Source organism: Oryctolagus cuniculus, chromosome 3 (assembly GCF_964237555.1).
Source record: "Oryctolagus cuniculus chromosome 3, mOryCun1.1, whole genome shotgun sequence".
NCBI classification, from domain to species: Eukaryota; Metazoa; Chordata; class Mammalia; order Lagomorpha; family Leporidae; genus Oryctolagus; species Oryctolagus cuniculus.
Window position 1 is genome coordinate 156,124,554 of NC_091434.1, and position 903,088 is coordinate 157,027,641.

General features: G+C 38.7%; 5 protein-coding genes, 2 long non-coding RNA genes and 1 pseudogene across 17 annotated transcripts in view; 4 read left to right on the plus strand and 4 right to left on the minus strand.

The window, feature by feature from the left end:
• LOC100343047 (ubiquitin) overlaps nt 1–20,115 on the minus strand; it is a 22,232-nt gene extending 2,117 nt beyond the window's left edge. Inside the window, exon 1 of one of the 2 annotated variants that reach the window (XM_017342723.2) lies at nt 20,069–20,115. In XM_017342723.2, coding sequence (XP_017198212.2) covers nt 20,069–20,100 — 32 coding nt within the window. In that variant the 5' untranslated portion in view covers nt 20,101–20,115. Of the gene's footprint in view, nt 1–19,259; nt 19,301–20,068 lie in introns of those variants that run through there. The other variant, XM_051848902.1, reaches the window with a different exon arrangement.
• Nucleotides 20,116–20,229: 114 nt separating this feature from the next.
• On the plus strand, nt 20,230–40,932 carry LOC103348674 (uncharacterized). 2 transcript variants are annotated; one of them, XR_007920510.2, is made up of 5 exons: nt 20,230–20,461; nt 37,276–37,437; nt 38,925–38,987; nt 39,884–40,093; nt 40,282–40,932. It is a non-coding gene; the product is annotated as an uncharacterized lncRNA (long non-coding RNA). The 2 variants fall into 2 exon arrangements; XR_007920511.2 differs by lacking the exon at nt 38,925–38,987 and having other exon boundaries at nt 40,282–40,929.
• Nucleotides 40,933–66,510: 25,578 nt separating this feature from the next.
• KCND2 (potassium voltage-gated channel subfamily D member 2) lies at nt 66,511–591,687 on the plus strand. Its single transcript, NM_001082118.1, is given in 6 exon segments — nt 66,511–67,625; nt 575,567–575,729; nt 584,392–584,487; nt 585,369–585,461; nt 588,201–588,448; nt 591,496–591,687. Coding segments are annotated over 6 exon segments (1,893 nt in total). The 3' UTR covers nt 591,674–591,687.
• Nucleotides 591,688–633,312: 41,625 nt separating this feature from the next.
• On the minus strand, nt 633,313–723,753 carry TSPAN12 (tetraspanin 12). 4 transcript variants are annotated; one of them, XM_008258287.4, is made up of 9 exons: nt 723,609–723,752; nt 723,169–723,352; nt 722,158–722,293; nt 700,129–700,211; nt 697,524–697,659; nt 670,645–670,719; nt 666,145–666,252; nt 660,844–660,987; nt 633,313–634,882 (listed from the first exon to the last, which is right to left on the minus strand). In XM_008258287.4, the coding sequence occupies exons 3-9, from the start codon at nt 722,221–722,223 to the stop codon at nt 634,577–634,579; spliced, it is 918 nt and encodes a 305-aa protein (XP_008256509.1). In that variant the 5' UTR covers nt 722,224–722,293; nt 723,169–723,352; nt 723,609–723,752; the 3' UTR covers nt 633,313–634,576. The 4 variants fall into 4 exon arrangements, with proteins under 4 accessions (XP_008256509.1, XP_017198211.1, XP_017198210.1 ...); XM_017342722.3 differs by lacking the exon at nt 670,645–670,719 and having other exon boundaries at nt 723,609–723,753; XM_017342721.3 differs by lacking the exon at nt 723,609–723,752 and having other exon boundaries at nt 723,169–723,485.
• Nucleotides 723,754–802,730: 78,977 nt separating this feature from the next.
• On the minus strand, nt 802,731–813,105 carry LOC103348672 (uncharacterized). 2 transcript variants are annotated; one of them, XR_011387430.1, is made up of 4 exons: nt 813,003–813,105; nt 812,523–812,631; nt 804,606–804,719; nt 802,731–803,118 (listed from the first exon to the last, which is right to left on the minus strand). It is a non-coding gene; the product is annotated as an uncharacterized lncRNA (long non-coding RNA). The 2 variants fall into 2 exon arrangements; XR_011387429.1 differs by having other exon boundaries at nt 812,523–812,684; nt 813,003–813,103.
• LOC127491811 (heterogeneous nuclear ribonucleoprotein C pseudogene) lies at nt 807,282–809,603 on the minus strand (annotated as a pseudogene).
• Nucleotides 813,106–813,293: 188 nt separating the features above from the next.
• ING3 (inhibitor of growth family member 3) lies at nt 813,294–840,089 on the plus strand. 5 transcript variants are annotated; one of them, XR_011387426.1, is made up of 12 exons: nt 813,294–813,520; nt 813,770–813,841; nt 816,179–816,279; nt 817,834–817,899; nt 829,456–829,552; nt 831,331–831,402; nt 832,232–832,351; nt 832,638–832,795; nt 833,366–833,559; nt 834,432–835,128; nt 838,055–838,093; nt 839,638–839,827. XR_011387426.1 is itself a non-coding variant. In XM_002712106.5 (12 exons), the coding sequence occupies exons 1-12, from the start codon at nt 813,493–813,495 to the stop codon at nt 839,752–839,754; spliced, it is 1,257 nt and encodes a 418-aa protein (XP_002712152.1). In that variant the 5' UTR covers nt 813,294–813,492; the 3' UTR covers nt 839,755–840,089. The 5 variants fall into 5 exon arrangements, 2 of the variants coding, with proteins under 2 accessions (XP_002712152.1, XP_069927357.1); XM_002712106.5 differs by having other exon boundaries at nt 834,936–835,128; nt 839,638–840,089; XM_070071256.1 differs by having other exon boundaries at nt 813,412–813,520; nt 813,770–814,564; nt 834,936–835,128; nt 839,638–840,089.
• Nucleotides 840,090–851,281: 11,192 nt separating this feature from the next.
• CPED1 (cadherin like and PC-esterase domain containing 1) overlaps nt 851,282–903,088 on the plus strand; it is a 335,522-nt gene continuing 283,715 nt past the window's right edge. The window contains exons 1-2 of the mRNA XM_008258284.4: nt 851,282–852,404; nt 882,767–882,950. Of these exons, the coding sequence (XP_008256506.3) occupies nt 852,156–852,404; nt 882,767–882,950 (433 nt within the window). The 5' untranslated portion in view covers nt 851,282–852,155. The remainder of the gene's footprint in view (nt 852,405–882,766; nt 882,951–903,088) is intronic.

A 903,088-nucleotide genomic window follows, 5' to 3' on the forward strand; every position in this document is an offset into this window, starting at 1 on the left:
GGAGGTCGTGAGCATTTTAACTGTTAAAGTGATCATTGGAAAAAGATTAATCATAAAAGTGACCATATAGATAGGGTTAAGTGTTAAAGTGATCATAAAAATATGATTAAGTATTTGGTAATAATAATAGATAGAATTAAAAAGGCATTAACACTCCAACATGGGAAGCAGTCCACACAGCAGACTCATTGAAAAATAATCACTTAAAATAACACTCTGACCTCAGAATCAGACCTTAAGGCATTCTGCTCTGGCTGAAAAGGCCACAAGAGCATTCCAGGCAAGGAAAGCCAAGACATCATGGCAAACCATGTCCTACATGAAGGACCTCTGTGGGTGAGACCTCAGTGGAAAGAAGTGGTCATCAAAGAAGGAGTTACTCTTCTCTGAAGGGAGGAGAGAACTTCCACTTTGTTTATGGCCTTGTCTAAATACTGACGGAGTTTGTGGATTCAAAGGGCTTTCATAGCCTAGGAGCTCATGTCAAGAGCCTCTGGTGATCATTAACACCATACAAAAGAGTATTAATTGTTAAACTAACAATGGGATTCACTGTGCACTAACTTCCCATGCAAAACCTCTGTCTTCAAAGGGTTCTATTGTGAGAGTTAATAGTAAAACTTATTCCTAACTTTTTAAAAATTTATTTATTTACTTGAGAGGAAGAGAGAAAAAGAGAGATCTTTCATCCACTGGTTCAAACAACCTAAACAATGTAGGTGCAATATATTTTAAAAGCAATTCATGCAAAAAGAATTACAGTATTATATAACTTATATTTAAGATAATTTAAATATAACCAATATGAAATATGTCTTCCTTATGTCTAATGTTTTGTTCCTAGCTTTGCTTATAGTTTTCATTGTTTTGATATTCTTTATGGTTCCAGTAATATAAACTTGATACATTATAAGGAGTTTGCCAACTTCTTCCTAGAACTGAAACTCAAAGAATCAAACCAGCCAACATTACAGAGTCTGAGTTATACAGCATTGATTCCTGATCAAGATACAGGATAATGATTATTCTCATTTGGAGATTCAGACATGAGATACTCACCATCAGCTTGAGAGTCACTTTTTTTTTCCTTTTTATTAAGGCAGAGTTTCAGAGATAGAACAAAGGGAGACAGAGAAAGAGATCATTCCTACATTGGTTCACTCCCTGAATGGCCAGGAGAGTTGGGGTTTGGGTCACATTATCAGTGAGTTGGATGGGAAACAGAGCAGGTTAGACTCAAACTGGGACTCATATGGGAGGCCAGCATTGAAATCAACAGCTTAACCCACTGGACCACAATGCTGGGCCCTAAGATTTATTTTAATGGTTATGCTTGTTAAAATGCATATATGTGGCACCACTTTCACATCCTAAACAGGGTCTCATAGTTGTTCCTCAAAAACAAATACTTGCAGGCTGGCGCCGCAGCTCACTAGGCTAATCCTCTGCCTAGCGGCGCCGGCACACCGGGTTCTAGTCCCGGTTGGGGCACCGGATTCTGTCCCAGTTGCCCCTCTTCCAGGCCAGCCCTCTGCTGTGGCCAGGGAGTGCAGTGGAGGATGGCCCAGGTGCTTGGGCCCTGCACCCCATGGGAGACCAGGAAAAGCACCTGGCTCCTGGCTCCTGCCATCGGATCAGCGCGGTGCGCCGGCCGCAGCGCGCCGGCCGCGGCGGCCATTGGAGGGTGAACCAACGGCAAAAGGAAGACCTTTCTCTCTGTCTCTCTCTCTCACTGTCCACTCTGCCTGTCAAAAAAAAAACAAAAACAAAAACAAAAAAAAACAAAAAAAAACAAAAAAAAAACAAATACTTGCTAAATTAATTCCTTTTATTTATAAACAATTATTTTGATCATTAATATAAATTTTATTTATGAAGTCTAATTTGAATGCCAAAATAAATAAATACCATATGTTTTACTTCATTTTTTTTTTTTTTTTACAGGCAGAGTGGACAGTGAGAGAGAGAGACAGAGAGAAAGGTCTTCCTTTGCCGTTGGTTCACCCTCCAATGGCCGCCGCTGCAGCCGGCGCACCGCGCTGATCCGATGGCAGGAGCCAGGAGCCAGGTGCTTTTTCCTGGTCTCCCATGGGGTGCAGGGCCCAAGCACCTGGGCCATCCTCCACTGCACTCCCTGGCCATAGCAGAGAGCTGGCCTGGAAGAGGGGCAACTGGGACAGAATCCGGCGCCCCGACCGGGACTAGAACCCGGTGTGCCGGCGCCGCAAGGTGGAGGATTAGCCTATTGAGCCACGGCGCTGGCCCTACTTCATTTTTCATTATTATTATTATAAAGTGCTTGAAACAGACTATATTATATTTCAAGAGGTTTATTTAGATCAGTTTTGAAGGCTGAAAGTCCAAGAGCTGGTGGCCCTATTGGTTCTAACTCCAGTGGAGAGCCTAATAGCAGGTGACATGACAGTGTGATAGGGAGAGATCACATCACTGGACAGAAAGCCTAAAACAAATGAGGAAACAGCCTTGCTTCTTCTTTTAAAAGTATTATTAGCAAAAATTGTTCATATTAATGGGCTCCAGTACAACACTTCAACGCAGTTCTATAATATGCATGATTATACCAGGGTAGTCAGCATTCCCCCTTTTTTTGAAATTATAAGTGGAGCCTTGGAGATATATTCTATGTGCTTAGAAAATTTATAAAAGGTTATTGTGAGGGGCCTGTGCCGTAGCATAGCAGGTAAAGCTGCCACCTGAAGTGCTAGCATCCTATATGGGTGCCGGTTCGAGTCCCAGGGGCTTCACTTCCAATCTAGCTCTCTGCTATGGCCTGGGAAAGTAGTGGAAGATGGCCCAAGGCCTTGGGCCCCTGTACCCACATGGGAGAGTCAGAGGAATCTCCTCTTTAGATCAACACAGCTCCAGCCATTGTGGCCATCTGGGGAGTGAACCAGGGGATGGAAGACTTTCTTTCACTCTCTGCCTCTCTGTAACTGTGACTTTCAAATAAATAAATATTTTTTAAAAAGGTTATTGTAAACCACAGTACACCCAAATATGAAGCATAAAATTAGAGACTTATTGTTTTCATCTAACTCTGATTTTGTACCCCTTATCAAAACTCTTTTTATCCTTCATCAATTGAGTTTTTATTTTAGCTTTCATAAATGGAGAAAATGTGATATCAGTATTTCTGAATCTGACTTATTTCACTTAACATGATGTCCTTCATTTCCATCCATTTTGCTGCAAATGACACGATCATTCTCTTTTATGACTGAATAATATTACATTGTGTATATATGCCATCTTTTGTTTTTTCAATCATCGATTGATGATAGATACGTTGGTTATTGGGTGCAGTAGTGCAATAAACATGGTGGAGCAGATAGCTGTTTAATTCAATTATTTAATATCTTTGGGCATTTATGTAGTAGTTCATAGCTGGATTGTGTTGTAGTTCTATTTCTAGCATTTTAAGAAATTTCTGTATTTTTCCGCAATGGCTGCATTAATTAACTTTCTCACCAAAAGTATGTAAGAGTTCCCATTTTTCCACATCCTTGCAAGCATTTGTTACTTTCTTTTTTTTATAATAGCCATTCTAATAGGGCTAAAGTGATTCATCATGGTTCTGGTTTGCATTTTCTTGATAGCTAATTATATTGATCATATTTTCATATATTTGTTGACCATTTGTATTTATTCTTTGGAGAATTGTCTATTCAGATATTCTGCTAGCTTCTTAACTACTTGGTTGTTATGAGAGTTGAGTTTTTGAGTTCCTTATATATTTGGGATATTAATCCATTGCTAAGTAAGTAGCTTGCAAAAACACCCTCCCAGGGGAGAGGAGGCAAGATGGCGGAATAGGAAGGGAGCACACTGATAGTCCAGGGAGAGACAGTTTAATAAAAGTGGAGATACTGCAGGTTCAAGGAAGAGTAGGGGAGGAAACAGCAGAAGAAACTCTTCCGGAATGCGTGATTCACAGTGGACCTGCGTGGAGAGCATGGGAGCCCACAGTTCGGGACACCAGCGGCAGACTCAACACACCAGCACTAGAACCCGAGGGGAGCCGAACCTCAATAGCCCGAGACACCGGTAGGCAAGCGGAGAGAGGAGACTAGAGGGAACGACCCCAGTGGGGGGGGGGGGAAGTTCACCAGGCTAACTGGAAGAGAGAGAGAGAGGGAAAAAAAGGTGACTGGTACGGACACGGGTTTCTCTCTTTCTGCTCACCTCTCAAGGGTGAGCAAGACAAAGAGCAGGCGCCCTCTTGGACATACGTCATAAGCAGAGCGACCTCAGGTCTGCACCGGCCCTGAGCCTAGCAGAAAAACCTGACTCAGGGCGGGGCGAATTAACAGGAGATTAGGACCTAGTAAATTTGTGGTGCTACTGAACTGAGACTGTGAAAAAAGAGATGGTGGGGGAGAGAACTCACAGAATTCACGTGAGTACTCTCCAGAGACGCTACAATTCTGTAACTTTGAGAACCCAGTAGGAGACTGAAGGAGAATTTGAGCCCACTCTGAGGGCAGAACAGATTCCCTGTGTGGTCCTTGGGAAAGAGCTTCTGATCTCTGGCTCCTGTGGGTATATCATTTGCCTGCTAACTACCTCCAACTTCATTCAGCTGTGCGAAATTACTTCCCTTTTGAATCAAAAAAAGAAAGAAAGAAAGAGAGAGAGATCTACCACGCCTAATCTGGGAGTGTCACCTTTGGCACACCAAACAGAGCTCTCAGGCCACACCCATCTCAAGCCGCTAAGGCTCCAACCAAAACAGACAGTCCACTTAATTTAGAGTCATAGTATAACAAGAAAAAGCACCACAGTGAAGAAACCAAATATCTCCAATATGCCAAATAACAAACGCAAAAACCGAGGTAATAAAAACAAGGAAGTCACCATGATGCCCCCAAATGAAAAAGACACCCCAATTCAAGATTATGAAGATGATGACATAGAAGAAATGCAAGAAGCAGACTCAAAAAATTGATAAGAACATTCAGAAGTTCTCAAAAACAAATTCTTGAACTACAGAAATCCTTAATGGACAAGATAGAAAATCTCTCTCGTGAAAATGAAATATTAAGGAGGAATCAAAATGAAACGAAACAACTAGTACAACAGGAAACTGTGATAGTGACGAGAAATCATAATGAAGTGAAGAATTCAATAGATCAAATGAAAAACACAATACAGAGCCTTACAAACAGAATGGGTGAAGCAGAAGAGAGAATATCGGACTTAGAAGACAGAGAACAGGAAAGGATACAGTCAGACCAAAGAAAAGAAGAGGAAATTAGAAATCTAAAACATATTGTCGAGAATCTTCAGGATACTATTAAAAAACCCAACATTCGGGTTCTAGGAGTTCCTGAAGGCATGGAGAGGGAGAAAGGATTAGAAGGCCTTTTTAGTGAGATATTAGCAGAAAATTTACCAGGTTTGGAGGACAGAGAAATCCTAGTACAGGAAGCTCACAGAACCCCTAATAAACACGACCAAAAGAGATCCTCACCACGACACGTTGTAATTAAACTCTCCACAGTGAAACATAAAGAACAGATCCTAAAATGTGCAAGAGAGAAACGTCAGATTACTCTCAGAGGATCTCCAATCAGACTCACAGCTGACTTCTCATCAGAAACCCTACAAGCTAGGAGGGAATGGCGAGATATAGCCCAGGTACTAAGAGAGAAAAACTGCCAGCGCAGAATAGTATATCCTGCAAAGCTCTCATTTGTGAATGAAGGTGAAATAAAGACTTTTCATAGCAAACAGAAATTGAAAGAATTTGTTGCCACTCGTCCAGCCCTGCAAAAGATGCTTAAAGATGTGTTATACACAGAAACACAGAAACACGGTCATCAGTATGAAAGAAGGTAAAGGAAGGAAACCTCACAGCAAAAGATCACAGGGAATTCAAAGCATATATTAGAAATTATCTTTGGCAAATGGCAGGGCAAAGTTGCCACTTATCATTATTCACATTGAATGTTAATGGCCTGAACTGTCCAGTTAAAAGACACAGATTGGCTGATTGGGTTAAGGAACAAAACCCATCTATTTGCTGCTTACAAGAAACACATCTTACCAACAAAGATCCATACAGACTGAAAGTGAAAGGCTGGAAAAAGATATACCATGCCAACAGAAATGAAAAAAGAGCGGGCGTAGCCATCTTAATATCGGACAACATAAACTTTACCACAAAAACTGTTAAGAGAGACAAAGAGGGACACTATATCATGATTAAGGGATCAATTCAACAGGAAGATATAACAATTATCAATGTATATGCACCTAACTAAAGGGCACCGATTTATCTAAAAGATTTGTTAAGGGACTTAAAGGGAGACTTAGACCCCAATACAATAGTACTGGGGGACTTCAATACTCCACTCTCAGAAATAGACAGATCAACAGGACAGAAGATCAACAAGGATACAGTAGATTTAAACGACACTATAGCCCAAATGGATCTAACAGATATATACAGAACTTTCAATCCTACAGCTAAAGATTTTACATTCTTCTCAGCAGTACATGGAACATTCTCTAGGATTGACCACATACTAGGCCATAAAGCAAGTCTCAGCAAATTCAAAAGAATTAGAATCATACCATGCAGCTTCTCAGACCATAAAGGAATGAAGTTGGAAATTAGTAACTCAGGAATCCCTAGAGCATACACAAACACATGGAGATTGAACAACATGCTCCTGAATGAACAATGGGTCATAGAAGAAATTAAAAGAGAAATCAAAAACTTTCTGGAAGTAAATGAGGATAACAGCACAACATACCAAAACTTATGGGACGCAGCAAAAGCAGTGTTAAGAGGAAAGTTTATATCAATAGGTTTCTACATCAAGAAATTGGAAAGGCACCAAATAGATGAGCTTTCAATTCACCTCAAGGATCTAGAAAACCTACAGAAAACCAGACCCAAATCTAGTAGGAGAAGAGAAATAATTAAAATCGGAGAAGAAATTAACAGGATTGAATCGAAAAAAAACATTACAAAAAATCAGCCAAACGAGGAGCTGGTTTTTGAAAAAATAAACAAAATTGACACCCCATTGGCCCAACTAACTAAAAAAAAGAAGAGAAAAGACCCAAATCAATAAAATCAGAGATGAAAAAGGAAATGTAACAACAGACACCACAGAAATAAAAAGAATCATCAGAAATTACTACAAGGACTTGTATGCCAGCAAACAGGGAAACCTATCAGAAATGGATAGATTTCTGGACACACGCAACCTACCTAAATTGAACCAGGAAGACATTGAAAACCTAAACAGACCCATAACTGAAACAGAAATTGAAACAGTAATAAAGGCCCTCCCAACAAAGAAAAGCCCAGGATCAGATGGATTCACTGCTGAATTCTACCAGACATTTAAAGAAGAACTGACTCCAATTCTTCTCAAACTATTCAGAACAATCGAAAAAGAGGGAGTCCTCCCAAATTCTTTCTATGAAGCCAGCATCACCTTAATTCCTAAACTGGAAAAAGATGCAGCATTGAAAGAGAATTACAGACCAATATCCCTGATGAACATAGATGCAAAAATCCTCAATAAAATTCTCGCCAATAGAATGCAACAACACATCAGAAAGATCATCCACCCAGACCAAGTGGGATTTATCCCTGGTATGCAGGGATGGTTTAATGTGAGCAAAACAATGTGATACACCACATTAACAGACTGCAGAAGAAAAACCATATGATTATCTCAATAGACGCCGAGAAAGCATTTGATAAAATACAACACCCGTTCATGATGAAAACTCTAAGCAAACTGGGTTTGGAAGGAACATTCCTCAATAAAATCAAAGCAATCTATGAAAAACCCACAGCCAACATCCTATTGAATGGGGAAAAGTTGGAAGCATTTCCACTGAGATCTGGCACCAGACAGGGATGCCCACTCTCACCACTGCTATTCAATATAGTTCTGGAAGTTCTAGCCAGAGCTATTAGGCAAGAAAAAGAAATTAAAGGGATACAAATTGGGAAGGAAGAACTCAAACTATCCCTCTTTGCAGATGATATGATTCTTTATTTAGGGGACCCAAAGAACTCTACTAAGAGACTATTGGAACTCATAGAAGAGTTTGGCAAAGTAGCAGGGTATAAAATCAATGCACAAAAATCAACAGCCTTTGTATACACAGACAATGCCATGGCTGAGGAAGAACTTCTAAGATCAATCCCATTCACAATAGCTACAAAAACAATCAAATACCTTGGAATAAACTTAACCAAGGACGTTAAAGATCTCTATGATGAAAATTACAAAACCTTAAGGAAAGAAATAGAAAAGAATACCAAGAAATGGAAAAATCTTCCATGCTCATGGATTGGAAGAATCAATATCATCAAAATGTCCATTCTCCCAAAAGCAATATATAGATTCAATGCAATACCAATCAAGATAACGAAGACCTTCTTCTCAGATCTGGAAAAAATGGTGCTGAAATTTATATGGAGGCACAAGAGACCTCGAATAGCTAAAGCAATCTTGTACAACAAAAACAAAGCCGGAGGCATCACAATACCAGATTTCAGGACACACTACAGGGCAGTTGTAATCCAAACAGCATGGTACTGGTACAGAAACAGATGGATAGACCAATGGAACAGAATTGAAACACCAGAAATCAACCCAAACATCTACAGCCAACTTATATTTGATCAAGGATCTAAAACCAATTCCTGGAGCAAGGACAGTCTATTCAATAAACGGTGCTGGGAAAACTGGAGTTCCATGTGCAGAATCATGAAGCAAGACCCCTACCCTACACCTCACACAAAAATCCACTCAACATGGATTAAAGACCTAAATCTACGACCTGACACAATCAAGTTATTAGAGAACATTGGAGAAACCCTTCAAGATATTGGCACAGGCAAAGAGTTTCTGGAAAAGACCTGGTTAGGCACAGGCAGTCAAAGCCAAAATCAACTATTGGGATTGCATCAAATTGAGAAGTTTCTGTACTGCAAAAGAAACAGTCAGGAGAGTGAAGAGACAACCGACAGAATGGGAAAAAATATTTGCAAACTATGCAACAGACAAAGGGTTAATAACCAGAATCTACAAAGAGATCAAGAAACTCCACAAAAACAAAACCAACAACCCACTTAAGAGATGGGCCAAGGACCTCAATAGACATTTTTCAAAAGAGGAAATCCAAATGGCCAACAAGCACATGAAAAAATGTTCAAGGTCACTAGCCATCAGGGAAAAGCAAACCAAAACCACAATGAGGTTTCACCTCACCCCGGTTAGAATGGCTCACATTCAGAAATCTACCAACAACAGATGCTGGCGAGGATGTGGGGAAAAAGGGACACTAACCCACTGTTGGTGGGAATGCAAACTGGTCAAGCCACTGTGGAAGTCAGTCTGGAGATTCCTCAGAAACCTGAATATAACCCTACCATTTGACCCAGCCATCCCACTCCTTGGAATTTACCCAAAGGAATTTAAATTGGCAAACAAAAAAGCGGTCTGCACTCTAATGTTTATTGCAGCACAATTCACAATAGCCAAGACCTGGAACCAACCTAAATGCCCATCAACGGTAGACTGCATAAAGAAATTATGGGATATGTACTCTTTAGAATACTATACCACAGTAAGAAACAACGAAATCCAGTCATTTGCAACCAAATGGAGGAATCTGGAACACATCATGCTGAGTGAAGTAAGCCAGTCCCAAAGGGACAAATACCATATGTTCTCCCTGATCAGTGACAACTGACTGAACACCAAAAAGGAAACCTGTTGAAGTGAAATCGACACTATGAGAAACGGTGACTCGGTCAGCATAGCCCTGACTGTTAATGAACAACTTAATACATTATCCCTCTTAGTAGTTTTTTTTGTCTGTTCTACTTAATATGACTGGTTTAATTCTGTAATTAATACACAGTTATTCTTAAGTGTTGAAATTTAACTGAAATGTGATCCCTGTTAAACATAAGAGTGGGAATAAGAGAGGGAAGAGATATACAATTTGGGACATGCTCAAGCTGACTTGCCCCAAATGGTAGAGTTAGAAACATACCAGGGGACTCCAATTTAATCCCATCAAGGTGGCATGTACCAATGCCATCTCACTAGACCAAGTGATTAATTTCAGTTCACAATTGATCGTAATGAAAGGCCTAAGAGTCAAAGGGAGCACATAAACAAGTCTAGTACCTGCTAATACTAACCAATAGAATAAATAAAGGGGAGAGTGATCCAACATGGGAAGCGAGATACACAGCAGACTCATAGAATGGTGGATGTCCTAAACAGCACTCTGGCCTCAGAATCAGCCCTAAAGGCATTCCGATACGGCTGAAAAGCCCATGAGAGTATAGAAGGAGGTACCTTTCTCTGAAGGGAGGAGAGAACCTCCACTTTGACTATGACCTTGTCTAAACAAGATAAGAGTCGGAGAACTCAAGGGGCTTCCATAGCCTTGGAAACTCATGACCGGAGCATAGGGAGATTACTGATGCCATAAACGGGAGTGTCAATTGGTAAAGTCAACAACAGGAGTCACTGTGCACGTACTCCTCATGTAGGATCTCTCTCCTTAATGTGCTGTACATTGAGGCTTAATGCTATAACGAGTACTCAAACAGTATATTTCACTTTGTGTTTCTATGGGGGTGCAAGCTGTTGAAATCTTTACTTAATGTATACTAAACTGATCTTCTGTTAAAAAAAAAGAGAAGAAATTATCAATTCCCAACTTGACTCTCACTGGGATTAAACATGACAATAGGTCTGATCTGATTTCATCATCATTTAAAAAATCATCTATTATTTTTCACTTTATGTTTCTGTGTGGGAGCAAACTGTTGAAATCTTTACTTAATGTATGCTAAACTGATCTTCTGTATATAAAGAGAATCTAAAATGAATCCTCATGTGAATGGAAGGGGAGAGGGAGTGGGAAAGGGGAGGGTTGCGGGTGGGAGGGACGTTATGGGGGGGGGGGAAGCCATTGTAATCCATAAGCCGTACTTTGGAAATTTATATTCATTAAATAAAAGTTAAAAAAAAACACCCTCCCTTTTATTGGTTATGATTTCATTGATTGTCTCCTTTGCTGCACAGAAGCATCTGAGTTTGACATAGAGTTCCACAAAAACTATCTGAAGTTATTCTAAGTACAGTACCTGAATTACCTAAGGACTCCCCACTACCTCTCCTCTGAAAGGTCTACATCACTTTCCAACATCATGGCACTGCGGACAGCCTGATTTATCCCTAGGGGGACAAACCGCAGTATCATTCATTCAAAACCTAACTTTATTTTACTGGCATTAGAAATTCTATTGCCATAAAGTCATAATATGGTGACCTGCTCTGCCAGAATTATTAAAAATGCATACCTCTCTCATGAGTGTTATATAATAATCAGTGTTATCATTCAGACAAAGCATCTCCAAAAGATGAGAACTTATATCTTTTCCTTCAGTTCTCCATTTTAGACTTTTGGCTAAGGAAACACTTTGATTGTAATAAGTGATCATTAAAAAAAAAAAAACTAATAATTGTTGATAACAACCGATGCTGACTACTGTTGGATCCCAGGCAGGCCATTCCGTCCCATCTAGCTAATATTACCAGTACTCACGAGGAACTTCAATTCCCTAGTACAGTTGATTGTTTCCAATACAGCAATGTTATTGTCAGCTCCCCATGTTCACTAGTTCCTGTTTACATTTTTTATGCTCCTACTTTTATATTACGATTGTTTCTGACATTTTGTTTACAACTTAGTTTGGTTTTGTGCCAGTCAAAGTGAGTAATATGAGTTCTGTAGTGATTAACCCTCAAACCTCCTAGAAATAACAGGATAAGTGTTTATTGCTCATTCATGTCAAATAACATGCTCTCCAGAGGAGAGAAGAACAGATAAAGTCCATGAAGTCATTCAGAGATTGTGTATAACTGCAGCTTGGCCATGTGTGACACATGAGCTCAGATTCCGAACAATGACACCCGCAACACAGAAAACACTGAGCAGCATGTCTACACTGCCTCCCTCAGAGATGCCATGTCACTTGTGCTCACAATTCATGGGTGAGAATAAGCCCTAAGACCCTACCTACAATCAAAAAGCTAGAAAACGTAGTTTAATTGTGCTCAAGAGAAGAACAAACTTTAATGAGCATATGGTTGCTGTTCAACACAAAGTGTTTAGAGACTGAACCTGTTACAAAAAATTATTATCATTTTGATATAAAAATCACCATTGAATTTCCAGCATGAGCTTTCATATTGCTTCATGATTCGATGCTTACTCTGAAAGAATCTTTTTATTCTAGGCAATGAAAATATGTGAGACCTCACTGCTCTTTTCTTTATCCAAGGCAGGTATTCAATTAAGCTACTAATTCCCTTTAAATGGTGAATGGTAGTAAAATCCAACATAAAGGTACTCAGAATACACATGGGCCATGTTTTCTCCAAACACTGGGTCAATTTTAGCCATGACAAAAACCTTATATATACTTTATGAACTGAAAAATATTTTGCAATTTAATATATTATGTTACTACACTCTTTATTTAGTTCTCTTCTTTTGAACTGATGGGGTTCCATTAACAGCTAAGACTTTCTACAACATCGACAGCTGTTACTCTGAACATCAATTACATCCTTTCCAGGATCAGTTGAGTATTTCTAGGTGAATGATGCTTGGATCTAGGCATTTTTTGAAATATACCCTCTCTCTTACGACTGTAATCAGCAAGCCAGTCTGACTTCTGTAACTAATAGCTAAATTGTGTCAAAATTCTCCTTATAAGATAAATGGCAACTCATCCTAAAAGATAACTCTACTTGTCAAATAAATAAAATAAATAAATAAAGATATACTATATACTCTTATAGGGAAAATTTAGATTACCATTTGCTGTGACAAAATTTTATAAAACTAAAACTTGATGTAGCCATGCTTCAGGTTTCCTTTCCTACCTTCACACTTTGAATGGAAAAGCATCATCCTTATTTTTATTACTGAAGGTTGAAATTCTAAAGTATTTTATGTATTCACTCACTGGGCCTTGTCTGTTCCCAAATTTATTCATATTCAGAATTACCCATGATATTCTGGTGAAAACAGGATGTCATTCTCTAAATGAAATACTTGGAAGGAAGATTATTTCTATTTCAAGCCTCTAGTTTATTTTAATTTATTTGCTGATGGAGCCAAGATCTGCAAAGAACAGTCTCACATATTCATTGTAAGTGTAAAAATCTGCATTATGACCTTTGTATTAGAAGACACAATATATCTTTAAAAATAGAGTATTCTGCTTATGCACCAAAGCTCTACTGGTTTCATATTTGAGCAGACAACATTACTACAGAAAAGCTTCAGTCCCATGAAGGACAGGTTTACACAAGTGAATGGGAATTAAAGCAAACCCCCCCCCCCCAAAAAAAGTGAACACTGAGCTTAAAATACAGTGTCCGAGTACCAGCATCCAAAATAAAGTGAAAGTGTATGCCCCTACTTAGCAGGTTTGTCTGTCACCCATGTCGTGGTTTATAATCACACTCAAAGGACTATTTTCAAAGCATGCTTTTTGTCTGCTCAGAATGTATTCCCCCTGAGGGTCCTGCTGTATTTCTGTGAATAATACACAGACTAGCCTTGGAGGGAGATGCCATTTGCCACACATTTTGATTGCACAAGCACCTGGGATGAGGTCAAATCAGTGACTTAGCATTCTTCCCTCACGCTCATTCTTCCCATTCGTCTAAGGCCACAGAAGATAAATAACCACAAGAACATTTGGAGGAATCTGTGTGATGTCAAAGTAATGGAATAGCTGGTATTTTGTTACGATATAGGTTGTCACTAATACATCCTTGGAGGCTAACATGATTATTTAAAAGGAGAAGGGAATTATTGCGCATACAGTCTGTGGGGAATGCAAGGGAACTTAAAGGGACGGACAGCCTGGAAGTTTTCCTCAGAAAATAAAGGAACAGATTCCAATGAGAATATCAGTCAATGGAGCATAGCATTGTATAATTGGCTGTGGGTGACTTGTTTAATACATCAAACTTATGAGTTAGATGGCATCACTGTTATCTACAGTTTTCAGTGGAAGAAATGAAGACTTGGGGAATTTAAGGGATTCAACCTGTCTTAGAGTTAGTATGTGTCTGGAGTCAGCATTTTATAACTCTGATTCCTTGATTCAAAACCATCTGCTCTCTGTTTACTAAACTAGAGATTTTTCAGACTCTGCCCTGCTATGATATAGGTCTCCAGACAGAACTTCAGAGGCCAGTGTCCTGGGCAAGCGAAACATAAAAATAAACATGCATGTCAAAGGCTACATCTTCCACTTTAAGGTCACCCATTTCTATTGTTTAAATTGGGATTGTATTAAGATTATGCTGCAAATTAAAAACATATACATCTAGCAACAACACAAACAATACAATCTCGGTACTAAACATTGTACTACACCACTTTGCTTATCCAAATAGAGTGTGCTTCACACACTTGCTAGGTAAATAGTCTATCAAGTTTACATGTGAATTATATGGCAACAGTGACAGCCAGATTTTTTATTTTGAGATTTATTTATTTATTTGAAACTCGGAGAGAAAGAAAGGTCTTCCATCCACTGGTTCATTCCCTAGATGGCCACAACGTTTAGGCCTGGGCTGTGCTGAAGCCAGGTGCCAGGAACTTCTTCGAGGCCTTCCTCATGGGTGCAAGGGCCCAAGCACTTGTGCCATCCTCTCCTGCTTTCCCCGGTTATAAGCAGTAAGTGGAGGAGCCAGGAATCAAACTGATGCCCATATGGGATGCTGGCATTGCAGGCAGTGACTTTACCTGCTATATCACAATGCCAGTCCCCAGGTTTTTTTAAAGTAATAAATTCATGTGTATTTTTTCTCTGCTAACCTTGCTTAAAGACGAATTTGTAGCTGAATCAATGTATTGGACTTAGCAAACATCCTAATCACTGTTGGGAGTTCTGCCCAACACCAACAGACAGATGGATCTCTTCTGACAAGTCCTTGACTCTTGGCACAGATGATTGAATTAAAGTTGACACCAAACCCAATATGGGCTGATTTCACTACCTTCCACATATTAAAAAAACAAAAAACAAAAAGCAGGGACAGCATGTAAAGCTGGAAGTGGAGTCACCTTTACACACACAGTATAGTTGCACAAATTAAACTGACCGGGTTTCTGCACATACTAAAACCTTTAATTTTCATGTTTACTATATTTGATTTCATTTTATTGCTTAAATTAGTTCAAGCTTTTTGCCTCCCTCTTGGAATAGCAGTAGCATACATAAGAGAGTAAAGATTAAAATAAACCTTATTGTGGAAATAGTTTATTTCGTAATTTTGAGATTTTATTCCTTTTATCTTTTGTTATTAATGAAATAAGAAAATTACTTAATGCTTGTTACATTTTATGATATAAATCAATAAGTGGATTTTCATTTATTTCTATTTTATTTTTATAATGAATATAAATGATCTTTAAAAATTCCCTGGAAAATGCATATTATTGAAAACTATGGATAATTGTTTTTACACCAAAATAAACTTATCTTTTAATTCCATTTTCCATGAACTTTCTGAAGTACCCTTTTGCAAATGATCCAAATACAGGTCAATTCTTTCTCTATGAAGCCTATTAAATAAATCAAAGATAATGCTTTTCAGTTTTGAATGCAATTTGCTTTTTTCTTGATTTCCTCATCTCATCCTACAAATGCATTTTGTGTATGAGAGAGCCTCACTTTTTGTATGCTTATTACCCTACTAAATATTTGAGTGGTGACTTAGTAATATTGCAGTATTGCGTCAAGCGCAATTATTACCCCATATGACATTTTAGTAACATCCTTTGTACTAAAATAGGACTATTGTGAAGTGTTTGACACATGAATTTGAATCCCTATTTGCATCATTCTTTATACAGAAGTGTGGACTATACAAAATGAGCAATTATATATATAAAGGGAGAATTTACTGATGGTGATTAAGTTTATGAAATTTTATTGTATTTACAGTAAATTGCTTTATTTAGTTAGCATAATATCAGATATACTGCACAACTTTTAGCACCCTTTTAAATTAAATTAAATAGGCTATCTGAAGAATAATATGCTTATGGTAAACAACTGGATTAGGTTATTGTGAAAGTCTTCTAATCATTTTTATGTTTTCTTAAGTTAAAAATTATTGTGTTATGTAACCTTGGCTCAGGTACTCATCAGTTCACAATTTATTACAATAATCTCTCAATTGTCCTCTATATCTTTGGCTCCTTTTTTTCTCATCACCCCAATTCTAATCCAATGTATACTCAACCCATAAATTATTTATATCCACATTCATCTTTCATTACCTTATTTAAAAATAAAACAAAACTACAATAAAATCCCATTAACCTTTAATCCTATTTACAGGAAACAATTTAACACTTTGGAGAGGCATTCAAGGTTCTACAAACTGACACTGTTTGACCCAATACAAACTTTGTTCCAGCACCAGGAAATGTTAATATACTTTCTCTGACCCTCGTGATAATTTTGCTAAGAAGTTTTAGTTATTCCAGTTTTACAGCTGAAAAAACTGAGGCCCAGAGAACTTAACTAATTTTCTACATTTATACAGCTGATAAATAAAGGCATCTTACTTTGAAGCCATAACTGTCTGGATTCCACAAAATGCATCATGAAAAAATGGGTCATAAGGTTGTCTATGTTTGAGAAAATTATATGTAATATGCAGCTGGCCATTGAACAATGTGGGAGTTAGTTTTGCTCCCTTAAACTCGACTACTAATAGCCTGCTATTGACTAGAAGACTTATTGATAACATAGTCAATTTAAACATGTTTTGTAACTTATATGTATTATACATGGTGAAATATGCACAAAAACAAAGATATCACTTTTAACTACAATAAGAAATACACTTTTAGTAGCCAGCATTTTGACACAGTGGGTTAAGCAGCTGCCTGCAACACTGCCATCTCATATGAGCACCAATTCAAGTCCCAGGTTCACCATTTCCGATCCAGCCCCCTGCTAATGGGCTTGTAAAGCAGCAGAGGATGGCATGAGTACCTGTGCCCTGCCACTCACATGGAAGACCCAGATGGAGTTCAGGCTCCAGGTTTATCATTGTGGCCTCCTGCAGAGTGAACCAGTGAATAGAGAATCTCCCTGTTTCTCCCTCTCTCCCTGTCTCTGTAACTCTCCATTTCAAAGAAATAATTTTTTAAAAAAGAAAAAGTTGGGGACTCTGCGGGTTTGGAAGCTGGGAGCCAGGAACTTACTAAAGACACTGCTCATGCAATGATTATAACTTGTTTCAGACAGATATTCACAGGGCAGGATCATCAAAAAGTGTAGTAGGTGACCACACAATTAGTACTATAGTTAATTTTATGCAGTTATAGTTTAATGCTGCATCTTTAACATTTATTTTACATTTCTCTCAACTGGAATAGCACCATATATGGTCTGCAAATGTGTGAATAAGTTTTCATAAATTTTAACTTTTTAAATGGACTTATGTGTAAACTTGTTTACTTGTTAGTAAACAAGTAGGCTATTCACTACATATATTTCAAGTGTTCATGACATACCTTTTTGATATTTCTATGCTCTGCTTTTTTTTCAACAGTCTCAAACTCAAAATTTAATAAAGTCAGGTATAAGTGTTCTTGTGCTTCAAATCTACGTTGTTCAAAGGTCAACTGTATATCTATCTTAGAAATTCAAATTTTATATTAGCATTTTAAAGATTTGAAGAATGCTACAGTAACAAGTATATCCTATTTGGACTAATCAAGTACTTTCCAAGCATATTGAATCTCATTACGTTTTTCACATTCCAAGTATTGTAAAATTATTTGTTGTCTGCCTAAAATTTATTTATACATCACTTTTCAAGGCTGTGTTGGAAACTTAACACCTGTTTTGTACAGCCACAGTTATGCTACCAATGATATGTCTGCCTCTTCCTATCACAGTGGTAGACACATTACTCAGGTTGTTCAATCAAAGTATCACATACACTAGAAAAATTAAATATTTTGGCCGGTGCCGTGGCTCACAAGGCTAATCCTCCGCCTGTGGCGCCGGCACACCAGGTTCTAGTCTCGGTCGGGGCACTGGATTCTGTCCCAGTTGCCCCTCTTCCAGGCCAGCTCTCTGCTGTGGCCAGGGAATGCAGTGGAGGATGGCCCAAGTACTTGTGCCCTGCACCCCACGGGAGACCAGCATAAGTACCTGGCTCCTGCCATCGGATCAGCATGGTGCACTGGCTGCGGCAGCCATTGGAGGGTGAACCAACGGCAAAGGAAGACCTTTCTTTCTGTCTCTCTCTCTCACTGTCCACTCTGCCTGTCAAAAACAAACAAACAAAAAAAAAGAAACATTAAATATTTTAAAACTAACACATAACTTAGGGAAGACCAATTAGACTCTTTCCTGGACATTAGAAAAATTACCCTTTCTATCACATGAGTGTAAAGTAAACTCAAAGTCAAGGTATGAAGAGAGTAAGTAACTGAGATGCTCCTAGATAAAATTATATCTAAAGTAATATTTGCTTTATTTCATAGACATAACTGCCAGTGAATTCCCTTTTGGACCAAGTTAATTTGAATTGAGGTTCTATGTATTGCAACCAAAAACAGTCCTGGCACTAAAAAATGTATAAAAATGTGTGTACTATGCAATGTACTTTGTCAGAAACTGTCCAGATCTACACTAAAAAAGTGAATTTATTATCATAATATAGATTCCAATAAGCAATCCTTCAGATTATAACTTTCCAAGTATCATTTTATCATTTTTTTCTGATGCGATGGATTCTTGACTGCATATCAAAAGGCTGTATGGTTTCTTCTTTGTTCCACTACATATTTACTGATAATGAACTTGAAACATACTACATTTTATCTGATTACTACAAGTTAGTTTTTAGGCATAGTCCCTAGAATTTGCCCCTGTTTGGGGATGTTTGTGACAGTGAGTTTAATAAGGTACTGCTTCTGGTGAACCCTAGGAGGTAGTGAGAATAACACAGAGAGGAAGAAATGCAAGATGTACACGCAGATAAAATCCAGCCTCAGTTCCATCGCACCATAGGGAAGTTCTAACCCAGGAATGTACCTGAAGCAAAATCTCTCCAGTTCCTTTGGGGAACTGCAACCATAACAAAATAAGCCTGCAACCAATAGTAGCCAACACTCACAGCAACTGGGAGAAGAGGTGCTCCATCCATTAAAGGGATCTTGGCAAGGCAAAGACAGAAACAATGTCAACAATCAACTGATACCAAAACATCTTTGAAACAGCTTCGGGAAACTATGCAGCATCATCTAGAAAGAATTCATCATTCTGATCAGATAACTCAGGTTAATTTCCATCTCTTGAATTGAATTTGTGGATCACCTTGCATAAGTTACATCCTATCCATTGGCCTAGGAATAATAATAATAACAATAATAATAACAATAAAATATATTCCTGACCTTGTGATGACTACAGGTGATATGGTTGAAATTTGTGCAATATAATATGCAGTCAATGGCTAGTAAGTATTGATAACACATATAAAATTAAGCAGTTTGGCAGGTTTTCTAATCTCAGTACCAACGCGCATTTCTTTGATATATAAAAGTAATCTAACATTAAATTTTCACTAAAGACCCTCTCAAGGGGGCTGGCGCCATGACTCACTTGGTTAATCCTCCGCCTGCGGCGCCGGCATCCTATATGGGTGCTGGGTTCTAATCCAGCTCTCTGCTGTGGCCCTGGGAGGGCAGTGGAGGATGGCCCAAGTGCTTGGGCCCTGCACCCACATGGGAGACCAGGAGGAAGCACCTGGCTCCTGGCTTCAGATTGGCACAGCTCCGGCCATTGCGGCCACTTGAGGGGTGAACCAACAGAAAGAAGACCTTTCTCTCGGACTCTCTCTCTCTCAGTGTCTATAATTCTACCTGTCAAATAAATTAAAAAAAAAAAAAAAGAGACTCAAAAAAGTCCATAATGATAATATACCTCATACAGGCAAACTGCTTTCCTGTCTCCATTCTTCACCTTTGTCCTAAACTCCAAACCTCAAGGAAGCTGTCCCTAACATTCCAGTCCTTTGTCCTTCCAGGCTTCTCAAGTCCATTCTCCAGGATACAACCTTTATTATGTCATCTTGACGTTTTCCTTCTAAATCAGTATACCATCATAAGGTACCACAATTACGTGGCATAATTAACACTGGTTCATTCTTTCACAGCTCCGGAGGCTAGGACCCCGAAATCAAGGTGTCTGTGGGTTTGATTTCTCCTGAGACCACTCTCCTCTGCCTGTGACATGACTGTGTTCCCAAGCTCTTCCCTCTACGCTCCCCTGCGACTTTGTCTGCTCTTACAAGGATGCTGGCCATATAGGATTCAGGTCTGCCATAATATTCTCCCCTTAATTAAATTACCTTCTAAAGGCAGTATCTCTAAATATAGTCACTGAGGTCTTGGGGCTTAGGGGTTTGGTATATGAATTTTGAGGGGCCATAACTTGGCCCATAACATCTTTTATTTTCCTCTAGCTAATGTTTATCAAGCATTCTCTTTTTTTATGTTTAGTAATCTTATTGGCCTTTCTGGTTTCACAATGTTCTTTGTTACTGCTTATTATACTATGTATGAAAATGGTGCAGAAGTCAATCAAGTTCAAGAAAACTCTGTTGACCACTTATTGGGTAGATAAATAGGAGTTTCTCTGAGTTGCCACACACTAAACTTTCTCCTGTCAGATGCTGTCATAGCAATAGATCAGGAAACCATCTTAGTCTCAACTCTGATCACAGTGACATGTGTTAAAACAGGCAACAGTCATCTTACAGGGGAGGTGAGGCAGACCTAAAAGCACTTATTCAACAATTTTACCTCTTCCTTCCAGTATGATTTGTTTGACTTTAATTCTAAATCCAGTGTGGTAAATAGACTGAACTCTCAAAGAGATAGTATTTACTTTATGAAATGTAGGCCTCTAGCCAAAAGATGATAATCAGAAATTAAATTATTAGTTCAATATTATATTATTTATGTATATATAATGGTTTAGCTCTACAGAGCTGCTTGCTACGGTTGTTGATAACTGTTTTCTGGGGGCAGTATCAAGGCTGGGAGACACAGGCCATCGGAGAGGAGGGATCTCTGACATTTTTGTGGTAGGACAGTCAGAGAGAGGCTGACTACCAGAGAAAAGAAGCCATAATAGTGGTATCTTCCTCTGTTAAACAAAAACAAATACAGAAACACCTTAAGGTCAAAGTCAAGATCCAAAAAAATAAGAAATTAAAAAGCAGACAGTACCAATTTATAAATGATATAAAATTAAAATAGAGAAAAAGGAATCACCATGGCTTCTTTTCATTCTATAAGCAATTTTCCAAGATCTACATGATTATTACTAAATCGTCCAAAGCTTTTCATTCCTTCATTTCTTTCTAGTATGAATTTTTTAAAATGAACTCAATAGCTCAGACCCTTCAGAATCATCATTAGCTTACCAGTCTTTATTTATTAATGCTTCCTCCTTACATCTTGTGCTCCCTTTTCTCCAAAGTATTTGTAAAATTCTATTCTCTTCAAACCCTTTGGCTACCATAAATTATTTCTAATTTTCTTTCTTGTACAGAAAGCTCAAATAATGTAGCATGTGTTTGTGAAGTTTCTTCTTTGCCTATTTTCAATTTTTAATATCAGCTTTTTATAGCAATTAGAAACATAACCTGTTTAAATAAAATTACACTAGTAATTATATAATTTATCATAATTATGTATATAATACATGTGTGCATATGTATAATATGTATTTCTGTACTACTTGAAAAACAAATATATAAGGTTTATCTAAAATACAGTGGAGATTTATATATATAATTATATATAGTGATACTTCACATGTAGTTGATCACATTATATAGTAACACTAGAAATATCTGATTGAAATATTTGGCAATGTACCTAAAACACGTATTTTTGCTGTTACATTAATCGTACTTAAAATATCTGCATATTTCCTGGAGTAATGGAAGATGCTACTTAGATTTCACTTCTAGACTGAGGCACACCATTCCCCAGCTGCTAAGAGTACTGTCTTCTGATGACTTAGATAATTCTCTCTCAACAGATTGTCATCAATGGAAAAAACAAATGGTCCCAGGCATCATCTCCCTCCTGGAAATCAGCATGTATTTAGTGACTGGTTGATGTGGAAATATAAAAAGCTGATGCCCTTGTCTCAAATTGGAGCAATTGCGAATCACTGCCCTGAATCTAGAGCATCCCTGGGATAACCAGGCCCACTAGTGCAGTTATACCATGATCAGTTCTTACCTCTCTCCAGTTCTGCTTCCTTTTCTCTTAACATAGATGTTGACAATGAGGACAGTTCCCAACAAATTTTCAACATGTAAATCTGTAGTTTATAATTTGTACTGTTAGTATATGGAGTGATCCATAGAAGCAGACTCAAAAATGGGGTTTTGGAAGTGGACCACCTGATATTCAGGTGCAAAAGGAGACCCCATTGTTTGTAGGTTGCTACAACGCAACTGATAAATTTTACTAACAGTGAAATGAGAGAGATAGATACACAATGGCAGGTAAAATATTTGAAAGTTTTAAAAGGGTCTTTGGAAGTACAAATTATAAGAATAACAGTATCCTGATAACTCTTGCTTGGTGCCATTTATGTACTGGAGGAAGACAATAAAAAGTAGAAGGTGATTAATCACTGAAGGAAAGTAAGTGTGAAAGGCAGGCATCTTCCTTGGAAGCATAAAAAAGAGACTCTTATCTCCTAGAGCCAGAGGGCAGGAAAACATAAGGAAGAAGCTTGTGACTTAATTAAAAAGAAGAGCAGAGTTCCAGGGAGGAGAGGACAGAGAAAACTAATGAATAGGACTAGTGCCTAATTATACGAGTAGCAAAGTTTGGGAAAGGCTTGTTATTAACCCCCTCCACCTGCTGCAGATCACGACTTGGCACAGGGCTTCTATTTGCCATGCTTGAAAACCTTGAGACCCCAGAATACACTAGACTCTCTCAGAGCCTACAGAAATGGAACACCCCTTAACTGTCAGAAAATAGAGGGATTTTTCTTGCTATTAGATGTAGCAGAATCATCTGCTTTTCAAGGCAACATGTGCTCGTTAGTAACAATGCACATCTCCCCCATGGCCAATCACCCGTTACAAGTCATGCCATGTCCAGGGAAGTTTTAAGCATGCTAAGTTAAGGAGACAAGGACTGTACTTCAAGGAAGCTACAGGACTCCTACTTGTCATGTTCCAAGTAATCTAAGTGTACTGGACCAAGAGTGCTAAAACATGAAGTTTCACAACAGAGAGGGTATTGATCCACAAATATTCTCTGGTAGTAAAAGATTCAAAATTCAAGCAAGGATCTCAGGAAACAATACTAACAAGATGTCCTTGAAAGCATGGAGAAAGTAACGATTCACACCGAGTTAAATAGAAATGTCAATTGAAGACATTGAAAGGATCAAAAGTCTCATATTCAACCTAAGGTTGAAACAATCCTCTAGCTACCTGTGTTCTGCAGAGGGACTTGGAGAGCTTCCCATTAACAAAATGGTACAGAATTCTCTACCTAGAAGAATGCTAGCATCAACATAAACCTCAATTATTGCTATCTCCTGAGCAACTGAGTTGATAAATATATATTCTCTTAGACACTTGGTAGCAAGGGAGGTTACACACTCTCTTTCTTCCCCGATAAAAGAGGACAGGCAGATGCATTTAATTGTCAGAAACAAGTTGGGTTAGATCTCTTCTAATAAGTGACAAGGTTGCAATGGTAGGCAAGAAGGCCTGATTACAAGGAATTATGGATATGGTCAATAAAATGTAGTGTCTCTTGGATCAATAAATTTGGGTAGCCAATGAGGTTATTGTTCAAATTAGTCAATCAAAGTGATAGACATAGAAAAAGATAATCAGAAAACAAAAGTCCATCATCTCCAGGACAGTCAATATACTTTTCCATGTTTATGGTCCTTGAACCCACTTCCCTACCTGCAATTACTTAAGGAAACATACAGAGGGAAAGGGATAATACCCAAACATATGGAGAAATATTGGGTCTTTGTACTGCTACGAAGACAGTTGAAGGTGCCAGCACTGTGGCACAGCGGGTTAAAGCCACAGCCAGCAGTGCAGGCATCCCATATGGGCGCCAGTTTGAGTCCCACGTGCTCTCCTTCCCATCAGCTCCCGTCTAGTGGTCTGGGAAGGTCAGAGGATGGCCCAGGTCCTTGAGATCCTGCACCCATGTGGAAACCTGGAGGAATCTCTTGGCTTCTGGCTTTGTCCTGGCCTAGCCCTATTCACTGTGGCCATTTCAGGAATAAGCCAGCAGATGGAAGATCTCTGTCTCTCCTTTTCTCTGTAACTCTGCCTTTCAAATAAATAAATATTTTTTAAAAAAGACGTAGAATAAGACAGTTGAAGGTTTATCAGTGTTTTATTTGAAGCAGAGATTGTAATTATGACCTTCAGTTGGAGTAGGGGAAGTACAATATTGCATTTTTTGGAATAGACAAACTTTTCTTAGAAACTCTTTATTGGTTCCTTCTCTATGCCTTTAGATTCATTGTAGATAGGAAGGTCAAATGGAAACCTCTAAATTGTTCCTGGTTCTCCAATCCAAGAAATTTAATAAAAATTTTTATGTAATCTCAGGGGAATGGCGAAGAATAGAGCAACTTCTAAAGACTACAGGGATGTTGGAGCATAAGATACCCCATATAATTCACAAGACTTTCTCTGCAAAAAGCAAACTAATGCTGCAGATGTTGGTGAATTCTGATAGCATAGTGGTGTTGTGTTCATTGTTTCTGTCCTTCCAGTAAGTCCTTAACTCAAACAGCTTCAATTACATGGTGGTATATTTAATCTAAAAATTGTGATCCTCAAATGTGTTTTTTCATCCTAGTTAGGAAAGCTGGTCGGAAACAGCTGGGATTGATTTGTGTAAAACAATTATATGTTCTACAATCTTGTCTTTTTATTATAAATAGTCTGAAGGCAATTAGACTATGAGCATTCCATGCACCATCACATAGTATCAATATATCAATCATATAATTTTAATAAAGCTGTATGTTAAAGGACTTGTAAGTATATTGGAGACCTTGGAAAACAACCTGGATTCCACATTAAACAAAATTACTTTTTTAAAAAAGATTTATTTTATTTATTTGAAAGACAGAGTTACAGGGAGAGGTCTAGTCAGAGAGAGAGAGGTCTTCCATCTGTTGGTTCACTCCCAAGATGGCTGCCACGGCTGGAACTGCACAGATCCAAAGCCAGAAGTCAGGAGCTTCTTCCAGGTCTCCCATGTGGGTGCAGGGTCCCAAGGACCTGGGCCATCTCCCACTGCTTTCCCGGGTCATAGCAGAGAGCTGAATCAGAAGAGGAGTAGCCAGGACTAGAACTGATGCCCATATGGGATGCCGGCACTTCAGGCCAGGGCATCAACCCACTGCAACACAGTACAGGCCTCTACACAAAATTACTTTTGCAATCCCCATCACTACAAAGGAGACTTATTGATGGTATGTCTCTGAGGTTCTGGAGAAAATATCTTTGTGCTTATGGTTACTTCTGCTACTCATTCTCTAGTAGTCATGAAAGCTACCAGCTTTGTATATGTCCCTTTGAAGTACAGATCCTGACACAAGAGGTTCTCCATTTGTGCCATGTACCTCAGCTGATTCTAAGATGTTAGACAATAAATGATAGGAAAATACGCAGTTCTGACTTTATTTCACACCTCAGCAAGGAAAGTATAACATAGAGCTCTTTGTTCCTGAAGTAAGGAATGCCATCTTACACAGAGAATTAGAGACCACTCTAGAAACAGCGTTTAGCACTCCTCTGGAAATAGGCAGAGAAAAAGCTCTTAGCTATGAAACAGTACTTCATCATGCTTTCAGAATTACTCATCGTGAACTTGGTTTTTCAGATCTATCAACTCCTGGTATATTTGTAGGCTGAATGTGGTTCAACTGGGAAAGGGAAAAGGCAAGGAGAGTGACCCAGGAAGATGGCATTAGCATTTGGCTCAGATCCCCATGGCAAAGACCACTACTACATCAAGGTCTCTCCACTTCTTACCTATGACCACATGGAGTACAGTGACATCAGATGACAGGAGGAGAAAGAGCAAGCTTTGTTCATATGTAGGTTCCCTCCATGTTAGATGCAGGCTGAAAAGTTCTGCTGGTGCATCTTAGCTCTATTGAAAGACCGCAGGAAGGAGAATTCTCTCAACAGGCAAAACTTCAGGTGGGATGCTTTCGAAGAGGCCTACCTATGGTAGGAATATATGGAAATGCATGCAGTGACAAGCGGCTTGGATGATTGGTATGGAGGCCTAGAAAGGGAAAATTTTGAAGACCAGGAATAGGTCAAGGAAGGAGAAATGCCAAAGCCATTATTAAAGTGGGTGCAAAGGGTGAGTTTCTTTGTCTTGCTGATCAACTCCCACCAAAGAGTATATGCTACAGATTGGACACTATCAAAACAGAAAGGTAAAATTATTCAACTAGAAATTCTGCCTTGATCAGCTAGCTACTATTATTGTCCACTCCATAGAAGTCACAATAAACTCTCAAAGAACCCCTAATGGTAAGGATGAGAGATATGCATGGGACCAACTGCATGAGTTACTACTCAAAAAGCTGATTTAGTTACTTCTTTTGCTAAACATCCACCTGGCAAACCACAAAGTCTAGTGCTAAATCTGGATACAGTACACTACATTACCTAAAAGAAACAAATCAGCCACTTGGTGATATGTGGATTACATTATAAATTTTCACCCCTGGAAGGGACAAAAGTTAATTTTGATACATATCTCAGGTGTAGGTTTGTATATGATGCTTCATATCTTTTTTTAAAGATTCTTATTTATTTATTTGACAGGTAGAATTATAGACAGTGAGAGAGAGAGACAGAGAGAAAGGTGTTCCTTCCGTTGGTTCACCCCCAAAATGGCTGCTAAGACTGGCGCTGCACCGATCCGAATCCAGGAGCCAGGTGCTTCCTCCTGGTCTCCCATGCTGGTGCAGGGCCCAAACACTTGGGCCATCCTCCACAGCCTTCCTGGGCCACAGCAGAGAGCTGGACTGGAAGAGGATCAACCGGGACCAGAACCCAGCACCCATATGGGATGCCAGCGCCACAGGCGGAGGATTAACCTAGTGCACCACCGCGCCAGCCCCAATGCTTCATATCTTAAGAGCTTAAAAGACATTTGATCCACTAACATAGATTGAACATGACATCGCTTTGGACTAAGGAAGCACTTTGTAGGATAAAGAGTTCAATAGGAAGAATATGACCACTGAGTCCACTGATGTTATCAGATACCACAATTTCCAGAAGCTCATGAAGTGCTGTGTCCTCAAGAGGGAAGAATATATACCCTATTGTGGGAGGAAGGATGAAAAGACTATATAAATGAGCTCATCAAATGCTTACATCATTAAGATTATGTAAATTCTCCATGTTGAAGAAGAGTGAGAAATTCAACCTTGATCTCTTTGATTTACCATTTTCTTTTTACGATGAATCATGATCTTTCCACACTGGGACTTAAATCAAAGGACTGCTCAGACAAAAAGAACAGCAGAAATAAATAGCAATAGTAAGCAATGGATGACTAACATTGCAGTGTAGTGCCACACTTAAAAGCAATAATGTTCATGTTTTAGTACGGAAAAACTGTTAATCAATGTAAATATCCATCAACATGGAATTGGTCATATAAAATATTGCATATGTACCTGATAGACATGCAACCATTTGATTTTTTTTGTTAATTGATAGGCGACTTCCCAAGGTTAGTAGGTACATGGCAGAGAAGAGCCTTGGACACAAAGCATATTACTCACCCTTCACCAATCCATCTGATGCCCTTCTGAATTATGTATTTTATCATTTTTATGTATTTAGGTTGAAACATATAATCATGAACTGACTAGTAATCACTATATATGCACAAAATCCACAGTAAAAGATAACAAATTTTCCATGTTTTCTAAATAAATCATAACATTGGATACATCTCATTATAAGACATTATGTAAAAATTAGAATAAATATAAAATGTATAATGTGTTTATATTCATCAACATACAAACACTGGATATTAATCACAATATGTTAAAATTTGGTCTACATCATTTTTATAATTTAACATTTTTCAAATACTTGCACAACTTTTGAATATGAAAATAAAAACTATATTATGATAAAAATATGCCACAGAGAATGCAAATAATGTTAGATGATATAAAGCCCTATTCAACCCAAGTTCAAAAAATTTTAATGGTGTTTTTAGAAATGATGTTTCTTTCTTAGGCATGCATCCATAAGTGAACTGAAGTCAATAACTTTTCTTCAAAATGAATTCTAGGGAGGTTGTTCTCCAGGGAACAAAATTTTCTTGTGGAGAACAACAAGACCAATACAAGACACAAAGTAGAACATTAGGTCAAATGATAGTAACAATTACATATAAGTGGCCATATTGCCTACTTCAATGTCACTCCTGATTCTTCCACATTATTTTATCAATGGAATCTCTTAAATCCTACTATCCGTTTTGTGAATTAGAATCAAAGAACAAGTGAATGACTAAGTTCCACCCTCTTTTATTCTTTCATCATAAACACACTCCTATTGTCAAACACACCCTCTTTAATAAAAAAAAGATAGCTAAATAAAATATATAAAATATGTGCCCTTTTTCATAAAGAAGGAAATGAATGTTCAAGGAAGACAAATGAACATAAGGTATAATTATACATTTTTCCTGATTTTCTGTTTACAAAATGTTCATTTTCAAACAGAAAAGACAGAGTAAAACTGATAGAGACCATGCATGGGACCTTGTCTTGTTCTTGTCATGTCAGGTAATGTTTAAATACCTGGTGTCACGTAGATAAACATAAATCTCCCCAATCCTCCAAAGTAGACTTCTGGACTTTTTTTTAAATACTATCTTTCCAAAAAATTTTGATTAACTTGTAATGTCTGCACATTTTTATGGGGTGCAATGCAACATTTCAACCCATACACATTATCATTAACAAATCACACTAGGCAACTTATCTTTCAATTCTCTTATGTTTTCTTAGCATTTGGAGTCTACTAGCTCCTCTCTTCCAATTATTTTTATATAATATAATGCATTGCCATGAACTATTGTCACTGCACTGTGCTAGGTTACACTAGAATCTACTGCCTTCACCTGACTGCATTGTGGCAGACAACTTCTCCCCTTCCACCAATAACCAGCCTCTGGTAATCACTAATTTAAATTCAGATTGACTATTTTAAATTATCTTTCATTTATTTAACAGGCAGAGAAAAAGACAGTGACAGAGACATAGACAGAGAATGCCCATCTACAGTTCTTTTCCCCAGATTCTCATGACAGAGGTGCACCAAGCCAAAGCTGGGAGCAGGGAACTCAACTTTGGTCTCCCCCAAAGCTGGAACTTGGGGCATCATCACCTGCTGCCTTCCAGGATGCACGATAGCAGGAATCCAAAATCTGCACTGTAGCCCAAATCCAGTTTCGAGTGGTTTAATTTCTAGACCAAATGTTTGCCTCTTGACTATATATATTTACTCCCACATATGAGAGAATGCATGTAGTAGTTGTGTTTTTACATCTGGCCTATTTCACTTAACATTTGATGTCAGTTCTATCCATTTTGCTGCAGATTTCAGGATTTTGTTATTTTTAATGACAGAATATTACTCTATTGTTTATGTATATTTTCTATAAAATTTTCTATAAAAAGAGCATCCAAAGATAAACAATGTTATTAAGAAAAAGGATGTGAATAAACTCAAATGAAGAAACAGAAATGTCCCAAAAATACATGAAACTAATGCTTACTATCATTAGCCACCAGGAAAACTCAAATAAAAACCACAATTACATATCAGCTCATGCCAGTTAGGAGGGCTATTATCAAAAAGACAAATAAAAAAAAATATGCCAGTGAGGATGTGGAAAACAAGGGGACTCTGACATACTCTTGGTGAGAATGCAAATTAGAATAGACATCATGGAGGACACTACGGAATCCCTCAGAGAACTTAAAGTAAATCTACCATATGATGTAGTTATCCTACTCTGGCTATATATCCAAAAGAAAGGAAATTAGCTTGTCACAGATATATATATATATATATATATATATATATACACACACACACACACACACACATCCACATTTATTGCCTTTGTGGGATGCCAGTGTCACAGGCAGAGGCTTAGCCTACTATGCCACAGTGCCGGCCCCAGCATTTTTAAATTTTAGTTTTACTTCTCAAAATTACTTGTTGTCTATGTAATAAGTTAGTTATGTAAAGTTTATTGTAACAATTAATAGTTCCTGTCTCCACTTTCTTTTATTTATTTATTTATTATTTATTTTTTTGACAGGCAGAGTGGACAGTGAGAGAGACAGAGAGAAAGGTCTTCCTTTGCCATTGGTTCACCCTCCAATGGCCGCTGTGGCTGGCACGCTGCGGCCGGCGCACCACGCAGATCCGATGGCAGGAGCCAGGTGCTTCCTCCTGGTCTCCCATGGGGTGCAGGGCCCAAGTACTTGGGCCATCCTCCACTGCACTCCCTGGCCACAGCAGAGAGCTGGCCTGGAAGAGGGGCAACTGGGACAGAATCCGGCGCCCCGACCAGGACTAGAACCCGGTGTGCCGGCGCTGCAAGGCGGAGGATTAGCCCAGTGAGCCGTGGCGCCGGCTTTTTTTTTTTTTTCCTGTCTCCACTTTCCTCACAATTATCCCTCTCCAAATCAATCACCTTCAGCCCTTTAAGAATTTACATATTTATATTCATATCTCTACATAACATTCTTGTATTTTGAATTCTCAAGTGTTCAGTTCCAGGCACTATAGTATATGTCAGGGCCACCATAACAAGCTACACAGACTGAACAGATTAAATTATAGACATTTGTTTCCTCAGAGTTCTGAGTTTGGAAATCCAAAATGAAGGCAGCAGCAGGCATACTTTTCCTTTTTTTTTTTTTTTTTTTTTTTTTTACAGTGAGAGACAGAAAGGTCTTCCTTCTGTTGGTTCACCCCCCAAATGGCCGCTACGGCTGCCATGCTGCGCTGATCCGAAGCCAGGAGCCAGGTGCTTCCTCCTGGTCTCCCATGCAGGTATAGGGCCCAAGCACTTGGGCCATCCTCCACTGCGCTCCCAGGCCACAGCAGAGAGCTGGACTGGAAGAGGAGCAACCAGGACAAAACCGGCGCCCCAACCAGGACTAGAACCTTGAGTGCCGGCGCCTCAGGCGGAGGATTAGCCTAGTGAGCCGCGGCCCCAGCCAGATTTTCTTTTTTAAGATTTATTTATTTGAAAGTCAGAGTTATAGAGAGAGAGGGGCAAACACACACACACACACAGAGAAATCTTCGATCTGCTGGTCCACTCTCCAGTTATCCACAAAGGCCAGGGCAAGGTAAGGCTGAACCAGGAGCCAGGAGCTACATCCAGGTCTCCCACATGGGTGGAAGGGGCTCAGGCACTTGGGCCACCCTCTGCTGCTTTCCCCAGGTCATTATCAAGGAGCTGGATCAGAAGTAGAGCAGCCGGGATACAAACCAATACCCACAAGGGATGCTCATGTTACAGGTGGTAGATCTACTTGCCATGCCACAACACCAGCCCCTCATTGCTAGTTTAAATTTCAGTTTTAAGTGGAATGCTAAATAATTTACCAGTTTTCTTTCTGCATTTCAGACCTGGTAAATCTATATCTTGGTAAATATATACTTTAATATTTTAGTGTGTCTTCTGGTGAAAACAAAAACATATGTGCATAGGGCCAACACTGTGGCATAGTGGGTGAAGCCACTGCCTGCAGTGCAGAAATCCCATATGGGATTTGCTTTGAGGTCCGGCTGCTCCACTTCCAATCCAGATCTTTGCTATGGCCTGGGAAAATAGTAGAAGACAGCCCAATTGCTTGGGCCCCTGCACCCATGTGGGAGACCTGGAGGAAGCTCCTGGCTCCTGGCTTCGTATTGGCACAGTTCTGCCCGTTGAGGCCGCTTGGGGAGTGAACCAGTGGATAGAAGACCTCTCTCTCTCTCTGCCTCTGCCTCTCTGTAACTCTGCCTTTCAAATAAAATAAATAAATCTTAAAAAAAATGTGCACTAGTGGTAATCCATTACTTCAAAATACAAGGAATCCTCAAAAAGCTTGTGGAAAAATGAAATTGAAAGATGAGTTGAGAGGCAGACATTTGACGTGGTGATTGGGATGCCAGTTGAGATATCTGCAGTCCATGTCAGCAGTGCCTTGAGTTCAATGCACAGCTCTGACTCTGGACTCCAGTTTTTGGCTGGTGCAGACTTTGGAAGAAAGCAGGGATTGCTTAAGTTCATGCAACCCATATGGAAAACCTGGATTGATTCCGTGGCTCCCGGATTTGGAAGCAGCCCAACTCTTGCCATTGTGGGCATTTGAGGACTAAACTAGGAGGTGGGAGAGACCTCTCTCTCTCTCTCTCTCTTTCTCTCTCTCTCTTTCTTTCTGCCACTCACGTAAATAAATGAATAGGTTTTTAAAAAATTCCAGCCATTATTAAATATTTTTTAAAAAGATAGGTCAATTTTAGTGGAAGAAAATTTGAAATCCAGGCTTAGTTTTTCATAATATGCATTTTCCATGAACTTTAGAAGACCACTTAAAGCATGTCTGTCCTTAAACTAATCTCTCTGGATGTGTATACTGTCCATATTCTTTAGTTCTGTTTTAGGGAATCATCACTCTTTTATTGCTGAGAGTAGATAGTAGTCCTTTACTGCCTCTTTCCTTATTTTGCTCCATCTATTTTGTCGATCAATCTTCCATTTCTTCCTTTAAGTAATTTCTTTAGGTTTCCAATTTCACTGCTTTCTTGGCATCTCTATTCTGGTTGATCTCGATGTTATTTAAATTCCAGCTCAGTAAACATGAAGCAAATCCAATAGATTTGTGTTGTATTACCCAAATGTTTGATTTCACATACTCAATGAACCATTCAGAAACAAATGGTGAAAATGTTTCAGTCTAAAATTAAGTTAAAACCTGTATGTATTTATTTAATCTCCTTAAATATCACAATTTATTGACATCTTAAAGGAGAAAGGGGAGAAATAAAATCCAAGTAAATAAACAATGACTGTTTTATTATTGTATCATAAGTTCAATTCAAAAAGATTTGGAAAATAGTATTTTCTAATTATTAAGTTAATGTATCTACTAAGGCAAAGCATATTCATTTATTCAACTAATTAATGCATGAAATATTCAATAACTACTCTGGATCTATTATTTGCTTGCAATGAAGATATAAAACTTTTTATTTAAAAAAAATCTATTTATTTGAAAAAGTTACAGAAAGAGAGACATATCTTCTCATCTGCTGGCTCACTTCCCAGATGGCTGTAATAGCCAGGCCTTGGCCAGGCTGAAGCCAGGAATCAGGAGCTTCATCCTGGGCTCCCAAGTGCATGGCAGGAGGCCAGACATTGGGGCCTTCTTCCACTGCTTTTCCTTACCCATTAGCAGGGAGCTGCACCTTAAGTGGAGCAGCTGGAACATGAACCATTCAGGACCATATGGGATGCCAGTGTCACAGGTGGTGGCTTTACACACTTTGTCACAATGCTAACCCTTTAGATAAAAATTTTAAAGTGAAATATTGAAGGGGAGGTCCCAATGCTCTCAGTCTGATAGGAATTATAAAACAGGATTCAATATCATATGCTATATCAGAGATAGGGATAAGGCCAATAGAGGATAGAAAAAATGCAATGTAGAAAAAAATACTTTTTATTTCCTCTAAAATGAAGAGGAAAGGGAGGGAGGGATGAAAGGAGGGAGGAAGAGAGAGAAATTCAGTCTACTAGGTCGCTTCCCAAATGCCTGCAACAGCCAGGGCAGCACCAAGCTGAAGCCAGGAGCCTAAAACTCAATCTAGGTCTCCCACCAGGACACAAGTACTTGAGCCATCAACTGCTGCCTCCAAATATGTACATTATCAGCAAGCTGGATTGGAAGCAGAGTTAGCTGGGACTTAACCCAGGCATCCCAATATAGGATGTGGGCAACCCAAGTGACAGCTTAATCACTGTACCACAATGCCCACCCCAAAGGTGCAATTTTAAACTCAATCTAGCTAGCATCTCTAGGTAAGGAGGGCTTCTGAGAGAAAGAAGCACTTGAAATTCTTATTAGGAGGGAGACTGTTCTAAGAAGAGACATCAAGGAATGAGATAGGAAGATGCATTGAAGCAACTTTTCATGTTATCTTTTCACAATTCATTTTGTATTATTATCACCTAGAATAGATCACTGTTCATATTATATACTTAAAATATTATTATGAAATTAAAACATTATTATTGAATTTCATTAATATAAATGAATGCACCATAAATGTTTATTACTGAAACCAAACAAAAAAGAAAAGAAAACACACTACAAGGTAATATCCTTGGTCTTTTTATAGCTATCATTATCTTTGTTCTTGGAACTATATTTAACATGCTGTAGTCTCTGCCCTCAGAATGATGAATAGCCCTATTGGAAAAGACTGAGACTTGTGCAAATAGCACATAATAGAACAATCTGTCCGTGATGTACGCAAAGCAGGGGGTTTTATAGTAAGATTTCCCAAGTAAAAATCAAGAAACCTAGGTTCTATTCCCATACTTCTCACTAATTAGTTGTGTGACCTTTTTATAATCAATTATCATTTCTGTATTTCATGTTCTTCATTTAAAAGAGTGACTTGCATTAGGCAATGGCTAAGTTTCTTTTCAGCTTTTAAGTCATATATGTCAGTAAAATGACAAATGGACAATATTCACCTCCATTTATTCCTTTTTAATTTTTTATGGCAAGAGTTGACCTTTATTTCTAAGGTCATCACAGAAACAAACTTGTCTCTCTCCCTAACTCCTATGTAATTGTGTTTCTGGCTGTCTTATCACTTACTGTGGGATGAATTTTTTTTTTTTTAAGATTTATGTATGTATTGATTGATTTGAAAGGCAAAGTAACAGAGAAGGAGAGACAGAGACAGAGATCTTCCATCTACTGGTTCATTCCAAAAATCACTGCAACAGCCTGGGTTGGGCCTGGCCAAAGCCAGGAGCCAGGAGCTGGGACCTCCATCCTGGTTTCTCATATACAGATCTGAAGCAGGGTAACTGGGACACGAATGGGCACTCTGCTATGGGATGCCAGTATGGGCAAAAAGGCACGTTACCTACTGCCCTACAACACCATCCCCAGAATAAAGTTTAGAGTGTATGTTCTGGTGCTAGAAAGTCTCTTGTTAATTATATAATTTTGCTGTTTACTTACCAGCTGAATGATATTGCATACATCTCTTAATCTATCTGGATGTATATATGTATATATATATAGAGAGAGAGAGAGCGCGCTTCCATTAGCTGGTTCACTCCTCAAATGGCTGCAACAGCTGGGACTGTACCAGGCCAAAGCCAGGAGCCAGGAGATTCTTCCAAGGCTCCCCCGTGGGTAGCAGAGGCCGGAGGACTTAGGCCATCATACCCTGCTTTCCCAGGCTCATTAGCAGGGAGCCAGATTGGAAGTGGAGCAGCGGGGCCTTAAACTGCCTGAGTTGGTGTGCCAGTGTTGTAGGTGGAGGTTTAGCCCATTATGCCAAAATGTGAGCCCTTAATAGGGATTCTAATAATACTTCTTTATAAAATTATTGTGGTGATTGAATGAGTTAATGCTTCCAAAGTGTTTAGAAGAAGACTTGGCACAGGCTAAGTTTTCAATAGGCAATTTATCAAATTATTGTTTGTTAAGATGTTTACATACCCAGTTGTATCCTGTTCCACTGGGCCTTGTGAAAAGAATTGGTAGGACATAGCATGAGGAAAAAGCTGAACTCCTCTGCAGGTACAGGACCCCAGAGGCAGTCGTGCCTGTCTTGCTCTGTAGCACACACGTGTTTGTTCTACTTAGATATCCCGGTAAGGAGTGTTGAATCCTTCTCACACAAAGTCCTTGAATGGAGACCAACTCCTCTGAGTGCCCTGTAGCATCTAATAAAGTGTCATTATCTGATCCTTCACCCTTAAAGAGAAATAAGTTTAAATGAGCAGGACCAACCACAAAATTAGCAGACCATAGTCCAAATGAAAATATGAGTTTGCTATTCAGAAAGCAGAGAAAGAACCTAAAATATAAAATATGTTCCTTTCTTCTGCATGTCTTCTCTAGGGTATATAGTAGATTGGACATTACAAAAGAAATCTTTCAATTAATTAATAGAAACTAATAATAGACCCCATATATATGTGTGTATATAGATAGATAGATAGATAGATAGATAGATAGATATTCAACTCATTTTGAAAAGTTACCAAGTGCATCAATTGGGAAAAAAAATCTTTTCAATAAATGATCCCGGAATAGCTACATACCAATATAGGAAAAATCAATATAGGAAAAATGTATTTTGACCCTTAACTTATAAATACAAATTAACTCAAAAATAAAGTCATAGACATAAATATAAAAAGCTAAAACTAAAATTAAAATAAAACAAACATTTTGAAGAAAACGTAGGAGAAAAACTACAAGGGTCTTGGATAGGCCAAGATTGTTTTAGGACATGAAGCATGAATATGAAAAATAGCTGATGAATTGAGCTTCACTAAATGACAAACTTCTAGTCTTCAAAGGAGGCCATGAAGAAAATAAAAAGGCAAGTCACATACCAGAATAACATATTCACAATACTATCAAGCTTTTTTTAAAACTGTATAACTCAAAAATAAATGAGTAACTATCACTACAAAAGTAAAGGATTTAAGATGATACTGCATTGAAAAGGATAATAAATTGACAACGTATGCATATGTACTTACAACATTACTTGTTATTAGGGAAATTAAAGTTCACAATTTGATATAAATATGTATATTTATTGAAAGGGTTATAATTGAAAAATTACAGTGACAAGGATTAATGAGGTTTTAGAGCAACTAGAACTCCCATTCTTTGCTGGGGGATGTAAAATTCTACAACCACATTGTAAAATATTTTAGCAGCTTATTCAATAAACACATGTATAATAAACCTAGCAATTCCTGTTCCAGGTAATAACCAGGAGAAATGAAAACACAAGTTCCCTGAAGACTTTTTAAAAAATCTCGTAGGACCTTTGTTCAGATGTCAAGGACATGTCCTATGATTGCTTTCACATGAAATTCTAAAATGGACAAATCTAATTTAGACTGGAAACTTAAGAAGAAAAACAGGTAAGTGATTTCCTGAGGTTCAATGATTGATGTTGCATGTGCTTTTGTTTACTACAACAAAATAACTGAGACAGGCTACTTGTGAGGGGAAGGAAGACCTATTTAAGTCCTCAGTTTTGGAGGCTAAAACTCCAAATTGCCTGATGATACAGGCTCTCTGGAAGGACCCAGAAGAATGGTGGAACATTTGCAGAAAGATCACATAGTGAGTCAGGAAGCAGAAGAGATGAGTGACTCCAAACTCAGACTTTTGTACCAACCTTCTCAAAAGAAATCCAGAGGTTATACGAGTACTGCGTACTGGTGGCATGTCCTCAGTGACCTAAGGACCTCGCATTGGGCTCCACCTCCCAAGGTTCCACCAACCACCAAAAGTGCCACCCTGGGGACCAAGCCTCTACTACATGGACCCGTTGGGGACATTAAAACTAATTCTCAAACCACAGAAAGGGTTAAATTAATTGTGAAGGATACAGGGAATATTTTTGGGAGATGCAAGTATGCTATAGTTTGCTGGTGGTTACTCATCAAAATATAAACTCAAATGGAGACATTTTATATGTAAATCAAGCTGAATCAATTTTATTTCAAAAAGATTTGGGGATTTTTTTTTTTTGTATATGATCTTGATGAAGTCAATGTTAATCATCTCCAAAATTACCACATTCTTTCATACTCTGTGATGTGAACTCTACCTAAACCAACCCCAAAGCTGAGCTGTTCTTTCTAGCTCCATTTGCAAGCAACTGTTCTCTTTATCCAGATTCAAGTATGCCTTAAAGTAGAAACCTCAAAGTTATTGGAAGGAAACCCATATCCTCACATCATTCTTTTTGTTTTTTATCCTTTGGAAATATATTTACTGATATTAAACTTTATATTCAGAAGGGATTCTATTCAAGGTATTCATATGTTCTATTTTATTTCGAATGACAATTATCTGTTTGAATATTAGAAGACAGAAGTTTTTAGAATTTTATAGATGACATCTTATTATGTTTTATCCAACTTGAAATATAGTTTCATGGGTATTTATAGAGATTTACAAGGAAATTCTATAAAAAAAAGTGTTTCAATTTCTGTTACTGCCAAATATTTGCCCCTCCTTCCACTTCCCAGAAATTAGCTCCTTTGCTGGATCCACCGGCATTGAATCATTGAATTCATCATGAGGCTGTAACTATGGCAATATAGTCTAGACTAGAAAAGTCATTTAATTATTAACTTTTACTTTATTTCCATAAGTAAAAATTATCATAGAATTTTCAATGATCAAATTTGATCTTATGGGAAATGTTTGCACACTGGTTTTATTGATAATCCAACGAAACCTAACTGAGGTGCTACAGCAGAGTGTACCCAGTTCCCCTGCCCATAAAAGTGAAAAACATATGTTTTGAGGTGTTGGCAACTATCAAATTTTGTCATGTTATCTAAACTATGTATCTCTGATGCCCAGTTAAATGACAATGAAACTTATCTTATAGGACAGGATGGCTTACAAGCTGTGCCATTTGCTTATACATCTGGTGCAAAGACTTTGAACTCTGGTGAGCTGAGGATTTATCATGATTTTCTTATCAGAATTTAAAACATATGTATATGAATGACAGTATAGTATTCATTTGTTTAGTTTCTCAAGCTTAAGCATTGCAGTTTTGGGTATTGTATACTACAGATTTATTTTAGTCACATAAGCATAAAATTGTATGTAGCTAAACATATTCCTATTGAACACACATATGAACAGTTCAACAGCTTGATGTAATCCTTGTAAAAATGATAAGTATCTGCTAAGACATAAACATTCAACAATGAACATGTGTTACACACTGAATTGATGAGAGAATGGATCTATGTATAGTTTAGATGCTTTGCAGCTTGTGACTTGAAGTCAAATTATATTTTCCTGTCCTAAAACACATTTCTTTGATTATAAGTGGTAATCTACTAACAATATTTTATTTGTGGATAAGAATGATGCCACCAAAGTGTGGAAGAGTAGGAAGTTCTTTACAGTCTAGTGGAATTAAAAACTGTAGCATCACCATTCACCATCCTTAATTTCCACGTTAAGTAATTTTTCTAATTAGCAGAAATGTATGTATAAGCAATGCTCACTTTAAACTTATCCTAGTAAACTATTTTTGTCCTGCCATTTAGGTCCCTCAGTCACTTCTAAAATTTCAGTAATATCTAGGCCTATTAACAAATCTTCAAAATGATGGATAGAGTCAAATTTCTTTTAAGATGGTGTTTAACATGTTATTATGTTAGTTTTTTTACATTACATTTATTCACGTATAAGTGTCTCTTGTGTTTTTCTTTTCTCAAGATGTACTATGATATGAAGTGGAAAAAAAAAGTATATTTAGGGTCAGATGGCAAAAGTCACTCTGTCTGCAATGAGAAATGAGACTAATTGAAGATCATTCCATCTTTACAGAATTTAAAACATGATCAACATAACTATGCAGATATAAGGTTCTGGAGGAGAAATTACATACTCGGTGCTATGAAAAAAAAACATTAAAGAGTAGGGTGTGACTGAAGACATTTTGAAAGAGGAGAAAAATGACACTTAAATCAAAGGAAATAGCCACAACATGTGTAAAAACAACCCTGAAACTTGCAGTGTTCTGACATGGCTACCTTAGTAAGTGTGTGTTCATGGTAATTTGAGGGTTGTAATGGTGGAAGAGGGGCACAATTGTAGAAAAAGAAATGGAACCCTAGCAGCAAGTATTCAGCTTTATACTCCAGGTAATGGTGAGTTCTCCAAGAGAGAAGAGTGAAGTAAATCTCTTTATTTTTGTATTCCCAATATATCAATGTGCCTTGCAGATCTTACTTGGAGAACGGGGAGCTCTTGCAAGGAGGCCAGCTTTGGAAGCTCTGGCAACAGGCTACCTGGATGAAGAGGACTGACAGTAGGAACAGGAATGAAGCAGAATAGTAGACTTGAAAGTCTTTATATCTTGCTATGAACACTTTACTTTTAGTTCTAAAGCTAGATAGTAAACATTCATTGCCTCAACACAGAAGGTACTCCGATTCAAATTCTTATTTTACCCTATTCAGTGAAACCTTGCCAGCATCCAGTGGACATGCTGATACTTTGGGAAGAAATGGTACTTTTTTTTCTCATCCAAACCTCCCACTCCTAAAAATAGCTCCTGTTGTTAGGATCACACAAATATTTAGCTTTTCTACATCCTGCCACATTGGTTAGAATTTTTTTTCTCTTTCTTCTTTGCTCCCATGTTTCATTGCTTGAACCTTCCAATCTATTTTTTATTTTCTTTTTCATTTTTACTCCTTTTATTCTTTTTAACTTTTTATTCAAGGTGTACAGGCTTCAAACATTTCATAAATACAATATTTTTTTTGACAGGCAGAGTGGACAGTGAGAGAGAGAGAGAGAGAGAAAGGTCTTCCTTTTACTGTTGGTTCACCCTCCAATGGCCGCTGTGGCTGGCGCGCTGTGGCTGGCGCGCTGCGGCCAGTGCATCGCACTGATCCGAATCCAGGATCCAGGTGCTTCTCCTGGTCTCCCATGGGGTGCAGGGCCCAAGCACTTGGGCCATCCTCCACTGCACTCCCAGGCCACAGCAGAGAGCTGGACTGGAAGAGGGGCAACCAGGACAGAATCCAGTGCCCCGACCGGGACTAGAACCCGGGGTGCTGGCGCCGCAGGTGGAGGATTAGCCTATTGAGCCGTGGCACTGGCCCATAAATACAAATTTGGAACATAATGATTCTTCCCACCCTACCATTCCTTCTGCCTGAACTCCTAGCCAACTTCCTCCTCTCTCTCCTATTCCCACTCTTAATTTCTACAAAGATCTATTTTCAGTTTCCTTTATACTCATAAGATTAACCCTACAGTAAGTAGAGAGTTCACCAAACAATATGAGGACAAAAAAAAAAAAAAAAAAAAAAAAACCCACAATAAAAACACTGTCCCTCAACAGTAGAAAAAACTGTTATAAACAATCATCGAATTTCAAATGTTAATTTCAGTCAAATACATTACATTTTAGATACTCCCTTAGTTACAGATCAGGGAAAACATATTTGTATTTTTGTGATTGCCTTATTTCACTAAATATAATGGTTTCCAGTTGCATCCATTTTGTTGCAAATGACAGGATTTCATTTTTTTGTTGCCAAGTAGTATTCCATAGTGTATATATGCCATGATTTCTTTATCCAGTGATCAGTTGATGGACATCTGGGTTTAGTCCATATCTTAGCTATTGTGAATTGAGTTACAATGAACATGGAGGTGCCAATAACTCTTACATATGCTGATTTCATTTAGTTTCTGTAAATTCCCACCTGGGTCACATGGTAGATTTATTTTTAGTTTTCTGAGGTATGGTCATACTGTCTTCCACAATGGCTGAACCAGTTTATCTTCCCACCAACAGCAAATTAGGGTACCTTTTCCCTCACATCCTCACCATCATGTATTGGTTGGTTGATTTTTATAAGAGATCCATTCTACCTGGGGTGAGATAAACCCTTACTGTGGTTTTGATTTATATTTTCCTGATGGCTAGTGGTCCTGAACATTTTACTCATCTGTCTATTAGCCATTTGAATTTCCGCTTTGAAAAATGCCTCTTCAAGTCCTTTGCCACTTCTTATCTGGATTGTTTGATTTTTGTCATTGAGTATATTGAGCTTTTTATAAATTCTGAATGTTAATCCTTTATCAGTTTCATAGTTTGAAAATATTTTCTCCTATTCTGTTGGTTACCTCTTCACTCTTTGCAGTACAGAGGCATCCCAGCTTGATGTAATACCATTTGTCCATTTTAGCTTTGATTGCCTGAGCTTCTGAGGTCTTTTCCATGAAGTCATTGCCTATGCCAAGTTTTGCAGTGTTTCTCCAATTTTCTCTAGTAATTTGATGCTATCAAGTCATAGGTTTAGGTCTTTGATCTATTTTGAGTGGATTTTTGTGTAAGATGTAAGATAAGGGTCTTGTTTCCTTCTTCAGCATGTGGAGATTCAGTTTTCCAAGCACCATTTGTTGAAGAGACTGTCCTTGCCCCAGTGATTGATTTTGGCTCCTTTGTCAATGACTAGTTGTAGATGAATATATTCGTTTCTAGAGTTTCTATTCCATTCCATTGGTGTACACCTCTGGTTTTTTTTTCCAGTACTTGGCTGTTTTTATTAAATTGCTTTGTAGTATGTCTTGAAATCTGGTGTTGCAATGCCTCTGGCTTTGTTTTGGTTGTAGAAGATTCCTTTAGCTATTTGGGGACTCTTGTGCTTCCATAGGTATTTTAGCATAGCTTTTTCTAGATCTGAAAAGAATGTCATTGATATTTTGATTGGGTTCACATTGAATCTGCAAATTGCTTTTGGTAATGTGGACATTTTGATGATATTAATTCTTTCAATCTAGGAAAATGAAAGTTTTTTTATTTTTTTGTGTCTTCTTCTAATGTGTTCTTTTTTTAACTTTTATTTAGTAAATATAAATTTCCAAAGTATAGCTTATGGATTACAATGGATTCTCACCCCCCATAACTTCCCTCCCACTCGCACCCCTCCCATCTCCCACGCCCTCTCCCATTCCATTCACAAGATTTATTTCAATTATCTTTATATACAGAAGATCGATTTAGTATATATTAAGTAAAGATTTCTTCAGTTTGCACCCACACAGAAACACAAAGTGTAAAATAATGTTTCAGTACTAGTTATAGCATTGCTTCACATTGGACAACACATTAAGGACAGATCCCACAAGAGGAGTAAGTACCCAGTGACTCCTGTTGTTGACTTAACAAATTGACACTCTTGTTTATGGCGTCAGTAATCTCCCTAGGCTCTAGTCTTGAGTTGCCAAAGCTATGGAAGCCTTTTGAGTTTGCTGACTCTGATCATATTTAGACAAGGTCATAGTCAAAGCGGAAGTTCTCTCCTCCCTTCAGAGAAAGGTACCTCCTTCTTTGATGGCCCTGTTCTTTCCACTGAGATCTCACTCGCAGAGATCTTTCATTTAGGTTTTTTTTTTTTTCCAGAGTGTCTTGGCTTTCCATGCCTAAAATACTCTCATGAGCTCTTCAGCCAGATCCAACTGCCTTAAGGGCTGATTCTGAGGCCAGAGTGCTATTTAGGACATCTGCCATTCTATGAGTCTGCTGTGTATCCTGCTTCCCATGTTGGATCATTCTCTTCCATTCTATCAGTTAGTATTTGCAGACACTAGTCTTGTTTGTGTGATCCCATTGACTCTTAGACCTATCAATGTGATCAATTGTGAACTGAAATTGATCACTTGGACTAGTGAGATGGCATTGGTACAATCCTTGATGGGATTGTATTAGAATCCCCCTGGCACGTTTCTAACTCCACCATTTGGGGCAAGTCCGATTGAGCATGTCCCAAGTTGTACATCTCCTCCCTCTCTTATTCCCACTCTTATATTTAACAGGGTTCACTTTTCAGTTAAATTTAAACACCTAAGAATAATTGTGAATTAATTACTGAGTTCAACCAATAGTATTAAGTAGAACAAAAAAATACTAAAAGGGATAAAGTATTACATTGTACATCAACAGTCAGGACAAGGGCTGATCAAGTCACTGTTTCTCATAGTGTCCATTTCACTTCAACAGGTTCCCCCTTTGGTGCTCAGTTAGTTGTCGCCAATCAGGGAGAACATATGATATTTGTCCCTTTGGGACTGGCTTAATTCACTCAGCATAATGTTTTCCAGATTCCTGCATTTTGTTGCAAATGACCGGATTTCATTTTTTTTGACTGCTGTATAGTATTCTATAGAGTACATGTCCCATAATTTCTTTATCCAGTCTACTGTTGATGGGCATTTGGGTTGGTTCCAGGTCTTAGCTATTGTGAAATGAGCTGCAATAAACATTAATGTGCAGACAGCTTGTTTGTTTGCCAATTTCATTTCCTTTGGGTAAATTCCAAGGAGTGGTATGGCTGGGTTGTATGGTAGGGTTATATTCAGGTTTCTGAGGAATCTCCAGACTGACTTCCATGGTGGCTTAACCAGTTTGTATTCCCACCAACAGTGTTCTAATTTGTTCTTTTATATTTTGTAATTTTCATTGTAGACATCTTTGACTTCCTTGGTTATATTTATTCCAAGGTATTTAATTTTTGTAGTTATTGTGAATGAGAATGATATTAAAAGTTGTTTCTCAATCATGGCTATTGATTTTTATGTCTTCATTTCATATCCTGTCACTTTACCAAACTCTTTTATGAGTTCCAACAATCTCTTTTTGTTCCCCTATATACAGAATCATGTCATCTTCAAATAGGGATAGTTTGACTTCTTCCTTTCCAATTTATATCTGTTTAATTTTTTTTCCTACTGGCTCTGTATAAAACTTCCAGAACTGTTTTGAACAGCAATGGTGAGAATGTGCATTCTTGTCTGGTTCCAGATATTAGTGGGATTGTTTCCAACTTTTTCCCATTCAATAAGATGCTGGCTGTGGGTTTGTCATAGATTGCCTCAATTGTGTTAAGGAATCTTCCTTCTATACCCAATTTGCTTAAGGTTGTCATCATGAAAAGATGTTGTATTTTATCAAATGCATTCTCTTTATTTACTGAAATAATCTTATGGTCCTTTTCTTCAGTTTTTTAATGTGGTATATCACGCTCATTGATTTGTGAATGTTGAACCATCCATGCATATCAAGAATAAATCCCACTTTGCCCAAGTGATTGCTCTTATTTTCTTTCTTTCTTTCTTATGTTAGGATCCTTAAGGAAGAGGATCTTGCCATTTTGACATTTTGTGAAACTGGTTTCTTTTTCTCACAAAAACTCTAAGTGAATGGTGAAAAGAAAAATAATTGATTCAAAGTCAACTGGAAACTAGATAAGTTATCTGCTAGTGATAAGAAACTGCCAGATGATAAAGCTGTGATGCAATGTGGCACATGAATCCTAAGTATATTCCTCTTTGTTCATGTGTATGTATAAATGGGAAACATAACTTTAAATACAACCCATGAATGTGAGAGTTAACTCTTGCTCTTAAATGCACTGTTTATCCTTCATCTTTATTCTATTATTATTTTGATAGAAGAGATTATTTTTGAATTAGATTTTGCTTAATGATTTTCTCTTCTTACCATTTCTACTCTTAATAAACCATCTTGCTACAGTTACACAAAATTCTGTCAATGGCTAAAATAGAACACTGAGATGAAGTTTATACTTAACTATAGTATAGTTTATTAATAAGGATTTGAATAGTAATTATTCTTGACATGTTACTTTAACATCACCCTAATTATCAAGACTATTTTGTTACAACATCTTGCATTTTCTAGGAAATTGAAATATCTAGGATATGTTCATTCATTATTTTGTAAACCCTACAAAAATCTATAACTCAACAACAGTTATATTTTCCCAGTTGTGGTACATTGCACTTTGTAATGGTGTCAGAAAAAAGTTCTAATTCCACTTGATCTTCTAGAATCTTTTGTTACTCTGTCATCAGAGGGTAGACTCTAAGATCTCTGCCTTGACTTTGGATGTGCCTGTTGAGGCAATAATAAAGTGCAAGTGACACTATGTGATGACTGAGATCAGTAATCAAAGCAATGTGGCTTCTGTTTGGCTCTTTCTCAGGAAGCCTGTCCTGGGAATCCAGCCATAATCCTTTGAGGAAGCCCAGACACATGGAGAGATCTACACTGGACCACAGCCCAGTCCTTCTGCATGTCCCACATAACAACCACTAATAACTTCTAGCCACGGGTTTACACTATGTAACTTCCTTACCAAGTCTTAATCATAGTACTGTCAAAAACAAAATGATTTAACTATTGTTGAGACCACAAAGTTTTGAAGTGGTTTGTAAAGAGCAATAGTAACCTAAACAGAGGTAACTAACAGCATTCATATTTGGTATATCTAGAACTATACACAATTCCCTTACACTACAAATGTGACCTCCAAGAGTGGTTGGCTTCTCTACTTCTATTTCCAATACCCAGAATAGGGATTGGCCCAAGGTGTACACTCAGTAAATCAACTAATAACTTCATAATGATTGACAAATAAATCAAGACCAATAAAGGATTGTAAAGCCTATTGAAAAGCATATGCAACAATTTTTGCAACTGAAATTTGTCAGAATGTTATACAAAATTACAAAAAATCTTCATTATTCATAAGAATTAGCAAATTAGCAAATAACATTTCTGTTCATTTAAAACTATGAGAATAATAATATGTTTATTTCACATTCATTTTCATTTCAAATATACATTACCTATGTTAAGCCTCAATAGCATTGCTAAGTTCATATGCCAGGTTTTTATTTAGTTATCTATATTTGTTCATTTATTATTTTACTAGTATCTGAGATATAGAAATTGTTTTAAATATCTCAAAACGTATTTTTACCTATTTTTCAAATATATAATTCTGGTAATTTTGAATCAAAAAAGTTATTTTCCCCAAAACAAATGTTCATCTGATTTCTTCATCTGCAATATATGTTACAATGGAAATTGTATCTTTCTTAATGTTTTCTCCTAAATGAAATGGTCCCTGCAGGCACTGTCAGTCAAAAGATGCAGATTTAGCCATGGCTTTTTCCATTTTGTTGACATGAAGCAAAGTCTTTCTTTTCCAAAGAACAGATAAGGCTTTGGGAAAATGTCCATAATTACAAAACTGTTTATTATTTTCTCTGCATTGTGACACAGTTCATTCCAAGCATGACTGACACTGAATAGGCTTTATAAAAATCAGTGTAAGAAAAAATATTGAGTAAAATGATGCTGAGTATGATACTACTAGCTATTTTATCTTTCTTTTTTAATATAAAGAGAACAGATTTCATGCATTCCATAGGTGCAGTTCTAAGGAGACAACATCACTTCCCTTCTTCCTCTCTCTCCCTTTTCTCCCTCCCCTCTCTTCCTTTCATCAGTTTTTGCACAGACATAATTTCAATCTACTCTATATTCATAGGCTTAAGTCACCACTAACCATAATATTCAACAAGTAAAAATTGGAATAGCACAGTTCTACAGAAGTATAAATAAGGGCTAAAAATAACAATCAGATGACAAAATGTCTGTTTCATTCTTATACATTTTTGTATTCTGTATTAACTGCCACATGTCAGAGAAAAAATATAGTATTTGTCTTTTTGAGACTGGCTTGTTTCACTAAGCATTATGATTTCTACTTGCATCCATTTTGTTGCAAAAAAAACAGAATTTCATTCTTTTTATTGCTGAGTAGTATTCCATAGTGTATACATTTATACCACTTTACCCAGTCATCAGTTGATGGACATCTAGGTTGATTCCATATCTTAGCTATTGTGAATTAAGCTGCAATTAAAACTGGGGGTACAAATAACTCTTTCATATTCTGATTTCATTTAGATTGGGTAAATTCCCAGGAGTGGGAAGGCTGGGACATATGTTAGATTTTCTGAGGAACCTCCATACTATCTTCCATAATAGTTGTACTAGTTTACATTCCCACCAACAGTGAATTAGCGTATCTTTTTCCCCATACACTCACCAGAATTTATTGTTTTTTGAACTTTGGATGGCAGCCATTCTAACGGGTGAGGTGAAACCTTGCTGTGGTTTTTATCTGCATTTTCCTAATGGCTAGTGGTCTTCAGCATTTTTTCATGCGTCAGCTGGCCATTTGTATTTCATCCTTTTAAAAAATGCCTATTCAAGTCATTTGCCCTTTTCTTAACTGGATTACTTGTTCTGTTTTGTTGAGTTTCTTGAGATCTTTAAAGATCCTGGATATTAATCCTTTACATTTTATCTTTCTATAAAATAAATTTGTGATGTAGATGAAAACCTTTCAGAAAGATATGCATTTGTGTTGTAAAACATAGTAAAACTATTCATTTATTTGTTCATTTATATTCATTGGGCTCAATAAATTTGAATGGAATACTGTGATTTAAATAATTTTAAAAAAATGTCAGGGGCACTAGTTAAGACACTGCTTAGGACACATACATTCTACATCAGAGTGCCAAGGTTTGAAGCCCCATTCTGCTTCTGATCCAGGTTCCGGCTAATGCTTTGAGAGTCAACAGGTGATGGTTCAAGTGGTTGGGTCGCTGCCACACATGTGGGAAACCTGAATGGAGTTCCCACTTTGGCTTTGGCCTGGTCCAGTTCCAGTTGTTGTTTGAACCTGAGGAATGATCCAGTAGATGGAAGATCTTTCTATCTCTGTGTCTGTCTCACTCTATTGCTCAAATTTAAAAAAGCTTGTTAAGTTTAATAATTAATGTCTAGTGTAATGACAAATTGGACAAAATGTTTATGATACAAAATTTTATTATAATTTTTGTATTTAATTCAAATAATTAGATAATAAATATTTCAGTAAGATTTATACTTCAAAAATTCTAAATCTTCTATGGTTAATGTCAAATTGTAGTCCATTTTGAAATGATCTCCTGGGCAAGCACTTGGCACTGTGATTACACTGCCACTTGGGACATCCTCATCCCATATCAGAATGCCTGGTTTGAATTCTACTACACAAATTCCTCTAAACTAATTCCTCTTTAGCTTCCTGCTAATGTGCATGGTGGTAGTTGATAGATCATGCCTCAAATAGATGCATCCCTGACACCCATGAGGAAACCTGGAATGAACTCTGGGCTCCTGGCTTCAGTCTTGCTTAACCCTGGCCATTGCCAGCATCTGGAGCCTGAACCTGCGGGTGGTAGATCTCCTTCCACCAATCTTTATTTCTGCCTCCCTCTCTTTCAAATAAAATGAAAATAAATAAAAATTAAATAAAACATGAGTTTGATACTTTTACAAAAATATCTTCTTAGGGAAGTTCTTGTAAAACAACAAAATGAAATAACAACAAAACCCACCACATATGAATTTAGTTCTATCCTACAGCACTTGACATCATTTCCCCAGGTGATCTAAGTAGGAATGAAGATGAAAAGACTTGTTTTTAAAAGCAACTGTGTAACAGACTCATGCATTACCAACACTATATTTAAATTGTTGGCATGGTAGTTTATAGTGTATACAATACATAAGTGTTGAATTTTATCCTTTATTGTATTATATTTTGAAACGTAAAATGTTGTTCTTCAACACCTTAAAACATGTAAAAAATGTGAATATCACTGAGTAAAGAATGATATTTATCAAAACATATAAATAAGATAAAAATGCCCCATCATCTATTACAAGGCACAATTAGGCAGAGAAGAACTTTGGTAAAATTCTGCTTTTGAATATGTAGAATATTAGAGTTAACTGGCTAATGATTTTCCAGACTACTAATGCTTTATTAATAGCACAAATAATTTTGCTCAAAAATGTAAATATCTCTTATCCTTCTATTTTCTGTCCCAACTATCCACTGGCTGAATTTTACTTATTCCTCATCTTAAATACTTTATGGAATATTAACAAGTATGAATATAGGAACTCTGAGATCTGCCTTCTGCCTTTCATTTCTGACACTGCCTTCCTCAAACCTAATGCTTCAGAGACAAGGAATTTATTTCTGGATCTCTCCAGTATCCCAGCATCAAAGCCTGGATTCTTCATCCAGGCTTTTGCTTATGCCGTGCCTTCTGTCCATTTCTGGGCAGATTTGTGCCCTGAATGTCATCTTCAATTAACAAAACTTTACCAAGCTTTTGAAAATCAATTCAAGAGTGTGTTCAGTGTCCCCAAGACCAACCCAACATGGAGGGCTTCACTAGAAATACTCAGAGAATTCAGCATGAAGGTGTCTTCGCTACCAAAAATTATTGCAGCTATGTTATGAGGACACATGGCTGTTCTCAATGTAGAAAAAAAAAAAAAAAAAGAAAACAGAAAAATGTCTGAAGGAGTCCATGTGGATGTTTCTCCATGTCCTCTGCTAACCATGAGGAGTCACATGGAATGCACTCTCCCTCCAGGAATGAAATGCAAACTCATGTGCCACGTTTCTGCTCAGGTAAGCCCACAAGGCCTGGGTGAGGGCTTGTCATAAAATACTCCGTGCCAGGCAAAGCGGGTGCGCCTCAGAGACCTGCGGAAGAAGCTCTGCACTGTGTTAGCAGGAGTCCTGGCCACAGCGAGGAGGAAGAGCCCAGCTGGCCCACCGCTGCCACCCGCAGTGCAACCAAGAAGCCGCCTCTGCCTCAGAAGCCCAGTGTGGCCCCCACACTGGACCGACAGCTGGACAGAAAGGATGGTGTGTGTCTACGCAGCTCAGCTCATGAGTGGGGCCAGTGGGGTGGCTGCACGTCTCGGCCTCGTGCTGCTCTTCTGTTCTGGTTCCAGGCCCCACCTGGGGCGTCCTCCGGGTTGCGGGTGCTCACTGAGCCTGAGGGGCCGGGCTGTGTGGACAGCTCTTCTGGACAAGAATCTATCCGCAGTGGGTCCCGGCAGGTCTGAGTAGCAACTTGAGGAAATGCAGAGAGCATTTTTAATCTTCTGGCGGGACAAGGGCCAGGCTGGGCGCGACCTCCTCCAGTCTCTTAGCTGCTTGCCTACTACTGGCTGTTGGGCAAGGTGCCAGCTTCTTACTCTGCATCTCTCGCCTTGCGATGTCCCACTGACAATAAAGCACAATGTGACTGTTAAAAAAAAAATAAAGCTCCCTGCCTAGCCTGTACAGTAGTAGCATTCTAGGCTCCCACAAGAAAAGTCGATGCTTAGTATAAACTACGTTGCTTATACAAACTGTCCAGCCACACTGAATCACACTTAGCAGTTAGCTAGTATCTAGGAATCAGGCTTCTCAGTGCCAACCAAGGGCCAGCCTCTCAAGGAGCCTTCCCAAAGGTAGCAGTCCCAGGCTTGCTGTATTAACTCTTTTCAGCACAAGAAGTAATCCCCTAAAGATTCTCTGACTCCTGGAAAATTAGCTGCTACTGATCAGTGCTCCCATGCTAGCACTTATATATCTCACAGTATTTCCTACATTGAAGTGCCATTTCCAACACACTTAAACTTCCCTCTCAAATTGCCCCCTGAATACTCTTTTCTATGGAACTTGGAAAACTGAAAGCACTTCTGAGTTTGTTGAAAATAATGGATCATTAGGACTCTTTCCTACTTAGCTTAAGGTCTTTATAGCTCATCTTGCTTTCCATGATTTCTCTTCCTGAATAATTACCTGATTCAGTTCAAATACCCTGTTCTCTTCCTGAACAATTCAGGGCTAATATCATCAAGTAAGTAATTCATCATTCTTTTGCCAGGTTTAGTAGTGAGCCTGTGTGTCAGTGTGAGGTGCACAGGATCTTCCTTGGGAGCAGTTTCTGCCTTTCTATGTCACTTTATTCTCATTCGGATTTCTCTTGTATGAGGCTATAACGAAACAAAACACATTTTTTCATTTTCAGTTGTAGAAATTAAAGGAGGAGAAGGAAAGTCTTTTGTAACTCCTTTCTGGTTCTCTGACTTCACAATTTCTGTTTCCATGCAAGCAACAACTGATTCCCCTACAGTATCTTCACATCAACCATTATCCAAACTTCTCTTTTCATATTTTAGATGTTTTAAATATATGTATTTAAAGTATGTTTTATTTACATAATTCCTTCTGCCTCCCTTTTTCTGCAATTATTTGCTAAGATAAAGCTGCTGTTTCTAAAATCTGTTATTCAAAGAACAATTTATATTTCAAAACAAAGTAAATTTGGACACCCGATAGTGTATATATACCATAATGTCTTTATCCAGTTACTAGTTGATGGACATCTGGGTTGATTCCATTTCTAAGCTATTGTGAATTGTGCTGCAATGAATATGGAGGCACAGATATCTCTTTCATATATTGATCTCCTTTGCTTTGGGTAAATTCCCAGGAGTGGGATGGCTGGATCATATAGTAAGTCTAATAGAATACCTAAAATGTAATGATTCTGAGTGATATAGTCATTTACAGAATGGATGATTGTTTATAGCTCGTGTCTCTTCCATTGAAGAACAATCTTTTGTTTAGTTTTATTTTGTTTTCTTTCTCCTCATACTATTTGCTGAACTCCTCTACTTAGAGTAGGGCCAACTATAAGATCAGTAATTTAACTGATAAAAGATCATCATAAAAATTAAGAATGGGGGGAAGGGGCCGGTGCCGTGGCTCATTTGGTTAATCCTCTGCCTTGAGGCGATGGTATCCCATGTGGGTGCCAGTTCTAATCCCGGTTGCTCCCCTTCCAGTCCAGCTCTCTGCTGTGGCCCAGGAAGGCAGTGGAGGATGGCCCAAGTGCTTGGGCCCTGCACCCCATGGGAGACCAGGAAGAAGCACCTGGCTCCTGGATTCGGATCGGTGCAGCACCAGTCGTAGCAGCCATTTTGGGGGTGAACCAACGGAAGGAAGACCTTTCTCTCTGTCTTTCTCTCACTGTCTATAACTCTGTCAAATTAAAAAAAAATTAAAATGGGAATCCAAGAGGGAGAGGGGGCAAGGGTTGGAATGTGGGTGGGAGGGAGGTGAGGCACCACTTTGTTCCTAAATCTGTATATATGAAATACATGAGACTTGTATAACTTAAACAACAACAAAAAATTGGACTCCCATAGAAGAAGAGCCTCAGCAGCAGTAAGTTAATCAGCATCCCAAGGGTGTTGCTCTCCCCAGATCTCTAGTCACAGAACTCTTTAAAGTCAGTGGGAGTCCTGCCCCCAAGAAAGGTTTCACACAAGGGGGAAAGAATAAGTTTTGAAACATAAATAAGCAGAACAAACTCTAATAAGCTCTTTCAATGAGTATTTACCTGAGGGACTAGAACAGCTGCAAACTAAAAACCTGTTTTATAACCCTCTATTAAATAATTTTCTTTATTTAAATTAAAATCCAATGCAAACTAAGTCATCAACAAATAAGATTTACACAGTATCATTGTCTAAAAGTAGGATAATACAGGGATCTTCTATTAATCAAATATTTTTAAGCATTGTGTTTCATTTTAAAATCCATTTTGAGTGCTTTATTAAAGCCAACCACATAATTGTGTATAGAAATAATGAAGTAAATACACTTGGTGTTTCAAAGTGGCTTGTTAAAACATACCAAGTAGTTTGAAAGAAAGTAAACAAACAAATTAATTGCCAATTTTCTCACAGAATGTGGCTTCTTAAATGATGAAAACCTGGTAAGACTTCTTCAAGAATTTCAATGGCCATAAACTATCTGGAAGTAATTTATCTTCTTTGGGATTGTTAGGACCATAGGCAGGAACATGCTGCACTCCAGCTTTGGAAAAATAAGGCTGCTTCTCTCAGAACTCTTGCTGCTTCTTTCTCATTTGCAGTCACAATTCTCATTTATGGCACTAGAATTATTTCATAGCAATTAATCCCAAAGTGATAAATATGATAATGAGTCCAAGAGGCAAATTTATATGTTTCTTCCTGTCTTTCCTCTTTCCCTTTTCAGTTCCTCAGAGAATCAAACACTTAGGGGAAATGTTCTGATGGGGAACTCATAAGCAAGATTATTTTTGGATTAAAAGAGATCCCATACGCTCTCCATCTCCCACATATCCCTCAGGGTAGGACGATCTTGAATAACTTTGGTCATTGGAATATCCAACTTAGCACTTTGTCATTGTGACTGAACAATAACAATGTATTAAAGACTGATTTTTTGGAGCCAGTGCCATGGCTCACTTGGTTAATCCTCCTCCTTGAGGCAACGGTATCCCATATGGGTGCCAGGTTCTGGTCCCAGTTGTTCCTCTTCCAGTCCAGCTCTCTGCTGCGGCCCAGAAAGGCAGTGGAGGATGGCCCAAGTGCTTGGGCCCTGCACCTGCATGGGAGACCAGGAGGAAGCACCTGACTCCTGGCTTCGGATTGGTGCAGCACGTCAGCCGTGGTGGCCATTTGGAGGATGAACCAACAGAAGGAAGGCCTTTCTCTCTGTCTCTCTCACTATCTAACTCTATCTGTCAAAAAAAAAAAAAAAAAAAGACTGATTTTTCCTTTCCAATTTGCCTCTGCTTTCTTAGGGCATAGGGAGAACAAGTCCATCATAACTCACAAAACCAATAAGAGTAATATAATGATCTTTTAAACAGCTCTATTGAAGTATAATACATATATAAAGAATTGTACATGTTTCAAGTGTACAATCTGATAAGATTGGGTATATGCAAACACTTGTGAAATGCAACTGAACTCTTCCATAATGAAAGCCATCCCATAAGACAGAATGCAGGCTGGTTAGAAAGAATGCATGATGGTTAGATGTGGTACAGTATTTCCACAGTTTTAAGCCTTACAAAGTTCCAGTCACATAGAATGTGATGGATTATCAGAACAGAATTATAGGAATTTGGAAAGTTGAATCCATTTAATACTATAAAATATTTTTTATTTTATCTATATGAAGAATAAACTATCACAACACTGGTGAAGAATAAACTACCTCAACATTGTGTTTTTTGTTTGTTTGTTTGTTTTGTTTTGTTTTTTTTTTTTGACAGGTAGAGTTAGACAGTGAGAGAGACAGAGAGAGAAAGAGAAAGGTCTTCCTTTTCCGTTAGTTCCCCCCACAAATGGTTGCTATGGCCAGCTTGTTGCACCAATCTGAAGCCAGGAGCCAGGTGCTTCCTCCTGGTCTCCTATGCGGGAGCAGGGCCCAAAGACCTAGACCATCCTCCACTGCCCTCCCGGGCCACAGCAGAGAGCTGGACTGGAAGAAGAGCAACCGGGACAGAATCCGGTGCCCCGACCGGGACTAGAACCCGGGGTGCCAGCGCCGCAGGCGGAGGATTAGCCAGGTGAGCAGCAGCGCCGGCCAACATTGGTTATTTTTGAGAGGAACTATTTCAGGTCTAAAACCTGAAAATGTAAAGATTTTCTGAAGAGGACTTTTACAATTCTAATAAACAAAAAAAAAGTTTAATTCAGGTTACCAACTTATCATTTTAATGGTGGCCCAAAGAAAGATGCAGAATCATTGTCATTTCCCTGTTGAGAATATTTTAGGAGGGATACTGTGAGGATTTTGAAATCTCAAATGTGAGGACATACCAAAATGTTCATGATAAACGGAATTAAAAGATAAAAAGAGAGCTTATACATCTGGCAATGAGTAAAAAATACAAATAAAAATTTCCTTTGAATAAAAATAAACTATACATTATTTTATAGAATCATATATTTGTGGAATATTTGCAATTTGTGATAAATTATTTTAATGTTGACATTTGCTTCATATTTAGAAGTGTAAACAAATGTGGGGCTTTAAGAAAGCAATGTGTAAAATGTTGAACTGGCTAGATTTCAATCAAGATTTAATACACATTGCACAAGAAACGTACTTAGCAGCAGCATGCAAAGAAAACCTACATAAGGAATGCAAAAACACAGCAGCTTCAAAACACATAATGTAATTTAAAATGGGAAAATGACCTGAACAGATATTTAAAAAGCTACATAAATGGCCAAAAACATTTGAAAAAAATCAATATCACTAATCATCAGGGAAATGGAAAGAAAAATCACAATGAAATATCATCTTATCCCAGTTAGAATGATGATAATCAAAAAGAGGACAAGGAGAGTGGGAAACATTACAGTCATTAAGGAGAGCAGTATGAATGTCCCTGAAAACACTCGGTTGGCCATGTAATCCAGTGATCTCACTACTGTGTATATTTCCAAAGGAAGTGAACTCCATACTAAAGAAATCTCTGTATCCTTATTGTAACACTATTCAGGATAGCCAAGATATTAAATTAACTTTAGTGTGCATGCATTGATGTGTGATTAAAGAAAATGGCAGGGCCAGAATTGTGGTGCAGTGGGTTAAACCACTTCCTGCAATACTGGCATCTCATATGGGCACTGGTTCAATTCCTAGCTGCTCCACTTATGATCCAGCCCCCTGCTAATGTGCCTGAGAAAGCACCAGGGTATGGCCCAAGTGCTTCGGCCCTTGCGCCCATGTGGAAAATCTAGAAGAGGTTCCTGGCTTTGGCCTGGCCCAGTTCCAGCTATTACTGCCATCTGGGGAGTGAAGCAGCAGGTGGAAGATTCTCTCTCTCTCTCTCTCCCACACACACACACCTTTCAAATAAATAAGTCTTTAACAAAAACAATGGAATATTTTCAGCAATGTAAAAAACAGTAAAATTCTTCTGTTTCTAGCAACACTGGTAGAACTGAATGGCATTATGTGGAGTGAAACAAGTTAGATGAATACTATATATACTCACAAGTTTATCTTAGGTAAGTAGGGAGTAGAATACTGGATACAAAACCCTTGGAAGGGCTAGGGGGAAGACAATGGTTAACAGGTATGGGGTACAATTGGGTACAAGAAACAACTATTAATGTTCTATAGCAAAGCAGCAGAATGATAACAATAATTAATTGTACAAGGATATTTCAAAATAACTGACAGAAGATTTTGAATGTTCCCAGCACATATAACTGATAAACACCTGAGGTGAAGCACATACCAGTTACTCTGATCAAATTATTACAGATTATATGGATCCCACAAATATGTACTACATGACATTTAAAATTTTATTAAAATATTTTAAAGATCTTAATGCACATAATTTCAATGTCTAATGAAAAATTTTGCTCATTTTATATGTTAATTGAATTTCTCAATTCAGGATTAATTAAAAAAACTGAAGATGATACTATGTTTAATAACATAACAAAATATCTGAACATAAAAACCACTGCCCTATAGTCAGGGTGCAAAATTTTAAGGTTTTTTTGATGTGTCAGAGGAGAAAAGCCCAACAGAAACAAAAACGCACCCTCCTGCTCTATTAATGGATCAGGCAGAAATCTTAAGTTTTTGAGAAAATATACAGCCACAGTAACTAGTCATTGGTAACTTCCTTTACATGACATGGGGTGAAGTTCACCAGGATGGGTGCCATTGCCCCCTTCCAGTTCATTCCCTAACCTGTGTGCCCTTCTGACTCCCTAGGGAAGGCCCTGGTTTAAGAATCCCTTCTCCCTCACCTCAGACATGCACAGTTCACCACACCCAAGTGCCTTTGGTAGTCACAAGTAGTAAAAAGGAGACACTGTTCCATGGATGAGAACAGGGACGTACTTCCGGACACCTTCATTAATAAAAGGTCATATGTCACTAAGAAAAAAAGTTATGCATAAAGAGGTCCCAAGGATCAAGTCAGATATAAAAAATTTATCTTATTTGAAACATAGCACCTAGATACTTAATTAACTAATTAATTTAAAGGGAGGGAGAGGGAAGGAGGGAGACAAAAAGGAGCTCTCCTATCTCTTGGTTCATCCTCAAATGCCTGCAATGGCTGGGGATAGGCCAGAGGCCATCACAGGAATTCAATCCAGGCCTCTGACTTGGGTGGCAGGAACCCAACAACTTTAGCCATCATGTGCTGCCTCCCAATGTGCACACTAGCAGGAAGCCGGAATTCAGAGCTGCAGTTAAGACTTGAAGCTAGGCGCTTACATATGGACTGTGGGTGTCCCACCCAGTGTCTTAAACACTTAGCCAAATGCTTGTCCTATATATTTAAATTTCTGTCTCTGGGATGCTGGCATACCTGGCTCAGATATGGTATGGGCATATACAGTGCTCCCCTTCTGGCCAAAGCCCTCACAGAGCTGTGTTATAGGGGTCAGTGTGAGATTATGCAGGGCTCTGAACAAATTTATCACCAGTACTGAAAACAATAAATTGGCATCAACTACTATTGTATAAATTGGTGCGGTTATGGGGGAGGGAGGTAAAAGAATATCTGATTTGGGGTCAAAAGGCCTAGGAGTAAGTCAGAGTCTGCCACTTAAGTATGACATATAATGCTGGAAAATCATTTAAACTCCTCTAAAAGTTTTTATTAACTTATTTGAAAGGCAGAGAGAGAGAGAGAGAGAGAGAGAGAGAAAGAGATCTGATCTACTGGGCCTGGCAGCGTAGGACAGCTGGCTAAACTGCCACCTACAATGCCAGTATCCCATATGCGCACCAGTTCAAGTCCCTACTTCTGTTCCAGCTCCTTGCTAATGCTCCTAGGAAAGTAGTGGATGATGGCAGGAGTGACTGGGCCCCTACAGTTCACAAGGGAGGCCCAGATGGAGTTCCTGGCGCCTGGTTTTGGCCTGTCCCAGTATTAACTGTTGCAGCTATATAGGGAGTAAACCAGAAGATCTCAATTTCGATCTCAATCTAGATCTTGATCTCGATCTCTCTCTCTCTCTCTTTAAAAGGCAGATAGAGAAACACACACAAACATACACAGAGAGAGGCTGATCTGATGTGTTATAGCTAGGGCTAGGCCAGGCCAAAATCGGGAGGTCAGAACTCAATCTGGGTGACAGACACCCAACTATTTGAGCTGTCTCTTACTGCCTCCCAGAGTTCATATTATTAGGAAGCTGGAATTAGAAGCAGAGCCTGAACTGGAACCCAGGCACTGCAATATGGCATCTGAGCACTGCAAATGTCATCTTAACTAATATGTCAAATGCCCACCCCTAGTTTAACCTCCTTGAGTTATGTTTTTTTTGGGGAAAAATACATATAATAATAAACACCTTACCAAGCTGCTTTAGAATCAACTGTAGTAAGTGCATTGAGAATGCCCTTTTCATAGAGGGATATGAATGTGGATCACTTATTATTTTTCCCATTGTACAACTTGGTAGTAAATCAGCTGGATTCTCTGCAAATCTTTTGGAGAGTCACAATAATAATCTATTAACTGAAAAATTTGCATGTTAAGTACTTAGAGAATTCATTCACTCATTTAAAAATATTCACAGTATTTCTACTACCTGCAAACTATAATGACAGATATTCATAGTGCAGACATAAAAGATAAATGCCTTACTCCAAACAGGTTCTAGGGTATCGGCTAAGAAACTAGAAGCCAAACTCAAATCTCACGCAAGCATGTGGAGTCTCTGAATCGCGTGTCATTTTGAAGAGCACAGGCAATGGATTCTGGAGGATACAACTCCTGAGCTGAGTAGTGATGACTGTAGGAGCACAGTGCAACCCATTTCTGAAAAAGGTACAAAAGCAGTTCATTGTAGGAAGACTAGCCTTTCCAGACTGGATACACATCGGCAGAAAAAGGAAGAACCTTGACCTAAACCTCAAAATAGATCCCAGACTCAATTTTAAAATTGAAATCTATGAAACATTTAGAAAGAAAGAAAAATATTTGGGACTTAGAGCTAGGAATTTTTAGACTTGAAACCAAAATCATGATCCATAAAAAGAAAAATTTATCAATTAGACCTCAACAGAACTAAAATCATTCACTTCACAAAAGAGTCTGTAAACTGGATTAGAACATAATCTACAGACTAGGAGGACATACTTTCAAACAACATGACTGACATATGGCAATTATTTAAAAATATATGAAGAGCTGTGAAATGTCAACAGTAAAAAGACCAATCTAAGTAAAAATGTGAAAAGAAAAGGAACACACATTTTAAAAAGAGTCAGTATATATGTAGGGAAACAAGGGTATTTCAAGCAATTTGTGGAAAATCAAATTCAAATATACCTTTATTTTAATGCAAAAGTGAAATTCAGTTATTTCCATAATACGTACTTTCTATAAGCTTTATGAAGAACTCTACTACACAGTTAAAAATATGATCAGCAAAATTAGCAATTAGAGAAACGCAAGTTTAAAAAATGAGGTATCACCGCTGTCAAAGAGAAAACTGAACAGACATTAGTTACAGCAGTAAGGTCAGACTTTAACAAATCAGTGATAAACCACTGCAAAAGGGGAAAGAGTCTGACATGAACTGAACTCAAGTTCAATTTGTACAGAGGTGACTGGGCATTTTAAAGGGAGAACGAGGGACTAGAGAGGTGGGGTAGTGGAGGCACAGTAGTTAGGACAGTGGAAGATTACAGAAATTGAGAAGGCAGATTTGTCCATGTGGAACTCATCTGGATTTGTCCCTGGTGCTTATCAAAGTTAGGCCCCTGCATTCCCTCACAGGTTGGGAGATAGGGTCCCTATCTTCCCTTGTTGGCTCAAGCAAACATATTTTCTTTTGGTAGTCTTGAGTTTTCACAGGCAAGGCAATCTCCAAAGGTTATATACTGCATGACTCCTTTTAGATACCATTGTTGAATTGTTAAATTGTGGAGAAGGGGAACAGATTAGTGGTTCACACAAGTTACTAAAGGGGGAGGGAGAAAGGCTGTAAAAGGGGATCCTTGTGATGGAAACGCTCTGTGTGTTGTGATGGTGGTTACACAAATGTACATGTGCAACAGAATTGCACTGAACTAAATATGAATTTAAAAATCAGTGTCAAACTAGGACATATGAGTAAGTTTGGTGGATTGCATCTGTCATGGTCTGAAGGTCTGGGGTCCACCTCCTCAAAAAAAATCATGTTGAAACCTAAATACCAATGTGATGTTACTAGGCAGGTGGTTTGGGAAGTGATTAAGGTATGAGGGTCATGATGAGGCTTAGTGCCTGTATTGTGGTGCAGAGGGTTAAACCACCACCCACAACTCCGGCACCAGTACCAACACTTGTTTGCATCCCAGCACCTGGGAAGGCAGCTGAAGGTGGTCCGGATACTTGGGCCTCTGCCACCAAGTGAGCGACACAGGTGGCCTTCCAGGCTCCTTTGTTCTGGCTCAGCCCCAGCTGTTGTGGCTATTTGGCTGGGTGGGGGGAACCAGTAGATTGAGGATCAATTTCTGTCTCTCTCTTCTCTCTCTGTAACTCTGCCTTTCAAATAAAATACATTCTTTAAAAAAATAAAAGGCCAAGTAATCTGTCTTCTCTTTCCATCGTGTGAGACAAAGCAGGAAGGTGCCATCCATACACCAGAAAAACCAGGTTATCACCAAAGACTCAACCTGAAGCTCCTTAATCTTGGATTTCCCAGCGTTTGGAGCAATGAGAAATGCATTTCTGTTGTTTACAAGCTGCCGAGTATTATGGTATTTTGTTATAGCAGTTTGAAGGAACTAAGAGAGAGCATTCCCTGGTTGTGATTTTATATTTCAATATGCAAGCTATTATCTTTGGGGACAGTGAGGTAATAGGTATTAGGAATTGCTGTTATTTCTCATAATTGCATGAGAATCTATAATTATCTAAAATCATTGTTAGAAAATCACTCTAGGTACGATTTAAGGATAAATTGGGAATGACAGTGGAATGCACAGACTTACTGGGTCACTGTCCAGGTTGTGCATTTGCTGGGGAGAAATACTGAAGGTGGTATGACCACTAGGCTTCTCTCTTGAATTTCACTGATCAGAATAGGAGTAGATGATTAAGAACAGAGGTGAAGAGTTCAACTTTAATCTCGCTGAGTTTGTTTTCCCTGTAATCAATCAGGCAGACTACATAAAATTAGAAGAGGAAAGAACAGGAAATCTTGGGCAAGGGAGGCATTTATAGTGCCCTGCTTGATTTTGTATACCTATTCTTCATTGATTTCAACTTGTGAATAAATATCAAAATATCAGTGTCATGTGTGTAACAGGACAAGTTGACTTTTTTAATTCAGAGGAAGAGTAAACATACTAAAGTATGTGTGGGAATCCAAATACATAAAGGCTGGCTAACCTGAATCATGTTACCATTGAGTGCCAGTCATGTGCCAAGTACTATGTTGGTGTTCAGAGGTACTATTACTATGGGGTAGCCCTGTGGAGCCTTGGTCTAGTTTCTTATCTGCGCACAAGAAGGGATTCAAGAGCCATAGATAAAGGTGAGCTGGGGAGTAAGATTAGCAAAGCAAAAGTACTCAGGGAGGGGTGCTTACCAGATGGGGTGGGAGAGAGGAAGAGAGTTCAGGGTCATTCTTTCATATGACTTGGGGGCCTAGGGAGTGGTGTCTGAGGCAAGGCATAATTGTTCAAAGACAGTGGAGATTGGGGTGAGGCTTGGGTACCTACCACCTTATCCTTTTTTGTGTTAATCTTGGAAGTGTCGAGATATCAGGTGCATGATAGGAGTGGGAGTGTTGGCCATGATTACTGATGCTTTGTTATTATAATGAACTCAAGGTCATGGGGAGGGGGGCGGAGGGACACAGTAGGCAGCCTGATTGTATTGGGTATTTGCACTTGGAGCCAGGTCTTCAGCAGCTTCAGCTGGCGTGGGAGGAGGTGGAGTTTTGGGTGGTGCAGTCAGGGTTGTAACTCAGGTGAGGCCATTTCACAGGGGCTAGCTGCCTCCCTGCCTACATCACTGATACCCAGTTTAATCATCACAAGAAACCTAAACAATTGGTTTATCTATAATTTCTAATCCCTGGAATTTAGTAATTGGCTAGATTAAGCAATTATCAGTAAAAAAAATTTTCTTGGGTTGCAATTTGAACCTAGATGTGTTGAAGTTTCAAGCCTGTAGTTTTTTCCCTTAAACAAGATGGGATGTCAGAGAACAGATCACAATTTCATCTGGAAAATTGTAGATACTCTCTTCTTATTTGAGGCTTTTTGTGGAGTTAAACTCCAACTTTACATTTGTAACAGTTTAGTTTCCTAAAGGGAAGTTTTTTTTTTTTTTTTTTTTTTTTTTATTTTTTGACAGGCAGAGTGGACAGTGAGAGAGAGAGACAGAGAGAAAGGTCTTCCTTTGCCGTTGGTTCACCCTCCAATGGCCACCGCTGCAGCTGGCGCACCGCGCTGATCCGATGGCAGGAGCCAGGATCCAGGTGCTTTTCCTGGTCTCCCATGGGGTGCAGGGCCCAAGCACCTGGGCCATCCTCCACTGCACTCCCTGGCCATAGCAGAGAGCTGGCCTGGAAGAGGGGCAACCGGGACAGAATCCGGCGCCCCGACCGGGACTAGAACCCGGTGTGCCGGCGCCGCAAGGTGGAGGATTAGCCTATTGAGCCACGGCGCCGGCCGTAAAGGGAAGTTTTAAAAGCTCTCTTTAGGTTACTTGCTCCATCCTGACATTCAGTGAATATCCAGAGTTCTCCATTCTCTGGGTGCCATGCCCAGCCCTTGCCACCGTGTCATCGTTTTCTCTGGATGACGAAGGGGTTAACTTTAATGTTAACTGGCAAACAAGAAACATGTTTGTGTGTTTTCAGGTGTGCGTGCTATATAGTGTCATTAACAAGCATCTTTTACTTCACCTAATACAAGTAGATAAACAGCAGATGCTGTCAATTCCATGTCCTCAAAATCACACGGTGCAGTAGCTCCGACTTCATTAACAGGATTTCCTAAACCGTTACACCTGTAAACCAACACGCACCACTTTTTCACCACCACAGAACATCTGTGCATTATCAGGTTTATTTTTCCCCTTCTGTAGCAGTTTTCTATATTCTGCTTTTTAGTTCACATATTTCCTTTCGGCTATCCCATTTCAGATAGTACAGGCGCACACGTAATGCCTATAATCTGGAGGGCTGGGAAGTCGATTTCTGTTCAGCACATCTCAGTATTCTTACTTTGCAAACCAAGGGCAGTCAAACCCAAGCCATGCGAAGTCATTTTCAGGTAGGAATTAGGCTCCTCTTCTTAATCCATATAGATGAAGCCTCACTTCTCCCCAACGATCTTAATTGTGTGATAATGATGATTCAGTAACCTAGACTTAATTTTCAAAGGGATTTCAACGGGAAGCGCCACCTCTCCTACCACACTCATCTACCATGCAGACTCGAGTCTGGCTCGCATATCTCGCCTAAACACCACAAAGGTGTGTGTGTGGCGGCGGGGCATCTGAGGATGTTTATGGGATCCGATTCTCTTTTTGGATCAGTTAATTCTATTCCTTCACCTTCCCAAAGCATCTTAGATGTCGATTTAACTTCTCGCCGTTCACGCCATCTAGTGGTTATGCACGTTATGGGTTTGGTTTTAAGGAACATGCCTAATGGGGGGTGGGGGGTTCCTGGTAAAACAAAACGGTTGTCCGCGACAATTTTCCCGTCTCCCTGCACATCATGTACCCCTCACACGGACACCTGTCACTACCTTAGCCGTTTCAGATTTGCGCAGAGCTCCGCAGACAGGAAGCCGGGGGGTGCGGGGGTGGGGGCGCACAGCCCCGGAGACGCACTCCCCTGGGCGCTAACGTTCCGAAAAGGTCTCCAAAGCCTGCAGTCGTTCGCGAAGGAGGAGAATCGGAGTTGAGGCGAGACCCAGACCGAGGAGCCTGCCTGACTTTTCAGCAAGTTGGACAGATGACATTCTGAACCCCCGCAACGTTACCATCTGGTTTGAAAAAATATATATACATGTACAGAGCGAGAAAAAGAGGAAAAGGCACTTAAAAATTCCGCCGCGGGGCTCTGCAGGTCTCGCCACCCCGGCGTCCCCAGAAGACAACCAATTCGTGCGCGTTCCGCTCCACTCGCCCTCCTTGCCGGCGTCTTTGGCTCCCGTTTCCCCCCCGTTTCCCACGCTCGCCTGGAACCGGGACTCGGGAGGCAGCCGCGAGGCACTGGTCCCCTTCCTCCTCGGCTCCACCAAAGCGCCGCAGCCGAGCGCGTGGAGCTTCCCTTTGTTCGCCCGAGGCGCGCTCTCCTCCCCCGGCAGATCCACCTGGATGCTCTCCCTCGGTGACATTTTGCGCCGGGGCTGGTGGGTGGCTGGGGTGGAGCGAGAGGGAGCCCGAGGGGGCGGGGGCGGAGAAAGGTCAAGCCGAGGCAAAGGCAGGAGACGCCTCTCCTAACCTGCGTGGCGGGGCGCGCGCGCCGTTATTTATTTATTTCCCCCTCATTTATTGATCGCACGAGCAGAGCGGCGCGAGGAGCTCGGGGAGATGCAGGACCACCCACGGGCGGGGAAGCAGCGAGCAGCCCTCCCGCGCCCCCGCGCTGCCGAGCGCCTCCTGCCTCCGCGCTCGGACGAGAGCCCGCGCCGGCCCCGGCCCGGGCCCCGCCGCGCCGCCGCCGCCGCCCGCCCGGCAGCCCCGCAGCTCCGGCGCCCCGCAGCCCTGCACCGCGCCGGCTCGGCCCCGGCGACAGCGGCCGCGCAGTAAGTTGGCAGGAGCCAGTGCCCTGGGTTCTCGCCTCCTCCGCACCTTTTGAACTTGTTGCTGCTGCTCGGCTCGCCTGCGCCTGGCTTTTGGAAGGTGAAAAGGAGGAGGGAGGCGCGGAGGGATGGGGGAAGGGGGAGAAGAGCTCGCTTGAGCTTTACTGACGCTCCCTCGGCGCCTCGGATTCGGCTGCTCGCGAAGCTGCCTTCTGTCCCTTATTTTTTTCCCTTTCCGGGTGCACGGCGAGGAGAAAGTCTCTGTGCAACTCAGCCCCAGCGCGCACTTTGCCAGGTCGCTACCGCGGGCGAGGCGCGTGGGGCGCCCAGGCAGATGCTGCTGCCGCCAAGGCGGCGGCGGCTGCCTGCTCCTGGGCTCTGCGACTGCCGCCCTGCACCTGAGCTGAACTTGGAGCACGAGGGAGGAAGGGGCGATTGGGCGACGGCTTGTGGCAGACTCAAAGGGCGTTTGTAGACGTGAGGGGGTGGGGAGAGGAGGCGCTCCACTCACGTCCCGCACCGTGCCCGCGGCACGTCACCTCCATCTCTGCAAATACCGGCGGGAGTCGAGTCGGCGACCGGACTCCCCCAGAGAGAGGCGCGGGGCAGCGGCTGGCTGTGCGGGCATCTCGAAAGCCACAACAGGTCGCCTTTTGGAGAGTCCTTTGGCGGGAAGGGCTGCTTGGACAGGGAAGGTGTGAATAAGCTAAACGGAAAGGTGGAAGGGTTGTTCCCTGACTCCTCAGAAGAATAAAACTGGCTGACTTTGCCTTCTCTGCCCTACACCCCACCTGCTGGTCTCACATCGTGTCAGGGGGAGACATCAGAGACACCTGTTTGGAGAAGCGGCTGCATCTTAAATCACCTGTGCGGCGGGGCGGCCCGGCCCACCTGCTGGAAGAGGCGTGATCAGGTTCTGTCCGGGTGTGTGTTTCCTGGTTCTTATTCCAAGCACCTGTCTTCAAGAGGAACTTGGCCTCTGTGGACTGTGACTTCCCGCGGAGCCCCACCTTGGAGTAGGAGTGAGACAGACTTTGTTGGACTTGAGGAAGTTGGTTCCTTGTGGCTACTTGGACTCAGCCTCGCTAGGAATCCACCTGCCCCACTTCCGGCGCCATGGCAGCAGGCGTGGCGGCATGGCTGCCCTTTGCAAGGGCAGCGGCCATTGGGTGGATGCCTGTGGCCTCCGGGCCCATGCCCGCTCCCCCGAGGCAAGAGAGGAAAAGGACTCAAGATGCCCTCATCGTGTTGAACGTGAGTGGCACGCGTTTCCAGACGTGGCAGGACACCCTGGAGCGCTACCCAGACACCTTGCTGGGCAGCTCCGAGAGGGACTTCTTCTACCACCCAGAGACTCAGCAGTATTTCTTTGACCGTGACCCAGACATCTTCCGTCACATCCTGAATTTCTACCGCACGGGGAAGCTCCACTATCCCCGCCACGAGTGCATCTCTGCTTACGACGAAGAGCTGGCCTTCTTTGGCCTCATCCCAGAGATCATCGGCGACTGCTGTTACGAGGAGTACAAGGACCGCCGGCGGGAGAACGCCGAGCGCCTGCAGGATGACGCCGACACCGACAACACCTGCGAGAGCGCGCTGCCCACGATGACGGCGCGGCAGAGGGTCTGGCGCGCCTTCGAGAACCCGCACACCAGCACCATGGCCCTGGTGTTCTACTACGTGACGGGGTTCTTCATCGCCGTCTCGGTCATCGCCAACGTGGTAGAGACCGTGCCCTGTGGGTCCAGCCCAGGTCACATTAAGGAGCTGCCCTGTGGGGAGCGCTATGCGGTGGCCTTCTTCTGCCTGGACACGGCCTGCGTCATGATCTTCACCGTCGAGTACTTGCTGCGCCTGGCCGCGGCACCCAGTCGTTACCGCTTTGTGCGTAGCGTCATGAGCATCATCGACGTGGTGGCCATCCTGCCCTACTACATTGGGCTGGTGATGACGGACAATGAGGATGTCAGTGGAGCCTTCGTCACGCTCCGCGTCTTCCGCGTCTTCAGGATCTTTAAGTTTTCCCGCCACTCCCAGGGCCTGCGCATTCTAGGTTACACTCTGAAGAGCTGTGCCTCGGAGCTGGGCTTCTTGCTCTTCTCGCTCACCATGGCCATCATCATCTTTGCTACAGTGATGTTCTACGCAGAGAAGGGGTCTTCGGCCAGTAAGTTCACCAGCATCCCTGCAGCCTTCTGGTATACCATCGTCACCATGACGACACTGGGGTAGGTGCCATCAAGGGAAATGGGGTCGAGGTTGGCTGGGGATGAGTGAGTGTAGGCCCTAAGGTACCATGATAATTCAGATAATCGAGCAACTTTTTTTCCCCTCTAAATGCGTCTGGGAGAACATGATTTGGTTGGTTTGGGAAATCACCTTTGATATGTGAAATGGGTATGGTACCCAAATGGAAGTACCAGGGAGTGCTGGCAAGTGTAAAGTACTTATGCTGGAAGGTGATAAACAAAGCAATTTTAGATTTGCTCAATATAAGAAAATATTAACACATGTATGGATCAATAGATATAATTACAAACAAAACCCGTGCTGATGAAGATATGCATCTATACAGGTATGTTGACATGTCTACAAAGTGCTTCGTTGCTTCCAAATGAATCGTGTCCATGTATGTGTGAAGTATTATTTTCTTATGAATACATACTTACAACATTTTCCTTCTAAGACCCTTAGTTCTTATTTTACAGCATTATAAAGCATAGATTACAGCTGTTATTATCAAAAGATTCTTTTTTTATGGCTGGTAAGTTATGCAGTATTTTAGAGTGTCAAAAGTGATCAACTTTATAAACTGAAGTAGAATAATATTTGCAACGTAATAACACTAGGCTTATTGTTTCAAGAAGCAAATTACTGTCATCTACACAGTACTTTTTAGAACTTATAGATACCCTTCGACATTGAATTCATTAAATATACATAGAAAGTGTAACATCTAGTGAAATTGATGGTCTCCAACATCGAGTTGCATTGTTGAACGTTGGGTCCTCATTCCCTGCTAGAATTTTTTTCCCCATTACTTTATTAGGGGTAAATGGAGTTTTGCAATCAAAGAAACATTTTGAGTTCATTTTTTTTTAAATAGACTTTTAGGGCTAGCATTTTTCTAACGTGTTAGGAAAAAAAAATGGTGTCAAATGATTAATAATGGTAATCAAAGTACAGAAGATTAGCAGCATTTTACATATAAGATAATCTAATAAAGTAAAATGATTAGAGCCTTTTACTTTTATGAGTTTTTACATAAACCAGGAAGTGATGTTGGTGCCCTTTCTTCAGTTTTATGTTACTTTTCTTGCATGTGTAATCAGTCCAATAAGGATTTGGTAATGGCTATTAAAAAAGTTAGTCCCAAGGCTGCTTTTTAAGTTTTGTATTTCTAATTTAATTGGCTTCTTAAAATGACACTGTGGTTCAAATCAGTTTTATTAAAGGTATTATGTTGAGTAGAATTTCTCTTGTCCTATGACTGAGTAATGGAAATTTTTATGCGAAGGATATTTTGGCAAAGTTAAGAAATTGTGGTAAAGTAAATATAATGACTTACAGTCTTGATGCAGTGGTGTTTGTTTGTGAAGACCTGGCTCATTTTTTTAAAATGTGCAAATCTATATCCTGCTTGTGTTTCCCTTTGATCCTGCTGGTAATTTAGTGATATTATGAAGAGCATGCAAATACCTCAGAAGTGCAGAAGCACATTCCTTCTCAAAGAGGTTTTTCTGTTTGCTTTGTCTTTTATATGGAAAATCGTTAATGAAAGTTGGGTAATGAATATCACTGTAATGATTTGAAGTTAAAAGTACACTTGAATGAAAAAATGGATTCTATGTTAAGATTCAAAGGAGATTTCAGTATACTTTCAAGATTTTGGTTTATTCGGCAGCACTTTTCATGAAGTCTCAGTGGATCATTTTATTACTATATACTGTCTATAGACATTGTTATAATGAGTGTTAGTGAGATGCTAATTTCACTCACCTAAATGCTGTGTTCTAGATCTAAAATGGTAGTATTATTGAAAAATTCGTTTCCTGAAATTACTTTTCCATTTTGATATTATCTTGCCATTTATTTTTGTTTTCAGGAAAAAAAATGGGAAAATATTAAGCCATAATGACAAGTGTTTTTTATATAGCTAGAATGCTTATAGTCATCCACTTTTTGAAAGCTCTAAGAAACTGAATCACAATGCCTGAGTAAAACCTGTGCAGTAGATTTAGTTCACATGTTCCATAGGTAAATAGATTAGGAGGATTAAATACAGAAACTTTCTCAAGTGTGGAGCAAATGTGAGTTAGTTTAAGACATGTTTCATTGAAGTTGAACTTTTTAGTTTTCAGATAATTGAGCTAATTAATCCTGGTAGAATAGAGCGGTCATTCTTGTAGAAATGTCTGTGCAATCAAAATGAGAATGTACATGGATATTTATAAATGCATATGCTTTATAATATAACAAAGTTTCTTGGGAAAATATTTTTAGAGTCAGAATATATTTGATGTGTTTTGATTTCCTGCGAGATATTTAAAAACCTTTCCTTTTTGATGCTTTACCTTAGGCTGCACTGTGACTTCACAGCATTTAAGAACTGAAAATATTGAACAGAAGCTATGTTTGACTTTATATTTTACTATATAGTTTTATACTTAGAGGTTAAAGAAGAAGCTATAAACTTTCTCAGAAATATCTAATAGTTGGAGCTAATATCAAGCAGATAAATGTTCAAGAATTTTTCCATTATACTTTGAGCTCCTTTTATGTAGCTATTATTATTAACGGAGGTAGTGTCATCAATTAATGATAATAGAAAATGTGACTCTAAACAGTGGTTTTCAAAAGTTCTAGGTCATATAAACATTATCTACATGAGAAGAAATAACCAAGAGCTTTGTCACTCAGAATTGGCAGAGTCATTGAATACTTGTCATTTTGGACAACACTCAGTTCATTTTTTTGATCTGAAGAATTGAGTGGGCCCATGAGAACTATTGTGCCTTCATCTAATCATTTTGTTTGTGCTCCCTGAAATATCAAATACACCATTAGACTATTGCCTGACCACAGTTACTATATAAGTAGTTATTTAATCTGACAGAAAAATTAAGGATTTAAAATATGGTGTTGAGCATACCCCATTTCCTATTAATTAAAGTAGGAAACATCAAAAGGACAATTTTTAAAATAATCAATGAAGGAAACAATGTCAAAGATTTTTATCAACAGAATTTAAATTGAGTGGCCATGTGGAACCCTTTATTTCATTCCTTCTTTCTGACACATTTATTGACTTGTACAGGGCTCTGATTACCATTTTAACACCATCCTCATTGCCACCCCCTTCCATCATGTAAACTCTGATCACTGCCTTCAACTGCTTGGTAGGGAAAGAATTTAGACCTCTCCTTTTTTCCTAACAGCCTTTTGAAAGATATCACCTAGGGGCTTTTTTGGTTTGTGTTTTATGTTTGTTTTAAATTCAGATGGTGGTATTTACATGTTGCTAAATTTAGGAAACCTCAAGATATTCACCAATGGTTATCAAAAACTATTTCATAAAAAGTTAGTCAATAGTGTCAAACTTCATTTTTGCATTGTTCCCCAGGCTCATGCCTTTGAGTTAGAAGTGGTACCATGTAGGATGTTAAATAATTTGACGTTATTGTATTCTTGCATTTTTGGTCATAATTATTAACAACTGCAAGTTATTTAAAAGAAGAAAAGAAGAGATGTTGCTCATTGCTGTGGTCTATACCACTTCATTAATTTCAAAAGTTTTCGTTAATCATTTCAACATGTGGAAGAAAGCTACTATGTACCATTTCTGTGAAATTCATGTTTAAAATGGAACTTCGTGATTTTTTCCCCCTACACAAGAGATTACTGGACAAATTTAGGAAAACAAATTTGGCTTATATGAGAGGTCTTCAAAAATCTTATGGAGAATGCCTATTTTGAAAAATCATGTGGTTTTCATTTGAACATCAAAATAAGCTTGTTTTGAAATTCTATTTTCCACAAAGTTTTTGAAGTACCCTTATATATTCATCTAAAAAAATATAGTAAATCTGTGAGTTTGCTCCCTGAAAACTTACTGAAGTTGTCTACTTATAAGTAGACTGCATCATATTTCAGTTTTACTAGGTGTTGAGTCGCTATTTTAAGAGACCAAAAAGTGAAAAATATTTTCATGTATTTTTCCTGAAAATGAATCAGGGAAGTTCCTTTTTTTTCTAAGTGGCATAAAAAGAGATGACTATATTTTATACATAAGTGAGATCTATTAAATCACGTGACAGATATTTATTAAGAGGATAAACTTTTAAATAGCCTTCTCCAACCTATCACTATTCTGATTATGTTATTTGGGGAGTGTTGGGAGTATGTCTTTTAAAATCATGTACGTAAGAGTTTCAGTCTACCCAGCCATTACTGAAAATGGATGGGATATTTTCCCTTGTGCCAGCATCTATAAATAAATATTGCTTTGATCTGTAATGTGTAAAGGTGGGATGAACTAAAGTTTATCTTACTGGTGAATGACCTATAACATGGTTGTCATCCATGCTTATTTTGGCATGTTATAACATATTTTGTGTAAAATTATTTATAAAGAATTCTGATGGGTGTTAAAAATGAACTTTTAGAAAGTATAGAGAAATGTGATGTGTATTCTTCTTTTAGCATTACAGGTAGCCAAACCATAAATGTCTTTGTGTTTGCTTTGAACTGTCATTAATAATAGAGACAATAGAATTATTTGACATGAGATTTTAAATATGTGTATTTACATATAAAACTTCAGCATTTGCTTGGATGCAAGAAGTATGACAGTTTCCCGGAGAAGGGGCCATCTCTAAGTTTTAGTGGGTCTGTTACACCATTCTTTTTCTTATCAGAATTTTACTTTTAGACTACTGATTGGCTTTGTCTTTATTTCATTTCTACATTCATGTGCTTTAGTTCTGAACTTTCCTTTTAAGTTTACTCATCTTTGAAAATTAGTTACTGAAGTGAGAAATGAGTTCAATATGTTATTACCTGATCCCTGAGTTCATGGTGGAAGAAAACTCAGATGTTATTTAAAATGCATCATTTTGAATATGCAGCAATTTTGTGCCTTGTCCATAATTAAACAATTAGATAGTAGCAATATTTTTAGGCATTTCATTTTAATAATCACTTTTTCTGAAAACAAATGTTATCTAGAAATGTGCTACAGTAATTACTGGAGGTTTGCTGCTGATGCTACAGTGATGAGAGATGGAAGAAATTGGCTATTTATTCCATGAATAGAGTGCATTTCTCTCCTAGTTCTGTTCTTCGTGACTCAGACACTGCACATTCTTTAGTATCACTGCTGGCTGTACATTTATTCAAACAGCACTAGGCTTATCATGATGACACCCAGGCTGATAACACGACCTGATGTTCTCATTCAGTGAACTTGGAGGCCACTTGGGGAAAGTATTTTACCTGGCTTGATGGGAAAGAAAGTAAATCATTTATTTTGCTTAAATTGCCTAAAAATCAATTGGCTGGTAAATTGTTAAAAGTGTACAACTCAACTTTTCTCATGGAAATAACTAGAATGGCAAAAAGAACATTCACTGCAAAGGAAATATTATTTTTCTCTCAGAGCAGTAATAATGAATTTATTCTCCCCCGTCCCCCATGTGTCTTGAATTGTTTTTGGGCTCTCTATCTCTCTTTCGCTCTCTCTACCTCTCTCTATTGCCCCCCCCCCCCCAGCTCCCTCCACATACACACACACACACACACACAGTTCTTCACTAGTTTTCAGCAGCTAGATTTGGTGACATTGGATGTGCTCCGGTACTGAGAACAGGGGTGGAACAGGATCTTTACATTTTTGTGCACATTTGCTCTGCTCCCTGCTTGCTTTAGTAGATTCCGTTTGAATGTTTTGCCCTTTACTTTTTTCCTTTGAGAACCAGCCTTTACAATGCCCTTCTCTATGAAGCCTGCTCAACCTCCCAAGCCTCCATCATCTATAGTTGGAAATAGACTCGCTGTTAGTGCCATTTTATATATAACTTACGGTTTTACCTCTTGCTTTGCTAATATATTGGAAGGTTTTGGAGGTTTGAGTTACACCTTTTTGGGATTTATTGTCTAGTACAGTGCTCAAATGTTAAAAAATCCACATTTATATGTTGCTGATCAAAGTGTGGGATGATGCCTGCACAGTGTGCAGAACTCCTTATTTGTGGAGCAATGCCATTTTAATCTAAGCAATAATGCATTGATATAAGTCACACTTTGTAGTTTTGTTCATGGTTAAAAATATTTATATTTGCATTTGAACATTTTATTTTCTAATGTACTGTAATCTACAACTTTGTGTTTACCTCTCTTGACTGGGAAGGGTTCACTTTCTCATCTGTAACAAATTCTGCAAAGATTAGAATTAATGACTGTCAATGGCTCTTTCCTTAATCAGTTTGCTTTTGAAGGCTGGGCAAATTGCAGCTGCCTCTGAGAAGCATATGGAGGTACTTCACAATAGAAGTGAATCAGCACATAAATATACTGCCTTCCCTTTCAAACTCAGTTCTCTAACTATGAGCAGCTCAAGGAGCTCGTAGGCTAAAAAAAGATGTTTCGTTGACACTTCACTAAAAAGATGTTCTGTCTCCTACCCAGTAACACAAGCTAGTATATATTTTTTCTTTAACCAGGTCCACTCATTTATTCATAAAATTTATAACATAATTGTTGGAATAGTGAAATATCCACAGTGTCTTACAAGAGAGATGTGACTGCTGTCAGGAAGAAGCCCACATTCTAAGGGATTGAAAGAGGAATAAAATGTAAATAGAAATGTAGGCATGTGTCCTGGCATAGAGCAATCCATGTCTTCCTAGGGGTTTTGATAAGTTGGTTATGTAAAGAAAACCTAAAGCATAGAAAATGTAGGGGGAGTAGAGTATGAGCTATCAAAAGTTAGTAATGAGAGAATAACATTGAAATGTTGAAAAAGTTTTGTTGTCAAAGTAGAAGATCTTCTATTTTCTGCTGTCAGTTGGACCTATTCTTTCCATTGTCCTAATTTTCGGTACTTCTAGGAATTCCAGTAATAACAATTCTGGAAGCCCAAACTAATATCAGTAGCATATTCTCAGGGAATCAAAATGTGGCTCACAGAGTTTAATCCAATTTTATAGACTTTTGTTGATCGTAGCCATAAACTAATGACCAGTTTGCAGACCTCAAGAATTATGTAGAATTAGAAAAGTAGAGGCCGGCGCCGCGGCTCAATAGGCTAATCCTCCGCCTTGCGGCGCCGGCACACCAGGTTCTAGTCCCGGTCGGGGCGCCGGATTCTGTCCCGGTTGCCCCTCTTCCAGGCCAGCTCTCTGCTGTGGCCAGGGAATGCAGTGGAGGATGGCCCAAGTGCTTGGGCCCTGCACCCCATGGGAGACCAGGAGAAGCACCTGGCTCCTGCCTTCAGATCAGCACGGTGCGCCGGCCACAGAGCGCCGTTGGAGAGTGAACCAACGGCAAAAAGGAAGACCTTTCTCTCTGTCTCTCTCTCTCACTGTCCACTCTGCCTGTCAAAAAAAAAAAAAAAAAAAAAAAGTGGAAGAATCAGAAAAACACATAAACACATAATGCCAAGTACTGATGGGTAATATTGGTAAGGAGTATGCTGTTTTTGGTTGGGGATAGGCAAGGCCTTTGATTTGATTGTTAACTGAAGGCATAAAGTCAGCCCATGAATATCTGGATGAAGAGCTTTAGAGGAATAGAGAATAGTAGTACAAAGACCTCAGGGTAGAGGGAGTTTTGGTGTAATCTGCTTACTGCCACTTTAATTGAGGCAAAGGGGCTGAAGGCATTAGTAGCAAATGCAGTCTGAAAGGTGTTTGGGAAGAGATGTCAGAATATTGCAGACCATAATAAGAACTTCTGGAGTTGAAAAGTAGAAATGTTAGAGGAGCTTTGAGCATGGTGGGGCTAGGATATAATTTATTAAAATGAACAAAAATGGGCATTTGCCATTACTTCATCATATGTAAATTTTCATTATGCATTACATATGTTATATTCACCTCAGCATGTAATCTCTATCCAGTTACCTGAAAAAGCCCCCAAAATGCCCCACAGTGAAGTATTTTATAATATGATTAAATTATTCGTGACAGAAATAAAACTAGTTCCAATGAGAAGATGATTTCTGTGTTTGAGCTGGGAAGGCAAGGTAGTGTTCGCTTTATATTGAGGTATGTTACTTTGAATATAGATTTGCAGATTTGCATTTGTCAATTCTAATATTAGTGTTCAAGAATCTCACATACATTATGAATTCTATTTAAAGGATTTTTATTCCTCTGTTCTCACTTTGCAGTATATATTAGTGTATCTTCTCCAGGTGTTTTATTTTTGTGAGTTTGAAAGAAAAATGATTTGCGTGTCTTCAAATTTGTGAAAGTTTCCATAGATTATATATTTGTCAACAAGAATTTAAATTGTGATTATGCATCAGCAGATGCATAATGACAATTTAGTGTTCTGTTAAGAATCACTATGTTGGAGTATTAAATGTAATCATAAATAGGTACTTGGAGAGCCTTGGTTTCTTGGTAAGAATAGCAATTGGGTTAACATCATAAAATGCAAAAAATAAAAATAAAAAAGGTGTATGAATTCCAGATAGACACATGGTGAAAATAGTTCCTGAATCTGAGAATTTTATCTGCCATCTCACCTTGTCATGCTGTTTCCATTAAAATAATTTGCCCTCTAGATAATTCTGCATTCTGTCTAGAAGTTATGTCTAGATCCTTGGATCCTGATGAAGTCAAATAGGATTTATGAGGCCGTTATGAAAGAAAATGTCGTTGTATCTCCTGTCTTTTGTATATGATGAAGTTGGATAATGGCTACTACACTCATAGTTTCCCTTGTCTGTTTTGAATAAGAAACTGGTTTCATTGCATCATGCAACAGAAATTAAGGCTAGTAAATAATCTTGTCATTTTAACATTTTTAGATAACATTGAAATTTATAAAAATATTTCTAATTCATTGTAAGTATGCTGTTTGGAAATGAAAAATAAGCACATGTATTGTGTTCTTATTTTAAATCTACCCCATAATGCACCATGAACACTCTTTTGAAAAGAATACACCCCATGTATTTTGCCTAATATTTGATTTTCTGCTTTAAGCTAATGCTATTAAAATTACAGACATTTGATTTTCAGCCATCTTAAGAGATAATTTGGTAGAAACATCTCAGTTTATAATTGAAGTTAAGGTGGAATGTATTCATGAAACTTACAGAAAATTATAGTTTGTTAGTAGAAGGACCTAAAGTCATTTCTCGAAGTCGAATACTCCAGAGCACGCAGCACAGGAAGACTTTTATCTTCCTAGATTTTTTTCTCTATGCCTCTCCCCATCATTAAACTTGTTACTACAAACAACAAAGCAATAAAGCCAAGTAGTATAAATGCAGGTCTAAAAGTTTCATCATAATTAAAACTCTGAGAATGACTCCATATTTTAAATACAGCTTTTAATCTCATGGTGAACTCTGAGATAGTAACATAGATAAATTTATGTAATAAGTCTCATTTTATTCTTCTTTAGTTTTATAATTGCTAAAACTTACTGAAGCTGAAAAAAATTCCATATTGATTTGAAGATAATAACTCTGAATTTTAGTTAGTGATCTAAAGTTATGATTTTTATTGATTCTTTTATCAACAGTATTGAATGTGGGCTGTGAACTCAGTGTCAAATTCCTCTTTTAACTTATTTTAATAAGAACAGAAATCCAAGTTAGAATATAAGATATGTACATATTTTGCTCCAAATAGATTAGGCTTTCTTTATTACATAAACATGAATGTTAGTGTTCAAATGATATAAATTTAAGATACTCTAAAATTACACATCATAATATGAATATATTTTGAGGTGATATGCTCAATATTGTCTAAATACTATATTTCTACTTTGAAAAAAAATCATAAAATGCCATTATAGTCCCTGGAATTACAAAGGAGAAAACAACCCCATCTTTAATACCCTTGAGTTTTGTATGTTAATATTCTGGAAAATTAGGTAATATGTAGATACTTCAAGCACTTTAGGGGAGAATTTTATATGAAGCTAAATTAATAAAATTAATTATAAAAGCCCCTATGTTTCAAGAGTGCATTTTACATCCAGATGCAGGAACTTGAATTACTATCCTTTTTCAATACACACTTCAGTCGTTCAAATGTGGATGGTCTTCTTTACCATTTTGTTTATGTAGTTATTCTCAATGTGTACATTGAAACTCTCACCCAAAATAAAGCTCTATCATTGATATGCACAAACATCTCCCTGTATACATCTCTTCTTCCATGGTTCCCTTCCTTTGCTTCCAATCCTATCTCTCTCTCTTTCTCTGTTTCCCTAAAGATTATCACTTTACTGTATCCTGCATTTGTCACTCATGAAAATAAATTTTAATTGGAAGATTTTAAATTTATAAAACAATGTAATGTTACATGCTGTCTTTGGATTCTTCCACATTTTAGGTCAGCAAGATTTATCAGTATAGTTGTCTCTGCACTGTAATTCATATTTGGCTACTCTATAATACCTCATTCCATTATATGAATATATCGCAATATATTCCACTGTTTTCTTGATGATGACATTCAGGTTGGCTTTAGAATTTTCTGAAGACTTATGATATGCAAATTGTTGACATCTATAAGTACCTTTTTTTAGTGAGTTTAAATTAGTGAATTGTTGAGTCATAGATAGGAATGTTCAAATTTGGAGGGTAACATCAAGTTTTTGTAAGTTGGGGCATCAGTTGACATTCTCACTAGCCAAAACAAAACATAATAATGAAATCCACACACTTATAGAAGGGAAGTGCTTAGCATGAAGAAATTATCGATGTTTCCATTGGTGTGGCTCTTACTTTGATCTTTTTGATATGAGGAATAAATATGTTGAAATCATTACTTGCATTTTATTCAACTCTGATTTGTAGCTGCATCCTTTTTATTTTTTCAACTTGAAAATATATACCCATATGAGCACTCTGTCTTAATTATATGAGATTTTGTTAAGTACAACTATGTGTTTGAATTCAAAAAAATATATCCAAGCCCAGTAATTTGAAAAACATCAAATTAAAAAATATCTCCCAGGCTTTGGTTTATATATTATATATAACACATAACATTTATGACACTATAAAATGGGAACTGAATGTGATACTCAGTTGGTATTCTGATACCTTATACTATTTTTATAAAATATTATATGTAATACTTTGAAAAGTTATACAAAGTATTTACATTTTCTCCATATTGCCACTTCCTCAGAAAATTGCAGTAGTCAGAAAAATGTTCTGATTTCTAAACATCTCCTAGACATTCAGGAGGGGATACATCATTGTGAAATAGGATATAAGAATAAATGTCAAAGGGAAATTACTTCCATTTCAGGAAATTCTTAATTATGGAAATTAAAGTGAATATCATTTCAAATCCTTCAGATAGCTTTGTAATTTTTTCATGTTTGCAATAAAAGGCAGTTTTGAAAACCATAATTAACTTAGACTATGTACATGTGGATGAGTTTTTTTTATATTGTGCTTCTGCTTTTGACTTTAAAATGACATGAATCTGATGTAAACTTCCAGAAGATAACAAAATAGATATTCTAATAAAAATCTAATTTGGAAAATGGCTATAAACTCTTCCTTATGGAAATAAGGCACTTTATTCAGGTTTGGCATGGTCTTAGAGCAATGATAAGTGAACTGCCAATTGATTTTGTAAAGAACTTTATACTTTTTATGTAAAGAGTTCAAATATACTCATAAATATCTAAATGAAAGTTAAGATTATTTTACTTAAAGAAAAAAGGGAGGTTATTTTTTGTCATGTAGCAATATTGTATGTCTCAAAATACAATATTTTAAACCAAATTCTTCAAAAATTAAGAAATTAGTTTACTCATTCAGTGCCTAGTTTCTAGATTTATATATATTCTTTTAAATATTGCCAAAATACACATGAACATGTATACACATAGGAAACATAGACACATTTACATCAATACAATATGTATAGATATGTATGTAAATAAGTATTGTACACACAAGCATATCTCCTCTTATTTTCCTGTGAAGATATAAACTATTGAAGATAGTCCTTTTTAGAAGTTATTCATGTGTAAGAGATGGTAAAAGCCATTTCATATTCAAACTTATTGCTTCTAATGCTTCCAGTTTTGCTTTTCAATAGCTCATAGAACCATTTGGAGCTTTTTTAATTTATATTTTTTCTTTATAAAAGATTATCAGATTTATTTAAATGGTATCACTTCTTGTACAATAGCTCTTAGAGTATTCAATCAGAAATATTTTCGATAGACTGCATAGAATAATAGATAAGAAACTGCATGGCTTTGAATACAAACCCTCCAGTTTTACAGGCTCAAAAATGTTGGTAAAATTATTTACCTCTGTTTGTCTGAGATTGCCTATCCATAAAAATAGATTATAATTTGTATATAAATAGGTTCATGTGTGAATCATTAAGACATCATTTTGCACACAGAGGCTATGGGAAGTATTTACTCTTATTAAATATATATTATAAAAATAACATCAAACATAGTATTAAAGACAGTATATATTTCCATTGCAGAATAGATATCTGTGGTGGGTCATACCAGTAGATAATTAGACAGGAAATGATTGTTGAAGACTTGCAGTTTGATGTTATACTATACATCAAGAGGAATTTCATTTTTAGAAGTTGAAATGTTGAATCACAATACAAAATATTTTTCTTGGTTGCAAATTCAACATCTAATGAATTTGCATTACCAAATAATAAAAATCTTGGACAAAATTATTTTGAAATTATAGATTTAATAATTTTTTTTCATATTTTGCTGTCAAATTCCAAAGAGGATTTATAACAGTTTTTACTGTCATTTTTTGCATTTTAAAATTTTATTTAAAGTATACAAGTTTCATGCATTTCATATATACAGATTTAGGATACTTCCAACTCCACCCTACCCTCCCTCCTGCACACATTCCAGCCCTTCTTCCTCTCCCTCTCCTATTCCCACTCTTAATTTTTTCAAAGATTTATTTTTGGTTTACATTATACTCATAAGGGTAACACTACACTAAGTAGAGAGTTCAACAAATAGTATGAAGTAGTCAACACTGTTCCTCAACAGTAGAGAGGAGGGCTGTCAACAATCATTGAATCTCAAAATGTCCATTTCATTTCAATACATTACATTTTAGGTACTCTATTAATAATCACCTCAGATCAGAGGCTTATTTCACCAAGTATAATGGTTTCCAGATGCATCCATTTTGATGCAAAAGGCAGTTTTTTTTCCACAGCTGTGTAGTACCCATAGTGTATATATACCATAATTTCTTTATCCAATCTTCAGCTGATGCACATCTGGGTTGATTCCTTATCTTGAGCTGCTATAAACGTGGGAGTACAGATCACTCTTTTATATGCTACTGCCAAATAAACCAAAATTATCAATTGCCAAGTATTAAAGATCAAAGGAAAATAATGGAAAATTTGTTAAATATAACATTACTTGAATAAAACCAGATTTGAATTTCCTGATAGCCAGAGAAAAGAAGGAAAATGTAGTACTTTCAAGGTAAGTTTTTCCGAAAAAAGAAGTGGCTTACTTCATAAGCAGTTTTCTAGGAAAATAAGATATGAGGAGTTTTTTATGTAGAACTTTATAACAAAGTTGTTTACCAATATAATGAATTATGCTTGCATCAATAGTTTCATAAAGTACTTAGAACTACTTTGGATTAGACCTTGCCATATGTAACATTATATAAAGAAAAATAATAAAATTTCAAGAATATAAATATAAATACAAATTTGATCATAATACGAAACTTTCAGTTACTGGAAAGACGTGTGAGTTTAGCGATCTCAAATGATGTTTCTTAATGTAAACCAAGGACCACCAGAATTAGGGTCACCTGGAATACTTATTAAAACTAAAAATTCCTGGATTCTTCTAAAATAATTCAGATAGTATCTGGAGGTGGGAATGATGACACTGACCTTTTCAGTCCTCACAATGGATCTTGAGAACTGCTGATCTGGAAGACTGCAAGCTCAGTCTATCTCTGGTATTATCAATGTTCGATGTTACTGATAGACTTGAAAGTTTGACAGGAAGCTCAAATAATTTAGAGCTATGATCTAGGAATAGTAGTTGAAGCCTTCATTTTCAGTTGTATTTAATTATATTGATAGACATCTAGATGTCCTGAATATGGAAAACGTGCTGATTCTTGATTGCAAATCCATATCATATCATGTGGTAAGAAACAATATCTCAGGGAAAATAACCATTACTCTTAGAGAGCTACAGAGCATCTCGACCAAAGAAAATAAGGCTGTGTCCTTTTGGGAGTTTAGGATTGTGAGCTTTTAAAGTTGCTGATCTTCTAATACAGAGATAAGTGGACTGAATTTTCCCTAGGGAGGCACAAGATATTGGACTAATTGATAATAAAAAATATAGAGTTAAACCGGAGACTGTAATGAAAGGAGGAACATGAAGTCTGAAGTCTAAATCTTATAAAATCTGAATTTCCTTTTATTCCTTCTTCATTTTATATTTTTATTTAACATAAAGTTGATTTGAAAGGATTTATTTTCCAATGAGGATAACTTATTATATATAAAGGATTTCAACTATGCAAGACCTAATGACAGAAAAGAAATTACTGGTGGATCTCTAGATTATAATTGAGCATAAAGGAAGTAAATGACTAATTTGATATTGAGTTTTTAGTTGACTTTTGATGGCTGTTACCCAGTCCAAAATGACTTCGTGTTTTTCTTGGTAGACATGGGGAGGTATACAAGAAATCCTTTCCCTGAGCATGGACCTTTTAGAGTCTGATTGAAGATTAGTGTGGCCGGGAATTGAAATTCACTTCTTTTCTTGAAGAATGCTGTCATATTCACTGTGACCACAGCATTTTTGAACATCAGTGTGGGGGAAAAAGAGGAATCCTGTAGTCAAAAGTCATAATGAAATCTCTGAGGTTCTGACATGTAATCTCATGCAAACTTGAATGTTACTAAACGTAATCACCAGGAAGCGTGAGGTGATGTTTTGAAATAATGCCTTGAAGTGAGGTAGGTAGGAAAGTGCACGCTTATCCTGATTCAGGTTGTGAGGGAAGTCTTGTAACCCCTTTATGATGTCTCTCTTCTTGAATAGAATATATGAGGGAAAAGGGGTGTGTGTGTGTGTCTGTGTAGAAAGGCAGATGTGAGGACATAACCTGATTGTTAAAATGGGCAATGAAAAGAGTAGGCATTTACTGAGGCCTTATTTTGTGGCAGGCACTGCCCCAGGGACATAGTGATGTTACATTTTCATGCTTCCAAATTGACTGGACCCCTTCCTTTGCTGCATTTTTATTCCCATTGGCAAAAGAGAGAATAAAAATAAGCCATATAATTACTCAACAAAATGGGTAAGATGGAACTAAAATAACACCACTCCGGTAACATGTTTAAGTTTGAATAGGCAGAGCTAACAACAACAATAACAAAACCAAATGCAAACTGTTGAAATTTTTACTTAGTATATATTAAATTGATCTTCTGTATACAAAGATAATTGAAAATGAATCTTGATGAAGAATGGGATGGGAGAGGAAGTGGGAGATGGGATGGTTGCCGGTGGGAGGATGGTTGGGGGGAAAAAGCAGCTATAATCCAAAAGCTGTACTTTGGAAATTTATATTTATTAAAATAAAAGTTAAAAAAATATAAAGAACCTAGAACAAAGCTATAGTACATGTTCTGAGAAGCAAGTCTGAATTTTTATACATGAACTTTTCCTGGGAGAGTATCAGAGAAGGGTAGAAAAAAAAGTATGTACTCAGTGTCATGTCCCTAACTCACATCTCCCAGTAGAAGAACCTTATGCTTGAAACCAAAGGTTTGAACCTTGAGCCATAAAACAAACAAGTCCTCTTATCTTCCCACAGAACGGATCGGTGAGTTTGCCAAGAACAGCAGCTGTCCTTTCCCTGTACCTAAGGCAGACAAAACATCAGCCAAAAACCACACACACCATGCTTGGAAGGTCTGACCTCCTGTTTAAATCTGGAACATTAATCCCATCAAGGTGGCATGTACCAATGCCATCTCACCAGTCCAAGTGATCAATTTCAGTTCACAATTTATCATAATTAAAGTTCTAAGAGTCAAAGGGAGCACATAAACAAGTCTAGTACCTGCTAATACTAACCGATAGAATAAATAAAGGGGAGAGTGATCCAACATGGGAAGCAAGATACTCAGCAGACTCATAGAATGGCGGATGTCCCAAACAGCACTCTGGCCTCAGAATCAGCCCTAAAGGCATTCCAATCTGGCTGAAAAGCCCATGAGAGTATTTCAGGCATGGAAAGACAAGACACCCTGGTAAAAAAAAAAAAAAAAAAAAAAAAAAAAAAAACACCTAAATGAAAGATCTCTGTGAGTGAGATCCCAGTGGAAAGAACAGGTCTTCAAAGAAGGAGGTACCTTTCTCTGAAGGGAGGAGAGAACCTCCACATTGACTATGACCTTGTCTAAACAAGATAAGAGTTGGAGAACTCAAAAGGCTTCCATAGCCTTGGAAACTCATGACTGGTGCATAGGGAGATTACTGATGCCATAAACAGGAGTGTCAATTGGTAAAGTCAACAACAGGAGTCACTGTGCACTTACTCCTCATGTAGGATCTCTGTCCTTAATGTGCTGTACATTGAGACTTAATGCTATAATGAGTACTCAAACAGTATATTTCGCTTTGTGTTTCTATGGGGGTGCAAACTGTTGAAATCTTTACTTAATGTACACTAAACTGATCTTCTGTAAAAAAAAAAAAAAAAAGAAGAAGAAATTATTAATTCCCAACTTGACTCTCGCTGGGATTAAACATGACAATAGGTCTGATCTGATTTCATCATCATTTAAAAAATCATCTATTTTTCATTTTTTGTTTGGGAGCTAACTGTTGAAATCTTAATGTATGCTAAACTGATCTTCTGTATATAAAGAGAATCGAAAATGAATCCTCATGTGAATGGAAGGGGAGAGGGAGTGGGAAAGGGGAGGGATGCGGGTGGGAGAGATGTTATGGGGGGGAAGCCATTGTAATCCATAAGCCGTACTTTGGAAATTTATATTCATTAAATAAAAGTTAAAAAAATCTTGAACATTAAAAACAAAATGTTTTCCAACTTTTAATCCAAGATCTATTTCAATTGAATCTATTTTTCTTGTTCACCTCATATTCATTGATTTAGAGGAATATCAAGAACTATCACAATAACATTTATAGGAAGAGCTGCAATACAATTCATTTTTAATGAGTCACTTCTAAGCTTACATTGTGTTTCTATTGTTGGTAGTATCCCAAATTCAGTTTGTTTGTAGGAACCAAATTAAAAAACAAAACAACAACAAATCATTCTACAGTTCTCGAGCTGCAGTCTTGTTGTGCTTGTTGTGTTTAAAGTACTTCAATAGGCCTGCTGACGAAAGTTCTCTTCAAAGACTCGCAGACTGGCTTAATGATGGAAGATGATTGTTTTCATTTTACTATAGAGTTAAAGGCTGATTCCATTTTAGGAAATTTTATCACACAATACTTTCTATCTACGCCTTCATCCCACATCCTCTGATACACGAATATCCACATACAGAAATAAAATTTCCACGGATGCAAACATACATGTAAAACATTATACAAGAAATTAGCCCCTAGAATTTCAACACTTTTTGGTATGCTGATTGATTTCTCTGAGACATTGCCAAATCCCTGTTCATTTATTTTAAGCATCAAAAGAAACCACTATATTTCTGTGCTACTTCTCTCATCTTTAGGCTATTGGCTCATAGTTGTTCCTATATCTGTTCTGGACCATTCTCAGAGCAGCAGACAATAATCTCCAGATTTATGTCATCAGAAATACGAGGCCCTTGGCTAATACAGACAGTCAGTGTAAGAAATGGCCATATGGAGAATATTCCAATTCCCAATATACAACCATTAGACATGAATAATGTGCTAGCTCAACAATATCTGATACCCTGTATATTAAGAACACATATATGGAAATACATTTTCTTGTATGCCAACTCCATTAGAATTTGTATGCTTCCTGATGTGACTGATGAGAAGCAATTTAAGTGTATCCCAGGTCACAAGTAATGGGTACCATATCCAGATATTAATGTCAGACATAGGTGGAAGATAGAGAATTCTCTTACCTAGCACAACCAGAGTTTCAGAAACAGAAAAATTCAGAGCATATTCTGGATATAGTTGATTTATTTAGCATTCAAATATCAATTGATTTTTGTTCAGTGAATATTCAATAATCAATTCCAGATTTTTGAATCAATAAATTTGAATCAATAAATTCTGCTATGAATGGATTTGGAAATAATTTCTGTAGTACAAGTAATGTTCCCTTCATTTAGAAATTATATTCTCATATTTATATTTTTATTTTGTGTCTGCTCCCCATAATGATGGGTAAATATTCATGTGATAAATGAAATCATAAATGGAAAGTGCATAGAAATTTGATTTGGTTTGTTTATGAAGGTAAAGAAAAATAGTTCTAGGATGAGGATGGAACAGATTGTATTAATTAATATTTGAATCTTGTTTTATGGTCTTAACACTTGAGCCCACCTAATAGAATGGCATTTTTGATCTCTGTATACACTGTTCTATGCAATTCACCTGTTACTGTTGCCTTAATATTATTAATTAATAATTTGCATTAGGTGTTGCATGCGGTTGAATATATCTGAACTCCATTGTCTGGCAGAAACAGGTATGATGCCCAGAAACACTATAATAACAAGCATGCAGTCAAATGTAAAACTTGCTAAGTAAGCACAGATTCCAGATTTCAGGGAACTCAGTTTCTTGACTGTTCTATGGGCCAGACGATATAAATGGTACTGTAAAGGGAAGATCTGAGTGTGAGATTGTAAGTTATGTGCAGATCTGTAATTTTAAGCGCAAAAAGAAGGCGATGGTAAATCCTGACTCTCTTCAATGGCTGGTTATACAAAAGCTGGATGGAGTTTAAAAATATATTTATGGGTGTATGTTTGTTAGGAACTGTTCAGTGCTTTGAAATGACTGTTTGCTTGTGTTTAAAGGATGAAGTCAGCCATCAATGATTGTATTCAAGTTAATCTGTAGACTATAAGAAATTGTGAAGACATTTGAACATAATTGTGCTTCTACCAGCACCTCCTTTGCTTCCTCTAGGCCCCATCCTATCATTTGGGGAAAAATGGCTAGGATGTATGTAAAGTAACTTTTGAACTAATTTCTATCCCTATTTCCTCTTTTTGCAGAAATGTCAATCAGCATTTTTCCCAACTATTTTCTTTGTTTTAAGATTTATTTATTTGAAAAGCAGAGAGACAGAGACAGAAACAAAAAGAAAAAGTCTTCTGCTGATTCACTCCCCCAGATTGCCACAGTAGCAGAAGCTGAGCCAGTCCGAAGCTAGGAGCTTCTTCCAGGTCTCCCGTGCAGGTGCAGGGACCCAAGGACATGGGCCATCTTCTGCTTTACCAGCCCATAGCAGGGAGTGGATCGAAAGTGGAGCAGCCAGGACTCCAGCTGGCCCAATTGGGATGCCAGCACTGCAGGCTGCGGCTTTACCCACTATGCCATAGTGCTGGCCCCTAGTTTGATTCTTAATATCTGTTGTAGTTTTAGATGATGCAAAACAAATTGATAAGTACTGCAATATTATCATGCAGAATATTAGGCATTATTTGTTCTAATAAATAGCTGTCATTTAGATATAATTACATTGAAGTATATTAAATGAATATTTGGATACTCAATGTTCTACTTGCATTTTGATAAGAAAGCAATTGATTTAATTATTACTTCTCAGTTTTCTTAATGTTCTGTCACATTGTCCTAATTAATTTTCATTCATTTGCAATAGTATCAATCATTTTTTGATTTCATCTTGGTTGTAAGTCATTATATTCTATAATGTTCATATAAAACTTGTCAATGACAGATTTCATAGACAATGACAGTCAAGTGAGATTCTTCAAATGGTAATTTTCTTGTAAAATACAGGCCTTTTATTTGTACTTGAAATGCTTTAAAACACTTTATTTCTCCCTTTTCCTTATACTGTTGATTTAGCCTACTTGTAGATAAACTCTACCAGATTTTAAAACAGATCTTTTTAAATTTCATTCTATGAGTTAATAAAAATGCCCTGTTTGTGTTACCTAGCTACATTGCTCAAATGTCTCCATTCATCTGCTTAATTATATTATAGAAATGAAATGGAACACACAATAGGCAGTAGTCTTCTGGAAAAGCTATAAAGGAGCTTCCTCATCATTGGGAATGTTTATGCAGATCATTGTACCCAAAAGCAACTACCCAGTGTACTAGACGTTTACAATCAGAGAGGGAGAAGAGAGAGAAAAATAAGTTAAAATCCTAAGTAGATTGTTCCAACACCCATGGATTGTTCCAGCACCCTCCATTCAGAGGCAGAGGTTTCTTTTTCCAGATTTCTTAAGACATTTACCTTCACTTTCCAGGATGCTCATCAGTAATGAACCTATTAGAACAATTGGGCTGGATAGAGGAAAATGGTCAGACACATGCAGCCTTCCTATTTTTCTTAGTTAGATTAGATTCATTCACATGGATGTAATAGCGGTCATCATCATCATAGTCATTATCACAGGAGCCCTCATTTAATCAGTAATTACCCCAGGTCTACACCATACTCAGCTTTGCTCTACTTGCATTGTCTTTGATTGCATGTGAACCTACAATATAGGTATTACCTTATTTCATAGGTAAAAAGAAATCAGAAATTGATGTTCTTTATGTCTGTCTCCAAATCAAAAAGGCTGCATTATCCACTGAAACACAAAGGCTCAGGAAATGATTTTATTGGTCAAGTAGTTACTTTGTTAATGTAAACTGTAAGTGTGGAAATAGAATTGGTATAGATAAGATGTGGATAAAAGTGTGCCAAGTGCAGCAATGTTATGTCTAGCTTTGCTCCTCTTGAGGTGTATCTATAAAAACTATCATACGGGATTATATATATTGGGTCATTTTCTTAGGTGAAAAGTGAATTGATGTTGTTAATTTGATATGTACATATTCCTCTCATTGCATGTGTTAGCTTATGATTTGCAAAGTTTGAGTTTCCTAATAGAAGTCACTCAAGATGAAAAAAAAAAAAATCCTAAATACAGCTCATTGAAATTGGTTAGTGAAAAGATAGCTAGATTGTAGAGCCTTGTTTATTTAATCTTAATGCAGAAGGAAGAAATCCTCTAAGATGTTTTGTAACATCTGCTTGAAGTTATCATCCAGGCATCATTGAGATAGTACACGACCACATAAAATACAGTCATTGTAGCAGAGAGGATTGATTGTGCTACTAGTCTAGAAAAAGAGTCTGTAGTACATACATGGTAGTTGTAGATTTTATCTGGCTCTCCTATTAGTCCTGTCAGCAATAATGGACATATATGAAATCTAAAAATGATGTCAACTTATTCTTCATAATAAATGGATAGCTATTTTTGACTACACTAATCATTTTTTCTCCTGGAATTTATTGTACTTATTATATTAGCTCTCATTTGTAACATTGTTAGATCTGATTATAATCAGTGTCATATAAGATAAAAAGATAAAATTATAAAATCCGTATTTATAAAGACATTTTCATCTCACTTAAAATTTAGAGAAAACATACATAAAGGTTATAGAAAACATCTTAGAATGGCTTCAAAATTTGAGTATTAAGATGATTAAAAACATTTCTATAATGAAAAATCAATCATTAATGTGATGGAGATTTGCAAGGAAAATTTGTGTGTTAGGTAAACATTTTGGGCCGGCATTATGTGTTTCCCTTTTACACATTTATAACGCATGAATGTATGTACACACATGCACACAGACATGCATACATACATGTAAGTGTATATATACGTAATGGAAACATAAAATAATATATAACATGTCAAAAGTTATCTTTTACTCTCCCCTTATTATAAATTCTTGGAGGTCATGACCTGTAACTAACTCAATTTGGTCTAATATTGTTGGTACTGAATACATCCTTTTGCTGTTTTATGCTGATTTTGATGAGAATATGCTGTACTCTATTTATAAAACAGAATTATCTTGATTTGGAGACACTGATTTTCAATATGTAGTGCTAAGGATTCATATTGATGCCAAGGAATCAAACTCAATAAAACATCAGTTTAGTTCAGCTTTGGCTGCAAGAATGTTATAATGTTCTGTTTCAGTAGCTATTACAAAATATCAAGATTCTTTCATTTATTCAGCAAATATTTGAGTGCTTACTCTGGGTCACACTCTTGTTAAGTATTAATACAAAGATTAATGAGGCACATTGTTTGCCTTGAAGGAATACGTCTTGGCATAAACATGCGCACACACACACACACTCACTTTCTACATTACAATAAAAAGAGTACCATACTAAAGTTATGCCAGGGAATTATGAGAAACAGGAGGGACACAAAATCTGGCAAGGAATCACACAGAAGACTGGCTTATGGTGAATGCTGAATGAAATACTCAAGGATGAATGCAAGCTATGAAAGTGAATGAGAATGGAAAATAGGAAGAATATTCCAGATACAGGGACTGGAAAAAAGGATAAGAAAGATATTTTTAACAATAATGCAAATGTTAAGTATTATATGTCTAATATGTCCCATGTACTAGTCACCATGCTAAAGTTTTTACATAGATTCTCTAGTTTTTTTCTTAGAATATCTATAAACTGGTGAATTTTTAATTGATTTTTTAAGGAATACAAATTTCATAAGTACTACTTTAGGAATATAGTTATTCTTCCCACCATACCAGCCCTCCCACCTACACTCCCACCCCTCCTCCTCCCTCTCCCTTGCCAGTCCCATTCTCCATTAAGATTCATTTTAAATTAACTTTGTACACAGAAGACCAACTTCATACTAAGTAAAGATTTCAACATTTTGCATCTGCACACAGACACACACACACACAAACTGGTTGAGAACTAGTTTTACAGTTAACTCTCAATACATCTCTTCATTTTGCTGATCTTTTGTATTGTTTTTTGGAATCAGTTTTGTTGATTTCTTCTCTAATTTTAATTATTTCTTTTCTCCTACTAGTCTGGGGTTGGGTTTGCTGTTGTTTTTCTATATCCAGGAGATGCATTGATAGCTCATTTATTTGCTGATTTTCCAATTTCTTGATGTAGACACTAGATGCTATAAGCTTTACTCTTAACACTGCTTTTGCTGTATCCCATGCATTTTGAAATGTTGTACTGCCATCTTCATTTGTTTCCAGAAAGTTGTTGATTTAATTCCTGTATTGATTTTCTTCCTATCTCCCACTGTTCATTCAGGAGCATGTTGCTCAGTCTCCATGTGTTTGCATATGCTCTAGGGATTCCTGAGTTGCTAGTTTACAGCTTCATTCCATTATGGTCTGAGAAGATGCATGGTATGATTTCGATTCTTTTGAATTTGCTGAGACTTGCTTTATGGCCTAGTAAGTGGTCAATCCTAGAGAAAGTTCCATGCATTGCTGAGAAGAATGTGTATTGTGCAACTGTAGGATGGGGAGTTCTGTAGATATCTGTTAGGTCAATTTGGTCTATAGTGTCGATTAACTGCTATTTCCTTGCTGATTTTCTGACTGGTTGATCTGTCTATTGCTGAAAGTTGGGTATTAAAGTTCCCCATTACTATTGTATTAGAGTCTAAGTCTCCCTTTAAATCCCTTAACATTTCCTTTAAATAGCCAGGTGCCCTGTAATTTGGTGCATATATGTTCATAATAGTTACATCTTCCTGTTGAATTGATCCTTTAATCATTACATAGTGCCCTTCTTTGTCTCTTTTAACAGTTTTTGTGTTAAAGTCTATTTTGTTTGATATTAGGATGGCTACCAGCTCTTTCTTGGTTTCTGTTGGCATGGAATATCTTTCTCCTTCCTTTCACTTTCAATCTGTGTGCATCTTTGTTGGTGAGATGTGTTTCTTACGGACAGCAAATAGATGGGTTTTGTTTTTTAATCCATTCAGCCAGTATGTGTCTTTTTTTTTTACAGGCAGAATGGACAGAGAGAAGGAGACAGAAAAAGGTCTTCCTTTTCCATTGGTTCATCCCCCAATGGCCACTGCGGCTGGCGCGCTGTGGCTGGTGTACCACGCTGATCCGAAGCCAGGAGCCAGGTGCTTCTTCTGGTCTCTCATGCGGGTGCAGGGCCCAAGCACTTGGGCCATCCTCCACTGCACTCCTGGGCCACAGCAGAGAGCTGGACTGGAAGAGGGGCAATTGGGACAGGATCCGGCACCCCAACCAGGACTAGAACCCAGGGTGCTGGCGCCACAGGCAGAGGATTAGCCTATTGAGCTGTGGCACTGCCCAGTCTGTGTCATTTAACTGGTAGTTGAGGCCTTTTACATTAAGGTGACTATTGATAAGTAATGAGTTTGCCCTGCCATTTTTCCACAAATATTCCTGTTTTTTACTTTGAATCTCCTTTGAACTTTTACTAAGGGATTTTCTTCCTTTACCTTCTTTCATAGTGATGACCATGTTTCTGTGTTTCTGTGTGCAGCACATCCTTAAGCATCTTTTGTAGGACTGGACAGGTGGTGACAAATTTAGTTTGTTTGTCATGGAAGGTCTTTATTTCACCTTCATTCACAAATGAGAGCTTTGCAGGATATAATATTCTAGGTTGATAGTTTTTTTCTATTAACACTTGGACTGTATTGCACTATTATCTCCTAGCCTGTAGGGTTTCTGATGAGAAGTCTGCTGTGAGTCTAATTGGAGATCCTCTGAAAGTAATCTGGCATTTCTCTCATGCATATTTTAGAATCTTTTCTTTAAGCTTTACTGTGGTGAGTCTAATTACAATGTGTCATGGTGAAGATCCTTTCTAGTCATGTCTATTAGGAGTTCTATGTGCTTCCTGTACTTGGATATCCCTTTCTTTCTCCAAATTGGGGAAGTTTTCTGTTATTTCACTAAAAAAAAAAAAAAACCTTCTAATCCTTTCTCTCTTCCCACACCTTCAGGAACTCCTAGAACCCATATGTTGGGTCATTTGACAGTATCCTGTTGATTCCCAGCAGTGTTTTTTAGTTTTCTAATTTCCTCTTCTTGTTTTTGGTTACCTATATAATTCCCTGTGCTTTGTCTTAGTCTGATATTCTTCTGCCTCACTGATTCTGTTGTTAAGGCTTTCCAATGCGTTTTTTATTCTATTGAATTCTTCATTTCATTTTGATTTCTCTGTAAGATCTCAATTTCATGGGAGAAATTTTCTTTTATTTCCTGTATGGAATTCAGCAGTTCATGCATTTACATCTAATTACTTCTGTGTAATCTTATGATCAATTTTATGAATCCATTTCTCATATTTCTTCCATCTCATCATCTTCAAAGTCTAGTATTGAAGTTTTGTGTTCTTTTTGGGGGCGTCATGTTGTCTTCCTTATTCTTTTTTTTTTTTTTTTTTAATTAGTGTGTTTGCTGTTTGGCATTTGTGGAGATACTCATTTCTTTTTTTTTTTTTTTTTTTTTTTTTTTTTTTTTTTTTTTTGTGGGGGCAGCTTTTATCTTTGTATTATGACTCTCACTTTCCAATGCTGGTGCATAGCCTCTTGGCTGCTGGAGTCCTGAGTTGTGGGTGTCTATGCCCTCCATGTATATCCACTGTGTCGCTCTAATTTCTGTAGAATTTTCTCTGCCATTTTCTCCCTTACTCTTGCTTGAGACTGCACTCTCTCCACTTTTCTTAAACTATCTTCTCTTTGTATAGAGCAATAAGCTCCCTCCTTACTCCACCATCTTGGAACTCCAGCAAATTTTTAATCGCTGTTTTTCAGATGAGGTAATGCAAACTCACCATCCATATGTAGTAAAGCTGGAGTTCCAATGTGGGCCCTCTGACTCTGGAATACCTCCTGTTGAGCAACTTATACAGTCTTACCATTTTGGGTTTGGATATCCCAACAATTCAGAGAGGCTACAAACTATTCTCCAAGGAAAGATTCATAGATTATTAGGCTAGAGTACTTCAGCAAGGGATTTTGGAAATTTTTGAAATAAACACTGAACACACAAGCATAACCTACAGCAATTTGAACACTTTTCTAATGCATGGCATTAAAAATTTAATTCTGTTTTTCTCACATAGGATAGGTTGGCATATCTCTTTTGAGTGCTGCAAAAATTTATATATAGTCATTCAGTCTCCTTTTGGCAGGTTCAAGATTGCACTTATGTACTGAATATGAGATTAAAATGTTGCAATTGAGGTTGATATTTCTTCCAGCTTTTGAAAGCTGTGCTTTACACATCATGTTTTTCCAACTGAGGCACTTGAAGTCAAGCTTCTAATTGTGACTTTTATCCTACAAATTTTCACTGATACTGTAAGTGCTGGATCTCATTAATTCCTAGGGGCATGAAGAAAGGAAATCTCTTTCAATATAATCATTTAAAAATGAATTTTCTATTTCAAATAATTCTCCTGAGAATGACATAATGCTAATAATTAGGTTTACATTATCCTTCATTTTTTAAAATAGAAGTCAGTATGGACCTAAAATAAGAACAAATGAGGATATTGATTGTTTATTTTAAAAAAGCCTTCCTAGTCTATAGTAAAATGATCTAAGAAAGAATTATTTATAGCCATTCTAATTATCTTTGTGGCAATCATCACAAAACTTTGGAAGAACACCTTAAGTGCAATCCTGTACTATATGTAGTTGCTTAGAGAAGCGGGTTCCCAATACTTAAAGAAGTGAAGAATAAAACATTTGAAATAGTCTGAATCTATTGGCTGGGTTGGAAGAAACCAGAGCTAGACCTGGAATTGAGACATGAATTTAAAAAGCCAACATTGAAAAATTATAGTGCCCAAGTACTAATGTTTTCCACCGTCTTGCTATTATTTTCTAAGGTTTTTTTTAAAAAATGTTTGAAAGACATTGTCAGAATAAAGGGGAAAGATAGAGATCTTCCATCAACCGGTTCACTCTCCATATGGCTGCAATGACCAAGGCTGGACCAGGCCAAAGCCAGGTCCAGGAGCCTCTTCTAGGTCTTCCATGTAGGTAGCAGGGGCCCAAGCACTTGGGCCATTCTCTGTTGCTTTCCCCAGGTCATTAACAGAGAGCTGGATCAGAAGTGGAGCAGCTGGGACATGAACTGGTGCCCATATAGGGTACAGGTGTTACAAGCCATAGCTTTTACTCATTATCCCAAAATGCCAGCTTTTGTTATTCTTTTAAGAATTGCAATTTTGTTGCAAAAGAGGAGCATAATTTTTTCCTCTTTTTATTAGTCGCAAGCTCTAATTTGATAAATTTCCATGATAATGCTTTTAGATCAGAGAATTTTAAAGTAATCTCTGTGCATCATTACTATTTTATAGAAATGTTATTTAAAAGAACTTTTTTTACTTAAGGTTGTTTTGTAGATGGCTCTTATGGATTTCTAAGCCTCCTGAGTTGTAACTTAAATACTTGGGAAACTTAAAAAATTATGATCATTATGTTAGGTAAAAATTGTTGTATACCATACCAACTTTGGATTTTCAAATTAGTATTCTTTCAAAGTTTGGTGATACATGACATCTAGTTTGACCCTCTCTATTATAAATTTGTGTGATGATGGAGATGTTCCATTATGTGCTCTGTTTAGGACCGTAGTCACCAACTTCCAGTGGTTATTGAGCCCTTGGAATGTACCTAGAGTGAGAAATTGCAATTGTTGTTATTATTGCAATTAAATTATTACAATTATTATATAGTGTTTTTTTATTTAGGAGGATACATATAGCTGATGGTTTCTATATTAAATAGAACAGTTTTGGCTACTATATTTTAACAGTATGGTGAGTTCTATATTTCTAAAGATATATAATTGAAATATTAATGTACATAGGTGTGCATATCACATAAAAGGTTTCCACATGTTTGTCTCACAGATTTATCCATGGGATGTGCTTGCTCTCTCTAGGTAAGTTCATTCTAAAATTGGAGTAGTCATTAAAAAGGGAACTCACAAAAGTAAAACATTCCAATTCTGGCACAATGCTATGGTGGTGTTGAAAACCAAAATATATTTTCACAGTGAGAAAAATAAGTAATATGAAATATGCCAATCCACTGAACAAATTTGCTAGCCACTTATACTTCTCAGTGTAGCTGTTTCATGATTGATGAGTTCATGATCTTAAATTGAATATTCAGTGTGATTTCGATGATGGATGATTGGGATGACTTCCTTATGAAGCCATATGCTTCTGGTGTTCCTGCTAATAATTTCTAAAAATAAATACTGAGAACCAATCCCCAAACATTCTGTGTTATGTGGACATTCATGTAAGTATTTCTTCTAGTTTCTGTTTCAAAACAATATATTGTTACAGCAAGGTAAGAAATAGTCCTCATTAGGACTTTGGGAGAAATAAATCTCATTTCTAAATTTGTTCATGAAAGTTGATTATAATTGGTATTTGAAAGTCTCTGCTATGGCTATTGGCTCTTGCTGAACCACCAGTGCAAGTAAAATGATTGAGGGTGGATTTACCTGTTATTATTTAATTCAATTTTATCTTGTTAGTAATACTTTGTTCTATGTGTAAAAGAAACAGGCACATGCCATTTGCAATCATCAATAAATGAGTCAGTGCATTAAGAGCTCAATAAAGAGTGAGACTATATTATCACATTGTCACCATTCTCTGTGTATTTGTATGTGGTATAACTTTTATGGATAAATATTGTCCTGGATATCTGATATTTTTATTATATTTTTTCATTTCTTAATATTCACTCATTTTCGAGTACCACACCTATATAGTTTAGAGTTAGATTTCTTCAAAGACATTTCTTGTTAATTTCCAAACAGACTTTTCTAAGCCTGAATGTGGCTATGCTTACATTCATGGTAGCTGGACCAGGAGTTTTGGATATTAGAGTTCACATATTTAGGTCACAATAGTAAGATTTTTATTTTGTCAAGTAATAAAGAAATCAGGCTGACCTTATAGTATAAACACTGTTTCCAATATGGGTACCGGTTCTAGTCCTGGTGCTCCACTTCTGATCCAGCTCCCTGTGAATGCGCCTGGGAAAGCAGCAGAGGATGACCCAAGTGCCTGGACCCCTTCACCCATATGGGAGACTGGGAAGAAGCTCCTGCCTCCTTGCTTTAGATTGGCTCAGCTCTGGCCATTGGCGCCATTTGGGGAGTGAACCAGTGAATGAAAGATCTACCTCTGTCTCTACCTCTCTTGTAACTCTGTATTTCAAATAAATAAGTCTCTAAAAAACATAAAAAATGAACAGACTGTCATTTGGAAATATACTAGAAACATTTGTGATATATACAGATGAAGTTCTGCAAATAAAAATAATTTGGCAAAGTCATAAGGTATTTACAATTTTAAATTTCTGCTTTCTTATGTCCAGAAAATAAGGAGCAAATGATAAAATTTAAATGAACTCCACACAGCAAATAGATGGAAGAACTAAATGGTCATAAATTTGTGTGATATCCTTGAGAATCAGATTTATATTTTGGTTTCTGACTTAGCTGAAAAAGAATAAACTAACAGTATTTGGAGTATTTGGAGGAATATTTTCCTAATGTAATTTTTTTTATTTCATAGGGGTGAAGAGTGAAAGAGTTTGCCCTGAGTATCATAGCAAACTTTATACTTGGACTTTTGAGCAGTTCTAGAATGAATTAAGTCTGTGGAACTATTGGGGATGGGATTAATGCATTTTGCATTGTGATGGGCATACACCCTGCAGGCCAGGACTAGAATCCTGTGGTTTGAATATTGGTTGAGTGTGTTCCCCAAATACTCATGTATTGGAGGCTTAGTCTGGTCCTTACTGTGGTGGTGTTGAGAGGTTGTGAACCTTTAAGAATTGGGGCCTAATAAGAGTTTCTTGTGGTACTGAGAGCACTACCCTTGGAAGAGATTGAAGTAGTGCTCATGGGATCCTATATCAGTTCTCATGGGAATTAGTTGTTATAAGAACAAGGCTGACCCTTAAAGTTCTCTCTGATGTCCTGAGTTAAGACATGATCTGTTCCTCCCACTCATACTCTCAAACATGCTATCCACTACAAGGTCCTCTTCAGGGCTAGATGATTCCAGCACCATGCCCAGAGGCTAAATCATTGAGGCTGTCTGATCTTGAATTTGTAGCTAAACTGTGAACTAAATGTATCTTTTATTTATAAATTAGCCTGCTCAGGTATTTCATGATGGTAACAAAAATATTATAATAAAATTTATGCCAAGAAATTTCTCAAATGCAATTTTTAGTTGTTTAAGGAAAGGAGAGACCCACAAAGGCAAAAAGCCAGGGAAGTTATAATGCATCCCTGGACAGCCAAAAACATACATCTGAGGATGTATATCTATTTGGCATGATGAATTATATACAGTAACAAAAGTATAGCATAATAACTAAAGCTTCTAAAATAATTAAATTTTCTATAACTTTATGGACCAAAAATTTCAAATGTTTTATACCTTATCTAATTTAATGCTTAGAATAAGCTTCTGAGGCAGATATTATTATAATAGTTTACATTTCTGTAAAGGCAGACCAAAAGAAAAGGAGAGTAAGAATGAGAGAGAGAAGGCTTTCATCTGCTCATTCACTCTCCAAATGACCACAAAGGTCAGGGCTGGGCCAGCGCCGCAGCTCACTTGGCTAATCCTCCGCCTGCGGCGCCGGCACCCCAGGTTCTAGTCTCGGTCAGGTTGCTGGATTCTGTCCCGGTTGCCCCTCTTCCAGGCCAGCTCTCTGCTGTGGCCAGGGAGTGCAGTGGAGGATGGCCCAGGTGCTTGGGCCCTGCACCTGCATGGGAGACCAGGAGAAGCACCTGGCTCCTGCCTTCGGATCAGCGCCGGCCGCAGCACGCTGGCCGTGGCGGCCATTGGAGGGTGAACCAACAGCAAAAGGAAGACCTTTCTCTCTGTCTCTCTCTCTCTCACTGTCCACTCTGCCTGTCAAATAAATAAATAAATGAATGTATGTATGTATGTATGTATGTCAGGGCTGGTCCAGATTGAAGCCAAGAGCCTGTAACTCCATCCAGGTCTCCCATGTAGGATCCAGGGACCCAACTATTTGAGCTATCACATGCCACCTCTCAAGACTGATTAGTAAGAAGCTGGATCAGAAGCAGAAGAGCCTAGACTCGAGTTGTCCCTCTGATCCTAGATACAGGCATTCCACCTGGCTTTCTAACCCCCTGCACCACAATGCCTACCCCATAGCCATTCCTGTCTTAATTAATTTGTCTTTTCACTGCCAATCAAGATCATGGAAAATCTTCTTAAAGACATTAGCATTTCCCTCTGGGTTGTAAATGAAGCAATGCTGCCACTACTGGTATTATCCCTTCAGTAAGGAATGAAGCAGAATTAGTCATCAAATGAATTTTGAAATTCTCCTGTCACATTTACCAAAGTTAGACTCAAATATGGCATCAACACAAACTAAGATTCAAGTATAGAATGTATCTTTAATTAACTCCAAAAACTAAAGGATAAATGCCACCATCATGTGAGTACCATGCATAACCCCTCTTAATATCTACCTGAGTAACAGAATACAGGCAACTGAAATAGGTCATCTAATGACAGCTTTTCACCAAAAGTCATGTTTGTGGGACTCACATGTAATTTCAGTATCTGTTATGTATATACCTTTAGTTTATATATTACAAGATGGAACATCAAGTTACAGACAAATTAGTATTTTGATACACTGTACCAGATTCCATCTTCATTATAATCAACATCATTTATCTCATTTATGATATATATTTATATATATATGATGCAGAGAGCTTTTTACTTTATGTAGTCATTAATGTCATTAGTGAAGACTAAAAGTTCAAACCAGTTCTCTAATCACTTATCTAGCTGCATAATTACTTGAGTGAGTGAATTATTCATAAACTACACACTTCAAGTAATATTAAATGGCACACTAAGCATCATGTTTAAAGCGGTCCGACATGTATATATGACTATAATGTTTAAATTGAAAAGAGTGTTAGAAATACAGCTTACCGGAGTCAGTGTGTGATACAGTGTGTTAAGCCACCACTTGCAATGCTGATATCCCCTATGTGTGCCAGTTTTAAGTCCCAGCTCCTCTACTTCTGATCCTGTTTCCTGCTAATGCACCTGGCAAAGCAATAGAAGATGGCCAAAGTACTTGGGCCACTGCCACCCTTGTGGGAGCCTTGGATGGAATTCTTGGTTCCTGGCATGACCTTCTCTCAGCCCTGGCCATTGTGGCCCTTTGGGGAGTGAACCAGCAGACAGGAGATCTGCCTCCCTCTGTCTCTTCCTCTCTCCCTCTGTAATTATAGCTTTTTTAAAAATATTTATTTTATTTATTTGAAAGACAGAGTTAGAGACAGAAAAGAGAGCTTCCATCTGCTGGTTCATTCACCAAATGGCAGCAATAGCTGGGGCTGGGTCAGGCCGAGGCAAGGAGCCAGGAGTTTCTTCCAGGTCTCTCACATGGGTGCAGTGGTCCACGCACTTGGACTATCTGCTGCTTTCCCAGGCTCTGTAGCGGGGAGCTGGATCAAAAGTGGTTCAGTCCACTGGGACTTGAACTGGCATCCCACCCTTATGGGGTGCTCATGCCACAGGTGGTGACTTTATCTGCTATGCCACATTGCTGGCCTCAGTAAATAATTATTTAATCAGTTGAACTACAAATGGGTTTTCCAGTGATTCTAAAGCTTTATTGTGCATAAAAATTGTTTTAAAACTTGATTTTCAAATGCAGATTCCTGAACCCTACACACACAGATTTTAGTTCAGTAATGCAGACCACAAAGTGAATTAACAGGGACACTCAAGTTTCTGTAACTCTACCTTTCAAATAAATAAACAAATCTTTAAACAAAAAAAGAAAAATAGTTTACTGATTTCATTTCTATCAGACATTATATGGTTCTTAGAACTCATGCACAAACTGAATTTAAAAGGGCATTTCCGAACTAGGCCCTTTCTCAGCAACCTCATCTAGACTACCCAGGATCACAGGCAGTTTATCTGAATGAATCATGACTTGGGAGAGCTTGCAAACATTTTAGAGATCCTTAGTCTATACATGTGAGGAAAATGAGATATACAAGTTGCAAGTGATCTCTGCAAGGTCACACCGCTATTTATAGGCAGAGGTAGAACTAAAAAGAAGAGATTAGCACCTCAGCCTCATTCCCATCTTTTCCTCTGCACTCTGTTACCTATGCTACATGTTAGGCAATTCAGAGTTCTATTGCTAATAAATTTCATTTCCTGTGGCAGACAATTGTTACAAAGCAAAGATGGGAGATGGATATTACCAGTCAAAATGACTAGAAAAACTGTCTTTTGGCAATAACATTTCCATAGATTACAGCAAGGAGAGATGAGACAATTACTTTATGAAGGGTAATATTGTAGTCTTTGAGAAAGAGTGAATGATGAGATTTATTCCTGGAGCTATATGATCAAACTCACCTGTAATTGTGAAAACACAGTCTTACCTCTATCTATTTTAAAGCAACAAATCAATGATCTTTGGCCATAGAAGTACAGAATTGTATTTCCAAAAAGACCTATTGCTTTTCTTTCTTTTTTTTTTTTTAATAAGAGGTCTAGAAGTTTAAAGATAAGGTCATTAAATACCCATCCCTGTAAACTCTGAAAAGGAGGCATTATACCGCATATGTGCTTTCTACTGAATGCATCATCTTAAATCACTTTGAGTCTCCCAAGTAAAATTTAAAAAGTAATTTTGATTACTGACTCTCAGTGTTCTGCCAAGGACAAAGTTTTGATGCTGGCAGAGTTACGGGAAATTACTTTTACAGCTCCAACCTCTCTTTGGACATTTCAGGATTCAGATCTATTTCCAAGGATGTTGATCTGGAGTAGAAGAAGATAAGTTTCGTCCTTGCCCTCTTAACCATGCTCAGATGGGTGAACAGGAGACTGTCTCTCCTCTCACTCTGAATGTATATAAGTGTCTGACTTCTGTGTGGCAATGTCTCTTTTAAAATAATAACTGCAACAGTAAATAACAGTTAAAAATTGATCTGACCAATAAAAAGCACAGTGGGATCCTTTTCTTTTGCTTCAGGCTATTGGGAGGATTAAATATCCTAACATGTAAAGCACTTCGTCAAACCCTTGGCACAGAGTAAGTGCTCAATTACCGTTGCTATTAATTGCAGTTGCAATGGTACCTTAGCTATTCTATTAATTAGATTTTTGACACGTAATGCCAAAAGATATTCTGAAATAACTAAACCAAATTATATTTGCACCAGCAATGGACATGAATGACCATTTGCTATATGATCTGCTGGGCCAGTCTGTCACGATTCTGTCAGAATAAATGTAGAATAAATGTAGACTTTTCCCACAGGCTTTTTTTTTTTTTTTTTTTTTTGCCTGTCATGTGTGATGATCTGTAAAGCATACCTATTTAATCACAGCACAAATTTAGGTAGTAGTGTATAGGTATAGGAGCGTATAGGTAGGGGAAGTTCAGTTTTTTGAAACAGAAGAATACAGAAAAGGTAATGACCTTTAGGAAGATGGTTACTGAGAGTTTTCTTAATGTAAAGGACAAGCTGAATGACCTGTAGTTTTTCTTAGTAAGACTCCATATAGATAGTCCCATCTTAACAGCAGTCTGAAAGGTCCCCTCCTTCCATATCTTTCCTGTTCTCTCCCTTCCCTCTTTTTCTCCATCCCTTTCTTCTTCCCCTCCTCTTTCTCCATCTCCTCCCTGCCCTCCTGACTCCCCTGCCTCTCCCTCCATCCCTCCATTCCTCTGTTTTCTGACTCTGTCTTCCTCTCTTTCTTCCCTCCCATCCTGCCCCTTTTCATCCCTCTGCTGTGAACTGGTGACTGAAACAAGTCATTGAATTACTGTGAAATGCAGCAGTTGGCTACTTTGATGAAAGTACTCAGTGGATTTTGAAGCAAACCTGGTTAGGCAATAGGGATCCAAGTTATCTCCTCCTGCACCACAATCTGATAATAATTTGAAATGCTCTTGAAGAAACCTTCTTCTATTGTCAATATTACTGTCCTTGGAGACATTGTCTCTCTGAATATAATAGAATTTCAAAGCTTGCTGATTTAATCTTTCATGCTTCAAATCCAGACGCTGTTCTATTCTAGGTGAAAGATTGCTATTTCTTTATTATTAAAGGAGGAATTGTGTCTTCCTAGCTATAATTAGTTACATCAGCTTTTATATCAAAAGGGTAGTAATTTTCTGAACCAGAGCTTTGCAGAGTAGCAAGAAAATAATTTTACAAGTGTCTTTTTCAAGAGCATGAAAATCATAAGGCTAGAGGTTCAAACAATTCAGTTAAAAATGTGTCTAAATTAAGCCAGGGATAAATGCATACCCTTCATAATTTTTGTAGCCCCTACTATGTTGCTGTGATATATTTTGTCACCTGAAGGCTTCAGGAGGAGATGGCTATGTATGACATAAAATCAGAAGGCAGACCACCTGTGATAAAAGAGCTTACATGGCGACATATCTTCAAGCCAGAGCAGAGACAGTGAGAGATTTTCCTTACATCTCAGTGAAGCAGTGACAAAGCCTTCCCTCCTTCTCCCTCCCACTGCAGTCTCTCTATCCATGAGCTCACCTTTCTTAAAGTATGGTTCCACTTGCGTTTTCCTATTCAAAATCGTCTGTGTTTCTGAAGGGTTAACAGAGTGTTTACTTTGTCCCCAATGCTCAAAAAACATTTTCTCCCTAGATTCTTATCCTTAAATTCCATTAGTCTGTCAAGAAGAACCAAATTTGTCTGTCCGAAGCATAGCCCAAGTTTTCCTGATGATAGCTGGTTAGAATGACAGTATTTATAAACTCGTGGTAAGAAGTTCTGTTGTTGCTAACTATGATTTGGTGAGCAAAGTCTCAGCAGTCTTAATTTGAATGCTTTTTGAGGGTCTAGCCACTGGTAGCCATCTAATTTTGTGAGACTGTTGAAGTTTATCTAGCATATTGACTTTTGTTATAATAACAAACTACACAAAACTAGGTAAGTTGAAAAGAGGGTGATTTAGCTCACAGTTTTGAAAAGTCCAGTGTGCATAGGTTCTTACAACCTTCCGCCCTCCCCCCAGTCTACATCACTTCATGTCAAATGGCCTCATGGCAGGGACCTGTGTAAACGAAGAAATCTCATCACTGGACAGGAAAACAAAGAGGCTTAATGACCTAAGACTCTCCCACTAGCTTCCACTTTTCCTTTTTTTTTTTTTTTTTCAATAGATGTCACTTTTTCTTTTTTTTTTTTTTTTTTAAGATTTATGTATTTTAAAGTCAGAGTTACACAGAGAGAGGGGAGAGGCAGAGAGAGAGAAAGAGAGAGAAAGAGAGAGAAAGAGAAAGAGGCAGAGAGAGGTCTTTCAACCACTGGTTCACTACCCAGATAGCTGCAATGGCTGGAGCTATGTCCATGCAAAGTCAGGAGCCAAGAGCTTCCTCCAGGTCTCCCACATGGGTGCAGAGGCACAAACACTTGGGCCATCTTCTACTGTCCTCCCAGGCCATAGCAGAGAGCTGTGTTGGAAGTGGAGCAGCCAGGACTCGAACTGACAGCCATAGGGGATGCCAGCACTGTAGGCAGTAGCTTTACTTGCTACACCACAGTGTTGGCTCCAAGCTTCAACTTCTTCAAGGACCCACCACCTTTACATCACTCATGCTTGGGACCAAGCTTCTAACATATGAATACTTGGAGGACAAACCACAAGAAAACCATAGCTCTGGGTGTTCATCTTTGGCAAGGGACATACCATCTGTAATAATGGTACTAGTCATGGGGTGGGCATTTGGCTGATCAGTTAAGATGCCCGAATTTTATGCTACAGCTACAGTAACTGGGTTTGAGTCCCAGCCCCACTCCAAATTCCATCTTCTTGCTGATGCACACCCTGTAAGGCAGCAAGTGATGGGCCGAGTAGTTGGTTCCTTGACACCCATGTGGGAGACCTGAGTTAATTTCTTGGCTCCCAGATTTAGGCTGGCTCCAGCCTTTGCAAGCATTTACAGAGTGAATCAGTCAATACGAGCACACTCATTCTCTCTCAAATTAGAATGGTGCTAATCTTAAAATGAGAATAAAAATGGCTTAATGGCATTGTTGGAGGAATTGTTGAAGCTACTCAGATGAAATGATTGATTTGGTTGACTCACAGTAAACAGTAAAAGTTATTGTATCCTGCATTCATGGATTTTTTTTTTTTTTTTTTTTTGCTAGTTCCACCAACAAGAATTTTGTGTTCCTTCCTTTAGCAGAGAAAATTCTATGTTGCTTTAAGGTGTGTATCAGTGCACCCTTCTCCACAACATATCACTTAGACACTGTTGCAAAATGTACACAACCCTGTGGCTGTACGTTATTTATGGATACTCAAACCCAACCGTGATTTCTTCTCAAAGTTTAATTTTCTGAACAATGATTATGCTTTGTTTTGAACTTTTTGTGGTACCTAGTGAATAGACTCTATTTAATAATATTTGATTAATTGTTAAAAATACTAAAGATAAAGCAATAAACTTTAGAAGGCAGTGAAACAAAATTTGAAAAATTAAAATAATGTTATCACATAGTTGATATTAATAGATTGGTAGCTTCAAACATTACCTTCTAGAACATTTCATTATCAAAATAACTTTCAGATTGATAAAAGTGAATAAAAAGGGAAAAATATACAAAAAAATTGCAAGTCAGATGAGTAGCAACTCTTAAAAATCAAGATATATATGTATACATATATTTAAAAATTATATTTAATAAACTTTGTTTTTTCTATCAAATTGGTAATAATCCAGAAAATAGGAAGGACCAAATTCTCACAATAAAAAGCATTAATCTTCATGCTACATAAGAACCCAAAGACATAGTTCCAGGTGATTTCTTTGGCTTGGAATGTCCCTAAGCTAATCCATCTTGAGACTAAGTAACCTATGGCTTCTAATAGTTCTAGATGTATTAAGACAGAGGATAAAGCAATAGTTTCAGAACATTTTTAAAAGAGTTAAGAGAATTTGTCAATGATCTTGATTTAAATTGGAAATTGAAAAACAGCATAATGTGTTGATATATAAGCCAATCCACACAGAATTCTCAAGTGCATTAGTAGCTGAATTTCAAAATAATGTGTTGTTTCTATGAAAGAAAAAATAACCTAATTATCACTTTGAAAGTTTTAGTCAAAATAATCTTTATGTATTATATCCACTCATAAGAAATACTTATTTTCACAGTTGCCTAAACGTATGTTTACTACTATTAACATAACATGAGGGTGGTAATTACATTTCTTATGTAACTGAGAATTATTTTAGGGGCCTGAACAATAGTTACATGTTAATACAATTGAATACTTCTTTTAAAAAAATTCAAGGCAATAGTATGAGTTTATAAATAACAATATCAAAATTCAGGAAACACTTATGTACTGAACATCCCCAGAGTTTTGTACTGTAGTCTGTGGTATAAATTGTGAATCCAAGCAATTGCTGTACCCTGAAGCTGGCAGAGGAAAAGATATTCTTTAGAGAAATGAAATTACATTTCAAATAGTGAAAAAGAATAATCTGATCTAGGCAGCATTTAGTTATACTTAGGTGTTGATTAAAGTGAAAGTTTGTTCATAGATCTGCTTTTAAAAACAATGCCTTCTTTAATATTAGAAGTAAATTTCTGAATAATATGTTACAGGTTTCTTTTATCTAGAAATTTTCAAAATGTGATATCATTTTCTCTAACTGTAATAGGCATATTTCCCTTAGGATAACTTCATTGATTTTGTTTGTTTATTCATTTGAAAGGAAACATTACAAAGAGGGGAGGGAGGGAGGGTGGGGGAGAGAGAGAAAGAGAGAGAGAGAGATTGATTGATTGATTTGTTATCTGCTGGCTCACTTCCCAAATGGCTGCACCAGCCAGGGCTGGGCCAGGCAGAAACCAGGAGCCTGGAATTCCATCCAGGTCTCCCACCTGGGTCTTACAGTCCCAAGTACTGGGACAATCTCTGCTGCTTTCCCAGGCTCTTTAGCAGGAAGCTGGATCAGAAGTGCAGCTGCAGGACTCAAACATGTGCTGATGGGATACTGGCATTGCAAGCGACAGCTTAACATGTTGCACCCAAACACTGACCCCATCTGCATTATTTTTTAAATGTTTACTTATTTGTTATTTGTTTGAAAGGATGAGGAGAGGCTGGCGCTTTGGGATAATGGGTAAAGCTTCTGCCTGCAGTGCTGGTATTCCATATGGGTGCTGGTTTGAGTCCCAGCTGCCCCACTTCGGATCCAGCTCTCTGCTATGGCCTGGGAAAGCACTGGAAGATGGCCCAAGTCCTTGGGCCCCTGCACCTGTGTGGGAGACCTAGAAGAGGCTCCTGGCTCCTGGCTTCAGATCAGCACAGCTGCGACTGTTGCAGCCAATTGGGGAGTGAACCAGGGGATGAAAGACCTCTCTCTCTCTCTGCCTCTCTCTCTCTCTGCCTCTCTCTGTATAAGTGACTTTCAAATAAATCTTTAAAAAATAAAGGGTGATGAAAGAGTTCTTGTTGGAAATACTTCCAAGAATTGAGAGTTCTCTATCCATCTCATTTCTAAAGTGAGACAGAACTCCTGGTAGTAGAAAAATGTTGAACAAGTAAAGGAAAGCGTGTAGGCATGCCTTTGTGGCCAGATATATGTTGTTCCACAGCAGGAATTGCTCATGTTGCATAATCTACTTAGAAATCATGCTTCAACCATCTGAGCGGAACATATCAATATGTGGAAATTGGAGTTACTCTTCAGAACTCAAGCAAGTTTTTAATAGATGCTGCGCAAGCTTTTGAAACCAGATACCGTGAAGATTCTCTGGGCTATTTCATTAACAAATTGCATCTCTGAAGCTTGCATCCTCTATGTATTTATTGGACAGATAATAGGAAATAACTACTTTCTTTGTGAAGTCGTAAATAATGTGGCAGAAGGATATTAAACGCACTGGGATGTGACAGAAAAGCTAAAACTTGTGGGTTTTAGAATTTTATGATGCAAGCCTTTTTTCCCCCATGAGAATGTGTAAAGTAAACAGATATATTTGGATTGTTTATGTAGACAATTATGCATTTAACATTGCAGTTGCTGAAATGAGACCATCTCAAACCCAGAACTACTACTTGTACTTTTTCCTGCAATACCCCTTGCTAAAGGACTTTACTAAAGAGAAAAAAAAAATATCTTTTAGCCTTAACCATAGTCCATCTTCATATGATACAGAACCTTTTATGATGATAAAGATGGTTTTATGTCCATGCTTCTCTTAATCACCGTGTGGCTCTTATAAAGGTGATAGGAGGGCACTGGCTCTCCTAGTCTGACATAGCTTTATCCTGTTTACTGAAATAGTTCCAAGCAGTTCCATGCTGAGATGATACATTACCATTTCTACTGCTATCAGCACGGGAGCTCTTTCAGTTTGTCTTCTGAGGGCTTAGCAGATTTTTACAATTATTTTTTAACGGTAAGTGAAGAAAAACTCAAGTAGAGATAAAATTATAGAATTAGGGTTGCAAGGGAAAGAGGCATTGCATTTGCTTTTTACTATCACAAGCAATGACCTTGAATTACATTGGTCCATATAACTCATTGATTCAGTGTTGTTTTCAGTTGTTACTGATTAGAGATACATGTCCTAGGTGTGATCATTTCGGTTTTCGCACAGCCATGTTCTATTTGTATTGTTTAGGGAAGTGGGGGAGAGGAGAGAGTTGCTATGGAGGCAGGTATGTCTAGAATTAATTTTGCCCGTGAGCAATTAATTATTAACTATATAAATGAAAAGTTACTTAACTGCCGTGAAATTCAGTTTCTGTACCTGAAAACAGCAAATAGGGATGCTGGATTAACAAGTTAATTTAAAGACTTCTATCTCTACTGCTTTCTGAGATCTCATTAAATAAACTTCACGTGGATATTGAAGTGAATATGCCTATAAGGAAAAGGAGAACAGGATGAAAGGTGGAAGCAAATGAATGTTTATCTTGCAGTTTTAAGGGATTGGATGAGGCTATAAGGACATAGTAAATGACCCTGGTAGCTTAGAGAAGCTTGGAGTAAGTGCCTTTCACAGGGGACACTGGCACAAAACAAGCCACTGTGTGTTCTCAAAGCAAGAAAGGCTTAAGACAAGAGTAAGGGAATGGTTAAAAGTATTTAGAAAGAGCTGTGCCTAGCAATTCTAGGGTTGTACTCTGTGCATTTAAATCCACTCTTCTTGCCAGATCCTGGCAAAATGGATGTTTCTGCTGTGGGAAATTGAGCTGGAAAACATTTAGAGAAAGACTTCATACAACTGAGAACAGAGGTGAGACAGAGTAGTAAAAAAAAAAAAAAAAAAATCAGGGGCAATTTTACAGTACAGTGAGTCAGCTACCACTTGAGTACCCGCTACTCTGCCTCCTCTCCAGCTTCCCAGCTATGCACATCCTGGGAGGCAGAGACGATGGCTCAAGTGCATGTGTCCCTGTCATTCACACGGGAGACCCAGTGGAGTTCCAGGCTCCTGGCTTTCCTGGCTTTTGTCTGTCTCAGCTCTGGCTATTGTGGGCATTTGGGGTGTGTGAACCAACAAATGGGCTCAATCAATGTCCCCCCCTCCCAATAAATGAAAATTTTAAAAAATACAGTAAATCTATATTTTTAATTTTATTTTGTAAAAGATTTATTTTATTTGAAAGGCTGAGTTGGAGGGAAAGAGAGTTGAGATCTTACATTTGCTTGTTCAATTCCCAAATGGCTGTAATGGCTAGAGTTGGGCCAGGCCGAAGCCAGGAGACAGGATCTTCTTTCAGTCTCCCACTTGAGTGCAGGGGCCCAAGTATTTGGGCCACCTTCCACTGCTTTCAAAGGTGCATTAGCAGGAACTGGATGGGAAGTGGAGTAGCCAGGAATGGAACAGGTGCCATATGGGATGCCAGCCTTGTAGGCAGCAGCTTAACTCACCACACCGCAGCACCGTCCCCAGAAAATTTACATACTTTATATATAAATAGGTTGAGCTCTAAAAGAAAAAGAAAGCTACCTGCTTCAAAATAAGAGTTTTTCTAGTGAATAGTTTAAGTGTAATAGAAAATATTCATTTCTTTGACAGCTCAGTGTATCACATTCTAAGTATTTCACAAATATTCTTGTTACCCCCAACAAGGTGACAGGAAATTATATAATTGATTGTCACCAATCTTCAGATCCAATCTCTGATCTTCTCACTCTTTGGTTTAAAACTGTCCAGTAACAACTCTTTGTATATAATACAATGGGAACTTTCTATTTTGGCATGGAAGCCTGACACTTGATTGTCTACACACAAGTCATAGGGAATTCCTTCCCATGGACCAAATTCCAACAGCCTGATGCACCTTTACGCTTACTGTCCCTTTTGGATTTACCTTTTTTTTTTTTTAAACTTTATTTAGTAAATATGAATTTCCAAAGTACAGCTTATGGATTACAATGGCTTTGCCCCCCATAACTTCCCTCCCACCCGCACCCCTCCCTCCTCCCGCTCCCTCTCCCCTTCCATTCACATCAAGATTCATTTTCAATTATCTTTATATATAGAAGATCAATTTAGTATATATTAAGTAAAGATTTCAATCTTGCGTACTTGACAGATTTCTATAAGCTCTTCAAATTTCCATTTTTATGTCATCTGTGATTTTGTGTTCTTGATTCCACCAAGAAAAAGAATTGAGTACTTTACACTCATGTTTGCAGAATACCTGGAATATCTGCTTATTATCAATGATGTTCTTCATAGGATGGGGTGTTGGGGAGGTGTGGGGAGCAACTTGGACTAGACTGTTACTGGAATTAAGACTTATTCTATGCATCTGCTCTCCCACAACATGGCACTGGGAGAGGAGTAAACAGCTTCTACACAGCTGCCTCCAGTTCAACCAATAAACTGTAGGACCTGCTCCTGATTGGAGGAGAGCAGCATACTCGGCGTGTGGGTAGCAGAGTTGGGATTGGCGGAAGAGGACTATAAAGGAGGAGAGAGACAACATGCACCAGGAACATCTGAAGGAACACCTGAGGAACATCTGAGCAGCCCCCAAGAGAGCCGGCCGGCGGTGTGCCACTCCCCCGCGGAAGTGGGGAAAGTGGCAGGGGGAACCGCCCTTCCACGGAGGTGGAAGGGTCGGTAGCCAACCCGGGAAGAACCAGCAGCAAACCCGGGGAGGGCCGAGCAGACAAAAGAACAACGCAGGGTCTTGTGTCATTCCTCCACGAAGAGGGGGAGCGACAGGGAGGGAAAGGGAAAGATGGAGAAAGGGGGAGATAATGACTTTAAAACACATAATTTTAGGTTGCATAAATGCCTTTAAATATAAAAGAGTATATGATCTATTAGAAACTTGCATTAACCTAAGTTTTAAAAATTATAGGATAGGGACCAACACTGCAGTGTAGCTGGTAAAGCTGCTACCTGCAATGCCGGCTTCCTACATGGATGCTGGTTCATCCAAGTCAAGCCACTTCTGATCCAGATCCCTGCTAATGCACCTGGGAAAGCAACACAAGATAGCCCAGGTGCTGCGACTCTGCACCCACATGGGAGACCTGGAAGAATCTCCTGGCTTTGGATTGCCCCAGCTCTGGCCACTGCAGCCATTTGGAGCGAAAACCAACAGATGGAAGATACCCCCCCTCTTTTCCTTTCAAGTAAATAAACATTTTTAAAAAATAGGATAAATAAAAATTATTACAATTTACGATAAGATTTACCTAGCAGCATACCATATATTATTTCCAGTTTTTAAGGTTAATGAACAACAGTTTAATTTGATCATGCTCCATTTTTTAAAAGAATTGGTTTTATGTACTTGAAAGGCAGAATTGGGGGTGGGGGTAGCAGAGAGAGAGAGACCCACCATTCGTTGGTTCACACTCCACATGCACACAATGGCCAGTGCTGACTGAAGCCAGGATTCTGGAACTTCATCCAGTCTCCTATGTGGAAGACAGGGGCTCCAGTACTTGGACCATTTCCTGCTGCCTTCGCAGGCACATTACCAGGAAATCACATAGGAGTGAAGCAGCTGGAACTCAAACCAATGCTCAGATATGGTATGCCAGTATTGCAAGCAGTGGCTGAACCTGATGCATGATAATTGGATTGTCCTAGATCTGGCCATTGCAGCCATTAGGGGAGTGAACTCATTTTTTTTTCTTTAAAAGTAAAATCTTCCTTATCAAATTTAACTGATACCTGCCAACTGGTATTTGCAGGAAGCTCATGTAAATATATGATTTATAATTTGCAGAGTGATACAGTTAGAAGATTGTTTCTGTGCCTTTATTTCATAATATAGTGATTGGAAGCACAATGATATTAAAATAATGGGAATAAAGAAACACTATATATTATAGGATGTTATATTTTCTGTATATTATACATGTGTATATACATACATGTGTGTATATATGTTTCTGAGTGTATATATGAGGAGTTTCAAAAATTTCATGGAACCTTTAAAGCTTATATTTGACTATTTAAGAAAAATTAAGTTATTGTTTATTTGAGGTGCAGAGACAGAGTGCTCTGATCCATTCATTCATCTCCCAAATACCCTTAACTGGGCCAGAGAGGACAGAACTGTGGCATAGTAGGTTAAGCCTCCGCCTGGGGTGCCAGCATCCCATATGGAAACCCATTCAAATCCCACTTTCAATCCAGCTCCATACTAATGGCCTGGGAAGACAGTGGAAGATGGCCCAAGTCCTTGGGCACCTGTACCTACATGGGAGACCCAGAAGAAGTTCCTGGCTCCTGGCTCCTGGCTCCTTTCTTTGGATTGTTGTAGATCTGGCTATTGCAGCCATTTGGGGAGTGAACCAGCAGATGAAAGACCCTCTCCCTCCCTCCCTCTCTGACACTGACTCTCAAATTAATTAATTAATTAATTAATTAAAAAAAAGAGCCAGGAGCTGTGAACTTAATCCAGGTTTCCCATATGGATGGTAGGACCCAACTACCTGAATTATCGCTACTGCTTCCCGGGGTGCAGATTTGTAGTAAGTTTAAGTCAGGATGCAGAGCAGGAATCAAACACAGGCACTCTGATGTTGGATATGTATATCTGAACTACTATAGTAAATGCCTGCCCCCACATATTTTATTGCCATTTCTTATGAGTGTTTTGGATCCCCTTCTCATAATGCTAAACTGCATACTGTAATATAATTTACATTTTATTTATTTATTTTTTGGCCTGGGTACCTTGGGCTCATTGTGCTCTACTTTCATAGCATCCACAATTTATTTCTCTCCCATATTTAGATTGCTGGTAGAGCATAGACATATTCTGCAAAGCTGTGCCCTTTAGGATTTTTTGCTGGATATCCAGAATTCTTGATGGAAGTCTCAAAGTCAAATGGCATCTTGATAAGAACACATATTTTAAAGGAGATTGCTTGCCTGGTTTTATAGATAATTGCTCAATGTCCTTTGTTTTCCTATATCAGAGGAAAGAACACTACAAATATTTTAAGCATTTGCCAACATTTTCTATTACAGTGATAGTAAAGATTTTATTTATCCTAACTAAATAATGGGACTTTGAAAATAGCATTTATTGGGAGAAAATTTAAGAATTGTCAAAATGACTAATATTGAGAACCTACAATATTGATTGCAATAATGATTTGCAAGCAGATCATCTGCTTGTATTCTTTAAATACTGTAGAATAGGTAATATTTTTACCAACATTTTTCAGATGAAAAAAACCAACAAAATTTCGAAGTGCTTGCTAAGCTTGTATGATTATGTGGAAAATGTTTGGGTATATGTTTCAGATTTCTTATTTTAAAAATCGAAATTCATGGCTATTCCAACAGAAAAATCTGTGAATTGCAGAATTACTTAAATTCTTCACTAATTTTCCCAAGTTATATTCACATTCCTTCAATAATGGTTCTAATTCAGTCTTGAAAGTGAACCTGAAAAACCATTCTCACTGGTCTTAACAGGAAGTAAACTCACAAACTCATTGGCATTGACAGTATTAGGGATAATGACCAGAAAATAAAGTTGGACTCAGAAATAGGGATGGATAAATGGGTAAGTGCCCTTGTCTTTTAATAATTTGAGGATAATAAAGGAAATCTTTTGAGTTTTAAAAAAGAAATATTGCCAGCACCACGGCTCACTAGGCTAATCCTCCGCCTGTGGTGCCAGCACACTGGGTTCTAGTCCCGGTTGGGGCACCGGATTCTGTCCCGGTTGCCCCTCTTCCAGTCCAGCCCTCTGCTGTGGCCCGGGAGTGCAGTGGAGGATGGCCTAGGTCCTTGGGCCCTGCACCCCCATGGGAGACCAGGAGAAGCACCTGGCTCCTGGCTTCGGATCAGCGCAGTGCGCCGGCCGCAGTGGCCAATGGAAAAGGAGGACCTTTCTCTCTGTCTCTCTCTCTCTTTCTCACTGTCCACTCTGCCTGTCAAAAAAAAAAAAAAAAAAAAAAAAAAAAAAAAAAAGATAAAAAAGAAATATCAAATGACATCCTGCCCAACATTTTTCAGAAATCTTGACCTTTTAGCTAGGAACATTACATACCTAGAACCATCTCTAGAGTGATAAGCTGAAGACATTCTGAGAAGTTTTCCAATGCAGAAATATGAAAAAAAAAATGATTGTTATCGTACTGTTTTGATCCATTAGGAATTTTATTTGCAGAAAACCAGCATCTTTGGGGACAGAAACTATTTGTTTAATTATATACTTTCTTCCTTTTTATTTTTTTGATCCCATGAAAATTTCACTGCAGTTTTGTTTTTCATGTTTGGTACTAAAGTTAGATTGAAGTAAACACAGAGATGCCGGTGTAATGGAAATTTAGATTGTTTTGAGTTAATGAGGAAGCTATCCTAAACATATTAATTGATAAATATAGTTGTTCCTCCTATTAATATATTAAATATTTCTATTGTACAAACTTGCATGCACATATAAATGTACACATGACAATTAGATGATATTTAGCATGTTTCATTATTAACATAAAGATTTAGAGGAAGGAAAAGTACCTGATTTTAAATATTTTCATGTGGGCTGGTGCCATGGCTCACTTGGCTAATCCTCTGCCTGCGGCGCCAGCACTCCGGGTTTAGTCCCGGTTGGGGCGCCGGATTCTGTCCTGGTTGCTCCTCTTCCAGTCCAGCTCTCTGCTGTGGCCCGGGAGGGCAGTGGAGGATGGCCCAAGTGCTTGGGCCCTGCACCCCATGGGAGACCATGGGAAGCACCTGGCTCCTGGCTTCAGATCAGCGTGGTACGCCAGCCGCAGCGGCCATTTCGGGGGTGAACCAACGGAAAGGAGGACCTCTCTGTCTCTCTCTCTCACTGTCCACTCTGCCTGTCAAAAAAAAAATTTTCATGTGAAAACATATTACTAAAAATTGTGATCACATTAATTATAGAAAGCATAGTTATAGTGGATTTAAGTCAAACCACAATTTCTGTCTCCCTCTCTTCCTGTTCAGTAGGAGTTGTAGGACTTTGAGGGAAAGGACAAGAAGACATAAGCAGTAGCAGCTGAGTTTTGAATCTATAGCCTGTCTGGTGGCTTCCAAATTGCTTCTAGGCTTGGCACTTCTGACGGAACACTCAAAGTTCTATTTTGTTATACTTTAGAAAACTAAACTGGAATCAAGAGGTCTACAGGGGATTTTTTGTATAAATTTAAAGAGCAGTATCCTCCTATGGAAACATGGAATATTTTTAGAATTTTGTGATATTCTACTCTAAGATATAGGCCAACATTTTACACATCCATGCCCAGCAAGTTCAAGAATATGTAATCCTGGGAATTTGAACTTCTACTTTAAACCTTTGTTAAGAACACTTTCATTTTTATCTGTATAAATACAAAAAGCTTAGTCTGAGCTTCTACTCACTGTAATAAAAGTAAAGATAAATGCAGCAGCAAAGAGAGCTATTCGGATTCAGTGAACTTATTTCTTTTTTAAAATTTTGTGCCACAGAATATGGGTTATGTCAAACATTTTTTGAATGAATTTTCATTGTTATTTGATAAACAAGAAAAGACAGTATGTATCTTTTTCTGTAAGTCTTGGTTTAAAAGACTAATTAATAAAATGGGTGATTTATAGACAGAATGCAAGAATAAATGCATAATGAAATTTGTGCTCCGTAATTCTTTGGTATTTCACGTGTTTTATTGTGATTATCCTGCAATACAATAAATAAGGAATTATGAATCCAATTTATGCATAAAAACAGGCTTTGAGGTTTGGCTGGTCATTCATCCAGCTAATATATATCAGGGCTGGCATGAACAATGGATCTGTAAACAACATAAAAAATGCCCAAATAATTGCAACTGTGTTATCTATATAGTATAGCATCATAATGCAAAACAGTGCATGGTGTCTCCAATTGCCAAGATAGAGGTTATGTGCCTTGAAATTCATAATGGTCGCTACATAGAAGAAGAAAAACCCATACTACATATGCAAGGATAATAAAATGTTAAAGTTGAATATTGAAGCTGAATATGCTGAATAGCATCCCTTCATTTGCCACACTTGAAGTTTATATCTCAGAGCTCCTTCTTTGCTGAAATAATGCCTGTGTTATAACCCATGAGACTTTTTGAGGGAACACTGCCCCCCCATCCCCACCCCTGCCTTATGTACATGTATGCATGGCACACATGATCTGTAGAGGATGTAAAAGTACAATTATAGAAAGGCATATTGAAGTAAATTTTCAATTTACCAATTGATTAAAGCTTAGTCCAACTTAAATTGTTTTGGAAGGGAGAAAAAGTATCTATTAATATGATTTATTTCAGATTCAGGCAAGCCTGAAAGAACTGAACCTTACTCAGCATTTCACTGGCATTTCTGCTGCCTCCCATGCTTGTCATCACCACACACCATAAGCTGGACTCCCACCCGCAAATGGGGGATCACAGCACACCAGGAATTTTCTGTGGGAATTGGAGCATTTGTAGGGCAATAGTGTTAGACTCCGTATTTATCACACAGTAATCTGAAAAATCCTTGTTATACGTTTCATGAGATGCTCCTCGGGGTCCTAAGAGTTTAAATCTTAACAGGACATTTTTGCGGTGACACAGTGGAATCTAAGACAATGTAAACCTTATGTTTTCTACAGCAAAGTGGACAGCTTAGAAGCAGAATGATACCTAAAATTATCTACTCCAGTCAATCTTAGTGTTATTTTCCAGACATAGAAAACAGCACATTTATTGTCTGTGAAATATTTTATAAGTTGTGATACTATTCTTGGAAATAGTCCCCAAAGCACCAGGAATGCGCCCTCTATCCATATGTTATAAATTTCATGGTTAAACCACTGCTAAGAATGGAATGAAAGTCAAGAAATGAGAAATCAGTTGCCTTTTTTTTTTTATGAGCAGTGTATGTACATGTGTTTAATACTTGGTATTTTTAGGACATAATGACAAATTAGGATATGTATTTGATAATTGAAGACAAATAGAAGTAGCATGGCTCAAGCAGAAGTTGGTAGGGGTAACAAAATAACAGACAACTCTAAGAAGTCACTTCTTGAAACAAGGGAAGTTTACAAAAATAAATTTATAAACATATCAAAAATTGACATGCACTCCTCAAAGGGGTAAAGTTGGAAATATTATTTATTCCAAAAGTTTCACTACATTCATGATTCATAATAGATTATTAAAGAAAACTAAATGTTTGCACTTATCCCCACTTTTAAAGACTTAAAAGATAAAACCACACTTCTTTGCATCTGTCTTAATGTGTCTCATAAGAGAAGGAAATCCAAGTGCTGCTGGTTTCCACTCCACTTTTCTTATACCTATTAAAATTCCAATTTTGCTTTCAGAGAAAAATGATTCTACTTCTAGTTTATTTGGCTAGCTATGTGACGCCAAGGCAATTTTCAGATTTACATTCTTATCACTGCTTCTGTAAGCTCAATTATTTTAACAAGGTCTTTCCAATTTCCCCTAATGTTTTTCATAACTACCTTGAGCTTACATTTAAATCAAAACTCATTTTTGGAATAACTCATTTCTGCTACACTTTTGAAGTATACTTGTGTGAAGTTCCTGTTTCTATGTGTGAAGTTTGGTGTAAAGATTTTTTCCTTCCAATAGATTGTAAAGCTTCATCTAAAGTCATTAATGGGAATTTTAGGTTTTCATGTTAGCAGAATATTTTCAAACCATGTTGACATATTGGCCACTTTCCCTGGTTACTGTGAAAAAGGACTCACTATATCTTTAAATCGGGTGTTTTGGAAATGGCTTTGTATGAAGCTTTACGCTTGAAAAAAAATTGTATAGTTTTTCACTGTGCAAAGTATTGTGTTTGGTGTTCAGAAGAAATATTCATTATATATTTAATGCTTTGATGAACAGAAGTATATATCTCAAACTTCCATAGAAAATTGTTGGGAAAATACTTCACTTTAGTCTACTTTTACAGTGAATTGCTAATGTTCTGAGGAAAGCACCAAGACGTAAAATTTGAAATGCCAACCAATTCTCTCATGTTGTATTATTTGTAAATTAGGTAATTATTATCAAAATTTTAATAACCTCCACAATATTTCACGTGTGATGTATGCAAGCTATACATAGCACTTAGTAAGTTTGTGTCCTCAATTATAATTACATTATTTCACCTCCCCAAACAAATTCATGATACTTTCCTTCAAAAGTTAGCTGTGCATAGTGTGAATTATGTATCTTTTACCAAGAACATTCACTTCAATTAAAAATACTCATTTACAGTATTTAGTTCTAATATGACTTAAAAGTTACAAGCAAGTGAAGATTTCAAGATAAGTTCAGAGTACTGCAAAGTGAAACAAATTGATTTTGTCCTTAAATTTCATCCCCATTTGATTTTGTGAATATATGATTTGGCTGAGATTACAGTACATGGCTTCCAAAATTAAATTGTCTTTAGAGATTACTGCTACTGTGCATGTGTAATTAAGTGTACTCGTTATTGTCTATAAAGCTGTAAAAGCCCGCACTGTTATGGGATCAGTATAAAGCCAATGATTTCAAGCCAATCAGTTGAAGAGAGATCTGAGATGTTCCAACCATTAGTTTTGTGAAAAACTTTGATACACAACCTTCCTGCAGTCAACCTAGATGGAGAAAGTAGTAAAAGCTATGCCATTTTAATTAAACTGCATTTACTAAGCACCTGCTGTGTGTTTGCCACCGTGTTCTCCAGGGTGTGAAAGCTGTGATGAGAGATGTCTGAGGGTTATGGAATATTAAATATGGAAAGAGTTTCAGAGAAAATCTTGGTCCAGTCTTTCTACTTTATTGTCAAGGCCTAGAAAATGCAAGTGACTTAAATTCTCACATCTAAAATTAGTTTCAGTCCTAGAATTGGAACACACAAGAGAAAAACAAAATTAAAACAAGTGAACCTAAGAGCTCAGAGTAGGTGTTGAATTAACTAAAGATAGTAAAGTGTAAAGTGTAAAAATTATACAGTGATGACATAAGCAAAGCCAAGGAAGGATTAAACATAAAATTGGATTTTATGTTATATCTAGATCACAATTATTTTTTTTTTAAGATTTATTTATTGATTTATTTGAGAGGCAGAGTTAGAGAAGGGGAGACAGAGATCTTCTATCCGCTGGTTCACTCTCCAAATGGCCATAATGACTGGGGCAGGGTCAGGTGGAACCCAGGAGCCAGTAGATTTTTCTAGGTCTTCCATGAGGATGCAGGGGCTGAGGCACTTGGGCCATCCTCCGCTGCTCTCCCAGGTGCATTAGCAGGGAGCTGTATCAGAAGTAGAGCATCCAAGACTTGAACCAGCACTCATGTAGGATGCCAGTGCTGCAGGCCATGGCTTTAAACCACTGAGCCACAGCACCAGCCCCATAATCTTTATCTTTTTCAGAAGAAATTTCTCTTTCATTAATTCCATATGAAAGTGGAATGAAATTCTCTGTTGATTTCACTCAAAATGACTAATGTGCTGAAATAATCCATACTTCATAGTACTTTAATTATTCATGACATAATCAAAACTTTTATATGCAAATATAACAGTTATTTACACTAATGACAATACTTAACTACTCATTTGGCTGGGGAAATTACTTGAAAAAACTCTGTTGATCTCAATCCAGAGGTTGAGAAACAAATGAAAGCTGATGAGAAAGTTTTTCTTTTTTTTTTAAGATTTTTTTATCTACTTATTTGACAGAATTACAGACAGTGAGAGAGAAAGATAGAGAGAGAGAAAGAGAAAGGTCTCCCATCCGTTGGTTCACCCCCAAATGTTTGCAATGGCAAGAGCTACGCTGATCTGAAGCCAGGAGACAGGTGCCTCTTCCTGGTCTCCCACGCGGGTGCAGGGCCCAAGCACTTGGGCCATCCTCCACTGCACTCCCAGGCCACACAGAGAGCTGGACTGGCAGAGGAGCAACCAGGACTAGAACCCGGTGCTCATATGGGCTGCTGGCGCCGCAGGTGGAGGATTAACCTAGTGAGCCATGGCGCCGGCTCAAAAGTTTTTCTTTTGATATATATACAACAACTTAATGCTTTAAGACTCTCTTCCAGGTTTCATATTATGAAAAGCTAGGAAATATATTTTAGCAATCTAAAAAATAAAAATCACTGCTACCACTCCGGATTCCAATAGATGACTATCAATATGTTTGTACTGAGCTTTCAAATAATGCTGTAAACATTTATAAATAACAGAACATCATTAATACATCTCATAACAATCTCAAAAGTAAGACAAGCTTATGTTGGGATATGGTAGTCTTAAAAGTTTATAAAGATTATATTTTAATTCATTCCTCTATAATTTAGAGACAGTTTTGTGCTATTGTAATTAGCCAAGTCTCAACAAGTTAGCTCAGTTTTCCTTATACCTACTACTAATTTTCATTCTTCGTCCCAAAGTGTTACTACAGGAAAGCATTGGAGCATTTATTTTCATATCTTCTGAGCTATGGTTTTTTGCCATTAATCTAGTAAATAGGTAATAACTTTTTCCTGAGTGAACCCTCAGTTTTCTATTTCATCATTCTTGTATTTTCACAAAGGCTCTAAATATATAGTTATCCCTCCAAAATCACCATGGAGTAATAAGGGCTTAGCCATAGAGCTCTTTTTTTAAAGTATAAATTTATATAATACTACAACATTATACCAAATTAATATGATTTAAAACCAACTTTCAAGAAACAAATAGAGCCTGTACTTACTGTGCTATAATAAAACCCCTTATTAATGTTAGACACAGGTTCTGGGCATTTAAAGTTCTGTACTAGGTAGGTCATCTTTTCAAAATATCAGTGATGAGTTATAAGGAGAATGGAAAACAGTAATACAGAAGTGAATTCTTTTTCTGCTTCTAAAGTAGGTCAGAATAAATAATACTACAGTTAATTGTCTTCAAATGTGCCATATTTTTAAATCTTCTTGATGTAAGACATTAAAATATCCTAATCATTCAAAAAAAGTAAATATATAGGCAAGAAAGTATTTTAAGTGTGTCAATAAAATGAAGATATGATTTAAGGTAATGATTCTTTATTTCATTAAATCTTACTCTATAAACATTTCGCCCTCTATTTAACTGATGGAAATCATATAAACAATATTGAACTCCGTGTTTCTATCTGTGTATTGTTAGTTAACATAAACTACTTTTAAAGCCATGAAGTATTTTTTTAATGGAGATACTTTACTTGATCAAGGTTGAATGTTAATGCACTTACTGGTTTAGGCCTATGAAAATGCAAAATGATAAAACAATTGGTTTTAGCTACAAATATGCTGAAAATCAAATTCATTGAGTCAGCCAGTCAACATGAGTGATCCTATCCCATCTAGATTTCATTGGCCAGATGGTACCCTTGTAAGATAACATTGAGACAGTTTTAAGTTGTAAGTGTATGGCTGATGTTGTTTATATACAGAATTTGAGTTGCAAACATGTAACATAGTAAGATAAGTGTAGTAATACGGGGTTACAGGTGTATCATAAAGGCCGAAGTCTTCCTGTTTGCAGAGAGCAGTTAAAGATTCAGAGGAAATATCACATTAGTCTGGCCTGGTAGAACGAATATGACCCTGCTAGTGTTCAGGATCAGAAAGGGCACCATGGCACCAACAATCACAAAACCTGTGGGTGTAAAAACTTAGTCCATATAAGGAATGGCAAGTGGCTCAGTGTGTGTGAAGCTTACAGTGCAGCCAGACTGAAAAATGTAGCTGACCAAGCAGGGGAAGGTGTCTCCATTGCGTTTGCTCAGAGACAGGTGATCACAAAAGGGATTTCACATCCAGAAGTAATAATGTGACTGCACTTGAGAAAATTGAAGTGAGTTGATGTTGAGAGCAGAAAAGCCAATTAAAGTTTATTGTAATGGATCAAAAGGAAGACAGGGGGAAGATGCAGTAAAAGGGAGAGGAGCATTTAGAAAGTAAAAACAAAGGGCTAGAGTGACTAATTGAAAAGGAGGGAAGGAGGAAGGTGATTGCTCTTTTTCTAGCAATAGCTAGAAAGAGTCAGGGCTAGGAGCATTGATAAAGATACACAGTGAAAGAACAAAAGTCCTGTAGGAGAAAAGCTTGCTTTGTATTATATATATAATATTACATATACAGTTGTAGAGACTGAGCTGTGTAAATGTATTTCCTACAAGAAAATATTTTATGAATGAGTGAATTCTTCAGTGGATCCCTGTAGCCAAGCTTAGCCCAGGTTGGAAGTGAGAGTTTGAGAGCACCCAATCCATAAATCTGTCATAGCATTAAGTGCTCTTGTACTCATGTATGCATTTTCACATTCATACTTAACCCATTTAAGAGATGTTGTCTTCTACTATGGGGCCACACCTGTAGAGAATATAGTCTTAGCCTGTACTGTTTTCATTTAGCAAAGAATACCAAGAAGTAAACTTGAGTACTGTGTGACAAGTGCAGATTTGCTACATTCTCCAATGGTGGATTGTTTTTTAATTTGTACTTCTATGTTTCCTCTGTGTGTATGTTTAGACCATGTATTAGAATTTTTTTGTCCAATGAATTTTTATTTTTGATATGAATCAGCTTTGATTATTAAAAATTTTATTGTTCATTGATTTGGGAAGGCAGAGACAGAGACAAAGATCTGACATCTGCTGATTCATTTCCCAAAGGCCTACAACGTCTGGGGCTGAACTTGGGAGTAGGGGTACTCATTCCAGGTCTTTCACACAGATTACAGGGTTCCAACTATTCAAACCATCACCTGCATTAACCACTGTATCCAGTGCCGGTCCTTGCTGTCTGCTTCTTACATTTAAATATTTGTTGCTTTATTAGTAATACTGTAACAGCATTTACATTCTGAATTTTAAAGTATCTCACTTTAGAGATAGAGATTACATATATGGAAATACATTGTGCTGTGCTTAGCAAAGAATATACAATCAAAACTTTATTCTCTTTTTTTCTAGTCTTTTTCATTACATTTCATTACATGTGTAATACACTGGTTAATTCCAACATGCTTGTTCTACCATACTTCATGATTCAGCCTTTGAAGGAAGAAATCAAATTATGGATGTCTTTATGTTCTCACCAACCCTAGCCTCAGCTAATTATTCACATGATAAGAATTTACTGAATACTCAGTGTAACATTCATGAAGCACTAAGATATATAAAATATACCCCAGCACATTACAGAAGTTCAGGAGAGATGATCTTTATTATAATGAGAAAATATGAGTAGGCAGTTGTAACAAAAATACCCTCAAGAAGTGGTAAAGATATTGAAAGTTGAGAGAATAAGCTCACTGTTTCATATGCATTAAATGATAAGGATACTGGTGGCAAGACAGGAGTCTGTGTTGCTGGAGAATTGCACACAGTGAAGAAAATCATGTAGAGTAGGAAAGTTAGACTCTGTGAGATTGTGAAGGATTTGTTGGACCCTTAAATTAGCATTTTAGATTTTCATAGCCATTGGGAGATATCAATTATCTTATTCAGAAGAATGAAATGACGTACAATTTTAAATTTCAAAAGTTGCCTCTTTATTTTTTAATTTGTTTATATAAGGTGAAGAAATTCCATGTATTTCATGTACACAGGTTTAGTAGCATAGTGATACTTCCTACTCTACCCTCCCTCCCTCCCTCCCACACTCCCACCCTTCTTTCTCCTTCCTTTCTTATTCTTTTAATTTTGACAATCATATACATTCAGTTTATTTTAAAAACGTAAGCTTAAACCCCACTAAGTAAAGGATTCAATAAATAGAATGAAGAAAAAAAAAAACAGAATATATGGTCATTTTAATGCTAGATGGAAGGATTCTCTGTGTGTGTGTGTGTATACGAACCCATTCTGTGTAGCACAAGTGTGTTTGTGTGTGATACTGAAAAATGCATGTTGAATATGTGTGTTTTGCAGAGAGTCCTGAAGGGCGTCTGGAAAAGCTACAGAACTTTTATGGAAACCACATTAGGCAGTTTAGTGCCTACTCATGCTGATGAAAAATAGGTACTGAGTATTGAGATCATGGACATCTGCTAAAATGAAATGGGGAGATTATAGTTGTTTTTTTCTCAAATTAATTTCCAGTCTAACAACCGTGTTTCTGTTTTGTTATTACCAGTGCCATTAAAAGGGAATAGCTAGTAACATGAAAAAGATTGTACATGATGAGTATGTACAATGAGTATGTAGTTGCAGTCAGTGAAATGTATGTTTTTAAAAATTGAAAATAGGCTGGGATTAATAAAAATTATACTGACTATAGATCTAAAAATTAGCAACAACTAAAAGTAAAAGCAGAAAAGAAATGAGTACAGAAGCTGTGGAATTTTGTTTTCATTTTGGATATCTCAAAGGCCTGTATTTTCAAAACTACAATTGAGAAGAAGTTAAATATGAACAATTGAGGGACCGGCGCCATGGCTCACATGGGTAATCCTCCGCCTGCGGCGCCGGCATCCCACATAGGTACCGGGTTCTAGTCCCGGTTGCTCCTCTTCCAGTCCAGCTCTCTGCTGTGGCCTGGAGGGCAGTGGAGGATGGCCCAAATGCTTGGGCCCTGCACCCACATGGGAGACCAGGAGGAAGCACCTGGCTCCTGGCTTTGGATCGGCGCAGCACCAGCCATGGCGGCCATTTGGGGAGTGAACCAATGGAAGGAAGACCTGTCTGTCTGTCTCTCTCACTGTCTGTAACTCTACCTAAAATATATATATATATATATATGAACAATAGATTACAAAAAGCACTGTAAGAACAGTTTTTGAACTACAGGGAAATACAATTAAGTAATCAAGATTCAGAGTTGAAAAGGCAACTTGGATAATAGAACAGAAAACAATCAGGCTGCTGGAATGGTTTAAACCATATTAGAATTGTCTTGTGTTCTAATCCATTATATGAAATTTCTGTAGGATTCCAAAGAGAGGCTGTCATGAAAATTCTGGAATATTTGCAAATTAATGATTAATGGGAAAGGAATCTACAAATGGGAGGAGGAAGATGACGATGGCTCAGATTAATTATCTCTTTATTATTTATTAGGTCATTCATAAATTTCTCAACATAATAATGTGGCAAAAGTGAAAGAATCCTTAATCCTTTGGAGACCAACTTCAATTTTTATTATAAAACTGGAAGGGTTACTTCAAAAAGTTTGGGGAAGTGAAATTAAAAGATGTAAATTTTGGTCCAAAAATATTCTGAAATCATGTGTGATGCACAGTATTCATTTTCATGAACTTTTTGGAGAACCCTTATTTGCTAAAATTGCATAAACAATCTTTCACCTTCATTTGCTCTATTTTCTCCATTACAAATAGAATGAGTAGTTTTGATGCCATCATTTCTGGAGATAAAAGTGAAGTTATAGGACTTTAGGATACAAAGGGAGGTAATTTAGACCAGAAATCTGAAAATGAAGAATCAGTAGCAAAGTTTAAAGTTATGTCCAGAAAGTAAAGAAAGCTTAATTTCAGGTAAAATAAGTGTTAGTATTGCAGTGAAAGTCAATTAAAAACATATTTAGAATCAATCAGGTAACTAAGGTCATAAACACTTGTTAATGACAAATTTAAGCCATCTGTATTTAATTGGCTATAACTTTTACATGTGTAAGAAAATGGGCCATAGATGTATTAAATTTTTTGCAGGTGGGGAAACTGAGCTGAGGATTTTTTTAATAAGATTGTATTTATTTGAGAGGTAGAGTTAGAGACAGAGGAGAGGGAGAGACAGAGAAAGGTCTTCATCTGCTGGTTCACTCCTCAATTAGTCGTAAGCTGAGCAGGTCAGAAACCAGGAGCCAGGAGCTGCTTCTGGTTCCCTCAGGTGGGTGCAGGGGTCCAAGCACACGGGCCATCCTCTACTGCTTTCCCAGGCAGAGAGCTGGATAGGAAGTGGAGCAGCCAGGACTAGAACCGTTACCCATATGGGATGCTGGTGCTGCAGGTGGAGGGCTTAGCCCACTCTGCCACATACCATCCCGGAGAGCAGAGGATATTAAATGCTCCACATAAGGTTGTTACTCTAGTCAATGACAGGATTAGAACAAAATCTATATCTCTTCTCTGTCCACTGCTCTTTCTACCACACAGCAATGGCAGATATACCATGACTAAAATTTAGTGTACTTATGCTTAAAAATATTTTACTTATTTGAAAAATGGAGTGAACGAGAGAGGTATCCTCCATCTGCTGGTTCATTATCAAATGACTGCAATGACCAGGGCTGGGCCAAGCTGAAGCCAGGAGTTTGCAGCTTCACCCAGGTCTCCCAAGTAGGTGGAAGGAGCCAAGTATCTGGGCCATCTTCTGCCTGGATCAAAAATGGAGCAGCTGGGAGTCGAACCAGCACCCATTTGGGAGGCCAGCATCGCAGGTAACAGCTCAACTCACTGCGTCACATGCCAATCCCTATTAAAAATATTTTTAAAATGTATTTGAAGGATGCATGTATTCCACTTGCTGCTTCACTGAGATACCTCCAAATGCCTGCTGCAGCTGAGAAGGGCTGAAGTGAAGAGACAGAAACTTAGTCCAAATCCCTATATAGGGCGAAGAGCAGGAACCCAACTATTTGAGCCATCAACATTGCCTCCCAGGACCTGAAATGAGCAGAAAGCTGGAATTGGAAGCCAGAGCCAGAAACTAAACCGAAGCACTCTGATATAGGATGTTGGCATCCTAACCAGGGTCTTAATTGTTAAGACAAATTCCTGACTCAGTTTAAATGCATTTTTTAAAAAATGTTTATTTTAGGGAATTTTAAAACATATAAAACTACATATTTATAGGGTACTAGATGTTTCATCCATGTATACATTGTGTAATGTCTAATCAAGGAAAATATGTTTATCTCTTCAAATATCTAACATTTGGATGAAAGCATCCAAAATTCTATTTGTTTTCATAGAAAGATATACATTATCTGTATATAAATTAACATTATCTGTAGTCACTTGATTGTGCAATGGAACCCCAGAATTTCTTATTCCTGTTTAGTATCACTCTAGTGACCATTAGTCTTTCCCTGGTCTTCTCTCCCATCTTCCAAAGAAGAGTTTGTAAAAAAAAAAAAAATTATTTCTTGTTGTTTATAATGTGATTGTCTTGTCTTGGGTTTGTTATTCCATAGTGCTACCAAGTTTAGATGATATAGTGTGTATACTTCAGACAATTCAAAAACTTAAGAATTTACTTTGATTTTTACTGTTATATCATCAAATGTTTAAAAATTCTCCATATGTAGGTTTGTGGTAGCTTTTTTTTTTTTTTTTTTTTTTTTTTTTTTTTTTTTTTTTTTTTTTTTGGCAGAGTTAGAGAGACAGAGAGAAAGGTCTTCCTTCCATTGGTTCACCCCCCAAATGGCTGCTACGGCCGGCGTGCTCCGCCGATCTGAAGCCAGGAGCCAGATGTTTCCTCCTGGTCTCCTGTGCAGGTGCAAGACCCAAGCACTTGGACCATTCTCCACTGCTTTCCCGGGGCCACAGCAGAAAGCTGGACTGGAAGAGGATCAACTGGGACAGAATCCGACACCCTAACTGGGACTAGAACCCAGGGTGCCGGTGCCACAGGCAGAGGATTAGCCAAGTGAACCGCGGCACCGGCCCAATTACTTGCTTTTTATTTAGTGCCTTTAAACTGAAAACTTCCAACTAAATTCTAGGTATTATATTTTTTATGAAGTGGGTTCTACCTTTGTTTAAAAATTAGCGGGTGAAGAAAGTTGGAATCCAAGGGAAAACCACAGAATGGTGGTTCAGTTACCATCATTACCATAGGAGCTCTGATTTTCAACGTTCGTTCGTCCTTCCTTCCTACCTTCCTTTCTTCCTTTTTTTTTTTTTTTTTTTTTTTTTTTTTTAAGATTTCTTTCTTTCTTTCTTTGAAAGTCAGAGTTACAGAGAGACAGAGAAAGTCAAAAAGAGCACTTCCATTCTCTGGTTTACTCCCTAGATGGCCACAATGGTCATGATTGGGCCAGACTGAAGCCAGGAACCAAGAGCTTCTTCTTGGTCTCCCCCAGGGGTTGCAGGGGTCCCAAAATTTGGGCCATTCTCTGCTGCTTTCCCAGACCATTAGCAGGGAGCTGGATCTGAAGTAGAGCGGCTGGGACATGAACAGCTGCTTTATCTGCTATGCCACAATGCCTGTCCCTCAAATTTTTTCTTAATTGTACAAATTGATTTTTTAAAGACATGAATTTGATAAACAGCATGTGGTTGGGCTCACAAAAAAACTTAACACCTGGGAGCGTCTCTGAGAACATTGTCTTTAGTTAATACATTTTTAAAACATTATTTGTAAATAAGTTTAAAGTTTTATGTTGAGTAAATATATGAAACTTTTAAATATTAAATATGCACTTAACTTGATTGGGAAGGGCTAATACACAAGGTACCTGGGAACAGATGTTGCCACTGCATTCTTTGAGGCTTCCTGAAAAATGCAATGTGTATTGAATGTAGGCCTTTTTACAGTTCATTCATAAATGTTTCATTGCTTTATGACAGGAAGTAGAATGGAAAAATGACATTTGTTTTATGCTTTTTTCACTAGCAGCTGGTCAGAAAAAGAAGTGACTGAATTTCCAAAATACTCCAGGATAAAAGTGATTTACATGCAGTAATATTCACATTAATAACTTCCTTTGAGTTTTTCAAGTTCAACAGTATGCACAACTGTGCATAAGCATCTGTACATATTTGTGAGTATAGATGTAAAAGCAAGGACAATTGGTAGCTCGTTATTGAAGGGAAAATATATCTTGTCTTCAAAATATGGAATTAGGAAAAATCTTCAAGAAAGTTGTACAGATAATTACAATCAGTTTCAATCAGAATATGAAAGCATGAAAATAAGTATGTATTGAATTTTTCTCTCATATGTCTGCAAGTGCGTACTGAAAGCCCATTTATCTTTTGTCCACAAATATGTAAGCAGCAGGAGAGCACCGGCATGGTCTTCTCTGTTTACCACAGTATACCCTTCAGCAGGAACAATGTCTGGACAAGATAGGCAATTAGTACACACTGATGGGTGAGTGAATGCCAGATACTGAACCATGGGAAAGGTGGATGCTGGTGACCATCTGCTATCGTGTCTGGTGGGGTGGTGGTAGGGACCAGCTGGAATCAAAAAATCGAATACTCTCATCCACAAATCTTTAGTTATAGACAATAAGGGATAAGAAGAAAAGCATTCCATTTTCATTTGGAAATGTTACTGTTGATAATAAATCAATACTGCAATAAAATAGGCAATCTACAAAGCTCCATAAATTATTTAAATAGGATTAAAAGAAGAAAAGATCAAGAAAGAAGTCTATGACTTTTCTGGCAGTTTTCATTCTAGAAAGAAGAGGGCAAATTTGAACATGGTTATTTCAAGTGACTGCTAACATTGGGGGTTTTAGGATTGCAGATGGTACACTACCTTTCAGATGCAGATGTCCTAACAGGACATTCACCCATGGAGGAAGTCTTAATGATCACTAAGTTGAGAATGTGTTTGTAGATATTTTTGTCTGCACATTTATCTAAAATGTTTCTTATTCAGACTGATGAACAATTTGAAAGGTACTCCATTTCTATACATATCAAGGATTATTCTCAATAAAAGGACTCACTGCTTCAAGTTCATAGACAAAAGTTTCCTAGAATCAATTCTGAATTGCAGCAACTAAAGAAATTTATGAATTAATAAAATAATAGGAAATAATCGATTCTAATATGAGGCACATAATATGCTACTTGACACCTTTATATCCCTCCTTATATTTATTCAACTCTGCTTCATCGGGAAGGGGTGGGAAATCTGCAAACTCAGACTTTTTTGGGATGAAGCGTATGACAAAGACAATACTTTCATTGCAGAAAGTGCCTTCTCTTAGAAAGTTTTAAACACCTTTATAAAGCAAGTTGCGGTCACTTACATGCATTTGGGATTTTAAACATTGAGTTGTATATACAACTTTGTGAAAGTGCCTATTTTATAAGATGTCTCCTCTCCCACTGAGTCCTTTCTCTTTTAATGGAGTTTGAGACCATGTACTTGTAATTATGTGCCTACATCTACAGATTCAGTATTGTCCCTGATCTCACTCAGCACTGACCAAGATCTCACAAATCACCTACTGAGAACTTTATCTTAGTATATCCCTGTTTCTTCCTGTTTTTATTATGTCCACTACAGACCTGTATTTGTTTGCTATTTCTTGAAGTAATATGGCATTCTCAACTCTGCGTGGTGATAGCATCTTTGAATAGCTCAGCCTCATTGGGTTAAGTTGCCTGTGATGCCCACGTCCTGTATCTGAGCACTGATTCTTGTCCCAGCTATTGTATTTCCAGTCCAGCTCTGTGCCGATGTGCCTGGGAAAGCAGCTGAAAATGACTCAGTAGGTTGATCCCTACAATCCACTTGGGAGACCCAGGTGGATATCCTGGCTCCTGGCTTTGGCCTGTCCCACCCCTGGGCCTTAAGGCCCTCGGGGAGTGAACTTGTGGATGCAAGATCTCTTTCTGTTACTTGGCCTTTCAAATAAGTAAAATGGATATTAAAAAAAAAAGCTCAGTCTTTGTCGGAGCTTCTCGTGCTTAGTTCCAAAGACCACTAAACAGCTCTAATGGAGTATTACTAAAAATAGTTCTCAAATACTTAGTGAAATTCATTACTAACTTTTACTGAAAATCTAACAATATTTGCTGAACATTAATTTATAGTAAACTCTGCTTGTTATTTAATTTTAGAATAATCCTATTGGAGTAGATAATATAGTTCTTACTTTATAGTTGAGAGTCCTTATTGTTAGAGATAAATTGATTTGTAACTGCTCAGGTGGTAATGGGTAAGCTGGGAATCTCACCAATATAGTCTCTTTCCCGTGCACACATGCTTGAGGACTGTACTATGAATAGGTAGACATGTTCAATTGCAGTCTTCAGAGGAAATGCCTTATCTTAATGAGTGAGTGAATTAGTATATAAACAATTATCTCTACTTAACTAAAGAAGACAGGAAAAAAATTATCAAGAGGTGGTGGTAAATTTCTAATGCATACGTTGCTTACATTTCATTTTCACCATTTGTAGCTTCAAATTAGGGAAATATTTTTCTGAAGTTACAGGCATCCTGCAGTCTTTATTGTCCCTCCAGCAATAAGAGGCTTAATATACATTCACAATTATCTTTGTTCTGCATTCCTTATCATGTAAATTATGCAATTTAACAGGTGATTTCTTCAGTAAATCTGTATTTAATAATTGTGAAACTCAGCTTTCAGTACTGTTTAACACGTCATGTTTTTATTTCACTGAAGTCATCTGCAAAATGCCATGGAAGTATCTCACTATAAATTGTTCAATTGGTTACTTATTTGCCCCATGTTAATTCAGTTAAGAATCTCCTTAATCTAGCTAACAGGCAGCAACTGCAATCTACTGTCATGGAAATAAAATAATGTCATGTAGTAAGATGAAATTGCAAGATAATAAAACTGTAACTCGCTTAGTATGTATTTATACCCACACATGCTTTCTGAATCAGGACCTTAATATGAAGGTTCCTTGTCATTTGAACATTAAGTTCAATCTCTGAAGAGTTTGTTTTGATGCTGTTTTCATGAAAATGAGAAATTTAATGAATTTTAAAAGAAGTATTGGTTTTCTTAATAGAAAATATAGGAGTTTTGTCCAATAAAATGAGAGCTTAATATCTTTTTCTGGTCATTTTGTCTTTTATAAATGGACACTCCTGCTTTTTCAATTCTTTCTAACAATGAATGAACTATCCTGAGCATAAGAATTTGCAGCGAGTCAATGAGAATCTTCCAAATTCTCCTATAACTGGCCTTTTTAGGTGCCGAATAATTGATTCTGTTGAGGCAAGAAAGGAAATACTTCTGCTATCCATACAATGAAGGGCTTTAGGACAGTCCAGTGAATTTCTGAATTTAGGTAGGTGTGAAAAAGACTTGCTGATTGTGCTGCAATGTATCTGGGACCCATGTTGTGCTTTTCATTTCTTTAAAAAGTAGTGTGCTTTACAATTTATTTTGCTTCCTTCATATTATTCATAGAATGTCCCTTTAAGAGAATACTTACTACTGAGAAGTGTTTATCATTTGCTTGTTTTTCTGTGAGTAAAACAAGATTTCCAGAGAGAGTATAGTGCAACCAAGTCAACCTCTTGAGTGATACTACCCAGAATGAAACTCCAGCTCTCCGTTCACTAAATATGCAAACCTTGGGCAAGTGCCTTAAATTTTTTATGTCAGTTTCTTCCTCTGTAAAATGAGGGTCATAAAATACGCATCACAGATGGATGTTGTGAGGCAAAAATGAGTTCATCCATTTTAAATACTTTAGAAAGTGCCGGACAGCTGAAAAAAAATTTTTGAGAAGCATTAGGTAGCGTTATTATTTTCAGTACAGACTTTTTCATCAAGCTCAAACAAAAGCAGCTGAAATAAGAAAAAAACACCAGAAACCATGCTTGTGCATTCTTATATCAAAGGTGATGGATGAGTACCATTGTAGAGTATGAAAAGTCAGAATAGCACGCAGGTGCAGAGCAGCTAATATATGTAGATATTTGGTTATTTTTATGCTACTGTTCTAAATAAAGTAGGATGCTTTTAACATCTCAGAAAAGATTTTAGAAATAGATTACAAACATCAGTGAGGTTAACTATGTAAAATCCACATATACACCTAACTGAAATTGAAGTGAGGAATGGAGCAGGTTTCAAACTGATATGAAAATTAAAATATAAATAAAATCAAGTAATAACCTTTTAAAGAAAATTGTTTCCATGACTTTTTTCTTGATCTTTTGTGCAATTTTAATACTATAATTTTCATGTCTTTCAACTAATTAGAGCTTAACAGTCATTAAAACATGAATCATTTGAGAACATACTTTTTTCAGATTTATAGCTTATATCATATGGTTTTTATTAGAAATAATCATTTCATGCAGGTTAACACTTCTTAAAATTATTTTAATTTCTAATGTTTGTATACTTTTATGTAAAACTTGGTAGTTTTCAAAATTATTTTCTCTTTCTGATATCCCATGATGCTTTTTCATTGAGGGGTGGGGAGAGAAAGAAAGAGAATACTTGAGCATAGGTGAGAGAAGGATGAGAAAGATAGATTTGGTTAGTACATATCATATTAGCAAAAATAATAGATAAAATTTTTTGTTTTAGCGATTAATAGTTTTTGGAAAGTAGTAGCTATAATTAAGATCTATCTTCTGGAACAGCACATGAAAATTCCTGGGAAAGGCATTTAACCTAGTGGTTGGAACACCCACAGATAACCACTTGTGGAATCTTCAAATGCCTCAACTTTAAGCCATTTATCAATTCCTATTCCAGCATGTCAACTGTGGCTTCCTAGCATCTCCAAACGTGAGACAGAAGGCAAAACACCACATATATTTTATTCCTATTTTAAAAATCATTGATACATTTAGGAAACAGGTTTTAGAGGGCTAATTGTATCAAGTAAGAAAAAGTAGGTAGATGCGGCTGACATTTCTTGGAAGGTTCTTTATTAAATGAAAGAAACCCAAATGCAGTTAGCTTTTCATTTAATCGAGCAGTGTTTCCAGTAGAAATGAATGGCTATTGAAGTCTTTCTATCCCGCACTTTTTCTTAAATGCTTCACTGAATGTTTAATACCCTGGCATCCATGTCGGAGCTTCTTTTTAAAGGAGTCTTTCATAAAACTTTGGACAGAAACCTGCTCTAGATGACCACATGGAGAATTCTACAAAAGAGAAACGAATGATAAAAGCTCACTGTCACTTGGTTGCTTAAACATTCTCTCTATCCTCTCTCTCTCTCTCTCTCTCCCCAAAATAGATGGGATAAATTACTGACCTACATTTGCTTATAGATTTAAATAGTTAACACTTTTTCAGTAGGTTTGCTTAAAATCATTTTATGATAAGTGAAGAAAGACCTATACAAATCTTTTTAAATTAAGCGAACTATTAGCCAAGATTTTTTAACAAGTTCAAAATAGTGTCATTCCACACAATATTTAAAATTATTGAGATCAGTGTGCACCCTCTGCAGTCTTGAGAAACCTGGGTGTCTTCCAGACTTCTTTCTCAAGGAATTCCTTACAGCATTGTCTAATAAGTGGACAAATACAGTTCTGGAAAACCAAGACGTGGGTCTGATTCTGTTTCAGTCACTTACTTATTGTGTCTGGTATGTTAAGAAAATTGAGGCTTAAGAGAAATAAATTATTGGTCAAAGAAAGTGAATAATTCATTCCTTAAATATTCATAGGTTTATTGTAAGGATCAAATGAAATATTTGTTTGCAAATTGTAAAGGGCTTATAATTAGCAGAGGCTATTATAACTGTGGTTTAATTGGTATAATTATGCTCAAACAAGCTTTACTACTTAGATTTATCCTGTGACGTGTTAGTTTATCCTTATGCTCAGATTATTTTATAGATGGTTACTGTTAATCACCAGAATAAATAGCAGATATTACAAAGGTAGAGTCTTAGAAATATCAATCTCATTTTAGAAATTCAACCACATTATAAAAGCAGTATAAACCTTTTTCAAACCAGCAAATGTACTTTCTAATAAAGCATTTTAGGACCTTTGTCCTAATGGGTAACAAAAACAATAAAATTATTGGAGCGAATTTTAATGTAATTTTGCCAGAATCCTATCTAATGATTGCATAAATTTTGACATTCTAAAATTTAATTGATTTTATGACAATGATTCTTTTATGTTAATTCAGGAACAGATATTGTTGGGAGCCAATTCCATTCATAGAAACAGTTGGTCCTGGATTCAATAGGATTAGCTATTAGCATTATCGAAGTTAATTATTTTTGCCAAAATTCTACACCACTGCATGTATTTGCAGACAGTCTCTGAAGGCTATCTTCCATGACATTTTGCAAAACATCTCTTGGCACTTTAGATCTTAGCAACATGTTAGTAAGTTTTAAAAATGTATTTTAAAATGTCATGTAAATATATCATTTCAGTTTTGTATGAATGGATTTGCTACAGTATTTTGCTAAAAAGAAACTGATTTCTTGCAATAATATATGTGCTTAATATTTGTAAGTCAGTTGTATATGGGTTTTCCACTGCAATAGAGAGCTCTCTAACAGGAACATAAGGAATCCTAGGTGTGCCTAGTGAAATAACAGGCGGCCTAGAGTTCCATCTCAGATGAATATTAAAAAGAATATAAGATCTGTGGATGTTCAGCCTAAAGAACAAAATGTTCAGTCATCGCAGTAGAAATTTTGAAAAGTTTGAATGCATGCCTTTTAAGAGTAACTATAATTATCATTTGTATTAGAAAGTCTAAAACAACATGTGTTGGTGATTACAGGAACACTAATACCTCTTCAACAAAATGAAGTAGTGTCTAATAATTTCAGTCTAGCAATATAGAGTTAGTTGCTTTGTTCTTCTGTTGACTCTCATTTATTTGAAATAGATCCCTTGTGTTCTACAGTAATTTATGTGTCCTTATATGATAACTCTTTGATCATAACTGTTCCTGACTTGAAAGGCATTCATTTCAGTCAAGGTCAAGGGTAAAAATCACTGTCAGAGTAGGCTGCATACAAACCACTCAGTAACAGTAAAACTGTATTTCCAATATTAGAGCACTTCTCCTGACAGTGTGGGAACCATTGATTATATAAAAGTATCGCTCCATTTTGGTCATTTGCTGTTCTAACAAAATCAGAGTGTAACTCATCTTAAAATTCTAGCAGGGTGCAGGTGACAGCAGTAGAAACTTTATTTGCGTTATACTTAGGACCCACTATGGTAAAATGTCTTGGTTATTTCTAGTTATGTAAGCAATTTAGGCATCAGTTTTTTTTTTTTTTAAATTTTATTTATTTGAAAGGGGGAGAGAAGGGGAGCGAGAGAGAGAGAGAGATGGATACTCCATCTGCTGGTTCACTTCCTAAATGCCAGCAAGACCCAGAGATGGGCCAGGCCAAAGCCAGGAGCCTGGTAATCAGCTTGCTTCTCCTACATGAGTGATGAGGACCCAAGTACTTGAACCATTACTGGCTGCTTCCCAGGGTGCTTATTAGCAGGAAGCAATAATTGGGAGTGGAGATGGCACTCCTATATAGGATGTGGGTGTCCCAAGCAGTGTCATAACTGCCCTGCTTAATGCCCACCCTGGCCATAAGATTTTAAACTGTGGTATAATAAATGAAGAAAAAACTAGCTTTTCCCCTTTCTCGATGCTTTCCTCCAGTGTAGGGTAATGTCTTGGCTCAGGAATCTGTTCTGCAGGATGGATGCGACAAGCACCAGATGCAGGTCTGAGTCTTGAGGACCACAGCTTGGCTGTGCTAAGTGCTCCTCAAGTCACACTTCTGTCCCCACTGAGGAGACAAAGGCTAGAAGAGCAGCATGGGATTTTAGGAAGTAATCCATTAAGCCTGTGATTACAAAATAAATTGAACTTACGTTATTGCAAAAATTAAAGGGGAAAAAAGGAGGGGGCATTGAGAGAGGTATGTATGTTTACCTTAGAAATTTATCTATGAAGACCAGTGCCGTGGCTCACTAGGCTAATCTTCTGCCTGCGGCCCCAGCACCCCGGGTTCTAGTCCCGGTTGCTCCTCTTTCAGTCCAGCTCTCTGCTGTGGCCCGGGAAGACAGTGGAGGATGGCCCAAGTGCTTGGGTCCCTGCACTCGCATGGGAGACTAGGAGGAAGCACCCTGCTCCTGGCTTTGGATCAGCACAGCACCAGCCGTAGCGGCCATTAGGGGAGTGAACCAGTGGAAAAAGGAAGACCTTTTTCTCTGTCTCTTTCTCACTGTCTATAATGGCCGGTGCTGTACCAATCTGAAGCCAGGAGCTTCTTCCTGGTCTCCTATACAGGTGCAGGGCCCAAGCACTTGGGCCATTCTCCACTGCCTTCCTGGGCCACAGCAGAGAGCTGGACTGGAAGAGGAGCATCCAGGACTAAAACCTGGCGTCCATAAGGGATGCCGGCACCACAGGTGGAGGATTAACCTAGTGAGCCATGTCGCTGACCCCTCAATTTTTTTTTAATTTTTTATTTATTTGTGAGGTAGAGTCACAGACAGAGGGAGAGAGAAAAAGGTCCTCCATCTTCTGGTTCACTCTCCAAATATCAGCGATGGCCGGAGCTGAGCCAATCCGAAGCCAGGGAGCTTCTCCTGGGTCCCCCAGGTGGATGCAAGTGCCCAAACACTTGGGCCATCTTCCACTGCTTTCTCAGGCCAGAGCAGAGAGCTGGATCAGAACAGAAGCAGCGAGGACTCGAACTAACGCCCAAATGGGATTCCGGCACTGCAGGCTGTGGCTTTTCCTGCTACACCACAGTGCTGGCCCTCAATTACTTAGTTTTCAACACTAGCAGTAATATATTATTTTCCTCCATCTGGCAAACCAAATACAGTTTTTTTAATTTAACCTTTGTGAGTGTGTAGTATAAAATATGCAGGAAGTTGTGAAACAATTCTCATCCAGGTAGTCATTTTTGCAATTGAAGTAGCATTTTAAATCTCTTATGTAAGCAAAGGTTATCTAACCTAACATCCATATACAAACCACCAGGCCTCACAAAGACAGGTTAGTTAGACTGTATCAGCTCGGGGCAGATGGTGCAACAGTGTGTAGTAGAGAAAGAAAAATGCAGAGAGAATCAGGAGACCAGGCTTCTGTTGATGAGCTGTTTTTTAAAGGACTTTCCATTCTGACTCTCTTAAAACCATGAAGTTAATAGAGTACCAGTAAATTCCTTCCCCTTTTTAAATTATTTCAGTGAATTTAACCAAGTCATCTGTTAGTTATGTATGTATAAAAGCACATACCTGCACATACATATGTAAAGTGTGTAGATATTGACAAGAGAACAGATAATTCTGTGAAGGAAGAGCGGTCAATGATTCTCAGCTCACAAAAGATTCAGTGAGGTGAGTATATTGTTTTTTAAACAAACTTTTTCTATTTTCTGGCATAATATCAAGAACTTGCTCTTTCTGACAAATAACTCTAAGAAACTGCTCTTTTGAAGTTTTAAAAGTTTTTATTGAGCCACACAGAATAAAGTCTATTTGAACATGATATGCCGACATGGTGAATCAAAAGTGTCAAGCTGTTTTACGTTTCAGAGTTTCAGAGTAATAAAAATTGTCCTTTTATCTATTAAATATAACATCTTTACACAGGAGATCCCTGATAAGAAGATCTTTAGATATTTGAAGAGTTTAATGATATTGCAGAGTGCTTAGGATTGCTGTGCTCTTTTTCAGCATCTTAATTATGAGTGTTTCATTGCATCTTATAATTTTATTCATTTTTTTCCATTTGTGCTTTAGAGTGGGACATGAGTCACATGTCCCAGATGTAAAGTATCTGAAATGTTCACAATTCTGACATAGTGTTGGGTGTTGCTGCCTTTAGTTCTTTCTGCTCAGTAGGTATTAGACAGCATAGTGTCTTTTGCTATAATCAGTCTTTGCCTAGATTATTCTGAGAGGGAAACCTTTTATGGCTTTGTTTTATGTCATTTTTGTCTGCTTTTTCTTCTTTGTCTTCAAGTTTTTAATGGTAATGGGTATTTATTTAAGCAGAGTATATTGGTGTTTTCTTGTTATCTGTGGAATCTTCAAGCTCTCTTTTCATTAATTGTCTCTTTCTACAAGCCCAGGATGTTTTAGTGGTATGATTTTATCAACCTCATTGCTTTATTATCTTTCAGAGACTTACGTATTATCTATTTGAGAGCCAGATTGATAAAGAAGAGGCTGAGAAAGGAGAGATCTTCCAGCAGCTTGCTTACTCCCCAAATGTATGCAGCAGTCAGTGCGAGGGCAGGCTGAAGCAGGGAGTTAGGACCCCCATCCAGGTTTCCCACGTGGGTGTCAGGGGCCCAAGGACTTGGGCCATCATCCTCTGCCTTACCAAGCACATTAGCAGAGATCTGTATTAGAAGTAGAGGAGCCAGGATTCAAAACAGCACTCACATGATGGATTCTAGAGTGGCAAGTGGTGCCCCAGCCTGCTGTGCCACTATGCTGGCCCCAACCTCATTGCTTTATAAGGAGAAAACTTAAAACTTTTTCAATCAGAATTTATTTCTTCATGATTTTCAGGCTTGATAATATTTTAAACTATTTAACTCTTGATAATATTTTAAAATAGCCTTCAGTTATATTAATACTTTGAAATTATCAATAATAAAGTAGTCATTTGGTTTATTTGATAAACATGTATGTAAATTACCTATGGTTATCTGTAGAGTTTAGAGTGGCCAAGTGTGCTAGTCTAGTGGCAAAAGGTCTGGTTTCTAATTCCAACACTGCTAATTTTTCAATTCCAATCTTAGCAACATTAAAATTGACTTTCAGTGTTCTCATTGCAAACCATGTATAATCGCTCCCACCACCATGATTGCAGTATTTAAGCACAGCATAGAAAATGGATTTGGGAAAGCATGTAGAAGAAATATAAACATTACATGCATGGTTGGATTATGTTACCTTTAAGGCTCTTCATAATTTTGAGAGCTTATTATCCTATACACAGAATGATTAATTATCCTTTAGATGTAGACCATCATATTTCAATTATTGTGGACACATTTCCCTTTTTTAGTTAAAGGTGTGGTGTGTGGGCGTGTGTGTGCATGCACACAGGAAAGTAAGGTATACATTTGCTCAAGCTTACACTTCACTGCTTTAAAGCATTTATTGAGCACCTCCAATATGACTGCTCTAGGCACTTTGGTTATCTTAGAGAAATACATACAGGCACACCTTTAGATGCTAGAACGTGAGATGTTGTAGGCAGCCTTTGGACAGGTCAAGGCTAATCTAGCCCTGTGGAATTCCTGGGACAAGAAAGTCACATACTCCCATCCTGAAGGAGACTGTTACTCAAGAACACTCTGTTAAAATTATCTGTGCTACCGGAGGCCACGATAAGTTGCTTACATATGTTATCATTTGTGCTGCTTTGTGCTTTTTTGTTCTGCAGCTGGTTATGTATAAATACCACCGAGACATTAGAATAAATGAGCCTTGATCAGCCTTGTTGTTTTGGCACCATGCTCTGCGCCTTTGTCACTCTTTTCATTCCCACTCCCTCCTTCAGGTTCTGTTCGACTGGTGTGGCAGGCCCGCACAAGATGTGCTGTTGAAAACCTGGAGCATAGGAAGGGGAAGTGGATCAGTTTGCATTTTTAAACTAGGTGGTTAGAGTTGACCTCATTGAGAAGGTGGCACCTGGGCAAATCTTGAAGGAGTTACCAAGCTGATATCAGGCAGACAACATTCCAAGAAGTACTTAAAGCAGTGCCAGCCCTTAAAAATGAGCATACCTGTCATATTCACTGAATAGTGAAAGGTTAGATGGCTGAAGGTAAATGAATGAGGGGAACTTTAGGTCACAAAAAAGTACAGCATAACCCTGTATAGTGGAGGAAATAATCACAGAAGTGATGGTGTTTATGCACATCCTTGCACAGTATTGTGCATACTCTAGGGTCTTTAAAAAGTTCATGGAAGGGGCCATTGCTGTGGCCTAGTAGGCTAAAAATGCAGAAAAACATAGCCCTCTACTCACTGCAATGTCTAGTTAATGCTTGTAGTGACTTGAGTTTCTCAGTGAGATGAGAAATTTTTAAGAAGATTTAGAGCAGAGGGAAAACTTGACCTGACTTAGGTTTTCCAAGAATAATAGTTTTCACCTAGAAGAATAGAAACCAGAAATATTTGCAGTAATCTATGTCAGTGTTGATAATCATTTGATAACCGGGTCATAGCAAGGACATTTTTAACAAAGAGTTGGATTCTGCATACATGTTAAGGTATTCCAAAAATATTTAAACACATTGGACATGATATGAAAGAAAGAAAGAATTTGAAAGTAAGCCAAGATTTTTGCTTCAGCAACTGAAATGAAAGAGCTTTCAACCAATTAAAAGAGAAGTGAGAAGGAATCTGAGTGGAACACATTTGTAGTGGGTGAAGGGGAATGAGAAGTTCAGTTTGGGTCATGTTAATTTTAGAATATCTGTTTGACATTTCAAAGGACTTGTCAGGTAGGCAGTTGTATATATGAGTTTGAAGTTCTCAAGAAATGTCTGGGTAAGAAATATAAATTTGATTGACATCAGCATATTGCTATTATAAAAAAGTCATATACTGATTGAAGTCCTGCAGGTAGTGTATGTATACAGAGAAGAGAAGAGGATAAAAAATTGAGTTCTAGGGAATTCCAATATTAAGAGATATAGAAGAGGAGGAGAAACCAATGAATGAAGTTAGAAAAGAATCCCAGGGCTGTGGTGTCATAGAAACTAAGTGAAGTAAGTATATCTAGGACAGCACACAAAATCTTGGTAAACTAAGAATAAAAACAATTGAAAAGTGAACATTGAATCTAGAAATATGGAGGTCGTTAGTGATCTTCGCAAGAATGATTTTGTTAAAATGATCGGGGAGAAACCATACTGGAGAGAATTAAGGAAAGTAAGAGGAACTGAATTGGCGGTACTGAGTGTAGTCAAATCTCTCAAGATATTTTTCTGTGAAAGGGCAAAGATAATCAGATTTATAGTTGGTGAGTAACATGAAGTTTTAAAATGATTAATTGTAAAATGGGAGAAATAGCAACTTTTTGCTTGTAGTTGTCATTTTGACCACATTTGAGAAAAAAAAAAAGTAGTGCAGGAAAAGAATAATTCCAGTGTCGAGTTCTTGAATAAATAATAAAAAAATTGTTGGCTGGTGCCACGGCTCACTTGGCTACTCCTCCACCTGCAGCGCTGGAACCCCAGGTTCTGGTCCCGGTTGGGGCACCAGATTCTGTCCCTGTTGCTCCTCTTCCAGTCCAACTCTCTGCTGTGGCCCAGGAAGGCAGTGGAGGATGGCCCAAGTGCTTGGGCCCTGCACCTGAGTGGGAGACCAGGAGGAAGCACCTGGCTCCTGGCTTTGGATCAGCGCAGCGCACCGGCCGTAGCAGCCATTTAGGGGGGTGAACCAACGGAAAAGGGAGACCTTTCTCTCTCTCTCTCTCTCTTACTAACTCTGCCTGTCAAATTTATATATATATATATATATATATATATATATATATATATATAATTGTTTTAGTGCAGAGGGGAAGATTTTAGAATGGAGTGAATATTTATCTTCAGAAACTTGATAGAGAACAGAGAACATGCATTACGTTATGGATTGCTATGTATGGCTGTGAGTATTTCATGGGATCAGTAATGTTGATTTAGTTTTCTTAATGGAGATAGAAGCAAAATCTTTGGGAAAAAAGTATCAGGATACAGATTTTTTTTTTTTTTTGGACAAGTAGAGTTAGTGAGAGAGAGAGGGACAGACAGAAAGGTCTTCCCTCCATTGGTGCACCCCCTCAAATGGCCACTACGACTGGTGCTGCGCCGATCCAAAGCCAGGAGCCAGGTGCTTCCTCCTGGTCTCCCATGTGTGTGCAGGGCCCAAGCACTTGGGCCATCCTCCACTGCCTTCCCAGGCCACAGCAGAGAGCTGGACTGGAAGAGGAGCACCTGGGACTAGAACCTGGTACCCATATGGGATGCCGGCACCTCAGGCAGAGGATTAACCAAGTGAGCCACAGCACTGGCCCCAGGATACAGATTTTTTAAGAAAGGAAAAGGTATGAACTCATCCTGTAGGATAATGAAAAGTACATGGACTAGTGAAATATAGTATGCCCTGAGCAGCTTAGAAATCCTATAATCACTTATGAAATTGATTTTAAAGTGAAATAATCCAGAGCTCTGTTTTTCTGCATTTTTAGATATACAAGTACAGATTTTGAAGGAACAGAGCCTTTGTTTTAATTTTTCCTGGTAAAGGGGATGGAGATGGCATTGAGAAGTGTATAGGAAGAGTTGACAGTAGGTCCTGCTGGAATCAAATGGCAGTTAGAGTTGAAATACTGATCAAATGAACTGGAAAGAGAGGAAATACTGAACAGAGACCTAGCTATATGAAATAGGTTGTGGAAGTACAGGGCTTTCCTGGCAATGAATATGTCTAGAAATGACCTGGGTCTGATTGGCTGAGATAAAGGGAAGAACAAGATATTTAGGGGAAAGAAACTCAAGAAATTGAGATGCTAGATTTTATGAAGGATCATATATGTATAAATTGAAATTGTCAGTAATTATATTGAGAGTCATGTTGGAGAAACAGACAGATGGGAGCTGAAAATAGTTGAAAAATAAGGCACAATTAATTGTTAGGTCATTAAAAGACGGCAGCCATGAAGGTAATGAGCAATATAACCTAGTGACAGAAGATTGCAAGCTAGGATTTTCCGGGAGGAGAGAAGGAGAATGGTATAGAAACAATCACAACAGTGCAGGTGGCCCTCTGTCAATGCGACTTCCTTAATGACAACCTATATGATTTAAAAAAACTTGATTATATCTACCATAGAGCAGATACACTCATTAAATAATGACTATTTGACACAGGTATTGATAGTTAGAATAGAGAAGTAAAGTACTTCAAACACAGGTGCCATGAAAAAGCCCACGTACCAGAAGGTTTAGTGATCTGTGTCATAGGGAGAATTAATGTTAAAGGGTACGGCAGATCTGGCTCCCAATAATGGCTCTGCCATTTATGAATTGGATTCTTCCTTAAGGCACTTCATCTCTGAGAAGAGGCTAAAAATAGCTGCCTTACAGAGTTGTGCTGAGGGCTACAATCTAAAGCACTTGGCACAGAATCAGCATTCATTTAATGTTAGGTTGCTCCCTCAAAGTAGAAATTCAGGTATTGTAGCAGGGTGCTGTAACAAAGATAGACTTCTCAGCAAAATAATTTCTGTCTCTACCACCACTAATAAATGACTCCTGAACCCATTCATACATCAGTTACGTGTTATTTCTGTGACTCAACAATGACTTTGTGGACTCATACTTTTTTTTTTTTCAATTCTGGCATCTATTACTTATTATAACATCTGTAGTGAACAATGAAAATAAAATCTGGACCTTGTTTTTCTGATGTATAGGGAGTACTAAAGCAACTCTGAATTTCTGTTTTGCATTATAAAAACAATTGCATGTAGAAATACTTAGTATGATAATTTAGTGGCATATAGATATGTAACATAGTTAAATATTTAGAGGGGCCGGCACTGTGGCATAATAGGCTAAACCTTTGCCTGCGATACCAAAATCACATATAGGTGTCAGTTTGTGTCCTGGCTGCTCCTCTTCTGACACAGCTCTCTGCTTGTGGCCTGGGAAAGCGGTAGAAGATGGCACAAGTGCTTGGGCACCTGCACACATCTGGGAGACCCAAAAAAAAAAACTCCTGACTCCTGACTTCAGATCAGCCCAGCTTCCACCGTTGTGCCTGTTTGGAGAGTGAAGTAGCAGATGGAAGACTTTTCTATCTTTCCCTCCCTCTGTCTGTGACTCTACCTCTCAAATAAATAAAATCTTTAACAAATATTTAGAATATTTTATGAATAATAGAATGTATATAATTGATATTAATATGACAAGTTTTTCTACTAAAATATATTGTTTAAATGAATGTTATTAAGTAATTGTAGTTGCTTACAGAGAATCTGGGAAAGCATAAAGCAATATTCCTAATCTCTTTAGAATTTGAAGTTAGTTTCATTTTATATTAAAGACAAAGAGATATAAAAACAGAGAAAGGCATTCAGTCCACTGCTTCCCTCCCCAAATATCCATGATATCTGGGACTGGGCCAAGCCAAAGCAGGACACTGAAACTTAATCCAGGTCTCCCACATGGGTGGCAGGAATCTGATGACTTGAGCCATCACTGTTGCTTCCAAGAGACACATTAACTATAAGTTGGAATTGCAAATGGAACTAGAACTTAAACATAGGATGCATGCATCCCAAGCAGCAAGTTAACCACTGCACCAAACACATGCCACTATGCTTAATCTTCTAAGGAAGATTAAGAAGGAAGGAAGCAAAAATGAAGGAAGTAAAAATGATCCATGAAAAACAAGAGTTCCATATAAAATGGCAGAACTGGATGGATGAAGTAGCTTCATGGCATATAGGCATTGAGGCACATAGGATCTTTGCTATCCCTTATATTTTTTTAGTCATTCTTGGAATCCGCTGCATGTAGCCAATGTGAAATGCAAGAGATTGTATGAAAGATTTTTAAAAGTTTTTATAGTCTTGGGGCCAGCACTGTGGCATAGCAGGAAAAGCTGCCACCAGTAGTGCCAGAACCCCATATGGGTACCAGTTCAAGTCCCAGCTGCTCCACTTCTGATCCAGCTCTCTGCTATGGCCTGGAAAAACAGTAGAAGATGGCCCAAGTCTTTGGGTCCCTACACCCACATGAATGACTCAGAAGCAGCTCCTGGCTTTGGACGGGTGCAACTCTGGCCATTGTAGCTATCTGGGGAATGAACCAGTAGATGGAAGACACTCCCTTTCTCTCTCTCTCTCTTTCTCTCTCTCCCCCCCTCCCCCCTCCCTCCCCCCTCCCCCTGCCTCTACTTCTCTCTCTGTATAACTGACTTTCAAATAAATAAATCTTTACAAAAAGTTTTTCATGGTCAGGTCTCAAAAGCAGTGGACCCTGTGCTTGTCTACATGCCTTTGGCTAGAACTAATGATATGGCCCACCCAAATGGAGACTGAGAAATTCAGTCTAAATGTATGCCAAGGAGGAGAATGTATGCTTATGGATGGACAAGCCAGTCTGTTCCAGGGTGGATGTTTTATGGGATATTGAATTAGAAGTCAGATATGGATTTGGTGGTAATATAGAAAAGGAAGGAAATGGGTAGATCATTTTAAACAATTTGGCTACAAAATAGCCTAGCATTGCTACACATGTTGGACCATTAGCGTATGCCTTGAAAGACACATAAATTTTGTAGTTTGTCACAAAAGTGCTATGCATATTTTTCAGGGAGCAACTAACAGGGAGGTGAAGAAGCCCATTGTATCCCAACAGTGAAATTAGTCTGAAGGTGGAAATAGCTTTAATTATTGAGGTCTATGATATATTCATATTCTAGTACTAATAGCAGAGAGCTGGATCAGAAGTGGAGCAGCCAGGATTCGAACGGACACCCATATGGAATGCGTGCCAGCACTACAGGCGATGGCTATCTGCTACTCCACAGTGCTGGCCCCCTAATACTAACAGACAAGTTAAGTTGGACCAGACTAAGTGTAGTATTGGATACCAGAAAAAAATGTGTGATTATTTGAAAACTATACTTTGTTATGTTTATCTATGAGTAAAATAATGTGATAATACTGTAAATTAAGAGATTTATAGCCAACCTATGAATAATACCAAGTTCTATAGTTAGAATTTTATTTTCTGTTACTCTAAATGGAGTACTGTTGTTCCATGATGATCTGTTTCTCTTTATAGAAAGCAATGTATGTTTCTGCCATGCAAACATTTAGCACCTGAGCTATCTGCCTAGACATGACTCATAGATTCTTTTTTTTTTTTTAAAGATTTTATTTATTTATTTGAGAGGTAGAGTTACAGACAGAGAGAGAGAGACAGATAGAAAGGTCTTCCTTCCGTTGGTTCATTCCACAAATGGCCGGAGCTGCGCCGATCCGAAGCCAGGAACCAGGTGCTTCCACTTCTTCCTGGTCTCCCATGCACAGTGCAGGGGCCCAAGCACTTGGGTCATCTTCTACTGCTTTCCTAGGCCACAGCAGAGAGCTGGATTGGAAGAGAAGTGGCCGGGACTAGAACCAGTGCCCATATGGAATGCCAGTGCCGCAGGTGGAGGATTAACCTACTGCCTCATGGCACCAGCCTCTCTTAGATCTTTAAGATCTTTAGTATTGAAAATAATTTTTGAAGTAGTCTGGTTTTAAGTTCTCAAATGAATTTTCCAAGAAATCACATCTAATCATTTTTTGCTTATCATTATCATTTGGTTATGCTAATCATACATATGAAGGGCTATCATGTGATAATTCAATCCACGTGTACAATGTGTGATAATCAAATCAAGTTACTTGTATTTCCATATCCTTAAATGCTTAAATTACTTAAATACTTTGTAACTTACTCAATACTTAAATGCCTAATAATTCAAGTTTAAATATTTAATAATTATAGATTTTTATGGAATGTAGTGTGATTTCAGTAGATATATACAATGTACTGATTAAAGCATGGAAATTGGATAATTAATTTCACAGTTGAATTCTATTTACCTGTCTCTTAAATTCAGAATTTCAAAATTAAGGAAATCATAGTTTGTATCATCTTAATTACCCCCATGAAAATATTTAGATCTCACATAAAAAGGGTCTTAAATAGATCGCCTTATTATTTTGAAAAACAATGTATTTTAGCTACAGTTTAAGAAGAAGAAGAAAAAACAATGGAGAACAGACAGTTCTACCTACACAAACTAAACCAGACAAGGTGCAGCAGATATGATCACTTATTGCAGTGATGAGAACACACTTGGGATTCTACTGAAATGTAGGAAATATTATCCATGGAACAAAGAAAAGTAAAGGCAACAACTTTAAAGTAGCACCTTCATATTTAGCCTTGTATTGCATATTTTACATATTTTAGTCATATCCCACTTCCTTCCAAAATAGACTTGAGGCTGTTTATAACAAGATGATGTTACAATAGCACAGAAGCAAGGATAAAACAGGATAGAGTAGTGGTAGGAAAAAATGCCGGATCCTCATACTAGGTAGCTAACGTTGGGGTAAACTTTTATTTAGGACACACTTTTGGCTCCTTATTACTGGAGTCAAATGGGAAAACTAAAATTATTCCTCATATTATTTGGGAACAAGAGGGAATGCATGAATTTTTTCTTCAATATTTCTCATCTAAGAACTTACTTTGCAGTTCTTTAAAAGGCAGTTTGACAAAATTTGCTTTGGACATCATCCCATAAATAAACACTGAACTTGTATTTTTTGCCTGACTCTATTTTGAGTTCTTGGAGCATATAGATGAGTAAGGCATATCTTTACCTTTAAGGAGCTCATAGCTGCTAGGGGGGTCTTCACAGAAAATGTCTATTATGAAAACTATGCATGAATTCCAAACACTTTTACAACAAATAAGCATATTTTAATTCCATTTTTCATGAATTTTTGAGGTACCCTGATTGAACTATAAATACTAAATGGTGACTTGTGAGACTAAGTGGTATTCCAAAGGAAAGAATGATTGGCAATGTCAAAGACAGAATACTCCACAGGGAAGAAATGTCGAGTTGATCTGAAAGTGTGAGTGGATCCAGAGCATAGACAAATGAGCAGAAGTTACTCTTAAAACACAACAGAAACACAATGTACAATATAATACAAATATTTGTGAGAGAATTTTTTTGCAGAACCAGTAGAGTGTACTCCAGGTGTCTAACCTTTAGGTTAATTTAATTAAAACAGGACTGCAATTTGGGAAATGCGTGAATAATTTATTTCTTTGGCTCTATTTGAACATAATAGATCCTAGTATTCACCAGAAGGTAGGTTTGTCCCACACTTAAGTAGTAAAATTAAGATTCTATATGGAAAATTATTTTTAAAAATATTTACTTGGGAGGCAGAGTTACAGAGAGGAGGAGAGACAGAGAGATGTCTTCCATCTGCTGGTTGACTCCCGAAATAACCATAATAGCTGGCTGGAGCTGGGCTGATCTGAAACCAGGAGCTGGGAGCCTCTTCCAGGTCTCCCACATGGTTGCAGGGACCCAAGCACTTGTGCCATCTTCTGCTTTCCCAGGCCTTGAGCAGGGAGCTGGATGGTAAGAAGAGCAGCCAGGATACAAACTGGCACCCATATGGGATGCTGGCATGCTAGGCAGAGGCTTAGTCTATTACACCATGGCACAGGCCCCAGAAAATAAGTTTTTAACCAAAGACTAGGTTTAGGGAGGAGCAGGAGGAGTGGGAGTGTTGTGGGAGGGCGGGTGTGGTGGGAAGAATCACTATATTCCAATGTTGTACTTATGAAGTGCATGAAGTTTGTATTCCTTAAATAAAAGGTTTCTTTGGAGGGAAAAAAAAAGGCAACATAAAGTATTGTAATAATATATGTGTGTGTGTGCGTGAGTGTATAGCATAGAATTTAACAGCTTGTAAATGTGCTCATGCAGTTCACTGCCATTTAAATATCCCCACATTTTTCTGCAAATTGTCCCCAGGACTTTTTCATCTTGCAGAAGTGAAGCTCTAGATTTATCAGACAACCCCTGTTTCCACTTTCCCTGCCCTTGACCGCTGCCAGTTTACTTTCTGTTTCTGTGAATTTAACTTCTCTAGATGGCTTATATACACAACTGGCTTATTCCGGTTAGCATAATATCCTCAAGGACCATCGTGTTTTTAATATGTATCAGAAGTGCCTTCCTTTTTAAGGCTGTATAATACTGTGTGTATTACTTTTTATTTATCCACAAATGTACGCTAGAATGTTGTCGCTTTTGGCCATTCTAAATAATACTATGAACATGGGCGTACAGACTTCTCTGAGACTGTGTCTGGAATTATTTGGGATTTTTGTCCTGAAGTGTAGTTTCCATATCATATGCTAATTCTATTTTGAAATTTTTGAGTAAGCATCATACTATATTCCATAGTAACTGCTCCCTTAAATTCTGATTGCCCCCAGATTCTTGTTGAAATTATTATTTTATTGTAGCTTCCCTGTTGGGCTTATTGTGATATCTTATTGTGGTTTTGATTTGCATTTTCCTAATAATTATTGATATTGAGCACATTTTCATGATTGTTGACCATTTGTCTAACTTTTATGGAGGAAATACCTATTTAAACCCCTTTCCCATTTTTTAAAGAAGTCCATTTTGTTGTTGAGTTGTAGGAGTTCCTTATATATACTTGGTATTAAAACCTTATCTGGTGTATGATTTGTAGATATTTCTTCCATTCTGTGAGTTTCCATACATTCTGTTGAATGCCTCTCTCTCTCTCCTCTCTCTCTCGCTCCCCCCTCTCCCTCTCTCTGTTGTTTAAAATTTGTTCAAAGAAAATTCAGTAGATGAAATTCATGGAATAGGTAACAGCAGTATATGTCCTGGAATATGAAAGTGGTCATTACTAATTATTTAAAATATTTGCTTTTATTGTTCTTGAGAAGGATGGGATTTTGACCTTTAAATTTATGTCTATAACAGGTTATAGTGCCTCTGTGATATTTGATCAAAATTAAACCTTTTAGATAATCTATAAAGTTTAAATTTTCTATAAATGAGAAAGTATATCTTTATGCTGAAATTAAGTAGTCTTTTGTTTTTATCTGATTCTCTCCCCTTCTCTCCCTCTCTCCCCTCTTCTCTCTCTCTCTCCTTCTCCCTTCCTTCCCTTTCTTCCTCTCCCTCTCTCTTCTCTTGTCTCTTCTCTGTCTTCTCTCCTATTCTCTCTCCTCCTTACTTCTCTCTCCTCTACTCTCATCTTTTCAATTCCTTCCAATCCTGTTCTCTCTCACTCTCCCTCTTCCTCTCATCTCTCTCTCACTCTCCCTCTTCCTCTCTCCTCTCTCCTCCCCTCTTCTCTCTCTCTCCATCCTGTCATTCTGTCCCTGGTTTACTGGTGTCTCACTTGCCTATGAGGTAATATAGCGCATTGTCTCAATTTTAAAAAGAAAGGAAAAAAAAAAAGCTCTTTTGAGATGTTCCACTGACTGGTCTGAAAACAATTATTAATAGCATCTGTCATTTCTGTAGCATATACTAAGAGCTATTTTATTCTCTGCTTTGGAAGGAAGGAGGATACGAGGTGTTACTTCCCGTGTAGTTCTTCCCTCTGTGGGATTTACAGTCTAATAGAGGAATGTGAAGCAGCAAAATTCAGTAAAAGGTGCTTGCTGGCCTTTAGTGTCCTACAGCTCCTTTTGATTGAAGTCATGGTGTGAGCAGCATCGACTCTAATAGTTAAACCGAATCTTACTGTTTTGGGAAAGTTGCTTTTCAGAGGATTTAAATTAAAAAATGTTAACTTGCTTCCATGATCTATATGAGCTGTTGGTTTACTGTTACTTTATTTTTCTTTTCTGTCTTCCAGTAATAGTTGTCCCATCATACTTAGGAAGATATTGAGCCATTAAATACTTAGGTATTCAGTTTACAAGCTTGTATATGCAGTTATAATAAGCCCTTATTCTGACCACATTTTTTTTTTTTAAAAAGATCTATTTTTTATTTGAAAGTTACAGAGAGAAAGGAAGAGCCAGAGAGACAGAGACAGGTCTTCCACCTGCAGGTTCACTCAACAGACGGCATCAACGACCAGTGCTGGGCAAAGCCAGGACCAGGAGCTTCTTTCAGGTCTTGCATGTGGTTGGTTGGCTGCAGCCTCAGCACTTGCGCCTTCTGCTGCTGCTTTCCCATGCATTAGACGGGTACTGGGTCGAAATTGGAGCAGCTGGGACTTGATCTGGAGCCCACAAGGGATTCAGATCCAGTATACAACAATGCTGGCCTCCTGACCCAATTTTCCAACATCTGCATCTTGCAATGTGGCTGCTCTGTATATGCAGACTCAGTAGTGTCTACGTTAAGCAGCTAAGTAACCTCAAGAAATAACATGCATGGCACCCCAGGTTCTAGTCCCGGTTGGGGCACCGGTTTCTGTCCCTGTTGCTCCTCTTCCAGTCCAGCTCTCTGCTGTGGCCCGGGAGGGCAGTGGAGGATGGCCCAAGTGCTTGGGCCCTGCACCTGCATGGGAGACCAGGAGAAGCACCTGGCTCCTGGCTTCGGAACAGCGTGGTGCACCCGCCACAACATGCCGGCCACAGCAGCCATTGGGGGTGAACCAATGGAAAAAAGGAAGACCTTTCTCTCTCTCTCTCTCTCTCTCTCTCTCTGTCCACTCTGTCAAAAAAAAAGTGCATTTTTCTAAATGCAAATTGTGTTAGTTTATTGTGGCTGCTTTAACAAAGAATTAAATAGATTAATTAAAGAATTAATTAATTAAAGAATTAAATAGATTAATGACTAATAAGCAGCAGAAATTTTTTGCTCACTGTTCTGAAGTTGGGAGTACAAGTTCATGGTGCCAGCATAGTCAGGCTCCCATGATGGCCCCCTTCTGGATTGTGGACCACTGGTTTCTCCTTGTACCCTGACCTGATACCTTGTACCCAAGGAAGAGTGAGATCTCTCTGGGAATCCTTTTAGGAGGTCCACTTTTATGATTCACTCCCACCCCCACCACCAAAGGCCCCACCACAGAATACCATTGTATTGAGAGTTGGAATTTCAACAATGTGAGCTTTGTAGGTATACTAATATTCAGTTCATTCCAGATATGAACAGGGAATTATTAGATACACTGCACTGCTGTCACTTTGATTTCATATATGGTAAAAATGGCCTTTAGTTGCCCCCGAAACCACCATTGAACTGAATAAAGCTATTGTTATATGAGTAAATGATCCTGGTGTTGAGTTTTTCACCCTAAGCTAGCTGGCAGAGGCATACTTTTGAGGGCACTGACTTCCCTTTGGAGACCATATTTAAAGGTGGAACTTGGAGGAGTCATTCTTTATCATGTCATTAAAGGCTTTCATAATTATTTTGTTATTCAAATGATATGAAAAGATTGAAGGGCTATCCATTTGGAACCAACTGGTCATATATTCCTTGAGGTTTTTTTTTTTTTTTTAAGGTTTATTTATTTGAAAGTCAGAGCTACACAGAGAGAGAGAAGGAGAAAGAGAAAGAGAAAGAGAGAGAGAAAGAGAAAGAGAGAGAGAGAGAGAGAGAGAGAGAAAGAGAGAGAGAGAGAGAGAATATCTTCCATCTGCTGGCTCACTCCTCAACTGGCCTCAATGGCTGGAGCTGAGCGAATTCGAAGCCAGGAGCCTGGAGCCTCTTCTGGGTCTCCTGTTTGGGTGCAGGGGCCCAAGGACTTAGGCCATCTTCTACTGCTTTCCCAGGCCATACCAAAGAGCTGGATCAGAAGTGGAGCGGCTGGAACTCGATCCAGAACCCACGTGGGATGCTGGCACTGCAAGCAGTAGCTTTACCCGCTGTCCCACAGTGCCGGCCCCATATATTCCTTGAGAAAGATAATGCATTACTTTACAAAGATTGTCTAGTTAGTACCACTAACTACTTCTGTACATGCAAGGTAGCTACTAAATACTTCCTCTGATATGAACAGAGATTCGAGCAGCCAGCCTACTTTTTCCTCCATGAAACCTGGTCATAAAATGCCTTGTAACTTATTGTGTGCAAAAACATTCTCCTTAATCCATCATTCTCTCCAAATAATGATATCCATGACTAATAGTAAAGCTACCACCTCATTATGTTATCTTGGTGCTACTTAAGATTGGCTGTTTCAGGCATCACTGAAGTTATGTTTAGCAATTACTCATATCTTTGCTCATATAGAACCATAAGATTATGTACTTCTAAGTTTATGTGTATTGTTTTGTTATTATTATTTAATAACGATAGTTTATTTTGATGCCCTTAGTTAGTGGGTGTCATGCCATCCTCATCAGCACCTCATGAGCAGTAGAGCAGGATTTGATGCGTAAATGCCTAGAGAGCCCATATCAGTATGTCAAATAATGAATATTTACTAATTATGTGAAATAGCACATAATTACATGCTTACCCATGTATAATAAATACACACACATCTGTGGCATTTGTCCCCAAGAATACTTTCAATGGATCTACTGCAGCATAGGTACCATGATACTCTGTTAACATCTTTCCAAAACTCATATTTATGTGAGAAATATACTACTTGCTGTAGTCTTTTCTCAGTTCTCCAAAGAAACTAACTTTTGTTCTTCTGTATAATGCTAATGGAGGCTCCCCATTTGTTCCTGAAAATGCTTAGATGATTATTAAGAAGTAGTGAAAGTAACCAAAGACCACCACCATCACCATGACCACCATCGCCACCACATTTAAGCTCATAAACACATAGTGCTTTCCTAGGGAATGTGAGCGTGTTAACAGTATCTCTGGAATTATGCACCTGTCTTTTTTGGTTTATCCCAGTGAAGCGAATGTCATGGAAAATGTTCTGAAGACCCTAGCAGTGTGTCTGATGATCTCATCAACTGGATTTCATTACAGAATGCATTCGGTTTCTTGGAGCAAGTAGCCTTGATGGTAGTTGCTAAGAAATGCTCTGCTTCCAAACATTTCTCAGAAAACCTCAGTATCAGCAAAGGGCAGCTTGTGAATTTTTTTCTATTTTGATGAAATAATACAAGTTAATTCATTCCACATATGTTTAGTTGGCAAGTGTTCAAGTCCAGATAATGATCCAGATATTCTTTTGCACCATTGAACAAACATGGAAATCCTCTGGTCTCCCTGAATTTTAATTTTCTTATCATTTATGTTTTTCTTTTACTGTTTTTTTTTACTCCTTTTGCTCTGTAGTCCATTACAGATATCATCAGAACAATGAAATCTTAATATTTACTACTTTGTCTAATACCCTTTTAGCTCCTTTATCAATGCAATGAGCAGAAGTCCAATTAATTATATTTGGAATGTAAGTATACTACATAGTATAGTATGTATACTACATAGTAAATATTATTTAATGGATAAAAAAATTAAGAATTTTAACATAAATGGATTTTGCTGGCAAATATCCATTTTATGAGGTATTTTTTCATTATTTATAAAAATTACTAAATCATTAAGTTTGCATGTGCTGCCTTAAAATTCAGATACTGTAAGTGTTTCATGCAAGAAAACAGGCATCAGTTTTCTTGAGTATAGTTCATTTTCTCAACCAGTTTATTTTATTAAATTACAGTATCTTATGCTCATACAATGTTAAGATTTCAAAATTTGACCCTCATAATTCAAGAAATTAAAAATAAGGGTTTTCATAACAGTATTAATTTCCCTGCATTTCTTTTGCCTTATAATAAAGTATATACTAAGAACACTAACCAGTAATCCAGGAATTATATATAATCAGTGTTGGACAAGTTAATGTTACTAAGAAGATCTGAACTTTCATATTCTTTGATTTGTTTTTAAATTTACAGCTTTAACAGCACTAGTGGGAAGATTTTTGCATCTAATCTTCTGATTTTTATGAAGCAGACAAGCAGATATTAAAGCTGGAAAAGTTGATAATGATTATTTCAGCACAATGATTATTTCAGGAGCAAATTTAGAGGCAACCTTGTGAATATTTAATCAGTGTGGTGGATTATAGAATGTTTATGCTTATGACACATCCCTGTTATTTCCACTTCAGCTCCTTGGTCAATTTCAACCTAAGGGCAGTTCTCTAGTCCTATGATAGCCTGTGCCTGAACACCTGTTAATGTTCACTGCAAGTAAAATAAATTTCCCCAAGTCCTAAATTATGTTTCCAATGACAATGCTGTTTTGACAAATACTGTTTAAGTAATATGCACTAAGGTCCACTGGATATATTTAAGCATGAAATTACTTATTAACTGTAACAACACAAAAATGAACCTGTAGGAAACTACTGTACCCCTGTTGCATGTTTGCTTGTACAAAAATGAACGATTTAAATATAATAATTGAAATATATATGCCATTTTATTGACGGGGAAAACAACTTTAGACAAGTAGTTTTTCATGTAAAAGCTTATAGAATTATTATCTACATTAAATATACAAATTGTATCATTGTCTTAAATTTTTAAAAGGCATTGTTATGTGTTATACATAATACATTATATATTGTACTTTAACATATTATGAAGTAGTACATGGCATACTATATTATAAATTGTAGGTGATGTGTATCCTATTTTTAAATTTACTCATGAAATCAATCTCAAAAATCCAAGAGAATGCACACACATGCACAACAAAATCTAAGGTCATGATCATCATAGGCTCTCTGTAGGCCCCCAGCAGTGTTGGCAACAAATACTGTGGGGAAGCATGCAGGAAACTTGGCACTGTGATTTAATGACATTATTTATTGGCTCTTGTTCAGAGGTCAGGTGCTTGGGTTCAGAGTTGTAGACTTTATATAATTTATTTTCAAAGCTTAGATAAATGTAGACCCAGCAGGCAGTTGCCTTTATTGTGTGATTTGACATGTTCCAAAAATTTCCATGCTGAAAAATATATCTCTTACAGTCTGTCATGGACCCTGCCAACTCCTGGCACTATATTCTCTGCCATTTTCTATAACACTGGTTATTAACCTTGTCTGAATCACAGACCTCTTTTGAGTATTGGAAGACAGCAATAAACATTTTCCTCCCCCCACAAAATGTACACTAAAAATTGCATATAATTCCATGAATTTAATAGACTGTCTTTACCCTTTCTCAAGCCAACCAAAGTCAGGGAAAGATGCTTGTAATTATGGCTCTTTAGAAGAAAGTTTTAAAAATAGAACTAGTGTTTGCCAATATGTTAGTAGGTTAGCCCTATTAGTTTTATTTAATTTAGTTTTAATGAAATGTATTTTAGTCTGGTAGGGAGGATCTTAAAGAATTGAAATATATGACTGAAAACTACAAATTGTAATAAAACCAGACCTTCATTTTACATCATTTAGAGAAAATTTTGCATTCATTAACTGATGATTATTTACCATCAGCTGTATTTCAGATGCCATGTGTTTTTTTTCTCTAACCCACAAAAAAAAATATTGTTGCAGGCATGCACTATATAGTTAGACCTACAATGGCTGTGTCTGAACTGAACATGCACATCTGTTTTTCTTGTCAGTATTCCCTAAAATCAAATATATAATACCTATTGATACAGCATTTGCATTTACTAGATACTGTAAGTAAATCAGAGATGATTTAAAGTGTATGGGAGGATGTGAATGGCTTATATGTACATTCTGTTACATTTTCCATAACGAGCTTTGATTTCAGTATTTGCAGGGGTTCTATGTGACAAGTGCATAAATTGAAGTATCTTTACTGCAAAGATATCATGGTATAGCAGTAGGAAAGGCATTCCAGGTGATTTTTCTGATAAAATTGGGAAAATTTTAACAAGGGAACTGACAAAATAGTAATTGTTAGAATTTATTAATAACTTCTGAGAATTCATCTAGATAACCTGCTGTATGAATTATTCCCCTCTTTTATTTAAACGAGATTTATTTTTGTATTTCTAAAAGTGAGAGAAAGAATGAGTGATTAAGATTATCTTCCATCTACTAGTTCACTCCCTAAATTCCTGCAGTAGCTTAGATAGAGCCAGAAACTCCATCCAGGTGTCCCATGTGGATAGTAGGAACCCAAATACTTGGACTGTCATCTGCTACTTCCCAGGCACACTAGAAGGAAGATGGATCAGAAGCATGGAGTAGGTGAGACTCAATTCAGGCACTCAAGATGTGGGATGCAGGCATCCCAAGTGGCAGTTTAACTTGCTATATCACAACAGCCAGCTCAATTTTTATAGCTATTTATACAAACACTATTTTATTACAAAGTCAAGTAGAATAACACCAAACCTCGGAAGTTAGCTAATGTTAACCATCTTGGGAGTGACACAAGACGCAATTGAGACAGTGATGGTATGACACAGAGCCTCTGCCTCTCAACATTGCATTAATTACATCATCTAGGTTTGCTTTTTCCAGTGTTCCCACAGTAGGGAATGGAAAATGAATGGGAGTGGGAGGAGATTTGAGGGGAGGAGAAGGAGTTATAGGGTAGGTATTTTTCTTCATTGAAGGCTTATTTTATATTTTTTATATTTTCATTTATATAAAGTGAACAAATTTCATGTATTTAATATACACAGATGTATGAGCGTAGTGATACTTCCCACCCTACCCTTTCTCCTGCCCGTACTCCTACCCCCCCCTCCTTCCTTTCTTATCCTTTAATTTTCACAATGAAATACTTTATTTTATAATCATAAGCTTAACCCTTCACCAAGTAAAGAATTCAACAAATAGTAAGAGAAAAAAAAATGTTCCTCAACAATAGAGACAAGGGCTGTAAATAATCATCAGCTCTAAATTTTGCTCATATACATTATATTTTTTTGTTCTCTATTGGTTACCATGGACCATGGAAAATGATGGTATCTCTCCTTTTGGGATGGGCTTATTTCACCAAGTTTCCAGTTGCATCCATTTTATTGCAAAAGATATTATTTTATGGCTGAGTAGCATTCCTTCATATTTTCTTTGTCCAGTCATGGTTGATGGACACATCTGGGTTGATTCCACATCTTAACTATTGTAAATTGAGTTGCAATAAACATGGGGCACAGGTAACTCTTTCATGTACTGATTTCATTTTGTTTGGATAAATTCCCAGGAGTGAGATGGCTGGGTCATGTGGTAGCTCTATTTTTCTGTTTTCAAATTTCTAAGATATCTGCCTTCTGTCTTCCACAAAGGCTGTAGTAGTTCACCTTCCCACCAACCATGCATTAGGGTAACTTTTCCCCTACATACTTACCAGCACTTGTTTTTTGATTTCTGTCTGAGAGCCATTCTATCTGGGGCGAAGTGAAACCTCATTATGTTTTTGATTTATACTTCCCAGATGGCTAGTGATCCTGAGCATTTTTTCATGAGTCTATTGACCATTTGAATATCATCTTTTGAAAAATGCCTGTTGTTTTGCCGATTTCTTAACTGAGTTTTGTTGTTGAGTTTCTTGAGCTGTTTATATATTCTGTATATTAATCCTTTATCAATTGCATAGTTTGAAAATATTTTCTCCTATTATTTGATTGTTTAGTGCTTCCTTTGCAGTGCAGAAGCTTCTTAGCTTGATGTAATCCCATTTGTTTATTTTTGCTTTGATTGCCTGTGCTTCTGGGGTCTTTTCTAATAAGTCTTTGCTTATGCCAATGTCTTGCAGAGTTTACCCAATGTTCTCTTCTAGTAATTTGATGATATTAGATCATAGATTTAGATAATTGCAGAAGTGAACTTATATGAGTAACTGTACTTAGTGACTAGATATACTGGGTTATAAGGGAAGATCCAGAGTAACTTTGAAGTTTCTGATTTGAATAGCTTGGAAAATCATGATATCTGAGACAGAAAATGAAACAGGGACAGCTTAGGGAAAAGGAGGAAAAATAACCAATATTCACTTAAGATTGTTGAATGTGCCTATTGGACATCTAGTAGACCTTTGAACATAAGGGTCTAGAGCTTAAGAAGGGGTGTTTGAGCTGGTGTAGAGGTGCTCAAATTATGGTCCATCAAATCCTGAGGGCATGTGAGATCACATTATTGAAATTTAACTCACATTCTAAAACTTTATTTGCCTTTTCACTGAATTGGCATTTTCACTGATGCTGCAAAGCAGTGTTTGGTAAAGGTGCCTTAGACAAAGAAAGACACTGACACCAAAATGTCATACTTTTCATCCCCACATATTTGCTGTTTAAAAATAAGAAGTTAATTAAGAATGTGAAAGCAGCAAAAAATATTAGTTTTATTAAATGTTGACCTTTAGTCTGCTCTGATTTCATCATCATTTAAAAAAATCATCTATTATTTTTCACTTTATGTTTCTGTGTGGGAGCAAACTGTTGAAATCCATACTTAATGTATACTAAGCTGATCTTCTGTATATTAAGATAATCTAAAATGAATCTTGATGTGAATGGAAGGGGAGAGGGAGTGGGAAAGGGGAGGGTTGTGGGTGGGAGGGACGGTATGGGGGGAAGCCATTGTAATCCATAAGTCGTACTTTGGAAATTTATATGCATTAAATAAAAGTTAAAAAAAAAATGTTGACCTTTAGATTTTCAGTTTCTGTATTTGGTGTGAGGTAATGGGAAATATGCGTATAGAATTTCTACTTCAAATCAAAGTATTCTGGTTGTCTCAAGAATAAAACATGTGTGCTCTTGTTCAAGTAAGAAATGGAACTATCCGTTTTTTAATGCAATACTATTTTTTCTTGAAAGAACAATGAGTATGCCAACTCAAGATGTTTAGACATTTTCTCAAAAATGAATGAAATGAGCCTAACAGTGCTATGAGTTTTTCAGTTCCCAAGTACTTAAAAATTTTTGAGATAAGATTTGTTATGGTGTTGAAAGTATGTTTTTACTTATGTATTATATAGTGAAATGTACCAACTTTGAATAATGAATATTAACTCAGGGAACTAGTATTTCACATTTGTCCAAAATAGATTATACAAATGTGTACATGAGTCAAGAATCCTTCAAAGTACAAGATAGGATGATAGATTTTAATATGAGAGTCTGAAAAGCTCATTGATACAGATTCAGTTTCCACCTCACATTATTGATTCAAAACCTGCCACTTACTGAGATTTGTTGTACTGTCAAAGAAGGATATACACAGTTGTTTGAGAATTCTATAAAAATATACCACCCTTTCTCAACTTCGTCTAAGTGTGGCAGAATTTTCCTCATATATTTAAACCTAAACAACTTCAATAGAGTGAATTCAGGAGCATATATGAGAACCCAACTCTCCTCTTTTAAGCCAACCATTTAAAGACTTATAAAACCACAAGACAATGTCAAGCTTTCTTTTTTCAAAAATGCAGTTATATTAATGACAAAAATGTTATTTGTGTAACAGGTCTATTGTTCATTTTGTTATTAATCAAAAAATTATGATGTTGATTTGGAACTGGCTTTAGCTTCAATTCTAAAAGAGTTAAAACTCAGGTAGCTTAGTAGGTTAAAGCCCCAGCCTGTAGTGCCAGCATCCCATATGGGCACCAGTTCAAGTCCTGGCTGCCCCTTGTCTGATCCAGCTCCCTGCTATTGAGCCTGGGAAAGCAGTGGAGGATGGACCGAGTACTAGGGCCCCTGCACCTGCATGGGAGACTGGGAGGAAGCTCCTGGCTCTTGGCTTTGTATCAGCGCAGCTTCGGCCATTGCAGCTGTTTGGGAAGTGAACCAGTGGATGGAATACCTTTCTCTTTCTCTCTCTCTCTCTCTCTCTCTCTCTCTCTCTCTCTCTCGTCAAATAAAAAAAAAAGAAATGAAGAAGACATTAAGTCAGTGTCCTAAAATATTTAATTATTTTTGTTCAAGTTTATCTGTTCAAATAATGCAAAAGTTACTCCTTCTCCTTCTGGCTTGTATTTTAGTTGAAGTCTGCTAACATACATTACAAGAAAAATCCATAAAGTAAACTATGCCTTCACCATTTTTTATTATTTATGCCATTTTTAATATTAAATAATAAAATTCTGAGAAATTTTCACAAAACATAATTTCTGAATCTTCCAGGCAAGTTTCTTGTAACACCTCTAGAAGTTGACCAATTTACATAATTATTTTATGCTAATTATATAGAGAACATTGGATGGATATTTGTTTTCCCAAAATTCTTATGGAAAGGAGCCTTAGAAATGTTATATTTAAGACATCAGAACTTCTAGGAAATCAAACTCATTTAGATGAGAAAAAGTTATTACAAAGGACAAACCAGTCTCAATGGGAATATGAATTCTGTGATTTTTTATGTTGACCTTGGGCTGAGGGAGAGCACCTAATTCTTTATGCCAGCCCCATATGACAATTGCTCTAATGGAAAACTACTGAGATGTTATATGCTACCTGAGCAGAAGGAATGCCATCCCTGGTGATTATATAATTATAGCGTTTTTTACCAAGTCGTGAAAAAATGTGTACTCCCTTGGGTCTGCCTTTAACATCTTATAAACTATAATTACACTGCTGTGACTGCAGCTACTTTAAGAATAATGGCCTCTATCAGGCTCTTTCTTTATAAACATAACATGTAAAGACATTGTAAAAGGATCTCTAAATCATAGATCAATATTTTGAATGACCATAAGTCCTGCAGTAGTGTATGATGGTAATATTTGAGAAATAAGATGATCATAAATTTGAAATCCTGTTACCATGACTTAATTGAAAACACAGTTGATCTACGATTTGGCTGACTGTTGGAGTGTAATCAGATGTGGAATTTTGGGAAGCCCATTGTATTGGTTAAGTCAAGAAGGGACATAGTGAGATGGGAACGGGAAAATGATCACAATTTCCATTGCCTTGTTCTTTCTTGCCATCAGCTCTTTCTTGGCTTGGCTTCCTTTGTTATTCAGCAAAGAACCAAGAAGCCCATATGACACAGAAGTTCCCACTAGCACTCTCTTTCTTTGGGCCACACCCTAGTTCCTTGTGAATCCAGTTGTTCTCTTGCTATTTCCAGGCTACTTAGTATTGCTGGGGAAAAACTACGTGATCATATGGAATGATACCATTTGAAAGCTAGGGTTCTCCTCTGAACTGTGCTTCTCAGTACTGCTTTGCATGTCTTTTCGTTCCTGGTAGTAGTTTATTTTTCCATTGTGTGTATTTCAACAACTTCTTTCAGAACTCTCATAGTAAGTTTATCTTTTTCCAGGTTGGTTTTTTCCCTAATTTATTCTTTTTCTGAGTGAATTGCCTAAGATTACCACAGTAGCTAACATACATCAGAATTTAAAGTTGGTATTTAACATTTTCACTTACCAATAACAATACTGAAAGTTGTATGTAATTATTCAGTTTTTAAAATGATGAAAGTAAGTTTAAACATTCTCAATAACTGAAAGAAAGGGAATTCAAACTCAGGATTTTTGACTCCGAAGTCAAAATCTTTTCTGCTACAATGTGTTGGCCCCAATTTATACTAGCATTCTTAAGCAGTTTTCACTCTTCTATCCAAGAGGTAGTTTAAATATTCCTAAAGAACACTTGCCTATATAAGAACCTAAAACTAGGGGTCAGCGCTGTGGTATAGCCAGTAAAGCCGCTGCCTGCGGTGCCGTATCCCATATGGATACTAGTTAAAGACCCAGCTGCTCCGCTTCTACCCAGCTCTCTGTTATTGCCTGGGAAAGCAGTAGAAGATGGCCCAAGTTCTTGGGCCCCTACACCTGCATGGGAGACCTGGAAGAAGCTCTTGGCCCTTGGATTCAACTGGGCTCAGCTCTGGCCATTGCGACCGTTTGGGCAGTGAACCAGCAGATGAAAGAGCTCCCTCTCAGCCTCTGCTTCAGCCTCTACCTCTCTCTAATTCTGCTTTTCAAATACATAAATGCATCTCTTTTTTAAAGAAAGAACATGAATTAATTCATCCATTCACTCATTCATGGATACATACATGTCATGACCTAAAATTATTTCAACAATTTAAATATTCTGGCATTATGAAATTTTTTTAAAAAAATTAGATAATTTTGTTTCCTGCAATCCGAAGGATGAAATAAAGAAATGAGAAAACAGTAAATGCTGGCTGCATATCATTTTGCAAGGCCTGATATAACAAAATATCAGACTGAAGGGCTGTAATAGCAAAAATATATTCCTCACAATTCTGGAGATTAAAAGTATAAGATCAAGATATCCATAGATTCATTTTCTTCTTTGGCATCACACCAAGTGCATTCCTGGGATCTCTAGGCCTTCCCATAAGGATGCGAGTTCTACTGGAGTAGGGTTGCATCCTTATGATTTCACTTGACCCTAAATACCTTTGTCTAAATTCTGTCTCATTAGGGGTTAGATTCTCAAGAATTTCTAGGTGATATATTTCAATCCCTAACTGGCAGCAAGTGTGATCATTGTCTTTGGTGAGTTAAATTCCATGGATGTTGGCTGGCGCTGCGGCTCACTAGGCTAATCCTCTGCCTTGCAGCACCGGCACACCGGGTTCTAGTCCCGGTCGGGACGCCGGATTCTGTTCCGGTTGCCCCTCTTCCAGGCCAGCTCTCTGCTGTGGCCAGGGAGTGCAGTGGAGGACGGCCCAAGTACTTGGACCTTGTACCCCATGGGAGACCAGGATAAGTACCTGGCTCCTGCCATCAGATCAGCGCGGTGCACGGGCCGCGGCGGCCATTGGAGGGTGAACCAACGGCAAAAAGGAAGACCTTTCTCTCTGTCTCTCTCACTGTCCACTCTGCCTGTCAAACAAACAAACAAAAAATTTCCATGGATGTTGAAAAAATTTAAAATCAAATATAGTATAAGTAAAGAGGATTCTGATACGCTTGTTGGAAAAAAGGAGCTATAAATTGTAACTGGATGAATGGATGTTTATAATCTTGTACTTGGACACAGAGAACGGGATGTTGTGACAAAAATCTAATGTAAGAGCAAAAATGTATACATAAGGATTAGCAAGGTATATATGACATGCTGAGAAGATGTGTTAGTACAGGTGGGAATGGTCTTGAGAAAATTCTGTCAAAGTTGACATTAGAATATGCCCTGATGTTAGAAATATTTCTCTCCCTCTTCACCCTTGGCAAAATCTAAGAGACTTAGGGTTTTGTTTTGAATCTCAGTACATAAATCTGAATTGGATTTATTCAAAGCTAGAATGATCTGAATGATAGATGAGATAAACAGTTACTGTTCTCTGCTGTACTCAGTTCAAACTTTTCATTTTTATACTTTAATGGTTTCAGTTCAAGGTTTCATTTTCTTCTCTAACCTTTACTCATTCTTTCTCTCAGTATAAATCTTGTGGTTCTGCTAGCTCAATACCAACAGTGTTCCTAGTGTGTAGACACTGTGTCGAAGTCTGTCCTTACATTGACTCTTGAATTTATCTGGCCTGAAATGCTCTAATCAACTTTCTTAATTAATTCAAGTGTTTTGTACAGGCCACCTGCCAGTTCAGCTACTATAGATATCAGCCTTGCTTAAAGTCTGCAAGCAGTGAATTTCTAACTGTGTGCAGGCTTGTTTTTCTGCAAGATATTTGATAATAAGCTATCATGCATAGATCTCCAGATATTTCATGCAGGTAAATTTTGTCTTCACAACTAGCAGCAAAGATTCCATTTGCTACCTCTACATTGCTTGGCATTGTGTTGTGCATACAATAGACACATTTATTGATTAAGAACAGCAGCAGCTATTTTGTGGCATACATCAAACACCTGGAAAGAGAAAGATGCTCATGTGCCATAGATGACAGTCATTGATTTCGAGCTTAATCCTTTCCATTGTGCTTTCACAAGGGATTAGTGGTAGGCATATTTTACAAAGTGTAGTAAGTCAGGTTATGATGTTCAGTGTGCCTCATAATGGGAGCAGATTGAGCTCTATTAGAAGGCCACCTTATAAATGGAAACTTTGGTGAAGATTTTATACCATGTGCATAAATGTTTTCTTCAATTGCCTGCTAAAGAAGGTGCCCCTTCTCGCTCCCTGACAACATCCATTCTGTATGTTACAGGTAATTAGGATGGTATGTAGGAGGAAGGAAATTTCATGTTTCCCTCCCTGGTGGCCCTTGACCTGTTCCATCACTTAAACTACTAACAGAGACCACAAAATAGGCAAAGTCAGCACAAAATGCAGATATTAGAGGCCATAAGATTTTAAGATCTACGTCCAAACAATTTTAAAAATCCTAAGTGACATCTCATTTTCTGTAAATGTTAAGGCATATTGTATTCCTTATTTTCTTATCTTTTCCATAAAGAAAATTAATAACTATAAATGCAAGAGGCAAACTTTGAGCATCTACTTTGTTTTCCTTTTTTTTTTTTTTGAATGAAACAAGAAGTTTATTTTGGTGCAAAAAATGTTTGAAACTACAGACATCATTTTCATAATACATATTTTCCACAAATTTAGGAAGCCCCTTCCGTACACTGACATTTTGGAGAGTTACCAGACCCAGCCATGATTTAGAATCACTATGCCCTAAAAGCAATGAACTCTGTATCTTTATTTCAGTTCTCCAGTGCTCACCAGTTTTCATGGCAACCTGCACACACTCAAAGATGTTTACAATGCATTTGAGATACCAACATCTGAGATGCTTCCTAGAATGGGGGAATGGGGTCGGCGATCTCTGATCTCTGATCTCTGAGCCAAATCCAAGCTGCCACTTGGTTTTATAATTAAAGCTTTATGAAATGTATTCAGCCATTCTTTTACACACACATATTGCCCATGATTGCTTTAGTCATATAGTGACAGAGTTGAGTAGTTGCAACAGAAATCATAGGACCCACAAAACCTGAATAATTTACTATATGACTCTTTTTTTCTTTTTCTTTTTTTTTCTTTTTCTTTTTTTTTTTTTTTTTTTTGGACAGGCAGAGTGGACAGTGAGAGAGACAGACAGAGAAAGGTCTTCCTTTGCCATTGGTTCACCTTCCAATGGCCGCTGCGGCCGGCACACCGTGCTGATCCGATGGCAGGAGCCAGGTGCTTTTCCTGGTCTTCCATGGGGTGCAGGGCCCAAGTACTTGGGCCATTCTCCACTGCATTCCCTGGCCACAGCAGAGAGCTGGCCTGGAAGAGGGGTAACCGGGACAGAATCCAGCCCCCCGACCGAGACTAGAACCCGGTGTGCCGGCGCTGCAAGGTGGAGGATTAGCCTAGTGAGCTGCAGCGCTGGCCATACTATATGACTCTTAACACAAAAAGTTTGCTATTCTCTTTCCTAAGGATTTGTGATCTTTAGTTGTGTGCTCTGGGAGGTTTTTTTTTTTTTTTCAACTTTTATTTAATAAATAAAAATTTCAAAAGTACAACTTTGGGATTATAGTGGCTCTTCCCCCCATAACCTCCCTCCCACCCACAACCATCCCATCTCCCACTCCCTCTCCCATCCCATTCTTCATCAAGATTCATTTTTAATTATCTTTATATACAGAATATCAACTTAGCATAACTAAGTAAAATTTCAAACTCTGGCCTCATAATCAGTCCTTAAGGCATTCAGATCTGGCTAAAAAGCCCATGAGAGTTTCTCAGGCATGAAAAGCCAAGGCAAAAAAAAAAAAAAAAAAAAAAAATGACCTAAATGAAAGATCTCTGTGAGTGAGATCTCAGTGGAAAGAACAAGCCATCAAAGAAGGAGGTACTTTTCTCTGAAGGGAGGAGAGAACTTCCACTTTGACTATGGCCTTGTCTAAATAAGATCAGAGTTTGTGAACTCAAGAGGCTTCCATAGCCTTGGCAGCTCATGACAAGAGCCTCGGGTGATGACTGACGCCATAAACAAGAGTGTCAGTTGTTAAATCAACAGCAGGAGTCACTCTGCACTTACTCCCCGTGTGGAATCTGTCCTCAATGTGTTGTACTATGAGAATTAATGGTAAAATTACTACTCAAACAGTACTCTATACTTTGTGTATCTGTGTGGGTGTAAACTGTTGAGCATCTTCTTTGAAAATGAAAAATTATTACTGTGAGTGCAAGTCTCTGCATCCTAAATGCTTTGACCAGTGTGGAGATCTTTACTACAGGGTAGCCCTTTGTTTTGGAGGCAGTGTAACTCCCCATGCAAAATTCCGAAAGATGCTGATCATGAATACCACCAGTTCATTGTCACTCTGAATCAATCCAATGAAATGTGTATTTCTACTGGCCTTTCTTATGTACTAAGACTCTGATAGGTTTTATGGTTAAGGAGCAAAGAAGTCCATCTCTTTATGCCTAGGGGCTTCATGAGGTTATACTTTGGTTTTATATCTTCTCTGACCAAAAATTTCTAATGAGCACCTATTATTGATAGGGTTAACAAAGCCAGGTTTGATCTCTCACTGCCCTTACTTTTTTTGTGCTGCATGTACCATGCTCTTGTTAAAATGCATCATACTTCAATCTTTGATCCGAAAGCTTTGGAAATACTATTAGATTTGAAGGTTGCACCATTTAACAGATTACACCTAGCATCTGTTCAAAGATTGTATCTTTATGCCAGTACTATTTGGCTCTATTACATTCACTTTGAAAGTAGACTCAGTGTTCTAAATGAATTTTTAATTAAGCAACTGATTTTGATGATTTGGGACAGGGTAAAACTTTTTTTTTCCTGTTGTCATTGACCCTTTTAAAAAGAGACAGTGAGCTGTATTTATTTCTTTATTTGAGAGGCAGAGAGAGTGAAAAGGAGTGTGTGTGTGTGTGTGTGTGTGTGTGTGAGAGAGAGAGAGAGAGAGAGAATATGAGAATGAATGTTTCCATTCGCTGGGTCTCCCTGCAAATGGCCACAACATCTAGGGTTAGGCCAGGGCAAATCCAGGAGTCTGAAACTCCATCCAGGTCTCCTGTATGGGTGACAGGAACCCAAGTACTTAAGCCATCTTCTGCAGAGCAGTGGGGACTCATAATAGCACTCATATGACATGCTGGCAACACAGATAGTAGCTTAACATGTTCTTCTACAGTGTCGACCCTATTTATTCATGTGCATCCTCTCATCATTAAAAAATGTGATTTGGTCCTTATATATAAATGTTAATAATAGCATTAAATACTTTTCATTTTCAATGCACTAAAACTAACATTTTAGATATAAGAAACAAAAAATAGAGCACATAATCTCATAAATTTCAAGAAATGAAAATGGCTTTTTATTTACTTTCTCAAAGACTTAAAACTGATTTGTTTTCCTTTTCTACTGTTATTTATGAGCCTGTTATCTATAAGAAACAGGTAAAATTCTTATTAAACACTTATGCAGATATTAAGTACCTTTGTTTAATTCAGTTCAGCTCAAATATCCACCCACTCTGTGCACACACATATGTTAGGATTTTCGCCCTTGATTGTTCACTGCAAAAAGAGAACCCATGCTTGTCTCTGTGGCTCTTTCAAGGGTGGCGGTGCTTACCCATTCCTTAAAGGTTCCTTTGGACTTTCTTAGCAGCTTTTATCCCAATAGAATGTACATTATGAAATCCAAGTGAATGGTATCTAATGAAAGGCTTGAAATTTGAGTTGTCCTTGGTCCATTCTAGCTTAATAATTCTCCTTTCTAGTGCTAGAAAAAAAAATCCTTTTCAACTCCTTAGTATAGATAGAGTCCAGTTCCAAGGAAAAGTCTTATTGGATTCTTGGAAATGAAGCAATTTCCTTTCTTTTTGTTCATAATGAGATATAGCTTAGAAATAAAACACTAACTTGATTTTAGTATATTATCTACCTACATTAAAGTTCCAATAAATCACCTTCCTGTGCTTGGAAAGACAATTTGTAAAAGCCATTGATTCGAGGATGGAGAGAGGGATTTGAGGCATTCAGAGCCTGTGAGAAGAATGAGCAACAGCCCCACAGAGTGAGCTGCATGCTAAGCATGTGGCATGAAAAGGGAAGGCCATGAAGGAAGTTGGAAAGGCAAAGGCAGAAGTGCTTGAAAACTCAGCTCAACAATTTCACGTACTGATTTACTATAATCACCATTAATCCCTATTTGGCTCATTAATGTAATAAGAGAATCTGGTTGAAAGTAGGTTCCAAGGTAAGTTCTAATTCTATTTAAAGATTATTGTTCAGCAGACTATTTAATTACCTTAAAAGAGTCTAGGCTATTTCTGTGCTGTCAGAACTGAATAGAAGGATTTACAGCTCTCGATGAATCTGCTGCTGACTTTGTGGACCCAATAAACATCAGGGTCTTTTGAGGATTTCCTGAAGCAGATACAGAAAGTACAGGCTGAAAACTTTTTAAAAACAAAATCAATAATCCTCTATTTTACATAACTATAAGGTAAAAGTTACTATTACCTCCCTCAGTGGGATTGAATCTATCACTATTCTCATTTTAATGCAACCCTTTCAGTATGTACTTTCAACTAAACCTGTGGCTAAATTGTAGGATTTTCCCCAAATTAATGATAGTCTAGAACTTTTTCCATAAATAATTTTGTATAGTACCCTTGTTTGTTACATAGCCCAACCCTGCTCATTTAAATGTCTTTGAAAGTTATATTTTCTCTGGTTTAAATCCCAGACTATCTTATTGGTATAAGTCATTTATCTGCATGACATTTTACAATCCATGGTCCATTTATCTTGAGGTTAACTGAAAGTCTCAAAAGACATCTAATTATAAAAGGAAGGAAAAGACAAAGTTTTGTTTTCAAGGCCAAGGAAATGGTGACTCTATGCTAAAGGTCTGGCATTTAATTATATTTCCAAATAAATATATGTAAATAGAATGTGAATGCTGCAACATATGAGTTATAGCAGAAGCAGGAAATCAACTAAGAGGCATCATTCTCTAATAGCTTTCAGGAGCCCCGGGTTCTAGCTCTAGCTCCAGCCCCATAATAACCAAAGGACTGGCCTTTTGAAAGTCATTTATCTTTCCTGGGCGTCAGATTCCTCAAATATAAACTAAGAGATTTCTGTAGATGCTATCTAAGTTTCCTAAAAGTTTGTAAAGAATTCTATAACAAAGCTATACGCTATGGCTTCCTAACAGGATCCGTTCACTGATAAAGTATATTTCATCTTTGGAAATTACTCAGTGTGTTTTCTGTTTCTCTGTTGAGCAGTTCTGAATTCTGGACCAGGAGCAAAAAGAATCGCCAGGATCCAGGCAGTGCTTTCTCTAAGAAAGCAGGCAATAGGGAGACAAACCAATAGTGGGAGAAAGGAGAAACCAGAGAGAAATTTGTCTTTTAGAGTTACTCTGGTATAAATCCATAGATATCTGAGAAATCTCTCAAAGTTCATATACTCCAGATGAAAATTCCCCATAAAAATCTTTCCGAACCACATCTGGGCTCTCTCAGGTGATGGAAGCCTCATCCTTCTAATTCTGTGAGAAACATCCGGGAGTTTCCTGTAATACCAAGTACTTCCTCTCATACCACATATCCATGATTTTATGTTCAAAATATTTCCAGAAAGCAACCACTTCCCCTTGATACCACACTGGTCAAAGATACTGTCATCATCTCTCAATGGTGTCATTGCCCCAGCCACCTAACAAGAGTCACTGCTCAACTCATGCCCCACTTCAACGGTCCAATCCTGTTGTAATTGAAATCTGACCCTGTATGTTACTTTCCTATGCAAAGCCACACAATAATTTCCAGTCTCATGCAAAATGAAAGCCAGAGTATTTATAATAGTCTGTGTGGCCCTACCTGATCTCCCATACTGCGATTACATCTGACATCTGCTGGCCTTTCTGTCACGCTGATGTGTCTTCTCCCAGTGCTTCCTCTTGCCCCTCTGCTCAGCCTCCCTGGTCTTCTTTTCTTATTTCTGGAGCACAACAGGGGACTTTGCGCTCATGTGCCTGCGTTACTTTTCACAGATGTGCACTTGGTTCACTTTATCTCCCCCTTGAAGTGTGCTCATGACTATGCTGTTGAATCCTGGACCTGTACTTATTTTGTTCATTGATGCATTCCAAGCCTATAGCACAGTCACTGGCACATAATAGATACCCCATAAATACATTTTGACTACATCCATATTTATCTTAAATGCTATCGTTTTATCCCTGGGACTTGTCTTACACATTTCTAGTAACATCATTGAGGGTCAGGTTAATAAATTCAATCTTGATATCAACTTTGCACTTCATTTTTAAAACATTCTCTTTTGGCAAACCTCATACTTGTTCTGAGTGCCATAAACCACACTGTACTGTTACTCAGGATGAAAGCTGGTTTAGTAACTGAAGGCATTTTTAACACTGCTAACTCCAGAGAAAAGCACTGAGAAGGGGAGTTGGTCAAATACCCTGTGAAAGCAAAACATTCACAGAGTTGGAGGCACATCTAATGCATGGGATAAGCTGAGATGGGGGCAGGAGAACAAAGATTGCAAGAAGCAAAGTATGAAAGCACAAATGGCAGTGTTGTGGCACAGCAGGTAAAGATGCTGCCTGTGATGCTGGCATCTCGTGGGCACTGGTTTGTGTTCTGGCTGCTCCACCTCCAATGCATCTCCCTGCTAATGGCCTGGGAAAAACAGTGGAAGATGGCCCACGTGTTTGGGCCCCTGCCATCCATGTGGGAGACCTGGATGGAGTTCCTGGCTTCAGCCTGGCCCAGCACTAACGATCTGGGGAGTGAAGCAGCAGATGGAAGAGCTTGCCCTCTGTCTTTCACTCTTTCTCTGTAATTTCACATTCAAATAAACAAATATTTAAAATGTTACAAACTACACAAAGAAAATATTAGAATATAAAATTCAGGTTGTAGACAAAAACATAAAAAGAGGCATTTAAAGATGTAATGAGGGCCAGCGCCGTGGCTCATTTGGCTAATCCTCCACCTATGGCTCTGGCACCCCAAGTTCTAGTCCCGGTTGGGGTGCCGGGTACTAGTCCCTGTTGCTCCTTTTCCAGTCCAGCTCTCTGCTGTGGCCCTGGAGGGCAGCAGAGGATGGCCCAAGTGCTTGGGTCCCTGCACCCATGTGGGAGACCAGGAAGAAGTACCCAGCTTCTGGCTTTGGATCGGCACAGCACTGGTCACAGCGGCCATTTGGGGGGTGAACCAACAGCAAGAAGACCTTTCTCAATGTCTCTCTCTCACTGTCTAACTCTGCCTGGCCAAAAAAAAAAAAAAAAAAAAAAAAAAAGAGATAGTGATATAATGAGAAAGCCAAGGTAAAGTTCACAGCTCTTATTATCTCTTTATATTTTGTGGAGGGGAGGGGGGAAGTAAAGAAGGAAAAAGAAAGGAGCTAAATTCAGGGAACCAATTGACAAAGTCTGCTTTTGAGATGTGTCCTGAACCAAGAACTTTTAGGTGTGGGCAGCCAGAGCACAAGGGAAGGCTGAAGAGTAAAGACCAAGGATTGGGTCAGCCAGTAGCCATCTAGCAAACTGCGTGCTGGGTCGGGATACGGGGACTAAGGAGGTTGACAGGTTGCTCACGCACAGGCTGAAGACCAGCGTACCAGCCAGAACCGCCTGCCTCTTTCAGCTCCCACTCAGAGATGACACGGGAGGCAGATATGTGTGTCCGTTTCTAGTAACCCATGTTTTAGTCACTATTTTGAACAATCCTGCCTGGTCCTGATTAAAGCAAGGGCAGAACAGCTGGGCCTGTGGGGAATGAATGCAGAAATGAGAAAAATACTGCATGTCACTTGTGCAATCCTGTAATACTTTTTGACACACATGGTTAAGGCTATAGAAAAAAGGGAAATGGAAAATGCACCTACAGGAAAAGATAAATGAGTTTTTTTTTTTTTTCCAAACGGGATGCACATGTTCTAAATAGAAGCTCTATGGATAGTAGCAGTATTAATGTAAAATTTCTATAGATAGGAAAAATAGATAAAAGAATCTAACATAAAACAACTGAAAAATAAAGTATGAACATTGTACTAATTTAAATGGGGATAAAGAAAATATTTAATAGAAGCTTAAAATTATAACAATTTATTTAAAATATTCAAAATGAGAAAGAAAGGGATTGAGAACCTGTCTGTAAGTGGTTTTTGACAATTGTGAATTATAGTTGTGATAGTTCCACTTAGCAAACAGCATTCGGGTGAATCACATAAAAAAGACCTTTATAGATTAGAAATCTGAATTGTGGTGATTAAACGGAAGCAGACTTACATGAATAAGAAACATTCAGAGGTCAGCATTGTAGCAGAGCCAGTAATGCTACCCAGTGATGCTGGCATCCCATGTGGGCACAGGTTTCATTCCTGGTTGCTCCACTTTTGATACAGCTCCCAGCTAACGTGCATGGGAAAGCAGTGGAAGATGGCCCAGTGCTTAGGCCCCTGCACCCACCATAGGAGACCAAGACGAAGCTCCTTGCTTTGGTGTGGCCCAGCCCTGGCCATTGCTGTCATTTGGGAAGTGAACCAGTGGGTAAGAGCTCTCTCTCATCTCTCTCTGTGTCTCTCTGTAACTGTGCCTTTCAAATAAATAAAAATAAATCTTAAAAAAAATTTGGCTAAGAGTCAAGGACATTTTTATTGAGACTTACACATTTTGAGGGAGAGGCATAAGAGATGATGGGCCTGTTACATATATCTGCATCTAAGTAGCTTTTAAATTCGTTTTTGTTCATTTCATGTATTTTTTTTTCCTGTGCTGAATCCGAACTTCTGAAACTGTGGCTATTTGTTGCCCTTCAGTTACTAAAAATTTACAACATAATTACTAAAATAAGGCACAGTATTTCGGTGCACCACACATAACTTTATGCCTTTGAGATATTATCTTTAAAGTCCTCTTCCAATGAAGCAACAAGCTCATCGATATGGATATAGCCCTGGGACTGGAAAGATTGGAGTCTTTATGGCAACAAGTAGAGCATGCAGTTGGAAACAATGGTGGCAGTAGAGAAAGAGAAGGGATTAGGGAATTGGCCAAACCCAGTGTGTGCTTAGAGTATTCAGGAACTTGAGACAAATGTGTGGACAGTGCTGACTTATCCTGTTGGCTGATTGGTATGATCAAGACACCAACAAAACTTTTTAAAGCTTTTTAAGAACAATTCATTTTGTATTTAAAATTTCAAAATAGGGCTTTAAAAGATTATCGAGGTAAACATAGAATTGTCTGGTTCTTCCTAGCTTTGTTTTATAGTTTAGTGGTTTTTGTTTAATTTTATTTAAGATATGCAAATTTCATGTATACAGATTTAGGAACATAGAGATACTTAGAAGGCATCTGTGTTGCAGGTTTTGGTAGAATAATGTTTCCAGTGCTCAAGGCCGGTAGTATAACTGTGGATATGGATGTGGAAAGTAGGCAGGAAATGGGGTTTTGGGACAAGCTCGGATTCAAATGGCTTAAGTGCTTTGTCCTAAATTCTCCTAGGAATAGACTTGCTTCTGCTGCGGCTGCCTTGTTCCCAAATGGAACCCATTCTTTTTTTTTTTTTTTTTTTTTTTTTTTTTTTTTTTTTTTTTGACAGGCAGAGTTAGAGAGACAGAAAGGTCTTCCTTCCGTTGGTTCACCCCCCAGATGGCTGTTACAGCCGGTACACTGTGCTGTTCTGAAGCCAGGAGCCAGGCGCTTCCTCCTGGTCTCCCATGCAGGTGCAGGGCCCAAGCACTTGGGCCATTCTCCACAGCACTCCCGGGCCATAGCAGAGAGCTGGACTGGAAGAGGAGCAACCGGGACAGAGTCTAGCACCCCAACCAGTACTAGAACCTGAGGTACCTACCGGCACCACAGGATTAGCCAAGTGAGCCATGGCGCCGGCCAGATGGAACCCATTCTATGGGAAAACAGTAGGATGTGGTTAGACAGCATGAGCCCTGGATGATAGCACATCAGTTTGGTTCTGACGTGCTCACTCAAAGGCCTCCAAACCATCTTCTCTTCATTTGTTCGAAGAACAGTTGGGGCCAAATTATTTCCAAAAACCGAATCTCTCATGACTGCGTGACCTTAGACAGACTGCCAGATGACTCCTCATCTGTCAAAGTGTTCAATGAGATAAGTTAGCCTTCTCTCTCTTCCTCCCTTACTTCCTAGAATTGAATAAGACTATGCACATGACAACTTTAAATATTGAACATTTCATAAGTAACCACATTCATTTTAAGATATATAAGAGAATACAGATTTGCAGTTGTTTAGTGCCTGTTATGTGCTAAGCACAATATTATGTATTTATATACATTATTTATTTGAGAGGTAAAGTTACAGATGGAGGGAAGGAGAGAGAGGGGGAGAGAGGGAGAGAGGGATCTTCCATCTGCTGGTTCACTCCCCAAATGGCCACAACTGTTGGAGCTGAGCTGATCTGAAGCCATGAGCTGGGAGCTTCTTCGGGGTCTCCCACGCTGGTGTAGGGGTCCAAGCACTTGGGCCATATTCTGCTTTTCCAGGCCATAGTAGAGAGCTGGATTGGAAGAGGAACAGCCAGGACTGGGATTCCAGTGCCATCTATGGGATTCCAGTGCCACAGGTGTAGGCCAGCCCACTGTGCCACAGCACCGGCCCCAATGTACACATTATCTTTTACACATGAAAGGAATCTGCCACAAATGAGAATGTGGAATTCATGATGGGCAAAAGTGTTGTTATAGTCAAAATAGAGTAGGATTTAGGATTCAAAGCCAGAGCTGCCTAATAACTCCCTGTGACTTTAAGAGAAGTAGCCATGAGGTGACCTAAGATCAAAGCAGCTGGGGTTCCCTTTCTGTTCTGAGGGAATGTGACTGCTTTTCTATTTCTGTTGTAAAAGAGGTAACTTGGGTCTGAAGGCCTCTGTGGGAGATCATTTTGAAAATTGTGTTCATTTTCCCATTCGCATCATTTCAATATCTTATCAACACAATACGAAGTGCTAATGACGGCTATAAAGTAGTTGTTAAGGAAGCAGCGTCCATATGGGGGATTTCAGGAAATGCAGTTAAAAAAAAGGGAAATAACACAGATTTACACATATCCTTCTCCCAACAAGAACTTGTATTCCATGCATGAAAGAAAAAGATCAGGATGGGTGTTTCGTGCTGTGTTTTAGGTGCCCCTTGTGATGCCTGCATCCCACATCAGAGAGGCTGGGCTTGAATCCTGGCTGCGCTCCTGTTTCAAGCTTCTTGTAACACATACCCTGGAAGGGAGCAGCTGATGGTTCAGACAGTTGAGTCACTGCTACCAATGTAGGAGACCTGGATTGAGTTTTTGGCTCCCAAATTAGGCTTGAGCCAACCTTAGCTGCTGTAGCTATTGGAGGAGTGAACCAACAGATGGAAGACCTCTCTCCCTCCCCCTCTCCTTCTTCCTTTCTATGTTTTTTCTCTCTCTCTCTTCCTTTCAAATAGAATACAATAAATTTAAAATGGTACTTGTCTTTGTAAAATTATAGGAATATTCTAATTACTTAATAGCTATGTGTTTGCTTCTCAGAAAACTACGACAAGATTGTGCTCATAGTGTCCATTAGTTTCAGAACCTAGTGACCAAGTTCATTGCAAGATCATTTTCAAAAGGAGCATGTAACACCAAGGACACAGCTGCTAATAGCTGAATCTTTCTCTCTCATTTTCCTATCAAGATGGCTGGGAAAAGGGCTGCAGTCATCCTGAGAAGTGTTCGCCTTAAAGGTTTAGATTCCTTTGGGATCTTTGTTGCAAGAAGGTACAAAGCCCTGGGATAGTTTTATTTGATGCTAATTCAGCTGGGCAAGCCATAAACAGGAGTGTGTCATACTGTTGGAATCTTTGCAAGCCCTGAGCCTTGTTCCTCTGTGATTGGTCTCAGATTATAGTACTATGTCAAGGCTTATTCGATCAAGAGTATTTCAGCATTAGGCTTTACCTGTCACTGTTTTCGTTGAAAGAAACTTCCAGAATGTAAAGATGAAGCATTTCCTCATCTTTCATAATTTTATTATCTTACTCTTCAGATTCCTTTTGCAGATCTTGAGATGGTTTTTCCACTTAGTAGTGAAAACTGCTAGTTGGGAATAGAGTGCAGAATTTTATTGTTAATGTAAGTTTCTAGGTTTGCAAAGATTTTCATGACAATTTAAGTATTGTTGGTGTGAAAGGCAAACTATTCAATTGGTAGAAATGAATTACTGTACCCTTGGTGTACATTTTTAAAAAATCTATTGAAAGTGCTTCTTCGTAAATAGAGAAATGACGACTCACCTTTTCATTCTAAGAAACTTTTCTCTGCAATGAAAACCTGATTGCAAGGTAGAAAATAGGACACAGCATTTTCAATTCTAATAAAGTCTACAAAATCAGCCTATCCCTAGTGTATAAGTACTCTTATTTCATTTGATGTTCAAGAGGATTCATTTTTACTAATTCTCCTTTATCATTTTCACTTTGGTTAATGACATGACAATGTTTGTAGGAAATTTGACTGTGAGCCAAATGTCTTGGAAATAATTACTGGTATCCATCAAGAATTAAGAAGCTGAGAAGGAGAAGAAGCCTACAATACTGACACAGAGGGCTTTCATGGAGGAGAAAGTACAGAATTAAAGAAAGAAAGCATCAAGGGAAAAATTAAACCGCTTATGCCTCTCTTCATACATTTTCCTTCATGGAATTTCAATTACTTGTTGTGCTTAAGAGATCATAATTTCTGTGGATAACAGGCAGCTACTCCTTTCCTGGTTCAGCTGGAGCTGCAGAGTGGACCCCCTGAGCATGGTGACGAGTTGCTGCAATAGTGATGGTATTTGGTGTTGGTGTTTCTAATCTTTGATTCTTCTTTATTTCATTTATTTGAAAGGCAGAGAGACAAAGACAGATCTTCCTTCTTTTGGTTCACTCTCCAAATGCCCACAACAGCCATGGCTTGGCGCTGGAACTCAATCTGGGCCTCCCATATGGGTGACGGGGAATCAAGTAACTGAGCCATCACTGCTGTCTCCCAGTGTGTAAAATAGCAGGAAGCCGGCATCAGGGGCGGAGCTGGGACTTGAACCCAGGCACTCTCATAAGGGCTGCAGGCATTGCAGGTGGCAGCTTAACTGCTGTGCCAAATGCCTTCCGCAGTGGTTCTTCTTTGTTAAATGTAGACGAGCTAGGTTTGAGAGGTAACAATTTTGATTGGTTGTGATGAATTAATTAAAATAGAAAGGAGTTTTAACAGCATAGTAATTTCAGATTAATATTTCATTAAGATCAACTCAGAGTGTCAAGTATGCACCAATCAGCTTTGATTTCCTACACCCACCCACACACACATACACACACACCCACAAACCATGAGGCTAATTAGTTAGCGTTCATATTTTGCCTGAGTTTATTTTCAGCTCTGTGAACTTAAAAAGATGTCCAACCAGTGACTTCTTTTATAAGAAAAAAAGCTACTACTTTAATCTTCAAAAAACAACAGCATGAAGGGGTCAGTCTTCTAAAGTACATGCTTCACTGGTTGCAATTATTAATCAGTTTCCTTCAGGAAATATATGAAATTAAATATTAAAGAACAGATCTAAACAGACTACAGTGTCAGGGCTTCTGAGGGCATAATTTCCTTATTAGCCTGAAATAGCTGACCTTCCTAAATCCAAATGTAGAAGCTGCATGAATATGAAATCCTTCATTTTGTCCGTGTAGCTCATCATTTGGGCTTTATTTACCATTTAGCTCCTTATCTTTTTTAATAGGCACAGGTCCTTAGAAGTTAACTTCCCATGATGTTATAGCATTACTTATCACAAGAGAACGTTCACAGTATGCCCGGTTTATTCAGGCACCTAACAATATTTATTAATTATACATCAGGCACTGCTCTAGTTGCGTGGAATCAGTGAGCAAAACAAATAGGCCTCTTCTTATAAAGCTTTTATTTTGGAGGTAGATAAAAGATATGAATATCAAACGTATCATAAGCACATTGTATAGTGTGTTCAGAGGTAGTCAATGCTGTAGCAAAAATAAAAAAAGGAAATACAGTTGTAAGGAAGGGGTATCTTAACTATTAAGATAGAGGTGGTGGCAGGTGGGGCAGGGTAGCGATTTGGAAAGGAAGATCATCTCTATTTGCCTCTTGAGACAGTGGCATTCCGACAAAGAGGTGAGGAAGACAGAACTTTCCAGTGGAATAAATGGTGACGCTTGGCCAGGGGCCCCAGGATGTTTGGAGCATCAAGGGTAAAGCAGGAAGAGACATGCATAGCAGGAAGTGAGATTAGACAGGCACAGGCCATGAAGGTCAGGGAGGACACAGCTGTCTACTGCTTATTTTAAATTTCTTTGAAAGGCAGGGACAGAGAGAGACAGATGGACAGATACCGTCTCTAAGCCGGCTCACTCCCCAAATGCCTGCAACAGCCAACACTGGGCCAGGCCGAAGCCAAGAGCCTGGAAGTGCAAAACTCCCACGTGGGTGGCAGGGACCCAAGTACTAGAGCCGTTAAATACTACATCCCTGGATGCTCATTAGCAGAAAGCTGGATCAGAAGCAGTCTGCTATAGGATGCAGGAGTCCCTCCCTACACTACAATGCCTGCTTCCTGCTTATTTTTTGAAGTACTTGCTTTGTTAAAGCAAGCTCCACTGTCCAAGGTATTCACTCTAATTTCTCTTTAAGCCCCTTGCTCCCTACCTCCGATTTCTCTAATTGGCATACATCAGTTCTATCTGAAAAGGGAAAAATGTGAAATTCTGCGATGAGCCATTGCTTTTGATATTTAATATTACTGTTGTTATTCTACTGGAAAATGAGAACTTTAACATTATAAAAATTTTATTTTCTCTTTGTAAAAAAATTTATCTTAATACAGTTAGGAACTAACATTTTGAGTTTTATTTTTTAAAATCAGTCTTGTCAGTAGTAGATCTGGAAAAATCACAAAACTTTGCAATAATTTTCAAATTTTTACAAGGAAATGTATTACTAAATTGTAGATCCAATCTGTAGCAACTCCTGTTTTTATTTTTTAATTGTAATTTAGAGCTTTTGGGCAAATAATCAAAACTCTGGAGAGAAATGTGTGGGTTTTTTTGTTTTGTTTTGTTTTTTACTCTGAACCTCTTTCTTACCTGATAGGTTTCTTTTTCCATAGAGGAACAAGACTGCTAAATTTAGCACTGTCAAATACTCCGGGATCAAAGCTCCCTGCTAAGTCCCCAAAATGGAAAAGCTGCCACCAGCCTTTCAACCACAAGTCTTTATGAACCTGGACTTTTTGGACCCAAGTTAGAAGTCTGTGAATTGAATTCTCTTTATAAAGTTTTACTGTAGATTTGTGCCCTTAGCTTCCTTTCCCCTCAGGGATCCCTTAACTTCACTAGAATATCCTCTGGAAAATGACACCCCTCAGTGACTTGTGCCTGAATCTACTCAGAAATTTCTTATTAGTTGCCCATGCTCCAAGATTTTCTTCCGAGTCTCATTCATTATTAAATTCAGGATCTAGTATATTTGATTATTTTACAGGTTATTTCTCTTCTGACATTTTCTCATTTTTTTTTTCTTCCTTCTCATCTATGGCTAGGCTTTTGAATATGGCATTGATTTGCTTCCCTCTTCTTCTGTGAAGAAGGTTGAAAAATATAGCAACTCGCTCCTTTTGCTCCTTGGAGAATAGAATCCACAGTAGGCCCTGCTTAAATTTCTAACTGGCATTACCTGGCCTGCTTCAATCCAGAATAACCAGTGTGCGTTCATCACCTCATCTTGGAAAGCAGCAGAGTTTTATAAGAAGTGATTCATATGCAAATCTGAAAAATTCTTTACTTCCTCCTTAGAATTGCCATGGCTTTAAATTGCTGTTCACTTTTGAAAGTAATAATGAGCTTCATTTTTCTTTTAGAACACCTGTTGTAAGAAGAGATCATCCATGTACAAGAACTGTCTCCGCACAGGGAAAAAAGTGATCATGAATATAAATAAGTAAACTTTGAGTGCCTAATACCTTTAATAATATAGTAGACAAAGGTGAAATTGAAGTGGTTATGTTAACAAAGCTTGTTAGCTGACTTTTCTTTTATTTACTTGTTTACTTTTGGTATGGGTATCAGATTTGAGTGCAGAAAAAGGCCAGGTGAAACCTGTTGGCAAGGTTTCTTATCCATTAATGATAATATTAAAGCGGTGCCATTCCAATTAAACAACTTTGAAATGCTTTTCTTCAATTTTCACTCTGAATTTTACAAAGGATTTGAAGTCATATGAAAATTAAATATACTCAGTTATTACATATTCTATACATCTGATTTTCTGGTTATTTAAAATACTCATAAATATCAGTTGAAACAGTTGATCCTGTTGTTAGCTTACTTGTATTTTTAAAGTTCTGTTTTATAATTAGCATAATTTTAATGTGCAGATCAAAAGCAATACGAAAGTTTGCCAAAATTTTTTTTCAATAGGTTTTCTCTTATTTTATCTGTACTAAAGAGAGGCTTCTCTATTTTAATTGGAATTACATTATTTTGATTAAACATAGTTTTTGACACTTATATTTTGATTAAATATAATTTTGATTATATAGCCACATAATTATAAATTAATTGTATTCTTATGCTTGCTACAAAGGTTATCCCATAGTATACATCTAGGTAAAAATTTTTGAATCAAAATTTTATAAGAAAGATATATATTTGTAGCCAGTTAATCAAAATATTGTATTTCAAATGAGCATTTTACAATGCTGCTTTTTTTTAAAATGGTAGGCCAAGATTAGAGCAGTTCTTACCACTCTTTTTTTAAAAAAGATTTATTTATTTATTTAAAAGTCAGAGTTACACAAAGAGAGAAGGAAAGGCAGAGAGAGAGAGAGGTCTTCCACAGAGAGAGAGGTTCGCTCCACAGTTGACTGCGATGGCCAGAGCTGTGCTGATCCAAAGCCAGGAGCCTCTTCCAGGTCTCCCATGCAAGAGGCCCAAGGACTTGGGCCATCTTCTACTGCTTTCCCAGGGCACAGCAGAGAGCTGGATCAGAAGTGGAGCAGCCAGGACTTGAACCAGCATCCATATGGGATGCAGGCACCACAAGCAGAGGCTTTATCTGCTATGCTACAGTGCCAAACCCTTACAATGCTTCTTGATTGGCCAACTTCTTTCTGTAATTCAATTTGGTGCCAAAAATATAAAGTGATTTGAGCTATGGTTCGGTTAATTAATTATATTTTTATGATTTTTTTTTTTTTTAGTTTAATTATGGCAGTTCTTCCCTTTAGGTGTCTGTCTCTGCCTTGCCCTATATCAGCTTCATCTTCCAAACTGCCAACAAGTTAAGCTTCCTAATATATACTTTCATCTACAATAAGAGAGGCTTTCTTCAAGCATTTCCCATTGATTTCCAGATAAAAGTTAGCAACTTTAATGGGCAACTCAACCCCGGTCTTATGGGGCTTTGCCTTTTCTTTCAGCCTCATAGTTGTAGTGTGTGTCTAAATTGCTGCAGCTTTTTTCCCAATCACACTTTACACTTTGGGATTTGTATACCCTTACCTGTTATATTTCTTTCACCAAAGTGTACATTGGTCCCTGCACCTGTCCTGCTAGATTTTAATGATCTTTTTTAGGGGCATACCTATGTTATTCGGATGAATGTCACTGATACTCAAATATGCAGACTAAACCATGAACTCTTCTCTGTCATAACCCCTGGTCTCTTCCTGGAAAAGGAGCTTACCTTGTAATCATCTCTCACATGGAACCTGTTCAACTTCTTTAAGAAAATAGTCACTGGCCTCATGCCTAGCAGTTGGCAGTGCCCAAAACATATCAGGGCTGCAATGTATAGTTTTGTATTTCATTATTTATTTTGATGAATATTCTACAACTACTAAATTAAAATCCTTAAAGTCTCTGAGACTGTGAAACTTATGATTTGTGTAGATACTATTCCCAGTGGGACATATTTTTAAACATATAAGTAAAATATCTACCTTCCCCTAACAAACACTATGAAAATATGTTTATTAAGGATTTATTAACTGAGACCTTCTGTCCATAACCAGAATATACTTGGAAATGTGGATTCCTTTAAGTCCTCAAATGTAAATGCCAGGTGGAGCAATGCTTATTATAATCCATACAATGTCTTTTAGATCGAAGAATCATTGTTCAGACCTATTTCTTGTCAGTTTAAATGTACCATAACAGTGGAAAAAATGCCTTTTCAATATGCTGCATGAATCTATATCCAGGCTCAATAACTGAACTGTCAGAAATCCTAAATTCATCAGAGACTGCATTATTTTTATGTAGATAAAAAGATATGGTTCTCCATTTTATTACATGAATTGTCATTGTAATATTACAGTTAAAGCTAATGACCCGTTCTCTGGCATTTGAAAAGCCCGTTAACATAGTATTTTCCTGACAAAGCTCAAGTTTATAAATGAATTAAGTCTGTTTGTGTGGGTGTTGAAATGATCATGAAATTATTCTTCAGTGTTATAAAATAACCCCTTTCTGCCCCCAATTAAGACCAGCATGACCTAGAAAAAGAAACGAGTCATAATCATTTAATCAAAGTAAGATATGTAGGGCTTCGAGGGGAAAAATATCCTATAAGGAAAATTAGTTATCATAGCTAACATTTCTTTCTGAAATCAGAATTGTATATTGGGCTTGAAACAAGTTTTTTGCTTTTTGTCATTCCATGCCAATCAATCGCACATTACCACACCTTTGATAAATTCATACTGTAAGTATATTCATGGTCAATCTTTTTCTTGTCTTCCCATCAAGAAACTATCAAAGTATCAAAAACAATTCCTAGTGACATTTTTCTCTATATTCAGCTCTTTGTTTTGAAATTCCATTGAATTTGAGATGAATTCCAGTTACTGTGAAAGGGCTGTGTTGTGTGGGGAGCCTAGGACTCAATTTTAAATTGGCAATCTTTGCAAGAATCTCTTGGAATCAGTTTCAGTTAAAACAACTACTCCTTGGAATGCCAGCATTCCATGTCGGAGTGCCTGGTTCCGCTTTGGACTTCCTGCTAATGGACACCCTGGGAGGAAGCAGGTGATAACTCAAGTAGTTGGGTCCCTAAAACCCTCATGGGAAACCCGGATTGAGTTTGGGCTCTTGGCATTGGCCCAGCTCAGCCCCTGCTGTTGCAAGCATCTGAAGGGAGAACCAGTGAGTGGAAGATTTTTGCCCATTTATTTCTGTCTCTCTGCCATTAAAACCAAAATAAATGAGTAAAAAAAAAATTAGTGGAAAAAGTCAAATATCTTATTTAGTGGAATTTGATATCTACCTGCTGTTATTTTTTTCAAATAGTATCTAAAAAGCAGGACAGAGAGAGAAAGAGACCTTCCATCTGCTGGTTTACTTCCCAAATGCCCTGTAACAGCCAGGTCTGGGCCAAGACAAAGCCAGGAGCCAGGAACTCCACCCTTGGCTCCTACCTGTGTGGCAGGAACCCAGGTACTGGGACCATCATCTGGTGCCTCTTAGGAGCATTAGCAAGAGTCTGGGTGGGAAGCAGAGCTAGGAATAGATCCTAGGTACTCCCATCTGCCATGCAGGTGTTTCTAGAAGCATCTAGAAACACTTCTAACCCTCCATGTCACTATGCCTGCTCCTCTACTGTTAGATTTTTAAAAAGACTTTAACTCACTTGTATAACAATAAAATATAAATGTATATAAAATAATATACAGTGTGGATATATTATGCATTTACATATGAATATATACCATCTGAAATATTGAATAAAATGATGATACTTGGTTTCAGTAATTGCTCTTTGAGTTTCATTTCATTAGCTAATTCTACATTTCAAGATTCATGAAAAAGACCTTAGATAAAATGTTTTGTTCTTACAGAGTTTTCTAAATTTCTCCATGTTTAATGTCTCCTTGAAAGCATTCATATGACTCATTGAAATTTTATCATTGCTCAGCTGTTCCAGTATTGTACTTGGCAGAACCTATAGCTTAAAGATTTTCTCTAACGAAGAAGGGCTTTTTTATGCATGCCTTCTATTCACACAATGTCTCTTAATGTTTTTACACAAAATGAAGATAGGCTATATTCAGATTAGAATTTAATGGTATTTTTGTTAACGTTAGATGTTGTATTCAAGAAAGTGCTGAAACTGAACTCAGGACAATCAGGTTCAAATGCTGACTCACTATATATCAGCATTAGATGTTAGGTTATTTAATTTATGAAAAGTAATAATGCTGACATAATTCCAAGGACTTTTAGCAGGATCAGAGATATGTCAAATATAGATTTAGTTCTAAACACAAATGATCACAATAGGTAGCAGAAGCAATTATCTCAAAACAATATTGTTGATTCCTTCATTTGGTGTGTGAAAAATTACATAGAGGAAAGGCAACCAGAAGTGTGGTGGGCTCAAATATATCCTGCCAGGAAGAGTATGCAGTAAGTTTATTGTTTTTTTTAAAGATATTATTTATTTATTTGAGAGGTAGAGTTACAGACAGACAGAGGGAGAGACAGAGAGAGAGGCCTTCCATGCATTGGTTCACTCCCCAAATGGCTGCAGTGGCTGGAGCTGAGTGGATCCAATGCCAAGAGTCAGGAGCTTCTTCTGGGTCTCCCATGTGGGTACAGAGGCCAAAGCACTTGGACCATCCTCCATTGCTTTTCCAGGACATAGCAGAGAGCTGGATCTGAAGAGAAGCAGCTGGGACATGAACCAGTGCCCATATGGGATGCCAGCACCACAGGCAGAAGCTTAACCCGCTGTGCCACAGTGCCAGCCACTGGGGTGGAATTATTAAAATTTACTTTTTTCTGCCCTTGGCTACTTTTCTACATTATATTCTATTTGAACAGTGATCAGTGTGTTTTTAAAATTTTCCTTATCACGATGGAATTGTTCAGTGTCCCAGCATTATATACAAATGTCCTTTCTTACCTTGATCACTTCATAAAAACAAGAGTAGGCATCGTAAGGCAGCAGTATATGAAGTCAGAGAGACATTAGTATATATTTCAGGACTTGGGTTCCTGAACTCCCTAAGACTGTCTTCATTGATAAGAATGGGAGGCCAGTGTATTCATTTTGTAACTTTAATGGTCAATATTCTAGGAACATAACAGGTTCTGTCATTTTCATGGCTTTGTACATGCTGTCCCTGCTGTCTGGAATCATCTTGCCAAATCTGTCCACCTGGAAAATCTCTCTTCCTCCCTTAAATTTAATCTCAAAAGCTATGATGTCCTCAGCTATGCTTTCTGTGACACAGCAGCCTGCATATCCCTCTGCTTATTCTCACACTGCATATAGAATGTGAACTCCAGCAAGGCAATTAAGTCATTGGCTCATCACCTTTTGTTTGCTTGTTCTTGTCCCAGGTAGACTCTGTACTTTCAGGGTAAAAGAGAGTGTGGGTAGGGTATTCTGCAAAATACTAAGTGAATGAATGAACATAGACAATATGTAAGATTAATATTTAATGCAAACAAAAAGAATTAGTTTATTTTTCATCTGTATCTCTATCAATAAATATAATTTAAATTTACACATTTTTATAATTATAAATGTTATAGTTTATAATCTTAAGTATTCATATAAGCAATATTTTTAAATTTATCTTATATAACGTGATTAATATTTGGAAGAAGAAAAAGATGACATATTTAATCGGCAGAAATTATTTAAAAAGTATTATATGACTTTCTTTTCATATGTACAGATTTTAACAAAAATTTGAGACACAAACTGTAAATCAGGAATTGCAAAGTGTGCAGGTCAGACCAATTTAAATGGAAGGATTTTGCCATGGAAGATTCCTGAAAAATTGAAAGAAGCTATAGAATTTCAGTATTGGTCACTATTTCCCTCAGTGACAGTAATGTATAGAATTTTAAGTAAATTCTTAATTGAATAATTATAGTGCTGCATCCACTCATCAGCTAAAATAGAGTATTACAAAAACCAGTGACAGTCACACATGAATTTTATTGAAAATGAGAAGCAAGTGAGAGACAAATGCAAGGCAAGGTAAGCGATCAGGACCGGCCACCGATCGGACCAACACTCTTTTATTAGAGTGCGGCCCCCAACAGCGGGTTACAGAGCTTTTTATAGTATTCTGTCCACTAGGGCTCACAATTTTGAACCGGACCCCTGGTATGCAGTGAAAAATAAAGAGGAAAACCAGAACATGGTTGTAAGATAACAGTTAACAACAGCAAACCCAATAACAGATCCAAGATATGGCTGTAAGATAACTGTGAAGGACACATTTTGGTCAAACCAGTTCCTGGGAATTTGGGCCCACATAGTTTCAAAAAATACACCCTTAGCCATTAGCAAGCAAAGCTAATATGTACAGAAGCAAGAGATCTGTAATTAGCTTTTAGCCACACTCACTCCATTTCGATTCTGATTCTACAATAGAAACATACATCATTATCTCTGTAAGATACTGGAAATAATAGGTATTCTAACCAAACACAACATCATGCAAAGCGGCTTCAAATATGTAAAGTATTTATTTATTTGAAAAGCAGATGACAGAGTGAGAGAGAGAGAAAAAAAACGTTCCATCCATTGATTCACTCCTGAAATGGCTGCGGCAGCCGGGCCTGGGCCAGCCTGAAGTCAGGATCCTGGAGCCCCATTTCAGCGCCCCACGCGGGTGTCAGGGGCAGGTATTTGGGCTGTTTTCATGGGTGCGTTAGCAGGAACTGAATGAGAAGCAGAGCACCCAGGACTGGAACCAGCGCTCATATGGGATGGCAGCTTTGCAGGCAGCAGCTTAGCTTACTGTGCCACTATGCCAGTCCCCAGATGTAACTTTTTATTAGACAATCCAGCCATGTAAATCTTTAAAAATAATTTATTTCAAAATAATTTTAAAATTCATGGTTAAGCAACAGATCAAAACGCCGATATCTGAAAGATTTGGCAAAGAATCATACACTTTTTTGTTTAAGACTCTTTTTTTTTTTTTAAATCTAGTACCCCGTTTTATTCTATGGACTGAGAGGATGATAAAGTTTTTGATGTAATATTACTTTTCGCAGCAGCAAATGGCTCATGTCTTTTACTTTAATCTATGCTGGAAATTTATTTGCATGTTTAAGAGAAGAACTCATGTGTAACTGAAAATATAATAAAATTGAAATAAGCGGCCAGAAAATTTTAATAGTTATTTAAAGGCAGACACATTCCTACTTGTGCAAATTTTTTATATAATAAATATTGAATGTGATTTTTTTCTTCAGAATTAACTCTTTTTTAGGAATGGAATAAAATGATTCTGACACATGACATAGCTCAAGAGAGTAAGTGAGTGGATTTTCTATGTACCATGAAATTTCCAAACTTGATAATACATTTCACATGAGTTTGAAAATATCACTTGGCACACAGCCATAGAAGTTCATCATCTGTATTTAATAACATTTTCAGGAAAACTAATGAATACGGAATTATTATTATTGCTGTTACTTGGTAGATGGAATGTTGTCACAGAAAAATCTGATAATGCATCATGTTTAAGGTCAACCAATTTCAGTTTAAATTTAATGATCCTAGCTTCCTTGCCAGTTGATTCTACTGAAAAATAATATGTTGTTTATTTCAATAAAATAAAATATACATAAATGTGTTATATTGCTAGGGACAATTCACGTTTGCCTTTTTATATGTCATCCTTAAAATCATCCATTTACGACTCATTCATGTCTGTGACCTGGCAAACACACTAAGAGATTAGATTCCTATCTTTCTTTATTGAGTATAGTGAAACTAGACTTTACAATGATCTTGAGTTAGACCATGTGATGTTCTGAGTAAGGTGATTGGGGAAGATCTGTGTGGTGTCTGGACAGAGCAGGGACAGCTCTGAACAGTTATCCAGTCTCTTTCAGCCCCTAATGCTGCCAACAGAGACTGGTGTCCAGATGGTTGAATCAGAAATCAAGGCAGCTTGGAGCACTGACTCATCATATGAAGAACAGCTGCCCTGAAGTTTTGTGGACACAAAACATACTTTATGTCAACGCAATATATATTTCACGATGAAGGGAGTTTGGCCCGGAGTTAAGACACCCACAGCCCATACAGGACAATCTGAATTACTCCTGGGTTTGCTCCCAACTCCTGCTTCCTACTAATGCATACACTGGGAGACACCGGTGATAGCTCAAGTGGTTTGGTCCTGCTACCCACATAGGAAAACTGGATTGAGTTTCTGGCTCTTGGCTTCAGGTTGGCCAAGTCCCAGCTGTCCCAGGCATTTGGGGAGTGAACCAGCAGATGTGAGCTCAGTTTCTCTGTCTGCCTCACAAATAATTGTTTAAAAAGAGAAATATAAATTATGCATGGATATTAATTATTACATTTTAATAGTGTTATTCTGAACCTTGAGCTTTGTATCCTGACCTGCACATCTGTATTTTTTCCTTGAAGGAAATAAGACGTTTGCAATAGACTACAATGAAAATGTGATCATAGAAGAAAATGAGCTCATATCAAATGTTATAAAACCAGCTCACATTTTATCTAACTTCCAGAATTACTGCACAAATTAAAGGACACCAGTGATCATAAGTATTCACATGGGAATATTATGAAACGTTGCCAGAACTGCTTTACCAACATAATCATTAATAACATTAGAAATACCATCAATACCCGCAGTATTTCTATCACTGCCTGTGTGTTGTAGAATGTCATTGTTTTTGCCCATTCATCTGTACCTTTTCTTTTCCCGTTTATAATACACTGTGTTTGTTCTGAATCCAGTGGAGTCTAGGTCAGAGTGTGTGTGGGTGATGAATTGGAGCCTGACAACCCGGGACCTGCAGCAGCTTCTGATACAGCGTAAATTCCTAAGTAGCATGACTTTGGGAAATGACAAACAAAAAAGACAACACATAGCAATGAGAAAAGCAAGTAATAGCTTTTCAAGCCTAACTGATCATTAGGTGGGTAGTATTGTATGCAGTTTTGCCTTGTTTGTATGAGGTTTAGCGTTTGAGTGCTGCAAATTTACAGTTGTTATGTGAATGGGAGACCACCAGGAACAAGGCAGTGCCACAGTATACAGAAAATGCTGAGGAAAACATAAGTCCTCTCCCCAAACTCAAACAGAGATAGTGTTTTTCACTGTATACATAACCAGGGATATAGGACTGAAGTTTAAATGCTTAAAATATTATTTTAGCTTTATTTATTTCAAGACCATTTACAGCTTTCCAACAATAGTGAATTGGTTTCAAAATTTATTGTAAATTCGCAAAATGATATCTTAAGGAGTTAAAAACGTCTACACACAAGATATTTCATACAGAAGATTTAAAGGTATGGAAAATTCATAGAATATATTGCTAGACAAATAAGTAACAAAATACTATACATAATATAATTCTTATTTTGTGAAAGGTAATTATATATTGGGATTATTTTTGCTCAAAGGAAGTAACTTCAAGTTTTATTATAATATTATAGACAATAAAAATGAGACATGCCAAACTTCTTTGTGAACACATTCTGCCAAATCCTTTACTGTCTTTATAATTTCATCTGATGTGACAGATGCAAGAAACCACTATTGTTGCCACATGAAAAAATAAGAATAAGTTACTATGATACAGTAATGCATAGAAATGTTACTTATAATTTCAGGTATCCCTGGAGAAGATTACATTATCTTCAGAGAATACCTCCCAAATATTAGTCAAAATTAAAATACAATTTTTGAAAAAACAAAGTATGCCAAAATTATGAACAGATGGTTTCTTTGATTTATAATCAAGCTTGATTCGATTAAAATTTTACTTGTGGATGCATGTATTTTTAAGTAAATATGACATAGCCACTCTTAGGAAAAGGAAGAAACTAATATTTTCTCATTGAGTTCAACAGTAAACTATTCAGAAAATGGTCAAAAAAGGAAAAGTCATCATTTTTGTGTTTATAGAGATAAAAGTTAGCATAGTCAGTGGTTTTATATGAATTATTCACTGGACTTTATAGTTCTATCTAGAATGCAATCAAGTTTGTCATGGTGAACATATTTTTATTTTTCCTTGAGGAGTTCAAAAAAAATCTGTAGCTGATTTTGAAGCATATTTCAACCAGGAGAAAGCATTATTTTTTCCTTCTTTCTAATTCAAGAAAGTGAGGGAAAGTTTTTGGAATTTAAAAATACCCAATATTCAATTCTTCCCACAATCCTCTCATTGCGTAACGTTTGAATGGGAGACCAAGATCTTCACTAGTTAAATATGAATTGGGTTAAATAAGAACACAAAGTTGAAAGCTTTGTATAGTATATATTTTCATGTTCTAAACAAGAATATGATAAATCTTGTTAAGTCTCTGGAAAAACACAAGCACAGCACAACAAAGCATTCATTTTAGAATAAGTATAATACATTTCTGGGGCTCAAATGAGCTAATAATGTATCCCTTCATTATTTCCCATTATCTATTTCCTGTATACCATTCCTGAGTAAATATAAACAGGAAGAAAAACCTGTCAAAGAAGGTAGCATTTGAATGATGCTATGGAGTGGGTTATTCCTAGGCTATCTGCGCACACTACCTCTATCCTCCAACGGTGACGCATACTTTTAGCACACATTTTCAGCTCGTGGGCCTGAATAATACATTCTGTAGTTTTAAAACGAGTTTCTGTGGGACTGCTGTTATTTTAATATGGCATATTGAATACACAAGCAGCATCAAACCTTTGTAACTAAGCCTACTACATTACTCGATCTAAATATCTGTTACACAGAGCACTGTAATCTTTTTAGATTTTCCTGCCCAGAAAATATTAGATTAAATATAGGTAACAGACTAAAAGTATGTTACTATAAAAATTAAAATGGAAAAAATAAATGGAAATAACAACCTAGGCATTTTGAGGACGAAATCTAGAATTGGCTCGGGTAACTGCCACACACATTCAACTAGTCGGAGCTTACCTATAATGCCATACAACAAAGCTGGCAATGTTGTTTTAAGCAAGTAAACTTGCACCTAGCCACGTCTCTATAGAAAAAAGAATAACAATGAGTAGTCTTCCATATTGTTGTAGACTGTGTATTTCACTCATCCTTTTGTGTGAACAAAGCTATTTGTCCAAAACTTTTAAAGCATAGAGTCTGCCATGTTATAATGAGAATTTCTTGAGTGGTGGAATTCTGTGTGTCTGAATATTCTGCCCTACAACAGTGACTAGCGACATGAAAGTAAGTAAAGTAGTAAATGCTGGTTGAATCAATGGCTTTTCCAACTTTAGAACATTTAAGTGCTCAGCAGATGCATTTTCCTCCAACATAAGCAAGAATTAAGTAAATAGAGGCATGAATGTTAAAAGGGGGAAAATTTAACTTCCAATTTGGCATAGGAAAAATATCATCCAAATGCATAGCCAATAAGAGACAGCCATTAAATCTACTAAACAGAAAATAAAAAAAGAACCCCAGTAGAGTTCAAAAGCACGTGATATTTTCATTAGTAGATTCATTAATATTCTCAAAACAGCCAAATTATGAATCATGCCTAGTTGAAAGCATGAAAAGTTTTGAGGAAAGGAAAATGTTCTTCATGTATCTAGTTTTATCTGTCACATAGTATTTTCACACGATCATCTTTTGCTTTACGACTACAGTTCGGCTGGTTTCTGCATTGGTTTCCAGTCGTACTGCACTGAGCTATTTTCATTGCAGCATGCCGCTGTTCTCAGTCTGAACTGGAAATGATTTCAGGGCCCACCTGATGACACTGATTCCATCTAGTCTTTTTTATATTCTAAGATAAGCACACATTACTTTTGCTTGACACTCTTGTATTGATCCTAAGAATTCTGTGCAATGCTCACCTTTTCTGTCTAGCCTCAGGAGTCTGTCAGGATGACACAACCATTAAAATGTAGGTTTGATGGTAGGACAAAGAGGCATTTTTAAATTGTTTACTTCAGGAGTCATTGTACTCTGATTTCAACCAGAAACACTAGAATGTTTCAGGATATGGGAAGACAACACTAGAATATTTCAGGATATGGAAACATAGCTCAAGAATAAAATTCTTGGTTAGCTTTGTTTATTCCACACGATTTTTTGAGATTGACTTTAAGTGGTCTGTATTTTGTGATCACATGAGACTGATGTGGGAATAGGCTCATAGTTTTTCTTTACAATACATTCCTCCCCTGTGTGCCACCTTCTTGCCTTTCCTTGCCTCAGTGAGTCTTAGAAATCAGCACATGGGTTTTGACTGCCTGAAAAAATCAGAGGTATCCTGGAGCAGATCCATGTGAAGCACCCAACAGCCAAGAGAAAAAAACAAGTTCCAAATACTCTTTGGTAATCAATTAACAATGCTTCATAAAATGCCCAAAGAGTGAGAATTAGGCCATCCCTTTCTTATGTATTCAGGAGTTCAGAAATATTTGGGGGAACAAATATTGGCTTAGCTATTACACCTCTTGGGATGTCCACATCTCATGTTGCCATGCCTGAATTCAAGTCCCAACTCTGCTTCTGAGCCACTTCCTCCTAATTTAGACCCTGGGAGGCATCAGGTGATGTGTCAGGTGCTTGGTCCCCACCACCCATCCAGGAGATCTTGATTGAGTTCTGGGCTCTTGGCTTCGACCTGTCCCAACCCCAGATGTTGTGGGCATTTGCAGACTGAGCTGGTAGATGGAATATCTTTATCCGTTTCTGTCTGTGTTTTAAATGAAATGAAAATGAAAATATTTTAAAAATAAATATTTTGGGATTCTGGCTTCCTCTCACATGGTACATTTATAGATTACTGACAAATGCTATAGTTCTGTAACTTTCATGGGCACTGTATATAAAACATTGGATCATTCATCACCCCTTTTGTAGTTTTAATCTTCTTTATATTAATGGTACATTCCAGAAATTTTCTTGAAGCACATAGGGAAGAAACACTGAAAGATTATATTCTGCTAAACACTGTTTTAACAAGTATATGCTTTCAAAAAATGATGATCATTAAAGCATGGTTTTGTTCTCACCAGCTTCAGTTCTTTGTTTAGTGTAGTTACTTTAGTGAGGCCAGTCTGACTAATTTAACACATCACTGGGCCATCGTCACTTGCCTTTATTTAAAAAGATTTTTTTTTTTTATTTATTTGAAAGGTAGGGTGTTGGGATAGGGGTTTGGCATGGATTTTCCATCAACTTTAAATGGCCTCCATCTAGGTCTCCCACCTGAGCAGCAGGGACCCAAGTTCTTAAGCCATCCTCCGTTGCCTTCCCAGGTGCATTAGTGGGGCGCTGGATTCAAAGCCCAGCAGCTGGAACTAAACCAATGCTCTGATAAAGGATGCCATTATAGCTAGTGGCAGCTTAATGCACTGAACCACAATGCTAGACTGCATTACTTTCTTTAGTTTTCTTCAGGGCGCTTATGAGTGTCTAGCATACTATATATGAATACATTATTTGTTAGCGCTTTCATCATCTGTTTCACCCACTGAAACATTAGCTCCTTGAGGACAGGGACATTTGGGATGGACATTTGGCACAGTGTTTAAGATGCTGCTTGGGATGCCCACATTCCTTTTGGAGTAACTGTGTTCAAGATGAACTGAACTCACAGTAGCAGATTTCTGCTTTGTGCACCATGGGAGGCAGCAGGTGATTGGTGTATCAAGTCCTTGGGTCCCTGCTACCTATGTGGCAAACCCAGAGCGAGTGTCAAGATTCTGGCTTCAGCTTAGCCCAGCCCAAACTGCAGGCATTTGGTAGTGAACCATGAATGGAAGATCTTTCCCTGTCTCTTTGCCTTTCAAATCAATGCAAATAGACAAATATTTTTTAAGAAACTGCTACTTTAATCTTTTTAAATTACTAATGACTTTCCAATAGCTAAACAGTTGTCTGCCACAGAGTAGACTCTCAATGAGTATTTTTTATGAATCTTTGTTATGAGTGTTTGTCATGAATCAATATATATGTAGCATCTACTTAAAATGTCATGTTGTGAGATTTTTCAACTGTCAAAATATTTTGATATAAATGAAAGTTTAACTTTATTTTGCCTATTAAAGATGACTGCTTAGAAAAATAGCCCAAAATGGTGAATATTGAATTTTTTTTCCTAGACAATAACTTAATGAAGAGTATTTACATTTTTAATCAGTTTTGCATTTGAGTGACTATCTTTTTGATTATATGTCATCTCATAGACCAAATAGGGGATTTTACAGTCAATATCTGAGCACATGATGTTCCTTATAGCTACATCCCTGTGTCTTCTCATTATGTAAGCTATTAAGAAAACAGCATGAAATCCAAACTGTATATTATAAATTGATTAGAAAAATGATTTTCCAAAATGTCCTTTTGTGAATGAGAGAAGAAGGCTGGACTAAATGGTTGTCTCTTAACAATTGAGGATACACTTTTTAGGAAAGGAGTGAAACTCCTTTTGTTTGGGTCTTTAAATTATTTTTTAAAAAACTTGTTTGATAGAGAAACAAAAAGAGAGGAAGACACATAGGGAGGGAGGGAAGAAATGAGAGGAGACCCCTCACTTGCTCGTTCATTCTTCAAATGTCTGCAATGGCTGGGGCTAGGGCCAGATTTAGGAACTGGGAATTCACTCCAGATATTCCAGGTGTGTGGCAAGACCTAATTACTTGAGCCATCATTGCTGCCCCCTGGGGTCTGCATTCCCAGAAAGCCAGAGTCAGGAGCCAGAACTGGCTTTGGAACTCAGGAACTCTGGGTCACAAGAATTTCAACCTCCATCTTAACAATGTTAGATTCTTACTCTTGAAACTTTTTTGTTTCAATCTTATGATGGACAAATAAATTGGGACTTAATTAGTCCCCTATTGCTTCATGGTAGAAGACTTATGATAATAGATGAATATTTTTGAAAATATCACTATCAATGATAACGATTTAACTCTATCTCCAGGTCATTATTCTAAATATAAGTCATCCACATTTATATTATTAAAAATACATAAAGTTATCAGGCTAAAATTCTGATATACTTGTAACTGGCTCTTGCTCTGTTTAGTCATAGAAATAGATTGTCTTAAATATTCTATTGAATGTGTTCAGGTTTATGTATTTTTGTGAGAAAATGAGATTTTAAAGCATATTGTAACTATTTTAAATTATTGGTGATATGATAGAATTTATGATGATGTTATACCAGATTATATTATAGATACTAACTTCTCTTTCCAGGAAAATATTTTTAATATAAATCAAGAAAATCTAAGTTTTAAATTCAATTGTATAGACTCTTCTATAACCAGTGAAATCTAACTTTCCTTGCAACTGAGAGGTTAGTAAGAGACATTTTGGCCCAACAGTGTCTACCATAATCTATGGTGCTCTCCCCGGAGCAAGCACGGGATCTTGCACACAGCAGATCCCCAGTAATTATGTGCTGATCGAATGAATACGTTTCTTTTCAGGAACCCAGAGGCCTTATGCTTCTGACTTGGGCTGGGGTAGGAAAGAAGTATAGAGGGAACCTGATTGTGCTCTCAGGGTGGGAAAAGGAGAACCAGAGTCCCACATCAAAGAGCTTGGAAATAAAGACACTTGGAAAACCTTCAATCCGTGGGGACAGTCTAAGAGCTGTGAACGTTCAGCTACGGAGAGTGTCTACCTGAGCCAGGGTCAAGTATTCAAGCCACTCATGGGCTTCCAAGGGTATGTTTTCATGGATATTTGCATTCTCTACAACACTTATCTTTGGAATGAATGATATCTTTATTGATGATCTCAAAGAAATTAATATAGTTTTCTTGTGGTTTATTAAGATTATATAACATTTGTACTTTGTAATTTTGTGATATTTATGATAGTACAACATAATGTCATTCTCTCTCTATCTCCCACACACACACACATACACACAAACACACATACACACACACATATACCAGCTGCTAGATTTCATTTCTCCAATTTATCATTTGTAAGTATAAATGTCTTGGTGATGATGTTATACTTTAATTGTGTAGTATTATTAAGAAAAGAATACCAGATAATACATAAATAATGTACTTTCCTTAAAGAGAAGTCAAATAACTTTAATCCACAAACAAGATTTTATATTGTCCAGTAGCACAAAGTGATGAAAGAATGATCTTTATATAGTACCTGCTTGCTAAACTCAAAAGGCCCATCATTTAGCAATAATACATTTCAAGTTGATGAAAATTATATTCTATTCTGTATATTTAATTCTGTATATTTACACCATGATCTGTTGACATACATATACAAGAGTATTTCAAAAAGTGTGTGGAAAAATTGGATTTAAACGTAAGTTTATATTGGTGCCCCAAATTTTGAACTCCATGCAGTTTTTTCATAATAGGCATTTTCCATGTTCTTTTAAAAGTGTCCTCATATGCTATCTAATCCTCACAGTAGTACTATGAATGAGTGTGATTATTTTCCCACTTTGAGAAAAAATGAACTGGGCCCTGCAGAACACAGTCAATTGTGCCAAGACCATGAAGTTCTTGTAAGGTGAAACAAACTACATGCAATTTAATTTAATCTCAAAGCTATTTAGTTACCTTCAAAAGTTAGATTATTTTAATGTTTAGTTTTCCCAGGTAGACAAATACTAACACTGTTGTAAAGGAAATAATTGAAATGGTTAGATTTTTTTTAAATCATTTTGTTCATTAATAAATGCTTTTGTTCATGATGTCTTTATTTGTTCCATAGTTATGCACCCTATATATCACTTGTCATTCCTGGAAATTCATGTTTAGAATTGTGCAGGTTATAAGGGATAGATATTTATCCCTATGCATCCAAATGCCTGATGTCATATTCTATCAAAAACTCAATCATGACAGCAGAGATTGATAACAGAAAGGAAAATCTTTGAGAGCTTGCTCTCCTCAGAATAAAATCCTCAGTCTTCAAAGCCAGGTCTCCTGTAAGTTTCTAGATTCATTATTTGAATGTTCTGAGTAACTTTGGAATTAGGTTTACTATCTTGTCCTTGAGACCATTTTATGTGAAAAGGTACATATGACAGTAAATTCTGTTAATGATTTCAAACGTTTTTCCTTACTGAAGTGAGCCGTCTGCTTATTTTTGCCATTTTGCTAATAAGCAGTTAATTGCTAGGGACACAGCTGTTTTTTTTTTTTTAATATGAGTAGTGTATTTAGGATCCTGAATCTGCCAAATACCAATATCATAGAACATTTTATTAAAGTCTAAACTATTTTACGTGCCAGACTTCTCTGTGCAATATAGAGGTAGGATTATATAATTAAGACAAATACTATTTATCATATAAACTAATATGTATTTATTATCAAGGTATATTTTTCTATGAACATTGTAATGGAATACTTGATACAGTATGAAAAATGAAAGTATTAATAGAATTTGGGGGACTCAATTTCTGTTCTTTTGTTTTCTAAATAGTCTAAAGTATCCAGGTACTTTGAATTACTGAGTGACCTTGGAAAACTTAATAATTTCTGTGAATCTCTACATTTAAATGATTGGGAATAATTATATGTAACTTTCAGACTTGTTAGAACTTAATCAGGTACAGATTTGTATTACCTAGCACGTTACAAGCTCAGAGATCTCAATAAGTATTAGTTCCTTCTAAGTCTCACTGAAAAATATCCAAAAGCTAAATTATGTGTATCAGATGCCTTGAAAAGAGAATTTCTTAGCATTATCTTGAAATTAATTGACTTTTTTTTTAAAAGGTTTATTTATTTATTTGAAAGTCAGAGTTACACAGGGAGAGAAGGAGAGGCGGAAAGAGAGGTCTTCCATCTGCTGGTTCACTCTCCAATTGGCTCCAATGGCCGGAGCTGTGCCGATTTGAAGCCAGGAGCCAGGAGCTTCTTCTGGGTCTCCCACGTGGCTTTCCCGGGCCATAGCAGAGAGCTGGATTGGATTGGAAGTGGAACAGCCAGAACATGAACCGGCGCCCCTATGGGATGCTGGCACTGCAGGTGGCAGCTTCACCAGCTACGCCACAGCATCAGCCCCCAACTTTTTATTTACTTTGGAAAGGAAATACATATGAATTGTTAAAAGTTTTATGTGAGGTTCACAATATTGTGTATATTTCTTTACTATCACATACCAATATATCCTTGGTAAACTATGGTTTATTTAAGCACCATCCATCCTATGCTGCCTGATTTTGAAGATTTAAGAATTGAAATTCTAGGCTGATCACTTTATCTCGGTATTTAGGGTACTCACAAACTGTCGTGTAAGGATTTGCTCAGTTGCTCACTAAAACACCCCCAGATAATGCCATCAAGCAACATGGGAGAAAAGGCCTATTTCTAACATTTAAAAACTTACTCTGAGAAAATTGCTTGCGATTTTATTGTGCCTATCAATTCAGAGATAGGGCAAGCATTGTGACTTAGCCCATTAAACCCCTAGGTGGTATGTCCGGAACCCATATTGGAGAGTCAGCTCCAATCCCAACTTTTCCAATTCTGATTAAGCTTCCTGCTAAAGTACCTTCTGGGAGGCAGGAGAGGATGCCCCCCATGCTTGAATCCATGCCACGCAAGTTGAAGATCTGGATGGAATTCCAGGCTTCTGGCTTCAGCCTGGCCCAGCCCAGGCTGTTGCAGGCATTTGGGGAGTGAACCATCAGATAGAACCCCTCTCTCTGTGTCTCTCCCTCTCTGTCACTTTGCCTTTCAAATAAGTAAGTGCTTGAAAAAAATACAGACAAGATTCTTTATTCAACCTAGTCTTCAATATGGCACAATTTATGGAAGGAAAATAATTGTTTTTACACTTACTACCAAAAAATGTGTGGTTTTGTAAGAGAAAAAAGTATGATCAATTGCAATAGGTAGATAATTTATTGTCTTTTTCAGGATGTAATAGTTTTTAGTATATGCTGTATTGAATTTATGTAGGGAAAACTAATCAGAAGTGGAAGGGACTTATAATATAAAATTTCCACTGTCAACATCCAAATAACTTTTCATATGTTTTGAGATTACTAATATTAATTTTGATGTCTTTGACTTAGGAAAAATGGTCTTTTAAATTTTTCTGAAAGTGATGCATTCTTCTCTGGCTATTTGTCAGGAACTTGCTGCTCTGTGCCATTCAAATTAATGACATCAAAGTTAGATGTTCTGTCATTGAAATTCTCTTACTTATGATAACTCCTTAAGCCAGTAAATGCTGAGTATTTAGCAATGCAGAAATTTATTCTGGAAAATTTCTAGTTTTTACCTATCTGTGGAGGTAAGATTACTTCTGTAAAAATGTGACTTGGTTTTGTGTCTTTTAAAAGTCTTCAATATATGGTAAACTCTAAAAGAGTACCCTTTTTTAAGTTAGAATCATGCATAGTACACATTTGGAGCAGTTTTCAATAAGTATTGTAATATTTAATTTCATACTCAATATAACTCAATGTAAGTAAATGCTAACTATATAAGTGGTTCCAGTTCTTTGACTTTCTATTTCATTTTCAAGGTAGAAACATTAACATTGGCTTGGATATTGGAGTGATTTTTTCCAATGACATAGAAATTATAGTTTTTCTTCTTTACTACAGTCATGAAATTTTTGTACTGTATGTAAGTAAACTGCTTATTTTATGTGGGGCTACCTTTTATGTTTACTTAAAACTTCCAGCAGAGCTAATCCCAGGGGTTCAGCCTTATATTGGGGTAAATAGATTACATAAATTCAATAGCTGAACTTTCAAATAAAGTCAGATTAATAGAGAAGTCTAGGGTTTGATATGGCCACATGCTGGCAATTATTTGCTTAATTTGATCCATGCAGACAGCCAAGTTGGTCAATGTCAAACCTAATATTCACTCTTTGACCTAAATGTATGTCCTATATTGGCCAAATTAAACATAAGATCAAATGGTTTTCTTCCTAATCATTGAGGACGTTATATAGGACTGTAGAGCTTCACAGAATCAAAGGCTGTGTGTGCCTTAGCTAATAGTTCCAGATTTACATAGTCAGATCTGGGTAGCGTATTTTATGTTGAATCCTTGACACACTCTTGACTGATACTAGGGCAACACCAAATGATTTACTCTAATGGATTGAGTATAATATTGTTTTAACGTTACAAATAAAACTTTATTCTATGATTTCTTTTGCAGTAGAGAATTGAATTTGAATTTTTTATTGAGCTTGTATTTTTAACAGGATGATTATTTATGAATTCCTAATAATATCAGAAAACAGGGAGATTTACTACCAACTCGGTGAAAGTATAACTTTTCAGTATTCTTGAGATTGTTAACTTTAGTGTGTGTGATTGTACATGCACACACATGTATGTGAATAAGTGTATCCCAATATAGCAGAAATGATGTCTATATAAACCATTTTTTACAGGGAGACACTATGACAAAAAGCAACAATGCTTCAAGTTAATGACTTATGTGCCACAGAATCTCAGAACTGCATTATACAACAGACCAGACACCAGTGGGCTTTGTTGTTGTTGTTTTATTGAATGAGTTGAATCTTTTTTAACTTTTATTTAATAAATATAAATTTCCAAAGTACAGCTTTTGGATTACAGTGGCTTTTTCCTCCCCATAACTTCCCTCCCACCCACAACCCTCCCATCTCCCGCTCCCTCTCCAATTCCATTCACATCAAGATTCATTTTCATTTATCTTCATTATCTTTATATACAGAAGATCAATTTAGTATATATTAAGTAAAGATTTTAACAGTTTGCACCCACACAGAAATACAGAGTGTAAGTACTGTTTTAGTACTAGTACTGAGAACTAGCATTACTTCACATTGTACAACACATTAAGGACAGAGATCCTACATGGGGAGTAAGTGCACAGTGACTCCTGTTGTTGATTTAACAATTGACACTCTTGTTTATGGCGTCAGTAGTCACCCTAGGCTCTTGTCATGAGTTGCCAAGGCTGTGAGGCCTTTTGAGTTTGCCAACTCTTATCTTATTTAGACAAGGTCATAGTCAAAGTGGAAGCTCTCTCCTTCCTTCAGAGAAAGGTACCTCCTTATTTGAGTTGAATCTTGCCACATGACTTTACTGTGTATTTTATCAGTAGTTATCCTGTCCCTCTAGGCTTTGGAAATTCAGGCTATTCACATTTAATTATTTTCAATTTTCTTTAAATCAATCTTCCGAGTAGTTTCTGCTTTGATTATCTGATTTTCTTTCTTAATCTTCATTTTCCTAGGAATCAAGGTCCAGTAGCTATAAACAAATTGCATTCTTTGGAGAATAAATGATGGATTATATTATCCATGAACGAGGATGAAAAAAGCTGTATATTTAACAAAACGAGTGCCCATTTAAAAGCCAACATTAGCAAAATTAAAGTTCACCTTAAAGTCTTCCCATTGCACTCATTCATCAAAATGGAAAATGTCATTTCCATAAATGCCAAATATACCCAGGAATATTACTGTAATCCTTGATGACCACATATGACAGGTCTTCAAAAAGTTCATGGAAAATATATATTATGAAAAAAACTGAGAGATTTCAAAAAATTTTTGAACCAAATTGAATTTCTTTTTTTCCCATTTTTATGAGCATTTTTCCATACCCTCATATTTTCAACAAATTATCCACTTACCTGATATTTGCTGCTTGTTTTACTTATTCTAATTATATATTTTAGGTGTTCTAACTATAGCTATAGAATAAAGAATAAAAGTTAAAAATCCTAAATTTTCTCTTTTCCCTTCTTCCTCCATTAATTTCCATAATATTTTGGAAAAACATAGGGTTTTTTTCTTGGCACTAGTTGTCAGAATTCAAGTTCTATGAAGTCTTTAAAAGCATCTTGGTCACTAGTAATATTGACACATATTAGGTCCTTTTTTATTGTTTTATTTATTTTTTAAGGTGAACAAATTTCATGTATCTCATATATACAGATTTAGGAGCATAGTAATGTTTCCTACCATACCCTCCTTCCTGTCCATGCAGTAGATTATAGAATGATTAAAATTAAAGAAATAGTTAATATACTGGTATGATTGTATTTTTATCAATATAAATTAAGAGCCCCTTATCCAAAATGCTTAGGATGAGACATGTTTTCTGATTTTTCAATATTTGCAAATATTTTCTATTTCACTATCTTTTTTTTCAAGATCTATTTTATTTATTTGAAAGGTAGAGTTAGAGAGAAATAGAAAGATTGGTCTCCCATCCACTGGTTCACTCCCCAAATAACTGCAATGGCTGGGGCTTGGCTAGACCAAAGGCAGGAGCCAAGAGATTCTCCTGGATCTCCCATGTGGGCCCATGTACTTGAGCTTTCCTCTACTCCTTTTCTCAGACACATAAGCAGGGATCTGGAGAGGGAGTGGAGCAGCCAGGACTTGAACTTGCACCTCCACCTCCACCTCTACCTCCACCTCCACCTCTCTGTAACTCCACCTTTCAAATAAATAAGTAAATCTCAAAAAAAAGTGTTCTGCATATTTTGAACCAAACATAGGATTTATAGGGGAGAAAAAATGATTATTTTATCCTCCATTTTCTTCTCTTTTATTTAATTACCTGATATAGCTTAGGAAAAACATGTAATATCATGACCTGATTTCTCAGGACTTTTTATGTCATAGAAATCTTGATTTTAATACTTCTATAGATCCTTGCAATATAATGCCTACTTAAACTCACATTAAACTGATGTGAATTATATCGCACATTAATTTTTTTTTAAACTTTTATTTAATGCATATAAATTTCCAAAGTACGACTTATGGATTACAATGGCTTCCCCCCCATACCATCCCTCCCACCCACAACCCTCCCCTTTCCCACTCCCTCTCCCCTTCCATTCACATCAAGATTCATTTTCGATTATCTTAATATACAGAAGATCAGCTTAGTATACATCAAGTATGGATTTCAACAGTTTGCTCCCACACAGAAACATAAAGTGAAAAATAATAGATGATTTTTTTTAAATGATGATGAAATCAGAGCAGACCTATTGTCATGTTTAATCCCAGTGAGAGTCAAGTTGGGAATTGATAATTTCTTTCTTTTTTTTTTTTTTTTTTACAGAGGATCAGTTTAGTATGCATTAAGTAAGGATTTCAACAGTTTGCACCCCCATAGAAACACAAAGTGAAATATATTGTTTGAGTACTCGTTATAGCATTAAATCTCAATGTACAGCGCATTAAGGATAGAGATCCTACATGAGGAGTAAGTGCACAGTGACTCCTGTTGTTGACTTTACCAATTGACACTCCTGTCTATGGCATCAGTAATCTCCCTATGCTCCAGTCATGAGTTTCCAAGGCTATGGAAGCCCCTTGAGTTCTCCGACTCTTATCTTGTTTAGACAAGGTCATAGTCAAAGTGGAGGTTCTCTCCTCCCTTCAGAGAAAGGTACCTCCTTCTTTGATGACCTGTTCTTTCCACTGGGATCTCACTCGCAGAGATCTTTTGCCAGAGTGTCTTGGCTTTCCATGCCTGAAATACTCTCATGAGCTTTTCAGCCAGCTCCGAATGCCTTTAGGGCTGATTCTGAGGCCAGAGTGCTATTTAGGCCATCTGCCATTCTATGAGTCTGCTGAGTATCTCACTTCCCATGTTGGATCACTCTCCCCTTTATTTACTCCATCGGTTAGCGTTAGCAGGTACTAGACTTGTCTATGTGCTCCCTTTGACTCCCAGTCCCTCCACCATGACCAACTGTGAACTGAAATTGATCACCTGGAACAGTGAGATGGCATTGGTACATGCCACCTCGATGGGATTGAATTGGAATCCCCTGGTATGCTTCCAACTCCAGCACTTGGGGCAAGTCAGCCTGAGCATGTCCCAAATTATGCATCTCTTCCCTCTCCCATTCCCACCACCATGTTCAACAGGGATCACATTTCAGTTAATTTTCAACACTTAAGAATAACTGTGCATCAATTACAGATCTAAACCAGTCATATTAAGTAGAACAGATAAAAAAACTACTAAGAGGGATAATGTATTAAGTTGTTCATTAACAGTCAGGGCTAAAGTAGTATAATATTTTGTGAAGATTATGTTTTTAATTTTCTAACATTTTTGTTTACATTTTTTTCAAGGAGCATTAGAAGGGATAGACATGAACACTGTTTTTGGACATGGTATCTTAAGATCTGTTTATGCTTTTTTGCTTTGTGGCTACTGGCTAGTGTTGTTTTTATTGTTTTGGTTTTATTTAAGGTACATAAGTTTCATGTGTTTCATATATGATACTTTCCACCCTACCCGCCTGCCCTGCCCACACTCCCACCCTTACTCCTCTTCCTTCTTATATTCCCATTCTTAATTTTTACAAAGATCTATTTTTCACTTTACTTTACTTTATACTCATAAGATCACCCCTGCACAACAGATAGTATGAAGAAAAACAAAGCAAAACACTGTTCCTCAACAATAAAGACAAGGGCTGTAAGCAGTCATCAAATCTCAAAATGTGGAATTTTCTCCTATACATAGCATTGTCAATGATCTATTAGATATCACAGATCAGGGAAAATGTATAGTATCTGTTTTTTTGAAACTGGCTTGTTTCACTAAGTATTTTGGTTCCCAGTAGCAGCCATTTTGTTGCAAAAAACAAGATTTCACTTTTCTCTTTACTACTGAAGTATTCCATAGTATGTGTGTTTGTGTGCATATATATAATCATATATATATATGTGTATATATATTTATATATCATATCTATATATATCATAATTATGTATATATCATAATTTCTTTATCCAGTCATCTGTTGATGGACATCTGGGTTGATTCCTTATCTTAGCTAATGTGAATTGAGCTGCAGTGACCAAGGGGATACAGATAATATTTGCAAACTATGAAGCTGATGAAATATTAATATTCAGGATCTATAAAGAGTTCAAGAAACTCAACAACAATAAAATGAATAATCCATTTAAGAAATGGGCAAAGAACTTGAACAGGCATTTTTTCAAATAGCTGATACATGAAAAATGCTCACTATCCGTAGCCATCAGGGAAAACCAAATCAAAACTCAGTGAGGTTTCACCTCACCCCAGTTGAAATGGCTCTCATACAGAATCAACAAACAATAAGGATGGCAAGGATGTGGGGAAAAAATGTACCCTTATCCCCTATTGGTAGGAATGTAAACTACTACAGCCATTGTGGAAGACAGTATAGACATAACTTAGAAAGCTGAAAATAGATATACCATATGACCCAGCAATCCCAAACCTGGAAATTTCCCAAACAAAATGATGAAAGAGTCATATGTACCCCATGTTGTCTACTTTCAAATGTCTTTCACTATGCATGCATGTTAGTCACGTATTTGCCATTCCTTTTGTTTATGCTATTTTGTAACCAACTTTTCACTTTTACTAACATATAATTGACATTTTCTTCAGATGACTAAACATTCTTATTTATCATGGTGGCAGTATATTTCAAGTATCTTACTTTCCTATGTATTTCAAAATATTAGTGTTATAAGCTCAGAGCTAAGTAATTAAGTAAAATTTTTTATAGAAAAATTTCTAAAAATTGAATAGCTGCTTAAAAGTGCTTGCACAATCTTACAATATATGTAATGCTATTTTACTTTCCAAATATGTTTCAGATAATTATGTCTGAACCAGCTGGTTATAAAGTTGGGTATTTTCTGAGTACACTGCTGTACTTGGAGACTTCAATTCATAAATGCATATTAATACATAATGATATATACAGACATATAGTTTAGTATATATGTATATATAGTATATAGTATATATACATGAAGCATATATGCACATACTGTATATACATGTATCCCATATGGCCACATGTTCGTGTCCCAGCTTCTCCTCTTCTGATCCAGCTCTCTGTCTATGGCCTGATAAAGCAGTGGAAGGTGTCCCAAGTGCTTAGGTCCCTGCACCGGTGTGGGAGACCTAGAAGAAGCTCCTGGCTTCAGATCCATGCAGCTCTAGCCATTGTGGCCATTTGGGGAGTGAACCAGCAGACAGAAGACATTTCTCTCTGTCTCCCCCTCTCTCTATAGCTCTCTCTCTCTCAAAATAATTAATAAAATCTTAAAGTTTTTAAAAAATTGTACACTCTGTTATGGGCACTTAGCTCTTCCCTACTTTTCATCATCAGATCCTCTCAGTAGATTATAACACTCAATAGTTACAGGCCATTGATATGTCTGAAAGCCTTGTAGTTTTGCAGATTCTGTTTGTATTTATGTCAAGTCTTTAGGTAGAGGTGCAGGGTAGTATGGCAAATATTACAAGGTTTTGGGGCCAGTACTGTGACATAGTAGGTAAGTTCACCATCCATGACACGGGCATCCCATATGAACACTGGTTCCAGTCATGACTGCTCCATTTCTGATCCAGCTCCCTGCTAATGCACCTGGGAAAGCAGCAGAGGAAGGTCCAAATGCTGGCGATCCTGCACCCAAGTGGGAGACCTGGGATACCTGGGATAAGCTCCTGGCTCCTGGCTTCAGCCTGGTCTAGCCCTGGCTGTTGTAGCCATTTGGGGAATGAATCATGAATGGAAGAACTCTATGTCTCTATCTCTCTCTCTCCCTCTGTTTCTCTGCCTTTCAAATAACTAAAATAAATCTTAAACCCCTTGTAATATTTTTTTTTTAATGTCCAAGACTGGTAACTTGACGTCTTGGCTCTGCAGTGACAACTTGTGACTTGGGTGTAATCGTCTGACCTCTCTGAACTGCAGTTTCTCCACTGGTGAAAAGAAAGGGGGTAACAACATGTGCAACTCTTGAGGTGGTTTTTTTTTGTTTTTTGTTTTTTGTTTTTTGTTTTTTTTTTTTTTTTTTTTTTTTTACAGGCAGAGTGGACAGTGAGAGAAAGAGACAGAGAGAAAGGTCTTCCTTTGCCGTTGGTTCACCCTCCAATGGCCGTCGCGGCCTGCACGCTGCGGCCGGCGCACCGCGCTGATCTGATGGCAGGAGCCAGGTAGTTCTCCTGGTCTCCCATGGGGTGCAGGGCCCAAGCACTTGGGCCATCCTCCACTACACTCCCTGGCCACAGCAGAGAGCTGGCCTGGAAGAGGGGCAACTGGGACAGAATCCAGCGCCCCGACGGGGACTAGAACCCGGTGTGCCGGCGCCGCTAGGCGGAGGATTAGCCTAGTGAGCCGCGGCGCCGGCCCACTGTTGAGGTTTTAAGAAAGAACTTTTCAGATCACCCCTGGTAGTGTGGCTGGTCAACAGAAGGCACTCAGTAGGTGACGGAATTAATGACATCACTGTTATTGCCACTACAGTCAAGGAATGACAGACCTAAGTCCATCCCAGTTCTCTCCCCAGTATGAGGCCTTTACTCATCCCTCCCGTTCACCTTCTTCTGAGCGCTTTGCTTGTACTTTTTCTGACACTCATCTTACTTTAAGTTTAATCGTAATGTATATGACTTTGTCTCATGGGCTTACTGGATGTGAGTTTTATTTTTCTGATATTTTCTTTGATGTTTGCTGTTATCATACTACATAGAAGCATAATGTTTTAAAATATTTCTGTGCAATCTAATATTTAGGATTTTAATAGCATATTTGATTTAGTGATAACTATTGTAGCATTCATGATATCATTTGATATCCCTGACAGCATGGTGAACTTTGTGACAATCTATGGTGTATCCATGGTGCTTACACTGAATTACAGAAAAAACAAATGCTGTTTTTGAATAAATAATCCTGGGCTTCTTGCATTTGAGAAAACTTCGGTTTTACTTTTACTCTTTTAAAAATAAATATTAGATGTCTAGTCATGCAATTTGGTATAAAATCTTGAACCCTTTTATATATGTGTGTATATATATATTTATATCTATACATATAACTATATGTGTATATATATGTAGTTGTCATTACTATATTAAAGTATCCCTTATTTAGAAAACCTCATTCAAATATCTAGAAAACATTAAGAACAAATAATGTATAGATGACTCAAAGATTTGTTTTTATAATGTTATTAGTCACATAATACTTTCTATATATATTGTGCTAAAAGATAATTTTTACCTAGTTAATTTTATAAATTAAAATTTCAGTAAGGCTGTGTTTATGAAACACTAAGAGCTCAATTATGTTATTTCAGAACATTTCCTAGTCTTTCGGAGAGCAGCAGTAGAATTAGTCGTTGAAGCATTGGAGCTATTTTGATATACCTCTGTTTTCGGACCTTTTTGAGGTTACGACTGAACACAAAAATTTGTATATCAACTATTAGGCCATTTTAAAACATCTAAATGCAAATGAGTTGCATAACAAGAAAGAATACTTTGAGCTCCTTGGAAAAATTTTTAAAAATATTTTATTGAAATTTAAACATTCCAATGAAATATCGTATGCTACCATAGTGCACAGCTGTCACACAACTTCCCAGAACAGAGAGGAGCAGCACTTCCAGGTACTTAGAAGGACCCTTGGTAGATTACATCTGTCAGGGCCCCTGTCATACTCTAGTTCAGTCATCTATTGACTTGTCTGTCTTCCCCACTGGAGCATAATACTACACTCTTTTTTTTTTTTTTTTAAAGATTTGTTATTTATTTCAGAGTCAGAGTTAACACACACACACACACACACACACACACAGAGAGAGAAAGAGAGAGGTCTTCCATCTGCTGGTTCACTCCCCAATTGGCTGCAATGGCCAGAGCTGCACCGATCCGAAGCCAGGAGCTGCTTCTGGGTCTCCCACAGGGGTGCAGGGGCCCAAGGACTTGAGTCATCTTCTGCTGCTTTCCCAGGCCTCAGCAGAGAGCTGGATTGGAAGTGGAGCAGCCAGGTCTCGAACTGGCACCCATATGGGATGCCAGCTCTTCAGGCTAGGGCGTTAACCCACTGTGCCACAGCACTGGCCCATACTACACTCATCTCGAACCATCTGTAAACTCCCAGAGCCAATCAAATATCTGGCATCTAGAAAGCAATAAGATGTTTTTTGAAATCAATTAATGCAGTGACTAATTACATTTTTTAAAGAATGTATGTATTTGAAAGGAAGTAACAGAGAGAAGGGAGACACAGAGATCTTTCATCCACTGGTTCATCCCCAAAATGGCCACGGTGGCTGGAGCTGAGGCAATCCAAAGCCAAGAGCCGGGAACTTCTCTGGGTCTTCCATATTGTGCAGGGGCTAAAGGACTTGGGCCATCCTCCACTGCTTTTCCAGGCTTACTTAGCAGGGAGCTGGATTGGAAGTGGAAGAGCCAGAACACAAACAGCACCCATATAGGATGCTAGCACCACAAGCTGCAGCTTCACCAGCTACAGCACAGTGCCGGCCACAGTAAATAATTATTTAATCACAAACTACCACTGTGCGCTGTGTTTTCCAGTGGCTCCCCAGCTTTAATGTGTATAAAAATGACCTGTTTTAAAATGCATATTTTTGTACCATATGCACACAGATTTTAGTTCAGTCGATAATGCAGACCACAAAGTGAATTAATAGGGATACTAGAGTTTCTGATTCTGGAGCGAACAAAGATCCATTTTTAAAATATTGAATTAGGGTCTAGCGCTGTGGCACAGCAGATTAACGCCCTGGCCTGAAGAGCCAGCATCTCATATGGGTGCTGGTTTGAGACCCGGATGCTCCACTTCTGATCCAGATCTCTGCTATGGCCTGGGAAAGCAGTAGAAGATGGTCCAAGTCCTTGGGCCCCTGCACCCATGTGGGAGACCCAGAAGAAGCTCATGGCTCCTGGCTTTAGATGGGCACAGCTCCGGCCGTTGGGACCAATTGGGGAGTGAACTAGCGGATGGAAGACCTCCCTCCCTCCCTTTCCTCCCTCCTTCCCTCCCCCCACCTCTCTCCTCTCTGTAACTCTGATTTTCAAATAAAATAAATAAATCTTAAAAAAAAAAGTTAAAGTAAACTTCAGAAAAAGGACAGGGTAATAAATCGTTCATTGATTGTGAATGAAGAAGATCAAGAGTGAATGGGGCCTGGATGCCCTGTGAGACTAGCCCTGCTGTGGCCCTGGGACACACTGGTGAAGGCCTTGGTTCTAAATCCTCAGACTCTCTTCCTGTTCAATCTGTGTGGTCAGTATTTGTAGAAGGTGAAGGTCAAACCAAATTTGGTCCTATGGCTGTATTCCAGAATAACTTAAGGACACAGGTAAAGCCCAGCAATCTGAATGGGCTGCATCAGGGATCACTACGCAATAGTTCAAACCCAGAGAAGAGCAGGGAGCTCAAATCTAGGGCAGGTAACAGAATATCATCTGAAGGTGCAGATGATGCAAGCATAAAGACACCAGAAAACAGCCTTTATGTGGCTTCTGAGCCCAGGACAGAAACATCCTTCCTCACTTCCCATTCTAAGTTGGCCTTTCTTATGTTAGGGGTGGGAGCTAGCCAAGTATGTGCTGCTCGGAGTGAGGGAGACTTGCTGGCCTTCGTGGAGGGTTAGAGTTGAAGCATTTATACTTTCAGATTCACCTCGGAATCCTTCCAAAATACTGCTTAGACTCCTGAACTCTTGAGTTAGATCTGGAAAAATCTCTAGGGCACACAGACTGAGAATCACTGATATAATCTACTTAGGCGATTCAGATGATTGACGTGGCATGAGGACCTTGACTTTGAAAGCTTTCTCTGATATTGCATTACCTTTAGCCGCACAGTGCTGCCTCTCAGTCCTCTCATCAGCTGATCTCTTCATAATATTCTGCTCACAATTATTTTGTTATACATAAGCTTTTCTGTAAAGCTATTCTAACCCTTTAATCATGGGAGCCATTTCCTCCATATCTTTTTCCACCAATCTTCAGTGTAAAGTGTATTTTTGTCTCCTTTTGTTTCTCTGTACAATGTATATCCTAAAGTACATTCAAAATGGATGTCATAATGTCATGCACTCCTCATGCACTCCTCATGCACTCCTTAAAGCATACCCACCTAACTAATGCATCAGTTGGCCTAAATTTCCAAAAACTTTAGCTTCCAATGACCCCCTGTCCCCAAAACCATTATTAGTCTAAGGGCTGTAAATAAAAGGTGACAAAATGGAGAAAGTTGCTTTAAGAAAATGGTAGATGAGTTCAGAATGGAACAGAATGCCTGAGACATTTTACATGCTGACTTGTTTTAGCATGACTCTACCGCTTTGTAATTCATTTCTAGAATAGTTATGGCTTCCCATTGGCTCAGTGCTCCCATTTACTCAGCTACTGTAAATAATAGCCATCAGCAAAGCTTTTGAAATCTTCAGATGAAAGGAACTAAATTAAGGAAGCTTCCCTGGTGCATCCCTTGCCCACACAAAGGATGCTGACTGGAACTCAGAAACAAAGAACAAGGAACACAACTTGGTGATGGTAGTAATTTAATGCAGATCAGCCCTTGAGAACCATAAATGTTTATTTTCTGTGTACGGAGAGTTGTTTATACTTTAATAAATATTGTTGCTCAATTGAAGCAGATTTTAGTGGATTTTAGTGAAAATGTGAGGAATATTGGAGAAGGTTATATTGAATCAGTTACAGTATGTGGATTAATGCTGCAGTACTTTCTTTGGTTATTGCAAAGCTGGTTGCTATTTTAAGGCCATTAGTCACATGCTATTGTACCTGAGAGTGAAATTTTTCATTACCATCTAAAGATGATTCATTTTATTGCTTACAGAAGAAACTTTGGTAATAAATTCTAGTATATTTTTAATGTTCCCAGAGACATAAAATGTACCTGCAAATATTTTCAAACTTTATATAGATTATCTTTTTAATATAATTTATTTATATAATCTACATGTTTTCAATAGATTATTAGACCAAGTGAGCTTGCAGTGGATAGTTATAATCTTAATGGAGTGCCTTGTAAAACTCCTTTATATTATTACTGTTTTAAAAATGTTTATTTTCACTTAATTGAAAGACAGAGGAAGAGAAGGGAACAGAGAAACAGAGAGCGGGAACTCCCTTTTGCTGATTCACTTCCCAAATGGCTAAAGCATTCAGGGCAGGGGCAAGCCAAAGCCGGGAGCCAGGGACTCCATCTGGGTCTCCCACGTGAGTAGCAGGGGCCCAGGCATTTGAGCTGTCATCTACTGCCTCTCAGGGCACATTAAAGGAAGCTGTATTGGAAGCAGAATAGCTGGCACTGGAACCAACACTCCAATATGGGATGTGGGTGTCTCAAGCAGTGGCTTAGCCCACTGTGCCACAGTATCCACCCCTGTTGATACTGTTTAGAGATAGAACCAATTTTCATTCCTCTGGGCCAAAGGGCACTTAATTGGATCAATGTGACAAGGATGGATGGAAAGTATAGCTTGAAATATAGAATATACTTGGGCAACAGTGGATTTGACATGTTAAAAATTCAGGAGTGGGCTTTTGGTGAAGTGTTTAAATACACTGTTTGGAAAGCCTGTATCACATGCCAGAGCGCCTGGATTTGAGTCCAGGCTCTGCTCCTGATTCCAGCTTCATGCTAATACAGACCCAGGGAGGCAGCAGGTGATGGCTCAAGTCATTGGATCCTGATCCACATGAGAGATCTGGATTGACTTTCTAGCTCCTGACTTAGACCTAGCACAGTCCTGACTATTGTGGTCATTTGGGTAGTGAATCATGGATTGTTGATCTCTTCCTCTATAAATAAATAGATAGGGAGCTAGGCAGGCAGGTAGATAGGTAGGTAGGTGTGTTTGCCTTTCACATAAAAATAAGCAAATAATTTTAAAACTTTATACTAGAACTCTTTAGCATTTAATGATTTTATTATATCTGACAAAAGGAATACTCAGTACTACAGAATGCAGTAAATCAAAAGCAAAGTGGCCAACTAAGATTAAGTAACTATTAGGCATCATGGGGTTTAAGAACATGGACATGATCTCAGCCTTTCAGGACCTCAAAATACATTTGACCCGAATAGGGAAATGTGTTTAAGAGATTAACTAAGATGCATGGCATTTAACAGTACACATCTCACAACCTTATTTTTTATTCAACTAAGTTGATATTTATATAATATAGCCTCTCCTATTTGTAGCTTTGAGTTGTTGCCTAACATCATGAAGTTCAATAAAAATTCTTTTGCTTGGTTTTGATATTGGTTTCATAGAATTAACTTTATTCTTCTGGGCAGAGAAAAACCCTTTTAAGTGCAAAAGTTTTCTCTATATTCCTATTTATGTTTTGTTATTTTGGGGTACAAGCCATTTTAACTGCACTGTTCATTTCCTTGACTTCTTAAAGAGAATAACTTGGAAAGGTTTTTATCTATTCCGAATTATCACTATGTACTTAGTATTTGTGCTAGTCTCAAAAACGAAGTCATTAATGTAAAATGGATACAATAGAAATCTCTGGTTTCCTAGAAAATAAATCTTGTGTCAATCTACTTTTGTGCCCTTTATATCTCCTTAAGATTTTGTGAAGTGGTTAGTTGATTTCCTATACCCTTCCTGCTAAATTAATAAGTGCATCAAAGACTAAAGTAGTTTCAATCTGCAGAAACTGCCAACTTTATTATTGATATCAGTGGTCCTGAGTTTGACAGCATCTTTGAAATGTCATCTCTGATTTTCTCATCACCAATATGAAAGATCACCTACAACATTGTCAGGATTCTCCCACACCTGTGTAACACTTGCTTTGACTTTGTTCCCAGTGTAGGCAGGAGGAATATTTTTACCTTTTGATGAGTTTTTGATTGCTGATTTCTAGAGTTGGAGAGCCAGGGTACAGGAATGATTTCTGTGACATATCAAGAGTGAGATTATGTATTTAATATATGATAACAGTAAATCCATTGCTAGTTGATAATGTAATATCCTCCCATGATTGCTTCATTTCTATTACTGTGTTGTGACTTCTTGGATTTGTGAGTATCCCAAAAGGTAGACTGGATTCTAACAAATTTATGTAATTCTAAATTATCAAGGTTTTGTTTAACACCTTTGTTTAAATAACTAAAACTAGCATTCCCTTTCAAATGCCAAAACTGCATTCTGTAACTGACAGCTCAACAGGCTGGATTTGTTATCCATAAAATCCATTTAGTGAGTATGATTTACAGAATAATGCACACCCTTCCACCTCTGAGATGACTACACTCTAGTCATCAGGACCTATGCACATGTTATATTGCATGGCAAGAGGATGATTTTAATATAAAAAGGTTCTCTGTGTTATCTTGTTGAAACTGTGATGGAATCATAAGGTTCCTTACATAGCACATTAGCCAGTTTGGGCTGCTATAATAAATAAGGACTTTAACAACACATGCAACTGGGCAGTTCAACATCAAGGTACAGGCTGATCCACAGTCTGGTTGTCCATCTTCTCATTGTAATTGCACTTGGCAGGGAGACAGCTGGTTCACTCTCTGGCCACTCATGATGTAATAACAGTCATCCCAAGGCCCTGCCTCTGAACACTGTCAAGTTGAGGCTTAGATTTTGTTCCAATTTTAGTATATATGTTGAGGAAGTGAGCACGAGGCTTAGATTTCAACTGAGAACATTTGGGATAACACAAAGATTCAGTTCAGGACATGAAGAAAAGGATGTCACAAGAGTGAAAACCAAAGATGGCATCCATGGAAAGAACCAGCTAGTCATTGTCCATTTTGCTTGTGGAAGGTACGCGGGGTGAAAGACCGTATGCTTCCTCCCCAGAGCCCAGAACGGAGTGCAGCCCTGTGAGGCCTGTTTTATATTCTTGATTGTACAACTATATCCTAATAAATGTTTTTAAGCCACTAAATTTATGGCTATTGGTTCCAGAAGCAATAGGAAAATAATACAGTAAGTACAGGAGGCAAAGATATGAGCTGTGGTGTTTCACGGAGAGTCAGTCAACTATATTGCTATATTTTCAAATTTGGGTGTGGTGGAAGTTGCTTCTCTGAAATACTTGGGATATTATGGCAGTAATAATAGCTGTCTTTTCTGTGGCCCAAAAGAGACAGGGCATGTAAAACACTTCTGTACTGATGCAACATTTACCTATGCCACTTTTTTTTAAAAGATCTTCCTATTGATTTTTTTAAAGGCAGAGTCAGAGAGAGAGAGAGAGAGAGAGAGAGAGAGAGAACTCAGTCTTCTACCCACTGGTTCACTGCAACAGCCAGTTCAACTTCTCTGATTAAATATTTTACCCTGCCAAATTTTATCTGTGGGCTTCTTGAGGCACCTTCCCTGATGGGCCCAGGCTGGTGCATGCCCACAATTTGCTTGTCCTGTTAGTCTTTCATCTGTCTCCCTCTGAGTGCCTTATTTCTGGCAGTTACAGTTATTTTGAAACATTTCATCTCCCTTTATTCTCATATACAAACACATACCACAGCCACCACTACCTACATCCATAGTTGAGGCCTAGTTCCTCAATAACAGTCTACTTAGAAGTGAGAGAAACCAAGTTGAGAGATTGTGAGCAGAAAAAAAAAATGTGAAACAAAGTGAACATGGGTAACTTTGATGAGATAGAAATTGTTTCCAGGAATCAAGGTGTGCACAATCTCAAGTATGCCTGTGGGACTTGAGAAGCAGCCCAGCCTCCAGGGAGGATGTGCTGGCTTCCTGTCCATCTCCCTAGCCTTTCCCAGGGTTCTCACTTCCCTGCAGTGTCAAGTCCAGACAGCTGAGCCAAAGCTCCCCAGAGTTTGTAAGTTCGTCCTTCCAGAGATGAGCCCAAGCTGAACTGTGGGATATTAATTTTAATTCCAAGATCCTGAGACAGGAGGATGGCCATGGGTCTGTGGAGGACATTGCTTGCACTGGCAGCCAAGAAGATGCTCCAAGAGGTGACACAGCTGAAGACAGATTTAGAAATTTGCCCAAAACACCTGGTTATCCATGAACAATGCAGTTCTATGTTTTTAAAAATGTGAGACTTGATATTTAATACAATTACGCATAAGGTATTATAATGTGGAAGCAACATAAATAAGAATATATCATTTTGGAGGAAAAAGCATCTCAGCAACCATAAATTTCAAATTTTATTTATCAAAGGGGTGTTTTAAAAAGCAATTTTGTACAGATGTAATGGCTGTTTTCTTTCAGTGTAATAGAAATTTAATTTTCTTTTGCAAATACACAACTAAATAATAGGATCTTTTCAAAGAATGTATGATATATTTGTCATTGAAACCAAATATAAAAAAAGAAACTATTATCTAGATTTTTTTAAAAGAATGCTAATCTTTGTGAAAGCATGCCTTTTCAGATCCTGCTGGTGAAATAATATTTCAATGTAGACGAAACATGAAATTTCAATATCTTGAGGCAAACAACTGGAGTTTGGACCTTTTTGTTTCCCTAATAAGGATGTTCTGTTTCATTCTCTGACAAGTTCACTGACAGAGCCTCAGAGGTAACTTCACAGTATCTGCATTTACCTGTCAGCCCGGGATGAGTCACTCCTGAATTTACTAAAAATGACATGATCACCCTGGCAGAGTAATGAACCCTGCGGAGAATTTTCAGACACTTGATGGCACCAGACCTCTCATTAGTGCCATGGATTTTATTAGTACGTGCCATTTTTCTAACCTGTGCTGTATTGCTGGTAGAACAGCATATACTCCATCTGTAACATCTTTTAGTACATTTCTTATTCTAAAAAGCTATTTACAGCTTTTTTGGTTTTCTATATCTGTTTAGAAGGTGAATAAATAGTGCAAAGCAAGGAAAATATAAACACAGATTTCTTGGAAAAAAATAACAGTGTGGTAATACTTGGGCTAGAAGACACACTTCCTGTCAATCCTCGTATTCTAGGGGCCAACAACTCTAGGGCAGGGGCCTGTGATGCAGGCTGGGTTTTGCTTGTAAGCTCTCCCAGCAGCTACTGTTACTCTTAACCTGTTTTAAGTTCATTTTTGATGTGTGTTATAGAAGATAAAAATTCCAAAGGTCGTTTTTTATTGTTAATCTTGCGTTTCTTCATGGTCTTTTGTGAAGTTTTCCTCTCAGTGCCTCTCCTCCCTCCCTTCTCTCTCACAGACATTGAGGGAGCAAGCCACTGTTGCCAGACCTAGTGACAGGCCCTCAAATGAAATCAGAATCTTCATTTTGTAAAGTTAAAGATAAGATTATTACTGTTTACAAGTGGATTTATTCACTCGAAAATCTGTATTTGATGGTATAGTAAAACACCTCTGGGAATGAATTCAACAGTCTAATGCTATTTACTTGCAGTTAACAAGATCATATAGAAATACTGCCAGATTTGTGATTTTAAAACTTCAACCTATATATCTTTTTAAAAAATTGTTAGCAATAATCGAGTATATTTATGGGCAGCAGTGTGATACATCAATACAAGTATACGCTGTGTGCTGATCAAAACCAGGTAAACAACATTATCCTTCTTTGAAATTACTTTATGATTGGAAGCTTGGAGATTCTTCCTTCTATTTGTTCGTACAATAGATTCCCCTCTTTGTTGTGTGACGCTAGGGACTTGTTCCTTTGATCTAACTCCAATTTATTACACACTGTCCAAAAGCCCTCTATCCCCTACCCACTCCTTCCACATTCTAGTAATTACCATTCTGTCTTCAGATGGGCTTTTGTTTTATTTTTTGCTTGTTTGTTTCTGTTTTTGTTTTTTCTAGCTTCCACATTCAGGGGACAATATTTGAGTGTTTGTCTTTCTTTGGCTTATTTTATTTAAACATGATTTCATGAATTGTCTTGAGAAAACAAAGAATCCTCATTTATAAAAAGATCATGAATAAAAATATCCGTTGAGTTTTAGTATTCTAAAGGCCAATGCAAGTGATAAAGACTGTATTAAGATAACTACAGAACATTGCTTGTTATTTTTCATTTTAAAGTTAACATCAACCATGTGCTACCTCAAACTACCTTTTACAAGCCTGTAATGACTGGTGTCTATGTTTCTGAATCCCAGTTGAGTTGCTAATATCTTCTCCTGACATGTTCTTAGGAGTGACTGATAGTTCAGTTGATCTAGACTACTGAATAATGTGGATTGATACTGATCCAGTTAAGGTTTAGAAACAAGAAAGAATGATGAAAAACACATCTTATTAAAAATCTTGACTAATACTCATAAGTTGCTGAAATCAGCATAATTTTACATGATATTAAAATAATATATTTCCATATATATTTACCTAAATATTTCAGATAAAAATGTACAAATAAACACAATTATAGGACTACATCTGGCAAACTATAGCAATAGATGTCACTTCAAAATGAAAATTAAGGGAACAGATTTTTTTCAAGGCCATCTGATTTGTCAGTTCCAGAACCGCTTGTCATCATATGACTGATTTGTCTTTCTAAAGGCAGAATCATGACAGATATTAAATGTAGAATGGTGATAGAGATATTCAGTATATTTCATGGTAGTGCTCTAGACATCAGGGTAGCTGTTGGAAAATTACATATGCTAATGAGACTATAAATTGGTTTGAGTGTTGGTTTCTGTCATGATGTGGTAGGTATTGGTTAGTGATAAAAATAGGGGAGAAAAATTCATTAGTAGCTTTTATTTTTTGGTTATGTGCTTTCTGGATCTTGTGAAGGATCTGCTTTACAATTCAGTTCTAATAAGAGACAAAGTATTGTAATGTGAGTTATTTGTTCCCCTATAGAAACAGAGTTGTATATGGTATCTCAAGAAGTAGCTATAATGCATCAATAGTTAATCCTAATGAATGCAATTTAATTTTACTTCTTGAATATACTTCCTTTCACTGTCAAATGGGTATTTCAAATAATATTCAAAATAGTGTCTTAAATTATGCATTTTCCTGCTAGTAATCTCAGCATCAACCTAGTTTCTATAACATGAATGATATAAACTCTGTGTCATTTGAAATTCTCTTTAACAATATTAACATACAATAAAGCTGTGATTTTAGCAGATCTTTTCCAGTGTTTAGAGGTAGTGATGAAAGCTCAGCCAGCTATGATTGCCTGCTATGTTCCTGCCCTGGTGGACAGGTACATAATTCAGGTAGATCAAAAGAATGCTTTTTGAAAAACTAATACATATACAGCAAATAGTTAAATAACTTTCCTAGGCAGTAATGGAAATATATAAGAAAGCTGTATACAATAGTACAATTAATAATTTAGGCAATAGTTGCTAAAATCCTCAGAAGGGCCCTTTACTAGAGAGGTGAGCCACACATGCCTGCAACGTAACTGAGCTGAGTAATGAAGGGAGAATCATTCTAGGCTCCAGAGGTGCAAGAAATGTCTGTAGGAAAAACAGAAAAATAAGGAGATGATTATTTTAAGACAGTAGTGAACGTAGCTATATAAAGGGTATTTATGGAGAGTAGAAAGAATAGAAAATTAACTTAGAGTGTGGATATGAGAGCTTTGAGTGTTTGGCTAAGTGAATTTGTCTTTATCCTTGAAAGCAGCATTTCCCAGGGGATTGTCTACAAAATAGATGTTCTAGAAGATGTGATATAAATTCCTGTGTGTAGGATAAGGACAGTAGTGAGATATGGAGGCTCACATGTTTTGGGAAGCTCTCAATTAGATAAAATCAAAATTCTTTCTAACAGGTTTTCATAGAGACCTTAATATATTAATGTGTATTATGAAACTCTAACAGGGGGACAGAGGCCAGATGAATTCCGAAACATATGTGACTGTGTGTGAAATCCTTTCTTCTGAGAATCACCATGGCACAGGTGCACATGGAAAAAAACATAGGTAATACTATTACTAATAATTGTTGAGCAGGAAGGCAAAATGTTGATTTACTTAAAGTTTCTTGAGCTCTATTCAGTGTCAACACTGTCAGAGAGTAAGAACATAGAGATTCCATTAGAAACAGACATTATCTTCAAAGAACTCAGTGCTGTCAAAGCACTGCCCCTACAGCCCCTGAAACACAAGGTGTAACATGAATCTGATGAACGCAATAAAACTATAGAGAAGAGGAGGCAGGTGCATTGTAGTATTTACATGCATGGACTTTGGATATAAATTACTGGCTCCATCCCTACCCAGCTTTGTGCATCCTTGGGTAAAATGCTTATACTTCCTGTGTCTTCCTTTTTTTTTCATCTGTAGAATAGAAATAATCATAGCAACTTCTGATGGTTACTGTGAGCATCAAATGATAATGCAAATAAAGCACTTTTACATTCTATGAAATAGATAATCATAGCTATTATATAATGGGAAAGCAGAAAGATACACCGAATCTATCTTTAGGGGAAGAGAGAGTTCATGAAGTCAGAGTTTGAGAGGGAGTGTAAAGGGTAGGGTATTCCAGAAAAACAGTGTATCTAGGGGCATGTGAAACACCTTCATGCATTCTAAAAATTTGAAGGATACCTTATGAGGTGGTAAAAGGTGAAATGAGGCTGGATAGTTGTAGATATCTTGCTGAAAGTTTTCTCTTGCTTTTATGTAGGAGAGATAGAGACAGAAAGAGTGAGCTTCCATCCATTGGTTCACTCCCCAAATATCTCCAATAGCTGGAACTGGGACACTCCCAACCTAGGAGCCAGTAACTCCATTTGTGTTTCCCACAGGGGAGGCTGTAAAACTTGATGGGAAGCAGAGTAGCCAGGACTCAAATGGGCACTCCAAAATGGGATTTAGGCATCCCATGTAGAGTTTCATTAGCCTATTCTCTCACATCGCCTGCTATTGCTGTGGATTTTAATCAGCATTAAAGAAATGTATCAAAAGATCTCAGGTATATTCTATAAGTGTGACATTTTTGTTGGAAGGTGGTGGAGGAAAGGGAAATAAAAGAAAAAACTCAGAAAAAGAAGGAAGAGTACCAATACACACAAACATATGAAAATATTCAAATACCAGCAGGAAAATAAATAATTACATTTTACTTCAAAACCTTCACAACACATTCTTAAGTATCATATAATACATAGGTTTTATTATTATTAATTGCTATTTTTTATTGGTAAAGAAATGCAGGATTGTAAATACAGTATCTTTTCAAGTATTAATGGAAATAGTAAATGGCAAATGAGTTATCAGTACTTGGGCGTGCAGAATCCTAACTCTTCATTGAGCCAGTTCCCTCTTAAGTTATATACATGGCATTATTACAACTCATGTAATCACATCCTTTTTTAGCTTTATATTTTTAATTATTTTTTATTTGCATGAATTTTATAAATACAACTTTAGGAACATAACATTTCTTCCCACTTTACCCACCCTCCCACTCACACTCCTACCCCTCTTCCACTTCCCTCTCCTTTTCCTAATCTTGTTTTTTAGTAATATCTATTTTCATTTAACTTTATACACAAAAGATTCATTCTATTCTAGGTAAATGGTTCAACACTTTGTATGAGGAAGAAAAAGCATGAGAAAAACAACAAAAAAAATTAAACCACCAATAAAAAAAACAGAAACAAAAACTGTTTCTCAACAGTCCAGACAAGGGCTGTTCAAAGTCATTGCATCTTGAAGGTAATTTCTTTTTTTGTTGTTATTCAGAAACTTAATTATCTTTGAAGAAGAACCCAAGAATAATACATCTTTTGGGAGCACTTAGATGTAACTATCTATAACTTATGAGACATAAGAATATCCTGAACTTAATACACTAAAACAAAGTAATTCTTGGAGAACAAGTTTAATATTAAGTCTCATAATAGAACTCTGAGGACAAAGGTCCTGCATGGAAAGTTAGTGTACAGTGACTCCTGGTGTTTATTTAACAATTAGCATTCTTAAGTATGACATCAGTGATCACCTGAGGCTATTGACATGAGCTGCCTGGGCTATGGAGCCTTTTGGATCCACAAACTCCTTCAGTATTTAGACAAGGCCATAGGCAAAGTGGACACTCTCTCCTCCCTTCAGAGGAAAGTACATCCTTCATTGGCTGCTGCTTCCCACTGCGGCCTCACTCGTGGAGGTCCTTCACATAGAACATTTTTTGCCACAGTGTTTTGACTTTCCATGCCTGAAATGTTACCCTGGCTTTTCAGACAGACTAGAATGCCTTGAGAGCTGATTCTGAGGTCCGAGTGCTACTTGATACAATTGTCATTCTATGAGTCTGCTATATAAACTGTTTCCCATGTTGGAGCATTCGTTCCTTTTAATTCTATTTATTAATATTACCAAACACTTATATGATCACTTTAACACTTGATCTTATCTATATGATCACTTTAACATTTAATTCTATCCATATGATTTCTATAACACTTAAAATGCAATTTTCACCACACAGCCTAAGGGGGATTTGGTGTCCCATAAGTTTTTAAGCTGTACACTTAGAAGTAAGTCCATAGGAATGTGTGTACAACTGCTTTACAGTTACAGAATTCATATATTCACAATTACAACTTTAGAATCATGGTGATCATTCCCTCCGTGCTCTCCCTCAGTCCACACTCCCAGCCCCTGTACTTTTCCTTCCCTTATTTTTCACTCATTTTTAATTAAGATCTATTTTCTCTCTTTTCTAAATTATTTTATTTATTTATTTGAAAGGCAGAACTATAGAGAGACAGGCATAGGGGGGAGAGAGAGAGAGAGAGAGAGAGAGAGAGAGGTCGGTCTTCCATCCACTGGTTCACTCCCCAGATGGCTCCAATGGTTGGAGCTGTATTGATCCAAAGCCAGGAACCAGGAGGTTCTTCTGGGTCTCCCACATGAGTGCAGGGGTGCAAGCACTAGGGCCATCTGTTACTGCTTTCACAGGCCATAGCAAAGAGTTGGATTGGAAGTAGAGCAGTTAAGACTCAAATTGGTGCCCACATGGGTTGCCTGCACTACAGGCGGTGCTTTTACTAGTTATGCCACAGTGCCGGCCCCCCTAAGATCTATTTTCAATTAACTTTATACACATATGGTTATCTCTGTGTTAAGTGAACAGTTCAATGATTAGTATGAAGGAAAAAAAGAGAAGTAAAATAAGAGAATAAAAGAAAAGAAAGGAAAATAATAAAAAATATTATACAAAACTGTTCTTTAAGTCAAAACAAGGGCTGTTCAAAATAAGTGCTTCTCAAAGTGTCAATTTCACTTCTACAGGTTGCCTTTTAGGTGCTCTATTAGTTATGACAGGTTAGGGAGAACATGTAGTATTTGCCCCTTTGGGTCTGTCTTAAGTCACTAAGTATGATATTTTCCAGTTTCATCCTTTTTGTTGCAAATGACTGGATTTCAGTTTTTTTCTGCTATGTGGTATTCCATGATGTCCATATCCCATAATTTCTTTATTGAGTCTTCAGTTGACAGGCATTTTTGTTCATTCCATGTCTTTGATATTGTGAATTGTGCTCAGATAAATGTGGAGGGACAGACAACACTTTCATATGCTAATTTCATTTCCCTTGGGTAGATTCCCAGGAGTGGGATGGCTGGGTCATATGGTAGGTCTATATTCAGGTTTCTGAGATATTCCATAATGTCCTCTATAGTGGCTTTACCAGTTTACATTCCCACCAACAGTGGATTAGGGTACCTTTTTCCCCACATCTTCACCAGCATTTGTTGTTTGTTGATTTCTATATGAAAGCAGTTCTGACTGGGGTGAAGTGAAACCTCATTGTGGTTTTAATTTGCGTTTCTTTGATGACTAATGATCCTGAGCATTTTTTCATGTATCTGTTGGCCATTTGGATTTCCTTTTTTGAACAATGTCTATTTAAACCCTTTGCCCATTTATTCACTGGGTTTTTTTTTGTTGTTTTGAGTTTCTTGACCTGTTTATATATTCCAGTTATTAATCCTTTATCAGTTCAAAAGTTTGCAAATAATTTCTCTCATTCTGTCAGTTGCCTCTTCACTTTGCTGAGTGTTTCTTTTGCTGTACAGAAGCTTCTCAATTTGATGTAATCTCATTTGTCAATTTTGGTTTTTATGGCTGTGCCTCTGGGGTCTTTTCCAAGAGCTCTTTGTCTATGCCAATGTCTTGTAGGGTTTCCCTGATGTTATATAATAATTTGATGGTATCAGGTTGTAGATTCAGTCTATAATCCATTTTGAGTAGATTTTATTGAAAATTGTAGGGTAGTAGTCTTGCTTCATGCTTCTGCATACGGTGATTCAGTTTGCTCAGCACCTGTTTTTAAGAAACTCCTTTCTCCAGGAATTGATTTTAGCTCAGTTTTCAAAGATAAGTTGGTTGTAGATGCTTGGATTAATTTCTGGCATTTTTATTCTGTTCCATTAGTCTATCCATCTGTGTTTATACCAGTACCAAGCTCTCTTGATTACAACTGCCCTGTAGAATGTCTTCAAATCTGGTATTGTGATGCTGCTAACTTTGTTTTTGTTGTATAAAATTGCTTTAGCTATTCAGGGTCTCCTAGTTTCCATATAAATTTCATCATCTTTTTTTTTCCAAATCTGAGAAGAGTGTATTTGGTATTTTGATTGGTATTACAATAAATCTGTAAATTGCTTCTGGTGTTTTGGAGATTTTGATGATATTGATCCTTCCAATCCATGAACATGGAAGATTTTTCCATTTTTTAATCTTCTTCTATTTCTTTCTTTAAAGTTTTGTAATTCTCATCATGGAGATCTTTGACATCCTTATTTAAATTTATTCCAAGGTATTTGATTTTGTTGGAGCTACTGTGACTGGGATTGATCTTTAAAGCTCTTTCTCAGCCATGTTATAGTCTGTGTGTACAAAGGCTTATGATTTTTGTGTGTTGATTTATATCCTGCTACTTTCTGAGTTTGTCTATGAGTTCCAATAATCTCTTAGTGTTGTATTTTGGATCCCATGTATATAGGATTATATAGTCTGCAAATAGGGATATTTGACTTCCTCCTTCCAAATTTGTATCTCTTTGATTTCTTTTTCTTGCTTGTTGGCTCTGGCTAAAACTTCCAGGATTATGTTGAATAGCAATGGTAAAAGTGGGCATCCTTATCTGTTTCCGGATCTCAGTGGGAATGCCTCCAACTTTTCCCCATTCAGTTGGACGTTGGCCATTGCTTTGTCATAAATTCCCTTGATTGTGTTGAGAAATGTTTCATCTTTTCCCAATTTGCCTAGAGTCTTCATCATGAAATGGTGTTATATTTATCAACTTTTTTTCTGTGTTTATTGAGATTATCATACGGTTTCTGTCCTTCAATTTGTTAATATGATGTATCTCATTGATTGATTTGCAAATGTTGAACCATCCCTGCATCCTAGGGATAAATATGACTTGGTCTGGGTGAATGATCTTTCTGATGCTGTTGGAATAGATTAGCTAGTATTTTGTTGAGTATTTTTGTGTCTTTGTTCATCAAGGAAATTAGTTATTTTTCTCTGATGTAATTAATAATGAAGTGCTGACTTCATAGAAAGAATTTGAGAGGATCCCCCCCTTTCAGTTGTTTTAAAAAGCTTGAGAAATATTGGAGTTAGTTTTTTAAATGTCTTATAGATTTCAACTGGTCCTGGGCTTTTCTTTGTTGGGAGGGTCTTTATTACTGATTCAATTTTTGTCTTGGTTATTGGTCTGTTTAGGTTTTCATTGTCTTCATAAGACAATTTAGGTAGGTTGTATGTATCCAGGAATCTACCCATTAATTCTAAATTTCCTGTTTTGTTGGCCTACAGCTCTTGATAGTAATTTCTGATGATTCTTTTTTTTATTTATGTGGGGTTTGTTGTTACATTTCCTTTTTCATCTCTAATTTTTATTAATTTGAGTCTTCTCCCTTCATTTTTTGGTAAGTTAGGCCAATGGTGTGTCATTTTTTTTTTATTTTCTTAAAAAACTAGCTCTTTGTTTTGCTGATCTTTTGTATTTTACTGGTTTTGATTTTGTATATATCTTCTCTGATTTTAATTATTTCTTTTATCCTGCTGGATTTGGACTTAGTTTGCTCTTTTTTATCTAGGTCCTTCAGATGTATTTATCTCATTTATTTGATACTTTTCCAATTTATTGATGTAGGCACCAATTGCTGTAAACGTTCCTCTTAATACGTGCTTTGCAGTATCCTGTAAGTTTTGACGTGTTGTACTGCCATCTTCATTTGTTTCCAGAAATTTTTTTGGTTTCTCTTTTGATTTCTTCAATAATCCACTGGTTGTTCAGGAGCATGTTGTTCAGTCTCCATTTGTTTGCATATTTTCTGGCAATTCCTGAGTTGTTGATTACCAACTTCTTTCCATTGTGGTCAGAGACCATGCATGGTATGCTTTCCAGTTTTTTGAGTTTGCTGAGACTTGCCTTATGGCCTAGCATATGGTGTATTCTAGAGAATGTTCCATGTACTGGTGAGAAGAATGTGTATTCTGCAGCTGTAGGATGGAAAGCTCTGTAGATACATGTTAGGTCCATTTGGTCTACAGTGTTGATTAATACTGTTGTTTCCTTACTGATTTTCTGTCTGGTTGACCTGTCCATTGCTGAAAATGGTGTATTGAAGTCCTTCATTACTATTTTTATTTGTGTCTATGTCTACCTTTAAACTCATTGTTTCTTTTAAATAGCCAGGTGCCCTGTAATTAGGTGCATATACATTTACAATAGTTACATCTTCCTGTTGAATTCATCCCTTAATGTCTGATATTAGGTTGGCTGTACCAGCTCTATTTTGGTTTCTGTTAGCATGGATTATCTGTTTTCATCCTTTCTCTTTCAGTCTGCCAGTATCATTGTTGGTGAGATGCGTTCCTTTTAGGCATCAAATAGATATTTTTTCAAATACATTCAACCAGTGTGTGTCTTTTACATTCAAGGTGACTATTGATAAGTAATGACTTTGCCCTCCATTTTCCCTTTAATTTTCCTGTTGTTCACTTTGGATTTCCTTTGTACTTTTAGTGGTAGATTTTCTGCCTTCACCTTCTTTTGTAGTGATGACCCTGTTTCTGTGTGTGGCACATCCTTAAGCATCTTTTCTAAGGCTGTCCAGGTGATGACAAATTCTTTCAATTTCTGTTTGTTATGGAAGGTCTTTATGTCACCTTCATTTATAAATGAGAACTTTTACAGGGTACAGTATTCTGGGTTGACAGTTTTTTTCGCTAAAGACTTGGAATGTATCTTACCATTGTCTACTAGCCTGTAAGGTTTCTGATTAGAAGTTCACTGTGAGTCTAATTGAAGTTCCTCTGAAAGTAATTTGGCACTTTTTGTAGTACACATTTTAGAATCTTTTCTTTATGTTTTACTCTGGAGAATTTTACTACAATGTGTCATGGTGAAAATCTTTTCTGGTCGTGTCTATTGGCAGTTCTATGTGCTTCCTGTATTTGGATGTTCCTATCTTTCTCCAAAGTAGGGAAGTTTTCTGTTATAGTTTCACTGAATAGGTCTTCTAATCCTTTTTCTCTTTCTACACCTTCAAGGACTCCTAAGACCCCCATATGTTGGGTCATTTGATAGTATCCTGTAGGTCTCCAACAGTGCTTTTTAGTTTTCTAATTTCTTCTTTTTGTTTTTGGTCTGACTATAAAATTTCCAGAGATTTATCTTCCAGCTTGGATATTCTTTCCTCTGCTTAACTCTTTTAAGACTTTCCACTGAATTTTTTATTTTATCTATTAAGTTCTTCATTTCTACTGTTTCATTTTGATTTCTCTTTAAGATCTCAGTTTTATGGGAAAATTTTTTTCCATTCATATCATATATAGTTTTCTTTAGTTCATGAATTTGCTTCTGATTGCTTCTGAGTAATCTGATTAATTTTTTGAATTTTGTTTCTAGCAATTCCTTATGCTCTTCATTTTCACCTTCTAATATCAAATGTTGGAGTGTTCTCTTGGGAAGCTCATAGTGACTTCCTTATTCTAATTTCTTGAATATTTTTCTTTATTCTTTGGCATTTGTAAATTTTTTTTTTTGGTCTTGTGGCTTTTGTCTTTGGTCTGTGTCTCTGTGGCTTGGAGAGACATCTACACTTTCAGTGAATACCAAGAGGTGTGTGGTAGGTGTGGCCAGGGTGCTCTGTTCAGCGTTCTAGGGTGGGGAAAGTATCCAGGGTATGACACTTGTTGGACATGATAGCTCTCCTCTGAGCTGATGGATGTGCCAGTGTTAGTCCCTGGTGTGCTCAGCACTCATCCTCACTGCTTAATGAACTGCACGTTTGATCTGTGGAGTCTTTCCTTTAGGCACGGATCCCTCTGTTATGAGCTGTTAAAGGTAACCGAGGAGCTCGGAGAGTGCAGAGAGATGCTTTGTGGTTGCCCAGGATCTAGCCACACTCAATACAATCTTATGCAGTCACTATTTTCTCAGATTCAGATCCTAGGGCTCTCTGGGTCATAGATTCTCAGTGGGGCCAATCTGGCCTGCTAGCCAGTCCTGCTATGTGGAAACTAAGGTGTTCCCAGAGCTGCTGTCTGTGTGTGGTCCTCTCAACCAGCGTTGGTATGATGGGAGGGGTGTTTGTTTTCCCTCTGGTTAGGTCTGTGGTTAGCGGGCTGGCAAAGTACCCATCCACTGCAGCCCTGCTCACTTCTCAATGGTGCTGTGCAGGTAGGACGGTCCCACTGGCAGTGCTCCCTGTCCCCTGTTGTTGCCACCAACAGGTACAGTGCACCTGGTATTGAGGGGGAAGGAATTCTTCTGAATTGTGGTCCTTGTTGATTGGGTAGGGTCCAACCCCTGCTGTGATTGGGCACACACATGGAAGGTGAGGCAGCAGCTACCTGCCTGTGTCCCAAAATTTTTTTTAAAAATGGCTTGAGCCTATGATCCCTGCCCCTGCTGGCTGCAGGTCTCTGCAGCAAGGAGGGGTGGAGGGGGAGAGACGTGCCATCTCTCTCTCTTTTTTTTCTTTCTTCCACCTCTTCTGTCTTAGGGGGTTTACATGGAACTTTAAGAGAAGTTCACCAGGCTACCCCTCCTGCTGTATCAGCCGTGCTGTGGGCCCATGTATTCCCCTCTCAGCTGGTTTACCAAGGAGAGTGTCATCCTCCCCAGATCCTGTTGCTTTCTGTTGTTTGCTCTCTTGGCGTGGATATGGACTGTTCCTATGGCTCATGCTGGGTCTCCTGTCACGGTTCTCCCAGAGCTCTAGCCTATGAGTGTACTTTCTCTCCTTTTGAAACATTAACTTCGCTCCAAGTAACTTGGACTGCCCTGTCGCTGTTCCGCCATCTTGGAACCACCAATTGCATCTTTCAGTGGGTATAATTGAACATAATCATCCCTAAGTACCATCTAGCAGCCAGATGGTCAGTAGAGAAGCTTGGATTGATGTCGTTATATTCTTAGAATTGTATCCATCAACTATATTGAATCTGCTATAAGCTAATGAAAAAACTAAAATAAATTGAAAATAGTAAATATATGCACATATATGTATATATATTCTAAACTATACTGTGGCACATTTTATTTTTGTTCCTTCGAATTCAAAGTTTCTTAAAAAGTGTTTCACTAGGATTGTTCAATTGTGTGGTAAACAAGGAGATTGATGTACAGTAGTTTAATCCCATTGTAGATAAAGTTTATAATTGAGTTACTGTGAAATTACACATTTAACTCAAGGAAATAAGTGTTAAAGTTAAAATTACTGAACCGGCATATGTGTATCTTGGACATCCATAGTGGTGTGTGATGGCTGCAATATTCCCAGTCCTGCTCTTTTCTAGAATCCTGGTTTCCTTTTCATGTATTGCAGAATCTTAAGAATCCCATCATACTTTGTTAGGTTTTCAGTAACCTGTTACCACGTCTTCTTCTTTTCTTTTTCTTCTTTTTTCTTTTCTTTCTTTTCTTTTTTTCTTTTTTGGATTCAGCTTCAATGCTTCAAATGACTTTTTTTTTTTAAAGCAGACAGAGATCTTCCATTCAGTGGTTCACTTGCCAAATGCCTGCAACACGCAGTGCTGGCCATTACAAATCCAGCAGCCAGGAACCCCAGCCAGGTCTCCCACTTGGGGGACATGGACACAAGTACTTGAGCCATCACCTGCTGGCTCCCAAGATGTGTACTAGCAGAAGGCAGAGCTGCTACTCAAACCCAGTCATTCTAATATGAGATGTGGGTAACATACACACTTGGCCAAATTTATATATAATACATAAACTATAAAATAAATAATATGTAATATAATATATTGCATCACTCTTTATGGCATCCATTATATTTTCCTTTTTCGTGTTTTCCGTTTGTCTTCACTAAACCTAAAAACAACTATGCGGCTGACTTTGCTCTGTTTCTGAGCTCTCCACCCTGTGTGGGCGTCAAGCCTTCCAGGATTGCCAGCCTGTACTAAGGCTATGAATTCACTACAGCTGTTGTGTTAGAAGTATATTCCAGAACGGATTCACACAGTGTTTGGGAGCTGTTAATTTCCTCAGGAAATTCCGTCAGTTTTGCTTTCTGTTCGAATTTGATCCTGGAATATCTACCCAACTTCCTTACTGTTTCCTTTTCACGAATCTTCAGGCCACAGTAAGCATCAGCCCTTTGCAGTCTGCAGCTTCTACAGAGCTTTGCTAACGCTCCTTTTCACCAGATCACTTCTTCTGCATGTGTGCGAAACACACATTCCCTGCTTTAGGCTAGTTCTGTTGAAGTTTAATCCATTAAACAGTATGAAAACTGCCTGCAGTTGAAGTTTCATATATACTTAGAGAGAAGTGGTGACTACTAGCTCCATCCTCTCCATTCTGTAATTATGAAGAGTGTTTAAGAAGTAGGATATTTATTTACTTTAGAAAGTTATTTATATGAAAGGCAGACAAACAGATTGAGATTTTTCCTTTTTCTGTAAATATTTATTTATTTGAAAGAGGTACAGGGATAGTGTGTATGGGAGACAGAGAGAGACAGAGACAGAGACAGAGAGAGAGAGAGAGAGAGAGAGAATAATTAAATCAATCTTCCACCTGCTGGTTCACTTCGCAAATGGCTGCAACAGCCAAGGTTGGGTCAGGCTGAAGCCAGGAGCCTGAAGCTTCATCCAGGGCTACCATGTGGGCGACAAGAACCCAAGCACTTGGGCCATCTTCCCCTGCTTTTCCCAGGCACATTAGCAGGAAGCTGGACTGGAATTGAGGCAGCGGTACTTGAACTGGCTCCCATAGGGGATGCTGGCATCCCAGGTGTAGGCTTTACCTGCTAGGCCACAATGCTAACCCTGACATTGAGAGATTCTTCATCCCCTGCTTTGTTCTTCCAAGTGCCTGTGATATCTGCTGCTAACTAGGAGCCAGGAACTCATTTCAGGTCCCCCATGTGGGTGACAGGGTCCTAACTAGTTGAGTCATCATCTGCTTCCACTCAGGGTCTCGTCAGCTGGAAGATGGGATTGGAAGCAGAGCAGGGAACTGAACCTGGACTCTGACATGGATGCAGAATGCCTGTCCCAGAAGTAGGATATTTATAAGATGAGTCAATGTTCATAACACTGATTAAATTAATAGTTGCTGAGTGTCGGTGATCTGCTGAATAATCCAATGAAATTATAAAGTATTATTTTTGACATAAATTTTCAAGAATTACTGAGGACAATAGTTTGACAATCTGCCACCAACCATTAATATTTCATTTAGACAAATTATTTTTCAACAGTAAAATAACAGCCAAGTTATCAAATAATAAATATATCATAGTTTCTTCTGAAGAAATTTGTCAGATAAATCTATTTAATATTATTAAAAGAAATATATTGTTAATAGTTGAAATTTATATGATATATAATGTATAATTTTCTGAAATGTGTATATGCACATACATACATCTATATATATATTCATGGATATCTAAAGAATAATCTCAAAGTATTCAGTGTAACACATAGCAATAACCACATTGTGTGTTCCTTGCTATAGTTTAGTGGCTCTTTGTTCACTCTTCATGCAAGTTATCCTTGAAATTCTTAAGCAGCATTACATTATAGTTTATAATATAACATTGAATAAAGTTCTTTCAGTTGATTCAAAGGGGAAATCCTGTTACTGGTTATTAGTTGACACTTTGTATCTGAACATTCTAAATAAATGTTTCACGTTGGGTGATTAATATTGGCTAGCTGGGGATATTTTTTTCTTCAGAAGGCTTGTATGAATCAATGTTTCCAGGACTTTTTTTTTTTTTTTGGTACTAGATATATGGTACTATTTTATTCCTTAAACTGATTTATTATGTTTCAGATATTTCCTAAGGCAATTTCATTTTTTTAGAACATGTACAGTAAGTTAATCTATTAGACTGAAGTTCACTTTTTCCCCTGTGCTAAATCTGACAATAAGGTTATAATTCTCTTCTACTAAAGGAAAAAAAGGAAGAAAATGCAGACTGAAAGCTTCTGTTTGTGAAAACCTTCTTTACTCTTCATCATTATTGATGCTTTTTATTTTATATTGATAATAGCATAATTGCATCATGCTTTAACAACAACAAAAAGGACTCATTCTAACGGATACCTTATATACAAAATATGATTCCAGAGGCAGAAAATACTACACTCAAAAATAGTTTAAATTGGTTATTCTGCTTTTACATAGATCAAAAGGTGTTTTTTGTTTGTCCAGAAAGTTTATAACAATCTCAGAATAATTAACAGTTGTCCAATTTTACTTCCATTTGGCCATTTTGTTATTATGCATTTGGCTATTTTGTTATTATGGATCATTTAATTACCATTTATTCAGTGCACTTATTTCAGTTTTCCTCTACTATGTAATTCCTTCCATAGTTGTTTTTCTTGTATTTATATTTTATTAATTAATTGGGAAACAGAGACAGAAACAGAGGTAGAGACTGAAGACACGTGCACATGCGTGTGTGTGTGTGTGTGTGTGTGTGTGTGTGAGAGAGAGAGAGAGAGAGAGAGAGAGAGAGAGAGAGAGAGAGAGAGAAACCCTGTAACTTGTTCCTTTCCCCAAATTTCATTCAGGGCTTCCCTGCGGGCTGAAGCTGGGAGCCAGGAACACAATCCAGGTCTCCCATATGGGTGAGGAACCCAATTACTTAAGCCGTGATACCTTCTCCTAAGGTTCTGCATTGGCAGGAAACTGAAGTCAAGAGCTGGAGCGAGGCATTGAACCCAGTTACTGTGATGTGGGACATGGGCGTCTTAATGACTGTGGATACCTGTTCCATCTGAATAGCCCTGATGGCACTAGCTACCTGAATCAAGTATCTCATTTTGCCCTCCTCATCTCTCATACACTCCTGTGCTACTCTTTAGGTGGTCTCTGTACTTATCCTCCAAACCATGTCATCTCCACAAATCACTAATTTAGGCATTTTACTGTGGGAGTACAACTTTGATTATGGAAGCTCACCCCCTCCCCCATAAGATCATTATTTTTTTTCCAATTCATTGTCAGTTATGTTTCTTTGATGCCTTGGCCTTCTTCATTCTTCAGCTTGATTGTTGAAGTATCCTCGTAAGATTGTGCTTCCACACTGTTGCCAACATCCTACTCTCAAAACCCATCCATATTTATTAGCTTCTCCCACCCTTCGCTTCTATGTTCCTTTCCTTTTTAACCCACTTAGATTGTATGGATAATCATGTCAATGAGTTCATGTTGATATCCCAAATGCCCTTGCTCCACTGGCTTTGACCAGTAGCTCCCAATGAAGCCAACTCTGCTCTAGTTGGCCAACATCTGTGCAGCTGAGCTTAGCTAGAGATAACAAATAAAAGTAGTCATTAAGCTACTACTAGTATACCTAGTTTGTTTATTAACCTTAACTGGACTATCATTATTATTATTTAATCCTACTAATTTTTTTTTCTTTCCCATCCTCAGATTTTTAATCCTGCTTTATTCTTTCCAAAGGTTTAATGACACTATTACTCCATTCATTTTCTGAGGATGACCTAGCCGAAACAAATAAAAAAATTACAAAATCTTCAGTTTTAAATGGAAGGCAGATCAGTAACACTTAGAGGGAACTGTTTAATAGTAACTTTCTGACATCTAGGGTACCCTCACCTGAATGTTCTGTATCCATTCCCTACCCCAGCATGTTATTAAATTTTGTATGCTATGGTTTGAGTATGATTTGGCCGCCAAACCTAGGCAAGAGTTTAGTCTCCAAAGTCTTCTTTTAATGGTACTAAGAGGGTATACACTTAATCCAGTTCAGAGATAAGGCCTTGGCAGAGAGATTAGATTGGATTATGTCCTTTGGGTGGGCTTTCATGATTGGATCCTGGTGCCTTCCCAAGAGACCACATTGATAGAGACATGTGAGCTCCCTCACTCTTGGCCTGTGATGCTTTTTTTTGGCCACCTTGGGACTCTGCTATCATGAACACTGTCACCAGAAGCAAAACCAAGGAGGCCTGCCCTGTATTGTACCAAGAAACTCCAGAATCATTATCCAAATGAACTTTTCTCCTTTATAATGTAAGGCTGCCTCAGGTATTCATTGTTATAATAGAAAGCAAACTAATAACCAAAGTTGATGACTCTTTTGCTTACCTGCACACACCTTCCTTCTGGCAACCTTGTTTATTTTCTACGGCACCATAATTTTCTATTTTCCTCCTATCTCTGCATACAATTCTCAATTCATTTTCCTTATCCATTTTCCTCTAGTATTTCATTAAATGTGGGGATCTTCTAGGCCCAGTCTAGAGTGTCCATCCATTTTCATTCTATAGGCTGTTCCAAGCCAACTAACTCAATGGCTAGCATTAGTTCATGCAAGGATGCCCAGGGTTTATATCCTGTCCAGCCCTAGCCTGACTTCCAGAAGGAGTATGTTATGTGTCTTCTAGATATCACCACTGAGATGTCCACCAACACAACAACTGCATTATGTGCAGAGCTACATAATATTGCCACCTCTCTCTTAGGTTCATTAATTAATAAAAGTTATCTGTTGCCGGTGCCACGGCTCACTAGGCTAATCCTCCGCCTTGTGGCGCCGGCACACCAGGTTCTAGTCCCGGTCGGAGTGCCGGATTCTGTCCCAGTTGCCCCTCTTCCAGGCCAGCTCTCTGCTGTGGCCCGGGAAGGCAGTGGAGGATGGCCCAAGTGCTTGGGCCCTGCACCCCATGGGAGACCAGGAGAAGTACCTGGCTCCTGCCATTGGATCAGCGCAGTGCGCCAGCTGCAGAGCGCCGGCCGCGGTGGCCATTGGAGGGTGAACCAACGGGAAAGGAAGACCTTTCTCTCTGTCTCTCTCTCACTGTCCACTCTGCCTGTCAAAAAAAAAAAAAAAAAGTCATCTGTTGACCCATTTACAAAACCACAAATCAAGGAGTCATGCTGAATAACTGTTTGTCTCTCTCTATGTAGTTCATTGAAAAGCCCATTTAATTTTGCCTCCAGATGTACTTGAGTAACTTTTACTCCATGTTTCTACCATTATGATTCCCAGCTATAAGCCGCCATCTATATTCTCTTGTCTAGGCTATTTTAGTGGTGTTACTGGTATCCCATGGGGCCTACCCACATCTTTTCTTAGAACCAATTTACCCCCCTCTCTTTTTCAATGGCCAGAGAGACAGAGAGAGAGCTCTGAATGGAAAATATTGCAACTTTTTTGTTGTCTAAATTGATTTTGTCCCACTTCATGCTCTAACAACTCTTGTATACATAGTTTTTTTTTTTTAAGTGTTCACACACACAACTCTACCTACCTCAGGCCCTTTGCACATACTCTTGCCTGTGCTTCAAGGACACCCTTACACACACACACACACACACACACACACCCCTCCACCACTACCTCCATTGCCTACTGATTTTTATTATCATAGCTCAAATACCATTTCTTCATAGAAATCTCCCTTGATACCCCAGAAAAAATTAGTCTGCTATAATTGGATTTCACTGTGTTCCATAAGTGGTTCCCATAAAACTTGGTTTAATAACTAAATATGTATGGATCTGATGATACATCTTCTTGGAAAACAGTAACTTCAGTTAAACTAACATTCTCTAAGTACTTACTATGTGCCAGACCCCTTGTGTTGCTCACAAACTATCAAAGAAGGCAGTCACATTTTATTTATTTATTTATTTTTTTTTTTTTTTTTGACAGGCAGAGTGGACAGTGAGAGAGAGAGACAGAGAGAAAGGTCTTCCTTTGCCGTTGGTTCACCCTCCAATGGCCGCCGCTGCAGCCGGCGCACCGCGCTGATCCTGGCAGGAGCCAGGAGCCAGGTGCTTTTTCCTGGTCTCCCATGGGGTGCAGGGCCCAAGCACCTGGGCCATCCTCCACTGCACTCCCTGGCCATAGCAGAGAGCTGGCCTGGAAGAGGGGCAACCGGGACAGAATCCGGCGCCCCAACCGGGACTAGAACCCGGTGTGCCGGCGCCGCAAGGTGGAGGATTAGCCTATTGAGCCACGGCGCCGGCTGGCAGTCACATTTTAAAAAACAAGTAAAATTTTACTTTCAAGAAAAAATACAGCCCTTATTTCAATTGAACTAATGTTTATCGAGTATGTCATATGCAAACAAAAAGGAAATACATAAACTCTGCAGCGGAGCAATTCGTGGACTAGCAGGTGAAACAACTATATTAAAAGTAGTTACAGGCCAGTGCTGTGGCTCACTAGGCTAATCCTCCGCCTTGCGGCGCCGGCACACCGGGTTCTAGTCCCGGTCGGGGCACTGGATTCTTTCCCAGTTGCCCCTCTTCCAGGCCAGCTCTCTGCTGTGGCCAGGGAGTGCAGTGGAGGATGGCCCAAGTGCTTGGGCACTGTACCCCATGGGAGACCAGAAGAAGTACCTGGCTCCTGCCATTGGATCAGCGCGGTGCACCGACTGCTGCGCGCCGGCCGCGGCAGCCATTGGAGGGTGAACCAACGGCAAAGGAAGACCTTTCTCTCTCTCTCTCTCTCTCTCTCTCTCTCTCTCTCACTGTCCACTCTGCCTGTCAAAAAAAAAAAAAGTAATTACAGGCCAGTGCTGTGGCTCACTAGGCTAATCCTCTGCCTGTGGCACTGGCACCCCAGGTTCTAGTCCCAGTTGGGGCGCCAGATTCTGCCCGGTTGCTCCTCTTCCAGTCCAGCTCTCTGCTGTGGCCCTGAAAGGCAGTGGAGGATGGCCCAGGTCCTTAGGCCCTGTACCTGCATGGGAGACCAGGAGGAAGCACCTGGCTCCTGGCTTCCGATTGGTGCAATGCACTGGCCACAATGCGCCAGCCGTAGCGGCCACTTGGTGGGTGAACCAATGGAAAAAGGAAGGCCTTTCTCTCTATCTCTCTCACTGTCTAACTCTGCCTGTCAAAAAAAAAAAGTAATTACAATATAATGAGCTATATATAAAATGCATATATTTAGAAACCTATTTGATGAGGAAAATTTGGGAGCACATCTGATAAGTATTTTAAAATAAATACCCCAAACTACATAGGAAATCTCATTCCTAAATCTGTGATGTCATAGAAAATACTTGTGCCCCTCAGGCAAGAAAAAGAAGTTTAGTCTGTGGAAATTTCAAAGGGACTTACACGAAATCACACATTTGCTTTTCTTGGTTGCTAGAATACATCTGAACTAATCATGCCCCAACCACCTCACCCTTCCTGGCTTTTCTTTTTTCAGATGACTGAAAAGATTTATTGAGACCTTACGGCTGTTCACTCCCTAATAAAGTTCTCCTTCAGTCATCCTGCTAATTTGGTTGACTGGTCTATTTTTAAAAATTAGCAGTTTTCAGAAACAGCCTCCAGTATTGTGGCTGTGAAAAATCTGTTGAGAAGAAATAAACGGCTAAAACAAAATCTAATACTGTAAGCAAGTATAAATTTTTGGAATGATACACGAGCCTGTGTTGTGCCAGTTGGGTCCCTGAGGCAGGAAAGAAAGCAATCTGGTTTTCTGAAACATTCAAATTTCTCACCTAGGCTCAGCTAAGAATACATCATTATAGAAGCAAAGTGGAAAGTCACCATTTTATCCTTTAATTTACAGTGTCAGTGAGAACAGCACAACACAGAATCCAGAGTTCAAAGAGACAAAGAGATCTGGCTTATGGTGGATATAAACTTAATTTCTTTGAACCAGGAGTCTGGGTCCTGCTGTGTGGATTTAACGATAGGCATTCTAGGCTTCTTTTAATGGCCCTTTGCAAATATCAGAACTATGATAAAATAGTCTCTTAAAAGAAACTGTTAAATAGCCACTTGGTAAAAGCTGATCCAAAAAAGATTTCTGTTGGATCATCAAATATTTTCTTTGTTTTAAGACAGAACAACTTCTTTAGATTGTCCTCCAATTAATACAAAAGGTCATTTCCATTTTCTATCTCAGTCACGATATTAATCTCTCCATTTCTGTCTAAATCCTATTAAGAGAGAGAGAGAGCAAAAGCTTAACTTTATCATCTTAATGCCAAGATCTCAGCACGTCTTTATCTAGATATAAACAAGGATATATGTCTTTCAGGAGGCTGTGTCCTCACGGTGACAAAGAAAAGGGCTTGCACATTACTTATCAAAATTTCACAAAACAGTTTGGTAAGCACTTTTTGATATGCGGTATTTCCCCAAAATTCAATATAATTAATATTTCCTCAACCTGATAAGAAAACTTAGAAATTATTTTGTAATAAAAATTTGAACTTAAGAATAAGTTGAGCACCAAAAAGGAAACCTGTTAAAGTGAAATGAACACTACGAGAAACAGTGACTTAATCAGCCCTTGCCCTGACTGTTGATGAACAACTTAATATGTTATCCCTCTTAGTATTTTTTTGTTTATTTGTTCTACTTAATACTTTTGGTTGAATACTGTAATCATTACACAGTTATTCTCAAGTGTTGAAACTTAACTGAAAAGTGATTGCTTTTAAATATAAGAGTGGGAGTAAGAGAGGGAAGAGATGTGCAATTCAGGACATGCTCAAGCTGACTTACCTCAAACGGTAGAGTTAGAAACATACCAGGGGATTCGAATTCAATCCCATCAAGGTGGCATGTACCAATGCCATCTCACTAGTCCCAGTGATCAATTTCTGTTCACAACTGATCATAATGATAGGACTAAGAGCCAAAGGGATCACATAAACAAGAATAGTGTCTGCAAATACTAGCTGATAGAATCTAAAAGGGAGAGAATGATCCAACATGGGAAGTGAGGTACACAGCAGACCCACAGAATGGCAGATGTCCTAAACAGCACTCTGGCCTCAGAATCAGCCCTTAAGGCACGCAGATCTGGCTGAAAAGCCCATGAGAGTATTACAGGCGTGAAAAGCCAAAACACTCTGACAAAAAAAAAAAAAAAAAAAAAAAAAAAAAAAAACCACCTAAATGAAAGATCTCTGTGAGTGAGATCCCAGTGAAAAGAACAGGTATCAAAGAAGGAGGTACCTTACTCTGAAGGGAGGAGAGAACTTCCACTCTGACTACGATCTTGTCTAAATAAGATCAGAGTCGGTGAACTCGGGGCTTCCATAGCCTTGGCAGCTCATAACAAGAGCCTAGGGTGATCACTGATGCATAAACAAGAGTGTCAATTTGTTAAGTCAACAACAGGAGTCACTGTGCACTTACTCCTCATGTAGGATCTCTGTCCTTAGTGTGCTGTACATTGTGATTTAATGCTATAACTAGTACTGAAACAGTATTTTTCACTTTGTGTTTCTATGTGGGTGCAAACTGTTGAAATCTTTACTTAATACATTCTAAACTGATCTTCTGTATATAAAGAGAATTGAAAATGAATCTTGATGTGAATGGAAGGGGAGAGGGAGAGGGAAAGGGGAGGGTTGCGGGTGGGAGGGACGTTATGGGGGGGAAGCCATTGTAATCCATAAGCTGTACTTTGGAAATTTATATTCATTAAATAAAAGTTTAAAATTAAAAAATAAGTTGCTTTCAGCAACCAGAATCCCCTTGAACCAAAGGTAGTGAGTGCCCTATGACAGTGAATCTCAAGTCGTGCCATGGGTTAGATTTACCCTGGGCACCTACTTGCTTTTAGAAACACACATACCTCAAATGCCCTCTACAAAGACATGCTAGCAAAATTCTTCTCAGGTAGATCCCTGGCGTGAGTGTCCTGAAACAGTTCCTGTGTGATGCTACCATTTAGACAGACTGAGGACCACTGGTTACGTGCTTGACCCTAGCTCACAACTCTTGTCAGTTAAGTGAGGACCAATATTCAGGTGAAAGCAAACAGTTTCTGAGACTTAGCTCTGAGAATTCCATGTAGCCTCTTGTCCGTACACCCCCTCAACCCACACGTGGCGTCCACATTGATGTGCTCAGTCGTTCCACAAAACAGACCCCTTGCTTTCATACTCTATCCATGGCTAAAGTAAAGCATAAAAATTCCAAGCAGGAGTGAAACTCAGTAGGAAGGAATTGTGAGTTAAATCACTGTATTGGCCTAATGCTTACATGGGTTTCACTGAATATTTAGGCAGGTGCCCTTTTCCCAGCCACATCTTGGTGATACAGTATGTCACTGTACCACCAAATCTCCTTATTTCAAAATATATTGACTTTATTATGAGAGAATCCCTGCACTTATATTTCCTTCCCAAGAAGTACTGTTCCTGTTGTTAAATTGGAACATACTGTAATTCATATGTGTGTGTGTGTGTACATGTGCATGTGTTTACCTAGTACCTGGGTTTGGGTGTATATATATGTGCATTTGTGTGTATTCAGTCTGGCAGTCCAGTAGCCCACATTGTCCTCTCATATGAAGACACAGAAAATGCTAAAAGAAAAAAAAAAAAAAGAGTACTGTCAGCATGTACTGATCACAACTTATAGGCAGAATCTTCAAATTAATTCTACTAATAATCAGGCTCTTGGAACCAGATTAGGAAAACTAAAAATAGTTGGCCTAAATAAACTTCCTTCCTACTTCCTGACCAAAAAAAGTATGTTTTTTTTTTTTATTTTCCTTTTTCTGCTTTCTTTACCCTTACAATTGGATTATGGATAGAAAACAACATTTATTATTTTTAAAAAATCAAAACTAAACCAAAAAAAAAAAAAGAGCTGGAGCCAGTGTTGTGACATAGCAGGTTAAGCCACCACCTTTGATGCCATAGTGTGTGTCCTGCATGTTCCACTCTGATCCAGCTCCCTGCTCGTGGTCTAGGAAAAGCAACGGGAGATGGCCCAGGGGTTTAGGCCCCTGCCACCCATGTTGGAGACCAGGATGAATCTCCTGACTCCTGGCTTCAGCCTGGTCCGCCCTGGCCATTTTGGGGAGTGAATGAGCAGATGGAAGATTCCTCTCTCTCTCTCTCTCTCTCTCTCTCTAACTCTGCCTGTCAAAAACAACCTATGACAAAAGGTTTTTAGTTAGTGCCTAGCGTGGAATATTGAGTCCACGATTAATTATGAAAACTGCATCGGAAGAGAGATATTTTTGTAAGCTGACGTTATACCCATCTTATTTGAGCATCTATTCAGAGATTTTAAATTGTGAAAAACAGACAGGTGGGGAATTTCTAAGTAAGGACCCACTGCCACCTGTGGACAGAGGTTCCACAGAATAGGCTTGTGCTGGCAGAAAGATGTTCAGCATCTATTTACAGAAATAATAGAAGTGGGCCTTGATGGGAGGTACAGGAGAAAGGATGAGCTTGGTAATGGTGCCTGTTGGAAGAGCAAGTTCCCTGGGTATTTCATGAGTTCAGTTCAGGTAACTGTTTCAACGATCATACCTCAAGACTGCAGGGGAACTCTGGATGCTGCGAGTCAAGAGCCATTTCAGCAGAAGGGTGCACATCTATCTGGAGTGGAAGAAATGGGGGAGAGGAAACAGGGGAAGACGGAGAGAGGGGTGGGAGCAAAGAGAGACCCTCAGGAAGCAAGTAGACAGGAAAGCAAAATCTGTAATCTTGTTTCTTGATTATTATGGAGCCCAGGTAAATTTTCATGATCTGAATTTAGGAAAGAGGGAGAAAATGAATGAATATAAATTTCCTTAAAACTGCATAAAACTAAGGAAGAGAACATGACTGCTGGGAGTAATTGGTTCTGAAAAATATTATACTGTAGGAATCAGACATTTGGTATGTCATTTGACACCCATAAAATCACGATTTCCATGTAATGTCACATGGGATTTATAAGAGAATAAAATGAAACATTGAGTGATATTTTCATAACAATAACATAACTATTACAATAACAATTACAATTACTAACAATGGGACAGGTATTTCTTTTAATGCTATCAAAAATAAAATTATCAATAATAATGGTTATGTCTCTGAAATACACTTAAAATCACAGATTGTTTCCTGACATCGTCACATTTCCCAATCATAGCCAATGCAGTTCCGGTGCCTGGCACTTTAGTTGGTGTCAGATGTAACTGAGAGGTGATATGCAAGTAGACAGCAAAGCAAAATCTGTAATCTCGTTTCTTGATTATTATGAAGACTGGGTACATTTTCATGATCTGCATTTAGGAAAGAGAGATTAAAAAAGCTGAACTCAGCTGTCCACAGCAGTAGCATGGGCTGCACTTCGCTGTGTGTGGAATGTTACCAGCACTGCCAAGGCAGTTCTCTATGTAGATCCTTAGCTCTGTTCTGTAGATGATGTCACTGTGGCTCAGCAAGGTTATGCGATTTACCCAGAGATAAAAGTACAAAGCCAAATCCTTTGTCTTGGCCAGGACACTTCAGCATTTCCCAGCAAGTGACCTGCACGCTTACATCCTCCCTGAAATCCATGGTTTTCTTTTGAATAACCGACACAAACATGTACATCATGGTGCTATTTTGAAGACTGAATGAGGAAAGCAAAGTGAATGTGGGTTAAACATTTCACTATGCTATTGGTTCTGTCTGTGATGACACATGGGAATCTGCATGTTCCCAAAGATTCACAAGTGATGGTTAATTTTCAGTCACCATTTGGAAACGCTATTTAAACAGAATCTAGAATGAGCCATTCGATGTCACCGACTCCTAGATTTCTATTCATAAAGCATTCCCATTTTTAGTTATCAATATGAATGCCAGCCCCCATTTCAGGCGGTTCCCTCTTTGGAGGTATCGAGCTTTGAGTTGCCAAGCTATTCTAATTAAAGTCTACATAGAAAAATAGAATCCCTCTATGCACAAATCCTGGCATGGGCTAGCCCAGCACAGCTGCTCCCTGCAGGAAGAGTGATGGGTACTGGTGGACCAGCAGCCACTCCTAGGAGCTGTGTGCATTCGTGAATCACCTGCCAGAGATATGGCTGCTGGAAAATTCAGTGTAGACATCCTGCAGATAGCAGAAGGGCAGGGGGCGGTTCTGAATATCTTCCTTATACTGTCTTCAAAAAAAAAAAAAAAAAATCATCCAGTTCATGAAGTGCTAAATGTGGAAAACGAGTGAAGGGGCGGATCCTCTCATCTGGGCCTGACATATGCAGCAGGGTTGAAATTCTACACACTCCAAATCGGTACCTTCTTTCTGTGCTGTTAGTGATCTAAATGTCTTCTTGAGTCTTGCCATTCTGGCTGGTAGAAAAATAAGGTATGATTCTCAAGCTTTTTTCTTTTTCAAAATATTCCAAAAGAGTCTCAAGAGAAGATGCACTCTTTTCAAATCTAAAATCCCACTCTGAACTGTTTTCTCTTTTCTTCCTCTTTCATCAGGGTACTTTTTCTTGTCAGATTAGAGAAGGCTCCCCTCTCCTTGGGTCACCTTATGTTGTGGCATGGTAGGTCTTACTTTTTCCCTGGGCGTCTGGCACTGATGCCAGAACTTTTCTGATCCCACTTGGTTTTTGTATGTTCCAGGTTAACACTTCTCATTACTGAAATAATCCACTAGGGAGGACAGTGTCATATCCATGCCAACCACCCTGTTTGATGGATTCTCTCTTTTTTCCCAGACTCAAACCTCTACCCCAGTGCTTTGGGATGCCTTGACTTTGTGCTTATTCCGCTCTCTGCAGAGGTAGTACCATGGCTGTCCTTGGCCCTCAATAAACCTATTTTTCTTGTGTGCCTTGAGATCGTGAAAGATTTGGGGACTATTTTCTGACCTAGGTTTTAAGATAGAATACCAGTAAATTCAGCTGTCCTCCGTTTACCATGTGTGCTGGATCCTCTTTGTTTTTAGGTAGCATCCAATAAGGCATCCCATGCCAGCCTTCATTGCACATTGATGAGTCCTTCAAATATTTCTGAACTGCTGTCCTGTGGTCTCAGGACCCTGCTAAATAAGAGACTTCACTCAGCATCTTGTAATCAATGTGGAATGCACTTCGGGTAGAAAGAAGCAAATCCTTTATAATGGGCCCATCCCTAACTTATTTGTTCAATTTTTACCACTTTATTGTTTTGACCACAAATGGAGACCTTGGTATCTGACCTCTGGTTTCACATCTCTGCCATGACCACTTTCTGGCACTAGTTTACTTTTCTGTATGATGAGATACCCCCACTGAATTTCATTACCTTATCAAAAAGTGGCATTTGCCCTTCCTCCTGTCTTAGGGTCATAACACTGAAAGGGTTGAATGTGAACTTACTTTATTAACCAGTTTATTGCTGTCTAAGAGATTTTTTCTGTTTTTATTAGAGTTGATGCAAGAATCTACAGGAAGCAGTTTTTTGGAGAGGTCAGAAATAAAGCTTCTGACCAGTCCTTCAACTTATTCCAAGAAGGAAGAGCACACAGTCTGCCTAAAAAGCAGTCTTATAAATGACACATCAGTTGATGCCTGGGTTTTGTCATTGTTGCTTCCTCCGTAAAGCTCTGTGCTGAGTACAAGAATCCACCATTTAAGATGGGATACAGTTGAAACAAGACTCACTTGTCTTCCTTTAGACTCCATGACAGGCGGGAAGTAGTTCTCTCTGGAAGAATCCATTATACTCATGCTTCATTACTGGCTCTTCTAACAAAATGATACATTTTATTGCCTTGTTTACTAAGTCTTCCTATTCCCGTGCACACTGCTAGCACTTTTAAATTTGGCTTTCTATCAAAACAAAACTGCTTATTTTAGTGATTTTACTATTTATTTTTCTTTCAGAGTGTTTTATCCCAAGTTGAATAATAATCTTGGACATATAAACTCTCCTAACCTTTATAAGTCAAGTGTGCTTGTTTCACATTAGGCTCAGCTATAAGACATTTCTCTCTAACTCCTCTCACTTGATGAAAAACATGGAAAAGGTTACTTTATATAACAATGGTTAATTACTCTGTGATTCCTCAAAATTCTGACTAAAACTCGCATTGACAAACAGTTATGGTGTATGTCAGTATTGAGGGAAAATTTGAAATCTGTATACATTGGACTGTCAAGTAGGTGATAGTCTAGTGGCCGAGAGGAGCTTTGGAATCAGTCATTGGGATTCATGTCTCAACATTGCCTCTGTTTGGTCTTGGTCCTGGACACATTAAGAATGTCTGTAAAGTTGTCCTCTCCCAACTGCTGATCCTGTGAGTGTTTGTCACTTGGCAGAGCTGAATGAAGACTGCATGAGGTAAACACGTAAGGAACGGGATTTGGCATAAGACCTCTCTAGAAAGAGTGGATGTGTGATCCACTAGTTTGCCAGGAACAATTTGCAATATGATGATATCAGCCTTACCTTGTAAATCAACCATAGCAACTCAAAGTGATGGGACATTTTGGTCATGCTCACTTCTGTTAAGGGTCACAAGGGAACCTAAGAATAGATTCCATAAGGAAAAAGGTATATTTGATCCAGGACTGCATGGTTTCTTACAAGGTCTCTTGAAATAGATCCATTGTTTGATAAACAGTGCCTCCTATACATGAATTTGACCTCATCTTCCACTTCATAAGCAGAGTCCATGAATCAGCCTCTTTTAAGAAATCTGAACTAGGTGCTAGGAAAATAATAGAAGGCATAAAAGTAAATGAAGCTATAAGTAAGTTGCTACCTAACTTTACAGTACATGTGAAGTCAAATTTATTTCTTAGTCTACAGACAAATTATTAAAATACATTTTTTCTTTCTTAGCTTTGATACAGAGCTATGTCTGTGCTTTAGTATGATGTGCATTTTGCTAGTTTATTTCCATAGTTAGTATCTGAAGCTATGATGGATTTTGCCTGGAACAATATTTCAAGCCTGAGTTTGCTAAAGAGGAACAAATTGATTCCTTTTTTGTAGTGAAACTTGAGAATCATTTTTCTCTCCATTTCTTTTTCAAAGGTGTATATAATTAGTTTTCTTTGTATTGGTGTATTTGCACATTTTTCTTCTTCCTTATGCTCTTCTCTGCTATGTTTACATTTATAAAACGAGTGCAGACTGAGCATATAAAGGATGAAAAATAGTAATTTCTTGGTTCACCCCTCCATCTAGCTTACCAGACATGCAGTATGCCCTAATCACTCTCTCCCTATACACAGAACCCTTTACCACCCAGCACAGCTATAAGTACATAGGGTATTTGAACATGAACATGAAAATGAACCTATGACCCCCACAAACACTCACAACATGCATACACGCTTTTGTAGCCGCAGTCAGATACATGATAGCTGCCTGAGACAATGTTTTTCATCATTCATTTATTCATTCGTTCAAAAACTATTTTTTAAATAATTTAATACATTCAGAACTGTGGTATGTGGCGATAAGATAGTTGAAATAAACACATCAGTTCTGCCTTCATGGGGAATCCCACTGCCAGTGTCACATACTGAATTTGCAGCAAACCATTTCTGAACCTTACGATTATGCTGCAGAAATGTTCCATTCTGAAGTTCCATTGTAGAGTTTTCTTTGTAAGCAACTCTATTTGGATTCTCCCATTGTCACTTGGCATAGTAAAAATACCCTCTGAACGCACTACAAAGTATCCGAATCTAGACTGCGCCAGTCAGTAAAGTGGCATTGTTCTTGTAGATGCCTTGGAAGCACATGAATCCTGGCATGGATCCTGTAGCCCGCCAGACCCTATTTGCTCCTGGCTTGTGGGGCATAAGCACATTGACCTCCCATCATTTCAACTGCTATATCTTCATTTTTATTTTTTAATTACCTCTCATATTCCAGCACCTTTCTTCTTTCCTCTTTCCCCTATGTCTTTCCTCATTCCAGTTCTCCACTTTTTGTAACTTGCTAATTTTATTTTAGAAATAAGGAAATGTCCTAAAAATAGCACCTCAGTTCTCCATACAAGAATTATCTTAGGTGTATCAATAATTGACCATAATTTTTTTAAAACGAATAAGAAAATAGCTCTTAGATCTGATATGGAAAGGACACATAATTAAAATTGTATGCAGTTTCAATGCTTACTAACTGTAACAAAGAAATAAAATAAAGATTAAACTCTAGTGTTGGTTGCATAGTGGTTAAATTGCCTCTTGAGACACCTGCATTCCATATTGGAGTGCCTCAGTTTGAGTTCCCTCTCTCCTTCCAGTCCAGCTTCCTGCTGATGTACACCCTGGTAAGCAGCAGATGGTGGCTCAAGTATTTGGGTCCCTGCCACCCATATAGAACACCTACATGGAGCTCCAGGCTCATGTCTTTGGCCTGTCCTACCCACAGCTGTTGTGGGCATTTGGGGACTGAACCAGCTGATGAAAGCTCTCTCTCGGGCTATTTCTGCCTGTTGCTTTATCTACCTTTCAAATAAAATGCACATGGATTAGTTAATAAATTAAACCCTAATAATTAACATATTCTTAAAATTTTAAAAGAAGTACTCTTAAAATTTAATTTGCCAAAGACATAAAATGTCCAAATTTAGTTTCTATAATATCATTTGTCTCAAAGATAAAGATTTCTATTTATTACGCAGAAGTGGAAGAATTTATAATTTCTCCACTTTCCAAGAGACTTACTGTCTTTGGAAATAAGTTCATCTGTTTGTGTTTCAAAAATCATTAGGATCAATTTAGTTTTTAAATGTTGACTTACTTGAAAAGCAGAACAGAAGCATAGGGAAGAAGAGATGGAGGTTTCTCCCATCCACCTTTACTCCCAAAATGACTGCAAGAACTGGGGCTGGGCCAGGGCAATGCTAAGGGCCAGTTTCTTGGGCCATCCTCCATTGCTTTCCCAGATACATTAGCATGGGGTTGGATTAGACAGCATTAAGGACATGAATCTGCTTTCTAATATGGGATGCCAGTCTTGCATGCAGCAGCTTAGCCCACAGGGTCACAACACTGGCCAGCTCCTAATGATCAATTTAATTCATTTTTACACTTAGAGTTTAAATAGTATATTTAAATGAAAAATGCTTTAACTGCATTTCCTGCACATCACGTTAGAATACACTGTTCCCTTTGGAGAATATTAGAAGGGACAAGGTGTTTTCCTGGCATTGTAATATTACCTCTGGTCAATAAAAAAATCTCCAAGGGAAAGATTTTCATTGTCAGGTGCACCTGATGAATAATAAATCCCAGACTGGCATTTTAAGCTTGTCATAGTTTTCTCAAGTATTCTTTGATATAGAGAGTGGTTTTCAGAGAAGATCCATCAGTATTTCCCAGGGTCTTACTCTGTTTGTTTTACCTTTCCGTTTCATAAGACAATGCCATTTTACTGTTTGGATTATAGGAAAGACCCTGTCAATATTTTATATAAATTTTTATCAGAGAATATCTTTCTTCCTGTGTTATTGTTCACATATGCTCTGTTGTTTGCAGAGCCTTGGTGTTGCAATTCTGTCCCCAGGGCCTGCACTGTGCCATTCAGACAAAATTCAGCCAACCAGGACATCTTGATGAACCTTGCACTAACCATTTGGGATCTCTATGAGAACACTATTTAGACCATTAATGTGCAGAAATGGACAGGGTCAGCTGGGCACATTAACATTCCAACCTACTAGTATAACAGTGCCAAAGCTCTGATAACATGTGCAATGAATTTTAATTATTTATTTGTTTGAAAGAGGGAGACAAAGATCCCCCATCTGCTGGTTCATTCCCCATGTGGCTATGTGGCCATGACAGGTAGGGCTAGGCCAGGATCAAGCCTGGGTGCCAAAAACTCAATCCAGCTCTCTCTAATAGGTGCCAGGCACACCATTTCTTGAGTTGTTACCACTGTGACATGCTATGTATGCATATGGAGGAAGATGGAAAGAGTGAAGCTGGAACTCAAATTCAGACACGGGGGTAGGTGATGCAGGGGTCCCAAGTGGCGTCTTAACTTTTCATCTCAATGTATGCACCTTTAAAAAATTGAGAGGCAGAGAGAGACAGAGACAGACAGAGACAGCCAGGTAAAGAGCTCAGTGAATTGTGAATGGACTAGTAAAAGGTGACAGCAAATATATATTTTTTGCATGTGAAACAATTATAAAAATTTAAGACAAGAAAACATGTAAGAATAGTTTGTCCATATTTATAATATGCTTAAAGAATTGTTTAACTCCAGTGAAAAGATGTTGACTTTTTTTAATTAAAAAAATGAGGATTCTTGTTGGCTACAAGAATAATTTTTCACTCCATTGCCACTGTGACTCTTCATAATAGTTATAGCACAGTTATCTAATATTTGACACATGCCTATATCTCTCATGCTTTTAATATATGATATTTTAATCTCTGATATTTCAAGACTGTACATTTTGTAACAGCATCCTTCTGTGTGATCGTATAATTGTCCTTGGTTCCATTTTGTGTAACAGTGATTTACATGATTGGGTAAGTCTGATAAACTCTTAGTGACCCAGTTGGTTTGCTTCTTACATCAAAGTTTGAGACATAAAAGCAGATTTGTGTTAACAGTCTCTGCTAAGTTCTCAGAGCTGTATATTTTAGTGTGGATATTATAAAATTGAACACAAAACCAAGTATGTTGACTATTCAACTAGATGTTTTATGTCTGTCAACTCTTTTTGACTATACTACTCATCTGTTAGTAGAATGAAATCCTATCCTTTGCAACAAAATGGATGCCACTGGAGACCATTCTGCCTAGTTAAATATGCCAGACCCCCCAAAAATATTATATTTTTCTCTGATGTGTGTTAGCATATAGAGAACAAAAAAAGTCAGAATGTATACGAGTGAACCTGATATCTTATTTGATTATTGTTTCTAGCCCTTGTCTATGGAACAGTGGTCTTTCTACTCTTAGTTGTAGAATACTGTGGTTAGTGGTGCATTATGCCTGTGATTATAAATATATTAAAATATGTGATTGCAAAAATTAAAAGGCAAAAAGAGAAAAGAAGGGAAGGGAAGGAAGGAAGGATGGAACACAAGAAGAAGGAATGGAGGGAGAGAAGTATGGTTGTGTTCTTCATGTTCTATCTATGAAATACATGAAATCAGTTCTCTTTATACTAATAAAGAGGGAAAAAAGAAGAAAAGCTTCCATAAAATCAAATTAGCAAGTATCTGCCTTCGATGTTTGTGTGATGACTGCTAACAGTATTTGCCCTTTCATTGCTTAGATCTAAAATGGACCAAATGCAATGGAATTGTCTGTTCTGATATGGTGCAATATATACTATGGTAAAAGAGGGCCAGCTGCAATGGCCAGAACTGGAATATGAAGACTTATTATCTCAAGTGAAACAGTAGCATGAAAGAGGAGTAGTAAATGATTATCAAGAGAAAAAAAAATCAAAGAAGAATGTTCCACTCAAAGGGATAACATGTGATGACTAGGAGTCTGGAGAAAGATCATATTTAAGATTCTGAACAAGTGTTTGACTTTATCATAAAGTTGTTGTAGGTGAGACAAATGACAAAAAAACTGAAGGTTAAGTAGGCTCAAATTAGAAGGTCTTCACTGATGATAAGGCATTCTGGACTTCATGCAAAGAGCAATGGAGGATTTCTAAAGACCTGGAATTGAACCAATGATCTCGAGCTCTGGAGAAGGGAGGGAGACAAGTTGTGTAGTGAGGTAATCTAGTGAAGACATGTTTTCTGAACTATGTAGAAGCACTGTTTATGGATTTTCAGTCACAAACAGAAAATAAAAATTAATTTAAAACTTTATTTCTTCAGTTCTGGACTATGAAAAATCACATAGGCTCAATTGCTACCCTTCATTCCTGGTGATTCTCTACTGCAAAACAGGGGATTGAGATGATGTCACGTCTCAGTTCTAAGGAAATAGGAATATGTGGATAGCTGCCGATGAGATAAGAACAAGGGAGATGCTCAGTGTTGGATTTTTTAAAATATTTATTTCTTTATTTGAAAAACAGAATTATAGAGAGAAGGAAACAGAGACAGACAGACAGAGAAGAAAGAGAAGTATCTTCCATTTGCTGGTTCAATCCCAAATGTCTGCCACTACCTGGCCAGGGCCAAGCTGTAGCCCCTACTTAGGAGCTTTATCCAGATCTCTCATGTGGGAGCAGGGACCCAAACACATGGTCCATCTTCTGCTGATTTCCCAGGCACACTGGCCGGGAGCTAGGTCTTAAATGGAGCAGCTGGGACACGACTTGGCACCCCTATAAGAAGCTGGTGTCACAGGTGGTAGCTTTACTCATGATGCCACAAAGTTGGCCCCTAGTTAGATTTTTATAAAGGATCTGAATACCAGATGTGGATCACACATCTCTCGATGATCTCTGGGACATTTCTAGGACTCCAAAGTCAAATACGATTTTATAATATGAGGTACTGCTATATTTCCACTATGTTGACCTTTTTACTTTTGGTAAAAGCAGTAGGGAAGAAAACTCCTGGCAGTTTGTCAATAAAAACTAGTATTAATTGTATTCTTTACTGCAAATAAATAAATAAATACCATTTTGGTTAACTACGTAAACTACTAATTTAACTATCTTTTCAGTAATACTCTGACCAAGAGGAATGAAGATACACAAAAGTAATTTGTACTGAATACAGCCTATCTCTAGGACAAGAATGAAAATATTGCATGCACCATAGTTTGAGTTGAGAGTTGAACTAGCCAGTGTAATTATGGAGGGCCATTATTATTTGAATGAAGAAGTAACAGACAAACCATGATTATTCAGATTTGAGTATTTGATGGGCATCTCAATATTAACTAAAGTGAGCCTCTCACTTCACAGGAAACCACTGAGAGCATTTATCACCAATGATCAAATGCAAATATTCAGATTAAAATCAGAAAATTGGAAACTGGTGTTCATTGCATTAGATGCTAATAGAGTGTTTCTCGATGAAATCAGAATGGCATTTTTTTAAAAATAACCTTTTGATTTACTGTGATGAAATGTGTCAGTGTTTGGAAGATCTGCATAACAGTGAATTAACATGTTCTAAATGTCTGTGTATGATCATGCCTGCATGGATGAAATATCTTTTCAACGTGAAGATTGAGCAAGTGGATTTTAGAGTTTATATTCTACATTGCAGAGTGCTGTGTATTAGTATGCTATGGCTGCTGAAATAAAATAATATGGGTTAAGCCACTGCCTGCCACACTGGCATCCCATATGGGCTCTGGTTCAAGTATCGACTGCTCCAACTTCCAATCTAACTCCTTGCTAATGCACCTGGGAAACAACAGTAGAAAACAGCCCACGTACTTAGGCCCCTGCACCCACATGGGAGACCTGGATGGAGTTCAAGGTTTCTGGTCTTGCCCTGGCCCAACCCCAGCCTTTGACCGCCATTTGGGAAGTTAACCAGCAGATGAAAGTTAGAGTGTGCTCGCCCTCTCGTGCGCTCTCTTTCTCTCTCTCAGTGTGTGTGTGTATGTGTAACTATGCCTTTCAAGTAGGATAAAATCAATAAAATAAAAATTCTAAATGGGAAAAAGAAGAGAAATTTATTTTCTCATGGTTCTGAGAGCTAGAGGTGCAGGAGCAAGATGCTGGCAATTTCTGTCTCTTGAGGCTCTCTGAAGCTCTCATTTGGGTTCACATATACCCACTTTCATTTTGTGTTCTTTTTTTCCTTCCATGTGCTCACCTTGACGTCTCTCTCTTCTTAGAAGGACACCAGTTATGATGGATTAGGGCTCCATCATCACGATCTCTTTTAACTGTAATTGCATCTTTAAAAACCGTATCCCCAGATAAAGTCAGGTTAGGGGATAGGGCTTCAGTGTATGAATTTGAGAGGGACACAATTCAGCCTATAACAACCTAATTTCAGATTCAACATTGAAATCCACCTTTATACACCCTACCATTGGATAGTCTTGGTTTAGTATCAAAGAATAATTCCCATAATTACATGATAAAGCTATTAAATACTGTTTCCTTTTCCAACACATATTTTTGTGAAACCATATTTTGTCCATGTATGTATGTCTACCAAAAGATCATATCAGAAAATTCCATGCAGAAGCAAATATGGTTATACAGCTGTACTCTGCTATACAGAATGTTAAAGAGTTTATGTCACCAGTATTCTATTTTTGTTTTCATAGACCTAGTTATTTATCATAAAAACATTCTACTTGTTTTAATGAGTTATGGATTTTTTATTATAATTAATGAGTCAATAAATTTCTGTATTAATGTCTAACATGAGAAATGTCAATAAATACATAACACATAAACCAAAGCTCTTTGGAGTCTTCCTAAATTTCTGTGTCCAAAGAGTTACTGAGATTAAATAGTTTAGCAGCCATAGCTTTAAAACAGCACTGAGATGTTGCATATTTGGGTTGAGAATTTGTAGTTCTACTGTAGATGATTCATCAAAGTCAAAGTATAAGTAAGAAGAAATCAGTAACTAATAAAGGAACCTGAAAGAATGCCTGTATTGAAGACCAGAAAGAGGAGAATAATTTGTAAAAGAAGAATGACCCTTTTCAGTTATAAGATGAGCTTTAGGAACACAGAAATAAAACAAATGTGGTCCATGCCTTCACTGAGCTTAGAGTCCAGTGGAAGATGATACAGAAAAACACCTCACATAAAAGGTCAGGAAAACCAGTCTCAAATAGGAAGTGGGAAGTAACAGATACTGCAGAGAATTCAACTAAATAAGAACAGAAAAATATTCCCTGCAGCATCTAGGAGGTTGGTTATAGTGAGCCTGTCAAAAGCCATTAGTGAACTGTAGTGGGTTAGGAGTGAGTGTGAAATCCCCGTGGCTTCTGCCTTTTCAGTGTGCAGAAATGAATAATCTCCCAGCCCTCCTCTCAGATTGGAAAGCAGAGTTGTCCAGAGCCTTGAGAAGAATGGAAACTCTGGGTTATGCAGATCGCTTGGACTCATTATTTTTTGTTTCCAATAGTCCTAAGATTCACAGTAACTTGGACATTGTCTGGCACTGCATTTGAATTACGTACATTGACAAATATCAGTGACTCCTCACTTAACTTCCCCTTATGTACATCCTGCCCCCGCCCCCGTTCCTCCTCCTCATCCCCTACCCCTCTCTCCCAATCGCCTCTCCCAACTCTCTCACTCTCACTCCCCCTTCCCTCTACCCTCTTCCCCCTTACCCCTTTACCCCTGAATACACACACATACATACACTCTTTTTTTAAAAAAAAATTTTATTTATTTATTTGAGAGGTAGAGAGGGAAGAGAGAGAGGTAGAGGTTGAGTGAGAGGGAGAGACAGAGAGAAAGGTCATCCTTCTGTTGGTTCACTCCCCAATGGCTGCAATGGCCAGAGCTGTGCAGATCAGAAGCTGGGAGCCAGGAGCTTCTTCCTGGTCTCCCATGCAGGTGCAGGGGCCCAAGCACTTGGACCATCTTGTACTGCTTTCCCAAGCCACATTAGAGAGCTTGATTGGAAGAGTAGCAACCAGGACTAGAACTGGCGCCCATATGGGATGCTGGCACCGCAGGTGGAGGGTTAACCTACTGCGCCACAGCACTGGCCCCCATACACTCACTCTCACACACAGGCCTATACACACATAGTCTTCCCTATCCAACTTTTCCTATGACTGTGGATACTGTAATGGTGGGGGAGTTATTGCTTAATTTCTGAAAGCCAGGGACTTTGGATGAATCTACTTTTAACCCCACTAAGTGTATGCTCATATCTCTTAGCTATGTCTTCTGAATCAATCAGAACATTAATGTTTTCACTTTGACAGAACTTCAAATATTTGAAGGCAGCTCTTACCTGTTCATTGAGTATTTTGTCCCCCATTGCAAATATCACCAATTACTTCCAGCAGTTCTCAGAGGACAAGGTTTTCATTACTTCATCCATCCTAATAACTCCCCTCAGGACATATCTGAGTGTATTAATATTTCTGCAAAGATTGCAGCAAAATTGCAAACTGTGTTTTCAGGTGTGTTTGCAATAAGATATTACATTGGGAATATAATACTTCTTGACATGGACTCTGCATTGATTTTCATAACCTAAGAAGATATCATATCAGCATACTGTTTGGCATGGCATACACAACTGCTAAGTTTTGAAGAGACATCTGGTAAAATGAGATACATATTCATACTTTTTATGTGTGTGTATGCACATGTATTTGTACTCACACACCCCAATTTTAGAAAGTAATTTGAACATAGCTTTTAAGAGAAATTAAGGAATCCTAATTTTTTATGAAATGGCTCTACACCTGATAATTATGAGGAAAATTTTAACACAGGAAAACTGCTTTGCAGCTGCCTTAGCTTGAACATCTTTGTGTCTCCATTGGAGAATTATTTGTGTCCCCTTTGTGGTTTTATTTATATCCTGCCTTTTCAGGTAGCCCACTGCCTTACGCGCAGACCTATCGGATTCACTGGGTTATTGTAAAGCCTCTGCTGGTCTGTCACCAATTGCAAGGCCAAGCCTGGACTCCTAACCTGACTTCCCTGGCCTCATACACTCTTGCTGTGTTTCCCGCCCTCTTCAGTTGCACAGGATGGATGGGGCTCATCCCTCTGGCAAAGACTTTTCAGAGATAAAGAAAGGGGATTTGGGCAGGGGGAGAAGGGGCAATAAACTTTATCTTCTGGAGGCTTCTTCAAACCCTCTACATCCCTTTCCCTCTAGAGACTGCACAAACCTCACCAGAGACGGTGACCCATGTGGAACACAACTGCGTAGTGAGTCCTTGCTAATACATACTCAGAGGGCACAGTGTCCCCTGGTTGTATGAAAATAGATAAAGAATGGGGCCGTGGCCTTCTCTCTCCCTGTGTGCTGCATGAAATCTGAGTTTTCCTTTAGGAGACTGCTCCAGTATTGCCTCTTGTCTGAAGTACTGCTTGTTTCCTATTACAATTGAGTGAAGAGAGCCGGCGCAGTGGCTCACTAGGCTAATCCTCCGCCTTGTGGCGCCGGCACACCGGGTTCTAGTCCAGGTCAGGGCGCCGGATTCTGTCCCGGTTGCCCCTCTTCCAGGCCAGCTCTCTGCTGTGGCCCGGGAGTGCAGTGGAGGATGGCCCAAGTGCTTGGGCCCTGCACCCCATGGGAGACCAGGAGAAGCACCTGGCTCCTGCCTTTGGATCAGCGGTGCGCCAGGCCACAGCGCGCCAGCCGTGGCGGCCATTGGAGGGAGATCCAACGGCAAAAGGAAGACCTTTCTCTCTGTCTCTCTCTCTCTCACTGTCCACTCTGCCTGTCAAAACAAAACAAAACAAAACAAAAAAACAATTGAGTGAAGAGCACATTGTGTTTGGTTGAACTATGTCAGATGGCTGAGATCTGGCCCTATTGGGCCTTCAAGAAACTTAATGTAATGTGATCCATAGGAACGTGTTGTTTATAAATCTGCCTTAAACTTTAGCTGTTACCTTTGAGTGTAGAAACCACATGTGTCCCTGAAAATCAGCACTACTGCCTGGCATGTAGTAGATGTTCGATAAGTAAGTACTAGACAAAATGGTATTTTCTGTCAAGAAGAAAAAAACCTATCATCCACAAGCAGTAGGAGAAGGCTAGTATTTTTCGGCCATCAAAAATAAGCATGCATTTAAAACATAATAAAGCATGTACTGTTCCTTTAAGAATCACAAAATTAACATATGAATATAGTTTATACAGACAAAACATGAATAAACATAAAATGAAGGAGATGTTAGGATGAATAATGGGACTTTTTAAATTAAAAAATTTTACTTACTATTTTCAAAAGGAAAGTGCTTCAGAGTTGCATTTCAACTTTTCCCTCACTGTTCACCCACTGCTGAGGGCACAGAATATGCTATATGTTTGCATGGCCCTACATTTTGTACAGTCCATATTATAGGTGACCAATAACCGTCTGGCAGATGAAAGAAAAATTGAAGTCCTAGATGTGTAGAGGGAATAACAGCAACAAAATATTTTGGTTGGGGGCCTCAGTGAGCTAAAGCTGAGCTTGCTTTACTGAATTAAGCAGCACTGTCGGAACAAGCCACAATGAGCCCTACCTGTGTGAAGCTCCTCCTGCCTCAGCCCCTCCACACCCCAACCTGCACCCTAAGGAGGATTATGAAGCCAAATCTCCTGGGAGAAATTTGACTACACCACAGGAGGGACCTGTTAGACCCAGGGTGGCAAGTTCTTGTTGATTTTTGCTTTTGGTTTTTTGTTTTCCCTGCCTTTTTTAACCTGTGTATGCCTAGGATTCCAATCAGTTGCAGCACTGCCAGTGGCAAGATTGCATCCGTGTGCCGGGAGGCTCAAGAATCCTGCCATTCCTCTGCCTCTGCAGCAGGGCTTCAGAGCGCTCAGGTCTGAGCAGAACTGGGGTTCTGCAAACCCAACTTCCTCTTTTCTCTTGCCTTTGGCATGTTCTTCAACCTTTTATTCCAGATTTCCCCTCTGTGAATGTTACATGAATTCATTTGCAACAATACACGTTTGCAGCTACCACGAAAGGAGAAATGGTTAAATCAAGAGCTCCTATTCGGGTTGGAGGTTATTGCTTGTTTGCCTTTGGACAGTAGCCTCTTGGGGGGACAGAACCGAGAGAGACCGTCATAGCTCATGGGTCCCAATGTGATGCTTTAACCTAATTAGTTTATTTTCACCACTGTGTAAAAAAGAGCCTAGAGAAAAAAATAGACCTTTCCAGGTGTGAGCTATTACCCTGAAATAGCATTTCCCACCTGCACCACTCTGTGATCATTGTCCATTAGTAGATGTCAGAGGACGCATTGTCTTCCATCCAGGACTCACAGGACTGGTGGACTTTTTTTAAAAAAAGGAATGTGATACATTTGTAAGGCAGAAAATTATTCCCATCTAATCTGTAGGGGAAAATCATGAATAGTTTATCTTGCAAATGTTTAAATTAGTATGTAAAGTATTTTTTAAAAATAAGCTTAAGAGTAGCTAACTCCCATTTATTCCAGTTTATATTTTAGAAATAGTTTTTCTTTCTTTTTTTTTTTCCTGACAGGCAGAGTTAGACAGTGAGAGAGACAGAGAGAAAGGTCTTCCTTTTTCCATTGGTTCACCCCTCAATGGCTGCTGCGGCCAGCGTGCTGCGGTCTGTGCACCGTGCTGATCTGAAGCTAGGAGCCAGGTGCTTCTCCTGGTCTCCCATGCGGATGCAGGGCCCAGGGACTTGGGCCATCCTCCACTGACTTCCCGAGCCACAGCAGAGAGCTGGACAGGAAGAGGAGTGACTGGGACACAATCTGGGACTAGAACCCGACGTGCCGGTGCTGCAGGCGGAGGATTAGCCTATTGAGCCGTGGCGCCGGCCAAGAAATAGTTTTTCTTAAAAATTATAAAGTAACCAGGTACAGAGTAAGCAAATCATCTCATTTTTATTGAAAAATCAGATAAACCAAAATGCAATGATGGATATAACTAAATAATATTATTACTAAATTGCATATTCATATGATTTAGACTCAGTCCAAATGGTGATTTGACATGAATAATAATAGAAGAAAAGCAGAATTTAACATGGGTCTAAACTGCTAAACTGAACCGTAATTCCTTCTGGCAGGCATAACTATTGGATACATGCGAAGCGAGCCTCAATGGAGCCCATCATCTCTACCCTTTCCCACTCTCCCCTTCCAATGGAATATGCCTGTTTGTTTCAGTATCTGGGCAATGAATGTGTTTATGAGCCCTCCTAGCAGAGCTTACCGCACTCTGAAGGCACTGTGTACCATGTTAAGACAAGCATAGCCAAGAATTTAGACTCTGCAGCCCTGTGATACCTATTCTGTACTAGGCTCTTTGGTGTTGTTATAATAAAGTATCCAAGAGTGGGTACTTTACAAAGGTAAAGAGGCTCATTTGGCTTACGATCCTGGTGGTTGGAACGTTCAAATAGCATAATGCAGGCATTCTGATGAAGACCCACGTGGCTGTCTCACAACACATCGAGAAACAGGGATCCAAGCAAGTGTGGAAGGGAACATGCATGTAGGGGCTCTTCCACTTTGTAGCTACATGCTGTTACTAGAACTAACTCATTTCATGAGACGAGCATTAATCTCATTCAAAAATAGTGTCACTCAGCTCATGGCAAGAGTCTCGGGTGATTGCTGACGTCATAAGTAAGAGTGCCAATTGTTAAATCAACAACAGGAGTCACTGGGTACATGCTCCCCATGTAGGATCTCTGTCCTTAATGTGTTCTACTATGAAACTTAAAAAACAACACTACTAGTCGAACAATACCCTATACCTTGTGTGGTTGTGTGAGTGCAGCCTGTTGAAATCCTTGCTTAGTATATACTAAGTTGATCTTCAGTATATGAAGGTAAATGAAAATGAAACTCGATGAAGGGTGGGATGGGAGAGGGAGTGGGAGAGGGGAGGGCCACGGGAGGGAGGGAGGTTGGGGGGGGCACAACAATACAAAAGTTGCACTTTGTAAATTCACATTTATTAAATAAAAAAATAACTATATAACAAACAAAAAAAAGAAAAAAAAGAACTTAATACTTTACCCTTTTAGTATTTTTTTATGTTCTACTTAAAACTATTGGTTGAACTCTGTAATTAATACACAATTACTCTTAGGTGTTTAATTAATGCTATAACTAGTACTCAAATAGTATTTTACACTTTTTGTTTATGTGTGGGTGCAAACTGTTGAAATCTTTACTTAATATATGCTAAATTGATCTTCTGTATATAAAGATAATTGAAAATTAAAAAAAAAATAGTGTCCCTATGGCCTAATTACCTTGTACTAGACCCCAGCATTTAAAATTGTACCACCTCAACACCACCAAACTGGATACCAAGCGTCCAGTGAGGGAACATTTAGATTGACTGTGGTTTAGGCTTGTGTTAGATATTAAGTGTCTGTCTGAGCTCCATGTTGTACAGACGTGGTCCCCAGTGTCTTGTGTTAATAGTACTAAAAGAATGCAAACTTAATCTAAGTTCAGTGTTTGGAGGTAGGTTCTTTACGGGGAGGTGATTGGTTTGGATTGAGCTATAAGGGTAGAGCTCCAAATGAGTTTGATCCCCATCTCTTTGCTTCCTGACTCACCATGTATGTGATCCTTCCTTGGCAAGGGCTCTGCCGTTGCTGTCAGCTGCCTTCATGGGACGCCAAACCTTTGGTGCCTCTCAGGCTTGGCCTGAGAACCTCCAAAACTGTAAGATACCTAAGCCTTTTCTTTCTACGAAGTTAGTTTTCTAAGATAGTTTGTTATAGTGACAAAAAGCTAATATGGAGACTTGCATAAATCATACCCAAACAACAGTGTAATCTAAATAGACTAAAATGTTAGAAAATCAGTCTAAGAGTTAAGTGCAAGGACTGAAATGCTAAACATACCTAGTAACAATTTGGCTAAAGACTTGAGAATTATAATTCTGAAAACCACACAAAATACACACATAGTCAGAAAATGGAAGATTATGAACCTTTATTTTGCATTTTTGGATTGATAAAATTCTTGCTATTATATGTAAAAAGAATATATTTTTTAAGTAAGAATATTGGCCATTATAGTTGTTGCAAAGCTCAGGAAGAATGTAATAACAGAACTATACCCCAAGTAAATGAAGTCAACATATGCAAGAGTTACTTCTACCCCATGTTTATAGCAGCTCAGTTCACAATCGCTAAGATATGGAGTCAACATAGACGTCCATCAACAGATGACAAACAAAATTTTCATATATAAAATAATGTGTATGCAATATATGCATACACATACACTATGGAATACTCCTCAGTCATAAAAAGAATGAAATCTGTCTTTTGCAGCAAAATAAATGCGATTGGAGACTATTACGCTAACTGAAATAAGCCAGACCCGAAAAGACAAATATCATGTTTTCTCTGATTTGTGGTAACCAATAAAAAAGAACAGTGTACCTGAAAGATATTGACATGTTAGAACTTAATTACTGTTTATAGCCATTGTCTGTATGCCTGTTGAACAGTTATCTTTCTATATTTTTATTTGATCTCTTTATTTACTAGAACATTAACTATGATTAAGAAAATTAGAAATTTGTTATTACAAAAATTAAGAAAGAAGGGGAAGAGGAGGGAGTGAGGGATGTATCACTATATTCTTAGAATTTGGTCTATGAACTACTTGAAATCAATCCTCTTTATATTAATAAAAATGGGGAAAAATAGAAAAGAAGCACTAGATAGACTAATAGTCTCACAATTGTAATATATGCAATGATTAAGAAACGAAAGGTAACCTATAAATAAAGTAAGTATGACATAGCAGTTTTAATGAGATAAAGAAAGTGGTAGGTAAATAATTAGGCATATTATGTAAATATGATAATTAGAATGCAATATTTGATTAATAAGTGTTGTTTCATGTGTCAGTCATAGACTTGTAGCAGAGAGAAATCTCTGCATTAAGCTCAGGATTTCAAATATGCAAGACACAGTTTCTGTATTTTTCTCTTGCCAAACTTAATTTGTATTCTGGGCCCTGATTCCATCAAGTGGCAGGAGCACAATCTCAATCAGCCCTAACTGACTGTCCTCCAGGACTGTGTCTACAAAATGCCAGGTGGGGGCCATCTGGCCCTCAGTGTTATCAGCTATCCCTGCTGGCACCCACTGAGACTTCCTCCTTCCAGTCTGGTCTGTGGTCACTGGTCCTTGCAGGATGCGGCTGCAGCCCCCCATCCTCATTCCAAGGACACTCTAGACCTGCTGACTCTCTCACTGCATTTTTGACTAGAGAAATTTTGCTTCCCCTGTACTGCTCCAGAAAAACGAAAACTCTGAGCTGTACTGAGCCCACATAACCACTCAAACTCATCTTTCAAGAGTGCCAATTCATCTAAGGATTTTGTCATTTTTGCCCAACTTGAGCCTTGCTCTGTGGGTATCAGCAAAGCAAACACTCTATCTCAGTGATGCTAAAAGTACCTAGACTTCTATTTTGCCTGTTGATTTCTTTCTCTTTCCAATATATGAAATTTTGCCCTTGAGATGGGGAAGAAATGGGCAGGAAAACTTCTTTAACCATTGTGCATTCTTCCCAAACTTTGTGGATTTCAAAACTATAAATCTAGTAGCAGTAGCTCAATCTTAATTCTTTTGTATTCTAATATTCCAAACACTCCATGAGACTATAAACATAGAACACCCTAATTAATGTCCAAATCAGGGGAAGGGGCACAACATAAATAAAAACAGTAAGAATCAAAGTCACATTGGTAGTGTATATTAATATTCTAATTTCCTAGAGGGAATTTTCAAGTAACTGGATGAAATTAATGCACTTACATGCAGTATGATACTGAACATAGTGCTATTTTGCCTATTTTCATATCGGATGCTGAATGATACAGCAAGTGTGGTTTTTTTTTTAATATTTGAAACTGCATTTTATGCCTATAGTAACTTTTGGAAAAAAATTGATGGCATCACATTAGAATGAAGCTCTATGTAGTCAAATTTTGAATGGCTGAACAAATGAGATCCAATTCTACCCACTAATAAATGTTGGAATGCCTCTGGGAATGCATACTGCTTAGATAGTATTCCCAAAAAACCACTTAGAAGTTGACAGAGCAAGGATTCTGGGTTGTGCTATTCAATAAAGGCAGGGAAGGTTTGTCATTTGTTTTGGTCACCAAGGTTAAGACACATGCTTTGAAAGCCACACAAGCAGCTGCCATGTTTCTTGAGTTATTGGAAATGGACTAGACTTTATAGAGAACCAGCCTCCTCCAGAAAAAGGTGTCCATAGGAAGCCTCATCATTTCTTCCAGAAAATAATTTTAGTTGTGTGTTAGCTTGAGATCAAGTACTTAATTTAGTGCCCAGAATCTCACACATAAATAATAGCAGTAATTGAGAAAAATTCAGTCCATACGTCTTCAGGAGTTGGTCATACTGATGGAGCAATTTTCTGATGCGCTTGTGAAACATCCTTTAGTCACTGGGAAGAATCTTGGTATATCCATTTGATAGTAATGTATTCATTACATACAGCCTTAAAGAGAATCACTTCATGTGTTAATTTGAATAATATTTGCTAAAGATAAAGACAATAATTATGTATAAAATAGTTATACTAAAGTATAGTAGTTAGATAAGTAGGCAACTGGTTGTGTGGATAGGTATATAGATGGATACAGATATCTTTACACTTTCCAGAAAGAATTTGATAGGCACTAAGATCAGTTTTTTTTTTGTTGTTACGGTGCTGTCATGGTTGTAATGGTAATGAAATCATATGATGTGCACTAAAAGAATTCCTTTGTGCTAATTAAGTCTAATATGACTTGAAATCATAAAATCATATATTGAAATCTGTATTGTGCGATGGGGAGGGATGAGGTCTGCCGGGATATCATTCTCTCTGTCTTTATTCCTGTGATATTAAAAATCACTTTTGGTTGTGCTCATTCAGCCTGACCCATAGATTGTTCATGTTCAATATCAACTAATATTATATTATTATTAAAATTATTGATCATGTTGCATTTCTTTAAACAGATTTTTAAATTATTCAATTGAATATTCATTGGAGTGGGCATTAGGAGCAGTAGTAAAGACCCTGCTATTGATGGATGACCACGTCCCATATCAAAGTGACTGCATTTGAGTCCTAGCTTCAGTTTGATTTCACATTCCTGCACATGTGCACTGTGAGAGAGCAGATGATTGATGAAGTGAATGTGTCCCTACCAGTCAAGGTGGAGACTTAAATTGAGTTCTTGGGTCTTGGTTGTGGCCTGGTCTAGCCCCAGCAGTTGTAGGCATTTGAGAACTAAATCAGTGCATGGGTGATCTATTTCGCTCTCTCTCTCTCTCAAATAAAATATTTATAGACATTCTTGTCAGAACTACGTTCTAAATACTTAAATCTTATTCAGTATGGCTGGATCTTAGTTTAGAAAACCAGCAGTGGAATAACCATGCCTGATGCTGCTTTGTATATGGAATATTGTTGGGCTGAGAACATCAAGTCTGCAATTATTTGGAAATCAGTCATATTTTGAAAAACATTGAATTTTTAATTGGTGTTAAAGGAAAATTAGAGTGCTTTAAAAATATACCATATGTGTCATGTTTAAGAAAATAAAATAGGATTTACTATAGAATAGTATCTGGAACCAACTTATTTACACAAAGTGTTTTGTTTATTAATATTTAGAGGAAATGTCTGGTAATTTTTGAATGTGATTGGTTATAAAATATGCTCTTCATTTTTTTTTGTTGTATGCTGTCTTAGTGTGTGCTTTTTTTTAATCTATTCAAATCTGTACTCAAACTGGTAGCTAGAAGGTCATGAGTAGCATTCATAACCCTAACAATGTTGAATGTACTTCAATCTTAGCAGATTCAGAAGGCAAATAACATTTTATCATAGTATCTTCATCATTTTGAAACTTGTCAGTCTCCTAGAGATGTACTGAGTGTCGACTATAAGGAGTTCCTTTTGATGTCTTACCAATCAAGCCAAACTAAGTTATAACTCAGTTCTAAGATTTCTTGAATTATTTCTACTCTTAGTATAGAATAATATTAATCAGGACCTGGTATAGAAAAATAGATTCTTATGCTAGCTCTATGACCTTAGTTAGCTCTTCTTAAAGAACAGAAGAAACAAGTATCATAATTTATATTTGCATTTTATGAGAAGAATAACTAGAATATTATGCAGCATAACCTTTGACTTTTCGACAAGACTGCTTACAAAATTAAAGACAGATGGCTGGTGCTTTCAAATGAAGAATGATGAACAATTTTAAAAAGTGCAAGAATTTATTTCAATTTCTCTATCTAGATATAAAGTGTGTTTTTCTTTAGATAGTTCTAAGTTATTGAATTCACTTTCCTGTATAGAAAGTGCCTTAGGGAATAAAGGCAGGTATGAGATACTAACAAATTACTTTAAAGGGAACATAGTTGGCCCAAAATATGTATTAGAACTTCTGTATCTCATTCATTTTCATTCAGTCTAATCTAGAGAGGCACATCCAGAGCTCTTTTACATAACCTCACACCCTACCTGAACCTTTGACAAACCAAATTCCGGTTATATTTGGCTCCTCCTAAAATGAGCCCATAAATATTTTCTGAATTCCAATATCTCTTTAGACCTGGTGAACTTTTATATATTCCTGATCAGCATCAGTCCAATGTTTCTCTTCTCTGAAAATATCTGTAACTATTCTATAATTTCAAAATAATCTTAAATATTAAGGGCTATTTTTCATTAAGTAACCAAGAATGCTCAAATGCTTATGTACTTTGCCTGTAGTTATCCTTCATTGACTGAGTAGTAGTCAGGAATCTGATTGGTGTTTATTCATCCTGTAGTACCTACCTACACTGATGGACACATGAAAACAGACTATGCAAGGGCATCTCATATCACATTACAACTTTTTTAAAAATACATTTTCATAAAAGACAAAGTAAATCAAACCAATCTCCTGGCTTTGAAAAGGCAAAACTGTTTATAAGCAAATGGGTAATTTTACATAGATTTTGAAAATGAGCAATGTTCTATCAAACTGGAGGCACCTGCATTTGGATCCTGACTCTTCTAGATGTATAAAATCACACAAGTTTTTTTCTTTGCTTCCGTTTACAGCTTGCTCACATGTGTCATTAAAATATCCTTTAAAACTATTGGAAAAAATTATTGTGTAATTTGTGGGAAATATGTGGCGCAAAGTGGGGATTTAAAGTACATATTTATTTCAGCAACAAGTGGGCATAATCCTATTTATTTTGTGCTTCAGGAAATAACTCTGATTTTGAGACCCATTCATCACAGTCAGAGATTATTTTTAATGCTAAGAATGAATGGCAGGGTGTACTTTGTATTTTTATTATATATAGACTGAATATAAGATTTACAATAATCTATAAAATAATAAATGTCTTATAAAATGAAATGTGTATCTAACAGACAATCAAGAGAAATGAGACATAGGCAGTTCTCTTTTAGAAAATATGTAATTAACCTGTAGGAGATTTTCCTATACCTAGGTAAACAATAACTAATTGCTGTGTGAGTGTAACAAATGGTTAGATATGGGACTAAAATTAATTAGGGGGAATATGACTGTACTTCAGGGAATAAGATTATCAGAAAATAATGTATGTGCTCAAGATTTATGGTTACCCTATTCTCTGCCCATGGCTGTAAATTCTCTCTGACACTTTGGCTGTTGCAGGTTTGTATAAATTACCACCACGTTGGCAGCCAGCTGATATTCAAGAAAGGTCTTCCTGCTCTTCAACCCATACCTTTTTCTCTTCTTAACAGACAGCCAGGAAGGCCCATTAGAAGTGAGAACAAGCTCAGTTCTTGATAAAAACTATGACAAACATTCACATATATCTCCTGCCTATTGAAGTAGAGACTGAATCACTACAAGTCTTTCCCAGATTTTTTGAAGGAAGTGCAGAAGTTCCAGCACCAGGAGACACTACCAAATTCTCAGCCAACAAATAAGAACCTCTTTGGGTTGTTCTCTATGAAGCCATCCCTTTATAATCATAGAAGTGAAGGAAGCTTTATGGTATAGGATCTCAGTCAAGTCGTCCATAAGTCAAATGTAGCCAGAACATATGTTAATATGTTTTGTGTATTCAGTATAGTAAGGGATAAGTCAGAACACTGGTTGTGAATGCCTTTGAGACGTGATCTACCTACTTTACCGCAGTCTCCTTTGTGATCTGGTAGCTTAAAGTTTATGGATTAGAATTTGCAAAAGCAGGCATTGAGCAACCTTTCTTTAGTTGATAAAGAAAACAGTAATTTTGGCCTTCACAAAATTGTATAAAATACTGAACAACATGCAACAATAAATGGAGACCTAAAGGTCAACAGGGTGTAAAAGAAAATAGCAAATCTTTTTTAAAGCAATGTAAAATTAACCCAGTGTATATCATGATTTACATAGTTGGATAGCAATGAATTGCCAGCTATGTTTAAATAACCAACACAAAGTGTCTTTATAGACATACATCTGAGAATTCCGCTTTTTTTAAGATTTATTCATTTATTTGAAAGGCAGAGTTACAGAGGGCAGAGGCAGAGAGAGGGAGAGAGGGAGAGAGGGAGGGAGGGAGGGAGGTCCGTCCTCCATCCACTGGTTCACTCCACAGATGGCCACAGTGGCCAGAGATGTACAGATTGGAAGCTGGGAGCCAGGAACTTCTTCCAGGTCTCCCATACAGATGCAGGGGCTCAGGGGGTTGGGCCATCTTCTGCTTTTCCAGGTCATAGCAGAGAGCTGGATTGAAAATGGCGCAGCTGGGACTCGAACTGGCACCCATATGGGATGCTGGCACTACAGATGGCAGCTTTATCCACTGTGCCATAGCACCGACCCAACACAGTACATTTTCAAGAACATTTCTGATTGAATCCAATAGTATGAGCTATACTTGCTATCAAGTTTGTTAAAAGTAAATTAAATGTAAAGGAGAAATCTAACATTTATAAATGTTCTCAGAATCACTAATTGCCTACTTAGCTTCATTTCACTGTAGGAAATACAGTTTACAACACTATGGTGCATGATATATCTGTGCGTGTATCACTTTCAAGTATTTCTGGGTCACTGGTTGTTGTCATGAGGAAGTAAATATTAGGGGTGATAGCAACCCTGACAAGCAATTTGAGGGGTGTAGTCCCAGAGCAGCAGCTCCTGAGTTGTGTGTTGCAGCTACGTGGGCTTGTATGTGCTCCTGAAGTTGTATTAGTTTCTTTCCTAATTCATCCCTCAGGGTAATGTCACTGTATACGATTATAGAGATTATAGAGCCAGGTTGAAGAAGGAATTCTGCCTTTGAAAGATTCTGTTGGGTTGTCCTACACTTCTCAGTTCTTAAGCCCTCTGGGGGAAGAAATGAAAGTTTTACTAGTTAATGATCTCTAAGGAAAAAAGCAGTGCTCATGATACAGTGGATGAGAATATGAGTAAGATATTGGAGTCTCTGCCTCTTCCCCATGGAGAAATCGATATCACCACCCTTGCCCTCCTTTTCATTCTCCCTGGCTAAAAATTCCTCCTGGCAGGGCTTCCCACTCTCCGTTTTCCCCACCTGGCCAAGAATGACAAAATCATCTTGAATCCTATCATTGCTTATTCTCAACACTTTTAAAGACTGATGGATCCTATCCTCAATCCTAAAGCTTTTAAAGACTTGCCATTACCTACAATTAAGGAACCCTTATTTGCATGATATTTAATGTCCAGTCTGGTAAAGGAGCCAGCATTTTCAATTTCATTTCTCAATGCTTCCTTGCAGAGACTTTTTCCTCCAGCTTTGCTCCACTGGAGTATGTTGGGCATTGTTGAAGAGACAATATTTTGTTGTGTGGCACTAATGGTAAAATTATTAGCCTTCCTGATTTCATTGTAGTAAATGCCAACAGAACACCCTGGTCATTGTGAGAACTCAAAATTTCTCCAGCCATTGCTAAACCCCAGCTGAATATACTCTGTTCTCCTTCAGGATATAGCCTTGAACTTCTCTTGCCTTCTTAATCCTCATTCTTTGTTCATACTGCTTGCTCAGACTGAAATACTCCTTAATCTTCTTGCCTTTACCCATGATATCTCAGTGAAGCAACCTTGAGCCCTAGTTCAAAGGATTTCACCTTCCTCCTGAACTCCAAAGGTTATTCATAATTCACTGTGTGCCTACCGCAAGCCAGATGGTTTTGTTAGGTGTTTTATTTGCATCATTTCCTTTTAACATTGCATGTCCTTGATCATGGTGAGTGGTACTGAAATTTGCATACTTCACAAGAAACACACTTCCATACCCCCACTATCTTCCCCTTACCAGAAGGAAAGTTATAGAAGAGATCTAAACTCTCTAATCTTTCTAGACTTTGAGCCTTTAGTTGTATCTACCTGAGGTATGAAGCACCTTTCACTCATTTTATAGAGGAAATATATGGAAATAGTTACTGCCTATAACAGACATGTAGCTCCTTGTAGTCAATATCTGCATCTGATTTATCTTATTTCTTAAAGGCCCCATTAGACTACACTGGGCTCTCAAAATTGATTGCTACAAAAACTTATTTGCCCAAAAAATAACACATGTATTCCAATTGTAGGTACTTATTTTCATACTCCTGAAAGACTCAAGGGCTAGAAAATCAATATTTCTTGGGGGATACAGGTTAAGTGAGCATGATTTAAAACATTAAAAACTTGGGGCTGGCATTGTGGCATGGCAGGAGCCCCGGCTTGTGATGCTGGTATCCCATACTGGGGCACCTGTTAAAGTCCTGGCCGCTTCACTTCTGATCTAGCTCCCTACTACTGTGCCAGGGAAAGCAAGCAGAAATGGCCCAAATGCTTGGGGCCCTGCCACCCATGTGGGAGACCCAGGTACCTGGATTTTGCCTGCTGAGTCCTAACCTAGGTAGCCATTTGAGGCATAAAAAAGTAAACAGAAATTGTTTTCCTCTCTCGCTCTCTCCCTGTTTTTGTCACTCTGCCTTTCAAATAAACAAAATAAATCTTCTTTTACAAATTAAAGCAATTAAAACTTAAATATTTCATGAAGTTCACTTCAGATTTTTAGCCAATTTATTATAGCAATGTCAAACTATAACATAAGATGTTTGATGTTTTGAGGATGTTGGGAGGTAATGATTCAAAGTACATAATGGAGAGCAGTTGCACAATTCCTTTTAACATGAATGAAACTCATATGGTAAAATTCACGCTTACCTCCATGGAAACATGACCTCAACTGTCACTGGACATGTTACTTATCATGGTGCGTGATTTTCTTCTCTAATTTGAGGCAATTTACTTTTCTGCCCACTTCACAAAGAAATGTCAGGATGAATAACTAGAGCACTGATGTTGAACATCTTTCTTCACACATTGTACTTACAGTGAAATTCATTCTGTTATCCTTGATATCACCAAATGAAGGCAAAAACTGCAGTGTTCTTTAAGAGGTACTCATTTGTGAAAATAAGAATTTGGATACAGATTGTAGTCATACTTACAAGACACCTTATTAGAAGAAATGTGAAATTTAAAAGTCAATTTTAGTAAACCTATGAGAAAAATCATTATTGAAAAACAATGCTATGTTTTGTGCTCCTGTAAAATTTTCAGATGGACTACATATAAATGTTAAGTTTAAATATTTAGATTCTCTTTATTTTCATTTTCATAAATCAAATCCAGAATAATAGTTAAAAGGACAGCCTCTGAAGCTACACTGTTCACAGATTGTCTCCATCCATTACCAGCTCTGTCATCTTAAGTGAGTTACATTATATTGCTAGGTGTCAGATTTCTTACTAGCTAACTAAAAGTATTTTTCCTATAATGTTAGAAAGAATTAATAAAGTTGAAGAACTTTTAAGAGTGTTTAGCACATGGAAAATGTGAGACAAATGTCTACTCTCAATACTATTATAAGTGTGATAGGTGTTCCACTAAAAGAAAAAAGATCAATTACCAATCTCAACAGTGACTTTCCTTGTGTCCTCATTCAACGTATATTTGACATAATTTTTCTTTATTGTATGTTAGAGAAAAGAATACCAATGTAATAATAATGTCACATAATAATTTAGAGGGCTTGGTTCATGACTACCAATAAATAATGAAGAATGGAACCTATTAACTAATCTGAATGGAACATTTTATCTACCCACCTACCCTTTAATCCAACTCAGCTATTCAGTCAAGTTGCTCTGATGGTAAGGACCATTTCTCATGGGATTCTGTGTCCTTATCATCTAACCTTGACTTGGCACTATAGGTGCTCAGTAAATATTTAATTTACTCATCAATCTTTTTCTAAAATCATTCCACTTTATTTCTGTATATTCCAATCTAGCCAGTGCACCTAACCAGACTTGACTATATTCTGGAAAGTTTTTTTGGTTTTGTTTTTCATGGAGGAGCAGTTTGAGTCTCATCATCTGCAGATTCCTTTATGGTATTTCTAGTCCACCCTGATCTTTGCCTGTTCAAATTTCTCCCAGCCTGATATAGTGAAATAGATTGCTTTGACATAGATTGCATTGCACTGCTTTAGATTCATATTGAATTCTTATCTTCAATGGAAATGTGTGCATCTTCCTAGCAGAGATAAATTTGAGACTTCTTTTGTAGTGTTTTGCAATTGGTCCACAACAAATAACTACTAATTAATAACAACTAATACTCATGCTAGTATTTCTTAATTGCCAGATTAATGTCTTTGGCTCAATTTACTTGAATTTTCCTTTTGTTCTGGTGTTTGCATGAAGTAGTTCCAACAATAAGGGAGGGACGACTTGCTATGTTACAAATGCACACTCACACACATCAAACACACACACATATTCCATATTTATTACCAAGTGTGGGATGCAATTGGGCCAAGATGCTAACATCTAACTTTTTTTTTTTTTTTTTTTTTTTTTTTTTTTTTTTTTTTTTTTTTTTGCAGAGAACATATGCCCAGAGCTTTCTGTGATTACTTCAGTTCTATGTAATCTTTTTTTTTTTATCTTTTATTTAATGAATATAAATTTCCAAAGTACGACTCATGGGTTACAATGGCTTCCCCCCCCATACCGTCCCTCCCACCCACAACCCTCCCCTTTCCCACTCCCTCTCCCCTTCCATTCACATCAAGATTCATTTTCGATTATCTTAATATACAGAAGATCAGCTTAATATACCTTAAGTAAGGATTTCAACAGTTTGCTCCCACACAGAAACATAAAGTGAAAAATAATAGATGATTTTTTTTTAAATGATGATGAAATCAGATCAGACCTATTGTCATGTTTAATCCCAGTGAGAGTCAAGTTGGGAATTGATCTTTTTTTTTTTTTTTTTTTTTTTTTACAGAAGATCAGTTTAGTGTACATTAAGTAAAGATTTCAATCGTTTGCACCCCCATAGAAACACAAAGTGAAATATACTGTTTGAGTACTCATTATAGCATTAAGCCTCAGTGTACAGCACATTAAGGACAGAGATCCTACATGAGGAGTAAGTGCACAGTGACTCCTGTTGTTGACTTTACAAATTGACACTCCTGTTTATGGCATCAGTAATCTCCCTATGCTCCAGTCATGAGTTTCCAAGGCTATGGAAGCCCCTTGAGTTCTCTGACTCTTATCTTGTTTAGACACGGCCATAGTCAAAGTGGAGGTTCTCTCCTCCCTTCAGAGAAAGGCACCTCCCTCTTTGAAGACCTGTTCTTTCCACTGGGATCTCACTCACAGAGATCTTTTTGCCAGAGTGTCTTGGCTTTCCATGCCTGAAATACTCTCATGGGCTTTTCAGCCAGATCCGAGTGCCTTTATGGCTGATTCTGAGGCCAGAGTGCTTTTTAGGACATCCGCCATTCTATGAGTCTGCTGAGTATCTCACTTCCCATGTTGGATCACTCTCCCCTTTATTTATTCCATCGGTTAGTGTTAGCAGGTACTAGACTTGTTTATGTGCTCCATTTGACTCTTAGTCCTTTCATTATGATCAATTGTGAACTGAAATTGATCACTTGGAATAGTGAGATGGCATTGGCACATGCCACCTTGATGGGATTGAATTGGAATCCCCTGGTAGGGATGCTAACATCTAACTTAAGAACACTGAATTATGTGGATGTCATATTATTTGGTGTTATATGGATAATTATAATAATTGTCTTCACTGAATTGTACCCTATATATAACAGTAAACACTTCTCACATTATGGTTGTCACAAATCCCACATTATGTGATACTAATATCTCTTTCTAGAAAAAATAGTATATGTGTATATATGCATATATACATGTACTAGCTACATATGAAGTGAATATGAATAAATGTTAAAAATTGCTAAGTCTTAAAGTCAATTTAAAAAATGAAAAAATGAGGGCCAGTGTTGTGCAGTAGGTTAAGCCACTATTTGCAATGCTGATGTCCTATATGGGCACCAGTTCATCCCAGTTACTCCACTTCCAATCCAGCTCCCTGCTAATGATCCCAGAAAAGCAACAGAACATGGCCCAAGGGCTTGTGCCCCTGCCCCCATGTGGGAGACTCCGAGGAAGTTCAAGGCTCCTGCCTTGCGTTTGTCCCAGCCCCAGCCATTGTGGCCATTTGGGGAGTCATCCAGTGGATGGAAGACTTCGCTCTCTCTGTGTCTGTCTCTTTCTGCTTAATTTTGCCTTTCAAATGATTGGATAAATTTTAAAAAAATTAAAAAAAGAACACTGAACGAATACACATTTTCCATATAGTCATAGATCAACTGGAGATTAAGACAGTGTCCTGGTACTCTGTTTCTATTCCTGTTAGGAAGGGGAATGAAACAGCAAATTGTTGACATTTACTATAAATCTGACAGAGTTATTAATCATTTATAGAGATCACTAATATGTAATTGATATAGCGTCTCAATATTCTAACAGCAGTTTGCAGCTCTCAGTGCTTGATTCACAGAGTTGTAAACCTCAAAAAATCCTAGTGAGATTGCAAGTTTTTGTGCAGAGTTAAAGAAACCGTGCAGTGTTTTACTATATAAGATTTAATCAAATACTTTATAATAAAAATAGATGACATGAATTACAGGAGAAACTATTTTATCTCTTTTATAGATGAGGAAATTGAAATTCTAAGAGGTTAAATAATTACTCATGATCATTTGGGTTAAAAATAGATAAATCAGTACTTGTACATGGGAAGTTTGTTCCCAAACCCACACCCTTTTAACTACCATATCATACTACTTGCTTTCGTCACTTGTTTCCTAAATAAGAACCCCCACCACCCACTTCCTTTCTGAGAGCCCATGTGTATGGTACTCACTTGCTACGTCTCTGTAAAGGCAAGGATGGATATGTAACCTAGTCTTAGCCAATGGAATTGCAAGAGATGCCTTTTGGATTTTCAATTTTCTACTCTGGCCAAAATAAATAAATAAAATAGAAAGATTTGCTTAAGTAAGTGTGTTTTTTTTTTTTTCCCCTAACTCTAGACATTGATGTGTGAGAATGCAATCCTTGTAGCTTCTGTAGCCACATTGTAACTAACAAGCAGGTCCAGAAAACTTACGGAAGAAATCACTCAGAGGCCATACAGGCTTCAGCATCTGGACCAATGCTAAATCTACTTTCTTATGAGTATCTCGTTGGTGAGAATAATAGCCTTTATTACTTAATCTACTTTTTCTTTCATATTGTTACCTACAACTCAAGACCTCTTAACGGATGAAAATATTAATTTCTAATATCTAAGTCTTTCAATTCTCAGATTCTATAATTAAATGTTATTTTTCCAGTAACCAAGATGAATTACCAGCTGAATATTCCTAAACATCTTAAATTCCTTCACATTTTCACGTCCTGATTGTATTTGTGAGACTTCTTATTTTTCTATATATGCCTTTTTTTGTCAAAACATGAAATAAGTAAAATATTTATTTTCAAGTTTAGCTTTGTCAAAATCTTTCTTGAAATTAGATCACAATCTTGACTCATAAATTATTAACTTGGAAAAGTATTCTAAATTTTATTGACACATATAAAACAACCCCTTGACTTTTAAAAATTTGAGTTCATTTGAGTTCTCTCTTTATTTTCTATTATATTCACTATTATACAAATGAAAGCATTTGAATTTAAACAAATGAAGTATCCCTGTCTTACATTTAAATTGAACTCAATTAAAGTTGTATTAATATGTCAGAATTTGTTACATGGACAACAGCTTCTTCTTCCCTAAACAAGCACACACAGAGAACATATTTTTTTTTTTATTTTTAAAACATTGTGTTTCTAAAACTTCATTCTTGCCACAGAGCTTGCGAGCCTTTCCATAACAACATTGAAGATCAGATCAGAATCTCTTAGAGATTTTAGATTCTAAAAGAGAGGGCAGCACAATTCCAGGTTTTGTTGTTATTTTGTTGGTTTTTCTAAAACATTGTTACATTAGGAATACGTTGTTATTTTAAAGCTAAAAATGTAACCTCATTGTAGTGAACTGTAATGTAAAGGGTATGTTTTATTAACATAAATAGAAGCAGATACATAATTTCTAAGCCATTAAGATAAATTCATCCCTTAGAGGGAATTTCAGTCAAAGGGAGGACAAAAAGTTCTTATTTAAACCTGCTGCTCACTCTTCAGTTTTTAAAAAGACTTTAGTTTTTTATTTTTTGAGAGGTAGAGTTACAGACAGAGAGAGAGAGAGACGGAGAAAGGTCTTTCATGTGCTGGTTCACTCCCCAAATAGCCACAAATTCCAGGTCTCCCTCGCTGGTACAGGGGCCCAAGCACTTGGGCCATCTTCTGCTGCCTTCCCAGGCCACAGCAGAGAGCTGGATGGGAAGTGGAGCAGCCAGGACTCGAACCGGCTTCCATATGAGATACCAGCCACACATGCAGAGGCTTAGCCTATATTGCCACAGCACCAGCTCCTCACTCTATAATTTACCTGCAGGGCCTGACTACAAAGTTAGTAACACTGACTTCAAAGTTAGTTACACCACAGTTTACTGAGCCCATTTCAAATCCAAATCTGTACTGAAAAGTGCTAGTTTAATCTTTGTGTAAATAAAAGCATTGACCAAAGTTCAGAGGCTTAGATATACCACTGCAGTCACTCTCTGCAATATGAAGATTTGAAAAGAGAAACAAAATCAGTCGAATCCTTAAACTCAGACGTAGAATAATCTGAAAGATTCAGTTAAACAAGTGTTTGGCTCAAGTATAAAAAGTACCATTCTACCCATAAATACATAACAGAAGTTTGGTGAAAGCTTACTGATTTGAATTTTATGGGTTTGTGGGGTATGGAGAAAAGAAGAGTGTGTGTGGGAAGGAAAAGTGCCAAAGGGATAAAGTTGCAGCTGTCCAAGGACTAAGGCTGCACAGAGGGTGGAGGGAAGTCCTCTGTGCATTTATGTGGGAAGGCCACTTAACAGCCACTCCCAGACCCGATCTCCAACTCTGTATTCAGCTGCACTGTGCACTCTGGGGTCTGTGCCGTATAATCCGATTTAGAAGTACTAGGAGAAGATTAAAAAGAAATGTGATTTGGCTCAGTATCACCATGAAAACACCTATAGTGGGTCTCATCTCATATATCCACAAAGGAGGGAGGCACCTGTTCCACTCCACAAAAGAGAACAGTGTTAAAGTGAAGGAGTCTGATACTACTTCTCCTCAGCCTTCCTTTAAGAGGAGACGGAGGGCCGAGCCTCCTCCTGAGATTGAGGAACCTGACATCCAGTGGGCCATGCAGCAAGGAACAGCCGAGTTTCCCTTGGCCAAAAGCAGAAAGCAGTCCTCTGCCAGTCTCACACTTAGCCTCATTCTGTTTCTCCTGTCAACTTTCCTCCTCTCTGTGTGTGTTCTTCAAGCTGAGTATTTCCCTCCCTCCCTCTCTTGCTTTTGTCTGCCTATGGTCCAATCAAGATTTCACCATGGAAGTAGTCCATTTGGGATTTCAGGAAAGAGGCCTGAGTTTTCAAATGCTGTGTGTAGCAATAACAAAGCCATATTGCATCTAGATTTTTATGTGGCTTCCTGAATCTGCTTACCATTATCTGAAATATACAGGAAAATGGGTCAGCATCTTGGCTTCCCCAGTATACAATAAATCAAACCATCCCTTCTCAGAAAAAAAAAAAAAATATATATATATATACTTGGAAGAATTCTGTGGACAGAGTAGGAATTTTCAGTGAGAAATACTTTTGTTATATAATTCTGTATAGTACAAATGAGAACCAATGAAACCTTTTAGCTTATTTAGATTTTTCTTCTAAACCAAAATAATACAAAAATAATAGACATCATTAATGGATATATTTCATAGGACAGTTGCTGTTCTGTGCACTATGCAGTTACTCTATCAATTTTGCCAAGCACCTTCAAACTACAGACTGAAAAACTATTACTTAGTAATACCTATAGTTTTGCTGTAGATGTCAGGCCAAGTGAGTATCATAAGTTTTATCAATAACAGCTAAACACTTGCATACCAATTTCAGGTATGGCTAATCAGTTGCAGTACAGTCACTATCAATCAATCTGCACTGGACTACAGAGGTGAAATCTACTACTAGACTAGTGCTGACATAATCCTTGAGTGGAAAAATCCCTTCATGTGCTCTACTCAGATGTCACTGAAAATTCTAGTAATCTTAATAACTCACAAGAATTTTCCAAGTAGCAAGTCACAGGCTAAGCCCATACATACTGATAAATCTTCCTGTTTTATGGACTATTTGGACAGTCACAAAGTCTGTAATTATCCAAACTACAACAAAAATCAGTAAAACATTTTAGTTATATAAAAATTTTAATTTGATCACATTCTTCCTATTTGAGTTCATTTTATAGATTATGACTGACAAAAAACAAACAAACAAACAAACGTGTTCAGGTAGAAAAGGCCAAAGCATAAGAAAACAGAAATTACATTGAGCGAAATAAAGTTTTCAACTGAAGGACTGTCAAATATAGTGACTTAGAACATAGACTTTGATATAATATAGCTCTGAGTTCCAGTTCCGGCTCTATTTCCCGATGCATGTTATCTAGTCCCTCTACTCCTTGATTTTTTCATCTTTAAAGTGGAGTTCTTAAATAACAAAAACCACATAGGCTTGATGGAAAGACTGAGATTAAGGTATCTAAAAGCACTTAGCAGTGGGCCTGCACACGTACACATCATCATTTTTGTTTATTAATATCAAAGAGAGAGGTCATGCTCCCTATAGAGGTTAGCAGACTCTTCAATGTCTTCCTCTGCATTGTAGCTTTTATGTGATTTACATGCATGCATTTGTAAGATTTCATTTAAACAAGAATTGTATTTTTTTTTGTTTTGTTTTAGCATTATTGGTCTAATGAAAGAAAAGTCCCCTGGAAGTAATGACTAGTTGAGTAACATGGGGCATTACTTTACTTCTCTACTACTATGAACCCGTATCTGTGAAATAATGGCATAAGTTTCATTCATCATTAATAATCTGACTCTCTAAGCCTGTTCTTCAGTTAATGTTTGTTATTTCACAATGATCTAGCAGCCAAGCTGTAATTCACTTGCACTTATCTTTGAATTTTTACAATTTTAATATCTTCATAGTAATATAGTACCCATAAAATTCATCTATTTATTTCTTCTTTCGTGGTTTGTGTTCTCTCTGGGAATAGCACGGTAAGTAAATGTAATGTTATTACTGTGAAACTGATGAATATATTAGCCACAAGCTTGAATTATAGTCAAGGGGACAGTGCCGTGGCATTGCTGGTAATGTTGCCTCCTGCAGTGCCGGCATCCTATATGGGTGCCGGTTTGAGACCTGGCTGTTCCACTTCCAATCCAGCTCTCTACTATGGACTGGGAAAGCAGCGGAGGATGGCCAAGGTCCTTGGGCCCCTGAACCCCCGTGGGAGACCGGGAAGAGGCTCTTGCTTCCTGGCTTTGGATTGACACAATTCTGGCTGTTGCAGCCATCTGTGAGTGAACCATCTGATGGAAGACTTTCTCTCTCTCCCCGCTCCTCTGTTTCTCTCTCTCTCTCTGTCTCTGCCTCTGCCTCTGCTTCTCTGTAACTTTGCCTTTCAAATAAATAAATAAATCTTTAAAAAATTATATTCAAGTTAATAGCATGTGAAACAACAGAGTAAGAATAAGGTTGGTCTACTGTTTCACCTTCGAGAATGTATTTTTGAAAACTGTACAAAAATTTATCAAACACAGAAAATGCCAAAGCATTTGGTCTCATTAAAATTTCATGAAAAAAAACTCTCTGCTTTTGTAATATACAATTTTAAGTTGAGAGGATCCAAAATGTTTACTAGATTTTCAAATTGGCAGTCATACAAAAATAAGAATTGGTCCCCATTATTTCTTATCTGCTTCCCATCCAATCTTTGTCTTCTATAAGTGCCTCCGTATTTTGCAAGTGACAAGCAAAATAATAGAAGTAATGATTTCAAGCCCTTTCAGAATATCCCATCTTAAGATAATGGAGATACATTTTTAAAATCTGGCTTTCATATTCAGTCTCTCATTAAATGATTACTGAAGGAGTATCACATTGGTAGGGGTTCTTTATTTAAAATGACAAGGTCAAGGTTGCTTATTTAAGCAGAAATGAAGGTAATAAATGGATATTTGGCAAATCATAGAATAGTTGCAGACTTTGGAAAATCAAACATGGGTCTACTTTGCAGAGATACATACCAAAACCTTGCCTCAAGAGACAAAAGGAATTGGTGACTGTGTCCTCTCTTCTTGTCTATCAGTTCTGTCTAGGCTTTGCTCTTTGTGGAGCTCATTGCAAGGAACAGCCCAGATCATAGGCCTTAGTCTCAGAAACAAGAAGGCTGAGGAAGCAAATATTTAACATTTTATCTTTTTTAAGGCAGGCAGTTCTATTTCAAAAATGTTTATTTTAAAGGCAGAGTGACAGGGAGAGAGAGAGAGAGAGAGAGCACTCTTCCATCTGCTGGTTCACTTACCAAATGACTGTGACAGCAGGGGCTGAGCCAAGCTGAAACCAGGAACTGGGAGCTCCATCTGGGTCTCATATGTGGGTGTCAGGGGTCCAAGTACTTGATTTGATGCCTGCTGCTTCCCAGGCACATTGGCAGGGACGTGGATTGGAAGAGGAGTAGGCAGGACTTGAACCGGCTATCTGGGGTGTGGGTGCCCCAAGGATTATTTAACCTGCTGTACCACAATGCCTGTCTGGAGGCAGACAGTATTTGATAACAACCAAGATTAACAAATGAGAGTTCCCATAATAGAAAAGGATTTCAATGTCAATGGCCAAGGTGGATAAAAGTGTTGCCCATCCCATGCCCACTGTAACCACACACAGTGTATCAGGGTCTCTACTAATGCTGAGAAAATAAAATGAATAATTTACATCTCTTGTTTTCATGAGGAACAGTCTCGTTAAGGTGATGGCCAGAAAAAAAAAATTGAATCCTGTAGGACATAAGGAAGCATAATAAGAGAACTAAGACTGAGAGAATGAAAATTGATTTCAGGATTAATTGAGAGCTGCCTAGTTATCAACACTCAATCAAGAAAATGAGTGGAGCATTCTTCTATATAAAAAACCCTTGGCATCATCTGATGATTCTCTTTCTCTCACCCTCCCATCTGATTCTCCAGCAATTTCTATTGACTCTCCCTTCAGTTTGTATTCAGAAAAAAATTATTACTCATCATCATCATCATCATCATCATCACTTAATAATGGACCTTCTCTTGACTTCATAACAAATAAGCCAAGATGAAGTTTTAAAAGGACATGGGGCGAGGGGAGGGGCACTGTGATTAAGGATAAGCTGCTGCTGGAAACAGACTCCTCCCATAGCAGAGTGTGCCTGGCTGGAACCCTGGCTCCTCCACTTCCATCTAGTTTCCTGCTAGTGTATTTGGGAAGGCAGCAGACAACAGCTCATTGATTGAGTCCCTGCAACCCACATAGAAGACCAGGATTCAGTTCCAAGTTTCTGGCTTTAGCCTATCCCAGCTCTTGTTGTACACATTTAGGGGAGGGAATCGGTGATAGAAGCATTCATTCTCATTCTCTCCTCCCCTTCCCTCCTCCCTTTCCCCTCTCCTCTCTCTCCCCCCCCTTCCCTTCCGCCCTCCATCCCTCCCTCTTTCTCCATCATCCTTTCAATTAAACACGTAGACAAATCTCCTTTTAAACAAGAGGAAGTGGGAGCATGTTCCTTAGAATCTTCAAGGAAGCTCAAAGTCTCCCAGAAAGAAGCACACTTATGTAGAGAGGTCTACAGAGCCCCACACTACCTCCACCACTGCTGCTGTGGCCACTCCCTCCTTTGTCACCTGGCCTCCAGCGGCTGTGCATCCTTGCTCTCCTTGGAACAGGGGTGCTGCTCTCCTGCTGGGTGCACGTTCTCATTAGTTCTCGTCCATTCCCTCTACCCAGCATGTTTTTTGCCCAACTACCTGAATAAAGTGTTGTTTCCCCTCTTGGTCGTCACAATTTTACTCCATTACTGAGCCCTTCCCTACACACCTTGGTGGCTCCTTCACTCCACACTTGCTCTTCCACTTCCTTGCTTTACAGATTCCCATAGCAGCATTGTTTTCTAGTACTTTCTATTGTTTATTTACTTCTTTTGTATACCTCCTTACCTAGAAGACAAGTTCCACAAGAACAAGGTGTTTTTGTTTTTTTGTTTTTGTTTTTTCCTTTCTTTCTGCCCACTGCAATGTCTGCAAAGCCTTTTTAGGCACTTAGAGTCCAGCATATAATTAATTGTCATGGATATTTGTCAAAGAAGCGATTAAGTAATACTTATCTACCAGTTATGTGAACAAACTCCAACTGAAGGGTAAAAATATGTTCAGGTTTCCTCCTTTGCCCTACTTCTCCTTGTGTCTCCGAATGTACTTTCCTGGTAACTTCAGTAGCAATTGTTTGAAGATTATAGCTCCATCCTCACCCCTGTGAACTCACAGCCCAGGAATTCTACTTCTTCCCAAAATAAATGCCAGCATGAAGACAGTTTCTTCATCTTCCAGATTTCAGAGAGGCAAGGACAAGGAGATAGCACAATTAATAAACTAAGGCTTCATCTCTGGCTCTTTTCCAATGCCCCCTTTCTCTGACTTCTTTCTGTTAATGATTCTCCTGTTATAACTTCAGACAGAGCCATAAATGATCCCAGTTACAAGGAAATGTTTCCCCTGGAAAGATTTGAAAAGAGGGGAGTCATTTTCCTAAGTGTGTCCTAGGCCACCAACTTCCTTCATATTTCAGCATGTCATCATCATGTCTGTGTTGAGGTGCTTGAGCTCCCCTTGGAGAATTTTATTAAATGGACACTATAGGCCAGGCTCTCTTTAGGAGCTTTCAGAGCTGTCATGTAATTTAATTTGAACAACAGTATTAGAGTTCTAAATTATTATCCCTGTAATAGAATTTAGAAAACTGAAGTTGGGCAGAAATAGACAATGTGCCCAAGGTCATCTGCTAGTGATGGAGCTTACATCCAAACTCATGTCGGCCCGGCTCCAAAAATGGTTGCCTTTCCACTCTCCTGCATCCTGATTGCAAATGTCTCTTCCTGCATCCAGTCTTCTTTGTCATCATTCCAGTTTTATTCTCAGCCCCAAAGGCATCCTTAAGTTACTAAAAAACAAGAGAATTGGTTTCACTACCGAGACTTTTTTTTCTATCTGAAATTAGAATCTAGAATAGAAACCACAGAAACAATTATCCATTTGGAATATGTGTAGGGAGGTAAGTTACCAAAAAAGCTAAAAACAGTGTGTGGAAGTATCAGTGGCATTTGCATACTGGTACTCATTTGATTTTACTCGCTAAACGGAAATTAAAGGCAATTATGAGGGTTCAGCCTGCCCCTGCCCATTTTCTTTCAATCTAAAAAGAAATAAATTAAGATATGAGAGATGAAATTCTTTAAGACATTTGGTGGTTATCTTTGCAAATTCAATCCAGGCAAGTAATTCATTTTCTTATAGGTATTTCATAAAAAATGAACACCTTCCCTAAGAGTTAAGGGAAGTAGTTTTTGTTGTGGTGGTGGTGGTGGTGGTGGTTTTGATATATTACCTGGCAAAAAAGAAGAGGGAAACGAGTCCCTTGTTTCCACTTCATACTTTATTCCTAAACCTAAAGGCCTTTCAATCTGCTGTCACCCAGCACCCGCAGGGTTTCTGGATGCCAAATGCAGGGGAGACAGCGTGCTGCCGACAGGCCTCTGCTGTTGCTAGCACCTTGTGCTCCAGGCACCCTTGTTTAAAGAAGTTTCTGTGGCAGCCCCAGTTCCTACAATGATTTGTACCTATTGACAGGAACACAGCTAATTAGCCTTGGTGGCTTGTCAGCCGCCAGTGAGATCATTCTGCTGCTTTGTGGAAAATATCCACAAAAGCTGGCACATTTTCACTACGCTTTTTGGAACAAATTATAATTGCTCCTTTTCTCTCACTTAAAGGAAACATTGCTTCTATCACTGCTGTGTCTTCAGGCAGACACAACTGGTTTTTCAGACATTGCATCCTCCCCTACCCCGCACCCAGTCAGGTTTCATTTCCAAGACCCACAGATTCTTCCATCGATGTCCTGTTCAAACCTACGTGGCGTTGTCTGTCTGAGTTTCCTTTTCATTCATGTTACTCTTCTCTCCATGTGTATGACTCCAGATATTTGGGGAAGCTGCTATATATTTGAGCTGCTATTTGAAATGTCATAACTGACATAGACTTCTACTAACTGTCAAGGTTTTCTAAGAGGTTCAGGGTGCTTTTTCAAGGAAGACTATAAATATGTATGTAGATTAATGGAAATTGTGTTATTTTTGCCATATAGAATGCTATTTTTGTTTAAAAAACAGATTTCTGTTCCCATTTAATTCTGCTTTTGTCACCTTTCTAAAATCATAATCTTCCCACTCCTGTACTTGTAGTTTTCCATTGCAGATCTAACAAATCAGTAAGTATGCCTAGTAAATTCAAGAAATTTAAAATATACTAGTAGAAGTTGGCTCATTACATTCATTCCTCTTTTAAAATAACTAAAACATTACTTCCATCAGTCTGGATAGAAATTAAGGCATTTAAGGTATAATTAAGAAACATCAAAAATAATCTTATGATTAAATTCTTCCCACAATGCTGGGGGACTGTGGGCTATGAAAGATATACTAACAGATTTTAAGTATTTGTTACTCTCACTACCACTATAAATTCATTAGTGTTTTTTCCTTAGCACCCTTCAAAATATGGTGTCCAAAAAATCCAAAGGGGACAAAATGTGTTTTTTTTTTTTCTTGTGGTGGTTTTCTGCAGTGATCTAAAGTGCCAAAGCTGTCAACATATACTTAAAGTTTTACATCTGAAGTAGAATCCTATAGCAGGCTTATTAGTTTGAGAAGATAAATACAAAAGGAATACTCGTTTAAAAGGAAACGGTCGAATGTGCTAGATACTCGCCGTCGTGTATAAATTCTGGGTTCTGAGACTTACTCAACTGTGTCTCATGGAGAGTAAATTTGCAAACAGTAGCATTTTAAGGACCACAGATAGTGAAAATCATAACTCCAATGTGTCTATTGCAAGGAAAAATTATTACTGTTTCTAGTAATTCTCTTTAAATATATTTATGAGTATCTAACACAGTATATGATTTTGAAAAATACCATTACATAAAATAGAATAATATATACATACATATATACTGTCTGCCTTGAGCATTTTTTCTTGGCTGAAATAATCATTTACCTTATTACTTTATCATGTATTAAATGATAATAATCCCTAGTTTATCATATAATTTATAGTTCCTTTTCAAGAAAAGATATAAAGAATATACCTCCTCTCAAAGCACAGGAGACAGAAAAATGGACTTTTCAAACAGGAATCAGAAGACAAAACCATACCACTGTAATTGGTTTTCATATTTTCAATAAAGTGCAGAAATATTGGACATAGAAAACATGTAACTGAGAGCAGTAGCTGTATTTTCCTCTGCATAGATCTTGTTTTCCATACATCTGTTCACCAAATTTACCTCCTTGCCATATCTTTGTCAAGCAAAGTTAGGACATACAGAAGAAAAAATTCACAAAATCTTAGTCTAGCATAGCATAAGCTATGCTTTTTAAGAGAATAAATATTCTCTTAAATAAAAAAAATCACACAATCTTAGTCTAGCATAGCATAAGCTATGCTTTTTAAGAGAATAAATATTCTCTTAAATAAAAAAAATCACAAAATCTTAGTCTAGCATAGCATAAGATATATTCCTGAAGATATTCCTGAAGACAGCATATAACTTACTATAGTATTTCAGTATAGTATCTACATCTTTCATGTCATATTTTCTCATTTACAAAGATAAATAAGTTATAACTTAATTTTGGACTTTGGCACATTTATAGTATCCTTTAAGACAAATTTTATCTTTCATTTTTTATTTTGATAATCTGGAATAATATAACAATTCAATCTCTCAAAGGAGTGCAACTGATATTAAACACTATACCATTAGTTATTTTTAAGAATTATTTTAAGAAGTTATTTTAAGAATTTTGATTTTTCACATTTCTAATGTATGAAGTCAGAAGCATTGGTGCATAAGCAAGCATTAAACTTTCATTTATTTAGTTTTTACAAATTGTATTGAAAAGTTTTGCCAGTGGCATATTTTGTTAAGCAAGCTTCTTCTGTACATTTGGGTCACTCTATCTGATTGTTCCATGTTTTGATGTCACCATGTCTAGGAAAAGAGCAATTTCTTTTAACTAAAGTGTCTAATTGGTAGAATTAGAACAAAATCATTCAGCTGTCAGTCTTCTCTCTTTACACTTGAGTTGTAAATCATAGGTTGAATTTTGCCAGCAGCCACAGAGTTTGACTTACAGCAAGAAACAAAGGAGGTCTCTTTGGTTGCCACGTGTTTTACCAATTATTTCTTGGATCATCAAAATTGGAGATGGCATTGATGATTATATTACTCCTTGAAAAGGATTGCTGGTCATGGGTTAGACTTTTTATGCACTAATGAAATTTTTGAACACAGAAAACCATGCAAGCCGATTCCCGAAGATTAAATACTGATGTATATATCTCATCATAGAATCTCTTCCTGATGTTTTGGTTATGTAAACATTTCTCAATTCTTTATCTTGCAGTTGAGCCTTGTGCTTTTAGAAAGAGTTTGCACCAAGCCACCTCCTTTTAACATCAGTACAGAATTGCTTGGTTTCTTTCTGGCTGTCACTTAGATTATACAGGCATACCAAGAAGGGTTGTCAAGAATCCTGCACCTAGCTCTGTCCATTCTTACAGGTTAGTTGGATAGTTGGAGTTGACTGGTCAAGTTTATAAAACCTTCATTTCCAGAGAGTCAGGCCAACAGCATGACTGATTATTTGTCATATGGTTTTTTCAGTCTTATTTTTAAATTTATTGCTTAGGTATTATGTGACTAATATATGCAATACTGCTATGGGTTGAGTAGGACTTGACTCTCCAAAACCCATGCAGACCTTTAAAGCCTGGTGTTTGATGTTAATTGTTGATGCGGTAAGGGTAGAGACTTGTTCTAATCATGGCATGTGAAAGGGTTGCCTGCTGGGAGGTCTTTGGGTCCTTGGCAGTGTGCTTTCAGAGGATGCCTCCTTCAAGGTTGTTAGTTATTTTTTTCAAGCTCTGCTTAGCTTCTCTCACTTTCCTGGGTCATTCCTCTGTAACCACCATGATCAACCTCCACAGACACCAATTTTGGGGCCATACAATCCTGAACCTCCAGACTTAAAGCCAAAATAATCCTTCTATTTCCCAATAAACTCTTCTTGAATATTTTAGTAAAAGTGATGAAAAGTGAACTAATGCAAACACCTACCTTTGGGGGATTAAAAGCCAGTGTTTGAGAAAGCCAATCTACTCACATGAAAAAATCATAACAGTGCAATGAAGTTTAATTTACAAATAGGAGTCACTCATTTACTGAAGTGAAGGGAGAGGTACAATTGGTTCAGTGATTAGGTTTTTAATTGCTGCATAATAAATTATCATATAATTATCATCTTATAACAATGATTACTTTTTCTCATATAGTTCTGTGGGGCAGAAGTCTGAGGGGACTTAACCATGTTTTCCGACCTGGGTCTTATAAGGCTGATATCAAAATGTTAGCTAAATTCAAATTATCTCTAGTGATTCTGGGGAAGTGTCTGCCTTCCTCATTCATTCAGGCTGCTAGCTGAATCTCCTATTTTTTGTGACTGTAGGTTGAGGTCACCACCTTCCTGACTGTCTGGAGGCCAGGGACTGCTCTCTGCTCCTGGAAAACACCTGTCTTCTTTCTCAAGGGCCCCTTCCATCTTCAGTGCCAGCAATGGCACTCAGTTTCCATGCGGCAGATGTCTCTGACTTCCTTTCTGGTAACAGGCAGAAAAAACTCTGCCTTTTTAAGTGAACAGATTAGGCCAGCATAAATGATCTTATTTTAAGACCAACTGGTTAGTAACCTTAATTATAGCTTAAAATGCCTTTTAATAAGTAAGGTAACAACACAATACCAGGGGCAAAGGTTATGGGGACATTCTAGAATTATCCACACTACACTAAACGAAGTCTTTGTAACAGCGGTGAGTTGAACCTTAGCATTTTGGAGCGAAAGGGCAGGCACAATGCGGCAGGAAAGTTTATGTCATATTATGAAGAAAGTTGGGAAAGTCCTGTATATTTGTATCAAAACAGGCAAATGATACTCACCTTGGGCTTGTACGGGAAAATGCTATGCAAATTCGTGGACTTTCATTTCTGTGTTGCTAAGAACTAATGCCATGTGGGAAATTGTGTAATTGGTTTATCAGAGGATGTTATATTGAGAATCAGCACAGAGAAAAGGCATCCGATTCAGCCCTCAGAACTTGGAGGAATTGGAGGTTTCCATGAAGAGACTAGAACTAAAGTTTAAAGAATAGACGTATTTGCCAAGTTAAGTGGATGGAGGAAAATGAGTGGATCATGAGAAAAATAACCAAAGATCAGAGACTTGAAGAAGTTACAAGGGAAGAAAATGGCAAATGTAGGAAGAAGAGTAAGTTTCAGTGGTAAACTGATGATATCCCTTTGTATATGTTCAGTTTGATGTGTTAAACAAGTAGATATATCTAGCAGTCAGTTAAATGTACTGCCTGAAAACTGGTAAAGGCAGAACTATCTAAGTCTGTATTTCAACAAAATATAAATAATTGATATCATCCTCATTTGTGTATTGGTAATGTTTAAAGTCAAGATTGTATAAGTGTTAACCCAAAGGAGAACATGGGACATAGGCTAGAAATAGCTTGCTGTAGTAAAGGAGAAATTGGAAGTAAAGCAAATAGAAAATATTGGTGGAGTGTACTCTTTCAACAAGTTTTATTTGAAATTGGTTCTATAAACTAAGTTTAAAAATGATAGATCCTGTAGAATAGGGTGTCTCAATGGCCAACAGAAACACTACTGACATTTGAGGCTTGATAATCTTTTGCTACATAGAACTGTAGCAAAATTATAATTGTTTTATGCATTATAAGATATTTAGTGGCCATCCTGAGCTCTACCCACTAGTTGCTGGAAGCACCCCTCTTACCCAGCCACCAAGTTGAGACAACCAAAATGTCTGAAACAGCCCACATGACTTCTAGGGTAGGAAATCATTACTTGATGAGAACCTCATCTCTGGAAGGTGTACATTTAATGAGTCAATCAAAATAAAGATAACTGCAGTTAGAAGAGGAAAAAAATTGAATATTGAGAGATCTAAAAGGGAAAGACAAGAGGCCCATTGATGAGTTTGTTGACAATAGAAACATTCAAGCATGGAAGAAGATACAGAGCAATACTGTTTCCAGGGTTTGAAGGACAACCAGAAGAGGCAGACTATGATATTTCTTTACTTGGAGATCAAGAAATGGATCCAAGAATCACAGTTATTAACTGTGACAAGGGAGGGCCCAGCAGACAACTCACTCTTTTGTCTTTTTCAGCTTCTAGAGTGCACTTGAATTCATTGGCTCCTGGTCCCTTACTCATCTTCAAATGGCATTATTTCAATGTCTGCTATCACTTCATCCCTTCCTATGACTTTGACTTTCTTGGCTTTATCTTAGAAGAACTTTCATAATTCTAATTTGCCTGCTCAGATAAGTCAAAATGTTCTTCCAACTCAAGATTCTTAACATCATAACATTTACAGAGTCACTTCTGCCATGCAAAGTAACATTTGCAGCTTCCAACAATTAGGATGTGGACATCCTTGGTAGATCACTGACTAGGCACAAGAAATCAGCAGGTGCATTTGAAAAAGAAGCAAAATCCCATAACAATTTGTATTTTCATACTAGTAACTAAACTACCTTCTGAGTTCCCTGTGACACCAATTTGAATTAACACCAACAAAAATCACTAATGACTCATCATGTCAACAGCAAAATTATTATTAAATTGGCATTGTAGTTGTGGGCTCGTCCTTTGAGGCCCACACTGTCGGGATGGTGGGGTGATGGTGTACTTCAACGAGAAGCATCACAGACAGTTTCGGTGAATATGTCTGTTTATTAGCAGTTAGGCACGAGCTTTTATAGAGCAGGCAAAGGGGAGTAGCTAGCTCAGGATGGCAACAGTAATTCTATAGGATAAAGCCGATACTGATGCCGCTATGCTTCTCCAATCAGCTTTAAGGTCACATAGCCCATCTAGCCTTCCAGGTGGTCTTATGGGCCTGGGCCACACCCAGGAGCTGTTTACCTAGTTGACAGTTACAAGGCCCCTCAACAGGAAGTGGGGCAGGGGGAAAGGTGCCTGGGAGCACTGCTGTGTGCCAAGAGTCAGATCATTTGAGGGTCCTCAACCAGGGTTTTTCCCTGGGGCCGTGGTGTGCCATGCCGTGTTGACCTCCTACAAAGGTGAAGCAGGCAGTCTTCCAGCTAGGCACAGGATCACCCACAGGTAGTCACTTTAAAAGTTATTATTTGTTAGCCAAACAGGATATAGTTCAGACTTGACAGTAAAATAATATGATGTCTGGGATTTGATTTTAAAACTGTAGATTGCTTCCCATTCCATTGTCCCCGGCAGATGTGTGTTGGGTGGTGAGAGATGAATGAGGATGAAGAACAAAACCAGAAAGAAAAATGCTAATAGTTATTGAAGCTAGATTAAAAAAAGTAAGAGATTATTTTTTCCTGATTTTGTATATATTTAAAATTTTCACGATAAATATTTTCACAAAGTTAAAGTCTATCACCATATGATGAAAACTATGACAACATAATGAGAATGATGTAGGTCAAATACATAGGATTGAGAAGGAATAATTACATTCACTGGACATCTGGTTGAAAATAAGTCAAATCTTGGTCTGGTATGTGTAATAAAAGAGACTGGCCTATCCATCAGTTCCTTGATTTTCAAATCTGAACTATATAACACAAGTGCCCACAAGAGAAAGGAAATATACTGTGATTGTTGCTGCTCACCCCACTTTATTCTTTTTTATCAATCTACTAGAAAATCTAGCAGTTTGATTTCTGGTGCATTTGGAGGCCATCAGGTGTTTTTTAAATGCAACCTCTCAAAAAAAATAAAATAAAATTTCACTGGAACCATCTGGCAAGTCTACATTCACCAGGGAACAGAGTGGCAGATTCAACCTGTTTGGGGGGATATATTTCATGCAATATAGTGTCAGGTTAGACACCAATGCTAGTAGTCTCTCATTTGAAAATGGTCAATAGGGGGTCCCTCTGTTGCTGTACATTCTATTATTAGAAATATGAAAATCATAGTCTGTTTACTCTTTTTTTCTCTGTGATGTTTCATAATGAACTTTACACAGCATACATTCTACTAAGCGCTGAAACAGGAAACAAAATAAATGTAACCAGAAGTGGGTGTTGATGCCTAATACATGTAAATGTAGCAAAAAGCCATTAGACAATGAAAGTTAGCTCCCATATGGTCCTACCATCTGGAATATAAATCCATAAAGGTACTTCTGTGGTATATTCACAATGAAAATCAGACCTTAACTAAGAATTTTTAATGGCCGCCTCTGAAGTTCACTGTTAACGTTAGTATTAATAAATGACAAATATAGATATATAGACAGACAGACATAAACTTGCATTTATCAAGGAAAACACTAGGAGATTCTGGCCTCTCTAAAAGGAAAAGTATATTATAAACTAATTGGTCTCTGGGAGAATGCTTGCAGCTGGTTTAGTGTTTGAGATGTGAAAAATTTTAATTCCATGTAAGCATACAAAATGTTTGTCTCTTAAGGTTTTTTCTCTTTGTTTGCCATTTAAATCCCTCACAAATATTAACCAAGTGTTTCACTTAGTCCTCCTTTCCATTCTCATTTCACAGATAAACAAGAGAAAGAAAAGTAGTAATTTATTTTCTTCTTATTTTATGTAAATAGCAAGTGGATTCCCTCTGTTGTAATAAGATTTTCTCTAGAGCAGATTGGGAAATGAAAATGGCTTTGTCTAAACACCATTATAAAGAGTTTCCTTCTTAATGTCATGATCTTGTCCGTTATACATTGTGGCATCTCCCAGGCAGTATTGTAGTAATGTTTTCTCTACTGACAATTTGCACAAAAGCTCTCAAATTTATACTTGAGACATTCCTTCTGGAAACAATTCATAAGACATCTCTTTAAGAACTTATTTTCTATAAGGCATTTTAGAAAATTGTATTCTTATATGGATATTTAAAAAGGCCATAGCAACAAGAGGCCCATCTATATGCCTTGATTTTATTTACATATTTATGTATTTTTTAACACCACATTGGTTCCACTGTTGCTGTTTTCTGTGGAATGAGAGTAGAAAGACTTAAGGGCTGCATTTCAGTGTGATCTCTCTGAGAAATGAGCAATAAACAGCAGACAGATTGATTTCCTAGAAACCTGTCATAATGAAATCACACAGGAGATAGGCTCAGCTCCAGGATTATTCTTCATTGATTCTTGAATGCAAGCAGGGGCACTGCCTGACCGTGAAATCCCTTTTGTTTCCATATTAGAACTTATTAAGTAACCATGGTCCCCAGAAAATGATAGCACATTCTGGAAAGGGACTTGAGGACATGGTATATACACGCACAGAGTGTCTCTCCTCTTCAAAGTGCCACCCTCTGCCTTTGAGCCCTTATAGTTGAAAATTAAATTGAAAACTTACTAACTTTTGATCCGTTTTGCATTTTATTGGTATAAATTCCTCCAATGTCAAGCATGAGTAATTCACAAAACATAGATGAATTGGATCCTCTCATTTGTGAAGTTCGGCACTTCATCTTTGTCATACCTCTGTAATAGAATAGGTCTAGTTATTAGCTGAATATAATTTTATAAAGATGTGTATTTGAAAGTAAAATGGAATTCATGATTTTGTCCATGAGTGGCATATTTAAATTTTGTTCACAGTGAAGTGCTACATTATAATTCATTTTGGAATTTTAAGTGTTTTCAGTGGATGCACAGGTTTTTAGCATTAAATATGTCCTTTGGGTTCATCCTTACCTCCCCAGTGCCAGGGAACTTCAACAGAAGGATATGGGAGAGTCTAACAGCACTAATGTTGTTAGAGAAATCATCATTAGTCAATGCTCTGTTTCAGTGGTAGAGGATTGGGAGCCCAAATCCCAGTTCCGTTTCTGTCTGTTTTTATCTGCCAGATGCATAGGATATTTCCCCAGAAAGTTTCAGTGGAATATGACAGAGTCAGAAACCAAATTAGCAGCCAGAGACCGTGGCCCTGAGCTGAGACGAAATAGATCAGCACAATTTTCGTTTATCTTCCCTGTTAGAACAATTGAGTGTTTTTTTGATTGAAATAATTATAAATCTGAAATAAACACGGGAAATGAGACACTACTGAATTAACTGCATGATGCCAGTCTCAATATTATTCAAGTTATAAGCAAAACTCCATCTTCTGCATTCATAAAGAGAAAAATAAAAAGACTGAACTTTTAAGTCCTATTAATAGTGTAAACATGTCACATTAGGTTTATTGTTTCATTATTCAGATTATGTATATGATTGGGTATTACTCTGAGATTTGAGATTATAGCTAGTGATGTGGTAGGATAAGTAAAATTTGTTTTTTTTTAAAAGTAAACTTAGTAATGCAGATTACTAGAGTGATATATCTGAAATTCTTTTCCTTTTGATTATAGCAAGATTAATATTCTTTACATGCTTACATATAAAAGGTGGTATATACAATGTCTCTAAGAAACACCCATGTAGAAACAAATTAATGCAACTCAATTTTTTTAAAGATGTATTTATTTATTTGAAAGTCAGAGTTACACAGTGAGAGGGAGAGGCAGAGAGAGAGAAAGGTCTTCCATCTGCTGGTTCACTCCCCGGTTGGCAGCAACGGCTGGTGGTGGCCCAATCTGAAACCAGGAGCTTCTTCTGGGTCTCCCACATGGCTGCAGGGCCTCAAGCACTTGGTCCATCTTCTACTGCTTTCCCAGGCCATAGCAGGGAGCTGGATCAGAAGTGGAGCAGCCAGGACTAGAATCAGCACCCGTGATTGAAATAATTATAAATTATTTTTATAATTTATGCTGGCCCTGCAGATGGTGTCTTTCCCCACTATGCCACAGCGCTGGTCCCAAAGCTCAAATTTTATTTTTTTTTTAACTTTTATTTAATGAATATAAATTTCCAAAGTACAGCTTAGGGATTACAATGGCTTTCCCCCCATAATGTCCCTCCCATCCACAACCCTCCCCTTTCCCACTCCCTCTCCCCTTCCATTCACATCAAGATTCATTTTCGATTCTCTTTATATACAGCAGATCAGTTTAGCATACATTAAGTAAAGATTTCAACAGTTTGCTCCCACACTCTTGTTTATGGCATCAGTAATCACCCTAGGCTCTTGTCATGAGCTGCCAAGGCTATGGAAGCCCCCTGAGTTCACCGACTCTGATCATATTTAGACAAGGTCATGGTCAAAGTGGAAGCTCTCTCCTCCCTTCAGAGACAGGTACCTCCTTCTTTGATGACCCATTCTTTCCACTGGGATCTCATTCGCAGAGATCTTTCATTTAGTTTTTTTTTTTTTTTTTTTTTTTTTGCCAGAGTGTCTCGGCTTTCCATGCCTGAAATACTCTCATGGGCTCTTTAGCCAGATCCGAGTGCCTTAAGGGCTGATTCTGAGGCCAGAGTGCTGTTTAGGACATCTGCCATTCTATGGGTCTGCTGTGTATCTCACTTCACATGTTGGATCATTCTCTTCTTTTTTATTCTATCAGCTAGTATTTGCAGACACTATTCTTGTTTATGTGATCCCTTTGGCTCTTAGTCCTATCATTATGATCAATTGTGAACAGAAATTGATCATTGGGACTAGTGAGATGGCATTGGTACATGCCACCTTGATGGGATTGAATTGGAATCCCCTGGTATGTTTCTAACTCTACCGTTTGAGGTAAGTCAGCTTGAGCATGTCCTGAATTGCACATCTCTTCCCTCTCTTATTCCCACTCTTATATTTAACAGTGATCACTTTTCAGTTAAGTTTTAGCACTTAAGAAGAATTGTGTATTGATTACAGTATTCAACCAAAAGTATTAAGTAGAACAAACAAAAAAAATACTTCAAGAGGGATAACATATTAAGTTGCTCATCAACAGTCAGGGTGAGGGCTGATCAAGTCACCGTTTCTCCTAGTGTTCATTTCACTTTAACAGGTTTCCTTTTTGGTCATTTACTATTAAGTGTTTTCCAATTAGTAACACCATAAATCCATTATATTCCCAGGCATATATTACTGAAAACTCTCACTTCATTTTCCACTTCCCTATTCAGTGCTTTAACATAAGGGTACCCTGCCTTATTCTCTAGGTGAGCTAATATAAGCCTTTTCTTTTATGCGGATTATGATGGTTTATGTCTGGATCTAATGCAGTAATACTTTTGCAAACTTTACCATGCAAAGAATGTTCTCCTCCTTCAGTTTCCATAAACTTAACTAGAGGACTTGTGTTCACTTTTAGAGAAAATAATAAACAGAAAAGAAGAAGGAACTAGGTAATCTTTAATCTCCAAAGCTTAGGGTTTACGATTCTAGGAAAATTAATAGCTGGTCTAGAACTGGAACTCTTATGGTAGGCAAGGATAAAGAGATAAAGAATGGATGTCATGGTAATTTATTCCATTTGTCATAATATCGTATTATGTGATATTCTGTTGAAATATATGAAATGGACAAAATGCATCTCAGTATTCATATATGGACTTAGTTGATGTCCTGGCAATGTCTCATGGTTAAGCCTTTGTGTAAAATACTTGTAGATATTAAGCCTTCTTCATGTACTGCTGTTAAGTAAGAAAAAATAAAATGTATATTTCCTGGGTTGTGTATGTAAAATCAAAAATTAATAGACATGGAGTACACTGTGATAGGTTAATATGCTGATAGAGGTTCCATGTAATGAGCTGTCCTGTCAAGTTGTAGGCAAACCATACTTATTATATAACATATAAACAAGGAAATTGTTGAATAAGCCATTAATGTGAACAAGGAAGTTGTTGAATGAGCCATTATGCTTTCATATATTAGGAGAGACCACATTTTTGGTCTTCAATACTCTTTGAAGATCAATTGGAATCTACTGGAATATCTTTGTCATCTACCTCTCCTCTAATTGAAGATATTACTTTGTCCATATAAGATGGTAATCCTCAAAGGTAAATTCATCACAGCAGATATACAAGTAGCAGTGACTCATGGTTGTCTTGACTAAAATATGAATTATAAATAACTCCAAATGTGTATTGGAATAAAAGTAATTCTCTTCAAAGCATTCCCAAATTGTCTCTAGAAAATGTATGCATGAAATATTGATACCATGGGTGTGAAAACACACACATGTGATCCTAGGAGGCAAGGAATACTTTCTTAACTTGGATAGCATTCTAGTAATGAGTGGACAGGCATGTGAGCTCTTTACTGTCCCTGCTCTTTACTGTCTGTCTGCTTCACTCTAGTCTAGCTATTTAATCTCTCTAAGGCTTTAATTCACTATCACCTCACTACCACTGTCCTCAGGGTCTATGTCAAGAGGAGACTAATGATGACAAGATATCATTACTCCTTTGAAAACCTGTGTGACAGCAGACTGGATTCTACTCTCAATTACAAAATACTAGAGTGAATGTCAAATAAGCTCTGCTGTAGTTTTTAAATATTCAGTAATATAAAGTGTTAGTGCATACTATAATCGTAGTGTTTAGTAAATCCAAATAAATGTATGGAAAAGAGTGGCATATCTTTAGAGTAGTGGCAGGATCCTGAATAGCAAAAAAAAAGTCACAGAAAATTTGGTCAAAAGCAACTGGACTGCAAAAACAAACATTTATTGTGGGCCATGTATCAGTATCATCTGCGTTTTAGAAGTAAGTAAAACAAGATTCAGGATATTGCTGTAGCTTGCCTGAGTCTACTGCTAAATAGTGGTGGTGTTGGTTCTAGCTAAAAAGAATTTTCCAGGATAATGGGAACAGCTGAATAGCAGGCTAGATAAGAAAATACCTGGAAATAAGGCCCTTTGTGGAAAGTCCACAGGCCTTAGAATAACATCATTCTGGTGGGAATCTCTGGCATCAGCTTGTGATCATGAGCGATTCGCTTTATCAAACACTAAATTCTTATAAAACAGTGATAATGATATTTTCCTCAAAAGATTATTGTGAGACTAGAAATACACAAATACATAGTTCCTATTTGCTTGTGTGTTTTGGTTGGTTGGGGTTGTGTTTAATCTTTTTGGAAAAAGCCTGGAGTCTTGTGAAAATTTCAACCTTTGCAGTATGCAGAAGTAGACTTAGTGACCTAAGCACCAGACACTTGGTAATCACCAGGGAGAACCACAGCATTAGCAATGGGGTATCCAGGGCTGGCAATAATGGTGAGATTGTTGAAGACAAGTGATGGCCCCAGAGAGAGCATTTGGGAACAGCTCTCATCATGCATCTGGGAATCAACATGAGCCTGGAGTGAATACAGAGGAGAAAGTAAGGGACAATGGAAAAATCCTGAGCTACTGATAAGCAGGGATTCAGAAACAAAAAGCAGAATTGAGTTCATCTTTCAAAATGTAGGCAGTGGTAGATAGAATTTCACTAGTAGCAAGAGTAACTGGAGGCTGACCCTAGAATTGGGGCTTTCCCATTATGATCAATCCCCAGGGAGCTGGTACGGGGCCAGCAAGAAGCCCCCACTGTAGGTGGGGCAGCACTGGCAAAGCTGCAGCCCCGGCAGATGGCACTACAAGGCCCTGGACTGGTGTGTGGGCGAGAAGCGTGCCTGAGCCTTGCAACTAGGCTACTGCATGAGGGAAGGGAATCCCAGGCAGCAGTGTGTGATGCCTAATTTGAAGGACTTCATCTCAATGTTCATGGTCACACTCACAGGGAACAGTGTGTTTCGTGAAAGCAGTAGAAGGTCTCAGAAGAGGAGAGGACAGAGGTCAGGTTTCATGGCCCAGTGAGTACACCCTCTCTAACCAAAGGACTGCCTCCCTGATCATTGGCAGCTCTTTCCCGGCCCTTTACAATACTGCTCAGGTGTCAGCTCCTCAAAAGGGAGCAGACCGCTACCTCTTCTGTTATCTCCATTGTTCTTGAATCATGAGAACATGATTCCACACAGACTCATGCTTACAGGCAATGTAATTTCTCTTTTTTTGTCTAATTAAAGCAGGCATATTCGATGCACTGGTTAATGATAAATAAACTTTTAACCCAATCCAAAGTTTGTTTTAATATAAATTCAGTACTTACAATAGTGTGTAGCAATATTCAGCTTTCATGAATTAGAATATCAAACTTCTTTGGTATTCCCCTCCAACTCTGCCTTCCTCCCCAGTCTGGTCACCAGCTGTGTTGCATTAGGGAAGAGACCTGAGAGGAGTTCTCAGCTCCTTGGAACTTAAGGACAACAAGTTTCTGCTATTCCTGTTATCATTCTGGTTTATTAATATTTATTTATTTATTACTTGACAGAGTGTTTGTGTATGTGTATGGAGAGAGAGAGAGATTGAGAGAGATTGAAATTTATTCCATCAACTGGTTTACTCCCCAAATGGCTAAAACAGCCAGGGTTGGTTCAGGCTGAAGCCAGGAGCCAGATACTCCATGTGGGTCTACTACATGGGTAACAGAGACCCGGGTACTTACACCATTATCCATTGCCTCCCAGGCACATCAGCAGGAGGCTGGATCAGAAGCACAGAAACAGGACTACAGCCAGCAATCCCATATGGGATGTGGGCTTCGGAAAGCGGCAGTTTAGTCGACTGCACTACAGTGTGGGCCCCTGTAGTCATTCTTGATTGAAAACTGTAGTCCTGTAACTTGTGATGTAACTAAAGGTGCCCCATGCAGGGGCCTCATCTGTTTCAACTGTAACTGCATTGTGGCACTCCGTGGTCTTGCTGTCATGCCTTGTCAGCCCCAGCTTGGACATGACATGGTTCTTTAATTTCTTTTATTTAATTATTATTTTATTTATTTGACACAGAGAGATCTCCCATTTGCTCGCTCAGTCCCCAATGCCTACAACAACCAGGATAAGGTCAGGCCCAACCCAGGAACCCAGAGCTCAGTCTGGATGTCTTGTGTGGGTGGCAGGGGCTGAAGTACTTGAGCTGTCACCTGTTGCCTCTCAGGGTACGCATTAGAAGGAAGCTGAAATGGAAAGTGGGGTGCGGAATCAAATCTGGCTCTAATATGGGTTGCGGCAACCCAAGCAGTAGCCCAACACCTGTCCCTAGCACTATCCTTTATACAAAGCCACCCACTCCCACCCTCTCATGCTGTGCCCTCCTTAGAGACATTCCCCAACCACAGCTTTGGAGTGCACAGGTGCTATGGATACCACACAGCAGCCCAGGTCTCCACTGCCTGACCAGTCTGCTCTATCTAGTTCCTGTAAAGGGTATCAGGTTCCAGAGGGTCTTCTCAGAGGTGCTTCTGTTCAGAGTTCTTAGAGGAGTAGAAGCCAAAGTGTGCCCCACCTCTCCAATTTCCTTCATCAATTTAATGTCTCCTAACCATTATGCCCTTACCTCAGCACAACTGATCATCTCGCTTCTCCTGGTAAGAGAGGGTGGGTGTGGGTGTGTGTGTGTGTGTGTGTAAAGGTCACTTCTCTTTGTATTTCCAGTCTGGTCTTTGCAAAGCATGACCTTGACCATGTGATCAGCCCAGAGCCTTTGCTTTTTGTCCTGTTTTAGATACTAAAACAAAGCACTGTGCATTTTACTCTCTGTGAATTGCTGTTACAAGAAATTCTAGTCCTTTTCAGATATTTTTGTTCAGAAATGTTTTAAGTTCAGAAAGGCAAAGAAAAAGAGAGCAATTAATCCTTTTTAGACAAACCCTGAAGAAAGAGATAATTATATTCTCTTTAATTGGGTTCTTTAAGTTATGTATAAGTACATAAGGAAATACTGTGTGTACAAGATAAAGGTGAAGAAAGCTAGCTAACATTTGTTGAGTGACTACTATGCATGGGGTGTGTCTTACCCTCATTCCATTTTGTCTTCCTTTAAATAAGGACCTTTCTAATGATGTGCATAGTGCTTGTTGTGTATGGGCAAAATTCCCTCTTTTTCTTCAAAATTTTTGTAACATAAAATTTGAATAAGTGTTGAAATGTCAAGGCATTTTATTTACATTCTCCAGATCAGATCTTCACACCAGTCATACAGAAGTGGAGAAAGGTTGTTAGATCTCTGTTTTTAAGTGGGAAATAGATTCACAGAGCCCAAGTGACAGGCTCAAATGTCAAATAAGGGAAAGTAGAGGAGCTATGAACAGAATGCTTGGAAGGAATGCCTTCTTTGCTCTTCTTTTCTGAGTGTCTTCATATTAACAACTATCATATGATCATATAGCACTATAGTAAGGAACAGAAGTAAGCACATTACTTAGTGTGCCCATGTATAAAGCATGCAGTGCTGTGACAATATAACACTGCTGAATGGGTCTCTTAACACTAAGCCATAGATTTGAATACATTGGTTAAAAAAAATCAAGACAGAAGAAACACAATATAATAAGTTTCCCACCAAATCAAATCCCTGTGCTTCAAATCGTATGCTGACAGTTGCCAAAGAACAGGTTGGTCAGGGTGGGAGAGGATGGGAGATGCATCAAGTTTCACAGCTGGACTCTCATTATAAGCAACCCTGGAAGTTGCTCCTTAATCCTATTAGGAAAGAAAATTTTTAGTCAGTCCTTGCTTGAAAAATGTGTCTTTCCTAATGATTCTAAGCAGCCTCACCTATGTGAGTGGCTGGAGGCATAGAGAGTGGGGAGAAACAAAGCTGTTTCAGATCCCAGCACCGCTATGGTCTCGTTTTGCAAGTAGCGGCAGCTCATTAACCTTTCAATACCTCAGATTTCTCATTTATGTTAATCATTCTTATCTGATGAGGTAATTGGGACGCTAAAAACATCTAAATTAACTTAAAGTATAAAACAAAACGCCTGGCACAGAATATGCAATGTTAGCTAGGACTCAGTTGTAGCTGCTAAAAGCTGAAAGCATTGTCTTTGATCACTGCTGTACTCCAGAGTCTCTAACATGACTTAGTCTAGAAAGTCACTTTCAATCACATGCCAATTAATTGAATACTTATTACTTAACCAAATAAGCAAAGTAGACCATGTGGGGCTAACCAGCCACCTAACTGTTCATGCCACAAGACCTCCAAGTCAGTTATGTTATGCTCGACTGTCCTAATTTATAGTAAATTGTTGCTTTGCTGCTATGTTGATTGCGTATGCTTGTGTGGGAAAGGAAGCAAGGAAGCAGTTGGGGAATCCTGTTTTTCTGCCCAACCTAACAGATTTCAACCCTATCCCTACTTTCAAAATATTCATTACATACTCTTTCTTCCAGGTGAGATTAGTGGTGACTTACATTAGAGGACACATAACCTAATAAAGTAGAAGTAGGAAATCACAAACAACAAACAATGAGCCATGAGAGAAGCTGCTAGATTTGAACTTGCCAGTTGACTCTGCTTTCACAGGTCTTACCCTTTCCAAATGCCAACTAGCAAGCTAGCCTCATCTCATCACTAAAGTGGGACATAGGTAGCCATCACCACAGGGTATTTTTTAGCAGTGGCGAGATTGTTCCTTAATACCAGCATTTTCTTCTTGTGGCTTAGGATCAGTGCATAAATGTCAACATGTGGTTAAGTTAGAGAGCAGTGACACAACAGCCTGGATGTTTTCCGAAATCCCTTACTGTGTCCCTTATGGGATCTAACTAGCTTACTATATACTGACTAGTTTACTGTGTACTACATAGCTTGAAGTGGCCTTCTGGTCCACGAAGCACAGTCATGTAATTTTATGACAGAGGAAGCCTCATGTAAGCTGTGCACTTTAGGTAGTAAGGATATGTCCACGTAGGTTCACTCATTATGATTAATAGACCACCGTGGTGCCGGATATGGACTAAGGAGACTTTCGCATGTGTCAGCACAAGTGGTATATTGGGACTCTTTGTACTTTCTGTTCAGTTTTGCTAGAAATCTCTAAAAAATAAAGCTTATTCATTTTTTTATTTAGTAAATATAAATTTCCAAAGTACAGTTTATGGATTACAATGAGCTTATTCATTTTTTTTTAAAAGTAAAAATCAGAAAAATTTACAAAGTAAATGGAAAATGCATATTATGGAAAATCTATTAGTGAATTTCAACATTTTTACACAAAAATAAACATTTTCCATCACCTTGAACTTTTTCAACTCAATATTTTATTTATGTTGTGAGATAACATTGTTAATCTACAATAGAGTCAATGGCTTAATGGCTTTACAAAATAAAGAGTGCAAGAAATAAAAGGCAAAAGACCCTAATCCCTCTGGAAAACAGGCTAGGGCTATATAAACAATAATCAAATGAAATGATGTTAGTTTCACTCTTATAAAGTTTGATGTACTCATGTAAAAGTTACAAAGGGGAAGGTGGGCATTTTGCCTAGCAGTAAAGACACCAACACTGCGTATCAGAGCACCTGGGTTTGACTCCAATCAGGAGCAGGATCAGCTCCTGCAGCTTATCAGTCTGATGAGGCAGCTGCGTAGTTGTTTGCTCCTCTCCCAGCGCCATATTGTGGGAAAGCAGATGCATAGAATAAGTCTTAATTCCAGTAACTTAGTCTAGTCCGAGTTGCTCCCCACAAGGGTCCATCGAATGATTCAGCAACATTAATTGAATGTTCCCTATTTGGACACTATGCTTATAAGGTGAGATCAACATAAGTACCTGTAATTATTATATGACAGAAATTGAAGTCAAAACTGGTAACAATTTTTTTCAAAATTCTGGGCACAAATCTTAGTTAATTTTTCATCACCAGCTTTTCTGTGCAAAATACTCACAATGCATTCTATTTATGAATGCTAACAATAAAAATAATAGAGTTCTCTAGTCATTCATTATAATTCCTCTACTTTAATTCGACAGTAATTTGGAGCAAACATAAATAAGAAATCAACTTTATAACATCAATTTCATTTATAATTTCTATGCCAGCTCTTAGGATTACCCTCAGATGTAGCCCAAATTATGAATATGTCATAAGACATTTGTGCTAGTTAAAATATACTACTAGTACTGGCTTTTGGCACAGCAAAAAAGCTACCACTTGGGATGCCCACATTTCATATCAGAGTGCCTGAGTTCAAGTCCCAGACATGTCTCTGATTCCAAATTTTTATTTTGATATGTATTCTGGGAGGCAGTGGTGATGATTCCGATACTTGAATCCCTGTCATCCAGGTGGGAGACCAGGATCAAATCCCCAGCTCCTGGCTTCAGCCTGGCCCAGCCCTGGCTTTTGTGGGCCTGTGGAGAATGAAACAGTGCATGGGAGAACTCTGCCTTTATCTCTGTGTCTTTTTCCCTCTATGTTTCTCTGCCCTTCCAATAAATACCTAAAGTTTAAAAGCAAACTATACACAGGAGGAATATGATAGTATCATACGGTATGTTAAACTTTTAAATTGACCTTACGTCATGCATTCTCACTTGTTCATATTAGCTATCCCATTGATATCAATAAGATCTGCCTAATTTTAGGTAGGAAAACAGAAGTGTTTAGCAATGAAGTAGCATTTACACTTTATGGAAGAATGTGTCTGGAACCAAATACTGCTACTGTCATATTTTCTTTATGTCAGAGGCTTATGGAAAGAGTAGAAATTAGTTTATCCTAAACTTAGATAATGTATCATGAGAAAAAAGAAATTTTATGGTGTAATATGAGAAATATAGAACTTTGGTAAACAATTTAAAACCCCTAATGATCTGAATAAAGATTTGCATAAATGTTTTGAAAAAGGTAATTATAGCTATAAGAAACAAAATGAGTTGGAAAAGAAATCCCTGCTAACAATTCATATCCCTGACTCTCTAACAACGTCCTGTACTGGCCTCTGGCTATCATGTTTTCTATCAGACTCAGGAGACAGAATCTTTCATCTCTTTCTCAGACAGGCCAGGAAAATAACCATACTGGAGTTTTTATAGTTATATCCAAGTAAAGTAGGAGGAAACCTTGATCCTTTTTAATTTAATAATGTATTAAGTCATTAATATTTCCTCTCTCATTATGAATTTTATATAGGAAGGACAGTACCTTCTAGTGTTCTCCTTGGTTCAAATGATAAAATTCATTTGAATTTGATACTAACCAGGGAAATAAGTATTTTCTGCAACTTTGCTGTAGGGAACAATTGAAACAAATTTATTGAAATTCATGACTCACACTTGACTACAGGCAATATCAACTTAAAATTCAAGGTTGTAATTTTGCAAAGGTGTTGTGAGATTTCATGCATTCAGTTTCATCAGTTACAAACAAGGGAAATACAACATCTCTTGATATTTTTCCTTGGAAATTTAAAATGCATCCATTTAATATGCAGCTTTGTTGTCATTTATTAGAAAAATATAAATACACAGTACAGATGCCTGATTTTATTTTAAATTTCGGGTACAACTACCCTCAGAATTTAAAAAAAAATGTAGTATTTCCATTTAATTACACATTTAGTTTTTTTTTTTTTTTTTTTTAAGTAGTAGATTGTGAGAGAAAAAGACAGAGAGAAAGGTCTTCCTATTGCCATTGGTTCACCCTCCAATGGCCGCCGCGGCCGGTGCACTGCGGCCGGCACACTGCGCTGATCCGATGGCAGGAGCCAGGTGCTTCTCCTGGTCTCCCATGGGGTGCAGGGCCCAAGCACTTGGGCCATCCTCCACTGCACTCCCTGGCCACAGCAGAGAGCTGGCCTGGAAGAGGGGCAACCGGGACAGAATCCGGCACCCCGACCGGGACTAGAACCCAGTGTGCCGGCGCCACAAGGTGGAGGATTAGCCTAATGAGCCGCAGCGCCAGCCGGGGATCATTTTTATTTAACATAAACTTCAACTATGTACTTGATTAAAATATTGATCACATATATCTGTATAACAAAAAACTGAAAATGAAAACATTTATAAATACAAAGTATTTTCCCTTTTGATAAAGGCATTGTTGGAGAATCTGCCCTGTTTGCTGATCCTCTAGGAGACATTGCAGAGAAACATCATTAATGAATGGTGGAATATTGTTTTTAAAAGATACTCTTAGTGAAATTATATGATATAGGGATTTGTTTTTAAATACTTCAGAAAAATAGGGTAGGCAAGTAAGAAAAAAAATCGTGAAAACTATTGAATATGCTTGATGAGGTTTTATTGTTCTACCTATACTTGTATCTTTAATATTTTCATAACATAGTTCTTTTCTAAAAAAATCTTTTATGTTGACCATAAAATTGATGATAGGCATCTGTCATATGAAGTTAGATTTAATGATCCTACTTGTGTACTAATTTATAAAATTCCTAACTGGAATTATATGAGGAAAATATGTATTTAGTTTTTTTCTGGTTATTAAAATAAATCGTTAGTGACAATATAGAGGCGTAAAATTGCATCTAGAAAATTATTATAAATACAGAAGTCAGTGGAGTTCCAGAATTCTGGCTTCAGCCTGGCCCCGTCCCTGTTGTTGCAAGCATTCAGTGGGTAAACCAGAAAATGGATCCTGCCTCTCTCTCTCTCTCCCTCCCCCTCCCTCCCTCCCTCCCCCTTCCTCCCTCCCTCCCTCTCCTTTTGCTGCCCTTCAAATAAGTAAAAAAATTATTTATCTATATCTATATCTATAATCCAAAACACTTAAAGACTAATTTTTTTACATTCTCATAATGTCCAAACACGACTACCTATAACTAGAAACCACCATCATCCTTGGGCACGGAAGCTCAGTTGCCTATGCAACATCTAGTGTCCTCTCTCCTCACAGTGTCCATAATGGTCTTGCACTTAACAGAACAGCAGACTTCACCAACTCTCCAGCAGCTCTGTTTTCAGTAATAAGTTAGGCAGGTCACATGGAGTCTTTTAAAGGCAGACAGACACTCTTCCCTAGGTTTTTATAGCTCAGCTTTTACTGTCATTTTGGCTTACACACTATACTGTAAGAATTTTATTTTATTTTTAATAATAGTCATTGCTAGAATTTCTTATGTAATTACGTATTTATGTCCTGAAAATCTTAACAAGTTGCCTCTAATAAGCTATGCCACTCATAATGTATGATCCCATTCATGATCCCTGTTATTATTTTCATATTGCAAGTGAGAAACCCAGTTCTTGGTAAGGTTAACAAAGACTTCAGAAATTTCATACAATTACTGAGAGGTCAGTCTGGCTTGAAATTCTAGATTCTTAACCACTTTGCCATAAGATTTTTCACATACATGTTTTATTTTTTACTTATTAAGGACTGAACTTCAAAAAATCTGTTTACTTTTTTTTAAAAAAAGGATTTATTTATATTCATTTAAAATCAGGGTATGTATGTTGGTGGGGACAGTGGGTGGGGGCATCTCCCATGCCCTGGTTCACTCTCCAGATTGCTGCAGTGGCTAGCAGTGGGCCAGGATGAAGCAGCTTCATCCAAGTCACCCAAATCCTTGGGCCAGATTCCACTGTGCTTCCCAGACCATTAGCAGACAGCTGGATCAGAATTGGAGCAGCTGGGATAGAACGACACCCATATGGGATGCTGGTGTCCTGGGTTCAGCTTTACCCACTCCGCCACAATGCCAGCCCCCAGTTTGCCTTTTTACATAAATCATGGAAGTCATTAAGAAGAATGGCATGTGTACCAGGTTTCAAAAGTCATGTGGCTCTCAACAGAGAGAATGGTTGGAAAGAAACACAAGAAAGGAAGACGTGACAGAGTTTGTACATGTCAAATAGGTGCCAGAATGACAGTCAGGATTCACAGGCTAATAGGCAACCGATTGTGCTTCTGTATCCCTCGGCATCTTAAAAGGTCAGACTGGGTTTATAGAACTGCCGTTTATTTTCATGAAAGTGATAGGTGAAACAGTGGGAATGTCTGAGATTGTCTGAAGAGGTAAACAAAAAGCTAAAAATAAGACCAGCAAAGAATTCGTGAGATTATCTGAAATGACAAGAAGGAAGGAATAAAGAATGCAGCAATGGTGACTGACACATTTCATTCATGTGAGAAGAGAAAAATCAGCACGGGGTTAGAGAAACAAAGGGAAGAAACAGTAGAAGAGAATGTTGCTGAAACAGTAGCAGAAAAATATGACAGATCAGTGAGGAAAGGACTCAGATTTTTAAAATCAGGAAAGTATCACTAAACTCGAAGAAAGCAGTTCAGTCAACAGATGAGATGGAAAATTGTTGGGTTGAGCTGATTAATAAATATGATATGTTAGACACACCAAATGTAGACTGTTGTTTCTGGAAGTTTGACAAGAAAGGAAAGAACGGGTATGAACAGATATCTGAGTAGGGAAAAAATTACATGGATTAAGTAGTTATCATCATTTGACCATTTACACATTTATTACACAGGCACAGACATGGAGGGTGTAGGGGGAGACCTCTTCCACTGGTGCACTCCCAAATGCTCACAGTGTCCCCTGACAGGGCCAAGGTCAGGAGCCAGAACCTCAATCCAGGTCTCCCACTTATGTAGCAGGAACACAGGGACCTGAACCATCACCTGCTGCCTCCCATGGGCTTTATGTGAAACCTGGTACATGGGCCACATTCTTCTATTTCAGGAGGGAGCTGGACTCAAGAGTTGGATCTGAGAATCAAACCCAGGCCTTCCGATGTGGGACACAGGCTTCCTCCCCAGTGTCTTTACTGTTAGGCCCAGTGCCTGCCCTTTGCTTTAGTTGTTCAGTTTTATGTATCATGTGATGGGTGAAGGGAAAAAGCTGGTCAAAAGAAACAACTGGAAAGACAGATAAGGGACAGAAGAGAACCATGAGGAAGCAAGATCCTCAAAGACTGAGGAAAGAAATCTGAGTGGAGTGTGGCCAGGCTGAATTCTGGAAAGCAGAAGAAGATGCTGCCTTGAATACGGGAAGTGAGGGCAAGGGACGTAGGGAACGCGGACGTGACTCATCATCTGTCTCCCCTTCCGTAGTTATTCCCATCTGACCCCTTATTCCTGTTTCTAGATTTAGGGGGGTTTTATGGCTACTTAAGATTTCAGGGAGGTGGATAAGGTGTCCCTTGTCTTCTTGGTGCCCACATTTGTCAAGGTCTCCCCCATAATTCTGTAAGTGCCTTGAGTATGGTTTGTTTCATGTAGTTATGGAATCTATCGTATCATACAGGAAGAAAATCATGCATCTCCAGAAAGATATTTTTCTAAGGTGGAGTGTATTTCAACAAAGATTCAAAAACTGCTTTTAACACCCCAGTTAAATGATTGTACTTGTGTACCCATGCAGTGCTCTCATTTGTCCCAATTTTTTATGTAACAGAATTCTCACAGAACCTCCAATTAAGAGAAGGAATTAGTTGTATCTGTGGCCCTTCTTTTTATTATGAAAGTTTGTCACGTTGTAGTATTTTTTAAAAAACTACCAAAATGATAACTTTATACTCTTGAAGATTATTTCTTTATAATAATAAGAATTATACACACACACACACACACACACACACAAATATCTATTTCCAAACCCCAGGCTTACTGACAATATATTTTCCCTTGCCTCCTGGCATACAACCACACATTTCCTTAGTAATGGAGAAAGAAATTAAATTTTGAGCAATCATTCAGCCAAAACAAATTAAAACTAAGATTTTGCATTTTATTCAACACTGTAGAAACTTTTGATGTTAATATTTTTAGCTTTGCTTTTAAATGAACTGAGGAATAATCTCTGATTTAATATATTTGCAACCATTGTGATCTTGTCCCATTTTCTGGTATGTTTAGTATGGTAGTAATAATGATATTACTGAGTCTGTGTTCTGAATATTATCTCTTCAGCTTATAAAACTCACTTCAACATCAAATCTTAACATGCACAGAGTTAATTATCTTGAAGTAAGAATCTCACTTGTCTCTTCAAATAATGCTGAAAAGGAGTTGATTCCATGGCAACCTAAAATATCAAAGTGTACGATCGACACTCCTCCAGGTACCTGAACACTGATACATTACCCTAATATTTTACAAAACTTGAGAGGACCAGTCCTTGATTTCCTCAGACTAAAAGTTGACCCCCAGATAGTGAACGGAAGACCTTCTCTATGAACAAAGACCTCGTGTTCTGTGTGTACATCATACCAGAGAAGTTATTTTATCCAACTGGGGCCATACAAAAGAAAATTCATAATGCTTTCACCTCATCAAAAAGATGTTCCCTCACTACTGTTCCACAAATAGTAACTTTTGTGTTCTTTCATGGACGATTTTATTTACTAGACTTGTTACCTCTGCACTTGGTCTTCATTTCTTAATTTTTGTATTTTCTGTCTCACTCTGCTACAAAGTAAGGTACATCTGGTTGGTGTTGCCTGGCAGCACCTAGTGTATAGAAGGTGCTTGATAGTTTGAAATGCATAAATGAATGAATAGACCTAAAGTATTTAGAATTCGAGAGTTAATGTGTCTTGAGGTGTGTGTGTGTGTGTGTGTGTGTGTGTATGTTACATACATATTTTTGATAGCATAATTTATGACACACTTTTAAAATACAAACCATTTGCTGAAGACTGCATCTAATATATTTAAATGCTATACAACTTTGTGATCGCTGGGGCACAAACCTTATGCAAATTAAAGCTAAAGTCTTTTGGTACAAATGGTGAGATGTATTTGGCTGCAGTCTTTGAGAGCCTACCAGTTATAATAAAGCAAATGAAAGAAGGCATAAAACCAGGGAGGTCAAAGAGAAGGGTAGCAGGCATGCTGTATGAGACTTACATAGGAACTTTGGAAGCTAACTAGTAAACAGGAGAAGTAGCTGTTGGTAGAACCATGAGCCTGCAAGAGGTGGGTGCCAAGAGGATGTACAGTGATTAATATTGTAGAACTTAGGAAACCCAGGCATCAACTCCTCTGAGAGTGACAAGGTAAAGACTGGAAGTTGGAGAGGAAGCGGTTAGCTAGCCAACTAGGATACTAGGAAGACAATCAGGGGTCCACTTTCCACAGAAGTTTTATCAGTATACAGACAGTGTACAGAGTGTGGACTCCAGACCCTTATGATAAGTTCCCCTAGGAGCACCAAAATGAAAACAAAGGGGAATGAGTTAAAATTCCCAAAATTTCAATAGAAAGGAATCCCAAGCCTCTTTCCCTGCCCAGCTCATTTATTGTCTTTTGTGCTGGTTTGGATAGCTTGCCAAATTTTCCAAGTCAAGGCATCATAATTAAGACAAGACAAGGGAAATTTATAAAATATTACTACCTATCAAAACTGCCCAAAATGTATGGAACTAGAATGTCATATATGCTAGACATTAAAAAGGAAAATCAATGTTAACTTTCAATCCCAATTTAAATGAATTGAACTATTGAAAAATCAGAGCCACAAAGGAAACATGCTGCACGGAACAATTTCAGCATTCTTGACTGGCATAAGCAAATTGGAACCATAAGAAGGATCAAGGCTGCAAATGACTTTGCGGGCTATCAATTGTAAAATCAATATGCTAAGCTCCTGGATACACAGTACAGTAGCATTCTAGTGCTCCAGCCTGGTTCCTCCAATGTCTGGCCTCCACATTCTGTAAATTAAACTTCAACAGGTTTGCTTTCTTGCCCAAGAAACCTATAGCTCTTACTAAAAATAAGGAATATTCTTTAAGCAAAGAGATAAGAAAGAAAGATACTCATAGTATTAAAGCAAGCAGTATTTTACTTCCCAGCATCAGAAATGAGCTAAGTAATTCTTCCAGGTACAGCCAAGCACCAAAACATATGATAGGAGAAAAGAAGTAACTGTGTTTAAAGTACAGTACCAATAAAAATGAAGGCAGAAAAAGGACATAGAACGAGAGAGAGAGAAAGAGATTCTGAGGAAAAGCGTGCCATCCACTATGTCCAGTACGACTGAGTTGCACGGAAGCACGGCCTCCCTATGCCTTTTCTGTCTCAGGATCAATAGTGTTCTGAGCACGGGAGAGGTCTGTTAGATTTGTGCCGTATCTGGACAGGTGGTCTGAAAGCAGTGAGCAGGCGTGGTCTCCCCAAGCCTTCCCCTTCCACGGAAGATAGTGAGTCCTGGGAGAAAACCACCTTGTATTTCCACAGCATCATCAGGATGCATGATACTCCTGTTTTTTTTTTTTTTAACTTGATATTTTCAGGTATTATTTTTGAGATACATTGTAAATGATATATTTATTTATTTGAAAGAATGACACAGAAAGGGAGAGACAGACACAGAAAAGATAACATGTTTAAGTCACATTATACTCAGACCTGAAGGCTCTTCTAAATAGAACTCAATATTCTTAAAAGGACAGGGTACCAAAATCCTGGATTCACACTTCTTCTCATGCCTAAATTTCACCTTAGCTAAGGCCTTCTCTCAAATAATGTGGAAAAAATCTGAAGATCTTACGTAACTACTAAAAATCAAATTCACAATTATCCATTACACAACCACTCATATAAAAAAAGGACAAGCAAAGTAGTTACAGTGACTTTATTATCAAAAAAAGATTAAGAGTACATTTTATTGCTTAAATGTTTGTCAAAGATTATATTGTCTAAAAATTAAATACATTTGGTAATGTAAAATAAAATTACTTCTTGATTTGGACAAATAGTGTTAACCCTTATTCTTCTCATTTAACTTATTTCATGTTTATTTACTGATTTTCTGTCTCCTCTTATGAGTCATTCTTTGGCCCATTTATTTATATTTGAAAAAAATTAACAAATTCAAAAAGTTGATAATTCTTTTAAGTGTAAGAAATATACATCTTAGAAACTCCACATAATCAATTATGACTTGGTCTGTACATGCAGCTTGGTAATTAAACTCAAAGTATATTTTCTAGACTTTTAAAAAATAAGCAGATATCCAGTAAGTTCTCCTAAGTAATCCATCCAATTTTACCTACCATTTGACAGTATAAAATGTTAGGTCATTAGAATAAATTGACAATCATACCTAAATGTTAACAAGTACTCTGATTAAAATTACCACTTTGCTAGAAATAATTTGTCTTTTTGCATTTGTGTTAATACTCTGTATATTAAATATAGGCCAAGGTAACCTTATATTCCCTTATAAAGTAGTTTATTTTTGTGTAACTAATGCATGACATCTAAAGCACATAACATAAACAGGAATTAATTAATCAATAATACAAATAGCCTGTCCATCTATAGCTCTGTTCCTGTAACAGTACTTAAATGAATTCTCTTCAATTGATATATAAATCATATATAAATTTTATTCAAAGCACTAAGATTATTTATCTAGTACATGTATAATATAGAAGTTATAAAAGTCAAAGATCAAAATCTTTAACAGAAAATTAGTCTATGCTCTGACTAGTGAATTTCCTTATTTTTCTTAAATTAAAAAAAATTAAGCAGTTGATGGAGTTGTAAAAAGTAAGCAACAAGCCTCCAACTGAAATCAAGCAGTCCTCATAGTATGCTCTAAATAAAAAGATATTCACAGAAATTCCATGTCCATTACAAAGTTCTCCTCCCTCTGATGCTCATGGAGCATCCAACGTGTTGACATTGGCATATTATGTAAAGTTATTTCTCATGTTACATCTGCCGTGATTTCCACAGAGATTAAAATACTTACATTTCAGTTTCTATTATTCCCCCAATCACATCCTGATCAAAAACAATATTAATCTTGAAGTGGAAGTATTTTATGTTGTTACAGAGAATACTAGGCTCGCTTATGCATCCCAGAGGCACATAGAATGAGAGTCTAAGGCTTGAAGTAATAAATATATGGATCTTGTAAACTTCATTAGTGAAGATTACCTTTGCTTGATTGTGAGTGCCCTATGTTGACTCTGGCGTAAATACAGAGAATTTCTGAAGGCACTTTGGAAATGCCAGGGTTAACACCAGCCCCTAGAGGAGGGCCAACCAAATGCAGAAAAAGGAAAATGGAAAAACAGGACAAGCCATTGTGTCACTCTATCAACAAAGTGCCCTAATCAGATGAGGCTTACGATGCAGGGTTTTGTGGAATGTGGCCTAGGACTGTTCATTTATGAAAAGTGAACCAGAATGGCTCTCTCTGCACATCTCTCCTGGCCCATAAGCAGTCTGGCCTGGAGCATCTCACTCAAGAATCAGAGGTTTCAGTAGTAATCTAGAGCCCATAAACTAGGCATGCAACAAAATCTCAATTTTCCCCCAAAATCTTGTTGATACTGAGCCTTTCTCTCACTTATGACTAGAGACACACGAATATCACTTTATCACCAGTTCGCTGTGTCACGTTGTATTGTAGTAGTCGCAGATGCATTGAAATGTCACTTAAGTTTATCCCTGCTTTGTGATCTTAGAACTTACCATGCATTTTGCTGATAAAGAAGCATGTCCTGATTTTAGTTCTTAAAGCTTTTCTAATTGAAATTCAGATTTCCTGTTTTTATGATCCTGTGTATTTTATTTGTATGCATCTTAGAATCCTATTCAAAGGAGGGATTCATAGATTTCATCCAAAGGCCAAAAGAATACATGGCACAGAGATAGCTGCTCAGCACGCAGACCACGAGGTAAGCAGCAGCATCAAAATGATTCTTGTGCCATACCTGTGGCTCTAGTCAGTGCCTTAAGCACTCCCTAGGAGATTGCAAAAGTACTAATATCCACTATGGGATTGCAAGTGGTTGCATCAAAGACTTATTTACATTAAACGCATATGGAAGGCTAAGGAAAGAATATTTCTCCCCATATTCCACATGAGCCAACAGCACTTGGTGCAAACCTCCTCTCATCTCACTACTGAAGTTAGCCTGAGGTTCGGGGAAAGACTGAACAAAGTACACGCCCAGTAAGCCACACCTTCGAACCAAAAAAGGGACCTAGTGAGTGTTGAGGACAAGTAACTGAAGAACTAGTACTGCTCTTTCCCACTGATGGGACATGGAAGGGAAAACCTCCTCCCATGCTTCTAAATTAAACTAATCAGAGAGCCTCCAACTCCTCCAACGTAGGACATTTTTATGAGATGGACTCGTCAGAAGTAGACTCTGAGTCCTATCTGAGCAATGTGAACACACATCATATACGAAGTGAGCTGAAGATACTACAAGCATCCAGAAAACATTCTTATCGCCTAAGACCACTGCCATGGTTTGAAACTGCTTCTGAATGAAGTCTAATTGCCCTTGTAACAGTATTAAGAGGAAGTTACTTTAAGTGGTGATTAGGTCAGGGCTCTGCTCTGATAAGTGGATTATGCCATTATCACCAGAGTGGGTTTGTTGTAAGCTCCACCCCGCTTGCCCTTTCGCTGTCTTGCACACGCTTGCTTTCCCTTACTTCCTTGATACTGTACAGTCCAGAGGCTCATGCCAGATGCAGCATCATGCTCCTGGACTTACCAGCTCTCAGATCTGTGACAAAGAAGTTTCTTTATTCAATCTGTCCTATTCTGTCATAGCAGCAGAAAGGGGACTAGGACAACAACATATCCTGAAATCTAAGTGTAGCCATTATTTTATGACATATAGTTATCAGGTACTCACAATGGGCAAGGTACTAATGGGTTATTCCTAAAGCAATAGTGTAGACATAGACTTTTTGATAGAAATATTTTCTGGTATTATAGAAAAGTTTTTCTTCCTTTTGAAGTGATAACATGTTATTGTTGTAGCTTATCATTCACAATCACAAGGTGACATTTTTAGTGAAACTGATTTAAAAAATGTTTACTTTAGGCATGTGATGATACCAGCTTATGTTCCTGGTACACAACAGAGTGAATTTCCATGCAGAGATCATGGGAAACAGAGTCATAACTTTCAAGTATTGGTATAATAGCAAATCTTAGAAAATATGAGTATATGTATATGTACTATAAACAAGTTATCTCATTTTAAAAAGTAACTTCAGAACCCTTGTCATCTCTTCATTTTCATTTCAGTTTCAATTCTCAATTTCTGTGTTTCAAGTTTTAGAAGCAGTTAGGGAATGTTTTGAAGTGCTACTACCTAGTTATATGATTTACTGCAATTAGACAAATAATGTAAATACTTATAATTTGGCAACTCTTATTTGCTATATTTTAATAAATTATCTAGAATATTAGCAAAACAATGTTTTTTAAAATTTAAATGATTGGCCATTTAGTTAATGTTTAATCAAGGTTTCCATTAATAGTGCCATACAAAATACCAATTTTAATTCCATGTTTACAAAAGAAAAAGTGTCTCCTTTGTGCCTTAGAAAAGTTGAATCCAGACATCAGTATTTACGTCATTGCACTATTTCTCAGCTATCAATCAAATAGGAAGTAATTTATTTCTCTGGTTCTTGGAACACTTCAATTTCCTTCTCATTCTTGTGAGATGAGAATCTAGTAGAAATCAAAACATACACTTTCAAGCATATATTATTCATAGTGTCATTAAGATTATAACATAATGTATTATTTAGATAGAAAGTTTTAAAGTAAGTGAATTTCTCGAAGTCACTTTACAGATAAGATATTGTTAACCATACCAAAATTTTACACCACTTTTCTACTGAACCATTATCTTGGCCAATGTGTATATTTCCCATATATCTTAATTCATTCAGTCCCTTATAACAAAAACATCATATTCTGGGTACCTGATAAGCAACAGAAAGGAATCTCTCCCACTATGAAAGCTAGGATGGCCACTGGCATATTCAGAGTCTTGTGAGAGCCCACTTTCTGGTTCATATGTGGCGCCTTCTTGGATACTGGCTTGCTGGAAGAGAGAAGTCAGCTGTCTGGGGCCTCTTTGGTTAAGACACCTATCCCATTCAACAGGGCACAGCATTCGTCACTTGGCATGTACTGAAGGCCTCAACTCCTCACACCAGCACTTTGGGCAATGCCGCGACTCTGGTGGGTTAGAATTTCAGTATATGGATTTTGTATAAACACAAACATCCAAACTAGTGTGTGTATGTCTGTGTGCTCATGCAAACAAGGAACTAAAAGATGAGTTTATTGAGTGCCCCAAATTTTGAAATTCATGTATACTTTTCTCATACATATTTTCCATGAGCTTTTTGAAGACTTCCCCTATGTGTGATTATTAATGCACTTATATATGTATATATATATATTTACACACACAAAACATATCCTAAATTTTCTTTTCTCACAATGCTTCCCTACACCAACATCCCTTAGTCATCCTTCATAGCAATGATGAATAATTTACTTCTTCTCTTAATGATTTCAAAGAAATTTCAGCAGAATATCATACTCTGCCAAATAAAGAACAATATAAGTGAATTGTAATGCTGCTCATTGCAGATATCGCAGTAAAGATAATGTTGTCATCACCTTCAAGGAACTTGATGTTTAATGGGAGTCCACAGACATATGAAGGAATAATATAGGATGTTATAGAGACTTCTTAAAAATATAAACGAGAAAAACTAATACAAATAGAAAAAATTGATAAATGACAGAAGCAGGCATTTCCTTTTCATGGGGAAACACAGTAGCACCAAAAACCAATAAAAATGATGCTAAGACTGAAGATATAATAACAATATAAATTAAGATCATAGCAGAAAAACTTACACGTTTGCAAAAATTAATAATCTTTTTTTAAGATTTATTTATTTACTTGAGAGACATAGTTAGACACAGAGAGGGAGGTCTTCCATTCTCTGGCTCATTCCCCAAATGGCCACAACTGCTGGAAATGAACTGAAGCCAGGACCCAGGAGCGTCTTCTGTGTCTCTCATGCAGGTGCAGCGGCCCAAGCACTTGGGCCATCGTCCTCTGCTTTCCCAGGCCATAAGCATGGAGCTGGATCAGAAGTGGAGCAGCCAGGATTCAAACTAGTGCCCTTATGGGATGCTGGCACCACAGGCAGATGGTTAACCTACTACACCATAGCGCCAACTCCAAAACTAAGTATCTTTACAAGGCCAAATGTTGTTAACAATGTTGAAACAATGGAAACTCATTTATTTCTCATAGAATTGGGAATTGAGATGACTGTTCCTGAAACTCCTTCATGCTAGTATCTGGAGACATACTCATGACTGTCTAGTTCAGAATAGCACTAAACTGGAAACATCTCAAATATCTTATTAATAAATAAATCACAATTAAGTAGCAGAATATTAAGCAAGCAGTGAGATTTATTGACCAAAGCTAATTACACTCAACATAAATGAATTTTATAAAATGATAAAGCTGCAAGTGAGTAAAATGTTTAATTGGACTATATAGAGTTGTATCTTTTTAGAAAGTTCAAATAATATTAGGGATAGGTTTTGAGCCTAGCAGCATATCAGAGTGCCTGTGTTTGAATCTCTACTCCATTCCTCATTCCAGTGTCCTGCTTGTGCTTATCCTGGAAGGCAGCAGAGATGGCTCAAGTAGTTGGGTCCCTGACAGCCATGTGGGAGACCTGGATTGAGTCCCAGCTTTGGCCTGACCCAGCCCCAGCTCTAATAGGCACTTGTGGAGTGAACCAGTAAATGGAAGCTCTCTCTGTGTGTCTGTCTTCTTGCCTCCCAAATAGATAAATATTTTTAAATTAAAAATAATCAAAATTAAGTAATATATTATTTAGGAAATGCAAGTGTCCAATTCTATTTTTTTTCAAATTCTTTTTTTTTTTTTTGACAGAGTGGACAGTGAGAGAGAGACAGAGAGAAAGGTCTTCCTTTTGCCGTTGGTTCACCCTCCAATGGCCACCGCGGCCGGCGCACTGCGCTGATCCAATGGCAGGAGCCAGGTGCTTCTCCTGGTCTCCCATGGGGCACTTGGGCCATCCTCCACTGCACTCCCTAGCCACAGCAGAGAGCTGGCCTGGAAGACAGGCAACTGGGACAGAATCCGGTGCCCCGACCGGAACTAGAACCCGGTGTGCCGGCGCCGCAAGGTGGAGGATTAGCCTAGTGAGCCACGGCACTGGTCCCAATTCTATTTTAACGTTATCAAAAGAGAAGAAAATCCAAACATAGTGGAGCTGTTCTCTGGTGGGGAAGATGGCAGGTGGGATCAGACAAGCAACTGTGGTCTTGTAGTAGCAGTGAGGCCCAGGTATTTAGGTAAATTTATCACTTTGCCTTATAGGTTAGTATGTATTACTTATGTTTTTCCTATAACGACAGGATATTTTTAAAGGAAATAATTTAAGCAAGGTATTTATCTTTCATGAAAACGTGTTTTCTAAAAGAGTAGTATTTAGAAAGCACCACAGAAGAGATGCAGTGCAACTGCAGAGAGAGATCAGCTGGAAAGCTATGTTTAGGTCAGGCTAACGTAGAAGAGGGTAATGATTTGGTAAGACAAGGTCACCGTGGGAAGAAATCTCATGTCTTATGGACATAGTTTTTACTTACTTTAAAAATATATTAATACTCAAAGAAAATATCCATTTAAACAATTTTTTAAATAGTCAAAGTCCCTGTTAAATAAGCATGTTGTGGAATCCAAATGATATTTTAATATGCTAAAATATAGTTGGAAATGTATTCTAATGCAATTTAAATTCTGCAGAAATTTGTGTGCATGGCAGACTTATTTTCTATGCTCTGGACTAATGTATCTTTATGGGAATGATTGTATCACAGCATTTTAAAGTGGATAGCATCTCTGGAAATAGTCAAAATATATGTAAATCAGTATATCGAGTAGGACCTAATGGAACCGCTTAAACAGGCTTGTTGAAGTTTGACCCATAATTGTGATTGTACCAGTGTGTTGTCAATTTTACTTCCCACTGCTAGTTGATCACCAGAGGACATAAATAGCCATGGAGTGTATAATTGGTGCTGTGTTGCCATAAGTAGTTATTTAAATTCAGTTTCTGTCTACTCCCCTGAAATCATGTGCATTAGGAATAATAAAGCTGTTGAAATAAGTAGATGCTTTGGAAATATAATCAAATCTTTGAAAAGTGTTAGTTTTTTTTTTTTTTTTTTTTTTTGCTCTTGAGCCATATCAACCTGTAAACAATCTCTGTGTTTACATTTTTTAAAAGCTAACATTTAAGCCTACTCTGCCATCCATAGATGGTAGGGTTGTTTTTAAAGCACAGTGTTGTTTGAAAAATTGATGAGATCAAACATGCCATTAAAACAGAAAAAAAACAAAGATATTATCAACCCACTTTTGGATATTATAAACAGGGTAGAATGACAACTTATTTTTAACCCCAATTCAACATGATCTAGCTCTTCAATGAGACCTACTTTATCACTGTGAGATAAGAAACAAACCTGTCAAATCAACTTGCCCAGGTCACTGCATCCCTTTCAATCAGGAAAGTTGGGGCTGTAATGTTATTGACCCAGAGCTATACAGGGTGTTTATTTGCATAATGAGTGATGAACCTAATGCATTTTAATGCCATTAACTTGTCCGCATCCCCAGGAAGGAAACGAAAATACAAGAAGTTACAATTTTAGATTTGTCATGGATAGATCTCTTCAGCCAAGGTACTCCTTTTCTTTGAATTTTATTGACTAAATGCCCCTGGAACAAGCTCAGTTGCCTTAATCTGGCTGAGGCTAACATTGCAAGGTGGATTCAAAGAAAGAAAGGTGAAGACAGTGGTTCCAAGCAGGCTTCCCTCCCTGCACCACCTGTCTTGGGAATGGTGTCCACCTGAGTTAGGCAGGAGTAAGGTCTCAGACATAGTAATTCTGTCTTGGAGGTGCAGGTAGGTTAAGAATGCCCTAGGCTTTCTAATTTTAAAATGCATACCTTTTCTATGGTTATTGAACAAGCAGCAAGCAGTGACATAGTCAAGCCTCTGTTGTAAGGGGGTTGCTCTCAGAGAGCAACTCAAAGAGCAGGTCACTAATTAGGTAGTTTCAGAATAATACAAGCAGGGTAAGTCATTATGAAAGGTTGTTGAAATCAAGAGGATTAGATGAATGGCTCTTTGAAGCAGTGGTTTAATTACTATGATTCACAAATCCTTCTGGACCAGAACACCTCTGGGAACCTATTCCATTCACTCTGGACGCAGTTGACACAATCAGAGGCTGGAGGACTTGCACCTCTAAGCCTCAGACCTACTGAGTAGACTTGTACCTGTCTCTGAACTGTGGTTGTGTCATCCTTGGTCCCAGTGAGGTCCCAGTGTAAGACAAGAAAGCCATATGTTCTAGACTGACTCCAAGGTACACCAGTGGTCCATGGACCCTACCTCTGGCAACTTTTCCCAATCCCTGCCGTAACCTTTTTCTTATTAAAGTCTGTGTTATACTCTGTACCAAATATCCTACTTCAGTTTGTATCATTTTTGTCTTGCCTTCTCCATCAGATGCCCCAGTTTGAATTACAGGTGGTTTGTATACACACCCTGTACTGCCTAGTTCTATGACTAGTCGAACTCAGTAAAACTCATGACCCAACCCCATGGAAAGATATTAATCTGACTTAATGATGATAATGATGGCATTTGAATTTGTCTCAGTTCTTTCTAAGATAAAGATAATTTACAAGAACTGTCATATAGTTGAGACTATAATAACATCCTTTCCTTGCTAAGTATTATGTGTAGCATGTAAAAATACTGATTAATCATTCTCTTTGTTAACCAGACTGAAATGTGATGTGAAAATAAAGGATACCACTAACATTCAAAGATAAAATGAATAAGCATATAAGAAAACCCAATTCTATCATGAGCTCTTTGATCACATTAATATTAGTTGCTAGTCGCTCCTAACACCCATTTCATATAACATGTATTTTAAGAGATCATTTTGTCCTTAAAAATCCTTTGTAGGGTTGATGTGGCCACACTTGAACAACGAAATATTCACAAAGGCATGAGCATTGCATGCTTAGTTTTTGAAGACTTTCTGAAAGACAGGGAGTCCTCAGAACATTTAACTTGGTAATAGTTAAAAAGTTGTGTTTCATAAGATGAGGCCCCCATATTTATTTAAAGTGATATTATGCTACCAGACTTTTAAAAGATAGAACTTTTTATTTCCCTCCTTGCCAGAGGGAAATGTGGCTTTTTTTTGCAAAGTTCACAGAGGCCAGGGACCTTTCAGCCATCCAGCTGGTCATCCATGGCTGTACCAATGTTCACATATTCCAGCACGGTAAATGCAAGTCCAGCTATGTACATTTTGCATGACAGAGGAAAGGACAATGAAAACAAAGACACATGTTGGGCGCGCTGTGTTATAAGGAAGAGTCTAGAAGCTACCACAGGGCATTTGCACTTGCATTTTATTGAACTGAATTAATTGCATGATTGCCGCCCAAAAGTCTGGAGAAGCGGTTTTCCCTCAAAGAACATATTTACTCAGGAAAAATTCAGGTTTTTTTTTTTTTTTTTATGTTGTCAAAGAGGACCATGAATAGGAGAGAATACCCAGCAGCCCCTTCTGCAAATGAAACAGTTTAAAAAGAAAATATTTAAAGAAATCAATTAAGGAAAAGAATAGAGGACATAAGAAAATGTTAGTTTTTCTCACTTGCCATGCTAGTCTTTAGTTAGTATTACTTCAGAGAGAGATCCGTTTACCAACACTTTTTCAGAGTACCAAGCAGGACTTCCTCTGAAATAGTCATATTATAAGGCACAGTAGCTCCCACAGGCTGTTGAGACAGCATTTAATAAACTAAATGACAGCAATATATTAAAAGGCACTATGGAAGCCTGAACATGTTAGTGTTCCGCCCCAGGAAATAAATGTTGTCCGTGAGCATTAGGCTGACCAGTATATAAAAACTGTGTTTTGTTAATCATCTTTAAAGAGGCAAAATGAATTGCACTAAATAGTGTTTTCAGCATGGTTACTTGAAGATACAAGTAAAACTATTAATGCATTATCCTATTCAGTTCATAGGAAGTTTTTCTTCTGGGTCTAGCGTGAGGAATCTGCGATTTGACTTACATTCAAAATTATGGGCAGGAAGCAGTTCATCCACATGAGCCTTGTGTCATAAATTATATTCTAATTGCCGAACCTGTCGAGTTTCTATACTGCTAAATATTCAGCTGAAGCATGGGGAAGAAAATCTCATTATATACTGAACTGTATTTAAATGGATTCTCTGTTAAGGGGAATTTTACAAAGCCAGGCCCTACAGACTTTGGAAATTAATGAATGTTCAAAAATGTATTAGTGTATTTTATTATAAATAAATTATAGCTCAATTAAAAAGCAAATAGTAAATCATTTCTATTTCATTAATTTTATTTTATATTTAAAATTTCAAAATGAAGAAAACCATGTATATTTTCTTTGTTTGTATCATCAGTAGCAAAAGAACATTTTATTTCCATTTTGTATGCTGCTTGGGATTTCTCCAAGGTACATTAAAGGAAGTATGGTGTTATTTCACAGGAACTCCTAATCATTATCAAGTTTTAATTGTCATCATAGGAAATCATACAAGTTATATTGAACCTTTGCTTTTATACTCATTAACCACAGTGTGCTTCTTCATCTGTGTGAATCCTCTTTTCCTCTGCGCTAACTCAATGCACACCCTCTTCCTAAAGCAAATTCTATTTACCTGTCAAGACCCAGCTTACATGTCAGCACCAAAATGTTTTATGCTGCAGAGCTGGAAGCCATGCCACCCTCTTTGCCCTTCATGTGTACTTATGTCTCTTACAGCACAAATTTTGTGTTGCTATAGTACTATATCTTCATCTTTAAATGGTTCATTCATTAAACACCTTTTCCCTATCTGATTAACCTTATACCAACATGCCCTTTCCTAGTATGAAGTACCCTGTACATAGAAAATGCTCAATGAAAATGAAATGCAGTCATCACAGGTGTAAAAAAGAAAAAAAAAATGGGCACTTAGATCAATACTGGAGTATGTTTGCATTTTAATAAAATGTTATTTTATATGGGCCTTTTTAGTCCCAAAGATTTGATTTGCTCTTGGCATTGCCTTATAATCCTTTTCTTTTCTTCTTTAAAAAAAAAGTATTTATTTGAAAGGCAGAGTTACAGAGAGAGGGAGGGAGAGAGAGAGATTTTCAATTCACTGATTCACTCCCTACATGGCTAAAACGACCAGGGCTGGGCAGACCGAAGCCAGGAGCTGGAAGCTTCTTCTGGGTCCTCCACGTGGGTGTCAGGGGCCCAAACACTTGGGCCATTCTCTGCTGCTTTCCGAGGTCATTAACAGGGAGCTGGCTCAGAAGTGTAGTAGCCAGGACTTGAACTGGTGCCCATATGTGATGCCAGGACCTCAGGCAGCAGCTTTACCTGCTATGCCACAGCACCAGCCCCATTATAATTGTTTTCAAAGTTAGAAGACTACTCCCAGAGACAGATTTTGTGTCCAGCCTTCTTTTTTGGTAGTTTTTAATGTGAATCAAAAAAGTTTAATTTGGACTAAGAGCATAGGCAGAAATGAAAAGTGATTGAGTATTCTGTACTTACCAGATTCCAGCGAAGAAGGCCAAAGATAGGTACAAACCATGTGTGACACATCATCTTCGTCAAATCACCTGTGACCTAATATTCTTGTCTTATAAAGACTGTGCTTCTATAACTATTTTAATTGAGCCTATATATTTGATTATCAGGCACTAAAATCCAATGTGTTTGCTGGGTTGATCTAACTTAATGCTATGCTCTTTCTGTTGAGACATTCTTTCTAACTCTTCAGGGTGGTCAAGATTCCCAGTGGGAGAAATGTCCAGGTACGTGTACATTTTTGAAATTCCTCCGAAAAATAAATACTATCTGGACCAGAGGCTTAAAAACTTTAAATAGCTGCAGTGATTCATTCTATAAAAGAAACCAAGCGTAATAAACAGTCCAACAAACAGCAATATCAAAGGCAAAAGCAAAACTAAAATAGTGTATAACTTCTTTTTTAAAAAACTTTTATTTAGTAAATATAATTTTCCAAAGTACAGTTTATGGATTACAATGGCTTTTTCCCCTCCATAACTTCCCTCCCACCTGCACCCCCCCATCTCCTGCTCCCTCTCCCATTCCATTCACATCAAGATTCATTTTTAATTATACACAGAAGATCGATTTAGTATATATTAAGATTTCATCACTTTGCACCCACACAGAACATAAAGTGTAAAATACTGTTTGAGTACTAGTTATAGCATTAATTCACATTGGACAACACATTAAGGACAGAGATCCCACATGAGGAGTAAGTACACAGTGACTTCTGTTGTTGACTTAACAATTAGACACTCTTGTTTATGGCATCAGAAATCTCCCTAGGCTCCTAGGCTCTAGTCATGAGTTGCCAAGGCTATGGAAGCCTCTTGAGTTCGCTGACTTCGATCTTATTTAGACAAGGTCATAGTCAAAGTGGAAGTTCTCTCCTCCCTTCAGAGAAAGGTACCGCCTTCTTTGATGGCCCGTTCTTTCCACTAGGATCTCATTTAGGTTTTTTGTTTGTTTGTTTGTTTGTTTGTTTTGCCAGAGTGTCTTGGCTTTCCATGCCTAAAATACTCTCATGGTCTCATGGGCTCTTCAGCCAGATCCGAGTGCCTTAAGGGCTGATTCTGAGGCCAGAGTGCTGTTTAGGACATCTGCCATTCTATGAGTCTGCTGTGTATCCCACTAACCATGTTGGATCCTTCTCTCCCTTTTTTATTCTATCAGTTAGTATTCGCAGACACTAGTCTTGTTTGTGTGATCCCTTTGACTCTTAGACCTATCAGTGTTATCAATTGTGAACTGAAATTGATCACTCAGACTAGTGATATGTCATTGGTACATGCAACCTTGATGGGATTGTATTGGAATCCCCTGGCATGATTCTAACTCCACCATTTGGGGCAAATCTGATTGAGCATGTCCTGAATTGCACATCTCCTCCCTCTCTTATTCCCACTCTTATATTTAACAGGGATCACTTAACTTCTATAACTTTCCTCCCCTAGATGTATAATTTCACCATTAGATAACTTCATATTTTCTCTCATTTATTAATAAATTTTGATTTTCTAAAACATGCAACAATTAGGAGTTAGATGAACATGGATTTTAATATCATTGTATAGACTCTTCTTATGACAAATTATGTGGGCAAGTAATAGGAATTTTGATTCAGCTTTCATTACATTGTATCACAACTAATGATTAAATTTTGTCTGACTCCTTACTGGAAGTTATTATATTTATGTGAACAAATGCAATGCTAAAGTCAATAGGCTTCACAAGAACTCATCAGGAGCCTAGTTGGAGCCATGGTTAAGATCTCTTGCAACTCAGCTTCCTGTATGGATGGCAGTTAGAGTCCTGGCTGCTCTGCTTCAGCTCCAGCTCCCTGTTAATGTGCCTGGGAAGGCAGTGGAATTTGACCCAACTACTTGGGCCTCTGCAACCCTCTTGGGAGACCCAGACGGTGTTTCAGGCTCCTGACAGCTCTCGCTGTTGCGGCCATTTATGGAGTGAGCCAGTGGATGGAAGATCTCTGGCTCTTCCTCTCTCTTTGTCACTCTGCCTTTCAAATAAATATATCTTCACATTAAAATTTTTTTCAAAAAGAACTTATCAAAAATTAGCCTGCTATATTTTGGGGGGTTTTTGTTTGTTAACTAAGATTACTTCTGCTGGGATCTGTTAGTGCATGTTCTTTGTTTCCCTTTCTCACAAGTCTTTATACTTTGACATGTGTCATCTCAGGAAACACACGCCGTGCACTGTAGTGACCTCGCCAAGGACCAGGAGGTGTGTCTTAAAGAATTATAATCTCTTGTAACTCGATTTATGTGATTACTGTGTAAAACAGAACTTGTTCAGCAATGATGGATGGCAATACTGCAGGTATTGACTGATCTTTAGAAATATTTATATGACAGGTCCCTTACGGTTTTGTACATTGTAAGAGGGAATAACTGCATACAGAAGAGAAATGAGCTGTGATTCAAGTTCTTGAGCAATGCACTTGATTATCATATTTCTCCCATGCCCAGTCAAAAGCCTGTATATTTGACAGAGCAGTGGCAATCACAGCGCTTAAATAAATGCCCTCTGCCCTTTGACAACATCACCTTTTCCAGAAGGCATTTTTGGTTTTGAAAATAAAACCAGAAATTCTTTGAAAGAGTGAAGAAAATAAAATCAAAATTTACTTGAATTATTTAGCTGCTAAACCCCATGTGCTCTTTACCAGATTTCTGGTCTTGGAGTTGCGGCTATGTAGAGACACAAATATAAGAAACTCACCTTTTCTGAGCTAGAATGCTTGAATCTAGAATCTTTGTTTGCAGAAATCCGACTCCTGCTCTGTGGGAACATTTGCTTCCTTCCTTGACTTTCTATATTCCCCAGATATTTTGAAATTCTTTTAAATAGTCAGTGTTAATATTCAATTCTCCATCACATAGTCCTTTTGGGTGATTCAAAAGAAAAGTATCTTGGCAAGTTGAAGTTTTTTCAGGATCATAAACTTTGAAAATATTTCCTTGAATCAACTAAGGAATGCATATTCACTGAAAGACATTCAAGACATTCAGTCCTGTTTGTAAGAAATGCTTTGCATAAGCTGGACAAGGAGATGTCATCAGAAAGCATCTCTCTTTTTTTTTTTCTGGTTGGTATTGCCTCTTCAACAGGAGGACTTATCTAGATGAGGATTGAAAATGGTGGGGGGGTGGGGGGGCAAACTGCTACTGCTACTTTAAAAAGCAGCCTTGTCCCATGTAACATTCAATTCTAGAACAAAATCAAACCCTGACTTCCGGTTACAGTCGTTCACCTTCTCGAGCTAGGCCTCTCTAAAGGCTGCCTAGTGGACTTTGTTTTCTCCTTCTCCTATGCCAAGCTTTCATACTCTCCCCCATGATTTGTTAACTAAAAATGTCTGGCTCCACAGGGTTGCAGAAGGATCAATAGGAGAGCATAGAGAAACCACAGAGCAGTTCTTACTAGACTGGCAACCTGGCTTCATCTTCCCTGAGTGTAGCAGGTGTTTGAGCTCTGTCACAGGGCCCTTAACTGGCTCCTGACACCTACAGCTGTGTCCATCTGGATGAAAGGTCCTTTATCCCCAGCTGACAATTTAGACTCAGCAGCAACTAGCAATGACCAGCCTACTCCCAGCTTTGGTCTGTTGAGGGTCCATCGGCCCTTCAGGTGGTCCCATCAAACAGGATTCCTGTTCCTCTTGTAGAACAGACTAGGGGAATGCGAGCTACCCCAGCACCAAAGCATTTAGGGAGCTGCTTTTTTGTTAGGTTTCCCAGGTAGGACCTGGACTCTGATGCTTTGTGTCTCCTAGCTGCAAGAGGACATTTATACAGGTTTTCCAAGTGGTTCCACCAAAAGTTAAGGGGCAGGGAGGAGTGTGGGGCACTTTCTTTGCCTGCTTTGAGGGAGCAGAAGACGCAGCAAGATTCTGTCCAGCAGATCTCCTCTGTGACTCTTGTACCTCATTCTGATTTCCCAGTCAGCTTGTGTGTTTGAAGTAGGTGGAAGAATACTGGTTTTCAGTTTTTATTTATTTGTTTTGAAATGCCTGTTACTTATCTGCCTTTTCGTGTTTTAGGATTGAGGCTAAAGTGTCCATTTTAAAATCTTGTCAGAGTAAATAAAATCTATTGAATTTCAGCCAGTTAGCAGTTCTTTGGCAAGCATCCTACCTTGTTCAGATTTAAAGAGAAGGAAAAGGAAGGGAAGGGGAGATTCATATGTTTGAAGCATATTGTGTGATTTCTCTACTACTCCTATTTTGTTTATGAAATAAAAATCAAGGGGTATTTACACACGGTATTATATAACACAGGCAACATAGGGATAAAGGTAATTCATACTAATATTTTAGATTTTGCTTTTTAAAACCAAGTTTGCAAATTAGGCTCTAAAGTGAAAGATGGATTTGAGTGTTATCATCAAGAAACTGGAGTAAAATTGTGGAAATTTTATGCCTTTTAGTCCCTTTCTAAGATTAACTCTTTTCAATGTGAATTTTTCAGACTTTGTTTTTTCTCTTTCCCTTTCTGTTCCCTTTCAATTTCTACCTTTACTCCATCTTTCCATCATCGGTCTGCATCCTGCCCTTGGAGTCTCCTTTTCATCTTTTTCTGAAGATAATGAAAACTTGCCCATGACCCTGCTCATAAATCCTCAAGATGGTACTCTCTATATTTGTCCCTTTTTGATCCTGGGGCCCCAGCTCTTTTCAACCAAAAAGGCTACAGATGTTCATATACACATGCTGCTAGGTCTACTTTATATAAGACCTGAGGCTTTTACCATTGAGGGGAGTCACCATAAGGAATAGAACACACACTATTGCATAAATAATGAAGTTGAGGGCCTTGGCAGGGGCCCTGGCAAGCCAGGGACCCTGAATTTTCATTAGCTTCACAGCAATCCTCCTCTGCATCCCTATATAAAGAGCCTTGAAAAATCTTTAGCTCCTTTCTTCTTTCCTTCTAAAACAGTCATAATTAGATAGCTTCTTCCCTGTGCCTTTCCCCTAGGTTATATAAGAATAAATAATGAAAGAAACTTGTTCAGATCGTCAAGATCTGATTCTTAAGTGGGTGGTAAGTATAAAAGCTACATCACAGTAATTAAATAACCCTTTTTGGTATGCACAAATATATTATAGTGTACAAAAACATAATTTTGGCTCATTCAACACCCTCACACTTACATAACTAATAATGATGCCAAAGAAATATTACTATGTCTCTTAAAAATAATACCTTACTTCAAAACATGCAGTAAAGAGAGTAATTTTTGAGTTCTTAGTTCTTTATTATGCTAACAGTTCTTCAACACAATGAAATGCAGAATGCATTGGCTTTCTTATTATTATTTTACATAAACCTTAAAATTATAATCTCAAGGATATGGATCTATTTTCACCATTCATTGAAGAAAGCTTTTATGTTGCTTCTTATTGTAAATAACTAAATTTACAATGCTTGTCTCCCATGTTATATTTGATGGCAGTTAATTGTTAGTTGGCTTTAATTATACATCATAGTCTTTGTTCTGGAGACAATCCAAAGAGTAGATCATCTTAGTGTATAATTTACTGAAACAGTTTCTAGGCAGCATGCCATACTAAAGACCATGTGGTACAATTGTCATTAAAATTAGAAAAATATTGGTATACATGTTTGAATTAAGGATTAGGAGGTGGTTCTATAAATTGTGGAAAGATCTGCTAAATATTACTGGGGTCTGAGTTCAGCCACATGCCTTGTTTCTATATATTACTACAATACATGCATGATGTACTGTGGTCACTGTGGAAAGACTGTGGTGAGTGCCGCTGCCACTGGTAGAATCCTGGATTACTCATGAATGTTGATAGGCTCTTTTATAGCAGGTGAGGAGGTGGGTAAATAATGGTAGCACCTGAGCCCTGGAAAAGACACTGGGAAGTGCTAACCCATTACCAAATATAAAGCACTATTGCTTTTATTAAACAAAGTGCCCAAATTCTGGTTAATATTTTCTTTATTGAAAGATAACATTTTACCTAATTTGAAAAATAGTAAAAATGTTCAAGCAGTATTTAAGGTCATAAATTCATTCGCACAAAGTATAAATCAAGTGTTCAGCTAGCTTCCACTGAATAACGTCATTAAACACTGTTCTCGTTTTCTTTTTGAAACTCAGTAAAAGTATGTCAGGTGAAGAGTAGCATGAGATAGCCAAGGAGAACAATACTCCAACCCTTTTTAAATAAAAGATGTGTTCTCCCTCCCTTTCTTTTCCTTAGTGTTTATCTTACGAGTCTTCAAAAGCAAATCTCAGGAAGGAGCATATAAGAAACAACAATACAGAGAAATGGAACTTGTGTTTGCTGAACTCAGGCATTCTGCTGCAGCCACAGTGCTGAAAAACTCAATCAATTGTTTTAATTTTGGTATCACGCTGAAGATACATGCTTGTATATTAAAATTTGGGAAACTATAGAGAAATTGCATGTTTTTAGCAAAATAATAAAAGTACATATATTTTTATTTTCTCTAAAATTTAATTTATCATGCAACCAAAATCCAAGGTTCAGAGATCATTCATTATGGTCTCTTGCTCACGGACTCATGTCAGTTGAAACACTTAACTAGCTGTGGCAGTTAACTCCTGAGCCTAAGGGAGATATTAGAATAATCTAGAAACAGGTATTTAATGGATAAAATCAATATAAACACTAGTGAGAAGTACTATCAGAGAACAATAAGGTTAAAAGGCCTTGACCTTCCTTCTAATTTTATCCACCATGACGTGACTGGGTGCCGCTTGCTCTTATAGCATCTAACTCCTTGTTCAATCTTTTTGCAAGAAAAGCACATTTTGTCATGAAATACATTTTAACGTTTTTATGATTTAGCATTAATAGAAGGATTTTAAATTTTAACATTTGCTTCAATTAAGTTAAACTAATTATTGAATTTTAGCCCCTAGAAAGAAAAAAAAATGCATCAGGGTAAGTGTAAGCTATGTTTCTTTTTTAAAGTTATTTTTTCCTCTAAAATTTGGAAATAAGAGGAAATACACCAAGAAAATATTTTTAAAAGTATAAAATAATGAGATTATAGCTTTGTTTAATAAGTATTGAGCTTGCTCCATGTGCCAGGACACGTGCTTGATGCTGGGTACACAAAGATGAGTAAGATTGATACCCTTGAGCAGCACATAGACAAGGGCAGTGTGTGGTTAATTGGATTAGAGTACCACACTAAATGATGCTAAGATCATAGATTCCACTTATGGACCAATTAGCTTGTCTTTGTTCTATGGCCATAGATTGCATACAGATTAGATTCTTTCATGGGTTTGTGACTTTGTACTCTATCTCTTGCCAAAAAGAATTTGAGAGAGCATATAGCAGAGATATACAGAGCACAGAAACTCAGTGAAAAATAATACAAAATACTTTTAGTCATCTTTCTGAAGACTTCAAATGTATGAGAATTTTTATTCTAGTTTTTGCCTATGAAACATATTTAAAATGGTAAAATATTTCTAATAGAGGAACAAAATTTAATAATTCTTTAATTCATTAGGGACCAAACCATGAATATAGAATTTAGATTTAGGATAATAGCAATTTTACAAAGATAATTTGCTCAATAGAGAGATTTCTTTTAAAAAAAAAAGATTTTATTTATATTTGAGAAGTAGAGTTAGAGAGAGAGAGAGAGAAAGGGAGGGAGAAACAGAGAGAAAAGTCTTACATCCTTTTGTTCACTCCCCAAATGGCTGCAATGGCTAGAGCTGAGCCAATCTGAAGCCAGGAGCTTCTTATGGGTCTCCCCCGGGAGTGCAGGAGCTCAAGGACTTGAGCCATCTTCTGCTTTCCCAGGCAACAAGCAGAGAACTGGATTGGAAGAGGAGCAGCCAGGACAGGAATGCCACCCATATAGAATGCCAGCACCACAGGCGGAGGCTTAGCCTTTAGAACGCCACAGCAATGGCCCTGAGATAGCTTACTTATAGCTAAACTTTCTGAGACATATTTTCCACAATAGAATTTTTAATTAAACCCCTTCTTTTTTGTCAATTAATTACTATTTACAGCATTTGCTTCAATCCTTAATTATTTTGGAACCATAATGATCATCATTTTATTTATTCATTTTCTGAAGAAAGCCCTAAAACAAGAAGGGACAAACAATCTTTTTTCTATCTAAATTTCATAGCTATACCTATGCTGTACAAATAGATAACTCATTGTATATATGGTGTTTAATGATGAATTAGCCAGTTAATTTAATTGGTTCAACTAAACATTTTTCAAAATGGTTATTTGGGAATATTTAGGAAGAACATACAGGATCATGAACCATATTCTTCTTTTAATCAGTGCATTAAAGATTTTAAAGAATTAAGGAGTTTTTCTTAGTCTAATTCTTCAAAAGCAAGGACCTGAAAAGGACAGCAGGATATAGGGATCTTAGTTATATAAAACCCCCTTTAATTAGTATGATTTATACTCATAAAATAATTTAGAATAAAGACATCTTGGTTTTTCTGTACTATGTGGCAGAGATTCTGGTTAGCGCCAGCTCTGCCCTCCTCTTCTTTGTACTAATACTGTCCTGATGTTTAGCAGAGCCTCAGGCCGTGTGGGATCAAGACTCAAATATTTCAGCCTTTGCAGTAAGATGTGACCAAGAGATAATGTGATGGCCTTAGGTCATATGGCGAACTCTTGAGTATGCAGTTTATAACAATGTTCCTGTGGATGGGAGCAGGCCCATTCATCCTTCTCTGTAGTAGTTGCAATGCACATCTGATGACTAATACTTCGGCGACTACCCTGTAATATGAGGCCACCTTGAAAAGACTTCAGGCCAGCATGGTGGCTTGGGTGGTAAAGCCACCACCTGCACCACTGGCACCCATGTGGGTGCTGGTTCATGTCCCAGCTGCTCCACTTCTGATCCAGCTTCCTGTTAATGGCCTGAGAAAGTAGCAGGAGATGAACCAAAAGCTTGGGCCCTTGCAACCCAAGTGGGAGACCCAGATGGATCTCCTGGCTTTTGGCTTCAACCAGCGAATGGAAGTTCTCTTTGTCTGTCTGTCCATCTCTCTCTCTCCTCTCCTCTCTCTCCTCTCTCTCCTCTCTCTCCTCTCTCTCCTCTCTCTCCTCTCTCTCCTCTCTCTCCTCTCTCTCCTCTCTCCCCTCTCCCCTTTCTCCCCTCTCCCCTTTCTCCCCTCTCCCCTTTCTCCCCTCTCCCCTCTCCCCTCTCCCCTCTCCCCTCTCTCCTCTCTCCTCTCTCCTCTCTCCTTTCCTCTCTCCTCTCTCCCTCCTCTCTCCCTCCTCTCTCCTCTCTCCTCTCTGTCAACTCTGATGTTCGATTAAAGAAAGAGAATAAAGAAAGAGAAAGAAAAAAAAAAAAAAACAGAAGGCTGCATGTTACTGAGTATCAAGTTAGAATGTATCTGGGTTCACTATTTCAGCATACCCCTTGCCCTATACCACATGATTGTGAACATTTTTTAATGAAAAATAAATACATTGTTGTCTGACATAGGCACCGCTGTTTTAGAATCTTTTTCTTCAAAACTAAAAATTAACAACACACTGAAGGCATTTTGATATAATGGGACAGTATTATATGTTTAAGCTGACTTTTCATACAAGCATTTCATAATCATAAGCTCGCTGGGGGCACATGCCAAATATTTGAAAGTTTATTTAGAAGTGATATTTTCATTAATTTAATGAGAAGCTTATTCTCTTTAGAGTTGTTAAGAGGTATTAAGAGTCTGTATTGCTACTTTGATCATTTTAATGAAATTCAGAGTTTTGTCTCCTTATTAGCTTCCATGCAAACTGAAGCACATTTACAAGATTTTAATTAGTGTTTTATTGAGGAACAGAATATTCATCAACAGAATGAATTGGATTTTTTTTCCTTTTTGAATTTTAAATAGCCTTTACAACAACATTATTTAAAATATCAACTTTTCTATTATAAATATAATACACTTTGCTGATATCCACAGCCTAACAGTCCACTAGAACTGTTTTAATCAGTTATATTTCTATTATCTGTCAGATGATATGTCCAAAATGAAATGCATATTTAACATTTTCTGAATCTCAAAAAGTTAGGATTTTTCAAACTGAAAGATTTTTAAGGTTTCATATTTGAAAGAGATTTCTAGAAAGTGTGAGAGAGAGGTACAAGGGTGATAGCTACAGTCAGACGTCTCCCGTTCTACTTTGCCCTCTGGCTGCAACACGCTGCTTATTCAGAAAATGATGAAAAGAAAGGGAGTGTGTTTCAAAAATTAAATGAGATTTTCCAAATGACTATTGTAGTTCCTAAAAGATGCAATAAAAATACTTCGGAAAGTATTAAATTATCCAGAGAAAGGTGCATAAAAGTCATCTCTTATCATGGGTTACAAATGCCACTTAAATTTACTACTAGCTTCACAAAGATCAGAATTTTAACTTATTTCGACAACACACCAGATTGGCTATTTGGCTTTTTAGCAGTCAAATGGCATCTGACTATTTTGTTGTTTATTGACATTTCTTGTATTTACACATGGAATGAGAGGTGTACCTTAACATATTAATAAGCTGCTGTAATGATTACTTCACTAATCTCAATACAACTTAAAACATCCTCAAGTTGCAAAATTACTTTCCAACTTGTATTTTTACTTAAAATGAACTTTGCCTCTTATGGAGTAATACCGACAGTTCCTTCGTTACAATATTCAATACATAACAGTCAATATTTTGATACCATCCAGGATACCTGTAGTTTTTTCTTCTATCTAAACACCAATATATCAGGGGCTGTGGAATAGCAATGGTAAAAAATATTATCTCTATATTAGACCATATATTCACAGAACCAGTAGGAGCTGTACATTTCTCACTCATTATTTCCCTTTTTAAGTATTTGAAACTTAATATCCATGCTTTTCTTTATGACACAAATCCCTTAGTATGTACATCACTTACCCTAATATTCTGCCTCATGCATCTTAACCTCAAAGACCCTCTTCCATGTCAGTGGAACAGGTTGATGATAGTATATATTAAATGCAACAAATTCTAGCTGTTGGAGACACTAAGTAGTATTCTAAGCACTCCATATATATTAAAGTTCATGGGAAACAAAATTCTTAAAGGTCGCATTATAATTAACTTTAAAGAATAAGAAAGTGAGGCCAGAGATTTTAATTCACTTGCCTAAGATCACCAACTATTAGTAGTGAAGCCAGATTTTGAAACTGAGTAATCTGGATCCAAATTCACATCACACGCTGCCTACCAGAATCTTGAAGGGTGTGAAAATATACAGGAAAGCATTGCTTGGAGGAACTTAAAGATGTAAATCTAAGCCTAGCCTGAACTAAAATCCTTAAATCACTCTATTCCAATCTGTTTAGTAAATGTATACAATTTAATTAAATGCCAGTTTCCCAATGTTAGAAGAAGCTAGTTGCAATCAAATCTTCATGAGGTTTGAAAATTCTCTACCTAATATGTATGGAATTCTTTTCAGCATTTAAAATGATCTGACTGATGCATCTATGAATGTGCTGGTTTGCAAGCTGTATTAAGATGCCTGGCAAATCTTTCACAAATTACAAACTTACCCATCCTGCAAGCGTTCCCAACTTCAGCTTCTTCCCCTCTTCATCAATTCTCTACACAGTGGTCAGTGAGTCTTTGAAAACCAAAGTCACTCCTCTACCCACACATCAATGGCTTCATATCCCAGAGAAAATTCTAAACGATTCTGTAAGACTTCACATGGCTTGACACAGCTTCCCCCACCACACACACAGAGATATCTTAGAGCTTCTTTCTAATGACCGACTCCATGTGCATGCTTTACCCATCACCCTAGTCCCTGGTTATTTTATTTTTTAAACATGACAAGAGCACTCTCAGGGCTTTCCTGTTCCCCTCTCTGGGGCATTTTTCAGATAAGGTGGTCCATGGCTCACTCTTCAGTCACATCTCTTCTCAAAACAGTATCTTATCAAGGAGACCTTTCCACATCCCATTCTGCCCATGCAAATTCTTGCTTCTATACTTTGTTTCCCCAAGTGACTTATCGCCATCTAATGTTGCTATATACACTTGTTTCTTTTCATGAATGTGATCTCCCTGAGAGAAGAGACAAGTTGTCTTCATTGATAATCTCCATGATTTGGCCAGAGTAGATAATTAAGAGATACTTTTGAATTAATAAATGGATTAAATCCAGAAATTATTGTATTATTTTTCTGTAGTGGGATATACTTAATGTTTCTTTCTTCTTGAGTGACTTATACCAAGAATGATTTCTACATGTTTGAATACTGTAAATTGTTACCATATCATTTTTGGCACAGCAGAGAAATGTGAATTTGAATTTCATGTCACTTTTTGCTAGTAAGACTATGCATCAGATTTCTTTTTGCTTTTTTCAGATTGTTTTTCTTGAGTATAATGTGGGAAAATAACACCTGTTTTGCATATTTCAGTCAGGAGACACTACTTAGAAGACACTAAATTAGAGTTATATGGAAATACCAGAGGAACACACAGCTGTTCATCATTGAGAGCATTTGGCTCATGGCCCACTTATATTGTATGGTAACAGACCCACCCCCTACCTCTCCTCAAACCTGGCACAGATAGAATTTCTCAAGTCATGCTTCGTTTTCATTCAGATGATTGGAACAACCTAAGATAAATTGCCTTTTCCCTAACCCGGACATGTGAATTACTTACTACTATTATTTATTCATACGAAGGCTTCCCTTCATGAACACTGAATAATTGAGAGTTGATTGTGTTTAGGAAGATCAACAATCTCATGGTTCCATTCACTGTTGAAAGCACAAAGTTCACCATTCTTCAAAAGAAGAATGAATAATTAATGTATTTCCGAAAATATAATGCAACTGCAAAATTTTATATTGAAAATTGGTAATGAAATTAAAAATATAGATTAAAAATAAGAGTGATAGAATTCTAAGAAACATCTGTAAGCATATGCATAGTTTTATTTTGTTATAAATATTAGTATTAAGCATTAAATATAAAAAATCTTTTTTAAAGAATTTTTTAAGAGCATGACTGACTTTTTTTAACTTCTATTTAATAAATATAAATGTCCAAAGTACAGCTTTTGGATTACAGTGGCTTTTCCTCCCCCATAATTTCCCTCCCACCCACAACCCTCCCATTTCCCGCTCCCTCGCCCCTTCCATTCACATCAAAATTCATTTTCAATTATCTTTATATACAGAAGATCAATTTAGTATATATTAAGTAAAGATTTCAACAGTTTGCACCCACACAGAAATACAAAGTGTAAGTACTGTTTGAGTACTAGTTATAGCATTAATTCACATTGTACAGCACATTAAGGACAGAGATCCTACATGAGGAGTAAGTGCACAGTGACTCCTGTTGTTGATTTAACAATTGACACTCTTATTTATGGTGTCAGTAGTCACCCTAGGCTCTTGTCATGAGTTGCCAAGACTATGGAAGCCTTTTGAGTTTGCCAACTCTGATCTTATTTAGACAAGGTCATAGTCAAAGTGGAAGTTCTCTCCTCCCTTCAGAGAAAGGTAACTCCTCCTTTGATGGCCCATTCTTTCCACTGGGATCTCACTCACAGAGATCTTTCATTTAGGTTGTTTTTTTTTTTTTTTTTTTTTTTTTTTGCCAGAGTGTCTTGGCTTTCCATGCCTGAAATACTCTTATGGGCTTTTCAGCCAGATCCAAATGCCTTAAGGGCATTCTGAGGCCAGAGTGCTGTTTAGGACACCTGCCATTCTATGAGTCTGATTTTTTAAAAATATTTATTTTATTTATTTGAAAGTCAGTTACAGAGAGGTAGAGACATAGAGAGAGGTCTTCCATCCACTGGTTCACCACCACCACCCCCCCCCAAATGGCCACAATGGCCAGAGCTGAGCTGATCCTAAGCCAGGAGCCAGGAGATTCTTCCGGACCTCCCTTGTGGGTGCAGGGGCCCAAGGAGTTGGGCCATCTTCTACTGCTATCCCAGGCCATAGCAGAGAGCTGGATTGGAAGAGGGGCAACCAGGACTAGAATGATTGCCCACATGGGATGCCGGCGCTTCAGGCCAGGGCTTTAACCCATTGCGCCACAGCACCGACCCCTAAAAAATCTTGTATATATTATGGCCAGACTTTTCAACTCTTTTAAAAAATCTGTTACTAAACAAAAAAAATTTATTGAATCCATTGGACTACATTAGCATCCCATTAACTTCTTCTAACCTTCAGAAATTACAAAAGGTATCAAATATACTCTTAACAATTTGCTTAAGTATCAACTAATTAATCATTCATTGCCCATGGCACTAATAAGTCATTAGTCATGTGGAGACTCTTAAGGAGCAAAGTGTAGACAGGTTTACTTGGGTAATCTTTTCTGAATGTTGATGAGATTATTTGTAGAGGAACATGTTGATGCATGTTAGGATCAATTGTAATGAATTAGTAAGGTTTCTTTTTTTTTTCCTTTTTCATAATACAGGGAGGCTAGAATCTGTCTAACCCAAATAAGAACTATGGCTTGAGGATGTCTTTGAGGTTTACTCATAGGTAAAAAATAGACAGTTTTCTAATTTACTGAGCATTTCACAAAATCCTGATGACTATACACTTCTAGTTTGAAGCAAGCTTTGGGAAATGCTCATTTGAAAGAGTTAGTCTTAGAAGACTTTGAAATTAAGTAATAGAGGCAATCAATAGTGATATGACATCCCTGTATTTCTTTTCATAAAGAAAAATGTATGTTTTATATTCTCTAAATTCATTTAGCATTTTAATTCTCTGTCTCAACTGTAATATAGATGTACATTTTATCTATGTGAGATTTAAAAATCTAAGTTTTACAGATACGCATTTGGTGCAGCAGTTAAGTTTCTGCTTGGGACATCCACATTAAAGATCAGTGTGCTTGGGTTTGAGTTTGGCTCTGTTCCAAAATCTAGCTCCCTGCAAATTGTGTATCCTGGAAGTAATAGTAAGCACTCAGGTCCCTGCCACCCATATGAGAGATCTGGATTGATTTCTGGGCTGCTGATTTTGGTTTAACCTAACCTGGGCTCTTTTAAGTATTTGGAGAATGAACCAATGGGTGAAAGATTCTCTCTCTCTCTCTCTCTCTGTCTCTTTCTCTCTCTCTCTCTCTGTCTCTCTCATTTTCCAAGAGATAAAATGTTAAACTTTATATTTATTTTTAATTTAATACAGCTACTCCATTTTTAAAACAAATTATTAAACTTGTTTATGTCCCTGACATTTCATTAAGTTAACAGCCTAAGTAAGGAAATATAAAGAAATAGAGAAATGTTATTCTCCTCTAAATAATTGCAACACTTGGGAGATTTTTTTTTTAATTTTCCTAATTGCCAGTCTGATTTTTGCATGTAAATAGAACATTAAGCTCATGGAATTTCTATGTAGATTCTTATGGTTTCAATTAAATATTTTATTTAGCAAATTATAACATAGTCCCATCTAATCTAAGTATTTATAAAATATATTTAAGTAGTTCATTCTGATGCCCTATTGTATATTTTTTCATTTTTATATATAAAACATAGTTCCTTCTTATAGTAATAAATAAGGTAGTGAATCTATAAAACCATTTAAGTTACTGAAGTTAGGAAGTTCATTTCTATCTAAAATGCATTCTTTTTTTGTTGCTTTTTAAAAAGGCTCTATTTATTTATTTGAAAGGAAGGAGAGGGAGGGGGGAAGGATGTATCTTCCATCTGCTGGTTCACTTCCCAAATGGCTGCAAAGAACAGAGCTGGTCCAGGCTGAAGCCAGGAGCCAGAAACTCCATTTGGGTCTCCCACATGATTGGCAGGGCCCCAAGTATTTGTATCATCATCTGCTTCCTTCCCAGGAGCATTAGCAGGTAGGTAGATGGCCATTGGAACAGCCGACTAGAATTGGCACTTTCAGATGAGATATAGACGACACAACATGCTATACCACAAGACTGGCCACTATTTTGTTGCATTTTAAAACACATTTTGGGGCCGGCGCCGCGGCTCACTAGGCTAATCCTCCGCCTAGCGGCGCCGGCACACCGGGTTCTAGTCCCGGTCGGGGCGCCGGATTCTGTCCCGGTTGCCCCTCTTCCAGGCCAGCTCTCTGCTGTGGCCAGGGAGTGCAGTGGAGGATGGCCCAGGTGCTTGGGCCCTGCACCCCATGGGAGACCAGGAGAAGCACCTGGCTCCTGGCTCCTGCCATCGGATCAGCGCGGTGCGCCGGCCGCAGCGCGCTGGCCGCGGCAGCCATTGGAGGGTGAACCAACGGCAAAGGAAGACCTTTCTCTCTGTCTCTCTCTGTCTTTTGTTTCCATATAATATTATTTCATAAGATTTAAGCCCTCCAACTTATATTTTACATTTCTGTATTCCCCAAAAGAAAAATAGTTCTCAGTCGTTCTCACGATCCCCACATCCTCCCCATGCAAATTGACTTCTCTTCCTAACACGTCTTCTGCCTTCCTCCCCATACCACTTCCTCTTCTGTCTTTCCTAATTTCAGTCTCAGCAACACAAGCCCGCCCTTATCTCTCTATCTGGAAGTGAATATTCCACTCTCTTAGGTTTTTGCATGAATTTTTATTTATTTGAGAGGTAGAGTTAAAGAGGGAGAGACAGTGAGAAAGGTCTTCCATCCGCTGGTCACTCCCCAAATTGCCACAATGACCATAGCTGGACCAGTCAGAAGCCAGGAGCCAGGAGCTTCTTCTAGATCTCCCATGTAGGTGCAGGAATCCAAGAACTTGGGCCACCTTCCACTGCTTTCCCAGGCCGTTAGCAGGGAGCTATATCAAAAAAGGAGCAGCCAGTCCCCAGCGCTCATATGGGATGCCAGCACTGCTAATTTTGTCCCAGTCAGGATCCAGTTACAGAGACAGAATCCATGCCAGTTGTTTTGTCAGAGAGAATTTACATGAGAAAATATTTAAGCAGATATTGGTGAGCAAAAATGAAAAAGAACTCAAAGGTTCTAGAGAGATAGTAATTGCAAGAAGGTGATAGCACCATGATTTAGAGCTAGAAGAACAAAGGGAAGAAAGCTGGAATTTTTGGAACCTGTACGTTTCAAGGAAGATCCTCACAGAGCTAGGACCTGTAGTTTTAGGAATTTGTTCTGCCTCTGCTGGTGCCTCAGGACCTCAGAGCCACTCCCCCACTCCTACCCCCAACAGGAAGTGAGCCCTGGAACTCTGTAACAGAAGCATCCACCAGGCTGTGGCATAGTGCCTCAGGGATTGGGAGGGAGATGAAATGTGGAGCTAGCTAATGGTGGGAGGTGACGAGTCCATGGCTGGGACGATGGTGGTAGGAGCAGGAAGCCAAGCAGCAAAATGGCTGATTTCCTTCTTTCCTTCAGTCCTCTCCCGCCTTGACTGGAGAGGTACCTGTCAAAGGAGGAGCCAGCTCCAGGCTCACAAAGCAGAGCACAAAGCGTGGATTCCAATGGAGAGATCCTATCCCAGTAACCAGCACCTTAGCATTGGGATGATTCTTCTTTTCAGATCCTGATCACTTCCTTTCTTCTAATGTGACATTCTGCATCATCTCCTGTCTCTAAGATCCTTGAGAATAACATCCAGATGTGATTTATCTATGATCTTCCAAATTCAAATGACTATTGAATAAATGAAGATATGAGTTACACCAAGTCCAAGGCTTTCCTTTTCAATTATAAGTACTGAATGCTTTGTTAGATCATTAGAAAATTAGTTTTTCTCTTATCTGACAAGTCAGATCATTTTCCTAGGATTCTATTAGATATGTTTATTATAATACATGTTTCTAAACAAATACACACAAGGGAATAGTTTTAATTAATTTTAGTAGTCTGTAATTATGCAAATATGGATTAAATTTCTCGGGAGATTTATTTTTTCTCAATTCAGTCTTACTGCCTTCTCCCTGTTGCACTAAGGGAAAGTGGCAGCAGGATCAGAAAGAGACTCTCATAGAGTCCAGAGCTGAACCAACTGAAGGCAGAGACTGTGCAAACCAGAGCAGGAATAACTGTGTGTGGGGGTGGGGGGCGAGGTTTTAAATAGAGCTCGTGGTGGCTAATATAGAATATAAAAAAATTAATGTATTTGAGTGAAACTGACTTCTTGGGATTTGATTATTGTTTATACCCCTTGTCTGTATTCCTGCTGAACAGTGTTCCTTCCATTTTTTACTTGTTGAACTCTGATTTAGTGGGCATTAATCCTTTGGCAATAAAGTAAATTAAAAATACATTATCACAAAAATTAAGGAAGGAAGGAAGGGGAGGGAAGTATCATTGTATTATTAATATTAGATATATGAACTACATGAAATCTGATCTCTTTATTTGAATGAAAATTATTTTTTAGAAAGAGTTTAAAGACTAATAGAAGTACCTGGCTCCTGCCATCGGATCAGCGCGGTGCGCCGGCCGCAGCGGCCATTGGAGGGTGAACCAACGGCAAAGGAAGACCTTTCTCTCTGTCTCTCTCTCTCTCACTGTCCACTCTGCCTGTCAAAAAAATAAAATAAAATAAATAAAATAAATAAAAAAAATGGAGATTGGGTTGGTAGTTGTAGCATGATAGTGGGATACCTACATCCCAATCTCAAAGTGCTTGGAATCAATTCCCACCCATGCTTCCTACCCAATCTCTTGTGAATGCTCCTGAGAGGCAGTAGAGGTTGGGTTCCTGCTACCCACATAAGAGACTGGGCTGGAGTTCCTGGCTCCTGGCTTCTGCCTGGCCTTGTCCTGGCTGTTGCTGCCATTTGGAGAGTGAACCAGACAATGGAAAATCTCTCCCTCTCTTTGTCTCTGCCTCTCTCTGTGTCACTTTAATACAACTTTTAAAAAATAAAATGCAAATCTATATACTACCTGCATCTGGAAATGATTTACTGCCATATATATATATATATATATATATATATATATATATATATTGCCTGAATCTCTAAGTGCTATAGGAGTTTACATATGCAGAGCCTCAGACATGTTGGTCCTTATGTTATACTTATAAGCTCCAGGAAAACTTTCTAATGGATAGAAAGGTTTATAATGAGGTCTTTCTATAACTAGTAATTTGGATAGGCCCAGTAGAAGTGTTGCATTAAACTATCTACATAGCAATCTTGAGATCATGAAGTTATTCTGAGGAGTATGAAATCAGCATTAAAACTTGTCAAAATACCATTTTCTCCTAAGGAAATAATTCGTTCCAGAAAAAATAATTTTTATGTACATACAGCGTGTTAGTTTCTAATCTACAAAACAATATTAAACTGGGAATTGATTATTCATTTTGCAAATTATTGACTACACAATTACTTTTATTAAAGTAACTCCATTGTATATTTATAAAGTAATTCCATTTTCAAAATTGAGTGCAATTTTACAGTTACTTTTTTTTGATGAATTGATCTGTATTGCATAAGGCACAACCATAGGTAAAACATGAGGGTTGGAATTTGTTTGATATACTCAAATCCTTTTGGGGGAAAATATTACCATTAGTGTAGACTTTGAGTCACAATCTCATCGCCCTTAACTGTTTCTGTAACTGTTGCTCACAAATATCCATAGCTGAAGTTCATGTTATAATTAATATCAGTAAGCTGTGAAGGGTCAGCAAAATCATTATTTTGTATCTAATTCCTAAAATAATCATTGCAGCACAGTGATGGAAAAGCATAGTATTTGGGTTAAAGGACAACCTCCTCATTTACAAGCTATGTGATCGTAGACAAAACATTCATCTGAACCTCTCAATGTATAATAAAAAAAAACTAATATTCACTTCTTAAAAGTGCTAAAAAATAGTGTGCCAAGTACTTAGCACTCAACTTCAATGAAGAACAACTGTTATGAATTCACTGTTATTGTCAAATTTAAACATTTTTTTACTCTTTGTTATCTACCTATACATGAATTAAATGTTAGATTTTCATTTCAGCAGGGCACCTAGAATAAGGTTCTTGCATTTCATAACCAGTTTTCAATCTGATACTACTTTCCTTACCTGAAACTTTTTTTTAAACTTTTACTTAGTAAATATAATTTCCAAAGTACAGTTTATAGATTACAATGGCTTTCCCCCCCATAACTTCCCTCCCACCCACAACCCTCCCATCTCCTGCTCCCTCTACCATTCCATTCACATCAAGATTCATTTTCAATTATATTTATGTACAGAAGATCAGTTTAGTATATATTAAGTAAAGATTTCATCAGTTTGCACCCACACAGAACATAAAGTGAAAAATACTGTTTGAGTACTAGTTATAGCATTAATTCACATTGGACAACACATTAAGGACAGATCCCACATGAGAAGTAAGTACACAGTGATTCCTGTTGTTGACTTAACAATTTGACACTCTTGTTTATGGCATCAGAAATCTCCCTAGGCTCTAATCTTGAGTTTCCAAGGCTTTGAAAGCCTCTTGAGTTCGCTGATTTCGATCTTATTTAGACAAGGTCATAGTCAAAGTGGAAGTTCTCTCCTCCCTTCAGAGAAAGGTACCGCCTTCTTTGATAGCCAGTTCTTTCCACTGGAATTGCACTCACAGAGATCTTTCATTTAGGTTCCCCCCCCCCCCCCCAGAGTTCTTGGCTTTCCATGCCTGAAATACTCTTATGGGCTTTTTAGCCAGATCCGAATGCCTTAAGGGCATTCTGAGGCCACAGTGCTGTTTATCCTTACCTGAAACTTTAATGTGCTGGTCAAATAACAGTGTTTTAAATTGTATTTATTTATTTTAAGGAGACCATTTTAAATGTTTACGTATTTCATTTGTATGAAAGACATAGGTGCAGACAGACACACTGCCCATCCATTGGTTCACTTCTCTACTCCCCACAACAGCCAAGGCAGAGCCAGATAGTAGTCAGGTGCCCAGGACACAACCCAGATCTCCCCATTTTTATGACAGGAACTCAAGAAGTTGAGGTAGCACCTGCTTCTTCCCAGGAAACACTGCCAGGAAACTGGAATCTGAAGCAGAAGAGCTGGGAACAAACCTAGGCATTCTCATGTGAGACTCAGGCATCAAACATCTGCCCCACAGCTTTAAATTTTATGGTAACACATGCTACAGGTCTCCTTAGAACACAGAAGCATATGTTTTGTTGCCTGCATCTCCTACATAGTTTTCTTCTATGGGCTGTCTTGCATTCAGTCATTTGTTAGAATTTCGTTCTATAGACTCCTTGAGAGTATACAGTCATCTGGATCCAGCCGTATCTCTCTAAAAAAAATGAGCATGTCTGGAGAAATTAAAAAAAAAAAAAATAGGCAAGGGGCAGGTTCTGTGGCACAGTGGGTCTCACTGCATGAGACACCCATCCCACACCAGAGTGCCTGAGGTTAATTCCCAATCACTCTTCTGATCCAGCTTCTTGCTAATGCACTCTGAGAGGCAGCAGAGACAGATCTAGTGCTGGGTTCCTGCCACTCACATGAGAGACCTGGATGGGATTCCAGGCGCTTGGTTTCATCTTGTCTTGGCCCCACTGTTGCAAGCACTTGGGGAATGAACCATAAGATGGAATTCATAAATCTCTGTTTCTCTTTGTTGTTCTTTCAAATATGCAAAAATGAATAAACATTTTAAAAATAGATAGGAAATCACACTTATATAACATTGTATTGGATTCTTTTTTTTAATTTTTTTTTTTTTTTATTTCACAGGTAGAGTTATCTACAGAGAGAGAGACAGAGAGAAAGGTCTTCCTTTTGTTGGTTCACTCCCCAAATGGCCACTATGGCCAGCACTGTGCCAATCCGAAGCCAGGAGCCAGGTGCTTCTTCCTGTCTCTCCATGTGGGTGCAGGAGCCCAAGGACTTGGGCCATCCTCCACTGCCTTCCCTGGCCACAGCAGAGATCTGGAGTGGAAGAAGAGCAGCTGGGACTAGAACCCAGCGCCTATATGGGATGCTGGCACCACAGGTGGAGGATTAACCAAGTGAGCCATGGCACTGGCCCCTCAATTGGATTTTTTATTCCTCTTGTCTTACCATCAGAATTTGGGATTCTGCTCTAAAATTTTTTCTAATACAAAGTTATTCTGTCTTCTCCATCTAGAACTGTTTTCTGAGAAGAAATTTGATTGACCATATGGTGTCAAGCCATGATAATTTTCATTATAAAATTTTTAGACATTGAAGTAAATGTCAACTCCTTGAAAATAAAAAAGCTTTATAAAGGAGCAAACTAGGTATTAAAAGATGTTAAATCCATAATTTATTTTAGTTTTTCCCCTTAAATAATCTGGAAAATTATAATAGTTCATTCCTGTCTTTAGTAGGTTTTCCCAAAAATTGATCATCATGCTAAAAAATCTGAAGTTAATGAAGTTTGAAAATAAAGTTTTATGTTCAGATTATATCCCTTTACTCTATAAACATGTTGATATGAAATGAAAAAAAATATATATTTTCAGAACAATCTAAATTCCATTGTATTTTATTTATGGGGAAGAAATGTAGAATCTGAGCTAAAGATGAAAGAATTGAAGAACTGAAACAGTGATTTTGTTTCTACATAATAATACGTCCCATAAAATCCCCAAATGTCCACACCCAAATCCCTGAAACAGACTTGTGTTCCTTTGCATGGGAGAAGACTGGGGAGTGTAAATTAGGGATGTTACAGTGAGGTGTCTGGATGGACCCAGTCTAAAAGCAGAGAAACTCCTCGGCCTGAACAAGGAAGAGGTGACACAGTAGAGAAAGACTTGCTGACAGAAGCAGAGTGGACTAATGTGCTGATGGTTACTGGTTTGAAAACAGGGAGATGAGAATACAGTGGCTTTAAGCTTAAGTAGCTAGGAGCAGCTTTGGCTGACAATCAGCAGGAAACAAACGACTTCAGCCCTACAACTAGGAAATAAATTCTGCCAACAACCCAAATAAGCTCGAGAGTGAACTCTTCCCCATAATTGCAACCTAGGATTCCATATTAAAATATAGGCCTTTGGAGCTTTGATGTTAGCATTGGAACAGGAGTAGAAGAGCTAAAAAATTCCACTTGTACATATTATGTTTTTTAACAAAATGATATTTTTGTTTTAAGATTTGGGGTTAATTTTTTGAAAGATTTATTTTTTGTTTGAAAGAGGCAGGAAGAGAGAGAGAAAAGTAGAAAGAGGGAAAGAGAGAGAGGTCTTCCATCCACTGGTTTACTCCCACAATGCCAGGAATTAGGCCTATCCAAAGCCAGGAGCCAGAAGCTTCTTCCAGGTCTCTCATGTGGGCGCAGGGGCCCAAGCACTTGGGCCATCTTCTTCTGCTTTCTCAGGCCACAACAGAGAGCTGGATCAGAAGTGGAGCAGCTGGGGCTGGAATCAGTGCCCATATGGGATGCCAGTACTGCAGGCGGTGGTGTTACCTGCTATGCCACAGTGCTGGTCCCCCCATACTTTTTATGACAATAGGAAAAAGCTAACTTATATTTTCCCAATTATCTTTCCTATTATGATTTCATTAATACAGCCAAAATAATTTAATGGGTGCTTTCCAATAGACAAAATAAAACTTTTAAAGCAAAATAAAATCTATTATACAGTTGGGGTTTTACAATCAAGAATAATCCATTTCCTTCATATTTATTTAAAATAGTTTCTAAAATTTTTGTGTGATTGAAACTAATGTAATATTTATGCAATCAAAGTTAATGTTAAGACATATAATGATTTTATCAGGTAAGCCATGAATATAAATTACAAATTATCATAATTATTAAAGATCATAATATTTGCCAGAGAAAATATTTTTTCAAAAGTAATGGCTCTTCTCATTATCTGGTGAGTACCTTCACAATGAATATATTAAACATAGTTTCTATAATGAATAAGTAATATCCATATAATAGAGAAATAAAAATGATCAGAACATGGAAGGAACCATTCTTTGTTAAAATTTGTCTACCACTTATGCATAATATGAATTAGAGGATAAGGTATTCAAAGAATATGATAATTTCAATAATCACAGTTTGAACATTGATTTTAGTGAAATACCCCTAAATATGAAAAAGGTCACACTTAAGAATAATTATTGCCGTGTCATTTATAGTAAGAAAAATGTTTTGAGCATATATCAACACATAAGCATGATTTACAAAAAGCAATGCTCAGGCCAGCGCCGCAGCTCACTTGGCTAATCCTCCCCTGCGGTGCTGGCACTCCAGGTTGTAGTCCCGGTTGGGGCGCCAGATTCTGTCCCAGTTGCTCCTCTTCCAGGCCAGCTCTCTGCTGTGGCCCGGGAGGGCAGTGGAGGATGGCCCAGGTCCTTGGGCCCTGAACCCACATGGGAGACCAGGAGGAAGCACCTGGCTCCTGCCTTTGGATCGGTGCAGCATGCTGGCCATAACGGCCATTTGGGGGGTGAACCAATGGAAGGAAGACCTTTCTCTCTGTGTCTCTCCCTCGCTGTCTAACTCTGCCTGTCAAAAAAGAAAAAAAAAAAAGAAAAAAAATTATCATTTAGCAATTTTAATATATTAAAGAAAATATACATCAATACTTATAGTCCCTATATATAAAGAAATTCTGGTGCTAATTCTGTTGTTTGTATTCTCAATTTTATATTGTCTTTATGATTTCATCAAAATGTTTTAAAACAGCTGTATCACCATTTGTATTTCTTAAACATTGATAGGCTTATTATTTCTTCTTTGTTTTTTCTCACATATTCAATTGCTTGATGGAGTCTAAGTTTAGACAGGAATGACAGTCACATTATGCTGAGAGTAAAATATCCAGTAAGAGTGGAAAAAACTGACCATTGAATTCATTCAAAGTGATCCATTCTTTCTGTCTTGTTTTTACCTTTCCAATTGCCTGAGACATCTTCTGCTGCCTCCCAGGATCAGTATTGGTGGAAAGTAAAATTGGGATCCAGGGCCAGGAATTGAACCCAGGTGCTCTGAAGCAGGACAGAGGCATCTTAACCAGTATCTTAAAGACCAAGCCAAACACTCATCCCTCTTTTTAATTTTTCTTGTACCACTGAATTTCAAAATCAAAGAATACTCACTAAATCAATTAAACATTCATCCTTTACCTGTGTTGGGTTTATTTTATAAGCATAATCAGATCATCTTAAATTTGTGGAATATATTATTTTATAATGAGTTATCCAAACTTTGTTTTTAAAATACTGAATATTATTTAAACCTAGATGTTGAGTCACATTCAGCAAATAAATAGACAAAATAAAATTTTTAATAAATCCAGTTAAGGGGCCGGTGCCGTGGCTCACTTGGATAATCCTCCGCCTGCAGCGCCTGCATCCCATATGGGTGCTGGGTTCTAGTCCCGGTTGCTCCTCTTCTAGTCCAGCTCTCTGCTGTGGCCCGGGAAGGCAGTGGAGGATGGCCCAAGTCCTTGGGCCCCGTACCTGCATGGGAGACCAGGAAGAAGCTCCTGGCTCCTGGCATCGGCTGTAGTGGTCATTTGGAGAGTGAACCAATGGAAGGAAGACCTTTCTCTCTGTCTCTCTCTCTGTCTATAACTCTACCTGTCTAACTAACTAACTAAATAACTAAGTAAATAAATCCTTTTAATATTTTGAGACTTTAATTTCACAATCTTAAAATTGAGCTTAATAATCTGTCCCACTGTCTTAATTGGCCTGTGGTGAAACTCAAATGAAGAAAATTTGTGAAAGTTGTTAGAATATAAAAACTGCCTTTCAAATACAATGCTCTCCTTTTGTATGTCTCTCTCTCTCTCAATCTCTGTACTCATTTATGTAAATGTATATATGATTATATGTATGTGTATATATGTAAATACATATCATGTATGTGTATATACATGCATACATACAAATACACATAGGCATATCTGAAGTGTGCATATAGTATTGTAGCAGAACATAGAAGACTGATCTATACGGTAAACTGGAAGACAGACCTCTATCATCAACTGTTTAATTGCCTAACTCTAGTGAGCTCTCAGGGTAAGAGATTTTGCTGTCCAGATGTATTACTCCATGGAAAAGTAAAGTCATAATAATGTGGAATTGGATAATACATGCAAAGTTGCATGAACCCACCCTTCCTGCTCTACTTTCGCTTTGTTTCTGGCCTCCATGTGTGGTTTTGGTTCCCACTTTTCTTAACCACTTTCCTCTTGTCCTCAGTCTGCTTTTAGGAACTCAAAATTAGTTCCCACTGTGGTCCTCTACTTTAGCTTTCATTTGGGCTTTTTAGAAAAGGTTTTGTGTAAGCACTGATCAAAAATCCAAATGAATGTACCCACTGGGGCATGGAGTATTGAATTAGAATGTAATGCACCAAACTGACTTCTCAGCTGAGGATTTATGGTGTGACCCTGAGCAAATCATTCAATCTCAGGTTTTCACTAAGAGAATTACCTTCCTTAGCTACTCCAGCATCAAGAAAAGTCAAGGTGATAATGTGTGTAAAGTGGTCTTTGGAAGGAAGCAGCAGGGTACTCAAGACTTCCTCACAACCTCACTTCCCTTTGAGAAATGAGTCACGTTGTGCATGGTTTTGATTGCCAGGTAAGTTTGTTCACTTGTAGACACTGCTCGCAGTCCTTAAAAAGAGTGATCACTCAGCAGAAGTTATAGCAGTCTGGAGAATCATCCATGATAGACCAGCAAGGGTGAATGAAAGTCATGAATATTCAGGTTCTCCGGCTTGAGAAAGCTGCTTTATGACCTTAAGCAAATCACATCGTTGCAAAGCTTGGGGTCTGGAGTGAATTTAGTGCTGGTTTCATAAATAATAAAGTGAATCTCTGTAAAGAGCTTGTTTTATGGAAATACTAAATATTAAAGAGATTCCTTGTATTCTGCCAATTTTCAGTAATGCTTTTTGCTTTCATTGCTTAGATCTACCTGTCTTTTTCATTCTTATTGTGAATTCATTGTATTTTTTTTTGTACTAGATTGGGCAATTGAAGTAACCAGATATAGAAAACACAGGTACCCATACAAATGAAGGTAAAGCACTATCCGATTCACTGGCTTCTGTAGTGGCAAGAAATACCTATTTAGTGCAGGCTGTGAACATAAATGAACTGAGAAGATGAGACCATGTGTAAAACTAAAGGAAGCCAAATAACCCCTACACTAAACTGATAGGGCTTTTCGTTGTGATGCTGCTAACCGTGAAATAAAGCTGGAAGATTTTCAGAAAATAGGATATCAGATTGGACTATGAAAAATCATTTATTGGCAGGGACAATTCAAAGGGTAGGCATGAATACTCTTTGCCTTGGGAAATCATCAGAAAACTTGTAAACATCACAAAAAAGACTCAGTTGAGAAGGTTTGCTTCTGCCTAGTTCCCCAATTAGGTTGGCATGATTCTAAGTCTGATGACAACCTAGTCACTCATTTTCCCTGCCTGAACAGCCACACTCTTCTGTCTTGACAAAGAATGAGATGTGAAACTGTATGCATGTCATAAATTTGACTGTATATTCAAGAGCAATTATGGTCCATTGTGAAGCTTCAAAAGTCTCCTAATCTTTATTCTCATCTCTATAATCATTAATCAATTTGTTCTATGCTTTCTAATTCTATGTTGATCTTAAACATTTCTAATATGTCACAAGAAGTATTTTTAAGTTATCCTAATACATAAAATTGACCTTCTCGGACCACAGAAGTCACAGAGAAATGAGATACTAGCCCTAGCTCTTATTCTAGGTTACCTCAAATACCAAATCTTATATAAAGCCTCCCTGAATCAACAGTGGAAGAAATGGCTTGTTCAGAAGTGCCCTAGCTCTCCTATGAAACAAAATACTTCCCATCTCCTCAAACTGCTATTTTGTGCATGTCTAATCTCTTCCAGTAGTTATAAAGTTCCAAAAGTTCAAAACTATCACTTCTTCATCTCTCTCTTTAAAGGAATCAAAGTTTGCTTCCTACTGCACATAGGATCACAATGACATCTTCACTACAGTTTGTAAGTAGAGTGGACATAGTTTTTTATCTCACATTTCTAAGTGAAAGGAGGCACTGTCACTAATTCTTTTATGACAGTAAGTATCAGCCACCATGATCCTGGGGAAACTGGGCTGTGTGATCACTATATTTACATGAGACTCTTCATGAACTGACCAATGGTTTCCAGCCCCATTCCCTGTCATGTTGTGGTGCACCCACTGAGCTATCACTGTGCTAAATTATCTGTGGTGTCCACAGGACTGATGCTCTCTGTCTAATTTGCTGAATAAGATTCAGATGAAATGGTCGTTAACCAAAATCCCTTCTGTGGCTCTCAGAGTAAAGTGAGGCTACCCTATTGACCCGGGTTCTTATATATTAAAATCTTTTCTATAAATGTTTATCTAACCCTCTCTCAGCCTTGGAGAACTCTGCACATGTTCTTTATCTTCATTTTTGTTTTGTTTTCTCATCACAAACAGGTTTTGGCCCGTTGCAAGAATATAGCTAATTGTGTTAAGTGAAAGAATTATGTTTTAAAAATTCATTCTATTCCACATTGGACCCACATATAACAAAATTCTAGATTGTAAAAGGAAAAATTAAACCATAAAATTACATGGCATCAATCCTACCTTCAAGTTTTACAGCTCAAAGGTGGCTAAGGTATGATCTTTATGCCCTGACTCACTGAGAATGTTAATAATTTGTTAAAAGATAAGAAATGAAATGCTGTCTTTACCTGTCTTTAAATTGAGCCCATCCCATTGTCAGTGTGGTAAGACATGTCATGGTTGTGATTTCAACTCTCCATATTTAATTATGAACTTCACTTACTAAAATCTATATTCTTTAATATTATCATCCTATTCTGTTCTGTTCTGTTCCATTCTATTCTATTCTATTCTATTCACTGCACTTGATCTGTTTCTATGAAAGAATGTTGTACAAAAATCCATAGAGACAAAATTTTTGTGAGTTTTTAGTAAGGAAAGAAATTTCCACATGTTTCATGACAAAATAGTGTAATATACCAAAATCTTCAATACCGGGAATTTTGAGTATTCAGTGGTTTGCATGTATTTGTGTGTTTTTACAAGGACTAGCAACATTACTAAGGGTTTATATGTTTTTTTATTTATTGTTTTAAGTTATTTACTTATTTGTTTGAAAAGCAGAGTAAGAGAGAGAGGGAAGCAGAGAAAGAGGGAATCTCCCATTATCTGGTTCCCTCCCAAGATGACTGCAATGTCCAGGGCTGGGCCAGGCCGTCCCCAGAACTCCATCCAGTTCTCCCACATGTGTGACAGGGGCTCAGGTACTTGGGCTGTCATCTGCTGCTTTCTCAGGTGGATTTCTTCAGGCATCTGGATAGGAAGCACAGTAACCTGGACTTGAACTGTCACTCTGATATCTGATGCCATCATCACAGGTAATGGTTTAACCACTGTGCAACAATGCAATTTCAAATAAAGCAGTAAGTAGCTTTATTTTTAAGCTGACACAATTTTTACCTAAAATAATTATAAGTCAATTATGCCAATTCAACATTTTGAAATACCTCAAGGAGTGCACTGGCACTGTGGCACAATGGGTTAAAGCCCTGGCCGGTAGCATTGGTATCCCATAGGGGCACAGGTTCAAGTCCTAGCAGCTCTACTTGCTATCCAGCTCCCTGCTAATGAGCCTGGGAAAGCAGTGGAAGATGGTCCAAGTCCTTGGGCCCCTACACCTGTGTGGAAGACCCAGAAGAAGCTTCTGGTTTCAGATAGGCTCAGCTCCAGCTCCGGCCATTGTCTGCATTTGGCATTTGGGGAATGAACCAGCAGATGGAAGTTCTCTCTCTCTCTCTCCCTCCCTCCCTCCCTCCCTCCTCCCCTCCCTCTTTCAAATAAATAAAATAAATCTTTAAAAAAATACCTCAGAGAGAAGTTAGCAAATTGCTATTCCTGCTAAACCCCACCCCTCAAATTATTGAATTGAAAGCAGTAAACATAAAAACATGGGCAGTTCAAAAGAACATCTTTTAATCAATATATTTTTGAAATATAAAAATTTGAGCAGCTAATGTCAGACCAAAATCAGGGAAAACTAAAGAAATGTATTAAGACTAGGAAAATAATAGGAACTGAGAAATGACATGGAATCCGATAGCAAAATAAAATGTGTAACTATTAGATTACTTTTGGAAAATTTGGTTCAATTCCGTATTAGCTTTTTTGCCAGGCAGAGTTAGACAGTGAGAGAGAGACAGAGAGAAAGGTCTTCCTTCCATTGGTTCACTCCCTTAATGGCCACTACAGCCGGCGCTGCACCAATCCAAAGCCAGGAGCCAGGTGCTTCCTCCTGGTCTCCCATGTGGGTGCAGGGCCCAAGGACTTGGGCCATCCTCCACTGCCTTCCCAGGCCACAGCAGAGAGCTGAACTGGAAGAGGAGCAACCAGGACTAGAACCCGGTGTGCTGGCACCCCAGGCAGAGGATTAGCCAAGTGAGCCATGGCGCTGGCCCATAATAGCTTTTAAAATATATCCTGGGTTGGGCTTTTGGCCCACTGATTAAGTTGCAACTTGTGATGCCCACATTCCATATCATAGTTCCTGTTTCCAGTACCGGCTACTCTGTTTTGGATTCAGCTTCTGGCTAACCCACATCCTGGGAGGCAGTAAGTGATGGCTCAAGTACTTGAGTCTTTGCCACACACATGGGAAACCCAGGTTGAGTTCTGAGCTCCTGATTTTGAACTGGCCCTACCTTGGCTGTTGCAGGCATCTGGGGATTGAAACAGCAGGTGGGAGATTTATCTCCATCTCTCTCTCTCTCCTCTTTCTCTTTCTGACTTTCAAATAACAGTGAAAATAAAATGCACGAAAATTATAAATAGTCTTAAATGCTTTCTGTTTGATATTCATTCTTTAAGCAGTGTAAAACCTGACCATAGCTTTCATTTGGAAATATAATTTCATTTTCCTAATTACCATTATAATTGTTATTACTGTAGAGCCTTGTTAATTCACATTAATGACAGGGAGACAATTACAGAATTTTGAAAATCACTAAGTGGTTATGGGTATTTCACCTCAGGATGTAGATTTTTTTTTCATTTATTTTGACAATTTTAGTTTAACTTTTAATTATTCTGATTATACTAGGACTAGACAATGTCCTAATGCACATTTTCTGCAACTTAAAATACTCACAGGAGATATTCTCTTGCCAACAAACTACTTGGGTTATTTAGCTTAGGCTATCAAATTATCCTAAGGGATAATTAATAAAGATCGTTTTCTTGAGAATGTGTTCAACAGTGAAATAGTAAAGTTGTATCTCATCACACTCCAGTGCACCTTGGAACTTGTATTTCCTTTTTAAATACTTTAAAATCTTCATGTATTCCCAATTCAGACTTCACTAATTCAGAATGACTAAAGGAGTAAAGTAGTATCACCAACTAGTTTGAACTACGTTGTAGCGCATGTGACTCTCATATTTTGTTAATTACTTCTGATGTTACTATCAGTGTTTTCCATAGAATGAAATTTATTCCCAGGGTCTGTGACATCTTGTAACTCCTTCTTCCCAATTTGGTTGCTGTTCTGTATAAATTCAAATTGTCTACCACTTGCAAAAAAAAATTTTTTTTATTTGACAGGTAGAGTTATAGACAGTCAGAGAGAGAGACAGGGAGAAAGATCTTCCTTCTTTTGGTTCACTCCCTTAATGGCCACTGTGGCCGGTGCTGCACCAGTCTGAAGCCAGGAGCCAGGTGCTTCCTCCTGGTCTCTCACGCAGATGCAGGGCCCAAGCACTTGGGCCATCCTCCACTGCCTTCCTGGGCCACAACAGAGAACTAGACTGAAAGAGAAGCAACCAGGACTAGAACTGGTGCCCATATGGGATGCCGGTGTCGCAGCAGAGGATTAAGTGAGCCATGGTGCCTACCCCCACTTGCAAAATTTTTAATGATATCTATAACTTATGACATGGAGGAGAATTTTTAAAGTTTGGAGCTCCAGAATAGAAATTGAGATGTTTAGATTCTGAGCCAGAGTCAGGGAGTAGTGTACCAGGCATAAGACTTACCCTCTTTGTGATTCTGGAATTTTAATTAGTTTCTGAATTCTTACCTTACTTACTTTCTTACTTACTTACTTATTCTATCTCAGGGCACCTAGCTGCATTCAGTATGCTAAGACTATATAATCTTAAATCAGTATAATAGAAGCTGGTGTGAGTGAAATAAATTCAAAATTCCTGCTTACAATTCTGCGGGCACAATTAAGTATCTGGCAAGAAATCCCAGTCTGCTCCCTAGGTGGCCACATACTTGGTGAATTCACGCCTTTATAAGGATGGAATTGACTCAGAAATCTCTCCCCGTACCTCTCATATAATTCTCCGACATTAACATTATACAAGCTTTGCTCACTAATGCATCAAATACCAGATGCTAGGTAAAGCCATTTATTCATTCAGTAATCGTTTGCTAAATGAATGAAAAGAAACCTACCCTAAAATACCCAGTTGGCCCACGCCTCCTCAGCAAAGCCATATTGAGATACATACTTATTTCTATGCACACACCCTGTCCACATTCTGCTGTAGGACTATGTTTAATGTTCCTCATGTTAATAATCTCATCATAACCTAATTGTGTTCCCTGTGTCATTTCAATTCTGTCTTCTGGCCAAGTATATTTGCTTGCTCTTCTCCTCTGTCCCTCCTTCTCTCTTAACAAATGATAATTAGGCTGGTAAGTCTGGGGTTCCCCACACTCCCAAAGGAGAAGGAAGCCCTGCCTTTCATCCTGACCTGCGCACTCTTCCCAGGGCCCTCGCCTTAGCATCTGACACATGACTGTGATCTACACATTCTCTTTTATGAATTTTTATGTGCAGTCCACCAGACTTCACTTCCTCATTCTGATTCAATTCGCAATTCAGCTAATCAATATTGATTGTGCGTTTCAGAAAAACAGACGAGTGTAGAAGGAGAAATGGATCTTAAATCAGAGGGTGTGGGGTGAATCCCAATGGTGAAATTTATATGGCTTTAGGGAAAAATAACTCCATTAAACTCTCCTAAAGATGTCTCCTTTAATACAGAAGAAAAATTAGACTTTGAGGTAAAAAAAATACAAAGATATGAGCATTATATTAGAATGAACTTCATGAGGAAGTTTCGAATCATCTTTTGTTGTTCCGACTGAACCTAACAAAAGCCTCCAAGTACATGCTTAGTACTGTATGAGCCTTCAAAGTAAACAAATTGAATTAGTTTACAAACATTTAAAAATAGCCTACTATTATTTTTAAAATATACTTGTATCCAAAAGACCAGTGAAGTAACTCAGAAAAAAATATTGTAGAGAGAACAACTTCAATTTAACTTTTAAATCATTTGGATAATTATCCATTATGGTAAAACATCTAAGTTTATAATTGTTCTTTTTTGTTTTTTTAAGTACTATGATGATCTCAGTGGACTTTTTTAATATAGAGAACTCTCATTTTTATTTTCAGCTTTCCCATTTCTGTTGGCATTTCATTCATTGGCAGAAGGACAGTAGCAGAAGTCCCAAATAATCATCCATAATTAATTTTGATAAGGAGAAAATCTATCTTTCCTACACCTGAAAGCACATAAAATATTTGACCTTAATTCAATAATAACAACAATGGATCACTTTAACTTTCATAACCAATAGAGCTCATGATAACATAATGAAGTGCATCAGATTCATTGAGTAATTATGATGGCATTTTATCAGATCTGCACAAAGCCCTGGCTGAGGAGTCACATCGATATATTTACCCTAATGTATATTGTTACACAGCATATAATAAATTTTCTATTTTATGGCCTTCTGGGAACTCAGGGAAATGATTCAATTAGCAAGAATACGTGAGCAGGGGGAAATTAAATCAACTTTAATAAAAACATCTATAAAACATGTTGCAAGCAAAGTATAGTGGTCATTAGGGGCCTCGTTCCTGGAAATCAATATAACATTTCAAGGGTCATATTTTTATGATTCTTCTTGCATGTTAGTTGGACTGAGCTCAAGGGCATCCTTAAAACTGCCAAATACCTGAGTACCCCTGACTTTAGGAATGCTGCATCAGGTGGCATTGCTAAGGATGTGTTAGCCTTTTGTGTGCAAATAGACCTGAGAAGATTTCACAGCAAGTGATGTATGAATTAAACACATCCCCAGGAGGAGCTGCATGGAGAAAGGTAGAACTCAAGAAACATTTTGTATTGCCTAAAGATTTAATGTTTCCTTAATTGAAATTGGTTTTCACCCATTTTTACCTCTTGTTCCTCATTTGTGACTTGAGTGTGCATGGTTTCTACCTCCTCTTTATACATTTATGTAGTTTACAACTTTTCTAAAAGAAATCTGCTTTTAATTGCCATTACAAAACAAATAGATAAACTCATGTATATTTGAAACAAACCAAAAGTGAAAGTACGGTGTCTTTCTTTAAACTGCCTCCTCCCTCCCTGTTCCTTTATGAATTCTACCACCACACTCTTGGGTGAGAGCTTTTGCTATTTGCTTTATGCTGCTCTAGAAACATGTCTGTTAACATATATAAACAGAGAATATATATATCTTCTAGGCCACCACATATGTATTCTTCATACTGGGATTATACACATTAATACATTAAATATATATAATATATATAAATCACTTTTTAAATAAAAGTCCCATTTCACTACCTAGAATACATATACTGTTATTTAACCACTGTCTTTAGAGAATGATTTTTTCTATCAAATGTATATCATTTTCCATATTTCTTAGCATATTGATATTTTTGTTAACATTTTTAGTTATTTTGTGTGTGTATATGCACACATCAATGAGGTTGTTTTGGTATATGATTAGTTCAGCATTTGAGGATGTTCTAATTAATAATTCAGGAAAGGACCCTGGTCTTTTCCCTTTTCCTGGGACAACTGCCCCACACCCTGCTCCTCTGAGCTCTGATTATGTAGGTTTCTTCCAAGGAACACAGTAGTGTTAGGACTCCATGCTCCAGCTCCATCTGTTCTCTGTGTTCCTTCCCTATGTTGTACTTTGCAGTAATACCTACTGCTAGGTAATCCTTTCCAGGAATCCCTCCTAGTTCTGCTCTGCTCAGGGCATATATTCCTCACTCTGGCAGAAATTAGGAAGACGTTTTCTAATCCAATAGAAATAAACCCTAACAGTCTACATAGACTTTTTGCATACTTCTACCACCTCAAATATAATTTGAGAGAAAAATCAATCAACTGTCTTGAACCAGAAGCTTGTATTACCTTTGTAATCCATATAAACTATAATCATTTTTTTTTCCTGTTTTTTTTTTGGTTTTTTTTTTTATCTTTTATTTAATGAATATAAATTTCCAAAGTATGACTCATGGGTTACAATGGCTTCCCCCCCCCATACCGTCCCTCCCACCCACAACCCTCCCCTTTCCCACTCCCTCTCCCCTTCCATTCACATCAAGATTCATTTTCTATTATCTTAATATACAGAAGATCAGCTTAGTATACCTTAAGTAAGGATTTCAACAGTTTGCTCCCACACAGAAACATAAAGTGAAAAATAATAGATGATTTTTCTATAATCATTTTAAAAGGTGCTATGCATCTTTCAGGGCCCAGTATAGGAAACCATCTCTTCCCTGAAGCATTTTGGACCTTCCTCCAATCACTCTGACTTCCTCATTTGTATCTCTGGGGTTCACTGCTTAAGCTCCTACTGCAGCACCAATTGTACTCTGCATTGCCTTGTCATAGCGGCAATCACTGTCTTTTCCACACCCCACTCACAGTAAATGGAAGACTGGGAAAATTACTGATTCATCTTTATATTAATAGGGAGAGTGTTGTCAGTATAAGAGGGTGTACTTACAATAGGACTAATGAGGAAAGTATAAAGGAAGTGAAAGGATATATTAAGTGAATAAATAGATGAAGGTATACAAAGATACTTCATATAATTGTGGAAAAATCGAAGTGAAAGATGAATTGGGGTCAGTGCTCTGGCATAGTGGGTAAAGCCACTGCCTGCAGTTCCAGCATCCCATATGGGCACCAGTTCAAGATGGCTGCTCCACTTCCATCCAGCTCTCTGCTATGGCCTGGGAAAGCAGAAGGTGGCCCAAGTCCTTGGGCCCCTGCACCCATGTGGGAGACCTGGAAGAAGCTCCTGGCTTAGGATCGGCCCAGCTCCAGCCATCTGGATAGTGAATCAATGGAACTCTGCCTTTCAAATAAATAAATTATTATAAATAAACAGATAAGTTTATTTTGGTGCAAAAACAATATTGAAATTCATGCAGAGTTTGTATGTAATATGAATTTTCCATAAACTTTTTGAATACCTCTCATATGCATGAATTGCAAATTTTTACATCAGAAAAAAAGACACACACATCTTTTCTTTAATTACTTCCAGTTTATTTGGAGACAGAGTTCCAGAGATACAGAACTCATATTCACTTGTTTGCTCTCCAAATGCCCACTATAATCAGGGCGAGGTCAAAGCCAGGAGCCATTAAATCAATACAGGACTCCTGTGGAGGTGGGGTTGGGGGTGCAGGAACCCAGTTACTTGAGTCATCACCACTTCCTCTCAGGGTATTAGAAGGAAGCTGGAGTCAGGAGCCCAAAAGGGAATTGAACCCAAGTCCTCTAATGTGGGTTGTGAATGTCTTAACTACCTAGATAAATGCCCACTATAGAGTTATTGTTTTAATTGCATTTTTCATGAATTCCTGGAAAGACTATTAAACATATATTTGCAAATACAGGCTAAGCCAAGGGTCCTAAAGAACTGACAGTTGCATGGAGCAGAGATATTTATTCAGTTGCTTTGATCACAAAGGATTGCTGTGACTTAATTGTGGAAAGGAATAAAATAAATACATTTTTTAAATGTAGTTGTGGTTTTTGTTAGTGTGCTATGCAAGCAAGTATTACAATAATGCAGATATACTTACTTTTTCACAGTGATTTTATTACTTTCTTGCTACAAAGATAAACATTGTTCCAATACTTGCAGGCCCTCAGGGAAGAAAGAATCATTTCACAGTAGTTTATACAAACACTGCTCCTTAAATTGGATCAGGAAAGCTTCTTTTAAAATGACAGCAGTCTTAGAACTTAAGACTCTCAATTGTAACAAAAAATTAAATTTTAAGTTTTTTTCTGGCTGTGGGGAATGTTTTACCAGTTATATTGGGAAGGAGAAGAACTTGTTACATATGAAAAAAAGGTTTTTAAAGTGATTCATTATTAAAATGATGACACATTTTGGAAGGTTGCTTAGCAATGAGCTTTTCTAGTTTTGAGTTATTAAATCCAATTAAATATACAATTTGGACAAAATATTAATTCATGGTCATATAAAGTAGTCTCTGTCATTTAAAGGAAACTAAATTGAGATGGGAATCAATGTCTTCTATTTTTTGGACTCTGACCTTAATACGTCCAGTTTAGCCTACAGTTTCCAGAACATGGGACAAAAAGTAGCTAACCATATAGTGATTACCCAGTCACTGTGAATATAACACAAAGATGAAATAACCTTTCCTATAAAGATCATACTCTTCCATGTAACCATGACTACAGAATTACAAAACATTTCAATTCCATGCTTGAGTCAGCTCTTTGTAACTACTTTATCAGCTTCCCTCTCTCTTAGCATTGATATGTGAGGAACACAAGAGAACAAAGTTGTACAATTTGGGGGACCTCCAAATTGACAAACATTTTATAAACCTTTTTAGCTGATTTCCTCTTACAATTACGTTTTCTACTGGCAACTAATATATTATTTAAAAAGGCAGTAGTATGAATTGGCATCTCCTTAAAAAAATATTTGGACAAAAACCCTGCCTAATATTTTTCTTCCTTGACTCTGGGAAGCTTTTACAGAAACCAAGGAACAGCATGGAAGATAGAGTGCAGCAAATTTTGTATAGCAAAATCCGGGAGCATATTGACCTATTTGGAAACTAGTGTAGGGCTCATCCTTTCTCCTTTCTTGCCTACTACTCTTAGTCCACATAGTCTCAGTTGTAATAAGGTTTTAGGGGGGACAGTGTCTAAATTTGAGTTGAAGTAAGAAAGATGTTCGCCTAGTAGCTTATTCAGCAGTGACACTGAGTATTCTGAATTAATGTAAAAGATGCCAGGATTTCAGATGTACTTGGGCCATTTCACCTTCACCCTGTTCTTCCAGAAAGCTTTTCATGGCAGCACTCCAGCTGCTTTTCTTCCAGTTGAATTTGAAATGCTCTATTACCTTGGCTGAATTTCAACTATGTCAGTAAAATCCCAAAGAGCAAATCAAGCTCGAAGCAAAAGTGCCGTTCCTAAATAAACAGACTGCTGACCCCCCAAATACAAGAGACACTTTGCCATCAAGATTATTTCATAGTCAGTTTTAATAAATACAGTCATTTTCTTATCCATAGACTTTCAACTCTTAACTCAGATTGAAATTCAGTTTACACTAGTGACCTGTCCCCTGGGACTCAACACGGTCCACGGCAGCTCTGAAAGAGTACACTTCCTGTGTGTGCATTCGACCAACACAGCCAGATTCAGGGCTACAAAATGCTTCCTCCAAAAGGACGCCACCCAGGTCCCCTGAGAAAATGAACAGAGGTAAATCCACAATGCCAGACGTCCTCGATTACTTCAGCTTTTATAAAGAAACCACCTCTTCCTCTCTCGAAAAAGAATTTTCAAAGGATGCTGTTTAAATGAACCATCCTTCTTCATAGTAGATTTTCTAAGGTTGTCTCTGCCCTCCAAGACATCCTTCATTGGAACTTGACTCTTTTGTGATTCTCTGAGAGTCCGTGAAAGTCTTCCATGTAATATTAGATCCTTGGTCATTTCTTTTAAGGAGCTTAATTCCATTTCACCTCATGTAGCCATTGCCAGGTTGTCCCTAGTTCTTTTAGTTAACACCAATTACCACAGAAAACAAATAATCTCAAATGGGAGTTCTTAAAACAGTTCATGGAAATGCATATTATAAAGAAATTATACATGGATTTCAAATTTTTCACTGAAATGTTTTAATTTCATTTTAACTTTGGCTTAAATTTACAAAGCAAAACAGAGCTAGTACAGAGTTCCCATATTATCCCACATACAGTTGCCCTGTTATTAAAATCTTATATTAATATATGTATCCCAATCAATAAACCACACCCACTTCTAATTCAATTTTCCACACTTTCTGAAGTCGCTTCATAGTCCCCTGCCTGACCAATTCTTATTTCTCGACCTCACTTCCCTCATTAGGTCAGTTTTCAATCAATACAGAATAATCAACAATTATTCAGTCAATAGTTTATTATACCTCACCTCACTTAACCCTACTTATTGCCCTTTTACATGGCATAGAGTATATGATCCATCATTATAATTATCACTCCCTGGCATACTCTTTCTTCTTCTTGTGTTTCTCTTATCAAACTCACTTGTCAGATCCTAACTTTGGTTAATATCTTTCTCCTACTACTACCAGGCTATATCCAAGCAGCCAACACTTCTAGAGGGAAAAAAAAAAAATGTTTGTACTGCCCAATGTTAAATCTGCGGCTGCAGATTTAAGGTTCAGTGTGATTCTCACCACATTTCTCTAGCTAATTCATGCTCCTACATGTTGAAATAACTATTCAGTATCCTCCCTTCCCCTCCAACAACAGCTCTGTCCTCTCCCATCCTAATTCTCCAACTGGTTTTCCATGCCTTAAATAAAGCAATTAGATTATAACTTTATAATTCTCTCACCACCACATCTACCAGCCCGCCTTTACCTTTGCCCACTTTCCTGTGGTCCTATCTCAATAGATGAACTATCCCTGATGCTGTTGAAATCAGCAGCTTAAACTGCACTCCATGTATTCCAGGTTCTCCAAGTCTTTGACCTTGCACTTGCCTTTGACTCTCTGTCCTTATCATTCTCATCAGCATGCCAGACTTCTATTCTTACTCCATTTTAAGGATAAAACCACTCTAATGCAAATAAGCCTCTCCAGCTGCCACCCTTGATAGATTTATTTTTTATTCTTACTATCACTTTTTTTTGATATGTTTATAATCAGGCTTTCTAGCTTACTCTCCTCCTGAAAGGTTTCTCTGGGTCACTGGCACCATCAATGCTGCTTACTCCAATGTTAACTATCAGGTAGAATCTTATTTAATATTACAGCTTCACTTGGCACTGATAATGACTCCTTTACAAAGGACTTAATACCCATGCTTTTGTGCCACAACACTTTTCTGATGCATGTCTGATCTGACTACTTCTGTAGGTCTCATTTCTTGTTTTCTCTTTCCCCTTCCAAGAAATGCTGTCATTCTGCAGTTATCTGTCCTTGAACTCCTTTTAAATCTATGTTTTCCCTTTGAGTGATCTTATCCAGTCTCATGGCTTTAAATGTTATTGTATGCTCTCACACCTCAAGCATCAATTCTTTTTTTTCTGAGTTCCACTGGGCTTACCAAGGAGCATATCAAATAGAATTATTGATAGTAGAGATGGGGGCTTTAAGTGATATTTTTAAAAACCAGAAAAGATCAAGAAAAGTGGTGATTCTTGCTAAATCTATGCAATGATTATACAAATGTCAATTATATTCTAAAATTTTATTTTTGTTTTTAATATATGAACACTTCTTTTAAACTAAAAAATGTTCTTTAAAAAATCAGCTACTGCAGATGTGAACATGTGATATTGCTACACAGAAATAAAGTTACATATAAGCAAATCTTAGTTTAAAGAATAGACAGGGAACCTTAAAGTTTGTTAAGCCTAAAGTTTTGCTTTGAATGTACATTTTAAAACAGGCAAATTTATAGGTTATGTTTTAATAACTTAGTAAAATTAAAATATTACAAGTTAATTGTTATCATATTTTAGATTTAAAATCCTATATTCTTTTAATTAAAAATCCATATGCCACAATGTCACGTTTTACATATACAATTTGAGGAAATAACAAATACTAATGAAAGTGTCCAAGCTAATATCATGCCCTTTTTCAGGTAACTATAAAAAAACTAAAAGATAAGCCTTATTAATACATTTTTAGGATAAATATACAGTTGAGTAGCACAAAAATATGAAAATATGATGAAAAAGTAAATATAAATAGCTATGAAAATAAACAGAATACCCAATTAATGCTATATGTGTGAATATAATCTTTACATGGTCAAATCTAAAAGAAAATAATCAAAATAAATGTGGAATTATGAACAAGAAAATACACATGGGGCAATATAAAGTGAAGAAATAATATAGGGGAAGCTAGCCTGTATCTTTAGTGACAAGAGAGAAATTTGCAAAATACTACATTAGCCATGTGGTCACAGCATCATCCATGGTAGTCAGGTTGATGGCAGACACACTGCAAGATGTTTTAAGAATGGCACTTCATTTCTGAGGCTGCACCCCAATCCTAACCCTAATATCAACCTAATCACAAGGAAAACCCCACCAAACCCAAATTAAGGGCTAGACTACAAAATGTTTAGACAATTTTAAGAGTTTTGAGGAATATTTATTAAACAAGAAAAATCCAAGTAATTGCCATTGTGGAGAGGAACCTAAGGATACAGGATGACTAATTAAATGTGGTATCCTGCAGAGGGTCCGAGGATAGAAACTGGACAGTAGAGAAAAGCTAAGTAAATTTGCACAAAGGGTGGACTTGCGATTAATAGCAGTAAACTAGTGTTGTTCCACCACTTATGATAATGCATCATTAGCAATGTAAAGTGTTAACAATAAGCAAAACACGATGGGTGAAGAATACTTAAGAATTCCATGTGCTACCTTTGCTACTTTTCTGTAAATTGAAATCAACTCTAGAATAAAAAGAGTATTTGAATGCAAAGATATCTTTTGTACTGCACACTGTATAGTACTATTTAATATTTATGGGAAATACGTCAGATAAAACACGAAGTGGAGTGATAAAAGAGATAATTTTTCATCTTTTATAAGGACTATTTTTTAAATGAAAAGTGTGCTGGCTTAAAGAAGAATGTATTTTAGAAAGTCATCCTATCAATCCAGCAAGATTGTTTTTATGTGTAGTCTTTGGTTTTAAAGAGTTGTAACTGCTACAAATACAGATGAAATACATGTCTCAATAAATAGGAGGGAAAGTGGCTGAATCTCAATAAAACCTCACTATTATAGTAATCTTCTGGAGACTGATGGGCTATTCTCTATCCTTTGGATGTCTTCGTTCTGCTATGAGTAAAGTATGACTTATTCCCATCATTATTCCCTCTCACAAAGAACAATATAGACATTTTCTGTGTGCTTTTCTCATCTGACACAGAGTTCAGAAATGTAGTTTTATTTCTAACTTGTGTATTCTTATTCATAAATGGTTTAATATTACTTTTCTAACTACTGTTCCATCAGTTTGATTTCTTGAAAATTAATAACTATTAATAGACTATCTTACATACTCTTGTTTAATAGATACTTTGTGCAGTATTTACATAAGTTATGTAATAATTTACATAATATTTATGTATAAGATTACATATGATTTATTTCTTATAAAAATTATTGTGGAGATGAAGGAGAGAGAGAGAGAAATCATTTTCCTAATTGTACATAGCTACGTGGAAATCAGGTATAGACTTGAATCCTACTGCTGTTCTTTAACACATTCTCAAAAAAAGTTATTTATAACTATTATTTTCCCAATATGTTGAATTTTAATAAGGATATTTAAATTTCTAGTTTTTATAGTTTCCAACAGTAGTACATTAATTTTTTCACAAATGGGGCAACCATTCTAAAATTATACCCAGGGTCATTTGTGGCTGAGAATAGGAAATAAATGAGTGTGCTATCCATAGCAGTATGAAGGGATCCAGCCTGAGACAGGGCATGATTCCAGAGGACCTCTCATGATGGCCTGTGATTTGGGGTTGCTTGTGAGCATGTGTGTGCATGTTGTGTATGCGGGGGCGGGGACATAGCAAAGAGTGGAAAGGAAAATATTGGCCAGGATTTGGTATTATTTTTATAGTTTTCTTCTAGGCATCCCCAGGTAATATGAACACTAATAAAGGGAGTCATCCATTTAAATTATTTTTGAAATATATATTATGATTAATATATTACATATAATATTTAAGTGATATAATTATGTATTTTAGATACATTCATACAGATTATACCTTATAGGCAATGATAAGAATAGATTGTAACCAAAATGTTAGACAATTGATAGATTTCACATACGTAAATACATGGAGGTATTTAAAAAATTCATGGGAATGTGTATTAACTATACATGGAATTCAAAACTTTTTACACCAAAATAAACTTACCTTTTTATGGCATTTTCCATAAAATTTTGAAGTACCATTGTATATATATCTGTAGATCATCTTTCTCATGTGCAGCTAAATCCTAGTACAGGTTGAGTATCCTTAATCTGGAAAACTGAAATGTGGGGTGCTCCATAATCTGAAACTGTCTGAGCTCCAACATGATGCACACAAATGGAAAATTCCACACCTGTTCTTGTGTCAGAGGTCACAGGCAAAAGACAGGTGCACTGAAAACACTGTATAAAATTACGTTCAAACTACGTGAGTAAGTATTTGTGAAACATAAAGGAATTTCGTATTCAAACCTGGGACTCTCCACAAGTTATGTCATTATGTAAATATTTCCAAATCTGAAAAAAAATGAAATCCAAATGCTTCTCATCCAAGCATTTTAGAAAACTCAGCCTGCTTTCTGTTGAAGTGAATATTTGCCTTGTGAATTCAGAGACATTCCCATCAGCCGTCTGGCTTGGGTTGCCAAAAGCCTGCAAACTCAGAAAACCAAAGTCACCTCTGATGAGAGCTATGGGGGTTACAATCAGTTTGCTAATTTCTTGCAGAGATCTCAACAACTGCAATGTGTGTGATAGAATTGCAGAGAGCTCAGTCTAAGCCTGACACAAATAGGGCAGCAGAGTAATGGAAGGGACACTGGAAAACAGGCTCCAGTGGGACTTGCTCACATCCCCCATGTAATAACCAAGGATGAGACACAAGCAATACTCACAATGCAGTCCCCTAGTGGAGTTACAGTAACAACTTCTGGCTGTTTTAAAATGTTTTATTGTAAATATTTAACATGTATGGCAATAATGTTTTGATATACATATAGTGAAATAGTTGTTATGGTCAAACAAATTAATATATCCATTATCTCATTGTTACCCATTTTTATGGCAAGAGCACCTAAAATCTGCCCTTTTAAACAGAAATCAATTACAATGTAATATTAACTATAGTCCTCATGTGGTACATTAGATCTGTAGACATGTCCGTCCTGTGTATCTGCTGTGCTTATGATCTGTTAAATCACAACCTCAGAAAAAAGCATCTGACCAGCGAGGCATGCTCATTAGATCTGGAATCCCAATATCACAAATCAGTGATAGAATGAGAAGGAAAATGAGAATGAAAGTGGAAAGTAAGCAAACTACGAGTTTACTTCTTTAAGAAAAAAGTCGTATAAAAGAAAGGCAAGAGCTCTACCTTTGATGAATCTGATAGGATGGGAGTGAGAACTTTTTTTTTTAAGATTTATTTATTTGAAAGTCAGAGTTACACAGAAAAGAGGAGGCAGAGAGAGAGAGAGAGAGAGAGAGAGAGAGAAAGGTCTTCCATGCACTGGTTCACTCCCCAACCAGCCACAATGGCCAGAACTGTGCAGATCCGAAGCCAGAAGCCAGGAATTTCCCCCAGGTCTCCCATGTGGGTGCAGGGGCCCGGAAGTGAAGCAGCCGGGACTCAAACTGGCACACATATGGGATGCCAGCACTGCAGGAGGCAGCATTACCCGCTACACCACAGTGCCAGCCCCAGGAGTTAGAAAATTAAACAATTAGGAAATCAGATGAAATCAAATAGTCTTGCAACTTTTTTTTTTTTTCAAAAAGTATGGGATGTTATATAACTAATAAAATACTACTTAAGCTTACCTTATGATACAAAATTTCCAAAGAAAATAACTGGGGCTAGCATTGTACTACAGTGGGTTAAGCTGTCACCTGCACAACAGGCATCCCACATGAGTACCAGTTTAAGTCCTGTCTGTACCACTTCCAATCCATTTCCTGCTAATGCACCTGGGAAAGCAGCAGAAGGTGTCCTAAGTGCTTGGGCCCCTGCCACCCATGTGGGAGACCCAGATGGAGTTCCAGGCTCCTGGCTTCATCCTGGCCCAGCTGTGGATGTTGTGGCCATTTGAGTGAACCAGTGGATAGAAGATCATGTGTGTGTCTGTCTGTCTCTCCCTCCTTCTTTGTACTCTGTCTTTCAAATAAATATATATTTTAGAAAAATATTCCAAAATCTCCTTAAGGCTACCTCTATAAATTATCTTATTTTGATGTGTATGTATAGATAAGTTCACAGATTTATCATGTACTTTTGTGTAGGCTTTGAGTTTCGTATCCTAATGTAGTTAAATGTGCCTTATCCAGCAGGTTTGAGAGGACTTACAAATAGAACATTTTGTCATACCTTGTTGATACACTAGCTTTGACTGTGTTTTTAAAACATGTCAAAATTTAGGAGTGACATTACAATTTTTCTTAATTAGTGTCTCAGACATTTGGTTGATGCCAAAGGCTTAGATATATATCTTTGTATTGGAATAAAGTTTAAATTTCACATACTTATTAAGCAAGTTAACCACAGGAGAAATTGTGTCCAGGAAGCTGCCTCCCAGAGGGATAGCTTTGTCTGCAAACAACTTTAAGCCACAACAATAGATATCAATCAAGATAACAAGCAATATTTTTTCAAAATAAAATGTTGACTGCCTGACTGATTCCCTTGAATGGGATTGACTCTTTCACTCAAAAGAAAAAAAAAGTTTTAATTGATCTCAATGACTATATTGGATAATCTGTCCATATAGCCAAGTAAGGTAACTCATTTGAAAGTATTTTATAACCTATGCCATATCAAATTTGCTATTCACCATATGTTTTATGATGAACGAATAAATCATTATAATATTGTGAAAGTTTACCTTAAACACATTAAGCATTTTACAGCCATTTGTTGGCTTAATGTGATGTTTCTATGACCTATTTTATTAAATATTTTTAGATGCCTTGGTATGTGGAACATAGGTCAAGTATTTGCTTAATACAGGTGGGTGAATTAATGGAGCTAGAAATAGAACCTTAAATTTCAGATCCAGGCAGTAAAATCAAAAACAGTGTCATGGTCAGTCATTGAGCAGTAATATCTATATATTGGATTAGATTCAAGTTCATTGCAACATGTGCTTACAATACACTGAGTAATTTGATTTCATTTTCAACTGGTCAACACAATTTAAGTGGCAATGGTATTTTTTTTTTTTTTTGGTTAAAGATTAATGCATTTGTTGAAAGGCAGAGAGAGAGAGAAAGAGAGAGAGAGAGATCCTTCATCTTTCTGGTTCAATCCTCAAATGCCTACAAAAGCTGGGGCTAAGCCAGGCCGAAGCCAGCAGTTAGGAACTCCATCCAGGTCTCCTGATGTGGGTGGCAGGGGCTCAAGCACTTCAGCCATCATCTACTGCCTGCCAGAATGCATTAGCATGAAATTGGTTCCAAAGCAGAACAGGGACTCCAACCAGCACTCTGTACAGAGTATGGGTATCCTAAGCAGGGGCTTAACCCACTGCACCACAAAGCCTGCCCCCATTTAAATGTTTTATAAAACTGATTTTAACTAGCTTTGGGAGAAATGGTCACAACACTTGACATTATTCACTTTGCTAATTTTTATTCATCTTATTAGAGTGAACTGATTTTAAAAGAAATTGATTCATTTTATTTCTCCCCAAAAGCGCTAATATACTTATCATGTACCACTGTGAGTAAAATAATAAAATTACCCATGGCTCTCACAACATCTAGCATAGCAACCATAGGACCTAATGCTGAAGTTGTCCTAATTGTAAAATGCTAGCTAATCATACATGTTCTGCTCAGTTCACTCCAATAAGTTTTCCCTCTTTTATTCTGAGATGCATCCTGCCTGTGTCTGCCCACTCAGGAGCCTGTGGAATACATTTATTCCTGAATAACAATACAGGCACTTGAGCCATTACCCACTGCCTACAGGGATGTGCCTTAGCAGGAGGCTGGAATCAAAAAGGCTGCTAAACATCTAACTGAAGGTCTTACAGTGGGGGATGTGGGGGATGTGGGGGTCCCGAGCAGTGTTCTAACCTCTACGACAAATGCCCTCCCATCTTTGATGTCTACTGAACCTTTCCATCTTCTCACTTCAGGTTCATACTATCTAGAATTTCCTCTTTTTCTCAAGCAGAGCAAATCTTTTTTGGTTGTCCTCTTACTATGTATCTTTCTTAATTCAACAAATGAATAGATGCTTTCCCCATAAAGAGATAATGGTAGAAAAAGAGGATGAAAATCCTACTATTTCAGAATTCTTTTCTCTGTGGCTTCACAGATGAGAAAAAATGTTTAAAGAGTCTGAAATTTTGCTTAAGTAGTTAAATTACAACGATTTTAACAATAAAGTGGTAAAAATCCAAAATGTTATTTTTCACTTTGTAACTCTTAGTGAGTTACAAATTATGTATGTATCTATGAGCTGAGCTTTTAAAACCAAAGATAGTTATCTTGTATATATTAGATATCCTTTATTTGAAACCACTAATTTTCTTTTTTTTTAACTTTTATTTAATGAATATAAATTTCCAAAGTACAGCTTATGGATTACAATGGCTTCCCCCCCATAACTTCCCTCCCACCCGCAACCCTCCCCTCTCCCGCTCCTTCTCCCCTTCCATTCACATAAGTCTCATTTTCAATTCTCTTTATATACAGAAGATCAGTTTAGCATATATTAAGTAAAGATTTAAACAGTTTGCACCCACATAGAAACACTAAGTGAAAAATACTGTCTGAGTACTAGTTATAGCATTAAATCACAATGTACAGCACATTAAGGACAGAGATCCCACATGAGGAGTAAGTGCACAGTGACTCCTGTTGTTGACTTAACAAATTGACACTCTTGTTTATGGCATCAGTAATCACCCTAGGCTCTTGTCATGAGTCGCCAAGGCTGTGGAAGCCTTTTGAGTTCACTGACTCTGATCATATTTAGGCAAGGTCGTAGTCAGAGTGGAAGTTCTCTCCTCCCTTCAGAGAAAGTTACCTCCTTCTCTGATGACCTGTTCTTTTCACTGGGATCTCACTCGCGGAGATCTTTCATTTAGGTGGTGTTGTTGTTTTTTGTTTGTTTGTTTGTTTTGCCAGAGTGTCTTGGCTTTCCGTGCCTGAAATACTCTCATGGGCTTTTCAGCTGGATTCGCATGCCTTAAGGGCTGATTCTGAGGCCAGAGTGCTATTTAGGACATCTGCCATTCTATGATTCTGCTGTGTATCTCGCTTCCCATGTTGGATCATTCTCTCCCTTTTTTATTCTATCAGTTAGTATTTGCAGACACTAGCCTTGTTTGTGTGATCCCTTTGGCTCTTAGTCCTATCATTATGATCAATTGTGAGCAGAAATTGATCACTTGGACTAGTGAGATGGCATTGGTACATGCCACCTTGATGGGATTTAATTGGAATCCCCTGGTATGAAACCACTAATTTTCAAAATATGTCCTCTTTATCTTTCTTTTAAAGTGAAGGTTAAATTGCCTTTCTGAATACTTAATTTGCAAAGTGGGTTGGGTTTTTTTAACCTGTCTTCTGAATAATATAGTATTGGACACAAGTGATTCTCATCCATTTCTGATAAGAACCTGCATGTTAAGCAATCATTATCTCTTAAAATGTTCTCACCTTCTATGAGCTGTTTGATCATGTGTGTAACTGGGTTATATGACAGTCCTAACCAAATATGGAAAATAGAGGAAAGGCATGGAGGGAGAGGCTACATAATTCCTGAGAAAGCAAATATCGATGGTTACTTTCTACTTCCAATACCAACTAGAATGATGGATTTTATCAGGTAAAAACATTAGAATTAATATGGACATGTTTATCCCTATCTGAACAGAGTAGGGAGGGGGTGAGGGAGAAGAAGGAAGAAATGAAGTTTGAGGCTTAAAATACTGTACAAAATAAACTTCTTAAAAGGGATACCATTAGACTTGAAAATCAAGGCAAATAAGTGGTTAGGTACAATAGGAAACAAGAAGGAAGGACAATTACAGTGGGATGATTAACAAATTCTTGGGAATGGCTCATGCGTGGGTTGAATTATGAAGAGATTCAACCTTATCTTGTACACAATTGTGAAAAAGGATGACGTTTCATTAAATCTGTGTGTTAAGATTTTGTTCTTCCGGCGCCGAGGCTCACTTGGCTAATCCTTCGCCTGCAGCCCCAGCTCCCCGGGTTCTAGTCCCAGTTGGGGGCCAGATTCTGTCCCGGTTGCTCCTCTAACAGTCCAGCTCTCTGCTGTGGCCCGGGAGGGCAGTGGAGGATGGCCCAAGTGCTTGGGCCCTGCACCCACATGGGAGACCAGGAAGAAGCACCCGGTTCCTGGCTTCAGATTGGCACAGCGCCAGCCATGGTGGCCATTAAGGGAGTGAACCAACGGAAGGAAGACCTTTCTCTCTCTCTCTCACTGTCTATAACTCTCTCTGTGTGTCTCTTTCTCTCACTAACTCTGCCTGTCAGAAAAATAAAAATATAAAGATTTTGTTCCATGGAAGGGAAATATAAAAGGCATCATCATTAAAATGCATTATTTCATTCCAAGTTGAAAATTATCTAAGGAAAATACCTAAAAATTCATAACCATTCATAAATTAGTAATCACTATGCAACCACAGGATTCTGGAATAATTTTCAGAAATGATTAGAATCAACTGAAATTAGCAGTGGTCCCCTGACCTTGCAATTAGTTGATACTTAAAAATGTATGGCTCACAGCCCCACTCATAACATCCACTCAACCAAAATCAACTTCTTAGAAATTTTTTCTCTTCTGTGTTTCTCTCCTTGGCGAAAATTAAAACTTTTCCCACAATCTTATTCTCCACGATTATTTTTGCTCTTTTCTTAATTCCTCAGTGACATAAAGAGCCAATTCATCAAATGAGTTGTAGTTCAAAAATCACTTGGCTTACATGGGAATTCAAGTGATAAGGAATGATAAGACCTCCTGGGTTAAGACTGTGGGGAATTCCTTTAAGTTACTTTGGAAATAAGAACAAGTTAGAATATAAAAAAAAAATGGAGATAACTCCTAGTTAAAGACCCCTGAAACTATTCAATACTAGTGATTCCTTCCTAGTTCTGAAAACTATAAGGAACGTTTCATTCCATCTTCCTTGCAGAAATTAATTCTATTTCCCACCCATAAATATCAGCATTTCTTTGTACCCACTTTTCAGAAGAGAGGCGCTAAGAATATTTCAATCAAACGACAAAGCAGATAATCTGTCTTCTAGTCTTTCTTCACTGACGTTAAACTAGATTTCATAGAAAACATTGGATATCCCCAAAAGGCAAGAGTTTATTTGAACATTGGAGGATTAAGCTTTGTCTTAGAGTGGCTGCAGAAATAGCAGGTTGGGAATTAAATATCTAGTGAGAGATTTTCATTATGTAAATTATAAGAGTAAAATATTCTTTTCTGATTCTAAAGTCTTATTCATTAAAGTGAACTATATTCCAAGTCAGTAATGAGTGCTGGTAAGGGGAAAGAATTAGAACATTTCTGTGAAAAATTAGTCTTATAAAAAACCTTTCAAAAGTTTTCTCATTGAAATGATTTAAATTTCAGGTATAATGTATGTAGAGTCTCCTTGGACATTTAGCTAGAGGTACTAGGTCATTCAGCATAGGGTTGATGCATTAGGAAAATGAAAGGTAATGTTTAGTGATCATGATTTTGAACACAAGATTCAAGTTATTGGGATTGAAGCAGTTTATGAAAAAAAAAAAACGAGTTACAGAAAAAAATGTCATTCTGAAAATAAATGAAGAACATGTTCTGGCCTCTCATTCAGCAACTGGTGGTCAAGAAAATAAATGTGAAATAAATCTTTCTTAGACTAGTAAGCTATTATAGTTTACAGGTCATTGATTTCTGAATTCGGGGGTGGCTTCCTGATTTTGAAATGAACATATAACAGTTAATATGTTTAAACCAGGAAAAGAAAGCTTAGTCCCCTGGCAGAGTTTTCTCAAGACACCGAAATGAAAACATGCAACACTGAAATGTAAAATAATTTATACATTTGTACATACAAATGTTTGCTTTTCTTCCCAACATTTTAACAAAACAAATATGAAAAGGTGATCATCTGGTTTCTGTCCATGCTTCTCAATGGAATCCAAAATTCAAGGAAGTGATGATCTTTTTTACTTTTGAAAATAAAATGTATTATTCTGTTAACAATGTGAATGCAGCACAGTTCTAGCCCTGTTAACACACAGTGGGTCTAAGATTGGAGGGCAGAGATGATTGGAATAGGGCCATTAGCCTAGTGATCTTTCAAAGAAGGGATCTATTAGTAGTGTAAGAGAGATCTTGCCATAGGCAGTTTTAAAACTGGCTCACCTCCAGTATTTCCAATGTTCATCTTAATATACCTGTGAGTTAAGACAGGATAAGGTGGGGCCGGCACTGTGGCGCAGCGGGTTAAAGCCCTGGCCTGAAGAGTTGGCATCCCACACGGGCGCCGCTTCTAGTCCTGGCTTCTTCTCTTCCGATCCAGCTCTCTGCTATGGCCTGGGAAAGCCATAGAAAATGGCCAAGTCCTTGGGCCCCTGTACCCACGTGGGAGACCTGGAAGAAGCTCCTGGCTCCTGGCTTCGGATCAGCGCAGCTCCTGCCATTGCGGTCATCTGGGGAGTGAACCAGTAGATGGAAGACCTCTCTCTCTGTCTCTACCTCTCTCTGTAACTCTGTCTTTCAAATAAATAAAATAAATATTAAAGACAGAAGTTTACCTATTTCTATAACTCATTTATGTGTGTTTGTGTGTGTGTGTGTATGTTTATTTATTTAGAAGACAAAGTGTTCGCATCCCAAATGGTTCACACCCCAAATGCCAGCAGTACCTGAGCTGGGCCTGGCTAAAGCTGGAAACCAGGAGCCCAATCCAGATCTCCCACATGAGCCATCACCTGTGCCCTCCCAGGGCACTCACTGACAGGAAGCTGGAGTCAGGAACTAGAGCCAGTTATTGAACCTGAGGACTGATATGGGACAAGGGCTTCCTAAACTGTATAAATAACTGCTAGGCTAAGTGCTACCATCCCAATTTCTATTTTCAAAAATACAAACACAAGACTATAAACATTTGGTGAGTTTCTGAAGCTCCCAGAAGTGCTAAATCATAGACAAAAAGCTAGAAGTCACTAGGTTTTTCTCACTTTATAACTAGGTTCTTTTTTTATAATTCTTCTTCCTGAAAACATCTAAGTTTATTCTGACAATATCTAAATTATGACTTTGAGGGCTTTACTTGATAAACTCTTGGGCAACTTATCAGGTATTCAGAAGGTAACTGTCTACATGGTTGAGAATGCAAAGTACAAGGCAATTTTATGTTATATTCCTCAATAAGATAAATTATCCATTCCGTACATTGGCATCTGAAAAAAATGTATTTATGCTATACACATGGTCTTAAAAACATCTTGTCTTTAAAGTTGTTTATACTCTCATGTTTGGATTCTTAGCCAAGATAAAATATTACTTCTATTTGTTTCCACTTTCTTCCTCTATCTCTTTCTTCTTATGATATATGGTTTATTATCAAAGTCAGAAATGATAACTGCCATCTTATAAGAACTGCTCTTATTATAAACTATTATCACTGGCACTGGAATTGAAACAATTAAAAGTAAAGTGTAAAATCTGTATGAATTTGAAAGAAATCCACCCGATGGCTCTGTAGTCTTCCTTCTGTAACAATAAAATGAGTTTTAAAAGGTCAAAGATAAAGAAGCAAACTGTGAATGAATCAAGTTTATCCAGGCTTGGAGTTACTTGACCAGAATCCTCTGGACTCGCATCATGAACTTCGATAAAAGCAAAATGACTAAAACCTTTTTCCATTCTACTCTAACGTGATCTGGATAAGTTCTGTCTCTGAGTCCACTTTCTCTGAAAGTGGGTTTTTGTGGGTCATGTTGTCCCTGAGCCTCCATTTTCTTTTTGGGCCTTAGTGCAAAAGCATCTTTACTTCCCCTGTTTCTCTGGCAAAATGACAAGCAGACACTCACAGACATGCCTGCTAGAGTCCCATAGAAACTATTAAAGCTCCCCACTGCCTCTGATTCCTCTCTATTGTTGCCATTAAAGGGCCCAATATATCTAAGGCTGATACGGATTTCACAGTAAGCCTGAGGACATGGATAAATTATTCACCTGTCTTTTAAAAAAGTGCTTTACTTAAAATAACTCTAGGCAACTAAGAACTATGCTGTTCTTCTATGTTTAATTTTACGTGCAAGAAGAAGACTAACAGGTGCTTCCCGGATGTTCTTTGTAATGTCAGTGGTATAGAATGGCATCTCCTGATTGATGCTACATTAATACTGACTTGAGACTGCAATAATATACTAAGAATATGAGGCAGACAATTTTGGTCACCTTTATGTGTCCTAGAGATTTCCAGAGACAACCTTTTTCAGGAAGGAGAGGAGGAGCAGTATTTCAGAGATGGAGCCATAACCCAAGACTGTCAGAAACACGCCATGGGATAGTCACCAAGACACTTAAACTCCTGGGGACTGTTTCTGCATTTCTACATGGAAGCAGTTGTGCTGTCTGACCTGAAGTAGTTTTCTCAGTCCTAGAAAGAAAAAAGTGCTTCTCTCACCAGAAACGCGGGGCTCTGGAGAGTTGCCTGAAGGAAGTAGCAAGTTGGATTTCCAGCAGAGTATGTGTTGCCTGGGAAATCAAGACCCACTTCAGGAGGCATAAGAGGAATGTGGAGATTTCCTCATGTTGCCTAGTTCTCTCACTTCCATGGAACATTGTAGTTTGTCTGTGTGGCAGAAAGAAACTGACATAAATCACGGTGTTGCATAAAGGAAACTGGCTAGAAAAATCTGACTTCTGAGCAGGTGAGCTGATAAAAAGCATGGCTTCAACCTATCTTTAGCTTCTACCACTACAGGGGCGAGTGGATTCTACCTTAGTTTAAATGCTGTGGTCATTTCTAGGTGGACTGAGTTAGGAGACTAAAACTCTTGTCTCCTCAACAATGGCTTCCGTTCAGGCCACCTTCACCCTCGCTGCCATCCAGGGATGCCCAAAGGAGATTGACTTCTGGATCACACAATTGAGGGCTCCCCTCCCAGAAGCTCTCAGTGGAAAAGGAGGGTTCAACAATGATACCTTAGCATCCTGTGCTCATTAAATATTTGTTGAATGAATGCAATAAAGAACAATGAAAAAAAAAATGATTGCAGCAGCTTTCTCTCAGGAGGTATGATATCAGTGCAGTCATTTTGCAAGAGCCTGATACAGTTGCATTTCCATGAGAGAGGAAATAAAATGAGACTCCTACCAGTGGCAAGTCCATAGCTGTGTATTGCTGATGAGGATTTTTGAAATGGGCTGGGCTAAAGAGATGGACAAGGCAAATGGTGGGCCGCCTGCAGCAGGTAAAGTGGAGGGTGCACCCCGGACGGGGACTGCTGACTTAAGGTGTTCAGATCATTGACCTGTGTAGTACTTCGTTCCAATGGCCATTTCTGTTCAGGTGTGGAAGTTAGATGTAATTGTTTTACTAGACTTTGGATTCAAAAGCAGCAGTCTGTTGCAAGAATTGAATCTTAACTAGATTGGTATCTGAGTGAAAACTGACCCTGTGTCCATTAAGATGTCAGGAGCCAGAGAAACAGGGGCTGACCCTTTCTCAGTGGAAGTAGAAGCCGCACATCAGCTTTCGACACTGAGATTCTGAACGGAGAATACATTCAAATCATGTTATAATTGGGCAGTGTGGGAAATTAGCAAGCATGCCGATTTCAAAGGACCTCCATCCTGTGGTTGTATTGAATAAAACATCCCTTTCTGCTCTACAGATCAGTCACAATGATTTATAGAAATGAGCCATTTTCTCTGGAGGACCTGGGTAAAATACATAGAAAAGCGAAATGAGAGAAAAAAGTAAGAGGAAGTGAAGAGATGGAAAAGAGATTCATTTTCTCTGAGCACAGCCGCACGTTCCTGGGGAGGCTTCCGTCTCTCACTCAGTGTTTGCCTGTTGATTAACACTGTGATGGTTTCATCTGTTATTACTTAACTGACATGTTGTTGCAAATTATAGCTAGAGCACAGTAGTGGGTTACAGATACAAATAACATTTAAAATAATTTCTTTCCTTTGTACCTAGGAGGAAATGTGAACTCAACAGCAGGTTCTCCCCTTACTCTAAAAGCATCCATCCTGCTAACTGAGTAAAATAGCTGTTTTTCAGATCATGCTGAGTTTTAAATGTGATGTGTTTTAAGGTGTTTATTCTCTCACCGATTAGCTCCCATTAGCATTAATAGGAGTTGCCTGAACAAGAACTCCATGCAGTAGTGAAAATATTATCTTCTTGGGATACTTGTTTGAGAAATACCTTGTTTCAGAGAGAGTTCTTTCCCTAACCTCAGCTATTATAAGAGTCACAACAGTTATTTTACTGTCAGGTGGTTTTAATTTGAATCATATTGGCAAAACAAAATAGAAGTAGCCATATGGAAAATTATTCCAGCAAATATAATGGATAGTTGGGAGAAGATCAAAGCATGGATAATTTCAGGATCTCCCTGAGTACAGTGCCAACCTGGCCAGAGCTAGGGTTGGATGCTGCTACTGCTAAGTACAGGGTTGCTAGCTGCCCCTCTTCTTGCCTGCACCCCAATAACCAGCACTCACAGATTCTGCTTGCTCTGTTGCCTTTTTGGCTGTATTTAAGCCAGAGATCATTTAAGATTAAATACCCCTAAAAACAAAGTGTACTATCAACATGGTTTAGTGGGAGCATGTGTTAAAATGCCTTATTATGCATCATCCTTATTTCACAAATGGAAGAAAATGAATTATCAGGAGAGTGAATGATATCTCAGAAATTGATCAGACATCTCACCTCTCAGCCCAGACATCAGAAATCACCCCATTTCAGATTTTGTTTTTAAATAGGGAGAGCCACAAAGGGCCAAAGGAAAGGAACAGAATTAGCAGTGCTCAGCTGGTCAGATCTCAATACGGTCTGTTGTTATCTGCAGATTTTTCTTGGTGGTGCTTTATTTCACTTGATTCCATTTTATGGTAAGAAACAGGAAATGGTGTGCAATCCAGTAGCTTGTAGTCAACCACAGGAGGCCCAGGCTGTTTGTATTCGCACAGGCTGTTCAGGGTCTCCAGGGAGTCCTTCAGCTAAAGCATGCCTTCAGAGCTCCCCGCCTCTAAAGTAAGGACAATTTGCCTTTATGTTTGTGGAATCTTCCTATCAGTTTGGGAGAGGACAAATTCTGCAGGAGGCGGCAAAGTAATAAGTCACTTTCCTATGGACTTTCTGAGTCAAATAAACACATGAACGGAGGGAGGAGAACAGCCTTGAAATAGCACATTCTCAAAAGAAATACTTCATTTTAAAAGATGACATGGGAGTGTTCTGATTAGCAGTGGACTAGCTCTGAATAGAAAATTGTGCTATGTTGGAAGCCCACATGAAAAAGGAGTGAAGAATAAAGAGAATTTGCAATTATTTACTGTAGAGAATCAAAGATTGAGAAATGAGTATACATTCAAGTATACTAACTCAGAATTTTTTATAAACTTTCAGGACTCTAATAAAGTTTCTCTTTATACTATTTTCAAGAGAGAGACTCAGAAAGAATGGGAACACATAGTTCCTTGGGAATATTTAAACAGTTTAAAAAAATGATTTCTACCAACTTTAAGTATATAACATTTCTACTTAAATAAATTGATATAAAATTATGAACCATCCCCATCTATTAAAAATAACTCCCTCCAGACCTCTTATAGTGCAAAGCTCAACACGTGGCAATACTCTTATATCACGTTTCCTTTTTTTCATATTTATTTACTAAATTATTGACCAATAAACAGTTTAGCTGAAGCATGCAGAATGTGTGGAAAAAATTTGAAATTGCATTTTCATCTCCTTCTAGCACTGTACCTATATGTCAGGTTTTTCATGGTATGGAACACATCCTATTTTCTCTGCACAGAAAGTCACGCTATTACATTTATTTCATTGTATGTTATCTTTCACACACACACACACATGCCACTGAACACTGCTGTACAAGTCGCATGATTCTTAACCCATGCAAGTTTTTTTAGCATGCTTACTTTTCCTCCTGTTGAATTGTGTCTACTCTAAAAAGGACAGCAGTGTGTGATAGCCACAGCCTGCAATCTATGTGTCCAGTCATTCATTCATCTAATATTTATTGAGTGTTCATTATGTACCCGCCACTCACTGTGCTCAGGTACTAAAGAAATGAAGATGAATGAGATAAAGCCTTGCCCTCAAATAGCCTCCTTGTGGAGGTCTCCAGAATGCTAGTGCCTTTTGTGATGTTGCATTTCTCTTATACGTTCTTCAGGCATCATTGGCATGCCTGTTTGACTCAGAATAAAGGAAAAAAATGGGAAATGTAATAAATAGCACCAAAAAAAGAGACTATAGTAAATGTCTATCCCTACAAGAAATGAAACTTTCTTATACAGCTATGCAAATCTTACTACAAAAATTCTTATGATTCCAGCTATGTGAGTTATGGTTAGATCCAAGGATATTAAAATTTCAGTTATACTACATTAAAGGAAACTAGAACCATTACTTCCTATGGGACTAAGAGAAGGGGTATTGTGTTTATTTCCTGGATACAGAGCAAAATTTTGAGAGATTTCTAAAATCCATGCTGTTTGAGTTCATACTATTGTTCCCCTTTTATCAATGTAGCACAGGTAAATAGTATTTTTCTTTTACCTTTCTAGGTTCTTCATGCCTTGTATAGAAACTATAAAAAAGGCAACGAAAATGATTACAAATTTATTTAAGTTTATGTGCAGCAGGAGCCTTCGTAAAGAAATAAAGTCCTGAAGAATTAGTTAAACCTGAGAATTTTGTGCTGGATTTGATGAACCGTAGAAGCTCATGACAGAGAATGATAGGATAAAGGAACAGGAGCTAAGAGGCATAAGCTGGGGCAACTTAGCCAGGCCTGTTAACTCAGATTCTTCTTGGTATCCTTCTGTCTTCAGGGATAAGGGTGTACCTCTCACATAAGGGTCTTATGGTATGCTTCAGTGGAAGGTAAGATAATCCTTCATGAACTTTCTAAATTCCTTAGCTTAAGATAGTCAATATTCCAAGGCACCATATGTTGGGGTAGTGTTTGATACCCCGTAGACCCTTTTTTTAAACACTTTTCTTGCAAATTAAAAAAATTTTTCCATACCCACAAAGTTTTCTTGAGGTACAACTGACCAAGTGTGTGTGTGTGTGTGTGTGTGTGTGTGTGGAATACAGGTGATATTTTACTATATGTGTACATTGTGAAGTAATTATTACAATTAAGCTAACATATCCAATATCATATTTACCGTGGCCATGTGTGTGGTGAGAATACTCCAGACATACTCTCCTAGAAAATTTCAGTACCATACCTTTTCATTAACTATAGTTGTCATAATGTGCATTAGATCTCTAGAACTTTGCTATAACTGAACATTTATAGCCTTTACCCAAAATACCCCCAAAACCAGCCCCTAGCTTCCACCATTGCAACCTCTGTTTCTATGAGTTTGATTTATTAGATTAGACATATTAGTGAGTCAGGCAGTGTTTGTCTCTGTCAGGCTTATTTCACTGGGTTCATTGTGTTATCAGAAAGGACAGGATTTCTTTTTTTTTAAGACTTGTATTTATCCACTCATTTATTGATGAACGTTAGGTTGTGCCCATATATTGGCTATTATGAATAATGTAAAAATGTGTTTAAAACACTGCTTTGTCTTTACAACTACCTCTTATTTCCCTTAGCCTTGTGGCTCCAGCACCTATTACAATACTTTCTGTGTACTGGGTACCACTATTTATGCTTCTATAGCTGCTGATGAGGTTGATAAATGATTATCTTGATCCATTTCCAAATACAGACACAGCTTACATCAGTTGGTAATGATTTTACGCCATCCTGCGAGCACAGAGATTAGATCACTTGGCAAATGAAATGATTACCTTAATATTTATTGGCTGATGTGAGACTTTGAAAACATGGACTGGAAATCACATACAGACACACAGGTTTCTGTCAGGTTTTTACACCCTCACCACATGGCTGAGCAACTGGTGTGAGTTGGGCATATCCCATCCTAGGAATTCAATCTTTTTCTTCCCTCCTTCAGGAAAAACATTAATCTATAGATTGCTTAGGCAAAAGTTTGGAGCTGTTTGGGATCATCTCTTCCTTCGACTTGCTGGCCTTTGTAAGCAACTCACATCCTCATGGGGCTATACATTTAATGTGTTTCACTTGAGATTACTGCTGTTTTGTTATCACTCCCACTGGGATTAGCCTACTTTCCTGCTGAGCTGGGAAAGGGACTCAAACCCCCGTGGTAGCCACAAGTACACACCAGATAATAAAGCATAGAGTGGAACCCAAGAGGAGGCCACTCACAAGTGGTTAAGAAAATTAACTCAATTAGCTCCTTTAGAATAATCACAATGATGCCCATTCAGGTCCTCCTGGCTGGTTTCACACCATTTCAACTACAGGTTTCAGTGATTCTCAAACATTAACTTGCGACCAAGCCACCTGGAGGGCCTGCTCAACACAAATTGCCAACACCCACTTCTCAGGAGTGCTAAGAATTCATATTTCTAACGGATCCCCAGGAGACGCTAGTGCGACTGGTATGGAGACCACAGGCTGAGAACCTCTGGTTAGCGAAAGAGCATCTCACGGATCTGTGGAGGGAACCCTAACTCGGGGAAGCCTCCTATAGAGCAGGTTTCACTGTTATACTGCTCTGTCTTTGCAGTTGCCTGGGCTTTCTGCCTTTCTCTTCCTCCATTCCCACTCTCCAAGTGAACGGATCTTAGGATGAAACGCTGAGAATCGATGAAGTCCCAAGCCCACATGTAGCTGCATGGCACTCTTATTTCATTATAATCTGAACGCAAATTGAAGTATGTGCTAGGGAAGAACATGGCTCTACACCCACTGAGAGATCTGCAGGTCTTCATCTTGATTCCTCACAGGGACAGTGGTGCCTAGCATTCCTGGTGTCTGCTGCCCCCTAGTGGTTGGTGATGCCTCCCACTACTCCCATATCAATCATGACAAGCTAGAAGAGGATCTCAGTTTGGGGTCATTGTAATACTGCATTATTCACAATATTGACCATCATATTCAATTAGGAAAGAAATAGACATATTCATTATTTTTTCTACTTTGAATCATCTTAGCAGAAAATAACAGTTGATTGGCAAAGCTTTCTTTTTATGAAAATCAAGCCTGTCAGGACAGCTTCTTAAAAATGCAGCACAGTGGGTTTTCTACAAAACCCAACTCTTTGCTCAGGATTTAGTTTCCTGTAAATGTAGAGATTAAATCTGGACAAAAAGATGGTTTTATGTAGTTCCCAAAAATGTAATTTAAAGGCATATTTAAATAGATGTACAATGTAAATCAAATGTGAAGTTAATGACAGTTATTTCAGGGAACATTTAAGTCAGATTAAGTTTCCAATTGAGCTGCTCTATAACCCTGAATAGAAACAGATCTGCCTGAAAATGTGCTGGCTTTAGTACAGTACATAGTCGTTAAATCAGGATACCTATAAACAAAAGGCAGAGGTATTTTCCCTCATGGACAAAAATTATGCAAAGGAACGGCTTAAAATGCAGTAAGTACACCCTATTGCTTGATTTCAAATCATAATTAGAATTTAAAATAATTTTAATGGCTAACACTGGGAGTTTTAATCTGAGAATAGAAATGATTGACACTTGAGCAATTCCTGAATCAAATGCAAATTTGATTTATTGATACATGTAAGTTACAAGCAGAGTACGGATTACTTATATAATCTTTAAACTGCCCTCGTATATCACTCCTAAGACATTAAGTGAAAAATGGCTCAAAAAAGGAGCTTTCGGTACTGTTGCCCTCTCATCTTCCAGGGCCTCCCAAGTGAAGGGAAGACAGTGAGTGAGCCTTTTCCTGGTGAGTCAGAGAAGGAATGTTCTTCCCAAGGAATAGTCTGGCATCAAGTACAGCCCTGATTGCCCGAGAGTTCACACATGCGGACTCTGACTTCCATCCAGATTAAGGTGACCTCGCTATTCTGCGTGAATAATGAGAAAGTAGAAGGGAATCCAATAAGGACTCTTCCAGCAAGAAGTGTGCAAGAATTCAGCTGAGGGACAGCAGAGCAGAGAGAGGTTTGACCGGAACCTTGTGTGTACAGTTTCAACATTTAAAGATCTCCCCTTAGAGCAGACAGAGCCCTAACTAGGAATTTGCTTCCCTTTTATCACCTTTTCAAAGTCGTCTTCTGGCAGGTTCTTTTAGGATCTCATCAGATACGAAGCTCTTGTGCTTTATTCGCTATGACATTTTGCTTTCTTGGGATGCAGAATAAGGACTTACTAATGTGCAGGTGTGCACAGGAGAGGATTTATTGCACACATGCAAAATGAAATAGTATTAACTGAAAATACATATGCAGGCAACTGACCTAGACTTACAATACTAATAAAAACAGATTTACCTGTATAATAGATATGACGTATAAATTCCTGTAAGGAATGTGAATCTTCTTAACATTGCATGAAACAGACTTCCCTTGAAAAAGATGCTTTCTCTCAGCATCTTCACCTCAGTGAGAGATTTCGCAATGTTCTTTGTTTGCACTAGCATTTTGCACGAGCTGTTGTGCTTATTGTAAAATCAACAAGTGAATTCCTCTAAACTCCCAACTCTTGAAGGTTTTAATGTAGAATTTTATTTCTCAATCTTTACAGACTGCCTTTTAGTCTATCATTTTCCCTGTGATAACACATCACATACTCCAATCTGAGAAACAATTTCAATAGGGTTTTATAAAATTTTATATAGGTATCTTTAAATTAACATCATCTACACAATGATGATAGAAAACAGTTTGTATAATTAATACCTGTTTGTTGTCTTGCCTTTAATCATGCAGCTGGCTTCACTTGAAATGTCTTTCATTCCATCTTCCTACACAGAGTCGAAGCTCACTTTTTCAGGGACAACTCCCTAACCTCCCATCACCTACATTTTCCTTGTTTCAATGACTAATCACATACTACTTTTGCTACCAAATTTCCTTCTAAATTACATCTATATTGTTCTTTGATTTGTGTGTCTCTCCACCTGTAGCCTAAATGCCTTGGGAAACTCAAACCCTTGCTTTCAGTTGTTCCTGAATTCCAGCTAATAGAATGATAACACTTACTTCGTGCTCAGTAAAATTCCGTTATGTTAAATGTGATGTTAACACTTAAATCATATCCTAGGTTTGGCAGTTAAGGAGTCATCTAAGGAATAATGATCTTTTACAAAGAATAATTCTTAACATTGTGATTTTTAAATACCAAACTTATGAAAAAAAAAAGTTTAAAAAAATGTAACTGTGAATTTCAAAAGATGTATTTGGGGGGCCAATGCTATGGCTCAGTGGATTAAAGCTATGCCTGCAATGCCAGCATCCCATATGGGCACCGGTTCAAGTCTCAGCTGCTCCACTTCCAATCCACCTCCCTGCTAATGCACCTGGAAAAGTGTCAGAGGATGGCCCAAGTGCTTGGGCTCCTGCACCCCTGTGGGAGACCTGGAAAAAGCTCCTGGCTCCAGCCTGGCCCAGATTTGGCTGCTGCAAACATTGGGGGCATAAACCAATGGACAGAAGATCTCTCTCTGTAACTCTACCTTTCACATAAATATCTTTTTTAAAAAAAAAAGAGAGATTTGTTTATTTGAAAGGCAGTGAGAGTGAATGTTCCATCCACTGGTTCACAACAGCTGGGGTGGAGACAAGTCAAAGCCAGGACCCCAGAACTCCATTTGGCCATTTGAGTCTTCCACATGGATGGCAGGGAACCAAGCACTTGGGCCATCTTTTCCTGACTTCCCAGGTGCATTAGTAGGGAGCTGGAATGAAGTGGAGAAGCCCAGACTCCAACCAAGCACTGGGGAGGCCAGTTTCCCATTTGGTGGCTTAACCCACTGTGCTACAACTTCTGTGCCGACAATTGCTGTAATTGGCTAACTTCTTGGATTCTGACTGAGAAAATACATAACACAGGCTCTTGAATTTTTACTAATATTTTCTTTTGAACCCTTGATTGTTTAATTTTTTTTGTAAATCTCTTTTCCAGAGACCTTTAGAAAATTGTCATACAAATTTTCATTGCAGGTTTAGCTATATTTTCATTGTTTGGAACTCAAAAACATGGTATACCTCTAAGAAGTTATGATCTTATAAGGTAAGATTGTGTTCTAAGCTTAACTAAAAGGAACTGGAAAACTTTTCAAGGAAGAGAATATAAATGGCTCTGATGAATCACAAAAGGAGAGGCGTTGCAATCTTAGGTACTGGGATAAGACAGTCAGAGAGGGACAACCATCACACCCTTAAATTATAGCATGCTCCGTAATATTAACAGTTCTGAAAACCTACTCCTCCTACACACAAACATGTCTTCACCCTAACTGTTCACCCCCAGAATTGGAAGGGAGAATTGCCTCTTATTTTCAGAATTTATTTATTAATTTTCAGAATTAAATTAATTTTATCTATCAGTATATATCTCAGGATTCAAGAAAGAACGAAATAGGATCTGTGAGATATATATATATATATGAACAACTAATTAGCCACAATATTTTTTAAAATATCTACACTTGAATGATTCTTTCATTGAAAATAATGGTCTATATCCTATGGTGAAACAGATTGAGTCAGCTGTTCTCTGGATTTTCCAAGTGATGAGCTGATGAAATTGTCCTTTATAGGCAAGATAATTAGTCCTTAAATTCATATTTATTTTAAGGTTGTCTGTTTCCTCGAAATATCTACTACCCTTGCCTGTGTATACTCTACTCTGGTGAGAAACAAATATATGTAGGAAATTATTATATCCAACACAGTACAATAGTATGAAAAGAGGTGATGGCATGCCAGATTCCTTTGATTTATAAATTAGCTAAGCAGATGAATGATTGATAGGTGATTTGGCCAGAGTTCATAAGTACTTTTATTTTTCCATTTCCAGCAAGTAGACATAAGTAATGATGGAAAACATTAGAAATGTTACTATATCCTTCAGCAGTTGAATAACCTTTTACAAGAATACGATTAGCTCTAAATACATAATTTTATTCTTTCAAGAAATGATAGTTATACTATCAAAATCAAAATTATGTATTTTTTGGTTTTGTTTAAATCAGTTTCATGATAGCTGTTCCACTACTACTTCTACTAATGATAGAATTAGCTGCGTAATTTTTATTTGCTGGGCATTGTACACACTCCATCTCAGATTTGACCTAATAAACAATCCCAAGGGATCAACACCACTCTTGCAGGGTAGTTCAATATTCTTACAGATGAAAACACAAAGGCTTAGGCAGATCAGGACATTTTCTCAAGATCACACAGGTAGAAAGTGGAAAAACTAGCACTTAGTGCTGAAAATGAGTCGTCACTCATGATTTATGCTGGAGTCTGTTCTCTTATCCATGTGTGTCTACTTCTAGCAATATTTTCTGAACTAGTTGTATAGGCACCAAAAATCATACTCAAGAAAAATGGGACATTACATTTGAAATTTGAACTCTGTCGGACAGTTATTACAGTGTGGTAACTTGTGCTTGGAAACAGGCTGTAGAATTTGGTCTACAATGGCATGAGCTGCAATATCCCGGGTTTGGCTTTAGTTAAATATGGCCTTTGAAACTAGATGCTAATCTTCCACATCAAAGTGTGAGTTCAGGAATTACTCTTCTAATGATACTTAGAAAGCTTTAATAGTAACTTTGATGTCCTAAGGATGTATTGTGAAATACCCAGTCCTTAGGAGCACAAAGTTTTCAGATAAAGGACAATGGCAGCTTAAAAGAGATCCTTTAATGTTACATTCTAAACAGCTATCTACAGAACATGATAGAGCTGTGATGATTTGACTACTAAAATCACATGACTGTCTTTATAAGAAAATAATTTCAAACAAGTTATGTGGGCCAAAATTATTGGACCATTCTCAGTTAAAATTTAGCATTAAGATGGCTGGCATATAAATAATTCAACATTGATAAAAATACTGCTACTTTTCTTAGGAAAGCCTTTATCCCCTAGTCCTAAAATCATTTTTTGCCAACCATTTTTATGCTTACCATAGGTTAATGAGCAGAAGAGATTTTTAGGTACTCAGTAGTTTTAAAAGGCTATACTTTAAAATGTGCTCCCTGAACTGTGGTGATGAATCAAATTTGATTTAAAATATTTTGCCTTTTAAAACCTCCAATCAAATAATCAGAAGGAAAAGTGACAATAAAATGTTGGAATTTGTCATTTTTAAAAGTGAGTATCACCTTAAATGATGGGGATTCAATTTCTCTGGAGCTGTTCTTGGGCTCAAGGTCAAAACTTTAATGTAGCAACAAGCTTAAGATAAAAATCTTTGCACCTTTTAGAGAAAAGAGTTAACTGTTTCAAATAGATGCAAATAAATGCTGAAACAGAGGAAATTGTGCAGAATTAAATGTAAAAAGCTGCTTGTTGGAGAACCCTGTCTACTAGCCAATCTTTTTGAACTAAGTATCTGGCTGAGAAACCAAGGTTATCAGTTTAGCATCCTATCTGAGAATTTCTACATGACATATTCCTCTCAATGTCTCATATATTAAGTGTTGAACCACTGCATAAATCTACTGAAATCATTAATGTTACAGGATTATTGAAATAATCTTTATCTAGTTTTTAGAGAAAAAAAGCAGAACTCGGGAGCTGTGTGTGATTTGCCCAATGCAGCAAAAACAGTAGGTATCAAAATGCTCAATTGTTTCACAGAATGTTGATTAGCCTGTCACTATCATTAGTATTGTCACATCTCAACAACTTTACAAAGAGTGAGACTGATTAACACAGTATGTTTGTTTCCAAATAATCTTTTGAAGCAATTACTTTAAGAGAATATGCAAGCATGCCAGCAATTGCCAAAAAGAGTTTTGGAGTCCTCGCCTCAAAACTATATTTTAAAGCATCTATACGTTAATTTATTAACAGCAATTGGGAGCCTGGTATGCATTGGGCCCTACAAATAGAGAGATAAAAGCCAGCATGTCCTTGTTCTCAAGAACAGCTGTAGAAGTGAAGACAGATAAAAGGGGAGATGATTAGAAAATACAGTTAATAAAATTGGAATATTGATTGGATTCAAGGTGTTTAAGAGAAGGTGGTGAAGGTTAATAATGATAATTTACACATCCTATGTTTGGCACTAGTCTAATGAAAAGTGAATCCCCAAAACAACCGTTTAAGATTTAACTATCTGTATGTTACAGAGCAGTAAATGGAGACCCAGAAAAATTGAACAACCTTTTCCAAAGGCACCGATCTGGAATGTGAACACAAAAGTTTAGCTCTAAAGTCCACATTCTTAAACATTAAGCTCTCTGATTGTTGTGGAATACTGCTAATGGCTTGAGTGCCTAAGCAGATGGCACTATTTCTAAAATAAATGGGGTGTGAAGGAGCAGAAATAGGCTTTGAGGAAGGGAAATAAATGACTGATTTCTTTTTTTTTGACAGAGTCAAGGTTTCTGTTTGTTAGGGAATCAACATTTGTAAACATCGGTCAGGCCTGCAGACATCTCTTTGGAAGTTATGAGCACAGAGGCAGTAGCTGAAGATATAAGTGTAGCCAAGCTTCCTCAGACCCTAAACCAAGTGAGAAATGGGGTTCCAAAGGACACACACCAGCATTTTAAGCCAGCAGAATTGATTAAAATGGAAAAGTCAGAAAGAAAATCAAATTAATGATGAGAACATTGTATCAAGAAAAATTTGAGGAGGACATTTTCCCGTGTTGGCTTCAAAGCAAAGTCAAGGAAAGAGAAGGACTAAAAAGTGGCCACTGGTGCTAACAACCACCAGGTTCCTCCAGCGACAGAGGCGGAAGCCTCCCTGTGACATGCTGAAGCATGCAAGGGCCTCCTTGTTGGAGACACTTACTGTGAAGTATAAAAATAACCTGGGGCTAAGGGAAGCAGAAAGGCTATACCCCTAGAGAACCACTGGTTGATTTTATATAAAAGAAACTTCATTTAAAAATAGGGAGATCAACTTGATGAAGAATTCTGGATTACATTTAAAAATAAAATAGTCTCTTAACATAGTATGTTAGATATGCTAGATAGATATGTTAGATAGTATGTTACATATGCTAACATTAATTCCACAAAATAAAACTCAGTTATATTTTATTAAATGTATACAGCACCAGGCACTGAACATGCATCTAAAGATCAGTAATGAGCAGATATAACACAATCAGAAATGAATCTTTGGTGAACAAATTACTATAAGATGGGAGATACTGTATGTCATTAATAGATTATATGAAGCAAAGTATCTTTGTGAAAACATTTTTGGAAGCTCTAATAATATTCAGGAAAATGCATTCAGCTTACTGAAATATACAGCTTACTGAAATATAAACAACTTTGAATTAGAAATGTCATGCAATATGAAATTTATGTGTTTTTTATTTATATTAGACCCTGATTAAGCCATTTATTATAAAGACTCTAACGTTAAAATTGTGTCTTCTAACGTAGAATCCGGATACATCCGAGAAAATCTTGATATAATTGTTTTCCCTGGTAATCAAAGGAAACATTATATTGTTCTCCTTTATAGGAAAAGACTATGTCTTAAAAGTTGAAAATTCAGTAAGAATATATGTGGTATAATAGAGAAAGAAGGAAAAGAAGTGCCTGGCCTGGCTTGCTCTGTGAGTTCAATAAAGGGCTGCTTGAGGAATGTTTTGACATGTCACAGCCAGATCACGATTAGAAGTAGGGCTAACTATCTCCCTCTTTCCACTGTTATGAAAACTATGCACTCAGCACATTCAAAGCTAATTTAAAAGAAAAACAGTAAAATAGCAAGGAGCTTTTCTCCTACCAGGAAGCCCTTCCTCCTGTATTCCCTACCTCAATTTCAACACTGTTCACTTAGTTGTCCAACAAATAAGATACCATTCTATGTACTCTTCATTTCCTCATCACCCTCATCAGTCACTATGTCCTTAAAATTCCACTCTTTTTATACGTTAACCCTATCATCTAGACAAGCTATCATCATTTTTTAAGCCCTTAAACTTGTCAGACTGCCTTTAATTCTGGGGCTTCCCAATCCATTCCCCATACATACAGAGATCATTCCAAATATGCAAATTGATCCTCAATGTTTTTGCAATCATCAAGAGTTCAGAGTCCAAGATAGTCAACATTATCCTTAATGATCTGACTCATTTTTTTTTTTCTCTACAATTGTTCAAAAATACTCCGGGCACATTGCTATATCTCAGCCTTGCAGAAACTGTTGCCTCTTGGAAAACCCTATCTATATCATTCCAACTTCTTTAGCTGGCTAATTCCTACTCTTCTTCATTTCCTCAAATAGCTGTCTCTTCCTACAGGGGTACCCACAAATTTCTTTATACTCCAAACTCCGTTAGCTGTCACTCTTAGGTACTCCCCTCCAGCCTATCGCTATCCCATCGGAGCATTGACAAAACATGTTGAACTTGCCACTTTAAATATCTGTATTTCTACTTGAGGCCATTTAAGAATAAAGCGCATATCTGCTTTACATTCAGGCGTATTGCAGCAGAAAAACAATTTATTTCTGCATATAGTACACCAATGAATTTGGACAAGTCACTTTCTCCTGCAAGCCTTTGTTTTCACATCCATAAGGTTACAGGATTATTGAAAAATATCAAAAGAAACCAATAATAATAATAATAAGGCAAATATATAATGTATGCTCAATTGTTTTATGTTTCTGGATTGAATAATTCCTGGAGAAAGTGACACCTTAATAGAGCCTCTTTTATGAGCAGCTTGAGACAGCAACACAGTATTCTTATGCACAATTCCATATTGCAGCTTTGGCCTTTCCCATCCACATTTTGACAGAGTCCATCAGTCAAAGGATTCCCTGGAGGAAATCAGAATAGTAGCCCATGAATTAATGACTAGTTACTAAGCATTTGCTTCAAAGGATTAGAGCTGTTTGATTAATAAAGATGTTACTCAGCAGGGCTATAAATGCATATTCTTTTGCAATATAGATTCTTAATAGAATAAGACCTAACCATATAAATTTCAGAATTCACTCTTTGAACCCAAAAGTAACCTTATGAATAAATCTTCAAAGCTTTAGCTTAGGATGTCTTAGTCTACAGAAAAGACATGTAAAAATCAAGGAATCAACTGTGTGTTTCACAAAGCGCGATAAATTCCAAGAACTGTCTCTAGAAACCCCTTTGTCTATTTGAGCCTTAAACACCTGATTGCCATTTGTTCATGGTAATGATCATCTACAGTTTATAATATGACTGACAATTCATGTCCCCTTTGCTAGAAACTCTGATTCTGTACTCTTGTCCAGGAAAGAAGAGTTTAAATTTAATGAGAACCCCCAAATGATTCTAATGGAAGTTCCAATCCATTCCAACCTTTCAATTCTTCTGTACAAAATGTGTCCATCCTTTTTTTCTTATTCTTACAAGACACTAGCTCTCTGCTGTGGCCAGGAAGTGCAGTGGAGGATGACCCAAGTACTTGGGCCCTGCACCCCATGGGAGACCAGGAGAAGCACCTGGCTCCTGCCATCGGATCAGCGCGGTGTGCCGGCCGCAGCACGCTGGCCGTGGCGGCCATTGGAGGGTGAACCAACAGCAAAGGAAGACCTTTTTCTCTGTCTCTCTTTCTCTCTTTCTCACTGTCCACTCTGCCTGTAAAAAAAAAAAAAAATCATACTAGTTGTCCTGTCTATTTGCAGAGAGTAATACTTGTTGATATCCATAATGGAGGGAAGTAGAAGGTCTCATTTTCAAAACTTGCATTCACTCATGCAATTTGAGTTCCAGAGAAATAAACAATACATTTTGCTTCCATTTTTTACTAGGACTTTATTTATTAGGAATAGATATCTACAGAACAGATAATTTGTTTTCATTTGACTATTCTCTAATTATTGGTATTCTATTACAAGATAGCCTGAAAACACTTGATGTGGACATGAGAAAATCTGTTTTGCCAGTACTTCTGTGACTTTGGACAAGGTACTTATGTGACCTTGGACTAGGCATCTCATTGTTGTAGACCTCAAGGTCCATATCTGCACAAGGTATCTTTTCAAACATAGCATTGCATTGTATATTCTTTATATTCATTATATTCTACCCATAACAGAGAGGTAGAAAGACTATTAATAAAAATGGTCCTACAGGATGGTGACATCATCTCAAGCTGCATCTCTAGTGAAGGGAGTGACAGTAAGGTCTTAATAGAAATTTACTGAATATGTAAAAGTTTCAAACCATAATCAATCTGTGAACTGATTCTCTGCCAACAGTCTAATTAGGATCCACTAACTGTTAAAGGTGGTTTGGGGGATGCTTTGTGTACAAATGACTGTATACATGGGGGTTACAAACCATTCTGTGGACACTATGATTGTATGATCTTGAAAATGCAGTACGAATGGGCCATCAAACAAGGGGTACTTTTCTCTGAGAGGAGGAGAGAACTTCCGCTTTGAATATGGCCTTGTCCAAATAAGATCGGAGTTGGTGAACTCAAGAGGCTTCCATAGCCTTGGCAGCTCATGACGAGAGCCTCGGGTGATTACTGACATCATAAATAAATGTCAATTGTTAAATCAATAACAGGAGTTACTGTGCACTTACTCCCTATGTAGGATCTCTGTCCTTAATGTGTTGTACTAAGCGAATTAATGGTGAAACTACTACTCAAACAGTACTTTATACTTTGTGTGTCTGTGTGGGTGCAGTCTGTTGAAATTTTTACTTAGTATATATTAAGTTGATCTTCTGTATATAAAGATAATTGAAAATGAATCTTGACGAAGAATGGGATGGGAGAGGGAGTGGAAGATGGGATGGTTGCAGGTGGGAGGGAGGCTATGCGTGGAAAAGCCACTATAATTCGCAAGTTTTATTTAATAAATATAAATTTCCAAAATACAAGTTGAAAAAAAATGCAGTGCAAGTCTAGCAGGTCAGGAAGAAGTCATGGAAATTCTCTTTATAATATTCCTTTATTGAATGATAAAAATATAATTTTATATTATTGGAGATTATCTGAAAAAGGATTTGCAAGAATTTTCTACTCTTCTAGACTTAGAAATTGTTGACAGATTTTTTTTAACATTCATCAGTTCTACAAAGGTGAGATTGATTAGTCAATTTTCCAGTTATCTAATGCAAACACTACACAATAACTCTCCAATACCTGAGTCTATAAGTCATTTTATCCATCAAACAAGACTTAAGGAAGTTAATATTGAGGATTTGCCAACTACAACATGTGTCTGCAGGGTTAGCGGATGGTTGTCATAGACAGAAAGTTTCCCTGGGACCTTCTGGTACCCCAAAAAAGATACTGTTTTTCAGGAACTTGCAATTTTTTTTTTATTACTGACATTTGTATGTCAAGTCTGCCACTTTGGCATAGTAATCACTCACCCACAGACAGCAGAGTGGTGAAGTAAAGGAAGGGGAGAAACTAATTGGGAAGAAAGAGATGATTTCATTCATTATTTTAAGTTACTTGAAGTAAAATAGGGTAGATAAATCACGATGCATCTTTTAAAACGTTGTGTCACTTCTTGAGCAAATATTTTCATCATTTTTTTTAGGAAAGTCACTGAGGCCCACAGTGTTAAATAAATCAGCAAAATAAAGCAGAATCAATTCTATTCTTTGGTATCCTTGGGGGATTGGGTTCAGCAATCCTACTGATACCCAAATACGCATATGCTCCATTCTCTTATATAAAATGACATAGCATTTACATGTAACGTTTGCAGTCCTCTTGTATGCTTTACATCATGTCTAGATTACTTGTAGTGCCCAATATCATGTAAATGCCATGTAAATGTTGGTTATAGTATTGTTTAGGCAATAATAACAAGGGAAAAAGTCTCTATGTGTTCACTACAGATGCAACCACTGCAGACCTAAATGCATAATACAGGAACAAGACAGGAGGTGAACAAATTCCAGGCAAGAGATTCTGCAGAGAGAGACTGGGGATCTGCAAAATGGAGGGAGGCCACAGGACAGTGTGCCTGCATGTCACTTCATTCATATAAGTTCAGCATAGTTCTTGATATCCAAAAAATTCAAATTTTACTTTTTGGAAATTTATGCATTTTTTTCCAGTTCTTTATTGTCTTTAGTTGATATCATGGATCTAGAACCCAATAATATAGAGGACTAACTATGTATAAAAAATATGCTATAATTATTTTGTTTTCCTGTATAGTCTTTAAGACATGCTTCCTCTTACTGTTGGATATGTATTTCTTCACAATGATTTCTACAGAAAATTTTATGCAAATAAATTCAAATGTTTACATTCATATATGAAATCTGGGTGTGGGATTCATTGCTGGCTCATTTGTGAAGTTTATGATTATGCTTTGTGAATGAGTGCATTGAAAAACACCAAATACTTTCTTTCTGGATGAATCTGTCTTGTGTTTTGAGAAATGGGAAATTACTTTTCATTAGAACATCTATTATCATTTATTTCTCTGGAGGGAAAAAAAAATCTTGTAAAAGAATCCCCATGCTACTGCTCCTGCTGTGTTTATCTATGTTCAGCAATCATTGAAGACAACCCTTTTATTTTCTCCTCAGCAGTTGAAATTATTGCCATGCTTTTTTATGGGAATATGAATGTTCTTGATAAAAAAATCTATAATTTGCATTACCATATTTCCAGTCTGTGGACAGTGACTTGTGGTTGTATACACTTAATAACATTTTCTAGTAACCCAGAATCTCAACAGAAGTTGTATTCCATTTATATTTGTTACAGTAACTTCCTCCATGTGATACAAGTGACTGCCTCAGGTGTATTCCTTGTTTTGAAATCCATGTATCTGTCATCTGACAAATAGTCCAGGAGCTGAGATTATAAATCTGTCACCATTTAGACTTCAGAAGTTAATTTTCTTTCACATGGCCTTAACACACTTAAGCTTCAGGCCTCTGTTTCAAACAAGGTGGTAGGGCATTTGCAGGATTTAAGCTACCAAGGTGAGGCCATCCTATGAACTGAAATCACGTATATTTATATGTAAATGCTTTCAGAGAAACACAACTACCTAAAAGGACCAAAGGCTTTAATACTGTTGATATAAGACATTGCTTATAATTGCTTCCTGACATGGTAATTATGCGGTATAATACCATCATTAAGATTTATATTTGTGCCTGCAAAGCTAGTTGCAGATTTTAAATCTTGCATACCATCATCATGGGAGCCATCATGCCTTAAAGAAAACCACTTGTGGGGGAATGTGATTAGATATTTGTAGATAAGTTCACGATCATTAGCATCAAACCAGGTAAGCATGCACTTCTTTCATCCTTCTCGCCGGGTTAGGTACACTTGACATCCATGATGCATGTAATTTCTTGAACCTCACCAATATATGCACAAAGGATTAGTTTAGCACTCTCCTATGTATGTTCTTGGTAATAGACTTACAAGAAAAATGGTTGACACAGCCCAGCTTCCAATTTAAGGCACTGCAAAAATATCCAAGAACATTTACATAAGCCTTTTCTCAACATAAGTGGAAGAACTAAGCTTAGTGACTTTCAGACAGGCAGCAAATAAACCCTTTTCTAACCCTGAAGATTAATATTGTAGTAAGTTCAGTGTCGTTGCAGGAAGACTGCTGGGTGTTAAACTAAGTCTCTCAGGCATACAGGCCCCTGTGTGCTTTTGTGACGAGTTAAAAATCAGTGGGCTCTAAAATTCAGTTCCTAATGAGACTGACCAGGTTTCTATTTATTTTCAGAAAATGCACAACTTAATATTTAGGATAAAAGACTAATCCCAGAGAGGGAAAGAGGTCCTCTTGAACCTCCAGCAACCCTAATGACTATAAAGGAATGAGAAATTGGGAGACTGCATTTCCTTTCAACACAAATTTGTGTCTTCAGCACAGGTTTTGTGAAACAAACTCCAAGACTGCCAAAAGAGTTGCTTGAGACAAGTTGCAAGTGTTCCAATTATGGAAATATTACTTTCTAGGACTACTCCCAAGCAGGATCAGGAGTTTGCATCAAGAGAGAGAGAGATCTCTGCATGAATTCTGGGCCAGGCTGCCACATTGCAAACCCTCCTTGGTTTGTGAGCTTTAGTGAGTTACTAAATGCCCTTAAAGATAAAGTGGAGGTAAGACCTCACAGGGTTGGAGTGAAAATAAAATTAATTAACCTGGAAAATGCTATGTAAATGTTAGCTCTGAAGATGTGGAGACTCATTATGAATTACTTGGTGTCTGGCAATTGATTCCTCATCTACTCCATGAAGTCAAGAGCTCGTCTGTGTCCTCTTGGAGTTGCTCAGATAGTTAAACAACTTCAGCTGAATGAATGAATGAACCTTTCACTGCCAATCACCCAGTTTTTCACTAGCACTCTAGCACGTGAAAATGCTTAGCAAAACAGACCGGAATAAATAATAAAATGCTAACTTTGGGACACATTTCTAATTTAAAACTGATCAAACTGGCAGTTTGCAAGAATGACTACAGTTATCTTTAAATTTACCCTTCCTTGTAAACTTAAAGAGATTTCTGAGGTGACTACGTTCTGTTTTGTAATTGTCATCTTCCTAAAGACTAAATTACTGAAGACTACAAATAACTGATACTGTGTTTCAACACTTCCTTAATTAATAACCACAGAAGCAAAATACCCTCCAGTAATGCATTCCTATCAATACAATTTCTAATTGCTAGTCTTCGCCTCTGAAAATTATTTATCTAATTATTTCCTGATTGCATCCCCTTCTTTATAAATAAAATATTTATTTATTATATTATTATTTCTGGCACTTTGAGAGATTTTATTATAGGTACGAGTCAAACTTAACAACTCAGATAAGAGTAAAGAAACTTTTAGCCTTCAGTTTACAAGTCTGTCAGCTAACCCAGCACACATGCAAGCACAAGCACACGCACACAGTGCTCCTGAATCAACAGACAGCAGTCTCTCCTTATCCAAGTTTGCTTTCTGTGGCTTGTTACCTCTTGTCAACCACGGTTTGAAAATATTGAATGGAAACTTCCATTCGTCAATAATGTATACATTTTAAATTGTCCAGTGCTCTGAGTAGTGTGATGAACCTGGTACAGGCCCTCTCCTTCTTGCCCTGGCTATGAATCCTGACTTCGTCCAGTGTATACGTGCTGTCCATACTACCCACCCCTTAGTCACTTAAGCATTGTCTCAGTTATCAGTGACTGTCACGTATGGCAATCACAGAGCTGGTGTCCTAGTCACCCTTACCTAGTGGCCAACGTTACGTGGCAATGCCTATGGACACTCACCTCACTTCGTCACAGTCAGCAGGCTGGCATCATCTCACAAAAGAGAAAGGGTGAGTGCAGTATCCTAAAATATTTTGAGAGGAAGAGATAACATTCACTGTTATAATTGTGGCATTTTTGTATTTTATTATTAAACTCTTACTGTGTCATCTTTAAAAATTAAAGTTTATCTTACATATATATCTGTATCTGTGTCTATGTTTATCTCAATCTGTATCTATGTATACACACAGAGTTTGTTATTAGCCCTAGTTTCTGACATCCACTGGAGGTCTCTGAATGTATCCTTAGCAGATAAGGCAGGTGCAAGGGTGGGACACTGTACAACCAAACAAATGTGACCTTGTATCAACAAATAGAAAGTTCTGTCCTAAGGGAAAATTCTGTAGGAGGTGTTAAAGAAAACCTGGGTTGCAGCATAGAAAAAAAAATATTTTAGATTAAATTACCTTTCCACAAAAACAAGTATAATGTTTCCCTAAGATGATTTTGTAAATTCTGTTTATAAATTGAAAATCTAAGATAGAGGACAGTTGAGGTTGATTTGTAATTGGATAGCAGCTTGCACAGGGTCACAAGAGTGACAGGTTGATTGAGCTGTAATGGAGACAGGGGACCTTTCAGATGAGGATTGATTTTTATTTGACAGATGCTAATGGTGCTTGGAAAAAGATAACTGAAACATTCCAAGCACTGTCTCTGCTAGGTAGCGCATTAGGGATATTTAGAGAAGTTTCATTGTCCCTCTTTTCATAAATACTTTTAGTTGATGTTTCTCCTACTTCTTACTGTTTTGTAAATTTTTTTGTTAAATGTTCAGAATTATCTGCATAAAGTATTTAGACATTTAGATAGGAACAAGAACCTTTTTATATTTTTCATGAGCAAACAGACAAGAACTAAGGCTCCACTGAAAAGTAATGTCCAAAAGAAGAAATATTGATTTTCCCCTTTTTGATTAGTATAGATTATATGTATTTGATAAAATATGACACAGTAGTCCATAAATATGTGCAATTAGTTTAATAATTTAATAAAATACCTTAAATTTAAAATGATCAATTTCTTTTTTATTAAATATTTGTGTTTTTTCTAATTTTAGATAATTTCTGTGTGATTTATATATTTTTCTTTTTCTCTTTCAGAAGTTCATTTTTACTAAATCTCTTAATATCCCCCCTACATTCACACATAAATAACATACTACCTTTCTTTCTAAAGAGACTGCAGTTAAGAATCCAACCATTTCTTCATTTATTGTAGTTTATATATATTGTAGAGGACTCACCATGATAGTCCAATCTGTACTCTTCATGATAGCAATCATCCTTCATCTTGTGATTTCTTAAATACTGTTTGGTAATTATAATTTTATCTCACAAATCTAATAACCTCAGCTCTGTACTTTAAATGTGGAGGTTGGCATGGTGATGTAGTGTGTTTCGTTGCTGTTTAGGATGCCGCCACATCCCATGCTGGAGTACCTGGTTTGAGTCTCACCTCTGCTTCCAGTCAACTTCCAAATAACGCACCTGGGAGGCAGCAGATGATGGCTCAAATATTTGGTTCCTGCGCCCCACGTGGGAGATCCAGATGGAGTTCTGGTGGCCCAGCCCTGGCTGAGGTGGGCATTTGGGAAGTGAACTAGCTACCCTCTTTTCAAATAAAAACAAAATAATCTTGAACAACTAAAATGTGACCTTTCCTTTTCTGGATAATATCCCTAAGTGTTAAAAAACACTTGGAATTTCTTAAACATGTCTGGTGTTACTAATGCTAAAGAAAAGATTTGTAAAAATTCTGGAGTCAGAGCTGTGGCGTAGTAGATTAAGCTTCTACCTGCGGTGCCGGCATCCCATATGGATGCAGGTTTGTGTCCTGGTTGCTCCTCTTCTGATCCAGCTCTCTGCTTTTAGGAAAGCAATGGAAGATGGTCAAGTGCTTGGGCCTCATACCCATGTAGGGAGACCAAGAAGAATCTCCTGGCTCCCAGCTGTGGATCAGTTCAGCTCCAGCCATTGCAGCCATTTGAAAAGTGAACCAGCATATGGAAGACTTCTCCATCTCCCTCCTTCTCTGAAACTTTACCTCTCAAATACATAAATAAAATCTTTTTTTTTTTTTTATTTTTTGACAGGCAGAGTGGACAGTAAGAGAGAGAGACAGAGAGAAAGGTCATTCTTTTGCCATTGGTTCACTCTCCATTGGCCTCTGCGGCTGGCACACCGCACTGATCCGAAGACAGGAGCCAGGTGCTTCTCCTGGTCCCCCATACGGGTGCAGGGCCCAAGGACTTGGGCCATCTTCCACTGCACTCCCGCACCACAGCAGAGAGCTGGCCTGAAAGAGGGGCGACCGGGACAGAATCCAGCGCCCCGACCGGGACTAGAACCCGGTGTGCTGGCGCCGCAAGGTGGAGGATTAGCCCAGTGAGCCACGGTGCCGGCAAATAAAATCTTAAAAAAATAAAAAATTTAAAAAGGTTCCACTGTAATGCAAAAAGTATTGCAGCTTTGTGCCAGAAATCTCATCATGATAGAGAATCTACCTTTATACCAATTCTTTATTTTAAGCAAAAATGGAAACAAAACTTTAAAGACTGGATCTTGAATCTGCATGGTCACTCCTCAAATGCCTGCGACAGCCATCCCCAAGCCAGTCTGAAGCTCAGCAGCTCAGAACTCTTTCCAAGTCTTCCATGAGGATAGCTTGGACCCAAATACTTGAGCCATGCACTCACATATGGGTTGCCAGCATCCCAAGAAGCAACTTAACCTCTATGCCAAAATTCTCAGCTCTCTTCTTCCCATTTCTCTGAGGGTAATCATTTGCATTTCATCCAGCAATCCTACCTTATCTGACCTATTAATTTTATTAAAATAGACCTTGAACATTCCTCTTCATTGCCACTGATATTTATTTTGTGTCTGATATGTGAACTCTATGTGCATCTTTTTATGTATCAAAATTTACTATACTTTGTGTTGTGATCAGAAAGTCAATATAGCTTTCAAATCATAAAAACAGAAGCCCAAATATGAATAAAAGAGAAAGATAAAAAGCGTTATTTTGTATAATGAAGCATTAAAACTGAATTCTGAGAAATCAGAAAGTAGAGATCCTTGGCTCGACTTGAAATAGTTATTTCAACTCCATGCCTTGCCCATAGCAGTTATGCCATTTGGGTTTATAGAAGGAAGGAAGGAAAAGAAAGAAAAGGCCAAAGATAAAACATCCTGGCTTTTCCTGGGATTTGCCCCTGGATTAAGGACACTCTAGCTTTTCATGCCTTTCTCACTCTATTCTAGAAAATCATGGGCAAGATAAAAATTTAGGCTTAGGTTTTTATTTTACATAAAGCATCATGGCAAGAAACCACTCCTGAGGGGCCCTTTGAGTGTTCAACATCTGTCTTCTCTCTGAAAGCTACATAACTCTTTCTCAATTAAGTGTTCTGCAGTGCACATCACCTAAACATCTGGCAATATGAAGCCAATTACACTATTAAAAATAAGCCAGGATTTGCCAACAGTGAAATCCACTACTTCAGTCTTCCACGAGGTTAGACAGTTATACTCCAAACTCAACCATGGGAATTTACTGGTTCTATTTTTCATCCAGGATGTTTGGCCCCTCTCTTGCTATAATGTCATTTCACTCATTTAATCTCAACTCCTTTACATCCATCTAGAATGACACAACTAGGAATATTGGTAGAAAGAAGAACTGTTGTAAACAGAAATGATTAGCTTTTTCACTGGAATTTTTCCATTTTCTCTTCCTGACCAATTCCTTATTGGTGGTGTTTATCTGATTTACTTTCAATTGCATATCAGCATGTTAAATGAAAAAAAAAAAATCATTTCCTAGACTGTAGAAGGATTATGCAGAAGCCTGGGATGGAGCTAGTGCTTTACTTTTCCCATGAAAACAATGACTGCTGCTTTTTCCAAGTAAATTAAAACACAATCCATTGACTGCTTAAACAATGTACAAAGGCTCTCTGTTCAAAAAATGTTTCCATGTATTAATATGAAAATACTGAGTATGTAGGTAAATAGATTATGATACTGGACTAGAGAGTGGATTTTGAGGACAATTCGTTCTATACAATCACTATTTACAGCAACAGAGTAGTTACGTGTGATTTCTACATTTGTGTTTTATGCAAAGTTTATTACTTCTATAAATGCCTTATCATGTGTTAAGCAATAAATTACCTTTTTTATTTTGATGTGTTGTGATAATTTGTAACAATCTAAGTTTGGGAAAGTGTGAACATAATCTATATTATGAGTCTAATAAAATTGATGTGAGAACTAAGGAGATGTAGATTATAATTATGAACACACATTATTACATATACACAAGTATAAAAGGTCTTTTATGCTTTAGAAATGCTGTATCCTTTTGGTTTATAAAACGTGAAATACTGGTTTTATTAAGATAGGATTTCTTTGACTAGGAGACTTATACAGTATGAATTATTTTAGATTGTGAGATCTCAAAATATTCAATATGGAGTGTGATGGTATTTTGCCCCAATTACAATTATTTAGATTCTGTGAAAATTCTGCAAAGCAGCAAAACTTGATAGCTTTTAATCTCTGATATCACTTAAGCTTATGCATAGGAGCAAAATAAGTATGCCTATCATGTTATAATGCTTTGCTTCTTTTTCTGTTGTTCTTGCCTTATATATCACATATCAATCAGAGTACAGAGCCAATTGTAAAATACACGCTGGAAACTAGTAGTAGGTTTTATCCTCAGGATTTGTCTAAAATGCTGGGAAGTCTATACAAGAAATATAAGAACAAACGCATTTCCAAGCTTCCAAACTCATCTGAAGTTTCCATAACCCTGCAGAGTGAAATGGGGCCTCTTTTTAAATAATTGCTCTACCACTTGCACTTTTCTCCTCTACACAAGTTGGGCTGCTTCTGCTAGAAGGCCAGAGTAACTAAAGACATTTTTCCTAACAAGTGAAAGCAAAGAGCTTAGGAACCGCATCTTCAGTTGGCATTTGGGAGGGGGTGGGTTTCATTCATTTAAAAGAACGCCAATGCAAGAAGCGTACAAGTGCAACTGTCTCTGGCTGAAAAGAAGACATTTGCATAGAAGACACAGTCACAGGATCATACGCTTAATACGGAGTCCAGCAACAAGCAGACACTGAGCAAAACACTGACTCTGTAAGAGCCCACATTGATGCATCACAGTTAACTTATGCAGGGGGGGCTGGGGCAGGGTGGAGGCAGTGCAGTGGTATAGCTGGTAGAGCTGCCATCTGTGGCACAGGTATCCCATATAGATGCTGGTTCATGTCCCCGCTACCCCACTTCCATCCATCTCCCTGCTAACGTGCCACGGAAAGCAGCGGAAGATGGCCCTGCTCCTACATGGAAGACTCAGAAGAAGCCCCTGGCTTCTGGCGTTGGATTGGCCCAGCACTGGCCTTTGTGGCCATCTGGGGAGTAAACCAGCAGAGGGAAGATCTCTCTTTCTCTTTCCTTCACTCTAACTCTGCCTTTCAAACAAATAAATAAATCTTCTAAAAAAGACTGATTCTGAAATCAAGAAAAACAAATTTAGAAAGCATGAAAAATCCTATCTTCATTTTCTGTATTTCAAGTGGATCTTTACAGTACTTATATTTGGGTATTCAAAATATTTATATGTTGACATTTTAATCTACTAACTTCTGTTTCTGTGCTTGAACATATCAGACACTTAAAAGAAGAATAACAAACATTTTAGAATGAGGAAAAAATACAATTAATTTCAATGAAATCTGGGAAACTTTAATGTTTGGATCCTAGGTTTTCCTTTTGTATTTTCACTAGGTAGGCAGAGGATAGTATTTGTTTGTCTATTATAGAATTTAATCTAGAGTATGAGCAAAACATTGCTTATAGTTGTTTATAAAGCACTTAAGTGGATTTGGTTTTAAAGTTTGAATGACTTCATTTTACTAGATTCCAAAAAGGGGCTGTCTGGCTGCATATTGACCATGATAACCACGATAGCTTGAACTGAATGTTTATCAAGCGTCCTTGACCATGCAGTGAACAGAAATACCTGTCAGCAGCCAATTTTCACATATCACATATGAATGATGATGATTTGAAATAGTAATGGAAATACCTAAGAAGGAATAAATGAAAGCAAAAATAATATGTACAATACTAAATTTGGTTATAAGATCTAATAAAAGACATATGCATTTAAAAGGTTAAAGGACCTTAGCTTTTAGTGAAGCTTTGTAGAAAAAAAATAAGCTTTCAAAAGTTAAAAGATATTAAAACCTTGGAGATTCACAGCTTAGCTACAATTTAAAGTCACTTGGGGAGCATTTAAAAATAACAATATTGAATCCTATCCTCTGAGATTGTTTTTATTGAACTGAGTGGAAGCATGGGCATTGGAATTTTCAGTTTCCCAAGTGATTTCAATTCGTATAAGGTTAAAGTCCCCTCTTCTAGATATTTTCTCTCCTTCCCTGGCTGTCTGTCTCCCCCCAACACAGGCACACACATACACACACCCCTTTCATTGCTTTTCTTCAGATAACTTTTGCAACATCAACACCACATAGCTATTGCTTGCTCTTTAGGGAAACTTTTCTAGATTTTTCTTTGAATGATCCAAAACTCCACTACTTACAAAGAAATATGATATGAAACTAATTCCATTCTTTAACCTTACAAAGAATTACAAGAAACCAAAAACTAGTTTTAAGAATTCTCTTTACAAAATAACTGCACACCTGGCTGTGTGATGCTCAGAGTCAGGGTGCTTATGTGGTTGATTGAAGCTTGGAGAGTGTATAAGATATCAGGAGAATTTGCTTTCATTTCATGTTGAAATTCCAGTCGAGCTTGTTTGGTTGTGCCACTTGCTCGAGCACTAGTTTTCCTGCTCCCTAGGAAAACCTTTTCCATTTTTGTATTTCAGTTTCCTCTTATGTAACATCAATGAGCTTGACAAAATTGTGTCTGAAGTTCTTAAAATTTCTGGGAGAGATCTCACCCCTTGCTCTTTCCACATTGGTACATTTCCTTAATATGTGCATATGCAGATGAACATTGCTCTACTACAAAACAATTATAATGCTGCAACCAATGTTTTACATCCTGATTCTCTTACAACTGTACATCATATCCGGACGTTAAATTGTTACACACATTTTTGAAAATAGAAGTTATGAAGAAAAGTCAGTCACACCATCTTACCACCTACCATTTTCACATGTTTTTCCTCAAATGTTTCAGAATTAACTTTAAACGTACACACACATACAAAATGTATAAAAAATGACATTTAGAGTAACAAAGTTAGATAAAAAAACAAATGGTCCTATAACTGGCAATTTAAAAATGAATCCCTGCAAAATATTTCTTCCAGAGAAATCCTAATTTTTGAAGATAAAGCCTCTAGATCTTCCCCAACGTTGGGAAGAAACACGTACCCTTGTGTGACAAACTCAGCTTTTGGCCTGCATCACCCCAAGTCATAGATGGGACAAGAATACAGCTGTGAGACTATGCAGGGCACAGCAACAGTCTCTTTTGTGACTGGTTATAGGTCATTGGGCAACGAGTTCAGGTAAGTGCAGTTAGTAGCCCATCACACAGGATGTGCTGGGTCAGTGAGTCGCAGGCTCCAAGTGTGAGCGAGCACCATGGCATTGCTGACCACAGTGCTGCCCCCACATTCCTTCCTGATCCCAAGGCAACACAACACGCAGTAAGCGCCCACTTAGGGAAAGGGAAGAGAAATAGATGTCAGGTCATTGCATAAGAGATTGGGGTTGCTGCTTCTTCAGTGAGGTCTAGAGGGCAGAATCCCCAGTGCCCAGCCTGCCATGGCCCCAGTTAGGGGCTTGTGGGGATGAACTAGCCTTTTTAGAAAACTCCAGTTTATTCTGAGCAACAAAGCAGCTCCTGGTCTTATGTGGGTTTTAGAACTGAAAGAGTGATAAGACTTCTAGAATTGAACTTAAAACACCGCCTATTGCTAGAATACCAAAAGTCTTCCACAGGGTCAGAGAATAAATAGATAAGTCTGGGAAGGATGGCTGAAAACAAAGAGGAATTATAGAGTCTGGAGCAAACATCTAATAATTCAATGTGTAGAAACTATCACACCCAACAAGTACCAAGTTCTCTCATGAGGCAGATGATACGGCACAGTGGGACTTCAGGGAACTAAGACCTCACCTAACAAACCTCCCTGGCCCAGAAGCTAAATTGCTGCCTGAGATGCCTGCATCCCGATCAGAGTGACTGATGCTGCTTCACTTCTGATCCAGTTTTCTGCTAATGGACATTCTGGGAGACAGCAGAAGATGTTTAAGTATTTGAATCCTTATTGTCCATGTGGGAGGCTTGGATTGAGTTCCAGGCTTGGTTTGGTCTAGCCCTGGCTGTTGCAGGCATTTGAGGAGTAAACCAACGAATAGGAGATCTTTCTCCATCTGTCCCCTTGCCTGTTTGTCTTTCAAGAAAATGAAAATAAATTTTCTCTTTTTAAAAATACTTATTTGAAAAAGTTACACAGAGAGATGGAGAAATAGAGGCAGAGAGAGAGAGATCGATCGATCCATCCTCCATCTGCTGGTTCACTCCCCAGAAGGCCACCATGGCCGGGCTGGGTCAGGCCAAAGCCAGGAGCCAGAACTTCCTTTGGGTTCTCCCCCATGTGTGACGGGGGCCCAAATACTTGAGCCATTTTCAGCTGCTTTTTCCAGACCATTAGCAGGGAGCTAGATCAGAAGTGGAGCAGTCAGGACACGAACTGGTACCCATCAGAGGAGGCGGCCTAACCCACTATGCTACAACCCACTACTGGCCCTCAGAAATAAATTTTGGAAAATTGTTTAAAGCCACCAATAATTTTTCATAAAGCAACTTATATCTGCAGACCTTTGGATGGAGTATTTAAAATAGCAGTTTAAAGGAAACTCAACTTCAAGAGAAATGACTCAAGACGATAATAAAAAAAACTTGACCGAGAGAATAAAGTAATTTTAAAGAAATAAACAAAAATTCTTGAGATGAGAAGTATACTAAAATTTAAAATGTCTTAGAAGGCATCAAAAACAGAAATATTCCAAACAGTAAAAAGAATTAGGTCAAAGGAAGGCTATTTGAAAACACACAGTAGGAGGAGACTAAAAAAAGAAGAATTAAGTGTAATGAAGAAAGCTTACAGGGAATTTAGACAAGCATTTAAAAAGCAATATCCAAGTAATTGAAATTTATGAAGAACTGGGAAATGCCAAAGATATAAAAAGCTTATTCAAAGAGATAAAATAAGAAACTCTCCATACCTAGAGAAAAACACAACTATTCAGGTACAGCAAGGTGAAAGATCACCAGTCAGATTCAACTCAAGCTACCCCAAATTATACAAGTCTGACAATCCAGATCTCCAAGGTTAAAAACAAAGTCATGATTGCCAAAGCTGCAGGAGAAAGAAAACAATAAATAAGGGTGTCCCAATCTGCCTAATGACAGACTAATCAAAAATAAAAAAAAAAAAAATTAAAGAACAAAAACCCTCCCAGGCCAGGAGTGAGATGAGACTTTCATAGTACTAAGGGAAAAATATTGACACTCATGGATACTGTATCTGGTAAAACTGTAATGTAGATATGAAGAGGTTAAAAGCATTTTCAGACAAAGAACAATTGTAAGAATTTATCACCACCAGACTGCCTGTAGAAATACCAAAGGAAGTTATGCAAACAGAAGAAGTTTCTAATAAGAAGGAAATATTGAAAGATAGAAAACTCATGGTATGAATATAGACAGGGCTGGCATAGTCAGTTAAGCCACCTCCTGCAATGCCAGCATCTGACAGGAGTACCCGTTTCAGTTCCTACTGCTACACTTCCAGTCAAGCCCCCTGCTAATTCACATCGGAAAGCAGCGGAGGATGGTCCTAGTGCTTGGGCCTGCCAACCACGTGAAGACCCAAATGAAGTTCTGGGCTCCTGGTTTGGGGCCTGCCAGTACATTTATGGCCATTTTGGGAAGTGAACCAATAGATGGAAGATCTCGGTCTCTGTCACCTTGCATTTTAAATAAATCTTAAAAAAAATACACAGACAACTTCAGAATACTGTAATGTTGTATGCATGGTACATAAACCATTCATATTTTGAGTATGAAGACTAAAAACAAGACTGTTAAAATAGTAATGACTACATTAATATTATAAAAGATAAGCAATAAAGATGTTAAATAGTATATCAAAATTCAAAATGTGAATTCACATTATAAACATTATATATAGAATATTTATAATTAGAAGAAAAATTAACTCACAGTATTAACATACAGAGGAAAATTTTATTAGCATTTTCTTCTTTTCTTTAAATGATATGATCATTGTTAACTTATTGTCATGTCAAAATTTCTTAACAACCAAAAGATGTTTTTGTCAGGCACATGATAACCACATAGCAAAAATGTGTAACGGACACAAAAAAATAATAAAACAGGAAATCAAAGTGTGTTAGTAGAGAAAATCATTTAGCCATAAGATTGTAAGAGAAAAAGGAAAAAAAAAACCTACAAAACTAGAAAACAAGTAGCAAAATATCAGTAGCAAGATCTTGTCAATAATTATCTCATTTATAAATGTATTATATTCTTCAATTAAGAGACACAGAGTGACTCAATTAATTAAAAAATAAAATCCAAATATACAGTACTTACAAGAAACTCACTTCACGAACTCTAAGGATACACATAGACTGAAAGTGAAAGGATGGATTTAGATTATCCATGCAAATGAATCCAAAAGAAGACAGAAACTCAAAGGAGACCATAATAATCTCAGATAAAATATAAAGCAAATCAAAAATAACAACTAGAGACAAGGAAGGCCATTATATAAAAATAAAGGGTTCAATCCAGCCAGAGGAAAAATAATTTTAAGTATACAACTATCCAATATAGGATCACCCAAATACATCAAGCAAATATTAATAGACCTAAAGGGAGAGACGTACTCCAGGAAAATAATAGGGGACTTTAATGACCCACTTTTAGAAATGGACAGATAATCCAGACAAAATAGCAAGAAAAGGGCACACATTTGACATAGCAGTTCGTATACAACTTGAGATGCTCACATCGCATCTCAGAGTGCCTGAGTTCAAGTTCTAACCCTACTCTGATTCCAGCTTTCTGGTAATGCACACACTGAATGACAGATCAAGTGGTTGGGTCCCTGCTACCCACCTTGAAGAACTGAATCAAATCCCTGGTCCCAGGTTTGTCCTCGCTCAAGCCCTAGCTATTGCAGGCATTTGGGGAGTAAACCAACAGACAGGAAATGGAAGATATTCTCTCCCTCTCTCTCTCCCTCCCTCCCTTTAAGATAAATAATTGTTTTTTTTTTTTAAATCAAACAGAATACTGCACTGTCGATCAATTGGACCCAATAGATTTCTATAAGACATTCGACTTAATTGCTTTGCTATATGCATTCTTCTCAATAGCACATGGAACTCAACATATTTTTAAAAATGGAAATCATGTTTTGTATCTTTGCTGATCAAAATTAAATTAACAAGGCATTAGAAACTATATGACCACATGGAAATTAAATAATTTCTTCCTTGACCCACTGCTTGTGTGAGAGTAAGTTAAGAAGGAAATGTGAAAATTTCTTGAAGTAAATAAAAATTGAAGCATAGTTCTAAGAGGTATGTTTATAGTGATCAATGATTACATCAAAAAAGCAAAGAGTGGGGCCGGTGCCTGTGGCATGGCAGGTAAAGCCACCACCTGCAGTGCCGGCATCTCATATGGGCACTGGTTCCAGTCCTGGCTGCTTCACTTCCCATCCAGCTCTGCTATGGCCTGGGAAAGCAGTAGAAGATGGCTCAGATGCTTGGGCCCCTGTGTCCCTGTACCCCTGTACCCATGTGGGAGACCCAGAAGAAGCTTCTGGATCCTGGCTTTTGATCAGCCCAACTCCAGCTGTGTGGTCATTTGGGGAGTGAAGCAGAGAATGGGAGACACTCTGTCTCTGCCTTTTCCTCTCTAACTCTGCCTTTCAAATAAATAAATCAAAATCTTAAAAAAAAAAAAAAAGGAACTCAAAAATAAAACAAAACAACCTGTAATTGCACCTCAAGGAATTAGTAAACCAAGAAATCAAACCTAAAATAAAGAGAAGGAAATAAATAATAAAGATCAGAGTTAAATTAATTAAAAAGATTGAAAGTAAAAGAGCAATGAACTGAAGAGCTGATTCTTTGGAAAGAAAAATAGGTAAAAAACTTAGCTAGTCTAACAGAGTCAAGTAAAATTAGAGATGACAAAGACGACAGTACAATTGACATGAGAGAAATATAAACAAGCATAGAGATTATTATGAAAACTACACAACAACAAATTTAATAACGGTAGAAATCAACAAATTCCTGGACATATATCTTAATAATATTGACTCATGTAGAAATAGCATACTTAGGGTTAGACAGATGTAATGACAGTAAGTAATAAAAAGCCTCTCACCCAAGCAAAGTTTAGGGCCAGATGGCTTCTCTACTGAATTTCATCAAACATTTAGAGAATGAATACTAATTCTTCTTAAATTATACAAAAACATTGAAGAAGGTAACATCTTCCAAATTAATTCAGTGATTCCAGCATTACCCTGATCCCAGAAACAGAAAAACACATACCCACAAAAGCTACAGGCTGATACCCCTGATGAACATAGATGCAAAAATCTTCAGCATAGTACTAGCAAATGAAATCCAAAAGCATATTAAATAGATTATCCCTTGATCAAATAGTATTCAACCCAGAGGTGCAAGGACAATTTGACACATGTGATATTCCACATCAACATAATGAAAAATGAACACTGCATGATCATCTCAATAGATATAGAAAAGTTGTTGGATAAAATTCAACATCTCTTCGTTCTTGAAAAAATAGATGTGGAAAGAATGTACCTTCACATAATGAAGGTCATGTGTAACAAGCCAACAGCTAACATTAAACTTAATGAGGGAAAAACTGAAGGCTTTCTAAGATCTAGCATAAGACTGCCCATATTTTGTCATTGCTATTCAACATAGTACTACAAGTCAGCCAGAGTAATTTGGCAAGAGAGAAAAATAAAGGGCATCCAAACTGGAAAAGAGCAAGTCTAATTGTCACTGATTGTAGATAATGTGATCTTATATATAGAAAACTCGAGAGACCTCACAAAAAATCACCAGAAATAGTAAACAAATTAAGCAAAGTTGCAGGGTACAAAAATCAGCATATAAAAATATTTAGCATAGAAAAACAATACTAAATTATCTGAAAGAGAAATCAGGAAGGCAATTTTATTTTTGATAGCTAAAAAATAAAATAAAAAAACATAAGAATAAATGTAACCAAAATGGTGAAAGACCTTTACAATGCAAACTGTAAAACACTGATGGAAGTGAAGAAGACACAAAGATATGAAAAGACATTTTCACACTCATGGAATGTCAGAATCAATACTGTTAAAATGTCCATGCTACCCAAAGTGATGTACAGGTTGAATGCAATCTCTATCAAAATACCAATGAAATTCCTCTCAGAACTAGAAAAAAAAACTATTTTGAATTTTTATGGAGTAACACAAAAACCAAAACCCAAAAAGCCAAAGCAATCTTTAGAATAAAATTAACAAAACAAAAAGCATTACACTTGACTTCAAGATATACTACAAAGAAATAGCAATTAAAATAGCACGGCTTCACATAAAAACAGACACCGAGACTTATGGAATAAAACCAAGACCCTGGAAGTAAACCCACACATTTATAGAGAATTGATCTTCAAAAAGGTGCTAAGAATTTGCATTGGTAAAGAGACAGTCATTTTGATTAAATAGTGCTGGGAAAATGCTATATCCACATGCAGGAGAATGAAACTAAACATTGTTTCTCTTCATATACAAAAATAAATTCAAGATGAATTAAATACTTACAGGTGAAACTGCTATGAAACTATAAAACTGCTAGAAGAAGGGGGAAATAATTTGGAAAATTGGAATGGGCAAGGATTGTCTGAATCAGATCCCAAAATACAACAAACAAAAGCAAAATAGACAAATGAGATTTCATCAAATTAAAATACTCCTTCATAGCCAAGGAAACAATCTACTTACCAAAGAAACAATCTACAGAATGGGAGAAAATATTTGTAAAGTGTACATCTAACAAGGAATTACTAGAATATAAATGTAACTCAAACCGCTCAATAGCAAATAAAATAGTAATCTAATTTAAAAGTACCCACTAGATCTACATAGACACTTCTCAAAGGTAAATGTACAAGTAGCCAACAGACACTTGAAAAAAAATTGTTCAAGGAGATGGCACTTGGCATTGTGGGTAAAGTCACAACCTGCATCCCAGTGCCAGTTCTAGTCCCGGCTGCTCCTCTTCTGATCCAGCTCTCTGCTGTGGCCTGGGAAAGCAGAAGACAGCCCACATGCTTGGGCCTGTGCACCCATGTGGGAAACCCAGAAGGAGCTCCTGGCTCCTGGCTTCAGATCGCCCCAGCTCCCGCAGCTGTGACCATTTAGGGAGTTAACCAATGTACAGAAGACCTTTCTCTCAGTCTCTCCCTCTCTGCCCATAACTCTGCCTCTCAAAAATATTTTCTAAAAAAGTGTTCAATATCACCAATCATCAGAGAAATGCCAATCAAAAACACATGTTAGAATATTTTTTTCATTTTTTTATTTATATAGGGTGAACAAATTCCATATAGTTCACATATACAGATATAGGAGCATAGTGATACTTCCTACTATATTCTCTCACAAACCTGTGCTCCCGTCCTCCCTCCTCTTTCCATTCTTATTGTTTCTTTTAATTTTTACAATGACATTCTTTCAATTTTATAATTATAAGCTTGACTCTCCACTAAGTAAAGAATTCAACAAATTGTAAGTAGAAAAAAAACACTTTCTCCACAATAGAGGCACGGGCTGTACACAATAATCAAACATCAAAATGTTGATTTTGCTCATAAACATTACATTTTTTGTACTCTGTTCATTATTACAGATCAGGGAATATATATGATATTTGTCTTTTGGGGACTGGCTTATTTCACTGAGCATAATGGTTTCCAGTTGCATCTGTTTTGTTGCAAAAGACAGAATTTCATAGGATGAGATATTTGCAAAAAGACAACAGATAACAAATGCTAGTTAGGATATGAGAAAAAGGAAATGAACATACACTCTTGGTAGAAATGCAAATTAACACAGCACTCGTGGAAAACAGATGGAGATTCCATATAAAACTAAAAGTAGAACTACCATATTATTTAGCAATCCCAGTACTGGTTATATATCCAAGGAAAATGAAATTAGTCTATCAAAGAGAAACTTTCACTGCTATATTTATTGCAGCACAATTCATAACAGCCAAGAAATGGAAACCACCTAAGAGTACATCAACTGCGGCTGGTGTTGTGGTGTAGCAGATAATGCAGCTGCCTGCAACACCAGCATCCCATATGGGCACCGGTTCAAGTCCCGGCTGCTCCACTTCTGACCCAACTCCCTACTAATGATCCAGGAACAACAGTGGATCATGGCCCAGGTTTCTGAGGCCCTGCCACCCATGTGGGGGACCCAGATGGAGCTCCTGACTTCCACTTGACCCAGGACTGACCGTTGCAGCCATCTAAGGAATGAACCAACAGATGGAATCAATCTCTTTCTGTCTCTCCCCACTCCCTCCTGTAACTCTGACTTCCAAAATAAGTAAATATGTTTTTTTTTAACAAAAGAGTTCATCACCTGATAAATGTACAATGAAAAGGTGGCACATATACACATACTATTCAGCCACAAAAAAGAATGAAATCTTGACATTTGCAACAGCATAGGTACAACAAAATAAAAATATCTCATGATCACACTATAGAAGTTGAGATTAGGATGCTAGTTCCAAAGCCTGGGAATCGTAAGAAGGGGAGTGGGAGGGATTTGATTAAGTTTGATTAATGAGTACAATGTGCTAGCTAGGTAGGTGTAAGAAATTGCAGTATTCTATTGCACAGTAGAATGACTATGGATAACAATACTGTACTATTCATATTTTTGAAACTTAAAGGATTTTTCATGTTTTCATCTTGAGGAAATGAAAAACATTTTAGGGCATAGATATATTATCATGATTTGAACATTACACAATGCAAACATGTATTGAAACAACATAGGGTGCATCATTATATGTACATTTTAAGTATCAATTAAACTTTTAAAAATTTTAAATTTTTTCCATTATAAAATAAAATGTTAAGTGATGAATCAAAGAATGTAGGAAAGAATAATATTAGAAGTTCATTCTTATTTTTCCTTTTAGATTTATACAAAATTTATTCATAACTTATTATGAATGTTCAAATTGTGAAATATGTCTTTCCTGGGACATACATCATTTTTTCAATTTTGTTAAGTGACTTTCTCATGCCTGCAGGGATAAGAATGAAGATCTGCTTGCCTGCAATTTTCACTTGCATTATGAGAAACTAAGTTAACTACGCCTTTCTGGATTCAAGCAACAGCAAAAATAAAAGCCTTCGTATTTTCAAGAAAGAAAAAACACTTCAGTTGTTTTCATTCTTTCAAAAAATACCCTCTTCTAAAGCAATGAAAACCCAACTTAAAATTCAACTCATTTTATATTGCCATAAAACATGTTAACCTTGCACATTAAATCTTATCATTTATGGTTGAACATGAGCTGACCATTAGCAAGTAATTGCTTTTAATTATTTTCTATCCTTAACAAGCTGAATGATAAGATGTACTATCCAAGAAATAAAGTTTATAAAATCTACAGTTGTTCTTGTAAAATAAAAACCACTACTAGAGACTCACTCCAAAGTGAGTTATTTAATAAAGATGTGTTTGCAAAGATGAACCAAGTACATAAATTACTAATTTTACTTTGAGTTAAATAAACAGCATTTATCTTAACAATAACAAACTATAAATAAGATAGAAAAAGATAGTATTGTATAAAATTGAGAAATTTTCCTCTAAGTACATTAGGCCCTGACAGAATCACGGAGGGAGCCAGATGGGTGGTGTGCTGGCACATCTGGCACTGCCTTTGGCAGCCTTTAGCTGGGCATTCTGGCTCCATTTCCAATATTGAGGGGTGTGGGGTTGAAGATCAAACTCAGATACCCAAGAGTTCCCTTCACTACACTTGAACCTATTGATAACATTTCACAAGAATATCCAAGTCTCCATCTCATCTCACACAATTATTCAATTTTACATTTCCATCCCAGTTTGCATATCAGGAGAGCATAAGTCTTGTCAGTAGAGCAAGACAGACCAAAAGAGAAAAGGGAAACGGCGAGCTGGTACAAGAAAAGGAGAACCGTCCATCCTCCTGTTCCCCAACTCCACCCTTCTCCAAGCAGCTAGCAAAGTCAGCCTGAAACTCAAGAACTAACAGAACCCAGTAGTCAGAATGAAGGTCTTGTATCTTTTAAGTCATAATTATTATGAGTTTTTAAGATTTATTTATTTGAAAGGCAGAATAACAGAAGGAAAGAGTGTGTATTCTTCCATTTACTGGTTCAGTGCCCAAATGGCTACAACAGCTAGGCTGGTCCAGGCTGATGTTAGGAGTCAGCAGTTTCCAAGTGCTCAGGCCAATTTCTGGAGCTTTCCAGGTACATTAGCAGGGAACAGCATTAGAAGCCCAGGAGCTGGGACTTGAACCAATGCTTCTATATGGAATGCTGGATTTTCACGTGGTAGTTTAACCACTGTGCCCCAACACTGGTCTCCTTAAGTTATTATTATTCAGACAGCCCCAAGATGTTTACAAACACCTGCCACAGTTCCAAACGTCTAATATTCTCTTTTGATCTTGAACACATTTGCCATTCACCCTTTCTTTTTAGAGCTTATGTTCTGTTAATAAGAAAGATAAGGTTTTCTTTTCCATTACATAAAGTCATTCTTTATGTCTGACACATTACTCTAATATCGTGTACTCTCTACTCTACAATATGCAGCCTGAATCAGAAAATAATGTTAATAACTTCAGTGCACCCGCTTGTTTTGTTGTGTCACAATCATCTGCCTCCAAAGGTAGTGAGTTCACCATCCCCCAGAACACTCAAAGAAATACCTGATGGCCTTGGTAATAATGACTGCAAATGGATTTCTAATTTCAGAAGACGAAGCAACATAATTTCCTCATTATATTGAAACACCAAGAATTCAAATGACACCCGTTTCCAACCTTAAGACAACTTACAGTAAAATATGTACATAAGTCTACTAATATGGAATTTGAAAATGCAGTTTCTGAGAATGCAAGATTAAATTATTCTTAATGTAGTATCTTTTTAGAAAAATTTAATGATTAAAGATGCTGAGTTAGGAAGAGTTTTATAAACTTACAAATGTGCTCAGAGAAATATGGCTAAGTATGACTAGTGTCAACACACTCGTGTTCACAGTCAATTCTACCTTTTTCTATAAGCAGATTTATAGTTTTTCATGTTCCTATATAAACTGAATTGAAATTGTTTAGGAATTAAGTCTGGTGAAGTTTTATATCATGGGCTATCCTTAGCAGAGACAGCAACTACAAAGTTTAGGGGGATGGACATCTGGCCTTTGTTGGAGCACCCACATTCCATACTGGAGTGCCTGGGTTTGAGTCTTGACTCTGCTCCGGATTCCAGCTTCCAGTTCATGCAGATTCTGGGAGGCAACAGGTGACGGCTCAAGTAGTCCAACTCCTCCTCCCCATGTGGGAAACTTGCATGCAGTTCCTGGCTCCTGGCTTCCTTCTGGCCTAGCGTTGGACATTGTGGGGCATTTGGGGGAATGAACCAGTACATGGGAGTTTGTTTTCTCTCTCTCTCTCTCTCTCTCTCTCTCTCTCTCTCTCTCTCTCTCTCATAACTTTTTAATGTTTAAAATGTATGGGTTGAGCTGAATAGTCTAGGACAGAAGAAGGTGTCTATCTGATCCTTGCATCATTATCTTGAAGAAAAACCCCAAATTATCAGAAGAGAACATGAATAAATACTAGCAAGAAAAAAAAATAGAAGAGGAGCGATCTGAGTGCTAAAAGAGACACCGAGATCTTGCAATGAACAGAACATAAGCTGTTCTTAAAAACTCCAAATTTTCACAGCATACTGAAATATAAATCCTAGTGGAGTACTAATTAGATTGTAAGGGAGGAATAAAATATAACAATAACAAGCCAAAATAGCAACAATTTAGTTTCTGTTTGGAGAGAAGCAATCCTCCACCTACATTTTATCATATAAAAGAAAAATGTGTTTGGTACCTTTAGTGTTCTGCTCAAATAAAGATTAGCAAAGACAAACAAGCAGCAAGCTATTTGCACAGAATCCAGAATTGGTAGATCCTAACAATTTATCAAAGATTAAAAGAAAAAAAGAGGAGAAAACTCCTGATGCTCTTAATACTTAAGGATAATCTGGGGAGCCGGCACCGTGGCTCACTTGGTTAATCCTCTGCCTTGCAGTGCCAGCATCGCATATGGGTGCCGGGTTCTAGTCCCGGTTGCTCCTCTTCCAGTCCAGCTCTCTGCTGTGGCCTGGGAAGGCAGTGGAGGATGGTTCAAGTCCTTGGGCCCCTGCACCCGCATGGGAGACCAGGAGGAAGCACCTGGCTGCTGGCTTCGGATCGGCGCAGTGCGCCGGCCATAGCAACCATTTGGGGGTGAACCAACGGAAGGAAGACCTTTCTCTCTGTCTCTATCTATCTCTCATAAATTTTTTAAAAAGGATAATCTACATCAGTCTTCATCTAGAAAATGAAAGGTAATGGCTCCCGCCTTTTCTTATTCACATTTTCAAAATTTGAGATCCATGCCTCATAATCACTGCCTCCTCTCTGCTCCTCAAAGATCCAAACATCTCTTTATTGTGATTAAAGTAACCCTCATCCTACTAGGTCATCTCCTAGTTTTCATTTTAGAAAATCCAAAATTTCCCATTTTGTTTTTTGTTATGTTTTTATTTATTTCCCATGGATAGACCCCTCCTCACTGGTAATATTATACAGTCAAGCTTCTGTCCCTACTCTGTACTGATATTATTTTTTTAAGATTAACTTAATTGAAAGAGTGGCAGAGAGAGGGAAGACAGTGAAAGAGATTGGGGGAGAATATCTTCCATCCTTCAGGTCACACCTCCTCCCACACACAAATAGCTGCAATAGCCAGGCCTATGCCAGTCTTCAGCCAGAGCCTGGACCTTCATCAAGGAACCAAGCACTTGGATTATCTCCCACCACTTTCCCAGGTGCATTAGCAGGAAGCAAAGCAGCCAGGACTTTAATGCATGATCTGATGTGGAATGCTGGCATCACAAGTGTCAGCTTCACCTTCTGCACCCAGCCCCCCAACGTTATTGTTGTGAGGCAACTACTTACCTGTTAGTTCCATCTGTGCCTGTTCACCTGAACCACCTGCTGCATCTTCTCTTACCAACCACTCGCTGTATCACCCACAGCTTATGTTCTGTTCACTGCAAGATCTTGGGTCTCTTCCTGGCACTCTTTATTATTACTCCTCTGTTTCTTTTGCTATTATTTGTTCTCCTTCTCTTCCAATAATGTGGGGTTTTCAAGATAATAATGCATGAAAATTTTAAAAAATAATTTAATATACAAATATTTAACAAATACATAAATTTCCCCTGAACCCATTGATCTCTTGGGCAACTTTGTCTTATCCTTGGCCCAATCCTAGACCAGCAGGCATTTTATTGTTCAGATCCTCTGTTTCTTTTCCTTCCTTTCCAGTCTCACTTTCAACTGCCCTTTAGTCCATAGAACTTTCAAATGACTTCCTGTAGCCTCCTTGGCTCAGAATTGTAGTCTCTCTGCTGTTTTTCATTGCCTGTTTTGTATGTGCATGTATGTTTATGTGTACATACCTTCTTTCCCCAACTGGAGGGTTCTAGAAGGGAGAAAATATACTGTATATTTACTGAGTAACCCATAGTCCTAGTTCAGTCTCTTACTCATAATTGAATGGGATAGACACTTGTAATTATAACTGATAAGTATCCAGTCACCATTCAAAGCACAAATAAGGAAAATAGTGTAGCTTTGTCTCCATTACCTTATATTCTTATTGTGACCGAAACACCCCAGAAGACCATTCCATGATCAACCATTCCATGATCATCAACATTTTCTCAAATTTTTCTTGGTCACTATTTTCATTTATGAGATATCTGTAAAAACTTCATGAAAATTATATTTTGAGAAAAATCTATATATGGATTCCAAAAATGTTTTGTACCAAAAACTCTTGTCTTTTATTTCTATTTTTGATAAATTATTGGAATTATCCACATATATTCCAAATTTGTGTTTAAGTATGTTATTTTAATAGGTTTTATACTACTGATAATATTCTTCAGTTTTTGAAACTGAACCACATGTTCTTTGGGAACACACACACACACACACTGGGGTCTCCAACACTTCATAGAAAATCCATGCTATGAAAATACTATATCTGATCACAAAATATTTTGCAACAAAATAAACCTACCTTTTAATTCCATTTTTCACAAACATTTTGAAAGCTGTGTGTGTGTGTGTTTCTATTAGTTTGCTAGGTCTGCCATAACAAAGACTAAGCAGCTCAAACACCAGAAATATAGGCCCATTTTCTCATAGTCTTGGAACCAATCCAGAGCAACATGGGATCAGGGGGTCATCAGAGTTGCTTTCTTCTGAGATTTTCCTTCCTGGTTTCCAGATGCCCTTTGTGTCTCAATATCCTCTTCTAATAAGGACACCAGTCATATTGGATTAGGGTCACCCTAACAACCACAGTTTCACTTATTAGCTTTATAATGATCCTCCAGTATCTCCAAATAGTCACTTTCCTGAAATTCTGGAAGCTGGAAGTTAGGACCTCTACATGGAGCTGACAGTGTATGTGTGTGGTGGGAGGAGGGGGAGGCAAGAGGATATATACACTCTCTCTCTTACACAGAGAGAGAGAGAGAGAGAAATAACTGTGTGAAAATGGGAAATTATAGAAAGGGAAGACATTAAGCCTTAAGGAAGGAAAAAAAATAAACACAAAAATGTAAACAGTTATCCAGCCTAATGTCTGCAGAATTCAGCTGGGAAGGTGTTAACCACTTGACAGCGAATCATGGCATTCAACAATGTTCCCTCGGTAAGGAAAAGGAAATAGCTAATACATCCAGTAAAATTTCAAAGGGTATTAATCATATCATTTTTAATCCCTTGAGAAATTCTCATGAGACTGAGGTAAATATCTGGAACGCACAACTGACAGAGACATATGGAACACATGCTTAATAATATGAATAAGCAGCCTGTCCTCTTCAGGGGCGTAAGTTACATTTGGCATGACCTCATAGTACACGTGCTCCCCCTGTACATCAAGAGCTTGATGTTGCATGCAGCTCCATCTCCCAAAATGTCCCTAGGCCTGGGCCATTTATTGATTGTGTGCAGTCACGGTCTTTACTGATAGCCTTTAGTCTCACATTCAGGTGACTTGGCGCATTTTAAAGTTGCCTTGCTGATGTTCCTGCTGTTATTTCCTCCGTGACTCATGTTGTAATTTTCCAAACTGACTCTCTTAACAGTAAGAGGAAAAGCAATCACATAGCTAAGATGGATTTTATATCCAATGCCTTTCCAAACTATTGGTGGAAAGTGTTGAATGAGATAGCATTTGAAACAGGTATGTTGGGAGCATTACAAAGTGGCCCATTTGCTGCGACTTGGCACAGCAGGTTAAGTCACTGCCTGGGAACCCAGCATCCCATATTGGAGTGCAGGTTCAAGTTCTGGCTGCTGTCCTTCCAATCCAGCTCCCTTGCTAATGCACCTGGGAAGACAGCAGAAGATGGCCCAAATGCTTGGATGACTGTCACCCACGTGGGAGCCAAGGATGGAATTCCTGGTTCCTGATTTTGGCCTGAGTAACACCAGCTGTTGTGGCCCTGTGGTGAGTGAACTAGCGGATGGAAGAGATATCTCTTTCTCTGTCTCTCTCTCCTTCTCCCTGCCTTTCAAATAAAATACAAATAAAAGGTCTTTTCACAACAGCAACAACATCCTCACATCACAAAGGCTCACCCTAACATCCCTTGAACTCTCCCAGAAGCATAACAACTCACATACATCTTAAGCCATATTGGTAATCCTAAATTCATGGACCCACTTTATTCCACGTCACCATCTATTCATGTTACACATTAAAGACTTCACACACACACATACACACATGCATACTCTTGGCAAAAGTGGAAGTATTAATAAACAACAAGAAAAACTAAAGATGTACAATTATATTGGGTTTTTATAAAAGTATCTTATTGGTCCTCATGATTGGTTCTGAACTGAAAAAGAAAATGTAACGGTAGAAAAAGAAGAGAACCAAAAGGAGACAATTTTCTATAAGTTTTTTGTTTTTGTTAAGAATTTTTGTTAAGTTTTTTGTTTTTGTATTTTTTTAACTTTTATTTAATGAATATAAATTTCCAAAGTACAGCATATGGATTACAATGGCTTCGCCCCCATAACATCCCTCCCACCCGCAACCCTCCCCTTTCCCACTCCCTCTCCCCTTCCATTCACATCAAGATTCATTTTCGATTCTTTTTATATACAGAAGATCAGTATAGCATACATTAAGTAAAGATTTCAACAGTTTGCTCCCACACAGAAACATACAGTGAAAAATACTGTTTGAGTACTAGTTATAGCATTAAATCACAATGTACAGCACACTAAGGACAGAGTTCCTACATGAGGAGTAAGTGCACAGTGACTCCTATTGTTGACTTCACAAATTGACACTCTTGTTTATGGCATCAGTAATCACCCTAGGCTCTTGTCATGAGCTGCCAAGGCTATGGAAGCCCCCTGAGTTCACCGACTCTGATCATATTTAGACAAGGCCATGGTCAAAGTGGAAGTTCTCTACTCCCTTCAGAGAAAGGTACCCCTTTGATGACCTGTTCTTTTCACTGGGATCTCACTTGCAGAGATCTTTCATTTATGGTTTTTTTTTTTTTTTTTTTTTTTTTTTTTTTTTTTTTTTTTTCCCCAGAGTGTCTTGGCTTTCCATGCCTGAAATACTCTCATGGGCTTTTCAGCAGGATCCACATGCCTTAAGGGCTGATTCTGAGGCCAGAGTGCTGTTTAAGACATATGCCATTTTATGGGTCTGCTCTGTATCTCACTTCCCATGTTGGATCGTTCTCTCCCTTTTTTATTCTATCAGCTAGTATTTGCAGACACTAGTCTTGTTTATATGATCACTTTGGTTCTTAGTCCTATCATTGTGATCAATTGTGAACAGAAATTGATCACTGGGACTAGTGAGATGGCATTGGTACACGCCACCTTGATGGGATTGAATTGGAATCCCCTGGTATGTTTCTAACTCTACCGTTTGAGGTAAGTCAGCTTGAGCATGTCCCGAATTGCACATTTAACAGCGATCGCTTTTCAGTTAAGTTTCAGCACTTAAGAATAATTGTGTATTGATTACAGTATTCAACCAAAAGTATTAAGTAGAACAAAAAAAAATACTAAGAGGGATAACATATTAACTTGCTCATCAATAGTTAGGGTGAGGGCTGATCAAGTCACCATTTCTCATAGTTTTTTTGTATTTTTTTGTTTTTGTTTTTGTAAGTTTTCTCTTTATCTGACAGGTGGAGACAGACAGAAAAGAAGTGGAGACAGAAATCTGTTGCTTCACATCACAAATGCCACAACAGCCAGTGGGGACCAGGGTAAAGCCAGGAACATGAAACTCAATCTAGGCTTCCTATGTGAGTGGAAGGAACCCACCCACTTGAGCCCTCAGTACAGCTTCATAGGTTGTGCATTAGTGAGAAGCTGGAATCAGACATGAACAACCCAGGATATGACCTACGCACACTGATACAGAAGGCAGATGTTCCAAGTGGCAATTTAACTTCTGTGTCAGACACACACCCACCAGTATGTTTATATCAATAAGAGCAGGATTTTTTCACCTGTGTGATCACACCCTCATTAGGATGGTAACATACGAGAATATTTGGTCTCTGCAGAGCTTTTACAAACCATATAGACAAACCAGGAGTTCCTGATAGACACATAAGTTATTCTCCCTTCCTGGAAATCACAAAATGTACCAGTGGTATTACTAAAGAATGCTTTTTATTCATATGAGGAGTGTAGGGTACTGATAAAATGAAAACAGGCTGGCAAATGTAACAGTGTTATGAAATTCACATCAGTGAAGAAATAGCTGCACACTGGATGATTCGTAGGAAAAGATGGGTGGAGGACAAAGCAGGGAGGTATAGCAGTTGATGATGAAGGTAGGAAGGTCATCATAGTTCACAAGGAGATTTGATCTGGTCTTATTTGAAATTTCTTAGATATACATGAAAAGAGAGAAGTATGGATTTGTGCATCTAGTAGGAATGACTTGGGCAGATAAAATAAATAAAAGAATGCAGAGACATCTATTATACTAGGACTTTGAAGAAGGAGCCAGGCTCTGAAATTCAGGTAGAGGAAAAGGGCCAGTTTGCACCATAAATAGCTCATAGGTCACACATTAAGCACAAAGAGGAGAAAAGACAAGAGGTAACAAGAAGAGGAGCAGGTGCCATTCATGTAAGTAATGATTGAATTCCTGGAAGCAAGTCAAGGAACCAGAATGAGGGCCAGGGCACTAAAGGTTGACCAAACCTGATCAGTGACCCATCTCCCAGCTCAGCCATTTGCACCAGGGTTTTTAACAAAAGCTATATATGAAAGTAGTGATAATGAATCTATTCCCTTAAAAGTTCGTTGCTAAGAAATCAGGTGGTCTTCCCTGGTGTCTGTGGACCATCACTGGCTATTCATTTAGTTCCCACTAATGAGAAAATTTCTTAGGTTTCACCTTGGAGAATTGGCAGCTTTTAAGATTGATCCTTAACAGTCATATGGCTCAAGCAGGCTCAATGTATAAATTCCAAGCTCACTGATTTAATCCTTTCTCACAAAAAATGCCAAAGGCTACTCTACTTGATTTCTATGTGAGTTTTCTTCCAATTTAGTGATTGAGTGATCAGATTCTTAAAATTTTAGTTTATCATGTAATAAAAACACAAAGTAGCTATAAATACAGGTAATTACAAAATGATGACATTGCACTTTCTTATGAAAATCACACAGATCCTACTGGTATACAGCGGTGTCTACAACATTTGCCCCTTGTGTGTGTTTTCCTGAGGGCTTTCCGATTTTCATTTCCTCTATTTAAATACTGAACTTCTCATTGTTATTTTAGTTCTTGTCAAAGGCAAAAAGATCTTTAGTAACATTTAAAAGAAACACAATCTTTGCTCAGTAATTAAGTTAGTAAGATACGGTGTTATGAATCAAACTTACTATAAATGGAGCTTTTATCCTGTCATTAATCCTGTATCAGAAATTGCTAGGCACAAATAGAGAATCTTCTGTCAATTTAAATGAATTAATTCCTCCTTTTCAATATTCTATCAGTCTATACAACTATTGTGCAGTGTGTAGACTGTCAAATAGTCAAAGATATATGATCAGCACTGCACGGCAATTTTTGTTAGGATTTTCACTGCTTCCTCAGTGGTTTCCTAACTTTCAGCGGTTTTTCTTCCTCTTCATCTCATTTCCTACCAGTGTAGCATTTTAAGTAGACATTGTAAATCTCTGCCAAAGGCACATTCATAGCCCTGCTTGAATGGTTTCATTTAGAGTAGGACGATTCTTACTTTTCAAGCCTCTTCAAGATCTTTATCAGGGTGAAATAACACTTTGTTTTCATTAAAGGGTAAGTGCAAGGTCCTAAAGGCTCCCAGTGTAACTAAATACAGAAATTTAATTTTTTGGAGATCTGTATTATTAATTTTCAATGTCTGCTGAAAATCCAAATAAGTTTTTTTAAACAGAGTGAATATGCTGTGAATATAAATTTTTAACACATCACTATTTCAGCTCTGTAAATAAAAAAATTTTTATACCAGAGTACTATAAAGTATTTCCCACAAAGAAAAAAAGGATTATTGTATCTTTTGTGAGTGTGTGTGTGTGATTTTAGTCAAACATGTTCAAGGAACAGTGATGAGTGTGAAATGTTTTTCACTGATCCAAGACCTCTGCTTTAAGTCAAAAATATTATTTCAATGTGTACCAAATTCAGCAGAGAAATATATTGAGGCAGAGACTCAGAAAGGAGAAATTGAAAATAGAAGTCTTTCCTAAATTTCATTTCTAGCCAGGCCAAGTAGATATCAAGAATACTAATTTCTTGAAAAGTGTCATAATTTTTCAAATCTTAGCCTGAAGGTAGCAATATATGATTCTTCTTGATCTGTCTCCTCACCAGTATGGATGGTTTATTCATGTGGTTTTAAGTGACCAAGGGAATACAACTTGTAATGACTTGCAGAATTTTTTTTCCAGGCAAATGGATTTTCTACAGATATATCTTTGGGGCAGTCAAAAAAAATCATTGTATCAAAGATAAGGTGACCTTTCTTTTTCAACACATCTTTTATCACATCAGTCATTCTGTTCTCTATGTATAATGATGAAAAACCATCACTTTTATTTTATGAAAGCTCCCATCTTCACAATAGTTCATTGTCATAAGGTATAACACTGCATGTGATACGTGTTACTATGTACTATTTGATGAGCCTGGTCACTAAAATTACTTTTAGTATTTCATATAATGGAAGAATAAGTAGCATTCACAAATTTTAATATATAAATACCTCCTATTGATTTAGTAGTGCATTCTAATATTATTTGAAGTCTGGAACCTGTGTTCAGAAGCCAAAGGTATTTTGCAGATACTTTAAAAATATTTTCATATTCAAGTTCTTTTGTAAGTACTAAAACATCAACCAGAGAAAGGATATGATTTTTGCTCCCTAAAATTTATAGACTTTTGATTTTAACATGTGTTTCTCTCTCATATCCAGTTTAATGTATATTATATAATTTAGTCCTTATGTAATAAAAATTCACATAATATTTAATAAGACTCTTACCCAAGTATGGAATTAGTGTTATTCCTGTTTATAAGTGCATTTCCTATTTTTTCAGTATATGCTAACAGGCATAAATAATTTATTGTAATTCATATTTTATAGTCTAAATGCTAGAATTAAACTGTTATGGATTTTTTGTCTTTGTAGTGTGTGTAGGTGATTACTTGATTTTTGTTGCAGCTAGGAATAACAACACAGAAGGAGGATCTACACACACACACACAGAGGCATACTCACATGGAAGATTCCTGATATTTCTCAATGTGTTCAACTGGAAGAGGTTTAGATAAAGCCCATGAAGCATAAGAGACTGGGTCCTATTGCTTGGGAGCAGAGGCCCTCAGTGGATAAATTAGTTCTAGGACATCTCAAGGATGCTACCCAGTGCCCTTGTGCAAGCAGTGATGCACATGTTTTCCTGAGTGACTGCCTCCAGTGGGAAGCTAGGATGGAACCTGATTCTGTTTCACAGCTGCATTCACGCCCTCCTCCTCCTGACATCTGTGGGCTTAATGAACACAAGCTGGAGAATAAAACTGTATTCAGTCACCAATTACAATGGAAACTTTAAATGGGGGTGGAGGAAGGAATGGCACAATAGGAATAGGAAGAGGATCGAATTAATTTTATACCATTGCCTAATGTATATTTTTAAATTTGCCTTATATAAATTCTTTAGAAGTGGGGCATAATTACTCATCTGTGTATCTGACACTATTTTATTCAATAATTGCTTCCTTTGACAATGTCATGAAGTTTCAGAGCATTATCATTTTTGCCAAGTTTGAAAGCCCGAAATTATTCCTTACTATGGAGATGGGTATTATCATAAAGTAAGGCCATAGAATAGTAGTCAAAAAATGCTTTCTCTGAGACCAGAAGTATATTTTGAGGACACAGGTAAAAACTGAAAGATATTATTTCAACTCTAAAAGCAGGAGCTGGCACACCTGTAAGTCAACATTTCTTTATACAAAGCTGGACTGTGCTAGTGCCTGGGCCATCTTCTGCTGTCTTCCCAGGTGCATTAGCACAGAGCTGGGTTGGAAGCAGAGTAGCTGGGATCCCAGCCTGCACTCCAATCTGAGAAGCCAGAATGCAAGCAGCAGCTCAACCCATTCTGCCACAATGCCAGCCCCTGATGGATTCATTTTAAAATAATTTATTCTCTGAGAAAAACAAACAGCACATTTTTCAAAAATGAAGAACCAAAATCTTCTTTCTGAAAGAAATTTAGTCATTAGGTTCTAAGTCTGGATTCAGACCTTGGGCAAGTTCCCTACCCCCCACTATGCCTCGGTTTATTTCTGTAGAAAATGGGATAATAACAGTACTCACTTCACCACGTTGAGAGGGAATAGAGACAAAAACGTAAGTGCTCAATTAGTGATGTGACGTTTGTTGTGGTTCCACACACTTCTAGTCAGAAAGAGGCTTCTAAAGTTCCTACCTCAGTGTGTTCCTTAATTTTCTAAAAGGCTCTGAACTTCACCTTATCTACCTTCTTGCATCCTGCTTTGATCTATACAAAAGATACAGTTTTGGGGACAGATGTTTCACCTAGGGGTTAAGACCCCTGCATTTCCTGTTAGAGAGCCTGCGTTTGATTCCAGCCCCAGTTCCAGAATCCAGCTACTTGCTGATACGCATTCTGTGAGGCAGAGATGATTCCAGTAAATAGGTTCCTGCCATCCACATGGGAAACCTGGATTGAGTTTGTGACTCCTGGCTTCAGCTTGGCTCAGCCCCAGCCACTGCAGGCTCATGGGGAATGAACCAGCTGATGGGAGATCTCTGTCTCTGTCTTCTGCCTCTCCATGTCCCTCTCAAATAAAAAAAATGAAAACATAGTTAGAGCTTCTTGCCAGATAGTGCATTCTTCAAATCCCTGCTGAGACTCCTAAACAAAAGCCTACTTATGGCAACTAGTATTCACAGGCCATTAAAACTAATTTTTTGAGGGATTCTGGACATGAGGAATATGCTTCTGAGTATAAAAATAAATGCAACCAAATGTTCAACCTCACATTGCTTTTCACTAAATAAACATATTGCAACTGTAAATTTGGGTGTGCATTTTTGAGAAGTTCCAAAAGAAGCTTTCAACTGGTTTTCCAATAAATATGTTTCCCAGAGGCTCATAACCTTGGATCAATCCAGGCTCTCAGAAAACATATATGCAAACTGCAGTGGTTTGGTCTTTAACAGAATTTGTTACAGAATTATACTGTAGTACGATAGTATTGTCATCTAATTTCAATTATATTTATTGTGTACATTATCATCTAGGATAACTATAATTAATCTTGTTAAGAATACTAAGCAAAGCTATACTTATGCCATAATGTTGGAAAAGTTCGGAAAGGTTATCTTGTATTCAGTGGAAAGGTAAATGCATTTCACTTGGGCTTCTAGGACATCTATGTTATAATAGGCTAGCTATATAAAACTTACTCTGGATTAGTTATTTTCCTACTTTGATATTGCTTAATTTATTTCCTACATTTTTCTTTGGAAAAGTCAAAAGTGAATAGTTTCCCACTTGATTCAATCATCCATATTCCATGACTTTCAGTAAAATTATGTATAACTTTCCACATATATAGCTGAAATGACAAATGGTATCCTCTTTATAAAATTGGTAATGCTTATGAGAGAATTGGAGGTTTTTGTTTCAAATACCATGCATCAATAGTGAAGTACACTGTTTCATAGCTTGCTTTATTCTGAATCATCATCCATTGAATACTGAAATGGGCAAGCAAACAGGTTGGCCTACAGAGAGAGGCCGCATGACTCAGTGGAAAGAGCCCTTTCGTGGAGCTAGAAAACTGGTCCTCGGTGCAGGCTTGGCAGATTCGGGCAGAAGTTTGTTCTCTCGACAAGAAGAAAACATTAATTCCACTATGCCTGTACCACTGCCTGTACACCTCACAGACAGTTCTAGGAATTACAAAATCATATGGTGGAAAGTGCTATGGAATTACAAAGTATCGATATAGTCCACAATTTGAGGCAGATTTTATTCAGCTGCCTTGCTTAATACAGAATCATAACCATACTCAACCTATACTTTTAGCCTGTGGTTAAACAGCTCTCAATCAATATAGCTTACTCAGTCTTTTTCAGTCTGCCTTCCCCAACTATTAGTTATATGATCTTGGGCACTTTGATCTTGGACACTATGATCATTTCTCAAACTGATCTGTCCCTCAGTTTTCTCAAAGGGTTTTTGAGAGAAATAATGAGATAATGCAAGCAACATCAACAATTAGTACTTGCCGCTGTGTATGAAGTTCAATAAGTCTTAGTTATTATTATTCTTTTGCATTGTCCTTAAAAGTAATAGATATTACAAAATGAAAACTCATTCCACCATGCTAAAATATATATACTTATGTGTTAATGGTTTCATAGAAAAGCGACTGGTGGCTGACAAGATTTGTAAACAATAGTTAATGAGATTCTAGGCATTTTTTAAAATGTCATGAGACTTTTTTAATTAAAAAATTACCATTGAACATATCCTAGTTACCCCATTTTGGTTTAATAGTGGTGGAGGTCATGGAGGGTCTTTAATGAGGCAGCGGCTAACGTGAGTGTGCTGTCAGGTGTGTTTAGTCACCAAGCACAAAGCCCAGCTACATGCAACAATTCAGTCAAAACACAATCCTGCAGTAGCACAGCCAGGACTCCCTTCTTACATAAACAAGTAAGCAGAGTGAAATAATGTTATGCTTTATCATGAATTTTAGAAATAACTGGAGGGTTTTTGGTAAAGTCAAAAGGCACATTTATTCCATGATACTTTAATATGCATGCCACAGCCTTCTTCTCAAATCTCTTTTTTGTACATGTAATCTCTTTGGAAGCATTCATATGAATTGTAAGACTAACAAATGTTAATGTATCTTGATCTCATAGGTTCCTTTGGTTCTGAAGAAAGTTAAGACCCATACTTACAATGTTACTCAACATGTCTTTGTTAGCTTTTTTTTTTAAGATGTATTTTTTTTTTATTTGAAAGGCAGAGTTACAGAGAGGCAGAGGCAGAGGCAGAGAGAGAGGTCCTCCATCCGCTGGTTCAATCCCCAATTGGCCACAATGGCCGGAGCTGCACCGATCTGAAGCCAGGAACCAGAAGCTTCCTCCAGGTCTCCCACAGTTTTTGTTAAAATTCTCCCATAAAATAGCCAACTGAAATATCACTAAAAGCAGACTGTATAAAAACAAATGCAAAATCATTTTAGAAAGAATCTGGGAAAATCCTACTCAGTTTAGCAAGTGTTAAAGAAGAAAAAGAAAAGAAAATCCCTACCTATGAGATATTCTATTTGAGTTCAGGTTTTGGAATCCATATAAGTTGTAAGTGTCTCAACTGACCCAGTCACTAACTCATGTCTTCATTTTTTCTAAGTAGTGCTTTATACGGGGTAGAACAACCTCCTGTTGATTTACCAAACAGAATTGACTTCAAAGAGCTGAGTAACTCTCCCTACCCTATGAGCTCTGTGGCATTGTCTTTATGTATTGGAGAAGAATATCAAAGAATCCTTTTGAGTATAAACTCCCTGTCACACCCTACTGTTATTAAGATCAGGCCAACCAATTAATTTTGGTGACAAATTCACCTCTTTGCCACAAGCCTCCCCATCAATAGTCAAGTAAAAAAACAAATACTCATCCAAACAATTTAGGCAACAAGAGATTTCCCTACCACTGGCCTAATTAATGGGTATTCTGTAGCAATAGATTTATTGAACTCCAAATTGGAAGGGTGCAGGGATATGTGTAGAAAACAGGCATAAACAAACATAAATAATCAGACCATTAGCCATGCCCAAAGTAAAAATGTGACCCTGCAGAGATAGTATGTTGGATCTTGGTTCTCCAGTGCCCACTTGTTGGATAAAAATTGGGACTTTTATCTAAATCTAGCTCAGCCCAGTTATTTCTCACACAAGGAGAAGGAACAATTCTGGTATTATTAGAACAGTGTAGTCCCTATCCTTGGATCTTCCATTGACCACCGTTATCTGCTTCCTATACCAATAGCAGCCTCTGCCAAACCGCCACACTTGACACTCAGCCCAGCGTCTCACAGGAGATCTCTCATCGCAAGCTCAGTCACAGAGAACTCACATAATAAAGGCGTGATCCCCGGACTGTCTAAACCTCCTTGCACATCAGAGCCATCTGGTGCATTCTTAAAAATGAGATTGAGGATCTCACCTCCAACTGACCAAATGTGAAGATCAAGAATAGATCAAGAAATGTGCATTTGGAATAATCTCCCCACAATGAAGGCATAAACTAGAAATACAACAAATAATTACTGAATTAACTCCAAGGCAGATAGTACAACTCAAAACTCTGTCATTTTGAGCTGCTGTAGTAAATTATCTCAAGGTGACTTAAACAATGAACGTTTATTTCTTACAGGTCAAGTTCCAGCTCGGAGTGCCATCAAGGCAGGGTTCTGGTGAGGTCCATCTTCTGGGTTACAGACTGAACTGTCATGTTCTCACATGGTGGGAAGAGGACTGGATAGCTCTCTGAGGTGTCTTTCATAACAGTACCATTCCCATTTATGGCTTCCACCTTCATGACCTCAATTACCACCCAAAGGCCCCATCTCCCACTACCCTTATATTGAGGGTTGGGATTTCAACACAGGAATTTTGGAAGGCCATGAACCCTCAGACCATAATACTCAGCACACTTGGAAACCCCCACAGCTTTTTGCTTACTGTGGTTTAAGACCTGCTTTATTGCCTAAAACATACTGAGACATTCTCTGGTGTATCAGAAACTGGTATACCAGAAACATACTTCTAGGAGCAGAAGTTACCCGAGTTTCCTCCAACCAAAGCATACCGCTTCCACCTCAACCTATTAAAACTCACATAGAATCGGGAATTTTAAAGAAATCATTCTCATACCTCAAATACTATTTTGGCATTATAGATAACTAAATCCAAACAATCTCAAGGTTTTTATTTAATTTTTTTTTTTTTTTGGAGAAGCCACGTATAAAAATCATTGCATTTTATCAGCTGAAGTTCTTCTAAAACTATACTGTGAATTCCTCAAAAGCTGTAGAGCTTTCTATGAGTGGCACTCACCACATAGAAAATCATTTTTATATCTCAAATATCACTTTATCAGCAGCACCCAGCTCATAGAAGCCATGCAAATAATATGACCTGAAAGAAAGCAGGAAGGAATTGAGAAAGGAAAACGTTTTAGGAAATGAAGATACACGTTTCAGGAAATTCGGGGTTAGCCACTCTTGTTTCCTTCTTTGACTTGCCCAGAAGATGGCCTGTGCTAAATGGCCATTGCTGTGAATGAGGCGTGACAGCGGTAGCCTTCTGCCTCCAGGACTGTATGCTTAGAGCGGGGCAGCCTCTTGCAGGTGCAGAAAGAGGCCTCCACAGAACCCCTCGGCCTCCCTTGAAAACATGAATGTTCTTAGAGCATAAAACCCAATCCACTACGCTAGCCCTTCCAGGTCTTTCAGCTAAAGAGCTTTGTTTATTTTTCTCATTTCTTCACTAACTAACTGGAGAAAAATTTCAGAGTAAGGATTAAGAACAGGTAATTGTTCCATTGAAGAACAATTAAATGGTTCCGTTGAAGAAATGTCTATTTATCCTTTATGACTTAGTTTGATATCATGTTTGTGTGAGAACGAGAGAGAAATCAGAAATACATAAATACAGTGTGCTGATTTTGCACAGCATATGAGGTGACTATCAATAACAATAATCTGTTATATATTCATTAGCAAAGCAGGGGAATGTGGATTACCCCCAATTTGATCAGTACACATTATATACATGTATTAAAATGTCACATTCTAGGCTATAAATATGTGCAATTTTAGTTAATTAAAAGTGTACTAACAAAGAAATCAACATAATTGAGAATACTAGCTCTGTTAACTCTTGAATCATGGAAATATCTTACAGCTCAAAAAGTTTAATGTACTTAAGGGGAAGCACTTGTATTGTTAATTATCATTTCATATAAGAAGCACAGTTTATATGGCTCTCCTTTTTGTGGGATTGCTGAGTCATGCAATAATGGTATGTTTAAATTAAGACTCTGCCAAGCTGTTTTCCACAGTGATTCTATGCTATGCGTGCTCACAACTCAGGGATGAGCATCTCAGCACTTTCCCTCTCTTGTCATGACTCAGTATTATCAGATCCTGATGGATTTGTTATGTTCAGTTTTGCTTTTTATGTTAGCTAACTTTTTAACTGGGTGATATACTTTCTTACTATTGTGAATTAAGAGTTCTGTATATATCCTGGATAAAATTCCATAATTGCTTGTTCTCTTGAAATTATTTTCTACCTGTCTGTTGCTTGCCTTTTTATTTTCTTAACAGTGTCTTTTAAAGAGCAGGAGGCTTTCATTGTTTTGAACACTGATGTATGCAAGTTTTTAGTCTAGTGTCATATTAATGAAATCTTCCACTACCCAACATTACCATTTTTGGTCTGACTAGATTTTACTTCTCTTGTCCACTTTGAATTAACTTTTACCTAGGGTGTGAGGTATGATTGAGGATAATTTCTATTTAAGGGAATATAAATGTCCAATTGTTTTAAACCATTTCTTTTTCAAAAGATAATTTTTCATTAAATTGCCTCTGTACATTCATAGAAAATTATTTGAACATATATGTATGGATTTGTTTCTAAACTTACTATTCAGTTCCATTGATAAATTGTTCATCCTTTTGCCAATACCAACCCTGTCTTGAACACTGTAGCTTCATAATAGATCTTGAAATAAGAAAGTGTATCCTTTTTATTTAAAATCACTTTAGCTATTTTGGGTTGTTTTCCTATTCAAATAAATTTCAGTATAAATTTATTGCAACAAAAATTTCTGATGAAGTTTTTGCCAGAATCACATTGAGTTACAAGGTGTTTGAGGAGAATTTCTATTTTAACAACATTGAATCTTCCAATTCATGATGTCAGTATAATTCTTCACTTATGTGGATCTTTTATATTTCTTTCATCAATATTTTATGGTTTTAAGAATACAAATCTTGGACATTGTCATTTTGAAGCATTTAATGTTTTGTTGATATTTTAATGGTGTCATTCTATTTCCTTGCTAGTCAATAATTATAAAATTTATTTTGCCTTTTGACTTTGCATCTTACTGCTTTGTTATCCTGATATAATGACTTCTAGTAGCTTTATAGAGATTTTATTGGTCTTTTCTTTGTAGAAAATCATATATTTGTTCACAGACACAATTTTATTTCCTTGCTTCTAATATGTGTGCTTTCTTTATTCCTACATCTCTGCACTGGACTCCAGTAAAATGATCAATAGGAGTGGTGTGGGAAAACAATATTTCCTTGTTCTTTTTTTATTATTTATTTATTTTTGACAGGCAGAGTTAGACAGTGAGAGAGAGAGAGACAGAAAGGTCTTCTTTTTCCATTGGTTCACCCCCCAAGTGGCCGCTACGGCCGGCGTGTTGCGGCCGGTGCACTGTGCAAATCCGAAGCCAGGAGTCAGGCGCTTCTCCTGGTCTTCTTCCATGCGGGTGCAGGGCCCAAGCACTTGGGCCATCCTCCACTGCCTTCCCGAGCCACAGCAGAGAGCTGGACTGGAAGAGGGGCAACCAGGACAGAATTCGGCTCCCTGACCAGGACTAGAACCCAGTGTGCTGGTACTGCAGGTGGAGGATTAGCCTAGTGAGCTATGGCGCTGGCCTCATTTCCTTGTTCTTCATTCCAGGAGGAAAACATTTAGTCTTTCAGAATTAACTATGACGTCGTCTTTAGGTTTCTCTTGGTTTTTCTCTTTGCATAAATTGAGGCAGTTCCTTCTGTCTCTGAATTGCTGAGGGTTTTTATCATAGAAATATATGAATTGTGTGTCCTTTTTTCCTCTGCATTTATTAAATAGCTTTTTTCTTCTTTAGCCTTTTGAAACTGAAATTCTTCACTTAAAGATCTTTATGAGTCTATATTGGATAATCACAGGATAAAATACTCAGAGGGTGGAGCTTCTTTCTAGAGGATGATACACTGTATTTATGGAATGAAATCCGACTCCAATCATTCAGTGACATTCTACACTCCATTCCTTGCATACACTCACCAGAAAAACACCTGTCAACCCTCTTAGTCCCTGTAAATCCTAACACTGTAAATCCTAAAGAAGTGTATCTGTATTCATTAGAATTCTTTAGGGACACAGACAATATAGGATATTTGGGGGGAGCTGCTTCACACAGCATTGACAGCTGAGAGGCCCCCAATAGGTCTTCTGCAGGCTATAGACACTGGGGTGCTCAGTCCAGATGCAAGGGGCTCAGAACCAGGGAAACTGAGGGTGTGACTCTCAGTGTGAGGCTGAAAGGCCCAAATGCCAGCAAGGAGGGCACTGGTGTCACTCCTGGAGTTGAAAGGCTGGCAGCTGATGTCTGAGGCAGGAGCACAGCGTGGCTAGCTCTGAGATACAGGCCATGTCCAGCTCCCTGAGATACAGACCAAGTCTCCGTGTAGTTAGTCTCTCCAGATCCCAGCCAATGAATGGTGCCACCCAGCTCAAGGCCAGGTCTTCCCATCTAGTCCCCTCACACTCATATGCAAATTTCACTTGGAAACCCCATCACCGACACACTCGACATAATTCTTTTCTTGGATTGCAGGTATTATTTAATCTAGTCAAGTTGGCAGCATAAAATTAACCATCACATGTATCTAAATATATTTTTTAAACAATTTAGTTCTACACTTCTAGATTCAAGACTTAGAATATGAAAACTAAACATGGTTCTATTGATTTTTAGAGTTATTAGCTGCATAAAATACTCAAATATATCTCACTGGAATGAGTCCTACTGAAATACAACTTCTATGGGCAGATAACTAGATATTCAGAATTCCACAATTCAAATTATTGAACTTCAAACTTCATTAGCTTTTAATTTCAGATAATCTGTTAAGTATTCACTCAACATAAACAAGCAGACTGTGGAAGTAAATTGTAAATGGATTTTTCAAAATAGAGAGGGCTAACAATGACGCCTGTAATTACCAGATGAGTATCACTGCATGTGGTAAGATATCACTGGCCATCATTATTAGAGATTTCGGTAAATTGTAGATTTCATTTGCTCTGAATTCTAAACAACTTCATACAGGATTTTCAAAGTGTGGTATAAAATGGAGCTATGGAAAATATCTTAATGTTATTCATGTATTATCTCAATGAATACTTTTTCACTGAATTACTGAATGAATTAATAAGTCATGTATCATTTTTACTGATGAAAATGTAAACACTTGGGGCTGGCCCTGAGGCGTAGAAGGTTAAGCCTCTGCCTGCGGCACTGACATCCCACATGGGCAACAGTTCATGTCCCAGCTGCTCCTCTTCCAATTCAGCTCTCTGCTAATGGCCTGGAAAGGCAGTGGAAGGTGCCTCAAGTTTTTGGGCTGCTATACCCATGTGGGAGACTGGGAAGAAGCTCCTGGCTTCAGACAGACCCAGCTCCGGCCGTTGCTGCCAGTTGGGGAGTGAACCAGCAGACAGAAATCCTTTGTCTGTCTCTCCCTTTCTTTGTCTGTTAACTCTACCTCTCAAAATAAATCTTTTTTTAAAAAAAGTAAACATTTGACTACATAATTCCCTAATTTTTGACTAATTTGTTTTATATTTATAGTTTCATTACTTTTTATCTGATCGATCAGATAAATATGTTTTAGTACAATATATTAATTCAAGACATACCCCCAAGGCAGTTATAATCAAAGCAGCCTGGTATTAGCACAAAAATAGACATGTGGTCCAATGGAACTCAACTTTGTTGATTGTTAAAGTGAAGAAGTAACCAACACAATGGGAGAAAATATTTGCAAACTATGCATCTGATAAGGGCTTATTATCCAGGTTATATAAGGATCTCAAGAAACTCAACAACAAAACAATCTGGTTTAAAAGCAGACAAAACATATGAGCAGGCATTTGTCAAAGGATGAAATACAAATGGCAGAGACACATGAAAAAATGCTCAGGATCACTAGTCATCAGGGAAATGCAAATCAAAACCGCAATGAGGTTTCACCTCACCTCAGAATGGCTGTGTAAATTTCACATCAGTTAGAATGTCTGTCATCCAAAAATAAAAAATAACAACTGCAGGCAAGAATTTAGGGGAAAAGCTATACTAATACACTGTTCATGGGAATGTAAATTAGTACAATTATGAAAAACAGTCCAGAGGCTTCTCAGGTATCTGAAAATAGATCTACCATATCATCTAATCAACCCACATCTGGGAATATACCCAAAGGAAATGAAATCAGCATATGAAGGTGTCATCTGTACCCCCATATTTATCGCAGTTCAACTCAAAATAGCTAAGATGTGGAATCATCCCTGATGCTTATCGATTGATGACGGGATAAAGAAAATGTGGAACATGTACATGATGAAATACCACTCAGCAATAAAAAAAACAGTGCAATCCTATATTTTGCAACAAAATGGATGGAACTGGAGATCATTACACTTAGTGAAATAAACCAGATCCAAGAAGATGCATAGCATATGCTTTCTCTGATTGGTTGTAACTAATATATAGAGAATAACAACAACAATGAAAAACCCTTAATGTATATTGAGCTAAGCTGATTGTTGTCTATAACCCTTGCCTAAACCTTTACAGAACAGTGATCTATCTACCTTTTACTTATAGGACTCTTTGTTTAGAGGAGCATTGAGCCTGTGCTTACAAAATTAATTGAAAGTATGTTATCACAGAAAATTAAAAGAAAAGGAAAGAAAGGAAGGAGGAGGGAAAAGAGAGAAGTACTATTGTATTCTTGGAATCATATCTGTGAAATTCATGAATCTGTTCTCTACACATTAATAAAATGTAATTAAATTTAAAAAATATGCAATCAATAAGCACCATAAGAGTGTGTTGTTTTTTTTTTTTTTTAGCAAAACCTCATGATAGGTGCTGAGAATACAAAGAAATGAAATACAATATATACCCCCTTGGAGTTATTGTTGAGTTAATTAGAAGAATAATAAGAGTGACAATAAATCCTTTTGGAATTGGGACTACACTATATATTTTCATATTTGTGAACACTTGTGTTAAATCAATATATGCCACATGGCATGTGCTAACATGTCCGAAGCCATCGAACTTGAACTCTTGTGAAGGGAACATGACTGGACCAATAACAAACTCCTAAAGAGAAGTCTGTTCAGAGGAGATAACATTTGAACTCAATCCCACAAGAGGGAGAAAGACAGTACATTCTAACTAGAATGACATAGGAAAAGTTTTTAAGACACAGCCAGCCTTACCATACAGGATAGTAGTTGCAGAAACTGGGCATTGTTAACAAGACCTAATCTGTGGATGGGGAACAGAGTAACCTTCACTCTACAGGATCCACTTCTCTACAGAAAACACAGATGACAACTAAAGTCTAATTATACAGTATACAATGTGTTAAACTAGCCACATATGATTCAAGGGTTGTACAGTGGAATAGCATTTCGTACTGTTAAACCCTGACTAATCCATTCTACCATTCCTCATAAAAAAAAACAAAACTCCCCTGCCATAGAACACTGAATGCATTAAAACTCATCACCAGCACTGAACTACATCGTCCCTTAGAAATATCATCCCTTCTCTCTTAGCTAATTTATACATCCTGATGCTCACATGTGAGGCCAATATAGAATTCCATTCAGTGTTTTTTGCAATTTGATCAGCTTCAAGAAGTGGATAAAGGAAATCTTCACATATAAAACTGTCCAGTGAAGATAAGAGCATATAATTTAGGGCCTGCAGTAGGAGACCGCATTAGTTATTGCTCTTCCTTATGCACTGAACAAAAGCCACAGAGCTCCGTACCTACTGACAGAATGATTGCCTCTACTTATGTCCTTGTGGTGGTGAAGTAAATAAGTCATGTAAATAGCAATGAGGGAAAATTTCAACATCTTCTACATTTCTCAGATTTTCTAATTTTAGAGAATTCATGGATATCAAATGTGCTGTTATGAAAAATAGTGGGTCTCAGTGATCCTCTTAGTGTGACAAATGTCCTAGTGTTGGGATTAATCTGTCCCTTGCCTCTTTGTTTCCACAAGTACATCACCTAAACATTAGTGTACATTTTTCTTGGTTTCTTAATCCTCTGTGTCATTTCATTTCAGCCGAATGGTCTTTCTATGACTATCCAGTATGCCTGGGCAAAGATATCAGGTGTCTACTGTTCTTTGACCTAATGTCAGCATTGGGAAGTTGCAGAGATGCTGAGCAGACAAGATTTGTGGAGGTTAACATAGTGAGCAGACGCTGTTTCAGCTACAATAATGAAGCTAGAATGTTTATACTCTTTGGAATTTTTCATAACCTACAGCATTCCAGAGAACTATGAATATGAAGAGAATTCCCTTTAGCAATGTGTTCTACCTCAAAATGCAAACTCAAACCCTTAAGAAAAGAGTGTCCAACATCCAGAAAGGCATTCACAGAGAATGTCCTATAGCTCAACATTTTCTTCTCTAGTTGTTTCTAAGGAGATATTTTAAATTCTTGAAATAACAGAATATAGAAATAAAGACTCATGGAAGCAGTTTGTGAGAGTAAATATTGTTCTTAGAAATCTACTGAAATATTCCCTTCTACTCCTGGGACAAAGATGAGAAGCAATTCAACACAAATTGTGTGAGAGATTCAAATATTATTAAACTAGATGGAAAGATAGTAAAAAGGTACAAACTCCCTGGAAAAAAAAGTATATACGTGGTCCCTGGTAGAACAGAAATACCACCACCTGTAGAATTAAAAGACTGCCTTTTCCCACTCATCGATATGTGACTTACTAGAAGTTGCTTCACATCTCTGATGCCTGATACCCTCATATGTAAAATTAAAATATAATAGAATCTGGCTTACTATTTCCTGGGTGTCTATGAAGTTCAGGTATAATAATAAATATGGAAGCACTTTTTACAGCTCTTCAACCTTGAAGCAGTCTCTAAGAGATGCTTCTTCTAATGAACACTTTTGCAGATCTCTCTTGATCATTTACAGGATTCACGCTGTGAGCTCTTCTGAACAGTAGGCAGATGTGGTTTTGAGATCTGTTTGTATTCCTCCTCTGAATAGAGAAGAGATCTGGGGTGGATTCTAGCCCTGTGTTTGATATGTACTAGCTGCTTCACAAAAGGAGCATGTTGAGTGAGAAGTCAGCAATGAGTTAGGCATAGGTTCACATCCTGGCTCCACATTTAATAAGTATCTCTAACTTTGAATCACTCATGGAACATATCGAGTAGAGCCAGAAATGGTACCCAGGCCTTCACCAAACTCACTATAAATTCTAGTATTGATAGTTGCTATGGTTCCTGTCCTGTGAAAATATAATTGCAAAATGCTCACTATAATGATTTTTATCTCTAGTGGCAAAGATGGAATTGGAAATTCTACACCATGTGAAAGAAATGCACATCATATTCTTGTGCCATACTGGTTAATATTTAAGGATTTTTAAAAAAAAAAAATCATGGGAAACTGGTGTAATACATGAGAGTTTTGTAGTTGAGTAGGTCTGGCTAGAGAACTGAATTGTACAACTAGTTGCACACATGCCCTCATTCTTGTTAAACCTCAATTTCCTTAGCTATAAAATGGGAATAATGCCTTAGAACACTTCGAACAGAATCATATAGGAATCAAATGTAATTTAATACAGGTAGTGCAAAGCCCAACACATTTAAAGAATCCTAACTATCATAAGCATTATTACTCTGAGTCTAAATAAGGAAGTCTTTTTGCCTTAGAAATTTAAATTTAAAACTAAGAAAATGTCTCTTCTTTTTGAAAATCCATTTTAAAGCCAATGTTCTCTCTAGCACCTAAAATGGAAACAGGTGCTCCTTGAATTCTTGTCTTGAATATGCAAAAGTTTGATTTATTTTTATTTATATAATTATGCTTTAATCATTGTGGGAAACAGACTGAATATTTTCAGTGCTATATTAAGTACAGAATTTAGCAAAAATATTTTATGGTGCATATTTTATCTAGGAATTATAAAAACTAAAACATTCGTAAATGTGACCTCTTGATCTAGTTTATCAATCTAGTATATCTTTGATGTTGGGAGAATATCATTACCTATTATTCATAAGAAAATTCTGGCTGACACCATGGCCCAATAGGCTAATCCTCCGCCTGCAGCGCCGGCACACAGGGTTCTAGTCCCGGTTGGGGCTCCGGATTTTGTCCCGGTTACCCCTCTTCCAGTCCAGCTCTCTGCTGTGGCCCGGGAGTGCAGTGGAGGATGGCTCAAGTGCTTGGGCCCTGCACCCGCATGGGAGACCAGGAGAAGCACCTGGCTCCTGGCTTCGGATCAGCAGCGGCCATTGGGGAGTGAACCAACGGAAAAAGGAAGATGTTTCTCTCTGTCTCTCTCACTGTCCACTCTGCCTGGCAAAAAAAAAAAAAAAAAAATCTTTTGCAGATTATTCATTTCCTATCAAATAATAATTTGCTCTCATGAACTGCAAGCAATTTTAGAAATATACATTGGTGCATTTTTCATCATTCTGCCTCTTTTAAAGTTATTGTTATTTAATAATATTTCTTCAAGATCTTCCCATATCAGTACTATGGAGGATCTCAAATGAAGCAGTTGGATACCCATGTTCCATTTGATAACCAGAGACAGTTGCACAACCGTGACCGCTACCTATTTCCAGAACATATCTGTCACTCTGAAAAGAAATTGGTGCCCATCAACATTCATTCTGCACTCTTCCTTCCCCAAGCTGCAGGCAACCACCACCCTACTTCCTGTCTCTCTGATTTTGCCTAGTCTGAGTATTTCATATAAATGGAGTCACATCATACATGACCCATTTGTAGCAAGAATCTTTAACCTTATATTTTCAAAGTTTAGCCTGTGATACAGTTTAAATTAGTATACTCTTCAGAATTTTGGTTATTAATATTCTATGCTATACATATATTTTATTCAATCATCAATACATTAGGAGTATTTCCATTTTGGAGCCATTAGGATAAATTCTTCCATTCATGTACAATATTTTGTTTGAACACAGGTTTTCAGTTCTCTGGGATATACCCAAGTCTGTAATTGATAGGTCATATAATAACTCAGTTTTCTATTTTTCCCAAACTGACTGTAACATTATACACTCCTATAATGTGTGAGGGTTCCAGTTCAACAAATCTTCACCAATACTTTTATTATCCTTTTATTAGTCATTCCAATGGGTGTGAAGTGGTTTTGATTTTCATTTTCCTGGAAAATATGATACTGAGTGTCTTTTCATGTACTTTTTGGCCATTTGTATATCTTTTTTACAGAATCTTCAAATCCCTTACTCATTATAAATAATTCATTGCAAGAGTTTTCTATAATTCTAGATGCAAATTTTCTCAGATTTATGGTAAATATTTCCTCCCATTCTGTGAAATGTCTTCACTTCCTTGATAGTGTCCTTTGACACACAATAGTGGTTTCAATTTTTATGAAGTCAATTTATCCTTTTGTTGCTTGTGATTTTGGTGTTGTAGCAAAGAAACCAATGCTTAATCTAAGATAATGAAGATTTATACTTTTCTATTAATTTTATAGTTTTACCCCTTTCATATAGGTATGTGATCAACATTGAGTTAATTTTTATATATAGAATGTACAAGTGATCCAACTTGATTCCTCTTTTGAATGTGGATCCAACTCTCCCACCACTCATTAAAAATATTATTTCCCAATTGAGCTGTCTCATCACCTTTATCAAAAATCAGTTGACCATTAAAGTTTTTTTCTGAACTCTTAATTTATCTCCATAATTTCTTCATTTATCTACATAATTATACAATACCACGCTGTCTTTGTTCTATAGATTCATAGTAAGTTTTAAAATTTGAAAAGTGTGAGTCTTCCAACATTTTTTCTTGATTTTAAAGATGATTTTGGCTACCCTGGTTTCTTGAGTTTCTATAAATTTTGGAGTCAACTTGTCAGTTTCTGCAAAGAAGCTAGCTGTGTTTTGACAGGGATTGCATTGAATCTACAAATTGATTTAGGAAGTATTGTCATCTTAGTAATATTAAATTAAACCTCCCAGTCCAAACACAGGATATCTTTTCGCTCATTTAGATCTTTGTTGTCTTAACTAATGCTTTGTGGTTTTTAGTGTATAAGACTTGCATTTATTTTGGTAAAATTTTTATTTATGTTTTTATTTACTTTAGAAGCAGACAAAGAGAGAGAAGCAAAGAAACAAAAAGAGAGAAGAGGGAGAGAGCCCCCATCTATTGTTCATGCCCCAATTCCCAGAAGCCAGGAACTCAGTAACAGAGCTCCCATGTGGTGGCAGAAACCCAGCTACCACTTCCCAGGACACACATTAGCCATCACCTGCCACTTCCCAGGACACACATTAGTAGAAAGCTGGAATTGGGAGCAGAGCTGGGACTTAAACTCAGATACTCCAATATAGGATGTGGGTGTTTTATCTTGTGCCAAACACCTGCCTCTTGCACTTTTGTTAACTTCATTCCTGAGTATTTTTGAACTACTGTAAAAGCAATTGTTTGTCTAATTTTATTTTGAGGTTGACTATTGCTCATATATACACAGAAATACAATTGATTTTGCTTAATGATCTTGTGTCTTACAATCATGCCAAGTCCATTGATTGGCTCTAAATAGTTGTCTGTGTGTTTACACGTGCCTTAACATTTTTTATATGCTGGATCATATCATCTGTGAATAAAGATAGTATTCACTTCTTCCTTTCCAATCTGGATGCCTTTTATTTCCTTTTCCTGCCTAATTGCCCTGGCTAGGGACTATAGTAAAATGTTGCCTGTAACTGTTGAAGGAAAAAAAGACAGTCAAGGCTTTTCCCTAGCCTCAGGAGAAACTTACTAATCCCGCCTTCCTGCCAGATACCAAATTTGACTAGCCTGACAGTTCCTGGGTTTTAATGAGTCAGTGGAACTGGGGAGAAACGAATAGAAATAGGGTAAATTATCACAAAGGTCACTTTTCTTATAAAACATCTGACCTTTTAATTCCTTGAATAAATGCCCCCCCCGGGGGGGTTGTTATAAGCCTTGGATTAATTGCTAAGCTTCTGAAATAGTGGGTTTTGGCATTTTTTCAGGATTATTACTACATTTCTAGAGAGGTTTGCAAAGGTTCTATTCTGCCATCCTCACCAATTTCACTGCTTGGTTGCAATTTTTAAATTAACATTGGTAACATTTATAGGGTAAGTAATTTTCTAACTTCATCAAATGTTTATTCAGTGCCATCTAGGCACTGTGATCCCCTTTCTTATACATACAACACTAATGATTACAAATATTCCTAATGTGATGAGTAAGACATATATGTGATTGCAACCTAATTTAAACTTTGTAAGCATCAAAAAAGTGATAGAGACAATGAGATCTCAAAATCGGATGAGTAAAGATGGCTGTTTCCTTGGAGACTAAACGGCAGAGGCTAGCCCAAAGGTTGTGACCTGTACTACAGGACTGGAATTCAAAAGATGAAGGATGACCATTTCATAAAAAGAAAACAGCAGAAACATTTGCCTGCTCACTAAGAAAACACTAGTTCTAGCCAGGAGAAAGGAAATAGGTCAGAGAATCTGAAACAAGTGACAAATAAGGTTTAAAGATTAAGTGTAGGCCAGAAGTTGCATTCATTGCCAGTCTTCAGGAATGTATCATTATTCAGCCCATGATATGGAACCACAGAAGATTATAGCACTAGCCCTACAAGCCAAAAAAAATTAATCTTCATCTATGTATAAATGTTTAAGAACTTAAAATTAAGCTTTTATCATGATCAAAAGTAATCCTGCAACTCGATGAAAGATAGCAGTTTAAAAAATGGAGGATTATAAATTAAAATCCAAAATAGTGTAGAATGGAAGATGAAGATGTGATTATTTTAAGACTTACTTTCAAACTTAAGCGTTTTTCAAAATTTCTCTGAATAAAGTTATATTACATGTATAAGAGTAACTAAAAGTCCCAGGCAACAGGAATATAAGCAGGAATAAATTAACCTGGCACTCTTTCATTTGCAAGTGTATAGAAAACCATTTAATGGTGTTGTCATGTTTTCTAGTCACAGGACCCTTGGTTAGGGCACCTCCCTCCAGTTTTTCCACACTGATTTATAGTGCCTCTGATCTCAGCACAAAATATTCACTTGCCTCTTACCTTTGGTTTCCAGAATCCAAAGTGCAAAGGACTTTCAAATTATTTTCTTCTGATAGCTCACTTCAGTGGTTCAGATTTCCCCCAACCATGTGTGAGTAGTCTTTATACCAACTGCACAGTGCTACATGGGTACTACTTCTTCATTACTTAACCACAGCATCAGGAAAACTAGCAGTCTCTGACAGTTAAAGTTAAATATGGCCACCAACTTTTCAAAGCACCAAACATGGAAAAATACGTGGATGTGAGGTTGATCTATCAGTTTATCTACTGGTCTTGTGAATGCTGGATTGCCTTTTTACAAGCAAACAAGCAGAAAACACCACCCTCTCTCCAAAACAAACAAGTAGCTAGCAGTTAACTGGTGTGACCTCTAAGGAGTTGTATTTGCACGCCTCAGTTGTCTGCAACATGAAGAAACCGAGCTCTGGGCAGGATTTTTCCCTACTTAGCCTGAGATATAATCTTAGTTTTCAGCAGGTTAATCATCTTTCATAGAACCCTGCTGGTAGTGTGAATCAGCTCATAATATCCTGGATTTTTTTTCTCCTGCACAGTTAAGAACGTAATAACAGAGCTGCTACCGAATCACTGTTTTGAGAACACTACACTGATAATGTCTATAGCCTATTAAACTGAGGTAGACTAAGAGTATATAATTTTAAAAAGCTTCCATTTTCCCTGTGATACCTTTGAGTATATATTAACTGAAATAATTAGCAAACATTTTCCTCTTCATTGGTGAGAGGCACAGGATTGCACAGTGTTCTGTTGACCCTGACCTATGTGTTCGTTCACACTGTTGTGGAGGAGCCTTGGGATCTTGTTAATTTTTTTTTCAGCCATCAGAGTCATCAAGGCTTTGCCAAAAACTGATCCACTGATAGAATCAAACTAACACTGGGGAAAGCGGTAGTGTGGGTATTTTGACATTACCCACTATCTTCCTGTAATTGCTGTGCCACAGAAACATTTGTGGTATGAGTTTTGTGAATTTCTGAAACTTGAAGAGCTACTGATTTTGTAGTGCAAACACCATTTCTGAGGAATGCTCACTCCCAGAGCATTTGCAGTGAGAGCATTTAAGGACAGGGTAACTGATGCGAGTTTAAGAAGCTAGTTCTCCTCAACACTAGCTCACTCTGTTCAGGTCCAGCTACACAATTTCCAAAATAAAAATGCAAGGCCACTTGTGCAAAAAATATTTTAGAATTTCAAGTCAGCCACAGCTGTGCTGTAAACCAAGTGCGGAGCTGGTCTGAGTCCAGGGCCTTCTACAACTGAACAGGTCACATGTCCACGAAGCCTGCCATTTAGGCACATGCCTTCTAAATGAAGAACAGTATACAATAAAAATAAATGAAGAGCAGTGTAAAAGTCATCCACCTGAGATTCAGAAATCTACTTGCTCATATAAGGAGAAATATTGAGTGCTTATTATACAATGCTATTTTCAATCATTGGAAAAGATAATATATCTGAGTGTTCACCATGTGCTGAGTGGTTTCACATATGTTGCTGTACATACTCCTTGTAAGAAAAAAAAAAAAAACCCAAGTATTCAATAATATGTGTGACTGGCCAGCGCTGCGGCTCACTAGGCTAATCCTCCACCTTGCAGCGCCGGCACACTGGGTTCTAGTCCCGGTCAGGGGGCCGGATTCTGTCCCAGTTGCCCCTCTTCCAGGCCAGCTCTCTGCTGTGGCCAGGGAGTGCAGTGGAGGATGGCTCAGGTTCTTGGGCCCTGCACCCCATGGGAGACCAGGATAAGCACCTGGCTCCTGCCATCGGATCAGCGTGGTACGCCGGCCGTGGCGGCCATTGGAGGGTGAACCAATGGCAAAGGAAGACCTTTCTCTCTGTCTCTCTCTCTCACTATCCACTCTGCCTGTCAAAAAATATTAATAATAATAATATGTGTGACTAAACTACAAAAGATGTCTGATTAGATTGCTCCTAACTGGAAGCCACAGAAAATCTGATAAGTAGGTAGGCCCCTGTAACAGTTCATGGTGAACCGGTCCTATTTCTTGGACCCCCTACAGATTATGGAACCATTATTGCAATGGTTTAAGAACAAGAAACCAGACATGGCTACATAAGAACTGAAACAGTGCTAGAAACAAATATTTTTATCAGGCAGCTGGGTTTAACCACACCCATTTCAAATGCCCGACAAATAATTTACAGGACTCCTGTGTGCCCAACTCTAACATGCAGATGAGACATCTGGGATCTCAAGAAAATTCAGACACTGGTTCCAGGGGAGGACAAGGCCTGAGATTCTGAGTTCCCCACTGTTTTCATGAGATTCCTGTTTTGCTAGTCTGCAGACAGGGCTTGAGAGGCAGGAACTCGGAGGAAAGAATCAATTAGCTGCCCCTAAATAAGCACAGGATAGATATTGTATGCAATCATTATTCATTTAAAAAACTAATGACTTGCCTCTGCGCAATTATATCATTTTTTAAAGAAACCGTAGTGTCTCTCTTTAAACATGCACGTCTTCATCCTGAAAGGGAACATTAACAGGATGCTGCTCGTCTGCTCACCTAGTTTTTATTGCCTGGTTATGTAGATAAATGTGTGCTTTCAGGATTCTAAACTCAGCCTGCCCTTTTGTTCTCTTCAGACACTCAGCTGTTATTCTCAGAATAACTTCAGCCTCACATCGACCAAAAGCCATTTCTCATATCAGTTCTGCAAACACCCATCTTGCTACCCCCAAAGAAATCACAGATCATTCATTGTACCTCTATGGTCGAGGGAAGATAATTGCTTACCAAGTACAAAGTCCCACAGCCTACAGCAGCCCTCTTGAAATACTGAATTCTTCCATTAAACAAAAGCTGGTTAGAGACATGCCATCCCTAAAGACAAATATCTGGGTTCTTCTATGGTTTGCTATTTAATAAACTACAAACAATTTGTAACTATTGTTTATCTCACACTTCATTTGCCCTTGTAGTCTTTCTGGGCTCTTCTAAAATGTGAAGCCACAGACAGCTTTGATGTAAATTCAAGCTTTATATTAAGATACTGAATAAAAAAGGCCCGGGTGATGAGACCTGACCTTTCAATGGTACTGTGCACTGTAGCATGCCACAGAATGTGTTTGGCCCAGCAACGGGTGATTTGGGATTTGGCACTGTGCACATCCGTGGGTAGGTTGGAAAGTTAACATAGCAATGGACTTCAGCTCTGAGGATGTGAATGGGTTTTATTATTTTGATTTGGTTCGAGTTGGAATGAAGGGAAAAAAAGGGGCGTGGAGAAGCTGTCCTTAAACTTCTAGTCTGTGTCTAGGAAATCCTGACTGAAGTGATGAGATCAGATGAGAATGCACCTTCTCACACACAGAGATCAAAACCTGAGTGATATCAACACAAATACACTCGATTTTGTTCTTCCCAATAAACTGAATTACAGAGTAATTTTAAGGAGAGTCTCCTGAAAAAATGCTTTTATAGACTTCTTTATGATGATATTGAACACATCATCAAATGTTTAAAATATCCTAGAGTTTGTCACAGGGCCCTTGTCTGTGCTTCTCCATGAAAACCACTGAGAGAGACTGGCAGATAAATGGGTGTTTCATGAGAAGAAATCTTTGGTCCATGGTGTTTAAACTCCATGGGTAGTGCTCTGCCAGAACAGCTCTGCTGAAATCTGTTCCCAGAAAAGCTGTTTAAGCACAATCACTCCTGGGTTCTGCAAACTCTGAAATGCATCTCATCCAAAATAAAGGCAGACGCCTGGTTCTCACAGCTTTCCCAATCCCCCCTACAGAACATTAGCCAATAGCACTCTCTACCCTAGATATGTCTTTTGTGAATTGCTTACGACTAATGAGCAGATAGAGAGCTATTGCACCATTGCTAATCTGTCCCTGAAATTGTATATAAAGCCCTGGTAAACAACTCTGACTGAATTTGAACAAGCAACTACCCCTGAAAAAAAGGCTGTAACTCGTCTTTCAAATCCCCTATGCCCACACACTTAAACATGTAGTTCATGAAATAGAGAGCTAATGTTGTACTCTGGTTCCATAGATCTGTCTCCTCATAGCACTTTCATTTTATGTAAAGTAGTGTTTCCTATTAAATAGAATAATTAAGAATCATTCAACAGTACAGAAAATGACACGGAAGGTGTGCTGCTAAGGTACTAAATAAATGATGGAATATGTTAAAAGATAAAGCAGCCATGCCCATTTTATTGTGTTTCATGTGAGACATGCCTATATGTTTCACCATGTTTTTCACACTATTTTTTAAAATAATTAAATCTTGCCCCCTTTATAATGTTAGCTTGAATCCCCATGGCTATTTACTGCATGTACATACTAACATCCAGGTATCCATCAATCGCTGAAAACTTTAAGTCTTAAGAAACATGATTTTCAATCATGGAATTTAATTCCTAAAAGCATAAGGCATTTCTTTCTATATATTTAATGATTTCTGAATATGCACCCTTATCATTTTCTGTTCCACGAAATAACTGATAAATTCATGAGTACTATAATTAGATGGTTCTTGAGATACTTTTTCAAATATTTTAAGAAAGATATTAAAATAATTGAATTTCTTTTGATTCATTGGGAATATATTGCATGTGACTTCCCAAACCTGGTGTCATTAATCATTTCCTAAAATCAAATTGTAAAAGAAAAGAAATTCCAGGTGGGCTGCTTATTATAAAATAGTGCATGCATGAATCCTAGAAAAGCACAAAGTTAGCTGTGGAATGTGGGAGGAATATTCCGTACATTGTAAATAAGAAAATTGGGTCTTTATCTACATTTTCATTCATTTCTTCCAGTATGATTCTGGGATTGGGGAAACACACTTGCTATCACACAGAGATTCAGAAAAACAGCTTATAACATGAACCTAAAAAATCAGTTGATCAGCCTCCATGCCTGCAGATCACTAGATAATTAAGTCCTCAAGAAGGATGTGATCATTCACAGAATTAAAGAGAGTTACCATTGAGCATTTGTCTCTTTCTTCTCCTGAATGAGCAAATGACTAATCCTTGAATTTTTCCTTGCATTATACGTTTGCGTAACTCATCATTGTTATTAGAAAAATTCTTTTTTAGGAGGCAGGTTCTTTTTTTCTTTATGAGGTTCTTTGTCATTTTCGGGAATGGAATTATAGTCCTCTCTCTACTTTCTTGATTGTTAAATTCCTAAAAGACAACTCCTATTTCCCTAGAAAGAAATGAATCAGAGTTGTAGTAAACATTTCATATCCCAACATATTAACCACTTTTGAAAAGGTTTGCATCATGTTTTAATGAAATTAGCACAGATATGTCCCAAATGATGCTAGAATCTATGTATTATTTGTAGAAGTATTTTTAGATAGACAATACTCTTATAAAGCACTTTAACCTTTGTTGAAATAATTTTAAAAGATTAGACTTTGGGGCCAGCGTTGTGGAGCAGGTAAATCCCATATGGCAGGGTTCATCTCCCAGCTCATCCACTTCCAATCTAGCTCCCTGCTAATGACCTGGGAAAGCTACAGAAATGACCCAAGGGTTTGGGCTTCTGAGCTCTTATGGGATACCCGGATGAAGCTTTTGTCTCATGGCTCATGGCTTCGGCTAGGCTTAGCCCTGGGCTGTTGAGGCCATTTAGAGAGTGAACCAACAGATAGAAGATTCTCATTCTCATTCATTCATTCTCTCTCTCTCTCGCCTCCCTCCCTCTCCCTCATCCTCCCTCCCTTCTCTTAAGCTCTGACTTTCAAATAAATCTATTTTTTAAAAGAAGATTAGACTTCAAGTTCAATGACTTAAACTGTTGGCAATGGAGACTCATTTTGAGATCTTCTTGATTTGACTTCTGCTCTCTTTCAGCTATAATAAAGTCTCTATAACTAAAAGTCAACCTCATCTTGTTTTAATTGCACTTGTGGAACTCTGCTGCTTCATTCAATTCCTTGGCCAACAATCTTCTGTATTTTATCTCAGAACCCCCTCCTCTTCTCACATATTCCTTCCCCACTTAGGTTCATATATTCCCCCAGCTAAAGTCAATTAAAATGCAGTAAGTATTGGATTTGAACTGATTTACTAACTTGATGTGTGCCAGGAGATATTTAACATCACAGGATAAATGTGGTAAATGTTTTTGCATTGATTTTTTTTCTCATGTTCAGTAATTATAAACATCCCTTTGTATTAAAGTGAAGAAGGATACCTTAGAGAGTAAAATACAACATTTGCATAATTTTAGGATAAAACAAAACACCTCAAAGAAATTTCTACAAAGACATATTTACCCATTTTCTGCCACGGAGAAAACTTGGTGGAAAAGTTTGCTAACTAGTAGGCTTACTGTTTTATCACGTGAGCATTCATACTCGAGCAGTATATGCTAGCAGTTTAAATGTTTTTGTTATAGACTCAGAATTCAAAGTAAAAAGGGACATAGAAGATAAAGGGGCTTCTCTGCAAGTTTTCAGGAAGCACTGAAGACGAGTAGTTTTTGTTGTTTAATGCAGGTCACACAACTAGACAGCTGCAGTAATATTAAGAATCATAAACCTCACTCAAATTCTTCCAACTACACCATAATATTTTGTGGAAATATTTGCTGTTTCTTGGTTTTGCTGCAGAAATCTATTAAAATTGTCAGTGATAAAAACTGACATTGTCGTTAATAGTTCTGCACTGAAACCTGGTTCCAAGAACCTTTCTGTATAGAATTTGAGTTGACAGATGCTTTATAAACTCCAATGAGATGTCTTCTAAATGCCAAATGGCCTAATTATAGAATATTCTTATTTATAAAGTGTTTACTATTTCAACCTAGGAAGATAATCTTAGTGAAGAGGTCAAATGCATTACTCTTTTAAAAGACAAACAATCACAAACATTTTTCCATTAAGGCAATATGCCCTTCGTAACCTTGGAGGCTGACAACGTGTTCTAGCTTTCCTGAGGCGCATCCTTATTTGATAAGGGGCAACCCCATCTCAGAGGGACAAGTGTCACAGTGACCGAAAGCGCTGCCGTTTCTTCCCAGTAGCCAAGATCATCTTGTGTTGTTTATTGCTCTTTCCTTCAGCATTTATCCTGTAAATCCTGCTGGTAGTTACCAGAATTCAGTTCCCCATAAATCACCTTCTTTACTGCCCTGCTACTGTATGAGAAAATAGGGAAGAGTCAATGTAGCAAATAATCGCTTCTCCAGGGCTTGGGTTTCCCAATATAATAGTTTCATAGTCTGAAACTGGGTCAAACGACATTGATGACTCCTCCACAAATACCATTTTCTGCTTTCAATATTGAATAGTTTGCCTTGAAGCTAATTGATGTTCAATGATGGTATGTTTAAATGATTGCAATTGCTTTGACTTGAAAAGTTCTGAAAGTTACTACTTCTTGGAAGTTGCTCCTCTCTCAGTCTGGTGGTTAGACCCCCCTCCCCCACCCCGAGTTGAAGTAAACACACTTTCAGAAATAATGGGGGGAAATGTCTGGGATGTTATTGTTTTGGACTAGAAGTTGTTGCAGTAAAGCAGACACTTTTCGTTCAGGAGGTAAACTATAATGCAGGCAATTCTGGGTTATTTTATAGTGTTTTAAATGTCATGCTCATTGAAGGACCTTTGACTTTACTCTTAAGATTAGAGGAAAGCCAAATGATAATACCCTCCAGTTGGTTTCATAAAGATACTCCTGGTGACAGGAAAAGGGTGAAGAGCCAGCAAAAGGTCAGGAATACAACTGAGCAATGACAGTATTCCCGATAAGAAATAATGATATTCATTCAGCAAACGTGTTAGCCTCTACTACATATCAGATCTGTTTTGGCCTTATAAGATAAGTTGATCTGATGTTTGTCTTCTTTTTGTTTACATTCTATTATTGAAAATGTTAATATAAATAGTAAATGTTAGGAAGAAAATAAATAGAACTAGGGTATATCGGTTGAACATATTCCACATAACAGGATGAACAAGGCAGTCCCCCAGAAGTTGCTTTTTGAACTAATGTGATAAATGAAGATCTAAACACAACCAAAGAAGACTTCATTTAGAGGAGCAAGGAGCAGCTTCTCTCAGCCAAGAATTCAGAAAGAACCCAGGCAGTTGAATTTACACACACACACACACACACACACACACACAATAATAAAAGAGGAGCGCAAAACAGGAGGTGAATCATTTAACGTCTTATAGGGCATGGCAAAGATTTCAGATTTACTCCATAAAAATAGGTTGTAATTAAAAGGATAATTGCAAGGGCACCAAGGTTAGATTTATCTGTTAAGAGGATCTTCTTTCCTGTTACATAAAGAATGGTTGGTGGAAGAGAGATGGAAAAGAAGTGGTGTAGGAAGTAAGCAATGTAATGATCTGAAATAAGATATAAAATGGACTTGAAAGGAAATTGTTTCCATTAATATTACATTTGGTTGGTAAATTGCTGATAATTTAGAATTTTATGGTTAGACAAAGGGAGTGACTGTAGGTTTCTGACTTCAGGAACTGAGAATGTTTGTAGAGAAGACAGGGAATGGTAAGGGCATGGTTAAGATTATGTTTTGATCCCACTAAACTTCAGATATCTGGATAATTCCACAGAAATGAAAACCATTTTCACCAATCTTGCGGAGAAAAACCAAGGGGCCAGGAGATACTTTCCAAACTCTTGAGTTAGAAAAACCTGAGAAGCTCATGCCAAAATCATTCTGTCTTCTCTGTACAGTATGAAAAAAAAGGTTCACTTGGGCTATTTAGACACCATTTATAAAGGAACAGCTGCTGAGGCTTTAGGAATACCAATATGGATGTGAAAGGTTTTCCTTTTTTTCATAATTGTGACTTACTTTACAATGTTATGTTGTCATAACAGAAATTTCATCAATACCATCAGAACTTATATATTCAGTGTTTTCCCTTCAAAGAAACCCCTATAGGAGCAGGCTACATGCATTTCTTCAGAACTGCTAGCTTCACTGACAGCATTTCTGGAAACTTCTTTTGGAATTACTTCTGAGGCTTATAGGATATTTTTCAATGATGACAAGTCTTCTTTAAAGATTAATGATTGTTCAGTAACAAACAAGTTTATAATAAGAAAAATATGCTGTATAAATTAGGGATCAAAATCAGATAAAAGTTATAAAGGAACTCTAAATTGAGGAAACATTTTTCCATATGGCCATAAAGGCAATTTCAAAAGAAGAATTATAGAATAATTTAAATTAATTGTAGCCTCCCTATTGACACTTAATTTCTAGAGAATAATTTGCCATTTTATTAAAATTTTAATACTTTGAATCACATGAATCACTTTAGCAAATGTTTATTTGAATCAATGACTATGAAATTCTTAACCCACATTCCACATGTTAGCCTCCTTGTATTTCAAAGATGTTTCCATTTAAATTTAAGTTTATGTGAAATGGAGAAAGGAAAGTAATCCTTCATCCTCACAGGTTAAGTTCTGTTATCCAATGGAATGAACAATATAGCCTTAAATGCCCCTGTGTAAGTCTGCTTTGCTGTACTTCTAAGTCCTTCTTAGTCATGTTGTTAGGAAGGGTGACAGACACTGTGTGCATTTCATGAGCTACACCCATTCATGGAGACATTGACCTTTACACCAGATATTTCATGGTAAAGAGCGAGCCCTACACTACCCGAGTCCTTTTTCCAGAACCAAGAGACTACCAGTAATTGTGTACATTTCTGTATGGACTACAATTAACAATTAACCTCATTACTACCAAAAATAACCATAGATAGGACATGTTAACATTCAAAGGAATGCACCTAGACCAAGGAATTCTAGGTGACCTAGTGCACAAGGTACCTGCCCACCACCAAGAAGTTTGTGATCTGTAAAGAGAAGCAGATTGCTAGATTGTAGCTTTCAAAGCCAACATATCCAGTGTAATTTCCTGCTCTATCATAACGTTTGCAAATGATTTCTTGTCTAAAAAGGAGTTACTTTTGTTTCATGGGTCTACTTACGTTTATTTCAACTTTTCTGTTAATGTGGTTTTCAAATGTCCCTCAACTTTGGTTTCTGTTTTTCTTTCACTAGACTATGAAGGGCATCAGGACAGTATTAGTTACATTTATGTGCTCAATGAATGGCACACAGGAAATAGGTCATGAACATAATCTTTCTATAGGAAGAAAAGAGGCAATGAAGAATTTAGTAAGCTTTAGAAGAAAAAGTTTTGGGGCTGACACAGTGGTATAGGAGGTAAAGCTGCTTCCTGCAGTGTCAGAAACCCATATGGGTGCTGGTTGGAGTCCTGGCTGCTCCACTTCCTTTCCAGCTCCCTGCTAATGCACCTGGGAAAGCAGTGGAAGATGGCCCAAGTGCATCTGCTCCTGAACCCACGTGGGAGACCCAGATGAAGCTCCTGGCTCCTGGCTTTGGCCTGGCTCAGCCCTGGTAATTAGAGCCATTTGGGGAGTGAATCAGCAGATGGAAGTTCTCCCTTTCTCCCTCTCTCTTGCTCTTGCAAATAAATAAAATAAAAAAGAAACAGTTTTAAGTCAACTAGATTTTCTGAGGAATAAGTATTTTGTTTAGTTGGGATTTCCTCAACTAGTAAATTGAGATAAAATTTGTAACAATCTGAAGTGATGCTATAAGAATTAAATAACACATTATAAAGGTATTAGTAGAATACACAATGCTACATACTGTAAATAATTCTGTATACTATTTAGCTCTATTATCTTAAAGGGATGTCATGATTCCATTTGAGGATCTGATGGAAATGTATCATTTCCTCAAACTGTATCATGACTTGAACAAACTTTTCAAATCTATGCTTGTTCTCCATCATGGAAACCACTCAAAGACACTGGTCAAATTTTACCCAGCTATGAAACATGGCCCAATAAAGTGAAATCAACTTATTTTGTAGGGATGAATAATATTTTTTAATGAAAAAGAAAAGAATAAAACAGAGTCATTGAATGTATTTTGCATATAACTTAATTGGGATAAATAAAGTTAAGCAATTCATAAAACTTTGTTCCAGATATGCCTATGCACATGCGTGTGATGTACCTGCGTGTTGGTTATAATGTCATTTGCCTTTATCAAGATGGGTCACACTTATCGCTTCTCGGCCTTTTGGCTAAGATCAAGTGAAGATGGGTCACACTTGAGCATCCTTCATACTCTAATGCCTAATCATTCTGTTAGCCTATCCTGTTCTGAGTTTCTAGGTTTCTTGATTCTCTGCCCTCTGTGTTTCTAGTTGTACCGTATTTACCCACTTTTTCCAAGCATCTGAACACAGCAGCCACATGGACCCATACCCAAGACCATAGGGTCACAATCACTAAAAACTGGATAGCATATCCAAGTTTCACACTAATCACTATGTATGGACTGTGGGGAGCAACTGGGAGCAACTCAGACTAGACTGTTACTGGAATTAAGACTTATTCTATGCATCTGCTCTCCCACAATATGGCGCTGGGAGAGGAGGAAACAGCTTCTACACAGCTGCCTCCAGTTCAACCAATAAACTGTAGGACCTGTTCCTGATTGGAGGAGAGCAGTGTACTCGGCCTGTGGGTAGCAGAGTTGGGATTGGCGGAAGAGGACTATAAAGGAGGAGAGAGACAGAATGCACAAGGAACATCTATCTGAAGGAACACCTGTGCAGCCCCCGAGAGAGCTGGCCGGCGGTGTGCCACTCCCCCGCGGAAGTGGGGAAGGTGGCAGGGGGAACCGCCCTTCCACGGAGGTGGAAGGGATGGTAGCCAACCCGGGAAGAACCAGCAGCAAACCCGGGGAGGGCCGAGCAGACAAAAGAACAACGCAGGGTCCTGTGTCGCTCCTCCACGAAGAGGGGGAGCGACATAATGGTGCCGTGACTCGGATATGAAGCCTAGGCAGGGTTTAGTGTCATTCCTCCATGAAGAGGGGGAGCGACAATGGACCCCAACAGTAATGTAAATACCATGTTTAGAAGATATGTGCATACCAATTTCAGATGTGCCATATGGATGACTTATGATTCTAGAGTATCTTAGGCTAGGACCTAGAAGCATGTTAAATGTGAAATAGGAATAGCAAAGTACTTCTAAGAGTTACAATTATCTGGATGACATCCAGATGACCAGTTCTGGGCCAAAATAGTGTTACGGCATGGTGCTTTGCAGTGAAATTGTAATTAATATATATTCCAAATTTTTGTAATGAAACTGCATAAAGGCCATTTATCCTTTTTCATACCTGGAAATGAGAATTAAGATATGAGTCCAATATAAGTCAAATGACTCCCTTTAAGACACAATTCCATACTTAAATTTAGAATATTTACTATTTGAATTTTAGATACCAAATAAGGTGTTCAATAAATCCTAGCCAAAAATACCCTGTATATGAAGTTGCCACTAAACTCTCTCTAGGCCCATAGTCATTAATCTAATTGTCTTTTTCCTGAAATAATGTATCTTCTAAAAGAATAGTTTCTTGCTGAGTCTCAAAACTGAATTACAGCTGCAGTAATTTTATGGCCCCCTGTTATACATGTCTTATTTATTATAGAAGTTTCTCAATTACTAATCTAATTAACATTTAGGGTATTTTTAGAGACTGCCATTGTCTCATGGGAAAAAGACATAAAATTATTTTAGGAAAAATACAAGTTTTCACTGTCTTCATCCCGGTGTATGTTTTTCCTAATTATTCCATTAGCGATTGATTCACATTTAACTAGAAAAGGCTTTGTCAGTTATAGTTTAATTTAGTGTAAATTAACTGTATTCAGCAACATTTTGCTATAATTTGGCCTAGACACATTAGTTTAAGAAAAACCCATAAACAAAGTATTTTCTTTTTGATGTTATGTGTACTCACATTAGAGTTTTAAGATTTGCCAAAACAGTTCCCACAAATGAAATTCATTATTTGTTTCATTTCTCCTCCAAGGAATGTTTGGAAGTTTTCTTGAATCCATTCCTCACAAGTAGACTTATCTTAAATGTTTGTTGGATGATTCAATGGAGAATGAAAATTGTTATCACGTTACAAAGCAGACACAGGAATAACTTTTTGCTCTAACAGTATCAGGGTGTATCAACCAAGGAAGCATGGGTGTTCCATGGCACTAAGCATTTGTAACATACTTCAAAACATAACTATCTCAGATTTTTAACTGCTCATATAGTACATGAATAGTTAAAGTGAAGCAGCTAGTTTGTCCTGCAGGAATTTAGGGCACAATAAAACCAACTGCTGGCATAATAAATAGTGTTTTGTGCATGCAAATTTAGAAAACACAATTTAGAGGCATGAAATAGAATTTGTAACAATGGCAACAGAAAGGAAACAAGCAGACCGTAGTCACCTGATATGGTTCCTTAAAGAGCATTAGCCCGGCAGCCAGGAAGCCCTAATTTTATTTTTCTTATTGCCATGACTATTCTTGTCTTATAATCTTCTGAAAACTGAACATCTAATTATGAACTTGTAAAACAGAAACTAAAGCAAGAGTCATATCGTCCTCTTTAAGGCAAAGTGTGGGAAAGAGGCTGAAAATAATTTGTTTTGAAAATAAGATATTCAGGTGGTTACTTAATCTACAAGGCAATATTTGTGCACTATATGTGCCCATCTTGTATCTTTAACATTAATCTTTTTCATCCAATAACATGAAAAATGGCTGTATTTCCTCAAATGAGATTTTTGAGAATAATTTTATATAGACAGGCAAGTCTATTAGATATGAAAAGTAAAAAATCTCACATAATACTTCAAAATGTAGTATTATTAGTTTTTCATTTGAATGCTGCATTTCATTCCAATTAGCAAAAATCACTCTCTTAATAACATTCAGCCATTTTCATTCATTTTCAATTCATAATGTTTAGCTCAAAAATATAATTTGGAATCCAGAGTAAATACATTTATCTTGCCCATCATCATGTATGTAGGACAGCATTTTCATGGAGTAGAAGTTCAATTAATTCATTTTGCTCTGCTGGAAGAAACAAAGCTAAACCACAGTAAGCTGATGATGCTAAAATTGTTTATGGTTTTAATACAAATGAACAAAACTTCCTATTTGCCGTTTCTTCCTGGAATGCCCTAATACCGAGGAATTTACATTTCTTGGGATCACTAAGTAAATTTCTTGGGATCACTAAGTAAATTTATATCAATTTATTGTCCAAGAATTTGTAAAAAAAAATGATTTTAAGAAATAGTAGTTCTCTCCAATGACAAGAAGTATAAGAAATGATATGATAAATCATAATAGGTTAATCCAAATAAGTTTGATGCCATACAGCAAGTAAAAACTCTGGCATGTCTGGATCCTGAACAAACCCAAACTCATCTTGAACAACACAGAAAGTGATGTGTTTAAGTGATAGGCTTACTTGTGCTGAGCATTCTCACTTGGGGCCTCTCTCCTATGCTGCCAACTTACACCACAGCCCTTCATGTGTGCTTGGGTTGAATACATTGGAGAAAGAAGTGCTATGTTTTTTAGTGCACTCTGGAGATGACACACCTGACTGGACTCTTTAATTCAGGGAACCCAAATACCAATCATAACATTCTGAATGAATCTTGATGTGAATGGAAGGGGAGAGGGAGTGGGAAAAGGGAGGGTTGCGGGTGGGAGAGACGTTATGAGGGGGAAGCCATTGTAATCCATAAGCTGTACTTTGTAAATTTATATTCATTAAAAAAAAAGTTAAAAAAAAACATTCTGAATTCGATGGTAAATGTTCAAGGTATCATGGGGGCAAAATGAACAATATTGACAATGAAATACATTTCCTTAAGATATTTTTCATTTTGATATCTGCTCATTAAAAACATAGTGAATAAATATAGCTGACAGGTAATGATAGTGTTTTTCCAATGAAAAAATAAATTTTGCTGTCACCAAGTACAAATAGTTCAAAATTGGTAGGCAGTTATTAATAGAAAAACATATTCAAAAAATAGAAAAACCTATTCTGAGATTGAATAAAAGGAAATAAAAAACACTGGCCTGTGCAAGAAGAAAACAAAATTAAAGGAGCAAATTTCAGTGTCTCCTTTTACAACTGCCATTGACTGATAAAGGGAGAAAGTTGAGGAGTACTATGAATGGGATTCCCTTCCTTTATTTAATCTTCATGAAAGAATCGAACTATTCCTGATACTTCTGTGAAAAATGACATCCAACTATGTGAAAAAAAATGAAAGGATGTCTTTTTTTTTTTAAAGAATGAAACTAGTCCTATTTTTCAAGAGCTCTTTTTTTTTATTAATTCATTGTGCCTCAACCAAATTATGGTGGTAGGCCTTACAAAATGGTGTAATACTTGTGGTATAAAATTGTAAGAAAAAAATGCCACTTACTCAAAAATAAATACTCCTCCCCTTAAGCGAATGGTTTAATACCATGTTATATTGGATTTTGCACAGCTAGAACTGATGTACCTCAGTTTCTCTTAAGTCAGCATGTGTTAAACTGCTCTACAGGAATGGTTTAATTAATAAGACAAACTTCGAAGTTCACAGATGGATGAAGACTAATATATTTACATTCATAAGATTCTCTTAAGAGAGGGAACATGATGCAACTTCAAAATAGATATGCTAGATATTCTATGGGTGAATTGAAAGTTTTACCCAACGTTTACTTACCCTATGATTATTTGGCAATTTACTTAATTATGAAGAATTATATGAATATTTATAGTCTCATGATTTCTGTTAGTAAGTAAATGAATAAGTAAATAAAAATATATCCTAACTCCTCATCATATTCAGAGGGTTATAACAGAATCATGGAACTCACAGGGAAACATCATCATTTTCTCTTAGGCTTTAAAACAACTCTTCCTTTTCCTTATACTCACACATTCACACACATATGCACAGTCTTTAGACCTCTTTCCTTTATATCTACACATTTGTGGTTGAACCAAACTATGCCCCTTGCTACCAAAGCATTAAAAATTCTACTCTGGAGAACTGTTAATTTTCAAACAATGAAATATTTATTTAGTACCCTCAATCAGTTCTAGAGGAGAATCGAAGAAGCACAAAATAGAATTAAAGACAAAGACCTTTTAATCATGTTTGGGAGAAATACCACACATTCATTGTCAAAGGTATATATGAGTAATAAAATAGATAAGGCAATGGAATATCAAAAAATCTAAAGAGAGAAAATAGATGTGAGTTTAAAACCTGACCTGCACACTACTTGGCAAGCATTTAACTTTTTGTACTCTATTTTTCTAATACGTGAAATGAGGATGCTAGTACTTACATATAATGTTTATTGTGAAAATTGAAAACAAGGTATGCTAAATTCCTAGCATTGGACCAAGGACATACTCTAGAATCAGCAAATAAGTGTTTATTCCATTAATGTTTCTTCATGCCATTAAATGTTCTAATCATGTTAATTGTGATCTTCCTTTCCTTCCCTAACTTCTCTCAGCTTTGTACTTCTCTCACATCCGTTATTATTACCCTACTGTGATTATTTCAGGCTCTGCTGTTAGCGAGTGAAGGTGTGTGTCATCATTTACTCTAGCCTGTAACTTCCAGAGCAAGGCTCCTCCGGTGTTATTCACCTAGTGATCATTTTACTGTGAAGATTCAATTCTGCTGAGGGTCCAAGTGGGAAGCCAACAATCAATATGATTCTGGTTGCTTTGACCCCATTTGCAATACCAAGGCCCTACAGCACCCAGTGCATGTGTGAGAAGTTACCCAGAAAAATTAGGAAATTCTTAAATAATTACAAAAATAGGAATGATCAGAGTGGAAGAAAAGCAAAGCTAACTTTGTAGATGATTTTGAGCCAAACTGTGGATGGAGCAAAGTAAAAGGAATGGTCAAGGATTAGTACAAGCAGGGTGTCTAAAAGATAAGATTTAGATTAGGTTAAAAGTTTGAAAATGTTGGTTGATGCAAATATTTTTCTGACAGCGACCAAATGGTAAAAGTCTTTAAGCAGAATCTGTGACATGGACCTTTATGTATATTTAGGAAATTTATTCTGGATGGAAGTGCATAAAATGACTGATACTGAAAAAAAAATGTTAGTGGGTGGTTGGTTGAACGATGTCTTGTCTTTAACTTATAAGTACATATTGAATTAAGCTTAAGCTATCCTTATATCTCTTTCCCTTTGCTATGTTAAATCATATTAGCTGAACCTGAAAACAATTAAACAGGAGTACCAGTATATTTTGGGTCTCAAGATAAATTTGGGAAAGGGAGTTGGAAGAAGAGTGGGGGTGCAGGTGGAAGGGCAAGTAGGGTGAGAAGAATCACTATGTTCCTAAAGTTGTATTTATGAAATGCATGAAATTTGTATACCATAAATAAAAGGTTTCTGGGTAAAACTAAATAAATAACTAAGCCTATTAACTATAAATTTGCTCACAAATCCTTCTATGAATAAAATGCATTAATGTGGTACAACTTGCCTGAATTTAGTCATCCCCAAGTTTTAAAATAATATTTATTTGAAATGGGAAGTGAAAGAGAGAGGAGAGAGAGAATGATAATCTTCTATGCACTCCCCAAATGGCCACAGCAGCAGGTCCTAGGCAGCATGAAGCCAGAATCCAGGAACTCCATACTTGGTTCCTACATGGGTTGCAGGGATCCAAGTACTGTGGCCATCTTCTGCTGCCTTCCATTAGCACGTTAGCAGGGATCAAAAGTGAGACAGCCAGGACTCACATCAGTGGTCTGCTACAGGATGCTGGTGCCACAAGCTTAACCCACTGTACCACAGTGCTGGTCCCTCATCTTATCTCCAGCAACTTTATTTATTGTAGTCTATTGGTAGACTCATATTTAACACATTTGTCATTAATTTTATATCTGTTAATAGTGCAACTGTATAGTTAATGCATGAAATTCTTAATCCATCATGCAGTGGGGGTATAAAAAGCTAATCAGCTAACTTCCAAAACAAAAATGTAAAAATAGACTACAGCATTGTCTAATAATATATATACTGCTATAGAGAGAAAACAGTCCTATTTTTAGATAGCAGTTTTGATTATATTGTTAAGGAATTGACACAAGTTCGGATCATAAATTTATGAAGCTCACAGCTATGAAAATAAGTCACTAAAGTGTACCTCAAAGTATCTAATTACAATTTTGTCTATTATGTGATTCACTTCCAAGAGAGACAGAATGAGACTTGGCCCATATTGCATAGTATGAACATCTAACTGTAGTATATAGCTACCATAAAATTAACTGAGGTGTAACCCTCGTAAGCAGTGTCTAAGATCAAGTGATTTAGTGCATTGCATCACTTAGAACCAATGAAGCAGAAGAAGTAATTGGCAAAAAATTTTGAAAACATAGTAAAATAGTAAAGCAAGGTAACTGGCCTTAACAGAAAAATGTAATGACATCATTAAAGATGTATGCAGTTTCCACACTAATTTTCACAACTCTGGATATTTCTCTAAGCTTCACAAAAATATATTATCTACTATTATGTAGCCTTAACTCTAATTCAAATATAAAATTAGAATATTTTGGGATCTCTCTTAATTTTCATACTTCTGTTGCATTGTTCCATATGCAGTATCAATTATTTCAATTGAATTTTTGCCCTTCCTTTTCCAATCTGAGATATAGTAATTCATTTACCTTACACAGAAAATGGCAAGAGAAAGTTTCTTTAATTCATCCTATATGTGTGGGAGAAGATTTTATTTCACTTGTTGAGAACTTAAATAAATGACAGAGAAACTCAAATGGTTATTGAACTAAGGCCATTCAAAAACGTACCTAAGCTTTTTGAACTGTGAAGTTAGACTGGAGGTTCATAAGAATAACTATCTTTTGAGAAAGCTGAGGGAACTGTGGATATCTCAGATAAGAACAAAGGAAACCTAAAAGCCCCTTGGATTCATTCATGACAGATTTTATAATTTACTGTCACTGAACAGGATAAATCATATATATTTTGTCCTTACTTTGAAAAAATGAAATTTCAAAGTGCCTTTCTAAAATTGCTTGGAGAGAATGTAATCTTAGAATTGTGGGTAAGGACATATGAAAGAACAATGGTATGCCCTAAATGTTGAGACATTTTACAATAGAAAACAAGGGCTTATTCTTGATTATCCTAACACTGTATATACTTCCTGCAGCTTTTGTAAATTTAAGATCACTATTAAGAATGTGTAGTGTGTATTAATATTTAATCATTTACTTTCCTTGCATTTTCTGTTTTATTGCTTCATAAATAAATAGTTTAAGTTTGCCTGGTCCTGTTTTGTTTCTACATAGAAAAGCAGGCTCTAAGAAGAACAAGTTAATATTCTAGAGACACAGTAAAAATATTTCTTGAAAACATACTTTGTCATTAAGCATTATATTGGGAAATACATAAAAGGCATAGCCTTTTTGTCAAGTATGCAAGGATCCTTTGAGATGTAGCAATGATTCATAAAATAAATGCCAATTATCATTGTATAATTCAGCATGTGTATTTCTAATGAAGCAAGAATTACAGTGATCATAAATTAACCCTAACAAACAGGGGAGGGGGTGGCTGGCACTGTGGTGTAGCAGGTAGATCTGCCACCTGCAGTGCCATCATCCCATATGGGCACCAGTTCAAGTCTCAGCTGTTCAACTGCTGATCCAGCTCTCTACTATAGCCTGGGAAAGCAGTAGAAGATGGCCCAAGTCCTTGGGCCCCTGCACCCACCTGGGAGACCAGGACTGTCTCCTGACTTCGGATCAGCCCGGCTCCAGCCATTGCAGCCATTTGGGGAGTGAACCAGTGGATTGAACCCTCCCCTCCGACCCCCGCCATCTCCAATTCTGCATCTCTGTAACTATACCTTTCAAATAAATAAATAAATCTTAAAAAAATTACAGTGATCACATAGATCATGTGGTATACATATATGTAAATGAAAGTGCCACATATCAGCACAATTTAACGCCACAGTAGTAATAAAAAATGACACATCTCTAGATGAATCCATAAGTAGTGGCACAAATCTTTTGAAATATTGAAATTTACTTGAAAATAAGTGTTACAGTATTCTGCATTACATATCAAAATGCAATTCTGTACAAGATTCAAATCTGTCAAACTATGAGACCATGGGTAAAGCATTGCTTTTCTCATTGCTAGGAGTTCCTCCTTATTTTTAAAAGGGAGATTATAGTTTCTGTCCTACACAACTCATTATATTTGGAAGGTCAAGGGAAACCCCAAATCATATACTTTCAAAAGTGTAACATACTAAATAAATATGCTGATTCAAGAAATCCCTTCAGAAAACTCTATGCCTGTTTTCTCATGATCTCGGACTTCCCATCTGGTGTTACGGTGAACACTAGAGTCTCAATCTCTAGTTGTAAAATATTTATGCAGAGTTGGTCAACATCTCCCATTTGTGCATAGTAAAATTTCATCACATGCCACAGTATTATCATATTTCAGTGTAACTTCAAATGAGTACTTAGTACAGCAGGAATCTGGATGGATCTGGAAATCCAATTTGCTATTTTCACAAACCTTTAAACATCTGTTATGTGTCCAGCTTTGTGCTTTTCAGGAGAATACAAAAAATATAGATCCTGGCCGTTAAGAGCTTTTCTAGTTAAAGAGAAAGGCAAATGAGCATACAGCATCCTACTTTCAATATTATTTAAAAGCATATAGATGTTAAATGTTTATTCATTTTAATAGACTAGTTTACTTAAATGATTACCATGATTCTTAAAATGTTATATTTCATGGTATCAAATTGTGTATTGACATCAATTTCTCTAATAAATGTCTATTTGAAAAGAAAGTTCTTATTAAACACTGTACACTATAGTTTTTCAGTTCTAAAAGAATTGGTTTTTTTTATTTAATTCATTTGTCCATGTCCTTGTAGCAAATTTATAACTTCTCGATGAGCTTGCCCCTTGTATTGAATTAAAATGATGTGTTTTGCTTTATATTACACTTAAAGAAATGGCCCAAATAGCCTAATGAAGTTCTTCATGCTTATAGAATTGTACATAACATGCATAATGAATTACATATCACACAAATGAATTATGTAACCACAGAATATATAAATTCAGATGCATTTTAAAGGTTTACATATCATAATGAAACAATGTATACACTTCTTATAAATATATGAGGAAACCCATCTATTTGCTGATACAAAGTAATTACTATTGCCATCACTTTTTCTTGGGAAACCTTAAGGAATTCAAAGATCAAACATCAAATAATCTACAATAAATAGTGATTTGAGGAATTAAAGACAAAAATCTCTCATAAGCCAGGAAGTTTGATATAAAGAAATGCATGTACTGGTTCCGAGAATCTTTGGCTCTGAATGAATATAGCAGCAAGTTATAAGCCTAAGAAGCACCAATGACAAGTAGTGTACAAACATATGGAAAGGTGCCAAATATGATTATAATCCATCAATGCAGAAAGAAATGAGCAAAGACCTAAAATAACACAGACAAGAGGTTTTTATTCAGTCTTCTCTTGTGAGTTGCAAACAATGCACAGAAAACTTAAAGGTGTGAAAATCAAACAAACCAACACACCAATGCTGTTTCCCAAGCACTATGGGGCAAAGCACTGGTACTCAGAATTGCTGTTTCAAACACTGAGTGGGCAAATCAGTGTAGACAGTCTGTAGTCCAGGGATCAAAAGAACATATGCATTAACAGACACAGATGCAAAGTTAGGTACAATGCTGCCAATCTGCTGTCACTGTCCTACCTGGAAATCTCTCTGAGGTAATCCTAATGTTTCAATGATTATTCCCCCATGTGAGTAAGTCAGGATTTGAGAGGAGATTCAATATTACTGAATGGACTGGGAATGCTCTTTCTCTTGGCACATATCTGTCATAAATAAGAATACATTAATGAAATAAGGACAAACCATGTCCCTAAGTAGAGAAATTCTTCCCTTTCGTGTAGATCACTTCTACAAGTTATAGAAGGAGCATATTCTTGAAGCCCAAATGCCCCATTCCAGCCTCCACATAAGGGAAGAGCACACCAGGAAACTTCCATAATTAAGTCCATATTTACCTCATTCTCCACACCATCCTGTCATGCAGCTTTTCAGTATTAATCCAATAAATTTTTATTGAGTTACTGCTTTGTTCCAGGCATTGCCCTTATATGTGCCGATGAAAGCATTTGCTAAAACGAAGTCACAGAACTCAGGGGCTTACGTTCTGGTCAGGAAGTGAAGATAATAAATAATGATGTCTAATATGGTAGATGCTATTAGAAGAATGGGCAGAGAAACACATGAGTGATGCCGGGTCTCATGGAAGAACTCTCTGATATGTTATCATTTCGGGAAAGGCTTAAAGCAACTGAAAGGAAACATGAGCAAATTGGTAGAAATTTTTCATAGCAGAAGAAACAAGTCCAGGGTCCTAAGAGAGGCAACTGTGCAGCCTATGTGAGTATCAGAAAGAAGCCTAAGACGATTGGGCTGGGCAAGCAAGCAAGGAGAATGGGCACAAAGATAGAAAGCAAATGATCTTTTCATCTCTGTGAAGAAGTTTAATTTCCGCCTCACTCAAATATCTAATCAGACATATTTCAGCCAAATCATTCTGCCTGTTGACAAAGAACAAAGTGTCAGGGGCTCAGGTGGAAGATGCAACTCAGGTAGGAAGATATTGCAGCAGGGTACTGTGAGAGCTACAGCCACTGAGAGTCTGGGTGTGCTTGGTAGCTACAGCTGATTGCATTCTGGAAGTATTTGGCACCTGTTAGGTAGAATGTGCTATGTGTGAGAGAGTGAGGGGAGGTGATTCTCAAGTTTTTAATGTGGGAAGTGAGAATTCTACCACTGAACCACCAATGCACCTAATGTGGACAGCTAGAATGGTGGAGTGTTTTGGAACAAACAGGTGGAAATTAAGAGTTTTCTTTAGAACATATAAAGTTTGAGATGTTGTTCTATCAGTAAATGAAGATGGTAAATAGGCAGTAGGCTATGAATCTGGGTTTCAGGGTAGAATTTGAGACTGAGGTTATATATTTGTCTTTTGCAACAAATTGGGTGCAACTGAAAACCATTATGCTTCTTGAAATAAGCCAGTCCCTACAAGACAAATGTTTTCCCTGATCTTTGGTAACAGAATACAAAAAATGTACTTTATATGGGTGAAATTGACATTTTGAGGTTTGATTACTGTTTACAGCACTTGTCTCTACTGTTGAGGAACAGTGTTTTTTTTTTTTTTTTCCTTCTTACTATTTATTGAATTCTAGTGAGGTTTAAGCTTATGATTGTAAAAGTATGTCACTGTAAAATTTAAAGAAAAAAAGAGAAGGTGAGGAGGAGGGAGGGAGGGTGAGCTCGTGGGCAGGAGGGAGGATAGAGTGGGAAGTGTTCTATGCTCCTAAACCTGTGAATATGAAATAAATCAAACTGGTTCACCTTATATAATTAAAAACTTTAAAAAATACTTAATGAACTCCAACTATGTACAAAATTTAAGAAAATCAATTTTAAAAAATTTCTGGACCCTATAATTCAAATTACTGAGCGGAAATGCATAAATGAATATGTAAAGACATGATTCAACCAAGTCATCAGCATAGACACCGTAATAAAAGACATAAGACCAAGTATTCCAAAGGAAAGAAAGACCCCAGTGCTGACATTTAAGGAAGATAAAAAAAAATTGAACATAGAGTCTGGGCATTTCTCTCATTAAGGGATAAGTTCTCGAAAGACAGTAAACTAGTTGTCTCGCAGTGCTCAGTACTGAACCATGCTGAGGTATGTTAATTAGCAACTCCCATTAGTAATGATATGGTGAACCCAAGCAGTACTGACCCCAGGAAACTCGGGCAGTTGCTCTTTGGCCAGTATAAATTCACCAACACTCTGCCACTGACCAAGATGCTGTAGTATCCATGGGGCCAGCGCTGTGGCGTAGCAGGTAAAGCTGCCGCCTTCAGTGCCAGCATCCTGTATGGGCACTGATTCGTGACCCGGCTGCTCCACTTCCAATCCAGCTCTCTGCAATGGCCTGAGAAAACAGTAGAAGTTGGCCTAAGTCCTTGAGCACCTGCATGGGAAGACCCAGAGTAAGCTCCTAGCTCCTGGTTTCGGATCTGCCTAGCTCCAGCTGTTTCGGCCAAACCATTTTCCACTTGGACCATTTTCCACTGCTTTTCCAGGTACATTAGCAGTTTGGGGAGTGAACCACAGATGAAAGACCTCGTTTTCTCTTTCCCTCTCTCTTTCTCTCTCTCTGAGCAACTCTATCTTTCAAATAAATAAATAAATTGTCTAAAAATATGCTGTAATATCCTTAAAAGGAAATTTGAGATGAAATTATAGTATATAGACATTGGTTTGAAAGTCAAACTTGCTTGAATTTTCTGCAAAAATCCTCCTTTTCTCCCCAAAACTTCCCAAATTTTAGATATAAATTTCCATTGCTTTAGTTATAGAAATATCCTGCCATGTTACAACAATGTTCATTTTTAAGCATGAATGATAGAGAAACTTATAGCAGAAAGCTCAGATCTTTTAATTTCATAATAACTTGTTACTAATATTTTAATCTAGGACCTATTAGGAAAACACAGTAAATAAAGCTATTCATATTACAGATAAAATTGGTTTCATTGACTATTAGGAAATTCCCAAACTGCTGAAAAAATGAGAGAATGGAGGTATTTTGTTTTAAAGCTATTGATTCATATACTTTCCACAATATAGTTTTCTGGTTTAAGGTTTATTTATTTATTTTAAAGTCAGAGTTAGAGAGAAGGTGAGAGAGAGAGAGAGAGAGAGAGAGAGAGAGAGAGAGAGATCGATCCTCCATTCTCTGGTTCACTCCCCAAATGGCCTCAAGACCAGAGTTGGGCCAGGCTGAAGTTAGGAGTTTCTTCAGGGTCTCCCAGCTAGGTGTCAGGGGACCAGGGACTTGGACCATTTTCCACTGCTTTCCCAGGTGCTTTAGCAGGAAGCTGGATCAGAAGTGGAACAGCTGGGACTCAAACTGGTGCCCTAAGGGATGCCTGTGCTGAAAGCGGTAGCTTAACCAGCTACAGCACAAATACCAGCCCCTCACAATATGGTTTTCTGGGATAAACGGATAAACCACATGAGTTTTTTTTTTTCTTTTAAGATTAATTAATTTATTTGAAAGGCAGAGCTACAGAGAAAGAGAGAGAGGCCAGGCCGAAGTGAAGAGCCCAGAACTCCATCTGGGTCTCCCATGTGGGTAGCAGGGACTCAAGCACGTGGGCCACCCACCACCTGCTGCTTTCTCAGGAGCATGAGCAGGGAGCTAGACCAGAAGCAGAGCAGTCAGGACTTGAACCCATGTTCCCATAGGATGCTGGCACTGTAGGTGGTGGCTTAACCTGCTGTGCCACCATATCAGCCTCAAATGAGTTTTAAAATATCTAAGTTAAAGTTTTGCATTTTTATTTGTTGTTGTGTTAATATGAAAATTATTCTTGCCAGGAGCAGACTACAATAAACTTTTAGGAAGAAATTGAAATTAGGTATATGTGCCTGTTAAATGTTTTGAGAGTAGTGCTAACTGCATCTGCTAACTCAATCTGTAAATTAGAAAATCTTTGGTTTAGTGATCACAGCAGCCGTAAGGAGCTGCAGTGTGAAAGAGATTAAATGTATTTCTAGCAACTGCTTCGAAAGCTGTTGGTAGCAAAGGAAATGAACACCTATTATCTTCAGTAATGTTTGAAAAGTTTTTCAAGGTAATATTTTGATCTTTTTTCATTTGGGTGGCACTAAACCAAATGTGGGAGAACATGAAACGTTGCTCCTGAAAGTATAAATAATTTTCTGACAATCTTTATGTAATGAGTCAATATCCAGGGGCTGGCACTGTGGCGCAGTGGGTAAAGCCACCGCCTGCAGTGCTAGCATTCCATATGGGCGTCAGTTTGAGTCCTGGCTGCTCCACTTCCCTTCCAGCTCTCTGCTGTGGCCTGGGAAAGCAGTGGAAGATGGCCCAAGTCCTTGGGCCCCTCCGCCCGTGTGGGAAGACCCAGAGGAAGCTCCTTGCTCCGGGCTTCAGATCAGTGCAGCTCCAGCCATGCAGCTGTTTGGGAAGTGAACCAGTGAATGGAAAACCTCTCTTCCTCCCTTCCCTCTTTCTTTCCGCCTCTCCTTCTCTCTGTATCTCTGACTTTCAAATAAATAAATAAATCTTTTTAAAAAATCACTATTAAAAAAAGAGACAATATCCATTCAATTATTTTTCTGAGATTCTGTTGTATTTATCCAGAACTAATCAAGAACGTTGTGTGTGAAATAGCTAAGCAACAGATAGTTGTAGAATTCCAATTTTAGGCCTAGTGATTTTAAAATCAAAACTAGTGTATAAAATTATAGGAACACATTACAAAGCCTTGAAATAATGCAAATGTGCAAAAGCACATTAAAAGCAGAAGGTTTATATGAATTTTTTTTCACTTTTTAGGAGGATACACAGAGAAATCAACATTAGCGTTTCCCTCTGGCCAAAAGTAAAATTGCATGTTTTACTTGATGCAGTGCTTTCTAAAACAGCACACTTAACTGTTTCATGGAGTTAGGATTCTATGTAATACAGAAAAGAAATAGCCATTGTTTGGATTGCGTATTCAATTGCATATATTGGCTTTTATATCTAGAAATAGAAAATGTGAGGAAGTAATTTTATATATCTATAATTTATTTTGTCATCTCATAAGAGAATCAAGTACAAATAGTTCACTTTTCTCCATTTAGCCTAGAAAATGGATTATAAGGTCTTCATTATACAAAGTACAAACTCCATTTTAAAAATTTTCTATGAAGGAATAACAGAGAAAGATTAGAATTATAGCTACCCTATGTGGCAAGCAACATGTTCTTTGTATTCATGTATTCAACATGCTGTAGCCTCACAAAATGAAATCATTAGGGTACCATCCCAATTCGTGATGTCAGGGCTCCCGACTCGATTTCAGCTTCTTGTCATTACTCGAAGACCTCAATTTCCCTGAAGAATAAATGGATTTCTGTATATTTTTATAACCTGCCTGGGACATAACATTGTTTCTATATGTTTAGAGAAGAACAATTCCAGTAAATTTTATTCATAATGCAGCATCTGCTATTAAAGTATCCTAATTTCCTATGTCTAAAAAAAAGTTGGTGCATAATATCTCATAATTCTGCAATTTGCTATCATTAGACTGTAATTTAAGCAGTATTTATACACACATGCTGAACAGTAGGGAACAAGGGCATATTTCCAGAAAATAAATAATCCTGTCTTAGATTTGTGTACACCTTGCATCTAAGAAATTGAAAATAGTTAAAGGAAATGATTTTCTAAAGCCAGAGACAACATCCTGTAAATTATAGTTACTACTTCCTTTAGTGAGGTGAAGTACACAACCAACAGATTCTGGAATAAGAATATGGCCTCTGTAGGTCTTTGACAAGTGAGAGAGAACATTCCGAGCACATCTCTTGCTACTGATAGGTAGTGCTTTTCCTTTTCACAAAAAGATAGGAAAAGAAGGTATACGTGGCTAAAATTTCCTACATTGTCTTAGTCATTTCATTTTACTAAATGTAGTCATTCTCCCTTATCCATGGGGGATAATTTCCAAGATCCCACACAGATGCTAAAACTGAACCATATCTGCTGACCTATATATACATATACATATACATATACATATATTTGTATGTATGTACGTACATATATGTATATATACATATATACAGATATACACATACTTTGTTTTCTTCTAATACATATATAATTATAATAAACTTAATTTGTAGATTAGTCACAGTAACATATTAACATAACTCAAAATAGAATGATCATACCAATTTACAAATAAAGCATGTAAGTATACTCTGTCTTGAAACAGTCAAGGCAAATACTAGTATTTTCATAGTGCTGTTGACCACAGGTAACTGAGACCATGGAAAGCAAAACTGCCAATGAATGGAGTCTACTGTAATATTAGTCATGATGTATTCACTGACCTGCAAATAATAAATATGATATGTAGATTAATCCATGGAATGCTTGCAATTTCCTACGACTGTGTTTCCCATTTCACAGCTGAGGAATCGGAAATGGAGAAATGAGGTAGCTTGTTCCAGATTACACAGTGAAAAGCTGGAGTTCAAATCTTGCTTTGCTACTTTTACAGGTAGCCTTTGAGCTTAGGACAACTCCATGTTAGACAGGCCAACATCTGCCTCATTGAATACTGAGAATCTCTTTGTAAAGTGACAAGATTTTTTCATGACTGGCCAGGACTTTCTCTCACAGACTTAAAGTGGTTCTCCAATGCTGGCATAAAGAAAGACTTGCAGCAATTCTTATTCTGTTACGTTCTGAGAGAAATAATTCCACAGGTAACAGCAAAGTTATATGCTTAATTATCCATTGTAAATTGCACATTTCAAACCTTGAATTATCACTATTTCAAGTATTAAAGAAATATTTTTTCCTTTCTCACAGAAAGCATGAATCAAGAGGATATAGGGCTAATAATATCTGCCTTTCATTTAATTGCTATATCATTAGGATTGTTAACAGAGAACAGGGCTACTGGTTCTGTTAGGAAATTTGGCAAGTAGATCCAAACAGATTGGTCCATTTGGAGAAGTTACTTTTCAATGCAGAGAAGATAACATTTTAAGCATGGGCTGAAAATATCAAGGCACAACTTGACTCTACAACATATATACAGGCAGAGGAAAAGTGTGTGTAAGGGCTTGAACTTAGGAAGAAGCAATAAACATTTGGAAGAAAAAGGTTATTTCTTATGAAAATAAAGTACAACCATGTTGACTCATCCTGGTAGTAATGAAAGCTAAATTTGAGAACATATTTATCAAAATGAGCTCATTTAATTCTTCTGAAAAACCCACAAGTGCTTCCTTCTTTGCAGATGAAGAAATCAGAATTTGAAAATAGTTTAAAAGTAATTGTCAAAGTTACTTGCAAACTGTAGACCCAAAAGTGAAATGCAGAAAACTCGCTATCATAGCCCATATTTGCAAACGCTTCCCTCTTTGAATTCATCACATGGAATGCAAGTATAATAAATGGAAAAGCTTAGCAGTATACATGACCTCTTACAATACAGCCACTTTTGCATCTCTGTTAAGTAAGTACAAACCTGACATGGAACCAGAATCTTATCTTGTTTAGAGAATGCATCAAATTTAAAATCGGATAGGTAGGTAAACAAAGATTTCAAATCTGAGCATTTGGCAAGTATTTTTCAGTATAAGAAAAGCTAATTTTGTTGAGTACATAAAAAATATGATCAAGAAGATAATGTCAAAATTTTTAAGTACTGTACAATATCTCCATGATATGGTAGGAATTTATAGATTCTTCTCATTTTAGACAGTGGGATGTCAATCTAACTGATAGTGTTTGGAGCTATAAATACTGGATAGTATTTGGAGCTATAAATTCTAGGTTAATACTCCAAAGAATACTTCAACTCTTTGAGCCTTGGTGGCACAAGGATATTCAACAAGCCACAAATACAATGGTCCTTATCATAATGCCTTAATTCAAAATCTTATACATTTAGACTAAAAAAGTTGCGGTAAATACATAAAAATTTTGCATTAGGATTGGATAGTACTATTTGACCACTCCAGGGACTATTACCTACTTACTTGTCATTTCTGCATGTATGTCTCAAATACATTTCAGCCAAATAAAACCAACACTGAACTAACTCCTCCACTCAGTAGGTTCCCAGGCACAGGAATTCATCCCACCGTAGACCCTGTACCCAGTACGGAACCCTGGATGTGGTACTCGTGCCTTCCCTCTCCATTCCACAGTCTGTTAAATGTACTGTGGTTCACTTTCAGAGCTATCAATTCTTGGTATACCTACTGCCACCGTCGTGTCTTACCTGACATTTGCAGGAAATCCTGAGAGACTCCTGACATTTCCTCTTGCCCATTTCTTTTCTACTCTCCACTTTGTAGCCAAAGTGAAATTTCAAACTTAAACTGATCACATTTCCTCCCTACCTAAAACCCTGTGATGGCTTCCACTGGCCTTCTAGTAAAGTCTAAAGTCATGATGGGATTCCCATGACTCTGCGCCGCCCCACAACCCTCCATACCACAGGCTGCTTCCCTGCATTGCTGACCAGGTGTCTGTCATCTTCGAATTGCTGCAGCCCTGCCTCATCACACCTCTTCCTGGTGTCTCAGTCACCTCGGGCTGTCCCTACCTCCTCTTTGCTCAGAGGATTGCTAACAGTCCTCAAAATCTACTTGAGATTATTTCCTTGGCAAGACCTTTCCATGCCTTGAACCAGGTTAAATTCTCCTGCTTGTAGACTCCTCTTATGTTTACTTTCCTTTTTTTTTAACCTTCTGAAAATAACCATGACATTCTTATCTTTCACACACCTGTAGCCTTAGTGTCTAGGGTGGGACCTGAGCTTTACCCAGCATCTGTTAATGTATTGATATCCAAATGCTGATTGAAGTGACAAAGGAATGAAGGAAATAACAAAATTGAACATTCAGATGGCTAGGATAGTGATCCACATAACCTTCACCTGACACAAGTTTGGAGCTCTAAGCACACAGACCGTGAGTGCCACTCCTACTTATCAATTATGTTGGTATATCATATTAAGACTGTGTGCAAAGAAATACCATATCTTCATCAGTTTCTCCTGAGAGTCAGTAAAATGGGAGAACATCAAAAGCATTTCAAAATACTGAAAGAGTAAGATTGTTAAAATGTGAAAGATTGAAAATGCAACAGAGATCATGCATTCCAGAAACTGGTACCTCCTTTAGAACAGAGATCTTGGAACACAAATATTTATTTTGGGATGCATGCATCTTTTATGATACTTATGAATTCTTCAGGTTTTAATCAGACAAATGCTTTCTTTGGAATGTCTTCAATTATTTCAAGTATTTGAACTTCAAAGTATGCCTTTAAATTTTTAAGCTATCCAAATTTAAGAACATATGGTAAGGTTAGCTGCAGGGACAAAATGGTATTTTTTTAGTTTGAAAAATGAAAGTAGAGAAATAATAAAACTGAATTTCTTGGATGAGTGTTAAACTCTGCAAGGACAATTCTTAAAGAATTTCAAAAACATTTAAGCAATGGAATAGGAAGACTTCAAATGATAATATTCATTTGTACAGGACTAGACATGTTTATGGAAAATCGATTCCTGAGACGTGTTCACTATTGCTAAGCATTTTAAACACAGCCATGACCTTCTGTCCAGAAGCTATAGCCTTGGATCTGAATACAGTGGTTCATCAGTCTCCTAATTCCTCAGCTTCTAATTCATGAGTTTATCTTTGCATTCATTTATTCACTTGCTTATTCATTTATTATTTAACAAACACATAGTGATAAGCAGTTATGTTTTAGAAAAGGGATCTATCCCAATGCCCTAAAAATTTTAAAGAAAACTTATTTGTGGGGTGAGTGTCATTGCAAGATATAGGATTGTAAAAACAAACGACAGAGGCCATGGTGCATAACAGTATCACAGAGGTTTACTTGAAAGAGAACTCAAGTAGCAGCAAAATTCTCATTCTCATTACTGTTGTATAATAAGTGCTCCTCCTTGTTATGAAATATTTATGCTTGTGCTAAAGAGTCTAGCGCATGTTTCTTTGTATTTTAATAATGCTTCATGGGCTATATTTGCTGTGGATGCTATTTTTTTTGCATAATTAAGTAATGAAGCAATTAGCACAGCAGGCACATGTCAACTAAATTGTGGTTAAAATTTGTGATTAACTAGATTTTTTTGCTGTGTTTGCCAATATTCTCCTTATTACCAAATTAAGCTGTGCTTTTTTCCACTGTGGGATTCTGTCCTCACATATTTGAAGCTTTGCCTATTAAATAATGTAACTAGGTAAGTCTTTGCAAAATGCCTTGACAATGTGAAACTACGCACCGTAGAGCTACCTGAGATCTGTGAAGTGAACTACTAAGAACATCATTCAGGTTAAACAAACAAAAAAAATCAGGGGACAAGCATTGTTTGAGGATACATAAATTGACAGCTATTCCTCAACAATCTAACATGTCCCATTGTAGTTCTTCAACTGTTTTACACAATGCATGTACATCCGCCTACAGATCAACAACACCGTATGTCAGGGACTTGCAGAACTATGTAAAGGAAAATTGGCCCTTATAAATTCCAACTCTGTGGCTCCATTATGCAGACAAACTACAGAAAGAAGATAATTCATCCAGGCTCAAGGTCCACGTAATCTTATTCAACAAGCATTCACTGTTGCTCCTGCACTTTGCTCTACTCTCTGAGCCAGAGATGACTAAGAAATGAATAAGAAGTGGTATCTGCCCTTGAGGAACAATCAAGGCTAATGGGTAACTAGATCTGAATCATACTTAAATCATATTTTAAAACGTGATAGTGCCAAAAACTGTTTGCTAAATATTGATGAGTTTCAGGAGTTTTCTATCTCCATCTCCCTAACTTGGAAGCCAGTTTCTTCCTTTTTCACATATATTTCTAAAAGTGGAATTAAATAAGAAGTGATGAGTATGTCATTGAAAGAGTGCAAGTATTATGTCCAAATACCAAGTTCCTCCCATGCTTCTTGTTGCTGGATAAATCTAAACCTCTACTGAGCTTGAGCTGTGTTTAGGATAATAATCTTTGTCCAGCCAAAACATAGGGGTTAGCCAGACTTAAAATAAACAATGGATTTGAGAAGTATTATTCTCAAATTTTTTCTTGAAAATTTTTCGTTTTTTAGCTATTGCCAGGCAATCATCTACTTAAAGAAACTCTACTGTAAATCTCTCTACAGACAAGATTTCATTGCTGTCCATTTCTGATAAAAGCATTAACCCAAGGCCACACTTTCTCTAGCGATGTCAGTACCTATTTTGGATGTGGGTAAGTAGATTAACTTGATTTAATCACTGTAGAGGTGAAAAAGGAATGCATCTATGGTGAATTTTTACTAAGTCAGATTTGAGAAATACATTCTTCGAATTTCTTAAGTTGATTTAAGAGCTTGAAGTGTGTTTATCCCTATCAATAGTCTGGCAAGACTGATAACCATCAAGAGTTCCATGACCTAGTTTGAAGAGATTTGTTCCAGTGTGGTTTTTGCTGAGAGTTTGAAATTGAAGACCTAGGGGAATGCCTACCCCAAAGTTCAAATGAAGTATCAAGAAGCCGACACTGGAAGATAATGTTCTATAGAAACAAACACTCCTGACACTGGAGACAGTAAAGACAAACCAGGAAATACTGCATTAAAATTGAGATCTTAAATTATATTGGATTAAATGATGGAGGAGAAATAACGTGGCTGCAGTAAAGCCAAGGTCAGGTCATAAAGTCTGACAAATAACCTTAGAATTAGAATGTTCTCTCAGCATTTTTAAAAAACATTTATTTACTTGAAAGAGTTGCAGAGAGAGGCTGGAAGGCAGATCTTCCTTCCACTGGTTCACTCCCCAGATGGCCACAAAGACCAAGCATGGGCCAGGCCAAGGCCAAGAGTCAGGAGCTCCATAACCTGGGCATATACTCTGGAGGTGTGACCTAAGCTAGGATAGGTATTGTAGTAAACTAACTTGCAAAAAGGAGAATTTGCACTAAATATGGGGATACAGTTGGATGCTCCACCTAACAAGTAACTACTGGCTTCATTAATTTTCAAGCTTGTTTTCTCAAGAGTTAAATTTCATGTGGAGCCTAAAATGGTCCCATGGGCGGAGTAATTTACTGCCCGTCAGGAAAGTTACAATGCTACAGTACGATTCTCAGGTTAGTGATAAATTATTTCTTCCAAGATTTTGAGGATAGGGCCCATTTGTTTTTATTTATTTTTTATTTTATTTATTTATTTATTTTTTTTTGACAGGCAGCGTGGACAGTGAGGGAGAGAGAGACAGAGAGAAAGGTCTTCCTTTGTCGTTGGTTCACCCTCCAATGGCCGCCGCGGCCAGCACGCTGTGGCTGGCGCACTGCGCTGATCCGATGGCAGGAGCCAGGTACTTATCCTGGTCTCCCATGGGGTGCAGGACCCAGGCACTTGGGCCATCCTCCACTGCACTCCCGGGCCACAGCAGAGAGCTGGCCTGGAAGAGGGGCAACCGGGACAGAATCCGGCAGCCCGACCGGGACTAGAACCCAGTGTGCCGGCACCACAAGGCGGAGGATTAGCCTAGTGTGCCGCAGTGCCGGCGGAGGATAGGGCCCATTTGTAAATTACGTGTTGACCCGGCCTACACTCTTCTCTCTGCAAGTCAAGTCATTTAGCAGGTTCTCCATATTTGTCTGGGAATTGTATGGTAATAAAAGACCATTAGAAGTATTGAAGTTATAGAAATTCTTCAAAGTCATACCCATCAGTAAGAGAACTTTATGGTAAGTACGTGTGGGTAGAGGTGCAGGGGTAGGGAGAGAGGGGGAGAGAGAGAGTTCTTAAAAACATGAGGGTGGTGTTGTGGTGCAGGGGACTAAGCCGCTGCCTGTGACACTGGCATACCATATCTGAATGTTGGTTCACATATCAGCTATTCTTCCAGTACAGCTACCTGTTAAAGTCCTTGGGAAGGCAGAGGAGGATGACCAAAGTACTTGGGCCCCGGCCACACATGGAAGACCTGGGTGGAGTTCCAAGTACCTGGCTTCAGCCTAGCCCAGCCCAGCCCTGGCCATTGCAACCATCTGGGGAGTGAGTCAATAGGTGAAAAACCAACCAACCAACCAATCTCTCTGACTTTAAAATAAAACAAAACATGTTTTAAGAAAAAGGAAAGGGACAGCACTGTGTCCTGGTGGGGTAGGCCTCTGCTTGCAGTGGCAGCATTCCATATGGGTGACAGTTCATATCCTGGCTGTTCCACTTCCAGTCCAGCTCTCTGCTGTGGCCCATTGTGGAGGGTGGCCCAAGTCCTTGAACCCCTGCACACACATGGGAGCCCCAGAGGAAGGTCTTGGTTTCTGGCTTCAGATCCACCAAGCTCCAACCATAGTGGCCATCTGGGGAGTAAACCCCAGAGTTTCTCTGCAACTCTGCCTTTCAAGTAAATAAAATTTTAAAAAAGGAAAAGGAAAAAAACATATAGGAAGATATTTTGCCACATTCCTCTTTAGTGATATTCTGCTAAGAGAATTTTAAGGCCCACTTTCCTGAAATAAAATTTTATATAATGTTTTTCCTTTGTTGCTTCATCCATACTGGAGAAGTTCAAATGTCAGCCAGCACAGAGACCTTGGCATTGTTGCTGAAAGTCTGGAGAAAGAGACCCTACCACTACTTTAATGCTTTGATATAGGGGAAGAAATTCTTTTTCTATTTTTCTTTTTAGCTTCGTTGAGAAGTAATTGACAAAAATTGTGCATGTAAAGCATACACCTTGATAGGTTTTTAAAATTTTTCTAATTTTAATTTTTAATTAGTTTTTAACAAACTCAATGTGCTTTGTAGATACAATTCTAAGAACACAATTATATTCCCTCCTTCTTAATTTCCTTCCTTCTCTATTTTTTAATTTTTGAGTTAACCTATTTTAAATTTACAGTACAGTAAAAAGGCTTAATAATTCACTGAATAAGAATTTAACAAGTCAAAAGCAAAAAGGCCCCAGTTTAGTGGGAATATAGACAATGGCTATAAATAATTGAATGAAAAAATAACCATTTCACCCATATACAGTAAGTTTTAAAGTAATCACAGATCATTAAACTATAACAGTATAACATTTTCAACCATTGGTTTTTGACAGTTAAAGATAGTAAATTCTATCAATTTTTCTGACTTTATTCACAGAGTAAATGAAAGTGAAAAGAATGACTCTGGACGAGGTGGAATCAGGAGGTCTTTTTTAAATGTGAGATCATAAAAACATGCCTTCTTTCAATATAATACTTAAAAAAAGATTTGTTTATTTGAAAGGCAGAGTTACAGAGAAAAAGAAATATTCCATCCTCTGGTTCATTTTTCAAATGGCCACAGTGTTTGGAACTGGGTCAGGCCAAAACCAGGAGCCAGGAACTCCATCTGGGTCTCCCCTAAGGGTGGACCCTTACTTGGTCTATCCTCTGCTGCTTTCCCCTGTTACATCAGCAGGAAACTGGATCAGAAGAGAAGCAGCTAGGACATAAATGAGTGTTCTGATATGGGATGCCTGCTTTGCAGGTGGTAGCTCAACTCACTGTGCCACAATGCTGGGCTCTCAGTTTAATACAATTTTAAGCACCAGAAAATAAAACCAAAATAACAGTATTGCTGGTCTTTTCTTGAGTAAATGATTCCTTCCAAAGGTTAGGAGATTTACAGCCACAGACCTCTGTCCATTCCATTTAAAATCCTAGTTCCAGCAGGGAGCTATACAACTCCAGCCACTGGGAAAAAAAGCTGCATGTAACCACCCTCCTTTTTCTTTCCATTGCCATTGCTTATTCAGCATAGCACTAGCATGGTAGTGTTTCACAGATTAATGTCAATACCTATCTATCATGGTTAAATATTAAACATAGAAAGTGAGGTCAAGGTTACAATGGGTAAAATCGAAGCAAACATTATTCCAATCTTCAGAAGCACATGAGTAATTAATTTGTTTAACCCAACACACCCGCCTTGAACACTGAAGAATTTGCCTTGTTTTGTCATCTGAGCCGTGAAGTCTGCTAGCAAACAAGAGCAACAGCTGGAAACCACCGAAAGTTCTACACACAGACCTATCTATTTTTCAGATTGGTGCTGGTGTGGAGCAATGTATTAGCATCACTAATATCCCATTGTGCACTTTTATATTTTTGTTTACCTAATAATCTCAACACTAACAAAATAGAATGGAAAGCAAATGTTCTATATGACTCACATATCCACATATGCATCACACCACTTCCGACACATTCATTTTTCAGACTTATGGGTATTTTAAATGTAGCTTTTTTAATAACATTGAATGCTTTCAAAGATTGATTATTCAGCAGTATTTCTTCTTTCCCTCTGTGGTTTTCGTCTACCCTGTGGAGTGGGTTGATGAAAAGTCTTGTAAAATATTGAGCCTTCACTGAAATTTATTGTCCTTTTTAGATGACACATATAAATATCCTAAATGAAATGTTGGCACCATCATCAAAGTGCTAAAATATGTCATCATTCCTCTCCAGCAATTTCATATTTTACGTGTGTTTGATGTTAATGTGAATGTTATATTCAAGCTTAATAAATATATGGTAAGAAGCAAAGAAAGTATCAATAGACTTCTTGAACCCTTTCATTAAATGATTCTGTTGCATGGAAATATATCATACACATGATGTATTCTAAATCTTGCTTATAAACATTATATAGTTCCATATATTTAAATGATTTATATTTGCATAAGTGGGTACTTCTATAGAGTACTGGTCAAAATTTTGATGCAGGTTTTCAAAAATGTCTGCAGAAAAGAATTTTGTGTTAGTTTTTGTGGATTTGGTCACTGCTAATTGCTAATGATGTAAACCTTCATTTGGCTTTTTGCTCTATGGTATGATCCAGTCATTCACCAATACATATATCTAGGGCCATGCTAGTTGAGGACCATGTCAGTGACATGATTTGTATATATTTTTGCTACATAGGAGCGTTACAGAATATAGACAAATAGATGAATAATGCTGTTCTACAACCAACATAGACTAATTATCCAGAGAATTAAAATGGAATCTGATTGAAGTCCTCAGGGCTTCATTGAGGCCAGCTGTTTAGTTAACCCAACAGATCCAATTACCTCAACTCTGTGTAGATCTGGTATCAGCTCATTCAAGGGCTGTCATTTTTGGCAGCCCCCAGTGAATCCTGTAATGTTGAACCCAAGTGGAACACAGGGGAAAAATGAAACGAGGTGATCTTTCTAGCACATCTATTCCACAAGGCCCTGTCCCTGCAGAGCCCCTGGAGACAGGCAGGCAAGAAGGTTTCCAGCCAAGTTGTCCCCACATTGGCATGCTTTTAGAAACCGAACCACTCTGTGACCTTGTGTAAATCTCATTGATAATGGATGTTTTCCCCAAGTTTCTGCCTCACTTTCCCTCTGGGTGCCTAGCTCCCACTGACTTTAATTGGACTTTTGTGTAGGCTTGCAAAGCACCCCAGGAGAAATGTGCCCCTGCCCTGAGAAGCAGTGGGCTGGTGGAAAAAATTTCAAAGTGGCATCGTTTCGTATCTATGCAGTGACATAAAATGAGGTCTAGGCGCTATTACTGACATTATTACATCATGAATTGTGCTTTTGAACGTTGGATATCCATTTTTGAAGTGAGAAACAAACATTTTCTCCTGAGCATTTTCTTTTTTCTTTTTTGCAGAGTGGATACTTAAAAATCCAATTATAAAAACTTCCTGGAAAGAATAAGCAGTGTTCTGTGTTATGAAGCATAAAGTAAAAAAAAAGAATGAATGAAATAAATGCTTTCATATCCAGCTACTAACGTAGCCCAGAAAACCAGCCGTTGTCATTCCCTGACAAGATCAGAGCTCTTAGAACTTCCCTGCTTTCTGGGTTGCTGGGATTCCAGCGCCTAATTTAAGTTCATATAATAAAAATATTATTGAATGATAATCTAATTAGAATATTTCTGAATGTTTGCTATTGACAGCGTCCTTTTGCAACACCTCATGTTCAGTCTATCTTTCTGAGAACTGATCAACTCCAGTTCTCTTTGCACTTTCCTATTTATATCACAAATACATCACAGGAGAAGAGGTATTGACCTTGCCCTCAAGGAGGAATCTGTATCCAGATCTGTCCTTAACATTATGTTCAATGTGTACACTAACTTTGGTTATGTAAAATATCCTTTATAACTAACTACTTTGCAGAGAAGGGTTTCAATGTCATTTAAAGGACTTTTCTTGTCTTCTGTTATTTGTTCCACTTCTTTCAGGCAGGAACTATGATTTATAACAATAGTAAAGCTTTATAACCTACTTAGGGTTTGGAAAGCATTTTCACAAATGGGATCTCATTTATATCCAACTCTCTGAGACAATCGTTGCAGAATAAGAAAACTGGGTCTCAAACAGGTTGAGGCATTTACCAAGTTTTCATATCCGGAAAACAAAACAATGAGTAGTTTTTAAATATTTATTTGTCCGAAAAGCAGAATAATGAAAGAGAAAAAGAGAGATCTTCCATCTGGTGGTTCACTCTCCAAATGGCCACAACTGCCAGGACTGTGTTAGACCAAAGCTAAGAGTCTGGAACTCCATCTGCGTATCCTACAAGGGTGGCAGACACCCAAGTACTTGGGCCATGTTCCACTGCCTTCCCAAGAGCATTACCTGCCAGGGAGCTGGTTCAGAAGCTGTGGAGCTGGAACTCCAACCGGCGCTCAAATACAGAATTCTGGTATTCCAGGGCACCACAATGCCAACCCCAGCAATTAAGATTTTAACCATGGTTTTATTGGTTACCAGAATTACATACCTCTTTTGATAGCATGTATCAGAATTTCTATAATAAACGTTTCAACTGTACAATAATTCCCATTATTTAGCAGTCTCCAGTTGGCAGAGCATTTTATTCCATAGGATTTCTTACAAAAATCCTGCCAAGTGCAACAGTACTGACTGTTGGTCTAAGTGGGGGAAAAGAAGTATTCGCTAAATAAATGAAGGACAAATTATAGTATATATTCCAATATTTTACAAAATAAATTGCTATTTTCTAAAGCCATTCAGTATTCCACATACAAGTATTTTATCTATTTGTGTCCATGTAAGGAACTAAAACTATTAACCACGGTAATGTAGTATTAATCTCATTAGTGACATTTAACATAGTAAGAATTAAATGTAACACTAGGTTGCATTTCTGAATGTCAACACAGAATAAGAAATATTCCAATTTATGAAGATAAATGTAATAAAACAGTATTAGCCTAGTGAGCCATGGCACCGGCCATAACAAAACAGTATTGAAAACTTCCAAGTATGTCTCAGAACAGTTAACCTAGGACTATATAGCATATGGGTGCCAAAGCAATCTCTGTTGCCGTAGGTGTACATGATTTGTTCAAAAAAATAGATGTTTATATCCTAAACCATGGATGGGTTCATTTTGTATGAGATTTTTAAGAAAGTAAACACTTTTTGCAAATTTGAGGAGCTCATTACCATAGATTAGGAACCAAAATCCATTGAAAGACCATTCATTGCTTGGAAAATTAACAATAATGCTTTCACCACATAGCAACCGAAACTAACTTTGGTGGAATACCAGGACAGCATTTCATAATATTATACAGAGGGAAAAATAATGTAGTAAGAGTGTCCAATGACAATTATATATGGGAAAGTCATCCTCCATTTCGGGGACATTGCTATTTTCAACTCTACTGAAAAATGTGTTAGTCAGATACTAGAACTCAGTTCCATTTCTAAGGCCCACATTTTCCAGCCAGACCATATGATTAAATAAAAAAGTGACAACTTCTGAAAGGTACATGCTGTAAATAGGCCTTTCACCATAGCAAGAAAATTGCTAGCATAAATGATTTTAAAATCAATTTACAAACCACTAGAAAATAACAAATTACCGGGAAATAGCCATATTTAATGTCTCTAATATTAAATCATGCCATCATAAAATATAGCAAAGAAAAATCATTAACAAAGGTTTTGTTGCTGGTAACAATGACAGCATCCAGTTGTGCCTCTTCAACTAGATTAAATATTCCTTGTGGGCAGAAGACTTTAGTCATTCCCACAAAAAATAAGGATGTGCCCACCAAAAGAATTAATAATTCCATGATGGTTTTAGTATGTTTATTGGTAAAGGCTCATTTCTATCAGAAGCCAAGCCTTATATTTCAGTGTTGATTAAGAATGGCTTTACCTAAGGTCAAGGCCTTCTGCAGAAGATATTTGTATATGTAATTGTTATTTCTTCTAATGCAAATAACATTGGCTGATAATTCTTCTGAACCTTAGTGTTTGCTGCTGGAGAGTACTCCTACCCCTATGTGTGTGTTAGAGCCACACTCTATTTTGGCTACCTCTGTATCCACGGTTGTTAACAGTATCTGTACCATGATGGACTGAATATTTATTGAACAGATTCACAGGCTCTATTTCACATGTTCTTCGCTTTTTTTTTCCCTATGAAGTTTCTGTTATGCCTCTCTGTTTTATCTGTCCTACAGCTGCTTTTAATGTCTCTCTGTGCCTACTGCAATGATTTGCATTCAGAGGGCACTTGTTATATGTTGTTAAATGACTCAGGAAATGGGCTTAGTTAGACAGATAGAAGTTCAGAAGTAGTTCCAGTCTTCACAACTAAATGAAGAGATGGAACAGAATGGTTGCCCAGGGCTCCATTGCTGTGGAAGATTGCCTATCAGTTGGCCACATGATAAGTGGCATGCTAATAAAGGATAACGTGGGTCCAGTGGCAAATGACTTTAACATTCATCTGGATAGAGCCATGATCTCAGCGGACACTGAGTAAGTTCTATCTTCTCTCTGTTGTAGGAAGAATCGGAGGGCCTCACATTTAGCAAAAATGAGAAACAAGATACCACTGTCTAAGCATCCGCCACCAGGGTGTGGCTTGGTTGACTTTTGGGCAGATCTGGACCAGGAAATCACTTCTCTCTGGAGGGATAAAAATGCGGGTCTAGGAAATTGAACTGAAGTCTGTTGGAATTATTTTCTGATCCAGACACTACATTATGATAATCTATCCCAGGGTTTTCTCCCCACAACCATATGTGACCCATTTATCACAACTCAATGAGTGATTCTGTTCCTGAATGAGTGATGAAGAGAAATTCAAAAAGAACTCGCCCCAGCAACAACCACACCATGGCACAGGCCTGTGTATTTCCAGTATCCTGACTCCCCTTGGGATCTTTCCTTCCCCACGGATAGTACCTTCTTTCCTCTTTTCCCCATAGTTTCAATCTCCTTCTACTCCTAGACGTAATCATGGCCAAAATCATTCTTTTAAAAGACAATTTCTCAATTATTTTGTTGAGTGTGATCTATTTTAAATTCTATGTATCTTGCAGTTTTGCTTAAGGTGGTTTCTTTTCTGCCTCGACTCCTGTTTGTATTTGCTTTGTTCATTTTCAGATTGCTCATCACCATTCCTTGCGGTTTGTGCCTGTGGTAACATTCAGTGAAAAACCTTCCCCACTCTAAGATTATATGGATGGCTCCATGGTTTGTGTTTTTCTGAAGGAGAAAAAGGGGGGAGAAAGCAGCAAGATTAGTTTCTAAGTGAAGAAGTGATTTACTGTCAAATGTTAGGTAATTTACAGATATCACACCAGTGGGACAAAGAATGAAATAATCGTGTTTTTCATCTCAGAAGAGAGATCCAATACTGAATTAGTACAAATTGTATTTCTTTAGAGAGATAACAATTTTAGAAGGGCATTTTCTGATCATCAAAATATAAGCCTCACCTTAGTCTTTAAATCTTCCCCTTGATTTTAATGACTCAAATGTATCTGAACTTATGGAGAGACAACTCGGGCGTTTTTTTCTTAAGCTTTCAGATCCATTTCTCAGATAATACAGTGTTTTACACAATGTAGCCTAAATAAGAGGGGTCACTGAAGATGACATTAGGTTGAGAGCTTTTGTTTCCCCTGAAGCCTCACGGAATAATAATCCCTACTTTATCCGTTCTTGAAATCTATTTCTAGCCCTACTGTTGTGCATACTACTCCCCTCACTGATTGAATATATCTGAAGTCAAAGACCTAGGATCATAATTTACTTTAAGTTAAGCATCATATTAACCTCCAGGGCATAGCATTTCTTTCACTGGACCGTTTTCAAGCTGTGTGATTGCCCTTGAACTCGATGCTCTCCAGCTGCCTAGAGGTATGACTATGGTACTTCCTAAGAATTATATCCCAACTGCCATGGCTTTTAGGAAAATTAGGGGATAAATCCCTACGGACTAGTCACATCTACACTGCCATTGCATGACAAGCCTTAGCTCCAGGTCATATCTTTACTTGATGGTTGATGAAACTGTCTTGTGTGTGTCTTACATTCCAAGATCCCTGTTACCTTCCCCTTCCCTTTATAACCATGTTAATATCTTACTCTAATTAGTTTGTTACCATATTGAAGATAAAGCTGTTTGTTTCTAGTCAAGTTGAAACACCAAGAATTTATTGACAGATTTGGCCGAAAGAAGGAAAAATGCTAATTGTTTTCATTTATGAGTGACTTCAAGTTTTTGCCTAATCACTCTTAAGTACAATCATGTGAATGTACTTCACTAAAGATTGGTCAAATTAACTTTATCGTGTACTTTAATTAGTTTTAACCTTCAACTCTGAAAAATATATTGGTGGATACTGTGTGATATTTATTCGACTTAACATGGAAAACTACCCAAGGCTTTTAACAAGTTCATTTGTAGGATTAAACAAAATACACAGATTTTATTCCCAGAGAGAACATATTTCAAAGTTCATGGAAAAATGAAAATAAAAAGTAATTTTACTTTTTGTCAAAAAAACTCATGCAGTTTGAAATTCATGCATAGTTTTTTGTAGTATACATTTTTCATGAACTTTAAGATCTTCCATATAAATTGATTTCTAAAATGTTTTAACAAAGTAAACTTGTGCTTCCTTTTTCCATGAACATTTTGAAGTATTCTTATGTAAGTACATAGACATGCTCATAGATATGACCATGATTCTTGTTACATGTAGATGCATGCAAGAGTCTTGCTTTGCAATCATGTTCAAGTATAGTAATATTAGTAATGGCATTTTTTAAAACATTGGATAAGTGAGTGAATGAAAGTTTTCATGATCCCACAAAGGGACATAATAGAAACCTTTTCTTCTTCCCTTCTAAACTACCTGTTTAATTCCTAATATTTCATCTTTATGGAGAGAGAGAGAAGCCCATGGGCACATAGCAGAGGCACAATAAATACTTGTGATTGAAAGAATGGATAGGTAAAGCATAATAATAATCAAAGGTTTGAATGAATGAGTTTATATAGTGCATGTCAAAGAAAACAGAAGAGGAATTAAAAGTAATTAAAAGAAAAGAAAGCTTATTTGCAAGGTTAAATGGTCAAGGAAGTCTGAACTAAAAAAATAAAATGAAGGGATATATGTTCCTTCATAGAAAGATATCAAAATAGGGAGAAGTGCAAATAGACCAGCAAGAAGGTTAAAAGCATGGGGCTGGTGTTGTGGTGCAGCGAGTTGAGCCACTGCCTGCATGCCAGCATCCCATATCACAGTGCTAGTTTGAGTTTAGGCTGCTCTGCTTCTGACCCAGCTCACTGCTAATGTGCCTGGGAAAGCAGTGGAAGATGGCCCAAGTACTTGGCCTCCTGGCACCCACGTGGGAGACCCAGATGGAGTTTCCATCTCCTGGCTTAATTGTGACCATTTAGGGAGTGAATCATCAGATGGAAGATCTTCCTCTGTTTCTTTCTCACTCTGCCTTTCCAATACATAAAACAAATCCTTAAACAAACAAAAAAAAAAAGATAAAAAGCAGAGACATAATAGGTCTAAGAGTCAAAGGGATTACATAAACAAGACCAGAGTCTGCTAATACTAACTGATAGAATTAAAAAGGGAGAGAACAATCCATCATGGGAAGCAGGATACACAGCAGACTCATAGAATGGCAGATGTACTAAACAGCACTCTGGCCTCAGAATCAGCCCTTAAGGCATTCGGATCTGGCTGAAGAGCCCATGAGAGTATTTTAGGCATGGAAAGCCAAGACCCTGGCAAAAAAAAAAAAAAAAAAAAAAACAAACCCTAAATGAAAGATCTCTGCGAGTGAGATCCCAGTGGAAAGATTGAAAGAATGGGCCATCAAAGAAGGAGGTACCTTTCTCTGAAGGGAGGAGAGAACTTCCACTTTGACTATGACCTTGTCTGAATAAGATCGGAGTGGGTGAACTCAAAAGGCTTCCATAGCCTTGGCAGCTCATGACAAGAGCCTAGGGTGATTACTGACACCATAAACAAGAGTGTCAATTTGTTAAGTCAACAACAGGAGTCACTGTGCACTTTCTCGTCATGTAGGATCTCTATCCTTAATGTGTTGTCCAATGTGAATTAATGCTATAACTAGTATTCAAACAGTATTTTACACTTTATGTCCTGTGTGGGTGCAAACTGTTGAAATCTTTACTTAATATATACTAAATTGGTCTTCTGTATCTAAAGATAATTGAAAATAAAAAAAATTTTTTTTTAAAAAGCAGGAACATAGTCAACAAGATGGGTCAGGAAAGAAAAGTGACCCAAAAAGGAACAGATGAGGCACAGCAAGGAAGGGGAACAGCACAGCTGAGAGGAATTTAGCATAAAACTGGAAAGGAAATTCATGCAAGAGGGAAGGAACTGGACCTCAGCGTTAGCCCTGTGCCTCTAGTGTATACTAATAATTTGGAGTTTATTTTAAATTTCTAATTTGATATTTTCCATAAAGCTTTACACATAGCAGACATCCATGTAGATCAGGAGGCCCAAGAGCCCTGATGACTAGAACTCAGTGCACACCACATATAGTCTACCCCCCAACCCCAAAACATAGTTCACCCCTGTATTCTGACTGCAAGCAACATTCCTTATAAACGGCTGCTGGGCTTTTGTAACTTAACATGCTTATACTACACAGTCACTGTAACCTGTATTCTAATTTCTCAAAAAATAATTTTATGAGACAATGAATAAAAAAGCATCTAATCAAAATAATGCATTGTTAGCAAAGCAAACTGAAATTCACCTGTTGAAAAAAACAAATAATTCATAGTCTGATGAATTCAGAGGTAAAGATCTTAAAGATAGATTAACCATAGCCCCTCATTTGAATGTTGAGAAAAGTGAACCAACAATCAGGAGACTCACCCAAGGGCAAGTAACCCTTACTAGCAGAATCAGGAATTAGAACTCAAAATAAGACTTTCTTTCTCAATTCTAATCAAGATACACAGTGCTGGGATTTTTCTTTCATTTTGGCCCATGTTATTATCTAAGAAATGCTTCCCTGTGCAAACATTAGCACCAATGGGAGTTGTTTAATCCTATGACTTTTTTTGTAATATGGGTAGCATTCAAATTGAAAGTTATAGTGAAGAAAAATGTTCTAAATAAGACAATAATATTCAAAACATAAATAAGAGAAAAGTCCCAGAATGCATAGAGAGAGGTAGGGAGAAGGAAAAGGGAGGAATGGAGAGACAGCAAACAAGCTAATAAACTATCTTTTCTCCCAAAGGCAAAGATGTTTCACAGAGAAAGAAAGGAAATTAATAAACATTGAAGTTAGATTGATATCTCATGTTTATGAGTTCATAAGAAAAAAAAATCAAAAGGATGATGGATCACCATAACTCACACTGACTAAATTTTCACAGAGTATAAATTTTAAAAACAGTAATGTAAACCACCTGATTCCCTATGGTCATTATTTTTTAAGCCTTCTTGGTCTATAAAACTTATTCAAGACTTTTTTCCTAAATGTGATATTCCAGTCTTTATCACCTATAGCCACAAAGCGTTCATATAGTGAGATGGAGAATCACAGTGCATTACACATTGGGTCTGGCCTCTTAGATGTTTTTTAATGGTTATAGAACAGACAAATGTAATTGTATTAATGTGGATCGCCAATATGAGGAAGTACTGAGCTGACATGCAAACCTACAGCAAATAAGAATAAGTATCCTTCTGTTACTTTGGTATAGCTTGATAGGATTTCTTTACTGCTTTTTATTTTTATAACAAAACTGTGTAAGGCAAGTAGGATAAATCCCAAGTTTGAAAGTGTGAATCTAGATATAGATTAAGTGATTTTCCTAAATGCAAATAGGTAGTCACTTTCCAAATTTGGAGTGGAATCCAGTTCACCTGCTTTCTGGCTTAGTTCTTCATCCACCCAGGAGACCCACCTCAGAAGGCAAGAAATTTTTGTCCAATTTGTTTACTTCTTTATCTCCACCAAACTGCCATGTGTATTGCAGGTATTCAAAAAAAAAGTTCACATAGGATTAATAAATAGATGAATCTATACTATTCTGTTTGTTATTGGTTTCCTGTTCCCTTTTGAAAAACTGAGTTCATAAATCATTTTAAGATAATCATTTCAAGTCACAGTTTCTTCCCTCTTAAAATAAGTATCTTTATTTAAATCTTCCCCAAAGGAAAACATCTGGTATCCACAGCACCTAGCACCTTTCTGACATTATCAGAATACACGACTCTACCTATTTTGGGTGAACAATGTGTTTCAATCCAGCTAGCTGAAGATATTGGAAATTTGCTAATTTTAAGGGAAGAGAAATTGCCTCTCTACCCCATTGATCTAAGGTCTTTATCCCAGATAGTGCTGTCTAATGGCAAAGAGCAAAATAGCCAAGAGCAACTAAAGGGTTAGAAGACAAAGTGATTCTGCTTTAGATGCCTCAAACCTAGACTTCAATTGTCCTATGCCCAGCACTCAAAAACAAAAACAAAGGAAAACTTCAATGGAAGGACCAATCATTAACTCCTGATGAACAGACTGTAATAGTTAACCAGAAGCCAACTTCTGTGTCACACCAGAAAAGGGACCTTGGGAATGACAAAGTATCTCTAAAAATGACCTTGATTTGATTACCCTTGGCTTTAGTGGAGTTGAGCTATCTCTACCGTTGGTGCTCGATGGCTCGCCATGTTAAAACTAATGTCCAGGGGCCGGTGCTCTGGCTCAGTGGGTTAAAGCCCTCACCTGCAGCACCAGCATCCCATTTGCATGCTGGCTCAAGTCCTTGCTGCTCTACTTCCAATTCAGTTCCCTGCTAATAATGAGCCTGGGAAAGCAGGAAAGCCGCAGAGGATGGCCCAAATGCTTGGGCACCTGCACTCAAGTGGGAGACCCAGAGGAAGCTCCTGGCTTCAGACTGGCTCAGCCCTGGCTGTTGCAGCCATTTGGGGAATGAATCAGCAAAGGAAGAGCTCTCTGTCTCTACCCCTAACTCTACCTTTCAAATAAATAAATAAATCTTTTAAAAAAAATAGTGTCCAGCCCAACTTTAAATTCAATTATCTATGCTGGCGAGAGGATACTAAGCTTGGGTTAGGTTTGGAGAGAGGAAGTAACTGAAATACCTAGAGATCATAAAAAAAGAACAACTTTTAATTATCAAGAACCCTTACCATTTCCTCATTTAATTTTTGCACTTGTGTTACTTTTCTTAGTGATTGGTGGGAAGAGTTTCAGGGTGTAGAAGATAGAATTGACCCTCAAAGTCCTTTGTGAAGTACAACACCCAGCAGTGGAATAATCACAGCTTTACCAAGAAAAGATTGGGGACCTGATCTCAATGACTCTGCAGGACTAAAATCAAGGACCCCTCAGCCATCTAGACTGGGCCTGGGCAATGCCTTCATTTCTCATTTGTTTCTAAGAGGCAGCCTCTTGCCTTTCAGCCACAGCATGGTTTTGGTGTCTTAGCACTGGACTCTTGCCTTTGCAATTAACTAGTTATATGACCTAAAACAGCTAACCTACTAACCTATATATAGCTATGGGTATATCAAATAAAGCCCATCTCTAAGAGAAACAATGATATTTACATCATAGGTTTATCCCTGGGATAAAAGATTGGTCAGAATCATAATGCAAACTTCATAGCCTTCTGAAAAAAATTTTCAGAAAACAGTTATTACAAATCTGCATAGTAGATGTGTCAAATATTATGCGAACTACTGAGGATACACACAAAAACCAGTTCCTAATCTCAAGGTCTCATAACCTACAGATATTGCTGGGAAACCAAGAGATACACACAATACCAGAGACAGAGGGTACAATATAAAAAAGCATTATAGGAATACCAGAGAAGGAGTCTTAAATTTGCTAGGTGAAGCTTAATAAGCAGTGGGCTTGTTTCCCCAAAGGGAACTTGGGAGACATGTTTTTGTGTATGTTCTTTCTATTCAACTTTAAATTGTAGCTTAAATGTACTCAGAAAATGTTTTGGAGTTATCCTCAAGGTGCTTTATATATTGGGAGTGCTCAAAATATGTTTATTATTAGTGATGATTTTAATGCTCTTTTACATTAGTTGTTATTGTTTTATAACAGAGAAGGCGGGTGGCTGAAGTCTTGCCCTTCTTCAGCCAATTTTAATAACAAGTTATACTTCATTGCTTTTCCAGGGATGGCTTCAAGAATGAAAGCTATTTGATATTGTTAGTGAGGAAAAAACAATTTTTTTGCAGAATGCTAAATATCATGTTTCTAATCATGTTTAATTAAGCAGGTGTGTGGAGAGAGTACATTCAACATAAAACATTCTGTTTATGAAAGTAAGGAGTAATAGGAACTTGTATCCATTGCTGCCTGATATATTCATGGAAAAATTTCTATGGAGTATGATTTGTAAATATAAGGGGGCTTCAAAATATTCATGGAATTGTGTATTATACATCTATTATACATCTATGAGGGGCCGGCACTGTGGCATAGCAGGTTAAGCCACTACCTGCAGTGCTGGCATCCCATATGGGCCCCAGTTTGAGTCCCGGCTGCTCCACTTTCGATCCAACTCTCTGCTGTGGCCTGGGAAAGCAGTAGAAGATGGCCCAAGTCCTTTCATGGGAGACCCAGAAGTAGCTCCTGGCTCCTGGCTTTGGATCAGCGCAGCTCTGGCCATTGTGGCCAACTGGGGAGTGAACCAGTGGATAGAAGACCTCTTTCTCTCTGCCTCTCTTTCTCTCTGGGTAACTCTGATTTTCAAATCAGAATTTTTAAATCAGAGTTTCAAATCAGTTTTAAAAAAAATCTATATTCCACACTTACGTTGCACCAAAATTAACTTTTCTCCTAATTTCATTTTTCCACAGAACTTTTGAAGTACCCTTGTGTCAATCATAATTTATAATTCACAGAATCTTTGACTCACCAATACCAATTATAGAGATTTACCCTGTAGACAAATTGACCATTTCTGAAGTAACATATATATCAGGATATTTATTGTAGTCATTATAATAGTGAAAGATTAGAAGCCACATAAATGTTTATGTCAATAGATGACAGATATCAAAATAGGTGATAAATTTTATCCATTGGATATCTGATACACATTTAAAAGTAACTTACAATATAACGTGCTATGGCTATAAACAATGAGAATGTTGGGCCTGGCATTGTGGCACAGCAAGTTAAGCCATTGATGGTAATGCCTACACTCAAGTCCCAGCTGCTGCACTTCCAATCCAGCTCCCTGCCAATGCACCTGGGCCTTTACCACACACATAGGACACCCAGATGGATTTCTGGCTTCTAGCTTTGGTCTGGATCAGCCCCAACTGTTACAGGCATTTGGGGAGTAAACTATTGGATGGAAGCCCTTCCTTCTCCCTCTCTCTCTCATTCTGCCTTTCAAATAAATAAATAAAACTTTAAAAAACAAATGACACCTCACCACATGTACTAATATAATGTCAAACAAAACAGCAAGGTGCACAACTATAAGTGTAGTAAATAGTCATTAATGAAGACAGACATAGATAAATGGGTATACATCTAATATAGCTATGGATGTGAATGTATGATACATTCATATTATCTTGCATATATTTAAATTACTAAAAAGTTACATAAGAGTAGTTAATATTGGCTGGTGCTGCAACTCACTTGGCTAATCCTCTGCCTGCAGCACCGGCACCCCGGGGTTCTAGTCCCAGTTGGGGCGCCGGATCCTGTCCCAGTTGCTCCTCTTCCAGTCCAGCTCTCTGCTGTGGCCCAGGAGGGCAGTGGAGGATGGCTCAAGTGCTTGGGCCCTACACCCGCATGGGAGACCAGGAGGAAGCACCTGGCTCCTGGCTTCAGATCAGCGCAGAGCGCCGGCCGTAGCGGCCATTTGGGGGGGTGAACCAATGAAAAAGGAAAACATTTCTCTGTCTCTCTCTCTCTCTCACTGTCTAACTCTGCCTGTCAAAAAAAAAAGATTAGTTACTACGATACTGAAAGAGATAAAATATAAATATTCAGTTACTGTATACATCGTGTTCTTTTTGAACATATTATTTGTCCGCATCACCAATTTAAAGATACATTAAATTAACGAACAGAGGAATTAAGTAAAACACCATCTTGCCCAACCATATTTGCAATAATCATCATGGAGAAAGTTTTCTGTAAATTCATAAGGGTTACACATCCTAACTCATTTTTGTATTTATGTGGAGAAAAGAACTTTTTCTGCAAGGAGAATTTCTTTCAATTCTCTAAATTACTTTTTCCCCCAGGAAATAAATAAACTTCTATTACTTTACTCCAAAAGAGGCAGCATCAGCCATAAAAGGAGGGATGAATCCTATATTTGATGGCATAAATGAGGCATAATAATCCAAGAAAAAAAAATTGAAAAGAAGAATATGTGAGCTACTGGATTCTTAGGATGCCTGCAGTAATTTACACACCATTACTTATGCAGGGTTGCATTCTTAATTACTCCTTGGGAAAAAAAAAAGATAATTATTATACTATAGTGATTACTCTTTTCATCACACAAAGAAACAATGCTGATATAGGCATATCTTAAATATAACTCTAAGTTGTTGGTAAAATTATGTACATACCATATCAAAAGGGAAATATGTTTACAAAAGTGCATTTTTTAAGATTTATTTATTTTATTTGAAAGGCAGAGTTACAGAGAGGCAGAGGCAGAGAGAGAAAAGTCTTCCATCCTCTGGTTCACTCCCCAGATGGCCGCAACTGCTGGAGCTGTGCCCATCTGAAGCCAGGAGCATCTTCCGAATCTCCCACGTGGGTGCAGGGGCCCGAGGACTTGGGCCATCTTCCACTGCTTTCACAGGCCATAGCAGAGAACTGGATCAGAAGTGGAGCAGCCGGGACTTGAACCAGCACCCATATGGGTTGCCAGCACTGCAAGTGGCAGCTTTACCCTCTACGCTACAGCGCCAGCCCCTATGCATCTCTTTCAAAAATGCTGTATAGTAAATTCTCATTCTCTGGCATTTTTAGAAAAAAATGCACATAAAGTCAAGCAAGTCTAGCTGATTCTAGATTGTTCATGACCTGCTAGCTTTCTCACAGGCCTTTATGAAAGCTCTTTAAAAACCAGTGCCGACAACTCTGTGGAACTATACACTTAAAAATGGGTAAGGGGCAGTTAAGGACATTGTATCCCATACTGCTGTACCTGCCTCCTCCTGAGTCCAGATTCCTGTTAATGCAGACCCTGGGAGGCAGCAGTGATGACTCACATAGCTGAGTTCATACCACTCGTGTGGGAGACTTAAATTCCCTGCTCCTGGCTTTGGCCAAGTCCAGTCTCAGCCATTGCAGGCATTTGGGAGTGACCAGCAAGCAAGAACTCTTACCCTCTCTCTCTTTCTCTCTCTCTCTCTCTAGTAAATATTTGTTAAATTGGTTAAGATTTTAAATCTTCTATTTTTTTATTACTACAATTTAGAAAAAATATGAGTGGCTGACTGATAAAAGAAATAATGAAGAAACATTTGCCTCATTAGTGTGAATAATTACCTACATTCTAGTTTTAAAAATCATGAAACTATCATTGGACCACAGTGTAATGGAGATAACCTATCTGTATACATGTTTAATCAATCTAATCATAAAGATGATCATTAAAAATGAAAAAGCTCTGTCTCAAATCACAAACTTTATTCTTCTTCCCATTACCTTAAAACTATTTGTAATTCATGCTTTTATACACAGTGGGGATACTTGTGATATTTCATCATTTTCCTTTCTTCAGTCATGTATTATCCATGTCAGGTTTTTAATACTAAAAGAAGTCCATACAAGCAAATATCTCATCCCATGCCTGGTGTGGTTTTCCTGGCCATTGATTGTGGTGCACTTATATATTTTTTAATATCCTAAGCCAAGCAAAATGCAGAAAATGAACATGCAGAAAATATTTAAGGGCATTTGCAAAGGGCAAATATGTGCTCGTGCTTTTTAGATTTTGTCCAACACTGCCTCTTTACATTACTGTGGGCCGGATTTAACTCAAAGGTATTTTACTAAACGAACCATAGCAGACCATTCCCTTTCATAATTTATCACTGTAAAGCAAATGCTAAATCTGAAATAGTAGAAATGGATCTTTCACAATATTTTTAAATACACAGAGCGTACTGAGATGAAGTATTTAGAATTCGTATCCAAGTGTATCTATAATGTGTTTTAATAAGGTCATGAATAATGAAGTAATTTTATACAATGTGGAAAAGCTGTGAAGTGTAGCATTCAAGTGATATTTATCTATGAGGTGTATCCATTTTATGGTTCTCTTTTCATAAATTTCATTTCCACTTGTGGAGTTGACTAATTAATATGACTTATCCTGTGGCTAAGCAGGGATGTTTTTCATTTTCCCTTTATCCTTTCACCTTGTACAAAATTATTATTCCCCTCAACACTGCATTTCTCTCTCCCATGCACCCCAGGGAGTCTGTCTTGCAGAGTGCCTAGGAGTTATATAGAGAGGAGCAGCAACCTGGCAGCCTCATCGTAAAATGTGATATGTTAGCTAGCTCCCTTTCCAAGGGACCTCTCCAGCTGAGTCTCTAGGAGGCCTCTGGGCCACACATGCAAATGCAGCAAGCTCCTACCCCCAGAAAACTTTTTGCCAAAAAGGCAGAGGGAAATAGCTTTCTATCAGATCTCAGAAGGGAAAGAAAATCATTCGTTTCGGGGGAGTTTTTTTCATGTAGGAGAAATAAACAGCACTACCCCTGTCTCAAAAAGATGCATTGCTACTGGGCCAGATATGCATAGAAGTGGACTTCAGTTCCATCATTCACTGCTAATTCTGAAGATTGCTCATCTCTGAAATGTACAAAAACCATTTTGAAAAACTGGGTCAAAAACAGGAAAAGAATAATTTGAAGCCATGTCATTAGAAGCAGGCAGATGGTTTTTGCTCATAACAGATATGAAAACAGGCAATGATAAACATGTATGTCAAATTCGCACTATGGTTATATGATCAGCTCTAATTTGTTTTGTAGCTGGCGCTTTGTAGGTAGATTTTACTTTTAATCTCTGTCCTCTGGACATGTGCCCCCCTTTGTGGCTGGTGTTCAGTGGTGGATAGATTTAGGCAGACACATATTTCATGGGTTTATTCTTGAGCAATGGAGCATTTTTTGAAGGTTTTTACTGGTTTTTCTACTTACACTTATTATGGAACTATGAGAAGCTAACAGGCCAGAACACTAGTTAATCTCGTATCTAATCCACATTTCCACTAGGATTTGATCAATACATCTAATCAACCTCACATAAAGAAAATTGCACATGAGATCATGATGTTTTCAGACCAAAGGTGATTTTTTTCCAAGAGTTATTAGTAAGATAGTTGTAAGCCCCAAATGAGCAAAAAATTGCTTCTGCCTGGTTTCTGTTTTATCTCCAAAATCTAGAAGAGTTCCTAAATATGTACTCTTTCAAAGGTTGGATGCAAGCTACCCCCAAACACATGAAACAAGTCATGTCATCATTTTAATCATATATATTTAACCTGGCAAGTACTTGTGATATGGATAATGAATGTCTCCTGCTTGACAGGGGTTTTGAGGATAAATCTTAAGCAGTTCACAGATGTGAGGAAAATGAGCATTATGTAAAATAACCAAATTTGTTTTTTAAAAATAGTCTCCCTTCATTTGACCAATTTTCTTGGCTTTATTTTCAGCTGTGACTCGTTCCATGCATCATGTGATAACTAAGTCATCACCAGCCACATCCTACACTCTGACGTTCAAACCTTAAACAAAAATGATCCCAATTCTTTACTTCCAAACAGCTCATTGTCACTAAATAGGCTCCACTATGCCAAGCACAGATGATTCCTTTGCTTCAGTATGCACTCTCTTTATTAGTGTTATAATCACTTTACTGTCTTACATTAAAATACAATGTCACACGACACTAGACTAACTTAACCCAAAGGGGGCTTCTTACACATCGGCACATTCATTCTACAGTTAGGAAGCACATGGGAGATTTAGTGATAGATCTGTAGCATCAGGACTGTACAGGGTACTGAGGAAATAAAGGGGTGAACACAACTTCCTCCGGACTTGTAGAGGAGGTAGTTTTGTATGTAATAATCCTCAGTGTGTAACTAACTGAACAACTAACCTTGAGTGAGGATTAAGAATGTTTAAAGCAGGAAAAATACTGGATGCCCAAAATTCAAGGGTTGGCAATACAAAGAGAGAAGCAGCAAATACATAACCAGCAGAGAGAGAGAGCAAGGAGGACAAACTTGGAAGACATCGCAATTTTCCTCTGGCCTTACCATGTCTTCGTCTATGCAAAAATCTGTAGATGATGGTGTACTTTGGAGCTACACCTCTCAGATGAATAGATCCAGGATACCATATACCCCATAACAGAGCCAAGAAAAAGAGCTCCTTCTTCCAAACTCTTTTCTCACCTTGACTCTAAGTCACAACTGCTGCTGCAGATGATCCAACTCTATAGACTCCCTGAACAGAGACCTCCCTCACCACACTTGGCAATCCCCCTTAAGTACCACCTGGGAAGAAGTGTTTGTGTGTGGAATTACACTGGATATTGAAGTTCTGTAAAAACAATGCTATAAATTGACTCAGTGATCCCATTTATGGGTATATATCTGAAAAAAATTAAATCAGCATGTGAAAGATAACCTGTACTTTGTTCATTGTAGCACTATTCATGATAGCCAAATATGGAATCAACCTAGATGTCTATCAGAAGAAGAATGTTTAAAGAAAATGTGGTATTAAGGAAGGTAGCAGGTGATGGCTGTATTATTCGGTTTCCTCCCAACTGCTTGGGAGACTTAGATTGAGCTTCCAGCTCCCAGCTTCAGCCTGGCCCAATCTCACCTATTGCAGGTGTTTGAGGAATGAACCAGATGGGAGATGTCTCTGTCTACCTGTCTCTTTATATCTGTCTCTGTGTGTTTGAGTATTCTAAATACATTAAATGAATAAACAACTTTTAAAAAACATGGTATATTTAAATAATACAGTATTACTCAGCCATAAAAATGACACTTAACACTTGCTTGAAAATAGAGGGAACTGGAGATTAAGTGAAATAAAACAAACCCAGAAGATAGCAATATATTGCACATGAAAGTAAAATACACGTGCACACACAAATATGTATATATGTGTGTATCTTTATTTATAGGTGTCTTTATATATAAGTGTGTGTATGAATATAGGGAGATAGAGGAAGTATCTGAATTAAAAACAGTGATGACTAGAGTACTAGAGGATGAGAAGGGTGGGGGAAGGGAAGTTGGATAAGGGGTACCAAACCAGAGTGGGGTAAAGTTAATGGGCTCTGGTGTTACGCAGAACATTAGGGTGACCACTTCACAGTAATATGTCAGATACTGCATAAGAAGCTATAAGAGAAGAGATGATGGGGACCAAACACAAAGAAAGATATTGAGGTAGAAAGGTTAATTGTCTAGTTTTTATCTGCTCACTCTGTGTATATGTGTTAAAATACTGCACTGGAGCCCATGAAAATGTACAATACATATTCATTCACAAAAATATCCAAGTAATACATGAAGATGTACAAGTAATACATAAAAGTTTAAACAAATGAAAAAAGAAAAATGACTGGCAAGTGCATAGCTGCCTCATACATTTATGGTGCAATTGTGAAATTTCTCTTCGGTTAATATGTTGTAACATTGCTTGCCTACCATACAAAGAACACATGAGTATATTTTCAACTACTTACATTTAAACAGACAACTAATTTCCATTAATCAAATACTGAAAGAAATATAAGTGCTTTAAGACACCAGGAAGAGACATAAGAAAAAGTATCATCTGCCACTCAGATTCTATAGTTTTGGTGTGAATGAGATTATGTGTGGCCCTGGTTGACATGTTGAGTTTGAAAGAACATGGCAACTTGTGATAAAAATTCTCTATATACTGCATTGCATAGGTAAAAAATATTGCTATTTTGGATTATACTATTCAAATTCTGTTTTTTAAACTTAGCAACTGACATCCAAGAAGAAAGCAAATTTTGACTTGCATTGTCAGTTCTGAAGTCTTCCAGTTACCAGCAGTGTTCACATCTTACATGGTCTTCTAAGATCTGTGCCTTTTTTATTTAATTTTCAAAAGGGAAATAGTGATCATGTGAAGAAAGCTTCCTAATCAAGAAAAATATCCTTTCTCTGAATAAAACAAAAGTAAATGTGAAATGGAATCTTCAATTAAGAATGGTTCATTTATTTTCTCTATATACTACGACCTCCTATTTCTTTCCAGTTGGTTGGATTACAATAGAAATAACTTATGTTAAGTTTGTTTAGCCTTAATTTGCTATAAAAACATAAACTGTGCCATTATTATTGATTAGGATAGGCTGCAAGGATGGCCTTAAAAACATTAGATACAAATATGCAAGCATAGATCATTATAATATCAAGGATATTAGTATAATGTTATTAAAAGATTTTAAGAGAGAATATGTATGCTATTATATGCTCTGTCATTTCAGTTAAGGAATACAGTGCTCTTTGACTTAATGGTTTATTTATATAAAAAAAGAGTCCACCCTCTCTTCAATTAAAAAAGAAACATACAACAAGGTCCCCCCCACCCCAGAAATTGCGGCAGGCAAGAAAAAGCATATGTATCACTTTCTTTAAATCCTATCTTATATGGGAAATTTCTCAAAGTGATGTTGAGATGAGGTATTTTACCCTTAATTCATTTATAAAGTGAGCAGGCTCAAATTATATGATCCTAAATAATGATGTGGTGGGGTGGGGGTAGAAGAGTCTCCTCGTTCTTACAAGGGAACATCTGCATTGCCCCTGGAAATGAAAACAAGTACATTTCTTCCTCCAGCACTCCGAGCTCAAAAGCAGTTTAACTGTCATATTGGTTAAATACAAAATACAGTAACTAATAATTGTTAGTAGTGTTCTATTAGTGATGATACTTATGGACAAAGGCTCCTTAGAGAGATGGACACACACCAGCAAACAAAGGGAGAGCAGTAGGTGCATGATATTTTTCCAAGCATTCAGTGGGTGGCACCACAAAGCACTACACTGAAGAGATAACTAAGAAAAGTAAACTAGATGATGAAAGATCTTTTGGTGACAAGCTACTCTGCTATGGGCCTTTAAGTTTTGCCCATTGTTAGGACAGAGGACAGTGCCTTAAGAGAATGTACCAAACCAAGATATGCCGCATCAACTTAAGGATTATTTTGAGCTAAAGGCACTTAAAGCAGATGGAAAAAAAAAATCATGACACACTCCTTTGTCTTTCTGAAAGCAAGAGATAAAACCTACAAAAAGCTGTCCTCCATATACCAGAAGGAAAGTATATTTTCATCAGAAAGGGCAAGAAGTTAAGACCCAGGCAATTCTGTTCAGATAGACCATTTTAAAATAATTCTTACCTTCCTTTAAATGTAAATGTAATTTTTCCAGTTACCTACCTTTGTTCTATGTTTTTTTTAATTGGTACACAGTTCACTATGTTACTTATTTGTATTACAAATTCAGATGCTTCTTTAAATTTAAGATATACAAATTTCATGTATTTCATATATACAGATTTAGGAACATAGTGATACTTCCCACCCTACCCTTCCTCCTCCTCCTCCCTTATTCCTTCTCTTAACTTTTACAGTGATCTACTTTCAGTTTACTTTATACTCATAAAATTAACCCTACAGTAAGTAAGAGTTCAACAAATAGAATAAAAAACATTGTTCCTCAACAGAGCTATAAATAATCAATGTACCTCGGGGCTAGCACTGTGGCTCAGCGGGTTAATGCCTTGGCCTGAAGTGCCGGCATCCCATATGGGCACCGGTTCTAGTCCTGGCTGTTCCTCTTCGATCCGGCTCTCTGCTATGGCCTGGGAAAGCAGTAGAAGATGGCCGATGTCCTTGGGCCCCTGTACCCAAGTGGGAGACCCGGACGAAGCTCCTGGCTCCGGATTGGCACAGCTCCAGCCATTGCAACCAATTGAGGGGTGAACCATCAGATGGAAGACCCCTCCCTCTGCTTCTACTCTCTGTGTAACTCCGATTTTCAAATAAATAATCTTTTTTTAAAAAAATAGACAATCTCAAAAATGTCAATTTCACTCCTATACATTTTTGGAACTCTATTAGTTTCACCTTTCATGAAAGCATTTTGGTTTTAACACTTCTTTGGATTTTCATTTCTTTATTGAGGCTCCCATGTAATGAAAAACTGATAAATAAGTTTTTTTCTCCTGCTGATCTGCTTTAGGTCTCTTTAGTTTTTAGGTCCACCTGGAAACTCCTAAGGGTAGAGGTAAAATTTCCCCTCCCCTACAGTATTCATTCTTGCATTACTACACAGTATTTTCCACACAGAGGGTTGTATGTACCCCATAGGTTTTTTTCTAAAATTTCATTGACTAAGCATTACAATCTCAATTGCTGTAAGCATTTAGAATAGCATTGCATTTAATCAAGTAAAAGTCTCATTATAACAATTATTTTTATTACTGAAAAGTTCTGTATAACTAGGTCATAGCCATATCCCATCATCTCTCCCAAACCAATCATGCTTCAGTGATAGTTACCTTCCATTCTTCATGATACGATTCTACACAATGGATTTCTCTATTACACATCTCTGTAACAGCCACATTTGACAAAGAAAAAAAGTGCGTGCTATTCTTAGTGTGTAAGGGGAGGCCAAGGGAGCTTACATATCACCTAGAAATAGGTAATACTCATTTTTTGTTACCAAATGAGGATTGAATTATCCTTCAAATTCACCTCACCCTCTTCATTTCCAGTAACTCAATCACCTGAAGAAAGTGCACTTTATGCACCAAACCATCCATTAAAACAACAACTCTAAAAAAGGGTTCAAAACCAAAGAAGGGTAGAATAAAGATCTGTAACCCTGATCAGAATTTCTGATACCAGGCCGGCACCGCGGCTCACTAGGCTAAGCCTCTGCCTTGCAGCGCCGGCACCCCAGATTCTTGTCCCGGTCGGGGCGCCGGATTCTGTCCGGGTTGCCCCTCTTCCAGGCCAGCTCTCTGCTGTGGCCAGGGAGTGCAGTGGAGGATGGCCCAAGTGCTTGGGCCCTGCACCCCATGGGAGACCAGGATAAGTACTTGGCTCCTGCCATCAGATCAGCGCGGTGCGCCGGCCGTAGCGCGCCAGCCGCGGCAGCCATTGGAGGGTGAACCAACGGACCTTTCTCTCTGTCTGTCTCTCTCACTGTCCACTCTGCCGGCCAAAAAAAAAAAAAAAAAAAAAAGAATTTCTGATACCTGCTCATTTTCTTCCATGTCCTCCAAATTCTCTTAACTTGCTAACTGACTACCAGTACAATGACATATATGTCTGAATGCTTTCAGGCTAAGAAGAAGTTTTAACAAAATCCCACCCTTATCTTTTTATCAGGTGCCTAGTGAGGAATCTAACTAGAACTATTTTAATGGTAATCAGGAATCTTGTGAAGTTCTCCAAACCTTTCCTCCATTCTGATAGGACAGCTTCCTCTTAGACCAATTCTAATAATATGCCTTGGGAGGGTTAATGTGTAACAAGGGATTGCACTTGATGGGGTTGAAGGAATGTCTTCCTATTCGAATTTCTTCATGCTCTAAGTACATGTGTTAGAGAAACAAACATGCATTGCTTTTCTTTCTACCCAAATCCACTCCACTTCCTCATCAGTTAACCAAATTGACAAAAAGGAGAGATTGCAAATGAAATCATTTTATGATCAAATTTTAATAATCAGTAATTTGAAAAAATTATAATAATGCAGTGATTTTAATGCCTTCCTACTTGGTCTTCATATTTTCATTTTATAAAAGGAAGCTATAACTTAAAAGATGACAATTTGAGTCTCCAATTTTTTCAAGATTTTGTCAATGTAGGATAAATGAAATTTCAATAACAATTTATAACATTTACTTAAATTACATGAGCAAAAACAAATTAGATATAACAAAAATGGAATATATAAGGAAAAAACTTCTTTACCCCTACCATTCTATTTACTTTCATCTCCCTGAAGTGAGCAATGCCAGCCTATTTGTATTTATATTTCCCCATCCTTCTCTGTGCTCATTAAAATGTGTTGACTACATTTATAGGATTACAAGTATATGATTATTTTCTGTAATGTGACATGTATTTCTCACCTGCTACTATGTCACAGATAAAATTCCAAGCTAATATGTTTACAAGAGCAGGCGTGATGAGAACACACACTTTGCAAGCTCCTCTCCTAACCTTGAGGGGTAGATTCCTGTCTTTCAAGTCAGCAATTACTTTCCTCATCATTATTAACACTTCATTGCACTTGTGCTCAGTGATCCAATTCTAGTTCCAGGGTATTTGCATAGGAGAACAGAAGTCTAAGCATGTGAGTTAATGTCTCCACGGCTTTTAATGATCTAGTGTGGCGACCTTCCTCCCGGGACCAAATCACCTTTCCAATACAAACACCTGTGTGAACACACACCCTGTCATGGACACATACTTCAAAGCTTTGATGGTGAATATTAGGAAATTTCTATTTTGGAGTTGGTGTTTCAGTTTTGGTTGGGTGGTTGCTTGGTTGGTTTCACAGCCTTCTAACTATCATGAATAGCTTTTGCTTTAGGACCAACTACTTTGCTTATTTTATACATGTCCTGCCTTGATTAAAATACTTTAAAAAGAACTGTCAATAGCCTAAAAATAGATCCAAATGTGTGGCCTTATATTCTGAATGTAATGCATTGCTATACTTGAAGTACAATTTGTAGAATTATTCATTTACTAAAAAGGAAAGAAAGAGGTAAGGGAGATAAGTTAAAGGAAAATGACAGATCAAAATCACAAGGTATATACATATATATATTTATCATCAGTATTTAAAAGATAGTCACTATCTGATTAGCACTGGTCAAGAGGAGAGCGGCCAGTATTTCAAAACAGTTAGTTTCTTGTCACTGTTGGTTTCAAGGACAAGTGCAATCATAAGGACATGACACAATGACAGATGTTATTGGCAAGCAAACAGAATTCATTAAACCTGTGGTTTTCTTCCATCCCTAAAACTTTGAGTCCATGTTTCATCTGTGACTTTCCAGATGTCGTGGTTATCACAATAGTGATTCAGTGATTATTCTAAGCCAGAGAGATCTGTCGGAGAATCTTTGGAGATAGGTGGATTCTTCCATAATATTGAAAGCAAATAGGAAAATATTTAACAAATTAACTTATGAATCCAAGACCTCATTCTGTGAAAAAGAATATGCATGACTATCTTCAGAGATACTGATTATATTTAATTTTTCTGGCTTACTGCTTTTTAGCTAAAAATATCTATAATGTCATGGTTTAGAGATCCAAAATACTGATAGTCTTTCCAGAATAGTTGAGTTTTGTGTCAATGGCAGTAATTCTAATTACTTTTTGCCACTTAGGTCATAATGCAAACTAGTGGCTATTTAAGGGATGATGGAGTGGAAGGAAGAACTTTTTGTATATCATAATAAAAAATCACTGAGTAATTGCTGCAAAATCTTGTTTTGTTTATAAGTTGTTAGTTGATTAGTTGACAATTACATGCATCTCTCTATATTCTTACATTTCAAAACACACCAGATATTTAAGTTGGATGTGATGCATTTACCTCACTCCTACACAATACCCAAGCTAATGTTTTTCTGCATAAAACTTCATTTGATACATCGAGCACTTTTCACTGTGTCGTATTGAATTCATTCCTTGAGAATTCATTTCACTGAGTTGCCATGCCTATGAAGCACAAGAACAGATTCAAATCTTTTTTCCTTGCAAATTTTGTCAACAGCTTTTATTCCTTCGAGGTATAAAGGAAAGGTGTTGTGTATGCCTGTGGACTTGCTAGCAATAAAGCCAACATAAAATTAGTTAAGGAGGAAAAGGGGGAATTGGGAGGTTTTCTGTGCTGCTTTTACTAATCTAACGGAAATTGCTGGAGTCATTTACTTTCCATTCTCTTTATGATAATTGACTCTCACAACCCATCTCTTTTTCTTCAAATAGTTCTGCAATGATCAGACTAGATTGGATCTCTGTATGGTTGTTTCTGTTTATTGCAAGCATAATTATTCAAATAACAAATGGGCAAATCATCCATAAGCATGCACATCCTGTCAAGTCTAAATCTGTACTTTCTCCATTCATAATTACAGATAATATTTCAAATAGGGTCCACATTTTTACAAATAATGTTCAATATTATGTTCTTAATTAGGCTAGTAAAAATTTCAAATCAATCAGAAAATAATACTGGAGGAGGGGATATAATGCTTAAGAAAACTATCATTATATTTATTCATCTTTTTTTTTTTGACAGGCAGAGTGGACAGTGAGAGAGAGAGACAGAGAGAAAGGTCTTCCTTTACCGTTGGTTCACCCTCCAATGGCCGCCGCGGCCAGCGCACCACGCTGATTCGAAGGCAGGAGCCAGGTGCTTCTCCTGGTCTCCCATGGGGTGCAGGGCCCAAGCACTTGGGCCATCCTCCACTGCACTCCCGGGCCACAGCAGAGAGCTGGCCTGGAAGAAGGGCAACCAGGACAGAATCCAATGCCCCGACTGGGACTAGAACCTGGGGTGCCGGCGCCACAGGCGGAGGATTAGCCTAGTGAGCCGCCGGCCTATCATTATATTTAAGTCTCAGCAAATTTGAAGGATTTTATTGTATGATGTCAAGCATGTTTGACAGTATTTTCATGTGAGTGCATCATGCAAGCCTTGTATCACATCACAAAATATACTTAATCTTGGATCAACCCAGTAAATTTTCAGGAATGCTTCTAAGTATGACATTTTGGGGAGAGCAAGGAGAGATATTCATGATCTAAATATTGTTATCCATGGTATTGAATATCAAGAGTGAGCAGAAAGATCACAATCCGTGAGGAGAAAAAGCAAATCCCTAGCATAAAGGAAGAAAGCTTATAGTTTGAATACCCACTAATGTGTCAGGCACACAGCCAGTTTCTCAAAACACTCATGTAAAAGATAATTATTTTACTTAAGGAATGCATACTCCAACAGAGAGAAAAAATGTAATTCTGATAAAAACAGAGTCATAGAATGTAAATGATGCTTAGGTCATCCTTGGGAGCTTCGGATTGCAAGATTGCTGTCCTATTTGCTCCAGGAGACACCAGCTTAACAGGTAAGATTTTTCCCATTTTCCTGTTCCATGTCCAAATTGTGAAACCCACACAGGGTCTTGCAGCAGCATCCCTTGTGCCTGCCATCTGGACCCAGCCCAAAGTTTGCTAAGCTAAGTCAACACAGTTATCCTGACTTCTAACCACCAACTCCCTCCACTGAAACCACAAACTCCATCAGAGGATAATGCTTCAATCTGCCTCTTTTCACTTGCCAGCCAGATGGTGTTCTCTAGTAATTTAAAGGGAAAAAATCATTAAAATACACAAACAAGCAAAACCCTCAATATTTAGGAAACTAAGAACAGGGAAATTGAGGGGCAATTTTTTAAATTTATATTTATTTATTCGTTTTGTTTATTTGAAAGGCTGAGTGACAGAGGGAGAGAGATCCCTTGCATCTGCTGGTGCACTTCCAAAATTACCACAACAGCCAAGGCTGAACCAGGAACTAGGCATAGGTCTCCCACTTTTGTGGCAGAAACCAACAACTTGAGCTACCATCTGCTGTATCCCACGTGCATTAGCAGGAAGCTGCATTGGAAGCAGAGCAGCCAGGACTAGAACCTGAAATCTGGAGATCCCATGTCAGGGCTTAACCTGCTGTACCACCATGCCTGCTCCTGGGTGGAAAATTATTCCAATAGATCTGAATCCTTTAGTTCCTTCTCCTCAGCTAGACAAAAGGAAAGGCAAAGAACTGAGGAAAACATGAGAAAAGAGGAAGAAAGACACAGAGACAAAGAATATGTCTCAAACTGAACTTCAATCAATAGTCTACTGCTTGGGTTTAGAGTAGCAGACTAATTTGAAGCTTACTATAGCAAGTTTATAGGCTTTGATTTTTTATTTGAAAGGAAGAGTAACAGAGAGAACAACAGAGAGCAAGATCTTCCATCCTCTGGTTCACTCCCCAAATGGCAACAACAGCCAAATCTGGGCCAATCAAAAGCCAGGGGCCAGGAGATTCCTCCAGCTCTCCCACATGGGTGCAGGGGCCCGATGACTTGAGTCCTCTTCTGCTGCTTTCCCAGGCAAATTAGCAGGGAGCTAGATAGGAAGTGGAGCAGCCAGGACTTGAACTGGCATCCATATGGGATGCCTGCACCACAGGCAGCGACATTACCCACTATGCCACAGCACCAGCCCCTGATTTCAAATTTTAAATGAGGTAAACAAAATCTAGTATGGATGCTAGTTGAAGTTATGTGGTCTGGGTAGTTTTGTGGTACAGTGAATCAGACTGCTGCTCCAGAAAAGCGCCTCCCACATTGGAGTTCCTGGATTCAAATCCCTCCTCCACTTCCAATCCTGCTTCCTGCTAATGTACACTCTGGGAAGCAGCAGATGATGACTCAAGTGCTTGCATTCTGCCTCCCACACAGGAGACCCAGCTTGTATTCCAGGCTCTCAGCTTCATCCTGGCCCAGCCCTAGCAGTGAGGAACATTTGAGGAGTGAACAACTGGATTCTCTTTCTTTCTGCCTTTGAAACTGTTGAATAAACTTTAAAAACAATAGATGTCTGGTTTATTTACAAAGACTCAACTTTAGGGAACAATTAAGATTGCTAGTAAAAGCTGTGTACTTTTTCAGAAAACTGCAGGATACTTACAAATACATCCAGCTTCAACATGGTCTCTGATTCCTTGCAGCCATGCATGGACCCAGGTTGGGCTAGCATGTTCTACCATATTTGCATCTCTGATTCAGTAATATACAGGAAAAATATGAACTCCATTGTACAGGCACAATGTATACAATCTAAGCAGCAGTATACTGGATCAGATCAATACTTGTGTGTAATAAAAATCCAAGAAACATCACAATGGGTGTGATTCATGATCCTCCAGCACCATATTCGTTATCTGGGTTCAGACTTAGGAAATACTGGAGAACATGAGAAATACCTCCATGATTCTCTTTTTATCTAAAAATATCAAAGTTCTTAAAAAATATATCTGACCTTCTCATAGTAATCCAGTTTCTGTCTCTGCTCAGCAGACATGAATATGCCCAACCTTGTTTCTTTATTGAATTTGAGAAAAAGGAAGTAGACAGAAGGGGAACAAAAAGACAGCAGGGGCAAACCTGTCATTCTACTGAGCTTCTTCTCTCACAAGAAGCACAACTCCTTTTCCAGGTATGAGAAGGTAAAGACAGCATGCAAATAAATAAATAAGTAGAAAGGGGAGGAGGTGTGGGGTTTGGGATGGGGAGTGGGGCCCAGCACTGTCGCATAGAGAATTAAGCCACTGCCTGCAGCGCTGGCATCCCATAAAGGTGCCAGTTCTAGTCCCAGCTGCTCTACTTCTGATCAGCTTTCTGATAATGTGCCTGGGAAAGCAACGGAAGATGTCTCAACTGTTTGAGTACCTGCACCCACATGGGAGATCCAGAAGCTCCTGGCTCCTGCTTTCAAGCATGGCCCAGCCCTGGCTGTTGTTGCCATTTGGTGAGTGAACCAGAGGATGGAAGACCTCTCTCCCTGTCTCTCCCTCTCTGTAACTTGGCCTTTCAAAGAAATAACATAAATCTTAAAAAAAAATAAAAAAATAAAGACAGCATTCAACACCAAATTCAACTCACTATATTGACAGTTCCAAGTAGAAGCAGAAAGGAAGAGTACATTAAATATCCCATTAACTAAAATGTTTATTACTATACATGAGTGGTTCAGAAGAAACATACATTATAATATGTGCATCTTGTAACTCCCAGATAAAATCAGAATTCATTGAAGTACTCCATTAATGGCTTACTAGAGGAAAAAATTTATTAAGAGTAAATTTTTCATGAGACAAGGTTGTGCATTTAGCCAATGTGCTGTATTATCAAAATGAATGGATTTTCTTCCTTGAAATTTTTCACACATCAGTAGTAACATAAAGTTCAGTAATTATCTTCTAACTTCTATCTTTCTAACACTGTGTGATGCAGTAATTCTTCTATGTCAAGATGTAAAGCATGTGGGAATTGAACAAAATTAAAACACATTTCACATAGGTCATGAGATGAGAATATCTTTTTTACTCAAGTGAAAAGCAGAGGAGAGGAGGAAAAAGAAGAGCAAGGATTCCCTAAGAAATGAAAGTCATTATAACAACAGACCTTTGAAATAATTATCCCTATGTTAAAAATGCCAAAAAGAAAAAAAGTCCTTTTAGAAAAAAAAAAAAGTTAAATGTTTCTTAACATAAAACAATCAAGGTGGCTGGTTGGATAGTAAAATTACATTGCATCAGTTTCGGGATATTAGTTGAAATCTAATAAAGTTTTAATAGAAATACATTTAATGACGTTAAGTTACTGCTGAATGAATAGGACTCGGCAGGATTTGATAGTATATGACTAGAGAAAAGATTATTAAAAGGACATATAATGCACTTTTATAAAAGATATTTGCAGGAAACCATTAGAAGATACAGAAAATCAATAATGCTCTAGTGCCAATTTCAGCAACATTAAAATTATAGTGCCCATTGATATTTATGATGATAGAACTACCAAATCATTTCATTTTTATCTTTCACTACATTGGCATTTTTCTTTGTTATCTAGGACCCATTGCAAAATTTGATCCATTCCTTCTAAGAGTGTTTTACAGATGATCCTGTTTCTAAACAGCTCTTCTCAAGGAAGAACTTTATGTCTATTCTTTCCTCTTCATTGTGCGAATAGATTGGTAATGCTCTATCCCTCCATGGCAGCATTATAATAACAGTAAAATAATAGACACGCACAATGGATCTTAGGGTGCGAGAACTGGGCCTAGCCATTAAGATGCCTGCATCTCCCACTGGAATACCTGGGTTTGATACTCAGCTCCATTCCTTCCCCATTCCTGCTAATGCAGACCCTGAGGGGCACCATTATTGGCTCAAGTAATCTCCCAAGTGGGAGATCTGGATTGCATTCCTTGTTCCTGCTTCTAGCCACAGCCCAACCCCAGCTCTGGCTAGCATATAAGTAAGCTAAGGGGGCCAGTGCTGTGGGATAGTGGATAAAGCCTCTGCCTACAGCGGTGCCCATATCCCATATGGACACCGATTCTAGTCCCAGCTGCTCCACTTAGGATCCAGCTCCCTGCTACTGTGCCTGGAAAAGCAGCAGTAGATGACTCAAATCTTTGGGCCCCTGCACCTAGGAAGGAGACCCAGAAGAAGCTCCTGAGTCCTAGCTTCCAACTGCTCCATCTCCAACCGTTGCAGCCATTTGAGGAGTGAACCAGTGGATGGAAGATCTGTCTCTCTCTGTAACTCTTTCAAGTAAATAAATAAATCTTTTTTTAAAAAAAGAAGTGAGCTAGGGAATCAGATTTCTTTCTCTCTCTCTGCCCCCCCCCCCATTATTCATATCTTTGTCTTTCAGTCTTTGTCTCCCTTTTGTCATCTCATGGTCTCTCAAAGTGAATCTTAGTAGAATCATTTAACTAGGATTTAAGAAATAAAGTTACTGAGAATTCCTAGAGGAAAAAAGAGCAATGGTGATCCAGCCTCATTATCTCACCAGATTAGTACAGTTATATGTAAGGTAAAAATAGTTTACTTTGCATTTATGTCATTCTCCAAATTACCCAATAATAACAATGGAAATATAAATTTTTCATTTATGTGGCTTCTAAAGTAACCAATAAATTTTTAAGCTGCTAGACTATGACTAATTTAATTCCTATAAATTGATAGAATTAAAATAGAAAATTACAAATGGAGAAATAGTTTCCACTGCTTGTTGACTTGGTGTTCTGCATAGAAGCACACAGAAGCTGCTTGACTATGTGTCTCAGTTAACAGTCTTTGCCATAGGAGGAGACACAAACAGACCACACTGGAATCCTACCTACGATTGCTGTCTCCAGCTTGAAAATAAAAGGAAAAAACTATGACCATTTCCAAGCTCTGAGCTTTTTAGTTGTAGAACAGAGAAATAGCAATTGCCAGAGGCTAAGCTTCTCACTGGTAGCTTCTAGAAATTGTAAAATCAGTGGCAGTGATTAGAAGCTGGGATGGAGCCAGCGCTGTGGTATAGGTTACACCTCTACCGCAGTGTCAACTTCCTATATGAGCTCCAGTTCAAGTCCAAGCTGCTCCATTTCCAATCCAGCTCCCTGCTAATGCGCCTGGGAAGGCATGGGAAGATTTGCCCAAGTCCTTGGGCCCCTACACCTACATGAGAGAACTGGAAGAAGCTCCAGGCCCCTGGCTTTGGCCTGGCCCAGCCCTGGCCATTGTAGCCATTTGAGGGAGTGAATCTCTCTCTCCTTCTCTCTGTATTTCTGTCTTTCAAATAAATAAATAAATAAATATGACCAAAAAAAAAAAAAGCAGCATATACTTTTTCCTATATGGCCATAGTCCTCTTGAATTTATAAAGCCATTAACACAGGACTTAACCAAAAAATTTTTGCAACTTACTCTTTCATCCAGACCAGTATATCATTTTTCATGGTCCTATATGGTTTTCATTTTCCAGGTCATTCTGAGAGCTAAATATAAAGAGGTGAAATATGTGCTAATCCTTAGTATCCATTATTATCTTCATTGATGGGGTTGGTTTTTTTCTTCATTTATTGTTTCTTAGATGTTAGTTCAGACATTGAAGACTTCCCAAGGATGAAAAAGAGGCAAGTTTTCAGTATTTCACAAACTCGAGGGCTTGTTGCAAAGTAGATTCCCACCCCTACCACTGTCAAAAGCTCCCATCAGCCTCCAGGAGAGTCTGATTTATGCCCTTAGTGAAATCAGAAATGCTCCCACTCTTCCTTTAAATTTCCTGTGGTACAGATTCCTAAACATGATGGTACCTCATTGCTATCTCTAAAATGACTGAAATCCCTGAGTCCATCTATAATTATATTTGTATATACGTTCATTACACCGTCCTCACGCTGCAAACCGCTCACGTTTGTGTACATGAATTTGTTTATTTTTCATGATATAGGAATAGTTTCCTTTTTGATTTGTTTACCAAGTGTACCAGGCAGGAAATTGTTCATAAATGCCAAGGCTGACATGTCAGAGGCCCAGGCACAAGAACCACTCAGTGAGTTTCTTAAAGTAAGTAAGCAAGTCAACTCAGTGGACAACAGTAACTAAGGCAGTTCCTAGAGAATTGGTAAGTGGGAATGTAAGATGTCAGGGGCTATGTGTTTAAGTGATGATAATTTGCAAGTGTAACGTGGGAGGCCATCCAACCTTGGACAGTCTCCAGCTTCCTCTGCCCCTGCCACACTTAGGAAATTCCTGTATATAACAGGTCCTAACACTCTATAGGATTTCAACATCTGTGTCTATGTCCCATTCAACAACTAAAATTCATTGATTTCTTCTATGCCAATAACTGTTCTCCAACTCACTGACCTTGCCTCAAAATGGAACTTATTGTTACTTGAAAATACGCCCTCTGACGTCTAAAATTACATGACACTATTTCTGATCAAAACCATTTTCCTCTGTAAATACCTGCCTTGGACTCATTACATTTTCCAATGCCTTGTCTTACAACTTTAAACTCAAATTGTCATTTCCATCAAAGCTTCATTTTTATTCCCACCCAGTTTATATCCACTGTTGCACCATGTGTACCACAATCTTGCTAGCATTTCCTTCCCTTTAATCCATCCATTGCACTTACAACCAAACAACCAACACCATTCTGACCTACAATTCTGCATTTCAGTTCCAGGAAACATGGATTAAAAAAAAAATCACATATCTGTGATCTCATAGATTCAGCTAATTCTTTCTCATATCCCAAAGCATATGCTCTAAAGCCTTCTCACCATTTTAAACATTGATTGATTGATAAGGCAGAGCAACAGGGAGGGAGGGAGGGAGTTCTTCCATCCATTGGTTCAGTCCTTTAAATGCCTGCAACAGCCAGAATAAAGCCAAGAACAAAGCCAGGAGCCAAGAACTCCATCTGGGTCTCCCATGAGGTGACAGGAACCAAAGTACTTGAGTCATCATATGCTGCCTCCCAGGAGCTTTAACAGGAACCCAGATTGGAAGCAGAGGAGCTGGGACTGAATCCCAGGCACTCCAATAAGGGATGCAGGCATCCAAAGCAGCATCTTGACTCACTTACTGCCTCCATTCCTCCATCTACAAATGTATCTGTATCCAAATCTCTCATCTCTCATCTTCCTATCTTCAAGGAGCAGGCCCATGTCTTATTCAAAGGTAATTTCCCTGTTAGAGTTGCATCCTCCTACTTCCCTGACAGCTCACTTTATTAATCATCCCTTCTTTCTACAGCTACTTATCAATAGCTAGAACTGGGCCAATCTGAGGATAAGATGCCAGAACTCTATGAGAGTCTCCCACAAGGTGATAGGGAACTAAGTACTAGAGTTACCACCTGCCTCCCAGTTTGCACTTTATTTTTTTGTTGTTGTTGTTCCAGTTTGCACTTTAGCAAGAAGCTGGATCAGAAGCAGAACAGCCAGGACTCAAACTAGGTATTCTGATGTGCAATGTGGGCATCCCAAGAGACAACTTAACTAAGGCACTAAATGTCCTCCTCTGTCTTCTTTACATAGAAAAATTTTATAAAGGAAAAGTTGACTCCCTACTGAAAGGAAAAATTTCTTCTTCCTGCCATTCGTCCACTCAGAATTTTAAATTCTACTCTAGAAGCTACATTTACTGCAATTATCAGTGTACTCCTTGTTGTTCTATCCAATGGATACAGTTCAGATAGATGGTGATACTTCCAGAGAAATTACAGGTGTTACCAGTCCTACCTGAAGAAATGCCATTGTGGCTTTCATAACAGAATTTTCTACATGTTCTGTTCTAACCCATCTGAAGTAGACAGCACGGTTAACTCTCTCTACAGTAACATTTCAGTGGTTCATCTTCAGCTACATTTCCCTAATTTTGACATTATGCCTGGATGGTACCATTTATCATTATGCTTCTCCAATTACTACATATAGTCAGTGAATCAGATCTGTCTGTAGATTTGTCCTATTCTGGGACACATCCTCTCGAAGTTTCTATATTGAATCCCTAACCCGCAGAATTTCGAAATGTGACTGCATTTGGAGATAGGGCCTTTAGAGGAGATGATTAACTTAAAAACACTTAAGGTTTAAAGATACTTAAGGTGAGCCCTAATTCAATCCAGCTAGTTTTCTTATAGAAAACAGAAACATACAAAGGGCATGTCTATGCAAAGACTATGTAAGGACACAGAGGGAAAGTGGCCATCTGCACACCAATGAAGTAATCTAGAGTGCCCAATACCTTGATCTTGGACTTCCAGCCCCTAGGACTATGAAAAATAGATTTGTTGTTTAGTCCTCTTGTCTGTGATATATGGACCTTGACTTAAGATGGTTTGGCCCAGGGTCTGCACAATGGCATAATGGGTTAAGCCATAGCCCGCAGCACCATCATCCCATATGGGCACCCTTTCAAATCCCAGCTGCTCCACTTCCAATCCAGCTCCCTGCTGGTGCACCTGGGAAAGCAGTGGATGATGGCCCAAGTGTTTGGGTCTCTGCACCCATGTAGGAGGCCCAGAAGATGATCCTAGCTTCAGCCTGGCCCAGCTCTTGTTGCAGACATTTGAGCAGTGAGTCAGTAGATCAAAGATTTCTCACCCTGTCCTCTCCATCCTCCCTCCTTCTCTGTTTTTCTTTCACTGTCATTCTGCATTCAAATAAAATAAATAGATGTTGAAAAAAATGGTTTGGCTTATCATTTTTGGACTTCATAACACTGCAAAAGCAATATTGATTCAGTAGAAACCATGCTTAACATTTTGAATTTGCATCTTTTTCTGGCCTAGTCACAGGGAGTAGGATATTCTCCTGTGCTGCTAACAGCAGCAGTTGTAGCTGCCAGTCCTCCCTGTGATGATGCGAGGAAACAGGTGCTCTACAGTGTCCTGTGTGCTAAGTTGTGATATCCGGTAGGTTAAAAGTATTACATGCGGGCCGGCGCCACAGCTCACTAGGCTAATCCTCCGCCTTGCAGTGCCGGCACACCGGGTTCTAGTCCCAGTCGGGGCGCCGGATTCTGTCCCGGTTGCCCCTCTTCCAGGCCAGCTCTCTGCTGTGGCCAGGGAGTGCAGTGGAGGATGGCCCAAGTCCTTGGGCCCTGCACCCCATGGGAGACCAGGAGAAGCACCTGGCTCCTGCCATCGGATCAGCGTTGTGTGCCGGCCGCAGCGCGCCAGCCGCGGCGGCCATTGGAGAGTGAACCAACGGCAAAAGTAAGACCTTTCTCTCTGTCTTTCTCACTGTCCACTCTGCCTGTCAAAAAAAAAAAAAAAAAAGAGTATTACATGCATGATTCACTTAAAATATTCAACTCACAATGAGTAGATGGAGACATAACCCCATTGTACATCTAGGAGCATCCAGATTTGTTATGGCAACACTCACAAACTAGCATGAGAGCCTCCTCTTGAGCTTTAGAATAGTTTTCTAGTAATTATAAGTTGAATTTTTGTAACTTTTCCAAGCCTAATATGCTCAAAATTAAATTCATTTTATTTCCCTCCAAATTTGCTTCTCTCCTTAAATTCTCATACTGATTATAGGCACCTCCAGCTCACCAAGCACCCAAGCCAGAGATCTAGATGTCATTACTGGTACATTCAATTTCTCCACCTCCCATTTCTATTTGTTTAGGAAATAATGTCACTGCTATACATCTCAAATCTTCTTCTCCATATCATTGTTTTTCATTTAAACATTTCATCAGCCTCTTTATTGGTCTTTTGTTTTGTCCTGCTCCAATTAATCCTTCACACTGCAGACAAAAGGAGCTTACCAAAATGCAAATCTTCTATCATTCCCTTGCCATAGATTTTCCGGTGGTTCCTCATAACCCACAAAATAAATCCCAGATCCCAAATACACACTCCAACGTCCTCCATGTCCTAGTGACAGCAACCAGAAGAACCGGCCTTTCCCCTCTGCCCTGCAGTCAATGCTGAGCCACATGGCGTTTTTGAATATTTAATTCTCCTTTTCCCATGCCTCCACACAGCCCTCCCTGTTTAATCTAACTCTTTTTCCTTCAGAAGCCAACACAGACAACACTTGTGGAAATCCTAACCTAAGTGACCTGCCACAGGCTAAGCCTGAAATAGGTGCCCCTCTAATGAGAGCCAAGAGCACTTGCATGCATATTAGTCCCTTATCACCTTAGCACTGCAGTAGACCCTTTGCCTGTGAGTTTAAAGCACCGGATTTACAGTCTTTGAAAAGCCGTGTCTTTGTGTCCTGAGGGTCTGGTATGAGTTCAAGAAATGCAAATTGATGAATGAATAAATTAGTGAATGAATCCACGAGTGCAACTTTTAGGCATGTTAAACTGCTACGGAATCCCTGAGGGGTAAGCCATTAGCAGACATGGCTAGATCCTGAATCTGAGAATTTTCCAGGGCATTTTCAGACAAACACTCTAACCCCTCCAGTATTAAAGTTCCCCAGCTTATATGAAAAATACAGCTCAAAATTACCTCAAGGTAATTTCTTGGCACGTCTTTCTAGTTCTGTGGTTTCATAAACGTCTCCTAGCTTCCTAGTCAATCACAGGTGCCCATAAAGCCAAGGCCTTCTCGGTGTTACTGCAGTTTATGCACATTCCACCAGGGCCTGTGTCGGAGAGAGGGAACTTTTCTTTCCTCAAGAAACCAAAATAGTAAAGTATGCCTTTGTATTAAAATTGATTTCCAAATTAATGTGCTTTAAGTGTTTTTCACTTTAGAAATTGTTTTTTATTTTTTTATTTATGTAAGGTGAAAAAATTTCATGTATTTCATATATACAGATTTAAGAGCATAATGATACTTCCACCCTACCCTCTCTGCCACCCATGCTCCCTCTCTACCTATTTTAATTTGTACAATGACACATTTTATCTATCTTATAATCACAAACTTAACTCTCCACTAAGAATTAAACAAAAAGAAAAACCACTGTTCCTCAAGAATAGACAAGAATTGTAAACAATACTCAAATTCCCAAATGATAATTTTGCTCACATACATTCCTTGTTTTTGTACTCTGTGTATTAGTTACCACAAATCAGGGAAAACATATTTGTCTTTTTGGCACTGGCTTATTTCACTAAGCATAATGGTTTCTGGTTGCATCCATTTTGTTGCAAAAGACAGAATTTTATTCATTTTTATGGCTGAGTAGTATTCCATAGTGTGTGGGTGGGTGTGTGTTTATAATTACTATTTACTGCAATTTAATATTTTCCCAGCTTGAATGTAAGGTTTTTAAAAAAAAAAAGAAAAGAAAAAAAAGAAAACTACCCTAGGCCCAGTGCTGTAACGCAGCTAGTTAAAGCTCTGGCCTGCAGCACTGGCATCCCATATGGACATTGGTTCGAGTCCCAGCTGCTCCACTTCCCATCCAAGCAAGCAGAGTATGGCCCGAGTCCTTGGGCCCCTGCACCCATGTGGGAGATCCAGACGAAGCTCCTGGCTTCGAATCAGCTCAGCTATGGCTGTTGCAGCCATTTGGGTAGTGAACCAGAGGATAGAAGACCTCTCTGTGTCTCTACCTCTGTAACCCTATTTTTAATAAAATCTTATAAAAAGAGTACCCTACCTGCAGCTATTTTAGGTAATACAAGTTTCTTTATCACTTTTCTTTCAAGCCTTACATCAAACCACTCAGTCTTTTTGTGTATCTAGTTATTTAGAATGAATACTAATTGCTCCCACTACTACTAGAGCTTGCTGACTCCTTGTTGAGCTTCTTCTATTTTTAATAGTAAATGCATGTTTATGTGAAGCATATGCCTAATTCTCTGCAATATGCATAACAGTGAATTACAGAGAGACTTCCCATCTGCCACATACCTATTTCCATCTCAGGTCTATCTGCAGGCAAGTAGAACTACAGATGCCAGGAATGAGAACATCTAAGGTTATTGTGCTCTCCTAAGACTTTGTTGATCCTCAGTGATCTCGTTTATCATAGTGTTATGATGAGGTCTATTGCTGTTGTCCCCTGGAACAGTTTGTAAGCCAAGGAGCAAACCACCAAAAAATGCCTCGCGTCTATAGATGGCCCGTAAATGATTCTTGTATTGTATTTTGGCAAACTGTTTGAAAGGATATTTTTGTTTTTGTTTGGTTCACAGTCTTTTAAAAATAATTCTCTTTTCATTTTATAACTAAATTGGATTGGATCATTAACTGAATACCTACTTTGGATGTATTTTGTTTTGTTCAATTGCAATTTGGGTTCTATTCAGTCCCACCTTGCTTGTACAGCATCACTGAATTGAACTGCATCAACTTACTTCCACACTGTCTTTAAACTATACGAATTGTTAGTTTTTCTAGGTTATAGAGATATCTGTAGTCTTTTCTCTGACTGGATACTACATTCATTTTTATAAAGAAGAATTACATATTGAATTCTATGTTGGTCACAAATAGATTTCTTTAATAATATACTGATTATATAATCTGATTCATTTTAAGGTAAATATTCTTTGAGATATCAAGGGTGAGTTAGGAAGTGAGCAAAAATCCTGATCAATGAAGTAGATTTCTCCTGGGAATTACTATACATCTATATTTGCCAGGGAAACCAGGCTTGTTTTCTTACAACACTTCCTCCTCTTGTATCTCCAGCCATTTCAAAATATCACAACTAAAATGCTTACAAATCCAGCTATTTGATTGATGATGCATAAGAGACAGGAGACATGAAGCATCTGAGTGGCTACAATCTATATGAGAACAAAGAATAGTACTTTCTTTTGAAGGACTCTCCTTGAGTAATCAAATTTGCTGTGTTGTTGAGGGACAGAAACGTAAGATCACAAAATCATAATGACTGAAGTTGAGTCCTGATTAAATAAATATTCTGTAAATCCAATGGGTAATCACTATGGGAAAAAAAATCAAGCAAGTGCAAGATGATAGGAACTTGGAAATTGCTATTTTTGCCTTGGAGACCAACGAAGTGATGAGGCTGTTAGATTTAAGGGTAGAAGGTGACTAACACCAAGTCATCATAATGGAATTAAGGTGAGAGTCACAGGCAGAAGGCCAGGGAGGATTTGAAGAGACTGCAATAGAGACAAGGACCACCCCAACAGACATTCGTGAGTACAGGGAAATGTGAAATATTTACATGACTGGCATCAGAGTGTCTGTGACTAGCCAGTCACCTTGAGATGAATCAGTTCCAGGGCAGAAGAAACCAGAGAATGGAAGGTTCTCTCTCCTTCTCCCTCTCCTGTAGTGCCTTTCAAATACATAAAAATAAACTTTTAAAAAAAGACATTAAAAAATCTATAAAAAGAAGATTCAGTCTTATTTCTAGGTCAGTAAAAAAATGTACAGCAAATATTATTTTTAGGGATCATGTAATGAGATCAGTAGTCCATATATTTAATCAGTGTTTCAACTCTATCTTTTACTGGATACATAGTCATTAATTTGGGGACCATTTTTGTTGAACCATCAATGCAGTATATAGCTTTCATGAATTGAAACCAAGCTGATCCTTCATTCCATTTATTGAAAATAATAAGCCTTATCAGAACAGAACACATGTACTGTATTACATTTAAATTTCATTATGATTCTTGAATATTAACTGAGATAGTTAGGGGGATCTGACCTTAGCAAGAACCTCACTTGCTTTGCTACCAGCATCTAAAAAAGCATTTCCCTGTAAGCATTTTATATGATTGAATATATAAAATACATGCATTTTAATACTTAGAGCTATTCTACCATAAATATGTATATATACATAAATATAGAGAGAGGTGGTAATATATGAGTGTATTCAAAAAATCCATAGAAAATAGAATTAAAAGAGCTTACTTTGATACAAATATTAAATCCATGTATAATTTTCTTAATACCATTTTAAATGAACTTTTGAGGACCCCCTTATAAGTATATAGTTCATTTTCTATAGCTCTTATACTACTATATCTCTTCTCTTTCTAAATATATATATTTTATATATATCATATGTATCGTTTCAATGGGGGAGTATTTTGAATATATAGTTTGAGGCATATCTATGTGTTTTAGTTCACAGTATAAAACTTCTGAAGCTTGACCCAATTATCCTTCACTGGAGTTATACAAGGAAGGCAATAGTACTTTCTAAAATATTTATATTGCTCTTGAACACTAAATGTTTGAAAGCACTACATGTGGCATGGAATATACACAGACAATAGGGTAAGTAGTTAAACAGCTTATGTAAACAGTAAAGTTTCCATATTTGTACATCTTTTCATTGTATATTTATTATCCATCTGGTAGCCTACCCTCAGGCTTCATTTTATCACCTGACTTCTCCCTTTAAGTTTCTTGAGATTTTTACTGAAACAATGAAAATGTTAATTAGTTATATTTTTCATCATAATCTTGTTTTTATACTAAAGCATCACTTTCCTTTTTTAATGCTTGCTTCTGTACTCTACTTCTGACAAGTTTCATTGCCCCAAAGCTATCATTTTGGGGTTTCTAATATTGTTTTCTGTTCATGGGGCTTAATAACTACTTTTTAATGGATTCTGTTTACCTTAGAGGCAAGCATTTTGGAGAGTTCAGCTTATATTAGGGCAAGATTAAAAACTTCTATGTGGCTTTGGGGGCTTTTCCCTCAGAAAATTAAAATGGTTTAATCTTTTGACTGAAAGAGGAACTGAAATGATTTCTTTTAAAATGAGACACTTGGGATTTCAAAGGGATCACAAAAGAAGACAACCTTGCATGTATTTAAGTGCATAGCCCACATATTTATGCACATAACTTAGTCCTTTTAATTATTTTTTAACCTGCTAAAAGAGCTGGCTAACCAAGCATTAGAAATAGAAGGTCTATTGCTCCAATAAAAGTAACCATGAAGTCCAAGTTGCACATTCTTTAGTTTCTTTCTAAACTTAAAATTTTCTCCATTTCTCTATTCCCTCTAGTCATGGGAAAAAAATCGATTGTATACCAAGTTAAATATTGTTCAGTTCAAACTCACTTAAATATATGTTGCTCGTGTGCCCTAATTGCTACTTAGATTGATTGAGAGATACAGAGTCAGGACGTCTTCATAACATGACTACTGGTTGAATAGACTAAAGAAAGAACTTTGAGAATGATTAGACGCAAGTTCACATAGGTAGGAGAAATAAGAAATAAGCTGCGTTTGAAGATCTTAGATGTGGTCCATTTGTGTAAGAATAGCTGTCTCCTACTGGGCAACTTAAAGGAGAGCAATCACTGACTGAAGAAACCATAACCATCAGCTACCAGGAACTTTGATAGTCTGAATGAGGCAAGAAAGGGGAATACACTGTGCTGGAAGCTGAGACACAAAGAGAGAAAATATATGATTTCTGGCCCCTACTGTCAGGCTGGAAAGACAAGATTAATACAAGAAGCATTTTCTTCGTTTCCTCTGGCTGGCACTTTACCAATGTTTCTGTGCTACAGTTACCGCCATCTGCCTTGTTTCAGTGATTACTACATACACACACCATGTTTCTATTACTAAACTGTGAGTCCCATGAGGGCAACATCTCCTGGCTGTTTCCTCCAGGTAGAATGTCAGACAGCATGCCTTATAACAGAGGGCATGTAACAAATACATAGTGAACAAACAAGACAAATGACCAGGCAAGACAACACATGCTGAATGCCACAGCAGTGAAATCTTTGACCAAATGTCATATTACAGAGGTCTGCTCTAGCTACCCAGTTCCTATTTTCTCCCAGCCCTCCATTTCAAACCACTCCCTCTGCTTCATTTCCAAAGTTCTCATTGTCAGCTTTCACTAAATTAAACATTAATTTATTTCCAGTCTAATCCAATAGCGTGTAAGCTCCCTGAGAGTAGGGAATTTATCTGTTTTATCTACTGCTATGAAAATCCCTTCATTTTACAGCACTGTCTGACACAAAGTAGCATTCAATAAGTATTTACTGAATAAGGAAATAAAGTCATAAGGAATGATGGTAAGTTGAATTTTAAATAAAGTTGTATTTAAGGCACCCAGATATGTTTAATATCCAAACATTATATCAAAATTTAATCTTAGATAGATTGGGAAGTTATATGTGTTTAACTCCCAAATAATTGATTAGAAGGAACAGATATCCTATGGTCTAGGAGACCCTGAGTGATTCTGTGCTGACACTGGATTGGTATAGGTATTGGACAATTAATCATTTCATACTGGTTAGTGGTTAAGGTGGAATCCTATAGTATACAGGCAGATATGTTATTTTCATCTTTGAACAATTTACTCATGTAAAGTACATTGCAAGATATATAAATAGTAGTTCTCCAAACTGCTATTTAGATGGGATAGATGGACCCTTAAGAGTTGAGGTTGCCCAGAAATGCTCATTTCAAAGTGCTGGACTGAGGTAGAAGTCTCAGGGAACTTCACTGCTGTCAGTTTACTTAGGAGTCCTGAATTCTCAGTGTCTCAGTTTCTGTCTCACTGGATGGGGGTGAGGGAGGTAGAAGGTGGCATAGATGGGTCATAAAATCTCTTCCAGGTCCAATAATTTCAGGGTCTGTTCTTGTCAGTAAGGAAGAGTTTGATAAAGGAATGGGAGGATTAGGAGGATGCTCTAACTAAACACAGTCATTCTATAAGCACAGCTCTTTACCTGTATAGACATCTGGTGACATCTGTTATAAGTAGAAGCTTAAATATTCAAATGCATCAGTAATAAACATGTTCTATATCCACCTTAATAAAATGAAGCAAAAGCATTAGGATTCTAATAGAAAGTTATTAGAAGTTTTACTAAATGTGTATGTACATAAATTAGTTTAGTCTTCATTTCTCTCTACCCTATGATAATAACTGTTCACATTTTCATTACTGAATATGAATAAACCTGTTTGTCAGATGAATTGTTATGAAAAAGCAAGTAGGGACTAACATTGTAACACAGCAGGTAGTGCCACCTCCCATAACATCGGCATCCGATATGGACACTAGTTAGTGACCCAGCTCCCTGCTAATGGCTGAGAAAACCAGCAGAAGATGGCCAGAGTTAGGCGGCCTCTTCCACCTATAAAGCTCCTGGCTCCAATCTGGCCCCAGCACCAGCTGTCTGGGCCAACTGGGGAATGTACCAGTGGATGGAAGATCGATTGTCTTCCACCCCACCCCCCAACTGCCTTTCTGCAACACTTTCAAAATAAATAAATCATTTTTACTGAAAAGAAATAAAAACATTGTGAATATTGCTTTTACATCAGAAATTGGGAAGTACTTTTAATACCATACAGAGGAATATCCTTTGCCAAATGTCAATATGAAAGACTTTATTTGTTAAAAACATAAATAGACCAACTAAGCAACTAATACAAACTTAGAGATAATTAAATGAAACTCTCTAGAAGACACAGTTAAACGTTAATAGTGTAATAGGAAATATACTGTTTAAAAGCAAATGATAAAATCCTGCATAATGAATATGAATTAGCTTTAATTGTAGTTTATTGTCTCGGTTTCAAAACTATACTCTCAAACTCTGCCAGAACATATGTTATACAACTTTAAGCTATTTATTTCATCAACGCAATGATAACCTTCCCTTGCTTCTCTTTCTCCAAGTCAAGGAACATAAATATAATTTCACGGCATTTCTGTATATTTTCTCTAAGTAGAGGTTGTTTTTATCGTATCAATTATTTCCCCAAGAGATGAGTGGAGAAAAAAGACAATATTAACAAATATGAGAGTAATAACACATCTGTTGCTGCACATAATTTATATTAGAACATTTTAAATTAAAAATATGCAGTCTTTTACATACATTTTCAGTAATAATCACATTTCCTAATTGATAGATTACAAAGTAAATTAAGAGACAGGACTAGCAACTGAAAAAGAATGTAAAACACATTAAGATCCCTTAAGTATGCCACTCTTTCTGTAATACATCCATGAATATACTGTAAGCACAAAGAATCCACAGGACCTGCCAAAAACTACCCAAACTCTCCACTAACAGTGTAAAAACTAGTACTACTGGTCACCCATTCTAATGTTTGAGAGACACAGTACACTTTCTTTAAAGTAACGTTGTACAATTGGAGCCGAGAGAAGAGTTCAAAAACGAAACAATGAGGGGAGTTAAGATGACTGCATCTCATAATGGAGTGCCTCAATTCCACTCCTGGCTCTGGCTGTTGACTTCAGCTTCTTGCGTATTCAGACCTGGGAGGCAGCTGTGATGGCTCAAGTAATTGGGTTCCTGCCACCCACATGGGGGACCTGGACTGAGTTTCTGGCTTTAGTCTCAGCCCATACTCTGGCTGCTGCAGGCATTTTGTGAGTCAAGTGGGAGTGTCTCTCTTTCTCCCCCTCTCCCCCCCTCTCCCCCCCCCTCTCTCCCCCTCTCTCCCCCTCTCTCATACGCACACACAACTACCACCTCTGAAATAAAAAAAATGTGGTAATGACTTGAGATTATTTAAATGGAGAACATGTTTGTTTCATATATATCAAGACTAAGCTATATGCAATATCATGCTTAAACATACTTTTAAAAATAGTCATTTATCATCTCTCTTATCAAGAACTGTGGAGTTAGGAAGTTCTGTTGCTGATTCATCAGTTTAGCAATGAATCCTCATTCATTGTGGCATGGATATCCCTACTTAGGTGACCAAAGAAGCCAGCAATGGCACACCAGGTTAAGCCGCCACCTGCAGTGACAGCATCCCTTATGGGTGCTATTTCAACTCCCTGATGTACCACTTCCAATCCAGCTCCTTGTTAATGTGCCTGGGAAAGCAACAAAGGTTGGCCCAAGTACTTGGGCCCCTGTACCCACATGGGAGACTTAGACAAAACTCCTGGCTTCAGCTTAGCACAGCCCCAGCTGTTGTAGCCATTTGGGGAGAGAACCAGTGGATGGAAACATCTCTAATTCTGCCTTTCAAAAAAATAAATCTTAAAAAAAGAGTTGACTGCAGCAGCTGTAAATATGTGCTTGTAGAACACCTTCCAGATGAATAATGAGTGGTCAAGTTTTCCATATGCCTCAGGTTCTCACAGACTCCCCAAAGACCATGTTGACAAAACTGCTCCACAACAATGGAGCTAACATTGACTGACTTGAACAACAAATCAATTTATCTCATGAAACATTGGTTGGATGCCACATTCTCAGGGAAAAACCTTAATCAAATATGAGCAAAGTTTCTCGCCTTTAAGGAAAGAGGAAGATAGCATGATTGTGGAAAATAGAACACACTAATATCTTCCACAAAAATTGAATATGCATGAAAATTGCACCTGAAAAATCCAACAATATATTCACTCCTGGAATAGGGTAACAGTGTATGTGAATTTCCTTCTTAGTTCATAATAACTGTAGCAAATTGGTTAGCATTTTTCAACCTATTTCCACCAGTTTTCATTTTAAGAGTCAGAATTTTGCAGTACAAGCCAACTTTTGGCTACATAGGAAGTTACAACTTTAGGTGAACTTTAAGTGTTTCTAACTACTTACTTTGCATAATCTCTGATAGATCTTAAAGTGGAACTGAAAACTCAGATTCAGGTTATAGGAAAGCCCAAAAAGATTTATTTTATTTGAAAGACAGAGTTGCAAAGAGAGGTAGAGACAGAGAGAGAGGTCTCCCGTCCGCCGGTTCACTCCCCAGATGGCCGCAACATCCGGAGCTGTGCTGATCTGAAGCCAGGAGCCAGGAGCTTCTTCCAGGTCTTCCACATGGGTGCAGGGGCCCAAGGACTTGGGCCATCTTCCACTGCCTTCCCAGGCCATAGCAGAGAGCTGGATCGGAAGAGGAGCAGCCAGGACTTGAACCAGCACCCATATGGGATGCTGGCACTTCGGGCCAGGGCTTTAACCCATTGTATCACAGCACTGGCCCCCCAACAATATTTCTAACTATAAAACAATCCTGAAAGCCAAGAGGCTAATTAAGGAAAGGATATTCCTCTGCAAGCAGTCTGAGCAAAGTTTTATGTCAAGCACCAAGCATAGCATCTGTCACTCAGTGCATATTTGGTGAATAAATGAAGTCTCATGGTATCTTATTTGCTCCTTTAACAATGACATAGCAAATGGAGATGAAGAAGCTACTCTGATATGCTATTGACTTAATAGTTGGCATTTCTTAAATAAGTCAGCAAGAGAACACACTAATAAGCATGAGAGCCGGAGACACTCCCGCGTGCAGTGTTGAAAGATGTCAGTGGAACTCAGAAGGACTTTACCTCTATGAAAAGGGAAACCAATAAGAATTAATTGGAAAGATGCCAGTAGCATTTATACAGTCAGAGAAGGAAACAGTTGCCCAATGCAAATGTAAAAGGTTCCGTTTCCTAAGAACCTACTTAGAGAAGGAATAATTTGAAGTATGTAACGTTATAACTGGCATTTAATGCATGTATACAATTTGAACATGTATCACATGATTAAGACATTCTATGCTTGGAAAGAAAAGGTAATGATGAAGCATGAAACTGAGGGACAGCACTGTAATCATTGCTCAGATCATATTACCAACTCACAACACAGAAACTGCAGTAAAGCCGAGGATGGAAATCACATATAAACTCTGAAGAATCAAAAGATGACATCCATTTGATTTTTATTTTAGATAAAGGTATTAGAAGTGGAAATAGCACTTCAGAGATTCAACAGAGTTAGGATCATAGAGCTTCAATGCAGATGAGGTAATGGTAGGGGTGGTGAAATAACACTGATGGCCCAATTATAGCAAGTATGGAACAACCTTGTTTCTTTCCTTTTCTTTCCTTTGTTACAATTCTCCTGGTTTCTTACTTGAGCCATTGGGATAATAGGGGCCATCTCCAAATAGAACCTTTGTTGAGTAAAATAGTTGTAATAAGAAAATGGACTACTTCATCCTCTCCTGAAAGCAAAAGAACACTGCTGATTCTATGGAAAGCTTCTGTTCTCCCAGGGCTGGGTTCTGTACAAAGAATTGAACTTTTTATGTGCATGCTAGCATGGAGCAGCCTCATTTCTAGGACTTTCAAACAGAACAAGTTCATCTTTGATAAAATACATTTCATGAAGCTCAAGTTAGTATAACATTACCTTAAGCCTTGTAGCTGACACCACTACAGGCACCTAGAAGTTATTTTCAAGGAGACAAAAAGTAACCAAAAGAAAAATATCACAAGACTCACTCCTAGAATAGGATATCAGCGTATGTGAATTTCCTTCTTAGTTTATAATAACTGTTGCAAGTTGGTTAGTATTTTTCAACCTATTTCCACCAGTTTTCATTTTAAGAGTCAGAATTTTGCAGTACAAGCCAACTTTTGGCTACATAGGAAGTTACAACTTTAGGTGAACCTTAAGTGTTTCTACCTACTTACTTTACATAATCTCTGATAGATCTTAAAGTGCAACTGAAAACTCAGATTCAGGATACAGAAAGTCCAGCAATGGCAGCATAGATGAATACTGATAAAGGTAGACACAGTGTATAAACCAAAATAGATGAGAGATGATTCCCTCCCTGTACCCTAATAGATTTGGTTGTTATTAATCAGCCACCCAAACACTGAGATCACATAGTCTCCAGTCTTATATATACCATCTCACAAGTCTGTCCAGGTTTCACAAATGCTTCCTTACCTAAATGCCATATGTATAGGTGATACCTGCAAGCAGAGCACTGAGGCACTAGGAATAGATCTGATGTCATCTGATGCCACAGTGGCAGACTTGCAGGCTCCAAGATAAACATCTGGTCCCACTGCTGAAGACAGGAGGGCAGGCATTGTGGCACAGTGGCTCAAGACATCACTTGTGATGCTCAAATCCCACGTCACAGTGCCAATTCCAGTCAAGCTGCCCCTCTACCAGTGCAACTTCCTACTAGTGTATCCTGGGAGGCTGCAAGGTTTAACTGCTTGGGCCCATGCCTCTCAAATAGGAGACCTGGATGGAGTTCCTGGCTCCTGGCTTTAGGCTTCTGGCCCAGTACTGGCTGTTGTGGGCATTTGATTTCTCTTATATTTCTGCTGCCTCATTCTGACTTTCAAACAGAAGAAAATAAACTTTTAAAAACTATGAGGAGACAGTGCTGTGGTATAGGGGGTTAAACCATCATCTGCCATGCCTCCAACTCATATGGACACCGGTTCAAGTCCCAGCTGTTCCACTTCTAATCCAGCTCCCTGCTAATGCACCTGGGAAAGCAGTGGAGGATGGCCCAAGTCCTCAGGCCCCTGCACCCACTTGGGAGGCCCAGATGAAGTTCTTGGCTCCTGGCTTTAGCCTGGCCCAGCTCTTGTCATTGTGATAATTTCAGGAATGAACCAGTGGATAGAAGATATCGAACCCTTTCAAATAAATAAATATTTTTTTAAAAAAGATAAGTTCTAGGGATCTGCTATTCAATATAGTACGTGTAGCTAACAAGATTGTATTGTACACTTAAAACTTTGTTGAGGGTGGATCTCATGTCGGTATCCTTACCACAATAAAAAAGAAAACAAATGCCAACCATAATAACCCATATTCTAAGCAAGATGCTTACCCATGAATAAAGTCACATAAATACATAATCCTTACAGTTAGTGAAATAGGAATTGAAGTTTACCCTTTAATGCAGATACTTCTTTCCCAAGTTCAGTTACTTATGTTTTTGATAGTAAAATAAGAGCTGACAAGTCCATGCAGCAAGTATAGGAAGAATGGAGAGCAGTCCGTTTCTAGTCAAGACTATAAGACTGAATCCCCATGGTAACCAGGTAGTCACATTGTTGAGTCTCAGGTTCAGTTAAGCACATGGATGAACACAACATTTTTAAATGCTAGAGCTACAAAACTAAAGCTATCCCTACGTACAGATATATTTATCCTAGAATTTATACCCAATATAAAAAAGTATGAGTGACTTTGTCAGTTTGAGGGAAGAGTTATGTAAATTATACTCTGCCAGAGGACCACAAACATTCTCGGTGAAGCACCACATAGTAAATATTTTCAGCTTTGCAGGCCACACGCTCTCTGTCAAAACTACGCAGCTCTGTCGTAGCCTGAGAGCAATGAGAAAATGAACAAATGAACGTACCCGAGTCCCAATAAAAGTTTATTTATAAGACACTAAAATTTGAATTGCATACCAATTTTCTGTGTCAACCACTTAAAAACCTAAGAACCATTCTTAGCTTTCAAGCTGTGTAAAACCAAGACAGCAGAGTTTACTCATGATCTGAAATTTGCCCAACTCAGCTCCATAGAGAGGGTCTTCCCAGGCCGTGAAGAACCCTCTACCCAGCCATGCATCCTCATCTGCCTGGAGCTTCTGAACAGCCAATGGTGCTCCCTCCAACTTGTTAGTGGGGCCCATCATGACGCTGCCCATTGACACAGAGGGAGAACTACCACGCTTGGCATCTGTAGCCTTCATTTCAAGGCTCCATCGTGGGGGCAGGCACTGTGGTGAAGACTGGTTAGGAAGCCCACAACCCACATAGAGGTTTGCCTTGCATCCTTCCTGTGCCTCAGATTCAGCTTCCAGCTACCACACACCCTGGGAGACATCAGGCAATGACCCAAGTAGCTGGGTCCCTTCCAATCACATGGGAGACTCAGATGGACTTCTGCGCTCCCAGCTGCAGACTGGTCCAGCCTTGGCTGTCATGTGCATTTGGGAAGTGAACCAGCAGATGGAAGATCTGCTCCATTTTAAATGAATAATTTTAAAAAGATACCATTTTTATTCTATAGCATAATCCTCAGTGAATTTTTTTTTTTAAAGAACAAAAAGCCAGTCTGGTTACAATACAAAAATGGAGATAACCGCACCACTCTTTAACTGTAGTTTGTATAGTATATATTACCTGGTGTTAATATCTCAAAAAGATCTCTAATAAGACTAAGCATGAAGAATGGCAGATTAACTTCTTAAATACCCACAATCAGAACTTGAAAATTAAAGAAGAATGTTTACTGCAGATAACTCAGTGATGACTCAAGTGCAGACTCCTACTTCTCAGTTCCCTTCCCATTGGTGCCCCCTCTGCTTTGTACTTCTGCTGTTGAAATACTCACAGAAGGTGTCTGGATTAGAGTTGTATCTTCTGAGATGTAGAACTAGGAGTTGAGAAATGCACAGTGTAAACCTAAACTTAGATTTCCACTTGAAACATAGCCTTGCACTTTCACTTTATGGACAAGAAAATGCAACATAGGCCAAAAAAATCAAAATATCCAATTAGCATGATACAGAGTATCAGGAAACATTGGTATTATTTTTTCTTGTCACCAGTTTCAAATCACAGTGAGTTATATTGCAATAACACTTTAATTTTCCTGTTCTTAACTTTTTATACCCTAAATTGAAATAGGGATTTCATCTTCTTTGTACCAAAGTATTTCCAGCTCCAATAACCTGATTTAGTAGATTATATTTTCTAAGTCTAAGTCAACATCCTTATAATTTAGAATATTTACTTGAAATACAGGACATGTACTCCAATTCATAACATTTATGATACAAGTTGCTTATTATTTTGGGATCAACATTTTGGTTTAGTAATTATGATTTATATTAAATCTTACATATAAATAATCACTATGCCTCTGTATAAAACTGAGGATAATGTACTTGAATCCTGCAATAAGTGCATCTGTTTTAGCCTGGGACTTATACAAGTTTAATTCCTTTGGTCGCTCCATTTTTTTCCCTCCTTTCAAAGGAAGATCATACCACCTACTGAAAAAGCAAATAAAACAAGGGGTGGAGCCAAAGCAACTTTTCATCTTGGGTGTATCCTGTTTAGTACTTCTTATTGCTTCAGATAAGCAATAAAATTCTATTTCATTTGCACCTGTGTTGGGGAGTAGATGCGCTTAGAGGGTACTGACTAGTATGTAGCTCTGAACCCTTCTTGCCATCTGCAAAGAAAGCCATGTGTACCAGTTATCAAATCAGCAGTGTTGATGGGCCCTTCCTCAACTTTCTCTAGGCATTTTGTAAATGACTCCATGAATCCTTCTTGGTGTGTCTGGTATTAGAAAATGTTCTTTTTCAATGATAATTTTTTATTTAAAAATTGAAATACAGTATGGACATTTGGCCAAGCAGTTCAGATGCTGGCTAAGGGGCCTGTGTTCCATATTTGAGTGCCTGGGTTTGTTCTGTATCTAGCTCCTAATGCCAGCTTCCTGCCAGTGTACGCCATGAGAGACATTAGGTAATGGTGAAGTTGATTTGGTTCCTGCTACCCATGTGGGAGAAATACTACCTCTTAATTCCACAAAGATTGTCATGTCCAAAAAACCTGTATCAAAGGGAACTTCCACAACAATAGGCCCTAGCAATGATGCTTGGTAAATCAGCTAACTCCAAATTTTCTATTACACATTTTTGGTAGCTATCTTCTATTTTTCTCCTCCAAATTTGTCCATAAAATAATCACTTGTGATAATGTGAGAAAATGTTACACAAGATTGTGTTTACGTGGCATAAATACACATCAGAACCCTACTTTCCCAGCCTTGACAATAGGCTGAGTTAGAAAATGAGATTTCCGAAGCACAGTCCTTTAATAAAAATTCAATCTTATCCAGACTCCAAGGCCCCCTGCAAAGAATCTACCCCTTCTAGGGTTAACAAGAAAAGCATTGTTATCCAATAAGAGTATCTTGCTGTGTAGGACTGCTGAGTCCTGTCACTTCCTGGCAGGAGTTCTTATGTAGATAGGGACTTTGAGTTCTGTATTCTTCCCAAGCCCTGGATTTGAGAGAGACTTCAACTTCAACATGGTATCCTATACTGGAAGCTGCCTCAGCTCTATTCATGGGTATCAAACTCCTGAGGAGAGAAACTATTTTCTACAGAGTGGTTGCAGTGTGACTGCTAATCCACTGTTTTAAACACCAAAGTACATTTCTCCCTCCAAAGAATGGAATTCCTATTTATTTAATCAAAAGAAGAGTAAGCCTATCAAAGTCTATTAAAACAACTTCCTTCTCTCCCTCTCCCTCCCCCCCTCCTCCCCTCCCCTCCCCTTCCCCCCCCCCTTCTCTCTCTCTCTCTCTCTCACACACACACACACACACACACACACACACAGCCGGATCAAAGGAGCATAAAATAGAAACATCAAGTAGAAATATGTTATGTTGTAATGACTCTTGCCTAACTTTCAGATTCCTGTACTCTCAAACATCTTCAAGTTCAATCCACCAACACATACACATTTACATATTCTTTTCATTTTCCAAGTTTTATAGCAAAGGTTATTTTTCTATTTAATACTTACAGAAAGGAAAAAGGTAAATATATTCCTAATGCTCTTATTCCATCTCACAGCACCTTGTATTTCTACGTTATGCTTACTGATTCAAACTTTTGTATTTATTCACGTCCTCCTTTGTTTCTTATTAAATGAGACAAAGCACTGATATATTCTTAGTGGCAGACACAGTACTTAGCAAAAATAGAAATAGTGAAAACATTTTTAAGTTAGAGAACGAGAAAAAAAGGCCAAGAAAACAAGGAGAGGGAGAGGAGAGAGAAAGTGGGGGAGAAGGAGGAAGGAAAGAGGGAGGGAAGTAAATCAGTTTCCAATGGATCATTATTGCAAATCTAGCTCTGTGTTAGCTGTATTATATGTGCAATTAGCCCACATCACAAGTGGGTGTCATAGTGTTCCTTCTTACAGGAGAGAGATTCTGAAAGGTTATGGCCACCCGACTGATGAGGGGTAGATGGGCTATAATCTAATTCTCCTGTATATCAGTCCTTTTCTATCGTAATTGGGCCATTGGGTAGTATACTGGGCAACGGGAGTAAGAATGCAGCAGAAAAAGACCCAAAAGGACATGGTGTAAACATTCCTAAATGGACAGAAGTGATCAGTGCGGTCTGTTTTCTAAGAATTGGATTCATAACCAACTCTTGGCAGCCTACGCACGTTCATGCCTCCCTTCCCATGCCCAGTTGTGCACAGTGCCTCCAGCTTGATGCAGAAATGATCTACATTTCCTAAAACTTCACGAAACTTTGTTTCCTATCTACACGCTGCAGTGGGAGCAGGAGCCCATTCCAGTTTGATATTTTAGGAAACAGTCCTTTATGCTGGGTACAGGTGCCTTGGTCTTTACAGAGTATTGTCATATGCACACAGTCTGTATAATCTGGCACCTGGGTTTAATTAAGTCAGGCACAGTCCATAAATAAATAATTTCACTTGGAATTCTTCCATTGAAAAAAGCCAAATACAGACACAAGTCAGAATACAATTATCTCTTCCTGTGTTTATCAGGCCATATATAATGACAAGAGCTTCCTCTGTTCCAGTGGAACTATAGATAATTTTTCATATAATGTTGTATAGCTGTCCTATTATTAGAAAAAACTAAATCTAAAAAGAGTTTTAATGGGCACTATAATTCTATCACGTTTGTATCAGTACCCATGATGGTGCCTACAAAGCTCAGAAATGTCTGTCCTTGTTCTCTGCTGGCTAACTGACTGCTGTGAAGTTAATCCTCAGTACTGGCCTTACTCAGACATCAAATGGCTTTTATGTGACTTTGACAACCACTACTGCCAAAACCCACCACTTGCCTATGCAATTACACCAACCTGCCCATATTCTATTCTTTTTCTACCTTTGCTCAAGAGTTTCCTCCAGGTTGGAATGCCACTTAGAATCCCTTTAATCTCTCACAAACTCTACAGAACATTCATGTTCCAGTTTAAACCTGATCTGTTGTCACTGAATTACTGTAGCACGGTTGGACCCCCTCTCCTACACACCCCACACACACACCCCACACACACACCTACACCCATATCCACACCCCTTAGCTCTGATAGTAAACTAGTTTGATGAATGTATTCTTGCTTTCCAATAAAGTTTGCAAATTCCTATTTAATTCTTACCTGTCATTGAGTACTCCATGATTATGAATACACATTGAAGCACAATTTTGTTTTATAACAATTAAAACAGGAAATAAGGTCAGTACAAATCACATATATCCAGAAGTTTCATTTTAAAAAATAGCAAGCATATGAGGGAAAAGTGCTTTTCTCCTTAATTACACAACAGGAAAACTTGGCAATGGAACATGTTTACTGTTTTGTATTTTCTTTCTTGATGATACCATAGATTTCTTGCTTTATGTCAGACATTTTTGTGAAAGAGTGTTAATGAATTTTAGATTCTGGCAGTCTACTACACTGTGTGCTCTTTAAGGAGGAAAGGAATTAGCCTAGGTTTAAAGTAACGTATCTTAACAATCCTCAAATGTATTACCCTTAAAATTAGACTGTAGTGAAGATAGAAAATAGTAAACTCAATAAATATATTTGTTTATAATGATAGTGATGATATGGCAATGATAGGAGAAATGAAAATGGCATTTTATTGTGCTTATCCATACAGCCTTCCACTTCCTCCCCTCTGTAATTACAGCCCTTGATTCATTTATATTTAGTGAAGTTTGTGATGATATAAGACTAATCTGAATACATGTATTATTTCTTTAGTACACTGAGTAGTTTTTAGGCAGAAACTGAACGATCACACTGCCATGAGTTGATTTCAAAAAGAAGCATAAAACAAAATGCCAAAGTAAGTCAAAGTGTCAACTAATCGTCATACAAGGGGCACCACTGACTTGAGTTCCAGATCACATCAATCCTTTGATTTAATAGTCTCAATGGGAACCATTTCTTGGGGCATTGACCAAGGCAACCAGCCAGAAATGTTATTATCTCAAGCGACATTTCTATTGCTTAAAGCTACCTAACTCAAATTATAATCTATTTTTAGAAAAAGTTGGGTTTATTTTTATTGGACAATCCAGTATGATATTTTCCTTATAGGATACAAAATTTCTCCACTAGAAGTAGATTCATAAAATGAAAATTATTTCACCATATTATTTTTTCCTGAACAGAAAAACAATGAGGCTGGCCTGAAGGCTAAATTAGCATTTAACTAAGCATGCTAGGATCAAGCTCAATTTAGCCATTGCCACTACCAACTAGGAGTAACCTGCAAAGCACTCACCCAACATATATTCCTCCAATAAAAGCATTTTGAGATTTTTTGGGCCATTTTTCCATAATAAAGTTGTCAATGGTACAATACTGTATAAACTAAAACTAAACCCTAAATTCTATTACTTGATCAGTAAGTAAAATGGAGGACCAACACTGCAATGCAACAGGTTAAAGCCCTAGCCTGCAGAGCCAGCATCCCATATGGGTGCCAGTGTGAGTCCTGGCTGCTCCATTTCCAATCCAGCTCCCTGCTAAAGCACCTGGGAGAACAGTGGAGGATGGCTCAGGCCCTTGGGCCTCTACACCCATGTGGGAACCCTGGAAGAACTTCCTGGCTCCTGGCTTCAGATCTGCTCAGCTCCAGCTGTTGCGGCCATTTGGGGAGCAAATCAGAGGATGGAAGACGTTTCTGCCCTACCTCTGTATAACTCTTTCAAATAAATAAAACAAATCTTTAAAAAATATGCAAGCAAAATGCTTAAGACTATCAAGTAAATACTTTAAAATCTGAATTTACATACATTTGCAAATAATGACATTATCCTTTTTTCAAAATCTTGAGAAAATTTTACAGAGCATTTGAAAGACTGAATCAATAAAAACATTGCTTTCACATAGAAAGAGTGTGTTCAAAGTTCAGTCTTCCCTAAGCAGTTATAAGTAAGCAAGTTCTAATTACTGATGTAGTTTATGTGCTTCTTCTCTCAAACTATTAGGTCAGGGAATCAAGGTAACGTTTTATACTGCAACTGATAATTTTTACATGACTTGACTAAGCATCTTTCCAGTATGATTACACAAATGCCAGTCCCTTAATAGGTAATACTTTTTTGCCTAGATGAGTAAAAGGAATTCCCTTTTAGCTCGATTCGGGTATGTAAAGAATTTTTTCTATAATGATTTGTTTTAGAAGCTAAGCTAGAGTCAGAGATATTTGTAAAAACACCAAAATGCCTCATAGTAGAGTTTCTAGTTTGATATGCTAAGTAGGATTTAGCAGCATTTGCAGAGTATAAATTTTTGCTGTGTACTTTAATATGAAAGCCATGCATGTGGCAAGATACAGATTATTCTTTAGAGAGGCTTCATAAAAATGTAAGAACATATAAAATGCAAAAGAGTAAGAAAGCAGTAAGTTACCCTAGTGGAAAAACTGCAAGAGAATAAAAAGTGTAAGGTAAGGGGCTAATGACAAGATAACAGTAAGAACAACAATTAGCAAAGCCGTGACATACAGCCAGAGTAGAAGGAGCCTGCCTCTAAACAATCCATTATAGTCTGTTAGTCTAGAGTTAGAAGAAATTTTTTTTTAATATCAAGCTTCAACAACTTGCAAATAAAATTATTGGACATTTTACAAAAAAAGAACACTGTATTTTTCACTCCATTTTGGTTGTGGTTTTCTAAATATAACCATATTTATTCCTTGAACAAAAGTCAAGGAATAGTTATTTAGATTACCCCTAATACTCATATTTCAAGGAAACATATTTGGGTGTATAAATGGGCTTTTTAATATATATGGAGCTCCTTTGTACATTGCTAAGCAGCTCTAGCAAATTTAAGAGAATGCATAACTGAGCCAGACTACTAAGCTTATGTTCCAGCTAAGTGCCTTGCTGATGACAAGATTCTTGAAAACCTGCTAAATCTCCAAGTGACTCAGTTTCCCAACTTATTAAATAAAAGTAGTAGTCTTAACAGTAATACTGCCAATATTTATCATGTAAGGTTACTGTTAGGATTAAATGATACCTATGAAATGATTTTAAAAAATAAACAGTGCCTTACACACATTATGCTCTGAAAATATTCTCTCAGGTAGCCATGACTATTAAGAGCTATAAGCTAGTACATATATTTGCTCAACTGAAACAGTGGGTGAAGTTTCCATCCGTAAAATCATTGGACAAGTATTTGAGTTCCTGCTGGTAACTGGCTGTACCTTTAAGCAGATTTTAGAATAACTCTGAATGTCAAACCTAAAACACTGACCAATTTTCCAATCACAGTTACCCTATGATACTGGATTCTGACACATATTTTTCCCTCACTGAGAAAACATTTGTTCTTTGGGTTCAAATAATAGGAAAACAAAATATGATTTTATAAAATATTTTCTATACACTTACATATTTTTATTATATATAAATAAAAAGGCTTTACCTTATAAGGAAAAGGCAGCTAGCTGAGATGGGAGTTTATGAAAGCCTTGCAAGTGAAAACTGGGATGAAATCAGACTCTGGTGGTATTTGCAAAGGTTGAGGAAATAATTATTCGGAAGCATTTTTTGAGCTCCTTGTTTGTATGAGGCACTGAGGTAGGATCTAAAGACAGAGACAAACAATCAAAGCCCTGCCCCAAAAGAACCAACATAGCAGTGTGGAGGTTTTATAACGAAATTAATGATGACAACACAGGGTGAAAATATTAAACAGACAAAAGCCCTAGGAGTTGTGGAGACAAACTGTCGCTCCCCCTCTTCGTGGAGGAACGACACAGGACCCTGCGCTGTTCTTTCGTCTGCTCGGCCCTTCCCGGGTTTGCTGCTGGTTCTTCCCGGGTTGGCTACCGTCCCTTCCACCTCCATGGAAGGGCGGTTCCCCCTGCCACTTTCCCCACTTCCACGGGGGAGCGGCACACCGCCGGCCGGCTCTCTCGGGGGCTGCACAGGTGTTCCTTCAGATAGATGTTCCTGGTGCATGTTGTCTCTCTCCTCCTTTATAGTCCTCTTCCACCAATCCCAACTCTGCTACCCACAGCCGAGTACGCTGCTCTCCTCCAATCAGGAGCAGGATCAGCTCCTGCAAGTCATCACTCAAGTTGGCGAGAGGCAGCTGCGTAGAAGCTGTTTCCTCCTCTCCCAGCGCCATATTGTGGGAGAGCAGATGCATAGAATAAGTCTTAATTCGAGTAACAGTCTAGTCCGAGTTGCTCCCCACACAAACAACAGGAACAAAGAAGAGGAAAGACTCCTAAAAAGGCCAGGAACATTTTGACTAAGAGGCTGGACTTGATATACTCCTGAAAGAGTTTTGCAAGGGCCAGATAAAGTGGTAGCACCACTGCTCTTCCAGTGAGAGGGCAGTGATGTAGGAGCTGGCACAGTTCAGTCGTAGATTTGTGGGGTTTTCCTAACAACTGTAAATATACAACCCTGAAGGTAACGAAATAGAATGTGCAGTTGTGAATCACCAGAAAATACATGGTATATGAAGCCTTAATATTCATGCAAAAGTAAAGGAGAAAAAGAAACCCAAGACAGAATGCCAAGGAAAACTATTTCAGGCATGGTGGTAAGTTTGAATAAAGGGTTGACATTAAGTTAAGAGAAGCAAGATAACAATTCCAGATGTTGAAAGTGAAGAGAGCTTCAGAGATGATGTTGGAAACAGTGGCACATGTCATAGATTAGTCAAGGAAAATTGAGTCTGAAAAGCCTCACTGAAGAGAGGATATAAAGAAGGTTTAAACGCATCTTTCATGAAGAGTCTCTTAAAAACCAGAGAAAAATGTGACAGTAAAGTGAGCAGACATTGAGTAGTGAGAAGAATTGATTTTAGTGAAAATATTTTGATCATGTACACCAAAACGTTTGCATTTGTGGCAAAATAACCACTAGAAAGCAAGCTACTTCATATGGCTAATTCATGGAGGGCTAATTATACTTTAAAAACACTTAGAAAATTACTTTTATCCATACTGACTTTTCCTCCAAAGCAGCTATGCCTTATAGAAGTTTGTATGGGAAAATATCCCGGATGAGTGGTAGCTTGTCCACTTACAAAGCTGCATTTTTATATCCGGACATCATTTGAAACTAGACATGATGAATAGGCTGTATCTGAGAGCTTTTCTTCATTTGAAGTCAATACTCTATTTAAATATCATCTTAGAATCATGACAAACTATAAATAACACATTATGTCACATTTCCACATGGAAACTTCTGAGCACTTCAAAATACAGGGGAAAATTAAACTGAAGGCAACCATTTGCATCAGTTTAAGAAGGTTCTTAACAAAGCAAGCCAATGTTAAAGTCAATTATTTTTGGTTCTGTACTTGTAGTAAAAGCTGTCCTTAGCTGGCTAAGATTCATTTGTTCACTAAATGTTTATTGAAGGCAAAATGTCCGTATTTTCAGAAAAGTCATGAGGGACATGAATAGCTAAGAAGTATAATGCTAAGGAAAACGTATGTGACGTTATCATGCCCTGTGTCAAAATTAGTTTTGGCCATAGAACTTAAACCAGATATAAGTATACTTAGCTCTTAGAAATGGAAGAGAAAAGATAGGAAGTTTTAAGATTTGCATGATGACTCCACAAAGCTTTCTGGGCCTCAGGCTCTTTCCAGAACATTGCTCCCCTTCATTAGGGCATGGCCTTGTCTTCTTGGTTAAAACAAACTGCTGGAGCTCCAACTATTACATTTGTGTTCCAGACAGTAGAGGCTACAGAATGGGAAATCAATCCCTTTCCCTTTTAAAGAGTACTCCCAAAAGTTCATTCCAACATTTTTGTATGTATGTTACTGACCACAGCTTAGTCGTATGGATGTACCTAGTTGGATAAATACCTAGTTGATCGGCTCTAATGCCTAGCTCAAAATCAGGGCTCTAGCTCTGTGGAAGAATGAGTAGCAATTCTGTCACATGTGTCCACTGATCATTAGGAACCTTCTTACCTGACCAGGAGAGTGGGGGAAGTTGTTATTGGTTCATCTTTGTGGTCATTATCTTAGCTCTTTTACAATCCTAATACACCCATTAAAAGGACAGAACACACCCTCAGCCCTAGAATGTGCCGTCTAAATGTCCTAAATGGTCCAAGGTCAAGGGGCTAAATTGTGTTATGTAGCAACTCCAGGATGGATGATGAAAGAAAGCATCTGCACATAAACCAACCTCTCACACGTGTCAGTCTCCACTGGCACATGAGCTGACTGCTCTGCAACCAACTCCCTATTAAATCCACGACAAAAATCAAAGCTCTGCCTACCCTGTGTCAACCCCTTCTTTCAGGAATTACCCAAGGTCAATGCTTTTCCATTCTGCCTGCTTCAGGGCAGGCGTCAGCATTTAGCCATCAGCAGCCAGATGGTGATCCTCAGGACCTTGGCAAGCTGCCTTTCAAAGGTCGTGCACCCTGGTTGAGAATAATTATCCAAATATTGAACTGATTGTTTTTCACTCTTTATAGTTTGAAAATAATTGGGAGAGTTGTGGCTATACTGGCAGGGTGTTTGGCTTGCCACTTTCTCCTTTTTGGATAGCTACAAGCGGAAAATGATGTGAACCCACTCATCTGCTGTAGTATTTAGAATAGTTATCACTCAGTACAAGAGCCTGAATTGGTTCCTAAATTCAAGAAGAGGAGAAAAGACAGTGTATCCCCAGAGTGGGAAATTGGATATTTATTAGAGGCATGTGGCATTTGCAGGAAGAAAAGTGCTGATACATTGCAGGTGGCACTGGCTGAACTGTGGTGTCAGCAATGTCACATCACCAGGTCAGTTCAAGCTTCCATCGCAATCGACAAGGGCTCTGACATAACTGGTGCAAAGCCAGATGAGAGCCAAAACCCATCTTGTAGCTACATTTAGCCACTTTATTTCACTACTGGCCTGGAACGTTTGGCTATGTTTATTTTAGGAAGTCATGCATATTTCTGATGATTTCCCTGGCATCCTTCAATGACCAATAATAAAATAACAATAGCTAACACTTACAGAGCTTCCACTGTATCCAGACACTGTGCTAAATTTATATTCATTTTATCACACATAATAATGGCTTTTGGCCAAACACTATCCAGTCCTGTCCACTTTCCTTCTAATACAATCTTGAGTGAAAAAGTCTTGATGAGGAATATTACCTTTCATAACCTCTGTTTATGCAAAAAGAACAAAAATCAATACCAGTACAATCAGCCACAGCATAGCCAAGGAGCAATTTTAGAAAGATATTTCTAAACAGAATTTCATAATAAATTCTGCTTTATTTGGATGATACATTATTCAGGATGATAGAGTTTCCAGCATATTTTCCCTCAATAGGCTTAAATAAATCTCCTAAATCCTTGAACTTTGGTTCAAAATACAGAAATGATTCTTAAACCTTAAAACTCTGCCCCAGCTGAGTTGTTTCTCTATAATAATCTTTTCTTCAAAGGCTATTCCTGCTCAGTGAGAAAATTCGCAGCCCCTGAGTACTTATGTATCAAGGTTTCTGTTCAAGGAAAATATTTAAAGTTATTGACCAGATCACTGATTTCAATGGCAAACTATAATCATTTCACAGATACTAAGAAAAGAAGCACAAAAGAAGAAGGGCATGATAAAAGCCATGTCCAAGTGCTCATATTTTGAATCTTATTTACTATAAACTTCAATAAAATTGGTAAAATACTTGCTATTTGTAGCCAACAATACCTGGGTTAGAAATCCACATTTTGCCCCTTATCATTTGAGTGGCCTTGTTTAAATTACTTATTTTATCTAAGTTTCATTGCCTCTTTAAATACTGTACAACATTGCATAAGGACTAGAAATTATGTATATAAGGCATAGCAAGACCTTGGTGAGTGACAGCAGGCATTACAGTCATTTTTCTAGTTTTAAATAAACTAAATGATCTAAGGGCCAAATACATTAAAATGAATGAGCATGTGGAATCAATTTAAAATCCTTTTAAAAGGAACTCATATTTTAATACCTTTAATATTGTATATTAATGTTCTCTTTTCAAATAAAAATGTGAATTGTTAAAAGTGAATTTGCAAGAAGCAAATAGCTTTTATTCCTGCAGAAGTAGTATTAAGCTATAGCTGGGATTATCTCACATAATCACAAGAGGTGAAGTTTAATGAAAGGAAGAAAGAAAATGCAAGTTCTTAGCTCTGCTCCAAAATTTACTCTGGGACCTTGAGCTAAATTTTCTGAGGCCTCAATGACCTTAATGTAAGAATGAGGGGTTGAAATTAGGTAATATGCAACAATCATGTGTTCGATGTTGTGTATAAATTTCCATCAGCAGAAATTCATTCCTTTGGCTTTAGACATTGGCAGCAGCATGGTAAATGGAAAGAACATACAATTGGAATTTAACAAAGCTGAATTCCAACCCAGTTTCATATTCCACTTATTTGAACTTTAGCAAGTTACTAACCTTCTCCAAGGCCATTTTCTCACTTACAAAATGTCAATAATAATAGATATCGTCCCATGATGTTATGAACATTAGAGATGTGTAGGTAGACTTGGGCTGGTATTCAGTTAATTAGTTAATTTTCAGAGTGCATCAACAAAATGCAAATGTATTGGGAAGAATGATTTTGGAAGATGTTTAAAAAAAAAAATCATTGTAGAAGAACCAGTCACTGAGGCAGCAGGGACCAAAAGAGAAAACAAATCCAGGACCACATAGAGTACATCTTACTGGGGGGATTTGTGGAAAGACCACAGTCATTTGAAATTATGAGATAATGAATCTTCACGCACCAGGTCAGTAATAAGAACTTTGTATACTGAACTAGAGAAATATGACCTGCAGCTGCCCTAAGTGTACCTGGACTCTCTCAAGAGACATTAGCTTTCCAGACATTAGATAAGGAATATTCCAGGGCCTGCACCTGTAAGACAAGTCTGGCAGATTATCTTAATCACTTTGTTTACTCTATCATAGGACTCAGAACGACCATCAGGGTTACACAAAGGGCAAGATGGTAGTCAAATCCAAAAAGGATACAGTTATGTCGAGCTGAATCTTACAGGGGACTTTTCTGGTTGCAATGGACAAAGTCACTCAGTTGAATAAATGAGATATGTGAAGCAATGGTGTTTCACATTTACAAATATTTCCGTGGATCTCAACTGAAACTGGGAATTGAAAAGGAATCAAGCATGTATTCTCTCTCCCCCAATTCTAACCTCCCTCTCTTCCCTCCATCTCCGTCCACTCCCCTCTTCAATCAGTACAGCTGCTCCTTTTCCCTCACCTTCCTTGTCTTTTTCCAGCCCCAACATCCACAGTTCATGAACCCCTTTCTGCCTCTAGGATTCCCAGGGAGAGTGCTTTGTTGACTGACTTCTATCTCTGCAACTGGGGCAAACAAGGGCCACGTGGAAGTGAGGCCAGGCAGCGGACTGGACTGTCCATTTCACAGCATGAGGTTGCAGGAAGAGTCTTTGGGAGCAGTCCCCTGGAGGGGCCGACACCTCCAACCTAAAACCAGTGCCAAGGGTCATAGGAAATGCTTGTGACCATCTTAACATCAATTTTGTGATAAAATACACAGAGTTAGAGTCAGGGATGGAGAACGTTAGAGGTTTTTGTGGACTCTGAAGGTTATATCATTTTGAGAACCCTCTTTTAGACCAAAAGTTAAAAAAAATAAGTTATTATAGTCGATTTTGTCCTGCTATAACAGAATATCACAGGCTGTTTTATAAACAAGATAAACTCATTTCTTACTGCTCTGGAGGCTGAGAAGGCCAAGATCTAGACAGCTGCAGGTTCAGTTGTCCAGGAAGAGCTGCTCCATCCAGAGCGGTGGAGCACTGAGACCTTGACTGGCAGCCGGAGGAAAACCAAGCCAGCCAACCACTGTGTGAGAGAGAGAGACAGAAAGAAAGGTCTTCCTTTGCCGTTGGTTCACCCTCCAATGGCCACTGCGCTGATCCGATGGCAGGAGCCAGGTACTTCTCCTGGTCTCCCATGGGGTGTAGGGCCCAAGCACTTGGGCCATCCTCCACTGCACTCCCTGGCCACAGCAGAGAGCTGGCCTGGAAGAGGGGCAACTGGGACAGAATCTGGCGCCCCGACTGGGACTAGAACCCGGTGTGCCGGCGCCGCAGGCGGAGGATTAGCCTAGTGAGCCGCGGTGCCAGCCAAAAGCCGCTTTTATAAGGATCTTAACCCTCTTCATCTGGGAGGAGTCCTCATGGCCTAACTACCTCTTAAAGACTCCGCCTCTTCATCATGTCACGTTGCCATTAAGTTTCAACACCTGAATTACAGAAGGAGTGCCTTCAAACTATGGCAATTGCGACTACAGAATTTTGTAGAAAAGTGAATATTTATTTAAAAGAAAAGAAAGCACAACAAAAAATAAAATTGCCAAGTGAGAAAAAGTCACAAAATCCAGAAAGTAATATTTCTAAGAATTAATTCATATGCACCTATTATATTTTTTCTGTTTTTGGACTGTACTCTTTGTGCTCACCGATTTGTGTAGCAGTAATATTTATAATATTTCAATATGGAGAATAGAAATATGATTCTGTCTATCATTGCTGTTCAAAATATACTTTCTGCCTAATTGATAGGTGAGATATATAAAAGAGACATATTTATTGTTTGTGGGACTAATATGAGCATATTTTCCTAAAATTATGATCGATTTTGCTTTATGATTTCCAGTAAATGTGTATGACGCAGTGTGCCTTGCTTTATCAATTATATCCTTGATAGGAGAAAACTCTTTGATATTAATAAGAATAGAATCTTTTGTATACCAGTATGCACATCTAATGATTGGAACAACTTTTCATATACATATTGCCAATACCAGGCAATTTAGAACCTATTTATACACTGATACAGATTCCAACCCCTGGACCTTTGTGTCTGGTAGAGACTGGCACAGAGGGTGGTAGGTGTATATCTGGAAATACCTCCTATACCCATACAACTCTAACAGTAACAACAACTCATAGAAGTGGCTGTGAGTCACCAAAATGTAGCCTGCTAAACTCAAGCTACCTGTATGCTCAACTTAACCCCTTAGCCAGATCTCAAAATGCTCCAACACTCCCCATTGGGGAAATAAGGAGGGAAAGTTGAAGTGGAAAGAGAGAGTAGTAACTTTCAGTGGTCACAATGTATCACTTATGATACTGAGAATACACTGGTAAAGCTCTCTTAGGGTCCTGAAGCTTAGCTTTGCCATCTGCCATGTAAATCTACCTCTGGCTGCCCTGGGCAGGAGCTTGTAATATGCCAGTGCCCAGGATGTGACTGAAGGATGACAAGCCAGGCTGCAGTAGAGTGACATTGTCCCCGAGAGATCAGCTTGAGAGCACAGCCCGATCAAGGAATGAAGGCCGAAAGAGAGCTGCTGGCCAGGTAGGAAAAGTGACAGTAAAGTTTGCCTTTATCTTAACAATAGCTTACTCACAGCTCTACCTTTGCTAGCTCTTCCCGGATGCCTCTCCTTCAGCAATAACCTAACTTGGCCTCAGAATTGGGACTCCATCGAGATATAAGAGGTTGTTTCAGATAAAACAGCCTTATAGGAGATATTGATTCCATGATTGGCAGAAAGGGACAGACAAAAGTGATATAGAAAAGACTTTTTTATTATTATCATAACAGTTGTTGAAATCAATGACAAGTAAAGCAAAATGAAAGAAAGGAAGTACCTTCACTAGCATTCTTTAATTGAAATGCTCTTATGCCCAAGGTTAGACATGCTACTACAGTGCACTGAAACATAATTGAGTCAGACAACATACAGGTCCAAACTATGAATTACAGACCTCCTGAACTAACAAAATGAACTTGTATTATGTACTGACAGGTGAGCTAAATCCCACTGAATGATTGTTGACAATGAACTTTCTAGAAAAACATTTATACACACATTGCCTAATGAGGAAGAATAGTGAAGATAAGACTAAAAGACACCTTACAGTTTGATATTATATACACCTTCCAATAAGGATATGAGTTATCAGGTATTCACTGTTTCCTATTGCCAGGACTGCACAATGGTTTTCATACATACCATAGAATTATATAGTCTTCATAGACACATTAGAGAAAGTTATTTTTGTTTATTTTCCAACATTTGTCCTAGTTACCTTCTACTTCTCTTCTCTGTCTCTATTTAACATTTTTAAAGATTGATTTATTTATGTGAAATTCAGAGTTACAGAGAGAGAGAGAGAGAGAGAGAGAGGGAAAGAGACAGCGAGAAATCTTCCATCCACCAGTTTACTCCCAAAATGGCTGCAATAGCCAGAGCTGGGACTGTTCGAAGCCAGGAGTCAGGAACTTCTTCCAGGTCTCCCTTGTGGGTAGAGGGGTCCAAGGGCTTGGACTATCATCCCACTGCTTTCCCAGGCAGTTAGAAGGTAGCTGGCTAAAAGGTAGAGCAACCAGGTCTTACTCAGGGTAGATGTAAAATGCTTACCTAATATCTGCTTTAAGTCTTGCTGAACTCCCACGTTTTGGGGGTCCACCAGAAGTCTTTGCTCATGGCACATGGTGAATAGTTACTGTGCATGCATTCATGTTTCTCCTCTGATTTTGTTCATGTTCCATTGCCCCACTACATTGCACTTGCAAAACCCATTGTCAAAAGTAAAAGTATTAAGAATTGCAAGATGGGGACAGCAGAGAATTAAACCAAGCATGGTGTTTGTGATCTTGTGGCTCTGTGCAATGGCACAGGTCATAAACCCATGAAGCTGCACAGGTCATAAACCCATAAACCATGTATACTTTCTCAATCAGTTGCATATCACTGCTTCGGACTCAGGGACATTATGTCAAAACTCCAGTAGTAGTGAATCATATTATACTAAGATGAAGATACTTGATTTCAGTACACAGTGAGAACAATGAAGGATGAAAAATAGTTCCCAAGTCTCTTTGCAAACTTCTGTCATAACTAGTAAAGAAGACACTTACATATGTTTGCACTCCAGGATTAAGGAATTATTTTCACTGGCAGGCATTTTTAATTGCTTTGTCTTTGAACCATTAAGTGTTCAAATCTGAGCAGGGAGCAGGTAATTTAGTGCAGCTATATTTATACCCACTTTCACTATTGAAATTGAACAAAAGTTGAATTATACAAAAATTTGATACCAAATATTTCGGCCAAGATGACATTGTTTTCCTCAGTCTCTTTTGAAGAATGCACAATCATAAACAAGATCATCTATCTGCAGTTATTTGAGTCTGGGTTGATTTTCCACTTTTTGCTCCAGTTTCTCTTGACACAATCCCAGTTCTGAAAGCATGTATCTAGTAGCCTCCCAAAGGTGAGTTTGTCTTATTGACCATGAGAACGTGGGACTGTGAGGTGGTAATAAGCCATTCTAAGACAGGCATTTTAAACTGTACCAAGACAACTAAACCGAAGCTTTCAGATCTGTAGACAGATAAGAAAAGTTAGTCCATTAAGATTAAGCAACACATAGCTAATAAATAGCAGCATTAGAATTTGCTCTCTGGGCTGGCGCCGCTGCTCAATAGGCTAATCCTCCAACTGCGGCACCGGCACACAGGGTTCTAGTCCCGGTTGCTCCTCTTCCAGGCCAGCTCTCTGCTGTGGCCCAGGAGTGCAGTGGAGGATGGCCCAAGTCCATGGGCCCTGCACCTGCATAGGATACCAGGAGAAGCACCTGGCTCCTGGCTTTGGGTCAGCGCGATGAGCCAGCTGCAGCACGCCGGCTGCAGCGGCCATTGGAGGGTGAACCAATGGCAAAGGAAGACCTTTCTGTCTCTCTTTCTCTCACTGTCCACTCTGCCTGTCAAAAAAAAAAAAAAAAAAAAAAAAAAAAGAATTTGCTCTCTGGTCTAGATGAGCATTCATTCCTATACCATTCATTCATTCATTTTCAATAAGCTCACTGAAACCAAATATACAATAATTCCAGTATCTATATGCCTTTACCAAATGGGAGTCACTGAACTCTTTTTCTCCTTGTTAGTCAGTTGGCTCTGTCATATTGGTGTGCACTAAGGTAAACATCTTAGTCTTCCTACACTTTCCTCAAAAATTTCCCACTTTTCTCCACTATATTATTTGAAGATGAAAATACCAAAATTATTTCCTGAAACCATTAGAATCTTATTACATATATGATATAAAATACAAATGCAGATATTATATATTTCTATATTGCATGTAAAATTAAAATTATTAAGTATAATGACCAAGTAGAATATCCAATTGTCTGAGGGATGTCTTATCTTTGTATCAACATACTGACTTTAGCATTTGATCTGATAGTTATGAAGAGGACCTTTTCCAAACTTAAGAAATGCCAAGGACCCACAATAAAAGAAATCAGGTTCTTTTACAAAAACAAGCAGAACAAAAAAAAATTGTCAAGTGTCAAGCCAGAAAAAAGGCACTGATAGGGCTCCCCAAGTTAGATTATGTGACAAAATAGCCTTTCTTGTCACTGAAGATTTGACATGAGTTCTTTGTATTTCTTTGAGAATAAGTAAAGGACTTTTGATGGCTTTTGTGTTTTGTAGAAGTTGTGTTGAGACTTAGTCCACAGAATATTCTTGCTCTATTCTTGAGGCTTTGTCTTCTATGCAAAAAAATGCATCATAACTGATTTGTAGAAAGGAGAGAATTTTTTATTTTAGCTCATTTTAAAATGAGGTTCAACACTTCCCAAAAGTTTATTTAAATACCAAGCAATATGGCCGGTGCTGTGATGCAGTAGGTTAAGCCACTGTCTGCAGTGCTGGCATCCCTTATGGGTGCTGGTTCCAGTCTTGGCTGCTCCACTTCCAATCCAGGTCCCTGCTGATGTGCCCAGGAAATACAAAGGGGATGGCTCAAGTGCTTGGGCCACTGCATCCACGTGGGAGACCTGGAAGAAGCTCCTGGCTCCTAGCTTCAGCCTGGCCCAGCTCTGGTTGTTGTGGCCACTTGGGGGAATGAACCAACAGATCGAAGATCTCTCCTTCTGTCCCTCCCTCTCTCTCTGTAATTCTGACATATAAATTAATAAAAAATTTTTAAATAAAAACTGATAATCATGCAAGTCAATAAATGAACAAAACAAAATACACAAGCCAATGAAACTGGTAAAAGAGCTGATTGTGTAACACAGAATCTAAATTTTAAGGAAGATTAAGACAATGGAATAATTATGCTGCAATCAGTGTTTGATATCTCAGCTGCTTTCTCCCAATTCAAGAGATTAAAAGCAGCTGAAGTGACCCAGCTCAGCTGTTGCTTTTTGCTCTTCTCTCTGTCACCATGGACCATACAAAGACAAAGATTTTTTAAAACTATTTCTTTTTGGCATGGTAGATCTAATTTGTACTTGTATCTGAGGAGCCTATTTAATTCCTTAGAACTTTAGTTTTGGGGCCAGCGCTGTGATGTAGCTGGTAAAGCCACCACCTGTAGTGCCAGCATCCCATATGGGCGCCAGTTCAATTCCCGGCTGCTCCACTTCAGATCTAGCTTTCTGCTGCGGCCTGGGAAAGCAGTGGAAGATGGCCCAAGTCCTTGGACCCCTGCACCCATGTGGGAGACCCAGAAGAAGATCCTGGCTCCTGGCTTTGGATCGGTGCAGCTCCGGCCATTGAGGTCATCTGGAGAGTGAACCAGTGGATGGAAGACCTCCCCCCACCCACCTCTCTCTGCTTCTGCCTCCCTATAACTCTGCCTTTCAAATAAAATAAATAAATCTTTTAAAAAAATGTAGCCTAAGATTCCTTAACTTACCTATAATATTGGGTAATCATAACACCTACCTGATTGTGGCACAATGAACTGATTATGAAGTTTATTCAACACACAGTTGTCAGCATAGTGCCTTATAATTGTTACTTACTGTTTACTAAACTACTTTTACAAGAGAATTTCCTATGGCCTCTAGAAAGCTCCCTGCACCGACTCGGCTTCCCACAACAGAGCAATAATCTCCATGACATCCTGGACAGTAGAAAGTGACAATTTCATCTCCATATTTTGCAGAGAAAGAGAAGCAGTCTCAATGTCACCTGTCAGGTGGGAGACAGAACTCAACCTGACTGCAGCTCTTCTGATTCCATATTGACAAACCCGAAGCACTCACAGTCATGTTGGTTCAGATAAAATGCCGTCGTTTGCGAAACAGTAAAGAGGAACATATACTCCAGTAATTGGCAGTAACAGTAGGCTGTCTTTTAAATTTATGAAGGGTACAAATCTATCAGAAACGTTCATGGAGAATGGCGTGCACCTCCACAGAAAACTCATTTGAATGTTGCTAATCTGAAATCTACTTCTATCAAGTTTTTTCTTAAAAGAAACTAAAACTAAACCGACAACTGGGTCCTACTAACCTCATTGTCATTGGGAGGTTTTCTTGTAAATGGCGTTAGTAACATGAGCTGCAGTTTTAAGTATTTATAATATGAGCTGCACAGCAGGTAAAGCTTCTACCTGGGATGCTGGAATTGCACTTGGGGGCCTCTTCCAGTCTGACTGCTCTACTTCTGACCCAGCTCCCTGTTAATGGCCTGAGAAAAGCAATGGAAGATGGTCCAAGTGTTTGGGACCATGCCACCCACGTGGGAGACCCTGATGAAGCTCCTGTCTTCAGCCTGGCTCAGCCCTGGGCATTGTGGCCATCTAGGGAATGAGCCAGGGAACAGAAGACCTCTCTCTCTCTCTCTCTCTCTCTCGCCCTCTTTCTCTTTAACTCTGACTTTCAAATAAATAAATAAATCTTTTTAAAAATGTGAAGGTCAGGATTTTGGAAGTCTGGATTGTGGTGACATACTATTCTGATTTTGTTTGGGTATAATTTTTCTGGTATATCAGAAACAAATTCAGACATAGCAAATGTAAACAAGCTCTAGAATAAACCTGGCTTGATAATAAGTATGTTCCTCATTGTAATAACTCATTCATGGGGAGCTAATGAGCAAAGAAAAAGTTTTGCTTCATATCTGTAGTATAGCACATCTTTAGTAGTGCTAACTTGAGCACATAAATTTGATCTCTAATCATAATAGATGTACAATTAATACAGGAAAACCAAGCATCTGTTATACATTCCTAATTCTGAGTCCTCCAGTCCTCCATCTGCCTAAATAAGCTCACTAATTTTCTTCCTCAAAGAAATCATGTGCAGGGCTGGCATTGTAGCTCTTGTAAAAATGCAGTTTGCTATGCTGGCATCTCCTATGAGCACAGGTTCCAGTCCTGGCTGCTCTTCTTCCCATCCAGCTCCCTGCTAATGTGCCTGGGAAACTAGAAGATGGCCCGGGTACATGGTTCCCTGCCAACCATGTGGGAGACCAGATGGAGTTCTGGGCTCCTGGCTTCTGCCTGGCCCATCTCCAGCCTTTCTGGCCATTTGGGGAGTGAACCAGTGGATGGAAGATTTCTTTCCTCTGTCTCTCCCTCTATCACTCTACCTTTAATATAAATAAAATAAATCTTTTAAAAAATATCATTTCCTACATGCTTCCATTGAGAATGGCAGTATTATGTGCAATCACTGAGGATTTTAATTTACCAGCTACAATTGATCAGACAAAGCTTTCCTCAGATAATAAGGAAGTTTTGACAAAGCAAGCAAATTACTATTTTTATCTGATTGTGTAAGTAAAAACATGTGTTGCTTGTAGACCATAATGCAATTAACATAGAAAAAGTATTTGGCTATAGTTCATAATTAACTTGTATTACAACACAGGATGAGCCAGTATTATGCTTGCAAATATCATCTATAGAAAATATCCAAATCTTTGAACTCTCATTCCCAGCATGGCATATTCATTTGGAATCATAAGAACTTAGCAATCTTCAGATACATTGTATCTGTTCTTTCTGTCATCCTATTTGCTGACATTTAACGTTTACAGCATTAACCTTCCTCTGGCCAGAGGACCAAGGCATAAGGAAATAGAACATAAAAATGGAACATCTCATTACAGTAGCCATTCCTCGCCTATAGGAATTGATACATCCTTCTCTTCTTGTTTTCATTTTAAAACATGCACCCATTTATAATTAGAGAACAGACTTTTTAAGCAAATTAAGGAAAAATTAAATCACTGAAATGTCATAAGTATTAAATAATTTGAGATAATTAAATACAGATTGGGATATCAGAAGTCTCCCTCAGAAAATTTCTATCTAAAGATAGTGTAAGCCACATACACTTCTCCATCATTGCTCTGACCTTCCTCGGCGTTTACCTTCTGGAATATTCGAGAGCCCACAGCTGATCAGAGTTGATTCAAGAGCCTTGGCTGGTGGAGGCAGCCACCAGCTCAGAAGAGGAGCAGCCGGGACTCGAACCGGCACCCAGATAGGATGCCAGCGCTGGTGGATGACTCATGTCTTTGAGTTTGGACATGGTAGAGGCTCAGCACGGTGCTTATATAGTACTACTGTCTCTATTCCAAAGATTTTCTTTAGTTTCATTTTTGCTTTAGAAATTTGAAGATTCATTGAAAAATAAGAGAAACGATAGCATGAAACCAGGTAAGGTAAGAAATTGTTCAAAGGTAGCCCTGTCCCTCTAAAACTTTTAAAATCTCATTTATGAAAGACTGGGAAATATTATAGCATTTAAATTTTTTTCTAAAGATTTATTTATTTATTCGAAAGAGTTACACAGAAATCAGAGAGGCAGAGAGAGAGAGAGAGAATGTGTGTCTTCCATCCGCTGGTTCACTCCCCAGATGGCTGCAACAGCCAGAGCTGTTGCCAGGAGCCAGGAGCCAGGAGCTTCTTCTGGGTGTCCCACATGGGTGTAGGGGCCCAAGGACTTGGGCCATCTTCTACTGCTTTCCCAGGCCATAGCAGAGAGCTGGATCGGAGGAGGAGCAGCCGGGACTTAAACAGGCACCCATATGGGATGCCGGCGCTTCAGGCCAGGGCATCAACCCGTTGTGCCACAGCACCGGCCGCAGCATTTAAATTTTTGCTTCTAGCTAATAACTGTTACCTGCTGGGTGCATTTCTTGTCTGAACCCATTGCTCCATGACAGTGAGATAGTCCTGCTCTCAGAGGATGTTACCACAGGAAGAGTGAATGTTTTGAGGACAAAGAGGTGAATACAACCAAAACAAAATCTTTATAGTTATCCGCAAAATCACCTACAACGTTAGAATCCTAGAATTGTCGTTACTGCGAGATTACTTTTGCTCTGAGTGAGAAAATTGAGGGGAAGTCAGAGCAGCATATCACACGTGCCATGAGAAAGATCATAGAGCTTAAAATGAACACACAACACCAGGGCCCTATGACACCTTTCAGTCACGGCCCTGCATTTTAATATACATGGAGTGACCGCACTTCAGAGAAACCAGATTGTTTTTGAGTTGACATTAAAGCAAAATATACTTTCCATGTGAATTCTCTGCTCTCTTTCCTAAAAAAAAAAAAAAAATGCATAGATTTGTTTGACGTGTATCATTAATCACAAATGAGGGAGTTAAACTCGTATCCATATCTGACAATCAGGGTAAGAAAACAATACTTTTTTTTTCCGAATGTGGAATCTGTTAGAGCTCACTGGGACAAAGGATTAGCTGATGAGGAAGACTCTTAATTTTCACTCACTTAGTAAGCCTAAGTAGAATTTCATTTAGGCTAGTAAGAGTTCATAATGACCTACCTTTATTTGTATTTCAAATCTTCCATATCTGTTGGGATGTTTCAAAAAGAAAACTCTCTAAGGGGAAGAAAACACATCTTCACATTTTCCTTCTAAAATATAAACTGATTAGCACCATACTGTACTTCAGCAGATCATAAAACATGTATTTAAAAACGTAGACAATCTGGGAAGTTGCAGGGAGAAAGCTTTTTTTTCTGTTACAGAGTTTAATAGAAACAAACAAAAAAAATGTGGCCACATCCCTTCTGACATTGCTACATGAATTTGTTTATTAGGGTCTCCATCCTCTCTCCACATCCAGGGATGGTTCATAAGTGCATATTGACATGCCCACTCTCGGCTTATGTGGAAGGCAGAATTAATCCTCCATTGTGTAGCAGTCCAGTCCTATTTAGTGGTTTGTCTGCTAAGATCAATACAGGGTCTCCAAGGCATAATGACTGGCTCAGTTCAGTCTTGCTAGACAAACAAATATCCTTTTAAAAATCAGTTCACGGGGGGGAAAACAAAGCTTTTCTAGGCACAACCAGCCCTGGCTAAAACTTTTAAGTAGCCTAAGTTTGGATTTCAGCCTTCATTTCTGGACCATTTTTCTTTTTCTGGATATGACTTCACTTTACCCTCTCCCCATTAAAACTTGCCTGCAAGAAACAATTTGATATACAAATTCAATTCCCAAGACATATGAATTCGAAGGCTGAATGTGCCTCCACTCTCAAGAAGAGTACTTTAGCCAAGACAAGAATTCTCAGGCATATTTTGTCTCTCCTGGTGGAATTTGACTGATACAAGCAAGCATTCTAAATGTTGAGTTGAAAGGAAGCCATCGCGGTATCACCATAGGCAACGACTTATGCCACCTCCTCAAGGAACCACTCTGCTGCCAGGGGGATTGCCTGGAAGCCTCTGAACAACACATCCCTCCTATGTATTGCTGGGCTAACTCCTTTTTATTCTTCTTCAATTCAAATCTTGCCTCCTTATGGGGATATTTCCCAAGTGTACTCACTAGCAGTCATTACATTTGTGGTTCCTTACGTTGTTTCTGTCTCTACTAAATATCACTAACAGCAAGGACTTCTGTTAATCTCTGCCTTCCCAGACTTATCATAGTGTTTGGGACATAATACCTCTTCCGCCTACCCTATACACACCAGTACCACATGAGTGGTGGACAGCAAGCAGAACATCCCACTCATTCTGGCTTTCATCTGCTATAAACCTGTGTAGACAGAAGCATTCAAGAGTGGTGGAGAGGAGAGTAATGGGAAAGTCAGATAGGCACGGATACAGAGGTGCCTCTTTTCTCTTTCCCCAGAAGATACATTTCCTAAAGTCAAGAAGCATAAAATGTTTGGAGAAATACATGTAACTGTATTGAAGTAATGTTTTGTTGAGTAGTTTCAAACTCTCCTGGAAAGAATAGCACTTAACCTTTCCAAAGCAAGTTGATGACCCAAAGAAAGATCCCTCTATATCAGGGTCTGGTAAACCATACTCGCAGGTCAACTCCTCTTTTTGTGCCACTTAAGAAGCATTTAAAAATATTTAAATGGTCATAAACAATAAAAAGAGGAATAATATTTCTTAGCATGTAAAATATGAAATTCAAATGTCAATGTCCATAAATAAGGTTTTGTTGGACTATAGTCACCCTCATTCATTTATAGATTAACTACGATCATTTTTGCACTGCAGAAGGAAAGTTGAATCTTTGTGACAAGCTGGCTGTCCTGAAAAGCCTCGAATATTTACTATCTTGCCCTTTATACAAAGGGTGCTCTAAATGGGTATATTAGGAATGACACAGACAACCTAATAACATTATTTCCCTCTCTTTAAAAAAAGATAAAAGCACAACCATGGGTTGCTTAAGTACAGGGACACACACTGAGAAATGTGTTGTTCAGCAATTTCATCATTGTGTGAACATCACAGAGTATACTTAAACAAACTAAGCCACCATGAAGTCATTAGGCAATAAATCTTATGGGACCACGGTCCTATATTCAGATAGCATCATGATGCAGTGAATGACTGTGGTTGAGAAACAACTGAAAATGAGAAAAAAGGATTCACTTAGGCTTGAAGAGAGGAAGCCATTGGAGAACTCCTTTCAGGTGGATAGCTGAGGTGTAAACAAGATAATTAACGACTGTTTCCTGTAGAAGTCAGATCAAGCATGTATTGCAAGCAGGAAACTTAGGCATTTGAAAGTAGAAGAAAAAGTTTGGAAACACTAGATAATGGGAGTTTAATTTTTTTGTTTATTGCTGTAACTTTTTTTGGCTGGGAGAGCTTTTGGGAGAAAACAAAAGAGCCAAGTGTTGAATTTATTATCAGCATCAAAGTACACTACTCAATAGAGGAACTAGATAAATTTTTGAGAAAGGAGAGAATGAGGGGAAAGAACAGGTAGAAAAATATTTTTAACGGGAAGATTTGATTTTAGATGTTATCACTTGTTTTAAATTATTCTATTTTCACATGTGGAAGTTCACTAATGCAAGCACTTTTATCTAAGCAGACAATTTTATTTGTATTAATAAAACCACTAACAAATTCTGCAGGGAATTCACTTCAGCCGTATCAAGTTTTAGCCTTGCCTTCTCATAATGAAAATCAATCAGCATTGACAACACAGTGAGTTCCCTTAGAGGTTAGTGAGGTGGTGAAAAACCCAACAAGTTTTAACCTACAATGGTAACAGCTATTACCATAACCCTCATTAGTAGTAGAAGCATCAAGTTGTAAAACAAATATCAAGAATATTCTAGTTATTCATGTTAATGATACCTATAATGGAATCGCTGTGTTCTTATTTTTAATTTAAAGTACACATCAGATATTTCCATTTTATTGCCAAAACCTTCACTGACTGTCTTATATTCTTTAAATACAAGAATATTTTTCCTTATTTAAATTCATAACTAACAACCAGGCTCTGACATGTTTAGCTATAGACTTTCATTACTGTAATCAAAAATAACAACAACCCAAACACACACTTCTGCAATAAAAAGACTCAGGAGTTACTGAACTAATTGTGCAACTGTGTTCATTTTTAAAGCCAACTTGATTTTACATATATTCACCTGCCCTTAAAATATGGCCCTAATTTATTACTGATGGCACTCTCAATGATCTGTTGAAGGATCCAACTCTGAAATGATTTATTCTAATTAAGAGCCTCCTGCCAGCACTTAGTCACTATGAGGCTTGGAAGCCCCAGGGACCAGCTTTTATTACGCATTGTGCCTATTTCATGCAAGTAGAACATTTTACAATCATCAGATCTAATTCACATCTTCATAATGTTGCTTCATGTTTGGCATTGTTTCCGTCCCTCTGTCAAACTGGAGATTTGGGTTCTTTAGCTTGTTCTTGGTTTATAGTGGATTGAAATGCACATTTTTGACAAAAACTGAAAAGCCTTAAGCCTGCCCCAGAAAAAGCTCCACTTTTCCTTAGTTCGTCAGATGGAAAGGCCGATTTGCTTGTGGTCATTAAAAAACAAGGTGACATGACGCATGGTACTGCTACCCAGAGAAGCCCTGTCACTCTCACCTCTGAGATTTGATTTCTGGTAAAATATAATTTTCTCTTTAGGAAGAGGCCTGCAGACAATCAACAAAATGAGAGCGCTGCATCTAGGTCATACTGGCTGGGACCAGGGAAGACTATCTTGGTGAGCTGTGTGAGGCAGGCAGCAGAGCATGGCTCTGGGGAAGTGTGCTGTGTTCCTGGTTGGGTGTGCCTCTGCCAGGTGCCCAGGTGCTAGCCGGCCGCATTTCCCGGGCTAGCCTCTCATCTTCTGTTGCTTCTGCCAATGGAGAGCACAAACAGGAAATTGGAAGTGGGCCAGAGGAGGAGTACGTCGGCTCTTTCATTGTCTAGCTCCACCAGAGGTCCCACCCTTGAACTCAAAACTGTACTCCTCCCTCTGCCACTAGATACAATCAGAAAGTATCCATAAGGTCATTCTCTTACAGAATTGTGACTAACCAAGTAGAGCTATAAAGGTAAAATCATGAAATTAAGGCCCTCTTCATGCGTGTTTTTTCTAGCTATTCCCTCATTTACATAGTTAGTAGAAAGAATGAACATTCAAGCAACGCTTTAATCTTTGAAGAAGAAGCAAGAGTCAAAACATAAAACTCACGTAGTATCATCATTCAATTTTAGGAGATAATTTTGTTTCCCATTGATAGCAATAGAACTGTTCTCCTGAAACATCTCTACTGTAAATATTGGCCCTTGGATTCTCATCAAAAGCCATGTTTGCTTAAGGATATAGAAACTTTCTAGGTTTTACTGAAGACCAGAATTTTAGTGAACATTCCTGGCTGTCTCTGAGAGGTAAAATCACCACTTCTCTGAGCTCCCTTCCTTTTGTAGTTAAACAGCTATGACTATTTACATAAAGCATGATCATGGTCAATTATTGATGCCTAAAGAAGTTGATATTTTTAATAAGGAAGAAGTCACTAGTCAAGGACAAGGCAGAATAATGCACAGATGAGCCAAGAACAAGAACAAGAACAGGCTTGTGAGAAACACTCTCTGGTGGTGAGCTCCAGTGACCCAAGGGTGCCTTGACCAGTGGACAGGAAGTGCCCAGGGCCTTCCCCAGGGTGGCCTGCAGAGTGAGTGGCATGGGCCTGGCCATATCTGCCAGGAGAAACACAATATCTATTTGCAGAACTATCAGTCAGACTGCTGCTACCTAAACAGGTCCTACTTCTCTGCCATGATAAAGACCCAAGTCTCCTGGGCAGTGCAGATTTTGTGCCTTCCTTCCCATAATACTTAAGAAGTAGACAGTAGGTGACAAAATCACCAGGTGCTCCTGGGCAGAATTAGAAATGAGATGTGTTAGGTTATTACTGGATAATCCATAAGTAATTTAAAAAGTACAGTTGGAAATAAAATAGGTGAATTTTTAAAGACAACTTAAAGGTGCCATGAGACCTATAACAGCTAATAGGTTTTAGACTTCTGTAAACTCAGGTGAGAAAACATGAAAATGTTTACAGCAAGAACTCCCTTCTTGGTTTTAAGCTGCCTAACTGACATTCTCGTCCAAGCCCGGCATCACGGGCATAAACCTGGCAGCCAGCTCCTCCTCCTTCCCCATGCCCAAGCACTGAGGAAACTTCAAGTGTGTTGTAAGCAATGAACCTCTTCCATAGACTCAGCAAGTGAGAGGTGGCTGCATCAAAGAAAGCAGATTTGTGAAAAGCACTGTCCAAATGGCATGGGGATTTGTCTCCTTGGGTGACAACCTGCAGGGCCGCAGCAGTGCCTGGGACCACGCACAGGGGGGAGTTTCCTGCCACAGCAGGACCTTTCAAAGGACAGGAAGAGGTGGAAGCTACCGCATCAGGTAACTGAAGAAAGCCCCCAGTAGGAGAGCAACTCTGACAGTGTTGAAGAGCAACCCCTTTCCTGTGCAAAACCAAAACATGCATCCCTTGGAAGGTGCTGCCATGGGCCCAAAGCCCAGATGAGTGAGCAAATGCTAGAAGCTTCATTTGCCTGATGGATTACTTTCCTGCTGATGGAAGACAGCATAATTCCTCCAATAGGTATAACCAGAGACGACGTTGTTAAGAAAAATGAAGATCCTGCAGTAGAATTTTCAGATAATTGATGGTGGTCCCTATCTGAGATTACAAGCATCCATGAGAAGAATACCCAAGAATAGAAAAACCCAGCTCTGACCCAGGACGATATGTGACATTCAGGGTACCTGCATCAATATTCATTCAGATTCTTAGGCATTTAAAATTACAAAATATGTCAAATTTTCTGTGACTTGTGCTTCAAAATTCTGGCTAAATTTATGGTTTTTAAGCATGTGTTAATGGAAAACCTATCTTCAAAAGTGGTCTCTCTGCTTCTATATTTATTTAAAATCATCTAGGTTAAAAAAATGATTTCTCCAGTATAAAAAGTAAGATGCATGAACAGTTTGGAACCAGGTGGAGGTGAGCATTTCATCTAAGTGTACAGAGAGGAATTTAGAGATATCGAGGAGATGGGATAGTGCTAGGCAGGGAGAAAATAGGAAACCTGGTTAAGAGAAAAAGAACAGAAGACAAATATCTTCCCTTTCTCCCTCCCGTATTTATTGTTTACCACCAGACCTTTCTCTGAAGGATTTATTTAAGCAATAAACATTTATTGAGTTCCAACTATTTGCTGAGTACTAGACAAGGTCTGTGCTGGAGCTGGGTTTATAATGATGACGTGAGCCTTGACCTCATGCACTTTGTGGTTTAGCAAGAGAAGATATACCTGTAAAAAAAACTAATTGTACTCTATACATTGCAAGCAGCATTGGAGGCAAAGAAAAGGGAAAAGGATACTCTTATTGATATTAAAATACTTAAGAAATTCTTCAAGTGAGACCTAATGGTCAAGCATTATCAAGGTATGTTGCTGTTTACCCAAAGGATTTTTGCAGTGGAAGTACAATGAGGAGTAGTCTCGAAAGAATAATATTCCCAAGGCCTAGACAAATGGAAGGAGGACTTGATGCCTTCCAGTAAAGGGAAGCTCTTTGTTCCAATTAGAACATAGGGTATGTGTGGGTGTGTGGAGGATGAGATGGCTGAGTCAGGCAGAGCTGTGTGCATCACGCTAAGGAGCCTGAGCTTTTTCCAGCAGATGACTGAGAGACAGTGAAGGCTTTTATACAGAAAAACGACAGGATCAGATTCAAAGGAACATGGATGAAAGGATAGCTCGGAGCCACAGAGACTAGGAACCCAGAGCAGAGCAAACTATTTCTGCTGGTCCACAGCTGGGAAAGCCAGTCCCCAGTGGACTTTTTTTTTACTGTTTGTCTGTTTGCTTTTAATGTGTGCGTCCCAGAAATCAATTATACATATATTTTCTTAACATTTTTAAAGAAATCAACGAATATAACAAATGTTAGAGATATGTTCTCTGAAAAACATACCCTGAAAATAAGCACACATTTTTAAAGGAAACTGTACGTTTTTATTGATAGCATTCATTAAGGTTTAAAAAAATACTAGAATGAGGTCATAAACCTTTGTTTCATTTATAACCTTTAAATTCTCACTTAATGATATAATAAGTGAAAAGCAAGAGAATAAACAACAAAGAGAAAAGAATTTATGTTCTTAAAAGGCACAGACTAAAAGCACACAGCCCATGAGCCCCACTGACACCCGATGTTGAGGGCTTGAATATTGACTGGTGGGGAAAAAGACATCTTGGTCTTATCCTTGATCACTTTCTGTACACAAACCCAGTTCCCCTCAATTTTCACCCTTGGGGTCTTTCTTGTTTAAAATGAGGTTTTAGTGATATCTCACATTAGAGGACATCCTCTATCTTCCTAGAAGCACCATAAAATGCTGTCAGAATTCTTATGCATCTTTTTGGAAACACCTTAAATATAGATAATCTATGAACTTGGTGGGATTTTTTTCCTGTTCAACTGCTTTCAGAGTTATAAGATTCCCAAAACATACCCTAAATATTGAACGTGTGTAGGCAAAGATAAGGAATTGGTGCAAGCAATTTACTGGAAATACTTCTCTCACTCTGAGCTTGTGAAAACCAGAAAAGACCTGGTTTCTTTCCAATTTTCATTTAGGCTTTTATGCCCCCTAGTGGGTATATGCTAGTTCTGCAGTTATTTGCACAGCATTTCCTTAGTGCAATGTTAGTTCAGACTCTACATGGATAACATAAGGCAAATATTCAAGTCATAAGTTTTAAATATTATTTAGGTCATAGCATAATTTAATAAAAAATCTTATGATTTAGTCAAAATTAGTAATTTAAAAAAAAACTCTTTTCAAGAAAATGCATATAAAGTCACATATGCTCATGGAGTCCCGTAACCCAGCTGAATATTATCCACAGATTCCTTAAGAATCCATGGATTCCAGGCTAGAACCTTCTAGTTAGGGTAAGGATCCAATGGCTTCCCTTTTCTTTCTTTTTCTTTTCTTTTTTTTTTTTTTTTTTGACAGGCAAGAGTGGACAGTGAGAGAGAGACAGAGAGAAAGGTCTTCCTTTTCCATTGGTTCATCCCCCAATGGCCGCTATGGCCAATGCACAGCGCTGATCTGAAGCCAGGAGCCAGGTGCTTCTCCTGGTCTTCCATACGGGTGCAGGGCCCAAGCACCCGGGCCATCCTCCACTGCCTTCCCGGGCCACAGCAGAGAGCTGGACTGGAATCTGGGACAGAATCTGGCACCCTGACCGGGACTAGAACCCAGTGTGCTGGCGCCGCAGACGGAGGATTAGCCTATTGAGCCGCGGCGCCAGCCATGGCTTCCCTTTTCATTTAGTAGATGCTCAGATAACTACTGTGATAAACAATGGGGAAAGTTTTTTAAAAAATCACTTGCAAAAGTTAGCTAGGGCCGCTGTTTGAGAGTAATTGAGACACAGCTTGGGACTCCTGCGTCCCATATCACAGTGCCTGGGATCAAGTCCTCACTCCACTCTCCATTCTAGCTCCTGCTCATGCAGACCTGGGAGGAAGCGAATGATGGCTCAAGTGCGTGGGTCCCTGCCATGCACATGCAAGATGCAGAATGAGTTCCTGATTCCTGGATTCAGCCCAGTTCAGTTCAGCCCATTGCAGCATTTGGATGGTCAATTAGCGAATGGGAGATCTCTCTCACTTTCTCTGTCTCTTTTCCTGCTTTTACAATAAAATAAATATTAAAAGAATAAACAAAAGTAGCAGCTCATAATTTTGCTTAAACAGGTAATAAGACAATATTTTAAAAATTGTACATGAGATAATGAAAAACTATTCTCAAACTAATAGAACTGGGATGCTAAAGTGATACAGATCCTCCAGGCAAGAGAGGTAAAGAGAAAAAAAATCAAAGCAGTTTTTTAAGCACACATTGATTTTAAAATGTCAAAGAGAAATCTATCTGTTGCTGAAGTAATACCAGGGCCCCTCTGGCAAACAAGTTCTACACCACAAATGGTTATCACATAGTAACACTTAATAAATCATTTGCAGGGCCAGCCTTGTGGCTTAGCAGGTGAAGCCGCTGCCTGGGACACCACTGTTTCCAGTCAGGCTGTTCCACTTCTGATCCAGCTCCATGCTAATGGCCTGAGGAAGCAGCAGAAGATGGCCCAAGGATTGGGTCCTTGCCACCCATGAAGGAGACCCATATGAAGCTCCTGGCTCCGAATTTAAGACTGGTCAACTGCTGGATGTTACTGCCATCTAGGGAGTGAACCAGCAGACAGAAGATTCATTCTCTCTCTCTCTCTCTCTCTCTCTCTCTCTTTCCTTCTCTGTCACTTTGACTTTCAAAATAAACAAATAAACCATAAAAAAGCCATTTTGTACTTACAGATATTGTACCTTCTACAAAAACTACCCCTCAAACTTTGGACCTTCCAGAATACCAAACTGATGGCAGAAAATCCATGAAGAGCAAAGCCTCTGAGAGCCTGAGGGCTGTAATTCTTAGTAACAAAGTGATCCAGCTTCTAGGTCAACATAAATTTTCTTAGACCTCTAGAGCTAGCACTCAGTTTAAAGAGAAAAATTCAACCCCCAAATCAATCATTAAAACATAAATGCACACACACATTTAACTAATGGCTTTCACTAGGATATCAAACATATCACTTACTTTCAACTGACATTTTTAATACTTATTATTCAAATACTTACACTACAAAATATTGACTTATGTCCTATATGAAGTTTTTACTTTAACATGGTACTAGTTACAATACGGTTTTTGTGGAACTAGCACCTGCCCTGTACAATGTGCAGGATATTGCTAGGCTTCTGTGCACCTGCCCAGGATCCATTCATTCTATTCCTTACACCTAGCAATTTACGACTTCTTATTGTAGAAAAAGAGAGAGAGAGATTGAATTGCAGGAATTGTCAAGGTTTATTTTAAATCAGCATTTTTGTCCTGTTGTATGAAGATCTCTTAAACCTTTGTGATTGTTTGTAAATGCATGGTTTTTGCTTTTTCTCTTAATATCCATGGGAAATAGTCTCACAGATGGAAAGTCATACTTGGACTGGGGTGATTTGCCCTTAAATAACATTTCTCCTTTATCAAATGAACCTACATTTATACTCTTCAAATAAAAAGAGGAGAAAAATAGAAAGTATATGAATAGCACTGGGAAGCTAGCAATATTGTGTTTGCAGACTATGTAAGAAAATTCAAGGAAATATTTCTCTGCTTGAGATCCAAAGATAGCCAGGCTGTAGCCATATGATTTCTGGAGAAATGCCAAATAGGGAAAAACTGAGTACATACAAATAAAGTTTTGTTTATAATGTGTTATTTTGTGTGATTTTTTTTTTTAATTTCAAAGGCAGAATTACAGAGAGAGAGAGGGATGAAGAAACAGAAAGAGATATTTTCCATCCACTGGTTCATCCACCAAATGCCCACAATGGCCAGAGCTGGGTCAGAATTGAAGCTGGGAACCAGGACATCCTGTTCCTGATCTCCCAATGGGTGCAGGGCCCCAAACACTTGGGACATTTTCCACTGCTTTCCCAGGAGCATTAGCAGGGAACTGCATGGGAAGGGGAGCAACCAGGATAAAAGTGTTCTTGGCTTATGGGACCCCAGCATCGCGGGCAGTAGCTTAACCCACTATGCCACAGCACAGGCCCCATCAATAGATAGATCAATAGATAGAGCTGTTGGCCTGAATTAACCAAGTTTTATTCACTTTTTGGTATTAATAAGTAGAGTATATGCCAGAATTCAAGGATTTTGCATAAATATTTTGGATAATATTTGACACTGAAAATCTTCAATAACTAAAAATTACATCTTTTTTGGAGAATTGGTCTTACACCCAAAATAATTTTAACAGATGGCAAACAAAGTCATTTTAGACAAGAAGTCATTTTGGGGCTGTTTGTGCAACTTTAGAATTAACACTCTGGGTTAATGGCAGCTCTGCTTTGTACGTTTAAACTAATAACATATGGAAGGGGAGCACTGAGCCAGCAGAGATGTCCAGGAGGAAAGGGGAGCAGAAACGGGGGTGAGCCCACTAACAGAGTGAGGAGAAAAAGGAGGGGAAAGTGGACATGGAGAGGAAGCCTGCCTTTCAATTAACAGTGCAAGTCACTCATTATGGGAAACTTCGTAGTGATTATTCTCCCGTATTATCTCATCTCCCTGTTTTCTTCTGTTTTAAAGAATTCAATATTTATTTCATTTGAAATAAAATCTATTCCTTGTAATCTTTTAAACCATTTTATTTACAGAAAAAAAATATACGTGAAAAACATCTACCTGAAGCTAAACACCATATTTAAGCAATGTTTGTTTTTAAGCTTGTTTTGAGAACTTTGAAGACTAGAGATATAATATTAAATTCTGAAGAAAGACAAAATGGAATATGTAATGCTACTTGGCTTACTATAAAGTTCAGAACAGAGAATGAGAGGGAAAGGAGATATGTTTTTAAGTGAAATATATAGTATCAATAGGTAACTAATATGCTTATGATAGCAGTAATCATTAAAATATGGATTTTAGGAATACTTTCAATGTTCATTGAACTACAATGTGTGTAGCTTTCTATTCTAAGCCTTTCTGTGCACTGAGTTTCACAGAGATATGATTCCCAAGGAGTACAATGATAGTTTGTTTTTTATTTAGTTTGAATACTAGTTAAAAGTTCCTTTCTTGGGATCACATAAACAAGACTAGTGTCTGCTAATAATAACTGATAGAATTAAAAAGGAGAGAACGATCCAACATGGGAAGCAGGATACACAGCAGACTCATAGAATGGCAGATGTCCTAAACAGCATTCTGGCCTCAGAATCAGCCCTTAAGGCATTTGGATCCAGTTAAAAGCCCATGAGAGTTTCTCAGGCATGGAAAGCTTAGACACTGTGACCCAAAAAAAAAAAAAAAAAAAAAAACACCACACACCTAAATGAAAGATCTCTGCAAGTGAGATACCAGTGGAAAGAACAGGCCATCAAAGAAGGAGGTATCTTTCTCTGAAGGGAGGAGAGAACTTCCACTTTGACTATGGCCTTGTCTAAATAAGATTGGAGTTTGTGAACTCAAGAGGCTTACATAGCCTTGGCAACTCATGACAAGAGCCTCTGGTGATTACTGACGCCATATAAGAGTGTCAATTGTTAAATCAACAAAGGGAGTCACTGTGTACCTACTCTCCGTGTAGGATCTCTGTCCTTAAATGTGTTGCACTATGCAAATTAACAGTAAAACTACTACTCAAACAGTACTTTATACTTTGTGTATCTGTGTGGGTGCAAACTGTTGAAATCTTTACTTAGTATATACTAAGTTGATCTTCTGTATATAAAGATAATTGAAAATGAATTGATGAAGAATGGGATGGGAGAGGGAGTAGGAGATGGGATGGTGGGAGGGAGGTTAGGGGGAGAAAAGCTACTATAATCCAAAAGTTGTACTTTGGAAATTTATATTTATTAAATGAAAGTTTAAAAAAGTTCCTTTTTTAACAAAGAAGAGCAACTGGTTTTGCCAGCAAGATATTACCCATATCTGGAATGTCCTGTGCCCAATTACAATTTTGCAAAGAAATTTTTCCATTTCTCCAGGTCATTCCTAAATCAGAAGAGAGACAATACAGATAAATTCACAACAAGCATGAATCAAACTATATGTTCTTCATTATTCTGCAACAGAGACAATTAGTGAGATATGTATAAAATACTGCAAAATATCAACCGCAATCCAATCTTAGAAAGCTGAGGGGAGCAAGGAGCTGAGCAAAAAAGTTCATCTCTAAGGAACGAAGGTGGCAGGAGGTGCTCCTAGGGAATGAGCCAAGCACTCAGGCAGTGAATAATCGCAGAACAGCCCAGACTACCTGAACACCCTGTGCTGCTTCCCAGTTCTCTCCTCCTCCTCCTCCCTCTTATCTCACAACAGTGCCCTAAGGGACCATCCTAATGGACTTCAATGCAGGAAAGCTCTCTATCCAAGAGTAAAAAGACTAGACAAGGTACGCCTGCAAATGAACACTCACTCCCTTTCTCTCTCCACCATAATCACTGCTGTAGCGCCCAGCCATCTCAAGTGCTCACTCCCACTCTGGATTATGAAGGAATTCGGGATTACAAAACAAATATGGTAGAAGTAAATAATAAATATCATTTTACATGATGTAGATTTGCATAGCTTTAAGATAATAAACTACATACATATACATAGATAGATAAATAGAGATGTCTTTTCCCTGACTGACCCTTATGCTAAATTTTTTGGCTTTCATCAAACTGATTCATCTCCTCACCTTTCTTAATGTATTCAAATAACTACAAGTATTCAGGGATTGCCAACCCAGACATAGTGAACCTAGAACACAAGACAAATTTAATAAAGGGGCCAGCACTGTGGCATAGCAGTTAAAGCCAACTCCTGCAGTGCCAGCACCCCATATGGGTGCTGGTTCAAATCTCAGCTGCTCCACTTCTGATCCAGCTCCCTGCTAATATGCCTGAAAAAGCAGCAAAAGATGGCCCAAGTCTTTGGGCCCCTGCACCCACATGAGACACCCTGAAGAAGCTCCAGCTCCTGGCTTCTGATCAGCCCAGCTCCAGTTGTTGTGGCCATTTGGGAAGTGAACCAACAGATTGCCTCTGCCTCTTTGTAACTCTGCATCTCAAATAAATAAATCTTTTTTTAAAAAAAATTAATAAATACTAATTTTAAAAAATCTCTTTAGAAAGGGGCAAGAGAAACTATATGCTGGACTCATTTGGTGTTCTTATATATTTATATTTTAAAGGGCTTATTTTAATTACACCAACTCAATGTTTGTCTTCTCTGACCACAAGTATAATGGATTTTGATTTACTTTCCATTTTAAGGAACACTTTCTAGGCCACACTCAAATTCCTTTGTTTACAGCTGTATGCATGTATGTGTATGGGTGTGTGTGTGTGCACGTGCTAGCCTCCTCCAGAGCCTACTGCATAATCAGTGCAAAGGGAAAAAAGATATTTATAAAATATGAATGGCACTCCATGTGAACTGTGGCCAATATAGAAATTGGCTCCTGTGTGCACAGCAGTGTATAAAAAGAAGTTGACCTTCCAAGTCCACTGACATCTCTATATTAAGAATGTCCTCAAGCCTTTCTGCTCAGCCTCTCTAAGTTCCTCTAGTTTTGACTGTTTCTTCACCAACATAATAATCAGATGACAATTTAGGTTTTCAGATGTGCTACAGAAGGACACGGCATTCCAGGTCTTGGGTTATTATTTTTTTTTACCATAAGTTAATACTGCCAATTCTGGTACAAATTTTATTTTTAGTGAATTAGTTCAACTGCTGGTTACCCACAAATACCAACAAGAATGAGTAACTGGGCCTTCATAGCAGAAAGCAAAGCTGAGAATGGGTTTACGAAAAGCAGTGCTAGTCAATATCCCCTTTGGCCACTCTCAACAACCATTCCAAGGGCAATTCCTCTCTAACTTGAGAAAATCAAAAATAAATTTTTTTTAAAAAGATGTATTTATTTATTTGAAAGTCGCAGTTATACAGAGAGAGAAGGAGAGGCAGAGGTGGTGGGGGGAGGGGTCTTCCATCTGCTGGTTCACTCCCCAGTTGGCCACAACTGCCAGAGCTGCACCCATCTGAAGCCAGGGGCTTCTTCCAGGTCTCCCACGTGGGTGCAGGGGCCCAAGGACTTGGGCCATCTTCTACTGCTTTTCCAGGCCATAGCAGAGAGCTGGATGGGAAATGGAGCATCCAGGACTCGAAACGGCACCCATATGGGATGCTGGCACTGCAGGCAGCAGCTTTACCCCCTATGCCACAGCACCAGCCCCCAAAAATAAATTTAAAATAAAATATCACATGTAAATGCATATACAATGAAAGTAATCAAATGGTGGCCGGCGCCGCGGCTCAATAGGCTAATCCTCTGCTTGTGGCGCCGGCACACTGGGTTCTAGTCCTGGTCAGGGCACCAGATTCTGTCCCGGTTGCCCCTCTTCCAGTCCAACTCTCTGCTGTGGCCCAGGAGTGCAGTGGAGGATGGCCCAAGTCCTTGGGCCCTGCACCCACATGGGAGACCAGGAGAAGCACCTGGCTCCTGGCTTTGGATCAGCACGGTGCACCGGCCGCAGCGCGCCGGCTGCAGCGGCCATCAGAGGGTGAACCAACAGAAAGGAAGACCTTTCTCTCTGTCTCTCTCTCTCTCACTGTCCCCTCTGCCTGTCAAAAAAAAATAAAAAATAAATTTAAAAAAGAAAGTAATCAAATGGGAAAATATTATGGGGATGACTGGGGAGAAATGTCCTAAGACTGCTGTGGATTAGATATCTGGAATCAACTTCTTGGATGGAGGCATTTAAGTGACAATGTGAATAAAGATGCTCTGGGGGCTGCATGTGCAAACAGAAGCCAGATGACCACAGTGGCCAGAAGAGAATGAGTTTGATCAAGTGTGGTGTGACGTATAGATCTTTGGAGCAAAAGGTGAGGAGTTTGAATTTTAGTTTCAATTCCATTAGCCGGATTAAGTGAAGCAGCAACGATCTGATTTCCACTTCTTAAACCATAACTCTGGCTGCTGTGGTGGCGTGAATTGTAATGTGGCAAACATAGAAAGAAGATTTCAACTGAGACAATGCATCTGTGCCTCTGGTGAGACATGGCGATGGCTCAGTTTATTGTTATAACATGCAGCTTGAGTAAGGAGATTCAGACACGATAGAGTTTTGTTTGGTCAGAAACAAGAAGACTAAACAAGGGATAAGATGTGGACATCAGGGATGCAGCTCTCTCCTTTTTGGCGTGAACCACTGGGTGGTTTGTGGCTCCACTTAATGATAGGTGGCAAACAGTGGGAGGAATAGTTTTGAGGAGTGAAGAGGAAGCTAGGGAAATGAGACTTCATTTTGGCTAATTTAAGTTTGCATTGACTGATAGGAGTCCAGGGTTAGAAACAGACTAGCTCACTGGAGATGGAAGTCGGATCCTCGGGGAACCATCGGGGCTGTTGGTGTAATTTAGAGTGTCAGCTGCCTAGACAGAATTTGAAGCTATGGGATCAGATGAAATCACACAGGAAGAGCATTTATGTGGAGAAGATTAGGAGACTCAAGCCTGAGATCTGAATTACTCCAAGATTTAGAAATCAGATCAAGAGAACGGAAGCAGAAAAGATGTGAGAGAAGTGCAGTTGGTGAGGTAGGAAGATAAGGAGAGCAATGTTCCATGTGGAAGCCAAGAATGGAAACAGTGTCAAGGAAAGAATAGTCTACTAATGAGATCAAAATGAGAGATTGAATAAGATTATCATGGAGAAATGGCCTCTGGATTTCACAAGGTTAATGGGGACCTTGAAAAGTTTAGTTTTAAGTGATTACATAACATGAAAGGAATGTGATATACTACCATTTCTACTTAAATTTCATAACCAACCAAATGTTGAAGAAATTAAGTGGAAAACTGTGTTATCGAGTCTATAAATTCTACCATAGAAAGAGTAGTATTATATAGAGTTATGCCATGGCATACAAAGGACAAATTGAAAAGCTATCATTACATCATTTGCCTTCAAATAGATTCCAAACCAAGAGACTTCTGAATGTTAGCATTTTCTAAAACATTGAAAGGTAAATTTTATATTCAGATATTCATAAGTCTGAAATAATGTATATTATAATCATAAAATAGAAATAGATATGTTCAAAAAGTTTGACTTAAAGCAAAAAAAATTGTGTAATCAGTAGGCATGTGTTTCTGAGACTTCAAACAATATATATTTTTTTCTCTAACACAGGTATGGTGATATGGTACCAAAAACCATAGCAGGCAAGATTTTTGGTTCCATCTGTTCGCTGAGTGGTGTCTTGGTCATTGCTCTACCTGTTCCAGTTATTGTATCCAACTTCAGTCGGATCTACCACCAAAACCAACGAGCAGACAAACGGAGGGCACAAAAGGTGTGTATCAATCTGTGCAACATTAAGCTTTAAAGTGCTTCTATTTAGAGCAATCTGAGCTTCTCAATAGTGGCATCAACCAGGACCAGCTAAGTTATTCTGCAGTACAAAGAAGCAAGAAATAGTTCTCTATCATACTACAGGTCCATGACTAGTCTGCAGGTAGAAGTTTATTTAGACCACATACTTCAAAGTATGGGTAAAAGACCTGACAAATCAAATTGCTTCCTAAAGCCTCCCCTGGAAATCGTCTAAGCCAAAGCTTTGCATAAGCCAAAGCCAATCCCATAACCAAGTGTCTAACTTCGAAAGGGCAGAGGTATACAACCTTATCATAGTGCCAGAGACAAAAAGTAAGAAATATTTGCTGAACAGCATTAGCAATAGTAGTAAAATAAAAAATAAGAATTTTGGCAAATTTTACTAATATCAGATTTCTACTTGTGATTTATTTAGTCTTTGTCCATGGAAGGTCAAGTTGATGTAGAAGAGGATTATTGAAGGATACCAAAATGTATTTCAGATATTCTACACAGTTAACACAAGAACTAGAACTATTTAATCATTTGCGTGTGGTTCTTATTCCTGGACCAGCAGTTGGCCATTTCTCTGGACTGTGTACTACTAATTAATTCTTCTAACACTAAATATGGTGCATAATCATTCATGAAATGGGGAAAGCCATAAGGTTAAAACATGCAAATATATACAATTTTGTATTAACGCCTAATCATATTAACAGTATTTAATACTGTGTGTCAGGCACTGTTCTAATATTTTTCAAAAATACTTCATATAATCATCAAACTCTAGGAGTGGGGTAACATTATTATTCTCATTAATTGGTGGGAATCCTAAGGTACCCCCAAAATGGAGCAGTTCTAAGGTCACATACCTAAGGGGTTGGAGAAACACTATTCAGTCCAAGTAGGTCTGGTTCCCTTCAACACTATAATCAGCTGCCTCTCAGAAAAACTGATTGAACGTTGATGTTTTCCCCTCCCTCATTCTTTGTCAAAATTGTCACCTTGAGAGGCAGGATCTTTTGTGCTTAGAAATAACCTTGGAAATATCTTTTGTAGCTTCCTCAAGGCTTATAGTGCAATATTTTCTATGGTCTTTGTGGCCACTATATCCTTGTCCTTTAAAGTTTTATATATATATATATTTAAACAATCCAAAAACCCCTCATTACCATGACTAACGTGGAATCACATTCTGGTTAACATGGTATAACTGTAAACTATCATGAGAGATTTTGAGTCAGTTCATGCCTGGTTCTGTAGGTAATTCTAGAATAGATTATAAATTGCTTTTGAACAAGGCTGGTCTCTTTAGTAATAAAAAAAAATCACATAAAGCAACTAACTGGGAAGTTCACGTTAATCACTCTGCTTACACAGCATTGTCCAGAGAATTTATTGATATCTATTGCCAGAGATCCTCTTCCTCTAGCAAAGAATCACTTTTTCAGCCTTGTATCATCAGCCTTGTAATTGTTTGCTTCTGCTTCTGCCACCCACTCTGACCCTTTAGACTTAGGGAATCTGGAACCTACTCCATTTCTATCAATGTCTGATAAGGTCTTAACTAGACAGTGGCATGAGGGTAAATATACCAGGAAACTGTGGCACCTCTCCCTCACCTCCACTATTGGTAATGGTTATAGATTTATTTACTCATTCAGTTGTTCAGTAGACATTTATTGAGTACAGTATATTTGCCACAGTGAAACTGAATTGATGCAGTGGCAGGTAGTAGGGTTAATATCTTGAAGCACGGAGCCTACCGTGTTTTAAAATGCCCACCTGTGATGAATGCCCACCTGTGAGTAATTATCTTGCAATAATGGCAACAGTAATTGTAACTTAATAATACTAGCAACAACACTTTCTAGAGCTTCTAGTTTGTCTGGGGTGCTTTGTGTGTCTGTTATTTAGAATATACACAACCAATTTACAGAGGAGGAATTATTTCCACCCTACAGATGACTTGCACATACTCACACACCTAGTAATTAAAGCCCCAGACAAGAAATTTCTAACTCATTACACCAGTAAATCTTTTAGGTTTTTCCTGCAGATAATTCTAAATACAGTAGGTTTTCAATTAATGAGCCAAGCTACAGTGCAAGTCAATATTTTACTTTTCATATGATGATTTTGACATTTACACGGAAAGATGTCACTGATACTCAACCTGTCATTTATCACACCCTACTGTGGTGATACTCAACATTTATATTCAGTGAAATCATCTGCAGAGCTTGTTTTGAACATAAATTAGTGGGCCCCACCCCCAAAGCACCCTATTCTGTAGCTGTGGATTACAGCCTGCCTATCTGACAATTTGCATTTCTAACAAGTTCCCAGGTGAAACTGATATGCTAGTCTTGGGACAACACCTTGAAAACTATCACCTAATACATTTAGCAATGTCCAAATCACAGGGTTTTTAAATGTAATTCTAGAATAATGAAAATGCAAGAGATAGTTCTTAGCTAGACCTTTTTTTTTTCCTTTGAAGATTTTATTTATTTATTTATTTGAAAGGTAGAGTTATAGAGAGAGGGAGAGAGAGAGAGAAAGATCTTCCATCTGCTGGTTCACTCCCCAAATGGCTGCAACTGCTGGAGCTGAGCCGATCCAAAGCCAGGCACTTCTTCCTGGTCTCCCATGTGGGCGCAGGGGCCTAAGCAGCTGGGCCATCTCCCACTGCTTTTCCAAGCCTTATGCAGAGAGCTGGATCAGAAGAGGAGCAGCCAGGATATGAAACCACCGCAGATGGAGGCTTAACCTACTACACCACAGTGCCAACACCCCTAACTACATCTTGAGAGTGATCTTATATTATCTACTATTAAAAATAAAATCTTGGGGGCCAGCACTGTGACATAGCAGATAAAGGCACTGCCTGCAGGGGCCAGCATCCCATATGGGTACCAGTTCAAGTCCTGGCTGCTCCAGTTCCAGTCCAGCTCCCTGCTGATACATCTGGGAAAGCAGCAGAAAATGGCCCAAGTCATGGACCCCCTGCACCTATGTGGGAGTCTCAGATGAAGCTTCCAGCTCCTGGCTTCAGCCTGGCCCAGCACTGGCTGTTAAGACCATTTGGGGAGTGAACCAGCGAATGGAAAACTCTCTCTCTCTCTGCCTCTGCCTCTCCCTTTTACCTCTCTGTAACTCTTTCAAATAAAATAAATAAATCTCAAAAAAAAATAATAAAGATAAAATCTCCTAGTTTCTACCCCAAATATCTGTGTATCTTGTTCTTTTATTTGTTTATAGCCTAATAGCCTGGTATTATCGACATCAAGGGAGTACATAATTCTGCATATCCACTCTGTTTCAGCCTTACTGAATTAGCTCTGCTCTTGTGTCTCCTGTCTATCCCTACAAGTCCTGAAGTAGCCACCTGCAAATTTCTACTCAAGGTTCAAGAGTTATGTCAAATACCATTCTGTACATGAAATTTTTTCTGGACATTGTAGCATCACTAATTATCCATTCTGCTCTTCTGCAATATTCTGCATACATTCTATTATTAAATATGTGAATATTATATCATACTTTCCCTGAGCGCAGCACCTGGCATACAACAGGCCTTCATATTTTTGCAATGAGTGAAAGAATGAGTGTGTGAACAAGTAAGGCTTGTTCACCTTGACAGAGGCTTCCGAGACTGGAGGACACTGAACATTCAAAAGGCCAATCATAGGCCAGCTCAGTAAGCTAATCCTCCACCTGTGGCACTGGCACACCGGGTTCTGGTGCCAGTTGGGGTGCCAGATTCTGTTCCGGTTGCTCCTCTTCCAGTCCAGCTCTCTACTGTGGCCCAGGAGTGCAGTGGAGGATGGCCCAGGTCTTTGGGCCCTGCACCTGCATGGGAGACCAGGAGAAGCACCTGGCTCCTGGCTTCGGATTGGCCGTCGTGCGCTGGCCGTAGCGGCCATTTTGGGGGTGGAAAACGGAAAAAGGAAGATCTTTCTCTCTCTCTCTCTCTCTCTAACTCTGCCTGTCAAAAAATTTTTTAAAAAATAAAATAAAAATTTTTTAAAAAGGCCGATTATAAACAATACTAGGAAGCATGGTTTTGTCTGTAATACCCTCTTCACCCTCTTCATTTCTTCCCTTTTCTGGCACTGTCATTGCTTTTTGCCTTCCACTGATCCACATCCCAGCACTGATTCTGCCCAGCCCTGACATCTCCAGAATTAACCAAGCTCTAGAACCATTAATACTGCACTGTCTCCTGTTGAATTCCTTTAACTCTTTTATCATTGTTTGGCACTAGCTTTCCTCATTACAAGAGTGGCCCTATTCCTTAGCAAGTAGAAAGATTCCAATGAAGTCTTAATGCATGAAGCCGATGAAGCTTGATTTGCCACCTCTACCTGCAGCACTTTACTAAACCTTCAATGAAACAAACAACTGCAAGTGGAGCTTCCAATACGCATGCTACAGGAGTATGTGTGCCAATATCTGAGACATGAGGGATTGTCTAAGATTAACCAGGGAGAGAGGCTTTCTCCCCTCACTTTGAAGGTTGCTTTACTTTTTGAAAGTACTGAAAATATTTTGTGATTTGCTAACAAGATGGTCCAATCACTTCCCTCAATCTACCTCATATTTCATTTAGAATATGGCTGCCCATTTAGGGGAATCCTGATGTTGATAATGCTTGGCTTAAAGATCTTTGTCTGATGGGCTCCCAGCCTCGGTTTCAGAAAATGCACTGTAAAGTTTATAATATAATTTGATGTAATTAAAAAACCATCTCCTTGCTAAAAATCATTGTGTTCTACTCTACAGCATTCAGCTTCACAGTAAAAGTTCAATGTCGAATTAGCTAGAGAAAAATTGCATGCTCTTTCCGTCTATGATCCTTGCAATGAACATCCACGATAAATATTGTGGGGATCCCAACAGCGAAGAAATCTGTTTAGCATCTCATCATTTCCCAGCCGTTCAGTGACAGCAGAACCAGTCCTTTGCTTCACCTAGCTGGTTGCTATATTATCCAGTAGATGTACTATTCCTTGAAACCAACATGGGCAAAATCAGAATTTATGAAAAAATTTGGGTAAATAGGAAAAGATGGTGCTTATGAGACAAAATTAGGTCCTCTCACTCTCTGTATTTCTTAAAGCAGATAAATAATTGGAAAATAATGGCAAAGGTCTTACATAAACCCATTTTTAACTAAGATGTTGGAATCTTCTTTTGTTCCATGCAGGCTAATGTCAAGTATTTGCTGCAACCTTCCTTTAATTCTCATACTATTTTCTGGTACTTTGCCATGCCAAGAAGTTGTGTTTCCTGCAGGGGTAGGAGCAGGGGAGTGGAAGGAGCGTACTTCCTCTTATCAGCAGCTTGTTTTCTTTTAACCTCCCGATCGCACAGCCGGAGTTGCCAAGATTGTCATACTAAGTAGGTCAGAAGTAAAGTGATTTTCTAAAACATCTTTGTAAAATAATTTCCCTCAATTACCTGCTGGAACCAAAGATGTAATCACAGGTCATAAAGGCTAGCATTCAACAGACATTTGGTATGGTACTCCACAAGACCAATTAAATCAATTAGCTTGTACAATATTGTAGCAAAATGAAAGAAAAGCCGTGATTGAAATTGAGATGGAAGCTTCTTTTTTTAACACAGTGCATGAATTAGCCAATATGGTTATTCTGTCTGGAAAACATTTCTTTTTCCCAAAGCTTAGAGCTACTGCTAGAGTAAAGATTGTCATCATAGGTGGGCTTTGCTTTATAGGATGAGAAATAGACAACATTTTCCTTTGCTGGACAGTATTTTTTGGTTAATGTATTTGTCTCATTAGTGGAAGAAATAATGTTTCCTGATGCTGTAGTGAAATGCTTGGAGAATGACACGAATGAACTAGTAACTGTGATATTGCCAATGTCATTACACACAGTAGTCGCAAAAATAAAAGGAGCTGGAAAGAGAAAGCAAGGAAGGCAGGAAGGAAACAGAGACAGGAAAGAGAGAGGGAGGGAGGAGTGGATGGGAGAGAATCAAAGGGAACCAAAAGCACAATGAATTTTCCAGGAAATCAAAGGCATTTTAGGACTAAAACTTCAACAATAGCCCCTTTCTGAAAACCAAAATATAAACTGCTTAGTTCTGAATTATTAGGCCAATTCTAAGTCTTTTCCTAATATGCTTGTCACTTGCCACTGGTTTTGTTTTTTGCTTTTGTTCTTATTTAGAGTCTGGCCAGGAATTTTTTGACTCCTCAGCACAGCTGTTGAAGTTAAAAATTTTCTACCTTCCAACAGAAGTCACTGGTGTTGTCTCAGTATTTTGAGTAATCTAAGCATACTACCAACAAAGAATTAAAATGCCCACTTTTCCGGTCAATTATGAATATGATCTTTGTACAAAGTGTTATTTTAACCTGAAATCAACACATAGGAAGAATGAATTTAGGGAAAGAGGGCGGAGTTAAACTCAGATACTAGCATAAAGCTATTTTGAGAGCTTCACACTTCTCAGTGCTACTCTCAAATAATGTAGATGAAAGGGCATTCTGCTACAATGACTTTGGAGGGAAGTCTGGGGAAAACTGTTCAACTAAATACACTGAGATCAGTACACCCCTGCTCCATATACTATCCTACCCTTTTTGATCTGGGACTAATTCTGCTTTCAGCAATTTATCCAGCAGATAAGCTTATCCTGATATGCAAAGCAAAGGGCGCTTCAAAACATCTTGATTAGTAGCTGTAACTGAATAAATGTTTTGGTCATACAGTGGTATATAATATGTCCATCAAAAATGCGCTAAATCTAACTGTGTATGTATGGAAGGAGGTCCAAGATATACCAACTGAAAGCAATTACATGCAAAACAATGGGGCCAGCCAAGTTGATGTGCAGCAGATTAAGCCACCTCCTACAATGCCAGCAACCCCTATCACAACACTGGTTCGAGCCCCAGCTGCTCAGTTCCAGATCCAGCTCTCTGCCAATGCACATGGAAAAGCAGAAGATAACCCCGGTTCTTTGCACCCTGCCACCCATGTGGGAGATCCACTGGCATTCCAGCCTCCTGGCTTTCCCAGGCCATAGCAGAGAGCTGGCTTGGAAGAGGAACAGCTGGAAATAGAACCAGCGCCCATATGTGATGCCAGCATTTCAGGCCAAGGCTCTAACCCGCTGCGCCACAGCCCCAGCCCAAAATATAGATAATTTTAACATTTTTCCTTAAAGAGCATTTCCCAGGCTTGAGGGAAAGCGGGGGAGGGTGGGAATCTTTGAGGGCTGAGAAATGTATTAGCTAGATATACATCACACAAATAGTCACCAAAGAAGTACTTTGCAGGAAGTAACATCTAGACTCCCTCTGACAAAAAGACGTGCAACATCAGATCTACCATAGAACAGAATACCAAAATCTAGCTAACCAGCCAGTTTGCTCAGTAAGACCACTTTGGCAATCTCACTGTTCCTGCAAACAATTGGACTACCCTAAATTCTCTAAATTGAAGACACATCATCTGTATGAAAACTGCTTTAAAACTTAAAAATAATTTTGCAAAATTCCATACATAGACTTACTTTGTTCTTCATTTCAAAAAGTAGTGGGTGCCAGTGTTGTGATGTAGTACGTTTAAGCCATTGCCTGTGACACCCACATCCCATTTGAGTACCAGGCCATTGCAAGCATTTGGGGAATGAACCAATGGATGGGAGTTCTCTCTCTCTCTCTCTTTCAAATAAATAAAATACTTTTAAAAACAAAGATTGAGAGAAATTGGATGAGCATTTCACAGTCGTGTGAACTGCGCCAGTAGACATAGCACATAAATTCAGGGATTGTTTTTTTAGTCCATGTATTTAGAATTGGATCTACTTTGACTAATTTAACAGGATGAATGCAGAATTAAAATTTTATATTAAAAGATGTAGCTACAGCTTAATAGTGGTTATTTATTTGTGTGTGTGTGTGTGTTTTGTTTGTTTTGTTTTTTGTTTTGGTTTTGTTTTGTTTTGTTTTGAGAGACAGAGAGAGAAACAGAAAGACATATGGGGGAAGGGCACATTTGGAGATAGGAACTAAATCCAGGTCTCCCATGTGAAATAGGAACTCAGTACTGGAGATAGCATCCCAGGTATACTGGAGCCATCACTACTGCTCCCATGGGCTGCACTGGCAGGAAGCAGACCCAGAAGGAAAAAAGAAAACAAGGAGGGGTGGGGGAGGAAGGAAGGAAAGCTGGCAGGCCTACACCTGGTTTCTGGAACTTAGTTACTTGTTTTCAAAAGGACATTAGCTTAAGAGAAAAGGAGGTGTAGCTGATTTGCTAGGCTACATTCTTTTTCAGTTCATTATGTTTTCTCTTGACACAATTGAAAGAAACAATAACAAAGTAACTTAATCATACTGGAAAGATTCACTTAAATTATTCCTAAATGCATTACCCAAATTTATGTAGTCAACTGTAGCTATCCTTATTATTATCAGGTAGTCATCTTGATAAATATTAGCTAATGAGAAGTGCTCAAAAAGGAAAAGAGGGGTCGTTTTTATTAATTCTATGTGAAAACCTGAATTACTTTAAGAAATATGTATGCTGACATTAGGATCATCCAGAGTGCACCCACTCCTAAGCATTAACAGGATACTTATTTTTCTCCTGTAGAAAGCTAGACTGGCCAGAATCCGGGCAGCCAAAAGTGGAAGTGCGAACGCCTACATGCAGAGCAAACGCAACGGTTTACTCAGCAATCAGCTGCAGGTACAGCCAAGCACTGCACTTGTTTCTAATGTTCCATTTACTGGTGTAATATCGATTGAGTTCTACCTAGCCGTATCATTTTATTGTGGGTAATTATGAAAATGGCTCCTGAAACAACGCAAGTGTCATTTCGTTTTAGCTTCTCCCCGTACATTTCAGTTGGCCGTAGGTTAGACGCTGTGCTATGAACTATTGCCAATGACTCATGATGCCTGATCGTGATTGGACAGTGTTTTTGCACATCTCATGTTACATGGCAGGGGTAAAAGATGTGCAATAATTCAAAGGCTGAATTCTTCTCTGTTACAAAATAACTTAAGTTTCTTAAAGTTCATTTGGGTGAGGAGGGGTTGAGGGAGTGACAGGACAGCTGATTTTCCTTCTAAGTGAAGGGGGGACACCATTCAGTGTTATGAGGGCCACATGGTACGTGTATAAATGAGAAACTTTACATTTACTTCAAAACTTTCCTTTCATATTAAGGGTTCCAGTCATCTTTTTCTCCCCACAAAATAGCTACTGTGTAAATGAGCATGATAGTGGTTTTATGATGATGCAGTTACTAGGTTAAGTTTTTTATGCAAAAATAATCGTTCTGAGGTTTACAAAGATAGTTGGTCATTGAATCGGTAAGAGAGATTTCAATGTTCAATTCAGGAAGACACGTCTGAAGGATAAGACTGCTAATTTGATGAAAATGTAAATGCTGATCATCCAAGTTAGAAGCAACTGTACATTTGTTCCTATTTAGTTTTAAAAAAAAAAAAATCCTGACATTTAATCTTGGAAAATAGGTCAGATCTCTCTGTGGAAAATGTAGCTGAGGTTCTCATTGTTTGCAAATAAAATAGAAAGCCATTCTGTCTTCTCTGTGTCCACAGTCCTCGGAGGAGGAGCCAGCCTTTGTTAGCAAGTCCGGCTCCAGCTTTGAAACCCAGCACCACCACCTGCTTCACTGCCTGGAGAAAACCACGGTAAGGAGACAGCACGACTGCCTGCCTCTGCCTGCAGCAGTACTTCCATGTGCTTCTGTGCATACTAATGCTTCCAAGCATGATTTCACTGTCTGCGTTACAGGGAAGCATGCTAACTCTCTCACACACACACAAACAGCATTTGAAATCACTCTGAAAGACTATGGTCATGTTTCAGCATGGTAGATATTTTAGAGATTTAGTTACGATGTTTTATTCTCAGTGGTTACCTGAAGTCTAGTCTACATTATCAGTTAAATGAAGATGGAAGTTGTCTTTCAATAGCAAATCTATAAAATGCCATTTTCCTTGATTCTTAAAATGCTGGTAAATCAGTAAAAAAGGAAATTCAAGTGTTGCTGACATCGGATAAAGAGAATATGAATAGTGCTAAAAAATAGAACACCAGAATGTAGGCATTACTTTCATTAGTGTAATGATTAAGAATAGATAATAAACACCATACATTCTCATAAGAAGATGACGCATTTAATCACTTATGTGCCCCTGAGTGTGAAGGGATCTGCATCTCTCCACTTCCAAACACCAAGTCAGACCTTTGCCATAGCAAAGGGACCCAATCTCTGACTATCTTGTCAGGGTCACAATCTGTGACCACACAGCAGAACAAAACTTTCACAATCAAGTCAGTTCACACACTCCCTGACATGCAATGATTTGTACTTTCAATTCCAGTGCAGTACTCATCTGTTTATTCTTTTACCTAAGTCACTCACTTGCTATGCACCTAACAATGAGCCAGGTCCAAGACACACCATGAATCAAGTGTGGCCCCAGTGACCACATAGCTTCTGTTTATGGGGCAAAATACAGAGCCTGTTACTGGAGGAGGACAAAGTCCTGGAAGCCACAGTGGGGTGGGACACATGGCTGTGAGGTGACAAGCTCAGACAGACTTCCTGAAGGAACTTGAGGCCTACAGACTTACCAGGAGTTCAGTAAGCAAATAAATGAAGGCACTAATGTGCTGTTGTGTATCTGAAGAGGGGCAAGTATGTGCCTATGAGGAAATGCAAGAACTTGAGGTTGGCCAGAAGGAGAAAGTGTAGTTGGCGTAAGAGGTGGTAGAGAGAAAAGCAGAGGCCAGATAATGCTGGGCTGTGGAGGCAAGGGAACAATGTTCATCTATATCTGATGATAAGAGAAAAACTCTTTATGCATTCTAAGTCACAATTACAATTGTGTTTTTAAATAAAAATGTAGACAAGGCTATAATGCATTAGAATAACTCTCTGAAAGTTAATGACAAGATGCATTATCCTTGTCTTTTTCCTCTCATTTTATTTTCCCTTTTTCTCTATTTTACCATTTAGGGCTTTCCTTGTAATAAAAAAATAACAACATGACTTAATTTAGTTTAAATCGAGTGATCCACAAGGTGGATGGTAGCCAATAATAAAATACTTCTTCACTTCCAATCACTAATGAGATAAATTACAATCTCATGCATTGTAATTTTGACTATGTTTGAAATGTGCTTTGGAAGAGAAGAAAACAGGTCATGAATGTTTTCTGTACTGTATTTTCTCTTTAATATTTAATGTGAAATTCAGTCTTATCATATCCTCTGGACTTTAAACAAACAGTAGAATGTTAAATTCCATGTATTTCAAAATGCTTGCCTCAGCAAACAAATGGCAAAGTGAATAACTTAAAATCTATTTCTTGTTAGCCAGTAAACATATTCAACTGCTGTAGTATTTTAGAATGAGAGATAGCTAAGTGGAATCCAGTGAGTGCAAAAGCTTCCATCAAAAGACTATTAACCCCACACAAGTAAAAGATAGTAATTGAGGTTGCTCTGTAATACTTGATAAAAAATAGTTTTCCCTCAGATCTCTGAGATAAAATTCTTGCATAGACATTTTATTAAACATCTTAAAAGCCAAATGTATATTGTGTTCCTTTAAAATACAAAAGGTGAAATGACGCCCAGGACCACTCGCTTCTGGGCTGGTAGTGAGGAAGATAGAAGCAGAGAAACCCTGGCCCCAGCAGTGTCATGACTAGAGTCAGTGATATGTTGCAGCATTGAGAAAGGAGGCGACAGAAATTCAGTTCTACCTTTGAGACAGACACAAGGGCACACTTGGCAGATAAATGTATTGCATTCAGTGCTAAGTCTCATTTTTCTATAACTGAGCATTTTTGAAGAGCATATAAGGAAGCGAAAAGGATCATAAGCATCTTTTGCTAATGAAAAAATGCTTTCAATCCCACATGGAATATTTGTTAATATAAGAGATCTTCAAAAAGTTTGTGGAAAATAAATATTATGAAAATAAAGTAGGCATGGATTTCCAAAAGTTTTAGCAACAAAATGAATCTTTTAATTTTTTATCTTAATTCTATTTTCCATGAACTTGGTAAGGTCCTTTCATATATAACAGACAATCAAACTAACTTGGGACATATTATTAAGATATTGTTATTTCCATAACTTCAATCTGCCTACAAATGTGAACTTCACAAAATTGTGATAGTCTATATATGTATATGTCAAATCTCTAGGTCCAGCTAGAGTCATTTTGTTTCCACACAAATGCCAATAGAAGTGGTTTGGATATTCTAATCATGAAAATGGTGCTCCTGGTTGAATCCCTTCTAACTATCCATGGGCATATTTAAGTTTTTAAAATAAAGCTATGTATTTCCTTTTTTAAGTTAAAAAAAAAAGGTGTTTCTCTTTCTTTACCTTTTCTTATCACTGTTAAACAGAATCATGAGTTTGTGGATGAACAAGTCTTTGAAGAAAGCTGCATGGAAGTCGCAACTGTTAATCGGCCTTCAAGTCACAGCCCCTCTCTCTCTTCACAACAAGGAGTCACCAGCACTTGCTGTTCACGACGACACAAAAAAACGTTCCGCATTCCCAATGCCAACGTATCAGGAAGCCAACGAGGCAGTGTGCAAGAACTCAGTACCATTCAGATCAGATGTGTGGAGAGAACACCGCTATCTAACAGGTACCCGAGGTTAATCTGTGCTGTGTACACACAGCTATACTGGTTCATAAGTCACCTTCTGCAGTGACGTTTTACCTGTGTAGCATCTAAGTCTTTGCTCCTAGGAATAGAGACAAAACTGATACTGAAACAGGTAGGAAAATAAGTCTACTGGTATACCCCAAAGTGATCAAATGAGCAGTTGTATCAGTTTTAAGAGTAGGAAGAAGGGGGCAGGCATTATGAGACAGCAGGTTACGCCACACTCTTGGGTACACTCTTGGTACACTCTTGGGTACACCTGCATCCCCTAATGTCATGCCTCTGTTTCCAATCCAGCTCCATGCTCATGCTCCTGGAATGCAGTAGATGGTGGCCCAAGTACTTGGGTCCCTGATATCCACATAGGAGTCCAGAACTTCTTTCAGGTCTCCTAACTTCAGGCTGGCCCAGCTCTAGCTGTTGAGGGCATTTGGGTGTAAATCGACAGATGAATGAACTCTCTCACTCTCTTGCTCTCAAAAGATTAATAAGTAAATACTGCAAAGAAGAGTGAAAAGAAGAGAAGGTTGATCTGGTACATACAAATATGTGGTATCACTTCAAGTCCACTTTTTCTTTTATTTGAACAAGGACTTCTATACTCAGAAGCTCATCCTGTAAATGCAAATAGCCTGAAACTATAAACAACACTGCTAAAAGAGAAAGTGTAATCAACAGCAATATGACTGAAGGTCATTCAATAGCACCTAAAAATATGTCAACACAGTCAACAAAATGGTGAAAATTAAAACTATGCCTAGGCCGGCGCCGCGGCTCACTAGGCTAATCCTCCGCCTTGCGGCCCTAGCACACCAGGTTCTAGTCCCAGTTGGGGCGCCGGATTCTGTCCCGGTTGCCCCTCTTCCAGGCCAGCTCTCTGCTGTGGCCAGGGAGTGCAGTGGAGGATGGCCCAAGTGCTTGGGCCCTGCACCCCATGGGAGACCAGGATAAGTACCTGGCTCCTGCCATCGGATCAGCACGGTGCGCCAGCTGCAGTGCGCCGGCCGCGGCGGCCATTGGAGGGTGAACCAACGGCAAAAGGAAGACCTTTCTCTCTGTCTCTCTGTCTCTCTCTCACTGTCCACTCTGCCTGTCAAAAAAAAAATAAAAAATAAAGAAAACTATGCCTATACAAATTTCCTTTATACACATACAGTATTGACCATAAAGTTACTTCTGGCCATGGACATAAAGGTCAATTCAATTAAAAATAAGTAAAATACAAAAATTTTTTCATCTTGGATTAGTTATGGGCAATTTTAGTGAAATATTTATACAGATATTTTCTCTTTGTTTTTCTGTGTTCACTATTTGTTTTCACCACAAACACACATATGTAATAAAAAGTAGTACATTTAAACTGTAGATCATTTAAAAGGTCAGTTTCATCCAAAATAATTTTGAGTTGCTCTTTAGAGTAACATATTTTTAGATTAATAATCCATAAATTTTCATTATTTGTTGGTATTCAATAGTATTTGCTGAAAACCTGGATGAAAGTCTGAATTCAGGCTGTGTTTATTTATATAAATTGGATGACCCTGGGATCCAATGTTAATATTTGGAGTAACAAAAGTATCTCTTTAACATACTTCACCTCTGCATTGTTTCATATCTAATACATAACAAAGCAGTAAAAGGAGAAATGTTTAGGAAGAAAACCTTAGGAAATGAATATGTAAATTGCTTTTCTTGTCTCTTACACTCTTTTATCACAGAGAGTATAAAGTTCATGTAAGAATAGCACTTGGGAAACCTTGGAGTATTTTTTAAGGAAATTTATTTTATTTGAAAGTTGGGATCACAGAGACATAAGAGATGTCTTCCATCCACTGGCTCTCTTCCCAAAAGGTTGCAACAGCCAGGGCTCAGCCAAGCCAAAACCAGGAGCCGGGAACTCCATCCAGGAGTGGCACAGCCATCATCTGCTGCTTCCCAAAATCATTAGTGGGAAGCTAGATTGGAAACAGAGTTGCCAGGACTAGAACTGGCACTCTGATATGGAATCTGAGCATCCCACTGCACCAGGATGCCTGGCCCAAACTTAAAGTGTTTGATTAAAAAAGCTTTTTTGAGGATTTTTAACAGATAGTCATGATGGAGGTGAAAACTTTGAGGGCATTATACAAGGGTTCTCTGAAAAGTTCATGGAAATGCTTATTAAAAACTAGGTATGGATTCCAAAATTTTTATACCAAAATAATTCCACTTTCCCATGAACTTTTTATAGTACCTAAGATACCCTAAAATGATGTAATAAGAATATTCTGTGCTCAAGAAATCCAAATAATGGGACATTTTCATAATGGTTTCTCAAAACCTTCAGAGTTCCTATCTTTTTTTAAAAAATGTAAAGTTTACCTTATTACTTTTTTTTAAGATTTATTTATTTATTTGGAAGTCAGAGTTACACAGACAGAGGAGAGCAGAGAGGTCTTTCATCTAATGGTTCACTCCCCAATTGGCTGCAATGGCTGGAGCTGTGTTGATCTGAAGCCAGGAGCCAGGAGCTACTTCTGGGTTTCCCATGCAGGTGCAGGGGCCCAAGGACTTGGGCCATCTTCCACTGCTTTCCCAGGCCATAGCAGAGAGTTGGATCGGAAGTGGAGTAGCCAGGTCTTGAACCGATGCCAGTGTGGGATGCCGGCGCTTCAGGCCAGGGCGTTAACCCAGTGCGCCACAGCACCAGCCCCAGAGTTCCTATCTTAAATTATTTTAATTTGTTCAACTGATGATATCCAAATCTTTCCTGATCTTCTCTCTTGTATTTTTATAGAATACACTTTGTTTGAGAAACAGTTGATTGAACCAAACTGAGTTGGCTTTAGAAATTTATTTAATGGTATGAACTAATATTCATGTCAATACATATTAAGAGTTGAAATTTCAGGGTTTTTTTAATTATGGTCATTTTTCTTACACATTTAAAATGTTATTTATAATAATTAGAATATGCATTGCTCAATTGTATGAAAACAAATTTAAATAAGCAACTGATTTCATTAAATCGGTATTTTTCTCATCAGCCGATCCAGTTTAAACGCCAAAATGGAAGAGTGTGTTAAACTAAACTGTGAACAACCATATGTGACCACAGCAATAATAAGCATCCCAACACCTCCAGTGACCACACCAGAGGGAGATGACAGGCCAGAATCTCCTGAGTACTCAGGAGGAAATATTGTCAGAGTGTCTGCTTTGTAAGACAGTTGGAAGAAGTCCAAGAGAATTTGAGCCCTGGCTGTGGAAAGAATCTCAATGTAGAAGAAAGAAGAAATAATAAACCATTTGCAGATTAAGACAGCAATGGGAGAAGGTTGGAGTGAAACAAAAACAAAGCTTCCAACCTTGAGGCTGTGAATAAAACCACCAAATGGCATTTCCAGACAGAGTTTGACCTGTTAGAGGAATATTCTGTGACCCTTTGACTTTGCGAATGAGCACAATGAAATGCCGCCTATTGATGCTTCTTATGATCAGAACTCTTTTTTAATAAAATAAATCTTTGGACCTAATGTTCCAGTTGAATGCAAAACAAAAAATATGGAGAACATTTTGATAAAAATTTTTCCTGTTAAAACCATGAACATTGGCAATGATGAAGATTATTCCATCTTTAAAAAAAAAAAAACTCATACAACACATTTGTATTGACTGAAAGAACCATCATAATGCATGCTAGAATTCTTTGGAGCAGTGATCTCAGTTTCCTTATGTTGTCTTCAGAATAGGCATGATAAACTATAATTGTAGAAAGGGGGAATTCCTGTGCACTTACAAGCTGATTGTTCATGTTCCATGGTGGGCTGTAAACTCCTTTTAGAACTTCAGTGTTTCTCATGGGGATGCTCATTAGTAAATCTAAAGTGTTCAGATAGTTCAGTATTAATTATCAGTTAACCTTGCTCCTAGATACTGTTACAACTGCAATAATTCATTGTATACCTGTTGTATCAGGAATCAGGATTTTTTTTGTTGTTGTACTTTCCGGAATCTTCATAGATACAGTAAAAGCCACATTCATAGAACAAGTTCTAGTGTGGCCAGTTTTAAGGTAACTTTTTAATCCCAAACTATTGTGCCATATATGTTTCTTGGTAATATTCTTTAGTCCACTGTATTCCTGTGACATAGTGCATTATCTGTTCCTGTATTTCTGTAGCACCTTCTACTGGGTTCACCATCATCAACTGGACTAATGTTAACCATAGTTCAAATGGCTTTCCTCCTTTTGTATCCCCCAGCGAATTATCTTGTATGGAGACTGTCATTAATCCCCTTGTCAAAAACTAGAGAAAAGGAGTTGACATTTATGAATTATCACTAATGTCTTTGCTGTTTATGGAAAAGCCCTGATACTGGATATATCACTATGTTTTCATGAAAAGAGTTGACTGGGACTGATTTCATAGAATCAATGATCTCAGAATCTTACTTGATATATTATTTATTTTGCTTTAGATCTTGAATATGTTTTGAGAATAACTAATGTGATTTGGAATGCAGAGAAACTGGAGTGTTTTATGTAGCAATATTTGATGAAAGAAAGCTTTCTATGACATTCAGGAAGGCAGCACAAATTTATCTTAGAAAAGTTCCTGTATATTGCAAGGTGCAATTGTGTCCACCAAATCATAACAGGAGTTTGATGATACAAAGTTGATCTCTATGTACATCTAAGTGAAAAGTCTGTATACTTTTTCACCCTTGAAATATATCAGCAGACATGTCTTCATGTGACAGTGTAAAAAACTTTTACGTCAAATGAAGTTTTGTTCATTCCAAGCCACCACTATAAGAAATAAAGCTTAGCTTCTGTACATGGAAAAAGTTAATAATTATCCCTTTATTATAGATTTTAAATACTTAACATAATTTATCATAAAAATGAATTAATCCAAGTTTCAAGTAAAGCCAGATATTCTTGCTTCCCATGTCTAGAATAGCTTCTAGAACAGTGCTGTGCACACAGTAGATCTTAATCAATATTTGCTGAGTGAAAGTAAGATAAACTCAACTGTCTCTTGGGAAGAACTGGCTTTATTCCTAGTATGACTTTTTAAAATTACTAATCTTCCAGCAGTGTGAATATTAACAATTACATTAACACCTGCCTTATGTCACTTTATGCTTGTAGAGCAAATGTATAGTGAAACATCTTTGATGGCATTTATTGAAAACCTTTTTAAAAAGTAGACTAAGGAAACCACAATCAGGAATACTTTACGTCTTTTGATTCCCAATGAGATGTTCTGTTACAATGTTCTTAATATTGCATAAAAGAAAATGCAGTTAGATTATTTCTTTTGGCAATTCTGCCTCCTCTTCTGATTTATCATTTATCAAAAACTTAATTTTTTTTAAGAATTTTGAAAAAGAAAATCCTTTTTGATGTTTTAGGTGATTTAAAATATACTGTATTGGTGGTGAATGACTTTTGATGACTGTGTTAAGTGCATCTGTATTGTAAGTGAAACGTAATTATTTCTGTGTACCATATGGAGTAACTAAGGTCATTGTTTTTGACAATTTTGTTTGAAGTTCATATATCTTATTTCAAAAGATAGCATAATATCTGCATTATGCTGGAAAAAAATAGACCTTTGGAGAATACTTAAATAAAACATGTGCATGCTTAAACAGGACAATGTAGTCAAATGTTGCCCTTTTTTCCTAGATTTCATTTATTTCTAAAAATCTAAGATGTGTCACCCTCAGAGTATTCACGTGAGAGAATGCTGGGGCACAAGCAAACCCAGATACAAACAACTGACGCAATTCTTCAAACCATTCTAACGAGGTGGAGGCAGCAGCTTTCTACCAACAATGGGAATTTGGGCAAAGATTTCAACAGAACAGTTAATGTCATTTAAGTCAATCCTTGAACATCACCTATGTTTTAACCACCACAACTTGGAATAAGCAAAGAGGAGCTTTGAAGTATAGCATTAGTTGGAACTCAATTAAATTAACCAAAAGGTCTTTTTCTATGTAGAAACATTTATTTGTTTAGCTGTAGGTGTGTGTATGCATATAGAGAGATGGTAGATATAGATATCCATCCACATATACAAAGAGTTTTATTCATTTTAATATGCACACTGATGTTTTTCTATTCAGTATTTTAAAGAGGATACACAGCAAGAAAATATTAAGAGTATATTACAGGCCGGTGCCATGGCTCACTAGGCTAATCCTCCGCCTTGCGGCGCCGGCACCCCGGGTTCTAGTCCCGGTGGGGGCGCTGGATTCTGTCCCAGTTGCCCCTCTTCCAGGCCAGCTCTCTGCTGTGGCCAGGGAGTGCAGTGGAGGATGGCCCAAGTGCTTGGGCCCTGCACCCCATGGGAGACCAGGAGAAGTACCTGGCTCCTGCCATCGGATCAGCGCAGCGCGCCAGCCGTGGCGGCCATTGGAGGGTGAACCAACGGCAAAGGAAGACCTTTCTCTCTGTCTCTCTCTCACTGTCCACTCTGCCTGTCAGAAAAAAAAAAAAAAAGAGTATATTACAAGAAAGCAAAGGACAAAGTAAATCATTTACTTCTGACACTAATTTTCCTACTAATTTATACCATCCTAGGATCGTCACAGTAGATAGACTATATTTCCTTGCTAATTCCTTTCCTTTATAACATTGATTTATTGAGGCATCAATTCTGAATTTAAAAAGGTTCAACACACCACTCTCTTCCTTCAGCTTTGTCATACATTAGCTTGAAAGTTCCCTCTGGAGAATTATATCAATGACTGGTAGCAACATTGTTCAAAAGAATAAAAAAAAGGCTCTTGATATCAAATAGATGACTCCTCAGAGTTTCATAAGAAAGGCATATCTTATTCCCTAGACTGTCATGAAGGTGTTTGTTTATTAACTTGCAGGTAAAAGGATTGTTACTGCTCCACACTCTAAAACTTCAGCAGGATTTTCAACACAGTTTTGTAGCAAACCGTATTTTTTTTAAATGAGGCTTTATCTTTTTTCTGCCTTGTTATGTTAGAATACTAAAATATTCTCTAAGGAGTTTTTATGTCTAAGAAATTGTTATTACTGAATCACAAGTCTGCTTAAGATAATTATAAAATATATTCATTGCAAAAGTTTGAGTTGAAAATACTATCTGATTAGTATCATAACTTTTTATCCTTTGCTTTTTGCCACCTACCTTATATAATCCCTTCTTGCCCTTCAAGCAGTAATTATTCTAGAATTCTCCTCCCTTCCCTAATAAATATTTATCTGGGTCTTCCATGGAAATTTCTTAGGTAACTACTATTCATTCCACATATAACACAAGTTACTGAGTGTATATGATAAGCCAGACATTGTAATGCATTCTGGAGAAGTAGGGATTAAGAAACCAGATCAAATCCTCCTTAAGGAATCGTGAAAATAGCTCTAAGGACTCTCTGCGTTACACTGTTCCTCATCATCTTGCACTACAAGTTGTCTCCTTTCTGCGATATTGATAGTCACTCTTCTGCTTCAGTCACCTGAAGACCGCTCTTCACCAGAAGCTACATATTCTTCTATAAGCACTGGTTCTCTTTCGTGGAGGTTGAGAGAGACAGGGCAGGGGAATACTTACTTGCTTCAAGTGAAAACAGCAAAGTGTTAAATAAAAAAAATCTAAAAACGAGGCAGAGCTTTGTGTTTATGGTTTGATTATGGTTAAAAAAAATAAAAGAACCTTTCTCCAAGTATCCATTGTGCTTTCCCTAGTTTCAGGGAATGTGAAGAAAACTACTAAATTAGATTTGCAGGGGAACTAACACATAAAGATGCTTCCAATACCAATGCAATAACTCAAACTGGCTCATCGTATTACTCCTACTGAAATATTTCAGAGAATGCGTAACAGAGCAGTGCATGCAGAAGCAAAGTGTCTGATCAGAGACAATCATCAAAAAGTGGGCTGGGTGGTCCATGTCAATTCAAAAGCAAGGGAATGACTGAAGAATGGATGGATACCCAATATGTGGAGATTGGGAAGATCCCTAGGAGACAAAACTGGGGAGTTGACAACAGCTACAAGGTGGCAGAAAGGCATTTGGTGGCTTTTATTCTGACAATCCAGCATTTTTGGGTTTGTTTAACATCAACTTAATTCCTATGTTAGAGCTACAAATTGCAACACTGAAAGGTATCTTATTATCAATTTCTAATAGTCATACACTACTGACACAGTTCTCCAAGACTATATTCTAAAATAATAGAGTAAGAAAGTGGCACGGAGAAATGTGAAAGGGAGTTGGAAAAGCCAAGGTTGAATGGACCTTGAATTGGGTAGATGAATCTGTTAAATTTCCCAATCAGAGACACCTCTTGGACACACATAAGATTTTATATCAGAGGATATAAAAACTGTAAAAGTACAATTGTCTCATATATCCCAATTTTACAAAGGAGTCAATCTGGACATGCGTTATTTTTAACCCAGCCAACCTGGTAAGAAACTAATGTACAAACCACGTAAGTAAAGTCCTAAGGCACTCTTTTCAGGGTACAGTTTCTTTCTCCAATAAATTCACAGTACTAAATCATGAAGATTATAACAGTCATGAAAAGATTTTAAAAATACTAATGACTGCTAACTTCACTGGGTCTTAGATGTATGCCAAGTGCTTTGCTAATCACTTACATGTACCAATCCATTAGGCTGTTTCAGCCACATTTTCTGTTGAGAAATTTTAACACTGAAAATGATGAGTCTGGGTTTTCCTAATGTAGATAATATAAATATTTTCATTAAATAATATATTTGTGTGATTACTATGTAAAGATATTGCTGCTATTTCTTCTTTTATACTAAAACAAAAATTAAAGAACATAGAGAATGGGGCTGTGGAGGAAAGCCTGGTTGTATCAGAGCACTAATGGTTTCTGTGTCATTTTCAAAGACAATCAATCTTTCCATTTCCTTTGGTCCAGAATTTTTTCTTATCTTTAAACGTGTACTGTTAATAATTGCTTCCTGATTGACTACTAGTAAATTAAAATAAAATAGATTGTAGCTAGGAAACAAAATTGGTGTCCTAATTGACACAGTTTTTCCCCCCAACAACTCCATGTCAGTTCACAGGAACACTGAGTTAATTTTCCAGTAATAGAATTATGTTAGAGCATCTACCATCTCTCATGTACTCACCTTTTTGAATAAAATCAACCAGAATTTTCAAGGTTGCTGATCAGGGCCATAGTTATATCTTGCAGCATCTATTTAGCCCACAGTCCAAGTCATGGAAGCTGATAACAGAACAGAAATATTTTATAATTAATGTCAGTAACCATACTTCATCTTTCATTATCTTTCTTTCTAAATTCATATAGGCAAAAATTTCAGAATATGAAAGTAAAGTTTCTGTTGGCATTTATTACTACATACAAAATGAAGTACAGAGAGATCCAGACAGACAAAACAACTGCATACTTCAGTATTCCAAATAAATATGTCAAAATTTAAAATGCTTTTGATTTTTTCATCCTTACAAATAGTTCTTCAATTTTTCTGTAAAGGCATTGTTATTTTTGATTTGTTCCTAATAAAGTAGAAAGCTTCAATTGAGGAGTAAACACAGATATTTGATTTATGTAGGACTGTACAAAATTTAATGTTCCTTTTAAAATGGTACTTTGGATGTAACTACTTGCCGTAAAACTTCTTTAGATTTCATCGTTTGCTTGTTTTATGTTCCAAAATAACACTAGCCTATTAATAATACCACTTTACCTTCCACTTCAATCTTTCTCTTCCTACTTCTCAAATGTTAAATGCACTATTCATTGTAAGCATTAATGTTGTCTCTAAAACTTCTTGAAAATTTAAGATGCAAACATGATTAAAAACACAGGTATGGGAAGCCAGTGTTATATATGGCTTACTTTTGTCAAATCCTGATAATAAATAACATTTGGTATAATTTATAATTTTATAAAATTATAAAAGTGTTATAACAAATCTCTAAATTGTCAGTTGAAAGGATGAAAGATCTGACTTCTGATTTCTTCTGACTATGAATACATAGCATGTAAATCATAATATTTGTAGAAAATCACACTATAAGACTTGGGAGACACAGAGTCTGGAAGACCAGAAGAATTCAATGTCATGTCAGTTTCTTTAACGCTCTTCCCTAGAATTCAGCTCACTGGCAAAGATTCTGAGATTTTAGCTATGTTTTGCTTTAACCATTTACTATTAGATATAGCTTTAAGAATTTTATTGGACCACCAAAACTTAATTCAAGGCATTTCCCCCAATATCTACATCCAAAAATTATAAAAAATATGTCAATCTAAATTTAAGCTTAAAGCTGAAATGATGATAACACAGTTTAGGAGACAAAGATTAAGGCCATAAATCAAAAACTAAGGGTATAAATACCTCAGTTTCTTTGTGTATTTCTAATTCTAGTTAAATGTCTCTGTAACTAATGCTGACTACAGTCAAAATTTAAATGCAAATGAATTTTAGAATGACTTATTTCTAATTAGTTGCATTTCTCTTCTCCATTGCTTTTCATAACTGAGGGATAAATATATTCAAAGTCCAAAATGTATAATAAAAGCACAACACCAACAAATGATTTTTAACAATATGAGAAAGCAAAAAAAATAAAATAAAATAATGCTAACTTAAGCATCCAGCATAGTGCTCATAATAGAAACATGGAAAGTAATAAAATAGTATAAGTTCTTTGGAGATTTCTTATATGGATATTTCTATTTTTAATTATATGCTGCCATATAATTTATGGAGGTGTCATTTTACAACATATCTTCCATGTCTCATCTGAAACACAGGAAAGAAAAACATTCTAGGAAATGATGAGCCTATGTGTAAACACACACATACACACACAAGGCAGGCATGTGGAGTCTCATTATTTTATTACTTAACGAAAATTAAAATTTTTTTGAAGATTTATTTATTGGAAAGGCAGAGAGAGAGACTGATTGATTGATTAATTCTATCTGCTGTTTCACTCCCCAAATGGCAACAGTCAGGCTGGGGCCAGGTTGCAGCCTGGAACCTGGAACTCCATCCCAGGGTCCCACAGAGCTGGCAATGGGCAGAAGTGGAGCAGCAGGGACTGGAACCAGTGTTCCTATAGGAAGCTGGCATGGCAGGTGATGGCTTAACCTGCTCTGTGGCAACAGTAGTCCCACAAAAATTGAATTTTAGTGAAATTTGAGAACAAGTTTTTTTTCTTGCTAGTAAGCATTGCACATTCTTGAGATTTTCTTTGTCAACTGTATAAAACTATAGACTTTTAAAGGAAGCTTCCTAAAAGGAACTGTCAAAAACAGCATTCTTAGAATTACCAAATGGCATTATTTTTTTTTCTAATGCTTAAGTCCTTTAGAATTCCTAATCCTACATAAGCTAATACATGGAAGAAAAAGAATACCAGTGATTTTGAACGCACATGTGAAAAAGAAAACCTCATTATATAATATTAGCCTGCAAATGTATTGAGAATCTGCACTTTTTTTAGGTTGCTTTTTAAGTCAGCAACAGATATGTCTTCTTAACATTTAATCAATTCCTTAAGCAAATTTTCTTCAAATGTTAAGGTAAATATATCTGATGGTAGGGCTGTGAAAAGCAAACTATCCTTCTGTTTTAGCAAACTATCCTATCTGTTTTTATCCTTCTGAAATTCAAGAGCACACTAAGAATATCAAATTCTCATTTACGAAAGGTACCTTCTTATATCAGCGTTCTACCTGTTTGCCCCCTACCCCCACTTTTCAAGTGGTTATGCCACTTTCTTTGGGATTGGTAATTTGTAAGGACCATAGATGTATATGTATGCCAATGTCCTCTAGTCCATGTCAGTCACTGTATGTGACACTCTGTAACAAACCGGGGTCACACCAAGAGGAAGGAAGCAAAAATCCTCTCCCATCAAGGAAATGCTAGGGGTATCCTGCATACTAAACAGTGTGAAATGTCTGTTAAGAATGTTGTTATATGTTCCCTTAACAGACAGCATAATACCTGCAGCTTCTAAAAACAATTTTTTTTAACCAAATCACTCTGAAGTCTACTTCCCCTGTGGCTAAATTAGCATACCAAAGGGGCATCCAAACTGTCAGGCTGGTAGCCATTCTCTGCTTTCATTTTCTTTCTGAGCACACTGTTCATTCAAGAGACTATGGTAAGTGCTGGGGATAGAACAGCAGAGGTTGACCTTGATGGTACTGCAGTCTACTTGCTGACCTTGACCCCAAACAGATAGAAATATACAACCTAAGAGTGAGATGCATTCTAGGGTCAAGAGAAATAAAGCGATGGTATGCAGATGCTTAATATAGTTATGAAGGAAAGCCCTCTGGGGGAAAAAAAGCACCCAAGAATTTTAAAGGAAGAATCAGCCAAGAACACCATTTTCAACCTAGGAAGTACACCTACCTTGTCCCTGAGAATGTGAAGAACAAATCCACTTCAGTAAAATTCGTGAGGTTTCATTTGTTTCCCTCCTAGAGCGGACACTTATTCATTAAGCAACCAACATGACCCATTCCCTTCATTTCAATTCTCAGCAACAACCATGCAATCTGGGAGTAGGATAATCATTTTCCAAGCAAGCAACTGAAATGCAAAAAAGTTCAGTAACTTTCCACTAAGGCCATGGTAAATGGTTAGGATGAGATTCAAACCCAAGTCTCACTGCAAAGTCCATGCTCATCTTCTCTAACATAGCCTTTCATTTTGTTAACAGTACAGTTAAATAGTATGGAAGCCACACAATTCTGGACTTCACTATTTAAAGAAAAAAAGTTTTAGGAATATCTTGTGATTTGCTTATATCTGTATTACAGCACTGGTTGTTTTTTCAGCACTGAAATGACCAGTAGGTATTTATTTTACATTCATTCAGTTTGTTAATTCAACAAATACTAAGTTCCTCAAATATGCAAGATGCTGTGCTAGATACTTGAGATCAAACAATTGACAAGACAGATATGACCCCTACTTTGGTTTGGTCATGGCTTGAGTGTGGCCCCTAGGGTTCCTGTGTTGAAATTTAATCCCTATTTTAAGGTATTGAGAGGGAAGAATCTTTATCAGACAAGGACGTTTAGGGTTGAGACCTTTGGGAAATAAATAAGATTACACAGGTCATCAGGATGGAGACTCTAAGATTGAATACTGTGGCTTTTAAGAAGAGAGGTCGATTCAAGATGGCTGAATAGGGAAAAGATGCACAGATACTGATTTTGACCATGGGAAGATAACAGAGGAAAGGTAGAGTGGCTGCATTCCCAGGAGAAAGTTGGAGAGAAGTTTGCAGGGGAAATTCTGTGGAAAGAGGAGAGATACTGTGGAACAGCAAGGACAGTGCAAGCATGCAGCAGTGAGCGGAACACCACTGGCAACTCTCACAGCCAAGGGCTACAGGAGACATCAAATTGTTGGAGTGAGGTGAGAGGAGACTGCAGCAGTCTGGGTCACTGGTAATATCACCCAAGGGAGAATCTTGCAGACTACACTGATGTTGAGTCTGGCCTGGAGGGCTGGGCACCAGGGCAAGGTGGGGGTGAGAGGGGAGAGCAAGGTGCCCAGCCAAAGTTATAAAGGGAGATCATATTTCTTTCTCCCCATCTGCCCAACAAGGGCACCCAGTGACTAGCAGAGAGGAAGCACCATCTCAATAACACAATAGAGGCTGAAGCGCCTCACATGTAATCACAACTAGGGGATTTTATCAGTGGGATAAATCTGCAGGCTCCACCAATGTTGAGTCTGGCCTAGAGGGTTGGCAGGGGGTGGGATATCCACTTAGGACTATGAGGTACGCCCTCCCCCAAGTCCATCATAGGTACCCTGGCTCAAACTGCCACGGTGGAACACCAACAGGCAGCTGGCTCTGGGAATGCCTCTGCTCTCTCTGGACAGGGCAGGCTAAGAATGGATCCTCTGCTCCCTGTGACTGTGGGAGCTTTATGCACTATGACTGTGGGAATTCTGACTGCACAATAAGGTGTGGGGTGAAGCTGGGTCTCCAGGCAGTCACTGTATCTGCCTTCAGAGACTCAAAGAGTTCCCCGAGTGTCTGGGATGGGTCATTACAGAGGGTTCTATGGTCAAACTGAGGACCGTACAGATCCTTTATATGGTTCATGTGCCTGCATAGGTAGGGTATATAGCTACCATGGGCTAACCATGGGAATCGATCACCTTGGCAGAGAAGAGGTGAAGCTGTGACCACGCCAGCCAATGTGATCATACCTATCCCTACCCTGGACTCCTGTCACACCCTCAAACACTGACTGGAGCTCCCTGGCTCCACCCAGCATATGCCTTTGGATATCCATTGAAGGAGCAGACGTTCCACTAAGCCACAGAAGCCTATTACAAAGATAAAAGCCATCAGAAGAGAAAAACCAACAAGTATTTCCACAAATGCCTAAAAATAAATGCAGAAATACAACAAAGAACAAGGAAAACATTGACTCCCCAAAGAAACATAACACTTCAATATTTGAATGTGAAAATGAAAAGATTGAAGGAATACATGAAAAGTAATTCAAAAAAATAATCATAAGATTACTCAAAAACACAGAGAAGCAAGTATGTGAGGTAAAGAAATCCAGATAAGACATGAATGAAAAAATTTTTGCCAGGATAAATTAAAGAGAAATCATACCAAAATACTAGAAATAAGGAATTCAATGCTTCAAATAGAAAATATATGGAAGGCCTTAACAACAGACTGAGACAGAATAAAGCATATCTAAGCTAGAAGACAAATCGTTGGAAATATCACAGACAAAAAAATTAGAAAAATGTTTGAGATTTATGGGATACTAACAAATGACCAAACATACATGTCTCAGGAGTTCCTGAAAGTGTCAAAGAGAGAATGGATTAGAACTCCCATTCACTGAAATAATAGCAGAAAATTTCCCTAACTCAGATGAAAATAAGGACATCCAAGTACAGGAAGCACATAAAACTCCTAATAGACATGATTACAAAAGATCTTCATCATGACACATCATAGTCAAATTTTCAACAGTAAAATATGAAGAAAACATTTTAAATGTGCACTGGAACAATGACAGAATACCTTCAGAGTATCCCCAATTAGACTAACAGCCAATTTTTCATCAGAAACCCTACAGGATAGGAGAGAATGAAGAGACATAGTCTAAACCCTAAAAGTAAAAACTATCAACCCAGAATACTGAACTCATCAAAACTCTTACTTATAATTGAAGGTGAAATAAAGAGCTTCCAAGACAAACAGAAATTGAAAAGATTTTGTCACTACTCATCCAGCCTTACAAATGATACTTAAGGATGTGCTATACACAGAAACAGAACGATTCTCATCATTATGATATAATGTGAAGGCAGGAAATCTCCTAGTAAAAGTAAAAAGGAAATCCAAAGCAAATAATAGGAATATTTATGGAAAAATTGCATACCAAGTCATTAATTATCAATAATAACCTTGAATGTAAATGGCCTAAATTCTCCAATTAAAAGATACAGACTATATGAACAGATTAAAAAAAATAAGACCTATCTACTTGCTGCCTACAAGAAACACACCTAACCAACCAAGATACACACATATTGAAAGTAAAAGGATGGAAAAGATATTCCATGCCAACAGAAAGCGAAAAGGGCAGGTGCAGCCATCCTAACATCAGACAAAATAGCTTTAACATAGAAACTGTTAAAGGAAACAAAAAAGGGCACTATGTAACAAGAATATGTAACTAGAATAATCTATATGTACCCAATGCTAAGGCTCCTGGCTATTTAAGAAAATGTTAATGGAGCTAAAGGGAGACATAGATGTTAATAAATAGTAATGGGAGACTTCACACTGGACTTTCACCAATGGACAGATCAACTAGATAAAAAAAAAATCAACAAGGAAACAACAGAGCCAACTACATTATGGATCAAATGGACCTAACTGATATCTACATCACATCTCATCCCACAGCCGCCAAATACACATTTTTCTCATCAGTGCAAGGAACTTTCTTTATGATAGACCATATGCTTAGCCAAAAATCAAGTCTCAGCAAATTCTAAAAAATTGAAATCATACCATGTAACTTTTCTAGCCACAACGGGATAAAGCCAGAAATTAACAATTTAAAAAACTCTAGAACATTTGCAAATACATGGAGACTGAACAACATACTCCTGAATGAACAGAGGGCCCTAGAAGAAATCAAAAGGAAAGCCAAAAAATTTCTTGGAAATGATGAAGATGACAAAACAACATATCAAAACTTATGGGATACAGCAAGAGCAGTGTTAAGAGAGAAGTTTATAGCAATAAGTGCCTACATCAAGAAATTGGAAAGGCATCAAATAAATGAGCTGTCAATGCATCTCAAGGAGCTAGAAAAATAAGAAACCAAACCCAAAATTAGGAGGGAAGAAATAATTAAAATTAGAGAAAAAACTAAATTAAGATCCAAAAAAAATGATACAAAAAGATCAGTGAAATAAAGAGCTGGTGGCCGACGCCGCGGCTCACTAGGCTAATCCTCCGCCTTGCGGTGCCGGCACACAGGGTTCTAGTCTCGGTCGGGGAGCCAGATTCTGTCCCGGTTGCCTCTCTTCCAGGCCAGCTCTCTGCTGTGGCCAGGGAGTGCAGTGGAGGATGGCCCAAGTGCTTGGGCCCTGCACCCCATGGGAGACCAGGAGAAGTATCTGGCTCCTGCCATCGGATCAGCGCAGTACGCCGGCCACAGCACGCTGGCCGCAGCGGACATTGGAGGGTGAACCAACGGCAAAGGAAGACCTTTCTCTCTGTCTCTCTCTCACTGTCCACTCTGCCTGTCAAAAAAAAAAAAAAAAAAAAAAGCTGGTGTTTTTGGGAAAAAAAAAAACAAAATTGATACATCATTGGCCCAACTAACCCCCCCCCAAAAAAAGAGAACCAAATTAACAAAATTAATAAAATCAAAGATGAAAAGGGAGATGTTAAAAATGGACATCATCAGGAATTACTACAAACAGCTATATGCCAACAAATTGGAAAATCTCGAAGAAATGAATAGATCTCTAGATACATACAGTCTAGCAAAATTGAGTCATGAAAACATAGAAAATCTATGTAGGCCAATAACAAATATGGAGATCGAATCAATAATAAAGATCCTCCCAACAAAGAAAAGCCCAGGACCAGATGGCCTCACCATCTGGCCTCACCAGATGGCCGAAATCCACCAAACTTTTGAAGAAGTAATGCCAATTCTTGTCAAACTATTCCAAACAATTGAAAGGGAGAATCCTCTGAAACTCCTTCTCTGCGCCCAGCATCACCTTAATGCCCAAACTAGAAAGATATACAACAAAGAAACAGAACTACTGACCAATAGCTTTGATGAACATGGATATAAAAATCTTCAGCTAAATACTGGCTAATTGAATCCAATACACATCAGAAAGATCATTCACCTAAACCAAGTGGGACTTATCTCTGGTATGCAGAGATAGTTCAACATATACAAATCTATGAATGTATACATCATATTAATAAATTGAATAGAAAACATTTGATTACCTCAATACATGCAGAGAAAGCATTTGATAAAATACAACAACCTTTCAGGATTAAAAAAAAAAACTTTTAAGCAAATATGATAGAGAACATTCCTCAACACAATAAAGGCAATATATAAAACTCACAGCCAGCATCATATTGAATGGGGAAAAGTTGAAAGCATTTATAGATTCCAATAAGGATGCTCACTTTCACCATTGCTATGCAATATAGTCCTGAAAGTTTTAGTCAGAGCTACTAAGCAAGAAAAAGAAATCAAAGGAATACAAATTGGAAAGGAGGAAGTAGAATTATCCATGTTTGCAGATGACATAATCCTATATATAGAGGAACCAAAAGACTCCACTAAAAGACTACTGGGATTCATAAGAGTTTGGTAAAGTGGTAGGATATAAAATGAACACACAAAAATCAATAGCCTTTGTATACACAGACAATGCCATGACTGAGAAAGGAAAGATCTCTACAATGAAAATTATAAAATATTAAATAAGGAATAGAAGAATACACCAAAAAATGGAAAAATCTTCCATGTTCATGGATTAAAAGAATTAATATGATCCAAATGTCCATAGTACCCAAATCAATTTAGATTCAATGCATTCCTAATCAAAATACCAAGGACATTGTATTCATATGTAAAAAAATGTTGAAATTTTATATGGAAACACCAGAGACCCAGAATAGATGAAGCAGTCTTAAAAACAAAGCCATAGGCTTCACAATGCCAGATCTCAAGATATACTGTAGGACAATTACAATCAAAACAGCCTGGAACAAGGCACAAAAAGAGATGTGTAGACCAACAGAACAGAATAGAAACCCTAGAAATTAATCTAATCTTTGGCAAAGTAGTTCAAATTAATCCATGGACAAAGTACAGTGTCTTCAGCAAATGGTGTTGGGAAAATTTAATCTATGTATCCTGAAGTAGGAAAAAAGACTCCTGCCTTACACCATATAAAAAAATCAACTCATGGTGGATCAAAGATCTAAATCTACTACCTGATACCATCAAATTACTAGAAGGAAACATTGGAGAAACCGTAAGACATTCACATAGGCAGAGACTTCTTGGAAAAGCACTCCAGAAGCACAGGCAAAAGCAAAAATAGATAAATTGAATTACTTCAAGATAAGAAGTTCCTGCATTACAAAGGAAACACTCAACAAAGTAAAGAGGCAATGGAGAGAAAATATTTTCAAACCATGCAACTGATAAAGAATTAATGTCCAAAATCTATAAAGAGTTCAAGAAACTCAACAACAAAATAATCCAGTTAAGAAATGGGCAAAGGACTTTGAACAGGCATTTTTGAAAGAATGAAATTCAAATTTTACAGACACATGTAAAAATGCTCAGGGTCACTGGCCATCAGGGAAATGCAAATAAAACCACAATGATTTTTCACATCACCACAATTAAAATGGCTGTCATACAAAAAGTCCAAAAGAAAATATAAGTGCTGGTGAGGATATAGGGGGAAAGGTCCCCTAATCCATTGTTGGTGGGAATGTAACCTAGTGCAACCATTATGGAAGACAGCATGGAGATACCTCAGAAAGCTGAAAATAGATATCATATGACGCAGCCATCCCACTCCTCCAAATTTATCTAAATGAAATAAAAGTCAGCATATGAAAGAGTTATCTGTACCTCCAACTCTATTGCAGCTCAACTCACAATAGCTAAAATATGGAATCAATCCAGATGGCCATCAACTGACAACTAGGTAAAGAAAATGTGATATATATACAAAATGGGATACTACTCAGCCATAAAAAATAATGAAATCCTATCTTTAAAACAAAATAGATGCAACTGGAAACTATTATGCTTAGTGAAATAAGCCAGTCTCTCTCAAAAACACAAATATCATAATTTTCTGATATGTGGCAGTTAATATAGAATACCAAAAAATAGGAATCAAATTGACATCTTGTGATATAATTGTCATTTTTAGCCCTATTTATACTCCTGTGGAACTGTAGTCTTCCTACTTTTAATATGTTGAATATTTTGGTTAGGGTGAATTTAGCCTATGATTGTAGAGTGAATTAAAAATTATATCTTTGTAAAAATTATTGAAAAGAAAAGGAAGGAAGGAAGGGATTTGGAGCAGGGAGATAGACAAGTAGGGAAGTATGAGCATCTTCTTAGAACTGGACCTATGATAGGCTGGTGCTGTGGTGTAGCTGGTAAAGCCTCTACCTCTGGTACCAATATCCCATATGGATGCCAGTTTGAGTCCTGGCTCCTCCATTTCCAATCTAACTCTCTGTGAAAGAGACCCAGAAGAAGCTCCTGGCTCCTGGCTTCGGACTGGCCCAGCTCCAGCCACTGCAGCCATTTGGGGAGTGAACCAGAAGATGTATAATTTCTCAGTCTGTCTCTATATAACTCAGAATTTCAAATAAATAAATCTTAAAAAATAGAACTGTACTTATGAAACATGAAATCTATTACCTTTAAAATTTTATTTTTATTAGTATAAACAATAGAGAAAACAGAAAGGACACACACACACACACAAACACATACACATTCCTTATCTCTTACCATGTGAAACCTTTCCTTATCTTAGAACTCTGCTAGCAAGGAGGACATCAGCAGCTATTGCTCCTTCAACCAACAGAACTGGGAGCTATATAAACTTCTTTTCTTTATAAAATTACCCAGCTTCAGGTGTTTCAATCCAGTCAAGCAAAACAGACTAAGACAAGGCCTGTCATTGTAGTATTTGCATTTAGGTAGGAAGATAATTGCTAAATAAATACAGAGAAAATATATCATTATTAACTGTAGTAAATTCCATAATGGAAAACCACAGAGTGCTACAAAAGGGACAATATAGGGGTCTTCAGTTAAGATTTAAGGTTCAACTCCTAAGAATTTACCCAAATGTAAAGAAATCAGCACATGAAAGAGTGATCTGTACATCCATGTTTACTGCAGCTCAATTTACAATACCTAAGATATGGAATCAACCCAGATGGCCATCAATCAAAGACTGGATAAAGAAATTATGATATACACACACTATGAAATACTACACAGTGTTTAAAAATGAAATCCTGTCTTTTGCAGCATAATGGATGCAACTGGAAACAATGATACTCATGAAATAAGCCAGTCCAAAAGAAACAAAAACCAAGTGTTCTCTCTGATCTGTGGTAACTAATAGAATACCTAAAAGGTAGTCTATAGGAGTGAAAATGACATTTTGAGATGCAATAATTTTGAGCAGCTTTTGTCTTGACTATTGAGGAACAGTTATTTTTTTTTCATTCTTCATGCTATTTGTTGCACCTCTTAGTGTAGCGTTAATCTTATGAATATAAAGGTAACCGAAAGTAGATCATTGTAAAAAAAAAAAAAACAAGAATGGGAATAGGAGAGGGGAGAAGAAGAAAGGTGGGAGTGCAGGCAGGAAGGTGGGTAGGGTGGGAAGAATCACTATGTTCCTAACTATGTATATGTGAAATGCATGAAACTTCTGTTCCTTACATAAACTTTTTTTTTTGTTTAAAGCATTGCTTGTTTTTTTTTTAACTTTTATTTAATGAATATAAATTTCCAAAGTACGACTTATGGATTACAATGGCTTCCCCCCCATACCGTCCCTCCCACCCACAACCCTCCCCTTTCCTACTCCCTCTCCCCTTCCATTCACATCAAGATTCATTTTGGATGATTTTCCTGATGTGTTGTTGTACTCTATTGGCCAGAATTTTATTGAGGATTTTTGCATCTATGTTCATCAGGGATATTGGTCTGTAATTTTCTTTCAGTGCTGCATCTTTCTCTGGCTTAGGGATTAAGGTGATGCTGGCTTCATAGAAAGAATTTGGGAGGATTCCCTCTTTTTCGATTGTTCTGAATAGTTTGAGAAGAAATGGGATTAGTTCTTCTTTAAATGTCTGGTAGAATTCAGCAGTGAATCCATCTGGTCCTGGGCTTTTCTTTGTTGGGAGGGCCTTAATTACTGTTTCAATTTCTGTTTAAGTTATGGGTCTATTTAGGTTTTCTATGTCTTCATGGTTCAATTTTGGTAGATTGCATGTGTCCAGGAATCTATCCATTTCTGATAGGGTTTCCTGTTTGCTGGCATACAGGTCCTTGTAGTAATTTCTGATGATTCTTTTTATTTCTGTGGTGTCTGTTGTTATGTTTCCTTTTTCATCTCTGATTTTATTGATTTGGGTCTTTTCTCTTCTTTTTTTAGTTAGTTGGGCCAATGGGGTGTCAATTTTGTTTATTTTTTCAAAAAACCAGCTTCTCGCTTGGCTGATTTTTTGTAGTGTTTTTCTGGATTCAATCCTGTTAATTTCTTCTCTGGTTTTAATTATTTCTCTTCTCCTACTAGATTTGGGTTTGGTTTGCTGCAGTTTTTCTAGGTCCTTGAGATGCACTGAAAGCTCATTTATTTGGTACCTTTCCAATTTCTTGATATAGGCACCTATTGCTATAAATTTGCCTCTCAATACTGCTTTTGCTGTATCCCATAAGTTTTGATATGTTGTGTTGTTGTCTTCATTTACTTCCAGAAAGTTTTTGATTTCTCTTTTGATTTCTTGAATGACCCAGTGTTCATTCAGGAGCATGTTGTTCAGTCTCCATGTGTTTGCATACTTTCTGGGGTTTCCTGAGTTGCTAATTTCCAGCTTCATTCCGCTGTGGTCTGAGAAGCTGCATGGTATGATTCTAATTCTTTTAAATTTGCTGAGACTTGCTTTATGGCCTAGTATGTGATCAATCCTAGAGAAGGTTCCATGCACTGCTGAGAAGAATGTGAAGTCTGTAGATGTAGGGTTGAAAGTTCTGTAGATATCTGTTAGATCCATTTGGGCTATAGTGTCGTTTAAATCTACTGTCTCCTTGTTGATCTTCTGTCCTATTGATCTGTCTATTTCTGAGAGTGGAGTATTGAAGTCCCCCAGTACTATTGTATTGGAATCTAAATCTCCCTTTAAGTCCCTTAACATATCTTTTAAATAGACCGGTGCCCTGTAATTAGGTGCATATACATTTATAATAGTTACATCTTCCTGTTGAATTGAACCCTTAATCATTATATAGTGTCCCTCTTTGTCTCTCTTAACAGTTTTTGTATTAAAGTTTATTTTGTCTGATATTAATATGGCTACACCTGCTTTTTTTTGGTTTCTGTTGGCATGGAATATCTTTTTCCAACCTTTCACTTTCAGTCTGCATGCCTCTTTGTTAGAGAGATGTGTTTCTTGTAGGCAACAAATAGTTGGGTTGTGTTCTTTGAGCCACTCAGCCAAACGGTGTCTTTTAACTGAAGAATTCAGACCATTAATGTTCAATGTGACTATTGATACGGAGTGACTTTGCCCTGCCATTTTCCCGGAAATATTTTCTAGTATATGCTTTGAGCTTCCCATGCTCTTTTACTGGTAGGTGTTCTTCCTTTCCCTTCTTTCATATTGATGGTCGTGTTTCTGTGTTTCTGAGTGTAGCACATCTTTAAGTATCTTTTGCAGGGCCGGACGAGTGGCCACAAAGTCTTTCAATTTCTGTTTGCTATGAAAGGTCTTTATTTCACCTTCATTCACAAATGAGAGCTTGGCAGGATATAATATTCTGGGCTGGCAATTTTTCTCTCTTAGCACCTGTGCTATGTCTCGCCATTCCCTCCTAGCCTGTAGTGTTTCTGATGAGAATTCTGCTGTGAGTCTGATTGGAGATCCTCTGAGAGTAATCTGACGTTTCTCTCTTGCACATTTTAGGATCTTTTCTTTATGTTTCACTGTGGTAAGTTTAATTACCACGTCTCGTGGTGAGGATCTCTTTTGGTCATGTTTATTGGGGGTTCTATGAGCTTCCTGTTCTAGGATGTCTCTGTCCTTCTCCAAACCTGGAAAGTTCTCTGCTAGTATCTCACTAAAAAGGCCTTCTAATCCTTTCTCTCTCTCCATGCCTTCAGGAACTCCTAGAACTCAAATGTTGGTTTTTTTAATAGTATCCTGTAGATTCCCAACCATATTTTTTAGATTTCTAATTTCCTCTTCTTTTCTTTGGTTTGACTGTATGTTTTCCTGTGCTCTATCTTCTAAGTCCGATATTCTGTCTTCTGCTTCACCCATTCTGTTTGTAAGGCTTTCTAATGTGTTTGTCATTTGATCTATTGAGCTCTTCATTTCATTTTGATTTCTCTTCACTATCACACTTTCCTGTTCTACTAGTTTCTGAGTTTCATTTTGATTCTTCCTTAAAATTTCATTTTCACGAGAGAGATTTTCAATCTTGTCCAATAAGGATTTCTGTAGTTCAAGGATTTGCTTTTGAAAACTTCTAAATGTTCTTATCATAAATTTTTTGAAATCTGTATCTTGCATTTCTTCTATCTCATCATCTTCATAATCTTGGTTTGGGGTGTTTTGTTTATTTGGAGGCATCATAGTGTCATCGTTGATCTTGTTCCCTCGATTTCTGTGTTTTACTTGGCATAGTTAATTCTTCTTGTGTCACTGTGCGTTTTTTTGTTTTGTTTTGTTTTATACTATGTCCGTGTTAAGTGGACTGCCTGCTGTTGGAGGAGCCTTGGAGGCTTGAGATGGGTGCGGCCTGAGAGCTCTGCTTGGTTCTTCCTGGTTAAGGGTGTGCAAAGGTGACACCCTCAGGTTATGTGTGGTAAATCTCTCTCTTTTTATTTATTTATTTATTTTATTTATTCATGGGGTAAGTAACACCGCACGGCACAGCTGTGCAGAATTGATGGTATTTAGCTTCCAGTCTCTGGCTTCTACCCACAGAGTCTGTTTAGGCTCCTCTGGACTCCCACTGGGTTGCCTAGGCTACTGAATTGTAGTGATTCAGTTCCTTAGCTCTCCCCCGTTGATATGTAAATCCAAAGAGGGGGCCTGCTCTGTGTTTCTTGCGAATTCTACAAGCCTTGCAGCCTTGCAACCTTTGCAAGGTTAGGGGAAAGAGAAACCCCCAAGCTTTTTTTTCCCTTCTTTCTGGTAGTGAGTTTGCTGCACTTTCCGGCCCCCCTCTTGATTCTGACCCCCGTTTCTCCACCAATGTCTCGGGTTATTGAGCTCACCTCCCCTTCCAGTGCTGATGTGTGGACTCAGAGCCCTGGACGTCCCAAGTCTCCCCGCTGTTGTCTGTGTGGCATGCACTCCCCTTCGAGCACTGGCGCGCAGACCCTGCAGCTTCCGCGGCTCGGTCCCACGGCTCAGCTTCCGCGCGGTGGGCGACCTTGTTCTCCCAGTAGGTCCTCCGATTCACAGCCACTCGATCCAGAAGAGTTTCCTCTGCAATATTTTCCTGGTTCTTTTTTCTGAGGCTACCGTAACTCCCCTTTTATTAAACTAAATTTTCCCAGACTATTGGTGCGCGCCCTCACTATTCCGCCATCTTGGCTCCTTACATAAACTTTTTAAAAAATTTAAGGTTCAGAAAAATTTCCTTGGAGAAATGACACTGAGGTTAGAGGAGAAATGGGAATTTTCAAAAAGGCAAGAAAACACGCGCACACACACACACTTCAGACCTGTACTGTGGGCAAAACTGTAACCCATAAGACAGAAATAGCTCCTATAACATTTGAAAATCTGTTAGAAGGTCTGTGTGGTCGAGGGGAGGAGTGACTGTTGGACTGGGAAGTGGACGGGGTGAAGTCTGAACTACAGACCCTCCTCCCACGGATGCTGGGTTTTATCCTGGGCCCAACAGGAAATCACAGGAGTGACATGACCTGATTTATGCTTTTTCAACAATCACTCCTGTTGCTACATGCTGAAGAAAAAGCTGGAAAATAGGGCACAAGAGGAAGCAGGGAGACCAATTTGGAAACCATTACAGTAACTCAACCGAGAGTTGAGATATAGCCGATTCAAGAAGGTACCAGAGAGAACTGCATCATTTAAGAGATCTTTTGGAGTGAAAGTCAAGGAGACTTAATTGGTGTAAGTATGAGAGATATCTAGAGAAGTTGTCAATTTCTGATTTAAGTGGAATGGAAAGAAATGTTGTTTGCAGTGATGATCAGGAATTAGACTTTGAATACGTTTGTGAATCTTTTGAGAAAGAGGGAAAATAATGGCAATAAGAAAATAATGGCAATAAGAAAAAGATTAGTAAATATTAACTCTCTACTAGAGTACCACAAAAATTCTGTGGGAAATTAGATTAAAAGATAAATTTGTTTTGGTATAAAAGGGGTTTTAAGTCCATTCTTAAAAGGGTCTTCCAAAAGTTCATAAAAAATGCATTAGAAAATCATGTAAAGATTTCAAAAAAATTTTTGTACCAAAATAAACTTATTTTTTAAGTCCATCTCTCTGTAAACTCTCTGAAATACCCTTTTAATATGCCAGGAACAGTTAAGTGTTTTTAATGTATCACATCATTATTGAGGCCAGCATCTGGCAAAGTGGTTAAGATGCAGCTTGGGAGGCCTGCATCCTATTTCAGAGTGCCTGGGTTCACTTTTGGCTCCAGACTCCAGCTTCCTGTTAAATGCAGGCTCAAGTATTTAAGATTCTGCCACCCACATGGGAGAACTGGATTGGTTTCTGAACTGCTGGCTCCAGCCTAGCCTAGTCCTAGGTGTTGCAAACATTTACAGGTTGAACCAGTGTTCACCATTTACAAGGTGAACCAGTGGATGAAGGAGTTGTCTGTCTTGCCTCTCTTTGTGTCTTTCTGTCTCCCCCCCTTTTTTTTAACTTTTATTTAGTAAATATAATTTCCAAAGTACAGTTTATGGATTACAATGGCTTCCCCCCCATAACTTCTGCTGCTTGTGATGCCATATCTCATTTTAGGGTGCCAGTTCAAGTACACCTGCTCTGCTTATGAATCATCTCCCTGCTAATGTGTCTGGGAAGGCAGTGGAAGATGGCCCAAACACTTAGGCCCCTGGCACCCACATGGGAAGCCTAATTGGAGTTCTTGGCTCCTGGCTTCACCCTGGCCCAGCTCTGATGTTCACAGCCATTTGGGGAGTAAACCAGTGGATGGAAGATCTCTGTCTCTCCCTCTAACTCTAGCTTTCAAATAAATATCTTTGTTAGAAGATATTGAAATACGGAGTGACAGAGAAAGGGGAGGGAGAGCAAGCGAGCTTTCATCTGTTGGTTCACACCCCAAATGGCTGGAACATCCAGGCCTGAGCCAGGAGGAAGCCAGGAGCTAAGAACTCCATCCAGATCTCCCATATGATGTAAAGGGCCTAACTACTTGGACCATCCTCTGCTACCTTCCCAGGCACAATAGAAGGGAGCTACATCAGAAGTGGAGCAAGGATTCAAATGTCTGATATGGAATGCTAGCCATGGGAATTATTTAAACATTTATTCGATAAGCAGAGAGCCAGTGAGAAACAGAAAGGGGAGTGTGGAGGAGAAAGAGAAAGAATACGTGTGTGTGTGTGTGTGTGTAACAGGTATACAGAGAAAACTGTATCTACTGGCTCACTTTCCAAATGCCTGCAACAGCTGGGGTTGGGCCAGGACTGGAAACTCAATCCAGGTCTCCTTTGTGGATGACAGGAAATCAGTTACTTAAACCATGGTCATTGCCTCCCAGGGACTGAATTAGTAGGAAGAGTCTGGAGCGAGAGCTTGGAATTGAACCTAAGTACTCCAATGTGGTACATGGGCATTTTCACCACTAGGCTAAATGCCTACTTTCCATATGAATTCTAAACAGAAAAGTGACATCATCTGCTTTCATTTTCAAAATACCATGGTGGCTGTGACGGAGCATACTTACATTGACCAGAGAAGAAGTAAGGAAGCCTTTTGGGAGTTACTACTCCACAGTGGTCCAGGTGATAAACAGAGATTGGCTCGGCTAGAGTGGTAGCGTGGAGATGGAGTTTGGTTGATTCCGGTCAGGTATTGAAGGAAGTGCTGATAAGACTTGACTAGGGATTAGATATAAGAGGAATCTACACAAAGGGATAACTGTTCTAAAAACAAGAAAAGCAAGGAGAATCAAGAACTCTGGTTACCCATGGTACCTTTTAGATGGATGTCAACTCTGTGGAGATGTTCAGGGACAGCTGAATGTATAATAATGGAATTGAGAGGAGATGTCAGGGCTGAAGATAGAAGGACAAGAATTATGAGAGCAGAGATGGCATAAAAAATCGTGGTACTGGGCAGAGCAGTAAGGTGTAAATACCCACAAAGAAGAGGCCTCAAGCAGCTGGGGACCTCTACCATCACTGCACACAGAGGAGGAGGAGCAAAGAAAAAAGAAGGCACTATCACAGAAGGATGTGAGCCAGCAAGAGAGCTTTTATCAATTTTTATCCGTTTTGCCAGTATGTGAGCCAGTGGAAAAGGAATAAATTTACTTTATGTGCTTGCTCCTGCAAAAGCTCAGAATTTGAGCAAAGCAAGGTTTTAAAGCTGTGTGCACAAATTCTGTATTACTCCTCTCTCTCAAAAAAAAAAAAAAAAAAGCTCAATTTTCCTTTGCTTTGATAACTCACTTCTAATCAGCTGAATCTGGCAGTAGAGACGGGACATCCCTTACAGATTAGGGATGTAGCGTCTATCCTCGGTGTTCCTTCTCGCTTTCTCTTGCTCTCTCTGGGACTGCTTGCTCTGGGGCAAGCTAGCTGCAATGTAGTAAAGTGGCTCATGTGGAGAAGAACTGAGAGCCCAACCAACAGCCAGAAGACTTGCCTACCAGGTGAGTAAGCCAATCTGGAAGCAGTCACTTGAATCTCCAGATCACCACGGCCTCACTGGACATCTTTCTGGCATCGTCATTAGACTTAGACCAAGACCACACAGTCAAGCTAAGTCAGAAACTAAGAAATCAAGGTTTGTCATTTGAAATCACTGAAGTATGGGATGATGTTTTAGGAAGCAGTAGATGACAAATTCGCAAGCATAATGAAGACAGAAAATGCCATGTGATTTTGTGCAATAAACTTTCCCCTGAATGTTCTTACCACTTTATTTTTAAGAGAAAGTTAAAAAAAAATCAAGTCTAGTAAATGTGTTTGGAGACTGGTACCAAAATCATCTTTTCTTCATGCGGAAATGCGATCTTGTGGCATGGATCTAGGTGTGGTCAACATCTTCCACCCTCAGCTATTTTGTCAATGCACTGCCAACCTTTCATATTATTTCTGGTAATGCAATGTGACACCTACGGGTCAGCCCCAATGCATTATGAGCGGGCTTCATGAGGAATTCTCAATGCAGATTGCTTTCAATCCTCCCCAGTTTCCTTAAAAATCAAGTCAAGTCTAGAAGACAGAGTGCTAGTAAGGAGAATCAAGAGACAAGGAAGGGTAAAAGGAAAAACATCAGAAGTCCAGGCTCTACTATTACCTGGGTGTGAGGACTTCAAAATTTATCCAGCCTTTGAACCTCAGGGTCTGCATCTCTGAAACGAAGTTCTACCCACCTCACAAATTGGTGAGAAGATTCAGTAGAAGAAGGCCATGAGAGCCCTCTTGGATTCCAGGGTTTTAAGATGATCACAGAGGCCCTCCCTTTCTACTCATTCCATTACTGGGAAGTTGCTGTGGGAAAGGGAGCGAGCCCAGGGGTTCATTTGGAGGCTAGAGTCCATTTACCCAGCTGACCCTTAAAGGTCCTTTTTCAAATTGCTCACATATGTATGAGCTCAGCGCTTCGTACTCCAAGGCACACATTTCTTTCCAGACATCCTCAAATAGCCCCAAATACCTAACTCAGCTATTCTTTTATTTTACTTTTCTAAGTGATGATTAAGTCCTTATTCTTTCTCCTCTTTGATGATTCTTGGTACAAATTCTTTTATGTGAATTAAAGGGATTATCTGGAGAACCTAAATCAGGTTCTAAATAGCTAGCATTTTCGGATCCCTTTTCACTCATTCCTCCCTATTGAAATCACTGAAAAGGACAATACTAATCATAGCAGCCTATTGTGAGCCGATGATCAAATGAAAGGTGATCTCCTCACATAAAGCCAAAGCTTTGAGAAAGACCTTACAGATGCAAAGTGCAAAACAAAATATATGTGCTCATGTGTTAGCTGTTGCAGTAACTGTGGTATCAGACTTAAGTTTTTCATTTCTCAGATTGCTCTTCTAACTTTTAACACAATGGAGAAGGAACTCAGACTGAGACGAAACTGCAGGTGTTCGGGATTGATCCACTTAACCAGCCAGATGCATAATTAGTATAAAACAGAATTAGAAACAAATGTCATTTATTTAGCCCTTTTTGTCTTTGTCTTCTTACAAGTCATGCTTTGGGAATTAATTCATTTAAGAGGCCTTATTTTAAAAAAATCTTTCAGTAACTGTTTTCCTATGACATCTGTACTTGAGACATATTTAGTTAACAACTGTTAGCTTCATCTCAATTGTTAAAGTTATCAAAATATTTTAATAGGAAATATTTTGAAAATACTGAAAATAGAAATAAACAAACATTCTGTGTTCACACCACTGCAATCCAGCAAATGTTAATGTTTTGCCATGTTACAGATATTTCTATTATTTTTAAGAAATGAGGCTTTATAATTAGTTACTAGTGAAGTTTCCCCGATTCCTGTTCCTTCCTTCCCTTCCACACACACAGGATCCTGAAATTTTCTATTTACAATGCCCATTTCTGTTTTAATACTTGTTTTTTCTACACAAATTATAAGTTTTAATACTTGTTTTTATATATTTATATGCAAATTAAATTAAGTTGAAAGGACAGAAAGTCTTTCATATATTGTAGATGAAGAAAATCAAAGGCTTAGGGAAAACAGGAATTTGGAGTGTGTATATCACCTGTTACACGTGAATTCATCATGTGGAGTGAAGGAAGAATACAAATTGTCTCTCTTGCTCTCATTTATCGGATTTTGTGACAATTTCTCCCCACACACAACCAAGCACTTCTGTGGTGGGCAGTGACTGGGTGTCCCACAATTCAACTTAATTCTGTCACCATCCACTTGGAGTCAGCATCAGATCCCACACGGTGTGGGTTCAGTCCCATGAGACTGTCCCTACTTCAAAGCTAATCTCAAATCCCAAGTTGTGACCTGTGCTTCTGACCCACCATCTAGGAATCAGAGCTTCCCACAACTCCTTCCTTAGACGAATTGTTTTAGGATGACTTCCTGCGCTCAAGGAAACAGTTTGTTTACACTTACCTTCTCATTGTAAAGGAAATGACAAAGGATTACAGCTGAAGAGCCAGATGGAAGGTAGATGAGCCAGGCCTGGGGAGAGTGCACAGAGCTCCAATACTCCCCTGGATGTGCCCCCAGGAGACAGTTTCTTAGGTGCATCAGTCCAGAAGCTTCCCAAACTCTGTCCTGTGTGGTTTCTATGGAGGCTTCATTATGTAGGCAGGATTGATTAACTCACTGGCCATGATGATCAACTTAACCTGGGCCCTGTTTTCCTTCCTGGACGTTAGGGGAAGGTAAGACTGAAATTTCTAGCTCCCTAATCACATAGTGGTTCCTTTGACCTCCAGCCTCCTCCCTTGAAGCTACTCAGGAGTTCCCAGTTATCAGTAATCTCATTAGCATATAAAGAAACATCGCTTTTTAGATTCCATGGGCTTTTGGAAAAACGTGCCAAGAATCAGCGTCAAAGTCCAAATTTTAGAACAAAAGATGCTCCTGGTGCTGCTTCCCACCGGAGGTTTTAGGAGCTCTAAACTGAGGCAGTGCCATGTTCACGGATTCTGTTGCATATTCACTGATTCTGTTCCAAAGGAAGACCCAGAGAACACTACCTTTACCAACGCATCAAGAAATAGTCTCGTAGGAAAAGAACCATCACCTTAGGAAAGTTCGGCATGCATCAGATGAATGATGGCACTGAAGGAGGATCCTCGTGAAACGGGTTCACTGATTCCAAATTTTAAGTCTCAAGTTCTACCGACTGAGCTAGCTGGGTTTTTTAGTCTCAATTTTGCAGGGCAGCTGGAGGTGATTACCAAAATGGGCCACAAGGGGAGAGCCGTAATCAAAACAACTTTACTCACAGACATGATTGTGACAGATTGTGGTGTTCCTAGAACAAATATTACCATCTTGACCGAGTATAAAAAATGTTTTAACTTTTTTTTCGGGGGAGTGGAGACAGAGTCTTGTATCAGCACAAAGGCTGATCACAACTTCTCACTCACTTTCCAGATTTGAGCCAGTTCACAGAACAAACCCTTTCAATGGAAGGAAAACCAGGCACCCTCAAGAAAATTCGTTGCCACACTGCCGCAAGGTTGTATCAATCTTGCTCCTTGAGTTCCCCCAAAGGCACCTGTAGTCCCTTACTGTGTGGCTGTGCACTGGAATGTATGCCCAGGGCTTAGGCACAAGGACAAGCAGATTCGAATTCGGCCAGGTCAGAGAACACCTCAATCATTTGTGGGTTTGTATCTCCTTTTCTCACAGTGGTGGTGAGAGATGAAAGAGGAACAGCCACTCTTCCCCAGGTGGCAATGGGGCCTTTGTATCCAAGGTGGCAGTCAGACACACACAGAGAGACATCCACATACAGTCATTCATTCATTCACAGGCAACCACGTAGATGTCCACACCCATCCACAGGCAACCACACAGGTGTCCACATCCAAATATAAACAACAGTCCCTAGCCATTACCCCCCCCCCAATTGCTTATATTGGTTTACAGGCAAAAGTAGCCCAGAGCCAAACCATTACATGACAGACTTGAGAGCATCTATCCAAGCAGGTGGTCCTGTCAGTTATTATGACACCAGTTACCATAGAGGCACAGAGATAGTGGGACAAGGACAAAAGGCATGAGAACTTGATAAGGCACTTTCTCAAGTTCATCTCCTCAACAGAAGAAAGACATTCAGATTCTTCAGAAATTATTTGAATGTTTCAGAGCTAACACCAATTCCTATAAATAATTGTGTTGTCAATATGAACCAGCAGTCAGACTGGGGACTTTTGGAGTTGAGAAGGTAGAAACTGATTGCTATAATGTAGAGGAGGGAATGTAAAAGTCAGAATCCATCTCACAGTGGACACAATGCATCTGTGCTTACCTATGCATTTTCTGAGTGCAAACTGTGTATTCAATACAGAGTCTATCCATTGCAGCTCATTTGTCTGTGGAGTAAGGGCTGGTAGGTAGGAAGGATCTAATGAATGTGGTTGTAATAGCTCCTCCCTTCAGAAATACTAAGTAACAAATACTATTCCAGAGATTGCTATTATCAAACTTGACAGACTATCATGTAGAGATTTATGTCAATTCTCCATTTAATTTACCCATATGGTCTATGCCAAAGATAGATGGATTATCATAATTGTAATCAGGTGATATTTGTTACCAATGACACAGCTACTCAAGATGTGATCCCTGGATAGGCATGTATTTAGCAGTTAATACACAAGTTAAGACACTTGTGTTTCGTTTCAGAGCACCTGTGTCCAATATCCGGCTCTGGATCCTGATTCCAGTTTCCTGCAAAGCAGACCCTGGTGAGTATCAGGCAATGGCTCACGTAGTTGGGTCTCTGTCACTCACGTGGGAGACCTGGACTGTGTTCCCAACTCCCAGATTTGGTTGGGCCCAACCCTGGACCACTGAGGGGACTGAGTGAACTAGCAAACAGAAGCTCTCTTTCTCTCTCTCTCTGCCTCTCAAATCAATACATTTTTAATAAAGTAATTTCATATGTAAGCTATGTATGTCCCTAGTAATCTAGTCAATGTTTTTCTCTAGACCAAATACTTAACACCACACAGTAATTTGCTTCATGTGGCAAGGACAGTATTGTGGTTTCCCTGTATTAACTGTGGGGCTTCCACATCTCTCTTGCATTTTGTCAAACCCAGGTTCCAGGGATCTGGATCCTTGGACCATTCCACCAAATGTCATGATGATCCACTATTTTAATAACATCATTCTAACTGCATTTGAAATTAAGTTGCAGGAACGCCATCACAAAAGAACCAAATGCCTACAAGGTGTCCTTCACCTTTGCAAATATCAATGAACCATCTCCTTTTCTCTATTTTGTTCCTCTAGCTGAAAAAAACCCCCAATCAGTTCTTACCTCACAGTTTTTCCCTCATTTGACTCCTATTAGAGGATGTACTCATTTTTTCCTTAATTTTTCTGGTCATTCCTTCTCCATGTCTTTTATTGATTCCACTTCTTCTCCAACACCCGTGCAAGCGTGCAGCTCCGTCTCAGTCATGGCTCACACCCTCTTTATCTAAATGTGTTTTCCTCTCAGGATTCGTGAAGAAAGGGAACTCCCCTCTAGGAATTTTGAGTAGAAAGGGAGTTACTCAGGGAATTACAAGGATGAACACTTGTAGGGCTAGAGGAAGCCAAAGTCCAAAAGACGGCCAGCCATTGAAGAGTGAACGTTCACAGAGATGAAATCAGACGGTAGCTGCCAAAGCAGTGAGTGAGGTCTGAGCTTTCTGCACTTCATGATGCTCAGCTCTTACTTATTGTAGTTTCCCTAACCAGGAATATCGTCCTCATTGTTTTTTTTTTTATCAAAATCCACCCCATCTCATGACCTGCCAAGAATCTGAGCCTGCCTTGGTCTTACTTTCTCAAAACCTGTGTTTGCATCAGATACTTTTACATTTGGCCTTGTACCATTGTTTGGCCTCGTTTAGTTCAGCTCACACATTACAGAGCACCTTCACTGGGTCAGAAACTGTACCAGGCACTAGGTGACTGTTCACGTCCATTCGCCTGCTCTCCCTGCCTCCACTCTGAGTCTCCTGGGGTAGAGATTACACTGCACATTTCCATCTGATCTTCACAGTATCCAGTCCAACTTGTCCTACATAATAGATGTTCAGTACATCTTGCTGAACTGAATCAAATGGAACACAAACTTGGCAAGAGAAAATAAGATGAATTCCAAGAAAAACTAGAGGAGAATATGAAACGATGAGGAATCATCCTAAGGCATCTAATTATTAGATTGACTCTGAATGAATCTCATGCAGGATAACAGAGCAACCTTTACTATGGGAATTTTATTTTTCAAATTTTTCCAGAGCACGGCTTTCCAGAGAGAGACAGATTTTTTTAAGTTATGCATGTGTGGAAAACTTAACACAAAGGCAGTTAAACTTTTACATCCTTAGTCCATAATATACAAAAGGTAATAGACCAAGGCTTAATTTTGAATTCTATAAAATGGCTTTTTTCTTTTCCTTTTAACTGTTTCACATATGAGCTTGTGAACAGTGAATTATAAAACAGAGAGACCTTTACCCTGTCCCATGACCAAAAGCTGCTTTCTGTCTTTCCTGGAAGATCAACCGAAGACTATTATTTATAGGCCTATTAGTTAAATCTTCCCTTAAGAATAACAAGGAGTCTTTCCTGGAAGCACAGAAGAGATGGCTTACAATCCTTAGCAATGGAAGTGGTGCTGCACCCGACTGCCTGGCTGGCTGAATCACTAAGGCAGGTCCCTAACAGATCAGACGGAAAAGCAAGGTCAGCGTTTGGTTTGTTCAGCTCTATGCAGGTGAAATTGCTTTCAACGAAAACAGAAGGAATTAAGTCAGGTCTTAGGAAAGTGTTAACCACTGGCCATGGAGATTAGTCAGTTGAAATAATGAATACTGAAGAAGGGATGCCAGCGAAGCACAGGCCAGTACATCCGGTTGAAGTGGGAACAAGACAGGATGTGAATCAAAGTCCAAACAGGCAAATTGGGAGTAAGCCCATGGGAAAACAGGGGTCAAACACTATCAGAGTTTGGGTCGGCATTTGAGGAAAATTATAAAATAGATCTAGGTAATGATAACCTGCTCTAAAAATCTCTGCTGAATTGATCCCCACGTTAGGCACTTGCGGCAGATTATACAGGACTCTTCTAGAACGGTGCACTCCCACCTTCAGGGCTCACAGTCTACTTCCCCTTCTGCTCACTCGTGACAAGCAACAGGACACAGCAGAAAGGACGCTGTGTGACTCTCAAGCCTAAACTGTAAAAGATATGCAGCCTCAAATTCATGGGACATTGGTGCTCAAAATCAACACAATGTCTAGAGAAAAAATGATTATGGGATTCAAGAACGTTGCCATGATGAAGTAACTAAAAAGTACTCATCAATGAGTGACATGGAAAAACCTGTACCATTCTTATATGCTTTCTGATTGCTTAAAGTTTCTGGGAGAAGCAAAGCTCTACCTACAAGGAATGACAATGAGAAATCAAACCAATGAAGTAGCAAGTTAAGTCTGAAAAAGTATTCTTAATACAGTTAAAAATAAAATGCAGACATTATCATGCTTACCTGTATCAATTACTAATGTCATATAAAATATTTAATAATAAATGGAGTATAAGCAATAATATCAGCTTAATCTAAGAAGTTAGATGAGAAATATTGGAAAGCATGATGATTTCTTCATTTTTTTATTGAGAAAACTGTCAGTAACTGTTCCTCCCATTTTTATTAAAAGATAGGCTTAATTGACAAACAAAATGAACATATTTAATGTGTACAATTTCATTTTGGGGGCTTTTTAAAGTTTTATTTATTTATCTTATCTATTTGAGAGGCAGTGAAAGAGAGACAAAGAGAGAAAAAGAGATACAGACAGACAAAGAGAGAGAGAGCTGCCATCCACTGGGCCACTGCCCAAATGACTTCAGTGGCTGAGACTTGGCCAGGAAAAAACTGGGGTCAATCCAGGTCTCCCATATGTGTGGTGCAAACCCAAGAACGTGAGGCATCACCTGCTGCCTCCTAGGGTCTGCATTAGCAGAAAGCTAGAGTGAGGTGTGAGCCAGGCCTCAAACCCAGGCAGTCTGACCTGGGACATGTGTGTCGCAACTGGCATCTTAACTGCTAGGCTGAAAGTCTGCTCTCACTTTTTCATTTTGACATGATATATCGATAGATCATAATGAATACAGTGTTTTTGTTAAGCAATTAACTACAATATTTATGATTTTCCTCCCTATTTAATATTACTTTTCTTTGGCTTGCAGCAATTTCTATGTCTCACTTATTTTAAGCAAATGGATTATATTTTGGCTTTGTATAGTTTTGTTTCTTGAGATTGAAGTTCTTTGATAATATTGGATTTTTTAATCAAATTTGGAAATTTTTCTATTATTTATTCAATTTTTTCTAATGCCCCTCTCCCTGGAGGACCCCAGTTACATGTACTCTTTCCACTGTTGACTATGTTTCTCTTTTTTGTAGAGTTCATATTGCTGTATGTATCTTGAAGTTTATTTATTTATTTATTTATTTTTTGACAGGCAGAGTGGACAGTGAGAGAGAGAGAGACGGAGAGAAAGGTCTTCCTTTGGCTGTTGGTTCACCCTCCAATGGCCGCCGCGGCTAGCGCACTGCAGCCAGCGCACCGCGCTGATCCGAAGCCAAGAGCCAGGTGCTTCTCCTGGTCTCCCATGGGGTGCAGGGCCCAAGCACTTGGGCCATCCTCCACTGCACTCCCGGGCCACAGCAGAGGGCTGGCCTGGAAGAGGGGCAACTGGGACAGAATCCGGCACCCCGACCGGGACTAGAACCCGGTGTGCCGGTGCCGCAAGGCGGAGGATTAGCCTAGTGAGCCGCGGCGCCGGCCAGTATCTTGAAGTTTATTAACATTCCTTCTGCAATGACTAATCTGCTATAAACTCTAGCATATTTTTCTTGTCATATATTATAGTTTTATTTCTAAAAATTTTATTTGAGTCTTTTTAGAAGCATTTTGCTGGGGTAGGTCTTTGGCACAATAGTTATGTCATCATTTGCGATGGCCGCGTCCCTTATTAGAGTCTTGTGTGTGACCCAGCTCCTCTGCTTCCAATCCAGCTTCATGCTGATGTGCACTTTGAGAGACTTCAGATGAAGACTCAAGTGCTTGGGTCCCTGCCACCCATGTGGGAGGCCTGGACTGAGTTCCAGGCCCCCCTCCCTTCTCCTCCCCTCTCTGCCTTTGAAATGAAATGAAAATCAGGTTTTTAAAAACATCATCCCTTTCTCTACTGAATTTCTATAACTACTCTTTCAGTAGATCTTTGCCTTCTCATTGTGGATCAGATTACCCTAATTTTAAGTGTGCCTCACAATGTTTGATTGATGTCAAACAGGTTGAACTTTTTGGGTGTTGAAAATATTTATAGAAATACCTTTAAGCTTCACTCTGGATGCACTTATTCTTGGAAGCAGCATACTGATCTCAGGTCTTGCTTTATAAATAAAAACAGAAATAAATGGTGATAGAGAAACACAGATAAAGAACCTATTTATCTTACAAAATTAAAGATGAAAAGTATATCTCCCAAATTTTAAGAATTAAATTAAATTAAAAATAAATATATTTAAAAGATTCTACTTTGTCCTTAATACAATATCTATCAAAGATGAAGATGTTCATATGCACAAAATAAATGAAAATAATTTTAAACACATGTGTAAAACTCTTAAAGAAATCCCAGCTAGCAAAATACACTAATATATTAAAATATCAATGTGCTGTGGCCACAAAATTAAGAATAATTTTAGAAATCCATTAATAGAGTAGCTCTCTGATAAAGTAGTTAAGACCATGGACTTTGAACAGAGACAACCCTGGTTTAAATTCCAGTAATTACTTGCCATGTAATTTGGGGCATGTTCTTTGACATCTCTGTCCATAGGTACTTTATCTTTGTTACAAAACTGACCCCGCTGGGACTATGAAAAGTGTAAATGAAACACTGTTGGATGCACTTGCAGATTTGTTTTGGATGTCACATTTTTTAAGTTACTTCCTATAGTCACACATAAATTGCAAAATTAGCGTTGGTCTCCTCTGATCTCTTATTCTCCAGGGATTTAGTCAGAGCTGTGCACTCAGCTTTTACTCTGTACACACCAGTCAAACAAATGTGGACTGAAAGTTAAAGGATTTGGGGTTAGGAGTAAAAGCATTTTATAAATCTCAGGCACTATTACATTATTAGACCACAAGTATAATTTGATAGTTCACTCAGACATTTATAAGACTTGGCTGAGCTCTAAACGCATTCTGCAGATCCAATCTACATCCATTTATTGCTAAATGAGTACTTAGCCCATGATAACCCTGGGTCCTCTGTCCCAGTCAGGAAGAACAGATGGCCTCCTTACAGTGGCTTCTCCTTGTTGGAATCATTTCCAAAAATGACTTTTGATTCATTTAACTCACTCATAATTCATGCACATATTAATTTATACCCACAGTGAGTAGACATGCAACCAATACATAAGACGTACTGCCTAGGCCTATGCCAAATGTTGAGTGAAAAAAATAGCATGATATTTATTCTCAAGGGGGACCAAACATGCAAGCAAATAAAACATAAAAGCAAAATAAATGGAATATTATAAAACAGAAGATACAAGAACCAAACTAGGTACCATGGAAACAAATGAGGTTGTGATAAGAGGAGGGTTGCTGGGGGCTGGAGTAGTCGGGGAAGTTCTAGGTCGGAAGTGGCTGCTGTGCTGGGAATTCAGAGCTGAGCACAGTTGGACCTGTGGATATGAGACTGTCAGGGAAGTTCATGGTGTGAATAAAATCAAGGAGGCAGGCCGGCGCCGCGGCTCACTAGGCTAATCCTCCGCCTTGCGGCGCCGGCACACCAGGTTCTAGTCCCGGTTGGGGCACCGGATTCTGTCCCGGTTGCCCCTCTTCCAGGCCAGCTCTCTGCTGTGGCCAGGGAGTGCAGTGGAGGATGGCCCAAGGGCTTGGGCCCTGCACCCCAAGGGAGACCAGGATAAGTACCTGGCTCCTGAGGGGGAAAAAAAAAATCAAGGAGGCAAAGGGTATGTGGAGTGTTTGAGAAAATGAGTGGATTAAAATTGGCCCGTGTGAGGGTAAAGGTCTAGAAGCATAGGTTCAAGAGAAAGATTTTATTCTGCAGGCACTAAGGAGTGTGGCAGAGAATTGATAGTTGACATCTGTCGCTCCCCCTCTTCGTGGAGGAACGACACTAAACCCTGCCTAGGCTTCATATCCGAGTCACGGCACCATTATGTCGCTCCCCGTCTTCATGGGGGAACGACACTAAACCCTGCCTAGGCTTCATATCCGAGTCACGGCACCATTATGTCGCTCCCCCTCTTCGTGGAGGAGCAACACAGGACCCTGCGCTGTTCTTCTGTCTGCTCGGCCCTCCCCGGGTTTGCTGCTGGTTCTTCCCGGGTTGGCTACTATCCCTTCCACCTCCGTGGAAGGGCAGTTCCCCCTGGCCACATTCCCCACTTCCGCAGGGGAGCGGCACACCACCGGCCGGTTCTCTCGGGGGCTGCACGGGTTCCCTTAGATGTTCCCCATAGATGTTCCCCATAGATGTTCCTGGTGCATGCCGTCTCTCTCCTCCTTTATAGTCCTCCTCTGCCAATCCCAACTCGGCTGCCCACACGCCGAGTACGCTGCTCTCCTCCAATCAGTAGCAAGTCCTGCAGCTTGTCAAGTTGGTGAGAGGCAGCTGTGCGGAAGCTGTTTACTTCTCTCCCAGCGCCATATTGTGGGAGAGCAGATGCATAGAATAAGTCTTAATTCCAGTAACTCAGTCTAGTCCGGTTTGCTCCCCACAGTGGGAGAGCAGATGCATAGAATAAGTCTTAATTCCAGTAACTCAGTCTAGTCCGGTTTGCTCCCCACAGACATCAGCACTCATCATTCCCCCTTTTCATGAGCCAAGAATTCCCTGGTTTAACTGACAGTGTGGGGTCCCTGAACAAAGACTATTGCAACGCTTCCTTACAGATGTGAGAAGTGATCAGAAGTGATATGTGCTTCCGGATATGTCCTCAAAAGGAATAGCCATGCCTCCTTCTCTTTAACATTCCCCAGTGTCTACCCTGACACCTGAAAGGCAGAAGTAGATTAGGCTTTGGGGACCATGTGAGTGAGGATCTGGGACAGCCAGTTCCTCTGACCTTCATTTTTCCCAGTGTGCAACATAAACAACATATGCACCAATGCATTGGGCCATCCTGTCATACATAAAACAGAGAACCCCTGAAAGTGTTTAAGTAAGGATGTGATAGGACAAGAATTGTGTTTTGCAAAAATTAATTTGAGCAACATTTAGCAAATCGGCTTTGCCTGAGGTTAGGAATGGATTTTTGCAGGATTTACAATAAAGAGATAAAAGGAATTTGGAGGCATTGAAATGTTCTATGTTTTGATTGTGGTTGTGGTTACATGAGTACAAATATATATCAAAACTGATTAACTGAATACTTAGAATAGGTGTATTTATTATATGCAAACATACATTACATTTTACACCTCAATAAAGTTTGATGAAGGAAATTAATTTGGTTCTGTGTGTGTGTGCACACGATAGATCAACAGGAGACAAGAGGTAAGGAGAAAAGAATAATTTATGCCTTCCATCAAAGCTTTAGATAATTTGGATTTGTTCTGGGGAGAACAGTGGGAGGCAAAGAAATTATAGAAGTAATAGAATTTGGAGACCAATCAGGCCTGGAGATATTGACTCACATGTAGGAGAATCTGGCTTGTCTATGGAATCTCACCTCAGGCTGAGTAAGCTGCTGTATCCCAAAGTGGAGAGGGAGGAAACAGAAAATGAATTTACTCAATCCCTGAGAATCCCTGCATTTGTTTTTAATTTTATTTGAGGTATACAAGTTTCATGTATTTTATATACACAGATTTAGGAACACACCTAACCTCCCACTCACCCATGCTTTAACCCTTCTTCCTCCTCCCTCTCCTGTTCCCTGCATTTGTAAAATGGGGCTAATGATGTCTGCAAATTGCCAAAGAACCGTAAAGAGCAGAGAAACCTTGCATGAAGCACCTCGCACCACGTGCCTGGTACCTGGTGGGCACCCACGAAAGGGAGATGAAGAATGATGGCGAGGCCAGCGCCATGGCTCACTTGGCTAATCCTCTGCCTGCAGCGCCGGCACCCCGGGTTCTAGTCCCAGTTGGGGTGCCAGATTCTGTCCCGGTTGCTCCTCTTCCAGTCCAGCTCTCCACTGTGGCCCAGGAAGGCAGTGGAGGATGGCCCAGGTGTTTGGGCCCTGCACCCGCATGGGAGACCAGGAGAAGCACCTGGCTCCTGGCTTCAGATCGGCACAGCACGCTGGCTGTGGCGACCATTTCGGGGGTGAACCAACAGAAATAAGACCTTTCTCTCTGTCTCTCTCTCTCTCTCTCACTGTCTATAACTCTCTCTCTGTCTCTCTCACTGTCTAACTCTGCCTTGCAAAAAAAAAAAAAAAAAAAGAAGAAGAACAATGGCGATTAATATACGAAAATAGAACAGAAATGAGCTTTCAAGAGGCTACCCAAGATTCTCACATACGTGTGTACGTGTGTCCGGGATGTGCTTGGATGTGAGGAAGTGAAGAACTCAGTTCACAGGACAGGTGAATCCACCCGTAAGTCACAAGATGATCGTAAGCAGGGGCACTGGGTGCAGCGGCAGTGGGCAGCACCTTCAGACAGGAGGCGTCCCCTTTTGCTACAGGAGACTCAGTGGTGTATCACCTCTCATCTCTTTAGCTCCCATGACTCACCCCTGGGAGTGGGAGTTCAGACAAAGAGAAGCCCTTCCAACATCCGGCTGAAGAGTCTCCTCCGATCAGACTTGATTCTCAGCCCATTTTCTGTCAGGCTTCCTGAGATGGGAAAGCAATGCATAATGATTTTCAGGCTCCACACGAATTCTCCTGAGCTCCGGACCGGAATTTACAGCTGCCTGTAGACATCTCCATCTGCGTGTCCTGCAGGCATCTCCGACCCCTGTGTCCACACCAGATTAATCAACCTCCCACACACTCGTTCCCCTCCGGTCTTCCACTGAGGTTCCTACCACTGTCAGTTCACCAGCTACACATTTAGAAGTTTCAATTCTTTTGCTTTTTTTCTGCACTCTCCAAGGTCAATGTGCTGCCCATTTTGGTGGAGTCCCCCTGTTGTAATGTGGTTTTTTTTGTTTTGTTTTTGACAGGCAGAGTGGACAGTGAGAGAGAGAGAGACAGAGAGAAAGGTCTTCCTTTGGCTGTTGGTTCACCCTCCAATGGCCGCCGCGGCTGGCGCTCTGCGGCCGGCGCACCACGCCGATCCAATGGCAGGAGCCAGGTGCTTCTCCTGGTCTCCCATGGGGTGCAGGGCCCAAGCACCTGGGCCATCCTCCACTGCACTCCCTGGCCACCGCAGAGAGCTGGCCTGGAAGAGGGGCAACCGGGACAGAATCCGGCTCCCCGATCGGGACTAGAACCCGGTGTGCCGGAGCCGCAAGGCAGAGGATTAGCCTAGTGAGCCGCGGCGCCGGCCTGTAATGTGTTTCAAGCATCCTGGGCTTTTGTTGTTGTTGCAGCTTGTTTTTTTGGTTTTTGTTTGGCTTCTGTTGTCCTGATGAGGATCTTCCCCCCCCCCCCACCCCTTAAGTTTTATTAATTTATTTGAAAGGAAGAGCAACAAAGAGAGAGGGAGAGCCAGAGAGTGAGAGATCTTCCATCTGCTGGTTCACTCCATAAAAGCTAGCAACAGCACAGGCTGGGCAAGGCTGAAGAAAGGAGCCAGGAACTCCCTCGAGGTCTCCCACGGGGGTGGCAAGGGCCCAAGCACTAGGCCATCTTCTGCTGCCTCCTAGGGTATGCATTAGCAGGAAATTGGACTGGAATTAGAGGTGGGACTCAATCCCAGTCACTCGGAGATGCAGGCATCCGATTCAGCAGCTTACCACAAAACTCACCCCTGGTGAGGATCTTTCTCTGCAGGACCACAGCAGTAGCAATCCGTCCAGTCTTGGTGTTGTACAACTCCAGATTCACCATTTACCTAGACGACAGCAAATGATGGCCCACCTTGGGGAACTGTGTAACCGTGCCTGTCTCCCTGTTTGCACTTTCTCATCCAGCTAAGCTAGTAAACTTCTGAAACGCACACTACTTCACCTGCTGCAAACACTTCAGCCGCTCTCCACTGACCCTGAAAGAATGAAGTCGCCAAACCTAAACTTCACTCATGTGCTATACCATGTTGATTCTGCACACAAGCTATGTGCTTTCTACCCAGACTAAGCCACAGGCCAGGCCACCCAAATAAGGTGCACTTGTTGAACTTCAGAGCTGTGATTCGTACAATGTTCAAGAACGAGTCCTCCTGATCCAGCTCGCAGGCCATCGCCTTGGTGTTGCTGCCTTGATTCCAGGCTTCGCTGTCTCTCATTCCTAAGCCTGGCCCTCTACCCACTGCATGTTCCTGTATTTCTTTTTTGTGTGGTTAGCATTAGTGTCTCTAATGCAGATTTTACAGTGCTTAAGGACAGACATTATCTCATACTGCCATCTCTGAGTCTCCAGGGCACTCCGAATTGACTGCTAACCAGTCCAAAAATAATCTTAAAATTTTCCCTAAAAAAATGGTGATTTTTACCAAAGAAAGCTTTTAAAAGTTCCCAGAGAAACAGTTAACAATTTTGTTTGCAATGTACCCAAACAGTGAACTCCCTCAGCTCGACAGCATTAACTACACTTCTTGAAGTTCCTTGCAGTTTTATTATTCCAGGTGCGCTGGTACCATAAGAGGCCTTTGTGGACCCCACTGCTGTAAATGTCGCTTGCTCCCATGAAGCACATCTATTATATATAAGATGATTGTCTAAATTTATGTTGACTCTTACAGAAGGCAGTAAATCAGGTAATATATCAAAATATCTAAAGCCTAAAAACGTAGAAATAAACTTTTATTTTATAATTTGAGGACTTTTTTACTGAGCTCAATATAAAATATATTTCTTCTTCCTGTGACTCTGAGATTCATCAAAACAGAAACAGTCAAATCAGACCATTATCCAAGTAATTATTCTAATTAAATTCACAGCTGTCTCCGTTACTTGGGTATTTTAGGTGAAATTATGGGGTATTGGGGCGGTGAGGGAACTGTGAAAAGGAATGGTTAAGGTTCTGATTCAGCAACTAATTTACTCAGTTTTCATTTAAATGTATGAAAGATTCTAAGTCCCGCAGTTAATTTCGGCAGTGAATTGTATTCCACAGATTAGTTTTCTTTTAAAAATTAATAGCTATAAAAACTGGGATATAAAACTTTGAGAAAATAAATGAACACAAGAAGCATATTTCTGTTACATTAAACCAGATTATTTATCATTTAGGTCAAAAGCAAACTTGAAAAGTCAAAGGGCACTTTGTGTCTCTCCTCAGTGCAGACATATATTCTTACTGATTAAGTCCTGATTTGGAAATTGTTGATGTTGTTTTCATTCACTCCTTCTCACAGTTTTCTCTTCTTGCTAATCCTCTCCAGTGGTAAAAGTGCTTGTAGTGTTTAAAAATAGACACAGATTATTACTCTCTAGAAAATATTTATTGGTACTTGTTTTAATTTTCTTTCCCATACTCTGAGAAATAAACATTATACAAAAAATACAGTAAAATGCACATTTCCCATTCAAATAAATATATTTTACTCTTGTAAAAATTTAAAAATCTGTGTAATTCAGCACAGTATATTAATCAGTGAAATAAAGCAAACATAATATCTAGGTAAATCGTCACTTATTTTTATGATTCTCACAAGTATTTTTCTGTAGAACAACATTATTTTCTGTAGAATTATAAAGACTTGGAGACTTTTGCTTCTTGTTTGGAGAAGACAAAAATAAGCTCTTTTCAGAAGTGTTTAGTATTAAAAAGAGCCTTAATCTTAGAGAAAAATAGCATCCAAGTCTTTGCTAAACCAACCAAGTTACGTGTAAATTTTTTAATACTTCCCAGAGACCAGACTGTACTCTGAATTATAATGATTCCTATTTATCACACTGGTAATTTTTAAAATTAGTGGTTAAGCATTTAAATTAATAGTTATGTATGTAATATAAACCCAAGACAGAATTTTAAAGCTCTATTAACAGGAAAAGCTAAAAATAATGTTGCTATACAGGACAAATTTATCCTTTTCACAATTGTTATTCTTAACATTAGAAGAACTGAAAGCTACTGAATTATACAGACAGCACAGCCTTATATACACATAGATCCCTGATCAGTTTAAGACAACGTGTTAGCTTGCTAATGTAAGTGGTAAGAATATTTTAGTAACCAGCAAAAGTCACATTCAGGTAGTCATCAATTTTGAAAGTCTATGGATAACCTATTCACCCTCAAAGGAATACACCACCAAGTAATAAAAGTCATTAGTACTAACTTCCTATGTTAGCAGGGAATTGGTACTTTACATACTAGCTTGCAGAAGTAAATCCACTTTGTAGCTCCAATCCCAGCTATGTGGCCACTTACATGGATGCAGAAATGCTGAACAAATCACATCACCTCAAAACAACTATGTTCAGTAATAATCTTACATGTGCTACAGAGTGTTATCAGGGTATCTGATCTGTCTTCAGCATTATAACGGGCATCCATCATGAACTAGTGGTCACCTCCAGTATGAAACTGTCCCCTCTTCTTAGCAAAGTGTAGAACATTATATGCCTAGGCATTCTTTTATGACAACATCTTTACTTCTACAAATTTCTGAAGCATATAACGATGTGCTTAAAAATTCTCAGATCCAATAAAACACATCTGTGGTTTCCTCCTTTGATAGTCTTCATAACTCCTCCATCTCAAAGTGTGTATTAAAGCTGTTTGCCATGGATGTATGTTCAAAAATTCTGGACAGGCTTGGTTTCAACAGTTCCACTGAGTGGCATGACAGGTGCTGGGAGGTATCATTCTTCAGGGACATCATTTGGTCTGTCCCAGGCTCCCTCCTATCATAATACAGAGCCCAGAGCAGAGTAATGGTGAGAATCATGGCCAGGATTTGTGTCACTCCAATTGAGATTCCCAGAAACCTGAGCACCTGCAGTTGTTTGGTTCCTCTCAAAAAGGAATACATTTTCTTCCCACAGCCCTGTAAGAAAAATAACACAATCAGTATTATTTCGGATATGTTACTTAGGGTCAAAAATATTAAGTAGAAACAAATCATCTATATATGCTAATAGGATCAAACAATTTGAATAAGAAAGTTTAAGACAGTGACCCGCAAAAGAGAAAGCCCATGTGAAGATGGAAGAAAGAGGGAAGTGTATATCTCTTATGAAGGTTGGCTAGCTGATTCTAAAGAACTCACTCCATTTGTTTTTCCTGAGATCTGAAATTGTAACCAACTGGTATAAAACCCAACATCTAGAACAGGGGTTGGCAAAGCTTTTTAGTAAGAGCCAGATAATGAATCTTTAAGGCTTTGCAGGCCATGCACTCTCCATTGCAACTACACAGCTCTGTATTGTAACAGAAGAGCAGCCATAGATGATACGAAAATGAATGGGTGTGGCTGTGTTCCAGTGAAACTTTACACACAAAAAAAGGCACTATACCAGATTTGGCCTACAGGCCATAGATTGCTGACTTGTGATCTAGACTGACCAAATTTTTTTAAGCAATGTTTTATTATGTGTGTTCACCATTGGATGACAGCTCATTGGAGTTTCCCAAGTCTGCTGCTAGGTGGAAATCAACATATACCCCTACACACACACACACACACACACACACACACAAGGGTGGGGGAGAAAGAGAGAGAGACAGAGAGAGAGAGAGAGGCTGCTGCCCATTGCCTAAAGGAGAAATACATGTGGGACAATTATTTCCATGACCCAACTTCTAGCTGTACCAGGAAAAAGTCTGAAACGTAACTTCAGCTTCCCTATAGGCTAGAGATACCAGCCTTATAAAAGTTTGTCAAGTTTTTTGTTTGCATTTAATGTTAAGGACAAAGTCTAAGGATGGCCTAAGGCAGATGCAAAAGAGACCTCTGACTAAAGAGGAGAGGAAGGGAAAAGTAGGAGAAAGAGAAATTATGACATGGAAAAATGGGGGGAAGAGGAACACAGAAAAAGGGGTAGATGGGGCTCACAACTGTTATAGTTACCTTCTCAGGTAACTACAGGATATGCTACCTGCCTTTATTCTGGTGAACCCCCAATAAATGATAACTCACTCTTCTAAAGGGAATAGGATTCTAAGTTAAAGTGAAAATCTAGGGCCATATTTTATGGTTATGAGCATTATCTATAACTTTGAAGATTTGAGATTTTATTCTACTTGTAACTTAACAAATTATCCTGCTACTGTTTCATGGATACTGACAGAAGACAGAGACAAAGAAGTTCATTATTAATCAAAGCCATGGCCATTGCCATAATATGTGAAGAAGGTTAGATGATGCCTGCATGTACAGTGGGGAGTATTATGGAAGAGGAACCCAAGCTTAGGGAATCCTAATCTTTCATAATGGGTAGTAAGCATAACTGTCCTTGACTGTGGAGACTACATAGGACAAGATATAAACCTTCTCTTTTTTTTTTTTTTAGATTTTTATTTTTATTATTTATTTGAGAGGTAGAGTTACAGACAGTGAGAGAGAGAGAGACAGAGAGAAAAGTCTTCCTTCTGTTGGTTCACTCTCCAAATGGCCGCAACGGCCGGAGCTGCGCAGATCTGAAGCCAGGAGCCAGGAGCCAGGTACTTCTTCCTGGTCTCCCATGTGGATGCAAGGGCCCAAGCACTTGGGCCATCCTCCACTGCCTTCCTGGGTCACAGCAGAGAGCTGGACTGGAAGAGGTGCAACCGCCAGCGGGTAGAACCGGCGCCCATATGGGATGCCGGCGGCAGAGGATTAACCTAGTGCACCACAGCTCCCGCCCCGTAAACCTCTTTTCTATGAAGACGGACACTCTATCGGCAAGGCTATGTTCTATCCATGCATGCTTGCAAAGATAGTCCAGAACAAACACACAGCCGGTGCCTCTGTTCACAAGACATGCAGAAAAGCAATACATCCATGGAAAATGATCTCCAAACAAGAACTTGATTTTAAAGCTTTCACTTTCATCTAAAGTAAAATTAAAATATTTGTGATTTAATAATACAGAACATTGGTTTAATAAGGTCGCTTCTCTGGCCACCTTATCTTTTTGAAAAGAAATATACAATACATTCTGCAGGAAACCAAAATAGAATGTTCACTAAAGTTCAGGTATTTTTCAAAGAAAAAACATTCACTCAGATATCCTAGAAAACCCCCTCATGTCTGTTTACATGTAACTCTAACAAGCATCTTTATATGACACGGTAAAATATCACTGTTGTCATGAACAGGACCAACAATCTGGATTCAAACCCTAGCTCTGCTGCTTACAAACCATGTGATTTTGAGAAAATTATTTAATCTCTCTGTCCATCAGTTTTCTCATCTGAAAACACAGTTAATAATGTTATACTTGGGATATTAGGAGAATTAAATGAATAAACACATTTCAACACTTAGAATGATGTCTAGTGCATGGTAAGAGCCCAGTAGGTGCTAGCTCTTAACTTGTGTGTCAGTCCACAGGTTTAAATACTCTCATTAAAAAATGTATAGAGCCGGCGCCACGGCTCAATAGGCTAATCCTCCGCCTGCGGCGCCAGCACCCCAGGTTCTAGTCCCTTCTGTCCTGGTTGCTCCTCTTCCAGTCCAGCTCTCTGCTGTGGCCTGGGAGTGCAGTGGAGGATGGCCCAAGTCCTTGGGCCCTGCACCTGCAAGAGAGACCAGGAGAAGCACCTGGCTCCTGGCTTCGGATCAGCGCAGTGCACTGGCCGCAGCGCGCTGGCCGCAGTGGCCATTGCGGGGTGAACCAACGGAAAAGGAAGGCCTTTCTCTCTGTCTCTCTCTCTCTCTCTCTCTCTCTCTCACCGTCCACTCTGCCTGTCAAAATAAAAAAAAAAAAATGTATGGAGAGGAGCTGGCATTGTGGTGCAGTGAGTTAAGCTGCCACCTGTAATGTCAACATCCCATATGAGTGCCAGTTCAAGTCTGCGCTGCTCCACTTCTGATTCAGCTCCCTGCTATTATGCCTGGGAAAGCAATGGAATTCATTCTCTCTTTCTCTCTCTCTCTCTCTCTTCCTTTCAAATAAACAAGTAAATCTTTTTTTTTAATGTAGAGAGAAATCTGTGGCCAACATATATTAGTGGAAAACTATGGCTTTGTAAGAGTGTGAAAACACTAAAAGCAAAGCATTGTGTCCCCAGTGGGTACTAAAGCAACGCCCCTTGACTACCAGAACCATGTGGGCATCCCTGTTTGTCAGGATAATGACTAACTATCCAGAATGATTATGTGGTACTGAGGCATTAGATTACTAGCCTCCTTGCTAAGCAGAGAAGTATTTGACATAGTTTGGAAATAGTTACCCCAAAAATAGTTGAGAAGGCTTGACTTTAGACATCTGGAATATTAATTTACCCGGACTCTTTTTTTAACACCATTGTTAGGTAAAGTGGCACCATATCCTCATACCTTTCAAGAAACTGATTGACAACCATCTTGCATTATGTTTAGCTGATTCCTCACCTATGTTCTCAGTACTTACTACTACAGAGGAGTATCTTTAATGAATAAAGAAAGAATGAGCACAGACATACAAATATTTTGGTAATAACAATTACAATACATTTCAGAACTAGGAGTAAACTACTCAAGAATAGAAAATTCCAATTAGACAGAAAGAATCAGCCCTTGGAGATTTGATTTACAGATGGTACTATAGTTAAAAACAACACGTTACAGAAAGACAAAGCTATCAAGAAACACACATTTGATGATGCATCCTGTGAGACACTATCAGTCAATGATCATTTCACTCTTACCTCTTCAACAGTTTCTGGGGCTTAAATTTTACCTGCACATTTCTTTTTTTTAGTTGGCATAAGATCTCACACTCCTTTAGATTAATTCATTTTAAATTGAGAAACTGCAAAAATGATATTATTTCTTTTCAAAATCTGTGACTGCAACAAAGCAGAAATGGATAACTAAGTAGAGTCTACCATGCCTCCTATTTTGGCATCATGCAAAATCTGTTTCAAATTTATTTTAAACAATCATATTTTTTAAGTACAAGAAATTGCATCATCTAGGATGGTTTGAAATGAGATTATATTGAATGTTCAGGAATGGTAAGGGCCCAAGGAAGTCAGTGAGTTCAACTGTCATCTCTTAAAAGCCTCGCTAAAAAGGTCCTCCACAGGGCCAGTGATGTCAGCAAAATTGACGCAGTAAAGGCCTCTGAACAGTCTCTCCTCCAGAGGACCAATAAAAGTGCTAACAAAAACCCTCAAAATCACCTTATTCAGAACTCTGGAAATTACTCAAAGACTTGTAGCAACATGAGGAGCATTTAGTCAAGAAAAGCACTGGGCTCTCAAAAAGCAGCAAGCTTTGTGGATTTTAATTTGCTCTCTTCTCCCAGACCTCCCCAGCTGTGTCCGCTGGTGTGCAAACAAACACTCCACAATCATGGGGACAATGGGCAGCCTGGCAGCCACCACAGGTGCACAATGGGGTTGGAGTTCCTTGAAAGCCCAGCTCCCAGAGAACTGCCCTCATCCGCCAGGTCTGGCAATTCCCTGGAATACCCCACTCATGGGCTTGGCTTTCTTTGCCTTTACTTGGAGCTCAGCTTCAAAACAACCTTTTTTTCTGGGGATGATTACCAAAGGCAATCAGAGGCTGTTAGACACCACGGATCCTTGCTGCAGTGGGTAATAGCTGCACACACGGGCTAACTGGAAAGCTTAAAAGGAAAAACTGGGGAATGAGAAGTTCATGGCAGGCTTGGCAAAGCTCTGATACACTGTGGGGATCTAGAAAGTTACACACGTGCCCAGACACGTGCACGTGCTCAGCAAAGCCCTAGAAGGCCCCAAGATCTCACCTCTGGTAAGCTTGAGGCTCTGTGCTTCGGAGAAAGCTGGGAGACCTACTGGTCCCAGGTATCTAAGGAAATCTCAGCTCACTCATGAACTTCCCACTGAGATAACCAAGAGAGATTCCAGCGGCTACACACAACAAAGAATTCAGACTTTACAGAATTAGTTTATAAATGTCATTAAACTAAAAAATAAGCAACAACAATAACAACTTTGGAGAGGAGGATAATTTGATTTCCAGACTTATCATATTGCATTATTTTAAATGCCCAACTGTCTACAACACACATTCACAAGACATGTGAAGAGGCAATCAACATGGTTCATACACAGGAAAAAAGAAATCAATGGGGGGACCAGTGCTGCGATGCAGTAGGCTAAGCCTCTGCCTGCAGCGCCAGTATCCCATGTGGGCACCGGTTCATGTCCCAGCTGCTCCTTTTCCAATCCAGCTCTCTGCTTATGGCCTGAAAAAGCAGTAGAAGATTGTCCAAGTGCTTAGGCCTCTGCATCCATGTGGGAGACCTGAAAGAAGCCCCTGGTTCCTGGCTTCACATCAGCCCAGCTCTGGCTGTTATAGCCATTTGGGGAGTGAACCAGCAGTTGGAAGATCTCTCTCTCTCTCTCCCCCCACCCCCACCCCCAGTAACTCTACTCTCTAATAAATAAATAATCTTTAAAAAAATAAAAAGCAACCAATGAAATTGCACTTCTAAAGAGCGGTACTCCCTGCTTCACTAGACGGCCCTGCCCACATGGATATAACGCTAATTCTTTTGTTGTTGTTTCTAAGATCTTTTTATTTATTTGAAAGGCAGAGTTAGAGAGAGAAAAGGAGAGAGAGAGAGAGAGAGAGAATGAGAATGTTCTATCTGCTGATTCACTCCCCAGATGGCCACAATGGCCAGGGCTGGGCCAAGCCGAAACTAGGAGCTTCTTCTGGGTCTCAAACATAGGTGCAGGGGCTTAAGCACTTGGGCCACCTCCCTCTGCCTTCCCAGGCGCATTAACAAGGAGCTGGATCAGAAGTGGAGCAGCTGGGACTGGAACTGGCACCTGTATGGGATGCCAGTACTTCAGGCAGCAGCTTAACCCACTGTGCCACAGTGCCAGTCCCAGCACTCTTTGGAAACATTTCCTCATGGGAACCTGCCTTCTTACCAAGCACTCGTTTAATCTGGTTCTGCTCTTAACCCATCCCTTTTCCATTAGACAGAATCCTATCTGAAGAGTTCATCACTCCTTAGTCTCTTCTTCAGACTAAATATTCCTAGTTCCTTCAAAATTTCTAAATACATACACTTCTTCATCACCAACTTATCTGGATGGTGCTAATTTTGTCAAAGCATTTTTAAAAAATGACATCGATTTCTATCCTAGAAAAATCAGACAGTGCAATAAAATATTAAGACCCTCAAGTCTGTTGTGGGGCAGGGCATGGTGGTGGTGGGGGATTGGTTTCAGGTCCTGCAGAAGAGTAGATAGATATGGATGGCATGGGTGTGTCACTGGTCATTGGCTGGGACTTGGCTTCCTCCCTGATCACTGGTCCCTGAAGATTATCTCCATGTGGAGGTAGGCAAGCATGGTTTAGTCAAAGTAAAGGTCCTACTAGACTCCTAAATTTTTACAATGACTTATTAATCTTATCACTCCCTCCTTTTGTTTATGAAACACACACCTCTCAATCACAGCAGAATTTCAGTCTTCATTTTTGTCTTCCAAATTCATTAAATTATATTTTATACTTAGGTTTTATCCACAGATTATTTAAAATAAATCAATTTAATTTATTTCTTTTTTTAAAGATTTATTTATTTATTTGAAAGTCAGAGTTACACAGAGAGAGGAGAGGCAGAGAGACAGAGGTCTTCCATCCGATGGTTCACTCCCCAGATGGCTGCAACAGCCAGAGCTGTGTCGATCTGAAGCCAGGAGCCAAGAAGCTTCTTCTGGGTCTCCCACATGGGTGCAGGGGCCCAAGGACTTGGGCCATCTTCTACTGCTTTCCCAGGCCATAGCAGAGAGCTGGATCGGAAGTGGAGCAGCCAGGTCTTGAACTGGCGCCCCTATGGGATGCAGGCGCTTCAGGCCAGGGCATTAACCTGCTGAGCCACAGCCCTGGCCCCTAAGTAATTTATTTCTAGACAGCAAACTAGACCACCATAATGTGCCAATTTAGAATATATTAACCAATGCCCCTGCATATTCTCCCCAGAGGTGTAGTTCAATGACATGTATTGACGAGCACTGTAAGAAATTGCTTTATAAAATGTATGAGAAATAATATCAAAGACATTCTTCCTAGATAACTTAAAAGCAGTGGATATAAGGTCTCTTGAAAAAAAAAATACTTTAGGGGCAGGTGTTCATCATAGAAGCTGACACCGCTTGGAATATCAGTTATCAGAATGCCTGGGTTCAAGTTCTGACTTTGCTTCCAATTCCAGCTTCCAAATGAAATCGGCAAGTATTTGCATCTCTGCCATCCTCATGGAAGAACTGGACCAAGTTCTGAGCTCCTGGTTCATCCTGGCCCAGATCCAGTTACTGTTGCCAACTGGATAGTGAATGAGCAAATAGAATATTTGTTTATCTCTGCCTTTCAAATAAGTGAATATAAATAAAGATTTTTAACAATTAAAAAAACACTTCAGAATTGTGCTCCCTTTTCAAATAGTTGCCATCCTGACATTAGAATTACACAGATAATTGTGTCTCCTGTTTACCTGGGCGGTCAGAGAGCTCAGAGGCAAGTAGGAAACTCAAGTACAGCAACTCTGTTTACCTTCTTGTTATGCATGCCTGCTGACTCTTTCCTTTGACCCTGCCTTTACAATTCTATTTATATTTTATTACTAATTCATTGTATCTTTGTGGTGTCTGCTGCATTAAATCTTCCACTTAATAAAAAGATACAAGGTGTGAATATAAATAAAAACACAAATTCACTAGAGTGCACACAATTTAATACTTCCTGATGGCTCCCAGGCATTGTAGATACGTGGGGGCATATCAGATATCATGCTGAGTATCACTAAATCTTTTATACAAACACTTAAAGGATCAGCTTTCTAAAATAATATTCCTCTTCGTGAGAAGACATTCAGTAATTTTCCAGGTTTCTCGGTTTCAGGTGGTTGTTTCCCTCAGTCACTCTAAATTCTTCACAGAAACAGCCCCAGGGCTTACTGTTAACTCTGCAGCATCCCTGCTCAAGGAATTCAATCTGAATACAACCCTGAGCTGTTTTGAGTCAAATATGCATAGGATTTACATATTTCAGTGTAAACTTGGACAGTTTTGCTGAAAAGAAAGACACTATGTGTACAGAAAAAATATAGATTTCTATATAATCTATTGTACCATTCATAGGTATTTAGTTGCATAAACAAACATTTCTGTTGAGTGAGTCAAAAGAAACAGAAATGTTACAGATCAAAATTGCACTCTATTCCACAAAGGGTGCTTTATTCACATAGGAAAGGACTGAATTATACTTATCCACCTTTCTCAAAATAAATACTTTAAGTTGATTTTACTTGAATATATTTTCTTCCTCAATAAAGCCACGTTAGCCCTATGTTAATATCCTCAGATAATACAAAGCTATGAATAAGACATGTTGGCCAACTTACTTTACTTGCTGCAACATTAAAATTCTGCTCAACTACTAACTGTAAATAATAACACCATCTTTATCAGAGGAAAAACACTAATGCCTGCATTTCCTGGAATCTATTTGAAGGCATGTCAGGATGCTTCATTTCACTCGAGGGAATTATACACTTGAAATTATTCCCTGATCTATCTCCAAGATGAGTTTCTAAAATTGGAGAACACCCATGGCTTTGCAGTCCTCAATATTCTCAGGCCACATCAAAAAGTCAGGTGACCTTTTAATGTGCTTAGGAAGATAAAGTGTAAATAAAAGCTAGGTGCCAATTCATGCTAGTCCTGCCATTTCTATAACTGATTTTTTAAAATAAGCATGACTCTAAAAATTGAAATGACTGTGTTAATTATCTGATACAAATATAGTCTTCACCTATTTCTTCTAGAAGGGAAGAAGTGAATGATAACCGTTCACAAGTTGATGACAAGTTCAAGAGCATTAAACAGGCTGGACTAAAAGTTCTCCCCTGATAATCTTAAACTCTGTAGGGAAACAAATGCTTCCTTAATTAATAGCAAAAAAATCAAACAGCAAGCAATAAAATCACTGTAGGACACTGTTGCTTAAGAGTAAAGTTAACTAAACCATGCACAGGAAATGAAGTCGAAAAAATATCTTATTACTTCTTAATCTATGACAGCTCCTTGTATCTCCAGGCAGAATCATCACATTTAAAAGACTGCATTCACTGAATATTCTTCATTTTTTTTTAAAAAATGTGGTTATAAAGAGACTTGAGTCAGAAAAGCCAGAAGGCAACATTTTCTGTTTTATTTTTGATTTAAGTTAGTTGAAAGGCAAAGAGACAGAGAGAGCTCTCTGCAGTTCACTCCCCAAACGCCCACAATAGCTGATGCTGGACCAGGCTACTACTAGAAGTCCGGAACTCAATCCAGGTTTCCCACATGGGTAGCAGGAACTCAATAATTTGAGCCATCACCTATTGCCTCCCAGAATGCTGGAAATGGAAGCAGAGCTTGGATTCAAAGCCAGGCACTCCAAAATGGTATGCAGACATAACAAGTGGAATCTTAACCACTGCACTGAATACCCAGCGCCCAACGCTATCATTGAGAAACCAGTTCCTACATAATCCCCTTGATTGAGCAAATATTTTGTCTCACTGGAGCCCTTTGCTCCATGTTAATGTTCTAATAAGTTAGAGGGAAAGTGGGAAACTAGACCAAGTTCCAAAAAACTTGACCTAAAATTGACCTTCAGCCAGCACAAACATATAAACCAGAACATGTATACATTCCAGAACATGTATACAAATGTATACATGTATACAAACATATAAACCAGAACATTGTATACATGTATACATGTATACAAACAAAACTAGGAGCAATTTAGCAAGTTAATAACCTGATCATAGATCACTAATTTTTCAATAAATATCATAATAGAATACTGTGAGTATTGTCACCAGGCACCACAGTGCATTGAAGATTTGTGTTTATTAAGTGCAAGTGGGATACCAAGCAGTCCTCATGCAGTACCTCAACTGATCTTTGTGGTATTACTGTGAGATAGGTACTACTAATATTTCATTTAATAGATAAGGGATATAATGTTTAGAAGTGAAAAATTCTGCAAACACTTAGCTTTCTCCTGAGCATGTATTCCACTTTCTGAAATTTTTACTTATTTACTAGTATGGGTTTTTGAATGAAATAAATTCAAGCTCAACTACTGGCCTGCTTTATCTTAGCCAAAGGCTGAGAAGCGATTGCCTGCTTTATGACACAGGCTGTCATTTAACATCTTTTTTTTTTTTTTTTTTTTGACAGGCAGAATGGACAGTGAGAGAGAGAGACAGAGAGAAAGGTCTTCCTTTGCCATTGGTTCACCCAGCAATGGCCACTGCGGCCGGCACGATGCGACCAGCGCACCATGCTGATCTGAAGCCAGGAGCCAGGTGCTTCTCCTGGTCTCCCATGCAGGTGCATGGCCCAAACATCTGGGCCATCCTCCACTGCACTCCCGGGCCACAGCAGAGAGCTGGCCTGGAAGAGGGGCAACCAGGACAGAATCCGGCACCCCGACCAGGACTAGAATCCAGTGTGCTGGCGCCGCAGGCAGAGGATTAGCCTATTGAGCCACGGCCTTAACATCTTTTCAAAAAGATTCATTTATGTATTTATTTGAAAGGAAGAGTGACAGAAAGAGAGAGACAGAGAGACAGAGAGAGATTCTCCATATGCTAGCTCACTCCCCAAATGCCCACTACAGCCAGGGCTAGACCAGGTCAAAGCCAGCAGGCAGGAACTCTTCATTTTGGTCTCCCACATGGCTGGAAGAGGCCCAAATATTTGGACCATTATCTGCTGCCTTCCCAAGCACATCAGCAGGAAGCTGGATAGGAAACAGAGCAGCCAGGAATAGAACTTGAACTTTGATATGGGATGCGGACATCAAAAACGGTGGCTTAACCCACGGTGCCACAATGCTGACCTCACTTTGCTTCTTTATGCCTCACTTCTCTGATCTGTAAACTGTTTTAGGAATTAAATGAGATAATATACATAAAATACTTGCTCATTGAGGAATACAATGAGTATCCTATTTGAACAATTGAATGTACATGCCTGTGGCTCAGAACACAATCTCCCAAAGTGTGGCACCCTGGGCATGCTGAGTAATTCTGAACTGAAGAAGACTGACAGGGTCTCTGTAACTCTCTCTTGTCCTCCTTTCTTCCAACCCTATCATTCCCCAAAAATGGGTTGTAGAAATCAGAATTCCTCTTCCCCAAATCAAACAATGAATCCTGGGAAGGTAAACTCTCTGCCCACCCTCATCACTCCTGAAGATCCTCATGTGACAGGTGTCCTCCCCACAGGTGGGAGAGCATTCATACAGAATGATGGGAAAGATTCTGAACAAACAGGTCTTGCCTGTAATAGCCATCTCCTCCTATGACTTTAGATTTGGGTATTCCCAGAGTTTTGGCCTTGACTGCACATATGATGTCATCTCATTACGTGGTCTTACCTTCTCCTATGATGTCATTGCATCATATAAACTGAGATCACCTGCCTAAGCTAATGGTCCACACCCCATCTCTCCCAATCTGTTCCCTACTTCTTCCATAGTAATTCATGTTGTATAATGGGAGCATAATAACGTAGCCAGATCACATTTCCGAGCCTCCCTTACAGGTAAGTTACATGAGACCTTGCTGATGGAACATCAGCAGAGGAAATGAGTACAGGTCTTCATGCACTGGATGGGTTCTTTCCCACTCCCTCTTCTGACCATGACTGGAACAGGAAAAAAAAAAAATGCAACTTTGAAGGACAAGTATTTTAAAAGGCAAAGTTGCTCACAATTCTGGCCCCTGGATGAACTTGTACAAAGCTGCTTGGCAGCCAGGACCAGATGACTAGTTTGTGAAAGAGAAATAAATTCCCAGCTGTCAAGCCATTTCATGTTCTTAAAGGAATCTATTTCTGCTTTTGAAAGGCAAGGAGACAAAGACAGACAGCCAGAAAGACATACAAGATAGAGATCTCCCAACGGCTGGCTCACTTCTCAAATGTACTCAATAGCAGGGCCAAAGCCAGGAGCCAGGAACTCAGCACAGGTCTCCCAGATGGGTTGCAGGGACCGAAGTACTCGAGCCATTGTGTGTTGCCTTCCAAGGTGAGCATTAGCAGGAAATTGAACTAAAATCAGGAGTGGAGCTGAGACATGAACCCAGACACTCCAATATGGGATGCGGACATCCCAAGCAAAATCTTCACTGTTACCCTAAATGCAGGCCATAAGCCATTGTATTTTGAGTAGCTCTTCTCCTAACTGTTAAACTGAACATTCATGTCTCTAGTTGAGTTCTGTCTCCTGAGTTCCTCACAGCCTACGGTGCTTCTGACATTGGAGTATCCGGTAAGAACCTTGAACTCAGCATTTCCAAAGAGGAACTAATCAAACCCAGCCTATCCCTTCAATAAATGACTTCTTATCAACTCAGGTGTAAGCGGAAGACAAGCATGTTCACAGCTTCCCTGTCACTCATTCCTCACAACCAATTCTTCTCCTAGTCCTGTTCATGCCACCTCTTAAATATCGCTTACCTTCATTCCCTCCTCTTCATTCTCAGGGCCACCACCTGAATCCCAGCCCTCAGATCACAGGCACCACCACAGTTTCCAACCTAATTTCCCAGCCTCAAGGGCCAATCCTTACCTCAATCCCCTACCTTATCTCATTCTCCACAATGAACAGCAACATCATGTTTTTAAGCACAATCTGAAATCACCACTTTGTGAGAAATTGTTTTAGGTCCAAGTAGTATATTAGGTTTCTTTTTTTTTAAGATTTATTTATTTATTTGAAAGGCAGAGACAGACAGAGAGAGAGAGAGAGAGAGAGAGAGAGAGAGAATGTCTTCCATCCACTGTTTCATTCCCCAGATGGCTGCAATGGCCGGAGCTGCGCTGATCCAAAGCCAGGAGCCAGGAGCTTCCTCTGGGTCTCCCACATGGGTGCAGGGTCCCAAGAGCGAACTTGGGCTATCTTCTACTGCTATCCCAGGTGGAGAGCTGGATCAGCAATGGAGCAGCCAGGACTTGAACCGACGCCCATATGAGATGCCGGCACTGCAGGTGGTGGCTTTATGTGGGGAGCAACTCGGACTAGACTAAGTTACTGGAATTAAGACTTATTCTATGCATCTGCTCTCCCACAATATGGCGCTGGGAGAGGAGGCAACAGCTTCTACCCAGCTGCCTCTCACCAACTTGACAAGCTGCAGGAGCTGCTCCTGATTGGAGGAGAGCAGCGTACTCGGCGTGTGGGCAGCAGAGTTGGGATTGGTGGAAGAGGACTATAAAGGAGGAGAGAGACAACATGCACCAGGAACATCTAAGGGGAACATCTATGAGGAACATCTAAGGGGAATATCTAAGAGGAACACCTGTGCAGCCCCCGAGAGAGCTGGCCGGCGGTGTGCCGCACCCCTGCGGAAGTGGGGAATGTGGCAGGTGGAAGGGTCAGTAGCCAACCCGGGAAGAACCAGCAGCAAACCCGGGAAGGGCTGAGCAGACAAAAGAACAGCGCAGGGTCCTGTGTCGTTCCTCCACGAAGACGGGGAGCGACAGCTTTACCCACTATGCCACAGTGCCAGCCCCTAAATATTTCATACCAGTGCATTCTAAGGGCAAAATTTGCATATCTCTGCCAGGAAAGAGTAAGAGGAAATGCTATTTAGTTGTGTATTGAATAGGGAACAGGACACTTAAAATTGAACTATGTCAAGAAAGAGAGTGAAAGAAAATAATGCATTTTATACCTGGAGCAAAACCGGCACAATAGTTCCAGACCTGATTATATCAAGTGGAGCTGGAAGAGCGGAGTGATCGCCTGCCATCTATACCCCCATCAAACCCCAAAATTGATGCTGCAGGGTTTTGAATGATGAAACAGAAGCCACCCCAAGCTAGTGTCAATCCGATTGTGCCAGCAGCTACACAGAGAAGATAATGAAGTCAACAAAGACAAGAGGAAGCATTTTTAACTTCATAGAAAAGAACCTTGAGAATGGAACTACAGAGAATATGCTATCTACGTAGCCACTGCACCTGAAAGCTGCTATGGTTTCGTCTCTGGACAAGGGGCACTGTATGTGGCCAGCAGAGACTGGAGTTTCATTACACATAAGTCCAAATCCCATGACTACTCTGTCCCAAGCCTTCTTTTCACAACAGAGCTTCAAATTTTTGAACAGCTTAGCCATTTTATTTGGCAACTACACAGAGACTTTGGTACAAACTCTTTGCCTTGGTAGGACACACAAAGCTCTCCATAACCCAGCCCCTGCCTTAGCATCACTGTCACATGCCCTACTCTTGCCTTGCACTCCTGCTGTGCCTGCTTGCTTCCAGCTTGAACTTGGCACCATTCCTTCCTGACCTGGAAGACCCTTTTCAATGTCATTCCATTCAAGTATTTTCTGTGTGTGGTTAAAACACCTATTCATCTTTTAAAATTGAAGGGTCAATGGCTTACCACCACCACTATGGGCACCCACTGCACATCTTAAACAAGAACAATGGCAATTAAGGATTGCCTACTCCATGCAAGATCCTTTGTGGGAGCCACTTCCAAATTGACTAATTCTTACCTCTTATTCTGGCCTCTGGTTATGAATCCATTCCACGCAGTTTGGAGCAACTTCATGTTGCTGTAACTAGTCTGTATCTAACTGGAGGTCTAAGCTCTTGTTTTGTGCTTCTTGCCCCTATTTTTGTTTGGTTTTAGGTACAGCATTTACTGGATCCAAAGAAGAATCCCACTAACAGCCTATAAGCAGGTTACCTGAGTAATATAATCAACCCTATAGCCAGTAGAGCTGTCAGAAGGCCACATTCTACTCCTCACCACAGCCTTTTGTGCTCATATTTTTTAAAATGTTATTTATATAAATGGAATGAATTTCATGTATTTCATATATACAGTTTTAAGAACATAATGATATTTCTCACCTCATCCTCCCTCCCTCAAACTCACTCTCCCTTCTCCGTCCTTTCTTATTTTTCTTAAAATTTTTACAATGACATACTTTCAATTTACCTAATAATCACAAGCTTAACCCTCCACTAAATAAAAAACTCAACAAGTAGAAAAACACTGTTCCTAAGGAGTATACACAAGGGGTATAAACAATAATGAAATCTCAAAATGTTACCTTCACTCATATATATTTTTTGTACTCTGTATATTAGCTAATACACATCAGGAATACACATGGTATTTGTCTTTTGGGGACTGGCTTATTTCACTAAACATAATTTTTTCCAGCTACATCCATATTGTTGCAAAGGACAGGATTTCATTATTTTTATGGCTGAGTAGTATTCCACTGTGTATAGATACAACTTCTTTATCCAGGCATCAGTTGATGGACATCTGGGTTGATTCTATATCTTAGCTATTGTGAATGAGTTGCAATAAACATGGGGGTACAGATAACTTTTTCATATGCTGACTTCATTTTATTTGGGTAAATTCCCAAGAGTAGAATCTCGGGGTCATATGATAAATCTATTTTCAGATTTCTGAGAAATCTTCATACTTTCTTCTATAATCATTGCACTAGTTTACATTCTACCAATGGTGGATTAGCATACTTTTTCCCTACATCCTTGCCAGTATTCATTATTTTTAAATTTTTGGATGATAGCCATTCTAACTGGGGTGAGGTGAAACCTCACTGTGGTTTTTATTTGCATTTCCCTGATGGCTGGTGATCCTGAACATCTTTTCATGAGTCTGTTGGCCATTTGCATTTCATCCTCTGAAAAATGCCTATTCATATCATTAGCCCATTTGTTTTTTAAGATTTATTCATTTGACAGTGAGAGAGAGAGAGAGAGAGGAGATACACACACACACACACACACACACACATATACAATCTTCCATCTACTGGTTTATTCCCTAGATGGTCATAAGCCAGGCCCAGAGCCAGGAGCTTATTCCAGTTCTCCCATGTGAGTAGCAGGGGCCCAAGCACTTGGACCATCTTCCATTGCTTTTCCCAGGCCATTAGCAGGGAGCTGGATCAGAAGTGGAACAGCCAAGACATGACTTGGTACACACATGGAATGCCAGTTTTGCAGGTGTGGCTTTATCTGCTACACAACTCCAGCCCCTTAGCACATTTCTTAACTGGGATGTTTTGTTGTTGTGAGTTTCTTGAGCACCTTATATATTCTGGATATTAATCCTTTTCTTAGAAATATAGTTTGCAAATATTACTTTGTCATGTGTCCATCTCTGGCTTAGAAGTGCTGAGTAAATATATAAATATAGAAGCTATATGTGAAATTATAAAGGAGGGCTGACGCTGTGGCCCAGTAGGTTAATCCTCTGCCTGCAGCGCCGGCATTCCATATGGGCGCCGATTCTAGTCCCGGCTGCTCCACTTCCCATCCAGCTCTCTGCTATGACCTGGGAAAGCAGTAGAAGATGGCCCAAGTCCTTTGGACGTGGGAGACCTGGAAGAAGCTCCTGGCTCCTGACTTTGGATCGGTACAGCTCCAGCTGTAGCGGCCATTTGGGGAGTGAACCAGTGGACAGAAGACCTTTCTCTCTGTCTCTCTCTCTCTCACTGTTTATAACTCTGCCTCTCAAATAAATAAATAAAATCTAAAATAAGTAAATAAATAAATAAATAATTTTTAAAAAATTTTTAATAAAAGAAATTATAAAGGTTGCTTCTCTTATTAAGGAAAAAAACTTATTTTCTTGTTTATGTATGTATGTATGTATGTATGTACTTGAAGGGAGAGACAGGGAAAGACAGAGAGATCTTCTAGATGCTGGTCACTCCCTAATGGCTCCTATGCACTCCCTGAATGGCTGGGGCTGTGCCAGGCCAATGCCAGGAGCCGGGAATTCCACCTTAGTCTCCCATGTGAGAGGCAGAGGTCCAAGCAGTAGGAGGATCTTCCTCTACCTTTCAAGGTACATTAGTAGGGAGCTGGACTGGAAGCAGAGTAGCCAGGTTTCAAACATGTACTCTGATACAGGATGCAGGCATTGCAGGTGGCAGCTAAATCCACTGGGCCCCAGTGCTGTCTGTACTCAAGGTCGCTTTTCTTAGTCAGACAAACAAACATTCAGGATTAGCTCACCTTTCCAACTGGCCAGGGATCAATGGGAGATGAGTGTTAATAAAAAAGTATTGCAGGCTGAGACACTGCTGGGACTCCGAAGAATGACGCCCCAACGTGTGGCCTCAGAGGCAAAGCTTTCCTCCGACCTTCTCTGTATTCCTGTCTCGCCCCTCATTCTGTCCCAAACCAAGTCAAAGAAACCAAAATTCCTCCTCCCCAAGTCTGGTCGGTGACATCAGAATCCTTTATCACAACACGACTCATAACACCAAACAAATACTCCCTTAAAATTCTCCTCTTTTTTCCTATTCTTTCCCTCTTTTTAAGAAAACAAGAATTGGAATCCTCTGACCTGCTTGTTTGGTCATAAAACCCCATTCCTGAAAGGGGCCTGCCCCTTACTTGAGAGGAACAATGCTGCTCAGAGGCCACACACAGGCCCTGCTCAGCTCCCCACTCAGTCCACCCCACCAGGTCACACCCTTTTTGTCAGTCACATTTCTACACCACTGTCCATTCTTCATCAAACTTAAGTACAGAAACCAACAATCCTCTCAGGGTTTTGGGGACTTCCTTTGAAGACTATGAGGTCATATAAAAAGATGATTAAGGGGACATACATTTAGCCTAGCAGGTAACAACGCCACATTCCACATCAGAGTACATAAGCCTGACTCCCAGCTCTGGCTCCTGACTCCAGCTTCCTGCTATAGCAGTGCCTGGGAGGCAGTAGTGATGACTCGGGGAATGGGGTTCCTGACAGCCATGTGAGTGACCTGGGATGAGTTCCAGGATCCTGGCTTTGGGTATTTGAGAAGTGAACTAATGGATGGAATCTGTCTCTGTCTCTCTTTCTCTCTCAAATAGATAAATTTCCAAAAATGTATCATTTGGTAATTTTTCTCTTGTTAACTTGCCTTTTGTAATAGGACCTTGGCTGTCACCCTGTGATAGGAAAGAAAGGGATCACCCCTGTTCTGTGCCTACAGTGCTTCCCAGACACCAAAACATACTGGTTATAAAACGAATGCCATTTGCCAAGCACAGTAGAGTACAAAGGAGACAGGCTTGGCCAGGATTCAATCTGGGCGGGGTCTGAGAATGTGAATTCATGACTCTCAGTTCACAGGTTATATATAACACCCCACTGAGAGAGCAGAAACTTCACACAGCCCATCACACATGGTTTACCTCTGACAAAGTTTAGTTGTAACCAAGCTCTATTTGGGCTCCCCTGAGGTCTTCTTCAGCTACACTGTGAGTTTGGGACATCAGTGCTCATCTCTGCACTGTCCAATTTTGGAAGAATATTGATAAATCAGTTTAGTTAGTATTTGCCATTTTTCATGTCTGACCATCCTTGGTACCTAATCAGCTTCCTTATCCACTGCTATTCCCCAAGTGATGTCTGATAGTGATGTCTGATCATTCCAGTGTCTTCAGCAAGAATCCTATTAGATCAGCTTAGCCAGAATCCCTCTTACCCCTGATGTTTCCTCTTAGTGAACTTTTACCCTCTGATTTCCACCCTTATTCTTGGTATAAACTCCCATTTGCCCACACTACACTCAGAATCATGCCCAATCTCTCTCTCTCCCTGAAGGACCCTGATAAAGTGGTCCTACCTCTATCCCAGTAGTAATCCTTGGAATAAAGTCATCCTCACCACGGCTAACAAATGTCACAAAATAGCCGGCGCCGCGGCTCACTAGGCTAATCCTCCACCTTGCGGCGCCGGCACACCGGATTCTGTCCCGGTTGCCCCTCTTCCAGGCCAGCTCTCTGCTGTGGCCAGGGAGTGCAGTGGAGGATGGCCCAAGTGCTTGGGCCCTGCACCCCATGGGAGACCAGGAGAAGTACCTGGCTCCTGTCATTGGATCAGCGCGGTGCGCCGGCCGCAGCGTGCCGGCTGCGGCAGCCATTGAAGGGTGAACCAACGGTTCTCTCTGTCTCTCTCTCTCTCACTGTCCACTCTGCCTGACAAACAAACAAACAAACAAACAAAAACAACAACAACAACAAAACCAAATGTCACAGAATAATTCCTTCTTCGTCACCATGAGCTGCTACCATGTTTAACTTGGAGCAGTGGCCCTACCAGTCCATTTGCCATCTGTGAGTACTGGTGACCTACAAATAACCTGTCATCATCCATTTTCTTTGTCCTTCAAGCCAAAACTCAGAGAAAAAGTCAAATCCCTTCATATCCACATGCTCATTCTTTCCCTTCTTTTTCATTTGTTCACTATTTTAGATATTGGAGGAAGAATTAACCACCCAAAGAGGCATAAATGGTTTGGGGAAACATTATTTGTCAATAAGGAAATTATGAAAAGTATTTGAAATTCAAACAACATACGGAACATAGGACATCTTAGGATCTAAAGGAAAAGTGTCCCCAGGACCCATAACTGCATGGAGGGAGTCTATCTGTCTAACCTTACACTAAACTCTGTGGACACTGTTTTTTATGAAGAAATGGCTAATATATGTTAACAGTGATATTTCTTATTATTTTAAAAAAAAAGTGTTTCTGGAGGAAAATTTTAATTTACTGTCCCTTCTTGTTTTATATTTTCAATCAGCCCATTGAAGTGGAGCCTGTTGAGAGCCTGTTCTATTTCTCAGCCCTTTTGTTTGAGGAGGCACACAGAGGGGCAGATGGCATTAACATGCCTCATTTTCCATCTGAGACAAGCACTACAATGAGGCTATAGGACTGCAGTTCCTCATGCTTTGAGGTATAGAACCCCAAGAAGAGCTGATGAAGGTTGTAGTTCCTGAAAAAAATGCACATACAATCCTGGGGAAAATATTGGTACAATTATTTTTCCCTTGGAGCCCATCCAAGATGAGCCCAGGTTGATGGGCCAGAGGTTACAAGCCCTTGCTCTGAAACTACTTATTTTTCTCTACACCCCTGTTTGTTCATTTTCTTTCTTTCTCTGTGCTTTTCTTCTCCAGATCATGATTAGACACAGCATTCAGTGATAGATTGATTGAAAAACTCAGCAGGTGAAAGAAGGAAGAAACGCATCCCAGATCTGCATTTTGCCAACTTAATTTCTGAGGCCAAGCCAACACCCAGCATTTAGAGATTGTGTTTACCTGGACAGTTCCAAAGAATGGTACAACAGGCAATCAGTAATCACATGTCAATGCCACCTGAGGGTGAACCATGGCACAAGCCATTCCCTAGGGCAAAAAGATTTGTCCCCAGATCTTTGCATGGCCACTTCTTCCTCATAATTGGTCTCAGTTCCAATATTACCCCCTAAGAGAGCACGTTCCTGACTATTCCATGTAGCTTCCTCCCCAACAAGACTCCATCCTTGTCAAGAGTCTTCAAATGCTTCTCACCACTTGAATCTTTTTCAATTACTGGATTGTGTTCTTATTAAGATTCCATATCCCTAACTACAATACAAGTGCAAGAAGAGGGGAGACTGTTGTCAGCCACATTCACCACTGTGTCCCCAGAATTCAGAATAGCACTAGAACTAGGCAGTTACAATTTGGATGAATGAACGTATGGAACCAAACCGAGGGTGAGAGGTATTTTCATTTGGGACTTTTAAGCCTATAATTTTATAAAAGTATATAGCTTATTATGGATATCTGAGGAGCTATGTGCCAAATTTAACTATACCTCTGATGGGAATGTTTCTAAAATGTGCAATTTTGCCATATTTCTGCTCCATCATTTTTCACAGGTTCCAAAATGTGTCATAAAATATTATTGGGTCAGGGACCAGGCAGGCCACCAGATGGTTGAGAATGATTTATTTCCTTGATTTCAAACTACTGAAGAAAGACTGCAGGAAGAATGTCAGTTCTTATCTCTGAGCTTACAGAATATGAAAGATAAAAGGGACCTTGGAGTTCATCTAGTCCAGATTCTTTCTTAATTTAAAAACCCACTCTACATCACCAATGACATGGTTATCTGACCTTGACTTTAATATTTTTAGTGATGAGGCACTCTATATTTTACAAGATAACTGGTCTCACAATTGGACAGATTCTGATGAGCAAGGTCTTCCTTCTATTGATTCAAGATTTCCTTCCTGTAACTTTTGGCCCTTGGAGCAACAATGAGTAAGTCTAGTTCCTGTTCTGAGTTATGAACTTTGAAATACTGAAAGACATCTAAAATATCTTCCTGCAGTGCTCTCGACTTCAGAATAAACATCCCGAATACCTCCAGCTACTATTTATTCATTTCTCCTTCGAGATTCCTCACCTTCCTACAGAAAAATTTCTAGATATGTTGCAATTAGGAAAAACGTGCTCTCTAGAGCAGAGAGGAATTAAGTCTTCTTCTAAAATATGTATTTAGTTGTACTTGTGCCATGAAACCACTAAATGATCCACTTTTATAAGTCAACTATGCATGAAATTACACACTAAATCATTACCAATATCAGCATCTATCATTAATTATAAAATGCAAAAGCAGAGTACTCTGATGCAATGAAACTGATTTCAGCTGAAAATCTGTGTCTAAAGAACCAACGGCAAAGGAAGACCTTTCTCTCTCTCACTGTCCACTCTGCCTGTCAAAAAAAAAAAAAAAAAAAAAAAGAATACCTCAGACCTTACACTGCCAGCTTGCCATCATGTCTTTCCGTGAAAACATGAGAAAACTTTCAAAGTGATCTGTGCTAGCACTATGCACAAGTACAACAGTGTGGCTTCGTTAACTTTAAAATTCATGGAACTGGGCCAGCACTGTGGCACAACGAGTTGTGCCACCACCTGTTATGCCAGCAATCCATATGGGTTCCAGTTCAAAGCCCAGATGCTCCATCCAGCTCCTTGATAATACACCTGGGAAAGCAGTGGAAGATGGCCCAAGTGCTTGGACCCATGCCACCCATGTGAGAGACCAGGATGGAGTTCCAGGCTCCTAGCTTTAGCCCAGCCCATCCCTGGCTGTTCTGGTCATTTGGGCAGTGAACTAATGGATGGAAGATTCTCTCTGTCTCTTTCTCTCTCTCTCTCTCTCTCTCTCTCTCTAAGTCTGCCTTTCAAATAAACAAATAAATCTTTAAGAAAAAAAAGATAAAATGAAAAGCTGGTTTTTACTCCTCCCCCCAAAAAAATCATGGAATAAGCAATTACAGACATCCTGAAAGTAAAACATCCCATGATAAAAGTACTATTAGTCAAAACTGTAGCAAACTAATAGAAATGAGTTCCATTTTTACAAGAAAATTATATTAAATGTTAATTGATCACTTTTCAGCTAAAGAATGTAAAATTGAAGAGAAAGTATGCATATTCAGACTCTGTTGGAAGATATGGCAAATTGGCTTAGGTCTTGCCAATCTCATAAAGTGATATTGGTTATAATCACATCATCATTGTTAATTATTGAAACAGGTAGAAATTATTACATTATGGTGTTGAAGTCTAATTATTTCCCATATTGACTTGCAACTGATAAAGTCTAACACATGGATTAAATTCACATTAAGAAACTTGATTGTAATGCACTTGTCTATACATATATCTAAACTGTAATCATCTGTTCCTTTAACACATAATAGTGAATTATATTGTATTTAAGTATCTATAATTATGTTTACATTTCATATTATCACAGAATATTAAGTACTGGCTTCTGTTTTATGAGATAAGCAGGATTTTGTTGCAGTTTTAGGTCGATCCTCTCTAGTATCAACTAAATCCATAATTTAAAATCAGAATTAATTCCAACTTGCTCTGTAGACCATATGTGCCTTAATTCTAGCTTTCACCTACAATTAAAAAAATGTGGCATAATCACTGAGGAACCTAGATATACTGGTCCAACAATTTTTGTTCAGTAAACTACACCTAGCATATTTCTTTTCATTGAAAGCCAAATGTTGCTAAACACAGTATGTTCAAAACGATAACATCCAAACTCTTTGTAGTTGTGTGAAGTAGGAGAAAAAAAGTATTTTGATTACCTTTTAAATAAACAATCAGGGTTATTCAGTTGCTTCAGTATTTTTTGTCACAGACTGGCTTGTGCCCTCCTGAAATTCATATGTTGAAGGTCTAACCCAGGGGCACAGAATGATCTGATTGGGAAACAGGGCTGCCATGGATGTAATTAACTCAAGATGAGCTCATGCTGGAGAAAGGTGGGCTGCTTCCAATACAACTGGGAGATGGACACACACAAGGAGGACACACAGGATGATGCAGGGTGTAGGTCAGGGGGAAGCTTCTACAGGACACAGAACAGGAAAGATGACCCCAAAGCAGCAGAAGCTGGGAAGAGGCAGCAAACACATTCTTCCTCACAGCCCTCCCAAGGAACCAACTCTGCCAGCACACTGATGGTGGATTCCAGCCACAAGAACTGGCAGACAACAAATTCCATCCATCTCAGGAATGCAGTTTGTAAGACTGTTACAGACGCTCCAGCAAACTAATGCAATCCCAAAACTCTTAAAAAAAATAATAAGGGGCAGGCATTTGGTACAGGAGTTAAGACAACAGTTGAGCCACCTCTATCTCACTTCAGAGTCCCTGGGTTTGAGCCTCAACTCCACTTATTTTCTAGCTTCCTGTTAATATGCCTCTTGGGAGGTAATGGCCATCTCTGTGGGAGACCAATATTGAGTTTCCAGTTCCCAGGCATTTATTTGGGAAATTAATCAGCAGAAGGTTGTCTTTCTCTCTCTTTCAAGTAAAAAAAAAAAAAAAAAAAAAAAAAAAAAAAGGAAATATTCAAAACTAACAAAAACATTTGACACTCTTCGGGGCATGTCTTCCTAGCCCAAGGCACTTTTGTTTTGTAGCCCTTAAAAGTGGTTATAACCTTGTCCTCCAAGATGAATGTTTTTAACAGCCGAATATTACTCATATCTAAAACATGAGTACAATGGATCATTTCGGTAGATGATATAGCATTCTTCTAGTTCATTAACTACAGCATTCAAGTTAATTAACTTATAGCATGAAATAACTGTACAAAGCTACAAACTGACTTTATTAGTCAATGTAAAAGATATTTTGAACAATAGTATTTCTGGGGAAAAATAAAGAACTTCCTAAGGTAATTATCTTGAAACATACAAGAATGCATACTTTATAAATTCTGACGCATTTCACTTCAGAGTGTTACTCTTTATAGTCATTATATCACATATGGGAGAGTACTTAGTCTATGTTAAGCCAGAGGTCTTCAATAGTGCTTTGTGAAGCCAAGGAACTCAGGGAAATGTAGATCTAGGGAATGATCCTGTCCCTTCCTATCCCCATCCTGAGTAGCTTTTCATATATCTGATTTAGATTTTTTTAATATGAGATTTTATTTTATTTACTTGAAAGGAAGAGTGACAGGGAGAGAAAGTGAGACAGAGAAAGAGATTTTCCACCCACTGGTTCGGTTCACTACTCAAATGCCTGTAATGACCGGGACTGGGCTAGGCTGAAGCCTGGATATAGGAGCTCCATGTTGATCTCTCACGTGCATGGGAGGAGCCCAAACACTTGGGTCACCTTCCAATGCCTTCTCAGGTGCACTAGCAAGAAGCTGGATGAGGGGAGAGGGGGCTGGCGCTGTGGCACAGTAGGTTAATCCACCGCCTGTGGCACTGGCATCCCATATGGGCACCAGTTCAAGTCCCAGCTGTTCCACTTCCAATCCAGCTCTCTGCTATGGCCTGGGAGGGCAGTAGAGGATGGCCCAAGTCCTTGGGCCCTGCACCTACATGGGAGACTGGGAATGGACGGAAGACCTTCCTCTGTCTTTCCCTCTCACTGTTTGTAACTCTACCTTTCAAATAAATAAATAAAATCTTAAAAAAAAGAAGAAGAAGAAGCAGAAGAAGCTGGATGGGAAGCAAAGCAGCCTTGACTCAAATCGACACTCCGATGTAGGATGCTGGTGTTGCAGGTGGCAGCTTAACCCGCTGCACCACTGTGCTGGCCCCTAGATGTTTAGCTTTCCATTCTGAATGAAGACTCACCCAGTAGAACTTTTCTGCAGTAATGGAAATGTCCTACATCTGCACTGCCCGGTATGGGAGCCTCCAGCCTCACAAGTGTCTGTCGAGCACTTCAAATGTGGCTAGTGGAGCTAAGGAACTGACACTTTAGTGTAATTTAATTAACTGAAATAGCCGCTTGTAGGTATCAGTAATGATACTGGACAGTGTAGGTCTAAATTTTAATTTGGGAAAAGGATTCCACTGCTTACAAAATGTGAAAATCACCACTAAAAAATGAAGAAACAGGGGAACTTCTGCTAAAAAAAAGTACTAAATAATGGTTGTGATAAAGTCTTCCAGAAGACAAAAATATGCAGTTGTTTTTGACATTAGGATTTCAATCCTAATTTATAAAACTTAACCAGAAAATTAAAATTGGCAACAGCCATCTTAAGCCAGCAGGGGGCACTAAAGAGCAATACCTAGTATTTTCTAAGGCTAGTGAGGGCTTTCCTCCCATTTGTGCTTTGTTGTGGAAGCCCTAAAATACACATTTTACCCAGGAACTCCAAATTCTGAGCCTCCTGTCTGCATGTGTCTGTTTCCAAGGGATCCCCAGAAGATAGCCACAGAACTTGACTCTAAGCAAAACAGTTCAAATTCCAACTAGTCCTTGCTACTCATCTGTGTTAAAATGTGAGGGGCATGCAGATTCTTATATTGATTTTTTTAACATTTATTGTGATCCTCCAAACAGATTAGAGACAAATTCTAAAGCCTTTTATATTTAGACAGAAAAGGAAATTTCACCAGCATGCTGCTGATTCTTCAGTTACTATAAGAACACTTTTATCCATGGTGAGCTAACCACGTAGGGTCTTACCTCTTGATAAAGGTCACTGAGATCTTCCTGGTGGGCCTGTTTGGAGCACCCTGGGAATTCTCTCACGCAGCAGGAGTCTGGCGGCCAGTCCATCTCTGTCATCTCCAACCAGTCGGTGAAATACACCACTCCACAGCACTTAAACTGCAAGGGAGTCAACGCCCAGGCTCAGAAACTATGGAAATGTATTATGGCTTACAGATTAAACCTTAGATTTCTCAGAGTTAAACTCACTCCTGCCACCACATTAAGGACATGTGATATCATCTGCGTTGATGAGAGCAGTGTAGTAAAGGAACCAACGGTGAACTGCCTTCTAATGGAACAAGTCTGAACCATCATGTCCACAGCACATAAAACCAATCAGGCACGACTAAGGCTCATCCCCTACCTGCACAGGGCATCTTGCCCTAACAGATTTAATAGACACACCGGTAAACCAAATAGTGGAAATCCTCTATCTTATTATTAAACCTCTAATGACAAAGAGTAATTAGTCAAATTTGTATATTGCCTAGTCACTATTTAATTCCTCAACATATTGAATCATGAGTTTCCACAATTAATCTCCATAGAACAACTGACTGATCAAAGCCCACATCGCAAAGGTTACCTGCCTTGGATTCTCTAATGAGCAAAATTTCCAAAAACTTTAGAAAATGAACAAAATTTTGGCCAACTAATTTTCCCTCAACTGAATGAGGTTCTTGAACTAAACCACCATATTCCATCACTATATCTGCAGAAATGATGCACCTATAACACGAATAAAGTAAAACTTAGGAAAAGCTATATTGCACTTCTTACAATAAGAAAAATATACTTTCTCTTGTCTCATCTCTCCTAAGATTCGCAAAAGCTTTCTCTGGTCAAGGTGTAGAAGCACTGCTTCAGGACACCTATAGATTAGATTCAAAACAATTAGCCATGATGAATAATTTTCTGCCCTTGGATAGGGGACGATTCCTCTTATCTCTTTCACGGAACAGGGCAGTCACTGAGAACTTAGCCAAGGGCAATCAGCTATGCCCCACAGATCAATGTATGCCCAAAATGAGCCCTGCATCTTAAAATATTACAATCCATCATCCCTTCAAAACTTAACTTAAATCAATTTTGAAAAACTCTGAACTTCTTGTGCAAAAGGAGACAAGCAAAACCACTAGCATTTGTTTTGCATTTTCTACACATGCCTAAATATCTAATTTTTAAAAAGAAATCAAATCATCTTAAAGGATGATTAATGATGAATTGCTAAAAGATTTAATATTAAAATTTTGAAACCCTTTTTTACATTTTTTAGTATTATCTTTTGTACACTTGCTTTAAAAGCTATGTATAGACCATAAGCATCACAAATTAAGTCAAATTCTAAAAGCCATGAGTATACTACAACCATCAGCAAGTATATCAAACATAATTTGACATTACGTAGTTTACATAACTTACTGAGTATCCTTTAAAATATAAAGTAAAAAGACGTCACTTGGTTTTAAAAAAAAAAAAAACTACTGTATTTCCAACTTAGTCTTTTTAAATCCTTACTCTTAGAGAAGACTCATTTCTCTAACTGGCTAAGGACACAAGCCCTCTCTCTGTTGATGACACAAGGGCAGCTCTTGGAGGATTCCTTCTCCTCGCACAGTGGAACAAGCCCATTCATCTGGCCGTGTCAGGAAGTGAGGTGTTCCTTCCACATAGCTGCCTTTTCTGAACAGGTTAAGCACATCATGTTCTGTGTTGAAGTTTCTTTTAAATAATTTATTTTTTGTCTTTTTAAATAGTTGTCATTCTTCTCCAAGAGAAGATAGAGTTTGTACTGAAACTTTTCCTGAAAACTCCCTGGTAAGTCCCATACCATGCCAACACATTACTGTGGTGACATCACATTGTCATTTCCCTACCTGCTTTAATTCCACATTGTGGGTTAGCACCACTCTTACTTACCCTGTGTCAAGTTCTAGAAAGTGAAATCACCATTCCACTTATGAATAAACAAAGCCCTTGAATGGCCAAACAACTCACCATAGTCACAGGCTAGTATGTAGCAGAACCTATTTATTCCAAAGTTTATGCTCCAAACACTATTGTAAAATAAATAAATATATTTTTAAATCTAGATTTTTAATTCATTAATTTGTTTATTTATTTGAGACAGACAGAAACAAAGAGCTCCCCAAATGCCTGGAACAGCAGAAGTTGGGCCACACTAAAACAGGGAGCTGGGAACTCAACCCAGTTCTCCCACGTGGGTGACAGGGACCCAAGTGCTTGAGCCAATACCTGCTGTTTCCCAGGGAGTGCATTAGCAGGAAGCTGGAAACAAGAGCAGGGCTGGGATTTGAATCCAGGCACTGCTGTATAGGGTGTGGGTGTGTGGGTGTTCCAAGAAGTCAAACACTCTCCCCTTCCCCCCAGCCAACCAAAGGTAGGCTGCCTAAAAAATCTTAAGGAAGAGTCCATTACAAGGTGATTGATGAGTCATCAAGCTTCACTGACTGATGAGTCAGAAAACTGGGCTTGGCAAGGTCATTCCCAGCTCCATGAGGTATTTCGGAAGAGGGGTTTTATGGGCTGACATGTGTCCTCCCCTAACCCAAATTCTTACATTGAAATTCAAGCCCCTGGGGCCTCAGAGTGTGACCGAATGTGGGAATAGGGTCTTCGCAGAGTTAAAATAAGGACACTGGAGCAGGGGACGGGAGAGGGGCTCTAATCCAACAGGACTGAGGTCCTTTCCAGGAGAGGAAATCTAAACGGAGTCATGGACAGCGGGAAGACAACGTGAAGTCACAGAGAGGAGACGGCCATCCACAAGCCAAGGAGAGCGGCCTCAGCGGAGACCAACCCCACCAACACCTTGATCCCTGACTGCTGCCAAGCCCTAAAACTGGGAGAAAGAAACCTGTATTATTGAAGTCCCGGTCTGTGGTGTCTGGCTATGGCATTCATTGCAAACGAGTGTAAGAGGCACTAACAAGCTGGTTCAGGGTCCTCAGAGGTACGAACCACCTCCCTTTATGTGAAACGGAGTACGAGACAGGGCAGATCTGACCATGTGACAGCTCTAGGAACAAGGGTGTGTCACCAGCAGTGCTTACACACTACCATCAGGAAAAAACAAACTTGTTTGGATCATCACAGTCACTACAAGTTCCAGAAAAACAAAGTGCCCTGGAGAGCTCCTCCCAGGACAGTGGCCGAACACAGCTCACCGTGAATTCCCTAAGGGCTTCCCTTATTTTCTCTTCGTGATTTTTTTTTTAGTACACATGCACAGTAAACAAAGTCAGGAAGCACTGACACCAACAGGAAACCTGGGTTACAATGATCATTTTTACCATCTCAACCACTGTGAAACAAAGGTCCTGGAGATTGGCCTGGACTTGAATTCCTGCCCATGACTAGGATACGATGACTGAGCAGAGAGCTGGTGACCTATCACAGAGGGCACCATTTCTCAAACGCTCCATGGCCCTGCTCTGGTTTCGTCCAGATACATGAAAGGAAACAGAATCTTGATCACCTGAGAATGTCCCTTCAATCACAAGGAAACTGCTCGAGACAAGATGTTGGCTGGAAGCAAGATGAATGGCTAACTTCAAGTCACCAGATTTAAAAAATTTAAATATAATGTTTACTTTTTTTTTTTTTGACAGGCAGAGTAGACAGTGAGAGAGAGAGAGACAGAGAGAAAGGTCTTCCTTCCGTTGGTTCACCCCACAATGGCAGCTGCGGCCGGCACACCGCACCGATCCGAAGCCAGGAGCCAGGTGCTTCTCCTGGTCTCCCATGGGGTGCAGGGCCCAAGGACCTGGGCCATCCTCCACTGCACTCCCGGGCCACGGCAGAGAGCTGGACTGGAAGAGGGGCAACTGGGACAGAACCGGCGCCACAACCGGGACCAGAACCCGGTTTGCTGGCGCCGCAGGTGGAGGATCAGCCTATTGAGCCGTGGCACCGGCCTTATAATGTTTTATTTAACATTAAATATAGTCCTTGTTGAAGAAGATGGTTGGGTACAGTGCTACATGGCAGTTTAGTAAGAAGACTAAAAGCACCTATACTTCATGATGGTACTGCCAATCCGCATTTTTATTTAATCTCTTCAACAACCCAAGCAGGTACTCTTATGATCCCAATTTACAGGAGAGGAAAGTGAGACAAGGAAGTAAATTACAGAAGGTCAATTAATAGTACACATTAGAGCTAGAATTTGAACCAAGGCCTTTTTGCCTGGAAAGCTCATGCCTTTAATGATATATGCACTGATTCCCAAAAGAGAATAATCTTTTAAAACTTAAAATTGGCCGGCGCCGCGGCTCACTAGGCTAATCCTCCGCCTTGCGGCGCCGGCACACCGGGTTCTAGTCCTGGTCAGGGCGCCGGATTCTGTCCCAGTTGCCCCTCTTCCAGGCCAGCTCTCTGCTATGGCCAGGGAGTGCAGTGGAGGATGGCCCAAGTCCTTGGGCCTTGCACCCCATGGGAGACCAGAAGTACCTGGCTCCTGCCATCAGATCAGCGCAGTGCGCCGGCCGCGGCAGCCATTGGAGGGTGAACCAATGGCAAAAGGAAGACCTTTCTCTCTGTCTCTCTCTCTTACTGTCCACTCTGCCTGTCAAAAACAAACAAACAAACAAACAAAAACTTAAAATTGTTTAAAAAATGGATAGCTGAGAAAGCTGGGAATAATGATCTATTCAAATAGAACTTGAATATTCATCAAGGAATTCTCATAAAGAGGAAACTTCATAGTAGGCTAGCAAAATGTCTTTTTTCAATATTTATTTACTTATCTGAAAGGTAAAGCACAGAGTGAGAGACATCTTCCATAAACTGCCAACAATGACAAAGTTTGGACTGGACCAAAGCCAGGAGCCTAGACCTCTATCTGGGTCTCCCACATGAGTGGCAGAGGCCCAAATACTTGAACCATCATCTGCTGCCTCCCAGGATGCATTGACAGGAAGTTGGATGAGAAGTAGAGGAGCTGGGACTTGAATCAGCAATATGATATGGGATTCTGGCATTACAAGCAGCAACTTAACCTGTTGTGCCTCAATGCCGGTCTCGGCAAAATGACTTTTAAGAACCAACTAAGAAGTGGCATACACAGGAAGAAAAGCAGGCATGGGGTTGCTTCATGTATTTCTCAATAACAACAAAAAATCACACCAATGGTAACTCAATCATAGGATCACTTTTTCAGCACAAAAATTACTAAAACCAAAGCTTGGAACATCTGTTTTTAAAGTATATCATTTATTCCCTACTATCTACCCTAGGAACTGTAGAACTCACCTCTCTCTGAAAAAAATTCCAAGCATGAGTAAGCCACCGGTATCTAGGCAAGCCGTAATTCGTCATTCTGGCTTTCAGAGTAACCATGTCTGACCACTGTACAGGAACCTGTAGATAAAAAGTAAGACAGCAATAAACAAAACCACACTCAGACACCACCTACTCATAGATTCATAAACACAATCACCCACAGACACTTGGGGGTATATTATATTTTTATTTATTTATTTATTTTTTATTTTTTGACAGGCAGAGTGGACAGTGAGAGAGAGAGAGACAGAGAGAAAGGTCTTCCTTTGCGGTTGGTTCACCCTCCAATGGCCGCCGTAGCCAGCGCGCTGCGGCCGGCGCACCGCGCTGATCCGATGGCAGGAGCCAGGTGCTTCTCCTGGTCTCCCATGGGGTGCAGGGCCCAAGCACTTGGGCCATCCTCCACTGCACTCCCTGGCCACAGCAGAGAGCTGAACTGGAAGAAGGGCAACCGGGACAGAATCCGGCGCCCCGACCGGGACAAGAACCCGGAGTGCCGGCGCTGCAAGGCAGAGGATTAGCCTAGTGAGCCGCAGCGCCAGCCGGGGGTATATTATAATAAATACTATTTTTAATTTATCTTTGTTTATGGCCTAAATTCAGCTTGGCCTGATATACAATAGATGGCATAAAGGATCAAGAAAAAACAGAGAAACGTGAGAGATGAGTAAAAATATGGGGACAAATTTGAAGTCCTATTTTTTTAGAGATGTATTTTTTTTAAAGATCTATTTTATTTATTTGAAAGACAGAGTTACAGAGAGAGGTAGAGACAGAGAGAAAGGTCTTCCATCCGCTGCTTCACTCCCCAGATGGCTGCAACAGCTGGAGCTGCACCAATCTGAAGCCAGGGAGCTAGGAGCTTCTTCCGGGTCTCCCATGAGGGTGCAGGGGCCCAAGGACTTGGGCCATCTTCTACTGCTTTCCCAGGCCATAGCAGAGAGCTGGATGGGAAGAGGTGAAGCTGGGACTAGAACCAGCACTCATATGGGATGCCAGTGCTTCAGGCCAGGGCTTTACCCCTGTGCACAGCGCTGGCCCCAAGAGATTTATTTTTTATTTACTTGAAAGGCAGAGTTCCAGCAAGAAAGAGAGAAAGAAAGAGAGTGACCAAGCTTCCACTCACTGGTTCTCTCCCTAAATGGCTTCAATGGCCTGGAGCTGCGCCAAGCTGAAGCTAGGAGCCCAGACCTTTTCCAGGTCTCCCACGTGGGTGCAGGATCAAAAGCACTTGGACCATTTTCTGCTGCTTTCCTAGGCCATTAGCAGGCAGCTGGATCAGAAGTGGAGCAGCCGGATCTCAAACCTGCACCCACATGCAGGCGGCTCCGAAATCTTATTTTTAAAACAGTAATATCAATAGAAGTAATTTAAAACTTCTTGACTGCAGGAAATAATTCCTCAACTTTTGTTTGTTAATTTGTTGGGTTTTCTTTTTTATCCATCACAAAGGAAAACACCCAAATATATGGACACACAATTCTGTTCCCCAAATGATGGGCTAACTGGGGACACTATGAGTTCATATGGCTTCAACCAGCCCAAAACTAACCAAAATTCAAGGTACTCACTATGGATTATTATTATCTTCTACCCTTTTGAGCACAAAGTAAATGGAAGCGAAAAAAACTCACAAGACATGCATCAGCTGAAAGCACGTTATTGACAGATTCTTCTACAGAAGGAATATTGAAGAGGAAGTTTGCATCTGTCCATGTAAAACAGAAATTATGGGGTAGCAGCCCATGTCAGGTCTCCCGATTTAGTCAATGTAACAATTGGTTGTTTAAATTTTACGTTCTAAAATAAATATAGAGTGTGTCTTCATGGCAACCACAATCAATCTGAAACCAAATGTGGCAAGGAAACAGAGGAGACCTTTGAGGCTCTGGCAGAGAGTCCTGGAACCCAGCCATAACCTAACATACACATTGATTGGTTCCTTGCAAGGAGCAGCTCAAAGCACAAAGCCCATTCTATGTAAAGGCAGAGTTCTGCAAAATTTGGCAGATAATAAACTTTAATGGCACTTTTCATTCACACTGTTACGAGTGCAGAAGCAATAAAAAATGTGACAAATGTAAAAAAAAAAAAATCACACCACATTACACTTTTAAACAGTCCTTGCTCTATCTTGGTGATGTAATGGGTGAGATTTACGCAAGTAAAACAGCGCTGTGTGCCCTCCACTGAAGCGGTGCTCTGCACCCGCACAGGGCCGCGAGACTCAGAGGCTGAGTGTAAACAGTCCCTCCACAGAGCAGAAGGACGTACGTATCTAAACAAGGATAAATTCCTTTCAGTTTCCTCATCTTTCTTAGAATTATATTAGGATCAAAACAGTCCCTTTCAAACACTTTAATTCATTTTGAACTTGTTATAATTAGGAGATTGATCAAATATTACTATGAAACATAGAGTACACAATCCACTTTAAAATCCATGGAGCATAAACTCATTTCTAAAAACCCTGAAATTACCAAAAAGAACAAAACCAAAAGCTGAAAGAAGGGGATCAAGAAGTAATTATAGGCCGGCGCCGCGGCTCACTAGGCTAATCCTCCGCCTAGCGGCGCCGGCACACCGGGTTCTAGTCCCGGTCGGGGCGCCGGATTCTGTCCCGGTTGCCCCTCTTCCAGGCCAGCCCTCTGCTGTGGCCAGGGAGTGCAGTGGAGGATGGCCCAGGTGCTTGGGCCCTGCACCCCATGGGAGACCAGGAAAAGCACCTGGCTCCTGGCTCCTGCCATTGGATCAGCGCGGTGCGCCGGTCGCAGCGCGCCTGCCGTGGCGGCCATTGGAGGGTGAACCAACGGCAAAGGAAGACCTTTCTCTCTGTCTCTCTCTCTCACTGTCCACTCTGCCTGTCAAAAAAAAAAAAAAAAAAAAAAAAAAAAAAAAGTAATTATATAAGATTTAGTCTTTGCAGCTTCCATGGCAAGGAGATGAATTTGCTATTTGAAAACAGGAAAAAATTTCACTGTCTCCTTACCCATGAAGCACAGAAAACCAGTCCCTGGAACCAAGCTCCTTTTTCTCTCCCCTCAATATACAAAGTTTCTAGGGGCAACAGGAAAATATGATTATCAAGGACAGCAAGAGAATCCCTGCGTGTATGGGAGGTTTTGTTGGGGAGAAAGTTCATGACTTCATAGAAAACTAGTGAGAACCTGTCTTTTCAGTCTCTGATAAACTCTCCCTCCTTCTTGATGGTCTTCATAGGCTGGGAGTAGCACAGAGCCAGGGCGTCATTTGCATACCACTTAGTGTTCAAAGCAGCCTTGCAGGGCAACAGATCAACACAGAATCTTTGGGGCTGCATCAGTACCAGACAGGACTTCATTTTACTACACAACGGCCAAACGCCTCTCTGCTCCCTGAAACATACAAAATACGCGTCGTCCTATCTTCTTAAGAGTCCTTAAATCTGAAAATGTGAAAGACTCGCTGTGACAAACACAAATGCCCAGGGCAGCCCTCTCCTGCCCTGCCTTTCCCCCCCATTCTCACTGAGCACCTCTGGCCTCCAGCCCCTCGTGCATATTTTAAAGAATTGTCCTGGATGAGCCCTGCTGGATATGGGTCCAGAGACTGTATTCCTAAAACGGAATTACTCTACGGGACTGATGATGGAAAACCCTGAGCTGCCTCCACAGAAACAGGCTGCATTCACAGACAGGCAAGAGTGCTCAACTTCACTGGTTAGAAATGCAAAAACTGACACCCACGAAGTGAGCCACCTTTAAATAAGGAATGGGACCCAACTGGAACAAGGGAGAAATGCAAGCTGAAAACCACCCATAACTGGTCAGATCTTACGATGGAGAAATTCTCATCCTCATTCATTCAAACAGAGCTATAAAAATTGGTCCGTGGTTTCATTTGCTTGAAATGAAAGAAAAATGCTGAAAAGTTATTTCCAAGGAGCCACGTCTCAAACTAGGAGAGTGTTTCTAAAGTGCAGTAAACACACAGCGACTCTTCAAACACACTTCTTCGTAAAGTGGAAGATGGTTCAGCCTGTTGCAAACAGGAGACACACGGGGCCTTCTAGGTATGTGTAGACTGCTTTAGAGGGCATTTTACAAGACTTTATCGAGGCGGTCAGACATTATCAAATAAATTTATTTGTCAAATTATTTATCAAACAAATTTGTGCTGCAAATGCAAATCCTTGCGATTATTAACTCAAGTTGGTCTAATTATTTTAGAACATAAACGATTTTTAGTCTATTACTTCCATGGAATTAAAGGCATACACTAAAGAAAATATTTCAAATTATGGTTTTAAACTGTGCTTTTGAAACATAAAAGAAAATGTTATTTTTCAGAATTATGGGGCTATTCAAATTGTCATCATATCACATAAACACTAAAATCAATAATCACATGCCAAGGTCTGCTAAAATGTCTGATTTAAAAGGCTGAATTGGATACTGTTTGAGATTGTGGTATAACTCATTCTGAACTCACCATAAGTTCCTGCTCATATGTCCAAACGCCACAAGCAAGCTCTACACAGAAAATGACAAGCAAACTTCCGAAGTACTGCAAGGAAACAGCAAAGTATGCCATTAGTCAAGGATCAAGGAAAGTGTTGTCATCACGGAGAAATTAAATATTATTCAGCGGTCTGCTTTTCTCAGGATAAGAAAACACAGGCAAGTTTTCAGGGAGCAAATGGAGAAAATCTCAGGGAATTTAGAAACACCTCCAGAGAGCATTCAATACTCACCTAAGTGGGCCATGGTTTATCAGTCATCTCACAGGACAATCTTTTATAAATGCAAGTAGTTTCCTTGTGTCAAATAAGAATTTACATGCTGTAGTTTAACAAGTTCTCCTGGAAACTGGACCTAACTTCTATTAAAGCTCATAAAGTAAAGTCAACAAATCCAATGCCCTACCTATAAGCAGATTTTAACTGATTCTTCTAGTCATGGGGACCTCCTCTGCATTCTTAGAAAAGCACAACATGGAACAAAATCTCAATTACCAATGACTTTAAAATAAATAGTCACTTCTTATACAAGGAAGGCTCTTGAACATGAAAAGATAAGAACTGCATAGGGAAATCAATAACATGAAGTTGAATACAATGGTAAAAGTATAAGTGAAGATAAAAATTCAGGATCTGTATGCAATAGAGAATGGTGCAGGTTCCCAAAAGGTGAGGAGGATTAGAACAAAGCAAAGAAGAAAATTCGAGGCAAATTTAAAAAGAGAGGAACAAGAATGCAGAGACACCTGCAGAGGTCAGGAAATAGGAAATATAGTGAGGTGGTACGAAACAGCAATGATAGGAGAGATGTGAGAGGCAGACTGGGGCACATTATGGTAGACTTGAAATAATACACTGGTGGATTTAAAAATCTATCACAAAGGTAAGAGGGTGGCATCTTTCAAACAGAAAGACATAATACACAGCAGAAATAATGGCAGAGTTCTAACAGGTTTGGGCAGGAAAGGCTGAGGAGGTGGTAATGATCCCTTAGAAGGCAGCAAAGAAGGGATGTGAGATGAGGAGCTGAACTTAGTGGCCTTGCAAAGTACAGGGAAAGACCAGCCACAGTGATACAGCAATAGAAAAACCTGACAACACATAGGACTGGATGGATTTAGAAACTGATGGGGGAGACTTCTTTCACCAAAGTAGAGAACCTGGCAGGGGTAACTAGTTCTGTAAGAAAATGAAAAAAATTCCCTTTGTTTGAACAACATAGAGATCCATATCCAGCTACAAGGAGATGTAAATTCAGAGACCTGGTACCCAAGCATGGAAATTATTAAAGGGAAAACTATTATGATTAGACACCAAGAGTAGCAAGTTTTGGATAATGTTCCAGTTATCAAGCGCTTTCATAATTAACTCACTGAAGAACTTTGTGCTCCAAATGAGCTCATCCCATATCACAAATGAAAACTAATGTGAAAGCAGACGTGACTTGCTCAAGACTGCCACGTATGTTCTGGAGGGCTAAGCCATCGTAGTAGCGTTCCCGTGTCCCTACTCGACACCTCCCCAGTTGTATAGATGACTTTCCAGAGGCACCCAGAACAAGTGTGGCAAGAACGGACTGTCGGAAAGTTCTCTCCCGTTATCCCAGCAGGAGTAAGACATCATCGTGCTCCTGAATCTTTCCCAGTCACTGCCAGTGTAGGGTTGGGGTGAGGATAATGGACAGCGATGATCACGGATCAACGCCCTTCACTGAAATGAACATTCCTTGCAGGGCAAGCACTTTACTGTGCTTCTCCTTACATAGTAGGTGCTCACTAAAAACTTGGAATGTATAAGGACAGATGAAAACAAAGCAGAATGGTAGTTGTGACAGGGAGTGAACAGAAAAGGGCGCTTCATGAGGGGGATCTTTAAGGTGAATCTGCCATGAGGAGGAGGTGGCTGTGCTGTTAGGATTTGAGAGGAAGCAACCCAAGAAGAGGAGGTCTCAAGTGCCACCTTATAGGGTAAGCCAGTTAGATTCAAAACTCAAGGGTAAGCAGAACATAGAAGGGGTTGGCATGGGGACAGGGAGTGCGAGTGCATGTCCTGGACAAGTACAAAGAGACACATCACCATGGACAGGATCTTGCATTTTATTCTAAGTGTGATGGAACTCCACTAGTACGTGACATGATGTGAAGGACATTATAAAAAAAAATGTTCTATTTGATGAAAATGATCTACAAGCCAAGGCATTGTGCCACTTCTTGAGATGCCCAAATCCCTTTTTAGAGTGCCGGAACAGTCACAGCTGTTCTGCTTCCAATATGCCTCCCTGCTACTGCATCCTGGGAAGTAGCACATGCCATCCCAAGTGCCTGGGCTCCTGCCACTCAAAGAGACCCAGACGGAGTTCTGGGCTCCTGGCTTCAGCCTGGCCCAGGCCTATCTGAGGTGGGCATTTGGGGAGTGAACCAGTGGATGGAAGAGTCTCTCTCTCTCTTTCCTCTCTTTCTCCCTCTCTTTTCCTCCCCTCCATCCTAATCTCTCACTCTGGCTTATAAGTAGATAAAAATAGAAATAACCAAACATTCTTTTAAAAAAATTTCCTGCAGAAAAGCAAAGGTGTTAATTAGGGTAACTAAACAAAAAATTGTGGAACTAGGGTAGCAGCAGAAAAGGAATAATAGGTTGGCTGGCTGACTTAGTTGTGAACCAAGAGAAATCAAACCTTGAGTTTCTTTGCTCATAACTTCTTCTTTTAAAAAAGATTTATTTATTTATTTATTTATTTGAAAGTCAGAATTACACAGAGAGAGGAGAAGTAGAGAGAGAGAAAAAGGTCTTCCATCCAATGGTTCACTCCCCAATTGGCCGCAACAGCCGGAGCTGTGCTGATCCGAAGCCAGGAGCCAAGGAGCTTCTTCCAGGTCTCCCACATGGGCACAGGGACACAAGAAGTTGGGCCTTCTTCTACTGCTTTCCTAGGCCATAGCAGAGAGCTGGATTGGAAGTAGAGCAGCCAGGTCTCGAACCAGTGCCCATATGGGATGCTGGTGCTCCAGGCTGGGGCATTAACCTGCTGCGTCACAGTGCCAGCCCCTGCTCATAACTTCTGTTCAAAAAAGGAGGTATAGAAAATAGAGAAAATTGGGCTGATTTTCTACTACTTCCTATGATACATCCTTAAGATTTAAAAATTGAAATCATTGCTCTTAGTTTCAATTTGGTTCTTTCATACTTCTTTCATAAAAAATAAGAAATGTACAACTGCATTATCTTTTTCACAAGAACCCAGCTTGAAAAGAATAATTGATTTAAAAGATAAAGTAGTGTTTTGTTAAGAGAATCCCATATCACAGGTACTTCTATTTTCAGCATATGTAGCACTCTTGGTTTGCTTCAAACTACTCACATCTCATTTCCCAGCACCATTATTTCCAGGCCTTAAACACTGCAGACTTGAAATGATCATTAAAAGAAATTTTGCAAACCCAGTGCTCCAAGTGAGTTTTTCTCCAAACTCTTTAATGCTTTACTTAAGAGACTTTTATACATGGAAATATTATATTTGCACTTACATTCCAAAGAGACCAACTGTTCAGTAATGATATGCTTGATCAATTTTCTTATCTTTGATTAGAAAAGACCCTAGGAGACAGTAAAACTCCAGAGAAAAAGTACACCATGAGATACCTTTGCTCTCTCAGATTCTTAACCTAAATTCTTTTCAAAATTGATGTCTGGTTACACTGAAAGCCAAAGCACCCTGAAAAGGCACGGTATCTCCACAGACAAAACATGGACAGAGATAATGATGATGTGTGCTGAATAAGAGATACCCTGATTTTCCCTTGGGTATAACCATGAAGATTTTTGGAGTGATTTTATATCCTTTCAAATCCCACTTGAGTCATCGCTCTCCTTTCCTGCCTCCTGGAGACACTAATCAGTTTGCAAATGCCTGAGCTGCACCAGCTCCCAGCACAGTGAGATGGAAAAGTGCCCAGACGTACCCAATATATGCAGTACCTGAGTAAGGCCTATGGATTCAAACAGGAATATAATAACAACAAGCATGACACCACCTTGGAGTTCTTGAGATAAACATTCAAATGAACTAGCAATACCATTACTTAGGCATTCACAGGAACGCATACATAAAGCATATATATTAAAACCAATCTCTTGGGGCTGGCATTGTGACACAGTGGGTTAAGCTGCTTCCTGCAATGCCAGCATCCTATATGAACACCAGTTCAAGTCCCAGCTGCTCCACTTCCAATCCAGCTCCCTGCTAATCTGCCTAGGAAAGCAGAAGAAGATGGCCCAAGAGCTTGGGCCCCAACACCCATGTGGGAGATGAAGCCTTGGAATCCTGGCTTCAGCCTGGCCCAGCCCCGGCCTTTGTAGCCATTTGGGGAGTGAACCAGTGGGAATGGAAGTGCTCTCTCTCTATATATATGTCTCTCACTGTCTCTGTTCCTCCCTCTATCTCTGTAACTCTGCCTTTCAAATAAAGAAAATAAAAATCTTAAAAAAAAAAATTTCTTGGGCTGGGCATTTGGCACAGCAATTAGGTTGCTGCTTAGAACAGTTCCACTCCATATCAGAGGCTTGGGTATGAGTCTCAACCCCACTTTGAATTTCAGCTTCCTGCTAATGTGCATTCCAGAAAGCAACAGACAATGAATCAAGCACTTAAGCTGCCAACACCCACACAGGAGACCGTGAGTGAGCTTTGCGCTCCTGACTTCTGTCTGGCCCAACCCCAGCTGTTGTGGGCATTCAGGGAGTGAACCAACATATGGAAGATCTCTCTCTCTCTCTCTCTCTCTCTCTCTCTCTGTGTGTGTGTATGTCTGTCTTTCCACCTTCCAAATAAAATAAATAAATAAATATTTTAAACAATCTCTCGTTTCAAACTCAAAACTGAGAATACTAACCATTGGACAACTCACACACTCTTTGAACTCTGGGAAAACCCACAAATGGTGTAATCTTTCACATTCCCAGTGGTTCCATTCGATAAACGTTCTCCCATGTAAAATTTGTCTTTATCCCATTAACACTCCGAAACAGTGATTCACTTGACCTTCAGGTTGAATGTAAGTCTCATCAACATTATAAAACCTTGTTAGAATAAATTCAATCTAAAACATAATTCAAATATTTTACATGTGATTGTGCAGTTTCATGGTCAGCTGTCTCCATTGTTGTTATTGCAATAGTGTGAAACATCCAGTCTTCTAACTTCAAGCAAATGTTAAAAGTCAAATCCATGCTTAACACAATGTATGTACACCAACTGCATTTACCCCTAAATTTCCTTTTTCTGTGAGATCTGTGTCCTTGATAATGTCATCCTCATTAATTATTGCACAGAAAATCACTGTCGCTACTCTATTTAATGGCTGAGTTTGAAGCATCTGTACAGCATAGTGTTTATCCACAGTTTCAATAGAATGAAGCTAGCAAAGAATTAAGCTTGTGCCAAGATTCGTTATGGTATGAAGGGTACAGTCATATCACGTTTCCATATCCAATCATTTGCTATCCTAAACACTACTGAGAACATAACATGTACACCCATGTCTCCCCTCTTGTTATCAGCATGTGTGTGTCCCACTTCTTACTTTCTCAATGTCTGTGGTGCTATGAGGTGTCCTGTACCAACCTTTGCTGTCACTCTCTCTCCTCTATGTATGCTTTCATTCTAGAATGGTAGGGAAAGCTTTGAGTTTGCAGTCAGAAAACTTAAGTTCGAACTCAGGTCTGAAACACACTGTGTGATGGTTGGCAAATCATTTCACTGCCCTGACTTCATGCTGCTCATCTATTTAATGATGACACAAATACAGCTTTTGTTGTAATTGTCAAGGTTCATTTGATATACATGGAAGTGCTTTGGAAAAACCCATAAAACACTATGTAAACCCTATTCTGTGCTAATTTGCAAAACAGTCCCATGTCCACTTGGCCTCTGCTCCTGTGCATCGCTTGCGATGGGCCAGGGTTTCCTCCTCACCACTGTTTTCCAGTCTGATCGTTTGCTTTCCTCCTCTCGGTATAGCAGGTGTCTGCTGTATTTCAGGCCTCATGGGCTTTGGTTTTAAACTGCTCAGCTGCCTTGCCCACAGGTCACAATGCTGACTCAATGGCCTGACCATGCTTGTTGTTCTAGCTGCGAAGGAACTTGCTCCTTTTTAAAAAACAAATATACTTATTTATTTGAAAGGCAGAGCAACAGAGAGAAAGGGAGAGATAGACAGAGATCTTCCTTCTGCTGGTTCACTCCCCTAAATGCCTGCAACAGCCAGGGTTGAACCAGGCTGAGGATAAGAATTAGCATCTCCATCTGGGTCTCTTACTAGGGTGGCAGGAACCAAAGCACTTGAGTCACCATCCGCTGCATACCAGGCATATCAGCAGGAAAGCTATTCAATAAATGTAAGTGGAAATAAAGACCAGTTTACCAACTAAAAAGACCATTTTCAGTATTTCTTTGGGTTTCTCTAATTTAAACTGAGTTTCTTGTTAGTGCCCCTTGACTTGTACCTATACATTTCTATTTGAAAATATTACCTCTCTATTTCACATGTACTTTTTAAAAAAGATTTATTTATTTTTCTGAAAGGCAGAGTTACAAAGAGGCAGAGGCAGAGAGAAAGAGAGGTATTCCATCTGCTGGTTCACTCCCCAGATCACCGCCACAGATGGAGCTGGGCCGATCTGAAGCCAGCAGTCAGGAGCTTCTTCCAGGTCATCTTCTACTGCTCTCTCAGGCCATAGCAGAGAGCTGGAACAGAAGTGGAGCAGCCAGGACTCGAACCAGTGCCCATATGGGATGCTGGTACTGCAGGCGGCAGCTCTACATGCTATGCCACAGCGCCAGCCCCAACATGTACTTTTTTTGTGTACTACACTAATAATCCAGTGCACCTTCAAATACTTAATACAATTTATAAAGCTACAGAAAGACAGCAATATGCAGACTCCCTGTCTGTCCTGAGCTACAATCAACTAAAGATTTTAAACAAATGAAAAATAAGAAAATGAGTGCATGCACAAATAAATTAGATTGTAATCACTTACATTACAAACTATTTTGTTTGCTTTAAAAAAATCACTTAATACAGAGTTCCTTGAATAGCTAAGCTCTACTATGATTAAACTAAAATTTGTGTATTACAAATAAGTTTTATTCATAAACATATGTTCAAGGGAAAAAAATCCGTATCTAGTAAGGCCCTCTAATGATAGGGCACACTCCTAAAATGACACAATTCATTAGTAGTTCTAGGGTTTTTTTTCCCACCAAATGTCTCAAAGTGAAAATAAATACCTTGAAGTTCATAAATGGTTGCATCATTAGGTTAAGTAATAGAAATTTAGAGAAAATAATACAGGTACAATTTCTTTCCTGACTTTTTCTTAAAACTGTAAATATAGAAGAATATGGGCTTTAAGTTAAAATAGACCTGGCTTCACGTCCCAGCTGGTATACATACCAGCCAGATGACATGGCTAGACCACTAAGTTTCAGTTTCCTTATTTGTACAAGAGAAAGTTAAAATCACCTTGCAGTGCCCTGCAGTAAGGTAAAACGCACTTTAAGTATTACTTAAATGGTAGCCATTGCTATTAAGCAGAATCTACTAGAATATAAACTTCATAAGAACAAGAAGAATCACTGCACTTTAAAAAGCCTAACCTAGGGCCTAGTACATAGCAAGTGCACAGTTCAGACTTGTCAAATAGATGTAATCATGACTAGTGTGGAAAACTTTATCTAACACCAACAGTGTCACTCTTCTGCACCCTTTACGATTCCAAAGGCTGTCTGGTAAAAAACCGTTAGTAAAATTTGAAAACATCTCTATTGGAAAATTAAAACAGGATGCATGTAAAGGGTGGGGAACACACTTCTTTTTTAAAAGAACTAAAAAGCTATCTTAAAAATAACTGGGTCGGCCACAGAATGACATGACTGGCACAGGTTTCTACTCGTCCTGTTGTCCCTTGGAGCACGTGTGGAAGAAGGGAAGGGTATGACATCCTACTTTCCTATGCAAGCTTTCGGTGAGCTCCTGGTAAGTCATCAGGCAACAGAAGCAAAGGGGATTCATTCCTCCCTTGAAAAGGTTACTTCACTCATTACAGGTGCACAGAAAAAATAATCCAATATCAAGGAAGTCCTCTTCTTAAAGACACATTTATTTGTTGAAATGGTCTCGTTTCTCACTACCACCATCTCCACGATTTCCCCCTAAGGAAGCAGATTAAAAACATGCCTTTGTCCCCTATCGGATACTTTTCTGAAATCACAGAGGGAGATATTAAAAGGCATAACCCAGAGAAAATGAAAAGGGGACAACCGCAAGTCTACTTTGGAGAATGCAAAGCAGAGAGAAGGATGGAAAAGTTCTCAGCTGTCCCCCAAACGCTGAATGCTGGGGAGCTGGGAACAGCGTACTCATCACACCACCCTCAGATGCTCAGATAGTGTCAGCTCTGGCTGCTTAGGAACGAGGCTGAAGGTGGAGCCAAACGGAGGAGGATTTGTTGGAAATCGGTCTGGAAGAAGTGCTGACCCCTACCCTGTGAAATACAATGACTACCATGAATCCGTAAATTTGAAGAAGTGGAGACACCAAGACAAGGAGGCACAGGGCTGTGGACAGGCAGACAGACAGAAGAGAATGAAGCGCAGGACTGGACCAGGAGGACTGAAAGTCAAAGGTTCAAAACTCACATCAGACCAAAATAGCAGTGGATGTCTCAACAGAATATCTGAAGCTAGAAGTCAGAAGCAGAGTGTCTTTAAAATTCTGAGGACAAAACCAACGTCCAGCCTATAATTCTATAACCATCAACATTAAAAGCAAAGAATTCAGAAAGCCACGTTCAGCAACATGGGCCTTTAAAAGTCTCCTGCTTTTCCAGGAAAACATTAGAAGATGCGATCCCTAAAATAAGAGAATAAACAGAAGGACAATGACTTGGAATCCAGACAACAGAGGATCTAAAGCAAAGGGAGGGAAAGGAAATGCCAGGATGGTGGCAAACGGATGTCCCTGGATGGCCACGCTTCAGCAGGCCCAGGCTGGAGCAGGACTAGAACATTCTGTGGGAGATTTTTCTTTTTAATATCATCACTGAAGTCTCCAATGCATTTGACTATAGAACGAAGAAAATTACACTAGGAGACTCAGAGTGCGGGATTAAACAGAAATAACACAGGAAACTAAATTACCAAAGAAAGCTACTAACTTCAAGAAAAACAATGTTTGAGTTCAGAAAGAAGATGGAAATCCAACATTTTACCTGGCAAGGCTATGACTAGATTTTATATAGTCATAATTACGTCGCCAGAATTACAATATGCCCAGGATGAGGTGAGGTGGAAAGGGAAAGGGGAAGATAGGAGAGCAGGAAAGAGGCCAGTTACGCTTAAAGCTAAAGACTGAAAGAATGAGACAAGGTGCACAGATATGTGATTTAGAGATATGAAAGTAAATTCCAAAGGCATCTGTATGACATAAGTGAAAGCAGCTGCCTCTTGGGTGTGGAGAATGGCAGGGGTGAAGGACTGCTATATTTCATAACAAGCCTTTTAGCACTGAATTAACTCTTAAATTATGTGCATGAAGCACTCTGATGAAAACAAAAACAAAATCATAGCAAGCAATAGTTCTCCTAAAGTCTCAACATGAAGAGAAAATGCTTGGAAGCGAAGAATTTAATGTGAGTTGCATAGGAAAATTCTTAAAGTCTGAAATTCTAAGTAGCCCAAATACACTTCAGGGTTATTGGAGTTAAAGGAGTGAGTGAGGAGACTGACATTCAAAGCAGTGGTTAAGACGCCACTTGGGGTACCTCATCCCACGTCAGAGTGCCTGGGGTCTAGCCCCGGCTCTGTCCCTATCCCACCTTCCTGATAATGCACATGTGGGAGACAGCAGGTGATGGCTCCAGTACTTGGGTCCTCGCCACCCATATGGGTGACCTAGATTGAGTTCCAGGCTCCTGGCTTCAACCTGCTCCAATTCTAGCTGTTGCAGGCATTTGGGACAGTGAAGCAGCATATGGGCGACTCTCTCTCTTTCTCCCTTCCTCTCATTCTCACTCCCCTTCCCACTCTCACTATGTGTGTGTATATATATATATATATATATATACAAACACATATATATATTTCTGGCTCTGCTTCTCTGTATTTCTGCCTTTCAAATAAATCTTTTTAATTTTTTTATTTATACATCTTCATTTCTTTATTCTTAATAATTGATAATAATATACTTTTTAAGAAAGTAGTGTTTGTTTTTGTATCAAATACTTCAAATAATCTTCACTTTTGTGGAAATTAGTAATTTTCAATTTTCATGCCTACTTATCAATCTAATGAAAACTAAAAAGAAACCTTGCCAAAGGCAACCAATTCATTGAGTGCCTCTGTTTTGGAGAGTGTTAAACTCGCTATGCAGTTGAGAAACATAAAAAACAATGTTTTCAATCACTAAGAGCAGTTTTAGAAAAAAATATATCCTAGGCTGGCGCCGCAGCTCAATAGGCTAATCCTCCGCCTGCGGCACCGGCACACCGGGTTCTAGTCCCAGTCGGGGCGCCGGTTCTGTCCCAGTTGCCCCTCTTCCAGGCCAGCTCTCTGCTGTGGCCCGGGAGTGCAGTGGAGGATGGCCCAAGTGCTTGGGTCCTGCACCTGCATGGGAGACCAGGAGGAAGCACCTGGCTCCTGGCTATGGATCAGCGCAGTGTGCTGGCCGCAGTGGCCATTGGAGTGTGAACCAACGGCAAAGGAAGACCTTTCTGTCTCTCTCTCTCACTGTCCACTCTGCCTGTCAAAAAAAAAAAAGAAAGAAAAAATATATCCTAGCAATGTGAAATTTAACACGCTCCTTCCATCCAACATTTTTAAGAGAGAACTCTGTGATTTATACTACCCAAAAACATTTTCTTAAATATTTGTTTTTATTTATTTGAAAGACAAAGTTACAGAGAGAGGTAGAGAGAGAGAGAGAGAGAGAGAGGTCTTCCATCCACTGGTGCACTCCCCAAATGGCTGCAATGGCCGGAGCTGTGCCGATCTGAAGTCAGGAGCCAGGAGCTTCTTCCAGGTCTCCCACATGGGTGCAGGGACCCAAGGACTTGGGCCATCTTCCACCACTTTCCCAGGCCATTGCAAAGAGCTGGATTGGAAGTGGAGCAGCCAGGTCCCGAACTGGCACCCATATGGGATGCCGGCATGGCAGGCGGTGGCTTTACCTGCTACGCCACAGCGCCGGCCCCTCAAAAGAAAATTTTTAGAAACTTAATGTCTTGGCAGGCGCCGTGGCTCACTAGGCTAATCCTCCGCCTTGCGGCACCGGTACACCGGGTTCTAGTCCGGGTTGGGGCGCCGGATTCTGTCCCGGTTGCCCCTCTTCCAGGCCAGCTCTCTGCTGTGGCCAGGGAGTGCAGTGGAGGATGGCCCAAGTGCTTGGGCCCTGAACCCCATGGGAGACCAGGAAAAGCACCTGGCTCCTGGCTCCTGCCATCGGATCAGCGCGGTGCGCTGGCCGCAGCACGCCGGCCGCGGCGGCCATTGGAGGGTGAACCAACGGCAAAGGAAGACCTTTCTCTCTGTCTCTCTCTCTCACTGTCCACTCTGCCTGTTAAAAAAAAAAAAAAAGAAAGAAACTTAATGTCTTGGGGTAGGTGTTGTGGCAAGGTGGGTTAAACTGCTGCTTACAACGCCTGCCTCCAGTATCAGAGTGCTGCCTAGAGTCCCTGCTGCTCTGCTTCCTATCCCGCCTCCTGCTCATTACCCAGGGTGGGCAGCAGATGATGACCAGGTGCTTGGACAGCTGCCACCCACATGGTAGAATAAGATGGAGTTCCAAGTAAGATGGAGTTCCAAGCTCCTGGCTTTGGCCTGGCCCAGCTTTGGTTGTTGCAGGCATCTAAGGAGTGGACATGCAAATGAATGATCTTTCTCTCTCTCTCTCTCTCTCTCTCTCTCTCATTCTCTCTCTCTTTCTCTCATTCTCTCTCTCTCTCTCTGTTACTCTACATTTCAAGTAGATGGAAATAAATTTTAAAAGGAAAAATATTTAATGTCCAATTTGTCACAAATAGACAAGGCACTGGTTTTCCAAACTGTTTCTCTGCCCAAGTGTCAATGGGAATAAATTTGTACAATTAAAACTGCAATTTTCCTGCTTGTACATACATTTCTTTCCAAGTAAGCAGTTAACCAAGCAAGTATCACAGAAACCCCTCAGTAAGAATACCAAACTGAGGCCGGCACCGTGGCTCACTAGGCTAATCCTCTGCCTTGCGGCGCCAGCACACCGGGTTCTAGTCCCGGTCGGGGCGCCAGATTCTGTCCCGGTTGCTCCTCTTCCAGGCCAGCTCTCTGCGGTGGCCAGGGAGTGCAGTGGAGGATGGCCCAAGTGCTTGGGCCCTGCACCCCATGGGAGACCAGGATAAGTACCTGGCTCCTGCCATCGGATCAGCGTGGCGGCCATTGGAGGGTGAACCAACGGCAAAAGGAAGACCTTTCTCTCTGTCTCTCTCTCTCACTGTCCACTCTGCCTGTCAAAAAAATAAAAAAATAAAAAAAAACTGAGACAAAAGTGAAATCATAAACACTACAAAAGTTATTTTAACCTGCTACTCTCTAAATTTATAACTAAAAATTCAGGTTTTTTTTCACAAGCAACATTCAACATAATTTAAAACCACAAAAGTCAGATTTGTTTATCTTCAAAAATTAATGCAACTAGAAATTTATTCCCCCCAAACAAAAAGAGTTTCAAAATAAAACAGACTTGAACAGACATTTTAATATTTGAGAAACACAGACACTTTGACTCCTATCTGCATGCTACATAACCAACACTTTTCATAAACAGAAAGTTTGATTAAAGGCCTGTATTCACTAAATGATAAATGATAAACTCCAGTCTGTACCCTGTCAAATATTAAACTCTGCAAGCTTTCAGCGCTAAGTATCTTTGTGTCAGTTGTTTATTTTTCCTTTCCCAGTGATTGGAGGTTTAAAAATATTATATTACTTATAGTTAGTAAATAAGGGAATTCCAGCACCAAATATTTGTACAAGATAATGGAACAGCCACCCTTCTGTGAAAAACTCACAAGGACTGAAATATTAACAGCCCAAGAGGACTTTCTGCTTAAAACATACACACACATCACTTCTGTTTTAGCCACTACTCAAAGCAATGTCAAGGCAGACACAGGCTTGCTACTATTTTTTTTTTAAGCTTGGTACTTTTTGAAGGCCAACGTTTATTATTCCTATTCATTGTTTCTCTGCAAATATGTCAAAGAAAGGCAACACTATGTATCCTTCTTTTATCAGAAGTAGAATGGGATCAGTCTAATTTAGGGAAAAGCTAGAATTATAAACCAGTTATTGAAGAGGCTTATAACTACTCAGTACATACAGAGATTCACACTCAGGAAAGGAATTAATAGTAGGTTGTGGTCCTTTGTTCATTCATACACATATATAAACAAAACTATTTCTAAAAATGTGTACTAATTTATTTTCATTTCAATTTTATTCACACTGGTCACTACTGAGCTAATTTCTTTATCAAAGATATCAATGAAGTTCAAATTAGTAAGTGTTTGCTCCCTGTGCTGTTCAAACAGCTAGCCTGGGAAATGTGTAACGCCAGCGTGTTCAGGTCTAGATGAGGGCTCAGATCCCAGGGTCAACAACCTAGATCATGAGAGGTAAGGCATTAAAGTGAGAGGCAATAAAACCGCTGGACATGCTAGAGAGGTCATCATGTATGCCTTCTAAGCTAGGTCAGGCAAGGCCTGCAAGCTCTGCCCTATCTCTCAAGATTTACAGGGTGTTACTGGGTTTTGAAAAGGAATCTCTCCTTTGGATTATGGGCAACCCCTCAGAATGAGAGTCAGGGGCCCCATTACCGAAACCTGTACATAAAAATGCAAATAGAAAAGACCTTTGAAATAGGCTAAGACACACAGCCAAAATAATCATTTCAACTCTGACCCAGAGTATGCTGCCCACTCAAACCCAACCCACCTGTGTTCTGATCTTTCCTGAACAGGAGAGGAGCAGGAGTTCATTCCAGCAGGCATGTTTATGACAGCACTTTTTAGCAGACAACAAGTCAGAAATTTTAAAAGATCATGTTTGATTAGGCAGGAAGAAAACTCATACTTTAACATCTGCCAATAACTTTTGAACCTACAGACTCTCTAGAAAAATGTCATCATTGTTTTCTTATTTTCATAAAGTACTTTAACTTATTTTTGTATGTTCTTCAGAATAATCAAAACTCCTATTTACCAGCATGAGTAATAAAGAAATGGTTTCTTTTAAATTACACAAATCCATGGATACAAAGAGATTTACAAATCAACAGGCTTGTTTTGTTTGAGAAATATATTCAAGCAACTACACTTTCTTCCTAAACCAAAACATTTTCCCCTTAAAGGAAAAATAAAGGCACACTATCCTTTGTGAATGTTACAGCCTGATTCTCTGCCATGCTCGATGTTCAGAAAAGGAAAAACATGTGTGAATAATGATAAAATCATCAAATCACAAAGTTGCCAAAGCTTCGGCAATTCAGTCCAGCAGATGGAGGGCACAGTTTGAATTAAACAGCATAAATGACAGAACAGTTTCAAAGAATGCACTTTTCTTACACAAATATTTGAATATAACAGCATTAAGAAGACCTGCTTTTATAAACAAACCCATGGTTTGAAAAGAGCATAACTGTTACCTATAAGCAAATGCTTCTAACATGCTGGAAGAGTTTGTTCTCAAACAAGAAAAGCAGAGCTACCACAACCCTCTGATCCTAGCTAATTGTTTATACAACTTCTCGCCCCGCCCCTGCACCAGCCTGGGCTGGAAACTGATTCAAGGAGCTCTGGGTATAACCAGTCAACAAGGATCCTGAGTGCTGCTACATCTCCCTAAGGGCACCTTAGCCCAGCACCTACTCTCTAGATGCTTAGTTTAGCTTGATGGCAATATTTTTTTTGACATCATGTCTAAACTACACACCCAGATGCACAGAAGTTTTTCATTATGGACATCGAGAAGAACACCTAAAGCATTAGATGGCCTCCCTCTTGTGAACACCCTTATTCATTCCCCTGTACAGACACACCACCGCGATGAGAACACCCCTTCCTTTCTCTCTTCTGTCTTTAAAGGTTCCCTAAACATGCAGCTCCCTTAGCCATTTTCTTCCAGGCAACTGAACACAAGGCCCAGAAATTGCTAAGAACTGACGCTGCTAGCAGGGATGTGTAGCAAGAAAATAGATCAGCTCACATCAATCTTCTAGAAGAATCTTCACAGAACTTCAGACTGCAGAGGACACATACATTCAAAACAGTCTGTAACACAGCCAGCTCTCAAGCGCAGCTAGCACACATCCACCCCGCAGCACACATGTGCCCTTCCCCAAACCCACCAAGAGCATCTCGTGTCAGCACAATGGCTCCCTCCAGCCTTTCTGTTCCTGCCCCCAGAAACGGTCCTCTGAGGGCCAGGGTCCTGCCCCCACCCACTATTCACCTGCCCTCCATCACCCTTTGCTCTCCTCTATCAGAGCTCAGCTCAGACATTTCCTCATGTCCCTTTACTATACGTTCTCAACAGGACGAGCCTGCTGGGGTGCTTCCAAACATTCACAGAAAAATAGAATCCAAAGATAAGATTACTTTGATACCAAAAAAAAGGTTGAAAACCATGCAGTCCTATAATAACGTGCATGTTCCATGAACGTTTTCGAAGACCCCTCCTGTACAAGGATTTCAAACTTTTTGCATCAAAATAAACTTATTTTTTAATTCAATTTTTCATGAGGTTTTAGAAGTTTCTTCATATTGTTTCTCAAAGTTTTTTTAAAATACATTTAATTAGACAAAGAAAAGAGCTTTTGGAAATAAAAATAAATATCTTGATTATTAAAAGCAAGCCTCTAATTTTCATACCAATTCATGACTTCAGCTTAGTTTTATGGAAACCTGCACAGAACCTGAAACTGTAAAACATTTCAAATGCTCATTTCCTTCCTAGAAGAGACACTAAAATAACTCATCCATGCTTAATTAGAAATATTTCTTAAATTGGCAAATATTATCTAACAAAATTCACATTTTCTTCAACACATTGTTTTAAAATATCGTCACGGTTGTAATCACCTTGAAGTAATTTATAGTTTTCAAATTTTAAAGTTTGAAAGCTAATATATAGTGGCAATAATATAGAGTAGCAATAAAGAAAATTCAGGAATGACCATTTATTTTAGAATAAATCAAAGGTATTCCTCTATAGGAACATGCTATGATAAAACTACAGTGTAGGTATGTTTTAAATAAAATTTACTATTATTGTCATCTTAGTGGAAAAGATTCATCTTAGCCTGGGTATGTAACCAGGATCTGTTACTGCTCTTTATTTGAAAAGGGGGAAAGACGTAAAGATCACAATTTTGAAAAAGTAAGTTTTCAAAATCATATAACTTCAAGAAGAAAAAGGCTTCTTTAATTCACAGTACTGTTATTTAGTCACCAATTGCATGTGATAGCACGTATAAAGTGAATATTACATATTAAGTTTCTAAACATCTTACCTGAAAATGACTCTCCTTACTGACTCAGACTCTCTCACTTCACACACATGGGATCTGCACGCTCTGTTTTACTCTCTGCACATTTAAGGACACTATTTCCCGGATCATCTACATAGCTATAGAATTTTAAATGAATGTCTAGGGGCCAGTGCTGTGGCCCAGCAGGTAAAGCCACTGCCTGCAGTGCCTGCATCCTATACAGCCACCGGTTTGAGTCCTGGCAAAGCAATAGAAAGCAGTGGATGATGGCCCAAGTCCTTGGGGCCCTGGACCTACGTGGGAGACACGGAGGAAGCTCCTGGCTCCTGGCTTCAGATCAGCTCAGCTCCAGCCATTGTGGCCATCTGGGGAGTGAACCAGCGGATAGAAGACCTCTCTCTCTCTCTCTCTCTCTCTGCCTCTGCCTCTCTGTAACTCTGCCTTTCAAATAAATAAATAAATCTTTAAATGAATGTCTACCATCTTATGTTTGCCCAAGGAAGTCAGAAGAGAGACTAAGTACAAGTAGGTGGGAAATCAAAAACTTGGCACCTCGAGGCAGTCCTTGCTGAGCTGGTACTGGTGCAAGCATAACAGCTGCCAGAGTGCACCTGGCTCTGAACTTCCCATTGCTAAGGATGGACGTAGACTTACTTGACTTATATTTAACTAAAAGTACTTCAAATGTATACATTAAGAAACAATACAGAACAAGGCTTAAAAGACTTACTATAACAGAGTACATCTAAACTGTGCAAAGGTCAAAAATATAAAACCTGGGGCCATTTATACTTCAAACCCTGAAGTTAAGCAAAACTTCCAATGAGCACCCAAAATCCTGCCGCAAAGGCCCAATGCCAGAGTCATGAACATCATGCAGGTGTCGTGGGCCCGGTTTCTGACACAACATTTGCTTTTGAAGACATCAGCTTACATGCGTTCCTGAGGTATGAACAGAGACAGTCAATTCCACTTCAGCAAAGAAGAAACACAGGCAGTCACAAAACTCCACTGTGAGTTCTTATGCAAACAAAAACCTACAGTGTAACCATTAACAGGGCTTCCTGTTAGCCTCCTGCCCTAACTGTGAATGATTTCCAGCCTGAGCTGGAATTGGTTCTCTGTAGCCTTTGGGATGGCATCAGCCTCTCCTACTAAAACCTTCATGCTTGGAACTACTTCCTGTTCCCCGTGTGCCCTGCCACCCCAGCCACCCCAAATTCTAGTTTCGCTTCACTTTCCTGCGTTTGCACACACTGTTCTTGTCGTTCAGATCCCCTTCCTCCCTCTCCCCAACAGAAAATGTTTGCATTCGCAACACCAGTTCAAACAAAGCCTGCTGTGAACCCTTCTGGATGCTTCCAGCAGCTCCTACTCTGGGGTCCCCATGGTAATTTATTATAAATTTATTTGTATATATATTTTTTATTTTCCTCTTTCATTTTTGTCTCTCAAGTGTCTACCACGAATGGGGTCTCAATATACATTCAAGGAGGGGGAAAAGAAAGGAGACTGAGCAGGGAGGAAAAGTGAAAGGCAAGAAGAAACCCCTGGGTTCTCGGACAAGATGAAGGAGAATGGTGACAGTGGCTGAATTTTCCAGTTGTTTTTTATCCTAATGATACTAAAAGATCCTATGTTTTAAAATTAAATGACTACTGAATGCCTTGGAATAATAAATGAAGCAGATTTAGTCTGACAGAAATAACACTGGTAACTAATTAAGTGCATTATAATTGTAGTATGGTATAGTAAATCATGCGTGGTCTGCACTTGAATGCTGGTGTCAGCAACCCCCAGCTGTGTATCATTGGGCAGGCTACTTCTTGCTTATAAAATAGGTCTAACTGCACATAGTTGGTATGAGTGTTTTCTGAGAAAACAAAGATGAAATATCAGGTAGACGCAGATATAGGGTAAGTCATAGGGTGGACCCTCACTTGGCAATAAAATTACTATCAATCAAAAACATAAGCAAGATAATGGATATTTGACTCAATAGTTTAACTTGATAATCTATCACTAGATATATGATAATAAAATTTGTAACAACATGAGAGAAGGTTTAAACAGAGAGTCTGTAGGCAACTGATGCCTACTTAAAGGTATTCCAGGATGGGCATTTGGTGCAGAGGTTAAAACCGCAGGTGGCACATCTGCATTCCCTGGCTTCCTGCATCTTCCTGGCATGCCTGCAGCTGCCTAGCTCCCAATCGTGGCATCTGCTCCTGATTCCAGCTTCCTGCTGATGTGCACCCTGGGGGACAGTGACTGGGTCCCTGACAACCCAGTGGCAAACCAGGATCCAGTTCTTGGCTCTCAGCTTCCATCTGGCACATCCCCAGCTATTTCAGGTATTTATGGAGTGAACCAGAGGATAGGAGATTCTCTATCTCTTCCTCTGCCTCTCAAATAAATAAGACTCATGAAAATAATAAAGATATTTCGGTTTTTCACTATGATTTTAAACAATAAAAACTTGACAAGGAGTCATATTTCCATGACCTTTAGAAGTTTTCTTGATTTCCATCAAGGAAACTGTCCCTATGTGGTTCATTCACTCTTTATTTTCAGAAAGCTTTAAAAATTCTTCCACACAGGGGATGGCACTGTGTCACAGCGAGTTAAGCCACTGCTTATGACACCAGCTGGCACACCAGCTATCCCTCACCACAGTGTCAGTCCTAGTTCCGGCTATTCTGTTCCCAATCCACCTTCCTGCTAGTGTGCCTGGGAAGGCAGCAGAAGTACTTAGGTCCCTGCCACACATATAGGAGGCCAGGATAGAGCTGCTGGCCCAGAACTGGCTTTTGTGGGCATTTAGGGAATGAACCAGCAGACAGAAGATACTTTTTTCTCTGTCTCTCCTTTTCTCCCTGGAGCTCTGCCTTTTAAATAATTAATAAATAAATAAAACTTTTAAAAGTTCTTCCACATAATCAATAACCACACACTAACTCCCTGAAATAATAAAAACTGATGAAAAAAAAAAAACTTCTTCCCCTTTGAACGCAATGCACTGGTGTTAAACATCAAAGGCACACACCACTTCACCTCTGACTAGTCCTTGACCGCTGTGGTTTGCTGGCATTCGAGCATCTCTGAGCATCGCATTCTGACAAATGATGCTGGATGGCGACATTCCGCTGATGTCGACACTGTAAACGTGTCTGTTCAGTCTGTTTATAGTCCCCATGAGCGGGCACCGCCTTGCTAATGCCTGTGTGAACAGCGTGGTAGACCGCAATAGCAAATTTATTCATTTAGTCTCCAGTGAAACCCGGGGAAGCACCCATCTAAGGCTTCAAACTGATTGCTATTTAACTTTGTTTCTCCTTCAAAGAGGTAAGGAATTTCTGCTACTGCAATTATTTTGGAAGTTATAGCATTTCCAAGTTTCTCTTCAGCATCACTTTTGACTTATTTCCCATTATAATCAGAATTTAATTATTCTTCATCTCCTCATATAAACACAGAAGAGTTTCTAGTCTTTGAGAGCTTCACACATATTAAGAACAAATCTAAGTAGAGAAGGGTAGCCAGATGCAGCAAATAAAAACACAAAAGGCCCAGGTACATCTGGTTTTCAAATAAATAAAGAATAATGCTTTCTGTATGTCTATTCTAAATTTCATATGGGGCACACTCACACTAAAACAGTATACCTTGTTTGCCTGAAATTCAATTCAACTGGGCATGTTGACTCTTATCTGGGAACCTTAAAACGGGATGTTGGAACAACTTACATATGTAAATCTATCATTCAACAGAAGGGGCAAGTCCATGACCTAAGTCCATCAGAAATGTTTTCCAACAGGTGGTTTCTCAGCTTGTTGAGTTTTGTTGTTGGTGGTGGTGTTATTGCTGCTGGCCTTTTGGGGACTGCGGTAAGGATAAGTTGGTTTTGAAAGAGCCTCTAACACTGTGTCTTGACCAGTCTGATGAATAGTGATATTTTTTACATTAGTATGAACAGCACCACAGTCCAGCTGCCAGCTTCTTTATCATAATCATTCAAGAGATAGGTCAGCTCTCAGAGATACCAATTGCCTTGTTTAAAAAAAAAAAAAAAAGCTAGCTTTCTCACACTAATCTGATTTACAAGTCTTAAAGGTGAAAGGAGACTGAATACAGGAACTGGATGAGTAGCATAAATATAGACTGCTTGTTTATGTAAATATGTGATATGTACATACACATACATACATACATAAAAAGGTAAGAAACTTTCTAAGCAAATTTGTTTTAATTAAGACAAAATGCAAAAGGGAACAAAACAAAAAATTGTGAGAGCTGTCTGGTAAATACTGGCCAAAGCCCCACCATCATGTCCCATTCTGCCGTCATTTACCCCTTGAACAAGCAATACCCTTGTCGTCTGAACATTTCTACAGCCAGTATCCCCTTCTAAAACCTCACTCTCACTGCCCACCGGACCCCATCTTCACTCTCATATGCTTGTGACACCAGCTTTCACTGTGGCAGTTTCCTGTCCATGATTCAAATGAACAGGCATTTATTAAAGCAACAGGCCAAGTGAATGTTCCATATTACCAAGTTGTTGGCAGTCTGGCATTTTGGGTTAATTACAGAAAACGGAAATGTATAGGAAGGGCAACACACCAGGCTTTCAAGGCTGCGAAGTCCATCTGAGACAATGGTAAAGGCCCAGCGAGCATGGGCTTGGGAAGCAGAATCCCTGAGGACTAACCGGGACTCCACCACTTATCGCTGAGTGGCCAGGGAATATTACTGAACTCTCTGAGCTGCATTTAATAACTACTATCTCAGGTGATTGTTGTCAGGTTGAAAATGTGCAACCACATGTAAAATGCTTTAGACGTTGCAGGACAAACTCCTACGCACTTAGGAAAAGCCAGCATTTATGCAGTAAAATAGCAAAATTGTTACAAACATGTTGTTGGAACTGGACTGTTCTGATATGAATAGTGGATCTGTGGTTTACCAGCTGTGCAAACTTAGCCACTTCATACCTCATCATCTCCTTGTCTATATTAGCAAACCACAATAATATTTACCTTATTAGAATTGCAGAGAGGATAACATTAATTCATGTAAAAGTTTTCATGGAAAAAATCATATAGGGGCTGGCATTGAGGCACAGCCCTTAAGATGCTGCCTGTGATGCCCACATCCCCTATCAGAGTGCCACTTTGAATCCCAGCTGCTCTGCTTCTAATCTGGCTTCCTGTTAATGCACCCTGGGGAGGCATCAGTGGTTGGGCCCTGGCCACTCATGTTAGAGACCTGGATGGAATTCCCAGCACCTGGCTTCCACCTGGCCCAGCCTTGGTTGTGGTGGGCATTTGGGGAGTTAACCAGCAGATGGAAGATAACTCTCTCTCTCTCTTCCCTCTCTCTTTCCCTCTGCCTGTTGACCGACCTCTGTCTTCAAAGAGTTGTATGATGAGAATTAACTGCCAAACTTGTTCTCAAACATCTTTTGTATGTGTGAAAATTGTTGAAATCTTTATTTAGTATAGAGTTGGTCTGTGTATAAAGTTAATTGAAAATGAATCTTAATGGAGAATGGTATTGGCAAGGGGAGAGGGAGGAGGAAGTGGTATGGGAGTGGGAGCGCGAGTATGGTAGGAAGAATAACTATATTCCTCAAGTTGTACTTAACAACATTTATACTCCTTAAATGAAAGGTTTCTTTGGGAAAAAAAATAAGTAAACAAATAAAAGTTCTTTTAAAAGCCACTGAGAGGGGCTGGCACTATGGTGCAGCAGGTTAATGCCCTGGCCTAAAGTGCTGGCATCCCATATGGGTGCCAGTTCGAGACCCAGCTGCTCCACTTCCTATCCAGCTCTCTGCTATGGCCTGGGAAAGCGGTAGAAGACGACCCAAGTCTTTGGGCCCCTGCACCCACGTGGGAGACCCAGAAGAAGTTCCTTGCTCCTGGCTTCAGATTAGCTCAGCTCTGGCCGTTGCGGCTAATTGGAGAGTGAACCAGTGGATGGACGATCTCTCTCTCTCTCTCTCTCTCTCTCTTTGCCTCTCCTCGCTCTGTGTAACTTTCACTTTCTTTTTTTTTTCTTTTTTGACAGGCAGAGTGGACAGTGAGAGAGAGAGACAGAGAGAAAGGTCTTCCTTTTGCCGTTGGTTTACCCTGCAATGGCCACCGCGGCCGGTGCGCTGCGGCTGGCGCACCGCGCTGATCCAAAGCAGGAGCCAGGTGCTTCTCTTGGTCTCCCATGGGGTGCAGGGCCCAAGCACTTGGGCCATCCTCCACTGCACTCCCTGACCACAGCAGACAGCTGGACTGGAAAAGGGGCAACCGGGACAGAATCCGGCGCCCCGACCGGGACTAGAACCCAGTGTGCTGGCGCCGCAAGGCGGAGGATTAGCCTATTGAGCCACGGTGCCGTCCTCACTTTCAAATAAATAAATAAATCTTTAAAAAAATAAATAAAAGCTGCTAAGGTCACTTATTCCCAATTTTTAAAAAAATCATTTAAATCATTGTAAAATTCTACAACGTTTGATACTGTCAGCAAGTGAGAAATGCTAAATACTTCAATTATCATCCGTATCACTGTCACTATTGATATTTTAGGAGATAGCATTTCAGATCATATTTAGGCAAAAGCAGAAAGTCCCAGCTAAAGGGACAGCAAGATTAAGAAGATGACTGAGACAAAGAGAGCAAGAAACATTTGTTCAGGGATGAGAAACTATCATTTGACCAGAGAATAACAAAGTGGGCAAGAAAGCTGAAAGTGGCAGATGCAGCCTTGATTTCAGGAGGAGTTGATGCAAATCTGAGGTGTCAGTAACACTTTATTACCCAAGAGGCAGTCTCCCAAGATCTCCAAACAGAGGAGAAATGAGATTACCCAGTGACAATAGAGGCAGGAAGGGTAGTGAGGGACCGACTGAGTAAGAAGTCAGGAGAGCCTGAGCTTGGACATTCCAAACCAGAATAGAAAAGATGGGAGGCGTTCCCAAGACTGTAGAACCAGAACCAATGGGGTGTAGCCAATGTTCAGAAGAGGAGGCTGTGGAGAGGAAGCTAGAAAAGAAAGGGCCTGGCCAGCGCAGCTCACTAGGCTAATCCTCCGCCTGTGGTGCCTGCACACCAGGTCCTAGTCCCGGTCGGGGCGCTGGTTCTGTCCTGGCTGTTCCTCTTCCAGGCCAGCTCTCTGCTGTGGCCTGGGAAGGCAGTGGAGGATGGCCCAAGTGCTTGGGCCCTGCACCCCATGGGAGACCAGGATAAGTACCTGGCTCCTGGCTTCGGATCGGCGCAGCGCACCAGCTGCAGCTAACCGGTCTTGGAGGCCATTTGGCGGGGTGAACCAATGGAAGGAAGACCTTTCTTTCTCTCTCTCTCTCTCACTGTCTAACTCTGCCTGTCAAAAAATAAATAAATAAATAAATAAATAAATAAATAAATAAATAAAAGAAAGAAAAGAAAAGAAAAGGGCCTGAGAAGTAGGCCAGAGCAGTTTGCTGTGAGAGAGAGATATGGTAGTTACGGGGGGAAGGAACCAGTGCATGGAAGACCTCTTTCCCTTTCTGTCTCTGCATCTCTCTCTGTCACTCTGCCCTTCAAATAAACAAGTAAGTAAATCTTTAAAAAAAAAGTTGTTTAATGAAAAAGAGTGCATCCTACAAGCAAAGGGGGAGGGAGAGTGGGAGTGGAAGCAAAGCAGGAACAATCCATGCTCATTCTTCTCACAGGGGCCACCACTGGCCACTTAGGGCTGAGCTTGGAGCTCTTCCTCTCTGGTCTCAAGCATCTGGTGCACATCTTATTAGCAGAGGTCTTACCAGAGTAGTGCAACTCTATCATACACATTAGTTGGATGGCAAAAACAGGTGGCATATGTGTGCTCTGTAAGAGCTTGAAGAATGAATGAATGAACAAGCTAGTGGCCCATGGCCCATAGTCCTCCACAAAAAGTTTGCATCATGAAGCTCTTGCCAGGATCACAAAGTATATTCTCATTCACAGGTCTGTGATCTTTCCTACCTCAAGTAGCAGGCCTGATGGCTCTGTTATTTGTCAACTTGCTTTACAAGCATTAAGTAGATTAATGCATGCATAATGGTTTTTGAAATGTGTTACCTTTGTGGTCCATGAAATACTTAACCCCACCCCCACCACATCCCACTGCCAAGAAATCATCCAGAGTAACAGCTGGGAGGAAGAAGGAAAACGTCAGTCATACTTAACCTGTACATAAGTGAGACTACATTGCTGGACAGTGGAAGTAAAAGGGATTCTAAGGGGTGGGCGTGGTGGCACAGGGGGTTAAACCAATGTCTGTGATGGCTGCATCCCATATTAGAATACTGGTTGGAGTTCCCAGCTTCTCTGCTTCCAATCCAGCTTCCTGCCTGTACATCCTGGAAAGTAGTGGATGATGGCACCAGTGCTTGGGTTCCTGCCACCAACCTAGGGGATCTGGATGGCGTATTGGTTCCTGACTTCGGCCTGGCCCAGCCTTGGCTGTTTCAGGCATTTGAGAAGTGAGTCAGCAGATAAAAGATCTCTTTCTCTCTCTCTCTCTCTCTCTCTCTCTCACTCTTGTTCTCACTCTGTCATTCAAGTAGGTGAAAATAAAAAACATTTTAAAATGGATTATGATTTTTTATTATTACTTGGGAGGTAGAAAGAGAAGACACAGCAATCCCTTATCCAGTGTTTCACCCCCCAAATGCCCACAACAGCCAGGACTGAGCCAGGCTGAAGCCAGGAGCTGGGAACTCAGTCTAGTGCTTGGGGGTGGTAGAGACCCAAGCACCTGAGCCTTCATCTGCTGCCTCCCAGGTTGGGGATCGGCAAAAGGCTGGAATCGGGAACTGAGCTGGGACTCAACCTTGGCAAGTCATTACGGGATGTAGGTATCCCAAGCAGCATCTTAACCCCCGGGCCAAACACCTGCACCAACTGAAATTATTTTCAAAGTTTCATATACATCATACATCCTCAAATTATACAACAGATTTATTTTTAAGTGATCATCCTACTGTTTCATATTCTCTTCCTCACTGTGGAGAGCAGTAGGGCAGGAGGCATATCTCCCCCTCATTGAGTGTGGTTTATCCTCTACAGTATTTTCAGTTCTCCACTTACTGACCTGAAGACTTACTCTCCAAGAAGCCAAGAATACATTCCCATAGGTTGTTCCTGTGAACTTCAAAGCTGCAGTACAGTTTCACACAAAAGTTTTCTTCTAATTGGCTTACATGGGAACTAGTCAAGCACAGGTAGGCAGGAGCTGACTGCTGAGAGCCAATTTGTGCTCATCTCACCCCAAATCCACACTCAATGATGCCATATTTGTAACGAGAAATCGGCCATATGAGAAGTACCTACCCCATGGTAATCCTCAAGTGCTACAAACCAGGGCTTTTATTTTCCAGCCTAACACCATACCACTCAAGGTTTTTAACCTGTCCACATAAAATTAATGCAGTGTTAAGACCTACTGCAAAAAAATGAATACACTCAATGAATTAATTTTTCAGTAGTCTTCTATGTCTACATTTACATGTCAGCATCCTTACCACTTGCTGTCATGAGTATGGAATATTCTATACTCTCAATGCTCTTCCACAAAACCATAAACAAATTGTGTTTTTGAGCTGTACATTTTGCCTAGTGATTAGGACCCTGGTTAATATGGCTGCATCACACATCAGGATGCCTGGGGTGAACTGCCAGCTCCGCTCCGATTCCAGCTTCCTGCTAATGCAGTCTCTTGCAGGCAGCACTGGCGACTGAACTGAGTTCTGGGCTCCCAGCCCAGCCCAGCCCAGTCCAGTCCGGGCTATTGTGGGCATTTGGGGAGTGCACCAGCAAATGAATACTCTCTGTCTGGGTGTGTGTCTCTCTCTTTCTATGTCACTCAAAAAATGTTTTCAATTAAAAATGAAAACAAAGAAATAAGAGTTTCACTAAGACTTCTCAGTTTGAGTCCTGAAGGAACTTTTTGAGTGGTAATAAGTCAACCTCACTGGAAAGAACACATATGTTTAAATAAAAATGTTGCCACCAAGCCAGAATAAGATAACTTAAAGGGGTGTATATTGCTATACCTTAGCATTTGTGCATACAGAAAATACTTGTACTGAAATCATCTCCATTGGAAAGAAAGCTTCCTTTCTCACAGGCTGTTGAACAATTACCACAGATCACAATTACTGCCATCACAGTTTCCTACTCCTGCAGACTGATGAAAAAACAACATGCTAATGGTTGGTCTTTTTAACTTAATAAAGATAAAACATATACACGTACCCATGCAAGAAGCAACAGATTCCTTTTCACCGTTCCACAATACCCTAACATGCCCACGATGATAAGGAAACAGCAAACAGCAATCATGACCGGATGAACCACAGGGAAGTAAGTCAAGATGACTGCCTCCTCCACCCTGAAGGAAGAAAAAAATCACATTATTAATAAAATATCATGAAACTGCACCTGAATCCTGCAACAGGTACAACAGTGATTCACATTAAAAATTATTTAGCTTGTCATGCCTCCAGGATAGTAACTGCAGTGATATTTTCAAATTCACTGTGCTATTGTTTGTGTGGTTATTTGCTTCCTTGCTTTTTTATTGTTTTTTATTTGTTTAGTTCTTTATTCAAGTGGTAGCAACCCTGACCCAACTCATTTAGAATACAATATAGACACCCTCAATAAGAAGTGGATCTACCATGAGCCCTGAGGCCTTTGTCTAAGTCAATCACATGGAATCCTCTTCTGCTTCTCTGACTTTTTTTAAGATTTATTTATTTATTTATTTGAAAGTCAGAGTTACAGACAGTTCTTTCATCCACTTGCTCACTCTCCAAATGGCCACAATGGTCAGGGTTGAGCCAGGACAAAGCCAGGAGTTTAATTCAGGTCTCCTCTGTGGGTGGCAGGGGTCCAAACACTTGGACCATCTTCCACTGCTTTTCCCAGACCATTAGCAGAGAGCTGAATTGGAAGTGGAGCAGCCAGGACTCTCACTAGCACCCTTGTGGAATGGTGGCATCTCAGGCAGTGGCTTTACCTGCTGTGCCACAACACAGGCCCCTCGTCTCTGATCTTTGACCTCACATGCAGCATGGTTCTTCTTCCTGACAACTGACTGTCCTTTAAGATGTGAAAGACGCAATGGGAAACTGATCCACATTCAAAGAAAAACGAAGGCAGAAAGATGATTTTTTCTAGGACATTATACAAAACTTATTAACCAGGACCATTAATAATAATGGTATCAAAACTTAACCACTACTGGGGCCAGCGTTATGGTGCAGTGGGTTAACGCCCTGGCCTGAAGCACCGGCATCCCATATGCGTGCCAGTTTGAGACTCAGCTGCTCCACTTCAGATCCAGCTCTCTGCTATGGCCTGGGAAAGCAATGGAAGATGGCTCAAGATTGGGCCCCTGCACCCGTGTGGGAGACCCAGAAGAAGCTCCTGGCCCCTGCTTTGGATCGGTGCAGCTCCAGCCATTGTGGCCAATTGGGGAGTGAACCAACAGATGGAAGACCTGTCTTTCTCTGCCTCTCCTTCTCTCTCTGTGTAACTGACTTTCAAATAAATAAATAAATCTTTAAAAAAAAACTTAACCATTATTAAGTATTTACTAAATTCCATGTGTCAAGGACAAAAGTGTATCTTATTTAATCCTTAACACAGTCTGAGCATTATTACATGTGGATATTACAACCCACATCCAGAGATGAAGAAACTGATTACTTTGCCCCTTGTGATATTAGGGACTAAACCCTTGATATTTGAGAAGAAAATGGCAATGTGAGATTTAATTTTCATTAGCCCAAGAATACGACAGAAGAGGCTAACAGTAAGTTTTTTTTTTTTTTTTTTTTTTTTGACAGGCAGAGTGGACAGTGAGAGAGAGAGAGACAGAGAGAAAGGTCTTCCTTTTGCTGTTGGTTCACCCTCCAATGGCCGCTGCAGCCGGCGCGCTGCGGCCGGCGCATCGTGCTGATCCGAAGGCAGGAGCCAGGTACTTATCCTGGTCTCCCACGGGGTGCAGGGCCCAAGCACTTGGGCCATCCTCCACTGCACTCCCAGGCCACAGCAGAGAGCTGGCCTGGAAGAGGGGCAACCGGGACAGAATCTGGCGCCCCGACCGGGACTAGAACCCAGTGTGCCAGCACCGCAAGGCGGAGGATTAGCCTATTGAGCCACGGCACTGGCCTAACAGTAAGGTTTTTAAAAATGACTTTTATTTATTTTTACTTATTTGAAAGACAGAGAGGAGAGTCAGAGACAGCAAGACAAAGAAGAAGGCTTTCCATTCACCAGCTCGCTCTGCAAAGGCCCATGATGGCTGGTGCTGAGCCAGGCCAAAGCCAGCAGCCTGGAAGTCACTCAGGTCTCCCATGTGAGTGGCAGACAGCAAATCCCTGAGCCACCACTGCCGCCTCCCAGGGTGTGCATCAGCAAGAAGCTGGAACGGGAGTCAAAGCCAGGATTCGAACCGGCTCTCCAACATGAGGGTCAAAAACCCAAGCAGGGCCTTCACCACTGCACCAAATGCCTACCCCTAACAGTAATTTTCTCAGGGAGAAGTAGCTGTACTGTTTCTTTATACATAAATATGACGTAGCTGACAAACATTCAGGAGCCCAGGTGATTGCTATTACTGTATCCAAAAATGTTCCTATGAACCCTGGATCCCTGACAGGACCAAGAGCACACCTCAGTGAGGGGCTGGAGCATGCACGTGTCTGCAACAAAGGTTGCCATGCACAGGGAAAGTTCTCCCAGCAGACTGTGGAACAGCACCACCATACACACAGCAGAGGGCAAAATTACTTAAAAGCCAGCATTTGAGGAAACCTGACAAAGGGATTTGATGAATCACTACAAAGCCTACCTTGTTTCTGCAGTTAAAGTCAGAACATTATTCAGGTAGTCTCTCATCCAAGCAGAAACGGCCAGCACACTGATGGACATCAACTTGGAAGAAACAAATACACACTGATTACCATGGGTTTACACAACATTCACCACAGGATTCATGATCTTAGGTGGAGGATTTATGTTAAGTAATCTTCCTATTTCTCCTAGTTTCCATTTGATATCCATTGCAATTTACTATTACTATAAGTATCTGCCATTCCATTTTGAAATCTTATCCTAGCCACTAGGATACAGTGCAGAAAACTTCTAAATGGTTGATTTCAGGTTCTGGATAGAAATTACGCAAGATGTGGAGACTACAGAACAACCAAACTGTCAAATGCATAAGATAAACCTAAAACACAGTCATATTTAAGAGCTAGGAAGCACGTAAATACTACTACTAAGCAACTAAAGAGTATGCAAAAAGCCAAAAGAGCACCCTTGAAAGGGCTTCTGTGGGCTAAAATTCAAAAAATGTGTACATTAAAATAGTAGTAATAATTGTAATCGATTCAAAGGTTTGAAATCCACCATTCCTATTATCCTGCTCGCTTGCTCACTCACTCTCTCTCTCTCTCTGTCTGCCTTTCAAATAAAAACAAATAAATAAGCTTGACAGGAAAGAACCAAAGGCTTACTGAGAGCTTTCACAGAAGACTTTCTGCTGATGCATGCAGAAAGCACGTTGGAACACGCCCTTTCGACAGCCCCATCTGAAATAACGGGTCTCTGGGGCAAGCTCCTCAATGGCAGCCAAATTTACCAGGTCAGAGGTTCTCAACCCTGTCTGTACATTAGAATCTCCTAAGATTCAACAAATTGCTGAGCCAAGATCCACTGTGGACCAAGTCTTGGGAGTGGGGTCTGGGCACAGAACTTTGTATCTGCTCCATAGATGTTCTAACTTGCAGGCAGGGCTGAGAGCATTGCATCACAGGGAAGGCGGATGGGATTTTTTTTGTACGGGATTTTTAGGATAGGATCCACAATACCAGCCCCCCCACAGGTCAATCTTCATTCACAGAGACCCCACCAGACGTGACAGGTCTCCCAATGGGATGCTATCTGAAGTGCACAGAAATCCTTACAAAGTAGTTTTACTAAAAAGTCAAACTGGAATCCAGTGAAGCCTCCAACTGTATCTCTCAGTGTTGGGGAAATACACGGGATAGAGTTAATCGTGCAAAAGGTCACCTTGGGAAAGCAATCAGTAAAATCAAGAATACGAGAAATTTGGTGCAACTAATAATCTGGTTTCTTCAATTAAAAAAAAAGAGAGAGAAGTGACAAAAAGAAAGAGAGAAGGAAAAACTGTTACTAATTAAAGGAGATTTAAGAGATTGCTCAGTGCAAGAAGTTGACCTAGTTTGGATCTGGATTCAAACAAATCAACCACAAAAAATATTTATGTGACAACTGGGGAGATTTTAACATTGATCTGAAAATATTAAGAAATTATTTTATTATTATTTTAGGAATGAAAATGAATTATTTACTTTTACCCTTATCTTCCGAGATATATTGTGAAGTAATCACAAATGAAATATAATGATAAATTGGATATAGTTTAATAAATAATCCTGAGTGATAAGAGTTTCACAAGAAGAGACTGAGGGTGGATATGTTGATCATGTGGAGACTGAGTAATGGATAATCAGAGATTAATCATAGTGTACTTCCTACTTTGATATGTGTTATTTTTTTCAGAATTCAAAAATTTGTTTTAAATCAAAGCTTCCTGAGAGTTCTTTGAAAAGCTACATGTTAATCCCTAAATTATGAGGGTCTTTCCAAAATGTGCCTTATATAAGGGTACTTCAAAAAGTGTGTGGAAATGGAATTGAAAAAATGAGTTTATTTTAGTTCATAAACTGTTGAGATCCATGCATACCCAAGGTCTTCAAGAAGTTCATGAAAAATGGCTATTAAGGGACGCCTACACATGGATTCCAAGAAATTTTTGCACCAAAATAAACACTTTTTAATTCATTTTTTTCATGAACCTTTCAAAGTATCCTCATACTTAGGTCCTTAAGCATAGTATAGAGAAATTGAAGTTGATGTGATTTTTAATATATTTATTTATCTGATAGGCAGAGAGACAGAGACAAACAGACAGCAAGTCCCATCTGCTGCCCACAACAGCCAGGGCTGGGCAAGCCGAAGCTGGAAGCAGAGAACTCAAAGTGTGTCTCCTACATGTGTGGCAGGAACCCATCCACTTAAGCCGTCACCACTGCCTCCCAGGGTGTGTGTTAATAGGAAGGTGGAATCTGGAGCAAGTCACAACTCAAACCCCGGCATTCCAATATGGGGTGCAAGGGTCCCAACCAGCATCTGAACTGCTATACCAAGTGCCTACCCCTTAATCTGACTTTTACAATATCCGGCATCTGAATGAACAATTAGCATTATGTGCTGCAGATTTAGCTTTAAATGCTTCAAAACCATATATGTAAATATCTACATAAATGCTCTCCTTTACAATGAATTTATGATAGGAATGAATCTGTGCTGACTCAAGCAGTAGCCATAAATCATGCTTTCTGGATAAGGGTTCTAAAGTCAGCGGATCCGGCAGAGCTCTATGGTCTCCTGATCAGTAACGAAAGAAAGGTGGGCTGCTGGGAAAACCAGTGAGTGGATTCATGGTGCCATCCTTCACCTAGGGATATTTACACAGCTACTGCTGTGTGCCTTATCACTGCACTAGATTCAGATACTCACAATGAACAAAAGAAACAAGATCCTAACCCTTTACTAAGTTTATTTATTTACTTTTACTTAACTGAAAGAGAGAGAGAGAGAGAGGTCGGCAATGTGGGGAAGCAGGTAAAGCTTCCTCCTGTGATGCTACCACCCAAGACAGGGGCTGCTTCGCGTCCTGGCTGCTCCACTTCTGAGCCAGCTCCCTGCTACTGTGCTTGGGAAAGCAGCAGAGCATGGGCCAAGTGCTTGGGCCCCTGTATCCACTTGGGAGACCTGGATGAAGCTCCTGGCTCCTGGCTCCTGGCTCCAGCCCAGGCCAGCCTAGCCCTGGCCATTGCAGCCGTTTGAGGGAATGAAGAGTGAACCATAGGATGGAAGACCTCTCTCTCTCTCTCTCTTTCTCTCTCTCACTTTCCCTCTCTCTCTCCCCCCAACTCTGTGAATGTGTATGTGCATGTGTGTGTGTGTGTGTGTGTGTTTCCCTCTCTGTACAACTTTGCCTTTCAAGTAAATCAATAAATATTTAAAAAGTGAGAGAGATTGAAATTTTCCTTCCACTGTTTCATTCCCCAAGTGCCCACAACAGGTTGAAGCCAGCACCCAGTGTGTGTCAGGGACCCAAGTACTTGAGCCATCATTTGCTGCCTCCCAGGGTATGCATATGCAGGAAGCTGGATCAGGAGCAAAGGCGAGACTTGATCCCAGGCACTTCAATAAAGGATAGGGCGTCCCAAGCAGCAACTTAATCTGCTACGCCACAACACCCGTTTCCAAAAGCCCAGCGAGTCTGGAGCCTCTTGTGGAGTACAGGAAATGGCTATACACACAAATTAGTCTCAGGCTGTAAAATGTGCCAAGAAGCACAGAGAAGGTAACTGTTTGCTGATCTCACAGATCCTGTGAGGCAGCACTGGGATCCAAATGCAGGCCACGGGGCTTCAGAGCTCGTGGCTTTGCCACTGCCCACCTCCTAAGTTCGGAAACGAGCAGCACAGGTTTCAGAGTCTGAGGACACTGAGGAGCCTGCACAGCTTGTAGCGGGTGACGGGTGACGTGGCAAGCAGGCTTGCGCTCAACGTGTGAACCATAGTCTTCGGCAAGTGGCACTCAAGGATTCCTAACCTGTAACTAGAACTGTATTTCAACATAACTAAATTCCTTTGTAACCAACACATTTTATTTTGCTTACAAAAACACACTTACTCTGAGAATGGATCTGTAGCCTAGGGAGTCAAAGGCCCAAGATGGGTTAAGAACACTGGGACCACAGTTCCTAGGAGAATCAGGCCAGTTACCATTATCCTCATTCCTGTTGGGAATGAAGAATAGATTGCAGACTTGCAAAAGCTACCAAAGGGTGGTTCAGCCACCACATCTAAGCCACATTCCTAGCTTCAGTAAACCCGATACTTTAACACCTGCTCTGTGTGCACACACTGGACACCTTGTCCTGGAGAATCTGATAACACATCTGAGGATCCTGCCGGGGCCTCTACTTTCCTCATTGACCGGGCCATTCTCAAGAGGAGCTACTCCCCAGGGTGTAGCTTTCCAACACAAGCCAAGCAATCCAGGGCCCACATACCCAAGCACGTCTCTTAAGGGGTTCTCACATGCAGGTTACCATTCATCTGCCTTAATTACCCAGGGCCAATTATTCAAACTGATGAATTTTAAACCTGTTTACCCTGCCCCACTCATCCCTTCCCACAGAAATCGTAATAAATGGGCTCTGGCTCCGCCTTGTGATGGACCCCAGTGCTTGCTTTCTTGGCAAGCTCCCCACCCCCGCCCCAGCATCACATGCACCCTCTCTCTCTTGCAGTCTGCAACTACACTAAACCCTCTTTACAACAGGAGTTATCTCCTGATCCATTGGCTTTAGCATACCTAATTAATAGGAGAATCTATTAAAAGTCGCAGGACTAGGACCACGGGCTCCTTGATCGAATCTGAGGTCATGTGTTCTTCCTCTACTTAGCTATATGTGGGCCTTTAAATACCTTGCAAGTGTCACAGGAGCAGAAAAGTCGATTAACATTCTATGCGATTTCCTTATCGTGAATTCCTTTGCAATTATAAACAACTCTCTTCTCTCCTTATCATTCTTCAAACTAATGACTGCTGTTGGTTTTTCCAACCTCAAATTTCTTCCAGACTGTCTAGCCAGTTTGCAATATCATAGCTCTGAGTCAAGTGTCAATAAATTATCTGACTTTTTTCATTGCATGTAATTTATTATCAATGGTTGACATTATATTCAGTTCTTCCATACAAAACAAACCAAAAAAAAAAGTCTGTATTTCTTTTAAATGCTATAACTTAAGATATTTGCTGCATGATAGGATGACAGAAGCCTGGGCTCTACAGTCATTCTTCCATTCAAAAATATGTATTGATCACCTGCTGTTTGCCAGGTACTCTGCTATGTGCTGGAAATACGCTGGTGATCAGTAACAGACACTAACCCTAGTGATGCATTTAACTTGAAAAAGACACACATCAATCAACTCATCCAAAATGCAAGTATGTAAACTGCAAACTGTAACAAGCACCAAAAAGAAATATTGCAAATTGGTACGAGAATTCCTTTTGGGGTGCCTAATCTATTTTACAAGGTCAGAGGAACATCTTCAGGATAGTTCAGACCTGAAAGATAATTATGAAGTTAATTAGGAAAAGAGGTGTTGAGAATATCCTGGTCAGAAAGAACAGCAAAGGCCTCAGAGCGGGAGATAGCATGTGCTCAAGGACAGGTGGTGAGAAGGGGCCAGCAGCAGGGGTCAGGCACACAGCATCTTAGCAGCCATCTTAAGGTATGTGTGTCGCTCCCTTGCCCGCAAAGGAGCGACATATGTGGTCTTGTCCTTCCTAACAATGGGAAGCTGCTGGATTTGGAGTTCCACTTAGGAATTCCATCCTGACTTCTTTTTTACTGTAAGACTTTGGGCAGGCCATTTACTCATTCTTAAGTCTCAGTTTTCTCACTGATAAAATGTTAGAAAAACAACTCTTAAGACATAGAGGATTTATATGAAAAAAAAAAAAAAAAACTGTGGGACCCTCCTAAACATATTTCCTATTATTTTTGTAAGTCACTTCAGATCAAAGGGCTTTCTCTTAATCTCCTTCGGTCAGTTCAAGGGAGCAGACTCCTCCTAAGTCAGTTCCGAAATGGAATCTTCAGATACTTGGAGGTTTACCAAATGCAGAAGAGAGGAAGCTGTAGGACACAGCTACTGCCTGGATGCCCGTGGCCATCCTCTATTTTGGCATGTCTAAAACTGAACTAGTCCTGTTGCTCTTTAAGCCCCTGGGTCCCTCCCACTGTTAGCAAATGGTATAATCAACCCTTCAATCACGTAAGCTGGCAACTGGGCAGAGAGCCCAAACCTCTCCCTCTTCCTCAGCCCCACAGCTAATTAGTTCCAAGTCCTTCAGATTGTTCCTGCAAGGCGTCTGCTGAATTCCTCCCCCTTTCCTGCCTCGTTCAGGCCCTGGTTCTAGCTAGCTCAGGCCTTCATCCTCTCTTGCCAGGCGATTACAATCATCTTACAACAAAATTCCCACTTCCAATCCAGCCTCCAGCTACCAGTGTAGAACACAGATCAAGGACTTCAGCTTACAGCTGTTCTTTATGGCTCTTTCCCAACTCCTTCCTGAAGAACAGTTTAAACTCTTGAGCAGGACTCATAGAGCCCTCTGCAATCACCCTTTAACCTAGCTCTTCAATGCCATTCCTGCTGGCTCCCTACTAAGTTCAGACAACAACAAAACTGCAATTCTCAGAAACACAGCAGGCAGACCTCCCAAGGCCTCTGTCTTTGCTCATGCAGTTGCCTGTGCTGGGGATGCCATCCTACCCCTGATTGCCTATGCACATGAACAGAACAATCTCTCTTTCTCCTTCAAGGTCAGTTCAAACTGAGAGAAAAGATGTTTTCCTGGCTCCCTCTTGCCAGCACATCTTCTCCTCTCAGGGTTCTTTGTACAGACCTCATAGAGCAGTCACTTTCTCATTTCCTATTTTTGACCCACCCTTGTCACTCCAGCAGAAGGAACAGACCATGGCGTGGCTCCCCAACATACAGCAGGACAGCGGGCTTAGCACTGGGGTGCAATATATGTTAAGTGAATAAATGAGAAAATCATTAAATTAAAGGGAGATAGTTTTCATCTTGCAGGATAAGCTAACTACCACAGATCTTTAAAATAATTATGACATGTTTTAATAAGAACTGAATTTTCTGTCACTGGAAGTTGCCCAGTAGACAGATTCTTGCTGAACGACAATGTCAAAGGTTTATATACATTAGAACCTTCTTAGATACCCTCAAGGTTCCTTAAACTACAAATGTTGCATTCTACCCTATGCCACCATTTTTGTTTTCCCCTATGAGAGTATACCCAAGTACTGCAACTGTACAGATAACATTAGTCAAAAAATAATACCAACACAAATCCTAATCCTATTTTTAAAAAAGATTTATTGATTTATTTTCTGGAAGAACAACGGAGACAGAAAAAGTGAGAGAGAGAGAGATTTTCCATCCAATGGTTCACTTCCCAAATGTCTATGATAACCAGGGCTAGGCCAGGCTGAAGCTGGGTCACCCACTTGGGTGGTCGGAACCCAAGTAGTCAGGCTATCATCAGATGCTTCCCAGATGCAGTAGCAGGAAACTGGATTGGAAGTGGAGGCAGGATTCATCTCGGGCACTTTGATCTGGGATGCAGGCATCCTAAGCAGCAGCTTATTAACCTGCTGTACCACAATGCCTTCCCCTAAATTCTCATCCCACAGTAAGCAGGAAACTCTGAGAATAAACATCTTTTACTAAGGCATTAATTCCAGCCATGTCATATGTCTGAGAACAATTTTACCCTCAAGGAGTGATTTTACTCACTGGAGTAAAGAAAACAATAGCAATAATAGTAAATACAGTGCATGCCTACAGCAAGACACTAAATTGAGATTAGAGCACCTCAATGCTATTTCTGAGGTTATTAAATCTAAGAGCATGATTTATATGAGCAACTCAAGACTCCTTACTAATAATGCTATTTTGGTTAATTTTCCAAGTAATTTATGTAAATAATTTTTCAATTATTACTTATGATAACTAAACTGTTGGGAACAGCATAATTCCTTTTTTTAACTTTTATTTAGTAAATATAAATTTCCAAAGCACAGTTTATGGACTACAATGGCTTCCCCACTCCATAACTTCCCTCCTACTCGCACCCCTCCCATCTCCCGCTCCCTCTCCCATTCCACTCACATCAAGATTCATTTTCAATTATCTTTATATACAGAAGATCGATTTAGTATATATTAAGTAAAGATTCCATCAGTTTGCACCCACACAGAAACACAGAGTGTAAAATACTGTTTGAGTACTAGTTATAGCATCACTTCACATTGGACAACACATTAAGGACAGATCCCACATGAGGAGTAAGTACACAGTGACTCCTGTTGTTGACTTAACAATTTGACACTCTTATTTATGGCGTCAGTAATCTCCCCAGGCTCTAGTCATGAGCTGCCAAGGCTATGGAAGTCTTCCAAGTTCGCTGATTTCGATCTTATTCAGACAGGGTCTTAGTTAAAGTGGAAGTTCCCTCTTCCCTTCAGAGAAAGGTACCTCCTTCTTTGATGGCCCCATTCTTTCCACTGGGATCTCACTTGCAGAGATCTTTCATTTAGGTGTGTGTGTTTTTTTTCCCAGAGTGTCTTGGCTTTCCATGCCTAAAATACTCGCATGGGCTCTTCAGCCAGATCCGAATGCCTTAAGGGCTGATTCTGATGCCAGAGTGCTGTTTAGGACATCTGCCATTCTATGAGTCTGCTGTGTATCCCACTTCATATGTTGGATCATTTTCTCCCTTTTTGATTCTATCAGTTAGTATTAGCAGACACTAGTCTTTTTTGTGTGATCCCTTTGACTCTTAAACCTATCAGTGTGATCAATTGTGAACTGAAATTGATCACTTGGACTAGTGAGATGGCATTGGTACATGCCACCTTGATGGGATTGTATTGGAATCCCCTGACACAATTCTAACTCCACCATTTGGGACAAGTCCGATTGAGCATGTCTCAAATTGTACATCTCCTCCCTCTCTTATTCCCACTCTTGTATTTAACAGGGATCACTTTTCAGTTAAAATTTAAACACCTAAGAATAATTATGTGTTAATTACAGAGTTCAACCAATGGTACTAGAACAAAACAAAGAGAAAATACTAAAATGGATAAAGTATTACATTGTACATCAACAGTCAACAAAAGAGCTGATCAAGTCACTGTTTCTCCTAGTGTCCATTTCACTTCAACTGGTTTCCTCTTTGGTGCTCATTTAGTTGTCACCGATCAGGGAGAACATATGATATTTGTCCCTTTGGGACTGGCTTATTTCACTCAGCATGATGTTTTTCAAATTCCTCCATCTTGTTGCAAATGACCAGGTTTCATTGTTTTTGACTGCTGTATAGTATTCTATAGAGTGCATGTCCCATAATTTCTTTATCCAGTCTACCATTGATGGGCATTTGGGTTGGTTCCAGGTCTTAGCTATTGTGAATTGAGCTGCAATAAACATTAATGTGCAGACAGCTTTTTTGTTTGCCAATTTAATTTCCTTTGGGTAAATTCCAAGGAGTGGGATGGCTGGGTCGAACGCTAGGGTTATATTCAGGTTTCTGAGGATCTCCAGACTGACTTCCATAGTGGCTTAACCAGTTTGCATTCCCACCAACAGCGGGTTAGCGTCCCTTTTTCCCCACATCCTCTCCAGCATTTATTGTTGGTAGATTTCTGAATGTGAGCCATTCTAACCGGGGTGAGGTGAAACCTCATTGTGGTTTTGATTTGCATTTCCCTGATTGCTAGTGACCTTGAACATTTTTGAATGTGTCTGTTGGCCATTTGGATTTCCTCTTTTGAAAAATGTCTATTGAGGTCCTTGGCCCATCTCTTAAGTGGGTTGTTTGTTTTGTTTTTGTGGAGTTTCTTGATTTCTTTGTAGATTCTGGTTATCAACCCTTTATCTGTTGCATAGTTTGCAAATATTTTTTCCCATTCTGTCAGTTGCCTCTTCACTTTCCTGACTGTTTCTTTTGAAGTACAGAAACTTCTCAATTTGATGCAATTCCAAATGTTAATTTTGGCTTTGATTGCCTGTGCTTCTGGGGTCTTTTCTAAGAAGTCTTTGCCGGTACCTATTTCTTGCAGGGTTTCTCCAATGCTCTCTAATAATTTGATGGTGTTGGATCATAGATTTAAGTCTTTAATCCATGTTGAGTGAATTTTTGTGTAAGGTGAAAGGTAGGGGTCTTGCTTCATGATTCTGCACGTGGAAATCCAATTTTCCCAGCACCATTTATTGAATAGACTGTCCTTACGCCAGGGATTGGTTTTGGATCCTTGATCAAATATAAGTTGGCTGTAGATGTTTGGATTGATTTCTGGTGTTTCCATTCTGTTCCATTGGTCTATCCATCTGTTTCTGTACCATTACCATGCTGTTTTGATAACAACTGCCCTGTAGTATATCCTGAAATCTGGTATTGTGATACCTCCGGCTTTGTTTTTGTTGTACAAGATTGCTTTAGCTATTCGAGGTCTCCTGTGTCTCCATATGAATTTCAGCATCATTTTTTCCAGATCTGAGAAGAAGGTCTTCAGTATCTTGATTGGTATTGCATTGATTTTATAAATTGCTTTTGGGAGAATGGACATTTTGATGATATTGATTCTTCCAATCCATGAGCATGGAAGATTTTTCCATTTTTTGGTATCCTCTTCTATTTCTTTCTTTAAGGTTTTGTAATTTTCATTGTAGAGATCCTTAACGTCCTTGGTTAAGTTTATTCCAAGGTATTTGATTGTTTTTGTAGCTATTGTGAATGGGATTGATCTTAGAAGTTCTTCCTCAGCTGTGGCATTGCCTGTGTATACAAAGGCTGTTGATTTTTGTGCATTGATTTTATACCCTGCTACTTTGCCAAACTCTTCTATGAGTTCCAATAGTCTCTTAGTAGAGTTCTTTGGGTCTCCTAAATAAAGAATCATATCATCTGCAAAGAGGGATAGTTTGAGTTCTTCCTTCCCAATTTGTATCCCTTTAATTTCTTTTTCTTGCCTAATAGCTCTGGCTAAAACTTCCAGAACTATATTGAACAGCAGTGGTGAGAGTGGGCATCCCTGTCTGGTACCAGATCTCAGTGGAAATGCTTCCAACTTTTCCCCACTCAATAGGATGTTGGCCATGGGTTTTTCATAAATTGTTTTGATTGTATTGAGGAATGTTCCTTCCATACTCAATTTGCTTAGAGTTTTCATCATGAAAGGGTGTTGTATTTTATCAAATGCTTTCTCGGCTTCTATTGAGACAATCATATGGTTTTTCTTCTGCAGTCTGTTAATGTGGTTTATCACATTGATTGTTTTGCGCACATTGAACCACCCCTGCATACCAGGGTTAAATCCCACTTGGTCTGGGTGGATGATCTTTGTGATGTGTTGTTACATTCTATTGGCCAGAATTTTATTGAGGATTTTTGCATCTATGTTCATCAGGGATATTGGTCTGTAATTCTCTTTCAATGCTGCATCTTTTTCCAGCTTAGGAATTAAGGTGATGCTGGCTTCATAGAAAGAATTTGGGAGGATTCCCTCTTTTTCAATTGTTCTGAATAGTTTGAGAAGAATTGGAGTTAGTTCTTCTTTAAATGTCTGGTAGAATTCAGCAGTGAAGCCATCTGGTCCTGGGCTTTTCTTTGTTGGGAGGGCCTTTATTGCTGTTTCAATTTATGTCTCAGTTATGGGTCTGTTTAGGTTTTCTATGTCTTCCTGGTTCAATTTAGGTAGGTTGCATGTGTCCAGGAATCTATCCATTTCTGATAGATTTCCCTGCTTGCTGGCATACAAGTCCTTGTAGTAATTTCTGATGATTCTTTTTATTTCTGTGGTGTCTGTTGTTATGTTTCCTTTTTCATCTCTGATTTTATTGATTTGGGTCTTTTCTTTTTTTAGTTAGTTGGGCCAGTGGGGTGTCAATTTTGTTTATTTTTTTCAAAAAACCAGCTCCTCGTTTGGCTGATTTTTTGTAATTTTTTTTTGGATTCAATCCTGTTGATTTCTTCTCTGATTTTAATTATTTCTCTTCTCCTACTAGATTTGGGTCTGGTTTGCTGCAGATTTTCTAGATCCTTGAGTTGAATTGAAAGCTCATCTATTTGGTGCCTTTCCAATTTCTTGATGTAGGCACCTATTGATATAAACTTTCCTCTTAACACTGCTTTTGCTGTATCCCATAAGTTTTGGTATGTTGTGCTGTTATCCTCATTTACTTCCAGAAAATTTTTGATTTCTCTTTTAATTTCTTTTATGACCCATTGTTCATTCAGGAGCATGTTGTTCAATCTCCCTGTGTTTGTATATACTCTAGGGATTCCTGAGTTGCTAATTTCCAACTTCATTCCTTTATGGTCTGAGAAGCTGCATGGTATGATTCTAATTCTTTTGAATTTGCTGAGACTTGCTTTATGGCCTAGTATGTGGTCAATCCTAGAGAAGGTTCCATGTACTGCTGAGAAGAATATAAATGCTTTATGTGTAGGATGAAAAGTTCTGTAGATATCTGTTAGATCCATTTGGGCTACAGTGTCATTTAAATCTACTGTCTCCTTGTTGATCTTCTGTCCTGTTGATCTATTTCTGAGAGTGGGGTATTGAAGTCCCCCAGTATTACTGTATTGGGGTATAAGTCTCCCTTTAAGTCCCTTAACAAATCTTTTAAATAAACCGGTGCCCTGTAATTAGGTGCATATACATTTATAATCGTTATATCTTCCTGTTGAATTGATCCCTTAATCATTATATAGTGCCCCTCTTTGTGTCTCTTAACAGTTTTTGTGGTAAAGTTTATGTTGTCCAATATTAAGGTGGCTACACCCACTCTTTTTTCATTTCTCTTGGCATGGTATATCTTTTTCCAGCCTTTCACTTTCAGTCTGTATGCATCTTTGTTGGAAAGATGTGTTTCTTGTAAGCAGCAAATAGATAGGTTTTGGGGAACAGCATAATTCTTACATATAACTAGGCTTATGGTCCCTTATATTTTCTCCCATCCAAGTACTAACCAGGTCCAACCTTGCTTAGCTTCTGAGATCAGACAAGATCATGCGCATTCAGAGTGTATTCTCTCTAATATTGTAATACTATTTGTAGCTCAAATATTTATAATGCACATAAATATTACCTTATAGAAATACATTTAATATATTACTTAGCAGGACATTTACCACATTCTGTTTTGCCAATGCTTAGAAAATTCTAGCTCTCAATAAATACTGAGAATATGAAACTTGTTGTCTTGGAGACATGGTTCAATTTCATTTAAATCTAATTACAGAAAAATAAGTCTTGAATTGAGTTGTTCTCTCAATCAGAACTGTATGTGCATGCACATTCCCTAAATTTATTATGAGCTGCATACCTATAGTTTCCACAAAATAGTAAGTTCACAGCCAAAAACACAGTCTTTCAAATCCTCTGACTGTTTGCCATATGTAATATATTGTCTCACATGAGATGACAGTGATAGGATTTCTGTGCAAGGATGACAGATGTCTAACATCCACCTACCTCAACTTTTCATTGTATGTCAAACCTGTTAGCAAAGAGTAGAATGCCAGAGAGCAATCTGGACCAAGGTTTTAGCTCTGTCTCTACAAAGGAAACTTGAACAAGTAACTCAAGCTTTCAGAACCTCTGCTTGATTATTTTGCAAGCAGAGAAATTGGATTAGGAGCTTTCCTTTAAAAAAAATAAGATAAAAATGTTTATTGATTGAAAGGTAAATGTAGACCAATTGTTTATGATTAGGAGACTAGCGGCACAACTTAAATACTACCTGGTAACAGGTCTGTTTCCTGTTCCCCATGCCTGACCCCCTCTGCTTTTTTATTGGTTCATGCCTTTCCAGCTTCCCATGTACTGTGCAGAAGAGAGCAATCAGATAGCACTGTTTGCAAGTGCTGGGAAAGAACAGACCCAGTAAAAGTTGGCTGAAATGAAGGCCAGAGATCACAGTAGGCTATCATTTCAGCATGAACATCTATTAATTAAAGTTAAATCCATCAGCAGCACCCTGAAGCTAGTCTGGTAGTTTTTACAGATAACCATGTCTCCCTGTACACACGGTGATTATACATTCTGCTCTAGGCAGGACGGAACCATTTGAAGGCTCTGTTGTTCTGTTATAACTAGTGGAGACATCTCCTCATTTCATTTTCAAAATCATCCCGGTTTCCATAGCAAAATATGTGGTCACCCTAAAGGCACGGCAGGTAAAAGAACAGTAAAATGACTTGCTCTGCATGAAATTCTGGGCAGTCCAACTGCAGCAAACTTCACTTCCACAGTCTCCCAGCCTGGATTACTCCCTGAGTGGAGTCAGATGCTCCAGTCTGTAGAAGGATGAGCTCAGACGAATTTGCCATGTATGTCTGCAAAAGCCTTCCTTAAGAAGCATGCAATGGCTCAAGTCTGCCCAACTGAGCCATAAATGTATAAAAGAATCAGCTTTGCCCTGAGAAGAAAGGCATTTTTCATGGAGAAAGTTTATGTTAAAAGAGCATAAATACGCGTTGGAGGGCTCTGCACTGCTCTCTAGGAAGAGTTAAAGAAAACATGAATGCCATTCATAGTACAAAGTTGGAGGCACCCATTTAAAAAGTGGTATTTTAATGGAACTATATAAATGTCCTGTGAATGCAATCTTCCACCTGCCAAGAATAACTTCAGGGTCTGCATGAGACAAATACCTAAGTAAGGTTCCCTACAGCGGAAAGCCAAGAAACAGAAAATTGAGACCCTTTTGTTCCCTCTACCTCACATACAAGTATATCCCAAAAACATGAACTAGATTTCTTGTGCACTTTCTTGGGCTTTCTTTCATAAGTTTCTCTCCATATTTCATCAAGATAGATTATCCTCACTGCTGCTATCTTTAGTAATGGTAGGTAAAAAACAGCAGTTCTTCTCTAATGGTAAGAAATGGAGTTTAAAACTACAGATGGGGATGGGTGTTTGGCATAGTGGTTAAGATATCACTTGGGATGCCCACATCCCATACTGGAGAGCTTGGTTTCAAAACTTAGCTTCACTTCTGATGCCAGGTTCCTACTAACGCACACTGTGCAAGGTAGCCGGTGATGATTTCACTCCTTGGGTCCCTGACACCCATAAGGGAGATGGAAATTGAATTTCAGGCTCCCAGTTTGGACCTGCCCAGCACTGGTGGTAACAGGCATTGGGGGAGTCAATTCGTGAATGGAAGATCTCTCTCTGTCTCCCTGTCTCTAGGTACGTGTGTCTGCCTCTCAAGTGAAATGAAAATAAATAAACATATCTTTTACAAATTCTACTACTTATTACTAGTTTTTAAAAAGACAAAAATAGGATATTATATTTTTGGAAATTTATAAACACATTTGATAAATGTTAAGTGTTCACAATCTTTGGGAGTTTTCAAAGAGAATCATAATTATCCATATTTGTAATAGCATAAAACTGCCATCTAAATGAACAGCAAATATTCATTGCATAAGGCTACAGAAGTCATCTTTAAAGTGGTAGAAAGGAGATCAGTGCTGTGGGGTAGCAGGTTAAGCCTCCACCTGCAGTGCTGGCATCCCATGTAGGCATCAGTTCAAACCCCAGCCGTTCCATTTCCAATCCATCTCCCTACTAATGTAGCTAGGAAAGCAGCAGAGGATGGCCCAAACCCCCGGGCCCTGCACCCACATGGGAGACCTGGAAGAAGCTCCTGGCTTCAGCCTGGCCCAGCCCCAGCTATTGCAGCCATTTGGGAAATGAACCAGTGGATAGAAGACTTCCTCTCCCCTGCCCTCCCTCTCCCCCTTCTCTCCCTGCCTTCCCTCCCTCCTTCTCTCTCTCTGTATCTTTGCCTTTCAAACAAATAAATCTTAGAAAAATCCAGTAAAAGTGTGATAAATTGTAAGTAAAGGAAACCCATGTCCTTTCTCTTTGTAAGGGTAAGCATTTAACCTTGATTTAAGCTGTTGGTTAAGGTACCTGCATCCCATCTCAGAGTTCCTGGGTTTGAATCCTGGCTCCAGCTTTGGATTACAGTTTCCTCCTAATGCAGACCCTGGCAGTGAGTGGTGATGGTAAAAGTAATTGGGTTCCTGCCAACCACATGGGAGACTTGGATTAAGTTCCTGGCTCCAATCCTGGCCTAGCCATAGTCATTGTGGAAATTTGCGGAATGAACCAGCAGATGAGAACATGGTCTCTTACTCGTTCTCTGACTTCCTCTCAAATAAATAATTAATTAATTGAAAAGACAGCTTGTGGGAAAGTTTACCCACCTGCACTGTGTTCCATGTGCCCCTCGCTTTACAAACCCACAACACCCACGACAAACTAAAAGGCCCAATAGCTGTCTGCCAGCCCCAGTACCACTGTTCCATGACCACACTTCCTCAGAACATGGAAGAGACATTTAAAAGATGGCAAATCAGTTGACTGAATCCATAGCATGGAAGAGAATGCAGAATGCTTGTGACCATGAAGGTGCTATGGATTGTTTCCTCTTAGATATTACCCATGTCTCACCCTTAAAAAATGCTCAAGATGCATTCTTTTATCCTTACATGAATTTGATTTTTGACTCCTAATAGTGCAAAACAAAATTGTATAGGCTATCCAGTGTTTCCACAGTTGAGATATTCCCTAAACTCCTAAGGAGTTAGAGAAGGTAGCAACGTACTAGAAGTAGACAGAAATAAGTCTATTGAAAATGCTGACTGAAGAGTACAAGGCCACAGCTGTGGACCCAGCAGGAATGAAGACAGATTTCTAAATCTTGCAAACTACTGTGAGGGGGCAAGCCCCCTCTCCAGAGCTCACCACTGTTTGCTCTACTTGCAACTTCCACGAGAACTAAAAGCCCTGACTAAAACCTTGCTCCTCGGGGGGTGGTCCCTGGTCCCTGGCCGGCAGCAGCAGCATCCCAGAGATGCCTGCTAGAGATGCAGGCTCCTGGGCCTGGCTCCTGCCATGCTAAGATGCCCAGGTAATTCGCCATCACACTGAGGTTTGAGCACCCTGCTCTGGTGGACTTGGAATGAGCAGGTGGACAGCTAATCCCTTCCTACTAAGGATGTTTACTTGGCTTCTTCACTGCAAATAAATCCTCCACTGTTCCAGTAGGTAACTTCTGCTGCACTTGGATAAGAAACAAAGCTGGACTCTGAATTCCCGTTCTGCTACTGACGACTGAGTTTCTCAACTTAGCTGAGTACCAGTTTCTTTCCCTAAAAATAAACAAATAAATAAATAGGAAAGAAAATTTGAACTGATAATGAAATAGGCAATCAATAAATCCTGCTCTAATATTGAAAGAATAATGCCAGTTCTCTAAAAGTTAGCATATACTGGCTGGCGCAGGGGCTCAATAGGCTAATCCTCCGCCTGCGGCGCCGGCACACTGGGTTCTAGTCCCGGTTGGGGCGCCGGATTCTGTCCTGGCTGCCCCTCTTCCAGGCCAGCTCTCTGCTGTGGCCAGGGAGTGCAGTGGAGGATGGCCCAAGTGCTTGGGCCCTGCACCCGCATGGGAGACCAGGAGAAGCACCTGGCTCCTGGCTCAGCGCAGTGCACCGGCCACAGTGGCCATTGGGCGATGAACCAACGGAAATAGAAAGACCTTTCTCTCTGTCTCTCTCTCTCTCTCACTATCCACTCTGCCTGTCAAAAAAAAAAAATTATAAAAGTTAGCATATACATTTCATGGGATTTTAACAAAAGTCCTAATAGATATTTTTAATTAGATAAAATAATCTGAAAGTCCATATGGAAATAAAAACTTTAACCAAGATAAGAAACACAAGTGTTTTACAAGAAAATAAGACAATAAAAGAACATACAAAAGAATATATAATTATCTATAGAAAAATTACATTAAAAAGGATAGATGGGACCGGCGCTGCAGCTTACTAGGCTAATCCTCCACCTTGCGGTGCCGGCACACCGGGTTCTAGTCCCGGTCGGGGCGCCGGATTCTGTCCTGGTTGCCCCTCTTCCAGGCCAGCTCTCTGCTATGGCCAGGGAGTGCAGTGGAGGATGGCCCAAGTGCTTGGGCCCTGCACCCGCATGGGAGACCAGGAGAAGCACCTGGCTCCTGCCTTCGGATCAGCGAGGTACGCCAGCCGCGGTGGCCACTGAAGGATGAACCAACGGTAAAAGGAAGACCTTTCTCTCTGTCTCTCTCTCTCTCACTGTCCACTCTGCCTGTCAAAAAAAAGGATAGATGGGGCTGGCACTGGCTCAGTGGTTCAGTCACCACTTGGAAGTTCTTCATCCCGTAACAGAGTGCCTGGGTTTAAGTCCCAATTCCACTTCTGCTACCAGCTTCCCACTAACAGGCATCTTGGGAGGCAGTGGTCATGGTTCAAATAGTTAGATTCCTGCCACCCAAGTGGAGACCTGGATTCAATCCCCAAAGTCTGGTTACAGACTGGCCCAGTGGGTTTTGCAGGCATTTGGGGAGTAGACAGAAGATCTCTCTATGTCTGTTTATCTCTCTCTCTCTCTTCTTTCAAATAATTTTTTTAATTTATTTATTTAAAAGGCAGAGTTATGGGGGAAGGAGGAAAGAGAGAGAGATGTCTTCTATGCACTGGTTTACTTCCCAAATGGCAGTAATGGCCAGGGTTAGGCCAAGCTATAGCTAGGGGCCAGGAGCTTCATCCAGATCTCCAGCTTGGGTGGCAGGGGCCCAAGCACTTGGGCCATCCTCCACTGCGTTCCCAGGCACATTAGCAGGAAGCTGGATCAGAGTGGAGCAGCCAGGACTTGAACCAGTGCCCACATGGGATGCTGGCATCATAGGTAGAAGCTTAACTTGCTATGCCACGATGCTGGCTCCAGCAAATAAAAGTTTTTAAAAAGGATATATGAGAAGCCGGCACTGTGGTGCAGCAGGTTAAAGCCCTGGCCTGCAGCATTGGCATCTAATATGGTCACCAGTTCCAGTACCAGGTGCGCTATTTCTGATCCAGCTCCCTGCTACACAGCTGGGAAAGCATCAGAGAATGGTTGAAGTGCTTGGGCCCCTGCACCCACATGGGAGACCCAGAATAAGCTCCTAGCTCTGACCTGGTCCATCCCTGGTCATTGCGGCCATTTTGGGAGTGAAGCAGTGGATGGAAGACCTCCCTCTCTCTGTCTCTACCTTGTCTGTAACTCTGCCTTTCATATAAATAAAATATATCTTTAAAAAATAAAAAGATTTGTGAATATTTGTTTTAACTATTGCGTAGCAACAGATAACATAAATTAAATCAATAAACAACAGAATAAACCTACATGAAAACCATGAAGTAATTAACCAATATGAAATATCAGTTGAAACATGTGGAACAAAAATATAAAATGATGCTCCTATCCTATTCACTGCTTTGGGAAGAGTATAGAATAAAGTAACAGTAAGATAACACCTTAAGTTTTTCAGATTGGCAAAAATTAAAAAGTGCCATAATGCCAAGCAGATGGCAGCAAACAGACAAGCAATGGAGTATAATGGTAGTTTTATTTCTAGGGGACAAATCCCCAGGACAAGGTCCAGTCAAATAAATCATTGTAATTGTAGCAGTAGTAGCAGCACTAATCCTATCAATAACAATTACCACCGTCACCACCACAAAGATAGGAGCCATCCACCTCCTCCACTCCATTTTCAATTAGTAGTCACTGGAGCAACGACAACCACAAATACTGCTCCACACAGACAGCATTTTTGTGCCACTGTCCTACGTGCTTTATGGATATTAGCTCTAATCCTCGCAACTCTAAAAACAGAAACGATTATTCCCATTGTACAGAATAGGAGATACTGAAAGTGCCTTGCAAACACAGAAGTACTCCATTAGCTATTTTGTATGTTAGCTTTATATGATACCAAATTACTTTGTTTTGTTGATGAAATTGTGTTTCAACATAACAAAGACACTCCAATGGCTCAAATTCAGCAGAAAAACAATTTAACAAAGATAAAAAATCATGAATGTCCATGATACGAATGGGTACATGTGGGCAGATACGAGCAAATACATATTTGCGTGAAACAACTTAAAATACATAGGGATGCATACTAGGTGGTTAACCTGGATGACCATGCTGGAGAGGAGGTGATACTGGGAGAAGAGGAGGGTCGGAGGAAAAGGAAAGCAAGCCAGATAAAATCAAAACACACAAAGTTAGAAAACTGTAGTATAGGAGAACGGCAGAGACATAACAGGTTTCATTCTCTGTGGAATGAAACTCCTGGAAGAGTTTAAGGTTTAGGAGCTTTTAAGCAAATTACATTTTTCAGAAAAGCAATAGTCCTGTTAAATGATTTGGAGTTTTCCCCCTCACATGATAATCATTGTTAAGGAAGTTTTCAGGGGCAGGCCTTAGGAGGCAGAGGTGAAGCCACCACCAGGGATGCTGCATCCCATAGCCAAGGGTCTGGGACCAACTGCTGCCTCTGCTTCTCACCCAGCTTCTTCCTAATGCACCTGCACGCTGCAGGTGACGACCCAGGTACTAGGGTTCCTGCCCCTTGTGCAAGACCAGGATGGGGTTTCTGGATCCTGGCACTGGTCTGGCTACTGCAGGCATCCGGGAAGTGAAGTACTGTATGAAAGATCTCCCCCCTTCTCACTCTGCCATGCAAGTAGATAAAGAAATCTTTCAAAAAACAAACCCAAAAAAAGGTTTCCAGAGCTTTATTCTTTACTGAACAACAACAACAAAACTTAGTAATTCCAAAGTTAAAAATTAAGGCTACACGTTAAAGGCACTGTCTAGGAGAAGGAAAGGTAAGCGGTGCTCCAAGAATTGCCACCATTGGACTATCTGACCTTTGGCAAGTCATCTAACCCTCACTTATTTCCTCATTCACAAGGGAAGGAAGTTCAGCAAGGCCATTTCTAAAGTTCTTTTTAGTAACAGAATGTGATGATTTTTGAATTAAAAGGCCTAAGGTAGAAACGTAAGAGGCTATTAAATACGAGTGATAAATACACTTTAAGAAAAAAGTTCGAAATCTTAATACCTTATAGATAAGTAATGTAGTGATCCAGTTTAAAATGTACCTTTTAAGAATTAAAAACTACAATAAGATCAGTTAGCGATTTTACATTTCTAAATGGTGAATTTACTCAATGTTTTAATTTTCACGTTGAGAGAAAAGTACTGTCATGTTAGATATATTCCAGATTATTTGCTTAACAAAGGTTTGTCACCTTAAAATGGTATCATCCTCAAACAGTCTATCAACCAAAAGGTCATCCTCTGGAGGCCACATGCAAGATCCCATGAAGAAAACACTGGTCAATGCCAGTCAGGCAGCACTCCTCCCCCCAACAAAGTTCCATATTAACATTTTTAAAAGAAAATTCTAGAATCCCAGAAATAGCAAAAATAAAAAAAAGTACCTACTTAAGTATGACAGCCTACTGAAGCAGTAAGTTTTAATTTTTATATTTTCCTATGTTACATAAATACTAATGATTATTAATAACACTTTATGAAAATATATGCCTGAGCATAAGGCATTAAAAAGTCGGTAACCCATAGGGCATAAAGATTTCCATGAGTTTCTTAAATTTTATGTATTTTATTCCCTTAAATAGTCATGGGATTTTCCAAAAGTATACACAAAATTCCTTACACTTCACCAACTTAGAAACAGCTACACGAAAACCACCTTTCAGAACTTATGGGATCCCCTAGAAAACCCTACCTACTTCTTTGATAGGATACCTAGGTATGAATCTTTACCAAGAAAAAATATTAAGAGCGCCAGTCCCAACCAAACTTCATAGGCTAGGGTGACATGGAGAAACAATGTATGGCTTGCACAGTTATCTGAAAGTCCTGCAAACAAGCGGTTCCCTAAGTAGTATGTCATAATTTTCTTATCGACGGGTACAAGCACGTGTATTTATTTATATCCCTAGATTAACTTCAAGTCTAATTTTACTGCCGCTAGTATCCAGGGGTGGATTTCTTTTTTCTAATTACAAATGTAGCTCGAGTTAGATCAAAGGCATTTCAAGAAGGTCAAATTTTGCTTCTGTAAAAATAGAGGGTGTGAGCCCATGTAATTAAATAATGCTTGGCCATGCCCTCTGGCGCATTATCTGGTGGCTTCAGGAAGCCCGGTCCAGCCGTCCCCACCTGTTGGCGCCGTGGAACTGTTTGACTTACCCAGAAAAGCAGATTGAGGGCATAGAGCAGGCAGCGCAGGCACTTCACGGAGTCTTCTCTGGCCATTGTGAGCCCCGCGAGGGAGAAGCCCCATCCTTTCACCACATCCTATCCTCGCCGGCCAAAAAGGAGCGATCTGCCGGGCGCGGGGGAGAACAGGGGACTTGTCAGCAGGCAGCCCTCCAGGGCCAGCCCCACCCTCCGTCCCCGGCTGGGTCCGGAGGGTCCCAAAGCCTGGTTCCTCGGAGACACCCTTCATCAAAACGCCCCTGTTAAAGCTGCAGCACTGAGCTCCCAGAAGTTCCCACCCAGCTTCAGATAACACCTGCCGGGCAAAGGAAAGACAGGCTCTGGGGATGAATGAAGGCGCACAGTAAACTCCCGTTCTCAGGGGACACTCGGCGGGTACCTCTGCTTTCCCACGGGACTCCTTAAAACCTCCCTCGACCCGCGCCCCTCCTGGGGGACAGTTCTGCTTGGAGCTGTCCCCGGGAGACGTCACAGGCGCCACTGGCGAGCCGGAAGGCACTCGCGCCCTCCTCCTTAGGACGGCTCCCGAGCCCACCAAACTCGCACGTCCGCACCTCCCGGTCCCGCAGCTCGGGCATGAACACGGGGGACCGGAGGGGGCGCAGCGCGTAGCAGGGATTCCGCCCGGCGACTAGGGTTTCCTTGGGACAATGTGAGAAATGAGGTTTTCGGTCCCAGAATGATGGATTAGCCCGAGTGGGGGCGGGGATGGGGAGGGGGCGCCGGTGCAGCTGTGCAGACGCCGGGTTAGTCACTGGGTCGCCCTCCCCCGGCCCCGGCCACTCAGAGAGACAAGACGGAGCGCTCCCGGCCGCCTGCGGAGCACAAAGCCGGCGCGGCCAGCAGCCCCGCCACCGCGTGCGCGCGCCCCCGGCAGGGCGCGGGGGTCAGCTCGGAAGCCAGCCTCGAAGTGGCTGAGCACCCAGCCGCCGGGCTGGTGGCACCGCGGGCAGGGAGGACCCGAGACGCGCGGTCACTCACCGTTGGCGCAGGGCTCCGCGCCCCACTCCCGCCGGGGAACAGTCGGGGACACACACTGGGGACTCATCGAGGCAGGGACCCTCCTCCCGCACAGCCAAAGAACTGCATGGGCTCAAACTGCAGACGCTTCCTTCTCTTCCTCTCCCCTCGCCGCCGCCGCCGCCGCCGCCACAGCGGCCGCCTCCTGGGAAAAAAGGGGAAAAAAAAAAAAAAAAAAAGTCCTGGGCAGCAGTTGCTGGAAAGTCTCTGCTAAGCCACCTCCCAGCGCCGCTGTCCCTTCCCTCCCAAGTCCTTGCCAAGTCCGGACGAGGCAGCGGCGGCAGCCAGGGCCAGCTGCACAAACTCTCAGCGCATGCTCGGGCCGCTGGCTGCCGGGGTTGGGTCCTAGTGGGTGTTTCTTGTCCCCCTCACCCGGCGAGAGACCCCAAAGGGCTCCTCACCTCTGCAAGACACGGTGCAGGAAAAAGATAGAGCCTGGAAACTTTGCTCAGCAAACCCCTTTAAAATGGTGGGGTCGGAGAAATGGAGGCTGGGTTACGACCATAGCGAAGCAGGCTTTTATTATATGAAAATATTTGTGTTTGAGAAGGGGGGTAATGGGTGGCTCAGCCCAGTTCCTGCAATGAGAAACTCGTTTTCACAACCTTAATGGAACCACCTCCTGTGATTTGTCACTAGCGTGGTGCCCTATGAACCTCCTGATGGCTCGGCTGCCCTCCCCGGTTGTGAAAAACAGTTCTTTCCCCCTTCATGCACCACTAACGGCACTCGGGGCCACCGGGGCCACTCTGACACCCAGAAGAGGGAGGGAACGCGCTTTAAGGGCTTCACAAGTAAGGCAAGATGAAAGTTGCCAGAATGTCTCCCAGCAAACTTGTTTGGAGTTTTCAATGAGTGATTGATCTTGAAATATGTAGTTGGCAGTGGGAGTTCGGAAAAGTGCCTCTTTGCATGTTTTTACTGAGAAACTAACAGTTTCAAGTAAGACTAGGCGACGATCCTTCCAAAGGTATCTTACCTTTTAGAAATAAGTTTCACACTCCAGAAAAATCACTGGGTCATATTCTCCACTTTCAATTTGGATTTTTTTTTTTTTTTTTTTTTTGACAGGCAGAGTTAGAGAGAGAGAGAAAGGTCTTCCTTTTTCTGTTGGTTCACCCCCCAAGTAGCCGCTATGGCTGGTGCATTGCAGCCAGTGCGCCACGCTGATCCGAAGGCAGAAGCCAGGTGCTTCCTCCTGGTCTCCCATGCGGGTGCAGGGCCCAAGCACTTGGGCCATCCTCCACTGCCCTCCCAGGCCACAGCAGAGAGCTGGACTGGAAGAGGAGCAACCAGGACAGAATCCGGTGCCCCGACCAGGACTAGAACCCGCAGTGCCAGAGCCGCAGGTGGAGGATTAGCCAAGTGAGCCATGGCGCCGGCCTCAATTTGGGTGTTTTATGCCTCAAAATACAACACGTTTGTGTGATTATTTTTGTGCTCATGGCGTGGCAGATAAACCTTCACCAGCAAATATGAATTACCAGGAATACAAGCAATGTCTTTGAGAAAAGCTAATAACTGGAGTCCTTCAATTTCCTGGCAGGAAAAGAAAAGAGTATTGAAGGCCTGCCTACCCTTGCCTGCCTGTGTGGGGTCAGTTGCTTTCAGGAACAACACCGGCACGATGGCACACCTTCTCATTCAGAGAGAACTAACATCAAGACCAAAAGATGAAACACCAAGGTCCTGGGTTAGTTGGAAAATCCCCAATAAGTCAGCTAAGCAGTATATCAGACAGAAAGCTTGCAAAGGTGTAATGATTTTAGCCATCCACACAAAGCACTAAGCAAAATGTCCCGTCACCCATCCAATGACTCTGAGTCTGGCACAAAAGCTGCTTCTGGATTCACAGAGGAAAGCAAAGAAATCCATTTTTATCTTCAGTTTCTGTTCAGATCAGGACATGTGGGTGTTATAAGCAGAGCCATCTGAATGCTGTAGGTGCCACACATTCCTGAGAGTAAACACCCCCAGCACTGAGGGGAGTCTGAATCATTAAAACTGAGAAGAGAGGGGCCAGCACAGTGGTGCAGCAGGTTAATCCTCCCTTTGCAGTGCCAGCATCCAGTATGGGCCCCGGTTCGAGTCCTGGCTGCTCCACTTCCAATCCAGCTCTCTGCTGTGGCCTGGGAAAGCAGTGGAAGATGGCCCAAGCCCTTGAGCCCCTGCCCCTGTGTGGGAGACCTAGAAGAAGGTCCTGGCTCCTGGCTTTGGATCAGCCCAGCTCTGGCCATTGTGGCTATTTGTGGAGTGAACCAGTGGGTGGAAAACCTTTCTCTCTGTCCTCTGTCTCTCCCTCTCACTGTCTGTAACTCTACCTTTCAAATAAATAAATAAAATCTTAAAAAAAAAAAAAAACTGAGAAGAGAGCACTGATTTCTGTCGCAGAAGTACATTCCTCTTCTATTTCTAGAAGAGAGTTAAGTGCTTTCAACTTAATTTATATTTTTTAAATTTTTTTTTTGACAGGCAGAGTGGACAGTGAGAGAGAGAGAGGGAGAAAGGTCTTCCTTTTGCCATTGGTTCACCCCCCCAATGGCCACTGCAGCCGGTGCACCACGCTGATCCGAAGGCAGGAGCCAGGTACTTATCCTGGTCTCCCATGGGGTGCAGGGCCCAAGCACTTGGGCCATCCTTCACTGCACTCCCAGGCCACAGCAGAGAGCTGGCCTGGAAGAGGGGCAACCAGGACAGAATCCGGCGCCCTGACCAGGACTAGAACCCGGTGTGCCGGCACCGCAGGGGGAGGATTAGCCTATTGAGCCGCAACGCAGGCCTTAATTTATAAATTTTAAGGATCAACACCCAGGAATAATAAAACTTTAAAAGGGGCTTTAGAAATACATATGTACCCCTTTTCCTAGTACATAAGGGGCCTTCAAAAAGTTCATGAACAATGGAATTAAAATATGCCTATTTTGCCCCCCATTTGAAATTTATGAAAAATGAAGATCCTCAAAGATTCCATGAAAGTACATACATTACAAAAAAAAAACTACTTTTCAAAATTTTTTGCACCAAAATAAACTGACCTCTTTTTTAGAAGATTTATTGGAAAGGCAGAGTTAATGAGCAAGAAGAGTGAGAGAGATAAGAAGAGACACACAGAGAGCGTTCTTCCATCCCCTGGTTCACTCCTCAGATAGGCAAAAAGACCTGTGCTGGGCCAGGCTGAAGCCAGAATCTGGAACTCCATCTGGGTCTCCCACATGGATGGCAGTGACCCAAGTATGTGGACCGTCTTCTGCTTTTCCTGGCCAATCAGCAGGCAACTGATTTGGAAGTGGAGCAGACAGGACTCAAGACAGCACACATATGGGAGGCCAGTGTTGAAGCCGAAAGCTTAACCCACTGCGCCACAACACCAGATGCATAAATTTATCTTTTAATTCCGTTTTCCCACAAACTATTTGAACTCCCATCAAAAGGATTATAGAACAAAAAGAAGTTAAAGGAGTTGCTTAACATTTCATCTTTACTCAGATTCCAACTGACTTCTAGAATCATAACTCTATCCCTAGTTTGGCGGTTCTTAAAATTATTGTACTTTTAAATCACTTGGGGAAATTTGAAAAAATCCTGATGTTCTAATGTATCCCACACCACTTAAATCAGAATCTCAGCAGTTGTGGCCTACACACAGATTTTTCAAAGCTCCCTAGGTAATTGTAGTCTCCAGCAAACTTTGAAAACTGATGCAACAAAGGTTTTACAGCTACCTTAAAACTAGTAGAAGAATCTACTCAGGTTCATATCTCCCATGTTAATACATTAGGATTAATAACCCCATTTTACAAGTTAAGAGCTGTAATTATTGCTCTAATAATCCTCATAAATGGTCATCAGATTTTGGGAATCAACATTTCAGTAGAGGAGATCTTACCACAATTGAGTCATTGGGATACTGGGCAATTTGATTGTGTACACTTTCCTGTAACTCCTTCTCCTGTTAACCTACCTCTAGCCCTACCCTGTTTCTGTCTTTTGGAATCCTGAGTGTGAGCAACACTGTCTCTAAAATGACAGCCCTGCAATGACTTGGGAGCAGCTGCTGTTTCCTCCCTCCCCAAGCTCCTCTTCTGCAGGATTATAGAAGCACAGTAAGATTTGATATCACAGCTGTCATTGGGCAAACTCTATATTTTTCTCTGTAAGAACTGTTTTGTGTGTGTGTGTGTGTGTGTGCACAAAAGGAGGATGAAGAATTCACAATATGACTACAAGGATTTGAATGTAGAACAATACATTAGAGAAATTGTATGGCTATAGGACAGAAACTCAATTCTATTCTTATATGTGCTTCATAAAGTATTATTTGAGTGTGTGGGACCTACTGAGCTTCACACTGAAGATATTTAGTTCCTACCTTCCCAAAAAAGGCAAAATAGTTGTTTTCTAATCATATAAGAATAATATCAATAAGCATTTTCAAGCAGTCCCTTCTGTGTAAGTTACAAAGTCAGGGAGAAAACTCAGCTACAAGGTAAAGTAATACAAGTTCCTGGCTCCACAATAACCTTGTTTGTCCGGGTCTTATTCCACTCATTCCACTCAGTTATGGAGAACAGAGCAGCACAGGTGTTGGGCCACATGAGTGAATTTCTATTCTTCTTAAGACCCTTACAAGTATACATGGGACAAATCTTCACAGTCACTGCGGGAAAGAGATCTAATATGCTTTGAACTGTTATGTGTACCTTACACAATAAATGCCTCTCTAAAGATGTCTACTAATTCTTCATCACCACAAATGCGATGCTGAGACGCAGATAGGCGACTTCTCAAGGGCCACACGGTAGTGAGAAAAGAAGCTGAGAGTCCAAGATTGGTCTGACTTTGCCACTGCTAATCTGTATTCCAATAAAATTTCAAATCTTGGTGAGAATTCATTGACAAAAGCCTTCAGAAGAAAAATATCCAAGGTATTTTACATTTATTTGAGAAACAGAGAAAATGAGATATATTAAAAAGGGGATGCCCAACTACTGGGTCACTCTCCAAATGCCTACAATTGTCAAGGCAGGGCCAAGCTAAGGCCAGGAGCCAGGAACTTAATCCAAGTCTCCCTGGGTTAACTTCATGTGGGCGCATAAGAGGAAGATAGAGAATTCACATGGGTGGCAGGCACCCAATCACTTGGTCCTTCACCATTGACTCCCATGCTCTGCAGTAGCAGGAAACTGCAGCCAGGATGGGAGCTGGGGATCAAATCCACTCAGTCCAGGTTGCAACACAGGCATCTTAACTGCTAGGCCAGACTCCAGCTCCTCGACATTCTTCATTAGTCATTTGAAACTTAAACTGAATTTCAAATATGTTTACTCAAACTATAATTGGTAAATCTACCTTGAACTTTCATTTCTGAAACAGTATACCTGGGGCCGGCACTGTGGCATAGTGGGGTAAGTCTGCCTGCAGTGCCATCATCCCACATGGGTGCTGGTTCATGTCCCAGCTGCTCCACTTCTTATCCAGCTCTCTGCTATGGCCTGAGAAAGCAGCAGAAGATGGCCCAGGTGCTTGGGCCCCTATACCAGCATGGGAGACCTAGAAGAAGCTCCTGGCTCCTGGCTTCGAATCAGCCCATCTCTGGCCATTGTGGCCATCTGGGGAGCGAACTAGCAGATGGAAGACCTTTTTTTTTTTTGCCTCTCCCTCTCTCTTTGCCTGTAACTCTACCTCTCAAATAAGTAAGTCAATCTTTAAAAAAAAAAAAAAAAACAACAACAGTAAACCCAATAGGACCTGAGAAAATCTTTCCTTTACTGATTTAAGTAGACTGTTGTCGACTACAACTTAGGGTTGACAGATAAAACACAAATGCTTAATCAGATTTTAATTTCAGGTAAACAACAAAAGTATTTTTGATGCAAGCATGACCCAGTTGTTTCATCACATTGGACATACGTATCCTGAAAACAAATTGTACTAAGTCTATCTGAAATTCAAATATAACTGCGTTTCCTACATTTTATATGTTAACTCTGTCCAGCACTGAATGCAAACCCGAAAATTCAACTCAAAATGTCACAATAGGTAATAGAGGAAGTTCTGAAATAGCAGTTCATCCATGCAGTAATATCATACCATGGACTCCATTCTTATCCTTCCTTGTTCCTCTGATCTACACAATGTATCTCCATGTTGCCCTCAGCTGTCCCCACTCATGGTCACAAAACATATGTGCAAATCTAGGCAGCACACCCAGTTACTACCTCCAGAGGAAGAAGAAATGGTTTCCTCTGATGGTCTATCTTCAGATCAAGGAAGCCTCTCCTAGGAGTCTTGAAGCAGCTCACTCCTCGATTCATTGGATAGAACCCAGTCACATACTCAGGTATGAAGCAAGTATTGGCAAGAAGTACAGCTATTCTGTCCCTGGTTTTAAGGCAAGCAGGATGCATTCTCTGGGTTTGGGACAACTCTTCTCTACAGCAAATGGCCAGAGGATGGGAGGTCACTGAGCACAGATTATTGTTTGCACTGGGGGTTGGATGTAGGGAATGGGGAAAGGAATGGATGCTATCATGCTGTCATCCTTTCTCCCATTCCCTGCTGAAACAGCCTAGCTCTTGGGCAACTGTTTCTGGGCCACCACTTCACAAAGGCCCTTAGTTACCAAGAGAACCACTGAAGCAGGGATTTGCTGGCAACAGTGAAAGAACCTAAGAAAATCCAGATCACATCACTTGTATCCTATGCCACAATTTCCTGTACTCTCATTTGCATTTATATACAGCACTTTTTAGTAAAGGATGACCCACATCAGCACCCTCATATAAACCCCTAGAATGCTTTCCTCTTAGAGTTTATCCAAGCCCAGCCTTCACGCAGAGTTCAGAGAGTTGGACTCAGTTCGTCAGTAGACATTATTACAAATAATGCAATCCTATTCAATAAATATTTATTGAAGTTACTATAAATTTAGAACAGTCAATTTAGATGCCAAAAGTTCTCACATATTTTGACCCTCAAAAATTCCTGTTCATTAGCATTCTTCCTCTCCAGAGAGCAAACCTTATAGGACTTAAGAATTCTTTCCCTTTGTGCAAAGTCCTAATTTACAGTTCTTTGAAATCAACTGTAAAGGAAAAGAGGGAGTACAGGTCAGTTCCAACAGCCGCCAAGGCCGACTTTTGTCAGAAGTTAATCAATTATACCACTACACCAGCTTCTTGCTGTGTCCACAATATAACAACCAGGGAAAACCAAACAGTTACCATGAATATTAAACACATGTGTTTTATTGTTGCCCCTTCAATCTCCATGTTATGCTTTAGAACTTTCGGGCTACTCCAACACAACAATAATTAAGAAATTATTTATTTACACTAAAGTGTTTAATTTTGAAAATTATTTTCAGTTAGCTAATATAAACTCAAAGGTCTTCATGCTACCATGTATGAACCAGCCATTTTATGTAAAAATACCAATTGTGATTTTCTGATTAGAATTCAGCCTTGAAAAGAGGTTTCTCATTGAAACTTAATGTTCTCATGTTACTTTTTGTGAGCATGTCATTATCATCCACAACTGTGTTTGGCAAATTCAATATGTAGTAAATTTTCATCTCATATTTTGTAGTTTTAATGCATAAATGATTGATGGATGAATAAGAAAAAGAAAAGTAGTGTCCTTCCTGTTTTGGGGGGATTTGTATTCTTTCCAAAGAAAGACTGGCATTTCTAACAATTTCCAGTGTGTCCTACTATCTTTGGATGGTCGATTTTCTTTCTTAGAAAGCAGTATTTGCTGATTGATTACCACTCACAGAAATGAAGGAGGAGATAGCATGTCAGGAATAAAAGATGTCCACCGATAACTCATAGGGTTAGTTTTAATATTATAAGCATTTCTGTTATCAGCTTCGTCAGCAATATTGACCAGAGAAAAGACTTAGGATGCAGCATGTTTGATTTAGGAAACTTACACATATCTTCTAATGAGGAGTGGGAATGAAATTACATAATTTTTGGTATGAGTTTTTTACTGTTGATGTTTTATGAGTCATTGTCACTGTAGCCTTGAGTTACAGTGCGGATCTTTCCACACCCACCAATGTGAAGATGAACTGATTCTCGCTTGGGAGAAAGTGGTTAAAAAGTGATAGCAACCAGCTTGGGCTGACCACACGTTGACTTCAGTAACTACATCGCAAGAGCTGGCCCTCAGATCAAATGGGAAAACTGAGAATATAGCAGCCCACAACTTAAGTTTCTTAAATGTCCTCTCTTCCTCAATCTTCCTTTTACTGTCACCAATTTTCACACGTACAAACATCACAAATCAGCTTCCTTTTCCTCCTGCCACAGCCTTCCCTCTATTTCAGCCAGTGTTCCAAACTATCCCACGAAGCGATCACATTCGCTACACATTCAGGGTTTCACAAATGCGCCTCACTCAGTTATGGGAGAGGGCATATAGAGGGCCAGAATCTAAAAACTAGACCAATCAATTAGGGTGTGACTGGAACTTGAGTGAAGACTCATCAAAAGGCAATGTAAATCCAGGCAGTCAAGCGGAACGGAACCAAGTATGAGGGGAATGTGTTGGCAAGCACTAGGTGGAAATCTCGGCAGGAAGACAGATGGCAGTGTCCAAGAGGCCCAGCAAATGGTAACAGGCAGGTGCCCTGGCAGACAGACAGAATTCAGTGGTCCAGGGGTTGGAGAAGTTTCATGCAAGGAAGGAAAGACACACCGCCCTCCCACGCCCACCCCAGTATGTCAAGGTGATTTAGCCTCTCTTTGCTAAGGCTGAGAGGGAGGCTGATCCAGAGAGATGAACTCGGGTCACTGGAGACATAAGACTCAGAAACAAGAAACACAGTCCCACGGGAATTCCACTAGCCCCTAGTTTGCAAGTCACATTGTTAAGGTTAGGAAAGTTTGCGGTTTCCAGATTAAGGAAGATTTAAGAGCTGGACTGAGGAGTTAGAGACAATAAGAGCTACGGGGTGGTTTTTAATATTATGATTATTAATGTTTGAGAGACAGGGACAGGCAGACAGACAGACAGAGAGCTCCCATCCAATGGGTCACTCCTCAAATGCCCACCATGGCCAGGGCTGGGCTAGGCCAGAGCCTGGAGCTGGTTTCTCACGTGGACAGGAGCCTAATTATTTGAGCCATCACCTGCTGTCTCCCAGAGTCTGCATTAGAAGGAAACTAGAATCCAGAGCTGAAGCCATGACATAGACAAATCTACCACGGGGCCAAACATCCTCCTGGCACTGAAGCTTTCTGATGTGAGCAGAATAACAAAACAACAGACGAAGTTTGAAGGTCACTTGGGTTTGAAGCTGGCATGGCCTCATCTCCTTTTAAGAGCCTCAGTTTCCTTATCTGTATCCTTGCCTCCTAAAGTGGGTATTATGTGATACGGGAATTGTCTAAATTTAGCTTGGGGGGAGGGGGTGTTACATTCTCCTTTGAGGTTTAAATAGGATCCGCTGAGCCTCTTTCCCTTAAGCAGTGGGTAAAATTGCTTTCCCATTGCAATCCCTCGGGTATTCCTGGGATGGGGAAAGAAGAAGGAAATCCTCCCAGAGTCTGATTCAGACCTTGGATCGTCTGGCCAACCCATGCATCTTCTTTTCTCTGAGGGATGACAGCTTTCAGAAAGACTCTTCCCTTCTCAACATATGGTTTACACAAGCCTGTGTCCATCAAAGACAAGAGTATTTTTGCAGCAGCATCACAGACAACCCAAAAGAAATATTACAAATCCTCTGGTTACTCTAGTTCTACTGTGTCTTTACAGCTACTATTCCCTGCACTTTCCATGTTGACTGTCCCTCTCTTCACTAATCTTTCTCACCACTTGCACCGCAGCTGCAAATCCCAGTAACTCCCATGCAGACAACATGATTATTTGTTATGTTTCCATCTTCTTCCATGCTATGTATCCCTACAAATCTCAGCTTTCATACAATTTTTTCCCTAAGAGAAATTCATGTTTAAAAAAAGAAGAAAGCAAGGGCAGCATTGTGGCATAGTGGGTTAAGCCACCACCTGCAATGCCAGCATCACATATGGGTGCTCGTTGGCATTCCAGATGCTCTACTTCTGATCCAGCTCCCTGCTAACAGAATGGGAAAAGCAGCTGAAAATGGTTGAAGTGTTTGAGCTCCTTCCACACGGGAGACCTGGAAGAAGCTCCTGGCCCTGGCTTTGGTCTGAACCAGCCCCATTCATTGCAGCCATCTGGGGAGTGAACCAACAGATGGAAGTGCTTGCAATCCTTCTTTCTCTCTCTCTCAGTAACTCTGATTCTCTCTCTCTCTCTCTCTCTCTCTCTGTCCCTCTCTCTCAGTAATACTGATTTTCAAATAAATTAAAAAAACTTTTAAAAATATAACAAAACTCCTTTATAGTGTATCCTATATCCCAGAAAATATTCTAAATGCTATAAAATATTAGTAGCATAATCCTAAAAAACACCATTTTATCTGGGAAGAAACTAAGACAAGTCATGTGGTTAGTAAAAGTCAAAGCCAAACCTCTACCTGTGGCTCCAGAGTTTTGTAACAGTAGACAGAACCCAACAAAATGCCCAGAAATGGATAAATTATTAGGATTGTCCTGCTAGCAGAGTGTAGGATACACCACACACAAGAAGATCACTAAAGAAATAATTATTTGGCAATATTTAACTGGATATTGTGTGGAGTGTTAATGTTTTAAGCATTTCTGAACAAATATTGTTACATTTTCCTCTTCAGACATTCACAACTCTTCAGCATATTAAAGTTTCTTACAACTCCTATAAGAAATAAAAAATTTTTATGTTATATATGCCAGAACTTCCTAAATATATTTGGTCAAGTAACATCTCTTTCTCTCTTTCGCTCTTTCTCTCTCTCTCTCTTTCTCGTGTGTGTGTGTGTGTCACAAAGAGAGACAGAGATTGACAGAGATACAGAGACACACATTCCTATTGATAAAGCATAGGGCTAGCACTCAATTGGACATACTTTGGGAAATACCAGTTTCTATAAACACTGAGACAGTTCACAGAACTTAGCAGTTTAAGTAGATTTGAAGCACAACAATATGGAAATACAGGGGAAATACAATGAACTTGAATTTAATCCCAAGTATTAAAGTATCTTCCTCATGTCTATGGTGTCATACTCCAGAGGTCCATGTCATTCATTGGAGAATTCAATGATCATCACCCAAATTTCTACAAAACACTATCTTAATTTCTCCATTTCATTACGAAATTTCTAAACAAGCACTCAATGACAACAAACTAACATTGTTTGGAAATGCTTTTGCAATCAGTTCTTCATTTCTGATGTTGTTTAAATTCCAGTTTTTCTGCTTCTGTCTTTGTTATCTGTCTGACTTTTCCATCTTCATTTGATCTCTGCACTTGACACTTTTATAGGAGTTTCAAGTCAGTTCTTGTCTCACAGATGAAAAATGACATCACAAAACAAAGAAAATGGATGAGTGAAAGGTTTTTATTGAGAAACAGAGATTCTTGTTAACCAGAGGGGACCCAAGAGAGGGTTCCAGCTATGTCTTGGTATGGAAGCTTATGTAGTGCCTACTGATTGCTCAACTTCTCACACAGTTTCTAAATATCAGGGGTCTGGTTTTTTGTCTTAGTTTTTTTTTTTTTTTTAATACATTTACATCTGGTCTGGTTTGCATACTTTTTGAGAAGTGATCAAGGTCTCTGATCAGTAAGAAATGCGTATCTTACATTTTGGGAAGTGGTCATGGTCTCTGGTCAGTTGAAACATTATCTTACTGTTGTGATCAAGTCCAGCCTCAGAGCCAGGAATGTTATCTTATTCACCACCTGAGAATTCTTACAGTTGAAACATGTTGCTGACCAGTTAAGAAATGTATGTGGTCTGATCTAATGCCAGAGCCTAGGTCCTTGTAGTAATTTTTGGGCACAAGACTGTTCTCAGTCTCAGGACCCACTATGTTTCCTATATCTTTGCCTTTTATTCCTCTTACCACCTCCTCACAATAGTAGGCTAGCTCCCTACCAACAACTTCTATCCCTCTCCTCGTTCATTGTGTTTATTGACCCCTTCCAGTCAGCATAAGTGACCATCTTTTCCAGTTTGGGCCATCATGAGGGTCCTCCCAACTTAGCAGTTCTCAGCACTAGCCCATGGAACCATCCTTCCAGATGCACCCCAGGAACTCATGTGACACAAACCCAGCAAGAGTGCACACCCAATATACATGGCAAACATTATATCTACTTTGACAAGCTAAAGATCTCATAAAAAGTCCCATCTTCACTGGGATTCACTGGATTAAAGTGGTTTCATAAAGGTTGGAGACTACAAAGAAGGGATTAGGCAGGGCTGCAAGATCCAGGGGCCCATCTGTCAGCAATTACCACCTCTTTTTAAAAAAGGAGGAGGAGGAGAAAGAGAAGAAATTGACATTTGGTCTACTGGTTAAGATGCCACTTGGAATGCCTGAATCTCAAACCAGAGTGCCTGAGTTTGAGTTCTGACTCTGCTGTTGATTCCAACTCCCTGCTATCATGCATGCTGGGAAGGTAGCAGATGATGGTTCAAGTACTTGTGTCCCTGCCACCCACATAGGATACCTGAATGGAGCTTCTGGTTCCAGCTTCCATCTAGCCCAGCCCTGGTTGTTGCTGGCATTTCAGGAATAAACCGGCAGATAGAAGTGCTCTCTCTCTCTCTCTTTTTCTCTGAATGTCACAAATAAATAAGACAAGCAACCTTCTTTACCAATGGCTTGGATGCCTAACAGAAAATAAAATTAAAAAAACAAAACAGAACACAAGATTTTTCTTTCTTCTCAGGACCACCTTCTCTTACATCACACTGATGACAGTTTATCACCCTTCTCTTCTTCCTGTAGACTCATCCGGTCCTTGAATATGACATACTGTAAACACTGAGGTCATAATCAACCCTGCTCTCAGTCACAAGGTTGTGGTTCTCAGTTTAGAAAGATAAGTCTAATACTCTGGTTTCTCTTCAAATCATATAAATCTTTTGCCTTTTACTAAAGAAAGATAAGCCCAGAGGACTTCAGGCTGCTGCCACCCCCTCCAACAATCACTCAGTTCCTAGAGTGGGGATGCCACTCAGAGAAGTTTTTCATTATCTCCACCTCTAGCTCCAGAGATCTGTTGCAGAGACTTTGCCTCAGGGTGTAAGCAAGACATAAAAATAGATAGCACCTAATCTCTTCCCAAAGGATCTAAATTCATTAGAACAGAGCATGGAGAAGCTTAAACCTAGGAGTGCTCTCAAGAATGGTGGAGGTTGTGATCAAGGTAATTTGTAGTTCTAATGAAGCTATAATCTGACTTTAAGTGATAATTTTGCAGGTTTCAGGAAGTTCAGAGGAGTCATTCTGGGTTCAGAACAAACAGTAGTTTCTGACCTCAGAAAGGATTTCTTTCAAGAAGTCATATTTTGATTGGATTAGTATGTTGAGGAATGGATGTCCAGGTCATTGCTGAAAACAATACAACCATCAGCAGATAGGTGGTAGAGTTTGACAGTTTACTATAATCAGGGAAAGAGTAGAAGACAGTCTTACTGGAACCCAATAAAAACTGTGCTTCCTTGATGAGCATACATATCCAGAAAATTCAACAGATTTCAGATAGGATAAATAGACACTCACAGATATGTCATAGTAAAAATTCCAAAAGTCAAAGACAGGGAAAAGTCTTGAAAACACCAAGAGAAAAAGGACATATTATTTACAATGAAACTTCAGTAAGATTAACATCTGACTTCTCAAAAGAAGCAATGGAGATGGGGGCAGTGGAATACCATATTTTACATATCAATTAAAATTTACCAATCAAGGATATTTCCAGTAGAGCTATTGTTAAAAAATGAAGGTGAAGAATTTCTCAGATAATAGAAGCTAGGAGAATTTGCTGTTGTTGTCAGTCTTTCCTTAAGAGAAATACTAATGGAAGTTCTTCAGCCAAAAGTAGCTGATTCCAGATAGTAATTCAAATCCACAATATGAGGAACACCAACAACAATAAGCCTATGTAATTATTAATAACATTATAAATACATACATTCCTTTATTTTCTGAACTGATTTTAAAAACAATTATATAAAATAATATAGACACATTCACAGAGTATTGTTGGGCCTAAACATAAAACTATAAATATATAGTCTTATGTCACTTAACAACGCAGAGACCCATTCTATTATTCTTAGTGAAATAAGCCAGTCCCCAAAAGACAAATACCATATGTTTTCCCTGATCTGTAATAACTAATAGAGTACTTAAAAGGTAACCTATAGGAGTGAAATGGACATTTTGAGATTTGATGATTGTTTACAGCCCTTGTCTTTACTGTTGAGAAATAGTGTTTTTTTCTTCATGCTATTTGTTAAACTCCTTACTTTACTTGGTGTAGGGTTAATATTATGAGTATAAAGTTAACTGAAAAATTGTAAAATTTAAGAATGGGTTTAGGAGAGGGAGGAGGAAGAAAGGTGGGAGCCTGGGCAGGAGGAAGGATAGGGTAGGAAGTATCACTATGAATCGGTATATAGGAAATACATGAAATTTATATTCCTTAAATAAAATTAAAAAAAAAACAGCAGAAGAAAATGAAACACATTAAAATTGAATGACTCATCCAAGGCCATCCATTTAGTTGGTAGGTGACAGATCTAATTTTAATCCAAGTTTTTCTTCTATACAACATGGTGCTTACTGTATAGACAAAGAGCTGAATAAGTTGCTCTTATTAATATAGTCAAATTCCATTTGTAAAAATCTCAAATGTGACCTACTACTCCGATATGGCAGTATTTATCTTTCATGATAGTAAAAAAAAATAGGAAAAAAACCCACTATACTCTTATTATGAGTTTGGAAGACAATGTGTTATCACAGGTAACAGGTACCAGGTAAGCTGTTCTTGTCCTCAGTTCCAACAACTGAGAACCTCTAACTCAGAACAAGACGCTCTCTTATTCAAATATGTAGAAAGGTATTCTACTTAGTCACAGATGCAAAGATGTGAGAGCCTATTTTTGAGCCATGGTGTACAATAAGAATCCAGCTTTCTTTTGTCACTGATAGAATATTAAACTAAGAAATCTCTGATGAGGCCACAGTGTTGGCAAAATTCAACACAATGGTAGAGTCCACACACAAAGGAAACAAAGCTAGGCCCTTTTACATGGGCATAGGTCCTTGCAATGATTTAATGTTTTTTTTTTTAAGTCACTGATTCTTCACGCCATACATATTCTCCCATGTGTGCTTGATGAAGCACCACCATCACATAGATTCTGCAGTGGGTCCTGTAGGCTTGCCACCACCCCAAATCCCAAAGTGGTGTCTGCCATGGAATATACCACCACTCACAGGTATTGGAAATATTTTCAGTGGTTCAATCAGTATTAGACTTTTTTAAAAAAAGATTTTTTTTATTTGAAAGGTAGAATTATAGAGAGGCAGAGGCAGAAAGAGAGAGAGAGGTCTTCCATCCGCTGGTTCACTTCCCAGATGGCCACAATGGCTGAAGTTATGCTGATCTGAAACCAGGAGCCAGGAACTTCTGGGTCTCCCACAGAGGTGCAGGCGCCCAGGGACTTGGGCCATCTTCTAATGATTTTCCAGGCCATAGTAGAGAGCTGGATCAGAAATGGAGCAGCCAGGACTTGAACCAGCACCCATATGGGATGCCGGCACTGCAGGTGGCACCTTTACTTGCTACGCCACAGCAATGGCCCCTCCTAGATCAGGTTTGAAAACACGGTTCCCATATAGGAAAGACTGCTCTGCACCATGTTTTAGCCACACTTTGCACTTGGCATGGGGTGCCAGGTCGTCTAGAGCTGTGACGGGCAATGGCAACATGTGGATCTTGGTGAACTTTCTGAAGCAGGTCCCCAGTGACACTAGCTTACCCCCAGAGACATTGCCAGCCAGTTGCAGGAATATTTCACTCGTGTAGTACAAAAGGTCTTTGTGTAGCCTGAAATAGTCAGAGACATGGGGTCTGTGGACCAGCATGATTCTCTCCGACATAGTTAAGCATCTTCTCAAAAATGACATGGGTGTCCTCTTCAAATGTTGCATTTTTCCCCTGGGTTGGTGCCCCAGAGCCAGCATCTTATTTGTAGGAGAGCTTTAGAAATGGTCTGTCTGGTACAGAGTAAATACCTTGTTCCCTCCAGGTGGATTTGGCCATTGTAAGTGCTAAAATTATATTCTTCCATAGTCTTTTTTGGTGTTTCAGGACTGGAGATGGGTGTGATTAAAACATACAACTGCATTATGCTTCCACATTCATGCTAAGTCCAGCAAATTTTTTGCACATTGAACATTCATTTCAGGCACAATTGTACTTTATAAATCTGCATTAATTGCTAGCTACTAATTTCCTCTGTTAATTAAGATTCATACCCATAAATCATGATGCATTTAACCTATTATTCTTTCATTTATGAGAAAAAATGACAATATTTCAGGATTGTTATGACTTGGCAGTCATCACCAAAAAATGAGTGCATCAGTAATCAATAGTAGCTCAGTACAAGAACTCTTATGATTGTCAATTAAACAGATTCAGAGAAAGGTGTGATTTTTCAAAAGACATGTTTTTCGCTAAAACTAACAGTACTGCCAAATGTTTCAGAAATTTTTGTAATGCAGATAATAAAACTATAATGTATTTGACTAGAAATATAAAACTTATTTCAAATAGCTGGCCCCTTCTGAAGAGTTGCATTCCCAACTTTGTGCTATGCATTCTCCACATGAATATTGCAAAAAATAACACTTTACACACACTGATGAATAAAACAATTATAACACAAAAGAAATCATTAATGCACCAGAACAGAAGAGTATGGTCTGTGAGTATCTAATTAGGCTTCTGCTGTAATTATCTTCCATTTGAGAAACTTTCTTAATGTAAAAATGATGAAACAAATTACAAGTACTCACTTTAATTAGTTAGTAGCACTAAGGCACTTTTAGTTTCAGCTGTACTCTTTTAATATATTTTTTCTAATGATCTTAACTATTGAAAAGTTGAATATTTTTATATTTTAAATCTTTTACAATAACTACATCATAAAATCTTCCTCCTTATCTCTTTTCCCCACAAAACTCTCCCAGATGTATTTCTGGCATCACTTTTGGTGATATGTGCTAAAGCGTTAAAAGAGAGGAGAAAGTATCACCAGCTAATTCCTAGAGCAACTCTAAGTGTTTAATGGGGTCAAATTTGTGGTACAGTGGGTTAAGCCCATATGAACACCAGTTCAAGTTCCAGCTGTTTCACTTCCAATCCGGCTTCCTGCTAATGTGTCTGGGAAAGTATTAGAAGATAGCTCAAGTGTTTGAATCCATAAATGGAGTTCCGGGCTCCTGGCTCTGGTTTGGCCCAGCCCTGACCATTGCAGCCATTTGGGGAATGAACCATCAGAAGGAAGCACTCTCTCTCTCTCTTCCTCTCTCCCTCTCTCTCTCTCTCTCTCTTCCTCCTCCTCCTTCTCCTTCCTCTCCCCCTACTATAGTTCTGCCTTTTAAATAAATAAATCTTTTTAAAAAGAGATATCAGCTTTTTCCACCTCTTCATTTAAAAGAGTGTTCAAGACCCTAAAAGCATCTGATATTTTCCAAAGTTGTCTTTTCATCTTTTCAATCATATTCCAAGGAGAGAGGCAATTGCCAGCTATTCTGAACTGTCCTGACTCTACTCCCAGAACAACACCTGGTAAGATGAGTCAAAAAATATCCAGAGGCCATTCTTTGCTTTATTATTATTATTATCATCATCATCATCATCATCATTATTTTGCTTATTTATTTTCAATTTATTCAAAATGGAGAGAGAGAGAGAGAGAGATCTTCAATCCTCTGGTTCAATACCCAATGCCAACACAACCAGGGCTGAGCTGGGTCAAGCCAGGAGCCTGGAACTCAGTCTGGGTTTCCCATGTGGATTGCAGGGAGTCAAATATTTTAGCCAGTACCTTCTACCTCCCAGCATCTACATTAGCAAGAAACTGGATTGGAAGTGGAGGAGCTGGAACAGGAACCCAGCCACTCTGCTATGGGATGTGGACATCCCAAACTGCAACTTAACTGCCTCATCAAACATCCACCCAAGTTTGCTTCATTTTAATTCTAAAATCTCCATCGAAGGAAGAGCTTAAGGCTTGTTTTGTAAAGCATGCCCTGTGTTGGTGCATGTTTATGTTTAATTAAATTTTAAAGGTTTATTTATTTGAAAGACAGAGAGAGAATGAGAATCTTCCATCTGCTGATTCACTCCCCAAATAACCACAGAAGTCAGCGTTAGGTTAGGCTGAAGCTAGGAACTCCTTCCAGATTGAACATGTGGGTGGCAGGAATCCAAATACTTTAGCCATCATGTCTCCCAGTTGTGTTAGCAAGAAGTTGAGTCAGAAGCAGCCGGGATCAGGCACTCTGATATAGGATGTGTTCCAAGCAGTGGCTCAATCCACGGAGCCACAATGACTGCCAGATTGGCACGTTTCTAAACTGAAACTGAGTCAACTTGTACCTGCCCCTACAAGTGAGACAAGAATCCCTCCTCTTGTATATTCATTTACCTATAAAATAAAAGGCCCATTTCCCCCGCTCAGAGTGTCACAGCCTTGGGAATGATTCCCTATGATCACCTTATTTGCTGCAAATAAATCACTTTGCATGAAATCTCCTTCTGGTGCATTTCTTGAGCATACAAGAAAGGAGGCCACAATTTTGGGTGTACAAAAGGAGGATTAGGACAGCATTGTGTGGTTAGTGTAAGAAAGGGAGGAACAGAGGGAAGGAAAAAGAAAAGAAGGAAAGAGGGAATAGGGAGAGAAAGACATTTTGAAACAGGAAGGGAGTACAAAACAGGAGAGGAGAGGGGATTGAAACAAAAAAGTAAGAAAGAATCAGAAAAGGAAAAGTTAATGAGATGGTTGGAAGGGGGAGACGCATGAATACAAAGATTGTTTTGTGCTCTTATCACTTATTGATGATCTGGCCTAATTTTTAAAAGCTATCTAACTATCATGCATAGTTTTTATTTATCTACAAAAAAAATCATGAAGGGCTGGCATTGTGGCACAGTGGGTTAAGCTGCCACCTGCAATGGAGGCATCACATAGGATCAGCAGTTTGAGCTCCAGGTGTCCCACTTCTGATCCAGCTCCCTGCTAATGCTCCTGGAAGACAGCGGAAAATGGTCCAAGTACTTGGGCCTCCTGCCAACCACATGGGAGACCTGGCTCCTACCTTCAGCCTGGCCCAACTCTGGATATCTCAGCCATTTGGTGGGTGAACTAATGGTTGGAATATCTCTCTTTCTCTCTCTCTCTTTCTGTCTTTCTCCCCCTTTCTCTTCCTCTCTATGTCTTAAGTTTGTCTATGTCTCCTTCTCTCTGTGTAATTCTGCCTTTCAAATATAAATAAATCTTTTTTAAAGAATCACAAGAGAGGATTACATTCTGCCTATCATTCTCCCAAAGAGAAAATTTTCCAACTTTCTTGATCATTTTTTCCCCTCCTTTCGTAACCAAGGAAGTGGTGAGCTATCCAACAGGACTGAGTCAGGCTTGTTTGCCATGATCACAAGCCTTTGCTGGCTTCCAGAAAATTGGTCTTTGATCATCCAGGGGTTGTAAAAGAGTAGGAGAAACTCCACCTTGGCACTAGAAAGCAACTTCATGTGTATGCTCTACTTGGGGTTGCTAGCACATCTACCCTAGTTAGACATGGTGGATACAATCATAAATTAGGACAAATTAGGAACCTATGAATCCCACTTGCATCCTCCCAACATGTTTTTAAAAATCCTACCTATTAGGACCTTTCATAATCTATGATCACAAAGTTTATTGGCTATTTTTATTATTTTATTTATTTGTCTTATTTTATTTTTTATTTATTTATTAAAAGATAATCAACTTGTGAAAAACCATGCTTGGAAAGGCTGTGCTAGATGAATTACCCCCAAATCTTTATCATTATGGTCCTATCATATTTTTTAATAGATCAAAATGTTATTTCAGTACATAAATGGAATCTTTATTTGGGCCTATAAAATCTATTTGATAATAATTCAGTTTTGATTATAGAGCTGAGATATAAAGAAAATGTCAAAGTAAGTGGACATAAAATCTTTTCTACCAACAAAACTAATGCTTAGTAAAATAAACAACTAGGATACATCAGTTGAACTCCTTCCATACCATTGAGTATATGTTGTATATGACTGAGTAGAATTTTATAGGGAAGGACATTTGAGAACTTCTAATTAATTTTTTTAGAGCTTGTACTCATCTGTCAAGCATTGACATGACCATAGTATTCACTAAAATATTGAATTCTTAATACTTGAGAAATTGCTGCTGCTTTGAGCCCCTTGAATCCCTAGTCCTTCTGTCCAGTCTCAAATCTTTGCACTGTCTGGAAAATAAAGCATTAGTATTGAGACAACACATGTCCTCCGGGATCTGTTCACAGGCCTTTGGACACTCATTCTATTTGTTGATGCCTGGATCATAATGATATCAAATATTTTTAGTATAATCCCTGAATGGGGTATGTACTGCCAGTTTCACCAACATGAGAGAATGTTCATATGTTTGCAGCAGTGATAGGGTGATATAACTATAGGTTTTTATTTCCTTTGAAGCTGCATATTTTCGTACTCTTTTTCTTCTGACAAGGTCTAGTGCAACTCACCTAGTCTCTGGGCACCATTAAAGCTTTGTTCTACAGAGGTGCCAAAATAACGAGCCTCCTTCCATTGCCTCCACCGATCCCTATTTCAGTTCCCTGTTGCTGTTAGAGATATAGGCACTGCACCTCCTTTCTTCCCAAGGTCTTTCTCACTGCTCCCTCAGTGGTAGAAGAAGAAGGGTATGCATGTATAGGGGTAAGCTAGTCATCCTCCAGCCTGGATAGCAATTCTTTTGATAGGTTCATGATCAACGAAGCTTGGGATCTCAATATTTTCTATATAAATTTTGGAAGTGAATTCTTCATTTACCTTCCTAGGATGATCTTCCTTTAGAGCTGCATTGAAGGGGCCACAATTAACAGAAATCAACCCTCCTCAGTAACAGTTACTTTCATAGCTCAAAAATCCAACAACTTACTGTCCCTGGAACTAGGAGTACTGTTGTGAGAAATCCCTCTACACTCTAGAGGCTCATCCCCAAAGCCGTATTTCATTCCCCAAGGGTGCAGACCTCACCTGTCAACTGAGAGGTTAGCAAAGCCTTTGGGGGCGCCAGCTGGGAATGAGAAGCAGATTCCATCTCTGCCCCCATATACACAATGGGGCTGACTCTAACAATGCACTCCCTTTCCTAACCTTCCTTTCAGCATTTAGCATATTCTACTTAGTTATTATCCTTAATTGTCCCATCCCAGTCGAAAACCTAGCCAAAATAATTGAACAAGCTTGTAGTTTACATGAAAAAGTGTAGAGGTGTGAAATTAAATACCACCACAGCACACCTCCTTCCTGTAAGGAAAGGAGTATTTTGCCTCATTTCCAATTCATTATTTTGTTGTCTCCTCTTTGAGTTAAAAGGGCTTCAGGTAGAAGTGATCCAACACTGATGTGTCACATGAGACTTTCCCTTTTCCACTCAGCACCAAGGAAAATATTTGCCTTCTACTTAACTAACAGGTCTTTTCTTTAAAACTTGCTGAACTTGTTTTTTAACTTCTTAACTTCAGTACAACCATAAGAGGGATGCTTTAGATTTTCATCTCTTTCATACCTTAGGTATAAAAAAGAAAGGGAAAAAATAGTCTCTAAGGCTATGGACTAAGTAAGGATAATGAAGAAAAGTTTCTTAGTTCATAAAATAATAATTTAAAACCTACCCTTGGCTTATTGCTTTATTGCTTTTCAGTAAACACCGGCCAAAAAAGCCACTATCATAGACATACTATATGAAAACTGTCAATATAATTTTGCTATACTTAATAACAATGTGTCAGATACAAATAGAAATGATCATTCATCATTAGCTTATATATAGTGTTTATGAATTTAATAGTAGTGCTAACTCAAGCTGAAGTACCTGGCAAATTTAGGTGTTTTTAATACTCTAAAATATTTTTATTCTACTGGAAGATATCCATCTGTGAATCTACTCATGCAAAAAAATTGATAAGATATAAAGGTATACACAATTTAGCATATGAGTATTTTGAAACTGTTTTATCTGCTCAACAAAATTATTCCACTGATGCTAAATAGTCATCAAATTACTACCCATAGCCGGCGCCGTGGCTCAATAGGCTAATCCTCCACCTTGCGGCGCCGGCACACCGGGTTCTAGTCCCGGTCGGGGCGCCGGATTCTGTCCCGGTTGCCCCTCTTCCAGGCCAGCTCTCTGCTATGGCCAGGGAGTGCAGTGGAGGATGGCCCAGGTGCTTGGGCCCTGCACCCCATGGGAGACCAGGAAAAGCACCTGGATCCTGGCTCCTGCCATCGGATCAGTGCGGTGCGCCGGCTGCAGCGGCGGCCATTGGAGGGTGAACCAACGGCAAAGGAAGACCTTTCTCTCTGTCTCTCTCTCACTGTCCACTCTGCCTGTCAAAAAAAAAAAAAAAAAAAAAAAGATCAAATTTAAATTACTACCCAGAAGAGTCAGCAGCTGCTTCTATTTAATACTTTCATATATGTCTCCACTGTCCCCTCCCATCCCCACCAAATTAACCCGGGATTAATTTCAAGAGCTTTCTCCCTGCAGGGCACCAGGAGATGATGGAATGGCGAGCAGCTGCATGTTCTGAGCCATTTTGTCCTTTCCAGTTATTTTTCTTCCTTTTTTTTCTGTTTAAAATCTCTCCCTTATACAATCTCAATTAGTTGTCAAGCTTTAAATTACATTTATATCACAATGATTCCTAAACATACATCTCTAGCCCAGACTTCCTCTACCAGCAACTCCAGACTCTAGTATCCAAGCAGATATAGGATATCTCAGGCTTGATGTGTTCAGAATGGAATCTCATGGATGGAACATCTTGCCAATTCTCACTAACAGTGAATAGCATCACCGTTCATTCAACCAGAAACTTAGTTTTTATGGGCGATTCCTCCTTTTCTATTATCTCCACTCTGGGTTCACTCTAATGGCATATTCTATTGATTCTACTGCAAAATAGGCCTCAAATCCATCTCATTCTCTGCCTCCATTGCCACCAGTCTAGTTTTTTTTTTTTTAATCGTCATTGTCACCTTTCTACTTTTTTTTTTTTTTTTTTTTTTTTTTGACAGGCAGAGTGGACAGTGAGAGAGAGAGAGAGAGAGAGAAAGGTCTTCCTTTGCCATTGGTTCACCCTCCAATGGCTGCTGTGGCCGGCGCATCACGCTGATCCGAAGGCAGGAGCCAGGTGCTTCTCCTGGTCTCCCAAGTGGGTGCAGGGCCCAAGGACTTGGGCCATCCTCCACTGCACTCCTGGGCCATAGCAGAGAGCTGGCCTGGAAAGCGGCAGCCGGGACAGAATCTGGCACCCCGACTGGGACTAGAACCCAGTGTGCCGGTGCCGCAGGCGGAGGATTAGCCTATTGAGCCGCGGCACTGGCCTCTACTTGACTTCTTCCATAGCCTTTGCCTTTCTGCAACCCATTTTTCCTAAAAAGTAGAATGATATCCACAAAGTATAAATGCAGATACTCTTGTACTTAAATACTGAAATACATTTCCACTGCATTTAGAGTAAAATGCAAACTCTTCTCTTGGTATTGGGCCCTGCATGAAATAGCCCCTACATATATCTCCAACCTCTGCATTAGAGCCTCTCAGGTCTATACTTGGTTTCTCAGACATATCAACCTCTTTCCTGTCCAGAGCCCTCGCAGATGCCATGCTGTTTGTCTGAAACACTTTAGCTCCTGACCTTCTCATGAAAGTCCTTCTAATTAGTGAGGCTTCCTCCGTGATATCATGCATGCTGGCCCTACCTACAGTAGGTTCTATCTCAACCAACTCCCATAGTTATTCTTTATCTCAGCTCTTATTTAGTCTTTCCTAGGAATCAGTCTTTAATTATTTTATATATGCTATCCCATTTAATCCTCCTAAATATTATGTACGATAGGTATTATTGTACCCATTTTATAGATGAGGAAATTGAGGCTCCTGATTGTAAACTGACTAGCCCAAAGTTGCATGTATTTAAAGGATAGAGCTGGAAATTTAAACCATGTGAACCAGCCCAGAAGTTAATGAAGTTATTCCATTTCATACATCTAAATAATGGACCTGGGTAGTTCTCATTTTTGCTTCTTTTTACTAATCTGTATCTAAAGGAATAGTGGAGCCGGCACCGAGGCTCACTAAGCTAATCCTCCGCCTTGCGGCGCCAGCACACCGGGTTCTAGTCCCAGTCGGGGCGCCGGATTCTGTCCCGGTTGCCCCTCTTCCAGGTCAGCTCTCTGCTGTGGCCCGGGAGTGCAGTGGAGGATGGCCCAAGTACTTGGGTCCTGCACCCCATGGGAGACCAGGATAAGTACCTGGCTTCTGCCATCGAATCAGCACGGTGCGCCGGCCACAGCGTGCTGGCCGCGGCGGCCATTGGAGGGTGAACCAAAGGCAAAGGAAGACCTTTCTCTCTGTCTCTGTCTCTCTCACTGTCCACTCTGCCTGTCAAAAAAATAAATAAATTAAAATAAAGGAATAGTGGCCAAAGGATACTTTTCATGTCCCTCAAAATAAAATGGACCAGAAAATACAACCCTGTCTTTATAGAATCACATATTGCCTAAAATAACAAAAGATAAAAAGATTACTGGGGAGTCAGAGAAGGAAAGAGATGAAATTATGAGTAATTTTATTTTCTTCTCCATAGTTTTTTACATTTTTAAGTTTACTACTAAAGTATATATGCCTGTCATAGTCAGAAAAACCACAAAAATTAAATAGGCCTGAATAACTAAAATAATTAAATAAACTGCTAAACTGAAATGTTTCACCTGTTTATAGTGATTTGTGACTAATTAAACTACTTTCATAATTTTTTGATGTTTTCAATAATTTCATGGATGGATTGTATTATAGAAATTGGCCATAAAGCTCTATATACCTGAGATTAGAAATTATACTTTCCCAGTAAATTTCCCTGGCCAAATCCATCATAAAAAAGCATTTTTATTAATTCCAAAGTCCCCCTAAATAATATTTATATTTAAGCTGTGTTTGAGTGCATTCTCAAATTAATCATAAGTAATAACACAGCGTTTACATGTGAGTGACAAATGCTTCTCAGAGGCATTTGATTTTCCGTAATGGGGAATGGTCCCTAGGGTTACAGCTATAGGCTTTCCCTACTCTGAAGAACCGAAAGTCCAGCTTCCTCCTGTCAACTTGCTGACATTCTCAGCACAGTAAGCCTAAAAGAGAACTATTGAACAGATTTGACAGCCCTGAATTGAGTGTCCTTCCCTGGTGCTCCCATAACACCCTAAATAAACCTCCTTTAACATGTATCTCATGCATCATAATTATTTGTCTATATCCTCACTAGACTGTAACTCCCTTACAGGTAGTCTCTATTGTTCATCTCCTCCATGTTTACCATATCCCACATGAATTCTGTAAGTTTATTTATCACATTAAAAATTTAACTTCTTCGGGCTGTTGCTGTGGCATAGCAGGTTAAGCCACCATTTGCAGTGCCAGCATCCCATATGAGCACAGGTTCAAGTCTTGGCTGCTCCACTTCTGATTTGGCTCCCTGCTAATGTTCCTGGGAAAGCAGCAGAAGATGGCTTAAGTGCTTGGGTCCCTGCACCCACATTGGAGACCCGGAGGATGCTCCTGGCTCCTAGATTTGAATCAGCCCAACTCTGGCCATTGCAGCCATTTGGGGAGTGAACCAGCAGATGGAAGATCTCTCTTTTGCTCCTTGTAAATCTGCCTTTCAAATAAGTAAAAATAAATCTTAAAATAATTTTCTCAAAAATATAACAAAAATAATATTTACCCAATAAAAATCTTTATCATGATAAAAAGTATAATTAATCTTTGAAGGCAATTTACAGTTAGTCAACATAGTTTATGCCTAAAAAGTTCAGTTGCCTCCAGACCAGATAGGGAAAAGTTCAATGAGACAGCTTATCAACCAGAAAATTCTGACTTTTGGCATACCAAAAGAAAACATCAACAAAAGGTATTTGAGATGATGGTCAAATATTTGATTTTAGTGTTCCTTACTTTGTGGAACTGGTGTCAGTTTTCTTCTGTTATTCATTGGATCCCATCTCAATTATTCTCTTTAAAAGGTATCTTTAGATGTACAAAGATCTCATTGAAACAGTGAATTTCAATAAGGCTGTCAGTGCAGGCGATATCTATTCTTTTTATATAGTTCTCTGAAAGAACCTCATTCTTTTGTACCTAAATCTTGTCTGCACCTTTGATCTTCCCCCACCTCTCTCTTCTACTCCCCAACTTCTAGATCATCCCGTTTCATTCTTAGAATGGTGTTTAGAGTTGGAGCCTGATCATGCCTCCTTCTCAATTTCATTAATCACAACCTTCTGTGGGAGATAATTTTTTTCAGTTTCTACAAAAGAGATTCAAAGTCTGATACTTTGCCTCGAATAATCTTGGAGAGTAGAGGGGACATACAGTAAGTGTACAACACTAGCATCTGGTCATGTGATTGGTGATTGCTAGACCCTAAGGAATTAAGTAGGCAGCCCCAAAGTCTATCTGTCCCATTACTGGGTTTAGACGTGTTTCTCACTCCAGTGGAGAATAGGGTGTGTGATCTCTGAGAGGCTGTACGAGACCATAGCTTTATTTCCATGAAGTGTGAAATCAGGGATGTCAGGATATCACCTGGACTATGCAGATCCTTGCCCAACTTTGCAGAAGTGTCTCTGGAGCCCCGATTGGGCAGTCAGTCATGAGTCACTGTGTCAGCATGTTGTCAGAGCAACTGGTTCTTTACCACTGAAGTGCTCCCTCCTAGCTCTCTGCAGAAATTGACCCTTTCTCATTTAATAATACCTGCATCCCTGCTTTCCTTAGAACATGTAAGAATCACATTGCATTCCATCGAAGGCTTGCTGCGAAATAACTCTTTTCATACAACACTTCAAATTTTACAACACCCTTATAAATTAACTATTATCATCCCCAACTGGAAAATAAGAAGCTAAATATCATGCACCACCTTTCAAGACTAGTACAAGACTGAACTGGGATTCAAACCAGTTTGTCTGGTTCCCAAACACCCTCCCAACTCCAGCCATTGATAACTAGCAGTAATGTATTCAGGCCTCACAACAGGATACCTACATAATGAGCAAAAGCTCTTTGAGGTGCAAACTAATGAAAAACAATTAGGAAGTTAGGTTACAATGTTTATTAAGTCAGTTATTAATGTTTCAAGCCTGTCTTCCTTACTGAGAAACATAAGAGCCTATGATTACACTTAAAGTGTGTGCTTTCATTTCAGTGATGTGCTGTATTTTAAAATACTCAGCTCTTTAAGGAAATCATTTATTTTAGTAAAGCACTGAAAAAGTTATCGAAATTCCCCAAAGGAAGGACATCGCTAATAATATTGTCCGAATGTAGTATGTGAAAGATTTTTGGCTATCTCTCATGAATCACCCTGAGTTGGCATTATCTTAGTAAATTTCCCATGGCCAAATCTAGACAAGGGACTTGATCTCAGAAAATTGATCCATCTATATAATAAAACATGTTTTGGTTCCTTCAAACTGGCTTTTATATGGGAAAAAATAATTAATAGATTAACTTTTAAAATATACTTTTTAAGGTTATAAATGAAAAAGGATTCATTTTGCCTTACAATGCTCAGTTTGTTTTATAAATCTTATTATTCCAATTGTAAAGCTACCAAATTTTCAGCTACTTCATAGGAAGCCCTTTATGACTATCTGGAACTAGTTAGAAACCCTGTTAATTAAACTCCTTTTAACATTTTGAGCTGCATTAAGACCCTTATTCTTTCTATATGTAAATAAATTATCTACCACACTTTCTCAATTGTTAAGTAATACTTATAAAATAAAATAAATGAACTTTAAAAATGATTAAATATAAGTTTTCTTAAATGTTCAACTATCATCTATACACTTAATCATATTCAGTTCAAACACATAATTCCAAGTCAGTTATCTATTAAACATTTTAAAGTGGTGTCACAAGTTTGACTTGTTATCCTTACAGATTAAATAAACTCTTATACATACAGGCACTGAATATAACAAACACACACATATTAACTAATGTAAAATACTATTATTACATTGTGGTACCCTTACACATTTCTATGACTTCTTCTAAACCTTCCCAGATATGAAAAGTGCTTCTCCACAAAGCAAGCCTACCATTTCACAGAATTTAGGGGTTATATGCTTTTGTGAATTTTGTGATTGCCCTCTGACCTTCTCAATGAGCTAAGGACAGTGCTGGGACGAGCCTGGATCCTGTCTGTGATATGGAAGGGACATGTAAAGCCCCTGTAAGGAAAATGTCATGTGCCTCCTGTCCATGAGAAGCGAATCACATCATTACCTGATTTTCAAGTCAGTCTAGAGTTTATAACTCCCACCTGGTGGTCACATCTCTTAATTGAATTTTGTTAATCTTAATTCTTAATTCAAGTAAATGCATTTAAACCTAAGGGTAAAGGTACTTGAATATCAGACAACCCTGTATTCTAACATTAATCAAACTACAGAACTCTGCTGATTTTAAAAGGATATTGGAGGGGGCTGGCACTGTGGCGCAGCAGGTTAAAGCCCTGGCCTGAAGCACCAGCATCCCATATGGGCGCCAGTTCTAATCTCAACTGCTCCTCTTCCAATCCAGCCCTCTGCTATGGCCTGGGAAAGCAGTAGAAGATGGCCCAGGTCGTTGGGCCTCTGCACCCACGTGGGAGACCTGGAAGAAGCTCCTGGCTCCCAGCTCTGGCCGTAGCGGCCATCTGGGGAGTGAACAAGTGGATGGAAGGCCTCTCTGTCTCTACCTCTCTCTATAACTCTTTCAAATAAATAAAATAAATCTTTATAAAAAAAGGATATTGGATTAAATTCTGAAATCTCTTGGATATTTGTCTATTTTGCTCACAAATTTTAAGATTATTCTTGATAGACCTATCTTTCAAGGGCAGGAACACATTAACCAGGCTCACAAAAGTAAAGGATCAAATGCCAATTAATTAATTTACAAGGCAAAATATACCTGTGGTCAGGTACCTAAGAGGTCAGGTTCTTCAAATATTCTGGTACGCATATGATTTCCTATAGCAAGCCTCAAAAACAGGCAAGATATTGAAGAGAACTTTTGGCACAATGGGTTAAACTGATACTTGCACTACCCACATCTCATATTGGAGTGATGCTTCAAGTCCTGGATACTCCCTTTCTGATCCAGCATCCTGCTAATGCACCTGAAAAAACAGCAAACTATGGCCCACATACCAGGATTCTTGCTACCCTTATGAGATCAGGATAGAGTTCTGGGCTCCTGGGCTTCCTCCTGGCCTAGCCCCAGATGTTGGCATTTGGAGAATGAATCAGATGTTAAAAATTACCTGCCTCTCCCTCTGTCATTCTGCCTGTCAAATAAATTATTATTAATAATAATAAAAACTAAACAAATTGTCCAAAAGCTGTGTAGTGAGCATGGAATCAGAAAAAGAGGAGTTAGGTACATAATTTAGAATGAGATAATCTGATGTGTCTGCCCAAGTTTAGAGGAGCCTAACAAGGGGGCTGGTTTTGTGGCTTAGTGGGTTAAGCTGCCACCTGCACTGCCTGCATCCCATATGAGTGGTGTTTCAGACTCAGTTGCTCTTTCTTTTTTTTTAAACTTTTATTTAATGAATATAAGTTTCCAAAGTACAGCTTATGGATTACAATGGCTTCCCCCCCCCATAATGTCCCTCCCACCCGCAACCCTCCCCTTTCCCACTCCCTCTCCCCTTCCATTCACATCAAGATTCATTTTCGTTTCTCTTTATATACAGAAGATCAGTTTAGCATACATTAAGTAAAGCTTTCAACAGTTTGCTCCCACACAGAAACACAGAGTGAAAAATACTGTTTGAGTACTCGTTATAGCATTAAATCTCAATGCACAGCACACTAAGGACAAAGATCCTACCTGAGGAGTAAGTGCACAGTGACTCCTGTTGTTGACTTAACAAATTGACACTCTTGTTTATGGCATCAGTAATCACCCTAGGCTCTTGTCATGAGCTGCCAAGGCTATGGAAGCCCCCTGAGTTCACTGACTCTGATCATTTTTAGACAAGGCCATGGTCAAAGTGGAAGTTCTCTCCTCCCTTCAGAGAAAGGTACCTCCTTCTTTGATGACCCGTTCTTTCCACTAGGATCTCACTCACGGAGATCTTTCATTTAGGTTTTTTTTTTTTTTTTTTCCCACCAGAGTGTCTTGGCTTTCCATGCCTGAAATACTCTCATTGGCATTTCAGCCAGATCCGCATGCCTTAAGGGCTGATTCTGAGGCCAGAGTGCTGTTTAGGAATTTGCCATTCTATGGGTCTGCTGTGTATCTCACTTCCCATGTTGGACCATTCTCTCCCTTTTTGATTCTATCAGTTAGTATTTGCAGACACTATTCTTGTTTATGTGATCCCTTTGGTTCTTAGTCCTATCATTATGATCAATTGTGAACAGAAATTGATCACTGGGACTACTGAGATGGCATTGGTACATGCCACCTCGATGAGATTGAATTCGAATCCCCTGGTGTGTTTCTAACTCTACCGTTTGAGGTAAGTCAGCTTGAGCATGTCCCGAATTGCACATCTCTTCCCTCTCTTATTCCCACTCTTATATTTAACAGCGATCACTTTTCAGTTAAGTTTCAGCACTTAAGAAGAATTGTGTATTGATTACAGTATTCAACCAAAAGTATTAAGTAGAACAAACAAAAAAATTCTAAGAGGGATAACATATCAAGTTGCTCATCAACAGTCAGGGTGAGGGCTGATCAAGTCACCGTTTCTCAGAGTGTTCATTTCACTTTAACAGGTTTCCTTTTTGGTGCTCAGTTAGTTGTCACCTATCAAGGAGAACAAGTGGTATTTGTCCCTTTGGGATTGGCTTATTTCACTCAGCATAATGTTTTCCAAATTCCTAACGGGGATCACTTTTCAGTTAAAATTTAAACACCTAAGAATAATTGTGTGTTAATTACAGAATTCAACCAATGGTACTAGAACAAAAAAAAATACTAAAATGGATAAAGTATTACATTGTACATCAACCGTCAGGACAAGAGCTGATCAAGTCACTGTTTCTCATAGTGTCCATTTTATTTCCATAAGTTTCCCCTTTGGTGTTCAGTTAGTTGTCGCTGATCAGGGAGATCATATGATATTTGTCCCTTTGGGACTGGCTTAATTCACTCAGCATGATGTTTTCCAAATTCCTCCATCTTGTTGCAAATGACCGGGTTTCATTGTTTTTGACTGCTGTATAGTATTATATAGAGTACATGTCCAGCTTCCTGCTGGTAGCCTGCGAAAGCAGAAGAGGATGGCCCAGGTTCTTGGTACCCTGCATCCACGTGGGATACTTGAAGACGCTCCTGGCTCCTGGCTTCAGCCTGGCAGAATCACACCATTGGGGCCATTTGAAGAGTGAACCAGGAGATGGACGATCTCTCTTTCTCTTGGTCCCTCCTTCTCTCTCTGCAACTCTGCCTTTCACATAAATAAAAAAATAAATCTTTTGTTTGTTTTTAAAGAGGGGCCTAACAAACAACATTGCATTCTTCTCTGCCAAGTTCGGTAGAAGCTAAGAGGCAAGTATGAAGTCAGGCAGAGAGAGATCAGAATGTCTGCTTTATTACTGAAGGAAACTGCTTAAAAACACAGCCATAGCCATGCAACAAAGTAAACTGGATATGTGAACTTTATTTCTCCAATGAACTAGGTCGTCTCCTTGTCACGGGTATAACTGTGCAATCCCAGTTACCCCACAACCAGGCCCCTGCACACAGGGCGGTAGAGAAGATTGAAATGTGTACATCCATCCTCTGGGAAGAGAGAGGAGGGAGTATGGAGGTCAAAGAATGCCATCTTTCTCACAAATTTCACTTGTTAAATAAGATGTTTCTCCTCCTGTGGGGGCAGGAAATAGGGGAAAGGGGAGTTAGAGATGTTTCTCTTAGGCAATATTCCACATAAGAAATGGAGAATAAGTGCCCCGAAGCCCTAGCAACATCCATCTCCATATAAAGGATTTACTTGATGAGGCACCAGGCATGGGGTGTTCCCTTGGATCGGGCCTGTTTCTGTCCACCATGGAGTCAGGATGGACACTGCCAGTATTCTGTGATTCTTATCTTTCCATGCTTCTGTTACAGACCAATCCCTTTTCTCAATTGTAGATGTTTATTTTTAAGTTCTGTTAATGCATCAACCAGATTGATGGCAAGTTTTGTGGGCCTGGAAGCTATTCTGCCTCTCTAAACACTCTTTGCACGTCTGTGCTTCTTATCTATTATTTATGTCTCAATCTAAATTCCTTCAATTCCAAATTCATGAAGAATGATTCCTTAAGTCCCTCAAAAACTCAAAATAGAAGTACTAAAAGTTTTAATATAGAAAATAATATAAGAGAGGAGAGTGAAAATATAGTTTGCTAGTAATCATCCTAGAGCTAATTAATTAACTTGTAGTCTAAGGACGATGTGTCTTACTTCTTTTTTTTTTTCTATTTTTAAAGTTGATTTTCACATCAGGAGTTAATGTTTTTTATTATTATTGTTTATTTGACAGATAGAGACAGTGAGAGAGAGACAGAAAGAAAACTCTTCCTTCCGTTGGTTCACTCCCCAAATGGCTACAAGGACCGGAACTACTCCGATCAGAAGCCAGGAGCCAGGGGCTTCTCCTGGTCTCCCATGCGGGTGCAGGGCCCAAGCACTTGGGCCATCCTCCACTGCCCTCCCAGGCCACAGCAGAGAGCTGGACTGGAAGAGGAGCAACCGGGACTAGAACCCGGCGCCCATATTGGATGCCGGTGCCGCAGGCAGAGGATTAACCAAGTGAGCCATGGCACCAGCTCCCTGTGTCTTACTTCTTTCCTAACTTCTTCTATACAATTTTTTATAATTTTAATTAATTTATTTATTTGTGAGGAAGAGAGAGAGAGACCCACAGACAGACAGAATGTTTTCATCTGCTGGTTTACTCCTTAAATGCCTGCAATAACCAGGACAAGGCCAAGTTAAATTCAAGAGCCAAAAACCCAATCCACATCTTCCTCGTGAGTGTCAGGGACCTAACTACTTGAGCCATTAGCAACTATTTCTCATGAAACACATTATCAGGAAGCTGGAATCAGGAGGGGAGTAGTGAATCAAATGCAGTAACTTCAGTATGGAGAACAGATGCCTAACAGGTGTCTTAACAGCTAGACTGAATGCCCACCGCCTTCCGGATGATTTTCATCAGTTATTTTAGATTGTGCTTCTACCATGAAAGGCTATTGGACACAGAAACAATTTTTTTAAGTTTTTTTATTTATTTATTAGGTAGAGTTACAGACAGTGAGAGAGAGAGACAGAGAGAAAGGTCTTCTATCCGATGGTTCACCCCCCAAATGGCCACAATGGCCAGAGCTGCACCAATCCGAAGCCAGGAGCCAGGTACCTCTTCCTGGTCTCCCATGCAGGTGCATGGGCCCAAGCACTTGGGCCATCCTCTACTGCTTTCCCGGTCCACAGCAGAGAGCTGGACTGGAAGAGGAGCAACCAGGACTAGAATCTGGTGCCCATATGGGATGCTGGCAGCACAGGCAGAGGATTAACCTAGTGTGCCACAGCTCCGGCCCCCACAGAAACAATTTCACATGTGTATTACTAAAATTACTTTTGAAAAGTACCATTCATATAATTCATATAATTTTTTCATCTTGTGTTAACAACAGAAACTCAAATGTGGTGTTAATTGAACTACTAAGTGCACTCAGCATATATCTCATTCTTGAAAGCTTCTACTCCCTGCTCCACCAGCAATTTCTGGATAAAGCAAGCAAGCTAATTGGCTAGACAAATGGGCAATGTGGAGAGAAGAGCTCTGTATTCTAATTCCCATCCAACAAAAATCCCTGCATGGCATTTGAACCTATAATAAGATCCTAATGTTATAATAATAAAACAAGTCCTCTGCATGGCATTGTACCTCCCTAATAGAGTCACACTAAACACTAGTTTTAAGGACTGAAATATGTTATATTAGAACAATTTCATGATCAAATAAGTTTGGAGAAGTCATAATTAAATACACAAATTATTGTACTTTTTACAGGATTTAAAACATACCATTAAGTACCTTTCATGTACTATTAAAATATTGCATTCCATCTAAGTTGTTATCTCTGTAAGACAATGCATTAATGTATATCCTATTAAGAGAAGTGCTGCCAATTAAAATACGACTTTATGTGGTGACATTCTTAAAAATGAGTTTTCCTTAGGTCCTAGTATTTTTATCTTATACTTACTAAGTCTTCCTTATATTGGTTTAGACAAAGATTTTATCATATATTTATATGATATATATGTATATATGTTATCATATAACTTTCTTGTCCTTAGTTAAAGGAAAATAAACCATATTCCTAATGCTGTTTTAGATACATAATTTAAGTATACTGAGTCATTTTTTGACACAGAGCCATTGATTTTCATATTGTTCTATGAATAAAGTCTACTGTACCATCAACAGCATCAAATTCAGAGTTTTGGGGCATAGCTGGTAAAGCTGCTGCCTACAGCACTGACATCCCTTGAGGGCACAGCTTTTTTTTTTAACTTTTATTTAATGAATATAAATTTCCAAAGTACAGCTTATGGATTACAATGGCTTCCCCCCCATACCGTCCCTCCCACCCACAACCCTCCCCTTTCCCACTCCCTCTCCCCTTCCATTCACATCAAGATTCATTTTCGATTCTCTTAATATACAGAAGATCAGTTTCGTATACATTAAGTAAAGATTTCAACAGTTTGCTCCCACACAGAAACATAAAGTGAAAAATAATAGATGATTTTTTAAATGATGATGAAATCAGATCAGACCTATTGTCATGTTTAATCCCAGTGAGAGTCAAGTTGGGAATTGATAATTTCTTTCTTTCTTTCTTTTTTTTTTTTTTTTTACAGAAGATCAGTTTAGTATACATTAAGTAAAGATTTCAACAGTTTGCACCCCCATAGAAACACAAAGTGAAATATACTGTTTGAGTACTCGTTATAGCATTAAATCTCAATGTACAGCACACTAAGGACAAAGATCCTACCTGAGGAGTAAGTGCACAGTGACTCCTGTTGTTGACTTAACAAATTGACACTCTTGTTTATGGCATCAGTAATCACCCTAGGCTCTTGTCATGAGCTGCCAAGGCTATGGAAGCCCCCTGAGTTCACTGACTCTGATCATTTTTAGACAAGGCCATGGTCAAAGTGGAAGTTCTCTCTTCCCTTCAGAGAAAGGTACCTCCTTCTTTGATGACCCATTCTTTCCACTGGAATCTCACTTCTTTCATTTAGTTTTTTTTTTTTTTTTTCCCACCAGAGTGTCTTGGCTTTCCATGCCTGAAATACTCTCATTGGCATTTCAGCCAGATCCGCATGCCTTAAGGGCTGATTCTGAGGCCAGAGTGCTGTTTAGGACATTTGCCATTCTATGGGTCTGCTGTGTATCTCACTTCCCATGTTGGATCATTCTGAGGGCACAGTTTCAAGTATTGGCTGCTCCACTTCCAATCCAGCTCCCTGCTAATGTACCTGAAAAAGCCGTGGAGAATGTCCCAAGCACTTGGGCTCCAGCACCCACATGGCAGGCCCGAAAGATCCTGGCTTCTGGTTTCAGATAGGTCCAGCTCCAGAATTTGCAACCATTTGGGGAGTGAACCAATGGTTGGAAGATCTCTCTCTTTCTCTCTATTTTTCCCTCTCTCTCTCTCTCTCTCTCTCTCTCTGTGTGTGTGTGTGTGTGTGTAACTCTGCCTTTCAAGTAAAATATATAAATCTTTTTAAAAAATCCATGGTATTTTTAAGGAGTGATTCAAGATTTCCTTCCAAGCCACTGACATGTTTTACCCAAGTTTTGATGATGGCACATTCTTGATCTTAACAAAATATATCAAAATATATCAATATATCAAAAATATCTAAATATCTTTAGACAGCAATCAGGATTCATATTCTTTCCTGCAAATGACCCTACATGTTGATGAACACCTCTATGGACTTTAGTGTTCACTAATAGTAGGAATAAGAAACAATTCAAGTGTGTATAGGTAATGCAAAGTATAACCTAACTGCTGCCCAGCAACATGAAAAGATGCTATTGATAATAACTGAATGGTGTTAGAACATAGGAAAACATGTATGTTTCAACTGATCATCTAAGATATGTATTAAGTACCTGCTCTTCACTAGGCATTATTCTGGGTGATAGAAAGCACATACATGAGCAAAACAAAGTCCTTGTCCCCTAGAATATAAGGCACATCCCAAATATATTTAACCATTGAATTCTTTTGCATGCAGCCTTCCTGTTTCTCAGAAGACACTCTGAGAAATGTTAGTAGAGTGTTTTAGAATTCATAAAAGTCTTTCTCACATGTGCTGCCATCAATATATAGAAAAATGATAGAAAACTTGGAAAGCATAGAAAATTAAATCAGTAATTAATCACCCATCATCTCAAACTTAGAGACAATTACTATCAAGATTTGGTGTGCTATGCAATAAATCAAGTAGCTTAAAACAACATATCTGTGTTGTCTTATAATTCTGGAAGTCAGAAGTCCAATGTAAGTCTCACTGGTTTGAAATCAAGACATTAGCATGGTCGCATTCCTTTCTGGAGGCCCTAAGAAATGATCCATTTCATTGTGTCTTGCAGCTTGTAGAGGCCAGCTGTGCCTGTTGGTTCATGGGCCCCTTCTTTCACCTCTTAGACCATCCTTCCCTCTGATTTTTTACTCACCCAGAAAGGTTCTTAGAAGGATTTGTGTGATTAGATTGGACCTACCCGGTTAATACAGGACCATCTCCCCATTTCAAGGTCCTTAAGGTTAATCACAAATTCAGAGCCTCTTTTTCCATGTAAAGTAACAAATTATGGATTCCAGCAGGGCCTGGTTCATAGAGATGAAGATACAATTCTGCATTCTGGTGTATAGAGATGAAGATATAATTGTCCTCTATTTTTTGGAAAATATAGAAATTTATTTAAAACTTTAGGAAGCATACTTTCAACAAGGAACAGAATTTAATATAAGTCCCAAACAAAAAAATGGGAAACATTTTTCTGATACTGACCCAGTTGAAAAACAGGTACATTTTTAAATTGTCAAGGAAAAATCCAGTTATACAAATACCAAACGCCTAGACTTCACAAATAATTTAGTTTTTAATAGTTTTCAATAAGTTTTAATAGTTTTCAATAAAAATTTTAAAAATTTTTATTTATTTGAAAGGCAGAGCTACAGAGAAAGAGAGGGAGAGACAGAGAATGAGAGAGAAAGAGGTCTTCCATCTACTGGTTTATCAGGCCAAAGCCAGAAGCCAGGAACTCCATGTTGGTCTGCCATGTAGGTGGAAGGGGCCCAAATACTTGGGCTTTCTTCCATTGCCTTCCTAGACACATGAGTGGGATGAGTGGGGAGTTGGATGGGAAGCAGAACAGACAGAACTCAAACCAGCACTCAGAGACAGGATGCAGGCATCACAAGCAGCAGCTTATCCTGTTTCTCCACAACCCTGGGCCCAATAAACTTTTTTTTTAAGATTTATTTATTTACTTGAAAGTCAGAGTTACACAGAGAGAGAAGGAGAGGCAGAGAGAGAGAGAGAGAGAGAGAGAGGTCTTCCATCCACTGGTTCACTCCCCAAGTGGCCACAATGGCTGCAGCTGTGCCAATCTGGAGCCAGGAGCCACGAGCCTCTTCTGGGTCTCTCAAGCAGGTGCAGGGGCCCAAGGACTTGGGCCATTTTCACTGCTCTCCCAGGCCATAGCAGAGAGCTGGGTCGGAAGTGGAGCAGCTGGGACTTGAACTGGTGCCCATATGGGATGCCGGCACTGCAGGAGGCAGCTTTATCTGCTATGCCACAGCACCAGCCCCCCAATAAACTTTTTAAAAGACTATATGATAAGCCGGCGCCGTGGCTCACTAGGCTAATCCTCCGCCTTGCGGCGCCGGCACACCGGGTTCTAGTCCCAGTCGGGGCGCCGGATTCTGTCCCGGTTGCCTCTCTTCCAGGCCAGCTCTCTGCTGTGGCCCGGGAGTGCAGTGGAGGATGGCCGAGTACTTGGGCCCTGCACCCCATGGGAGACCAGGAGAAGTACCTGGCTCCTGTCATCGGATCAGCGTGGTGCGCCGGCCGCAGCGTGCCGTCCGCGGTGGCCATTGGAGGGTGAACCAATGGCAAAGGAAGACCTTTCTCTCTGTTTCTGTCACTGTCCACTCTGCCTGTCAAAAAAAAAGACTATATGATAAGGCTGCCATCGGGCTAGAATTGTGGCAAAGTGAGTAAAACCACCATCTGTGATGCTGGCATCCCATATTGGTGCCAGTTAGAGACCTGGCTGGTCTTACTTTTGATCCAGCTCCCCACTAATGTGCCTGAGAAAGTGCTTAGGCCTCTCCACCCACGTGGGAGACCTGGAAGAATCTCCTGGCTCCTGGCTTCAGATCTGCCCAGCTCTAGCTGTTGCATCCATCTGGGGAGTGAGCCAGCAGATGGAAGATTTCTCTCTCTCTCTCTCTCTCTCTTCCTTTCTCTGTGTAACACTTATTTTCAAATACATACTTACATAAATACATAATTTAAAAAATAAGGTTGCCACAAAGCAGAAGCTATTGAAGATACTGTATGTAGCCCTAAACCAGGTTCAGCTTTCTAAACAGGTGAATTGAATGCCAGTGGAAGCCAGTTGCTGTAATCCCTCAGCCTATTCTGCACCTAGTCTATTACTGTGTTGAAAATGCCTCCAATAGGGACTCATTCCTTTGGATTCAAATCCCCTATTAAAATGTCAGTCCCCAGAATATAAGCCAAGTATTAGCAGAAACATTAACCTTGATTTATGAAAGATTAGGATAAAATTCGACATTTGGGAAGGAAGTATACCAGAAAGCTATCAGATGCTGGGAGCAAGTCATTCAAATAGAAAACTAACTTTCCCTTATTATCAGTGTTTTCATGCACCACACTCTACCAATAAGACAAGTCATGCTACCCAGCCAGGGAAAGAGAAAATATGTGAATTTAGAGGCATTTTTATTACATTTAAATATCTAATGTCCTTGCCGGAGATGAGATTGGCAAGGGCTTCTTGATGAAATAATATGAAAGCTAGATGTAATTTTAAAGAAATGAAAACAGATAGATGCAGCCTATCATAAATCATCAATCATACTTAGGCCTCATATTTTATAACATTTTCCTTTCAGTGCCCATTGTTTACTTATATTAATAAAAAATAACCTGAAATTAATGCCAAATGCCCTATGAAAATATTACTAAACATGGGCATTACTTACAAGATTATTTCTGCTTCTGCTCGGAAGAGTTGGAAGGCTTTCTATCACTCGCTGGCACGTTTCACTGAAAGTAGCCTCATCCACTTTCATGTCTGAGCTATGTATAGCATGCTCAACTATCTTCCTTAGATCAAAGGGAAACTCACTGTACTTTATTTACAAAGGCAAATTTAATGGATAACCAAGGTACTTATTTTACGAACGTGACTAGTCCCTTTGAACTAGCATCTTCACTGATCCGTAGACCATGCTCGAAATGTGGAAGCCTCCTTGAATCTGGAAAATGTTCTTAGCCTAATTGGTGCACTTTCTTTGAACTGCCTGCCATGCATTTTACTACGCTGTAAGTGCACAACAGCAGACACTACGGGATGCGGGAGTGTTACCATCCTTTGAAAATTAACAAAAAACAGAATCAATGCTATAAAATTGAAGATGTTATCCCACTATCAGTAACAGGTAAGAATAACTCATTCCAAAGTGCACGTAATGATATCTGTGTTACTGACAATAATTGACACACTGATCTGTGTTTGTTTGGCTATGAAACAAGTTCCACTGCTTACTTCTACAGTTATTTAAGTGGGAAGTATATTTGTTCTATTCTTGTGTGTTACATTAAAGTAAATGTGAAAGTGAATATATGTGAGGCAACAAAATGCCATGGAAAGAATACTGATTTGAGAACTTCTCATTCCAAGATACCATAACAGAGCAAAGTGATTTCATGTTGGTTTGTTACCGTCTCTCTGAATCTCAGATTCCTAACATTCAAACAGGATGTCACCTCTGGCTAGGGACATCAATGCTGATCACCAGCTCCTCTGGCTCTCATGCTTTGGGACACACAGAGGAAATGCATTCTCTTCCTCATTGAGTTTGTTCATGATGATGCAGCTTGTTTTGGCCAATGAGTTCTGAATGGCAATACACTGTCATTTCTAGGAAGAAACATTTATTGGCCTTGTGAAGCTTTAAAGAAATGCCATTCTTTTCTGGGCCAATCATGGAAGCCTATGTTGGTGTGATGTGGAGCTGCCAGGCTATGCCACAGGGCGCAGATAGGTGCCTGTGAGAATCATCAGGAGCTGCAAAACTTCTGTGTTGAGCCACAGGAGATTTATTGCCACAGAATAACCTGATTGAACATCCTTGTGGAATCAATGCAAAGACAAAATGAAATAATATAAATAAACTAGTTGATCATTTAGCATTCATTGATTCATAAATGCTAGTTCTTTTTTTCTGTTTTTCTCTAAGATTGGGTGCATTAAAAGAAAAAATATGTCTGCTGTTATGAACCTAAAGTAATATAAAGTTAATAGTTTCCCATCACCCCTTCAATCCTTTCCTACTATTTTTGTACTTTTCCTACCTTATCCACTCTGGCTGATACCAACCAGCTATTATAGCCAAAGGTAAAAATGTATCTCAGACCATTTCTCTCATTCCTCATAGCAGCTGTATCAAGAATTGAAGACTGGATAAAAACATCTGGAACTGTTATTTTGTCTCCCAGAAGCTACAAGGGTAATCTTCTCTGAATTATCTTCGCTTGATTTTGTGACCTTCGACTATGTCCCCCAAATCATAGCAATTACAAACTGTATTTGCCATTATTTTTACTTCAAGGTCACAGTTTTCTTCAGTCTAATTGGGCTGAGAATTGGATATATGTCTGTTAAACATACCTTAGTCTTCAATGAGTTTTCTTAAATTTACTTGTGCTACTTAGAAAATGGAAGCATATGGAAATAATACAAAACCACTTTTCAGTGCAGTGAGTTCAAGAAATAACTCTGAACATACTTAATATCCTTAGTGGCTAACACATATAGATCACTGGCTACATGCCAAGCACTGTGCTAAACTCATTGCAAACAACTCTTTATGTAATTTCCTTCACAGTCTGATGAAGTAGGCACTGCATTTAAGAATAATGAAGCTAGGTTTAGAAAAACCATCTCATCAACCTGCTCAGCTAGCAATGACTAGAAGAAAGATGAGTGTCCAAGCACTTTGACTGCAAAGCCCACTTACTTAACCGGTTCAAAGCACCTCTACTGCTCAAGTATAGTCTCTCATAGAACCATCATGTAAGTTATCAAGTCATATGGTTGCAGAGTTATATAAGCAGCTCATTCTATATTGGTTTCTTACATACCACAGTACATTTTTCAATCCCTACTGGTGGAGGTAGCCACAACCCATATTCCTCTACAATAAGTGGAATGCTTACATCTATATACAGGAAAGAGAATATCTGTCACTGAAAATTTGCAGGAAATCAGAGCGTTTTCCTGCAAAATGAAAGGAATAAAAATGAAGATAGTTTTGTTTTTCTTTGTTATCCAAGGCTCAATTAGCAATTGTTTATCACACATGAGTTATTTACAGATAATATTTATATGATTATTATTATCATTATTATAGGGAGAGAGAGAGAGACTGAGAAAGAGAGCCTCTGGTTGCTGGTATACTTCCTATATACCTACAAGAGCAGGACTGGGTAAGGGCTAGGTCACACCCAGAGCCAGGATCCAGGAACACAGACCAGGTCTCCCACCTGGGTGGTAGGAACCCAACTACTTGAGTCATCACTGCTGCCTTGCACGGTCTGCATTAGCAGAAAGCTGGAGTCAGGAATGAGACCTGGATAATGAAATTGGATGCTTGCATCCTAACCAGTACCGTAATGGTTAGGCCAAACACCTTTCCCCAAGGAGAGAGTGTAAGCTAAGTTTATTAAATTATTACATAGGATTGTATAAATGACATTATCCTGGAAATATTTACAAAACACAGAGATTTGATCCCTGCCTCCCAATAGCAAGCTTCAGAAAGGAAAATGGTTGAAATGCAACCCAGATTTTTGTTTTTGTGTTATTGCTGCTATGTAGCTCTGATCACCTGGAATGCTGAGGAAGGGAATAATACAGGTCAAGTTTTCTTTGTAGAGTAGTTCAATTCCATTCCACATTCAAGGTAATTAAAACTGCTATGAAAAATTATCTCTGGTGCCTCCTGTTCTCATTTCTTTCTGAAGAGAAGGGGAAAAGAAAAGACTTTCATTACTTTACCTATTAGTTTTCTTAACCTTATTTTTTACATCAGGAGGTCATGTAGCATATGTCAGAAATTCTGAGTTAATGGGGCCGGCGCTGTGGCTCAGCAGGTTAACCCACTGGCCTGAAGCTCTAGCATCCAAATGGGCACCGGTTCTAGTCCCAGCTGCTCCTCTTCCAATCCAGCTCTCTGCTCTGGCCTGGGAAAGCAGTAGAAGATGGCCCAAGTCCTTGGGCCCCTGCACCCGTGTGGGAGACTGGGGGAAGTTCCTGGCTCCTGGCTCCTGGCTTTGGATCAGCGCAGCTTCGGCCATTACGGCCATCTGGGGAGTGAACCAGCGGATGAAAGACCTCTCTCTCTCTGTCTCTACCTCTCTCTGTAACTGCCTGTCAAATAAATAAAATAAATCTTTAAAAAAATTTCTGAGTTAAAAAGGAAACATTATGTGTGATGAACTTGAGAGTGTGGGGAAATAGGCTCAAGAAGCAAATCATTACAGAGTTTTCCAGAATAGCAAAGAATATTGCTTTAAAATTGCAACTACTTTCATTATTTTCTCTCCACATTCTTTATTTCCACTTCAGTTTGCACATCCATGTTTCTGATATGTCTATATCTCTATCTCTAGATATGGACAATTCACAATTTGTGCATACATATATTCACAGGAATTTTGTACATCAAAATATCTTGAAACTTTGTCATCTAAAGTTTTCATTCTAAAATATTCTAGATTCTACATAGACAGTGTTATATGGTAGAAAAATGTCTGGGATAAAAATGTGCCACACAGATTCATGTGATTTAATATGGATGAATAAATTTTCATGAGTGTAAGTACATGTGATTAAAAGAACTGAAGAGCACCGAGTGCATACAATGCCTCTAGGTAGAAGAGTCCAGAAATTATCAAAGGCAGCATAGTTACCCAGGAAGTTTTGTTTGATCGACCATGAATTTGCTGTAGGAAGAACAGCTTGAGATGGAATGATAAGTAAGCTGACATTTCATCAGACAACTATTTTAAAATTTAATTTTGTTAAAGTTTTGGAAATTATTCACAACGTGTGCTAGTACTATCAATTGAACCACTATCAATTGTACCAAGCAAAAATAATACAAAGATAAAGGAAATTATGCTACTTCATGTTTTAAGCACCTTTTCCTCACCCTACAGAGGTAGCCTACATTTCTATATAGTCATGTAAACATGCATGCACACACATATATACACTCTCTCTCTTCCTCCCCAACTCACATCCTTTCTGTCTCTATCTCTCTCTGTGTCTGCCTGTCTCTCTCTCTCTCTCCCTCTCTCTCTCACACACACACACACACACACACACACATTTTGTTGGTTTATTGTTTAACAAATGTGCGATAATATTATTAATATATAATCTGTTATTTGTTTTAGTATTACATAATATTCATTCCTCTGGATCAGCAGACATAAATAGAATTCATACATGAATAGTTGCACTGTGTAGGCGTTTTGAAGTTTATTTAGCTGTTTCCCTATTAATGATGATCAAAATTTTGATAGTTTTTCACCATTAAAAAGTTCAATAAATATTCTTTCATGAAATATTTACAAACTGATTTATTTTATATTTATTTCTATATAATAAATTATTTGAAATGATTTCAGTCTCACATCTATTTTGTGTAATAAATAAGCCCCAAATTGGGGCAGGCCTAGCAGTTAAGTTGCCAGCTAAGGTACTTGTTCTCCAAATCAGGGTGCCTAGGTTTAATTCCTGTCTTGGGCTCCTGATTCCTGTTACCTTCTAATGCAGATCCAGGAAGGCAGTTAACAATGACTCAAGTAATTGGGTTCCAGCCACTCATCTGGGAGGCCTTGATTGGGTTCCCATCCCCTGGCTTTGGCCTGACCCAAGGGTTTGTGGAGTCAGCAGTGGATGGAAGTGTGCTCTCTCTCGCACTCTTGCTCGCTTGATTTCTCTCTCTCTCTCTCCCTTTCCACTTGTGTACAACTCTAATCACAACACCATCTCAAATGCATTATAAGTGAAAACAATATGACTCAAAAGTTATACAATGTCTGGTTCTATTAGTATGACATTCCAAGAATGGCAGACTATGGGGCCAGAAAACCTATCAGTCAAGGACTGGGTTTGCTAGGGGCTGTATATGGGGAGAGCAGATAATGACTAATGCAATCACTAAAAACATAAATTGATATAAGCAAAACTCTAATGAATAAATTGAAATTAAATAGCAAACAATATCAAAATAATCCAAGAAAAGGCAGCAAAAATAGAACAGGTGCTGTAACAAAGAAGGGACAAAGAGAATACCATAATGATAGATTTCAATTATAACACCTACTCCATTAAGCAGAGTGTTATATACTCACAAATTAAAGGCAGGGAGGGACTGTGAATTAAGCACAAAATTTAACATGTATATGCTCTTTATAAAACCCACTTCAAGTATAAAAATATGGATAGGATCAATGTAAAAGAGACACCAGATAACACTAAATTGAATAAAACTGAAGAAGTTATATTAATTTCACACAGAGTAGATGTCTGAGAGGAATATTACCAGGGACTAAGAGAAACAGTAGATGCTGATAAAGGGACCATACACATATACTGATAGGTGTTAAAGGCATAAATGTATGTAACAGATCTTGAGTTTACAAGAGGCAGAAACACAGAGAGAGAATGTAGAGAGAGGATGAAGAAACATAATTTGAGATCTGAACAACTTTATCAAACAACATGACCTAACCAGCATTTATATAAGACTCTACCCAACAATAGAGTCACTGAACACACAGAGAATTTTCCAAAGGAGTCCATATTCAGGTGCAAAAATACATTTAAAAGGAGTAAAATCATTTAATTATTAATGTAACAGTTGAACTAGAAATCAACAATAAAAAGATTTCTGAGAAACAAACAACTGGGAGTTATACAACACATTTTAAAATAATCAAGACATCAAAGACCTCACAGGAAGATCTGAAAATATTTTGAACTAATTGAATATGAAAACACAGCCTATCAAAATTTGTGGGATGCAGCTACAACTGTGCATAAAGGGGAGTTTACATTACTAATGCAAATATTTTGAAAGAAGAAAGGTCTCAAGTCTGGATCAAGGATTTTTTAACAGAAACTATTTAAAATAGAACAAATTCACAAAGTAAGTGGTAAAAGAATATAAAAATAAAGCAGTAATAGGAAAGTCAAAAATAGAAAATAAAAATCAAAGTAAATCAAAAAGTTTTTTACAATGATCAGTATAATTGATCATTTGTAGTATGATTGACCAAAAACAGAGAAAGGCATTACTTGAAATATAAAAAACTAAACAAGAGTCAATACAAATTTTGCAGACACCAAACCTTATAAATAGTGGAAATAATTTAATTCTTAAAAATACAATAACTTGGATGAAGTAGACAAGTTCTTTGAACTTTCAAAGTTCATACATGATGAAATAGACAACCTGACTAATGTTATACATATTAGAGAAATACAATTTGTTGTTAGAAAAAAAAAAAAAAACCTTCCAGGACAGAAAACTAGGTACAGACAAAGTCAATGGTGAATTTTGCAAAATATGTAAGAGAAAAAAAATCAACACCAGTTCTAGGCAAGCAGTTTCATAAAACAGACGAGCAACTTTCCAGCTCATTTTAAGTGGTTAACATTATCATAACACTAAATCCAGAAGAAATCATCATGAAAAATACAACAATAAGCCAATATATTGCATGAATTTAGATTAAAAATTCACAATTTGCATTCAACATTATAGATAAGTTATAACGCACCATCACTAAATTGGGTTTATCCTAAGAAGCCAAGGCTGCCTCAAAGTTTCAAAGTCAAACAACGTACTATTAATAAACAGACTAAAGAAGAAAACACATATGTTAAAATTTATTCAATACAGAAAGGGCATTTGACAAAAATTCCAGATCTTTCATAAGAATCCTCAACAAACTAGGGATAAATAGAACTACTTTAATCTTACCGAAAGAATCTACATAAAAACTTTAATATCACTCTTAATGACAAAAGACTACATGTTCTCTATTATCTGCAAGAAAGCAAGGATGCTCTTCTTATTCATTGTTATAATGGAGATCTTATTCAATTCATGAAATAAGAAAAAAAATCAAACTGTTAGAAAATGAATAAATTGGCCGGCGCCATGGCTCAATAGGCTAATCCTCCGCCTTGCGGCGCCGGCACACCGGGTTCTAGTCCCGGTCCGGGCGCCGGATTCTATCCCGGTTGCCCCTCTTCCAGGCCAGCTCTCTGCTATGGCCAGGGAGTGCAGTGGAGGATGGCCCAGGTGCTTGGGCCCTGCACCCCATGGGAGACCAGGAAAAGCACCTGGCTCCTGGCTCCTGCCATAGGATCAGTGCGGTGCGCCGGCTGCAGTGGCGGCCATTGGAGAGTGAACCAACGGCAAAGGAAGACCTTTCTCTCTCTGTCTCTCTCTCTCACTGTCCACTCTGCCTGTCAAAAAAGAAAAAAAAAAAGAAAAAAAAAGAAAAAAAAAAAAGAAAATGAATAAATAAAACTGTCTCGTGTCATGATTTGATTGTCAATAAAGAAAATAGAAGGAAATCTACCACAAAAAGAAAAATAGTTTTCTTACAACCAAGTGACTTTAGCAAGGTTGTAGGACACAAAAATCAACTGGATACTTGTAAGCAACAATGAGCAGGAAATTATGTTTTAATTTTCCTTTATAACAGCATCACAAAACATTACATATTTTCAAACAAAACATGTAGGATCTTTGTGATCTTGGAAAAGGTAGATTTCCTAGAGATGACATGAATGCCCTCTCACCAGAGAAAAAAATGTTCAGTTTAAATTTGTGAAATTTTAAAACGTCTGTTGTATGAGACACACTCTTAAAAGAATGAAAAAGAAAACTCATGGAGTAGGAACAAATATTTGCAACATATATATATCTCAAAAAGAACTTCTACCAAAAACATGTTGAGAACTTAGTAAGAATCAATAACAAGAAAATAGCCTATCTTTTAAATGGGCAAATATTTGACGTTCACTATCAAAGAAGGTATGAGGATGACAAACTCATGAAATGATGATCAACAGCTTGATAATTAAATCCACAAAGAGATACACTGAACACTTATAAGAATGGATAAAAAAATTAAAATAATACCACCAGATGTCTGGCAAAATGTAGAGCACCTGGAACTCGCATGTATTGATGGGGAGAATACAAACTCATACAGCCACTTCAGAAAGCATAATGATGATTTTTATAAAGCTAAATGTATAGTTTTACAACCCAATACTCCAATTCCTAGGAATTCTAACCCACTCCCCACCAGCAAAATGGAAATTTCGCAGAAAAAGACATAGCAAATGTTTGTAGAAGTTTTATATATAATTGCCAAAAACTGCAAACAACCCACATGACCTTCAGCTGATGAATGGATTAATAAACTGCAGAACATCTATCAATGCAATACTTCTCGTCTATTAAAAGGAATATACTCTTAATCACAACAAAATTGATGAATCTTAAATGCATCATAATAAGTAAAAACAGTACAACTCAAAAAGTTACACAGTGTCTGATTCCATTAATACGACATTTTGATAATGACAGACTAATTACAAGGAAAGAAAATAAATCAGTCATGGACTTGTATGCCAGGAGCTGGGTAAGGGGAGAGCAGATAATTATTAAAGGGGCTTATGTGAATGTCAGAGAATGATAGACCTGTTTTGTATCTTGATAGTGGTGCATTTTTCAACTTGGATTATATTTAAGTTATACCTCAATAAAAAGCAAACACCACCAACAACAAAAAAGGAAAATGTTTTCTAGTATCTATGAAAAACATTAAAGGAAATACATTAACTCTGTCAAAACTTCATGCATTGATTTTTTTTAAGGATTCCCTAACAAATAAGACATGAGTAGCTTGGGTAAGAACACGTTTTGGCATTTAATTCACAAATGCATACATAGACATGATGTAAGGCCCATATGTCTGCTTCTTAAAAATAGGTGCTTTGTGTCATGCAAGCAGAAAGCTGAATGGATGGCTTGGCAGCTGTTGGCATTTGTTCACTTTTCATTATTTGATGAACATGGGAAATAAATCTTTTCTTTTGCCAGAAGTTACAAAAAGGTTCCAGTTTTACTAAATAATTACTGTAAGTAATATTTTTCAAACTCAAAAGGCCAAGCAGTTATATCATGGTGTTTAAATAAAGGAATTAATTAAAAAGTATCCTCAACATGAGAAAAAAATTTAATCTTTCAGGAGAAACAAATATAAACACAATAATTTCTATAAGATCTATAAAGTTTATATAAAAAGGCAATCATTTTAAAATATATTTGGAAATACAAGTATCAATTTATAAAGGAGACATAACATGGAAAGGAGTAGCCATGTGTTGACATTCATTAGCTATCTCGAATTTTTCACCCCTTTCTTTCCTTCCTAAACTGTGTGTGATCCACGACATCCAAAGCCTCAATCCATAAAAATACAGAAGAGATAATATCAAATTCTATGCTATATTATATTTCTTTTTACTAAAGCACCCTTTAAAATACTTAATGACACCTCATAGAAATAATACATAGGCATAATTTAAACTACTACTTTTCTGAGCATATTCTTTATAAATGTATTAAAGAATTAATTGAGTTAAAGAAAATATTAGCATATAGATTTCACTATAATTTATTTCCAATGGTGTAGTTTTAAAATTTCATGGTTTATTACAAATGAACACAATCAGGTTAAATTATCATGAATCTCTTTTTCCATTAGCAAATTGATTCCATACAAGATATATGGTAAATGCATTTTCTTATATCTATAAATTGAGCTAATTTATACGGTTTCTATCTCTCTTAAAATAAATTTATAAAGTATGTGATTTTTATTAACAGTAATTGTACGTATGTACGGACTACAGTGTAACATATTTGTATACAATGTATACTGATAAAAACAGAGTAATCACCATTTATTCTTTGCCATTGCTTTATGATTGAAAGCTTGAAGTTTCTTTATTCTGTTTGTACTTAGTTTATGACTTTTTAATGCCACATTTTGTTATCTTTGGCATCAATCTTTTGAGAAAGGAGAACATGCTACATAAAATATTAGGGAATAACTCTCCAGGAAACAGCTGGGAATGTTGTCTGATGGGGTATTCTGTACCAAATAACTGTTAAGTTCAACATAATGGAATAGCATATATGGAAGTGAACAAATCAGTGACTCTCCAACACCACTGCTAATCGCAGAGAAGGTTTGTGTCTTATCCAGTGTAGACTTGGGTGACTCATGGCTCTCTTGAATAAGCCTGTCTCTCAGAGCTACACAAGTCCTGATACAGTAGCGAAAGTCTGAAGCCTTCTCCTCAGCAAAGGAACTGAAAGGGTGATGGCCATACTGCAAACTCTGTCCTTCAGATTTTTAAAGATTTATTTATTTACTTGAAAGTCAGAGTTACAGAGAGAGAGAAAGACTCTCTTCCACCCAAGCCCCACTCAACAGGAGCAGGATGTTGTGGAAAGTACTGATGGAGGCCAGTAAAACAAAGTGTAACCCAAACACTATAGACTCCCAAGTGCCAAGGCTCTCTACTGACACTCAGTGTAACACAGGGGAGAAGGGGTCTCCCCATCTCTGCCCAAAGGTGAGATAGAGGTTCTAGCTGAAACTACTCCACTCACTCTTAACCTTGAAAATGAAAATCATCTTCCCCAAAGAGATTTTTAATTACAATTAAGGCTGAGGCAACAGGTTGTACTTTGGGGGGTATGTTGATAAGTGAAATTGAACAATTTGTGGAGCATGTCTCAGAGAAGCACTCTTTTTAAGGTTTATTTATTTATTTGAAAGGTGAAGGCTGGGGAGAGGGAAGGAGAATGGAAGAGGGAGAGAAAGAGAGAAAGAGAGGAGAGAAAGAGAGAATCTTCCACCTAACTCAATCTCAAATGGCTACAACATCCAGGGCAAGGCCAGGCCAAAGACAGGAGCCAGAAACCCCATCCTGGTCTTCTATGTAAGTGGCAGGAATCCAAGCATTTGTGTCATCTTTCTCTGCCTTCCCAGGCACATCAGCTGGAAGCTGGATCATCAGCACAGTAGCCAGGACTAGAATGGGCAGTGTAATATGGGATGCTTATGCTGCAAGCTATGGCTTAACCTGCTGGACCACAATACCAGCTACTCAGAGACTTTCTGATAGGGGCTGTGATGGGATTTCCCAGAAGAATTAAGGTTTTTTGTAGGGAAAGTGTCTTGTGAAAGAAAAGATGCTGGTTAGGACACCCTCATCCCAAATTGGAGTGCCTAAATTGGATTCCCAGTTCTAGCTCCTGGATCTAGCTTCCTACTTATGTGGACCCTGGGAGGTAGAAATGTTGGCTCAAGTATCTGGGACCCTACCCACGGGAGATACCTTGATTGAGTTCCTCACTTCTGGCTTTGGTCTGACCAGCACCAACTACTGTGGGCATTGAGAAGTGAACCAGCAGATGATAGAGCACTCATTCGCTGACTCCATCTCTGCCTTTCAGATAAATTAAAAACAGAGAGGGAGACTGTGTTAAGAGTTTACCTTGGGAGGCTGGCACTGTGGTGTAGTGGGTAAAGCCACTGCCTGCAGTACCAGCATCCCATATGGGCACCTGGCTGCTCCACTTCTGATCCCGCTCTCTGCTATGGCCTCAGAAAGCAGAAGATGGCCCAAGTCCTTGGGCATCTTTAATCACGTGGGAGACCCAGAAGAAGCTCCTGGCTTTGGGTAGGCCCAGCGCTGGCCATTGCAGCCATTTGGGGAATGAACCAGTGGATGGAAGATCTCTCTCTCTCTCTCTCTCTCTCTCTCTCTCTCTCTCTCTAACTCTGCCTTCAATGTTCTTGGAAGAGTTGAAACTTGAGTGAACAGATTTCTTTATTATTTCTCATTGTGTAGAGCAATTGGTCTCACCATATTCAGGAAGGTTCTATCACATAAGATAATTGCAGACAAAATAAATTTCTCATAACAAGTTATGTGTTCAAAAGATACATGAGAGACAGAATTGGGTGAACTTTTATATACATTATCTAAAACCCAAAGGAAACTTGATAGAGGTTCACTTCAGGTTTGAGACTAATGGAAGCTATAGAGCTGTCCTTTATTTTTACCCTTTTGAAGTATGTAATTGTGTCATAGAACATGGGGAAGATTCTGATAACGCATCCAGTTTGCACCACCTTTGCACATTCAGCTAAGAACGCAGTTCTACCAGACATTGCTATTGGAGAAATAACTTTGAAATAACTCTGTGCTGGCCAGGGTCAGGCACTCTCCCATAGTTACTTCTCTAACAGGACTCTACAAAAACGAATTCAATGCTACGGTTTCTCTGTGGTATTTTATGGAGTGGCTAGTCTTTATATACTTGAGATCCAAGTAGTCAAAAATATAGTCATTGGAAGCCAAGCTCTTTAGCTATAGCCAGGTCTTTTTTTCACTCACTCAGCTCAGGCTGTGGAAACACTGAAATTGCCTTTTTTTCTGGCCACTTTGACTTTCACTAACTAAATTCGAAGTCACAGGATCCACCTCAGAATACCTAAAACTGAGGCTTGAAGGATAGTTGCCATCAATTCTGTGGCTTTTCTTCAAGGGAAATACATTATTTATCTATCTGTGGTCACCATTTTAACTGTACCAATAAATAAAGTGTATATGTGTGTTTGTGTGTGTGTGAGACAGAGACAGACACATACACACACACACAGAGGAGGTGGAGGAAATGTTTGGGATGAGAGAGGGCTGTGTATGTGTATCTACACTTGCATGCTGTCTATTTTATATCTCTATGCCTCTGAAATCCATGCATGGTGGAAAAAATAAACAGTATCATTGAGATGAGAAATATAAATTAATGAAAAATAAAATTTTTGAAACTATAATAATTGCCACCTAACTATATAGGGGTCATAGATTTGAAAATTTATATGTTAGAGAATTTACAATTGGGAAAATAGAAAAGAGTAATTGAAATCAGAAATTCACCAATTAAAGCTGTTAGAATTTCATGTTCTCAACACAAAGCAGAAAAGAAATTATCATCCCTAAGAACAAGCTCCATGATTGTAAGTGAAAGCAAGTAATAATTTGTTCTGTATTATTATTTTATGTGTAACACCTAAGTCACTATTGGGCTCCCAGCAGGCCCCAGCATGCACAGCTGTTGGACAGAGTTGAGGACTGTGGACAAGTTAATGTGATGTTTACAGGGTGAGTCCTTGAGAACCAGGGTCAGAATGGCAGTACAGCCAGAACACAGCAACCAAATGAATCATTTTAAAATAATTTAAACTCTTCATATCTATTTTTTTCAGGTACATGAAGAAGGCACACAATCTGTCACACTTAGAAACCTCCTTCCCTCCGTCATCAGCTTCGTGCTTTTGTGGTAACTTCTGTGCGTCCCTCCAGAACTCCTCTCAAAAACTTCCATGCAAGCTTTGTCCTTAAACTTGTCTACCACGCAAATTGTTCTCTTTCTGCTCACATTCCTTCTTCTAACAGTGTCTGGTGAAAACCCAAAGACCAGTGAGATGAGATAAAACCTTTTTTGATGTAGATCAACAGAAGGAAAAATAAAAGGACTATATAAAGCCAGAATTTAGCAAATACAGAGGAAAATCAGTATTATACATTTTGTAATAAAATTTCTATCTCACATTAAGAATTTTTTTTTTTTTACTGTTTCTCTGCCTTTCAGACTTGATGATGTAGAAACACTGACAACTACATGCCGATCCCTTCCTCCCCACTTCCATGTCCCCGAGTTCCTAGTCCATTTCCGGCAGCTCGTTTGCTACATGAAGCAGTTCATACGTACCTACTCTAAGGACTAAGTGTTCTACCTTGCAGTATGCCTTATCTCTTTCCAGTTTTTTAAATAAAAGATTTATTTTATTTGAAAGCAGAGTAAGAGAGACAGAGAGAGTGAGAGAGAGAGAGAGAGAGAGGAAAAAATCTTCCATCTGCAGGTTCATGCCTCAATGCCCGCAACAACTAGGACTACACCAGGCCAAAGCCAGGATTAGAAACTCCATCTGGGTCTCCCGTGTGTGTGGCAGGAAACCAAGTACTTGGACCATCATTTGCTTTCTCCCAGTGCTTTAGCAGGAAACTGGATCAGAAGCAGAGGAGCCAGGACTCAAACTGGAACTCTGATTTGGGATGCTGGTGTCTTAGGCTGTGGTTTAACTGTCTGCACTGCAGTTTTAAGTGCCCAGGAGACTATACTCTTTCCACTAGCTGTTTACTTCTATTCCTAACACTAGATCTTCCTACTTTCAATACCAGCAATGATTTGAAAAATCACATACACTAGAACTCCAGATAGGACAACTGACACAAGTGTGTTCATAAATAAATTGACAAAGTCTAATTTTACCCAAAGAGAACTTTTTTTTTTTTATTAGGAAATGCCTATCATATCTCCAAGTCTCCCTTAGCTTATACAAGGGAAGTCTTTATCAGGAAGACTGTGTTTTGTTTAAGGCATTATTGCCTGACTTCATATTGGTTTCTGCAATTTGCTATGTGTTTCTCCTTCCCAGTGGTTGCAAATGCCCCTTTCAGCTTACTGCAACAGCTGCTTCAACATCCTGTTCACAGTGGTGTTGGGTTGCATCAGGGATCACTGAAATACCAGAAGACTGGCTGAAGTCCAGGATTTTGGTGGTAGTGATATTATCTGGTCATTTTAGATAAAGAATGGCTTCAGCTGATGGTGATGAAGTATATTATGAATAAGATACAGTAATTACAACAGATGAGATCTCAGAAATATGCAACAAGCCATAATCTGCCATTATGCTTTAAACCTTTGGTTTTGTTAGGAATCTGAAACCGATATCATAGACTACTCTGTCTTCTAGCCTAGCTTATTTTGATTTACCGATTTATTTAGCACATTATTTCACAATGCATGCTGTCTTGGTATACGTGCAGTGTTACTTTTAATTCTAGATGGCGGTTATAAATGTTCAATGCATGCAATATATCCATAGCATAATGTTGACAAATGGTATGTTAAGCTTTCAAAGTGCTCATTTAATGCTAAATAGTCGGAACCCGTTTTTGCCTGATTGTTGAAATGTTTTAGGTCGCTTGCGACTGAAAACCTGGCCAAACATTGGATCATGCATAGATTATTGTCCAACCCTAAAAAGACTTGGCCATCATTATTATTAGAATAATTCTATAGATCAGAGAAGCTGTACTTTGAGTATGGACTGTGGCTATATGACTATGTTTTTTAGACTATAAATGCACAAAGAGGCTGCAGTTAAAAAGCAAAACTTGGGTGACAATTTGGACTCTGGCTAAGGCACTGCTTGAGGCATTCACATCCCATAGCAGAGTGCCTGGTTCAAGACCTGGCTATTCTGCTTCTGATCAAGTTTCTTGTTAATACTCACTCTGGGTGGCAGCAGTACTTGGGTCTCTGCCACCTATTTGGGAAAACCAGATTGAGTTCCGGGCTCTTGGCTTGAGCTTGGTCCTGCCACGGTTGTTGCAGACATTTTAGGGGAATGAATCAGCAGATGGAAGATCATTCTCCATCTGTTTCTCAGTCTGTCTGTCACATAAAAAAAAAAAAAAAAGTCTTAAAAACAAAACTTAATTCAAGAAGGCATTAGTGTAATAGAAGTAATGAAGTAACAGAAGTAAAGATGAAACATTGGGAGAAATAGAACCACGAAGTCAAAATTCAAATAAAGCCTCTCTCACAAACAGGAAGGATAATGAGACAGCCACAAACTGAGGTTCCTTGACCAGCTTTTCTAGGGAATGCCATTTAAATCCACCAAAAACATGACGGATTTTAAGTCACGAAGCACATTGATCATTTCACATCTATGATGTTGATGTATGAAGTGAGAAAGTTGAGAAGAGTTGAGGAAGTCTCTAGCAAGCTTTTTTAAAATGAAAGGTTTCCATGATATTCATAAATCTTTAGTGGTCAAAAGAGACATAACCTAAAACTTACCATGCTGGCCATGCTGGCCATTTGTAAGTGCATAATTCAGTGGCATGAAGCACATGCACAGTGTTGTGCAAACTGAAGAATGGCAGGATTGAGAGGGGCAAGGTTGGTTTGAATAACCTCTTCCCCGTAACTTTTGTTGCTTTACAGCCAGGATTTTTGCTATTGGACAAGATTTGAAACTGCCACCCTAAGAAAATATTTGTGGTAATTAAGCCATATATTTATGACTTGGCCTGTGGCCTATTCTTCTCAAAAGTATTCTTTTCTTTTTGAGCCTAAGGTTTTTCTGGAAAAAATAGTTGTTTTTGTTCAAAACAGTTAGACATGTATATATATTTTAACTATATACAAATACAGATATAAAGTCATTCTTTTTTTTCTGTTAAACATTCATTCAGGAAAAAAAATTAAACTGAAATTGGTTTTTTTACTAGAAGGTGTTTCAATTTTTAAAATGAAATACTTTTAAATTCTTTAATTGGAAAGTGCATTTCTGATTATGAGCACTATTTTTGTTTTAAGAGCTGTATTTTTATTAATCACAGTGCTAAGGGGCTCTTTTGAGAGAATAAATCTCACACCTGTGAAATAAAGATGACTTCATGTGTTAAAAAATTGGTAACGCTTACTCATATTAAAAGCCAGTGCCTATTCAGTCCCTCTTAGGATGGAAGGGTGTTCACAGAAGCATGTACAGTCTTGAGAACTCTTCCAAGAAAAACAATGCAAGAGCAGGCATTTTGCCCAATGGTTAAGACACCACTTAGGATATCCATATCCTGTAGCCCATGTTGGAGTAGCTGGGTTCGAGACCTGCTTTGCTACTGGTTCCAGGTTCCTGCTAATGTGTAGTCTCGTGGCCAACAACTGATGTCTCAAGTAGTTAGGGCTCTAGCACACAGGTGATGACACAGATTGAGTTCCTAGTTCCTGGCTTTACCCCGGCCCCAACCCTTGCTGTTGTGGGCATTTGGAGAGTCTGTCTCTCTGTCTCTGTGCCTTTCAATAATTTTTTAATTTCAAAAGTTTTTTAAAATAAAAAAGCAGAAATATATAATCACAAGAAATTTATTCTGAATGAAAAATAAAACATAAGTGTATTTTTTGAAAATGACAAATTTCACAAATATTTCAAAATCCAGAACATGGGCTAATTTTTTATTAGTTTGACCTATTTCTGAATTACTATATTTTTGGCTATATTCACTTTTGACTCATATGATTATGATTTTGTAACATTCTTTTAAATAGAATGAACAGAAAGACGATTCAGTCTTTTCCTCAAATTATTGATCAAAATGTGTATTTTTTATTTGTGTTCCTAATAGGATATAGAAAAAAATGTCTTGCAGCTTCATGATTCATTATTTTGTTTTTATCTTTAAAAAATTTGTTTATAAAAAAGGAACAAATACCATGTATTTTATATATAGTTTTAAGGTCATAATTATAGCCTCTCACCACCAATTCTTCATTGTTAATGTCATATACATGTTTAGGATTTTGCAAAAATCTTAGACAATCTCTATCAAACTTCTGGTTTCATGTGAACTGTGTGATTTCAAGGCAGGTCATATTTTCTTATGCAACTCTAACCTTAAATGCTCTTCATGTTGAGAATACTCATTAACTAGTTTTTCACTGATGTTCATATAAATTGTGCTTCTCTATTCCTCAAATTGATTTTTTCAGTTCATTTTTAGAAATTTGCTGATTCTCCCAATTTTCCATTTTAATATTGTTGCATTTTTTTATATATTTTTGACAGACAGAGTTAGACAGTGAGAGAGAGAGACAGAGAGAAAGATCTTCCTTCCGTTGGTTCACCCCTTAAATGGCTGTCACGGCTGGCGCGCTGCAGCCGGTGCGCTGCGCCGATCTGAAGCCAGGAGGCAGATGCTTCCTCCTGGTCTCCCATGCAGGTGCAGGAGCCCAAGCACTTGGGCCATCCCCCACTGCCTTCCCGGGCCACAGCAGAGAGCTGGACTGGAAGAGAAGCAACCGGGACTGAATCCGGCGCCCCAACCAGGACTAGAACCTGGGGAGCCGGCGCCGCAGGTGGAGGATTAGCCAAGTGAGCCGCAGCGCTGGCCAATGTTGTTGCATTTTCATCTTCCATATTCTCCTGGCTATCTTGATTCTTTTTCTTGTCTCCATGATTTAGGCAATCAAAATTTTTACTGTACAATGGTCAAGAGTTCTGACATTTTAAAGCTTCTTCATTCTTTCCGTTATACTTTTTTTGTTTTGTTTTTGTTCCACCTAGGATACTTTTTGACAATCATATTTGAATTTTGGAGGATTAAGTAGTTCTGAATAAAAGAAATGCAATTAATCTGAAATTAAGACAAATGCTACTTTTAAACTTCTACCACATTTTCTTGTGGTTATGATTATACAATCAACTTATGTTAATATTATACACAATGATGTATTGATGGACATGGGGGAGTTCTGTCACCAGAAGTAATATTTCTTCCTGTCATTTCACTGTGTCAGTAGAAATTGGCATTTTTAGATTGAACAGGCAGATTCTACAGTTCATGAGATACCAAATTTGTTAAGATACAGTCTAATATGTTTGAAAGAGTGAAATCTGTAACTTCATACACAGTTACATTAATTTCTTATATTGCTATAGAAATTTGATACCCTTCAAGTATAGGAATTTTGATAAATATATTTTGCCAAATTTCCATATTAAAAACATACATTGTACATTTATCATTTCTACATGTTGTATTATAAAGGATATTAATAAATGAAACTTTTATTGATGACATTAATAACTTAATCACTTATTCACCATGTAATATATCAAATAACTAGAAGTTTCCAAATATTTCATGTTCTAAATATTTAAAGCCTCCTCTCGCCCCTCTTTCTTTCACATATATACTTGTAGTGCTCTATGCTCTAGGGCACATTCATAGAATGATGTGGGTATGACTCTACACCTTTGTATCAGGGCAGAGTATGAAGCAGTACAGGGAACCCAAAAGTATTCCTGAAAGCCATCTCTGAAATTATATGTTTGACAATAACTCAACAACACTTACACGTGGGGAAAATCACATAAATATATCCTTCGAGATTCACACTGGATGTATTTGTAACTCAAGTTTGCATAAAATCTTCAACATATTCATCACAACTCCGAAGGCAATCAGCATAAAAAGAGTGTGGGAGAGAAAACGCTGAAGAGGAAATAGAAGTAAGTCTTAACTAGGTGTATTGAAAACATTTTTTTTTTTTTGCAAACTGTACAAATGACCATTTATAGTGGATTAGATGGTAGCTCTCAAAAAATATGCTGGACCTATGAACATAAATTTCTTTGGGCAAAGCACCTTTGCAGATGTAATTAAGTAAAAGATCTTGAGATGAGAATATCCTTGGTCATCCTGGATTGACCTTGAGTCCATTGACAAGCATCCTTCTAAGAGAAGACAAGACATAGACCCCAAAAAGGCCAAATGGAGATAGATTGTTTTAGCCTCAAAGTGTATCTACAGCGAGCAGAAGCTGGCCAAGCAAGGATGTGTTCTTCCTGAGATCCTCTGGAGGGAGTTCAGCCCTGTGACTCCTTGATTTCAGATTTTTGGCTTCCAGGAGTCTAAAGGAAGACATTTCTGTTGCTTTAAGTTGTCGAGTTTTGGGTTATTTGTTATGACAGCCCTAGGAAATTACTACACCATCACGTCACTTAAGTCCTTCTCAGAGAATTATAAGAGGTCCGGCTAGCTTGATTTCCTTCAAAACAGAACAGTCAAGCTTTTCTTCTGTAACTTTACGTTTTGAAATAATTTCAAATTTATTTTTTCACTCAGATCTCCTAATGTTAATATTTGCTGACATTTTGAAATACATGTATATTTCTTAGAGTAGAAAATTACTGAGAAAAAAATTTTAATTGTTCAAAAAATACATATAAAGTGGTTACAGACATGAGTCCCTCTGCCCCAAACACATCAGCATGTATTTCTACAGAAAAAAATATTTTCTCATATGTCTATCTTATACTTATGAAACTTAGGAGATTAAAACTGATTTGTGGGGCAGACATTGTGGTACAATATGTTAAAGTGTCACTTGCAACATCTGCATCCCGTATCAAAGTGCTAATTTGAATGCTATTTCCTCCACTTCTGATCTAGCTCCCTACTAATGCACTTGGGAAGGCAGTGGATGATGACCTAAGTGCTTGGGCCCCTGCACACATGGAGGACTTAGATGGAGTTCCAGGCTCCTGGCTGTTGCAGGCATTTAGAGAGTGAACCAGCAAATGGAATATACCTCTCTCCTGCTCGCTCTCTCCTCATCTTTCTTCATATGATGAAGATCAGGGATCCAGACTTACCCGAAAAGCTAAAGAGGCACCATTTGTCCCCATTGGAATGGTGGGTTTTGTGGCGATTGTTGCATATGGACTGTACAAACTGAAGAGCAGGGGAAATACGAAAATATCCCTTCACCTCATCCACATGCATGTGGCAGCTCAAGGCTTTGTTGTAGGGGCAATGACTTTTGGCATGGGCTATTCCATGTATCGGGAATTCTGGGCAAAACCTAAACCTTAGAAGAGATGCCGGCTTGGCCTTGTTGGAGATGTTTCCTTTAGTTAGACATCTCATATTGAGGTTATGTATTATATCAAAAATAAATAATTTGAGTGGGTTTAGACAATAACACATGGTATTTTAAATACGGACCTCCTCGTGACCAAAGTATCAGTGACTAGTTCACTAATAGGTCCCTCCGGGAGTCAGGTTAACACAATGTCACATTTTACACCTGGTGTTAAAATGTTCTCCCCCCACCCCCAACCCTTGTGATGAAATTAGTCCTAAAGAGCACAGCAGGCCAATGCTGAAGTTACTCCCAGTTTGCTGCAGAGTGTCACATGCTTTGTGTGTTGCAAAGGAGTTCTGTTTACCCAGTTAATTCACTTTTTTCTGTCTGCCTCATAGACTGGTTGAATATTTCAGTTTTTGGGATTGGTTATCTCTTAAAGAACTCTTTTTCAAAAAATTCATGGAATATAATTTGTAAAGCCTCCCACACCTGACTGTGTGTGTGTGTACACAAAGGTAGCAAGCTTTTAAGACAGCTACATGGTAGTATTTATTTCAAAATCATACTTGTAAACGTGAGACTAATTTAATTATGGATTCCAGGTTAGTTCTTTTGTAAAAACTGCAGAATTATATTTTTGCTGCTGTTATACTAGAATAATTTATAAATGCCATCTTGAAATAGAAACATGTATTTTAACTGTTAATACAAAGGCAAATTAACACTTTTAAAATGTGTGCAATATGTTTTTTTAATTTTCTGTTTAAGACTCATAAACGTTAAATTACCTTTAGTGGAAGTGATCAACAGTTGATGAGCAAGCTGGTTGGTCAGACATTATACACAAACTTTGATATACTACAGGATACATTATTGTAGTTGTGAAATCTCTTGTCTAACCTGAACTTACATTCCATGGTGGTAGCATGATCTACATATTGTTATTAAAATAAGTAAACACTTAAAAAAAAAAAGGCTCCTTTTTAGGGTACAATTATTGTGGCTGTAATTAGAACACAATGTCCTCTAGGAAATGTGGCCTATAATGGTGTGGAACATTTCCTTAATAATACCCAAAATATCATGCTCCCAGACCGATAGCCATATTCTTGCTTGGTTATGGTTTATAACAAACCTATTCAGTTAGCAGAAGATTAAACAATGCTGCTGTCATTATCACATTTAACTGTATTTTACTGGTTACTGTTTGTTTCCTTTTTCCGCACACTATTCCATGCATACCAGTTACATGTTCTTTTGACTCACAAGGACTCCCTCAGTACTGTTTTCTATCTGTTCCCACCACCTGGAGCATCATTCCCCGAGCACCTACCTGATGCATATGTTCAACTTGTTCAGATCTTTACATTCATACTGTCACATTCATAGTGAGCCTTCTCTGACTACCCAGATTAAAGCAGTAATCTCTGCAATTGTAACCCTTCCTAACCCAGTGTAGCATGATTGCATTATTGTATTTTTTAAATTTTTACTGTTTTTCTCCCCTGCTATAAGGTAAGCTACACAAGGGTAAGAATTTTGCTTTGTTCATATCCAATACCTAAAACAATGCATAGCATGAATGTGGAGTCACAAAATTTCAGCTGAATGAATGAATGAATAGCAGACAGAGATGATATCATTCTGGTTCCATGAGACCTGAAAAGTGATATATGTCTTGTGAGTATAGTTTTCAGGATTGCCTTACTTGCTGCACATACTTTAAAGTTCCATCCTTGTAGTCATTCTACTGTCCAAAAAGATTTACATGCATCATGCCAAACTTGAATTCAGAGAGATGGACGAGGAAAATATAGAAGATCTTATCAGTAGAATTTTACATTCCAACTCCTACATATTTATTTATAAGACTGGGTGACAGAGAGATATTTTCCATTCACTGGTTCACTCCCCAAATGGCTACAACACTTAGGAGTGAGCCAGGCTTAGGAACCAGGAGCCATAAACTCCATCCAGATCTCCCATGTGGGTTTCAGGGACCCAAGGACTTTGGCCATATTCTGCTGTTTTCCTAGGTGCATTTGCAGGGAGCTGGGTCAGAAGCAGAGGACCCAGGACATTGAAATGGCATCCAATATGAGATGCCAGTGTTGCAAATGCCTGCTTAATCTCCTGCAGCCCAACTCTCCAAATTCTAAACAGATTATAATTGCTACAAGTGAACTCCTGCCTTTTTATGCTTCACTTTCTCTTATCTTCCACTTTTTCAGATGCTCTTTTCCTTGTCCATCCTTTCCTAACTCTAAAAGGCAGATGGGTAATCTCTGGGCAAAGCTTTGCCCAGAGATTAATGAAAGGGAAGGGGAACACATTTTAGTTCCATTTCCTCTACATTTTTGATTTTTAGTCCTATAGCTTCCAGAATTGTCTACTAGATGGTGCCAGAATTGAACTTATATAACTTTTCCAAGAGCTGTTTCAGGAATTTTTAATGGGAAATGCTATCTCTTGTGAATTTAACTGAGTCACTGATATATAGTTTAATAACATCTCCTAAGGGTTCCAACTTTAAAGCTAGAATTTATTTCTTGAAAAACTTTTTTGCTGTATTTTACTATGTATTCAAATATCTTAATTGGAAATGTAACAAAAGAAATAATTAGAAGAATCAATTTATACAATTATACATTTATTCTAAAACACATACTTAGAACAACTTTAGGTCATTAATTACTATTTAGTCAGATTTTAAAATTTAATATCTACTCAGCATTACAAATCCAAAAGCAACATAGCTGATTTACATAACTTACCCTTTATTTTTTTTTGTCTTAGAGGATTAAAATACATTACCTTGTTCTAAAGGTAGTGTGTGAGTTTCTTTACATAAGTACCTCCACCTAGAGAATTCCATTAATCATGGTACCCTTTGATCAAATTGGTTATAGAATTTGTATTTTGCCACATTCTTGTGTAAATATCTTAGCTTACAGAGCCACATGCCATGCATCAATCACTACACTGTTAGGTAAAATTGTTCCTTATTGAGAAAAACTCATTCTTGAATCATTAAGTACCAAAAAACTTACTTTTAATAAAAGCAAACACTACTCTCCTCCACATAAGATTTGCTATGTACAGCAAATCTGGGTTGGAGATCCACAATCTGGAACCCAAATAAATGACCTTTTTGAAGAAAACCAGTACAGAACTGTAACTTGGAGAAACCAAAATTTTTCATCATTATGGTTAACCAGGCAGCACACATTTCAATGCAGTTAATATTCTTTCTCCTATTTCCATACATAGCTTATGCAAGAGAAGGAAACTATGAAACTCCAACTGACTAGGAAAAGGATTACGTTGACTAGTATAGCGCTATTATGCTTGGAACAATAGATGAATAATGCATGCTATTATTATTATTAAGGTAGTGAAGAGGCAGGTAGAACAATATTAGTAAATCAGAAAAATCCAATAGTCAAAGCCTAAGTATTGCTTTGACAGTGACTCGGATCCATGGCACAGGGTCAGAGGTACACTAGCAGCAAGAAGTTTGAGAAAGAAATGCCCAAATACAGCCTTCAGAGAATGTTGTGCTCTGCCAGTGTGCTAGAGAATACAGTGGAAAGACCAGTGATCCAGGTTACAGAGAGCAAAACAATCTAAAGCTCTGAATTAGTCATAACCGTAAGAACCTTCCTAATCAGTGTACGCTATCAATTTGAATAAAAATTTTTCTTTTTGGATTTTTTGAGGTCTTTAATTGAATGTGATTTCTACGAGTCATGTTCCTATTTGTACTGACCTCTAGTCATGCATTTTGGCTTTTTCTCCAGAAGCTTATTTTTAGCCATTGTGAAACAGGAATGGTTTTAAAGTTATAATTTCTTGATCTATAACTTTTTAATAAAAATTTACAATTATTGTCAAAGTGTATGGTTATTTTTATTCCTGCTGTTTTCAAAATAATTTATAGGAATAATATTTCTGTTTTATATTAAAAAAAATTCTAACACTCTGTAAAATTATTTCTGAGCTTCTCGGGGCCTAAAAAATCAATTGAACTTTCAAATACCCTCCATTCTGCTCCTCATTAAAACTTTATTCTGCTGTGCTCTACCTCTCATTTTGTTAAGAAAGAATGAATAAATCAATTCACAATTACACTATTTTTGACAACCATCAAGACAGACCCCAGTGATGGGTCATGTGTGAAGAAACTACTTTGGAAGCAGGGCATTCCCACAGACATTTGCCCACCATGTAAGAATCTAGCCTTTGGTATGAGGATCACCATGGGACTATTACATGCATAAGTGAGAATCAAGTAGACCTCAGACTAAAAATGAATAAACAAAGCTGTATTCATTTAAGTCAGAGTGATTTTTATTCCTGTCTACCCTACAGACTGGCACTTACAGAAATGATATTTTTAAGATCAAGGCTAAGTTACATAGAGAAGGGGAGAGACAGAGATAGAAAGATCTTTCATCCACTGGTTCACTCCCCAAATGGATGCAATGGCCAGGGTTGACCCAGGCCAAAACCAAGAGCCAGGAACTCTCCCAGTCTCCTATGTGGGTGACAAGGGCCCAAGCACTTGGGTCATCTTCTCCTGAGCCAGCACTCATATGGGATGCCGCTATAACAGACAGTGGCTTAAACCACTGCAATGATAACACTGGACTAGGAAGTGATATTCATTAACACATCTAAAAGCATCATTGGCTATAGACTACTGTGAGTTTTGCTATTTTGCTATTTTCTTACCTCTATTCACCTTGACATTAAACGTAATTCTTTGGTTTCTGTCCAAAATACTTAAAAGGATTTCTAAAATATATTTCTGGGTTCCCATTCATTAAGTGCTTATTGGACGGCAGCCACTATACTAAGCCTTTCATTTTAAGTGTTGTACTACACACAATGCAGTGAGTATGCATTATTACTCTCATTCACCTGACAGGGAAGAGAGAAGCTCAGTAGAAAGACTCAAAAAAGCACTTGCCAATGCCTAACTGACCATCCTGGGTCTGGCCAGCTCCACTGCCCTTGATTTTACATTTTTATAATGCGCCTCAAAATCAGGCCCTCTACAAAGAATTTTACGTTTATCTACTCTATGCATATTTTCAACAACCCTACAAGGTAGACACTCTTAGCATCTCTACTTACAAATAAGGAAACTGAAACAAGTACAAGTCAATTAAAAGTCAGTAAGGTCTAGAGAAAGTACTTAATATCATCCTGTCCATCTCTCAACCACATGCTACTAACCATTGCACCAACAAAAGTGACCAAACTAAAGCATAATATATTTTGGAGAAATGGCAATGCAGAAGTTTTCAGATAAAGCATTATCTTTAGCATTTCCATAGCATTAAAAGTAATAAACCATATTTAATTAAAAAAAATATTACTAAGGAAAGACATTTCAACATTTTAATGGCCCATAAGTAGCCTTTCAAAATTTTGTTGTTTTAGTTTGCAGATAAGTCTGTAAATTTTGTACTTTCTTGTTTACTTCACACAGTAATAAACTGTTAAGCTAAAACTGATCTTTTAAACTTGTTTAAGGGTTAATCACTTTTTAAAATGTAATATCTTTGTGCTAACCTTAGTAGATAATAAAAATGTAAATCAATTGAAACAAATTTTGAGGGAAAATAGAAAGTAAACACTTAATAACTGGTGGTATGTTTGCAGACTGTATGGAAACTAAAAGGAAATTATGACTAATTCAGCTGAAAATGAAATTAACTAAAAGAGAAGGTGTGTGCTTGTCGAAATCTGGGCCAAAAGTCAAGTCTGAAGATACACGGAAATTTCATTTTCCTGTTTATGATTCAAGTAAATCAATGACTTGATCTTGAATGTATGTTGATATCCATAATTAATGTTTTCAGTTAAAAATATATAAAGTAAAATTTTCCATAAGAATGACATTCTTATAGTTTTTTTTTTTTTTTTTTGACAGGCAGAGTTAGACAGTGAGAGAGAGAGAGAGAGAGAGAGACAGAGAAAGGTCTTCCTTCCGTTGGTTCACCCCCAAAATGGCCGCTATGGCCGGCGCGCTGTGCCAATCCGAAACCAGGAGCCAGGTGCTTCCTCCTGGTCTCCCATGCAGGTGCAGGGCCCAAGCACTTGGACCATCCTCCACTGCCTTTCCGGGCCACAGCAGAGAGCTGGACTGGAAGAAGAGCAACCGGGACAGAATCCGGCGCCCCAACCAGGACTAGAACCCGGGGTGCTGGCACCACAGGCGGAGGATTAGCCTAGTGAGCTGCAGCTAGAGCCAACATGCTTATAGTTAATAACCATTTGTTCAATAATTATCACAATCAAATTTGTTAACATCGGTACTTCTAAGAGTTTGAAATGTTGTTTACTTTTGAGAAAGGAATGTGTGATGGCATAAACCTAAAAGCCAAGTTATATATACACGTGTATTTTTAATATAGCTGGGAGGAGTAAAAAGAAACATGGTTCTATCAAAGATGAGTTTATGCAAGTAGTAAGGGAGTTGAAAGATTTTCTTACATCGTTCAATGAACCTTGACTTTAAAGCTCTGAGTTTTAAAGGAATGAGAGGGAGGATCCTTTGGACAAAGAACTTAAAAAAAGAAAACTGGGAAAAGATAGCTCTAAAAGTTGTAGACACACACAGGTCACCATGAATTCTTTTTCTACCAGATTTTACTGCCTAGTTTTAGAATACAAAGAGTTGTAAATTGGAGAAAGAAAGCAGCTTTACTCATGCACAAAAATTAATTGAGTGCCCTCACAGGAGAAAATAAAATCTTATACTTGATACACCACAATTAACAGAAAATTTTCCAAAATGCAAACTTAAAGGTAGAGCTAGGAATCTAGGTAAATTATACATGATTGTTGGAATTTGACATTAAAAAATTCTCATGGTGAATGATTTCTTTAATTTGAAGAGAAAGCCAAAGTTAGGTTGAATAATAATTGCAAAATTGTTGCAAATGGTGACTAGGGAGGAAAAAAGTTTTAAAATATTTTATGCTTCCTTAAATTGTGTTCTGAATATTTTTGTTGGAAAATCATAAAAAACAAAGGAAGCACTAAAACAGAAAACAATAGGAGTCATAACTAAATCTCAACATAATTTTCATACCATAGTGAAATGGAATATATTCATCCATTAGAATGTCATAAAAATAACTAACCAAAAATAAGAGACATATTCATATTCAAAATAGAATGACTCAAGAGAGACTGAAAGTAAAAGGACAAATACTGATCATATGAAAAAGTAGAGTTTGTGATACTTTTGTAAATAATGTTCATTATGAAGTCAAAGAAAAAGCATGTAAAGAAAAAATGGATATGTTAGAATGACAAAGAATGTAATCCACAGTAAAGTTCTCAAGGGTCTTTATGGATCAAATAACAGCTTAAAAATTCAAAAGGCCAATTCAGGTAGACACAGTAATATGAAAACAGTTCCTAACTTAGCACATGATGCATTAGATAGAAAAATAAGGATTTAACATTTTATTAACAGTGAGGTAGAACATCTGGGTAGACAATGAGTTCAGTGTCTTCAAAATACAACAACTTTTCAAAATTTCTTTAAGCGTTTACAAAAATTTGCCATATAGTAAGCCAAATAGTTTTATAAACTCTAAAATATTGAAACAACATAGAACACATTATTAATCACAAGGCAATAAAATTAGCAGTCAACAATTTTTTAAAAAGCTTCGCAACTACCTAGAAATTTAAATCTCCACTTAAGCAATCTTTGGGTGAAAGAATATCAAAATCAAAATTTGAGAATACTTGAATCATAGTGATGAGTATGATTAAAGCATTAACAATGCTTAAAGAAATTTTTAGATTGTAACACAGACAATTGCACAAAAATGAGTAGAGGGAATGAAATCATATTGAACTCAGAAATTTGAAAAAGAACAAGCAACAAGAAGAATTAAGTAAAGCTTTTTTATTGAAAAAATGGATTCCATGTGACTTAAATTGAGGGATTTAATAAATGTATCTGAGGACATCGGGAAGCTCACCTGGATTCACAAACCAAAATTCACAGCCAAGAACAACATCAAACATCATGGCACTGGATTGAACATGCACTCACACTTGTACCTTGTACCATCAGCTCTGTATTGGATATGGGCACCACCACTCTTAGAATGAATTCCTTATGGTGCCAGCTTCATGAATTTCTGGTTCTGTCTGCTGTGCATACATCTGATTGGCACATGCTGTGCAATGGTCTGAATGTTGTAGATACATTCATATGTTGAAACCTAATGCCAAAAGCAATAGTGTTAAGATGTGGAGCCCATAGGAGGTAAATGGGTCATGAGGGCTGTGCCCACATAAATGGGCTTACTGGCTTTATAAAATAGGACCAAAGGAGCTTGACTGACCTTCTTGACATGTAAGGATGCAGCAAGAAGTCATCATTTATGTAGTAGACAACAAGCCCTCATCAGAATCAAATCTGCAGGTACCGTGAATGTGAATTCCCCAGTCTCCAGAATTGTAATAAATTTCTTTTGCTTATGAATTACCCAGTATAAGGCCTTATGCTACAAAGCCTCAGTGGACTAAAGCATGCTACAAGGAGATCTGAGACAGCAATTATTTATCTGACTCATATTATCATAATATAAAAATTATCCTCTGGACAATATATTCAGTGATAACTCAAAAATATGACAAATCTCCAACTAAAGTCTACTGTATTAGTTGCTCAGCATTAACATACACTTGTTCTAAGCCTAATCTTCTGAAAACCAAGTAATTTTAAGATAAAGCAACACAGTGCTAAGATTCTTCATATTATAAAAGCAGTTTCACCTTGTATCTAAAAGGAAGATAATTTACAATCTTATAAATTAGCACCTCTAAACCAGTAAACTTGCAGGGCTGAAAATCAAATATTAGAGAAGTAATTCATTCCCATTTGATCCACACAATCTAGGACTCATATAGTCTGGGTACTGGAGAAACTACATATTGGTCCCTAGATTAAAATATACAGTGCATCCTAAAAGACAGTACCAAACTTGTAAGGTGTAACCCAAGTGAATTAAGTCTTCAATTATCCATTCTACCATTCCATGGGACAGAATCTTTTGGGATTGCTATAAAATAAGATTTGCAAATCCTATGAACATTACCTCATTGCTTGACTTAATTCACTGTGAAATGAATCATTGAAGCATATGTAATGACTATAATTAGATATTTAGTCAGTCCATAGATGGTGGTGTTGGCAGAGCATAGTGGCAGGGAGAGTGAATCAACACTGGTTTTATTTCACTGAAGAACTTATCATTGCTCACTCTGATTTGGAAGGTTTCCAACATATTCACAAGCTAGCTGGGCCCTAAGCTAAGATCTGGTTGTTGCTGCTGTCAAATGTGGCATATAGTAGTGGTATTACCAAGTCTATCTGCATAATGAAAAGCCTTCTTGTTGTACTCAAGCAAAATCCCTGTTACATGCCCATTGACCAAGACCTGGGGTTGAACAGGAAAAGAAACACTGACATCCATAGAGTTGGGCATATTGCTCACTTGGTAATGGAAAGCATATTTTGCTGTGTAGGTCATTTTATGAACATTCATATAAAACATAAATATTCTCACATATTGGGTATATTACATATGATTTTCCCCTAAAACTCTTGCTACCAATCTTCCAATGTTGCTTTTCCTGTCTTAGATCATTTGGCCATATCATTAACCATATCCATGAATTGGTACTAATTCCTTATCACAAATTATACCATTGCACATTTCTAATAATTAATTTTGCCCGCACCAATTCAGTTTCCATAGCCACAATCTATTTGACTGTTCACCTTTCATCTGACTTTATCACAGTAGAATGTCTCAGTAATCATCATGATACTCTAAGACATGAGTTACTATGACACCCTGCCCCCACCCTTAGCACCCTCTGTCAGTTAATAGCCAGTTTCAAAATTCTGTCTTAAGGGAATTCTCTTTAGAATTATTTGTAGTACCAAATACCTTACCTTGGGCTTCCCAGAAAACAGCTTTTGGCTTATTTGGAATTACAGAATTTAGGTAATAAGATTCAAAGAATCAGAGGTAAGAGAAAAGAAGGTCTGGGAAGAGGAGGAAGAGCTAAAAGGAGGATGAGTCAGTTGAGAAGTCAAGAAATTCCTTGGTTGCATATTCTATGACCAAAGATGTCCCCTACAGTGTGTTGACTTTTCAGTAACACCAGGGTGTACTTGCACAGTTGTGGGCATGGAGTAGAAGCAGGAGGAAAGAGCTAGCACAGACTGGAGACAAGAATTACAAAATGTAGGCACAAAGGAAGTAGCACATCATGAGAGAAAGATGCAAGGCTATCATCTGTCAGTCAAAGTCCAAGCAATTTGGATCAAGAAACAGGTGATGCCAATGGCTCTGACACAGTTCACAGTGCATGTTACACAAAGACTTTAAAGTATCTGTAGCTTCTTGATATTCAATCCTGGCAACATTATTTCACCATTTAGTGAGCCTGCATAATATCCAGTTGATGCTGAAATGATCAATGTCCCAGTGGATTAAATTATGGCATGGAGCTAAAGATTGAGCTACTTTTGGGGGAACAAGTCATTTCTACTTGTCCTTTCCTACCATTGTAGAGATTCTCCCAGGTGCTCAATATATACCCATATATTTCAACATTATGGAGCCGGGAAAATTTTCACAGATTTCAGTTCAGAGTAGCACCTGAGTGCACTATGACTCAGTATCTGTTGAAAACTAATCACATCAATCTTATAGGCATCTACTTTAATTCATGGGCCACAAATTATCTGATCCCAGAGATAAACAATTATTTGAGAGTGATATCCAACAGTCTCAGAAAAAAAGATGTATTCACTTAAATGCAGATCTTTTTGGAAAAGACTAAGAAGAAAAATGGATGCATACCCTTGTAATGATTCAAAATCCCTTCTCAATGTACCATGCTCCTTATCCTAAAGGAGAGCTAAATCAAAGCTGGAAACATGCCCCTGGTAGTTAAATATAGCTATTTTTACCAGGCTATGTTAAACACTATAATTCCCACCACAATCAAACAGTTCATATCAGCTACAGCATATCCCACCAGAATCTCTAGCCTATAGAAACCCTATAGAATTTTTTCAGAGTTGCTGGTGTTCCCCTCAAAATATATTTCTGCATATCTTGGTAAAGGGAATGTCTTCAGATTACTTAATAGACATGATTAGGAGGAAGGTGAGAGAATCTCTTCTATCTACTGAAGTCTTAGATCCTTCTCATCAAGGGAATATAGGCACCTCATAATTGTAGGCCACTTTTATGTACTTAATCAATCAAACAGAACTATGCCCAACTGCTTGAGCCTACATGAAGTCAGATGTACTAGTTTATGATTACACATTAATAAATTCAGCCTGACTGAAATTGGGTCTCCTTAGTTTAGTACTTTCAATTTCCAATTCTTTTTGCCTCATTTTTGCTGATGTAAGTTACCAAAAATCTTGCAAATGTTGATGCATTAACATTATTATTCTTGTTTTAAATTGTTTATTTGAAAGAGAGTGAGTGAGCTGCTGTCTACTGGCTCACTTCTATTCGCCTACAACACCTGGACCTGGTCCAGGCCAAAGCCAGGAGCCAGGAGCTTAGTCTGGTCTCCCATATAGGGGTTGGGACTTAACTGGATGATTCATCACCTGGTGCCTCTCAGGGTATTCATTAGCAGGAAGGTGGAATCAGGAGTGCAGCCTGGGCTTGGGATGCCTATGTCTCATTTTAGAGTACCTCTGTTCAAGCCCACCCCAACTTCCTTGTCGAATCTGACCTTCTCTGAGTGATGCTGGAATCTGACTAGAGTTGCAGTTTTGAAGGCAATCAGTGAAATTGTTAGTGAGAGAGGAATAGAACTAGCTTCCCTTGAGAGGTTAGTGCTTCAGGCAAGGTCATTAAAGATTTTCAAGCAAGGCATGAACAGCTTCATTTAACACACACACACACAAACACACACGGGGTCAGTGGCAGTTGTGTTTTGTAGCAGTGGAAGCTCAGAAATACTTGGAATTTGAAAGTTTGGGCCAGCTGAAACTTACCATATAACCCTACTCCTATTTCTCATGTCTTGCCATCCTTTTGAGAGAAAAAAAGAAACATAATCACACAAGGGACATGACAGGGCTGTTCATATTTTTGATGTTTCAATCTCACACTTGTAGAATCTAATCTGGAGTTCACTGGTTGCTATAACATAAAATATCTTTTTTAGAGTCACACAAAATTGTCTGAAACATCTTGGGTAAATAATGTAGGAGTTTTCCTGTTTTTGTCTTAACTTCTCCAGCACGAGGCTAAAAGCAAACACCTGATGCTGAATAGCTAATGGCCTTCACATGTGAGTCCAATATAACCTGATACCAAAATCTGACATAGAAAACTAGAAACCAAAAGTCATCATGAATATAACCTCAAAAAGTTCTCAAAATATTAGAAAATCAAATCCATTGGTATATAAAAAGTATACTATAGTATAACTATGTGGGGTTTATCTCAGAAAGACAAAATCACCTTAATCATCAAAAATTATTGAAATTCACTATTTTATCAGGTTAAAGGAAGGAAATCACATTCAATAGCATGAGATTTACATAAAGCATTAAAAATTCATCACCAACTTATTATTTTGAATAACAAATTTCAACAAACCAGTAATAGTATATTTCTTAATTAGATAAATAACATATTAAAAAAACCTACATCTTAGGTAATGATAAAATATTGAAGATTTTCCCCCTAAGACTAGGGCTAAAGTACAATGTAGCATGTTCCTTACTATTATTCTACAATTTTATTTTTAAGGTTCTACTGAGTGATATTTGGGACAAAGCAGAATTGATACTGTCTGTTCTAGTCCATTAGAGCTGTTGTCACAAAGCCCCTTAGATTAGATTGCCTACCAGTAGAAATTTCTCTCCACGGTTCTGGAAGCCAGAAGTCTGAGATCAGGTGTGACAGAGTTGGTTCCTTCCAAAGGTGATCTTCTCCCTTTGTCTTTACATTGCCTCCCTCTATTCATACCTATGACCTATTTTCCTCTTCCTTTTATTACAAAGATTTTTAATTTTTTTTTTAAATTTACTTGTGAAGCAGAGAGAGAGGGAGAGGGAGAGAATTTGAGGGCTTCCATCTGCCGATTCATTTCCCAAATGCCCTTGACTGCCAGGGTTGGGACAGCCTGAAGCCTCAAATCACAAACGCCACGTGGGTCTCTCAGGAGATAGGAGAAAATCAACTACCTTCACCTGCTGTGTATCAGGGTGTGCATTTTACAGGAAGCTTAACTATGGAGCAGAGCCAAGCACCCTGATATGGAATGTGGGCATCCCAAGCAGTGTCTTAATTTCTAGGCCAAATGCTTACCCCCATCTCCTTTTCTTATGAGCACACTAGTCATATTGGATTATGACCCATGCTGATGGCCTCATTTTAGCTCAATTACCTCGGTAGAGACCCTATCTCCAAATGCAGTCACATTCTGAGGTATTGGGGATTAGGACTTTAACATACAAATTTTCAGAAGATATAACTCAGTGCATAACATTATCTTGTTCATAGATGATATAATAATATTTGTAGAAAATCCTCAGAAATTTACAAACCAAAAATACACAAAAACTCCCATAGCTCCCTACTAAAATTAAGTGAATCTAGTGAAGAAACTGAGAATATAGTATTTTAAAATTCACTGTATGTAATATACCAGCAAAAATGTTCTCCAATAACAATTTGCAACAAGCAAAGACAGCAATCAGTATTGATTAAAGTGAGATATGAAGAATATATAAAGCTATCAAAATAGGAGAAAGAAATGCAGTTGATATTGTAGATGGCATGATTGAGAACTACAAGATGATTGAGGATGTAGCATGTGAAAAACAAAAAATAAATTATAAATTCTAGAGAGAGACAGAGAGAATTAATGTTCTGAATATAAAGCAAAATAATAATTTTGTGCACTTGATATAGTATTACAAAATGACATTTAAAACACTTTCCTTCAATTGCCCCCACCACTGTAACACTGGACTCCCAGAAGAAAAGATTCTTTGCCTAAGTATTTTAAAAAATTTAATATAATCATAATGATGTAAATAGTTTTCATTTATATAACCTTTAAGAGTTTTCTTACAGATCATAAAAGAAAGGTAAGACCATGGTTACAGGGCAGGACATATTATTAGCAAAATGACAATGTGAAAGTACAGCTGCAGGAAGTAAGAAATTGCAGGGGAAGTCGTAAGATAGAAAGTTAACCATTCTAGTAATTTCACCTCCAAGGAAGGAGTTGAGGGATGCTGTTTCAAGATGATGGTGTTAAGGTTATTGTTAGAGTTAAAGTCATATGCTTCAGTGTACTATTAATGTTAAAAAGTTAACCAATGAAATAACAATTATGTGTGAAACCATGAAAGCAAAGAGGAAGTATAAATATTCTATATTCTCATTTTCTGTACTGCAGAAGTAATACATCTTATCCAAAGTTAACAATTTAAGAAATGTATAAATTTACTGTTTTAACTTCTCAAGAAGGATATTTCTGTATTACATGAACTAAAAAATAACATATGCTTATAGTAGAGTGACTAATTCCACAGTTCTCCAAAATAAGACTTATTAAAAACTAGAATAGGCTACCAATAAAAGTATCATCCATTATATATTAGTATTATGTGATATATTTCCTTTTCTTGGTATTTAGATACCAATAGTGTTTTCTGAGTAAAAAGTTGCAAATGTCAGTGTGTGAGGTAAGCACTATGAAGATAAAACAAACCAGGGTTCCTTCATATGTAGAATGTCTCTTCTAAAATCTTCAGTGCACCCTTGCATAAAATTGTAGTTTTTCTTCAAAAAATTACAAAATTGTTACCTCTGATTTTATTGTTTTGGTTCTCTCATTATTTTTGTTTTAGGATCAGAGAAGTAGAAAAAGGAAGAAAATTATGGAGGACTGTCGCTCCCCCTCTTCATGGAGGAGCAACACAGGACCCTGCGCTGTTCTTTCGTCTGCTCGGCCCTCCCCGGGTTTGTTGCTGGTTCTTCCCGGGTTGGCTACTATCCCTTCCACCTCCGTGGAAGGGCAGTTCCCCCTGGCCACATTCCCCACTTCCGCAGGGGAGCGGCACACCGCCGGCCGGTTCTCTGGGGGGCTGCACAGGTGTTCCCCTTAGATGTTCCCCTTAGATGTTCCTGGTGCATGCCGTCTCTCTCCTCCTTTATAGTCCTCCTCTGCCAATCCCAACTCGGCTGCCCACACGCCAAGTACGCTGCTCTCCTCCAATCAGGAGCAGGTCCTGCTGTTTATTGGTTGAACTGGAGGCAGCTGGGCAGAAGCTGTTCTCTCCTCTCCCAGTGCCATATTGTGGGAGAGCAGATGCATAGAATAAGTCTTAATTCGAGTAACAGTCTAGTCCGGGTTGCTCCCCACAGATCCCCCTTTCTTTTTATTTTTTGGCGTTGATACGCGCCTGTCTTCGGTGCCCCGTGGCACACACTCTGCTCTGCTTGCTAGAGTTGCCACAGGTTCTTACAAGTCCTATCAATCAGGCAAACCGAATCCGGGTCCTCTCTTCGCCATGTTGTGAGGAGGTTTTTAGGCGCTGATGCGTGCCTGTGTTCGGTGCCCTGCAGCGCATGCTCTGCTCTGCCTGCAGGGGCTTACAAGCCCTAACAATCAGGCAAACCGAATCCAAGCCTTCTCATTGCCGTATTGTGGGGGAGACTTATTAGTGTTGGTTCGTGCCTATCTTCGGTGACCTGCAGCTCATACTCTGGTCGAGCTGCCTGCTGGTGCTTATCGCCCTAATCAGGCAGACCGAATCCAAGCTCTCTCATTGCCATGTTGTGGGGTGACTTATTGGTGTTGATAACGTGCCTGTTTTCGGTGATCTGCGGCGCATAAGCTGCTAGCCGCCCGCAGGTGCTCATCGCCTCACTAATCAGGCAGACCGAATCCAAGCCTTCTCATTGCAGTGTTGTGGGGAGGCCTTTCTATTTCTCTACTTCTCTATCTCCGGGCATTCCTATTTCTCCCATTTTACTTCTATCTTCCAGCATTCCTATTTCTCTCATTTTACTTCTAAACTTCTGTTTCTCTTATCCCTGCGGCTTCCCGGCGGCGCCCGCCCCGAGGCTGCTTCTCGGCACCTTGCCCCGCGGCAGCTTCACGGCTCTGCACGGCTTCCCGGCGCCTCGCCCCGCCGGCGGGTTCCCGGCTCTGCATGCACGCTCCGCGGTCTCCACGCACTTCGCGCCCGCACCACGGCCTCGCGCCAGCCCCACGTTCCCTATCTATTCACGCCCCGTGCTCTCTCTGCACGCGGCGGCTTCCGCGAATGTTTCCGCCACCACCGGCATTCAGTCCAAGTTCCCCGGACTAACCTGGCGAATTCCAACCTGGCGGCCCACGTCTCTGCTTCTGGTTCCAGATCTTCGCCTCTTGCTCCCCGGGCTGACTTGAAGAATTCCAAGATGGCTTGGCCTGCACTCGCGGCTTCATCCTCCCTAACATTTTTCTCTACCCGGTATGTTTCCCTAAGTTTTCTTCCAACAATATTCCTCCCTCATTTCTCCTGGCCTCTCCCCACAGTCTGTATCCAAGTCTAAGTTTCTTATAGGTTTCACTTTCACTTTCAACCTGCAGTCCGTATCTGAGTCTAAGTTTCTTCTTGCTTTCACTTTAAATCCTAACTTCTTTCCCACAGTCCATATCCGAGTCCAAGCCTCCTCCAGGTTTCACTTTCGCTTTCAATCTCCTAGCTTCCCCGCCATAGTCCGCATCCGAGTCTATGAAAGCTTTCACTTTCGCTTTCAATCCTAACTTCTTTCCCACAGTCCATATCCGAGTCTATGCCTAGGCTTTCAATAGCTTCTTCCAGCACCTAGGCTCTTTGCTAGTCTCTCTCTCCGGTATTTTCCCATTTCTTCCCTCCTAAGCTTCCTATCCGAGTCACGGCACCATTATGTCGCTCCCCCTCTTCGTGGAGGAACGACACCAAACCCTGCCCAGGCTTCATATCCGAGTCACGGCACCATTATGTCACTCCCCGTCTTCGTGGAGGAACGACACTAAACCCTGCCTAGGCTTCATATCCGAGTCACGGCACCATTATGTCGCTCCCCCTCTTCATGGAGGAACGACACTAAACCCTGCCTAGGCTTCATATCCGAGTCACGGCACCATTATGTCGCTCCCCCTCTTCGTGGAGGAGCAACACTGAACCCTGCGCTGTTCTTTCATCTGCTCGGCCCTCCCCGGGTTTGCTGCTGGTTCTTCCCGGGTTGGCTGCCGTCCCTTCCACCTCCGTGGAAGGGCGGTTCCCCCTGCCACATTCCCCACTTCCGCAGGGGAGCGGCACACCGCCGGCCGGTTCTCTGGGGGGCTGCACAGGTGTTCCCCTTAGATGTTCCCCTTAGATGTTCCTGGTGCATGCCGTCTCTCTCCTCCTTTATAGTCCTCCTCTGCCAATCCCAACTCGGCTGCCCACACGCCAAGTACGCTGCTCTCCTCCAATCAGGGGCAGGTCCTGCTGTTTATTGGTTGAACTGGAGGCAGCTGGGCAGAAGCTGTTCTCTCCTCTCCCAGCGCCATATTGTGGGAGAGCAGATGCATAGAATAAGTCTTAATTCGAGTAACAGTCTAGTCCGGGTTGCTCCCCACAGAGGACAAATGATAATATAACAGAAAATTTTGTTTATCACTGCCCTCTACTGTACGATTTTCTCCAACCTACATTATTTGGTTAAGGAAATGACTATGGTACTAAAAGGCATGGAACATAGTCCCAAGAGTGTTGGGTACTCGCCAGCTACAACAGCTGTTTCCAGCAGGGTTTCTCAGACTTGCCATTATAGACATTGTGGACCTGATAACTGTTTGCTGTAGGTAGCTATACAGTATACTGTAGGACATTTAGCAGCATCCCTGGCCCCTACCTGATAGACATGTGGTACTTCTGCAAACATGACAGTGAAAAATCTCCAGATACTGCACATGTCTACCTAGGGACAAAATCACTTCTGGCTGAGAATCACTGGGCTACAGGTAAGCAATCACAGACATGATGTGGTTTCATTGTGAATCAAGGCCCTAGCCTTTCAGCCGTGTTACTTGTTCCTATGGATCCACTTCGAATCAGTTTAGTCCTAAAAACACACTCTGCCGGGTTGGCTAGCATGATGAAGTAACTCAGGTGGTAACAGGACACAGGAGGGATCTATTCCTCTTAATGTCGTCATTGTGCAATTGTTGCAGGGTATGCACAGAAGCAGGACTTGGCTTGGCATCTGGAATGGTCTCCTCTCTCTACTTTTAGTTAGTTCCCAAACCTGAACTATGTTTTGTTGTTACCTTAGCTGATCTTAACTTAGCATTTTAATGTTGCCCTATGGTCCAGGATTTGACTTTGCAAATAAGTCTTTCCTTTATGCTTTTTTCTTACTTCATGATGTTAGATGAAAATGCCTAATGACACATTTCTCACAATGTATCCTGACTTTAAGTGATATAAAGCTGTAGATGTTAATAGAAAAACAAGAATAACAGCAAAGTATTTGATTCCGTTCCTAACTGTATCTTTATACTGGTCTCTTGCACTTAATCCTGTTGTTGAAATGGTGTGTTCATTATTTATCAGGGAAACCACCATATCTCAATAGAATTTTTGTGAATTCCTCTTAATGAATAATCAAAATTTAACCACATTATCACACCGATCACATTACGTTTCCTTAAAATTCTGCTTCTCTTATCAAACTGCACATTCTGCAAGCACAGGAACTGTCAGTGGTATTTGTCGTTCCATAACCTCTGAAATAAATTGTAGCAATATTCTTTCTTGTGTTCCCTAAAAGTCTTATTTATCATTCTAGGTTAATATTTAGAACTTCAAAGGATTTTTTTAAAAATATAGAGCATCGTGTGTTACCATATTATGTTCGTTGTTCCTCTGTAAAACTTTTAATTAGAAACCATTATGAAGATGGACCTACTCCTGTACTGGAGAATTCTTCAAAGCCTTCTATTTAGAAAATTCTTCACCATTCCAGTCCAGTTACTTGGATGGTCACTGGAATCCTATTTTCTTCACAGAGCTTGGTAGTTAACAATCATGACAACTTCATGTTGCCCTCTCTAGTCTGAACTTAGAAACTTACGAACCTGTGCTTAAGGCTCATGCATTTGGTCATTCAATAATTCATCACATCTTTATTGAACTCATATTACCTGCCAGATCTGTGGATCAACAAATGAATAAAACATGGCCTCTGCCCTTGAGGAATTCCAAATTAGTGAGTGTGGCTGGCTCTACACCACAATGTTGTAAGCCTCATAAGAAATTTATGGCCAGAGTATAAAAAAGCACTATATTGTCATCCTTCCACATGGTACTTCCTCAATAATAAGACTACACTAACCAACTTTACAAAAAAATTTTTTCCTTAGTACCAAAATAAAGTTCCCCAAGCTTCTAAATCAACTGGATTCATATTAAAACAAGGTAAAAATAAAGATTAGAAAAAATCTTGAATCTTCCAAACACCACTTCTTGTCAATAACACACAGCACCTGTGTGATAAAGTAGAGAACATAAGGAAAAGTAGAATATTTGGAAGGTTTACAGCAGTGTTAAACATCTTCAGAGACACTGAAATATTTTCATATTTCTTCTCAAAGATAGAATGCTTGGTAATATATCTTTACATTACCAGTTTCTCTAAAATGAATGCTAGAGAAAACCTAAAACTTGAAAAATTAAACCCAGAGAAAAAGTTAAAATTATGCCATTGTATATAAGTAAATCTCACTTGCTTCTTGTCAGAAGTATTTACATATATGTACTTAGCATTTTTTGACACCCAGAACAGATAATTTTAATATGTCCCTTCTCTACACCGGAAATTATTTTCAAAAATAATGGTGAAATTAAATATATAATGATTATGCACAGAATAGAAATTCAGACAGTATACATTTTTCCTTTTAAATCATGATATCACCATGTTTGTGATGAATAATTAACTAGCAGTGAAGAAAAGGGAGAAGAGTATGTGTTAATCTTTTCAATTACATTTAGGCATTTTTTGGAAACTGACAAGCACACATGTTTGGGGTACAATGTGATAAATCTGAGACACATATACAATAAGTAATAATCAAATCAAGGTAATTAACAATTCTTTGTTGTTAAAAACCTTCAAATTGCCAGTGCCACGGTTCACTAGGCTAATCCTCCACCTGCGGCACTGGCACCCTGGATTCTAGTCCCGGTTGGGGCACCGGATTCTGTCCCGGTTGCTCCTCTTCCAGTCCAGCTCTCTGCTGTGGCCCAGAAAGGCAGTGGAGGATGGCCCAAGTGCTTGGGCCCTGCACCCGCATGGGAGACCAGGAGGAAGCACCTGGCTCCTGGCTTCGGATTGGCGCAGTGCTGGCCTTAGCGGCCATTTGGGGGTGAACCATCAGAAGGAAGACCTTTCTCTCTGTCTCTCTGTCTCTCTCTCACAGTCTAACTCTGCCTGTCAAAAAAAAAAATTAAAAAAAAACAAACCTTTGAACTTCTCTCCTAGATTTTTTGAGACTTACACAAGTAGTTAAAAACTATAGTCACCCTACTGTATTACAGAGCACCAAAATATTTTTCTCTAATGGCATTTTGATACTCATTATTCAACCTCTATCTACCTCTCTGTCCCTACCTTTCCTGGCCTCTGGGGACCACTATTCTAGTCTCTGCTACTGTGAGATCACGTTGTTTCAGCTTCTACATATGAGTGAAAAGATAAATACAATATTAAAATTCTATACCAATTAGGTTACAATTGCTAAGAATTTCAAAACAATACATTTCAATTGTCAAGATATTAATCAGTAATAGATCTCATGTATAATAAGCAAAAATATTACATACAATAGTTCATAGTTTCAACATTTTACTTTATTAAAATATTTTTAAAATTTTTATTTGAGATAGAGAGCAAGATCTCATCCACTATTCTACCTCCCAAATGCTGATAATGTAATGGCTGGTGAGTTGAAACTCAATCTAGTTCTCCTACCTGGGTAGTAGGAATCCAACAACTTCAGCTATCATTCATTGCTGGCTCCCAGATGGAAGATGGAATCCTAACGAGTGTCTTGACCATCAGGCCAGATGTTCGCCACACTTTCCACTATAGTAAATTTAAAATACAAATAAAAACTTAAAGTGATCATATAGAATGATATAATAAAAAGCTCAAGTTCTGTTTTCAATTTTATTTCTAGTCACTATTTAACAGGAATATATATTGTCACAGTTACTAACATTCAACCAAAATTGCAGTGATTGTGTAGAACTCAGACTAAGGAAGTGTTTTTTTCAGAATTATGTGATCACTGTCATTGTTCAAAACTGCTGGCATGCAGTGCTAAAAAAAAAAGATACTCTAAATGCTACTTTTATTATTGTTTTCAAGTACTCTGTGGAGAACACATCCCTTTATTTGCCTTCTCTGATGACTGCTTCTACTGAAATACTCTTGATATGGAACTTACCGTTAATTTTACAAATAATATTTTTTGCAATTATGTTTACATGCCAGATACTGTTATGTACTCTGAAACATTATCTCTTTTGAGTTCCAACACCAACTCTACAGCATAAGTGCCCTTCCTCACCTTCATTTCAGATGGAAAAAAAAAATCTTTAGGACCTGACTTGGCTCCCATTATATGAATAAATAACAGGATTAAAACTCAGGTCTGTCAGATTCAGAAGCCCATAACCACCTACTACCATTTTCATTTATTCATGTAGCACATATGAACTTCAGGCCAGTAACAAGCAGTGTCTAAGAAAATAATACCTGAGAGCAAAGGGTTCCAAGATTAGCCAATCACTCCATCTTCCCCAGATAGTTACTCTCCTATTTCTATTATCATAGATTTACCTTTACAGAAAGTTCATCTAAATGTCATTATGGAATAAGTACTCTTTTGCATCTCAATTTTATTGTTTGCTCTCCTAGGAACTGCTATTAATCAGGTATTGGAACATCCAAAAAGAATATCCAATTTTCACATCTTTTCTATTTTTTCTTGTTTGTTCTTTATGGTTTGATTTTACCAATCAGTACTTCTAATACTTAAAATTTCTTGTTTATTCTATCTTCTAACAGTCTCTAGGAGCGTTCATTTCTTTCAGTGATTCGTAACATTTGCATGTGAGCTTGTCAACAGAAGTTATTCTTCTTGATGTCCGAGCATGAGGTATTATTGTATTTTTCTTTGTGTGGGCTCCCACATGGTATACCAGACCAGGTGGGTTTTCACTACCTTGGTCAAGAGTCTTTCTACCTTGTGAGGTTGAATTAGGGTTCCACCTCTATGGGTGGCTCAGGTCTGGAAGCCTAACTTCCTCTGGGTTGGTTTTTCACCCATGACCTCGGATGGAGGGATGGCCAGCTCTTGGTTGTTTCCCCAGAAAGTTTATAAGAAGCAGCAGCTCTTTATGAATACAGGCTATCTGCAAGATGGTTAGCTTCAGCTCTAAATAAGGGAGCACAGGATGTAAGGCTTGCAAGATTTTTCACTCTACACTGTCAGAAACCCAAGCTCCAACAATGAAGGCCTATAAATGTCTGTTTTTTCAGCTTCAGCTTTTGTTCACTACTCCAAAACTGAGCTTATTCTTCATCTCTGGCACTTGGGGATTTGGTTACCTTAGTTTAAATCAAATTTTAAAAAAAGATTTACTTATTTATTTGAAAGGCTGAGTTAGAGAGAGGCAGAGACAGAGAGAGAGAGGTCTTCCATCTGCTGGCTCACTCCCCAAATGGCCACAATGTCTGGAGATGCACTGATCCAAAGCCAGGAGCCAGGAGCCAGGAGCCAAGAGCTTCCTCCGGGTCCCCCACACAGGTGCAGGGGCCCAAGGACCTGGACCATCTTTTACTGCTTTCCTAGACCATAGCAGAGAGCTGGATCAGAAGTGGAGCAGCCGGGACTTAAACCGGCACCCACTTAGGATGCTGGCACATAGCACTGACTCTACCCACTGCGCCACAGTGCTGGCCCCAGTTTTAAGCAATTTTTTTTCCTTTTTTTTTTAAACTTTTATTTAATGAATATAAATTTCCAAAGTATGACTTATGGATTACAATGGCTTCCCCCCCATACTGTCCCTCCCACCCACAACCCTCCCCTTTCCCACTCCCTCTCCCCTTCCATTCACATCAAGATTCATTTTCGATTATCTTAATATACAGAAGATCAGCTTAGTATACATTCAGTAAGGATTTCAACAGTTTGCTCCCACACAGAAACATAAAGTGAAAAATAATAGATGATTTTTTTTAAATGATGATGAAATCAGATCAGACCTATTGTCATGTTTAATCCCAGTGAGAGTCAAGTTGGGAGTTGATAATTTCTTTTTTTTTTTTTTTTTACAGAAGATCAGTTTAGTATGCATTAAGTAAAGATTTCAACAGTTTGCACCCCCATAGAAACACAAAGTGAAATATATTGTTTGAGTACTCGTTATAGCATTAAATCTCAATGCACAGCACATTAAGGACAGAGATCCTATATGAGGAGTAAGTGCACAGTGACTCCTGTTGTTGACTTTACCAATTGACACTCCTGTCTATGGCATCAGTAATCTCCCTATGCACCGGTCATGAGTTTCCAAGGCTATGGAAGCCCCTTGAGTTCTCCGACTCTTATCTTGTTTAGACAAGGTCATAGTCAAAGTGTTTTAAGCAATTTTATTCAGAATTTCTATTTGTTTTTTGGGGAGAGGTTTTGTGACAGCTTCATATCCAGTAATCCATCATCTATCTCAGTATCTTCTTTCCGATCTTCAGAACACATACAGAGCAATCCCCTTTGCAAAATCATTGGCTTCTCTTCTCTCTCCCTGCACTGATCTCCACCCTACCCCCCAGCCCAGGAGCCAGGAAAATAGAACTTTCCTTAGAGGGGTCTCACTAGTGAGTACTGGGCCAGAGAAAAGGCCAAAAACATCTACACTGGTGTAAAGGGAAGACTATCACCCTATTGATGCACCTTATAACTGATCCAGTGAATGACTCCATGGATTTTAAGATGTAAAATTAGAAGGGTTAATGTAAATCCAGCATTTTATTATGCTTTCCTTTTATATTACAAAGGTATGTCAGGCAGGACACACTGCCAGGTGCAAAGTTAAAAAATAAAAACCAAAACCAAAATTTCTACTTCAAAGTTTTGCCAAAGATTTCAAGATGGTCATTTACTTTGTAAGACAATGAGGTGACAGAAATTTAAAGCACCAATCAAGAGTTCTTTTGAGGACATTCTAGACAAAGGAGTTATATTTTTCTTTGTCTTGAACTCTCATAAACAATCATATTTCATATTCACTTTCAAATTTCCCCCTAATTTTTATTTCTGGTTTAATAAGGACTTATTTTGAGAAAAAGGTCCCAACATCAGGCTGTTCACAAAAATAACCCACAGCATTAACTTTAGAAAACAATATTAAGACTATTACACTACTTTTTTTCTAGAGGATGCATTTGACATGCCAACTCTCATTCACAAAAATACATTGTTACAGTTGTGCTGAACAGCCCCACACAGCACTAGTATGTGGGATAGCACACACTTCTAACTCAAAGCTGCTCCCAGGTGCTACTCAACTAAATGAGATGGCTTTTGCAGTTAGGGAAGCAACTACTGAGCTCATGAATGGGAAGAACTGTACTCCCTGCATTAACAAGAGATTATTTACAGCTGATAAAAACCATACATCCTTTTTATTGTTAAGTCATAAAGAGGTATCAAAATTAAAAGCAAAAATTACAGGGCAAGACTTAACAATACTACTAGGAGCATCAAAGAAAGTGAAAATGGGACTAGGCGCAGGGCAATAGGAATTAATGAACACGGGAAGGACAAGGATGGGGCGAACAGTGAGCATGTGCTGAAGATACTAGGGGAGAGGATCTGGTGAAAATTTTGATCTTAGACAAAGGTAAGCCTTTGTCTTAGCCTAGGTAAAGAAATAATGGGATAAGATTCCTAAACCCCACTATGTGCTTAAGAGTCATCCTCTCCTTCCTCAGCCTCTTTTTCATCATCCTTGGTCAACTCCAGCTGGTCATCCCCCATCTTCATTATCATCATCATCCAGTAGGTCCCCTCCTCAGCAGAGTCATCTGCACACCCCTCAGACTCCATCTTCACATTAGTCTCATCTTTCTCCAGGGAGCTGCAGCTCTGCTCCTCTTCTGACTTATCATTCTTCATCTCTACTCCTTGTTTGCTCTGCTCCTTTTCAATTTTTTCCAGGCTTTCCAGCAGAGAATCCACTTTTTGTTTTATCTGGGTCAACAACTTCTTAATAGCCTGGAGGTCATCTCCTTTCAACTTTCCAGACTTTGAAAGAAGATCCTCGCTGTCCACTCTTAGAATTGAAACCACTTTTTCCCCTTCTTGAGGTGTTTCCTGATACACGCTGGCGTTTGGAGGGCACTACAGCCCGAGCAACAGGAGGAGGAGGAGGAACACGTGCTGGGTAGCTGTACATCCTGTCATAATAATCCCATTGAAAGTCATAGTCCAAGTCAAAAGAGGAGCCGTACATCTCCGCTGCAGATCGTTTCACACCTGCTTTTCCTCGGTTCACTTTTGGCTCTGCAGCCAGATTATCTAAAACCTGGCCAGCAAGCATTCTGCCATCCTCTCCTGCTACTGCAGCTCGGGCATTTCTCTCATTAACGTACTGAACAAAGGCAAAGCCCTTGTGAACAGAGCAGCCACAATTTTGCCATACTTCGAGAAGATTGCCTCTACAACAGACTTCTTGACCACAGGAGTGTTGAGATTCCCAATGAATACACGGGAGTTCATGGAGCGAGGATCTGTCTTGTTGGTAACATTGCTTGCCATTGTGTTTGATGCTAGGTTCTTCACAAAGCCAAAAAATGTAGCTGAAGATCAAAAAAATCTCACTCAAGCAAAGTTCCACTAACTTATAAATTTCAAGTGATTTGTAACCAGGAGGAGGAGGGAGAAGAGATTCGATTCTGAACCTCCCACTCCTGAGTTCTATGTGGAAAGGCCGACCGCTGCTTGAGGTAGGTAACAAGGCCACAACTGTACCGCCTTCGTCTCCACACAAAATGGCCCTAATTTCTTTTTAAAGATGTATGTATTTATTTGTAAGGCTGAGGAGAGAGAGTGAGTAAGCGAGAGGGAGAGAGAGACACTTCCATCTGCTGATTTGCTCCAAATGACTATAACAGTCAGGTCTGGGCAAGGCTAAAACCAGCAATCTGAAACTCCATTTGGGTCCCTCACATAGGTGGCAGGGGCCCCAGCACTTGGGCCATCTTCAGCAGCTTTCCCAGGTGCATTAGCAAGGATCAGATGGGAAGTGGAGTAACCAGGATTCTGAAACCCTGAGATGGTGGCTGAGTGGCAATGCTCACTCCTCCTAAATTCTAATTCCTTCTGCGGAGCAATACACTTTCGTAGCCTTCCCTGAATCATTTCTCCTTGAATTTCGTATGACAGTAGCAGTTATCACACCTGGAGGCGAGATGATCCTATAGTTCTGATGGTGTCCAGCCTCAAAAGAACACAACACAGAACTAAGAATAGTACAAAGGAGTATCTGCAATATGGGTACTTAGTGGGGGGACTATGACGGCAGCTGAATCGTAACATTCCCCTGCATTAATCTAAGTGCTCTGCATAGATAGCATTTCAATCCAAGATTCCTATGACTTAGCTACTTAACTATTTCCCATTTACAGATCAGGAAACACACACACACAGTGTTAAAATTACTTTCTCAAGGTTTACAACTTGTGCTAGGAAAGTGACAGAAGGGGGGGAAAGACAAGGAAAATGCTAGTGCTCTTCTAGGGAATCTCAGCAGCAGAAGCTGGTAGATTATGTATTTATTGTGTGTAATTAATGCAATTATGCCACAACGTCATTAGTCTTTGTGTGCCTTCATTCCCAATTTCAAATCCAGAAGATGCATCTGAGAGCCTCAGCTTTGGTCTATTCTTGATAAATTAATGACCTATGACCAGGAAGATAGAAATGAAATTCATGTGTGATCACCCCTACAATACCTTCTAAGAGGTACTGCTTAGAAGCCCAGAGAGGCTTTTGAGTAGATGGTCACTCCAAGTGGTATCTGTATTTGATATCCAATAACAAAAGAAGCTCCCACATGTATGTAAATAAATGTGATTTTCTGCAGCAGATACATGTTCCAACAAGGAATTATGTTTATGAACTAGAATACACATTTTATATGTGAGTTTTTGTTTGATTTCTCTGGAAAGTGCATGTATACTGACTGTATTGGGAACCATCTATGATCTCATTTTCCTTACTATGAAAACTTCTCAAGAAGCTGTTTACAGTGACATGAGGGACTTCTATTTCTGTCAGCTTGCCATTTTAGCTTCTGAGTGAGCCACCCACTGAAAACAGCTAAGCAGTACATTATCGAATTGGTAGGATAATTGGGGAGAAAAGAAAAGAAAGAAGGAAATTGGGCATATCCTGAGAAATAAATGAGGGCCAAGGTAGACTTTTGTTCAGAGATTATCTGTCAAATTCTACACACCTGGAGCTCCTATTTTTTTTTTTTAAAGCTGTGTAGCATGCCAGAATCAGATGATTAAAGAAAAGGATCTGCTAAAAAGAGTAACCTATGGGAGATAAAATCTGGAGTCTCAAAGGATGGTATTTCTCATGGAAAGATGAATGAGAAATAAAGCTCATGCATAGGAGAGGCCAGAAAGAATATATGCTTGTCTCGTTCTTGGAGCCCAGTAAAGAAAGAAAAACTCTCCCCTTTGGGTTAGAAACTAAATCCAATCTGTGTAATACAATAAGCCTCAAGTGGAGAATTTAATCTGGTCCTAGAGTTGATGGTGTCTCCAAATAACTTGCAGAAGTGAATTCTAATATTCTCTAGGAAATTCAATTTTAACTCCAGTTTCAAAGAATCCTCAAATTTATAACCCCAGAATCATAAATTCATAACCCACAAGGAAACAGGCACCACGAGCAGCATGCCTGTTTTTGAAGAAGCAATTGCCCCAAAACAGCCATAAAATTTTCAATTCTGGATTTAACAGAAACAGAATATAGAGCAGATACGTGTTTAATTTTTATCAACAACTAGAAAATGGCTTGAAAAGAGAATCCGATGGAACTTTTAAAATTGTCAAGTATCTGAAATGTTTGAGGTAGAATATTTAAAGAAAGGCAAAGGACAAAGTGAAAAAGTCTCAGAGATGTTCTAAGTGATAATGGAGAAAATGGGAAATAAGCAACACTGAAGAGCTAATCGTTCAGAATTCCCTGGAACTGTTACAGGACACCAATCCTGACTTTCAGGAATTCCCTTAAATCCTAAAGCATGCTTTTTAAAGCTGAAGAAAGAGAGGAAGTAGAAAGAAAGAAGAGAGGTAGGGTGGGAGGGGGGAGAAGAGGAAGATTCCAGTGAATCTGCAAAAATATCAAGCAGATCTTTCAAAGTAGTCAGAAGGAGGGAAAATGGAAAAGAGGGGCAGGGAAGGGAGGGAAAGTGGAAAGGAGGAAGAGTGAAGGTGCTAGATTTTAGCTTCAAGTGTGTAAAATTAACTACGTTAATTCTTAATAGGACCAGGTAAGTTTCCATTGAGACGTATCAACAGGACAGTCAAGCATCCTGCTTAAGACCAGTGGAAAAGCCCTGAGCAGAGGAGCGGCTACGGAGAACACTCACACTGACGACACTGTTCCCTGAAAAACGGAGAGAGTTAAGAAAGATGGGAAACACCACCACCTAACACTTAGAGTAAGAGTCTCCTGAGGAAAAACATTTTAAAATAAATTCAGCAATGCACACTTAACATATATCACCGGTCAATATTGGCAGGGAGAAATCCAAAAGTAGGGGAAGACAACGCCCAGGACTTCTAACACATGCTACTTACTCAACATAATCTAAATTGCTGGTTCAGCTCATTAGACATCAAGGCTCCACCCGCTACTTATGACTGCTCAGGGTTTTTTTTTTTTTTTTTTTTTTTTTTTTGGTTGTTGCTGCAGGTATAGGTTGTATGTACAGATTACATGAGGATGACAATGACGATGAGCTGGACCGAAAAAACAAAAAAAAACAACAACAAAAAAAAAAAAACAAGAAACAAACCACTCTCGTCTAAACTGGCGCTGATGACTATTCCAGCACCTTTCATCCGGGGAGTGCACATACACGCCACAGTTTGATAAACTATTTGAAGGCTACATGGAGTCAAGCAGACGTCCCTCCCTCCCCCCTTATATTTTCGGCGGTCAACACTGAAGCACCGAATTCTGTCTGCAACAATGGGAATCGCCCGAACTTCGCTGATCACGCTAGCGTTTAGAACCTCTGCTTGTGTGCCCAGCACCAGGCGAAACCCATGACTCACAAACGCCGGGCATGGAACCGCAGCAAAGAACAGGTGAAAAGTTGTTCCTAGTTGTCTGATGCCGGCGCATACAAGTCCCGTCATCCCCTGTGCCAAAATCAACAAATAAACAGAGGCACCGCATTTCGGAGCCCTCCGCGCACCGCTCGCAATGGCGCCTGGTGTCCGTAGTTTTCCCTCACAGAACGGGCGGCACGGCCGCCCTGCCTCAGAAGGAACAGAAACTACACTTCCCACAAAGGCGCTCGGGCAGGCCCTGGCCGGCCTACGTCACTGCGGCAGCCAGCCAATGACAGCGCCGGGCGGCAATGAGGCAAGCGCCGTCAGGCGCCCAAAGTGGTTTTTTTTTTTTTGTTTTTTTTTTTTTTCGCCGGAGTCGAGCGGGTGCTGCTAGCGGAGGCGCCATATTGGAAGGGACAAAACTCCGGCGACAGCGAGTGACACAAATAAACCCCTGGACCCCTTCGCTCCCCCAGCTCTAAGGGCCGCGATGTTGTACCTAGAGGACTATCTGGAAAGTGAGTGCGCGGCGCCGGCGGGGGCCGCCCGTGGGACCTGCGGTCGGGCGAGAGCGCGAGTGGACGGGCAGGCGGGATGGCGGGAGGGAGGGGGAGGCGGGGGATGTTTCTCTCTCACGGTAACTGGCAGCCTCGTTGTGGGCTGCCCGCTCCCTCGACCCCCCCCGACGCACGCACGCACGCACGCAGTGACGCAGGCGCGTACGCTCGCTGTGGGCCCCGCCCTTCTGACGGACTCTTGTTTGACAGTGATTGAGCAGCTTCCAATGGACCTGCGGGACCGCTTCACGGAGATGCGCGAGATGGATCTGCAGGTGCAGAGTAAGTCGGCACGTTTGCCCGCGTCCGCCGCGCGCGTTCCGAGCCGGGCTTGCTTGCCGCCGCTCCTGCGCGGCGCTCCGCGGGCACCTAAGTTGTGGAGAAGAGCTGGCAGGGCCAAATCGCGCCTGGTTTTTTTTTTTTTCTTCCCACGCTCCATTTATTATTATTTTTTTTCCTGTGACGAAATAAGAAGGCATTAGAGTATATGTATTGCTTCCTCGAAATGGGACTGTGCAAAAAAAAAAAAATGTTTTATATCCTCATGAGGGTAATACCGGGTGTGGGTTAGCGATGATCCCGTAAATGCTGAGATTTTGACCAGCGCCTTTATGGATCGAACTTGGATTTCAGCATCTGTTTGTACTTCTGTTCGAGTTCATTCCGAAACGTCCAAGAGCCCGGCTTAGGAGTAGATCCTCAGAGATCCCGGCAAACCTGGAGTGTCATCACACGTTATAGGATAAGCTTGGAGTTGTGGGCTCGATCCTCTTTTCCAGGCAGAATGAGCGGGAGATAAGATGTTGCTGCCAGGCTGGTCAGTGGTAATAATTGGCAGCGGGCTTCCCTGTCCTCCAGTGACGGCTTGCGAGTCTGGTGACTTTTTCTCAGACAAGGACTCTTAAGTAGGTGGCCCAGAGACTACCCGAGGTGGCTGAAGAACCTTTCTTTCGCAATCCACTCCGTGTGTCTACTTGGTGACCACCTAGGATTCTCTACCCAAAGGTTCATGATTCTGCTTTTCTCAGCTTCTGCACAGTTTTATGTAGCACGTAACAAGTGGGAATGTGGCACAAAAGCCACCTTTTTTTCTGTTGGTTAGATTGTAGCGTGGCAGGAAGTGAGAAGCACGATTCTGCAGCTGGCTGACAACATGCGTTTGAACTGCAGTGTAGTGAAAGGCCAGTGACACGCTGAGTAGAGTTCTGTGTAGGACGGAGTGTGGACTTCGATGTCGGGCAGATCTGCGTTTATTTTATAGCTTTATCAGTAGACTCATTGACCTCGATCGACTGCATTACCACTTTTGAGAAGTTTCCATTGACTGTAATAAGAGAATCCAATGAGAATTAAAAATAATACAGATAAGTTAGAATGTATGATATCTGATACAAAGTAGGTGTTAAAGAAAGGGTGGCTCTGTTATAAACATTTTCATTGCAGTTACACATTTTAAATTCTCTTAATTTGAACTTAGCTTGTACAAACTACAAGTTTTTTTAAACTAGCATTTTTTTAACAATAAGTAGAATTCTTTAAAGTTAATAGGTATTATGAATTAACAAAAATGACCATATGTCACGTAAGTTAGGGAATGCTTAAAGGAAAATACTTTTTTAAAAATTTTATTTATTTATTTATTTAAAAGAGTTACAGACAGAGAGGGAGAAACACAAAGAAGTCTTCCGTCCATTTGTTCACTCGCCAAATGGCCTCAACGGCCGGAGCTGAGCAGATCTGAAGCCAGGAGCTGGGAACTTCTTCCAGGTCTCCCACGCAGATCATTAGCAGGGAACTGGACCAGAAGAGGAGCAGCCAGAACAGGAACCGGTGCCCATATGGGATGCCAGTGCTGCAGGGAGAGGCTTACTCTACTATGTCACAGCACCCCAAAGGAAAATACTTTTTTATAAATTAACCATGGGACTTCTCAATCTTTAAAAAGCTGATTATGCACTGGCAATCTCCAAAAGATGAGTATAGTACAGAGATTTTCCTCAACCTAATTAGCAATGGAAATCTTTTTATTTTTCCTCTTTTTGGGAAAAACTATTCATTATTCTAGGCATATACTTCAGGAAAAACTTACTTAGAATAAATAATATCGTGTATGAAGTGCTAAATGGTTGTACTTACTGCTTTCAGCTTTGATATGAAATGATGGAATGCTTAGTGCCATTGAGCCAGTTGTTAAAAACTTTTTACTGATTTTCTTATGAAAAGCCATGTGAGGATATTTTAGTGGTGGTCTCTGTGAGTAACTGTGGTTGGGCACATTCAGTTGATTAAATACCGCTAGCCATTGACTGTGTCCCAACCCCCTGAGGCTGTACTCTTCAAAAACTGTGGTTTAGCTCTGATCCACTTTGTTAATCCTAGTTTAATTATTGGAAAAAATTAAAAAACAACATAAATAAGTAGTAGGGAAATGTGTAACTTTTAAAGATTAAGTTAAGTGAGCATTATGTATTTATGTAACTGAAGCATAACATACTCAAGTTATTGGTCAAGTGGAACAGTGTTTATTGTCAGATTTGTTTTCTTTCCTCTAAACAAAGCATGCCTATTTGATGTATGATGGTGGTTTTCTAAATAGGGAATGTTTTTATTATGTTGTAGATGCAATGGATCAACTAGAACAAAGAGTCAGTGAATTCTTTATGAATGCAAAGAAAAATAAGCCGGAGTGGAGAGAAGAACAAATGGCATCCATCAAAAAGGTATGTGTAACACTTCAAATTATTCATTAACAAATACCAGGACCCTCTGAAAAAGGTACCTCAAAACTGAAGAGTTTTCCTGATATCAGAATGAGGAATAGTTAGTTATCAGTGGCTCTTTAGAATTTAAATAAATTATTTATGTACTTTAGAGTTTCAGGTATAGGGATTTTTAATCAATAAAGTAACATTTTGTTAATTTACAAAATGATTTCAATAATCAATGACTATTAGAGAATAGTTCTCTATTAGTTAGCATTCTCTATACTATTAGTTAGAGAATCACTTAAAAAGTTCTTTTTTGCTTGTTTTATCCTAGTTACACATAATTACAGTTGCCCTGTCTTTTGATATATAATACTATATCCCAATTTTGGCTATACCCTGCTGTGGAAATCAGCAGACCTTGAAAGTTGATAGACTCACAGATGAGCAGAATCTTAATAGTTGGAAGGATCCTAAAGAAGGCTTTGGGTTTAAAGCACTGAATTTGTAATTGGATTTAGATAGGCAGAATTCTTTGGATTTTTATTAGTTGATAGTACTTATAGTTCTCTGCCAGATTCAATGGGCATCAGCTCTCACTTAGAGGTTTGCTTTAAAGGTACGACACAGTTTATTTAGGGATCAGAAGAACAACTTAAAGAGTTGGGTTTGGTCATGACTCGCCATTTAGCTGTATGACATTGGACAGGTCTTGTAATTGCTGAGTAATAAATACCTCCCTACACTCAACTTTCATAAAATTGTTCAAGGATCAACTAAGAAAGAAATTTGGAAACTACACATTGAATAGTTGTGTTATTAATTTTACCACATGGAGGAAAGATTATTTCTGTTAGGAGAAAAACACAAACAAACAAAAAAAAACCCTCAGAATCTATAACAGAAATGGTCCTGTCTTGGAAGCTACCTGGAGGCCCAGGTGTGTGTGAGTATAGACATCACATCTATATATCCCAAAGTCAGTGATTGTTCCTTTAACCTACCATGTTTTTGGTGTAGTGGAATTTATAAATACCCTGGAAAGCCTGGTACCCCATGGAAAGAGGTCTAGTTTTCCTTTTTTTTTTTTTTAAAGGAAATTTTGCTTTATGTTGAGAAATCTAAAAGTATAGGTTGAGCTGTAAAAAGTTATACTGAATTTAAAATGGTAGTTACAGGACAATTGGAAAATAGTGGCATGCAGATCAGGATCCATTCAATAATTATACTTTTTCCAGAAAGTTTTTAAAATGAAGTGTGACTGTTCTTTATAAATACGATAAATAACTTTTTTTCTTCTAAATACTATTCATTAACTCACATAGCTTTTGCTAGTACAGAGGATAGAAATGGAGTAGTATTTCTAAGAATTCTGAACATCTTACTTTAATTCTTGGCCATTTTCCATAATTTCTAATCTTACCCACCCCACCCCATCTGTAATTGGGTTTTTATTGCTAAGGTAGGATGACTGATAATGATAACAAGGTATAATAATGAAGATGCAGTTTTATGTCCTACATATATATATATCTTAAAATGATTAATTGTTTGAAATTTTTTATTCAGGACTACTATAAGGCTTTGGAAGATGCAGATGAGAAGGTACAGTTGGCAAACCAGATATATGACTTGGTAAGTAAAATTATTACTTCATATATAATTAATTATTAATTACTTATGCATACAATGCTATCAGTACTTATATTATGGATTATATTTTAAATTGTATTGGCTTAAATGTAATTGGAAGAGCAGACTAAAACTTAAGTATTGCTTTGAAGGTTAATAATGTTTTTTTGAATTTCTTTGTGAATTAGTCATAGGTAGTACACATTGTTAATAGACTGACAACCTTACATTTTAGCCAAGTCTGCATTGCCACAAGAGTGTATCTGATATGAGTTTGTTTTTTTTTTAAGAATTGATGTTTATTAATCCTTATCTTCTTCAGGTTGTGCTTTACTTGACTGATATATCATTTTAGATGTTTTTGTGATAAAATACACATTTGAAGACTGTGTTGACAAACGTTCTTAGCTTTAAATAAGGAAGAGAATCATTTGAGTGAATATGAATATTTACCCAAGTGATGCTTGCAGATAGTACCCAACAAAAAGGTCAGCTGGCAAAAATGTTTGGAAAACACTAGATTTCATAAGCAGTAGTACTTCTTAGCAATAGAAATCACAAAAAAGACATATAATCTGTAGTATTTCTCAAATTGATGTAATTATGGTTTTCTTTTCTGTTTTTTTCATATGAAGCATCTCTTAAAATACGTACTTAAAAAGATACTCATTTTAACTTAAAGCAATAAACAGTGCTCACTTCTGGTTAGTTTTAATGTTTGAATTTCATCTTATTTTTGTGTTCTTTTCTGGTACAGTTTTATGACTAAATACGTGTATGTATATAATTTGTCATTGATGAGCAAGACACAGGTGAAAGACATTTACCTTGTGTGGTATGCATTATAAATGCGTACAATTAACTAGAAAGCATTTATCTTGTGAAGTCTTAAGCAATGCTTTTGTTTAATGAAAATATATTACTATAACAATGTAGGGTCTTTTGCTTATATGATTATTCTGAAAAATTTCATGTAAGAGATTGTCTAAAGAAAGGAAGAATAGCCTATAACTTGACTTATTGTGGCAAAAAAACCCACAAAAATCTTCATTGTTTATCTTGAATTATGTTTATAGTCATTTGCATGTGATTTCAAGGCTAATTTGTTTAGTAACATTCTTCCCTATAGTTAAAGACTGTGTTTATTTATCTTTTAGACACTTCTTCATATAGTGCTTTGGTTCTATGTGTTAATATTTTATTTTACTACTTTTTATACCTTTACTACAGATACTTCATATAATTACAAAAATATTTATAACATACATACAAACTTTGAAAAATTATGTGTGTGTGTGAATCTGATATTTATGAACCCCACTCTCCATCCACTCTGTGCCTAATATAATGGAGTTTTACTTTTATATAGTGGAGGAATGGAAAGTAAATACCAGGAAGAGTCCTTGTCCTAATGGAGTCTGTAAACTAGTTACGCAGACATACCCACAGAGTCAAGTGGAAAACTCATGTATAAAGATGTAACAAGAAAAGATTCTTTTGAGTACTGAGGGTATCTCGTAAAAATTAATTCATGTAGAGTTATTTGTTAATATTTTTAAGGGTATGAGATAAGTTTTGAACGGAATTTTATTCAGAGAGTCAGGAGCCTGGATTAGGTGTTGTATTTAGGGGAATGTGTTTTCCTCAGTTAAGTGAAAATAAATTATTTGAGGAGGATAGAGTACTGAGGCTAGAAAGTGAAACTATAAAAGATGATGTAAGAAATTGAGCAAAGCATGATGCAATAAAAAAGGGAGTGTCCACAGTGATTCTGGACAGACATGAGTTTGCTGACAGCATAACTTGGAAAAAAATATTTAATCCATACCTCAGTTTACTTATCTGTAAAACCATGCTATTAATTCATGCCTCACAGGAGGATTTGCATATGTGTATTTTATATATTTTTATATATAAATGTAATGCTCTTGGGTTGGCAGATAGTAGGTATTCACTCCTTTTGGAGGCTCAGTCCATCTCACATTTCCAACTGGAATCTTTGCTTTCCTGAAGCCACTGCTTCCCTTTCACGCCTGCCAAGTTGAAGCTTTTTTCTGTCACTTCCGTTAGTATCTCCAGGATCACTTTTTTTTTTTTTCTCTCTCTCTTCTGTCTGTCCTCTGCTCTCTTGCTTTTTCTTATTTTTCTTTTTCCTTTCCCTTCCTTCCTTTTTAAATGCTTCATTATTTCAGGGGGCATTGTAACCTTAATATACAGATCCCTCTTCTTTGATACTTAATCATCTTTATTATTCTCTACTTTTTACTGTCAGTATAACATAATGGCTTGTAGGCCAGGACCTTCATTTATTGAGAAATTGTCACCCGATTCACAGTTGTTGAAATTATCTTACTTCCTCATCTCTACTTTTTTGACTTTTGTAAATTACTTCATTTGCTAAGGACTGAACCTGACCATCATGTGGAATTGCTGTACCTCTGAAACATTTTCTCTAACTACATTTTCATTTTCTTCTACTTTGTCAGATTCTGGTTGAGCTCCTGAGTTCTTTCCTTTTTTTTTTTTTTTTTCAAAAAAAATTTGTTTTATTTATTTGAAAGACAGAGTTACAGAGAAAGGTAGAGACAGGGAGACAGGGAGAGAGGTCTTCCATCCGCTGGTTCACTCCCCAGATGGCTGCAACGGCCAGAGCTGTGCTGATCTGAAGCTAGGAGCCAGGAGCTTCTGGGTCTCCCACACAGGTGCAGGGGCCCAAGGACTTGGGCCATCTTCTACTGCTTTCCCAGGCCATAGCAGAGAGCTGGATCGGAAGAGGAGCAGAAGGGACTAGAACCGTCGCCCATATGGGATGCCGGCCTTCAGGCCAGGGCCTCAACCCACTGTGCCATAGCGCCAGCCCCTTGAGTTCTTTTCTTACCAGTGTGTTGCACTTTTTTTTTTTTTTTGAGTATCTTTACTTGCTGTAAGAACTCCAGTCACAGGTAGTTGCACAACTGGAGAAAATTATGCAGCTGTGTAGTTGGTTCCATTACAAATTCGTTGTTGTCATTATCAGTTGGGCCCTTTACATTGGCTGCTATTTGTTAGTTCTTGTATCTGAATTTGGTCAGTTTCTCTTCTTACTCCTCCCTGTGGCTATTCTCTTCTTATTCCTCCCTATGCCACACTTACCATTTAAAAATCCTGTCCATCTGGTGGGGACTTCATGAAATACCTCCTGCTTATCAATTTTGTAAAAACTCATGTGTTTCTATAGGCTTAGCCTCTCACCTCTTACCTGAAAGGATATGATGTTGATCCTCCCTTTTAGTCTTCGTTTTTCATTCTTGTTCTCATCCCTTCCCAGGCCCTCTGTGATTTGGCTGCCTCACTTAAACCTTCCTGTATATCTTCCACCTCTTTTCTTTCCACTACTTGCATACCATGGCATTTAAACATACTTAGGTCTCCCTCATCTCTGTAAAGAATCCAGACAACACACAAATCCTGTTGTGATTTTCTGACTCCACAGTAGTTAGTGTTGCCTGTCATTAGTTTATCTTTCAGCCTCTTTGATACTCCTTCCGTTTCGATTTATTCCTAAGTCCAGAGCAGTCTGTAATTTATTTATCAGCCGTCTACTCTCAGGTTGGTAACTTTTTCATTGCTAAGTCCACCAGGCACTCCTCAGCCCTTTTTAGCCAACTCTGTTGGGAAACGTCATGGCATTTACTATTAGCTTTTCATTCACATTCCTTCTCATGATTGTGGTCTGACTGCTGTCCCTGCATTGCTCTCACTTTTGTAGCCTTTCTCACTCTCCTTCATGAACCTGGCTTCTAATGGTGGTGTTCCTCAGGGTTCTGTGTGTGCCTTACATTGTTTTTTTAGTCCTCAAGTGGTTCTCAAGTAAAGCTAATTCTATTCCCTTTTCTACCCCAAATCCAGAAAGCAGGGAAGATCTGTTGCCACGCAATGAAGAATTGTTCTGTCAAATGCCAATTTTATCTCACACCCCCACACACCTGCCAAGTTGACAGACATTCTTCTGTGACTTTTGTGTATGCTCTCTGAGACTTAACAGTGTATGGTAACTATTCCTTAAGCCCAAACTTTTCATCTTACCTGAGAATTCCCAGGCTACAGAAATCAGTGTATAACAACTTAAAACTCTTAGCCTCTGTTTTTCCTTTTCTTAGCACCCCGAACACCCACCTTGGCCCCACCCCAGGCACCTTAACATTAGTCATTCAAACTTGGATACTGAACATCATCTTAGCCTACTCCTTGTCCCTGACTTCGGCAGATTTAATTAATCCTGTCTTCCTAAGGGCCTCTAATTGTCCCTTCCTCCCCGTTGCTTCTGCCTACTGTATTTCAAGTCCTTTTTAAAATAAAATGAAATATGATATATGGTTAGAAACAATTAAATGTACACATTGAAAGTATACAGTTTACATATTGACAGATGTTTATTCCCTAGTAGTAACCCATACCCCAGTCAAGATAAAGGGCATTGCCATTCACTCTAGAAAATTCCATCATGTCATTTTCTAGGATCTACTCCCATAGGTACCTTTCGTCTCACCTGAATGGCTGTAGTAGCTTTTGTAAGCGCTGTTGCTGTTGATTTATCACCCTCGTTCTAAAATACATAGTTAAGCATGCTGTCTCCTTGTTTGAATTCTTCAGTGTTTTGTCCTCAAGTTCTTGATTCATTTTATCATGTCATTCCAGGTCCTTTTTGATCTGGTTCCTGCGGGACTCTAACTGCTAACTACATCTCTTTTCTTGTCTCCCTCACCTTACCAGCTGCTGTGTGCGTACGTCTCTCCCTGACCAGTTGACTCTCCTTTTCCTGTTGGCTTGTTAAGCATGTCTCTGTCCTTCATAAACCTGCTTCTTTATTAAAATTCTCTTAATCTGGATATTTGTATCATTTATATTTAGGAGAAGAGGTTTGACACCTTAGAACTGAAAAATTATGTATGAGTGGTTTAAACAAAGGATTACTTTCCATACCTGGGTTTGGATAGCAACTTCACCATCATTAATGTTTGAAGCTGTTTCTAATCTGTAACTCCAACTATTCTAGGCAGACAGAACTGCACTACAAGATTGTTGAAAAGGGTGCATTTTTCAGTGTAGTTGACTCCTTTAAGGAGTCCTATAAATCTTACCCACTGACTTGTGTTTATTTCTTAATGACTCCTCATGGTTGCAAGGGAGGCTAAGAAATGTTATTTAATGGCATATTGCCACCCCAGATATATGGGGTTCTGTCACTAAGAAAGAGAGGAGGTAACCATGTATGTGATTAGCAGTTTATGCCCTACTCTTCTCCTTAGCATAATCATACCAGCCTTTGAATCATATTATGATTTATTTGCCTTCTCTGTGTATTTGTCTTCCTTGCTATGAATGTCAAGAACTGTATCTTTTTATTTCAGTGTTTTCCAGAAGCTACCAGTTATTTCTCGATAAATATTTATTGAACAATATCACTTGAATATGTTAATGGAAAAAGCAAAGCACTACTAACACGACTCCCAAGTCCTGAATGTGAGGACAGAGAGTTTCATGGTGTCATTGTTGATGTCAGATATATGTTAGTTGGGAAGTGATTTTTCAGAAATGGAATGTGCTGAGCTTTGTTCAGTTTGATGGACAAACAAGGATAAATGACAGTACCAATAGCTACCTCTTTTCTATATTTGACTTCAAGGAGATGAAAGTAATACAATTCAGGTGAGTTTAGTTTCCTCTCTAGCATCTTTGAAGGAGACCAGATATCTTAATGATCCTCAACTCTGCACAAATCTTTTTAGTATCCCTCTTTTTAAATTGCTTGCATGATTTTCTTAGTTTCTTCAGTTTGGATTGATTTCCTTCTCTGATATGTAAGCTCATTTTGACAGTTCTTTTAAGACAGGATTTTCGAGTGTGCATTCGCCAAAGGATATTTTTAAAATACTAAAGCTGATAGTGACGTGTGTGTTTTGGGTATCTTAACTGAGAAGTCTTTTGCTTTATGTTAATATGTATTTTTTCTTCTAATTTTAATTCCTTTGCTTTTAAAGAGCTCCCTTTAAATAACAGATTTTTGAACAGCAAAATGAACATTAATATGAAAATAATATTGACAATATTGGATACTCAACTCATTCCTGTTAAAGTCTTATTATTTTTATAAAATCAAAAATATGAGATCTTTCAGCCAGGCCCCTGAGGTCGTTAAGGTTATTGATCATTTGATGCCTTCTGAGTCTAACACAGTGGACTGATCAAATGATGAGTGGAAGGAAAAAGACTTTTGTGGTGATGTAAGATAGTGTTTTCCAAGCCTTACTCATTTGCTTCCTACCTTTATATTTTTTGTAACACCTGCATACCACCTATACTGAGAATTAAATTTTTGAGTAAAATTTATGTAACAGGAAATCTTACCAAGTTGGCACTACAAACATAAATGAAAAAGAAAACATGCATCACTTACCACCAATAAATAATTATTAAACTGGTTAAAAAAATGCCTTCTTTGGAATGCTGTGCAGTGCAAACTGCCATAGCTAGTATATTGTGGTATTTGAACACTTTATTTTTTGAGGTTGAGAAATCTTGCTTTATTAGCTAAATGGAGTTGCCCTATCACATTGTTATTTTCCCTGAAATATCAACGTGTAAATATCAAAGTAAAAGTCTATAAATACAGAGTATATATCTGTTATCTAAAGTACGTGGGATCAGAAGTGTTTCTGACTTAGGAGTTTTTTGGATTTTAAAATATTTGCATATACCTTACCAGCTGGGCATCTCTAATCTGAAATCCAGAATGCCCCAAAATCTGAAACATTTGGGAGACTGACATGATTTTCACAAGTGGAAAAATCTTCACCTGGCTTCATGTGGTAGGTTGTAGTCTAAACACACGTGTACTAAAAATACTGTGTAAAATGACCTTCAGGCTATATGAATAAGATGAATTTCATGTTTAGACTTAGATCCCATCCCAAAGTCTATGTCTATGCAAATATTCCAAAATCTGAAAAAATTTTAGAGCTGAAGCATTTTTGGTCCTACACATTTCAGATAAGGGATGCTCAAACTGCATGTAATTGAGTTTGAGTTCATCCCTCAATGTGCTTTGTAACATGGTATGTCATTGCATTTTTTATTTAAAATTTTATTCACTTTTAAATTTGATTTATTCCTATAATCAACATTGTCCTGATTACTTCATTTATCCAGGAAAGAAACCATACTGGTTAACATTAACTAATTGGGAAATTTGTGGGTTGAGGGGTCCAGTTAATGAACTCACAGTTTATTTCAATAGTTGTTTTAGTGAAATTTGACTAAGAACAACAAAAAACTGTCATGTTAAAATAATTTCCTTCTCGATTCCTGATACTCAGTGTTTGAACACTAATGTGTATTCCCTCATCCAGATGTCACTGTCATAAGGACTGTCAGGTTGCAGTACCTAATACAGTTGAATTATATACACTCTGATAAAATTTGAGCTTTTAGTTAATGCTTAAATGATTTTAGCAGCCTCCTGCAGTGCTCAGTGCCCTTGAACTTGCTGTTTTTTTAATGTGCTGACCTCTTCCTGAGATGATTATATCTCACCCATATTTTACCATAAATTGGGAATTCTTTAGCTAATACTCTAATTAGTATATATTTGTATATAATGTGGGTTTGACCTTTGAATTTGTCTCCTGTCCTTATTGCCTTTTACAAAAGTGATTAGATGTAGGTTATGTGCTAAACCCTCAAATATTTGAAACATCATAAGGACAGGTCAAATTTTCATCTAGTTTAAATGTAATTTTAGAGATGTAAAGAATCATTTCTGTGACTTATCATCATAAAAATACTTTGTCATCTTGGTTCCTTTTTCTCTCCGAATATGCCCTCTTTATTCACTGGAACCAAATTTTTTTTCATTGATGGAAATTTATCTCTTATTGTCATGGATTTCAACTTACAACTAATAGATTGATTGTAATTCTGAAAGGGCAAGCTGGACATTGGAAGAATTTGCACTGGAAATAGTAGATCACATAGAAACTTTTTAAGAACTATGTTTAGTTTTATTTGGGTCTATTGGGTGCATTTTAAAATTTGAATATTGGGAACCTGAGTAAAAAAGAAAGAATAAAGTGTTACACAGCTCTATGCAAAAATGTTAAAGGAAGAGGAGCTTTTTTGTTATTTGTTTTGTGCAGAGGGGCTAAATGTGACTGAAATAACTTTATAGTGTATGAATATGTTAAATAAGTTTGTCTCTAAAGTGGTCAGTTGTGGTTTATACCTAAAGCAGTTATGATTTGTGGTTATAGAATATGATTTGGTATTTTTTTTTTAAAGATTTAGGTATTTATTTGAAAATTGGAGTTACAGAGAGAAGGAGAGGCAGAGAGAGAGAGAGAGGTCTTCTATCCACTGGTTCACTCCCCAATTGGCTGCGATGGCTGGAGCTGCTCAGATCCGAAGCCAGGAGCCAGGAGCATCTTTTGGGTCTCCCACATGGGTGCAGGGGCCCAAGGACTTGGGCTATCTTCTAATGCTTTCCCAGGCCATAGCAGAGAGCCGGATGGGAAGTGGAGCATCCAGGACTCAAACCGGCGTCCATATGGAATGTCGGCACTTCAGGTGGAGGCTTTACCTGCTACGCCACAGCACCGGCCCCATGATTTGGTATTAATAGGACAAGGAATTTTTTGTGAATAGCACTTTTTGAAATTAAATGAGGGACAAATCAGTAATTAGACTCTTTGCCCTGTGATAGAAAACTGTGGCTAACGTAAAAATCTCTTTCAAATGGATCAGGACTCCTTTTACTACTATAGATCAGTTTTATAGGGTCAGGTGTGCCCAAGACCCAATATGGTGATCAGCTAGAATAGGTGCTTTACCTGCCCATGCTCATGCAGGTAGAGGGAATGCGCAGAATAGGTTTCAGTGAAATTCAGCTCTTATTATGGCTGTTTAATACTGTTTGAGTATGTTGGTACTTAATAGCTTAAGTTAAATCTATCAGTCAACTTACTTTCTGACCTCTAATTTGATTTAGTGATTTAGTACAGCAGCTAAGGTAAATCTAAGGAAGATATCCTTAATGTTGGATAATTGTTTATAGTATTAATTTATGCATAATCTTTTCTACATATCAGGAAGTGAGAGTGATTGGAAGCTTATCTTACAAAGCTCACTACCATAGATTCGTTAAGGCTTTTCTGTTTTGTTTATGAATTTGTTTTCAGAGTTACTAATTCATAGAGTTCTATTGCATTTTCTGAGCCACCTGGATTAAACATGTCATCATTATTTCCCACACTTTCTTTTGTAATAAACTTCATGAGTAATATATTTAATAAAATGATGCAATTTTTACATGCAGGGGTAGAGTGAGTTAGGACAATGTGTATGGTGTGGGGAAAAAGGTCATCTCACTCTACTGCCTCTACTTCCCTCCTCTCTGTGTGATACTAGTGTATCCTAGAGGCCACACTATTTTTTTTTCCTGAATATGCTGTTTGACTTGCTATCACTGTACTTTTTAAAATTGATTATTGTTGCTCTTTCTTTCCAACTATTTGAATACAATCCATTCTTTACCACCTAGCTTATTCTATCTCCTTTGTGTCTATCATAGTATTACGGTATATTTTTCCTTTACATGCTATTTCCCATGTGTTTTGAACTGTTGCCTATTTGTTGCATTAAGCCTATATCTATTTTAAACATTTAAAATGTGAAAAATATTCCATAAAAACTTTAATAAATATTGAAAAGTTTATATAGGTCTTGAATTGTCAGCTAAATTCTAATTCCTGTGAAGGCAGGGATTCTCTCACATTTTTGTTTTTCTTCCAGTTAAGCCACCTGCAAACACATGATAGGAGTACAATATTTATTATTAGTAATATAATGTAGGTAAGGCATGTGATGGAGTGGTTTCATTGCATTAAGTGGTCTTGAAACTTTTGAGCCTTTTTTTCTGATTTCCCTTGAGATTAAATTTTGACAATGAAGGAGTTATTCTTGAATAACCAAGGTCTGTGTTCACACTTTATCATCAGAAGGAAGCTTCCAATAAAGGATGCTCAGTTGCCTGCAGGTTCTTTGAATAGGAGCAAGTATCCATAGTACATGACCCTATGAGGTTTTTAATATTTAATTTACAACTTCTGTGAAGTTCTGAAAAGTAACATGTGTGAAGATGGAGGGAAGACTAGGCTTAAAATTTTTGACAGATTACAAACCAGCACTCCTGTGGCTGCTGTTAGAAGATAAAATGCAAATAATAGGACAATATTCCTAGTTTTTCAACTTGAATTAATATTATCCTGAGTTAAAAAGTAGTTGGTTCCCCCATGCAGTGGTTTAGCGAGCAGTGAGTGATAGGTATAAATGGCAAAGCCTAACTTATTAGAAATAGATCAATGGTAGCTCATATTTCTGTAGTCTTTTAACTGTAAGACTTTGGGCATGTTAACTTATACAACGGAGACAGTAGCAACCTATCTCAAAAGATTCAAGTGAGGGTGAAAATGATGGACGTCTATTGCACCAAACACATTTCCTGGCCTCTATTTAGACATCTAACATGTGGACCTTGTCTTTTACTGCTTTTGTTCCTTTCTCACTCATGTTAGATATGCATCATTTCATTGGAAGTCTTACTTAAATTTGTGCTCTTACTGCTGTATTATTCTGATGTTTGTAAGGAAACTATTCCTACTTAACAATAACCCAGTTGTACACTAGACTTTAAAAAGAGAAGTCAAAATTGTACATGAATATTTTTCAGATTTTTTATTTCACTTCAAAGTAGTAAGTTTAGAAAAATATTGAAAATATTTAATATTAAGTAAAAAAGTACATTAAGACATTTTTGCTAGTTTGAGGTGTCATAAAATTTCTGAAATTAGTCAAAAGATATCTAAGTTAATGAGGAGATAAAATTTTGCCACCTTAACTAGGGCAGAAAGATTGCAAGTAAAAAAATCATTTTGACTAGGTTCTTTGGGGATTGCATTTTCTGGCTAAAAATGCCTTTTGTTTCAGTCCTTTACATAAATATTTATAAGCATAACGGTCCACTTTCCTGCCTTAGAGAAATGTATGTGTAGAGTATAGTAAACTCTTTGTTGATGAAGGATCTCCCATCATCCTAAATCGCAGTTGTTACTCTGTGGCAGCATGGATGGCCTTATAAGTAGGAGATTAGGCTGAATGTAGTCATAGGGCGTATTTGGAAACAGCTAGCAACCCCCTGGCCCCTCCTCCCACCCTCAAATTCCCAATCTCAGCATTGCTTTACTTTTCATATCCCTACTCTTCTTAAAAGAAAGTATAGAACATTTTCTAACAAATTGAAATTTGGGTTTCTAAAAATTTATCATTTATGAATGGAGAAGAGAGATCATTTAGCCTACCACCCTTATTTTATGATAAAAAAATCTCTGAGGCATAGAATAATTGACTCGCACTCAAGAATACTAAGCCGATTTACTAAAAGAAACAAAGATTTAGGTTTCCTCATTAAGCTGACACTTTAACAGTGTCCCAAATTTTGGTGGTTATCTTTGATCTTCTTTGAAACAGGTAGATCGACACTTGAGAAAGCTGGATCAGGAACTGGCTAAGTTTAAAATGGAGCTGGAAGCTGATAATGCTGGAATTACAGAAATATTAGAGAGGCGTAAGTAAAATTTACAGTTTTCCATCAATATTGGACAGTACATGTACAAATCACTGCGAAAGCGCTTGTCCCACAGAGGCTTTTCAGATCCTGCCCTTCGGTGGTTGGTGTTGTCTGGGTCAGATAGCTTCGACCCCTCGCAGTGGCAACGGTTTGGGTCATGGATACTGAGAGATAATACAGGATATCATCTGCTCACTTTTTATGAAAAGAATTCATTTCATCCTTAAATGTTCACATATACTAATAAGATAAGTGGTAATAACAAAGATTTAAAAAAAAATGTAACCATTGAGAAACAAATTAATCATCTCTTATTAAATGCATTGACTTTCCTCTGCCTATTTATGCATTGAAGCTTTGAGGAAGGTTGTTAGTTTTTCTTAAGAACTGCCTTAAGGCTTTTCCTTAATTGGGTGTACTAAGATTTGATTTAGTTCTACAACACTTCCTCTTTTTCTTAAAGAAGTCTTCCCTAAACATTCCCTTATTCACAAGAAGCCATTTTAATATTTCTATGCAAGCTCAACTTGATCTCCTGCAAAAACTTTCCCCTGTCACTTCTTGGGTTTAACTCAGGAAACCAGGAGACTTGCCAAATTTGGAGGTATGAGCTCTGTTTCTTTAACAGATTTAGCATTTCTTCCAACCTAAATAGATAATGTACATAAAAGCAGACAGTATGATGCTAGGCCTAGGGTAGGAACCCATTAAGTACTAATTGAACCAAATAAATATTATGAATAATTTCTTCTAGAATTTATATTAAAGCATTTATAAGGTTTTTTTCCTTGATGATTTTCAATAGCAAGATTATGTATCTTGTTTTTTTATAGTGCTAGGCTACGTGTCTCTTCATATACTCACTAGTCAGCTAGAGAAGCCAGTTACAAATCCCTCTTGCTAGTTACATTTTTTAATGCAAAAGTAGATCCAACACTTTAGATAATTATCTGATTTATTTGTGGTGCTTTTATCTTGGAGGAATCCTGTCTGAGGTTAATAAGTATTTGGGGACAAAATGAAGTGTTCTGTAGCTGCTTTCATTTTTTTTTTAATACTGATGATAGCTGTGAATATGATGATTCATGCCTATTCAGTACTGCAGGAAGGTTAATAAAGCATCCTAAGGACACAGACACATGAAACTAAATTGGACCAAGTTACAAAAACCATTCCACCCTGTGCCCTGCCATAATTTCATCTCAAGGGATCAATAATAAACCCAGAAAATGTCTTTGCAAGTATTTTAAGCCTGGTGTTAGAGATTCTATTTCTCACTTTTTGCAAGCAAAATCCCTAAATTATTTTAGGAAGTCTTTACTATCATATGTCATTTTAATGATCAAGGTTTTTTTTTTTTTTCCATATAGCAATGACCTTATCACCTAGAACTTAGGATCTCCCATTAAAAGTTCTTCAACACAATTAAAGTAGGCTGAGTCTTTTAGATCTTGCCAGTTCTGGGCTTATAATGTCCATTCATCCATTTCTCTTGCACTCACTTTGTTGAATTCCCTAATTCGACATTAGATATTAGCATGCCATGAGCTATATTGTGCTTAAGGTGAATATGGAGAAATGTATTTCTCATTGTTTAGAGAGGAGAGCTCTGAGTAGAACTGGCAAAGCTGACCCTCTGACATGTCTAACTAACTCGGTCTGGGCATGGACATCAGAGCTTGCCAGTCTTCTGCCTCAGGGAGTGTACTTCCTGTAGTTTGTTGATTTCTGTGGTGACATTTAATGTTGGCGTATCTCTGTGCCTCTTTTTCTAGGATCTTTGGAATTAGATACTCCTTCACAGCCAGTGAACAATCACCACGCTCATTCACATACCCCAGTGGAAAGTAAGTTTGGTTGAGTGCGGTTAAGTTTTAAGTGCCATTAAAAAATCATTATACCACCTGGATATTCTCTGTTATTAGCTCTGCATAACTCAATGAGAAATAAATACCTTTCCCTTTTATTTTTGTGAAAGAATTTTTTTTCTTTTCAATTGCAGGCAGATGTATCTTTTTCATTTGGGAAAAGCATGTTTGGTTTGGCAACAGGTCGACTGTTTATGCTGAAATTCATAGCAGGGAGAATGTATGGTAGTAACAGCAGCATATACTCCCTGCCTGCCTCCAGCTGTCTGAGTCTCTCTAGGGAGTGATACAGCAGAGCCAGACCGTAAACTATTTTGTGGGAGTTTGTGTCTTTTTCATCCTGGACTTCTCGGTGCTTAGCCGAAGGTGTGGTATATAATACATCTCAAGTGCTCTCTGAGTTAGTGATTAAAGGAATTGTCAGGTGGCTGATTAGACAGTTGACTGACTGTAATGATACTTTTTTTTTTTGACAAATCAGTTTGATAGAAAAAAGGGTATTGAAGACTATTCCAAAAGTAGATAATGTTTTGAAAACAGAATTCCCCTCGTGTTTTATGTGAAGCCATGGGGCATCATGGATTGATTGTCTTCAGTCCTTTGCTGCAAGTGTTTAAAGTGTCTGAGATGTCTGTGCTTACGTGTGACACAGAGTTCTGCTTGTCCTCTCTTCTGAGAAAACGTGATGGTCTGAATTTCATGAAGAACTCAGGTTATAACTTCACTGGTTTGTAACTGGTTGGAAATATTATGCCTTGTCCATAGTTCTCTAAAATTTATACATGTGAATTTTTTATTTTTTGTTCAGAAAGGAAATATAATCCAACATCTCACCATACAACAGCAGATCATATTCCTGAAAAGAAGTTTAAATCTGAAGCTCTTCTATCCACCCTTACATCAGATGCCTCTAAGGAGAACACATTAGGTAAGTTTATTTCCTTAATGATGATTATTTGATTAATTGAGCTTTTTTGTGTGTTAGACTGAAGGGAAATGAAAACGTTTAGGCTTCAAAAACCACAGTTTGTTTACCTGTGTATTGTCTACCTGGGAAAAAGAAGAAGGAAAAATATAATACATTATTCATTTGACTCAATTCATAGTACATCAAAAATTTAAGTTTAATGACTGTATCTATGCTAGGAAATAATGTATTTTAAACTCACTAATGTGTTATGGTCTGCAACCATTTTTTCTATATTTCTACATAGGTTGTCGAAATAATAATTCCACAGCCTCTTCCAACAATGCTTTCAATGTGAATTCCTCCCAGCCTCTGGCATCCTATAACATCGGCTCATTATCCTCAGGAACTGGTGCGGGGGCAATTACTATGGCAGCTGCACAAGCAGTGCAAGCTACAGCTCAGGTAAGAAATAAAAGGTTTTAGAGATAAAATGTTATGTTTGTTTCAATCATTGGCAGATCCTTGTAGAAAGAACTAGATATGAGCAGTAGTTTTCTGACATTGTATAATTTCATTTTAACGTTGTATTGATACCTGACATTTTATTTAATGACTAGTAGGTAGGAGTCCCCTGGTTGATAATGAATGGTACAGAACAGATGTATCATGCAGACCCTTCATCTGGTAATCACTCCTGTTGCCCATGTCTTGACTGTAGTCACAGTACGTGCGGGGGTCATTCTTTGCTCTTTCTGTCAGTTCAAGGCTTTCTCTTTAGCAGTGGTACAGGTTGTCCTGTTTACTCAGAACAGTTTATCTCAATTCCAAATTAAGAAGTTACCCATGTGGTAATTACTACCTGTGTAAAAACTAATTTTAATCTTGCCATAAAATAGCTTAAATTCCAATACCGAAAAAAAATAATTTAAGCAAAATAAATACTGAATTAACCAAAATGATAGTGAACCTTATAAAGCTTGAAAGTCCATGCATTTACATAATATTAATGCTATCAATGCATGTCTATTGAAGATGAAAGAGGGACGAAGAACGTCAAGTTTAAAGGCCAGTTATGAAGCTTTTAAGAATAATGACTTTCAGCTGGGAAAAGAATTTTCAATGCCCAGGGAGACAGCTGGCTATTCATCGTCGTCAGCACTCATGACAACATTAACACAGAATGCCAGCTCATCAGCCGCCGACTCGCGCAGTGGTCGGAAGAGCAAGTAAGTGTGCACGTGACTGCACCTGCTGTACCTTTGCTGGGTGCTCAGGCCACTTGGCATCCCTGCTGGGCTTCCTCATATGAGGGTACTTCACAGACTTCATGGAAAAATGGTATTAAAAGATGTGTTTATTTTGATGCCAAACAGTTTTGGAATTTAACACTCTTGGTTCCCTGTCCTATCCACAGTAAGTATTCACATGTTGCTTGATAGTCATAGTTTTCATTTACTACTTTTGTGTATTTGTATTCTTTATGTTTTGATGAATCATATTCAGTCTGCTTAAAAATACAGAGAATATCTGTAAGGTAGCCATAACTAATATTAATTCTTAAAAGTACTGCCTATAATATAAGTCAACAGTAAGTGGTAACTTTGATTTTAATTATTTTAAAATCTTTGATTTCTTTTTAAAAGGATTTTTTGGAGTACTTTTTTTTCCCAAAAAAAAAACCAAAAAATTCTGAGTAAAACTAAACCATTATAAAAGTTATTTTTTGGGGCCGGTGCCACAGCTCGCTTGGCTAATCCTCTGCCTGCGGCGCCAGCACCCCGAGTTCTAGACCCAGTTGGGGTGCCATATTCTGTCCCGGTTGCTCCTCTTCTAGTCCAGCTCTCTGCTTTGGCCTGGGAAGGCAGTGGAGGATGGCCCATGTGCTTGGGCCCTGCATCCACATGGGAGACCAGGAGGAAGCACCTGGCTCCTGGCTTCAGATTGGCGCAGAGGCCATTTGGTGGGTGAACCAATGGAAAAGGAAAGCCTTTCTCTCTGTCTCTCTCTCTCACTGTCTAACTCTGCCTGTCAAAAAAAAAAAAAAAAAAAAAAAAAGTGGCCGGTGCCCTGGCTCACTAGGCTAATTTTCCACCTGCAGCGCCAGCACCCCGAGTTCTATTCCTGGTTGGGGCGCCGGATTCTGTCCCGGTTGCTCCTCTTCCAGTCCAGCTCTCTGCAGTGGAGGATGACCCAAGTCCTTGGACCCTGCACCCGCATGGGAGACCAGGAGAGGCACCAGGCTCCTGGCTTCGGATCAGCGCTGTGTGCCGGCCGCAGCGCACCGACTGCAGCAGCCATTGTGGGGGGTGAACCAAAAGAAAAGGAAGACCTTTCTCTCTCTCTCTCTCTCTCACTGTGCACTCTGCCTGTCAAAAATAAATAAATAAATATAGTTTACAAAAGTGTTATTTTTTGTTGCTCTAAGTAAGTGTGCTTTTAAATCAGATGACTTTAGCTTAATGTTAGACATACATTCGTACATTGATGCCATTTCTTTTGATACCACTTATTTAGGAGTTATTCTCAGGTAATTGATGATGATGATGATGATGATGATGATGATAATGATGATGGGCAAATAAGACTGGTAATACTTTTTCAGGAACAACAACAAGTCTTCAAGCCAGCAGTCCTCCTCGTCTTCCTCCTCTTCTTCCTTGTCATCGTGTTCTTCGTCATCAACTGTTGTACAAGAAATCTCTCAACAAACAACGGTAGTGCCAGAGTCTGATTCAAACAGTCAGGTTGATTGGACTTATGACCCAAATGAACCTCGATACTGCATTTGTAATCAGGTAAGAGTCTGATCCGTGTCTATGGAAGCATAATCTAAATGAATTAGAAAGATGTGTCTCTTTTTTTATTTTTTAAGATTTATTTCCTTATTTGATGGAGTAACAGAGAGGGGGAGAGAGAGAGGTCAAACTTTCATCTGCTGGTTCACTCCCCAGATGGTTGTAATGGCCAGAGCTGGGCAAGACTGAGCCAGGATCCAGAAGCTTCATCTAAGTCTCTCAAATGGGTGACAGGGGCCCAAACACTTGGGCCATCTTCCATGCTTTTCTCAGGCCATTAGCAGGGAGCTGGGTCAGAAGTGAAGCTGCCAGGACACAAACTGGGGCCAGTATGGGGCGCTGGCATAGCAGATGGCTTTACCCACTGTGCCACAGCACCAGCCCTGGAAGTGTTTCATTTTTTAAGCACTCTTTTTACTCTAGTTAAAAGTTACCCTTGCTTTAATTGATATATTTTTATCCCCCTTATAAAAGTCAGAAGTTTGCTAAAAATAAGAGGATAGTCCTTAGATATAACCTGAAATTAAATATTTCGGTGTACCACTACCAGACACCAGTTATATGTATTAGCTGGTGACTGGAAAGTCCAAGGTCAAAGGTGCCAGCTCATTTGGTTCCTGGTGAGGACTCCCGTCCTAGTCTGCAGACAGTGGCCTTCCACTGTGGACTCATTGCAGAAAGAGGGAGTGAGCTCTAATGTCTTTTGATACGGCACCTTCCCTATCAGATTAGAACCCCACCTTATGACCTTCACCACCTCTTCACAGGTATTGTCTGCAAATACATATTGGGATTTAGGGCTTCAAATGAATTTTGGGGGGACACAAACATTGCTTCTATAACACATATGTACATATACACACATGTCGTATAGTGAGTTTAACAGTAGGAACCACAATGACTTTTTTAGTACCTGGCTTTTTTAACTAAATCAGGTAATCAAACAAAATTTTTCTTTAAGGTCATTTTTGAAATCTCATGATTATCGCTTATATCATGTACTGTAATTTATTGAAGCAATATCTAGCTATAGATCATTTTAGTGATTTTGATTTGTTTTTGAATTTGTAAATAACATTATGATAGACATTTTTATTTTTAAATGTAATTCATTTTATACAATTGAATTCAAGGATAATCCATTAGAAATAAAATTGAGTTATAAATATCTAATACAGACAAAATATATTCTAGTAATTTATTACTGGAAACTAATCAGCATGCCTATTTTCTAAACTCTTTGCAACACTATTTAGATATTCTGTTAAAAACTTATTTGTCTCATACATTTATGTCACATAATTTATGTTAGTATTTTTTATTTATTTATTTTTTAAAAATTTTTGACAGGCAGAGTGGACAGTGAGAGAGACAGAGAGAAAGGTCTTCCTTTTTGTCGTTGTTTCACTCTCCAATGGCCGCTGCAGCCGGCACACCGTGCTGATCTGAAGGCAGGAGCCAGGTGCTTATTCTGGTCTCCCATGGGGTGCAGGGCCCAAGCACTTGGGCCATCCTCCACTGCACTCCCGGGCCATAGCAGAGGGCTGGCCTGGAAGAGGGGCAACCGGGACAGAATCCGGCGCCCTGACCGGGACTAGAACCCGGTGTGCCGGCGCCGCAAGGCAGAGGGTTAGCCTATTGAGCCGCGGCGCCAGCCGAAGTATTAAGATTATACTTCTGTTGACATTTTTAATGAGTTGATTGCTAATGGTGTTGACTTATTTTTCTATTGTTTTTATTAGATAATTTATTAATATTTTGCTTTTGTTTTGTTTTTTTAATTTTAATATTTCAGTTTTATTTAATTATGGCTATCATTCTTTTTCTTTAGAAGTCACCCATTAATGAGATGTTTAGAAAGCCTTCCTCTCCTGTTACCTTGTCCTCTGATACATTTTTTTCATTTTCTTTTGTTTGTATAGTTTTGTCTAGTTCTTGATAGGCTCAGTTTATTCACATTTAAACTTTAAATCTAATGACAATTTATTATGTTTTATGATGTAGCTAAAAAAAAATGGTCTTTCATCCACTGATTCACTCTCCAAATGGCTGTAACGACTAGAGAGGCTAAAACTACTACACCACAGCACCAGCCACTAAAAAAAAAAAAAAAAAAATTAAGTTTTCTAGCTCTTCCACTATTACCTGACAAACCTTTTTGTTAGTATCTATAATTAAGGAAAGAGTATCTTGTAAATACCCTAGCAATAAAAGTACGTTACCTACAAAAGAACAAAATCAAAATGACTCCTGGTTTGTCTTTTGTACCAGTAGAAAGCTAAAAGGTGATAGAGTATGTCTAGGACTTTTAGGGAAAAATTGAGAGCACCCAAAACTTGGTATGCAGAGAAGTTGTTCCCATGCGTAGGACGGGTAAAGATATTCTCACTCGTGCTGCGAGTCAGAAAGTGTGCCATCTGCTGAACCCTGTCTGAAAATTATGCAGTCCATGGAGAACTAACATGAATTCAAGATTTAGGAAGTGGTGCTAAAAATGCTGGGGATGAACAGCAGAAAGGAAAATGAGAAGGACAGTTAGTAGAGAACAGGTCTACAAATTTCAGTCAAGTGGACTGTGGACTGCATAAATGCAAATGTGCTGGTAGGACCCCAGACGAAGTAAAAACCTTCTGTAGGTGCATAACCCGGAAAAGAACTTACATTTTTACAATAAGAACCATCTACAGAGGTGACTATGTCCAGGTGTTTTACGTAGTAAGTTCTTTCTGACATTCAAAGAGCTGTTGCCTGCCACCCCTTCCAACACAAAAACATCTTTTAGAAAAGAACTGTATACCCTGATTCTGGATGTAATTGTGTGTTTGATATAGTTCCCTCTATTTTCTAACAAAATCATAGGCAATTAATTTGGATTTAGATGCTTGTTACAAGGTCATAATAAACTCTTTAATTTTCTTTTAACTAGGTCTCTTACGGTGAGATGGTGGGATGTGATAACCAAGATGTAAGTATTAAATTTTTTTTGGTGGTGGGGGGGAATGAAAAAAATCACAGGTTGCTATTACATGAGTGTTTTTCTTGTTTACTGTGCCTTTGGTCAAAGAAAAGAGGTTTGCAGTTGGTTAATTATAATGCTAGAGTACTCCTATCCAGAACAGGGTAGTGTCCTGTAGTGTGTTCCCTGTGTTGAGTTTTAAAGCTCATTTTGTAGTGTTAGGTGCAGATTACATTTCTGAAAAGTGTTAGGTTGCAGGGGAATGACAGGCACCCTCCTCCTTTGCTGAGGAGTACTGTGTTTACCAGAATCAGTTCATTTATCACGTTGTGGAAATGGAACTTGGAAACAGTGTGTGCATCTAGGAAGCTTGATGCCGAGACAGGGTGGGAGAAGGGAGGGTCTCCTGGTGGAGATTGTTTGCTTCCCGTTCGTGTAGTGTGTTCTGCTGTCCTCTGTAGGTGTCAGCTGATCTGAGTCTCCTCTGATATGAAAAACAGACAAGTGCTGAAAGGAAGGACTTTTCATTTACTTATTTTGGAAGCTTAGTTATAGTTAGATATATTTTTTAATTAAATGGTGAGAATATTTTTGTCTAGTAATTTTGACTCGCTCCCTGTTTTCATACAGCTCAGCCTCATTTTAATCCCTCTTTTAGTCCCTGGTCCAGATGGGTAAGGGGACCCTGAGTTCTGTAGAACTGCTAATCAGTAATTCCAGAATCCTAAGATTAACAGGAGTTTCACTTTTATAAAGAAAGCAGTCTGCAGATGGATGGAGGTTGGCTTGGTGCGATAACAGTTGTGATTCCCCTGACCTGACGGTCTCAGCAGCATGTTCACGTAGATGGGGACAGACCCTCCTTCCACCACCCTGGCCAGAATCACTTGTGCGCTGTTTGTGGTATCGCAAAACAGTGTCATCTGGCCATTTCAGGAACGTTGCTGTCAGCTCCCTGCTGGGGTGGATAGTGAGAATGATGAATGAGATTTCTGTCAATAGCAGCAGCATCCTCTCTCTGATTCTGCTCATTTCCTGGTGTGCTCTTCTGAGTGCCAAGTCCTTCCATGGAAGAGGGTAGAACTGTTTAATATGTTTCAGAAGGAATGCATTTCCTGCACATCTCTGGGAATAGGGACACCCAGAAAGGAAACCCTTTTATGTCTTCAGTTAGAACTCACTTAGTCCACTCTATGCAGGGGCAAATAGGCTGAATATTAAATAGCATCTTTAAAGTATATGTATCTTCTGCTGAAAGACTGATCTCACATCTTTTTTTCTTTAAAATTAAAGTTATTTGGAATTGTAGAAATGGATCGTAAGAATTTCTGAGTTGTCATTGACACATAATTTTTCTGTCTCCCTTTCCTGATCTGTGAAGCTTATCAAAAGTTGGACTAAATGAGCTCTAAATCATCTCCTAGATCAAAAAAATTCTCATTTCATATCTAATTCTTACTAAATAGAGTACTTAGTCTCCTGGGCTTATTTTAATGTACTTTCCATTCTTTGGAAGTACTAAAAACTATTTTGTTTGCGATTTTGCTTTCCAGTGTCCCATAGAATGGTTCCATTATGGATGTGTTGGACTGACGGAAGCACCAAAAGGGAAGTGGTACTGTCCACAGTGCACTGCTGCAATGAAGAGAAGAGGCAGCAGGCACAAATAAAGGTGGTCGTTTTGTTTGAGGAAGAAAAAAACTGCAAGTAAACATTTTATATTGGACTCTAAACAGAAGAAAAGAGAAAGAAGAAACAACACATTTCCAGGCAACCACTTAAAGGATTTATATAGACAATCCTGTAAGATCTTGAACTTGAATTTTATGGGTTGTATTTTAATAATGTAAGTAAATTATTTATGCACTCCTGGTGTGCTATGAATATTATTCCAGTTAGCCTTGGATTATTTCAGTGGCCAACATATGCAGACATTTGTACTCCTCAACCATTTTCTCAAAGTAATGGGCATTCTATAATTTAGACTTCAGAGAATTCCAGCAATGAAGATTTTAAGAAAAGTATTTTATATTCAACAGGTATATTCTGCTGCATGTACTGTACTCCAGAGCTGTTATGTAACATTGTATATAAATGGTTGCAAAAAAAAAAAGTCAGTCCTTCTAAAAAGAATTTAAGATAATGGTTTTTAAAATGCCTTTATAATAAGCTTTGTTTCTTTGTGAAACTAATTCAGCGGGCTGAAGGAAGTGGTTCATGTGATAAAGTGGGCTGGTGTCCTCTAGAGTACCTGGGTACATAAACAGAAACTCCTGTAGATAAAAACAAATTTGTGCCATTAGTCTTTATATGTTTCTGCATCCAGATAGAGTGCAGTTCATGAGGGAGGGGGTGGGGGTGGGAGGGGAAAGGGTGTTAAAGTGATACATTTTTATACCAAATGTGTTTATTTTTTTGTGCAAGTAATCCTTAAATTCGAATTGTATTAGGTGTTAAAATAAAGTTTTTAAAAAATTACTTGTATTTATACTTTACACAATAAAAATATTTCTTAACTCCAATTAATTTCCAATTTTCATCATCAGAAAAGGACAGAGGCCTAGGACACCAAATGCTGTGTAGTTTGATTGCTTTAATAATGTTGGGAATTTGTGAAAAGTCAATAAGGAAAAGACATTTTTAGTGTAAATTTTAAATGCCAGTGTATTTTTCTGGAACATTTTTTGGTTTTTCCTTCAGTCTAAGGAAAGAAAGAAAGAAGTGTGATTACAGCAACCAGATTGAAAGTCATAGTTACAGATGTTTAGCCTGGAAGGAGTGTGGCCAGCTTGAGTAAAAAAAGTACCCTGGATTGCAGCCGAAAATTCAGCAGTTTTTTTGATTCTGCCACATGCTGGTAGGAAAGTTAATTCAGATTTTTAATCACTTTGGGCTTTATTAAACCAGAGTGATTCTGGCGCCCAGATCACTTTAAAGCACTGCTAGTGTTTTGTTCTATAGGTGGTATTAAAATTATAAATTTCACATAGTGAATGTTTTAAAGTATAATATTGAGTCTGGTCGATAGGGAAATCTTTCAAACCTTTCTTTTTTAAAGATTTATTTATTTATTTGAAAGGCATAGTTACAGAGAGACCAAGAGAGAGGGAGAAAGAAGTCTTACATCTGTTGGTTCATTCTCCAAGTGGCCACAGTGGCCACAATGGCCATAGCTGGGCTGATCTGAAGCCAGGAGCCAGCTTTTTCAGGGTCTCCCACACACATGCAGGGGCCCAAAGACTTGGGCCGTCTTCTGCTGCTTTCTCAGGTGACAGCAGAGAGCAGAGAACTGGGTCAGAAGTGGAACAGCTGGGACTGTCACTGAAGGCAGCAGCTTTACCCACTGTGCCACGGTGCTGGCCCCTTCAGACTTTTTTGAGATTCATATTACATCACATTTCTGTTATATTAAGATTTATTGGGTCCATCAGATTTTCACTTTAATTAAAGCCACTGTGAGCCGCTTGGAAAACTTATCCAGAAAATGTTGTAGAATCTCTGCAGTGCTATCTAAAACATATAGATTAGATAGGAGACTTCAGAGGCTGCTTTCAGCATTGTATTCCATGTTCTGAGCTGCTACAGTCTGATTTTATAACTGACAGCTCCCCCAAAGTAAGTTAGGTTCATCTGTGTATACTCACAAGTTCACAGTGTCATTGAGTATAATGCAGTATTTTCATGGAGAATTTAATAAACCTGTAAGAAGTAATAAATCACATGGTATTCATTTAGCTTATCGGTCAGTGGCCCGGAGACTTACATCCTTTAATTACATATTATGACTTTGCCAAACTCATCTATTGTATAATAATTGGTCAAAGGAAAACGCCTTCTGCAGACAACTTTATATGAAGAGTCCTTGTCTGAATCAGGAACATCTGTTCCCAGTTGCTGCAGCCCCTGTCAGGTTGTGAATTCGACTTTCTACCAAATTGCTTGGTAAACACTTGGACGAGTTTTAAACACAAACATTGTGTAAAGAAGTAAGCCAGAATGGTGTGCAAGTGTTTAGTAATGAATGGAACCTGCTAATATCTGACATATATAAAAAATGGGCCAAACCTGGAACTACCTCATCAAAAGAAAAAAAGTGGCCAACTATTGATACCTTTTGTGACATTTACAACAAAGGGTATAATGAATATTTCTGATAATTATAAAATACACATTCAAAAATCATTTTGTCAAAAATTCATGTAATAATTGGTGGCAGAAAAATATCTAAATGTGGGTTCACAATTTATAGGTAAAATTTACAGGTGCTGTGGAGTGTATATTAAAATGTTCATGGTAACACATTTGATGCAACAAATGGCTTAATTAAATGCCTAAATGGAGTGTTTGATACATACAGAATCATTCTTTTTAAGGACATGTTTTTTTTTTTTTTCCTTGAAAATTCCACATACTTTAGTTTTTAAATTTTTTAGTTTTATGCAATGTTAGTGCCTTTTGTCTTTAGATCTTAGAAATGATGTTGGGGGCAAGTATTTGGCACAGTGGTTAAGACATCGCTTTTACATCCTATGTCAAAGTGCCTGGATTCCAATCCTGGCTCTCTTGATTCCAGCTTCCTGCTAATGCACAACCTGGAAGGCAGTGATGATGGCTCGGATGATTGGTTTTCTGCCACCCACTTGGGATACCCGGATTGAATATCTGACTTCTGGCTTCAGCCTGGCATGGACCTGGCTGGACATTGGAGGAGTAAACAGTAGATGGAGAATCTCTCAATGTCAATCTCTGTCTGCCTCTCAAATAACATGAAAATAAATTTGTAAAGGTTAAAAAGTGGTTAAATGTCCAGTAAATGGTTAGATAATGAGAGAGAAGATAGTCTTTGAATTTAGACACTACAATGGTTTCCCTCAGTTCTCACATTAAACTCTTTTTCAGCAGATGAATTCTAAGAATACCCTCAAATTTTTATAATTATATAAATATGAAGCATCTAGTGCTGACAGTTCACAGATGAAGGTTTTTGTATGTGTGTGTGGGTGGGGGAAGTGGGTGTGTTAACAAGTTATTGTGATAGTTTCATAAATGCTATCATGGATGTACAGAGCACTCCGGGAACACCTAGAGATGGGGAAATTGATGATTGCAATAGTCAAGAATACCGAACAAAGGAAGTGTGTCTTGAAATGAGTCCTAAAGAAAGATGAGTAGGGAAGGCTTTTCAGACAGTTCAAAGCCGCTGGCATCCTGGGAGGGTAAGACAGTGTGAAATGCGAGCACACTGCAGACAGAGTGCAGGAGAAGCCAAAGACTGGGCAAGAATCTGTGGACAAGCATTTTGCACTGTGCTGTAGAATTGCTTGTTAATAGGAGTTGAGGCGATGATTGCATATTTTTGGTTAACTCTAGTTATATTCTGGTCATTTTAAAGATTCATTGAAATCATAGCATGTGACATTATGAAGTAGGGATGATTTTAAATGAATTAGTCTATGACTTGGAAATTGCTAAATGTTAAATTTTTAAGATGAATGTTTTCTCTCAACTTTTGAAATGACAAATCAGATTTGCTAGTTGGTCAAGATTTTTAGATTTCCCATTTTGGTGATGAAACTACAATTACAGGAACAGTTTGTAATTTCTGATCCAGCATCTTAATACTGTTTATTTGCTTCTGCTACAGAGAAAGTGACATAAAAATGAACCAACTTCAGATTTTTGTTTGTTTTTAATTGAAGTTTGATATAGGAACTGTTCCCCCTTCCTGACTATTCCCATTTTAAAGTAATAAGTTGATCTTTTAACGTACATATTGTTAGAAGCCTAGGCTTTATTATATCTTATTAAGACAGTATTTTAACTAACACATTTTACGTTTAAGATTCTCTTTTGGAAAAGCTTAGTCATTCCTCAATAAATTCCTCAGAGCCATGTAATTGTCTTGAGGTAAGCCTGTATCACCTTTTACTTTCTTCACTGCTAACAGAAGAAGTCATGAAAGAGAGCATTGTAATTATTTCTTCGTATGCGGCTTATGAAAACTTTAAGCAGTTTTGATGGAACTCGCTGCCAGTGTGGGATGTGAGTGTATGGTAGCTTGTGTGTGGCTTCCTCCCCTTACCCTCTCTGCCAGCCTATGTGAACCAATAAGAATAGTTCTATGTAGGAAGATGTATGATTGTTAGTCTTTAAGATGAATAAATTTAGATCACTCAGAAATGTAATAACAGTGGTAGGGAAAAAGTAGAGTTGATATTTTCATCTTCTCTGCATTGTTAAATCTGCTGTGGCAGAGGGACCTTCTATGCTGATAGGCTAAAATAAGGACGATTGTAGTGAGTACCAAGTTACCTTGGAAAGTTATTTCTGTCAAATGTAATGCGAGGGGCTAACCTGTAATACTTAGATACATCCCTGAGTATAAATAGGTCATGAGACTAATAAAATAACGAATTAGTATATTTTACTATGTCCTCCCCCAGTATGTTCCGTTAGAGTCTGTCAAAGTTTATATTCATGGCCTTGAAGTATTTCATATTTATCTTTCATATGACCAATTGTTTTCTTGAATAATCTGAAGAACAGATTTTAAAGAAAAATTTCCAGGAGTTTCCCAAGCGTGCCAAAAAGATGTTTTACTTTGCCGATGGTTGTCATTTAGGACGGCTGAAAACAAGAAAACAATTAAGCTTATATGTGGACCATATGGTCTAGATTAAATAAGGGGGTGACCTTTTGACTTCATATGGTGGGCATGTGATACAATCTAGGAATGTGTCTTACCAACCCAGGTTAGCTCAATAGATGCCAGCATTCACAAGGGTGATAAGACAAAGCCTGCCTCCTCCCATCCCCAACACATACATCAGTTATTAACAGATTTGATACTTCAAAACATTAAAAATACCTTTTATTTTCTGAAAATAGAAATGAATTCTTAAATTGCAATTACTTAAAAGAAAGATGGGAAGTAGGGAGGATGAAAAAAAGAAAAGGAAGAAAGCTAGCTAGCTAAATTCTATGACTAAAAACATAATACATTTTATAAAAAACATAGTTTCCAAGGAATCTTACATTGGAGGGCTACAAAGACAAATGAGATCTATAATTGAGAACATGATTTGATAATATCGTAAATTAAAGATAAATTTGCTCATGTTTTATATATTATTTGATAAAAACTTAGGAATTCTGTCTCCATACTAAGTGCAAATTTGTTGTATAAAAAAAGTAAAAATGTAATCAATTGGATTAAATATTTAGCATTTTCCCTATGTGTCCACTGATTGGAGTGGTTTTGTCTTTTCTTTAAAGATTTATTTACTTATTTGAAAGGCAGAGTGACAGAAGGAGAGACAGAAATAGAGAAATCTTCCATCCAGTGGTTCACTCCCCAGATGCCCACAACAGCCAATGTCTGTGCCCCAAAACTCTGTCCAGTTCTCCCAAGTGATTGTCAGGGGTCTTAATACTTGGCCATCATCTGCTACTTCCCCAGGTGCATTAACAGGAAGCTAGATTGGAAGCAGAGGAGCCTGGACTCAAATGGGCACTCTGAAATGGTATTCAGGCATCTTTAAAAAGTGGTGATTTAATGTGCTGCACCACAATGTCTGTTCCTACCTGTGTGTATGTGTATATTGTGTGTATGCAACTGTAGATATGTCTCTGTATCTATACGTGGTCAGTTAAAGGGTGCAGTCTGAAATACGTGTTTGAGAAGCTAAAAGAAATTATATACCAAAGTGGCATTTGTTCTGAGGAGCAACGTAATCACACATTGAAGAAGTGATTAAAATTCTCAGGAAGCTAATTATGTCATCGTCACAAGTTACTGAGGTACCCGCTATTCTCACTTAAATAACAAACAAATCTTAGTAGACACATGGTAAAATTGTGCAATGACTATTCCTTTGGCTAGGCTAAATTTGAGTTTCCCAGTACTTGCGATATTTTGTGCCCAATGGTACTTGGTTGTGGGGACTGTGCTGTATCAGAGTGTATGTTTAGCAGCAGCCCTTGCCTGTGTGCACCCCAAGTTAGTAGCATCACTGTCCCCACTCCCCAGCCAGTTGTGATGGCAAAAATATCTCTGGAAATTGCCAGAGCTTCTTACATGATAAAAAGGCCTCCACTGGGTTAAAGGTTACCAAGATATGAAGTCTTGTGGAATAAAACTGAAATAATAATGGGAAGTATTTGAATTTATGAGGTGTAGATTTCTGCAATATGAATTTTTGAAACAATCACAAGAAAACATTGCTTGATGCTGCAGTGGCATAGAGATGAGTAAACTAGTTTCCATCGTAAAGCAATTTATAAAGTGAGAGAGATAAGTACACTAGTGACTAAATTACCACACAAGTAGTGTAAAAGTGATTTTGATACTGGTACGAGCAAATTCAAGATGCCTATAAAGAGAGGCACTTGTGGAAAGTAAGTAAAATGCTCAGTTGAAAACCAGAACTAAAGCACCTATGTCCCAGTATAAGAGGCACCACCACATGTTGGTATATGGGTTTCCCCAGGTGATGTGTATTTTCACAAATGCTAGTCTAATGGGCCATCTAATATTAAAAGTATTGATTTGGTTTGGAGACTTTGACTTATTTAGACTGACTGTTCATTTAGAAACTTAAAGAGATTGTGAGATATCTGTTTAAACGGAAAATGACTTTCCATGTATGCAAACCGGACAAATCTGGTGAATGAAAGGCAGCCTGCACACTGTTTTTTTACCCTTTGACGTGATTCCCAGATCTTTGCCATATCTGGCTGTTACCACTGCAGGTTTAGAATCCCTAGAAATTAATAGGAAAACTTTTTTTTAAAAAAAAATCCATAGATATGTCCACAAAATGTTCATGGATCTTAAGTGGAAATCCTTAGTTTCTGCAAAAAAAAAAAAAAAATTACTTTGCTTAAATGAAGTGATTCTGAGAGGAACCAGCTGAATTTAATGAAAATTAAGCAAGTTCAAATGTTGATTGCATTGGAGATTGCAAAAATATACATTCCTGCATTAAGTGTTTTACTATTTCTGTTGACTAATCTCCAGCACATCAAGAACTGTCCATGAGTCTGATTATAGGCTGAGCTTTTCATGTGCATTGTAAAACATAGCAGATGAAGGGTGTTAAATACAAGGTTGCATGATCTTAACCTGATACAAATCAGCATTCTCTGTTTACGTAACTCTGTGGGATAATACATAATCAAGTGCATTGGGAGATACCTTAACTGAGTATAACAGACAGTGATGGCTGCAAGGCAAGAATCTGACATTTTATACAGTTTTCCCTATTAAGCTTCATATTTGCACTACTGAGAATAACCATAAGAACTTGATCCATATTTTTATTTTTATTCCACCTTTTTAAAAAAAGGAAATCTACAATTAAAGTTAATGATAATGCAAACGTATTCTCATACAATTTTGGGTAATGGCATTGCATCCTGTCCGCTATCTTGAGTTCTTCATTAATAAATCTTCTTTTGGATTCCTACTATCAACAGATAAAGGCTATAAATAAGCTCAAATTTGGAAAATTATAGACATCACTGATTGTACTCACTGATTTTTCTAGCTTTGTCTTAATGGCTGCCCACTAAGACATAAAGCCATTGTTTTCCCTTTGACAACAGGTGATACCATGATTTTTCAGAGTCTTGTTGGAAGTAGACACTTTTCTGAAACCCTCAAAGGATGCCAGCTCCTTTTTTGATTCTCCATTGGACTCAGCTTATCTCCAAGCTGCTTTTAATTTTTCAGCTTTGTTTCTTTTTTTCCTGGACATGGAGCTAGACTTCATTCTATTTGTATGGGTTCCTGAGACTAAGCTCTGGCCAATGGAAGATAAGACAAGGAATAGGTGCCATTTGGAAGCTTGATCCCTCAAAGAGCTGTTACTCCACCATGCCCTTCCTCATTACTTGTCTGCTAGTGGGACTCAGAGAAACCCAAGGGGATCCAAGACTCTATACTATGGAAAGTCACCAGATGGAAGGACCCTGGGAAGCAAATGTCGAAACACTGGAAAATGAAATAAGTGAGAAAGCAAGCTTTTACTGTGTCAAGGTGTTAAGATTTTAAGGTGTTTTTTTTTTGTTTTGTTTTGTTTTGTTTTGTTTTGTTTTTGTTTTGTTTTGTTTTGGGTTTTTTTGTTTTGTTTTGTTTTGTTTTTTGGTGGTGGTGGTATTGTTGCAGTAGTTTCTATTATCTGATTGCTTTCTCTGTTGTCTGTTCTATTTCCAGGATTTATAGTAGTTGATATGTCTCCTGTTTTCTACAGTGCCAAGGATGGAGTTTTTGAATAGTAGACATTCAATATTTTACAATCACTGTGTTAGGTTAAGAGCTTCTGGGGAAAGTTCTAGAGTCAATGTTAGATGAAAGGTGGTAGGACTTGATAGGAGGACAGTCGACTTTCTAGGAAAGAGGTTCTGGAAGACGAGGGACCATGCATTGTTGAAAGCATTTTCAGGACTTAATTCTCAGCATCACCACTGGTAGTGACAGCCGGGTTTTCCGTCATTACGATCAGGAGCTTGCTTACAGGCAGTCCCCTGCAGGAGATGAGGGTCCACACTGAAGCATACAATAGGATAACCCATGTGCAAATGTGTCCCAAGAAATTTTCCTTTTTGGAGCCTCTGATGATCTTGAGATCAACTATCCATCATCAAAGCCTCTTTCTTATGAGAAAGCTGAGACTCAGAGACGAGTATTACTTTCCCAAAGCTCCTGGTCCAACACCGGCATCCTCTCTGTTACACCTTCATTCCTGAAGTTAAAAAAAAAAAAAATGATTAAATACTTTCTTCAAACAAGGATTATTTGAGTATCATGCTGTCCTGCTACCCCTACTTTGTACCAAAAACCTCAGTGAAGCACACGTGTGATGGCAGTGGATTTTGTGTTGGAGGTTTGGGGAGAAAAGTTGTACGGCTTTGTCTAATCTTGAAATTTTAGGGTTTTGTCAAGTTTGCCACTCTGTTGTCCCTGGTCCTTAGAAACAAAATTATTAGTGGAAAAGGTACTTTAGGAAACTGTATGTCCTTTTGCTTCTACTGTGGCTCATGTCCTTCTCAGAGTAAAGAGAACCAATACTGAATGCCTGTGATTGATTTTGGTGTTTATATGTTCCGCAAGGCCCATTATCTGATGCTCATCAGTTCATGTGTCTGATGCTTCATCACGCCAAGAGTTCAGTGAGGCCTGAGCACAGGCGCAGGAGCAAAAACCCAGCAGACACACACTGAGCACACATTTGTCTGACAAATGTATCCAATTAGGTGCTCCACGCATTATGTCATCTGGTGGGCCAACAGCATTTCAAAGGAAGTGTTCTTATTTCACAAATGAGGAAATCTGAGATTTAAATAAATCAAGGAACTTGTCTAAGAACAGCTGATAAGAAGCAATGCCATGATTCCCATACATGGGTTTACTCTGAAACTCAGATGTTGTCTGTGCAAGCTCTTGGTTTATTGGTGATAATTCCTACAATATCCTCTTTCCCACTTCTTTGTACCTTCTCAGTCTAACTACCCCTTGTCTGTTTCCTGCTGACATCCTTGTGTGTCTCTCCCTGGCACTCGGCGGTTAAGAAAAGGAACTGGGTTCTACAATCCACCAGAATCATTTACAGAATACTGATTTTCCATCTTTTTCTGGTTCCTAGTATTTATTGTTATCTAGATTCCCACTATTATAGCTATAGCATCTTCTTAAATTTTTCAATGCTATTGGTCTTTCACTCCTCCCAACCAAAAGGCAATTTTATTTTGGCATGGGATTCACTCTTCCTTCTGCACCTTGTACTCGACAGGTTAATGATGCAAAGAAGTGACCCACCGATTTCCTCAAACTCTTGGTTTCACAGACTTTCATGCCTTTGTAGAGTTGTCTGCCCATTCTTTACCAGCTTTGTAATGGCCTGGATTTCATCAACACTGGATCCATTCTAATGTAGAGATCTCAGAATTCCCATCGTCTCTCAAATCTCATTCACCCAAACTATATCCTACAACATTATCCTGTAGTCATTTCCTCTTAAAACTCGTTTGCCTTTTGAATGGCAGGCACCACTTCTTTCTACTTCTTGGTCATGGAATTGAGGACTCTACATTTATAAATAAAATAATATTGAGCCAACTGGAGTGGAATGCATGCAAGGATAAATCTTTGAATAAGTCTTTCTTTACTATGAATACTTTTTCTGTAGTGCATTAATCGATATGTTTTATAAGGTGTCAAAACAACTACTTTGGTACAAGGAACTGGAGATGCCCATCTCTCTTGGATCTATAACAGCTGGGCACCTCTAGGGGGCACTCCCTCTCACACAATATGAGTTACAGTGGGCTGTGTACTGAAGGGACCTGAGCTCTCTAGAGCTGTGGCCTCTCGGGAGACCCTCAGCCCACAAGCAGTTTGAGTTTAAAACAGGTTAGATTGCCTTGAGCCAAGGCCAGCCCTGGTTCACAGAGCTCACAGCGTGGGAAGCGGAGAGGGAGCACCATGCGCTGGAGAGATTTCCTTCCCCTTCAAGGTACTTGCTCTCTCAGCTGCCCCTGCCAAAGTGGATTTCGAAGAGTGGTCTGGCTAGCAGTGCCCTGTATAGAATCCGACTGGGTTGAATTCTGGACCAAACGCTTTCTACTGGTGAAAAGTTGCCCCAGCCTCTGAGACTCTCAACTCAGTTGGAGAGCAAGATGTCAATTAGCCTTTGAAAGCTCCAGCCACTCATCCAGGCAAGGGGGCGATAAGACTGTTAGAAGATTTGGTGACAAAGTGCAGGGACGCCTATGAGTTCTTCTGGGGGCGAACAGCACGACTTCCTGTCCCGCGGTCCAGACAGAACTTGTGACCTTCTCAACCCTATCAGAGTAACCACAATTCCCTCGGGTTGAAGAACCTCCGAACTCACTCGTGGAGTCCGCCCCAGCCTCACCCCCGTCCTTTGCCATGCCTTGAGTGAGAGCTGGTTGTTTCTCCGTTGCAGTTTTGGGGATGGGCAACCACGGAGCGCACCAGGCACCCGGTGTGCGTCCCCATCTTGCAGCTCTGGGTGGGGGCCGCGTTTCAGGGAGAAGTGACCTGTGGAAACCCACCGTTTGGGATCCCGAGCTGGAAGCCCGGCTCGCGCAAGCCCTGGGACAGCCGAGGCGCCCCGGGCCCTGGCTCCGCCCCGCGCCGCCCGGCTGGGGTCCCTGCGCTGCCCGCGGCGTCTGGCTGGCGGCCGGGCGCGCAGCAGCCGCTCGTGCGGGGCGGTGCGTGGGAGAGGAGCCGCCGCCTGACGCTCGGGGACTTCCCTTCCGAGTGGTTCTGACCAGCAAGCCAAGAAGCGGGGCTTGGAAACTTTTTTTTTTTTTCCTGGCTGAAAGGATGCAAACTGAGTAAGTACATAGAACTTTGAACTGGAAACCAATACAAGCAACACCCAGACACGAACCACGTCCATTCCAAGGGCTGACTCCCTTTTTGTGGTAAAAGCCGTGAATGCTGATGGCCAAGTGGTCATTTAAAACTGAATGAAGGGAAGCGGTGACGAAACGCAAAGGGCTGGAAAGCCGGGACTGCTTGAAAACCGGAGGGAAAAGGAGGAACTGCTGGGGCGACCTGGCCTGTCTCCAGCTGTGCGACGGGCGCTTGGGGCTTTAACCGACTGAGTCGTTCAGTGCAGACTCCACATTGACTTTGGCGTCGGCTGCCCCGTTCCCGCAGAGCTGAGGCAGAGGCGGACTCTCTCGCTGCGAGTTTAAGGATGTCGTGAAAAGAAGGCATTCCCGGAAGCAAGACTTTGGCAGCTGGGATGCCCTCGGCTGGTTAGTGACGACTCTCCTGGCTTTGGCATCTTTTTACAGCTCAGGGCAGCCGCTTTTTGACTGTCACCCGTGGCAGGGCTCTCATGACCCATCTCAGCCTTGTGGGCCCTGCGATTGCTCCTTGGCATGACCCGTCGGAAAGTTGCTAAGCGGGAATGGAGCGCACTTGAGCGCAGTTGTGGAAAAAAGAAGACAGATTGGGACTTTTCATGCTGACAGAGAGTAGCTGCTATGACTTTTCCGGCAACGTGGACAGGGGCCAAGTGAAGCTGAACTGGACATGGTCTGTCGCCCAGTGTTCCTGTGTCGTCGGCGATTCTGCCCCCGGCCCTTCCTGGTGGGCTTGGTGGTGGCGATCTGCCTCTTCTTCCAGACCCTGCCGCTCCGAGGCACCGGGCGGCTCACGGCTGCCGTCCCCGCGGCCGCCCCGCAAGCGCCCGCAGAAACCCAGGCCGGCCGGTGCAGGAAGGGACACCCCCCGGACCAGCAGTGCTTCCTTCCGTCGGGCAGCGCACAGGAAATCAGAAAGGTGAGATTCTCCTGCGCTTCCCCAAGACCATTCCTGCAGAGACAGCGGTCTGCCCCTCTCTGCCCTGTAAAACTAAAATTAACTTCCATGAGGTCTGAAAGGGATCCAGAGTTTAAACAGCCCAGGGAGTGAGCCGATGACAGGGAAACACGTTACATAAGCTTCAACTTTTTGTATTTACTTCCAGAAAGTTCTGGCCTAGATTTTATCTTCGCAGAATTTCACTTCATTTCCATGGAATGAAACAGACATTTTGGGGAGGGAGGAGGCGATAGAGATTCCCCCTAAATGATTAAGAACCCAGGAGATCTGCGGATTTACAGTTCAAAAGCATAAAGAAAAGTTTCAAAACTTTAACATTGCCTGTCTTGTCCCTCAACGACCATTCCACATGCAAAGAGACTCCAGAGTTACAGTTCGTAATTGGCTGAATCAATTCTTAATTGGTACACGTGTTTCTCAATAACATATTTATAGCTGAAGCATATAGTAATAGGTGAAATTAAGGGACACACTGTTTTGTTGTTCGTAAAACTAGGGAGAGATTTTTCTACACTTACACTGTTCACGTTAACTCTACTAAGCTTACTCGTCAAGTGTAGAAAAGAACACAATTCAAGAAAACATACAGAATTTGTGTCATAAACTACTCTGTTCATGCCTGGCGGTAGAATGATGGCCTTTCAAACAGTCCAGAGTGGGGGCAAAGAAAAGAGAAAAATTATGCACACAAAATTATGGTGACAAAGTCATTGAATTCTATGGCACATCAAGTAGTAGCATTACAAGAAAAGTAGGAATCTGGGAGGAGTATCTTCCGTGTGCAGTAGACATAGGCAGCTCTTTCAGACGCTGGGTTTTGTTGGAAGCAGGAGTTCCTCTGGGGTACCACCATCTCCCCTGCCACACTATAACAGTATGAGGTAGATATAGAAGATACAATTGTCCTCATTTACAGATAAGATGACTGACACTGACACGTGTAGGCAGTCCACACGTCTAGCATTATGACCTGGTTCTTGAGGAACATCATCGAGTGGGGGGTTCCGACCACAGGATTGATGCTGAAACTAAAAGTCGATTCAAAGTGCTCATAGCAACTTGCAAAATCAAAACTGCAAGGCCTGGTTGAAATACAAAATTATATAGGATTAAAAGGAAGAAAATTTGGAAACCTTCAAGTGAGTGATTTTATTGATTATCAATAATGTCAGGGAGCATGTTGACCAAGAAATAATCTTATGGCAGAGAATAGCAGATAATAGAGTGAGAAGCACTTTTAGATGTCACTAAAGAGGAATGTGTGGATCAGTGTTCAGATGCTATAAAATCACTGAAGATTTTATATGTTTTGTTCATTCATGTTGGCATTAAATTGGCATTTTGCTTTTCTTAAATACAACAAACTTATGACAGATGCTACTGTGACTTTTAAAGTCACTTGCTAAGTTTCTAATATTGATGAATATGATTTCTGTAGTAGAGATAGTTTGGTTTTTAAATACCTAAAATTTTTGCTGAGCACATTGGATAAAAAGATTTTATTCATTAAGTGATGGCCTTTCTCATACCTTTACTTGACTTCATGTGATGCTTGCTTTGCTTATAATTTACACCTATGTCAATTGTTAGTTGTAGACTGTCACAGAAAATCCCATTTCTACTTTGGATCTCCTTCTTCTTATAAACCATCTGAACCTTACCAGCTGCTGGTGTAAAACACTCACTCTAGAATTTTCTCACCAAAAATATCAAACACATGATGATTTTGGTTTCCAAATGATTCACAGTCTTAAATATTTCAAACATAAGCAAGATTCTAAATTCATAATTATAGTTTAGAAGTGCAGTGGATATGCAAACTGAATTTCCAAACATTTGCTATTTATCTCCATTTTTAACTCATGCCAGCCACTGGTTTAGAGGCAATTTTTATTTAACATAGGAAGAAAGCTAGAAAGAAGATATCATGCAGGCGTTAGTTAAAACACAAATTAAATGTATTTCTAATTTTTGTTCCAAAAGGAATCAAATAATAATCTAGTTTTAAGTGATCAGATATTTATTCTGATAGCTAGCATAAGGGTAAATATCTTTGGGATCACTCTCAAAACCAACTAGTTAAAAATTGATTTAAAAATTAAATGATGAGATGTTTACAGGTTTCTGAGGAGCTTGAATTAGCTTTTAGGCATTTTATGGAACTAACATTGTTTCTACCTATGAATTTTGGATTTTGTTATTACCTATATTAGCAAACCAATTATTACCTATATTAGCAAACCAAAATACTCCTGTTATTAGGGCTTTTCTTTAGTTGAATTCATTCATTTTTGCTTCAACTGTTCCTTTTTAAAGTTACTTAAAACAACTATTTTTTAATCTATGATTCATGGACTCCAGAGTGTATTTGGATGTATAAATGTCAGTAAATCCAAGATTTTTTCCTGCAAAATATTATATGCATGTATATATCAAGACATCAGACATCTGGGAAAAAGCATTGATTTTTGTCAGTTTTTTTTTTTTTTTTAATTAAGAGCATGCTAAGAACCACTAACAACACTTAAAATTGCCCCTTCAGGGTATGTAAACCAGGTCTGAATTTGTAAAGCTGAAATTAAAAAAAAATCTTAGTTAAAAACTCCAACTGAGGATATTTTTTGAAGAAAGTGTGTCAGTGAATATGTAGTGTTTGGGGGGATAAACATTCAGAAACCAAAGGCTGCTCACAGAGGAGCTCTCAAATCAGAGTTTTCATTCAATGATGAATAAACCAAAAGTATTTCCCAGTCTTTATGGTGCCATTATTTTTAAGAAAAGACCTTTTGTGCTTTATTATTCTAGTACCAGAAGACTCTACAGTAGCAAATATTTGGAGGTGGGCGACTTTGTCCTATATGCCTTTACAGTTGGGATCTGGTTCAATGTCTGAATCTGGTTTCAGTGTGAATTGAGATCATGGTATAGTATATGCCAACTTTCCATAGTGAGGAAGTGCTCTCCCTTGTTCTGGCCAAATTTTAATTCATTTTTCCATTCGAATGTTCCAAAGGGCCTTGCAAAGCAGATGTACTGTTGTCATTTCTTCTGGATTTTCTCTTAATGTTGGCTATTTAAGTATTATCTCACAATCTTCTGAGTCTCAGAGTTATTTCAATTTAAAATATAAACAGAGCTGTATTTTCTTCCCTGTGGTAGGTCACTGAATAGATTTATCTGTTTTCATGGGATCTAACACGTTAACATTGCATAACACAGGAAGCATGTTAAATTGTAAACAGACTCAATGGAAGAAAACCTCCTTAGTACTCACATCTGCTCCTTTCGTGGAAACTTTGCTATTTGGGGTATATATTTATACTCACCAGAGCCATGTGTTTCTGATTATCTCTTGTTGGTGCTGCACAATGAGAAGGGCTTTTTCCTTGACTATTCATTTTCCACATCTTCTTGACTCCACCTTCTCTTTCCATGACTGTCCTGTTTGACTTCTGCTCTCCCCAAGATCCAACCACAGCCCACGGCAAATATTCTAATGCATTTTGTTTGCGTTTCTGATAGTAAATAATATATTTAATGTTTGAAAAATTTCTGTAAAAAAAAAAGAGCCCAGGTTTTCTAGAAGGAGGGAGAACAAACCCAAGTCATTGGGAGTCCCATCCAGAGAGTCTGTTTTCAACTACTGCATCTCAGACCAGGACTGCAGGGAAAGGGGCAGAAAGAGCAAGCAGTTTACTCCCCCATTTCCTCTTCTCCTGCCTTTTGTTGGTTGGAGTGCATCCCACACTGCAACACTATCTAGTGCTATGTGCATTCTCAGGGTAGCCACTGGGAAGCCAGGCTCTTGATGGGTGCGGTCTTGCCAGTGCAGAGTGAGATGGACCTTCTTTTCAGTGAATGCTGTGAGCAGGTACTCCTACGTCTGTAGCAGCGAGCAGGTGAATGCAGTGTCCGTTCCTTTGTGATTCCAGCAGTGGCACGAAGAGTGCCCACTAGAGGGGTGGATGAGACACAGGGTCTAGCATCGACTGGGACTGTGGTTGTGCTCCTTTTTCCTTTGGGAAACCACCAAGATGTCTACTCTTGGGAACTGGCCTCCCTTTCCTTACAGAAAAGTTTCATTATTATCTCACTGGGAACTCTCCTCTTCAACTGAGACAAAACCAAACCTTGCTTCATCTTTACCTTTGCAGCTGATTTCTTTCTTTCATTTTTTATTACATTCTCTTCACTCAATTAAAACTTATTTATTGGGCAATTTGTATATGCCAGGGTCTTTAGGAGATACTAGTGAAGTGATAAGAAATGAAAGCCACTGAGAGACAGACAAATAAATACCATGCCAGGAACCATAATTATAAGACTCCTTTTTGAAAGCTGAGAAGAAACTAGAGAGGATAGAGAAAGAAAAACAGGATTACAGACAGCAAAACCCACCTCTGCGAAGAAGAAATTAAATAGACTGGTAGATTTGGAGAATTACAAGGATTTGTTATGCAGTGAGTGTGTGTGTGTGTGTGTGTGTGTGTGTGTGTTTGGCACTGAAGGATGCAGGAAGGGAAACAGAGGTTGTAGAAAGTTCAACAGGGTCTAGATGATAGAAAGTTCCATATGATAGGAAGTCTGGATTCTGAAGGCCAAAAAGTCTCTATGAAGCAAAGATCAACGTGAATAGATTTATGTCTTAGAGAGAATATTCCAGAGCATTCCTTGCAGAACGGACCAGACTGCAGTAGAGTTGAAGGCAGGGAGAGCAGTTGAGAAGCTGTTTCAAAATGTCTCTTCTTTGCCAAATCTTTCTTTTCTGCAGTGGTTTTTTTTTTTTAATACCCTCTTTTCAACCTTATCCAGAATTGGCTCCACAACCACCCTCTATTACTTACAATATTGCCAATTTCAAAACTTCCATTGGACCATTCCTTCTACCAGCAAACATACTTAGAACTAAAAAAACAGTAAAAAGTTCTCTTTGTGCCTGGCAATCTCCCTAGCCTAATGGACTCCATACCCTCTACTTCCTGTTGGAGACACTCGCTCTCCTCACATGTCTTTCTTGGCCACCCCATATTAGTAGACATTCCCAGGCTTAGTTCCTTGGGCCTTAACGGCCTTGTTTTATACTTTGATATTGTATATTGTTAATTATTACCCTTGAAAAGATCATTCATCACCTGCATCTCTAATTTCTTGCTATATTTTCAAGAATAGCACAAAAGTTACAAAAACTCAAATAGCTTTCTCTTGAATTTTTCATACCCAAATCAGTGATTCCTCTTGACCTATTTTCACGAATTAGAATTCAGCCTCTCCTTCTCCATTTTCCAGAATATATGTTTCTATTTTTAACATTTGTTTATTTGAAAAAGTGACAAAGAGTGAGGGAGACCCATGTGCGCGTGTGCACACACACTGGGCAGGGGTAGATGGAGAGAGAGAGAGAGAGAGAGAGAGAGAGAGAGGTTCCATCTGTTGTTTCACTCCCCAGATGCTCACAACAACCAGGTCCAGGCCAGACCAGGCCAAAACCAGGAGCAAGGAACTCCATCCTGGTCTCCTGCTTGGGTGGCAAGGGTGCAAGTATCTGAGCCGTCTTCCATTGCCTTCCCAGGTACGTTATCAGGAAATTAGACTGGAGGCAGAGATGCTAGCAACACAAGTAGCAGTTTAACCTGCTGTGCCACAGTGCCAGCCCTCAGGATGCATAGGTTTTAAATCTTATATTTTTCTTTGATATTCCTTTTTTCTTCTCTATATTTTACTCTTCACCAAAGCCATCTGGTTTGGCTCCCTATCAGATCTGAGGCATGCCACTGAACCACATGACCAGCTCCAAATTAGAAAGCCCACAACATTCTGCAGGTTTCCTTCTTTCTTAAAAAAGAAATTAACCTCAAAAAATTTAAGTGTAGTAAAAAACACACAAACTACAAAATTTAGTCTCTTAATTATTTTTAAGTGTACACTTTGGTGATGCTAACCATATATATACATTTTTTGTAAAGTCTACAATGCTCTTGCCTTATTGATATTCCTTATTTGGAACCATTTGTCTCAGCCCAATTTGCTTGTTGCTTTCCAGTCTGTTCTCCACCTCCTTGGCTTCTGCCCTATACCTAGATTTCCTCTTCAGGGTTGATATGCTGCTTTTAGACATGGTAGTCCTTTTTTAGCTATAACTTATGACTTCTCTTTGAGAACATCATGTACATTAGTACTTCATTAAACTGAGTAATTTTAGTAAATATCACTGTAACACAAGCCTTTATGGCTTATGTAAAATGGAATTATTCCTAGACCTCAAAATGAATCCAGATAATAGCCAACCAAATTCCAAAACCTTAGATTCTACCTTCACACCCTTGGTTCTGAGTCCCCATTGCCGCTATTTCAGTAGTCTAACTAGTTGCTACCCAACTGCCCACACATTCTAAACTATCTATGCACAACTCCCAAAATAACTGTGCTGAACCATCTTCAGTAGCTATGTCGAGCCCAGTAAACTGAGTAGAAGCCACCCTCCACCCCAGCATGCCCCAACATACTTCTCCAGCCTTACCGCCTCTCTGCCCCTGATTGAATCTGTCATAGAGCCAGCACCATATTCTCCTAATGCCAGCATCACTGCCTGTCTCTGGAGTCCTCTTTCCAGGGACTCTGCCCTGTCAACACCTCTAGATAAAATCTTCATGACTATTCTTTGTTGTTGTTGTTGTTACATTATTTGTATTTTCTCCTGTAGTGGAATTTTTTTTAAAAAGTTTATTTATTTGAGAAAGAGTGAGGGAGTTGGGAGGGAAAGAGAGAGGAGAGGGAGAGAGAAGAGATCTCCTATTGCTGCTTCACCCCTGGATGCCCAACATGACAGGGACTAGGCCAGACAGAAGCCATGAGCCAAAAGCTCAATCCAACTTGCCACACATGTGGTAGAAACCTGATTACCTGAGCCATCACTACAGTTTTCCAGGGTCTGCATTAGGAGGAAGCTGGAGTCAGGAGCCAGGGCTGGGGATCAAACCTGAAGTACTCTGGCATGGGACACAGTCATGTTTACCACCATATTAACCACTGGGCCAAACGCCCACCCCCATGGTCATTCTTAAAGCATTCTGAAACTCATTAAATTTCACCTCCTCTATTATGGCTGCCCTTATCTCCATAAGCAGATGTTTGCTTAAACATCCCAAATATAACTAATGTTTATTTATCATTATTTAGAAAAAAAGGGATAGTAGAATATAAGAACTGGAAATAACTTAAAGATTATTAGTTCAGCATCTTTCCTTTATAAATGAGAAACATGAAGCTCACAGAAAGTGCCTCAAAGTAACTTATCAAGTTGATAGGGAGGACAGAATTGAACTGAGACTCCTGTTCTTTCTAACCATCTCTATCCTATCCCTGTCGGCTACCCCCATTCAGTGATGTCATGGATTGAATTGTGTCCTCCCCCCCCAAAAAAATGTTGAAATCCTCATCACCACTGCTTCTGAATGTAGCTATATATAGATTGACAGCTGTCCCAGATGTAATTAGTTAAAATGAAGTCACATTGGAGAGGGATAGGTCCCTGATCCTATATGCCTACTGTACTTATAAGGAGACAGAGACACTCAGGGAGAATGCCAGGTAAATTGGAGTTATGCAGCGATACACTCAAGATGCCAAGGACTGCTGTCAGACCACAAGGAACTCAGAAAAGGCAAGAAAGGATTCCTGTACAGATTTCAAAGACAGCATGCTGCCGCTGGCACCTAGATTTCATGTTTTAGGCTCTGGAACTGTGAGACAACACATTTCTGTTGTTTTAAGCCACCCAGTTTGTGGTACTTATTTTGGAAGCTCTAGGGAACTAATATAAATGGGGGGGGGCAGAATAGTTAAGCACATTAGTTTTGGAATTAAATTAATGTCACCTGTTAATTTACTACCTTGAACACATTTCCTGACCCCTCTAGGATTTAACTTCCTTGCCTCCAAATGGATATATTATTACCTACCTCCCAAGGCTAACATAAGGCTTAAATGAGAGGAATTATGCAAAGTGTTTAAGGTGTTTGGAAGATAGAAAGAACTCGGTACATATTAAAGTCAGAATAATTACTGCTTAACTTCCTGTAGTCCTTATAGACCCTGACATTTGACCTTCACAAAGTAGGTGAGTGATAAATAGCTGCAATGAATGTAAGTCAGTTCTTTAGTAAGGAATGACCAAGATGAAAACCTTAAGTTCTTCTTCTTGTCTTCCAGCCTAGAAGCAGTTACCTATTCAGTAAGATGAACCTCTGGGATCAAGACAAAATTTAGGGAGACTGATGTGTCACTCAAAATCAGATCTTCTTATCCGTAGGAAAGACCCTCTGTTTCACTAAATTTTGTGTCTTCTTTTTTTAAAGTGTAAGGTGTTGAGATGAACAATTTTTTTAACAATTAAAATTTTGAAATTCATGTATAGTGAAATATCACACACATTTACATGAACTGTTAGAACCTCTTGTATGCTTAAATTTCAAGATTTTTCTGCATCAAAGTAAACTTGTAATTAATTCCAGTTCCATGAACTTTTTTTGGAATACTTACATGTGTTGAGTTGTGCGTTATCTCTCTATATGGAATAAAGCCTCTTATGACCAAAGTTATTATTTGATTTATTTACTGCTCCATCCCAGTGCTAACATAGCATCTGACAGTGAGCACTAAGTAAGTATATAGTCAATGAATGAAAATTTCAGGGTCAGAGAAGGCCAACTTTGTAGCAGGGGCCAGGAAATGAGAGGAACTCCTTCTACCTCTTTGTTCCTCTTTGCAGAACGCTAGTTTCCTAATTCTTGCATGAGAATTTTCTGAGTTCCTTCTTTCTGATATGATCTCATGGACTCTGGCTAATGATAATCATCGTACTATTTTGTTAGACTGAATTTGCCTCGTTAACTCACTGATCTCTTCTACTATCTTCTGCTCCTTTGTCTTGAGATCCTTATCCCATAAACGTCCCCAAGTTATCAATCATAGTAAAACAAATACAAGAATCCTTTCCCAGTCGATGTGCCATTCTAATTATTACATCTTCCTTATCTCCTTGCTATCATCATCTCACCTTTGTAGGAATTTTCATTTTTTAATTAGTTCATTCTATTGAAAACTGAACTTTTTCTTTTATACATTTTTATATTTTAACCAGATTTGAAAGTATGGATTTAAAAATTATGCTGATGGACTCTAAACATAGAGGTCTGTGTATAAGAGACCCTTGGAAGCTATCGTCAGCATACTGAAAGCTTTACAACTTCTCATGGGCTTAGTGGAGCTGCCAGATGAGCACTTACTGCCTGTGGATTTCTCTGATAGCTGATTAGATCTCTGTTAACTTTTTATAATGAAATATGTATATGGGTAAAAACATGGTAATTCTGAGAGAATTTGAAACAATTTCCAACTTGCTTACATTAGAAAAATTTTAATGAATTCTTGCTGAAACTCACATTTAAACAAAATATGTTAAATTTCCCATGTGTCAAAGTGCTAATGGTATTTTTTTTTTTTATTTTCTGACAGGCAGAGTGGACAGTGAGAGAGAGAGACAGAGAGAAAGGTCTTCCTTTGCCGTTGGTTCACCCTCCAATGGCCGCCACAGCCGGCGCACAGCAGTCGGTGCACCGCGTTGATCCGATGGCAGGAGCCAGGTACTTCTCCTGGTCTCCCATGAGGTGCAGGGCCCAAGTACTTGGGCCATCCTCCACTGCACTCCCTGGCCACAGCAGAGAGCTGGCCTGGAAGAGGGGCAACCGGGACAGAATCCGGAGCCCTGACCGGGACTAGAACCCGGTGTGCCAGCGCCGCAAGGCGGAGGATTAGCCTAGTGAGCCATGGTGCCGGCTAGTGCTAATAGTATTTTAGGTAGCATTCCTTCTTGTGTTATCACATAGTGTCAGTAGCTTCTGCTTCTTTCTTTCTCTGAAGAATTCTGTTTTTTTTTCCTGCGCTTTAAAAATTAAAAATGTATTTGTGAGGCAAGGAGTGAGAGAGAGAAAGAGGGAGAGAGAGAGAGAAAGAGAGAGAGAGAGAGCAAAGCAGAGTGACAGAGCGCCCATCCACTGGTTCACTCTCCAAAACCTGACAGATGCTGGGAATTCTATTCAGGTCTCCTATGTGGGTGGCAGGAACCTCATCACTTGATCCATAACTGCTGCTTCTCCCCTGACTCTGTATTTTAGGAAACTGGAGTCAGAAGCCAGAGCTGGGAGTGGAACCCAGGCACACCTCTGTGGGATGTGTCTTAACCACGAGGATAAATGCCTGTTATTTATGCTAACGTAATTGAAAACTCATAAAAGATAAACTGAAGTGGAAACCGTTGGATACACTGACATATAAAAAGTGCTTTTTGCTATCAGAAATTTGATTCTGTGGCCCTTTTGGAGTGAAAGGAATGTTTTGGGTTTTACTTTTCTCGTTGGCTTCCTTTGGATAGTTTTCCTAGGAAGTCGTTCTCACTGAAAGGATGAGCTCACTTTCTAAAATAAGATTTATGTTCTCTGACGGCAACTGTAAAAAAAAGTTGGCATTTTACAAGGTAAACAGTACTTTGTCAACTTTTGTACTTTTTGGATACCTGTTCAAAATATAAATCTAAGATATATAACAAAAATTAAATATGCTATATATGAGGGACTTTCTTTAATATGAAGATTTATTTATTTGTTTGAAAGGCAAGAGTTACAGAGAGAGAGAGAGAGAGAGAGAGAGAGAAAGAAAGATAATTTTCCATCCCCAAGTGGCTGCAAAGCTGGGCCTGGACCAGGTCAAAGCCTGGAATGAGGAGCTTCTTCTGGGTCTCCCAATTGGGTACCGGAACCTAAGCACTTGGGCCATCGTCTGTTGCTTTCCCAGGCACATTAGCAGGGAGCTTGATTGGAAGTGGAGCAGCCAAGACTCGAATTCTTACTCACGTGGGCTGCTGGTGTCACAGGCAGTGGTTTAACCCCTACACCACAGTGCTGGCCCAATGAGGATCTTAATAAAAAATTAATTCAACTTTCCATTAAATTCACTAATAGACGCTAAGGGTACTAATGATGCAAAATAATAGTTGAACCAGGATAATTATTAAGAAGAGCAAATGAATTTGGAAGTACAGGATAGGCTTGATCATGTGCCCTAAAATATGACAACCTTTGGTATCTAACCCTTATCTGGGTGGGGGCTTTCAATAGAAATCCCACCTATTCACTCTTGGTACAGCCCAGTCAGAGTGACTTGGTAATGGGGAATCTCTGTAACTCTGTATATTGTTGTTGAGAATAGAACCACATATCTTCTGCAAAGTTTTTTTTTTTTTTTATCTGAACCCGGTTAGGCTTACTGAATAAGTGCAACAGATTATGGATATGTCACAGAACTAGTTGGTGCAAATCGCAGCTGAATCATTTACTAGGTATAGGACCAAGGAACGTTTCACTTGAGGTTTTAAACTATTTCTTCTCATTTGGAAGGCAGAACCAACCAAGTCCTACTTGTGAGAACAGGATGCAATTATGTGATTGAAAACATCAAATATAGTGGTTGGCTGGAGATGGCATTCAATAGATGATGCTATGTTTTTTTTCATCCCTAAGAATTTATCTGAGTTTAAACAAAGCAGTTAATGTGGAGAATATTATAGATGTTTCAAGAATGTATATATATATATATATATATGTATATATACAAACACACATGCCTGTATAAATAAGTATTTTTTTAAAAAAGTATGTATTTATTTGAAAGGCAGAGTTAAACAGAGAGAGAGAGAGAGACAGAGAGAGAGAGAGAGAGAGATCTTCCATCCATTGGTTCACTCCCAAATGGCTGCAATGGCCAGGGCTGGACTAGTCCAAAGCCAGGAGCCAGGAGCCAGGAGCATCTTCCAGGTCTCCCACGTGGGTACAAGGGCCCAAGGACTTGGGCCATCCTTTGCTGCTTTCCTAGGCCATTATCAGAAAGCTGGATGGGAAGTGGGTCAGCTGGGACTTGAACCAGCACCCATACGGGATACAGGTGCTGCAGGTGATGGCTTTACCCAGTATGCCACAGTGCCGGCCCCTATATTCTATAATTTTGGTTCTCAACCTGGGTGATTTTTTTTCCTTGAACTTTGTTCAAGCAAACCTATAAAACTGCTTGTTTTGTGCTAACATGTGTCACTGTTCCACTGTGAGACCTATAGATACAGTCGAATGTATGCATATTCCACTGACTTTGCATGGTTGTGCATATGGCTTCCTTCCTCCTATGCTTGAGAAAGTGTGTTTGACCACAAATAGTGAGAATGCAACAAATCTTTCCGTGATTTATAAAAACATGGTGTTTGACATACTTGTAAATTATTTATTACTTTTGCTATTTTCATAGCCAAATGCTTGTATCATACAGCCTATATTGGGAAATTGGAATTGGTATCTGCTGCCCTGATTATATTTAGAGTATGCTTGAAAGAGGGATATGGTATAAAGTAGCCAACTCAAGATGAGAAACTTAGATGAAGGAATACATCTTATAGTGAATAATCTGCAATAAGAACTTACTTAAATAGTAATGTTGGTCCAGGGTCCTGGTGTTTCTTATTTTGACAAAATGTGTGGTTTGGGGTGCTGGTGCATATGTATGAACCCACCAGAACAACCTGTTAAAAGTTCACATGTTGAACCAGACCTCTCTGTGACCTGTTCACTCTCTCCAGGAGAACGAGAAGTTATCTGGGATTGAAATGGAGAGTCAATGATGAACAGTTGTGTGATGATGGACAAATGATTTCCTTGGGTTTGGTTTTCCTGGTCTATAACCTAGCGATGGAAATGCCTGCCATGGAGCTGCCATGGATCACATTAGACACTGCAGTTGAGAGTACTTTCAAAACCACTGAGATTATAAAGGGCAGGGGAATAAATGTTACCATATCTCAAAGGACAATATTGTAAAAATATTCTCATTACATTTGGTGTCTTTTTGGGAAAAGAATACATATATATGCAACATAAATGTAAATACAGAAATTCTCTTTATTTCCATTAAAAAGTTATTGTATGGTATGCTATATAGGTGTCAAGTTACAAAATTATGTTTCAAAATGCCAGTAGGAGTCCAAAATTGTGCTGTCACAATTGAGTTCCCTCTTGTTGCTTCAGTATGCTTCAGTGTTTCTTTAACAAGAAATAAAAGTATAATAGCATTCCAACAGCTTCAGCCCTAAGCCTGGTCCTTCCCTAGTGGAAAATCTACCATTAATTCAGCCAAAGTGCACAATGCTTCATGAAAAAATGGGACAGGAAATTAACTTTTCTGTAACAGTGTAGGAACTACCTGACCTTAGCAAAGCATCAACCGGAAAGTTGGATTTCTTATTGAGCAGAAACCTTCCCTTACTGGACGCAACCAGAGGGCAGTGATTTCAAATGAGTTTCCTCTCATTTCTCCCTTTATTATCTTCAAGAACTATCTTTTTTTTACTTCTGAGTGACATTACATCTGTAACTTCCCACCATACAAACTACACCTATTTATTCGAGTATTTTTGAGCTACATAAGCTTTTTTTTAAAATTTGTATTATTTATTTATTTATTTTGACAGGCAGAGTTAGACAGTGAGAGAGAGAGAGATAGAGAGAAAGGTCTTCCTTCCATTGGTTCACTCCCCAAATGGCCACTGTGGACAGCGTGCTGCACCTATCCGAAGCCAGGAGCCAGGTGCTTCTCCTGGTCTCCCATGGGGTGCAGGGCCCAAGGACTTGGGCCATCCTCCACTGCCTTCCTGGACCACAGCAGAGAGCTGGACTGGAAGAGGGGCAACCAGGACAGAATCCGGCGCCCCAACTGGGACTAGAACCCGTGGTGCCGGTGCCGCAGGTGGAGGATTAGCCTAGTGAGCCGCGGCGCCAGCCGGAGCTACATAAGCTTTTTAAAAGCAGTTAAATTTGAGGTACAAATCTAATTTTTCTGTGGGCAAGGAGATGAGGGCAGAGGAAAAGGAAGTATGCTTACTATATTTTTTTTTAAAAAAAGAGATACTTAAAGTCATACTGTCTTCTTTAACCAAATTTGCTTTGCTAGAGAAGATAAATCGTACTTGTAGAAATATATTATTTTCAACACATGAACCTCAAGAAGCTAGAATTATCCTTTTTTAGACAAACAACATTGTATGTTTTCATTGTATATTGAAATACATCTTCTTTGTGGAATGATTAAATCTAGCTAATCAGCAAATTATTTATATCCATAGTTATCATTTTTTTTGAAAGTACATAGTATCCATTCTACATTTTCACCAGTGGCTGAATGGGTCAAGAAAATTTGTTATATATGAGAGGTCTTCCAAAAGTTTGTGGAAAATTAACATGATGAAAAAACTGTTCATGGATTTAACAATTGTTTTGTATCAAAGTAAGTTTGTTATAACCTGTTAGCAGGATCTAGTTTGAGGCACTACTAAGAATAAGACCATGGTTTAAAAAGAGTTCCTGTAAAAACGACATGAATTCTGCTGAAACTGAACCAAGAGCAAACGTGAAATTTATGGTGAAGCTTGGGTGGAAGAATGTTGAAATCACTGATGCACTGCGAAAAGTTTATTGCATCAGTGTCTCACAGAAATCTACAGTTTACAAATGCGTAACTCGTTTTAAGAAGGGGCAGGATGATTTTGAGGATGAATCCCGCTTTAGCAGACCATCCATATTAATTTCCAAGGAAAAACTAATCTTGTTCATGCCTTTATTGAAGAGTACAAATGATTATGATTAACAGCAGAAACAGTGCTGTAGTCATTTGGTTCAGCTTAGACAATCCTGACTGAAAAATCGAAGTGGAACAAAGGTTCTGCTTCATGAGTGCCAAAACTTTGTGTCCAGATCAGTTGTAGATAATAACAGTGCTGTCCATGGAAATTTTAAACAAATGGGATCAAGATCCCAGTGTATTTCTTGGGAATGTTGTAATAGGAGATAAAACATGGCTTTACTAGTGCAATCCTAAAGATAATCAGAAACACAACCAAAGCAATGGCTACCAAGAGATGAGAAAAATACACAAAGCAAGTGAGGATCATGGGAGCAGTTTCTTGGGGGGTATTCTCAAGGCATTTTGCTTGTTGAGTTTCTGGAAGGCCAAAGAAAGGTAACATGCTTATTAGAAGAGTGTTTTGAGAAAGTTAGCTAAAGCTTTAGAAGAAAACACCAGGAAAGCTTTAATAGAGAGTCATTCTCCACCATGACAAGGTTCCTGTCGATTTAGCAAGACTATAAGCTATAAGGCATCCAGTTTGCAGTCCTAATTTGGCTCTTTCTGGTTTCTTTTTGTTTCCTGTTGTTAAAACCAAAGTCTTTCAAGGGCACTTTTTCTTAATAATAATGCAAAATGATTTTATTAAATTCTCAGAATCCTAAGTTCTTTTTTAAAAAAAGATTTTTCAAAAGACAAACAGGTACACACACACACACACACACATAGAGGGAGGGAGAGAGAGAAGGAGGGATCTTCTTTCTGCTGTTTCACTTTCTTTCTTTTTCAAAGATTTATTTATTTATTTGAAAGTCAGAGTTACACACAGAGAGATGAGAGGCAGAGAGAGAGAGAGAGAGAGAGAGAGAGAGAAGTCTTCCATCCACTGGTTCACTCCCCAATTGGCTGCTACAACCGGAGCTGCACCGATCCAAAGCCAGGAGCCAGGAGCTTCCTTGGGTCTCCCATGCGGGTGCAAGGGCCCAAGGACTTGGGCCATCTTCTACTGCTTTCCCAGGTCATGGCAGAGAGCTGGATCAGAAGTGGAGCAGCCGGGTCTTGAACCAGCACCCATGTGGGATGCCGTGCTTCAGGCCAGGGCGTTAACCCGCTGTGCCACTGCACTAGCCCCATCTGTTGTTTCACTTTCTCAAATGGTTGCATTAGCCTGGGTTGGGTCAGGCTGAAGCCAGGAGCCTGGAACTCCATCCAGATCTCCCACAAGGGTGGAAGGGATTCAGCTATTTGAGCCATCCTATGCTGCTATCCCAGGCACATTAACAGAGAGCTGGATTGGGAGTGGAGCAGTCGGGCCATGAACCAGCACTCTGATGTGGAATGGCAGTGTCAAGAGCAGTGGCTTAACCCACTGTACTACAACATTGGTCCTTCAGTTCTTTAGAGATGGCCTAAATGGTTGCCATCATTACTTACAAAGTGTCACAAGCTTAATGGATCTTATGTTGAAAATAACATTTATAATTTTTATCTTTTTAAAAAAAGATTTAGTTTATTTATTTGAAAGGTGGAGTTACAGGGAAAGAGAGAGAGAGAGATTGTCCATCTGCTCGTTTCTCTACTCAAATGGCTGCAACAGCTGGGGCTGGGCCAGGCTGAAACCAGGAGCCAGGAACTTCATCTGGTTTTTCCACGTGGATGCAGGGGCCCAGGCACTTGGGCCATCTGCTGCTGCTTTCTGAAGTGCATAGGGAGCTGGGTTGGAAGTAAAGAAGCTGGGACTGGAACCAGCTCTCATATAGGCGGTGACTTAACCCATTATGCCAGAATGCTGGCCCCAATTTCTATCTTTTAATTCTATTTTACCATTAAGCTTTTTAGCAAACACAATGGGATATGTACAGCCAAAAAAAAAAAAAAAAAAAAGAATGAACTCTCTTGCTATTTGCAACACGGATGACACTGGGGGGAGGGGGCACTATGTTAAATGAAATAAAACAGACACAGAAAGACAAATATGAAACCATGTCACTTATCTGTGGAATCTAAAAGAGTTTATTTTATATTTTAATATAAAATATAAAATAATGATGTCTTCAAAGGAAGCTCTTTTTCTGTGATATAAATGGGAATGTGACTCATTATCCAATGATCTGCATGTGATCCTAAGCACAGTTCTTAGCAAAACTCTAAACAATGTCACCAAGCATTTTAAATCATGTACCCATACTCTTGTGAAGTTTAAAAACAAAGCAAAACAAAAAACATTTGAGTCAGGGCAGATATCAATTTATATAATCCCTGTCATATAGATGTGAAATGAATGCATAAACAGGATCTAAAGCAAGTTCATTGTGTATCTCCAATAGTAGTGGTCAACAGTCCTTGAATTCTTTTGAGCTTTCCATTGGATTGTGAAATTCTGGTCACCCCACACAATCTGGCCACCCAAGTCTTCCTCCATTTAAAAGGTGACCTCACCTTCTGCTTTCCTGGGAAGATTTCAGCCATCTGTCAAAACCAAAAAGGATGGTTTCTCCTGGACCTTCGAAGAATAAACTGGGCTTCTAGGAAGGGATCTTGCTTTTCTAGCCAGCCATGGAAGGAAGTCAGACTCTATTGTAAAACAGTCTGTCCCATTAAGGAAGGGCTAGGGAGTTAAGGGACTTGACAACTTGGTATCAATATTAGATAATGTCTTATTCTTTTCTCTGAGAAATAGTACTTAGGCTCTGGTATTTTTAGATATTACCATTGCCTGCCAAGTTTTGTTTTGGGAAGCAAGAAGTTGGCTGTCTGATATTTAAGTGTTCTAGAATCAGTATGTAATCGGGGAGGTCTATGACTGATTTTGAAAGCAATACGTGAGGTTGTTATGATGTGTTTTTGTGGTAGTGCAGCATCTGGCAACGTGAGGAAGCATGGAAAAGTGTTCCTAGGCTCAGTAAGGCTAGGAAAAGTGCTCCCCAAGATGGTGTCCAAGAATAGTCCATGTTTTATATCAGGCATCGTCAAAAAGTTCATGGATAATGCATATTGTAAAAAATGTACACATGGATTTTGAAATATTTTTACAACAAAATAAATTTATCATTTAATTACAATTTTCCATAAACTCTTTGAAGTGCCCTTTTATTAGTTAGTAGTGGCCACCAATCTGACTGAATAATATGAAGAAGCTGTGGAGAGTAAAAAGCCATGAGGATGCAATGCACAGAGCAAACAAGAAAACAGAATGCGTGCTAAGGCATAAATGTGTTTTAAGAAACCTTGGGTTGCCGGTGCCATAGCTCACTTGATTAATCCTCCGCCTGCGGCACCGGCATCCAATATGGGTGCGGGTTCTAGTCCCGGTTGCTCCTTTTCCAGTCCAGCTCTCTGCTGTGTCCCGGGAAGACAGTGGAGGATGGCCCAAGTGCTTGAGCCCCTCCACTAGCATGGGAGACCAGGAAGAAGCTCCTGGTTCCAGGCTTCGGATCGACACAGCACCAGCCGTAGTGGCCATTTGGGGGGTGAACCAATGGAAGGAAGACCTTTCTCTCTGTCTCTCTCTCTCACTGCCTATAACTCTACCTGTCCAAACAACAAAAACAACAACCTTGGTCTTCTTTCATGTGGAAGATGATGTCTGACTATTTAAGCCTCTTCCTATTTTTCTTAATGCTTTGGTTCCTGCATGGGTAGTATAAGCAGAGTTTCTCTATCCTTTCAACCCTTCATTCTGCAAGAACTAAAGCCGACCTCAGCTGTCCTGGAGGTGTAGGACCACCTGCATAGAGTCTGTTGGATACTTGCCTTCAAATACCTGTGTAGTTCTTTGGGGTCCTGGATTTCTGGGGAGAACCCAGATAAATTGATTGCTGCATAGGTGTGAGTGCTGAGGGGGAGAAGCCAGGAGTCAGAGATGCTACATCTATGGGATTGAAAAGATTAAACACTTGAAGTGGTTTAGGATTCTATCCTGCTCTCTCAGGGAGGATATCAGTGTTATGACGGGATAAGCAGTGGATGGAGTATCTCTTAATCCTCAGCTCAGTGCCTGAATTCTACCCTTACATCCGGCAGGTGTTTCATTAGGCTGAGCTCTGACCAGAGGAGAACATGTTTGCTCTGGTGCCAGAGATTGTGGGCTGGCTGCCACGAGTTCTTCAGTGGTGATCCACTGCAAAACCCTGGGGTCTGTGTGTGCAGAAGGGAAGTGCAGAGAGGACAGCCGAGCTCAGAGGGCACTTGAGGTCATAAGCTGGGCAGGATGGACCCTGGGAGGATGAGCATCAAGCTTTGTGGTTTGGGGAGTGGAGGGAAGGGGATGAGGATTAAAATAAAAAATAAAAGTTGGGAATTCAGGGATTGAATAGGTAAAGTCCAGACAATATTAATGATATTTTGTAAGATGTAAACAAAGAATACAATGTCCGATATAATGTTTTATATATCTTGATGTGTAAATTTATAGAAAATTAAAAATAAAATTGAACTGTACTTAGTTATGCAATTAACACATTACCTATTTTCTTGTCGGGCTTTCAAATCTAATAATTATGCTTATTGTATATATGGCATCACTGTTTTTTTATTTAAGAGGCAGAGAGAGAGAGAGAGAGAGAGAGCACTCCCATCTGCTTGCTTACTCCCTAAATGCCTATATGGCCTGGTGTTAGGACAGGGACAGAGCTCAGAGCTGAGAATTCCATCCAGGTCTTTCATGAGGGTGGCAAAGACGCAATCCCTCGATCCATCAATGTTTCTGTATTAAGTTCTGCATTGGCAGGAAGCTGAAGTGAGGAGTTGGAACTGGGAATCAAAACCTGGGATGTAGATGTCTTAACCACTAGGCTAAAAGTACACTCCCTAGTTCTACACTCTTCTCAGAGAAGCATAGTGGAGATGGTAATTCATTGATTGTTTTTAAGTGCTTTAATATCCCTAATACATAAATACTATCTTTTCTTTCTTTCTTTCTTTCTTTCTTTCTTTCTTTCTTTCTTTCTTTCTTTCTTTCTTTCTTTCTTTCTTTCTTACAGGCAGAGTGGACAGTGAGAGAGAGAGAGACAGAGAGAAAGGTCTTCCTTTGCTGTTGGTTCACCCTCCAATGGCCACCACGGCTGGCGTGCTGTGGCCAGAGCACCACGCTGATACGAAAGCAGGAGCCAGGTGCTTCTCCTGGTCTCCCATGGGGTGCAGGGCCCAAGGACTTGGGCCATCCTCCACTGCACTCCCTGTCCACAGCAGAGAGCTGGACTGGAAGAGGGGCAACCGGGACAGAATCCGGCGCCCCGACTGGGACTAGAACCCGGTGTGCCGGCGCCGCAAGGCGGAGGATTAGCCTAGTGAGCTGTGGCACCGGCCAATACTATCTTTTCATACTCTACTTTTAACTTGACAGAAGCCCCACAGAATCATCTGATCAACATTTTTAAGGCTTTCTTGAGCAAATTTTCCATTTTTGAGAGGCTTTTCTATCCAACAATTGCTTTAGGAGATACATATTTACAGCACCCGATATTTGAGAGGAACCATATATTTTGGAATGCTTTTGTGTAACTGATTCTCCTGTCACTCTTGAAGTTCCATGAAAAATAAGAGGGATGTTGTGTGTGTTAGTCAGCTTTTCATTGCTTTAACTAAAATATCTGAGAGGAGTTTCTTGGGAGGGAAAAGGTTTATTTTGGCTTTCAGTTTGGAGGTTCCTAGTTCAGTATTGGGCAGCCCCATGGGTCTGGCATCTGGTGGAAGCTGGCAATGGTGAGCATATGGAGGAGTGATCACAAGGCAAGGTAGGAGGCAGAGACAGACTCTGTGAGCAGGCTCCACCTATGTAATCAACCATCTTTGGAGAACCACCTTCAAGAGCAAGCCCTGATGACCTAAAGACCTTCCACCAGGCCCACTTCGAAGAAGCTATAGCTAGATCAAGTCTCCACCCTTAGTCCATTACTGTTGATGTCATAAGACTTCGGAGAGCCAAGTCTTGTTTGATCCATACAGTGCTGGTGGTTGTTTGCAGATGACAAAAGTGAAGTTCAAGTGAAACCTAAGTAGTACAAGTGAATAATGAGTGAGGGGTGGGAGACAGGATTCAGAATACCCTGGGGGTGTGGCTGAAAAAGCCTTGAACTCTGATTCAAAGTCTCGGGCATCTAAGAAAGTGTTTGGTAGACTGTACGCCACTTAGGTATTGATATTGTGATGGCCCCAGTTCTCTTTCCTCTCTGTTATATTGCCTTTGTATAGACTTACTATTTTAAGGCTGAATTGCTGAATTAACTCATTGTTTAGGCATCAGGAGACAGAGACTTGCTATTATTTTAACATGTTTCAAAAGAACAAGGTCTCTCCTTGTCCTCTACTTGTTATTTCATGATTGTGGATTGTCAATTCTGTATTTTCTTCATCGCGGATGTCCTTTACTGCTGCCACTGTGATAAGACTGTGAAGGCAATAAGGATCCTCAAAGAGTCAGCTGGAGGCATTTACTCTGAAATCAGCAACAGTGATCAGGGCTTGAGGATGGAAAGAAAATAGACTCTTCTTGTTAAGCTCTATGGGTCTGAAACAGAGGGGAGAGGGATGAGGGTAGATAGAGGAAGTCAGGGGACAGAGCAGAGAGGGGAGAGGGACTCTTGGGAGTAGTTTTTATATGCTTGAAAGTAGGGAGCAACTTCAGATGTGCCAAAAGTAAAAGCAAAGGACAGTCTTGATCTTTTCTTTTTATGTTTATCTTATTTTTTTAAAGCTATCTTGAAGGAAGCCATCAAAACCACCATATCCCAGCTATTCCTGTGTTTTTACAATCTCAGCTGGGTCTTTGTCATGTCTGTAAAGTTCCAGTAAATAGTAAACTGATGACCCACAGCTGTGCACGGTGGGTGGCCTCTCAGGGAAAGGAGTCTTAAATTAGCTGGAGGAAAGTCTCCAGAGGAGACTAGGGAAAAAGGAGGAATTGGGGAATCAGAGAAGGGAACTACAATATGATCCTTCCCGTTGGTTGAAGTGGATGATCATTTCAGTGGGAGCAGAGATGGGCAGCCAACAACTATGCAAGCCACGGCTGGGCAAGAGGCTGGAGACCCAGGATATGGCCTCAAGGAGAGAATCACCTTCCTTGTGTTCTTGGTTGTCTTGTCAATGTGTGCCAACCTCCCTGAGTCAGGCTATGTGTGTGGCTGGCCTGAGAAGAGGTGAGGGGTACACAGAACTTCAGCTCTGTTAATTCACTACAGAATTAAGAGAGCTTAGGTGCTGTCTTGCAATGTTCTGTTCTCACCTCCTCTGTTCTGTTTTCGGTCACACAGGCTCTATATTGGGCTCTGCTTTCAGAAAGGCATCATGTGTCCCAAAGCTTTCAGTGACAAGAGGGTCCCTCAACATTGTAGCGACTTGGGAAAGCTCAGCATTCGCCTTAGATTATCTGCTCGATGTTTCATGGATGTGAGGGGATAAGCCAAAATCGTGCCATATCCCCAGTGCATCGGGATTTCTGATTCCCTGTGGGATCAGGCAACTTGACTCCATTCATCATTAAATATTTTCTTTTTTTCATTTGACAGGTAGAGATATAGTCAGAGAGAGAGAAACAGAGAGAAAGATCTTCCTTCTGTTGGTTCACTCCCCAAATGGCCACTACAGCCGGCACTATGCCGATCTGAAGCCAGGAGCCAGGTGCTTCTTCCTGATCTCCCATGCGGGTGCAGGAGCCCAAGCACCTGGGCCATCCTCCACTGCCCTCCCGGGGCACAGCAGAGAGCTGGACTGGAAGAGGAGCAACTGGGACTAGAACCGGTGCCCATATGGGATGCCGGTGTCACAGGCGGAGGATTAACCAAGTGAGCCATGGCACCGGCCCCCATCATTAAGTATTTTCAAGCTCTGATAGTCAAGTCAGTGTCTTCCGTTCCCTTCTGTTTTCCACTCTTATGCTCTCTTTTCTTCTTCTCATACCTGTCCATCTGGTATACTCCTGATTGTGTAAGGTCTCCACAGCAAATCCCTTCTCCTTTTTCCTCTTTAGGCCTTCTGGGACATCTTCATCCTCTGTCCTTACCTCCCTCAGTCGCACACACTGTGTCTTGACTGTCCAGTTACTGTTTCTCCTTGCTTGTTCTCAACCAAAGTAGGCTCCCAACACAGAACGTACAGCTCAGACCCTCACAGGCTCTCGCTTCCCTGGCTTCTCCCTGTGTGATCAGACCTTCTTGGGGCAGGTCTGGGACTTCCTTCTTATGGTTTGACCACTCACTATTACTATTCTTTTCTTCTCTTTTTTTTTTTTTTTTTTTTTTACCTCTGCATTCTGGGTTGGGTGGCTTATAGTTCTTAGGAAATCTTGTGATTCAGGCCTTGCCTTACAGAACTCTATCTACAAAGCAAGAAAAATATCCTTCCTCTATATAAACCTGCTGAGAAGTCAAGACATTAAAAGTTGATAACTTTACACTGGTCATTAGAGATAGGTCCAACTTTGATGAACTTTGATTCCTTTTACTAAAAACCGTAGCGGGGAGGAGGCAGATGAGGAAAACTAGGCCTATATTTCCTATGGACTATTTAACAAGATACTGAGTAATGTTGCATTCTTCCATTTGTATCCTTATTGCCAGTTATTTCTTGTTGCCCACCTGACCGTATTTGCCACTTACAATATAATTACCCACGGTGCTGACCTTCAAGGGCCTCCTGATTTAATTTTCTTCCCATCTCCTCTCTGCCTTGGAGAATTACCCTTATTCTGTCATTCTCTTTCATACACAAAATTCACAATAGAGATAAGTCATTATCTAACAGACCAGAACTCTTATATCCATGGGAAATTACATTGCATGATTTCATTAATGGTTTATTTCTACTCTTGCTTAACAGTTCACTTTTTGAGGACTAGACCTTAGCCATCTTTCTTCACTCTTGCACTCCCCAAAGTCATATGTTTACAAATAATGAATGACTACTTGGCATTCATGCATCCATTAATTCACTCACTCATTTATCCATTCTTTCTTGTTTAGAGTCCAGCCACAAATGGCATATTCAACCATGATCAAAGCAGACAAGTCCAGGATGCTGTGGAACAGAGCAGTAGTTTAGGCAGACGTTAAACAAATAATGTGTAATTACACATTGTGAAGAGTGCCTATGTAATAATTAGGCAGAAGGTAGATGATTGTGAGTTTTGGCAATGGCTGTCTAAGTAAATGCTATTTCATCAAAGCTCTATTGGGATTTTCTTTAAAAGATGTGTTTATTTGTTTGAAAGGCAGAGTGACACAGAAGGAGGGAGAGTCAGAGGGAGAAGAAAACTTCCATCTGCTAATTCGCTTCCCAAATGCCTGCAATAGCCAACGGTGGACCAGGCTGAAGCCAGGATCCAGGAACTTCAGGTCTCCAAAGTGGGTGGTAGAAACTCAAGTACTTAGGCCATCATCCACTGTCTCCCAGACACATTAGAAGGAAGCTGGATCAGAAGCATGGACTAACAGAGACTTGAGCCAGGCACTCCAGTGTGGGACACAGGTGTCCCAAACAGGAGCTAAACTGACTGTGCCACAATGCCTACTCCATGAGATAAACTTTTGATATAGGAAGTTTATTGTTTTTATTTCTCTGTTATTTCTTTAGAACTGACATAGAGCCACAGGTGAGCCAACTTCCCTGTCCTTGGAGGTTAAGAGTTTGAGTAGCCCAAAGGTACAGACTGGGAAGACAGTTGGAAAGTGCCCAGTGACATGGGGTAATTTTCAGAACTGTGTGGCCATTCTATTATGGGATTGAGATTTAGTTCATTCAGCTGCAAGACGCAGTCCGAGATTCACTAAAGCTTCATTCAAGTAGTCACATTCTTATGGGCCTCTCCTTGCATATCCAGGAACCTGGGGTCCCTAAACTGTGCTGCTATTATGAGATAATTTTTAAGTAGGAAATGTGTATGGTATTCATCCTAGGAAATACCTTCCATTTTCTTTTTAACATTTTCCAAAATAAGTGTACATTTCACAATGGGGAAAAAGACCTGTATTTTATCCTTACACTGGGAAAATTAAAGCATAATTCACTATGATAGACTCAGTAATATTTCTAAAGTGTCAAAAATCTGGACCAGGAAGGCAATTTAACTTTTAGTCATATATGACACACCTCCAAAAGTCTACTCTATGATTTGTATTTGAGCATCAAAAGTTGTCATAAATACACAGCTGCCTTAATAAATCCAGGAAAAATCTTTCTGTCATGTGGAAAAAACCGACTTTTATTTTTCATCCCTGCTATATTTCTTGGTTTCATGGTAAGTCTTGGCAAAGACTTTCTAACAGAGTATCAAAAATGTAGTACTTTTATAATATAGCTCTTTATTCAATTTTTTACTGTAAATTCATTATTTTGCTCAAATATTTAATTTTATTTTGTCATTCTTACTATTTGTAATACTATTGAAATGAATTTATTTTGAAAATTGTTTATTTATTGGTGGGGGGAGAGGCATTCTCATCCACTGATTCACTCTTCAAATCAAAGTCAGGACTGGGCCACGCCAAGCCAGAACTAGAAACTCAATACAAGTCTCCCACATGGGTGACAAGAACTCAGACACCTGTGTTATCACTGATACCTTCCAGGATTTGCATTAGTAGGAGGCTGAAATCAGGTGCCAGAACTGGGAGTCAAACCCAGGCACTCTGATATGTAATGCAGGTGTCTTACTGGTATAACTGCTAGGCCAAATGCTTACCCCTGAAATAAATTTCCTAATCAAAATGTAACCACAATTCATTCTCAATCTTCCATAGTAGTATTTATAACAAAGACTTACATATTAAAAGAAAAAATACTTATGTTCATCCATTCTAAAAATATTTAGTGTTTGCCTCTTATATACCAAATGCAATCCTTAGCCAAGGAAAGAAAAACAGACAAAAATATGTGCTTTTACTTAGCTTACATTCTGGTGTGGGAAGGCAAATAATAAACATAATAAACATATAAATTGTGCATTATAAGATAATGACCCCTAATAGAGGGAACCATCTATCAGATATATGGAAGCATATAATTTATTGCTTTTTATGGCAAACACCAAACCATATTAATTGAAAAGCTTGTGGAATTCCTAATGTAAAAGTAGAATTACAATATAATATTATTATTTAGCTTCATTCATATTTTACCTAACTTAGTGGAGGGACTCTATGCTGGATACTTTCATATCAGAAACTGACTTAATTTTTATTTTGCACTGATGAGGGAGAATTTGCTATTTCAACTGTACATATGAACAAACTCTGATGTGGATGGATTGTGTAACTTACTCCAGTGGATGAAGCAAGCAAGTGGGAACCAGTTATCAAATCCAGGTGTTTGATTCCCCATCCTTCTCTTATTTTGGTCTACATTGTTGCATCGAACACTTGTAGTAGTTTATTTCAACAGTCTATCCTTTGTTTTGTCTTAGGTGGTACAAAAACATCTGTTTTGAATGCTTTGAAATAAAAATAATGTGTTCAGTTATAAAAGTAACTTTCATTTAAGGAATGAAGCAACTCAACAGGAAAAAAAAAGAATCTTGTTAAAAGTGGACAAGAAAACAGATGTTTCTCAAAGGAATGCATACAAATGATCAATGGATATGTGAAATGATGCTCCGCATCACTAGTCATCAGAGCAGTGCAAATCAAAATCACAGTGAGATATCACCTCACTCCAGATACATTGGCTATTATCAGAAAGAGAAAAGATAACAAATGGTGGAGAGGAAGTTCAGAAAATGGATTGCTTGCATACTATTGGTGGGAATTTAATTAGTACAGTTATGGTAGAAAGCAATATGGAAGATTATCAAATAATTAAAAATAGAACTACCTTGTGATCCAGCAACCCCTCTGTTAGGGTAGTGAACAGTAGATGCATATGTCCAAGGGAAATTAAATCAGTTTGCCCCGTGTTTATTGCAACACTATTCACAATAGCCAAGGACTGGAAACAATCTAAGTGGTCATCACTTGCTGAATGATAAAGAAAATGTGGTATGTATAAACTACAGAATACTCTTCATCCATAAAAAAGGATGGAATCTTGCTCACAACATGTTGGAACTGGAAGTGAAAGACGCCAAGCTCAGAAAGACAAGTACTGCATGATCCCACTCATATGTAAGTCTCAATCTCAAAGAAGGTACAGGCATCATGGTGGTTACTTGAGGTTGTGGAGTGTAATGGGGAGGGAGGAATGGGGAAAGGTTGATAAATGGGCACTAAGTCATAGTCAGGGAGTAGTAAGTTTTGGTGTTTTACTGCATAGTGAGGGGCTGTAGATACTGATAATGTACTTTACATTTCTCTGAGAAGTGAAAACTAGAAGAGATGATATTGCATGTTTTCATCATAAAAACCAAATGTTTGAAGGATTGTGCACTGTGCACATTGCACAGTGTATATAAACATCACATTTTACTCTGTAAAATGTACAATTTTTAATGTGTCAGTTTAAAATAAAACAACTTTCATATAGTCTAGCAAAATGATTTCTCAGGGAATATTTTGCAAGTCTCTCTAAAGAAGGGAGTGAGACAAGTGACTTGAGAGTTCATAGTGGTTACAGGAACTCTTATTCTTTTCTTCTAAATTCTGATCAGCAGGGTTGAAGATCTCAAGTTGTAGTAGTGACTAGGTTAAGGACATTTTTACACCAAAAATATATCTTCAAAATTGTAAGAGCAGTCAGAAAATATTTCCAAAAGCACTGTTATTGGCATTTAGTAATCCTGCATGCATTTGCTGGTGCGGTTGACATAATTGTTCATGCAGTTTTCATTTCGCTTATGCAAGGTGTGCACCTGTTGTTGGACTGGCTAAAACTGTTCTTGCCCTTTGGTATTGAGCCATTCTGCTGATACAGTGTGTTATAAATATTACAAGGACGGGGCAGTTTGTGTTACAGGATAATACAACATAATTTTATTAACAAGCTCATTTCCTATTTATTCCATGTAGTCTAAGATGTGGGTTAAATTTCAGCCTATTTATAAAGATTTTTACAAAACATGGCCAGAAATTATAGTGTATTTAGAATATGTTCTATCTAAGTTATACTAGTAAAAGTTACATTGCTCTTGCTTAAGATGATCCTGGTTGGGGGACAAGGAAGGGTATTATCTTTCAAAATAAAAATATCTTAAAGATTTCAAATATACCCTTCTGATGCAAATCCCTGCTATGCCTAAGCCAGCTGGAAGAGAGAGGAACATCCTGTGATTATGAAAGAAAATAACATGAGAAGAGAATTCTGGATACTGTGTGTTTTGCTTGCGTGACACTGATATATTTGGAAACATCTGTCTTTCCCTTTCACCTAGACTCCTGTTTGTTTACTTTGGCCTTGCATGGGCTACTCAGCTCTCTCAAACCTTTGTGTCTAAGACACAACCTGTGTTTGGTGTCAAACACTTCTTATAAGCTTAGCATTGCAAATAACTACAGCATTTGCTCAGAAATTGTGTCCCAAACTTGGAGGTTGATTCCTGGAATTTAACAGTTTTCTCATCAGTAAAGTGTAATATACGTTAACAAGAGCAATTTTCTAATCAATTATGTCTTCCCATATAGCTTGTACAAAAGGTGTGTTTAGCTGGTGTGCCGTAACTTCCTGTGACAATCATTACACATGCAGTAAGCACCAGTGTTAGCAGGTACCAGGCCGAACTCAAACTCAGAAACAATTTTCCTGACTTATTGTTCTTTATGAGATATTATTATGTAAAAACTTGGAGCCGGCACTGTGGCCTGGCAGGTGAGGCTGCCAACTGCAGGGATGCTGGTTCGAGTCCTAGCTGCTCCATTTCCAATCCAGTTCTCTGCTGTGGCCTGGGAAAGCACTGGAAGTTGGCCCAGGTTCTTGGGCCCCTGCATCCATGTGGGAGACGTTAAATTTCTTTTTTCTCTCCATATATCTTCAAAGACTTTGATAGTACTTTAAAGTTCATTAATTCACTCAATGTCTTCATTTATGAAGTCTAGCTATGTATAGTGATAGACACTGGGGATACACTTGGGGATGTAGACCTGGCTGTTAGGGAGCTGACTTGAAGGAAAGACATAATTTCCTTTCGTAAATCAATGCTCATGAAGTATGCATTTCAATTAAAACTTCCCAAAAGAGATAATGTTTTAATATTGAGGGGGTGATTCAGAGTTTGAATGCTGAACAAGTGCAGAGAGGAACGGAATGCGGGTGGATGGTACAGGGATAGAAGAAGGGGCAGATTGGGCATCTGAGATGGAAGTGATGACGATGTGATGTGGCCAGAGGAGAAAGACAGGGTCTGAGTCTGAATGGCCCGTGTTCTTTGATGAAGACGTAGAATCAGGAAATAATAAAGAAATCAAAGCACTGACCACACATGGTACATGCTGTGCTGTACACCTGGACAAGGGAGAGTTTGTTCTGAAGCTGCTAGTAGAAGCAATGTGGGTTCCCAATTTTGTGTTTCCAAGATCCCTCTTCGCTTCCTGCCTCATCTCCTTTACCTCGTCTTCTGCAGCCTCTCCCCATTTTGCCTTATTACTCCTTTCAGGAATAATAAAAAAAAAATCTTGAATTTCTCAAGGTTTAACCTCAAGTTTGGGGCCTACATTGTGGTATAGCAGGTTAAGCCTCTGCTTGCAACCCCATAATTCCATATCAGAGGGCTAGAATTCCAGCTGCTCCACTTCTGATCCACCTCCCTGTTAATGTGTCTTGGAAAGCAGGGGAAGATGACCCAAGTGCTTGTGTCCCTGCCACCCATGTGGGAGACCCAAATGAAGTCCCAAAATCCTGGTTTTGGCCTGGCCCAGCCTCAGCCATTGAGGCCAGATGGTAGCAGATGTCTCTCCCTCTCTCTGTATCACTCTTTCAGATAAATAGCTAAATCTTAAAAAACTAAAGTTTTCAAAACACATAGAGGATCTTCAATTAAGCGTTATAGTAAATGTAAATTCCAGCCTTCTTTCTATTTGTCAATTCAGAAATTTCCTCTGCTAGTAGAATTCCAGGTGCCATTGTGAGAAAGAGAAATATTTATTTGGGGGAACAATAAACTAGTGAAGGAAGAACCTACTTCAGTGCCTGTCATCTTCTCACACTGGAAGAGCCATCCATTTTGCTGTGTGTTAATTGAGAGAAATAGCAGCATTGGAGATCTCCTGAGAGTTTCCTCATTTTTTTACAACGCCTCCCTTTCTGACCATGTCCTCCTGACACAAAACTCACCCTTTCTGACTCTGTCTCCTCCACTGTGTTGACCTAAAAGAGCTATTAAAAGATAATGCAGCTGGAACAAATGCACAATAAAAGCACAATGCAGATGAAAGACACTGCTGTTAATTTATATTTCCAGCTAGAATCGAGGTGCATTTTCTACGCAGCAGTATTCCCTTAAGCAGCTATTTAACAGCCTAAAATGTTCATCTCTCTGGAACAGCAAGAACAATGCAGTTCACCTTCAGTTCTTGCGTATGAGATAGTCTTTGTCCTTCTCAGCCTTTGAGAGAATCTGTCTTTCATTTCTTAAGGAAAACATAAAGAATCATTTTCTGAATGGCCCTTGATTTGCATTAATGATGTTCTGCAAGGAAAACGTACTTCTTCTTTATCTTGAATTTTTGTGCCTTCTTTTTTTTTCTCAGATCCAAGAGGCTATTGAAACACACTTTGGCAGTCATGGCAGAAGGGCCGTGCTCTACCAGCCTCCTTCCTACAGCCAAGCCGAGCTGCAGGTTTACCAACGCATCCTCACTCAGCATCACTACACAGCTGTCATTGCTGAAGGAAGGCTCGCTGCTGGCCCGGGGCAGGGGCTGCTACACCAAGGTTAGAATAACAAGTAGCCACCAAAGTCATTTGCTGTGTGTTCAACCATTTCTTCAATGTGGTACTGTCTTCCTCTAAAACATTTCACAAAGCCAGATTTTTATTTTTCTTCACCTCTCTTGCATCATAGAAAGCTTCTTTTTAAAAACTTCCTCCTCATTTTTCTTTAGCTGTATCTCTTTGTTCTTGGAATGATTTTGTTTTTATTTTTGTAGCACTTTGGAGTTGCATGGTTCATGCTTAAATGCTGCATAAAGCATGTTTATGTTTATGAGCCTGAATACATGTTCTGCCCAGAAACAAACTGCTCCATATTTTAAGAAAATTACCACTTCATCTGACTGCACCTAAAAAGTGTGGAAATGGTTTGGAGAAGCCAGTTTAAATGTGATTTGATATTGGCTCTGAATAGCAAAGAAGTATAGGTATTTATCATTTACACTGTTCGTATTCAAGTACTTTTATTTCCATCTTTTGAATAGGAAAGTAGGAGACAAGTTTTTTGTTTGGAAAGAAAGTTGAGTAACTAATGAGGATCAAAAGGCAATAGCAGTAATAGCTACCATTTCTCAAGCAGCTGACGCTGCGAGGAGTTCCATGCTTTGCCCGGCATCTGTGACCTCAGCTCGCCCTCTCTGTAGCCCCCCTGAGTGCCCTAAGAATAAGAAATATTAATTTCTTCCCAAGATTCCACAGGTGAAGTAGCTCACTATGTATTTCATACCCGATGAGAGGGACGGATGGATAGAAAGACCTATGTCCCAGCTCTCATGCTCTGCTTTCTTACCTCTCTTTAAAAATTCTTTATTTATTTTGATTATTTGGAAGCGGGGTGGGGGAGATAGGGAGGGTGGGATGAAGTGAGAGAGAGGGAGAGAGAGAGAGAGGGAGAGCAAGAGAGAGAGAGAGAGAAAGAGAGAGAGAGAGAGAGAATCTGAGAAAGAGATGTTTCCCATTGACTCTTCAAATGCCCACAACAACCAGGGCCATGCTAGGCGAGGCTGGCCAAGGCTGAGAGGAGGAATTCAATCCAGGTCTCCCAAATGGATTTCAGGGACCCAGTGACTTGGTCCAGCACCAGTTCCTTCCCAGATGTTTATTAGCCGGGTCTGGAATCTGGATCAGTACCAGAACTCAAACTCAGGAACTCCAGTGTGACATGTAGGCATCTCAAGTAGTGTCAACTGCTGTGACAAACTGCACACCGCTGCTGTCTTCCCCTCTGTCCATTTGTTGCCTCAGTGTCTCTTGTGGTGCATTATTCTGCACTAGTTGATCATTAGATTCATGTTAATGTAGAACACTCACTGAGCATAAGCAGATCAGATGTTTCTGTCTTTCTGATAATACACTACATCTATTTCCTATTTATTCAAAGGTACAGGGGGAGAAGCCATTTGAATTAACTGCTGGTCTTTGGGGGACTGGTGACACAATACGTTCCGTAACAATCTTCCATCATCATAGCATTTCTTTATCAGTTGGATGCCCCCTTGCTAATTAGTGCTGGGGAATGACAGAAGGCCAGGAAGTCGTTTCTCTGAAGATTTGGGGATGCTCACCCTTTACCATATTGTAGTGAAATTACATAGCAGGCATAGCTGTAATGGAATACAGCCAGGAAGATGTGCTTTGATGAGAAGAAGAGATCTTGCAAAGTGCACAGTATGGACCTTGAGCTCACGACCTTTGTGAATTTACTGGTCCCTGCCCTTTAGGAGTAGTATTGAAAGCTAAAGCACTGAGCTTCCAGGAGCAAATGAGAAAAACCAAAAAGGACTAGGAAGGTTCTGGAATATCACATAGAGCTGAAAACAAAGTTTTCCAACCTCATAGTTTTGCTGGGATTGGCTCTATGAAGATGGACCTATCTAAAGTTCTGTAACATTTGTAAATAATGTTGTTAGAATCTGTTTATCAGAATAGCTATTGATATAATGGGAAGATAAAGTGTTTAGTTTCTCATCCCATCACTGCACAGGGTGATTGTATAACCACTGCATGCTGCCATTTGAGCTGTGCTCCTGGAGTCATGCTAAGTGACCCTGATGACACGCTACTGTGGTCTAAATTTCCTTTACCTTCTTCATGCTGCTGCCAACTTTCTATGGGCACCACGTAGATTATCTGCGCATTCAACTTCGGTTCAATTTCAATTTTTAGTTTTCTTCAGCTGCAAAACAGATGGATAATATCTCCCCTCTCCCTTGATGTCCCTGGGTTTGTTTTACAAGAGAAAGGAGGACTGCTTTGCAGCTTCCAAACAGCAAGGAAGTGCAGAGGCAGCCTGAAGCCAAAAGTCTCTGGCAGCCAAATGAGCTGCTGGGCCCACTGGCAGGAGATAACGATGTGGTGTCACCAGGAGTTGTCAGTGTAGATGCTGATTTGGTTCCTTTTCCCACATTCCCACAGCTTTTAATACATCGACTCCCTACCTCCTTCTTGGCATTCTTTTACTCTCTATCGTAAGATATTATTCCTGGAGAGACCTCAAGAAAGGGTAACAATTTCACAAATTCATGAGTATGGAAAATTGATTTTTGGTTTTTCATTTGATTTTATAGTTTTCACTCTAAGAGCAGTATGTATCAAATACTGGAAATAAAAAGCTTTGTGATTGTAATCTAACATTTCCTTGATTATTTGTCAAAGAGAAAAATATCCATTTTTAAAAATGCCACTTCATTTCCATGGCTACACCTTTAATCCACATATTATGTTTGAATTGAGGTGCTTAATGCAATAAATATTTTCCAGAATTGTGGATTTTATAGAATTTATTTTGCTTCTGTGTCACATGTTCATTTCCTGGTTATGTTACTGTATGTGTATTGAGAGAATATGAAGCTGTGTTATTTATTTTGCTTCTGTGTCACAGTTTTATTTCCTGGTTATGTTACCGTATGTGTATTAAGAGAATGTGGAGCTGTGTTGGCACATTTGAACTTAACCTTCCTTAGTTGATCAGCCTGGGGGAAGGGCACTCCATCAGAATGATCTGGAGCCTTATTCCACATACAGCTCATTCTAGTATGGCAGTTTTTCTACCATTTACTAACCTGTAATTTGAAAATGTTACCTGAAAAACAAAATAGATACTCCCACAAAGGTCACTGGTGACCCAGGTACATTTTTGACACCTTGATAAATGTATTTCTCTTAATCTACCTGCCCATTCCACGTGAGTCTCTCTTTTCTTCTCTCAACCCCACTCACTTCTACTGACCTCTAAAAAGTTTTTGAGGAGAGAAAATCATAAAAATATGAAAAGATGATAAGTCAGGCTGGCAACACTCCACTATTAAGTATAATCTGTGCTAGTAGAGTAACATTTGGGTTTTGTTTAATTTAGTCGTTTAATTCCTACTACATATTTTGCAAACACTTACTGAAAAGAAAGGCAGAAACTCTTGGGTCCTAAATTAGAAAATGGGCCTTTTTTCTCCTGGTTAATTCCATGCTGGTGACATAACAGAAGATGATGGCTGTATTGGGACAGACTATAAGGCTATGAATTTATGAGTATAATCTTAAGCAAATTAAGTTCTCTGAGTCCCAGCTCTTTTATCTGTTAAAGGTAGTAATGATATTGGCTTCAGAGTGTTAGGTGGTGAGGATTTAATGACTTTGTCCAACTCTGTCAGCGTTCGGGGGGGGGGGGCGGAGAAAGGGAGGGAGGGAGGGAGGGAGGGAGGGAGGGAGAGAGAGAGAGAGAGAGAGAAATATGTCAGGCAAATACTTTATTTCATTTGGTATCTAGGAATGAGGTCCAAAAACACAGACATGGGCAATGCTTATGTATCAAATAGTTTACTGGTTTAGGTGGTAGAAATCTTTAAAGTAAATTCTGCAAATATTTATCATTTAACTATATAGGCGTTTACAATGAGCATTTCATCTTTAAACTAATTTTGAGACCAGTATGAGGACAATTGTCTTTACAGATTTAGACCTATAAAATGTGGTGGAATTAAAGCATAATTTTAGAGTCATACAATCTTTTGGTTTGGAAAAATATATCTTAAGTACCTGAATTTGTGAGAGCATATAATTATCTAAAGTAAAAGACAGAAGCCCCATTCAATTATTCTCCCTTCTGTCATGTAGGTGCTATTTAGTAAATCAATGCATCAGTATATAGTAGCCTAAAGCAGAATAGATATTTTACAGAAGTTTTGAACTTATGCCCATGGTGAAATCCAAGTAGTATGTTGTCCAAGGAACTCTCAGAGTAGATTTTATCATTAAGTGAAAATTATGATATACTCCTGAGGAGTAGTGTATATTTATGATTTTCTGTCAACTTCTGAGTACCTCTTACACTTACCAACTCTGTGTATTATAATCCATGTGAAATGCAAAATGCAAATGAAAATCTGCTATCAAGCTACAAAATTGGAGTCATTCTTACAGTTTCAAGTGGCTCTTTTTTTTTTTTTTTTTTAAGAACTTGGTGGTTTTACATACAAGTGTTTTTTTGAGAAACAAAAAAATGTTTAAGATCAAGTTGGTTTTCTTACCAGGAGTTGGAAAACTGCCCCAAAGACCAAATCAGACCCACTTCATGCTTTTGAGAGTTTGTTTGGAGGTTCTAGCGGGAGAGCGCAGCTCCTCATATATCTTGACTGTAGACCTGTCGTCCTCTAAGTGGGGAAGGTTGTCCTCCTCCACTGAGCACGCAGCTTTGGGAGGGACCTACATGGAGTGGAGAGGGAGGAAGGGGACACCTGCCTAGCCAGCCAGATCAGCCGAACCAACCTGGTGACCAATGGGGTGCCCGATGGCACAGCCAGATAGCTCTCACATCCACTTCATGCTTTTTGTAAATAAAGTTTTATTGGGACACAGCCACAACTCATTTCTTTTGTTCTGCCTTTGGATCCAGTGGCATGGCTGTTAGTTGCAATAGAGACTGTATGGCAAAGTCCCAAATATTTGTTATTGGTCCCTTTACACAAAAACTTTGCTGATGCTTGTATAGGGACTATTCTATGTAACCTGAATCCTAGATGAAGGCGATGATTGAAGTCCAGGATTGAAATAATTAAGTTTAAAATTTACAGTAAAACACATTCAAAAATTACTTGATGGTTTGTAATAAAATGAAATTGCTAAAGTAAATGCCCAAAAAGAAATGCTAAAAGCACTCTAAAATGATAAAATAAAATAGGACTATCCAAGTTGGATATTCCTCTTAACTACTTTAATTTTAACTTAGTTTTACCATAATTTTCACTTAGTTTTAGTTTTGAGCCTCTGAGTGTCACTAAACTAGTAAGACAACACAGTTCCTCTCCCTAACTTCCCACACATCCAAATTAATACTCGGAGAGAGTATTAATTAAGCAGCAGCGAGTTAGTAATGGATCATGGACTAGAGTTGCATTTTGTATTGCAAATGCAATGGAGGCCTTGTCTTAGTTCATACAGCAGTCTTCGAATAAGGACAGAGAGTACATCATTGCAGCACAATAGAGTGAAGACATTTCCATGAAAGGTTAGAGCTAATACCAAGACAGATACTACTTAGCGGTATTTTCATTGATATTAAATTTGACATATTGTGTTCTGGAGAATGATCTTTTAAGTAATGCTGCTTCATAGGTTTTTTTCCCCCATAAAAAGGACACTCTAATTTACCGTAATGTATTCTTGTGATATATTATTAATTAATTAAAAATAATTAATATAGAGATACAGATCACTACTTGATGTTGTGGAAAATATATTGAAAAACAAAAACCTATTTCCTTCCACTTATCATTTAATGGATTCTACCCCCCTATATTTTTATTTGCACTGCATTACACTTTTTAAAATCTTCAATATAGTGGTGTATCAGTTGAAATTTAGTCTTAACTTTGAAGGCTTATTTATAATGGCAACTTGCCAAAAGCTGTTTCTGAAGTTTGTATGGAAAAGAAACATCTACTACAGTTTAGTCATAACTTTTGTAATGGAAAACATATTTCAATTTTTTGTATTAAAAATAAGCTTTAAGGAAGTTCAAATTAGAAAAAAATATTAATTTGAGAGGCAGAAAGACAAAGACAGATGTGCAGAGAGAGAGAGCTCTCATTTGCTGATTCACTTCTCAAATGCCTGCAACAGCTAGGACTGCATTGGTAGTGAAGCCAGAAGCAAGAAACTCAATTCAGGTCTCCCAGGTGGGTGGGAGAAGTCCATCTCCACTGCCTCCCAGGGTCTGCATAGAGCGGGAAGTTGGAGTCAGGAGCTGATGCTGGGAATTGAACCCAGGTGTCTCCATGTGGGACACAGGTCATCTTAACTGCTGAGCTAAATGCCCACTCCAAGGAAGTTCAGATTTAAATTGCTCATAAGTAGGAAGAGCTTGACTACAAATATTGATTTCTTGGAGAAGGATTAGGTAGTGGTAATTAAAAAGTATAATCTTTGGAGTAGGACAGAAGCTTGGTTGAAGTCCCTGGTGTTAGATTCTAATGGTTACATAACCTTGGTTAAGTTACTTAACCTCTCAAAGCCTCAATTTTCTTATCAGCAAATTGATTGTGTTTTTTTTTCTTTTTTAAAGATTTGTTTATTTATTTGAGAGGCAGAATTACAGACAGAGAGAGGGAGAGACAGAGATCTTTCATCCGCTGGTTCATTCCCCAAATGGCCACAATGGCTGGAGCTGGGTCAGACAGAAGCCAGGAGCCAAGAGCTTCTTCCAGGTCTCCCACATGAGTGCAGGGGCCCAGCCACTTGGTCCATCTTCTGCTTTTTCCCAGTCCATTAGCAGGGAGCTGAATCAGAAGTGGAGCAGCCGGGACTTGAACTGGTGCCCATATGGGATGCCAGCACCACAGGCAGAGGCTTAACCTACTATGCCACAGCACTGGTCCCAGTTGATTGTTTTGAGAATGGCATACATAGTACGCATCACATAAATGGGAGATAATATGCTAGAGCTGTCAATACGATTTTCCTCTGCAGGGAGGTATATTTAAAATATGAAGTAGTGTAACGGTGTTGCTGCTGGATGTTATTGTGGGTTAAAAAGTACTTGGTAGGTATCTTTTGAGTCAGATTCCCTCAATTTGTATGTTATAGATCTGTATGATAAACCCTCCTGAAATTCTGACATATACTGTCTTGAACCATTTCCTTAAAAAAAATCTTAAATAAAAAAATTCTTAAGTACCTTAGGGTCAGTACCATGTCATTTCTGCATTTCAGGACCATGTCATTTCTGCTTTTCACTTAACTCCATGCCTTCCACATAGGGACATGCAATAAATATTTATTGAATGCGTGAATAAATGAAGATAAATTAGTGCTCCAACATTTAGATGCTTTATATAGTGAAGACCTCAGGAAATTCACATTAAAACTTGGTTTGTAAACTTTTTATTTCTATAAAGCTTCAGAAGAGCACTGATATTATACTCACATCTGTTTTTATAACAAAGATAATAGAGCCCTAGTATTGGATGACTATGATTCTGGACTGCTGGAGTTTTTCATTGCTTATGTCCATTTTCATATTTTGACTCTTTCCTTACTTTCTTTTTAAAAATGTATTTATTTACTTGAAAGTCAGAGTCACACAGAGAGAGAAGGAGAGGCAGAGAGAGAGAGAGAGTGAACTATCCACTGGTTCACTCCCCAGATGGCTGCAACTGTCAGAGCTGTGCCATTCTGAAGCCAGGAGCCAGGAGCTTCTTCCAGGTCTCCCACATGGACGCAGGGGCCCAAGGACTTGGGCCATCTTCCACTGCCCTCCCAGGCCATAGCAGAGAGCTGGATGGGAAGTGGAGCAGCTGGGACTCGAACTGGCGCCCATATGGGATTCTGGCAATGCAGGCAGTGGCTTTACCAGCTATACCACAGTGCTGGCCCCTCTTTCCTTACTTTCAAGTCCCCCATCACAGTTACCAGTGTTGTCAACCTGTGGGGCATACTTAGAAAGTCTGAGCCGATAGAACAGAACAGGAGATAGATTTGTGGTCTGTGCTTGGAGGTGATAATTGATTCACTGAAAGTTTAATATTCAATAAAGCGATGCAACACATAGTGTTTCCCAAAGATGATCTCCAGTAACAAACACATAAAGTGTGTCTCTTTTGAAGTTTGTGAACATAGAAAGCAGTAAGGGGAAATAGTCAAAAGCTCCACCACATCACAGAGGTCCCGACTCGGTCCTCTACATGCTATCCTCTAATTCTTTTTTTTTTTTTTTTTTTTTTTTTTTTTGACAAGCAGAGTGGTCAGTGAGAGAGACAGAGACAGAGAGAAAGGTCTTCCTTTGCCGTTGGTTCACCCTCCAATGGCCACCGCGGCTGGCGCGCTGCAGCCAGCACACTGCGCTGATCTGATGGCAGGAGCCAGGTGCTTTTCCTGGTCTCCCATGGGGTGCAGGGCCCAAGGACTTGGGCCATCCTCCACTGCACTCCCTGTCCACAGCAGAGAGCTGGCCTGGAAGAGGGGCAACCGGGACAGAATCCGGAGCCCCGACCGGGACTAGAACCCAGTGTGCCGGTGCCGCAAGGCAGAGGATTAGCCTAGTGAGCCGCGGCACCGGCCCGCTATCCTCTAATTCTTTTCTCAGAATAAAGAAAGTACTCATAGCTATGCTCTTCCAGTCCTTTGCTTGGAAAAGTATGTCTTATGACAGGATTTTTAAAAGTTCATTCATTTATTTGAGAGGCAGAGTTACCGTCATAGAGGGAGAAACAGAGAGAAAGATCTTCCATCCACTGGTTCAATCAAAAAAATAAGATAATTTTGTTGGGCTCCCCAGATAGCTGCGATAGGTGAGACTGGCTAAAGCCAGGAGCCAAGAGCTTCATCCGATTGCCCACATGGGTGGCAGGGGCTTAAACATTTAAGCTGTATCCCGCTGTTTTTCCGAGGCCCTTAGCAGGGAGCTGGATCAGAAGTCGAGCAGCTGGGATATGAACCAGCACCCATATGGAATGCCAGTGTTGCAGGAAATGGCTTAACATTTTATGCCACAGTGCTAGCCCAAACCCAGGATTTTTATCATACGTAGTTTGTTGAAGAAAATGATAGATGTACCATGAAATTATTCCCTTTTATATCATCCAGGAACTGTTTAGTAAATCATTGTTTTAGTTCCTACAATGATATAGTAGCCTAAAAGTTTTTTTTACCTTCTCTCAGGTTGTGTCTAAGTAATATGTAGCTCAAAAGACTGACACACAGTCTCTATTTTTATCATTGACTCAGAATTATGCATGTATCTTCGAAGGGGGAGTGTTTCTACAGTTGCAGCCAAAGCCAGAACCAAAGCAGGAAGGAGTAACTCAATGGCTCCCAAGAAAATGAATATTTCAGGGAGGCTGTGCAAGTAGTGGGGCCAGTATCTTCATACTCCCATTGCTCAATGAATTAATTGAATAACAGGTTGATTTGTAGTAACTCTAGAAGGCATAGGTAGGACCAATGTAAGTAAGGATGGATATTTTGTCAATCAAAGTTGTCCAGGCCTGGAATAGTCCATCTCAGAAATAGTTTTGCAAGAAAACAGGAAACCCAGAATACTGCTAAGAGTGTTTACGTTATACAGAAGAGTGAGGACAATTACTACCAAAGCCATCTTCAGCTCCACAGTCAAGTTCACAGTTCTAAGATGTAATATATCGTTTGTAGGCAACCAGAGAAAGCAGGACACACACAATGTAATCTGCAACATTATAGGATGTCTTTTCTTTAGTCTTTTTTGCCCCTCCTCATGCTCTGATGTTGTACGGGCAGAAGGAAGAACGGGAGGCAAGAGTGGAAAGGCGTCAGCCTGGACCACATTTGGAGGCCATCCCCTTTGGCAAGTGATGCGGGTTTACTGCAGATGCCGCTTCTTATAACTTAGAACTCTACTCATAACTTGGAGCCTAATAAACTCCTTCTCTTCTCATGTCTTTTCACTGCTAGCCCCCACCAGCACCCTGCTGCTTTCCTGAGTTTAATTTGCTTTGTGACTATTTAGCAGGAAGACAGAAGAGTAAAGGTCACATTTAAAAGCCACGGCGTGTTTTGCCTTATTGGTGTTTTGCCTAGAACACGTCTGACATACGGTTTTTATTATGCAAGTAATAGGCTCTTGGACAGTATCAGAAGGGCTTCTGAGCTTTAGTTAATCAAACTGGAGGAAAAAACAAAATTGAATCAAAGAAACTTATGAGTTTGCACCATTCTATTTTATTGTATTATGACACACAGTAATTGTGTGCTCAGGTTTATTGTTATTTTCCTCAGTGCTTATGGAATTACTGATATATTTACAACCAAACAGAATTTATTCTGTAATTGGCACTGCAGCTCACAGAATGTTTATTTAACCTTAACTCAGTTGAGTTGTTTATACTATGAGTTCAATTTAATTTTTTTTAAAAAAAGTTTCTTATTTATAAAAGTTGAGCTTGGAGCATTCTGATGTTTCCTTTACCCTCCACTGTGCAAAGAGAACAAAAAGCCAGTGTCTTGTGTTTAACTCCAAAGAAGCTAAACTGCTTCCTTAAGTGGGTTACTTCTTAAAATCGAAAATGGCAACCAGATGTTTACTGAAATCCCTTGCATTCCTCCTTGAAGCCTAGCTTCTTTCTAATTGTTTGATCTTTTTAAGTTTCATAGAAACCAGATTCTGTACTTGAATTTTACAAAGCTGGGAAATGTTCAATATAACTTTGAAGATACGTTTTTGAACTATTTTGTTAAATGTATTTTCTTCTACTTGTGTTTTTAAAAAAGCATACAACATTTAAATTTTAATGAGTTATTTATTTCAAGTCATTGTTTTTTCATATATCTTTAGCAGGGAAAAGACTGTTTCTTTATTTAAAAAAATAAGATAATTTTGTTTGGTTTTTGCCACCGACTGAACTGTGCTTTGAAGAGCAGATTTGCTCTGTAAAAATAAGTAATATCCATATTATATTTAGGTGGGGGAGAGAAAAGTAAACTCCTTCATACGAGACCTTTCAAGGGACAGTGTTTGTGGATTAAGCAAAAAGAGGTGTATGGACTCCAGATGTAGTGTTTACTATGCTGGTGCATTATCAGATTTAGCTGCTTGAAATATTTTTGACATTTTTCTCAGCTCAGGAGGAGTTGGGGAACATTTAACCATATTTCCAAGATGACCTTTTATTTAGTTTAGTCTTTGTGTCACTTTTACTTCTACTGTCAATATTATAAAAGTTGTTGAGACTTCCAAATCATTCCATTTTTAGATGTGACTTTTCCCAAGCTAATTACTGATTTTTCTTGGATATTCTCTATGATCTTTCATCATCTATTTTGCTCAAATCACTTTCCCCTAACAGCATGTCTTTGTGGATGTTCAAGCTACAGTTTGAGAAACAAAGACTTAAGAAAAAATGGACATTTTTTCCTTAAGAATCTCTCTCTCTTGAGCTCTCTCATGTCTGACTTTCACCTCCCCACCCACCTCCTAAAACTGCCCTTTCAAAATTTACCAAGAAACTACTTTTTGTTAGAAAATCCCGTCATGGTGTTTACAGTTGCGTTATTCTTGGTGTAAGAGTAGATTTAAGCAGGCCGGCGCCGCGGCTCACTAGGCTAATCCTCCGCCAGTGGCGCCGGCACACCGGGTTCTAGTCCCGGTCGGGGTGCCGGATTCTGTCCCGGTTGCCCCTCTTCCAGGCCAGCCCTCTGCTGTGGCCAGGGAGTGCAGTGGAGGATGGCCCAGGTGCTTGGGCCCTGCACCCCATGGGAGACCAGGAAAAGCACCTGGCTCCTGGCTCCTGCCACCGGATCAGCGCGGTGCGCCGGCCGCAGCGCGCCGGCCGCGGCAGCCATTGGAGGGTGAACCAACGGCAAAGGAAGACCTTTCTCTCTGTCTCTCTCTCTCACTGTCCACTCTGCCTGTCAAAAAAAAAAAAAAAAAGAAAAAGAAAAAAAAAAGAGTAGATTTGAGCATGAGTAGAATGTTAATCTTTCCTAAGAGTTACGTAATTTTTACAAACTTATCAATTGGGCAGTGATGTGAATTCGCAGAGGTGATTTCTCAACTCCCCTGTCTTACTGTAGCCGTGTTTTGCAAATGTGGTGGATGCATGGCCAGCAGCATGAACATTTGTCGCTGCACTGAGTAGGGCTTGGCTTACAAACCCTTCCCTTTCCTCTCTTCCTTAATTCTGCCTTACCCTGCTGCTTCTAGTTTTCCAACTCCTCTTTTGTTGTGTTCTTTGTCCCAGTAATCTCTTTTCCCCCCTCCTCTCTCTCTCTCTCTCTTTTTTTTTTTTTTTTTTTTTGACAGGCAGAGTGGACAGTGAGAGAGAGAGACAGAAAGGTCTTCCTTTGCCATTGGTCGTTGGTTCACCCCCTAATGGCCACTGCGGCCGGCGCACTGCACTGATCCGAAGCCAGGAGCCAGGTGCTTCTCCTGGTCTCCCATGCGGGTGCAGGGCCCAAGGACCTGGGCCATTCTCCACTGCACTCCCTGGCCACAGCAGAGAGCTGGACAGAAGAGGGGCAACTGGGACAGAATCCGGCACCCCGACCAGGACTAGAACCTTGTGTGCCGGTGCCGCAAGGCGGAGGATTAGCCTATTGAGCCGCGGCGCCAGCCTCCTCCTCCTCTCTTGATCTTCTATCAAGACATCTTCCTCCACTAAAAATTCAGTAACTCCTAATATATGAACCATATATAAATAACTATATATAACTATATGTGTATATATAACTATATAACAACTATATAACTATATAACTATATAACTATATATATATATATATATATATATATATAACTCCTAAATAGTGTCAAACTCCAGTCAGTCTCCCATAGGCAGAATTTTGAAAATCAAGGTTTCTGGTGACCTGAGAGATATTGTCATGTGTGTGTCCCATTGCCTCAGTATGCATGACATGTTGCTGATCCCCCCACTCCAGCAATGCTGACCTTGCTTGATGTGCCTCTGTTGCTTGCTTACACTCCCTCGACCTCATGGCTCTCAGGCTCCCTGACAGATCCTCTGTGCCCATCCATCATGACACACATCTGTCCACATGCCCATAGCATGTGCCTCTGCCCTGCCAGGTCTCCAGCTTCCTTGCAGTTCCTTTTCCTTTCTCCTGTGCCATCTCAGTAGCTGCTAAATAATCCTCTATCATTCTTGAGAAATAGAACACAGGAGAAGGGGCTTCCAAAACTTTGTGGAAATGCACATCAGTTCATAATTCCATTTTTTCCCTGAAAATATTCTGAAGGCCCCTTGTATTTCTTGGCCCAGCATTCAGCATTGCCCATACTGTGGTGTCAGATCCTTCCATGTCCCTGCTGGCACCATGGTTCTCAGGCCTGCTCATGCACTTCAATTACTTAAGGAACTGAAAAAAATTTCAATTCCAATGCATAGGCCCCACTGCAGAAAGTGAAACCAGAATTTTAAAAATATTTATTTATTTATTTGAGGCTGAAGGTAGATATGAGCATGATCATTGTTAAAAATACCTTCCCAGGTAGTAGTAGCTGGTGCCCCTGGGGGAGGACTGCAGTCACTGGGCTCCTCACCTTCTCTAGCTGTGTTTCAGAGCTTTCCACCTTGCATTGCATTGAGGATTTTTTTCCCTAGAGTACCCTCCTTCCTGCCATTTCTTAAAGTCCAAGTGAATATATCAATTCCCCTGTGTATGCCCCCTCAAACTAGAAATGGTTTGCAAATTCTGTGAAATCCCGTCACACTTTATTCATGGATTTTGGATGCCTAGAGTGTGTGTGTGTGTGTGTGTGTGTGTGTTTGTATGTGTGTTTTGTAATTTTTGTGTGTTCTTCTCATGGCTTCTGTATTACAAACTGAAAATCAAGGAATGTTTCCTTTATCTATTCACATGCTCACAGAATGTGCCTTGCATATGCCAATGAAATACATGAACAATTGAAAAAATATACTTACAAATACACTAATAAAATAGCTGAAGTTTCTTTCAGATGTTCAAGCACATTTGTCTTCTTTGGTGTTTGTGGAAAATTAATGATCATAAGAGGAAACAGTTGTATAGCAGAACAAAAGGGAGCTTGGGTCTGAGCACAATCAACTGAAGAATGGAGTTTACATGCCCCTGCCACTTGAGGAGGTTCTCTGTAACCTTCCTCCGATCTGCCCAGGGAGTGATGTCTGCATTTTCAAAGAAAGAAGAATGATGGAATTTGAACTAGTGGGTGGGATACCAGTTAAGATGCCAATCTCCCTTGTTTGAGTGTGTGGGTTCAATTGTGAGATTCTGAATCCAGCTTCCTGCTAATGCACACCCTGAAAGGTGATGGTTCAAGTGCTAGTTCCCTGCTACTAATGTGGGAGGCCTGGATTGAGTTCCTGAATCTTGGCTTCAGCCCTAGCCTAGCCCTGGGTGTTGTGGGCATTTGGGAAGTGAATCAGTAGGTAGAAGATCCCTGTTGCTTTGTGACTTAGAGAGAGTAATTCCACCAACAAATTAAAAATAACATTTTAATAGTAACAACTTGTTTCAGCTCTTTGTAGAAAGAAAAATGTGAAAGTCATGTGTGAACCTCATCATTTATACAACAAAATGTTCCATGTAAAGTGGAGAACTCTTGGAATTTAAAAAATCTTGTTTAGCATTCCACCTCCTTATCTGAGTGACCAAGCAAATGATTAAGGGATATGGAAAGCAGAGAGGTCTCTGAAGCCTGGGAGGGGGCTGCATATCTCATGACTAGCTCTATATTCTGTAATCAAAATAAGGCAAAGGGAGACTCTGGTATGAATTCTTGCTAATGAACTTACTTTGGTGACGCTCCACCACAGCATCTGCTGGTTTACTAGGATGGTGTTTCTGGAACCTGGCATACACTGAAATGTCTGTAAGGCTTGCTAAGTCACAAATTGTTGGGCTGCACTCACAGTTAATCTGATTCAGTAAGAACGGGGAGACGGGTTAAGAATTTGTATTTCTTTTCTCTTTATTTAAAGATTTATTTTTTTAAAAGACAGAGTTAGAGACAAGTAGAGGCAGAGAGAGAGAGAGAGAGAGATCTTCCATCCACTGGTTCACTCCTCAAATGACTGCAGTGGCCAGAGCTGGACTAGGGCTAAGCCAGGAGTCAGGAACTTCATGCAGGTCTCCCATGTGGGTGCAGGGACCCAAGGACATGGGCTGTCTTCTGCTGCTTAATCCTCTATGCCACAATGCCAGTCTCAAGAATTTGGATTTCTGGCAAGTTTCCTGGAGATTCTAATGTGCTGGCCCCGGGACCATCTGCTGAGAATCACTGTGCTGGTGGGCACTGTGTTGTTGTGGCTCTTCAACTTGTCTTCTAAAAGCACAAAGAAGTTCCGCCCATGTGCTATTTAAGTAGTTAGTGGAAAAACAACTGCCCCTTTGCCTCAACAGGATCCCGACTCAGCCTGTCACACTGGTGAAAGGCTGTAGTACTACATTTATATAGATGCTAAATCCTTTAATATTATCAGATGACTTGTAAAGCTTTGGTGTATGTTAGCTTCATTCTTACAGTCAAAGCCAAAACATGTCTCATTTGAAAATGATAGCAACAGGCAGTTAAATTTCAACTCTTTTTGAATATATTGGACTTGCTGGAAGGTAGTAGGATAAAGGCAAAAATATGGACCCATTATTAATCTCAAATTATAATCATGGGTTCCCCAGGCTGGCCCTGCGGCATAGAAGGTAAAGCCCATATGGGTGCTGATTCGTGTTCTGGCTGCCCCACTTCCAATCCAGCTCCCTGCTAATGGCCTGGGAGAAACGTGGAAAACGGCAAAAGTGCTTAGGCCACTACCACCCACGTGGGAGAAGCTCCTGGCTTCTGCCTGGCTCAATCCTTGCTCTTGTGGCCACTTGTGGGAGTGAACCAGCAGACAGATCTCTCTGCCTCTGCCTCTGCCTCTCCCTCTCTCTCTCTCTTTATATATATATACACACACATCTCTGTAATGCTTTCATATAAATAAATAAATAAATAGTCTTAAAAAGAAAAAAATCATGGTCCTCAAGACCAGCAAAAGAAGAACATCAGCCTAGGGTGCATTGTCCATGTGAGGCCATGACTAAGGTACTTAATTTCTCATGACTAAGATACTTGCGTTTCCAGTGTTTCACTATTGTAAATAATGCAATAGCAACATTAGTGTGGGTAAGTCTTTGTCCACGTTCCTAATTAAGTTTTTTTTTTTTTTTTTTTTTTTTTGACAGGCAGAGTGGACAGTGAGAGAGAGAGACAGAGAGAAAGGTCTTCCTTTGCCGTTGGTTCACCCTCCAATGGCCGCCGCGGCCGGCGCGCTGCGACCGGCGCACCGCGCTGATCCGATGGCAGGAGCCAGGAGCCAGGTGCTTCTCCTGGTCTCCCATGGGGTGCAGGGCCCAAGCACCTGGGCCATCCTCCACTGCACTCCCGGGCCACAGCAGAGGGCTGGCCTGGAAGAGGGGCAACCGGGACAGAATCCGGCGCCCCGACCGGGACTAGAACCCGGTGTGCCGGCGCCGCTAGGCGGAGGATTAGCCTAGTGAGCCGCGGCGCCGGCCCCTAATTAAGTTTTGCATCCATCTCTCTAATTAAAATTGCTGGAATGCAGAGTAAGAATAATTTTAAAATCTCTTCTTTCATGTTGTAAAAATTTTACCTGAAAAGACTAAAACAATTGGCATCAGCCACACAAGAAATTTTCCATCTCATTAAATTTTACCTACTCCAAAACTCTCATTTTTAATAAATGAGGCTGTTTGAAGATTGAGAATTTGACCTATTAGTCTATGGAAATACAATTGAAAAACCTAAATTCACAGTTGTAGTATCAAATCGACAAAGGTTCTTCTGGAAAACTGATGCTTGCATCCTAGTAGGGATGCTGGGACTGCCAGAACAGTAATCTGAGGGCTCATTCAGAGAGCTAACGTATCAGGAAAAATGAGTGCTTGCGCTTTTATTGGTTTGTTTACTGAAATATTTATGTCCATTATTTGTCTATCTTCAGGAGAAATAGCATATTAAATTGTATCAGCAAGATCTGATTTTGTGGGGTGCTTGAAGTCTTTAATTCATAACTGTGCACAGCATGATTATAGCATGATGAGACAGTCTTGTTTCTTGTTTTATGGAAAGAAATCCTTTTAGCTTGTCACATTGAGTACTTTTAAGGCACTCTATCTTACCTCAAAGACATTTTGAATTTTAAGAGGATTGAGATCCAGGTTACTTTTGTATACATTTTCATTTCTTCATAACATTTTATTGGAGTTTTGCAGGGCTTTGAAAGATTTACAGTGTATAAAAAGACAATGTCTGCTTTTCCATAGAGACTATTTTCTTACCAGGATGCATATTCTAACTTCATTTTTAGAAAATGGTTCTCTTGTTTCTAAAGATGTTACATATTTATTGGTGGAACACTCAAACAAATGTTGAGAAATATAAAGATGAAAGTAAAATTACTCCAGATTCTACCACCAGAGCAACATGGTTAACAGTTTTGTGTATGTTTCTGGGCAGCACACCCACCCACCCACCTACACACCCACACATACTTACACATTTACATGTACATGTGCACACATACTCACACATACATATACACACACACATACCTTTTTTTCCTGCTCTTTGGCCTCCTACCTGTTTACAACCACAATATAATAAAAGTCTTGCCATCTGTACATAGTGGTTAAACATTTTAATACATTTCCAAATCAACAGATTTCAGACAGCTTTTATGGAGTAGCAACTCCATCAAGATCCAACAGGGCTGAATAGGGTATAGCCACACTAACTTAAGCTGCTCTGGGATGTGGAAAGAACAAAGGAAGCTCTGAATTTCCAGGGGTCTGATGATGGAAATTTTGAGTGAATAAGTGAAGTAAAAAACAAAGCAAAAACAATGAAGACCCTATGAGACAAGAGGAGAGAAGGCAGAGACAGCTGCAAGGCAGCCATGTGGCACAGCCAGTTGCAGGCTGTGGGCTGCCATCTTAACATGCCAAGGTAGGAATAAATTGCATCATGCCCCACCACTTGCCGTTTTAGCTCAGAGGGAATTCCACAGTCACTCATTGACTTAAACGTCAGCGTGGAGAGCTGACTGGGGTCTGAGCAACTGCTGGGCTTGGAGCAGGGAACCGACTTGCTCCCTTCCCCTCCCCACCCCTGCAGAGTTCCGTACTCCGCTGTGCATAATTGGGCTGTGGACCTCTGTTCTCCTACCACCATTATACTCAGAGTCAGGGCAATGTTTGGGGAAAAGGACAGATTCCTTGCATCCTGCAGCTATGGGAGTTTGGAGGCATTATCCCCAGAGCTACGCTTACACACTCTACATCAGCAGGGGGGATTCACCTTAGCTTCTAGGGGTTAAAACTAGAAGCAGCCCATAAAATATCTGCTCCCTCCCTGGGAGATCTGGGTAATGACCCCACTATACCCTGAAACATCAGGACTATACCAATTCATTCTAAATTTCTCAGTACCACTGGAATCCACCTGTGGACAGAGGGAAGAACCTACTTGCATTCAACCTCTCTACACTCATATCCTCCAGAGTAAAATCTCCTGTACACTTTGTAGTTACCTTGTAGGAATGGAATAGGGTCTAGTTCACATTCCCTAGTTTTAGGACCAGAGCTGTTGGTATTATAAGTCACAACACCAGTTGGACTTTCCTAATGAGACCTGAGGAAGGATCCATTAACAGTACTAGAGCCAGAGCAATTGGTGCCACAAGTCCTGGAATCACTCAGGCTTGCTGGTAGACATGGGGGTAGCCATCCTTGATCCCCTCAGTACCAAGAACATGGCCCTGGCTATCACATTCACCAGAAAGACTGACAATGATCTCCCTGTGGACCACAGATACACACCGAAAGAAACCCTTATTCAGCACAAAACCATACTTCTTCTATCCCTAGGAACTGGAACAGACTATGCCACTGTGCCATTTATAGACACAGCTGATATTAAGATAAAATAAATCACTCGGAGACTGCACTCCTGGGCTCACCTAGAACCAAAGCCAAAGCAACAAGCCAAGTGACACATTGTATTCCAGCTAAGTCATAAATTCTTTACAATAAAACTTACCCCATAAAGAAGAAGGGAGAAAGAAACCAGATGGCACACATCAATGTAGAGACACAAGAGTCATGAAGAAGCAAGGTAGCATGACACCTCTAAAAGAACATAACACTCCTCCAGAATTAGATCCTGAACTGCAGGAAGTCTATGAAATGACAGATATAGAATTCAAAATAATGATTGTAAGGAAACTCAATGAGATGCAAGAGAATACAGATAGTCAGATTAAATAAAAGAGGAAATCAATGACTGACATTAATCAAAATATGGTAAGGACATAGAATTCATTAAGAACCAAATAGAGGGGCCGGTGCCATGGCTCACTTGGTTAATCCTCCGCCTGCGGTGCTGGCATCCCATATGGGCACTGGGTTCTAGTCCTGGTTGCTCCTCTTCCAGTCCAACTCACTGCTGTGGCCTGGGAAGGCAGTGGAGGATAGCCCAGGTGCTTGGGCCCTGCACCCGCATGGGAGACCAGGAGGAAGCACCTGGCTCCTAGGCTTCGGATCAGTGTTGCTCCGGCTGTAGGGGCCATTATGGGGGTAAACTAACGGAAGGAAGACCTTTCTTTCTGTCTCTTTCACTGTCTAACTCTGTCAAATAAATAAATAAAAAGTTTTAAAAAATTTAAAAAAAGAAGAACCAAATAGAAATTTTGGAGATGAAATCTTTAATCAGTGAAATAAAAAATATGATTGAGAGCTTTAATAGCAGAATATACCAAGTGAAAGAAAGAATTTATGACCTCGAGGACAAGAATTTTAAAATAGTCTAATCAGACAAAAATAAAAAGAAAATAATTTAAAAGACTGAAGAAAATCTATGCAAAATGTGAGATTCATTAATTGACCAGATATTTGTATTAATTTTATATTATAAAAATTATATTTATATAAAATTTATATTATGTTTATATTATATAAATTTATATTAATTTATATTTATATTATATAAAATTAAATAATAGTATAAAATTTCCCAGGTCTTGAAAGAGACATGGTTTTCCAGATATAAGAAGCTCAAAGAACTCCAAGAAGACTTAACCAAAAAAGGTGTTCTCCAAGGCATATTGTCTACTCAACTATCG

Coding starts and splice junctions, on each gene's coding strand:
- TSPAN12 (XM_008258287.4), bottom strand. CDS start 722,223: ATGGCCAGAGAAGACTCCGTGAAGTGCCTGCGCTGCCTGCTCTATGCC. Junction 700,212..722,157: donor CCCTCAATCTGCTTTTCTGG/GTAAGTCAAACA, acceptor GTTTCTTCCAAG/TTGATGTCCATCAGTGTGCT. Junction 670,720..697,523: donor ATCTGTTGCTTCTTGCATGG/GTACGTGTATAT, acceptor GTTTCCTTGCAG/TACTTCGGAAGTTTGCTTGT.
- ING3 (XM_002712106.5), top strand. CDS start 813,493: ATGTTGTACCTAGAGGACTATCTGGAAA. Junction 832,352..832,637: donor CTCTAAGGAGAACACATTAG/GTAAGTTTATTT, acceptor ATTTCTACATAG/GTTGTCGAAATAATAATTCC. Junction 835,129..838,054: donor GATACTGCATTTGTAATCAG/GTAAGAGTCTGA, acceptor TCTTTTAACTAG/GTCTCTTACGGTGAGATGGT.